The sequence below is a fragment of the Zootermopsis nevadensis genome, unplaced genomic scaffold (genome assembly GCF_977971745.1).
Source record: "Zootermopsis nevadensis isolate Lab colony 2312 unplaced genomic scaffold, Znev_1.0 Znev_ptg000061l, whole genome shotgun sequence".
NCBI lineage: Eukaryota > Metazoa > Arthropoda > Insecta > Blattodea > Termopsidae > Zootermopsis > Zootermopsis nevadensis.
The window spans coordinates 15,964,035-16,874,215 of NW_028259192.1; the positions used below are offsets into that span (position 1 = coordinate 15,964,035).

Consider the following 910,181-nt stretch of genomic DNA (forward strand, 5'->3'; position numbering starts at 1 on the left):
AAGAAAGTCGACAGTTGGGTTACAGGCAAGTACTCTTAATGACAGGCAAATGTGACGCTGGAAGGAACGAATATTCTCGGGGAAAAGCATTTATTGTCGTACATATCATGATTTACTCTGCCCTCTTCGTATTTTCCGCTCATATTCCACACTGTCTATTCTAATTAACCGTTGTAATTGTCATAATGTTGACACACTTAATCAAAAGAAGAAATAAGAATTTTGTAGTGTAAGTAATTAACAAATACGTTAGTAGTTAAATCGAGTCCTTATAGTTTCTTGGAACCCGATTGAAATACTTGTGTGATTTTTCTCTAAACAGGAGGGAATATCTATATACAATACTTGCAGAATTTTGAAAAATTGATTCAAGTTTAATACCATAAACATAGTGGAACGAATAGCCTGATTGTGCATGTCAGTCAAAATAAAACGCTGCCTGTGTGCCTTCAACATCTTTTGTTTGGTGAGGTAGATGGAGATTCGGTTTGACTTCTCTCTGTGATGTCAGGAAGGACACGACTGTATGAGCTGCCAATTAACTGAACGTGTATTAGAACTGTGCAAAGCTACATACTAATATCTGTTTGTGAATTTTCTATAGCGGTTGAGTCTCTAATGCTGCTGGCAGAACTCTTGAATCAGACTTGTGGTTTCATTCATTGCCGTCCTCTCTCGCTGTCTCTTCAGCTCGAGGCTGCATGGGTCTGATTACTGCCACAGCTCAGCTTCTGGGAGTGTAACAGTGGCCCATGTCCCATGCGTAAACGTAACTTTCGTAGGCTTTAACGCGGCTTCATTTTTAAAATATCACCCACTATTTAACTCTGTGCGTTTTGTTGTCGGGGAAAAGTGACGACCAAGTCAAATGCAAGATATCAGGTTATCACGGTGGTGAGCATGAAGATGGCTGTCTTCTGGGTTGTTGGGCCACGTAGCCTGTAGATGTCTATCGAAATTTCAGAGACCTTTGCTGCCTCCATCATTAGGGGGATGAGTGGTGTTGAAGGCAGCAAGGACCTCTGAAACGTCGGTAAACTTCTATCAGTCTACGCGGCGCAACAAATCAGAAGACAGCCATCTTAAAAGGTTTATATGGTTGCAAAGTCATGTTTCCTGTTGAGACGGCATTAACGTCGGAACTTGGTTTCTTACGAAGGAAATAAGACTTAAATTAAATTAAATTAAATTTTAATAATCAAGACATAGATCTTTTTACCTCAAAACTAGTGGCACTAATTTGGCAACCTTGAATAGGCTGCATAGAAATGGCTTAGAGTACTTTTGTACTACAGAATATTTTTCCAAATCGGAAGTCTCTCAGCGTACTTTATAAAACATGATTTGAATTTAATTAGCTTCCTCAGAGTTCTGTATAAAGATATCGATTGTGGTCTCCTAGGTCGTGAAACCCTGCGGTCTGCTAGGTGGTTATCAAAGTTTCGGACAGAAAGACACTGCCTTCATCTTCAGGACGACCTCGTTGACTTGATGCTAATTCATTTCAGTTATTCTGAAGAGTTAAAAAATATGTTTTGTTGTAGCTCGTCAAATGTTTTTCAAACCTGTCGAAAAATAATGCAAATGAAAGCTAGACCGACATGAACCAAAATTGCACTTGCTGAACAACTTTTAGTGTGCATAAGTTGTTCATTTTCAATCTTCACTAGAACCTAAATATTTCACATCTTCACAATATGGTTTTGTAAGTTGCATTTTAATATTATTATAATTTGTGTCATTGGTTGCAGTCACAAGCTTGTATACATTTACCATTTCTTCCATCATGACACGTATCCTGCAAGCCTCAGTTATTTTAATTTAATTATTTTAACATTACTGTTTGAAGAGAAAACATCATAGTCCATGATTATTTTATGAGCGTTATTTCACGTGCACAGTGCATTTTAATATTATTAACGCATACACATGCATGCTTATTAACTAACCATTTTGCATGAAGCAAAGGCCTCATTGAGAAGCTGACAGTCACTGAGCTCTTCAAGATATTCCCAACCATTTATGGAATCCGAAGTTTTACGAGATGAATCTAATCTATCCAACCAACCTATTTTCTAAAGATCCGTTTTAATGTTATCTTCTTATCTTCTTCTAGGTTGTCCTAGTGCTCTCACCCCTCTAGGTTTTTTCATTCGAAATTTTATATAGTAATTAAATCAAAGAGGGTGACGTGGTGGTTATGAAAAATTGAAAGTTTTAATTGAAAATCCTGAAGGGAAGAAACTACTTTGGAAAACGTAGGCTTAGATGGTTAATTAATATTAAAATAAAACTAAAATAAATAGGATATGGGGTGTGTATTGGATTTATCTGCGTCAGAATTGAAAGAAGTGGCGAGGTTTGTGGGCATGTTGGTGAACCTGTATTCTGTGGAATTTGCATGGGCTTTGAACGATCCTTCCACATACGACGCGGACTAAAAGACAAGCAGGAAAGAAGCTGCCATAGGCTGTTGATGAATTAAAGCCAAGACACTTGCTGTCCCAGGAGGGCCGCAGATTTTTTGTCGATATGTGAGGAGACAGAAGCATACTCACATATACGGTAGCCGTTTAGTCTGCTGATTATTTCTATGCTGTGACGTGGATGAGGGGTGAGGAGGTTCAGAGGATATGAGGGCGGATTCTCTGCGACCCACAACCGTATCAGCGCTCTGTGTCTCCGCAGTCGCTATACAGACGGACCTTGGAAAATCGACATTGAAGACCTCCAGTCTACATAGGCTACCCTTCCTTTTAGTACCCTTGACGTTTTCCAATACCGGTTGTAGGGATAAAAGCGGACAGCAGGCTGTGTTGCGAGACTTCTGATTACATGCACTGGGCTCAACCCTAGCTTTCATTACATCTCTTCCCCTCCCCTCCCCCAACCTCTCCTGTCATCGTAACATCTCTTTCATTCGTTCCCTAACCCATGCTTGTCTTTTCGGCATTGACATCTCTTTGTTCTTTTTCCACTACTACCGTTTTCATGGTTTTCACTTCTTAACTTCCTGATTCTTGTTTTTATTCTCTTATTTACGAAGCAGCGAATAGCTGCAGGGTTGACAACTGGGGCTTCATTCTCGACAGAGGTAACTGGGGACTCCTTCGTAGGAGGTAAAGCAGTGCAGGCACCTGTGCGTGCTTCCTCAGTTAAGAATGCATGGTACTTGGGCAACTTTGCATTTGGTGGGCAATATTAGATCAGTCAACTGGTGACAGGTTACAGACTGGTCGACCAGGGTTTAATTCTCTGTAAGGATAAGGATTTTTTCTTTGACGTAACGGATCTGCTTACAACTACTCTTACCCCAAGGATAACGCGTGCGAACTCTGAGGCTGACCTATCGCCGAGGTTAGAATGCGTGGAGTGTAACCTTCATGTTCAGTATACCTACGCCTTCGTGCTGTTATGCTTATTCACAATTAATACTTTGTGTTTGCCTATATTTTACTACGGCGTGTCAACTAGAGTTAAGCGGTGTCTGAAATGCTGTATGTTGGTGATGGATCTTCGAGAAATGTGAAACTAGGGTCTGTTTTAGAAAATTGGAGATGGAGACATTGCAGTAACTTGAACCATGTGAAAATGGCAATTGAGGAATATAGTAGAGCCTCGATATAACGCGGTTTTCGGGAGATAGCTTCAGTACCCGCGTTATAAGCTGCCCGCTTTATATGTGAAATTTATAAAACACATGTAATGGTATTGGGGGACATGATCACAGCCGCGGTATTTCGAGGTTCCACTGTACAATCTTACCGCTGTGATTACGGTGACGTGTTACAAAGAAATTAGCTAGTTTAAAAATACTTTCTTCTTTCGTGTCTTCTATTCAGTAGTCTACCACGCAAATGGAGCGTTCGCTGTTGCCATGAAGGACTCATTAAAAGGGCATTGGTTTTTGCTGATGGCAGGAGAAGTGCAGGATAAGGAGAGTTTGTAAATTTAGGCCACTTATAAATGAGGTACGTCGAGTTAAATGAGATGTATCAATTCCAGCTGCGCCTTGTAGGATTCCTGAGTGTACACGCTGTGTATAAACGTAACTGGCTTGAAAGAAAGAGACTTCAATCAGATAGGACAACCGGCATTTGCTTCCTGAGAGGTAAATTGTAATTTATTAGGGTTAGCATTCAATCAACGTTGTCCTCCTTTTGTTCACTTGTTCTACTGACCGGTCTTGCAACCCTTGCCATACTTCTGAATGTTTCTGATAAAAGTCTATCGCGATTAATTACAATGTCTTGGACTTTAACCATCGTCTTGGATTTTTCACAGAGGCTACGTTTCAAATGCTTGTTCTGCTTCCGGGACACTTCCTTTGGAGCAAATAAGTGGTCCACTGACTGAGACCGGCTCCTTAAAACGAATGCCTCACATTATGCCTTCCCGCTTCTGACGATTGAAACAAAACCAGTTTCTGAAATATTTTGTTTTAACCAAGACGATAGATAATATCCATGAAAATTTTGCCTAAATATGGCTCTATTGACTGGTTCTCTGTCAGGTTATGAACTATAGTGTTTTCCTTGCGTTGGTACATTAAAGATTTGCTATCAGCTTCGTATTTCATAGTGCTGAAGAGAGATGACTTTACAGTATCTTTTTTTTGGAAATGTATACGTAGTCAGCTGCGTTGCATCACACCTTATGACGCTTAAAGACAAATCACGTCAATACCTGATTGGTATGCAGCATGAACGAAAACACGAAATCCTCTTGATTCCATTAGAGAATGGCTTTCTTAATAAGAAACTCTTGTAATTATGAAATGGCTACTAGCAAACGTTAGCATCCGGGACGCGTGAGATGTAGCGTTAGAGCCTTTCGTCTCGGAGCACGTCGCGGTCACCCCGAGGTGCGGGTGTGTACGTACTAATTTGAATAATAGTTGGAGTTTCCGATTGAACGCGATGCCACACTGCTTGTGGCTCTATTGACTAGAAAGATGGGGTGGGTGGATGGATGGATGGGGGTTGTAACCATCAGGGGGCGATTGTGTGGCTGCTGCTCTGGGGTTTTAAAACTTTTGAATAGAAGTGAAAAGGGATGAGGCGAGATGGAAAGAACGGGGTGGGGGGAGGGGAGGGGGACAGAGTTGAGAAATTCTCGGGGGTTGATTTCTTTTCTCCTGTTATTTATCTCTCTCACCCATTTTGTTCGTCTCTTTCTCGTATCTATCTTTGGTGTACACAAGGGTGAATATGTATAATGAACGAGAAATCGCCCCGAGGAAATATCGTCATATTTGTCGCCTCGATCTGCAATGTTGTCCTCAATAGTGATGAATGTTAGGGGTTGAATTCGATCTGTTTCGCTTTTCTCTTACACTTCCCTTGTCATCTTCTTAAAAATCACCCCAGCTTTCATTTACTTCTGGTTACATTTCTGGTGTTCTATTTAGGAGAGTTTCTTTTGTTAACACCACACTCTATTTTTAACAATTAAGAACAAAAAGTAATCTTCGTACATGATTACCGCCTTGCTGTCAGCACCCTCATTATATGTGCCACCCAAACCCTGAAGAGCTTTTAATTTCAGTAGCACAAAACGCGATGTCCTAGTTACGCCCTGAGTTATCTCGTACTGCTTACTAGCTCTTCGAATAAATATAACACAACTTTCTTTGGTACTGGCTGATTAAACATTCATTGCAGTGATAATACTATAATTCGTTACGACTGATTTAATGCATTATTTAATTAATCTTTCACTCACTGGGTGCAATAATTTTTATTATAAATCGAGGCAAGACACTGATTTTCTGTATTTGCCGCCAGAATCCACGAAGTTCTCGCGATAAGCTATAGCTTATTATATTTGATAGCAGCGTGGAAAAATTTACGAGCAACTGAGTGTGAGTGAAAAAACGACGAAGAAATTGTAGTTTGCCTTTGCTTCTGTGTTTAACATAGACTCAAGTGCACTCTATGGTGAGTCCACGCAATGTCCAGTGGTGTCCTGTCGGTTGTTACAGTTTTCGGTGCCATTCTGCAGTCTAGAGGAACCACAACTTTGAACAATAGAAAATGAATTACTTAAAGTAAAAAGCAGATTATTTCTTTTAAACACAGTTATTTTTTATGGAGCATACTGTTATCTTTCGAATTATTAACTTAAAGCTAATATGTAATTGCATTACGGATATTTCGACAGACAGAGAGCACGGTTACCAAGCCAAAGTACTTTTGAAAATCAATGTCCGACACAAAATAGGAAAAATTCGTGCGTAACAGAACGAAATTAGAGTACCGCTTAATAATCTGTTTATTCTGTAGGCAGTTGGGTTTTGTTTTTACTACTAAAAATTGGGGATGTCCTCCAGCGGGGGATCTGACTTTGCTATCTTGTTTAAGAATTCATCAGTGGTTCTTGCAGGCAGACACGGAAAACATCTGCCGCTGCTATTAATACAGAGAATATTACATTGCGTCTTAGCGGTGTTTTATTCTTGTCTGAAACACATGACGCGCAGTGACCTCAAGCTGACCCCTCTTCCACTATCTGCACAGTGCCGTCTGGAGGAGGACACGCTTATGGTGGCTGCAGACACTCGTCGCTTTTAGGACAATAATTAGCCTGTTGACCTGAGATAACCCTTTACTTGAGCAGTTTTATTTATATGTAACATATCGTAGCTCTACCCTGGGGTCGGTTTGTTCGGAACGCGCTTCTGATTCTGTGTTTCCTTCGTATCATTCACGTACGTCGCTTGGCTTAGCGTGGTTGAGGTCGCGTCGAAAAACAGGCCGTATGCAAACGGCGAATTGTGGAGTACGAATATTGATAGGAGTTGAAAATAAGCAATTTCAAGGTCTTGTACATTCATTTGAAGGAGGCGTGTTTACGTAGCCGTACTTTTAATTATTACTGATTTGGGTTCAGCAGAAGCTCCAGTCTAAAATTGAAATTGAAACGTCACGTGCCTGGAATAATTGTAGGCAAAGGCCTGCTTTGTTTTTCTTGCTGGTATCTAAGTTATCTTTCGCAGATGTATGAAATTCAAGCGTGTAAAGAACTTTCCTGAGTGCTGAAATAATTCTTTCTGATACGACAAGACGCTCCTCATAAATGTTCGTCTCCCCAATGCCTTTCTGTGTATCTTTTCAGCACGATTCCCCTTCTCTCTTCCGCCCCTGATGACGTTCTTGTCTGCGGCTTAATGAATTAACTAAGGGCTCGTTTATTCTTGGTTCTTAATTAAGCCCCGTGTTTGCAACTCTGTTTTCATAGAGACAAGGCAGGAGTTGGAAGTGGATGAAGAATCTGATGAAAGGAAAGCGAGTGAACGATGAGCGAGTGTTATCGGTGACTGGCGGCGAGACAGGTCATTCTTCATCCGTCCCATGTTGCGCGCAGAAGCCGAAATTATTGTGACCAAGATGAGGCAAAATGAATGAATAAAAAACACTGGGGCCACTTTAGTGCGTGACCTTTTTAGTGCACAGTAATTCCACCCTTAAGGGTTGAAATACACTTTCATTGCCCTGACCTTGGTAGTCACAGGAACTTCAGTGCTGCCAGTTCAGTCTTACTAAGGCCCTCAGCATGCCTGAGGTCCGTTAGTAAAGACAAATCCATAGGTCATCTTTGTATAACTGACACCAAGGAGTGGGTACCTTTTCGCCTTCTTGAAGACGGAGACCTCAAACGTCGTGCTGCAGTAGACGATGGAGAACGCAAAAAGAAATGTCTCACAACATCACGATTCGAGTTTTACATCCATATGTTTAAAGAATTTTAACAAATTGAATTCGAGCATAGAGAACTTAAGCTAAATAACAATCCATCCTTGTCAATTTCTGTCTACCCCGATGAAGTTGTAAATTAAAGTGAATTTCTTTCTTAGAAGCGGTGGTGGACGTAAGAATTTTTTATAAAATGTAATAACATTCGTAGGCCTTTCATAGAATACCGAGTTTTAAGTAACGCATTAACATAAATTGCATAATAAATGCCAGCAATTGAATGAGACAGACAGACAGACAGACAGACAAACTTTAACAGCGAAATCCGCTAACGTAAGTCCGTCAGAAGACGGTCAGCTAGCTAAGAAATTCCTCGCCGTATATGGATCGCCAAGGGTTCATTACTGTGTTCAAAACATTCCGTCGCGGTCCCTAGTCTGAGTCACATGAATTCAGTCCACGTGCCTCCCACCGTATTTAAGATCGATATTAATATCATCCTCCCATTTACATCTACGTAGGTATTATTCAAAACTGACTCTTTCCTTCAGGTTTTCCGACTACAATTACCTTTATTCTCACCGCCGCGAGGACCTGAAATCTCGCCAGACTAATTCCATCTCTTTACACCAGAGCATGAATAACGTTTTCAAGTTGCAGCCTGTGTGTTGTAAAAAATAAGAATTCTTACTGAATCCTACTCAGTTGATGCGCTACAGACGTAAATTAGTCTGCACGATGTCTTTCTCGTCAAAGAAGGTATGTCTATGGTCGTAAGCATCAGTAAGGTAGCGCACAAATGTGACAGCATCCACACTCTTTCACAGCGCAGGTCCGGGTGTTTGCGTGTTATTAAGGCTTCACAATTTATTCATGAAAACCCGCGGTTCTTTCCGTAGCTAATAGCAAGTACGAATTCATGCTTCATTTTCAGAACACAATGACTTACGATTTACCAACTGGTATCTTCCCGAGTCCGCGTCTTCGTGAGTACATTTTCAAGAACAGAGCTTAGTTCTGCAGATAGAAGGAAGCAAATTAATTAAGTGAACAAGAACAAAAGAGGAAAGAAGATTTTGTTATCTTTAACTCTGCAAGATTGCGTAAGATTTAAGAGGTATCGTGCCTTATAAGAGAGTTTGAGAGCTCATTTTATGGCATTAAGAGACTTGTAAAACACCGACGGTTTCGAGAACAATGAAACTCGGGCGTTGAAGGAAAGCTAAGACGAGAAAATGAGAGAGCGATTGAACTTCTATGCAAGAGTTTTCGAACCATCTTGATACACGTAGGGCTGTATGTTTAATAACAGACGTATTGGATATAACTGAAATTTATTAAACCCAAAAAAAATTTACACCGTTCAGTAAACTTACGAGCCGGGTTTAGCTTAGTCAATAGGGTCTGAACACGGACTGAACGATAGTGGTTCGATTCCCGGTAAGGGCGGAGGATTTTTCTTCTCGTCTGTGGGGCCCACCCAGTCTCCTCTCCAATGGATATCAAGGTGAAGTGTTTTAAGAAGTGATTCAAAATAGCTTTTGAGGAAGTTCTTTACGCTCTAGCGTGAGCGAAAAAGACCTTGTGGTCCGTCTGTCTGCGTCTGTGAAGTTCTTCCTAGGAACCAGGCAAGCCGTGTTATCACGTTGTAGCAATAATGTGAATTATTATTATTGTAATAATAATCTTGGACACCATTTCTGCGTTTGATAACACTGATGCGTTAATTATTCTGTTGGTTGCTGTGCTGATGTCAGCGTCCGTGATGTGGCGTGAAGAACACTTTTTATATTTCAGTGCAGTGCAAAGTGTACATCTTAACAATTTGCTTCATGTTTGTTCATGTTTATATTTCTGTTCTTTTCTGTGTAATGTAAGCCCAAGATGTGTAGTTTATTATTGGGAATAACTTCATTGCATGGACTCGTGTTCATGTTTAGGAGTGTTTTGTTTTTTTAGGTATTATTATTGTTGTTGTTATTATGGAATAGTATTCTGACATTTTATTCTGAATTCTGTCATCGAGAAAGTATCAAAATGAACTAAGCACGGATGAGTGTGTGTGCAGACTTGAAAGGATCTCTCTGGATTCTCAAATATCTCAACAAGCAATATTACTGGAAAATCCCATGTTGTTGTTTATATTAAAATCGTAATGACAGGCACCTGCAATCCCATATCGTATAGCTCTTTCTTTTGTCATAGGCTATACGCTTTGCGCTTATGATATGGGCACATAACGAAATCCGTGGAGCACTCCCGTTTTGCCGAGGGCCGCTCGAAGAATCAAAATGATGACTACGCTGACGTATGATGTGCAATGTTATCGGTATTACGTCATTAGCTTCTGTAACTGCTGGAGAACCATCGAGTGACACAAAGCACGAGACAGGATTGTATGGGGGAACAATATAAACAAGACAAAATAACGTGAGCGTAATCCTTTATTTTTGTACATGCATACAGCGTACGAAACTGTCTCAGTACTTAGAATAAATAACAAGAACTCGGAGCTTTGTGGTCCGTAAGCTAAAACACACAGCTGTAGTCTGTATATAAATCTACACACTACTCGTTTATTTCTGTGAACAATTTGTGGTCTTTATGATTCTTTTACGTGGACTCAGTATCATAGTTGGCATTACGAATTAGGCCTGTTTGTACGTCTGTACATTTTGATACAGCTGGACTGCGAATTATTGTAACTGCATCAGATGTGAATTTCTTACGGCTGAAAAATGTTTATGTTCTTCCGGGTTGTAACACCGCATGGATATACCCTGAAGACGGTGGCAGTATGCTCCTCTTGTAAGGTATCTGCTTTTATGTCCACACGGTGTTACAAAGCACATGATAATCAACATTTGTTTGACAATGCATTAAGTATCTTGAGCCAGATGAGTCCAATCTACGTCTTTCCATTCTATTTTCCTAATTTTAATCTTAATATTATCCCTCAGTCTTCGCCTGCATCCTCTAAATAGTCTCTTATCTTCTGTTTTTTTTCGCCAAATTATTCAGGACCTCTGTATTTTCGCCTTTTCGCCCATCTAATCCACGTGATTTAAAGAAATATATTCCAAAAAGGTCTATTGATGCGCTCAAGTTGAATGAAAATGTGTATGTTGTAAGTTACAGTAACCAAAATGCAACATTAAGAACTCGGCAAGTTGCTGGAAATGATGTCTCCCTCGTAAGACTGATGGAGGGGCGCTCATATATGCACAGGGAACTACTTGAACGGCCTTTGACCCCGAGATGCACGATATACCTAAGTTGATGCCAATTCAAGTTTCTGGTTATGATTCTACGATTTAGAACTCGCTTGGACCGGTTCCATCACGTTCCTGCAGCAGCAAACTTCCTCCTTCGTTGTCTTGTCTTCAACGAAATTTCAGATTGTTCCAGGCATCTCGCTTACCTGTTCCGTGTGTCCAGTACAGACCCTGCTTTCAAAAAAGAGGGAGTCTGAAAAGATTTTGGGTCTACAAGGGCAGTTTTATTCAGTTTTTAAAATTCGTGTGAAAGAAGGTAACTAGCCTATTTAAGTGAGCTGAGGTTGTAGTGATGGAAAAGATGCATTTAAATTTTGTTTTAGTTTTGATAACCCTAGATAAATCTATTCCTGTTGGACCAGTGATTCAAGTTGAGATTGTTTCAGGGGGCCTGCGCCAGTACTGTAAGAGATCTAGAAAAAAGACACTTCTTCCAGGGAATAATACAGACCATGACAAAGTTGGGATGGCCGAAACCAGAAATTCTACCGGATGTTTCGGTTGTAACTACTTCGTTAGTCGTGTAAATTTTCTGACTTCCTAGTGTCATTTTGCTCAACGTTTATAAGTTGTCCAGTATAGTGTAGATTCCTACCAAAATTTTAAGACTGAACCTGAAGGTTTTTCAAGGGTCGTTCACCTGCAATGACGGCAGACTGGCACTTGAAAGTTCAGCAAGTTTCATGTTGCAACACATGTGTCTTCTCTAACCCTTTAACTTTTAACTTGCCGGAGACCCAAATTCTACTTTTAAATTGCATGTTTAAACTGTATTCAAAATTTATTAAACTGAAGGCAGTCGTGAAAAAAGACTCAGCAAATTAAAGACTGAAGCATATGAACGCGGTACCTCACGAATACGAAGCAGAAGCATTGACGACCAGCCAGTGAACATTGTGACTTGATAGAGTAATGTGGAATTGGGTTGGAGTGAGTGGTGAAAACAATCACTCAGAGCAAAAACGATAAATCGATGACCACTGTAACTAACTTAGGAATAAGAAATCCGGAAAGCTCTTCGTGTCTCGCTGTCTGACGAATCGTTCGGAACACTCCTCATTACTTGTATTAATTAATGCACTTTGGTATTTGGCAATCAGTCTAAGAAACAACGCCACGTGACGTGTTTGTATTTACCAGTGGATACAATTTCTGCCCTCAGGCTTTCTACATTTATTGAATAGATCTGCCTGTCTTGATATTTCTGCACATAGGCCTGTATAAACTTACAGGGAATTGTCAATAAATATAGTAACATTCGTTTAGTAAAATTTGTAATTACCGGTACCAAATGTAAACAAAATCATTTGTTGTGAGCAAAGTTATTTCGTTCACAGGATAGAAGGATGGGTACCCACACATTTATCAAAAATGTTGCGAGGAATTTAAACAGTTGAGTTGTGCATTATTCCTACATGTGGATGGAAAAACAGAACGCAGCTCATTCTTTGTTGCCAGAAACAACACCACGTCCAACCTGAACCCGTCCCAACCGAAAAAATATCTTCGCTCATTCAGGTCGCATGCGATGTAAAACGAGCCCAACGATTCGAACAAACGCGAGTTGACGCCCCTTACACATCGAGGCACTTGTCGACGTCCTTATGCAAAAGTGGACTATGACCTCCTTTACCTGGGTTTCGTGTAAAGTTGACTTTCTGCTGAGAGTTACTAGACAGATTTATTGTTACTATTTTTTTTAAGTTAGTAGGTATTCAAGTACTTCTGTACATGAGGCGAGTAACTAAATTCTGCTAAGTCTGAACTAAGTGTTTCTCCTTCTTTTATGCTGTAGTTCTGATATGACAAATGGAAGAAAAATTAAAGAGGAGAAGTAAGTGGCGATATTTCATACTTTCGGAACAGGTTAAGTCTAGAATATTTTGGGTTCATTTATTTGATGCTGTTGAACATATGTCACTGTTTCCCACATCTTGTCGTGTTCTGGAACATGTCTCGGTAATTAACCGCCATGGTAATTAGCGACCACTAATGGGAAATGTGAACCCAGTTTAGATTAATTCCTAGCTTTCTGTTTAGCAGGGAGAACAGGGCGAGGGACTACATGGTGACACACAAATCAAATGCTTGTGTTATGTAAAACATACCACAAAACTCTAGTCTTCGGCAGGCTTGGAAATTAAAATGTTTAACCAAAAAATGGAGCTAATATTTTTCTTAGCGTCTCAAATTTTTGTCTTGAAGAAGGATTACTTGTGATACATTTCAGAAATTGTCAGATCTAGTATCAGTGAATGGTATTCGAACGCAGACTCCCTAAATGAAGATCATTTATTCATTTTTATACAAGGTACCCAGACTATTTGCACAATTTATTTCAAATAAATTCATGTTAAAATTTTATCCATCCTTTTCTTAGCTCAGACGGTTAGATTTAGCAGTGCAATGAATCATATTCATCCCCGGGGCAGCTCATGTACAATTTTTTTTACGAAGTGGCACAGGGGTAGGTTATATTTCTAGTATCTCCATTTTGTTCTATGAAATATTATCTCGCCAAATCTCCACCTTTGTCCATCACAGTCCCTGAGGTTTGTGGTAGACCTGACCACCTTTCACGTCATCATAATCTCGCCCTATAATTGAGGTATGACCCATTTCTCGGTTAAAAGCAGTGAAGTCGAAGTAAATTTGTTTCTAGGCGTTCAATCCGCGTTTGCGCAAATAAAACGTGTTTTTTGTCATCGGTACTGAAGTCTGTTTTGGATGTGACTTTAAGATGGTCCGGAATAAAAACAAATACATACCCAAGCGGGTTTGTAATAAAGTAATATTACTCCGAAAAGATACGGGACGCTGGAAGGAGAATTCAAGTAGGCTAAACAAAACATGAGAATAGGTGTTAAAACTAATCGGTCATAGTAATGATGAATGCATACGTCTTTATCACGCTGATTGACATAGCAGAAAAATTAACTCTGACATACAGGTACTATGGCTAAACTTCCAAACTTTCGGTGTTCGAATTTAACATCGCACGGTTGAAAAGTCACTGATTGCATACTCGGTTTTGTATTTAAAATTTTAAAATTTCCTGACATCTACTTTTTCACGCCGTTACTGCATGTAACACGAAAAGCATGTCAGGCTGACTGAGAGGTCAGGAAGCTCTCAGAGATGAGAAAACCACAGCATATTGTACGGCTGCAGATACACGGCTGTGGAGCAAATTGGATCCAGAGTTCATATAACCACAAGGAACGATCAATAAATGGTGGTGGAGTTGGTTCAATTTGATTCATTGTAATAAGCCACAGTGCATCAATTTACAATTCTGCTTCTACAGGTTTGGGAAGTTGGCTGTTTGCAACTTGTAACCTGTCATTTATACGGATCACATCTCTGGCTAGAATTTATTCTCATTCTGGTTAGAGTAATGAACACTGGAAATAAGAATTGAGAATAGACCGTGACGATTGCGCGCTGTCATGTGAGATTTGAGTGAAGCAAGGCTGGAGGAATAGGACACAGCCTAAATTAACCCCAAAGAAACCAGCATAAACCAGATATAAATTGATGCAACATAGAAAGGAATCTAAATACAGCTAACAGAACGGAAGGGAACTTACAGCAACGTAACTGCGCATAACTTAACGCAACAAAACTAAACAACTCATCACAACCTTAGCAAACCCAACCTAAAAAACGAAATCTAAACTAGCAAAACTAAACCCAGTCTAACCTAAACTAATCAAAACCAAAATCACACCAACCAAACCAACAGAACACAAAGCTAACCTAACCGAAAACAAACAACGCATACAAACTAAACCAAATAAAACCAACCAAAACCAACTTAATACATCACAACAAAACACAATACAACACAACACGCCTGGCTTGGCCTGACCTGATATGTAGCGCACTTAGGAGAGACGAGAAATGCGTAAAAGAATCTTCTTTGTTTGATGGGAGGATAATATTAATATGGATCTTACGGAAATAAACTTAGGTCGTGGATTGAACTTACATGTTTCAGGTTTGGGCGGCTGCGGGCTCTTGCGAACGCGGCAAGGAAACTTTTGGTTCCATAGAAGGTGAGCAGTTTATTGGCTAGCTGAGCGTACTGTTAGCTTCTCAAAGATTCTGTGCAGTTATTTAGTCAGTCACTGAGAACAAGGTACAGGAATGACCCACATCATGTCAGCGATACTCATAGACTGTGTTTCTGTGATCGCGGCGCAGATGAAGGGGATTATTATCCTATTGAGTGATGAGATACCTGTAGTGGTATAATAGTCATGACGTCAGGGGAAGGCAGATGAAACAGACGTTGCCGGCCGTCATCTTGTGGACCTGAACAGAGATCTCAGTATCGCAGGTTCATTTGACATGACACAAGAGCATACTACTTTTAAACTTTTCCGTGCATTCAGCACGCGCTGTGTCAGAGAATAAGTAACCACACATTGTTAGATTTGTAACGTTTTCTAATACAGATAAGTATTCCAGAGTGCAAATTATGTAGTACATACGTCTTCATTTCTTGCAAAACGTGTAATACTTCAATACAAAATGTAATTAATTTTAGTGGAAAATGAAGTTTTCTGATAATGGTGCTTTGTAGTGTGTAAAATTGTGCTTTTGGGCTCTGTCCATACTCAAAATTATACCCCCCCTCTTTCCAAACCGAAGACGGAAGCAGAATCCGGCATCTAAAACGTTGTGAAATCATAATTTTATAATTTGGGCATTTGACAGTCTAAAAAAGTTACATGTAATTCATTTTATAAAAGCATAGACAGAATTTTATGTTTGTCTGCTTTAATGAGTATTGATAATTAATTTGCAGTTTCCTGCACGAGGCCGAACTGAGTTTTACTAGTGGTTTGCTTAGGAGAGACTCAAAAGGAACTATACCATGAAGACGTGTGGGGGGAGTAGAGGGTTAGCTCCATGAATTTTAACATCGGCACTATCAGCTGGGGTCCGCAGTGGCCGCACGGTCTGAGGCGTGGGCCTTGTGTTGCTTGGTTACTGGAACTGTGGGTTCGAATCCCACTCAAGCCATGGATGTTTGTTGTGCTGTCCTGTGTACAGGTAGAGGCCTTGCGACGGGCCGATCCCTCGTCCAAGGAGTCCTACCGAATGTCTATAGATCAAGCCATCGTAAAGTTGGGACCCGTAGTGCTCAGGCACTTGAAGAACGGGTCGTTCCCAGTATCCAGTAATATAAGCTAGCTTCATGCCCAGGCCACATTATCCCCAAAGAATCAGCCCCCGCTACCTGTCAGTGATGACGTGACAATCCTTTCCTCTGCTTGAAATAAAACCATGGTCGTCCAGCTCGAAGCAGTCCCTGAGTTGTGCCGACTCAAATCTCCCAGCTTTTTTTCGGAACAAAGGTAACAAACAAAAACTGCGTTCATGAAGAAATGATGATTCAGTTCATATTGTTTATCTTCTCGTTTGTCCGACCTCATGCTACAGAGGTCCTATATTCTTATTTAAAATATTTTAAGAATCAGTTGGAATTCAACACGGAATTATCTTCTTACTAGCTTAATTATCCCTCTCCACACCTTAGCCTTTAGTTTATCCCTTTCTTATTTCTATATCCTACATAACCAGTAAACCTCAGCAATATAGACCTATATCATCGATGAAAATTGTCAGAAAGATAAGATTAAAATTAGATAATATTAAACAGCCTCAAGTAAATAAACGGGATTATAATTCCTTGTTTTTGTCATTTAAGGGACAGTTTCTTGTCTATTCATAATGCATTAGGCCAGTTGAGAACACGAACTCAAGATTATCTCCTAAACGTTACAGTCTTTTGCAGAAAACTAGTCTGTAACTGCAATTCACTATTTAAATACATCGCTTTTATGTAACTACTGCATATGTAGTAGAATAAAAAAGAAAAACATATTGTTTTATGATAATTCTAGAATCATATTTCAAACTTACAGTCCATGTCTGACTTTGTTATTTAAATTCATTCCGTGTGTTACGGTGGGTTTTACTGCTGGCAAGAATTTTTACCTCGTGCTCATGTTCTTTGTAAGAACACAACACGATTCAAAGATGTAAGTCTGAATATAAAGAACAGAGCACAACACGAAACATACTCTCAACTCTAACGTATTAATTAGTGAATTTAGAAGTTGCGTAATTAGGTAGTTAATTACGGAACCAATTATAGTCCACGTACAGTGCCATAAATAAAAAGAGAAAAACACGTGACAGTCACTACGAGAAGACCGTGGAAATGATTGGATGAAACATAACTCGTATCTTTAGCAAATCTAAAACTTCTTGACGATGGTGAAGAGTCAATTGAATAAAAATTTTCTTGGATATTATCCATCGTCTAGTAAATATAAAACGTAAAACGACGTTTCGGAGATGGGACTCTAAGTCCGGAGATAGGGATTAGCTCTATCTAGTGGGCCCAACTGTGTAGGAACCTGAAGACGGAGATAGAGTCCCATCTCCGAAACGTCGTTTTACGTTTTATATTTACTAGACGATGGATAATATCCAAGAAAATTTTTATTCAATTGTCGTATCTTTAGGTTTTGTGTGGAAAGTCATTATTATTATCCCATCACTTTATGGGGTATGTACTCCCATGTACCCGAGACAGACCTTGTCCCTAAAATACATAGGGCAGCAGCTATTTCCGGGATACATTTTGTTTTTAGCAAGTGCCACATGTATTGTATAATTTTATTTTACAGCAGCGTCTTTCGAATGATGTATGAAGATCCTAAAATGTAAGTTTTCTGAAGTTCCCTGATGTCGTGTTCACCCGGAATGTTGGCCAAATATTTTCTGAGTGACTTGGAGACAGTTCCTGTTGCTCCTAAAATTATTGGAATTACTTTTGCTTGCACTTTCCACATTCTCTGTATTTCAATGAGAAGGTTCTTGTATTTCAAGATCTTCTCTGCTTCATTCTTAATCACATTCCTGTCAGTCGGTATTGCTATGTCAGTTCCGTTTTTGTTTCGGATTATAATATCTGGTTTATTATTTGGGATGGCTCTATCTGTTTACAATTATTATCATCTGTCATATTTTGCTGGAAGACTAACTTGGGCAGCTTAATCCAGGGCACTTTATTTCAGTTTTGTATTTTAAGAAATTTCCTTGTAGTTACATGTTTCTTACGCGGAGATCGGAGTGCTTTCCCAGGGTAGTCGATGTGGGATTTGTGATGGACAAAGTGGCAAGGACACGTTTTTCCCCGAGTCCTTCCGTTTTCCTCCATTAATATCACTCACTCTATCGCTGCTCCAAGTTTACGGATGTGTCATCTGCTGGATGGACAATAGGCCTGTTGGTGGCCAAAGTTTCTTGGAGACACAGGCTCAGACCATTAAAGTCAAAAAAATTTATCGTCCAAAAATCATGTGAATGTTTTCAGCTCTAACAGTACACGCAGACGAGTCTTCGTAATTGTCTTGACTACTCTTCGTTGGAGGATAGCGTTTTGTTTTATTTGAGACGAGAAAGGTTGCCGATCAGCGTGTTGGTAGTAGGTATCAGACCGGTGTTTGACTGACGCAATCGCTGGCATGATCTTGACTTTGCTGAGTTCCCGTAGGTCACGCAACTGGATCTTAGATCTATATATTTACTTATGTTTCTTTCTGTTCTTTCATTATGTTTGGACTGTTATGCATGACAATGTCTATTAGCCTGTGTTTCGTTCTTTGATTCCTTTGTTAACGAATAAGTTAGATGTCGTAATTGTTTCTGGGTATCTTTGTGTCTCTTATCGTCTCTATATCGCAATATTACTTTGCAGTTTTTCTTTTATAGCAGTTTATCTGGTATCCATTATTATTATTATTATTATGACTTATCCCATCGCCCTGATGATGGAGGCAGTATGACCTCTGAAACGTTGGTAAACATCGACCAGACTACTGTCCACAGATCACGAGAAAAACCCTGCTGGGGGAAATCGTTTCTGGTGCGGTGCGGGGGGAATGTTACTTATCAGCTGGACTAGAGGGCTGCTATTGGTGGAAAGTGTGATACGTCAGAGTTTTACTCTACTGCACACAGACTGAAAACATCAAGCAGTTAAGAGTAGCGTGTAGTGAGTGCACCTCTAATGTGTTCTGCGGGTGTTGCGATAATATTCTAGATTAAATCACTGTGCCACTGTGAGGTAAACTTAAAGCTGTACCCATCTGAACACATGAAAGCCTGTCGTCTGTTGTTCGTTCAGTGGTTGTGGAACGAATGCTTTTAGGATGGGTCGTCACTCACCGCGAAATCTTGCGCATGCGCGTATATCGAATTCCTAGCAGGGATTTTCTCCTGATCTGTGGACTGTACACAGTGCAACAACCCAGAAGACAGAAATCTTCATATTCACCGCCGTGAAAATGTCGAGATAGACGGCACATGTAGTTACATTTCTGAGAACATCAATTGGTGTGCTACTGTGTTTCACTTGTTCCTGACTGTCAGTGACATGAGGCAAATATCAAAGCAGCCGCAACCTGCTTATTGACCTGACAGAACATCTTGCTTTGCAGATGTTATTTGCGAACGATAGATGAATGCAGGTGTAGAATACTGTCTGCCGCTGCGCTGACAAATATTTTCCAGCATTGCACTGACACTGATAACACCTGTAGCTGACAGTTCTATGGAAATGCCTTTGGTGCAAACAGGAATCTGTCGGCTACTGTATCCTTATTTTAGGATGGAAGGAAACACTTTATTTCAGCTTCCTACAAAGGAAGAGCGTATATTATAGTGGGACATGCTTTCATCCATTACATGTATGAAAGGCTACTCTTTTAAAGACGATGTTTATTGTTAATGCTGTCTTTCCATAACACAGTACTCTAAGGTTTATAGGGTTGTAAGAATTCCTACGCTTTCATTAATTTTTCTGGAGTTAAAGCGACCAGAGCGTGAAGGTAGCCGCTGACTTCCATTTAAGGACGAGATTAATAATGCATGGATGTAAAGTTCCGCGCCCACCTCACACCTTTATGGACTGGTATTTTCTACGACGGTATGTCTGCCGACAAGCATTCATGCAGCCAGTTCGCCACTGTTCTCCTGTTCTGCTTCCTGTACGTCGGTCCATAACCCTCTCTCTTCCATTCAAATTCGCGTATTAATCCCCCCAAGTATCAATAGACGGCTTCTGATACATTCATGTGTATTTGGATGAGTGGATTATTGGATAATCTGGATTTAGGTAGTCATCTGGGATTGGGGTGCTGTTTGTGATGATACATTGTACTTAACAGGCTTTACACGTGTTGGCATGGTTTATAAAGAGCTACTGTTAGGGACGAGGGTGTTAGTATGTGTGTTAAGGAGGGGGTGATAATGGTACTTGAAAAGTCACCTTTCCGTAAAGTGTAAACACTCTGGGTGAAGGCGCGTGTATCCAGGCATTGCATAAGTAGTAAGGCTCCGGAGAACAGATGTTCTACTGTCTCCAGAAAGGTCGGGCTTTTCTTATATTACTTGATTTAATGACGCCCTTTCAACTGAAAAGGTACTGTGTAATTGAATTGTAGAGTGGTAGTAAATGATTAATATGAAAGTATGGGGTAGGAAGCGGATGTTTTACTAACGCTACAAATACGTGGGAATGAGAAGACCACGAAAAACGTCAGTCTAGTTGGACCGCTTTATGGCCAAGATACGAACTAGGAATCTCTCGAACACAAAGACAGGCAGACCCACCATCAACTCACTCACTGCTTCGTTGTTCCCTAAGTAAAACTCGATCATATCACTTAACCCGAATGTAAGGCAATGTGTACATAATTAAACACTGTACCATGAAGATGTATAAGAAGTGGAGGTATAACTCCACGCATTTTTAAAATTGACACTAAAAGTGGCCACCTTCACGCTCCGGTCTGTTTTTCCCCCTGTCAAAGTTCTACCTGCACATACGAAAGACTTGGTGGGCTGGATCTAAAAGTAAACTCAGTTCACAAGTTAAAGGTTTATTTGAAAACAAATACCACAGATGCTAAAGCGAAAAATACGAAGGAATCATACGAAATATTTAATCTTATTTGATAGAATTTGTAACGTATGAAGATGCCACAGTTTAATTCTTATCAGTGACTGAACACGAATGGTGAAGAAAAATATTTAGGTCCCATTGGTAACTAAATGAATTACAAATAAATTTTCTTTTATGACGCTGTGTTAGATTACGTGCATGAACTCGTAATTGGTCTTGTAACCTTGCTGTCTTACCCTAAGGAAAATAACATGAAGTAACGCCGCTCATGACATGATATAAATTGTTTGAATTCTTCTGATCTGAAACCAAGAAGTAGTACAGAAGGATACTTTTTAGAAGATTAAATTCAATCTCTGCGATGTACTTGCATAAACCATTATTCAAAACTAACTTCTACTTTGAAACGTGGAACATGAATATAGTAGTGCATTGTGCGGAACGTAGTATTATCTGTTTCTGTTTTGCATTTCAGATTCGAGGTTCGGAATTGCTGCTAATCGTTGTGGAAACTAACAAGATTGTAAGTAGTTGAACTCACGATGTAAATTTTGTTTCATTGTTTTGTGTTTTGCGATTGATTTTTAATATGATGACTGTGGAAGATGAACAGTTAATTGGAATATTCCTGACTCTGGATAAACGACGTATCGAGATCAGTATTCAACCATATTTCTTGAAAAAAAAAAAAAACCTCGTCTTGCTTGCCCCTAGTTAATGTTCCTTCACCCTGTAGGCCGATTATCTATAAAACTTAACACTCTGGATCACATAATTCTCATTAAAAATTTTCAGAGGATTTTAGGGGAGTTTCAAGGTTTCTGCCAATGGTGTTGAACATGCTACACATTTATGCTGTTGGACCTATCCTTTGCCTAAGCTTTCTAATTAAAACCACGAAGTAACAAGAGTTGCTTTTGCGTCTTTGTTCACGTGAGTAAACTACACAAGTTCAATCAGGGAACCCAACAGTAGTTAAGTATTTTTGCCCTCCCACCGGCCATCTTAAGACGAAAGTAAAACAAACATCTAGAAAGGCCATCAACATAGGATATTTAAATATGTGCCTATATTTTTGTGGATTGCATGCTGTCATAAGCATGGTAATAATTAATTAATGAACCTTCTGATTCCGTGAAAGGCGTGGCATGTCTTGACTACCTCAGTGATTATCAGCTTCTCGAGGAGGACTCTGTTGTAGGGAGTTGTATAATTAGATGTCAGTGTTGACACTAATGTACAGGATGTAAAAACTGTGGCTGCTTTCGACCAGAAGCGGTAGAAAGTTTCTCACATATCTCATGAAACTGAATTGCTTAAATTGATAACAACAACAGTCAATGTTTCTTCAAGTAGAATCATAACTCATGAGTTCCACTTGAGCGCTGTTTTATTTCCGTGCTTATTTTGTAATTTGGGTTTCTCCGTCTGTGGTTTAATGGGTATTTATAGTCACTGCTGCCACCACTGTTATCATGAAGTTCTAGTTTCGCTGTATGCAAATGATCAGCAGTAAGCAGGAAGATAGAGCGAAGTGTTAATACTTGTGATCGTGGTAGCGATTTTTTCTTCTGTTTTCCATTCTTCGGGTACTTTGAACATGCTTCTTGAAGTCTATCTCAGTATCTCCACTGAAAATGCTGAGACAATTTCTCAAAACAGAGCGCGAAAGCTTCTTTTCACACCGTTCCGGATTCATCATTCATTATCATCCTACCATTTCACAGCACATAACAAAATCAGTTGAATCAACGTCGCTAAATAAGCATAGAATCTAGTCTTTGTTGTTTGAATAAACCGAGCACAGACGTTTTACCGGTTGAGAAACACTAGATGTTGGGTGAACGGATCGTGGTTATTTAACGACGCTTTGTCAGCTGCGACGGTAACTGAGCGTAGAATGTGAGAGGATAATCGTGGCCTGTTTTAAGCGCTAACTGGCGTTTGTATGGAGGGACTGGAAATCTAAGAAATATTTTCATTCACGTTCTATCTTGGTACCCCTGAATACATATCAGAAGCTTTGCTCCTCAGCCAGTTTTTTAAGTTCCTGGGTCGTGAATAGCATTATCGCAAAGATTGGTATCCAGCGTTAGAGCTGCATCAGTAGCTGTTCTGTTCATTTAAGGAAGCGTTGTTCTTCTCTTACATGCAACTTTCAAATAGCTCAGGGTCTAGAAAGTTGCCAGTCGTCATTCCCAATGCAATCAACGAAACAGTAATTTAAGGGACCCATGCTTTGAAACGAATCTGCGACCACTACCGCATTACTTGAAGAGCAGTAACCTGTGAGAAAGCAAGCAGACTGTTAGCAGAAGCATCTAACGAGTTGCTGGGTGTGTCAGATCGCAATTTTTTACATTTCGTTACGTTGCATTATTTCTTCGGTTCTTCTATTTACTTTTGCTGGTTCCTTCGTGTTTGTTTTGTGGTGACGAGGCGTGTAGGTGTTAAGTCGAGAAACACTGAAGGACTCTCCATCACTGGTCACAGAGTGGTACATTATCTCCGGGGGTTCCAGAGCTACATTCGTAAAATGCGGACATTTTTCACATCGGCCAACATAATTTCATATCGAAATATTCGCTCTGCGATGTTCATGGTCAAGGCGAGTTATCGGAGTGACGCATTTCCCGTTGCATGTCGGGAGAGAGGATCGAAATAAGTGAACAGGAATTCAGTTCGAACAACCTTCCATTCATCACGACATTGCTGCCTCAGCTAAACCTTCATACAGAGGTTTTGCCGTACTTTTATCATCCCATACATTGTCGCGGGGTGGACGTTAAACGACGTTAGAAGCTATTCTAGCTTAAAGTCTTTCATGACTTGCCTCAATGTCTTTGAGATCTGATAGGCAACGCCATGCGGACTTGACGGTACGTAGATACCAACGTTTCGGAGGCATATACTGCTTCCATCGTCAGGGCCTAATTTGAAGGCAATATGTTCCCCCCGAAATGTTTGTTTATACCTTTAAGTCCACACGGCGTTGTTATCCAGAAGACCAACACTGATGCCTCAGCCTGTCCTTGCAAGAGAAGGTTTTGTATTGTAGGAGGGGTATCTCGTTATTTTCTGAATATATTACTTTGACACGAAATCAAAATTAATGATTCTAACATAGGACCGTGTTATAGTGCAGGCAGTTAGTCGCTTGCGTCTCGGGTTCGCGCCCACGTCAGGTCATGCGGGAATTGTAGTGGAAAAAGTGGCATTAGAACATTTTTTCTCTCAGCTCGTCGGTTTTCCTCTATCAGTATCATTCCATCGCTGCTCCATATTCACTCATGTGTCACGTGGGGGATGTACACTGGGCTCGCTAGAGGCAACAGCTCCACACAGACACCATCACAACAATAAGAGAAGACATTGACCAATGTAATCTGAAATTAAATAATATGACAATATCCGGAAATCAGATTTCATCGAAGGACAACACTAACAAACAGAGATTGAATTCGTGATTAAATTACAAGAAAAAGATTCTGGAAGTTTCTGTTATTATTCAATTCGAAAAAAGAACATTTTTTTTCTATACTTAATTTTGAAAACAATGAAGATGAGGTTACCGGGGACCAGAAGACAATTATTTTGTCGTCTGCAGGCGTATTTTCAACGAATTTGCCCATGCGCAAAGAGCTTCTCTCTGTATGTCTGCCTGCATATAATAACTCGCCAACAGTTGAACTAGTTTTCAAAAAAATGAGATTTTGGACAGTTTTACTACAGCTTGTCGACACACTCCAATTTTGGTTGAAATCGGAAAGTTCTAGCGGGCACTTCTCAGGAACACTTACATGATCATCTGCGCATGATTGTGACCTTGAAGCTTTGAAAGGGATTCCCCAGACACCCTGCCTACGCGACCGCACTGGGAGGAAACCCACGTGATGACGTAGTAACTCAGCCAGCCAGGCTCCATTCACTCCGCCCACGCGAAGATCATTGATTCCAGACAATTCTGACTTCACCAGAGCAGTTAGTAAATGTCCGAAGTCATGTTTTGTCGCAGCAAAACAGTTTCCAGCAACTACTCGACATGGATTAATCTTCCTATAATTTGGCGCTGTGTGTACGGAGGTACTGACAGAGTAGTTAAATAAACTGTTCAACAAACAAGAACACCGAGAAAGTGTCAGAAGGGTTGCGCTGTAAGTACATTTCTTCACTTTTTTGTCTGTGTTTGAAATTTAGTATCTTACATTTAAGAATAATGTCAATTACAAAGTGCTTAGAAAAATTGGACGAAGCGAGAAAGCAGTCTTTTCCGTTTAATTTGCGGTTCACGGTATGTCATCCATTGGCCTTATATCTAATGCGCAATCTTGGTTTGCGAAAACTAGAGAGACAAACGCAAGTAAGAAAAATTCGAATAAATTTGGAAACGCACCTCAGCGAGCTGTGAAAGCAAGCTGCTGTGGATGTTTTAAGGATAGTGGAGTCGGATGAGCTCCAGAATTATGCTGGCTCATGCGCGGGTATCTTGAATGTCTTCAGCTTTTGAACCTGGTTTCCACGCCGACGCTACAGTAAATGGAATCAGAGAATGTAAATGGGATAAATAAACATTGTATCTCACTGGCCACAGGGTTTTTTATTTTATTTTGGAATCACATAAATTTCTTTTTGTCTTGCTTGTCATTTTCACTGTCACGATGCAGCGTAAACAAAGACACGTCATAAATGCTTGATGCTTATGTAAAGTTGTTCGTACGACGAGCTGCTTCACGGTTTGAGTGCGATTGTATTATAGTTAAACTGATTTCAAAATACGAGTAAAACACAACTTATAGACGCCTTATTCAGAATGACTTCTATTGAAACATATCATTTACTGGCCTATTGCTAAAAAGCCGCGACTGTTGAAATATGGAAGGAGACGCTTCTTTCACTGTTAACTTCGTTACTGAACAAACTAATTCAGATCAGGTTTCATTTTGAAGAATACAAATCCAGAATACGCAGTATTAACTTCATTGCAATCCAAGCACTATAGTTTCCTGCTAAAATAACTGAAGCATTGTGATTCAAATGCTATCAAATTAGGCAAAACATTTTTAAAAAAAAGGAGGACCCATGTTTCCACACCCTGCTTTATAGTGATGTTAACCGTAATAAAAACTAAAAGCATGTGAATGAATTCATTCTATTGACCAAGAGCTGCTCTCTACCTGCAATATGAGGAATATCAACTCGAAAGAATTCGATGTTTCTTTCTAACAGCACCAGTCATTTGTGTTCAAAACAGTGTTACAACCGAGATTTTAAATCTTGAGGAAGTACATGTAGATTGATGATTCAAAAAGTAATCTAACATCTGTTTATATTTAAACAACTTTATATAACTATATTAATCTTTATTCATACTTATTTAATTTTTATAAAGTGATCCTCTTCTGCTGTTTGTACACGAGAATTTACAGAGTTATATTTAATTTATTCTGTTAGACATCAATAAGGTTGGCTGGGAGATTGGCCCCCCTCTATCGTCACAAGACAATAAAAAACAACGCTGAGATAACCTAATCCCTAAGCGCGAAACCACGATCGCTTGACTGAGCTCTTTTTCGTAATGTTCAGTTTATTGAAGTCCTATGACAGTTAGTCGTCTGATGGCCAATATATTATCAGTGAACGTGCTCCTTGGATCAAAAGTGTCCGGCTATGAAAAAACTGACCAACATTTGGTACCTCCTGTCTGGAACCACTTGTCTTCTGCTTTCAGTTCAACCCTCTTACCACCCTGCAAACATTCATCTTTCAACCCACTGCTGTTTGCAATGCCGTCCCCTAAGGACTAAACACTCGGTCTAAGTTAGGGTTAGAGTGTCAAGTTACACAATTTCAGCTCAAGGGGATGCTTTTCTTAACCATTCGGACACACAGGTTCTACAACACACTGAACTCTGTCATATGGAAATTCCCTGAGGAGAAAAATAACAACGAACATGAAGAACGTGTGTTTGTTAAAGATTTTCATTGTAACACAGCAGCACAAGTAGGATTTCATTTAGTGTGTATGTGTGAAGGGGGAAGGGATTTTGCAGTGAAAATTTAAATTTGCCCCTGGTGCTTAAGTACCCACCACGCTATGTAGACATAATGGTAAGTGGAGGTACAGCTCCTCGCATTTTTACCTCGACACTGGAAGGTGAGTTGTTGCTTCAAGCCCCGGCCGCGTTATCCCCAAGGAAAGAAACCCAGGACCCACTGGATAGGAGACAAACTTCCTGCTCTGTCGGAAATCGAATTCCGGTCTTCCAGTTTGTACCCTAGCCACTACAGTACGTTGAGACCTATTTACATATCAGTTGCTCTCTGTCCTAAGTGCTGCATATTTCTTCGCCAAAACTCTCTTCTGAGACTGCATTTTGTATTAATATGTTGTTCCGCCTATTCTTTCAGAGGCGAGAGTTGACCTCCTACATAGTTAAGGAAGCAACTTTCTTTTGTTTCAGCTTTTGTGTTGTTTATGGTAATATTGTAATTGAAGACTACTTTGTTCACATAACGGAACTTAAGTTCTGCAGCTGTAGTTTTAATAAGGACGTTGGATTTAAATGGCGTGAAATAATGCGTTTCCCGATATCTTGTAACCCTTAAGCAAAATGGTAACTATATGTACCACCTACTATAATAATCAGCATCTCCGAATTCTGCGCATAAGGTTTTGTATGATTCTAAGTGTATAAAGCAGTGTTTCCCTAAACTGGTATTTGTAATGGAGAAGTGTGTTTTGTTTCCATATGAATTTTTAAATGTTATTTAGATGAGCATAGGGTTCAAAGGGTTAAGTTTTTCCACCTACATGTAAACCAATGTTAGCCGTCGAAGTAGCTCGTCCACGACTCTCTGCAGATTTGAAGTTCTAGGTGTAAACGTCGTTTGTAAACATCGCACATCTGTCTCCCAGTAAGTTCGTGTTATTTGTTCATTTCATTGGACGCCCGAAATCACTCTAGTACGTCTCTTAAACTTCTGGAATTTTATAACTGGTTTTAATTTTAATGTTTGTGTTTGAGACAGTTATTAAAAGTTACCGATGATGTAAGTCCGAATTAAGGTACGAATTCGACGGAAAATTTAATTTAGTTGCGATAAATGAGAATTATATACAAAATTTCAGTCGGAAATCCTGGTGGGAAGCGTTGTTGTAGGTGGAAGGATAATATTGCATCAACGAAACGGGGTACGCAGATGTGGACTGGATTCGTAAGGAATAATGGCGGTGTCTTGTGAACCCAGCAACGACTCTGTGGATCCGGTAAAAGCGACTAACTTAGCAACAATTAACTTCTGAAGAAGGGCTGTGCTTTATGGAGCTATTTCCTTGTACTTTAAAAAAATGAAAAAATAGTTTTTGTTGATCATACTTTCCGTGTTTAGGAATTAGAAAGAGAATTATTTCTTTAATTCAAAAATATCGAACGGATTTATTTTTGTTTAGCTCAGCCATTGATGTGAGTTCAGTTTTTTCTGTTGGTGTAAAGTTTAAAAGTTAGGGGTTGTGGTGGCTACTTCTACCCTTGTCCCGGACTACTTGGTGTCCCTTCTGTTTTCTGGTCCCACGGTTAGTGGAGTTGTCGGGTGCAGAGCCTCTCAGTTGTACATCTGTGACAACATCCTCCTACTACCATTATTTCTCACAGTTTTTCCTTCACGCAGTCAGACATATGATTTCGGCACTGAATAACATTTACGTATCGACTGTAATCTACCAGTACGCTTATCGCAATGGATGTTAAAGTTCGCTTTAGGATAAGTTAACGACGTTGGAAAGATGAAAGGGAATAAGGAAAGACTGTAATTGAATGGGACACATCATAGCCTCCGCTAGATGCGACTACTTCTGAATATGGCTATCCCACAACAGAGCAGTTGGTGTGTTCCACTGTTATCGAAGAAGGAGTCTCTAGCAGTGTGCATTTACCACACACTTTCACGTGGAACCACCTAGCCGAGTATCTGTTTACGCCGAAATCTTTGCCAGATTTGAGGCAGCGAATTACAACTGCCACAGCGTCCATTACTAGGGACGCCACACAAAGTTTGGGACTATCTCGATTATCGTCTCGACATCTGCCATGTGACTCGAGGGACACATATCGAGTCTCTGTTAGGTGTCACAAAACTTTGGGAAATTTTCTATAGACTGGTGTAGGCGTGAAGTTCGAAGTTGTTTTCTGTGTAATTCTGAAAAGACATATTTCTGTTGTTCTCGCCCTGTGTTATTACAATTTTGCAAAGAAAATAGAGTAATTATCATGAGGACAACATTTAAACTTAATCAAAGCGCCTAGAATAATGTTTTTCCTGTGGGAATTTAATTAGAAGAAAACATTTTTGTTGTTGAAAGTATAAAAGTGTCTGTCAAGAGCGTAGTTTATTTGTGGATGATAGCAAGAAATTGTTTTTATTAGTGGATTTTAGAAATTCCCTTTCCTGAAATGAAACTCTGGATACATTCCTCTTGGCGGATCTATTCTTTGTGTAAACTAGAGTCCGGAACGAATGTGCAGTGTAGTTGAGGTGAAGTAGTTTTGTACCCACATTTATCATCCCTTGTGTCCACCGCAGGGGGTTGTAGGGATCAAACCGCTGCGTTGAAACTGACCGCATTGTAGCCACGTGAAGGTCGTCTGCTTATGGACCTCGAGCTACAAAAACTTGAAGTGTTGTAACAAACCTGAAATAATGCCGGCGTTTAAAAGACAACATTTCCGCAATAAGTAAATAAATAAATAAATAAAATTAAGTAAATAAAAACAAGGCTAAACAGACACATACATATAGATAATATAGTGCGTACAAATAAATAAAATAATCTCAAATATGCGAATACTTTCAACAGAATGACTTATCCTTTACTTTTCGTTGGAAGTACTTCGAAACTTCAACAACAAAGCTCAGTTTTCTTCTCATAACAAAGGAGGGATGAGAAGGGTGTACGAACCATGCTTTCTTCGATTTAATATATGAAAGACAAGAAATGGAATATCATTTTAAATTTAAGATTTACAAGAGGTGTGCACCGGGTACTGGTTGGGAAACCTGAAGGGAAGAGACCGCTGGGGAGACCTAGACGTAGATGGGAGGATAATCTCAGGCGGGATCTATGGGAGATAGGAGTTGAAGGAAACTGGATTTTGTTGGCCCAGGACAGGGTCCGGTGGAGGGCTTTGGTTAATTCGGTGATGAACCTTCGGGTTCGGTAAGCCATCTAGTTAGTTAGTTAGTTATGATTCAATTATCGGCGAGAAGTTTATTTGAATTAATCTCTTCTCGATATTTATACGAATGATTTAATTACCTCACTGAATGACGTGGTGTAATGTTACTTTTCAGTACTTACTTTTATTCCTCTGGTGGTCTATGAACCCCTTAAGTGGGGTCTGTAGCTTCCAGCGAAGAGCTTTTATTTGCTGTTTCTTAAAACAACTTTAGTATACACCCAGTAGACCACTTACTGTTCAATCGCCTGGAAGCTCTACTGCTTACTGTTTTAGTGAATGCGCCCAACAAAAGAAACAAGAAGGCCTCAGAGCTGTGAAGGTGAGTTGACAGTTTTGTGGTTTTCCTTCCGGACAGAAGGTGTGAAGGTAATGGATTGTCTAGCGGTGCATATTAGAGAAGATTTACTGTTACACTGTGTCTGGTTCCTGAAACTATTATCTGCTCTTCTTATTTTCGCCATATAGTTAAACTTAATCTCCTCAGAGTGCCTAGTGCAGTAAATCAAATTGTAATCACTTCGCAATAGGACAGATGAGGTTCTAGAAAAGACGGTTGAATAGTCTCAATAATGCATACACCCAGGAGCATGGGAGACTGAAGGAAGAGTCGACCAGGTATAGGAAGTAAATTAGAACAAAAGTGGCTTACGGCTATGTTTAAATTTAGCTCAAAATATTTGGCCAGACCGTAGAAAGAAACAGTGACACGGTAGAACAACGAAAAACATTATTGGCCTAGAGATAACTATTTGCTGTTTTTCACTGTATGACTTTAATAATTTTACCAAATATTTATATTGATTAATCACCGTTTGAATTGAAATCTGCTCTGACTTAAGTGCAATCTACGAATCTGAATGTGACAAGTTCTTCGTTGAAAAACGTATTTTAACAAAAATAGAAACTTCACAACAGTATAAGGAGTGAGACAAAACCAGTAATGATATGTGCAAAACGTGACGGTGTCTAAACACGAAGATGAAACTGGGAACACACCAGGATGCTATACTACAGAATATATACCAAGGACTTCATGAAATGCAGTAGGAATGCAAATTAGATAAGCAAGAGTCGATACTGCTGGAAGTTCTTGGAAGGGACCGCATTTAAGGATCGTTTTAAAAGTTACAGGGATTGCGGAAGAGTTTTAAATGTCCCCAGAAGTCCCGTGCAGAACACTGGATTGTGTTCGTGGGTAAATTAATTAGGGACGTTTCACATATTACTCGTGTGGCTTCGTCTACCCTTCTTGAATTGTGTCTTAGGAAAACAGGTTGTGGTTTCCCGAACTGCTTTCAGTAAATTTAGAGCCGGTTCAGTGGTAACATTTTATTATAGCGGCGGTGAACTTTGAAGTTCCATGAAACATACACGTTACATTGAATCATACAGAAATTAGTCGTGGAAATGTGAAGTGGATTGATATCAGGCTCAGGATAGAATCCAGTTACGGACTTTAATGATGAACCGGATGGCACTTTGGCCATAACAGCAAAGAGCATGGTCATCTTCTGGGTTGTAGTGCTGTGTAGTCTGGTAGACTCATGGCCCTGACGGTGGAGGCAGCAAGGGCCCCGAAAACGTTGGTGAACTTCTATCAGACTACACGGCGCTACACTGAAGACAGCCTTCTTCGGAATTACCGCCGTGGAAACCTGAAATCCTACTTAACGTTTTAAGTAGTAACTGCACAGACTACTCAGGGAATAACTCTATGCATATCACGGAGTGAGCTGTGTGCAGTAAGTAGGTACTTAATTTAGGGACACGAGTATAGGTGCTAGTATTCATAATGATGGCTTCTGAAAGAAAGTTCTAAACAGGTTTGAAGGTCTCTCAAGAAGTCTTTAAGAAGGGACATCCAACAGGTCCAATTGAACTGGATAGTTGTTGAAATTTCAGGTTCTCATAGCGCTGAGTAAGAAGATGATTGTCTTTTGCATTTTTGCCCATGTAATCTGGTAGAAGTTTAATGACCATTCAGATGTACTTGCGAGTAGATTACACTGCGCAACAACCCAGCAGACAGTCATCGGAAAAATGACGCCTTGCCACATTTCAAGCTCTTTACGATTCTGAAAGTCTGTACACTTTAACGAAGGTATCATGAGGTAAATGACTATACTACAGTAAAACACTATTTTCAGTTATAAAACTTTTGCTGCTGTAGTTGACATAAATTAATATTACAATTTCGTTTTATAGTCACATTCGACCATCAAGTTTAACATTTTTTTAGTTAATGAATTTGACTGTAAGATTCTATGTTATTTTTCAATTATTAACGACTTATTGCCTGTCGCATTTACGATGTGTGCCGCAAATCAATTTTTTTCATGCCTGTTCTTTACATTAAAAACAACAATATAAGATTTTATTCCTTCTGGAAATCAGATCAATCACCGATGTTAATGATTAAGTGAAATACCGGTAATTCTCGTTCAGAGACTTTCGATTTATTATTTCTGTAATATCCACAGTCAACACACACTGTATGTTATTAGCTAATACTACTTTTTAAAGTATCAGCTATTAAAAGTATCTAGCAGCTGTGTGATATGCAGGGCTTTTGTGTAGACTATGACAACAGTAGGTTTAAGTCAATTATTATGAACGCTTTATTCCACTTTTGCATGACGGTCTGTAACATAACCTAACGTCTAGTTCCAGTGACGTTCTTGTGGTCAAATGATTAAAGCTGCCCGTCTGTATTGTCTGTATTGTCTGTTCATTGTGGGCTCTTTCCTCCATTAGAGGGCCTTATTTAGAAACGAGGACCCCTACGTATTTTAAGAAGTTACTACCTGTTCGACAACTGAACCATGCTTCGAACAAATCAGATTACCACAACAGCTGTAACTACTGGTTACGTAGTTCTTACCAGCGACAAACATTACAAAAGAGATAAAAGAACAAGGCCAGTTTATTATTTTTCCTGACCACTGGAGCCAGCGTGTGAGTGAAGTCTTTGGATGGGCTCTATCTTAGCCCCATGACGCATTGTGGATGTGAATTAGTATAAATTATAAAACGGTGTTAATCTGCAGAACGAACTTCTTCCTCTGTTGTCTAAGTAGAATGTTAGGTCTGATTATACTCGAATCTCTTGCGTCAGGGAAACAAGCAATAAGTGGTCATGTTGATTGTGCGTAGGCCCTCTCTTGCGGGGTGCATGACGTTCGGGCGGACGCAGTGCTGCGTCTTAGTAAGAACATAGTAAGCTTGAGGGGAAAAGTGGTTTCGGCAAGTTGAGTTCTTATCTTCGACCGTCGTTGCGACCTTGACAAAAGAATCTACATAAAGCGAAGTGTCGAATCTCGGAATGACGCACCAAATAAGATTGTGAAACCCAGAAAAAAACTGAACCAAATGGACTGAACGGAACTAAGCTGATCTAAACTTTATTAAACTGATGTAAATGGAATCAAACAAAACTAAACTAGACCAAACTGAACTAAAGGTAACTAAATTGGGCAAAATTTAGAATTATTATTTTTTAAAGTAGGTGGTACATATGGTTACCACTGAACTTTAAAGGGTGCTATTCTACAAACGCTGTGTAAAAACTCTTGCAGGCACAAAATGATACTGTAATCAAAGTCACAAATCACAGACAACTTATTAAAAGAGATTAATTAGCGTAACAGTCTGTTTAAATAGCAGAAATTCTTTGGAAAGTGGAACCAGTCTGTTCGACCAGAATAGCAGCCATTCTTTAAACGTGGATGAGTGTCCCGGCGGTCGTTTCATTGCGCGTAACTTTTATTGAAAAATTCTTCACAAAGAATTGTAAAAAAGTTAGAAGTAGGTATGCGACTTCCTCGAAGCCCTCAACAGCCAGTGAAAGGGACAAATTTCTGTACATTTAACAAAGTTTTAAGGTAACACAAAACGTCAAAGTGAAGTAAGATACAGTGCCAGATCCTCAAAGAGGCTAAATTAAAAGACTTAGCAAAAAATATTTGGATGTTCTATAAAATATGATGGTTGTCACAGCCCTGAAGGAACTGCTGTATCCTTCCTTTGATGGCTCTTTATGGGTGTTCTGTGAGCACAGGGTGAAAGGTCAGATCTGTGAGCACACGTGTTACCATTGAGGGGATGTTTGATGAGTGGTCTGCAGCAGACAAGCGATAAAGTGGCACTGGGACTTGTGGGTGTGGGAATATGGACAGAATGTTTGTTTAAAATGTGTTCGATAATATGCTAGTTCTGTCTCTCCTTTTCACACCCGTGAAATCTTTTATTAGGAAATTTTGGATGGGAAAGGGAAGCATATGTCAGAGCAGAAGAATAGCTTTCCCTCCGTTTTTACCAAAGCCGTATCAAATGTCTCTGAGGGGAAAAACCCTTTGCTGGTTATTTACAACATTGGGCACGTAGAAAGAAAACTCAAATGGTTAAACAAAGTTGGGTTCATTCATGAGATTATGAGATTGTTGCATCGGAAATTTTTCAGGAAAAAGTTTCGGTATTCATGATTATTTTATCTAAAATTTATAAGATTTATAATTATTAATTTAAATTAGGCCGATATAGATTATAATTACATTGTTATTACTATTGTATAGGCTATTATTTTTTATTATTGTAGTTATTGAAATAATGGTTTATTTGAAGAATACATACTCCTTAAGAGATTATAGACTTTAATGAAACATACAAGAGGAACATTCATTCAGGACCTCGTCATGTTCAACAGATTATCATTTAATCACATCCATACTTATTAAATATGATTTCTATCTATTGAAGCTATGGCTGTGGATGTGTGGCTTGCATATTACGTAATCCTGTCCCAACGTGGGAGAAACAACTTCGGAGATCGCATACGACAGTTTAATCTATCGGAAGGTGTTCCAACATCGCCTGTATTAACGCAAACGTCCGGCACTTCAAAGATAAAGGGGTTAAGTGTTGACTGAAATGCAGTATTTATACGATAACTGGTTGGCCAGATGGTCATCAACAGGGAAGCCACGCTGGAGGAAGCTCTTGTCTGAATTTGTTTGAATAGGCCAGTGTCAATGCTTTGCACCTGTGCCGCGGTAATAATTGAAGATTTGCAATGCAAAGTTCGACGAAGTTTTATAGACCTGGAAGAAACCGGTTACTTGACTGGCGTTAACTTCCTCGTTCGTGTCTTTTAAACATTAGAAGTTAGCACGAATTCAACAGACAATGACACTAAAAATACGAATGGACGCTTGTTTTTAAATACAAGTTGCTAGATCAGATTAAAATTGTATGGAACCAACAATTCAGTTATTTCCTTCTTACGGAGTAAAAATATGTCTTCCGCTTATAAATGGCATTAAGTTCTACAGTTCATTGGATTATAAAGACAAATAGAACATGGTATTGTAGAATTAAGTAACGTTCCACATTTGCGTTTTGGTTTGTAAATAAAATTAAGTGGAGTGATATAGGGAAGGAGACGTCGTACGAAACTAGACTGCTAACAACTGTACTCTGTGTAAGGACATTTAGAGGAAAGTTTTCTAAAACTCTAATGTATGTGAGCACAATATAAATGGAAACCTGAACCCCAGTATGAGCTGGGCTGCACATGTTGTGGAAACATGTTCTTTGCAAGTCTGTGTACTTCACTGCCCTTGATGCTGACTCATAATTAACTAAATAACTACGTGAGCACAAACGGTAATCAGCAGTGGCACAGAGATTGTCCGTCTGTTATGGTATCCGAATACCCATTACCCATTTTCACAAGATTCCTCCTCTGTAGCTTGTCCGAAACCAATCTAAATCCTCATAGTGCAGTTCTTAAAGATCCACTGTGGTATAATCATTCCATTTTCGCCTCTTTACCTCAAGTGGTCTCTTTCCTACAGATTTTCCCATTAAAAATCTGTATGGATTTCTCAGCGATTGCATGCATGCTACACGATCTGTCAATCTCTTTGGTTTCATCACCTCAATTATGGAGCAGAGTCCTTATGGATTTAGAAGTATTTTCAGCTAATCAAAAATTCCTTCGTTTTTATGGAGCACAAAGTTTTATTAATGTGTTCACAAGAGCCCGCTACTGGTGTCTGTGAATCCAGTCCAGATCACTACAGCTTATTTTTACGAGTAAGCAGAACTATAACATTTTAATATTTCTATGCCTTCAAAGTGGTCTCCTTTCTTGTGAAGTTCCAACTAAAAATTTTGTATTAATTTTCCAGTTTTGCAGTTCGTTCTTGACAACTCGTTTATGTTATCCATTTTGGCTTGATCAATGTAATAATATTTATTCTGTTATTTCGTCTCTTTCAAGTCCAAGGTTGTCAGCATTTGTTCTGGTTTCTGGTACAATCGAAGGCCCAAAGCGAATGGTATGGTTTTATGTAGGGGGAGGGGGGCTGTGAGAACATTGTTGCCACCATATTCAGCCCTAATGATGAAGGCAGTGTGTTCCTCCGAAACGAGAGTGGTTCAAGGTTGACCTCGACTTTTATTTTACAAAATAAGCCCACATGGGGCATTTCCTCATTCTGGTGAAGGCTTATTTTGTAAAATAAAAGACGAGGTCAACCTTGAACCATTCTCATTTCGGAGGAACACACTGCCTTCGTCATTAGGGCTGAAGATGAAGACAGTGTGTTTCTTCGAAACTGTGGTTATCTGGTTATAAGTTAACACTGTGTTACTACACAGAAGATTAAAGAAGTGGTGTGATCTACTCTAAACCGGAGGCCACCGTCACAGTCGTCATTGTTAAGTTGTGCTATTGTTGACACCTTTATGGTCGTGTTGGAACTTTGCTGGTGTTCTGATGGAAATTAACGAAAAAGAGATTTATGATGTAATTCCCCATCAGTTACGAAGGTGACGTTTCCGAATCTGATCTTGACATCTTCACCTTACAGCAGGAAAGAAAGAAATCTTTAATGAAAGAACGAAATAAGACCAAACACTAAACTTTTACGTACTTGCGTCAGAAACAGTGCAATCATATTTGAAGCATGAAGAGAGAGTTGTACCAAAAACAACATGGAACGTGACGGCCAAGAGGTTGGCTCTCCTGCTTTGTGTTAGGGAATTTCCTGGTTCGAATATTGGCTCAGAGATTAGCTATCATGACAGGATGTTTATGATTTTCCTCAGTGCCGCCAGCCAAATTCTGGGATAGTATCATAGATTAGGCCACAAACGTTTTCTTCCACATTATGTCCAATTCATTATTCAGTAAATCACTAAATCATTCGAAGTTATGTAATATGAGTTACTGATAGCATCACAAGTAAAATAAACAAAACTGTGTAATGTATGGCATTCTTTACGTCTGAAATCAATATGTTGCAAACAGAACCAAATATGGAAAGGGTCACTAAATCAAATCCTCTCCTGAAATTTCCAGAAAAGAATTATTCTCCTTTCGACAGACATATCGAATAATATGAGGATTCCTGGTCTTGAACAATGATTAACGTTTTTGATATTGCGTAATTTATTTGTGATTTTTGTAATAATTTAAAAAAAAACATTCTGGAAATGAAACTCTGTACATGATAATCAGGCCCTGACCTCGTCAGAAAATTAGGTTGGTTGTTTCGATTGACATACGCCACTGCTATCTGAAGAACGAACCTGATAGAACACAAGAACTGTGACTTCCTTCCATTAGGGACTAAACCCAGGGGTGGGTGATTCAATTTGTCCGGTCCAAGATTAACCTGGGTCCATAGCCATTGATTGTTCATGTCAGGGGTATGGGGTGGGGTACGGAGAGGGTTGAGTGGTATCTGCCACGGCTCCCCATGGAGTCCAACCTCTCATTTGTCTTCTATCCTTCTACTCGTCTAAGTTTCTTTTTGTCCGCACTATACTTAATCTACAGTAGGTTACAAAACTTACTTATTGAACTAATGCAGGTCCTACATGGTTAGGTACAAATCCTGATACGGTGCAGCCTTTGGACTGTTCGCTATTGCTATAAGATAAAAAATCATAAGTTTCGAAGAATCTAGACGTAATTGGTAGGATGATATCAAATCAGAAATTCTAAAAATATTGTGAAGCTGAGGATCGGATTGAACTGGCTTAGGATATGGTATAATAGAGAGATCTTGTAGACATAATAAGGAGTTTATGACCGGTTGATAGATTATGAAATTTTTAAAGAAGATTCTGTACCAATAGGTTACTTAAATTTATATTAGTGTAGTTTTGGAGCTAAGATAAACCATACTTATTTACAGATTAAACGTTTAATTACATAATTTAGGGATTTTAAATTTTATTTTTACTGTGTTAATTATATTAATTATCAGCTGTTATTCTTGATCGTTTGAAAGCCTGAATTCCTATTGAAATCGCAAGGTTTGCGTGCCCGAGAGATTATTGTTATTGTTTACTGACTTAACAACAATAAAGATTCATTAGTCAACTCACAATTAATGGAAATTAAGGTTGGCGATGGACTTTCGGAGCACGACAACAAACCTAATTTATTTTTATTGTCCTGCAGAAGATTATTAGGATATTAAAATTGTCTGCAGGTCAGATAACTTATAGATTATAAGTCAGGAGCATTATTTAATCTTTCATTTTACGCAATTATGTGTTTATACAGACAAATCCAGAACAATTTGTTTAAAATGAAACGATATTTTATGTTGAGAAAATACATTTTAAAGACTTGAAATTTTTACACCCATAGAGGAAGTACGTCGTACCAAATACATTGATCTTATATTGTCAGTGATTATAAGTAATGCCTTTCGCAAGGCTGAGTACTATTTAAATTAATATGGGTTTGAGATCATTGCATGTTATATGTGGAGGATTTATTTTGATAAGCACTCAGCGTCCTAAATATCAGATATTTTTACCATACGTAAACTAAACACCATATATAAACTAAAATTACCAACTAAACTCTACGAAGCATTCCATATTAAGATATTATTAGTAACTTCGTTGATCAAGAAAGTCCTTCTCTGTTACAGAACCTGAAGATATATTACCTTATTCACAAGAGCCCGGAACTTCATAGAACAATGTATAAAAGCACAAAGTAATAATTAACTTAAAAATGAAATTATTAATTTATGATTAGTCTCAGTCATATTGTCATGAAATTAGTCATTAAAATACAGGGATTAAATTATTCAGTATAGAATTAGAAATAATCTTAAATAGGACGAGAAATATAAACATGGAGTTATGACCCAGAAAATCAATATGTATTATGGGGTATTTATTCCAAAAATACGGAACGTTATTGACCAACGTGCTAGATAACAAAATGTTTCTCTGATCTTCTCTGAAAGAAATAATGAAAGTAACAAAATATTGTTTATTTACGCTTATGGTACAGTACTCTTTCTTAAAGAATTTTATTAAGGACAGAACTGGCTCTCGGATTTATAAATCAGAAAGAAATTGCCCTTTGCATCAAACTGTGCACCGAAATTTAATTTACACACGAAACCCCGTGGTTTAGCGGAATAAGTCTGGGGCTTGTAGTCTTTCTGTAATCATCAAGACTGCTGAAGCGTGTGTTTTATTTTGTATAAGGTGAGGTTAGTCGTGCAACCGAGAGCCGCGTCTTGAGGGACGTAGTGACAACGGTCCCCATATTTTCGTCCTCGACACTCGGTGACGGAGTGGCCAATTTAACGCTCCAGCGGCTTTACCCCGAAGTGGAACTGTAGAGAAGTAAGCTGAGGGTCTCCAAAGCAGTTTTGCACGTTGTTTTATAACTCCATACTGTCTCCATCCAGCCCCATTCTATCTTCACAGTTTTTCGTCTCTTGGTATATGAAGGATAGTATTCTCTTCAGCTGTATTACCGACCATAAATTTGTCGCTTACATCAGTATTTATTTTTCGGCTAACTGTGTGCCAAGCTGCAGAAATTCTACCCTGAAATTAAAGGAGCCGGTTCTTATATGACTAAGCGGATTTTGAAACCTTGAGACCACTGTCTAAACTTTCATCGGCGCCAAAAACCCCAAATCTCATAATGATCATAAATGTCTTTATTTTCCAATTTCTTTATTTAGTATTTTGTCTTATATACACAATGTATGCCAACCCATGCCTTAACCGCACACTAAACGGATATTTAATTGGAGTGTTGATTTTTTTTATTTTATGCTTTAAAGACAGTTCGTCCCTCCATGCCTTCGTGCATTCAAGTCTCGTTGCTGTAAAGGTATTACAGCATGCCTCCATTGCCAGACATCGGACGGACTGAGCATAAATACGCAGTGAGTGTGGGTGAAATCCGCGATGAATACACTACAATGTGTTTTCAGACACCCTGTGTGGAAGTCATGAAGGCTTTTGTCCTGTGGTCCCAGTTTCATTTTCATATCAGGATGTTCCTCCGCGTATAAGTCCCGGGGGACGCAGCCAATCAAGTTCCGACCCCACACAGAATATTGTCTGCTCCAGACCAATCACTGTGGCTATCCCTTGTCGTTGTGTGTAATTCCTTATGACGCTGAAGCTCAGATTGCGCAGACATGAACACTGATTGCGCTGTTTAACTGCGCTGTTGCATTGGGCTATTACTTGAACTTACGTAGGCCTGTCGTCAAGGTGATGTACATTATACCAGGCTTGATAAGAATTTATCGAAATACATAAAGAAAGTGCATTGGTATGTGTGAGTTAAACAGATTCTTGGAATTTAACCAGGATTTTACTCTCATCGCTTGGAACTAAAACAATGAGTCTAAAAATACGCTTAACGTAAATGGTTTTGAATCCAGATGCTTTTTCTGTAGAGTGTAAAACGTGACAGTAAACCAAGATATTCTTACAGGCGCTTAGAATTTAATACCTTCAAAATCGCACAGAGAAATACTGGTGGATACAATTTAACTTATTAATTATAGGCCGTGAACGTTATTGTTTAGTTTAGTTTAGTTTAAATTTGTTCTTAAAAGGACAAACTACGACCGTATAGATCGGACTTCTTGGATGGTCCTGGCTTATAGCAAATACCAGAATTTTGTCGTTGTTTAAAATCTTTGCTGGTGGGTTTGCTGTTTTCTTTAATCTAGGCCCCTCTCCTTTACGTGAAAGAAATCAAGTGGCGTGGTTGCAGACTCTCAGGCCTAAACCATCAAACCCTCTGCCCATTTCTTTAGAAAATGAAACAAATCCTAAACGAAAGGTCGGGTCAGAATACCATATGACGTTGAAGAATATTGAAACTGATAAACACCTATTGTTGGAAGGGCACAGTCCACCTTGAAAGTCACGGACCCTGTCAATCGCACAAAGAAAGCACGCGAAGTAACTTTTTGAGCCTCGGCTTTTACCCGAAAAGAGTAAACAGTCGATCTTTTATCATACGAAGCTGGCGTGTGGGACCCCAACTACAGACATCTTGGTGATGCTTTACAAGGATAAGTGGCACGAAACCAAATTTAAACATTCATAACTTATTTGTGCGTTTCCTTACAATATTTAAACAGTAAATCAAGGAGTGCCAATGTCTGATATATCTACTTAAAAACCAGAACCTTCATTCTGAAATAAAAAAAAAAGACGGAAGAAAGTTTACAGTAAGAATAATCATGTTGGTATATATTTCCTCTCAACGTAGATTAATTTCTTAAATGCTACTCTTACACTAAACAAGACAAGCAAAATTTTTATCCCGCCAGGAACAGCATTTAAGAGCAGCTGCTTCAGACTTTTACCTTTAACGTCTAATAATATTCACTTGTTTGAAACAAAAATACAACACTACGCTTCTAAACAACGATGCTTATTTCTATCCATAGTCCTAACACTTGGTCTACCTTCTTTCTGTTCATCAGTGGTCTATAAGCATCTACAGGCAACTTAGGTTCAAAAGGCTTCTCCCCCTCTCTAACTCAAGAATTAGGTAATCGACTAAAGAAATAAAATACGCCGTTGAAGACTGGAATTATAAGGCTCAGGACAGGGACCAGTGGCGGATTTAGGTTCTCACAGTGGCGAGTGTGAGGATTATTACTGCTTTCTGAAATGTTGCTCCGTGTAACCTGATAACACTTCATAGACGTTTTAGAGCTTCGTGACGATAAAGGCCACAAACACCTCTCTAAAACGTCGAAAACTTCTACCAGACTGCACGGAACAACATCTCAGAAGTCAGTCAGTTTCATTGGCGGATTCATGTGAACAAAAGACGCGGGATTTTTTTAGCAGCTGAGCGACTATTAGTTTTCTCAAGAGAAGCTCTGTTCCGCGGAGTTGTTACCAAGAAAATTATATTATAATACCTTAAATTAATGAACAAGTTGCTAAAATGGCAACGATATAGACTTGTATTCTGGTGATGTCCCATTCGAATGTCTACTGGATTACTCTGAAGTTATGTTGTCTTCCTAAGTCATTCGCAGCGAATTTTGAGGTAGTACTTTCAGCTACGGACACCACATTTTGAATGCTCTGTAGCTTAACATTATTTGGTTATTTTACGTTCTCTGTTTAATCTGCAGTTGAAAGATTCTCGTTAACAATCCTAAGAATTAAAAAGTGTCATAAATAATAACGCTACTTCTTATAACAACGCTAACTTACGATTAATCAGAACCATGATGTCAGTGTCTATCTTACAGACATAGACTATACTTAACTGCAGAAGCGAATTAGCCAAAGGAAAGGATACAAAATGAAACTAAAAAGCGAAGATAGTGTCACCGAGACGAAACTGCGTTTTTTTGGGTCTCCTCGTCCGTTTCAGTTGTCAGTCTGCCATGGTTTTTGTCTCCATTGCCGTCAGTAGCGTGAGAAATCTTATATCCTCAAGATTTTACCACAGAAACTTAATTGCTGTTTCTCTGACAAATTATCAGAGTCGATATTTCTCCAGGAGAAATGTAACAAGGTGTTCGAAAATGTGCGAGTAATGGAAAATGGTTTCTCGCAGATATTAAGGACATTTTGTTGTTGCTGTTTAGGACATGTTCAGAGTTACGTACAATTTTCTGCACATTAGGTCTTCGAAAACCGATGTCAACATTGAAATGGCGAATTTTCCTTTATTTCTATAGCGAAATTGTGCTTCAGTTTGGTGACCAGCTAAAAGAAACAGATCGATCGTCTTGTATTTGAACACACTAACGAACTAAAATGGTACAGGTGTAGTCGTGAAAAGGCAATAGAACTCATTCCCAATTCAGAATCCCTTGGGAATTATGGCCTTGAAATGACTTTGTGAATTAATTTACTGCTTAATTGTTTAATTTTAACCGTCTAATCACAATAAAACATTTTATTAAATATTAAAATATTAAAATATTATTACTACAATTAACATTTAATATTTAAAATATATTAAAATGATGCTCTTTCTATCGAAATGTTCGATTTACAATTAGAGCATTCGGTTTCGGTTTTCAATGAACAATCTTCAGGTGTATAATCGATATAAATTCAAATGTAATATTCTTAATATAAGTGTGTAGATTGACATGCAATTCCAAAAAACATAATTTAATTTTTGGTTGTGTTTGTATGGCTGCTGCCAGTTGTACAAAGATAAAGACAAATTCTTTAACTATATTGTTATTGAGAATAAATCTTGCGAATATAACTATTTCTGCTAATTACAGGTTGAAGCCAAAACAGAACGTAATGTAATAATCCATTTAAATTCAAAATAAGAGAATGAAAAATGAGAAGAAATGTGTTGTTCTGTTCGCACATTTGTTAGTGAAACTACACATAGGAAGTGGAGAATTGCGATGAACAGATTTTTCACAATTTACGAAAGTATGTGGAAAACGTCCTAACATCATAACATTATGAAATTACGCCCACAAAATAATTTTTACAATATTATGCATTTACACAGAGGCATAATTTGCGGTTTTGATTCAAAAAGTATAAGACTATCGGCTTTAAATGCAATAATATGAAATGTAGGATAATGATTTTATGAAGAAAAAGTATCTCTTTTAACCCTCCGTACTTCACATACACGTTTTTATTTGATACAGTGGTTAGAACTAAGTGATACGTAATTTTAGAGAAACCGGGTGCACATGGGTTAATGTTATTCATGAATATGTTACTATTTTGAAACACACACTCATTGTAATTCGCATTATATCATAGAGTCCTTGCATGCATTTGAAATAAGGGTGTCTCCATAAAGGCTAACCAGCACTTGACCTGGCCGTATGACCAGTCACAAGTCACTTCATTATTCTAATTCTCTCCTCACCGATTCTCTGCTGCTCGCATCATAACATATTAATTTAATTCAAGCTTAACGTGTACTTAATCACTCAAGTTCTCTCAAATGATTTTAATTAAGCTTTAAAGAATATGCTTGTACCGATTTTTTACGACGTCTTTAAAAGAGACCGAGGTTGTCATCACCGCGCTAAAGGAACTAATTTGTGACTGGAAATCGGTGAATGTAGTGGCGAGGAATTTGAACGAAAATCATTCATGGTTTTTATCTCACTTTTTGATCAGTATCGGCGTGGCGTTATGATTAATGAATTCATTTATGGAACAATATACATTAATATTACACCGAGGATTTTTGGGGGCTGTGCTGCAGGAATGGAACGACCTCTCCGCTATGCACGATCAATTCGCCGGTTGTCGCGAATCCTAGAGAAGCGGCACAGTCGTCAAGTAACGTGACTGTACAATCACGGTCAAATGTATCGATGTTATCTTTTTATTTTGTTCTTATTACTGCAGCTTTACGGTGTTCTAGGGTAACTGCATGGTGATTATTATCTGGCCAAGTTTGGTAGGGACACAGCAATGCCTCAACCTCACATATGTAGGCGCGTTTACTTAACTACAGATACTTCTTTTATAACCGTTTATTATTTCAGTTTATTTTTTTTATTTCACGTCGATTTAAGTTTTAATTTATCCAAACCGCTCTTGTCAATGGAAACTGCATCATCTGTCATTTATCTCGCGGACGCATCACTCAAGGGACATATTAATTCCATCAATTTAGGGCCAGGTTGCCCACACAGTAGCTTTCCTGCATTCTCATCGCCCCCCCCCCCACACACACACACACAATTTTTTTTGCCTTTGTGCACCTTTGATTCGCCAGACGCTTCCTTCAGACAGTACCGAGCGTGACAGACAGACGCAGGCATGCCATTGGCGACTTGTGTGGATTAGCCTACGGATGAGATCCGGTTCTCGAATGATTGGATTGTATGTGCACTACAGCAACTACCATCACTGCTTCGACTTCTACGCTTCACCGAGAAAGCAATCGATCTGTTTCGGCTTCACAGTCTGTTTTCTGCAGGTACTTTTTCACGCTATAGAATCAGCACAGAACGCCTTATGGGACTGCCTGTGTCTGTCTGCCTACCTACCGCTTTTTACTAGGAGGTAGGCAATTTGCAACAACTGGACACTATTTTTGTTGTTAATCCTATTGTTTTTTGTTATTCTTATTATAATATTTATTCGTTGGCTTCACCTTCGCTTTGGTGGACACCTCTGACATCTCTGGTTTCATCACCAAGGCCTCAGGAAGATCGGTGAGGTGCTTCGCCACCCACGGGGATAATTCACTTTCGGTGACTACACCGCCTGGGGACTCCCCCTGGCAATGCATCAACGCCTATTCTATCCGGGACTTTTTAACCTCGGGGCCTTTATCATCTAAGCACTTCCCCGCTTGCTTGCTTCGTTGGAGCCTGGTCCCGTTTCATTTCTTGTTCCCGTGTCTCTGTACTCTGGGATATCTGTTATGTGCCTAGTCCACGAGAGCTATGGAAATATGTTTTCTGTTCTCACAGGGCTTCGACCGTGATGGTTGGATCTACACTGGTCCTAGCAGGTCTTTGATCCATCTGAGCTGTCTGACTTTGGTGCTTTGCCCTCAGTGGCATTGTCCCTTTCAGTTTTAGGAACTTATGGGCATCAGGTTAGGTAATCCAGGCTTCAGGGAGATGTGCACTGCCCCGAGGGGTTTTCCACCCATGAAGCTAGGCCATTTTCAGGGAGTAAATTCCTCCGGAACACCTCAAGTTAATGCTCGCAACTCCTACTCCAGACCAGAATTACATAGTCCCTATGTCTTCGTCTCGCTATCATAAAACAACAAGGGAACGACCATTTCTTTAAAATAGCTTTAAGGTTTGTTTAATTTTTCTACTTTAACGTTATTTGACCGTGGTAACCGAAATTTGAAATGACTGTGGAGAATAAAATAATAGGCTGTGTTAAGAAACACGTGTACAAAATCATTAAACTCATTCAAACGTGCTCCGCTTTCCTTACCCTATTGATTATGGTCACATATATTCAAGAACCTGTTCACCTTCTGAAACACTTGTCGTTTTCTTACAATTAACGTGCAGCGAAGTAATAATTTCGATTACAGCTGAACTTTCTACGTAATTATTCTGCACTGCTGATTTCTGCAGTGGAAGCGAAAGACACATGGACAACATTACCGACTAACGTCTAAAACGTTAACAATAATTACACTTGTTCCGTCGATCGACCACCTATTGTCCACAGGGCACAGCCATAGGCTTGTAATTGCCTCAGGCACGGTGAAGTCAAGAGTGAATTATATAACTTCTTAGAAACACAGTCAAGTTGTAATACGTATTACTCTTCAATCAGCATAGCTAATTTGGCATTTTCTTGCGTTCCTTTGTTTTATTGTTGTCGAAACTGTTCCAGGTGTTCTAGGAAAGCCGTTAATAGGGTTCTAATTGCTAAATGAAAAAGAGATTAAGGAGCGTCAACCGTGGTCTTCTGGGTTGAGATTTCATGTGGTCTTGTGGGACAACACTGACTTGTCGGAAGAGAGGTATCGCTTCCATCATCATCAAAGAAAATGGTTGCTAACCACCTACAAGATCACGTCATCATAACCAAGAAGACCACAATCGACATCTTTACCACCGTGAGAAACTCAAGTCTCAGAAATTAACTATTATATGGCTTCCGTTTTGTACCATAAAGATAGAGGTAGTGTGTTTCTCCGAAACGTCTGCAAAATTTACACAATTATACGGCGTCACATCTAAAAAAGAAAACCCTGTACTGACACCCTGCACCGTGTGATTACCTGAAGTTAACTGTGTGAATTCCAAACAAAATAATTACCACAAATCGCTGTATTTCCCCCTCAGTGTCATATTTAAAACTATTATTATGTTGATACGTCGTAATACGCACGTACTAATAATGACATATTATCTTGTATTTAGCTCATGGGTCACAAGCTGCGTGCGAAGCCCCTATTGATTACGGCCATCAAAGTTGTTTGTGATGACCAGTGTAGGTTCGAACCCTATGGTCTTGTCTATTAGATGAACCTACCTTTTCCACGTCCTCTGAGCACCCGCACAAAGGGAACCCCCTGTGGGCTGGATTGCCACACTCGGCACAGTTGAGGTAAAGGAAGAAAACCTTCTTGTTGTTCCCTGCCAAGGAAGCACAAAAGACCAAAAACGGTAACTTTTTTCCTGCGTTTTTCGAACATGAGGATACCTGAGCCTCCTTCAGACCCCATGAAACGTTTTGATTTATTAAAGTTTGGGCAGGCAATGCCTGCATCACGCCCACTCAGAATAGACACAACACATAAGCACCGCGTTTAGCTACAGCCTGTCGAGACTTCGCACGCAGTTCATAACGACAATGCCGAGCACTGATAGGCCATACATCTCCCGTCAGATCTTCCTTCGGTCTATTATGAAATGTACCTCGCTTGAATCGAAAACAGACAAACATCCTAAGAGCTGTTATTCTCTCCCGGAATCTGCCTATATGTGATTTTAGTTATGTTTGAACACCTCGGAAAAATGAGGGGCGAGAAGAAGGGAGATACAGAACAGCATACGACTTACAAGGATTCCTCTGAGGTCGTGTAGCTTTTGTTCCATGATTTTTTCTTACGGTCTTACAGAATAATAGTTCCTAATTATGATGTAATGCTTCTGCTTTAGAGAGCTATCACTAGGTTATGTAACTCCGTACAGATTAATCTTTTGAATCATAGCCTTCAACATTTTTGCTTTTATGAACGCAAATATCGCTGCCTAAACTATGCGCTTGGCTTGACAATCTACATCACTTGAAGGCATGCAGATTTTTCCAGGTTTTTAATAATTATCTTGCATCACTAATTGCGTAATTGTTTACCACTGGGATATGCAGTTCTGATCGTTAAACTGGAATTGACTCTTGGCATGCTTGGCCACGAAATGTACGGTGAGGATTGCATAAGACACCAATCCTACGGAGAAGAAATAAAACTGATACGTACGAGGCAAAACTTTATTCTCCCACACGTCTTCTTGGCGAGGCGTTCAGTGACGTGTCAGACACAAATTTATCTTTGCATTCTAAGACAGTGATGACAAGAGAAAGGACTTGGTCCTTGAATATGAAAGTGCTCTCATGTGTTCTTCCTGGAAATACTAACAGAACGTAGGCCCTTCTCACGTGTGATATTGCAGTTAACCATCACCTGAATAACAGCAGCATATTTCAAAACTGTACCTTCGCAATATTCTTAAAATTAAAATATCTTATAATAGGAAGATTAGTGTTATGCGTATAATAATGAAAAGACGTAGACGAACTGAAATGTCAAACCTAAAATGGGAGGGACATTTCAATTCTTTATTTAGCGCAACTAAAATTTTTGGTAATACTTTTAGGCATTTGTATTTACACTTACAATATTATGTAGTGGTTCTTTATCTGCACTGTGTTTCGAATTCCCTCTAGTGGATTCTGTGATTTTCCATGAAGAAGAACAAGTCACGAGATCTAAGAGATGCGAACTACACACCTCCGTACTGCAGAGTCCTTCTTGGGAAGCTTAATAATTCGTTTAGCTAAGAAATTCCCAACTTTATAACAAACCCGAAGTTTTTGTGTTTACAAAAGCCCGCTGCTAGTCTCGATCCTGAACCAGACGAATCCAATCCACACCCTCATACATTATTTATGACCCATTTTAATATTATCATCTGATCCGCGCCTAGATTTCCCAGTCGATCTCCTTACTCCAGGCTTTACAGCTCAGGAAAATGGTGTATTCATTTCCCATTTATCTCATGCGTGTTCCACTCCCCCTCAATTCATCCCTTTTGAAATGATTACGTTCACAATATTGCGTGAAAAATACAAATTATAAAGATCTTCACCATGACGTTTTCTCCATATTTTCTGTTGTTTCCTCTTACGTTCATAATTTACATTCTCCTCAGCACCCAGTATTCAGACATCCTTAATCTCGTCACTGGTTTCACAAACGCCCTCAGTCTGTTCTTCCCTCATGATGAGAGACCATGTTTCACACCCATACTAGATTACCTATTTCTGCTGATGATGCAAGGGCAGAGGTTCTGAAAGTAACTGTGCCACAGGCAGATTGCAGTGTCCGTGTATACGGCAGACAGGCGAGTTCACTGGACCCAGTCGAGCTTCGAACAATGGCCAATTATAGCACCGCGAGGATGATCATCCACCACTCGGGTATCATCACTCTTGCATTAAAGTAGACTCTTTCAGCGCAATTTCCTTGAAGACGTTGCTTTATCATTCTAGTACGGTGGTTTCGATTCTAAATTAACAGTTACCAACATTTGACTTTTGGTCTGCGTAACTTTTAACTAGATTCCAGCACTTTAGTTAAAGATTTGCAAAAGTTTCTTCCTCTAAGTTAAGCTCGCGTTTCGTACAATATTTCTTTCTTACTGAAGTTTGATCACAAAATGACAATTTCACACCGTGCCATCCGATTAGAGCTTGCATTTTCCTTAAAGTGTTCTGCTCTGTTGGTCGCTTGACGGCGCTTGGTAGCTAAGTAATCATATGGCATTGAGTGACACGATGATTGACTTATGTGAATAATTATGTTGAAAAAGTGCGTAAGACAGTTTAAGAGACCAGTGTTTGCTTACGGGAGCTGAGCAAATCACAGAACGGACTCAGAGTGGTAGGTTTCTGGGCCCATATTAGAACCCGAAATATTTCGAATACGAAGCAAACAAATGAAATGTTTGATCACTTTGCTTTCACCCTGAGTGAAAGTTTTGAATAGGTTCATGTCGCCAAATATTTGTTGGACTGCATACAATTAAAATACTAACTTAGACTATTATTGCACACAGGTTCATATATTAGTAGTTTTCAAGTTGTTTCTGGACTTATTTAATCCACTGCCATTGCTTGAGCAGTCTTTTAATGTGTAGTTTAACCCTTGTTATTTTATTTCCTATGCATTGTCGCAAGTGTTTATCAGTGCTATGCGTCCTACGTCTTAAATTGGCGTTCTTCATTAAGGTGAACAGATGCTCACATTGCCTGGCTCTGCCAAATAAAGACGTAGTTAGCAAATTGTATTTTCTAATATCAGGTAATTATTTTTCGTCGCATTAAATGACACATTAGTCTGTTAAAATAAATAGCATTTCGGCAGGCCGCGGTTTGAGAACCCCTGCCGTAGACCACCAGAGGCTTAGAGGTCAGTCACCGACTTCTTGACTATTCCGACGCAGTGTTTGCAGTCCGTGAAAGCCTCAGTAGGAATGCACGCCACTAATGTGAGCCCTGTAATAATTTCTGAATAAATTTTCCAATAGGATTGACACTGATTGTTTCTGGCGATGGAACATTATTATTGATATTTTGAACGTTGTACTTCGTCTTGGGATCTTTAGAGACAATGATGCTGGCGTTAACTTGACTCTTTCCTTCGTCCTGTAACGGTAGATGGGGAACGAAGGGGGGGGGGGGGGACAAGGTTGCTCCTCCGTTGGACCTGTAGAACAAACCAGTCTCGACGACATCTTACCATGATAGTCTATAGGATTAAACTCGAAACACGGAAGTAATTGGATCCCTGAATGTTTGCAGGAAATGCACACTTATTTATTTTAAAAAAATTGGGCACTACACTATGTAAATTCAAAAGAGATCCACTGTTATTAGACGATAATGGACCCTCGGCATCATCATGTTAATATCAAGAGATATTAGACGGATCTGAAAGATTTTGTTGTCTGTTCCCTAACTAAGCCTATATTAGTCTTCGTATTAACTTCACAACCCTTTTGGTATTGTAAGTACGAAAGCAGTTTTGAGTTAAGTCAGCAACATTTCTTTTGTCACTTTACTGAATCGGAATAATACATATTTCATGAACTGAGACAAAGGAACCGAGAAGCATGTCTGTTCAGTGAATTGGTAACCACCAGACGTGCAAAACTTATTCACAGATGAATTGAAACCCACTTCCCCAATCCAAAACCACACACCACAATTACATATATTTCTGAAATGCTCATCACATTTCACATATTTCATATACATAAATCCGCTTGTTTGCCTCAGGGGCTAATTTCAGGGGTCGAATCCCTTATGTGGTAAAGCTAGAATATTTGGGATAGGGTGAGGGGTGACAATGCCCCCAATCAAGAGGCAGAGGGCGTGACGGTATACGGACAGCTGCCGTTCTCTCGGATGACGATCAGGGTGACATCTGGATATGAAATGAAATCTGAATTATTCGCCGACTGGTGTGGAGTTTGCCTAAGGCTTCATGTCTCACTTGATGCGTGTCAGAAAACGCATGTAAAGAAGTCGTCAATGTGTTACAGCTTTTCTCCAGTGCAGACTTTTAGTTTATGGTTTGATCTCACCGCCATGAGTCACGTATCCCTCCTGGTGGTGGCTCATGAAATATGTTTTAAAATTAATTTAGTTGGGATATAGGTAAAAGAATTACTCGTTACTACTTTAGCAAATAAAGTCATAGCTGAAGTGTGCTAACCACTATTTGTAGCCACCCTTGATTCGGTATGGTTTGTATTCTGAAATGAAGCCAAGACCGATAATTCTGAGAACGGTGTGTTATATTCAGATACCCGGAAAAATCCTTCCAGAGACCAATGCTGGCTTTGATAATGAACAATAGTCGATGTGTTAAAGTAGACCTTAACATTAGTGACTATAGCATCTGAAACGAAAAGCATTTTACATGCGCTGAGAATCTAATAGACACACTTGGTTCCTCAGTCTTGGAAGAATAAAAAATTAAAGACTTTTGAGGAGAAGATGGTGAAGAGAATATTTGGACATTCAAAGGAAAGTAAAAGGGGTCTGGAGAAAATGGTATAATTCAGAGCATCATAATTCGTATTCTTGAGATTCTGTTCGGATGATCAAATCAAGGAGTATGAAAATGGGTCGGAGTATGTAACACACGTGGTAGCCATGATAAACAGATACAAATTTTAGTTGGGAACTCTTAAAAGAAGAGTCTCTATGGACGATTTGGGCTTAGATGGGAGAATAGAGAAATAATATGTGAGTGTGGTTTGGATTTATCACTCAACAGGGACCAGTGGCAAACTGTTGTTACAGAGGCAATGGAATTTCGGGTTCCATGAAGGCGGGGGGGGGGGGGGGGGGAGAGAGAATTTCTTGACTAGTTGAGCGACTGTTAGTTTGTGAGATTTGAGGTTTTCACAGCGACAAGCATGAAGATGACTATCTCTTGGGCTGTTGGGCCGCGTAGTCTGGTAGAAGTGTATCGACATTTAAGAGATTCTTTCTGCCTCCATAATCAGCGAGATAATGGAGGTGACCCGCAGTGGTACTGATTGTTTGCCTCTGTGCCAAGCTCGGCTTCAACCACGGCTACCGACCCGATAGAACTCAAATGTAGACAATCGGCGAGCAGCCTTCATATTCCCCCATCCTCTGTATGAATTACGCAACTAATTTTCCAAGTTCCTGCTGCAAAATGGCTCTAAACTGTAGTTCGCTGTGAAATATACCCCCCTGTAATGAGCAGTATGCTGAGGCCAAAATCACAGGAATTCCTATCACATACGGCAGATACAGCAAAGTAACAGGAATTCATATGAATGTGAATTTCTCTTCATAATAACAAGTGGAGATTTATCATTTATGCATCTCAGGGCCATACGATGAAAACACACCCATTGTTTTGTTAAGAAACAATGTAACTTGTATTATCGTACCAGTAGATTCAAAGAACAGCTTTGAAATTAACCCTCTGAAGCCTAGTTACTTTGATTAGTATTTATGTAAATGAATAAGGAGGATATGTAACGGTCTAAAATAAAAATAAAAATAATCTTAGTTGCAGCATGTTTTGACGTGTTAATACAAATGTCTAAATATGATAAGAATAGTCACAGAAATTCTGTAAGAGATTAGTAAGGATCCTGCAATAGAATTAAAGTCCTAAGAACTTAAGTAATAGTAGTTTTATTCTAGAAACGCAATATGTACAGAATTCTATTGCTTTAATATCTACTTCGGTTGTGCATGAGTACAATAATTAAACAATCATTTTGAGATTGAACTATCCTTCTGACAGCACAATACATTTACTAAGCATTCATCTCGAAGTCATTACCAGACCACCTTTTACAGAGCTCCTCTCAAGTCGTTATTATCACGTTGCCTTGCATGCTGCAAGTGAGGACCAAAGCAGTAGGTGTTTTCTCAGAGGTCCGTCCTGAGTAAGCTGAGTAACTTCAGAAGCACTATGGGTTGTATCCTCTGGTTGTATCGCGACCGGCAAATCTCTACTGGACGGGTGATCCCTGAAAAGACCGGGAAAACCCCAATTTAAATTTTTTTAACAAAAAAATAACTCTGGAAAATAATAATCCAGGGACCATGAATACTTCCCTTTTTTGTAACAAGATTTGTAAAGCAGGATCTTATATTATTATACAGTGTTGAATTTTTGTAACAAATACAAGAAATATGAAAAAATAAGCTCCATTATGAGTCATACAGTTTTATAAATTTACAATATGTAGAAGAATAATTTATACGTACATGCTTCAACACAAATTAATCCATAGATTATTGTTATGTTATCGTATATAAAATATTTATATCTTGCAATTTCGTATATTTCTTTTAAATTAATTGAACACTTCTTGTTTTGTAAGCGACTGAACTACAATAGTTTGAAATGCGTTTAGTTGAATTTTACGTTGTGCCTATATTAAAAAGAATATAACATTTAGAAAGTAACTTGGACTGCAAATAAATATTTTGTGTTGGCAACTCTGTTATCTGAGATCCCAGAGCAGCGACGCCGATGTTCCTTGCAACAGACTTCGTTGATAATGGAACTGTAACCGAATTAGGCGTACGCTGTGGTGGGGGCAAAATCAGTTCCCGAATATTCATTGGATTAATCATGTTTCTTACTCTGCGACCTCCTACGAGTGCTTCACCCTCAACAGCCCCTCGACAAGCTAGCTAGTGAGGGAGAAATGAGTTACCACAGGGCGAAACACCCCAGTTATTACGTTATTAGTTAGGATTGTTCTTATTTCTCAAACCCGTGGTAATAAAGACGGAAATCTCAGTCGGAAAATTGTGGCCCGAGAGCAGTTGTTCAGCCTCTGAAGTTTGTTTCGCTTTTCTTAAGCCATTCTCTTAAAAAACATCAGAATTATTTACGATTGTATCACGAAATTCTATTTATTGTTCATCCCAAACTTTTCATTCCCGTTTTATCGTGTTGTCTCATTGGTAATATTCATGCTGTTTATCTGAAAATTTAATTTATTTTATAATTTTGGATAAATTTAATGGCAGGATTAACCCAGTCCATTATTTTGAATTCGGAATATCATACTGCATTCATTTTAGTTCTGAAGATAGAGGCAGTGTATACTTTCGAAACTTTGATATATTCTTGCAGATTCACACACGTTGCAACTCAAAAGCTCAGCATCTTCATCACCACGAGAACAAACCTCATATATGCAGTGTAATTATAATCTCTAAGCTTAGTAGTATAATATCTATAAAATTTAGCTTTATAAGTAACACAACTCAGTTCCCAAGAATTGAGTTATATTGCAGCTAAACGGTAAAACACTTATCCTATGATTAAGCACTGATATCTTAGAGCGATAAGGATGCAGATTTTCATGCATTCTGTAGACTGTCTGGTACTACATGAACTTGTTTATAAGCTTCACGCAGTGCAAAAAGCTCCGTATAACAATTGGATAGGGCATAGCGTGAAGCGATAAATATCATTTTACAGTCGCCTATATTTCGATCGATATTCTATAAATACATGTTATAGGCCTAAATTATCTGTGAATAGCTATATTAATTTAGACGAATGTGCAAGGAATGAGCTAAAACGCTCTTTGGCGAAAGGTGTTCATTACTAAGCATAAGCAATAAATATGTTCAGTTTTATTAGGCATAATTAGGGACTTGTTACTCAAAATGTATACAGAACATATTAATAATAATTAATCGTATCAGTTATATGTGACATCGTTATGCCTACAAACCGATTCATGCATATAGATACAAAAGGTCGATTATCGAATACGGAATCGATAGGGCTATATGTATAATGTGCGTCTGTAGTTGGCTGGATCTGGAATCGGCCTAGATATGCCTTAAATAAGTTACGTCATTAGCTTACTTGGTAAGATGAAGGAAATTTAAATTTTTTATAAATTTTGGAGGTCAGTCTCTAAACATTGTTAGTTTGAGTCCTAAACCAGTCTACTTCTCTTAATTCTGGCAAGCCACGAAATAATTAATTCACTTGTGGAGATTTGTATCGAGTTTCAGATGCATAATGCGATGAGAAACAGAAATTCTCGCGTAATAACAACCAGACTGTAGCGCCGTAGGGCCCGTTCCAGAGGGCATGCGAAGATCTGATGGTGGTACTAGACACCTCCACCCCAACCCCAACTCACTGTGTCAGGGGGTAGTGGAGGGCGAGGCTAATTAGCCGATGACAGGCATATCACCAGCACGTCATGTCAGTCAGGCATTGCTTGTGTGACGGCTCTACGTGCGGCCTCGGGCTAACTTGTACCACCAACGTCCATGCAAAACTGGATCATAACACTGCCTCTGTATATCACACTTATTTTCGAGTTGCATTCTTTGCTACACACTGCTTCCCTTATCGAAATATAAAAATTACACGCCCCAGAAACATCGACGGGTCGTATGCGGCCTGGGGGCCGCGGGTTGACAACTCTGATTTAATAAGTGACAGTGACTTCGATGAAAATAATAAAGCCAGTGATAAGGAAAAATTTAAAATAAAAATTAAAGTTTACAATTCTGTATTTTGACCATTTAGAATCTAAAAGGAGTCTGGAATATAGAATGAAATATTTCGTGCTGCTGTCATAATCATGCAAGAAGATGATTAGTTAATGTTTATAGAACGACTTAAAACTCACAGTCTTGTGCATTATCAGCAATAAATTTTCTTTCTAGTTCTGACTATCTCCTTTCGACTGTTATTTGTTTATAAGAGAGGATACTTTTTTTCTGGCTTGGTCTTTGACGTTCGAAAAGGTCACGAGATATCACAAAATGTCAAGGACACAGCGTTAATATAATAAGAAATTATCGAAGACCTTGAATTATCCACTTGTGTCGCATCTAGTGTAACTGTGAAAGAACTGCACACGAGACAAGGCTCATCTAACCAATCTTAAAAATCTTAATTCCTACCTAAGAAACGATACAGTGCTTCTCCATCACAAAGATTAGTTGGTTAATGTCACTTCAGGGAGTCATTATTTGTTCTGAGAATCGTAAAGAACTCATAAATACACTCTGTGTGTAAAATGCAAAGTTACGAAATACAAAAGCAAATTGTAAATACACGTATTTGTCACTCTTTTTCAAGATGTTACAGGTGAGGAATTCCTTGACTCGCTAAACGACTGTTAGCTTCGAAATGAGGGCTTTGGTTCCTCCTCATGCTTAGTTGTAGTTGAACATGTCATCTAAATTTCGCGCTCTGCAATGTGAAATCCTTTTGTTTCACTTTGTCATTGCAACGTTCTCATAATGTGCTATTAAGTAAGATTATAGCTCACGCTATTTAAAAACTAATCTAAATTAAAGTCAATTTCAGTCACTCGACCTATTCCTTTGAAGTTGCCGATCTGTATAGATGCACAAAACACGGGCTGAACCACATGGTCTATTTTATTCAGTTTTTAGGCAATTTGTGAATTGTCCGTGTACCTTCGCTGCTTTTACAATATTACCCGTACATAATGATAATGAGTCCCATTGGGGGGGGGGGGGGCGAGGGGGGGGGGGAGAACGGGCAGGCGTTGTATAAAAGTGAGAATGACTTGGATGAATACAAGGCCGATGAACTCTTGAACTACCCATGTTGGCCATTAGCACCGTCATTCAGAGGATATGTGTAGACTGCATGGACACCAAAGACGTTCTGAGTCCATGCATGTAAGAAAGAAATCCGTGCTTTCTCACTTTAAAAAATCGTGAATGCATGGCTAAATGCAATGTGTATCCTTCGGATTCTTAAAACACACTCATGTGTCATACTTCACCGAACGTTGCAGCCGTGTGTTTGACACTTTCCTTGGAAACTAGTCATCCCGGTTGCTGGTTTCTGGTTTTTCTCGGTTCTTGAACATCCCGGGAAAATAGCTTAAAATTAAGTCACTATCGCTTCTTTCAAGTCGTTTTCAAGTCATTATTCACTTATAATCTTATTCGAGAGTATATGGTCTAAGCCAGCGCTGACAGCGTTACTAAGTAAATCACACACACGCAATGAAACAAATTTCCCACAGTTCGTATTTTATTTGCAAAAACGTAGAAAAAGGACACTGGTCCTTCCGGGGCTCAGACTGTTGCCATCGTTAAGAACGCAACGGCATTTGGGTACCGGTACTTCCGTTTCACATTGATGCTACCCGATTGTCGTAGCTCAGACCAGAGTCCATCTGTTCTGTCTGAAATGCTTAAAATACTCTACGACCGCTTCATTCCGTATTTTTTTAGACTTTGACATTCAGATGGAAGCATTGAGTAAGACCACACGAAACCTCTGTCAGGGCTTTCGTCATTCCAGTGGAGGCTGTGGATACCCCGCGTTCAAGTCTTCAGGGTTGATTGAAAGGTAGGCTACACGTTGGCAACGACCTGCAAGGCCACAAGACACCACAATACACACGAATACTGTGGACATTTTTACCGTCGTGAGAACCTCAAGTCACAACGAGACTTTGTCGGTCTTAAATCCCAAGCTGACTTATCGAATTTGGATGAAGGAGAGGCTTCTGTTACCCCCGAAATCTTCAGAGTGTGCCTAGAGATTTGGCTGAGGACGTCTTTGATCTCCGAACACTTTACTGTCTTGCAGGAAGATGAGCAGAAAAGGGCCTCTGCGGGCTGAGGAATGGTGTCTACCGGTCGGACTGTGTCTGACAATCCGAGCCTGATTTGCCGAGGACACTTGTCTCACGACTGCACGTAGAGAGAACTGAACCACAACGATGCGACACTTTCTGATTTGCTTCACACATTTTTCAACCTACAAACAGCAAAAAAAAACCCATTTAAATGGTTGTCATAAATTATACCCGTTTTGAAGGTAACATCTGAATACGATATTGAACAATTTAACAGCGCAAGTGATTATTTACAAAGTGCAAGTTGGGTACTAGGAGGATTCTCCCACAATTCATTGTATGTTAGGTTTAATCAAATCCAGGGAATGTAATCCTTCTGGAGAACAAACTGTTGATCAGCTGTGTTCAAATTCATTGCTTTTTATGCAGCCAGAAAGTTCGTCACCTTGTTAACAACAGTGTGTCATTGCATCCCCAGTGAACCACATAACCGCTTGAAACTGTAACCGGAAAATGGTACTTGAGACGCCAATAAATATTATAAGAAAGTGTTCCGATTATTGAACTAAATCCACGCAGGTACAGCTGTAGTACACTAAAACATATTTGATCCAAGTGAGGCCGTTCACCTCGGCAATTTCCTCTCCCATTTTGTCGACCGACTGCCCGGTTCTGCTCCGGCACGATGCTTCACCGCATGAATAGTTAACTGGTTTAAGACCATGTTAAGGGCTTGTTGCGTTTCTTGTATTATTTTACTCCGTTTAAGTACTTAAAACAAATTTCACGCTTTGTAAGATATTTTGCAGACTCTGGAAACGTGCAGTTGTAAAATTGTTGTTTCTCTGTAAAAGACGCCGTTTAGCTGTTTCTTTGTTTAACGACTGTAGTACAGTAGCTTTGGAAACAATGTGTTGGAAATTATTCAGCTCCACGTTGTTTAGATATTTAGGGAAGATATGTTCTGCACAGTGGGGAAAAAAGCAAACAAATCTATGAACAAGAATTTTCAATGTGAAATCTAGGAACTTTAAAGAAAACAATATTCTTCTCAGTTTTGATACAGTTTTTTCTTATTAATAAATTCACTTATCTGTATTTTAATTCTGCATGCTAGTCTAAATTGTAACTGTCGTCTATCCATGTCAACTGAACTTTAACTAAACCTGTAGGCACAACAGTTGTTTAGTAAAGGTGTGAAATTTGTTCACTCGCGTTGAGGGAAAACCACAGATTGAAAATGTTTGAATACAGGGTGTTAAGAGTGATGGAGCGACAGGAGAAAACTGCATAGTGAGAAGTTTTATAATTTAATACCTGTACCAAATATTATTACGATGATAAAATCATATATTGTTGCCCTTGTGGATATATGAACAATGTTTAATTTTGTTTTATAAGGGAATAACTTTCTTAACTTTGCATCTAGGGCGTCTGATTTTTTTTTACCGTCTTAGGCAGTAAGTGCCCCACCGAATGTTTAACACGTTAAATGAAGGAGAAGTCAACACATAGGGTAGTTGAATATAAAAAGAAGAAGACCGACGAAGACAGTAACAGAGAACGAAGAATGAAAAGAAGAAGTTTAAACTGTTTCCGGAACGTCCATGCTCCTGCACTTTCACGGGTTGTTGAGGCTTCTACTGATTCAGTGACAGCTGAGTGATAAATTCGTGGTTAAGTCGTCCACGGGCGCTTCTCATCTTCCGGCAATTTTGTGGTAGATCGTTTTATTACCACGGCAGATAGACGACGGTAAAGTTGGCGGTTTCCTTCAATTTCACTTATTACTGTAGTTGAAGAGGTATGTGCTCTTAAGTTTGAACCAAGTTGCGTCCGCTGTAATGGAGCATCAATTGATACGGTGTAACTCCTTTCTTCACACTGAGCCCAAACAACACACGCCTGTCCTCAGGGCAACAGTGGAATACATGCGGAAGTAGTGTTAGCATTATGTTGTAATCAACTTCTCGATGTTCGAATGTTGTATGCCTTGGAATGACAGAGTTTACTGGCTGTACGGATTTAAAAGTTTATTTTCGAAAACTGGATTGAATTTGGTTTGCATGAACAAGAAATTACAGAAAAGTACACAAGCCATTTGTTCAAAGTTGTTTTATTTTGGCACAAATCATAATTTCTTTATAATATTATGTCTAGTTTACTTATTCGTCTGGTTGCTTTTATTACAATCCGAGTGGACAGCATCGTTTTTGCCAACTGCGAGCTTTGTGTGTGTATTATCTCCCCAATAATTATAATGATTGGCTGATTTAATAACATTCCATATGAAAGCATGCTCCTAGGTGTCTATGTGCCATTACAATTTCGAATTTCTTAACTATATGCCTAATTTCGGTAAGAATTAGTACAATTCTGAATTGGGGAAATAGTGGAACGAGATATTTTAAAGCCCCCTCCCCCAAGGAAATTGTTTTAATTTTGGTCAAGTTTAAGATTAACCGTAAATAACAGCATAGTATGTATGCATGCTTTGAGGCAGAGTTAAATTCGTATTGACGACGATACCAAGGGACCATAGCAGTTGCTTGAAGCCTCTGCGTGGGGACGAATCTTGAATTTAGAAGGCGGATTCATTTTTCGAACTTCTAACCAGAAATCAAGAAAACAAAAGCAGCGGCTGAAAGATCAATGACTATATCAAGAGATCAATATATTTGAAGATATTTGTGTTCTGGGTTGTTGCACTGTGTAGTCTGGTAGAAGTTTACCGACGTTCCAAAGGTACTTTTGCCTCCGTCATATGAGTGTTAAAATGACAGACTACACGGTGTAACATATCAGAAGACACTTATCTTCATGTGTTGTTTACGATATAACTCACGTAAAATATCTGCGAAATTATTGTTTTCTTAAATGAATTTCTTCTGGTTCTTAACTTACAGTATATGTCCTGAACCTCACTAGGCGCAAACGCTAAAGGTCAAATTGTAACGTAGTCCGTTTTACCGTGTAACGTTTCAAGTTTGACTGCGTAATTTTGCTCGCTTTCCTTCTCTGAAAGAAGAGTGGTAAATTAATGGTTTACCACGTAGCAAGCTTTTCTTGCGGCCGAGAGACGACTCAATTATATCTCACAGCGCGAAAGAGTCTGAATAGAACCGTGACATCATCAGCAAAACATCGACATGGTTCAGTCGCTGTCGTCTTAGAACAGCAGAAAAATTTGATGATTATAGGAAATAATTGTAGACAAAAAAAAAAGCTTACACATAAACATGTACGCCTATAAAGAGTACTTCAGTAGGAGTACTCATGGCAAATCCGATAACAGGAATAATAATTGTTGTAACTTTAATATTTGTTGGGATCAGTTACGTTAGTCACGGGTAAAACTAGTTCCTAATGAAGAGGATGTATTCGCAGTTTTGTTGAAGAACGAGAGGATATGGAGAGTGCTGATGGACTTGTGTGGACGCTGTCATAAACCTTCAGGTTCCGTGAAAGACTTGAATAGCTCAACGATTATCAGCTTTTCAGGAAGGCCCCCGCTCATTGGAGACAGTTGTTAAAACATACGTTTAGCATAGACTATAAACAAAAAAATGTTATCAAACATTTATAGCGTACAAAAAAATTAAGCCAGTTGTTGAGACTAAAGTCCATAAACATCAGACCACCTCTTACTGGACCGAGACATTTAAATAGGAGAACAAATAATGGCGTGTGGGATTTAAATACGTCACCATTGATTCATGAAGATGCGTTGACCCATTCCTAATTGGACAACTCCATCTGAAACACATTTATGACGTCTTTGTAGTAGTTTCTGCCCTGAAGATGGAGGGGCTACGTTTCTGTGAAACATTGATAGCCACCTACAAGACTACAAGTCGTCATAAATCAGAAGACAAAAATCCAATATGAGACCCACGTTAGTGACAGATTTTATAGATGAATAATTAATACAGCGTGACAAGGCGCATGGGACCTAAAATTGGAAGGATTATTATTTTATAAACGTGTCGTTATTAACGTCTTTAAATCGTATCTTCTTTAAATTTGTAAGTTACGTAGACTGTAGAAATGAAACACCCACTCACGTTCTGGAGACCATTATAATATTGCTACTGTAGAAAATGATGATAAAAGAATTATTAAAATATTGTAGCAATTTTTCGTTTTTCTTCGAGTGTGTTAAAATTAGGATCACCATTGAGTTGTAGGCATCAGTTAACAGATAACAATTTTAAAATTCAGCCTAAAGAAAATTTGAAATATGTTTCACACTTTGAAAATATATGTGACAGTTTAATTTATCTGAAACCTAAATGAGTAACGACTGTACACAAATTTATATCTAGATTAATGCTACTGCATAATATAGATTACTTATAAAAGACAGAGGAGCTGGTTCTGACGTCATGTACCTCGGTAACCCAATGGTGGATCTTCATTTTAGCAATGCTGGTCTTCTGGTTTCTCTTGTTGGTTCGTTTTATGTCATCAGTTTAGTAACGTGATGTGACTTCGATCTTCGTATAACGGGAAATTACTGCTTCCTAAAAAAGTCCGTAAGTTTGTGGAATAAATTATTCAAGAAACTGAAGTTACACTTTAAGTTTACTTAAAATGCTGTTTCGAAAAATGATCATAAAAACAAGAGTTTCGAAAGAAGAGTTGCCTTTTCTCTAATTTTTTCACGACCATGTCATTTCATTTTATCACACTTTATCGGATGTTAGTGCGAGTAAAGGACTATGCCCAGTGAAGTTTGAACAATGATAAATTTCGTGACTCGCAGTTGATACTCGATTAACGAAATGTCTTTTCATTTTGTCCGTTTCTTGGTCAGGATGTAATGAAATACAAAGTTAGACAATTCAGTCACTTACGCGAGCGTGATGGTCTCGTCATTCGAGAGGTCCACAGATCGACCCTGGTGCAATTTATTTCCAGTGACGTACAGTCAGCGGCTGAAAACCAAATTAAACGTTTAACGTTTGATGTTTCCATATCCCAAGTTGGAATATGTGGATGCAATAACATTTACAACTTTCTTCACCTAGATCTTACATATAGTCCCTGTCTTGTACCTAACATTTCCCTTGTGACGATAATCCCATTCAGTACTATTTCGCTGCTTTTGGGTGTTAATTACAAAGTTCTGTGTTAATGCCATCAGCAAAAGCCTTAATAACCTGTGGGCTAACAACATGAACCCAAACTAAAACAAGATCTCACGTTTTAGAATTCGCTTCTTCTTGTAGACAAGATAAGACCCGTGAAATTAAAATGTATTATGCCAGTGAATCAAGTTATTACGTTGAAACCACAACGAAGCTTATAGCAGGCGGAAACTCCGTTCTTAAAAGCTTCCCTTGCAATATCTTCGGTCTGAACAGCTTCCGAGCAATATGTAGGCCTTTGTGAGGAAGATCAGATAACATTTTCTGTGCCTTGAAAAGACACGCAGAATGGTTTGCGTTGTTAAGCCCAGGAGTTGAAAATAATTGTCTGTTGTCTGCGGCATATCTGTACTTGAACGTAGGTGAGGATGAGGCCAATATTTGGAAAACTGTTTCTCATGTGAAGCAACCGAACTATTTCGAGACTGATCAACAACGTGGGTGTTCAAATCTGCTAATCTGTCTAAAACAGTGCTATCACACGTTTCTGTTAGTGGGCTTCAAAAATTACAGTCGGAATCCCAAACTAACACAAAGAAACGCGAAATGACAAGAAGGAAATACAATTAGGCAGAGCAGGAAAGTAGGGAGAAAGGTACGAAAGAAAGTAACAGTTGAATAACTGTGTAGTGCAGTTAGCCTACCTAGCAAGCCATTTTCACGTATGAATTGGATCGGGTAAATGCACAGGACGTGTAGGACTACACTAAAGATGGGCTTACATAGTGTCTATGTGCATCCGACAAATATTTACCTATTGTAAGGCCCGCGCAGGTGAATATTTTTCGTGTGCATTTCCCATTCAGAATTCCTTCTTCCTCTTTCCGCGTTCGCTTTAAAGACCTTCCGTTTATCTGAAGTAATTCTGTATTAGTTTCCTCGCTGTATATGAATACGTGATCAGATTATTTTCTCGATAAAGGCAGGTTTCCATTGAATTCGGGTTGCGCTTTAGACACTGATTTTTTTTTATTCTTCGCGGCTGGCTGCTCTGATCCCGTGTCTGTTACAACACGTGGCTCCCTCGTTATCACCTCCTAGACACACACGAGACCTGCAGATGGCTGCCTTACAGGAGGGCGGGCACCAGAGCGGATCAGACCACTTAGCCCGACTCCGTCATCTTAAGAGCATCTTGCGAGTCATTCATAAACAAGTTTTATTTCAGGACGTTAATAACAGTTTTATTTGGGACTTCAAGCTGCTAATGCACGTTATACAGAGGTTCTCACGGCGGCGAGTTTGATGATGGCCGCCTTCCGGGTTGTTTCGCCGTGAAACAACCCATGCTAACACTTCAGTTGTTGTCCAGTAGAAGATTGCAATTATTCAATTCAGTTGCCACACTTAATTTAGCGCCTTACAAAGGGATATCAATACGTCAGGTTGTGTTAAAGAATTAGCTGTGTTTCTTGGAATTAAGCTTAGGCGGAAAACTCGTATAAAACACTCAGAAATTCTGCCCGTCGACAAAATATGTGCAATATAATTTGGTTGTCTGCTGGAGAAAGGAAGAAGGAGGAAAAATTTCAAAATTTCATGAAAAATCCGTATGTTAACTGTTTCTCTTTTCGTATTATTAAGATAAGTTTATCTTTTTCTTCTTTATGCGGAACTGCGTTCAATTATGGCTGGTGTTTCAATATATAAAAATAGAATAAGATGTCAGAATAATATTGGAAGGTTTTATAAGGAGAGCTGGAAGTTGTAAGTACGTAGAACAGCAGAACTCGCATTTTTGTGAGACAGCAAGCGAGATTTGTCGAGCAAAACACTTTTTCGGTGTTCCAGAAAAAAATAATTTTGCCAATTCCGTCAATTTTATCTGAATAAAATGTGATTTTAATATCGTTTTGCAGGAAACAGTTCTTAGGGATATTATCTTGGTTCACATTGCTGTTTCTAAAAATTTTTGTAGTCCTGCTTGTTGAATATTTGCAGCGTTTTCCAAGAGGCTATTTTTTTTATTCCTGTTACGATCTACACACAGATGGACAGAAAAACTTTATTGTGAAATAGAATGGATAAGTTCTGTTTTGACACAAAGATTAAAATGAACGTGTTTTGCTGCTAAGGACTAGTATCTGGTTCAGAAGAGTAGAAGCACACGAAACGGCTGTTGTGAACTGCAGCAAAGGAACATCCGACGAGATAAGAAGGATAAGAAGAGAAAAGTGCTTGGAAGTGCGGCCAAAACATCATGAGGGTGCTAAGTGGGTCGCTAATAAAGAGCCTCTTCCACGTTACGGCCACGAATACAGGGTTAGCCGAAAACGGAATTCTTCAAAGTAGACTTACAATTTTTGAATAACTTGTAACGTTTGGTTGCGTGTTACAAAACTGTCGGTTGTATTAAAACACTCTAGTAAGCATTTATGTAACAATACGAAATGCTGTACACATTTTATCCTAGTGTAGTAATCAAAGACGCCTAATGCTATTATCAAAATGTATTCTTAACTTTGTATTACCGTTTCTCAGTTTATTTCTATATTCTGTTTCTGCCAGCATTTTTAGTTCTCAATTACTAAACGTTTGTTTGGCGCTAGTTAATTTTCCCCTCCCTAAATCAGTTGTTCTTTGAAGTCTCTCGTTGTTTTTGTTAGTCTTTTCATGGAAAAGTAGAGATATTACCTTAAAATAGGCCACGGCCAGGATCCTTAACTCCTTTGATTCATCGTCCTACACAATCCCAGTAGACACAAAAGCTGACAAACAACTGAATGAACAAGCAACTGGTTCTGCCTCAGCTGATTATTTGTTTCAATATAAATAATCATTTATGTATTAAACTGTAGGTCGCCCCATAACTTTGATTTCAGTTACTGCAACTTTATTATTATGTTTTCCTTTCGTTGTTTATTTGCTGTTGTTTTCTTATCAACATCAAGGAAAACATCGAAACGGATCTTAGAGAAAAAAGTTTATGCGTGTGTTGACTGGATTAAACTGACTCAGGATGGGGCCAATTTGCACACGAAAGGGTTCATTGGCGCGTTGCTGTGAACACGATAATGAAAGTAGGTTACATAAAATACAAAAACTTCCAAGATTCTTAAGAAGGATTGTGGCACCTGACGTTTGTACCAACAGTGGGTCTGATAGCATCTTTGGTATTGTGTGTGTTAGGGATGTCAGTGTAAGTCAATACAATGATAAATTATCGAGACGACATAAAGGCAGAATTCGGAGAAAATACGTCACAAATATCATGACATCGCAGCGTGTTACAGCATTTTGTACCTGGAGATCTTTCTTGGTCTTCCTTCGTATTCTAGAGGTCTCCGATTAAAATCTCATACAGGAGACTTGCTTTCGTAGCCTGACAGAATTCGTACGAGAATGAAAAATATTTTCCCCGTAATGGAGCTAAAATGCAGTGACAGTATTGTTTAAAACGTGAGGTAGAGAACTGACATTGTCAAACAATAGGTTGTCTTCCATTGGAATGGGACTGCCGAACAACATATGTATACAGTGCCAAGTTCAAATGTAAATATGACGCAGACGTGTCGCAATGTTTTAATGCGATTTCGCAAGAAGACGTTTCTTTATTTCCACAATGACTGGCGTCACCATAATTCAACAGGTTATATTAGAAATGTAAATATTAAGAGTGGATATGTGGAATTTACGTGTTTAGAAAGAGGGTGTGCAAATAAGCAATCGTAGAATATTTCAGTGAACTATCCCAACATTCTCCTGGACGGAATGGTGATGAGCATAAGGAATCTGTCAAGGTATCAGATGTATGAGGCCTAAATTCGATAAGTGTTCGTACACATCTTCTGCTGATCCAAACTAATTTGCCTGGAATATGATCCTTATGTGTTACTTTATTATCAACCTGTATTATTATTATCGTAATAATAACTTGTCTTACTACATCACTTCTCGTATTTTAAATGTCGAAATATGACCTTATAATCTATTTGCTGTAATGGTAGTGACAACTTAACGTTCCATTGTTTTAACGTCGTTGGAAAATTGGAAAAAAATTATAACGTCGCTTGATCAGATGATAATCTGTAATATCACTTGTGTAACGTTTCCGAAGTTTAGTTATTAAAAATAATATGTAGGCCTGCTTTTATCTGGCCTACTTACATGATATATTATTATTTCCGATATTAGTTTATATTACATGTATTTTTAATTTATAAAGGTTTGTACACTGAGTGGAGTGTCCGAACGTTAGTTAGGTTAATTATAATTGAAATATCCGGGCAGTTATATACATAGTTGGAGATAACACCTTACAAACTCGACTTGCGATATTTTTTACAGGTCTCCCAACGATAAAATAACATGAGATGTTTTAGATCCTCAGTATCTAATTTATTCAAGGATTAATGGTATTTATGCGTTGAAAGAAATATGTGTTAATGATGCGGTAGTCAGGGCACATTGTAAATAGATCGGGCTTTAGCCGGAGTGGAATAAAAGGAATTGGGGCTTGGGTGGGTCCGGGTGACATATTTGAAGATAAAAGACACTCGGATTGCGTCTGGTCATATGGTCCACGTATCAGGTCGGGTAAAATTCTAAAATGTTTTCCCATGCAGATCCCTAATCCATACAGCATTTGTTTTTGTTACCCAAACTTTGTAATAATGTGCAATACTGTAACCATTAAATATGATGGCTATCTGTTTACTAAAGTTTTTTTCTACCAGACAGTGAAAGAGACAATTCCCATCATCCTTCATTGCAGCTTTTTGATCGGTTAAGAAGTGATTACGTCAAACGTACTGACATTCCTTCCTAAGAAGCTTTAAAGATAACGTGCATATCACTGTATATTTTCGAACATGCCCTGTAGAGAGAGTACAGTGTCTCCACGGGTCTTGCGTTCGGGAATATTTTCGTAACATCACCCGAATTATGCCGAATGAAGGACAGGTAGTATGCTTTCGTAGAGGGAAGCGTGTGCAAGTGGCCTTGATAAGAAGTTCTTAAAAGTTATTATATTCGGAAAATGTGCGTGAAACTGGTAAGAGATCTGTGTTATCGTGTGATATTATATTGTGTGTTGTGTGTGTGAATTATTTTGTGTCGGGAAAAAAGCTAAAGACGCAGTACCAAGTCAATTCTGTAACCTCAATTGTGGAAGGGGTGGCTACGTGACTTTCCACTGTCAGAGAATGGCGGACAGCTCTTGCAGGTGAGGCAAGTTATAAAATTAATCATATAAATCGGCATGATGTAGATTTATATAAGGGGAACATGAATTTAGTCTCAGTTTATTAGTAATATGATATTTTCAGTCCTGAAGTGTCTGAATGTTTCAACAGAAGACGTATAGTGACTGTGTGTCCACGTATATACCCAGTGCTGCCAAATGGGTACGTAATAAACCTGCTTTGGGGAAGCAACTACTTTGCACGGTTTAACAGATTAGACGTAAAATGTAGGCCTATTAAAATTAATTCAGTTTAAAATATTAATAAAGTTTTATGTTATTAATATTTATATGTTTCTTCAGGCGGGGTACCTGCATGCTCTGTGTCATCCACTTAACATGTATCTTTCTAGAAGCAACAAAATACATGTACATCACATACAGCAGTTAAATTACATTTAAAGGCATTATGTATGACATCCTCGAATTTCATTTTAGGAAGCAGGGAGGGTTTGTTAGGTCATTGGAGGAGAAATGTAGCTCAGTCAGTGTAATGACTAGCTACGGACTGGACGACCGGTGTTCGATCCCCGACGGGGGCAGAGAATTTTTCCTCTAGCCTCTGCGTCCAGACCGGTTCTGGGGCTCACCCAGCCTCCTATCCGATGGGTACCGCGGTCCTTTCCCGGGGGTAAAGCTGACCACTCATCTCCATCTAGTGCCGAGGTCAAGAATGAGTAGGAGCTATACCGCGTATAGTGGGACAGCTTACTTTTACTTTTGACTAAGATTATATTAATTTTGGACTTATCGCATAATCATTCTCTTTTAATGTGGCATAGTATATATATATATATATATATATATATATATATATATATATATATATATATAAGAGCGGTTAGAACGCTGGCGTTGTAATCCTAACAGTAACAGTAAATATGTAGGCCTGCTTGGAGGACTACATGCGTGGAATTATTATCCAAAGCACTCCAGTTAAGGGTCTGCAACCTTTTCGGATTTCGATCTAGAAAGGGAGTGTGCGTTGGCCAGTTCGTTTTAATTTGACTACAGAAGGGTAAAGTCGTCTCTGTGACTGAGTGTCACGCGATGAATGTCAAAATCCTTACAGAGTTGTCAACTTCGAGCTCTTGCCATTTTACGTCATCGAAATGAATCGCCAGTCGAACGATGTACAGCCCATAGCCTATCACTACGCAGTCACGCTACTCACAGTGACTCAGCTATACCTCGTCATTTAAATTATACCATAGTAAATAATTTTCTATCCGAGAAGCTATGATAGGGTATAAGGTTATCCAGCATATAGAATTAAAAGATATCAGGTAATTTTATAGAATGCACTTTGCTTGCTGGCTTTTGAAGTTTAGCGTTCTTCTACACAAGTCTACGTCTTCTGAGTGGTCTCTTTTCTATTAATTGTTTCCTGTTGGAAGAACCATGATTCGCCTTCCCTCACTTTCTTCATAATTCGGCTTGGCCTGTGTGTTCTGTAATTTCAGGTTACGTGTTTATATTCACTCATGATCTCTTCTCGGTGCAGATATTTAAATCAGCTCTTTGTGATGAAGCACACACGGTCTAATTGGGTCCTATTGCCTTCACCAACTTATTGCGTATAAAATGTGCAAAAGCCTTGGACAGAGTTCATCAAAGAAGGGAAGCTGGCGGACGGGCCTAGTCTGTGTACCTGAGGTTGCACGGCGAGTGCATTTCTTTTGTTTGGGCGTTCAGTCCGATAAGCTCCTCGGTGCAGTCAGCATTATACTATCGCATAAGTGATTCGCTCCTAGCCTTACCCTTGAAAATTCCACCGGCCAAAAACTACTGCGCCGACTATACAGCCAGTAGAATTTGAGGTTCTCGCGAAGTTGTCTGCCTTCTGGGTTGTTACAGCGCCCAGTAGTCTGGTAGATGTTTACCAAAGAACCTATGAAACTTTGGTGAAGTCCTACCACCCTGAATTCTACAGTAATTCTTGTAAGAATATGTGTCAGTAATAAGGCACTGTTATTTTTATTTCCACGATAAATGGCGAGGAATCTGATGACGCGAAATTATGGGAAATTGAGGTTGTTTGCTCGCGTCTTCTGACATCATGTTTTGATTCATTGCCACAGTAACATACATCGCAACTCACCTGTTTATTACTTAATATCTGAGCGAATTACACTGCGTCTTGCACACAGCTGGGTCTTTCAGGAAACCTGGTGGCAAGAATTAATACACATTGACCAGCGCCGCGTATAAAAGATAAACGTTTGTGATTGTACACCCTCATCTGAATGATCTTGGACGACATTCTAATAAGTTTATTTCTATGGAATTTAGTAACATAGAAAATGTCTGATAACTAAACCAACAAATGGGTCTGATACTAGAGAATGCTTGAGGCCCCATATTGATATATTTATTTATTTTTCATAAATATGTGGCTTACATATATATTTTTAATTGATTTATAGAAGTAGGTTTGTGTGTGGAATTACTTTCTTGGCTGATCTCAGAGGTCGTGCGTTATAAAGGACCCCATATACGTTGATACTAGTTGTGAGGTATGTAGCACAACCGAGTGTCATGATGCAAATTGCAGTTTGTCTGGGGAGTAACACTGATTAAGTTCAGTTTTACCAGACGCCCTGGGTGGAGAACGTGGCTACTGGACAGCTGCTACTTCAACAGCATCTCTGATGAGTGTGTTCTCTTATTCGATTCTTAGTCTTATTAAAGTAAATATTCGTTATTTATACGTAAACAATTGTGTAAATCTCAACTATATGTATGTATTTTCAGATAGCATAGGTCAGAATTTTTCTATGCTGTAGACTCTCCCGAGTAGAATTTTCATATAGTAATAAAATACTACCTACAATATAACACTTTGTTCCCTTTCCTCTATTTTTACAGCAAAATAGAAATTTCTCGTTACTGGTGCACCTAAGTTTGAATTTTTAACATTTCGTACATGAATACCTAGACCTATTTTATTCTTTTGACGTAAATACGTCTATATTGAAGGGTCATTCGGCAAAAAAGTTTTACGAAAAAGTGTAACCTGGTTACCTAGGAAACGTCATCTGTTTACTCGGCATTGTTGTTACCTATAAAACATTTCATTACATTACATTACTTTACATTCAGCTACCACAGACCCATCCTAAGCGTAACTAATTCAAGTTGAATAAGCAAAGTTTTAATCAAACCTTACTCAATTGTAAAGCATGTATAAAGGAAATATTTAGAATAAAGCCAATATATAAACTTCCTTTCCGTAAAGACGTATTTACGTCTAATTCTCCGGAACCGTGGTTCCACTATCACTTTTTGTTGAATTTATTCTCGGACGTGGTTCTTGAACGGGTTTATACACTTTTATAAAGTTAATTCTGTTATAATTCATTAGTTAAAACTATTGAGACCATAACAAAGCTTAAACATTTCCATACTGCTAGATTTTAGGACAGGCGAACGTTTCGTCGTAGGAATTTAAATATAGGGCCAGAAGTGGTTGTCTGTAACGTTTAAGCTTCAAGACTCCTAAATTGCATTATGCCAACGGCGATGTACAAGTCTGTTATGTTTAGAAATACGTACTAGCACCTCTCTGTGACCTCGTTCCGTAAAGATATTTTACCTCTCAACAGCACTTTCCTCTTTTACCGGCATTCCGAACCACAATCGCTGAGTCACTGAGAGAGACTCAGGTTGACGACCATTTTCGTCTCTATTTAAGACGAGAAAAGGAGAATAAAATAGTTCCTCTTTACAAACAGTTTATTGTAAGTTTGGTTGATGTTTGGATCCACAGAGATAAGAAAACACAGTGACGAATGTGATGCAGCGTGCATGTTATCTAAGAGTGGCCAATGGATTCAAAGGGCCGGATCCTTTATAGAAGCAGCTAGTAACCCCCACACACAGGCCACAACCACCCTTATTTCTAATAAGTACGTGGCCTATAGATGGCTTCTTTCTTTTACCCTCACATCAGATACGAGCGTCATTGTTAGGCGGGGTCCATGGTGGAGTCAGAATGCAGTAATCCAACAGTGTCTGTGGATGAAGTATGCAAGGGGATGATTGCTTTTGGGCTGCATTGTTCCGTGCGGTCAAAAAAGCATGAGGGGTGTGGGAGGGAGTGAAAAGATGATGGACAAAAGACTTAGAAAATAATGGGAAGCTTTCTGTCTGCCCCATCCCCTTTTAGAAACTTGAGTAAACAGCGCTCATCTCGCATGCTATCAATCTCCCACCCTCTGGACCGCGCAATTCAATTTAGGACGGCTTTGCGTGTGCTTGCGGTGGAGTTTTCTGGTTTAAGAGGGAGGAACTGTACACCCCCTTCTCTGATCAAACGAGGTAGAGGTGTGTGGTAACGTGGTGGGGTTGGAGCGCTTATCTGATTCACTGGCTGCTCTAATATTAGGCCACTAGAGTAAAAGATTATTGCAACAAAAATATGTCATTCCTCACAGAGACCCGTTCATTCCCAGTTTAAAAAACTATACTCCCCCGAGGGGGAATTACTCGGTTGGGGGACCTAACACATTATGTTTAGATGATTCAAAACACTGTGTCTTCGAATCTTATTGTCGTACCTCTAAATCATCTGACAGATGCTGTATTCACTACTGAGGTTTTGAAGTGTCAGTGTAACACAGGCATATCTGGAATTTAATTTTGTTGGGCATGGGAAGGGATTTTTAAATCCAGTCAAGGAAAATTTTGTTTCGTTGTTTTGCGTATGAACAATTTTGCCGTTGTTTTAGTCCCTTCATCATTAAATATTTATTTTGCGGCTAAATTTTATCATAAACACTCAGTATTACAGAGTCTTATATACGCCAGAGAGGGGGAGGGTTAATTTGTAGATTGTATTTAAATGTAATCGTGTGCAATGATATTTAATAATATTGAATTACTGGCGGACGAGTGAGTAATGAATGGAATGTACTGAAGGCTTTTCGTGTCTGGTTGTGGGGCAGACTTTCTGAAACGTGGAGTTCCGTGTTATAGAGACAATGCTGATCCATCCAGGCAGACTTAAAATCTTCAAGATTTTAATTTACTATTCTAAAAATGAATAAAAGTAGAGACAGAGGAAAGTAGAACGCGGAGAGAAGGCTGTTTTTCTCAGTGAGAGTGAGATTTTGGTGCGTATAAACCTATATCATTTTAATTGGTGACTTTTATGTTTTAAGCCATAAATACGTGAGATTTGGACTTTGGAATGCCTTCATTTGAGGAATCAGGGTTCTTGCGATTTCATTACAAGCCGATTTGGCTGAAGGCTGAACTTCTTTTTCGCTCCCTCGGGGTAGATAGAGTACTTAAGTGATGGTTAGCCTGACTCCACCATAAACGAATCACGCTGTTTTCAATGAAAAGAACTGCATTGTAACAGGAAAGGGGCCTGTAATTTAGCCGCCTCTGTTCTCATATGTCGGCACGTGTACAGTGGTTTACCACCATGGCAACGCCTCTGGGCTGTGCTGCATCAGGTAGCAGAACCGACCACACTTTTAGGCTCGAATAGGCCTATTTGTATCGCGGGAACCAGTACAGTGCTGATCACGAAATACAGTATATGTGTCAGAAAAACCCTCAACTAACACAAGACCAAAATTATGTATACATTTCTCATCACCCTCGCTCGTGCTACATGCCCCGCTTATCTCATCATCCTTGATGTGATTTGTCTTAATAATGTCTGGTGAAAAGTGTGAGCTATGTAGCTCCTCATTATTCATCTTTTTCCAGCCTCCTTTCACTTAATCACTTTGAGGTCTCCAGAGCACCCTGTTCGCAAACACTCTTAATCTATGTTATAGCTTTAATGCGAAGAAATAAGTTCTACACCCGTACAAAACAACAAATAAAGTTATAATAATGTGTATTTTACTCTTTATGGGTTTGGATAGCAGACGAGAAGACAAAGATTCTGAACTCCATGTTAGCAAACATTTCCCGAATTTAATCTGCTTTTAATTTCTTCTTAATGCAATTTTGATTTGTCACTGGTACGCCAAAATGTTTCTAATTTACTGCATTTTCGAAGGATTTATTTCAGGTAGTGAAATCACTGTGTTTAGTATTGTTTGCGTGCATATTATAAATACAATGTTCGGACATCACGACTTTAAATGGATTTCGGAGTTTTCCATTGTAACAAGAGTATCATTTCATAAAAGTTCCTTAAACGTGACACGCAGGCCGAGTGGATTATCGAATTATTTGAAAGACGAATTGAAGGGGAAGTACGGATGTCACAGACGCTGATCGTGCATAACCGCTCTGCTTTTATGCGTAAGCGTATTGAACATCTAGGAAATAAACCACACTCTTTTCAAGTTTTATTCAGATTTCATTAACTTATCGACTGAATTTGGATCGTTGTTCTAGCTTCCCCCTTTACGTGGATTTCGACATTCGTGATGATGGATGATGGTACGTCATAATTAAATGTGGTTTAACAGGTGTGGCGGTTTTATGTAACCAGGCCCACTTACAGTCGAAAATCCGTGGACCGTAGTAGCTCTGAGGCAATTACACAGAGTGTTCCATTCACAGTTTTTCGGGCGAATTACATGGCGGTGATTAGCAGCGACATGCTATTCTGTTGTCTAGTTCGACAACAATTTTTAATTCGTTATCCAGCATTAATCTACTGCTCTTATAACAGCCAGTATCTGCCATGCTTTACTACGAGTGCCATACGCGAAAAAATTAAAATTACGTTCTGATTATAGCTGCTCTGGCAACTAGAAAGCGCCTATGGTGGGCTCTGGCGGAGTCTGTGTTTCACAGTTAATGAACAGAGTGAAGAAATTTTGTACTTTCAGTGCGATTTGCGAAGATAATGTTACTATAAATCGTTATCTCGCCATTGGTCCATAATCATTTACAACCGTCCCACGAGGTGTGCGATACTCCTGACCAAGCATCACATTACCATAACATCTGTCCTATCAGGGGCTTCATCTTTGACCCGACATTTACTTGGTTTGGTAGTAAACGTAATCTCAGTTTTAAAGCGTTTGCGTAATCAGAAAGTTTATTTAATGATTTCTTTACTGATAAAAGCCTTTTTCTTCTGTACCATACTTGAAACTTTGAAGACGTTTCCTAGACGAAACATGCCAACATACCTACGGGCACAATCTTCCCTGCATGCATCCATATAGTGCATCTTCGGCAAAGACCATGCACTCAATGTGGCTTGATCTTAACTAACCATTCAGTTTTTATTACCGTAGCAAATTCTGTTGCTAGTACATCTTATCTTTCCTTAATAACTTTTATTTTCAATACTGAATGTTATTCGCTTCGAAAATTCTATTTCTCGGTATTGAACTAATTTACTAATTTTTTTTTTCAAATTATGAGACTGGGTTTCCCGACTGTTTAACTGATAAACAGACGAAAGTTGGCCATTCTTGAATTCCGTCTGTGTAATTGGATGTAAGCAAAGAAGGATCTTTTTATCAGCTATAATTTAGCTCATCATTATCCACTGACACTCCAGTGACAAAAAGTATGAGGGGAGATCTTTATATAAGTTATGCAGTAAAAACCGGATTGCTGACAGCTTGCTACTTATTGCTCCCAAGAAATGTCTCATCATTCCGCCATATAGCGAGTACAGTCCTCGGCATAAGTAGATCAACTTTGTGTCTGATTTGTCAGCAAACTGTCATCACACGTGGGATTTGAGGTTTTCACGGCGGTGAGTCCGAAGATGTCTGTCTTCTGGGTTGTAGAAGTTTGCCGATGATGATGGAGGCAGCGAGGACCTCTGAAACGTCGGTAAACTTCTACCAGACTACACGGCAAAACAATCCAGAAGACAGACGTCTGTATTCTAGCTGCCTTGAGAACCTGACATCTTTCTTGTTCAAACGTTCTTCACTATTGACAGTCACACCACGTATTAACGGACACTGGCTCCAAGCTGTGATGCTGTTAAGTGATCGGCTAACGTTGTTGTCCTGTTCGCCGACTTTGCCAACATTTAATTTTTAAGTTTTGTGATCTTTGTTCTATTATGGAAATGAAGTGAAAAATGTCGCACCTCTGGCCGTGTATCGATAAGAAAACTAAAACTACTTTCATGTTTATGTCTCAGTGCTGTTAGATAAATGTTATTGATGGCCATGACTTGCGATTTAGCGTGGGTTTGTTAGACATCAAATGCTAATGATAACGCACAGCTATCCGTAGTAAGTGGGTCTCGGAGAATCGCACCCACGACTTTTTGAATACAATGAAATTTGTGTAGGTGGGCTTTGCGCATGTTGGAGGCGCGAAATGGATCTGATCGGACAAGTGAAATTCTTCCACTCTTCGATATCGGTGATTCCAGAACATAATCTTTAGATCATCATCTCGGGAAGTTATTTTTCTTAGTTTTTGTTTTGCGTTTTGTGCACTGTGTAGATGTGCATAAAATGAAATCATATTGGAAGGTTCATGGCTGTCAATTCTCTTATTTAATTTTTATAACTATTTTACAAATTTTATATTGAAATTAAATTAGATGCTGTCGTTGATGGATCCCAAACTTGGAAAAACAGACAAAGGAAGCTAATTAAAAAAATTAGGAAGGGTAATATGAAATGAGATATTAAATTATCTTTTACATATTACGGGCTATGATAATTATTGTAATAGGCATAGGTTATACTTAGAGTAATCAGGATGTCCCGGATTCTAATCCAGGCCCGGAGACCTCGTATACTGACTGTTCTTTTGTGGTTTCCCATACCCCGTTTAGGAAAATTGTGGGATGTCTTTAATTAGGCCACGACATCTTCCTTCCACATTAATAAATTTGTTACTTATCAAATTGTCATCTCATCTGACGGTATATATTCTGAGCGACTGAGAGTGGCTTTATATAAACCATAAAATAAAGTTGAAGATAAATTTGCCCCAGACGTTAATTAAGCACCAGTCCATGAAGGCTTATGAGGTAGTGGAGGTAAAGCTATTTTATTCCTAATTTAGATATTGGACAGTGAATGTTGTGACGTGCACGTATAACTGAGAGTTTATCTAAGCTCTTACTTTGTCTTAAGATCTCTCGTATAGGCCTGTGCAATCGAAAGACTGGGACAGACTGTGAACCGATACAATCCGTCCTACCGTGGACAAACGACAGAGGTAATTAGCCTCATAATCTGGCTAATGTACTTTTTGCTTCAGATTTGTGTTGGTGAAAACGGCCAATGATTGTATGGATTACGTTGTATTAAAGCAGGGTTTCTGCGTTCATCGTCCCTTTTTGACCGCGTCTTTCAGAAATTTGTCTCGGGGCTCATTTCCAGAATTGTTTGTGTTAGTCGCTTGGTTTCCTGTTTGCCGACATGTTCGCGGTGCGATATCCCGATAATACTCTGTAATCAAGATTGATATCATTATTTTTCTCACGTTTAGATGTGTGCGGACTAGTGTTTTTTTTAACATACGAGTAAAAAGGATTTGTTTTTCACTGCGTACATGTTACAAAGGCCTGTATTTTAAAAGTGTCACGACTTTACTTTTGAACCCGACTATATATCTTAAGTTACGTGACGTAAGATTACAGAAGGGCATCTTCGTACGTCGTATATAAAATAGTTGTCTAAATTGCTCTCATTTTCTGCTCGTCCATTGTCTTTCTCGCCGCAGCTGTTGCGAGTTTGCGGCAACGCTATTTAGCATAGTGGAGTATGTAATATGCATAAAGAGGAGAGGCAAGGAGGGATAGATAAAGACGGGAAAGGAGAGCGAGAGAGAAAATTCATATATAAGAAAACTTGTCGTTAATGTCGTTATGTGCCTAACGCGTCAACTTACGTCACTGACTTATAAATAGAATAGAGCGCGGCGTAGGAAACTAGCAAGGCTTTATGGCTAATGGCTAATGGCTAATGGCTAATGGTATGCCTACTGACTGAGTGGGGACAGATGTTATTGGGGGGTGGGTCTCGCGATTATTCTGTAATTAGGGACTTCTACTTTATGGTCCTAGATGGTATGGGGTGGGGGGTGGGGTAGAATGGTGGTACGGAAAGAGGTAAATACTGGCGGTTGGGCGGTGAAGGCAATAATCACAGACTAGGATCTTTCCAGCATCCTTGGTGCAGTTCTTTGGACAGAACGTCAAGGAAAGAACCACCGGCGTAAGAAAATGCTAGTAATCGAGCCCTAGCTATTTAAGGCCAGGTGCTTTATCGAAGATTTTGTCCTGTGGCAGATGCTCACAACGTAATTCTTGATCTCGAGATTTCTGGTGATTGGAATGCTGAGTTTCTGCTCCTGCAGAACTGCGAAAATATTGAACCTAGGCCACGGGATTAAAAGTAGGTCTGCTGCCAAATATCGATAACATCGGAGCCATCGAATGAAATGTCGATAGTCAACCTGCTCAGAATACAACCACTCCTACAGTTTATGTTCTGTTTTCAGTTTGAAATTCGTGCCAAGGCTTCTATTTTAATACCGAAAGATTAATCGAATATTTTTGAAATAGGTTAAATATATGTGAGAGATATTTCGGAGTTCTCAATATCGATCTGCTGAGATTGTTTGAACTAGGATTCGTATTTCAGTCTCACTTCCTCTCGTACGTGCGTTCTGACCTTCATACAAACTAATGCTTTACAATCACCGTAATTAGGCCGACAAAGGTCACGAATGTCACTTGATTGGAGAGTGGATTGCTGTAAGTGCATTCCATGTTCGTTTCTTGTAGTGATTAAGAATGTTCGTGTTTGTGTTCAGTTTATACATTCACGTTGTGTGAGTCAATAAAGAGATTCCTACATAAAAACCTTGAACTCTGGACCCCTGTATTAAATGGCAGACTTAGCTGCCAAACATGGGCGTTGGTTCTTCTAAGTCAGTACTGAAATGTCACGTGTTGATCTAGAAAGCCGTTTTCGTGTTATTTCGTGGCCGAGTAGTTTACGTCATTGTCAGTATAGTAAGTTACTAATTTCAGTGATATTTTTAATTTCATTATTTTATATTTTACTTAAAACGCGCGTAGGAAAGGATTGCAAATTTTAGCAGCAATTTTAGCAGTAATGCCACAAGTGAAGAGATCAGTTTCGCTGGTATAGATAGGTAAAGGTATTAAAATTAATTTTAAATGAATAAGGTAGGAGGATGTGAACTGCATTTGATGGGCCGTAGAGTGTAACTGACGTCTTAGTATTTTGAACACGGTAATGAATTCCCGGGTTTTGTAGAAGGCGGGAAATTTTCTGGTGAGCTGAGCGACTGTCGGCGTTTAAAAAAGGACTGTGATTCGTGGAGTTAGTTACTTGCAATTAGTATTTTTCTCTCAGAAGACATGAACGTTTCTCACAGGAGCGGTTCTAACAAATTTCACCCTAATTTGCGATTGCCCGGTTAAACAGCGACACGCACGACTTTCTTGTAGCCATAAACGTGGCGGGTTGAACTTTCAATATAAAGTTTGTATTCAGTCTGTAAAACGTGTTACTTTGGTTCAAGTAGAAACACTATCAGTCAAGGGGCAAAATTAACTGGCATATTCAGAGTTCGGCTGAGCATTCAAACTGAAAGAATGAATTTCTCGATTTTAAACCGTATCGGAAATCTGCCTAATTTATAATTTTTTATGAGTGATGGTTAGTTGTGTTTAGTTTGTCATAATTTCGAATTAATATTTTCCACCCAGGACGAAAATTCTCGACGTGTGATAGTGAACTATGCATGTCACCTCTCTCTGCTTGTTCCTCGTCTTTGTTTTACTCCTCCACACACACATGCTGAATACACTACAGCTTGGTGGTCAGTGTTACATCATTGGGTATATTTTGTGAATTTGACACGTGGTATGTGATAGGCGTATTTAATATAGTATTTTTTTCTTAATTAACATTTAACTTCATAATATTCATTTCTTATAGGCAGCGTTTCGCGATCCTTATGAGTTTTATTTTATTTTATTTTGCCTTATATTAATTGCAGAATACGAAATGAATAGAGACAAAATTATTGCCGGTGTCTGTATTTTGCTTAACTGTCAAAGTAATTTTTATCAAAAAAAAATTTGTTTTTTTGTTAACTTTCAGTTTGTGTTTGTAAACCTGCGCCCTATATACGGCCCTGATTTAAGCTAAATAGTGCTCCAGTTATTATTATTAGTGTTCTGTCTGACGACAGGTCCATATATTATGAACAGGATCCTTCCATCCTCTTCAGGTTGTCAGGGCCCTGCTCATACATATATACGTTGTTGGCAGAGATGATCAGAAGTGGTTTGCCATTGCCTTCTTCTGTGTGTGTGAGTGGAGTAATTGTTGAGATGCCACGGAGAAACCGGGGAAGCCCCCCGGAGGAAAACTCCGTGGTGCCTAGACCACGGCCTTGCCCAACACAAGTTATAAATCTGAACACCACCGGGAATTGAACCAGGGGACCCCAGGATTACAAGGCTAGTGTTCTGACCGCTAGACCACCGTGGCAGTAGTGCTCCAGTATTCACATTTATATAGGCCAATCGTTTGAGTGTTATGCTTCAATTTCTGAAAATAAAAATCTTTTATACACACGCCGGTGTTCTGAAATTTGGGACCAAGTGTTAAAATTCATTTTGAAAACTGAGATGAGTTAATTGCGTCCCAAGCGGTGTGCTGCTGTGTGACAAACCAGGTTAAACTAACCTAGCGATGACCTGATGACGGGTCTGAGGCAGTCCTGACGTAATGAATGACCTTGAATTAATTTAAGTTGCTTACTGTGAGTTCAACAGCTGGAGAATGTGGAGCATTTCAAGTACTTGGGAAGCATAGTCACGACGGACGCCCTATGCACCAAGGAAGTAAAAGCAAGGATGGCCATGGCCAAGGCAGCTTTCGTCAAGAAGTGGATACTTCTCACTAGCAAGTTGGGCTTGGAGATGAAGAAGAAACTAGTGAAGTGTTACGTATGGAGCAGAGACTTGGACACTCAGGAAGAAGGAACAGAAATACCTGGAGAGTTTTGAAATGTGGTGTTGGAGAAGAATAGAGAAGATCAGGTGGACAGATCGAGTGACCAACGAAGAATTATTGAGGAGAGTCAACGAGCAAAGAAACATTCTGCAGGCGATTACACGAAGGAAAGCTAACTGGCTGGGACATATTATGAGAAGGAATGGATTACTGAGTGATATCACCGAAGGCCAGGTTGAAGGAAAGAGAGGACTGGGAAGAAGACTGATACAGCTAACCGACGACCTTAAACAAGGAAAGAAGATGACGTTCCAGGAATTAAAGCGAGAAGCCGAGAATAGGGACAACTGGAGAGCTCTGTTTGGGCAGAGCAATGGACCTGTCGTAAGACAGAACACTTAATAAAAAAAATACTGTGAGTTCACCGGTCGTGCCGACCTGCTGTGACAGTGCAAACGGGACAAAAACAGAGAAACATCCCTTCCGATAATTGTCCACCCCTTAAGGGGCAGAGACGAGTCAGGTTAGTCACATGTAGGTCTGTATTGACCAATTCCTCTACTGTTTAATGTTTCTACTTCAGCTGCAGTGGTAAAATTATGGGAGCTGGTAAGGGTGTGGAAGGAAGTGCGCCTGACCTATGTTAAGGTATGTTCCAGTCTTTGTTTGGAATTACTGAGGAAGATCCGGGACCTTCCTAGTACGAAGCATTTTACTGTTACGTTGAGTTTGTCGTCAGGTTTCAAGTTCCATGTTGCCATATTTCCATTAAATATTGCTTTTATTGGAAGTTAAAATTAATGTATACACCATTCGTTATAATTTTTACTAGCCAGTAATTAAAATGACACCATCAAGTCGCAACAAGCAAATATCATGGTAATGACATTTGAACAGACGTGCGAACCTATTCAATTACATGGTGAGTTGACTGCATCGGTGATTTGTGGCTGCCAGTACATTAAATAAATCAAACTAAAGATCTAATTGAACTTAACTAAATTTTTGAAGTATTATTAAAGCTGGAGACTGTTCGTATTACACAGTTTACCCATTAATATCCTCGAACCGTGAATGTAGGACGACTACGGATGTATTGTTATTATTAAATCGAATTATTATTCAGGTATTCATTTTAATTACTATGTTACTGGTGTCTCAATTTTGCTATCTGATTTATAAGAGATCTTGGTGTTATGTTAGATAATAAATTGTATTTCTGTTGTCATGCTTGTTTTGCATGTAGTCAGACAGTAAGGACGACGTTAGGGCTTATTATATACAGTTTATTTTCTTTACAGAGTCTTCTTGTTTTTATATGCTTTAATCAGTTCAAGGTTTGAGTTTGCCTTGGTCCTATTAAACATTTTTAAATCGACTGACTACAATAAAATATATAGCATAGAAAACAAATCTGCAAGTTTGTGCTGTTACACTAATTTCATAGTTTGGAAGTTTACGTAATTATGATTTAATTTTGAATTGTGTAAATTTTAGCACACCTTACTACTCGAGACATCTCAACTTTCTTACTAATGTTTGCATGGGTGATTTAAGCACTGTAGTTATTCGTGTGCCTAAATGTAAGTAAGAGATTTTTATTTTAACTTAAGCACTACGCCAAGACATAAACGTTCAATTGGATACGTCATTACTGCAAAAAGTACAGATTTGTCGACATTTTAAGCAAGAAAGATGTTTCCTTTGAGAACATCTTACCGAGATGAGAAAGCGTTTGGATTAATTACATCTATTTAGTTTTGTTTTCACTTGTTTTAGTTTAATGCTTCATATGTATTTATTTATAACTGTTGCCAGGGTCTTTTTTGTTGGAAAATACTCTAAGAAAGGAATTTAATTTATATAAATAATTTTTCTTTCCTTGCATAAAGAATAAAAGACTAAAGGTATTTGAATTTAACAAAAAAAATTTCACGAAGAAGGGAATTGTTTATACACAAGCTTACGAAATGTTCGTAATGGGAGTTTCCAGTGTACGCGGAATGGTCATTATCCTGTCGGTCCGGGACACTCCGGCTTCCTTAACGACTGCTATAGTCTCCAATTTTACGATCCAACCATTCCACCTCTTTACAGCCCCAGTCGAAATGTATGAGGAGTCAACATGGTTTCAGACTTATAGTATATGCCAAATAAAAACAATAGAACAAAAAAGAGTTTCATATTTTATTGTGAAGTTATACTATAACGTAACGCGCTCTCTGTTTAGTGCTGGTGACTTAGAAATTTCAGGGGTAAAAAGATTTATGAGCAAACGACTTTAGGAGCTCAAATGTTTCGAGAGCTAGAAGAAGGAATGGAGGAGAAAGGGCGACCTGAAAAAAGGCAGTCGAGTTAGAAGAACGATTGTAAAAATGGACGGAGGAAGCGATAAAGTTAAAACATGCGTATATGGGGGCTGTTCTCTTCGAAGATGAGGGAAAAAAAAAAGAAACGAAAAGAAAAGAAAAGAGAAGAGAGGGTTCACCAATCGGCCTGCATGTGTGGCGCTGAGATCTGGGTGGCTGGCCGCTACTACAACATCCATGTCACTGGGAATATTTCATAGTCGTAATTCTGTAACGACTTTACGCAGGCCAGTGTGAAATGAAAGACAAGGCACTTTTCTTCTTCATTTGTTTGCAGCAAGTTACTGTCTGTGATTCAGCAGACGAAAGGTTTTACATCACTTTGTGCTGAAAATCTCTGTCCATGTAGTTTTATAAGAAAAATGTTGTGAACTACAATAAAAAATAAACATTGAAAAAAGACTTGTCCCTTGAATGTGGTAGCCAGACTAAAGAGTGAGTTGAGCCTTGCATTAATCGCCCAGTGTCTCTGGAAGCTGCTTCTAATAGTCTTTCTGCTAAGATGCAGCCTGATTGGTTTTGCGTATAGAAAGTTTGGATGAACTGTCAGATCTCTAGGAAAATAATATGTGAATATATTGGCAACTCGTGACTGATAACACAATTGGCGATGCTGTTTCGTGGTTTTATGTTACATGTTAAGTTGTTTTGTAGAGGGTTTCTCACCAATATCTCTAGTATGTTTTGTATTCCTATCCGAGTTAGTCTACACGTCGGCCAGATGTATTCAGAAATTACGTCTGAATTTAAAATCAGAGACAGTGTTTCAAAATAGTACAGACAACTTCGAGTGGATGTTTTAGAGTTGTGGTCAATTTTTGAAACCAAAAATAGTGTGATTCTTAAAAACTGCATGACATGAATTGCAGGATATAAATGTTAAACCTTGCCCATCAGGACTCTTTCATCATCTAAATTCTGTTTGTAATTAACAAACATTGTCCTCGCTCATTATCCCAGGCATGCGCCACAGCTGGTCACTGCCCTGTGGAACATCGTGATCGTCGAAATGTTCCCGTCATCCCGTTAAGTAATCTTGTTAAAGAGTAATTACAAGCTGTAACGTCGAGACGTTGCGGACAATGGCGGGATGTTTATACTAAATTACACACTTTAATCACATAGCTCGTTTTAAAATATTGCATCTTGGGTATCCAAAGTACGTATGGGGACTCCACTCGGTTTGCTGTTGCAAACGTAGGCTAACTTCATAGAGTCGATTTGCCAGCTTAGTCAAACATAAAGCACTGTGTAGACACGTAGGAACATTGAGCCTTCTGCGTGATTTCATAGACTCTATAGATGTTATGCCACGCAATGAAAGATTTTGTCCAAATTAAAACAAATACGCTCATCATGTTACTATTAACTGATTACAGATCACTTATAGGTTTGGATTGACCGTGAGTTGTATATTTGTTCAGTTGGATTTTATGAAAATTGACATTGAAATGCCACTAGAGTGGGACACACAGATGGCAGGCATCATCCTGTAAGGTGATTATGCTTTTCGATCAGCAACTAAATGTATGTGTCTGAAGTAATCAGGCCTAATCTGCCAGACAGTTTCCTTCTTTTCTGTTGGAAAAACATTTCCGAGATTACATATGAATAATGAATGAATGTTATTATTATCAACTGTGATTATTTCTCAGTACGTAATGTCAGTCTTAAAATATTTGTAAACTACAATTGACACACAGTTTATTACTGTGTTTTGACTATACTTTGTGAATGAAAGGTTGTTAGCCTTCCACTCGACTGCTAACAGAAAGAGGTAATTCATTATGCAAGACTTTAATTTTAGTTATTGGATTTACATATGAAATAAGAAGACTGTAAGATGTAAATTTGCACATATTTTAAGGCTGTTTAAAGCAAATACAGCTTACTGTGGGCGAAATAAAATGAATGCAATTTCTTTCAAAATATTAGACTTGAATGCATGCTGATTTCGTATAATTGATACAATTTTTAACAGCCACGTAAACCCAAGCCTGTACGTGTTCTACATATCTTTGTGTTCGACTCATGTTTGTTGCTTTTATACAGTGAAATTTGTTAATGTGATTGACAGCGCCTTGTGTTGTGTAACCCTCGCCTTTCTAATACTGGATGATGACTGTAAAAGTTGTAAGTTATTAATATGAAGTATAACGTTACAAGAAAAAGCAAACTAATACCTTCCTCATCAATCAAGCAGAAAACAAAATAAACGAATGCTTCTTAGAGGACATGTGTAAGAACAGTTTTATTTTAGTTTACGGCATTAATATGCTTAAATTGACTGCGCGTGAAGTGTTGTGGTAACGTTGTATTGTCCCGAATGACGTATATAACAAAATTGTGTCTGGAGGTCGAAGAATATTATAATATGGCTTTTTCATCATTGTTTTATGGCCGTAAACAGAATACTACGATGCTGTTTTCAATATTTTCGGACAGGTTTTGTGGTAGTAGTGTTTTAACCAGCACATTTATAGATCCTTTGCATGCAAGATAAAATATTGGACAACACAATACGAATAGGAGATTCCTGCAACTGTTAACCTTTGATCAGAATGCAGTAGTCTCTGTCTGAACAACCGATTAATGTATGCTCTGGCCTGCTCATTATTCTTCTCGTATTCGTGTCTTCGAGGAATCAGCAGAGCAACACAGCAGTTGATTCCATGGCCTCGTTTGATAAAATCCCGACAACGAGATTGATCTAAACGGAATTTACTCATAAATTGTGAATGATTGCTTCAACATAATTGATTTCTAATTTTGCTTTATATTATGTCATAGGTCAGGCCCAAGAAAGCAAAGAGGGGGTGGAAATGAATGGGGCACGTTAGCTTCTGGTCTATGCCGATGACGCTAATTTATTGAGCGAAAATATAAATACTTCAGAGAGAAACACAGAAGCTCCATTAGATGCTGGTAAGCACGTTATTTATCGTCACCAGACTACAGAAAAATAATTGTATAAAGGTAGCCAGTGTATCCTCTGGAAAAAGTGTTTAAGTTCAGGTATTTGGGAACAACGCTAAGAAACCAGATGTGCATTCGCGAGAAAATTAAGAGCAGACTGAATTCAGGTATTGCTTGCTACCGTTTATAGACCTAAAAAAACTCTCAGTCATACTTTATTGAATATTTTATATTATATTGGTGGAGATTAACCACTGCCATGACCATTCACGGGGGTCCGCAGTGGCCGCGCGGTCGCTGGGACCGTGGGTTCGAATCCCACTCATACCATGGATGTTTGTCTTCGTTTTTCTGTGTTGTGCTGTCCTGTGTACAGGTAGAGGCCTTGCGACGGGCCGATCCCTCGTCCAAGGAGTCCTACCGAATGTCTATAGATCGAGCCAACGAAAAGTTGGGACCCGCAGTGCTCAGGCACTTGAAGAACGGGTCGTTCCCAGTATCCCAGTATCCAGTATGACCATTCACGGAACAGTTAATGACATGTTGACTTACATCACTGTCATTTTGAAACGTAGCTCTGTCTGCTCAGCCGCGATGCCTCAACTCCCTCGCCGCTACTGCACTCAATTTACTTGATTGTAAAAGTAAAGCAAGCCATCCGTTCTGCGCTGATGTCTCCTGCAGATCAAAAGAGAGAGAAGCAAACATTTCTGCATAAGGCTCAATTAGGCAGATGACTGCAGAACAGGAATCCATCTTGTATGGGCTCATTATGTGTGTATACAACCCCACCCCTCACTTGTAAACTAAAAGTCAGTGAAAGGGGGTTGAAAGCTTCCATTTTTGGCATATTTTTTGTTTGAGAATTGTTCGTGGTTTTCTTGTTTTGTCAAGTCGGAAACCACCAAGAACCTTGGCTAGAATGTATAAAACCAGTGATTAAAATGTAAACTGCGTGTTAGAATACTCGTTATTGTTATGATCAAAGAAGCAAACGAAGTGACATTTGTAATTGCATGGAGAATTACCATAAAATAGATGTAACTCTATCTATCTCACTTAAGGAACTCAAGTTGCTAAATTACAGTGATGAAATATCTCGTTGGTTAAAGAATTTCAAGAGCGTAACTTTACGCTCTGTAAGTTTACGCTATGTAAGTTGGAAAAAAGAAATGACAGCGTAAATACATTAATTCACGGGTGTCAGGGGGGAAGGGTATAAGTCATAAAATAATATTACACGATTTACACACAAAGCCAAGCTTGAAGTGACAGTTTTGCCAAATTACAGTATGAAATACTGAAATAGCAGTAATACTTCTGTTCTAATATTTTATTTATAGAGAAATCCCTTCACCCTGGTACAGGAAAAGTATCTACTCTTGCTTTAATCTACGTTTAGCTACATAACGCAGACTTAATAGCGAAGTAAATTTCTCAGTAACCGAGAAAATTCGAACTTGATTTATACTCCTTTACTGGTAGACCGAACTTCGGAGTCCAGTGGTTAGCACTCTTGTATCGTGTTCCAAGGAGACTTGTTGTCCTGACAGGTTTTTCGTGGTTTTCCTCAAGGAAAGATCAGTGGTACCACCTTAAATTAGGCCACAACTTCTAGTTTTCACATCCTCTCGAATTCATTATTCATTAATCATTCTATCACGTGACGTTGTATAGCGTGAGTTACTGACAACGCCGTTAAATAAACCAGAAACAAATAAATAATTCTGGTAGTTGTACCGCTAGAGCCGTGAAATGTAGGTTAGGATGAAGATGGACATGGAACTTGGTTTAAGAAATCACAACAGCATAGAGATGTTTAAATACCTTACAATTCGATCACTGATAATCAAGATGAAAAAGGGAAGACAACATTAAAATTTATCTTAACATTGAAGTATGTTGTGATAACATGGTTTTGATTGGAATAGTTTAGAATGGTATTGGTGGTGTATATTTGGATTGTAATAACAGGAAGTTACTTATTTAAATTACAAGATGTGAAGGTGTCACGGTGAAGGAATGAGGAGAAGTCTTCTCTTGCAGATAGCTCTGTCAGTGAGGCATGGATTTGCAGTATGTTAGAGACTGTTTCTGCTTCCATTGTCACCGAGTGATGCCAAGACACTCACCGAGATGATACAGATCCATTACATACTGACACAGCTGATGCCCGAAAAGGCTTCATTGCCGACTTTGGTCTTCTTAAACTTCCAAATGTGTGAAGCACAACACAGGACCACAGTCTCAGAACAAACAAGACTGTTGCATAAATAGAAGGTCAGAGGTTGGCATTCCTGCATACTGTCGGCCTTTGTGAATTGACGTCTGTGTTTTCTTAACCTTCAATTCTTCTTTCTAAGAATGGTGCTGGCACAAAATATTCTAAGAATTTGCAAAATAGACAAAAAGGGGATTGTTGTAATTAATGATAAAGACAATGATAAATGTATTGTATTTTAATTTCCGAGAAGGAAAAATCGCGAATATCAGTAATCGGATGCCAAACAATGCTGATTTGCTGTTTTCATATCAGAGGAATCTGTCCATTACACCTTTTCCTTAGCCCGTCTGTAATACAGGTGCTTATTATATTACTTCAACTACGGCGCCAGCGAAAGTGGTACGGTAAGATCTCAGCTTAGATCCGGCGGTGTCTGATATTAAATATACAAGATTATTAACCCTTTGAAGCCAAAGCTCGTGTGATTAATATTTAAAACGCCAGTCCATACCTCAAAGAAAACATAACTTTTCCGTATCACAGATGAGCTGGTCAATGCTGTTTAAGAAAATAATTGCCGTTGCACTGATAATCATACGAAACCCATAAATACACTCTGTGGAAAAAGAAACAAGAAAAAGCTCAGAGTAATTCATTATTAAAGCCGGTGGTATATATAATACTTGTAATTTACTTAAAGACGGTGTCAGTATTTTACAGAATCGAGTCGTCCATATAGTTAACACTCGGCTTTACTGGGTTATTTGCAAGTGGAACAGAATTAATTGGTCTGTGCAATGTAAGGGCTCTGATTTCTCAACTTAAATCGGCTTCATCCCCTCTGCCCTCTCTTTCGCCGCCAACGTCTCATTTTGTTCATGAGTATTCGGTTATCATTGCAACGATAATGCCCAGGTGCTATCATGCTCATTCATTTATTAACAGACAGGTACACAAACCACCAAAAAGTTATTTTACCTGACACGCAGTGTGCTGATTCGAACATTTATTCCGAAACATTTTAAATTTAAATCGCTCCACAAATCATTACAAAGTGTTGCTTCTTGTCTGAAAGTTTAGATTGTTCACTATAGCTGTTGATTACGAGATTATAGGGTCTTTAGACAAGAAGAACAACTTGCCTCGGGCCGAAAACAGCGATTATGGCACATAAATTATTGTCCTCCTCGTTCGAAAGTATATGCTGGGGTTAGCTGTCGACTTGTGGTAATAAAATGAAAGCATTAGATCCTCAGTATTGTACTACGCAGCTTGAATGCACACACGGTTCGAAATCTTTCAACTTGGTCTCATGTGTGCTTGGGCTGAAATTAAACTTACTTAACTTAAAGACACTTTTTCTAGATTATGTAATTGAGCGTCTAAACTATTGCTTTCTTTTTAGAGAAAGAAGTACGTCATTTCTCTTTTAACCAGTTTTAACCCTTTGGAGCGTAAGCTCATCTATACAGGGTGATTCAAAAGGTTAGGACCAAACTGAAGGAGCGTATAGAGGGACTCAGAGAGAATAACTTTCGAATAGGAATCCACGTCCTCCGAAGTTATCCTGAGTTAGTCGAGGCCATTGAAGGTAGGGAGATCTGATAACATACCGCTGGAATAATCGTACTTTGCTATTCTCCTACTAGCTTAATTTTGAATCACACGTATCACTCCAGATTCTACAGAGGTCCCTGGGCTGTTTATATTGTGTTTGTGAGTTGATAGTGACTGGTGTCTTAAAACAAAATTAAGCTAGGAGGAGAATAGCAAAGTACGATTATTTCAGCGGTATGTTATCAGACTTCCCTACCTTCAATGGCCTCGACTGACTCTGGATAACTTCGGAGGACATGGAATCCTATTCGAAAGTTGTTCTCTCTGAGTCCCTCTATACGCTCCTTCAGTTTGGCCCTAACCTTTTGAATCACTCTGTATATTAATATTTATAAACCTAGCTCCTTTCTGAAATAAAACAATAGTTCTCTATTACAATACTGTTTTTATCTTTGTTTAAGCAAATAATACATTTTGTAATCAAAATACAAGTAGTTATGGTTGTTAAAACAGGTGATACACGTAGTTGGAACACAACTGGTATTTAAAAGGTGAATAAATTTACAAGATCGAGTTACTAATGAAAATTGTTAGTTCTGACATGTTTCACCCGAGAATCCATTTAGAGTATCAACAGCTACTTCCCAAACCTTTTGAAAACTGCTGGTAACTGTAGGCCTACTAACCACGTGCTTTAACACTCAATAATTCTACATTTAGCCCTCCGTGTTACGTGGGTCGAGCCGCTGAAGTATAATTGAAGAAACAATCTTGTAGATAGCTTGCGAATTATTTATATTAATTTGTAGGCGCCATAGGATGATGGTTAGTTCGGACGCTGTTGGTTTATGATATCGGGATTATTTTTAATTTTACTATCTCTCATTAGTTTTGCTTAAACTGATATAGGAGTTGAAATGTTATAAGCCTAAGTGTGTTACCATTAAGCACGTTTAAAAATGCGTATTTATATCAGGCACAGACAATGAAACCACGGCTCACCGTAGACCAACAACGGAAATCAGGCCAGTGGACATAAAAGCTAAGTACTCAATTTAGATAATACACCAACTCTTGCACAATTAAACGTTCAGTGTGGTATTACACGAAGTATGGTTTTATAAAGTGCAACCTTTTATGCTTTATAACAAACCATCGTCTTACGAATTTTATGATTTAATATGAATTAATCTGTTTGCCACTGATGATGAGCTCTTGAGGTCGAAACGCGTTTGGCGCTAAGTGTCTTTTTAAGTGTAAACAGTTTTGTTTGAATGCATGATTTTATAGATTTTCATTAACTTTAACCACACGAAAGGCCAAGCTGTTCTTTTATTTGACTCTGAACACGTGCTTAAAGATCGAATCTCTGTAATCTGTAGGGATTGTGACACTAATCGAACAAAACCGGTATAGCCTGAAAATGGCGATCTCGTTGGTTGTTGTGCCGTGTAGTATTTTAGCTGCATGTCGAAGTTTTGGAAGAACATAATGTTTCCATCTGCAGCGCTGACCCGGGGTAAAGCAGCGTGACGTGTGAACCTGATCACTGCCATCTTGTAGTTGTTGAAATGTGGAATGTGTGGAGATTTATCTTCCTGTTGTCTTTAAATCTTCGATACAGGGACAACGTTACGATGTTGTCACTGTTTGTAGCGGTATTATTAGGTACCACTTTACCGCACCTGCAGAATTTCATATTTTATTACCAACCAGGTCTTACTTAATCTCTGCTTGTCATTTGTTTTTGGTTTCTCTTTAAGCTAATGGCTAACGGTATATGTGTTTGAAAATTTATAACGAGATTTAGTAACCATGTTATATTTACTGCTGTGTTTAATACGGAAGATCTATACTACGCAATAAATCGATGCAAAATGGTGCTTCAATTTATGGACTATAATTTAGGGAAAGGATTGTTGTTATGACGGGATTTTATTGGAACTGCTTGAAGAAATTTAAGTTACAGAACGTAGTTTCTGCTGCAGCAGGAAGAATTTACGGCTCATATGCAAATTTATTGTTCTTTGGTAGCCTATATGTAGAGTCTTCCACGCGAAGAATATTCGTGCGCAAGGTAAAATTATTTGATGATCTGGTTGCATCATACGTCGGAGGAATACGTACCAACGTCGTGTGTCTAATATTCCTCAGCGCGAGAGGGGATACAGAGGACATACGAGGTCGTGGCCTGATCAGTGCTGTCTAGCCAGTGTCTGTTGGGGAAGATAGGTTATGACGACCCTAAATGTTAGTTTTAATGATTTACGCAGAAAAGAAGCTGTGCGGAGTAGGACGGTTGGTCCATCGGCACATCTCACATTCCTGCTACACGTGTCACCCATTTTATATTTAAGTTTTCTCGCCAATAGTATGAGTGTCGTTTGAATAGTACAAACTACGAAACTGATCAGGATCCAATAAGTCATGTCTCTTCTACCCATATATTTTTGTTACACGCTGTTATCGAACATTCTTAACCATGAGATTTGAGGTTTTACGGGTCGTAACGCGGCGTGGACTTACAAGCTGAAGTTATGTCTTGAAGATGGAGATAGTATGTTCCTCCGAACAATTAGTTTCTAACTGCAAATCCACACTGTATCACAACCAACATAGAGATCCTTCACCATGTCCTTTCCTCAGGGTGAGACAGTTTTACACACATGCAAACAATTGGTAAAATTATATTTTTGTATATTTTAATAGTTACGTTTTAAAGTAGGAGATGGAAAGGCAGAAGATTCTGAAGAGAATGGATGTCTTCAGACTGTGCCGTCAGTTATAGAGGACGTCGTTTCATGCGAGGTGTAGTGTGGGACGAACTTCAGGTGATGGTGGTAATGGCGCACTGCTGTACGTGCATCCAGCGTGCCGTAGCCATTACTCAACCTGACCCTCTGATCGACAGTACAATGGAAGTCACGTGATAGATTCCTCCTCCAGTCAGCTCCATGGGGTGCATCTTTAGTAGGCGATTTTCGACGTTCTGGGCAGGCGAAGGGATAGCGGTATGAAATCAACAAATTGATGTGCTGAACAAGTTAAATTATATATAACATGCATGTGATTTTGTACATATGATTCAGACCCAGGTGTTAGATTTATTTGTTCTTTAATTATGCTGTGTTTATTCCTTATATCAGAGTCAGACGAGATGCCATTGTGGTGGCGAGTTCTAGTATGTCAGGAAGGCAGTGAGCGTCACATAATTGAAGGTCCCATTCCGGCAGTTGTCTGAGGGGACTGAGAAAAACAAATATCTTAGACAGGATAGCCGGTCAGACGCATTACTGCAGAATCAGCTAACACTCTCAGTTCAGAATAAGCCAATTGTAAATGTAAGGGGAACCCTAATATTTTTAACTTCTTGGACATAGCAAAAAATCATAGTAAAATTCACCTGCCATTTTGGAAGATAAAAGCGTTAGAGGTCGAACATGACGTACGTGAGAAACCTGTAGTCGATTATATGGCTGAAAAGATTTCTACACGTAAGAAAAGATAGAATATAAATGGTTTGGGGAAGGCATGGTATCTATAAATGCACGTGCAAAGATGCAGGAAGAAAATTGTGGAATCGCTGGAAGCAGGATTTGGAGGTCGGTACGGATGCTTAATTTCCTAATCGGCGAAGAAGCAAAATAATGTTAAATATTCAGTGCGTGCCTAAAATAAAACACCACGTTCGTCGAGAAAAGACCAGCTTGTTAATGTTCTTTATGGAAGTAACTGACGTTTATTCTGAAAATCTTGCGAAACAGAATAGACCTGTTTTTTAATTAATCAGTCCCTCTTCCAGTAATTGTAGACACGTTGAACGACGTTTGTGAAATAAAGCATCTTGTTGGAACCTCAAGTTATTATAATATAATATTATAATAATTATTAATTAAGGAAAACCAGAGGCGTGATAAAACGTAATATCAGAAAACACTGCCACACAAACTTTTGTTTGAACTGAAATTCTGCTTGAATTGTTTTATGTTTTAAATTTTCTGTTGTATCTTGCAACAGTTGGGAATTTGTTCGTATCGGTATTTATATGAACGTGAACAAACCGTAGACATTTTGATTTCAGTAAAAAATGTCTGCGATGACCGTAGTAAATTTCATAGATCTTCTTGTCTACTGCAATGTTAAATACGGGTTAATTCAGTGTACCTACGACGTATTCTGTGGACGGTGCACTACGTAATTCATGCACATTTAGATCCATCGTTACGTTATTATTAAACATCCTACTTCTTGAAGATGTCTTCTGGGATGTTGCACGGTGTAGTCTAGTATAAGTTTTCAGACGTTTAAGAGATGCCTACTGCCTCCAACATCAGGGCGGCAAACTTCTGCCAGAACTACGTCTCGCAACATCTTCATAATTGCCGCCGTGAGGACCTGAAATGTCGCCATTGGCCAGACGATGTGTGGGCTGAAAATTGATCTTGGGGCTTCCCGAATGTGAGACAGGAACACTATAACACAACAGTGACTGGTAAATACTTGGGACTCATGAATCTGCATCACCATCTGCTCTTCTTGAGCTTGCAAGGTTCTCTGCCCTGTCCTGCCAGGAAGGTTTAGCGTTGATGTCTACAGCTGATTTGGGACGGTATATATAGCATGTATGTAGTAAGCACTTCAAGATTCTTGCAGTCTTACGTGGCACGAAGTTGTGGACCTAACTCCAGAATCTTTGTATACCATGTCACTTCGGTAGATTTAAGAGCCGCTGTCGTCATACTTAGGTATGCTCTACATTCTCTATTACACACAATACGCGACTGGAAGCTTGGTTGAGAGATAGCACTGTCTTTTGCTGGTTGGTTGCTCTTACCATATATGCATTGTCGGAATTCCTATCTGTGTGATTCAGTGTTCTTAAAATATGGAGCAACGTGTTGCAAGAAGCTGTATTTTAGTTGTGATGTGTACAGGGGTCTACAGATGATGGCTGAGTTCATTATTGAGATAAAAATCCTACTCAACATGCAGTCTCTCTACAAGAATAAGTAACCATCATGACAAAATCGCTGTCGGCAAACAGCTAATTACGACTAATTTGGGTAGTGGAAAGGTGAGTCAGTATTATCAGAAGCTCGTGGCATCTTACACGTGTGGAAACAGTAGAAGTGAAACAAAGTGACGGTTCACTCACACAACGACTAGCAAAAACCACAGGCGAATTGCGTCTGACTCTAAGAAATGAAGAATGGAGGCGGCAGTAACCTTAACACAAAAGAAAGACGACTTATTCGCAGTCAGGGACGTGGAGGCGAGTGGCTTTGTAGAGCCCTGTAACGTAGGCAGAATATGAAATAAATATATATAGGATGAACTATGACTAAAATGGAAGACCATTTTAAGTTCTGAATTGTGAAATAGGCTTTAAATTTTTGGATCTTTGTGAAGGAAGAATATTTTAGTAATTTACATAATTAATTTGTAGCTCAGCATAATCCAAGAACTTAAAGAGTCAAAATGCTGAAGCTCCATATATTAAAATACAGCCTACAAGGAACTAATTTCATTTCTGCTGAAGAACAGAAAATTATTCTTATTTCTATGTGTTTTGAGTCTATAGATTATTTACTACAAGTTATTTTGAATATTCCTTTTTTTTAAGGAGTGGAAGGTCTAAAATACCACCTTTAAGTTTTGCACTTGTGTCACTTTATCATTCATTGTCGCTTAGTGTAGTGCCTTACAGCGTGACAGTAATGATTTAGATTGTAATGAAGAACTGAAGCCAACCTAATATCCAATGTTACAACACTGGCGTTATGTAGAATTAGGTGACTGACATTTTGTAACAAATCCATTCTAATGTATACTTGATTGCAATATATGATTGTTTTTTTCCGTGTGTGAAATGCCTGTTGTGTCTTGCAATGTGTTGACATCAAAATGCTGCGTAGAGGTCTCGAGAATAGATAAATAAATTTATTCAAACAAACTATAATCAAAGTACAATGTTTGAATAGCCACGCCTAATAAATACAGATTACTCTTTTGGAACACACACGGTTTATTTATACATATAGTCAATTTGTGCTGCGTATTTATTCATTTGCAGTTGGTGCGTCAGCCTGATTATAGGGCCACATCTTTGCAAGTTATTTACATTTTATAGTCTCTTGTATAATACATGTAAATACACATGTTGAAGAATGAGTCTAAACAGAACCATCGAACATATTTACAATACGTTATATCTTCATTTGTTTTAATCCAACGTATAAAATATGTAAACAAACAACTATTTGTTTGTTTACTTATTTCATATTCTAATACACTACACGGTATGCAAAGTTTTAAGATTAATCCAATGTTTATTTTTTTTTTCGTTTTATAATTAAACAAGGTGGAATATGTAGGAGATGTAATTCATACTGTAGATGTGTTAATACCACGTAAATGAGTGAAAACGTTCATTATTTGTCTGACAAAGTGGTTGTTAAATTTGCTCTCAATGATCGTATCGTATAAAATATGGAGATTTTATCATCACATTATACTCGTTAGCAGTTAAATGTATGTTCCTTTATCGTGAAGTTATGATCGAATTTGGTTAACACATTACAGATGTGCAAGCTTAGTGAATATTCTCCTGGAACGTCCTACACCTGGGGAAGCACCGCTTGTTGAGTGAGAGGTCCTGGTTCTGTTGTAATCTCTGTGGGTTCCTGTGATTCAGTTTTACGATTTACATCTTGATGTGTGATGAATATAATATAAGATAGTAGTGTTCACACCGATTTTTTTGTCATACTGCACTATATCTTTCGACTCCTTTCGGTCACCTTCTGGTTAATATCTTAAATATCAAGGCCACGGAAAGACTGCATCCCTCCACCCTTACCGCGTGGCCTTAACCCGCCAATACAGCGTTTCTATCTTTGCTGCGCTGCAAGTTCTGAGCTTATTAATCACCTGGGCTCAGCTGTTCGTGTTGCAACGCTGTAGGATTTTGCGGTGACCTTGAAGTATGAAATTTTGTGACGGCTTAATATGTGGTTTTATAAATGAGAACACATGGGCCCTCGCTGGCCCATGTGTTTGTGAGTGAGAGAGGGAGGTGACAGCGTTGTTTGTGTACTGCTGTACGTGTTGTGTGTGTTGCAAGTTATTAAAGAATCCTTTTTCACGTGTAAATTTTATTAGGAATATGAGATTTGAGGATGATCGTGAGTCACTAGGATTTAAGATTGTGACAGATCGCGCTAGTGGCCGTTGTTAAAAAGAATTTCTTACATTAATCTATACCGTGTGAGAGTAGAACCGGTTACCTTTATGATAACAAGTGGGATGTTGGGCCGTCCATCACGTAGGCAGTTCGGGTATATTTTAAAGTATGTTTTAACGTCACATGCTATCCTTTGTATTATCATTTGAATAGTTGAGTAGTTTTATGGCTTACTAACTTTCATTACCTTTGTAATAACAGGCTTGTGCCTGAAGTAATGAGTAGAGGGTCAGAGAGGAATGTATAGTCACAGAAAACTCATCTGGAAATCTACGTATTTCTATTCCCAATATGAGTATTAATGTTCACTCGTATTCTGAATGAAGATGTCTGCCTTCTGGGTTATTAGCACCGTGTGGTCTGGTAGAAGTTTACCGACGTTTCAGAGGCACTTGATACCTCCATCATCTTCATCATCGTGAGGGCCCTGACAAGAATCTTGAAATTTCTCTGAATGGGTTATGTAGACGATGGTTATCATTATTTGTGGCATATTAGGCGAAACTGAGAAAGCGACCGTGCCTGACTTTAAAATATAAAAATTAATACACAGTTGTTCACATCCTGTAAGATATTCTTTGTTTGTCCGTTTTATGGTAAACCCACTCCTGTATTCCATCTTCTTGATCTTCACGCTGTAATGTGTTAAGCTGTGAGAGAGCTTGGCGCGGTGGAAGCCAGACTACATATAACAGCGCCCTGTTTTTGCCCTCCCCAAGGGAAATTAATCTAGCGCTTTATTGCATTGGTAAATTATGTTTGATATCATATAATAATGTGACAGATCAATTGATTAATGCACAGGAGAACGCATATGTTATCGTTTAAAATGAGGTGCTGATAGATTTCTCCAGGACGGAAAGAAACTCGCTTGAGAATTGTGGCTGACACTGGTTACACATTTATCTTTCTTTACAGCCAATAACCCCCAGTCAGGTAATCGTATTTATTCCGCGTAAGCATGGCGAGACAATCCACTTGCATCCGAGGAGACGTAAGGAAATTCCGGAAACAGCTACTTTGTAAAACAACATAATTACTCTTAAGAATAGCCTGGTTATGCTCCGGCAGTGCTAGGATTTTCAGTCGTCCGTTTTATTTTTATAGAAATGTTTTCAATTTTAACGTTCGTGTATACAGTGGGTTACAAGGCGCAAAAACTTCACTGAAACACCTGACGATATAAATGGTGATTTGCGTAATTATAAGTCATAGTATTTACAATGGAGGACACGAATAAATGAGATATAAAATATTAATTTTTTTCGGATGAGATAGTTAGTAGCAGCAGCTCAATTTAAAGAAGGAATTCGAGAGAATATTTTTCAGCCAATCGCCTTGATGGTGAAGCAGCAGTCATCTCTGAAACGTCTGTAAACTTATATCAGATTACACGGCGCTAATAACCCAGAAAACAGCCATCTTTAATGTCGACATATTCACTGCCTTGAGATCTCCATATCTCATATAATGTTTAAGTTAAAAATGTGAGAATTTTTCCTTTCTTTCTTCCTGTATTTCCCGTTGTATTCTTCACCTCTTCATTTAATTTAATTTTATTTCCGTTTAGTCCTTTTAATTCATTATTTCTCTCTTCCTATTTTTTTTTGCTTTTATAAGGTTAACCAAGCAAATACTTCTATATGACAACAGAGCTTGCATAGATAATAGTCCCATTAACATTAACACAATAACAACAATAAAAGTAACTAACCATTACCAGTCAGAATTACTTTCCTTTGATTAACCCATATCAGATTCTTCTACGCTCTCTGTCAAGAGTCCAAGTACAGGATGGGTATGAAACTGTGCACGTGGTCAGTGTACTGGCGAACAGCAAGACATGGCCGTTGACTGTGTAACTTTCGGTTTCGCTTTATATAATTCTGTATTCGTCTTATGGCTGTTGCGTGGTTACCTTTTAATTAATGCCTTATTAAAAAACGTATCAAAAACTCATTAGCAGAGTCGAGGTCAGACATTCTACGAGATTTCAAAGTCCGTTATCATTATCGTCTTCCACATGTAGTCAGTAGTGACCTTATTTGTGAGCCTTGAGGACGGTCTGGGATTTAGCGTTGGAGCGCTTGAAAAAAGTGACGAATATCAAGGGATGTCCAGCACGTGCCAAGAGTTAGAATTATTAGTCAATTGAATAAAAATTTTCTTGGATATTATCCATCGTATAGTAAATATAAAACGTAAAACGACGTTTCGGAGATAGGGATTAGCTGTATCTAGTGGGCCCAACTGTGTAGGAACCTGAAGACGGAGATAGAGTTCCATCTCCGAAACGTCGTTTTACGTTTTATATTTACTAGACGATGGATAATATCCAAGAAAATTTTTATTCAATTGACTCTTCACCATCGTCAAGAAGTTTTAGATTTGATATAGAATTATTAGACTAATAACTTGTCTGCTGGACTGTACACCACAATGTGTATTTCCCCTGTGCCTCGTTAGATGGAATAGTTATATAGAGTAAATCTGTTTATAAATTAATTTCGAGAGAAGGATTCTGTTTAACACAGATACTTGCTTGTAGATAAGGGATATTACTGACAAGAGTTTATGATCCACTGGACGAGTACACTACACTGTTGCTGGGCACACTTTCATTTCGGTTTCTCCTTATCCTTCTGCAGTAGTATGCTACAATAAATTATTCTGCGTGCATTTGATTCACGGTCGGCCTTTCTTCTTTTCCATTTATGAGCAATTTTCCTTTCCATATAAGTTACAGGAAGCATAGTATCTGCAGAATAAAATTATGCGTGCAGAAACATTAAATATTCAAGATGATCTGAGGTTCTCACGTGACTCTTACTCAGAGCTGAAAAGAGCAATGTTATTCTCTGCCACTCTGAAGAAACAGTGCCGTTCCTGAAGACTTGATATTCACAACACAAAGGTCATGGGATGTAAAACTTTCTTTTACTATGTAAGATATTTTGGTTTTCACATCGGTGAGTTTGAAGATTTCTGTTTTACAAGAAAATTTACACACGAATTCAAGGCTGAAGTGACAGTTTTACTAAATTACAAGTAACATGAAACATAGTAGCCACGGTGGTCTAGCGGTTAGACCGCTGGAATTGTAATCGTGGGGTCTCGGGTTCGATTCCCAGCGGTGCCCGAATTTATAACTTGTGTTGGGCAAGGCCGTGGTTTAGGCAACACGGAGGTTTCCTCCGGGGGCTTCCCCGGTTTCTCCGTGGCATCCCAACAATTACTCCATTCACACACAGAAGAAGGCAATGGCAAACCACTTCTGGATTATCTGCCAAGAACGTATATGAACAGGTCCCAGTCCGAGAAAAGGATGGAAGGATCCTGTTCATATGGACCTGTCGTCAGACAGTACACTAAATAAATAATAAAATAACATGAAACACCGGCTGCAGAGTAGCTATAATATATCCGTTGTACCTTTGGACTTATGCCTCTTTACCTAGTGTTTTTCGAATTATGATATGATACGGTTAGTGTGATGTTGGTCTTGAGGCTTGTAACGCCACCAGCGTTTCGCAGAAGCATATTTCTCCCATCGTTGGTATCTACGTAAGGTCCATGCAATACAAAGACCATCATCGTCGTTTTTACCGCCGTGACATCAGATCACACCTTAGTTATTTGATTAATTTTCATATTATCATCCCATCTATGCCTAGATCTCCAAGGTGGTCTCTTCCGCTTTGGTTTTCCGACGAAATTGTTGTATTTGTATCGTTGAATAGGAGATAGAAGAAACGAAGACACTTGAGATAAATCTTTCAAAGTGCAGATTTGCAAACTTAAAATCGTCATGATCACGTTACATATTTTATAGTCAAAAAGTTACATGGTCAGCGAAAGAAAAATGAAGGAAGACTCTTTTGTGTAGAGAAGGATGTTCAGCGTGGGAACTGTTTCTCACGTTCTATTAGGACGGGCGGGCAGGAAGAAAGCTTGTTTGTTGCTGGCCGCACACGTATTACAGCAAAGCATAACTCTGTTGGCCTTGGAGCAGACTGCCTGACGTTTTACAAGCCTCTCAATCATCGAACACGGGAATGAAACAGCAGAAATATGAAACTCAGACACGTACAGAGTAGCAGGCAAAGGACATGTGTAGTTATTAATAATTACTCTGTCATCCAGAGGTTTAAGATCGACCAATTGTTACGTGTTCCGTGAAGCGGCTTAAAGAGGAGTTGGCTTGAGTTACACAGATTTTGGTCGACGATTGAAAGAAGTGTTTTTGCATTTGTCAGCGAACTCACAGTCCCATAGGCGAAATCTGTCAGCAGACAAAGTCTGTATTTATTAGCCATTCGGTAGTGACACTCAGAGATGCAAGGAGTTATTTCTGTATGTGGAGTCAGGGCGTTCATGTTGTATTAAAAGCGCATATATAAAATGTGTCAAAAAGGAAAGGAGAATGTTTGTGGGGGGTGAAGGAGAACACTATGAGAAATATAAATAAAGGTAATTTTAACTTTTTATTAAAAGATGTTGGGAGTACTGATAAAGGCTGCTGATGTAGATAGTTTAGACTCTTCATTTGGAGTTGGTGTTCATTATCTTTTTTATTGTCAGGACAGTCGATTACGACTGAATATAGGCCTGTAGGCCTTGAGTAGCTTTGCATACAAGCTAATTAAATATATGAACACCTCATAGAGTTGTGAATTTTTTGACTTGGTTGCCGAAACAAGTTTAAAATTAGTTTTATACGTGAGATCCATGTCTTAAGCAATGTACCTGTTCAGTGTACGACAAGCTGTTTTTTGTTTATAATAAAGCAGAGTTCAATCTGAGCTTCATCCAGAGCAGGGATTTTGTTGCAGTGATTTAGACCAAAATTAAAATTGAGCGACTGTCTTTTTAAATAAACACCAAATGAATCGATTTGAAAGGTTACTGGGAATGATGAACTGGGAAGTAAACGGTATTATCGCAGCGTTTGCCTGGCGTGACTGAGAAAGGACATGAAATGCTCAATCAAAAAGAGTGATCTTCAAACTGTTATGCAATAATGTCAATCACTCAACCAAACCTTGGTTATAAGGAAATCATGGAAGCAATTTTCTGTTGCCATTTAACTATTTATGGTTTGCTTAAAGACGCTGTTAGTAGCTCATATTATGTAACATCGAATGAAAGAATGATTAATAAATTGGAGAGGTTAAGTGACAGTGATTAACATTGAAAACCTAGAAATACTCAGTATATGGGCCGGGATTTGAACCCGAAACCTCTGAAATACAAAGCAGGGCTGTTTTAACCAACAATTCTAGAATTGTAGAAATAAATTCCACTCCCGTGAAAGCTAATGTTGTGTGAACACTGGTGTTTTTTTTGAAATTTGTATTTAATTGTTAAGAATAATTTAAAAAGGGTTCTAACATCCTACAGGGCGTCTTTAGACTGCGAAGGCGGCAACCATAAGGTATAATGTTATTCAAAATACAACTGGAGTAATTTTTGCATCTCGGTCGATGTACGTTTAGAAATCATTTACTTCGTCATTGGCGTAGAATTACGAGACAGGATACATTCTTGTAGGGTGGAGTGGAAAAGTACTATGTAAAAATGCAAACCATTCCCTCAAGAGCTATAAAAAGTAGAGAAAATTTAGTCTCCTTTCCCCGCTTGGTCACATGCAGAGTTCTACAATTGAATTGAAGTTACGCACGTGTCTGGTGAGAGGGGGATGATATATGTCTAGTGTAGTATTTATTATTCGACTCTCGAACTTGAAATTCTTCTTCTTTCTGGAGTTAGTGAAAGAAAAAAGTGACACCACATTTCTCTCTTTCTTCTGTTACATTATTTTTATTGACTGTCACTCCTGAAAGACTGATGACATCTGCGAAGTCGTATATCAACCGATGACCCCTAAGCTTGTGGAAACTAGGCCGTATCGTGGCCAAGGCGGTCACCGGCTATTCACCGCTGAAGGCCAGATTCACGCCTAGGGCAGTGCACGCATTATTCGTGGTAGACACCAGCAAAACCTACAAATTCCTGAGACAACTGTAACACTCTGCAACAAATTTTGGGTAATTATTTTGTTATGGGCATGAAAGTAGGTTCATGTTTATAGATTTTGGGATGCTAAACACGAAGATAGTGCTTAAATTGGCAGGATGGCTCTTATTTTCGAAAAATAACTAGTTTGTTTTATTTATACAATGTAATTTTTAGTTATATGACAGTAAGATATAGCTACGAAGATACCTTTGTCAAACACGGGGCCATTTCTACTTTCGCTTGTATTTAGCTACTGGAGTATCCGTTTTCACTATCCAACAATAATCGGCTAACATGGCGGCACTCCATTTGCTTTTGTATCTTTGCTCCATTGCTGAGAAGTCTTGATGGAAGCGCTCACCATGTTCGTCGCTGAGGGCACGACAGTTTGACGGGAAGAAATCCAGGTGTGAGTGCAAGAAATGCATCTTAAATGATATGTTGCACCTCAGTTTTCCATAAGACGTCAGTGAGTTCACCTTCTGTTTGATAGAATTTATCACAGTTTAATTCAGATAGGATAATTTCCAGTGCATTTTATTATTGACATATTAACAATTTTAACTGAAGTTAATTCATACATATTCATAGTCTCCTTACTTTACTAATAGAGACAGACTACGGTATTTTGATGTCCGTGTACGAATGTTGAGCTTTGAGATCTATCGACTGTGGTCTCCTGGGTTGTGACGTTGTGGTTTTGTGTACGTTTATCAGAATTCCTCCGAAGAGGTGGAAACCAATTACAAAATCACAGCATATCACAGTACAGAAGATGACAATCGAAATCATCACCACCGTATGACCTTAGACCTCGTGTGTGTGATTTGTGTTTTAAGTTTTACGCTCCATACGTTTGCTGATCGGCTTATAGCTTATAGAGACTTTTAGTGTGAAAAGATTATGAATAGACTTACAAATCCCGAGGAATAGAACAAAAAATCTAAGAAATGCTATAAAGACAACTAAATTTGTATTCCGGAGGTGACTGTTTATGCCACCAAATTATATGTAATTGTAATTTGTCATAATCCATAAGCAGTCACTCGGTTTGCTTATTACTTAGTCAGATAATCCTCGTTTATTCCGCTCGTTTCTACTTCTTCCCTGATGGTCGGTTTTCGGACTGCGAGACCCATTCATTTTATATTAGTGCTTTTGAAAGGCAGCAAGGCGATTTTAATGCGTTATTAATAAAGCTCTGTTGGTAGTTACCATGATGAAATCTCTAAATGTACCACAGTGCACAGTTATCCTTGGGATATAACTAAGCTCTGGAATAATTTACGGTCGGGTAATCTTCAATGTTCTGTATTTGAACAGTCTGTGGTGGGATGACACTGCAGTAGTGGAAATACAACTTCGGCATGTCTCCCTCTTCGCCACAATTGGGCCGAGACTTGTTTGTTAATTACAGCGAAACCATTAGTAATGCGGTTTGTTTTTCTTTTAATTTAATCTAAGGCTTTTGTACCGTGGAAAATGTTGTCTCTGCGTGTTGACATACATACCTTCAGAAGCGGGCGATTGCCTGCAATCTTGTTGGCATTTGAAAGTAAATAATTCAATCTCATGATAGTTGACACAACATTGCGGATTTCTTGTGCAAGTTTGTGATGACACTGACATCTTATTTGTTGCGTTGAAGGTCTATATTAATGTAGGACGTTTCCATATGTTCTTGGTGATAAAATGTTAGCTGAGTGTTACTGTCATTGTCAGTAATGAATCAAAGCCTGAAAACGAAAGTACAGTCCACGATTGTAATCTTGTGACTTACGGGGTGAGGAAGTGGGGTGAAGGAGGAAAGGTAGCGTCTGCCTTTAACCCTACGGACTTCCTGCATTCCTTGCAAGTCTCAAGATTACAGTCCTGCACTATACTTGTTTTCTTTGTTTCATTGGATACAGTGGGCGCTGGCTGGAATTCGAGCCGATTACCTCTCCAACACGAAAATAGAGTATGTTCCGCTGTTTCTGAAATTTTTAATAATCATTCAACAAAATCGTTTGTAGATAACTGTCTTGCAGGTTGTTGCGCTGTGTAATCTCGTAGAAATTGAACGACGTTTCGGGGGTGCTTACTGTCTCTGTCATGATAATAATGATGAAAGGCCTTTAATTAAACAGACTCGGCCTCTACGCTTCGGCGTAGACAAAATTCATTACACAAGAAAGCACTTACAATTCTTCATAAAGTGATTCATTTGCTAATGCAGGGCCTGTATAAAATTAGAAGTCTTATATTAATTAATACGAAACAACATGTTTCTGTCACTTTATACCAATGCCCTATTTTCATTTCTGATTTCACTTCTTGTTTGAAACCTGAAAACCACAACAAAACACAATTTCTTTCACGAGACTCAGACAGACGGTAATGACGTATTTGTCATGTTTCGAGAAAGTGGTCTAACTGGCATTTTGGTTTTGACTTCTGCCTGCTTCTGTCAAAAGAGTGAATAATGTATTCGGAGTGGAGAATAACACTGAAAAAAATGATCGATGTAGAAAGGAGTTTAGTATAAACCGGCAGAAATGTTTATGAACTGTGTTAAAGCAGTTTTCTCACGACATAAAATGTAGATCTACTGTTGCTCGCGCTATAGTAGGACATACTCAGAAACCATTGCTTTAGGGGTCTTCTTCTTTCCTGATGACACCCAACTATCTGAAACCAGCGACCTTGCGCTCCTAAAAGCGAATCAACGTTGTAATTACTTCCACCCCCCACTTTAAAATATGTGGCACATATTGCAGTATGCTATTATAACGACCCCGTTGTTCATATTCACTACAGCGCGTCATTTAAATAGCGTGGGTAATGCACCTTATAAACATGACTCCACTTCGGTCGGGTAGCGTTAAATTGTTGCCCCAGTGTTTACAGTAGTTTTATGGTAGTGATGTGTGACCCATTCTTTTTATTTCCCCTCCTTTGCGTAATTTTCTGGTCTTTATTTTTACTTAAGTTTCATTAGGGGCTTTCAAGGTACAAAAACTGCTGTCACACTATCATTTCATTCCTTGACGAGGAGTTTTAATTGCAGAAATTGCCAACTCCCATCGTAATGTAATCGACGGATAGGTCAATATTAACTACTCTAACATACCGGAACAGACCGAAAATATTTCATGTTTTATTATATTAAGGTGCCAATTAATGGTGCCTTTCCATGAATCTGGAATAACTTTTCAATTATGAAGTTACCACCATCACCCGTGTTAAAAAATTGTCTACGTTTTTATATCTTTGTCCTTGTTCTAGGCTTTCTAATTGACAAAAATGCATTATATTTACTGGATACTGGGAACGACCCGTTCTTCAAGTGCCTGAGCACTGCGGGTCCCAAATTTTCGTTGGCTATATCTATAGACATTCGGTAGGACTCCTTGGACGAGGGATCGGCCCGTCGCAAGGCCTCTACCTGTACACAGGGCAGCAGAACAAACATCCATGGCTTGAGTGGGATTCGAACCCACGGTCCCAGCGACCAAGCGGAAGAAGGCCCACTCCTGAGACCGCGCGGCTACTGCAGACCCCATTGTATTTACACCATTTCAAAAAAATCTTTCCTTTCAGTGATACTGTTTGTTTAGAGAGGAACGCATTAATACCTGGGAAACATGTTTATTTGTGCTGTGAATTTGACAGAATGTTAAAAATACTGCAGTAGAATATACCTATTTCTTTATCCTCCGGTGGACTTTTATGACCGCTGATGACACCTAAATTGCATAGAAAACTCACACTTGTCGCAATTTCATTTTCGATATGTAGTATATGAAAGCAATGTTTACAGAAATGATTCAATATTTTCATTAGTCGCAAATTTCTAGACGCAGTCTTAAGAGCATAGCCCATAAACACATCACGACTGAGTAGGGCGCTTTAGTTGCATTGTAATGTAGAAATGCTGATATTTATTTGTATCGTTTTGCTCGCTTTGTAAGACACCCAACATTATTGTACACAGTCGCACAAAGAGCTTCCCCACACTCTGTGTTTCTCTTTTTGACAGATGTATAGCATAAAGGAAGATTTCTGTCACCCGCCTCTGGTCAGGCACATCATCTCTGTAAGAAACACACAATCCTCACCATCGGGCTTTATAATATGATGATATTCTTTCAAAACGACCAGGAACTTACTTCCCCTCTTCGGCCAGTAAAATTACCGCAGGGGTTCTTGGGTGTCCCGGCTGCATACGATATCGGGGCAGCTGATGCCTTGGAGGAGTTTCAGTAGCGGCAACGGCCAGGTCACCGAGGTGACACCTCGCCCAGTGGACGGACGTTAGGGGAACTTTAAGATACTGATCGACCCAAGCTGGTTTCTGCTTCCCCAACTCACATCCTATTTTTCTTTCTTCGATTTGATTTCAAATTCAATTCAGAGTTTTTCTATTCGTGTCCATGGACAGAACTTTCAGAATAGACTGTTCGATATCTGGCTGGCATTGTTAGTCGTAGCATATTCTTCCAGAGGTTTGCAACGGCAGGGTTTTTGAGTCTTAGCCCCTCGGTCCCCATCACTACGTTTCACGTGTAATGATTTAAGCTGGTGGAATGTATTTTATATCGATCATAGGACAGAAATTTTATGTTACAATACTGAAACAGGTCTATGTTGAAGCGTTACCCATCCACACAACCGAAAATTGGGTGGTCGAAAAACAACTTCTAAACGTAATTCTTTCAGGAACTAGAACTGTTACTCTGATTAACTATCCTAGATATGTTCATCTTACTTAGTCATTTACGTTACGTTACTTGTAATGCGCATTACTAAACAAGAATACGGAAATACGTATATGTGCTAACTTACATATGTTTACTTTGTCATTAGATGCCATTGCTTTATTAATGATTCCAAGCTTTCATTTAATTAACATATTCAACTCTACAGACCTTAACTAATCTGTATTAGATTCATTCTTTGTTCTGTTATAAGAAGCAAGCGAGAATATTGTTATTAGCATGATTATGATTTGCAGCTTTCATTACGTTTTCTGTAGGGTTTAAAAGTGGTAAGTAAATTAAATTTCTTAATTAATTTGTTATAATTGGTAATAATGTAGATAACTTTAAACACAGAAGGTTTTAAATTATAGTAAAGAAATTAATCTAAATACAGATAAAACTAAGTATACGTTCTTGTCTCCTCAACAGAATGGTAATGAATCTTTAAGAAGTGTGTCAAAGTTAAGAAGAATTAGGAAAGCGTAACAATTCAGAATCGATATCGCAAAGAAATTAAGAGCATACTAAATTTGGCAAATGCTTGGTAGCTGGCAGATAATCTTTTGAATTTCTGTCTGATATTAAAACATAAAGATTTTTGATTTCTGAGGTCAGGATGTAAAAATTCCTCGGGCCCTTCTGTATTAATTTTCAGTCTTCTTACTTAATGAAATTTCAAACTGCCTTGGATACTCCTGACATTTATACACTCAGATATAATTCCTTAATATTACATGATATTTTTCAAAGGCTCAAAACTATTGGTTGGCCCCGGAAGAGACTGGTCAGTTGTCTGGGGTATGAAATTCTGAGCAGCATGAAAAGGAAACCTGTCGATATTTTATCTTCCATCATTGAATTCCATACCTTCACCAGAGGGGTTTATGCCTTCGATTCCACCCTTACTCTTATTCCCCGTCTCTTTGAATATGGAACAGGGACTACGAAGCAAACAAAACATGTGGCTGCACAGTTTCACCATAACCAAATGCATAGGGAGAGATATTGTGTGGACTTTGTCCACATTTGGTCACTATGACTTGTCAGAAAGATGACGCATGGGGTAGTCAGTAAATCTACACATTCACGTACTGTGCTGGGTTCTTAATTTTCTTGTCTGGGAGGTTTTCACGGCTTCGCTCCCAGAAAGTCCTATGAATATATAATATGCACCTTACATGGACCGAGATTTATCCGAGGATTGTGAACGGCTACCTGACTGGTGGCTAAGAACGTGTGAAATGTATTCTGTTTCTAAGCCCCTCGCATTTGGAAGACCATACCTTAACGGTTCGACCTTTAATGTAATTTACATTTTGGCGAAGGACGGAGGGACATCTGCATCTGAAATGTATAATATTACATAAATCACAAAATCCAGAATTCAGTTATTGATTTTCGTGGCAGGTTGAAAGACTATAATACCGTTGGTCTTATATTGATGATGTGTAGGGCTTACTAATTCGTTGTCAATTTTGAATATCCTTTCCAAATACTTTATCTTTCCTAGTCGAATCTATCGGGTGTATTTAAAGAGGATTAGGAGTGCAGACTTACGAGTGAAACGAATATAAGATTTATTCTAAATCTTGACGTCACATGCACAGCTTCTTGTAACTTACTACGTCCATGGAGAACAGTGTTATTCAAAAGCTGATAGTTGATCAGCTAGTAAGAAATTTCCCGCCGCTTACGTAATCCGATAGTTTATTACCGTGTTCACAAGCACCCCACCTTGGATTCTATCCCGGACTCGTTGAATCAGTGCACACCCTTAGATTGATTTTGATTTCAACTTGTCCTCCTGTCTGCGTCCGGCGGACGAGTGAATATGTCGCTTCGTTTGTTTCGACCGAAACTCAGCATGCATCTTATCTCTGTCACACATGCCACCTGCTAATCCCAGTAAACCGTGTTTGTACTTCAAGGATAGCACATGTAAGCAGTTAATTAGGGATGGCTTCCAACCTATCTGTTTACGAAAGAAAGATTCTTGAAACAGCGGGGTCATTCCAAGACAATCTGCTGGAAAGGAAACTCTTAATGGCGTCTATGCGGCGTGACAGAAGCTTATTTATGATAGTGTATAGGCCTACTGTATTTAAAATGAACATCAAATCAGACGCTAATTAATTATTTAAAAAATCACTCTGGTTTTTGTGAGTTTGCAACGGTATTTGGACTGAAGTAACAAGACACAAATTAAGTTGCGATGAAATTAATTGTAAATACGTAATTAAGAAATTAAAATATTATAACAAATTAATCTACGAAGGTCTGTTAAACCTAATTAGTAAAGTTATTTTCGTTAACAGGAAATGAGAGATATACTCGTATTTCCTGTTATTAATTGGTTGAACTTACCATTAAAATTAATTTGCTAAAGGAAAAAGGACCTAAATTAAGATACCACTTTATGTAGAACACTTTATCTGTTGCTGTAGATAATTTGATGACACATAGCGGTTAGAATGCTGGCCTTGTAATCCTGGGGTCCCGGGTTCGATTCCCGGTGGTGCCCGAATTTATAACTTGTGTTGGGCAAGGCCGTGGTCTAAGTAACACGGAGTTTTCCTCCGGGGGCTTCCCCGGTTTCTCCGTGGCACTCCATTCACACACAGAAGAAGGCAATGGCAAACCACTTCTGGATCATCTGCCAAGAACGTATATGAACAGGTCCCAGTCCGAGAAAAGGATGGAAGGATCCTGTTCATGATATGTCGCCAACCTCCTGTAAAGGAGACGGCTTAATGAAGAAGAAGTCCCAGTAATGCAGAATTGAACCCCCATAACTAACAAACTTCATGGAACAGAATCCTTCTTGAGAAGGGCAAATAGACCAACTAGCCAAGAAATATCCCACTCTTCCCCTGTATTTAAGGTAAATTTTAATATTATCCTCATCCAAGTGTTTGAATTGATTTCTTGCCTTTTGGCTTCTCTGACTTCTTTTGTATGTATTTTTCATACTTTAGAGACACGGTCTGCATTTTGTAATTTTGATGTATTTATGCGTAAGTATGTCGGATTGTTATTCCCTCTTTAATAAGAAACGAAACCACTTTGCACATCCTGCATACAGACGAGGTCATTGCACAATTTATAATTGCTTGAACGCATTGTGTGGGTCTTGACTTGTTTATTGGAAATTAATGAGAGGTTGAAGGATTGTGTAGGTCTCTGTGAAGGAATCGTGTGCAAGGCGTCCATTGATATCAGTGTGAAATGCCAAATTTATTTGGTGGAAGAAGTGTTAGAATTATTGGATTGGATTGGATTTTTTTCCCAATGGACTCAACTGATTAGGTTACTTTGTTTGACCTGATGACGGAAGCAGAAGGAGCTTCTGCAACCTTCTGTGCGCTCTAAACAAATAAACGAGGAAAATGTTAAAGTGCATAGTTTAAATACTTTATTTCACAGAATTTACAGCATTCGTAAGTGAATATTCAGAAATATCGAATTTAAATCGGCTGATTCTTATTTTCAATTGATCCATCAATTAAAGTACAGATAAAAGTGGATGGAGTTTATGAGATGTGTGAGCTGAACGTTTTAGGACGGTTTTAATTTTATGTTATATTGGTTTATTAGAATTTTATTTTGTGGTAAACGTCCCTGGTACTTAATTAAGGATAGCATCATGCAAAACCTTCTTAGTAGCGTACTTCCACCTTATTCATTGTCTTATACAGTTTTCAGAATGTTTGCAGACACATTTTATGAGCAATTCATATGTCCCCGTCTTTGCCGCATTTCCATTATCCTAACAAAATATTATGTCAGTGTGATCCATATAAATCTTGTTTGAGATATCGTAAATTCTTCACTTTCTTAATATTTGTTAGACGTAGTTACTTTTTAAGTAATTGGTTCTAACACAATTGAAATTCGTTTTCATTACTCTGCAGCATTTCATATCAAATACCAACTCCCCGGAAGGAATAAAAAAGTATGTTCAAGCCTTCGCTATCACGGACCGCAGAGATTATGGTCTAGGTAGGGACCCTTGTCGTGTTTCCCATGGTTTCCGGTTTCATTCGTCAACTGGTCAGCAGGTGGTCTGCCCACAGATCAGTAAGTATTAATCTTTCGAATTCCCATAGTGGGCTATTAAGTGGGGAACACGCACCCTGACCAAAATTAAGCAAGCGTGACCTTTCAGACCTTTGCAATGGACGCAGGCTGTCTGTATCCACATGGCCAGTTTCGTGGTTTGTCCTACTGGGGTAGTAGGACTGTAGGCAGAGGGAAGTCATAACCATGGGAAATCTCAGTTATGCATGAAGCCATTTCCTGTCCTCATTCATGCGGATTCTGGATTTCGTCGGGAGAAATTCTCACGACTGTTTACCGTTCGCGTTTCAATTGAAATGTGAGATAAATTAGATTAAGCGTAGGAACTCACTGTTAATGAGATCGGGATGTTGGCGTAGTACTGTACAAAGGCAAATAGTTGCACAGGACTAACTGTAAATTAGACGCCCTCCGGCATTGGAAACAAGGACGAAGCGGGACTATAAATAGAGTATTCGAAGCAAAAGTAGGAAAAGGGACTAATCTTATATGAAAGCGAAACTTGCGTTGAGAACAAAAATGTTTGTAAAATTCAAACAGTTTGAAAAACGTGTTTAAAAAGAGTTGTAGGAAGTGCCAAACCAGAAAATAAATTAAAAATAAAGGTATGCGGGAGGTGGTTTTGAGGCTCTCTTAGGAGGAAAGTTGTGTGGTCTTCTGGGATGTGAGCGCTACAAATCAGAAGACCCCGAAGGAGTTAAATATTTACACAGAAAATAAGAAACTATCAACGATTACAGAGAAGAATATATAACCTTATTAAATAGAGTGGAAAAGTGCATACTCCAAAAATTAACACTCCTTTACGAGTAAAACTCTAAAGGGAGATCATTCAAAATATGGCCGTTAAATATGAAAGGGTATGAATCTATTCCGAGGAGGAGAAGTGTAAGACACAAAATGTCATGTACGTTCTGCTCATGGACCCAAATTTTTACATTAGGTGAAGAACATAACTTCTTCGTTAAAAAAATTGTAATGTAAGTCGTAAAATAATAAGATGGCGTTCGCTCGAAATCTCACCTATATTTAAACCTCTGAAATGTAGCAATGGCCCAGTGACCTCTGGAACCAGTGCAAAATGTTGACGAAAATACATAACCGTCACGACAGATTTTGTTTGATACATTTTATTTTGCGAGTTTAAAAGTACAGAAAGGGCGACAGTGAACTCGTTTAAAATAAGGTGGTTATTATAATACTTTCTCTAACTTTTTGTTTAAGATATGACTGTGTTTGGACAAACGGTATTTAGGTAGTCGAATCTCATCTCTCTTCAGTATTGTTGAACTTTATTATGAAAGCTGTATGTTAGGAAAACTGATACATTTGTTACATCCTACAGCGTCATCCACCGCCACCTTTATATGATTTTTATCCGTATCTAAGCTTTAATGGACATAGAAGTTAAATTTCCAAGTAGGGATAGAAAAAATACAAACTCGGAAAATAAAGCACACACTGGAAATGGTTACCTACTGCATTGACATTTGCTGATGCCACATTTTAAAGTATGGTAGAGAAACTTAAACAGAATGTTCAATTTTCAATTGATCTTCTATGGAACAGCAGGTTGCTGTCTTATAGGTTTTATGGTGTCTGGGAGGGAGGGAGGGAGAGAGCATGGGAGAACATGAGGAGTGGGTAAGGAGATGGGAGTGAGAGTGTGATAGTAGAATTGATTCATGGGTCAAGGGTTTTAAGTGAAACACGATTTCGCTCTTCAGTTTTTCGGCGTTTGTGAACAGTACGTAAGGAGGAAAGGTGATACGTCCAATGACCTCATGCGGTCCACTGGAGTCAGTTTTCCATTATGCTGAAGCAGATGCTATCAGTAACACTGCCAATTTCTCAGGGGTTTATTTTAATTGTGCAAATTGGCAACTCTTGTAATGTTTACATTTACATTTACTTTTTATTAGTTGAGTGAGACAGATGTCTTATGTTCTGTGTTTTAGCGCCGTGTAAAGTCATCGGTAGGTGCGAACGTTTTGGAAAATCATAGTGTCTCGATCTTCAGGGCTGAAGTCGCGATGCCATTTTAGTATTCTCCAGTCTGGTTATTCCCCGGCCGTTCGCAAAAGACAACGTTTAAATTCTGCTTAACGCACCAGTGTCATTACGCTGTGCTACCACTCCCTAACTCGTTTTTCAAAGTATTTACTTCTTTCAACAGTCTTCCTGTAATTTTGTGAGAAAATTTATTTTTCCTAATTTTTATGACATACAATACACAACAAAATACATTATTGAATTTATAAACCACTTACTGCAACCATAAAACAGAAACCCCAGCGACTTTTTGAAGCAGAGTTGCTGTTATGAAATTACATGATGTAGCAAATGTACAATTCTCACTGACATTTCAATATCCATCAGATTTGCAAACATAGATTAGCACTAGAACTTAAAACATTTAATCTTCCCTAATAGATAAGGTATTGTTGAAGATAACTAGATGATTATAGCATACATAGCTAAAACGTTTCACACTGTGGGGTACTTGGCAGCCCATCTCTTTTGAGAGTTGTGGGAGTGAATATGTTATTCGAGAATTATCAAGCTGCTGATACGCGCTAAGATTCTTCTCCAACCGTTTGTCGATCCAGAAGTAAGATGGCTAATTAAATATTTAAACCATTGAAGCCGAAACTGATTTAAATAGCTGGGTAATGATGTTTAAGGAAATAATCGCTGTTTATTTTGGAAGTCATATGGAATTTATAAATACAAAACGCAGAGTTCTTCATTGTTTAAGCAAGTGGTACACGTAATTATCACTGGTGTTTAAAGGGTTATAAGCACGAAGTAATGTGGTAAATCAAGCTTCCACATTATGAATGCTGAAATGAGTAGCTAAATGAAATTACAACTGCACAAACCCACAATATATAACTCTGAAAATAATGTGTTTCATATTCATTCTACACCTGCGCCCAAGGGCCCGTCCACTGCCTTTGCGAACGTACTTTCGACATGAGAACGAATTTTACAGTTTCATGACTGAATGAATGATAAGATTGTTGCGGTGTGGTACATTTCTGTACAAAGAAGACCATGCATTATGCTGAAATGTTGACTTTGTACACAGCTACCGGAGTTCTCTGTCCAAATTAACGCCATGCGTGTTCGTGCACCCAAAGACGCAGAATGTAGGACACTTGTACATACAATTGAAAAGTCACATACAGTCTATCTTATATTATCACGAAAACGTATGCGTAACGTAATAATTAGCCCCAACGGTATTAATAGAACTAGTGGTGGTTATTTTCTGTAGTTGTTAAATTTCGGATTTTCACGGCAGAAGATATGAAAACTTCTGGCTTCTTAGATAGCGTGCAGTGTAGCCTCGTGTAAATTGACCGCGTTTGAGAGGTGATAACTGCGTCAGGGCAGTTCATCGTCTTGCTGGATTTGAAATGGTGCAGTACCAGGAATTTAAGGTTCTCTTACCAGAGAGTTAATAAATTAATCAGTTACATAGACATTGAGAACTATAATATGTTAATGAGTAAATAAATGAAGAGCGTGGTTTTTCGACTGATAACTCGCCTCCCTTTATGGGGTCTTTTTGAGAAAGGTGCTCCAATTTTAATCGCTTATAAGTACGTGGTAAAATATTTTAACTAAAACAAACGCTATTCTGTTATGTGTGCATATGACATTGCTGCTACGAAGAGCACAACACATTCTGCCAAGACTGCTGAACTCAGAGACAGCAAAAACAGTGATGTTTGGTATGTAGTTTAAGTATTTGTACGCGGTTGAATTTGAAGCTTCGTTTCAGAAAAACCCTGTATACCTGCTGTGCATCAGCGAAGTTACGTGCGTGAATTATTTCATTTTAAATTTACGTACTGACAATTCAGGACAAGAATTCGACCAGTGAGTAATTTATGAGTAATTGTGTTTGCTGAATGGATTAACTCGTCTTGGTGGAAAAACACTACAGCGGTTTACTTTGGTTTCTGAAGAAGGCTGTATGGATGCTGGTAGAAAAGAAGACATGGCGGTTAGGGTGAAGGCAAGGTAAACACACACACGTAGCGGATGTGCGCCCCCTTCTGCTTCCCATAGCGGGTCTCTCAGATCCCCGTAAAACAAACACAAGGCTTCCTTATTCAAGAACTAACAGTTTTGTGTATTCGGTAAAGATTTGGAGAGCGAAAACGGAAGCTATTTCATGTCATCCACCTTAAAACTTAAGCATACTTCCGGTTGTTTGCAACAAGTTTCGTTTTTTTCTTTTGTGTGTTGCATGAACGTGTAGGAAATTTGCCAAGCGCCGATCTAAAGAAACCTATGTCATAACGGTGCCACGGTAGAACTAGATCCACCGATTATGGCCGCTGACCTTGTAGAGAGAGCCCAATATGCGGACCACTCAAGGAAGGAAGGAGTTTCCGTCGGCCAGTACAGTCTGTGATGCAGCAGTGTGGAAGCCTGATATCGTTGTCTTGTGACTGTGCTGTGTTAACAACGTAACACCTGTTCGTTGCAATCTCCTTTCTGGTCATTGATAACGCTCCGTATCACAACACTCAGACAGACAAACCACCGACGTCTTAATTAATGAAGGACGAAATGAAAGCCTGGCTATTGGAAAGAAATATTCTATTTTGTGACGTGTTGAAAGCTCAACTGTACGATTTAATCATATTAAATAAGTCAAAGCACATATATTATGTGATTGATCAGATTTTAGCAGACAAAGAATGTACTGTGCTGAGACTTCCGCCTTACCAATCCGATTTAAACCCCATTGAAAGTATTTGGGCAGATGTAAAATAATGGGTTGCAAGCAAGAACACAACATTTAAAATTAAGGACGTCGAACATCAGTATCACCAGAGATTCGAATAATTTGGGCAAGAACAATGGAATAATGTACATGTCAGCATGTGAGAAACTAGAACAAATGTATTATGACCAAGAAGGTATAATCGAAGACGTTATTGAACGTATTATAATTGAAGATATTGGAGTGAACAGCAGCAGCGGTAGTGATGAATCGAGTGGTATGTCAGAAAACGATGATCTGTGAGGAATGGAAGAATTGGAAGAGGACCGAAGAGTTGTGAAGAAGATAAACTTATCTAATACTCTCCGCAGTGTAGTGAAATCGACTTTCCTATGTTACATAAAGTGATAATATTTTATTTGGAGTGTACTGTACGCGGCCTGCCGCCATCAATTCCAGCAAACGTCTGGTAACTGACTCGCTCCGAGGCTCCAATTCACAAACGTTCATCGGCCAAAAACGCTGGAACGCAGTATAAAAGAAGATATAGAAACTGACACGAGAAAACGCAGCTGAATAGCTCTCCAGTAGCATGTATGTACTCACAGGTAAGCCTGAGTCTAGGCTGTGCCATAACTCCGGCGGTTAGTCGCCGTTCTCTCACCACGCAGTCCTGGGTTTGCGCCTTGGTCAGTTCCGGTGGGAACAAAGCGGCAGTGGGGCACGTTTTTGTACGACTTCTTCGTTTTTCCCCTGTATCATACGGAGCATCGAAAGAGGACCCTTGAAGAACCCATTTCCCCAAATCCTCACCGCGTCACAACAAGAACAGACTAATTCTACTATAGGCTGCTATTATTTTTGGTTGCCTCTGGCCTACCCGAGTATGAAAAATGTAATGTTACTTATGCTCAAAATTGTAGCTGTCTGTGCGGATCAGTATTAGCATACACGAACCGTTGAAAATCATTTTCTTTCTGAAAAATTAAAACACTTTGAAGATGTGTTGCTATGCTTGCTTATTTGAAATCGCCATAGAATATCGCACAACTCAGGTGCTGTTAACCTGGTGTGAAAGACACCCAACCGCGTTGCTCTGTTTTTCATAATCACTATGCATGACAAATGCATTTTGACGCGTTAATGTCTCTTAATATGTAAGCGGCTCTAGTGACTGTGTGTCTGACGTGACGATTAGATAATGACGGTGCGTATAACTTCCTGCCAATGACTTTTCATAATTATTTACTCGTAAAAGACATGAACCTTGTAAGCATTTATGACATCTGCTATCAGTGAGATTTAAGGTTCTTAAGGCGATCAGTATGAGGTTGACAGACTTATAGGATGTTGCGTCTTGATGATGGATGTTCTACGCACCTCTGAAACGTCGATAAACTTCTACGAGACTTCACGGCACAATATCCCAGAAAGTTCCAATTGTCATCTTCGTACCATTATAAGAATTGTGGTGTTAATCTACTGAAGATTATTTTAAAGGAGATAGACCTGCCATAAAAAAATATTTGTCCTTTAAATTTACTCACCATATTTCTTAAAGGAATTTGAAGGTTGTGATGTGCCATATTTAGTATTTTCGGGGTTGTGAGTATAATGCCAAAATTTGGAGATCACTTGGAGACAGAATTAAAGCCAATTCCCAAAACATCGCGTGTATTAAATATACCTCGCACTGTGCATTGTCGCTTTACCAACTTTTGCAGATTTAGTACGATAGGGTACGCCATGGTTATTCAGTGATATCCGTTAATTGATTTTTGCGTGATTAGTGAGAGTTTGTTTGTGCTTCCTGTGCATGTCTCAGGCCCAAGTCTGAGCAGACGTGAAGACTCTTTTAATTTGCATCATTACAATTAGTCCCTTGAAGCAACCCTATATACCATCTATGCTTATTTACATTGTAAATTCTCCTCCTGAATTAAATTACATTTCCTTTGGTCAACACGAAGGTGAATGATTATCCATAATGTTTTCTCGCATTGACCACATCTTAGCGTCCCAAAGCCCTATCTGCCAGGGAAACTGCCTCGCACATTGCTCATTGTGTATTCCCCTCTTCACTTCCCCAGCTCGTTGTTCAGTCAGGGGCCTTTCAGACGCGTCGACCTTACGAAAACGACGTACATTTTAATCTGAAACAGTTTTAAAATTCCTAAAATACATAATTGTTTCAGGGCTACAAAGTGGATGGTTTGTCAAGGTTGTGTACAGTTGTTGGCCTGCGTGTTTCGAAATGCCTCAGCCCTGTGAATGAGGACATCCAGTTTTATATCATCACGTATTTAAAGTGTTTGGGTAGGCAGAAGTTTACATTCTTCCTTTTTAGTTTTGTTACTAATCAACTAACTAATTGGCTTACCGAAACCGAAGGTTCGTCACCGAATTAACCAAAGCCCTCCACCGGTCCTTGTCCTGGGCCAACAAAATCCAGTTTTCTTCAACTCATATCTCTCATAGATCCCGCCTGACATTACCTCCCATCTACGTCTAGGTCTCCTCAGCGGTCTCTTCCCCTCAGGCTTCCCGACCAATACCCGGTGCACAACTCTTGTCCCATCCATGCGTGCTACATGCCCAGCCCATCTCATTCTTCTCGACTTAATCACCCTGACAATATTGGGGGAGGGGTACAAACTTTTAAGCTCATCAATATGCAGTTTTCTCCACGCCCCATCGTCTTCCTTCTTAGGCCCAAGTATCCTCCTCAACACCTGCAATCTGTGTTCCTCCCTCTGAGTGAGTGACCATGTTTCGCACCCATACAAAACACCAGGCAAAATTATTGTTTTGTATACTTTAATTTTCAGGTTCTTACAAATCAGACGCGAAGACAAAATATTTTGAACTGAAAGCTATCAAACATTTCCTGAATTTAGTCTCCTCCAAATTTCCTCGTGAATATTATTTTCATTTGTTAGTGTTGCTCCCAAATATTTGAACTTGTTATACTTTCAAAGTATTTGTTAGCCACCCTAAAATGATTTTTCCCGCCTATCTGCTGACGGGATACTAACATGTACTTGGCTTTTTCTGAATTTACTTCTAGCCCCACCTGTCTACTAGCCTCCAGTAAAACTTCTGCATTCCTCTTCATTGTATTCATATCTTCCCCCAATAAATCAGAATCATCAGCATATGCCAAAAGCTGATGCCTATCTTGGACTTTCCGATGGCGATTTCTAAGGCACATGTCGTGGTGCATAAGGGACAGTTTTACACTAATAATTAAACCATGAAAAATGTGAAAATAATTATACCTTAAACCCTACGTCACTTGTTTGATTGTTAAGTTATATATCGACACTGCTTCAACTGTAGAAGCTGCATTGTATCGACTATGACTGGATATGATTGTGGAACATATGTTCGCCCTCATAAGGACTTAGAAGTAAGTGGTTGTGACCTGTTTCAAGATAGTATTGAAACATTTACGTGTAGAAGGTTAGAACAACTGCAGCCTCAGTCAGAGTATCAGGTAATTCGACAGAGATTCCAGTCTGGTACCTCCCAAATATATCTAATGTTTCCGGCTGCTATAATGCGCTTGGTTTCCAACACACTAGCTGAAGAAGTAAAATGTTGCATAGTCTGTATTTGTCTAGTCTGTCGTATCTAATAGTTGTGGGATCAGATCTTTCGAGTCGGTCACTGCTTTGCGTTAGTGGCGCCACTGAACGTGACATTTATTCATTTTATTATCTAGTCACTGATCTAAATTCTGCCGTGGAGGCATTTCTTCTACTTTTAATATTATTTTTCCCTGCCCGTTCAGCGTAAGAGTTGCACGATGCACCAACGTTGGGGACACTTGCCTTATCAGAACCATCTCAGGTGTGTGTCTCTGAACTGCGTTTGTGTGTACACGTGAGAAACATGTATCAGCGGAAATTATCACTGAATTGTGTTATTGTTTGTTTATTTATAATGGCCTGTTTATACAGGCTTGAAGCGCTTAATGTAAACGTCTAAGGGTCTTCCCGGAACTTCTTCGTTCACTTTCCTGTTGTAAAACAATGAACCGACCTTGATATATTCTAATGTAATTTCCTTATAGTTATTCATTGCATTGATTATATGCAAAATCCTACTTGAATTAAGAATACGACTTTCAGTAAGCGGCACGTGTTAATATCTTCGCCGTCGTTATCATCGGGCAGTCTCTGGCCCGCTTACCGGAGGCTGTTCCCACTGCGAAATAGCGGCCGGAGCTTTAAACTGAGTATTTACGCCCATATAGAATAGAAGACTTGTGTGCATGCGTTAGTTTTAACTCCAAAACCCAAGGCGCGTTACAACTTCCTTGGCCCACCTGTACAGCTCTTCGGAGGCTCGTGAAATCTTATTAAAACTATTCGAAGCTTCATTTATGGCTCAAAACGAGAACCAATGGAAAGGACATTTGCAGATGCATGCATGAAAAGCAGGTTGGTCTATCATTTGTATAATGACTTCGCCGTGAGAGCTAACATTTGCGATAAATGGAATAGAACGTACAGAGAATAGTTAGGTATTACAAATAGGCTTACCTGGATGTGTAAATTCGTGCTGTAATGGGTTTATGGATATCAGCCGATTTTTTTTAGTACTCTAAACACTGTACTTGGTGACTTATAAAAAGCTAAAAGTGCACCCTGGAAACAAACTGAACATTTCGGTTTTATGGTAATCCGCTTATGTTTTCGAACAATGTTTTAAATCATGCAAAATCTGTACTTAGCACAAAAAATTGGACATTAATGTTTTAATATTTGCGAACAAGCATGTTTTTTGTCATTTACGGCAGAGTGTTGGCGATAGGGCGTGTGCATACCCGTTGTATCATTACAACGAGTTGTAATAGCTTGAGATAGGTGGTAATGTCACACGATGTGGACAGTGCAACTGTGGTTATAGGTAAAGTTTCCGGAGAAAGAAGTGTTGTAAAAAGTTTCTAAACTCACTTCAGGAGTCGAGAACCCGAACAGGACGAAATAATCTCTTGTACGACTTTATACTGTTTTGAGTATGGCTGTCATAGTCTTGGTCATATAAAAGCCAGTCCCTGGAAATTATAGTTCGAGTGAGAACGACAGCTGTTTCACCTAACGTTTGTAACATATACCATTGCCATGTTTAACGATCGCCTACTTAACAAGATCGTGTCTAGTGCAGATAATCTTCCTCACAGTTATCAGAAATTCGACCGAGTTCTAGGGTAGTGTCCGCTACCTGCATTGTTATTTGACATTTTCACAGCGGTAAACATTAGCCGAATGCCGGGTGATTAGTTCCTGGTATGCAGGCCTGTAATTTTTGTTTCGTGTTGAAATTTGTTTTGGTTTTCACTCACTCAACTTGCGTCCTTACTTGTCGGGGTCAGTTAATTAAAAAACCGCATACTCAGTGCTATTAACTATTAACAACTTTAATGAGTGTTTCAAGGCAAGCCCATCAGCACCAGAAGGAAACTTGTATTGACTGCTGATGAATAACCTTTAATATGAATTTTTTAACCACTGACAAATAGCTAATTTTTCCCCCCCCAGTATTTCTCATATATCAGTCGTGAAGTAGTTACCTTGGTAATAAGCTTTTAATATTAGCAAATGATATTATGTACGTAAACCATTCTATCATTATTTCTATGGGACAAAAATTGCGGATGTTCATTCGCTGTTTGTTTCTTTTGTGGTAATCGAAAGCGTTTGATATTCCACATGTGCAAGGGAGACGTGGTTTCCAGGCAGGGATTGAATGTTTAAATGATTATTATTTATACCAACTTCGACTTCGAATGATAAAGATAGTGTCTTGGTTGAATTTCTAATGAGACCGTTTCATTTGTAGAGTAATTTATTTCAGATTGAGTGTGCATACTGTCATGAATTGGGGGGATAAAATAGGAAGCGGTCGTGACAATTCGATTTAACATAAGCCATTTGTCTGAAGGAATGGAAAAACCTCGAATACCTGGGCCTGTGTACCTAATATCCTGGCTGCGATTCGAACCTTATTTGTCCTGAATAAGCTTTAGGCCTATAGATTTGTTAGGTCTGGGCTAACTTACTTTGCTGGATCATTGAAATATATTTTATATATTCGAGGATACTTAGCTGCGGCGAGAAATTACAATGTCATTGCAGCCGGTTCCGCAAGATAAATTCCTGAATACGAAACAGAATTTCTAATTACTTCATTGGAACAGTGGATTTATCTTTCTTTCGCTTGAACAACGTAGTACAAGGGGGGGGGGGGGCATGGTTTACACTTTGCAGGAATCCTGGCAGTTCTGCGACCATGAGGATCTTGAGCTGTCGGATGTTTGAGCAGTCTTGCAGCCCGTCTGCTGGTCTCTTTTCTGTCGTGCCTATGTGTGGATGACTGGAGTAAATTACGCAATTCAGTGAATTTCGAGACGAAGATGTGGTGAACCACAGCGAGCCACCCTATGTAACCCCTCTAGCAGGAGTACGCTGTAGTGGCGGTAATTGGTCATGTGATCCCCGGTACAGCAGAGCATCTCCCTCTCGGCAAACCATTACCATGGTCACTCCCGCGTTGATGAAACAAGATATCGCGAGCAACCTATTGTTCATCAGGACCCATCTGTTTAGATAAAGCCAGGTGGTACAGTCTTCTCAAACATTATTTCTGAAGGGGGCACAGAGCCAGTAGTGAGTGGCAGATAACTGCTTTGACAAGAACCACTGCTGACCAAATATTCACTCATCTTCATAATTGCTACGTCATAAATCACGATGCTGATAATAATTAAATGAGTGACGCGTAATTTGTTCTTTCTGTGGAGTTGATGCTCACCTGTAACGAACCAATGAGCAATCATCAGTTGTGAAAATCTGTGTCTTGACCCTGTCTCTTACTGAAATGCGATTTTCTTGGACAGATCATGCTTGGTAGTTTGCACCAACATTCCTCACGATGTAAGAACTGATATTCAGATACTGATAAACCATTAATAATTACCATATCAACAATTTTTGTGAATTGAGTAACTACATTGTATTACAAATTAAATTTCTTGTATTTGGTAGATAACCATTGGAAAGCAAAACTACGTGTAATTACTTGTTTTTAAAGGACAAGTGAAGTCGTAAAAAAATAAAAACTAGAAGAATCTGCGAACAATCGTGAACTCTTGTGGCGCCGTGAAGTCTGGGCTCCCTAATGATGGACCAAACTACGTTGAGCTAGAACCGAGAAGACATCCATCTTCGGATGTATTGCATTTTCCTTACGGAAGTCTCTGGGGGAAATAACAGCTTTTGGGAATCGCTCCCTCGTAAAGAATTTTATTGATTATGGCCACATTAATTTAGGAATAATTTAATTGTAATCCTGTGTGCATTCTGTTTTGTTAAATAGGCCCTCGACTAAGTCCAAGCATGTTTTTGGCCAGAGTTAAAGAAATTCAGGAGAAAACATGACTACATGTTACACAGACTTCAGATTCTGATGCACCGTGTACGACAGGTCTTACAAATGGGAGATTAAATGAAAAGAATTCTTCTATGAACAATTAGAGTTTCTCTGTTCTACAGAATTAGTTGCAGTAGACAGTCCATAATTAAAGATAATTAACAGGATTGTTAATGTATTGTACTCATATTATTAAAAAGTACCAGCATTTATTTTGCTTTGTTTTAATTAACACCGCTCCAACACATGTGCAAGTTCGACAAAAAAAAATTGTGCATTACAGGAAGTAATATATGTTCAAGGTCAAAGCTCATTTTCAAATAATTATTTATTCTCTCGTCGGCACAGGTGACTTCCATTGTTCGTGGTGGATTTATATGACTATCAATTATACGCCCTATTCCACGCCTTACTCGCGGGGCTCTCTGTGAGCACTAATGAGCGATTTGAATATTTGTGGTTTTGTTATCTGAGCGAGCATCTTTACCCGATCTCTATGTTAAAATGGCTGGCGCGTGTTCCAGTTACCGTAACCAATCAGTACAGTTGAATAAAACTTCTTAACTTAACTGTTAGTCATTAATGGCATCCCAGGAACTGCATTTTGAGACAGTCTGTATTTTCTGAGACGATACACAACTCTTGCTACATCCGTCATTATATTGATTACAACTGATCTAATAAAAATTGACATGTGCGTAAAATTTGAACCGTAAATACAAATGTCAGATTATTCTACGATATTTTGCTGAGCACGTGTTAAGTGTGCTGTTATATGCGAGGCGTTTGATTTCATAACAAGGAAATAAAAGTAACTGGAGGCCAAATGGGAAGATCACAGAAGCAAATAATTAACAGTAGTAGCAGATACACGCATTAAATATAATATTATTGACTCGGAATTGGAATTTAAGAAATAATGCAATCATTCATACCTACATGCAACTGAGGGTCGGGACAATATCTCCCTGATGACGGAGGCAGTATGACCTCCGAAACGTTGGTAAACATCAACCATACACCACAGCGCAACAACCCAGAAGACAGAAATTTTCATACTCACAGCTGTGAAAATCTCAAATCATAAGACTTAAACCTGCTATGCAGTAAGTTTCATACTAATGATTTTCTGGGATACAATTACTGTTGGCCCATGTAAAAATCAATCATCCTTAAAGAAGAAATCCTCAACCTGTTGAGCTCGGGGTAAATGTGGTCCTCATATATGTTTGTAATATGGAGACACTATGCATGTTGAAAAATACTTCCTTGATACCAGAAAACTCATCTTGTTAATATAATCAATATTTGACAGTACCTATCGCTGTGAGCAGATATTCAGCCTATTGAAGAACGTGAAATCAAGAACAAGGTCGTTGCTTAATGGTAAAAAATTGGAGAGAAGCATGCGCGAATCGCAACAAGAGAAATTATATATGAAGTTGAAAGAAACATAAAGATGAAGTCCTTAATGCTGTTTAAAGAATTAATCGCCGCTTACTCCGATAATCGTACAAAACCTGTAAATAAATTTTATTGAGAAAATACAGAAGTAATGACTGTTAAAGTAGGTGGTGCATATAGTTACCACTTGGCTTTAAAGCAAGTGATATGTGTAAGTACCGCTGGATCTCTTAGGTCGGACAGCCCGTTAAGAGAGGGTCGGTTAGGTGAGAGTCCAATGTAAGTTCTTTGTTTGCGTTAAAGGTTTAAGATGTGTGGTGCAAAATGTATGCGCATGCAGTAACAACACATAATCTTGTTATTACTGGCGTAGGAACTTTAATTTGACAACATTCCTGCCTTCCCATAAACTGCTACCAGTGCGCTGGCTTGGCTGTAAAGTAGTATAGTTTGTAGACCGTTCGACTCTAATTTATTGGCAGGTGGTGTAGTAACAGCACGTCCCTTTCGATAATTTACAGCGTAATATATGTACTCTTCTGGGTAAAGATCGTTTTGTTTTTGCAAAAGTGTAGTTAACTGTCTGCGCACTTCTTGAATCGCCTGATCTGAACGACCAGCAGAATAATGTGAAAGTAGGACTACTGGATATTTAGTTGCTGTTCATATTAAGAATATTACTTACTGCCCAAACACCAGCAAACGTACCAAAATATACGCATACATACCCAAACATACAAACAATTACCGAAATATTAAAAATGCCCAGACATTTCCAAATATGACCAAACATCTCCCAAAGTGCCCAAAAGTTTAAATTCACAAAATACAGAAACTAGTTCAAACGTGTCTAAAACGTGTCTCATACTGTCTCATCCTGTCCTAATATGTCCCACTCAGTAACAAATTGTTCCGAGATGTGCCCAGGGTGAGCGGCGTTATGGTGTCCATACATGTCGAAACCAGGAAAATTTGCACAAACCTTCCCAAATATGGCCAAACGTACCCACACATACCCGAAATGGCTAACGTGCCCAAGCACCCCGCAAAAATTGCTACATATGAACAAGCATTCCCACAAATGGTCACGCAATCTAAAATGCCAAAGGCATGATGTCCAAAATGTAAATCATGCGCACACTTGGTCAGAATGCAGAAACATTTCAATACGTGACCTGACCTAACCTAACCTAAACAAATCTAATCTAAAGTAACCCAAACCAAGCTAAGCCAAGAGTGATAAAAGATCAGTGCCAAGTCAATAGCTTTTTTTTTTTTGAGAGAGAGGAGTCCAGAGGGAAGCTCACAAGCACAAAAATATGTCCTGGATTCGAGTCCGGTGCAAATGGTATGTGTAGATCGATAACAAAACAAGATAAAAGAACGGAAACAAGAATAAAATTGTTTGCTTAATTGGGGGTATTACAAGAGAGATGTTTAAAACCTTAAGACCGTTCTGAGTTCGAGTCTGGGTGGCGATGCTGGGTTTAGAAACAATCTTGCGATAATATTAAACGATACATATCGGCTGATCAGGCCTGTGATACACTTTGGAGTAATAAAATTGGTATATAATGTAATCATTTGTCGAATTTCGACGAAAGTAACATTGCAGGGATCTGCTAGTTCTTCTAAATCCTTACGCGACATACTGTCCTACTGAGTCCAAAGTATTTATTTAGTAGTTTCCTTGAAATAATGTATATTTTTTTAAGATACAGGAAATGGGTGGTTCACAGTTCTTCTTTATCTTGCATAATAACCAATAATCAACGAAGATCAGTCTTTTGTAAGTTTCAGGTCGGTTTAAAGGTGTTTCCATCTGTATAAACTTTCCCAACAACGAGCGCGCAACAAAGAATCGGATGTGTTACCCAGCAGTACTGAGGATGAGAGCAGAGATTGTACTCGAAACGCTGGCAGAAGATATGGTTTATTCACCATTCAGCCACCTGACGCGGCTTGTAACCCGAGAATCTTTCATCAAGTGTTTCCATTTCTTTGGACCTCCAAATTTAAAGAAATTAAAAAAGAAAATCTCACTTATCATAACTACTGATCGTCATAAATAATTCTTCTGAAGAAAGTGCTTTTCCTTTGTGCAAAACCGGGCGTTAAATGCAATTATAGCCACCTTAATGGAGAAATCTTCACAAAGACGAGGGAATAATAACACAGCATAAATGCTATTCCTAATACATAATGCGCGACTCTAGATAAGGCTAAGGGGTAGGAAGTGACGACGAAGACTTTTGAAGGTGGGGGAGGGGGGTTGTCGGAAAGAGCGACTTTTAGTTGAACATGGTAGCGACGGGAGGTAATTAGTGAGTATCAAGGAAATAAGGAGGCTTTGCATCCACTAATTAAGTGGCAGGAGTTCGCGTTTCACACAAGGGGGCCGAGGGGTCTACCACTCTTGCTGGCGGCTTAGGTACCATCTCCATACTAGGGGGGCAATAAAAAGAAAGTTAAGATAATACGTTAGTCTGAGTATTTATTATAACAGGACATTGTAAGAAAGGGCGGCGAAGTCTGTACACACTGTTTTCACCGGAATTGTTTGGCAGACAGTAGTACTGGAAGTAATATTACATTGTAATGTGTTATTGGCGTTCTGTGTATTTCCTGTTTGATCTCATTACTCGAGTTAGTGCGTCCGTAGTAGCTCAGCCGTTAACTGTAATGAAAGTAGTGTAAGTATCCTACATTACTGAGCTATTAAATACGAGCAAATTACTTGGCGCTTGAGCGACCGTTACGAGCGTCTCGTGATGATCTCAGAGGAAGCTTTGCGCTAGTCTTGCTGAAAACATCTAATTTTTTAGTTGTTGGTAGCAGTTCAAGTTGTGCAGCTGAGTCCACGGTCAAATACGTTTTCAGTAACGAGAAGAATCACTGTCAGTTTCCTGAAATTTTGAAGTCGCCCATACGCCAGGGACTTCGCCTTTTACAGCGTCATTTTAACAACAAATGTTTGCCATTAGAACCCATTTTTTGCAGTGTCCTGTGTGCAGTGTCCAGATATCTGCACACTAAAAATGGATAGGCTGTTTAGGACAGCTATTGACAATATATTGTATTGATCCCCATCGGTAAATTGGTGTAAGAGTTACATATGCGAAATATTTTTAATAATTATTGCGACAGTATAGATGAAAATCGACGATGTAAGTATTAATAAAAGGATACGCTTATAAATGTTTAACAACGTTCAACACTCAAATCGTGAAATTCTCAGAACGTGATTATATTGTATGGATTTTCGAAAATAACCAGTTTAGCCAGAATCGAACACAACACACAGCGTCTTACGTAGTTTGCATGTCTTCCTCTGATACAGCACGACGATTCGACAATGCGAAGAATTTTCGGAAATTCACACAACTGCCACAGTGCAGTGTGCCCAAGACAAATGGGTTGAGTGCACCCAGACAGTCTTAAGTAAGTAGGCCCTCTGTTGCACATACACGCCATATACTCACTCTCAGTGGGAAATGAGACTGTTTTTAGTATTTAAAATATTAACTCAGGTTTTATAACTTAGCAAATATTGCACGTAGTTATTTTTATCGGCCAGTGTTAACGACAATCACAATAAAAGTGTATTTTTTAATCGGTATAGTATGTGGCAACATACGACAAACCTTTGAGGCAGAAATACGTATATTTTAACATAACTAATTTTTATTTTGAAGGGTTTCGTTACAAATTTCATTTATTTTATTCGTGCTTGACACTTCATTTTGAAAGTACCTCCGAAACGTCGGTGAACTTCTACCAGACTACACTGCGGAATATCCCAGAAGACATCGTGTCTTTATAATCGCCGCCATGAGAACAAGAATTTTGTCATAATTTTTTGATTAGTTTTACCAATGTACGTGAAAGCACCTTGCATTATAATGGCACTCATGAAATTAAGATAATTAGTTATCCGTAATCGAATTTACGAAATTCAAATACGTTAGTTGGGGATTAAAGGTTGGTGCTGTACAAGACTTCACGAAACACCAGTCTTGCTCTGAAGAGAGCGCCCGCGAGAGATGAGTGGGGAGTGAAGACGAAGCATCTTTGTGGTCCCATGTCCAATTGTTCTGTCACATTTCCTTCAGATAAAAAGTGAATGACTTAGTGTTATTGAGGCGTTGGAATACATCCCCTCTTACTCGGTGAACATAGCTTTTATAGAATCTCCTTTGCATGTTCTAGCCATGCCTTTGAGTTACCTAAGAGTAAAGGAACCCAGAGCCTTGTTCACAACTGCTCACTCTGTTTTTGCAAGACGTTTCAGAGTCTTTCTTAATTTAGCAACATTTTTTCATCTGCGCAAGATTCTAGCGTCGAATTTTTAATGATGAATTTTGAAGAGCAGACAGTTAATTTTACGGCACTGTGACATTTCAGCTGAGGGTGAGAATAATGAATACAGTAGAGTCCGAATTATCTGACCTAAACGGGACCTAAGAACAGTCGGATGATCTATAATGTCGGATAACACGAAAGACTGATTAAAAAGACGATGTTAGATATTAAATAATTTTACAATGTTATTAAATTACGAAGAAAATACAACGGGATCAAATTAAAAATCTTATGAACAAAAATAGGAAAATAATAATATAAATCTCTTATTTAAAAAGCTTATTTTTTTTAAAGAAATTAGTAATGGGTATTTGCTTCTGAGTCTCCTGATTTTTTGCGGCGAGGTCACACCATCGCCTCAAGCAACGTCTGTAGCATCTGAGTACATAAAATGTAGACGGTGTGTGATGGGGGAGTGATTATTCCGAAATATGCCGTGATGACTGTTGATAATATATACACATAACTTTAAAATAAGGACAATAGAATGTATTTGGTTTGGCAGTTCTGTGCTCAGAATCTGTTTGTCTCTAAACCCATAACTGACCGGAATTCCACAGTGTGTGTGTGTGTGAGAAACGTAGCCCAAGACGACTCGCTGTGAACCGGGTGTGAACTAAGAGGTGCTATATGTCACAGCACCTCACTCGGCCATTTAACAGCATCTATAAAACTTGTCTGTGTTTTGAGACGGTGTTACATCGGCGGCTTTCGCTAGAATGAACACTAACCACCGTGTCAGACATACATTTGCAGCAGAAAAAAAGCGACTGGGTTAGTCACAAGCCTATTAATCCAATCGATTTATTTTTTAGCGATTAGTTTCAGTTTCTAAATGAAATTACAGGCTTATTGGTCGATAATTTTGACTTTATCTAAAACACCTCAACAGTATATGTTTTTGAGCACAATTTAATAAAGTTGTAAGAGAAGACGAGTGTTCGTTAACCCATTGGAATGAATGGAAGTACTGTCACAGATGAAGTAAATCTAGCCGTGATTAGAAAAAGACAGTCCCCACTCCACAGATTCTGTGCCGCTGCTCAAATCTTATGTCTTCATAAGTTCTGTGACATTGAATGGGTGAGTGGAAAGTTCGCTGCACTGACAATTCTGGTACCGATTTGTCGCCACATTCAGTAATGACAGCTTCGAAGAGGAAAGAGTTGGCAAAGGCGTACGACGCTTTGAGTAGCGACGAAGCAGAGGTTGACAGTAAAAAATGAATTTCTGAAGTAAAGTAATTGAAGGTACTAACTCGGTATTTGCCTGTAAGGACTGAGGAAAACCACAACACCTCAGTCAGAATGACCTGGCTCTGAGCCGAAATGAGAACTCGGGACCTCCCGAATACAAAGCAGGTGTGCTGACCACTTTATAATTTTTCTCACCATGCCGTGCACATACACTCTCTCTCTCTCACACACACACACACACGCACACACCAAGAACGTTCCTTCGAAGTGCATCATGAAAAGAATCGAGGAACAATTAGAACTGTGGATTAAGATGGAACATCAGTTATGATGATTTCACAGTAAGGATTGTTGGGAAAACAAAATAAAGATATTGTGGAACAATTAAAGTGTGGGGATAACCAATGTCAGATAGCAGGTCCTGCCTGTGTTTGTGAGTCTGATATAGACCTACGCCTCGCAAGGTAGAAAACGTTTCTCCCATGCTGACAAAGGGTACTATAGCCTAAGACATTTTTATATTTCAGAAATACCTAACCTCTGAATAAGCATTCCATTGTTTTATTAGAGATGATTTACCACATAGTTGTATGCTTACTTCATTGGGCTACTACATAATTATCATAAATAAGTTATTAGTGTAAACAGGAATTATTTCCTTGAACAGCATTAACAATTTGCTCTTTTGCAATGATAAAGCTGTGTTCTCTTGGCAACACGGACTGAACTAAAAAAAATTGTTAATTAATACAACACGTATAAGTTGGCGTAGTTAATCTGTAGAGGAAGTTCACCACAAAGAGTTATAATAATTTATTCGTGTGCTTCGTTGCACCAAAGGTTTCTCCTCATTGGGGGTACCGAGTTGAAAAATGTGTGGGTCTCTTCTCCCACTTCCCCATACGTCACCGTGGATTGGCGCTTAGGCACAGCGACAGTTTTATATTTTGTATTGTAGTCAGACCTGTGTTAGGCTTATGTCATCTCTCAAGATATTTCGTGTTTGAGAAACTGATGAAATTCGATTTGATCCGTTTGTAAAGTAGATGGTATGGTCTGAAACAACATTAACTCCATCATTTTGGATTGGCACCAAATACTATATTTTATCTAAATCCGTAAAGTGATTTGGGAGTAGAAACGCACTAAGAGACATTCCGTTCGCACCATGCTTTCACTTTCTATAATGGTATGTCAACATTTTCTAAGGTTTTTGTATTAGGTACTGGTATTCTGCATTAGGTGCATGTAATATTGTGTGGTCAGACGCAGAGTGAACTTAAGAAGCAAGTTACGGGATGGAAGAGATGAAGCAGAGGGAAGAAGAGAGATGCTGAGACAGTGAGAACGTGTTCCCTTGGGGCATGATGTAGCCCCGGAGAGCAATGACCTTTGTGACCTGACCGCGTCTACCGCGTGCCACCAGCAACATCACCTTTCTCTCTGGATTTTAGCAAGAAACGGTAAAAACCAGCCTTCAACGTTGGTAGTAGGCAGGACTGTCAGAAGCTGATTGTTCATGTGTTTGTCTTTGCACCGCCATTGCGCTCACATTATAGGCTTAAAAGCTATTCCTATCCCTATCGTCTGGAGATAGGGATTAGCTGCATCTATTGGGCCCAACAGAGTAGGTACCTGAAGACGGAGATAGAGTCCCCATCTCCGAAACGTCGTTCTATTTTATTATTTTACTAGGCGATGGAGGCATGTACAGGCAGGAAGAAGTCGGTCATCGTGTGAACAACAGGTTTGCTAGAAATCTTAAAGCGAAACGGTTATTCGCTGTTTTATTCTGGTACGTTGTAACAATTCCAAGAATCCCACTAGACACTTAACTTGTACCACTCAGTGGATTTCTGTGTGCTAACATTTACATAAAAATAAAATAAAATTTATATTTAGTTTGTATTAATAATTTTATTATGCGTTGGTCATAAGTTTAAGATTAGTGAGAATATTATAGTATACGCCAGTTCCTTGGTGGGCCTGAGCACGTTAAAACAATTTCGCTGTGCGTGGGACCCTTGAAATAGCCACTCTTTTCTTTGAGAGATTAAAAAAATATACGTTTTAGTTTCGAATTCATACTTCTTCATGCTCATTAAAAATTAAGTTTCTACACCAATTACAATTCTACATATCCTTCATTGTTCGTTCTTAGAAATAAGTTGTCTCAAATGAAATACAACGAAAGCGACTGTTATTTGATCTGTTTGGCTGCTTTATTTATGTAACAATGATCGATACTGTAATAAAAATACGTCTATACTTGTGAGCACGGAATCTTGTTCTACCTAGACTAAAGATGCTTGCAGAATGGTTGTTCAACAAGACTCCATATGTATGATCAAACATCTTCCTTTATCTGGAGCTGTGTTTATTTCAGGATAATTTAAATACAACTATTTCGATTAATTGGCGGTGAGTTGTATGGGCCTATATAAAGTTATTTATAGTAGCTGCCCTGTATGTTTTATACGCACATAGCCTGTAAAGATGGCAATGCTAGATACTAATTCAACTTTTTGTCTCATTAACGACCTCGATGTAAAACTCACCGTGTCTTCACAGAACAGTTTAAATGGAACTATAATTCTTGCTAAAACATCTAGGTGAATTATAAAACGTTATATGCTTTAATAAAGAGGACTTTATTAACTTAATTGGTTTGAAAACACGTTTTAGTAGAAGTATTTCAAGAACAATAGAGCTTATAAAGATGACTGTCTTCTAAGATGGTGCGCTGTATGGTCTGGTAGATGTTTATCGACGTTTCAATGGTACTTGCGACCTGATGATGGTGGAAGTATAAAGGAATGTAGGATCCGCTGGATTAAGGGCGCGCTCATCAGTCAGTTGAGTTTTAATTAATTTTTACAGCGCATTTCACCATAAACGTCAGAGGAAATGGGGGAATTGGCACGGAATATTTTGAAATGAAGAGGCATATAAATTCTAATGACACAAATGTTGTAATCCAATGTGCGATCCTATTGTCAGCATTCACAATCTTGAGCCAAGGAAAGTTTTGTGTACTGTCGAATGCGATGTTGTAAGGCCATTCAAGACAGGTTTGTTCCTCCCTTTTGAGTCACTTCGAAAGATATGCTCGCAGTCTGCGGAACAGTTTTGAGATGAGTCGCCACTTTTCAGCTAACTCTATTCAAAACAGATAACTTGGTAAACGCGTGAAATTGATAGCTGGTGACTCACTTCATTAGTAAGGTATAGAAAGTGTACATACCAAAAAGCTTCCTTTTGGCGTGAATCCAGTTCAGTACAGAAACTTTCCTGCGGAATTAATTTATTTGTTTTAATAAAAAAGTACTTTCAGATTCTTTAGGAGTGCATGCGACTTTTCAGTCTTTGAATTCAGACTGTGTTGGCTTTTATTTATTACTCTTTGCGTCTTTCTGAATGTAAAGTGTTAAGAAGACTAGGCATATATGGATCTGAGAGTTGTGAATGAACGCAGGATATATCGAAGTATAATTTATGTACTTCACGCATTATTGTTAAGGAAAATGAAGCAAGAAGAATCAGATGGGTCAGAAAATACAACTAAAGAAGGAAATAAGGAAAAGGAACCCAATTTGGTTTTGTAGATAACTGAATTCTGATATATTCAACGGGCCAATACGGAGCTTGTGAAAACGTGTCAAAGAAGTTGCAAATACTTGAAGCTTATCCATCAAAGAGGGCTCTTGTCCTAGCAGACAGTGCATCTTATCCTTGCGAAGCCGTCAAGTTACTTCATTTTGATTCTAAGAATTATCTCTACTGTCGTATTAACAACCTTCCTATTAACGCCACTGAAAAGTAAGAAAATTATCTTCAATGATTGAACTAAGATTGCCTGTTGCGCTGTATTGCTTTTATATTATTTTATGAGGCTGAAAATCCACACAGATAATTGGAGACCAAATTGCGAGTCATTCAATTAAATCTAGTTGTAGGCCTGTAGAATGATAGTAATTATCAATATGTACTTTCACATTTGTGCATAGTAAAGTGGGATATTAGTGTATCATATAACTTTACTTCTATGGATGAAATACAATTTGAGCGTATTATTCTTTGAGTGGTGTGACTGGGAAGAGACCTGCCTTAAATAACTACAAATTCGATTTTTGAGGGTTCTGCCGTTGTCCATCGTCTGGTGTTATAAAATACACGAAGATTCTGCCCTCGTCTTCGGGTGTAGTGAAGGGGATACCAACTCAGTGGATCCCGTTAGAATGAAGGATTTGGGGTTTTCTTAGCGGTGAGTTTGAAGACAGCTATCATCTTGCGTTAGAATGAGATAATCTCAATCATTGGACAACATAGGCAGACCTGTGAAAACCTCAAACCCAGAATAAGAACAAACGATTTATTTTTTGTGATTATATTACATAAACATTTGGATATGGAAGAATACACTTAGATGTTTGCAATTTTATCCACATTTTGTTTGATAGCTGCTTGTTCCAACTGTACCTTGGTGATGGGGACACCGCTTTCAGTTCCCCAGAAAACTTACTTATTTTTGAAGGAATTTGTGACTACGTAAAAAGCTTTCTTGTGATGGAGAAGTGAGATACAGGCTGCAGTGGTGTTACCACCACGACGTGTGACGTGGTACTGAAATACACTCGCTGTACGGCGTGGATCGTGATCAGCATGCGAAATTTGAACTCGGTTCCCCAGCAACAAGGGCATAAGTCCCCTTTTTGACGTCTGAGCTCTACCACTGATCTTATATTGTATATGTCTGTTCATGTCCCGCTCATTTCTTAAGACGCATCTTAATTTATTCTACTTATTGTAGACCACTAAGTAAATAATTCAGTTCACTGTGAAGAAGATTGGTGTAGCCTTACATAAGGAGCACCCGGTAACGAATCTTAGGTTTGTATAAAATGCGATGTTTTTTTTTACCAACTGAGCCATTGTTAGCTTGTTAATAATGACTTTGCTGTATTAAGTTAGCGATTACAGAGTTTCTATTAATATGTATTGCTCAATGGCATATTGAATTTTTATTTCCGTAATGACGCAGATTCCTTGAATTGTGACAGCCAATTGTTTCTGTATATAAATTACTTATGTTATTAATACTAGTGATGGTATTTTAATGGTCTCCTGAGTCTACCATAGCCATATGATTGCGTCATTAAGTTTGTTTAGGTAATGCTGAGCGATGTTATTACTTTGTTTTTGTTGTCATTGATATATTTGGTGCATCAAATGTATGTAATCATTTTTTAAATTATCTTATTGTATTAAAACTGTACAAATTTGTCTTATTTATTTCTTAAAAATTTCTGTACAACTAGTTTGAATTTAAACATAACAGTGCAATTTAGGCAGATATTAAGATGAGCATGTAAGCATGTAAGTCGAAGACTTTAACCGTACGTTTAAGACTATACTTACTGAAGCTGAAGACAGTATTTCTCAAAAATATTATATCTACTTTCAAGTCCACATGGCGTCGTAACCCAGAACAACCTCGACACCTTTATTGTCGTGAAAATCTCAAAAGCGACATTTATCAAATTTCGATTCCCATTATGAAATGAATCGTATTTCTATGATAATTCTAACTGACCATCTGTTTAAGCCTTTTTCTCTTTCTTCTTATTGTCATTTTAGTTTGCCTAGAAAGGGCAGAGTTACGTATTTCATGTTCTCTGTATAGAAATCCTTGCAGGATATCAAGACGTTCTGTAGAACACGGTCACCAATTTCACAACGTCTCACGAATTATAATTTCACTTATAAAGAGAAACTTTCCCGTTCCTCATGATTTCTGAGCTACGTTTGTCACTGCTTCGACTCTTACAGCTTATTTTCTAAGAATGACGAAGCTTGGAAACTTTAAAACTATTCTGCAATTGCCAATAAGTTACATCTTACAAAGACTAAACAAAGACTGACTAAGGGGGGGATGCAGCTTAGTAATTCATATTACACTTACTCCTTAAAGTTTTGTTCCAGTATTGTCTGTTGTGATTGTACTATCACGTATTTTTTTTGAAATCAGTGGTCTATTTAGCTATTGAAATAAATGTCTTCATATGGAATCTGATTGTTTATAATCATCATAACAGAATCCCTCTATCTGATCCTATTCTGAGTCGGTCCAATCCAGTTTCTCTTCCGTGAAGTTTAATGTTATCCTTTATTCTTCTTTCCTGCCTCTTTCAAAAAGATTCTACAATTAAAATATTGTATTGATATCTTGACTAAGACATTCTTGCTACATTTCTGCTAATCTTTGTCTGCTTTTACTTCTCTGTCAATAACTTGCAACGTGAATACTGTAGTACAAATTAATAAGCAGATTGTGCCTTTACGTGCTTATGGTTCAAAATAATTGCTGAGCAAAAAGTACATTATTATATGAGGTTAAGAAAAAGAGATGACAGGCGAAACCTTTCCAGATCTTCGGTTCTACACCAGCTGAAGATTTAAATTTCCTGCAAAAAAAAAAATGCAGTTTTCTCAGGATGTAAGTTTTGAGACAAAACATGGTCGCGTGTTCTGTTCTTGCCCGCAGACTGCAGTGTGTGGAAACCTATATAAACTTATGTAGTGGAACATGGTGGGTTGAAGCTAAGGGGCAGGTGAAGTAGGGTGGGTGGTGATTCGTCTACCAGTGGGGAGTCTTCTACAAGGCTGAGACTCCTGCACTAGCTGTTGATGGTCCCATCCGTCACTCGACGTAGTGCTGGCCCAAGGGTATACGTCGAAGGGGCAGAGAGAGCGCTTCACTTACTCAGTGTCAGTCTTTCAAATAAAAAAGGAGCTCATTTTAAAATAGAATATTTGGAAAGATAGATAATTTGATTTGTTGGCGATGTGAAACGTTTGGTAATTATTCGAATAATGATTACTGTGCAAGGTCGACAGAGTAATTATTTGTCTATTTACGGTGCTTATGGACCCGGAGCGTGTTATTCTTTTCTGGAATATTTTGATAGAGATTAGCTCACGTCATTCGCTTCAGAAGACGCTTGTCCCCGTAGTTCTGCTTGCTTCTTAATTTCTTAAAGTGTCCTCCATGTCCTTACAGCTATTAAACAACCTTTTATTTTCAGTTGCAGTCTAAAGATTCTCTTGTCGAAACTAACTAACAAAGCCCACGGAGCAGATTCCTTCCTAACAAGTAAATAGTTTCTGATTTTATTAATTAGGCGATTGACAAAACTCAAAAGATCGATAATACCAATTATAATGCTCTGTCGTAAGAAACCTTCATATTACAAGTAAATAGTTGCTCAGCTGGTCAAACCACCCCCCCCCCCAACTTTTTTTTGAATGTGGATGTTCATTACCGCCTTCAGAAGAGTTCTTCATCGCCTCTTTATGAATCACATAAATCCAGTCCTATGTTCCCTTCCTATTTATTTAAAACTAATTTCAATATTATGCCACCTTCTACGCCAAGGTCTTCAGATGGCGTCTTTGATTGATGTTTTCCAATAGAAACTCCACATCCACTTCTTATTTATATTATTTGTGTCAAATGCCTTGTTTATTGTGTTAGTTTTTATATTATAATCCTATACTTTATGAACAGTACATATTATAAAGTTCCATATCATGTAATTTTCACCTGTCTTTTTCTTTATTAACCCTTATCTCAAACACCCTGAGTCTTCTGGTCCCTTAATGTGTGAGACCAATTATACCCATACATAATAAGAGGTAAAGTTAGCTGCTGTTTCGTATGTTCTTCAGCCACATCCACATTTGCGCATTTAGCCGTGTCGTAACAACGCTTGCACGTGTTGGCAGTGTTGCTGTAGCCTTCGCTGTGTTTGTTTCAAGGCGCAACCTACGTATCTACGCTCGTGTCCGTTTTTCAAGGAGCGTCTTAAGATAGGATGGCACGCTACCGAAGTTACAATGTTCGCCGCCTCGTCCACATACGGAACTGTGAACCCCTCGTTGCGTTGCAGCAGAATGCGCAAGTGTGGACTCAGCTTTAGAGAGAAGTCGGGCAAACGAGAAATTATGAATTGCATGGTAGCAAGCATTTCCCAGATTTAATCTGCTCTTAATTTATTAGTGAGTGCGACTTTAATTTGCTACCGTCCGCCCCGGAACAAAAGAAAAATGATAAGAAGTCAGGAAGTGCACGCATCACGCAAACATTCTGGCTCGTCCGCCAAAAATTTTTCCGTTGATTGTTATGAATGGCATCTGTGACGCCGATGGCCTTTGAGCGTGCGGGGTGTCTGGCGCTTGTCTGGATGGGTAATGACGTGGTCTCGGGGGTCCTTCCTTCGTGTTTGCGCCGTTGTCTTCGGGTTACCCACATGACGATTTTGGGCCAATTTCGCAAGCAGAAGTGCACATCTTCATGTAAACAGTCCTTTATTTTTGTCGGATTTTTATAAACATTTCAGATTTTTACGTCCGCGAGTTTGAAGACGACTGTCTTCAGGGATGTTGCACTGTGTAGTATGGTAGAAATTTACCAACGTTTCAGAAATGCTTGGTGCCTCCATCTTCAGGACGAGAAACGTTGGGAAACCATACTACCATCCATGAAGACAGTCGTCTTAATTCTTACCACAGTAAGAACTTGAAATCTCACTTAGTAATCAGTCCACCAATGAAGCATTAAGACGCTGTCTAAAGGAGGTTTTATGGTGTTTAAAAGTTTTGCCTTTTACTTCACGCATTTAGTTGGTACCATGTGTATGCCTGCGTTTCTGTACTCCATCTAGTGGTCTCTTCTGCGTCAGATATGCCTTTCCTTTCCGTTCATCCGTGCATAGAATCAGTTTCCCGGTTTTAGATTGCGTATTGATCATGTCTCAATGGCACCATATTAAACAGCTTACAACTTCTGTAAAATGTGTCTAAAGGACTGAAGAAATTTCCAAGACCTGCAGAATGTCATAATTATCTGTAAACTGAGCTTCATTAGTAATCCTTCCAACCGAGGAAATGAATAATGCGTATGATACTGGAAATTAAAATTATAAATCTCTTTTTCCTCTCTTCTCTCTCAGTCCTTAAAGAAGCATACGAAGAAGACGATCTCTTATCCGTTTGTTGGAAGCATTAATAATAAGCTCTCACCGCTCTGTTACAACCCTCATCAACCCTTTTCTGAGTCCTCCACTCGGGAACTGTGGAGGAGAGGAGGAGGGGGTGGTTGTTAACGGTCCTTCATATAGGATATCTTGTCCTCGTTATCTTCTTAATTATGAGCTAACTTAATTTTCTTCAGACTGTCGCCTTGTTTATACAGTATTGTGAAGCTTAGTTATACGCCGTTCTGGCTGTCTCCTCTCTCCAGATTTGTAGTGAGTTCATATTTCACATTGATCTTCTTATTCTTGGTAGTCCTCTCCTTCCTTTGCTTCGTCTCTGGGTTTGGCTTCTTAGCTGTCATTTTTCCTTCCCTTCTGTTTCCTCTACCATGTTTTTATATGATATTATACTCTGAAAGTGAAGGGTGGATTACATTATAGACATCACTTTCGTCTCTAAAATTTAGAGTTGTGAAGCTGCCTCGTATCGTACACGGTAAATATACGACACACGTACGAGAAAGTCTGGTGGGTATGCATTTTACAAATAGCGTATTATATATAGACTTATTTATATGAGTTTATTGCCGTGTTATGACTTGTTCTAACGTGTGTATTTAAAAACGCTAGAACTCTGTGCTTCTGAGGCCACCCCAACCTAACACATTTCAGTCTCGTACAGTCAGTAATATTAACATGGCGGGCATAAAAATGTACTGGTTTACAGGCTATCCTGACTGAGGGCTCTAGTGTTCTAACTCAGTCTTCACAGGTTTCTATCGTTATAGAAGCTTTATTAATGATATGGCCATCTACTTAACAATCCTTGCCTTTTCGCTGTTCGTTTCAGCATCACCTATTCTGTATTTGCTAAGTTTTACCGATTTCCAAATTTTAAGCACAAAATTTTACATATACGTTGTCAAGCGCTGTCGTACACTGTTAACATTTTTCGCGTATCAGGGATTACGAAATGCATCCGTGACTTTGTAATTAGCAACGTCCTGCAGAAAATCTTTCAGCGACTGCGTATTCGTCCGCCGAGCTATTCAGTTAAGTGGTTTCCTGCGATTGTATCTTACTCGTACGTGCTGTACGGTCCTGCAAATACAAGGTATTAAATTCACGAATCACGTTTTACTCGGAGCTTATGCACTGAATAGCAATATAGAAGTGGACGCGGAAGCTGGAATTGTTTCGTGGGATGATGCGTGCGGTCTCTGTGTGCATCTGGCAGACAACACAAAGTTGCGCTAAGCTCTGAGGCTTCAGCCAGAACTTTGAGGTCATCGAAGGCCAGCGAACGTGTGGCTCACCTTTTGACCTTCAAACTAACATTGTATAAATGTGTGGGTTTTACATCTTAGCGTGTTTGCCGGTAGCCGAGAATTTTGGCCTCAAGAACTCTTTTATGGGTTTTGGTATAACATTTTAATCTTATTAAAGTATTGTTTTATTTCCAAGTCGCCTGTGACATTTTGCCCACATGTGGGGAAACATGTTCATATTATTGCTTCTATTTATGATATGATCCCGTCTGATTTCTAAGAGCCTGAAAATTAAAGTATACAAAACAATAATCTTGCCTGTTGTTTTGTATGGGTGCGAAACATGGTCACTCACTCAGAGGGAGGAACGCAGATTGCAGGTGTTTGAGAATCAGGTGTTGAGGAGGATATTTGGGCCTAAGAGGGAAGACGATGGGGCGTGGAGAAAACTGCACAATGATGAGCTTAAAAATCTGTACTCCTCCCCCAGTATTGTCAGGGTGATTAAGTCGAGAAGAATGAGATGGGCTGGGCATGTAGCGCGCATGGGTGGGACAAGAGGTGTGCACCGGGTATTGGTTTGGAAGCCTGAGGGTAAAAGACCACTGGGGAGACCTAGACGTAGATGGGAGGATAATCTCAGGCGGGATCTATGGGAGATAGGAGTTGAAGGAAACTGGATTTTGTTGGCCCAGGACAGGGTCCGGTGGAGGGCTTTGGTTAATTCGGTGATGAACCTTCGGGTTCGGTAAGCCATCTAGTTAGTTAGTTATTTATAATATGATACGCTGGTACAAGACAGCTTGTGTATATTTTTGTAGATGTACTGAAAATTATAATGTTATCTAAGTATCTACAGGATTTTTATCTTATTCCTGGTGTTAAATGTTTACAAGTTTTAAAACACTGTTTTATAAAAGTGCAGTACTAAAACAGATATCACCATTAAGCATTTACAGAGTTGATTAATTATAAATTAATTACAGTTAATTTTAAAATTCTTTGGGTTTATATTGCCTTGTAATAAGGAATTATATAATTTGCACTCCGAAACAAATATTATCTATTTGGGTTATCAAATAATCGAGAATGAGATGCGCGGAGCTAGTATCACACACTGACATTGACAATTTCGGTATCAGTGTCATGTGGCACGCATGGGGGAGATAAGAAATAGAAATTTTAATTGGGCAACCTGAAGTGAATGGACCACTTGGGAAACTTAAGCGTAGATGTTTGACGTTACTGAAAACGAGTAAAACACAGTACTTTGTACATTGCACCCCTCATGCGTGCCACGTCACGTCTACCTTATCCTGGTTAATGTTATCATCCTAATTACAGTTATTTCCGTCCTAAAGCATAGATTTTAAGAACTGTAACACCACAAGTAAAATAAAAAAAATAATAGGCGTTGAATAGTAAAGATTATGAAGCGACTGATTGTATTATTTGTTCCATCTTTAATTTACATCCTACCGCTTGGAGTATATCTATTAAATGTACAGGACAATGTTGAATTTAATTCTCGTGACTACGTTAAACCAGACAATAAACTGTTGAAACAATAGTATAGGATTTAAGTGACATTAAAGATTACGTGAATAGCGAAGAAATATTTCATAACATGCTTGAGAATAAAATAACGATAAACTGGTGAGGGTGGAATGTATGCACACGACAGAGGGAGGTGGTACATACCGAGAGGGAGGGAGCAACAGTCAACCCTTCTCCTCCCACAATATAACACGGTAGACCAGTGTCCATAAATTTCTGACCTAATAGTAATGATAGCTATGGGGTCCCTTCCTCTCTCCAGTAATGAAAATAGCCATTTGCAAGGCAATAACTGTAATTAGCCCAGGCGTTATCCCTCGCCTGCATGGGCTGCTGATGAAACATTTCGGAATAGGACTAAAGCACTCCATCACGTGCACTGTGTTCAGCTCTAGATTCCAGACCGCTCACTGTTGAGAATTTCTTGTCGTACATATGAATCCGCGTTCTGTGTTTGCTGCACTGTGACACGGGAAAATGTAAGATTCCCGAGATAAAGAAAGGAAACAAAGAAACACAGGTGGAGTAAATAAGAGAGCTAGAGTGGGGGATCTGTTGTTATGCAATAGTAATGTGCACATTCTTAAATCTCTACCGTTTACAAAATACAGAGTGTAATATTTAAATTTATTTCTTATGTTTCTTTCAGGAAGAAATGGCGACTATCAAGTTCAAAGTAGGTGGCCTCTGTGACAGGTAATTAATTACTTTTTGGGTTACTTAACTTCCTAGAGGAGAACGGGATACTTTTATGATCACCATGCTCTCTCTTTGCCTATGTGTCTTACCTCTCTTTCCAACTTTCAAAGAAATTGGCCAGTTTATTACGGAATTTGGTATGAACGTTATGCTACTGGAGGCCACCCGCAGATCAGATTTAATTTTGTAACAACATGGCGGACACACAAACCTACCTGATCAGTACTGATAATGATTATATTGATTTACAGGCGCTTTCTAAATATGTAGGCTACCTTGTTTCCTGGAAATGGAGCTGGCTACAGCCAGTCCCGAAGTGTCAGTTTTATAAGTTCAGTATTGTTTAATTAGGATTTGAGGTTCTCACGTCGGGGATTATGAAGTTGTAACGCCGCGTAGTCTGGTAGAAATTAAACGGTGCTAGAAGACAGCCATCTTTATTATTTTAATTGTTCGTATTTGTGTAATTTTAAATAACAGACAGTGGATAATGTCCAAACAAAATATTTTAATAATGTCATTTATTGGCCTTACTTCGTGACCAGAAAAAGTATAATACAATAAACCGTGATATGTTTTCCGGCAGTGAAACTAAATATCATGCTGTTGAATAACCATTTACGAAATATGACAACAGTGTTTCATTCTTGCACGAAAATACGAGGCGCGTCCACAAAGTAAGTTTCCCACTCGTCCCACGGCTAGCAAACCTTATATTGCGCGAAGCGACTGTGCGTGCGTGATAGAGCAATGACGTAGCATGGCGCATGCACTAACGGCACTTCCCGCGTTCTCACAGTAGCATCGTTGCAGCTGTTGAAGATGGCGGTTCTTATTCCAGCTCCCGCCGACTGTGAAGTGCGGTCAGTGATAACGCTGGCCGCACACGGCTCGACGGACAGCAAGTCTCCTGCAGGAGTTCAGCTGGGAGGTGTTTAATCATTCACCCTACAGCCCGGACCTCGCTCCCAGTGATTTCCATCTTTTCCTACACCTCAAGAAATTCCTGTCGGGTCAGCGTCAGCGTTTTGAGAATGACAGAGAGGCGGAGATGGTTGTCACACAGTGGTTCCAATCCCAGGCGGCAGACTTCTACGACACAGGTGTTCAAAAGTTGGTCCCACGGTATGACAAATGTCTCAATTCCGGTGGCGAATATGTTGAAAAATAGCTGGACACTTGCTGTATCTGTTGCAATAAATATTTCCATGAAATTGTGTTTTGTTTCTGTAAACGACCCCAGGGAAACTTACTTTGTGGACGAGCCTCGTATTAAGGCTATCAAATTCAAGATAATGAATTAGGCGGGAATATAACATGTAACATTTATGTGATAGATGAGAACTGCATGCGAATTTTAGTCGAAAATCTGAAAGTAAGCGACCACTTGGGAGACCTAGGAGTGGATGGTGTGACGGTATTAAGAAGGATCTCAGGGAAATAAAATGTGACGTGGACTCACATTCTCCTGGCTGAGTACAGGATCCAGTGATGGGATCTTATGATTACGGTAATGACCCTTCACAGTCCGTAATAGGCGCTGAATTTGTTCACAGCTGATCGACTGTCAGGTTCTGAAGGACTTTGCCCTACTGAGTTCTTTATCCGGAAGCTACTGGAAGTTAAAAGACATACTGTTGCTGATGATGATGATTATGATACCCCGTGAAGGTCCCGTTCACGTTCAAATCCGCTGTCACAGGAAGTGAGATATGGTTCGCTGTTGGGCTTAAACTACTCAGAACAACTGTAAACTTAATTAGTTAATAATTTCTGGAACTTTGGGGACGTATTCTTAACAGCATTATAGAACACTTGGAAACGCACTGCAGTATAGCCATATTCAAGTCCCGTCGCGAATGCAGGCCCACACATCCTCCTGTCCAATGACCTCTTTTCCCTTAGGTAAAGCTGGCCGCTCACTTTTATCTGATGCCGACTTTAAGACCGGGTAGAGTTCTATACTTGTCGCAAAATATCTCCGAGCTCTGTTGTCAGGCGTGGTACGGAGAGAGAGGGGAAGCGATAGTGCCAAGGCGTCTCTCTCTCTCCATGCCCTTTCAATCTTCCCTTCGCTTCTTACTGTGATGCATCTGAAGCTTGCAGATATCTTCCGTCAAGTATATTTTCACACTCCTTTAACAATTGTCAGATGAAAGTCCTCTTAACGAACGTCGGGACCGAATGCTTAGTATTCCTGCTTCGTATTTGGAAATTCCGGTTTCAAATTTGGGCCCGGATGTTGTGGTTTTCCTTAGTCCCTCCGAACATAGGTGAGTGCCCCAATTTAGGTCATGACCTCTTTCTTCCATATCCATTCCGTATAGTTTTTATTAATAATCTTATCAATGTACATAATAACAGCTGGTGAGTTACGCGCTTCTTGCAATACGTAAGTTAATATATATACGGAATATGCAGTCTCCGGCAATTGGCAGTTGGGCCATGTGTATAAGTATCCGACTATACATTCATCTACATAAAATTTTGTATCCAGAATTTAATTTCGACCAAGAAAACGTATGCCTTTTTTCCCCGTAGATTCTTAAATACAGAAAAATATTTTGTCCAGAATATTTCAGAGGTAAGAAGCCCTTCCTTTTAAGATGCTGCTCTGTGCGTGTACATTCACCCTTTTGTACCACATGTAGCTGATTTCTATGCAAATCATCTGTAATTCCATGGAACAAAGTCCTTGATAAGCTTAAATTTGCTCGCCTTTTCAAGAGCTTATCCATGTTTTATGGAAAGCGAAGGTTCATTTCGGTGTTTACAAGAGCCACAATTCCGAGGTCCGATGGAGAATCAAAAACGTGCTAGGTTCCCAGGATGAGGAGTTATTAACCCCACCCCCATCCCACCCTATAGTTTAGTTACAGGACAACCCCTTGTCGGCTGTCTGTATCTGGAGACCATCTCCTCCATCCATAACTTGTAGACGGGAAGCTAAGTTCTTACGTGACAGCCGTGGCCAATGAATTTTTAATTAAAGAATGAGAATCTGGTGTTCTGATTAAAGTCTGAGTTGCTATGAAGGTTTGTATGAGGTTTCAATGTGCGTGATGTCTGTTATTTGAAAGTGTGTGGGGTCAAATTAATTCCAATGCTTCAATCTGCATACATTAAGTGGTTACATACGCACTATTTATTATGATTTTGAACTTATGACATTACACAATGAGAGTTAAGTAATCCAACTGTGAGTTCATTGTGATTGGTAGATGTGAATTATATTTTTTACTGCCAGCAGTTGTTTTGTTGTCGATATTAATTGTGAGGACACGGCGCCTCATTACGAGAGCTTGGAAATACTCGTCATTACTGCACAGGGTGTTCCAAGGTTCTGCGTTCGACTACGGAACCTGTAAAATGTGAGATCGTGAAGATGACTGCTACCTTCCGGGTTGTTGCGCCGTGTAGTCACGTAGAATTTTCGGACGTTTCAGAGGGGTTTTCTGCCTTCATCAACAGGGCGATAATTAAGCCATGCAAGAGGAATCTCCTAATTAATAGGATGATTAGGGTCCATAAATGTTAGTATGTTAACGTGTCAGTTTTATTCTGTGATAGCAGAATTCAAAAGATCTGCAGGAAAATAACGTAGCCCGCTAGTGGACACGTTCCAAAACAAGTTTCTTCCGTGCTCCAACATATATCCTATGTTCCTTAATATTCTTCTTAATGTTATCCTCCAATTTTCTTTTCTCTCTTCCAAGTGAATCTTTTCCAAGACCTTGCCTTCACCTTTTTACATATTCCTTGTCTCCCCAACCTACTCAACATGCGCACCCCTTCAAGCCCCATAAATTTCACTGTTCTGGCATTATTATGTGATTTATATTTATCACGAATGCCGCCATTATTTAGCCTTGATATCATAAATTTACTACTTTCTTAATCCTTCTTGCGTCCAAATACTTTTCTCAGTACTTTGTTTCAAACGCTTGTAATTTATGTAGTTTGTGGTTTCCTAGGTAGTGACGCTGTTTAATTCTGTGACTGGTTACCAACCTGTCGGTTTAACGTCAGTAACCACCTGCAGTACTAAACAGGGCCGCACCTCGGATCATAACCGACATATTCACCGCTGTGATAACCTCGTATCTTGAACGTAATTTCTGTTCGTTTTTTTTTAATTGTGATCACATTTGACAGCCATACACAAAACTGATGAAATTAGCAGGTAGGAAATTTGGAATGTGCGACTAAACAAGTAATTCGCTGTTTGTGACATCAGTAATAATTGTTTTGGCAACGTAATCAATTTCGTCTGTTTGGAAACGTTAGTATAAATAACTGGATTTATATTAAAACAAAGAGCATCTTGAATTTATTATGCCTTGTTATCAAGATGTTATTTTTCCTTCCGTTTTCTATAGAATGAAGTATTAAATTTTTTTGTATTGATACAAGAAGTTGTGGTACGTAATTATGAACACACCTGTTTTTCGCTTATTTTAATAAGAATACGCCTAATTCTAGAAACGATTTCAGTGCCTTTGTGTTTCTCATTCTCTGCCTCCAACTTTGACCTTTTTGTGATCATCTTTCTGAAACACCCGATAGACATATTGTTAGCAAGTGGCGTCGTTAGTACAGGAGCTGTTGAGCTGCAAGACATTGTTATAATCGACGTTGTATTTCTTGCCTTTCAATATTTTCATAAGTTGTTGACAGCGACATATGATTACATTTACATTCTTATTGGATATTCATGTATTTCATTATTGCACCAAAATAACGGTAACTATCAAAGACCTGCTGTTACTCCGCTCAAACAATTTTATAATCGAGAAAAAGAAAATACAGTGAGCTACACTGCTACGTGTTAGTATTAGGTTTATTTATTGAATGGCTCTAAAATCTACATATTATATCATATATTATTATTATTATTATTATTTATTATTGACTGCAAATGGGTTTTTACCCGGTGGCAGTGGTCCTACAATAAGACACAAAACAGTGACATAAGGTGAACACAATGCCTCATGAAACAATATTAAAAAGTTGAAATATTATTGAACGTCGGAAACGCGTACTTACATATATAAATTTTTTCGTAATTTTTACTCTGATGAGGAAGTGAATATGTAATGAAAATGCTTATATTTTCAGAAATACTTAAAAATTAATAGAACAGAATCTACTCTACTCATATAACCCTTGCGGACCCTGAGTAAAGGAACGTTGTTCCGGAGGACACCAACAGGACCACTGATGGTCTGCAGACCTTACCTTGAGAACCACAACAGTAATGATCGAAACATATAACAGCCTGCAAAATGTTAAGTTCCCGTTCAGGCTATTTGCATTTCAAACATCTGGCCGTAGTACCTGCTTCTTCGGGAGACCCTGTTGCCTCGCTTATAGCCTTTGTACGGTTTATTAGTGTATTTAGGGTACATTTGTCATTGCCTTGCGCTTGCTTTAGCTGGACGAGCAGCCCCGGCTCTAACGTAACAAACTGCTGGGTATAAATCAAGGCGCATGATTACATGCCACTCAGACACAAACACCCAATAGACTGCTACCGCCATCATCATCCAGACATGCAGCTCCCCCATCCACGTAACAACTCCAGGAGGATACAAATGTTCTAAATACATGTGTCATGCCCATTTATATTAGCCTAATTCCAGAAAGGAATTCATGTGATATAAAGCAAACGCGTTATCAACTACAAATCCCGTCTGACTGTGTTTCACCTCTGTAAACTGACACTGAAAATTGTTGTCGGATTTATGAGTTGCACAGCGCGTCTCAACTAGTTTAAAAGGGTTGTAAGTTGAAGAAACTTCGCCTCCGAATCATGTGCAATAGCGATTTAATTTTCTCACGGGGGTGAAGATGCCGATTGTCGGTCTTACAAGTTGTAACGCCTTGTGAACGTGTAGGTAGATACCATCTGCAGATGGACACAGTATGTCCACACTGGGTACAGCCCAGAAGACCAATACCAACATATGTTTTAGCGGCCTGTTTAGTTTCAGTTAATAATTAGTGTTTGTCATTTTTTTCAAATCACCACTAAGATGTGTTGTAGATTAAAACAGCTGCTTTGAATTTTCAACATTTGTCTTTTTTTCCTTGTATTTTGTTTCGCCGATTCTTGCTTACTTATTTACTTACGTACTTGGATACTGTGAACGACCCGTTCAAGTGCCTGAGCACTGCGGATCCCAACTTTTCGTTGGCTTGATCTATAGACATTCGGTAGGACTCCTTGGATGAGGGATCGGCCCGTCACAAGGCGTCTACCTGTACACAGGACAGCACAACACAGAAAGACGCGGACAAACATCCACGGCTTGAGTGGGATTCGAACCCACGGTCCCATCGACCAAGCGGCAGAAGGCCCACGCCTCAGACAGCGGACTGCGGACCCCACGTAATTGACTTAATTTAATTTATTAAACTTTGGGCTGATGAGCAGTTGGTAGTTGATATACATTTATCTGCACTCAAACAGAAAAGGACTTTTATACATCTGTCATCTCCGGAGTTTCGAACCCCTGATCACAGTACTCGAGAGCAGAGATTATCGTTAGTAATTATTGCTTTCCATTTTTCATGTATCGAAAACAATATTCATAATATATACGAAGGATCTGCAATCTGTAGACTTTGCTATTTTGAAGGCAATATTTGTTACACATTATGGACACGTACATTAACAAAAGTATTAATTATGTGTATGAAGTAAATCTGTATTTTGGTTTAATTAGCGACTGCCTCATCTAATACACTACCAGCTGATAAATAAAAAATATAAATGTGAGCTTTAGACGAGAAAATATTTTGAAGGAAGCAAATAATCGCCTCTCAGCAACAGATCAGTAATTTTCGATATGTTATTTCCCCCGCCTTCCCATTGTTCATCTCAAATAATTACAATTTACCTCTTCGGAACTTTGTTTTCAAACGCTTTCTGTGTAGGTTTCTCTCAGAATGGATTACCAAAGAAGTGAGGGGTAAAGTTATTGCTAACTATACTACTAATGCTACTACTGGGGGTGCTGGGACCGGTGATGATGGTAATAGTAATGTTAAGGAAAACAACTTGATTGAAAACACGTGGGGCAGTTACAGGAACGCAAGTTGATAAATTTGTCGTAATATTGTTACGGTGATCGAATTAAGGTAGTTAGGATGGACTGACCATTGAACCTGGAAAGGGGACGTGCGAAATACATAGACTAAATAATTTTAGAGATGTAACTTTAAGACAACGGTATCTTGAGTTACCGGGATTAAGATAAGAAAAATAACTTATTATTAAGATGGCTGTCTTCTGGGATGTTGCGCCGTGTAGTCTGGTGGAAGTTTACCGACGTTTCAGATGTGCTTTTTGTCTTCATCATCAGGGCTTTTACTAGACTACGCGACATCAGAAAACAGTCATTTTAATTTTCGCCGCCGTGAGAACATGAATTGTTTCAGAATTAATATTAAAAGATTGCATAATATTTTCTTTGAAGAATTAAGCAATGCTAAATACAGATAGGAAAAATAGTTAGCAGAGTTTAAACCTGTAGCTCTCAAAAGAGAGGATTAATTCAGTTTTTTGTTATTGTGAGTTCTGTTTGCCTAGGCGCCATACTTTAATGCGACTGATATGGATCCGTGGTGTCTGGAATATTGATATTTTGTTTCTTTATGCTTGAAGTGAGTTATTTATAAAATGAAGTAGTTCTGATTTTATCTTCTGCCTGGTCGTCTGAAGAAAAGGATAGTCAGAATACGACTAGCTCGGTGGTCAAAACAATCCTCTTCGATATCCGAACCAGTATACATTTTCTTCTGATACTTCATAATTATAACATTAGAGTATTAAACTAAGAAGTTTACCTTAAGCAACAAACATTTGCTTTGACGGTGGCTTGCCTTAAAAAGTCTCATTACAGAGGCACAGTAACAGCTTCCCTTTGCAGCTAACAAGATTTCTTGTTGAATAGAATGCAAGAAGGAAGGAAGGAAGGAATATGACAACTCGAAGTTAGCAAGGATAGCCGAAGTACATTAAATAGTGAAGGAGTCCGGGAATGATAAAGTGACTTGGACGTTGCAGAGAAAGATATTGAGAGATGAAGACGTATAAGCTGGGTATCTCCCACTGCCCATAATCCTTGCTATTGACTTCGAGAAATGGTGACTCCTCTCAGGAGAAACTCAGAGTGGATATCCACATTTCTCTTATACCAAACCAAAAGGTCAGAAAATGTGGTCATTACAATGATAAAAGAAAGAAATTCTAGATAAAAAAGGAATGTGAAAGTGCCGAAGGGACTTGATGATGAGCTGCCCTGTGTGGAGGGGAGTCGGATAAATGCGCGAAGCATCTGCTACGTCGCTGACGCTGCATTAGCGGAGGTAGAAGTGGTCCTTTGCGGTCTGCGCTACAAGCAGAAACGACCAAGTCCAATAATGCTACTTAAAACCATATTTACCATCGCTATTCAAGCGAAGTTTAACTAAATACACCCACATTTCTGCAAAAATACACCTAGCTTTGCCATGTCTGTCTGCCACGTAAACAAATTTTAAGGATCTCTCGCTGAACGATTAGTGTTCGACTAAAATTTAAAATCAGACAATATTAATGGGCACTTCACGTGAAGATATTGCATGCACAATGACTCAAAGACCATACACAAGGTAGATTTTGCACATGTTTATTAATTTCAAATGCGTGTATTGTATTCGCAAAAATGTTGTTTAAGAACAAAATGCCCAGAAAGAAATTTGTGCTTCGGAGTGACTGGATAAGAACATACGTATAATTAGACGCTTCGATATGCACACATTTCTCCAGATTTTGATAAAACCAGTAGGAACAGAATGGACGGTTTGAGGCCTGATAAAATAAGAAATTCATGGTCAAGATTCTCAAACGATACTTGGCAGGCATTACCGTAGATTATAAGATAATATTAAAATAGATCTTTAACGCATTGGGAGTGAAAGTGTTGACTGGATTCAACAGTATCGTGATAGCATCCACTTATGGTGGTGTAGCTTGGGATTTTATAAAAGCAGTTTATTTATTTACCAGCTGAGAAATTGTTAGATACTGAAGGCAGATATTGTACTTTATGGAGTGATAAAATAATTTCGGGCGATCTTCTGCGTAAATTCGGAGCTCCGAATTATGGCTGCAGAAGGTTCTGTCACTTTTAGTCGCCGTAAAACATTCAAGTGTCACTTGTGTCATGGAATTGCGCAATCAGAGCAGTCAAATGAAGGCCTCTAGAAGCCGAAAAGTAACCTACGAACTGAATGGTGTTCCATATGCCACTTACGCTTGAACACTAGATTCTGTGACCGGTTGTGATCTCGGAACAGGGGGAGACTGCAAACATCCTCTGGTGCCGACACTGACCTGAAAAACAGGAATATAAAGAACCTGATGGCTTGATTTACTGCCCTTTCTTAAAGAAGATTTTTCTCGAGCAAAATCCCAAGTACCGTCTTCATCTCTGCCTTTTATCTTCACGTACGGTCAGGCTAGTCGCACCATAGGTTGGCCTGTGGAATAGGAAGTGGCGACTTTATTTTCGCATATTTGTGTTTGTCTACACTTGTCCGGTACTGGCGAATTGATTCTTTTTCATTCGATGACATTTCAGGATCAGAGCATTGAACCCTTTCTTAAGAATCAACGATCTTAAATATCCTTTGCAGTAGATACAGCGCTCTTAAAGGTGAAGGAAGACGAGTCTGTAAACAATACCCGTATGATTTCGGCTTCTCACAGCGGCAAATATGAAGATGATTGTCTTCTGGGTTATTGCACCGTGTAGTCTGGTATATTCTCTGCCGTACTGAAGCACATGCTGCTATATTTCGGGTGGTCTCGCAACGTTACTTACAAATGAAATACATTTATTGTGTTCTTTTTTCTTGTCCGTCTTGCTGTTGTGCATTTTATTGTGTGACCCCACAGATATAAATCAGTTTCTTTAATAGGATCCGACTGGATAATGACCTACTTGTGACGTTTAAGTGTTTGAGGTGTACGTGTGCCTGCTTTAGGGTGCGACTGGTCCTAAGGTAAGGACGTCAAGATTTTGATGCGATGGTATTAGGCCCTGTAATATAACAGCATCCAAATTATTAATAGCGGGTCATCGTGAGGTCACCATGTGCCACCATATTTCTCGGCCATGATTATCCGCACAAACTCTGGCCGTGTCTCTCTCATTCTCTCTGCCTTCATAGCCCCGTTTGAGTGTCAGCCCCACTGAGCCATGCGACATGGTCAGGGGACCCAACTTACAGTAGCGTTTCTGCTTCGGCTTATAGCAACAATGTTAAGACAACAGAAACTTATTGAGGGCCCTATTTTCAAATTCTTGGTTGCCTTGATGATTGTGGCAGCAAGGACATCCGAAACGTCGGTAAACTTCTACCAGACTACACGGCTCTACAACCCAGAAGACAGAAATCTGCATTTGTGTATTTTGTTCCTATCTGTACTTTGAAAACTTTAAGGAGAAAAGCTTAACTTTTATTGGACTATCTATTCTACAGCAGAACTCTTAAAACTAAAATCTTTTTGAAGGTTATTTCTTATAAAAAATTCAAAAAATTGAAAGCAATAATGTGGGGAAAGCGACGAATGACATGCTTGATTTGGCGACGATTAGGGTAACTACAGTTAATGAGATCGAAGAGTCTGTGTATTTTAGTTTTAACAAACCAAAATGACGGCTGCTAAAATTATGTCGGAAACCATTTTCCAGCAAAATTAATAATAGTAATAGTAAATATTCTAAGGAATCATTCACGTTACATTTCTAAAAATTTCTTAATTGCCTTTCCCGCAGAATTTCATAGTCTGTTGATGCAAAATCGAGTTGATTACACTAGAATTTCCAGTGTTCTTTACGCCACATCACAAGCAATGACATCACGAACGAAATAAAGGAAACAGTGACTTCAAAGGGGCCAGACGTATTCAAGGTATCTGTTTTAATAGTGATCAGATGTCATTGTTACAACCGTGTGATTAGAAAAGTGGCAGACTTTTACGGGGCCACGAGTTATTCCCCGCTTATCGCAAAGAACGTCTAAAAACCGATCTGTACAATTCAGTGTCCGACTGGAATCCACTACTATACGGTTCCTGCTTCAGAGACTCAATGATTGTAAAATTCTTGTCTGATTTCTGTTAAACTTCCTTTGTATATAAAATGCTAAAAACTGGCTGCTACCAACATGAAAATAGCTTATTGCCATTATAATGATTAGTCTAGCTTGTTATAGGATATTAACGAAGGTGGTAAGTACATTTGCTGGACATGTTTAATGGCGTTCTAGTAATAACGACATAAATGACGTCATTGAAGATGAAATGCAGACACGGTCTTTAATGTGAAGCTCATCCTTATAAATTTTTCCCCATTTTTAATCCTCCAATTTCACGTGGAATGTTATGTAGTTATGGCATCGATAGCAGGTGAATATCCTACTCTGTGATTTACAGTTCAGTGGCATGGTAATTTCAATAAAACTCCCACCCATTTTCATTCTTCATGTCTCTCATGTTATTTGTCCTCTACGTCTTCCTAGGCCCATCAGCCCAATGTCTCACTAGGGGGCAACAGTGCGTTGTATGGGTTCCTCTCTCAAACTAATGACTAACGAATTCCGTGTCGATCAAGTCAACAGCAATCTTTCCCCGCAAAATGGGTTTATACGTCAACTCGAGTATCTGTAATGGAGTGACTGAAGGCGTCAGTGGGAAGTGTCGAATCAGAACGTACTGAATACGCAATAGTGGAGGTGTAAATAATGGCCATAATGACTGTCTGAAACAAGGAAAACACGAGATAAAGCCGAAGTTATTAAACGTCTATCCTACTCCTTTATTTCTTTCTTTCTGTGTGTATTTATTTGTTATTCTCTTCCTCTCGCCCTTTGTTACTTTCTGTATAAATGTGTACGAGGAGAGGAATTTCTTGACCAGCTGAGCAATTGTTGGCAAGTGCCTAATAATCCATCCAAAGACCTTAGTGACAACAATACAAGAAGCTGTCTTGCTTACATGCGTTAATAATTGTGATGTTGGTTCAACAGCCTTTTACTTTGTGGGAATCGTGAAACGAGAGTAAACCAAAGCTACACCACGTGATACTGGCTTGTAAATGGTGTCTTAATAGCGTAAATAGTGGATCATAACTTCCAGAGATGAATTCCTCCTCAGTTAAATATAGCAGCAAAATATTAAGTAGAATGCAAACGAAGTTGGCACCCTCAAACAGGAAGTCTTTACTAAGTAGACATTGAAATACTTGGCATAATAAGAGATTCAAAACCTGTTTAATCACGGAGATGCACTTAAAGCTCGTATCTGCAGCTTTAGCCGGCAGCAGAAGTGCCATGTTCTGCAATAATTCAGCACAAGAAGTCAAGAGAGGAACGTTATTCCGCTGTGTTAACTCGAAATAAGTTGAATGCGTAATGAATCCTACCGAGATTTTATTTACGGCATATTATTTTCGAGTATCATCTGATTAAATTGTTAATTCGGCTGCAAGTTAACATACATTACGATGCTAATCGGGACGTCGTGGTATTGTAAAAATCTGTTTCCACATTCGGAATGTTCCAGCTAATCTGGTTGAAATTTGTCAAGCTTTCCATCTGTGTCCCCAGACAGACCTAGTGTTGGATGTAAAAGGAAGTGACCGTGACCTATTCTGGGATAAAAGAATTTTCAAGAGGCTGTACACTTGAGATACGTGTCAGAAGCTTCATTGCTGTGCTCACACGGTTTTAATGTTATTTTATAATCACCGTCTTAACCTGAAAAACCGAGGCGGATAAAGATTATATTTCCAGAATACAGTTCTTGTCCGATTCCACACACATGTGCCTATAGTACAGCGAATGTATGAATAGGTACGCACAGGCATATAAGTAGCTAAGTTTAAGACACGATTACATGATTTACATAAAATGGGAAACATTAATCATTACCAGATGTGTAGAATTCAGTATCACAGCCTGTTCGGTCTATAGAATCCCATAGAGCCAGCGGCGTTTAGGCCAATGCCTATTTTGGCTTTTTGCTTGTCTTTAGTAGCCTACATATTTTGTGGGAAATTATTTTAGTAGTCTACGGTTTTACAGACAGGCCTGACGAAAGTTACAGTAACATTTAATTGTCCGTCTTACAGTACAAAGTAAAAGTCTTGGAAACCCCATTTGTGCTGCTTTAAATATTTCAGTGTTAACTATTTAAAAGATTTAAAGGTATTCAGTGTATAAATATGGCATTACATAATGGGTCTATATTAATAATAATAATTTAATTGTACGTGTATACATTTGTACAACACCAACACCATGCTGCTTAACTAAGCTCAACAAGTCATCGACTTGTTTTGTGTCTCACTGCATTCTACAGATTCAGTTTCAAATATTTTTGTCACTCAGAACATCCAATAAGATACAGGTCTATTTGCACGAAGAAATGTAGTCCGAGTGAATTGTCTAATGTGTTAATAGCTTACAAATTAAGACGATTACAGCAAAATGTCAAACGCTGTTCGTGAAGTGCTATGTGCGCATTTGAATATCGACTGACATATCCAATCTAGGGGCATATGTAACTTTAAATTCAATTTGGAAATAAAATTTGAAATAGTAGAATGTAATTTCTTGAAAATGGTGGAAGGACGTTGAAATTAATTTAATAAAATAAGAAAAATATGAAAGAAGTGATTTTATAGATATGGGTAACGGTAACACGGTAATGATATCGAGCAGTGAAGATCTGCGATGTAACTTAAGAAATTACGAAATTCTTAAGAAGAGAACAGGAAGTTTAAATATTTAGGGTTGGTGGAAAGTGAGGTTGGAGCGAATACAAGATGAAACGGGGGAGAGTTAGAAGACAGAGAGAAAAGGAAGAAACGATGTATGTATACGGTTACCTAGAGGAGACTTTGGAACGGTGAGATAGGAGGAAAGGAAGACAGAGACGAAAGAATGGAAACAAGAACGGAGAAGCAATTAGCATATTAATTTGCTACGCGGCTCAACACCGCCCTGGCTGCTGGAGATAAAACATGCAGTCGAGTCCATGATGTAGTAAGTCAGTCCATTATCCTCCCTGACTTTTACACTTTTTTGTAATTTCCCTATCTTATTCATATACTCTAGTCCTCTTACTCAATTTTTAAAAGAGAAATTATACTGACTATATTTACCATCGTTCCAATTAATCAAGAACAATAGAAAATGGACTTGAGACTCGAGCGACGGTGAAATTAAATTTGAGTCTATAGAGTCGTTTATATATTTTGAGTGGAGGTGTGGTCGCGGGGGTGGGGGGTGGGGTTATAAATCAGATGGGGTTGCTTCGAGTGCAGGCACCCAGCTTATCACCATGTCCTTTGTTGCACTGCAGGAAGGAATGCTCTGAATGTTAGAAGATAGATCTCTGTTTTCACGAAGTTTAATGCGGGCTCTTCCAAAGTTTGTAGGGACTAGTGTTTATTTAGCACGCTTTTGTAATCTCCCGAAATAGGTAGGTTCATCATAGTCTTCTTACGGCTTACTTGACTTCAGTTTAGATAAAGAGTTTTGAGTACAAAAGAATGAGAAAGTAAAACCATATATTTGCATGATTTCAATTATTATTCTGCCTATAATAAGATTAAAAATTAGCGCAAAACTTGACAAATGTAATTTACATATTTAAACAGCTGCCTATTATTGAAGCTTATGGAGTCGTTCTTAGTTGAAATTATTATTTTATTCTTTATATCAAGCATTGTTTATTTTGAATATGATCTTATTGCAGGTATCATAAGGAAAGTACTTTAATCGGCCTATGAAAAAGTCAGTTAAATACGTTTTATATATAAGTTAATAACTAGGTTAATTCATCTACCGTGATGATGGAGATGGTAAGCACCTATGAAACGTCGGTAAGCTTCTAGCAGACTACACTTCGCAACAACCCAGAAGAAATCCATCTTCATACTAGCAGCCGTGAGAATCTGAAATTTTGCTATTGTCTCACTTGCTTTTCACTCTTTCAGTTCGAGGCTTGTGGTAATGGATGCAATTTTATGACGATTCTGGACCATGAGTTGATATGTATTAGTTTTGAATCTTGTGCTTTGTGTTGAAGACCTTCAGCATTCTATAGGAGTTAGGTCTACTCGGGAAAGTATGAGAAGGTTAGAGACAGATCAAGCCAGAAAGAGTAACAGCGAACGCCACTGCAAACAACGCCATATCGGCTTCAAAGAGAACATGGAAATGTGACGATGGTAATAAGACGTGGGCTTATGCTAGAGGTGTGGAAGTCATTTTCAGTTCTGTGCGTGATATGGATCAGTTTTACATCACGACATATTGTTATCAGGAAGGGAGGGGAAATCATAACTAAGAGATATACGTACATGATGTTGTCGGAAACACAAGGCAGAATACGAACTGGGTTCAAATACTTTTCTCCCTGTTTTCTAACTTCACGTGTAACAAAGTCAATACCTGCATCATGCATCACAATTTCCTGATCTCTAGGCATTTGCAGCGGATGTTTGTATTTGTAATTTTACCTTCGGGTGCATCAAAGGCGGGACTGGCTTTTTAGGGAAGCTCTCATTTACCGTTATTATGTAGGGTAGTTATTTGTAACGCTACAAGAGGCTCCATAAAAATGTCACATTTTGAAATAAAAAATATCTAGTCTTTGTATTTCAGTTGTATTTCTTGAAAATCTGACAGCTACATAAAAGTTAAATGGAAACCATCTTATTGATATACTGTCAAAATCACTATTAGGTTCTGAATTTTTAATAAATTATAGTTCTGAAATTAACAATCGGCAGCCGTGTTGATCGGGCGCACATACCCGTTCAAGGTTTCTGAGTTCAAGAATGTCAAGCACTCAAACACAAATTTCATGTGATATATTTGTGTGCAGGCTATATGTATTCGCTGCTGTCTTAATTTGCATTCAATGCTGGGATTAAGAACATTTGTTAGTTAGCGCACGTGAATTTGAAGGTCATTTTTAAAAGCAAAGTTATGCACAAAGAAACCACATGTTTGCATAGATAAAGTTCTGGTGATATTTGTCGCATTACCTTCGAACGTAAATATGAAGTACTTTTTGAAACGTTAAGCAGAACTTTTCATAGCTAACCTGAACGCTTCCTACATCATCATATTGTTTTCGAAACACCGCAACGCTTATTACAGTGAACCAGTCTGAAACAATTAAAACTGGAAATGTGAAAGCAGACCTATTGTAAGACTATGAAAATTGTCTATTTGCCTTCGTTGTGCCTTATTGGAATCTGATTAAGTGCGTCAGGGACAGACTACTGTACTAAAGAAATCTTTATATACGACCCTTTTAATTTATGTAAGTCTATATTTACAGGCAGATTTTTTTAAGGCAGAGAAATTGAGGGAAGATATTTTGTTTAGCAAATCATCGAACAAGAATTGCGAAAAGTTGATTAAATTAATGCTTTGTGCAATTTGTTGTTAGTTAATGCCTCCAGAATATACGTAATGTCCTTTATGGCTGAACATGCATATGACTAAGTAATGATAACGCGTCTCTGAAATTACAAAAGCAATTAAGTTAGTTTTAGTGCATTAATGATTGACATTTCTTATGACTATACGTAATAGGTTCAGGAATTGTAAAATTACTAGCACTTGAGAAGAAAAAGAAAGACGTTGTAAAGAACTAAGCGAAATTACGTGTATAAAAATGAAATTTGAAAGTAAACGTAAATATAGACCATACACGTGATAGACTGTAAATCTATTAAGGGGTGTGATTCCCGTCTACAATGTTCTTACATTTTTTGGTAGATGTTTATATTCTTATTATTTAATTCTGTAATGAATATTAATGTCTAAGGCCGATTGCTAGTCCAACCAAATTTTACTCACATTCTTGTCTGTTCGATTTGTTAGACATTAATGTTGTCGGAAATTAAACCAGTTGTGAATGCTTGTAATAAGTTACATCTCTGGTACTCGCAAAACAGCTGCTACTTTATTTGTCAACAAGGGATAGTAGCTATCTTTGTCAATTGTTGCTTTACCAAGGAGGTTACTGTGTCAGTAAACTGTGGACCTGTTTTTGGGAAGTACCAAGTTTGAACCTCGGCCGGGCTAAAAGGTATCTTGAGTGAGGATTTCCCTAAGGTTTTTCTCAGCCTTTCCAAATAATCATGGGAATTTTTTTTTGAAATCAGCCACGACCACCACCTTCCCAGCCCTTATGTTCTTCCTGTTTCTTTGGATGATACGTCACCATTGCTCTTGAAACAGAGCCGTCACATAACAGGACAATCGATAGTATTCAGTAGCTTTTCTCATTAAATTCATTGGTCTATTTATTGTTTCTCTGGTATAATTGTTGTAAATTTAACCACGTCTGTCACAGTCACAGTTATTTCTCAGACCACGGTAGTGAAATTTGCGTAATTCTAGACGGTTATAACGATGGGGCATTGCGTACTGCTGTTTTTCTGGATATTGTCGATCGTTTAATCTTAAACAGTGCACTGCGTTTCGGGAGCTGGGTCTGCTCCCGTTTTCAGGCGAAAATCCTGTTCTGTTGGGTCCGACAGAAGGGTTTAATCACAGTCACTGAATTGGGATTTTCCCGAAATGCGTTATCTTCTTTTAGAACATAAAACGATGGATAATGTCCAGGAAAACAGCAGTATTGCTCTGAAGTCGAACTTAAAGGATGACGTTGCATCATTTATAAATGAAGTCTGCTTTTCTGTTTCTTGTCTTTAATTTTTAAGAATGTACGCGTGTTGCGTTAATTGTTTTAACTTAGTTATTTCCTGCTGTGTAATTTAATGTGCTTAAAGTGTGCAATAGAAATAATAATTGATTACGCTGGTTGGCATGCCTACTTGCAGGTGAGAACGAAATATCATTCTTTTGGCTGCAAACTTCTTTACAAAATATCTCTTTTGTGTTTTATTTCCAGGTAGATTTCAATGGAAGTAGCACTTTATTGTTTTCGCATGACATGAATACCAAGTAGATTTTACTCATCCCCCTCACCCCCTTCCCCGTCTTATTAAAGAGATGTATGCACGAAGAGAAAGTTTTCAAACGCCGGTCTTTGAAGCGTGTTGTGGCCATTATCATCATAGAGCAGCAGCTGACTGATATCAAGTAAGCACTTTTTCCATACATAAGTGTCCTAAGTTCATTGTTTGCTATTTGTGTTCGGCAAATGTCAGAAAAGCCGGATGTCAGGTGGCAGACCGGAAACGACTACGACTACGCCAGAATAAGACGATTTAAATTGAATTTCGCGGATGTGATAACAGTTTTAAGGGTGACTGAGATTAAGAGTCATGAGGAAAATATTTGGACACAGAAGAGACGAAATAACATAGGTTGGAGGAAATTACGCGATGGGATGCTACATATTTTATTTTCTTTGCAAAAATATATTAATTAGTTGAAATCATGCAGGAAAAAATGAACGAGACCTGTAACATGACAAACACGTGTAAGGCCTGAACGTTTAGTTGGACAAGCTGAAAGGTAGAGACCGCTTTTGAGAACAAAGTGTAGATGGAAAATAATATTAAAACTGTATGAGTGTGTGGGCTAGATTCAACTGACGCACAATAATGTGCAGTGGCGGGCTTTTCCTCGTGAACACAAGAATGAATATTCAGGTCTGCAGTAAAAGGCGGTGATTTATAAGAAACGGTAATACGAATTGTACTAGAATATTTTCACTCAAATAGTCAAGAAAGTCACAGGATGCAGGAAACTTCTGTCACTGCAGTCAATTACTACACAACGGGCTGGATGAACTGGGTTCGATTCCATGCAGGAGCACGGAAATTTCAGAGCAGCTCGGGGATTTATACAGCCCCTATCCTGTGGGTTCGAGGTTTTTCCTCGACGGTAAAACTGTATACCGGTGCACACCATGAGCCTTCTGGACGATGTGCTTAATGAAACCTACAAGAAAGAATACATTGTGTATTTTTACATGACCTCGGGTCTGTACCCAAAACACCTGTTAGAGATGACGTTTGCTTGTATTGTACCGTGTACTTCCTTCAAGTTTGCGCGATGCGTTTATATTAATGACTTCATTTGTTTCACACACACGACGTAATTTCAAGGCTTTGATTTTTCTCGTAATTGATGCTAGGTATTCGTCCTTCATATTCATTTTGTGATGTTGCAACTAAAATATAGTTATATAAACCTACAACGGAATTAGTATGTGACATATTATGAATAAGCTTATAGGAAGGCGGAATAAATATTTATATGACTCTGTAATCATTATTATCAAGACTCTGGAATTATTATCGTTCATGTGAAAACAGTTCAACTTTCACAAAAAGCAGCTCCATGATCGAAGTCTGTCTTGAAAATGTAAAAGCCGTTCAGATAATGAAGAAATTTCCCGCGTTATGCAGAACCCATAGAGTCATTGGCTTAGTGATAATACTCGCCCCCGCTTCGTGAGTCGATCGAGTCGAAATCAGTCAGAGAGCCTGTAGTGACTAGGCGACGGAATGGACGGCCGAGGTTCGGTTCTCGGCTTTACAGGATTTCTGTTTTTGCCACAGTGTCTAGACCGGTTGTTTGCTCAGCTCATGTCCGGGAGTTACCGGGGTTCTTTCGTCAGGGCTAGAGCGAAAGGCGCATGAAGGTGACCACTCCGAGGCAAAAAATGCGTCTGCATAGCGTTTAAAACCTTGTTTAACATCATTTTTCCGTCTACGTCTATTTCTCCAAAGTGGTTTTTTGGCTACAATTTTAGAATCGGAAAAGAAAGGTACGAAACTGTCTAATCTGTGAACACTGAAGAAGATTTGGTCCGAAAAGCTCGGAACTTTGTTGATTTCTTGTTTCCGAAGGAAAGCATTTGTCCATGCACAACGGAAGTTGAAGTCGCCATACGTCGACGGTTTCTTCAAATGGACGAAGCTTTGCATTTCTAGATTCGAGTCACGGCGGCTGTTTTTCATAAGTCGCTCACTCGGTCTCAGCGGGCGGCTTGTGTAACCTGCGTTTTCTTGGGAAAAAGAAACATAGCCATTTCTCTCTATTCTGTCATCTTATTTTACTCCGGCAGGTTCTTGTACCATACAGAACTGTGCAAGAGACGTGCAGACGGCTTCAACTTACACCTGGAAACAGAATCATACACGTCTACATGTCTTGTTTCAAAGCCAACTGTTTTAATTTCCCGACTTATTCATTGATATTGTGACTAGATAATATACGTTCAACCTCATAGGTTATTTCATGACGCTGTTTCAGCTGTGGAGATTATATGACGTCGAATTTTATGGACACACGATCATGAACTGTTAAAGCAGTATTAGATCATTACACATTGTGTTTTATAAAAAGGTATCCGATGTTTTCGAAGGTGTTTCTGTTTTCATCCTTGGGTATAAAGAAAAACCATTGGTACAGTTGTGAGGCCAGTTAGATAAAGTAGCTCCTTATCACTATACACTGAAATGTATCTGATTTGGGGTATAAATGTATGCATAAAATACGCTGGCCTATGCAATCCACGGTGAAAATTAGAATAAAGTTACTTACGGAATGTCGTATGTTAGAAGTCGCTGTGAAGAGTGAAAGAGCATTCAGTTAGAAATGTTTACCGGCAAATAAGATCAAGTGATATGTCCCTGAACTATGAAGAGCGAAATATAGAATACGCACCCCTTCTCCATCTTCCGACCTGTGGACGGTGATGGAAATAGCTACCGAAACGTCGTTTAGAGATCTATTCAGGTGATGTACAATGTCGACAGAACTACATACTTGTTGTCCACTAGACCACGTCAGTAAACCTTTAAAACCATTTAATGAACTGATGGAGGAGCTCGTCGTATTCTGCTTTAATGTAGGTCTGCTGTCTCTGAATTCACCTGAAGAAACTAAGTAAAACCACGGAAAACCTAGAAAGGGATTGACAGTAATCCGACCGAGAATCAAGTCTAATATCTCTCAAATAAAAATCTGTAATGATTATCCTGGTAATTGAGACAGTAATTCCACGATGCATCTTGACAGTAGACAGCCATGTTCATACTCGTAGTTGCATCAAATGTCAGGGTCTGAGACGTTCTGTTCTTACCCTAGACGTAGTGTTTAATTACAGAAGTGTCTTCGCTTTTAAATATGTATTCAGTTAAAAAAGTAGCCGATTTGCCATTGGCTCTTCTGACGTTGTATGTTTACTTCAAGGTAACTGAATACATTTATGGTAGTTGAGAGATGGCCTTTGAAACCGCCAGAGAAAGTTTCGACACCAAAGAAGATCCGGTGTTACGTGGAACTTGGTTTCTGCGTAATTCCAAGTGTGTTCCGTCAGACCGAAAACTAGATTTAAAAAAATAAAGTTCTTTCTTCAGTTAAGGGTTGAATTTTTGCCGTCTCTTGTTTGATTAACTTCGAAGGACTTCATTTGTGTCTGTTTTAAATGAACGTTAAGATAATCACAAATTTTGCTTCGATCTAATCCTTTTGTGTTCTTATTGATTTTCTCATTTTTACCACCTTTCCCTTTATTGATTTTTCCTCCCTGTTCTTTATATCTGACAACTGGAATAATCCAAGGATGCTGTGGAATAAATCTTCACAAATTCTTATCTTTGTCTCTCGCCAGCTTGTCGTGCACTCCCTCCCTACTTTCGGGATGATGTGTCGTGTGTTTTATTATGACAACATGTGACGTTCAAATTAAGTCTTCGTCTCTCCGGACCCTCGACTTCTTCCCCTTCCGTGGACACCGTACGCACAGGCTCGTACTATTCCACAGCCTGCATAAGTTATAGGAGCTAGCAACGACGTAAAGTAGCTCGATGGAAATGTTATTATGCATATCGGAGACTTTTATCCTTATACGTGTCAAGCATGTAAAAATACTCTGCCTACAAGAATATATGTTCAGCATCTGCACCAGCGTTAAGGTTAGAACTGAATTGGAGACAATTCAATAAAGATGAATAGGTAAGAAGATTGTTTTCATATCTTGGAACTTTGTACACTGCTACATTTTTGGGGGTGAAATATAAAATATAAGTTTAAAAGACACCAGCAGTTGTCATATATTGAGCTTCGACATTTTTTCATATTAATGTAGGTCTTTTGGGCAGTAACGACGAGTGGACTTGTAAATAGATACCAATGTTTCTGAGAAACATGCGGCCGCCTTCCGGACTGAGTCCTTTTCTGATTTTCATTTTAATGTCATTATAACATTTACAGTCTAACTCCCAAGTGGTCTCCCCTCCCTGGACAAGTCTAATAATTTTATTACAGAAGTTAATTGTTTATAATTTGTAATATGTGGGTGTTAAAACTGAAAGCGGTGCTTCACACGTGTGTTCGAACAAGTAGTGGTTTTTTATTGTAATCATCCATACTCTTGTAATATTCTTCGCCGTGTTTTATCGCCTTGTTATTACAGCACCAAATTTCTTGCAGTTTATTAAGACAATAAATTAATCAGTCAGGTGGCAGGTGACTCCGACGAGTTATGTGTCGACTGGTCATGAACTAACGTGAATAAATGAATAGATTATTTTATAATAGCACGTGCTAATGTTCTTTCGAAGGAATACTGTTAGAATTAAGTTTCTTCTTAATTTTGTGCAGTTCTGAAATAAAGGAAGCAATTTCGTAGAAGCTGATACTCGCTCAGCTGGCATGACGTATCTGTCCGTCTTTCTTCATTATTGGAATGGAAATTTGAGTTCAGTCTAGAACCTCATTTTGTTTTAAATTTAGTTAATATCGGTGTTATAAAATAATTAATAATATTAATTTAAAGTCGTAATTTATTTTTAACTATGACTATGAAACATGCCTTAACTTGACTACTGGCTTCTTTTCTAGTAAAAATTCTTAAACCGACGAATACTTTAATTAGGAATGTCTTAGTCACAGTTGTCACTTATTCTTCTTATCTTATTTTTATGGGTAGATCGAATGTTTCAACTTATGGTGGATTAGCTCGTCAGAACTTCTTTTGTCCAGTATCTTTCCGCTTTTTTTGTTATAAGAAACCCTGAAGGCGATTGAACATGTCCATAACGTATGCAGTGGAACAATAGACTTCCTAAACAGTTGTATTAATTTGCGAATGACTCGAGTAAATCATAACTTGTTACATGCGAAGCCCTAATGTTAAACGTTACTTAACAAAACAGGTTTGCGCATTATACGTAGCGTTATTCTTTTTGATATAGCGCCTTGTGGGTAATATTTTTCGTATGCTTCAATATAACAGTGTAGTCCTTTGATCCGACTTCCATGATTTCACCACATCCTACACAGCAGCATCTGTTCCTCATGTATACCGTCTCCCAACACACGCATGAAATAGAGAAATCGTATGTTTTATATAGGCATCCCCTAAAATCTGACTTGCAGAAACTAACATATCGGAACTTCTCTTTGTGGATTTTATGTAAAAATTCCGTACAGATTTTTTCTGCCATGTTGTGACGTCTGTATTATGCGAACATTGAGAAACAAAGAAGGAACGTGCTGCAAGTAAAGCATTGCTATAGTTCGTATAAGAGTGGCATATGTCAATCGTTAATGCGGCCGGGAAATGAAGGTGACCTCTAACCTCTGTCAGTGCCTAGCTGAATAAAGGATGGGGCTGTACCTCCAAATCACCGTATGTCTTTATGACGTGGTGCTTAGTACACCATAGTTTTTATAAAAAGAAGTTTAATTACACAGACATTATTAACTGCGAAGTGTACATAACTACATTCTTTACTGTTTGCTTCCTTTATAATCCCCTGTTGGTTTATGCCAAGTAATTTTTAAATTTTTCGATTTCATTCTCTTAAATTAAGAGATAGTTTTGCATTATTCATAACAGCGGACAAAATGTCAGTCCACTAGATGGCATTGTTTTATTACGTGGCTTGTGTTAAAAACGCTTAATGACTGTAGCACTATACGCCACTCTTACACGTAGGTTCTATATGTGTGACGTAAGGACCAATAAACAACTTAAAATAAGCGGCCAAATGAACTTTGGACACCGGAAGTGCATTCATATCAGCAGAAACAAGAAATCAGAACAAGACCAAAACGTCCGTTTTAGGGATACAGCGATGTTGCATCCAGCGCCAACAGTTCACGTTCCTTTATAAGCGATTAATATAATAGAATATTATAAAATTCCCATTGTGTTACAAAACTGGTTCGTTTAAAGAAGCCATTTTAACCCTTCGAAGCCGGAACTATTCTACGTAATATTTATTTCTGCCGCATAGGAAAAACAACACTTCTCCATTACAAAGATCAGTTGGTTAATGCCGTGAAGGAAAGTTGTTTCTCTGAGGACCATTCGGAACTCGTATATACACCGTATGGAAAAAATTCATAATTATAGTTAAAGCTGGTGGTACGTGTAGTTACCACTTGGTTTTTTAAGGGGAATCATTTTTATTCACACCTTTCTGTTTAGTCCTCTCAAAATATTTATTTAATTAAAATATGTTTTAAAAAAGAATTTACACTGTTAACGTTACGCAACGATGCTAAAATCGTGTAGAATCTGTTCTGGAATATTTGGGAGACGTGAGTTTAATAAAGAAGGAAGAAGGAGGTACGTTTAAGTTACATTTTGTTATATTACAGTACTATAGTCAAATAGGAATGAATAAAACACACTTTTGGTTGTAATTCTGGCATTTTTATTGACTAAATAATTAACTGCATGGAACAAAGTCCTCCTTCAGAAACTAAATAGTCGCTCAAGAAACAAAGAAACTTTTGTGCCACGTTTCTTCTATGTGCTACTTTTTTTATTGCTGTCTTGGATTATGTTGTCCGCGACTCTTCGTTCAAAACATTCGCAACTAACCTTCATATCTGGTAGCCATCGCTTGCATACGCTCCTGAGGACGGACGGTGTCTTGGTGTTACTGGATTCTGAAATTGCTTTTAGAAATAAATGAGTCAAATTCGATAAAATTACACATTCTTTTTCACTGGGCTTGATTAAAAATTGCTGTAGTTTCGAAATTATTGCATTTTCTCTTTCAGTGATGTTGTTTAGAAGCTCTTGGAGTGTCCTTTTGGATGATATAACACAATACTGAGTTTCTTTCAAGGATAACGTGAAAGAATCTTAATTTAATACTGGGCGAAAAATGCAAATTGTACCAAAGTTATGTAATACTCTCCTTTGTTCTTATTTTTTACGACGAGAAGTTCGGATGCGGGTAGACGTTGGCTAACTCCTGTCCTGATTGCACTGTTGCACGTACATTTTTATAAATCTGAATTTCTATGTACATCTTGATGTCTCGCGTTGTTTTATGATTCTTGTCCATCACAGCATATAACATACGTAGATGCTTGGCGGAGAGAATAAGCAGGTTGTTTTTCATATTCTCTCTCTCTTTTTCTTCTTCTCATATCACATTCCAGCGTCGCCGGGCACAGGGGGGCATTTCAGCGAAATGCAAGCATTTCCTCAAACAACATCTGTCACATTCAATTTCGATAGATGTCTTCATCTGTAACAAGGAAAGAAGAACCGTGTTTGCAAGAATTTTATAAAACTTCCACCACATAGACCTGAATACCGCCAGTGTGTGTAATGTGATAACCTCTTTTAAGTTATCTAACGAAACTGTGTCAGTCGCAGGGTTCATTCCCATGTAGTGTCGATGGACATGTTTGATTATGAATTATAAAATCGGGAAGGATTTGGAAGATATTTCTAATTTGTTTGTAGTAGGGGTGGGCAAAATTTGGTTCATGAAAAAATTTAATTTACCGCGGCTGTTTCTAAATGGCCAGTTGTCGTGAACGCGGTGATGAATCTACGGCTTCCGTAAGAGACGAGAAATATATTGACTGAATGAACGACTATCAATTTCTTAAGGTGGTAACTGATCTATGAAGTTGATTTAGTTAGCATCTCAAAATAAAGTCAGGTACTGTGTAACTGTACAGAGTTTCAGGATTCTAAAGTTAATGAACATCGGGTACATTATGGTCAGATAAAGATAACGTTAAAGATCTAGGACGTCGCGCCGTTTACTACGATATATATTGACCGGCGTTTGAGAGAGGCTTACTGCCACCATCATCAGGGCGATGACTCAGTCAGTAACGGTGGAACATTATAGAATACAGGTATCTTTAGATTCATCGCCATGAGAACCTGAAATCGCGTAAAGTTAAGTTTGCTACTGTGTTTGTCGCCAAACTTTGCAGTCGTATGAGAAACTTGGAGGTGAAACTCCACGGGTTCCGGACCTCGACACAAGATAAAAGTGGTGTTCCTGCAGCGTTGTCTCCGGAGACAGACAGCGCCTGTCTCGACTCAGGCTCTTGTGAATTGATTTCAGAACTGGTACAAATGGCGGCGAAGAAGACTCTAAACTTTCCAGGAAATTATTTTCTGTATTTTGGTCACTTTACTGAATGAACTATCGCACCGATAGTTAAATTTAATCACCCTAATTAAAGGGCATCTTTTCTCCAATAGTCTTTTGTTGAGTGCATATATTATTGTCTTGATGAAGTGTTTTCTAAGGTTTAAACGAATCAGGCGGACGGAAGAACACTTTTGTATAGAACTGAAGAACAAGCTTAATAGGCGGGTAAGGCATGGACACATGCTCCCTTTTCCTGGATAAAAAACCACAACACAACCCTCTATGATAAACGGCACATGGGGTTTTGTTTGTACATTTCTTTAGCTCAGCGTCTCAGATTTCATGTGATCCGAGGTCTTCAAGTCCTTAATTTTTGTATCGACCTTGAGTCTTAATTGGTGACGTTTTTAACAAGGGCTGATAAACTGTAGAGTTTCAAAATAAAAGGGTGTAGAGAAAATTAAGGCAGAAATAAAAGTGGTAGGAACCATCTGGAACAGAAGTAATAATTGTGGCAAGAGTCTCTTTGGGGTGTTCTGAACAAGGCAGAAATTCGCGCCAAGGGCTTCTTGTGGGTAGCCCAGCCACAAAGCCTGTCACATTCTTGATGATGATAAGAAACATGGTGACAATTTAGTTTGGAACACAGGATGTTGTAACTATTTTATTGTGATTAGAAGTCTGTGATCTTTACATCGACATGGTTTGTGAGATTTTCAAAAGAACTTGATTCCTGTGGCTCTACAGGAACGGGTCTCATTTCTGTACGAGAGGTTTCCGGTTCGTGTCTTTGAAGGACCACCATCTTCTGACTAATTGTTAATTCTTTCAGGATACCCTTAAAAGAGACCAAGACTAAAACTCTCATCACTTTTTTACTCTAATTCACTATAAGCCTACGGATTAGTTAGAAAGAAAACCAGACAGTAATTAATTGTTCTTAGTTCCATGGAGCGGACTTATTCTTGAGAAGCTTATAATTGCTCACCTAGTCAAGAAGTTACTCATCACGGTTTATTACCTTGTTCACAAGACGTATGATAAAATAATTCAATTCTTACACATTTTAATTAAATTCTACTTTAATATTATCCTCACATATTTATCCTAAGTGGTTGTTTGTTCCAGGTTTTCCCACTAAAATTGTGTACGCATTTTACACCTCTTCCATTTATGTCATGTGCCCTACTAATTTTATTCTCCGTAATTAGTTTATCTTAATAATTTTTACATATTTTTAATTCTTATCTTATAATAGAAAATAGAACGAATGAAATTGTTGTTTCATACTATTTTAAAAGTAGGTTTTAGAAATAAACAAGAGTGCACTCCTGTTATTTTTAACCAGAACATGTTTATTTTTTTTAATTTATCCTTGTGTCATTTTTGCCGAAAGCACTGCGAATATAAAATGCCGAGAAAAATATTTTGGCCGAAAAGAGAGAAAGGTGTGAAAAACAAAGTTGCATATTTTTCATAATGTAGCATCTGATTATTTGAATGTCAGTTCGGTTGCTTCTATCCGTAAAAGTGAACAGTGAAAGTAGGCGTCAGTAGGTCTCTTATCTCAAAACTGCCGTTTGATTTAAAAGACGTTTTGAGGAAACAGACAGAAATTATCGCCCTGTGAACTTACTTTTAGAATCGAGGACCTTTAAGATAATTTACTAAGGGCACCATAAGTAATTAGATTAGGTTACTCGCTTAATTTGTTGGACAGAATACCTAGCTGTAAAGAAACCTGTACTGTAAATCGAGATGATGTTAGACGACGATTTACACAGTGGTCTGTGAACAGTCTCGGCGAGACCTTCGAAACTGCGTTGTGTCATTATCGAGATTAAAAAGCTGCAAGTTTGCCCATAAGTTATTCTACAGCATAAAAACATCGCAATTCCTGCACGTGTTACCTGGGATGTTACTTGTTTTAATGTAGTAGTATTTATTTCCCATGTATGTTATATTTATGTCGAAAGGGCATTGCTGTCCGTGCTAGGTATCTGTAAGTTTCATCTTTGTACCTGACTGGAGATCATACACGCTAGGTTCAAATACATTCGTGCTCTGTTACGGTATTACGTGCAAAAGCAATGCACAGGCAGATGTGATTGTGGTACGAAAGCAGTGCGGAGATCAAAGAAAGCAAAACTAAGTAGTCAACATTTCTTTTAATGAAGGCGCAGTGCAAACTGTGAATAATTTCCTTCCGTAGCTGACAGAGCAAAAGGATTATTCCTGTAGTCTGGTAGATGTTTACCGGCATTTTAGAGGTCCTTGCTGCCTCCATCATCAGGACGATCACCCTGATGATGCAGGAAGCACCTCTGAAACATCAGTAAAAATTTATTTACTTGTGGTTTATATAACGTCACAGTAATTATGATGTGATGATTAAAGAACGGTGAATTGTAAATGTTAAGGAAAAAATAGCCATCGACTAATTTAGAGTCTGTGCGGACTGAGGAAATCTACCAAAACATTAGTCAGAATAGCTTGTCTTCGTAAAGAGATTTGTACACGTTACAATTTTGATTGACAACTACAAACTTGATTGTCTCCCTCTAAAGAGCAGAGCCCAACTTGAAAACTTGGTAATCGATCAGCTGGTAAAAAATTCCCGGTATTTTTGTCTAACTAAAGAAACAATAGCCTTCCAGTGCGTTATGAATATGGGAGTTTCAGTATATGTTTTCAATTGCTGCATGACTTTCGAAATATTACTGATGGTATCGCTCTTTGGAGAAACGTAACGTCATGGTTTCACGAACTGAAGAGACCTGTTTGGGCTGAAGGCGGGAGTCGTATATATTGCCTGTGGCTGTTGCCAGCAGCAGCGCCGCACTCGCCATCTAATAGCAACCGGACGAACTGAAGGCCGACGCTTCAAGCTAGAAGAAAAAACTGAACTCGTTCCAGCATTTTTCAGTCTTCTCGTATTTTAGTAATGATCGGAATTCTAAAAATGAATGTATTTTAGTTTTCTTATTATTTCGATGAGAGTTTCCTCTTTTTTATTGGCTGTTGAAAGTGAAGGAAAAAGTTAAATGAGTCTCATTTGCACAGTAACGTTTCTTTTGCATGTTAAATCTTGAAATTAAAAACGTGATGATTGCAAATTAAAAAGAAATAAGGATTTGTGTTGCTGAAAAGTTGGAACGAAGCGCGTTGATTGAAGAATAACAATTATGTGTGGGGTTGTAACGAAGAGAAAGGTAATGGATAAAAGAAAATTATTCTCCGGGATTATTTTTGTCGTGAAGGCACAGCTGTTAACAATTTTGAAACTCTGTGTCTACTAAAAATTCTGTCTTGTAACTAACTACTTATTTTCCTGATTGAAGACTGGTTTCTTGGTGTAGGTCACTGTGAATAAAGTCATCTCTTTTCGGATACTGTTATATCATCAATTCTATATTCAACACCATGACACTTTTTTATCTGCGCCATTACACTAGAATCAAGGTATTGTTCTAATTCATCACTCGTCTGCGGTTTTCTGTCTTTTGTTTCAGAGGTCCTGGTTTTTATCTCGCGGTAGAACAGAACCATTTCCGTGCTTCATACTTCATATCTCGCAAGCCCTTGCATGCTCCGCTTTGTATTTAAGATCATTACTGAAAGAACCTCTGATACAATTTTCCAATTATTAAAGTTTTCATCATATAAATTCATACTCCGACTTAGTCCCGGAAGAAATGCAAGATGACGTCAATGTTCAACTAGAAATCAGCACAGGAACAGTAAAATTGATGGTATATGAAGATCTTAGGTTTTCACTGGGGTGAATATGTCGATTGTGGGTACATTTTGGTAGAACTTCTTCTACCCTAAAGATTGAGGCGACGCGTTTCTCTGAATCGTCGCTAATCACCTGAGACTATAAGTCATAATACATCGTAGCTTTGTTGCTTGGCATAAAGTTCTTGGTACTGATTTGTAAGTCAAGATTTCCAAGACTTATATAATTATAGTTTAAGGGCTTCAGAGCAAAATAAAGTTGTTTTCTTGGGTAGTTCTATCATTTAGTTCTTGAAAGTTTTATTTAAAAGTTACAGAATTGTGAGCAAAAGACGAAAATTGTACTGATTCTCTTTTTGGTTTGGTGGAATATTTAATTTGTTATACGAATTTTTTGATATGTTGAGGTATATTGATAGACGCGACGTTTCGAGACTTTCTGTGCTTCTGTTTGGGGCCATTGGCTATGAAGTTGTCAGATTTTTAACAGGATATAAACGTATCTTGTCAGTATAATAAACACAGTTCGCTAAAAGAGGAATGCAGGGCCAAACACTGTGTATAAAATAGGTCTACAGGCTTGTGCCTTAGTTACAATGTACGACCTAATAACCCACTGGTGTGATGGTGTGACACTATTGCGACTTCGCCACCGTCGCTGTGATTTGAAGTAGCATATTTTGAGCCACACTGTACAAGAGCAAATAATACTAAGCTGGCTCCACTGTGAGCTTGTTATGTGGTCAACTTTCAGTTATTGATTTGAGTTGCTCTGCACGTAGTCATAAAGCAAGTTGTCCAGCGCGACCTGTCTGCCTGCTGTCTTCATTTCAATCACGAGGGTTCTTTGTAAAACAGGGGTTGTGCAAGTTGAGACTGTGTAATTGGGCCTGCTGTATGGTACGTTGTTATGATTCTTAATTTACTTGTCTGGATATGGGGTGGACGACCGGGGTTCGATTCCTAGCAGGGCAGGATTTTTATCCGCCACAATGTTCAGACCGATGTACTGGGGTTCCTTCGTCGGGGTTAAAGCGGCCGGGGCATGAAGATAACCCCTCACATCAATGTAGTCAGATTAGTATCTTTAGCATTGTTAATGTTATTTCGCCATTTAATATCATACTAGCAAAACTTATTTCTCTACCGCAGAAAATTCGATGTAAGAAAACTTTTCTTTCAAACCGTAAACCATGAGTTATCAATCTTTTAAGAGCTGGAGTCAAATTTACACTTTTTATCGACTGGGTTATAGGCTAAATTATGGCAATTTATTAAAACTTCATGCTCTAACTTTCTATCAAGGACAAGTAACACACAGGCTATTGCGCACTAATTGCCTTTATCAAAATCAGCCGTTAATTATGTGCCGTACTTAACACTGATCTTGCTTCATCAATCATTCGGTTTCATGTATCAGTGAGACGCTCTCTATTTCTTTATTTGACGTTCGTCATTAGGCTGAATAGTTGTAACGATAGGCAGCTAAGGTCAGAAAGGAGCCGAGAAAAATAAGAGGGTTCAGTAGTGGTACCCCTTCTCCCAGGAACATAATTCATGTAACATCCATTTTTATAAGCTAATAAGGTAAGTAATAGCTTAAAAATATATAACAGGGAAGCGGTCGTGACCTACTTCAATGACCAGTCCTTATGTTTGTTCGGCGAAAATTCCTGCCACATAACCGAAAATCCAAAATTGAGGTATTTTCTTCTGAATTAGACAGATCCTCGAGATGATTCGACTTTAAGGAATTCCACGATCGACATGGAGGAGGAGAGTTGTGTTCAACTGAAGCCTGAAATTATTGTGACAACCCTGATGGCACGAAGAAATGTCATGGTTGTGGTCTGTTTGGAGAGGATGCCCACTTGTCAACATCTGGTGTCCGACTCTCCCGCCTCTGAAACGAGGGCGAATAGACACAGCTGACTCACTTCTGACTCACAGACGGGTAATTCTCATCTTCCGGTTCTGAAAATCTCAGGTGTAACCTTCATTAACAACGAAAGTTAAAGATTTATAATGAACAGGTACAAGGGTCACTATCATTATGCCTCTGTATGTGCGTGTGTCAGGTTAAATAACAAATTTAAAACAAAAATGAAACTGCAGGATTTGAGGTTTTACGGCGGTGAGTCCGAAGATGGCTGTCTTCTCGGTTGTAGCACCGTGTGGTCCGGTAGAAATTTACCAACGTTTCAGAGGTCCTTGCTGCCTCCATCCTCAAGGCGATGAGTAAATAATGATGTTGGTCTTCTGGCTTGTAACGCGTTGTGGACTTAGCCCTGAAGATGGAGAAAGTATGTTCTTATGAAATGTTAGTATCTACCTAAGAGTCCACACGGATTTACAACACAGATGAACATCTAGATTTCCAGCAAAGATTCCGGACATGCAGAAGGCGAGAAATTTAAAGGTGACCACACTCATTAGAGGTTGGTGCAGTATGTATAACTTTGATCGAAACAACCCAGTTCTTTATGCGTCCGTATTCCGTAGTATTCTGCTACAATTACATGCCACGGGTCCAGTGTCACATTCCGAAAGACATATGTCACCAAGTAGCGCAGAAGTTCTGAATCCCCTCAGGCCTAGATAGGATGTAGCAATTAGCTAGTGGAATTGCGTGTATCCACTGTAACTACAGTAATGAATGACCCTTTGGGGAGTGTGGCCGGGGGGGTCTGTCGCCGGAACAGATACTTTTCCGGTCTTGTTGAAATCCCAGCAGCAACTTGCACTGGCCACCCTCCATAACTGTGTCACCGTGGGAACTAACTCACTCTCTTGAAACGCGGTTTGAACAGATCGAACAAGACGGTCTTCCAAATGGCAGAAATTACAGAAATGCGAATTATTTTTTTATAAGGTAGGAACAGATTAAATTGAGCTGCGAAATGAATAAAAAGGTACGTGGAATTTTAATAAGGTGGCACAATATTTTATCCGAGTAAAATTTATGTTTTGGAGGTGAGGCATTAGAAGTTATACAGGTGAAATCTCTTACATCGCTGTTGGGTGTGAGCTTAGAAATAGATTACAAAATGAAGAAACAAGAATCACACATCCGACTACGAACATAGTTGAGGGCATGAAAATCATCGCTTAAATTGGAGATGATGTGTTTAGTGACCTTAAAATGATACTTTTAAGAGGGAAAACAAATCCTACGGGTGGAAGGAAAGATAAGTTGATCTTCTGAATCTCGGAATATGCTTCAAGGCACTGAGTTCTTGTCGAGGAAGAAGAAAACAATATTTTTGTTTACTTTGTGGCTGACGCTTAAGGGGAACCACGGCCACTTAATACAAGATCCTGAAATTTGCGTGGAAATGTGCCTTTGAATAATATGAAAATTATGTCAGTGTAATAGTGTTGATGATTTTGCGTACGAAAGGATCTTTGTTATAAATAAACGTCATGAACATCTCTTACTGACAGCGATTCGTGGAAACATTTGAGGTACACATATTTCTGTTAGATTTCTCTGAGATCCAGGGATTGAAGTAATTTAAGATTCAAAGCAATAAACATTATTGCTTTTCACTCCTGTCGCCTATTCGCGGCCGAAACAGTCACCCTCGCAGGCGACCTTTATGTTCGTTTGTCGGCATAGTAACATCTTGCGACTAGTCAATGCCCAACAGCGGTAAAATTCTTTTGACCACATCCGTGACTGTCTGCTGCGGTTTCTAACAATTACGTCAGTTCTGAATGGTTGTGATGTAATAGTCGCCGGTAGCTTCTGTCCACGTGTTTGTTATAGGGCAGAGGTGTACAATGCGGCCAGAAAATAACCGAAACAAACGAAGTGATGTATTGCTGTGTAGAGATGTGGTTCTAGGCGTGTCCAGGGTTCCTATTCTTCTCCTTCTTTCACGTCGGGCGGGGTGTTCCGCGCCTGAGATTTTTCTTGTAATGCCGTTAAACGAAAACGGAGCACAGAGTTTTCGAACTGAAAACCGAATGTAATTTCTTTTTCGCTTTGCATATACTGAGAACTTGCAGTGATTTCCCCCTCCCCGTAACTCGTTCCATTAAATCTTGTTACGTCTCTGATCTCCGAAACGTCTTCATTAGCGCCCTTAAACTTTCTTCAGACTGTAGATGAGAAGCGATTTGTGTTTCTCTGGACTAACTGTTTAATATGGCTCCTCAATCGCTGCATGCCAAAATTTTTAATACAACTTGTGAAAGCATGACCCTGTATTTACACACACAAAAATGTTCTCTGTCCAAAATTGCGGAAATTATGTCGTTTATTCCCAATACAAAAAGATATCTATTACTGTCAGGAAACGTGGAAGGCGTATTGTAGAGACATCATATTTAATTTTAAATAAGCCATTATCCGCTTGTTGGTACAGTTAACCTTTTGCTGAAAGTTCCCACAATGCGTACAATGGTCTGTAAGTTGCATATCAGTTTATGTTATATGGGAGTCACGGTTAGCGCAACTCGCTTGTTCTTGGGGAGGGGTTCCTGCCTTTTTACAGGGCCGAGTCCTTTGTTACATCCCACACTATTAACTGTTACAAAAGTGAAACTTGGAACCACCCTCAGTCTAAAACAAGTCCTACGCTTTTCAATAGGACCGGACAGTTCCTTGGATCGGATAAGTATCGGTCAGCTACCAAATTTAAGGTTCATGAAACCTAATGCTTTAGTCTGGTTCTACCAGAGCTGTAGTGAGTCAGCATTCTGAATTTCATTGGTATGTAAAGACCAAGGTTGTTTAAATATGGCTGTCTTCTGAGATGTTTCAACCTATAGTCTGTTTGATAGCAACCGACGTTTCACAGGAGCTTACTACTGTTATGCTCAGCACCCTGATGATGGAGGCAGTAAAGTCCTCTGAATTGTCAGTTAAGTGTAATTGCGTTGTGATTTCAGGAATTCACATACCTGACGTTTCGCTGATATCTCCAAGTTCCGGTTTAATATATGCTGTCATACACAGCTACATCTCGCAAATTGTTGCTTCTCTTCAAGTTTTTCGAAAAACACTCTGTGCGCATTTCTCATCTCTCCCATGACAGATTACGGCAATCTGGAATTCGAAGTAATGTTATGAAAAGTCAGGTCAGGAAAGTCGAGTTCCGTTCTAAGGACCTCTGGAATAAACTTGGAGTAAGAAAACACACGACCTTCATTGCGAAGACGTTGAAAGTTTTTTTGCGCTCGTTGGTCCAGATGCTGCAGCTGTTTGATCGAAGCTGAAGGCAATGTCCAGACTTCATATACACGTTCAGATAGGTTGAAATATTGTCACATTTTAGTGAGAAACTCCTGGTAGGCCGAGGAACTTCCGAAATTTTGTGGTAGCAGAGACTCGGTGGAAAAGAATAGAAATCCGTCACAATGGTGTCGTACAGTGTAAGTGGTCACAAAGGAGGGAAGACAAGGCGTGAAATTGCCTCTGCGTCTCCATTCAGTCAGTGCCACATGGTCTTCAGGAAAATGTCCGTCGTAAGGCGTGGATGGACGTTATTTCATTCATTGTGAGAATGACTAAAGCTGTAACAGAATCTTGGAAATTATGACCACGTCTATTACAAGCATTGCTCCAGCCAGAAGACTGTTAGCTACTCAGTAATAGATCTCCATCTACATCGGAAGGTCGTTGGTTCACCGCCGTCATAATCATCACTACGCTCGTGCCAAGTGTCAGAAATAATATTTATTACGGGTAACAAATATTATTAGAATGACTTAATCAAGGAGGGTACGATAGCTAGAAATACGAAAAATGCTTATAAAATGTTGGTGGAAAACCTGAACACACATATACAAAAAACCGTATTGTATCCGGATTATAAACTAATGAACTTGATTGTGGAAAATCCAAATAGTCATATGGATATAGTTAAGTCTGTATGTGATATATAATTCTCACGATACATATGACAGAATGACTGACGAGGGCAGATGCTCCTAAGAATTGAAATATTCACAAATATTATCTGCCCCGTATCCTGGCGCGGGTCTTTGAGGTCTCCCTAAGAGAATTCAGCCCGGAAATACGTGTAAGTGATGATCACATGCTACTGGGAGATGAGGGTGGCTGTAATGGCAATAGACACGTCACATCGAACTTCGCGTGCAACTGTTCTCGGTTGAGACAGACAGAAAGTTGAAATGTCAAGATCGCTTCCGGGAAGAGGCGAACTTTCATCTACGAAATGAAAAATTCCCTACCTACTCCTTTCGTACATGTCCTTGTCCTTGGCGCATTGTGTGTGAAATTCACAAACTTATGGTCCTAATTAGGCAGATGATGCTTGTAGAGCCTAAAATTCTTGCTGCATGTCCTCTGAACTATTTTTCACGAAGTGTCATTCGGAAGAAAAGTTCACTTGGAGCACAAGAACTTCAAGGCATGAGATGATCGAAGCATGTAACACGCTTGGGGACATGAGAAATTGGCAAATGGTTTTGGTTTTAAATCTTAATGAGAAGAGACCACTCGGAAGGATTAGACGTGGATGGGAGGATAATATTAAAATGGGAATGTATTTTGATATAAACATTAGATTTGATTGATTCTGAATGCAATCCAATGTGGATACTGAATCTTCGTTTCTAGTCTGTTATAAAAGTTAACGATTATGCGGAAACACAGTTCTGCTGTCATACGTACTGAATGCTGAATCACCTCATTATTAGGTCAGTTTAAGTTAGAACTGTCTAATTCATTTCAGATTTACATAATTTATGTTATGCAAAACTTAAGGCCTCTTCGTTGATGCCAGAAAAACGAACTTCTGACGTCTTTAAGAGTTCTAGAACTTAATGTTAATACTGTTCCACCAATAAATAAATTTGTGCAGCTATGCATTTGACCCAAGAATGAACTATAAACGTTGTCAAACATTTATCTACCTGCCAATCATCCAACCAGTCTTTCTGTATGCTGCCTGACAGACTGCCTGTTAGTCTAGCTGTCTGTCTGCTTATTTCTGCCACCTGGTGTGTATTATTTCTGTCTGAAGACAAGGGAGATGATGAGCCTGAGTTTAGGAGACCCTAAGACGTTCCAGGAAGTCTGGCAGCCGTCTAACCCCGTGAACTGAAGACGCTCCCCGACTGAGTTGCCCCGGGCTTGCACTCACGACCTGGAAGATATCAGGAAGTGGGGAATTTCTCTGGAAGCCGGAAGTCCTGACGGGATGTTCCCACGATGATGCCGCAAGTTTACGTGTTGGGGTCGGGGACGGATAAATTTGCATCGCGACAAATGGGAGGTAGCAGATGAGTCGGAATGTGCTCGCGGTGTGAAAGAAACAGACTGCTTTCTTGTTTAACCTAATACGATCTGTGTTCGTGATTGAACCCTTTTAGGACGAAACTACTGTAAATAATATTTAATAATTAAGTCCGTATCTCAAAGAAAACCTTTCTCCATTACAAAGATTATCTGTTTAATGCTGCACGAGGAAATAATATCTATTTACATTGAGGATCATACGAAATCCATGAATATACATAATCAGATTTACTAATTATTAAAGCATGCGATACATATAGTTGCCATTGAGCTTTAAAGGATTAAGTAGGTGCTTAGATATTTTATATGATTATCTCTCTCTCTCTCTCTGCTCATTTATATACGTAAAGGAATCACAATTTTGAAACGTACAAATAATTAAAGTACTGATCAGGGATACTGCCATTTTAGCCGAATCCACCTGGTGACCAGAAACCATTTTATTTATAAGTTGCGTTAGCTGTGCCCCCCCCCCCCCTTAAAAAGTGTTACATGAAGTTTTATATATAGCATTATACCTTGGAGAGAAGAAATGCGTTTATGCTTTTAGAAGTCAAGTATTTTGGATTCGCACTTTGGCTCGTATTTACGGTAAGAAAAAGATTTCGAATTGAGCTCGGTAACTAAGAAGACGGATTCCGTCGTAATAATTGAACTAGTGGTAACATATTTTTCATTCTTAGGCGCATAAGATATTAGAGAAAAGCGGGAGAATGCTGAAATAATAATGATATTCGTAGAATTTAATGAAGTGAGGAATGAAATTTCACGACTGTATTTGAAAGAATATCCCCTCAGGGAATGCTAACAGATTTCAGCCTTTCCAAGTCATAAAGTTCTTTGTGTACTATTTGGCGCTCCTTCTACAGAAGTGGTATCTCTTTTTTTAGACTTTGAAGAGGATGCGAAGGTGAGAGGTTAACCACGTGAGGACATTGAGGACGTCTGGAGTGTGTATTTTTGTGCTTGTAACATTTATTTGTCTTCTGGAGCAGAAACAGACCGAAAAGTGACATTTTTAAGGGGAGAACAGTGAATCGACTGTTTCTTTTCGTCACTTCGTAATGACATATTCGTCAATGGCGGAAACAATTGGCTTCCTTCTTTTTGTGACGTTTCTTCAGCTGTGGAAAACTGTTGCAGCCGTAAGAGACTACCGATGTCCTTTGGCGTCCTTATAGAGAGATAGTTTTGATCTGTCCTTCCACGAAAGGAGCCTAAACATGTGAAGGAATAACTTAGACGAATATTTAAACATGGCGCACGACATTGTGGTCGAAGAAGGAGATTGTATTGGTAAATTTATACTGTTAATAATATCCGTTTCAGCAAAAACCCAAAATTTTGGATGTAATAAAAATAAACCCTGGATAGCTCAGTCACATTCTAATAGATTTTCTGAATTTTTGTTGTGTTATTTATGTTTTTATCAGCACAAATCAGAATCTGATGGCATAATTTAATGACGGTAAAGCATTCTTGTTTCATATCATTTTGAATAACACGCCACGGTGGTCTAGGTTAGAACGCTGACCTTGTAATCCTGGGGTCTCGGGTTCGATTCCCGGCGGTGCCCGAATTTATAACTTGTGTAGGGCAAAGCCGTGGTCTAGGCAGCACGGAGTTTTCCTCCGGGGGCTTCCCCGGTTTCTCCGTGGCATCCCATTCACACACAGAAGAAGGCAATGGCAAACCACTTCTGGATCATCTGCCAAGAACGTATATGAACAGGTCCCAGTCCGAGAAAAGGATGGAAGGATCATGTTCATATGGACCTGTCGTCAGACAGAACACTAAATAAATAATAATCATTTTGAATATTAAATGCATTAAATTAATCTTTACCTTAATTTTCTTTAACATAGATTGCTTTTCTACACATTTTAATTAGTCTGACCAGTTTTATAGATATGTCGTCGTTAGAGATTTAGGATAATTCTATATCGGGCTTTACTTAAATCAATGACTATGTGACGTAATAGTAGATTGAATTATTATTTATTCTGCAATATCTGACGATTATAGAATAATTAATCAGTATTGTGTCTGTTACGGATGAATCCACATTGATGACTTCTAATACTTACACATTATATAGTTCATTTTAAGAAAAGAATGTTGGGTAACATTTTCAATATAGTTGATAACATTGACATTCCTTTCCGAACTTAAGGTTTACCAACTGATTGAATACGTTTCTCCTGGACGTTATCAACTCGTGGTAGTTTTTACATTTTCAAATTTTCAATAGCAATTTTAACCTCAAAATAAGAGGCTGACATTCCGATGGCTTAGGTGTTTTTTCCGTCTGCCTAGCGTTGTTACGGTTGGCAGGTTAGCTCGTTGACCTCTTAGTATAAGAAACTAAAATTTTTCTTCATTATAATAATTATATTATAAAGATCTGTTATTGCTATAATTATTTTGTATTATTTTATATTATTTTGTTGACTCTGTCCGGGAATTGATGGGTCGTAGATGTCAGTTTGTGCGGTATAGGTCGATGCGGAGACAGCTGGACCAAGCCAGGAATTCTAAGGGTGGACTGTGGGAATGTTTTGGGTAAAAAAAGAAGGAAAAAAAAAGCGACAGTAAGCAGAAACCGCCGTGTACCCACAACATAACCGCAAAACTAGACCGCAACACACAGTCGTAATACAACACACTGTTTCTTTCCATTCCTCTTTTAACTCCCTCCTTGTTCATCTCTACCACATTATTACTGCAGAGTATAGGATGTTTCCGAAACAAAGCCCTTGCTTTCTATAACCGTGTTCATTAATAAATTGGTTTCATATTGGCACAGTTTTTAAAGTTTCATTCCGGTACAACAGAGCATGGGCTATTTATCATTCTGAGGGATCATTTATTTTAGGACTAGAAAATTAGTCCTCATACTTTCGGAAAAGGCATGCTGAGTGAAATCTTACCTCACATAAAGCACTAATTTTTGGAAGGATGTTTGATACTGGCGAATGTTTAACGACGTAGCCTATTTTTAGAAGTACTTTTTGAATTTTTTATTAAGTGCTGATGCGTATTACGCAAATAATTTTTATTTGTTTTTATTAAATAATGCTTTAGGCAGTATATGCTATGTAGCATCGAGTGATAGGATAATTAATGAATAATGGATTAAAAAGGGTATGGAAAGAAGCGGTCAGTGCCTAATTTAAGAAGGTGCTGTTTCAGCATTTGACTGGAAAGAGTGGAGAATATCACTGGAAATCTTATTCAGGACAGCTAGACTCCGGGCCGAGAAATTTAAAACATGCCTATAAATTTCACTGTAGGTAGCGTGTAGTTAGTCTGGCGTGCAGACTAAACCAAATTTACTAGCGAAATGTTGCAAGACTTTTTATAAGAATTGGAGAACTGGACTTCTTCCATCGCTTTTTAATCAGGAGAGATTCTGCGTCTGACTTTTGACATTCCTTGTGACTCTAATTCCTCCATTTGGTGGTGGCAGAAACCTCCGCAGGGTCACAACCTGTCTGTTGGCCACATGTGTAGTGTGGTTTGCGGTTTTTGACCGTGAGAAAACATTGGAACGCTTCAAATGTTATATCTTTTCGATGGAAGTAAAGACGGCAGTTTGTTTGTTTGTTTTGTTGAGAAAAGACAAGGAAAGAAACTGTGAGAATGAAGGAGTGACGCTTGAAGTGTTTCGTCTGCACCCCACGGACCACACCCCACCATGGTTTTGCTTAAATATTACTAACGTGACTAAATCAAGGAAGGTGAAATGGGAGGAACATGTAACACGCATTTTGGACGTAAGAAAACATTAAAAATGTCAGTCTCGAAAGTCTGAGAGGACGACATCATTTTGGAGACATTCACGTGTATGGGATGATAATATTAAAGTGGGGTTTAAAATCGTGTATGAGGACGCGTCGTGGATTAAACTGGTATTGTATAGAGCTTCGTACTGGCTGACTCTTGTGAGCACGGTAACAAACCTACGGGTTCTATAGAAGGTGATGAATATCTTGTCCACCTTCGCTAATATCGTCTTTTCAAGAGGGATTTTGTTGCATTTTTTTTTATTTAAGGTGTTAGTGTTTAATCTTCTTTGCTTATTTTACTCCGTAAAACAGGTTTGTGGTATCGAGCACAATCTTTATCTTCAGTGAGATACTGAAATTCAAATTAACTTTCAGTTTAATCGCTGTAAGTACTGAGTCACTGGAGACAGGCATCTGAGATTTTGTAAGGAAGCATACTTGACAAAGTCTGTACGTAACATTATTCTTATGTTACGTAATTGGCGACTGTTCTATCTCTGAATTCATAAATGAAAACTGAACGTATTCGGAATCTGTAGGACTGGAAATTATGCTCAGAATAGTTACCAAATCGTACAATTATTAATTCATATTGCAGTTTCATGCACCTTTAATGATTCATGTAGGCTATTTCATTTTATATTGTTATATTTTAAAATGCTCGTGCATTACGTTTTCTAATAGAAGTTTAATTAATTTCAGCCCGAAGTACAAATCTCTGGAAAATGGGAGTGCCTCTTCAGTTAATTTGACATTTACGCGTTGCTCGTAATCTTAACGCCCAGAGTCGATAATTTTTATATCTCGCATATCGTTCATTTGCCGCTGTTTTTGAAAGAGACGTTCGTTTATTGTCTTTTATAAGCCGAAACCTCGTACAACGTGGCGTATCCCTGGGAGAAGACGGAGAGCAGATTCAATACAACTCTGGCGCCACCGAGATGATGTTATTGAAACAAATGAGGGCGGACGACAAGTAGCTTATGATTACGTGATTGAAGTTGTTGTAGCCAGCTCTTGGCAATCAGAGTTATGTAAGTTAATACATGGGGCTGGGGGCTTCTCAAGACGTTGGGATGTCATTATTAATGTACGCCCGCTCTTGTCAAAAGATGACATTCAAATTGCCTGACTCACTTGATGTATGTCGTTCAACAAAAATAACAAATTATCTTCGCTGTAACGCATATTTCTTGCATTTGGGAGGTCCTTTGTTGTTCCCAACGATAAGAGTAGGTCTTTGGATGTTTTTCTCAGTCTCAACAGGAAGCAGTGAGTCGTGACTGTACATAGTTAGCATCCAACCCCATGCAATGACGTCCAACTACATTTTTATTTCCCATTCTATTCTGGTTCTGACTAAAAATTCGCTGGCAGATGGCGCTGTAACTCATTGTGTTACCCTTAAACCCTGCTTTGGCCAACACTAAAGGGCTAACAAATTACCAACCTCAGAATTAACAAAGTAACTAACCAACTACAAAACACCTAACAAACTAATCGAATTAAGAAACGTAGAACCAACTTATTTAATTAATGGAACGAAAACTTTCTTGAAGACGCTTAATTCTCAATTGGTCAAAAGAATTTCAATATATGGGAAGGTTGCAGATTCTTGTAATAAATTATATTAATTTTGTGGCTTTGGTAATCAACAGCTGTGAATTTTGTCACACCCTATCCCCCTTGTATTCATTTTAATGTATTCATCCCATTTACTCCTGGAGCTTACCATCTTCTCTTCAGACTCCGACCAAAATTTTGTATCGTCATGCATGCTACAGGCCACGATCATTTCATTGTCCTTGATTTTATGATTCTAAAAGCAGGCTGACTGGCAAACATGAAATTATAATATTGAAGGCTACGTCTTGGCATTGTGGCAGTTTGTTTATATCAGTCCAGTAGCAGGCAAAAGGCCATAGCTCGTGTGCAATTTCGCTGGCACGTGCTGTTCATGTTTCATGGTAACAACTGTGTAGACAGAACAGAATCAATTGACCTAAACAGCCTGTTAAATGCATTGTTCAATCTTATCACATATTCAAGATGTAACGTCCAGCGGAAGTCGATAGTATAAGAACAAAAAAAAGAAACGAACAAGGACTAATATTGTTTGTATGATTTAAAGAGCTCGCTGTGCGAATATGAAGGTGGGCTGTCTTCTGGTTTACACCACTACAGTCAAGGGATGTGTATTACGTCTCTTCTATTGGGCTACAAAACACTTGTCTTTCACGAGCGACAAAATATGGTATAGCTGCAAGGAACCAGAACTTAGGCTCGGGTTTGTCCCGAAACACATTTCTGCGCCAAATACACGTGCTTGATGCCTGTAACCTGCAGGATGTAGACGTCACATGTGCGAAAAGCGATGCCAGTGCAGAGTAGATCGATAGGACTTGAAGTAAACACGTGAAGGGTCTAAAGCAGTATTGTTTAATATATCGCTTTTTAGTTTATTGAACCGTGTATTTAAATTACAGGGACTAGACCTAAATAGCGTAAAATAAATAGATCGTTATTGTTAATTAAATGGGGAACGAATTTGAGCAAGCATTTGTGGCTTCCTTTCGTGACTGTACCCGACATATGCCTGAGGAAAACGGTTGGAATGTTGAGTACAGGTAAAATTCACTCCTGTGACTGGTGTTAGGGACGGTAAAATTATTCTAAATATAATCTTTTCACAGTGATAATTAGTTAATAGGCTAGTACAGAGGTTCCCAAAGTGTGGGGCACCCCCCATGGGGAGGGGCGAGTGGTTTTCTGTGTTGTTTGTATGAAATCTTTTTTTAACGAAATATGGAGAAACATTATTAACATCCTTTGCTTGGTTGAGGCAGTTTAGTTGTCTTACAGTGCTGTAGAATTCAGACTCGTAGAGCATCGGCGGTTTTAGGAAGTAAACGGCAATATAAGTTTACGTACAGTTAGGGACCCATCTCACTAATCAAGGTATGAAGCGTATATTTTATTACAGTATTTTTAAATTAAATGGATTGAATAATATATATTAAATTATAAAAAAAAGGGTACTCATAGCTAAATTTTATGAAAAATCTGTTTGCTTGCACTTGTTTTGGAAGGGGGGCGTGAAATTTATGAAATGTTTTAAGGGGGGCGCAAGGCATAAAATTTTGGGAACCTCTGGGCTAGTAGAACAGTGAGTGAATGAGTGGATGTGTTTCGCTTTATGTGTTCGCTTCTTTAATGAGCCTGTTTGTATCACATTTGAAGGAGTAATGCTGGCGTTTTGGATCTATATAACAATGATTTGCAAATTTATAACAATTTCACTTTTCGAATTTGGATATTCAACGACTTAATTTGTTTTCTGTTCTGTTTGCACTTCGTTTCTAACTCTCGGCGTCTGTTGTAAAGCCACAGTCTTTGCTAAAGATGACGAAAACTGGATAATTTCACTGACACTGTTAAAAATTAAACACAATCAAAGCTCTTATAATTATTCATTGTCTGGTCTTTTTTCATCGTGCTTGTTTAAAAAGGAGAAACCACGACGTTTCGGAAACTGGCGCTGTTTCCGTCTTCAGGCGACAGATACCTACTCAGTTGGGTCCGTTAGATAGACATTGAATAATTTTAAGTGTAATCCACCATCGTCAGCACTATTTAGAGTTTAATTATATTCAAACCTGTTCAGAATCTTGTTTCGAAAACAGATATCTAGTTTTTAGTACTTAAAGGCGATACATTACTTTGGAAGCGAACAAAAATATTATATAAGAACAAATTTTATACGCTAAATTAATGTTCTGGAAATAATATTTCTCTCTTTTCTCACGCTTACCTTTACAAACTTCAGAATGGGAATAATCCCTTTTATTAGTACTATATCTCAACTGTACTGGGCTGACACGCTTGGCAGTTTACAATAACTTCATCTGAAACGTTCAGAACTTCGGATAAGGGGCCCAACACCCCGAACCCCGCACTACCGCTGAATGTAGACTTCCTGGAGGCAGTTTCTTTAGACCGGGAGGGCAGAGAAAATAACTTGGTTCCTTGTGCGGTATAGATAAGATACCACAGCTGCAGGTTTCGAGTGGGCCAAAGATAAAGTAGGTGGAAGAGGAGAAGAAACGGTAGGTAGGAGGAGATGAAGACACTGTAGGCGTGTTTTTAAAGATCGGAAAGGGGGGACAGTGGGTGGAGCCAAGATGCTTAGAAGGCGGGACTTGTGTAGTAAAGAAAATCTTTGTGGCAGCACACGTCTTTCCGGGAAAAATTACAAGCTGTCTCAAAATATCTTGAACATGAGGGTGTAGTATTTCAAATGTAAAATTGTTCCTTTGTCTGTAGTCTAAATTATAGCACTAAATGTTTCGGAGCTGGATTCTGCTTCCATCTACAGAAATTCAAAATGCTGGACTCCTCTGGAACTAGCCCCGGACATGGTCTGGGTGAGGACCACAGCGTTCTGGATGCGTTAAGGGGAAAAATCATTGCTCGTTCCGTAGTCGGACATCACAATGGCTGACGTCGTGCGCGACTCTCCAACCGAAACATTTTATCTTCCGTTATTATTTCCAGCACGAGATTCCGTGCCTTTGAATGCGCATTAACTTCTTTTCTGCAACTGCAGATTAAGGCTTTATTTGTCATGGTAAATGGTTACAGTCCGCGTCTCAAATCCTTTAAAAATCTTTCATCCTGGTTCTTGTACGCTTTACCCCTTGTCATTCTTACAGAAATCGCAGTCCATTTGCAAGTTGCGTTCTAATCGGATTTCCTCAAGGATATTCCCCTGAATTGTTAATATTTCGGTAGCGAACTGATCACAGATGAATCTCGTAAGTTGGGACGAGGAAATATTTGAAATAAAGACGTCTGAGTTGCCTGTTTAGTGGCATTACTTTTGTGTCCATATTGAATGAGCATTGAATCTCTTTAGTGGCATTAGAGTTCTTTTTATTTAACATTACATACACCGCCAGGCCTCCTTCCGGCCTGGCAAATTTAAAATTAAACGTAAGTTCTAATGGAGCATTGCGCTTTGAATCCTAACTCCACGTGCAACATCTATACAGCATCTCCTGCAGTTCTTATTACGGGCTTATTAATTTTCAAGTTACTTGTTTCTAAGCATGTCTGTACTGCCAGGCCCTTCTACAGCCGGGCAATTTTAAGTTTAATCGACATCAGCAATGTTTCTGTAACAAGGTCATTTTATTTTGAAGCCCAATGTCAAGGTCTGTGTTCAGCTTTCTTTCTGTATGGTTTGTTATCTTTAATTGTTGTTCGGGGTCCTGCTTCGAGCACATGTGCATGTAAGTCAACCACGCTGGTTTCTGGGACGCCTCCGAGTGTATACAGGCGCAAATAGAAACTGATGTGACTCTAAACTCACACACACAGTATTTAATTTGATTTACTGCTTCAGTAACTTATTTTCAGTTCTTTCCAAACCGTTTATATTTCTTTCTTTGATGTATGTGGCATGTACAAGAAGACGTGCTACGTTATCATCCTTTGCATCTTCAGTTACTAAATTAATAATTATTTATATTTAACTTTGCTGATGTCTGCGTATGTAACGTGTACAAAGTAGTTACCAAGGAAAAATTAATGACTAATGACTAATCTTATTCATGGCGAATTCAGTAACAAAAACGGCAAGATCAAAAATAATAAATTGTAAAGACAGAAAAATATCTTAGATAAGAATAATAATTGTAAGAGCGTTATTAATCTTGAAATAAAAATATAACACTGGCTTGTAACAGTTAAACTTATAATTTTGAAACAACAACAATAATAAATATTTTAAAAAGTATTAATAGTAAAAAGAAGCTAATAACGCTAATAATAAATCATTATAAGAATAATAATCGTTAAAGTGAATGACAGTAATAAAGTAAAATAAAATAAATTATAAAAACGAAACAATGAAAATAATCGCGAAACAAAACAGAAGTAAAATGTAACAAAATACAAATAAAGAAAACAATTTTTATAAAGTTAAAATAAATTCATCATGATGTAGTAGTCAGTAAATAATTTTGGTCTTATGTTGGCCCATTTCAGTCTCATTCGTCGAAAGTCCTTAGGCTACTCATCGTTCTCAACACATTGCTCCGTGTGGGATTGTTAATTGTTTAATATACTTAGAAGTCTGTTTGTCTGCATTCTGTGGACATGTTGAAGCCAACTGTAATGTGTTTCAACATTCTGTCAAGCATATCTTCTTTTTCTAGTGCTCTCAATGTTTTAATTTTTCATAGTCCATCCGTACAACAAAACATTTATATAACAGCAATAAAATAAAAATGACACCAGTTAATATAAACCAAAATAGAATACTGATGATAATAATGGCATAATAACAATCATAATAAACACTTTAGGCGCGTAACAGCTGTAAATGCACGGGATTCTGTCAGTTTCTGTCCTCGGTTCTTACTAAGCATCCACGCGGCGCCGTTAAACCGTCAGATGGACGCTTGGGTGTGAGTTGTGATGTATACGAGGTCAGGCCAACCCCTCACTCAGCCGCCATCAAACCACTTCAGGCTCGTATGCCCCTGCTGAAGAATACAGTATCGGAAGTTGAAGGTGAAACATAAATTACGAAGGAAATTTCCCCTCCCGTACCTTATAAACCTTCTCCTCTTTCTAAGCCGTAATTGACTTAATATCTCAGCTGTCCAGCGCCGTTTCATCCTACGTTTCAACGTTTATAACAATCGAGCCTCGAATTTTGTGTTACTACAAGCAAAAGACTCGAAATTAATCTCGTATATATTAAATTGTCACATTTGTGGCTATGATTAGAATTATAATAAATTCAGTCCAGTTCCTTTATTAATGTGTCTGCCAAAACAGATTACGACAGGCAAACACTAAATAAATTAAATAAGGACAAATCAAAGTAAGTTCAGCTGCAACATATAATAAATCTAAAGAGAACCCGTACTGAGAAACATTGCTTTCACTAACAATACTTAAGAATCTGTTTTTCTCATTTCCATCAGTGGCGTACTTAGCTGAATATCGTTTGTGATGTTTTGAACCACACTGCACACATTTGGAGATTGCTCGGTTTGCACATTCAAATATTCACTGTGTCTCAAAGCGTACAGCCACATTATGTGGTTATATGCAACAAACTTGTCCGTACTTGAATATTACTCAGGAAATGAGAGTTACATCCAATAAACATATTCTGGTTACCTCAAAATATTATATAATCTATTTTGGAATCGTTCACGTATCGAAGAAAGGGAACATATAACAGACTTGTAAGGCCAAAATTCAAATTCGAATTAAGTATTGATTCTACTTAAGCTTTGTACATAGCGAGATGAATTCGCCGTATGTTTGTGAAAATGCGATGTGGAATATTTCCTTTCCAGTTGCAACACTCGTAAGAGCTTCCTCGATATGTTTTCGTTTAGTTGGCGGAAATGAATGTCTCCTCCATACGCAAGATTTCAGACGTTTCGTTCTGTATGTGTGTGTCGAGTGCATGTGAGGGAGAGAGAAAATCCATTACTCGTTGTCGGATATTGAAAGTTAGAAATTATTACCGGTCCAAGTATTGGAAGAAGACGTGAGGAGAATAAATATGGTCTACGTAGATTTATCGCTTGGGTTTACGTTAAACTTGGAATTGTACAGCGCGTATGTAGAAGATTATAAATATTTATGAAATTTTGATTGTAAATCATAGAAATACCTAGGTGTAGATTGGAGGATAATATTAAAAACTGATCATGTTGTAAATTATGTACATGCAATACGGAGAAATCAACTCAGTATATAAAATTTTTGGGTGTTCAACTACAGATTAAACATCCTTACTGAAACAGAACTAGACATACGATATTTTTCATGTTGGACTGGAGAAATATTCTATCGGTTTAAATATCTGAAAGGAAATGTATTTAATAACTATTTAAACCGACGTACGAGTAAGGCTATATTTTCCTCTTATACTACAATATCTCCGTTAGTGAGAAATAGAGATGAGATCGATAAACCCAAAGGGAAAACACACTGGAACGTTTGCTTATATTAGCAGCATCTACGCAGACCCGTCTCTTCTCCATATCTTTCGGAATATCGAATGAATCAAACTGTCAACTGGGCAGTCTGGAGCTAGGGAGACAGGTTCATCGCATCCATATCATGTCTGAAAATAAGACATCCTTTTCTGGTTTACCGAAAGCTCGGTGGTAGACGAGAGCGGCCAGAAAACAGAAGAACGCTAAGATGGAGAAGGAGGGAAAAAAACTTCACTTCACTTCACTTCCTCTGAAAATAAAAGAAAATGTTTTCGCGCATAAATCAAACGCATGTTCTTACCTACAGTTGTTTACATTGGCATTGCAGTTGATGGTGTCATTTTACTAAAAGCTTTTTTGGGTTTGATGAAAATGAGGAAGGTCTGCAGGTTTAACATTTGCAAAGTTCAAACAAATCGACGATTTGATTTAGGGAAAGGGTTACACGATCTAATAAGGAACACTGCATATAAGTAAAACAAACAGTTGAACTTCAATATTCTCCTCATAGCTGCAATATTGTGTCAGTGTCTTCACAGAAATGCATTTATATTGATAAGTGTGCAGACAAACATTCGTCAGTAAACATGACATTGTGTGCTCGTACCAAACTGAAATATTATTTTGTAGAAACCAGTTTGTCACTTGTTAATCAGCTACGAAAAAAGAATATTGGCTGATTTTTAAATTTCTACTACATTTAACTTTAATCAAGAATGTGTTAATGTGTTTCATATGACAAGCTAACCTAGTGAGTGTAACAGTCTTTGAGAAGCTTAGAGTCTCTCATCGGTTCAAGAAATTCCTCGTCTTTTATGGAACTCCAAGTTCAATTATCATATTCACGAGAGCTCGCCAACCGTCTCTATCAAAAGCCAGGTGAATCCAACTACACCCTTATGCCCTATTTCTTTAAGATCCATTTTAGTATTAACCCTTCATAAATTTCTAGAATGACTACGTAATCAGTTTTTTAAAAAAAAACAATTGTCTGTTTCGGACGCCTTTTGCAATTGGATGAATTGCAGTAATACAGTTGTATTGGACATGAAGTAGAAAATTTTGTAAATATTTGTGTCAAAGTGCTTAAAATTAGCACGTAATTGGTAGGTCATGCTTGTCATAATCATCTTATCACTGCATTCAGTTGGCCAGCAGTCGCTTATAAACCAAGGAACAAGAGGTGTGAAATATCAGTCGACTCTATAAACCTGTTTCTGCTGTTGGCCTAAACACGAGGCTAATACAATCCGACGGCTTGGAATAATTCAGTCTTCCTATAAGGATGCCGATCATCTGTCTTTGTCATCCAATACGTCAGATTGGAAAGGTCTGTGTCCTTTTCCATGCAAGCGTAGAAACCCTGCTTAGGTTTGAAAATCTCACTACTGAATTCGACCCTTAATCCAAGAGAGGGGTGGGTAAGCTACTTGTCAATTCCTGTGGTTAAAGTGAATGTGGTTTTTTAGGGTGTCGACCACGTCGTCTGAGAGAAGGAGTGGGGTGGGATAAAAAGCCACTCGCTCAATATGGAGTTTTGTCACCAGTAGAGAAATCCTCCACAGCCACCCACTCTTTTTCATCCCCTCCTGCATATAAAACAACCCTAACTCGACAAATAACCATTCCAAAGTAAAAGAAGCACTTTCATGTATTGGAAATGCCAGGAAGAAAAAAGCAGGGTAAAAAAAATAAAATATATAACAGACCACAAATCCCCACACACGACCCAAAAATGGTAATAAGAGTGTTTGATGCACTAGCCATTCATAAATTTGCAGTAGCTTTTATTTAAACTAAACGATGTTTTAAATGTTATTCTTAAAATGAGATAAATCGAGAACGTTAAGTGGGCATTTTAAATCGTAACCTCTCATATACCTATGTAGCTTTAAGGCAGTAGACTACTGTTCAACTGCTAACTCTCATTTCTCTGCAAGGACTGGGAGAATCCTATGAAAACCTAGAGTAATGCAAAGTAAAGTAATTTTGGATTACAAATCGGGCAAGTATTTGTTTTATGGTAGAGTTTTTATGCATATCAGACGACCGGTATTTATGAATTAAACTGTAAATTATATTAATAAATGATAATGTCTATTCGTTCACACAAAACCGAAAAAGAAAGACACTTAGATGCTCTCCATTAATGCTTCATGATAAGATCATTAAACAGGATTATCGACTGCAAGTAAGTACTGAGTTTAGAGAATTCTAATTTTAAAATCAATGAAGAATCGAGATTCTCGAAACGTGACAACTGCATCATAATCTTTACTCTCTGAAATTGGTGTGTGACAGAATCAGATGGCATCTTCGTCTTTATTCGAGGAAAGAAAATTATTGTGTATTTAAGAATTAAGTGCACTGATCTGAGTAATGAGTTTAAAAGTTAAAACAGTTAAGTGCATACTATTATTTTATGTTACACTTGAGGAATCCTGCTGTATGTTTGTAAATGTTTAGCAGCTGGGCTGCGCTTTTGGTAATATCTGTGTAGGCTTGTGTGAACAGTTACCACAGTAAAACTATTGTATTAGCTGTACTTTTCCGATCGCTATTTGTTTCTGTTAGACACTGGATTCACGTTACGCTGCATTACACAGTCAAGCGAGTCTGCCCAAGCAGTCTCTTTCAGATTACATTATACTCCTGTACAAATGATACTTCTCTGCCAGCAGTAATGGATTGTGGCAATTACATGATATATGCGAACTAATTGGTCGGGATTTTCGCGTCATGCAGACGTGGCAGGGGGCGAAGGGGGATCCGGAGGGGTGTTAGTATATTACCGGCTCATCGGAAACCAACCTCCCGCCCGCCTGCAGTGACAGTTGACAAACCATGGGAGTGCGGAGGAAAGGCACACGGGGTGAGCCTAGCTAGCTCACTGCCATATGGGGCCCCATGCTCCTAGCCCATATATTATCACTTGCATATAAATCAAAATTCACACACGGACGGACATGGGATTTGAATATAGGCCCCGGGACTGATCATTTTACTGAATTATCCTTTACTGCATCTGAAACGTTAGCTGTTACAATTACAATTGTGGTTAGGGGAAGTGTAACGCGCAGTTTACCTCACCAAGACAGCATTGACATTAATTACTTAATTATGGATTATTTAAAGGTTGCTACTGCTGAGCTCACTTCGTGTTGACCACATTCCTGATGAGACAGATCGACTGGCTGGCTGTGTGTCACAAACATGATCATCGTAATGGGTTTGGTTCGCATACGTTCGCAAAGCAGACTGATCCAGCAGTGACGCTTTAGACTTGTATTCGGGAGTACACAGTTTGAATGTCAGTTGGGTTACAGGTTATACTAATAGTTTTTATTGTGATTTTACTCAGTCTGTACGGAATTGGCTTCGGCCGTCTGATCTATTCTTCAAGATTCTTACCTACCATTATTCCGACTTACTCCATAGAGAGGAGTAGTCTTTGAGAAGCTAAGAATAGCTCGTCTTGACAAGAAATTCTTCGTCTGTTCTGGACCCCTTTGGTTCATTATCGTGTTCATCACCATTGGACCCTATTCTGAGCGAGTTCAATTCAGTACACATGTAATATGTAGTATTATATTACTATCTGATTAAATCTGCTAAGTGGTCTCTTTACTTTCTGATTTTCTGGATTGTAGCGCCGTTTAGACTGGTAGAATTTTACCTACGTTTGAGAGGTTCTTGCTGCCTCCATCATCAGGGCGATGAATCGTTGGTAAACTTCTACCAGACTACAGGGTGCTACAACCCAGAAAACAGCCATCTTAGAACTGTAGACGGTTCGTGTCGTTTGGTTGATGGTAGCAGAATCATAAACTTTTCTACGGTTGTCAATTTTGTAAAAGTACCTTCAACGTATGTTTGAAGCTGGAAGACCTATTTTGCTCATTAATTATTGCTTGTCGACTAGATCATTTATGGATGCTGTTTCAAGGGCAGAGATTATAAATTTGTGATGAGAAGATAAGTCTGTGTAATGAATGAGAGACAGATGCGCCTTTAAAATGCTGGAAAGAACAATGCATGAAGTATAAGGTACAGGCTGAAAAGTTTACGTCGTGTGAATTGCTTGCCATTGAAACAATTCATAATAAATTCCCGCAATTATAGTCCGCAGGCTGTAGTTAATGTTAATGTTAATTACCGAACGCTCAAATTAGTGAGTACGTGTGTCTGCGGACCTCGGCCGTTGCACTCAGACTCATAAATAAAGCATTCCTACGCAATGAAATCCTCTTTCTTTCAACTACATCACGATACGAGACAGGACAGGAAACTTACTCGATATTGTTTATCTATTTTGCAACATAGGCGAGTCATTATGATTGCTTGATTTCCTTCTTTATGGAACTTCTTGAAATTTCATGCACCTCGGACGATTGAATCTGTCTAGAAATGTCTTCAAAAATACTCCATTTGTTCCGGCGGGGTGAGCATCTGAAGTGAGTCAGGCCCCCCAAGGCTTCGAAATGGCTGCATTCCAACTGTGATTTGAATGTAAAAAAAGTATCGAATATGGAATAAAATGAAATATATTGCCGCATTATTAGTTTTTAAAGGACAAGACTTGGCTGAGAGACAAAGTTCCTCGAACTGAATGAGTAGTGAGTGTATGGCTGGCATAGAAACGTTCTTACTTGAAAAGAAAATTGGGAACTTAGGATAAAAAATTTAAGATATTTAAACAGCATTGCAGTTATTCATATAATATAACTACATTTTTATCAACCAAGGAATATGGTGGAAACAGATAATGTTACTTTCTACCTGGGTTTGTACAGGAACAGATAGTTACTTTTAGAAAAGAAATTTGCAATCAAATGTCAGGTGAGATTTCACGTTCTCTTCAGTCTGTCTTCTATGTTGTTGCGCTGTGTAGTCTGGTCGATGCTAACCAACGTTTCAGAGGTCATACTGCCTCCGTCATCAGGGCGTTTGTAAACATCTACCAGACTACACAGCGCAACAACCCAGAAGACAGAAATCTTCATACTCATCGCCCTGATGACGGAGGCAGTATGACCTCTGAAACGTTGGTTAACATCAACCAGACTACACAGCGCAACAACCCAGAAGACAGAAATCTTCATACTCATCGCCCTGATGATGGAGGCAGTATGACCTCCGAAACGTTGGTAAACATCTACCAGACTACACAGCGCAACAACCCAGAAGACAGAAATCTTCATACTCATCGCCCTGATGACGGAGGCAGTATGACCTCTGAAACGTTGGTTAACATCGACCAGACTACACAGCGTAACAACCCAGAAGACAGAAATCTTCATACTCATCGCCCTGATGACGGAGGCAGTATGACCTCTGAAACGCTGGTTAACATCGACCAGACTACACAGCGCAACAACCCAGAAGACAGAAATCTTCATACTAACGGCTGTGAAAACCTCAAATCATACAAGTGACTATGAAGTTAAATTTTGCTATTTTTATACGATACTTGCATCAGTTTGCACAAGTGGATAACTTTTTCACGCGAACGAAACATTTTGCTTAATTCACTATTGACGTCGCTTACACATTGCCCGTGTGTTTATCACGTGCAATTAAACAGCTCTGGTTGTTACAGCGTGCGGCATTACAACAAAGTGGTTACAATGTTCCGTGGTATGCTTTCATCGCCACACAACTGGTTTGTCCCCTGCGACAGATTTTTCTTCATCCACGTCAAGCCAGTAAACGTGGCTCAGTGTTCGATAAAACATTGGACTGTGCTCAAGACTGACGTATGTGAAATTGTCGACTCATGGCTCGAATAACAGCTAATAAGTTACTTATAAACGGTGGTACCTGTGTAGTGGACCTATAATTGGGGTGGATGTTTAATTAAGTATATTCGGAGGTGAAAGTGGTTCCATCGTATATAATACTGATAGTACGGTCTGTAATTAGTCTTTATTTAATATTCATATGTTTGTTCAAAGAAATATTAATAAATATAGCTATCACTTAAATCTGAAAACAAAATTAATTTAATACCTGCTTCTAAATGTCATGTTTATTAATACACTTAAATTCAAGCAAAATAATATTCCGGTTATTAATGCAAATAATACTGTTTTATGCATACACTCATTTTTTGTGTAGGTAATATATGTACTTAAGTCCGTGTAGCGGTGTCATTCAGGAGAAATATTAGTTTCACCTTTAGTATATTTTACTTTTCTTGCATTTGTTCTTATGCCTATACCGAAGAGAAATTATAAGGACGCAAGCCTAAATGTACCCTTGAAATACGAATATATTTTTAAGCTCTATAAATATATTCCAGAAAGTTAAAAGAACCATGAGTTAAATTAATTAATTTTTACGCTTTAGACAGAAGTAAACCGATAGTTCTGAGTAGCTTGTAGCATATATATTTTAAATCTGTGACTGAAATATAACTATGCAGAAAATTCTAAGGCCTTTGCTGTGTTTTATAGCTATGATTTCAGTTACTCTGTGTAGAACCTGAAAATTTAGTGTATTTCACACCAAAGTAAGTAAACGACCGGCCACGACCCTTAATATTTCAGTTCAGTTTACATCTTCACAACCTACATTTCTAATATTATTATTCATCTCGCTCTTCCAAGTCATCGCCTTTGGAAGTAACTTCCTCAGCAAAATTCTGTATATATTTATTTATTAACCGCTCTACCTACATTTTCAGCCCTACTGAGACAGGAACTGAGTTGCCGCTATGAAGTAATTAACATATCCTGTCCTAGAAACAAGCAAATACATTTTAATGTACTCCATATCGCATATCAATACGCCTATTAAAATATCCATAGGCACCTACAACCGATGAATGAATGATTTGTACAAACATCATACTGTAGAAATGTTTGGGTAATTAAACCAATAAAATTACTCTATGCCCAGAGTACGCAGAATTAATTATGAAAATACAGGAAAAATTCATGTAAGTGCGGTCCTACGTGAGAGTCTAAGAATTGGGAGTTAGGTGGATGTTGCCCCGAGCTCGGACTGTCGTACAGCGAGGGTGTGCCACTGGGCAGGACGGTGGATTAATAAGGCAATAAATATTCACAATATGCAAACTCGATATTTTGACAGCCTCCTGGGCTTACCAGTGTTCTAACTGTGATCCATGCAGGAGAAACTCGGTGTATCTACCACTGACAAGAGGGTTGAAAAATGAGATAAGAGAGGTTGAAACATAAGTTGAGGGTGTGTAATTGATTACAAAGGCCGTTGCGAATGAGGGAGGTAATTTTAAAGTGCGCTGTAATAATAATTTTAATAATTACAATGGAGTTCATGTTCGTAAGGCAAAAGAACATTTATTTTGATGAAGTTCAATTATAAATAGTGCCAGTATCGTTTTTAAATTAATAAGTAATGAAAGGGGCCTCATGGAGATTTCCACCACGTGTTTAAATTAAATTTTACAGCTTTTCCACAGAACTGTATTTGACAGTTTTACGTATTTTAAGAGTTCGGACCGTTTTTTAATTTTTTCAGTGTTACTGGATTTTTGTAGCTGATGAAATATAGATTAATCAAAGCATAAATAAATATGCCACACCGGAACTAAGATTTAATCAGAATTCAACCGCACAACGTTTCAGTTTCTAACGGCAACGAATTTGAAAATGGCTGTCTTGTGGGTTGTAGCGCCTTGTAGTCTGGTAGAAGTTTACCAACGTTTCAGAGACCCTTGCAACCTCCACCGTCAGGGCTGCCTCACACATCACCTTGTTAATGGAGACAGCAAGGGCCAATGACACGTCGGTAAACTTCTACCAGACGTGTATTCTGGCGCTACAACCCACAAGACAACCATCGTTGGAGTTTAATCTATTTTCATAATTTTATATATTTAGTACAATTATATAGCTAGGCATGTTGAAGTAACACTCCCTGTAGTTGAATGAAGTCGTCTAAAACTCTGTATCAGGCTGTACTCCGTGGAGCCAGTCTTTGTTACTCAAAGAGGTTTAGTTATGGAGCTTTCCAGTTACACATATTTATGCCCTATGTAGCAATCGTCTGTGGAATTTTGAAGCATGTATTTCGAGTTAAAGTTGTAATCATATGATGGGACATCGGGTCGTGTTTAAAATATACTAAACAGCGTTCAGAGTGCTTAAGCAACACTGCTGATAGCCTATTAAAATCTCTGTCCGTCTGTCTGTGCCCATATAAGAACCCGAAAACAGCTGAACGAATTTTTATTACATTTTATAGGCATGCTATTGAGTTTCAAAAAAAATTGTCGAAACAATCCATTTGTATTAATATTTAAAATTTAACAGAAACCCTACATGCCTTTTTTGATATCGGAAGTGCCAGGGAGGTCAATCCATAAACTAACTTGTTTACCACGGTTTCCTTTGTTGTTGTGGTTACACTGATTGCCATGGTAACTATGGTTATCTTGATTGCCGTCGTTGCAATGGAAATCAACAGCCATGCAGAGAACTCTGACTTCACCGGCGGCATTTACAAAGTTTAAAAGTAAAATTCTGGTGAACGTCACGTACTTGGGCTTCCTAACTTGTTTAATTTAATGTTTATCGAAAACTTCATGCAATGTATTTTCCATATTTTATTTCACCTGAGTTCAAACCTCTGGCTTTAAAATTAGCGTTTTGCTTGATATTGTGGAAACTGTCCCAAACCCCAGTGAACCCTTCCCTTTCCAAAATATGCACTTCTTAAACAAAGCGATCCGTGTTATCGAGCGAAAAGCTGGAGTAATCCCCAGCGATTGCTGTCTCGCCTTGCGGCATTATTTCACAAGCTTCCTGTACTACACACAGTGCTGTATGCAGATGCGTTCTAATTAGGACTAATAGCTCTGGCCACGGATGTCGGTTATAGCCCGTTTCGCTCCTTTGCTCTTAGGTCTAATATACATTAGTGACATACTACTGTTCGACAATATTTAGGTAAAGCGGTCTAACTGCCACTTGAAGATCTGCCGAAATTTCCCTCAACTTCCAGCAGTTGTAAATTATTCTTCCTATTTATAGGCGATTTTCAAAAATTGTGTTCCACGTGAGATATGCCTGTGCTCCTGGCAAGTTTATGTTCCTTCACTGTTACTACTCTGGTGGAAAAGTGTAGGTTATGTTGGCTGGATTTCGTCTTTATACCATTGAGTGTCGTTTAGGCCATTTTAGCAGACAGTTGCTTCTGTGTAACACCACTACACTCACAAGCGGCTGATACTAACTACTTTGTACTGTATGTAGTGGGGAGGGGAAATTTTGAGAAGGGAGGTTTTTGGCTCCAGTATCGGCTTATGTCTTAAGGCACAGATTAATTACCTTTCCGATATTTTCGAATGGTTGTGGCGTGCGTTGCCTTATCCTAATTACTAGGCATGAGTTTTAACATCTCTGTACGAAGAACAAAGTTAACTATTGAATCGAATGCCACGGGCTGGTGGTAGCATTCCTGCTTCGTTTCCCGGAGTCTCTAGTTCAAATCTTATTTCGGTGATCGGCTATTTTGACTGAGGTTTCTTGTGGTTTACTTGAGTCCATCCAGGCAAATGCTTGTATAGTAGCTTACATTAGGCCACGGCTTCCTTCTATATCATTTACAATTTATTATTCTTGATAAATATAGCATTCGACGCCGTATAGCCTGAATTAATGACAGTGTTGTTAAATAAACCACAAATAATAAGACCTTTAAATTATAGAGTGCGTTGAAACTATCGTATTTTCAAAAACGAAAGAGACAAATTTTTCTATAACATTAAAATTAGAATCGTAAAGTACCGAAGAACGGGGCTGTTTTAGTTTAGATATGGTGTAATGAAACCTGAATACTGAATGATTGTTTGCATTCCCGTATCTTTACGATAATTTACAAGTATTATTACTCTTGTATCAATTCCACGTCAGTTAAGGAAACTTTCTTTCTTGTCATTTTATTACTAATATTGTAATCATTCAGTAAATCATTATAAATGAAAACACGGTCCAATTGCTTGGGGACGACATTATAAATCAAAATTGCTTTCAAGAATACGTTAAGAATATACAAAATTTGTAGAAATTTTGTTGCCAGCAGCTTTAGAATCTGTCTTCCCGCCTCTTATACAAGAATCTAAAATTAAAATGTAAAAATATTTAAGAATGTGTGTTGCTGCCCAGCGGAGTGATTTTTTCCCCCCTTCAGAACAGGGTGTCTGAGTCGCGTTTGAGAACAGAATATTTGGGCGAAAAAAAGGGAAATGACCGGTGGATGGACAAAACTGCATCGTGAGAAACTTCATATTTTTTGTATCGAAGCCAATTATTGCTAGAATGGTCAGTTCAAGAAACGTGAGATGTCGGAGCATGTGACATCGGAGAGATGGAAAGTACATACACAGCTGAGGGATTCCTACGAAAAACAGCGTTAGTTCGAAAGGGCTGCCGTCTTTCAGGCTAAATCTGCATGCATACGGAGGTAAATAACATTCCGACAAAACTTTTGTCTAGAAGAAAATGATTGGTGAAATACGGTTGTTTTCCTGCCTCTACTGCTGTCTTATTTTTTAAAAAATAAAAATTTCTGCCCATTTCCTTTTGCCCTATTTTTGTAAATGCAAACTACTTTACCTAACTGTGACTATATTTTTAAGTTGCCATACATATAAATGCATTGATGTAAAATATAAATGTCAAAGGACTGTTAGTGGTGGAAAGATTGTTCTTGGCTTCCAGAATAGTTTAATTTTGGAATTACGTGGCTTTTCCTAGAAACCCCTCATTTATGGCCGACATATATGAGAAGATACTGCTTGGAAGACCTAAATGTAGGTGACGGTATAATATTAGAACGGATCTTAAGAATAGTTTTTGAGGATGTGAACTGAGTTTAACTGCCTCAGGGTAAACAAAACAAAAAAAAAAGTCAGCGCAGCAAAATATTAATTTTCTCCAGAATAAATCTACGAAGAAGAGGAACTCAGTTTGGCCCCGTCCTAACACCTGTTTCCTAACGTGTAGACAGACAGCAGCGCTCTAACCCTGAATTGGCAATCAGCCGTAGTTTGGCCGGCAACAGTGTCCTGGAATTACCAGAATGGATTGAAGATAAGTACTACAATTTCCACGGGATTTCTGTCTGAACTTATTCCGATTTCTTTAGATGATATACTGCAGTTGTAGGGCTTTACTCGCAATATTGACGTCCTAAATTGGTTTGCTGTCAAATGGTCTGTTTAGAAACGTTGTATGTATGCTCTTTTCTACTCAGTCGTACAATTTTTATACAGTAATATTAAAAATTGTAGCATTTGATTCTAGGAGAATTGCACGTATCGTCGACTCTTAAATTTCGCGATAGAAACATCTGTCCGTTTACTCTTTAATTTCCGCACGGAATATTTTTTTCTTCTTAATAGGAAATGTTATGCGGGTAGTCTATAGGACTGTCTGTATCAACTGACCAGCAAAAAAGAATCCGTTTTTAGATAAGATCGTGTTTCATGAAAGTTCCGTTTTAACTCTTTTATGATGCATTTTTATACAATGTGCACACACACACTCATCTCTGAAATAACATTCAATTATAACCTTGCCTCTCCACACTACAAACTTTATCCATTATTATTTCAGCCATTGTACAGTTCCTTTTTAAGTTCGTGCCAATATAAGGTTTAAAAACCTGTTACATTAAATGAAAATAGATCCTCAAATTATTAAAAAAATATTGAATATGGTTTCAAAATACCAGAAATTGAAAAGAATGAAAACCCGTTTTTTAACAGTGAAATGAACGAACGCTAGTCAGATGTAACTCCTCTGTTAAGTATCCAATAACCAGATACGATTATCTCCCCTTCTGAACACTAAACACCCTTTAAAAACCTGCCACCCTCCGAGTATCACTGGTATTTTTCTCTTTGCACACTCGATACAGTGTTGAGTGCCCGTGTGAGGCGCTCTACTGGATCCTCTCCGGATTAGGGACGTTCACAGCAGCCAGCCACGGAACATTTCAATGGGATTTTCAACCGAATGGGTTTCAATGGTGTGGGATCCTTTCTACATGCTATGTATAGGCTCTCCCTAAATCTCCCCTCCATTACCGTAACAGTGCTTCTGTAAGTGAGCTCCTCTGTGCAACAGTGTCTTTACTCTTCTGTCTGTAGTGTGACTTCTAATTTGCATTGTAAGGAATGATCTTCGCCCAACCGCGGAACTCTTTCAACATGTAGGATCTGAGTTTTTCACGGCGGTGAGTCCGAATATGGCTGTCGTCTGGGTTATTGCGTCGTGTAGTCTGGTAGAAGTTTACGGACAACTCAGTGGCCCTTGCTGCCTCCATCATCAGGTCGATGAGTACCCACAAGACAGCCATATTCACGCTTTAATAGTTTAAAATACGTTTTGTACACAAAAACAAAAGACCTCAGGCCCCAATGAAAAACGGCACAGAGCGGTTTCTCTAAGTACGTATAAGAAAGAATTAAAATTAAACTGGCGAATATTCTTGGACAACTTTATTCGTCTGTTAGTTTAAAAAGGACATGGAGTTACGGACTCTTGCCTTTCTTCGTCAACAGATAAAATTAGTTGAATATTTTGGAAAAGAGTGATCTTATGTCGGGCATTGTACTTTGTGCGTGTCTGAGGTATGCTTGCTAACTTAGGCACGACTTATATCTTTGACATTTCTCTTCGCAAAATACTTCATTATTGAATTTTCTTAAATTATTCCTTAAGGTTAATCTGCCAGCTCATTCAAAACATTGATTCATCTTAATTAAATCATTGGACGTAGGCCTAAAATATTTGTTTTGTTCAAATTTTTAATTTATTATGAAAAAAAGAATTTGAGGAATACACCTAATAAAACCACCGAGTGTGTAATTTAAAACGTATTCCAACATTTTCATAAGTTAATTTTTATTGGTACATAAAATATCTCTGTCAGCTGGTAATCCCTGACATAATGTCTTTACAAGTCTTTAGGGAATAACTTTATCTTTCTGTATTCAGTCCAGAAGAAAGTAATTATCTGTTGCTTTGGATGGTGCAAACTTTCGTGTTTGACTGTGACACATCCAATCGGATTACTGGTATTTGAAAATAGAACTCTGACACAAATGTGTAGTTCTGCGGAAGGGCAGGTATCAGGACAATGGAGACAGCTCGCGTGACGGAGATGTGTAGCGCCGGTGACGAACAGTAATTTGGACGCATCTGAAATTTGATTAGTTATGTTCAACATGAGACAGCCAAGCCCATGTTGAGCGTAGCCCAAAGGCGAGTTTCTTTTAGTGTTGATGAATGTTCGGATTGTGTAGCCACACAGTCAACCAATTACCCAGTCAGTTCATCAGCCATTTAATCAGACAGGTAGGCACTCAGCTACCTAGTCAACCAATCACTTAATCGATCGATCGATCGATCAATATATTCTAAAAATTTGTGCAGCTGATGTTGATGGTAGGTGTGAAAATAAACATTCACTTAAGAACAAAGCTAGTAAACTGGAAACGGAACAAAGAAGTTTTAAGTTTCTCAAATGTTAATTACAGATGAAGGAAATTATGTGATTTTAAAACAATATTCATCAACATAGGTATATACAGAATTAATATATATGTGTCATTACATTTACGTTGTTTTACATGAGACACCCGTACATACACATAGCCTAATATATGTTAGTCTGTTATAGAATTCCGTAAGGTAATTGAAATTTAGTTGAATGAAAGCAGCTACGGGATGGGTTTTAATTAAGATTCTTGCAATTAAACGAAAATTTGTTACACTTCAACACATTCTATAATAGTCTAATTTCCTTGATTTATTTAAATTATTATCACAAATATACTAATATATATAGTAGCAATTTTTTCTTTGTGTACTAGTGTCCTCTGCACTAATGTATTTTTATATTCTGTTTGTTATTACCTTTCTATATTTATTATTGTGTTCGTGTGCTCATCTCTGTGCTGTATTTGTAATTGGTCTTCAGGCTGTTGATACAGCACACTAATAATAAATAATTGAAATGAATTGAATTGAATTAATAATCTACATGCCTGTAAAGTTATTATAAGTATTACGTATTTGGGACGCCTCATGCTTTATTATCCTACTCGTTGATGTGACTCTTGTTTATTAATTATTGAAAATCCTGTTCTCCATTACATTAATCCCAATAATTTTAACTAATACGTAAATATTGGAAGGATGGTCGACATTTTAGAGGGATGGTGATAAAAGTGTCCACCTTTTGTAAAGGTGAAAGATAAAAGAACGCAACTTCTGTAAATACAATCAGTTCACTCTGAAGGTGGCGTCGTGCAGAACCATGAAGATTAAAATAAAACATTTTAATTAAGTACAAAACATAGAATGTCTGACGATTTAATAAAATTACGTCAGTGAGTGATACGGTGGAATGGATTTGAACTTAAAAATGCATTTGATGTGTCTTTCAGATGCAAATAGCCTTGATGGCTCAACTTCACTGAGATGGTTCTTTGAGATGAACGTGCAGAACCGCTGCGGGAATATCGCAGAGCCCTTCGCTGCGCATAGGCGACACTCACCTTCACCTTGTACCGAGGTTAAATGTAAGTGGAGATTTTCCTTCATGCCCCACTGCCCCTCTACATCTTATTGAGGTATCCTAATCGAGAATAACTTGTAGAATTTCTAAATATTGTACGTTGCATCAGAATTGCGTTTCATTCGACGTTATCCGTCAAAGAATGGCTGTTTAAAGTGACATAAGCCGCTGTTGTGTTGAAGCGTGCATTGTGGTGATCGCGTTAGTTGGGATTGAAGAGTCGAAAACGGAAGTGTGTTCCTCCTCACTGCTGATGGCGCAGTGTGGGTGTGCGACACTGAAAAGGGATGATAATAAAAAGGAAAGAGAAAGACAGAGAAACAGGATAAAAGAAAGGGGAAACGCAGACTAGAAAAGTTAACACCGAACTCGGTTGGAGTGCTTCAAAAGAGGTGCCTACCACCTGTATGCGCGGGACACTGTCCCGAAAGTTAGAAAAGCTACATAAAGCCTCTGCAATGGTACCGCGGCTCCGGAAAGAGTTGATGGTACCTACAATCTCAACTGTCCTTACTCTGCTGGGTTGTTGCGCCTTGTAGTCTGATAAAGATGTTCAGACGTTTCAGAAGTACTTGATGCTCTGGAACGTCGGTAAACGTCTGCTGTACTACACGGCTAGCAACCCATTACCAGAGCCTGAAATCTCACTTGTCCGCACGTATGTCTACTAGCCAGATTATAGGCTGTAATTATAATTTGCATTCTCATTCACGGATCGAAATATCCGTTACGTCTCCAGTACAATTTGCTCTCTGTCATCATTAACAGCAACAACAAAATTATTTTTGCAGGTAACGTGATATTTTAAGAAAGAATAAAAGGTCGTATGAAGGCTTATAATGCATTTTATGAAATTAGGTTGCTAAGGTAACAGAATTTTTTGCACTATTCGACAGAAACAACTCAAAATTGAGTTTGTCTCTAATTGAGCTGCGAATAAAAATCTTACGAAGAAGCGTCTTGTAAAATAATCACGCTTGAATCTAAGGTACTGATACCAAAAAAAGGAAACAAGGCAGGTCAGAGTGGACTCATATTTTGTTAACACAAAGACTTTACTGGTACCTGCCTCAGTCCAATGTGTACGTCAGTTTCCGTAGAAAAGAGGATAAAGAAAGGAGCTAACAGAAGACGAAAATGAAATTGTGTGCGTGCTAGAAAGGGTTCTTTCTAAAATGTCTCCCTCTTACTTTCCGTTTCTGTCGACAGAAATCGTGCTCACAAATGTGCCAGAGAAGAACAGTAATCCGTTCTTCAGTTGCAGAAAGAAAAAGGGGGAAAAAGTAGTTTGAAAGAAGGAAAATCTGTGATAGATTGACGTCTTCTCGTATAATTCGGCCCAATCAATCACCGGGCTCAGGACGAGAAAGAAGCTACCAGACCAGATCCTCCTCCATGGGGGATTACCGCAATGCAGTAGCAGCTTGAAAGGACCCGCCCAGAGGTCGTTCGGCGACAGTGAGGAAACAGGAACCTGAAGGAAGATTTGGAGCGTTGAGGACTAAAGGAACAGGGTAAAGAATCTGGCAGTTTATGGAGAAATTGAGGCCCGGGCAAAGCGTGCGATGTGGATTCTGTATATCTCTTCTGAAATAACACACTCGTACTTGGAAATACGATCTTTTTAAATTGAAATGGCACTATTATTTGTTTTTTATGACAAAGATAATGGTGGTGATGATAATACATTTAATAAGATTTGGCCATGCAGAGGAAATGAAAAAACTACGTAAATGGTGAGTAGTGTCAGCGGTAGCAAAATGAAAAGTGAATGGGATATTGAGATAGCGCATGTGCGTTACATTCGAGACCTGGATCAACAACTCATCAGAGAAAATTTCTTTGGCTTACGTATGGAGAACGTGAAGAAGAAACTGGGGTGAAATGGTTACAGTGCGAGATCACGAAACTGTGCTGCAAAGATACCGAAAAGTGCAGGTGACATACATGAGGAATGTGCCGTCGGTTTGATGAGACTTTAGAACACAAAATAGCGGAATGCTCAGCTCCGATGACGTCACCTTACATTTTCTGATCAGATCTAACCTAACCTAACCTAACCTAACCTAACAAAACGTAACCTTAGCATAGGTAGACAAACTCGGCTATGTGGCCCAATTCGCCCGAGGTCGCCTTTGTCGCCACAGGCACCGTAGTCACATCGGTCGCCAATTTGTCAAGGTCGTCCCGGTCGCAGTGATCGGTAGTTCATGTCGACGAAGTAGCATAGATCGAAACGGAGACTCTCCGCGGCCATTGCTATTATTTAATAATTTATTTCGAACCGCAAAGTAAAAACAACGCTTCGCCAATAGAAAGATATTTGTTGACTCTGTTCAAAGAAATGTTCGCTGTGTACACTAAAAAGCATATGAGATATAAAAGAGTTGAGGCTTGAAGATTGTCAAGCAGGAAGGCAGGCCTTTACCATTAGGCTTTAAAAGCTGGGGGCTGGGACTTATTGACCTGAGTTGTGTTCCATATTTTGATGACACCAAATTATTAGGTTAAAACGTAAGTACCATAAAAGTGTAAAGCGGTTTTTTCACAAAACAGTAAATGAATTTATCTAGACGGGGAAACAGATAAGACGTGACAAGACAAGCAGGCCACAAAATGAATGTCTTTACATTTTTTTTCGGTAATGAAATATTAATATTCGTTACGAAGACGTTATTACTGCAGCATCAAACGTTAAATTTTTGTATCTCTTATTCTTTATAAGTCTGGATCCACTACAGTCATTTCGAGGCTGCACATACTGTTGAAACCATCTTATTCATGATTTTGCTAAATTCCGCTTTCCTCGAGGTTTGTAGTTGAAGACACTCTTTTAATCTCTTGTCTGACATCCAGTGAATGAACCATCTCCACAACTCTACATCCTGGTGTTACTTAATGTAGTCCCTGCCATTTTTACATTGTGTAAAGTTTGCTGCACGGTAATCGCAAAGTGAAACTCTGGATAATTAAGTTTTATTTCTGCCGAATATTGCATCTCTGTTTTACATAATGAAGAAGAACCTAAGAGCAGTTATGATGTTGAAATTAAATACGATTAATCTGTGCTATATTTAAAAAATATGTCGAAAGATCTGTATTTATTCTTATTAATTATAATACCTTATTAGTCTTTATTCACAGATTTCTGGTAAACGTTAGTTCTGTATGGGAAATCATTATTACAAATGGCTTGGTTGTCAGTCTATTCGAAGTATGAATGTTATATACACCTTTTTGACCAATGATATTTTTAGGTCCTGTCCGCCAAAAGTGTATTTGATAACAGTTCTGTAGCTAGCGAAACCGCGCGTATATTATACAGCCCTAATAAAAATAGCATGGAATGTTATTCCACACATCATCGAGATATCGAATCGCAACAATCAATCGCCACAGCACCATTCCTATCATACCACACACCCCCTCACACACGGTACACACATAACAAGCGAAACAACTGGCCCAAACCATCGGCTGTATGCGGGGAAGGGACTTCCAAATGAATGGGCTTGCTGACACGCGAAATGGACTCCAAAACTCGAGCACGGGTGGAAATGATAAAATAGCCAATATCCTACATGTTTTCCCAAACTGTGGATCCAGTTACTATACAATAGAGTGATATTTTATGGCAACAAAAACGAATTGGTGATGGTTGCAAATTTTCAATGGCGTTGGCTTTTGCGAGCAGGAAGCAATAGAATGGGAGGTGAGTTTAACATTTATTGTCGAATTCCTCACTGTGTGTGTGTGTGTGTTTGCAAAACACTGTACGTTCCGATACAACGCCGTGGGATCCGAAATGTAAGCAGGACTCTGATTTAAAACAAGCCGGATAATAATATAATTCCAATCTGGAACCTACAGAATTTCATTCCATGTGGATAAATAACCATGTCATACAGATAGGGTAGGCTCGTGACAGCTTAACTCATGAAAATATTTGCACGGAATTATGATGATTATTAAATGTGATTTTATTCCCTTTCTAAAATGTTTAAAATGTGTGCAATATAGCTTAATTATACATAGGCCACGACCACTTCCTTCCATATCCTTTCCAATTCATTATTCACTATCGTCCTTTCGTTCCACGTTATAATCCGAAATACTGAGGAAAAAAACTGGCCGATTGCCTTAACTCGGTTTTTGCTGCCAAATTAGTTGTAAGGACAAATGCGATGTCGTAATGAGAAGGCACGTGTATATATATATATATATATTAAGCGGTTAGAACGCTGGCCTTGTAATCCTGGGGTCTCGGGTTCGATTCCCGGCGGTGCCCGAATTTATAACTTGTGTTGGGCAAGGCCGTGGTCTAGGCAACACGGAGTTTTCCTCCGGGGACTTCCCCGGTTTCTCCGTGGCATCCCAACAATTACTCCATTCACTCACAGAAGAAGGCAATGGCAAACCACTTCTGGATCATCTGCCAAGAACGTATATGAACAGGTCCCAGTCCGAGAAAAGGTTGGAAGGATCCTGTTCATATGGACCTGTCGTCAGATAGAACACTAAATAATAAAAATAAATGCCTAAACCATGCTTTTTCCATCATTGAAAATAACAGGATCCAGAGAATAATTCATGCATGGCTTGCATTCGCTGCGTTTAACTGTTTACAAACAATAAAACACACATCCGGCAGACACCCAGCAACCCAGCTGTTTCGTACTTTTATTTCATCCAAGATTTACGCATTGTGGCTGCTTCATGAATGACCTTTCAGCTGATTAAAACATCACGAAGTTAGCGTTATGATACGAGTGATTAATTGGCATGCGTCAGTTCATTAATTACATATGGTATAAAGGTATCGAATGGTATACCAATCGGGCCATATTCTTTTACGTCATCTATACAGAGACGTTGCTGCCCTCTGGGGCCGGGTTTCGAATGCTGGTGGTCATGTCATGTGGTAGAGGTCATGTCATGTATCATATCTTGTCTCACAGCGATCTCCACTTCGCTTTTTTATTTTACTTTTTTACCTCATTCCGTATTCTGTGGAGGGGCTACATCTCCCCGAGGACCCATATTTCCTATCCCCAACTCGACTCGGATGAGATATTCTGAATTTTATCAGCGATTTTTCCCAACGTACCTCTTAGATTTATGCATATCGGGGGACCGTTTAGATCTTTCCTCATACTCCTACACTCCGGTATCGTCTTCCCTCTGCCATTCCTTCTATCATTTTTGTCAAAAATGTGAAATTTATACGTCGAAGCCCTTCTGTATACAAGCGGACGTTCCCTTCCATCCGGCCTACAAAAATAGCCAAATAATTCGACCGAAGTTGTCTATAAAAGAGGAATTTATCACGAACAGAAAAGGCATGGAGCAGTAACCTCCTCATCTCCTTCTCTTACCATGTTCCTTCATCCTCCTTTCTTTCTCACTCTTTCTCTTTCAATCCTTTTTGACCACGTGGATCCTCGATATCTACCCTGGTCTCCCGAAGGGAAGAATACGAGATTACATTTACTAGTCTCAGTCCCAAGTGGCGTTATCTGTCACTACAGTGGCCGTCTTGAGAGCGGAGGAGTTCTATCTTGCATTCCCTGCAGAGAGAAGTAAAGAATAGCAACATACTTTAGCAAGGAGGATTCTTGAGGAATAAGAAAAAGGCAAGAGAAAGCGTTGGCCATTCGTCGTGTAAGCTCAGACATAAATTTGAATTCCGTCTGGTAAATGACCGGGAAAATTTTTCTGCTCTTGGACCAGTCATGAAACTTGGAGATGCCTCGACGGAAGGTTCTGTTCTAAACTCACAACAGATCGAATTATCTACCCATTTCCAGTAATAAACATAACTGAGTACAATGAACCCGTGTATCGGTAGCTCGATATGCCAGCTTAACTGAGAGAATCGATCCGAATGAACTCCAGGACTACATTTGCTCTGAGGTGTAGAATCTGACCCACATTCAAAAGCTTCCTGAAACTAATTTGAGGGCTGGTTCAGCGTGAATTTTCTCACGACTTTCGAAAATATCTTCTGTCGAATTTCATTCTGGTGAAGTAAAAGTAGGTTTATATCGTATTCTTGTAGGTTTCTCCTTTATAAAATGTCACAGTGTGCGTTGTAAAACAACAGTTACACAGAACGTAATTATAAGAATGTCTACTCCCATCGATTTCCACCTGAATGTTTGTATTGAACACAGCTCACTGTTTCTGTTTTATCAGGTTTAGTTTATGCAAATGTGATTTTTTGGTAGGAGAAACAGTTGTTTTTCTCGTACTTGTTGGAAATTCAGAACTTACTAGCGGGGATTGAAATACCACACGATTGAAAATACCTCTCAACTATTCCTTCTGACAAACAAATCGTTTGGTATAATACCACGGCCATTTACTTTTAAAAATAAATTAATCTCCTTAGGGTTTTTGATACGACCATTTTTTAATGTAGATGAATAATCTAATAATGACTCCTCGAGTTTTGCTTTCAAAGTCCTCTTATGGTACGGTGCATAAGTTCAACGCTGTGACGTGTTGGCCCACAGAAAAGTATAGTCACATCTCACGTGTTTGATACCTTTGCGATAGAATAGGACGCGTGTAAAATTCATCTTTACAGAACTGTAAATACTGAGTCATCTGACCTGCTGTTTGTATTGGTTTTGCCTTTGCATTGACGTTTATAAGAGACGATCTCTGACAGAGCTCGACGTAAGTTCGTGTTTGTATTCATGGGTTAGTGAAGTGTCAAAACAATCAAGAAGTCTTTGTTTAAAATGTCGAAACCAATTACGTTTACTAGTGTGAAGTTTGTGTCACATTTCTTATGCCACAGTGTTCGAAAACCGATAATATCTCTTAGACATTAATAAATTGTTTGTAGTCCCCTACGTCAATAAGAATACTTTGTGCTTCGCTGCATATACGTTCAATCTTTTGTTTTGTTTTCCTGCAGTAGAAATACTCCCCTAAATTTATAACTTATTATAAACTAGTTGAAATACTTGTTATTGGCTCAAAATCTCTTAAAGTTTTACTGCTAATTAAATTGTTTATTGCCTGTCCTATCACAATCCAGTTCAGTGCTTGTATGTATTCTGCGGGATGCATCCTGTTGTGTGTGGATCGCTGGGTTAACACAACAATTATTTATTGTAGTTGCAGTTGTTATTAAGAATCCATTACAAGTTTCGACCTTAATTCGTCATATTCAGGTGGTTTTCTTAACTGACAAAGCAAAGTTTATAATTCTAATTTCTAATTCTAAATTCTAAGTCCATACAGCATCAGTGATTGCATAAATCATGAATAATTGGCAGGGATATGGAAGGAAGCAGTTGTGGCCCAGTTTAGGGAAGTCTACTACCTCGGGATTTGTCTGGAGATCCTGAAGGAAACCTCAGTTAGGATAGACAGCCGGTCTCGGTCACAGATTGAGCCCAGGACCTTTAAAAAATACCAAGCAGGAGTGCCAACGCGACGTTTTGTAATAAAATTATGTACAATATGTATATAGCCACGGTGGTCTGGCGGTTAGAACGCTGGCCTTGTAATCCTGGGGTCTCGGGTTCGATTCCCGGCGGTGCCCGAATTTATAACTTGTGTTGGGCAAGGCCGTGGTCTAGGCAACACGGAGTTTTACTCCGTGGCATCCCAACAATTACTCCATTCACACACAGAAGAAGGCAATAGCAAACCACTTCTGGATCATCTGCCAAGAACGTATATGAACAGGTCCCAGTCCGAGAAAAGGATGGAAGGATCCTGTTCATATGGACCTGTCGTCAGACAGAACACTAATAATAATAATAATAATAACCATATGTATGACATGAACAATTTAATAGAATTGGTATAACTAATAATTTACGCAGCAAATTCTTGGGTTATTTAATGTCCTTTAGTTCAACTTTATGGCTTAGGCCCCATATAACGTTGAATGACATGTTGATTGTGAATTAGAAATTAGGAACAAGGTGAAAGAAACAGTCAGGGCTTGTTTGTGAGTTGCTCTTTCGTCATTTTCTAGAGAGACTTAGAAAAGCAATGAAAAGTCCCAATATGGACGATATTCCTGCCGAAATTTGAACCGACGGTCTCACGAACGCGAAGCAGGAGCGGCAGCCCCTAAACCTTAGCTTTCGTTGGATGAAAATCCATGTTAGAAAATTTGTTCTTTAAAGCGAAACGCCTGCTAACATTTCTGGAGTTGTTACCGCCAATACACGTAAGCCATATATTTGCCATGCATGTTATATTAGAAAGATAGTTTACGAAATAAAGGACATTAGGACACGTCCGAAAAAGGTTATGCTACGCAAACTGCCATCTCTGGTGCTCCCACATGCAAATTTCAACCTTAAAAATACAGTTTATGTTATGGGACTCTCGTATCTTGATCTGTTATAGGTCTGCGACTAAAGCTAACCCTCCTAACCTAACCTCACCACCCTCTCGGTGCACAAAACCTCTCGCCTGCTCGTTCGAATGCAAAACTCTGCATAGTGGAACAATAGGACAGGCCAGAGACAAGATCTCCAACACTGGCTGTTGGCCGTCACTGTGAGGGGAACAGAAAGACCACGATTTCGATTATCGATAGTGAAGTATCTTGTTATTTTTTAGACCACCCCTATCGTCACCCTATGTAGTAGAACGTTTTTATTTTCTCGCGTCATTTTTCACTTTCCTTGTCGCGTGTTGTGATAGCAAAGTTGACAGGGTTGTGGAGAGGAGGGAATGAATGTTCTCGAATGTGTTTTGGGTTGTTTCCTGAAGCACAATGTCAATAGTCGCAGATTATCTCCTGAACTTTTAAAATGTATCGTGTAATGCCAGTGCACCCTGCATATTTTTCCACTCCGAAAGAGGTAACGTACCAAATAATTCTTTTATCACCAGTAAACCTATGTTTGTTTGTATTTTTTATGAAGGGTCATAATTGTTGTATCCTCGATATTAAAAGTTTTATCGTGTTTAATTACATATGGACTGTGATCTGAAGTAGCTTGAGTAGGAGGTAGTTTAGTTTGGTTTAAGGGGTATGTCCTATTTGTTTACCCACGTTGCTGGAGCGTAAAAGCAACTCAGTATACGTTTGGTGCTGTGTACTTCAAGGTATCTCAACTGTGGATCAGTTAGCTGCAGGTTTTACACACTTCAGTGAACCCCGCAACCTCACATTTCAGACGTATGTATAAATGGTACAAGTTTTGAAATATATTAGTTTACTTAATATCATAGCTTTAGTAATAATCCTGACTGCTCCAAACACAGTTTGTTTCAATTTTCAGCACCTATAAGATTTATATATTTTATATGTTGTGGATAAGTATGTATGCTTCTGTTTATTTACGTAGCGCGTAGGAAAAGCCATTATCGAAGAGCCATGGTGATACTAGTTTCCATTTAATTGGGCGACCAAAAAATATTACGACAAAAATTCTGTTTTCATGTGTTCGCCGCTGAATTGTTATTAAACTATAATTGATCAGTATTGTGAGGGCTGATGCGGAGGGAGATGCCAAATACTGAAAACCGTTGTTAGAAATTATGTTTGTTTGAAGGCCTTCACTTCCTTTGATGTTCGCTTCCTGGTGCCGCAAAGGAGCCCTTAGAAGAATTCTTGCCCCCTCGTATGTATAGAATTTGAAGCACGTAGTGCGTCTGAATAAATTTAAACGAATGTGAGAACATTATTTTTATTAAAATTTTAAGACGTCATGAAATCACAGAAGAGCTCAGTGATAATCTGGCAGACGGCAAGCCTAGTGTTTGCAGCTGTTAAGGATTGTTATTGTTCGGAATAATAAAGTTTTATTCTTTCATTCATTTAAGTTTACTTACGATTAATCGATTGCAAAACGTGTGGAAGAAGAACGGTCGTGGCTTAATTCCATACTACATCGAAAATTTCATAGGTGTACCGAGAGAAAACCACGAAGAATCTTAGTCATGATAGCCTGATCTTATGAGTCGAAATTTTATTCCGGACCTCTTAAATACGAAGCAGGAGTGCTGACCACTTTACCTCGTTGTTCCGTTGTCGAATTAAAAAAGTATTTGATCGCTATTGCAGTGTATAGACTCGCACTGTTAATATTATTTGGGACATAATTGAATGTAAGATTATTTAAGAGCAATCTCTACCTTCGGTTGTAGGTGATGGGTGATTATTTATAATGACGTATTGTGATTACTTCTTTGTTCTTGTTTTCAATGCTTGTAGTGACAACCGGGATTTATTGCTAGGCTATAAGGCTATGCACTCAAGTAGGTTTATATGAAATCAGTGTATTTTAAGTGAACTGTTTTGTGCACATTTTTGTTTATTCAATAATCTATCCGCTTAAATATATTAAAATCGTCTTGTACTGGAAGCTGGAAGTTCCTTTACATCGAACGACGTCTGGGAACGAAATAATTAAAGATTTAATTAGAATTGTGCATTGATTCAAACAAAAACATCTCTGAAAAGATAGGCCTGGTATATGTCAAAAGATACGTTGCCCTTACAAATCTCTCGACAATTTAATTTAAATTAATTACAAAGCCAGAAGAAATTATTGTTAAATGTACTGGTTCAAACTGTTACATCAATAAGCCTATACACTTTGCAATTTTTCACTATAAACGTCATTTAAGCTCCGTAAGCAGAAAACCGATCTTGTGGGGATTTTACTATTTTAGCGACTAGTTGACTCTCAAAAATAACTTTGTTCTCTTGAGTTAGGCCTAGTTATTTATGTTTAGAATTTAGACGGTTGACAGTTTTTAATTCATATAATATTTAAAAAACAGGTTCCGTCATGTGAAGCATGAGATTATAAACTGTAAAAAGGAAAAGTTAAGATGGGTAAAAATTAGCAACTTCCGAACAAGTTTCCTACGCCAAGAAACAACGTAATGGGGGGGAGCGTGTTGCTATTTCAGAGCATCCTGTGTCGGGGGTGTGGGGTAGTCATCGCGGTTGGGACCCTTATGGCTCTTTTTGTTCTCAAATGGAGCGAAGCAAAGTTCTTTTTTTTTTTTTAATACGATGTCTGACAGCCCACTCATTCATTTTTGTTCGGCCATTACACTAGGGGAAGAGACGCACTCATGATACCAGCCAGCCAAGCTCACAACTTCAAAACTACTCACGCTTTCCAACCTCGTTTTGTTCGTGGTGAAATATTTTGATTCCCACTTTTCAAATAATCTGAAAGTCGTTTTTTATCAAATATTCAGACAACTTTCAGATCAGGACGTGTCGGGTGGAAATATTTAGTGTGAATTCTGAACATTTTAGAGCACAGTAGTAACTATACGTGCCGTTTGCTTTAATATCCAGTAACTGTCCAGTTTGCTCACAGAGTCTATTTGTGGATTTCTTATGATTCTCAAAGTAAACAGAAATTATTTAAATAAACCGCATTAAACAATTCGTTTTTGTAACTCTGAAGCTCTATCCTTCATCTGACGTAAGAACAGGATGTTTAAGTGTTTTTAAAGGAATTTAAGCTTAAATAGGTTAAAATTTGAACTCATCAGCAGAACTGCCCAAAACGTTTCATTTTACCAGACTACGCGGCTCAGCATCTCACAAGACAAGAAAGTTTAAAATTGTTAAATAATTTATAAACAGATACTAAATGTATATAAAGAACAATTTTGCCTTTCGATGAAGTATTACGTACGCAGTTGACAAAATTTCGTTAAATAAACGAAGAAAATTAAGACAAATCCATCCGTGTGTTCGGGCATGTGGTATAGAGACATTGCATACACAACTCACCCCCACTGTGCCTCAGACAGAGCAGTAGAACGGCTTTATCCCCCTGTAATTTGCATTTCCTTCTTCTTTGTGCATGATTGACGTGACAGCTTTACCTATTTCATTTTTAACGCCGTACTAATTTTCTCTTGTTTTTGGAGAGGTACCAGATGTTTAGAGCCAAAAGTTAAGCAGGTGTACCAACTGAAATCTGCTGCGGAACTGTGGTTGTTACAAACACGCCACCCTTCCTCCTCACAGTGGCTCAGTTGGCCGGAAAATGTCACGTGTACAGGCACACTGCATGCTGAGAGCGCCCGGGGGGGGGGGGGGGGGGGTGGAACAGCAAGGTGGCATATCTCTGGCAACTGCACAGATTTAAACTGTCACTTCCGTTTAATTCCTTCCTACCGCTTGTTGCAGTTATAAATCTTTTGCTTTACAACCCCCCCCCCCCCCACCACTTTCCACCTTACTTCCGGATGGCGTGGGATCTGGGTCCACAGTTCCGGTTAGTGCCGCGAATTCCGGATCTTCGGCTGATAGCGTAAAATACTGATCCGCACGTTGAGAGGGCAGGGGTGTAGAACAGTGGGGAATACACGTTTGTTTGAAAATGTCCAAAATTAGGAAATGGGCTATTGTGATTTAGAATCATGTTCCAGGCAGGTTGGAATATGTGTTAATAAACTACAATAAACCTGTAAAAATGTTTTTCGGACTTTGAATATCGTCTAAATTACAAATGAATTAAAAAAAATATTTCTGCATGTTCTAAAGCACCATGTTTATAAACCTTCAGAATTCATCCGCAATAGACCTGTTGGTATTTCAGAGTATGTTTTAGTATATTAATGTAGACTGTCCCTCCATCATCAGGGCGATGGCACTGATGATGGAGGCAGCAAGGACCTCTGAAACTGTGGAAAACTTCTTCCACAGTACACAGTGTTACAACCCAAAAGGCAGCCATCTTCGTTCTCGCCGCCTTGAGAACCTCAAATCCTACTTTGTCAGAAAATATTCAGCGTGATCTTCACACGTTCTCTCCAGTTGCTCCTTGGGCACTGGTAAAATATTTTAATAGACCTGCACTTACTTCAGTATAAGAAACGTAAGCAACAAATGGGAGTTAATTAATGTTGTAAAATGATTTTTTTTGTTTCGCACTTAACTTTCTCCTTTCAGATAGGACGTTTAGATTATTTATCACGAATAGCCTGATCAGATAATCTTGTTTCTCGTCGGTGTTGGCCTTCAGCCCTGAAAGTGAAGACAGTATGTTTCTCCGAATTGTTGGTATCTCCACACGGCGTTACAAACAGAAAGACTGATCGATATCTTTCCTCACCGCCTTGACAACCTCAGACCTCACAATTTTGTTCCTCCTTAGTTAATCTAAGAAGAATATTCGAGGAGTTCGTATGTAATTATTTTCAGACACGGCTCAGCACACATGAAGTTCCTAAGAAGGGAAAACCATTTGTTGGTTTCGATTGTATCTTAACCATATTGGACACCCCTCTGTACCTTTGTACAGTGACATGTTAAATTGTGCTGCAAGCGAGCAGGTGCCAGACAGATTTTATTTAATTGTGCATTGCGGTTTAGTCACATATGAAGCAATTACAGAGATTGCAGTCGTGGGAGCTGGATTGATAGTTGCCTAGTCGCACACCTCTGCGTCAAAAATTGCCTGTTCATACTTCCTGGAATGAATTCACAATTGTGCACTAATTGTTCACAAATTTTGATTCGTGTGTAGACCTATAGTTAGTCCTCGTGTTGTAATAAATGTATTTCCGTTTCCGCTTTATTTACATTGTAAGTATATTTATATATTTATATATATATATATATATATATATATATATATATATATAATGTTTGATTCTTGAATTTGGTTTCCGACAGTATGGCTAGTGTCGAGAAGTATAACTCAGACGTGCTCTGCATAAAGTAACTGACGCTGTGAGAGTAGAACCTTATGGTTCAACGCCACTAATACTGAAACGATTCTAAGGATTTCCGTCCAGTTTCCATCCTCACAATGTCTCCCAAAGACACACATTCACGTGTTATCTTGACATATATTTCTTGGTATTCCACGAACACTTTCATATTTCCCATCGAAAATGTGTATGCATTATTTGTTTCGCCGATCCCAGTCACATGCCAAACCACTAACAGGGATTTTCTTTCCCGGGAGTAAAACAGCCGGAGTGGGTAGCTGGCCACCAGCGGCCATCGGGTGACGGCGAAAAGAGAGTGTAGCTTCTCTCACTTTCACCTCCCGACTTCCTGCGTGGTGGTTAGTTGCCGTAAAGCATTTCTTTCTTTAAGAATTAGCGCTGTACTACAACTGTTTCAATGCTGATATTTTAATTTTTAATTTCATAGGCAAATACTGACGCTTACTTCGGGTAAGTTACCCTTTGGAAATCTCTGTCCCATAAGCGAAGATTTGAGTTCAAAATCTTAACGCCCTTGTACATCGTTATAGTATTTTCATGCATCCGTAAAGTAATACAAAATCATTATTTTATGCTATAACGTTTTGCGTAAAATGATTTGTAGTTTTACTCATTTTATTACTAGTGGATATGTTAGCTCTTGAATAGGGGTTTTAGTGAAAAGTGCACTTTATTAAATAGGAAATAGGAGAGAAACGTAATTACTTCTCCTTCAGACACGTCATTCACTCAGTAAGTTCTCCTAACTTATTTCGTCCCTCCGTTGTGGAATGGGGGCATTCTGGTGGTACATTTTCGGAAGAATTTCCCCTCCACTTTGTGAGTTAATTTTTCATTTTTATGTCGATATCCTGAACTGCTTGTTTAAATTACCAGTGCGTGCAACTCTTCGGTATTATAAATTGAGCTTTGCTTCGGTTGTATCCCAGTCTGACATGACTCTGTGAAGAGTTATCGCACAATTCTTGTGTTGTCCTTAAGAAGGAAGACTTCTCTTCGAATGATACGTTACTTGTCTGACCACCGAGTCTTCAATTATGAGTATTATTAATATTGGCGAGGTGATAAAATTAAATGAAGCATTGTACCGGTACAGTTACATCTTTGTCTTGTGATTTCTGATCGACCCTCAATGGGAGGTGTGGAGCGACAAAGGAGCGTCTAATGAACGTTTGAGAGGCCGTGAAAAGAAATAAAAAGCAGAGATGCTTTGCGAGGCAGCGGATCCGGTGGTAGGGTGACAATGCAAAAGTGGCACAAACAACACCGCATTTTTCTCACCTTTTATTCCAGGTTTGGTAAAGGCTTTCGGTAATATCTTTGCAATTTCTGTTTTATGAATTTATATTAATACCTGTACTAAATGCAGTTTGAAGTAAACGACACTCTTTGCAATACTGGTTTTCCGTTCTACAAGAGAGAATGTTGATGGGTTTGTTGGTTCGTTAATTCATTATTTCGTGATTTCGTCATTTTTATTTAACTGAACCTGAAACAATATGTATTCTATTCTTTCTTAACACAAACAAGCATGTCAGTGAAGTGTTCTGAGATATTTCCCCGTGTAGTCTTGTAGAAATTAATCGACGTTTCGGACGTACTTACTGTCTCATCACCATTCATCTTCATACTCTCCGCTGTGAGAACCTGAAGACTCGTGTATTTCAGACTTACTATCGAATATAACTAAAACCACTTCGATTGTTTCATATCTTAACGAAGACAAGACACAAAGTTGTTTCTGCCTTCCTTACAGTAGGGCGATAAGAATTAGAATAACTTTCGATATTAATTTTTGAAAATATAATTTTATTCAAGAAGTGACCACTGAACTTTACAAGGCCACTCACAGTACAAAGAAAAGTTTGCTTGGAACATAATGTGTCCGCAACCTGACATAAACCACTCCTGCTGCAATGCAGATTGGATTTTTGACTGAGTGAGAAACTGCGATGATTGAGCGATGGGTGTTTTCTCCGTCACTTCAATTCTCACCTCTTCCGACACTCTCTTTCTGTTCCTCCATGTCTCCCGCGTTTGCAGCGTCTTCATCTACCCACAAAGCTCTCTCCGTGGGATTTCCTTCTACGGCTTTCCCCGTCTCTCACCCAACGTCCCTGCTTTAGCTTCCTTTGGACACGTTTTCTTTGCCGAGATCGACGGATGAATACTGCAGTGAATGTATGTAGCAAAGCTGAAAAGTGAAAGATTAGTCCGTCCCACCCGCTCATCCATCTTATACGATTGGTTTTCAAGGAGGGAAAGAGAAAGGAAACAATAATAAATAAAGGAAATAGTTGACTTGATAGCTTTATTGATGGCTTGCGTTTATATAGAAGTAGCTGGAGGAACATGAATGTTGTAGGAAACACGCTGTCTAGTCGGGTGTAGCAATTTGAGGGTAGAATGGAATTTCGCTTAATAAAGGTTGAGCTGTCCGTGTAGGTATGTGGACATGACAGTGGCGAATTTGCTGCTGTACCGGAACAGAGTAGCCCAAGCTTAGCAGGACCCAGTTAAAATTCAATGCAAACAAGCTGTTATTCGTAAATTAAACTTTTTTAAAAAACCTCAATCATTATTTCGTAATAAAATGCAAAAGACAGTTATCTCTGAACCTATACGCTGTTGCATGAAGGCATATGTTAACTCCGAAACGTCGAATACTGTGCTCCTCTTTCTCCTGAGAAAGAAACGTTGGTTCGCATTGTGTTCAGTAGAGACTGGGTGGGAACAGGAAATTTTCAGGACGTGTCTAACAAAGAGAAAAGTCTAGCTTATGCTTGGAATCGAACCTCGGCGTCTCAGGTTGCAGCCAAACAAATTATTTCACGCAGACGTAACTAAAATGAAATACCGATAACTGCCACAGGCACTGCATTGCAGGCGCTCGTTAATCGATACTTCGGTTTGTCAGTAATTTCGTCATTGGCTGAATGCTGAGCCCCTCTGAGCGTAGACCCATGTAGGCGATATATTATGCTAGTTATTGCATTAACATATTGATTATAGAGTCACATTTTCCAATATATTCAAACAGTGGAAAATTTTCGACGAGCGACACGTACAGAAAAATGAAGCACATTCCTGTAAACGTTGCTTTCCTAAATAAAATAGGCTAAGAACATAATGTGGAGACGTACTAAGCAAATTAATTCTTCAGCTACTAATGAATACGTCCCTCCCCCTCCCCCCCGGGTCTACGCCCCATGAATTCCGAATCAATGAATCCTGCAGTCATTTTGTAGGCCTCTTTTGACTTAACTACAAGAGAGACAGAAAACGGTGGTTACTGCCCGTGTATCAAGCTGGATTCGAAGCCAGGATTCCAGTTTCAGAGTGATCACTGGTCACTTTTATTGGCACTGTCTAACTGGGCCCGCGACGGGTACTTACCTTGGTCCGACTCGAAGAACTCCTTACGCATGTACCCTCCATATCAAAATTTGTTCGAATCTCGCCCAGAACGATGGGCTACAAACCTGGCAGGCAGTGTAACAGCAAGAACTTCAACCCCCGCCCCGAAAATCTCGTAGGGGCTGTTGGGACGATAGGAGCAGCGGCAGTCCTTAGCATTTAGCATGCAATCCCTGGGCTGAACTTCTTGTACCAGGCATAATTTCCCTCTTATCTCTAACTCCTGTGAGATTTGCTGGTCTGAATTTACTGGATGTCACGACACTGCAGGCTTCTGTACTCTGTTGTGCTTGAAGATGCATGGCTGCAGATACCCTCTGCGCGTATTGCCCCTATTATGTGCCTGTACGGTAAGAACCAGAACGTCTTAAATGAGTCAGGGGTGTCACAGCTTTTTCTCTGGAAATCTTTGAATTTATTTCGATTTGCATGTTTGTCGGATATGATCGTATGGTAACCAATAAGGGGTGCCTAAGTCAACGTCTTTATTTTACCAAGTAATAAACTTTTAATTATTCGTGACTTATGATGTCAAGTATCGTCTGATGCATATTTCATACACACGAAGATTCCGGAGTTGTCTGTACTTCTGTGTTCAGGTGATATATTTCTTGATTATCTTTTTTTTATATTAGTCTTGGACAAAATCCGGGGCGTTGTGTTTACCAAAATAGTACGCTAACAGAATTTTGTCACCCATTGTTCGATAATTTTGTTTTGGAATGACAGAAGTGAACATGAAACATGCAATTTTTAATTTTACTGTAATCAATTCTAATGCAATGTTCAGTCTAATAATCGTGAACTTGCGAGATTTCTCCTGTAGGGGCTTAATTATTGATTAAAAATTAAGGTCTTTGATGTTTCGTACGGCTACATAATTCCTCAGTCAGTGATTAAGATATGTTATCGGACCACATTTTGTATACATTGTGCGCTGCATGCATAGTGCAATTTTTCTATATCCATTTCATTGATTAGTATTAATTGTGGGTGAGAGGTCCAATTGTGAAGCCCAATCTTTTCTGATTTTCGTCACTTACATGCATTGCTTCGTTTAGAGAAATGAATATTTATTTATAAAAATATTTATTTGTTGTAGACGTTAGGCTGTCTTAGTTCGGTTGAGTCAGTTAGGTCTAATAAAATACAATTTTGAAACTACTTTATTTATTATATTTATGTATTTATTTATCTTATAGTGGAAGGATGTTATTTGATTTTGCAAGAGCTTAAAATGACAATTTATATAATTCCGTATAAACTACTTTTCTCACTTATATTTGTGTAACATAGTTAGCAAATGAAATAAGATAATTTACGGTAGATGACTGCGAATTAAATGTCACACCACAAGTTTAAATCAACATTAAATGGAAAGAAAAGCGGTACCCATTTTATTTTATTAGGATCACAGAGCCAATTATTTTTAAGGCATGATAATATTTATATATTTCATATGTAATATTTACATTTTTAATCTGACCGAAAGCAACTGGTGTAATACTTTGCTGTTATTTTTGGTCTTGTAATACAACTTCGCAGTGTAATGCCAGTCTGATTTTCCCTTCAGATCCTAATGATGTCCTTAGGTTTTGCTCATGCGTGAACTTGGCAGCAACCTTTAAAATTGCTGCTCGGGGTCTTTCAATCTTGTGTACGTTTCAAATCAGCGAAGCCGCAAATCCGTGACATCACGTGTAATACAACATTGCCCTGCAGGTTGATCCACTGTCTGTCTTCTTGCTTATTACCTGCCAATCTTAACCCCTTCGGCCGAAAGAGCCACTTTTCAAAGTTATTTTCATTATCCTATTGCCAACATCAATCTCTCTCCGTACGTAGTTACTTTTTATTTTGCGGATTTTCATAACTTCGTCTTCTTAACTTGTACAAGGAAAATTATGGGCATTAGTATGCGTATGCTTCTTGAGTCACGCAGAGATGCACAATCACACCTTTCTTTGCCTTTATGCATGTTATACAGAGTGTCCCAAAACTTCCCATAATTTGGGCCTTACGTATCTTATCACCTGTTGTATTGTGTAGGTGTTAAACTTAGTCTATCACATTATGGAATCAACATGGATTGAATATGTTGATGTTGAGGTTCTTGGTTGTAATGCGACAGCCTCCAAGCTGAATGGCCAGAGTTCTGACAGCAAAGCGGAGATTTTCGCTTCTCTTCCACGCCTGAGATTCACACAACATACTGTCCACTGGGTAGGGGAAGGGCTCCCTTTTTGGGAGTAAGACGATCGGAGCATGAAGCTGGTCTCTCACCCTCATCTAGTCTCTAATTTGGAGTTATTAGGATCAGACGTTGTAGTCGAGTGGTTAGTATCTTTTTTCTCATTTGGCATATCCCAGATTTAAGTCTCGGTTTAAACACGGCGACTACCGAGGTATCCAGTCTCATCAGAACCCTGATGATGAGGACAGAGTTGGTTCCCGAAACGTCGGTTTACTACGGTAACCAGTTAACGCGGCTGATTGCCCGAGAAGATTTTATTAACTTTACGTGTACTCAGTTTGAGGAGAAAAGTAGGCTGTACGCGTTACATCTGTGTTCTAAATAACGTTTCGTTGCCTAACCATGTCTGTATAGACGTCTAAATCCAGGATTCCAAAATTCCCTTTGCTGAACCGGTTGAATTTAATTTGCATACTTCAAGTGGTTCCTCAGCTCAAACACTACTTGGATTGCGTGCATTCCGGAAGAACCTGATTTTATACAGGGGCTGGTACTGGCAGTCATGATTGAATACCGAGTAAATACTTATAAAATGCCTTCTGTCTTCCACGTCGATCCGTGTTCATGTTTCATTAACATCCCACAAAGCTCCTTAGGCACTCCATAATTTCGGTTATTGGCACAACGTAGTGAAATAATTAAATGTCGTAAATACTCTGAAGTTGAGCTTCAAGAACAAAGAATAATGCTTTCTGCGGGTGAACAATACACGAGGATAAGCCGTGTGAACTGAAACTCGCTGAGAGCCGGACCCTATAATAAGGACCATTAATCTTACTGACAGCAGAGTACTGCATGGCTTCAGTAAATCAAAACACTTCATATCGCCCGTCTCCTGAAGGCCTTGTAGCTTTACGGAGCACTTGTGAAATCGAACGCCCTAACTGTTCCATTGATGTTAACAAATGCGTAGTTCATAATTACCGTTACATGCGTTGATTCACAACCATGACATTACTAATACGGTGATAACAATGACGATTACACGATCAGCTTATTCTGGTTTGTCATTTTCGTCTTTCTTAGTTTATTTTTGCTTATTCCAGTCGTTATTTTATTTAATTCTCCTGTAACTTTAACTTCTTCTCTTATCCCCTTCAATACTTTTCTGAAATCTCTTTGTTTCCCACGCTCTTAATTCTCATCTTGAATTTACTGTCTTATTTTCCACATCAAATCTTGCGGCTGCTTCGTATTCGTGAGGTCCCGGGTTTAAATCTAGACCCCATTGCCTGTCATGGTCATGCCCTTCCATTGTTTTCCTCGATCTCTTCAGGCAGAAGCCGTGGCAGTACTTCAAAATTGTCCACGACCGCTTCCTCACACACCTTTACAATTCATTAGTCCATTCATTTAGTAGTTCAACGTTCAGCTCTGTATACTCACAACTACTGGCAGCTTCATTAAGTAAACCACAAATAACACCAATTATTATCCTTCATCTAAAAGAGCAGTAGAATAATTTTGACTTCGATTCTCGATGAAGATGGTTTTTGTACCTCGGAAACTAAGCCTGACAGAAGAATGTCACCCAGGCGAATTATCCTATTTACGAGTTCGCGAACCCGATAACTGTCTTGGGTTTGAGTCTTTATGAAGATGGAGTAGCTCGAAAAATAAGGAGGACAGAACGGCTCAAGAAACAAAATTGTTTGTTTCGGCGAAAAGATTCCTTGTCTCAAAGAATAAACACGCCAAGTCTGGTGCAAATCGGTTTATACGTTCTCGAGCTACAAGTGAATAAACAAACAGTAATAAAACCAAGAATTTCAATACAAACTGCTATAAAATAAGGCTGCCGATTATCTTTAATAATTATTAAGTTTATTTTAGTAAGAATAATAAAAAATCGATTGTTAATTTTAACGATCTACACCAAACGCTTGAGGAACCGTTAATGATGAACTTTTAAAGTAGAAAATAAGACGGAAACAGATGGCGAAAGTTGTCAGTAGTCTTGTACGTAGTCTGAAATTGAAAGATGTAATGACGGAAATGGGTGGCATATTTACCCTTTGCACGGCGATAAATTTTGCAATCTGAGATTCCGAAATAAGTGGCTTTGACAAAAGAAAATAATCATCGATTGAAGATTTAATCGATAACTCAGATTGACAGTCGACAGTAATGAATAGGCCGACTACTCATGACGTAATGTCAAGCGCAGGTCTAAGTTTATCGGTAGATCAGCGCCTACTGCCAGTAATTTGGGCTTCCACTATAAATACACAGCACCATAAATTACTCGTTGCTCGGTAATGAAATTCTTGACAGATGACCCTGGCAGGTCAAGAGTCGAGGGACTCATCGATATCGCCTGCAGTTCCGCCCCCTCCGCGGTCAGTGCAAGCTTCTGTCGGCCCGCACACAGACCACCTCGTCACGGGACTCAGAAATCGCGACATTTGCCTGGCCGAGGTTATGCACGGGTCTTTCGATCCCTTCCAAGCTCAAAGTTCGTCTAGGCGATGACTAATTCAGTTCCTTCAGCAAATAAAAATGCGCGTCTCCGCTATAAGACCTGTGAATCTGAACTCTTCACTGTTCATTCTGGAAATCATACGAAATCCATGATACAGTTGAGTAAAATACAATGTTCCTGGATTTTGAAGCAGTTGTTTCCACTCTCCTTTGAAAGGTTAAACACGGTACTGACGTTAAGAATACTCTCTTCTCTCTGTAAGGCCCCTGACATTGCAATTTCACTGCGCCGGAACAACATAGGGCTGATGTAACACGATTTAAAACCTCTGGAATATTTCGATTGGAAATTAATTGTGAAAGAATTTTTCCGTTTTAGACATTTTGTAGAACTTCATAACTGGTGATCTGCCCATAGAAAGTCTGCTATCTACGTAACATTGTCTCTGAGGATCATTTTATTTTGTATTATTGTCACATTGACGTAAGTTTTGTTTAGTATTTGTTACAGTGATATAATCTGTAATTTTTTCATACTTTTCCCTTAAGATATTATTTAGAGAGATTCATATTTGTCTGGATTTAAGTCAGAATACGCAAGCTTTTAACAGCGTTGATTATAACTTTTTCGTAAATGTAACGCTGTATTCTTGCATTTAAAATTCTTTAAACTTTAAACGATTTTCTACGAAAGCATGAATTTTCTCATTCAGTTACTATTTCATAAACTTATTGCGTTGAAGTCAAGTTAACTTAAATGTTATATCTGCCTGTAACATACTTACTGATGGATTAAATTTAACAAAATTATTTATTATTTACAAATAATTAGGTTAGATTTTTAATATTAGTAATTAAAATTCTTTAACGTTAATCTACTAGTCAAGGAAAACTTTAAATTAAAGAGAGAGTAATTTTCTTAATTGGTTCGTGTTTACTTAGTTCATTGTTTAATTAATTATTTAATCAAGGAAGTTATTTTTTTATTCTTTGAGGAATTCGTCTGCGGGTATTGTGTGATTGATGCATACGTGATGGATAAATTTTATGAGAATCTGTATCTGTACTTGTCATGTTTAGCACTGATTTTAATTATACGCCTATATGCACTGCCCAGTAAGTTGTTGGCCTATGTAATACCATCCACTCGACTAAATCAATCACCCTGAATCAGCAATTTAGTGAAACCTTGCTGCTACGTGTAATTGGTGCAGTGTATCCACTGGGTGTTTACACGGTGCTTGTTTGTGAGGTCGTGCCACCGCGCGCTGTTAGGTACAGAAAAGGGAAATTCTGATTCAACAGGCATGATAGCGCAGTTTCAAGTCATACGGTGGGGTCACATCTTCAGTTATGAAGCGATTTATATCAGACTGTTAATCAAGGATATTTTCAGTCTCTCTGTCACTTTGTTCCCAGGGTAAACTGCAGTGATTATACATTCAGCGGCTGTGCCGTTCCTCCAGCGTAACCCTTGAAAATTCGCAGTTTTCTGCCAGTTCTGAGCATAAATAGAATGCTATTTAAACTCAGGTCAGATTAGATTTTGCGTCATGATGTCACAATATACGTGCATTAAAATAGGATGAAGGAAACTTTGCAGGATCTTTTTTGTGGGATTAATATTTAACTCTGCGCCGTGAATTAATTACGCAATAAAAAGTAATACGTGAACTGGTAGAACATAAAGATTAAACGAAGGTATAATTTAGGCATGCATAATTAGTGTCATAAACTCAAGGACGGTGGGATTTGCGATGCATGTATCATGTGTTTTCTTCGTAATTTAACATTATAAATTGAGTTTATATTTATACTTGTCTTTTGCATTAATCTTTCGTGTTATCCGAAACTTTAAATTATCCGACCGCCCTTCGGTCCCGTTTAGGTATGATAATCGGGACTCTTCTGTATCCGTTAATGATTTTGCCTTAATTACTAATAGAGTAAATGGAATTCTAAGTAAGTCTGTGATGTTGATTACATATTAAGAAGGTAGCATTCATTCAAATGGTTGAGGAATTCCTCGCCTTTATGATACCGCAATGTTCACAAGAGACAGCCATTTAAGACAAATTTAAGTGTTTTAGTACTTTGTGTAAAAAACAGTTTTATGGGTTTACCAGTTTGTGGCTGTTTCTTGAATGACAATTTTATCTGTTTGGTCGAGTTAATACAAAATTCGCGATATGAGTATTATATTTTCCAGCTGCTTGAGACCTAAATTCCACCAGCCATTAGGTAGCATGCTCCTGGAATTACGTGCTGTACAAATATCGATGACTGTAAAGGTCTGTTCTACCATAAAACATTTCTTATTCATCCCCTCTTCAATAGTTATTATACCAGTAACAAAGGGAATGTGTTATGGGTGTCAGATAAAGCTTATGGGGCCTGTTGGTGCCACATTTTACGCGCACTGGGTTTTACTGCAGCTCCTCAGTAGAGCAATGTGTTCCAAATGTCACGAATTACAAGCTAACGCAGGTTTGTAATGGGAACGTTGTCCTATACGCTGCTTGTACCTCTGGTAGCAAGTGGACCATGTAGAATCAACGAGTTTAAAACTCTTGGTTAGGATGTATTCTTCAAATAAATGTTTGAAAAAGTCACATAAGACGAGACAGTTCCTACTGAAATAAATTCTGTCGAGGTCTGTTAGCGTCAATGTGAGCTTAACTTACTCTTTGTGTATAGGCGAAACGTTTTCTATGGAATTCTCTTTACGTAAGTTACGGTCTCATCGACGTACTGCAACTCTGAAATAATAAAATAAACAATTGAAAACTGTCGCAGAGAATGTTTCATGCAATAAAGAATTTTGCTAATTGTTTAATGTGACATGTTAAAATTGTAACTTCTTGTGAACGTAGGCCTATTACCTAAAGTTACCTAGCTCACTGCGAAGTGACGCCGATCTACAATTTTATATCCGGAAGACAGTCGATTCGAATCTTGTAGCTTCAGTAGAATATCCCGATGACGGTTTCGCATCGATTTTCTCAGTCGAGTCTCGGACTAATACGTCGGAATTGGGTGCTTACCAGATGTTCTTACTCACCACTCGCTAAATCGGTCTTATATCCTTTTGAGTATGTGTAATTGAGATGTCATTAAATAAGTTAAGAATCGGTAAGAATGTAGTTTAGACCTCTCATTCCATATTTAAAATAAACCCATCAAATGTTTTTGACGATTAAAACAGCAGGACTCGTGTGAGTTCCTCTCGTATTAATTATTTTTAATCATTTATTGAAGAATGCCTAGAATGCACTTGACCTGTTTTAATTGAAGGGATTTCAATAGATGAGTAATTATGAAGTATTTAGTTTTTTTATATCTGCCATAAGAAACAGAGACAAATTGTTTCTAGCATCTGTATGCATAAAGAGGGCAGTGAAATGATCGATTGCTTTATTTTCTGCAGGTCACTTCTCCCTTACAACAGCCTCAGAGTGCCAGAGCTAATACAAAGAAGTTATACAGTCCACAATTACTCATAAGAAAATGTCACCTCTCCGCAGTGTTCTACCACTCAACTTCACTTAATCGTGTGTCCCTCACTCCTTTTTTTCCGTGACCGAGGTCAGCAACTGTTGACGGCGGCCTACTGGGCGTTGCGTAATTTTAAGGGCTGTTCTGCTGCTTTTGCCTTCAGTCATGTATTTGTATGACGTCATTTACGACCTTTACAACTCGTGCTTCTGAAGAGAAGAAATAAATTTAGGATCAGTGCTTCTAGATATTTTATGAGGAAGTTTTTTGCGTTTGTATGTGCGTTCTGGTGTTGAGGGATTGGGGAGTTGGTTTATATTGATAGGGGAAAATGTCATGACCTTTGGTTGTTCTGCGTAATTCGTTCCTAATGCTTAAGGGTCTCACTTCTTTCCATATATAGTCTACTTCAGTATTAATATTTGTATTATTGGTACTGTCAAATTGGAAATATATTACTGGTTCACGAAGCACCCCCCCTCCCACGCGAAATTTTTTAAATTTGCCGAGGATCACGGCGGATAAATTTCCTTCCTCTTGTTTAATGGTTATAATGCGCTGTATTGTCTAGGTGCTAAAGAAGAACCAAAACATGTTGATATTATACTTAATTTATTTCACAAGTATCTTCGGATATTTATAATATTTGTCAATTTTTATTGATTTTGTTTCATACTTTTTTGTAATGGAAGTTGTTAAGCGTTGAATGGCGTTAAAAGGCCACTGGTGTTCAGCGGACAACACTTTGAAAACCTGTGTAGATCCACACAAGTGCAGATCGGAGGGGTCTAATTATATAATAATTGAACCGATATCAGCACAGTGTGAAGATGTAAAACAGATTTTAATGCCTCGACAGACGGCGGAAGGATAGGGTTTAGGGAATGTTATGATACTCCGTATTCTAAAACAGCGGGGAATCTTGACGTCTGCGTGACCATCAACAGCTGAGGGGAGTCACTCAATCAGTCACGTGGTTACTGTTGAATATGGCTTCATTATCATACTCGTTTCACGCCGTGAGACGCAGCATTCTAGACCCGGAAAAGGATACACAGGTTCACCACAGCATTTAGAATCATCCGTAAAGTAAGCGGTTGGAAAGGGCGGCCTCTAGTTACGAGAGTAGCTGCTGAGGAATTCGCGTTCGAGGAGAATCGACAAATGACGGTCCTCCAGGTCAGGTGTTTGGGCGGTGAACCTAGCACGCTGTCAATTACCATGCAAGGTCTTGCACGTGGAAAAATTCTTTGGCTGAACCTAAGCAACGGGAAAATGGCATGATTTTCTGTAAGACTAGGTGCGCGTGGGAAGACCGTCTTGTGCGGACGATCGTTCTGATTATGGAGCATCTCTGAAACGTCGGTCAGTTTCTACCGGTCTGCATGGCGCAACAACTCAAAAGACAGTCTTCATCACTCATATCCGCGAAAATTTAAAATCTCGCATAATATTATTGCAGATCTTAAAAAGAAATACTATGTGTGGGTGTGAAAATCTACTGTAATAAATGCCACTTTAATAAGTTTTCATCTGAAACGTTTTATCATTTAGAAGTCTACATAGCGCTACAACCCAGAAGATAACATCGACAAATGCCCTTACACATTCTGTATCCGGTTTAAGATAACTAATCTCGTGATATCGTCTGCATAAATTTGAATTCAGTTAACAGTGCAAATCTGTTATTGTATGTAGGTATTGATTTCCCATGAGAGCATTCAGTCTCCAGCAACTATTACAGTTCACTCTAACACATTCAACTTTCATAACATTCCCATATGATATAACGAATATCATTTACAGAAGTTTAGTTTATTGTACTTTTCTCGTTGACTCTGTTTCTCACATACATTTAAACAAAACTGGTGCGTATAAACACAAGTTCGGACTATTTGTTTATTTAAATAGTACACTCTAAACCAATAGTTTCAACCCTTATAAAACCATTGCACACCAATAGTAGGAAAACTTCTACCGTGAATTTCAGTTATGTCCCCCTCTTTCGTGCACCAAGGATGTTCGATAAAATATTTGTGCATTAATCATGGACGTTGTATCAATAAATTGACAGTTTCCCTGATGATGGCAAATCTTTTTAAATGTATCATGTTATATTTCAGATGGTTTTACCAAACGTAATGTGCCTACTTTATAATGATGAATCTTTCTTCAGAGCTGCTACTCGTTTCCTTGCTGAGCTAAATAAATGCGTCTTTTCTCAGAGACAAACATGTTATGTATGTATATTTATTTGGAATGTACACAGAATCTGGGTAAAATGAGAGAATTAAATCTCCAGTCAATCACCGAATTCTAAAATCGTAGAGCTAACTGGAAGAAACCATATTAATCGAATCTCATTTCAAATTCTCCGTTACTAACCAAATGGACTAATATCTTCGGGGAAACCCTGCAAATGCTAGTTTGACACCACAACAGGCTTCTGGGTTAAATGATGATGATCGTGATGATTTAAATGCATGATGCAGTAGTACAGCGTTTTGGGCTGCGCTGTATGTTAGGATTTATACGAGTCTGTAATTGAACTGTGGGAGCGCTGTTAGGGTGGTGAATGAATCCATTGCCCGTGGATTGTGAGCATGCCGGGAGGCACTGATACAATGCAGTGCATATTGCGACTAGAACACGTTGTTTGTGTTTTGTGCGAACGACATGTAGCTCAGCTGCACATTTAGCTGGAACATCGGTACAGATTAATGCTGCTTAATGTGACGTCGCGACGCATGGCGACAAACTTACTCATTGCACATTATTTTCAAATTTCATATTGTGGACAGCGTAATGAATATCAGCTACGAACTGTAATATATTTATTGTAGTATAAAATGTAACTTAATGTCCTGCTGTTCAGTCCGAACCTGTAGGTGGTTGTCGTTGTTTACCTCAGTCCCTAAAACGAACACTGGGATTTTAGGCTTAACTTAAAATAATCACTGTTTCTTTCGCAAGTCCTAAGTCATCATTCTTAATTATTCTACGCTATATAACTCAAAGTCGATTAAGTGACATTAAGCAAGAAATTAAACCAACAAATTCAGTACTTCATGTAATAGCTTGGTTACCGTCCAGCTACTATCACCGCTGATCTCAACCAGTATGAGAGATGAGAAAAGCATACTACATTTTAGTCGGAAAACCTGTACTTTAGATACCGTTACGAACACACAGATCCCTGTAAAGATGGGAGGATAATATTAAAATATGTTTTAAAGGAGTAGAGCTTCAAAGTGTGGACTAGTTTTCAGGATAGGGTCCAGCGACTGTCTGTTGTAAACATGGCATTTAATTTTCGGGACCAATAAAAGGCTAGGGAATATCTAAAACAGCTAAGCGGCTATTGGGTTTTTAAATGAGTATTCACGGGTTAGTACCTCTGCTATTTTTGCCAAGTTTCGTCTCATTAATATTAGCCGAAATCTTGCTCAAACATGCCTTACAAAGTTGTATATTAATTTGTTGTTCTTCAGGGTTGAAGATGGAGGCACGGCGTTCCAACCCAGAAGCACAAAATTGTGATATTCACACGCCGTGATAACCTCAAATTAGATGTAGCTGGTCTCTGTAGATGGAATCAATAAGGGAAGCAGACGTTGTAAATTCCTCAAGATGGATTTCTTTTATAATATCCTGAGGAACTTTTATTATACTAGTGTTTACTTTTACTTACTGGATGTTTGAAACCGCTACAAATATATGATCTACATCTCGTGAAAGTAGTATTCAAATATTTTGTCATCCGACTGATAAATTACGGTACCCTTAACATGTAACGTATTAAATCTTTTGATGTCCAGATCACACAGTGACTATGAAACATGCAAAGTGCAAAAGACCCATTCAGTGGCGTCTCTTTCTCAGCGTATTACACTAACTCCTGTGTTAATAAAAGAGAGAAAGAAGCTGGGAAGAAAATCCTCTGCTTTGGGTTTGAAACTTCGTTTTGCAATTTCTGAAAAAACATTTTTAATCACGTAGATGGCTTTAATCGAGTTTTCTTTGAAGTGAAAATCGTAATATCGAAGGGAAATATGGCCCTTTGTGTCACAGTTCTCCTTTGATACAGCCAAAGCTTTTGAAGCGTCGAACATGAGTGGCCTAAGACCAAACTTGCAACCTGCACGACTGTACTTGGGACTTTTAAAATCTGTCCAGGAGAGGATGCTTAAGCTGTCAACGCATTAAAAATATTTATTTAACAAACCCTAAAATTTCTCTAATGAATACGTTCTAACCTGCCTGCTATCGCAATATTAAATGTGGGGCGCGGTGTGTCATTATGTTTCGCTGATATTTTTAGGTCCTCAGGTATTTTAACACAAGCAACAACTAGTTCCTACACAGTCGATTTTTTATTTTTAGGCGGCTTTGTATTAAATAAGCATTTTTCATTTAAGGGGATCATCGTTTTGGGCACGAGAGGATGGAGCCACGTAATTATGTAGCGAAACTCACTCTACGTGTAATTTTCACAATTAAGAAGTAATTATAACGAAAAAGACACATTCTTTACGCATTTCCCAAGATTTTCATGTGCATTTATGACAAATTTACATGTTAGGTACATTTTTTACGCCAGTACTTTATGTTAAAAATAGGCCTACAGGAAAGTACCTTTCAATGTTTGTTAGGGCTACATGATTTACAAGTATGAAAACCTTTATTGATAGGTCACTTTAATAGTAAAGATATATAATATTTCGCTATGATATTCAATAGCTGTAGCTTATGGCAATATATTTTATTAATTCCCATAAGATTTTATTAGGGAATTAGCCCATACGTCCTCATGGTGTGATGCTATAAGAAGTACATTTAAGCTAAAATATTTCGACATCTGATGCCATAATTGGCCCTTTTAGGCTTCCATGAGCATAAGCAATCAAACACATTTTATCGCGTGAAATTGGGTTTTATACAATAATACAGATTTTTAAAACTCGTTGATCGGGATCGAGAAAGAACCGAATTTCTAAAGGACACGCTGTTTGTTAAATGTGTCAAATAGGATATTTACTATTATCTTACTTTAAAGTGTTTAAATGAATGAAACGCACGCAGGTGCTGAAAGAGCTTGTTGGGTACCCTGCCACACAAATGACAGGGAGAACAGAAATTTCGTTAGAGTTGGTGGTGAGTGCAATGGTTGTCGTTCGCTTTGATATCGATACTGTACACATCGCCACAGCAGGCATCGAGTATCCAACCTTTTTCCTCTATTTGTTTCGCTTGCACAGCAACGGGACTTGTTTTATAAAACAGCTGTCACATAGGTATCGCTTTAATTAAAACTTTGAATCCAAACTTCAGGCTGTTGGAGAGATTTTGGTGGCCAGTTTTGGTCCTTATTTAGATACGTGAATAGGGAAAACTGATGACAAAAAGTCTTACCAGTCTTTGAACTTCCTACGGGAGCGACAGTTGAAAGAGAAAATGAGAATGATGCCAAAGCGTAACTTTTTTTCCCTCTGTTATGAAAGGGAAGGAAAAAGAAGTTCAGTCAACATGGTTACATTAGGACTAGAGTGGGTTACGTGGATGTGAATGAAAATTATCCGCATTCTTTAATTCCGTCCTTAATTTTGCTCGATATTATGCCTGCCCTTGTAGGGCAAGTCTACCAAAACCTCCACACAACCAACGTAGTTACAACATAATTTAGAACTCAGTTATTGGCTCATGAGCTTTGGGGTTATGTTATATACCGATGCTGTATCAGTTACCACAATCGTTTTCTGACAGCTGTCTCAGGTAATAGCGCCTCTGTTTTGTAATCGAGAATGACCCAGCTCGACCCTTGCCTAATACATCGACTGTCCTCGCTGAATGACGTCACGTTTTCTAAAAATTGATTATCGCTAACGTTTTGGATGAAAACTGGTAATCATCTACAGAACTACAAGACGTCATAAGCCAGGAGACGATAATTAACATTGTCACAGCCGTTAAAACCTTTTATCTCAGATATAAGGCAAACGTTCTTGCTGAACTTATACCACACCATGAAGATATAATATAGGCTTAATGGTCATGAAGTTATATTCCAACGCGTTAGTAATGCAGCGCTCGTTTCAGTTGACCGTAAACTTCAGACGTAAGGGAGTAAGTTTAGGCAGGCTTTTGAACATAGTATGGTTATTGATCGAGGTAGGATTTGTTCTTTATGAAAAATATTAATACAATATTCTTAAATGTTTAGTTCTATGATTTGCCTAAAAGATGTAGCTTCGGAATATTACGAAAGTTGTTTACCCTAGATTCAAGTAACCTAACAGGCTAGTAATAAGATGTACATATCAGGACCTCTTCATTATTTAATATTCTATACTCTCTGTTCGTTCGTCTTTGCCTATTACACCGAACTAGGTAGCAGAACGATGGTGCTTGTTATTATTCGGGACGTACGTGGATAAATTTTCGGTAGTTGTTCTGAGTTTTATTTGGTTTGTCATCCTAGGCGAATCATACGTTGGCACCTTAAATTCTTTCACCTCAGTCTGCACTAAATACTATTTCAGTTGATACAGCGTCATTATATGTCCTTTCAGAAGGTCTGAAATACTCCTGAGCACTGGAATACAGTTCTGTCCAGTTATAATTTCCGGGTATCGAAAAAGGTCTTCTTTGGCCGGAAATTCATTTATGACACTCTTGTATTTGCGGACTCAGGAGCTGGGTCCAGCGAGAATGAAGGAATTCTCTCGTCGCCATTCTGCCCTGTTGCTTTGCACACAAATGTAACAGTGCACTGTGACGAACATAAAAAAAGTGTGCTGCAGACAGGGCTCGTTCTACATAAAAGACGATCCATTGCACAGTGGTTTCATCCTCACAGAAGGACGCCGGCTTTCACATAAATTCCTCAGATGCCTAAAACTCAGTTTTCAAGAGTATGTGGTGTTAGATACTGAAAGCGTCCAATGCAGCTCTTCGTGCCGAACTGCCGACATATCCGTTCCTTGTTGCACCCTTTTCCTACAAACGTCCCGTCGGTGTAACTTTGATCTGTGCCGCCTGTGTTATATAGGTTTGGTTAATGATGATGGGAGTGGGGGTGAGATTGAGGTCATTGGCAATGCAGTTCTTAGCGGGCCGAATGGCGAATGTGGTATTAGACATGATGGTTGGCAGGGGAAAGCAAAACACTAGAAGTAAAACCTGACCCAGCGACACTTTGTCCACCTTAAATTTCAGGTGGGATATCTAGGATCATAACTTTGGCCTCCTTGGTAAGAACGTGACAACTAATTGCCTGAGGTATTGCGTGGTCTTAGGTTGAGTTTTTGAGATCGTCGGAGTTATTTTTTAAGTATTTATATGATTGATCGTTCTAAATGTCATTATAGACATGTGTATATTGACTGGATTCATCTGGCTCAAAATTCGGGATTATTGGCTTTCTCCTCTGAACACGATTGTAAGCTTTCGACTCCCATAAAAAGGGCGGTAAATTTCTCATCTAGCAAAGCGACTAGTAAATTCTGAAGGAGAACTCTACCATCATAACTTAATATTCACGTAGGGCTATAATGTACTATTAAAGCTGACTCATACATTTGTGTATTTTATATTTACACGTTCGTTCTCGTCGAAGATAGGCTAATGGGTTTAAAATTTAACAAAATGTAATCGTTGTTTTCAACTTAATACACGACGCTAATCAAACAGAAACTTGAAAAATACATTCTAACAAAGTTAGCCCAAAATTGTGCAATGATGTTTCCATCACAGCAGAAGGCAACGAGTATGTCGCCATGATTTGGTTTCCAAAGCCTTATTTATGTAAGCAATTTGCAGCACACGAAGCTGAGGTTGACATTAAAGTAGAATGTAATCTTACGGGCACGTTCTGTCTACCCCTTCTACCTCTGTCATTGAAAGGAAAAGAGCATTTACCACATACTGACTTGCGTGTATGAGTGTTAAAGTCCGCAAAGATGTGTTGTAGAACTAACCTGTTCTGAGAATAAGACAGTTGTAATCTGTTGTTACTCAAGGCGCTAGAATAAAATTACGAGGAGTCATCATTGTAGTCGACCCCTGGACCTCCCACGTAGCTGTAATTATTCTACGTATCCCTACAAATTTGACAGTACAATGGAGTACTTATCGTCGTAGGTTAGTTTATATACAACTGTACATATACTTATTGTAAACTAAACCACCTTACTTAAGCAGAATATAATTCTTTGTACTGAATTCGTCATTTTTTGAGTGACAAAAGATTGCCTGTGCTGTTTTATGGACGTACAACTTAACTGGCTCCTGTATAAGAATATAGAAGTTGACTTCAACTGTTTTTCCCCCAAAAAAGATTTAGGTACGCTGCTTTACATTAGGGTTGTAAATGTCTCACATTGCTATGTCTTTATTTGAATTTTGGAAGCATTAATTGTTCTTGAAGTGCTACTTTAGTGAACCAAGAACTTGTCCACAGAGATCAGAGAAAAATAAATGAGACGTACCTACAGCCTAAATACTAAACTTCTCTCACTTTTGTAGAATATGACCTTAACGCCCTCATTTCAAGGTCATTGAAGGATGTGAAATAATCAACCTGAAACCATGCATTCCTTTTCCCGCCGGATCCTACGCGTAATATCAGAGTACATTCCAAGAAGGGAAAATAATATATAAATAAAGAGAGCATGGCCCAACCGAACCCTGGCATTAACAAATGACTGTCGACAAGTAAAATGGCGGCTTTCTTAATTAAGTGCCCATTGTGCAGAGGAGTCGCTCCCATCAAAGGGCACTGGCTGGTGTAGCTCACTAATTTGCTGCATTCTTTACGCGTATAATCCATCTCTCCCTCTTTTCTTTCTCTATCTTATGTACAGAGTGTATCTGAATCAACACACAGCTCGCACTTTGAAGCTGTTTATACCAAACTTAGGGTTTGGCATTTAAAATTTAGAATGTGCGTTATAGCAGAGACCCGGATGTGGTAAAATCTATGTTTTTAGTCGGATTGTGTGCAGTATCACGTCCGGGAGGGAAATATAACAGACCCCCGAAACACGGCCGACCGAGTATGTGCTTGCATCTATAAATTCATAGACTTGTAATGACGGTTGTCATATTTGTACAAACTGTGATTTACTGCTGTCTTTGAATAGAAGAAACAGTTTTTATATAGATCCTGTTCATTTTGTCGTACAAGAGGTGTGCACCGGGTACTGGTTGGGAAACCTGAAGGGAAGAGAACGCTGGGGAGACCTAGACGTAGATGGGAGGATAATCTTAGGCGGGATCTATGGGAGATACGAGTTGAAGGAGACTGGATTTTGTTGGCCCAGGACAGAGTCCGGTGGAGGGCTTTGGTTAATTCGGTGATGAACCTTCGAGTTCGGTAAGCCATCTAGTTAGTTAGTTTAGTTAGTTCATTTTGTCTTCAGCAGGATATGTGTTTTGATGTAAAGCTTACTCGCCCTTGTAGATTATAATGAAGACCGTCCAGGTCTGAGGCTAGCGCAACCAGGAGGACCAACAGATATGTTTTCTGTCTTCTTCCCATTTTTACTTGATGATGGAAGCAGAATAGAGCTTCCTCTTCGTTGGAATTTTATAATTTAGACCATGGACAAAGTCCAAAAGATCAATTTTACACTTGTAGCAAGACAGTTTAATTATGTAACATACAAATCTTGTTTTAGTCGGATCTGAATTACTTGAATCTTCTAGTTCTCTTAATTAAAGTCTTGGGTGTTTTACCCTATTCATACACAGAATTTAATTTGAAAAGTTTTTGTGTGAGTAAGAGAAATCTGTTCATTACTTCTTGCGAGATATTCTCCTTGTCCGTTAGTCCTTGTGAAGAGCGGTACACGTCTTTTGGGACACGCTGTATTTCCTTGTAATTACTGCATATTACCCTCTCGTCATCTTTTATGAATGAGACTATTTTTCATCGTCTGGAATGATGTGAGACTTTTGCAGCGGACCTGTAGACTTAGCATTAGCCGAAGAATTGACATGAAGGCTTTCCGATGTCCACGTTCCAAACAAAGAACCATTATGGTAAGTTGCCTTGTTGCAGTGGAATCGTTAAGTTATATTTCAATTCTAAAGAAAATACTACGTAATTTTGAAAGTAAATGTTATTCAGTTGTAATTCCCTGTGAACTTGTAGGTATATACCAACGTTTGGAGGAACATACTGCCTCCATCCTCAATGCTAAATATCTTCACCGCGGTGAAAACCTCATATCTCATACTACGTTATTAAATGCTACTGTGAAATAAAAAGTATTGAATGAAAGTGATACATTTTGAAAAGGTAGTCTGTTTTATGTCCCAAGGATTTTCATACTACTTTAGATGTTGAGAATGTAAATGTAGACTGTATTTTGAGCGTGGATAAAGCTGATACACATTGAAAAATATTTAAATATCTTTCAAATGTTTTTTTTAATTGTGGAAAAAAATTAGTCGCCGAGCAATTTGTTACAGCGAAAGAGCTGAAGTAGTATGTTCGGGAAATAACCGGTTTGAATTTGGCCAGGCTGTCTGCTGTCACGATTGTTTTCGGTTGTATTTCTCTAAAATAATTGTTACAGCAGCCTACTTCTAGAGAGCCTTGAATCGTCTTCAGAATCATCGTCTGCTCGACGACATTCATGAGAATCTCCCCGTCTTATTCGAGGCTAAATAACGTATGCAATTCAAATAGCGCTGTTTATTTGAGGTTCTGACGGTAATGAGTCCGAAGACGGCTGTCTTCTGGGTTGTGATAATGGAGGCAGCAATGACCTCTGAAAAACTGTATGTGATCCCGTAAAGGAATGGAAATGAACCATGAAACCACATTTACTGTCTTTGCAGTATCTGCTGCATAGGTGGGATGCTCCAAGCTAAAAGCCACCTTAAAATGAGCTAAATTCTGATCGCTTTTAACAAAATTAACCACCGATCACTGTCATCATGACACTAAAACTCTTAAAATTGGTGTGTAAGTGCATTCTATACTACTTTATCGATGTTTTGACAATTTGTCGTTCTGCTGTAAAAATTAAAAAAAAAAACATTTAAAGATCTAGAATTACGAGAATGTCTTTAAATGTCGGCTAATGGGATGCCAATATTTTATCACCACCTTACTGACAAATATATCCGTTCACTCATACATATATTGGAACAGACCGAAATTCAACACAAATCCAAAAGAAAGGAGGAACCGAAGTTAAATTATTGCGTAAAGCCATTCAGAATTTATGTGTGGTCGCGAACACACATTTGAAGGTGTTTTTCGATACGTGTTGTTGTATAGGGCCTGAGTCAATGTGGGGAATTACTAGCGTAGTCTGAGAATTATATCCAACACTCCAAATAGTGTTCTGTAGCAATAAATAATGTTGGAAGGAATTTCCTTTCTGTTCAGGGTTGTAAATCGTTTCACAACTGATTGGTGCTGAATTGCGCTGCGACAGAATTGGATATTAAGCATTATTTCAGACAACTGTTAGTACAAAGGACAAGCAATTTAAAGATTCAGCGGTTACTGTAGTCGTGGACTGAGGCGTGATGATACAGCTCAAGGACGAGCGGAGCAGAATTTCACGATACGCTGGACAAACAGAACGAGCAGAACGAATTCCAAATGGGATCGACTGACTGCACACAAATCTGAGTTTCTCTCCCTGTGTTCCGTCTGCTTCAAGGAATAACATGAACGGACACAGACAAACGATACCGATCTCAGGAGCCAAGCGATTAGCACTCTTGCTTTGTGTTTGGGGGGTCCGGGTTCTAATCTCGGCCCCATGACCGTCTACCGTGACGGTTTTCGTCGTATTTCTTGAAATCATCGTACAAACGCTTCCTTCCACATCCTTTCAAATTTATTATTAATTAATTATGTCATGTCATGTCATGCTATATGTTTTCGGTTAATGGCGTGATCGTTATATAAATTATAAATAAATAGACAAAAGAGATCCATGATGGTGAATTAACATCTAGGTTTATTGTATCTGCTTGCTTCTGCAGTACGTGTCATCGCCCTGATAATGGAGGCAGCAGTCACCTCTAAAATGTCGGTAAATTTCTACCAGACTCTACTGTGCAACATCTTCAAACTCGCCTCCGTGAGAACCTCAAATCTCGTAAATCGGGATACCTAGCGTGTAAGTCTCTAAATATGAAACATTTTATGACACGGGTGGCAACTGCTGTCGTGTAACTGATGAGAGAGACTTCTTTCGCCTTTCTTGATAATGAAATCATTCTTTTATGCACGCGGTCAGAACTGCGTTTGCTCCCCTGTGGCCGCAAGTCCTTCGTATTGATCCGACTTCACTATTTTGTAGCTCTTTTGCGGAGGAGAAGGAAAACAGCAGTAAAGTGGAACATGCCATAAATATAAGGAGAAAATGAAGACATAACAGTGATGAAACAAAGGAAGTCAGGACAATCTTGCTTGCCGGTTTCGTGCTAGCTTTCATAGACACACAACCTCTTTGATTTCTAATCTGTTAATAAAGTGAATACCTCATCCTCAGATGAATCATGTGATGTCGCGGACAAGATCGTAAGTCACTGAACATTAGTTTTCAGAAGAAGTTAGAACAGCGCTAGACGTTTGTTTAGGTGTACTTGACTCAATATTTCGTTACGTCACTGATTACAAAGTATTGAAGTGACGTGTCTAGGTTTTTACTTGATTATTTTAATAAGGGGAATGTCGTATTGCATTTATCTTATTTATGCCAATTTTTAACTCAGCCATCTTTTCAGGCTACTGGCTTAGTTCCGGTTCCGGAAAACGTCAAATTTGTGAGTCTAGTTTTATTGTAAATCATTTATGCTTACATCGATGAATTAATGTTTAAAATTAAGACAATCCCTTAAAATTTCTCCTACCAATAACATTTCCAGTAACATATAAAGCATGCATAGCTCCAACATTTCTCAGTATTTTAAGATTCACAGATATAAACATCGATAATTATAAGAAAATAATATTATAGTTTCAAAAATATATATTTTTAGACTGTATAGGACACAGCCTACAGAAAGTGTAGGGTCTTACTGTAAAAAGAGAGAGAAAATAATCTTGTAATGTTTCAGCTACTTTTCTTCAAGGAAATCGGTTCTCAGTACACTTCTGACAGGGAGATGAGATGAGCGGGACTTGTAACACGCATGGAAACGACAAATGCTTACACAATATTTGTTGGTAAACCTGAATGAAAAAGCGACTTGCAAGTCTCAGGCGTAGATGGATGTTAAGGAAGCTGAGTGACAGTGATTGGACGTAGGTAATTAAGGATAGTGACCAACAAGAGGCAGGCTATAGCAAAAATTATGTATTGTTGAGTTTTATGATTACATGTAAGAGGGATCATTGTTTGAGGGGCTGAGCTTGTCAGGGTAGAATTAGTTATGGTAATGATAATTGATAATGATAATAATAATAATAAATTAACTCCTTTAATAGTTTCAAAATAAATGAAGCGCTTCTGCTAAGAAAATGGAGATTTTGCGTTCGTATGAAATGTTGGAAATCACCAACATGTCCAAAGGGCGAGACAGCTCACAATACTACAATACTTATCGCTGGGAAATCTCATAAAAATATAACAGTTATTTTTTATAATTTCGGTTGTTGAAAATTAATAAATGGATTGTGAATGCCGTGTCATATCGTCGTGTTCAGGACGGGTTCGGTAATTCAATTCTCCGAAGATAAACAGTTCCCATTTCACATCATGACGTTCTACGTATGGGCCGAGGTCTAACTGTAATTCTCGAACAAGACCGATGCATCGATTTGCGTTGTAGTTTAAATATTTGCACGACTTGTCTGTCTCCTGCTCCACATCAGCCACAATTAATGAAGTCACATGATTGAGTTGATGCATAAAAGAATATCGGGAACATACACGGTTGACTAATTTTAGCAAGTGAACTGCAGTGAGGGTTGTCGCTACATAGGGGAGACTTCGAGGGGGGTAGCTCAGTCGTCACTGTAAAACGAACTGAAAACTCGGAAGTTACAGTGATAGAGGAACATGGGATCGGATGAGAAAGCTACGCTACTCTTGATAGAACTTCTGAAAAAGAAAGTCGTACAACAGGGAGGAGAGACGTATTGTGTCTTCACTCGCTGTCTTTCTAGAAAGCGTATTCAAATACCCTGAACGGTGGCCACGCGCTTTGTTTATTGAACTTTCAGACTCCACAAATGTAATTCTTTTCATCTTATTCTACAGGGTCATTTGTGGCATTTTTATGGTTTTCTGTCCAAGACTGCACATTTTCGTTCCTTTAACCTTTGAAAACAAAGGTTGCCTGACTAATATTTAAGAATTCAATCCGTACCGCAAAGGAAACACCAAATTTCGCCATTACAAAGATAAGATGTTTAACGTTGTTTAAGGAAATAATCCCTGTTTACACAGAGAATCATAGAAACAAGTGCAAAATGAAGAGTTAGTAATTGTTGATGCAGATGGACAAAAGGTTGCCGTTGGGCTTTAAGGGTCAATCTAATTTTTATCTGCAAGTAAACAGTTTGTGACAGAACACGAAAATGTGACTGTATGAACTGTTTAATTTCAGGATTTTTTTTTTTTGCGTATTCGCAATATAAAGTTACAGAACTCGCTAACTAAACATGCAATGTCCGTCTGTCCATTGGCAAAGCCTCGAATACTGCTGAGAGCATTCTCATGAGTTTTATATTCTGAATTGTTACTAACATTTGTCGATAATTCCAAACTCGGTACAGTGGGACAACAAAAGCGGACATGAGTTTCTGTTCTTGTCTCGAGCGTAACTTGCGGAGTATTGGATCGAAAAATGTTACCAAGACAAGTTTTAGAGAAAAGTTAACACCTTTTACGCCCAGCGCAGTTTTCCATAAGTTTGCTGTTTTAGAGATAATATAATGGAAGTATGGCGTGTAATCTCTTATAGGCTTAATTCAAGAACCGCTGGACTGATTTTGATCAAATTTTATAGTTTAGGTCCTAACTCGTTCGCTATTTGTAAAAGATCATCAAAAGTTCGCAAACATAAACTGAAAATTTAGAGACAATAACGGAGTAAATTTGCCAGTAGGAAATGATAAAGTATTATTCTGGAATTTAATTAGCGTGACTAGGAAAAGCCACGAAGTACAATCAACAGTTCAGCGACCTGTATATCGATATTCTAACCAGAAACCTACCTGTAAACTAACGCGGATTTGAACTATTTTGTTGTGTCAAAAGTTGTGTGGACAGATGTATAACGATTACGAGAATATCTACATCAGTTTTATTACTGATAGTGTGATGTATTTGATGTAATATGTGAGTGACAGCTGTTACACTCTCCTAACTGTCGGTTAGCGATTTATTGATCAGGAAAGAGTGGATGTCAAAACAGTGTTCGATCTATCGTGTTGGTAGTTATGGGGAATTGCATTGTTTGCTTGTGTGTTTGTATAACCGCAGGTCAGATATCGAGTTACATCGAGTTTTGTACACAGAACAGCAGTTTGTGATATGTGATGCCGCAACTGATGAGCCATAGAATCGTTTGTTTGACCTCTCATTATTGATCACCTTCCGCTAATTAAATAGAGGCACCGCATATAAATATACCCTGCATATTATTTTCATTTTATACCCCAAGTTGTAAGTTATTTCTGTTTATTTCTTGTTATATTTTTTATTGTTCACTCCTCAGCACGTCTTCATTTCCAGGTGTTCGATACGTTGCTTCGCCTTACCATTAGTCGATGTCGAAACACGTATCTTAAACTGAATATTAATATGACATTATTATTTCTAATTATCTTCGAAAATGAGCAATCAGTAGGTATTCTACTGCCCAAGAAATTACTTGTAATTTTACAGAATTTAAAGTTTGATTTCCGTGATAAAAACCTAGCATAAAATCCTACCGTCAGCGAATAGAAACCAATTCATATCCCGAAAACGTATTACCCAAAATATGTCTGACGGCTGCTCGTATTCGAGAGGTCCTGACATTGAATATCGTACCGGAGACCGAATATCCAAAATGTTTAAGAAATCGTAACAAATAAATCTGTCAACACACAACATAGATAACATGTCATACCTATATTAACAATAACTTTTTTCTTGAAAAATTGCTGTTAATGTGACCTGATGATAGTTAATTAAGCCGAAACGTGTCGCAAAACACATTCCAGGTCACATTAATTGATTTCTTTTATGAATAAATTTGTTGTTAATGGAGGTATAAAATCTCATGTATGTCACGTGTTCGCGAACATAATGCATATGTAAAAATTATTCAAAATTAGGTATTCATTGGTTTTCCTCACTCCTTCAAGGCAAATCCCGGGGCAGAACCTTGAATCGGTCACATTATTTCTAACCCATGATACACAGTAACACCATAACGCAATCTGTTTGGTTTAGAAGAGCATTATTAAATAAACACTAATGACAATCTAGTATTCGGGGATAATCCTACTCTCCGGAAGAACGTATTGATGTTGTTAGTTAAGTGGTTAATTTGGTTTGTTATTTGGGTTAGTTGTGTTGGTTATGTGTGAAATATAGATCATTCTGTTATACCTACTGGCTATGTATAAATGTGCAAATGAGAAGTCTTCCCTTGAGATCAGACATGACAGGGCCTCTAGTGACACTCATTACCCGAGTCAGCGATTAGTGCGTGGTTCCTTAATGACGTCCCGGGAGTCTGTCAGTCTGCAGTTACATCTACTCTTCAAAGAAGTTGGCAGTGTACATGACATTATTAGTGTTTACAAGGCGGCACCGATAATTAGCAGCAGGTAAACAGTGTGGTTGGTCCTGAAATTAAGAAGAATCTCGTAGTACAGTTAGAACATTGAAATATGGCTGGGTTTTTTTTTTTTGGGTATATTTGAGACAAACCTCAATCTTAAAGCTGATACAATTTACGTCATTATTATATAAGTATATAAGCTCCCATTTCGTATATAATATTTTAAATAATTCAGTAATTTTAATGAATGTTTCTAACTGGACAGCATCCCGTTAAAGGCCACTAACTTTCTAATTTCTCACTACCAGTACCAGCAATATGGGCGCCGTGGGAATTTTTTAGTGTAAAAATAAAAGAAACACTTATTAGTGTCTTGAAATTGTTTGTAGTACTGAAACTTAAAATATGCAACTTTTATAAAGACAGTTTGTTAGAACTAAAATTTCGGCCGTGCGAAATTTGGACCCGGTAATTAACCTTCGGCTTTGTGGCGAATATCAAATGTCAAATTCAGAGCATGAACATGTCTGAAATAACCACATGAGCTATCATTTTAATCTGCAGAATAAAACGTGGCCATAGCGATAGTACAAAACGTTCAGATCTTGTGAAAAATGTTACGTTCCGTAGTCGGAATTTGTAAAGTGTAAATAATGTACGGAAAAATGGGTGACTGTTGTATACCTATACATTTACAGTTGGTTCTAGAATAACTACTTATATTGGAGCATTTGAAGAAAAGCAGGTGTCATAAGTTCTTCTCAGAGTTTCCCGTTTAAGAGCATAAAGATGATTGGTAATTTGAACGTTTACCTGCAGAGGTGCTGTTCGTAACTAATTCTACCAAGTCCTTAGGAAGCTAATAGCGTTAGAGCTGATCAAGAAACGTTCTAACATTTGTGGCTTCCTAAGCTTCAGTACCGTCTTCACAACCCGTCATTGAATCGAATTCACACCATCACAGCCGATTCGCTTAAGATTTATTTTATCACCATCTTCCCATCTACGTCTGAATCCTCCAAGTAAGTTCATGCCTACAGACTCCCCAAATACGGCTTTGCGTTCTACATGCTTTCCCCATTTCTTCCATCCTGACTTGGTATTTAGTAATCTCAATGCTTGTGGGGGTCTAAGTCGTGGATCTTGATGCTTCGATATTGGGATCGTGGTTTTGAATCCCGCTTAAAGCATCTTCGCATGTTGTGCCGTTCTGTGTAGGTGGATGCCTTGCGAAAGTGTATAACCACTAGAAGAAATGTCTAATATTTTCGAAGAGTACAAATTATGAGACTCGTCATTACGTAATTTTTCTGCCCTTATGTTACTTCCTCAGTATTTCCCTGAAACGCAGGGAAACCCCTAAGCAAGTAACAGTTTTCAACCCTACAACGTGGGCGTGATGGTTTGTCAGAAGTGAGGGGAAGGGTCGGTAGGTCATTCGTTGGTTGAGAGGGCGTCGCGACGTATGTGCGTGCGTGCGAGATGCCGGCTCGGATTGGTTGGCGTGCCACGCAATTTTGTAACCTTTGTGACCCCACCCACATACACACATCTACCTAACAGGCACCGCTGCTCTTAACGTGGTGCCGGAAACCGAACAGATGCTAGTGGCAGAGAAACATCGCTACAACGGGAACTGGTGGCTCACTAGCAGCACGCGACGTCGCGGACGGTGGGGAGGGTGGGGAAACATGGTACCATTTTGATTACAATATAGTCGGACCACACCTGGTGCCATAATATGATACATTTCAGATTATATTGTCCATTATATTCACTCCTCTTGCTGACAGTTGTTAGTCAACGTGTTTTTTTTTAAAGAAAAACCGAAACTAAACAACGTAAAACTTGTTTTTTTATCGTTAGGTCTATGATTTGGCACATGCGATTTATTTAATGTGACGCGATGTTATATCCTTCCCTCTCTCTCGAATTTTCTTTTTCAAATTATTTTATATTCGCGCTAACTGAAGTGTAGAATCGTGAATGTTTTATTCTGTTTTATTTTTCTTTAAAAATGTAAAGAATAAAATGCACAACATTTTGGAGATTACTTTTGTTTCGGTACGATCCAATTGTACACCGAGGAGGCGTGTATAGTGCTAACGCTACAGATCTGAGTTCGCTGGATAAATTTCTCGAGCAGCATTCAAATCTAAGGTAAATGCGAGAAAATCCTGACGTGATCACTATCAAGAAAGAGAGACCGATAAAGTTAGCTCAGCCGCAACATGTCTTGAAGATGATTGTCTTCCGCGATGTTTCGCCGTGTAGTATGGCAGAAGTTTACATGCGTTTTAGAGGTACTTGCTGCATCCTTGATCAGGGCGAACAATAAGTCGCAAGCGATTAATTAATTTAAGATGTGGGAACCAGTGGCGAAAAATTAAAACTATCGCTAAAATGTATTTATTTTCTTAGCTGGCCGCTATATAATACGTTTTCTAATTCAACACATAAAAAATGCAGCTAAGCTGAGGTGAGCTGTTTTTATTTATTTTCGTTCTGAATGAATGGGCGAAATATCCTGACGAATATATTTGAAACAAATTACTGTAGATAATACTGGAAGGACAGATGTTCTTGGGTTTAGGGGCGATATTATTTCTAAGATATTCAACTATCAGGTCTGTGGTGAGCTTTGCCCAAGAAGGATTGATAAAAAAAATTAAAATATTTCTTAAATTTCCCAACAGTAACACTGCAGACATTCACCTAGCAGACAGGCCAGTGAATGCGATCGTATGTTGTATGATACACGACCACTTCCTTCCAGTCGCCACAACTCACATCATATGAAAAATACGACGTTCGTATGATATGATGACGTCAGCAATAGTAGTGGCAGTCCAAACTATTTGAGGGTAGTCAGGTTGCTAATGGCTGACATTTGTCTTAGCCGACAAGGATAGAAGTTGACTGGAAGTACGTTCCACTCATTATTGTTCTGAGAACAGGGCGTGTGTGCTTCAAGGCTAATGATGATAATGACAAAGGACCATAATAATTACAAACACGGTCGAATGAGTTAGTGATTGGACTTCTTGCTAAAGTAACCAATAAATAGCACGGACAAATGGATTTGTATACAAGAAATGCATGATTGATAGTAACTAAAATTTTTACTTTTTTCTTGAAATATAATAAAGGTGAAAATAATCGTTTTGTTGTGCTCAGTGACACATTCATTTAAACAATTAATGGCTTAGTAATGTTTTATAATGAACGGCTTACAAACTGCTGTAAGACCAATGTTACCATCTCTCTTCGATTTTAAGACGCCGTCGATTGTAAGACGCACCATTGATTTAGTAACACGTTTTCATAAAAAAAGAAGGAGACGCTAAATCGAGTCTTAGACGCCATCAAATGTATAATAATTGATCGATATTTAACTAAATATAATTTCTATATTACTTCTCTGGTATGTTTTCCAACAGTAAACATCTGCAATAACTGGGCAAAACAGAAAATACGGATTTCAAATAGAACTTCACACTGTTGTCAAATTTCAGTTTCTGTTATCTGGGCAACAACTAGCGCATTTCGGTCGACTGTACCAAGTTTCGGATCCTGAGCTGAGACTCGGTTTCTGTGTGTATTTCTTATTCTACTGTAGAATCAGAAATTGGAAGTAAAGACGCGTGTTTGCTAGCCTTCATCTGGAAATGTCTTCGGAGCTCGCGTGTGGCCGGGGAGGACACAGCTGGCAGTCCCGGTCGCCTCCTGCCTCCCTGCCGACATTCAGCGCGACACTCCGCCCCGCTCCACCACTCAAATTATCTCTGAGCCTAATTTTAGAGATTGCCTCTCTCCGCTTCTTCGTGTTGGTTCATTATCACAAAACTACACAGAACTCGAAGCCTATGTGTACATAGCGGGATAACAGAGGAACTGAGACGTCTACGGGTCTTGCAAAAACTGGAACCTCCACCAGAACCGTGTTAACAAAGCCATCCTGTCTACGTTAATTCATTAGTAATAATAGACGCAAAATGTAATTACGAAGGGTTTGGTGTGTATCTTATTTGTCATAGTGGTCACTCTGTCTGGGGCGTGGACCCTGATCAGCCGAACATTGGGATCGTGGGTTCAAATCCGACTCAATGTATGTTGTTTGTCCGCGCCTTAGTCTACTGTCCTGTGTAGGTAGAGACCTTACGACGGGATTATTACTCGTTCAAGGTGTCGTACCAGTGTCTAAATAACTTGAAAAATTTCCCATTTGATAGGCGGTCGAAGTTCTTCAAGGACTGTGTAACCATGGAGTAAGTGCGTCAGGAAAACTCAAACGTGAATTGTTGATTTTTAAAGAAGGTGGTACATGTAGTTTGCTACATATTAGACTAACGATGAGGAAAATATTTATAGTCATTGTTTGATCCACAAAATGTTTATCGTATCCTTTACTCTTCTAACATTTAAGATTTCGTATATAGAAGTATTGTGATATAATATATGTCACAAATATGGTCTCTTCCACTGGTAGGAAAAAGATAAAAATGGTTGACATTGTGGACTGTGACGACAAGCTTTCTCCTATTTCCTAGAATCATAGATTTTTTTAGATTTATATTAATTGGATGCGTAATTCGAACAGGAAACAAGAAAGTTGTGTACAAAACTTTCATCGAGAAACCTTCAGAAAATAGTTCATTCGTACATCACGAATTCGATAATAATTAATACTAATTCCACTGTATATTTAACTTCATGGGGCATTGTCCTCGTCGAGAAACCGATAGTCGCCAAGTTCGGCCAGAAATTTTCCGCTTTTCATTGATTCCGAAGGCTCATTACCGTGTTCACAAAAGCCAGCCTCTGCACCATATAACGAGTCAGTTGAATGCAGTTCACACTCGTGTCCCATTTATTTGAAATAGGTTTTAATATTTCCATCTATCCTAGGTCTCATAAGCTACCTTAACCCTTCAGGTTTTTCGGGTAAGGTATATCTCTTTTCCCCATGTTTTCTACATGCCAAATCTAGTTCCTTGAATTAATCGCTCTTATAATCTCTGGTTAATCGTTGTATTTGTCCATCGTCCTGCCATTTCAGCTTTCTTAAGCACGTGTATTTCCCTCAGGACTTTGTTTACAAGAATCTTGACTTTATGTTGCTTATAACGTATCATGCCAAACACTCAACTTTTATTAACGTTGGCATTTTCTCTGTGTGCCTATAAGAATCTTTCTCGGGAAAGAGTTATCGATAAAGGAAAAATATCGATTCCCACTAGCCGTCGTTCTTAAAAACTTTCTAATTCGATTTCCGAATATCGAACCGGTTGTTAGAAGGTATTAATACATCTAAATTGCATTGCCCGGCCAGTCCGTAGTACATTGACCGCGCATAGTCTAGTGACTGTACATAGCGCGGTCTGCGGTCTTCCCAGTCAGTGCTGCATGGCTGGCTGCGTTTACCCCTTATGGTTAGGCCACCCAAACAACAAGGCAGGCATGCGGTAGCACTCAAAGCCCATTTAGCTGCTTAGGGTGTGTGAGGGAACGGGTAAGTAGCGGTGGGTCCAGGACACAGGCGGTCAGGATGAGAAGGAGACAGAGGGTTGAAAGACAATGTTTTATCGCCCTAGCAGCTGCTTTCTCTCTCTTCCGCTATTCCTAGCTTTTACATGTCCGTTTGTTCTCTAAATTATGATCTACCGCCAAGTGCAGGATAATTAAATTATGAAAACGTTTGCCTGCTGCAAAGAAATCCACCCGCAACACATGTTGAAGTTAATATTTCGGTGGGTGCTTCATCATCAGTAATAATTGTTATTGTTACTTGGGGTTGCTGTGTTCGTTAAGATACTGGTGTGAACAAAATGGCAGAAACACATTTATGGAATTGCTTTGGTGCCCACATAGGACGGTGGAAACAAGTTTATTTCGGCTGTAACTAAATTTATGTTTATTTAGTCACAAAGTGTGTGTGTATTTCGGTTTGGAAATTGAGAAATGAAGTGACGTTGAAGCTGCTACATCTATTTCCCGTTTGCCGGGATTGGATTTATTCCTGTTTTCCGAAATTTTTCTATATAATTTATGGAGATTAATATCAGAGAATGACGAAATGAGACATTCAGGGTCATAAAATTCAATCTTGATATTACAATTGCTTCCTTTTTTTTGGCGCTACGCAATTGCACGGGACAGATTGGAGACCATAAGATGCTCGGTAAATTGGAAAGGATGTGATTATACGCGATTTCGCTTTGTTACTTTCTTCCGTTCTTTGTTATTCGCAAGACAAACGCTTTATGGTGAGGTCTTATCAGTTTGTCCGTATGTTTTATCTCCGAAATCAGTAAAAGGAATTAGATTAAATTTGGGATCTGAGGGTATACAGAAATATGAAACAGCGAGTCTAAGTTTGGTCTATATCTGACTGTTATTGCCGCTACTTTGTAACTCTTAGTCTGCGGAACTTGAATTGAGCGCTGTCTCTAATTTTGTTCATAATATCTATACTTTTTACATTATTTGCTGTCTAATTAATTTCACGTCTCAGGATTGTAACCTGAATACAAATGTAGATGCCATCAAACTTAAATGAAGAACAAGGCAGATTTGTTATGCAAAACTGAATGGAACATATTTGGAAGATGGCTCTGAAACGTCGGTAATCTTCCACCAGACTATACGGCGCTACAACTCAGAAGGCAGCTAACTTCGTACTCACCGCCATGAGAACGTCAAATCCTGCCACGTAGCTAAAGGTTTATTGCAGTATGAAGTACAAATCGTATTTTAGTTTTTTGTTAGAACGAGATAACTTCCTTGTGTCAGCTTATGATTTTCTCTTGTTGAAAACAGAAAAGACGAAGTTTAGTAAATCATCCAAAGCTGGCTGGAGATGTTTTTTTCATTGTTGTTATCGGACACGTAATAAACATATTTCGTTACTAGTCTGTGAGGGTTACAGGGCTGTCGCACAATCTGTTTCGGAAGCCTGAGGAAAATGGGTCACAGGACCATAGTTTGAAGTCGGGGTCTTTACACCAAGACGATATCATGTAACTTTAACCCGCCTTCGGTTGCATATTTTATTAGACCCAGCCCCGTTTCAGTAACCTGGGTTCTCGTAGACGACTATTTCGAAGTCGTGTTATTTGATTTCCCACGCGTCTCTGCGGCCTAGCGGTTATCGCTGATCGGCGCCCGGGGGGGGGGGGGGGTGTGGAATGCTGGGGGGTAGCGAAGAAGGGTGTCTCATGCATACCCTTATTCTGCCATTATGTTCACAAATCACTGCTCTATCCAGGGACTTGTTCCGCAGTCAGTGTGGTTAAAAAGGTTATTTTTCCTTATTTCCGTTGGAAAATTTTGAGAAAAGGAAAAGAAAGGAAAAACGAAGGGCTGGAATGAACTGGAAATCAAGCCGGTAATGACTTTTGCAGGAGAAGAATATGTCTTACCGGGAGTCGGGGCTTTATCTTGTTCATTTTAAGAAGAAAGGAATTAATAATGCAAATACCAGGCGTGAGGATAGGATAGGGAAAACAAGTATTCTAATTATTCCTCATTGTGTCATTTTCTTTATCCCCGTGTTACTTCCTCCGTTTTCCAGGTATTTTTCAGAACTATTAGAAAAGTACAGATTTTTATTTTAACCTTAACTTTTTTAAAGATGGTGATCTGCGTTGTTGCGCAGTGTTGAGCCCTAATAAGGGCTGATGATAAAGGCAGTATGTTCCTCTGAAACGTTCACACACAGCCAAAACACTTCACGGCGCCGCAACCCAGATTATCCTGTGCATCACATTGCCGTATAAACTTCAAACCTTGCCTCACGTTTTCAGAGGGTGGCTGGAAGGCAACAATTTCTGCACGTTTCTTGAAATGAATTTTGTCTATTCAAAACATGTTATGAAGCGGGCTCAAATCTCGGCCGAGTTAACAGTTAATGTAGAAGATTTTACTCAGTTTTACTCAGGCCCCAAAGTTTATGCCTAGATAATAACTTTAAACCTTACGATGGCTGCTTCCTTGCATTAAACATTATTATGGTTTTAAAAGTTATCAGACTGTCTTCAGTAACTATTTTCTTATATTTAAGAATGAAATTTATTTTGGCGGTGTTTTCGAGATATTTACAATGACAGAAAGAGGACATGTAGGGAGACAAAATCCCATTCGCCTCTTCTGGTTTTGAAAATCCTATAATACTTCAAAAGTTTAAAGTCTTTACTAGCAGCTCAAGATTTATCTCGCTCTGCTACCATTCTGTGAATATCTAGAATCAGACTGGAGGGTCTGTATAAAATGAGTAGCAGTTTCATGTGGTATGGCATTTCTATTGTACGTGCAACTGTAATGCGAGTGGATATTTTAAGGTAGATCCTACAGAATGTTTGACGATATTATAATTGCATTTAATTAGCGGAACCCACCCCTTCACGTTTGTCAAGTCATATTTATTTTATTTATTGATGAAGTTATTTTCCATACCATAATATGTTTATATTTATACTTTGACATTATGATTTACCTGTTTAATGGCAACCTTACTCTAACTTTGTGTTTATTTGCAATAATATTATTGTGAATTATGTGTGCTTAATGGGTTTATCTGTCCACCCCAATGCTTTGTCTCCAGAATCAATCAGTGGATTTCAATAGCGTCTGGTGCTTAGGAGCACATTAAAAGTTGAAATTCCAGGTTCTCACGGAGTAGAGTATGAAGGTGTTCGTCTTATGGGATGTCGCGTCGTAGAGATTGACCGACGTTTCAGAGGTTCTTACTACCTCCATCTTTGGGGTGCTTTCGTCAAGATGGCAACTGTAATGTTTGCCGGAACCTTGGATAACTTCCAACATTTTACGCGGCTGATTCCCGAAAACCGAAGTTTTACATTTAAACTGGTTTATTTTTTTATACTTGAAGATTTCACATCCTAGACCGGCGCTTCTGAAATTACTTTTTCTCAATTTTAATACAGAAATACAGGCTTAACAGACTTCGTCAGTCTTGAAACGCTTGTTATACGTGTTAATCAATCCGATAGTGTGCAAAGTAATATCTGCTGTCATAGATATCACTGTAATGACAACTTTAATTGAGTTTACCTTAATTAATTGTCAGTTTTATCTGATTAGACCCTACGTTATTTGACTTCCTACTTGATATTCTTTTAAACATCAACATTGAGATGTGACTCACTGATTGAGAAAGAGAGTATTTAACAGAAACGGTCTGTGACATCAGAACACTTACAAATCATTCAAATTTGTAAGGTAGATACCTTGATCTATGTAAATTGTATGACTATCACACGTTTCAGTAGGGCACTTGCTAAGATAGGACCGAGAGCAAGTGTAGAAGAACCTATTATGTTGTTAAGCCAAAGGAAATCCCATTTAGCCATCGCTTAGCAACGTAAGATCCTATTTTAGAGTCACGATGTTCACACATTAGAATGTAAATTGCACGACCGGTTCAAATTATTTAAGGGGCGTGTGTCTGGGGTGGATATGACATTTAGATCAGGGGTTCTTCTTCAATGACTTTTAGGGGACGTTACATTTTGAAGTTTCTTGTAGGAAGGGGAAACCAAAGATTGTTGGAAATGATTTCACGCTCGTTTCACCGATACTAATTCAAGATGGCATCAATGCGTGAATATAAAAATCTGAGTAAGAGGGTTCAGTGTTTGCTGATAGGGAGGGGATGATCTGATACCACAAGTGGGTGTATCTTTTAGGGCAGGAGAAAGTTGAGGTAATAGAGGGAAAGAGATTTGCATTTTCATGAGTGTTTGAACGTTTCTGCATGCACGCCGAAGTAACTGCTGTCTAAAAAATTTAAATTCAATCTCACAACGCTTATACATAACTAATAAGTGTCAAAATTTAAACTGCCAGTTGTCGTATCCCTGTTTGACAGGATTTACACCACCAAGAGCTGCATTTTGCCGAGTTTCAAAATGTTCACGGAGGACATGATCTGCTAAGAATTCATTATCCTTGTTTTACATTAAAGGAACTCCTATATTATTGATTTGTATGAAGTAGTTTTGTAGATTGAAATAGGAATTTCTGATACTAATCACACTCGTCTCCAAAAAACTACTTCCTTGGTTACCAAAGTAGAACTCTTTGCCTTTATTTTTGTAACAGTTTTTCTGTGGCACTGGTATGTTAAGTGAACACCGGGTAGGAAAAAAAAACTGCTCCGAGCATTGTGTCTTTTAACCCATTGGTTAATTCTTTTGCTTACTATTCAACTATTCTTAGACACGAGTTCAAGATGTTAACTGACGTTTTAACTACTTTAAACAGATGCACCATAAATTCAACGTAAGCCTAACAGAGTTCAAGTAAGGAGAAGCATAATTGTTATTTATAGACATTAACATTATTAAAGTGATCGTTTCATAAAATGGCGCAATAGTAGCAATTGAGTATGTTACAGGCAGTGTTATGTGATTAGAATTGGCAATGAATGGGAATAGAAGGGCATAAAGATCTTCAAGTTTACAACCTATAACATTTATTAACATTCTAAGCAGAAGGCTCGACCACTGGGTTAAAACTGCAGAACTTTGGTGAAGAAGCTAATCAAATTACTTATGGAAATAAACATTTACTGAGATCAGTTTGAAAATGTCATTGCTGGTTCTTTTATATATTGGAACGTTCTCATAATATAGTTTCATACTTTGACAAGACAAGCAAATTAAGTAGCAAATATTTTTAAGACGAATTGCTTCCGAAATTATCTTTCTTTGGACTCGTCTTAGTTAAGGAATTATTATATAGCGTGTGCATGTTAAAGATAGGCACAACATCTTGTTATCTGTATTCCCTCTTTTATTGTAAGATTCTGTATAAGCAGATGTTTAGAGTAACTGAGGAGAGCCGTGAAGAATATAAGGATAGTCATGCCTGGAAATAAGATACGTTTCATAAAGCTAAGTTCGTTGCTATAGAACTTAGTGGAAAGTTTCTGCGAATATCGCAAACATTTCCAGAATGGAAAAGTTAGGTCTATTCGGAAATTGAGGTATAATTTCTTGAAAAGTTTCTAGTCGCTCAGATAGACAGGAACTCCCCCAAATTTTATGGAACTAGAAAATTCATTGTTGCGTTCGCAACTCCACCGCCAGTTACTGGCGTGAGCCTTTCTTGTGCGAAAGAAGCAGTCCAGTTCTGAGACATTTCCCTAACTTCATACAGTGGAATCACACCATATCGTCTGTTTTGCCAGCTGTTTAAATATATTGAACCCTAACCTCAACACATTTACTCTGTCTCCTCAGTAAGCAGACTGAGGAATCACGATGCTCAGATGTTTCGCCTTTTGTAACACGAAAAATCACTTTTTGAATGCCAACCGTTGTAAACTTAAATGAAACACACGTTTGTTCATTTCTTACAGATAAGGAAATAATGAAAATATTTTACAACAGGAGACTGTATCTACAAATTCAGTTCCTTGAACTACGTGATATAATTTTAATTTGAAATAATTCTCGTACAATCCAAATGTAGTCCTGTATTGTCGGAGTGTCTGTTATGCTATATGTTATATAAACCGAAAAATTTTATTGGTCTGTCTTGTATATGGGTAATAAATATAGAGCTGTGAGCAATAATGGATAGATATTCTTTCAGCGAGAATGATAAAAATATAAAAAATAAGTGTGCAATACAGTTTTCCCAAGGGCCTGAACTGAGTTGAGCGGACGTCTCTTAATGGAGGGCAGGATAGTAATCCAGCAGGGGAGTTATAATGGTCTCAGACAAACAGTTTCGACGAGAGGGTAGAGGGGTACGGGGAATCAAGAAATTCATGTGGTGACGACAAAAACCACCATCACGGAACATGTAAGCTACGTACATCGATGAAAACATTCGACCGGTAAAGCCAGAAGTCACGACTTGGAGACATTCAATTGTCTGTCAAGTGAACTTCGTAACGGACACACGAAATTGCTGAACTTGAGGTGTAAATTGTTAGTGAGAGGGGTAAGATGTGATGGTTAAGCCAAGAAGAATGAGATGGACCGGGCATGTGGCATGCATGGATGGGACAAGAAGTGTGTACCTGGTATTGGTTGGGGAGCCTGAGGGAAAGAGACTGCTGGGGAGACCTAGACGTAGATAGGAGTATAATCTCAGGCGAGATCTATCGGAAAGAGGAGTTGAAGGAGACTGGATTTTGTTGGCCCAGGACAGGGTCCGGTGGAGGGCTTTGGTTAATTCGGTGATGAACCATCGGTTCCGTAAGCCATCTAGTTAGTTAGTTAGTGTGGGCTGGTTGGTACTGAGCGAGGACAGAGTCCAGAGATGCGCTCTTGTGATCATGGAAATTAGCGGACGATTTCTCACGGGCTGAGTAAGCTCATAGCCGTTTCAAAGAATACAGTGTACCGTGAATTTTGCTTGTCGCTTGAAAGAATGATCTACATTAAGTATTGTTGATACTCTGTACCATTTATACGGTACGCCATTTTTCGTTAATCATTAATATATATGCAGGAAAATATGATCGGTAGTTCATACAGTAATACTGACAGTTGATTAATATTTTTATTAGTTTGTTTAATGACTTTGTAAATATCTCGGATTATAATATAGAATGAAAGCATCATTACTGAATGGATTGGTATTGATGACCTCTGAGATATTGGTAAACTTCTACCAGAATACGCGGTGCTACAACCCAGAAGATAGCCATCTTCGTACTTTGTATCTTCGTTTTTCCTTCAGACTATGAGTCACGTTTCAGTACAAAACAAGAGGCATGATATCTGACACATGATGATTTTTCTTAAAACATTTACTCTTCCCTCGTAAACAGAAGAATGAACAAACTTCATTAGGCCCTTCCCTATCCGAACTTATTTTCTTCAGTTCAGTGTTGTCCCCTCTTCTTACGCTATCCTAAAAAATAGTCCCGCATCCCTTGAGACTTGTGCTCATGGTTTGACCTTAGGATGACACGCGGGTCATTTATCATTTGTGACGGGCTGGGTTGGGGTATCATGACTTGTGGAGGGCTGTTCTGCTGTCTCTTTTTCCAAGATCAGCTCACGACACGTGGCTGTGTATTGTGTATACAAAGGCTCAGGGGCGGAACGTTCGTGTTAACCGTGTTAGCCCGGCTAACACTTTGAGAAACGAAAAATAAGGTATTCTTTCTTACTTTCATGGCTTAGTGGTACTCCATACACTGGAACATAGCAGAACCGATCAGATAAACGTGCAGATGTCACTCCGAAAATGAATATTATTACTGGCACGAAGTTCATTAATATGACCAGTGTTCTGTAAAAGCCGGGATAGCAAAGTCAGTGTAATGAATAGGATACGAGCTGAGTGACCGGGGTTTGATTCCCAGCATGGATATGGATTTTTTTCTTCGCCACGGCGTTTCAATCGACTCTGGATCCGATCCCATTTCCAACCCAGTGGGTACCGGACGAAGGTTCCGCTGGTATCAAAGCGGCCGGGGAGTTTTGCTGACCGCTAACCTGTTTCTCTTTCCGGATTTAAAACTGCGTGCGTCCGTCTCTGTCCATCTGTCTTCATGGCGTGCTGATCTAAGCACAGAGGCATGCGATATTCACCTTTGCCACCTACCACCTTCTCCTGAAATGTGGACGCGGGTTCGTGCATCAACGAAGTAATTTATTAATCCTCGCTCTTTAATTAAATTTAGGTCAGTTGTGCGATTTCCGTAGTCAGTTCCTCCTGTTTGTATTCCGTCTTGATACGCTCGACTGTTGCTCTAATTTCGGCAAAAAAGGACTGAACTTGTTTTCAGCTATATTTGACTGTCCACTATCTGAGGCTCGTTTATAAAACACAATGATTCGGGAGCTGGTTTTTCTTCCGTCTTCAGGAAATTGTCTGGAAGCGTTAAAACCGCGATAATGTCTCTCGAGATAAATAGAAGTCTTTGCAACGCAGAGTCCGAATAGATCTGTTGGTTTTAAACCCGGTTTTGCAAGACAAGCGGTCCGAGTAGTAATTACAAAACAATGATGTATTCTCATAAACTGGCCGTGGTTGTCGTATCCGATTTGTGGACCATTTTTTGCGAGATGCTGTTGTGAAGCTAGGACTAAAGAGTGTAGACTATGAAGAAAGACGTGTTATGAACCAAGTGAGAACGAAGCATACTGCGCCAACACAATTTATGAGTTGAATCCCCTGGGGGAATTTTTCTCTGCTGCTGACACTGAGTTGAGAGTGACGCCTCTACAGGGAATTTCTCGCACTCGCATTAACACGAATCGATCAAGGTGCCTCGGACAGGCGAGATGATGGATCAGCCATTTATAATTGATCCAACACTTCCTGTAACCTCCCAGCTTAGAGTAACCACTCAGTTGTTGTTCTTGAAGCAAGGCTAAGGAGGGGAGCAGCAAATATCAAGCAAACTAGATTGCAGAATAGAACAGTTGATGGGAACATCTGAAGTTTTCAGCAAAATATTGTTTAACTTGCAGTGGTTTAAGTATTCAGATTCATAGGCAATTATTAGAAGTATATTTTCAATATCTTGCTGCCTCTCTTACAGAGTAACACCGTTAGAAGGCAGATTTTTATTTTAATTTATTCTTTGGGTAGTTACAATGACTATCGACAGACTAAAATTTATTTCATCCACAGACCCTGAGTCAACACGAATATTGAAACAGATTTGATTTGTTTGGTAGCCTTATACTACTGAATCAAGACAAGATACATTTGTATCAAAACATATTCCCTTAGAAATGTAAAATACACGTTGCATCACTTACGAACAAGTTAGGACATATATGCGTGCGTAACAATCTGTCGCACTCTCTTTGTTATTGCCTTTAGTTATTAAATTTGTAAGTGTTCTTTTCTAATAAGCGTGAGTAATTACGGTAGGTTGTCTCTTCTGTCAAAACATGTCCTTTGACCTATACGAATGGAGCCAATGATGCCACAATTGTCTAGGGGTTATGACCTTTGTATGATTGGAATGTGTGGTGCCTCTCGGACTTGTAGCTGACGTACTTACGAGCATCACATTCCAAAAGACAACAATCAGCAGCAGGTCTTTGTACATATATCTATATGATATTTTGAAATGTTAAACATCCTGAGACAAGCAATTGTACACATTTTTCGTACGATACGATAAACCCCGCCTGCTACTGTCAGCTTCTTATGTTTAGTCTGTGCGGTTAAATTTGACGAACTGGTCGTGATTTAACATAGAAATTCTGCTCATGTCACTACAGATCCCAAAATAAAAATATATATAGACATATATTGATGATACCAGACAACCCTCTCGTCTTTACAAAGTGTCGTTTCTATCTGGCTTCAACGAAGAGGCGGTGTTCCGGTTTCTACTCCCCAATTCCATGGACTCTCCATTCTGTTGTTTTATTGACTAAAACGATAGGGTAGCGCTAATTCATTTCACCTACAAACACATTTTCGCTCACTGTTTGTTTAACGTTTCAATTTATTTGAAGTGTACCACCCTTTTCAGCAACCCCACATCATTATTACACCGTGGATGGCCCTGTTATGCGTCTCTGTCCCCTGTACCCCTTCAAGTCTTATCATTGTAACAATCCCCAGGCAAAACCCATTGTTCAGAACGTGGACGCCAACAGAGTTCTCAATTTAAAAATTCTGTGAAGTACCACATTTCGACATGTGAACGTTTCAGAGACACGTTTTAAAAACTTTTTTTTTAAATTCCAGTTCTGAATACTTGAATTTCCTCACCTTCATACATTTTTAGATGAATGTGATATTCGAAGTATTATGTAAAAATACACAGTGATAGATAGAAGAAACTTGTGATTCGCACATGCATTGTCTACTTCTGGTCATTTAGACCCTGCGCGCACGAGCGGTTTTTATACCGCATTGATGGAACGCGCACTATCAGTAGGAAGCGAGCGCACGTGCGGTAGTTTTACCGCTGCGGTTTTTCTGCCGTAACATGCTTCATTTTCGATGCCGTGCGGTAGCCGCACAGCGGCTGGTGGTGGCAATAGAACACGAAGAACCCTACCTGTGTGCGCGCGCGCACGGCGACCATTCTTTGCAAGACCTTGGTGTAACTGAATACGAGAAAAGGCCGGCACAGTACAGTTGAGCCATATCGGAGTACAGTGACAAAAACTAAAGATAAACTGAGGATAGAAGTCTGTGAAGCTATACTGCCGAAATCGAGCCAAATTAAAAAAAAACCTGAAAAATTTATTTGGATACAAACACATGTCCTCTTATAACTTTGAAATTCGGCTTCCAACAATCCTCGACTTACAAGTGTTATAAATGGATAGGTATATTGTGGTCGCGTTTATGTGAATGTCTTTAAAGTTCAGGAAATTATGAACCCTAGGTTTTGCTGAATGAAGACATTTATAAATTTCAAGGTAATTTTAGACAAACATTTCTCACACTTACTTCTGAAGAAACATATATATCTTGGTGAATATACTCACATATCGTTGAGTTCGCGTACAAATCAAGGTTATCTCACAGACACTAATATAAGTATCGGGGTTTTCCGAGTAGAGGCCTTTAAACTTTTCAAGGTATTTGGAAAGTCATTTTCTTCAAACCCACTTTTCTGCCGATCTGCAGGTATCTGAGTGATCATATTTATGTCAGTTTGAGGTCGCGCTCAGGCCATTGTCATGTCATAGTCACAATAATATCAGTCCGTGGGTATTCCGAATAGAGGCATTTAAAAATCTCAAGGTCATTCGAAGGTCAATTTTTCAAACGCATATATCTGCCGATCTGCAGAAATATGAGTGACAATACTCATGTCAGTTTGAGATAACAGACAGGTCATCGTCATGCCATAGTCTCAAGAATGTAAGTCCCGGGGTGTTCCGACTAGAGGATTTTAAACTTTTCAAGTTATTTCGAATTTTATTTTTTTCAAACACATTTTTCTGCCGATCTGCAGGTATCTGAGTGACCATATTTATGTCCGTTTGAGGTCACACTTAGGCCACTTTCATGTCAAAGCCACGACGATATCAGTCCTTTGGTATTCCGAATAGAGGCATTTAAAGGATAGTGTAATTGCGTCATATTGTGAATATTATAACAATTATTTATTTTTAATCCGTCTGATCACAATATTTAAAATTTCTTATAATTAAGATAATAAAATATCATTGATGTTCCATATCGATTGATCGATTTACATTTCGGAACATTTACACAACATGTTTCGGTTTTTATAGAACCATCATCAGGTGAAAATTATATCTAAGAACTTAAAACTCAATTATGATTTCTGTAGTTTTTTGTAGTTTTTTGGTGATGTTTCATTACGTTTGTTTTTCCATTTTTGGGCGAAGGTGTTGTTTTTCTTAAATGTTATTAGATGTACATAACGGCCTGTAAGTAAATGATTGAAAGAAACACTAAAGAATTTGAAAGAATTTATAAAAGAATTTAGAGAATAAAATGTAGAATATATAAATTATAGTTAGAAAGTATCAATAAAATAAAAATAAAAATAAAATAAAAACATACCAAAGATTTAGGAGTGAGTGTCCCGATATGTCCAGAAGTACTAGTGTCTTCGAATAGGTGTGGGTCAATACTGACTGTGGTTGCTTGTGGAAGGAGTAAGTGAAAGGTGGCTGTCGGGGTTGGGGTTAATGATCTGTAGCGCATTGAAGATGGGGTTATTAAGGTGTATGTTATTATCATTTAGACAAATGTTTTGTTTAAATGTTTGTTGTATGTAATATTTTTCTATTGTATCTCTGTTTTTTGTTTTGTATTATTTTTAATATGTCCATTGTTTCATTTATTGTATTATATGCATGTCCTGTATTTAGAATATGTTTTGCGTATGCATAACTGTCTTTATTGTGTTTTATGGCTGCAATGTGTGCTTTGTATCTATGTGTGAAAGTGCGGCCAGTTTGACCTAAATATGTTAATGGACAATCTTTATATTTTAATTTGTATATAGGAATTTAAATATCTCAAGGTCATTCGAAGGCCAATTTTTCAAACGCATATATCTCCCGATCTTTAGGAATATGAGTGTCAGTTTGAGGTCACGGGCAGATCATCGTGCCATAGGCTCAAGAATGTAAGTCCCGGGGTTTTCCGAATAGAGGCCTTTAAACTTTTCAAGGTAATTCGAAGGTCATTTTTCCAAACCCATATATCTGCCGTTCTGTAGAAATATGTGTGACAATACTCATGTCAGTTTGAGGTCACGTACAGGTCATCGTCATGCCATAGTCTCAAGAATGTAAGTCTTGGGGTTTTCCGAATAGAGGCCTTTAAACCTTTCAAGGTATTTCGAAATTTATTTTTTTCAAACACATTTTTCTGCCGATCTGCAGGAATCTGAGTGACCATATTAATGCCCGTTTGAGGTCACACTCAACCCACCTTCATGTCATAGCCACGACGATATCAGTCCGTGGGTATTCCGAATAGAGGCATTTAAAAATCTCAAGGTCATTCGAAGGTTAATTTTTCAAACGCATATATCTGCCGATCTGTAGGAATATGATTGACAATACTCATGTTAGTTTGAGATAACAGACTGGTCATCGTCATGCCATAGTCTGAAGAATGTAAGTCCCGGGGTTTTCCGAACAGAGTCCTTTAAACATTTCAAGGTATTTCGAAATTTATTTTTTTCAAACACATTTTTCTGCCGATCTGCAGGTATCTGAGTGACCATATTTATGCCCGTTTGGGGTCACACTCAGACCACTTTCATGTCATAGCCACGACGATATCAGTCCGTGGGTATTCCGAATAGAGGCATTTAAAAATCTCAAGGTCATTCGAAGGTCATTTTTTCAAACCCATATATCTGCCGATCTGTAGGAATATGAGTGACAATACTCATGTCAGTTTGAGGTCACGGACAGGTCATCGTCATGCCATAGTCTCAAGAATGTAAATCCCGGGGATTTCCAAGTAGAGACCTTTAAACTTTTCAAGGTATTTCGAAATTTATTTTTTTCAAACACATTTTTCTGCCGCTCTGCAGGTATCTAAGTGACCACATTTATGTCCGTTTGAGGTCACACTCAGGCCACTTTCATGTCATAGCCACGACGATATCAGTCCGTGGGTATTCCGAATAGAGGCATTTAAAAATCTCAAGGTCATTCGAAGATCAATTTTTCAGACCCATATATCTGCCGATCTGTAGGAATATGATTGACAGTACTCATGTTAGTTTGAGAAAACAGACTGGTTATCGTCATGCCATAGTCTCAAGAATGTAAATCCCGGGGTTTTCCGAAGAGAGGCCTTCTAACATTTCAAGGTATTTCGAAATTTATTTTTTCAAAACATTTCTGCCGATCTGCAGGTATCTAAGTGACCATATTTATGTCAGTTTGAGGTCACACTCAGGCCACTTTAATGTCATAGCCACGACGATATCAGTCCGTGGGTATTCCGAATAGAGGCATTTAAATTTCTCAAGGTCATTTGAAGGTCATTTTTCAAACCCATATATCTGCCGATCTGTAGGAATATGAGCTACAATACTCATGTCAGTTTGAGGTCACTGACAGGTCATCATCGTGCCATAGGCTCACAAATGTAAGTCCCGGGATTTTCCGAATAGAAGCCTTTAAACTTTTCAAGGTATTTCGAAATTCATTTTTTTCAAACGCATTTTTTGCCGATCTGCAGGAAACTGAGTAACCATATTTACGCACGTTTGAGGTCACGCTCAAGCCACTTTCATGCCATAGCCACGAAAATAACAGTCCGTGGGTTTTCCGAATAGAGGCATTTAAATTTCTCAAGGTCATTCGTAGGTCATTTTTTCAAACCCATATATCTGCCGATCTGTAGGAATATGTGTGATAATACTCATGTCAGTTTGAGGTCACGGACAGGATATCGTCATGCCATAGTCTCAAGAATGTAAGTCCCGGGGTTTTCCGAATAGAGGCCATTAAAATTTTCAGGGTATTTCGAAATTTATTTCTTCCAAACATATTTTTCTGCCGATCTGGATTAATCTGATTGATCATATTTATGCCCGTTTGAGGTCGCGCTCAGGCCATTGTCATGTCATAGTCACAATAATATCTGTCCGTGGGTATTCCGAATAGAGGCATTTATATTTCTCAATGTCATTCAAAGGTCATTTTTCAAACCCATATATCTGCGTGATCTAAAGGATTATGTGTGACAATACACATGACAGTTTGAGATAACAGACAGGTCATCTTCATGCCATAGTCTCAAGAATGTAAGTCTTGGGGTTTTCCGAATAGAGGCCTTTAAACTTTTCAAGGTATTTCGAAATTCATTTTTTTCAAACACATTTTTCTGCCGCTCTGCAGGAATCTGAGTGACCAAATTTATGCCCGATTGAGGTCAAGCGCAACCCACCATCATGTCATAGCCACGACGATATCAATCTGTAGGTATTCCGAATAGAGGCATTTAAACTTTTCAAGGTATTTCGAAATTTATTTTTTTCAAACACATTTTTTTGCCGATCTGCAGGTATCTGAGTGACCATCTATATGTCAGTTTGAGGTCACACTCAGGCCACTTTCATGTCATAGCCACGACGATATCAGTCCGTGGATTCTCTGAGTAGAGGCATTTAAATTTCTCAAGGTCATTCGAATGTCATTTTTTCAAAAGAATATATCTGCCGATCTGTAGGAATATGAGTGACAATACTCATGTCAGTTTGAGGTCACGGACAGGTCATCGTTACGACAATGTAAATCCAGGGGTTTTCCGAAGAGGGTCCTTTAAAATATTAAAGGTATTTCGAAAATCATTTTTTCAAACGCAATTTTCTGCCGATCTGCAGGAATCTGAGTGACCATATTTATGCCCGTTTAAGGTCACGCTCAATCCATTGTGATGTCATAGCCACGACGATAACAGTTAGTGGATTTTTCGAATAGAGACACTTAAATTTCTCAATGACATTCGAAGGTCATTTTTTCAAACGCTTATTTCCGCCGATATGTATCAATATGAGTGACAATACTCATGTCAGGTTGAGGTTACGTACAGGTCATTGTTACGACAATGTAAGTCCAGTTGTTTTCCGAAGAGTGTTCTTTAAAATATTAAAGGTATTTCGAAAATTATTTTTTTGAAACGCAATTTTCTGCCGATCAGCAGGAACCTGAATGACAACAATCTTGTCAGTTTGAGGTCATGGACAGGTCAACATCCCCTCAAGATCATAAGAAGTTAAGTCCAAGGTTTTGTGTAATATAGGCCTCTAAATTTTTGAAACTCAATTCAAGAACAATTCCTCTCAGGCTTATGTCTTCCTACCTTTATTAAACTCAGTGATCATAATCATGTTAGTTTGAAGCCACTTAAGCTTGGCATTTGTAATAATAACCTGTCGTGATTGTCCTCACCCATACGATTGTCCCGAAAATAGTACCTTTTGTTCGGGTCTTAGCAGGCACAGAGTTTAACATACAAATATCGGTATAGTACCGTCAAATGACTGCTTCTTCATATTTTACAATTTATAATCGTACATCCCATCAATTAATTCTACGTTATATAACAAAAGTAGTTTGAACAACATCGTAAAACAATCAAATAAATATTTGTTTTTAATACTTCACGCATTATCAAAATCCGTTCACCGATGACAAGGACAGACTGGCGAATGGATGAACACATTGACGCTACTGCAAGGTATGTAAAGAACGCCAAAACAAGAATCGATCAACCTGACTAAGGTATGGGAAAAGAATTATCTTTTCTTTTTAAGCTTCAACTTTGTCCTCAGCAGAAGGTCGTATGATATTCAGAAACATGTTTCAGTCATTGATATACAATTTCTTCTCAAAATTAATAACAGTGTCTGCAAACTTGTATTGCAGTTCGCAGATATTCATTCTGACGCTTCAACTGTATCGAAACACCTGTTCAGCAAGATCCACGCACGTACTGGAGCGCCGTTGGTTTTAAGAGTAGCGTAAAACAACTTCTTCATCTCAGCCCCATCCTCTCAACAGCCAGTTTTAAGACCGCGGCTGATAAAGATATAGAGATTTCATGTGCATACCCGTCCGTGACGTCACTGTCGTCGACTTTCCAGTAGATGTCTCCATGGAAATACGTGTCCTAATCTCTCAGTCGCGTCGTCCTGGTGATTCATTACCTTCCACGTGGACCAATCATCCCCCTCTTTGCCTGCGCCCAGGTGCAAAAGCGACGTAATCTTCATTAGACTTGCATCATTTCACTCACCTATAATTACCTGCCTCGCTGTATTCCGTTCCGCCCCAAACTTCAACCATTACGAGCATTAAATATGTCCTCTCTCTCTCTCTCTCTCTCTCTCTCGCTGTTTTTCGATGAACTCCGTTCCGCACTTCCTGACGCGCGTAGGAAAAGGTGAACCTGAAAAGTTCAGAATTTATCGAAATCTCGGACGGTTAGTGTTATGAATATCTATTTGATGTCAAAGACATGTAATAGACTACCTTGGTAGATTTTAAAACCATTTAAATATCACATTTGTTGCTAGTATCAAAATGGGAATGATGAAAACTCAAATTAAACTCGTTACACAGTATTTGGCGGTACTGTCGTGCCTTCACATGTGTGGTGTTTTTCTCTTTGCAGTTACCTGCATGTAATTCATACGTTCTATTGATGCTCTGATGTTTTGGAAAATACTTATTTTTTGGGTTGTAGTGCCTTAAATAATGGCTGATGCAGGTTGGAAACGAATGAATGGCGTGTCTGGGCGTCTGACGTCCGGCGTTAGTTTCTCCCATCCCATCGTGTTCTGTCGTATTTTGTAATAATAATTTCCTTAACTCCAAAAATTGATTTTGAAAGACTGATGTGCCTTTATTATATAATTTTGATAGCTCATATCCTCTTTCGATAAGATGCTGCCTTGTCATTTGCCTAGAAAAGCTACGGGAAACAACGAGACACCTCGAAGATGACCTCCTTCTAGAATATTACGCGGTGTAGCATAGTAGAAACTGACCTGTAATCACCCTGAAGATACAGTCAAGAATTACATCTGAAACGTCGATCAGTTTCTGTCAATCTACACGGCGTAACATCCCAGAAGACCGCCATCTTTATACTCGTCACTGTAAGAACCTGAAATCAAAACGAAACACCACATAGAAGATATTCAAAACTTAAACCACACACTTCCCGAACGAAATTGAGCAGCAGGCACATTTCAATTGAAAGCAGACATGGGGCATGCCTATTGAAAGGGAACAGCACCCAACTTCCGGCTGTGATTGCTTCTCCTTCGGACAGGTGTCGCCACGCTTCAGCCACGTGGATTGTGTGGAACGGATCCGGACTTCCTGTAACTCTGGCCGAGTGAACGTTCCCTGATATATATTATCCACTTCTCACCGGATAGATATTTTCAGATGCGCCTTCGCGTCGTACCTGATTTTACGAAACATTGTTTTCTTGTGTACCCTGCTGCAGACCGTGTTTATGCGTAGGCCTGTTTATGGTGGTTACATTCCTGAAGCCGGGGTAGCCGGATATCACCAGAGTAACACAGTAAACTTTCTTCTAAAAGACCAGAATTACAAGGATCTGTTGTATTTTATTTTGTTTTCCTATACTGTTGCATAGAATACGAGGTGCGATCGGAAAGTTTCAAGATTGTGTCAATAGAGGGCAAACCGGATGTAGTACGAGCTTCTGCCGCTAGGGGGTGCGGCCTACATTCATAGTGAATCAATGTGCCAGCCGGCATCATCGAATTAGCATTTGTTTCTTAGTTACGGGCGTTTTGGTAGTACATTACACCGACCCTCCTGCGATTTCGGAATGGCGTGTGCATCAAATCTTGCCAAAGACTCGCCAAAACGGCTACGGAAACCTATGAAATGCTAAAGCAAGCATTTGGGGAGTCCGCAATGGGTCGTGCACAAACTTTTGTGTGGAATTCACGTTTTAAAAATGGCCGAACCTCTGTCGATGATGACGAGCGTTCTGGACGACCATCTTCGAGCACAACGCCCGAAAATGTTACGAAGATTCGACAGGCCATTCACGAAGATCGACGTCGTACCATCAACGACTTGTGCGACATTGTTTGGATAGGCTATGGCACCTGTCAGCTGATTCTAAAGGAAGAACTCCACATGCGACTCATCCTGTCTGAGGACCAGAATCAGAATCGACTTCTCGTTTGTCAGGAGCTCAAAGAACTTGCAAGAACCGACCCCAACTTCCTTTCTAAGCTCCGTGTGACTTCTTCCTCTTCCCAAAGATGAAAATTCAGCTAAAGGGAAGGAGATTTGAGACGATAGAAGAGATTCAGGCAGAATCGCAGATGGTGCTTGACAGGCTGACAAAGAAAGATTTCCAGGGATGCATCCATTCTTGGCAGCGGCGCTGGGATCGTTGTGTTCACTCCCAGGGGAACTACTTCGAGGGTGATGGATGAATTTAATACCTGAGATAAGTGTACGGGTTTTTATACGCGCAGTCTGGAAACCTTTCGATCGCACCTCGTACATACAGAAATCTTATAGCTTGCTTTTAATTATTATTTTTTTGGAAATAATCAGCCTGCAGTCTGCCCACTCCTTACATATTTTGATGAAACAAGTTTCACTTTTAATACAGAAAGAAACTTCGATGTCCCCATTCCTTGTTCAGGGAGAAGAATAATAAGCTGTCCGCGCAGCTGAACGAGTTCTCTCTCTGCTCGGCCGTTATCTGTTGTCTCTGTCATACTTATCGTCTGTTAACTTTCGTGAGCGACAAATATTTTCTGCGTACTCTTTGTTTCTTTGTTATCTGCGCATAAACAGTTGCATCAGCTGCTTCCTGTTGCATTGTTTAATTTTTGTAAATCTGCTGACGCTTGGATAACAATAGTATGATATTGTTTCTGACATTTTAACCTTTTCGGAAACTAAATATTGCCCTGTGGCACGTAACATATGGTGTGATTTCTACCTTAGCTCGCATATGAGTATCGATCTTGGTTGCAATTTTTTCCGTACAGAATCCGTTGATAACCTCACATAATGACCTCCACCCACCCTGGTGCACGCAGTTATACATTGCATATGTTCTTGGTGGGAACACGTCTTTTCCAAACGTTTTGATTGCGATTTGCATATTTTATTGGTTTCAACGTATGTTTATTGCAGATACGTACAATCGTAAATTGTTGTTTCCTTTATGATGTTGAATATAGGTCCTTGTCGTGTCGATTGCAGCTTTGAGCAAAAACTTGTAATTCTTAACGACAGCCATTTATCGTGTAAATTAACTTTTCTTTCAGTAAAATTGGCCTAAAGTAAGGATGTTATAAGCCTACAAATTTCAAATCATTTCATATTCAGAAAAGACGAGACAGAAAAGGACATTGTATATTTTTGCTCAAATGAAATGTAATGAATTTAATGAGACTGTGTCAGTTCCGGACAGCATGTACAATCTCGACGGATTTCATCAATTTTTACTTCAGCTGTTCCCATAATGTTCGCCGGAAGTTGTGGAGGGGCAATGGTGATGATGATGATGATGAGGGGGCAGGTGAAAGACCGGATAACATACACAATAATGACACGTGATGACCCTGCACTGACCTCATCACAGCTCGCTATGGCACGTGGACACAACAGGCTGTCACTGCGTGACCAGTAACAATACCAGTCAAGCCACACATGAAGTTGGCGTGCGCCTTCAGCGGTGGCTAATGATAAGTCCCGCATGTCGCTGTGTGCCACATATTACGTATTTTATTAATTAATATACATTCCATAAATTCATATGTTAGAATCACAGTAGAATGTGGAATAAGTTTTAAAATATATACTGAGTCACTTTCAAACAACCTGCATTCATTTTTATCCCTGATATACTGCATAAATACTTTGTGTAAATTACCCGCAAAGTTAATATTATAGGCGGTTAACTTAAATCTCAGTTTGGTAACGAAAGTTCACGTAACTCACACTTTTATTTCTGGCCGCCTCTGCATATGCAGGAACATATCCGCTCCATTTGAGAGCTTGAAGACTCTATTTTTCCTTATAGTATGTGCGAATTTCACACACCTGTTATTCAAATTACGAATCTGGTACACGGATTTCCTGAACAAAGCGATGCAAAAGATAGCCTTCTAGAACGTAAAGAACTAAGTACCTTATCGTTAGTTCAAAGGGTACATCAGTAAGCGTAGTGAAAAAGAAAACGTAGATAAATTTTTTGAAATCAAAAGCAAATATAAAAGTAATGTTATTACAAAGTAGACAGCTTCGTTAATTTAGTGATTGCTATTTATATTAACCTTTTAAATCACAATGAAGTTAGGCACAAGTACAAATTTTCATTCGTGCTCAATTTGGTAATTTTTAAAATGTGAAAAATGTGTCATGTTCATGTTAACCGCGTTAGCTCGGCTAACACTTTGACAGAAAGAAAGATTGGTTCAGCGATACTCCTAGAACACAGCAGAGCCAGTCGGATGAAATGCATCATGAGAATACATCACGTCGTTCGGAAGTTGTTGAGACGGACAGACAAATGGAAACTCGAGATTGTTTCGCAGAATAGGTAAATTAGGGTTAAAGAATAAGTGTAGGGCATGTAAGTGAGTCTGAGGCGGATTATCCAACAATAGTTATGCCACTGAGCCAGATGTATCCAATCCGCATCCTCATATCGTATTCCCCTAAAAATTCTATTACGTTCGGGTGACGAGAAAGTTCCTTTGCTCTGGAAAGGAATCAACATTATAGATAAACGAGCTTAGAAGATATGCAGGTTTATAGATGTGAATAGAAGGGAGCTTTAGAAATAAAAAAGGTGACGTTAGCAAACATTAATCCAGGTAAGTGATGTCAACAATGCACTGATGAACTAATCTGGTTCTATCGCTCTAATTACGGTAGCCGCGTAAAGTGATGACAAGATAATCAGTAATCGTGTGATTCGCGCTCCGCTGGACCGAAATGCCACCGAAATCATATCGACATGGGTAAGAAGGGAATAAAAATTGAAGCTCATCAGAACTTAGATTAGGACCAGAACGGAAGGGGGTTGGAGAAGGGGTGGCAGAAAGACCCTTCCTGTAATTCAATCGCATCTCGATCCCCGGATTACATTTATCTTTGCGGTATTCGGAATTTAACTGCTGATCTGATTAATCATGCTTAATTTACTGCCAAGAGTGTGTGAGAACGTCGAACTAACTCACACAACTGCATCTGGTATTTGGATATGCTACAGAGTTTTTGAAGTCATCAAGGTTCAAGGAAGGCAACAAGGTATCTGGTGAAATACTCCGGATGTTATTCTCAAACCAACAAGTTCGTGTGATTCTAAATTTTTGAGCTCTTAAAATTATTGCTGTTAATTATTTTCTGCACTGCTCAAATTTAAATTTTCTTACCAGAAATTTAGTTTTTACGGCGGGGAGTTCTATGTTCTGTGCTGTAGTGCCGTGTAGTCTGGTAGAAGTCTGCCGACGTTTTAGAGGTCTTTGCTGCCTCCATTATCAGGGCAGTATGACCTCTGAAACGTTGGTAAACATCGACCAGACTATACAGCGCAACAACCCAGAAGACAGAAATCTTCATACTCATCGCCCTTATGACGGAGGCAGTATGACCTCCGAAACGTTGGTTAACATCGACCAGACTACACAGCGCAACAACCCAGAAGGCAGAAATCTTCATACTCATCGCCCTGATGACGGAGGCAGTATGACCTCCGAAACGTTGGTTAACATCGACCAGACTACACAGCGCAACAACCCAGAAGGCAGAAATCTTCATACTCATCGCCCTGATGATGGAGGCAGTATGACCTCTGAAACGTTGGTTAACATCGACCAGGCTACACAGCGCAACAACCCAGAAGATAGAAATCTTCATACTCTGATGACGGAGGCAGTATGACCTCTGAAACGTTGGTTAACATCGACCAGACTACACAGCGCAACAACCCAGAAGACAGAAATCTTCATACTCATCGCCCTGATGCCGGAGGCAGTATGACCTCTGTAACGTCGGTAAACTTCTACCAGACTACAAGGCGCAACAACCCAGAAGACAGAAATCTCCAGACTCAACGCTTTGAAAACCTCAAATCCTACAGACGTCTACTAGACTACACCGAACAACATTACAAAACACAGTCTTCCTTATACTCGCCGTGAAAACCTGAAATCTTAAAAAAAACTCTTTTAGTTATAGTGACGTAAGACGAACGTGTTTGGAATAATGTAGCACATGAGGCAACCGATTGCTATTCGCAGGCGTGAATGTTTGTATGGCACATGAGAACTGAGGAAAGATGGCTTGAAGATATGGTTAAAGGAAAGGAAAGACAAAATATGTGTTGCGTGTTTGAAACGAGGGGCCAAAGGAGACAGAAGTTCAGAGGGGCTGGGCCAAAGGGGTTTGGGGTAGGCGGAGTTTTCGTGGCTTGTGGCTCTGAGAGAGAGGGGGTGTTCTTCACATTTGTGTGGGAAATGACGGGTTGAGTTGAGATGGTGCCTTTTTAACACACAGTCTAGGTAACGCAGCCAATCACAGCCTTGGTTCGAGAATTGTACCGAGCCGTTACTATGGAAACTCGACATCAAGGTGTGTACTTTATGTATGAGTGTGAGAGAGAGCAGATGACGTATGGAGCAGGTGTAGAAGGGGAAGTCGCAGGTGCAAGAACCTAGGTCGACACCCACATCATTCTGTCTCCTCTTTCATCCTTGGTCCAGGCCGGAAGATCCCTGCAAGATCACATTTCACAAGAACACTAGCGCCATGCACTGTAATGAAATTTTAGTGGTAATAAGATATTTAGACCAGTGTTGAGATTTGAGGCTTTCACGGCGATGATTTCCTTCTTGATCTTCTGGGTTGTCTTGCGGAAGACAGAGGCAGCATGTTCCTCCCGAAACACTGATGTCGACCTCCAAATCCGCACAGCGTTACAACTCAGAACACCAGCATGAAAAAATAATTTATTAAAATGTCTGTCAACGATAAAATATCTTTATCGTTATTGAAATTAGTTTGTAATTTATGTTCCTTCCCCAGATTATTTTTTGGGGGAATTACATCCTCCTTTATTTGGCCAGTGTAACAATACAAATTGTTTCATCCTCTCTTATTTCCTGCCTTAGAGCTCTAAATATCTCTTGAGTGACTCACTATGTCCCCAAACATCTTCAACCTATGTTATTCTCGTAGCACATTAATTGTAGCACGTGGCTTACTGTAGGCTTGTTCACGTATTTTAGTATTCAGTAACTCTGCATTACGTCCACAGATGGTATTTAAGTGTTTTATACGATTCTCAGAATAAGTAGTTATTTCTTTCCGTGAACAGCTTTAGTAAATTGATACTTGTAATAGAGACGCGTTGTGTTTTCTTTGAGGTAGGAACTGAATTCAGAAATATGTAAAAAATGTATTGACGTGAAAGAGAGATTGAGATAATCGTCACATTCAAGAGTTAATAAGGAAACAACTGAACATTTTGTGATGAGTCTCGAATCCTGTTCCTTCTTAATACACTGTCTGTTACCCACTGCAGCAGAGAATGTGTTGAGCTAAGATCGAAAATGTAAGAAAAATACAGAATGAATGTAACACACACAGGCTGATGAGAAATTAATTTAAAAGTTTAAGTTGTAATACCTGAAGAGAACAGAGGAATATTTTGGGGAAGTTTGAACTGGATTCAGTTGGCTCAGGATAGCTTCCCGTGGCGGTCTTTTGTAAACACGTGATAGCACAAGCCAGTCGTTTTTTTCATCATATTCCTGAAAACCGAAATTGCTTTCAAAGGAATTTACAAGAACTTAATACATTTATCACCATAAAATGTTTTGTTTGAGATATATTGTAAAAAGTAACATTGATTTTTCGTTTAATCACAGCGTCATAAAGCAATATGGCGAATGGAGCAGATGGACACGTCTTGTCAGCTTCTGTCATCGGTCGCCTCGCCTACAGTGTCGGTACCTATTTTGTAGGACATTCGAACTGGTCTGGATTTTATGATGAAGAGAATTCCTGCCTCTTCAGGGAAATGAACACACGACATGCAGCTCGTAGCCAGTCACGTTACTGATTCAGCTACCTCTGCTAGTTATACAGTTTTTTTATTAATTCAATAATTCAGACTTAAACGCTTACTTGTTCCAAACACTGGCCTACGTTTCTTTTTAGACAAGACTATGTTACGTAATTACATAGCTCAGGGTAATCTTATTGCTAAAGTGAAGACATTCCTCTTCTCTTTTCCCCAGATTTATCATCTCCGGTCTTTGAACTAGTTAGTTTCGTTCCTCATTTGGATGCATAAGACGGCTACCCGTATTGATTGTGGGAAAAATGTAGCAGCCAGTAGAGATCAGGACTTGCCATTTACAGAACTTTCCAGACACCTGCTCGTCAGGTAGTCACTAGCCGCTCTATCTCACCCTCGACCTCTTAGATGACGCTATTTGTAATGATCTCTCAAATGTGGACAGCAAAGTATTGCACTCCCCTTTGTCTTATAAATGACTCCATTCTTTGCCGCTGTGCCGTGATTTTTTTCTTTTATTTTGGACAAAAGTACCGGCAGGTATCTTAGTATTGGACACATTGTAGTCCCATTAAAGTAACGCTATGGGGTAGAGTGAAAAGATTGCTTAGGGTCACGGTGTTAATGATCTTTCTTGTAGAGCAACCGGAGTTGTGATCAGGTTCTGGACTGTGGCTAGTGGAAGGACCGTAAAGAAATGTTTGCCTCCTCCGTGGCCTTGTTGGTTACACCCACGGCATTCCTCTTTCACAGAAGGAACACAGGTTAATTGTTTTAACTTCAAAGAAGGCAGATGCGAATCTAAATACGTTCATTGAAATTGCACTTGATGGAATTTTGTTATGGTTGCATTTTGGTGACTCGTGTTAAAATCACTGTTCGTTGACGATATACTTTTTAGAGTTCCAAAGTTTTATATCTTACAGCTTAGCTTACGTGATTATACAATGTCACTATATAAATTGACTGTATTGCTTGAAATAGGAAAATTTTATATAGAGAGTTATTATTTACTTAATTATAGGTTCTAAGTACGTTATATTGCTCAGCTATAAGATCAGTGTCTTTTATCGTCATCGTGTTTCTAACTGTTGACATTTAAAACGATTTAATCCCGAACTTAAAATTTCGTATTTCTAGCTCCAGTGGTTCTTTAGTTGCAGCTACCAGACTGGAAGCCAAACGAACATTTTCTCACCGCCGCCAAGATGTTATGCAAAAGAAATTTCTTTAACAAGTTGACGCTAGTGTCTTTCCCACCTTACAAGTCTGTAGATCCGCCATGTTGTTATTTTTGATTCAGAAAATTAAAAATTTCTGTTATGTTATTATAAATTCTTATGGCACAACGTCTGTATAAAATTTCGTGAAAATCTGTTAATTTTTTCAGATGTTTAAAGGGGAGGAAAATGCTCATTACCATTTCTTTATCGTATTCTATGGGCCTGTAATTCAAAATGCGCCACCATTGAATTCGATTTGGTTGTTATAAATAAAACTGACAACTTTAGGCCTGTCAATATCTCCGATAGAGTCACTTTATTAAAATTTATATCTGTAAGAAACAATTAACTGTTTTAGATGTTATTTGAAGTGAACAGTGAATACAAAAAATGTCGTTTACTACAGGCAGGTACCCATCGTTTCCTTTATAAGTCATATCGAAGTTATTATTCCTGTTTACAATGAAGGAACTATTCTCGTCACATACATACTCGATTTTCCCCCTTGGAAACGAAAAATTTGATAGAAGAAGAAAGTGTAGGGGAAGTCTGTCACCTTATAACACTCGGAGGAGATTCGATTTTTAAAACTTTTGTCGTAGAATTCCCTGTCCCTGGTGTGAGTTGGCGTGTCAGGGGAAGGAATAAGACAAGGTGACGCAGAAGGAGGGGTTGCACTGTGCAGTCACAAGGGTGATTCTTGTGATTCTTATAGAAAGATAATAATAATATACTGAGTTAGATTTATTTACCAGTAGCGAGTTTGAGGATAACACACAAAACGACCTTAAAATATATTTTCTGACATATCGCAATAATATAAATATATACCTTAAAAACCAAACACTGAAGCTAGTCTAAAACACGTAGTGAAACAATAAATGAATGTGTACTCCAGGCACATGGGCTGAGGACATAGCACATACAGTCCACGACTGTAATCTTGAGACTTGCGGGGTGAGGAAGTGGGGTGAAGGAGGAAAGTTAGCGTCTGCCTTTAACGCTACGGACTTCCTGCATTCCTTGCAAGTCTCAAGATTACAGTCGTGCACTGTAAAAATCCTCGAAGTTATTGCAACATACGACATCTAGATTGCTTTGAACGTGACTCCTATACATTGAACATCTCAAAAGAAGACAAATTGGGCGGTCAGATCAAGGGCGATGGCGTGGGAGGTAACCAACATGTATCATGCTGGGAAGAAATGAGTAATGTGCACCGGTTTTGGTCTGAAAACATGAAGTGAGGAGATCAGTCGGAAGACCTAGGAGTAAATGGGGGATATTGTTAAAATGGTGTATATAGAATGAATTCAAGTGGCCCCTGTTTACAGATTAATGATTGGCTGTTATGAACTCTGTAGTAGAGTGCGGGGCGATTCTTGACTTCTCAGTGACTATTAGTTTGAACATCGTCTGCTTTTTGAAGTTTAGCTAATATCGAAACGCACTACTTTCTACAAAACGAGATTTCTTTATTTTCATACATTTATCATTACATTACAATTTATTTTATTTTTTATACGTTTTGAGGAAAGTTCTATAATCGATCACGGAGCCATTTTCATATTAATCGTTGCGTACCGACAACCATAAATGTGAAGATTTCTGTCTTCTGGGTTGTTGCGCTGTGTAGTCTGGTCGATGTTAACCAACGTTTCAGAGGTCATACTGCCTCCGTCATCAGGGCGATGAGAATAAAGATTTCTGTCTTCTGGGTTGTTGCGCCTTGTAGTCTGGTAGAAGTTTACCGACGTTTCAGAGGTCATACTGCCTCCGTCATCAGGGCGATGAGTATGAAGATTTCTGTCTTCTGGGTTGTTGCGCTGTGTAGTCTGGTCGATGTTAACCAACGTTTCAGAGGTCATACTGCCTCCGTCATCAGGGCGATGAGTACGAAGAATTCCGTCTTCTGGGTTGTTGCGCTGTGTAGTCTGGTCGATGTTTACCAACGCTTCAGAGGTCATACTGTCTCCGTCATCAGGGCGATGAATCGCAACAACCCAGAAGACAGAAATCTTCATACTCACTGAAAAATGTATAACGATACTGAATAGTAGTATTTAGAATAACGAACACTGAATTCGTCTTTCGTTTTTAGAAATGGCTGTCACGTGGTGTGAGACAGCGACAGCGTAGAAGACAGCACTGAATCGGGCAAAATTTGCCTCGAAGGAGCAGTGATGCTTCAGTAAATCGTGAGTAAGAAATCGTGCTCTGCAAGGTAGATGGGGAACGGGACAAAAGAATAGACCTAATGTAGTATTGAATAAAAAGTGAGGCAAAGGAATGGCTGAAGAGTAGCAAGAGTTTGCTGTCCTTTCAGTAACACTGAGACGAAAATTTGCAGTTCTCTGTATCTAAACTTTGATTCTAAATTAAAGCAGAGGACTCCCGCGCTATCAGCATTGCAGAAAACTTGTGGCATTATTATTATTATTGTAACCCAGGCTGTGACGGCTAAATCATAATGAAATAACAGTTTCATACAGTGTGGAAGGCATGACTCTACTAAAATGTAGATTAGTTTCAACTTTGGTTGAATAATTTTGTCTGATTTTGTGTTTTGATAACTAGATATTTGTATAACCTCAGTGTTTATGAGGTCTTGACTCACTAATTATCCTACTAGAGTTTTAATTATGATTGGGTGTTTGACAGTTTTCAAATCACCTCATTAAATGCGTGTCTATACTTGTCATTATTATACCATTTTTTGGTGACGACTCATAGGTTAGGTATTTAATAAACTGTAATTATTTACTCCTTGTTCTTTAAGAATAAAATTAGATTACGTGTCACCTTCACAAACCAAAAGAATCCGGTAACATTAACAGCAAATGCATTTCAATATTGTATCCAATTCATCACCTGTTGTTTTCCCCTGGTAATTTTCGCAGTTGGGGAAATGCTATAACCTTTTGTGTGTGAGCTTCGCATTAAACTCGAAAGTCTACTCGGGTGCTCGTTCTTAACGGTCCCTCGGCCATGAATATGGCCGCGCCGCGGCGGTGTAGCAGCTGTAGTTGTGATGTAGTAATCAGTGTCCTGTACACTAACTCGATTTTCTGCACTCACACATTTCCATAATGACAACAGCTTAGTCGATTTAACTGCTGTTCATGATGATGATGCTGATGCCATAGCTACAGTGTTCAATGGAAGAATTCGCCATCCCTCTTCAACAAGTATCACGCCTCATACCCAGTACACTCACTGTATAATATTTGTATAAACCTAGAATCGTTTTCAGAAGCTCGTCAGACGTGGATATTTAGTTACATATAAGGAGTATAGGATATGAGGTTCCGACGGCTTTGAATATGTTTATTTTGGTCTTCTATGTAGTGACCCGAACGGACTTGAAGGTAGATAAAGGAGAACGTACGTATATTCCTACAAAACGTTTCAAAGTGACTAAAAGTCTGCACGGCTTTACGTCTCAGGTTAGAATCTTCGCGGAAGGCCGGTTATCCTAATTGAGGATGCTATTGCTGTTTTAATCGATTCACCAAACAAGTACTGGTATAGAATTTTAATACAGACCAAGCCGATTTCTTCCACTATCTCTTTCAGAAATTATCCTGATCCATCATAATGTTGTCAAATGATAAAACGTCGTCAAATGTAAAGGAAAAAATCATCCAACCGGACAGTAGATTAAAATAGGCCACTGCTACTTAGTATTAAGTTCGTCATTAAAATATCGTCATGTCACGAGACGCTACATTTGCAGGCTTTGTGATGTGTAACTTCTCGTACACACCTACTTACGTTGTTTCATTTCGGAACACTAAAAGTGTGGGCGTGTTTCTGAACACGTAATCGGTCTATCCTAAGCTATCGCCGAGACAAGTCTACCGAATGTGGACAAGCGATGTTAAGTTGAAGCTTGATATTTCGTAATCAGTTTCCTAACCCACGTCAGTAGAGCAGAAATGTTGCGAGAAAATACGTGGATTTTGGTGCGCAGAAGTTGAAAATTCTTTGTGATCATAATTCGGACGCTGTAGCTGTGCGCACGAAGCTGAAGGCCATGTCAGCAACTGACTGACGCCTTGTCTTTCTTCGACAAGCCCTTACTTAATGTTCGTGTTAGATTTGCATAAGCACGATGTCTGTGACTTTACTGTTTATGGCCAGATCGAAGGCAGATGACTCTTTGACACTGTCGCTGAACCAAAAAGCTTCCCTATTTTGCAAGAGAGTGGGGTTAATTAATATATAACACACTGAAACTAGCCACATACTTAACAGGGATAACATTATAGCTCAGTGACTGTACTTGAAGTTTAAATCCATTGAAAACACAATACGTGGGCTCTAAATCTGGTACTGTTACTGCGTATATTTGATGTTGCTAGGTTACGAAAGGCTCGTCTGCTACTGATGATTTAAACCTTACACTACACATAGTATTCAACAAATCCCCGTGCTCGTGTAAAATCTCCCACCCCCTTTCAAATTCTCTCCCCCCTCACAGCTCCTCGTCGTCAGGATTCTTCAGACTACAAAGCCGACGAGCTCACAATGAACCAAAAGCGGGAATTTAATTCCCAGTCACATATATACATGTATATTGCCATGCTTGCCGCTATGTGTGACATGTGGAACCTGTTCGTTATTCTTATACAGCCCTTTCTGTAAACTCCTTTAACTATTTTAAGTCTGATTATTGGAAATACTTTTCTCATCCTGCTCAGGACACACACACACACACACACACATATAGAGGGAGAGAGAGAGAGAGAGAATGTTGAGTGCCATCGAATGTTTTGCATTATGCAGTCCCGCACAACATTCGTTACACACACACTATTTGGAATCATCAGTATTTATTTGGTACTTATTCTTTCCATCTTTTGTTCACTTGTTTCTTATTCGTTTCCTGCATTCCACACCTTCAGTTCTGAACGTGACTGTACTCCATTACAATGTCTTCACACTATACACAAGCAAACCATCAACTGGCTCTTAGTCGGTTAATGCACACTAAACATTGCATTAACTCTGTATTTCCATATCAGCCACTTAAAAGAAGACCAGCACAAAGGTCACTTTGATCGCGTTGAACTACATAACAGAAAAGGCATTGAACGTTCGCCCTGTACCTGTGACAGTGTTCATATGATGACAGATTTTTAAATGAAAATCTGCTTCCTAACAACTCGTAGTCTACAGCTAAGTCACTTGCTGCTCGCTGTTATCTGTGTCACGGACACTGGAGCAAAATGTAGTGTTCTCTGAGTCGCATCTGAATCCAGTCATACAGCTCTGATGCTTGTTATAGAACTTTGAGTTCACTTCTGAGGTTTATTCCTTTCGACAGAAAGAAATTTGCTTTCTCCTGCGTGTTTGCCCCGAGAGAGTAAGGAATGTGCAAGGGGAGAGGAAATCTTTGAGAAACGTGTGTTCTGAGAACATAATCCTTAAAAGATGACAAGTGACGGTGCAGAGGAACAAGTAACTTAGGCTACAGTGTGACATATTTAATCCTCGATATAAATTTGTTATGTTTTTATATTTCTTACGGCGCTATTATTTCTTGTGTCAAGAGAAACGAAGTTCACAGATTTGATTTGTGATTCGAGATGTACAGTCCAATGAAACACAGTCACGTTTCACTTATTACTCCAGATATATGCGAAGAATATGAGATGAAGCAAATATTTGGGCTTAAGAAAATTATTGTGGCCTGACCAACACCATTTTAGTGAACGACGCTGAACGTCGAAGTAAATTTGACATTTATAATTTTTCATTTGGCCGTAATAATGAATATAAAGTGTGTAGTAAATATAAACGTTACAAAGAATTGAAATACGAAATTTGAAATATATCTTTACACAGATATCGAAAGCTCGAAGCTTACAAGTTCTGTATCTATCTCTAAGAAAAGGAATTACATCTCCATCGGACAACGAAGTCTAGAAGAAAAATGATTTATTCAGATAAATTAATTAATTCATACACGTTCTCGTTGAAATGTAGAATTTTAATAAATAGAGTTACCACGGTGATTTAAAGAGTTGACAAAGTTAAAAATTTGCTTCACAAATAGTGTAGTTGCATATTTATACTTTTATAACATACTTATAGAGCAACATGTCCGTGAGGCTTTTAATTTATATTATACGTATTATTGGTTTAACTACTGCCAGTCATTTGGAATTCGCAGACTCATCTTATAAATGAAGTAAGTTCTGTCCGAAGGCTGAGTGCTCACAAGATGTCATAACTTGGGCCTATCTCAGCTAGGACGTGACAATGAATGACAATTCGGAACCCCACGGCAAGATTCGAACATGAGACCTACCGAATACTAAGTAGTGGTAGGATGTGTGTGGAACAGACGCCACTAAACAATAGATAGGGACCTAAATCGACTTGGTTTGTTAATGGGCGGCAGTCGGAGAAGTATCTGTGAGCGCTGTTCACATTGTGTTCCTGAAATGGAGTTGTAATGAAGCTGGATGTCAGACACATTGAAGTACGCGTTGTGTGTGTGTGAACTACGTATGTAAGATTTGAGGTTTTCACAGCTGTGAGTATGAAGATTTCTGTCTACTGGGTTGTTGCGCTGTGTAGTCTGGTAGATGTTTTCCAACGTTTCAGAGGTCATACTGCCTCCGTCATCAGGGCGATGAGTATGAAGATTTCTGTCTTCTGGGTTGTTGCACTGTGTAGTCTGGTCGATGTTAACCAACGTTTCGGAGGTCATACTGCCTCCGTCATCAGGGCGATGAAGATTTCTGTCTTCTGGGTTGTTGCGCCGTGTAGTCTGGTCGATGTTAACCAACGTTTTAGAGGTCATACTGCCTCCGTCATCAGGGCGATGAGTATGAATATTTCTGTCTTCTGGGTTGTTGCGCTGTGTAGTCTGGTCGATGTTTACCAACGTTTCAGAGGTCATACTGCCTCCATCATCAAGGCGATGAGTATGAAGATTTCTGTCTTCTGTTTTGTTGCGCTGTGTAGTCTGGTCGATGTTAACCAACGTTTCAGAGGTCATACTGCCTCCATCATCAGGGCGATGAGTATGAAGATTTCTGTCTTCTGGGTTGTTGCGCCGTGTAGTCTGGTCGATGTTAACCAACGTTTTAGAGGTCATACTGCCTCCGTCATCAGGGCGATGAGTATGAATATTTCTGTCTTCTGGGTTGTTGCGCTGTGTAGTCTGGTCGATGTTTACCAACGTTTCAGAGGTTATACTGCCTCCGTCATCAGGGCGATGAGTATGAAGATTTCTGTCTTCTGGGTTGTTGTGCTGTGTAGTCTGGTCGATGTTAACCAACGTTTCGGAGGTCATACTGCCTCCGTCATCAGGGCGATGAGTATGAATATTTCTGTCTTCTGGGTTGTTGCGCTGTGTAGTCTGTTCGATGTTTACCAACGTTTCAGAGGTCATACTGCCTCCATCATCAGGGCGATGAGTATGAAGATTTCTGTCTTCTGGGTTGTTGTGCTGTGTAGTCTGGTCGATGTTAACCAACGTTTCGGAGGTCATACTGCCTCCGTCATCAGGGCGATGAGTATGAATATTTCTGTCTTCTGGGTTGTTGCGCTGTGTAGTCTGGTCGATGTTGACCAACGTTTCAGAGGTGATATGCTTCCGTCATCAGGGCGATGAATACGTATGTGTCTTCGCCTATCTTTGTTTCTTGACTGCGTCTACTTCCGCTTTATGAACGTTATAAACAGAGTATAACAGATGTTTCTTGATGATTTCAGAACAACAAAGACAAATACAGGTTATAATCTTAACTTCAGGTAATCGTTTTTTATCCGCACTTAGAAAACTCAAGATATTTTTTGATCATTATTTGAAGTCTTTACATCCCTTTAGCTTGTTTATAGATTTTTCGCTTTAACTGTCTGTTCTTATAATTACTGAACATAAGTTTAGCTCTTTCTATACATTTTCATTTATATTCTTATCTAATCTGACACGTAACTTATTTATAGAAAAATGTAAATTGGCATTTCTGCCTGTTTGGAGGAGTATTGTTATTCTCGAACCTTTTTTATCCTATTTAAGAGTGGCGTTTCTTGACCGACGACTCAGTTTTAAAATCAGCTTTGTGCGTTTGAAGTCAGTATCGATCCGCCGCTCTGTAAAGTGTTACAAAACCTCCAATGCAAAACCTATTGAATTACCATAAATGCAGAATAGTCTTCGGCTGTAGTAGGGCTGTACCTGGTTTATTTATGTATGCACATTGCATAGCAGTACTATATATATATATATATATGAATACATCATCGACGATCAGCGCTCTGGTAAATATACATGAAATCCTCGCTTCTTCGGCAGGTATGGAAATCAGCATCACGTTGTTTAGAGAAAGTAATTTAAAAAGTTATCAGTCACTTGTCAAGGAAGATTTACTGAATCTCTTGAGTATATTGGCTAGAACTTGGCAAGGTACAACACATCGGATTGGACAATATTGTCGCTTGTCTTTTATACTGATTGGCAGCTTTTATCCTTCCCCTACCCATCCCTGTTTTATTTTCCTTTGTGCCTACAGGAGAAAGAGCACTTTGCTGGCGAGCTTTTTACCAGATCGAAGGAAGGCTTTTAACCTTTGATCTTGATGCCCATTTGTCTACAGTGTAAAGATTCCTGCTACGCCACCAGCTACAGCTTCTGAGAACGTGAATTTTCCAAAATTACCACCTAGAGGTCTAAATTCTATGCTTCGTGAGCAGCGGAAAAATTACCGAATCTTTCGAAATAGTATATTTCGACGACGTTGTTGTTCTAGGTTTAGGCGTCGTGTAAACTGATCCGTAGATGCGAACGTTTCGGAGATGCATACTGTCTCCATATTCAGGACTGAAAGTTGAAACGGCATGTTTCTTCGAAATCCAGAAGGACATTGTCAACCCTTTTTGCCACTAAAACTTAAAATCTCACAAGTAAAGATCGATAAAATCTTCTCGGGCGATCAGCCGCGTTAACTGGTTACCGTAGTAAACCGACGTTTCGGGAACCAACTCTGTCCCCATCATCAGGGTTCTGATGTGACTGGATACCTCGGAAGTCGCCTGCTACGGTAACCAGTTGACGCGGCTGATTGCCCGAGAATATTTTATTGATTGTACTCGCCGCGAAAGTCTCAAATCCAAGTAAAGATCGGTTTTTAATAAAGGCTAGTTTTAATCTGTTTTATAAATAACCGTCAGATGTCACCATGTCGATACTTTTCAGTGTAAAAATAATTTTAAATGCGTGGGTAGAACATTTAACTAAGTTAAATTTTAGTACATTTTCCTCTGTTCGCATTGATCAATCACTGAAATAATCGGATTATCGGGACTCTACTCTAAACCGTCATGTGAGTAGAGAAATAACAAAAATACAATGTCTTATGCATAATATCCTGGTAGCGCGGAATTTTATATTCAGTCAACTTCCGTTAACCAAAATATTCGAATGACAAAATTTGTCTGATATACTATGAATTTCTGAGAAATTGTATGATTGAATCGGGCAGCCCATAAACCGCACTTCCTATAACATAAAAGCGTGTCGTAATTCCTCTGGAAGACTGAAGAATGAAAGCACGTCTCTCTTCTTCAGCTTTCTCCTGATTCCTGTCCCACACTATTAAATTCGGTTTTCCGCAAATTGACAGTTCGGGGAATTAGCTTTCCCAGCGTTCAAGGCATGGGAAATTATGAAGTCTGTTTTAGCTTATTTTAGCAGTTGTGGTTCTGACGTAACTTTGTTCAGGGGGTTGGAGGGATTATGTTCTAGGGTAGGGAACCTCAGAATCTCAATCAACACACTTCCTCCTCGTGCTATTTGCGATTTCCTATATATATAGAATATCCAATATTGGGAATGATGTTCGTCCCCTGTGAGGGCTGATGGGAGAGTGGGCGCCTCTACAAACGATGAAGGACAGGAACACGATCTGCGGTTTACTGCACGTCACATGCTCTGGTTCTTCTTGCGTCTTTCCCTCGAGGACGCCACAAATCTAAACAACGTTTAAATTCGCATAGTGCAAGAAACACTCCTTTGTATTACCCCTCTACTACTTCCCTTCATCGCATCATTTCTTTGTTTAATTTTCCTTCGATCTCTTTTCCGTTCCTTTATTCTTTGCTTGCTTTCACGTTATCATTTTCTTACTTACATGTTTCTCTATGTGTGTGAATCTACCTTTGCTACTTTGATCTTATTTGATTTTGCTTTTACAAGTTCATGATTCCGTTCTTGGGTAGAGAGCCCAAACTACAGAACAGATTTTCATTAACAAAAATCCGTCGGCTCTGTCTTACACTCCCACTGTTTACCACACAAACGCCTTTCTTTTCATTCTGTCTTTACCTTTCCCTTTCCTTCTTTAGTTTTGATTGTGTCTTTTTGTTTAATTATCCTCTTTTAACCTGTGCTTGTCTTTTCTTCTGTGATTGCGTGTTCCTGTATTTCTTCATTTATTTTATTCCCTTTCATAACATATTAAATGATAATAGAGTTAATATCCTAAGTGTGTGGCGTAATTAGCAACTTGTTTCTTAAGCATGGTTTGGAATTCCTGAAGGATAATATAGCCTACTCCATAACAACTTAGTGGGAGAGAGAATCATAAAGCCAAGTGTCAAGTTAAAAATAGACTCGAACTTAGACCAGCTGTTTAATTCTGCAATTAAGAAAATTAAGTGTCATGGACAATGAGTGAGGGAGCTTGTTCTGTGCCGACGGACAATCAAGATGGCTTAGGTCTACACTTTCCATGGCACAGCAGCTTATCCTACTCATTGTTAAGGACAGGGGCAATTTCATTTACCAGCAGCAAGCTGTAAATTGAACGGACTTAGTGTGAACTCCTTACAGACGTACATGTGTGACACGTCTGTACGATAAGACAGCGACTTCCGGTCAATGTGGAGGATACATTTTGCTTGTCGATCTGTTTTACCTTGCATTCTCGTTGAGGACTCAGAGCTGATCTATAAATAGTGTCAAATTGTACGTAATTGCTTAGGGTCATTTGTACAACATTATTTTCACCCGTGTGTCAACTGCCCAGCTGCGAAATGACGTCATCAAGACGTTCTGTCTTGATTGGGGCTGATTACTGCCGATGTCCTACAGACAGATTATCTTGTGTTCACACACAGACGTCGTGTTGTTTGGAAACGCAGAAGCGACACGAATCTACCAGTGAAATGTTGGCCCCTGTATTTATTGCCTTCGATTACTAAATCAGCAGTCTCTTTCTTGAGATGATAATGTTGCGTCATATTGTGATGATTATAATTGTTTAATTTTAACCGTCTAATAACAATAAAATATTTTATTAAATATTAAAATATAACTGATATTTAATGGACATCTGACGAAGGATTGCATTTAGAATATAACATTTGAATTTATATCGATTATACACCTGAAGATGGTTCATTGAAAACCGAAACATGTCGTGAAAAAGATGATGCTCTAATTGTAAAATCGAACATTTCGATAAAAAGAGCATTATTTTAATATATTTTAAATATTTTAAATATTAAATGTTAATTGTAGTAATAATATTTTAATATTTAATAAAATATTTTATTGTGATTAGACGGTTAAAATTAAACAATTAAACAGTCTCTTTCTTGTTAAAATTCTAAGTACTGAGTAGTCTATATTTGTAGACCGATAGGCCTAATTTAATTTAAAAAATGTGAAATGTGTATATTGCACTTGTGTTACTTCTCTAAAATGGACAGAGGTTTCATTACTTCATTAAATGTCTGTTAAAGGAAAGGGCTTTCAAGTGTGCGAAACTACACAAAGTCAATTGTGGTAACAGGGTCCATATTTATCCACCAGGGAAAAATTTTATTACATTATTCAACTGCCAGACCAGACATGATCAAGACGAAATGCACGAAAGTAAAAGGTGAATCAGCAAAAGGTCATTTGACTCTCTGACTATACGTTTAATTAATTTGATTTTGTCTTCTAGGGCCGAGATACTGAATTGTTCATTACACTGGCATGAACATGTTCGTGACGTTCTTGAAATAGTTCTTGCTGTAATTGAAGGGCACAATACATAAAGCACGTGGCTTCAGTTTAACTTACTTTTGGAACGACAAAAACATGTTAAATTCAAATTGTTGCTTAAACCATAACACAGCGTGCTTCTTTTTCGCTGCAACAGTGTAATTAATGGTTATTAATGATGACTTATGTCACGCCATTCTGCCTTCAATTTTTCGAGCAATATCGTTACTTATGAAAGAATGTAAAATCAAATGTTGCCACGAAGTGGAGCCACATTTTCTTTGCACTAGATACTGTAACTGATCTTAATTCAGTCAGTTCTTATTATTATTATTTAGTGTTCTGTCTGACGACAGGTCCATATGAACAGGATCCTTCCATCCTTTTCTCGGACTGGGACCTGTTCATATACGTTCTTGGCAGATGATCCAGAAGTGGTTTGCCATTGCCTTCTTCTGTGTGTGAATGGAGTAATTGTTGGGATGCCACGGAGAAACCGGGGAAGCCCCCGGAGGAAAACTCCGTGTTGCCTAGACCACGGCCTTGCCCAACACAAGTTATAAATTCGGGCACCGCCGGGAATCGAACCCGAGACCCCAGGATTACAAGGCCAGCGTTCTAACCGCTAGACCACCGTGGCGTGTAATGGAACTAAAAAGTTTATTACAGACGATGTTGGTCTTCTAATTCCCAACGCCACGTGAACTTGTAGGTAGTTACCAACGTTTGAGGAATATACTGCCTCCATCTTCAGGGCTGAAGACGGAAGCAATGTGCTACTTAGAAACCTTTGCATGGACCGGAAAGTCCACAGAGCTTTGCAATTCAGAATACCAATATCGATATCTTCACTGCCAGAAGAACCTCAAATCTTATAACTTCGTCAGGCGTTGTCTGTGCCTTGATTGTGAACTTCAACGTTGCGTGGGTTTTACTGTCAGTTTTAAAAAAAGTTTATAATTATTCTGATCAACCAATGTGGCCATTTATTGCATACAAAACGTAATTTTGTTTCTGTTTACTACCAGGTCAAATAACACATTTGAGTCGTGGATGTTCTGTTCGTTTATGATGTTTAACGTTTTGCTAGTTTTATAGATGTAGAATCTTTCTAAAATGTCAAGCATTTTGCCTTTCGATGGTATTCTTAATATGTCCATGATATTTTCCATGGGTCCGTGTTCGTGTCTGTGGTCGAGGATGTGTTGAGCGTACTTTGATTTTGTTAAATTGAATCTAATGTCGTGAACATCCCTACCGGTTTGGCCAATATATACCTGCTAGCAGCTACCGCATTTTAACTGATATACACCACTTTTATTATATTTATTATGTTGTCTTCTTAAATTACATCGATACTTTATGGTATTATTGACATTGTAGGCCATTTTGACATTAGTGTTTTTGGATATTTTGGTAAGTGTTCTAATACTAGTGCCAAAGAATGTGAATCTGGACCATATTATATTACTTGTGGTTGGTTTGGGGTGCATTGATAGGGGTTTTTGGTGTTTTGATTAGGTCATAATGTTTTTTATATCTTTAGAATTATAGCAATTATTGTATGCTATATTTTGTATACGCTCAATTTAGATAATAGCCAATTCATGTGTAATTAAACGTTCATTATGGTGTTACATGAAGTATGGTTTTATAATGTGTGCCCTTTTTATGCTCATTGCTTTATAACAGACCATCGTCTTATGAATTGTATGATTTAATAGACAGACTAATGAATTAATGTTTTTGCCACCGGTGATGACCCCTTGAGGTCAAAACGCGTTTGGCACTAAGTGTTTTTCAAAGTGTAAACTGTTTGTTTGTACGCATGATTTTATATATTTTAGATAAGCATTATTTGTTGTTGAAAACATCGTTATATGCTAAAACTGAGCGCAAATAGAAACTTTTAGAGGGCATCACGTAACTGACCAATAAAAGACATTCTCTTTGAATGACGCACACGTCATGTATGTTAATTAATCATCATGACCAGCAGCTTGGTCGTTTATTCAATAAACATTATCACCAGCAACGGACAGATGTTAACTGATGCTTCACGATATTATTTAGAAGATTCCTCCTGCAGAAAATATAACTATGCAAGAGAATAAATGTAAAAGGCAGAAACAGACGAAGAAAAGCAGATTTCGGAAACTTGGTTCGATATACAAAGAGAGCAGAAAGGAGGCCATTATGCAGGGGTTCGTCGTGGAAATAACATCAAAAGCAAATTCTCCCTTCGTTTTCCCTGTGATGTTAAGCTCGTGTAACTATTTGTATACTTAACACACAGCCCCAAACCCCCAAACCCCCTTTTCTGCAACAGTCAGGCTTTTAGTGAGTTTGGCGCTGCGCTGTAGGACGGTAAATATTATTAATGATGTAGGCCTGGCTCAACAAGTGCGAACCGACCGAGACATGCAAAGTTTTCAGCAGTCCGTTGGAAAGAGGGGTATCCCAGCTTATACGATCTGGAGGAACACCCCACTGTTGCTACTGATGGTAGGATTACGAATTTAAACGCGCAAAAGTGAATTAAAATCGTCTTCACCACTTTATTGTTCTTTGTAAGGAAAATCGGTATGAGATGCTTAATAATTTGTATTTTTTTTATCAAATACTATTACGGTGTTTAAGTCAAAGAGGATAAAATTGGTGGGACATGTTGCACGCATGGGACCGATGGGGAAATTCGCATGAAATTTTGGCTGGAAATCCTGTAAAAAAAAGACCATTTGAGAAATCTTGTTTTACACGGTAGAGTAATATGAAGATGAATGGTAAAGACATTGCTTATGAGTATTAAAAATATATTAAAATTGGCCGTCAATCACAATATAAGATAATTAAAAGATTAAAATATCATTTTTCGTTCCGTATCGAGTACTCAATTTACATATGGAACATTTACGACATGTTTCGGCTATCATAGAGCCGTCATCAGGTGTTATGTTATAAACCTTTTAACTGAATTACTGATTTTTAATGCTTTTTAGTTTTCATTTTTCTTATCATTTTCTCGTCCTTCATATTGTATCTTCATCCGTTGTTGTGTCACATGTCACTGATATAATTGCATGTCGTAGTGATGCCAATGTTGTGTATATTGGACTGTGAAGTAAAGGTTTCAAAACTATTAATGAAAATTGAATATAGAAAACAAAATAAATAGATGAAAGTAATCATATAAACTTACCCGAGAAGTAATATCGCAGCAGTATTAGGAGAGATTGGAGGTATACTGTATCGGATCGTGGCTGGTTACCGACTGCGGTGCTAGTGGGTGAAAGGTGGTTTGTCAGGGTTGGGGTCAAGGTACTGGAGTGCATTAAAAATGGGGTTGTTAAGTAAAATATTATTATCATTAAGGCATATGTTTTGTTTATAAGTTTGATATATGTGATATTTTTCTATTGTATCTCTGTGTCTTTTGTTTTTTACTATTTTTAATATGTCCATTGTTTCATCAATTGTGTTGTAAGCATGTCCTGTATTGAGAATGTGTTTAGAGTATGCAGAACTATCTTTATTGTGTTTTATGGCTGCTATGTGTTCTTTGTATCTGTGTGTGAAAGTGTGTGAAATTTTAATATATTTTTAATACTATTTAAATAAATCACAATATGACGCACCTACAATATCTTATAATTGCTTATGAGGGTGTGGATTAGATTCGTCTACTCAATTTGGGGGCTAATGGCGGGCTCTACAAGACACGGTATTAAACTTCCGGACTCCTTAAAAGGCGGCTAATTTCTTGATCAGCTGAGCAAGTAGGCTTACTAACTACTTCTCAAAAATAATTTTTCTAAATGAAGTGAATTCCTTGTAAGATGATTGTTTGGTGTGGCATTGCTAATGTGATTGTAGCAGTTAGATGCTGGTATCGATAAGTAAACTGTTGAAAATTTCATACATGGGAGCCATGAAATGCTTGTGAGATAGTCCATTCTTGTACGTACAAGCTGTTTCACTAATACGACCTGGGAATTAACCTTTCCAAAATCCAGCACAATAAATGGGTCTGAATGCTGCTGGACATTTTGCTGAACTGTGTGGATGGACATGATTAGCCTGTTTAAATTGTTAGCGAATTTGTGCAACTCTCTACAGGTACAAAGATCATTAATTATTGCTCGTGTTGGTCGAATACATATATGTATTATACGACCAAAGAGGAACGCTAGGACGTCACTGTGTCATCTCACGCCATCAGCAAATTGCTCTACAAAATGCAATGCAATTGTTATCTGTTACTCAGGAGAAAAGTTTTGACCTTAGCAGTGTGCATGAACGTTGTGTGGGGGAACATACGGATCTTGTCAGCAATATAAGACCTTAACGTTGCATAATGTTGCGTTTCAACCGATGAAGTTCTAGCCACAGATTTATCGCCTTCGGACTACCTATTGGATCCTCGCTGCCAAGGTCAAAGTTTTCTCCTGAGTAATACGCAGCAGATAAAACCGAAGAGAGGCTGGGGTTCAGTAATGTTCCCCCCCCCCCCATATAGTGCAGTTGTTTTACGCTTTCGTCCGCATTGGAAATTCGAAGTAACATGTCTTTAACTATCAGTAACTGTGAATTTTTCTCATAGAGTATATTCATGAGTTTTATATGGCTTTCAGAGTAAACAGCGATTGAAGATTTCCGTCTTCTGGGTTGTTGTTGTTGCCTCCGTCATCACCCTGATGACGGAGGCAGTATGACCTCTGAAACGTTGGTTAACATCAACCAGACTACACAGCGCAACAACCCAGAAGACGGAAATCTTCATACTCACCGCTGTGAGAACCTCAAGTCTTACATAAACAGCGATTATTTCTCTGAACGTCATTAACGAATTTTTCTTTGTAATTGAGAACTTAGTTGTTTTCTCTGAGGTAGAAACTGAATATTTTTATACTACTTTGATGTTCTAAGTCGTCTTTTTTCTCCCTTGTACTTTTTCGGTTAAAGCATTTGTGTATTTATCATCATCGCCATTCCAATGCGTGCTACATTCCAATCCCATCTCATACTCTTTAGTTGACCAGTAAAAAAATTTATCTTCCTGATTATGGAGCCAGCAAGCACCTCTGATACGTCGGTAAACTGCACCATCCCAGAAGACGTAAATCTGTACATAAATTTATTTAATTTGGACTCAAATGTTAGTAAAATTAGCCTGCGCTAGGTTCCTGTAGAAAGGTTCCAGCATTTTGAATATGTCTGTACAGCTTATGCAACAGCTTGTTGCCTGTCTGTATCCTGGACTAATGGAATTCTTGTGAATCGCTCTCAGGCAGATGCCGCGGGGGGCCCCCGAACCGTGTCAGGAGGTTCATGTTTTGAGGAATCATTTTTCACGCGTTGGGTGTTGGGTCGGTCAGTTCCATATGACGGGTCGTATTATGAGCTACATACTGGGGGGTGAGGTATTAAACATCGCGTCCACTGTCCAATTTTCCGGCTCAACAAACTGTAACAACAACGGACAAGAGAAAGAAAGTCTAAGGAACCATCAGCGTCCGAAATTTCACACTCACTTGGTGGAAGAAGTGAATAAGAAAAATATGTTGCAAGTGTGAGAACGGAGAATACGTTTACTTTTAACATCACAATTATCAGAATAATTTTCACACCACGTCACAGGGTTTCTGTCCATGAGACGGTGTCAAACCTTGTCGCTGAGGCTTTGAGACAGAAGTTTCTGGAAAACAATGTGAAATTAATGAAATGCTGCCTTAAAATGTTGCACAAGATCTGCTCCGTTCCCAGGATAAACGTCTTTCTAAGATAAACGTTGGAGTGTTTACAGGGGTTGTCGTTTGGATTTTAAACACACGAAGTTCATCGAAGAACTGTTAAAAATGCATGACAGAAAACAATAAGTAATGAAATTAATAATAAGCTGGGTTATCGTAATACATATATTATCTTATGATCTTGAAATAAATTACACAGTTTAAACTTGCTGTATTCCATCAGTTTCTCTTACACGCACGCTGAAGACCTGACATCACTTGCGTACTTTCCTACAGCCACAGATTTCCTCATGACTATTGAAATTTAAGCATAAGGTCACCGTGAAAATCACAAGCAAGTTAGCACCAGCTTGGAAGGTTGAATATAATTTAATATGTGTGTATCGAACAAGACGTCACCTAAGTAATCTCCAAATACGAAGTGTTATTGCCGGACCGACGAAATGCATTGGTATTTTCCATAAAGAAGTCTGGGTGTTGGCACTGACCATCTGTCTGCGCCGGACCAGCTTAGATCCATTAATCACAGGTTAGGGACAGGGCAGAGTTCTGTTTTATATTCATTCCACTGCAGGCTGTCTGGGTTCGGTCCGACACGGCCCCAGCCATTCACTCTCATCTTTCATTTGTCATTGTGACGTAAGTAATCTGTCGAGGCTTGTCTGCCTCATCCAGAGGGTTGCTGGTGTACGGAGTGCCTTTCTGATGTATAGGGTTTGTTAGGTAATGGGCCGACAAAGATCACAACCCGGGCGTTTGTTGTGTGTTGCGAAGGGCGATCAGATCCGAAAACGTACACAGCATGTGAAGCATGTTTCTTAAATTGAAGCTTGCATTTGTCGCCTTCTCAAATCGGACAAAATCATGTTGAACTATTTAAATCATTTAAATCTGAACACAGGGAATATATTATTATACATGGTTTGTTTCGTGACTTAATGTGACCTGACGAGAGATAAAGTGAGGTAGAGAGAGGTAACGTGCGGTAATATAAGGTAAACTGAGGTAACATTAGCTAACTTGACGTCACCTGAGGTAATGTGACGTAAACTGAACCAAAATAACAAAACCTGCACTAACATAACAGAAATTAAACGAAACTTATCAAAAAAATATGAGCTAAACTATAAAAAGCAAGCGAATTGAAATCGAAACCGAACCATACAAAACGAAACAAAACCAACCAACACAGAAAAACATAATAAATAAAAACTAGATAACGTCGCATTGTATTGCATTACATAACAACACATCATAATCCAACCTAACCTAACTTTTCATAACCTATCTTTGATTTATGTTAGGTTAGGGAATGGTCGTACTTGTTTCGGAAACCATTGAGCATAGGAAGATGAGTCGAGGTAATTGTAGTGTTCCCTAAAAGCAGTTAAAAAACCTACGCATTTACATTTATTCTTGAATCTCTCGTAAGCAAATGTTATTTGTATGCATCGATACGTATCGTCTTTCTTTTGTTCTACAAAAAGGCACAGAGAGTTAAATGTTTTACCTCCAGAGGCCAGGATATGTCAGTTTTATAGAAACACGTCTCTTTGCACAGACAATATGGTATTTCTTTCTTTAACATCCAAACCATTTATCTCCTGATCCGTGACGCTTATTCACTGCGTAGAAGATTGTTGTGAAACTCATTGATCAGAAGGACGATTGTTGATTGTGATAAAGCATCGCTTCAGTTCGTACAACCAAACCATGAAGCTGTAAGTGTCAATGGACGTAATCAAAAGTAGCATCTGTTGTGTTATACCGCTGTCACTAATTTTCTTACGCTCAAAAGTTATTTAAATTGATCTTGATAATCAGACGAGAAATATATACAGTAAAGTATCATCGGAGTGATTACGACAAGGGAATGCGAACATTCAAAACATTTGGCAGCACGAAGTTTGTGATTCATATCATAGGACCGGTCCCATAAGTTAAGGCATCTTTGCCACTTCACGTTTAAGACGCTCATGGCAAAGCGTGTACAGAGATAATGCCAGTGTTAATATCATTTAGCACGTACTTAGGCTATAAACAAAACTCTTTAGATTTCTTACAGCACGGAATCGACTTAATAAATAAGAAAAACCAGTAATCGCTTTTAGAACTTCATTTCAGATCATGATTTTTTAAGAAAATATTCGCTGTCTACGAGCATTCTGGAGAAGAAATTGTATTATGAAATATGTTTTCAGGTAACTATCGAGTTATTGACCGTTAAAACAGTTAATACGTGTTCTTATACGTTACATCGAATCCATAACGAATTAAGTGGTTATGCTACAGACTAGCATTACGAAACAGGATAAGCGTTCTTTGCGCTTGTAAGTGCATAAAGTGAACGCGTGTGACAGAGGCCGTGTCCTTCCGTCCGCTTGATCTCCGAAACGACCGAACGTATCTCGATAAAATTAGATAACATCAAAATATAATATAATTGTTGTTAATATCGAACTAATATAACGTCCGTCGATTTTGGTGTTCTGCGTTGTAACGCCTTGTGGACTTGTACGTAGATACCAACGTTCTGTAATAGTATACAGTTTATATATTGAGGGCTGAATTACGTTTTCCATAAACGTGTGCACTTACGTCCAAGTCCTCAAGGCGTTTCAACCTAGAAGACCAACACAGACATCTTCATCCCCGTGAGAATCTCAGATTTTTACTTAATAGATAGAACCTTTATCTATATTCTGACATTTTCAGCGTACGCACTGTTTCTATAGTTATTTTTGTTCGTCTAACTTCCTTTAAAGAAAAGTGACCGAAAGATTAAAAGGGTGTTGCGGAAATAAGTTTCACTACCACCAGGTACAATAAGGAGATGCTTAACACTACCTTAAAATAAAACCACCACAAGTTCTTAGACTTTTGTTACAAATGTCCACCATCGTATCCGTAATCATTGCGATGGGGTCGTGCGGTTTAAACTATAGAAACAAACAAAGGGAATCACCCTGCAGTATTACGTCACCCCTGTGATCCCATCTCTGATTATGATTTTCCTCCACCAAGTGACTAAAAATCCAATTTGTGCTCCCTCCGGCCCCTGAATCACAGAAATCGTTGTAGCGGACTAAACTGTGGAAAGGGCAAAGTATCATTTCGAGTTTTATTTTGATGACCGTTGCATTTCTACATAATTAAACGCTCGTTTCACCTTCATTTTTTATTTCATTACTTTTTGTTCTTTCTTGTCAAGAATAGAGGGCGAGACAATTTATTATACTTTGAGAAGGGAGAGTGGAAATATCTGTGGGGAGGATTCTAAGGTTACTTCTTTTTCCTCCCTTGAAATGCCTCTTAATCCAGCCCTCGCTACTGAAATACTTGGGGTTACGTTCTGAATTCGATTGTGTGAAATTCCGTGCCTTGATTTTGTGTGCCCGAAATTCCTTCTTTTCATGGATTATTCAAGTGACCCAAGTGACCGGCTGCTTCTTCTATTATTCTTAATTTCTAACCTTCAGGAAATACTGGGTTAAAATTGGAATGTTTTGATAGTTCTGACAAAGTTCAGTACAAATAAAAACATGGTCATTGGAAGTTTCACCGGTTAAGACCTAGGGATTTTCTCTTGCTGATTTATTGATTGTTAAAGCAGGCGGCTCAAAAATTACCACTAAGACATGAAAGTTTTAAAAAAGAAAGAATGGTACAAAGGTATTAGTAAAATTTCATTGTTAATATGATAATTAAGTTTCATTGTTAACACTGTAATGAAATTTCTTGTTTTATGAAAGTATCACAAGTAAATACAAAATTTTGAAGGAAGACCCTGCATCATGCAGTCAGTCTGTCTGTCTGTCTGTCTGCATGTCCATTCCTTGCTTCACTATCTTCTATGAGGATTTTATTCGTGAACGAATCCCTGTCATTTAAAAGAATTTCGTTCTTAAAGTGTGCTGAGAGAGTAGCAGTTACGACACAACTGATCTAGTTCAGAGTTCTTAAAAAGACGCCAATTAAAATATTTCTTTTCCTTCTGTTTATCTCACATAAAAGAATTAATTTCGCCATTCCCATAAAATGGTCATTGTATGCCCGAATGTGAATTAGTCTCCCAGAGCTCAAATTTATCAAAATTTCGACCCAGGCGAATACATTTTCTCGTTACGCTTAGTAAAATTGTACAATGCGTCTCTCGCCGATTACTATGCATGGCCTGCGGGATCCGCGTGGTAAATTTTATGTTGAGTTTACTATGTAGAACGCACGTTGGGTGAGAAAAATCAACTTAAGTGACTGTGTCGCTTGTAATTAGTCAGAGATTGATGTTACGATAATTGTGGATCAGACAGGAAAGTTGCGGAATTTAGTGTACAACTCCATTATTAATCGGGAGGGGAGAATTACGAAAATGGCAATCGCTTTGCTGGCCACAATAACGTTGCATAGACATTCTGGTTATACAAAAATAAGATTAAGGCAATCTCTGCCTCCTTACCCCTCGAGAGAGAGAAAGAGACAGACAGACAGACCGTTGCCTACTGGTTGGAGGCTAAACGAGGCTCAAAGCCGGTCCGGACGTTGTGGTGAAAAGAAAAGTCCTATCTTACCAGAAATCGAACAACTTTCGTCCAGCCAACATTCTAGTCAGAACATGCTTAATGTCTTCAGTTAATGATCGCATTTCTCGTGCAGTTTAGCAAAGACGCATGTACTGACACAGATATTGTCAATCTGGACATACCCCTTTACGCTTTATACAACATCACCAACATCATCCTCGCATATTTGTCAGTAACGTGCGGGCTTAACAATTCCACTGCTGTATAAATCCGTTCGAGCACCTTAAAATCTGCTACGGGCTGCTTTTCGACATGTCTCTTCGTTATCTCAGAACTGCCCTTTCTTTGGATATTTAAGTGTGTTGTTCTGTCCGTCTATAGAACGACGTTGTGGTGGCTGCCTATCCGACTTGCCCCATGGACGTGTCATTAAACGTACAACTCAGCGCAGCAGAGTTCTTATTAAGAAACTCGTTGTCACTCGATTTGTCAAAAAATTCCCCAGCTTTTACGGAACTTGGAAATTCGTTACCGTATTCACATGAACCCGCTGCTGGTTCCTAACCCTGGCAAAATGAATCCCGCTCACACCCTCACAATCTTACGCCTTTACATTAGGGTCCATTTTATTATTGTCTTATCATCTACGCCTGTATGTCTCGTCGTCTCATGTTTGCGATGAGAAATTCTCCTGTTAGTTTCGATTGAAACGGAAAGACTCTAAGAATTAAAGCCATTTAGTCTCTGGAATTAAACCCGGAATATTAAATAGAAAAGCCTACCAACGCATCAGACCCCGAATCAAGTCAATGAAGTTGGTACTAAAGACTATTCCTTACGATATATTTTAGTAATATATTTATCTCCTCCACTATCCGTACTGTCGTTTCGTGAGCACATTTCTTCTTTACTCTAGTCGGGCTGTACTTCTAATTCTTGATTATGCATTCCTGATGATAGCAAATAAAAAGTTGAAGCGAAGAAACTGTGCAGCTGCTTATATCCTCACTATTTCAGTTCTTGAATGTCTGAATCCTCCTTTTCAAACACTTATAAATTATACCCCCCCCCCCCCCCAAGATAAGTAACTCACAAGCACATATTACAGATGGGAGAACAGCACGTTACAACAATTTCGTGTGGGCCAATGACCCTTGTGGCATGAGATCGGTGCTTTATGCTCTACTCCGCGACGGGGTCGTATTCAAATTGTATGTTCTACATTAATTTATAACTACGGCTTTTAATGAGACTGCATTGAATTTTATGGCTTTTTGTTGATGCAGTTTCACCCGTAAAACAGCATTAAAACTGAAATAATTATTACCAATTTATAATTAATTATAATCGGATGACGTTCGCTGGCATCACCTATTTTTTTTACAAACAACACTTTAAAAAAGTGATATTTTATTCATTGTATGGAAGTGGTCTATATAAAAATGATAATGCGAATATTATTTTTTATCCGATGCATTGTGTCCCTGTTATAAAAGCCATTTTCCATTGACATTTTCAGTCTTTAACAAAAAAATCTCCGTAGTAATTTTTCCATGTTCCTAAGAATCTAGTTGGAACTAACGGAGTTCTTCAGAAGCGAATAGCCGATGGACGAGTTATCAAATATCTCCACGTGTAAGGATTCGAAGTTTTATCGCCTGCTGATAAATATAAACTAATTATTTTAAGTTATTTCGATTTCTCTGCCACTTTTAAAAATTAGTGCAATCTAACGCGAAACATCCTATAGTTCTACAGCAACTCACTAACGAGTTTGTCTTAGGGAACAAATGGTTATTCCAGTTCTTTAATCATCGAAGAAGATCCTGTTCTTCCTTCAACAGATGTAGAAGGAATAATAAGAAAGTATTTTATTTTTTTCTCGAGGAGGCAGACGACGTATGGTGGTATTTCCGCCCCTGTCGCAAATATTCTAACGATAGAACAGATTATGCAGGCAATAAATGGAGTGACTTTAATATGCATATTTCCAAAAGAAGAAAAAAGAAAGGAAAAGTAAAGAAAAAACATTAATCCTTTCTCTAACGACTATGACAAAGCTAAATTACCCGCTGACACGATACGCCGCATCGTAGTAGTCATTTATTTCTCGTGTTAATGGATTTGCTTGAGATTTTTAAAGGCTGAAGTTGGGGAAAGCCAAAAGTTAATGGTACCGATCTTCGTTTGTTTCATTCCCTCCCTTCTTCTACTCTTGATGACGTGTTTCAGACGAAAAATCTGCGCTGCCATCTTTCCATCCGATAGGAATAAGGGAAACTTTCGAACTGACTCACATTTCGTGTAATGTATTTCAGATGATGTCGGCGGTAAGATTCATTTTATCTCGAAACAGAGCGAAATGAAGTACCTGAAAGCAACAATCATTGTTACGGATCAGTGCTGGTATTCTGTTAGCACTGAGCGTGCCGAGACACACTTACTGAAATGACTACAAAACAACATATTTAAAAATACTCATCATCGTTAAACACATGTTTGGATCCCATGGCTTGAATCTAAATGCTGGTTGGTTGTTGATAATTTACTTTTGAGGGATTTTCAGCTTTATGGAGTAACATTCATGATGTTTCCCGTCATTCTTGACGGGCAGTTTAATAGTAAACTATACTTTTACTAAAAATTACTTCATACGAGGCGCGTCCTCAAAGTAAGTTTCCCACTCGTCCCACAGCTAGCAAACCTTATATTGCGCGAAGCGACTGTGCGTACGTGATAGAGCAATGACGTAGCATGGCGCATGCACTAACGGCACCTCCCGCGTTCTCACAGTAGCATCGTTGCAGCTGTTGAAGATGGAGGTTCTTATTCCAGCTCCCGCCGACTGTGAAGTGCGGTCAGTGATAACGCTAGGCCGCACACGGCTCGACGGACAGCAAGTCTCCTGCAGGAGTTCAGCTGGGAGGTGTTTAATCATTCACCCTACAGCCCGGACCTCGCTCCCAGTGATTTCCATCTTTTCCTACACCTCAAGAAATTCCTGTCCGGTCAGCGTCAGCGTTTTGAGAATGACAGAGAGGCGGAGATGGTTGTCACACAGTGGTTCCAATCCCAGGCGGCAGACTTCTACGACACAGGTATTCAAAAGTTGGTCCCACGGTATGACCAATGTCTCAATTCCGGTGGCGAATATGTTGAAAAATAGCTAGACACTTGCTGTATCTGTGCAAAAAATATTTCCATGAAATTGTGTTTTGTTTCTGTAAACGGCCCCAGGGAAACTTACTTTGAGAACGCGCCTCGTATTTATGCTGATAGTTAATTGTAGGAAGTTAAATAATTTTATTAGAATCGTGTTACTTTGTATTTTATACATTAATTCCGGTCTTTGTCTTAAATTAAAGTATATTTATAAAAGAAGAATAGCATTACAGAGTGGCATATGCAGTATATCGTTACGTGTCCCTAACAACATATGATCAAACGAGCTTATCTACACGAAACTCAGTAAGTAGGTTATGGCACTTAATGCCATTACAACCTAACATTTATGAAGTCACTGCTGTCATTTACATTTATATGGTGTCCGTGCAAACTTCAGAGATAGGCGCCACTCAACACTGGATCACAGAAATGTATGTTAGAAGCCTCTGCGCGAAACTTTGGACACCTAGTCGTTGTAGTGGGCTGTAATATAAACCTACATCTGTAGTAGATTTAGTACCAAAACACATTCCAAAAGAACGGATCATGGCGGTGTAAACGATGCAATGTCAGCAAAAAAGAAGCTTGCGTTAGTTTAAGTTCTGGAATAACGTATTGACAGTCAGGAACGACTAAAGTAATTTTACTGACTTGATAACCATTTACGAAACTTTGCCTAGTTATTATTATTATTTAGTGTTCTGTCTGACGACAGGTCCATATGAACAGGATCCTTCCATCCTTTTCTCGGACTGAGACCTGTTCATATACGTTCTTGGCAGATGATCCAGAAGTGGTTTGCCATTGCCTTCTTCTGTGTGTGAATGGAGTAATTGTTGGGATGCCACGGAGGAAAACTCCGTGTTGCCTAGACCACGGCCTTGCCCAACACAAGTTATAAATTCGGGCACCGCCGGGAATCGAACCCGAGACCCCAGGATTACAAGGCCAGCGTTCTAACCGCTATACCACCTCATCTTATTATTATTTAATGTTCTGTATGACGACAGGTCCATATGAACAGGATCCTTCCATCCTTTTCTCGGACTGGGACCTGTTCATATACGTTCTTGGCAGATGATCCAGAAGTGGTTTGCCATTGCATTCTTCTGTGTGTGAATGGAGTAATTGTTGTGATGCCACGGAGAAACCGGGGAAGCCCCCGGAGGAAAACTCCGCGTTGCCTAGACCACGGCCTTGCCCAACACAAGTTATAAATTCGGGCACCGCCGGGAATCGAACCCGAGACCCCAGGATTACAAGGCCAGCGTTCTAACCGCTAGACCACCATGGCTATCTTTGCCTAGTGTCAAGACATAAAAGCAGAGTTGATGATTTTTTAAGACATGCTATTCTATTTATTTGGCAACTGGTGGCAAAGATTTTTTTTGTGATGTTTGTACTGTATCTATTATTTAACTGAAGGCGATAAATAATTGTAATAACGTGTGTTAGGACTTTCTTTTTTAGTCTGGCGCCACGTTTATGTGTTCAGTAAAAGCGGACCGCGTTAATGCACTCTTGTAGTTATTAGAGGAATACCACAGTGATTTAAGTTAGGGAATAACACTGCGCTATACCATCAACATATTACTAATAAAATTGTAATATCGTTTTCTTTTTAAAACGAATTTAATTTTGTCTCAAATTTTTATTAAATTATGTTCTTTGTATGTTTGAATTATTGTCAGGAGATTGATTAAAAGACGTGTATTTTTATATAATCGAAGCCTAGCACACAGGAGATAGACCGCTTTTCCTCCACATCTCACACTTCACATATCTGTAGAATATACTGTTGGTCGTCTGTCTCCTTTAGTGCCCCATCGTATTGTTTCCCATTTCCGGTTTATTCTTCGTTTTCATTTCTCAGACATTCACGCTGCATTTATTCTTCTGTTCGCAGCTAATGTGCACTTTATGCACTCTGTTTCCACTGGCTGTGTAGTTTTAATGTCACGGGACACACACACCAACATTCCAGTATGGCGGCGTACTTAAGTAGAATGCCGTATCTGTGGCACGTCAAATCATGCAGGACTAATTGTGTCTTATAAATCTGAAGGTTTCTAACGATAGTGATTTTTATTTAATATTACTGATTATATAGACTTGATCCGTCGATGAGTATTCTAAAACAAAATTACTACATTTTGGAATACTAGAGCAGAGCGCTCCTTTCGGAGCTCCTCGGGGGGGGGGGGGGATTGGTCAAGTTTTTAAAACGTTCGGGGGGGTTGGTTGCGTTTTAAAATCTTGAGTAAGAAACTAAACTAACCCCCCCGAATGGGGGTTAAAACATTTGACTAGACCCCCTTCGGGGGGGGTTGGTCAAGTGTTTAAAACGCAACTAACCCCCCTTTTGGGGGTTGGCTACTCGGCATTGTTGTGTTGGTACAACAATTCCGAGTAAACAAATATAACGTAACATTGTTTGATGACGTAATTTTTGGCTACAAATTGGTTGACGACAACGGGGAATCAAAATTTTTAAAGTAGAGATTCAACGATGAATCAGGTTCAGAGTAACAGTAATACTGAATCCAGTTGTGTGTTTGTATGAATATCTGTTTGTCGGGCCCGGTAGAGTTTGATGCAGTAATGGATACTAGACGCAGTCCACCATTAACATGATGGTTTAAAAAACTGACAAAAACCTAGTAAGGAAAAGCATGCTTTAAGGTTGCAGTTCTTTCTCTTCAGATGTTGAGAGCGTCAAGAAGGATTCCAACCTCCTACGATGTAATTGTTGATTACTAATGGTTCATTCGTACTGCCGTTGACGTTATGATGACAGTACCCTGATACCTCTTAATGAGCAGGTAAATAGCCAATGAAGGCGCGTGCTGTCTGATACCATGCGGAAACAGGGAATGCGGAATGCGGACGAATCATGTTTGGAATACGAATATACGTACGGAATTTTCTATGTTGTGCTGTGGTATGAAGACAGGAGCCTTGGGATAGGCCAGTCTTTCATTAAATCCTGTTAGACGTCAAAAGAACTGTTTGAGAATTAATTCTGAATCTGAACAGACCAGGAGGATTAATCAGTCACGGATAAAGACAAATAAGTGTTTAAATTAACAATTTTCTATGGTGTTTGAGTGATGTTTATATGTCTGTAGTACTGATGCAGGACTCTGAAAATGACGAGCAGAACAGAAGATGGATGGATCAAAGTGAGTCACTAACAGTGACGGTGGACGAACGTACGCCAAATTAAAATCCTGAGACCATAACAGAAGAGCAGTAGACAGAACCTTGCAGTACAAATTAAACCACAGTCGTGTGTGTGTGTGTGTGCCGGTCCTCAGGGATGGGGGCAAATCATCAGACGGACGAGGACCACGGATGGAAAGACTAGGGCTGCCAAGGGAAAGAGACAGCTTATTATAACGTCTCATTTAACAACGCACTATATGTGCAACGTCCACTAATGACGTCGACGTCCAGTACGGTTACACTGAAGGGAAAGAGGGATGTTGCGGTGGTCTGTACTTCAAGGCCCATGCACTGACGCTTTGTAACGACTGTACAGAGGAAAGGGTTTCGGTAATTTTAAAGCAAAACAGAACCAAGTTTGCAGAAGCCATGCCAACACAAGTACCATCTCATTTGCGTGGTTGTCTCTTATTAGCCTCATCCGTATGGTGCCCACAGAAAGGAATCGTGAACTTCCACCTTTCTAGTCCCTCCCGGAGGTCCACTCTCCTTGGATTGAAACACATGCGAGAATCTTGCTATGTCAAATGACAAGACTAATTAAGATTCGTTTGTAAATGGCGCTGTATGACCGTCTTCATACGTTTAACAAACTCTCCGCACTGAACTACATTTTATTTCTGCTCTCTTACATAAATACATACGTACGTGCACACCCGAACACACACACACACACACACACGAGTGCGCGCGCGCACAAAGAAAAACACGCAAAAAAAATGGAGCTAGTGTCATATCTAACATTTTAATTTAGCCTTTGAACGGACTGCATTCATACAATGCTCTTCGGCATTGGCTGAATATTCGGTTCGTGCTTGTGTGTCTTCAGGTAGCTCATCGCACCCCGTTGTCTTTTTGTCATCGTTGAACAGAAGGGATTTGGTTTCCGGCACGGAACTCTGTCACTTTTTCTGTGACGCATCTCATTTAGAAAATCAAGTTTCTTTATATTTTGGTTTTCTTCCTCATGACACCTTTTAGTTATCCACGCCTTTGCCAAGTTCATGTGGTAACCTGCTACTTTCATCTAAGTGGTCTAAGTGTGTAGAACTGACACATGGAATGGTTATATATGATTTGTGGATCCTGCGAATAATGCATGTTATGAATGAGATATTGTGATATTAATTAAAATAATTATTATATTTGTTTACCGTCAAATCACAATAAAATAGTAAGATAAGATAATTAAAATGATTAAAATATCATCTTATGTTCCATATCGAGCATTCGATTTACATCGGAACATTCACAACATGTTTCGGTTTGTCAAACCGTCATCAGGTGTAAATTATAAACTTTTAAACTCAAATTACAATTATTTATAGTTTTACAATTTTATACTTTTATCATCTTTCTCAGTATATTTTTTGGAAGTTGTGTTTAGATATTATTAATATAACATTATTGTTGAGGTGGTGTTTTGATGTTTTACCAGTCTGTGAAGTAAAGGATTCGAAAACATTAATGAAATATGATTGAATATAGAAAACAAAATGAACTAAAATAATAAATAATAGCAAATAAACATACCATATATGATATAGCAATCGGTTCAGATGTGTTCAGAGGAGAGATCCAGAAGTGTTACCATCTCGGAACGAGGTTCGTTATTGACTGCGGTGTAAGTGAGTGAAAGGTGGTTTGTCAGGGTTGGGGTCAAGGTACTGGAGTGCATTAAAAATGGGGTTATTAAGAAAAATGTTGTTGTCGTTTAGGCAGATGTTTTGTTTATAAGTTTGTTGTATGTGATATTTTTCTATTGTATCTCTGTGTCTTTTGTTTTTTTACTATTTTTATAATGTCCATTGTTTCATTTATAGTATTATATGCATGCCCTGTATTTCATGTTATGAAAGTCATCATTATGTAATAGTCTTCTAACGCCCTTATTCTTGGGTTTATATATCCTCATCGAAACGTTTTGCCCAGGCACATTTTTATTTATTGTACGAGGGTCGCTCATTAAATAATGCCCCACATTTTTTTTCTCAGCCAATAATGAAGATAGAAAAGTGTACTTTTACATGCTTGAGATTTGATGTTTCTCGCGTTCGTGTACGGAGTTTCAAATGATTCCAACCAATGGCGGAGCTGTAGTGAACTGTTAAAATGGCGTCTGTGAACGACTCTCGTTACAAGCAACGAGCTGTAATTGAATTCTTTTTTGCTGAAAAAGAAACTGTGGTGAACATTCATAAATGTTTGTGTGCTGTGTATGGAAGCTGTGCAGTCGATAGGAGCACCGTTGGTCGCTGGGCTAAGAGAGTTAAAGCTTCAGGAAGTGAAGAAACCGAGCTCCATGATCTGCCGCGCTCTGGGCGTCCTGCCACAGCCACCACTCCAGACATGTTGAACCGCGCGGATGCCATTATTCGTGAGGATCGGCGCGTCACAACTCGACAATTGGCCCAACAGCTTTCAGTCAGCAATGGAAGTGTAATTGCAATTATCCGGGCTCTTGCATATTCGAAGGTGTGCGCAAGATGGGTTCCACGAAGTCTCACAGCAGACCACAGGATTCAAAGGAAAACAATTTCTTCTGAATTGTTGGAAGCGTTTTGATGCTGAGGGATCATTACAGGTGACGAAACCTGGATACACCACTTTGAGCCGGAGACAAAAAGGCAGTCAATGGAGTGGCATCACCCTCAATCACCGAGAAAGAAGAAATTCAAGACAACTCCCTCCGCCGGAAAAGTCATGATGACTGTCTTTTGGGACAGTGATGGGTTCATTCTTGTGGGTGTAATGCCAAGAGGTGCGAGACGCGTACATCGGGACCCTGAAACCCTCAAGAAGCGTTTCCGACGAGCTCGGCCTCACAAGCATCCAGCAGAAATTTTGCTCCTGCACGACAATGCACGCCCTCACACAAGTCCGAGAACCCGGGAAGAAATCACCAAATTGGGTTGGACGGTGCTGCCCCATCCACCCTCCGACTTTCATCTCTTTGGGCCACTCAAAGATGCTATCCGCGGAACAAGATTTGAAGATGACGAGAGCGTGATTCAAGCAGTGAGGACATGGCTACGTGCACAGCACAAGAGCTGGTACCGGCAAGGCATGCACGCACTTGTTCCACGATGGCGTAAAGCCGTACAAGTTGATGGGGACTATGTGGAAAAATAGTATGTGTAAGGGAAACATTGATTTATATTGTCACTAAATTTCAGCCATCTTGAATAAATATATTCTGAGGAAAAAAATGTGGGGCATTACTTAATGAGCGACCCTCGTATATTCACAGTAAGAACTAAATTTCCAACTATTTTGTGTTTATAGGCTAATAGTGCAAAGAATCGTTTCATACTGTTTAAAATTACAAGAATCCACAGGAAATGGTGCCTCTGGGTAAAATTTCCGATCTTTAAGATGATCCTTAAAAGGTCTTTGATGTCGTTTTATTTAACTGCAAGCCTTAACTCGCTGCTGCAGCGGCAACTTCTCTTACACGTCTGTCGAGCGAATAGCCTAAACTCTGCCGGAAAGCCCAATAGCTAGAGACTTCAGCGGACTTTGTTTTGCACCGAACTTTTTTCGTACCGAACTTGTATACATTTAAAAAACGAATTGGTCCGTTAATTTTAACGAGTTTCTAGCTGATCATGATACAATAATTACTATACTGCTAATGCACCTATAGATAAGAAATCAGCCAGTTTATAGCATGTTCTTCTTTAAATTGGTGGTGATTTTCTTGGCCGTACCGTCAGTAGTACATTGGCTGTATGCCAACAGGGCTGAAGACGGAGGCAGTATGTTCCTCCGAAATGTTTATATCTACCTACAAGTCCACATTTCGTTATAGTCCTGAAAACCAACATCGACATCTTCACAATTGTAAAATTCCAGTCAAGCGTCCAATTTTGAGTTGGAAAGCAGTAAGTTATTGACTGATTACTGTGTATAGAATATTGTACTAATTTTGTTTTTTGAATGATGCAGATACAATTAAAAAGCGTGATTATTATATAATTTATTAGCTGGATAGATAAAATTCCTTCTGCAAGTAAATATAAAATCGTAGGATTTGAGGTTTTCACTGTAATGTCTTCTGGGTTTTTGCGCCGTGTAGTCTGGTAGAAGCTTGCCAACTCGATGAGCCCTGGTGATGGATGCAGCAAGGACCTCTGAAACGTCGGTAAACTTCTACCAGACTACACGGCGCAACAACCCAGAAGACAGGCATCTTCAAATATAACATCGATTCCTAGTGGTAACACGTTAGCGTACTTTAAAACTACGAGAGTCAGTTATTCAGAGTGGTGATGATTACTTTTAAGATAGTTAAAACTTATAGATGACAGTAATTGACTTCCTGGACAAAAGATGCAGGACACAAACAAAAAGAATTATGGATTGAATTTTTCGATTTGAAACGTGTATTTGTTTCATACAAGGATTCTGAGTAGGGACAATCAAGTGATGAAGAATGTACCCTGCTTATACTTTACAAAGTGAAACATTTCAAACACCAAAATAGTTATTACATGAATATATAAAAAGTAGTATCTTGGCCGAAATCAAGTTTCCAAAGTGAAAAGAGCATCTGTAGTCTCTAATTCCCTCTCCGTTGTCTTCAGTCTTTCTTCCGCGCAGCTCCAAATTCCTTTAGTCATCAGATTCTGCAGATTTGTGCCGCTAGGTTTCATAGTTGGAACCTGGACGTCAACACAAAAATAAACCTCTATATCACTTTTTTTGCGGAATAATTTGGTACTATTTTTCTCTCAATTTCGCCATTTTCTTCGCTGTCTCGTGGCCTCTTACCCTTCCTCCCTTGGCCTTGGCGTCATCACAGCCCCGCGCAGTGAGGGGTGTGTCTGGGATGCCATTGGCCACCAGGTCGGCTCCCTGGCGAACGCCTTGCAACCTTGTCCAGGTCCACTCCGGGTCCCGTCAGCTACTCGGAATTATCTCTTCACCAGCCAAAGTCCGGTGGAATTGCTCCAGAACAATTCGTATCTCTGACAGGTTATCCATTCTACAAGTATGCGGATTTATATTGTATTGTCCGCCTGCACATGACACCAGGAAGTTGTAAACTTATTTTATTTTATAACGTTGGGTTTATATGTTTCGAACTCTTTAGTTTATCATTTGGCCCTTAAACAGATTGCACATTGAAATTTTACTTTATTTTGGTATATCAGTTGATGCACTGAATAATATACGTTGATTGTTACTTTTTAAATTAATATAATATTTTGACAATTTTATATTTACCACAATAAAAGGCTTAGAACATATTTTAACATTATTTAATATAGTTTTGATTTTAAAAGAATACGAAACGTACGTATAGGTGATGAAAATTCGGGGTTCGAATACGTACTGTTCACTACCACAAATAACTCGTGGTGGTAACTTGTCATTTCCTTCCCATTAATAAACAGGAATACAAACAAACTTGCAAAGAAAATCAATTTTCTGTTATTCTATTCCCTCTTATACTTGTTTTGAAGCATAACCAATCCGTTGTCTCGTAAAGTACGATCCATCCATTACCAGGCCGTGTACACCAGTAGTGAATAACTAGTGGTATCCCTTCACTCGTCTTTTACCATTATTACTTTACGGTCTGCTCCAACACGGGGCTCCAGGGACCAGGACTGCATGTTGCCAGAGAACTCTATGCTTAAATGAAATATTCATGGTCATTTGCGCTTCTAAAAAGCGCGCGAGAGAGGCGGATACATAGACAATATCAGCCATGTACTTGCACAGCAAATGGGATGCGCTTAACAAAAAAAAAATATTGAAAATAGACGTTACGGCTATAGCCTACTGGTTGAAATCTCTTTCAGTTAATAATTTACTGAAAGCTATTAGCGCAGTACGGAGATGTCCTCTTCCAGTTTTAATAAGTTGGTTCCCTGCCTACCGCTGCTGCCATCTGAATTTTTCATGCTGCTAATGATGTAGGTACAGTCAGAACGAATACAAACTACGTCCTGCGCATCAGAAGTAACAGATGATCTGTTTAAACACCATACGTAATTGGTGTTGAATTTTATTGACGATATGATCGCTTTTCCTATAACAATTGATATAACTTTTACATCACAGCATTTTTATAACAGGTAATTTAATGGCAGTGAAATCCGATGCCAATATGGATTCTGTAGGTTCTGACTATGGTATAATACAGTCGGAGTTACTGGGTTATTGGACTTTGTCCATCGTCTAAGGTTAAAATGTACACTACGTTTCGAAAACAGGGTCGTTTTCGTCTTCAGGTGTATGGGGCAGGGGCACCTACTCTGTTGGGTCCGATAGAAAGAGCTAGGACTAGGTTATGTCTGATTTATCAGTTTATCAAACAGGATAGTTGCGTTACAGTGTAGCGTATCTTCAAGCGTCTTACGTCAAGATGTTCTTAAGTCCATATTCTCATTTCACCTAGAATCATTTCCCCCCTTGAAAGTGTCGGGAAACACGGTTTGTGAAACGAGAAAGAGACAGGAAGGAACAACGAAAGATAAGGGTTAGAAAGATTTTAGTTTCCTTGGCGCTATTCGATCAAGCACATTACGTGGAGAGTAGAAAGAGGATGACTTAAGATTCCCGACATAGTCCGAAATGCTAACAAGAGGTTTTCCACGCCAAATTTAATCGAAATACGTTGAAACCTTAGAGATAATGAAACATGCAGACTGGTGAACTGTCAGGCATGGTCTTTCTGATATGGTTTCAGTTGTACACGTATTGCAAGGAACGCTATGAAACCATTCAAATATTTTCCCCTTCTCAATAATTTGTGTTGTCTCGTGTAAGCTGGGAATTGGTACTTTATTCAAGGGGAAACGTACTATGGCCGTGAGGTCTTGGCCGCTCCCGGGACCAGAGTCTCAGAGCCCCCCCCACCCTTTCTGCTTTAAAGGGGACTAAATTTTATTTTAAACACTACTAATGTTGTCTGATATATCCTGTTAATGTAAACAATCTAAAAATAAATACATTTAAAAAACACGATATAGAAATAAATACAAAGAAATTGCATTTTATATTGTTGATAACGGACAACGAGTGTTTCAGGAGGTTATGGTTCCATTGGGTGTGTGAGAATGTGTCATGAGGTCCAGACTATTCCAGCGTTATGCGTATGTATTATCGTAAAGTTTCCCATCCTGCTTAATATCGATATACACATATCTTTCGACTATCGAACAAATGATAGCTCATAGCTATTTATACGTTGTGACTATTTGCGGTGGCAGGTGTAATAGGCGTTGATCTAGTGGGCAACCATGTTTTCACAGATCATAGATGGCATAAGTTGACAAGGTGTGGTTTGATGACATTTGCTGCTTAGTGTAGTTTAGTATTGTGTTTAAGTCTGTTACGTGTTGCGTAGAGCAAAATGGGGCTAAAGAAGTTTCAAATTGTCTTTGATAATCCATGGTCAACATATTATAGTGGCCAGCCAGTGACAGGCCGTTTGCTTCTGACTGTCGACTCGCCAAAAAAGATTCGGGGTATGTATGTAAACTATGGAAGCTGGGTTGAAGGGAGGCTACATGCCCCCCAACTTACGGGTATAAATGAAAGCGTACACGAAAGACGATCGAGCATATATTCAGTATTACCCAGGCATAGAATAGAATTTACATTCCATAGATCCTTCATAGGCCTAAGGCAAGGATGCGGAACATGTCATAGCACACAAATACATTACTTGTTTGTAATATAAATTACATAGTTATGACAGTAAGTTACCGTCAACTACATAACTACTAATGTTTCCATGTATGTATTTAGTCAGGTACCCCACATTCTATGTGATGTGGACCTTAGTAACCCTTAGTATACTTTGCATTCCAACTACATATAATTGTGCCAGTTTTATCATATTCGGTTCTGTACTGGTTGTACCATCTTTTGCTACTGCAGTTGAAGGGGAATTTTAAATGTGACATATGCTTTTAGTTACATTACTGCTTCTGTAGCAAGACAGCTTTTGTCTGCATTCTGTTCCTGCCTCCAGTGAAGATAACATGTTTTTAACATCTTGTAGCAGTTTATCCCAGATATTGGTAATACAATGTAGTCAACAGGGATCTTGTACTTGTCTGCATGAGTAATATGTTGGCTTCATTTGGTGCTTAGAGACTTGTAACATCCGAGATTTGAGATTCTCATAGAAGTGAAGATGATAATGGTTTTCTGGATTGACTTGTAGGTAGAAAACTATCGTCATTTTCAGGGCTTAGTAACAACTGGTGTTCAGGAAAGGACAAATGTGGTGGTTGGGTAGTTGGTGCTCCTGCCCCTTATTTCGATGTTCTGGATTTGATTTTAAGCTAGAAGCTAAGGTATCCTGAGAGTTTTTGTGGTTTTCCGCACTCCATTCATGCAAGTGTTTGAGTAGTACCTAGAAATAATGTATGTATTTTAGGGAGCATTATTAAATAACCAGTTAACTACAAAGAAACCTGGAATGTGATTGTTAGTTTGGTGATGGATTTATTGTTGACTCAGGTGTGCATTGGAAGTAATAACAGAACCATATAGGGATAGTTAGTTGTTTTTTCTGTCAGCATGAACCTATTATTTATATTTTATGTGGCATTTGTTATTTAAGCATAAATATTGTTCTTTCTTTCAGGCATTGTTATACATTTTAAAGGTGAAGCCGCAGTTAAATGGAGTGAAACAGAAACTAAAACGAAACAAAGCACTCCTGCTGCCACCATTACTAGTACTGGGAATGAGGGAAATGTGGCTGCTGCTGCTACTGCTACTGCTGCTGCTGTTGGTAGCTCTATTCAGAATGTCACTGTCAATTTCTCATCACATGAACAGTACTTTGAAAACAAATTTAACTTGCTTGGTGGGAGTAAGTACTGTTTATTATTTGTATGAGATTTGAGGTTCTTAAAGAAGTGAAAATTTTGATTGTGATCTCGTGGATTGTGACACCATGTACTCTTATAACCACTTTGAAGACTGTGGTGTCACAATGCACAACACCACCTTTCTTATTTGTTATATAATTAATGAACGCATGATGAGAATATTTGTTAAGCTTTCATGGCAACTGACTTTAATAAAATCTTAATGGCTTATTAGCCACATCACTTGATTAAATTTCTACTTTTCAGGGATAAACTTTATCCCCATCATCAGGATTATGATGTAGATGTAGCAGTTCATATATTCACCAATATAGTCATATTCCAGATAGCGTTGTGTGGTTGCAGGTGGTGAAACTGAATTGCCAGCTGGAGATCTTTGCTACCCATTTGCTACACACTTACCTCCAAATCTGCCATCATCATTCGAAGGAGAACATGGGCATGTTCGATACACAGTAAAAGCTATACTAGATCGACCATGGAAATTTGATCAGGAGGCAAAAGCAGCTTTCACTGTTATTTCTCCTTTAGATTTAAATACTCATCAAACAGCAAAGGTTTGAGTCTTTCAAACTGTATTACTCTGGTCCCTAGAATTTGTAGTGGTTCTTTAGTGCTATAATTTATATCATTCAGTTGTTCAGTTGGTGAGCTGTCTATTATATTATAGTTTAAAGAGGAGGAGGAGAATGATGATGACTGCTGAATGTTTCTGCTTGCTTCATATTTTGACTATTTATACCTATTGTTTTGTTAGGTTAGGACTGCTTGGTTGTAACACCATGTGGACTTGTATGTAGATATTAGCATTTTGAAGAAGATTCCATCTCCATTTTTAGTATGTTTCTCCAAAATGTCAATATCACCTAAATTTCCACATGGCTTTACGATCGAAAAGACAAACTTCACCATTTTGTTATGATCCAGGAACCTGTCAAGAAGGAAGTATCAAAACACTTTGGTTTCTGTTGTTGGAGTTCAGGACCTCTGACAATGACCTTATCACTGCCTGTTAGTGGTTATGTTCCTGGTCAAGACATCCCCATTACTGTTGATGTTGAAAATAACAGTGACGTACCAATACGCGAGGTGAAATGCACTTTGAGAAAGGTATGAGAAACATTATTTTGAATTTGCTACTTTGAGTTTTGTGTGAACAGAAACTGATGGCCTTCAGTCAGTCCATGTTTGTGTTGCTGATTGAACTGGTTGAAACTTAAATTACTCATTTCCGACAAAATATTTTCAAGGATTTAGGTGACTGGTTATTGGTAAGTGGTTAATGATATGAAGTATATCTATTACAGTTACTGACTTTCACTGTGACAAGTCCTCATAAAAGTACCAAAAAAGATGACATTAATATTGGGGAGTTGGTACTGGGTACTGTTGAGCCTCATGGAACAAGCAATTGGACACAGGTGCTGAAGGTTCCACCTCTGCCTCCATCCAATCTGAACAACTGCAGTATAATTGATCTGGACTATGATCTGAAAGTAAGTTAATATGGATTTGATCTTTATATCTTCTTCTTCTATGGCTCTCCAGTCCATATTTGGTCCATGGCCTCTTCAGTTCTCCTCTTCCATTTGGTCCTCTGTTAGGTCCGTCTGTCCGAGGCTTTGATCGAGGTTTCGAAACATCTTCCTTTTCACGGTACAAGGTTGTTAGCCTTGCGACCAATCCCTAACCTGGAGGACCAGGGTACCTGTCTTAGTCTGACCTCTCCCCCTTGATGTATCTGGCTAGGGAGGCCCTATCAGTAGCTAAGCTACCGCCAGCATAGCTGTTGGTGTCACTGAGGTACTCAAGCCCCACCACCACGACAAGGTGCAGGTACCATTAAGTGGGGTGATCTTTATATACAAAAATATATAATGAGATTATAATATCAGTTAAGTATGACTGGTAACTATAACTTTACATTTAATTCAGAAACAAACTCTATGGAGCAGAATTTTTATTGAGAAGCTCTTAGTACACTCACCTCTTCAAGAAATTCCCCACCTATTATGGAACCAAAAGGGTTATTACTGTGTCACTGCCACTGGTCATTATCCTGAGCCAGATGAATCCAATATGCACCCTTTACTGTAACCGTCCTTTCTATTTCTTTCTGTACATCAGGACGCCCGGCTGGTTACAAGGAGTTTTGTGTTGGGTTTCGTTTTTGGTAGCTCAGGGCATGGACTCTTGCCTTCAAGGAATATACGGGTTGGTGAAGAGGGGTTTCGGGATCAACTTGCGAGGCAGTGGAATAAGAGTGGATGTCGTTCAGTTTCCTCAGGCACGTTTATTAAGTTGGTAATTTCCCTCGCCGAGTGCAAGACTACTCGCCGCCGAGACTAAAGCGTCAGTGTCGTTTTGGAATCTCCTTGCTGGACGCACACCGCGTTCAGCAAGACTCTCCCAAGACTTTTGAATCTCAAGAATGTTTCCATTGGCTGAGTGGTTCATCACCTTAACCTTACAAAGTTGCCGCCGATAGCTTATTTTAAACCCATTGGTGGATAGCGACGTGAATTTCCCTAAGTCTTCTAACGGCTAAAACACATCTGGAAGAGCTTACTCATCCCACCAAGTCGAGCCACCGATCATAAAATCACCTATTCATCTGGTCACGTAGCTGGCGCCAGGCAGTCGGCCGGTGGAACAAACAAGTCCCCCAAGATGTGGCCTGAACTAGCGACACTAACCGTTAACTCAGGAAAATTCCATACAATTTGAATATAAATTCCGATTAAGGAAGGCGCTACCGAAACAAAACTAACTTAGGCCCCTTTCCTTGCGTATAACTGGAGTAATCGCCAAAAGTCCAGTCTAAGTCCATCTCCGGTCTGCCTGCTCGAGAATCGAACTCAGAGTGGGCTGTCACATTACCTAAGATTTATTTTAATATTATTCTCCCGTATATGCATAGGTGTTCTGAGTGGTGTCTTTCCTTCAGGCTGTCCAACCAAAATTTTGTATGCATTTCTTATCTCCCCCAAGCTGGAGGACTACCCCTCATCGGCTGTCTGTACATACTTATTTAATATATTCAGTTACCCTCCATATCTGAGTCCTTTCCTTCCGTCTGCAATCTGAGGACATGCTGTGCCATGGTGACTTTTGACACATTTAATTTTACTTTTATTTTACAGGTAAAAGCAAAAGCTTCTAAATGGCATAGAGACCTACAGTTAGCAACACCAATCATTCTGGGAACAGTTCCTTTAACTTCTTATCAACCACCTGTTTTTTCATCTGGGGAGAAGCCTCCAGGAGAGGTAAACGGTGAGACATCCAGTGTTCCTGCTGGCACAGGTGATGCCACTATTGGGTATAACATGCAGCCGTCTGTGGGACCTGTTGGTATCGGAGAACCTCAGGCTTCAGGAAATTCTGGATGGAATATGCTTCCATCTGACACTAATGCGCAGTCACAGGGTGTACCTTATGTTCAGCCTAACGTAGCTCCACAAGGACCTGCGTCTGCATCTTTATATCCAGACCTGTGTAAGTATGTGAGAATGTCTAAGGATATTTCTAGTCCATTTTACAAGGAAATCCTTGTATTCATACAAATTACTTGTTGGAAAGTTTTGTCATTCAAACTCACTCATGGTTTTCCTTATAAAATTCATATGTACTCAACAAGAAATTCCCCCTTTAATGGAACCACATTTTCATTACCATGTCCTGATCCTGCGTCTCTAAGATTAATTTTAATGTAATCCTCATTCCTACATGTAGATCTGCCAGTCAGTCTTTTTACTTCAAATGTTGCAGCTAACATGTTATACATATTTCTTAAGTCCCTCTTAAATGCAAATATGCCTTGAATTTGAGAATAGTTAACCCTTTATTTACTTCGTTTCACAAGCTTCTGTAATTCCGTTTGCTGGGTAGTGTCTGTATTATGACTGAAAGAAGGGTAACTGGATTTGATATAATCATAGAGGTGGCAGTGGTACACACAAATCTCCATTCTTTAAAAGAACTTGAGCAAGGATTAGTTGGTTTAGTGGATTTCTTAAGGTGTTTTAAAAATGTTTGATATAATTTAAAACTTTTCTACATAAAATAAATGTACAGATGAGATGTGTGACCAAGTTTGAACTTACTAGGGCAGTATGACATTTTATAACAAAGGCGAAATAGATCCTTTAAAAATGGGAGTCTGTTTACCCCCATATATTAAAAAAATATGATTTTGAGGTTCGTGTTTCAAGTATTTGTTTATTGCAGCTCCAGCTACATTTTCTGAGAGCATGTTTGGTCCAAAGAATATCAAAGATGCAGGAGACAATCAGTACACGCAGGGCAACTTGGAATATGCTCCACGGTATCCAGTTTTCAATTTTGAGGATAAGTAATGTTGCCATTAAGAAATGTTGTGCTTACTAACATACAATATTCTTATTGACCGAGGAACTAAAAATCACAGAGTTGCGAAACCTTTTGCAAAGTAATGATCTGATGTATTGTAAAATTTACCTAAAAAGTGAAGGTGATGTACCATTGAGATTATTTACCAAGAATGGAACTTTCTGAGCCTTTTTGACTGTTGCATTAAGAAAATTTACTAAACATATTTACCTTATTTGGTGGTGAAGTTACGAAGAGTTCTTGAGTAGAAAGTGTAAGCACACATTGTCAGATATTTGTTGCATTGGCCTTGTCATTACAGCATGAAAATTCACACCTAGAGTAGAAGTATTTATAATTTGTATTATATGCAGCTTTTATGTTGTGATTTCTTTTGGTCAGCTTCAGAATTTTAATACTCTCAGGATACCGTTGCTTTCCTACGCATTCTTATAACCCATCATAACTTCACCAACAGAAAATGCAGCTCAAAGGAATGGAAAAATGAAAATTAGCTTTAAATATATGAACTATATTAATATTTACACAACACATGCAGTAGTAAGGGCAAAAGTAGTACAGCAGCACAAATTCCTCATGTGTAATGGACATGATATTGGGCTAGTGTGAATTATGAGAAACTCTGCTTTTCATAAATTCATCTTCCACTGCCCTCGGCTTCCATGGAATAGCTTCACGTTTCTCAAATCCTTATGATTGCCATCCATCTGCTGCTGTAGTTACGTTTCCGTAGTCCTTGGCTATTAATTAAAGAATACAGTGAGAGTTCCTAGTTCTACTCCAGGGGTCTGATTTGTTGAGTTTACGAGGCAGTCTTACAATTTTTACAATCTAAATACTCATTCAAGATCAGGTAATTTGCTTGTTAAGGGACATATTAGGGTTAAGACACTGCTTTTCAGCATTGAGAAAACTAGAAATGGTGAGTGAAATTCTGTTTCATAATAATTCTTAGAATGCTCTATTCAAATATTCTTCTTACTTCATATTCTTTAACGTTTATGATTGCTGATTTAATATTTGAAGGCAGGTTTGTACACATTACTAGGAAAGGGCAGTGCTTTATATATCAGAGTTCCTATTGTACTGTCATGTTAATACAAAACATTTGTATTTTAAAGTAGGTGGGACTTGTTTATTTTAGTATTTTTTAAAATATGCTGTTTTATGATAAATGTTTAATGTGATACTTTTATTAAGGTATTTCATTAGTTATTTTCAGATGAACATTTGATAACATATTCAGACATCTTCATCACTGTGGGTCTACAGTGGCCGCGCGGTCTGAGGCGTGGGCCTTGTGTCGCTTGGTCGCTGGGACCGTGGGTTCGAATCCCACTCAAGCCATGGATGTTTGTCCTCGTTTTTCTGTGTTGTGCTGTCCTGTGTACAGGTAGAGGCCTTGCGACAGGCCGATCCCTCGTCCAAGGAGTCCTACCAAATGTCCATAGATCGAGCCAATGGAAACAGGACCCGCAGTGCTCAGGCACTTGAACGGGTCGTTCCCAGTATCCAGTATCACCACTGTTATGTGAAAAGTCTGCTGAAGCTTTTACTGGCATTTGTATGTGGTTTTAAAACTTAGAAAATGGTATGAAGTTTATCAAATGATGTACTTCTTTTATATTCCACAGATAAGATCTGCTTCATCATATTCATTTAGTGCCTTAATGAATTAGTTTTATGTTGCTGTGGCAGGTATATTCTCATTTGTTGTGGGTTCATCTCTGTTCCACCATTTTGCTGGTCTAGAAATAAAGGTTAGTTTAGTTTTAATGTTTGTAGTGACGCAGGATTAACCATTCAGTGCACATATTTAGCCCTTTCCTGATGTGTATTGAAAATTGGCATGCTTTCTGACTTCAAGATGACACCAATACCAGCTGTTAGTTAGTTATTTCCTGTTACTCCTAGTGGAGCATAGGGCAGCAGTGAAGACCTTCCATCTAGTTCTGTTGACAGCCAAGCGTTTCACTTCACTCCAAGTTTTACCAGCTTCCATAGCCTCTTCTTCCACCGTTCTCTTCCATGTCTTCCTCGGACGGCCCCGTCTCCGTGTTCCCTGCGGATTCCAGTCCAGTGCTGTCTTTTCAACTGCTCCAGGTTGCTTGCGCAATGTGTGGCCAATCCACCTCCACTTTCTTTCCTTAATTTGCTCGTCAATCGGTGGTTGATTTGTTATCTCCCACAAGACATCATTTGATATTATATCCGGCCACCTCACATTTATAATTTGTCGCAAACACCGGTTGGTGAAGACTTGTAACCGGTTAACAATAGCTTTTGTAACCTTCCATGTTTCAATACCAGCTGTTAGGAATCTGAAATTTTGCATAGTGATATTTTAGCCCTTTCAAAAAAATTCAGCCCGTACCGCAAAGGAAACGCAACTCTTCTCCATTACAAAGATCAGCTGGTTAATGCTGTTTGAGGAAATAACCCATTTATAGAGAGAGTCATGCGAAATCCACAAATATAAAATGCAGAGTTTCTGATTGTCAAATCAGCTAGTACACATACTTACCACTCAGCTTTAAAGGGTCAGTGATCTGAAGTGCTTGCGATGGGCTGCTCACTAGTCCAAGGGGTCTCTACCAAATGTTCAAAAGGAGGCCTCTATGCTCCACGTAGGAGACAAAAGGATATAAGAAGAAGATTTTGTGGTAATATCTGTATTAAATTGAAAGTAGTAATATGGACATGAAGCATGCATTGTCATTTGACAGCTTGTTCACTGATGTAAAGTTTGACATGTCTGTGATTTCTGTATGGAATTTATTGGTTTATACAGACAGTATGATTGGTGGGAAGATGTGTTTCAAGAAATTTTTGAAATGTATTCTTTGTGATTTTTATACCTCATTGATCTTGATGCCTTTTTATTGCAAACATAAACAAACTGTTACACACAAATTTGAGCCCATACTTATCTATATGTATTTCAATAAACACTCACCATTTTGCCAATTTTTTCTGATATCAGATGTAGATGTTAATGACATCTATATGCTGTATCTTTTTATACAATGAGCTAGTTTTGAGAAAATAATAAATTTATTTGATGTACGATGTTATATTGGACCCGTGGGAATCAAACTGAAATTTGCCTGACAGCTTGGAGCATGTACTCCAGTACCAAATATATTTAACATTTTAGTAGTTTTAGAGATGGGACTTGTTGGCAGATGGGCAGTTTTCCTGGTACTCATTAATTTTATGCATGTTATACCAAGAACAAATAAAAGCAGCTTTTAAAATTACACTAACATATGATAATTGTTACTGGAATTTTATAATGCTGTACTAATTATAAATGCAACAACTAATAGTATTCTGAATAAATAAATAAATATTGTTGTGTTATAACTTCTAATCAACATAATTAAACTGGGTATGTTCTTAAATCATACTTATATGCTAGATTATTTTTCTGGAGAACAGTGTGAATATAACTTTATTTGTTCAGACAGATGGGCTTAGATATCTTTATGTGCATTAAGTATTTGGAAACAATACGTAGAATTCCAAATTTACAAACTATAGATCTGGACATGAGTACCAAATGCTACTTAAGTGGTAACTTTGTCTTTCTTATGATACCAGCTATGTATGTATGTATTAGGCAGCTCCATGGTCTATTACATATAAACTACGTGATTTGAAAATGAGCGCTCATATATAGTGCATAAATATAAAATAAATTAATGTTTATGTTGCTTTTTGAAGTGTTGCGGGTATCTGTGTGATTTTCTGTCTTACTTTTGAAGAACATAATAAGTTTTTACAGCATATTATTTTTATATGTACTCAAAGTATATTTTTAACTGTGGATAAATATCGTATAGCAAACATTTAATCTCTTTTATATAGTATTTGTTACAATGTATACTGCAGTCATTATAACAGTATGATGTAGTAAAACCTGACAATATTGGTTTCATTGTTATGCACAACATTCTCAGTCATATTACATACATTTGTACATACCACACGTGTGTCTAACGGTAGTGGTCAAATTCAGTGTCTTTACTGATACTGAAAGCATGGCAACTTATCTTTTGTATTCTGTTTTGTACATAGCTAAGACATTTTGATTGTTTAGTTATGTAACTCTTTGGAAATGGGTTGTTGACAAACTTCACCTCTTCTGCTCTATGGTAGTAATTTTTGGAATATTTTATTAATATGAATTATTCAACATCTTTACCTTTGTTCCAAATGCCTACACTTTGAAAAGCGTCTCTACATAAGATGCTGTGAGCCTCTTGAGTTCTAGTATAAAAATATTAATGGCTTAATAAGATTTCTATGAAATGAACATCAAGGGACTGACATAAATATACTTTTTGTCACACCATAAGATTCAGGCAGAGTGTGTTGCACATCTTATATGCTTGGTTTACAGGTCTCTACTGCTAAATAGTTTTTGTTACTTGAATAATTGTAACAGTTTGCCAAAATAAATATTCTAGTTGAAGGAAAAGTCTTTTAGTTTGCAAATGCAGACTGTTTCTTCCATTATTTTGCTTTGAGGTTATCATATTGTGACTTTTTGCAACCTAAAACCTGTGCTAGTACTTAAATTAATTGTTTATTCATATAATTATATTTTCAATATTTGTATTTTATGCAGAATTTGGTTCTCAATGACTGCTCCATTTAGTCCACCATAATACAATGTTAGACTGAACGTGTGTTTTACAAAAACGTAGTTCTTGACATTGTGCATAAATGTTTTAGAACAATTTCTTATTTTCCATTAGGTTCCAGTAATGGGTGTGTAGGTCGAATAATAGCTTCTTACCGTCTGAGCACCGCTACAGCTCTTTACAGTTGTGATTTAACCAACGTGTAAGAGATGGCAGCACATTTTCAAGTAATTACGATGTCAGCGGTGGCAAGCCACGTGATGTACAGAACCAATCACAGCTGGAACATTTAAATAACTGGTTCTTTTTTTGATTAGCATGATTTAATGTAACAAGCTGCTCAAGACAACATAATTACGAATTACTAATGCATTTATCTTAAAGAGTCTACAGCTTACTATATATGGTTCCTTGTAGTCTTATATTGGTGGGAGTGGAGGAGTACTTTTGAAACTGGAATTGTTGACTTTTTTTGTTTACTTGTAAATCGCTCACAGGTCGCAGCACAATGTTGACAACTAACAGCATTGGAGTAGTTGTATTTTTTTTTTTGGGGGGGGGGGTACAAGAGAAGTAGTAGTGTGAGCATGTTGTAATGGCGGTGTAGGTAGTGTTAAAGGGAGCAAATGATGCCTAAACAAAAATTTGCGAAATTAGCAAGAAGCAGCAACGTAGAAGATATGCAGAGCAAATTGTCACGTTTCTTTAGTAAAAATCCCGAAGGCGTAAGCATTTCCTTTATGTATTCACCCCACAATAGGATTTTCTGTAAGTTTTGTGTTCATACTACCATTTACTACAACATGCACTGTTATTAAGTACGAACCACACTGAATTGTGCCTTTTGTCCTGTGTGACAAACTGACGATGAAATCCGACACACCATTTTGTTAACTGTTTTATCAATACTGAAATTATAGGCTGTCAAAACTACACGTTTTCAGAATAGTAACATCGGACCAATATCCCCTTCGTATTATATACGACATAATATGTCGACCAGGTTCATGGACAAGAATCTTTTGTAGAAGCCAATAGCTTGTCAAATTTTCCACCTTTTTATTTTTGAACCAGAAGGATCATTGATATTCACGAAGAAATTAGGGAGACTAAATTCTGGAAATGCTTGCTACTTTTCAGTTCAAAATATTTTGTCTTCCCTTCTGATTTCTAAGAACCTAAAGATTAAAATATACAAAACAGTAATTTTGACGTAGATGAGAGGATAATATTAAGCAGGATCTATGGGAGATAGGAGTTGAAGGCGAGTGTATTTTGCTGGCCCAGGACGGACCGGTGGAGGGCTTTAGTTAATTTGGTGATGAACCTTCAGGTTTCTTAAGCCATCTATTTAGTTAGAAGGTTCATTGTTTGGTTTATAAGAGCCTGCCACTGGCCCCTATCTTATGTCTGATGAATCCAGTCCATACCCTTCTACCCATTTTCCTTAACCATACTAATATCATTCTCCCATCCATATGTAGGGCTTCTGAGTAATCTCTTCCCTTCAGGCTTTTAAACCAAAATGTCAGTTTTTACTCATCCATATAAGTACTTTTCCTCCTGTAATTCATCCATCGTGTGTGAAAGATTTGCTGTTATGTGAAAGTCTCAGCATATAATGGCATAATGCAAAAATCCCAGGCATATTACAGATTAAGTGTACAGCCAATATACAGTAATATTTTCAAACAGGCATCTTATTTCAAGGTGAGGTGCTAATTTACTTCTTTGTGAAGAAATAAAAATGCATATGATTTTGGATCCCTTCTATAAGACTTGAAATTTTCTAATTATCTGTCTGCAGCAGTTTCATTTATAATCCATTTTATATTTTTCTTAGTTCTTTTTGCCTACTGCATTCAAAGCAAATTATTGTCAGAAAACCATTGATTCTTGTATGCTTTACATCATCAGCATTAGCCATTTATATCAGCACATTTTGTATCACTATGATAAAGCAGTAAAGCAAACTATTTACATTTTTAAGTGAAATAGACCAACTATGAGAAGATGTTGACCATAAAGGGACATTGTAATATTTTGTGGGATGTATTATTAATATATATAATTATCAAAATAAGAATTATAACATGTGTTTGAACAAATAAATTATTAATTATTTTACCACAACTGCAGCTGCTCCTCCTTGCCCTACCATAGCTACTGGTCCTTAAATGTTTTTATCAGCCAGTGATAAAGCTTGTAATGTAGCATTAGGTATACTCTTAAGTTATTTTTGGTTTTCTTTTCAGCTGTGTGGAACACTGACAGATGAATCAGAAGTTGACAGCAATTTACTGTGTCCTGCAAAGAGGCAGAAATGCTTTCCTGACAGTCATACACTTGCTGTACAGCAAACTCTAGATACAAAAGAAATAGCGTGCTCTATATCCACTGGGACCCTGAAAAAAATTAGAAAATTTTCAGCATTTCACGATGTTATTGAAGAACAAATGGAGTTTGGTGGTTCTTCCAAAAGAGAGAATGTTGAAAATAAAAAACAAAAGCATGAAATTAATTTATTTGATACTTGGGATTCAAAACGAGATTCTGCTTTGCCTTGTGACAAAAGAGATGATAGTAAGCAACCTTCAAATGTTCTGTTGCTCAGGTACAATGAGATTACTTAATATTTGTTTTTGCAGCTAGGTTTTGGTTTAAACATATTGGTCATTATTAATATAAATTATGTGTATATGTAGAGTGTTATCCTTCAATAGAAACCCCACGAAGTCTGGAGACTGCAACAATATCAGCAATAATAATGTCACTGTAAAGTACACTCCACTTGAGCAACAAGTTTTAGAACTGAAGAAACAACATAGTGGGATGATTCTCATGATACAGACTGCTTATAAGTACACATTCTTTGGTGAAGATGCTGAGGTACGTTTTATCATGCTTTAATTAGTTTAATTATTGAGTTTGTGTTGTAATGCTTGTACTTGTGAAGCATTTCCAAGCTCTTAGTAAAATAATCTGTATACCTGTAGTGTATTGGAATATAAAAATAAGCATACAAACAAAACTGTTTACACTATATAGTGTAAGCAGTTTTGTTTGTATGCTTATTGTTATATTATCTGGGTGTTGGACAGTGGGCCTATTAGTGACCAGTTCCATTGAGACATTGTCTCACCACACTGCAACAATAACAATAATATTATTAATTAAGGTATATAGCCTGTGTGTATACATGTTACTTGAACCCAAAATTTTCTTCATTATTTGAGGGTGTTTGTTGTGAATAGGTTACTTATATTAATGCTATTGAAACCTCACATTTCATGTTGTAAAGAAAATTATATCATATCATATCTACCTTAATGGCAGAAACTAGAGTATCTTTGTAAATCAGAAGGTAAGCACTTCCTGAAGGTTGGTGAAAATATTCTTGTACTTTTTCCACACATTCATTCAGAAGGTGTTGATTCTTATGTTGTAAATAAACATGTTCAGACATGCTAATAATAATTACAGTTCTAGATAATTATGTGTATTGTTCAGTGTGGGACAATTAGGGTTTTGGTCCTCAAAAAATATACTTCTGCTTTTCTTGTATGCGACTCTGAAATGGTTTTGAACTGCTGTGTCTACCTACATAACTGGAACAAAGCACAAGAAATATTTTTCTGAACAAATTATTAGAGAAGCAACATTTATATCTTTATAACAAGATTTCTTTTCTCCCAAGAGTTTTGTGAACAATCAAGAATTTGTGATGTAATGTGTATTTGCTGGTGTATCTACAGTCTGATTGTGTTATTGTCATATACAGATTGCTTCCCGTGTACTGAACATCATGTTATCACAGCACCACAACTTTCCTACAGCCATTATTCCAACAGTTCGATTGCATGTTCACATCCGGAGACTTGTGGAGGATGGTAAGCCAAGGGTAACTTTGTAAAATATTTGTATATTTTATTCTTAAAACATAGTCGACATCAATGCAAATCATTCAACATGCCTTTACGTGCTGTTGCGTGATCTTGTTGTGGTTAGTTATATTCTGCTGAATGTTGTTTCTTGTCCCGTACTCTGTTATTTATTTACATTGATGTGAGTGTAAACTGTAGGTTTTATATTACATTATGGGAAGAAATTAACACAAATATATTTTATGTTAAAATAGTATATACCTGATGTGACAAAAGTGTGAAGCAACATGCATCATTAATTTAAATGGAAATGTTGGGTAGATTATCAGTTTTGTTTTAGCGTTGAATTGCCAATGTGATCTTTCAAGTGACATTCATGTAAGTACTGTCATAAATGTATAGTAAAATATGTGAAGAAGCTATTTCAGCTTCTGAGCCACAGATCGCGAGATTTTCGGTGCAGTTTTTGTTAGTCCGTACTAAATTTGAAAGTTGCAAAATATTGTAATCTCGATACATTGATTAGAGTACCATGGTAAAAGAGGGGTGAGAACTGAATAAATGTAATGAAATGAAAAGGTGTTATTCTTTTGTGTGTGACAGGTTACAGAGTTGGCGTGGTGAATCAGGTAGAGACTGCAGCAGTGAAAGCAGCTGGGGAGAATAAGAATGCACTGTTTGCTCGGGAACTTGCTCATGTGTATACTAAAGCTACCCTTATTGGAGATGATATCCTTTCAAAGTATAGGAATTTATTTGTATGAAATGTGTACTCATCAGCATATTTGTTGTTATTTTAGGCTGGGGCCACACGACCATACAAAGTATGTCTGTTGTAACGCACATTGTGACGTCCGTCATAGAATTATGAAGGGGCATATAGGGTACAACACACGAAGCACGCGTGCTTCGTGACAATTTTACTTTTTAAGAATAGTGTCTTTGTTGATGTTTGTGATATTTCCTTAATATAATTAACATGTGGATCCTTTATCGCAAGAGGGAGAATTTATACAAGGAGCTAATGTTGCATGTTACATCATGTGCATTGCAGAATCTTCAACCACAGTATCTGGCAGTCAGCAGAAGACGACTAATCTGGCTTTAGTGGTGAGTAGTCATCAGCTAAGTGATGTGACTGTGGCCCAGGGTTGCAGGTCTTGTGGGCTATTACTTCAACGATCCCACATGTATGAAGTAATATTTTACATGTCTGATTTATCACACTGGTCTATAATATAGTTATTTCTTCCATATGATGGCAGTAAGTGTGAGCCATGAAGTCTACTCATGTGGACAAATGTAAATTTTTAATAGTACCATTATCATCAAACCCCCAGTCTCCCATACATTTGCATGGTGTGGTACTTATTTGAGGACCAAGGACAACCTTGCCTTGATAATAATAGAAATAAAAATATATTTCTTCCTTAGATAATTATTTTTCTGACCACTAAGCATGGTGGTATTCTTTGTTATAAAACCTCAAATAGAGAAAATTATGTGTAAGAATACATTACAATTTCTTTTAATTTGTATTTTGAGCAGATAATTCTGTGCTGTTTGAAAATAGATGTGACATTTATTCTTTTATATTTCAGAGTACTAATTTTTTTATAGGCATTTGATCCCAGCACAGGAGAGACAATTTACGATGCATTTGAGGATGGGCCTTGTCGAGAGGAGTTGGAGCGGCGGCTTGAACATTTAGATCCATCAGAAATTCTAGTACCTCATTCGCTTTCCCAGGAAACGGAGCGCCTTGTGAAATATAGGTAGAAAAGTAAAGTTAATTTTTTTTACAGTTTATGTGTAAATATGTGTAGTGCCGGTGGTCTAGCGGTTAGAACGTTGGCCTTGTAATCCTGGGGTCTCGGGTTCGATTCCCGGCGGTGCCTGAATTTATAACTTGTGTTGGGCAAGGCCGTGGTCTAGGCAACACGGAGTTTTCCTCCGGGGGCTTCCCAAGTTTCTCCGTGGCATCTCAACAATTACTTCATTCACACACAGAAGAAGGCAATGGCAAACCACTTCTGGATCATCTGCCAAGAACGTATATGAACAGGTCCCAGTCCGAGAAAAGGATGGAAGGATCCTGTTCATATGAACCTGTCGTCAGACAGAACGCTAAATAAATAATAATAATGTGTAGTGCATATGTTACCAGGTAAGTAATTAAATAGTCATCTTGCCTTACCAAATTGTACTTATCAAGCTGCAATAGTTTAGTAGTTATTGTGATCAAGTTCTGTAGAAAATGTGTCATGTTCAACTAAGTGAGTGTTACAACCATGTGGTTAGCACTCCTGCTTCATAGCTTCATATTTAGTGGGTCCTGGGTTCAAATCTCAGCCTTGATACTGGCTGTCTTGACTGAGGCACCAACATTAAATAAACTGTAATCAAATAAAAATTGCCATATTTTAAATGTATTTTTCAAACATTTATCATAATCATATTATTTTGAATGACGCTTAGATTCCTGCCTCAGAATTTTACATCTCTGCTGTGTTGTGTGGGACAGTGGAGCTCTTATTGTGACAAAAAATTACATAATTTAACTTGATTGAGTTTTGCTATCAAAATGCTAAATCATCCAAATCCATCTCTTCTTATTCTGCATCACAGGGAAATGTTACGCAGTGATATGCGAACAGTTCATTGAATTGATGGCATAATAGATTTTAGCATTGCCCTAGAACAGTGAGACCTTAAGATGTAAATGTACAAAAGAGGGTTTTAATTTTTGATTCATATGCCATGAAAATACATGCTCTCCAAAAAGATGCATTCATAATCAGGAAAGACAGGCATTTCTGATGACAAGTTATTTTTCCAGGGTCCAGAATTTTTCTTGTTGAATGAAGGTAATCTGTATTTTGGTATCTGAAATTACTGTCTTTGACATAATCTAATCTTATATGCCAAGGAAAGAAAACTTGGTTGCATATGTTCACATCTGTCTTTGTGTAATTCTCTGCAGTCTAATAATGGGTGATGAAGCAACTTGTGTTAAGTTTGAATTCTATAACACAAAAGATCACATTCACATTGCTGCCTTAGTTATGCTTCATGTGTTTTTTTCTCTTAGCTCTGCAAGAGTAGATCGACTGGAAGATGACTTATTTAGCTTCACGGGTGCACTGGTGCAAGTAGCATCTTTCTTCTGTAAGCAGGATGGCTCAGAATCTGATTCACCCAAGTTCTGTGAAATGACAGATCTGTCACCTTTAACTGTGATATGCTTGTCTGTTTTGATTCACCATTTGAAGCAGTTTGGATTGGAGCGGGCACTGAGATCAGATGCGTAAGTGTATTTATAGTCAGACGGAATAATTTTTGGCTTCCTCACCAGACATTTTTTAAATTTCTGTATTCTTTGTTTGATTTAACCTGTTTGTGTATGTACTGCATAGCTGACTGACCCTGTGTTGTGACTTAAGATGTATCTTCTGAGCAGGTTCGAATAGAAATAATGTCTTCCTCTCATACTGAACTATATTTTAAGATATGGTCAGAGCACTTGATACTATCAGTAATATTTGTGAACATTTCTGGTACTTCGTCATTACTTAAAATTGAAAATGTTGAAGATTCTACAATTTTCATTTTCATTTTAATGTGGTGGGGGGATAATTGGGAGAGAGGATTGTGGATGTGTCAAATATTATAATGTAATGGGCAGGTTTAAATTCATTAACTCAGGTGATGATATGAGAATGACTTTATTTTTTATAATGAGTGTTTGACTTTGTTGAGTATGGAGAGATCAAAATTAAATTCATTTTGCAAATAAAGTTGTGTATATATATTTATTTATGTATGTGTTTAGGTTACGAAGTTTCACCTCAAACTCAAGATACTTGCAAATGGATGCTACAGTTCTTAGGAACTTGGAGATATTTCAGAGCAGTGTGGGTTCTTCCAAAGGAAGTCTGTTCTGGGCCCTTAACCATACAAAAACAAAATTTGGGTCAAGGTAAGGCATATGACTAATAGGCTTGATCTATAGACATTTTGGCAGGACTCCTTGGACGAGGGATTGGCCCATCGCAAGGTCTCTACCTGTACACAGGACAGCACAACAGAGAAAAACGTGGGCAAACATCCATGGCTTGAGTGGGATTTGAGCGACCAAGCGGCACAAGGCCCACGCCTCTGACCGCGCGGCCACTGTGGACCCCTAAATTATAGGACCAAGATTAAAATGTCAAACATACTTATGATTTTAAATCATTGTCTTAATATGTCATCTCTCCCTTTTTGATATATTGTGTGTAGCATTGTTTGAACCTTTTCAAGAGTTGTAAAAAATATACTAGTGAATGAGATAGTGTCATGCGTAGAGTACATCTTGAATTTTTGAAAATAAAAGCATTCCAAAATAATGTTAACTTACCTATGTGGCTATTCTTTTTACTGTGTATGTTGAGAATAATTAGTATATTGCTAATAGAGACAGCTATGATGCTGACCTTGTTTTTTTTTATACTAGATTACTTCATGAGTGGGTGTCACAGCCCTTACGTGATTTGACTGTGCTGCAGAGTCGGCAAGAAGCCATTAGCGAACTTCTTCACTCTGAGTCTGCCATTGTTCATCAGTTACAGGAAATTTTGTGTGGAATTCCAGATGTTGATCGTGGCCTCACCACATGTATACATCAGAGGGTATGCTAAACTATTATTAAATTAATTTGTACCATAATTTTTCAAATTTAAGTTATATTTTTTGAAACATTAGCAAAATGGTAAGTTTTAATTTGTGTCATTATCCTTCATTTTCTTACCTCGTGTTCTGTTTGTGAGAGGTAAAAAAATGTGTTGTAAGCTTCCACGCTCTTCAGTTGTCAGAATGTTCTATGTTGAAATTCAAATAAAGGCTTCTTTCTACTGCTTTATTATGCATATTTTATCCATGACTTTTTATTGCAGACTGATTATAGGGTACTGTGAACAGGTTTTTATGTATGTTGCAGTGTGGACCAGCAACTTTATATGCAGTTTTACAGACTTTGGGGAAACTACAGACAGATTTGCAGGCATTATCTGCACTAGCTGAACAAGATCTGCAGAGTACCTTGCTGCAGGATTTGATCAAGGATACTGTAGAGCTGTTGTCCAATATCCAGCCTTTTATCCAAAACCTAAATCAACAAGCAGCTAGGTGAGGCACTCACTGTGTAAGTGAACTCTGCCAACCTGGGGGTTTAATGGGCTGTGACGTTAATTAATTTTAGACTGCAGTGACTCAACCCTATTACTGTGACATTCAAGTTTACCCACCTACAGGTAAACTTCATTCTGCAACAAGGAATGATTTTTTCCTTTTGCTGCAACATTAGACTTTACTCCCCGAACTGCAAAAATATGTTCTTGTTTGTCTGCATAGTGCTGCCGTCTAATGTGAAGAGTTTAAAGTTGTATGTGTATGTCACATTGCTGCCATGCTGTTGAAAGTTTCATGTTTTGAATAATTTTTGCTTCAAAATTCATTTGCAGTTTGTTAAAATTGTAGGGATGGAGACAAGACAAAATTACTTCATGACTACTCTGCTTTTCCATCTGTTACCAAGAGGTTAGAACAAATTTTAGCAGTTACTCAACATCTGGAGGACTTGAAGCCTGGTATTGCTCGCACATTGGGACTTCTGAGGTTTGATTATGTGACGGTGTCAGGTCAAGAATTTCTTATTGAGGTACAACAGAAGCAAAAGAAGTTAGTTCCACATTCATGGAGGAAAATCAGCGAGTAAGTACAGTGGAAACATGTTGTTTTGTTGGATAAAATCTGGAAACGAATTACATTATCGTGACTGACTGAAGAAATGGGTGGAATATTAACTCCCTACTTCACTTCTGAATTACACACTAGTGTCATCTGACAACCACATTCAGTTACACACTTTGAATGGAATACTCTATTAGCAGATCATATATAACAGTGAATGTTGTGTAAAATTGCACAATTATTTGGATTTAATTTCTACTGAAAATAAATAAATACTCTTGTTTTATTTCTGTCATATGTTGTTTAAAACTACATCACATTTCTATTCATTTTCAAAATTGTACATTTTAAGTTGTATAAGTAATCTAAGGACAGCGGAAAATACCCTTTTTGACTGCAGCAGGTAATTACCAAGTGTTTACATTATGGTAATAATCAGTAGCATTGGTGCAGTATCTTGTGAGGAAATTGGGGAGCTAAGATAAGTAGCGTAATCCGGTCAGGAAAGCTAGCAATGGCTGGGGGTTCGTCGTGCTGACCACACGTCATCCTATATCTGGTTGGATGATCGTTCACCTCTGCTTAGGCATGTGAACGTGAGGCCAGCAGTCAAGCTAGTCGGCTTTGGCTCTCTGGAGCTGTTACGCCATGGATTTAATTTTATTGGTGCAGTATCAAGGCTTGCAACGAGTTTGATTTCTTGGTCCTTTTGAACTTCATCAGTTACAACAGTTTGTTTTCTAATCAAATTTGAATTTCTGTATCACTAAGCTTTATACTAATATTACATTTCCTTTATGATATTCTAAGTCACGTTACTTTTTGTATCTGCTTCGTATTTAATTGATCTCATCTCTTGCCATCCAGAAATCTGCTTCTTGTGCATGCCATTTGTTGAGGTATAATCCTTCAAAATTGAATGTGCATTGAATTGTCTTAATCAAAAACAGATTTAAAAATTTTAGTTCATTAAGGAGGTAAGATATTTTATATACATATATTTATTTTACAGTCTATACACAAACTTATTTAAAATAATGTTGTTAAAATATTATAACATTTACAGTATAAAGTATATTATGTTATATTTATGGCGCTTCTTTATCGTAGTACGACATTACATTATTCAGCGCTTTTATTTTTGTTTTTGGACGACATGTTTCGATGTTTTATGACATCATCTTCAGGTTTATCAATATATATTATTTTAAAAACTATTATACATTTTGATGCATTGCATTTATTGGTCTTTTAGTATGTTTGTAGAATTTTCCGTCTTCATAATGATCTGGTGTCTGTATTCAGACGTTCATTATCTGTGGAATTAATTTCCAAGTGTTATTATGCAAATGTATAATAGTTTTTAAAATAATATAGATTGATAAACCTGAAGATGATGTCATAAAACATCGAAACATGTCGCCAAAAAACAAAAATAAAAGCGCTGAATAATGTAATGTCGTACTACGATAAAGAAGCGCCATAAATATAACATAATATACTTTATACTGTAAATGTTATAATATTTTAATAACATTATTTTAAATAAGTTTGTGTATAGACTGTAAAATAATATATGTATTTGATTCAACACAAACATGACGCACTTAAGATACAAAAAGATATTTTATATTCACGTAACATTTTTCTGTAGTGCCTAAGGATTAAAATCATTAAATCTGTCCTGATTATTAGTAATTGGGACTTTAAATGTTGGAAGTACACAGTGGATACTGGTTGTTGTAAATCTGATAGTTTTCTCTAATATTTTCCAGGACAAAACAGGTCATTCGTTATCGAACATCGGAAGTAGATACTCGAGTCAGAGAGCTGAATCAGCTGAGAGAACAACTTGTGGCTGACTGTCATTCTGCATGGCTCAGCTTTCTTGCGGAGTTTAATGCTCACTACTTTTCTCATAAGAAAGCCATAAAAAACATTGCCATGTTAGATGTTTTGTTTTCACTGGTTCAAGTGGCAAAGCAAGAGGGTTATTGCAAGTATGTATTACTGAAGATTATAATTCAGTTTGCACAGAATATACAGTGAAATAATTCAGACAGGTTTTTCGGTAGGCTATAAGACTGTATCAATGAACGTAAATTTAATTACATTTTAAAAAAGTTATAAACATGCAGTCATACTGTTGACTAAATGATGGTGTACAAGAACCCACAGCCATCTCTAAGTTGTGTAATTTTTGTTTTGTTTTGATGTGTTTAGAAGTCATTGTTAAGCATTAGAGCTGAAGCATCATAACAGAGTTTTTTATACATAGAATGTATGATAATACTTTGAAAGATTGTTATGTAATGTGAATGTATCTGTTTAGGCCTACACTGGTAGATGTGGAAGAAGTGATTGTTGATATTGAAAAGGGAAGGCATCCTGTGATTTCTCTTCTTTTTTCATCTGGTGATCAGTTTGTAGCAAATGGTACAAAATTGAAGGTAGGTAGTAAGTTTTGTGTATTATTGTATGAAATACTTTGGGAAATAAGTAACACCATATGCAGATTAGTGCATGAATTACGTTTCTTCCTCTTAATTGTCCTTCATTCTCTGAATCACTTACATTGAAAAAATTACTGTAACATTGTAAGTACATTTTAGATCTGAGAGTACATTTTCTTCTTCGCACTGTGACTGTCATAACTGAATGTACTGTATTCCCTCAGTTTTAAGATGACACCAATTATAATATTCCCTTTGATTTAGTAATAGGTTGTCAGGAAAAAAAAATACATTATATCAATTCTTAGATGCCATCAAATGTAAGATGCACCCGATTTCAGGAATTTTAAAATGTGAAAAAAAGTGTCTTAAAATTAAGGAAATACAATTTATATTACAGATTTGCATTGTTTTCCTCCACATACATGTCCTCTCAATCATGTGACAAGATTGCAGATGTGACCGAAACTAATCTTTTGGTACAAATGGCAATTGGGCACGCAACAGTGAGCTGAGCATCAGTTCTTTGCTTGGTCGCAACTTTAAAGAGGGATAAATGTCTGTTAAAGGTGATGATAGCCAGTAGAAAAGATGAGTAAGGCACTGAAAGAAACCATGAAAACCACCAACATATAATTGTCTGTACTTACTTTATTCTGAGGTGATGAAAAATACCAGTGAAAAGATTAATTATGCTCTATGATTAACTTATTGTACATAGGATGCTGGGGTATGGGGGTAAATGGTTTGGCAGTGTGATACTGCAATGAATAACAATAAGGGTTAACAATATTTGACCATAGTCCTGCCCCCATAAGTGTATTTTGAATTCTGTGTAATTTCAGTATGAGATTTGTAATGATTATAGAGATTCACTATAGAAGATTTTCTTGAAATTTCCCCACAACATTATTCTTTCCTGTATTTGCTTATTGAAGCTAAATTCTTAGTAGGCAGTACAACCTTGCTGAACTACGTATAATTGCAGCAGCTGCTTCTTATAAGCCATATTTGAACGTTGTCTAAATACACATGAAAAAGGTTAAATATTAATTTTGTATCTCGAAATTTATGTTAAGAATGTAAGATATGTTAGTGTGTGTTATATTTTTAAGTGCAGATTTTTGTAAGATACTACATTAATGTTTCAGAGTTCTGAAGAATGCTGCATGATTCTTTCTGGTCCAAACATGGGTGGAAAGTCCTGCTATATACGACAAGTGGCTCTTATTGCAGTAATGGCACACATGGGTTCATATGTACCTGCAGAAAGTGCAACAGTCAGTATATTGGATTCTGTGTTCATTCGGTGAGTTGCCGACCGAATAAGCTATCGCTCGTTGTAAACAAAGCGGTTTAATAGGAAGGTAGAGTTACACATAACAGGCAATTACATATTTAAAAACAAGATGAAACGTTGGGTTCTCTAAATGTTGTTTACTAGAAGTATTTCCTCTGAAAAATTGCATTTAAATAGTAACTGTATAAAGGTTCACTTTTAACACTGACCATGTGTTTTCTCATACGCTAAACTTCATCAAGCAGGGAAGGTTTTATTACATTGTTTTTAATTTTCTTCTCAGTATGGGAGCTAGAGACGAGTTGTTTCAAGGACAAAGCACTTTGCTGCTGGAACTGGGAGAAGCGTCTGTCATTCTGCGTAAGGCAACTCGTCGTTCCTTGGCGCTGCTCGACGAGTTGGGGCGTGGCACGAGTTCTTGCGACGGAACTGCTATTGCCATTGCTACGTTACACCACCTCTTGACACAGGTATTTATGTTTGTGATGCATGATAAACTTTCCTCTGTACTTTCAGTTTAGTTTAATTGTTTCCTGTAACTTTATATCAGGTGTATGTAAGCCACTTCACTTTTTCAGGTGCAGTGCTTGACCCTATTTGTTACGCACTATCCAGCTGTAATGGAATTGGAGCGCCAGTATAAAGGGCAAGCTCACAACTACCACATGGCTTTCCTAGTTCATGATAAAGGTAAAATATGGTTTATGATTGTTTTTGTGTTTATTCATATAAGGTTGAACTTTTTATTATTTACTAAGATGTGACCAAGTATTGTGCACAGGATTACATAGTTAGCTGTTCATTCTCATATCTTTGTGTTGTTTTATGTAATATGTTTCAGCCTTTTAAATCTTAATTTATTTTTTTATCCACTGAGATATTCTTGTGCATTTAACAATGTGAACTGTAGTATGGATCACTTCTGCATGCAATTTGTGCGTAGTGTAATTTACTCGAACACATCTTCTCAGCATTTTACATATAGGAGTCATCCCATTTTAGATTTCAGAAGGTTATATATAATTTATCTTCATTGTTGCAGAGGATAAGTCTCCTGAGGTATTAACATTTCTTTATGAAGTGACTAATGGATCAGCAGGGCACAGTTATGGATTAAATGTAGCACGATTAGCTAATCTGCCACCACGTATAATACAACACGCCTCAGAAAAGGCTCGAATGTTGGAATCATTGGCAAGTTACAAATGGTATGACAAATATCACATTTCCAATGACATTACTGGAAATAACAGCACATTAATCTGTCTTCCCAAATATTAGATAGTAAATTGTTTTATGATCATAATTTTCACATCTTCTTATGTAGGCTATATTATGGACTTCTCTTTCACAGGAGTTTCTTATACACTCTTCTACTATGGGCACAGAGAGATGAGGTACTGAAAATGGCTTGAGCATTTTACATTTATTTACATTCCTTCATAGTACAGGAAAAGAACATCCTGCTTTCTAGGTTTATTCATTGGGCACTTGTTCATGATTTCTCAAGTCATATCCATGTTACATGAATCGACTATTTCAAATTTTATCTCTTTTATAAGTTTTCTTTCCATTCTTCTGTTGTGCCCATACCAAATATATTGGTTTCTGAACGATGCCTTACAATGTTGGGTTTCACCTTTTTCTAATCTCCTGTTGACTTGCTAAGAACACGTTAAATTTAAATGATTACATAAATAATGACAAATATGAAGACAATTCATGTATCTATCATTAACACAAAATTTGAAAATATCCAAAAGCAATGGGTTGTTTCACCCAACACCTTCATGAATAAATCTTGTGCTTCTTTTCAGTTTTATACGACAGCATTTCCAGCAGTTATGGCAAAGTAGTGACCTTAAGGGAAGTTTGAAAGCATTCAGATTGGCTGAACTTGATCATAAAGTTGTGATGTCCAAGTAATCTGTGTTCTGGTCGGTAAGTACTTAAAATGGTAGAAATGTTATGTTGTATATGAAGACATTCTCAGACAAGATTCTTAAAAGACAGATGAGGAGGAAAGTGCACCTGCCAAAAATTCCCTCACAGAAATTTATATTTCCTTGGTAATGTGTGTCGGCAGACTGCTAGGACTATATATTTAAATATTTCTATTGTTAACTTGTAACTCTGTTCTGGTAGATGCTCTGTCACTATATTTATTTTTCAGTTGCATATTCATTTTTTCAGTGACAAATTCATGTAATGCATCAAGTATCAAAATAAATCAATATATTGTAAACTTTAAAAAATCCATGAGAACTGTCACAGAAAATCGTTAGGAAGGATTAATCTATTGATGATACAAAACAGACTACGCAGGGACCCTAAAACGCAGATGTTTTAAGCATGGGAACCCTGATATAAAGGAAACGGTACCATGATAAGTGGAAAGGTTTTCTGTCATGTTACTGATATCGGGCTCTTCAAAGTTTGCCGCATGATAAATCATACAAAGGCCATGTATTAGGGAATATGCCTACATTCTCATATATTAATGTATTCCACGCACAGTGGCTTAATGATACAAGATCTGTTTTTTTCAGACTGTATATATATATCCATTAACTCTTTTAAGTATGTACTTTGGATATTGAATGAAGTGAAGGTTACTGACAACTGAAGTAACGACGCATGTCAGTATTTACATGTGAACATGTGCACACAACCACATACAGTCTGCATTACTTTTGTTACAAGCAAACCTTTAAGTGCAACCATGGAGATAACTGTACTGCGATTGAATTTCTTCATTGTTATCATGTAAGTCTACATATTTTTAAATTTTGAGACTATGACATTTTATTTGCTCTACATAATATATTATTTTCATGTATGTAAAATACAATTTTGTACACACTTAGGCTACATAGTTTCTGTTCTAGTGGATATGTATCCAGCAGGATTTTAAAAAGGTATGCATATCAGATAATACAATAAAAGTAAATCAGTCAAATGTATGTAGACAGTTTATTCGCACAAAAAAATTTCCATGTGTTTTATCACAATACATGCTTTCAAATAATTGGTGAAAGAGAGAATCCATAAACCATGGAGAAAAAATCTTTTCATGTTTTATGGTACTTGATACTTTTATAATAAAATATGGAAGAAAATCAGTTTTTTGATGAGCAGTACAATAGTAAACATATGTAAAATAGGTAGACAAGAAAAGCACATGAGCCATTTACAGAAATAAGTAGCTATATGTTGTGCCCTATTGTGCTCTTTCTTTCCCCATCAGCTTTACATGGCATTTCATTCAACAGGAGATATAATACAATTAAAGCATAATCAATTTAAATGCTACATTTTAAGTTCACTTGTAGCTCATAAACAATAAAATTACTAGTGCCCTAGTACTCTTGATATTAACAGTGGCAACAAATGCATAGTTCAGCTATTCTAATAGCATTCATTTCTCAACACAGTTCATATTTTATATCAGCAATTCCGATGAAGACCACAGTTCACATCCAAGATTCCCACCCAACCCAGGTTTTACCCAGGACATTGGGATCTGTAGCTTGATCCAACAGACAGTCGACCTAAAAACAAGCAAATGTAATAATAAATGGGATTCTTTTGTAAATGGGAAAAGGAAAAGTGTGTGCAGAAATTGTCAGATGAGAAGGGGAGGTACAAAGTAATTCAGTGCATCCTCCTCAAAATAACAATATTCTAAAGGAGTCAATACACATATAAACCTTCAGCTTTGTATATATAAATTAATGTAACTTTTATATGGTTTACATATGCCACATTTCTAAGCAAAATACAGTGAATGTTATTGCAGCCACTCAACGGAAGTATAAGAATAGCTATATATATATAATTGTACAATTAGCTGCATAACAAATGCATTTCTGTCATTTTGTTAAAATGTACTTGAAAGGTAACATGACCACTTGCCCTAAACACTCCTCCACAGTACACCACATACTTTCGGGAAATTAGGTACTTTAAAATATATTTACATTCCCTGCCTACCTGCTCCTCCGGTGATAAATTATGTGATGGCATTTTAGCTCTCACACTATTGTGGCCTTTTACACATTCCAGGAACTTCTCAAGGTATTCGGATTTGTTAAAGCCAGCTTTTAATTCTTCAGTGGTAATGGCCACTGGGTTTGCCCCCTCCAGCTTCTCTTTAGCCAAGTCTAATTTCTGTTGAGGATACCATGTTTGTGACTCTAAAACAATGATAAAAATTACTGATATTTCATTACATGCAGTGCAGTAAAAATACTAAAACAGTAGCAGCTGCATCAATCCCTGACATGGATTAATTTTGTTTCAAGACAAATGAACAGCCTCCAAAGAAATTCTTCCATGATAAAACTGGACAAATGTCACATACTTTAGACCCAAACTTCTCAAAATTATGTAATTCCTGCCATTGTAACTTATACAAATATGCAGAAATCTTACCTTCATGTGTGTCCTTATTTAGACTTTCATGTTTACTGGCAAATTCCAACCAATCAATTGATGGCTCTTGTACAAATACCTCCATTGTAGCCAGTAGCATGTGGCAGTTGTTCCGTAGAGCACGCAAACAGTGAACCATAGTCTCACGAAACAATCCTAAACCCAACACAAATGTAAAATCTGTTTTGTTTCCTTCACTGATGTTTGGTTTTAAAATACTTGGACTTCATGAAAAATACACAGAGTTCTTATGAAGAAATTCAAACAAATGAATATAATTTGCTGAAATAAATCTGTGTTCTTAGTTGCATACAAATTTACTAAAAAATTATATTTGTGTTATTATATAACAGAAGATTGAAATGGAAAAATTGAAGGAAATTAGCACAATAGAGGATCAGCAATGTAAAACTGTTTATAGACACTTATTTTCTGTAATTTTTAAAATTTCTGTTAGCAATGGGCATCCCTTCATTTTACTGACTGAGCTCTTTCCATGCCATGGACCCTTTGCAGTTCCAATATTCCCCCTCTACACACCATGTAATAGCTTAAGTATAAAAATTAAAATGAAGTGATGCCAATATGGCAGTGGCCACGCAGTCTGAGGCGTGGGCCTTGTGCCGCTTGGTCGCTGGGACCGTGGGTTCGATTCCCACTCAAGCCATGGATGTTTGTTCTGCTGTCCTGTGTACAGGTAGAGGCCTTGCGACGGGCCGATCCCTCATCCAAGGAGTCCTACCGAATGTCTATAGATCAAGCCAACGAAAAGTTGGGATCCGCAGTGCTCAGGCACTTGAAGAACGGGCCGTTCCCATTATCCCAGTATCGAAGATAGCTGACCTGTTTCATCCTGTGGCTGAAGCAAGTTGACTATATGTGGTGTAAGTCTGAAAGGCATTAGTTCAGGTACAGGAAGGAACTGTGTTGCTGTCCCGAATGCATAACCGAAATCAATTCCCACACACTGTCCATCTTTCATCGACACCAAAGTGTTGCTCAAGTGGCGATCACCAATTCCCAGTAACCAATGAGCTATGCACAGTACTGCGTGGCTGCATGCAAAGTTTTGACGAAGAGTGAAGTACAATTCTGGAGATGTACTCAAATTCTGAAGTGCATGTCTGTAAAATGTTAAAAAAACATGTGAACTTCGATACCAATACAAATCTGTCTTGTTATAATTACACACGTCTTATTATTGACCAGGTCCATTCAATCTATTAATTTACATGAACATGATATATGGAATGTACACATGGTAAAATTTCTCAATGAGTACAAGAGGTTCTCACCATAGCTTAGCATTTTCTTTGTTATAGGTAGCATTACTACACTGAATGGTCATGTATGAAACTGCTTTAATTCCAGCTTTCATTAACTTTATTTGAAGATGGCTGTCTTCTGGGTTGTTGTGCAACAACCCAGAAGACTTCCATCTTTGGACTCACTGCCATGAAAATCTCAAATCAAACTTTATTTGAAGTATGAATTTAAAATATGTGGTGGTGGGGGGGGGGGGTGCCTACTGATATTGCATACTTAAAAAATCTCTACTCTGCCTGAATTACTTTTCATTAAATCTAACATTAGTGGCTCCCACTAGCATATAAACCTTAAGGTCTCTTACTTCATAATAAATTCACGTTTACACCTGCCAGATATTGAAATACAGAAGAATTGCATGGATACACCTCAGAACATAAATACTGCAAGTCACCCTAGAGAACTGAAAGACCTTAAAATAATGTCGGACACAAATTTGTAAAAATTAATAACACAATAATCTCTTCAGTATGTTGATGTGGGTATACAGAAGGATCTTTTAACAAAAACTTACATGCAGATGTCACTGTTACTTTCCTTTGCAATCATTTAGTTTCCACTGACCCACATAAAATAAAAACAATGCTAGAAAAAAATAAGAATAGTTCACATATAAGTATGCAACATCTGTATTACAGAAAGGTATCTGAAATTTGACAAACCTCATGATGTTCCAGGGTACCATATTCACCATCTTTCTGAAGTGAACATTAGTTTCATCTCGAGAGTATTTCATGTGTGCCCCACCGTACTGTTCCTTATAATCACCCTTCTGAGCCCTTGCTGCCTCAGATATCCATCTCATGTATTCAACATGGGACATTTTGCTGAAAAAGAATTACACAGCTAAAACACATTCACGTTTACAGCCACCTTAGAATTACAAAGAAATGTCACAAGAGTTTTACATCTCTCACCCTTGCTGCTGCACGGTTATTGGTGACGAGATCTTATTATGAAGTGTGAATGGCTCATTACAATGAAGTTCATTGAATTACTACTCAGTGCAAATCTGATCTGTTGCTAATTAGTAGATAAACCCCTCCTCCATTATTTACGTGGCCTGCCAAAATCACACAAATAAATGCTGTTAAATGCACATTTTCAGTATTAAGTAGGATTTGAGGTTCTCACAGCAGTGAGCACAAAGAATACGACCATCTTCATTTTCAGTATCGTTCAATTTCGATGTCAACACCGCGGAAGTTCCTTGTTATGTTTTATTAACCTCCCGTTACCCAACAGTTGCTACTATGGGACCACGGCAAATAAAAACTGGATTGCTTTATTGTACTTTTGTTAACATGGGAAAGGGTCATAATTTAGAAAAGGCTGAGAAACAGTGCCCTAAATTAATATAATTTGAGTCTTGAAAAAATGGGATATACACACAAATATGTAGAATTTTACACAACTCAGGGCATGATTTAAGAGTAAAATCCTGATTAAACTTACTACATTTTCATCTCACTTTGGTCGAGAACACCCAGCATAAGATCTTTGAGACCTTTAGTGCCATCCACCCACTGTATAATTCCAAGATGAGTGGTAAGAGGAACCACCTGAAAGAAAGTTGTGTTTAATATCTGGTTTATTACATATTTCATATGCATTAACCTTCAGCAATAAAAGATAAATAAAAATTGACGAAACTTTCAATAGAAGAAACTTAACCTCTTCAAACAGTTGCTGTTCTCTTCTGGCCATAATTGCCCTTTGCGTATTACAGTGGAAATTAAAGGTACATTCACACAGTCTTCTTTATTCTCTGTATCGTAAAAGGAGTGACAAAAAAGATCAGAAATAAACTTCCGACAAATTTATTTCAGCATTCAGAAATTGCAGTATATTGATTTGAAATAAAAGGAGGGAAACCACCAAATGAGAAAAACCCTACATCAAGAACATTATTCTCATAGTTACCAATTTACACAATCTGCCAGGCCTACGCTTGCATGTCCACATGATTACTCCTGCTAACTTTGGGTATGCTTTGTATTATTCATTTTTAAGATACTCTGCAAGTGTTCAGCATGCTCTACATCAGTGGTATTCAACCTGGGGTACGCATACCCCCGGGGGTACGCGAAGACATCTTAGGGGGTATGTGAAATTTAAAAAAAATATATATTATTTTGTGATAAACACTGAATAATCAGTAATGTAATTTATTTAATTAATTTTAGATGTATATTATATACTATGTATAACTTGAATTATACACCAACAACTTTGGGGGTATAAAGTTGAAGAGAAATTATATCTGGGGGTACGCGAATAAAAAAGGTTGAATACCACTGATATACTTGACAAAATATGAACTCTGTTCCATAATTGCTAATCATGGTATGGAAAATTAAATATCCTCCTCTTGGAGACAATACACTAACTTTGATACTATGAGTCAAATTATCTTTTCATCATATTTATGTCCTACCACCATTAAAGTTAACATCTGTTGCTGTATTGTTAACAGATACGCTTGTTTTTATGAACTATTACATATAATTGTTTTCTATAATTTGGGCTTCCCATTATTAATCCAAATTACTGTATACAGCTGATGCTCACAATCAAGTAGGTGATTAAGATGCTATATAATATCAATTAAATTGGTTACATTTCCCTCATTGTCTCCTCCATGACACAAAAATGATATTGAAATTGAAGCAACTATAAGCCTGTATTTCTCAATACCTGGTAAGTTGCTATTGACAAGCTCCTTTGCCTGCAAGCAGGATCTTGGTGTAGTATTTTATTCATTAGGATGAATAATTGCTCAAGTCTCTGATCTTGACGGAGATCCTCTCCAAACTTGACCAAATACTGATGTTCCTTGGCATCATTACCAAAAATTGTAACCCGCAGAGGCAATGTCTTTGAGTTCTGATGTTCAACCTGGAATGATAAATGTCCTTTCTATAACTGTACGAGCATTGGTGTAAATCTGTTACACACTGCTCCATAAATAATTATACTGATTGCCATGGGAAAAAAACAGCTGTAGAAATGCCACAGGAATTTAAGTGCTACATATTGAGTGGAATTCATGCATATTATTGTTTATATATTTGTCATATTTAAAAGACATATCACAACCCAGACAACTGGAAAGTGAAACTTCTTCTATAATCTTGCCTACAATCTTTGTTTTGATATGAAATTTTGCCTGGCATGTGATTTCATTTTGTGGTACAGACTTTGAATCCCTTTAATCAGATGTATGTTATCTCTTTTTGCTAAAATGTTCTATATAAGTTATGCTTATTTCATCAAAAAGCTTTAAAAATCTATAAAGACTAAATGTTTTCTAAATTAAATTCCATACTTTATTCTATTAATTGTTTTAATCTGTTTTTAACATATAAAAGCCAATTTGACATATGCTTCCTTGCTGTTACAGGTGAAAAGGGTTCAGACATGGCAACCACACCAGGGAATAACACGGTATAGCTGAGATAAAAAGTTTCTCGGTAATGATGCTAGATGGCAAAATGTTCTGTACAAGAGATCAAAGGAGTAATTTGTAATGCTGTCTTTTGGTTTTCAAGATATTTCAGTATGACATGGAGCAGAATAGTTTCAATGGAACAAATTCTGTGTGATGGAGACTGGACATTATTATGTTACAAAGTGTAGGTATAATCCTGTTTAATTATTTGTTAAGTTACTTGAAGAAAGAAGTGTGAAATATTCAGATAACTGGGTTTAGACAATGGGATGTGATGTATGAAATAAGATATATGTGGTCAGTAACAAGGATGGGTTTTAGTGCTAAGGAGACGGATGTAGAAGAGATGAGAAAGAAATGTGGAGGAAAGAATGAAACAAGATAAAAGTATGAGGGAAGACACAGGAAAGGAAATAAAGGCACACAAGTTATTAATATATTAAAGAAGTTATTCCCTGTTGAATTTCAGTGGTCTTTTGCAACTAGTATAAATATATTATCTGCCCTTTCTAAATTCACGTTTTTCTTCCAAATGACATTTTTCTGAGTGTTACATTAAGAATTTAGAGTACAGTTTACACTTCGAATCTAATATAACAATATACTAAAACAATTTTATCAGTTACCAAAACCAATACTGAATACATATGACCAGCACAGCTCCATTTATTAAATTCATTACAATGGAGAAACCTCAAAAAAATCTGTCAGAATATCCAGCCATTAGACCAAGAACTGATAACAGGACCCCTGAATACAAAATACGAGTGCTAATAAGAGCATATAAAATTTTAGAACAATTTCATACCACTTTAAATGTGTTGTGAACCTTCCAAAGAAATAACTGAAAAATCTTAAAAATACATGGTTAAACTTACAGTTTGCTTAAAGCCAGCAATCTTAATGTGGTGTTGGATAAGTGGCTTGCTTTCTCCCGTGTACTGGCCAGGTATCTCCAGTTCCAAAGAACTATGTTTGCCAGCCTGAAATTCACTGAGCCAGGGACTGTAGTCCTTTAGTTGGGTGGGAGGTTTAAGATTTTGGATCACAGATCCTAGTCGTTTCTTGATCTTACCCAAATCTTTAATAACTCTCTTATCACCACCCTTGATCCTTGACCCTGCTTTTTCTAACATTATTTTGTACTCCTTTACTTGTTGAAATACAGCGCCGTGTATATTCTCATCAGAACACGGGAACAACTCCTTCATCATTGTATCATATGTGTGACAGAGGCGGTCACAGTTTGGAGTTTCAGCATTTAAGAGTTTTTCAAGTTTATCCACAAAATAGAAGAGCATTTTACATGGCTGACCAAGACATGAGAATGCTCTGAGGAAGGTGTCAAACATTGGATCAGCAAACAGTAGACTAGCTAACCTGCAGGAAACAGAAAACCAATTTGTAAATTATATTTCTACATACAACAAAGAAAATGTACAAATACTAGGCTCATATTTTTAATGCATTAAGTTGTGTCACACAGTACCAGCAGCAGTCAATACATTAAACTGTATGAAACAAGTAAGCAATACTCAAACAGCCATCCCTAATTCTGATTCACGTGGGCACTCTCATTTCTTCTTCATTTCTACCATTCCAGCGACAGATGGCAGTAATATCACTATCACATATCTCACTGGGAGCACCTGCATTGATAACAGTGCCCTCTGATATTTCATAAACTATGGTCTCCATCACATTAAATTCTTCCTTGCACTTCCAGCTATGATTACACCATGACACACTTTCCTCTTTGTTCACAAATTCACTTTTTCTTGCCTAGCCGGGGTACGTCACCAAGTTAAAGTTATGTTTCTTAATGCGGCTCCGTACCAACTCAATTGGATTAATATCCAGGTGATAAATGAATGGGATAATAATGTCCACATCTTAACTAGGTTTGGTTGCTTTAATGATGGAATAAAGGTCAGGTTTGAACATTTTCTCCACCAGATTTTCATCTCTTTAGAATTGTGAAATCTCATTTGAAGGTACAGCGCTTCAGTGGCATGGACAAGGTGAAAGATATAATCACAGCTGCTCTGAACAGCATTCTGGAAAATGTTTTCTAGCAGTGCTTTCAAGAAATGTACAGCTGAGGATAAAAGTATGTAGTTTCCCCAAGGATAATACTTTGAGGGTGGAGGTGTGTAATCAAATTCACATTTTCAGTTGATCCATCCATTATTGGAACTGTAAGAACCAACCTCATATCTTTGTGTAATTATTCCTGTTTTTTTAAATACACGCAGAACAAATAATTCCAACACACAATTACATACCTACTACTATGTAATATGCAATGTTTCCTGGATCAGAAATTTGTCAACTAAATCTCTGGTTTTGTTACTTACTACATTTGCCTTTATCACTTACCGATCAGCAAGGGCCTTCAGGGTTTCATGGCCACTGCCAAGATTGTAATTTTTCACACTCAGTTTAAAAGCGTAGATAAGGGCCTGAGGATATGTCTCAGCTAGACGCAGAACCAAGCTGTGGAGTACTGGGCCTACGGCAGTGTCGAGACAAGATAGCAACTGGTTCACCCAGCCAAGGAACATCCATACTGGAACTTCAGTGCTCTGCAATAGAATGTACTTAATATGACATGAAGTGAAGAAGAAATTCCAAGAAGAATGTACAACACACAATTTGCTTTAACCATTATCAAACATTCATATGTTAAGGACAACTTTGACTTCTACACATCGGACACAGCGAACCAAGTTGCATATATTTGCAGTATGTCATAAGAGTAGCACATAAATATTAATACTAAGTAGCATATAAACACAAAACCATAAGTTACTTTAAATCACTCAATAAAAGTATACCAAAAGAAAAGACAATGATGAGTTGATCAAAAAACAATTCAAAGAAAAATAATTCATGCAAATTTCTGGAATTCAGTACCAGTTTAACAAAACTCTGGCTGCTTTTAACGATAATCCCAAACTTCCCAGTTTCAATAGAACAATTATGTACAAACTGTTGAAAAGCCTCAACTTTAAATCTCCTATAACAGTTGTCACTGGGAAAGAAATGGTACTATGTTGTCTTTGAGCAGTAGAGAGAGAAGTGAACTATCATGTATTCTGAAGAAATATGGACTAATACACGTCATATGAAAGGGAGATTCTGCAAAGACCAAATGACAACAAAATACATATTTCAGTTCATTGTGGACTAGGCTTTCAATTTGTCATAACTAACTCTTTGTCCATGTTTACAAGCAACCCACAGTTATTCTGAATAAAGAACAGTTTAGAATAATGAATATCAAAGCTAAATTATTAATATTTCCTCAGACTTGCCTCTTTGTGAAACAGTTCAGACAAATGAGTATGAAGTCCATGCAACCGTAAGAGACATGGGAACAATTGGCGTGCATCTTTTGACCCATACCGCATTGCTCTCAAGATGGATATCACTATGTCAGTGCCAAAATTATCTTCCTCTACTGGAAATCAAGAGATATTTTATAAAAGCAAGAAGACATAAGATAACCACACCTCAATGCCAGCAGTAGCCACTTAAATCTATTTCTATCAAGAAACTACAGGTGCGAAGTGTCTTACAAAACTGTTAGCTTGGAATCTACAGAACCCAGAAGAAATATTGTCAGTACTATTACTCTGTAAATTATTTATAATATCTTTCTTCAATACATGAAGAACATCTATAATATAACAACTGTTGTTTTCTTAAAATGAAAATAACTAAAGAAAACTATTTAAATTAAATTTTGTTATGATGAATATGAGAGAATATGCAATATATATTATAAGCTACAGTGGCAGATGAAAATAATGTAATGTAAATATCTTATTTATATTAATATATATATATATATATATACACACACATACATACATACATACACACACACACACTTTACTTTCAGAGCTCAAATACTGATTGGCCAGGAGTCTGGGTAGGTCATGGAGCCATTCTGGATATGGTGGTGAACCTAATAATGCCAAGATTCTTGCCAAGAATAAACACACAGTGGGACACAATACCACAAAACTAGCACGTAGTCAGCAGACTGAGAGCCTGTTAAATATACTAACGTGATATATCAGAGTGAGCCCGACAATACTCGGCAACTTGAAGGTAAGCCTTGGCAACAGCTTGCTCTGAGCTGCATGTAGGAGTAACCAACTCAGCAGACCTCTTCAGACTTCCCAGACCATGCTGCTTCAGGTGATGCTTGAGTTGATCTTCGCTGAAATATATAGTGCATATAATTTTACATGTGTCTTCCACCTACTTGAATGTTAGCAGAAAAGCAAACTTTCAGACAAAATAAATGATCATCATATCAACAGAGAACAATTTACCAACAAAGAGAAATCTGTATCTTTGAAATCTTAATAAATGCAGGATGGTGCCAGAAGCTGTATGCCATTAAGATCATGATAGTTTTTGAGAGGGTCACTTCTGTTTAAAAAAGGTATGCGTTCTGTATTTATCATGGTAGTCAGCAGTTTGAACACACTTTTCAAATGTACTGATAATTTACTGCAGAAATTCTCATCCCAATCACTGTTTATAGATCATGATGAACTGCTTTTTATGCGCAAACACACTATAACGCATGCTGGTCCACTATGCTTTACCATAACTATTCAAGGTCAGCTACAGCTTAGCTCAGTTGACCAGCTAACAAATTACCAAACTTCTTTGTACATTTTCTGTCAAACAAGTCCCATACAAGCTGACATATTTATTCCCATAAATTTATTCATGTGCAGTGAGTTATGGGTGGGAATTACATAAGTGCTGCAATAGTGGACTCCATACAAGGGACGGTTTTAATATGTGGTTGATTACAAGTAAACGAGGTTGTGTATGTATCACATCTTTAAATTCTTAGTTCATATATTGTTTAAAGACATCAACATTGCTATTTTCAAAATGCCAAAAGACTAATGTTGTCTAAACAAAATTAATACCGTAGTGCCATCATATGTAATTAAAAGTTAGAAGTCAGATTTGAATAGTATGTATTTCAACCATTTTCAGATGTGTACACATTAGAATAAGCAATTTTCTGAATTTTATAAGTTCTTGTTATTATGAAAGTTACGCTAAATTTCAATTATAATGTAACATAAATTTATATTTGACAGAATCAGAGCAGATTATGAAGAGGAAAAACAAATGTTACTGTGTATACTGATTATTCTGTCCCAGTATAGCACATGTCTATGGAAATAAGTCTATGAAATATTATTTAGCAAAATAAGCAATGCTGACCTCACCTGACCAACTACCTTCAGACTACAGTTCAAGTGATAACCATTATGCATTGGCATTCATTGACAACAAATGGCAAACTGTACCTGCAGTCTGGTGCTCTAATTCTGTCAGCTAGTTTTTTTACATCATCTGCTGGAAGATGCGCCAGAACACTCGGTTGCTGTTCAAGTAGCTGTAATATCCCTGTTGCCAGTACAGAAACATGCTGCAGAATGTCCACATGCAACATAGGATATTGTTCAAGTCTCTGATCTTCTACAAGTGGATCTGAAAAACACAGGTATTTGGGACATAGATCCTATTCGTAGGTTCCACTGTACGTATGTAGACATCCACAGAAGTAAATTTCCCAAAGCCAGGATCCTTGATAGTTAAGATATGTCCTTTCTTAATTTTTACAATATTATATGTTCTGCTATATGGAAGCAGGAATGAACAGCCTCAAAGACTACAGAATTCAAAGTGATTGAAGTTTAGCAAGATGGAAGATGACTCTTTTGAATAAAAATTCCATCCACACTTTATATTTACTAATTCACTTTTCAGAACATTTAATTCTTTTAGCTTATAGCTTAGTTGAAGACTTCAATAATCTGCTTGTGCATGTTCAAGACACAAATCCAAACGAAGTTGCAGCCAGTGTACCCATAATAAAACTGAAGTTACCTATCACGTTCCAGGAAAATAATCCTGACTTTAGCTTCTTATCAGGTGTGTTCATACACTGTCCTTTAAGCCAGAGTGCCTTGCTGTTTGCCAAATTCCACCGGAGACCCAAGTCATTACCACTTCTGGACACCTGTAAATTAACATACCAATTTACATTTCAGTACTATTCTACATAATAAATCATGAGTTTCTTTCCAATAAAGATTTTCATAATTCAGCTACAACCACTATTTTAACTACCATAACCACTCACATACTTAAGTATTATAACAAGCAGATATTTTTGGAATCAGGTTAAATAACATATTCATGAAAACACAGACAGAAAAGGTCATGCACCATAAACCCACATCTTAATGCTGCTGTTGGAATCAAAACTCAGAAGTGCTGAATGGTCTTTGTGGATTATATCTCCACAAAGGCTTTGTGAAAATAATAGTATTATTATGAATCTTGCAGTACCTTCTCTTTGCTTTGTAACAAGTACTTATTTGCAACGTTGAAGTTTTCCTGGTACAATGCTGAATCTACCATGGCTAGATTCATACTGTTCAGAGCATTTGATGCATCACCATTCTCCAGGATCTGATCAATTTGACCGGTGAACTTCTTCCTAATGCACAAAATAATATTGCTATCAAGTATAAAATAATACATGGTACATAATTTCTACAATGTCACATACTTTTTGTACTCACATTACTTCTGAATTAGATGTATCCAGTGCTAATAATAACTTTACCTGTACATTGCTTTAATATCCCAGCATAGCAAAGAATCAAAAACACTAGGAATGTTCTTGCTCCACCTTCGTACAAGATCTTTTGCCAGCAACTCACGCTTTGAGTGTTCACCACCTGTGGCAAATGCAAGACAGGCCTGCAACAATAAATTAAAAAAAAAGTTTTATCTTTGTAGTTTAACATACAACATTCAGTTCATACATTCATGAATAAAGTGCTACAGTACTATGTATCCTGGTACTGGATACTGGGAACGACCCGTTCTTCAAGTGCCTGAGCACTGCGGGTCCCAACTTTTCGTTGGCTTGATCTATGGACATTCGGTAGGACTCCTTGGACAAGGGATTGGCCCATCGCAAGGCCTCTACCTGTACACAGGACAGCACAACACAGAAAAACGTGGACAAACATCCATGGCTTGAGTGGGATTCGAACCCACGGTCCCACCGACCGCGCGGCTGCTGCGGACCCCACTATGTATCCAGATGTGAAATTAACATACCATAGTTTAATTAGGTGGCATGTGTAGTTTACACTACTGTTGTGAATTGGAGAAGAGTGACAAGGAAGAAGGTATAGCCTATTTTTAAGGAGTTTGTACCATTTGACTACAGGGCTACTTTAAAGCAGTGGTGGGTCATGGGCAAAGTATGATCTTGGAGACCCACTTCTTTTTACTGTTTTTAAATAAGAAACCTTGCAGTTTGATTCCAGTACAAAATATTATTTAACAAATGCAAAAAGGGTAGGAAAAGATTAAAAACATATGACATGAAACTGTGTAACCATCTGCCAACTTGAGACATCCAGTGTAATTATAGGAAATTTACAATATTACAGGCTAAAAAGAACAAACTATGCTATCCCTTATTCGCTTAAATGTATTGTACTCAGTGCAGTAAATCAACAAACCTGTAACTCTGCAGTTTTCTGCACATCCAAAAGCTGCTTTGTACGCAACTTGTGTGACAGAGGGTTCAGTTCTGACCAGCTGTTCAAGAAAGCTGTCAAACTACATTCTACTTGGTGTTGAGCTCGGGCTACATTATCCTGGATTAGAAATATTGCAGCCAGCTCCTCACAATACTGCCTTGAAAGATAACTGAACCTATCTTTGTCTTTCAACCATCCATCAACCTGTTGAAGGAACTGTTGTTCCCTTATGCCTTCAACACCTTTGTCTAACATCATTTGAACCTCAGACAAAAGTAGTTTTGGAAGCAATTGTTCCTTTAACCTAGAAATATAAAAATGAAATCCATATATAGTCAAAATAAAATTAAACACAAGCATGCTGTAATCTGCAATATCATACTGAATCTGAAATGATTAAGTTCAGTGTCTATTTCTAAAAGAACTTAAAGACAGAAGCCATATCAAATGGGAATAGTTAGGCGAACCTGCAATGGTCAATTCCACTCCATGGCACATGCACTACACACTGTAAAGACTTCCATTTCAGTTTCTTGTCAGGATAAGACCATACCTACAAGGCAAACCTTATTTTTTTTTTTGAAAATTCTGTACTCACCAATCATCTTCCCATAACTTATCAAAGTTGTCCTCAATTTGGTATCTCACTTGCTTGTTCAGGTTTTCCCAATCTGTCAGATGAGCAAGGCACTGCAACAGATCACCATTTTTACACTAGGAATAAGCAGAAAATTCAGTTTTGTCAACTGACATACACTGTCTGATCAAAAGTATCCGGACACCCCTCTGTAAACGTAAACTCGAGCCTAGATATCACTACGACTACCACTGCTGCTATAAAAGGAGGCAGAGGGCTCGATGTTGTTCAGTGCTACGCGATACCGAGAGAATGGGTGGAGCAAGGGAGCTCAGTGACTTCGAACGTGGTATGGTTATTGGTTGCCACATCAGTAAGCAAGCCGCTTTCAGTGGTGTAAAGAGCGCCGCCACTGGGCTGTGGACGACTGGAGACACGTGATTTGGAGTGATGAATCACGCCATACCATGTGGCAGTCAGATGGGAGGGTTTGGGTGTGGCGAATGCTAGGTGAATGCTACATGCCGGCCTGTATAGTGCCCACAGTGAAATTCGGCGGAGGTGGGGTGACAGTGTGGGGGTGTTTTTCATGGAAGGGACTTGGTCCTCTCGTAATACTACGGAGCACGTTAAAGGCGGAAGGATATAAGGACATTTTGACCAGCTGCGTGTTGTCTACGGTAGAAGACCAGTTCGGAGATGATAACTGTGTGTTTCAGCATGACAGTGCTCCCTGCCATAAAGCAGGGTCTGTTCATGAGTGGTTTGTGGACAATAAGGTTCCGGAAATGGACTGGCCTGCCCAGAGCCCCAATCTCAATCCTATTGAACACCTCTGGGATGAACTAGAAAGGCAACTGCATGCCAGACCCCAACGACCCACATCACTAACTACGCTTGCTACAGCGTTGCAGGAAGAATGGTCGGCCATTCCCCTGGCGACGTTCCAACACCTGGTAGACAGTCTCCCCCGCAGAGTTAGAGCTGTAATAAATGCCAAGGGTGGGCCCACCCCGTATTAATGTCCACTACTGGGCAGTAAATCCAAGGGACACTTAGAGGACAGTTTCGCGTAGGTGTCCGGATACTTTTGATCAGGCAGTGTACATGTAGACAGTGAGATCTAAAAATAGATCATACTTATAAGTACTTTTGGAAAACAATATTAAAAATTAAGAACATACCTTATACATTGCTTCAATGTAGTAATCTGTCAAAATATTTTCACCATCCATTGAAGAGAGTGCAGCTTCATATTCCTTTCTGGCATTATACCAGTTACCTGATATTTCCCACTGTAATGCCCTGTGGATATTCTCGTCATAGTTGAGGTGTTTTTGAAATATTCCTCGGACAACATCCCATTCATCCATATTTTTGTACAGGCTAGATTCATGTGAAAATACAATATTTATTCCAATACCAACGAAAAACTAATAATTACAAAATGCCCATTTTCCCTAATAATTTCCATAATACACTATGTCCTCAAATTTTAACTATCAATGACAGAAAAAATTACTGCCTATCTATAAATTACATTCACTACAAGATGTTTAATGAGGCCTCCTACTCATATTTAAAATTTCTATCTAATATTTAATTTGGAAAGACTGAGAGCAAGTCCCATATTGTACAACTTCCCTGTGCACATTAAAACATCTACTGTGTTTACAAGATAAAGGTTAAACACCACTCATAACAGAAAATTGCATGAACAGCGGTGTCCTAATGAGGAACATAAGGTTGCATTTTTTGCAGTCACTTTCAAGCTGACCATGACCATAATGAATTCTTCTCGGGCTGCCAGCCGTGTCAGGTGGTTTAATGGAGAAAACACCGTTTTGAGAATCATCTTCGTCCTCATCCTCAGGGTTCTCAGGAGTACCCTGAGGAGCGTTAAACCACCTTACATGGCTGGTAGCCTGAGAAGAATTCATTATACTTAGTCGCTGTGAAAGCGTCAGATCCCTCATGCCCTTGGGATGAGAAATCACCCCTAAAGGCGGATAAACCGCAACAGTCAACAGCATAGGACGCGGAAGGCAAGGGGAATCCACCGCATTAAAGATCCTCAGGATTTCCCAAGTATCAGCAACTAAAAAAAGAGCTGCTGCCAACCAATCCTAGGATTGATTACAAAAGAAGAAGAAGAAGAACACACATTAATGACAACCATTTTGCAGAAAATAAGTAAATGAAAGATGCAATAATTACAATTACATTTTGTATCATGACATTCCATAAAATAACACATTTGTTTATACCGAATAACTTTCCTGTGGAAAGTAATAATAATAATGTGAGAAGTACTATAATGATGATAGTCCAACCTCAGTAGGCACAGGTTTTCCACTTTTCTGATCATCATTAACTTATCAAAAAAATTAACACGTGTGTCCACATAACTAACGAAGAAAACTATTCCTCAGTACTGGTAATACACATGCATGCGCACACAGTATTCAGATTCTCTGTGAAAACATATGTTAAAGCCATTACTGAACTACTGATAACAGTTCTAGTTTACACCTACTTACTCAGCCAGTATCAACCAGTAATTTTGTTCAGTGGATGGTTCAAGTGTTTTGGAACGCTTTGAAGGGCCATCTTCACTAATCGCATCCCTGAGTATTAAGTTCTCCTCCAGCAACAGACAGCCCATAGCCAATAATCCACTAGCCTGTGATGCTGTAACAGTAACACATAATAACAATACAGTTTGGTCTACAGCATTTGCATTTTACTTCCAAACCTAGTCAACTATACAAATCTACGCTGAAACACAGTTCTAACGTGCGTACATACATGGACCTAAATGACTTCACTTTTAGAAAACAGAAAATTTAATTTGGAGCTATTTCATGTCAAAGACCAAGTTTCTTAAATTCACTGCTGTAAGTTAAAGAAACTCATCTTTCCTTTTTTAACTTCGGAAGGATGCCAACAACTTATTCGCTCTCTATTGATAAAACAGGAACAATTCACAATTGTGGAAATAATGATATTCAAACATTTCTACTTAAATATCCCATATTAATGAATTTAAATAATGCACTGCCCTGTGTCCTCGTAACTACTTATTCAGTATACTCACAGCTATCCTCCATCCACATTAAATCAGTATTTCTCTTCACAGCAAGAGAACTGATGCACTAATGTGGCAGAACTTAACAAGCTAAAAGGTTTAAAAAGAGTTTTTTCATCAAATGAAAACGTTATTTAGTATACAATTCTGTAAACTGTATGAGATTTGAGGTTTTCATGTCAGTTATGATGTTGACATTGGTCTTCTGGGTATAATGAATTCTGTGTGGTCTTACAGGTAGATACCAACGTTTTGGAGCAACATACCGCCTTTATCTTTGGCTCTCAACATCAACAACGGCACACTGAACAGCAGGGAAATTAGAACATTTCAGGTAAGCCTACTCTAGTAAAGATGCCCCAGCACAGGCGACAATCACAAATTCATACAAAATGGCCTCAGTTGAAGACCCAACAAGTTGGAAAACTCTAGCCACTCTATAACCTTACAGTACATTCAAAATATAAGAAAATTCCTAATAAATATTTCTTGCATACATGTTTTCTTATTAATACTTCAAATCACAGCCAATGTCAATGCAAGAAAAAGGATTAAAATACCTGTAGCAATGTCCTCTGGTTGCAGTACAATATATTTGCCGTGATGTAGAGCAATTTCCATCACAGTTCCCATAACCATGGCTGTGTAATCCTTTGTAGTGCTGAGAATACTGCTCATTGCTTCTTGGACCTTTTTTGTGTACACATTCTTCTCATCATGCAGTTCTTTCAATAAGCCCTCGAACAGTAACACAAATAGCTGGCGAGCAATTGTTGTATCCCGCTACAAAGACATACGGAATTTTGCTAAATGTTGAATAGAAACTACATTGTATCACAGACAAAAGATTACCAGAATTTCAGAACTGCAGATTTCAAAATGAACACCAACCTGAAAGTATAATAAATGAAAATTTGAACACTGATTCAGCTCCTGAGTGAACCCTTTATTACCGAAGAATCTGAAAAGCTTTCATGAGCATATTATTTCAGTATTTGTGAATCTTTTTTCTTTTGTGGTTTTCCTTGGTAATTTATTTTTCACTACTGGTGGCATCAAAAGCATGCTATTGCAAGATAACTAAGTTGATTGATTCTTAAGGAATTTAATTTGATTAAATTTGTTTTACAGCATCAAGAAAGATGAAAAATAATTACAAACTGTAAGTAGGAAGAGTTAGAAGAAGGTACTATACCCTGGCATTCATCTGTACAGGCTGAGTAAAACCATTAAATTCTCAGTCAGGATACGCAGTGCAGCAGCAGTAACAACATGTGTAATTATGTAATTCCTTTGAGAACACAAAAATGAAGATAGAAAATAAACAACCACTGGGAATACCAAGGACCAGGTGGAGAGATCAAGTGAGTATACCAGGTGCTAAGAACACAAACAGAATCCTACCTTAGCAAGTTCTTGCATGGGTCTGATAACTGCACAATAGGGTATCTCAATATCTGGAAAGTCCCCAGAGCGATATTTACGAAAAGATGCTATGTTAGCTTCATGCCGGCGACCTCGTTCTTGTTCTAACTCTTGTCGCCTAGCTGAGCGCTGAACTTCCTGACTAGCATGAAAGATCCGCTTTTGATAGTCATGGCGCAGAAACCTCCGCCGCAAATTTGGGGTGAAATGATCCACGTTACTATCCACTATAGAAAGAATAAACTTCATTAATCCATTACAGAAATGAACATTTAACATACTCAGAAACAAAACAAAGTACTCCATTATTTACCAGGCATAAATAAAAATCACATGTGCTTGTAATGGAATGCATAACAATATTTTTTTAAGTCAATCTATGTTTCAGTGTCACATTCCAGTTATCAATTCTAAGAAATACACTTACCAGAAATTAATTGTTCAAGTTTCACAGTTTAAAGGCAAATATCAGCATCAGACACTTAGGGTCAGTCAGGTTTACTGTCCTATCCTATCTCGATTTAATAAATATTTCAAATGGAAACAACCAGCTTTCTATTAAAATCCTGTATATGAAATTTATAAAGACAGCTACGTTCAGTAGGCATTTAAAAACATTTAATTTTTTTCTTTCTGTACCAACCTTCATCTGACACCTCAGGTTCTAGTTTTAACTTGTGAGTTCCAAAACCTGGACCCATTTTGTATGACTTTCTCTGTTTCTCACCAGAACTGCTGGTAGTGAAGAGCAAGCTAGAATTCTTGCTAAATGATGGCAAACTACCAATACTGCTTCCACCTGAAACAAGAACCATATTATTATAAAAGGAAAAAATCTTGAAAAGATATTTAATATACAATGAATATAATGAAGATGAACACATCATACATCATACATGTGTTATGTAAGGCTTATTTAAACAATGTCAACATATTTATGTGAAAGTACTTGTTTTGTAGTCAAAGCACAACCAAACACACAAAAATAATTCAACAAATGTTCATTAGCCAAATACAGTACATCAAGGACTGCCAGCCATAAACACCTTTAGAATAAAAGCTGCAAGTACAGTCAGTGGAAAAAAGTTAATGACATGTGGGGTGGAGATAGAGATAATGATACCAATGAAATATTTTTAATACTTTTTGGCAGGTAAGCTACATTTCCAAAAATAAATAAATAAAACTCGCATTTTCACAGAAGTGCAAGTGGTTGGAGTATTTTTAATAGGTTTAACAACAAACTTACTGTGCTGATTTCTTATGAATGTGAACAAGTTAACTTAATTTAACCTTTACTTTAGGAATGGCATTTCATCCTAATTGCATGTTATGATTACAGTGCCACGATTCAGTTATTCTAAAAATTGGTAGTGGCATTTTCCCCATTACAGATGAAATGGTTATATGACCATGGCTCATTCAGTGTGAAGATTAAGCTGGGTAAAGATAACAGAGGATCTGTACTGTGCATACATTCCTTACACCTTTCCATGAACTACATCCCATTATTTCCCATGAAGGATGTATGGGTAAAGCACGTGCTAACAGTTTGGGAAAGAATCAATAACAAATACACATTGCTTACCTTGCTCTAGAGTAGGCTGGAAAGCCAAACTTGCTTGTGTTGCTCTTAAGAGGGGTTCTGCTCCAGTCGACTCTCCAGTACTGCTTAGAGACTGAGACTGAATCAGCTGACTTGCCAGAGTATCTGCGAACATCGGTGCAATCATAGCATGCTGGGCACGCCAAGACAAAAGCATCCTAAAATCTTCAAACTGGCATTTCTGCAAGGGCTCACTGAACATATTTCGATTGTAGTCAGGTGTCCCAACTGTAGCTTCTAATAGAAACTGTGTTGAATAACCAAGGAACTGATGTTCTGTAGACGGACAGTAGAGATCAGTTAAGATGAAAAGTAGCCGAACAGAAGTAGCTGCTTCTCTCTGCTGTGCATCATTGTTCCAGTACCTACACAAAGCAAAAATTACATAAGTCAAAACCTAATAAGAAAGAGCTGAATCTGCAAGTTCTCTTCTCTTTGCATCACTTGCTGCCCCAGTGTATTTACTACCTGGTACACAGACAAGATAAAACTGTATACACAAGCTGAAAATCATATATACAAGATTACAGGCACATACCTGTTCAAATCCTGTAAGAATAAAAATTTTCACTCACTTGAAAATGTCGTCTCTAAGGTGTGGATCATCGTCTGTCAATCCTTTAAGCAGTGTTGACTTTGTTTCTTCTATAAGTTTACCACCAACATCTTGACAGTGATCATAAATCCACTTCAGAATTTCATACATCACTTTCCGACACTCGACATTTCGACGTATTTCAGACTTGCAAACCTCTTGTATAAGTTCCTTCAACTGGTCAGGTTTCAACTTATGTACCATTTTATGCACCATCTGGAGAGCGAGGTTCTGCTGGTCAGGATCTCGATCATTTAATGTTTTCAACAAATCTTTACTCTTCATTTCTGCATATATTTCATCACCAAGAATTTCCAGTCTTGAGTACGCTATCTTCAAACACATTACTCTGCAACAAGATACGCCAGTATACATTAAACATGTGAGTAACAAAGTGGGGAAGCACCCTTATAGATCATTATATGAGGCTTACTAAGGTCATCAAAAGACACACAGCTGATCTTTGAAACTTCTTTATGACCTTCAAATTTCATTCATTTGATGTCTGTTTGTAATGCCAAAATTATGATGATTCTGGTGATGGTCTGAAACTTAAAATGGACTCCACACAGGAGAAGGTGAAATTTTATTCCCCAAAGGTGAGGGATGAAGGAGGCATGGTTGGGAACACACACCTCACCCCAGATCTGAGAACATAATACAGGAATTCAGCAACTTACCCTTCATCAGACCCACTTATGCTCAGAACTGGAACCATAAAAGACCAGGAATCGAAAACAGGAAATTATGAAAACAAGTATTAAACTCTGTTTACAGCAAATACATATTACTTTATTTTGTACACTCACCTAAATTCACCGTACGTCCTCGGTAAATGAAACAGTACATGTTTCATGAACATGTCTACTATGCGTGGATAGTGTTCCTGGACAGCAAACAAGCATACAAGAAACTTGTCCTTTGATTTATCTTTGATAAAATGTAACTTGTCAGTGAGTCTTGAGTGGATCTCAGAATCATCACCTTCTAGCATTCCATTTCCATTGGAATCCAACAGTCCAAGTGCCATGCCTGACACTTCAGCACTTGACTGGTAGACACTTCGCTTATCACTGTCTAGATTTCTTAATACTGCTGTTAGGAATTGCAGTTTGCCTGTGCTGCTCCATGGTTCCAAATGATTAGCCAAAATAATGGCTGATACCTGAATCCCTGGTTCAGAAGCTGTAGAATCCTTTCTGTCTTTTATCTAAATCATGATATATATCATCATATATTAGTTCATACAACTGAGCAGAATGAATATTTCCTCAGTTCAAAGACCAAATCTAGATGTTGAAGGACTTAAGGTTACATAAGATAACAAAACTGTTAAACAGTTGTTGGATAGTATCAGCTGGTGATGGAATGAAAAACCACACAACAGAACAATTATGAACCATTTAAATGGTAATGACTACAGGAACCTAGCTGATGAACAATTATTTAAAATTCTGATAAACATTTAAATATGATACGTACCATAATCATGTCATACAGCACCTGATGAGGTATGTCAAAATTTGGTTTCCACAATTCAACTACAGTGCGGATAAGTTCCAAGTTGTGTTTGAACACATCCCTGCGATCATGATGTACATTTCTTATCAGCAAATCCAGTAACTGGCTTACTTGATGGCGCTCAGCTGTGGCTGGTAGAGATGTTATTTTGCTACACCAATCCACCAAGAGTGCCACAGTATCTGATAGCAGGTAATTAGGAGTCCTGCCTGCAACACCATCAACTACTACCTGTACACAAATAGTATAGCTTCAGTAATTGTTTTTATATAAATGTAACGCCAATCATTATTTTCCAGAAGTTATCAGATATCAGGAACACCTTCCAAGAGAATTAGTACAAAGTGCATACCAAAATAAATATAATTTGGTGTCAATTTTTTCTCCCTCCTGAGATAAGTTTGTGTGTTATGTTCATTCAATCCAAAGAGTGAACATTAGTTTTTAATATATTACTATTCGGTCACTCGTCAATATTTTTAGTAACTGTTTCAATAAAGAAAAGATTTGTAAAAAACAGCAGGTTATGCCATTTATTCACACTGCAGCTCATTAAATAATTTTTTTACAATGAACTGACCACTCCCAAACTGTAATGCTTATGGTTGTCATGTTGGTAATCTGGTGGCTTCTGGACCATATACTATACACATACAGTAGGTGAAGCTCCATTGTATCCACCAGCACACTACTGGTTCCTATTTAATGTGCTTTAATTTAGAATTTTCTTGCATGATTTCAGATTCTGCGATTTATGCACCTACTAAACTGGAAGGACAAAAATTCAGATAAATATAATATTTGTGAGGTAAGAATTAAGCTGTTTCCACATCTGCTTGAGAAAATGAATTGTATAAATGTTTGTAAAGTGTGTATGAAATAAAAATACTGCAGAGTAATGTTCCTTCAAACTAGACTCTGTCTTACCTTTAACAGACAATTCACCCAATGATGTGCATATGGACGGAATTTAGATTCCACATTCAGGACAAGTTTCAATAAAAAGAGTCTGACATTGCGATGTCGACTGGAATCAGCTAGGCATTTCCGCACGCTCTCCATCCATGATGGTAGTACTGCATCCTTAGTTTCTGCATCAGGTGCTGGAGAGATTCCCTGATCCACCATGTGTTTGATCACACCACACAGAATAGCCATGCATTCATGTCTGTTCAGGTCATCTGTCTCCAAACTCACTTCAGTGCTGTCTGAACATGGTTGCTGTGAATGATAACATAGTCCACGACTGTAATCTTGAGACTTGCAAGGAATGCAGGAAGTCCATAGCGTTAAAAGCAGACGCTATCTTTCCTCCTTCACCCCGCAAGTCTCAAGATTACAGTCGTGTACTGTAGTTTGTTCTTTACTTAGGTTTGGAACAACCAACTCTGTTATGTCACTGGATCAATGTTTTTGTCATGAATGCAGTCCAGGAGCTAAAACTATATGAATAAAACAGGAATACTTGTTTAATCAAAAACTGAATTCCAATTACTGTACAGTATTGATAATGAGAGAGTTATTTAACTATTTCCATTATTATTCCAAATTACCGCAGGCTGATAATTCAACTCCAAATATATTATCACAAGTTAACTAATAGCAGTTGGAATTTTGTGGCTATAAATTTTTATCCAGATTTATTTTATTCCTACCAATTCCTCATTAGAAGTGTTCTAAAGGTCACTGATAGACATTATCTCTAACAAATTTCTTTTATGCTTCTTTGTCTCTATTCGTCCCACATTCTTATATCCTTGTACCTTCATTAGTGAATTTTTGCAAGTAGTTGTGATACCTTCTGTGTAGTACTGGTGTGTTGTTGTTGTCAAATTATCTATGTCAGAAGTAGAAATTAGACTCATATTCTAGTAGTTTTCCTGATGTTTCTGGTCTAGCACACAACACAAAACATCTAAGCAGAGCATGATATAACTAGGGATAATTATGCTGTTTATATGCATAAGATTTTCTTGTATATAATCATTTATTGGTTGTCTTGCATACTTCTTCAATGCATTCATGTATTTCCAGGGAACAGCGTAAATTGCAAGTATTTTAAAACACTGCACAAAGGAACATATTTGTCACTAGGAGGGATAGTGTAAGTATCCTTTTTACTGGACTTGTCTCTGCAATGGTTCATTCATTCTGTAGGAATAATAGGGGTCAGTAACAAGCTCATTTAATGTTAATATTACAAAAAAAGTTTGACCGTCACTTCCCATCTCTGGTCTCATCTGTTATATGAAGGTCACGTGGAGTCCACAGACAAAATTTATGCACAATACCAAATTTCAACAAAATTTATTGAATAGTTTAAAAGATAAACTGTGGGTGAATGGATGGATAGTCACTAGTTATGATAATTATGATTCATATAATTCTTGCAAAGAATGCATAAAAACATAATTCAGCAGAATACAACAAAGTGACTTTTAAACTCCTACTAGGGTTAATAATATTAGTATGTGTGAAGTTACTTACTATAAGACACCAATATATAATGTTACGTATTCCAACAAAGGCTGCAGGATTGTGTTATTTAACTGATTTTAATACCAGTAGACTTGATAAAAACAGGAGGACGGTGACGGTGATTAAGTATCTGACTTTTGATCAGATTTATTAACAATAGCAAGAATAATTAATATATAATTATTTTTACTGCAAAGAAATTTTATAAAAGATGTTTTGGTTGTAACAAACCTCAAGGTAAACTTTTTCTTTTTATTTCTGATGGTAAATTCTAACTTTATCCATTATGAAAACAAAATATTTACCTCTTCCAATGCCTTTCCATCATGACTTGCTATGGTCTCGTTGCAAACCACAGACGTGCTGAAGTCAAACAATGTCACGTCTTCATTAAGTGTACTGTCAAACAGGCATTGTGAAGCACTTGGGATATAATGGACTGATTCTGAAGCAAAACTTGAGATTTCTTTTCTGTGAGCACGGGCCTGACAACGAATGCTCACTAGCTGTTTCCTGCGTGTTGGAATCTCTTCCCAATCTAGCACTAGGAAGTATTCCTTCCTACAGTCCACCAGTTTCTCCCACAGCACCTAAAGCAATATATTTCACAATGTAATTTTGTATTTAAGCTATGTACAATAATGCAACCTACATTAATTAAATTTATTTAAATTTCAAGTTTCAGGAACTTAATGAGTTCCACCTATATTAATTATATGGCAGAAGCTTACGGATAAGTTTAGAAAATTATAAACTGATTACAATCCATGCAATAAGACCCCAAAATGTAAATCAAACAAGTCAACTGCAGAAAGGTTGTACCACTCAAACAAAATCAAATACACTCAATCACTACAGTGAAGGGATTAAGTACTGAAAACCACATTCTTTAAGTTTGGTCTACATAGAAAATGACTGTACCTCTTTGTGCCCAACAAACAATAAACCAGCATAAAACTTGAGTTCTCGCTTGACATTACTGATTATGGCAACCAGAGCATTAAATGCAGCACACTGAGATTGTCGAAATAACTCAACCAAATGTGTGGCTCCAGTCAGATTATCAGATAACGTTTCACTGCGGTACTTCAAAGCTCTGTAATGAAAAAACGAACACAATACTTATTATGAAGCTTCATCAAAATTGATAAAAGTATAGTAAATTTATGAAACCACTGACAAAACATGAAATTTACTGCAACAGAAAATATAATAAGGTATTTGAAGTAGATAAGAGTGAAGAGATAGCACAGTAAGAAATATATTCATTAAAACTGGGAAAAAGCACAAAACTTTTAATCACTTACAGCTAGAGGCATACAGTATGCCAGTCTTTGCTTTACAAGGAACAAAATTTTAATTTTTATGTATTTGTTGGGCATCTTATATAGAAATATAAGATACAAAAATACACTACATGCTACCTGAACAAATCCCACAAATTTTTGTCTCAGATGAGATCACTAAAGTTATAGGTTTTGCTGCATTTTCATTTCAGTAGTGTTACAAATACTTGTCTCTGTACCTGGATGTGAGATCTGAAATGAGTTCCTTCCCAGTTTTAACAGCATGAGGAAATGCTGCTGCTGTAACAACACATTCCTTGCTCTCTAATTCACTCGTTTCCAGCTGCACAAACAGTGGTTCAAGTATATTCCAGGCACCTATTCTTCCAACCAATTTATGCTCTGCTTGCATTTGATCATGAATGTCTATCTTAACTTGAAGCATATTCTGTAGGTCTTTTATGTAACGTATGTAGAATTCACGTGCAGCATTTCTGTTGCAGCCTTGTAAGAGAGGTCGAACAAATCTTCGGGCACAGCCCAAACGGACACTTGGATCATACTTATCATCCAAAAATACTTTAAAAACAGCTTCTATTGCTTTCACTTGATGTTCATCATCTTCCAACCTAAAAACAAGTTTATTCTCTTATTCTATGACATGAAAACTTGGTCTTGTGGATGATTGGGGGGGGGGGGGGGAGGGGGGGGGGAGAAGAAAGAATGAAACTGTAACATAGAACAAAATATTCAGAACACTATTTTGTAAGTCCAAAAACACAGAAATTATAAAGCCATACCTAGGAACATATGCATTTATGTGACACAATCCACAGACCAGGAAAAGAATAAGCATAACAGTCAATGTCACATAAGGACTGAGATGAAAAGTGGAAAATTGTATCAGGGAAAACACAAAGAACAATTCTAAATACTTTGAAATACAATTAGAGTGCCAACACGCAGGTATGCTAGCTTTATAAGCAGGAGGGACTATTTATAATTCTCTCCTTCAAACATACTTCCAGTCAAATTAGTACTGTTTAAATTTTGAATGATAATTGAAATAATTTGACAATACCTTTTTATGAATGTCTGCAAACTTTGCTGTATTCTGTCTTCACACACATGTTGTGACTCACTTGCTGACATGGCTACCACACTAAGCAATAACACACAACTTCCAGAACCTTCCAGGCCTTGTAAGATCTTACGGAATGCATGCACAAAACTGGAATACTCCAGAGTTCCTGAATGGAGCTCAGTTGACAGCTGAGGAAAATGCTGTTCTCTCAATTTTAGCAATGTAGTTCTACAAACACAATAATACTTAAAATAAGAACAGGTTAAAGAGGACCGTGTAAAATCAACTGTGAAAAAATAAGTCAGAAGCCAAACATTTTAATAACATGGCAGTGAGTACTTGAACACGAAGCACAGAAAGTGAAAACAAAGTCAATGAAAAAGAATGAAGGATATAAAAACAATGTATGAGGAAAAAGAAAACACTTAATACTGTAAAGGCAGACCTAAAAATACCAACTGAAGACAGATTTCACTAATTGTAAGGGTATTATCAAATGCATCTAAATTAAAATAAACTGTTCAACACATTAGATAAATTACAATATGGCCCAGTATAAAACAGCCCAAAATATAAATTAGCCTTAAATACAGGGAACATTCTATTTTATGTTCTACAGTGTCGTTTCCAAAAATAGGTGCAAACATGGGGAAGATGTAAAATGAAGAAAATGTTTTTTAAACACAGGAAATATTTTATGCAGACCTTGATTTAAAAGACTGCACTGAAGCCATATGTTATTAAAACTGGCCTGAAGATGTTCAATCTCATCACAAGTATGACAATTGTGTAGCAGATTTCAAGTGTGTGAAAAGAAGTATTTGTTACCAAAAGAAATCTTCAAATAGCTTTAAAACATGTACAGTAGGGTTCTGACCTCATTCCTGTTTAATCTACTCATATCATTTAACAGTAACACCAAACTGTGCTTCACTTCTAAACTATTGTACTAGCTCTGATATTCATCAGAAATGTTGGTTTGTCATTTGTGGAATTTTATCCAAAGAAAGTAGGTTAAACCCTGGTTAGCATGAGGGCAACATTCAACCACTGATATGAGGTAATTTTATTTAGCGGTGTAATGTGTCGAGTAAAGTAATCTCAGATAATTTGTAGTACTGTACAGACTACAATCACATACTGGGCTTCATACCTGCTATGTAACTTAATGGTATTTCATATGTCAATCATTAGTATTACCTGAGCTGCTCATTATCAACATCTTGGGGTCCAGTAAGGCATGCTAACAGATCCAGTGCTCTGCACTTGTAGTGAAGCTGCAAATGGGATGAAGAGAGTTGCATTATAACCCACTTCTGAAGGGCCTCATACTTAGCAAGCCCTCCAATTGGTTGTGGTATCATTCTTGCCAAATGAAATACAAGACCCAGCAACTGATAGATTTGTTCTGAATTGCCTTCAACCAAACTGCACAGTCTATTCCAGTGATTCACTATACTCCTCTGCAATGCACATATCACAGTGCTGAAAAAACAAGAAAAATCATTATATACAATCAAAAATTAGTGCAGGGGAATTCCTGTGTGGGGAATCCAATCAAGGAATTTCTTAGCCACTCCTTACTTGTTTAAAATTAAATCACATATAATAATAAAAGCAATGAAGATGTGTGGATTACTCCATTATTAACTGTTCAGTAAAGTGCTGTATAACACCTGACCATCTAACACTTTGAAAAAGTCATGTGCTCCTTAACATGTTCACATGTAAGTAATTTTGCTTTCATAGTTAGTGCTTTATGGAAGAAATCTCTTTGAACATTGTCCACTGTGTAAAAACAAAAAATTACTTAACATTTCAGAGGCTCTTCCAGGTTTCAGTTCAGTATTTTCTGTTTGGACACTTTCCAGATGTAGGATGAAGACATAAGCCAGTCATTTTCTTGGGAACCTTAGACATTGGAATCCATGTATCTAATCCTAACTTTGTCCTGCAATCAACTCACCTGTCTCCATGTTTCTTCTTTATGTTTTTGGCATAATACTGCAACAGTTCTGTCAAAATGGTTATTACCCATTGCACATTATCTGGGCTGATATCTTGTACAAGACTATTTACAGAATGTTCAGAATGTGCCAACATGTGTTCTAGGATGGCAGATCGAAATGTCACAAAAAAGTGTTCTCCATGCAGGACAGGTAAATGAGTAGCAGGGTTCTGGATCCTAGCCTGATCCTTCATGCAGCATGCTACAGCAGACACCTGTACATAATAAAAAGAACACTAATGTACAATGTGCATGGGATTTAATTCTATTATTAACAAGTCGTTCAAAATTCAGTCCTCTAGATATAAAATTTGCTTATAGTCGAGATAATGTAAGATTTCAGGTTCTCATGGTGGCGAGTTTGAAGATGGCAGCCTCCTAGGTTGTTGCACTGTGGAGTCTCGTATCAGGGTGCAACAACCCAGATGACAGTCGCCTTCAAGATAATAGTGGTATTTCAGTGGATTCCTTCTTTACCTGGCTGGAAATATAAACTGCAGAAATGTATGTTGTAAGATAAGAATGTAAGTAATTTACACCTCTCTTGTCTTGAAAGGCTTGGCCATACCTCTTTATTAAGTAAGAATGCAAACTTGAGAAGAGATTCTGCGTAAGTGAAAGCTGTTGGTTGTAGCACAACAGCCCGCTTCATATCACCTTGGCCTTCAGCCAGTGCAGAAAACAAATCCTTAACAATCTGTTTACCATCAAGTCCACACTGGTTTGGCAGCTCCTGGCAATCATAAAAAGGAAAACCAATCCCAGTAAAAATGCTATTAAAAAGATAAATTGGGTTATGTATTTTCCTGTGAGATTTTCTTCACAAAACCTCCGTTTTTTGCCAGCTTTGTACCTGCTACACTCTGCTTTACCCTTGCAGTGTTCACTAACTTTGTAGTTGATTGTGTTGGGATCCCAATTAGGTGGTAGGTAATGTCTTGTTGGGATTAATCAAGGTTATGAATGAATGAGTTAAGCATTAATAACTATTATCTCAGGGTCTAACTTATTGTTGCTCAGGTCTGATTAAACTCTCTTTCGAGTTGTGTTCACAACTTGTTTGTGGCTAACTGGTAATAAAGTTATGCTATTTCTTTGAAGAAGATATAACTTGATTTACTCACAGCTATTACATATAAATAAATATAATCACCATAAAGCTTAACCCTATTGATAAAAAAGAAGAAAAAATCATAAAGGAACTTGAATTCCAATAAACTTGATGTTTACCACAGTTGTGTCCAAAACATTGCCTATTGTAAAGGATAAATCTAAATTTAAAAATGTAGTGCATTTAAGCCACAGTGGTTCTGATCATACCTTTTTGATTTGATTGAGCATGTCACATCTATGGAGAATCTCTAATCCCTGGAGAAGCTGCTTTTGTTCAAGGGTAACTTTATCATTTCTCAAAGAATCTTGTAGATTACTGAACACATCAGTTTGTGTACTACTTATAGCTTTCCTCAGCTCTGAATTAAATTCTGCTGTTTTGGATGATGGCAGTGACTGTTGTAATATTTTTAACAGTTCTATTAAATTCTTTGGAAGACCATCCAGAACTTCTGTAGTACATAAATCAAATCCAAGACTGCATGGATGCATCACACAATCTATAATCAGCTGCCAAAGCTGTAGATTCAGCAGAGAACTGGGCAGACAGTGTGGTTCACTACTTTTCAGAATGGCTGATATCATGTCCAGCAGTCTTACAGTGACAGAGCACTTAGTTCTGTCAAAATTCTCTGCTTCCCAAGGAGTAATTGGAAGGTCATCAACTTCAGTGTCGGTACTCAACAAGCGAGTGACATGCCTAGCATCATGGTGACTCACATACTTTATGAAGTATGCTGCAGCTTCAAATATCCTGCATCATAAGATTGAGGTATCAATAATTATAGTTTCTGAAGAAGGAAGGAGCAGCAGTCATGTATTAGGGTAGAACGCATAAGATATGTATCTACTTATCTACCTTGTCTCTATGTTTTCATGGCTGGAGTTCATTGTATAACTTTGGCTTGTGGATGAAAGCAGCAGCTTTTGTCCAAAAGCCAAAGGTACACAAAATGTATATACCTGATTCTCTAAAGATTTGGGACATTACAAGAATGCAGTGTTGACTACTGTCCATTATCTGAGGTATATTTAATACATACTCAGCTCTATTTCCATCTGAGGTGATTGGGTATTGTACTGACATGTAATCTTTATTTAAACACTAGCTCCCTACCCCAGCAACTTGCCTAGGACAGAAAACAGTGAACTGAACAAAATATAGCCTTCTGCTCAATTTTTTCATAATTCATCACAGAACTCAGAAAGTCATAAACACTAATTCATGTTTTTTCTCAAATTAGGCACACATAGTGGTGTCTTTGTTTACCAGACATCTGGCATAAATTATAGTCTATGAAATGCAGAGAAAAGCCACATATGGACAAATACAAACAGAATACAAATGACTGGAATTATGATCCAAGCTGTACACTTACATCAATTCCAATTTTGGCCCTTAGAAAAATTGAAGCATTTGGTTTTTGTTGCAGAGTATACATAACAATATTGTGGATTTTATCCTGAATCTTTTTATAACATTCTCCACTTTGAATATCAAACATCTGAGTGTAATTAATGCATTTATTGTACCTTGCTTTACTCATATTGCCCAAGCTTTCAGTTTTCAGAAGTAGAGAAGGCCTCACTAGCCCCTCACCAAACAGCCATATGTAACAATCAAGACTGGTAAGAATCATATGTAGCCATCGTACCACGTGGGCAAGAACTACTTCATTTCTAAAATCCTTCAGAGTAGGAGTGACGGCTATGCCTCCACTTTCAACACTGCCTTCACACACTTTTAGCAAAGACATCCAAGTGTGTGATGTGACATACCAAGTCACAAATTCACTTCCAGACCTACAATCTAAACAGGAATTCATACATAAACACATTATTTTAAAATGTATAAGATAATTTTCTCATTTTCTTTCTTAACTCAGTCACTGGCATACATAACAGATCTTTGCAATACATCTTCAAAATAATTTTCTAATAATTTTTTATCATTCCTTTCCCTTAGCTTAGCTCTTTTACTGTTGCCAAATATGGAAGGAGCACAATGAATATTCAAAACTTTCAAAAGCAGGCGGTAGATTTTATTTGTGAATAAAAAAAATTGTGTTATAAGAATAACAGTATTTAAAGTTTAATTTTACTTTCAAGTGAAAAGTAAAATTAAACTTGAAATACTGTTATTCTTATAACACAATTTTTTTCATTCACAAATAAAATCTACCGCCTGCTTTTGAGCAAAAATGAAACTAATACAAATCTTTTTTTTACAGTCAGGTAAATACAGTATGTTAGTAGGTTATAGGCCTAAAAATCTGCAAGTACTGTATGTAACCAACTCAAGATACAGAAAGATTTATTTTCATAGTGAATAAGTGATTAATCTGCAACCTGAAGCCTTTACAGCAAGCATGACAAACAGAGGGATGAGTAAATGACCCATCGAGCCACTAGAAGTATTATGTCAAAGCTTACCTGGCAGCAGCTGTGCCAGTACATACACCAGTTCCATACACTTATGTCTGCATTCCACTTGAGTTGAACCACACTTCAACAGCAACCACGACACAGCATCTTTCAGCAAAATTCCCTCAAACTCTGGTGGCTTCCTACGACACTTATCATCCTCCAAAAAAGAAGGTCAGTTTTAGATTTTATAAATTAACACCATTTCAGAAATTACTTGATCTACAGTTTAATTAAATTCATATTCATCTCCCACCAAAGTATTATAGTAAAATTTCACAATTATGAATATAATTTATCATTCTATAAATGTTCATTACATGAGATTTTATTGTATGACAGTACAGATCACATTTCAGGAAAAAATTTATAATGACTAGTCATTCCTTATGATAAAGATGGTTTAAAGGCACAAATAACTTTGGCAAATGAAGCACCTCTAAACCTAAGAAACCTTGGAAGTAACCTAAAGCCAACAGCAATCAGTATTCAAGGACTATTTCAAATTCAACCACTGGACAACATTCCTCAGGATGTATTTTTAAAAGTAGAAACATCTTGGGGAGAAAAAGAGAACATTTTATCATAATTACTTTATTGAAGAGTGAGGCCTTTTCTTTCAGTACTCTTTCAATATGATTTAATGCTGTAACTACTTGTTCATGACTGCCAAGGATTGAATCTGTTTCTTCAGAAAGTGACAGGTTTACAACCATATGGTACAGCAGTTCCAGCCAGTACTCATTCACAACTGATTCCTTCTCTCGCAACACTGTGTAAACACTATTCAAAATCAAAGCTGCACCTGTAAAATGAAAGTAAACACTCACCATCAAAGGACTTAATCTTAATAAATAATAAATAAATAATCTTCATTAAATACAAAGAAATGGAAACAGGACAGCTGTAGACGTTTATACCATATGAATGAAATGCAAAAGCATAAACAGAACCAATACAACACATCCAACATAAAAATTAGCTTATATATAAATGCATATATTTCTGAGTATGGGTAGGCATTTATTTTTAGATTTTCCGATTTTTAAAAAGCTGCAAAATTAATAAAACAGACAATTTTTCACATTTAAAATATATTATATGTGTCTAGTTTCAGGAAGTGACAAATTCCATAAATCTAAGTCACTGACATTCTAATCATACACAACAATGTGTACAACTGTTGTTTAACCAACCAAATGACTCCATGGGGCAGAGTCCTTCTTGAGATGCTGTTACTTTATTGCGGCTTTTTTTTAATTTACCTATAAAAATATAGGTTTTAAAGCCCTTAATATCATTCTGATACTTGGAAGTCACATATTTTAAGCCCAACTTCGTCTTATACCTTCTGTAAGTAATCATAAAACACACAACCATTTTCATGAATGATTTAACCGTATTTTCCAGTGGAATAAGAATTCACTCACCTAAGCGTTTTGAAGGGCATGGATGCAGGCAGAAAGAGTAAATTTGCTTCATTATGGCCTTAATATTCACATGTGAATCTTGCTTTACAGACCATACTACAAATTCATGAAGACATCTAGACGAAAAATCCCTCAATGCTGTGTCAGTTGAATGAGTTATTCCATCCTGCAGTTACAAAATAATGTAAGTAGCAATTGATTTATTCCAACACAAACATATCCAAATGAAATACAGGCTTTCAAACAGAGACATAAAAGTAAAATTCAGGCATGCTGAGATTAAAATGTTTAAAAATATGACATCGACAGGAAGAACAGACTAAAGTTAATAATATGGATGTAGGAAAAGGGTAAAAGCTGTTAATTTAAAGACTGCTTTGGAAATCAATACGAACAGACGATGGTTTGGACAAATTAAAAAAAATACAAAGCTACAGAATCTCTAATGAGGAATTAAAAATAGAAAGAAAGGAAAGGAATTTACTGGGGCAACTAAGCTATCTATGGAAAGAGCAAAGGGAAAGGATATGCTGTGATAGAAGGAAGCAATAAGAATAGGATTTTATATTTTGAAATGGGAGAAAACATACTTTAGGGGAAACTTTTAACAAATAACATTTAAAACAAAACGTGTATTAGACTGACGTGACCAACGCTTATAAATATTGCTGTAATTAGGTATGTGTTTTAAATGGAACACCCTGAAGTAGTATTTATACTGGAAGCTTCAGTTTGAGAAAAATACTGAAGTTTACGCCAAACAATTGGATTCATCATCATGACAATATGCAAGTGCACAGTACTTTATGAATGATGACATTTCTGATAAACTTTATATCATTTGGCTAATTCAACACCTACCCCCCTCCAACCCAATTCTCTGACTTGGTTCTTACTTCAAAAACTGTTTAACTGGACACCATTTGGTTTGATGATACAAAAATATGGTGCCCTCTGTGTCTATACTCATGAAAGAATGCAATGACAAGTATGTGTCATGCATTCATCCTTAAAGTTCTGATTTATAAACTAGTAATTCAAACCTTTTTTGTACAAGCATGGTGTAACAAGATAACATTGTCAGACTGCACATGAATTCAATTTTGTTAAATTCATAAACATGTTAACTACAGATGAAAAAAAATAATGTGCACAATCATCATGAGGAAGCTACAGTATCAGTAATAATAATCATACCATGAGTGTTTGGATCAAGATTTCTGTTTCCTTGCTCTTCAGTTTGAATTTGCTGGAATACCAGTGCACAAGTTGTAGAACCAAGAGGTTGTACAACCTATGGATGGCTGGGTCTGGATCACATCCCAACTTCAGCAGTGGCAATGACAGCTTCTTAAACAGTTCAGAATATTTATCGGAAGTTTGGGCTCCCTGGCCTGAAAAATTGGAAGTTTACAAAGAGCGTCACTTTCCAAAGGCTTCATATATCTGGATGACTTCAAGGCACACTGATTTGACCATAATACTGTTGAAATATATTAATTTCAACCACAACTGCTTGTTACCATCCTTTTGAAGTGGTCTGTTATAGTGATGTCTAATTTGTTTTTGCTTTGCATATTCATTTAAAGGCATCCTTAAAGAAGCCAGGTAAGATAAAATAATGGATGATTAGTGGCGAAAACATTGTATATGCCCTACGGTTCTTCACGATCTCAAGAAACATGGAACCTGCAAGGTGCTCCTCTTGTTACATTTTTATATCCTTAAAAAGCAACATTTATATATGTGTTGAGCATAGTTAAATGAAGGCATATGGTATTGTCCCATGCTTTATCCACCTTATCACTGGATATGCTCAGAGGTCTTTCAGGAATTCCCTGCGATGCTGTGCTGATTCAAAAACCATCCTGGATGGGATAGTGGAGTCTTGAAATCATAAAGTTCTCAATCACAAAAACTTCTCAGTGGAGAAATAATTTTCTTCTTGTAAGATCACAGCATACTTGCTCATAGGAAGTATTTTCCCACATTTTCAAAAACTGATGTGGTCATAAAAATTTAAAAAGTTTCCAGGTTTTTAATAATAAATATGTAAGAGAACTATTAAAATTTTAGACAATAATTTTCATCAAAAATGGTTGTGAGAAATTAAGGATTCCATTTAATCTGAATTCATTATTGCAAAGTGAATGTAATCTACTTACTACGGCCCAACATGAACATGATGATAGCATGCAGCAGTTCACAGGCCGTGAAACGAGTATAGCGATCACTTGATGTCAGTGCCAATTCCACCACTCGAGGAACCAACTTTTCTGCAAATATAGAGAGTCCATTCACAGATCAAAATATTTCATAAAAGAAAGTGACACTTCAGTTAGGCTGAAGAGGCCTTTGCCATAGCCGTTTATCATACAGTGTTGTACACAGTTTAGTAGTGTCTATTACTATTATACCATAGTGTAAAACTGTTACCAGTTTCAGCATACTTTAAAAATTGATAGAATTAAAATCTGCAAACTTTGAATCCCAAAAAGTACAGTATTTGTTGATTCAAATTTCTTAGTTATTTTGGTACCTCCAGTTAGAAGTACTAATACCACATTTCCTTGATTTTAAGACACCATCAATTGAAGATGCACCCTTGATTTAGTAATAGGTTTTCAGGAAAAAAGAATGTCTTATAATCAAAAGAAAACATGATATATATTTTGCACACAAATTCAAATTGACCCTTCATTTCTTAACTATAAAATTGGGGGGGGGGATGCCTTTCAATCTTGTACTTTGTTTAGCCAATGTCTCATCTTTCTCTATAATGAGAAGCTGAAGGTTCAGAGAAGATTTAAGCACAGGCAATTATGTATTTATCCTTCAAGAAAGTTTTGTTTTTAAAAGATGTATGCCTTTTGAAAAGATGTGCTTCCCTTCTCAACAGGTTTTCCATGTATAATGAAAGCAGTGGTGACTGTACCTATGCCCATATGATAAGACTTTAACCATTACTTAAAAAGATGCACAAACCTAATTTAATGTCTAGCTTCATATCCTTGAAAGGCAAAGGAAATTCAAGCGGCTGCTCCAAACATTTAGCCCATGGGACACTGTCTTCTTCCTTCTGAGGCTCCTTCAAAAGTGCCAAGCATGTGGTACTGTCTAACTGACCAAGGAAACTGATTATATCATGCTGAAGCTGAGAAAGCTCTGAATCTGTACGTTCAGCATTTTTCCTGACTACCTTCCTGTTTTTACTGACGTTGGCTCGATTTCTTCTTCCAAGAGCCAGTAATTCCATTTCAATAATCATGTCTTCATCACTGCCCATACCTGTCAAATAAATGAACATCCTGAGATGAAAAGTGACTAATTCAGCAACAATAAAGTGTCACTTTAAAAATAACACATTACAAATAAAACAGTGTAAAATCACCATATTAAAAATCAATAATGTTTATTAACATGTAACATGATGAAGCACATCTCAGCCAAGTTTGTTCACAACTGCTGATAGGAGCAGAAAGAAACTGCTTTTCTGAGGTTTCTATTATGCCTGGATGTGCAGAAACCAAGGAAAGCATTCCCTGTGAGTGTGGCAAAGTCTGCATTGGGGAGACTGGCCATTCTATCAAGACTAGTGTCAATGAGCACCAGTGCCACATCCGGCTCGAGCAACCTGATAAATCTGCCTTGACCGAACACAGCATCAACCTGGGCCACCGCATCCAACTCCAGGACACCTCTATCCTGTCCACAAAATCGAGATACATGGACTGGATAATCAGGGAACTCCAGCGCTTAAATATACCGTGAAAGACAAAGACCAGATGATGTGGAAACAACTGAACATAAGTCAATGGAACAGCTGTTAGCAATGTCAAAAACTGAGTCTGAGAGGTGCTTTGGGAACTGCCAGGAATGATCAAACAAGACATAGGAACCTACTTTGAACAGTATTAACCTCAAATCCCTACAAGTATGGTACCTTAGTTTTCACATATTCAGTCTCAGTACTTTGTGATCAGATCTGCAACTGCATCACCAGGATTTTCTTTTCTCATTAGCTCACAAAAAGACTTACAACTGACCAGAGGAACAAATTAGATGTTCACTTTTTTAAAAAATAATATTGTTTTGAAAGTATGATAACATAACAGCTCTGAAGAATTAATAATCAGATACAACCAATAAGTTGAAATTTACTGACTGGCAGAATTTAGCTGTAAAGAAGTGGTACAAAGAAGAACATTAAACTATGTCAAAAAATGTTCTAACCTCCAGTCTATTTTATTAAATTACCTTTGCTCCGTAAGAATGGATCAAGATGGGGCAAAACCTGCACAAGAAGCGGCTTCATCAAATGTGATGGTAATGTACTGTACCACTTATCCAAAGCAGAAATACCAAGGCGAGCTAGAGGTAACATACTTCGACCCACTCGGAATATTGCCTATGAATCAAGAAGCATATTTCATCACATGTCTTACAAACTGTTCTACAAAAAAGAGAAGAAACTCTACCAAAATGGAATAATCCCTTATTTCCATTGTTCCAATGCCAAGACAAAGGACATTCAAATAATCAACAATTTCTTTCATCTTAAGTCATCAGGACTGAACTCAATGCAATAACAGCAACACTGTCACAGATCAGTAACATATAATTTTATATAAAATAACAACAAAACTACAAATTTAATACCTCAAAAGCTGGCGCTGCATGTGGTAGTAGAGGCACAATCAAAGCTGTTGGAGCAGCTATCACAGTCTGAAGACAAGCCACTTGCAAATCATTCTTGTACTGCTGTAGTCGAATCAACAGTTCCTGAAGGAACCTGCACAAAAGTGTGTAACATGCTCTTTGTTCATTGGTCTGGCTCTGCATATCTTCACAGTCCTATGAACACATCACAGGTTACAATTAACCAATAACCCTTTAATAGATACCAAGGGAACAAAATTATTAATACTGAAGCTTGCCATTAGAAAATTATTCAAAACCAGTTCATATCAAAACAATCTATTTCCATAAGACCCATTTTAATAGCACCCTTCCACCTCTTCCTCCATCTTCCATGTGGTCACTTACAAAAGGATTCTCCACCAACAATCCATATACATTTCTTTGCTTCCCCATCAAATCTTACATATATTCACATTCATTACACAAAATATTTATTGTAGTTCTATTATTTAATTTAATTTTCTTACAAACAAGCCACAACCTTAACAAACAGAACACAATGATAATAATAATAATATGTCTGGACCTGAAATAATTAAATTACTATTTTATGAAAATATTATGTTCAGAATTATTTGTTAAAATTTAACAATAAACAGCTGGCTTATTAAATGTCAAGCTCATACAATACTTACATCAAAATAATGAAGCCTGTCACAAAGCTGCAGAGCCATAGTCAGCAACTTATAAAAGCCGCTGACTAAAGGTTTATGAGAAGATTCAGAAATAACTTGGTAACAGAAAGGCTGAATCCATTTCTCAAACTGCACACAATCAGCACTTATCAACACATCTCTCATCAGATCCACCAAGTTGATAAAGACTTGAAAATCTTTGCAATTGTTAGCTTGAAGTCCAGACTCTGGATCAAGGACTGGAACGTCTTCTTCACCAGACCTGTCTGATGTCTGAAATAGGATTGAAATGCACCACATACAGTATTATTGGCATAAATCAACACTGTAAGCAAATATGATCCATACTGAGCATGTTATTTTTCAAGAGTCAAAATAATCACTTTTATCTGACCATCACATGCGCATTTCTCTGAAATTTTTGTTACAAAAATTAGGATTCATATAACATCCTAAGATTTTGGTACCCTGAATCTTCATTTAAGTTATTAGTTTTCAGAACTGACCATATATCGCAGTGTAAACCACAGCACACAATCCGTACAACAAAAATGTCTTGCAAGTTATTTTTCGTTGCAGGTTTCAAGTAAATAACAAGAGTGACGCAATACTATCAGCAACATTCAGCACCAAGAAAGAAATCAAAGACGAAACACTAGAAGATCAAAGATAAATTAAAGACCGTAAGTTTATGCCTCTCAATTGTAATTAAACTTACACTTAAAGCTTCTATATTTATTTTTTTCCTGATGCTTAGGTCCAACTTCTTCAGCAATGCAAGGACAGTCCTAATAAGCTCATCATACACTTTGATAACTATCAACTGTGTCTGTGCCAGTGAAGTACCTGTTCCAGACACAAAAATAAAGTGCATTTCATGGCAGAGCAAAAACATTTTATACTAGAAAACTGCGTTATTATACTTCCTGTTAACATTAATAACTTATTCTAAGCAATCAAAAATTAATTTTCTTCTTCACTTCACGGATTAGGCTAAAGCCTGTTCCGCGGACAGTTGATCAAGTAAACTTGTCATATGTTAGCCTCTTTTAAGGCTTTAGAGTAGTAGGTGGCAAGCCTGCTGCCTCTGCACAATTTCAGTTCAATCCTAATTCGACTGCCAGAATGAATTTTCAAAATTAATAATTCTTCATTATACTTTTTTATTTATATACCAATATGTACATATTCCTTGATGGCTAAATGTTTCTAACCAACAATTCCAAACTTTGCTATACCAGATATAATTCCACAGAAATTATATTATTCAGAAGGTGCTTTATAACCCACATACAATATTTCTCATATGTTGGTTTCTTGATTCAGTGAGTAATTCCATTAATTTTAAGAGCTTTCAGATGGAATCGATGTCTGAATTTTAAGTACACATAAAAACGATTACAAAACTGGTACCAAAACAAATGTAAAATTCTGGAAAAGTGATATCAATTTAAATTCTGGACCAATTCTGTGGACATTATCCTCTATTTTGTACTTCCTAACATTATCACATGACAAAAATTGAAGAAAATGAAAAGTTTCTTTTTATCAGACTTTTCAAAAAATATATGCTTAGGTCCAACTTCTTCAGCAATGCAAGGACAGTCCTAATAAGCTCATCATACACTTTGATAACTATCAACTGTGTCTGTGCCAGTGAAGTACCTGTTCCAGACACAAAAATAAAGTGCATTTCATGGCAGAGCAAAAACATTTTATACTAGAAAACTGCGTTATTATACTTCCTGTTAACATTAATAACTTATTCTAAGCAATCAAAAATTAATTTTCTTCTTCACTTCACGGATTAGGCTAAAGCCTGTTCCGCGGACAGTTGATCAAGTAAACTTGTCATATGTTAGCCTCTTTTAAGGCTTTAGAGTAGTAGGTGGCAAGCCTGCTGCCTCTGCACAATTTCAGTTCAATCCTAATTCGACTGCCAGAATGAATTTTCAAAATTAATAATTCTTCATTATACTTTTTTATTTATATACCAATATGTACATATTCCTTGATGGCTAAATGTTTCTAACCAACAATTCCAAACTTTGCTATACCAGATATAATTCCACAGAAATTATATTATTCAGAAGGTGCTTTATAACCCACATACAATATTTCTCATATGTTGGTTTCTTGATTCAGTGAGTAATTCCATTAATTTTAAGAGCTTTCAGATGGAATCGATGTCTGAATTTTAAGTACACATAAAAACGATTACAAAACTGGTACCAAAACAAATGTAAAATTCTGGAAAAGTGATATCAATTTAAATTCTGGACCAATTCTGTGGACATTATCCTCTATTTTGTACTTCCTAACATTATCACATGACAAAAATTGAAGAAAATGAAAAGTTTCTTTTTATCAGACTTTTCAAAAAATATAACAATCTGTAACATTCATTTTGCTTAGAAAACATGTTTCAACTTACTTTTTCCTTGAAATTTTTGAACACTCAGTAATGCCATCCATAGTGGTATATAGTCTCTGTATGTAATGGGATTTCTCTGGAATTGGCCCTTTTGAAGTTCCACATCAATAGTAATTTGGTGTTTACACGAACGGATCACTCCTTGATATACTATAAAAAAATCAATTTAATTAATGCATAAAATTAAAATATGGTGTTTATATGAATAAATATGGTTTGACCTGTACAGGTGTCTCCACAAACATTAAATTAATAACACATCCATGCACAAAGTGACTATAAAGTTTACAGATTCAAGTAAGTGTTCTGTTCAAAACAGACACCTACACAGCTGTTAACAAAAGTATGGTGTCGCAACTCTGGAAGTTCATGCTGTGTTCAACATGTGGTTTCAAACATGAAGATTTCATCACAGGTTGTGTGTGTGTGTATATATATATATATATATACACACATACACACACACACACATATATATATATATATATATATACATGATAGAATCAGTTCATTAGCTTGACTCTGCCATTAAAGTAGTTCCTTTCAACTGTCATGCATTTCTGTAAGTGGCCATATCACTATTGGAACACTCCTTCAGGCTGCTTCCTGTGACCTCCTTAATTGCTACCATCATGGCTTCTTCCAACATTTCTGCCAAGTGAAGCCTGTGTCCCTACATGAGGACTTGTAATTTTTGGGGCTTGGCAGTTATCCGTAGGACCTAGATCTGAGGAAAGTGATGCTGTGCAGGCACAGAAGTACCATTCGTCACCAGATACTCCTGTACCAAAAGAGACCAATGAGCTGGCACAGTGTAGCAATTAATTTCCAAATCCCCAAAGATGGGAGCATTTATGGTGGAATAATTCTCATAGACAGCACAGCATGCCTCTGTATATAGTCTTGTTGATGTAATATGAATTTCCAGAATAAAATTGTGGTGAACAATGCTCTGGCCATCCAGAAACACCTCCAGTAGTGTCTTTCTGAGTGGTCTGCTTACAACGCCTGCTTTCTGGATAATTAGGACAGCATCCACTATGTGGCTTGATATTTGTAAAGTACAAAATTTACCTTTCCTGCCTCCTGAAATGGAAGTGAGAATAACAAGTATCTACTTACCCATATTTGAAAGGAAGTCATCGAGATAAGTGCCACCACATTCTGCAAGATTGCACAGCGTAACAATAATGGCACGAATGGCAAGCCAGTGAAAAGGTTTGGGCAACTTGGGGAAGTTCTCAATGAGCAGCACAGTGAGGTACTGCAAAGCTACCAACCGTTCATTTGTCACATTCATCAGCTGCATTATTATACTCGACAAAGATTCAATGTAATGTGGGAGATTCTGGAGATCCATATTACTTACATCCTCTTCCCTGGAATAAGACATAACACTCAGAAACAAGCAGTCAGTAAGTCAAGAAATTTCCACATGTAGACACAATTTAAATAATAATTACAGTACCTGCAGTCAAGAAAAAATGACAAAGATATTGGATACAAAGATTTTTAAAATAAATTATTTTGGGAAATGACTCCATTACTATAGACTTCTGTTTTACAGATATATCCTCTGTGTATTGACTCTAATATACTACACACTTCAATGTAAAGCTGTCTCTTTTCCCAAAACACAGCAGAAGTTCCTTATTTAGGGCCACACATGTTAAATAAACACAGCTTTTACAAGACACAGAGCACTTACTTGAAGTATATTTGTTCTGCACGTTGCATTACCACAGTGAACATTTGTACTACATCCTGTAATTCCATAAAAATATGACAAGGAGCAGCAAATAGGCCAAAAGCTTTTATGGCAAGCTTTATGTCATAGGATGATGTACCCCTGTTTAACATCTCCTTGAAGGAAGAAATGAAGTACTGAAATTAAAGAAAAGGATATTAAGGGAATGCAAAAATCTGTGATATGAGGTTCTCATGGTATCACAACTAATAACTACAGTGTCATGCAAATGAACATACATAAATTATATTTAAAAGTGCATCCACTTAAAATTAATCTCCCCTAATCAGATTGGCCTTCAATATTAACATAACATGATTTTGTGTGCGCTTAGTAATATTACATCACTCTGTATACCAGGGGACATGGTCATATAGATAAACTGCTATGAGTGTGAGCATGGCCTTCAGCTTCATGAACAGAGCTGTAGTGTCTAACTAATGAGCACAATGCATTTTCAGCTTCTATGTACAAAGGAGGGGTCCACAGTGGCCGCGCGGTCTGAGGCGTGGGCCTTGTGCCACTCGGTCACAAGGACCGTGGGTTCAAATCCCACTCAAGCCATGGATGTTTGTCTGCATTTTTCTGTGTTGTGCTGTCCTGTGTACAGGTAGATGCCTTGTGACGGGTCGATCCCTCATCCGAGGAATCCTACCGAATGTCCATAGATCAAGCCAACGAAAAGTTGGGACCCGCAGTGCTCAGGCACTTGAAGAACGGGTCGTTCCCAGTATGTACAAAGGATTGTCTTACAGTGATACACCTATACCAAGATCTGGTGTACAACATTGGTATACTTTTTTCAGCAGTCTCGAAGATTGTGTCAGAGAAGTATCTGACTAAAAATTAAATTAATTTGAAAAGTCGGATATTTTTTAGCTACTACAACAAAGTTCAAAACATGAGTCTCTGAATTTCATTATGAAGAGATTCTACAAAGGTACTAACCAAAAATACACTTCGCCCTGTTTCTGATTTGTTGTCCTTAAGAATTAAGGCTATTTGATTGTAGAACATATCAAGAGCTCCAACACCAGCTTTGTGATCTTCTCCAGCTGACTGCACCCATGTCTGAAGAAATTCATGCCAAAATTTGTACTTATCATATAAAAATTTGGCCAGCTGCCATCCATGTGCTTGAATCAATCCCAAGGCAGCTGTAACATATATAAATCACACAAGACTTTCTTTCACATGTTTTTATAAAACCTGGATTTTGTAAAAAAAACAGCGAATTACAGAAAAGGAGGTGGTGCTTACACTACACTAAGCATGTGACAGTTCAACAAGAACAAATACACACAAACAAATTCCAAACCCTGTATTACTCCTTGTACCAGTATTATTATACATTTACATACCCCTTGGTGCAACTCTCATTTCCCCATGTTTCTGAGCCACTGCAGTCATGCAATCATAGATCTTCTTACCCTCCTTTTCCTCAGGATTTAATGGGAATACATACAAGAATTCTGTTAGCCCACTTAAACATCCTGCAATTATTTGATATTTGACAGCACTTGCAAGACGTGTCTGTAATTACAAAAAGAAATGTATGAAACTAAAAATATGCACTCTATCAGAGCTACTTGGAAATAAGTGTGTGGGTATGTATTAATATAAATGTATACTTCGAAAGATACAATGTATAAACCTCATCACATCCTCTCTCTCTCCCTCCTTTTTTTTTGAGATAGAGAGAGAACAGGAAATCTGTACAGTAACTTATGATACATTTAATCAAAACTATTAGAAACACATTAAAAAATAATATTGTGTCCATCTTCATGTGAAAAGTTGTAAATTTTTAAACTATGAAGTTCATAATCATAATATATGTGTACAGGTCAAAAAAGTAAATAAATACAAACACTAGAATGATCAGTTCATACATACACACATACATGGCACTCAAAGAAGAAAAATATATATATATATATATATATATATATATATATATATATATGACACACATTAAATTGTATTTTTCATTATTGTAATAGATTCTGTAAACTTCATGTGGTAAAACAAGCTAGAAAATGCATGCACAACATAACAATTCTGGTATGTTTGACAGAATATAATCTTTGCAAACGGTGCCTGTGGTATCAGTGCTGTATTGTGTGGCCACAGATCCCCAAGATAATTATGTTAACCAAGGCCCCTTAATGGTACCTGCACCTTGTCGTGGTAGTGGGGCTTGAGTACCTCAGTGGCGGTAGCGTAGCTACTGGTAGGGCCTCCCTAGGAGGAGAGGTCAGACTAAGACAGGTACCCTGTACAAATATAAATAAAACGTCCTCTTCTAAACACATTTCCACTTTATGTTGGTTGTCTGAAATCAAACATGTAATGTAAACTTACCTGCATTTCCAGTTGACTCAGATATATTCTGAGCAGAAGACTTGTTTCCTCTCGTTTTAAGCATTCTGGATATCTACGTACAATTACACCCAGTATATGAAGATGTTTCTGTATGACTGAAAGAATTAATTTCAGAGTATTGTAATTGCTTGTATAAATTTTATTTTACCTGTTAGGTGGAGTTACTTCTTAGCACTTAATAATCCAGAGTAGTCAGGAAACACTATGATTGGAAAAAGCATGTAAAAAGTTTTGGAAAGTAAACACAACATATTAGAATTTCACATTTTCATCACCCGTGACTTCACACTTCCACAGTGTTCCCACTCATTCATATATGTATACTTTAACGATCTGCAATTTGTAGTCTTGCGTCTTGTCAACAGGCTGTGACCAACAATTATTATTTCTTTGTACTCTTTTTCAGAATATGTAGATATGCCTGTGTCTGATATAACATTGTTTGAAATTCTGCCTGCATCATGCATCGTTTTATCAACTGGAGGAATACCACTTCTGCAAATTTAATACTTTGTAAGTTTTTCTTAATATACATCATTCACTCCCAGGTAAGTCACCAGTGTAATATTTTGTTGTTTCCTACAGGAACTACCACAAACAACATTCTATCATAAAATTTTGTGTTCAACTTGCTACCATGCAAAAATTGTATAGTTGGCCTAATTATATGCTAAAGTCAAAAAATTCCAAGACTTGACCCTAACACAGCCACACTCAAAGTACTCTCCTTGACCTAAAGTGCCCAGAATGACAAGCTGTGAAAATTAACTGTGTCTAGGTCATGCCTGGTTGGGTTTTTTTTTAAAAAAAAAGTGTTAACCACTTGTTTCTAGAGACATTTACCAAACTAATAGTTTGTTTCAGTGTCATTAAGTAACTACCTTTAGCTGGCATTACATTGCTTTTGTTATTCTTGAATGGGTCAATCAGCTTGTCGAAGAGTTCATTTACATTTAGATCATCACTCCATGGTCCATTTTCCAGGATAGATTGCAACACATCAAATGCTTTATCTTTTTCTTCTGCTTTTTTATCCAGTAATATGCAAGTCTTGCATAAATCCTATCATAATAAAGCACACGAAAGGACTATTAGCTTAACAAGCATCTAATCATACATGGTTTTATAATTAGATAGCACTCCTGCCTAACAACACTGAAGAAGTCCCTGGGCTAGGAGACAGCTACTCTGACTGAAAGTTTTGTGGTTTCTCTCAATCCTATTACAGAAATACCACAATAGTATTTTAAAACAGGCTATGAATGTTTCTTCCCACTTCATTCACAGTCATCCTGACACTTCTTATTCAGAGCTGCGACTCGTAATAATTTACGAGATTATGAATACAGGCATGAATTGATAATTTATAAGTACACATTATCAGAACTAGAACACAGTATAAAATAATCAGAAGAAACAAAAACAAATATTATCAAAAGTCACATTATCAGTGTAAGAAGATAGGTATGTGTTTAAGGAAAACTATAAAAGCAGGCAAGTAATCAAAACACAAATTAATATGAAGGAAACGCTCCTTATGCATACAGATGACAGTGAAGAGATTGTAACTTGGGCAAACTGTAATTATTATTTGTAATATAACTTTTATTCAGTGAAGTTTATGAACTGAACTGTGTGACATATGTCAAAAATATGTATGAAGACAAATGGTGAGTCACAACCTCTCACACATCCTTAACAATTTGGTTATTCAAGTCATTATTTTGATAAAGTAACAGCATACACAATGAAGTGTAACTGTTGTACCTTAATTCGGAGAACATGGCATGACATTCTTTCTTTGAAGAAATCAATTAACTCTTTGAGCAATAGAAATGATTCCTTGATGGAAAAAACGAAGGAATCTTGTTTCATTGCTCTCTGAATAAATGGTAGAATTCCTGTCTTCTTGTCAAACAAAGTTGCAAATGCTCCATCTGAAAAAGAATTACACTGATGAGTTTAAGCAAATTTTTGTAATTTTCTTAAGAGCTCACTACTGAAGAACAGTTAAAATAATACACAACCAACAGACCACAAAATCAGAAGCATTTTTTAAAATAACAATGATAAATGCAACCTTTTAAAATTATAGTTTCCCTATAGTTATGGTGTGTCCACAGTGGCTGCGCGGTCTGAGGCATGGGCCTTGTGCCGTTTGGTCACTGGGACCGTGGGTTCGAATCCCACTCAAGCCATGGATGTTTGTCCGCGTTTTTCCGTGTTGTGCTGTCCTGTGTACAGGTAGAGGCCTTGTGACGGGCCAATCCCTCGTCCAAGGAGTCCTACCGAATATCCATAGATCAAGCCAACAAAAAGTTGGGACCCGCAGTGCTCAGGCACTTGAAGAACGGGTCTTTCCTAATGTCCCAGTATAGTTATGGCAGATGAAGAAACAAAACATTGAAATGTGAAAATATGACCAGGTAATGGAAAACTAATTCATTGCGCTATGACATGATGATGTTTAGTGGAGTGGAGGCACGGGTCTGCACATTCTTAACATTAGCACATAACAGAGCTAAATTGTCAGTGTTACTCTCAGGTTGCCCTACCGCAGAGAAAGATCTCTTGTTACTCATTCAGCAGGGACCTGGGAGAGGCCCGGAGCTGGTCTGGATGTACTGGCAAAGGGAAAAATTCTTTCCCTTTAGTCATGCTGTTAATCAGCAATGAACAAATTATGACAATGATCATACTGTGTTGATGTCAACTGGTTAGCATGCCTGCTTCAGATTTGAGAGGTCCTGGATTCAAATATTGGCTGCCCTTTCTGTGGTTTTTCATTGGTTTTCCTCAGCTTCTACATGCAAATTGTAGGATAGTACTTTAAATTATGCATCATTAAAAAAAGTTGTGCGTGCATACGCGTTATAGCTGTATGAGCTTTTACAATTGGTTTTACCCCTTGCACGATGGGGCCGTCGCAGGACCTCTACCTACAGAGGGTGGCAATAAGACACAAAGACAAGGTGCCTCGGGTGTGATTAAAACCCACGATCCGTGTTCGGGCGATCAAGTACTACGCCTTAAACCGCGCGACCACTGTGACTGCATAAATCAGAAACAAAATTAAATAGGTCATATCTGAACACAACTCTGCTACTGATTTTCTGGCATTTAACTATGGTAAGTTTCACACAAATTCAATCCGTTCACACTCACCCAAATCCGTCCTCGTTCGCTCAACTTCAAAATATCCTCTAATATTAGTGACATTTCTTTTAGCCTCGCTGTCTTTAATCAGATAACTTCCAGAAATGCAGCCGTTTAGAGCTTCTACAAAATTAATTAATTCACTTCCCATCATGGAGCACCACTTCCAAATTGTTCACTCACACAACGTTACCGGTATTTGCGCCATTCCGTTATTGGAATCCTACCCATTAGACTATACGTCAAACAACGTTGCCATGTCGGCAGTGGGGGGGGGGGGGCGACAATAACACGTTCGGTAATTTTCAATGGGCTTTGCAGTTCTCGATTCTAGTGGATGCAGACCAGAGAAATTATTCTTTGGCCCCGACATCTACAAGCTTCTCTTCGCTGCTGGACCATTTCAGTTACTGACATGGTTAACGAGGCGTAGCGCGCGAACGACTATGCCCCTGCAAGTGCACCGAAATTAAGAAGTCCCTAGGAGGTTCCTTAGGACATCAAGGGACTTCAGGTTACCAAGGATCCAAACCCGAACAGGGTTTTGAGACATCTACCTAAGCCGCGACAACCTTTCTCACGAAAGTGTGAAACTCAATCCTCCGCAGGCAGTACCTTCCGCCAGAATGGAAACACGCTCGCATGGTATCCATTAAATCTGGGGAAGGACCACATGCTGCTTCTTCCCACAGACCCATCAGTCTTCTTTGTTAAGGCCGCGAGACGCGGTATCTTGGGGTGACCCTTGACACCTTTCTTACCCGTTCGGCGTACGTCTGCCAGGTGGGAGTGAAGACAGATCAACGATTAGGAGTGCTTGGCCCTCTACTTAACAGGAGAAGCGGCCTGTCCGTAAGAAACGGTGTGGCTGCACTTCAAGCAGCTCAACCGACCTATAATGGACTACGTATGCCCGATCTGGAGATCAGCTGCCTACAGCCATGTGCGAAAGCTGAAAGTGTTATAATCCAGGTGTCTTCGCAATGCGACTAGCGCGCCTCGGTACGTTATTAACAGGCAAATTGACAAGGATTTTGGGATTACATTCTTCGCCGACAACGTCAGAGCTCTCAAGCTTCGACTCAAAGTTAGCTGATATGTGGGGAACCCCTAATTCGGCTACTTGGAAGGCAATCGTGCCGACCAAGGGCTGACTGAAGCCGCCCCATGGGCAATAAAAGGGGGGCTGATATTCAGCAGGCCACCCGATTCTGTCCCTGAAAAGACGGTCAAGTCGGCGCATCGAGTGATCTAACTGCTCTGCTACGGTTACCCTGTCTGAGGTTTTCCGTGCTCTTCCTCAATTGTAAGTCAAATGCCAGGATATAATTCAAAAGGGGCACATTCTTCAGCTGAAGTGAGGGGAACATATATATATATATATATATATATATATATATACTCGACATCTATCCGCATTGCACAAGAATTACTTGAAAAAGAGTTTGAAGTACACGCTATGCAAAAAGAGATGTCGCCAGTCGCCAAGAACTTCACTGTGCGACGTATGTCAACATAGTATAGTTAGTATTGTAGTTATGAAGTTGTCTTCAGATCATTCGTGATGTCGTAGTGTATGTGTATGAGTGTGAGCGATATTTAATATGGATGAGATAGGTGACAAGTTTTGTTATGTTTATAGCTCTTCTCTGGAGACAAGAATACAGATTAAAATGTAAGGGCACTTAACCATTGCTTTAATTTAAATATGTTTTGTAACCGATGTTTCTTCGTTTTCGAGGTGCATATAATTTCGTTCTGGCCTGACGCTCTGTTTTGAAATGCTACATAATTTCGTAAGATTTCAGGTTTTCACGGCGTCGAGAATGAAGATCTGGAATGTTCTCCGTGTAATCTGGTAGAAATTTATTAACGTTTCGTAGGTACCATCGCCCTGATGATGGAGGCAGCAGGCATCTCTGAAGCATGAAGTTGAATATTTTGCTTCCAATATCACACTTTTTTCTTTACATCAGTAGTATTTCTTATGGGGTGAGATTAGTACATTAAAAGTAAATTATTTTGATGAATGGTACTCTTTCATATCGTACTTTATTTGGTAGAGGAAAGCAATAAGATGCGACTTGATTGGTGGGGGCAAATTGTGATGCAGTTCACATTTAGTAATTGTAAAGTTACGAAATTACTTAAGCAATAAAGCACAGAAATTATATTTTTTTATACAGAAATTGAATGTTAGAAAGCAATTATGTAGAAATTCAAGTTAGAATCCTGAAGAATTTTGAAGAAAATGAAGGTAATGAAAGCAACATTAATAATGAACAGGAAATTATCTGTGAAGGTGAAACAAGAATTTGAGCACTGTTACTCATCTGGGGTAAAATAACAAGGGAAAATGCACTTATTTTTGAACAAAATTAAAAAATAAAGTAATAAATATTTAAGGTATATCTAAGACATTGTGATGAATTGCATATGGCTTGCTTCTGCAGTGGTTTTGTCATCTGCTCAGTTAGCAGATGGATGTCTGTTATGCTAATAGCTTTTAAACAGTGTATATATTTTGTTTATTTACACACAATATTATATTTTCTGAAGAAGTATAAGTTTGACAAGATGTATTCACACTCATTTTACTTCCACAGAGGAACGCTAGAAGGAAAGCAGCAGAAACCAGATTATGGCAAGCTTCTTTCTAATCCCATGCTCAAATTTTCTGGGCTATACCAGGATGAGTTTGCAGATTTGATGGTGGTCTGTCAAGTGTTCTCTGATGGCCGGCCTCTGGCCCTTCCAGTTTCCACTTCTTATAAGGCTTTCACTACAAGATGGAAGTAAGTGCAAGATTTCTTTGCAGTTATTAATGTAACATCTGTCATTGATGTAGAGAATTTTGAATGTTTAAGGATGCTTGGTGGGTATAACATGTTTTAGATTTCTAGACAGGTGGAATACTGTTCTTAGTCATATCTCTGTTAGGAGAGGTAAGCTGGCCATGTGAAGTTAAAAAATGTGCAGTGATTTTCTGTAGTACAGTTTGTGGTTTCCGTTTTGTTCACTACTTGGAAACAAGTTGTATGTTAGGTTTTAGATTTAATATTGGTTATTTATAATGCTGTTATGACAGACGCCCCAAACACTGTAATTCTTTCAGGCAGAACGTAGGTATGTCGGTTGATATCTCTTGGCATGTGTAACTTAACAGGCCAAGTATGAGAAAACCAGAAGTGTTTACAGAATTGGTAGTTGCGTTCTGTAATAATTGGAATGTGTGTGATAACTATGTAATGAAATAGTAAAAGACAAAGTGTGTTTGGTGTTAGAAGGTTCCCTTTGATTATGTTTAGACCAGGCTCTGTGTTGGGTGTAGCTCTGTTTAAATGGTAAAGATTACAGACGTGGTAGGAACTGCTATCAGATTACTTATAGCATGGAAGATGGAAAGTTAGTAATCTTTTACCATTTTCATCTGGTGCTGTATCCAGACATTGTTCTTTGCAACCTGATATCTGGCAGTAGCCTATCAGCTTCACATTGAGGGATGTACCACAAAGTGTCTGCACCCTGTGTCACTTCACAGGAACTACTGTGAGATTAAATTTAGTTATCCTTACAAGGTTTACTGAACCAATGTTTTGTGTCTCTAAATGCAGTTGGAATGAATGGGTGACACTGCCTGTGATGTTCAGTGACCTACCCCGCAATGCTCAGTTGGCACTGACTATTTGTGATGCAGTAGGTCCTTCTAAAGTCCAACCTGTTGGAGGAACCACTATTTCCTTATTTGGCAAGCATGGTGTGTTTAGACAGGTATTGTATTGCTTCACATCATGTAAATAATACGTGGGAGGTTGTCTGGAAAGATTCTTACAGGGTATACTATTGATTCAGGAAGATATGCCTACAAAATTTTAGTGAACATTATGCATTGCTACCTTAACACAAGTAAATTAAACATTGAGTGACATCAGAGTTGTACACTAAGGAAGAAGAATTAGCGTGGAAAAGACCATGGTTTTGGAGAACCCAAATATTTGCATACTAAACTAAGGCCAAGAAATATCAAAAGAAGTTGACACTTTTAGTTATCCGGGAAGTGAAAAAGTAAAAGTGGCTACATTCAGAATTTAATTAATGAATTAATTTGGAATACCCCATAACTCTTGTGTGGCATAAAGATATACCAGAAATATGTCATAGAATATGTTTTAAGGTATGTTTTGTATAACTTATAACTTATGTAGATGAAATATACACTTTTGCTAAGAAAGAGAAGGGGTAAAAATCATAACTGATATGAAGCGTAGTAAAAGAAATTAAGAGGCAGAGTTAAAAGTGAGGAGGTATGGAGTGTGTTGAAACAATTGAAAAAATTGAAGTGTTTCTGTTCTGGGAACAAGGCAAAATGGATTTCAGTGGGAAAATTTGCAGTAGTTGATCCATGAAACAGGGACATAATTTAAATAAGAGCAACAGTTAAGATTTCACTAGATGAAATTTTATAAAATTTATTAATAGACTCAAACTAAGGAACAATTAAAGGTGAAATTTATTTCCATACTTATTGTGTGTGAAATATTTTCAACATATATAGAAATTATAAAATGAATAATGTAATAGAGTAGAGTGATCTTTAAGTACTTAGAAAATGAGGAGAGAAAAGAATGCTTTGTAAAAGTGTGCTTGGATATAAAATAATAGTTGAATATGGAATACTGTGGGATTCAAACTTGTTTGTTCAAAGAATTCTCATTGTGAACTAAGTATTAGTGTGAACAATGAAAAGAAACAAAAAAGTGTATGTATTTTCTAACTAATCTAAGTGACAGAATTGTAACTATGTCCCAGGGAATGTTGGATCTCCGAGTGTGGCCCAAGCAAGAAGCTGATGGCAGTTTTCCTAGTAGTACTCCTGGCAAAGCAAGGGATCATGGCAGGGAACAAATGCAGAGGCTTGCTAAGGTACATTTTTCACTACAGTGCAGTGTTTTAACATTACAATTTTCAATGCTGTGGTATGGTTTTTATTCTGGCAAGGTTTGTGGTCTGATTACTGTTTCCATCTGGTGGATGTATATTTGAGAATGATATGTAGGTGACAGACTGATACGAGATTGATGACTTGATGTGTGATATGTTCATGTATTTTTTGTCATGTTTCTATATTGTGACTAAATGAGAGAGAAAAGGTCTACTTCAGTCTGGAGTAAAGCTTTTCTAAGTGTATGTATTTGAACTTGGTTTGATACAGACAAAAATTAAACTTTTATCAAACTCAATACAGTAGTTTTGGAAATGAGGCACGTGGATTGACAGACAGACAGACAGACAGGCAAACATACATGATATTCTTGTTTGCTCTTTTTATGAATTTGTGCAGTGAGAGCACAGAAGATGTCATATACGGAAAGCTTGTTATTTAAATATGACACATGCTCCTTTGGATTGTAGCAGTAGTTCAGGGTATGTGTTATGTTAATGAAGTATTACAGAGTGAGTAATAAAATTAATAGCAAACACTATACACGGCTGATTCATGATTATAATTGTTATTTTCTCTCATTTGAAGTAGATATGATGTGTAAATAGTTGGCTGTGAAGTGTCTTCTGTCTAGAGTATAAGTATTATACATGGCAAGTGCCAATTTCTTGGTATCTTCATGAAAAATTCACATTGAGGAAGGTGTTTTCAATGTTTTTCCATTTTTCTAACTATAATTTCTGGCATTTATTATATTCTTTATTAATATTATCAAATATGAAGGACCTTGGGAGTTTATTCATGTGAAATAACACTGAGAAATCATCAGTTCAGTCATTTGTTGGTCATAATGTGTTTTTACTTTTCCACTGTTGTGAATCTATGATAACATCATGCGTCAGTCTTTGTACTTTTCTACAAACACTGTTAACAACTGTCATTCTTTCCAGTTATCAAAGAAACATCGTAATGGCCACATAGCCAAAGTGGATTGGTTGGACCGTTTGACATTCCGTGAGATTGAGATGATCAATGAAAAAGAGAAACGAAATTCAGACTACATGTACCTGATGATAGAATTTACATCAATTGAGTTGGAAGGGATACCAGTAAGTTTGTGAGCACTAGAAATTGTGAAAATCAATTTTGTACTAATAGCTGTACTGTCTGCGTCTAAAGACGGTAATGGAGGGACAGAACTGATCAACCTGGACATACAGTGAGTCATGAAAGAAGCCTTCTTAACCTCTTTTATACTTCAGGGAAAAGTTTAGAATTTGTCTTCATGGGATCCATTAAAAATAAGTGAAGATGAATGTGAAGAATACTGGCCACTGTGATTTCAGGTTGTTGGTCTTCTGTGGCAGTGATCTTATCACCACCCTGCCATTGGACATATGCACGCATGTGTGCATGTAATATCTTTCTTTTCTCTGCAGTTATACGAGTAGCATTGAAATCATTTATAGACTTTCACTACTATTAATTTTTATATGTATTGTGCTTGCAGCATTCTATAGTATTCTATGAACAGGATGGTATTGAAGCGTATCAGTTTCGACGTCAAGCTGATCTCGTTAGAGTTCCCGATCATGAAATACTACAGGTAATTATTAGTTGATTGTGTAAGGATCACATTGCTTTCTGTTTATTCTAAATATTTCATTCTCATGTTTTGAGTGAATATTGCCCTTCAAATTTGTTTGCCGTTAGTTGTAATAAACCATATAAAATCAATAACACATTTCTGAAAATACAATGTAAAAGTGTTATGACTGATTTGTGTGAAAAGGAAGAGAATGTCATCCTCATAAGAAAATCTTCCATCTGCAAGTTAGCTGATGGGAGTTAAACTGTTTCCAATATTTCAGTTAGGATCTTGGCTGCTAGATAGCAGTGGAATCTTTTTTCTCAATTTTCAGGATTTACACTTTTCTCATGAGAGTAATGTATTACCATCATCAGAAAAGTCTGCATCTCTTTCAATAGTGATGAATAATGCTATGCTTCGATTGCTTGTTGTACTTATTCAGGGATCGTTATTGCATTGTGTAAGAAAATCTTCTTAAATTAATTTTATGTTCCGTACAGTGAATATGGAATAAAGTGAATTAGTTTTATTTCATATATTTTTCCAGATATTAAGTACTGACCAATATTTTATGATTCAGACTGCTGTTAATTGTCCGTGTAGTTTCCACCATGGCATTTTAAAGTATATTATGCAACATTACATGTCAATCCAAATGACAAATTCTGTTAAAACAATAATTCAATCCACTTAATTGTTGAACTGATGTAGTGTGTGATAACACATTGTGGCTGTTTGAGGTTAAACACATCTGTTAATAACAGTTGATGGGGTTTTAACATTCTTTCATGAAAGTCCTGACAGTTTACTTTGTTTTACAAGTGCTGTATTTCCTTGACTGTTAAATTAACTAAAACACATATTTTCAAATAAATTGCAAGTTTTTTTTCTGTGTTGTGGTATGACTGCCAGGAGAATCTTGTTGAGAGTAAACATCACAAACTTGCAAGAAGTCTTCGAAGTGGTGTCTCTGACAAAGATGCTAAGCCTAATGCAAGTGTCCGTGATATCCTCAATACCATTGTGGCATATCCTCCAACGAAACAGCTGGCCACTGAAGAGCAAGATTTAGTTTGGAAGTTTCGTTTTTATCTCAGTAATCAAAAGAAGGTAAGTAAAAAGTTGAACTCAGGACTGTGAAGACCTTAAAGAAGCTATCAGGATTTTTATCATCAGTAGCACCAGTTAGTCTTTTGGAAGGGAAATACAACCAAATAATTGATCTTAAATCAAGTTCTACAGATATTTACAATTTATTAGTGCAGATAATTGCTATCTTAAGCATATTTGTGGATCAGGGTGATGGTGATATATAATATTAGCAACAATGAAGTGCTAAGAATATCTGGTTTTTTAGCATTGTTTCTCAGTATGATGTATATGTATGTATGTAGTATTGTCTCATTTCAGGCTACTAAATTTCCTTGATACCTTAGACCAGTGGTATTCAACCTTTTTTGTTTGTGTACCCCCAGATATAATTTCTCTTCAACTTTGTACCGCCAAAGTTGTTGGTGTATAATTCAAGTTATACATAGTATATAATATACATCTAAAATGAATTAAATAAATTACATTACTGATTATTCATTGTTTATCATAAAATAATATATATATTTTTTTAAAATTTCACGTGACCCCTAAGATGTCTTCATATGCGTACCCAAGGTTGAATACCACTGCCTTAGATCATATTTTGCTCATTTCTTTTTGAAGTCTATTTTAAATCTCATTTGCCAAGGATCTTTAATTAAGGAATATAGTTTTCCTTCAGTATACTAAGTTGTGATTGCTGTTCCTTGATACAGAATTTTACAAATGGACTTAGTGGTTCTATGTGTCTCATTTCTAATTAATATATTATTCAACTTAAAATTAATGAGACTCATTTATATTGACTGTCTTTTGACTTCACTTTGTTTGTTCCAGGCTCTAACCAAGTTCCTAAAATGTGTAAACTGGAAACTAAGTGGAGAAGTTCGGCAGGCATTGGATATGCTGCAGCAGTGGACACCAATGGATGTAGAGGATGCCTTAGAACTGCTGAGCTCCAACTTCACGCATCCGGCCGTACGGAGATACGCTGTCACACGACTCAAACAAGCCCCTGATGAGGTAGTATCTGAATTATTAATATCAGGGTGAGATCACGTCATTTACTGTATTAACAGTTTTTAAACATTTTCTTAAATTGATTATTTAATATTCTGCAGTCTGAAATTTATAGAAGATGGAGTTGTCAGATTTTATATTTTGTCTGGAGTTGTTCCTAATACATTTCGTTTTTTGTGGGTTGTCTGATAACAAGTTTCTCCATCTATTTCTTCTCCTAGTTCTAGAGTATGTCTGTGACTGGTAATTTTTTATTCTTTCTGTAACTTCTTTTGTTTTAACTGTTTGGAAGAGAATCGTCTGAGTGTTTAAGGTCATCAGAGACCAGAGTATTTCCTAATATAACTTATGTCTGTGAGTTCATAATAGAAAAATTTGTTCTTTGGACAGTATTTGTGAACAAGCAAGAATTAATTCTAATTTTACTAAATTTTTAATTTCAGAAACATAATTTGATTATATATTAAATTATTTTACTAGTTACATTGTTATGAAACTTTGGATATTGGTTTGCATGTTCTGAAATTTTTCATTTTTACGTATTTGAGATCATAACAGTGAAGAGAATAACTTTTCAGAGCTATTATGAAAGCTATGTATTCCTTAAACTTTTATATATACAGATATATCTGATGTATGAGGGTAAGGGTGAAGATCAGCATTTATTCTGTCTAAATCATGAACTTTACTAATAAATGTAAATATGAAAATTGCACCTTTTTGCTTTTACTTTAAAAAGGGTATATGGTGTGATAGTTTCAGGATGCATTGTTTTAAAATGGTACAACAAGGGGCTAAGTGCCAGAAAATTCTGTTTCATCATATTTACTGTCTCTGACCATGGCTTTGCAGGATCTGCTGTTGTATCTTCTCCAACTTGTTCAAGCTCTCAAATACGAGAATTTTAATGAAATCAAGGAGGGCTACAGTCGACTGTTTCCTGGACGAGATGCATCCGTGTCATCACAAGAAGATAACCAAAGTGAACGAACAACAGTCAGGTAGTTATATGGAGTTTTATAACGCAGTTTATCCAACCTGTTTATCCAAGCTGTTATTGCTTCCTGTCCTAGTCTGCCACAGTGAGAAATTACTTTAATTCAATATTATATGCCCTTAGGTTAATGTGACCATAGTGTAATGTATAATTTAAGCTTTCAGGGTTTAGCCACATTTATGTTGATGGTGTTTCAACATTTTGGTGACAATTGCAGATACCATCTTCATGGTGAGTGTGTGGCAAGGGAAAGGCAGATGTTACACAGGTTATGCTGTGGGAATTTGGGCAGAGAGTGAGAAGTGTGATTATGTGAACTGCGAAGTGGAGTGCTGTCCAATGGGGAAGATGCAGTGGTTAAGAAAAAGGTGAAACCAGGTTTTGCTCAGTCTCTGTCCATCAGCGTGGTTGACATTCTGTGGGTGGTTAATGGCAAAGGTTCGATAATAAGAAGAGGGATTAGAGGAAAAGAGGTGACACTAGGATTTTCTCATTCTGTATTTGTTTTCATGGTTGAAATCCTGCAGGTGTTTTATTTCAGTGGCATCACCAATGATGTAGGTATGGCAGGTTGGGATGGTGGCTTCTTTTGATGTTGTCTTTGTTCTGTATGTAGTTGTTTGGCTACTACTGTTTGTTCGTTCTCCAGTCTGGTGTCTCCGGTCTTCAAAAGTTCTAGTGGAGATGTGATGTCCCATTTCACCACTTACACAAGATCCCTTACTGTTGTGGTAAGGTCTACATGTGGCTAAACCCCCAAAGCCAGAGTTATAAATTTGTTACAGAGTTACAGAAAGGAAATAGACATGTCATGTGCATGATTTTTTTAAGCATACTTGTTTGAGTTTAGAAACAAAATTCCTTGTGGAAATGTATTTGGGGAGGAATTTTTATAATTTTTTATGTGTTTTGTTACATTCACTGTATATCTTAAATTTTTTACAGGGAAACAAGAGATCCTGTTGAAACTACAATGAAGAAATCTTTTAGTTTCACCCCTGTGGATCAAGCTGTAGGAGCCGATGATGCATCTCCTCCAGTTGCCAGATCTAACTCCCTGCTTGAGAGTTTAGTGCAGAATAGTGTTCCTGCAGAGCAGACAGATTCGAAAGTGGAGACTGGTCAAGGAGGCCAGTGGGGACCAGAGAGGGAAGAAACTAGTCAAGATCTTGCTACTTTCCTAATATGGAGGGCCTGTCAGAACTCAACTCTAGCCAACTACTTTTATTGGTATTTATTTTATTTGTGGCACAAGTTCTTTACACCTAAGATGACCCACACATATTTGTATTCTGAAGCCAATGAGTGGTAAGACTTGCTTTGATAGAGGACTTGCAAAATGTCATTGTAGTTTAAGAATTTCCAAATTTGTCTTGGTACTTGTAAATGTAGCCACAGTATAACCTGAAATTGAATTTTATCACCATTTCACATTTCATCCTTTTTCCTGTACAGCTGACACTGTTATGTCAGCATTTTGCAGCTCATTAAAAATTGTATTTTCAAAAGTTAGCAGTTTTAACAACATTTTTGTATTAGTTGAAAATGATTACATATTTTTATAAAATATAATACTGTATGCAATATCGCTGTAGTAGGTTTTAAGCATGTGGTATTATGACCAGAAACAAGGAATGGCTCGGCAAAATTGCTCAGCTCAACACTACAATATTTTTGTTTAGAAGATAAGTTATAACTGTTTTTTGCTTAACTATTAGTTTAACATTAAGTCTGAAGGTGGCAAAATCTTCTGCAGTAATTATCTGTCCTAAACAGATGAACACTTAAGTTACAAAAACAATAACCTTGGTTAAGAACGGATAGGTATGCTTGTGCTAATTCCCGTCAACTTTGAAAGGTCATATGCTATTACTATTTAATTTTAAATTCAGTTAAATTTGGTAATTCGTTGTTTGTTGTGTTAGGTACCTTTTGATAGAATGTGAAGACCAAGAGTTGGCAGTGAAACAAGACAGCAAAGTGCGAGATATGTACCTTACCGTCATGAAGACATTCTCCCAGGTAAACCAAATTATATCATGGAATCAGGTTTCAGTCTAGCACTAAGTGACTGATTGTCCAAAGGTTTGTAATAGTGATTGATTCATTACAACATGAGAGTATAATTTGTAAGGTTTTATAGCATTGAATGAGATGGGAATGTTATTATGAATGTTGAGTAGATGAGGACTTGAAAGGAGGCATCTATAATTAATAAGCGTCCTCAAATTTTATGCTTTGTAACATCTGTATATAATCTAAGAAAGAAAACAAAAATTTATACTTATTATTTTAAAAACTTTGACATGACTTATAAATGAGATTAATTTATTTTCTTAAAATTTTATAAATTGTTGCAGCTTATATTAGCTTACAGACCATAGACATCCATTTATTAATTTATGAAAATATAAATATGGGCAATAACATTATATTTTAACCATAAATATTTTCATTTATATAAAAGTAATAAAGGGAAAATTTTAAGTTTTTGACATGAGGATTTTGAGATTATTGATGGAGTACAGTATTTGGTAGGCAATGAAATGAAGATATAAAAAACAAATTTAATGTTTTAACTTGTATGAGAAAAAAGAATATATAACAACTGGATTAACCATTTTGAAAGATTAAAGTATGTGAAACAAATGTGAAAGTTTGCACCTGATGGAAAATTAAATGTAGACCTCTGGAGAGACTGATGTAGCAACTGAAAATTTTGAAGCCATTTCAGGTCAAAGGATCATAATGTTGATGAAAAATATCTTGTATGTATGTTCAGTTATAACCATTGAAAAGAAAAGGATGTTATGAAGTGATTGGAATTAAATTGTCTTGCTTAAGATACTTTATCACTGGCCATTTTGCACTGAACTTTCCTGTAATGTTGTGCCTATCAGCTTATTTCTTATCAACAAATATATTATTCACTTTAATTTTTGACATTGTGGTTTCTTTACAGATATTATTAAAAGGGAATTCAGAGTGGCAGAGACGACGAAACTTTCTGTCTAGGCAGCAGACATTTATAGACAAACTTGTGCGACTTGTGAAAACAGTTGCTCGAGAAAGTGGTAACAGGAAAAAGAAGGTTTGTTCATTGTTTATTATGATAGCCAGAAAATTAAGAAATATTACATTGCATTAAATACAGTTTTCACTAAACCCTTTCGATGGCTGTATTTATTATTAAAATATACATATAAATTCAAGACAAAATGAGTAGTGAAATTTATACTTAAATGTTTCCTCACAGGCTGAAGATTGGATGTAAATTCTGTCATTATTCCATTGTCCCTTTGGAACATATGTTCCTGATCCTATTCTTGAAGAGATTAAATAATTTAAGGCTAAATGTTATTCCTAGTGAAGAAAATATATTGTTAAATATTGTCTTCCTTGTAGACTGAACAACTACAGGCCCTACTTGCTGATTCAGAAGCTTTCAAGATTAATTTTGCTTCATTTGAACCTCTGCCATTTCCACTTGATCCTGATGTTCATATAACAGGAATAATTCCAGAAAAGTGAGTAAACAAATTAAGGTGTATGGGCAGTGATGTATAGTGTGAGTGGAATTAGTTTTGTATATGACAGTTGTCTAAAATTATAACCCCAGTAAAGTAAAGCTGTCCCACTACACACCACGTAGGTGCTTGGAGGGGGGGGAGTAGGTACAGCTCCTACTCAGTCTTAACCTCAACACTAAATCAGGGTGAGTGGCCAGCATCACACCCAAGCTGTGCTTTTGCGTGGGCCTCAGAGCTGGTCTGGGTGCAGAGGCTAGAGGAAAAAATCCTCTTCCGCTGTCAGGGATCAAACCCTGGTTGTCCAGTCCGTAGTCAGTCACTGTTAGAACATTATAACCGAGTGTTAAAGTTTAACACCTGTACCTCAAGAACCTTTCATAGGATGCTACCCTGAAATAGTCCAATCTAGATCACATCTCATGACAAGATTCTGCCATTATCCCTCAAATTATACCTCGCTCTTTCTCAAGTGGTCTCTTTTCATGATGTATTTCAAGCAAAGATTTGTATGTGTTTTGTACTTCTTCTATGTGTGCTACATGACACATAGAACTGTAACTTAGATTTTGATTCTACTACATTAGTTGCCCGTTTCCGTTACTATTCGGTAAGGAGCTTCATAGTCCCGTGCTGTAGCTGTGCGGTCTGAGGCATCATGTTTAGGACCAGTGTATGGGACCTGTGCCAACCCAGCATCGTGAGGAAATTGGGGAGCTACAATGGGTAGCGTAATCCGGTCAGGAAAACTAGCAATGGCTGGGGGTTTGTCGTGCTGACCACACGTCACCCTATATCTGGTTGGATGATCGTTCACCTCTGCTTAGGCATGTGAACGTGAGGCCAGCAGTCAAGCTAGTCGGCTTTGGCTCTGGAGCTGTTACGCAATGGCTAAAGGAGCTTCATAATTATATTCCTCACCAAGGGTGAAAAAATGAATGAGGTTTAAGTTTTATAGCTTGTGTACCATTGTTATTTACACATGTTCATTGGATTACAGAGCAACACTCTTCAAGTCAGCTCTGATGCCATCAAAACTAACATTCCTCACCACAGAAGGTACAGAATATGTAGCCATTTTCAAGTATGGAGATGATTTGAGACAAGATCAGCTCATTCTTCAGATGATCACTTTAATGGACAAGCTTTTGCAGAAAGAAAAGCTGGATCTCAAACTTACACCTTACAGAGTCCTAGCTACGAGCACACGACATGGTATGTATTTTCTTATACCAAATTAGAGATCTAGTCTTCTGTAAAAAATTTCTATTTGTATTAAACGTTGTTAGTAGTGTCATTTGAGAGAGAAGTGCTTTTGTAATGCAGAGAAGGACTCTTATATAGTGAAATTTGATACATTTTATAAATGTATTTGTTAAATTGAGAATTTCCCAGAATAAAAACTGTTGAAATGTATCTCAGATGTTTAAAATTTTACTTTCAATATAAATATTGTAAGTAGTGTGTTTGCTATTGCCACTCAAAAGTTTCTCTATAAATTGGCCTATATTACATTTTGATACTTTCGATGTGACAGCTGTGAAGTTTCTTTTCAGATTTCACACTGAAGGTAGTTTAAGTTACAATTAAATTTTTAACATTTCTTTTAAGTGTTTAAATTGTTATTTTGATTTCAATTTTAAAGTTTATTTTTCTTATGCTTCATGTGCTGAAAGTCATATGTTTAATTGTTTAGGTTTTCTTCAGTATGTTGAATCAACACCAGTAGCAGAAGTTCTTGGAACTGAGGGTAGCATACAGAACTTCTTCAGAAAACATCACCCATCTGAGACTGGGCCATTTGGCATTGCACCAGATGTTATGGATACCTACACTAGCAGTTGTGGTAGGTCACATTAGTTTGTGATGGAAATATGGGTGATTGCATTTGACTGACTAGCATGCTTGCCACTGGACCAAAGGTTCGTGGGTTCAAACCTGGCCAAGGTTGATGGATTTTTAAGGGTGATAAAAATCTGTAGTATAACTTCTTCTGCAGGGGAAGTAAAGCTGGTGGTCCCATGTTGTAGATTTACGGCATGTAAAATAACTTTACAATCATGAACGAAATGTTTCATAAGCAAAATTCCCACCGAAATCTACCAGACTATACAGCGCAATAACCCAGAAGACAGCAATCTTGAGTTTTTTGTACCAGGTGCGGCAGAGGAAACGCATGTTTTTCAAATAACAATAACTCAGTTGATTTTCAAGTTAAAAAAAATTTAATTACACAAAGAGAAAGGTTTTACAATCCAGTTTTTGTTGAACATTTTTGAATTAGTTCCGAAAAATGACATCCATCAAGTGACGCCCTTCCTTCTGTACGCACTCTTGCAGACTCTCCTCGAAATTCTGCATTGCTCTTCCTATCATTTTTTCCCACACAGTAGCGATTTCCTGGCGAATGGAATCTTTCAGTTCCTGGATGTTGCATGGTTTGTTTCTGTAGACCTTTGATTTGAGGTAACCCCACAAAAAATATACACATATGGACAGGTCAGGGGAGCGAGGCGGCCAAGGGATATTACTGAAACGGGAGATGACGTGTTGGGGAAACATGCCACGAACCACCTGCATCGATGGTCTTGCCGTGTGTGCCGTGGCACCATCCTGCTCACGGGTCCACGGTGCCATGGCTACTGAAACTGCATTATCTAAGCTGTCTACTAGCAAGGGGCGGAAATCCCCCACCCTACTCCTTGCCGAGTACTAGCCATTCTAAAAACATGCGTTTCCTCTGCCGCACCCAGTATAATTGGAGTTGTCATTAAGGCTGTTTAGTAAAATCTTAGGAATGAATTAATTATACTAGTGCAACATCTATGAATTGTGTTGGAAATATGTATTGTATTATTATGACTTACTCAACATCCTGCTGACATCTACTTGTGGATCCATGGAATATATGCGTGTATGTACAATATGTCTTGTTTCCAAAATTCTGTTAATATATTTTCTGTGTAGCTGGGTACTGTGTTATCACATACTTACTGGGAGTTGGTGACCGACATTTAGACAACTTGCTTCTCACAACATCTGGGAAACTGTTCCATATTGATTTTGGTTATATACTGGGCCGAGACCCCAAACCTCTACCACCGCCCATGAAACTGAGCAAAGAGATGGTGGAAGCAATGGGTGGAATAAACTCGGAATATTACTACAAGTTTCGCAAGCAGTGCTACACAGCCTTCCTTCATTTGCGCAGGTTAGTGGTGTCTTTACAGGAATTAAAATTGGCATATTAAAACAAAAGTAATGAGATTGGGTTTTTATTTGGAACAGTAGCAGAGAGAATGTTCACAGTTAACATTATGTTACAGTGGTTAGCACTCTTGCTTTATATTTGGGAGGTCGTGTTGAATCTGACTGGGTAAGCATTATTTTTCTCAGATTCTGCAGCAGTACCTTAAAGTAGGCCATGATGACCTCTTTCCACATCCTAAAGTACTTACATATTCTGTAAACTAGCACTAAACTTGTGGTTAATGTCTGTTTTAACTTAATTCTTCAAAGCTCTGGAAGGCCTTAAATAAGTTGACTTAAGCACTTCATATTGAGCACCAAAGAGTTATGATATATGTCCAATCAAAGTTAAGTTTAAGTACTTGCTGCTTGTATAATGAACAGAGGATGCAGTTTCATAAACTGGACTTTTGAAAAGTGATGAAATGCATATCAAGCTCATTTTATATACATATGTATGTATATTTAAGCTGGTTGTGGTTGTCTATTAAGTGTCAAGCAATTTGCAGCTCACATTTACCATTCTATCTTCATCGGTATATACTTAAAGTGGTGAAGTTTATTCTAAGAGTATATTGTATACAACATTTTGTTGATTTGTAGGTGACACAGTTAAATACAGTATTGTAAATGTGGTGCATGTGTTCGTAGGACTGCTGTTTAATGGGTTCATACTGTTCCAAATTACAGACAAAGCTTTTATTGTTTCAGAAATTCAAATCTGGTGTTAAACTTGTTCTCCCTTATGGTGGATGCAAGTGTGCCTGACATTGCATTGGAACCTGACAAAGCTGTAAAGAAGGTTCAAGATAAACTAAGACTAGATTTGGAGGAGGAAGAAGCAGTCAGCTACCTGCATACAATATTGGATGTATCTGTAACGGCTGTGATGGCTGTTCTTGTTGAGCAATTGCATAAGTTTGCACAGTATTGGAGGAAATAACTGCACCACTTCCTGTTTGGGGAGTAAGCATTATGTTTTTCTGTTTATTGTATGCATTTATATATGATACTGTGAATAGTTATTGATAATACATATTGACTTGAATACTGTGATATCTGGACTTACATACAAATAATGTTTCCGTTTGCTTTTTATTTCAGCCTTCTGGTTATCCATCACGAACTTGTAATGATGAAATACCCTCTTCCAGCATTGAAACAAAACTTAACCAAGACTTAATACTGTAGTGAAATATGACGATAACACTTTTCAATGAGCAGCATGTTTTTCTTTTATAGCAGATGTAAAATTGAATGTGTTTATGAAGAAAGTCTGTGATTTCTGTGAATGATTTTAATAATATAATAATATTTATAAAGAGGTATGAGGTAGTCATTCTGTTCCTCTCCCAGAGAGTTTTACATCAAATTCTGAAAAGACGGCAGTTCTTTAGGGAGTTTTGTTTTGTCGGTGATGAAGATATCATTGGTGGACTTCTGGGTTGTGACACCATGTGATCTTGTGGGTGGTAACTAGTGTTTTGGAATAATGTATCACCACCCTGAAGATGGATGTGATACATTCCTCCATAATACTGATGACCACCTACAGGGCCAGGAATATCATACATAGTTGACTGTATTATTACTTCAGTGTGTTCATGCACCTTACCATGCCAGTGTCTGCTTGATGCCAAATGTAAGTACATACTTTGTGTGCAAACTATCTGAGTGAGCATGCAGCAAGTGACTGAAGCTGATTGATGGGAGCACATGGCAGTAGATGTGCAGAAGCATCCAAAACTTAGCTGCTATCATTCATGTCAGTCAGTATACTAGAGAGCCACAGGAAATTCTTTTCTGTGCTTAGCTGATGACTTGTTTGATTCTGATGAATACCAAAATTGTCAGTTTTCTTCATGTTTTATTCAACTTTAATCTGGGGTCTTCATTCCATGAATGTTCTGCTGTTTTATGCTTGAATTTTCTCCTGTTTTTATGTTTGAGGTTATCTTTACCATATGTTTTATTTTACATTCGCACTGTATGCTGTATATGCAATTCTTTGACTCCTGCATCTAATTTTGTCTTTGTGAATATGCAATGAAGCATTTTTAAAATCTGAATACTGTTCATACTCAAACATTTTTCCTGATTCTTCAATCTTTTTGTGGTGTCCTTGTGATGTTTTGAACTGCCACAGCACTGTTGTGGTTTCCTAACTTAATGGGGTTCTTTTATAGCTGTTTTTGAGGTCTTCATTTAGGAATGTTGCTTTTACTGATTGTAATGACAGCCATATGCCTCAAGATGAGATTACAGCGTGTTTTAAAAATGCCCTGTGTATCAAATATACATCAGATGGTGGACAATGCCTAGCATAATATTTGTATAATGAACTATTAAACTGCATTGTTCAGAGTATAGGATCAAATATTTCTGAATTTATTCAGTGTCCCTTTTACAGTAAAATTATCACCATTTTAATCCTGTTATTGAATTATGTCAATTTTTGTAGGAAGTGTTCATTTTAAGTTTTGTTTCCTATTTTATTTAATAATGCTTTCTCAGTTGCATTGACAGTCTACCACCATAAATTATGTTCATATGTAGTATATTGTCTAATGTATATAAAATTTCATTATTTAAACTTTATTATCATAAATTTTACAGTTACAGGTAATTTATAAGCATGCTGTGTGGTATGGATGCTACATTGTAGTTATGGATGATATTTTTAACAAGTAAGAGAATTCAAGAAGTATAAAATATGCATATTATTTCTATATTTTATCCTATTTCCTTTCAAAGACAATGATTTATAAAGGGAAATAGAGTTGGTGTCTTGATCATACAAATTTTAGAAGGAAATTGAAGGTTTGGTTCCGTAGGAATAGTACACATGCAAGACAACAAAAGAAGCAATCATGTGTGATATCGAAGGTTTTGTTATAAACCACTCATCCCACAGAGTTCATTGCATTATATCAATCAAACCATGCACTTAGCATTATGAAATGTTTTACCTTGCAGAGGTAGTGGCTGGTAGGGATGGGTAATGACTGAATAATTAGGACATAAGTAGTAGGTTCAGCTGTGATATTTATTCTGAGTTCATCCAATACTAACCAATGACTTGCCTAATGACTACAATGAAGATGGATGGCTGCCTAGCAGTTCTATTGTTTCCACTGTAGTCATCTTGAAAATAAGTAATTGAAAGTGCATATATAATATTTTGCCCTTTGATTGCTGCCTCATTATTCAGTGAGCCTTTACCATACCTAAGGCAGTAGAACATTGTAAAATAACACCCCATGTTATGCTTAGTGCAAATTTAACCTTTTTGTGAATAGGGAATTTAAATCCAAAAACTACAGAACTGCACTTTAACCCTGGTGGTATGCTGCCATGACACATGATTAGCTGCGTAGTGCCTAAGTTGTATGACTTCTGCATATAATACTGAAAGAATTTGCAAATGGTTTCTCAAAGGTTAAAGTCCTACACTTTATGTGAGCAAGTCATAAAATTGAATTATGTTAATGAAACATGCGTTGAGCTAGATGGTGCTGGTGAGTTTGATTTTTGGGGTTATAGGTCATATCTCATCCAAGGACGGAAGATAATATTTTATTACAACCTTAACTGTTACCATACGTATAAGCATCTCACTGCAGCCTACATTATTAAATGCATTACTGTCGTAGATACAAGCGTTAGATAAGTAAGATATTTCAGTTATACATGAGGATTATTTAATAGTCTGCAATTTTTTGTGCGAAAGTGCCGACGTGTAGACCACATTTCTCTCTCGTGCCGAACATATATTTTTAGATCTCTTGTATATTGATGATTTGCCGCTTAAAGTTGGCAACATTCCAAGTCATACTAAGATGAGGCGGCGGTGTTTCCGAAGGTCGAATCATTGTCATAGTGAATTGCTAAATACATCAAGTGGTCTCTGTAACCTTGCCGCTTAGTTCTCTTTTTTTTCCACAATTAGAAAGCAAGAAAATGTTTCGCACAGTATTAAGACACTGCCTCGCCAAACTTGAAAGACCGTATTCTACAGCAACATTACCTGTACCAAACACAAACCCAGAGATTTTGTATACTGGGGTGAGTTGTCTTACATGTAACTAGGTGAACATTGTGTTGGGGAAAAGAGAATTGGTAGGAACACTTTTGGGATAGAATAGAACTGAATTTGTTTAGATTCCATAGATCCTTCATAGGTCCAAGGCAAGGATGTAGAACATATAGCACAAATACTGTTTCTAATAGAAATATGAATTATGTAGTTATAGCAGCATTTTACAGTCAGGTACAGTATTACTGCAAAAATAATTACACAAGAGAGCTTAGTTTAGCGATAATGTATTGAATTTTCAATTTATGTTATTGTCAGTTGGTTGTTTTTACTTAAATTGTTTTATTCTCATACCGTATTCATAGATTAACACAGTTTTATTGGTAGTACAAAATTTCATGAAATTTGTTTTGTCAAAATGTAACATGAGTTAATTGGCTTTCACCATTTGTTCATGATGGGAGACATCATTCATGCAAATTTATGCAACATTTCTTTATCACAGACAAGAAGTTGACTGAATTAATTGATTTGAATAGGTGACATCACTAGACAAGTTCAAATGAACTGAAGCATGATAAAATACAGTATATAAGCTTCTATGTATCAGTATATTTGCTTTGTGTAGTGGGCCATGGACATATGTTCTGATGTATTTTTTTTTAAGGTTCATTCATAGGAAAATAAGGTGCACTGTCTCCATATTTCAAAGGTTAGAGGCTACAAGGGAAATGAAATATATGCAATATTTCAGTGATGGAGGGGTACTAGAACATAATATCAGCTCAGTCATGTGGTGACAGGACTGAAATTGAGAAATTAGAATGTATTGGTCATTTCCATAAAAGAATGGACTTTCAATTGAGATGCTTGGTACAAGGTATTGGGGGAGGGGGAACTTGTTGATGGAAAGGGCTTTGGTGGACAACACACACTCCATTTAGTTGATGTAACACTGACTGGGAATTATGAATGTGAATTAATATATCTATACAGGAGTCTGCTCTTACATTTCAGATCTTCATCAACAATGAATGGCATAAATCATTGTCAGGGAAGACATTTCAGACCTTGGATCCAGCAACAGGTCAGGTTATTGCTGAAGTGCAGGAAGGAGACAAGGTAGGTTTTATGACAATCATGGCACTCATTTGAATATCTGTCATGTAGTATGTAAGTGGGGAACCTGAAGAGAACATATGTTTTCAGAAACACATAATTCTGTTGTTTTATTTTTGTGTGAAATATGGGTCTTCATAAAGGAGATATATGGCTAGTACTTTGTAGACTGTGGTCCAAGACTATCCTGACTGATGTTTTTGTGGTTTTCCTCAGTTCCTCTAGGCAGATGCTGAGATTACCTTAAATTAGGCCATGACCCTTCCACATCCTTTCTAATTCATTACTCACTGTTATCCTCTTATCTGGCACTGTGTAGTCTAGATACTGAATGTGTCATTAAATAAACTAGAAATAAATAAATAAACACTGAAAAATTGTTTTATAAACATATTTCCTTCAGAAACTTTCTTCTGATACAAGTATTAGTATTACTAAATATATTTTTAAACTGCTCAAGAAATCTGAAGCGTTGCATTGGTTTAGTTATCACCTACTGTATTCCTGTTATGTGTGAATAAGCAAAGGACAATACTTGAATTTTTGACAGTAGAAGGTTCCTAAAAAACAGAGTAGTTGTAATAAGTAACTTAGGTTAGAAACAGTCGCAGGAAGGGTAATATCAGTGTACATAAACAAAAGCCAGATTTGGGACCAAAAGTGATTTGTACTTGAATTAAGAATATATATATGTTTAATATAAATACTGAACAGTCTCTTCAGTGTGCGTTGTGTGGGAAATAGGTAAATGGTAATGCTGTGAAACCATCATAGTTAAACATTTAGAGACAAAATATAAATTTAAAAACGAATTCAGAGACATTTTTGGATGACGATCTTCTAAATCTGGCATCAAGAAACTTCAGCTATGAATGCACTGTCAATTTGTTAGTTGTTTCTTGCTTTTAAAGTTTATTTTATAGGAGTTTATGTAATTTTTCTTTGCAGGCAGACATTGACGTTGCTGTGAAGGCTGCAGCAGAAGCATTCAAGCTTGGTAGTCCATGGAGACGCATTGATGCGTCGGAGCGAGGAAATCTGCTCTATCGGCTGGCCGATCTACTTGTTCGGGATCGAATCTATCTGGCAGTGAGTGCTTGGCTGTTCTGTAATGGTTATAATTTCTAATTTGTGAAACAAAACTATGGTACCCCTATATGCAGTTTGTAAGTAGGAAGAAGAGGGGAGGGGGGGTGAAAGATATGGGAGGAGGAAATTGCTGGCTCACAGTTTAGCTGAATATTTACAGCATGTAACGGTGTTGCTATATAGTTTTGTTTTTGCCGATTTTGAGGAAGTTTGATGTTGTTGCAAGTTCTTCCTAAAATTTAATTGGCCATTTTCAGGTGGCTGTTTATGTATATTTTTAATTTTTATGCTTTTGTTTGTGCATTATATGTTGTGTGTAAGTATTGAAACACATTCTTATATATCTGATTTGGAATAATTGCTACATGAATGGTGGAATGCTTAATTTACAGAGTTTGGAAACTTTGGATAATGGTAAGCCATACAGTGCAGCTTATGCCTTTGACATACCAGCAGCCGTAAAAACGCTGCGTTATTATGCCGGTTGGGCAGACAAAAACCACGGCAAGACAATTCCGTTGGATGGTGATTATTTCTGTTACACCAGGCATGAACCCGTCGGTGTGTGCGGTCAGATCATTCCATGGAACTTCCCAGTCCTAATGGCTGCGTGGAAACTTGGCCCCGCTCTGGCAACTGGTATGTTTCTGCGTGTAATTTAACGATGGTTGTTTGTTACTAAATTTATTTGCTCTTTGCGTGTAAGCTGTTTCAAGTGGGACGCACTTGCACAGAGACTAGTAGTATTAAGTGACTGCCAATCAGCTTGCATTTATTTATCACAGGGAATGTTGTTGTTCTGAAGCCAGCAGAACAGACACCTCTGACAGCTCTTTACATCGCTCATCTTATAAAAGAAGCTGGATTTCCAGCAGGAGTCGTGAATGTTGTACCAGGTTACGGTAAAGCAGGAGCTGCTCTGGTCGAGCATAATGGCGTGGACAAGGTGGCATTCACAGGATCTACCGAGGTGTGTTCATCGACAGTGGTATATCTAGATTAAAGAATAGAGGGTGTTTTATGAGCCTTTTTTTACTTCCATCATTGCCAACCATGCAGAGTAAAATTATGTTTCTGTTTTCTTACAATTTTTATTTTGTGTTATGAATGTACAGGTTGGAAAATTAATTCAGCAAGGTGCGGGTCGGAGTAACTTGAAGCGTACCACATTGGAACTGGGTGGAAAATCTCCAAATATTATTTTCAGCGATGCAGATCTTGATTATGCTGTGGAGCAAGCTCACTTTGGACTTTTCTTCAACATGGTTGGTGCATTTTAAAGCGTTTTATTGAGTTCTGAAGTTTTTTTTTCCTTTTGCATTTCCTGCTGAATGTTACTGGAAACATTTTCCTGGAGTTTTAACACTAAATTTATTTTTAAATATGCAGAGTGACTTAATAATTGATGGTTCACTTCAAACTGGATTTACTCTACATTACTTCCATTACAGTTGGTAATGCTCTCTTCTGCAGAGCATTAAGTGTTAGTTGTACTCTGCGTAAATCTTCAGATCGAATAATAGCAAAGGGCAATATTATTTATTGTGGAAGTCGAGTGTGATACGTTGATTTGAGTTTGTAATGTTTAAACTGTTTTCTTTGGTGGAAAGTCCGATTTGTTAAATTGATCACAAACATGTCGCGTAGTGACTTAATGTGTTTGTTTCATCAAAGTTGGTTTTGAATATAGTTTTAAAAATGTTGTTACGTGTTTATGTAGAGATGAACATTGTGTAGCATTTCCTCTGTTGCCATTTTAGCATTTTACAATAGCTTAATAAATGTTTTCTGTAAATACGCACATTTAAAAATGTTAATTAGCTTGGACATCCTGAAATAACTGAACCAATCAGTGTCTGTTGATTATGTAGGGGCAGTGCTGTTGTGCCGGTTCCCGGACGTTTGTCGAGGACAGTATCTACGATGAATTCGTAGAGAGAAGTGCTGCTCGAGCTAAGAATCGAACTGTCGGCAACCCATTTGACCTCTCAGTAGAACAAGGACCACAGGTAAGGGCGACGGATGTACGGTTTCTTCTCCTCTTCGAAGGACTCAAATTCATACCAAATGAAATCTTTATTTAAAAATTACCACAGTTCTAAATTATCGTTATTTACAAAACTGTATTATCTATTCTGTGGGATGTGCTACTGCTGGTAAATCATGCACAAAGTTCCTGCTCTTTATGATCTAAAAATATAGTAGGATGTCATGAAATGACTTTCCTTTAGTTTGTTGATTGCTTATTTATTGCATATCTCACGTCTCATAGCTTGCATGTCTTCTTGCCTTCTTCTTCTATGGCTCTCCGGTCTGTATTCGGTCCATGGCCTCCTCAGTTCTCCTCTTCCATTCGGTCCTCTGTTAGGTCCGTCTGTCCGAGGCTTTGATCGAGGTTTCAAAACATCTTCTTTTACGGTGCAAGGTTGTTAGCCTTGTGACCCACCCCCAACCTGGAAGACCATGTCTTATTGCCTAAAAGGTATAATCTGTTGACTAGATGAACTGTCAACTTCTCAAAAAGGACTCTGCTCCATTGATTGAGTTTAGTTATTTAAAAGTTATTCTTAATCACGTTCGTTGGCCTCTCTGTGAAGGCGACGAACAAAAATTGTATACTACGGCAATGATCTTCTGTAGTTGTTGTAGATAAAGTTTTTAAAGTCTCTTTGTATCAGTTGTAAGCGATTTACGTTTGTTGTATGTGTACAGGTGGATGGGGAACAGTTAACGAAGATTCTTAATTTGATAGACTCTGGGAAAAAGCAAGGAGCCAAGTTGGTGGCTGGAGGCAGTCGTCACGGAGACAGAGGTTACTTTATCCAGCCAACAGTGTTCGCCGACGTTAAGGACGGCATGACCATAGCTAAAGAGGAGGTAAGAAATGTTAACACGCGCAGAGAATTCCATTAGGTTACAAATTATAAATTACTAGTTGAGGACGATGATGATAATAGGAAATTAAAATGAAAATTAATGATCATTTAGAAAATGAGAATTTTCATTTATAAAATACGAAAAGTGATAATTTGAACAGGTACTTACGGTAAACAAAAATGGTTGAAAAATATTTTCTTCAAATCTATCTGATTTCTAATCTGATTTGTAATTTTTAAGCGATTAAAATGGGGATACAAAAATATCAAAGAACAGCGTTCTCGACATCTTTATCTTTATATGAACTGTGACCTTGTCTTCATAATTACTGATATTTAAATTTATGTGGTATTAATTTTTATTGTTTTACTCTGATATGAAACGTTTAATGTGTTTCTGTAGATTTTTGGACCAGTACAGCAAATATTGAGGTTCAAGAAACTTGATGAGTTGATTGAGAGAGCCAACAACACAGAATATGGCCTAGCGGCTGCCGTGTTTACGAAGGACGTCGATAAAGCACTTCATCTGGTACAGGGCATTCGTGCAGGAACTGTATGGTAAGTACAACGTTCACGTGGAAATTTGAAATTACGTATCGAGAAAAATAATTCTTCATACTCATTTTTTATTCTTGTTTTGAACTTTCGATTTTTCATTGTTAGTATAAATTCAAGGATGCTTTATAATCAGGTAAATGCACTGTACGAATATTTTATCTGTTGTACGACGAGGTTATTGAACATGGGAAAAATGTGAGAATAAGTTTACTTTTGAATTTGTTCATAGGGTGAACTGCTATAATGTATTGGGCTCCCAAGCTCCTTTTGGTGGATTCAAGATGTCCGGAAATGGACGTGAAATGGGAGAATATGGACTGGAAGCTTATACCGAAGTAAAGAGCGTTATTGTCAAGGTTCCACAAAAGAACAGTTAAACACATTGGCCTTGATTGTATGAAATATTCAGCTGGGAATCGCTTCGGGATTTGATATCAGGTACAAAATAATGAGATTAATCGATCATGTAATTTGCAGGACATGTTAGAATTCTAGGGGATATGAGGGTCCCAAAAATCACATCTATTGTATCCTCTTCCACAGGTGCATTTGTTAACGCATGCAAGAAAGGCTAATGTCATTTAGAGGTAAGTGGTAGCGATACGGATTTTACAATCTCAGTCCGTTCGTAGCATCATATAAATGTTCCGCGTTGCCAAAACTATCTTTTCAGGATGAGTGAAACAAGTTAGTCACGAATATTCCAAAGATTATTTCTTGAGACTTCTACCAGTGGTCAAAATCAGAAAAGAATGAGTGATGTTAAATACTTGTGTAATGAAAAAATGCATTTCTGATAAATAATTATGTGTAATGGAAAGTAAAATGTGTAATTATTGTGCAAGTTGTAAACAAATTAAAATGTTCAATAACTAATCATTAGTTAGCAGGTATTATATAAATGACAGTTCCTAATTTAAATGTTATGCCTTTTATGTTGTTAACTAACATTTCTTTTCATTAACATATTTTAACCTTTAGTTTGAATCATGAATGTTACCAATGTAAGATTTGAGGTTTTCACAGCGGCGAGTATGAAGATTTCTGTCTTCTGGGTTGTTGCGCTGTGTAGTCTGGTCGATGTTTACCAACGTTTCAGAGGTCATACTGCCTCCGTCATCAGGGCGATGAGTATGAATATTTCTGTCTTCTGGGTTGTTGCGCTGTGTAGTCTGGTCGATGTTTACCAACGTTTCAGAGGTCATACTGCCTCCTTCATCAGGGCGATGAGTATGAAGATTTCTGTCTTCTGGGTTGTTGCGCTGTGTAGTCTGATCGATGTTTACCAACGTTTCAGAGGTCATACTGCCTCCATCATCAGGGCGGTGAGTATGAAGATTTCTGTTTTCTGGGTTGTTGCGCTGTGTAGTCTGGTCGATGTTTACCAACGCTTCAGAGGTCATACTGCCTCCGTCATCAGGGCGATGAGTATGAAGATTTCTGTCTTCTGGGTTGTTGCGCTGTGTAGTCTGGTCGATGTTTACCGACATTTCAGAGGTCATACTGCCTCCGTCATCAGGGCGATGAGTATGAATATTTCTGTCTTCTGGGTTGTTGCACTGTGTAGTCTGGTCGATGTTTACCAACGTTTCAGAGGTCATACTGCCTCCGTCATCAGGGTGATGAGTATGAAGATTGCTGTCTTCTGGGTTGTTGCGCTGTGTAGTCTGGTCGATGTTTACCAACGTTTCAGAGGTCATACTGCCTCCTTCATCAGGGCGATGAGTATGAAGATTTCTGTCTTCTGGGTTGTTGCGCTATGTAGTCTGGTCGATGTTTACCAACGTTTCAGAGGTCATACTGCCTCCATCATCAGGGCGGTGAGTATGAAGATTTCTGTTTTCTGGGTTCTTGCGCTGTGTAGTCTGGTTGATGTTTACCAACGCTTCAGAGGTCATACTGCCTCCGTCATCAGGGCGATGAGTATGAAGATTTCTGTCTTCTGGGTTGTTGCGCTGTGTAGTCTGATTGATGCTAACCAACGTTTCAGAGGTCGTACTGCCTTCGTCATCAGGGCGATGAATCGCAACAACCCAGAAGACAGAAATCTTCAACATTATCAGTGTTATTCCTTATCTGATGTCATTGCTTTAATTTTGAATTAATTCAAAATATCTTAATGCCTAACAAGTCAAATGCAGTATTAAGTTCAGAAACATTTTCAAATTTGTAGTGACAAATCGTGTGCAAGGAAGTGTGTTTTGACAATGGAACAGATGAAGAAATAATTGAGTCTTCCCGAAAAAATCCAGCGTACCTTTCGTTTTTCTGTGCCAAAAGTAAAGAGTGTAAGTATTGTATCAGTCGTATGTTGTTATTTGAGCTCCACCAATCAGCACCCTCAAATCCATCTTCTCACCTACGGCCTGCCCTACATAAGGTTTCCAAAACTTCCCAACCAATGCATTTTCATCCTGAAAATGGCAGCTGCAGTGTTTGCTGAGACATTGTTTAATTCTCAACGTCTGATACTGCTTATGCCTTTGATTCTTTTATGAAGATAAAGATTCCGCTGTGCCTAAGTACAATGCCGTAGAAGGGCTCAATTGGCCCCAGAACCTTTATGAACAGGTAGGGACGAGGAAAAGTCATAACGATCCTGCTGTGTCGATATTTTGTAATGGAGTTGGGTTCTGGATGTTTATTGATATCAAGTTGGGAGATCTTCTTATATTTCCGGTTTAACAATGTTTATACATTTTCCGGTACCCTTTTACGGGTCCCCAACTTTTCAGTTGGCTTGATTTGTAGACATTCGGTAGGACTCCTTGGACGAGGGATCGGCCCGTCGCAAGGCCTCTACCAGTACACAGGACAGCACAACACAGAAAAACGAGGACAAACATCCATGGCTTGAGTGGGATTCGAACCCACGGTCCCTGTGACCAAGCGGCACAAGGCCAACGCCTCAGACCGCGCGGCCACTGCGGACCAGTTGGGAGATCTTGTGCAGTATAAATTGGCTCTTTTGAATAGAACTGTAACTTGAAGTGCATTCTTTATTCTAGATCTTGTTAAAGAATATCTCCAGTGTCTTTCTGTACCTTTTCATCTGTTCTCAGGCATTTCCTTTGTCCAAAAAGGATAGACAGTGTTGGAATATTATTACAGGTGTATCATATTGTTCAAAGGTATACAGTTTCCAGTATCTTCCCATTTATACAATGGATTTTTTTTTTCTATTGAAAACACCAGATTTGATTAGGATCTAGAAAGGTTCTTCTGCAGTTCTTCTGTTGGTTACTAATTACTCTGAAACGAAGGGAAAAATACACTTCTGAACAGGCATTAATTTAGCCAGTCATATTCCGGCACAGAACCTGACTCATGAGCATAGAAAGAAACTATCTTTTAAGTTGACGCAGCAACTTCCTAACCTACAATATTTAATGGTTATTATATTATATTTCTTCTGTTTTTGAGATATTTATGTACACTTTAAAGCAGTGTTTTGATGGCATTTGTTGAACTGTGTTTCCTCAAATTTCTCCACCAGTGACGACGCTTTACAATGAGCGCGTCTTTGTCTACCGTACAAATCCAAATCTAATTTGTGTCCAAAAGCAAAATATTTAATGGCATTTTACGTGTTGTTTTGTATGGATATGAAGCTATATTCATCATCGTAATAGGAAATACTAGAATAAGGGTGTTTGATAACAGAGTGCTTAGGAGAATATTTAGATTTAAGAAAGGGATTTCCGAAAGGTTGACAGAAGATCACATAAAGGGGAGCTCCATAATTTATACTCTTATTAAGGTAATAAAACTGGAGAAGGATTAGATGGGTGAAGCATGTATGGCAAATATGAGAAATACAAACAAGAATTAATTTAGAATACCTGAAAGGAGACAGCCACGGTGGTCTAGCGGTTAGAATGCTGGCCTTGTAACCCTGGGGTCTCGGGTTCGATTCCCGGCGGTGCCCGAATTTATAACTTGTGTTGGGCAAGGCCGTGGTCTAGGCAACACGGAGTTTTCCTCCGGGGGCTTCCCCGGTTTCTCCGTGGCATCCCAACAATTACTCCATTCACACAGAAGAAGGCAATGGCTAACCACTTCTGGATCATCTGCCAAGAACGTATATGAACAGGTCCCAGTCCGAGAAAAGGATGGAAGGATCCTGTTCATATGGACCTGTCGTCAGACAGAACACTAAATAAAATAATACCTGAAAGGAAAAGACCACTTAGATATGCAGCATAAAATGTATCTTATAGAAACGAGATGTGAGGAAGTGAACTGGATTCATGTGGGTCAGGTTAGAGTCCAGTGGCAGACTGTCGTGAACACGGTAATGAACCTTTATGTTCCTTAAGAGGCAGGGAATTTCTTGGCCACCTGACCAACTAGCAGCTTCTCAAGAATGACTCTGCTTCAAAGATTTCCATGTTTTGTTTTGAATGCACTGGTGATAGACTTAATACCACCTGTTATGGCCCAGATGCCTTATTTAGCTGCTACACGACTTTGTTTTTTTTAGAATAAATGAGTATTTCATTTGAAAACATTTCATATATCTGTTCTAAACCCTCGCTTGTTTTATGAATAGATCAAAAGCAAAGTTAGATACAAAACACTTCTCTTGATGTTGAACCACGTAGGAAGATAAATCCTTTTTAGAGTGATGCTTTACAAAAAGAGATAAGCAGAGATTTCATAATCATACATTTTATCTTCCTCTGTAGTATATCCACTTCGTGGAAGATGAAATAAGCATTTTATTGTGATTCACTGGGAATGTCAAAGAAACGGTATTCAGTGAGGGGAAAATATTATTTCTATGCTCTTTGTGGGAAGTTCAGAACTGCCTACTATTCAAATAGCAGTGACAGAGATTAGGGCTATGAACATGTTTAAAAGAGAGTGCCCATGTTTTGGATGAGGCAAGACATTTTTCTCTTTACATATACAGAAAATATAAGGAGAATGATTCTGTTCTTCGCCGCCTTTATCAAATCTTATTATCCATCTCTCATGCGTATCTCAATTGACACTATTGACGATAGAATTTAATACAGCGTGATCAGACAACCAGTTGATCATTGTAGTGGAGACATGTATTTTCTTTGAGTTTTAAATATTATTTAGATGCATAACCCAAAAGTTAGCTCCACGAAATTCTGCTTTACAGAGATAATATCAGAATTCTGGTAGAATGCAGTAAGACCCTGACATCGGACCCCTTTGCCTGGGGGATCTTCGTAGGCAAAATATCTCTCTATTACCGCCGTTAAATGTCGTGTCGCCTGCCATTATCCGTCTCCTTTCAGTCGGTCGGACTGCAAAGGGCCAATACATTACATTTCTTCATCTCATTCGTATTATATTCTCAATTTTGTAGCATACTACCGACATCTGGCACGCTTTTAGGAATCCTGCTAATCACACCCAGAAGCCTAGCTTTCGATTATTTTGTTCCAAATTATTATACGGTGCAGGATAAGAATATGAACGACTCAATGCACATAAAAACGTATTTTGTATTCAGTCCAACACTCTTCATGGTCGTTTTGTCTGATACTGTATGTCATTTTAGTAGGCACTCTTTTCTATCGAAGTATGGCGGAGTTGATGACGTGTGGCCAGAAGAGAGACGTTTTACCGGCGTCGGAAGTTCATGGTTACTGGAGCCATAGATTCTCCGTGAGATCGTAATAGTGAGAAGACGGTTGTGGAGGGTGAGTTAGAACGAAGAATGATAACATCACACATGACACAATAACAAGGTATGTGAAGGACTGAACTGTAGGCTGCCTTCTAATGTTGTCTCTTGTTAAGTTTCACATTTTATAAGATATTTACAGAAGTTTGTACACTGACAATTTATAGTTAAGAAAGTAGAGGTAATGTATGTGTTAACAAAATAATATCCGATGTCCTTCACGCCTCTGCTTAAATAATTATAACCTTTACCATAAGGATTGCATTTCTGGCCATAAAACCTTCACTGCCTGCCTGACTATTCTTACTGCCATAAGTGGAAGTCTATTGCTTTCGTTTGTGTCGGAAGAGACGAAAATCATCGTGAATATCGAGTAGGTAAGGTTATAGCAGGGGACTGTCGTTGCTTATTTCAGCGTTATATCCCTGAAAAGACTTGGTCACGAAAATCTCAGCTCCTGGGTTCGAATCCTGGTAAAGAGTGTTTCTGTAGTTCGGTAGCTAAGAATTTGTCGGATTGTCCCGAAGTAACACTGCGAGAACGCTGATAGTTAATTATCGTACCGAAGACATTAAATAAAAACCAGTTACAGGCGTGTTAATACGTAGCACGTTTGGGAAACCAAGAAATTTATTACAAAATTTTGTTGTAGAACCTTGCGAAAAATGGAAACTTTTGAGAGGATAATATTAAAATTTATTTTCTTTTTTCGTTGCGTTGCAAATCCTGGATGGGGAGAGATTAAGAGACGTAGATCGTGGTCTCTCTAAATGAGCTACTTCGAAATGTACTTGTAGGGCGCAAGGAAAAACACGAAAATTCTCGATCTAGGTATCCTATTTTCTAAATATGAGTTATATGCGTTAGTTTTACTGTGCAGAGGCTGGCTATTGTCATGTTACAATATTTCGGCTTCCATAGCAACAGAAAATTGCCCGATCTAAGTATCAACTATAAGGGTAGGTTATTAGTGAGTGTTATCACACATGTTGAATAAACTGGAATTTCCAGTCCTGAGAAGATATTCAATAATTTATTATTCTTCGCCGCATTCAGAAAGTTTGTGGGGTTCACCCAGCCTAGACACTGAGGGTAAAAATAACCCTTAACCTTTCAGTGCCGGAGACTGAAGTACCCAGAACCATAACCCACGCCAACTCCCACACAGGATTTTACAGCTTGTTGCGTATCAGCCATCTTACTATTATACAATTTCAACAACTGTATCGACAGATCTACTCTGATACTATTTTTCCAACGAAGCAGCAACCATAGTCTGTCACGTAAATATGGAATGAAACACGAAATGGCCAGTCCGATACTGTACAGAGTGTAAAGATTTGTGAATGATGCCTGTGTTTCTAATAGGTTTCTTATGTATTGTAAGTTAGTCTTACAATTATTTTTTTTAATAGGACACTTTTTAACTCTCTCAGTTTAATAATACCGGTAATAGTAGTAATAATTGGCCTTCTGGCTGTTGATACAGCACACAAATATTAAAGAATTGAAGACTAGTAACAATAACAACAATAATGCAATGTTAAAACACACAGAGAAAATAACAAACATTTACGTTTGTTACAAGAAATTGAAAGGAGGTTGAGACTTTCGCTCGCACAAGAGAGAATAGCACAGAAAGGCAAAGATTATCTTCTGTGACTTGAGCAATATTAGATCCCAGTGTTCAAACGTTCCAAAATCTCGCGTGTTTTATTTAGACTGTGGTCGGTGAAAAGACTTGCTGGACAATAGGTGGAACGTTACGAGGTGCATTGTCTTTTGTAAGTCGAATAATACTCATACTTGTATTGTAGGTGTTCTTGATAAAGTTTCCAATACGTACAAATAAAAAAAAAACCCTGAAAATTTGAGAAAATAAAATATTAATTTCAAAGTAATAACTACAGTAACAAGGTGTTACCGCTTAGACCCTCTGACGTCTTGTTACTAACATTTCATTAAAAAAATTAATCCGTCGGTCACGTATTAGGAGACATCCGGTCTCAATGTACACAGAACAGCACAACGCCCTAGAAAACGTACGCATACATCCGTGTCCCTAGCGAGAGAATCTGCGACAAGTTTTCAAGCGATCGAAGACAGTGCCCACTTGATACTTGGTGGCGGCTTCTGTATTCGGCTACAGGCTAATATTCCGATACTATTTCTTTGCAACGAACTATATGGGAATTTCAGTGCGTGTTCGTTGTGCTGAAAACTAAGACTTCAAGGTTTGGACAGAGATCTTTAGAATTATTTCGCTGAGAAGGTACTTAAATTGTAAGGTTTAATACATGGGCATATTAGAAGTCACAGTTCCATATGGAAGTATGCCTTCCCCCTTCGCAGCAAAAAACAGTAATAACAAGGTTCTCGAAAGTATTTCAAAAGCGTGAAGGATCGGGAAATAATTTTGTTATGTATCAGTTCCCTTGATGTGGGCAAAGAGAGATATTTAGTTGCTGTGTAGGGGAATTTTTGTAGTAGTGATTTCTGTGAGAAATTGACAAACATTTGAGACTGTCATGGCGTCTCGGAATTCGCTCATATATGCGTCCAGGAGCTCTAGGGGGACTAACAGTAGACGGCTGGTTTAATCCTATTAACATAACACAAAAACTTAATGTATAATGGAAATTGGACATTTCAGTATCAAATACAGGAAGATTGGTGACAATAAAAGTATGAAAAGCAACTTACAAATTGAGAAGACTTGTTTAATTCCATCAAACGTAATGATTAAACACACAAGATATTTTTAAGTTATTAAAATCTGTACTCACGTAGATGATTTTCTTCTGGGTTGTTGCGCCATGTAGTCTGGTAGAAAATGACTGATCGCACTGAGGATGGAGGAAGTAGGCATCCCTGAAACTCTCGATTTACGCCTTTATCGTCCATTATCATCATCGGTATTGCCTCGAGATGATTTGGTACAGAATCAACTCTTTCATTATAATTCAAATCACGAAACGTTATACAGTCCATCTGTCCGCGTTTTCTGACATGCCTATAATTTTCTTTATGTTATTTGTAGAATCCGGCCATTCCATTACAGTATATTCATTTTGTTTCAACCCCATTAAAGTTAAGAACATATTCGAATTTCCAATCAGTTTTAACATGCGAACGGAGCCATCGAGTTTCTTGTAGGAGGCTGCAGACCGGCTACTGGTCAGGAGTAGAAGAGTCTGATATATCTCGACCAATCAGCAGGCAGAACCGAGTTTATTTAAAGAAAGAGCGCGGAGCTGCGTGAGGCCATGTGCAGTCTAGAGCTTGAAGCCTTCTCAGTGATTTGAGAGCACACATTCGCAATATGTTTCTTCCGAAGCATCTCACGTATCATTGCAGTGCCGTTTTGTTTCTTCTTCTGCTGACATCTGCCTTATCTGCACCGTACTACGACTTGGAATATGAAGATGGCGGTGAGTGATACAGATATTATTCTATAATTATGAATATGATTATAAGTTTGTAATTATTCTTTTAATGAATTTAGCCAGTCGAAATGTAGCCTACCTCTCCTGTATCGTATTTTATGAAGTTAAACTGAATCAGATGCGTGAGTTTTCAGGTTCTCATGGCGACGAGTATGAAGATGATTTGTCTTCTAGGAAGTTGCGCCGTGTAGTCTAGTGGAATTTAACCACCGTTTCAGAGGTGCTTGGGGTGAAATGTCATTCAACATCTACCAGACTACACAGCGTAATATCCCAGAAGACAGTAATATTCTGAATCAGATGTTTGAGGAATTTTCATAATTTGTACTTTTCACCTAATTTGAGTGATAACATCAAAGAGATTTAGATGGACGAGACATGTAGCAAGCATTTGGAGATAAGAAATATATGCAACATTTTAGCTGAAAAACCCTAGGCAACATGCCATATGAGAGACTAAGGTGCGGATGTGAGGATAATATTAAAATATAAAGAATAGTGTGTGAGGGTGAGGACTACATTACACTGGTTTACGATAGATTCCAATGATGGACTTCTGTAAGGACGACAATGAACCTTTTTGTTGCACAAAACGCGATCAGTTTCCAGAGCAGTTGCGGGATCCGCATCTCAAGAAGGTCTGTGCTCCATGTAGGCTATCTATGGTCCGATAAATTGTGATATAGAACCAAAAGTTGAATAGATTGATAATGGTTCGAAAGAATATACTGTTTCCATCTTCAAGGCAGCATGTTACGGCGATACTAACCGAAAGACCAACGTGGATATCTTCACCGTCAGATCTCATACAATTTAACGTCAGTGGAGTTTGCCGACCCGTATAAATTATGTACGGAAATATTTCAATAAATTGATTAGTTGTTAATTACTGTTCTTACTGGCTTCACCATACAGACTGAAGTATCTGAAGGAAGAATTAGGTGTCGTAAATTCTTTTCAGAACTTTTTCTTTATTCCTTTGTTTTGGTGTGGGATTCCCGAAATACTTTTTGACGTGTATAGGATTCGCTGTACTACAGTAGGTGAAGTACTGGTATGTTTGACAGGAATTCTAAACTCGCCTGATAGAACCTTATGGGAAGAATCCGATAACTTCATGGCCGTCAAAAGATCTACGGAGCCTTTTATCTCCATGCACTGGTCCGGAGACAGTCGGAAGAGTTACATGCCGTATCACCCTGTCGTCAGGTTCCGCTCCCCCAAGCCTCAGTTCGACCACCCATCCCTCACATACACGAGGAGATTCGAAGGTAAGGGCACCGAGCGTGTGTTATTACTAGACTTGGTGTGGGTATTCTTTGTCAGATGTTGTTACGGTGATAAAATCACGGTCATAAGGTGGACGAGGCATGAAACACATGGAATAGTTTATAAACGCATACAGGATGTTGATCTGAAAACGTAAAGTGAAAGACCAGCTTGTTAGTCCGAGGATTCAATCCAAGGATAATATTAAAATGATTCTTAAAGAAAAAGTGTGTGAGGATGTAGACTGGTATCATCTAGCACTGTGAACACGTGAAGGCACCTTCTGGTTATGTAAAATACGGGTAATAGCTTCTCGATAAGGAATCTACTCAGCGAAGTTAAATGTTACTTCACTTTGGTAGTCACGCTGAACAAGACATGCTTGCAGAATTTTGGGAGGCAGTCACTTGGAAGGCTCAGGATTATGTCTTTTTGGCACAAGCGGTGTTCGGTATCTGTTACCGGAATTTGCCCACGTGTGGTGCTGCTAATGCTTTATGGATCGCCCTGTCCTATTTGCCTGTAACGTTAGGAATACGTACACATTATGTTGGGGCACGCCTAGGAAGGAATTTCTGTTTTGTCCTCACTAAGATGACAGCGGTAAAGAATGAATAGAAGAAAAGTTATGATGGTGCACATCACTTTCAGGTTTTAGGCAAGATCATGCAAAAAATAAAATTGACGTTGGATCAATCGGTCTTGAACCAGTGATCTTCTACATGGAAAACATGCTCCTTGTATTTTGTTAAAAAATGTAGGCTATATTGAAGCATAGGAAAATGTCATGGGATATAAAACTATGGAACAAAGAGAGCCGACAGGAATATGCTACTTAACAAGTTCTTTAATTACTCTTGTAATACGTTTTCGAAGGAAGTGTTTAATTTTGTTCCAGACCGATTGAAGAAGAATCTGAGTGCCGGTGAGATCCTAGCTCTGCTCAGTACCATCATGGTAGACCGCGCATCCAAAGGACGTCTCAAAGGGCTGCGGTTTGGAATAAGCAAGAGATGAAATGGATACAACCATATTCATAAATTTGAAGTTAAACGAAGTGCACAGATCATCCAATTTATACCCGAAACAATTGCCGCATTTAACCTAGTTATATTAGTAGTTTTTCACATAATGTGGGGATGTTAGTTAAACTTTGGTTAAAAGTAGGCCCATACGACGCTTAATTAAGTTTAATGAAACAATCAAACTATTAATTTGTGTTATTCTGTATAGTATGCCTGAATTAATTGGAAACGTGTGCTGTAATTATTTAATGTAACTGCTTAAAACCATTCACGTTTCCTAGTCTTGATATTAAAATTGCGTTTATTAATAGCTTAACCCAAATTAAACACAGGTCATTTATTTTTTATAAAATATGAACTTGGCAAGTTCATAAGAAGTTTAAAATAACAAGACACATATTTATTTTATAGATTTCTCTGTGGTTTGCGTGTCGTAAATATAATGCTGAAAATTGTTTGTCCGGGCATTGTTATTAACATTGTTTAATACTAGATTCCTTTAAAAACAATTTTTGTTATGTACTTTTAATCATGTAATTTTGCGTATTCAGTACAGTTTAATATCTATTTAACGCTGTTAGTTACAAGGCACGCCGCAATGCCAACAGCGTTTGTTTTTTCATAGTAGTTTCATATTATACCGCATTTCCGCGGAGCGTTGGTTACTCTGTGTCTTCTATTGATTACGTCGGCCGACATGTTGGATTGATGCTGAGCGCCGCTGGACCGATTCTGTGTGTATCATCTCCCGGCTATGGCACTATAGTATCTGTTAAAATAAAGAATGAAGTAGTTTGCAACAAAAAGTCTTTAATTAGGATGAAATTAAATGCAGTACTATGAAGTATGAAACTGTGAAGGCGGTGTACTGCTAAAAGTCTAAGAATGTTGTTTCGAATGCACCGTATTTTGGTCCTGTTAAGTTTCCTAACGATAACATCAGGTATGTACAACATGTGTGATACTATACACTATTTAGACTGCAGTTGTGAGGTGGTGTATACCACCTTTAATTTTAAGAATGGCTAATTTAAAGTTTATAAACCTTAAACCGGTACTTTGTTTTTAATAATTTTGTTGGCTGCATTGCATTGTAACCGGAAGTGAAAAGTTTTCTCATCCACAGTATCGACAAAAAGGCGTACTATGAAAAACTCTTTCTCTAAGTGGAACATTATTCCGCGTCCCATATAAGTCATATCAAAGTGTATCATGTAATTTAAGCCCTGAAAGGTTGAATGTGATTATTATACAGTGTTTTGTCTGAGTTTTAAAATAAACTTATTAAAATTATACAGCAAAGGCTCACTATTTCGAACGGTTAATTTGTTTTGTATAATTTTATTTTAATTTATTTTATTTGGATAAGATTTAGTATACTGCATTATATAGTCTACGACTTTGTTCGAGGATATTATGCAATTCGTCCAGAAAACGTGCGAGTAAGACGTAGGCAGCTAAATTACTTCCTGTTCTTCATACATAAAATAAACAAGGAGGACGAAATGACGGTAACCACCTGTGTGTGCAAGACCGCGTGGCATCAGAACCCACAAGACCACCATTGGCAATACCGACCATGTTCTCAGCAATGACGTCGTATTTCAAAATCTTCAATTTTATCTTCTAAAGGAACTTCTGAAGGGGTATGGAGGGACGAAAGGAAAAAAGACGATTGTCTTCTCGGTTGTACCGTCTTGTAGTCTGGTAGAAATTTACCAGTGTTTCGACGGTACTTGTTTCCTCCATCTTCAGTGCGACATCCATCTTTTTACTCACCTGCGTGAGAAGCTCAGATCCTACAAAGGAAAGAAAGAAAGGGCAAAGGATGCAGATACTGAAGAAATACTTTCCCCATAAATTTCAATACTCTCTTTTACGTTGTTTTACAATTTACAACTTACGAGCCTGTCTTCAAGACTGGCAGTTGCTTCCAACGAGACTTAAAAATTAAATCCCGTGTTGCTATTATCTTCTGTTGTACCCCTTACTATAAATTTATAAATTTACTAATTTTATTAGAGTCCAAGGTGTATTGGTAGTCATACTTTAAGAATTAACTGTGTGCTAAATGCAGCTGATCCAGATAAAATTTCAAGTACTACCAACAAATGAATATGTAAGAGTTTTCTAAAAATTGTAATGTAATTGTATGTATTGTAAATGTATTGTAAATGTAATGTTAAAGGGGAAGATTGATGGGAAATAAGAGGAATGTATTTACGTCTTATTACGCACCGAACCAATAGCTGCATGTACACACACACACCCAAACACACAAATCAAACGGCCCATTTTCTGGATTTACTGAGCAGTTATTTTCTGAATGAAAGGTGGATATGCAGCCCAATCGAAAAGTCACGCAACCCATATTAAAATATTTATCGAAGGCTCCAGTCCGTTACAGTTCGATTGGATTAATAGTCAGATGGTGTCTAACGGGGCTAGCCCTAGACGACTCAGCTTTTGACATTGTACTTCAAGGCAGTATCGCCGTCGAAGGTCACGTCATGATGTAACCTGCTCTCGTCAGTCCTCTTTCAATAGTCAAAGTGTGCAAATGTCTTTTACAAGTGTAAGGAATATTCATTGTCAAACACTGTCTAACATCTCGTTGTTGATTAACCTGCCAGAATGCGTTTAGGGATACATGTTTCCATCATCTTGTGTCAAACAAATAGACAGTCTTACCTGGTGAACTGTTTCCGTTACTGGAGGGCCTATACCGCCGGGTTGCATCAAACATGAGATAAAGAGTGGATGATAACCGTGGACATTCCTAACACTCATGTAACATTATTTTTTGTTTCCCGATGTTTTTGTAACATATTTTTTGACAAATAGAACATGCGTCAGGAATAGGTAGGTTGTATGAGTTTTCGATAACTCTATATAAATTGATTTATGAATATGCCTGACTGTATACTAAATGTTATCGTACCAATAAGTTTGTTGGCCATAAATCCTGTGTCATGACACTGATATACCGGTACCGCAAATCATTCGAATATATGGAAAATATAGAATATTTAGCAAAGGCATTGACACAGTCACCAAGAAGTTAAGAACAGATTAAACGCGAGGAATGCGTGCTACCATTGAGTTTAGGATCTTCTGTCTTTCCGCTCCTATAAAGCAGTGGTATTCAACCTGGGGTACACGTACCCCCAGGGGTACGCGAAGACTCTTAGGGGGTACGTGAAATTTAAAATATATATATATTATTTTATGATAACACTGAATAATCAGTAATGTAATTTATTTAATTCATTTTAGATGTAGATTATATACTATGTATAACTTTAATTATACACCAACAACTTTGGGGGTACAAAGTTGAAGAGAAATTATATCTGGGGGTACGTGAACAAAAAAGTTTGAATACTACTGCTATAGAGGAACCTCAAAGTTAAAATACAATTGCGAACATGTAATTTGCTCGCTGTTTTGTATGGCCTTGGAACTCGGTGTCCGCCACAAGGAAAACAAATTGGGGGTGCTCGGAAACAAAGCGTTGAAGAAAATTTATTGACCTAAGTGAGAGGAAGTAACCAGGTAACATAAAAAAATACACAGCGAGAATCTTCATAATAGCCTGTGTAACAATCAGCAGGTATTATTAGGACGATCGAATTCAAATGGTGAGATGGACGGAGAATTTAGTATTTATGGCGACTGAAGATATCAGTATAAAATGTTATCCTTGAAACCTGAAAGAAAAAATATTGTTTGGGTAATCAGGAGGATGGTATTGAAAAGAATCTTACAGGAATACGGTGTAAGGATTTGGGCTTGATTCACATAGCTTAGGATAGGGGGGGGGGGGGGTTAGTACCGGGCTCTTGTGAACACGATAGTAAACCTTCGAGGTCTTTAAAGAGCCGGGAATGTTTAGACCAACTGAGCGACTGTTAGTTCCTCAAGACGTGCTCTGTTCCATGGAGTTAGCTCGTGATTTGTGGGCACTTTAGGGTTGAAGTCTGTGACCTACGAGGCGAACCCAGATGCGAAGCGGCTGTACGACGACCTAATGAGCAACTACAATCGTCTGATCAGACCAGTCAGCAACAACTCGGACACTCTCACGGTCTGGCTGGGTCTCAAACTATCCCAACTCATCGAGGTGGTGAGTAACCTTCCACACAACATACGAAGTATCCACGGCGATGTGAATATAGATGATATTCTGGGTAAAACTGATGATGGAAGCAGTATGTTCCTGTCAAATGTTGGTACATAGCCAAAATACCACACGGCGCACCAATCCAGAATATCATCTCTAATGAATTTAACTTTTACTCAATTTGGTGTTGTTGTTCATTGCCAGTGATATGATTTTCTTACTTGATAATATCGTACTCATTTCATAAAAGGCACAAAATTTAAGAACCAAGACACGTCCTACAAGCAGTAGATTATCAGATTATTGGAAATGAATTTTTAGATTCTAAAACAAAAATAAGATGGCTGTCTTCTCCGTTGTAGCACCGTGTAGTCTGGTACAAGTTTAGCATAGTTTCAGAGGTCGTTGCTGCCTCCGTGGACAACCCAGAAGACAGCCATCTTCGAAAAGCAGTGAAAATATAAAATCCTACTGAATACAAAAATGTCAAAATATTGGTATTATTGGCCAAATACTCTCGGTGAACATATTTATAAGACCTATAGCTATACAGCATCCTCTGATATTCCATGTGGAATCGCTAACTTTTGCACTTCTTCAATTCATTTAACACTGTAAGGCAAAAATAATGTAATGCTTCGTAGTTTAAAACTTTTTGAGCTTTCACACAGACTTTGTGACTTGTCCAGTTCAGAAAGACTTCTGAATTTATGAGTGAATTCGTTTAGACAGACTCCTTGGAAGGGTGATGAGCCCAGCGCAAGGTATCTGTCTACACAAGACAACGTAATACAGAAAGGCCCGGACGGACACAAATCCAGGTCTGGAATGAATTTATCCAAAGACCCGAACGTTCGAATGGGGAAGATCCACGTCTTAGACTACTGTTGTGTTCAGCATTGTATTATAACAGCTATTCACAAAAACTGTAAAGATTTTAACGTGATGATATTATGGAAATAGAAGGCTTACCTGTACATGGTATAGGCCTGTGCTTGAACTACGTACTTTACTTATTATATTTATTATTATTTATTTAGTGCTCTGTCTGACGACAGGTCCATATGAACAGGATCCTTCCATCCTTTTCTCGGATCGGGACCTGTTCATATACGTTCTTGGCAGATGATTCAGAAGTGGTTTGCCATTGCCTTCTTCTGGTACTTTACTTAGTGTAAAATAATTCGATTTCAGACATTTTTGTTTCCTTCTGTTTCAGAATTTGAAGAACCAAGTTATGACGACGAATTTATGGGTCCAGCAGGTGAATATAATAATTATTTCTAAGAATATATTGATGCATGAACGTTAGTGGAACTACTTAAAATGACAAATAGTTCCTGTAGTGACACAATTTAAACGTCGCAATATTTTAGCGTTACCTTTGGGCGTCAGTCTATTAGTTTTGGTGTATACATTCGTAGTGCACTCTCTACAGACAAAATAAAATTTGTATATTCGAATTACACTGGCAGAAAGATCACAATATTATATTAAAAACAAAATGTTGATTAGGTTGAACTACGACAACTGCCTCAAATCGTTATTAACGTTATCTCAAATAGAAGTATCGTAATATTTACACCAGCCCATGCTATTATTAAATTTAATTAATTATAACACTAGTTCATATTATGAAGATAAATTTTCTTGTTTGAAACATAATTGTCATTGACAGTTTCTAAAACGAGCCCCAGGAGTGAACAGTTGTGTAATTCATGAGCAGACAACACATGTTGCTTCCTCACTCTAGCTATCATTACCCCGAACCGCTTGTTTATAAACAAAGTGCCAGTAGCAGGCAATGATCATTCAATGTTTGTTGAAGATTGTACAGACAGGACGGAAATAAGATGCTAGCACCTGCCCCATTATTTCCACTTCTCCCCGTGTTTGACGTCATCACAGGCACAGCTAGACTGAACGCGGTGTATCCTGCCAAGGACTCTGCTATCAATGTTCATTTTCATCGTTGCAAACGATCTCAATTATTTGATACGTTCTCGTTGGAAACTTTGCCACATTAAAAGCTGGTGTGGTTAAATAGGAATGGTATGGCGTGTTGTGTTTATGTTTTAGAAATGGAAAGATTACAAACTTCATTGGGAGCCAGAGGACTATGGCGGTGTTGAGATGCTATACGTCCCGTCGGAGCACATTTGGCTACCCGACATCGTGCTTTATAACAAGTAGGTTGGCTCGCTCTTTGGCTCCACGTGCTAGAAGGACATATCAAGAGAATTACTGTTTTACGAGATCTAAATTCTTACGCTTATCTGCACTAATAAATTTGCATTTATTCCAAAATATAACTGTCAGCGTCTCTGCGTAGACCAGCATCAGCATTACACCCTTCTGACATACATTCCACTGTTTTTTGTTGTTTCTAAATGTCTCCGATTATGCAAATATGTTGATATGCCCTTCTGGCACGATGCTCTTGATATTTAGATTGCAGTGGTAATTTCGCGTAGTCCTGTAGGTAATTTACCAATGTTTTGGAAAGACCTGCTGCTGATACTCGCTTACTAATGGACCGTCTAACTATTCAATTAACTAACCGTATGACTAAATGACTAGGAAAATAATTAACTAATTAGAAAACTGATGGAATAAATATCTTAAGTTAAGTTGAATGATAAATTATTGGTACAACATAAACGCATTGACATTTGTTTACAGTGCGGACGGCAATTATGAGGTCACACTAATGACAAAGGCGACCCTCAAGCACACGGGAGAAGTGTACTGGAAGCCTCCAGCGATCTACAAATCCTCCTGCGAGATTAATGTTGAGTATTTCCCATTTGATCAGCAAAGCTGCATCATGAAGTTCGGTTCCTGGACTTACAATGGCTTCCAGGTGAGGAGTATGTCCACTTTCAGCTTTCTTCCCTTCATTATTCTGTGACATTTGGGCCATGTTATGATAGTACTGGAAGTAGTGTTCGCAGGCGTAGAACGAGCTTTGACATACGTGTATAAAGTTAGGAGGCAAGTACTCTCAGGGTGACTACACTTAATTTTAACAAGTTACAGTGTATTATTTTTTTAAAATAAATCATTCTGATTATATCTGACTTTCTGGACTCTCTTGAATGTACGATTTTTGTCAAACCCTATAGGTTGACTTGAAACACATGGACCAGCAACCGGGAAGTAACCTGGTGAATGTTGGTATTGACCTGAGCGAGTTCTACTTATCTGTAGAATGGGACATTCTGGCAGTCCCTGCGCGAAGGAATGAAGAATACTACCCCTGTTGTGCAGAGCCTTATTCCGGTAAGTTCATTCGAATTTCTATACGTGTCCGCTAATTCGCTCTTGATAACGGGGCGACCGCACACACAATACAAAAGCGTGTAAAAAAAACAAACCACGCAATGTCTAAATTACGAACACAAGTGAAGAAAAATACATTCATAACAAGGAATAAATATAGGTTAATCCTTTTAATTCAGTGTATATTTTTGTTTCAAGAACAAAATTATTTGTATCATTGCGTGTTATTTTCATAAAGTGAACTCTGAAGCCTAGTTGGAAGACATTTATATCCACCTTTGACAACAGTTGTACCTGGTTTAATTTCTCCGTAGTTTTTGAATTTAAAAAAATTCGTCTCTTTTTGTCCATTCTTACGCTGTATTGCAAAGGAATGGTAGACTTTTGTGCCGCTATAAATACAAATAACTAACCCTATTTAGATTTTCCAGAATGTAATTGCCTCAGTTCGAGACGGCATAAATTACGGATAATAATGTGGTATTAACAAGTGTTTGATTTTTTAATATGTATATTTAATTTTATATAATCATTCTTCCAAACCAGCGGTGTACTTGGCAAAAGCTCGCGGCACACCGGTTGAGAACCACTGGTCTAATGTTACGAGTTGGGTGTAGCTCAGTCAAACTACGGACAGGAAAACTTGTGCAGAACTCTTCCACTAACAATGAAATAGTTACCAGAATTTGTTAACCGCTGGAGACATATATACCAAGAGCGAAGCTTAAAACCATTAACTATAGCATAGTGTGGCTAAGTGTCTTAGTGTTTACATTAACGATTTAGCGGCTAGCACCGTGTTCAGCTGGAGTGTTAGTAAAACTGCGTCACAAGTATGTACATATATATTAAAGTAATTGCTATAGTTTGATGAAGTTTGGCTTCTCTTTGCTAGATTGTCTAAATTAAGTTGGAGTTAATTATTCAGTTACTAAACGTGTTTGTTTAAATCCCGCGTATCTTTAAAGTCTTTAAAGCTGCTGCATTATAATCTCAACCTGCTGTAATCTTGTGTGCCTCCGCGATATGATTTAAACCGAAAGCAAGAACACGCTTTTCCCAAACTTTTGATCATGCGTTTAGGATTCGAAACACAGGCGTAACTCCAAAACAACAAATCATCGCTATTACGAACACTAAAACACAACAACTGGTGAAATTGGCGACTGAAAAGTATGATTGATTGTGCAGTTTTTAATAAGCGATCTCGCAGTGATGCATTGAACATCGCATTCATATAATATGTTTAGGCTGTTTATTATCTCCTCTGTACCGTATAAAAGACAAACAATTCTGGCAGACTGGGAGATGAAATGTAATTTTCAGATAAAAATGTGATACAAGCCTGCAATGTGAACGAAATAAAACTGCCAACGCAAGAGTTTTGTGCAGAAATGGGGGGGGGGATAGAACTTCTGTTTGATGTACGTTGACTGGTACTTTAATTTTTAATAATTGCGTCCAGCGAAAGTTTCCTTTGTGGAAAACTAATATTAGCTTAAAGTGATGGTTATAAAAAATCTGTGTGAAACTCTCATAGAGCTCTGGGTTTCTGAGGAACACAAATTTGGAATAACTGACGTGGACTGTTTGAGGAACTATGGCTGAAATGTACCGGTGTTCCTGAATAATTCCTTTCGGATCAATTAAACATTTTTATTACTTTTTAAAGCGGGACTAAAGACTCTGTGTTCACCTGACAGCATTGTATAGAAATACAGAGACGTGTAGATGGCTGTTAGCAGACTTTTATATTTTGAAGATTGCTGTCTTCTTGGTTGTTGCGCCGTGAAGTCTGGTAGAAGTTTACCTACGTTTGAGAGGTCCTGGCTGCCTCTATCGTCAGGGTGATGACTCGTCGCCCTGATGATGGAGGCAGCCAGGAACTCTGAAACGTCGGTAAACTTCTATCATATTACACGGCGCAACAACCCAGAAGACAGCAATCTTCAGACTCACCGCCGTGGAAACCTCAAATCCGATACAGACGCTCATGTTTTGTTACAAAGAATTAGTTGTCAGCGGTCTAGATTCCCGCGACATTAACTGATGCGCAAATTGTCGTGGGGAAGTCGTAACAGAGTACAGGCATACAAATATGTAATCACATACTTTACCATGGGGTTACGGTAGGATGGGTCTTGATGATCTGGATCGTTGAACATTCATGGTCCATGTGTTACATGAGTGTATATGATGATCATCAATATGGTACTGTACATTACACGAAGTTCAATACAATGTAGCCTGGTTTATGTGGTATGTAATCCAAAAGGCTCTCAGATTAAAGCGATAATCCCATTAAATCTCCCACGTGAATGAATCTAAATACACGCACATTTAGTGTCAAAGTGATTAACTTGGTTGTACGTTACCGGTGTCTTATTCCGACTTTGTCGATAGTAGTTAGACGTGGGACCTCGGGTCGGGAGAGCTGACAGACAGTGGTTTAAGTGGTTAAACACGGCTCTGTTTGCATCGGATGTGTCCTAGATACCGCCGTGGTACTCTAAAACACAGAAAGTGTGTAACCTGTCTGTTTTCAAAACGCACGGGCATTTGTTTATCTCACTGGTGTTAGTTACGTTGAGTTGGCGGAGTGACCCTTGATAAATTTATTCTTAAATGGCGTTGACACACAACACGTGTGCGCATGATAGTGGTTATGCCTCTATTTCCGACACCTTTGTTAAAGCGACGTGACGGCAAAGCAGGTATTCAGTATCAAATAACATTCTGCGCGGCAGTGTTCGCTCTATTGTCACACTTAACACGCTGTTGCTGAAACTGCTCGTATAATGTAGAGGTGTTATTCTGGGCGGTGGTACTGAGCAGGGGACGTGCAGAACGTGTCATACGCACCCCCTCCTTATTTAAGACGCCAGGACAGATGATGGGAACAGTACACAGACGGTAAACGTAACAATGTAATTGCTATTGCAGACATCACGTTCAACTTGACGATGCGCCGAAAGACTCTGTTCTACACTGTGAACCTCATCATCCCCTGCGTTGGAATCACGTTCCTCACTGTGCTGGTGTTCTACTTGCCTTCCGACTCGGGCGAGAAGGTGTCGCTCTGCGTCTCCATCCTCCTGTCACTCACAGTGTTCTTTCTGCTGCTCGCTGAAATCATCCCACCAACATCTCTAGCGGTACCTCTGCTGGGCAAGTACCTGCTCTTCACCATGATACTCGTCACGCTGTCCATCTCCATTACCGTCTTCGTCCTCAATGTTCATTTCCGGTAAGTCTTTAATATGTGTACTGTCCAGTTAGGTTATGTTATTAATCAATGCCGTGGACCCGGATACAGCAGGGACCAGAGGACAGGAAATGTTCCAGAAATAATTTAATTCACACTGCAGCGATATTACAACTTTTTATTTTTGTACACACTTTTGTTACAAAAATAATGATATGAATAATATTTATAAGAGTAATGAGCATCTGGGAAAATATTTGACATTAGCTTTTGGACAAGATGGTGAGATGACTGTGATGGCTTATTGTGTAGATATATAAACATGATTTTATTTTGGTACTCGACTCTTACGCTGCAGTTGGAATAAGTCTATAAATTATAAATATATAAACATGTAATTTCATGGAGCACAGTTCTTCAGAAACTAATAGTCGCTAAGCTAAGACAAGAAGTTACCTGCCCTTTATTGAACCCTAAGGTTCATTACCGTGTTTATCTCAAGAGCACGTCACTGATCCTGCCTGAGTCAGATGAATCCAGTCTACACCCTAAACCCTGTTTCTTTATAGAATAAATTTTAATATTTCTCTGCGTTATACACCCAAAGCTTCGAAGTGGTGTCTCCCCTTCAGACATTCTAACCAACATGCTGCATGAATTGTTCCCACCCATGATCTAACAACCCTAACAATATCTGATATACAGAACACATTATGGCGCGTAGTGTTCAATTTCCTCCAGCTTCGTTCCATTTTTCACCTTCTGAATCAAGTATTTAACTCGGAACTCTTTTTGCAAGTACTCAATCTATGTTCCTCCCTTAATGTGAGAGACCGAGTCTTACGTTCATAAGAACAAACAATATAAAATAACTTTTTGAATTGAATACGTGGACCAAAATAAATAAGGTGATACCATTGATTATTAAAAGTTCTAATATAGTTAAGGCATAGTTTTATTGAGAAGGTTAAGTCGTATTGAATTGAACTGGCTAAGGATGAGACACAATGGTGGGCTTTGTTATTAAGCGTATTTTAAATTTGAGTTCTGATACCAATGCAAGATTGGAGTTACCAGTTACAAAGCCGATATTTATTGAGTCGCAGTAACACTGTGCATTTTGAAAATAGTGGCTGAAACTCCATTTGCCAATTAAAAGCGCCCGGATTCTGTATAGCAGGTGCCTGATTCATGAATGGCTGCCTGCCTATTTTTCTTTGTACGCGTTACTGAAACCGACACATCGACTCAACATATATCAATACCACTACAGGAGCGGTGAAATCCACAAGAAGATTTGTATGCGACTTCAATCAGTACACATGAAAGAAGATTCTTTCGAGAGGTACAGCTCTTGATCTGTTGCTCTGCGGAAAAAGTTTCTATTGCAGGAATTCTGAAAGACTATTTACTATCTTGAGACAGGTTACTGATACGCACTGTAAAATTAAACCTTCAAGGTAGTTAGAATAATTTTCCTCTTTTCAGATATTCATGCCAAGATATTCACAAAAGTACATATCACAAATAGTTTATTTTATCAGACTTATATTGTGTTTATTAACTAATTAATTATACCAATTGTAATTGGTCAAAGGATGTTTTCATATATAGCGTAAGATTATTATTAGACAATAAATAACAAATATGTTGTTTCTCTTGGCTTTAGTATTGCGTTCGTAACTCAGCTGAACTTAGTTTTGCGTTTCGATCCCATTTTACTGTAACAGCCTTGCAGCTTGTGTAACACATTAACATACACAGATCTTCCCTGTCTTTTGTAATATACTAACGCAAAAACCAACAGAAACCATAGCTTTGGTCTGGGTAGAACAGACCGGTCCTAATGTTCTAGGATTAACATCCATTTTGCGTTTTGCTTGAACTAAAAGTACGGAGTGCGTCATGAAACGTTCTGAGGTAGTGTTCACTTATCTGCAATATACAGTAATACTAATTACCATTTTCATAAGCATTTTGTTATTAAAATGATCGGCCATTTGTTTTGAGACTTGCGTGACTGTTCATGTCTGCAGGAAACGTTTATAGTCTGAGTATGCTACAACGGTTGTACATTTGGTTTCCTCTGACGCCGTGATTAATATGTCTGCGTTTTTTTCTTATGGAACGCCTTACTATAATTTGAAAAGCACAGCGTTTTTTGCCAGTTATACTGCGTCTCGAGCAACTTGGTTTGCGCAGTAGAACACTGTGAGTGTCTGGTGTAGTGGTAGTGTTTCTGACTGCACTGATAAATGAACTTATTTGCCAGTGACATAGTGAAGCGATTTAGTGACTGTTCTATTTATGGCTTTTCGCCAGGAACTTGTCACTACTGTTATTACATTGGCTGCTGCTTTTTTTATATTTTACGTCGGTACATCTCACCAATTTAAGAAACTTTGTTACACGCGAGTTTTATTGAAATGTTGTATTATTAAATTACTGAGCGAAGTACCCAGGTCATTAATATTGGATTTAGTCAACACCCATGGCTACATTAGCATCTCCCGAACCGCGCTGTGCTAGCTGCCAGCTAATGAACGCTGATTATGGCCAGTACTCGAAAGGAGAGCACTTCAGGCGGCTACGTGCACAGTTTTAATCCGCTTTAATTTATAATTTATTTGTAGTCATGTTGTCTATACGAAAATAAATTGCAGGTCTGCGAAGAATACTGCAGTGTACAGAACTTCTGGGAGATTGTCTTCCTGTCTGAGAACAGACCGGGTACTTAGGTGACACATGCTAAATAGAATTTTGATATTGTAGTCCTCAGAGACCAGAGCACGAACTATTTTCGATACGAAATAGTCTATTGTCCATTCATTGATGAGACTCGAAAGTGTATTTTTCTGGATTTAATAATCTTTAACACAATTTCAAATTGACGTTGCCAGATACATGGATTGTACGGCAACTGTTTTGATAAGATAGGGTAACTATGGATGCCTTCAACTTTAAAATAGGATGTCTTTGGTGGTCTTCTGAGCTGTGACGCAGAATGCTTTTATAGGTTAGGTTACGACCTTCTTAATGAAATGTTGAGGACCACACGGCGTCAAAACTAAGTAAACATCGATAAACGTCTTCATCGCTATGAGAAATTCACATATCATTAGTATATTTGAACTTGACACGTGATTAGGAACTTAATAATTTGTACTATTTACCACATATTATTAGGGTCATCTAGTCAAAATGGATGTTATGAGAAGGGCATGTAGTACGCATGAGTTAGTTGAGAAACGCATCGTCTTAGGCGAAGGCCGAATTGCGGAATTTTTTGAAAGCGGTAATTAACTGTTGGGTATTGTAAAAGAAGGCGAGGAATGATTGCTAGCTGAGCGAATGTCAGCTTGTCGATAACTGTTCCTTAAAGTTAGTCGATAAATGTATTAATCACTTTGTTTAAAAATGTAATGTAATCATTTGGTCACTTTTGCTCATTAATTAATATATTTTTCATAAATACTGAATCGCTCTGATTGGTTGTTTCAACTTTGATCTTCGGAACGAATGTGTTAATTTTATTAGTTTTCCTTTCATATGAATCTACCGTACTTAGAGTGGTATGAAGTGATTTGTAATATATAGGCAGAAACACGCGTTCTATAAACATTAAGCAATAAATTACCAGACATACACGAGTACAGAAAGAATCAAATAGGTCATTCTGATTCACCGGAGTGTTAATCTGTTTTACCGCCGGGTCGCTCACAGAGTTACGACGTGTGTGTGGACGCACTTCAGTGCGAATGTTCAAGCGGCAGACCCACTTTTATTTCCTGTTTTTTATTGCCAATTTTAATTGCAGCTTCAAAAGTTGCTAGTTAATTTTTACATTGTGCCACAATGGACAGACGTTGCTAACAATGGCATTTAATGCTCGTGTTACTGTGCTAAAAATTAATTAAATGGTTTCCAATTAGTCGACCCTATTTTATGTCAATTTAAAAGGTAGTATTAAAAGGGGGCCTCATGTGAGTGTAATTGGTAGGATTTAAATATTGGCCAATTAGTGTACGAACTACCGCCTTTCTGTTTATGTAATTTATGTCAAGCTGGATATTTAATTTTTGTCATCTAGTCACAAATGAATTTACTCTCGGAAAAACTAAAAGTTATGAACAAAGTGAATATTAAAAGTGGTATTGTGATATGATACTTATAATTTTTTAATTACAAGTCAGACGCGCAAATTGGTTAGAGAAACGAGTTAATAATCTACAGAACCCGTCAATAATATTTAAAACTCCAGTTCCTAGTTCCCCACTCCATTAAAATCTACATTAGTTAATGCTGTTTATAACTAAACCAAACTAACATATAAAATACATTCTGTGTGCAAAATCAGAATTATTAGATTTTAAAGTAGGAGGTACATGAAGTTACCACTGTGATTTATATGGTACGTAATTTATTTTCCAGATACGAATACATTAAAACGTGTCTGTTTTTGAGTTACGCTTACCTGCTATTGTCGCCCCAGAAAAATGTAAATTTTTAAGCTCAAATTGTATAATTTCTTCAACGATTATTAATAAGCACTACACCACGTAGACGTATGTGGGAGTGGAGGTTAACTCCAGGCATTCTTAACCTTCGCTCTGGAAGAAAGTGAGTGGCCAGCTTCGCGCCTCTGTCGCTCTACCGGTATAAAAAGAAACCGGTACCTATTGGATTGGCTGGGTTAGCCCAAAAGCCGGCATGGAAGTTCTGGTGAAAAGAAATTTCTGTGGTGCCGGGAATCAAACCCTGGTCATCCAGCCCGCACCGTAGTCACTACACTGGCTGAAGGCGGGACATTGCATGCATTTTTATAGTTTATTTAACGATGTTTTGAATATCTCAGATGGACACAACAAAATATAGTTTTTCAGCCGGTACTGAAGTTACGTTTCACTGAGGTTTTAACAGCATGATTGTGGTTTCCAGATGCAGTGTGCGAACATTAGGCTAGGGAAATATATATATATATATATAACTAGAGACAATGCCGAGTTTACAGTTGCGGTCATAAAGCTTCTAATTTCTTTTCGCTGCAAACTGTACACATACAAACGCCTAAAAAGTGCAGATCACGCTACAATCTCACCTGTTGAGCATGACGTCAGAGTTACAACAAAAAACCGAGTAACAAAGTAGTCTACATTTTGAACTTAATAATGGACGCGTTGAGACAGGAATACTTAATGTGACACAAGAACAAGTGTTCCGAAAGGAAAGGAGAGGCGTGGTAGAAGTAGATATAAAATAAGATTAAACCTCCTTTCAAGAAAATTAGCGAGGAGGAATTAATTCGAGAGAAGACTTCTTGTTACGAAATATCAAATGCTAGGTAGTTCCTCCTTAATAGGATTAAAATCTACAAGTTTGATCAACAAATCGTCACAAAAGTGACAATGGTGTCTTTGTTAGGTATTTATCTCTATTGCGATGCCCGGCTTAATCTGAACACGAAAACATCAATTGTTTTTGACGTTTTGAGCATTTTCTGTTTGTATAGGAATGTACTTAAAGGCCTAGCATAATTAAAACGAAGAACAAAATCACTAAGAGATTCTGTTGGTACTTTGGAATTGTAGAGATTTAATTCTGGCAGCTTCGTGTTGAGTCTCATCAGACCGGGTGAAGGATTTGTCCCATTCAAAAAATTGCTTTGTTCCGTTCGCCCTCCAGTTTTAAGTTGTTTTGAGTCTAGGAGGCTTAGACAGGCTGAGGTAGCAGCTAAGATGGGGTTGCAAGAATTGCACTAAGATTTAGGCGAGTAAACCTCTTGGGGAACGTCGAATTTTAAAAATTGATGTTGAGGGAGTATAAGATTCTGTAGTGTGGAGTTTCCACAATTCTTGTAATTTGTGTAGTGGACAAAGTTGACAAGCTACACTGATATTAATAAATTTAATATGGAATCCGAGGGGCAGAAACTGGACCCGACTGTATGAGGAAGTAAGGATTCTCATGTTTGAAGAAAATGCTGGCCAGGTTTAGCAACCCGATCAATCCCCATGATATCGCTGTACATTTACCCGACTCTGTAGACACAACTATTTGTCAGCTCACTGCAAACACAAACGTTATCGGCATTAGCTGTTTTCTAAAACTTGCGCTAATCGTAGGTCTGTATACTGCATTCCTGTCAGCTCACGAAAAAAAAAGATCAAAGCCACACGTGTCACTGCGCCACCAATGGGGCTTTGAGACTTACGTTACAATCCCAAAGATTTACCTAACGTCACAAAAACTTTCATGTCCTTTTTTCACGAGAGTGGACAAACGTGAGTTGACAGTGTGACTGGAATGCCGATAAGGCTAGATTACGTCATGGATCGACAGGACCCTAATATAAAGTTTAAAACCCAGGAACTTTATCTGCGAAGATCGCTGTATTCTTAGTTGCAGCGTCATGTAATCTAGCAGACGTTCACCGTCTCAGAGGCCATTTGCTGCCTCCATCATCAGGGCCGTGAGAATCTAAAATCCAACTTTAATATGTTTGTAGTTCTACTTGGAACGTGCTGTATCGATTTGGTAATCGACCGAAAATATTAGAATTTCTATTCATACAAAAGTGTTGGTGACAAAATGATTTGCCTGTCGTATAACGAAGAAAGGCAGTAGTACCTTTCTTCAGAAGCTATTCGTCGCTCAGTTAGTCAAGGAGTTTACGCCTTCTAAAGAACCTAAAAGTTCATTACGATGTATGCTACAGTCCGCCACTCGTCCTCCTCCTGAGTCAGATGTATCTAGTGGCGATGTCGGTCTTAAGGGTGTGGACTTGTAGGTAGATACCAACGTTTTGGAGAAACATGCTGCCTCCATCTTCATGTCCACATGACGTTACTACCAAGAGGACCGATATCAACATGTTAGCAGCCGTGTGAACCTCAGATCTCAAACAGATATGTGCAGTATTTGATGTCATGCTATATTTTTTCAAGATCCGTCTTAATATTATCCCTCTACTGCTAGGTCTACAAAGTAGTCTCTTCCCATCTGGGTATTCCCACAAGTAAGATACAAAAGATGAAATTGACTACAGCTGTGGTGGCTTTGTCTGACGATTAACAATAAAATATGACTGCTAAGAAATCGAATAAGCAGTTGTGGACGGCCAACAAGGGGTGGTTCTCTAGCGTGGGGCCTTGGGCGGGGAGCTAGTAACTCATCACAGAAAAATAAACAGCATATTCCGTATTTTTATCCAAGGCTTTGGACTTGAAGAAGGTAAACGAATATCTCTTCCCTGTAAGGTCTGTATTGAGTTACATGCAATCAACATCATTGTATTTATTATTTATAAAGACATTGAGAGAATCAAGGGTATATAACTATTCATTGAAGGGATGCTATCTCTCTGTTTAATTAAGCATCACGACACAAATTGTACGGACGAGTGGAGGTATAGCTCCACGAATTTTTAACTTCATCGCAAATTCGAGAGGAGTGTGGTCAGCTTTGCTCCCGGAACGCCCCCCCCCCTCCCCCGCGGTAACTACTGGATACGAGGCTGGATGGACTTCAAAAGCGGCATTAACGAGGTGATCGGAAGAGAAATCCTCGCCCCTACTTGTAATCGAACCAAAGCCTTCCAGCACGACTGGTACAGTAACACATAAATTAAATTGGATTGTGGAAGGGGATATGGAATTTGAATGAGTGCAGTAAGGATGGAGAAAAATGTCCTTTGTGTGTGGTTCAGATGCAGCCAGTCTCTTTTCCAGGCATACTCGTCTATCATCTTGTTAAAGAAACTTTACACCAACATAGTATTGAGATTTTCCTTGCGTTACCGCAGACAACATTGTTAAAATTTATCAGACGCTGACATCATCATAATAGTGGACCCATGCGAAATAACGAGAATTCTTCATTGACATTTAAAATTTCTGAAGTTGTCATTTATGGAGAGAAATGTAGACTTGCATTTCTATAGAATGAGCATTGAAACACGTGAAATATTGTAATTCGATAAAAGTGACAGACTCCGATGTACATTATCTTCACTACAGGAGCTGGAGTCTTTATATTCCGGTTTCAGACTTTCGTCGTTTACGCGATCGAACCAAGTATTATTTTCCTCATGATATGTCTGTTTTAATATTATCTGTGTTATAGCTATTGAATTTTGTAATTTTCTTTTTTATTCGTTTTAAATTTCTCCAAATCGTTTCTGATCTCTTGACAATTATTATAAATCCATTGACCGATCTTACGAATTGGATTTCTGCCGCGTTGAACTTCAGTTAAGTGGACACAATGATCTTCTGCCTCTTTTTTCAAGCGTTCGTTAAATGTACTAGTCAATTTCATCTACATTCCTCACTGCATTTGCAAACCACATTATTTTTATTCAAATGAAGGGCTGTGGGAAAACACAACATTTAAGTTTAATTCTGAATCAAAATATAAAATAAGCAAGCAAACAAACTATTAACACCATAAAAAAGACACTATTGCCAAACGCGTTTCAACCTCAAGAGGTCATCATCATCAGTGGCAACAGGGAAATTAATTAATTTAATCAAAATGGTTTAATATTGGTTTAGGAAACAAATCATGAAGTAGAGTATTTTACAAAAGCATATCAAGCAACACTACACTAGATGTTGGTTTCACAGGAGTTGAACTCTGCACTCTGAATCAAGAGAATGATTTTGGTAATCCTGTGTTTGTCACTTGCTGTCAAAAGTAAATATGTCTGACAGTTTCTTAATACTACAGAATATTTTATTCAAAACGCAACCCTAACTGCTAGATGAACCCGTTCATGCACAAAACGACGAAACAAATGAGGGCATTTGTCAAACGCAAACACATTCTGTGTTCCGTAATTTCATTACCACTCGGCGTATTGTTGTTTTATTCAGCACTTGTTCTTCAGGATACGAATTGTTAAAATCCTTAATAGACAAATGATTTCCATGCGAAGTAATGTCATTAACGAATACACGTTTCAAGTAGGATTAGACGTTTTCACGCTGGTGAGTACGAAGATGGCTGTCTTCTGGGTTGTTGGGCCGTATAGTCTGATAGAAGTTTACCGACGTTTCAGAGGCCCTTGCTGCGTCGATCTTTAGAGAAATGAGTGATGATAGAGACAGTAAGGACCTCTGAAACTTAAACTAAACGTGAGGTGAACTTCTCAGACTACACTGCGCTACAACACAGATGACACATCTTAACAAACATTTCGCTCGTGAATAGCTACTGCTCAACTGGCTTGACCAGCGGCCTAGCAACCAAGGTGACCTTGAATCAATGTTACGGTGTGTTGCTGGCAGGTGGCGTTGATGGCTATTTAATTTTTGTAACGCAGCGAGTGTTTGCTGTTGGGTTAAGTTTTAAATATTTCACTGTGGAAGATATCAGCGCAAAACTGTTTTCGTGTATAAGATGGATGTATTGACTGAATAGGTACAGTCCGCGACTGTAATCTTGAGACTTGCGGGGGGAGGAAGTGGGGTGGAGGAAGGGGGAAAGATAGCGTCTGCCTTTAACGCTACGGACTTAATGCATTCCTTGCAAGTCTCAAGATTACAGTCGTGGAATATATTTTTATCGCTTGTTTCAGTTCTTCTTCCACGCACAAGATGTCTCCGTGGGTGAAGCGTGTCTTCCTAAATTTCATGCCCCGATTGCTTATGATGCGCCGACCACATTATTCGTCGCGGGAAAATATCGAAGAAACAAACTTTTCAGACAACGGCAATACCAACGAAATGGACGTCAGGTAATTTAATAAACTACATAATTTCTATAAATTTTAGAAACAAGAAATTCGTTCGTTCAATACGCGTTTGTCCCCTGTGCCTATGGTTCAGTCAGTAAAGTGACTTTTGTTAGATTGAGTTTATCCAGCGGCGAATATGAAGATGACTGTCTTCTGGGTTGTTTCGCCGTGCAGTCTGGTAGAAGGCTATCTTCGTTTCAGAGGTGCTGGCGATCGCACTTATGATGGAGGCAGCAAGCACCAATGAAACGTCCACTGAACCATTTGAAGACTGAAGCATTTATATATAATATATAAAAATTAAATTTCTGCTGGAAAGCGAACATAATTTTTCTCCGGCGCAAAACACCAATTTTTTAATGGTGTTTAAATAAAGTATCCCTGTTTGTTCGGAGAATAATTAAAAAATCACGAATACATTCCGTGGGGAAGGTGGAATTATTGTTGAGTGTTAAAATCAATGGTAGAGTGCTTTATAGGTTTAAACGTTTTTCGTTATTTTTGGCATAAAATACGAAGACGCATGGGAGAATAACTTTACTGCGTCTAAATGTGTATTCCTCTATGTGACAAACATGTGATTAAAACGCCCAAGGCCGATCGAAGCGTCACAGCTGTATCCGGACAGTTGACTGCTTTATCAATCACAAAATATCCATTCTCTCTCATGATATCCTGTTGAAGACTCACTCATTACATGCCCAGTTTCACATAATTCGGCTCTAATTTCCCTTTCCATGTGGTCAATGGTTACATCTATAATTAGTTTTATGATTTCACTGTTAGTAGGGTCAGCGAGAAAGAGTGTTCGGTTACACAGGTAAATAATTAGCTACCGCAGATGTCCGTATATGAATTAATGAACGACCAGATGCAGTATACGTTTCGTTTTGAAATTGAATTTGCATCGTATAACTGGGTAGATGCGAAAGGCTATTACAGTTCAGCGCTAGGAGCATTAGCAACGAGTAAGTGCTATTTATGAGTGCAGTCCAGGCAGTGAGCGAACAAGGACGTTCTAGGCCGCCCATTCGTGATTTTCATAGTGCAGGGGCTCCGCCACGAAGTTTGACTAGAAAAATCACTATGACCTGTTGAAGGAAGATCATTCACACTGTAGTTAAACTCTCCAGACTTTTACTATTTAGTCGATGATTTGGATCGACCTATTTATAAATAGAAAAGAGCTGAAGTATAGCCGTTGTGGTCTGCGTTCCATTAATGTCTCTGCGTTTGCTGCAAGGGCAAGAGGGAAACTGCAATATATTTGACCCACGGTTGTCGGAGAGGATGGATGAACTGCTTACACCACATTATTGCTCTATTAATAGGTCGATTAATTATAAATATCTCAGAATAAATACGCGAAATAGGAATGTTAATCTTGGCAGTAAAGATAATGATGCAAAAACCCATTAAAATCCAGCGGTGAGTAATTTTTCACCGAGAACCTCGTTCCCCGTCATCTTCCTTCCATTCCTGCACATCTTTCTTATGTTTATCTCCTTTAGAAACAGGCTTATTCACAAAAGCTGACCAGTTGTTGCAACACTTGCAAAATAAATATTGTAATATGTGGTAAGTCAAAAATCATATCCTGTTGTGCACCCTATATGCCTATGAGGTCAGTGCCCTAGTAAAACTAGTTTTCGAAGATCCTGAAAGTGCAAGACATTACCACATATGAGCTCTTTTGGTTTTGTCATGATCTGAATTTGTTTCTTATGTTTATACCTTGAACGTAATTCCACTGGTCGTGAAAGTTTTTTGATGAGTGAAGTAGGCTACTGGATAACCCATATATTGTAAATTAAAGCTTTACATCATCCACAAAAAGAAATCCTCTTTGTTGTATGTTAGTTCTCAAAAAAATTATATTTATGAAAAACCGTGAGCCTGTGGAAACTTAATTTTTGTTAAGGTAAAATTAGTAAATATTTTTATAGAGCAGAAACTATGGGACAAAAACTTCCTAATCGCCAAAGAGGGCAGAACAAAATATCACGTCTCTCAAAGTTGTTTGTACCATTAGCAGACACTAATCTTCCCATAACTGACAAAGAAGCTAATGCTCTGCAGAAGGAAAAGGACACAAGTTTTGTTTCTTGCTTCTCTACATCGTTTCGAAGAGAAAGCTTCTGCCCCATGACAGCTAAAAGCAGAGGAATTAAGGACTGAAGAGTAGTGCTTTCACTACTGATCTTTATTTCGTTGCAGCGACGTTTTACACCAGCCATCTACGACCTCGTTATCCAACAAATGTCGATGCCATGTGATCAGAGCTTTGGAATTTGATGTGTGACATTTGCGAATGGTTCCATCGCCATCAGAATTGCTTTGGTGACAGGGGATTCCCGCGTACAAACATGCGATTCTTTATGCAAAGTGCCTGTTATTTTTATACGATGTTAACTAGAATGAGGATGTTTTGACACATCTTAGTATAGCTCTTAAACGTTAAATTAAATGTAAATCCATTTAGCCGTTCTCGAGCTGTTACATTCGGACAAACAGACGAACGAGGTGAAGATACATGCCTGTTTGGAAGTTTTAGTTAAGAATGCGCCAAAGAAATATACAATAGAGGTTCGGGTTCCAGGAAGGGCAAGATTTTTATTTTCGTCATGAAAAGATGATGTAGATTAGACCTGATGAGAATACCATTATACTGAATAAAATGGAAATAAAACTAAATCTACAATATTATACAGAAATTCCTATAGATGTAGGATTATAATAAAGTGCAATCAAAGAAAAGGAGTCTTGGAAACGTCAACAAATCTTGCCAGATCAGTGTAAAACATTTAACACGATACATCAGAATAATGTATGGCGGAGAAGCAGCATTTTACCAGTATTTTATTTTTTTGATAATAATGGATATACATTTGATATACGCTGAGTTGATATCGTGATATCTGATAAATAACAAGTCTTTTCTTTGGAATCGGGTGTCTCATATTTTAGACGTAAAATGACCATAGAAACTAAGCTAAATAAGTACAGAAGGGGAAGATACTAACGTCACAAAAAGGAATGGAGAAGTATAAAACTATTCGAGGCAAAACTAAGAGTGAAACGTGAAGGAGCGGGTGAGCAAGACGTCACAAGACAGATTGATGTCGGACTCGAGCAATTTGTCTCGGGGATGAAGCAGTTTCTACACGGGCCTCAAAATAAGACTTTTCACGTAGCACAAATTCCTCGGAGATTGCCTCATTTTTCTCTTGAAATGTATCATGGGAGTAAAGAGTGGGATCAGCTTGGTTTACACAGCAGGGACTTCCCTTGAGGAGGGACTGATTAAAAAAAGGCTCATCTTGACGTATCGCCCTATTTACCACCTCGAAGAACACGGATTATTTATTTCAATATCATTATGCACTTGATCATTGTGGTGTTTTCTTTGCTGTAAAAACTGAATTCACAAATATTGCTTAGACGAACTTCGGCTTCAAATGGTTAATGTAAACTTCTTTTAGAAAATGCATGTTTGTTTACTGATTTACCATGTTTGATGCTGTCGGTATTCGGGTTGTAACGCCGTTTGGATTTCTGGGTAGATACCAACGTTTCAGTGGAACATACTGTCTCCATATTCAGGGCTGCCTAGGAGTTGATATGGCGTTAAAACCCGAGATCAACATTAATATCTTCATCGGCGTGAGTACCCAAGATCTCTTATGTGAAGACAATTTCGTATGTTATATTTTAGGGACAGCATAAGCGACCCATATCCATTGGAAATTAAAGGGAGTCCAGGGTTTGAATCTGTATCAACGGCGTACAAGACGGTACTCAGCCAGGACGAAGAAACCAGGCAGCACCAGCCACATTCATCCGGTAAGTCCCTGCTCTCAGCTTTATTTAAACGTGGTTAAAACTTGATACGTCTATATAATGACTGTTACTTCTGTTATAATATGTGGATTAAGTGCACTACTAGTCACCTTGAGGGTCCTATCCTTAAGGCATATGCTTTTAATCCTTCGGCAGGTATTAATGAAACATACATTCTACGATTTTTACCAAGTGTGAGTTTGGATAAATGACTTCAATTGCCTTTTCCTTAAGGATCTGATTGAACTTGTGCGAGCTCATTGCTAGGGTCTGATAAGACCTAAAATACATTTATATTATTCGTATAGGTACATAAACATATGTATGTAGCTTTAATTAACATTAATTAAGTTAATAGTTATCACACATTTCATATCCAGGCAAAGAATGCAAAGACTTTTGAACCACTCTGTATTACTTTGATACTTTCACGGTTCATTTATTGGCTGTAAGGAACAAGCTTACTAACTCGACTGGTTGAATGAAATGTAGCGTGGTGGTAATCCACGCATGACGTACCGTAGGTCGGCTTCAGAACAACTTACTTGGCAGTTGAGCAGACTTTAAACTACATTCCTCGTTTTCAGTTTACCTAACAAAACTTCTGACTTGCAACTATAGAAGAGTATTTCAGGAAATGAAGATGCTTAGAAATATATAAAAACTGCATTTGAAATTATTTGTCTATAAAGTATATAATAATTCTAGAAGCGTCAGGAAATCTTTGTAACAAACGTAGTTTTACGTAAGAAAGCAATTATCTGGAGAACAATTTTGATTAATAAAACACTTTACATTATATTTCTAGAATGAATTCGGTAATGTAGCTCGTCACACAATTGATTATATGAGGTAGAATACAGTATTGATTTCGGTGATATTTGGCGGACAAATCTGTGCTACTGATTCTATCGTTTTATTGTATTTATATATTCAAAATTTATACCAAATCCGTGTTCTCGTTGCAAACTGCAGTGACGGTCAGAACGCAGACAGAGCGCGTGTTGCAAGCATGTGAATGAACCGTTATTACAAAAAATGAATAGAAGATAACCAAATCTAGCAGTTGGAACAGTTTTGTGTATAAAATATTAGTCTATGCAGAATTGTTATCTCCATTTCCAGCGATGTAAAAATAGAAAACTTAGTGAAACGTAAAGGCACGCCGGTATCGAAACAAAGACAACGGTCTGTGCCCTTTAGTTTTAAACAGAAAGACATTCCTTAATGTTGTAGCGCCTTGGTATTCTGTGATTATGTTACACGTTACGCGTAGCGTACTTATTAAGTGCAATGTAAGATTGCAATTTTATAAATGTTACAAAAAAGAATAGGAAGAAAGCAAAGACTGCAATCAGTGGCCCTAGTTTATCAGAGACAGCAGTACGCTCTGTCGCCGCAGTGACCTATTTTGTTTCATTTTAGTTATTTATCTTTTACGTGAAAATGGACTGTATTCAAGATGACGTCATTTGTATGACACATGAGTATATTTTTATTGTGTGGAGTTTCAGAGGCTTTATACTACATAGTATCTTAAATGTATAGACGGTAGTAAATCCAGACGTAAGTAGATTTATTATTTCAATTTATCTTTTGGTTTAAACCTAACATCAACGTTTGTTCAAACGTGTATGAATTACCGGTATATACTTAATTCTGAAGATGTATTTAAAACGTATACCGACATGATGATTTTGTGAATTTTACGACTAACATTGTCGTGTTTATCAGTGAAGGAAAATAAGCAGGTGTAGTTCAGATCAGGTGGTGAAGTGAGCCCTGTGGTCTCTGCATTGCGGCGCACAGAGTCACGTGTACTGTTTATGGCCAGGCCCTGCTATTGTATGTAGGAAAGTGTGTGGGCCGTAAGATTTACGTCCGGTTTGTCAAAATCACCGCTGGTGAACCGTGTGCAGGTAGGGCGAAAGTGGCCTAAAATTGTATCTGTAAACGTGCCCCAGTGCATTACGTAAATCCTATTTCTTATGCACCTGAAATAAACTTAAAGACGACTTCGCAGTTTCAGTTTATTAGTTTAGACAGTAAAATTATTGGCAGCAATAATAGCTTTATAATTTATTTAATTCCGTATCAAGAGAGGAGACCAATTTAAACAAGGATGTCTTTCAGGGAAGTGATTTAGCTGGTTATTAACATTTGTAAGCTGCTTGCCGGAAGTATGGGGGGAAGTATGTGTGAAAATAACACTGCTGCTTATAGCTATGACATATTATTATTATAGTAGTAGGCATTTATTAGCATCTGTATAGTTATTTATATTTTGTTATCCATTATCATTCATTAAAGAACAAGCGTAGAATATTTGCTTTTCTCGTAATTGTAAATTAACACACACTTTTTAGTTTTCGTAAGAACATAATAATAACAATAATTCTTTATAACAATAATAATAGAATTAGCCATACGCTTTCGTATCCTTGTGTCTCATTAAAGTTTGATAAAATTAATATGAAGGGAAAGGACGTACATGCTACCGTTTCATTCTTTCTGGCTGTAATATCAGTATTCTTGCTTGCGTGAAGGTTAAATAGGCCACGGTCGTTAATTATAAACATTACCATTCAAATAGGCCTATTTATCTTGCTGTATCTTATACACGAAAAGCCTCAAAGTCATTCGAAATTGGTAGCACATAGATCTTTCATCAGGTTGAACTGGTTTAGCGCTTGCTGGTTTCTTCGGTGTTATTTATTTTATCTAGAATTAATTATTCGTATAAATGTCTGCTGTGTCACTGAATTTACATATTAATACTCATAGGCTGCATTCCTATATGACTCATAGGGATTTTTTGTGGCATTGAGATAAATAGGCTGTAATAACAGGGCAGCGTGAGACAGCCTAAAGTTAAACCACTTTTAAAGAGGCTGCTTTATGTAGAATCTTCGGCTTCTTTGTTTTTCAGACGACATGAGCTTGCAACAGGATAGTTGAAGTCATATTCAGCTTCTTGTTCCATCTCTTTGTTTTTGTCTATTATCGGGATTTCGTCTCTCTCGCTTACGCTGTATAGTAGGTTTTCGCAATTAACCGCATCTGAAACAAAACAGTAGGTCTATATTGCTAATATATCACAGCAAAGTAAATTATCTTCAAAAATTATCCTACCAATAATATTATGTTCAGACCTAACTGATTAATTCTAAATTTTTAATTGTCAGCATATTTAATCAAAATTTTAAGACAGAAAAATTATGAAGATTTCTGTCTTCTGGGTTGTTGCGCTGTGTAGTCTGGTCGATGTTTACCAACGTTTCAGAGGTCATACTGCCTCCGTCATCAGGGCGATGAGTATGAAGTTTTCTGTCTTCTGGGTTGTTGCGCTGTGTAGTCTGGTCGATGTTAACCGACGTTTCAGAGGTCGTACTGCCTCCGTCATCAGGGCGATGAGTATGAAGTTTTCTGTCTTCTGGGTTGTTGCGCTGTGTAGTCTGGTCGATGTTAACCGACGTTTCAGAGGTCGTACTGCCTCCGTCATCAGGGCGATGAGTATGAAGATTTCTGTCTTCTGGGTTGTTGCGCTGTGTAGTCTGGTCGATGTTAACCAACGTTTCAGAGGTCATACTGCCTCCGTCATCAGGGCGATGAGTATGAAGTTTTCTGTCTTCTGGGTTGTTGCGCTGTGTAGTCTGGTCGATGTTAACCGACGTTTCAGAGGTCGTACTGCCTCCGTCATCAGGGCGATGAGTATGAAGTTTTCTGTCTTCTGGGTTGTTGCGCTGTGTAGTCTGGTCGATGTTAACCGACGTTTCAGAGGTCGTACTGCCTCCGTCATCAGGGCGATGAGTATGAAGTTTTCTGTCTTCTGGGTTGTTGCGCTGTGTAGTCTGGTCGATGTTAACCGACGTTTCAGAGGTCGTACTGCCTCCGTCATCAGGGCGATGAGTATGAAGATTTCTGTCTTCTGGGTTGTTGCGCTGTGTAGTCTGGTCGATGTTAACCAACGTTTCAGAGGTCATACTGCCTCCGTCATCAGGGCGATGAGTATGAAGTTTTCTGTCTTCTGGGTTGTTGCGCTGTGTAGTCTGGTCGATGTTAACCGACGTTTCAGAGGTCGTACTGCCTCCGTCATCAGGGCGATGAGTATGAAGATTTCTGTCTTCTGGGTTGTTGCGCTGTGTAGTCTCGTCGATGTTAACCAACGTTTCAGAGGTCAAACTGCCTCCGTCATCAGGGCGATGAGTATGAAGATTTCTGTCTTCTGGGTTGTTGCGCCGTGTAGTCTGGTCGATGTTAACCAACGTTTCAGAGGTCAAACTGCCTCCGTCATCAGGGCGATGAGTATGAAGATTTCTGTCTTGTGGGTTGTTGCGCTGTGTAGTCTGGTCGATATTAACCAACGTTTCAGAGGTGAAAACCTCAAATCTTACACAGAAAAATTATGTTACGATATATTATTATTCTTCACAATAAAATAGCAAAACTTAAACGTCCTCGTAACTCTATAAAGCGTTCTACACGTATTTGTGATAAACTAGTCTTTGGCGATGGTGAACTAACCTTGTGTCGCCATGTGGTCACAGTAGAACGTGTCCATGTGCAGTGTACGTTTCCATGTAACGAATCTCATCACTGCAGGAACAATGAGGATCACTACCACTAGCAGTGGCACAACAATCAACCACAGAGCGAACGGATGATTAAGAAACTTTCCACCGGGCAAAAATCTGTTAGCAGAATGATACTTCGATTATATGGAATATCAGCCACTTAATATTGTGTGGGTTTCTGTGATGATTGTACCAATAAAGTGCATTTAATAGTGGAAATTAAGCCTTCAGTGTCAGTTCTAGTAAATTTGTCATATTCATGTACCCTTTCTTCAGGAACAATTCAGCATTCAACATTTTGGAGGAATGCACATGCACTGTTTCTTACCTCATTTACATATCCTAAATCTGATAAAAGCAGAGACATTTTTAATATTTTCTGTAATTGCACACACATTTCACGCACAGAAAGTATGTGAATCACAGTGTATTAATTTCGAATCTTCAAAAGAAAGCCAGCAACTTTCCAAATTTTGCTTATAGCTGCTTCTTCCACTATTAGTGTAGGCGTACTTGGAAATTTGTAGTATTATTAGTTAATCTGTACTGATATTAAGTTGGTAATAAGAAACAAAATATGGAATACAATGTGATAAACAATTCATATTGGAAATTGAAATATACGTATCGTTCAATTGAAGTCTTGATAAATATTTCCTTCTGCTTAAATAAGATGCATTTGTCCCAGTTTCTTTGTATTTGGAAAAAATATTATTGTAAACACTATCTGAAATTAGGACAGTTTACTCACCTTCTTAATGCAGAATTAAAATCTGCATTCGAGCAGTTGACACCTGTCCACCCCTTATCACATTTACATGTTAGGTAATCGGTACATTTCCCGTTCACACATCCATCTGGACACTTTGCAGTGCAGATGTTATGGCGTGTGTGATGTATATATTTGTCATGACAAGTGCAATTGTTAGGCGCTACACAAACACCATTTTCACATCCGTCATGGCACTCTGGTAAACATTTGTAAAGTTCCCTTGTATCTTTGGCGTACCCAGGATTACACGTGCAGAAATTTGGGGCCGTGCATACCCCGTTTAAACAGCCTTCTTTACATTTCGGCACACATTTGTAAGTATAATAAGCGTCTTTATGAAAACCGCTTTTACATACACATGTATTTGGAGACACACATGTTCCGTTAATACAATCTGGATCACATACCGGTACACACATTGTTGTGTTTTCTGTGTCGTTTGTAAATCCGTCGTCACAGGTACATATGTTCGGTTCGGTACATAATCCATTAATACATTCAGGATCACATACGGGTACACACATTGTTGTGTTTTCTGTGTCGTTTGTAAATCCGTCGTCACAGGTACATAGGTTCGGTTCGGTACATAATCCATTAATACATTCAGGATCACATACGGGTACACACATTGTTGTGTTTTCTGTGTCGTTTGTAAATCCGTTGTCACAGGTACATATGTTCGGTTCGGTACACAATCCATTAATACATGCAGGATCACATACGGGTACACACATTGTTGTGTTTTCTGTGTCTTTTGTAAATCCGTCGTCACATGTACATATGTTCGGTTCGGTACACAATCCATTAATACATTCAGGATCACATACGGGTACACACATTGTTGTGTTTTCTGTGTCTTTTGTAAATCCGTCGTCACATGTACATATGTTCGGTTCGGTACACAATCCATTAATACATTCAGGATCACATACGGGTACACACATTGTTGTGTTTTCTGTGTCTTTTGTAAATCCGTCGTCACATGTACATATGTTCGGTTCGGTACACAATCCATTAATACATTCAGGATCACATACCGGTACACACATTGTTGTGTTTTCTGTGTCTTTTGTAAATCCGTCGTCACATGTACATATGTTCGGTTCGGTACACAATCCATTAATACATTCAGGATCACATACGGGTACACACATTGTTGTGTTTTCTGTGTCTTTTGTAAATCCGTCGTCACATGTACATATGTTCGGTTCGGTACACAATCCATTAATACATTCAGGATCACATACGGGTACACACATTGTTGTGTTTTCTGTGTCTTTTGTAAATCCGTCGTCACATGTACATATGTTCGGTTCGGTACATAATCCATTAATACATTCAGGATCACATACGGGTACACACATTGTTGTGTTTTCTGTGTCTTTTGTAAATCCGTCGTCACATGTACATATGTTCGGTTCGGTACATAATCCATTAATACATGCAGGATCACATACGGGTACACACATTGTTGTGTTTTCTGTGTCTTTTGTAAATCCGTCGTCACATGTACATATGTTCGGTTCGGTACATAATCCATTAATACATTCAGGATCACAAACTGGTACACACTTTGTGTTACTGTTTCCATCCTTAATGAATCCAGCTTTGCATGTGCAAGTATTTGGAGCTGTACATATTCCATTTATACATTCATCACTACATACTGGCACACAGTTTTTGGAATTATTAATATCTCTCGAAAATCCAACGTTGCATGTGCAGATATTAGGGTAAATGCACTGTCCATTTGTACAGGCTGGGATGCAAATCGGTGAACATTTGTTACTAATAATAAGATCTTTACTGTAGCCACTATTACAAGAGCAAACATTGGGCTTCGTACAAATTCCATTTATGCAGTGTGGATTACAAATGGCAACACAGAACTTGCTGTTCGGAAGGTATTCTCCGTAACCAGTACTACACGTGCAGACATTTGGTGCTGTGCATTGCCCATTTATGCATGCAGGACTACAGATAGGAAGACATTTGTTGTTATTGTTGTGATATTTTGTGTAGCCATTGTTGCATGTGCACACATCAGGTGATGTGCATTGTGCATTTATGCATGCAGGACTACAGATAGGAAGACATTTGTTGCTATTGTTGTGATCTTTTGTGAAGCCATTGTTGCATGTGCACACATCAGGTGATGTGCATTGTGCATTTATGCATGCAGGACTACAGATAGGAAGACATTTGTTGTTATTGTTGTGATATTTTGTGTAGCCATTGTTGCATGTGCACACATTAGGTGATGTGCATTGTGCATTTATGCATGCAGGACTACAGATAGGAAGACATTTGTTGCTATTGTTGTGATCTTTTGTGTAGCCATTGTTGCATGTGCACACATCAGGTGATGTGCATTGCCCATTTATGCATGCAGGACTACAGATAGGAAGACATTTGTTGTTATTGTTGTGATATTTTGTGTAGCCATTGTTGCATGTGCACACATCGGGTGATGTGCATTGTGCATTTATGCATGCAGGACTACAGATAGGAAGACATTTGTTGTTATTGTTGTGATCTTTTGTGAAGCCATTGTTGCATGTGCACACATCAGGTGATGTGCATTGTGCATTTGTACACCCAGAACTGCAAACAGGTATGCAGCTCGTATTGTTGCTTGGGTGTTTCATGTAGCCAGCATCGCATTTGGAGCAAACGTTCGGGGCTATACATTGACTGTGAACACAGCTTGGATTACAGATAGGGCTACATACAGAATTTATTTCCTTATATCCATCACAGCAAATTTTCTCATAGCGATAAGCTGTGTACGTCTGAAACGGAAAGTTGTATTACTTCAGAATGCACGACCTCAAAAACGTCATACTCTTTTTATTGTCGAATTAACTCACAGTTTGCTTAATTAGAAATTATAAAACAAGAAACTAATTGTAACTGTTTGTCTCACTGATACATTTTATTATTTATTTATGTTATGTAGTGATGATGGTTGAAATAGAACCAAGGACTTTTTAAATGAGTTGATGTGGTATGCACTAGACCATCGGTAACTTAGTTCTGGAAGGTACCTTGGATTGATTCCAGTGGTTTCTACTAATATTAAAAACAAAAGAGAAGTACAGAATCTGTCATTGTCATGACATTGAAACACAAAAAGTTTGTAAAATTAACTTCTGAAACGTCGCTTACGTTAAATATACTTGAAACAATTGCACAGTATCCAACATAATATTTACATAGTGAAAGAGCCATTGTCAGGGAGATGCAGAGAATAACAAATGCCATAGACAAAGCAATATTTCCATTAAAAGCAAATACGTGCTACTACCAATGTACTGCTGTTGCCATTATGTGTATTGTTTATAATAATCTGTAAAAAGTCCCAGTCTTGTGACATTTTGTTCACGAGTCCGGCACGCTAACCCAAGAACAAAATTTAATTTAGCTTTGTGAGCTGTGTGCGGCTCAGTCAGATTACTCTGACAGTGGCTGTGCTTAAGTCAAGTCCGGGGATATTTTGACCGCAGTACGTTATAAGAACAGCACGGGTCTTTAATGAAAAACTTACCCGAGTTCCCCATTTGACAAGCCTCGCAATTCTAGTCTGCTTACAACCGAAGATACACCAACTCTTTCTGTAAGTTTCAGTGTGGGTCTTGAAGTAGGAAAAATGTTCCGATTTAGTGTACCTGCAGACGAAGTTGTTGGAATGTAGAAATAGTAAAAATCTGCAATGTAAAGGTGGGATTGCCTTGTTTTCCCTCTACGAAATACATAAGTACAGAAATGTTAGTACAGTCACCTTGCTTGAATCTTTTTGCAGAGAAGGAAATTTATTTAATAAAGTGTAGGGATTCTCACTATTTTTTTATAGTTCTAAATTTATTTTTTAGGAAAGTCAATTTAATTTCATGGAATCGTCAGACTTTGTCTGCTGTCAACTAATCGCCATCTTGTATCAAGGTCATCGTACGAAATTTGCAAACATTGCACAAGCAACATATATAATACTTTTTCTGAATATTTTATGGCACTGTGCGTCTTTAATTAAACACATGGAAAATAATTTATTCCTAATGCGGAGATGATTGTATAGTACGCACGCTGTTTCTATAAAATGTATACAACTTTCAACATTTAAACATGAGATGATAATGTTGCGTCATATTGTGATGATTATAATTGTTTAATTTTAACCGTCTAATCACAATAAAATATTTTATTAAATATTAAAATATTAAAATATTATTACTACAATTAACATTCAATATTTAAAATATTTAAAATATATTAAAATATATTAAAATGATGCTCCTTCTATCGAAATGTTCGATTTACAATTAGAGCAACACAACATTACTTCTAGACGGACCTCCTCCACTCTTCATATCTGACCGATTATAAAAAACCACTACAAACATTTCACCCACCCAAGATCACGCTATACGCGACATACATTTACGAAACAACATTGAATGTGATAACAAAGTACAATTGATCTAGAAGAGGATAACTGATATTTAATGGACATCTGACGAAGGATTGCATTTAGAATATTACATTTGAATTTATATCGATTATACACCTGAAGATGGTTCATTGAAAACCGAAACATGTCGTGGAAAAGATGATGCTCTAATTGTAAATCGAACATTTCGATAGAAGGAGCATCATTTTAATATATTTTAATATATTTTAAATATTTTAAATATTTAATGTTAATTGTAGTAATAATATTTTAATATTTTAATATTTAATAAAATATTTTATTGTGATTAGACGGTTAAAATTAAACAATTTAAACATGTGTAAAATTACAGACATTGGGTTGTATTTAACAGTGACTGCAATAATATAGCTCACGATTACTATGTAGCGTAGTTCCCACCCAGCTATAAGCGTATGACATTTCCTTGTTAATGGCAGGACTTCGTTTGGCGTTTGAGCAAGGTAAGGGGGTCCTTAATTGGCACTTCAAAATTAATAACGTGAAGGGGGTACAAAGGTGTTGCAGAAATTAAATTGAAACCGAACCATCAGCACGTTCAAACACTTCAAGATTACGTGACTTTGGTGTAGAAGAAAGACTCGCACAAGGGATTCTGTTAGAGATCACGCATCAGACAGTGAAAGTGTTCCAAAGTATTGCAGGATTTCATTAATAGCCCACAAACTCTCTAAGACGGTATCATCACGAGATTTATTCTGCATGGATGTTTGACCAACCACGTAACAAACCTACATGTGCGTCATTTCTGTATTATTTAATTAACAACGCTCCATATAGCGAACACTATCGAGAGAAAAAGTTATTGATTATTAAGAAATTGGAAATAATGTGGAAACAAGTGATTTTATTTCAGGTGGACTGCTATAAACCACGAAAATCTCAGTTAGTATACCATGTCTGCAGGACGAGATTTGAATACGTGACCTCCCGAGTACGAAACAGGGGTGCCAATTACTCTGCTGCGACGTTAGGTTTAGTAGTTGAGTTGAATTTGAAGAATATTTATGAAACACGTCAATATTTATAGAGATGTGTAATTGGCCTTCTGTATTTTAATGGAGCACACTAATGGTAAATAAGTGTACTGAATTGACATGAATTGAATTAAATAAGCGGCTGCGGATAGCCGACAAGGGATGGTGTACTATTCTGGTGACTGGGCGGGAGGCTAAAAGTCCCGTAAAATGTATGTTACGAAATTATACAAATGAACTGGAGAGTGGAAGGATTCTTTGCGTACGGAAGGGGGATTTCCCTTGAGCAGGTGAGCGATTATCAGCCTCTCAAGGACTCGGCTTCATGGAGTTAGCGAGTTACGTGAAGCACCCAAAATACATTATTGCTGGTCGCCTAAGTTTATTCGATCAATCGCAGAAGTCTGTTTAATGTTTCGAGAGAAATTAGCGTTTTATTTGGAACACGACTTCATTAGGAACAGCCTACATATTACACGACCACCATTCCGTTCAATACAGTGTTATGAGACTAGTGAAACTTTTATTTACATTGAACGTAATTTCTGAAAGTGATTAACCGGAACCCCAACATCGGGCTTTAAACTTGTTCTTGAACTGTATTAATAGTAGCTTACTTACGGCACTCGTTTTTGACACTCAGCATTGCCATTCACAAGATACACCAAAGACAGAAGTGCTGTTAAAGCCAAGCATTTTCTACATTCCATGTTCACTGTGGGCAGAAGAACAGCGATATTGAAGGATGAGAAGAGACGTGTAGGAGGTAGAGACAGCAGATAGTAAATCAGCATGACCACAGAAGGATATGACCTAATGTAGCACTAGATAGTTGAGCGGAAACAGCTGTTATCTAGGGAGACAAACCGGCGACTCGAGTTCGTCCCGAAGATTTAATTGCTTGCTGTTTTGTTTCCAGTCGGGGCTACATTTTTACTCTCTATCTCGCGTTTTCTGTTACGAAGGTAGAAATATGTAGTCCTACTTTGCTCTGTGGCATCAATACCGCCTATCCCAGTTCAGCGTTCGACCCTCGTCAAACAGCGTTCCGCTTATGAAACACTTTTTCGCATTCTCCTTGGGGACACGCAGAATATCTCCGGCCGATGTATTTCGCGATAGAAGGGTGTGATGTACAAGTATGAATCTTCACTGATTGTTATTAGGGTTATCAAATAACAGATAATGAGATGGTCGAGGCATGTGTCACGTAAGACAGAAATAAGAAATACGTACAGAATTTTTTAAGGGAAGGTAGCACTTCTTAACCTGGGTGTAGATGAAAGGTACTGTTACGGTGGATCAGTGTGAGATGGAATATACGTGTGTGGAGTGGACTCTTCTAGCCAGCGATAGGAAAAGTGGCGCGAAGAGAGCACTTTGGAGACACAGGAACAGATGGGAATATAATATTAAAACGGATTTTGGAAAAACAGGATATAAGTCTACGGGTATAGACTGGATTTACTTGGCCTAGTACAGGTAACAGTCGCGGGAATGTACATTTTTGAAGACCTAAGCTAAGATGTAAGGATAATATTAAAATGTATCTAGGTAAAACAGGATGAATAGGAATGCGCACTAGAATGTATAACCCAGGACAGTGACCAGTGGTGGTCTCTTGTGAGCGCGGTAATAGACCTTCGGGTTACATAAACAATATAACATTTTTTTGCTCAACTGAGCAATTATCTTCTCAAGAAAACTATGTTCCCTGAGTTACATGTTTAGCTCACTTGGGATGGGACATGTCAAGTAGATATCTCGAAGCAGAAAGATCTCGGAGAAGTATAAATTAGAAGGGAGGGTCATGCTATTCAAGAAAGGAATTCATGAAGTAAAAGTTTGAAAATCACAATCCTTGGATTTCATTATCATGTTGATGCCTGCTATGCTGGCTGTTGTCAGACGTACTCAGAATGAGAGAAGAAATTATAAAGCGATGTCCTGTGCCTGATAGCGTGCCAAATAAGAACGTGATTTTAAGTTGTTTTGAAACTTTACAGACAGTTATACGTCTGTACTGTCGATCTGTTTGAAATAATGACGAGATAAAACAGATCTGCTTCTGCCTTCCATTATCTCGAAGAGTCGCGATGATGAACGAGGAAGAATTACTTTATCACTTACGAAATTCAAAACACTGAACAAGGAATATTCCTAGACTTTAGCACAGTAGGCCTGTGCTTCAGGAATCAATAAACTTCGAAAGTGGTTTTTGACATCTGCCAGCTTTTAACTTCTTCCGGTTGAATTGATTAACATGTTACATCCTAAGCGATGATTTTAAAAAAGTTTGTAAGCCAAGGATTTGAGGTTTTCACGGCGATGTGAATATAGATAATGGCTTTATGCTGCTCCGAAACGTTGGTGTAGGACCAAAAGTCTACAAGGCGCAACCCCATCTATATTTCTAGGCTAACTTCATATTATGTAAACTTTTTCGTCAATTTGATTCGACTTTATTTAGTCTGTAGTACCTACATTTGTTAAATTAATAAAATGTTAATACCGATTATGTAATTCCTTTCCCCAGGCATGGAAAACTATGTAAACGACTTTTTGGATTTCTTATACACCTATTCCGAAACTTAATTTCTTAAGTTCTCTGAATTTTGTTTGGTGCTGTGTAGTAGAGTAGAGTAGAGTAGAGTACTCTCACAGTGGAACAGTCTCCAGAAATGTACGAAATTCCAACTACATTTCGCCTTTTCTATGAAGAGAAATACTATTGTAGACTTTAATGATTCCACAATCTTGTGATAACAGACATAATTAACGAAAGTTAGCTTACAAATAGGTTTCTTAATGTTTCGTTTACGGGGGATAAAATCACGGAGTTTAAGTTAAGTGAGGCAAGATATAGATCCATGATTTGTGCTCGTCCTTTGGCTAAAGTATCAGACCTGATCCTCCACCATTGTATCTCCCGACGATACGCCCCTAGTATGTACAGTTTGCACGGGAATTATGCACACTTGTATCTGCGTCACTCGACAGTTGCGCAATGCAAATTACATTTTCTGCAATAAAGAATATCGGCAAGTGTCCAAAAACGATTTCGGAACACCCTATTCAAGCATTACAAAATCTGATAGCGACAAATTATTCCCGCTAATAGCGTCACATAGTGTAATTTAAAGATTAGACAAAGTTTTGCATTGAAAGTCGTACATCGGGGCTGTGAAATGAACCTTAGAAGCTCAAGTATTGGTAGTAAAAATTCAGAATTTATAAATTTGTCTTGCAAATTACATAGTTTGTTTAGGTTGTGTTGTTTTATATAAATGCCTAGAGTTATCTGTCAGCTGTAAAATGACGTGATTAAAGGTCTTATCGCTTTAAATGTGTATTATATGTTGTAGTTAATAGCCAAAAATGAGAAACCATTCGTTTGAGACATAGCATCCATTTGTTTTCTTCTAAACTTAGCAAATGAAGAAGTTTGTTATATAGCTGAAATATCTGACTTATAATATTACCTTATTAAGAACATTTAAAGTAAATTATTTTCACGAAAGACGTTTAACTGTCCGCCTCTTTGTCTGGCTATACATGCATAAGCTGTCTTAAACCCTAAGAAGTAGAACCTGTCTACTGGAGCTCCGTATTTATGGTGGTCCTGCTGAAATTCAGTGACGTAAGAAGTCGGACTGTCTCATAATGGAAATATTTGTTTTATAAAACACTTAGTACTCTCACAAAACACTCCACTACACTAAATTTTACTTTCTAATACATGGCAATGCCCGTACTTAACATTTTCTTTCGCATTTTTTTAAATTTACTTTATGTTATGGAAAACTTCTATTACTTGCTTCATGAATCTAGATAAAGTCAGTGAAATTAGAATTGTACGAACCAGTTCGCCTTAAACTCAGCTGTATTTTTATAGCATATTAAAAATTTAATGTCTCCGTCGCTGTGTTTTTCAGGCCAGGCTGATTTACAAATTATTTTTGAAATTTTTCGGTCGTTCGGGGACCTAACCCATAATTAAAACATTTGCAGTTACGGGAAGTAGCGACTCTGTTTATAAACTATGTTTAAGAAAGGAGACTGCTTGTAGTTTTTCAGTGACTAGACGCCTACGAACATAATATCACAATAAATCAGGTAAATAAGGTAAGATAGAAATGATACTGTGTAGTATGCTGCAGCGATTATTAGCTTGCAGTTAATTTATATTCAGAGCACGTTCCATAATTGAGCTGCTGAAGTAGGACTGACATTATGTTACAGTGACGGACTCTGATAACACCTTGCCGCGCCAGCTGTCACCAGATGTCCTGTCTGCCTTGCAGGGAGTGCGCTTCATAGCACAGCACATCAAAGACGCCGACAAGGACAATGAGGTGAGAACAACACAATCTGCATGCTTCAAGGCCACGGAAAGAATTCACTCCTCCCCCACCAGACAATAATGCGGTGCTATTACGCCAATTTAATTTTAATGATTTCTGCCTGAATTTATCAGGCTCTTCGAACGTGATTATGGAGCAGTTCAGTGAGAGGAGACATAGCTGTGTGCGTATTTCATATTTCTGAGAACACAGCTGGCACACACACATGATCTATTGTTCTTTGGCGTACTTGTGATATTTCCTGAGATAGATCTCACACGAGATGTTCTGCAAATTTGTATGAACTGAAGATATTCCACTACATCATTTCCAGCTTCTGCTCTCGACAGGCGTAATTGAAGGGTAGTTTTTGTGATGTAGCATGTACTGAATGGAAATACTTCAACCTCTATCGTATGTGACCAGATGGTATATAACTATATATTTATTTATGTTTTATTTAACTGCACCTGTCACTATCTCAGAATATATAGCGTCGAATGATAGAAAGATTAATGAATGAATAGTAAAGGATATGGAAGGAAGCGATTGTGACTTAATTTAAGGCACTGTCCAAGTACTTGTCTGGAGGGAGCGAGGAAAATCACGGAAATAAATCACCATAGCAGATAATTGAACCTGGATTCTCCCATATAGCAAGCATTAATTACTTGAGCGACTATTAGTTTCTCAACGAGGACTGTATTTAAGAAATAACACTGATGTATTTTGATGAGGGCTGTTATGTAAAATAGGTGCGATCTAAAAAATTTCGATAAAACTCAAACCATGGATGTTTGTCTTCGTTTTTATGTGTTGTGCTGTCCTGTGTACAGGTAGAGGCCTTGAGACGTGCCGATCCCTCGTCCGAGGAGTCCTACCAAATGTCTATAGATCATGCCAACGAAAAGTTGGGACCCGCAGTGCTCAGGCACTTGAAGAACGGGTCGTTCCCAGTATCCCAGTTAGAAGAAATATTTTGACATGTACAAGACAAAATATTTTCTAAATTCTGTCATTAAAATCTTAATCCAATTAATTAAATGCATTGCGAAGGAACTTTTTTGGGAGGGGAAAAAATGTAGCTGGTAAATAAATTCCATTGCTCCTTAACCAAGTCAGTTTTACTCAGTCTACTTCTTTAAACCTTGCTTCGATTGTAATGCAAGTTCGGATATCTTCTGCGTACAAACTCTCCTTCACTGAGATGTACATCTTGTCTTGTGGCATAATTAGATTTGCTCAGAATATCGCTAGGAGTCGTATAAAAGAGACTGGGAGAAATAAACCAGACGAAGAATAGAGATCGGGGACAGAGGAGCACTTTGCAACAAGAGGTCATTTCAGCAGCGCCCTTTTGTCTATTTATTTCTGTAAACCAGCGCACGCCACTGCGAGTCACGATATTTCTTCCTACAGCACGTCGTGAAACATGATCTTTTCTGCTCCCGTTGTTTCTTCAGACAGTTTTCCATGTTTAACGTCTAAGAATAAATTTTAGTTATTTTTCAGTGTATAAAAAATAGTTAATTAAAACTCGGGCAGCTGTGATTTCCTCAGACTCTCCTTTATCCTTCGGCCAGGACTTACCTTGAAACAGATTAAGAAATTGACGAAGGAAATTCATAGTGATGTGTTTCATATTATTATTATTATAATAAAGTATTCTTCAGAAAATATTAAGATTGAATAAAGCTGTATGAGAGGGTGCAAATGCAGTACGCAGAGACTAGAAAATAATTCAAAATTTTGGTAGGAACACCCGCAGGGAAGAGACCTTAGGAGACTAAGATTAAAGTTTGATATAAAGAATGTGAGGATCTGGATTAGATTCACGTGACACGGGAATGGATTTTAGTAGCGAGATTCTGTGAATATTGTAATATACCTTGGGGTTACGTCAAAGTTGGGGAATTCCTGGCTAGCTCAAGAACTGTAAACTCTTGATAAAGTCCCTAAAGGACCTACCATGAAGCTAGTCAAAGAGAATGGCGGTTCCATAAACCTGTATTTCCGTGTAACATTAGGAATGTAGTCTAAACAGAAAGCAGTTAAAAGTGAAGTTCAACAAGACGTGGACCTACCGGAGCGCGAATTGCAGTCTGCAACCACAGGAGTAGTTTCTGCGGAACAAATACGCGAACGTCTGTCAAAGTCAGTGACTGCATTCAGGACGCTGAAAATTTCCCTTCAGGCATCTGTGAAGAAAACGATTTTCGAGTAGAAAGGGAGAAGTAGGAGAAGACTAGGAATTTCATTTTGCATCCAAACTTGAATTCTCTCACTCACTTCCAATTTCATTTTCTTGTATGTGTGTGTGAAGCAAACAATAGAACAGAAAAGGATTTCTTTCTTTCTTTCTTTCTTTCTTTTACTAATCTCGCACAAAATCGCAAGGAATATATTTTCGTCTTGTCGTTATTTTACCTCAATGCCGGGACTCGGTTCGCACCGCGAATTTGAAACGTACTGGGGGAATACAAAGCATTCCCGACGAAGATACTCGCATCACCAGCCAGCCATCTAAACTCAGGTTTCCGTGTCTTAAAGGATCACTCGCGATCTCTGTAGTCCCTAAACTCATTGCATATATTTTACAAATTACAATTAACCCCGTTAAGTTCACTAGAACAGTCCAGGCTCTGTAATGTTTACTGTTCCTGTATTTTAAACAGCAGGCACCAAATAATTTTGAAATTAAATATTTATTACGTAAAAATAAATATGGCCCAAAGAGATGCGACTGAAGTTAACGTACTAAGCTGTTGGTTCATGCAGTTTATACCGGGTGTCCATAATTTTGCGGACGATTTGAAAAGCATAACGAAAAACATGTTTTTTCGAATTTGTTATAAACAAATAATCACACGCCCTTTACTTCTTCCACTAGTTTATGGACACTTTGTATTATGAAGCTAACTCGTAGCAGCCCGCAGTGTTAGCCTGTCACGCTAAAATAAGATAAAATATATAAATAAAAGGAAGAAGTAAAGAAATAAGGATAATAGGAAAGGCGTGAAGAAAGGATACACACAAAAAAGAAGTAAGGACTAAAAAAACAATTACTTTTTGTTTACATGCACGCAGACGTCTCTGCCGTTTATGATTTCCGTTCCACTTTTCTTACGTTTTGTCGGGATCTCGCAATTAACTCTCTTGTGTGTAACAGTACGGAATTCGTATATCCGCATTTTGGGCCTTTATTATATGTACCTAATGTTATTTCAACTGTTCCCCTATTTTGCACATAAGTTTCAAAGCATCCATGCACAAAATATGTGATACGCATTTCTTATCTTTATGGTGTTGGCATTCAACTTTGAAGCTGCTAACTCGGTTTGTGAGCAGAATTAATTTGAAACAGAACAACAACATGGCGTAAAGACGCCGTGTTTTATTCTATGGTTTGTCTAGGGTTAATCCTATATTGGGGCATTCTTTTTGTTTTTCTCATACATTAAGTAGGTTAGATTTTAAGTCAGCTTAACAAATTTATTTACATTCTAATATGTGAACATAATCTCGTTTGGCTACGTGCTTTAAGGTTAACGCGTCATCCTCATCTCATAAATATACATAAAATTATCCGTTATGCATTTTATTATGTTGATTCTGTAAATGGTGACATTTCATTACACCAGTATTATGTTACGACGTTTCGGGAGTTGGCTGTTGTCGTTATACTGATAAATTTCTTATAACTTTATTATTATTCTTAGCGACAGTGATGGGGTTCGAACTCGGAATGTTTCATATGTTAGGCTAGTGTGCTTACCAATAGATCATCAGAGTTTGTGTGAAGTTTATTTTCTGCCATTTATGTCAAAACCTTAAAAGCTGTGTCTATGTTCTACATGTAATACTGTGTTGTGCATACGCTGAAGTAATCTAGCTCGCTCGATATTCTCAGTTTATGGAAGAGACAATTGTTTTTAAATATGAGGTGCAAATAAAGAATTAATTATATTTCTACAGTATTAGACTGGGATTTAGTACTTAGTACATTGAATCACACATTTTTATGCTTTTATTTCATTAGAAAGATAAATTTACCACGGGCATTGCGTTATTTGAAATGTCAAATATGGAAGTAATGTACTGTATCTTTCTCCTGAGGGAGCTTCGCTAAATGACTCGTGGTTGGGAGGAACTCCAGGCTTCCAGGACTTCCTTCAATCCTTCTCGTCGTCTCTGGGAAGACCCTTGATGACTTCCTCCCAACTATGTGCTAACCTTTATACTCTCTGTCCTACGTGTTTCCAATCTCCGTGTACTCTGCTCGTTTTTATCCTTCTCATTCGTTATCTCAAACTGTTCTTCCATTTCCGTGGAGAAAACTGCATTTTCTAACAAGTTTATCTTCTGTTATGTTCAGAATTTCTGGCATAATTCAAGTTTTAATTGCTGTTCAAAAATGAGAATCTGATAATGAATGCAGAAGATGGCCACCCTTAATCCGTATATTTGGCTGCATCTGACGTGGTTTAATGTGAGTAGACTCTTCTGAGATACACGAATGTACAGATCCGTTTTATCTGATTATTCTTTTAAAATCGTTTTTAAGAAAACGATGTAACAAAAATGAAACAACTTTAAACTGAGTAATGAAGTAGTTCGTAATGTGCACTGTTTATCAGATATTAGGTGATTAAATGAAGGAGAATGAGATGGGCTGGACATGTAGCATGCATGGGAACGATGTGTGCGACATTAAGATTTATAATCGTAAAACCTGAATAAAAGAGACTACTCTTGAGACCTAGATAAGGGAAGGGAAAGGTTTTTAAAAAGAATTTTAAAGAGATATCTCTTCTCTCCTCTCGAAATCCCTTCCTTGTTCCAGCTGATGGAGGTACGAATACTATCATCTGAATACCGACCGATGCCTAATGAATACAACAGAGAGGCACATGTGCATCGTTTATGACCTATCTTTCCTTTTATAGGTTATGTACGAGACTTTCCTCGTGGGAAACGTGTCAGAAATCGATTGTTACTGAACTATGCTGTATACGAGGCTGCCTACGTTGCCTCCCTTTATAGCGTCCGTACGATCCCATCAAAGTTTATTTTTCTTCAAACGGGAGCTGATACTGCAGTCCAGTCCCTTCCCCCTCGCAGTATCAAAATAATTCGGTCTTCCGGAGATGAGGAGGACATTCGTTCTTTCTAAATTAAAAACAGCCGAGCTTCAAAATACAATATTAGCTACACTTTTTGAATGAATTGTCAGATACCGTCTGTTTAAATTTAGAAACGCCGACACGATACCAGCTGTTGGAAAATATACCATGTGAGACACCATGAACACGTAGCGGAAGACAGCAATAAATATGCGATCACAGGATTTTGGAATTGACAACATAGCCTTTGCTCAGTGGATGTGAATGTCACCCCAGTGAAATATAAATAGGTCTACGGCTGCCTTAATACTCCAAAACGTGACTATAAATTGTGAACGGTGACATAGCAGACAAGAGAGAGTCGTATATTGCTGTAATCAGCAGGTAACATTAATTCTTTACGATTGAACTCAGTTTCAAGGCGCATTCGACTGGAACGGGTAAGATAAGTTGAAGGTAAATCCTTCGCTGCATGCGGGTTGCTTTATCGATATTTCCTTCATCTGCTAAGGTCGACAAGTACTAAGTATCTGCTACAAACCCAAGGTGGTTTTCTGAAATGTTAATGTCAAAATATTTATGTTAACGAACTGATTATTAAACCCAAAGATTCAGTATTTTTTTACCAGAACCTCCCATTGATCAAGATACTGACCAATCTCCAGCTACCTCTTTGCCTCAGAACCTATCCTCTTACTATCTACTTAATGCCATCCTTGCATACATTTCTTGGTCGTTTTAATGACTTCTTTCCAATCTGCTTTATCACGAAAATGTTGTATGTATGTGTATTTACTTTTTATCCATTCGAACTATATATGTAATTCATCGCAATCTCCCATATTTTGTGCCATAACAATATTATTGACGTTACGAAGCTTTTACAAAAACTGAAATAATTAATGCTCAACCAAACAGACCAACTATAATTTTATTCTGGATGTATGGCACGTCACTTTACTGATAGCTCTGTTGTTAAATATTAGAATGCCGTAAGGCATTTCTTTCGTAATATGTTATGCAGTTAATATTTCTGGAATGCCTAGTTTGACGAATTTTTATCGCGATGTACAGCAGCATGTTTTGAAGAAACTTTCTGTGCAGTCACATGCGAGCCGACTTTACAATATATTTTGTAGTTTATTGCTAACGCATTTTTAATATCTGTTTGCAAGTCTCCTTTGTGAAGTAAATTTCATTCTCATGGATTTTCACTCCGATGCACGGACAATATCGAACACGCTAGACTTGAGATTCTAACGGCGGTGAACATATCCGTTGTGGTCTTCTAGTTTGTGATTTTGTTATCCTGAAGATGCAGGCGATAGCTTTCTACGAAACGTTGCTAACCACATACAGGACGACGAAGCACGCCAGATTGTATCAAACAGTCTCCATGAACGAATTCATTCTTCAGAAGCCAAAGTCGCTCAGATGCTCGACTTTTATGGTACACTAAGATTCATTACTCTCTCTTTCCAACAACCTGCTAATGCATCCTGTCTTGTACAATATGGATCCGGTCCGCATCGTCACAACGTATTTATCTAAGATCCGTTTTAATTAATAAATCTACACTACTGACAGTTTAAGAGAAATGCTTATGACGTGCTTGTTGCAGATTGTTGAAGATTGGAAGTACGTGTCGATGGTACTTGATCGCTTCTTCCTCTGGGTGTTTACGCTCGCTTGCATCGGGGGAACCTGTGGAATTATTTTCCAGGCGCCGTCACTCTACGACAAGCGCAAGCCGATTGACGAAGTACTGTCCGGGATTCCTCTGCGTAAGAACAACTTTCAGGTGCCCCAGGATGACTATGAAAACTGATAATCAGGGCACTGTCACAACACCACAACGTCACGGACTAAACAGGATATAATAATTTTCAAGTTTTACAGTTTTAGTATGTTTGTAAGAAATGGCGTTGCCTTTGAAGAATATTGACAAACCTTTCTGTAAAATGTATTTTCAGATACAAAGTCATTGTATTACTTGGTGAGATTTCAAGTTCTCACGGCGACTGGAAGACGGTTTTCCGATGGGATGTTGCGCTCTGTGTTGTGGTTGAGGGTGAACCGACATTTTCAGTCACGAGCGAAAAAGTTGCTTCAGATTTTGGAACAAATCAAACAAATCAGAAGCTTCATCAAACCAATGGGTGAGAGGTGAAGGGTTGGAATGAGGACAAACTGAACAAGTGTGACAAAAGGGGAGGAGATTTAGAATTATTGGAAAATCAGAAAATGCAACATGTGGAGTGAGAATACTAAAGAATGAAACTACAGAGAAGAGATAAAAAGAAAGGGAGGGAAAATAAAGAATAAACAAAAATAAAATTATATAAAAGTAGATAAATGAATACCAGGGGGAATTACGGATACGGGCCCGACATGCAAAAGAGGGAAGAAACAGCCCTTATAAAGGCTGACGGGACCAACAGTGATCAGAGGAAACAGAGGAAGTTAAATATAAAATGAACGGGGACAATTTAAGGGGACATGGGATAAATAAATAGAATTAAACAGCTGGGAGGGGTAAAAGGGGAGATGTGTACCAGAGTTCATTCCAGAAAACAGTAATCTTCATTACATTTTCTGTAAATTGTAATTTCGACATGGTCTAATGGTCATATGTTATTTAAATTATTCTTCACGAAGGAAGAATAAGATATTTAGAATAACGGAATTTGATTTTTTAAATTACACATGGTTGAACATAAATGTTTACCATACTGAAGCTCAAAAACAGAATTAGAATAATCAATACATGGGTAAATATTGTTTCTAAACTTGTTAAACGTGGCATTTTTCAATAACTAGAATTGGGGGTAGAAGTTTAATGTTGGTTCAGAAGTGGTTTAACATTCGTATGCGAATAATCAAGACATATGAATGCTGTGTGACAGCACACATATCCAGATAAATGGCCTGGATGTCTACTGGGATTAATGTAACCTGGGAGGTGTTTGCTAGGAGGCCTCCCGAATCCTTTAGGTACTGCTATTAACCAACTTTGAAGAACGTAATCTTCTCAAGTAACTATTTCCAAATGCTGCGATGAAGAATTCGAACTTTCTTCCGTGTTTCACAGTCGTATGAAAGAGAACCTTTAACATTGCTATTAAATATTATTAACTTCATTTTAAGGAACATATTTTTGCTGGCACTTGGTATAAATGTACACAAATTCATGCGGGAATAAAATGTATTTTCTTCCTTTGCGTTAGGTTATGTTCTACAACTTTCACCTAATCAAAATTTCCGTGACTCAGAGCGAGAAATGAATGCTGTAGCTGGTACATTGTGCCCTTGGGAACAAACTCTTCGTCATATTGGAAGTTATTTTCGAGGTTTACTGCGTGTCTGTGCTGTCTGCTGCTTCCGGTTTGTTCTCACTACTACATTTCTTGGTAGTCACGAAATAATACGAATTCAATAACGTTGTGAACTTTTGTGTATATTAATACATTTAAATATATAAGATTATTTAGGATGTGTGCAACTTTCTCTTTAGATCCAAAATAATAAAGAGAATATTCACATTTTATCGCGCGTTGCATATGTTGTAATAAAATTTTATAAAAATACGCTTGTAATTATCCATGATGCATGCTTTGGAGCTTTGTCTGTAAATATGAAATAGACATTGAGTTCGTTAGAAAGAAAAATGTATGTATGGAATAAATTATTCGTTATACGTATGTTGACATGCAAACGTATCTTCCTTAAGAGTGTGAAGAGTGTCGAAATTTATTTAGGCGTTACATTTTTTATTTGCTTGTGGTAAATAAATCTACCCAGAATTAGCGTGCATCTCCACTAAATTATATTTGTACGATGGATATCGACGTTTGGTTTTCGCTTATCGAAAGTTCAAAAGCAGATGCTGTGGCGATCTGTTCAGCTCTTTTTAGAATCCCGTTGTATTAAGAGTGATGTTGACCCGTGTCTGTTATTGTTTTTATGGAAATTTAAGATGTACAGGAAGAAGGAATATGTTAATTCAAAGTGGTTCAATACAGGAAGGATCACTGTTTTAATAAAAGAGCAATTGAATTTATCTAATAACAATGTTATTGAATGTAGTATAATATATTAATTTCATGTTAGTGAGTTAACAGTTTTAATAAACTTGTTCATCATAATGTGTGCATTGTGGAAGGGAAAAAATTATAAAAGTTCGAACGTTGTTTAAACTCGTTATGTCTTTAGGGCTTATCCATAAACTGCATATGAAACGTAACGTTAAATAGAGGCTTTAAGGTATAATACTCTGCCTCAGTAAGCCTAATAACATAAGCCTAGGACATTAAACTATTAAAGCAAGTCAACAAAGTTATAATCTTTAAGTTTTAAAGTATAAAATGATACGCTTCTATATCTTAAATGAAGGAACTCATGTTAAATAAATATAAATTGAGTTATAGTTGTGCGTGATATTTTATGAGGGAAATTTTGCTTATACAAATTCTAAACGGCGTGTTAATGTAAATTGTTCTTCGAAAAATGATTATATTTATTTTTCGGTCACAGACTTCCAGACTTAGAAATATAACATGCTAATTGGAGTGTTTCCCGAATTATAAAGATGATTGTTCTGATAACAAGATCTAATATCTCAATCGCATACTAAACTTATGCAAAGCGTAATCCCATAACTTTTATTCTACTGAACGTATTTTATATTAGGCTATGTTTTACTGCCTTAAGAAGTTTATACAAAACGTTTGTAAAATATTAACGTTTGATTCTCCTTTTACGAGTTTGAACCACGTGGTAGTATGGAAAATGGATGCTGTAAAGTAGTTGACGTTAATAATTAAACGAAATCGGGTGTTTGAATTCGAATGTTAGAGTGTTCAATGATGTTAGCTCTTCAATAAGATTACAGTGCGTGATGTTCCAGATTTATGGCACAATCGGTTACGAAGTATGACATTACAAAGTTAACTTTCTAATGATAAAGCGTCATATATAATAAAGAGGTTTCTTAGAATTATGTTATAAATATTAATAATAAAGAAAAATAATATAAATATTTGCTGTAATATTTATGACCAAATAAAATAAAATACTTAGTGTGAATGTAGTACAGCAAATTAAAAGTGTTGTAGAATTGTAAAATGTAACAATTTTGTAAAGTTCGAATATATTAATAACATTTACATTAAAATTAAACGTTATACATGAATTAAGTAAAAGTCAATAAACAAATACATATAAATATAGGCATAATAAAAGATTAGTTTCTTAGAGAATTAGTAAGTGTTCGGGAATATCACGTGGCTCCCATAAGGGCCGACTGCCGGTCTCCTGAGAATCGATTTTAGTATCGCGAGAGACATCGATAGGTCCCACGACTATGTCTCTGTATGGAGGTTCAGTTTTATTGGAGTGAAATAATATGTTTTTATCACCATAACTGGGACAGTAAAGATGATTGAGGGTTGTGAGAGTCACAGGGGTGTCACACAGTTCGCAAAGTAAGGTCCTGCCAGGACTTCTTATACCAATGCAGGGCAAAGGACACCGATGGGTAGTGAAACGAAAATTAAGTTAGGAAAAAATCACTTGGGAGCCAAAGTTATATATACATATAATAGCTGTGGTGTGTAATCTTAAGCGTGATTTCTTTTAGATTTAGGCTAAAGGGTTTATGCGTGATAGTAGGAAGTTCTATAAAAACTGCTGCACTCCACTGCAGCTGATATATTAAATTCATTCACACCTCTCGAGATCAAAACGTTTGGATTGAAGATTACAGGAATTCAGTATAAAAATATCCGGTGGCACAGATCTGAGGAATGTGTTGTCTTTATTCAACGTACAATGTACTGAAATGTATGTTCTCACCGCGCGAGGCATGCAGCAGGTTAGTCTGAAGTAAAACTGCTGACCTCATAATGATGAATTATGATCTACTAACAAATATTGCCTATTTACGCACACATGAATTTGCATATTTATGTAAATATATTTGTTAGACTCATCGTGTAAGAATATTATGTTTACGACTGGAATTTAACACCCAGTAAGAATTTAACTCTGATTGTACTTTTACAAACTGTTCAAAATCTGTAAATTTAGGGAATATGATGATTGATTACTTTACACTGAATGTTTATTTAATTTAAATATTTATGAATATTAATATTATTACAGACATTATTGTACAATCAATATTTATTATATGGTAGGTTGGGAACCTGAAGGGAAGAGACCATTCGGAAGGTGTAAGTATAAAATAGGAGGATAATATTAAAGTGGATCTTCGAAATAGGGTGAGAGAGTGTAGATTTGATTCATGTGGCCCAGGACAGGGATTACCTCCAGCCTCATATGACCACAATAATAAACCTTTAGGTCCCATAAAGTGTCATGAAGTTTTTGACTAACCTTGTGATTCAACCGATCAAATAGGACTGTGCTCCATGCACTTAGTATGGGAAAAAATAGAGAAAGTAACGTTAGAGATTATAATATATACAATTATAAATATTTCGTAACGAAAATTTCATGTAGGCCCTAATTAGGTATAGATTACGCGGTTATTCCATTTCCATCAGAAATGGTAGTTGCTTTATTGATCTGCGAAAAGGAATGCGTACTATCTACGAATTTTTGCCTTCTCAGCTTAAGTTGACATTTTAGTGCCATGTCAAAAGTTTCGCTTCTATTTGCCATATTTGGAGTTAACGTCACTTTTCTCGCATGTTACAGTTGAAATTAAACCTTCCAATGATGTAAGTTTCTGTACGTCTTTTTGTTTTTATTAAATAAATGCTTAAAACCGTTCAGATAATTTGTGTATCAGAAAACACAGCGGCTGATGTTATGTCCAGTATTAACGATCCACATTCCAATGAGGTTAATGTTTTGCGCTTGGCTTTAGTAATAAAACAACAGTATAGGAAGTACAGCGAGGTATTACGTTACATTTCAGTGTTATGTTAGCTAAGGACATGCAATTTGCAAGCTGCTTTAATTATTATAAATTATTGATTGAAGTATTAAAGCGTCATAATTTAAGGCCACAAATAAAAGTCATGTCCTTTAAATGCCAGCTAATATGTGAATATACTTGCTTATAAAACGAACTTGAAGAAAAAAGTTGATTTATATTTCCATACAAGTTCATTGACAATACGGACTTTAAAATCGGGAATTTAGCTAGAAACAGACGTAATATCTTTCATTTATACAAATCGATTTACAATTCTGAGTCGTCTCTACTTCCTGAACTGACTGTTTATGTAGTCCTAGTAGTATCTATTCGTAGATACTCTTCAGTTGTAAACATGATAACATACTAGTTAATAAAGTAATTGTAGTTTTATTGTCATGTTTGAAATGTTACCCAATTCTATCTGTTCTTGAAATAGCTATTGAATCTCATACTTTGTTGCTTGTAATATGTTACGTTAAAAATGTTAATTTTTTGGTGAGCGTTAATTTATTCGATAGATTGTACAATTTTGTATTATAAGTATCAAATTTTTAAAAAAATTAAATTCTTTCATCAACTGAAATTTTATTTGTAATAAATTTAAGACGCAATGCTTTTATTATCGTGTTAATAGTTCTTAATTTAACTGCAGTTAATCAACAAGAGAATACAAACATGGAGTTGCAGTTGATAACATACACACGCGCGCCCGTTTTTAATCTAGGCAGAACTTCATGATTAATTCTGCAAGAGTATGAAATGCAGTCTCTAACGTTGAAGGAAGAAAGCAGGCAATTTAGAATATATTACTGCGTAAAGAAGAACCTTAAAACCTACATAAATTACCTGATATTGTTAGGATGCGGTAGACAGGGCAGGCCATGCGACTAGAATGACGATTAGAATTTAGGCAGGAAAACTTTTGAGGAAACGCCCACTTCAAGACCGGCAGAGACCAAAAGTTGGATCTTAGGAAGATTGGTTGTAAGGACGGGAAGTGGATGGATATAGCTAAGGATCGTGTTCACTTCAGGTTCTGGTAATTTATGTGTTATGATTAGGAGGTAGTTAAATAACGCACTTAAGAATCACCCCTTCCTTAGGTTTTAGCATTACGTAAGTCAAATTAATTACAAAGTAAACTGACAACGAACTAAAGCAATGACGAGCTGCCTGATAATTTTCCGAGCTGTCAATACCTTTTCAGTTCTAGAGGAATTTAATGATTTTTAAAGAAATAATTCGATATAATTCGATATGACGTTCTTCTTCAGAAGGTAATATCATAATTCAAAATAAAAGAATATCAGATTAGGCCCTCAGGCGAAGTGGCCATTACAATTATTTGGGTCTTAAGGAAGAGATATACTTTTATAAGTGCGTGTCAGCTTTTATCAATGTCTGTCAAATGACTCGGTGGCAAAAACCAAAATCAAAGACTCGCTACAATGTAGTGTCATTTAGAATTTTGATGAAGTATGCGGGCTTTCGTAATCTATATTTTGCTATAGTTAACTCTCAGACGAACATTCTGGGATAAGAACGTGTTTTTAATTCGGATGGATCGATTTTGACACGTTTCGCGGAGTTTTTTTTGTTTCCCCGAGCCCCAGTTGCGTACATCTCACATTACAAGGCCAATAACTATATTAGCAGCGGATGGCAGAAGCAGCTGCAGCAGGGAACTTTAGTTCTTATTGCACAGCGCCCCTGAAACTAGATTTCAATGTCACGTTATCATACGTCACCGAGATAGACAGAATGTGGAGGGGAGAGGAGGGGAATAATGGCACGAGACAGTAGTACCTCGTGGAGAAGTGCATGTGGCGGGTGGAATGTTTTTGTGTTGTTTGTGTTTTATTATAGAAAGAGAAGATAATCAGTGCATAGGAAATGTCAACACTCTGACTGAAAGGTAGGTGGAAAGATAATATATTTACGTGTTCCTTTCCTTAATGAACTGAAATCCAGTGCTGAAAAGTATTCTGTGTAAGCGGCATGGAACACGGGGCAGCCATGTTGGAGGGAAGCCATTATTATTTATATATCAGTTACGTTGATTTGCTTACCTAATGCAGTCATTTTATGCAGAGGTCATAAATTGATTATCCTTCATTGTTTAAACGTTTAGGCATTCTTTAAGAGTTAATTAACAGAACGTACAGGTTGGCAATGTTAATTAAGAGGACAAACCGAACGAAGCGTGCGAGGGGTTAGTAACCTTGCTTTTTATTCGGGACATGCTGGCTTCAGATCTCTGTCAGGAGACCAGCCGTTCTGAGGATTTTGTTGTTTTCCTCAGTCTTTTTCAAGCAAATGGGACACCACCGCTTCTTTCCAGAAAGTTTGCAAGTCAGCCATTGGTTTTGCTCTCATTCGGCATTATAAAGTTTTACATTTGATTGCGTCATAAAATAAAGCAAAAGTAATTAATTAATCAGAGCACAAGATTGTACAACGAAAGAGAAATTGGAGAACTTGTATGGAAACACATTCTTAAATTTTACATTTAATAATATTTTTAGATGTAAGCTTCGTAATAATGTGTTTTAAGTTACTGAAGTAATCACACGCAGACCTGAAGCAATGGCTGGGAGTTCTATGTAATTCGTTCGGTGGCTTCTTTGTTTGTGACAGGCCTGTCTGTGGCTTGCTGCTGAATGGGCCATTGCCCCATTTCACAGTTCTGAGAAAATGTCATTTAGATTTTCACCTCGTTTTGTTCAACTGTTATGACAGTGGTTTAACTATTGAATGGAACGTGTCGTAGATAACATGTCCTGGGCGGAAATTTATTGTCTGCAGGTGAAATAACATCGGCGTTTTTATGAGTGTCACTCTTGCATATCTAATATAATGAGATAGTACGTCCCTAAAGAAGTAATCCCCTAAGATTATGGTTTTAGATTCTTGATAGTAATTATTTTGTTAAAGTACCAGCAACAGCATTTAGAAGCGTATTTACTGTGGAATGGAAACATTTGATTTGTTTGTAGAGACGAAGCCAGTGTGCTTTGAGAACTGCCTTAATACAGCGTCCACTCGTATTGCACATGCGTATTCAACAGTGTTGGTTGTTGCAGTTACTTGCAGACTTATGTTAAAGTAACAGTTTTTTTTAACTTTTCCTCTTTATACTAAAACTTCATGGAAACAGCTGTATGTTTAAATAGACACAGAGCTAGTAGCGACATCCAACGAAGTTACTGTATTAACTAAATACGTTATAATAATGCCACGATTTTAGAAATTCTAATTATTTAATGCTTGTATTATGAAGAAAATTTTTGGGAAGTACGTGAAAGAACGTGCCTTTAAAATGTTAATTAAATTAACAGATAAGCGAGTATCAAGCATTTACGGTTCCACAGACATAACGCCATAGATTCAATTTTCCAAAATGTAAGGACGTTATATCTGCTCTGCCTTACGTCATCAATGCTTTTGGGTGCATAAAGATGAAAACTGGAACAAAGGACGTGGAGAAGAGACAAGGGAGTATCGGTAAAAGATATCGCTGCAGGAGGAAATGGGTTTTATGGGCTATACAAACGTTCGGACGTATTATTATTTAATGTATTTGGTTTTGTGTAACGATATAATGTTTCCAGTCTAATGAATCCACAAATTTCCGGGAACATTCCCAGAATACGTGCAATTTGTTTGTGAGATAAACTGATATCTGTAAGGGTGTAGAATGACAATAGGTTGTCAGAGCACTTGATTGTTTATCTTGTGCTCATAATAAATTACCATAGGTTGCCATGAATAATTTATATTAACATAGGAATGAATATATCTACCAAAGTCGTGTAGTGTACGTGAATGTTCTGCAAATGACAATTAAAACTGATCTTTCGGAGATTGAATGTAGGACTGCACAAACTGAGAATAAAATGTGTCCAAAGCACAACTGTGGACGGACAGCCAAACAAGACACGCTGAACTGAAAGTAAATTTTTTTTTCTAAATATGTCCCGTTCGTGTGGGCGGAGTAAATAGCACGCATAGGGGAGATAAAGAAAGCATAAATGGTTTTGTTTGGAAATTCTGAAAGGAAGAGACCGCTCGGAAGACCCAGGGGTAGATGGGAGGATAATTTTAATGGATCTTCAAATAATATTTTTAGGGGTGACGATTGGATTAATCTGGCGGAAGATGGAGATGAGTGGCGGCCTCTTGTGAACAAAGTAATGAATCTTCGAGTTCCATATAAGGCGTGTAGGTTCTTGACTAGCTGAAAAGTCCTGCTGCAAACATTATATCTGCGTTTATTTAACGCTGTAAGCTGCTAGTTGTGTACTGAGGCAATGGGAGAAACAAAGACATAAAATTTATGTAAGCGTTGAATTTGTTTACCATTCGTTCCTCTTTTCGTGTTTAATGAGAGGCAATATTGTATGCAAACATTTCTGCGGTGCAGCAACCACATTTGTATTTCTTGGAGACGAAGTTCCTGTCTTACAGAAACTGAGCCCAACGCCCACTGCACAAATCTTTCCACATCATGTACACTGCGGTACGAAAGGAACTCATTTTTCCTTGTATTCTGTCACATTATTTCGAGTTTATTCAAGCCAGGCTTTATTCTGACCCAATATGTAGAATTTTGTGTAGTAAAACTGTCACTCACATGCGAAGGAACCTTTGTGTTGTCATACACGTCCACATTTCTACGCAGCGTAACTTAGAGTAAGCTGCTTTAGTTCAGCAGGCGAGAATTTAATATGTTCTTCATGCATGCTGCATGCCCTGTTCATATTATCCTTGATTAATTTTCAAGTGGTAATTGTGTGGATGAATTGTTAGCACTGCATTTCGGCCTTTTGAGATTGTAATGGGGAAGGAGAACAATGATATCAAATCTAAAAGTTCTTGACGATGGTGAAGAGTCATTTGAATAAAAATTTCCTTGGATATTATCCATCGTTTAGTAAAATATAAAACGTAAAACGACGTTTCGGAGATGGGACTCTAGTAAAATATAAAACGTAAAACGACGTTTCGGAGATGGGAACCTGAAGACGGAGATAGAGTCCCATCTCCGAAACGCCGTTTTACGTTTTATATTTATATTTTACTAGAGTCCCATCTCCGAAACGTCGTTTTACGTTTTATATTTTATATTTTACTAGACGATGGATAATATCCAAGGAAATTTTTATTCAAAAGAGAACAATGATGTTTGTTCAAATAACGACAAAAGACTCTCATTAATGATTTCTATTTTTCGAACGAAGTACGTAACCCTCAAACATTGTTTGAGTTCCATTACAGCAAATGTAGTTAAAGATGCATCTAACAAAAGGTGTTTAATAAAATATACTACAGGGAACGAACAGGAGCTAACGCGTCCTTGTCTTGAAAAGATACACTTTCAAAATATATTTCAGGCTTCTTGTCATTGTTCTGGAAACACCAGTGCGATAGACTTGCATATTTTAACAGTAAAATTCTTCAGTATGAAAGAGTTGAGCAAGAACTCACATCTGCTAAAACAGTCTTGTTAAAGTCTGTCCTTGTTGCCTTCTTTTTGCGTGTTATATAAACAAACTCAACAACTGTGAAGAAGAGACGCCGACCGGGGACACTTTACCTTTCGTTTGTTCTGAGAGTAAATCGGAGTTTAACTCAGTCTTTTCTCCTACCCACCCTCTCTTTTACGACGTGCCGGAGAATCGCTTCACTCTCACCGTTTACCAGCATAACCCCTTCATCTAACAATACCTGAAATTAGAAATTCTCTTGCAGATTACAACGGATCAGCGGTTTCTTAGAATGGGAAAAGTTTCCCCCCGTGTCTGACTGATTCTTTCTACTCGAAGATAGAAAACGTGCAGTGCATGCTGGATCTTTCTCTCTCTCTCCCCCCCCCCCCGGTGTTTTTTTTCGAACCGACGGCTCTTCTACTAATCCGTAATGTAGAGTCACAGCCCCAAGGATTCTTACTAATTGATCGATCAGTTGAATAGGTCCACGAACAGCACTTCTGCTGCTACGAGATTTTTTATGATCAAGTGTAAGGGAGAGAAACATAAGTAAATGGGCGTCTGCCATCGAGAAAAAATGTTTTATAGTTCAGTTGTTACTTTGCATGTTTATTTATTTCAGATGCAAATGTGTAGTTTTAAACGTAATACAGGTATCACGTTGCGGAAAATCATAAATTGTTTTTTCTTGCATTTTGATAGAAATTATCCTTATCGACAGATGTAACAAGTAATATATATAGCCTAGAAATTTTCATAATATCGGTAAATTTAGATTGTCATGTTCTGAGTCAGAAAGTTACTACAGTTAATCCTACTGATGTCGCGAGATTATCAGCAACAATACTTTCTATCTTAGGTAGTTGATAGTTTTGTTGTCAGTCTTCTGAGCGGGTTAGCTGAGCCGAAATTAAAAATGAAAGAAACGTGTGACATGTCAGCCTCTGCAACCCCATGACCTACAAAAATGCAGTCCAAAGTCAGTCGCGTTTTTACGTTCAGGACGTGGGAAGGTTTATCCCCTGCACTTTAAATTTAGAATGTCTGTGAGGGCGTCAGACAGATGTGTTGAGGTGAGTGCTTGGTCCAGAGCTAGAGGAAGTAAAACGGATTATTTGGCAAAATAACTTTATATGAAACTTCATAATCTGTAAGTGATAGTCTGGGTTGTGACGCTGTGTATTACATTAGGTGATTACCAGTGTTTCGGAGGAAAGTATTATCTCCATCTTCACGGGAAGCGATTTACAAGACCACACGGCGCCACAACCAAGAATACAACAATCGACAACTTTATTTTCTAGGGTAACCAGGGCTGTGGAGTCGGAAGCAATTTTGGGTGGAGTCGGTAAAAATGTACCGACTCCGACATCGATATAAAAACCTAACAACTATTTCTATACCGTGTGAGTCGCCGGCTACCTCAAGCTTAGGGAGATTCAACGACGCGTTGAGCCACATGGTGCGGGAATAAGGGTCTATTTATATAGGAACGTAAAGATAACGACACGAGCCCTTGCCGATTTTTCAGAAATTATTATTCAACGTTTTTCAATGGAACTGTTTAGGAAAAATATCGTTGGAGACGTAAGTTGGGCGAGACTCGTTCGTGGAACGGACGAGTTCGGAGTCAATATAAAGTTTACGTTCCTATATAAATAGACCCTTATGCTTTGTAACTTTGGCTACGTTGCCTTAAGAATACAAACTGTTTACAAAACAACCGATTTCTGCAATAACCATTAGACGTATATTTAAATATTTGTTATAAGGTTAAAAAGTAGGCTGATGATTCACGTGGTGGTGAATCTCTTATGGTGATATTTACCATTTTCGTTGGTTTATCCTTTTTAATATATATTGAGCTTTTATGAAGGAGTCGGGGTCGAAGCCGGAGTCGGAGTCAGAGATTTTAGTACCGACTTCACAGCCCTGCGGGTAACTCCACCTTCGACGTTATAAATGATGCTGACGTAGTGTTTTCATGTTTGTAGCGTACGCGAACGAGGATTCTGCTTTTCATTTTGAAAAGAGATTGAGTGATTATGGAATGGCGGCTATAACTGAACAGCTGGTTTGAATGTCTCCACTAGCAAAGCGTGTTTCCACATAGTAATAATACCCAGAGGATGTTTCCTATGCCACGCTTTTGAATGCGAACCAGAAATCGCAGTGCCGTACTAATGAGATTCAGCTTAGGACTGTCGCGAGTTTATTTTTTTAATCCTTTTTAAATAGTCCGGTGTGTGTTCGAGCTTAAACATGAACTTGCAGAAGAGAGTGCCGCCTTTTCAGAAGATCCGTTAACGTAGCAAAACCAGAAAATCCACTTAGTATATATTTTTACTTTTCAATCAGTATGTCTGCTGCTGCTGAGCTTTTATTTAAAATTAATTGCATGCTTTTGTGTTTATAACATAACCTGTCTCATGTTAATGGTTTGTTTAGAATCATGCAGTTATGATGCTTATTTTTCTAGTGAACTAGGAAGTTAACGCAGATCTTCTCTGTTTACAACGTAGACTGGACTTTGGTTATATTAAAGAACTTAGGTTTGCGTTACAGTAAAATATTTGGCTCATGGAAACAGTGCAATTATAATTCTAGTTTACTGTATGTAGGTTTTTGTGGAGAGCGCAGTTTAGCCTTCCTCGCATGCCAGGACGAAGAATAGGACGCCTGTTTAATGCTCATGTAATGGGGTCTTTTCATCTTAATGTAGTTTTCTTGTCATAATTAAAAACTTTTGTTTAGGCATCGACGCAGGGGAAGTTGTAGCAATACTTTTAGACTGTCGTTTTAACAAGCCTGAATATTTTTAATGTTTAGAAGATAATGCATACACATGAAATACGATCTTTAGGAATTTTGTTATATTTTTAAAGGGACAAGACACTCAAATGTAAATACTAAACAGAAAAGAGAGTTTGTTAGCACAAACAATTCTTACGACACATATTTAATAATAATTGCTATCAGTTTCGCTCAAAATGATGTAACTATAATTATTGAATATTCGGATTTCGATTCGAACTGCTGGAATTTCTGTGAGTTATCAGCAAAAAAGCAGGCAATTTCTGTTTGTTTTCAAATACGCCCTAGTCTCAGAACCTGCAAGCTCACCAAAATGTGGGACGAGAATACGTATCGATTGCTCTAACAAGACTTTTTTTTCTTTTATTTGAAAGTTAATGTTATGGATCGTTCTCGGACTCGACAAAGAAATCAGATACTGAAATTTATGGTCTCATATCTTTTCATATCCAACAGATTCGTTCGTTCCGAAGTACGGTCATGACATAAAGGGGTTGGAATATGATACTGCCATCTGCAGGGGTAAAAAAGAAATACCCATAAGAACCGCCCTGTGGCGACTCAAACGAAGAACTGCTCTTACAATTTCTGTATGATACTGATGACAGATTTCATCCTGAAAGGACGAAAAAAAAGAAGAAAACTCCCAAAATCTTATTCTAAGGAATATGTAACCTGCATACAGGCCAAAACGTACGTCTCTGGTGATTTTAATATAAGGCAAGAGAAAAGTCTGAAGGGTTTTAACGATGGTGCTTTACATTCGGTATTTTTTGGAATTGATCCGTCGTTTAGTATTTTGAAACGAGACGCTAATCCCAATTCGGAAATTGCGAATACCCCCTTTTATCGGACCCAAGAGAATAGAAGCAGAACAGCTTCCGAAACGTTAGTGTCTTTGTTTTAGAATAATGGACGAAGGATTGAGTCCAGAAAACGACAGAGCAGCTAATGTTTTGTTGCAGTTTATTTAGGTCGTAGTGTGGGGTGCATTATTAAGCGCCTTTCTGACGATAAAATTTTATTAATGTGGGTTTTCTCGAGTGCCCCATGTCGTGTATGGCAGTGTTTGCAAAATGCATAGTAAATAACAAAAACCGTGTGTTACACAACGTCTCCTTCATCTGGCCTGTTTAAGGGTCATCTCTGTAACACCACAATACAAATGACTCATCATTTTACAAACGTCCAATTAACGAATTTCCACTTAACGTGTCTGAAAGATTAATATTACCGCTTTTTATCAAGAGCAATATATTTTCAATACAACGAGAAGAAGCCAGGATGAAATTCAGAAACTCATCTATCAACTTCTACCACTGGGTGAATCGCATTCATCGATTTCGAAGTGTCGCTTCGTTCTTCATTTACTTACTGTTCCTTTCCTCCCTTTTAATACATTCATGTTTTAATTAAACCGGCAAATTTCAAATTAATTACTGTTTCGTATAGAAAGAACATAAGTATGACTATTTTCAAATTGCATTTCAATTTTACTTTAACCGTATGAAGCACAAGACACATCCCTTCTTGAAAATCTAATAATCTATCAGCTAGGTAAAAGATTTCCCGCATTTTATGGGACCCGAAGGTTTGTCATGTAAAGTTTCCATTGATGTACTCTATCCTAAGCCACGCGAGACCAGTCTAAATCTTATTCTGGTTGTTTTGGATAAGTTTTTAATATTTTTCTTCCACATACACTTATGTTTTCGCCAAGTTTTTCCCCTTCTCTGCAACTTTGACGTCAACAATTTTTATACACTTTTCGTATCTCCAACCCTGCTACATGCATGCTATACTTAATTTCATCATCGTTATAATATTTTTTACTAATACGTTTGGCTTTATCGTGTTTATGAATTTTGATTTCTACGTCCCACGGATGGATGGTGTGGTAATGCCTTTTTATTCCGGGACTTTCTCTTTTCTACTTTGTCCGGAGATAGGGATTAGCTCTATCTAGTGGGCCCAACTGTGTAGGAACCTGAAGACGGAGATAGAATCCCATCTCCGAAACGTCGTTTTACGTTTTATATTTACTAGACGATGGATAATATCCAAGTAAATTTTTATTCAATTGACGTATGATCAGGTTTATCATTAGAAAATTTTACCCATCTTACTTTTTATGTCTTCTAATTTTACAGCGATAATCCAAGCTTAACCTCCTGTAATAGCTTATGCTGGTTTTCTTACAGCAGTGTATTTGTTAACCCGCATCTAATCCTCAAGCTGGAAGGCCAACCTTTGCCCCAGTCCACGACTGTTTATTCAATATAGTCTCACCTACCCTCCATATCTGGTAGCAGTCTGTGGTTTTGTGATAAGAAGAAACAAGACCTTGCTAAAATGATTGTTTGTATTTTTCAGCGACATTTATATTTGCTCTCACTCGGCATTTCTACACCTTTTCCATTACACTTCATGCAGACACCATCATTTGTCATTCCGAAAGCAATGGCACGTGAGCTTAAATCATTGTATCTAAAATGATCTTTGAAAGGGCAGTCTAAAAATTTATGAAACACGCGGTGACGTTTGTCACCGAATTTGAAAATTATTTAAATATATGATGTGTACGTAATAGGAATTGCATTGTCTCCAGAGTTTTCCAGATTTTTACAGGCTGTCCAGTAATCCTGGAATTAACGGAACTGATTGACTCCTTGATAGTTCGATGCAGATCGCTGTGGTGCTAATAGCAAAGTCTGTCATTTGTCGTGATCCTGAGGAAGTTCAGTCTTGTCCACGTCCTCGGAACCTACGTCCCTAAAATCCACTGCTCTGGCTGGCTGTATAAATTATGCGAAAGTTGGTAAGCCTGCTGTCTTCGTAGTACTGGTCGATTCTCATCGCTGCATTGTACTCATTGCGTTGTATTTCGATAGACGTCTGTCATTTCCAGAAGAGTGAGCCGTCGTCCATTACCTAGCGTGTGTTTGTGTTCCTGTAAAATATTCCTCTGTTTATTCTAAAACTAATAACAGAGAAATCAACCGATTTCGGAAGTTAACAAAAGTTGACTGTTCTATTAGCACAGAACATTTAAATTGAAACATTGCGCATTAACACGTCAGCGAACTCTGTCCATAAGTTAATATATGGAGAATGAGTAGTAATTTTCAGCCAGTTTCAGATAGCACGAGGATGGAAGCAGTAGGCATATCTGAAAAGCCGGTAAACGTGTACCAGACCAAACGGAGAGTTTCCGAGAATACAGTCATCTTCATACCGTCTATTTAGTTTTCTTCAGTCGTTCCAAAAATGGTTGACGGTTTTAAAGTAATATACCATTAAAACGTAAAACGTTTAGCTAGTCCATGCACCTCCCATAGGAGAGGAATTACAAATATCGTGTATGACACGTTTTGTATGAATTATGTCTGGCAGATTTAAAGGCCTGCAGATTAACATGAGCGCAGATAAAGTACAACATTAAGTATGAAATATTTTAATTGGTAAATGTTATTATCCCCTGGAAGGAAATGAAGAAAAGTGCGATACATACGTAATCTCTCTTACATACTTCTGAAACCATTACATGCAAGCTTCTGTACAAATTACAGCATAGATTTATGACTAAAACTGAAAACTGAAAAATTATTATTTTTTAACGTTTTGTGATCCGTAATGAATGTCATTAGCATTTATTTAAACGGCAGCGAGTCAGAGTAATTCATGGAAGTGAGCATTCCGAATGTCGGCCGGAACAAAGGTAAATATGATTGGGGTTTTCGTAAATTTTCGTAGTAAAATGTCGGAATATTGCCTTAAAATAAGACGGAACATACACATACAAAGATCCGTCCATATTCAGTATTGGAAATTAACCGAAGCCAGAATAAAGTGTCGATTATGAATCGGAAAACGTCTCTGACGTTAATCGTGGACTATCTCCATGAAATTACGAAAATAAGCCTTGAGAGTTCTGACCTCAATTCCTTGTTTTTTTTATTTTGTAATTGATTAACTTTGTACTTTCACCTGGTTTAAAATTTTATGTTTAGTTGCTTGTCTTGCATTTACGACAATTTCGACTATCTGCTCTAGTTACAATATGCCTTAAATTATGAAATTGTTTTTGGACTTCTAAATCGAATGTTTAGCATTTAAACTTACGCTGTCCTATCGTCTAATGCATTTCTCAGATTATTTTATGTCAGTAGGCCACACGGCTTCTGCGAAGCGTTAGAACAACAACAGAAATAAGGGCAAGAAGGCAACAGTTTTTCCAACACGCAGTGCCCAAAAATCCAACACGTTATGGCTTAAATCACAAACTCAATTTCCTTACTTCTCGTGCGGTTGTAGGATGTGGGTTGGCCTTCTGGTAATATACATGCATAAGGAAGTAGCAATATCACTGAGACTGGGTTAGGATGGGATCTAATATAAGAAATCATACACATAGATAACTATTTCAGTGTGAGATCTGAGGTTTTCAAGACAGAAATCTTCAACTATTTCAGTGTTACATAGGTCTGTGGTAATAACATCCTAAACATAGAGGCGTGTTCCTAGATAAGAGCTTCCAGCGAAACATTTTCTAGCGTAGTATTGCTATATTTCGTCGTCCACATATCGAGTTTATATTATGAGGATGATTAAAGGTGTCCATAATTTTTTGTCATTAGGTTTTAGCGGCTTCAGTGCAGTGTACAACTTTGGCCTTCGGGGATGAACCGTGTCAGATGTTAAATTTTCAATTGTTATGGTAAATATTGATAGCGTTTGTCATCCTAAGGACTAATATGCAATGGTTGGGCGACTTTCGACGCTTTATATAGGGAAAGCAGTATGTTTCGAAACGTTGGGGAATTTTCGACATTCGACGCGGCTTATCACCGAAAGCCGAATCTGTACGTAATGGTGTTTGTTTTACTTCAAATTCTATTAATCACTCGAAACCTTTCGTTAGTCAAATTAATATGGTTCATACGAAACATAGGACAAAAGCAGACTCAGTTAGTGACGTAGCGTATCGTTAAATTTTCCTGTATTTTTACAGCGCACAGTCGCAAGGTATTAATTGCGCTTCGCATCGCGGACATGTTGTTACATTTTACTATGACAGATTTTTGTAGGCGCGTTTTTATTGAGTTTTAAAAAATATCGTTTTTTAGTATCATACTTAAAATGGGTCATATTCTCTTCCTATCCTGCACGTAACGATTCGACGTTTGTCTGCAAGGATGAAACATCAGGAAAGTGGTACATTTTACATTATTCAGGAAGCAAGCGAGCGCCTACCACCTGATTGATGACTGAACAGAGAGGGTGGTGCGTGCAACTGTTTCCGAGGTTACAATGGAAGTTGATGTTGCACTCGGTAACAAGGATTTCACGTCATGAGAGTTTAATTAGCGGTCAGTGTTTGTAGCTGGTACTGTGTGCTTTCTGAAGAAGAGAGACCATTTCGGGGACTTGAACGTAGGTCGGAGGATGATATTAACATGACTTCACGGTATTGGGCACTGGAATAGAATTATCTGGCTCAGGGAAACGACATCGTCCTCTCAGACAGACAGAAACGGAACCAAGATTTCTGTTGTCAGTGAGATGTAGGTGGTGGTCGTGGGAGAGATCTGCCCTCTCTCTCCGCCCCCCCCCCCCTCCAAGGTTCGGGGAAGAGAATACAGAATTGGTTGCCATCAGGTAGTAAGTGACTATATTTGTCTTACTTAATTTCTGCATCTCGTGCTATTGCTTCTTCCATTATATTCACAATTGCTAAGCTGCCATCAAATGCAGGTGGCAACGTTGAGAAGTATTAGCCTAATTAATTATTATTATTGTTATTAATCTTACGTCAGTATTCAGCCAGTTCCGGCCACATAGAGAGAAAGAACTAATCGTACAATAGAACGAGTACAAGTTCTATTGTTACACAAAACCAGGAGTAGTTAGTTACGAAATCCATTAGAGAGGGACACAAAGTAATTTGCATAAGAAGCAACATCGTTTATTGCATCTTTTAATGACATCAGGCCTCGTTATGCATATGGAAATCCACTCATGGTCCGTTGTGTTGTGGTATGCTGTATGCAAGGGTGAAGACAGAGAAGGGATAAGATTTACTTCCAGTCGCTGTACAAAGATTGAGCCTTTAGCACCGAGGCACAACGAAGCTGCATATAAATTAGCCTATTGTTGTACATAGTTTGTGGATATATCGACACTTGAATATAATGAATCGGGCTGTTTGCATGTAAAACAGCCAGCACCCTCCATCCCTCTACTAAAACCACGAAGCTTGCACCACATGAGCCCTGTCCGCGGGTTATCGTCTTTCATCCCATTCGACTTCCTAACGCTTGCACGTAAGGTCGATGGTTTGAAGATTGGTATGGGACACTGCGACTAAGCTTAGGAAATTCTGCCTTATCGATCCACTTCTACTGCAGCTATGCTGTGAGTACAGCCATGACCTCTTGCAGGTCCACTAGGCTGAAGGCGGAGGATGGACCAAGTGGAAGGAATGAACTAGAATGCAACTGCATGTGCTGGGAAATTGGAATTAAAAGCAAGCAAGATTCTATTTTGATAATTTAAATTCAGCTAAAAGCTGAGGGAAATAAAATTCAGTGGTTTGCATGGCTAATAACAAATTCAGCAGGTATTATAACTACATATATTGACTTATTGTCTTGAAATAGGTGTATCTTACGGTGAGCTGTTTCCAAGTATAGAAGTATACACTCCAATGGAGTACACCTACCTTCCAAATGCATGCTTCTCGATTTTTTATATTTCGTTCGTCTTTTCATTCACGTACTGAAGACACAAATCTATTGGTAGAAGGCTGTTTACACAGGCACACAAAAGGGGGTAGCATATTTGTTGAAATATTTACCAGATCGAAGAATGTTCTAAATATAAGTTGTAAACTTTTGTATTTTATGTGATGTGGCATTGCAGCGTGTGACGTAGTACATGTGATTACTAAAGTTTTGGAGGAGATACGTTCCTTCGAAACGGTAATCAGTTAACGAGACTACTCGGCCTTGCAGCCCCATAAAGATGCTGTTCCAAGCATTTATACATAACCTCGGTATTAGACTTTAAGCCTTCGGATGTGTTTGGTCGCATTCATCCTCGGAGGATGAACGAATACCCAATACCCGCCAAATTAAAATGTTCGAACGGTTTTGAACGCAACAGGAGATCTCTCCTGTGTCTCCTCCACCGGTTGAAATTTGGCCTCAAAGCGTTCTTATGTATAGGCCTAGGAGAACTCCATGTAGCAGAGTTCTCGTTGAGAAGCTGAAACTCGCTAAGCTAGAAAATAAGTTCCTTTTCTATATAGGATTTCGAAGGTCCATTCACAACAGCCCGCCACTGCACTGTATCATGAGCCATACGGGTTCGGCCAACACCTCCCATACGATTTCTCAAAATTCATTTTAATATTATACCATTAAGTAGATCTGGGTCATCCGAGCGGTCTTCTTCCGTCAGACGTCATAGCAGAACTTTGTAAGTAGTTCTCATTACATGCTACATGTATCGCCCATCTCATCTTCCTTGATGTGATCATCATAGTAATATTTGGTAGACTGAAAACTGTTAAGCTAATTTTTTAACTTCCTGTCACTTTATTTTTTTATATCCCAAATATGGCTCTCAGCCCTAAAACACAGTCTGTTAATTGAAATAATTAAAAATATGAGATTACTTAAGTAATAAATGAAAGTGACGAATTGAAATGGGAACACTTAGCAAAGTTAACAACGTGTGCGTGAACAGGCCGTTTTTATAGCAACTGGCTTTAAATAAAACTGCAGCCATGTGTTGTGGTCCTCTACGTTAATCAATCTTTTGCGTAGACCTGTAGGCTGGCTACATTGCCGATTGCTTTCATGGTTCTCAGCCATGAATAATAGGTCTCCTGACAATCGTTAATCATGGTATGTACTGTGGATTTTGAGGATTATTAGCAATTTCAATAGCAGCTTGTTGCAACTAAGTTACTGCATATGATAAATGTTGAAATGCGTATGAGGGATGATCGGAAAGTAACAGGACTACAATTAAATATTCATAGCGAGGGTCGATAGTCCTCGCATATCTACTGCATATTCAGATCAGCAGGCTTCTACTTACGTATTTGACTGCTCGGATTTGCTTATGCCCTTTATGGAATAAGGTTTTTTTTTTATTAATAGTTAAGAATTTAGGACTGCAGATGCAGAAACAGTTTGAAATGTGTAAAATGCGTTTTAAGGTTCTTGGACTTATCCCAAACTGGATTTTTCTTTTCTAAAGTATCTATTTACAATAGCAGTGGTAACTGTCTGGTTCTTTATTGTACTAGCCAGTTGAAACAAGAGTACCGGCGCTACTAACCTAACCTTTTTAAAGTTCAGTGGTAAGTATATATACCACCTTATTTAATAACCAGCAAGTCTGCATTTTGTATTTATGGGTTTCTCGGAATAAACAGCGATTTTATCCTTAAACAGCATTAACCAGTTGATCCGTATAGGGATACATTTGTCTGATTTCCCATTTAGAATGGTCTTAAAAAAGGACATGCTTCATCGCCATTGCTTTAGAGTACACCATCAAGAAGGCCCAAGAAAACAAAGATGGATTGGAGCTGAATGGGGCAAATTGGGATTTTGTCAGCACTGATGACTGAAATTTGCCGGAAGGCGGAATAAATAGGTAACAGTGAGGGCGCTGAGATCAAGTATGCGAGATATTGGGACGTGCATACATTTCAGCTAAAAGACCTGAAGGGAGCAGACCACTTGAGACCTAGGCTTACGCAAGAGAATACTTTTACAGTTGACCTCAAAGAAATAAATGTGAAGGTGTTGATTGGATTCGAATAAGACTCCTAAATCTGGATTTTTAACAATATAATTTCGAATATGACTATTTTATGAGATGTTGAGCTGTGTAGTCTTGTAGAAATTTGCCGACGTTTCAGAGGTGTTTGCATCTTCCATCATCAGGGATGTGATTGTTTCTGCATATTGCCAGCAGCATCAGAAGAAGAAATCAGCTGTTTTTGTACATTCCAAGAGACTGAACAGCGAAGTAATTGTATATACTTTTAAAATTATTTTTCGAGATAGTTCAGATAAGTAACAAATTTAAATTGGTTTCTATTTTACTTAAAACTATCTTTCGAGTCTGCTTGCAACGTACTTGAAACACAGTTCACATTAATTAAATCCATACAATCCTTTTAAGTTATGTTTTCAAGTGACTTGGCTATTGTGAACGAGTCCAAAGGCTCTTGGAAGAGTACACGATACACTGTAGATCTGCACTGCGCTGTTCCACACGGGGACGTAAGTTCAGTATCTAGAGTCTTAGAATTCTATCAGGCGAGGAATGTCTGGGACCATCTGAGCTACTTTGAACGTTCTGAAGGAATTCCCTGATTCTTGGAGAATCGGGAAAGGAAGTGGCGTAATTTATCAGTGGGACGTCGGAAACAACAGCGCACGCTCGTGACGGTATGAGGACAACACGTGTAGGTATCAGAACACTGAGCGTGGGCTCTGCGGGGTTTAGTTATAATGAATGGGGTGGAGGACTGAACAGCTTTCAGAGAACGCGTGCCCTGCGATGTAATAGGCTGTTTTGTTTTTCAGTTAGTCGAGTGGAGACTGCCAGCGACAGTAAACAATAGTATTTGAATTGTCAGCGCTAAAATATTTCGAGCGGAACGCTATATATATATGTACAAATTTAACCAAAATGTGAAATACGCGAAGTTTTTAATGCCGCCCTTGTGTTCTACTATGTAAAACAATGAACAGAATTATGACTTGGTAAAGCGCTATGTATTAGACCTTGTTGCAGGATGAATTCACGATGTCACGTTTTGAACGGTTTCCACGTCAAATGAGTGACCCCTATAACGGAATAATTTTTAACAGATTGTGTCTGAAAGCATGAAAAGTACTCCGTAATGATTGTCATCGCCCTGACGATCAAGGCAGTAAGAACCTCTGAAACGTCGGCCAACTTGTATGACACTGCACGGCGAAATATCCCAGATGGCTGTTATCTTAATCCGTCGGATGAGGCAGCCATCTTAGCCTCGTTGCCGTAAAAAGTCGGATGTAACCAGACGTCAGATGTTTTCAGGCTCGACGTTCACTGCTGGTTCTTGCTTCCAGCCACCACATTTTATGAAATGTGACGCGGGTTCGCAATTATTCTGCGGCAGTCATATCTTATACCGTTTCGGATACCTCGGTTTAAACGTAGAATGAACGGAAACCCATAGATTTCATTCTGTATTAATATACGATCATGAGATGATCTGTAAAGTTTCAAATCGCTGTTTAAAATCATCTGAAGCCCACATTCTGCGTCATTACCAAACACAGCTTCCTGAATCCGAAATCCATTTTCCTGTTTGAGGCGAACGGGCAGGAAATGGTATAGAGGGAGAAGGTGTGAGTTTGAGTAGTGTAGTAAAATGGAACTAAGAAAATAGAACAAATTAGAAATAAAGGATCTGGCAGAAGATAAATATTTGTTTTCTTATACGCAGAAAGAGAATCTGTCTTCTCTTGCCTGTAGCGAAACGACGCACGAGAGAATTTGTTCGCATCATCAGTTCTTCACAGCGGGATATCTATAGGACGCTACATGAATATAACATGGGGATATTTGTAAGGAAATAATGAGAAACACAAAGATAGGATTAAAGTACATGTTTTGAGCAATTTTATGTATAATAAATTGATTTAAATTACATCATAATATTTAGTTATAAATTTAAATTCATTGATTGATTGATGACCGATTGCAACGGCACCAGTTTCACTTCACTCTTTGATCGAGTTACGTAATTTTAATAGAAGATTCTGTAAAAAATGCCTACAGTAGAAAGACGAGCGCGCTATAAATTCTTATAGTTGCCGTCACCAAATTGGATGCCCCATGGTCAGAGTAAAATCGTGCAATGTTGCAACACGAACAGTGTAACCCAGGCAAGTGAAGACGGTTCAGAACGAGCAGCGTAGAAAAGTGGTAAGGGGGCGAAGTCCTCTGTGATTCTGAAGAATATAATTTGGTATGTAATGGAGAAAGTGTTAGGTAAAAGTAAATAATTTCAACTGGTATCAATTATTTGGCCGTTCGTGTTTTGGTATTAGAAAAAAATGTAAAAAATGCGACAGTAACGGATCATGCTGCTCCAATTTATGGGCCATAACACTTTATAGATGTAGAATGCGTTGCCGACGTTTCAATTATCTTTGCTGTTTCCGAAACGTCGTCAATACAGTCTACATCCATACGGTCATGAAATCATTCACAGACCGAATTCACAGCAGCACTGAAGCGCCAATAAGTCTGTTGTAACTTCAACTACAAGCTCTCATGTAAATGATTATTGGTTCTGGTTAATACTTTGGCTGTGTCAACTGTAAACTCTGTTGACGATGGGAATAAGCGTTTTATTGGGGAGGATGTAGCAGGAAGGATAAAGAATTTACTGACGTAAGTCTGGAGAGCATTCTGAAGGCAACGGGGAAGTATGCAGATATTTAAGTCGTGAACATTTGTTAGAAGGAGGTAAAATGTGCTTATGAAAGTATTTTCGAAGTCCATATTTAAAGAAACCGTCCTGCGTTTTCTTGGGTTCTTACGTAAGCATTAAAGTCTAAGGAAATGCTTGTTAATTCCAATCCTTCAGATATCTGGCAGAACGTCGAACTGCAAACCTCTGCCTTACACAACGCACAAACGTGAACCGAGTTCCGCAGTTCAAAGTTCGAACGGTCCATGACCATGCTTGGCTCACCGCGAGGAAAATATAGTCGGGTCTATTACAAAATTATTCATGGGCTCATGTGCTCATTGCATCTTCTTATGCTATTTTGTGGTTTCAGATTCGATAACTTGTGATTTACTGCATTTGACTTACTGAACATTAGATGACACTATTAGATCCAGTGTATTCTTCTAATCACGATGGAAATAATTTGTAACTTACTGTGTTTTGAATCAGACATTTTTAAAAAAGGCTTTCTGCTTCTCGAGGATTAAATATACTTTCAGTGGTTAATTGCGGAATGTAAAATGAATGAATTTTTTTTTAAAATTATTAGTGGCGTCATTATGAGAAGATGACAGAGTAGTATCATTATGAGTTCATGCGACTTGAAAAATACGTGCATAATATTAGGATATTTACATAGAGCTTGTAGCAGAATTACGATGACATTAATTTTTTGTCTGAGAACAAAACTTGGACGCATTATACTACCGCATTGTGTATTACAAAAAAAAAGAGAGAGATATATTGGCGAGTGTTTAAATGTCTTATCACAATGAAGTACTTGTGTTTTTTCAAAATGTTTAAATTATATTACATTATTATGAGCAAAGTGGAATTTAAGTAGCGACACGAACACAGACATAAGCCAGTGTTGCACTTACTCAACACGTTAAGTTACGGTAATTAACAGTGCATCACATTTCGATGGCTTTTCTCTTTATTCCGTCTTATTTCTCGCAGTAGACAGATTAGCACGGTCTCACATTTCAGTTAAACTAAAATGGTATTTTGTAATAATGTTAATAATATTTTGAAACATGAAATTCTTCACACACTGGTAATTTGCGCTAATTAATAACAAATGTACGTTGGTGTTAATAAATAATTCGAGTTTGATTATAGTTATTTTAACCATAATACACTAATAAGAATTTGTTTAAAAGTTCACCAAGACACGATTATTTTTTACGTAAAATATTTAAAATACAATTGAATAAACAAGGCAGTCTCTTGTATATTATTTAGTTTTTATATCTAAAGAACTGATGAAAATGTTGTCTATAATTACGATATAAATTTCGCGTTATTTCCTAGTTTGAAAGCGAAGTTAAATAATTTAATTTCGTCGCAGAAGAAGAGAGGGAGTTTCTCTAACTTCACATTTCATCACATTGTGTTATGATTTTATTAGTGGCGCCGTAACACACTGATAATGATGTTGTCTTCTCTGCGTCACTGTTTTATAATTGAGGCTAAGTCTCGATCCTATTTGTTAATTTGAAATTCATTGACAGTACTTACACGAAACACTGAGAACAGTTGAATGGGATTGATCATTGGCAGAACAAGTCTTACGGGTGGAAAATAAAGTTTTAAAATCAAAATAAATAAGCATCACGTTCATTACTAATATAATTGTAACGTTTTATTTTTATTACAAAGATGCATTTGAGAATTTTTATATAATATTGGGTATGTATTTTGGGTTAAATTTAAATATATCACAATTAGTATTTAACCATTTATTATATAAAAGGAAATACTGTTAGTAATATAGTATATTGTGACAAGATGCCTTTGTCTTAACTCTAGCTTATTAAATAAGAATGTATAAAATGTCATTGTGTCTGTTAGAAATATCAACGTATTAAGCATATTTACGGGCATCTGATGTCGCATTTCATCTGCGGAATAAATTAAATTTTAGCTTTTATTTTAGTATCTTAATTCTATTCAGATAATCCGTCTTGCATACTTTGCTCTTTCACATGATAATGTTCATGATAGTAAATTTTCGAAAATACGTGTTATAGATCGACGACAATTTAGATGCTCTTATTACTTAAACTACAATTAAATCCTGGAATTATGCTAGAGATGGTTGTATTATCACAGAATTATGCAAGTAAAAATCGTATCTAATTTGATTTACATTTCAAATCGATTGTTTGATAATGAGATATGTAATATGTCAGAAAACACATATATTAACTTGAGTATAAACTGCCAACTGCTTTAAAATGCCGATTTAACTAAGTTTCAGCAATTATGTAGTAGAGTATTGATGTATTCATTCTGAAAACCGGTTGTTTAACATTAAGGGGTACTAAATTGATTACATTTGTGTATCGATATTTATTTTATTCGTTTCTGTTTGTAACAAAATATCCGGGTTTTGATGTTGTTCGTCGAATCTTTATAAGCTGGGCTACATCCGTACAATATTTTGGAAACAGAATAATGTTCTGTTCTTGGAACATAGCCAAAACGTAATGAAATTGTGTATTCATTCTACATTGAGATATTTGTTTTTCGTATTTGAAGTGACATTGATGCAATTTGTCAAACTAGGAAATATCGCTCTGAATATGTAACGTAGTTTTGCGTCCAGCCCATTTCTACTTGCGTGGTATTCGGTGGGACCAGCAGAGAGCCACTGCCCATCTGTCTGTCTTTGTCTCAGAGGTCGACTCGTGCACTAGAATCCGACATCACAGTTTCACCGCACTTCACCTCACACCACATCGCGCCCATACTTTTGCGTAGATATTCTGTGCATATAAATTTTAAAGTTTCAGTACGGACGAATTCATTATGAACATTTGTAATGACAGTATCGCTTGGGACTTATTTGATCTCCCTTCAAATTTAACAGTGAAAAAAATCTGCCATTTGCCTGGATGGAGTAAGGAAATTCACGAAAACGTGATTCTGTGTATCCGGTCTCCGGACTTATGTTGTAAGCTCACAGTCTCAGACGGCATGATGTGCTTGCCAAGTCTCAAGAAAAACATCAAGGAAGAGACTGATGGACATACATAGCTCACTACAGGGTTTTGAAGAACGTCTTATCCTTTGGATCCCTAAAATGGCACACAACAGTGTCACTGAAGTATAAAATTTCGTTATACGAAACTCGGTAACGTATCTTCAGAAATATATTTAAACAGCCAACCTGATTATCTATATAGCCTCTGCAATAAATTACTCTTAATGGGAATATGTATTTTATAAATAAGCATGATCTCAGCAGTGACGCTAAATGGCAAAATGTTCTATTTTAAAAGTGCTGCGTTAATTAGGCAGCTTTAAGTAATATACATATAAATATATCTGAAGTCCATAAAGGTCGGAGATATATAAGGAAAAGAAAAGAAAAGAAAGAAAGGACCAACAGATGAATTTTTGGGTTTTAAAGGACATTTTACAGTAGTTTATATACTTATATTTGTAATAGTATCTGCCTGCACGTGCTTTTAACGTCAATTTATGAATGGGGTTCGTGAACTCACTGCAGGAGAGCAAATTCATTGAACCCTTTGGAATACAGTCACTGTACAGATGGTAAGGAAGCGAGCTGTTCGTACCCTTACTCCACAAAACTGTCAACACTGAGTCTAGTCCGAGTTCTGTATGTCTCGTAAGAACTGCTGTTTGGCGACGGACGACAGTTCCATGTCGATTGGTTTCGTGTCATCGTAGAGGGCGGGTGCCTCGCATAGGATCGCGAAAGTTCCTACGATCGACGCGATTGTGAAGATCCATAGGAACAAACGATCCAGTACCATAGCCACGAAACCCCAGTCTTGATCTTCCTGTGTACAAACAAGAGACAAATATGAGGACACAGACTGGCTTGCTTCGTGGTGTTTCATAGCTTTTTTTGCCGGTAATATTTTTATGGGTTTCTTACAGAATCTTCAGTATTTTCGTATTCTGTCTAAAATTGCAAGGGCCAGAACACAAAGAACTTCCGTTGCTCTGTATTCGCTATGTTTTGATCTTTCACTCTGAAGGAATAACACACGCTGAGGAGGATATTTGGATGTAAGAGAGATGAAGCAACAGGAGTCTGGAGAAATAGAATAATGAGAAACTGTGTAATTTGTAGTCTCAACCAACTATTATACTGGACGCAGAATGATATGCGAACTTGAGCTACGTCACAGTAAGAAGGGAAAGGGAGATGGAAACAGCAGGGGGGAATAACGCTTATGACTAGCTGAGCGACTATTAGCTTTTAAATAACTCATCTCCATGGAGTTATTATTATCATGGAGACAAAGAAAGTATTTCGTATCTCTTGCAAGAAAACATCAGGAAGGAGACGGTTTATAAGTTCTATTGACTTTAAAACTACGGCAAAAACTATTCTACGTTGTCTTCGTTTTGGACAAAGTCATAAGGAAGGACTGAAGAAGTGATCGATCGGTAAGAATTTTAAATTTCTTAAAGTATGTTTCAACATACTCTCATTCGTACTGTGTTTCATTCCATGTATGTGCTAATTTATGTATGTATTTCCTGCACCTAGCCTCGTTTTAGACGAATTCTCCTTCATACCAGCTCTGTAACGATTAGGGTTCATTGTCGTGATAGCACGGCAACATCTCTGACACGTCTGCGAGATATATTGCCCGCTCTGGGCTCAGAATAATAATGACACATTAATATAGTTTTTAAATGAAATATACTCTCTTGATATCGTGCTAAGACGTTGCTGTTCTTGTCTATCTACGGCAACACCCATGCATTTTTCTCACAGAAAGTTTCTTTAGCTGTCACAGTGGCATTTAATATTCTACTTATTTAAATAAGCATTTTAAATCGTTTGTCTTCATTCACTTTGATACGCGTGTCTGTCAGCAAAACAAAGACTACGGGCTTCAAACTGGTGAACTGTGTCTCAGACCCCACAACATACTCACCGCATCAAACTCGTCTTGGCGCTGCATGTGATGCTGGATGAACATTACGTTGTGAATCGCCTTCTCCAGCTCGAACGGATACTTCTTCCTAGTGCCGACATCGCTCAAACTGCCGTCCAGGCCGACCACAGACGGCAGTCCGTTGAAACCCGCCATGAGTCCTCCGAACCGGTTAGTGGCTCCACTGCCCGATGAGTAGAGTCCGTTGCATCCCCCGGGCCTCTGAAGGGGGTGATGTCTCAGAGAGTCCGGTGACGACGCCCCCGATGACGAAGACGCTGCAGGTGCAGCCGCAGCGGCGTTAAGTTTCGACTTCGCAGCTGCACGTAATCGATTCTTATTTGCGGCGGATTCGTCTAGAAGCTGTTCTGGTACCTTCATTAAGAGTAACCTGGGCAGTCGTCTTATGAAGACTTTCCTCACCCAACGAGCCATCTTATGGGTGCTTGGCTTGCGGTAATGGACGTTGAGAACCATTATGGTTATGACTACAGACAGTCCCACCAGAATCATAGTGAACAGCAGGTACTTGCCGAGTAGTGGTAGGGCTAGCGATGTTGACGGGATTATCTCCGATATGAGCAGAAAGAACATGGTCTGGGACAGAAGAATTGAGATGCAGAGTGCTATCTTTTCCCCCGAATCTGCTGGCAGGTAGAACACTAATACTGAGAGGTAGGAGATTCCAACGCATGGCACAATCAGGTTCACTGTGTAGAACAGGGTTTTACGGCGTAGCGTGATGTTGAAGAAGATGTCTAAGGAGCAAACAGAAACACAGTTTAAGAGAGGAAAAACCGAATTTGTATCTTGATGATGTTGGTAAACTTCTACCAGACTACACGGTGCTAAAACCCGGAAGAGGGCCATCTTTGTACTCAACGCCATGAGAACCTCAAATCCTATTAGTCATGCCTGACAGCCAGAGAGGAGATATATGTCCTGGCTGTGATAAATCGGTACGTATCACTCATTAACAACATTGGCGAACCGAACATTATTGTTAAATTATTCCCTAATGTAGAATACACTCGACCGTGTATAATCGGGATTGGATGTAATGAATTAAGGTAACATGGAAGATTGAAATGTGAAAGAATTACATTTTTGTTACAAAAGTACTAGAGTTCGGTGTACTGGAATTTGCGATTTGATCTAAACGATGCCAACAAACATTATATACTATGCCGAAAATAACTTTATCGTTGTGAGGTGGTAGTAGTAGACTTGCGCCACTAATATACAATACTAAACGAACTTGCGCCACTGTTAAGCTTTGTTACTATGTAACTGTTCTTTTCCTATGAGAACAAAATCGTGCTTGAAATCGGATGCTCAAAGGACTGCCGAGTTTGCCACCTCCTCCCTGAGGCGCTGGGTCTCTTGACCACATCAATCTCGGTGTTTGGATATTCACTGACGTGTAGAATTCCTGTGACGGGAGAGAAAACTTCCGGCTCGTTGGATGCAAAAGTCAACGGGAAACCGCACTGACTGCTCGGATTACTTGAAGTTCTTTCGCTGGAAAGCACAACTCCAGTTCCTGTGACTTTAATTGATTTACATGCCTGTTTCAGTGTTGCGTGAACAAGTGTCTTATGTTTCGCTTTTAAAGATCATGCAAGTAGTAACTCCATAGAGTTGTACTTCCGAATCTAATAGTCGCATAGTCAGTCCAGAAATTATCCGAATTTTATGGATCCCCAAAGTTCATTATTGTTTCACAAGAGTCTGTAGCTGGTCCGAATCCGATGCCTTGTGAATTCAGTGTACATCAACCCCCATTATTTAAAATTATATTAATATCATCCTGACATCCACTCATAGGTTTTGTTAGTGTAATAATATGTTTCGTTCAGTTTGTCCGACCAAACATTTGCATACATTTCTCATATCTCCTTTGAAAAACCGATTACGTGAAGTAAAGCAAACAAGACGTTGTGTTCAGAGGTGGACTTACTACATGGTACAGCGTTCTTTCTTGGAAGCTTGTAGCCACTCAGGACGTCCCCAGTCTTTAAGACCCCTGTGTCAAGTTTCATCGCATTCCGTTTAGTAATTTCGGAAACGAATCGCGGGGACTATTTCTGCAAAGAACGCATAAGAATGTATTGATGTTAGGTATGTAAACATTTGGCCATCCCTGAAGTTAATTCTCTCGTGAGGTTTGCTGCTGTGTGTCCCTCTTCAATCACGTGGTTCAGAGCTTACGGATTTGTCGCAAGTCAGTCTGATTACAGCATTTTCACATACATATTTATGAGGCAACCCGTTGTTTTTGCAACGTAATGGAAATTAACGTTGTTATCCATTTTAATTCTGAATGCGCCAAAATCAGAATTGTTTGACTGGTAAATAAAAGTGTGTTATGTGGTAATTAGAATCCCGTCGATGGCTTGCGGTTATAGTACATCCATTTAATTTATGCATTTTATATTTTTGTTTAATGCATATTCGGTTTGTTTTGTGTTTGATTCTTGGGCTAATGTTCGTGCCGAACAAGCAATGTAATGTAAACATGACATTTCTTAATGTTTCATTTATTAATTCATTTAACTGCACAAATTGTGTGGCGTCAGATGAGAATGTAATTGTGACGGTGATTAATTGGAGAAATATGGAACAAACCCGGACATTAAATCAATAACGATGGATGAAACATGGGGAAACAAGACATTTATGCCAAATGTCGAATCAGGAGGGAGACGACGCAACTTCATTCATCAGAGCAGTCACCTGATCTACCAGACTACACGGTGAAACAACCGCGAAGACAGCCATCTTCAAAATGTATTCTGTTCGAATCTCCGTAACCTGTCGTTAGGATCATAACCCTCGTATATTCAGTAGCGTATAAAAAGCGTTTGTGACGAGAGGGTGCACTCACCGGGGTACGGTTCGGCGCAGCAAGGGTAGTATTTTTCGTGGCGTTCCGCAGGAACTCCCAGGATGTCCCACTCGACGCTTGGGTAGTACTCCCTCAGGTCTATCCCAACTTCCACTTTGTTATTGTTGAATCTCTGGTTGATATGCTTCAAGTCGATCTGAAATACAGATTGAATCGTAATGGTTGTTTATCACTCCTGCTTCGTATGAACGTCCGATGCCGTCTATGATATTGTTTGCGGTCTTCCTCAACTCGTGTAGCGAAATAGGCCACGATCGATTCTTTCCATATTACTTCCAGTTTCTTTACTCGTTAGTTTTAATAGTGGGCACTGCAGAATGTAATTTGAAAACACTGATAAAATTAATAAATCAGCCACTCGTTACGGGTTCGTAGAATTACGGACTAAATAGACGTCATATTTGCTCTGATGTAGATAAAAAATAAGTAAAATGGCATAACATATAAGTATCCTGTCAGAATACACCCTTTTACTGTTTTTCGTTTTGATTTATGTTGATTTATAAACTTCCATTGTAATGTCTGTGGTGCGCTCGGTATTACGTTAGTGAATGTAGGCGCTGTAATCTGAACAAACTCAGACTCGCAGGAACAAAACAGACCGCCCGTTTTCATCTCTTATTTTGCAACACGGACACCAGCTCTCCTCTCTACTTGCTAAAGTAGAGAGGAGAGCTGGCGCAATGTTTGTCCGATGTCCAGTGCTATTGAAAGATAGCAGGTATAAAATCATAATACAAAACCAGCTAAAAAATTATATAATATTATTAAACTATAGAGAATGAAATACTTGCTCTTACATTTTAATGTACCTGCATGTGATCATTACATATGAAAACGAATGCCTTTAGGCGATATTATGTAACAAGTATCGTTGAACTCTTAAACGGGTTTAGTAAAAATCTGTCTACAATGCTGTTATAATTACACATTTCCATTTTACGAAATGCGTAGAAACATCTTGTTGAGTGGTCACTACTTGAATAGATGCGGTTCGACGTACGTGTCATCGTCATTTTTCCACCTCGTGATTTTGAAGGTCCCTCAAGAGAATATTTCATAGTATAAGCCGTTAAAACTATTGTTTTGGACATTTCGCCTGTGGCGTAATTTCATGACGAAATATCCCTCTATTTTACTCCACTCATTATAAGGTTATGAAATTCGTACAACTGCATATCATTTCCGAAATCGGTAGATCGGGTATGACGTCATAATTTTCCCACCTCTTGACTTTGAAGCACTTTCATAAAGTTATTACATTAAAGGAGGTTAATATAGATATAGTCATATATTATCAGTAAAGCATTGATATACAGTGTTTTCCAAAAAGATGTATATATACATATTCAATGAATTAAATATACATTTTAATATAAACTGCTACATACGTCAGCATTGACACGTAATGAATTAGCGAATGTAATGTGGGCTTTAAAAATAACACCGACCATGTATTTCGTAAACACATCGCACAGGGATCTGCAACAGGGTTAGTATTCTGTGTTATATTGTGTGTATATCATTTTAGGATAGTTTGTATAAATACAGTTCCAAATGAAAAATTAAACGAAGCTTCGATGGGATCTGCGCTAGAGCGGTCCACTCCGATTTAGATGATGAATGTTTAGAATATATAAGTTACGTTTTAGGGCCAGAATTATGTCAGAGAGAAATATCTGGCAACAGACGATAGAATGTTGAATAACGCGTGTAGTAATCGGACACCGCACCAAAATATGACGGTGACAAAGTGGGAAAGTTCAGGACGCTGACGGTTCATGTCCCCCTGCGTGGAAATGAAAATTGACACTAACAAATGTGAAATGACTGTCAGCATGTGAAATATAGCTGCTGAGATGGGCGATGCGTATGCCGAGGGAACACGGTAAAAATTGGTAATTTTTAAGCAGTTGGTACAAGTGTTCGATAAGAAATGGGACGTAGCAAGTGTCTTCGTCTGATTCTTATTCTAGACTAGACGCAAAAATAAAGCTGAAGATTCGTGACCGCCCTTCAAGTGGCTTTATTCCATCTGTGTGTCCCTTTGCTTTCTAACAGAATGAAAGTTTCTGGAGTGTCTCATGAACCCGCTTTAACCATTCTATTCCTCCATTCACTGACACATACATGGCTCCTTCCGTGTGTCGCCCTCCATAATTGTCTCTGTCTGGTATGTTATTACAATTATTATAGCCTGATTACTTCGGCCATAGTTTACTGACATCTTGTTCTTTTTAACTCGGATTTAACTTCCATATAAAAGTTTGAAACGGCATTAGTTTTGGAAGAAACTTTAACCTTATCTCTTTCTTACTAAATGGAATTACACTTGAATTGATCAAACGACGTCCCCCTTTTACTAGTGATAGGATTATTATTACACTTAACGAATACTTCTTCAAAGTGGATTATATACCCGCAGGATGAAAAATAGCTTATTTGTCCTGTCTTTGAGAAAGGAAAGAAAGAAGGTGATAAAACGTATTAAAAAATCGGTTCATGTAACTAGTAAATTGTTTTCTTGATTTATGAGTAGTATTTACAAATCTAAAAATGTTTCAGACGTAGCTTTTAGGCATCAAAAAGACCTGTCATGCATGTCATGTATACGCGTATTAATAATCTGCATAAAGGATCATTGTTAAAAATATTGGCAGGTTAATTTTGGGTAAAATATAAAGTAGGTTTTCAATTAACCGATAATTATCAATATTTTATTCGGTAAATGACTTTGTCAATTAATCTCGGAGATGAAACGTGCATTTGTAGACAGACACGCTCTTCTCATTATGCTCTCACTTTATACAGAGAACTCATAAAGTCTTAACACTAGCTACAAGATTCCTTATGTAGCTTACAAATATTTTCGTCAATGTGTCATGAGTTATTCGCATAAAAAAAATTCATCTAAGGATTTAGTCAGCCTGGCGCAGTCTTAAGGACGTCGTAAATGGAATATGTAATAAAAAATGCTCAGACTTGTGTGCCGAAGTCAGGAACGCCTTACCTGAAAGCCGTCGTACGTCCAAGAACCAAATTTCATAAAGCAAGTCTGTTGGTCGAACGGAAAGTATCGCACGTCGATCTCGCAGGACGACTTGAAGATGGCGGGCGGAGTCCACGTCACCTTGCCGGTGTAATTAAGGATCGCTTTTGTCATCGTGGTGACGACGTACTCCCCGTCCGCGCTGCAAAAGTCATCAACACGCCAGTGTAACAATTACAGGAAACACTTTTCGTCTGATTGGGGCGCATTAGGAGTCGGAAGGATTCGACTGTACGAGTATCTATTGTAATACTGACTTTTGGTATTAGCAGCCGTGTTTATAACGTATCATAATTTTGTTGATTATAGTGAGTCATGCTTTTTCCAAAATTTTAGGTGACTTACAAAACTCTCCTTTCGTTTTAGGAAAAAAGCCTATTAAAATAAACATGCGATTGAAATATTTAATACAAAAACACTAAATACACTAAATCACCTGTATTACTAATAGGTTTGTAAGGCATCAAAATATGCATATCACCATCTTGGTTACAGGAATTAATCAGTTATAAAAATATACGTGTAGTTAATAATTCAGTTTTTATTTCAATAACGTATTGTCTAATGAAATAAAACATCTTTGAAAAGTATGCTTAAGACGTCTTTACCGTAATGAGGACCTCAAGTATCATAATTAACAGCAGGAGGATTTGTCTGTTTCAGAATAAGGACCAGTAGCGTTAACAGACCTTCCGATGTTATTTCCAATAACTTGACCAATCGAGTGGCTCCAAGTTCTGAAGACGAACGTTGCACTGTGGGATTAGTTCTTTGGAAAGAACAATATAAGATGGCTCATAATTAATCACGTGTAGGAAAGCGGGAGGACCCTAAGCACTTCTTATGTTCTGTTGGCTGAAATTATTAAAGAGCTCGGGAAATAGTTTGTTTTCCTTGTGTATTCTTGTTCAAAACATTGAATTTGTAATTTACTTTAAGGGCCAACAGGCGACACAAATTTGGACATGCACAGAGCGCCGCATAATTAATCATCCCATTTGAAATAACTTCATATTCATTTATTAGTTCTTTTGTTCTTTGTTTTCAGAAATAAAACAAAGTCCAGGGAAATTATTGTGAACCGCTATGCAGTCCAGCAGCGTGCATAAATTGCTCACTTGTTCCACAAACAATTGCTCAGTTTCAATGTCGCAGACGGAATATGGCAGAAATTTTAACACCCGGGTGGCTGCAGCTAATCGTGACGCAGGACCTACAACTTTTCCAGTGCAGAATTCAGCCGGTGCAAGGTAAGTTGGTGTTCTTCGGTTTTTGCACCGTATCAGAGATTTATGTATGTAAAAAATAACATGACATTTTACAGTCCGCTTCTCTGCTATCGTACTAACATCGAACACTGATAGACCGCGTATAATATAAACACAACATACAGAAATTCAAATAGTTGAGCATCATTAGACGAGAGTGATAATTTAATTTTATTTGCGAGGATATGGTGGACGAATATCGGAACCGCAAACAAATTGTTGATGATCAATTAGTTAGCAATTGAAATGTCAAAATATGATTAATGGAAACAAGAACATGGAATAATTGCAGCGATGCTGTTCAGTGCTAACATTTCAATGTATTGAGAGTTTTCGTATGAAATGTTTTTAACGAGGAGTAAGGTGCTATATATTCGTCTGTTCACTAATTGCAATCATTGTGCAATTTTGAAGCGTAACGGGGCTTAGTCTTATTGTCTGATACCCATGTTTTGCGTTATTAATGTATCTGAAGAGGTTATTAAAATAAGCTATTCAGTAAAATGGCAGTGCTGGAGGATTATAGGCATGTACACAGACGTATGTAACTATTAAGAAAACATTGTACATATTTGGGGCAGTGCTACACGTTTATTGGAACTCGCATCGGTTTAGATAATTTTAATCTTATGAACAGTTACAGGTACTTAGAAGTAATGCTTATGATTTAATTAGTATTTGAACTGCGAATTTATTTTAAAATTAAACCTCAGGCTTATTTTAAAACGTTGTTTAAAACGCGTGGTATCCTTGAATTCACTTTCAGGGCAGTTAACTGCGACTGAACTGCCAAAAAGTTTTTCATTAAGTCGTTATTTGAGATTTACTCTTGTACAAATGCTTCTCATCTCCATCCTGACTCAGTTTAACTCTGAAGATTAAGGCGATTAGTTTCTTTAGAACGTTGGGAGTCGCCTACAAGATTATATGGTGTCAACCCAATAGACCAATATCGACATCTTTACCGTCGTAAAATATCGGGACGATTGTTAAAGAACTTCGTATCTCTCTCCTGATTTAGTGAAAAATACATTACCTATTACTGTATACTTCTTTTCTTTATACAATAAAGAGACAAATAATTTTTTTTTAAAATTTTATCTTAAACAGTTTCGAATCGGTTGCGAAAATTAAAGCTTTACACTTTCAAACACGGGCGGAGAGATTTGTCAATTAATAACTGGGTTTGTTCACTTATTTGTTATACTTAAGATAGTTTGCAAGAATTAAGTTTCTGATGTAAATGGTGTTCTTAAGCGACGTTTCCTACCAATATGCAGGATGATTTGTTTACAGTTTGGAAGGAGTAACTGTGTATCCTCCGTATGACCCCACCGTGTCGTCATCCTACAAGATTATAGAGCTACAGCTGGGAAGGACGGACATGATTGATTGTCCTTCTGTCTTGAAACACTTTTTATCCTCGCGTTCCTCTTTATCTTTTCTTACTATTTGCATCCTTTTTTTTATAAATGTATTTAGGATAGGTATTTCAGTCTAAGACAGAACTCCGTTTTCGTTTCAAGCGAAGGTCTGAAGTAACAGCGGTTTACAGTCACTCATTTGTTTTGCGTTCTATCGTAGTGAGATTTGCGATTAAATTTGACTTTCGTTTGTTATTTTCGCCTACCACTTAAATTGTGATGTTATTTATATTAAGACATGTTGAAGTTTCCGATGTAAGTTTTAGTGAGTAATGATATTGAAAGTAATTGTCATTTGTTTTAAATCATTACTCTAGTGGATGTGTAAGTCCGCTACACTCTCAGTGTGCAGGGTAGACTTTAGACATGAACCAACCTGCCCATCGTGAAATGAATCCCCGATGAACAAATTTTCTATTTCATGAAGTGTCTGAAAGATAAAACTACTGTGTGATTGTTTTATAAAATGTCCGACAAAAGAATTTGTAGTCTTGTGCTATAATTTGTCGAGGTTTTGTGTGTGTATAAAAACTTATAAAATCCATTTATAAACTAAAGACAGAAGAAGATCAGTGTCTTATGGGATGTTATGGCGTGTAATTCAGTAGAAATTTAGAAGTGCTTGTTGTCTCCATCATTGCCCTGATGATGGAATTATGAGGCTTCTCTGAAACATCGGTTAACTTCTATCAGACTACAAGGCGCGACATCCCAGAAGACAGCGATCTTCAGACTCGCCACCATGAGAACCTGAAATCTCGCCATAGAAACAAACGGCATCCATCATTTTAATATAGCTTTAAAGTTGTTTTAGTTTCGGAAGATTTCGCACAGAACCTGTAGAAATTCCTACAGTAACATGTTTACAACTAAAGGTTTCCACAAAAATTACTTTACGTGGCCTACAGAGATGCTCAGAAACAAATGTGCTTGAAGCTCCTGTCGTTGTCTGAGATTTGTAATTTAAGGATTTTTCAGATATTTATCTTTATTTAACAAAATGCAAAGGATAGACTTGATCCGTTTATGATACCAGACCTCTACGAATATATGCGAAAACCGTTGATCTGAAATATTTTTCTGTATAGCTTCTTAGAAGTTTAATCTTACTTGTCCAATTATCAAGCTTTGCATGTTTATCTCTGATTTCATCACCAGATTCAGGCACGGATACCACCATTACAGACATCAACAGCCCGACATGAGATCTGAGGTTCTTACGGCGATGGTGGGTTGTGACGTCATGTAAACAATATATTTCTACGAAATTTGGTATCTACTTGAGAGATTATAATCTGCGTTAGGAGACTAGTTTTTGTAAAGGGTATGCGATCGGTAATTTTGTGAAGACCGCGACGTCATTAATAACGCCATCTGTTTCTGGCATCTTTTGCGTTACTGCGATGGAAAAATATTGCGGTACTTTGATGTATTGTTGATATTTTGCATGATGAAGGGTATTTGGAAAATACGTAATACGGAATAAGGTATTTTCTATGAAAATGTAAATGGCATTGATAACACTACGTCTTCTTTAGTTTAATGTTATATTTATTTAATAGCTGTAATGATATAAATGAAACTTCTGGCGAAGTGCAGGTCCTCAGATCAGTATCAGCAGGGGTCATTCGGTACCGCTAAAGATGGAGGCAAAGTTTCCCGGGAATATGACCGCGTCTCGGCATGCACCATGCCATGACCCAGAAGCAGGATCCACATAACTCATGCTGCTCATTATTATTCCACCGTAACTACTTGAAGCGGTAAAGTTAGTGTTACCGAGTTTCATCGTTGCGATGTCAGAAAATGGTCACTGTCGAATTCATGGCCTTGCTGTTAAACGAACCGAACAAGGACGCAATAAACGTACCAACCCTCATTGAAGTTTATTGAGGCCAATTAAAGGTTTATATCCTTATTATATAATGTGAATATGATCAGTGGGTCGTTTATCGGACGGTGATGGTAATAAATGTCGGAAACAGAATTGTACTTATCCGTAATGATAAACTGCTTTAGAATTATGTTGCTGGTTTTCTCAAGTCTTTCTAATGGAATCAGTCTTTTGAAGTCCTGTGGTACCATCTGCATGAGTAATCAGCAATTCTGCATTTGGTATTTGTGTTTCGTATGAATTATTAAGGAATTATTCCCTTAATCAGGAAACATAATTTATATTTGTAATGATGAAGTGTTGTTTTCTTAGAGAATGAAATTAATCATTAAATGTTAGACATTCATGATAATATTTCAATCCGATTCAGTATTATGTAACTTGCACAATTGAGATAGCGTTGTTAAATAACGTAGGAACCTATTCCCCTACTTCTGAAAATTTCATTGTAAGGGCTACATCTGTGATGTCGGACCCAATTTGATCGGGACGATATCTCCCCTCCAGGTGAAGGAATAGGACAAAACGAAGCGGAAAAGACGGAAACGAAGTGGATGAAAAGAATGCGTCTCCCAAAGAAGCAACTATGAGAATGAATATCGTAAGTGGTCTGAAGTGGAGCTAGTCTCTAGCGCCCCACTCTGGTCGTTTAGGGACGAGAAGTGAAAATGTTGCTAATGTTGGGACGCTTTGGTGGGTTAGAGAGACACTTCGATAATGGAGATGGGAAGACACAAGATGTTGCTTGAAAAATGAGGCGCGAGAGAAAATTCAAGAGTACAACCTGTTGCTACATGGCTTCATACTCGTTTTATTTTTTATCCAGATAGAATGCTTTCCGGAATGAATTTCAGTAGCAGTCCATCGCACGAAGTGACAAAGAAGTGGTTATTAATTTCCTTCCGTACTTTAACAGGTTCTATGTCATTTCGTGTTTTCCAAATCAAGTTGTAAGCAAAAATGGAGCATGTAACTGAAGCTAATTTTCTGCAAGGGATTCTTTTGGACTCGCGCTCTTGCGTTGAACCAATGCACGTGATACCAGGATTTCAATTTTTTTTTAAATCTGTTACATTTTCGCTGTTTAAACATACTATATATAAAATAATGTGGTAGAAGATACCAATGCGACGAAACCAGATTTGATACTGATCGAGGATTACGGGCTCCTTAAAATGAGCGGCCGTTCTGAGCGCATTATTTAAAATATATGTATTGTTGCAGTTAGTAATATTTTAATAATTACGCAGGAAGAATAAATAGGCATGTTTTAATTTTATTGGCTATGCTGAACGGAAGGATAAAATGAGGTAGAAAATCTGCACAGTAAAGAGTTTTAATCGTCTGTATTTTACGGCAAATATAAATATCTCCAAATAAGAGAAGATTGGCGGGCATGTAGCACGTGTGGAGAAGATGCATTCAAAGACCTGGTCGGAAAACCTGAAGGATAGAGACCATTTGGGAGATAAAGTTGTAGATGGAAGATAATATTAATGAAGATTTCTGTCTTCATACTCGCCGCTGTGAAAACCTCAAATCTTAACAATATTAATGGATGTTAAATAAATATGATGATTGTATTGATTGGACTAATTTGGCTCGAGATATGGACCACGCTAATCGACACGTGGGTTCCATAAAGCAAGGGGAATATCTTGACTAATTGAAGGACTAAACGTATTCCTCCGGAGTTGTAGTGGATGAAATTCTCTGCCCCCCGGTTTCTAATCGATTCTGCACAGCGTTTTAACGCGGTCTGTACCCGCGATTGAGAGAATGTCTGCTGCTTTACAAATGCATGTGGCGGAGATTTTGTGGCACATCCGAAAGCAGGAATGCGGACCCGTGGTGACAGAACATTCCATCAAAAACTTTTCACTTTGTCCTTTGAATCAGAGAGTTCATGACGGAAATAAGACCTTTGTACTTTCATGAAAATGCAACTGTGAAGGCGAAAGGAACTGTTTATCAAAAGCTCAGAAGCCAACGTTTTGATGCTTGTTGATACAAAACTATTCAGAGTTTGTATGATGAAGGTATGTGCTTTGAAGGTTTAGGTTGTAATTCGAATTCAGTACAAAAAGTTCAATTGTTATTAAAATAATCTGTGAAATTCCATACTCTTCAGTGGATTGTAATACCACTATAATATATTTTTGATGTTTCATGCATCCTGCAACGAATTTATCTGACGATGTTGTCTGTTTTGTACGCGAAAGATAATGTATACAAGAAAAATACCGATCGATTATGCTTGTTTAGTTTTGCGATGATGCAGGAGACATCTATCGTTCCTCATTTGGGTTCCAGTGAGTGAAAATGCAGTTTCACACTTAGACTACGCGAAGTTTCACAGAAAACTGCACAAGCCGGAAGAGAGTGATAGTTTTCAAAGTTTTTATGATTTAGCTTCGATTCCATGTTTATAGCAATGTACTTTCGATCGAGTATGAACAAATTATTAAGTTTCGCTGCAAGGAGCAAAGGAAGGAGAATCCATACTGGAATCTGGAATTCTGGTATAGGAGAAAAGCTTTGTTTCTATATGAGCCATAAAGATACACCGCCTTCTTAACTAAAAGACTCTTGTAAACCTGTTTCGGTAGAAAAAAACCCCTTTTTTTGGGGGGGGGGGGGTGTAGTTTTTTAAATTGCCTGTGGGCTGAAGGGATACGACAGATGAAAACCTTTGCCTCTTTTCTCAATATATTATCCGGTAAAGTTACCTTAAGACAGAGTAACGGGAAGGGGTCTGTTTCGGAATCGATTATACAATGTCGTTGCGTAGGAAATTGGATAGCAGGTTGACTTAGGGAGAGGGATTTGTGAGGAGTGATTCGGGTTGACGGATGAGTTAGCTTACTGGCCCCGGCACCTCAGTCATATCAGTCGGTGCCATGTTTCGCCATGTTCTGTACCGAGAAACGAAAATTCAATAGCCAACTCCAGACAACTCAGCGGGTGGTACGTAAGTGTTATCTGGCTAGATCTCGCTAGACGCAGCTTTTGGTAGACGGAGTCTGAATGAAGGTGCAGGTAATGACGTGGAATAAAGCTGTAGGTTACAAAGTGAATAAAACACAGCGCGTTTAGGAACCGACTGCACCATAGACACAGAGATTAACTGCAGCGTTCGTGTTCAGACATATGTTAATTAATTAATGGTTTTATTGAACTTATAACCCGCGACGCATGTAGTCTAAATACAGGATTTTCGTAACACATGGATGCAAATTATGCAAGGTAAGGTAATTTAATTAAGGAAAATTTCGCGACATTTCAATATGTCGATTAGGCTAAGCACGTTGAAGTGTATGTGTTTGAAAACGCCTCGTAAGTCTTTATGATTTATCCATATAATCTCAGCATATCACTATTTCTTTAATTATGGATGTCATTGATTGTAAATTATTTCTAACTATATTTATATACTTAATGTGAACTCATCCACATAATCCATACAATATGAAGCCGGTACAAGATTAACTTTCTGTGCTGGTGATTTAAGGTACTTCAGAAGTGTTCAGTGCAGAAAAGTATAAATAAATGTTGATGTAAAAAATTCGACACATATGTAACACTCGGAAATTCATACCAAATTTTACGTGTGCATAAACAGATCCAATGAAATAGAAGTGAAGAAATTATATAAAACTTTGAAATCATGGTGAATGAAGACATAGTTATGGAAACGATGAAATGTAACGCAAGTGAATAATTAGTATTTTAATTTGTACATAGAAATTTGCGTAGATAAAATGCTACTTAGGATGTGCAACTTGTATTAAATCTAGGGCATTCTTAAATATAAAAATAAAGGTTCCTAAATAGAGTATGCTCTGTATATATAAGTTTAACTTCAAAGTTTGTTCTGTGCAGTACAGGTCGTCCCCTGAAACATAACAAATACGTTCATAATCTCGCCGTCTTGCCATGTATCACTTCCTAACGGGGAGAGTTTATGGTTTGTATGTCAAGTGATGTTTTAAACCTGTTCTTGAAAACCAAAGTATTTCTTGGTGTTACAGTAGGTGACGCGGTCTTCGTAAAGTTCCACTGCTGCTGTAACCGTACCTAACCTCAACTTAGGAGCTGGCTTTGCTGAAACTTTCTGAACACATGTATCACTGTCCAAGTGAAGGTTGCTCCGTGATTAATGGTTGCGATTGTCAAAATTGGAGGCATAATTCACTGCCTACTTTGTTCTCAGATTATTGATGAATCAGAGCACACAGTAAATTAAACGAGACACATAAATCAGGCGCATTTTTGCGAAACAATTCTGTGCAAGGTGTAATATAATATAGACTTTTTCAGCTTATGCAAACGTAACTTTATTTTTGATTTGTGAAATTATTTACATGGGGCATGGTGAAGGGCTGATTATCCATCTAAAGTGTCTTGCGGAACATCTAAATTTATTTACCATTCAAAAAGTTAATTGTGACAGTTTAAAGCGACCTGTTCCCTATTTTTGTAGAACTTATAGTTTATTTAATCTGATAGTTTGATTTGAGCTCTTGAAAGAAGGGTTTTATTGGGTGGACAAGGACGTGGTTGTAGTGGTAGTGTTAGTAACGACGTGGGAAATATTGGCACTAAATTTGGTGGTTCTGTTGTGGTAATATTCGTGTGATTTCATGGGTTGTAATGTACGAATTTACAGTGTAATCCAGATTATCTGACCTTCGGTTACCCGACATTAAGTTTTATCCAACGTGACGTTTCGGTACGCTCCATTTTATCAACAGTAATCACGGCATGTTTCGGAATAATCACTCCCCCATCTTACACAGTCTGAATTTTATGTACTCAGATGCTAAAGACGTTGCTTGAGGCGATGGTGTGACCTCGCCTCAAAAAATCAGGAGACTCAGAAGCTAATTTCTTTAAAATGTAAACTCGTTTGCATATTTACATTATGTAAAAACAATTACTTTTTTGTGAAGATTATTTTGTTTATTTAATCCCGTATTGTATTTTCTTCGTATCATCGTAAATTGAGTTATAAATTGAGTTTGTTTACCCTCCTATTTTTCATTAGTCTTCGTAGTATACTACATTTTCGATTATCTAGCCGTCATTCAGCCTCGTTTAAGTCGGATTATTGAGACTGAACTTTAATTGATGTTCCACTAGTAATTAAGCGAGTGTTTGTGTAATTACTTTCTGAGTAGGCATGGTGTTCTAAATAACAGAAGAAGAAATTTGGTGACAAACAGACCTCAGTGTTTTGTACTCAGAGGAAAAAATCTTATAAACCAGTTGTTGTTGTTAATTAATTAATTAATTGTGACTGATTGTGTGAAACTCAGTTGAGCTCGTCGTATTGCAACGAAATAAGTTTAAATTACCAGTTCTTGTTTTAAGATTCTACTTAGAAGTAAAATTAAAAAACTGAAGTTCTTTATTCCGTTTCAGTTTTTCTGCTGCGCACCTCGCTTGAAAGTTTGTGATATTGATTGATGAACGGAGATGAGAGATTGAAAAATAATTACAAATTTAATTGACTCATTTTTAATTTAAATCCTTAATAGAAAAACGTCTAACGCCGTAATTAATATTCAAAAAAGTTATTAAACATGTCTGTTATCTACATTTTCCAGATAATAACGTTTCTTGATCATGCTTAGCAGAACCTAACGAGAATTTTCTGTGAGTGGAATCCATTTTGAAGCGAAGATAAAAATGACGTATAAACCCAGAGTTCTTGTTAAGCTGGCCCGTGATACCGGGCAGATTAGCTCGAGCTGCAGTGCTTCAGAAAGTTTCCCGTAAGACTTTTGGCCGGTGGACCGAATATGACGACAGGAGTTTTGCGTGGCTTTCCTCAGCTCCTCAAAAGAAAATTCCGAGATATTGCAATAAAATAGGTCAGCTGTGTTTATTTTTCGGTAGCTTCCAGATAAACATAACACATTAATAAGAATTTAAATTACTCCGCAAAACATTCCGTTCATGTCCTTAAACCGTCAGGAACAGCGAGACGAACGATTCCACTCGGCGCCTGCGACAAACTGATTAGATTACAAGCATCACAGAGAGGAGAAAGACTTTACCGTACATGTTAGGAGAGGATTTCTTCCTTTTTTGTTAGCTACGATTGCATCAGTAGGGCGGAGTCTCGCCGCTCAGCAACGGGGCCTGAACAGGACGTGCAGATGGTTCTTTGTCAAAGTAACTTCACGCTAGCGACTATATTTTCACATTAGGATTTATACCGCTGTAATATAATATGATTCCTGCAAGAATTTCCACCAATTAAAACTGAAATTTAAGGCATGGAGAAGCTAAGAGACGCATTTTTTTGTAACCTTTAGTTACCAACACGAACAGATATAGAAATGGAAAGTAGTCACACTCACTTGTTGTAGAGCACAATGTCAGGCAGCCAGATGTGTTCTGACGGGACGTAGAGTTCAGTAACACCTCCATATTCCTGTGGGTCCCACCGGAACTTGTGGTCCTGCCACTCCTGCACAAACACGACACTCAGTCACTGCTACGCAGAGGCTCACGTGGAATTGGCAGGCGATTACAGTTAACACAGCGATGGTATGGCCGGCCCTGTTCTGTGTCCAGGTCCTTGCAAGATCGATTTAGCTCTGGGTACTCTTCTGAGTGACTTATGTTAACGATGAAGATTGTTGTCTTCTGGGTTGTTTCGCGATGATTCATCGCCCTGATGACGGAGGCAGTGTGACCTCTGAAACGTTGGTGAAAGTCTACCAGCCTACACGGTGCAACAACCCAAGAGACAGAAAACTTCATACTCATCGCCCTGATGATGGAGGCAGTATGACCTCTGAAACGTTGGTGAAAGTCTACAAGTCTACACGGTGCAACAACCCAGGAGACAGAAAACTTCATACTCATCGCCCTGATGACGGAGGCAGTGTGACCTCTGAAACGTTGGTGAAAGTCTACCAGTCTACACGGTGCAACAACCCAGAAGACAACAATCTTTGGACACCGCCGTGAAGACCTCAAATCATACATTGTGTCGTTAGCTAAAGCATATGTTAACCATGTTTTCAATTTTACTCGCAAATGCTTATGATATATAGTCTTTTACCATTTGTTTTAATGTTCATTTACCTGTATATCGTTCACTGTCTATTAAAAGTACTGATTCTCAGGACAGGACAAGGATTGGGACTAGCTACTTCTATATTACGCAGAAGAGTTAATATTAACTTGAAGACGAGATCAGAGCCAGCTCCCGAAAAGTAGTAATTTTGTTTTAGAAAAATGAACAAAGAGACAAGTCCAGAGAACAGCAGTATCCAGTGTAATACAACATTTTTAGAACCCTTTAAGAATTAAAATCCAGACAGTACTTACATGTTCCAGCCAGACGTTCGTAGTAAGAATCTGATCCTTCAAATTCTGAAAAATAACAGGAAACAATCCATATAAGAAGAGAAGCGTGAATTGAAGTTACTTTAGGATTCAAGGTCACTGTATAAATTCCTGGACATATATGTTGGTAAGACATATAAAGCGCGCAAGACTTTTTTACACTTCAGTATCGTATCGTGTGCTTATATATACAACGCCCTTTTTAGGAACAAGTCAATTTAACCAACTTATTATTGTAATGGAGAGGAGTTGTGTTTTCTTTGAGGTAGGGACTAAATGTTTAAATGTTAAGACGAACTTCGGTCTCTGCCCCTTACCTGCCAGATTCGGTTTAACTCGTTTCCATTATCTGCTCCCATCGGAGCTAAGAGATTGAGAAAAACATTTCTTCGCAGTGAGGCAATATCTGAACCACGACCCTCGTTTGTATGCGGGTTCTGTCTTGCATTGCCCTCTCCAGAGACTAGCGAGCCGTTTTCAAGTGTTCCGAGAAGCCGCTGTCGTCTCGTAAGTCACTTGTCCTGTTACTAGACGCTGGGCACATACGACATACAGCGTGCCAGCTACGAGGAGTGATGAGAGCGCTTCAGAAATGTGAGGAGGGCAGGGTTGGAACGAATAACAAAACACGATAACAGTTAGTAGCAAGGAAGAGAAAAAGAAAAATAACCCATGTAGGATTTGAGGTTCTCACGGCTGTGAGTCTGGAGATGGCTGTATCCTGGGTTGTTGCACCATGTAGTCTGGTAGAACTGGTAAACTTCTACCAGACTACATGGTACAATGGCCCAGAATACAGCCATCTTCAGAAATAACCCATTATAAACGTATAGAAGGGTTATTATTATTCAGTGTTCTGTCTGACGACAGGTCCATTGCTCTGCCCAAAACCAGCTCTCCAGTTATCCCTATTCTCAACTTCTCGTTTTAACTCCTGGAACTTCATCTTCTTTCCTTGTTTCAGATCGTCGGTTAGCTGTATCAGTCTTCTTCCCAGTCCTCGCTTTCCTTCAACCTGGCCTTCGATGATATCACTCAGTAATCCATTCCTTCTCATAATATGTCCCAGCCAGTTAGCTTTCCTTCGTGTAATCGCCTGTAGAATGTTTCTTTGCTCGTTGACTCTCCTCAATACTTCTTCGTTGGTCACTCGATCCGTCCACCTGATCTTCTCTATTCTTCTCCAACACCACATTTCGAAACTCTCCAGGTATTTCTGTTCCTTCTTCCTGAGTGTCCAAGTCTCTGCTCCATACAGCGCGACACTCCATACGTAACACTTCACTAGTTTCTTCTTCATCTCCAAGCCCAACTTGCTAGTGAGAAGTATCCTCTTCTTGACGAAAGCTGCCTTGGCCATGGCCATCCTTGCTATAGAAGAGTAGAAGAACGTAATTGTAGGCAAAGGTAAATCGTAATGAAAAATAGTTAGAGCATTGCCATGTAGCATACTGGATTCATGGTGGAATGGTGCATTTGTGAAGCTGATATTGATTTAAGAGGCGTATACCCTTTGGTACTCGGTAATGAGGGCTTATACTAAAGTACTTTCTATTCATTAATATACATTTTCGCATTAATATAATCACCATGACAATAAACCTCTCACATGTGTTATTTGCCGTAGTTTTCGTCTAGCGTTTTGATACAGGGCGTTCAGAAACGTAATTTACTACAAAGAGTAGAGAAGCTGGTAGTAACTTAACTGGTCAAAAATATATCTGCGTTTTATGCAACCTGCGAGACCATTACCGTGTTATCAAGTGGCCACTACTGAACTCTTCCTGAGACAGCGTAAAAGTTCATAAACTCATAGGCTCTTTTTCTGAGATCCGTTGTAATTTTATCCTCCAATCGCTTTGGTCTTCCAATTGACCTCTTTCTCTCAGATTTCTCGACTCCTCACCGAAGAGAAAGTTTTCCGCATTTTTAGATGATAGTACATCAAGTTCTGATCCTAGTTTTCATCCTTATTTAAATTTTGTTTGTTTCGACTTGAGAATGTCTTTTCTTTCGTCTTCTTTAGAAGAAAAAGGCGGAGAATTCTCATGTTGAACGTATGCCGATTAATAAAAACATTTTAGCTATCACGGTATGAAAGGCGAGATGAGAGGAAGAAAATGTACGGGCAGGAGGCTGAAGTTCCGACGCGGATGACGGAACTTTAGAAGACGGATGAAAGAAAAACGTGGGTAAAGTTTCGTCACTTGTGTAATGCTGGGTTATTTGATTTTCTTGTTGAAATGCTGAATATGAAATATGATAACGCGCTAGAGTTCACTTTATTTGTTCTGTTTATGCTAATTACGCCTTAATAATCGAGCGCTGGAACATATTTTACTCGTGTAACCATCGCGTAAACTGCGCTGCTGTGCTACGTTTCTGGTTACAGGCATCCTCTGTCTCGGCTGGCAAATTCTGGTTCCATAGGAGTGTTTAGTCATAATCTTGAAATTTTAGAAGTGACTAGCTAGAACGTCGAAGTTATCAATTCCCCAAAAAATCTAAATGAAATTTATACTAGATGGAATTTGTTATATGTAGAAAGGTTTTTGTTGTTAATTACATAAGATACTTTTTTGTTATTATTATAAAGCTTATTTCTGTATTTGAAAACGATTTCCTTATGTCTGTAAAGTAAACTATGTTCCTAATCATTAGAACTAACGCAGTTATATTTTTATTAGGTTGACGCCGTTTTGTTTGAGTAAAATATTATCAGATATGACGATTTTTTTAAAAAAAAATACATTGAAATAGGTCGCGGCACGCTCACTAATCTTTATCTGCTCAAGATTCATAATCATTTCACCAGCCTCTATTCTGTGCAGCTGAAACAATATTGTTAAATAACAGAAGATGAGATTATACTCTGTCTTCATCATACCCACAGGAACACATACACTGGGAGGAATATGATAACATAGGATCGCTTAGTGATGAAAGGAGCTGGTGATAACTGAAATACTTACGCATTGTGCCACTAAAGAAGCGGATGTTTATTTAATTGAGGAAAAAAATAGGAATAAATGATGCTGATGTTGTTCTGTTATGTGATGTCGTGTAGACTCTCACAGGTGAATACCAAAATTTTTAAGAATAATTCTGTCTCCATTTTCGGTCCTGAAGATGGAGACAGTATATTTTTCCGAAACGTTGGTATCTACCTACGTGTTACACGGCGTCAAAAGCCAGAAGAACATGGGCATATTCCTCCCCGTGAGAACCTCAGATCTCAGGAATAAAGGAATTAATGAGTTAAGAGACTGTTTTAATTATCCAAGAAATTGTTTCGCTAAGACTTCTCAGAAAACAGTTAAAACAAAACCCGTTTCTGTGTTTATAATTTCTTCGCAATTTGTCTTTTAGTTTTCTACAATCAGCTCATGCACGAAATTAACTACAGTTTCGTCGCTCTTCGCTTTCCGGTAGGGAAAAAAGCTGTATAGTTATTTCTTTTTACTCAGCTTTGAACACTAATTATAGTTCAGACTAACAGAAGATATCTGCAAAAGAACGTTACTTGCAGAAAAAGTAATTGTATAGCGCATTGTTTTTCTTAATGGCGTCTATACACGACAGATAATTTGTTCGGACAAAGAGTTTTAGATTAGGGGGATAAAAAGAAGATTAAATTATTTGAAGAGGAAGGCTCGCGGATGACGAGGTTGTGAACTTTGTGTCTTCACTGGAATTAGTCAGTTCAGAGTTTCCTTTCATCCGAGGGTTGATAAATTCCTGTTATACTCCCTGCTTTCCTGAAGGAATATCAGGAGGTAACTATGTCGGATATTTTCAATTATGGTATAAATATTTTCTAAATGAAAGCCATAATTAGCTGTCAAATTAATTAACTAGAATTTTTATATTTCTTCTATACTAAGAGTAATTACTGCACTAACTGTTTTAGAATAACAAGTAAATAAAATATAGGCATCCAAAAAAGGTGTATATACAGCAGCAACTTCGGTGGTTTTTTCTGAGTGAGTTCTCACCGCTGTCAATTGTGCCATGAATCTGTTTTTGGGACTATGTCACTGGAACATCAAAGACCACGGCCATATAATGCAAATTATAAAAGAAAATTTAACCATTTCGTAATAGTAGTTGAATTTATACAGCTTAATGGTATTTAAATAGACCCGCAGAGAGTCATAGTGGTATTTAAAAGGGACCGCAAGGGATTAAAAAGTCTGTTGTAAAAATTTACAATAAATTTAATATGGTTTAATAGATACGTAACATTAAACATAATACCGAGACATTTTCACTTTTCATGAAATATTAAATTTCTTTCTGGCAGGAAAGGGTACGTTTTCTGTTTGTCTTTCCTGTTGTGAAAATCCGCAGTGTAGAATATTTTATAGCTGCTGTATGCTTTTGAAGTATTTTAATTAAATTATTACTTTCACATAATAATTGTGTTATAGGTTAGTAAAGCCCTTTCACTACACAGAGGCTAATTGTTTTATCAAACAGACATGTATGTTTATTAATACAATTTCCATTACAAATGTGTTAAAGTTTTGTTTATTATATTTCGCTGGTAGTTTCGTCATGAACTGAACAGCTGCGAGCTGCTCTTGTGTTACTCGTCATAATTTTTTTGATTATGCTGTAAAATATGTAAATCCCAGGATACTTTTAAGTGGTACTTTGCACCAAGAGATTACCAAACCTCATTTATCTCCGACATTTTACAGTTGAAAGAAAAAAAAATACGAAGTTTCACAGCGGGCGCTTTGTGGCCTTGACAACTGAAACACTTGAAACGTATTTTCAAGTCCCGTTCGAGGCATGGATGTTTGTCCGCATTTTTCTGTGTCCTTTTATGTAGAGGTCTTACATTAGGCTGATAACGAGTCCAAGGAGTCGTACTAAATGTAAATGCTTAAACGTCCGCACGACGTTAGTATCTCCAGAAGACCGACGTCAATTTAAATGCGTCTTAAATTAAACTAATAAACATTGAAGTAATACGTGTGATTTTCGAGGTTTACACGAGTTTTTCTGGCCTTGAAGAGTAAGAACTATGTCGAAGGAATGAAAATTCCGTCGCAGGTGACGTATTCAGAAACTGAGTTCAGTGGAGAGGAGGGCACGGGTAATGTGTAAGCAGGGGGCCACTCGTAATATTTCCCAGTGGAGTTCGGTTCTTGTCTCTTAGCAGCTACAGAAGCTGACGAGAACAGCGTGCGAGCAGGACTGTAGATGGTTAGCAGAAGGGGACCAATATTGACATAGCCAACAAGTCTGAGCACCAACTTGAAACAGCGGATTATATCTCTCACTTCACACGTCTCGTCATCTCTGCGCGACTTATTTCTGGGGCATTACCAGAATTATCGAGCAAATATTTTTAAGTCAGGATGAACGTCGAAGGTGTTCCGTCTGCAATGAAATTCCATTTTTATTTTAATGGAAATGCGAATTTTTATAAATGAATTCCTGTATTTTAAGTTTTAATTCTTAAACGAATGCGTTAAGACAGAACAACAAAAACAGTTGTAAACGAAATTATAAATTTTTGGGGTGCATTTTTTTAAATTTGAGCTTTTTCTTTTCTTTTTACATCCACCATATAAATCGAATGTTGCTCCAACATCTCTTGGGTAATTGTAGGTGTATTTTTCGATATCATTCGTTTCAACTATTGCAGGGATATCATGTTTCACGATCATTTTCCCATGTCATTTAGTACTGTATTTCTTAATCTTTGTATGGCATTTCGAATAAATAAATGAATTTTGTAGATAATGCGTAAAGGTTGTTAGTATGTAAGAGTAGGAAGTAGTTGTTACAGGTTTTAGCTGAAACAATGTCGTAGAATAAATATCCAGTCTGAGTTTATAAAGACAGTTATTTAAATTTTTGTGAGCATTTCGGAGGGCGCTGTTGAGAATACTGTTTTGCTGGAAAATCGAATGCTTTAGAATTATAGAACAGGTTAGACTGTATTCGTGTCTCTTGTTCTGAAGATTGGTTAAGATAGGCCTGTACGTTTGGTCCTATTTTAAAACATTAAACACTGGTTCTTATTCCTTCAGAAGGAGTGTTATGTTCTTGTGTTATTCACGTTGCAGTAGAGACGATGCGATTGCAATATATTGTTACTATAGCCTCCAGAATGTTCCTTTAATTAAATATACCCCAATTCACAATCTAAGAAACACTTTTGTCGTTCTCGATTAGATTTTCTTTGTAAATCACCTTGAAAAATGGAACGTAGTGGTCTGTTATTTTAATCAAATAACATTGAGTCTGTTTTTTCTGATTAACCGATATTTGAAGGTTATAATTTAGTGTTAGCATTTATAATTCTGCCACACTCTCCACAATTCACACGCCGTAGTATGACAGGGAGAAATAACGTCACATACGTTAAAGAACGAACATTAATCCAGTACAGAATTACGAGCTCGGAAATTTAAGAGCGGAAAACTGGCTATTGTACGCTGTTGAATGTACTTCTCTGACTTAGTACACAATCCCTGTTTCAACTAACAACACACTTCTACAGCGGATAAAGTTACACGCTTTAAAGTTTAATAACCGTAAGACGTAAATTACATTTTGTAGACAGTGGTTGTGCGGACCTCTTTATTTGTCTATACAAAGTGAACACTGAAAATGATTAAGTAAAGAATATTATGTTACGTTAATTGATAAAGAGTGAATAAAGACGAGCTAAAGAACTTGAGGAACAACTAATTATAGACAATGTAAATAACTGGATAATGTTAATAGAATGAAAGAGAACCCGTTTTAAATGTTCTTATCAAAGTATTTTTTTAAGTATACAACGAATTGTGTTACAAAACCTGATTCGATTTCGAAATTAAACGGACGAGTGGACGTGAAGTGCACCCTGTTGTAACTTTCGATAACAGCGCTTTCGATGTGCTGTGTGACCTGAGCCTATTGTTTGTGGAAGCTACATTGGACTGGACGTACTACCATCTTCACGAGGAGGACTGTTCACGTGGTTAGCTAGACGGGGTGGAATTCTTAAACGTGGGTTTATTTCGTTGCTGTCCTGGATTATTATTAAAGCGCTTGTTGACGAAACATGCGATCTGCCTTAAAGTCGACACATATCTGATTTTCAGGTATGGGTTTATCTATTTAAATGATGGTGCTACACTTAATCCACTCGAACACTAAGTAGATTTAATTACAGTTTCTTAATAATACTTCCATTTCCGACATTAAATTATTGTCATCAGTCTCTCATGCTCATAGCTGTGCAGTAGATTTGAAGTGTCTATTACCTGTTGTCTATCCATAATCTATTAATATTGTTTGTTTATTAATTAAGATACTTATATGTAATATATTAATGTTTAGTTTTTAATTTTTTTAATTGAATATTTTAATAATTGTAAATATTACTAGATTATGGATAGACGAACAGGTACCACGCGGACCAATTATACTACAGTGTTATGATATATATATATATATATATAAGCATTAGTGTATGGGGCACAGCTGATGATCTGTTACAGACCGAAAGGCGTTTATCCCTTATACAAGTTGTATATTATTGACAAAGTGCAATATAAAGCTAGTTAGTTGAGTTTCCACAGTAAATTGTAGCTACAGAGTTTGAAAATTTACAAGATCATTTTATTTCTTGCTTTATAAAGATAATTATTATCGATATTTTAACGGCCACTAGAAATCTTTGGATAAATATGCAAACATGTTTTCTGTTTTATACATGGAGTATAAAATAGGTAATTGATCCGAAAAATGATCTTTTCGTGCTGTAGTATCCTGTCAAAGTTATTTGCAGTTAATTAGCCGTGGGCCTGACCAGCGGTCGATGTGAATCTCTGGCATATGCTTCACATCCACACGAAGGGCTTGATGGGGATATCGTGTTGCTTAATTCTCACTGCGAAAAGAGAATTAGGCCCACAAATTGGTACTGACGTTTGACCATATTCTGTTAAGGTTTATTGAAACAAATTCGTCCGAATTATAATGTAACTAGTTGATGAAACCAGGGATGGAGTTTTGTAGTTCAGAAGAAGCGTAGGTCTAATACTCGTGTAATGACTGGATAAAACCGAGCAGCTCTCGTCATAATCAGTGATTGGCAGTTTTTAATATTTTGTCTTTGTATCAGGCTAGGAAGAATGATACTTCAAATCAAAAATAGTTACTTCAGCAAATTCATTTATAATATATTGTATATCCACAGGTCTGTCCTTGTTTATATAATGTTTGTGTTTCGTTGTGCTTCTGTATTGCATAAATGAATGCGATTTGTCGAATTATATGGAGCATTTTATTTTTGGGCAATGAATAAAACTTTAGACTGACCATGTTCATTATTAATATTATTAAGTTACAATTTATTGTCATATAGGCTTAAACATATTAAAATGCACTTTTGTAACTCGCCAATCTACCTGAACCGAAGTCCGGTAGGTCCAGCACAGAAACAAACGAATGTCTCAGGCAATATTTTATACACTTATTTTTGTAACTCCAAAGTTGCTTACTGTGTACATAAGAACCTGCCACTGGTCCGTATCCTGAGCAGATGCATTCAATTCATGCCCTACCACATTATTTATTTAAGATCCATTGTAATAGTTGCTTACTTTTAAGTTCGTATCTTGCAGGTGGTCATTTCCCTTTAAATTCTCGACTAAAGTTTTGTGAAATTTTGTCATATCTCCCGTTCATACTACATCTCTAGCCCACATTATTTTACATTATTTGATTACCGTAATAATGTTTGGTGAAAAGGACAAATTAAGAATCTCCTCATTATACAATTTTCTAAAGCCTCCTCTCACTTCTTTGTTCTTAGATCAAAATATTCACCTTCGTACTCTGCTCTCAAACACGTAATTCCTTATTTCCCGTTTATGAAGAGGGACCACGTTTTACACCCATACAAAGTAACAAGCAAAATTATAATTTCGTACATTTACACACGAGAGAGAGAGAAGTAATAAATACTCTTAACCGACTGGTAGCTCGCACTCTCAGAGTTTAATCTTCTTTTAATATCTCTGTCAACGTAATTTCGACTGTCATTTTTGTTTCCAACTGTATGAGCTTGCCACATTTTCAGCTACATATTGAACCAATATTACTCATATTAATTGTCGTTTTTATTAAATAAGTAATTGGCATGTACCGACTAGCAGACAGGTCGTTGATCAACACTGCCATAAATTAAATGCTCTCGTGCACACAAATCGCAGATGACGTTACTGGTATATTATTTTGGAGACGGTTGTAGGAGGTAACGAGATGACCGTGGAGTGGTAGGAGAGTACGTAATTTGGTCTGGTATCGATTTAATGCGCAATCCGTTGTGCATATTCCACCGTCACTGCCTCAGCCACCGACGGGAGCTGTTAATAGGTTCAAGTACTTTCAAACTGAAACTGTGGAAGCGAGGCGTAATGCATAGGCTACAGGACTTTGTGTATCCGCTCAGCTGTGGATTCCCTACCATGTGTTCCTGGATACGGAGCGGTGCATATACTTCAATGCTCCTGTCCAGTTCCATGAACTTTGTTATACGTTAGAAGCTTGAAGATGCCTGACGATTGTGCCTTATATATATATATATATATATATATATATATATATATCCAGTCAGGAAGAAAACCGATTTGAAGTCTGCCCTGATGATAATTTTTAACTCAATATAAATCATTCGTGAGCTTTCTTGCAGATGTCACTGATAATTTTTATTCACAAACTCTTTTATCAACATCCATTTTAGCTTATAAATATCGAGCTAGACGATCGTGGTCTACAACAACGGGGTTGGAAATTAGAATCTTGAATGATGTATCGTTTGACTTCTGACTTATTTTATAATGACACGATAACTGAGAAAAGCTGATCCCCCAGCCAAGGTGTCATACCGCGTGCTACGAAGATGCAGTTCTGAGACGGGCACGGGTGTTTAATCCATAAACGAAGAGTAATTACCCATTTATGTTCAGATATTTAACGTGTTTTTATACTGAAAGTGAATATTATAAAATTATGTATAATATATCTTCAATTGTCGAACGATTTGAGTGATAGTACGTGTGGCACCGTGTCGAATGTTCCATCTACTTCAGATGCGTTTGAAACCTCTGTCTCGGTAAACATAAATACATTTAGAGACAAGATATAATTAATTTCATATCTTGAGTGAGGGCTGCACATTAATATACCTTACCTAATAGTTACTTTATAATGCTGTAAAATTTAAAAGCTTCGTTTGGAAATATGGAAACCTCTTAATATAATTGCATTTCAGCTCCATTATGGAATGGAGATACACTTCGGTGTTTGCCGCGTTTAGATTCTGCCTGCTTCATGTAGATCTGTTGTGGGCTGTGGAAGTTTGCGGTAATTTCAGTGCTTGCACTCCGCCGTTCTGCAGGCTCGTTATACTTGTGCGGGGAAAAGGAAGGACTTCATTTCAGGGTGAAGTGTTATTGACACACGTAGTGACGTCATCTGTACACCCTGCCTGCCGTGGAGTCTGTAATAGTACCCGACATTAGACCTTTATAATAAAACAGTCTTTTTGGGTAGTCATATGGAGCTTCTACTGAAATAAGTACGTATTTTGTCGGACGTGCATGGCAAATTTACCTGTTATCACGTGATGATGACGTTTGCGAGTGTGTTTGTTGGTAAAATACGCTTATTTTAATCCACCGGGGTTACGTAAAAGGCTTGCCTTCAAGTCTACACGGTATCACAATGCAGCATCGCTAGATATGAAACTGTATTGAAGCATAATAACGAAAGATTAACCCCACTCTTGAAACACGAAGACTATAAAGAGATAATTGAATCTGTTTGGATCGAGATATCACCTCGATATCTAGCGAATTACAAAGAGTGACTGCCTATGCTATCATTACCCTGATGATGGCAGCAGAGAATGTCACAATTCTGATCGTCCGAGAGGACTTCATTGCATAACGATATGTGTTAATGTATGATTTAACTACATTATGTAGTGCAGATGTACCCAGCAGTTTATAACAAAATATACTGCGTTAAAAACACGTGTGTGCTTTAGTAAGATTGGAGAATGTTGTGATCACTAGTCTTCGAATGCCTCAGTTTGTGATGTTGTAACAAAACCGGTAGCGAAAGAAGACTATGACACGTTTTATGTCTCTTGGTTATTCTGGTACTTGCTAGAAAGAAACAAGACCCAGAGTCATTACAGAGTCTGCACAGGGATCGATGCTGCACGAGGACGGCTTTCCTGACTGGAATTTTCATGTTTTTCCTCAACATATCTAGAAGAATGGCACAAGAACTGCGCCAGAATTAAACATACCACGTAACTCTCCTTGTTCTTTGTAATTCTTTAACGCCATCACTCATAGATTTAGCCTAATCTCATCAGCCGTAAGGCTGTTAAGCAATTACGTTTTAATCCTTCAGACTCATTATGAATCTCGAGCGTCAACTGTCTCAACTTCTGTTTGGTTTAGTATCGGTTGATTTAGGCTCGCTCTGCATAATGCCTCGTTTTTCATTATTCTCGCCACACAAATGCCGACATAGCGCATTAAAGTAGGCGAAGTTCGCGCAATCCTAGATCATTACATGTTCATCATTACGGTCGACGTCCATTCAAATAAGATTGTACTTAAGATCTTAGAAGAAGTATAATAGCATCTATCGTAGTGGTCCTACCCCACGCGAGCCATTGATCCGCGTTATTTGCCCGTTCGCAACTAAAAGTTGCAAAACTTAACGCGTAAACTTCACAGTCTGTATGTCCATCTGACCGCATGCAAGAACTCCAGAAAAGGTAAAAGGATTTTCACGTAGTTATGTTGTCGGCACATTCAAAATTGAATATTGCTGTTTTCTGAGTTGTTGGGCCATGTAGTCTGGCAGGAGGTCCAGGGTGTTTTGCAAGTGCTTGCTGCTTCCATCATCAGGGCGATCTCCCTGAATGTTTAACTTACTATTTAGACGGGCTTGGGCTTAAATGGGTGATTATAATGTTTTGCGCTGCGAGTGACTTGAAGGACTCGGTAGGTTTTGGGGCTGAAAATTACATTTCTATCCAGCACATCTTCCATACATTTTCTTAATTTTAAAATATTTCCGTTTTTCTTGCACATTAGGGCTTATTATTCCATTATGAGGCTTTTGGTTTTGTGTAGCATTGGAGAAGCATTGCTACCTTTAACAAAGTCTGTATATCGCTCTTTTAATTTTGTCAACAAGTTATTTAATGGTTATTTAAGGTAAAAATGTTCTTTTCTGTTTTCTAGTTATGTTCTCAGATTCTTACGTCCGTGAAGGTGTTGATGCTAGTTTTTTGGGTTGTGATGCCATGTGGACTTGTAGGTAGATACTAACTATTCCGAGGACTGCGTCTTCAGTTCACACAGCGTCATAACCCTGAAGACCAACATCTAACATGTTATGCCTCGTTTTGTGTATTTTGGCTACTGTTCTCTTCTCATGTGCACAACTTAACACTTTGTTATGTGTTACTTGTATTATTTTAATGCTTTTATTGTTTTCACTAGTTGCTTGTAATTGGTTTTCCTGTTATAGTCAGGCAGAGTTAAATGAATTTAGAAATATTCGCTGTGGTGAGAACCTGAATTCTCACCGAATTAATATAAATTTAATTATTTTATTGTCGTTATCGTAAATATGTCCCACTCCAATGACCCGTAGAATCCATGGTCTCTAAAAGATCTAGTCTTTAGAATTAGAAGGAAGTTGTGAAACTTTCGTAATTTTTTAACAAAGACATCGAAAATGAAAATTGTAATAACATTTCTGGGCCTGAGAGCGATACTTTTTATCATGCGACAGTCGAGCGGCCGTGAAGTTAATTTACAGTATATTGAGACTTCATTTGTATGAAACAAAGAATTTTGGCGCCGAAACGTGACATTATCCATCGAGAACCAGACCCCATAAATCAGACTTTATTCCCATAGCTTGCTGAATTGCCTTGTGAGAGACACGGACCATATAGGACCAGCATTCCTGTTATATTTCTGTGAGGAGATAACATTTCTTATTCTTGTTTTGTTTTTGTCTTGATTCTGCCTCTACGTGATCTGAAATACTGTACTTGTTTTGAACCTTTTCTGAATCTTGATGTTATTAGACTCTCGAATGACAACGCTGGTACATAAAAGTTGGGGAAAAAATAAAATAAAAATCAATATTTAAGGCATGCAAAGGTTACGTGCCTCGAATTTGTCACCCGGTACTCGTTCAGGGCGGACAGAAAATTTGTTTAGATGCAAGTGACGAAGAAAGGGGAAAGGCTTTTATGTTTGGTTCTGTCACTAAAATAGAACTGTCAAAACGCCTTTTTGGAGCTCAAATTTTATGTCAAACAATTTTGAAGTTTCTTTCACGTGTAAGTGGACACTTTCATGCCCTCTGATTTCATTTTTGCTGGCTCAGTATTTCAACATCTAAACCGACTTTTGTGTCCTCAAAGCACAAGACTGCTTTGGAACAATAAAGTTGTAATGCTTAAAGAGTGAATCTCCATTAAAGCGCAATTGTAGTTTTTAACAAAGATCATTTAAATTGAAATGTATAAACATTTTTAACAGCCAAATTGTTTTGATTTGCTTATTAATAAGGGAATATTGACAGACATTTTCGTCTGTGTGGCTAATTAAACTAAGTAAATAACTCCATGAAGAGGATTCCTTGTTGAAAAGCTAATCGTATGCTCACCTAGTAAAATGTCACGCCTTTTATGGAAACAATTAGTTTGTTACCTCGTTCATAGAAGTCTCCAGATAAAACCAATCTACACCCTCCTACTGTATTCCCAAAAAGACCCATTTTAACATCTTTCCATCTACGCTTAGATTTTGCCAGTGATCACTTGTTTGCACCTCTCATCTTTCCCACGTTGAATTTGTTCCATGTAGGTACAGTAGTGTTTGTTCGTCGTTACATATGCATGGACGAGGCAGATAACGCAGTGGACATAATGTAATGATCTGAGTAAAGCACAACTCAAATGAGATGCTGCAATTTTGATGATTTGGTTGCCTTACTAGGGTATTGAGTTTGCTTCATCGTTCATGATATTAATATGGACAACTTATAAATTTATTAGTAGGGTGTCGTAATGTTGCGCTGAGACCACGACCCGAGTGTTAACATACTGGAGAGTTTATTAGCGTCAACAAAACTTTCGGAGCGTTGGTTCTGCTAAATGTAATGAAATACGGTTACTGGAAAACGATCCTAATAAAAGTAAAATTAAAATTCTTGGATTTGCGCGGGTGTGGGTGGCAATTACAACAAATAGTTGTTAGATTTTATGCCAGATGGAATTAATTTTCGTGGATCGAAAACCACATGGGATCATTATTTACAAAATGTAGCAGGAATTTGTGAATCATTTTGTTTATTTGCGATAAAGTAGCCACTTGTGACTACGTATATCCAAAATATAAAAATAAGCATACAAACAAAACTGTTTACAATTCCCCTTTTTGCCAATGATGATGACCTCTTGAGATCGAAATGCGTTTGGCGTTAGTGTCCTTTATAGTGTAAACAGTTTTGTTTGTATGCTTATTTTTATATTCCAATACTACGCGGTATGCAAGGTTTTACGTAAATCCAATTTAGCATAAATCTAAAAACCGGGACTATTTCATTTAGCTGTAGGAATTGTTTCCGGGTATAATTCTTTTCTGAATACAGGCTACGTATATTTTTCCTAGAGCGTTGGTTCTCTGCGTTTGTGATTCTACGAACCTTTATGACCTATTGAACCACAACCGTGACTAAATGTACTATGTACTTCAACACGAAATACGTATGAATTATTGCCACGGAGCATGTTTATGGGTTTCCTATGTTTCTGAAAAGAAATATCAATTGTTTCTTTAAAAGCATCGGTCGGAAGATCTTTGAAATGAAGACGCGTTGTGATCTGCTTGAGGAAGGAGCTGAGTGTTGTTTAGATAAGATACATTTATCAAAGCTTTATCAAGGCTTCTTTATTTTTGAGACTAATCCTACGCAGAACACAGTCATCTTCATTGGTCTGTATTTGTCTCGTAAATTACATAGTAGGCGTAAGTGATGGTCTGCAGATCTGTTTATTAGCCTACATTATTACATTCAGTGTATGTTTGGAAATCACATATACGATCCTTACTTTTCATTAATCAGCACCTAATCGATAAGAAGGTTACAGCGAACGGCCTGTAACCTGGATATTTGACACCGAAATATACCAGGCCATGGTAAGCAGTACTTCTACATCGCATACAAAAATATATATGAAATTATGGGACGCATTTTACAATCTATGAAGTGCAGCACATGGGTGTAGCGTACTGTAGTAATGCTAGACTGTGCAAAGAAGCCATTCACGTCTTATTTTGTCTTCCCTTCCTCTTTCGAGTCTGAAGTTCGATAATGACCTCGTTCCGGCACCAGACACTCGTCTCATCATTTTCAGTGCCACATCTTCCTCTAGATCGGCCAACAAAATTGCTATACACTTACAGATAATGTCCTCATAGATTCTGTCCTGGTGCTGCCTTGGGAGTCTTTCTTCCACTACATTTGTAAACGTCATTACGTGAATCAGGGGATCACCCAAATCGAGGTCACTTCCTTCGAAGACAATGTTATGTGGCGTAATTTCATGTAGTTACAGGATATGAATGAGTGGAGCCTTGCCTCCATTCTCTTATACTCTGGCACGGCTCCAGTTTTATTGTTACACGTCAAACGCCTCTTTATCAGATGTTTATGCTGATTTGTAAGCCATAACGTGAATGATTAAATAACCTTTTTTCCCCCTCATACGTGTTACAAACATTCTTTCTAATTTTTACGCATTTAAATAAAATGTTGTTTTTGTATTATTATGTGAGTTGTCAGTTAATCGCTGTACTGACATCAAATGACGATTTTAAATGATTAATTTATGATTGTGCCATTTTATTCTTTATTTAAAATATTTTCCGACAAATGTAAAACTTGTGAGAACTAGAAAAAATTATGGCGTACTGCTTAAATGTTTTACGTTATTTTCACGGCATCAGTGATTCGTAAGTAACTTTTATGAACGAATTAAGAGACGTTTATAATGATTTCTGTATTTTAATTTAAATTTCTTGGGGATGTTGTGGCGAGGTCATTATGCCAGAATATCAAAAAAGGGACACAAGTACCTTTGATAATGTTGGAAATAGTGAGAATAAACATGTCCAAATAACAGTAATAAGTAAATTATGGAGCTTTTGAAGTTTGTATTTCATGGTTTAAAATACACTCAAATGTATGAGTAGTAACACAAATATTTTTATTTTAAATTTTCGGAAGTTGTTTCTAGCTAAACTGAGTGTTGAAATTTCTAATCGGAAATGAAATTCGCAAACGGACAGAAGACGTTTGTCTGAGGATCGGACTTGTTAACAGTAATCCCGACCCTGGTTGGTGGCTGTCAGAATTCAGGGGTGCGACACCGCGTCTGTTCCCGGCATCTGTCCCGTTCTATCGATTGTGAGTCCCACCCCAGCCAGGGACCTCGGCCTCGGCTCGCCCGGGTTCCGTGCGGTGGATACCAAGAGAGGGAGAGACAGAGAGGAGAATACTGGAACCACTGGAATGTTACAGGGCGTGGCACATGTGAATTATCAGTACTGGAATTATACTTTAACTTATTAGCTTCTCTCTCATTTATAATAGTGAATTTGCTGTATTCATTCACCATGAGTGACTATAATTAGAAACACATGGCATAATAGAAAGTAGATACATTCAGTGAAGATCGGTCTGGGATTTGATCAACTTCGATGAGACAGAAACAACACGAAAACAAACAGAGACCTTTCATGTTCTGCAACTTGGATCGACTTGTGCTACACTACAGCCATTCCTATTCATGTTTCTGTCTCATCATTATATTGGGCCTTTTGATCAATATCAATAGTACTAGTGTAACAGCCCGCTGGATTTTAACGGAGTTAATTTGTCAATTGAATATTTCACTATACACCACGAATATTATATATTTTTAATTTTTAATAAAATTACTCAGGCTTCGCTATTGTGAATTAATACTTTCAGATTATACCATGGATGTGCAATTTATCAAGCACTGTTTATTCGCATAAGCACTTCTTTAATCTTTAATGTTAATTGAATAATTCGCTATTACCAATTTTTTGGCAGATGTATTACAGTCTTTAAATATATGTCATTCAGTCTCGATGTAACCACGAACACACTTAATCTATAAACCTAAACGTAAAATGAGGAACAATTAAGTACAATTAAATCAGCGAAAAGAAATTAGATATATAACATACACAAACTTGAATATTATTCACGACAAACTTTCAGCTGTTGGAAAAAATGTATCTACAATTGTTAATTCAGGGAAATGTGGCTTGTTATATTATCTAGCATTCTTATGTAAATTGTCAGCGCATGTGCGCAGACAGTTTGCACGAAAGCACACATTCAGCTGAAAACTATTGTGTTAGATAAACATAAGTATGTAAATTTGTGTTGGGAAAGCTCTTTTACATGTTACATACTGCAGCTGAACCACTTCAATTATGAACTATTGAGTTGGGCAAATTCCTGTTGCGAGACGTCACATGAAACAACTTCTTTAACATGGATTAGAACTGACTACGTCTAGAACTAATTTCGCACAAACCCTAGATGACCGTAGTTCTTAATCCAGGATAATAAGAAACGGTCTTCATAGATTACATTACGATTATGATATCCTGTGTTTGTCCACACAAATTTAATATTTATAACAAATAATAAATTTCGAAAGCATAAATTTATTCATTTCTTGCAGAAGAAAGACGCATTTCCGTACCAGATCGTCGGAGGCGCCAATATGAGGCCGGTGCCTGTAACAATGAATTTCTTGCGAGCGCGTAGTCAGTTTCGGGCGATCTTACGTCAAATCTGGCCGACCCATAACACATAAGTCCGCTTCACGGCTGCGCTGTCACAAAACAACAAATGGGATTTCAGATATATATGAAATCCCATGCGTTGTTTTGTTAGAAAGATGCCATGTAACACCACCCTCATTGACCGTACACAGAATGTCTTATCGCAACCTGTCGACATTTTATAACCAGCACGAAATGAAATTTCGGAACAATTTTATTAATTATTCTGTATATTAATACCGCCTAAAAACTCACAAGCTTTTGATATTCCCCTGAATATTAACTGAATGTGCTACGCTTGTTTGCACGTAAACGTACGTTAGGTTAGGTTGAAATTGTTTCTGTAAGCCAAATGGACTGGATTAAACTGACGTGGTGTAGCGGTTAGAACGCTGGCCTTATAATCCTGCGGTCTCGGGTTCAATTCCCGGCGGTGCCCGAATTCATAACTTGTGTTGGGCAAGGCCGTGGTCTAGGCAACACGGAGTTTTCCTCCGGGGGCTTCCCCGGTTTCTCCGTGGCATCCCAACAATTACTCCATTCACACAAAGAAGAAGGCAATGACAAACCACTTCTGGATCATCTGCCAAGAACGTATATGAACAGGTCCCAGTCCGAGAAAAGGATGGAAGGATCCTGTTCATACGGACCTGTCGTCAGACAGAACACTAATAATAATAAAAAATAAATAAATAAAAGAGAGTTGAGATTTTTTGTAAAAGTATTTGACGTTCGGATTCTAATAATATTAGATATTCGTATATGGTTTAGGTCTGTTTAACAACACTATAAATAGTTCAGATTGTACAGAATCCAGTATTATTGTGATAGGCCTAATGAATGAGAAAGGATATGAGAACAGGCGACAGCGACCGAACTCAGGACTCTGTCCTGGCGTTTGGGTGCATGGCCTGATGAAAAACAATATAAATTTCTCTGAGCCGAGATTTTAACCCAGGATCTCCCTCATATAAATGAATACTGCTAACCACTAAACAGCGACGTTCAGTTTTGAGATTTACTTAGTGTATTAGCTGTTAATGGAATTAGAACAGCGTAAATATTTTTTAAAAAAATACGGTTGATGAAAATGACACAAAACTGGTTGCTTCAATCATATTTCTCAGATTAACTTTAGTTGAGACTTCGTGCCTCTTAAATAGTAAACATTTTCTACTACACGTGAAATATATAGTGAGGTAATTATAAATTTGTTAATGGTTCTTGATTAATACGATGTTTAAAGGCGTACTTGAGCTTGGAGGTATGGTTCCACGTATTTTTTTAACTCGGTACAAGGTACCGATTAAATTTTGCCTCGAAACTACGAACATCTATGGATAATGCGTGAAGGATGCCATACCAACAGGACTTGATCCGTCTGGATGCTTTTCCGTCAATGAAGGAATGGATTCCACTGAGTTTCATTATTAAAAGAAATATAATTTCAAACTGTGAAGTTTCCTCTTGTCACATTCGGGGTGTAATATTCTTTGTAATTTCGACATAAGCTATTGGACAGATCACTTGTTGCATACAGTACGACGAGCTTGGAAAGGTAGCGCTAACATTTCGAGCTGAAAAATTTCGTGCATCAATCTTGAAATATTTCTCCCATGACTTCGGGGCTTCTGGAATGAAAAGCAGCAAAAGTACGCCTGTTAACTCCGCCATCTCTGTCCATCCGTCGGTATTTAACAAGTCGAAAACCGCTGAACGATTGCCATAAAATTCGATACTGAGGAGTCTTAAGTAAAATTTGTCGATAATTCCAATTTTGGTTAAAATCGGTCACTGCACGAAGACCTCGTATATGAGCTTGTGTTCGCATCTCGAATGTAACTCGATAAATGTTTATCGCAGCGGTTTCTTGGAATTATATATTTTATAAAAGGGTGTAGTACAAAATATTCAGATATAAAATGTTTGCGAATATTTTAACTTCTGTAAATATAAAGCAATATACTCTAGGAAGGGTTGAGAAGAAGAAGAATCAAAGTTTATACTGAAGTCGGTAACAATGAGCTGTTCAGCATTACAGGAAAGGGAATTTTATCTCTACGGGAAAAGACGCTGTCAGTGGCTACACAAACCGCATGAGCAGCCCTGAATGCACACCCACAGTTCGATCGATCTGAGGGAAACGAACGGAGATCCGGCAGAAAGAGGAATAGAGATGAATGAACCGGAAGCATAAAGCTCAGTGATAACACAAACCAGCTAAAAATTCATCCACCCTTCATCCCAATTCTCGCCCATAAATTCACCAATGCCAACAAAAACAGGCTTAGAATCAATACTAAACGTCAAGTCTCTATGAATCTGTAATGTTAGGTTTTCACGGCGAGTCGGAAGGTGGCTGTCTTCTGGGTTGTTACGCCGTGAAGTCTGGTAGAAGTTTACCGACGTTTGAGGTTCTTGCTGCCTCCATCATCAGGGCAATGAGTGGCAGCAAGGACCTTGAAACGTCGATAAACTTCTACCAGACTTCACGGCGCAACAGCCCAGAAGACAGCCATCTTCAATGTATAAGCTTTGTAAGAATAATTAATATTAAGTAAAAATATCGGTTATATGAAGTATAAAATTAGTATGTAAATATTAGAGTAGGCCTAAATATAAGGTAAGCAAATTTTGGATAAATTGTGAAATAAATATATATTAATAGATAATATAAATTATAAAATAAATGAAATTACGAAGTAAGTAATTCCATACGTGAATAAATAAGAAAATACTAAAATAATGAAAGACGTTTGTCAGTAGATTTATAAATAAATAATATTTATAAGTAAGGGTTTGCATATGTAACTCAATTTAAATTCTAGTGTATTGATGATAATTAATTTGAAGGTAATGTTCCCAATAAATAATCGTGTCTTTGTTGATTATCTGCAGCATATATACCACTGTTAACGAGTAACACAAAAACATAGTAATTTCCTAAAGCACTCAAGTTACTTAAGTAACCTCAATTTGCTTCATCACGTCAGCACTTTCGTTAATTAATATATCAGTTTTTCTTCCAATACAGAACATAAGTTGAAGAATGCATTATGTAAATCAGTTCAAGCGTTACTAATAGTGTAATATTTTAAGGAATCTGCATGGACTAAATGCAATATATATATATCACTTTATTTGTGAATCCGTGAAAATTAAACGACTTCATGTAAAAATGAAGTAGAGACATGCAATTTAAAAGTAAAAATCTTTGTTGGCTGGCGCTACGTTGGAAGTGACGACCAGCATATTGCGTACAAAACTTGGCACAGCGAAGCATGTTTGAAAATACAGCTTGCAGCGTCGTGGGAGTGACGTTAACATTAATGCTGTTTTTTTATGTTACACCATTGTGTATTACTTAGATCATTATTACGTTATGGACATGATTTTAAAGAAATAATTTATGTACTAAAATTACAGTATGAATGGTGTACTTACCAGATCGATGAGTTGAGACAGCCGAAGACCCAACTTTACTAGCACAGTGTCTGTGTTATTGCTCACTGGTCGGATCAATCGATTGTAATTACTAAGTAAGTCATCGTATAAACGTTTGGCATCAGGATTAGCTTGCGATGGCGTCACGATAAAACCCATCAATGCAAGTAACACCATAATACACAAGCGACCATGTCTTGAACAAGACGAACGGTAAGATACACTCGAAGGGTCGCCGTCCATCCTACGAATACAGTATCATTTTCTTCTTGAGTTCTTATATCTGTGATGCACAAGACTTGATCTGTCCCTCCGTCGCATTACTGGCTAATTTGGTTACCTAGTCATTGACGTGTGTTGGTAAACAAATGCTGAATAGTTGTGGCTGTTGTATTGTGTGTAGCTGGAGGGTATCATGGAGCCACAAGGTGTTAGTGTTTGTGTAATGGCGTCAATTGTGTTGCCCTCCACGTGTCGCACTCTGTGTTTTGTACCAGACCGGCTGGTTCATACCGTCTACATCGCGTGTTGATCGGACGATCGTCGGATGGCCGGGTCTCTGCTTCATCCAGCGCCGAGTTACACTGCCGTTGCCACAGCTACCTACCCCTCTTGTTGCCAACTTTCCGCCAACAAAATTACGCCCCGGCTTACACTAAGGTATTATTCGGGATGCATAGCTTTACCGCTCGTGTCTAGATCTACGAAATGTAGTGGGTAATTACTCTATTCTGCAATGCTGGAATTTTCGATCTGTGGTGCCTCCAATCCTGATAATGAGCTATGATTTTACACATTTCCACCTTAACATTTTTCTGTTATATTGACTTTGTCACGTCACTATCAATGTTTTGGTATGTAAGATGAATTAATGAAAATTTTAATTAAATGAAATTTGCCACTATTCTCATATTTTTATTCTGATATCTCCGTTCCTGCATTTTAATTTGTTAGGTTTATACTGAAATAAATTATGGTTACTTTAATTAAACCTATATTTACGTTAAATTAAAAACTATCAAGAAGAGTACGATATCGGTTTTATTATTGTGTTATTGACGCAGAAGAACATATTTGTTAACATAATACAAACTCCATATTTTATAAATATATTGTCAAATATAATCACCATTAGCAGTAATAATTTATAGTCTCTGCGGTGTAGAGAAATGGTTAATAGTCATTTTTTGGTAAGGTAAAATCAAAACAAGAATTTTCGGTGTTTCTAACGGAAAATAATATTTATATAGTCACTGAGGAGTTTCTAAAATACGTTAATGTACACTCTATTTAAAATAATAAAGAAAATTCTAAGAAGGTATGTCACTGTTCGCATAGCTTATTCACTTTTACCACATATGTACATATTCCGTTAGCAGAAGTAATGATTGTAGAGAATTTGTTTTGCTGAACTTGATGTGGAAAATGTCTGTCTAGACAATTTCGTTATGGAAACGTGAATTATATATGATAACGTATTAAAACTAAACAGTATTTTATGAGTGGAAAATCAGTGTTTAATGTAACCAGGTTTCAGATTACTCATTCTGAGTAAGATCATCTGTATTCTTAGAGGTTTGGTCTGAAAACATAACTAGTAGGGGCCACTTAGGAACTCGAGGCATTGCTGGGAGATAAATATTAAAATTGATCTTGAAAAATAGAATATGAGCTCGTGGGCTGGATTCATCTAGCTCAGAATAGATTTCTGTGAGCTCCTGTGAAAATAGAATGAACCTTTGGTTTCCGTATTTGGTAGGGAATTTATTGATGAATTGAGCGACTTCTGGGTTTTCGAATCTGCTCGATGGATTTAGTCGTGGCTACAGAAAGGTCATGTCTGACAGAAATAAACAAATTATTATCCCATTGCAGGTTGTGATCAATACGTTGAAACTTGCAAAGGGAAGCGAACATTGACTATAATTATGAATATCCGGCAACATACAAAAACTCTAAAAATCGTAGAATAAATTTCCTACCTAAGATAAACATAAAATTATAGCTCCTAAGAAAATGGAAATATCTGAATACCGAATAACAAATATAATGATTCGAATTATTGAGACGTACGAAGTTCAACTTTTGATATGGCCTGGAGTGACAGTAGAGATGTTGGTAAGCCTGGTGCAGGGACGTCGTCCAGAAGTCTGCAGGACGCGGCGGGGGTAGTGAGCTATGCGCATGTTCATCCAGGATGCTTCTGCCTCTGTTACCATTTCTGTTACCCGAGACTTAGGAGGAAGGGAAATATAACAAAACTCGATTTCCCTCCCTCACTCCCTCACACAGACCCACGACGCACTCCCTCGCACCCAGGAACCAGGTTTTCCACCTAACTCCGGCGTGGGGGGGGGGGGGGTACCCCAGTAAGTTAGCCAGTGTAACTCCCAGCCAGTTATACGCAGTACGTAGAGAAATTGAGGAAGTGCTGAAAGAATGAGATAAAAAGATAGAAACGGACAGCTAGTGTTACAGAAAAATAAATGCAGATAAAGTTAAGAAGAACGGTTGTAAGTAGGTGTATATAATAACAAAAAGTAATATTGTGTTATTCCCTCTTCTTGATGCGAGAGCAAAGGCTTTATAAGAATTTATTTGGGAGGATAATATTAAATGTATGAATAAATTATGATTTTAGGATGTGGAATGGGATCTGCCTCAGAATAGACGGTGCGTTATTAGGACCCTAAGATTAATTTATATTCAGGTCCCATAAGACGAAGGGTACCTCTAGCTGAGATTCTCAAGGAATATGTGGTATTGAGTTAGCTGTTGGTTAATTTTATGTCAGATCGACAGATTTCTAGTTGGAAGCGGAGAGGTTCGACAGACAAACGACATGATACTAAATAAAAACTTACATTTGCATTTCAAGGGCCAAATTTATCTTGAGATTAACGTTAAGTGGTACTCTGTGACTACGCTGTTATTTATGGTATTAGGAAGACGTGTCTCCTCGAGAACTTCTCAGGAGTTAAGCACGTGATTCTAAATTAATCTGCCCTCCCAAATACGTTGCTAATCTGTGGGATTTCTTTCTACTTCATTGGCTGTTTGATGTCGTAATCTCCCACTCGACAATGGAAGTACCCAGTGTAGTGTACCGACACTTCTCAGAACAGACGTATTGATTTCTGGCTCGTTTCGAGAGGCGCGTTATTCATATGGTTAATGCACGACACCACATGGGATGAAAATTTGTCATATACCAAAATGTATGAAAACATAACGTAACATTCTGTTTATAAATGAGGTGTTTTTAGCCCCTTCTCCCGGTCCAGTCTCCGAGTAGGAGGATCGCCTATTTTCGACTGTCCGCAACTGTTTATGGAAGAACATAGGTTAAATATACTGAGAATAGGGTGATGAGAGTATTTGGATCTAAGAAGGAAGACGTAGTAGGGTACTGGAGAGAACTGTAATACATAATGAGGAAATTTGTAAGTTGTGTTCTGCAAGACATAATAAAGGTGTAAGACTTGAGATTTTCACGGCGATGAGTTTGAAGATGGATGTCTTCTGGGTTGTTGCGCCGTATAGACTGGTAGAAGTTTACGGACGTTTCAGAGGTCCTTGCTGCCACCATAATCATGTCGATGATCGCCCAGAAAAATGGAGGCTGCAAGAACCTCTGAAACGTCGGTAAACTTCTACCAGAAGACAACCATCTTCATTATCAAAGCGATCAAATCAGGAAGAATGGGACGTGGTCTAAACCCTGAAGGGAAGAGATTCCTTGAGGAACGCTGGCTTAGATGGAGGGATTTTATTACAATTAATCTTAAGGAAATGTTACGAGGGTGTGGACTGGATTAATATTGCAATTAGCTAAGAGAAGTCGAATATCTGTTTCAAAAATCTGTTTTCTTTATAAAATTAGACTTCTGGAAATGTTACACAGAGAAGCCGTGTGTCTAAACAGGAAAGAGTTGCCTGTAGTGTATACTTGGGTGGACACTAATGTTTCATTTATCAAGGTCAGATGCATCCCACTTAGTACGATGATTCATGTTTCGCTTTTTGCAGCAAATGTCGCGCCAAGATTAAATGTGTTCCCCCCCCCCCCCTCGGCGTCTTGTAGTCATAGGACTATGCGTGTCTTTTTATTTCGTCGCGTTGAGGTCAAAATTGAGTCCGCTGCAGTAACTTAAATTACTTACTGTGTTTTATGAAGACATTTTTATAAACGTTATTGGATTATGTATTTAATTCTTTACGTATTACTTTGTCTTCTAATAGCGACGTTTCTTAGCATCACTCCCGAATAAGGTGATTCCTAGCAATTAATACCACCGAAACTCTGGCTTGTTCAGGTTCGTTAGGCAGTGGCAGAACCGCGAAGCAGTTCATTTATTGTTACGACGAAGGCAGTAGGCTGCAAATGACGCCCTAGACGCCAATTCTTCGGCGTATTTCCAAATCTCGTAAGTGATGTGTGTTATAATTGGTATATTATTATTATTATTATTATTATTATTATTATTTAGTGTTCTGTCTGACGACAGGTCCATATGAACAGGATCCTTCCATCCTTTTCTCGGACTGGGACCTGTTCATATACGTTCTTGGCAGATGATCCAGAAGTGGTTTGCCATTGCCTTCTTCTGTGTGTGAATGGTATATACTGGCTTTTATTAGATATATGTGCAGACAGAGATATATAATACTTTACCTTATTTATAGCATTATTCAGAACATTATTATTTTAGTATTTATTATACTGTTTTAATTTGAGAATTATTTAATAATATAATAATAAATTATTGAAATACTAATATGTGAAAAGTCATGGATGCAAACCATGACAAATTATATGAAATGTACTATAAATTTTTCCAACAAACGTTTTGATATTTCTCTCCGTTTATTAACAAGAGGAATTTGAATTGTGTTATTGGTTTTCAGCGCATAGTCCGTCATTGTTTAATAACTGAACTATGCAGTACATTTCAGATACAAAATGGTTTTAAATCAATATTATTTTAGTGCGATTTAATTTTGGACAGTGATATTAAATAAATCATGGTTTGACAAATTTTTAGCACTTGGTGGCCTGGGATTTGTAAATCTCGTAAAACCGCCCCCTACTCTATGCTTTCTGTGTCTTTCTCATAGATGCGTGAACCATAAATAATATTATCCATCCTGTAGCCTTGATTCATCTGAGTGTACATGTGTGTGTGTCTGTGTGTCTGTGTGCGTGTATGTTCGTGGAGCTTACTTGGTCGCATCCGCAATCTACAAGTTTCATGGAGCAAAGACATTCTTAACAAGTGCTTGTTTGCCCAGCCAATTTTTTTTTCCGATGTGACGTTTCATTTCCGTATTCACAAAATTCCGCCATTAGATTTTGTCTCTTCAGCCACATTAATCTAGTCTACATTAAAATTCTCTGAATAAATGTGTGACCCCTTGTTAGTGCGGCAACTTCTCCGACAGTGTTACGTAGCGTGCAGCTGTACTGAGACATCACAGATGAAATGCAAGGTGTGATTTTACTATTCGGTTTGCGTGAAAATTTTTCCTCGTTAAAGTATGGAGTCTGAAGTTCGACAACATTGTCACAATGTAGTCTGTAAAAGTAGGATTTAGGATTTGAGGTTTTCACAACGGCGAGTCTGAAGATTGCCGTCTTCTGGGTTGTTGCGCCGTGTAGTCTGGTAGATGTTTACCGACGTTTCAGAGGTCCTTGCTGCTTCCATTATCAGGGTGAACAACCCAGAAGACGGCAATCTTTAGTCTATAAAACACCAGTTAATAATAATGATAAATCCTACAGTTTTTATTAATTAAATTTTGGTGTTGAAACACAAGATGCAGATGCGTCAAAGCTTTATACAGAGGTTTAAGGAATTACTCTCATGGCATAAGAACACTGTTTCTCTTCGCTAAATGCTTGCCTTACAACCCTAGAATCGGAAATGTTGCTTGAGGTAAGGCAGTGCTGATCAATCTTCTGGTTTAATTACGGTACAAAGACTAGGACACTGTGTAAACTGTCCCTGTCGTTGGGTTTCAGCAATCCGGACTTCCTACATTTACTCCTAGGACGCTGAAGTTAGCAGGAGGAACCATTAACAGCAGACAGCTTGTTGCTTGTTGTATACGGAACAAAAACTTAATCCATTCATTAAACGAAATTGCGTGATCTGTTAATGAAGTTTTGATCTGAAACGGGAATGTCACATATTGTATGCGTTTGGAAACGTAGCAGTCATCAGAAAATTTAATACAGATGACGAAATAATTGAGTAGTTTAGCATATTGTACAATGATGCAGTTACGATAATGAGATTTAGGTGACGTAGGTGGACTGGGCACATAGCACGGACAAGGATTAGGTTTGGCGTGCCTTAAAATATAACTAGTTCCTGGAGCACCTCCTCTGCTGTTGCTGCTGGTAGATGTTGGGTAGCCCTTTCCACGCCACTGATATTGCCTTTTAATCAGGATCTTATGCTAAGTGTTTGTGCAAAATTTAAACCTCTGCTTAAAAGCCGCCTTGAAAGCTTCACATCAAGTGACTACTAGTTACAGATTTTACAATTCATTTTATATTTCAATTATGTATTCAGTTATAATATTTTGTGATTGGAGCTCTCTCACAGCGTCTGTTATTAATGCGGTACCATTTATATACCATCGCGTTAATGGCACACAAAGTAATCTTGCTTGCTGGGATGACGTTGGGGTAAAGATTGATAGCTGTTCTGCCTTACCCGTGTCTCAGCAGGAAACCATCTACTCAATTCTGTGTCAGGTTGAACTGATGCAGCCACTGAGTTCTCTGCAAGGGATGGGGAAATGAAGCGTAAACGACTGGGGAACCATTGCATTTCTACCAACTGCAGCAATTTCTTGCGCGAGCGTCCATTACATCTGCTGGATCCGACTGTAAATTTGCGATAAAAAATTTCTTACGAAAGAGATTTCTGCATGGGATTTTGTCAGATAATTCTCTGTTAGTATATGCTAATGTTCTACGCCGTTCTAATGCTAAAACTGACACATACTTACAGTTGTATTCTTTTTATTATTATTCTGTTCCCAATCTTCTGACTGAGATTCGAACAGGATCTCCAGAATACGAAGCAGGATAGCCAGCTGTTCCAACTTAAAATTCGATTAGAGACGATTTGTGAAACGCGCTTTCGATATTTTCGTTTTCGTACACCCACGGTTTTATTTCAATATCCTGAGCATCATTATACTATTCGCGGCCACGGTAGAAACAATCGCGCAGGCCCGTTGGCTTGCTCGAGCAGTTTCACCGACTCGCTCCACCATTTTGGCTCCGAGGACTAAAAGTATAATGTTTATACGGTGTATCACTTAGAAAATTCGCGTCCCCCGTTTTATAAGTTTTCGGTATGAGCGGCGATTAGCATGAACGCAACCCCGCGTATAACGAGAGTTACCTGTTTGCGTAGAACGTGTGCTTCAGATGAAAGGAATTCTTGATGGATGTTCAGTTCTGAATGTCATGGACCTATAAAATTTCTTAACCACAAAATGAAGATGATGATTTAACAACAACAATTGTAACAGCCTGGAGCCTGTACCGCGTTTAAGGAGTGCAGTACGTCTTTCCGAAGAGTAAACATTTTCATACATGGTAAACGTCATGAATGATCTATGATAGTCGCTCCTCTCTTTAGACCTCTGTGTGTGACGAGATAAGTTTTTTTTGAGCCCGTTGTAATCTAGGCATCTTCATTCTTTTATTTTCTGTTTTTCCAGTAGGCTACAAGTTTTCTTTGCTTCCTTTAATCATCTTTTTGCCCTTCTCTTCTCCGTTACTTGTCATCTTCGTAACAGCAAACAGTTTTCTCCACAAATGAACGAAGTGTTCATGTTAGACCTCTCCTGAGCTCCATAAATTTCCCGACCACGTGACAAGAATTAAAGTTACAGAATATCTAAGGAACTTGCAAATTATAAACTAAATTGTAAAAGACATATTGGATGACTTAGATACTACAGATTTTGCGTGTATTGTTTATTTATTTCGGTGAGTCATAATTACCAAAGTCCAGAAAGACTAACATGGACAAAGCTGCGGATATGGTAACGAAACACTTAATACTGGAGTAAAATTCAGATTTGTTTTTCGCGGTTTTATTTCAGAGTTGTAATTTTTTTGAATAGGGCCCTAATTTTGACTAATTTTTTCTTTCGATTTGTCGGGTAAAGACACCACATCCACAGCATTTTAGGTTTTGTTACACCTATATTAACACGTACGCCTGAGAAGAGATGTACGTCCAGGAATGCGTTCCTTGTCGGGGCATAATATTTCTCTTCGCCATTACGTAACACCGGCTATAGGGACCACAAAGGTTCTAATGAAAGTGTATCAGAGCTAATCCCGCGGGAGCGAAGAACTCGATTCGTAAAACGCACCATTGAACAGTAACTTCTATCTGATGAGTGAAAGCACAAAAGGAAATCGTTTCCCGCGGAAATATGGTCCAGGCATTACCCGAAGGAGTTTACAGGAACCCTGAGAATTACCAGACTAAAAATAATACCATATTTAACATTGTAAGAAGGTATTGCTGATACGGTAAAGCATGCAAATAACTGAATCATTGAGAAGCTGATATTCGCGGGGATAGTTAAGAAGTACACCACCTTTTATGGAGCCCGAGGGTTTATTACCTTGTCCACCAGCTAACCGGGGAGGTTTCCGTAAGCTTCGAATCATATGAACATTGTCATGGGAGAAGCTGACAATTCAACAAAATATTTTACAATATAGAAAGTATAGACTATTTTATAAATAATACGTTTTCACTTTTAAATTTTAGGGAAGTTTCATGAACACGTGAACTATATTTCCGTCGTGCATCTGTTGAAGGTTGCTGTCTTCTGGGTTGTTGCGCCGTGCAGTCTGGTAGATGTCCACCAACGTTTCAGAAGACAGCAATCTTCAGACTCGTCGCTGTGAAAACCTCAAATCCTACACAGTGTATCTATTCCTCAATCACGTTCTGCCAGAAACCCGAATTTGAGACATGGTGAAAAAGACACTGGCAAATTTTGAACTGATATTCAGATAGTAAATTGCACATAAGTCCGGAGCTGGACAGGCCGAAAGAAAGAATCATGGTTGGGGTGTAGTAGATTAATATAACATCCCGGGCCCTAGGTTTGCAGCTCACACACTGATCGCAATGAGGGTCACGCGACCCACTAACGAACTGATGACCATTGTTTGTAAATTTTCGTTGCAAGGTTTTCAATGCATTTAGCTGAAATGGACTGTGCCATAGCCTGGAGGTCATGTCACGTGTTGGAAAGTGCTGACCTGTTCTCATGATTAGGTTTTGGAACGGACATGATTCAATTATCAGGGGCCGTGCAATTTTTTTGTGAAATTGGACAAGGGAATTTTTTGTATTTTCCTTCTGTAGCAGTAGGCCTATTTTATTTCCTCACGATAACAAACAGCACAAAGCGAATTCTGGGTTCTGGATATGAAATTCGGTTAGAGAGAGAAGGAAGTACAGTTGTAGGAAGTGGGGGAGTATTTTATAAGCCTTATAAACTTCAAGCAACAGTCTCGTAGTTTTCTAAAGAACACAAAGTTGTCACTGACAAGAATAAAAGAAGTCTATGAAGAAGTTAGGCAAAGAAATTCGTTTTTACGTGTAAGTTCCTTGTAACTGATATGTACCATAAACAACATTTTTAGATTATTTTAACCCTAGTAGGATCTCAGGTTTTCACGGTGGTCAGTCTGAAGATGGCTGTCTTCTGGATTGTAGCGCCGTGTAGTCTAGTAGACGTTCATCAAGGTTTCAGAGGTCTTTGCTACCTTCATCATCAGGACGATGAGTAAGCAAGGACCTCTGAAACGTTGGTAAACGTGTAGGCGCTGGAACCCATAAGTCATATTTCTATGATGTTATTACAGAATCGTCTAGTAATAACTTTTTCGTGAGAAATCAGTAATTTATATGATTTAAGAGCCATGAATAGTTATTAACGATTTACAGATAGCTGATCTCAAACATCAAATGCATCAGTTGTGTAAAGGTAGGTGCTTTAAAGCGAGATATGTCGTGAGTAGCAAGAAAAGGGTTAGACCACTGGTACTTGACTGACCGTTATGCAGATCGTATATTTTGTGGGTGTCTTAATGCGAAGGAAAGAAGAAACTAAAAGAAATACAAGGTCCGAATACTCTGCTAGTGAAACTGATTTTAAACTTTTTTTGTGTGGCACTTTGCAGTTGTTTTATCATGCAAGAAAAATAAACGATTGTAATTTTATGTTTTATTTTAAATATAAAACCCGGTGTTGAATTCCAAGTTTAAAAAAGAAACGTGGTAACTTTAATTATATTTAGTGTCCTAATATTTATGTAAAAATCGTGAAAATGCTCTCTTTAAGAAACAATTCAGTATACGCATTTGTCCTCGCTTTAGTTATGATGTTGCATTATCACTGCACAATGAGGTTCGTTGGTGTTCTGACGCTTCTACTGTTGTAATTTACATCACTATTGCCTAATGCCACATTAACAGTTATTGGATGCTATTCAGAGACTGCAAAGCCCAAGTATTTAGCTGCATACTGCGCGCTGCAACCTCTACTATGCGCGTTTCTTTTATTCAATTAAATTCCAATTTTCCAGAAAGCCTAATGCTATATACAGGCGAGCTACTTTGACCATGCAACGTCATACGTGCACATGTTCTAAGTACAGGTTAGATAGCGCATAATAAGAGTCCTTTTCTTTTCTTTTTTCTAATTAAAAAGCGCCCGTACAAATTGTGTTTATACGGGTTTCCTCGGTAACATTACATGTTCTGTACTCCATAAAATGTAGAACAAAAGCAGTTGATAAAATTAATGGGGTTGTAACACGCAAATTATGCTCGTTATAATACTTGAGAATTTAATAAAGGAAAGTGAACATTTCTAAAAAAATAAAATAAAAAAAATAGCCGTATAAAAATGCAATTGATTGCACTTCGTTTCATGATATTTCTACTAATATTTTAAACATAATTAACATTTTCATAATTTATATTGTGTGACGGATTTGTTAAGATTTGACTGGCTGAAGATACGAACTAGTGGAACTTTTTGTGTACACGAAAATGAACGTTTATGTTCCATACAAATTGCGGAATTTCTTGACTTAGCTTTCGGAAAAAGATTCTGAGCTAAGAGTTAAGTACAATGCGCTATATATTTCGCAATCGTCGACGAAAATATTTTGTCATAAATTGGTTGTTGGCTTAACTACTGGTGCCGCCAGGAGACACCTAGATGACGACTCCTACAATGTTCCCTGTTAATTTCACAGATTACTTAACGTTCCGTGTCTTTAGGCTTCTTGTCATACTGTGCTCGAACTGTAACACGGTTTGTTGGAAGAAAGTTAGTAGTCTAGTTCGACACACGAAGAGATTTTGATCCGAAACGTATAATTACTTTGAGCTGGTATTGATCAGTCAATAAGCTATAGTTGCTTGCTGTGGATTAAATGACCTGGGTTCTGTCCCCAGTAGAATAGTGATTAGGTCTCTTTTTTCCATCACCTACACATCGTCTTCCGTGGTCACACTGTCTACATTCAAGTGATCTTTCTCCGCAGGTATGCCTTGTAATGCAAATGTTAGGGATACTTAAAGATTTACCTCCACTCCGCCATATGTTTTCCTGGCATGGTGGTTAATGAAGCACAGGGACAACTTTTCGCTTTTTTATGTGTCATTTTTTGCTTGTGAAGGAATGTGCAGTAAGGAACTGAGGATAAAGAAGGGAAAACGAAATATTCTTTCTCAAAATATGTTGTAGTATTTTCGGAAATTGGATGGAAATCAGCTTTATCTTGTCAAGTCTGTCACGCGGAAATGAGCAGCAGAGACTGAAATCAAATCAAATCACTTCCGCTTAAATTCTTCTGGGTTAGAAGAATCTGTCGGCTTTCCCTTTGAACATTCTCTTTCGTCCACAGCTTATTTCAATTTTAGCCAGTTTATTACATACATTAGTTTCTTATTTTGTGTCAGTTATTTGTATAAAAAGCCATTGTGATTGCATGATAACAGATTTATAATTTCCTAAAGGTATGAGGACAGTGGGATATAATTGTGTATAATAATACAGCTCTGCATAATCCACATTTATACTATATAAGGAAGAAGGGAACAACAGAAATAATAATTAATCACTGAAATTGGATTCCAGAGGAGAAGTTTCGTCTTAATTTAATTTAGACTCAGGCTTAATTGAGTTTATAAACTTGAGTTGACTTTTGATTTCCACAGTTATTATTATATTTGTCGAAAGGGATCCATTGCGCGAAACATGAGGCACTTATCCTCATGAAACATTAAATTATGCCTCAGTTTTTAAAATAATATTAATCACGATTAATTGGAGTTTTAATGTTGCAGTAAAATAAATCAAGACGCATAATCTATAAAGTCTTTCTAAGTTACTGAATACACAAGTAAAATTAGAAATTATGCTTAACCTAATTATAAGATAGTCATTTTTTGAAACTACAAGCGTAAAGATCAAATTTAAATGAGGAAATTTGAATGGGAAGTGAAGTTTCATAATGTAGGGCAGATATGGGTTAGAACCGCGCGTCGTAACATCCGAACGTGTTGACAAGATGCAAGGCCAAGTCCTGTGATGCTAGCATATCAGATGGATGTCGGCCGAAGCAAAACGATCCTTCATGGATCATGAACTGTTCTTAAGCACACAATTTGCTTGTGGAATTCCGTTCGTAACATATATCTACAGAATTTCAAGACATAACGTACCATGAAGCCCACTGTGTGCAGCCAGACATACAGATAGACCACCTAGTAACCCAATTATACAGTTGCTATGGATCTGGGACTCTCGTCAGTTACGGTTTGACACAAGAAGGTCTTCGGTGGAATTTTACCACTAGAAAGAGTTAACATTTCAGCACAAAAAAAGGGTCGTACTTACGAGAATTTTATTGCTTCTCGAAATACTTTCATTTACCAAACACAGGTTAGAGTAAACAAATATTGTTTTGTATTCTCAGACATTATATCTCAGGCAAGACTAAACAAAGTGAACTGAAATTTACCCAGAAGAAATAAGTTCATTTTACGTACACACGAAACTATTGTAGGTACCAATTACATTTTCAACGAACACGTGCCGTCATTTTGAAATTGTTGTTATAGAATTTTCTTCAGAGTATCTCAGAACATTTTAAGAACATCATATATTCACTTCCAAGAAGCTGATTCAAATTGTCAGAGGAAAGGGTTGTTCTTTCCGAGTTTGGTAATTTACGTCTGCATCTAGTAAAGAAATCTGCACTAAATATCTATTATTAAATCCAGTTATACTTGCATAACACCTTACCAAATATCCTAATTGTATATCTGTGATTACATGGATCGAATCTTGTGAAAACTATTTTCCTACGTATCACTTAATTCACGGCACAGTCTTCCGACACAGCTGAAATAATAGCTCATATCTTAAAATTTCAAGTTATTCTCATTCTGTATTGTGCATTTCTGAGACCAGTTTCTGTCTTATACCAGTAATAAAAACAGTTATATATAAATAATTGATAAATGTTAAACACAGTCAGTTGGCTACATAATAATGAACGTGGACTACCACACTACGTTAGGACTCTTGAATGGAGCGGTGTAACAGAGTTAATTACCTTCAATTACAGTTGTAGTGATAAACTTACACCTGAAATTTATGGAGAAGAAAAAGAATCTACCTAACCGGAGATTCACATCCCGGTCCTCCAGCACTTAACTTGGCCACTATACCAAGAAAGTTGTAACTGATTATACGCTTGTATGTTGTGGAAAATATGCATGTAACAAATGTATAATTGCACATAGGAAAAAGAAACTAATTTTAACATGAAACAGCATACCTGTCTTCTACAGTACAAATAAATAGAACTGTAAAATAATGAACAGAAGATGTTAGATTGTTTTTACATTTCAGATGAAGGCAACTGCATGTGCCGAGAATTATCGTTTCTAAGTTCTCTGCTTGAAAGCGTTAAGTACATGTTTTATTCCCTAAAGCGGAATCCGTACCTCTCTTGTTTGGTTTATTAGGCTATTTTACTGGCCCAGAGTTCTAACGGCAATAAAACGGACTCGGATATAACTGAAGCCGAATAGTAAATTGCACCAATCAGAGATAGGATCTTGAAATAAATTTCGTTCTTTATACACTGGGTAAAGCCAGAGGATCTAGCCTTTTGCGCAGATCTCATCATTTAGATTTATACAGGCGCTTAGACCTTGATACTCCTCTTCCTAACGTCTTACTGGCTTTATCCAAGTACAAGGCGGTCCTTTGAAAGATCTTCAGATCTTGTAGACCAGTGGTATTCAACCTTTTTTGTTCGCGTACCCCCAGATATAATTTCTCTTCAACTTTGTTCCCCCAAAGTTGTTGGTGTATAATTCAAGTTAAATAATCTGCATCTAAAATAAATTAAATAAATTACATTACTGATTATTAAGTGATTATCATAAAATAATATATATATTTTTTTAAATTTCACGTACCCCCAAAGATGTCTTCGCGTACCCCCGGGGGTAGGCGTACCCCAGGTTGAATACCACTATTGTAGACAATGCACGCCCTCGCTTTGGCATTCTGTAGACAACATTCCACGTAGAGTCGCTCCAGTTATGTGGATACTTGATATTATGTTTTTATCGCTTTGAACAATAAATATTTTCGCCTAAACAGAAATCGATATTGTTTCAAGACGGCTGGGATGTTGCACCATGCTCTGTGGTGGATACCGGAATATTTCAGAGAAACTTACACGTCACCCTGATCATAGAGGCTGCAAGTTATCCTAAAACGTCCGTAATCTTCTACCAGACCACGCGGCGCAACAACCCAGAAGACTGCTATATTTTGTCGTAAATATTGGTGCATATTTTAATATGGATTCTTTTACTAGTCCCGTCATGTACCAGGTATTGGCCGCATAATGTCTAAATATGAATTAATAAAATATTACATATAAAATTATGGAAATAAACACGAAGAATTAAAAATAATAAAGAAAGTAAAAATTAAACCCATCAAACCAAATTTATGAAATAACCCATAAACACCGATGCTTCTGAAAATCGAGCGAATCCTAAAATGTGGAAGAAAATTGTCATAGAAAAATGCATTAATGACATAAATTATGCTCAATTGGAAAAGCAAATACATTCGTACCGCTGTTGCAGGTTATTTATCTCTAAACGTTATTGACGATGGTGTTAAATTACTGATTTTATTTCTTTAAACTTCTTCAGTCGTCAATATGCTTGCTTAGAAAACCGTTACTTAAGCGATAAATACAAAATTCCTTGCCGTAAAATGCAAATGTCTATGACACGCCAGGAATGAAAGTCATCCGATGACAGGTGAGCTTCCTGTAGTGGAATCCAATATTCTGGCTTGGCATGTTGTGTGCTGTGGAGATTAGTATGTGCCTGAATTGGTTTTCACTGGATATAAATCACATGGATTGTACAGAGGCGCTGACAATGTCTAGTTCGGCTTTACTGCAAATGTACAAAAACGGCATGTGATATATGTTTATGTATGCATATTAAATGCCAAATTATATATAATATATATTATAAACAGATTGTTTGGTCATGACAATGAATTTATTGCGCTAAATTCTTAAGATTAGAATATGAAATCAGTTACGTGTAGTTAATTTATGATGCTAAGATAAATTGAAACGCCTTTTTTGAATCCAGACCGTTCACAAATAAAAATATTAATCTCACAATTTTTTGTTCAATATTTCGTCACCTTTTACTTGTCCGTTTCATCGCCATGCTGTGTTACAACCAATAGCGTATGACCCGCCAACTTTTACGGGAATTAAACTTTTTTGTGTTTAACAGTAATACAATGCATTGCAGCACTATCTTTGTAAATCGCATTGAAAATATAGTATTTATATCTCTTTATAATCTAAATTAAAAGTGAGAACATCCTCACGGCCACAAAAGGTAGGTTTTTGCCAAACGTAACAACACAATGTCGACCGGATTTGAGACTTCCGAGGTATCCAGTCACATCAAAACCCTGATGATGGGGACAGAGTTGGTTCCCGAAACGTCGGTTTACTACGGTAACTAGTTAACGCGGCTGATTTCCCGAGAAGATTTTATTGACGATGTCGACCGTCTGACACCAGACTCTTAGTCTCCTTCCAAATGCAGTCTCAGTCAGACCCCACCATAGGCACCACCATAACATATCTTGTATTTCTTGGTACCAGAGTCGCCACCGTCATAACTTCATTTAAATTTTTTTCTCGTAGCACGGACAGCGAATTTGTCAAATAATGCTTGACGGACATTGGCTATTGTATTTTGAGTAGACAAATCACAGCAAACTGTCGCTGGCGTCACGTCAAGAACGACGTTTTTCGACTGTCATGCGGGTATCATGAGGTTGACTTCAATAGTATTTGTTCACGCAAGTCCACGTACATTTACAATGTAAATATGTGGTTTTATGTTGATTTAAATGTAATTAGATACGGGAAAGTAGCATAATCAATTATTCCAGTAAAACTAAGTAAAAACGAAGTTGATGTACAGAGATTATATTAAATAATTGTCCCTTAATCGTGTTCTGTATCCGTTATAGGAAGTACGAACTGAAGATTGTTAGGAAAAGGATATATTTAGCAACTTTGTAATATCAATTTATCAAGCTTCCTCAGCTACACAACGTCTCCTTCCTAATTATTTCTCCTGTTATATATATATATATATACACACACACGTGTGTCTCTTTTGCCTTCCTGCTTGTTAGAATAGAACTTTTCGCGGTCTGATTTCTCCTGTGACAGTCAGGCTTGCATCCCAGGGCTAAATTTTTCTCAGTTCTTTTCGTCTTTTATAAAAACTATTGACTTCTTTGGGAACGTATAAATCTGCCGGGCCACGGACTCACGAAGATCTTTGCCCCAATCCCAGTGCACCATGCGGATGACGGTTTATGGCCCAAGAGTTGAAATGTGAATGCAGAATTTGATTCGCAGACAGGACTGGAGTACGAGTTAGGGCCAACCATAGAACATACAGCAGGAGTAATCCTATAACCAGTTGTCAATACCGTTAAGTGAAGGCTCAGCAGTTCCATGAAACGGAGAAAAAGTTCACCCGATAATATCTGCGTTCTATTCCTGCGGCGAGCAACTCGTAGAAATTTTATTACATTGAAAGAACGGAAGCTTCCCCAAATATTTCTCTCACTTAAAGTTACTTATTCACACAGTTCTGATTGAAACGTAGGATAGCAATTTATCTAGAATTGGGTGGTCAAATCCCAGTGATCTACAGGAGTTGTCCTTACCCGAAGGTGGGCAACATTTTCTCACACGCAATACGCAATTCAAACCTCAAGGTACGGAGAGAGTAAGTTTGTTATCAGAGCTCTGACCTTCCAGCGCTATGTGTGTATCGAACGTCGCTGTCGAGTGGTTTATATTCGGGAGGTCCTGGATTCGAAGCTCGGCTTCGAATCCGACTATCCTAACTGAAGTTCTTCGTTTTATTAGACGCTCAGGGGCATTTCTATAATGTGGAAAAATGTTTGTTTGTTATCGGATGTACAGTTTGTAATGCGTTAACTTGTGTCCGTGGACTGAAATTAAACTGTTAACTACGAAACACCCATCAACGACTGTAGAAAGCATTAGCAGTAGGAACAAATTCTGATTCAGAATCTCGATTTAGGGCGCTGACTGTTAGTAAAAGTGTATTTCCTAAGGCTGTCTCATAACGCGAGACAGCCCGTTACATATTTTAGTAGTGGCGTACTCTGAAGATGGAGTCAGTAAGATTCACCGAAATATTTTTAACCATGTACGAGTCTGTGAGTCTGTGCGGTGTTACAACCCTGAAGACCACGATGAAAATTATCACTGCCGTGAAAATGCGGAATCTCATATTGTCTATCTTTTTCGGCTCATTTCGTGTTTCTTCTTCTGACAATGGCAAAGAGAGATCTGCAGCTTTACTGATAATTTGAATTGCATTCTTGAAGTCCTTGGTGTAAGATTGGACCTCTATCCCTTTGTCTCAAGAGCAGAATTACAATCTTAAAGTTTATTAGGACACTTGAAGACGCTAGTCGTATCAACAAAGTGGAGGAGGATTGGATGAGCGCCTCAAATTGGATGAAGCGACTGAGAAACCCAATTTTAAGGGAGAATGGGGCGTACGAACATACATATTAAGAGGCCAGCAGTGTGTACGACGACTAGCAACAACAAGGGAATAGAAATCGGGTCATAGCGTAAAGAAGAGTTATTTCTTATGCAGTAAGAAACCAATGAATTTTGCTAAACGAAGTTTCGTTCATTATAGTTTGTTTGAGCGTTTTAATCCACTTGCTATGATGATTTTACTCGTTATACACAATTCTGTAATGCTGACGTTAATTTGCCACACGTATAACCTTCCTATTTAGATATTTTATTTTGGTTTTATTATGTTTCATATGTCGGCAGACCTGCGTCATCGGTTATACCTAACTTCTAGAATAATTTATAAAATTTTATCGGGCGTTTAGCTTTGTTAATATTGAGTTTAAAACCGAGGTTTAGGATTCTACCTCGGTTTCTATATATAGAGTCGGGGTTTTACACTGTATAATATGTTTCATATTCGAGTAAAATTTGTAAACGTTGCAAAAATGTATATATAATCTGCATAGTTAGAATTAGAAACGTTATATTATGTTCATAATTTTCTCAAATTATTTCTTTTCCTATACTAAAATACGCGCTTTACATCAGTTTTTTTCTGTGTCTTTTTGTACGTTACTAATACCAGATTAACTCATATGTAGTTGTATGCATTGGTGGACCGTAGATTGCTGCATATAACAGACTGTTTTTAATTTCACGGTTAATTTAATTTAATTTAATATATATTGAAGATAAATTAAACTTTGCGGAAAGGATTCCCGTCTCCGTTCCTGTAGACTGTGGGAAGGCATGCGGTGGGATCCCGGAGTTTAAGCTAAAGGCAACTGAGTTCCGTAGCTGGAAGGGTTGTGAGCTTCTGTTATTGCGTATCACGTTCTCTGCTCATTCGTCCGTTCTTTGTATTGATGGCGTGATTTGAGAGTTGCCACGGATCTGACTTTCGCTACAAGATATTTCTTTTAGTGAGAAAATTCAAATCTCCTGACACATCCCGTTCCCATGCCTATTTGTTGTCGTTCGATTTAGATTTATTTTCCTTCACATTCGGTAATGGATATCAGGTTTGTTTGTAGCGTTGATTGCGAAAACTTTTTACGATGATCCTACCTTCCACTTCGCTATACTCAATGCGATGTGCTGAACGTCACATGCCCTCCACAGAAACAAATAGCTGCGAATTCAGCGTTGTTTAATCTGGGTAGACAAACTTGTTTCTTTCTTCGGGCCAAGAACAGTTTTTCTGTTGAACCCGGCAGTCAAGAAAATTACCCTTTTACTATTTTTGTCAACTTATGCTCAAATTCCATTGTATTTAACAACGCTTATTCAGAAATGACAAATTACCGTGCTAAAATATAAATTTCATTTAAATGTACACATATTTCTATGGGGGTTCGTGTTATTTTAAATTTGCGCCTGTAAGAGCTTATATTTGACGTAAGTTTCACTTGCAAAACTTGTTTGTTCCTCTTATCGCATTCAGAAAACTTTTAAAATGTTCCATACCGAAGGTCTCATATTTCGAAAAGCCCACCGCGTGGATTTGTACTTAAGAAGCTAACAGTCGTTTAGCTAGTCAATATATTTTCTCCTTTTATGGAATTTTAATGTTGGTTATCGTGTGTACAATATATTTCTGTTTGTCTCTATCCTGTTAAACGTGAAATAGTCCACACCTCACAACCTGTTTCCTTAAGATTCATTTTAATATTATCCTCCTATGTATGATCTCCATTCGATTTTCCGAACGAATTGTTACATGCTTTTCAAATTTTGCTTATTCATGCTACATGCCCCTCCTATCTCATTTTGCATGACAAATTATGTAGCTCGTTATTTTGCGGTTTCCTTCATTGTCCTATTTTCTAAGTGCTGGATGCAAACTTTCTCCAAATCGTATTTTACACATAGGAGCGTTTGAATGAGAAGCCATTTTCGAAATTGTCACTGAAAATGTGCTGGAAATTAGTTGGACGGCTTGCCTGCTTCTACGATAAATATTCACTGAGTATTCTGAAAACTAAACAAGTTCGGGAGAGTGGCAACAGAACTACTTCCTCCATTGATTTCAATTAAATTCGGGGAGGGAAGTGGACGATGTTGCGGGTTTCCAGCAAATTGGATCTACATGTGACGTAGGAAGTTGAAGGGGGAGAGAGCGAGAGAGTGAGTGTGAGAATGGGGAGGATAAGAGAGTTACAGAACGAAACCACGGGTTTCTAGATTCAGTATGTTGTATGAAGTTATACCTTTGGGAACAATAATTTACAGAGGTTCAACTCCTTCCATCGGGAACTGGGGTAAAACTAATTGTCATTCTGTTCCGTCAATTTGGAGGTTTCACTGTTTGTTGAACTTTTCACTTTTGCCACTGACAAACGCCCTCCGCTCAGAAATGACGAATGGATGTTGGTAAGCAAACAACATTGGGCTTATTACTAGACTATAATGCGCACTGGGGTAACAAAAACTTCATATTACAGAGAAGGGTTATCCAGTTTTATAAAAGTTTACCTTTTTATGAAGTTACAGTTCTTCGTTCTAGATGTTTGTAATTCTAGAAATGTAGCTTATTTTTGAGAAAACTTTATTTAGCTGAAAGATAAATAATTTCTAGGTTGAAATGGTGTTATATATTACCCAACTTGTGTCCAGTTTCCTACATATCTAAGTGTAACCTTCATGTTTCTTACATTTATTCAGAATATATAACCATTATGGAACTCAGTAAGTTGACGTAACAGCAGGATGAAAAATATTAGGTCACATTTAGTTCTCTTCATCAAATATGATATTAGAATAAGGACGGGTTTAATAGAAGGTGCATGTAGCAGGTTTGAGAAGATTGGAAACGAATAAAAATTGTAGTAACAAAATTGGTAGGAAAGTTGTAAATTCTGAAACCTAGGTGTGATTAGGGGGAGGGGAATTTTAAGTGAGTAATCTTCTGGATCTGAAAACCGCATGAAATATTTTAACCAGCTGAGGGAGGGCGTTAGGCAAAAATAAACTTATTTTTGAGTAAAATGAACAGATGTTACAGGTTGCCACATTGGGTTTACATACTAGTTTATATTCACAAAAGTTTGTTTCTTGAGAAACGAATTTTATATTTTCTTTTTAGATAGTATTGTTTTCTGAACATGGCGCATTGTATGGACTCTCGAGAGAATACGAAGGTACATAGAGCAATTTCAAAGGACGGGGTGTGTTTGGCAGCGGACAAACGGCAAACTTTTATTCCCAACACAGGCTTCGTTTGCTGTCCATAATGTCTCCAGAGAACCATTCCAAAGTAAAAGTATGGAGCACTACGTTATAATATCTCTACATAATTTATGTTACACTGTTTTAAATCCCGCGCATTCGCCACGATTCTCCTGCAGAGAAAATATTCTCTTAGAGAATTATTGGGTAATATTAATGAAAATCTCAGCTCTTCTCATAGTGACACCACGACACTTTGTGAGACGTCATTGCATTGCATCTGTTACAAATATTGATACTGCTTAAGGATGCATTTCATCATGATTATGGTGTCAATTGCACGAGTATATGCGACAGACTTTGTTAAAATTGATTGTTCAATACTTTTATGCTATAATTCTGCTGCTTTACTGCAGTGAAGAAGTTTAGACTTTTGTTTTAGAGACTAAGCTAATTCATTAGAATACTTGAATTTAAAGTCAGTGTTGAAGGGCTCCAATAAGTTAGCGTGTACTTGTATTTTTACGATTCAACAATTTACAAACGAGAAAGGATAGAGAAATGTGTTAAAAGAAGCTAAATGTATAATATTGGGTTGAATGGAAATTTTATGCGATTCTAACCAAACAAATCCATAAATTCATATGTTTGCTGTCAACAATTGGACGGAATAAACGAGTGCTTTTTTGAAGAAAAACGTCGACATTTCGTCAAGAGAAAAGGACAACGCCCGCCCCATGCCAATTCAGTGACGCATCAAAAATAAAGGAACTGTATTGAACAATTTTGGACCATACTCCATATTCAACGGACTTGAACCATCTGATTATCATTTATTCAGATCATTGCAGAAACATTTAAATTAAAATAAATTTGAAAGATTCGAAAAGGGGATATTTTGAATCAAAACTAAGAAGTTTATATAAAGTTGGAATTGATAAGCTTGAGACGCTGGGAGACGGCAAGAGCAAGCAATGATAATTATATAATTGATTAAATATTAATATTTTGCAAAAAAAATATTGTGACTTTTCATTGGAAAACGCAAAAACGTTCCGTTCAACCCAAAAAATAAGCAAACATATGTAATTAAGAATTCGTCATATTTTGGTTAAGTTTCTCATTAACGTACAAAATACTGTCAATGTCTTCGAAATAAGAACTTATGTAGGCCCATATTTTAAGGTGGAGATCGAATTTTATTTAAAATTATTATGGTAACCTTAAAAAGTAAAAGAAACAACCCCAATCAGGCATTACATTAAAAAGGCTTTGGGTCAAAATACAGGAAAAATAATTAAATTTTAAGTAAAACCTTCATTTCTCTTTGTGACAAACTGGATGCAGAAAGAAAATAGGATTTTTCGTTCTTATGTTGAAGTGGAACTTGAAAGAAAGGAAGAAAATAAATGGTTAGAAAAAAAGAGTTAGGAATATTTACAGTTTGCGTGCAAGATGGGTTGCTCACTACTGAATGACTTTTGTCGCTTGTTGTCCTTATTTTATGTTCTTAAATTATATTTTGGAGACAAAAATTGATTGTATAGTATCTTAGAACACAGGAAGTGGAAACGACCCGCTAAAGTATCTGCTATTTCCAGGATTAATATGAAGACATCAACGAAGATCGCCCGATATTCGACCCAGGGAGTTCTGAAGAGGAGTTTCCCTTCGTGAGTGATAAATAATTCTATTTATTACGTTCGTGAAGCATATACAAATCTTTAAGATAAAATATAAGGTACAAATTCCAGTAAAACTGATTTTTATCTGTATTGGAAATCAATTTTCGTAGATGCATTAATGTAGCCACAGTATTTGATACACCACCGGTTGCAAGCCTTTAACTCTCTTTTGCTCCAAACGGAGTGTCACATAAATAAAATGCTGTCGAAGAGACCATTTCTTCAGGGATGTTTACTCTACGTCGCAAAGGGATGTGAGAGAAAGAGTAACAGGGAAGAGGCAATAATCTTCCTTGAAATGAAATAAATATTGAAGTTTATGTCAATACAGGGGCGAAGAATGCTTTGGTAAGTCCAAACCCATTGAGGGAGCTAGAGAGACATGTAATTGTAAGGACAGGGCGTACAAATAAAAAGGATGGACTTCAGCATCATGCACGCATATTGTATTGCGGCCGAAATGAGGGCTACAGAGACCTAACTGCTTGCAGCAGGGCATTCTGGCATTGGCGCAGTAATACACCCCATGGATATTTTATTACACACTGGGCCGTGCCACAGTCGATTTAATTGAACTCCCATGGACGAAACAACAATTAACACAGCACTTTTACACCGGGATATGGTTTCTGTATCGATGGCTTGTACATAACAACGTGATTATGGATGATGAACGGGGCATTAAAAATAATTGACAGTATTTTAAACTGTTGTATTTAAATTTAATATTGGAGAATTTTACGAATATTTAAAATTATGCATACAAATAAAGGTGTTTACACATTAGATAACACTTTGTGCCAATCGCGTTTCGACCTCGAGAAGTCATCATCAGTAGCAAAAACTTTAATTTATTAGTCTATTAAAATCATACAATTCATGAAACGATGGTTTGTTATGTTGTTGTTTCATGAATTCATTATATGTACATAAATATGTGGTAGAAATGTATGGCTGCTCCTGCTTCCTTATGTACTGTTGTCCTAAATGTCCGAGTGACCATAAAGTAACGGAAAAAATACATCTTTTATTACTGATATCTGTCCCATGTGATTTGTCTTCCGCGTTAACACAACTCTTACTAAAAAGGTGAGGGATATGTTTTCATTACTCTCCTTCCTGTGGCCAAGTTATTTTGTGGAATTTTTCTGGTGAAGGATTGTATATTCCTTTCTGAAAAATAAATCTTCGTTACTCTCGGTGACTGCCTTTTTATCACGTGGCTCGTTCGTACTTAGCCATGGCATTTTCTACATTCATTTTTTTTAGAAACCTTTTCGTTTGTTTTATGAAGGCTATTACGTCTTTTAGTTTCTATACGTCCACATTGTGATTTTTCACATTCTACATTTCTGTTCAACATAGCGTATTTTGTCATGTTTCTGATGTCGTCCGTCTCTCCATATTTCCATTCTGCCACCCTTTCACTCCACGCTGTATAAGTGAATCAGTTCACACAACGTTACTGATAAACAAAGTAAAAACTAAAACATTCTCACAACAAAGAACTATAATGAACACTGCTACTTACGACATTTAAAATTCTGAAAGAAGTATTTTTCTGGACGGAATTCTTAATTTAAAGGCTAAAATACACCATTTTAAGCTGCATTACACCGTCAGCGTTAAATTGTATCTGCATTGACATTGTAATTTGTACATTCAGAAAATTTTTATATTTTAACAGTTTACATAGAACGACTAAGTGTTTAAATTGTTATGATAGGGTAATTTATGTGAGAGTAATATAATAATGGACAGTTTAAGTAAACAGTCTTATTATTTATTAGGACTACAGTTTACAGTCACTTAAGTTAACTTCTTTCTTGTCAACGAGAATACGTTGTCGTCACAGGTTCGAATCCTACTTCGTGGATAAAATATAACATTAAACGAAGAATGGAACGCACGTAAGAATAACTAGACATGTTATGAAATTGTATTAAATCATTTCAGTTTCTCAGTTGAGCTCCCTCGTACAAAAGAACGTTTTCGCCTAACGCCGAGATTCTGTTTTGCGAATCTTCGTCCCCTGGCGTGTCGAGCACGCGAAACACAGTCCTCCAAAGTGACTCTGTCAATTGCTTCGTTCTTGAGCCTCTGAAAGCCGGACAGTCCTCCAAAGCACTCTTTTATTGGCCGAATTGCCCTTTTCGATTTATCCTGTATCAGTTCTATTGGGTTGCGCTGACAATGACGAGGTAAGCTGATTACAAGGCGACCCATAACATTTGCTGCTGTCTGAGGTGGTAAATACGTCGTTTTTCGACTTGTGTATGGCAAAACACGAAATACTAATTTCATATGGCCATAAGCCACACAGTTCTTTTAAAGCTATTCATGAATGCCTTTCTCTAAGAGACCGTATTTAGGGACCTTGTTTACAGTGGTAAAACTGACATTGTCGGTGATTATGGAGGATCCATATTGTAGATAATTAGAAATATGTTTACAAACCAGTCCTTGGAACTATCAGCGATCATTTATAACTCATAAACAGTGTTTTGCATGTGTGGTATTGGTTAACCCATGTTTCGTCTAAATAGAACTCAGGGCTCCCATCTATTGAAATTATAAGGTTGAGAAATGTTCATAGGAAATTAATTCTAGCCGTCAGGATCTTTCCACAATAAATTTATGTTCATCGTCGTTTTCCTGTATGACTCAACGCTTTTCGATATGTTGTTCGTTGATGATTAGAACCGCTGTCATTTATTTTGTCTCTTAATACAAGAGCGAGTTTCTTTGTCGTGAATAAAAATTTCTTCTTCTTTTCTTGGGTCTGCGAGACCCATTATGAAATAGTTGGTTTGTGAGGTTAGAATTTTTTCATTTCTTGAATCCAGTTTATTCATACAGGAAAACATCGTGTGTTGCTTATCTCTGAAACATTCGGCCAAGAGGTCGGCTATCCTTATTTAGGTTTTTGTGGTTGTTAGCCTGTACCGATAAGTTCTGGTATAGCACCACAAAACGGGCCATAACGGCTTCCTTCCACATCCTCCCGAATTCATTATTCACTATCCATTAGCAACCTTCCATTCGACGCTCCACCTTAATTATACAGCTAAAAAAAGGCCCGTAAATAACTTTAGAAACAAAACAGTATTACCTCTACATAGTTGAGTAATGGAATTCTTTGTGCTTTTTGGTAAACTGTTAACAAGTAAGTTATTTAGGCGCAAATATTAATATGTGAGAACCTAGAAATGTAATTCGTTTGTAGAACTGACTGTACTACTTAGCTAGTTCAGTGCACGGTATACAGTTCTGATACAAAATGGAGTTGGACTGAACGCAGATAAATAATCTGCAGATTATAATAAAACGTATGTCACTGTAATTAGAACCAGCCACCTGGAACGGGGGAGAAAATGTTTGTCTTCTGGGTTGTTGGTAGAAGTTTTTCGACGTTTCAGAGGTGCTTGTTGTCTCCATCATTAGAACATCTCATATCTGTGTAGAGGTGTTAAGAATACATAAAATACCACAGTTGATGGAAATGTGTGACATATCTGTGATGTAGGGTCCGGTTTACTTGTGATCTTTTGTATCACCCACTATGATGTTTAATTTTCCAGTAATGCCAGAAACGAAGTTTGGATGGATGGGTTGATGGTTAGATGGGTGAGTGGGAGGGAGGTTAGATTAGATATATATATGAAATATATATACCGATAAAGATAATGTGATTGAAGTGTCTCAAATTGCGTTTTGCTATAACAGCAGCAGTCAGGTTCCGCGTTTCCACCTCGTTAACGAACAGTTACCCGGCTTCCACACTCGCCTGTAAAAACCTTTTAACCAAATGAGTGTAAGGAATTAAAAGCATGTTTTGTATTTTACTTTCCTCCCACGAATTAAATGACGAGGAATTGGTATTCACTCCTCAAAGCAGCATCTCAAACAGACTCATATTTCTCCAAAAATTAAAAATAAACTGGATCTACGTTTACCGCGTTTGGGATTATTAGTAACACTGCTCTATAGTTTCGGACAAAAATATGATGTAATAATATGAATCAGTGCAAGTAATTAATTAATCGCTTAGTTTTAGTCTTACGTGTTTAAAACATTATTATAATGAATTTTTTTCGTATGGTGGTTATGTAGTTTTAAGTAAGGCGTTGTCGGGCTATTAACTTTTCAGTTGAGATATGCGAGTGAGATTTTGTCTGTATATACTTCTGTGTAAGATTGTACTGGTATGAAAAACATTTTCATCACGGTCTCACAAGCTTGTTATGTATGAACTAGTTAGTACAGGAACACAAATCCTTGGAGATGAGGGCTCATGTAATTACCCTGGCGTGTGGTTGTAGTTGCAGCTGGCTTCAGGTCCACACAATGCACAGCGCACGGCATAATTAGTTAATAAAGCGTCCACTGCGTTACTGTACTTAATGTATGAATTCTGTCTGCTTTATTTCTTATATACTCTACATATTCTACTCACGCTAACATGAAAAAAAGATTGTCAAGAATCATGAGAACCTTAATGTGGTATATTTATTAGTGTGTTATTTGAGTTATTACCAAATAGTATTTTAAATTAGTTTTTATAATTAGAGTAAGGATTTATGAGATATCTTGACAGTAGAGATAAGACAACTGAAGAATCTGACGTGAAGTATGTAATTTTATTCCGTCCCTATCTTACACAACCGTAACAAAACAGTCATTAAGAGACGAAACATAATAAGTCTCCTGTTTCTTAAAGAATATTTCCCTGTGTTATGCATGGATTTTGTGCAACAAATGAAAAAAATGTTTTTTCAGGTCTTATTTTAGCAATGATAGACGCCAGAAGTTTGCATGGTCATCATGTTTGTATTATTAATGATAGAAAATTAAGGGTTGGTAGCCGTCTTGGTATGATATATGTCTTAACCAAGTTTTATAAAATTTCTTAATTCAAAAATTGTTATTGATAACAGACACTCCATAAATTGAGGTCCAGGTGTGAGGCTAGCTCACCCAGGGGCCCAAACAGGTAGGGTTTCTGTACTTCCCCTTTTTACCTGAAGACGGAAGAAGATTTGGCATCCGAAACGTTGTAATTTTATTGAAATACAGACGATTGGCAAAGCCCAAAAGTACAGTCTTACGCATTATAACGCCTCATCGTCACAAATCTTCAGACTTCATAAATATTTTTCCTGTTGCTGATGGAAAGTAGTTTCAATTTTTTAACCTGGATTCAGATCGTATGCATAAAGGAATTTAAAATTGGTTTAAATGTTTTTTGAAAATCTTATTTAAACACTTTGTGACTTGTTTGTTTCAATTGTTGATGATTTCTAAGGTATCTTACTTAACCTGAGTGTATTTACCGAGTGTCGGTATTGCCATTCTGCATTTGGTGATAGGTTTACTGCCATGTTTGTACTTCCAGTCTAGAGTTACGTTGACATCAGAATCGATGTATGTATACGTCTCATGTTGATCGTCAAGTAATTGGATTTTAGGACCACTGATATATATCTGGAGTCACTTAACTCTTGTCTGAGTGTGTTGCGGTGTGGTCATTGCAAGGGGCTTCATGGGAGCAGCTGTCAATGACGCAATGTGAGGGCTACAACATAATTGAGAGTAGATCACTATAATGGCGTACAGTACACCTGCGCCATCTACATTAATCCACATGGACCAGACTGGGATGCAAAACTTACTGGGTGATGATACTACTGCATTTAGATAGCTGCTGGATAATCTACTGGTGAATATATTCACTAGAAAAAGATAAAATGTGAAGAATAAATTTGTATTCCTTCGACGCTTCTCCACATCTGTTAGTTGATCGTGTGTAAAGTTGTTCCTGCTACTTACTTAAGTAAGCGGAATTTTTAAACTTAGGCGATGGACGAAGTTCAAAAGAAATGTTTTGCACATTTCAAGCACATCGTAAGAAGCTTCGTACTTTGACGCTTTGAAATGTGCCACATTTTCTGATCAGGGAGTGAATTTTTCGTTGAAGTCACTAAGGTTTCTATTTCTCCCTGAGCATTTAATCGACTTGCATTTCCTGGAAATATTTCATCAGTTTGTAAAGCCGTCGTTCTTCGTCATACAAGTTATAGCTAGTGAAGATTTAGTTTTGTGTTGTAAAGCTAATTACACGTATTGTATACGTCATGGCAGATTAAACATTCATAGATAGAGGATTATGTGATATTGATGAGAAAATTATATTCATACTATGTATGATTTGAGGTTTTCACAGCGGTGAGTATGAAGATTTCTGTCTTCTGGGTTGTTGCGCTGTGTAGTCTGGTCGATGCTAACCAACGTTTCAGAGGTCATACTGCCTCCATCATCAGGGCGATGAGTATGAAGATTTCTGTCTTCTGGGTTGTTGCGCTGTGTAGTCTGGTCGATGTTAACCAACGTTTCAGAGGTCATACTGCCTCCATCATCAGGGCGATGAGTATGAAGATTTCTGTCTTCTGGGTTGTTGCGCTGTGTAGTCTGGTCGATGTTAACCAACGTTTCAGAGGTCATACTGCCTCCATCATCAGGGCGATGAGTATGAAGATTTCTGTCTTCTGGGTTGTTGCGCTGTGTAGTCTGGTCGATGTTAACCAACGTTTCAGAGGTCATACTGCCTCCATCATCAGGGCGATGAGTATGAAGATTTCTGTCTTCTGGGTTGTTGCGCTGTGTAGTCTGGTCGATGTTAACCAACGTTTCAGAGGTCATACTGCCTCCATCATCAGGGCGATGAGTATGAAGATTTCTGTCTTCTAGGTTGTTGCGCTGTGTAGTCTGGTCGATGTTAACCAACGTTTCAGAGGTCATACTGCCTCCATCATCAGGGCGATGAGTATGAAGATTTCTGTCTTCTGGGTTGTTGCGCTGTGTAGTCTGGTCGATGTTAACCAACGTTTCAGAGGTCATACTGCCTCCATCATCAGGGCGATGAATATGAAGATTTCTGTCTTCTGGGTTGTTGCGCTGTGTAGTCTGGTCGATGTTAACCAACGTTTCAGAGGTCATACTGCCTCCGTCATCAGAGTATGAAGATTTCTGTCTTCTGGGTTGTTGCGCCGTGTAGTCTGGTAGATGTTTACCAACGTTTCGGAGGTCATACTGTCTCCATCATCAGGGCGATGAGTATGAAGATTTCTGTCTTCTGGGTTGTTGCGCCGTGTAGTCTGGTAGATGTTTACCAACGTTTCGGAGGTCATACTGTCTCCATCATCAGGGCGATGAGTATGAAGATTTCTGTCTTCTGGGTTGTTGCGCTGTGTAGTCTGGTCGATGTTTACCAACGTTTCGGAGGTCATACTGCCTCCGTCATCAGGGCGATTCACAGCGCAACAACCCAGAAGACAGAAATCATTATATTCATACTGTTTCTAACCCGGCATATGAAGAAATTATTCAAGACTGCAGACAACAACCCTGAATTAATTTGCCTGAAAGAGACTAAATCGGGTGTAATTAAAAATAGTACTCACATATGCGTATTTCTCAGGTCGGACATTGTCGCCCTCGTTTCTTCCGCGTGTCCTTGATCTGTTCCCCCACCCCCTCCCCTGTCTCCATTACACTACGCCAGCATGCTAATCTATCATCTTCTTGCGCACCGTGGCGTATCTATCACCCCCTATACGATACATCACTGCCTTCTAAAAACTATTTATGTTGATTGATTATGAACATCCGGGCTTCAACGTAAAATCGATATCAGCATTGAATTATCAGTTAACTCAGGGGTGTCATTTTGAAGAAAATTTAAGTGCGACATTATTCAGAGATGTCGAGGTCTTATGGCCTCACCTACCAGACTGTTTGGTCAAACGTTGTGACTGTGACAGAAAACAGCCGAAGACGTTTCTTCTAGATTAAACGTGGGTGGCGATGCGTCCCACTGTATATATATATATATATATATATATATATATATATATATATATATATAGTAGGACAAAAACATCTTTTGTACCTGAGAAATAAATTCGTATTTATTGATCTGACTTATTAATTGTTGTGTATTGAGGGGTGCACAAACCATGTTTACTGGTAGTATCACAACAGGATGTTTGTATATACTCTAGCAAACTATTAAGTGAGATGCTTTTTAATGTTAACCTCCCGGTCTACGTCTGTGACGCCTAACCTAATCTTGAGGTTTCCTGGCCACAGTCTGACATGTCTTATTCCTCTTTCACCCTGCTTGTTCCGCCCTCCCATACACCATGATTTAACCAGTCTAACAGGAGCAAGAGGTGAACAGCCCAAATTATGAAGCTCATTATCATGTAATTTTCTCAGTTCCCCCTTTCTCTAGTCGCAATGTTATCTTGTCAGCACTTTGTTTTCAAATATCTTCAGCTTAGCAGTGAGTGAAGAGTTTTAACGGATTCTGTACTTCTTTGCGAAACACCCTGCTGTCATCTTCCATTTTCAGCATATTTTTTACTCTAAAAGCGAAATATCTCCGAGCTCGAGCTGCGACACAGTAAAGGGAAAGTAAAGATGGAAAGGGCAAGGTAATACACTGTATGTGCTACCACTTGGAGGTCTTCCTCGTATCTCGGCTGGCTGGCCGGCCATCAACTCGTGTGTTTGGAATGGTCAGCGAAGCTCGGGGATTATTCGCGAAAAGTATTCTCAGATATTAACGGATTTTACAGTATTACTGAGTTTCTAGGTGGGAGATTATAAGCAATTCTTGTACATGCGTTTACACTAACGGGTATTAAAACAAAGCCAGTAAGAAGAGATTGATTATACTTATATTTCTTTCCCAAATTATAACTTAAGCTGTTAGTCGGTTTGTTTCTCAGGGGAAAAATTGTATACAACTTCCCGAATTTCGCATCTTCCCGTGTCTTGAGCCTGATAAGGCGAATTCTTATTTTTATTTGCTGTATGTACAAGTCTGTTTCACAAACTTTGCGGGTTTGTGTTTCAGTTTCAGGGAGCAATGCAGAACTTGTCGGGACAAGGAAAAAGAATGAGCGAGAAAATTATTCTACCTCGACCAGTGCCGGATTGCGTTTTCAGAGCGTGTTGTTACATAATTTATCCCGGATCGCGTATTGTAAATTGCCTAGGCAGCTGGGTTCACGTCTCCAATGCCCCTCAGCGTCATTATTATTTTCTTCGGTCTCGTTTCTTGTAGCCACGTTTTCCTGCAGCATAAAACATGATCTTCACTTGGATTATACATAGTGCAGCAGTTCCGTACCCGTGAATCGGTCTTGAGCTATTTAGGCTAATAACTGTACGTTTAATTTACATAATAATATTTAGCTTGCGGTCTTTGATACACTTTGACGCCCAAAGATAATTTTAATCCAAATAATATGTAAAGGTTCAGTTCTTAAATCAGAGGAAGAAATGCAATTCCATTATAAGGATAAACTGGGAAATTTTGTTGAAGCAAATATATGGTCAATGGGACTTATTTCTGACCTCTGTTTAATTTGTAATTTGCACTGTCTCTGCGTGTAAGGTCGAATTGTGCTAAGTGTAGTAATTATAATAAAATAACGAAGTAAGGAACATCCAAGAAATTTAATATTCTCTGTGTAATTTAACATGTTAAAATTATGTAAGAAGTAATCACACGAATTTGCTTGTTACATACAGGATTTTATGATTACTCAGTAAAGCTGAGAAGCATGGAAGAGTCCATTAGCATAGAAATTTTCACATTTTGTTCATTTGAAACAAATAACTTGCTGTCACTTCTCTTGTGTAAAGAGTGTGAGTGCAGCACACAACTCCAAGTTTAATTAATTCTGAACGCTGCAGTTTCCGTAGAAGCTGCGGGCAGATGAGAGAAAGGGAGTAAGTAGGTTATCGCCTGCTGGACGAAGGGTCACAAACAGCGACTAATGGAACGCGAGGTTATCAAGGTGGCAAGAGCAGTTCCAGTCTTCAGCTGGCTCGGTGGCCAGCGGTAAATAATTACCGCCCTACTGCTTATTTGTGCTTGTAGTCCGGGCGTTAGAGCCTTAGGGACCAGTTGAGCTTTGTTATTCATCAGGTAGCTGCCACGTGCGATGTGGACCTGAAAATGCTGAGGGAAATAGGAACAACGTCTACTGCCCATACAGAACAGGGTCAGATTTCTTTCGTTTACCTAACATTTATTCCTTTTCTTACTCTATTTTATCCATTTGTTACGTACGTACCTTCTTTCCTTTTCCCCATGTTTCTTTCTATCCCATTTCAAATGATAGCGACAACCGAAATGCTTCTAAAAGCTACTTAATTATAGCAGCACTTATAAAATCGAAGTTTGCCATCTAGCGTAACTGCTGATAACTTTAGACCTATGTGAACGCAAGCAAACACATGAAACGTCAAACTGGCTTTCATACGTATAACACAGATTACGAGGTTCGATCGGAAAGTTTAAAGACTGTGTCAATAGAGGGCGAACCGGATGTAGTACGAGCTTCTGCCGCTAGGGGGTGCGGCCTACATTCATAGTGAATCAGTGTGCCAGCCGACATCATCGAATTAGCATTTGTTTCTTAGTTACGGGCGTTTTGGTAGTGCATTACATCGACCCTCCTGCGATTTCGGAATGGCGTGTGCATCAAATTTTGCCAAAGACTCGCCAAAACGGCTACGGAAACCTATGAAATGCTAAAGCAAGCATTTGGGGAGTCCGCAATGGGTCGTGCACAAACTTTATTCGTAAGCTGTTGTCCGAAATATCTGAAAAGAGGAAAGGTGCTGCAAAATTTACAACGAAACAAGAGGTACTTGCTGCCTTCATCGTCAGCCCTGATTATGAATGTAGCAAGGTACGTCTGAATCGTTGGTAGGCTAAAATTCTCAAAGAAAGCAAACACGGCTGCACTCACTGGTCTCGTGAACTTATAAATGTGGGTGCTATAATGTTGTTTTCGAAAAAAAGGAATGAATTAAAGGTCATTTATAACTGTTATCGTTTACAAGTCTCACTTCTCCACCGTCTGAAATTAATGCCTCTACAGATTAAGCAACACGTCGCACCTATACGAGCCGCCGTATATTATTCGGGTTCCCAAACTTTGCTGTTCTACAACTTCTCGAACATCTTTAAATTTCTCGAAAAGGAGGTAAACTTTTATTTGCATGGTACAGTTCTTAAGCACTGCCATAAATTTAAGAAAATTTAAAACGTGAAATCACGTTTTTTGGAAATTGCTATCGCAGAAAATATAGCTAATTGCTTAAATGCTTATAAAGTGATAAAAGTATAAACTTTAGGAATAATAAGCTACAGTTGCAAGTTTTCGTCGGTCCGTAGCTTATCTTCGTTCGTCATTGTAGTACTGAACCGAATCTCTTTTTATAACCATCTTTGAGCAATTCGTATATATTCCGGTTAAGAACGTTGTTCAATCTCAGCCGTCTTATGCCCAGTCTAATAATTTAACAGTCCTTAGTAGATGACACTGCGACATCTTTATGGAGAATATATTAATACTTGCTTGTCTATACCGTATTATAGTGGTGTATCAATTGTTTTTTGTTCTTTATTTCAGCTGTACAGGGACTACCATTTAGAAGGCCACCCACTAACAGTTACGTACTACGATACAAACGCAAAGTCAGAAGCAGATCCACTCTCGTGTAATAGACCCTCCCAACCTCTCCCGTGGCAATTAAGGTCAACCTTGTTGCTAGGCCGCTACTCAAACTGCTTGCGCAGGAGCTATGCAGGTGCGAACATGATAAAAGTCAAGAGCTGTACGCGTGTTCGTTCTCTAACACTGATTCGTGTCGAAGTCTCTTCGAACTGTTCGCGAAGCATTGCTAATGTGTAACAACATTTCGGGACAGAAGAAGTGTTTGTTTGTGGCAAGAGCGACAAAACAGCTGAAGCTACGACCGCTATCGACTAGAGGCAATGCATCAGCTAAAACTGACATGGCTGTGATAATTCAATGTTACCGTTAATTTAATCGTTTTGTGCATGTTGAAAATCTATTCAAAATTAAATCCGTGGCGTAACAGCTCCAGAGAGCCAAAGCCGACTAGCTTGACTGCTGGTCTCACGTTCACATGCCTAAGCAGAGGTGAACGATCATCCAACCAGTTACAGGATGACGTGTGGTCAGCACGACGAACCCCCAGCCATTGCTAGCTTTCCTGACCGGATTACGCTACTTATCGTAGCTCCCCCAATTTCCTCACGATGCTGGGTTGGCACCGGTCCCATACACTGGTCGAAAGCTCATGAGAAAATTTCTTCTCCCCCGAGACTCGAACCAGCGCGCATTCCGTATCGCCGGTCCGAAGCATGATGCCTCAGACCACGCGGCTACGGCGCGGGACGTGTTGAAAATCTATGGTTACATTTAAAATGCAAAATTCTATTTATTTATTTGTGTCTTTGTTTTGGCTAAGTATGTTTAGTCTTATATCTCAGTTATCCCTGTTATTAATTCTGTACCGTACACAATACATTTCTGCTGTCTGTGTTCGTGATCGATCGATCGATTTCTGTATGCGTATGATTAAACTTCGCACTCTGAGAGCACTGCTGTCAAGGTAATCACGTTATGTAATTTTGTTCTTCTCCATCCTTTCAACATTCCATAAAATGTGCTGCACGTCTATTGGAGAATTAATAATTCTTTCTGCGTCTTAATTGTAATTGGCATTACACATTCTATTGGCCTACAGGTTTAATTTACTATTCTGACTTTTCAATTACTTTATTTTCTCTCTCAGGTTTCATTTAACCATGTTTCGTCGTTGAAAGCCCATTGTTTTAGACTTTTCAGCATGTATATCAAATTATAAGATGTAATAGAATTAATGCAGGGTAGCCCTTATTGAGAAGCCCATGATCACTCAACTAGTCAACAAATTGCCTAGCTTTTATGGAAACCGGAGGGTAATTTACGTTTTCATCCGACCCCCACTATGAGCCAGCTAAATCCATTCCATACCTTCAAGTCAGTTCCCTTGTTTTAGTATTATCCTCCGACATTTATCAAGGTCTCCCAGTTTGTCTCTTCTCTTCATGCTCGTAGAATGTAGTAACGTAACTAATACATATAAGTAGTGTTTTGTAATTTTTATAATGTTGACCGAAACTGCAAAAACAATTGAAATTTGATATTGTCTCGTTGGCGAGTACGAAAGACTGTATTCTGGAATGTTACGGTGGAAGTTAACAGACGTTTCAGAGGTGCTTGCTGCCGCTGATTAGGGTGCCCTGATGTAAAAGGCACCAAGCACCTCCGAAACGTTGGTCAACATCTACCAGACTACACGGTGCTACAACCCAGAAGACAGCCATCTTCATGCAAGACAGGCATGATGGTAAAAGAAAAGCCGCGAAATATCACGGAGTATAAGTGAATAATTTGTATATAAAAACAACTGAATGGTGCAATACAACTTCGCCTTGAACCTGCTGGCAGTAGGAGTCTTCGAAACGTCGATCTATATTAGCATTTAACGCCATTAAAAGATGTCCCATTCAGCCATGTTATAAAACATCATCTACGTGTTTTATTGACAGACGGTATAATGTATACATATATTTATTCTTCAAGTCTATACACAAACTATATTAATATTGATGTTAAAAATTAAAATTGATATAAATATTTCGCGCTATTCATCGTTTCCTCGATGTTACAATTTGCGCTATATATTACAACATGTTTCGATGTCTCAGCATCATCATCAGGTTTTATTTTTAAAACTATTCAATATTTTTTAATGCACGCTTTTCAGTATTTGTAGATTGTAGGTTGTAGTTGTGGATGTTCCTTTTTTCTTCTGATTCTTTTGCATATTATGTGGCGTATTATGTTATTTGTTCATTATTTCTGTGAAATTATCAATAATATAATTAACATTATCAATATTATTTATATGTAAATGAGTTTGGATATTGTTATAAAAATTCACTATAATTAATTTTTAACATCAATATTAATATAGTTTGTGTATAGACTTGAAGAATAAATATATGTATGAATTGAAAACACAAACATGACGCATCTAAACTATAAAGGTATAATGTATGTTAATTATTAGTGTGGTGGGTGTTTGATGAAAGAGGCTGAGTACACACAACGATGAAAGTTGACTGTGCCACCATTGTTCCTTTAAGTGAGGATATTTGCATGATTTTCTCCGCCGGCATCGTCTTCTCATCCTGTTAACGTTTAAAGACCAAACATCTGGCTCTCACAATTTGTAATTTCGGCCTATGGTATGCGGCTCCACGGAAATTACGTATACTACATCCTGATGACGAACTTTACATGTAAATTGTTGCATAAATTCAGGAGTAGTTTGTGTTATGTTAAGCACGAAGTTTAGGATGCAAAACGTCATGTGACATATTTACAGACTGTGTTATCTCTAGTATTCAAAGTCCGGAGTTTCTTGGTTGCGTTGTCCTGCATCCAACTTGCATTGAGCGTTACCCAGAGGAACGACACCCACAGGTATTTGCTAAATTTTCAGCAAAAACGTGATCGTCATTGCCACAGATTGCATCCGCGAAATCTTAAATCGTCTGCTATTATTTGACGATTTTTAAGTTACATAAGGAACGCACTGTAATATCACCACGTTAATTAAATTTATTTGCGTAATTTACCGAAGTTATTAAATGTTAATTTTATGTAGAGACAAAGCTTAGATAAAATAGGAAGAATATGTAGTACGAATGTTGGAAATGAACAGAAATTCTGACAAAAAAAATCTTAAAAGAAGAGACCACTTATGGGACATAGACCTAGTTGAGAGAATCGTGTGTGTTAAGCCATTTGGCTTCGACGTTTAATGTAAGCACATGTTCAAGGTGAGACTGAGTAAAACAAAGAAAACTAGTATGTAATACATCCAGTAGCCGGCCCTGGAATCTAACCAGAGTACGAAGTAGGAATGCTGATCACACGTTTTTCTTCGTAGGAGTTCTTTCGAAGTAGCACAGCGCACTCTTTGCTTGAAGACGAAGTCGACTAGTTCTGATTCTGGGCTGCCGTATGACTTGTTATACAAATGGGTTGGAACATAGACTTGGTTGTTTTCCGTCGCCGTGTAAATAATGCATTGTGCATTTGGATAACGTGTATATACTTCATAGCTACAGGCGTTCATTTAGTGCGGACGAAACAGGAACTGTTTGTAGTCGGTGTTTGTCCTCAGCATTTTGAGCGACAGAGCAATTCACATCCACAGAAGAAACACGTCAAAGCTCTTAACAGTTTGTATTTTATTTTGAGCTTAACGTTTTCTCTTGCGCTACAGATACAAGCTGATATGCGTCACAGAATATAGAAATAAATGCATTAGTTAACTGATATCACAAATAATAATTGGTTATGTTAGAGACATTTTTTGAGTAACATATGAACCTGTTTTCAATGGTATGCCTGTTTCATTGGTATTTTAAAGAAATTATCATGGTTGTTCAATACATTTTCCTCAGTTGTAATATGTGTCTCTGTAGTCCGATGAGAGAGAGAGAAAATGTGGACCTAAGTCTAGGAAAAGGCTGAGAAGGCAATGATATTGTCTGGAAACTCGAATGGAACCAGCTGCCGAAACGTCAGATGCACGTTATTTATCTAATAAGAATAAAATATTAGAAACAACTGTTATAGTATAATTGTGGGGTTATATATAGTCTACCAATAAAATGTAGCCGTTTGCATTAAATAAATTTTAGGCAGTGGACTATGTTCACTTTGCTGTTGATATAGCATACCACTCTTAGTTACACAGTCGTGTAGAATCATTCCGGGTTTGGTTATTATTTCCTTTTAGTGCAATGTCAGTTATCTGTAAGTATAATATCAGTGACAGGGTTAATTAAACTTGTCAGAGTATGAAGATCCGATAGCTACTGTAAGCGTTTATTTGTACTGTGGTCTAATTTAGACTCAGATGTTTAAGAGGACGAAGGGCTACAGTCTTATACGAAAAATAATTATATAATTCCAGTTGTATTTAATACAGTGACATCTACTGTTATTAAATTACTAACTGAAAGGACGAAGTAGGATAGACAGACAAGAAGCAGCTTGACTATTATCCTTGGATGTTGAAGAAGCAATGTAATGAATGTGATATATATGAATTTATTTTTTCAGAATGGGATTGTTTGTAACTAAGGTCAGTAGATTGACCTAGATTGACTTGTGTTTCTTCGAAAGTATGTAGTACCAGTTTCAATGTTACGAGTATACCAAGTACCGATTCACAAACAGAGCTCTACTGTTGGAATTTCATCGCGGCAAAAGTGTACGTCTGTTGTAAAGAGAAAATTTCGGGTGGCTTAGTGGATGGATGGAATTGACTCGCGTTAGAAGCAAAACACAACAGATGCAGGAAACACACGAAAGACCTAACATTGTGCGATTCACATGCTGTGCCTTTGTCAAATTGAATCAAGCTCTCCACGTTGTACGCTCTGTCGCTCTGTCCGTTTTTGGTTCGTCAGCCCTAATGCCCTTCCTCATCTTCCAGCATTCTCAGCGGTTTCGTCTTTGTCCAGACGATACCCTTATTTCGTGACAAAATTCTCATTTCTCTGGTATCTTTTCCTTTTTCATTTCTAATATACTCAGCTTTAGTTTGATTATCTAGAACAACGATTCTAGAAGAAGCAGCCGCGACCCTCTAGGGGCCATAAAGCGTTGCTAATGGTTCTTCATGTTTTATTTTATCATATCCGCTTTTTGAATTTTGAATTTATTTGTGGGGGAGGGCGGGTGTAGTGTTATCATTTCTTATCGCTGATATGCGTGCTCTACTCTTCGCCAATCTCAACATCCTTAATTTTATAGACATAATCTACGTTAATTGAACTGTACAAACGTAAGAACCGTGCTTGTTTTAATATGCTTTGTTCTAGTTGGGTTTTGCACTTAATACCGAGCTTTATAATCCATCTCAGTAATTGATAAAAGTGGTTTCCTTGGAACACGTCGTTAATCTAAGGAAATATTAGGCACTGCATTTAATTTAGTAGATTGTGACGTGAAAACTAGAACTTCTTAATCATCAAGAATTTTAGTTCACTTATAACTAAGTTCCAACTCTTCACATTTTTAAGGGGTTCTTTATTTTCTGCTGTTGGATGAATTCATTAAATTATGAGGTATTCTTTTATTGAGACGCGGGTTCGCTCTTTCTCATTTTGTTCTCCAGATACAGAAGGGAAAAATATCCTCTGAGGGCACATAAATTCTTCTGTTCCTTTTCATGCTACTCTCTCCTAAAACTCGTTAATTTTCTTGGAAGCCTCAAGAATCGTGCCTCATGAAATAATAAACTTCACAAAGGCGCCGCGTATATTTCCAAGAAATAAGACAATAACAGAGGAGTGGGCAGAATGGACCAGGACAGATAAGCCTGCTTGCACGTTTTAGTGTTGTAAGGTACAGATATTTTGGGTACTTGTGAGTGAGCTGAAGATGGAGGCAGGATATTCCTCCGAAATGCTGGTATCTATCTACAATTCCACAAGACTTTACAACCAGGATACCACAGCCAATATTAATACTGACATTATTTCAGTGAACCCGCGTATGTTACTAAGTCGAATATGATTCCCATTCTGTGTCAATATACAGGCACGAGACGGCAGAAAATTTATTTGCAAGATGTGAAACTTTAAAGAATTTTATTACTTAAGCATAAGGAATCATAGAATATTATTTATCTCGAAATAATACTCCACTGCTAAGGTAATTTCAGCATTGTACCTGACTTTGGAATATGTCTAAGCGCCGCGTCGTCTTTTATTTAGTTACGTGATTAACTTATGATCTAATGACGCTTCCAACACAACTTTTACAGCGAATGAAATTGTTCATTAATATTACATAGGAAGAGGCTGATAAAGGACAGGTTCTGGAATGAATAGCACATTTCTTTATGAGAATTAGTCAGCCACTAGAAAAAATAATTAAATTAGTATTAAGATTTCTGTCTTCTTGGTTGTTGCGTCGTGTAGTCTGGTAGATGTTTAACGACGTTTCATAGGTCCTTGCTGCATTCGTCGTCAGGGCGGTGATCGTCCTGATGTTGGAGGCAGCAAGGACATTTGAAACGTCGTTAAACTTCTACCAGACTACACGACGCAACAACCAAGAAGACAGAAATCTTCGGACTCACCGTCGTAAAAACCTCGAATCATACAGATTTGTGTTAGTTGAAGGACTGTCTAAAATAAAGACTGAGAAAATGGTAGTAATCTGATTTGGAATTTTTTGAGAGAACGTATCAAATGCCCCTTAAAATACAAACAAGTTCTCTGTTAGTTATGCAACTTGTTAATTTTTATGCATGACAAAATTATATTTGCAGGCTACTTAGGTACACTTTCCAAGTATTTCAGTTTAATCATAGTTTCTGGTATCATCTTCAAATCCCCTTATAATTACAGCACGTAAAATTTGTTGTGTTCAGGACAATTTCACTTGTTCACATCTTCTCGTTTATATTTTTGTCTTCCATAACTCAAAATGAAAAGTAAATGTGCGAATAGATTTCTTGCATACTTAACATTATACAGTTTCGGAAAATTAATTGTACCGCGTAATATAAGCTTGTTGCAGACCATCTCTCCTTGTGACGCACAGAAGTTCTCGCATTTGCATTTAAATTTTATTATTCTTCCCTGATGGTATGTTCTCAAAGAAGTAAAAGTTATCCCTGTGCTTATTACCGTTACATAAAAGCATAAAAAATGGAGATTAAAATCCTCATGCCCTTCTTTTCGGGTTCTAGGTTTCAACTTCGGTCTGTTGTACGTCCATGCATAGTCCAGGTAGGCGTTGAGTATGACTACATTCCATTTTGAATGTGCTGAACGTTTTATACCTTCTTAACGCTTTAAAGTCCAGCGTACCATCTGCTTTAAGTCAATAATTCTCCATTTTGTCCACGAAGTCACATTTAGCCTACTGAACGATTTGTTTGTATCAGAGAAATAAGATTAGTTGTATTTTTAATACCCTACAAGGAAACCCTGAACGTACCACTCCAGCGGCAATAGCACAGAATAATTGCGAGAGAAATGTGAGGTTCTCGCGGAGGTAAATATGTCGATGTTCGTCTTCAACTTTGAAGCTGGAGGCAAAGTGTTTCTCCAAAAATTTGGTATCTAGCTACAAGTTCGCACGTCTCTACAATCTAGAAGATCAACATCGGCTCTAAGTACTTACTCTTTCATCTTAATACCTTAATGGACTTATATAATGCATTGAAAATGTACTAAGACGGAAATATTATGATTAACAAGTTTAATCTAGAAGCTCACCATTTGATTGAATCCTCAGACAGTTACAGTGACCCTTTTACCCGCCCTAAAATCTTATGTTTGTGATATTAATCTTAATGTTAATGTTATCGTCTTATCTCTTCGATGTTTGAAGAGGCTAATTTATTCTTTCTCTCTTTCGTCCTAACCCACATGCTCAGTCCTTCATAACGTTCCTTAGGCCAGTTTCCTAACATTGTAGTCTACTTAGTGAACTGTATAGATCACAGAGTTTCTGGGTTTGCACCAACTGACCTAAATAGTTCACATATTTCATCATTCTTAGGTCCAAGCATTACCCTGAGCTCAGGACAAGCACAACAGCAGACTGCTATGCGAACCTGCAGAGAGCAGCACTGTTATTGCACCCAGGAGAACAACAAGTCTGGGCTCGGTTAATCTCCCCACACTCACTACTGAGATTACATTCCCCGCAACTTCTGTAATAAACATCACTAAAAGTTCGAGAAACTCGTTAAATAGCGACCGAGGAGTGTTACTGGACCGCAAATATGCGAATCAATGCAGCTTTGCCAACTTAGACAATTAGATTCTCCAATTCGGTTCACAATCTTTTATCTGTCTTGTGTCCAAAACCCAGTGTTTAAAATATACAGGATGTAGCATTTAAAACGCAGACCAAGAAATCAGAACTAGGCTCACCCGCTTATAATATTCTCTCGCAACCTTCCCCTTGGCAATCGAATCAACGTCACCCTGCTCACTCTAGTTTCGCAAGAACATGGCGCAGAACTCGTGTTCAGTCTCGAAAATTTGCTTCGCTGCGAAATATTTTGAAGCTGTTCGTGAGATATCTATCGGTGCTTATCCTGGCGAGAATGCACTGAATAAGTTAACAATACACGGACTAGACACAGAGTTTCAGTACACAGGAAGCGTTTGTGTACGTTCGAGAATCTGATTGACATCTGCTGTAAATATTTTTTCCTAACAAATTCAAATAAGCCGGATTTGAGTTTTTCACGGCTTTGATTCCGAAGATGGTTGTCTTCTGGGTTTGGATCAGGCAGCAAGGACCTATGAAAATCTTCTATCAGGCTACAGGACGCTACAACCCAGAAGACGGCCATCTTAAAAATGAAGTGAAAACAACTTTTTGTCTTGTTATATCGATTTCACTGAAGCTTACAGTTGCAGATAAAGTTAAAGTTGGTTTTAGGTGGAACACTCTGTACAAACCTAGAACTTTTTTGGCTATTTTGTCGTGGTGTGATACTCGGTCTCACGTCCTAAGGGGCGAACGTAGATTGAGGGCACTGAGAACAATGTCCTCAGGAAACTGTTAGGACCTACGAAAGGAAGTCATGTAGGAGGATGGAGAATTTTGTCACAGTCAGTGTTTGAGTCATCACTTGACAGTATGTACGATAAAGTTACGCTAATTGTAAATTTCAAAGCACAGTTGAGGGTATGTAATTATTTTAAATCTAGTATTAAGCACTTAACAACACGTGAAACCCCTTAACTAAGATGAAATATCATACAAGTTATTAAGTACCATATTTACAGTTACGTTTCCTAGACGGGAGTCAGACAGACGTACAGACAGACATAGGAAGGCGTCTAGTATTGGGAAATGTCTGTCAGAATGTCGTGTATGCACCCACGGCTGCAGTGTTAACTGATTTTTGTCCTTTGCATATAGGTACAATAGCTATTTCAGGTTCTATTACCTTTACTGAATTATATTACTTTAGAATTCTGCAGTTCAGCAGAAAAGATAGTGTTTGGGATGAGGCAAGATTTGAAGAGTCATATATGAATAAAATTCTCTAAGTGGAAAGAGATAAAGTTTGCTACTTCCTGAAGTTTTATACTCACGACTCGTTTTTTTATGTAGTTTCCTTGGCAGATCTGCAAAACATGAGTATTATCAACAAAGTCATAGAACTTGGTTTCCTTATACTGGGACCGGTTTAAACGTCCTTTTCGACCTAAAATCTTCCAGAACTCAATAAAAGTTTTCCTATGATCCTGTTTGAGATTCTTTTATGTGTATGACAAAGTCGTGACAGGGTCTCTACCATTCTATTTGACTCAATTTTTCCTGCCTCTCGCTCCCCGAAACTACAAATTCCGAATGTCGTGCAGGAAAGTGTGTTTGTTTTGCCGTATAACAATATTCCCTTATTATTTGCATGGTAAGTAGTCACTCGTTATTTGAAATTTTAGGTAGGAGTGTCCTATGTTAATAACTAATTCTGTGGGACATTTGACTGTTTAAATTAGATTGACAGAAATATTATATTTAGGAATAAAGTGAACTGACTACTAAACCAATTGAAATATTTATTGGTAATTCAATTCAATTCAATTAATTTATTTACGTGTTTGCCAACAGCAAGAAGTCAATAACAGGCAAACACTGATAATATATACAATAATAGTGAAATAATAATGGATAATATTACACAAACGGATTAACTAAACTTATACATGTACAGTATTAAATATAACTGCCAAGTACAGGCAAACCCAAAATAGAAACAATATTAACACAGAGCAAAAAATGAAGAAATATAAATAAAAACAAATAATCCAGCTAGGGAACACTAATATAATTGTAAAACTTTAAAAAATATAAAAAGACAGATAACGAAGTTAGATCATTTCCCTTGTTGAGAACGTTCGCTCAAGGGAGACAATGTTTATGCTAAATACGTCCAAAGATTTACATACGTCATTTGCAGCGATGACGCACCTGGCTGAAGGACTATGCCTTAGTGCACTGCTCACACTATATATATATATGTAAATAAATAATTATTTTGTCTATTGATTTTTAGTTTCTAGTAGCTTCAGGATATATATTTAAGCATTAGAAGGAATGTATACGTTATAGGCCTATGGAGTGAAAGTTAAATAAGCCTATTTTCCATTTTGTTTCATACACTCGACAGACTGTTCTTTATTTTATTATCTAAATTTTGTCGTTGTTTCATTCCTTAAAATCGCGCACATCCTCATATGCACTACGGCCGCTAACATCATTGTTATCCGCGTCCTATACGCGACGCCATATGCCCTCTGTTATATCTCCAGTAGTTTGGCCGATGCAGTTCTTAAGGTGTCCTAAGACAGAAATATATTATTGCCCTGCGGCTTGGCGTCCAGGGAACCAGAGCATAGATATCTGAGAATCCAGAAGGGCACGACTGCAGTGCAAGAAAGACAGACAGACAGACAGACAGACAGACAGACAGTCCTTTCACATTTTCACCCAAATTTCTTTCAAACAATCTTGAAGCATTGCTGGACAGGATGTAAGAATCCTCGACTCAGCCAATCTCCATTAAAACTATACGCAAAGATTTATTTCGGAGAAGCGTTGTATTTGCATACGGGCTTATACTGTTGCATATTGCATTCATGCATATTTATAACGTAATATCCTTCATTTATGAATTTTTATGATGTCTCTATTGAAATACAGGCATTTAAATAAAGGGAGGGATAATATGTACCGCCCAGGGCTTCTTGTTATTAACAGGAGAACGTGTTAGATTATGTCGAGTTGCAATGAGAAGATCGTAAAACATGTCAGCACTTACAGAATTTGTATTTATTCATGTGGAACGGCTATTCATTGAAAATCGTTGACTGAGGTGACAGAAATAACGCTGAAATTTAATTTGACTACGTCTTTATTCGGCGGACAAACGTTCAGATTCTGCTTTTCAAATTCTGTACAAGCGAATATCAAAGCATTCGAAGAGGAAGCTTAAAAAAAAGTTTTCTGCTTGAGAAAATAACTTATGTATGAACCGACTAACAGCCTGATTTAACCTAAATTCTGGCACAGTCCTGCTGATGACACAATTTAGTTTATGGCTCATAATACTTGATGCTTCTTGTTTATAAGTCTGACCTATTTTATTTCGAAGCTCTTTCAGTTCTACAGGCGTCAAGGAGGCTGGAAGTAAGGCTTACTGTGTTGCACAAAACCGACTACACAGCCGGACCGTAGTTCTCAAATATCCCTTTTATAATACATGCTGTAGCCAACGGCTTTGTGTCCAACAGCAAAATTCATACCGCGTGTTGTGATGTAAGTTTGCTGAAGAAGCAGGAGACGATAATTCCGGCGCCACGGATAAACAATTTCTGCGAGCATCACCCAAGAAAATAACTGACGAGTATCAAATAACACTTTATTTCTATTGCTGTTAGACCCATAAATATGTTTCATTCTCCTTTATTGGTTGTTGAGTTTACGTTCGACAGCAGACATTTTTGAAGATAAAAAATCTCTTTGGCACACTAAACGTAGGTGGGAGGGAGGATAATGTAGAATGGTTGTTAAAGAAATAGGTTGTCGATATTCGTAATGGATTCTTTTGGCTGAGTGAAGTCGTGGTGGGATGATGATTGCCAAGTGACAGCCGTCAGTCATGGCTTTGTGAACTTCGTTAAAGTGAAAGTATCCTAATTTTAGCAGAATTAACATAGCATAGCTCTCTTAATGCAAGTTTTTACTCTGGTACTCTAATAAGTATCCATACCAATACCAATATCACTTTCGTTATAACTATTTTCCTGTGTTGTTTGATGAGCTTGACTTGCTTACTCATGAAAGTAACAAGGGTTCGATTCCCTACAGAGGAAGAGATTTTACTCTTTGTCACTTGTGGTCCGCCCAGACCCAATGAATAGCTGAGGATGTTTGCCCTGGAGTGAAGCTTTCGGGATACGAAGGGAACCATTCACCTGCACTTAGCGCCACGATTGGGGATACGTGGAGCGTTGCTTCAACTGTTCTACATGTCGTCATGGTGTGGTGCTTAGACACAGGGACAAGTTTACCTGTGTTTTACTATTACCGCTGCCGTTTTGAATTAATACACGCAAATGTCAGACTGGCAGTAGAGATGGGAAATACAAGTGCGTTTCATGTTTCCTGTCCCACTTTAAACAGTGGACCTGCTTCGGTCTGGGAGGAATTTTCCAGACTGTAACTCGAAGAGAAAACGTGTACGGACCCATATTCATATGAACTTTTGTTTTAGTTTTTATGTATAGTTCACCCGTAATATTTTTGCATATATTTTAAGGATTTTTGCTGTGTTTGAACTCTTCCTGTATCTTTGTGGAAACCTACCTGCTTATAAACCACAGCAGCTTCCAAAAGTGGCCAATTGTTTACACGCATCACGGGTGAGTGTGAGAGTTGTAGGAGTTTGTAGTCCTCATCGCTCTATGCATTTTGCGTTTCCTTTGCTCTGACCGAGAGACATTAATTCAGTGGCTGCATTGCAGTGAGCGTGGTAGTGACATTTTCAATGGTGAATTTTCTTTGCGGTTAACTAAACGTAGACCCGTTTTCTGTGCTTTGGTACTGGCAAAACGTTCGTTTTTATGTCTTCTGAGTTGTATGCCAGTAAATCGCAAATGCCCCCAGCGTATGTAATATTTCTTGTTCTTTGTTTCACAGTCATTACACTGCATGCGGATCTTATATCCAGCGTCCGCTGATCTTGGCTCTGAATTGTCAGAGTTACACGTAGATCCGTAATAATTCCAGCAGTTTGCAGAAAATACAACCTTTAGTTGTTTATTTGTACACAAAACAATTTGAGACTGGAATAATCTTTCCCGTATCGTGCGTCAGGTTTTGCACAATTCTTTATGATATCAGCGTATCGGTCTAGATTAAAAGAATTTTATGCTGACAATTTACGTCTTTTCCCCTGACGGTCTTGGCAGTCTGAGGGATCCAAATTTTGACCAGAAATATCAGCACACGTTAAACTGTTCATGGTTAAAAATAAGAATAGTTTGGTATGCGATTAATCGTTGTTTGTATCGATCAGGTTAACGTGGATTTGTTCACTAACGTTAAAAATTAAAACTTGATTCACCGCGTTCAGACGAAAGACTGAATATTAAAAAAAAGATTAATTGGCAGTCATTTGATGTTACATTGTATAATGAGAGTGAAAGCATTGCCTTTATTGGATATTTCCCACAAACGGCCTGTTTTAGAAAAGGCGTATTTGACATGCGCAAAAGCACAAATGTGCTGGCCCTCAGGATATAATAAAGCATATTGATATCTCTCGTGCGCCTTCTGCGTCTACCTGGGCTCCTGGGTGACGCATAGCTATGTGTAATCTACACCTCCACTGCAACTAGTATTAAAACAATTAGTTCGTCGATAAAGTCAGTGTTTTCGAACTGCATTGAATAAAATGGTCTGAAATGTATTATATTGCTACTGGTTTCGGGATTAAAGTAATCAATCATCTTCAATTTACCGCTTGAATTCAACTACCAGGAAAAACAATGATTTGAGGATTTACCTACATGTGACGAAACTAATCTCAACCTCATTGTGATTAATGCTGTAGGAAGCATTGATATGCATAACCGAAGTTATAGAATAGCGATAGAGTAGCGTGCATATCCGTTTCTCTGAACGTTGTACAACAATGATTTTTTTATTTTGCTGTAATTTATCACTGAAACGTAAAACAACAACAACAACAAAAAATCAGGATTGTTTCCTGTTGTCCTATTTGCAGACATACTCAATCTATTCTTGTTGTTTGATTAAATACTAAAACGTGTAACGTCATATATTTGCTTTTTTTGCCTACAATTTCAATTGGGAATGTGGGATTAAAGCCGCTTGTAGTTTTACGAGGGCATATTAATTAAAAAAATTATTCTTACGTCCCCCAAGTGACCGCTCCACACTCTGATCCTACTGTAAGAGTATTTCTGTCGGGGTGTTCGCCCTCGCGCAGAGCATACAGAATATGTCCTGTATGTTTGTTCCTTTGAGCGTGCTTTTGTTTCATTTAAAGATCTTTCCTTGTTGTGTCTTGTATACAAGTCGCTTTCAGTCCGATAACCATTTATTTACGTCAAGTATGTAATTTGTAGTCTGTTTCTCGCTCCCTCATTATGTAATGTAATTTATCTTTTAATGTCACTTCCAGTAGCGATCCAGGAAATCCTGTGTCAAATTTACATTATTTTCATTCGAGTATTGTGTGGCGTTGGTAAAATATTTCTTCTAACTTTGATTTCCAAATGTATTTTTATTGCTTCTTCTAATGTATTGTACTTACACAAATAAACCACTGAGAATTAATGCCATTCTTCAGGAACGTGTTGTTAAATGACAGCAAATAATGATTGGTAATTTAAAGCAGCCACGGCGATTTAAAAGGTAATACCTCGTGAAGTATAAGATTGACTACGGTAACATTTCGTGTATGGTATTGCAAAATTATCGTCTTTCCTGCGTGATATTTTCGAAAGTGCTTTTAAGTGCTTATGTAACCATTATGCATAGTGACTTGAGTTACATTCAGCTTCAAGCTACGGCGTGCAGCACTGACGTTTGGACAATGTACATGTAGGTTTATGTGGTAAGATTTCAGGTTCTCACGACATTTTAGAAGGCGATCACGCTGAAAGTCAAAACAGAACAAAGACCCTCTGAAATGTAGATACAGTTTTACTAGATTATATGACGCAATGCTCGACTCAGTCTGAGTTGCTTAATAGCGTCGTTAAATGAACTATAAATAAGTAAATGACGCATCACGACCGTAAGTTTAAGGATAATTAAGATTTAAATTGCGCAGTAGCTTACAATGACCCTAAACTTTCATTCCAAATTGTCTGAGCATTCGCACCGAGTCTTAAAGGAAACGTTATGAAATAACAGACGTAGAACGTATCCTATTCATTTATTAAACTGCAGGTCTCTTTTTGTTTTCGCCTGATATTTTGCTTGTATTTGTAGTTCCCTTTCCTCGCCGGCTTCTTCCGCGCTCATGTGTCACCATTTCCTTCATTACACTAACATTACTTGATCCCTGATTTTTGCTTGTTTCGCCATGCGAACCCTTGGGGTCTCGTGTCCCTGTCACGCGGGTCTTCTGGAACGAAGTTTCCACATCCAATTTATTCTCCTCTGACCCTCTTTTCTATTGAATGAGGTCTGTTCTGGGCGCGACGTGCTAAGCTTGCAACTGAGGTTTATTCTGAGAACAGGTGCATGGAAGGCGATGATGTTAGGCTTGTGGCTGGCTGTGTTGTTAATGCTGTTTCCCAAACTACTCACATGGGTAAACAGCGACGAATAGACAACTACTGATAGCATTCTGTACCCTGGTCTTTGTTGGCTCACGTGAACTTGAAAACTGAGGAATAGGGATGCTGAATAGTTCCGATCGGGTGTGCAAAATTCCAGCCTCCTGTTCGCAGTTATCTGTTTCCTATTTAGAGCAATCTTGCCATTAACCACCTTCCTCTTCCTTCTGTATTTGTTTCTTCGCTCTTTTATACCTTTTTCATTATCCTTGCCTTTTCGTCGTGTCCGCATTGAGATTTAGGTGTCTGCTCTTGTCTTCTTATGATATTCCGGAAAGCAATTTAATTTTTCATCAGCTTTACTTAACAAGTATTTGGATCCAATATAGGGAAAGTAGCAGCAGTACAGAGAAAATTACAGAACAAGGACCCTTATGATTTGCAGTCTTCATCAAATATTATTAGAGGAAGTTAGAAATGAGGCTCGCTCTTGAGGCCTCATAGTGTTAGGCTGACTTACGCGACTACCACAGAGAATCGGACCGACCACTGGAAGTCAGACTTACCACCGAGTACAACGTTCTTATTATTGTCATTATTCATTTTCTGCGTCATAAGATAGTAACCGCGAGGCAGTGTTGAATGTTCAGCAAAATTTTTCATTGCACAATTTCTTTGGGTTTTCCTTCCGCGTTGCTTTCCAAAATGTGAGGTGGATTTCAAGAGACGTCCCTATATTACTGGTAAGCATGGGCGTGCGATGGGAAATTTGGAATGAAGATTCGAGTGACTAGTTTCTGTCTTTTGTTATCAGTAAAATTAAGAAGATTTATTACTTTCCTTAGGCCTGTTCCGAGTGGCTTGATTTCCTCTTGCGATCCTTAAATAAGCTATTCATCAATTACGTTTGTCAAAGTGCAGTGCACTGGATAACAGGCGGTGAAATTCGAATTGAAACAGGACTAGAGCATAGAAAAAAGGTGATATTTATAAAGATAACCGGGTTGAAAATTACTTCAGGTCTTTACGGAGTTTTCTCTCTGCCGAGTTTAGGATCGCGTCGACCCCATAAATCACAGTTATTTTTGTCATCCCGTCACAGTGTTTAAAAATACATGTTTTTCGTCAAGTGAAAGGAGAAGATGGAGCCGTCCGCTGGCTTGAATAATACGTCGTAGTAAAACGAACTGAAGAGGAAAATGAACCATGTCAGTGTAGGTCTATAAAAATTGATTAATTAAAATCCAGTACGTTACAATCAATGCCAAAAAGTTGTAGTCAGACATTTTATTGTCTACATGTTTAAGCTCTGTCCAGCTGTCTATTCTATTGTATTTTTAATGTAATAGGGAAACTACTGATGGCAATGTACATGAATATTTGTCGATGTTCGTCTTCTGGATTGAATGTGGAGAATACCTCGCTCTGGCTGATCCGGAAAAGTAATTGTCTCTTCTATTTTACTAGACTAAGGAAGATTCCTTTTAAAAGCATTGTGAATTTTAGGATTTTTTAAAAACGGCCAACAGGCGATAGGTAAAATACAAAACAAAGAAAGTACGCAATTATATTTCATCCGATTAATCTAACATATTTCTGCTCACTGTCTTGAAATCTTTTACATGTATATCAAATTCATGTCACATATATTTCAGAATACTGACATTTTCTACAACGAAAGTATTGTGACAGTATTTTTTTGAATATAATAATCTTTCTAGCTTCTTAACAATCTCAAAGGGCAACGGGTTTGAGTGTGAGATTAATCCACCCCCCACCCACATTTAATAGGATCTTTCTTCATAAACTGATAGTCGCTTGACTAGTTAAAAGTTTCTACCTTTTATGATACTCGAAGGTGCATTGCCTTGTCCACAAGAGTTCGCCACTGAATGAAACACGAGCCAGCTTTATCCAGACCACACTATAATAATCCGTGGCATAAGAGCCCTCTGAGAGCCAAAGCCGACTAGCGTGACTGCTGGCGTCACGTTCACATGCCTAAGCAGAGGTGAACGATCATCCAACCAGATATAGGGTGACGTGTGGTCAGCACGACGAACCCCCAGCCATTGCTAGTTTTCCTGACCGGATTACGCTACTTATCGTAGTTCCCCAATTTCCTCACGATGCTGGGTTGGCACCGGTCCCATACACCGGTCGAAAGCTCATGAGAAAATTTCTTTCCCCGAGACTCGAACCAGCGCGCAGTCCGTATCACCGGTCCGAAGCACGATGCCTCAGACCGCGCGGCTACGGCGCGGGACAGACCACACTATAACCTTGTTTATTTAAGACACTTTAGTATTATCTACGTCTGCATTTCCCAAATGGTCACCTCTATAGGTTTTCCGACGAAAATGCTGCTCGCATTTTTAACCTCCCTTACTCTAACCTACTACAGTTTCCATCCATTTCATATTACTTGAAGTGATCACTGTAGTAACATTTAATTTTACACTGCAGTTGAATTTTATATCTCAGAAGAATTCACCTTTGCCTCACTTACCTTTAAAACGAGAGATCATTTTCACACCCTATAAAAATCTCGTACAGTAATTTGAAAGTAGGATTTGAGATTTTTACGGCTATGGGTCAGAAGATAGGCATCTTCTGGGTTGTATCGCCGTGTAGTCTGGTAGAAGTTTACCAGCGTTGTTTCTTTGTCTCTTTTAACACTTAGATTGTTATATACGAGGCAGGAAGACAAAGTGTTGTCAGATAATTGTAGTAACCTTTCCCTGAATTTAGTCTACCTTTAACTTTTCTGGACGGTTTATTAATTTGCCACTGTCCGCTGGTGCCACATTTTCGGAGGATTTATTGCGTTGTTTTCTTGTGGCAAGACATGGAAATATATACTAATTTTCTACGTTTATTTCTGTTCCAACCACATTGTGAACCCTAACCAATTATGTGTCTTTTTATTCCATGTTATAAAATTAGAATAAGGGTTGAGTGTTATATTTAGTCTTCCACACATACCTAGTCTTGTTTTTAAAACTCCACTTCACTATTGTACCATTTTGTTATTTTTGTTTGGAAGGCCTGAGGGGAAGAGAACACTAGGAAGAGCTAGATGTAGATAGGAGAATAATGAAAAAGGCAAATAGGTTTTAATGATTTGGGTTGGATCCATCCTCTTATTTTTGTTCTCCGTTTACAGTGTGCAATGCAAACAAAAACAGCTTTAAAGCGAAGAAAATCCTGGCAAATTAAAACGGTCCCCATGACAGAATGGCATTCGGGTTTGTGTAATGCGAATTCTGAAGGTGAGGATTTGTATGTCCATTTTCCTTGCCTGGTGCTGACAGTCTTATGGGAGACGGAAATACTGGGCTTCTGTTCAGAATATTTCCACCAGACTTTTTCTTTAACGTTCTGTTTCTCACATTAACTCCCCCCCCCCCCCATTTCAGACCGTAATATCAGTAACCTTGCTTCTATGTTCCTGCTACTTTCTTAAAGTCAAATATTTCCTTGTACCTATAATATTTTAGGCTTTCTTTTATCTCCTCTTACAGTGTTCTTTCCCTCTTCCTCTGCTGTACCGAGTGTTGAAGTATGATGCTATGAGGATTAAATGATGCGCGTTTGAAGCTGCCTTTTATATCAAAAGTCTGGACGTTAAACTTGTAGCATCTTGGATTATTTAATGCTGTTTCTAAACAAAGGACACGCATGAATCTTGCGAGAAAATGGATGACGAAGATTTAAGGGAACGCCAGAACTTTTAAAGACGTAATTTCTCAAATATATGTACTCTACTTGCATTGTAATGATGGTTATTTTTTATCTTTAAATTGCCGCATTTTGGCGCTTTATCTTTGGGGATTTTAAATTTGCTTCACAGTCTTCATCCTACCCCAGCCATTACCAAATTGCGTGCTTCAAGGTCACAAGAGAATCGTACAACTTTTTTACATGAACAGGGAAACTCATGCGAGTGAAGACAGTTCACTGGACATTTTCCTGAACATTTAATCCGGCCTATATCCTTACAAACTTATTTTTGAAGATACGTCGATGATTTCCCAATATATTTCCACTTTGTTTCTTTATTTCATATTTCATTACTAAAATATTGTAATAATTTCTCACATCCTACTTATTACTACATCCTATCTGCCACATTCTCCACACATTATTATTTTCATAATCATTTGGAAGTGATACATTTTATGAAGCTCATTATACAATTTTCACCTTTGCGCTATATTCTCTCCACCAAGTCATTATTCGTGGAAAACTTATGGTTTTTTTTCAAAAATTCCGAGACCCAGTTTTTGCATATTCAGATTTTTCACTGTACCAAGGAAAAGTCATCTACCATTTTTTTTTAAAAAAATTCCGAGACCCAGTTGTTTGCATATTCAGATTTTTCACTGTACCAAGCCATCTACCATTGCTTTCCCTGCAACAGAACACAGGCTGTGATGTCATGCTCTGCTGTACCTCATATGACCTCACCCATTCAAGACGCATCGCTCCTCTTATCTCTACAGGAAGCCACCCTTCGCCTCGTAACCCTGTTTCCCAACACGTTCTCGGCAATGCTATTTTGCGAGAGGAAATTATATCAAATGCCATAAATTGCACTACAATAGGCTCGACCGATATTAATATTCCTATTATCTGCCATGTGCTTAGTTGTTTCGTTAAAACTGTTTAGAATCGATCGTGTCTGATGGGAATGTACATTCTTCGGTCTCGGTGTTTAACATTTGTTAACATGTTCAGTTGTCGCACGCACAGCTGAATAAAATGTCTTCCTCCGAAATATCCAACAGACAACTTTCTTAGGTTTCTGTTTATAAATTGTTGTCAGAGAATTATATATGATTTTTAATTTTGTTCTTGTAAAAGGAGAATTTTGTCATGCTTTATTTCTGTTATCATTCTTTCAATTTTTACGTGAAGTGTCTGTATGTTTCAGCTTTGGCGTTTTTTCTTACACTGTTTTTACGTTCATATACACCGTCCTCTTCATTTACTTATTTCTTTAACTGTATTTTTTCCCCTTACCTTTGTTGTTTTCCTTTTGTATTTATCTTTCGCTCTATCTCTCCTTTAAGCTACTTTTAACTTCTCGCTTTTCTCTCCACTTGTATTTCATTACATAACTTCTTTTCCTCGCCATGTCTGTTCCATTTCTTTCATCTTAACCTCTTTCTGCCCAAACACGGCTTTATTCTATCCGCTCATTTCCCAACAGTCTGAATGACTTAATTTTCTTCATGTTTCTGAGTGCTGTGCTGTTGGTTCCATTCCAAATTGTTTGAGGTCGACAGACAGTGTCCATTGTCTGTACTCAGGATGCATGAACAATTACTTTTGTTTATCTCTGTTTTAAATAAATGTCACATCTGTGAAGATCTTGTTTACCAACGGCATAAATATGTATGGAGTGTATGAGTAAGTCGCCTCTCCGTAATTCACACGTCTTCTTTTAAACTCACTAGAATTTTGGGTTCAGTCTCCGGGCACTTCATGCGGGGATTTGATGGGCAAAGTGCCAGTGGAGCGTTTTATTTCTAATACGTCTGATATCCGATGCCAGAATGATTCCACTGTTGTTCCATATTCAATGAATATCGCCCTTTTGAGATGTGATAGCTCCGACCAGCCAGGAAATTATAACACAGACTGTTCTTGGTTTTGAATTCACCCCACAACCTGAGTTTGACTGAAACCATAATAAGGAAATGTATTTTAAATTTACGAATAAATTATTTGAAAATAACAAAAACTGAAGCTACGTGAATTAGATAATTTTTCTGGCAATGCAATTAATGACAAGTGGATATAGCATAATAGGCGTGTAATTCAATGCGCTCATACTTCATGCTTGAAGGGTAGTTCAAGGACATTCTTCAATTTGGGGCCTAGAACACGTCAGGGACAGTTGGACACTTCCAAATTTTACTCAGTTTTGGAATCGAACAATAAAAGAATAAGGTTTATTCGAGGTATGCTGGTGGCGATTATAAATTTTAACCGATAAAGAGTGAAATCGACACAAAAAATTTATTTTGGAAAAATTTGTGTCCAACAGATCCTACAGCAGGATCTTTTGGACAGTGAAGAAACAAATTTTCTGCAAAGAATGGAATAAAACTGCAACCGGTTTCATCATAAACCGAATTGTTTAATGTTGCCGTTACACGTTCGTACTATTTGGTGTCTTACATTCGGACTTTTGGGCAACGTTTAACATGCAAACGAGCGGTTTTCTTTCTATGATTTTAGGTTATCACAGCGGCGAGTATGAAGATGGCTCTCTTCTGGGTTGTAGCGCCGCGTACTCTGGAGTAAGTTTACCAACGTTTTAGAAAGAGAAAGTACCTCTGAAACGTCTATAAACTACCATGTCTGGAAGTATTAGGTCTGGGTGGGTGTCACTATCAGCAGTGAATACATTAATTTGGCTCTGATAAAGGCAGATCGCCTTTTATATCACATTCATGAACGAAAGATACAAATCTGCAGTAGAGATACTACATTTATTGTAGTTACAAATATTCTGTCTTCTACCTCGCCGCTTTTGCCTACTGAGAAAACAAAGAGAGATAAAATTAATGCTGAAGCATGTTACGTACTCTTAATAGAAGTTACGTTTAAAGGAAACAAGAAAATAAGAGGTGAAGTAAAGTGAAATGAGATTTTTTATTTAGAAATGATAATGTCTTTTTCTCCGTGGTCACCATTAACATAATTCATTACGAGTCTTTAAAGCAAACCGTTAAAATGTAGGTGAAATTATGGTAGTGATTCTTGGCACGCCTTTAAAACGGATAGTATTATGACACAGCTTGTTGGGACAATGACTACGTCTCCTTCCCCATTGCAGTTATTAGCAGAACTAATTACAAGCTAGTAAAAGCAACCCCTGTCGTATCTGCAGAGAATGCGAGAAGCCCAGTTCAGTGAAGTGCGGTGCGGTGCGTGGGCAGAAGTTTAAGAAGTTAAGTGGGGCGAGTCGAATTCTCAAACAAAGAAACATTTTCATTTCTTGTTTTTGGACATGTTTTAATGAGGGCAAGAACATTTGGCTAGATTGTGTTTTTATTCAGCCTAGTTTTATCCAATTGAAGGATGTATTTAGTACGAATAGGAACTAGGTCCTTTAAACAAACTCTACACTACAAAATAAATCTGTAATTTAAGTGCTAAGTTAAATGGACGGCTGCCAAATACTGAGGCATATTTAAAGCAACACTACACACTGAGTGTTCTGTCTTTTAACATTGCTGCTTATGATATATTCTTTGGTTCTGTGTTTGTGTTCTTCCCGACCAAATTTAAAGTTACGTTCTGTGCACAGTTGTAGAGGTGGCATAGTTTTCAGCGGACTGTAGCCTCCTTAGGAACCTGAAACCTCAGCTTTTGTGTTAAATTTTTATTATAATTCGTTTCAACATTTGAGTAACTCTGTTTTGTTACTGTGATTAATCACTTTCATATGCGAAGAGATTCGTGCACTGTGAAACTCTTGAGATACGTTTCATAAATGTCATAAATGTCATAAATTGAATACAACAGACAAGGACGACGATACGTACCGTATGTAATGTAACGCTCCTTTAACTACGAAACTTATAAATCAATGTCATGAAACCTAAGCCATCTATCCAATATATTTTTAACGTACAACGATATGAAACATTGCATGTGCATAGACCTGTCTTTTAGTTTCGTTTAACATATATACTATTCAACTGGTTGCTACCTGCAACTTAACTTCGCCGCCAGCGTCAAAGTTAGACGTTAAACTGGTATTTTTATTTATTCCATGACCTTTGTTTCTCCTATTGTAATTGCCTATTCCCATTCGACCATATTGACTGGATTGATATTGCTCGTGAATTTAATTCTTGGTTCTGAAGACAATAATGAATCATAGAGTTCCATTTATAAGTTGGAGATTTCTTGGGTTAGATGACTGGCTTTCTAGAAGAAGTCCAACCGTTGAGTCAGATACATTAAATTTTGTCTTAGATATCGTTAGGCTGAAGATATAACAAGAAATTATTACATGCTAGCTACCTAAACATTTTTATAGACATGTTACTAGTTGCTAATACTCCCACCTCTCTATGACAAGGAAGATATATCGTGACAACCACACAAATGGGAACACTGTCGCGCTTTAAGCTTCATAAATGTTGCTCACATCATTACCAATCCATCATTTAAGCGTAAAAGTGTTCGTGTGATATTTCAGCACTATCCAAATATGGCTTCATCCTACCTACTAAAACGACTGTAAAAAAAATTAAGTAATTAACACCCATGTAACCTAAAACGTATAAATCGAAAGCTAACCACTTTTCTGGTCATAAAAGAATTTTATTGATCATGTATGAAGGATGACGCAACTTGTATTTGTAGTATATATATATATATATATATATGAAATTTTTTTATTGGGATTAATAATTTTCTTCATGAGAAAGTCCGTTTTCTTTCAGATCCGTAATTAGTATTGGAATTTAAAACTGGTCAATTTACATTAAAAACTAAGCTACGTCAAGTTTTTAGAAGAGAGAAAATTACTTTCTTACCGTATCAAGAGAGAAGCTAAACACAACTTCATTCTTACGGTTGATCGCTCGAGAAGACTTCTCTGCATTTAGTCGACGTAAAACTTCAAGTCGTACATACTTACCTTCGTTTTAATGGCTTAAGGTTACAAAGTAAAGAGTCTCGTTACAAACGTTCCAGATTTTCGTGTCATCAGTTCTCACTCTCATCATGATTCTCTCTCAGTATCTTTCCCAATTCCTCGGTTAGTTATAATTAATTCAAGAATCGCGGAACATTCCGGAACCATATGTTAGCTGTCGTTGTCAGAGGTTGCAATGAAACATGCAGTATTACTGGCATCAAGATCTGAAACTTGGTCGAAAACAGATTCTCATTGGTTTAACTTAGCTGTTCAGCTGCATCTGTAAAGTTGTTCTTCCTAAAGGAAAGTTCTCCGTGAGACGCACTGGAACTTCAGAACTTAAAGAATTGGTGTTAGTGGGAGCGGGAGGGTAGAGAAGGTAACGATTTCGATGCTCAAGTCTGGTGGCAACTGTTGACAGTAAATCATGTCAGCTGCTTTTACAGAAAATTGAATTTATGTCACGTAGATCAATATGCAAACTTCGTGAAGAATAGCACAGATGTTCACATCATTTTGTCATAAGCGGAAGTAATTCGGAACTAATAAACCATTTTAGCGGAGGCTCTCCGCTGCTCACAAGCAGAAAGATGCGAGAATTATGAGGTCCTTGAAAACGAAATGAAGTTTCGCAATTCATCACTCATTCTCCAACGTACGGATAAGGATTTACTTATTTATTGCCGAGAGAGGTAGGCTTCATCGATTTCATGGCGAAGGTGAATCGTATGAACGTATTCATTTTGAACTTGGTAGTGTAATTAACGACCTGTCATTACGCATAGCGATTAATATGTCGGAAATGTAGCACGATTAATATCGAGCAAAACACAAACACAAACAATAATAATAATAAGAATAATTGAGGCGGGAAGATTTGGGTAAAATTGAAATATGCATAATTGATTTTTGCGTCAAATTTTAATGATGTTTATTCAATACCGTTTGAAAAAGAAATTTAGAACTTTGTTACATGTTTAAAAAATATGCCCACTGTACGAGTACATGTCTTTTACTATGGCTGAAATACAAGGTTCTTCGTTCCCCTGTTTAAAATTCTAAAGTTTTCGCTCTAAACTCAGACAACTCTTACAGGCTGCTGTTTAGTGGGAGTAGTATCATGTAATCTAGTAGATACTGGCTAGTGAAGCTTACTGCCTTCATAATCATGATCTTCTTCAGTAAGCTTTTCTTAAACGTCGGTCAGTTTCTTCCAGGTTACACGACAGGCTTACAACGTCCCAGAAGATGGCCGTCTTCACACTTGTTGTCTCCGCGGAAACTTCAAATATCACCCAGGCAACTCTCGTTAGATAATAGCAAACACTCTTTTCAGAAGTGATTTTATGTTAGTTTAGACACATGGACGCATTATTACTGAAGGTACAAAGCGAGGAAAGGAAAAATCTGACAATGATATAAAAGAAAACGTCGCCCGTTCATTTTCAACGGGCCTTTTCAACTAGTTTAACAAGAATTGCCACATAAAGAACTCTAGTTCTTTATATATGTCTGGTAAATAAATATAAATCAATCTTTAAACACAGTTATGTTCTACTTTCTTTAGGCGGCAAGTTGCTTGCAGTACGCATGTGCAAGTACAACGCCACAAAATGAATATAAAAGTTGGGAGAAAAATCCCAATTCCAGCAATTCTTTTTGTTGAGTGGCACAGTAATCTCCTAACACCCACCCACAGCCTGAGTCTGAGTGGGTTTTAGCGGGGACAGCAAACTTAAATGCCGCCCCAGGAGACTAAAAATTCCTCCTCCCACTCAGTTAAAAACAGCTTAACTATTTAAAACTTCGTCGCAATTAATAACATGAGTTTTCCAGACGCTGTTACGCAAATCGTCAATTCTGTAGTAATTCATAAAACAGCAGCAAAAGATTCCGTAACAAAAATATAGCGTTACCCGGTTTCAGAAATCAGAAGTTTATAGTGGAATTAATCCTTTAAAACCCATTGATAACTGTACACCCCCCCCCCCGCCCACGCGCTTTAACCATCTATAACTGTATATTTTATGAACAGATTCACAGATTACTTTTACAGTTCTGAGAATAAACAACGTTTGTTCCTTAAAATGGAATATTTGAAATGTAATATAATGTGTTGCCTCGTTGTTCTTGGACCACATAACCATTTCATACACGCTTCTATGAAAATTACTGCAAACGTATTACGTTTAATAAACAAAGATAAATTTGCGGCTAGTGATTAAACCATTACATAATAGGGCCAGTGCTGTACTTAATTGTTTTATTCACATTGACTGCCGACATATTAATAGCCACGGTATATAAAACAGCTTTAGATGTTAATTCATTTTAATTATCACAGTCGCCCCTCCTCCAAATTTAACTGTATCGGCCCTAAAATTGTGTCGCCTAGAAGCTGCTATGGTCGCTTTTGATGACCAGGGTTTCAGAACCACTTCAAATGCTGTATATAAGAAGCTTTTTTGATTCTTGTTAATTGTCTATCAAAGATAAATATGTTAGTGACTGACCCGAACATGGCTCTTGGTTTTATGTTTTATTAAGCGACACTGACATTAGCTTAGACTTTGTACTCTCCCAGCAAAACTTGCACACCCCCAGGGGGCTGTGGACAGCTGATTGACAAATACACGGGCTTACCAACGTAGTATTTATAGTGCCATCAGTTCATTGCTAACCACCGGCACTAATCAAAAGAATAAAGGGCAGAAACTCAGAGGTCCTGTTATTAAGGTCTTGTAGGTCAGACATGCCTCAATCAATAGACAATGTCCATTAAAACAATGATACGATAAATGAACAGCAGACAGAACTGTGGAACAAGTTTTAATAATTTCGTTTTCTCGCGTAATCCTTCAAATAATTTCGCGTACCGCCGGTAGTACTCGAACCACACTTTGGGAAACATGGCTTCAGGAAATCTTGCAAAAAAATTGTTAAAACTAAACGGGCATGCTTAAAATATAGTTGAACAATTCTACTAAATATTTATCCAAGCAATTACAATTTTAATACGTGGATTATTGTATGCTGATTCTGCATTAGACATTGATTAACAATAACATTTATAACGAAAACGTTGTGTTTGTGCAGTCGTCCAGAAGGTTGGACAAAATACATGTAACATATGGGCATACATGATGCGTAGTCATTTCCTTGTGTTAGTAGCTGTGATGTTATATTTAAACAGCTTATGAATGGGCGTAATCCCATAATATGGAACAAACGTTTTTTGTGAACTAATCACGTGTTCAGTGCGTCAGCTTACAGTTAATTGAGGTTTGGTGAATGTGTGTGTCGTCTGAAATAATAAACAATACGAAATTAAGGCTGTGCTAAATTTTGCTGATTACAGGTATTAACAGAAATAGCATCGTTGTGTGATATTTTGAAACGTCCGAATTGGCGTATGACTAACAGACTTCTCGATAATTTTGATTCAAATTTTTATCCCTTAGTTCTAATATCTCAGTTGGGGAATCATATTTCTGCGGTTTACACTTTTTAATCCCCTTTCCAGGTATTTGTACTATTTTGACGTTACTAACAGTAAATGTCGATCCTCAGTACGTATTTGGACACAGATTTTGTTTCTCCAGCAAGAACAATTCTGTAGGTCTTTTTGCAGCAGTAATCCAACAGCCTAAAACATCTGAGTTAATTTTATACCTTTCTTGTACTACCCTCCCCAAAGCCCTGTATTTCCCCGCCGTTGAGGTCGCCTTTGAGCGGTGCTATTTTCTTTACGTGGAAATTGGAATAGACACATTGAGACGTCGGCAGAATTTTATAAACCGAACTATTGTACGCATGCCAAGAGAATTCCGCTGGGAGCGATGTGGGCATGAACGGCAAAGCTACACTCTTTCAAAAAACTTGCGCACACCCATGCATACACTATTCATACACTGTATTGACCAGATTACCTACTAGCCGAGTTCTCTAATGCTGTAGATAGGTGCACTCGGCACGACCTGGTCGGTGCACGGAACGGCCAGGTAGCATGATAGCTGTATCAAGAAAATTGACTCTGTTATCAGTTTTGTGATTGTAAGCAATGTTTTTGAAACGGGTAGAAAAAATGTGGAGGTGCGCGCTAAGTGCTTATCACCTTGCCTTTTGCCCCCGCGCTAAGAAATCGCAAGTAATCTGGTTCCTACTGCACTGTTCTACTAAGAAATACTGGAGTTGAATGTTTTTGGTTTAGGAATAGGTAGCTTGAGCATGCGCTGTAAGATTACTCCCTCCCTCTCATACATTCCAGCGGACTTCTTTTGACGCGCGGACAGTATTCATTCCTAATGGCATTGTACCATGTTATTAAATGAAAGGAGCAGTGCAGTTGCTGTATTCATTAGCTAAGACAGATTGTTGAGGACACAATGATGTTGACATTCAAACACATGATATATTGGAGCACCGTTGTTACAATAGAGCCATTCACTTAGAAAGTACAAACTCGACGGAAACTTGCTAAAATAGTTAAAGTGAGCCTGCAAATTCATTAGGGCAACACATGCTACAGAAATGCAGCGCCATCTGTGCATATTGTGTCAACTAACTCGGCATTTCCTCTTCGGTATCCTCACCCTCCTCTCTTTTGCGTTTTCTCGCTCTCAGTAACAAAACCAGCGTCTACACTTTCACCTAAAGTAAATTACAGTCTCTACATATGGCCACTTAAGAAGGAGACTAGGTTCAAATCCGCAATTCAAATTAATAATTAGATCCAGACTTCGAAATTAACCCTTCTCTCTCCTCCATCGCTTTTATCAGTTGAAACGAAACTCCATTTTATTGACGTGAAGGCAATTAATTCGAGGGTTGAAAGTTTGACGAAGGACGGGGAGGTATATGAATGGGCCGCACTACATTATGAGTTCATTCTGATTTACCTGTATTCGTATAACGACCATCCAAAGACATAATTCTAAAACAAGTACCTACAAACGGGGCCTTTGTTTTACTGTCTGGGGCAGTCCTGTCGTTGATTCAGCTGTTGTGCATCCCAAACTAGTGATGACGTCAGTTCCTATTTCTGCTCAATAACTGAATGGTACTAGGTGTGTTGTGCAGCTCCATGGCGTTATTACGTCAGGAGCTGATGCTCTTTGGTGTCAGTGTCATGAACACAATTTGATTTCAATTCCAATTTAACAGTGGTGGCAACGAGTGGCTTCTGAACGATAATTTCACCACAATCGAATTGTTTCGGCGTTAAGTACCACAGAATTTAGAAATAAAACCGAAGTCACATCTTGAATCTCAGGTTGTACTTCCATAACAAAAATTGGCGTGTGCAGACGTCGGTGTTTGATGGATGGGTAGAATTATTCGTGGGATATTTTGGTTTCATAACAACAGTGATTATTCACAGCTCATTCCACTGACCGAGCACGCCAGTATCGACTGATAGGTCTGGAGGGCATTCAAACAAATGACCTGATCTCGCCAACGCGGTTCTAGTGCGTGACGAGTACTGTTTTAATAAAGTTTTAAATTTAACCACGGTGATGAAATTTTAGTTGAAGTTAAGTAATTAATTTACTGGGAGTGAATATAGATTCAGAAGATGGGTGTCTTCTGGCTGGATGTGCCGTGTAATCTCGTAGAAAGTTTACCGTCGATGTCTTCGTCATCTGTACTCTGTAGCATACACCTTCCGGATCCCATTAATGAAACCATTGTTTTATGACATAGTTCATCTTCTACTTCTGAAAATGTTAATTGCTGTTAAATGTTTATGTTAAAGTAGTGATACTCTATTTCTAATCGAATGGTTATACTTTGTTTATTGTTGTTGCGTAATTGTTATGCTAATTACTTTGTTTTAATTTTTGTCTCATACAGGTTTTCACGTTGAAAAGTACCGTAATAAAGGAATTAAATTGAATTACTAGTACGGTGTGGTCATACTCCTAATAATTAATAATTTCAATGCCGATTAGAAAAATATTAAATATTCTATTAATTTTAATTAAAACGTTGTTACAAACTTTCCACGTATAAGTCAAATGAATAAATTAATTATGCGCCTTGTTCTCGAATGTACATATTACGCACCTTTTGTTTTGCATGGGGAATTAGGGAATGACGCAGATTGTGTGTGAGAACGTAGTACTGCGGAGAACATTTGGACCAAACAAGGAAGGAAGCGAAGCATGGAGAAAGTACATAATGAAGAGCTTCATAATTTGTGAATTTCATCTGGGCGTGATATGTAACACGCAAATGGGGTATAAGAAATTCATACAAAATGTTGGTTGGAAAACCTAAGGGAGAAAGTCTGCCGGGCAATGCATGAAGTTGCGGACTGGATGTTACGGAACCAGGGTGGAGTCCACATGAAGGCTTTCGCAGCTTATTCCAGGTTGACTTCTCAGATTTTCACGGCGACGAATACTAAGATGGCTGTCTTCGGGTATGTTGCGCTGTGTAGCCTACTAGATACTGCATGAAGTTTTAGGCGATCGTCCTGATGATGAATGCAGTAAACACCCCTGAAAAACTTCTGTCAGTTTCCACCAGATTACCCAAAGCAACGTCCCTTAGTACCTGAAGCTTCAAGCCATTTGATTCGATGCTTTTCGGCTAAAGCTGTTTTGGTAACTTGCAGTTAATTTGTGCGGAAACCTTTATTCGTCTTCAGCCACATGCTTTCCTGTAACGCTTAAGATGCATGCTACAGTTAAAATATTACGAGCAAAGTAACAGTTGTAATTTATGCAAATAAACAAATCGAATGTGGCTGTCTTCTTGGAATGTTGTGTCGTGTAGTCTGGTGGAAACTGGCCGATGTTTCAGAGGTGTCAGCTGCCTCGATTATCATGTGAAACACCCCAGAAGACATTTTCTTACTCACCTCTGCGAGAACCTGAAATTCAACCGAATTGACACACTATTCAATCCCGGAATTTTAAATTGTGTTACAGTCACCTGCAATGAACACTGGTACTTAATCTCCTGGATTTTAAGTTTTATCGTGTATATGCACTTAGTCATTATTTATCTAATGACGGATTATGATTCATACTAAACTTCAAATTCTGAAGGCGCCAATAAGCAATCGTCTATCCTAATTGTCTATGTCCTTGAGTCTGTTGATTTATTCCGAACGAAAGGCAATTTAGCACCAAGTGTATAAAGCGTCTTTTTATCTGAGATTCCTCACGGTTCGTAATTTATAACAGATATACCATTTTATTCCACATTATATAACTCCTCGCCTGAGACAGCGTCATTAAAGAAACACGGTAGAACAATAATTTTGTTTAATAGATGTATTTTACTTGTGTCTTGGTAGATTAGTTTGTAATTTCTGGCCTTTGTTCTTGTGAAACTTGAGAGATTCTGAAAGAATCAAAGGGGAAGTATTTTCTAATCTGCCAGTAGTATCGGATCTGAATCCGGCGAGACATAATGGAAGGTTGCACAAATAGAAGTCTCTTCTATCGATTCTCCTTAAGGCAGGCCGGCAGTTGATAATCAGTGAAGCCGGTTCTATTGAAACTGTTGAAAAGAAAACATTTTCGTAGGTTATAGTCCAAAAATAACTTACAGGTCAGGTTTTGAAAGATGATTTGTCAGCATAGAACACTTCAAACTGAAGGGAAAGTGATTCCTTCTGTTATCGTCCTCTGAAATCTGCGAAAGAAGTCAGACTGCTGTTGTTCCATCAGAAATAATAGGCCAATATTTTTTAAGTACAGTCTCTCGCAAAATTTCCTACGCTACTTGCAAATTTATATCGAAGCGTTAAACTAATTGTTGTTTCCATAGAACCTAAGACATTGAAATCCATACAAGAGTTATGTGCCCTTAATCATTACTCGAAGTTAATAATATTTATACTTCTTTGTATCCTCATGAAAACAATTAAAATACTAAAATACCTTGCCAGAAGGCATAATAGGCCTTCTGCTTTATTCCATGTACCATTGTTTTGTACTGTTGTAATTTTGTCCTTAGTAAATATTTATTTCGACTACTGCAACAAAAAGTTAAGTCGTGAACAAGCTGAGAGAATTATAAATTCGCGGAATTGTGTTTACCATTGAAATTAGAAAATATTGTCTTCCAATTTTTTATTTAATTTATTGGATGTGTCTTAAGGAAATAGGATATAAGAGTGTGGATTGGATTTAGCTGGCTCAGGATAGGGAACAGTGGATTGCAAACAGTAATGACTTCGTTAGATTTGATCCGATATCTTATTTTTGAAGTAAGTAGTAGTTGGCGCCGCTGGACGTCGAATGCAAATGTTTCTTACTGAATACAACAGCACAATTCCAGAGTTGGAAGACAGGAACAACCACGCAGTGTGAACTTACGTAGATCCCACAAAGTATATTAGTAGCTCGACGTCTTTATGCGCGGATGAAGGTAAATACAGGTTATTCCTATTTAGGATGCGAATTTCTGCCGAGGTGCTAAAGCGTGTTTCCTAGGGTCAAGCGATGGGTTCAGAACTGCTCTTCACAGCATCCTTCTCTTTCATCTCTTCCTCATACCTTTCATCTGTACATTTTTCCTCTTCCTCGTTCATTCATCTGTCTCTCTCTCACTCTCATTCTGTTCTGTCTTTGTTCTCGCACTCAGCTAAAGGGAGAGAAGCGAGTATCGACTAGCAGCTTGCTCGTGTTTTGTCGGGAACGTTCGGTTTTCGAATTTCGGAGCGCTAGTACTGCACACTCATGGCTTGGCATTGGTTCCAGGTCTGGAGCTAAGCCCGTGGCTGGAGCGGGCTCTGCGGGGAGACTAGAGCTGAGAGGAAGGGGAAGGGAGGGAGATATACCGTGATGAGGGGGGGATGGAGCGCAAAGGGATGCTGTAGTGGGTTGGTACAGTGGGAGCTGCTATTGCTAGCTGCCTCTGTGCCGTCAACCCCTGTACTGAAACTAGTGCTGAATCAGCCCTGAGTCCGTCGATAGCACATCCGACGGAACCTGAGTTGCACCGCGGCTGTACTGTCAGTAGTGATGAGGAAATCGTGATAATCATTTGCGTTACATTGGGGCTCATAACGTATTAATCTGGAATATTAATAAGTTTCCCACACACTGTGCTGTTTTTATTAAAACAGCGTTTGTTTCGTTTTTATTTCGTGGGGGGTGTCCAGTAATCGACTCTGGCAAAAGCGAGTGGTTGGTGTCAACAGCGGGAATGCAAGGCGGCTCCCTGGCTGCCAGGGGTAGCGTCACGAGCCGGGTATCTCCCCGGACATTCGGCGCGCTGGTCTGGCATGTGGTGAAGCAGTGACCACCCACTGGCAGGAAGGCAATGCACCCGGCGGTGATCACACAGTAAGTACGGTCACACGTTTCTCTTAGATCTTACATCACCTCCGCTCTGCAAACATTTGCAATACGACTTCACCGAAGTATCACATTCGGCCTTCACGCTCATTTATACGTAGGTAAAATATGTGAATTTTATTTAGAAGCCGCCAAATGCGATTTTAAAATACGTTAGACAATTATAACGGCTTAATTAAATAGTACGAATGTTTCTCGTGGCATTTCGATACGTTTTTACTCCAATGTGACATGCAGTGAAACTCTTCTAGTTCAGCGCAAACAATTCTTTCGGTGTGCAAAAAATGTACTGGCTGTTGCCTTAGTAACATGCATGTAATCGTTAAAACTCTTACATTAAATTTAAAAACAACTGGACATTGTGTTTCCATTTGTGTGCATTTCCTATAAAAAGTTATTTAATTTACCACAACCACAGTTCCAAGGGGTATTTAAAGACTGTAGGAACAGAATGCGTTCAACAAAAATATATATTGGTGTTCTTAAACATGGGATAATGGTTTTATTTAGGAACTTCATTTTTAGTCACTCTTCGCTTTCGTTTTGTTTAGAGTGTAGATTTTGCGAATAAGATTGGACATTTCTGAAACACATTTATTTGGATTCTTATTTAAAACGATGTTAATTGTACCGAGATACGACTCCAGTTTTAAATATAAACCAATAACATCGAGAGAATAATAATATAATCATAATAATTAGTACATTATACAATTATATTTTCGTCCGGCAATTGGACAACGAAATCAAACTTCAGTTGTCTGTTGGCATCCCCGTCTGAAAAAGGCGAAATCTGTTTTGTGTGTGTTGGCCAGATATTAAGCATAAAGGAGTATAAAACAGTAGAATTAAACTCCACGCTTTCCTAACTCAAGTACTGGGTACAGACGAAAGGTCAGTCAGGTTTAGCCTCAGATACCAAGTATAAAAAATACAGCGTGGGCTCCAAAGCAGCTGGAAATTTGTAAAATAGGGAATACAATGAGTCATTATTAAGAAACATTAGCCTAGTCACGGTTATTTTTACAGTATCTATTTTTTGTGAAATACATATAAAGCAGTATTTATGAATTGCCTATCGTCATAGGAGGTTAGAGTTGTAATTGTCTGACGCATTTAAATTTCCTTAAAATACGTATCTTTGTGTCGCTTTTTAAAGCATGTTTTATTATAACTGTCGTGCGTTCAGAAAAATATAGACATGTGAGTTACTTAGTATGTAAGTGACCAAGCAGGTCGCGGACCACGCTTTGAAGACCGCTCGTGCTCGTGGGTAGTATAGGTCTATCGTGGCTCACTGTTGCCTACTGCAGCCGTTTTGCCCTCTCTCTTTAATCCGATCCGTAATGACGGAAGGGCACTAAAACAGGTCAAATTCAATCCCACACAAAAGAGGACTGTCATTACATTACACAAATATACAGACTGACATGTTTTATCTACAGACCATGTGAAAATCGATATTTCAATCCCCGTCAGATTTATAAGGGGTAAGTAAACAGACCAGAGTACTTTAGCGATAAATATTGAAATTACGCAGTGATTAGAAGGGAGTTTACAGACAGACACATTTGTATGAACTGTACTACTTAACATTGACGGAGCATTTGATTTTGCCTGTAAAATATTAACATAAAACAAAATTGACCTTTTAAGTTACATAACATTTTCATAATAAAGATAAGTATTATAAATGATATACTTCTTCTTCTATGGCGCAACAGCCCGAAGTCGAACCATGGCCCCTCCGTGTGGGAGATTTCTTTATCTTTGGAGTGTGCATTTATGAGTAGTGAGTGACAAGTCCACTGCAGTGACATACAAAATGATCAATTATGTTGAAACAATGTTGGGAGGAAACAAATTCACTAACCAACACGAACGAGAGGTATAGGAAGACGAAGAATTCGATGGAAGGACCAATCTTAATCTTCATAACTCAAAACGGGCTCGATAGCACCCAATCTATGTAAAGGGATAATAGGAATAAGAACAATTGTCACAATACATGACTAAGGGTTGGTACACGTACTGTGGCTGTTTATAATTTCGCACGTTAATTTATGTTTGGCTGTTACATCTATATTACCGAACGGGAAAGGCCGATTTGTACGTTTCTCTAGGGGATTGTTGTTTTTTCCGACGTTTCCGACGTCCAATGCACTGAGAGTGTACCATTGATACGACTAAAGCTGTTAGCCAGTTTAAGCTGCAGAGTTTGTTCTGTCTTGAGTTGTACACAAACGCCTGCTGAAACGAGTGGTGAATTGTATGTTCTGTTCGTAAACTCTTCGTCTTTAAAAGGATGCTATATTAAAATATAGGCTTTCCTTTGCCCTGTGTATTGGAAATCACCGCCATTCCGACGACAATGTCGTCCGTCTTCTGCGGTAGCAATACTTAACGAATGGTGATCCGTGGTGATCTCTCGACGTCTGATGGACTCGAACGATTGACTAGAGAATGGAAGGGAGACTACATTTTTACGATTCCGCTGACAGGAAACAGCTAGAAAAAGAGATCTGTATCTGCTCGTTTATTTAAAAAAGATACGCAGTTACGTCTCAATGTTACGTTTAAAGGAATATTTTCATTAGACACATTTAAATTTCCTACTTTTTATTGTTGAATGGGGGTGAGACTATGTCTCTGTGAATTTGGGCCCCCTAGCAGGTTCCTTGTCCATCCCCCAGATGATACATGAGTGGATAGGGAGCGGCGGTGGAATGATTTAACGGAGGAAAACCGTAGGACTCGGAGGAAAAAATGTCCCGGTGCCAATTTGTCTACCACAAATCCCACATGGACTGACCTGGCAGAGATCCTGAGCCTCTGTGGTGAGAAGCCGGCTGCTAACCGCCTGAGCTTTGGCATGACCTTATTACGGATTAATAAGTAACAGGCCTGCGGATGGTTAGGAGCGGAACATTAATTAATGAATCTATGACTAATGGAAAGTGAGTCCAGGATTTAAAGTGTTCTGGCAGACATGAATCTTCGTACTCATTTAACTGTATCTGTGCAGAAACTAAGAAAACAATTTTATGGCATAATTTAGGCTACATAAATTCAACAAGTAAAAACAACATCCCAGTTTTCTTTTGAAACAAAAGGCTTAATTGTAAGGCTTAAATTTAAAGTAAAGTAAAGTGACTCGATAATTGATGTAGCGAATGCAAAAGAATAATATATTATTTCAAGGACAAACACAATAATTTAATTTGGTGGCGTTACTAATAAAACAGGAAGAAAAATTGTTCCTCAAGTGGGAAATACATACTATCAGTAATCTTACCGTATGATATTTAACAAGTGTAGATTTCACTCGACCTATTGACTTCCATACATGCAAATATAGAGCATCCTTGCAAACGTCGCGTGTTTCAATATTTGTGGATTTGATACACAGCCAAAATTGAATTTACATAACATTTTAGTCTGCCATCAGTAATGAAACGAAATTCACTAGCAGAGCAAAAAAAGTAGGTTCCTGAACATCTATAAAATAAAATACTTTTCCCTGCTTTATGAATTAATACATTTGAATAATTGTAGGTTTTATGCCCCGGAATTAACTTTGGATAAAACTACAACCGAGATGTAACATCACGTAACTGCTTTTTATCAGCGGGTGCCATAATTTTAATGACACGCTCTGCCTTTGTTTCGTACATCCTCAGTGTGGCCACACATTTTATCTAGCGTCTTGTAGAAGAGTCCTTCTTAAGAACCTAATAGTTGCTCAGATGACCAAAACTTCTTCCGCCTTTTATGGATCCCAGAGGTTCATTGCCGTGTTCACAAGAACTTGCCAATGGATTATTCTGAGTGAGATTAATTTACTCCACATTCTTGTATAAGATTTCACTATTTTTTAAAGATCCGTTTTATAAAGGTTTGTTTTCCTGTTTTTGTAACAGTAGGTGTTAAACTAAATCTCTTTAGGTCAATGTGTCAGTGTCTCTACCCGCCCCATCAAAGACATCCTTCTAATTTTCTTTTATTTAAGAATTTTTCTTTCCGCGATAGATTGTATTGGAATTTACACAAAAGAGTATCAATCTTTCCTATTCTGCATTTCAGATTAATGCTGTTAATGTTTTTAAATGTGTAACTACGGAATGTGGAATTTTTCTGAACATTTTTACATTTCTTGATACTGGTGTCCTCGTAGAATGAAGTTTTAATGTTTCGTTAAATTGTGTTAGTGTCTGCATAATTTGCGGCAAGTATATTTGTATTAACAGCAAAAATATATTAAATAGTATTTTATTAAATCCTTTGTTGAAATACAGTCGTCAGCTGTAATAAATCGTTTTTATTATTGACTGTTTATGTTACTATGTTGATTTCGTCATCGTAACTTTTAATAAAACTTGCAACATAAGCAGTGTAAAGACGTCTATAAATATGAAATATACTTATAAAAATTACAAGTGAAAACTGCATATTTGCCATATTTTAATTTTGGGGAACTTTGTGTGGAATTAGTGTTAGGTAGAATAGTCAACATTTCCAGGCGTTGACGTAGACAATGTTTACTGATCACCATTCTGGACGATCAAGGCCAAGGACAGTGTCCTGAGAGTGTCTGTTTCTAGGACAAGATCGAAATATTTTCGACTGTATAATGCATACAATTAAATTCGAGTTCTGACAGTAAACACGAAAATATAAAACATCTCAGGATGCTTCGTCGTTTTCCATCGATCGATGACGTAGTTTCAGTTTCTTGTATTGCTTCTTGGCGTGTGTGTATGTATGTATATAAAATAATTATATGTCGTGCCGTATGAAACTTCCACCGAACTTCATGGCTAATTCATTGGATAGTTTTGAGTTAAAAGTGTTGCATAAACACACGAACATAAATATATGTATATATCACATTAACTCTTATAAGCAACACGTATTCATGGAATAGAACTATTAGTGCTTTTCTGTAGAGTTTGTTAATAAATGTCAGCTGGCATTTCCATTCGTTTTACGAGGTTCTCCTTGAACGCAACTGTAGTCGATAACAACCCCGGAATTGCTTATTACCTAAGTCAGAAGCTATTATGCCGGTTGGACTTCGTGATTTCCGTAAATGATTATGGAAAATAAAGGTGCTATAATGTAGAAACCTTCCTTCCTCCACATTTGGATACATATTCTGCATTTAATGACTCATAAACTCAACTTCCGGACTACGATTTAATACGAACATAAAGTAGTACTGTTAGCAACAGCAATAATACATACTTAAAGCTTTATCTGCCAGTGAACTGTTATTAGACTGACATCTGAAGACAAATTCGTCGTTTACTGTCATTGCCGTAATTTAATGTCTAGAGTTCTCACACGTTTTCTTCCATCACATGACATTTGATTGGTCTTAATATCGTGTCTGTGAAAATCGAAGCTAAGAAATTTCTAATTTACTTTTATCCACATTCCCACACTAAATAAATAAATAATTTGGGACGAGCAGTAAGAAATATAGGTCCTTCAGATAAACGTATTTCGAAAGTGTAAGATAGAAGACGTATTATTCCTTACACTTTGAAAGATTTAGAAGTGGATGTTACTAGACGTAGATGAAGTAATGACGAAAGAGAACAAGGAATTTCGGAAAGAGCTAATGAAGGACGGATCTGTAGTGTTATTTGTTAATGTCAAAGCTAGGTAATGTGTGCTTAAAAATTTACAGCCTAATTTAATTTGACTTGCGGGTTCATGAGCAATTGTAGAATTCGTTGCCTGAGGTAGGCGTGTATTATATTTAGGTCTAGACGAAATTTTTTAAGATGCCTCTTCACCCATTTCCAATGGACATGCTCCCGTTACAGTAACACATTTATTATTGAATTTATTTTAAGAATAATGTTTACCGCCGGGGTCGAAGTTGGGCCTTTTGATTGCTAGGCTAGAAGCTCTTTGACGGTTTAGTGACTGACAGAGCTGACATTGTCCGGAATAATGAGATTTATGTCGTGATTACTTACCATCTCTCATTCGTAGCTGAACAAACTCAGTATCTGATAGGGAGTTTTAAGGAAAGTGAAATGTAATGCATTTCTAATCGTGTAAATTCTTGTTATTACTCTGTCTGGTAACTTACAAGTGCCAGTGTACCCGGAGGGTCGACATTCTCATCGCTTTGCTCAACATTATAAGCGACACAAATCAGTGTTGTCCCAGACCTTATTACCAACTTGTATTTGTGGCAATTAAACTGCCCGATATGGCATAAGCTGATCACGGACCAGAGGCCATGACGGCGGGAGGAAGTTAGGTAACAGAGACTCGAAAACTCGGTTTAATCGTACGTCGTTGAAAGCCTGTCAATTTTGAAGTTCTCACTTCACCACCATTTAGGCCTTCCATATTAATGGACGGTTTAATAAAGGCCGACCTTCGCACAAATTTCGTTCACGAGATTTCAAGACAAAGTCGGAAAGAACATGCTTGGATGCAGTCACGGTTTGCCATGTTGGGTGAACGGAGTATTTGAAGAAGCATTTTGGATTCAACGCATTGTGTTTCTCAACAAAAATACGAGTTTTTGCCGGGAGATAAGTATATGAAGGGTGTTTAAACAAAGTTAAGTTTTCCAAGAAAATGAGATAAACTATCGAGTGAGCTTACCAGTTTAGTGAGTATGTATAGCTGTCGATCTCCCGATTTTGGATCGAAACTTAATCATAACAGGTTTATACAAAAACGTTTACTCAAAATATTGTAACCATTTGACGCTAAAATAGAATTCTTTTTCAGTAATCTGATTACTAAAGAAAGAAATGTGTTTAAACCTATTAACAGTCATAATTAATAAGGTTTTCAGAACGAAATATTGAAAGGAAACAAATGTTGACATGTGTATTGATTTCGATGAAATTATCTACTTTTATTTTATTAAGAACTGGAAATGGGTAAAATAAAAGCGATCTTTTTCTGGCACGATTGTGTCTCTTCGTGTTATTTTCTCAAGAGAATTGACACAGTACCGCCCACGTCTTTATCGACGATGAACCCACCGAGATTTCTGGAACACGGAAGATAAGGGAACTGGAATTTAGCCAGATCAGAGGCCATCAGTTGGTGCTTATGAGTGCTCCGAAACATTCGACTTTCATGGGTAGTTAATTATGCTCGTCGTACTCATGTTTGGATTGAAGAAATTCGAGTTTTCTCGTATCCATCACAAAAGTAAACTTTCTGTCTTGAAAGTAAAATCTTTTTGTACAGAAGACCGAGAAACTACTTATGAACTTTAAAACGTATACTCTGTATATAGTAAGTGTTATTTGGGTGGACAAAATAATTAAACGAGATTGGTGGGTGTGTAGCACGCGTAGGAAATGAGAAAGTAGTTTGAGCCCATGAAATTTTCAGACCGCTTCTGAGACAGAGGCTTGGGTGGGGATTTAAGATATTAAAATCTGTCTTATCGAAATAGGTTGTGAGGGTGTGAAATGGATTCAGTTGGTTCTCGATAGGGCCCATTGGACTGTGGTCATTTGCTTTGGAGTACAGTACAGCGGTAGTCTAATTTGAATAAATTTCCTGACCATCTAAGCGAGTATTGCCTGCTTAAGGACTCTGGACAATGGATAAAGAGATAATGCTTTGTCAGTTATCAGAAACCGATTTCATTTATGAGCCTTCATATTCATCTTGAGTTATCATTATTTTTTATTTGTTGCACACCATCTCAGATGTGGTAACCATAGACTTAATTTTCGCACTTGCTTCTGTACGAATCCATTTACAACGAAAGGACATGGAGCCCTGTAGCTTGCCACCGGTGATATCGTCCATTACCCAGTCTCACACAGGCTGAAACGTTGCCAAAATTGGCAGCCATGAACTGGAGGAATACTGTAGTTATGGGCCTCTGACGTCATGTAAGTCCCTGTTGCTGCACGTGGTTAGGTTAGTTAAATCTCTGCTGTGCATGCTGAAATAGGGAATGGGGGACGCGTTCGATCCCAATAATTTGATTGCTGGAGCTAGGTAAATGTCACGTGTGTTCCCTGCCCCTTAAATGAGTTTACATTGTAGTCGAAATACGTAGGCGTACGTACACAGAATAAGAGACAGATAAATCTAAAGATACTTTGGTACTCCTTTGGAATATCGAAAGGAAAACTGATGTAATGATAGAGACATTCGTTTGGTGGTTTATTGAAGTTTACTGGGATTTGAAATAATGGGAATCTCGTATAGAATTGGCTGCCGAGTCGAATATTGTTCTTCGTGAGTGACCAATCACCACAACGGTGGTTTCCTGATAAGCGACACGAGGTGAGTGTATTCAGAAGCTGCGTGATAGAAGGATTGACAATCGATATGCGTTCTTTTAAGTTCAGACCTGTTCCTTTCGTAGTGTTGAAACTTTGGTTTCTGATGGAGGAAGCTGGCACGTCTGAAACGACGGACAATTAGCACGTGACTGCCCGGCGCATCATCCCCCAAGACAGTCACCGTCACCCAGAGGGAAGCCAGAAATAGTTGGCGGAGGTTTCTTCTAGAAAAATATCGTTGCTCGAGGTTCTTGTATACAACTCTGTGATACTAAGATTGTAATGATGTCAGGGAAATGTTTATATTAAATTTGGAGATTGAATTCACGGTCGATTCGCTGCTGACTCGATGTCCCGATGGTATCGTTTTTTAACGACTTCTGTTTCAAGTACTGCAGTGTTTCTACACGCATTGACCATGCGTTCTTGGTTTCCTTCTTCCACTGAAATGCGTGCACTGTCTGAAGAGGAAAACTTGACCAGAGATTCAGAAATGGTTTTAGAGAAAGAGGGTAGACGTGAATCTATTTCAAGGCTAAATGTTTTCCAATATCTGTGTTGGATATTCAGAGCTCTTTGCATTTCTCGGATCCTGATCAAATAACTCTTTAAGGCATTCATGAGACCGAGATTTTCACAGTTATCGAGTCAAACTTTCACCGAGGTTTTGTAACCTGTTTAGACACGCGGTAGCAACGATTTAAGATCTAAGGTTCCCAACGCGGTGAAGATTTTCATTTGTAGAAATCCGTGATTACATGACCGACCTATCGCGTTGTTTCTCTGCATACACAAGACAACACAGGGAAACGCGTACATTAATGCCCAAAGCAGCATTCGAACCCACTATGCGTGTGTTTGAGCAATTCAAGGGCATACACGAATTAAGCCTTGCGGGCGTTGTGATGGGATCGTAATGTCTGCATAGCCAGTAGATGGTTACTTGACACGACAAAAAATCGGAGGAAGGAATTGGCATAGGAAAGGAAAGCCGTTGTCTTTCTATGATTTGTTAAGACTAAAATATTAATACATGTAATATAACTGACGCAAAATTGAAACTTATTACCAGTGGAAACATTACCTGAAGTGCACATGCCCTTAACTTCGAGAGAAGACCGAGCTAATGGCGCTGTGATATGCATGCATCAAGGCAAACGCGTCTCGCTTCTGTAATATGACACATCTTGAGAGCCTGACTACTTTCATTAACTTACCCATTAAGTTTAAGAGGGAACAAGTGTGCGTCAGTGAAGGTAGCTTTGAACATGGACCGAAACAGTGATCAGGACTGGAATATACAGGATGTGGGTTCGAAGTTTGGTCATAAAGTATTGCTAGATACTATTCTTATTTGTCATCCAACATACATAGTTTCGTGTTGCACTGAATCAAAGATGGCATTTACGGCTTTGTATATATAACATTATGGCGTTAATTTGCGTTATATAAAGACGTTTCTAGATAATTGATTGCTGTGACCATTAATTTACGATAAGAGATTTAGAGGAACTGATGAACGTTCAAAAATAATTCTAACAGACTACACTGCGCTTCAACCCATATAACAGCCATATTAATATTTTATTTTTATTACCGACACTTAAATTTTATACCATTTATGTACAGTCATCATTATAATGAATGTAAATTTGTCCATGTCAGAAAGTTTAATTTTGGAGAATACATGTTCCAAAATTGAAAATTTTGTGAATGAATTTAAACTGTTCCTGGTGGAAAAATACAGATTGGACACGTCTTAATAGAGAGAAGACGACACTTAATTACAGATTACTTAATGTCCGGTCACATGCTGAATTATTTGGAGCTGAGGAGGCTGAAATAACTGGAGGCTCGGAAGCCTCAACGATTTACTGTCTTCTCCAAATATTGTTTCGATGAGAGGAACGGACTTGTAGCTCGTATGGGGGCGATGAAAATGGGTGCAAAACCTTATGTAATTAAAAACAGGACTGTGAAGATTGACTATATGCAGATTGTTAATTTCCTCTGCGAAACTTATTTAAGTGTAGGGTAAGTGTTGTTTAAGACAAAAGTGGATTATTTTTTCTTTTTGTAATTATTGAACAGCTTTCATATGTGTTCTGATGTTAGTTTATGTATAAAAAGTAAAATTTAGTATGATTTTGTTTGTTGCATTGTATTGAGAAGTGTGTGGTTCTATTGTATTTATTTTTCCTGTAACCATAGAGCTTCTCTCTGATGGAGCCAAGTAAGTAAAGACAGCTTTATATGCAGTAACTGAACATGAAGGCCAATGAAGCATACGCAATTTCGAATAATACAATACACCTATTCCGTGTTGTAGTTGAGCGCTTTGCCCTTATTTAAATAGAATTCATTGTGCTTGGCTTCTTATACGAACTATATTTTGGATTATTATTGTGCTGGTCTGACATTTGGCTGTTGTTTATTGATATAAAACTCTGTGTTCATGTTCTGCCTTACAAGCCGTTATAGAAATGAAAATTTAATGAAACCATACATTTCCTACCTTCTACTTTTCCACTCGATGTTCAGAATTATTCCTCTACTCTGAATTTAGTTGTTTGGCAGTCGATGTATTCATCGATTCCTTACAAGTCTCAAATGCTGGACTCGGTGGTCAGTAACGAATTCAAAAGGCGAAAAAGTTAAGGCCGTTTTACATTCTCTTCAATTCCTTTTCAAAAACCCACATTCGATTTTACATTTTCGCTACAATAGTAACATTAGCCTCTTTCCGTAGATCAGTGTTCCTATGCGTCGTTTCTGCTACACGAGTTTTCACTTCAGAACATTTAAATTTTTAATATCCCCAGTAAACGCTAAGATGAGAAGAATACAAAAAGGAATTATGCCAGATATTGGATTTACTCTTTCGTCCCATTAATTATGTATTCATTCATATTGCCATTCAGAAGTCAAAGTGGTACTTCTGTTCTTTTTCTTTCATGAAATCTGAACTGAATTTTACGAAAATTTAAAGGAAGAAGAAATAAATTTTAGCAGTTATTTTCTCTAAAGTTTTATAATTAATGCGGTTTCATCTCGAATATCTGTACATATCATCGATTATTGATTAGATTCTTACCACGAATAGAGAGTTTTGTAGGTAGATATGCATATCTACATTCTTCGTTTTTTTCTAGTTTGGAACTAATGATATACTTACAGTGGCGTTAATAGGATCCACATAAGGCGATATATGCAGTGTAATTTGTTTTAATATATTTATTTTTGCTGAGTAAAGGAATTCTTATGAAGGAGGATTCGAGGTTTTCACGGCGGAGTCTCAAGATGGCTGTCTTCAATTCTTATGAACTTCTGACACAATCATTCACACTCAAAGGTGGTTTTATAAAGTTATAAAGTATATCTATCGCTTATTCTAAATTTTTAATTTTATGAGTGCAATTTTAAATAGCAGAAAATGGATAAAATTTAATTATTATGTAGCTCTTGACAATTACAAAGATCAGAAACCCGTAAGTACACTGTATGCGAAGAATTCAGAATTGCTGAATGTTAAATCAGGTGGTACATATAATTACCACTCGGCCTTAAAAATGTTAGGTAGTACTGAGGGTGATGCGCCCCAATTAGACACACACCTGTACCGGTGGCGGTGGGAACTGAAAGTATAATTACTTGCAGTCCTTGAAAGCCAGACATGTTTACTAATCCTGAAGGAAATTATTAGTGCGAGGATAATGAGTTTGGTGGTATCAAATATTCGTTAGGAGACTGGTCATTTAAAGCGGTTCTTGTTGTGTGTGTATCTGCATTGCTGCATGTAGTCTTGAAGAAGGATTTATCAGTTTAACATGAATTCAGAACAGATAGAGCTAAATGAATTTTTAATTCCCTTCAACAAGATTCTGTAAGCTGGCAGGCGGCTAAATGAACAGACGGACTTTGATTCTCGTGAGAGGGGGGTGGGATGTCTGTCTTCGCAATGTCCAGAACGGCCAATCAGTGGGTAACCGGTGGTTGGGGTAAGAACGCTGCCACCATCGTGGTACAGGTGTTAAAATGCGTGAAACGTGGCTTCCATTTCTCATACAAATTTTGTTATCATAGTTGTTGGTCATAAATACTGTGATGTGTCAGTCAGGTTACAACTGTTGGTAAAACTGAACCTTATTTTGAGCTCGTATTTGTTTATTATACAATATTTGGTTTTTAAGAGCGAAATTTATCACCTTCTTATTTCATCCAACAAACTGATACACAACAGAAAACAAATAAAACCTGGAGATGTTTATTTGTAAACATGTTATAGATATAATAAATTTATATACGTGATATGTGGCAGTGTTAGTCACTCCACAAAAAACAAACGTACCAAATACAGATCCGGAGTTCGGATGTCATGAATAAAATTTTACGCCGTTTTCCTCAGTTACTCCAGTTACTACTTACTGTTCCCATCGTTTAACGCTTTCAAACTGAGCAATCGAAAGCGTTTATGTCTCTGCATGCTTTGAATAAAAATGCGCGCTGGAGTTGAAAATTGTTAATAAAAAGTGAGTTGTTAGCTAATACCAAATATTGTTCAGAAAATTAAGCTGTCAAATGCTATTGCTACTCTTATTGAAATCTTGTTGTACACATTTTAAGCATCATCTCATATAAATAGTTGTTAAACTTTCAGTTCGTACCCCAAAGAAATAGGCTGCTGTCGTGACATAACGGAGGATGGTGAAAGGGTGGATTCCCACCGGGCTTACTTTAACATGGGCACCTTTGTTTCTATTTGTGGAAGTGGTGCGAATATAAAATTCGCACTGAACCCGGCTTAATCCCTCGGTGCCTCCAAATCTGCCCTTTTTGTGCTGTAATGTTTCATGTTGTCATCAATAATATATGTCGTACAAACAAGTGTACGAGTAGAAATGAAGGCTGTTAGTGAAGCTGTGTTGGACTTAACACACGTTTGGTAGGCCTGCTTACGGAGATTAGTCTTTCTTGAGAGTCTAATAGTTTCTCAGCTAAACAATACATTTTCCGTTTCTTATGCAACCCAAAATGCCATTGTCATCTTTGCAAGAGCCTGCCACTCGTACCTCTCCAGATGCATTTGGTGTTGTAAATTCATTGACATTAAATAATAAGTAACAACTTAATATGACGTACTGTTTATAAAAATGTTTTGCAAGACTTAAAAGTTTTTTTGACAGTATTCAATGGCCGACAAGGAAAAATGCAATGTAGAAGTAAGGCCCTAACGGCAGCTAGAACGCGTCTAAGAATTGTGCTCAAATGTTGTAAGGACGAGAGTGACAATGATGATAATGATAGTGAACGTCATGACTAAAAACTGTAGCTAAAGTCTAACATTCCCTATTCCATGAAAGTGTAGAATGTAAAGAGAGAAATTTTAGTTACATGGAGACAAGTTACAGTCCCTGACGTCAGTGTTTTAGTGTCAAGGAAAGTAATATTTTCAGTCTTTACACTGGCACTTATCTGATGCACGCATTCATACTCATAAAGGAAGTTTTGAAGAAAGTTGTATCAATCCAATGCCAACCTCATTCTAAATTTTCAGCACAAAAACTTTGAGAAGTGTTAGATAACCGTTTTATTATATTTGATTTCTGCTCTGAAAATAAAACTAAGGTATGGATATATAATGAATAGCAGTATGAGAAACAGCTTTTAGATTAACACGATGTGATATAAACGTAAGTTTTTATTATTTAATGTTTTATCAAGAGAAAATTGATTTATTTAATAAAACCTCTAGTAGTAGAATGCAAAAGTCGACACGACTCAGAGCCACTTTGAAACACAAGTCAGTTCTCACTAGGGCCAGTCCTATTTGGATGACGTAACCCAGATTTATATATCGTTAAATTTGATAAATAGTTTAAATAATATTTTAGTATCTAGCATCGTGTATTCTGGTACCTATTGATCGACGTATCAGAGGAGTTTATTTACCCTTATGATAGAGGTAGAAAGTTACTCTGAAATATCGGTCAGTATCTACGAAACCAAACGGAACTCTATGGTAAATATATAAATATAATCTGGAGGGTTAGTGGCGTTTTCATAGGTAAACTTTACAATTTTTATTCAGTCACATGTCATATATCGCCGTTTCAGTAGTGTGGACCTACATTAATTTCCCAGTAGACTTGTGAAAGTTGTCAAATTTTTATTACCATGTTATAATGAAGCCAGTGGCATTGACAGCATGTCTCAGAACATAAATGCCATTATACTGTCGTTTCAAATTTCACAAGTCCCAGGACGGAGTTCAGACCTATTATCATCGGTGCCGACGCCATGGTGATGTGCCTCACGTCACCCGTTCAGAGGCTTTTTGTCTGCTGAATATTTCACTCGTTTGTCTCCCACGCAGAGTTTCGATCAATGCTGCACCTGCAGTCCTTGTTAGAGACTTTTGTACGAAATGCAGACGTCCATAGAGTACCCAAATTCTCCAGCAAGGTTAGCATCTAAGGCAAGCGACAGATTAAGTAGCTTTTAATCTTTCAGAAGGTAGGTTACACCTACAAGTTGGTCGAAATATTTTTATGATGTCACATATTACACATTTTATAAAGTTAATGGTTCTTCTGGTCTTATTATGGCAATATAAATATGTTACTAGAAGGAGTACATTAAGCAGACTTACTGAAGTTATCGAAGACCATGCAACTATATTCAAATAACACCGAAAATTATAAAATGAAAATATATTTAGTGGTATTTTGCAAGTCGAGGAAACTTTTTATTGTTATAGTCGTGAAGATGAAGGCAGTATTTTCCTCTCAACCGCTGGTATTTACCTAAAAATAAACAGCGTCTATATCCAGAAGACCAACATCGACAAAATAAATATTTAAGTACTGGGATATTTCACCTAATTGCTGTGGTTGTAAGGCGGACGATTGAGTACATCATGATTACTTTTTATACCTTCCTCTTGAAAAGTAAACTTGGAAAAGTGCCAAATGTCTCAAAACTATCGATATTCGATACACATAATCATGAAACACCCCTCTAAAGCCTCTTTCATTGTCCCTCAGATGCGGCGCCTTAACACATTGGCTTACATATAAAGACATGCATTTCAGTGACGTAGTATACTTAGGCGATAAGAACTCCGTCTCACAGATCCCAACAATAGCTGGATCGCTTTCATTAAGTCAACTCTCCTGTTTGCATTTGGCCTGTGCCATTACTCAACCCCAGTCTCATGGTGTTACGTAGTAGGTGCTTACTACAGTGGGCTTTCTAGACGGATTTTCTGTGATGTGAACTTAGGCGTGAATGTTCTGCCAAACTTTACCGGAGAAATGAACGAGTCATTTGTCTCAGTCCTCTTTGGCGAAAATATTCACTTGTAGGAATGGTCCTTGGCCAAAACAAGGTGGTGTACGGAGAAGGGAGGAATGTTATCTGTACAGGGTCCATAAAACTTAAGCAGAATTTTGTGGAATAGTTTTGCTGTGAGTTGGGATACTGCCCGAGTGAACACATTAATTCTACTGAAAGTAAATTTACATATATTTTAAGTATTCCTTCAATCTTGATATTAGGTCCAACATCTATGACGTGAAGACAGAATTAAAACGAAATACCGGAACGTTGTGATTTTAATTAAACAACGTAAACGATGAGTTCATTTCAACAGCATAATCAACGACGCACTTTGATTGGAAGAAATACGATTCGCTTTCCATGAAGTAAGTCCGATGATTATAACAGCGATGATGATAAACAACCGAAGGTTTTTCTGGGAAAGGTGACAGGGGAAGTAACTGAGGAATGTTAAATATAACAGTGCACTTAATAGGTTTGTTTTATTTCCAATTTGTAATTCGATCTCTGTTCGAACAAATAATAATACTTTCTTGCATCACAATTTCGAGAGTAGCTTTACACGAAACATTTTTTGAAAATAGCTGTCTTCTAGGTTGTTGCGCTGTGTAATCTGGTAGAAGTTTATCGACGTTTCAGAGGTCCACGAGTGTCTTACCGCCCTGATGATGGAGACAGCATGGACCTCTGAAACGTCGGTAAACTTCTACCAGATTACATGGCGCAACAACCCAGACGACAGAAATCTTCATACTCACCGCCGTTAAAACTTCAAATCTTACATAAAATTTTATTTTATTTCAATGTTCTTTTATATTTTAATCACATGAAAAGAAAATAATGTTGAAAAATCAGAAGAGATATTTTACTGCAATAATATTCTTAAATTATCCCCCTTCTTCTCACAGCAAGATATTTCAAATTACTATCAGACCTGTCTCTAGCTTCAGTTAACAACTAAAGCAGTATAAAGAATCTCGTAAAAGACTTTTGTGATTCCTTGTCCGGTTACTTCTTAGTGGATTTCCAGGTGAATCAGTTACGTGTTCTTTTATTTTGTTGTTGCTGCTGTGGAGCGTCTGTTGATAGCGTTGACCATAAAGTATCACGTCGAGCTTTAATAGTGGAACGCCCACTATTGTCATTTATATTAAGGGACTTTGTTGGCCGTCCCAGAGCTCAGGTGGTTAGTCGCCGGATTCTAACGGTGGTGACTCGGGCTCGTTCAGTTTATGTGGGATTTGTGGCACTGAGGCAGGCTTTTCTCAGAATTATTCGGTTTTCCCTGTCAGAATCATTCAATCGCTGCTCCATATTCACTCTTGTTTTGTGTGGCCACATTTGTACGGATCCATACAGTCGTGATGACAAAAAAGAAGGGAAATTTGCTATCATATTGACGTATTTTTAGTTGTATTTTTACGTCAATAAAGGAGACAAGAAATGGTTTTGATAGCATGTTTTCTGGTAAACGAGTAGATTACACAACGAATACTAAAATTATTCAGATGTATGTTCTGACATGTCCTTACTGTTTACACGCTAAGATGTAACTTCACAGACGTCTCAACGACAATATAAAAATATATTTATTTTCCTACTCTCGAAAGATTACAAATTAGTAAAGTACCATAATTATATAATTTTATTGTATAATCATTTATTTTTGAAGGCTTTGGTTTAATGAATATTTTCAATGTTGGCGGGTAGTGTTCCCCATAATGTCGCTAGGTTTATGCACACAGACATTTCGCAACGTTATGAAGCTTTGTTAAGAAAAGTTGGCCACCTCGATCTACGGGCCTTACTCCTCTAGCCTCCTACCTATTGGACGTAGAAAAGTGATATCAGGTGTGAAAATCCATGACATTGGCCATTTGAAACGAAGAGCCAGAGACATTTTTGATTTTGTGAAACCCACATGTTCTTACTTGGGTTTGTCAAAGATTGAAAATGACCCTTAGGAGTGCGAAGTGGTGAATGGACCTTGTTTGACACACTAGGCGGCTGCATTGCCAAAAATTCTCTTTCGTTTCTTGTTTCTAGTGTTTAATGTCACGAAACAACAAAGTCTAAAATCAGTAAGCTGTTTCTGTGTTACAGGATACTGCTTTTTATGACTGTTTTGTGAATGACTGACAGAGTTATGAACATGACGATAGATATCAAAATGCCTATTTTATAACTGCTGCTTCCATTAGGCAGCTTCAGAAGCTCTCCTGGAAGAGATAAGTGGATAAAGAAAGAGGGGAAAGGGAGAACGGGTGAAGATACGAAAGAAAACTCTCCTTGCTGAATTTCAACGAGCATTTTTCTCTAGAAGGTCTGATTAATTGCAGTTGTAAAGAGGTTTGTAAAGGATGTTTTCCTTGAGTAGCATGCACATGACATGTTTCGTGAAGTAATACGTAGAGGGCTCATTATACACCAGGAAAGCCTGAGAGTAGCAGTTCATGAAGTTTGATTTGCCGTATATCGTATTTCCTTCACTGTGATTTATTTTCTTGGATGTTATGAATACGAGTAAATTTTTGAACCAGGAACTCTCGAGGTAGTCTTCTGGAGGACGCTGGAATCTAATTTTTGAATCGATACGAGACCTGCTATCTATGATGTTGCATTCGGTTGTGTTGAGATTTCCAATCCACTCCACTGCATCCCAGCTCACCTTTTCGTCGCTTCTCAGCTTCATTATTGTGTATAAATAACACGAATTACTTCTTATGCAATACATGAAATTCCACTCCCACCAACGTGCAACTAAAATGTGTACTCTGAGAACTGAGAGCTTTTATTCTTCATGCCATAAGTTTTTCTTTTTCCCTTATAGCAGTTTTTCTCTCAATCGCGTGAGGCTTTTATAGCCGTAACGCTCCAGACTTGTATTCGGGATATATTGGGTTCGATTCTCGGCCGCGTAACAAGTTATCACAGATGAGTTACTTTTAACACTGCTGGCTTCTCGGTTTTTACGCCATGTAGTCTGATAGAAATTTACCGACGTTTCAGAGATGCTTACTACGTACTTCATATGGACGATACTGTAATTTTTGTTTTATTTTTTATATTTAATTACTGTAAATTAAACTTGAAGAATGTGTCGTATTAGTTAACGTGATAGGTTATGGTAAAATCTGTTGCCTGTTTATCTCTTGTGATGTATTGAATTGTTGAATTTAATAATTGTATCATGGATGCTGTAAGGTATATTATAAACTCATGTATTAGGAATTGCAAAAACTGAAAACGTTAACTTATGATTGTCTTATCAAAATTAGTCAGTGAGCTGCCTTTTACAGTGGTTAACCGTTGACTGGTGAACTGGAATACCATACCACCCTTCCAAGATGCATGAAATAGAGTTGAAAGAACATGTAGAAGAAAATTCCCTTTATCTCAGTTGGAATTCTCCAAGGAGACACATAAACTTGTCTTCGTATGCAGGGGCATTGCTGTCCAGGTGGTAAAATTTCATGAATACCAATGGGGAATTCGTTGAGAAGAATAGAAGTGATGTAACAATCTCTCTTCAAGTTTTTATTTTATTCAGACAGGCGAATTATGTAAAACAAGCGGTATCTGTTTCAAGCGTATCGCTTTTTTCGATGCCCCAAATTCACAGCCTTGCAGGAATTTCACCACATAACTGGTTTTCCAGCGCCGTCTGATTTTACAAAAAGTGTACATCTAGTAAGCCATTATCCTGCGTCCGTTTAAGACATTATTTCAAAGCATCAGCTTGAATATTTGTTTGCAACAAGGAAGTAACTCACCGTATAAGAATATTATCTTCGGAATTGTCCGTTTTTCTGAGATACATATGACATACACGACGTTTTGGGATTTGATTCTACTTAGGTTTTCGTATAATTTGTTTACGTTATATAGGCAGCTTATTTCTGTTCTACTAGACAAATGACCAACCGGCCTGGTTAGTGTATTATTTGGTAATCAAAGGGTCCTGTGTTGTATCCCGACCATTGGGATGTAGAGAAACTACCGGTCTAATCACAACCAGTCATCTGAAAAGCGAACTCCCGAAACGTCGTGTAAGTAATATTTTACTCAATGAATAAATAATGTTACTGTAATGGATGAATGTCGCCACATTTATTTAGAGAATCGTTCGAATTAACAGTGCTTTAGTCTCTTCGTATTTTTTAAATCTCTGTATGGACTCTGTAAGAAAGTACTGTAATTAGTGGCAATAGTCTGAACGGATCGGCAATGTCGATGATAGGATAATAAAAATATTTGTCGCTCAATCACGTCATTTGACATCACAATTAGCAAGTTTCTGAAACACAGTGTGGCCCTACATTGCACATAGGCTACCTAATTTATACAAAAACTGTGTCAGGCATAATGCGCGGTTACAATTTACTTTTAGCTAATGTGATGTTGTTATAGCTGTTGAATCATCGAAGACAAATCTGTAATTTTGTAACATAAATTTAAAGAAAATTCAACTTTTCTTTCTACATGAAGCCATTCTTTTCGTATTTTGTTGTTCATTTGATTTCATAATAAGCGCATGTAAAAGACCCCAACCCATTTGAAATTAATAGTATTCCTTTATGAGGCACATTTTGCCTGTTACATTTTAGGTTTTAATTTATTTCCACAAATTATCTCCTCAATATTCATGATAAATATTATCTTCACCAAATAATTACCATGGCTAATTATATAACATCAAATAATATAATGATTAATTTAATCTAAAGGATGTATAAGGAAGCGTTTGTGGCCTAGTTTGAGATATTTACCTAGAAAAGCTGAGAAAGACGACTAAACACAGGCAGGATACACTGTTTCTAAGCCGAGTCGATTCAAAGTTTATATTATTGCAAAAACAGAATTGTAACAAAACCAAGAATCAGTGAAATCATAAAGAGATCCTATAAGCTAAATAACGACAAGTTATGAACTTTAAAAAAGGCGGTGCACAGAGTCACAACAGCTCTGTAAATGGTTAAATATTATTAGTCACATTCTGAGTTATTTTGTATCTTAAGTGCGTCATGTTTGTGTTGAATCATATACATATATTTATTTTACAGTCTATACACAAACTTATTTAAAATAATGTTGTTAAAATATTATAACATTTACAGTATAAAGTATATTATGTTATATTTATGGCGCTCCTTTATCGTAGTACGACATTACATTATTCAGCGCTTTTATTTTTGTTTTTGGACGACATGTTTCGATGTTTTATGACATCATCTTCAGGTTTATCAATCTATATTATTTTAAAAACTATTATACATTTTGATGCATTGCATTTATTGATCTTTTAGTATGTTTGTAGAATTTTCCGTCTTCATAATGATCTGGTGTCTGTATTTAAACGTTCATTATCAAGTTGTATTTGTGACGTATCCTACGTCTGATAGCAGGAGACGATAAACTGTAAACCTGAAGATGATGTCATAAAACATCGAAACATGTCGTCCAAAAACAAAAATAAAAGCGCTGAATAATATAATGTCGTACTACGATAAAGGAGCGCCATAAATATAACATAATATACTTTATACTGTAAATGTTATAATATTTTAACAACATTATTTTAAATAAGTTTGTGTATAGACTGTAAAATAAATATATGTATATTGTGAGTTATGTTTGGATTGTATTAGAAACAGTAGTTCAGTGCTTATTTCGTTTGAGACAAATGTCTGTCAGTGAAGCCAACTGGGTGGGTGAATACTGCTCTGGCACTTAAATCTAAAACGAAGCCGAAAGATGCGGAACTCGATAGTCTGCTGTTTGATGCACTTCTGTTGCTCAATCGATCGGTTTCTATGACAGCCTCGCGTACACTTCTCTACAAACTTTCTGATAAGAAGTTCCCCTACTGATGTAACTTATCGGAGTTGTCTCGAGGCATCCTGCTTTTCATAACGAGCTTTTATCGTATAATCAGCTCCCTTATGTCTTTAAAACGTTGTGTTATGATGAAGAACGTTAACTGACTTGTGTGTGAAATACCTTGGCACGATAATTCAACGTTAAATATAACACCGAGGTGTTATACATACGATTTAAGATGACTATCCATAAAAAAGTGTCACCTATCATTTAATAAATGTAGAGTATTCAAAATTATTTTGATTATTTTCTAAAATTATTTATTTAAATAAAAACAAGCAAAACTGAAGTTCAACTTCGGCCATGTAACAGCCATATTTACACAGTTTTAACGGTTTTCCAGTGCCTTTAAGCAAATTTTAAGATAGTGCTTTAAAATAGGCCACTACCACCTTCTATAAAATACGCTGTATCCATTCGAGATCATGTTCCCAAATAATTCAACTGTAACTAGGCCTACGTATACAACATCTGGATTCGAAATCGTGTGATAATATGAACAAATATGTTACACCAACGGAATAGTGGTTACGAAAGTGGAATTGCAAACGTTGTCATTTTTATATTTTAATTTGTTGATTAATTTTAAGATACCACCTACATATGTGGAAACAGTTATTAATTACGTTGTGCGTGGGCCAATTATCCGAACGTCTGTCATACAGGCCTAATTGGTCTGCACGATGCAGTCTTTGCCCGTTGTTATAATATAACCAAGTATGGTAACTTTCCTTTCATTACCTTAGAGTATGGAATAAAATGTTATGGGCCCGAAAGAAAAGTTACTGCTAAAACTTCGATGAATGAATAAAACACATTTGGAAAGTTGCTGAAAATTCCTTCAGACCACTGCACGATTGTCGAAAGCACTTTATTGTTAATCTACGTGTTTTAAAGTATACTACTGTTTTTTTTTAATTATGATGGTTCACCCCTGTGAGTTTTCGACGCTGAGAACTTCGGATTACAAGCAGACACATTACCAAATCGGCCCTTTGATGAATTGAGCTATTCTGTTAGCTTAAATTATTTAAAGCCTCACTGATCCCTGCGGTTAATCGAGTAGTAGTGGCTTCTATTCACGACCTCGGTACAGTAGACCTGACTGCTACTCAGTTCTATTACAATAGATTTCTGGGTAAACTAATATTCTGTATGTGTATTGTTTGCTGAAAATGACAAGGCAGCTGAACTTGTGTTCAACCAGGGGGCACATTACATTAGGATATCTTGTTGGAGATGTTCTTTGTCACTAAATTCTATGTTTCAAGGGTTGTTCTCACAACATTTTGAAATATTTAATTTCATTTGGAAAATAGTATTATCTTATGAAGATTTCTGTCTTCTGGGTTGTTGCGCTGTGTAGTCTGGTCGGTGTTTACCAACGTTTCGGAGGTCATACTGCCTCCGTCATCAGGGCGATTCATCGTTGGTAAACATCTACCAGACTACACAGCGCAACGACCCAGAAGACAGAAATCTTCATACTCACCGCCCTGATGATGGAGGCAGTATGACCTCTGAAGCGTTGGTAAACATCGACCAGACTACACAGCGCAACAACCCAGAAGACAGAAATCTTCATACTCACCGCCCTGATGACGGAGGCAGTATGACCTCTGAAGCGTTGGTAAACATCGACCAGACTACACAGCGCAACAACCCAGAAGACAGAAATCTTCATACTCACCGCTGTGAAAACCTCAGATCATACACAGTATTATCTTATCTTCCAGTAGAATTAGTGGCTTTCGAGAATGGACTGTGAGTAAGGGGAACGTACACTTACAGCGGGGAAGATTTAAACCATGGTCATCTGGGTTGTGTCGCCTTGTAGTCGTTCCGAGAAACTTAGCGCCTCCAATTAACCCTGAAACTGGAGCCGATATGATCCTACGAAATGTTGATAACCACGTACAACACGTTATACCGTCACGATTTAAGATACTAATTTTCTGACGAACGAGGAGTACAGGAATGTCATGAATGTTTGGGTATCATTTTGGACATTGACCATTACCTGAGATACGTTTTTTACACTTGATGTTTTGGAAGTTGGTTCCATTCCCTTCTCTTGGTGGATGGTTATTTACTCACATGCACTAACGAACCACTCGACCGGGACCGTCCACTATAATCGTTGAAACTCTCCGATATATCGTTTACAAAATTGAAAACGTGAAGCTTCGGAGATTGAACGACTGTTTCAAAGCGAACAGTTGAGCTTAATGAAGCAAAACGTCATGTAAGTAAGTTATGAAGTATTTTAAGTTCTTTTAAGAACTTTATACAATTTGTGTTTTGCGAGTTGCATAGCTGCAAGGCAAGAGGTGGCGACAATATGGCCGTCAAGGAATGTTGCTATGGATACCAGAGCCATCAACTATTGAGCTCTCTTCCACTCGTTCCGTAGAAGAGGCTAAAAGAAGTTGGGGGGGGGGGGGGTTCTGAGCTTGAAGCCAAGTTGGCAGTGCAATGTGTGTGGAGAGGCCTCGAGGAGATTTTGCACTGGACTGGATCCATTTTGCTACCAACCTAAAAGACGACGAGATGACGTCGGAGAATAAATTTGCAGTAAGAGAAACATTAGTACAACAGTAACTGAGGAGTAGCGTTTTAAACCAGTGCAGCGGTGTAGTCGAGATATTTTAACCCTTCGAATCCCAGTGGTAACTATGTACACCACGTGGTTTAGCAGTTAGTAACTTTGCTTTTGTACTCGTGGGTCTCGTATGATTCTCAGTGTAGACGGCAATTATTTTATTAAACAGCTTTAATAAGTCGACCTTTGTAATGGAGACGCGTTGTGTTTTCTCTGAGGTACGGGCTGAATTTCTAAATACTGTTTAGGTGAGCGTCGGTTGTAGAGGGTTAAACTTTAGATAAAGGTGAATTTAATTCTGGTAGGAATGAGGAGAGGGTTTAGTAAGTAATTAGTTCGAAACTAAACGATTAATCGATAGACACAAAGGAAAATCTAACCACGTGGAAGAGAGAGATTTCGAAACGTCGTTTATAGTATTACAGTTAGTTGAAGTTCATCGTTTTCCAAATCGTCGTGCTGCCAAGACATCTAACAGGTTAATGCAGCGAAAATTATTTAATTTGTGTTTGAGAGGAACCGGCTTCTAATTACGGCTAACCTAAATTACTTTTATGTTTAATGCCCATCCCCTTTAGCCAACGATCCTGGTGATTTGCGAAATAAAATATTCCGTAGTACCTGTAGGCTTACAATTAGTTTTCGGCTGGGGCCTACATTAAACAGTTCACTGTAACAGATTTCACACAACTTCACTCGTTTACTTTAAGGTCCGGTAGTAGTATCGATATGTGAATATGTTTCGATATATTCGACAGAAAACGTAAGTATGTATTTCATATATGCAAGCGGCTTCAGTCATTTACATACAAACTGACATATTGGTGACTTTTGTATTCTTTCTTTGTTCGCTACGTCAGTTCCATATCTCAGTACTAAATAGTTTCTGGCAAAAACGTACAGTAGAAGTCCAATCTGTTCGATACTGGATACAGCAATATCGGGGAACATTTGATAGAACAGTCACTTGTCTTCCACTGTCGCATACGTTCGCTTGTCAGTCCTGTATCAGCTCGTGCACTGCTCTGATCGATCCATATGCGTTTTCAATCAGCTGACGTATTCTTTGCTCAAGTAAAATATCCGGAAATTGGATTGCCACGTCGATCAATTGATCCACCGATCGTTTATTCTCCTCATTCCGTGTATCATACACGTCACCGGGTTCGTATAATATTATACAAGGCATGCGTTGTACACCTCGAAATTCGATTATACCCTAATGGGTTATTTTCCCTAAAGACTTTTCTTGTTACGATGTAATGAAACCATTTGAATAAAGAAGCAGTGTGAGTCTAATATAGGGAAATTCATAATTATGATAATGTAATAGGCAGTTTTTATTTACAGTGATAATAATTATGTGAGCATTCCTTGATCTTAACCCTGCGCAGATTAATATAGCGGTATGTAACAGTCTAGACTTCTATTTCAAACATCTATTTTGGATCGAATCCCAAGCGGTCTGTCGCGTATCTCGCCGGAAATTTCCCCAAGGGAATACCGAAAATATATATATATATATACATTTCTCCTGCGGTCTCCCTTGCGCAGGCGCGCGGAGTAACACGTAACTGCCCTCATCTTCCCGTCTGTCTCACTAGCTACAATCAGTTGTAGATACTATTCGCGACTGTAATCTTGACGCTTGCAAGATTACAGTCGCGAACTATACTATGCATACTACTTCGACTGTGAACACAAAAAGTCTTTTGTTCATGTTCATTAACCGTAAATTATAATTGTTAAGTGTCACGTTTTGTGTGTCTTTGGTTTTCCTGACACCACAAGGTTTTGAACTTCAAGAATTTAATCCCCGCGAACGACGAGGGTGTTCAGTACTAACAGCGATAAACCCAAAAATGTCGTGTCTCGTTTCTAGCATTTCATTCCACAGTCCATGTAGCCTCGTATGTTTCATTGTCTTGTCAATACTAGGTGACATGCACAAATCACGAAATTCCTCATTGTGTAGTACTCTAATTTTATCACTTATATTACTTTGCGTAGGCCCAAAACTTTCCTGCGCACTTTCTTTTCAGACACGAAACTTGTAATTCATGTTTTACCCTGAAAATAGAAACCGTGTTTCATGGCCAGGCAAAACAAACTGAAATCGCCCCAACAGACTTCATAGTGAGAAAGCGATTATTTGAGGATCAGCATCAGAACTTATGGGCGAAACGGGCTTTAAGGACACAGGCATTAGACCCGTACACTTGCCCACTGGGAGTTATGAAGACTACTATAATTTACAGGCGTAACACCTCTTCGGGACTATAAATTCCAACATTACGACAATAAGAAAACAGGGAATGTTTTCGTATTAAAGTGGTAGTATGTTCCGCTTTCAGTAGTTGAAGTTAAAGTTAACGAATAGAAACAAACATTACGGCAAAAGTTGCATTTGCCATTTTAGAATTGATGGTCAGCAATCTTTAAGATTGAGGCCGGTGGATAACAGTTCATTAACTTAAGAACATAGTAGCATGGTACATAGGGCCTCAGGCTTGAACAGATTTTGAAACTGCCTATAAAGTGGACTCTGACCATGAGTTTTGGAGTTTGGAATGCCAGAAGTTTGTGTAAGACAGGTACATGGAAAAGAGTGGTAATCAGTCTTTTGCCATTCATCCGAACTGAACGAATGAACATTTTGAAGATGACCGTGTTCTGAGTTATAGCACCGTGTAGTCTGGCAGAAGTTTACCAGCAATTCAGAGATCTTTACTGATTCCATCAACAGGTCGATTATCGCCCTGAAGATAGAGGCAGATGGGGTGTTGGGCCATGGGAGCGTGGGAGGTTATTGTATTCATTATCAGTGCAGTAAGAACCTCTGAAACGTCGATAAATTTCTGCCACACTGCACGGTACAACATCCCAGAAGACAGTTATGTTCATCTCCATATCTATCTGTAAAGTTGGAGCGTATACAAACGAAATATGATCCCGTAACTACAGTAAATATGCGTGAAAACGAAGTTCATGCCATAGTAACGTCATCTTTCAGGAATCAAACTCAAAACTTCCCCCGATGAAAGTTTAGCGGATCTCGCATAGCTGTGAAGTTTTGCTGTAGTTTCCTTTGTATTCCCGAATGAAAATCTGACCTGGGATGTAGACTATGTACGTTCACAACCGTGTTGACGAACTTACTCAACATGAAGCCCGAAAAATGTTGTCACTCCAAAACGAGAGTTTGAAAGTCTGTTCTGTATCCAGACACCGTAATTAGCTGAGAGTACCTGAAAGCAGTTTGTATTGTGTTTTCTTCAAAGTGGCGAGTTTGTGTTGAATTAATAACGTTGTGGAAGAAGCAAGTCGAAATACTTCACGTTTCATTGGCCCGGAGCGCTTTTGATGCCCGCCGTATGTCGGATAAATTGAGTTCAGTCCATTCCGGACTCATGTCAGTATTATTTTCATATCAACGCCTAGGTTTTACAAGTATTTCATTCCTCTCATCTTTCCTACCTAAAATTTTGCGTGCATATATTTTTTATCATCTTTTGCGAGCATTGCATTCTCAGCCCTTTTCGTTCTTCTTAATTTGAATAATTTTTTGTAATGAGTGCAGATCATTATCCTCCTCGTTAGATGGAGCTTATAAATTACTCAGTTTTCTGTCGCGTCTTCCCTACTAGGTCCAAAGCAAGCGCAACTTAAAAATATCTGCCAAATTCTAATGGCCATAATCTTTTTTGGTTTTTGTGCGTAGTCTCAGATCCCTGCTGCAGTGTAACTGAATTATCAAAGAATAAATAATCTTTGGGTTCCATAAAACATGGGCAACTTCTCGATTTATTTTCAAGCCGTGTCTTCACAAGAAGGGCTGTGCTCCGTCGAGTTATTTGGTATTAATGCAGCTTATTGATATCACATTGATGTGATATGCTTTATTTATCGATAGAATTATTGAAATCGCATTTAATATATCAGAGCTGCTACTTTTGTTTCAAGGACAGCGAGTCACAACTTAATCGATTGGAATGCCACTTGTTCGATTAATCAGACTCGAAGAAAAATACAAAAGGTTTTCCTCGCTGCAGTCACTGAACCGAGAGGCGAGTTCGAACAGATGGCAGATGGGGTTTCAGAAGCGTCTGGCGTGTTATCGCCAGCCACAACAAGAGGAGAAGCGCCATTTTGACCTCCAACACCCCTTTATCGTGCTCATGATTGATGATGCTAGAAACTGTGTTGAATCTCCACTCTCCTTTCGTCGCTGTATGAACGAAGAATGCCACTTTAAGATTCAACTCCTAACTAAGATGATATTCAGACTTCGGCTTCTATAAAATTTACACAGTGCCAGTAGGAAACTGGGCTTTCACATTGTGGTTAACAAGGTCTGCATTACAAAGCTGATGATGATAATAATAATAATAATAATTCAATTAAGAATAATAGTACAAGAACTTCTGAACTCGGACACCCAATTACAAGGGTACGTTCAGTGCATGTCTTCTGGAGTTTGCACCGTTCCGAAGAGAGAAAGTATCCCAACGTTCCCGCCGGTTATACAGTCTCCTACACGATCGATATTTTTCATAAAGTGCAACACATAGAAGACGTAGGCCTAAAGAATGTGGACCGCTGTGAAAATATCGAATTTTGTAAGGATGCAGTCAGTACAGTGACTAGGTACGGGCTAGACGGCCGGGGTTAGATCCCCGACGGGGGCAGAGGATTTCTCCTCTAGCCTCTGCGTCCAGACCGGCTCTGGGGTCCACCCAGCCTCCTCTACAATGGATACCGGGGTCCTTTCCCGGGGGTAAAGCCGGCCGGGGCGTGATGCTGACCACTCACCCCCATCTAGTGTCGAGGTCAAGGAAGAGAGAAACTATACCTCCTCTCACCCCAAGCGCCTACATGGCGCATAGCGGGACAAACTTTAGTTTACTTTTAGGTGTTATAGGCAGCCGTTTAAACCTATTGACTACTCAGGAAACCAAGAGTGAGGAGAGGTACTCCAGTTTAATAATTTACTTACCAAATGCGTTCTTTTTGAATGTGTATCTGTCAGAATTACTATGACAATTTCTAGACGGCGTATTAAGTGGTCTTTTCGGTTGGTATACCGTGTTGAATTTTGTCAGTGTGGTAACATCTCGGACTAACGTACTGTCACCATCTTCAGCCATGATGATAGAGGCAGTATGTTCCTCCGAAACATTATCACACTGCCCAGCAACCCAGAAGACCATTACATCGTCACAAAACCAGAAATCGTTCGAATTTTTATGTTTCTATTATGTGGTTTATATTGATACGAGGTGCGATCGGAAAGTTTCTAGACTGCGCCTATAAAAACCCATACACTTATCTCAGGTGTTAAATTCATCCATCACCCTCGAAGTAGTTCCCTGGGAGTGAACACAACGATCCCAGCGCCGCTGCCAAGCCTGGAAGCATCCCTGGAAATCTTTCTTTGTCAGCCTGTCAAGCACCATCTGCGATTCTGCCTGAATCTCTTCTATCGTCTCAAATCTCCTTCCCTTTAGCTGAATTTTCATCTTTGGGAAGAGGAGGAAGTCACACGGCGAATAAGGAGGGTGCGGGATGACGGCCATGGTGTTTGAGGCCAAAAACTGCCGAACTTCGAGGGCGGTTTGCACTGGCGCGTTGTCATGATGCGTCGCATGTGGAGTTCTTCCTTTAGAATCAGCTGACAGGTCCCATAGCCTATCCCAACAATGTCGCACAAGTCGATGATGGTACGACGTCGATCTTTGTGAATGGCCTGCCGAATCTTCGTAACATTTTCGGGCGTTGTGCTCGAAGATGGTCGTCCAGAACGCTCGTCATCATCGACAGAGGTTCGGCCATTTTTAAAACGTGAATGCCACACAAAAGTTTGTGCACGACCCATTGCGGACTCCCTAAATGCTTGCTTTAGCATTTCATAGGTTTCCGTAGCCGTTTTGGCGAGTCTTTGGCAAATTTTGATGCACACGCCCTTCCGAAATCGCAGGAGGGTCGGTGTAATGCACTACCAAAACGCCCGTAACTAAGAAACAAATGCTAATTCGATGATGCCGGCTGGCACACTGATTCACTATGAATGTAGGTCGCACCCCCTAGCGACAGAAGCTCGTACTACATCCGGTTCGCCCGCTATTGACACAGTCTTGAAACTTTCCGATCGCACCTCGTATGTCGACAGTACGAAATGAACGTACGCCTGTCCCTGCTTTATTCTAAAATAGCTGCTAATTATAGTTGTGTTCATTCTTTTTAGAGCCAGGAGTTCAGTGCTGGCGAAATAATCGCGTTGTGAACAAAAGCGAGGTATTATACCATCTCTCTTCGTAATAAGCGAGTGTTGGAGATCATTTGCTTTCAGGGGGTTTTGAGTCTTATTGGATATTTATAATCTGTGTTATAACCGTTGCCATGGTAATGCTATTAAGGGATTCCTGGCATTATAGGATAATATTTATTGTGGTATGTGTAAGCTACTTTATATTTTACCGTCATTCTTGTCGGAGAACTTACTAGTGTCTAAAATTATGAATGATCTGTTTCAATCATCTCCGTCTGATACTGAGTTCATTGTATCGATTTGCGTGTATTCGATTATTCCTGTTGAATATTTCATATCCACTTTTCGTAAGGTTCTAAAACATTGATTGGCAAGGCGATGTGTTTAAATAAATAATTAGCAACGTCGTGTTTTCGTTGCATTCTTTCCTTGCCTGTTTAGTTATTCCTTATTTTATGTTTCCAGGGTGGAATGAGTATGAGAGATGGAGCAGAATAGAATTTGTGGACCAGAACGGGAGGTCGAACTATTATAGAGATTGGGTGGAAACTATAAATTAAGAACCTGCAATCTAATTTCAAGGTTTATTTTATAATTACATAAAGAAGCAGGGGTAAATGTAGAATATCTAAGTTAACCTGAGTCGAATGAGTTTATAACCTTATTAAAATGCGAAATGTTTAATTTAGCTGTGGAGATGCCTTTCTTTAAATTTAAGGCGGGTCGTACACAGAAGAAACCAGTCCCATGAAAAACCTGGTTTTAAGATAAATTTTAATATTTTCCTACGATCTACCACTAGGAGTGTTTTTTCCTTCAGGTATTCCGTCTAAAATGTTGTGTGCATTTTTCATTTCTCCTATAGGCCTTCATGCTTCTTATCTCAATGTTGAGTTTCAGTTGGGAGTTCTCATGGAAATTTTCGGTATTAAGAAAGAAACGAGGTTGTCTAATTTGTGAGGGCGGCTGGTAAACGGAACTAGCTTGAGATCGTACGCAAATTTCGAGTTCCTGTAACAGCGGTTTCCGTTCTTCGGGTTGTAACGAAATTATTATTATTATTATTATTATATCTCATCTATTCACCACTTTATGGGGTATGTACTTCCATGTACCCGAGACAGACCTTGTCCCTAAGGTACATAGGACAGCAGCTAATTCCGGGATCCATATTGTTTTTAGCAAGTGCCACATGAATTATAAAATGTTTTACAATACATGTGACACCAAACTACTTCCTCCATTTCTTCTCTTGTCCAAGCCACTCTTGTTTTTCTTGATTGATTTTCTTGTGAGTCTTGGGCTTGTTGGCTGTGCGTGTCCATGGTTGGCCTGCGTTGAGTTGCCTCGTTGCCGTAACCAACCTCAGCCCTTGGAGTACCTAGGCGACCTGTACTCCAGATCTTCGTCTTTGGAAATGCATTTTAGATGCATGTGTGTTAGGTTTTTGATGGTTCCTAATGCACAGGTGAAGGACTAAAGGGCAGAAGGATGTCAGAATCTAAATTAGAGACACTATTTTTTATCTCGAAACGGGCAGTGTTATGCATTATGTTGAATGACAGAGTCAATCTAGAAGAGATATCTGACGGTGGCTGGGAAATGAACTTCAGACGCTGTCATTGCGAAGGAGGAAGTGCTTTATCATTGGCAGTAAAATTATCGACAAGGGACTTAACGTAAATGCCGTTTTCTAGGAGGAATAAAAAGACTGTGAACGAACTTCCAGTTCTTAAAAAACACTCCTCTTTGAGACCGAACGTTTTTGCAATTGCTGAGTGTCGATTTCAGAGTTTTTGTCCTTGTTGGCAAGGGAACAAGGTCATGAAGACATGTCTGCTTCTTCGCCTGACATGGGTGGATTATCCGTCTCTCTTGCAGTGATTGAAACAAATAGGGCAGGTGACGTCGTTGTAAGAAAGACTGTTTCCTGTAAACATCGTTCGAGCTGTTTTATATAAAAGAAATACATCTGTGCGATTAAATGTAAAAGGGACGTGACAATAGAACTGGATGACTAACCTGACTGGTGGTCTGCATGGTTTTTGCAGACTGTCCGTGCTAATGCCGCAATAGCATTTTCCACTGCCGCCTCCTGCTAGAACGTTACTTAATGATAATTCATGATATAATTCTTTCCTTTGTACGAACTTCCTGTGTCGTTGTTATCATTATCTTGAATTGGAGTTTGAAAAGAATGATTGGAGAATTAGAGAAACGAACAAATCTACATGAAAAGAAATAAAAGGTACTCAGTGATATCTGTAATCCTTATGTCTATTTATGATTTGTTTTGATTTGCCAGTTGATTGATTCTTAATGTAACAATGCATTGTAACCGGTTCTTATGTTAATGATGACGTGTAAAATGAATGGTGAATATTTAACTAAAAATTGTATGTGATGAATTGAACGAATTCTATAAATATCCAATATCCTGGCAAATATTAAAACATTGGATATCCCGAATACACATCACAACCGTTACCTCTCGAACTTGATCGATAAATGTGTTTTATTTTCACGGAATAGTGCGACAAGTCTAATTTTCTCGTTTTTCTTACGCAATTCAATTCAACGCAATGTATTCATGTTTTCCTTCACCATCAATCATTCTCGCCGCACCGCTGGCTCGCTGAGAAAGGGATTTAAGTTACTGGATACGATCTCACTAACAGGTGAAGCGAGAGGTGAAATCCAGAGTGAGAAGCTATCTGGAAAAATCCGGAATAAATAACAGTACTTAGCCCCATGTCCTAACAGAATAGCTTCTAAGATCGATTGCACTTTCCAGTGTGTTTCACTTGAATAAAATGAACAGAATTGTCAGATTCTAGGTAGAAATACACTAATTTTGTTACGGAGGGGATTCGTTTCTTGGAAGTTGTTCGTTAAACAAGAATTCATTAAAATAAAATTAATTTTCCATTAACTTAAAAGCATTAAATAAAGAAAATGCCACCTGAGATAAATAACTCCTTGGAGCAGAGTTCTTCTTGATAATTTAATGGGAATTCGAAGTTTCTACCGTTTTATGGAAATCGGTTGTTTATTGCCATGTTCACAGGAACTTGGTACTGGATCGTGTCCTAAGCCATTTTAATTTAGTCCGAACAAAAACCGTATGTCTTTTAGGAACCATTTACGGTCAGATCTCCTTAGGGTTTCAGACTGCAATTTTGTGTAGTTTCTGAGTTTCCCTTTGCTTTTTGCGTGTCCTCCATTTTACTGTACTTCATTTGATCTTCGTAATAATATCAATGAGGAATACATATTATGAAACACATTATTCTATGCGTTTCCACAGCCTGTTATATTATGGTCACACTTGAATAATAGTAAAGGAAACGTAAATATCCAGTTGAGCTCCGATTATCCGACCTTAGGTTTTATCCGACGTGCTGTGTCGGAACCCATTAGTAATTTCTTAAAAAATCCTCTTTGTTTTACGTTTTTACATTATTAAATTAATTATTCGGTTTTTGTCCGTCTAATAACAATTATATTTAAAATTTACAAATAAGATAATTAAAATATCATTTTATGTTCCACATCGAATAATCGATTTACATTTGGAACATTTTTACAACATGTTTCGGTTTCATCAAACCATCTTCAGGTGTAAAATTATATCAATAAACTTAAAACTCAATTACAATTTCTGTTGTGTAGCTTTTTGGTGATGTTTTCTGGTGATGTTCATATCCAGATTATTTTCATATATTGGAGCAACACAACAGAAATTGTAATTGAGTTTTAAGTTTATTGATATAATTTTACACCTGAAGATGGTTCGATGAAACCGAAACATGTTGTAAAAATGTTCCAAATGTAAATCGATTATTCGATGTGCAACATAAAATGATATTTTAATTATCTTATTTGTAAATTTTAAATATAATTGTGATTAGACGGACAAAAACCGAATAATTAATTTAATATTTGATTCACAATATGACGCAATTATACTATCTTTTTACATTATGTTAAATACTGTTTGTTTAAGATTTTATTTGATGCCGTATTGTATTCTCATAATTTAATAATATCGTAGACTGAGTTATAAATTAAGTTTACATTCACCTTAGTCGTTTTCATTAGTTTTCTTCATTATCTGACATCCTTCGGCCCCATTTAGGTTGGGTAAGTCTGTGTTAGCCTACGTCTAACCTGTAAACTATGTTTTTATGAAATGAACAGTAATTAATTTGAATTACGTACAGAATATAAAGAGATAGCAAATGAACAAGCTGAAAGCGGACCGTGGGGGATGGTGGTAGAAGTTTAAGGCTGATAACCCGAAAGTGGGGCTCAGATGCTTTCTTTACAACCGTAATTCATTAAGCACATTGAATAAGTGAGAATCATTTTTCAAATGCTTTAAGGGAAGCATTTATTAGTCGAACATTCGTAAAAATAGGAGTGTAGGCCTACTCGTATATAGATTCACGGTTGTTACGTTACGTGTTTTTATATTTTATTTCCAGTTTTATATTAACTTCATATTCAAACAAGTGATACAAATATTCACTCGGTGTAACTTCACACGTCTGAACGTTGCGGCCTACTTTAACATTGACTGTATAGTTTCGTTCACGTAAATGTGTCATTAAACATTTAAGTCGTAGGATATTGTACCCATGTGCAACAAATAGCAATTTGAAGAAAAAAAAATGATATGTTTAAACGTTTGTGACAGTGTTTGATTCAGTATACCAGTGGTATATTATACATTTGGTTGGCCGATTAACGTAGTCTCAGGTTCGATGAAGACTGATACCTCTGATTATAGAAACAAAACTATAACAAGTTAGGAAATGTCTTCGTAAAGTAACAATTTGTTTTGTTAATGTATCTGGTTTTTGAGTTCGTAAGTGTTGCTTTATAAGTATTATAAGCATATGTGGAAGGCGATTTTTGGCATCAAAACATGATCTTTCATAATGCCACCAGTGACGTTAGATTGAGTTATGACGTGTCACTGGGTAACATCCACATCTTTTCACCACGTGGTTGTGTGGACCGGTGTCTGACTGGGAATTTCTTTGGTAATTCGTCGAGGGCACTTTCGCAAACAGAAACATTTGTAGGTCTTCGTGTGCGGTACCAGTTATAATTGTCTAGTTTTAACCAACGCTGGAATTTGTCTACAAGCTACAGTAAAACTTATCAGCATAAAATTCCACAAAGAGAGGAGTGGTTCTAGAAGTTAAAAATTAATAGGCGAATATTTTAAGCTTCTCTGCGAAGGCTCTATCATATGTATTATTAAAATGTACATACTGGGATTAACTGGAGAGCACTGATCAAACACCTTGACAATTACTTCCATATTAACAGAAATGGGTTTAATGTGTTGGTAAAGTAGTTTTTAAGAACTACTTGTACCAGTTTCCTTACCTCAAGTTCAGTGTCAAACGCTAACCTGGTACAGTAGAAACTATTTTGTTTCTGTAAAGAAACTTATTAACGTTTTTGGTTCCACTGGTGAAAAAAAATGTGGGTATAGAGAAGAAGAGGATAAGAGAAGAAAAAAGAGAGGAAAGAGGAAGTATGTGGAACTTTGAGTGAAGAGGAGCATTTTGCACACAGCCAACAGCCAGCCTGCCAGCATCACCCCTCGTATTCCGCAGGGCTGATCTCCCACTGGGCCTGGTTGGAATCGATTCGGCGGTTCTACTCCACCTTGTTTCAAGTCTCGATGTCAGACTTAACTCCTACATTTCAGACGTGTACAGAATAACGTAGGGCAGCTTCTGGTAGGTTATAAAGACACACGTAGAACTGTATGGAACAGATGTAACCAATCGTTGGATGACACGCGAAATTTTTCTGTTGTATATAAATGAAATTATGAAATGTGTGAGAATAGGCAACGCAATCCAATTCTTGGGGAAGATTATAAGTCTTTTTGCAATAAAACTATTGATGATGTATAATTATAGGTCCTTATATTCTTGAGTGGGCTTCTGGAGTTATCTGTAAGGGGCTGGGGTAACGTACAGAATTAAGTGAATAAACTAAATTATTAGAACGTCATATAATCTAGGTTGTATTTGACGATGAGTGTGTAACATATTTCTAATAAAATTACTAAACTTTGAGTTTCTTTAAAATAATTTAAATGTTAAAATAATATAGGCATACTATTTGACTTTATATCCAAATAAATAATAGACCTACACACTATGCTCTATTCACACATTTTTTAATTATAAATCTCATTATTGATACATGTATGTTACTGGAAGGCAAGAATATGTCCTCGATACTGTAAGAACAATGCGACGGTTTGATTTTAAATAATCTAAAATCTACCTATCGAGTGATATAAGCGTCTCCCCATAAAAATCCGTTTTAATATCGTTGGAAGCACTTTTATATATTCTAGATGTTTTCTGTTTATAATTCCATCGAGGTATATATATTTTCCAGATACTTCTGCAGACATTATGTACTATTTATGAAGTTCGAACAAAGAGACACCCTCCAGGCACAAAGGAATATAGTTCTACAATACGTACTCGGTTTAGCGGTTTATGACAAAGAACCGAAGATTACGCATTTTTATATGACTTCCCGTAAATATATCATATGATTTATCTAATAGGATTAAAGCTTCTTTTCTTCTACTTTATCTTATTGCTTACATTATGTCATTTAACTTCATAATTTGCCCCTGTCGAATCGTATGAATCCAACCCGTATTCTCAAACACCTGTCCCCTTGTTTCTATATGGACTATTATAACAACATCCTGTCATCTGCGCTTTGGTCTCTCAAGTGGTTGTATCCTTCCAGGTTTTCCAGCTAAAATTCTGTATGAACTTATAGTGTATTCCACGTCTCATACTTATTGATTTGATGGTTCTACGTTTTTTATGAACAAGATTACTCTCTGGGAAGCTATCATTTCTTAGTGCCAGCGACATATTGATGTGGTGAAAATCCCCTTTTTGAAATCTCAGTTGCAGGGAAGAAAGGTCTCCGACATGCTACTAAAGGTGCATTGGACGGTTTTGACAAGAGTAGTATTAGAAGGAATTTTGACACCATGAAAAAAAAGGAACGCCTTTAATACATATTTATAGAAAGTTAATCGATGGTCTGGAATTCAGTAGGAAGAGCGAAAATTGAGGAAAGTCGTGAGGTCGTTGGGTAAACAGGCGGAGGAACAATTGAGGACGGTTGTAGAAATGAAACAGCGTCACATCCTCATACAGATGAATTACTGCCTCAGAACTGTTACTAGATGCAGGCGACAGGATCGACCCATCATCAGAAGAATCTTATGTGCATTAATCTCGTTCGGAAGAAAGTGGTTGGACCGATTCGCCTTCAGAAAACTTTGAAACTCCTATTGGGAAAAGTGCAAGGTTAATGGTCCTCTTTGGAGAAGGAAGAGAATTCGTACCCATCACGACTATGGTGAATAACTGAAATCAAAGTTGTGGGGATTACAGCAATTTCCCAAATGACAGGAAATTGTTACAAGAAAAATTATTCTCTAATTTGTCACTGGAGTCAGCTGTAATAGATAATGGCTTCCATCTCCATGCTCAAACAAGTCCCGATCCAACTGCTACTTACGAAAAAGGGAGTGAAAACCTAGTTGAGAGAACAAGACATTTCTTTTACTGAAGAACTGTTGAAGACAGAAATATATGAAGTAATGAGGCTACATAAAGAACATTTTTAAGATATTCGCTTTAGATGGAAGCGATACTGACGAAACCGTCTCACTTCCCGCTCTTATGCCCCTGTATACTTCAATTTGATAGAAGTGATTTGCTCCCGGCGTGCGTAGTGCATTCCTAGGAAAAAGAAGTTGACGTTAAAAATTCATGTCATTTTAAAATTAGACAAAGAAAGGAATTTTATGCTTGATGTTAAGAATAAGAAAGAGTCAGCCGACATGTGAAGACTGTTACACATGTGTATTTTATGGAAGGCTTCATAAATAATGGAAGAAAGTTGAAAGGTTGTAATTTGAGTGAAAGGCAGTGAGTGAATCTCACCGCAAAGAATGTAGTGACTCAGATTAAACCATAGTAGTATTTATATTATATTCAACCCTTATGTATTGACTTATGTGACATGTTCTAACGTAATTTCACCTGCTCTTTTTAGCGCTAAGCCGTTTTAATAGAACGAATATGAACTGAACTTACTTTTTTAAGCAAGTAAACTCTTTAAAGTGTTTATTGCATTAATAATTTGTGATAAATTATGTAGAGTGCATTACATTAAGTACTGATCCCTTTGTTATTTATTTGTAATTTATTTAACGACGCTGTTATTAGTATAAAATATAAACCGTCGGATGATAGGATGATTAATGACCAATGAATTGTAAGGGATATGGAAACAGGCGATCGTGGCCTAATTTAAAAAGTAATATCCCGAAATTTGCCTAGGAGAACTAAGGGAAATCACATCCAACCTCAGTAATTATATCCTGCCTTCGGGCCACGACTGCAACCCGGGACCTCCGGAATAAAAGCAGGAATGTCCATCTCAGGTGGTTGCAGTGTTCTAGGCAAATCATAGTTTTACGGAATGTGTGGGAAGGGCAACACGAACTAAGCGGCAAGCCTATGAAATTTTGTTCGATACAAATTTAATGATTCATCGCCATAACTTTGTCGCCAGACTATCGATTGTGGTGAACAACATAAAGGCAAAATGTAAAATTTACGCCTTATTTAATATATTCTCCTAAACTGAAACGAAGTATGGCAAGATGATCGTGAGAGCCGAAGAATCATAAGAATAACACATACTTATTTTAATTTTATAGCTAAAATACAATATAATACAGTGCTTATGTGTCGGATATGATTCTGTATTTCATGAATTATGTGGTGTGTAGGAATTACCTTAGACAACTTGATGAAAAAGGCGGCAGAGTTGGCAGAAAAGCCCCTGGGAATGATCCAATTACAGACCTACAGGTACATGAATGGTGGTCCTTTTCTCCTTCCATTTATCCGCAGACGGATGACGTGTGCAGGGGTCCACGGCAGTGCACCGCTGTCAGCCCAGGATATCGACAGGACGACGTCATCGGAAGCCGATAAAACAATGTGTCATCCTACGTTTTCGATGTAACACGCGGACATCCTTCGCTCAAGATAGCAGCACGAAGAAAGGAGATGGAACATGGCAAAAAAATTGGTTCTTGTCCCAGTATAGGCCACATCAGTTTTCTCTTCGTGACATTGTCGTCAGGGGACAGGCATTAGCCGAGGGTACAAGAACGGTGGATACCCCGATTTCCGGTGTACAGCCCCCCCCCTCCAATCGTCCGACAACGTGAGGAAGTCATCACAGATTCTTGATGGAATTTTCCCTTGTTCTGAAGGTTCTTTCTTGTTCGCCAGCTCGAAGCACGTGGTAGATCAGAAACTGGCTGTTAATTGAAGAGATGTGTTGTTATGTAAGTTTTGAAAACTAACGGAAGGTGGTAATTAAAGCCGTTCACCACCTCAACTACGTGATCATGTTTTCTGAGTTTCAGCTGTCAGCCTATCATCAGAAACAGAAACCTTTTTGTGTCATGGTACAGCCAGTTGTTTGTAGTTCTTGAACACGTTTCATTCTACGGTTCGCTTGTCTACAGTTACTTGATTTACCCTTTGAAGTCAATTGGTGACCATACTTACCATCTGATTTTATAAACAGTACATCTCCATTCTGTGTTTGTGGGTTTTCTGTGGTTCTCAATGTAATCAGCTAGTATTCCCCTAAACAGCATTAAGAAATTGTTATATGTCATGTTAAAGTATTGTATTTTCACTGAGATACGGGTTAAATTCCTAAATAGCGTTTAGACTAGTCTTCGGCTTCAAATGTTTAACGAATCTTCAGTGTAACAGAACCGAAATCTGTGGGAATTTTTCCAAAAACTTTAGACACTCACGCCACTAAATTTACACTTATGTTTAGATGTAAGCTGTTAAAGTAAGCAAGTTATGAAATGTACGAAATATAGAACGTTATCTATCAGAAGATACCGTGTGTGTGTGAGGGGCGGCTTCATAGTAGGTTGTAGCGATACATTATGGTAAATTATCCGTCTAAGAAAAAGTCATACACTTTACATGCAAATAAGCCCCTCAAACACGCCCAGGAGACGGATATGCAAATGAAATTTCTCTCCGCTGCTCCAGAAAGGATATTTTTATCCCAAGCTTACGGTACACCGAAGCCTTGGATTACTTTATGTAAAATACATATTTTGTGTTTTGTTTGAAAGTGTGCTTTATACGGTCTCGCTCTTTGGCCCACTGTGTGCTTAACATGTCAATACAGTCTTATTGGCTTAATTTCTTTGTAATGAGGGATGCTATATTTATAACACTGCACCCGTTCAATTGGCGGATATTAACGAAAGAATGCGAACACTGTACCTTCACACCTTCATACTTTTAATTTCATAATAGTAATATTACCAACATAGTGAACACGCGAACTTGCTACCAGCGCCTCTTGAAGAAGGGTGATGAGCTTTACAGAAATACCAACTTTAATAATGTACTTAACAAGGATTTTTTCTCATATTGGTAGTTATTAGTTAGTTAGTTACGTAGTCTCCATATCTAAGTAATTAACTGCTTAGAGCAGAGTATTTCTTGATAATCTAATACTCTATTAGCTAGTGAACAAATTAACATGTCTTTTATGGAATCCTAAGCTTTATCAATTCTTTAAAGCTCAGTAGTAACTTTAGATATATTGACGGGTGGCGTAGATGTGAGGATAATATTAAGTTGGATCTAGAGAAATAGGTATGAAGTGGATTCATCTAGCTGAGGATATAGACCGATGGCTGCTCTTGTGAAAACGGTATTAAACCTTTGGGTTCCATTAAATTCGGGAATTTTGTGACTAACTGGGCGATTTATTATACTCTGAAGAAGGACTGTCCTCCGTGGTGTTGCAATATACACTTGTCAGAAAACGTTTGCCTTCGGTGTCACTACAGTACTGTTTCAAACAGTCGCGGATCTGTTAGTTCGATCTTTGCGTGGAAAAAATAAAAAGACGGTTGTATAGGCGAAAGTGGACACACGTGGAAAGCCGCCGATTCTTGGAAAATCGTTGTTTGGAAGTCATTTATACACAGCAGATTACAGTGCGCGTTTCAAACAAGTATTTCTTCATAGTCTTACATAAATATCGTTGTTAGTAACGGTGAGTGTAAGGAGTTGGTTGTCTGCACACACCTGCAAAGTTCTTAATTGCAGTTTGTGTTGCTGTGTCAGTGAACAACATCAAGACCTGGTGAATTTCCATTGCTCCTGTGTAACTTGATAATGGTATTTCCCTGCTTGTAGCAGCAGCTTCTAGCCGCAACCTTAACCCCCTGTTACCGAGCTGCGATTAACACGTAATGCTTCCAGCACCTCTGTCCTACTACCTTAGTTGATAAAGGTTCTTAAGGGCGCCAGGGAAACGATTAGTAGGTAACGCTGATGTAGTACCTACCTACAGCGCTGGTCACCACATGCGAAGAATCGCTTTTAGAAAATTGCTAAGACATTTTTTAAGGAAAAAGTATAATTTAGTGTATGTAATAGTGTCTTTGAAAAGCTGATAGTCGCTCAGTAGCTTAAAAACACTCTGGAGATGACTGTCATCTGTGTTCTTGCGCTGTATATTCTCGTAGAAACTTACAGTCGTTTCAGAGGAAATAATAAACATATCCAAAACGTCGGCTGATTTCTGTGAGACTATATGGCGCAATAACTCAGAAGACAGTAATGTTCATATTCGTCGCCGTGTGAACCTGAAATTTCACCAAAAAGCTCTGTGCCCTTTCATAGGAGGAGACTCTTCATTAACGTGTTTATAAGAGCTTAGCCGGACGTTTTACACAGACAAATGAATCCACTTGAGGAAATATAAATCTAAGAAATTTATAAAAAGCGTAATAATACTGGGCGATTCATAATGAAAGAAGTATTTTGGAAGTGATAGTAATAGGTGGGGAGGTAAAATTACAATTTATCTTAAGTCAACTAGCGGATGAAAATGTTAATAATATTAAGTTGGATCTTAATTAGATTAGTTAGGAATAGAAAATGAATGGAACTGACTCAGGATCGTAGTGGCGGGCTGCTTTGTTTACCGTGTTGTTGTTGTTGTTGTTGTTGTTGTTGTTGTTGTTGTTGATGTGCAAGTAATGTATGTGGGGCTGGGATTATGAAACACCAGCATAAGGAGTTTTCTCCCTGATTGAATTCGAGTGAAAAGTTACGATTCACTGAAAATATATCAAGAATCACATAAAATATTTGAACTGAACGTGACATGTGTTAGAGAAATAAGAAACGTTTTAAAGCGACAAGATGATATACGTCCAGCAGTCACGACGGACATTCTGTTCCATAGAAACTACTAGAAACGTTCGAGTAACAAACAAGGAACTACTGCACGTCTGGAGACTACTAACTGAACAAAGGCTAGTTTCCTTTTCTTTGTGGGTGTAACCAAACAATTTGTGCTGCCTGTGTACCTCATAATAATCCTGCTGTCCTGCCAGCACAATACTCCTTTTATGTTAACATATAACTTCAGCACTGAAAGGGTTCTGGGTTCGATCCTGTCCGTTACCACAAAATCGCCAATACATGTGAAATATCAATAAAATCTTCTCGGGCAATCAGCCGCGTTAACTGGTTACCGTAGTAAACCGACGTTTCGGGAACAAACTCTGTCCCCATCTTCAGGGTTCTGATGTGACTTCCGAGGATCCAGTCACATTATAACTCCGAAGATGGGGACAGAGTTTGTTCTCGAAACGTCGGTTTACTACGGTAACCAGTTAACGCGGCTGATTTCCCGAGAATGTTTTATTGATTGTATTCGCTGCGAAAGTCTCAAATCCTGTATCATGTGAAATATCTTACACGAAAATTACGGACAACACCAAAAACGGCCTGCAGATTAAATGTGCTTCTGACAAGGACAGTCGTCTTCATCGTCAGCTACCGATAAGATCGTGGCCGATTTAGAATCATAGGCCGTCCATCTTCCGTCTTCTTTGGAGCTTTACACATCTGCGGGCAGCAGGAAGTGTAATGCTCGTTGAAAGTTGGACAGGCCGCGTTAACTTCCATATCAATTCTAGTGAATCATTTATTACCTGCGAATCCATTTCTTTCTCCCTCAACACAAGCAGTTTCTTTACGGACATAAAATTCATTGCTAGGTATGAACTCTCTGCTTTCCTTTCTTCACACAATGGAGCCAATCTGTTTGTTCCCATAATGGCGGTTCGAGGCGGTTGGCGGATTTCTTAAAGTTTTTCTCACGCTTGGTGTAGGATTCTTGATGCATGATTTAGTTGAAGTTTATCGTATACAAGGAAAAATTTTTGCATTTCATTTGTTCTTTTATACCTCGAATGAACAGACGAATGAAGGGTTTTAGAGTCCAGTCAACAGACAAAATTCTGGTCAAAGCGTCCAGTCACTAACACACATTGTCATTAAATAAATAAATTTTAAACAACATTAAATTATACATGATTACGGTTTATCGTTGGTTTCCCGTAGCAAACACACCTTTAAATAAGGAAACAGATCTTCGTTTCATATCATTTCCATTTCGTAACTTAAAATTGTAGGCTACCATATTTAGGTCCTTAATAACCTTTAATTAACTGACTGAATGACTTTCTTGTGAAGAAACTTTTTATCTACCGTGATGCTTACTCCTCAAGCAAAGGATACTCCTTTATGCTACTTTATGTTTGTTACTTTAGTGAACCAGCTCGTACGGGGAGCACATGCGTCCGTTCTCTGAAAGGCTGGCACAATACCGGAGGTGTAGATTCAGCTGACCTCCACATTTTCTGCATGGGCTATTTCTCTCCTTTTCTTCCTTCTGTCAAGTTTTTTTTGTGGGGTTTCTTTTCTACACATCCTCTTCACCTTCTCGATTTTCTCTATCCAAATGTAAGAACTAAATTCTCCTGCTGTCCGATGGTTGTATCTCGGCGCAAGAAAACGTGTATCTACAAAAACAGTGAATTGTGACAGAGAGAAGAAATCTGTGTTGAAGGACGAGCTGAATATTTGTTTTCTACAATAACCTTACTGTGATAATCATAAGATGTCAGCGATGTTAAAAATTTGACATTTCATTGCTTTAGAAAGAAACTTTCCATAATAAGTCGGCATATTAAGCAATTTTTCTATCAAAATGCTAGGATTTTGCGATTTTTAACATATTATTTAATTCACGATTTTAATTTGTTATGTATGATTTGTGGTTTTCACAGCGGTGAGTATGAAGATTTCTGTCCCCTTAATCTGTTAAGTTTTTTATGTTTCTAACATTGACATGTCAACGTTTTAGTTGATAATTATACTAACTTCGATTTTTGACTTAATGTTTTAAAGCAATAGCTTTGATATATAATAGCATGATGAAAATCTAGTTCAGGTCAGAAGCTTCAAACGATTACACCGAAATACTAATGGTGGGAAAAGTAAGGCGTCTCCGAAAAGGGGGTGGAGATTGGTTTGAATTGGCACGACGTCGTCATTGACCATAGTGATTACTTTTAAAAGAGTGAATGTTTGTCGACGTAAGCTAAAAAAAATCAATTAAATTAGCTTTCTGCTAGTATTTAGCAAACTGAAAAAAAGTTGTTATGCTTTTATGTAAAATGGACGTTATAACTGTCTTATCTAAACGAACTTTGATTTGGATCGATTATTTCTCGTAAAACTCTACGGTTTTTAATTTTAATTAAAATTGGGGTGTCCGTTCTCGAGTTGAGGAAGATGATCACGTTGAATTTCGCAACGGTGAGCATGAACTCGCCTGTTTTCCCACCACGAAAAATACCGGTTTGCGATGGACATGCGGCTGGGAATCTAACTTCCGAAACGTCCAGTATAAGAGAGGATTAGGAGCACCGCTAGGACATAGTAAATCAGATAAGACTCATGAAAATGATGGTTTGCCTCTCAAGAAGGACAAACGTTAATGAGATGAGATACTGGACTCTCAAGACAGCCATTTAATAGAGCTCTGAAGCTGGCAGCGACAGATTTGACGTGAAGGGTTGAAAGAAGGCTTTCCATGAGGTCTGATCATCGCAAACGACAGAGGAACTTACATGAAAGCTACTACCAACCACGATTATACTCTGATATATAACATTTTACAATTCGTGAGATATTTCCGTGTACCTTTGTGGAACTGAAGCCTGCATATTCGCACACACGTTAAATGTCACTGGTAAATACCAAGAAGTAATGGTAAGTCGCAGAGAAGTAATATTCTTTCAAATCCTGGAGAGATTTCCATGTATGTACTTAGAAGTCTGAATGGCGTTTCTGTGCAGAAAACCAACATTAGCATTTTAACACTCTAGTAAGTTCATATTTTAGGAGAGACTATTTCTGTGTTTCTTCTTCATTTTGAATTTAATAAATAATAAATGTGAAATACAAAACTATAAATTGAAAAAAATGTTTTTTTTTCTTCCTTCAAGATACTGTTTTTGGATAAATAAGGGCGTTGTTGAAGATAAAATATCTGGTAGAGAGAGTTTTGGTAGATAATGTGAATTTACATCGGTGACTCACGTCGAATGTAAAATGACACTGATTCAAGATTCGTGCTCATCACAATTTCTTTAACACCTTAGTTAAAATAAGATTTAGAAAATAAATGTAGTTTCCTTAACCTGTGTGTGTGGCAGAGAATGACAATGTATAACACGTAGGCGTAAATTTGAGGATAATGTTAAAATGCATCTTCATGAATTTAAATGTGAAGATGCATACTAGATTAGTCTGGCCGAGAATTTTGTTCATTGGCGTCTGAGTTTAAGACGGCAATGAACACTCAATTTCTTAGAATGTCGGGTGTCTTTATTAACTCAAAGACTGACTTATTTATAGTTTGTTAGTTACTTAGTGGGACTTACTGTAGTTACTTGTGTAATTGTTTACGAAAAATAATGATAGAGCATAATAATAATAGTGTGAACATGACCGTGATAGCATGCCTTTGAATTTGAACTATTCTAGCCATGTTTGTTTACGTACAGAAGTTGACAGAAAAATTTATTGGTGTTGAAGCCAGAAACAGGATTCAAAAGATCTGCTGTTTGTCTACAAAAAAATTGTAAGCCTACGACGGCAAACAGATATATGATAACGTAAAAAATTACAGGAAAATAGGAAAACATTTGTAACGAAATTTCAACATATATCAGACATAAAAATGAGACATGTGTTTTGTGGCAGATCCCTTTGGAGAAGCTGTTTGCTGGTGGTGGCCATTAATCTTCATTTCTGTCAAATAATCAGACCGAATATTGTTCTGGATGGCAAAAAACCATAACACGTTTGTCTCTGACGAGACAGCTTCTTTCGACATTTTGTCTAATTATAAATGCGGTTTTATATTAATTAATTAAAACGGCGGGCATTTATAAATAGTAACATAAATGTGTATAAAATATGGATGTCAACGTTCTTGTGTTCAATCGAGGCTATTTGTTCTGCTCTTTCTGTTTCGGGTGTAAAATAGAAGATAAACTGATGAGCGTCATATGTAGCAACGGCTGTGAAGAAAAACTCGTACTCCATTCGTATAGGAAAATCCTTAAATACCGTGCCCATTTACGGGATCGAAATTTAGATGGAAGGGTGGTAATGAAATTGCTTACTGTTAACAGCTTGTTGGGTTGTGAAATAGCTCGTCGTAGGGGTCTCTGGCGGGACTTTTGAAAGTTATTATAGACTAATCGGATTCTTTAATACTGGGTACCTATTAACTCCTCAAATAATTTTATGTGCGCTGTGTAAGTCGTTGTGTTAAAATTAAAATTGCGCCTGATACTTAAATAAGTCCCACTCCATGATTGCGTTCTGGAAAGAGAAGTTTATTTCCGGGATTTTTTAACCACTTTACTAGATTAAGGTGCAGTGTTTTACACCCCGGCCGCTTTACCCCCTGAAAAAAGAACCCCGCAACATATTTGACAGCATTCTGATTGGGCCCCAGAACCGGCCTGCATGCAGTGGCAAAGAGAAAAATACTGCTTTACTGGGAATCAAATCCCCATGCGGAAATTAAGTTCTGACGATCAGAGATCAAATCTTATTTGGAGGTGCCGCAGAGGAAAATTATAGCGGCATTGAAAGATAGAAATAGCCAGTAAATACAAAAATGTCCAATGAGAATATGTGTTCAGGGCGAGTCGAATTAACATCAATAAACTGTCTAAACTGCTCGTAAAAGAGATTAATAGCATGACCAGTTTTGTTAGATACAGGGGACTGTGTCCGCAGCAGAGACGCTGTGATCACGGATGTCTGGATTGGAAGAACGAGAGCTAATGATTGATAGTCGGAAGAGTTTCTTCCCCTGACACGGCCACAATACCAACAACAATCAATCACCGCTATAAAAGCAACACTAAATAGCACTAAATCAGCTTATAAACCACTGCCGCGTTTATCTTCACTCATGATCCTCGTGCGCAATGATCTTATCGCTGAATGCGACTGACATTTTTCGTAGACTCTCTTAGTCTTGCCGTAGGGGTGGTTCATCCTGCGGCTTTGGTAACACCGAGTGTCGTGACATACCTCCAGCATGCGTTGGCTTGTACAGCCATCAGCGTCTTCTTAATATTTAACTTGAATTACTTGGATTTCAAGCTTATAAAGCCTGTTTCATGAACTCTTATCCAAGAAATGGTCGCTCCAATATTGTAGATTACAACACGTTTTTCGCTGTATTTTGAACTTGCAGTCTTCCGCTTTCATTTGTTTTCCTTTATTGGTGTAATCTGTAATTCCTGGGAGTAGTCTTAAAATTTCATTGGCGCTGTTTCCAGTTGTTTGTCTCTCTTATTTTGTAAAAGGTGTCCAAACGCTGGTTTGCCAGCGTGGTGGAATGTTGCGTTGATAATTGTTTTTAATTTGTAGTTTTCAGCGGGCGTCGCGACGCTCGTTGTCGGTTCATATCGTGTGGCTTCCCAAGGGTCATCTGTGCTTGGTGTGTAACATTCTTTCTGCGTCGTGACGCTCGGTGTCGGTTTGCCAGCATTATGTCGTATGGAATCCTAAGGCTCCTCGCGGCTTTATTTCGATCGTTGAAGTGGTGTAGCGACGTTTGGCATCGCGAAGCCGGCGTCGGCTTGACAGCGTCTTGTCTTGTGTCGTTTCTAGTCTCATGTACGCAATCGAGTCGGCGTCACGACGCTCTTCGGTTTTACAGCATCGTCTCATATGGCGTCCCTTATTTTATTTGCATTTTTGTGGAACCTGCAGTCGGTTTTCCGACGATAGGCGTCTCGACTGTCGGCGTCGTTTTGACTGGGTATTATCTTTGGCATTAAGACAGTAAGAATTCTTGAAATGTAAACATTCATTGTTGTTTGGCTTGCCACACACTTATGGAGTGCGTAAAGTGATAGGATATCGGGTGGTCTAGGGTTATCTGTCCTCTGACACGTTTCCGCTCAAAAGTAATGAATTTGTTTTAATGTATATTTGATACTGAGTTCTGCAACAAAGGTTATTGGGCGAATTTCATCGTTGTAGTACAAACCTTACTTTGCATCTTCGCATTCCTCTTTTGGATATTATAAGCCTTCAATTCTTCCAAGATTTAATTTATAATACCCGTGATATTCTTACCAAAGGAAGTATTTGAAGGCAAGTATTTTGTTTTTCTGACGTCCGGGTGAATGTTTTGTGTCATATCTGACTTCTGTCCGACTGGTAAAGACGAATGAATCCTGATCTAAGACGTCGGTGCCTGTGCACCTGAATTGCAGTTAAAGAGATGCGGGCTTATTTATTTTCTGAATTTATTTCCCTACATTTTGTACAAATTTCTTGTCATATTTCAGTCACTACAAAGTTCGTATGTACATTAATTAACTACACCGTAACTCATAATTTAACCAAGATCCGTTTTCAAAATATCAACCCATATGTTGTCTGTCATTTGAACTTCCATTACTACCAATTTACCTGGAAAGTATATCAGTAATGTGCAGTCAACTTTAAGGTTAATATCGACGTATTGGATCTGATAATTAGGGTAATTTTAGACCAGTGAGATAGAATGTAACCTGGCAAACAGATCATGTTCCTGAAATGTGATGTATTGACTATGTCCATTCGTACACCCATCTACAGTTATAAGTAATTACAACAAGTCTAATTACTTCTAAGTAGTCTTTTATTTTGTGAGATTTGAGGTTTTCTGAAGATGGCGAGATCGCCCTGATGATGGATACAGCAAGTACCGCTGAAAGGTCTGTACACTTCTACCAGACTACACGGCGCAACAATCCAGAAGACAGCCATCTTCAGTCTTTTGTTTTCTTCGCCTGCTCCATCGTTAAGGGTGTGTAAGATGTCTCGTAGGAAGCTGAAGAGATGCTTAGGCCCAGGTTTAGCCGACTTACGTTTCGTTCTCTCGTTCCGTTTCAGGGGTGGACCAGGCCTAAGATGGAGAGCGTGTTGCTGGCGCTCCTTCTGTCGGTGATCGGGGGAACCGTGGCCAACCTTGAAGCGAAACGGCTATACGACGACCTGCTGAGCAACTACAATCGGCTCATCCGACCCGTGGGCAACAACTCTGACCGCCTCACCGTCAAAATGGGGCTTCGTCTATCACAGCTCATTGACGTGGTGAGTTCATAACTTGACTGTTCTCACACTTCGTCTTCAGACTTGTTCATATTTTTGTTATTTACCATTTGGTTCAATTATCACTCATTTGCTAATTTATAATAGTTTAGAATATGCCTATAATATAAAGATGTCATAAAATTTATGAAAATGTGATGTATATTTTGGGGGAATAAGAAAGCAACACACTGACAATGGAATCAGAAAGATCCTCTGAAAAGCTGGCTGGTTTCTATCACACTACACGGTGGGACATCACTTAGACTGCCGTTTTTAATCTCGTCGTCCTGTGATCATAAAATCTGATGACATCTAATTATTATTCGATTTTGTAGTGTAGGAACAGTAACCCATTGGCATTAATTGCCGTACAATTGCAATCGACAAGTATCCGTGACCCTCAACACACAGACGTAATGCCGGTGTGAACCCAGAGTGAGATCTCAACACCGAAACAAGGTCAGAGATCGACTTGCTGACCTAAAAACGTGAGGTCATGCGCATGCTCAGATGAATGGTTATGCAGTCCATGGGTTTCCCGCAGTTGTGATGAGTCTCCACTCCATTTAAAGCTTGTACTGTACAGTCTATTACAAAATTTATATTCAGATTAAAAAAAAACTTTCAGCGTCATGTAAAGTCGGTCGATTTTTCTGAAAATATTTCTTCCGTCATGAAAGATACATCATACTCTCTAGGCGTGTTCTTTACTAGATATTAAGATATTGTAGATGCGTCATATTGTGATTTATTTAAATAGTATTAAAAATATATTAAAATAGGCCGTCAATCACAATATAAGATAATTAAAAGATTAAAATATCATTTTACGTTCCTTATCGAGTACTCGATTTACATGTGGAACATTTACGACATGTTTCGGCTATATATAGCCGTCATCAGGTGTTATGTTATAAACTTTTAACTGAATTACTGATTTTTACTAATTTTAATGATTTTTAGTTTTCATTTTTCTTATCATGTTCTTGTCCTTCATATTGTATCTTCATCTGTTGTTGTATCACAAGTCACTAATATGATTGTATTTCGTAGTGATGCCAATGTTGTGTATATGGACTGTGAAGTAAAGGTTTCAATACTATTAATGAAAATTGAATATTTACTTCACAATCCATATACACAACATTGGCATCACTACGAAATACAATCATATTAGTGACTTGTGATACAACAACAGATGAAGATACAATATGAAGGACAAGAACATGATAAGAAAAATGAAAACTAAAAATCATTAAAATTAGTAAAAATCAGTAATTCAGTTAAAAAGTTTATAACATAACACCTGATGACGGCTATATATAGCCGAAACATGTCGTAAGTGTTCTTTACTATAAAATGTGTAAATAAACATGGCATTTTGCGTGAGAATGATTACTACTTATTTCCCCCCAATTCTTTTAGGAATCATCTGTTACAATGTGTTTCACCCGCCAGAAATATTCAAGCCGTATTAGCATGTAAGAACAGAAAAATATTTATTTATTCATCTCTTTAATGACGCTGTCAGCAGCTTAGAATATACAGCATCGGGCGATAAGATTGTCAGTTAAGTCTGAATTCGCACTGTCCCAGAAATTGCGGAATTTGACAAAGGGACTGAGGAACATTAGTAGGAGAGAGTTTTGTTCTCAGGAGCTTCTGAAAATGAATCAGAAGCACAATGGTCGGGACGAAACCGCACTTCCACGTCCATTAGAATTAGCCGACAAGGGGATCAGAGCTCGGCTTCCATTTGTTATATTTTGTTATTAAGCACGCTAATAAATACACTGAACCGAATCATTATTACCCTGTTTATAATTCACACCACAGTGTACATATTTATGTATGTTAACTATTTCCCAACGAAAGCAGCAGTAATGTTGACAATTTTTAATTTTTTAGTTATAGAACTCGGCAAACAAATGTGACATCGTAATCTCCGTACAGTATTTTATAGGAAAGCGTAACGAAAGGAGCAGATTGATGGAAACTAACGTGTCCCAGTTTTGTTCAGTTGATAGACCTACTATACATTTCTCAGGACATATGCAGGAATTTTACTAAGCTTAGAAATTAGTGGCATGCTATAGCGAAGCAATTGAGGTGATAATTAAGACTGTATGACTCTTGTAAAGCAAGTTATTAGTTTCACAATATAAATGTGTGTTGATGAGAAGTGATACGTGGAACATAAATGCAGTGTTATGGATAGGCTACAGGTGTGCGTACTGTATGTAAATTGGAGACAAAGAGAGCGCATTTTGAGCTAATTCGTCTGTTCATCAGTAAAACCAAGCATATTAAATTCATGATTAAACATGAGCCAATTAATCGTAGCCTTTCTATGTAATAATTCTGGTAGTGAAACAGTCTGGGGAGTAAGCAGTTCACAAACAAAACAGAACTCTTATTGCACTGATTCATAGCAGAAAAAGCTGATATTAGTTTTCTTTGACATAACCTACACGTGAGACAAGAATTTAGCAAAACACTGCTGTCTTAGTTGAGAGTAGACGTTGATATGATGTTTTTCGATTACTTTTATATGAAACCATAAGGATAAAACCATGTATTCTGGGTATCAGAAGGAGTGACGCATCTACCACCAGGTTCATTGGCCATTTTATTTCTACAGCTAACTCCTAATATGTAAAAGCAAAATTGTTTAATACGTCCTAAAAGAAAGATACTTCATGAAAATGTTATATGCTCTGAACTGAAGGCACAGTTTCAATTATTTTTGAAATGATGGAAATCACGGAAAAATTGGTTCTTATTACCTTAGTTTTGATGAAAGCTCGAACTGACTACGAAACAAAGTCCTCCAAAGTTCCTATATTCGTCTGGAACTACGTTAGAGATCGTTGTATTCAATCAGCTCCAACTCCTATGCACGGTTGGGTTTCTATTCTGTTCAAAGCAAAATAAAATTTCTGTTGGCTTGGTACTTTAGATTTTGTAGTGACATGCTGTTGCCTTTTGTTTGTTTTCTCGTACCAAAATGTCAGTCATTCAGTTCCTCGAGTAAGCTCAGCCCGGTTTACTCATCGCCCTGATCCTGTAGGCAGCAAGCACTTCTGAAACGTCGGTAAACTTATAGCAGACCACACGGAGTAACAACGCGGACGACAGCCATCTTTATCAATTTCAATGGCCGTCTCAGAACTCTTGTTGGGCAGTATTTATACAGTAATTTATTTGATTAATGATTAGAAAGGAGAGACAAACACTTGGATTAGGTTTGAAATGTTGTTATTTTAACGGATATTGGAACATCGATATATTTCGGTTTTGGTCCTAGTGGAGCTAAAGAAGTGTATGATCATGAAAGTTTCGTTTTCTTTTCTGGAATGTAATTCTTCGGAGGAATAAAACTCTAAAAAGGGATATGAACGACTTTGTTTCTCTCTTAAATATTACTTATGGTGAAGCCGAAAAGCTACAGTCTGACGTCAGTGCCCTTGGGTCACGTCAGCGTCATGACAGAGGGTTTTCAATCCAGCCATTTGTATTCTCTAAAAAGAAATACGTTGTATCCATTGAGTAGAAGGAAGGGTTGCTAATAAATGTAGGTTAAATTCAAATCGAAATTTCGAGAATTGAAATCCTGGATTATGTTAGAAAAACTTATTCATTAATCAAATATTTACTGCCTCTAAAATAAATTTCTTCAATTGATAAATAGTGTAGTAATTAAGTATTAATGTAAAATAAGCATGTGCGGTTTCTTTTCACCGTGTTTAATTCTCGTCCAAGGAGTCCTACTGAATGTCCATAGATCAAGCCAACGAAAATTTGGAACCCGCTGTGCTCAGACACTTGAAGAACGGGTCGTTCCCAGTATCCAATTATCCAGTGTTTAATTAGGATATTAGAAATAAGATATAATTGCATTTATGGAATGGCAACTGAACTCTAAGGCTTGTCCTTTAAAACTGAACACATTTCGTCGCCTCGTAAGACCCGATAAAGCTATGGCATAAATAATGTAAATCGCTTTGTGTAAGGGAGAGGTTTCCATCTGGAGATGATAAAATCCCTAAAAATTTTCCGAAAAGCTTCCACCACTTTAACACTATGGGATTGTGGTATGAATGAGGCAAAACACGAGACAGGCGTGTTACCCCAACTCGGCTGCGTCACAACCACACTTGAGGGTTGGGAAGGGATTTACGAGGTATGCAAATGCATAGTCTATTGTATAGCCGACCATCCTGAAATACGTATAATGTACAGGATCTCTTATAATCAGGACTTGCGTTGTCCTGTACCATTATTTATATTTAAAATTAAATTTGCATAATCTTGCATGTCTTGTTACATATTTTCAGCTAAGAATATAAAAACGTGCACTTCTACTACCGATTAGCGTGTTTATTTCTCTGCCATACTTTTGCCAGTTTTAACTTGAATATTGTTTAATTATTATTAATACGACTTTAACAATTTAATTAAGATTATACCTGGTTAGTATCGACAGTGTTCATATGTTATCGAGTTTCAGTTTTTCTATTGTTTTATTTGGTAGAAAATCGATACGTGGCGAACGTCGGTGTGGTATGGAAACATTTTTAATAATTAAAACTGTCATACAAAAGAATAGAATTTGAAATAATGTGTACCTGAAGGGCAGGAATTGTTTCTGCATGTTTCGGCCGTTAGTTATAAAAGAGCGGCTTGAAACTCTTGTCAGTTTGATTTGACTGCAACTGATACAGTGGTGTAGGAGAAATAGTCTACACGGTACGGCGATATTTTTAAATAAGAAAAGTAATCATTCAAACGACAGTTCCAGTACAAGGAACAGATGAAAATTTTAAAAAAATTATTAAAAACAAGAATAACTTATTTTTATTTCTGCGATTAGATTAAAAATGCTTATGAATTTGGAAATTAATTTACTGACTTTAGCGTTAAAACAAATTTCTGGGAAACAAAAATGGGTTTATAACTTTGGAGGACAAGAAATTAATAAAATACAAAATATATACACGAATGAGTTCAAAATGTTTTTTGTTCGTTTTCCTTTTGAATAAGAGCTCCAAAAACAATATTCTAGGCCCAGTTCACGCAGAAGCGAGTCGCGTTCTATCACATAAATCGAAATGTAATTGTTCTGCAAATGGTTAATATGTTGTAATGAGACTGTATATATCGATCACTTTATATCGACCTGGAGACTGGCTGTCCTATCCTGGCCGAGGTGTCACTTTTAATCTCGTATCTGCATGAGACTTTCTCGATTTTCGGAGTAAGCATTAATTTTTAATTTATTCGTAACGCCTCGGGTTTAACCATATCTGCCGGTGATTGCCAAGAGAACTTAGTTACATTAATTTCGAACACCCTACACCTTAATTTCGACTTCGGCCTCTCCCGTCGCCCGACAAGGAATTGCAATTTCACTCCTATTCTGCTCATACAGTCATTTGCCGCGTTTAAAATTTGTTTATAAGTTATTCGACAAGGATACGCCTTTCAATACTTTAGATATTTGCCGCAATAAATATTTGACTTGTAACTGGCTGGATAATACAGTTTTTCAACTTCTTCGCGGATACATGTTTTACATTCCATTTTATTTAGACCACAGTAGTCTCAGGTTTACATTTCTTTATCTTAGATCATAGAGGTCGCAGTTTCTGTGACGCTATGTTCTGTGCAATTCATTTGTACCGTTCATTAATCAGAGTTATCTGTGACGGTTATCCGAGCAACCCAGTTGTACCCGAATTTCCACTGCATTCCGTACGTTTCTCAGATTGCTCTTTGTTCGGTGTGGAATTTTCTTCTCACGTTTTCTCCTTCTCGCGCGTCCCTAGAATTAAATGAGAATAGGAAAACCATCCTTTTCAAGGACAGTCATAGCGTAATAGCATTAAAGAACTTACTGGATCACTTTTTTTCTTGAAATTGTAATAGGTTTATTAACATTGTTTCCTAACTTAACTACTGGACTTTGTACTGAGTCTGATAAATCATATTTACATTGTCACTCCTTATTTTTATATGATCCACTTTAATATTATCCTCCCATCTTATTTATAAAACTAGTGCTCGTTGGAACCTTATGCGTGTGTTTTTCTATTAAAGAGAACTGATAACATCAACACCCCGTTGTTAACAACGGGTGATATGATAGAAGAGTTTTAGCCGATTGCATTTAGTCTAATTTCGTCAAATGTGCAGTTATATGAATATTGGATTCTTTAATCAGTGCCCTTTCTTTCACACACGCGCTATTCATGGCGTTCAATGAATTTGTCATATTTATCGCCATGTGAATTATGAGTTATTTAACGACACTGCATAAGCAGCACTGGTTACAAGTCACTTCTAAAGGGTACGTTTCTTCGAAAGAGAAAATATGACGATTAGGCCTATGTATATGAAACGGAAAGGCATTGGAGAAAACATTTCACCCTATTTTTAGGGACTGTGGACCTGTTTTTGTTTAATAGAATTAAAAGAGATAGGTCTACATCTAAATTGGTTATTCGTGACTAATGGGAAACCAAGTCTGATAAAAACCACTAGATATCTAAAGTTCAATCAAAATTACTCGACATTGAGGCTTATATTCAATTGGCGAGATAATGACCTTCTAGTTCTATTAATTGTGCGAAAATTCTTAACCGAGTGAGTGAGTGAGTGACTGTAAGCTTTTTTTTAAAATTAGTTAAAATCTGCCGTTGTCATCCGCGCTGGGAGAATCGTGTGCCAGGAGTCTGACTGGTTTGTGTGTAATGTGAAATATCCATATTTATTATTTATACAAGCCAGTAGCGTACCAGTTTCACATGTTGTTTGGTGCATTCAATTTTATGCCAAATTTGATGCTATCGATATTCGATGGTAAAGTTGAATGACTGCTGTAGGAAAATGGAATACCATTCAAAATTTTCCACCTCACCGAAGTAGCTACACGCCATTTCTTTTATAGTCCTACACGAGTTGAGGCTTTGATGTTAAAGTGTGAGTTCATAACATAAATAGGTGAATCAATATTATAAAGAACAGTCTAGAATGTACTCAGCTCTGTAGGTAATGTCTCGCTTTCAATATGGAGCAATGTTCAAGTAAATTTTGTTTTTGGGGAAAGGTGCAGTTTATGTATGCACGGGCATTAAACATAAAAAGGATTCACATAGGTTACATACTGCTGTTTCATCTCTACATCATGAATAATGAACTATACATAAAAAATAGTTAATTTCTCTAAATAATGTGTCCTTATGTCATATAAAACCTCCTATTTCACTTCTGTACATTTTCCAACGAAAATATTGTAATATTAAGATTAGTAGCCTACTGATAAATAAAATAAATAAAAATAAACATTAAAATAAAATAAAATTTCATAGACTTATTTTTAAGTCGAATTAATACATGTAATGATGTGCCTATAATGATTTATTTGTTCGTAGGCTTTTAACAAAATTTTATCAAGTGCACTGATCAAATCAGGCATGACGATGATTGTGCATGGCGAATTTTTGGCAGTCATAAACATGATATAGCGACAGAGACTGAGTAAAACCACCCAACCTAAGTGTAAACAGTGTTGTACGATCAGAGTCGAGCGTAATGATACCGTGATAAAATTCAGCTAAGTTAGCGTCGTCTTAAACATGCAATATCTGCCGTGGGCTAACTACAAGAGTTGCTCAGCTTTACAGACGTAACGGTTACTCTGCAACTTACTTCGAGGACAGGACAGAAATTTGCGTACTTGCTCTCTGTTATGAAGCGAGTAGAATTTCTGACGTTCAGAACTCGTGTATTACTAGCCGTCTTGTAGTTTCTTATTTATTACAGAAAAGGGCTAAGAAGATTTGAGCTTTTGCCAATAAATGACGTGACTGCAAATAAATATCCCTACTGACGTCTTCTTGTAATATCCTACGTCATTCTAAATAACGACCTTTTATTGATAATTGAATCTTTCTCGTTATTTCCCGATACTTTTCCAAGTAGCTGTTGAATGGAGCATGAAATCTCATTCCTTCCTGAAGCAATTCCTTTATCTTTTGGCAGCATCGTAAACACATTTTAAAAAGGCTTAAGTTTCTCTCTGGTCTTAATATGTTATCGCATTAATCAAATATAAATTAGTATTAATTTTGAAGAGGATATAAACAGTATTATTTATTGATATGTTATAATTTTCTCGATTTGTACAGGCTTTAATTTGTTTTAGAGCAATAACTGAGTTAAGTACCTTACTCTAATATATCGTTGATTCATCTTAGAGAGCCCTGTGTTCAATTCCAGCTGACATCCTTTTGAACTCATTTTATAATTCGGAGATTGATCTTATCTTCATCATGTCTGCCTCTCTCTATTCACTTGTGATATCATACCGGGTTTGAATCTCCGTAGAAGACTGTTTGATATATCTTATGGTTTCCTGTAGAACAATTCTGGGGTAATGATTGAAACGTAGGCCACTTAATTTGAAGTACACTTATCATTCATATCTACAAAGTCTATTTAGTTGATAAATACTCTGAGAAAATTAAGCATATAACAGTCGCAGTTACTCGCAAATTTCATGTAGAAAACCTCATGTGGAGGCAGCCCGACAGTGGCTTTAAGTTGTCTTAGATTCTTGAACATTTATTTATAATTTCTTGGTACTTACGTTATTTGTCCTATTTAGTTGGGCATTGTCTATCATCTGAATTGTATTTGATATAAATGACGTTTCGGGAGTTAACTTTATTCCCGTCTTCCGGTGACTGATTGACATTGTACATACCACCACATTTTTATTTTTTCTTATTCTTAGTATCTGTTGGTGTTTAGGATACAATTCACGACCATTTGAATGGTAGGCTATTACGCTGAAGTCTGTCACTAGAATGACACCCGGTAATATGAATCCAGTAACAGGGGCCCACATAATATTGATGCATTACTTTTTCTAAGCCACCTTGCACTTGAAGGCAAAAAAATATAAAGATAAAGATGCCTGTCTACTGGGCTGTTGCGCCGACGTTTTTGAGGTTCTTAATTCTTCCTTTAATTACGTAACAGTATTGGACGAAGAATATAATCTTTAAAGTTCATTTCTTTTATATACTTAAGGCGTTCACATCATTAGTGATTTTTTATCATAATTTAAAAACAAAGCTGATACCGATAACTTCAGAAGAGCTACACCGAAAGAAAATTTGTAAGTTTACGGGCTGTCATAACAATGTCTCTGTGCTGTGGATTAAGTGTTTACAGCTTATAAAGTTTATGTTTTCCTAATCTCCTTACTTTATTCCAAAAATCCCTACTAAAGGTACAATGTGTTTGCCGTGTATTTGCGTTGACTGACATTGTAAGTATTCTTGGGCCATATAACGCCTATTACGTATTTTATATTTTTACATATATCGTATCATTTTTAAGACTTACATCTGGATATTGTTTCCGAAGAAGTAACACCCATTCTTTGTCATACTGCATCTCTTTCTTGCCGTACTTTTTATCACCACTTCTGGAAACTGTAATACCCAGTGAAATTTTACTGTCCTGATTACAGCCTATTCTGCCATCATCAGTGTACATTCCTCTATTATTATTCCTTACACTTTTACACCTTTGAACGTAATTACAATAGACAAATTTAATCCCGTCGCACAGTGTTAAGTGTATGTAAGTTTAATTTATATTTTGCAGCGTTACAAATTTCCTTTTCCTGAAACATGTACTTGTATTTATCGAACTTTTAATTCTACAGAACCTAGTGGTAAAAGCTTGTCTCACCTGCTTCATAACCTTTGTGTTCTACATTTATGCAGTTAAATAATCTTCGTTAAATAAGGCATGAATAAATCAATTAAGAATAACTTAGCTGCATGGCGTCTGTTCATTAGTTTCGCCTTCCAAGACTCAACACTGATATATGTCGGATTATGTTAACTGAACGAACTATGACCTATCAACAGTGTCCATCACAACGACTCACTGGAAACACCTCATTAATCGTGTGACAGAGTTTGAACTTAGCACCTTGTAATTTATGTGACACTGTAATTAATAACACATTGTTGTCTGAATATCTCATTTAATATTGTTATCTCTTGTTTTCATACGTGATTAAGAGAGATGAACTACATTGTGTAGCCGCCATGTTTGTATGGCAGAGACGTTAATCTGTACTGACGAGGTCGGATGAAAGATAACTTACTGAAGTATTACGTAATCAGCAAGGGACACAAATGCTTGGTCTGAAATTACATCTCGCACGAACAAAATAGCACCTGTAATTTTTTTTCCCTGGATTAACGTGTAATTCATGGCTACTAATGTTGGTTGCCCGGTGTGGACCAGTAGATATACACTGACGTGTTGGAGGAACGCACATTCTCCATCTTCAGGGTTTCGGGTATATAGTGCATGTTCTTTCAATAGGCTGAGACACCAAATTTCACACTCATATAAAATATCAACCAAAATTTCCGTTTTATACATGAGACGAAATGTAAGGGCGCTATGGTGGTTTTTTCAACAGTATCGGTTATAAAGCACGAATGGTAGAAAGAAAACACAAAATTATGTATTTTAAAATGTATAAATCTGCAATTTTTGTCCTATATGTATTTATTATCCCATTATTTAAGCAGATATATTAAGGAAATCCACTGATATCGTCCACAAGGATAACCGGTTTCCGGGCAGAGATTCGAACGTGGGTTTTTCCAAATAAAATTCCCGAGTACTGACCGCTCAATTATGACGTTTTCTGAAATCTTCAAGTTCGATTTTCCTAATGCAAATTGACTAGTTTAAATATTTTCAGAACGCAACCCTGTAATTAATATGTATTCGAAGAAGCATATTATCTTCTTGGTAACTAGGTTAATAAATAGTAATGCATTTCTAATTAATTCCAACTTTTAATATGAAACCGTTGATAGTCGTTTATGCTTTGTAATCCAGCTGCTACTTATATTTGTACTCGTACGCTCTTGAAACAGTGTCACTGTAAAATGAATGGTTTTCAAGCGTTTCGCGTCTTGTTAAAATGACTACATACAGAAGTTGACTTAATTAGAGACAAACAATGTGAGTTGGTGGAATTGTTATGTTAATAATAGATAAACACTCGCCTTGTGACAATGTTCTTATTTAACTGTTCTGTTCTCCAAATTACTGCGTTCATAATAATAATAATAATAATACACCGCTTACTTAAGATTACAAAGAAATGTAAACAATTAAAGTTTCGTTTTGACGCATTCATTGTCTTCAGCGATATTTTTTTAACATTCCCCGTCTTTATGTTATCAGAGTAACAAACCGAGTTTCACCCTCATACAAGATAACCAGAATTTACTTTTTAATAGACTTTAGTCTTCAGGTTTCCAAAATGCTGGTAGAAACGCATTCTGAACTGAGCTGTAGCAAACGTTTTCAGTATTCGTTCTGCTCAAAACTTCACTAAAATCCCTTATAGATACCGTAAAACTGAACTCCCTTTTTCAATACGTTGTGTAATTTTATAACAAACGACGATAGACAGTGTCCAAAAACCCAGCATTATAAGTTGTATTATTGTCAGAACCCTTCACAATACATGGATGTTAGTATTTGCTGTATGTAGCTACTGCTTTTTGCCATAAACTGTACACTGAAATGTATCGATGCAGAGCGTTTGGTCGAAACTAGTAACATGTTACTTTAAATATGTGTTGAAGAAACGGCTTTTAGTTGGTTGACCTGGTTCAGTACAAACGTCATGACGATGCTACTAGGAGGAATAGGAAATATGTCTAATTCTGGTAAAACGTTACTTCATCCTGTGCAGATTTCTGTTGCTTAACGATTTGTTCAGGAATTTCACTGAAGAGTGGCTCTCACTAACTTTTTGGGGTTATTAGTTTTTACTGTAATTACTCGTGTGTTCTTCTCTCCTTTACGGTTAGTTGCAGAGATTTGGTCCCAAACCCTGATTTTAATACTAACACGTCAAATACTAGACCAACGGTCCGGCCCCTGAGTGGCTGATATTATAATTATACTTACGCCACACACTAGTAAATTACCCGTCAAGAATGACGGGATAATCTAACTTAGTGAAGTCACATAGTCAATTACCCCACACGACCTGTAATTCCTTAACGGAATTTCCATGACAGCGGTTATAACACACGCAGTTATAAATATTACGTCTTAAATCCCAAAATGATAATGATAGAGGAGTCATACGGAAATTATCGCTACGGTTAGTAAGCCTGTAACTTGTTCTGAAGAGTACTGGCCTCGTTATTTTAATAATGATCCAGTTTTATTCTTTGCGGATGACATCTTTTATCCGATTGTATTCGATGGAGTTTTCTTTTAATTAATGTCCTGCATATATATTCTGTGATTCGAGAGTAAAGTTGTCTTCCAGTCTATATTTTACATATCCTTCCTCAGTCACAGGGAATTCTGTGTATTGTTAATTTCACTGCATAACTTTATTAGAGTCAGGATAGCACAGCTTATTACGCCAGTAAAATGGATGAAAGACGAATATTACTGTTTCAACCTCAGTGGGACGCCGTCTTCTAGGCTGGACTGTAGCGCCGTGTAGTACTGTAGTGGTTCAGAGGTCCTTGCAGCCCCCGTCATCAGGACGACGATCAGCGTGAGAACCTCAAATCTCACAAAATTTCATCTGATGGTTTGTGTTGCTGTTCGTGGGATTTGAAGAACTGGGCTTTTATATTTCGTCGGCTTACATGTTATAAGTTTATAGTTAGGAGAACATTTTAAGCAGTGGGATGAGTGACGTACAACTTCAGTAAATGCTCCATTTAACACAATGTAACTTGGCTTTTGAAAGTTGTTTTCTAAACTTCCAGCTATAATAAAAATCTTTTCGTTTCCCAAATATACTTTCTTCCTCTCTGGTCGCTGTGCCAGACGACTGCAAATGCATTATCCGCGTTCATTGTTAATGCACAAAAGGATCATTTTGGCACTTATTAGTCTTACCACTGAGCAACGTCACAACAGTAAATATGGGACAGACAATGTGTGTGAGAAGTTATATGTAGCAAGTAAGAATATTTTTGTTTGTTTCTTAAATTCACTAGTATCGCCTATGCTATACTTAAGTTCGCTTCTATTAGATGGTAAACTTTTGATCCGATTTAACACAATTAAGTCTTCTCAGGAAATCAGCTTTGTGAGTATGTAATTAGTTCACAAAGTTTAGGATAATTTATGCTCTCTAATCACATGATTCCCCCATGAGGGAAGCTAAGACTGTTCCTGTAACGTTTTAAATCAATTCCATATCCACACGCCTGATGTGAACACGGTTATCAGAAGCAATATGCAATGTAATTATTTGAGTTTAGTTTATTTAAAGAACCCGGCAAAAAACGGGTACTTCAGCCTGTGTTGAATATGGTAGGACGCCCGCCACAAATCAAAAATAAATTAACAAACTCTGCTGTCACTCCGCTCCAGATATCTTATCCTCTTGATACTTCATTAGTTAACTTACATGAAATATGCAGTCCAAAGCAGCTTCATTTTCATGCAGTTGTCTCATAAATAAGAAGAGACCAGCTGAGATACTGCTTGGATTTCTTCCTGAGTTGCATCCACACCACAGGCCGGATTTATATTTTTCTCTGCGGTATTGGTCGAAATGAAGTCGCTCTACGGAATGAAGTTCACGAATGCTGAACACGTAATTAAATCATTTACCCGATAAAACAGAATCGACATCGAGAAGAAGTTTGACTTATTGACTTATATACAAGGTGCGATCGGAAAGTTTCAAGACTGTGTCAATAGAGGGCGAACCGGATGTAGTACGAGCTTCTGCCGCTAGGGGGTGCGGCCTACATTCATAGTGAATCAGTGTGCCAGCCGGCATCATCGAATTAGCATTTGTTTCTTAGTTACGGGCGTTTTGGTAGTGCATTACACCGACCCTCCTGCGATTTCGGAATGGCGGATTTTTATGAACAAATCAAATTTTGCCAAAGACTCGCCAAAACGGCTACGGAAACCTATGAAATGCTAAAGCAAGCATTTGGGGAGTCCGCAATGGGTCGTGCACAAACTTTTGTGTGGCATTCACGTTTTAAAAATGGCCGAACCTCTGTCGATGATGACGAGCGTTCTGGACGACCATCTTCGAGCACAACGCCCGAAAATGTTACGAAGATTCGGCAGGCCATTCACGAAGATCGACGTCGTACCATCAACGACTTGTGCAACATTGTTGGGATAGGCTATGGGACCTGTCAGCTGATTCTAAAGGAAGAACTCCACATGCGACGCATCCTGTCTGAGGACCAGAAGCAGAATCGACTTCTCGTTTGTCAGGAGCTCAAAGATCTTGCAAGAACCGACCCCAACTTCCTTTCTAAGCTCCGTGTGACTTCTTCCTCTTCCCAAAGATGAAAATTCAGCTAAAGGGAAGGAGATTTGAGACGATAGAAGAGATTCAGGCAGAATCGCAGATGGTGCTTGACAGGCTGACAAAGAAAGATTTCCAGGGATGATTCCAGGCTTAGCAGCGGCGCTGGGATCGTTGTGTTCACTCCCAGGGGAACTACTTCGAGGGTGATGGATGAATTTAATACCTGAGATAAGTGTACGGGTTTTTATACGCGCAGTCTTGAAACTTTCCGATCGCACCTCGTATGGATTCAGAGGTAGAAAATTGTTGTCGTTATTTCGGTAATTTTATGACTGCTTATCAAATTGAGAGGTTATAAACCGTCTAATGAGGTATATGTTGATATGACTATGAAGACGACATGAAGGATACATCGTCAGTGGGGATAGTAAGCCTTTCGCCTGGAATGGAGCCGGGAAAGTGTTAATGTGCTTGGTTCGGCGTCGTGTTCCGTCTCGTGAGAATGCGTAAATGTGGACGGTTTCGCAAATCCCAAACCGAAGCCATGAATTCTAGGGGTTCGTTGTAGTGTCTGTACACACGGCAGTTCACTCCGAGTCTCTCTACTGCGAGCACAAAGCAGTCTCGTCTCGCCTTTAGAGAAAATGTCGATTTTTAATTAATTTTCGATATAACCAGGAAACACGCAGGAATATCAGTGCCAATTGCATGTTGCATGGTGCCCATGTTGTTACTCAAATCAATAACAAATGATTACATAACGATATAGTGTTGTAGTTTCAAACGTTGATATTCAGTGAAACAAAACAGGTATGTATGTGTAAACAAGTGAATATTTAACTGATATAACAGAGATTCATTGAACGAGAACAATGCAACTCGATTGAATATGGAGTGGTTATTGAGTGAAATTGCAGATAGCAATATATATATACACATTCATGGACATGAAGATCTTTAGTGATGTCATTTGACGAACTAAGAACAATTCAGAACTAGGTGACGGCAGCTTTGCAGCTCGTGCAGCTGTAATGTGGGTCATTTAAACGTCGTTTTGGTGATACTTTGTATTGATCTGATCTGCACGGAATAATGCGTGGTGTTCGCGCAAATGATAAAGTACTTGTAAGAGAGACGAGAGGGTCGAAGTACTGCTAAGGATGCAAGTTCACACAGCATTACAACCCAGAAGACAAGCATAAAAATAATATTTTAATTGGAAATTAATAATTGGCTATTAAGAAGACCGAATACCCATATTTTCAGACTCGGTTCACCGATAACAGTACTAATATACGAGGTGCGATCGGAAAGTTTCCAGACTGCGCGTATATATATATATATATATATATATATATATATATATATATATAAACCCGTACACTTATCTCAGGTATTAAATTCATCCATCACTCTCGAATTAGTTTCCCTGGAAGTGAACGCAACGATCCCAGCGCCGCTGCTAAGCCTGGAAGCATCCCTAGAAATCTTTCTTTGTCAGCATGTCAAGCACCATCTGCGATTCTGCCTGAATCTCTTCTATCGTCTCAAATCTCCTTCCCTTTAGCTGAATTTTCATCTTTGGGAAGAGGAAGAAGTCACACGGAGCTTAGAAAGGAAGTTGGGGTCGGTTCTTGCAAGATCTTTTAGCTCCTGACAAACGAGAAGTCGATTCTGCTTCTGGTCCTCAGACAGGATGCGTCGCATGTGGAGTTCTTCCTTTAGAATCAGCTGACAGGTCCCATAGCCTATCCCAACAATGTCGCACAAGTCGTTGATGGTACGACGTCGATCTTCGTGAATGGCCTGCCGAATCTTCGTAACATTTTCTGGCGTTGTGCTCGAAGATGGTCGTCCAGAACGCTCGTCATCATCGACAGAGGTTCGGCCATTTTTAAAACGTGAATGCCACACAAACGTTTGTGCCCGACCCATTGCGGACTCCCCAAATGCTTGCTTTAGCATTTCATAGGTTTCCGTAGCCGTTTTGGCGAGTCTTTGTGCAAGAGATTCAGGCAGAATCGCAGATGGTGCTTGACAGGCTGACAAAGAAAGATTTCCAGGGATGCTTCCAGGCTTGGCAGCGGCGCTGGGATCGTTGTGTTCACTCCCAGGGGAACTACTTCGAGGGTGATGGATGAATTTAATACCTGAGATAAGTGTACGGGTTTTTATAGGCGCAGTCTGGAAACCTTCCGATTGCACCTCGTATTTGTGTAAAAAAGCGAAAATTAGCAAACAGCAACACAGACATTCACATTTTTAATGAATGCACCCCATTTTAGATAAGGATGTAGATATTATTATTATGTTGTTATACTACATGTTCTGTCAGAAAAGATCCTGCGATAGTGCAGTATGGTATCCAAAGGTGTCGTTTTTAAACCCTCATCACTTCATAAATCAAAGCACAGCCAGAGAACAGACAATCCGCCCGCATGCAGAAGTGACGCGTTTGCTTTGAGTTGAACTGCGGTTGTCCTTATGTTCAGACGTACGGTGTCTCCCGGTTGATGAAACTGTTACAATCTGAAGACGCCTCTCTTCTGGGTTGTTGCGCCTTTTATCCTGGTAGAAATTCGCCGAAGAGGTAATTACTGTATTTAGTATCAGAATGAGAAACGCTTCTGAAACGTTGGTCAGTTTCTACCAGACTACACAACGCAACAGCTCGGAAGACAACCATTTTCATACTCGTCGCCATGAGAACATCAAATCTCATGTCTCCTGACTGGGGTTTTCGTGGTTTTCCTAATTTAATCCAGTACCACAAATTAGGCCACGATCACTTCCTTCAACGTCCTTTCCAATTCACTTGCATCCTCCCATTCGACGCTATATAGTCTGAGCTACTGAAAAAGCGTTGTTAAATAAACTACAAATATCATCTCTCAAAGTTTTACATTAGTGTACATTTTTAACATAAATTGGGTGAAACAATAGAGCAGTGACGTAATCTGAATTCTGTATTAATATAATGCCTTCTTCAATCAATGCCAAAATATTTTGACTACATAAAACCTTTGTCGTGGAAATCAATTGTGTTATTTCTTTTAAAGTTCATCTATACCTTGAAGGCAAACTTTCATCCCGTTCTTAATTATAAACCCCAATTACTGGAGTTTTCGAAGAGAAATAAATGGAGAAATGACAGTTGGCTGGAAGTCATCCTGTGATTTGTTAAAGTGATAAGGATGGATGGATGGAAGGTGGTGGATGCAGAAAATGGTGACGAGAAATGGTAATGCTGGCCCCCCCCCCCTCTCCTGGCTTTCCGGGTCGTCGCCTTGTTTGTGCGAAAGAGAGAGACGTTTTGCGCATTAAGACTTCAGATGTTACGTCAGGGGCGGGTTTTTGCAAGGAAAAGATTCCTACAAGAAGAATATTTAAGAATGGACACGGGCAATACTGAAATTCTGCTTCATAAGAAATGTATTGCATTATTCAAAGACCAGTGGCGTAACTTCACAAAATTTCATATAATACGTATTAGGTCAGGAACTTGATATTACCTTATTTCAAAAACGCTCGATCAGATAACATAGGCTTTTTTCAGTAGCTCAGAGTATATAGAGTCTAAACATCTTTATCAGAAGTCACTTCCTCACGGTTGCTGCCATTACCGAAACGTTCCTTAAAATCTAACGAGCATTAAGAATAAAATAAATCACTTACTGGGGGGAAAACACAAGATAAAATTTATGTAGCCTACAATAAAATTTAGGGGTAGATCCAATTCATTAGATCATACACACCAGAATTTTTGTTTGTTTGTCATCAGTCTTTTGACTGGTTTGATGTGGTCCTCCATTTTTTCCTATCTTGCGCCAATCTCTTCATTTCCACATAATTTTTGCAGCCCACATCCTCAGAAATTTGCGTCACATATTCCAATCACACATACCAGAATATTCTATTAAATTATACTAGGAATTGGTGATAGAACTGGTATATAACATTTACGGCAGAAAAACTTTGTTGAGTTTTCATTTTATTTTCAGTTCGTTATAAAAGTTTCTTTTTTTAATTTACCATACAACATAACCGACACTGTAATGACTCAGACTTTTTAATAATTATTTAAATCAAAACCTTAGTAAGTTTTACTAGCCAAACCAACGCTCCTTCATGACGTGTTTGATTTTAAATTACTGCCACTGAATATAAAGATGATCATTCCAAATCGGAACTTGCTAGAGGCCTGCATCGTAGTTGATGGTGGCAAAACTAGAAATGGCCATTTGTGACCGCTGAAGGGTTCGAACCAGTCGTAATTGTTTTCTAGATTTAGCTAACTATTTGTGTGAGCAGTGATTTATTCCGAAGTAATGAAGGTTTTACCAACTGTTGATTGTTTCTTCGAGCCGTTCTGCCATTCCACATCCTTCAGAAGTACAATTCTGCACTGGAGATACCCGTGAAGCTGTGAAGGGAAATGAGTTGAACGGATACACAAAGGTAGTTCGTGCAACCAAGTTCATTGATACGCTCCGTGGTCTCCAGAGGGCTCTGAATGCGTTGTGTCTTGATGGTACTCGAGGAATCAATGGGAGATAGATAAGAGTGACAGTTGAATACGGTCTCTTCGTTTTCACAGGTGTTTTATCCTGGCATAGTGCCCTGTGACAAGAAACCAGTTGCATCTCCATATACAGACTGGGGAACATTACTGTGACCTGATTTACCTCTTTCTGAGCTTCGCTATGCGGTCTACAGCATTAGCTACAGAGGGTTTTAGGAACTACTTCATTAATGAAATTGGAACCTGTTAACAGTCGAATTAGTGAAACGTAACGTATTTCATTTGGAACAACCGATGCGCAGCAAAGGCTACTGGGTAATACTACTCATACATAATTTCATTAAATTGTGCTGAATACAACTTTGGAAATAGGAAGAAAGGCTGTGAAAATGTCGCTCAAAACTAATTAATTCACTCAGAAGATCAATGTTAAGATAAATACGAAACTCTTACTGAGGAAGTAATACGACATACATCAGTCATATCAAAATCTTAAAAGTAACAATGAAACTCTGTATTTTAGAGTCAGTTCGTCTTTGTAGGGCTCAACCAACACACTCGTCTACACGTCCGTGACGAGTTAAAATCAAGGCCGATGAGTGACAGGCTTCTTTGTAATCGTTTAATTATAAATTTGTAACATTTAAAACATCTATAGGTTAATGTTTCGAATCTCACGGATTTAATTTGCATTCATTATTACATACACGCGTACATACATGGATATGAATGTAAGTTACTTTTATATTTAAATGAAATTTAGTAAAACACCAACTGATTTTTCGCTGCATTATACCGGTTAGGGCGTACGTGTTTTTGTTTGTCTTCTCATCTGCAGTCATTTTATTACCACATTTCCTAACCTGCGCTACATCCGAGGGAATTAGGGCGAAAATAAGATTCATCAAGAGAACTTAATCTGGAAATGAATCAATCTGGGTGATAGTAATAATGATCTTGGAGCCCAACGGGTAGGCCCTCAGCAAATTGGATCCATCTTCTTCTCTCCCCCCCCCCCATGGTTCTAGTGTCTACTGTTACCATTTCTCCTGACATGAACAACCAACCGTACCAACTAATGTGTCTGCTGGCCTGTTTCCGTAATGCAAGCGGATCGAAACCCGGTAGCGTCTGCTAAATATTAGCAAGTTGGCGTTAGTTTCGAAGTAGCAGAAGGAGGAAATAACTTTACAATTATTAGTTTAATAACTTCACTCTTTGTCTCTTTTATTATGGTGATCGACTGATGGAGTTGTAACGCGCATGGGAAGATGAGAAATGCGTACAAAATTTTATTCGCAATTTTCAGAGGGAAGTGACACTTGAGAGACTCACGTTTAGATCTTGAGATAATATTACATTGTTTTAATAAATAGTAACTCGATTCCAGCGTTCCAGGACAAACACCAGTCGCGGTTTGTTGTGAGCGCTGTAATTTTTCTCTCGGTTTCAGAAATGGCTTGAAAATTTCCATTTGCCGTTTTATTACACTCACGTTGAACGATTACTTTTATTATTATATTTTGTTATTGTTACTATTGGTACTGTATAAAGCCCTTAAAATTACCCTTTTTAGTTTATGTTTGGCAGTGCCATTGATAACGAAATACGAAGATGTCTGTCTTCTGGGCTGTAGCGCCGTGCGATCTGCTTTTAGAACCTCAAATTCTACTTATATAACGTAGTAGTTTGTGTACAAACTATGTTAAATTCGGGAATCAAGTAGTTAATGAAGTGAATAAGAAAATGACCTAGTAGGTTACAAATGCTAGTAACGTGTAATCAGACATAAATCCTCTCAAGCTGTCAGGTTTCAACCCATCGATATGGATTTAACTTCAGCTCAAATAACTTCTCCCACTGATTCCTTCTTCCAACGGCAAATCGATATAAAGTAGGTTTTCAGATGCTCATACATTTTTGATTTTTTACTGTGTTTATTTTTCTCATCGTTCTTAAGGCGGGCATAACGGCTAAGACCAACCGCGGAGCGTTTATTTTAACCGTGTTAACCGTCATAGCCCGGCTAACAAGGTTGACGTGGCAGAAGATGCGACGTGATAATAAGGCAGAAACTGGATTCACGAACGTATTTAGTAGAATACTAATAGTTTAATTATTATGTGAATGAGCCGGGATAGCTCAGTCAGTATAGTGACTAGCTACGGGCTGGACGACCGGGGTTCAATCCCCGACGGGGGCAGAGGATTTTTCCTCTAGCCTCTGCGTCCAAACCGGCTCTGGGGCCCACCCAGCCTCCTCTACAATGGGTACCGGGGTCCTTTCCCGAGGGTAAAGCCGGCCGCGGCGTGATGCTGACCACTCACCCCCATCTAGTGCCGAGGTCAAGAAAGAGAGGAGCTGTACCTCCACTCACCCCAAGCGCCTACATGGCGTATAGTGGGACAAACTTTACTTTACTTTACTTTACTTTACTATGTTAGGTTAGAAATTTCTTTTGACCTCATGGCATCTGTTTCTTAGTTTCTTCATTTTAATGCTATTCTAGCTGACATAACGTATGCATAATGTTGAGTAATTTTTCTGTTTTAAAAATATATTCTGCAAAGAATGGCCAGTTACGACATACGATTAATACAATATATAGATGCTCTTTTTTTGGTCCAGACTGCAGTATTAAAAAAAGAACAGACGCAGATAATGGACGAAGCACTAAAGCCCAGCGGTTTCTAACCAGTTTATGTTTATGCTGGCTGCCATAAGCTTTATACAGTTTAAAGGTACCTCTCCACTCAGAGTATGCGGAGAAGGGGTGGGTTATTTAGCAACGTCACTGCCAATTTGATAGGTTTTTATTAGGTCTTGCAGTACGGTACGGGTGGATGGTTTGGCAGGAGTAACGAAATGGCGGCTTATCGGATAGCAACACACGGAGGGTGCTTGGCTAATGGAGGATATTAACGCGAGATGGGTTAGAATTGAAGCCGCAGATGTCGTGTTTCAGCTGTGGCAGAGGTAACCACTCTCCGGCTTTCATCCTATATTGACACGACGAGGTAAAGTGTCAAGTTGGTGGGGAGAGGGGGTTACCGTCAGCCCCATCTCGTCGTATTTCGGTGTTCCCCTATCACCCACCACATGTGCCACATTACTGATCTCGACACATGCTGATTAAAAATGTATTTATATGACGCTGCGTACAAATCGTCAGACGTGTATCATTTACAGAATAAAATATTGCAAGTCTAAGCTTTCTAGCTGTAAGATTTCCTGAAGGTGGAAACAGTATATCCCTCCGAAATTCTGGTACACAACCAGAGGCCACAAGACAAAACAATCCATAAGATCATCTTCTAAATTCCCTACAGTATACTTCTAAAAGGTAATTTGATTAATTGATAAATTTGTTTTGTTTGTGTCAAAAATGAGACACAATTAAATGTTTCATTATATTTTTAAAATATGTAACCGACCATAAGCCGAAAGAGATTGTCTACTCTACCGGTTGGGTGCTGAACAAATACCAGGGAATGACCGACCGCGCCAACGAGCCTCTGGACACAAAGCAGAAAAAATTAATTAAATGTAGTGGATTTTAATATAGCTTATAGTTCACCCGCATTCACCTTCTCTGCTGAAGAGTCTGATACATCCACCTCCGGTGTTAAACTGCAATGCTCTTACTGACACTAATAATAGTGTTACTTCTACTGCTGCTCTGCCGATATAAGAAGTACATTTTAAATATCGATTATAAAACTATACTACAATAATAGGGGAATTTATTAGGTATTTAAAGAGAAGCTCATCTAAATACTATCTGACGTCAGTAAGTAACTCAAAGAAAACACAACTCTATTCTATTATAAAAATTAATTGGTAAACGCTGTTTAAGAACTTAGTCCCTTCGTAGGAATTCAAGTTCTCACTGCTGTGAATCCGTAGATAGCTGTTTTCTGGGTTATAGCGCCTTGCAGTCTGATCGAAGTTTACCAGAGTTTCAGAGGTCCTTGCTGCCTTCATTATCAGGGCGATGACTCATCGCCTGTAGGTACATGTACTTGTTTTATGCGCATTATTTACTGGGATTTTAATGTAATCTGCATTATTAGAAAAATCAGGTTTATACTTTCCGCTGGTAGAATTTATTTCATGTAGCGGTTACCTGGTGTGATTAACCAGCATGCACTACTACTGAGGTATTTACATTTATAAGCCACTGTGACGTGGCTTGCATTAAATTTCTGTGTGCGTCTTCAATGCTATGAATGTCTGGTTCATAAGATATTAACGGAGTGTACTTACAAATTTGTAACCAGACTGCAACGTAATTTAGTATCCAGTCTGTCTGCCTGTCTGACGTTTAAGTCATACTGTATGGGTACAGTATGTAAAGTCTATACATTTATCGTGAATGTCACTGACTAAATATAGTTCATTATTGCATGGTTTTAGCAGAGTAAAGTAATATGGAAATGTTGTGGAAACATGAGCAAACCAAAAATAAGCTCATTGACTGTGTACTTATGTCTGCTGTATACCGCGGAGTACATGAATGATGTCTCTCATTTGAATATTGACGCACTGTAAGGGCAGGCTGATATTTTTAAAGCGAATGGCAGGGTTATTCGTGTTTATAACGGACTTAACTGAAAGCAATTCTTGGTCTTTCGTCAAAGGAGTGCGTATAAGACTAAGGTATAATTTCTCCTGTGTTTAAACATCACGCCGTGAATAAAAATAAAAGGAGGAAATATTTCAAGTATTTTTAATCTCGGCACCACTGGTCAGCTGTACTCTCCGGTCAGACTTGATAGGATAGAAAAACATCCCTATATCTGCCAGAAATCGAACCTCGGTCGTCGATGTCATGACCAAAACTTTATTGACCGTGTTATTAAGAATTTATATAAGATCCTGTTGGCTATGTATTTAATAGTTGATACAGTGAGTGTCTCATAACATACAGTTCACTGCACAATATATTAATACCTGATGAAAAAGATTAGTTTATGTTATAACATTTGTATTCTGTATAAATCCCTCATTAATTAGACTGAGGAAATGTAGGAAAATCAGGGATAATTTCTCCCTGTTTCACCGTCAGACATCTGCTACGTAAGCTGCTGCATGTATGGACGAACGAGACCGACGTTACATCGTGATTCATGTTCGTTACTTCAACTTGTAACAGCGTGCCAGACTGCACTAGGACCGAGCGCCTTGTAGTAGCTTACCCGCCATCCTTTATCCTTTGCCGTAGAGCACGTTCGTGTTCCTCGCATCTGGCAGATGCCCAGGTGGAATCCAATCTCCATAACATTAAACGATGCCGCAAAGCACAAGAGAGTGAGAACTATGGGAGGCGATGAAGGGGCGACAAAGCGCGGACTGGGAGTTTGGAACTAAGTCAGCGTAGTGTGAGGAAGGGTCTACATGCAGTTACTTTAAATCTAAGAATTATGGAAGGCATTTCAGGAATTTCTCAATCATCTTAGAAACGCAGGATCTATTAAATTATCTGGTTAGGAAACTTTCCGTTTGTATTCTTTGTTGATGTGAAGAGCCCGGCTATTCTGCTGCTATTTTTTGCCTGGTTTTAATCGACGTTTCAGGGTTAGGATTGCTCAGTCACAAAAGTGACTCAGATTCCAGCTTCTCACCACGGCAAGTATGAAAATTATATTCTTCTGAAATATTGCGAAGTATTGCCTGGTGGAACTTTACCGTCGTTTCAGAGGTGCTTACTGCCTCCGTAATCAGAGCGATCATTGTCAGAAACGTCTGTAAAGTGCCACCAGGCAATACTTCGCAATATTTCAGAAGGTTGTCGTTCTCAAAATAATGTCTATGCTACGTTATCGGAGACCGGGCTTCGATTCTCGGCACTGCAATAAAGTTTATATTAGCTATAGCGTGTACACTGGTTCTGGGGTCATCTAGTGCATATCGGCAGGTATAATGAACAGCTTAAAGCTGAATTTGCACATTCATTTAGTCTCAAGGTGAAGAATGAGTGGAGCTATGCTTCGTGTCCCCGTACGTCTTCAGTACGGGTTGGTTCATAGCCTCCGGGGGTAACTTTATGTACATGTCAGATTATTATCGTCCTTGGACGGTGATGACTGATCACTGCCATGTCCGTCCGATAAACAACCCGCTGTTTCTGCAACCACCCAGCCTCCTGGATCGGGTCCATAAACACGAAAGCTAACATGTTTTATCTCCGTAAGGGAAGAACGTTAATCTGAGGACAGGATGATGAGAAGACTGCACCAATGAAGGAGAATGTTACAGGACCCTATATAATGAGCATCATAATTTGTACTCCGCCAGATATTATTATGTTGAACAAATTAACGGAGATGAGGCGGGCGACATATGTGAAGTGCATAAAGACGTGATTATTTTATCCACAACTTTAGTAAAACAGCTGAAAGGAGGAGATCGCTAGGCGTACTGTAATAATAATAATAATTAAATTTGTTATTATTTGTGCGCTGTGTCAAAATCCAGAAGAGAAATAATAATAATTCAGTTCATTTATTCAAGCGTTTGCCAACAGCGAGGAGCAAATGACAGGCAAACACTGATAATGTATACATATACAAAAACAAACAGACTAACTAAATAAATAAATAAATAAGTGTGTATATATATAATCGATCAATCAAACATATCCCGTATTGAGTATAATAGCCAATTACATGCAAACACGAAAATAAAAACCAATATATGATACAAGAATAAAAACAAGTAAGAAATCATAGCATAAGTAAAAGGGCTAAATAATATGCATAAACGAAATACAGCCTTTGTTAAAGATGCAAATGCTCTTACAGACTGCATTGGCAGCAGGAAAACACCTAGCCGAGAAACTACGATGAACAGAAAATGTGCAATAGTCTCTAATGAATCTAGATGGAACTCGCAAACAAACCGAATCCAAAACTGATGGGCAGCAAACTTTGTCTTTAAAGTATTTATGAGAAAAAGAACGTTAAGATGCCTCCTTCTCAGGTGGAGTGAAAGGAAATTTAACCTAACTAATATGTCTTCATGTTTATAATTACATTCATAACTACAAGTTTCCTTTGAATTCTTTCAAATTTGGTAGAATCGGTGGAATTAATGGGATTCCAGGCAACATACTCAAATCTAGAAATTTATTGACTAGCTGAGTGGCTGTTAGGGCTGTGTTTCTTGTAGTTATTTGCGTAATTTTATTTTATATGCCGTGTACAGACTCTTGCCTGTAACTCTGAACATGCTTCTCTGGCAGTGAACACAACGCTGTTCAGCGGATCGCGTTTTGTTAAGGCAGATAAACAAGGTTATCTTCTCTGGTCTGGGTTGTGTTTCCACTCGTCGTTTAACATGCCCATACATTACTTTCCGTGTTCCGTATTTCATGCACCAGTAGCATCCAAGCATCCGCAAAATGTGGAGTGCAGGAGAATATGAGGTTTGCGGGAGTGTAGATTTGCGGCGTCTTTGTATTTAAAATCGTCACGGTTAAACTGTAAATAGTTCGAACAGTTGAACCAGGACTGATGTGCATCAGACGTATGCAACGGTCTGTAAAATACGTGTGGCAGTGAAACTTTGTGTGATTTACTTACTTTAGAGGATTCTTTCCTTTAATTCGTTGTTGAAATATCGGTGTTTCATATCCTATCTCCACTTCACACTAAGATATTTTTTATTTTATCTTAAATACTTTAACTTCATTGATGTGGTGTGTCGCATAGCAACGCAGGTACAGTTCTGCTAAATAACAGCCTGAAATAGAATCCTGACAGTAAATGTTTTCGGAAATGGATAAAATCCTGCTAAGTTATGTGACCAATGTAACGGCCTGATATTCAGTCCTATCATTTGTGAATACAGTCAACTCTCTAAAGCAGAGGTTCTCAACATTCTTCATGTAGAGCCCTGTACATATTAGTTCTTAACAAACTTGGTAAAATTTTCATTCTTCAAAGCAATTTCTTTTATCTTAAATTACCTTTACTCTCAATACAATTCGTTGAAATGATTTTAACTACGTAATTCGTGAAGTGTCTTATCATGGAATTTCAGCGTTTAATATGTCTTTGTTTATTACAATAATTGTATGATTATCATGAGTTTTGTAATGCGCTCAATATTTTAGTTTGAAAACATGAAGAGTAGAGGTCACTCGGGAGACATGGCAGTGGACGGGGGAATAATATTAAAATGGAGGCTAGGGGAATAAGTTGGGAACTTGTGAACTGGAATCGTTTGTCTGAGGATAGAACGAAGTTGCAGGCGGTAATTAATCTTTTAATTTCGTAAGATGCGGAACATTTTTTGACTAGCTTAGTATATTTTCAACTTCTTGAGGGAAGGTTTGTTTCATATAGTTATTTATTTAGTTAGTTTCTTAGAGTGTTATTGATAGATTTTCTTCAGTGTCTCGATGCAAGAAGACTTTGAGTAACTTATTCTTACTCAGGCCTCAATAAGATTGTCAGCGAAGTTGTATGAGTGACAACAATGTTGAATTATTACTAAATAGATGCTTAATAAACTTCTTCTTCTTCTTCTGACACCGTTCTTGCTGTTATAGTAAGGGATTTGCTATGAGAAAGAGCATTTATCTCTCCTCCAACTTCCCCTCCGACCGCCCTTTAACTACTCTGTGTTCAGACAGGTTCAATTAATTTTACATCCCTTCTGGGTTTCACTGTCGAGCTGGAAATTCTGATTCAACTCCATCCCCTTTACATTTCACCCACAGCAGTGTAGAAATGCTGAATGATAAAAACAAATTTTTAAACAACAAAAACATAATTACGGAACTTTACGACTTCGAATACTGTTACTGCACAGAATTTAAATTCTGCTTTGGGTTGTGTAGCTCGTTATTTTGATATATCATAACCTCTGTTTATGGAGAGTGTTATAACATTGCCCTGGTATCCAAAATACACCTTTCGTTTGTTACAGATCTCACTGATACTAATGAAACCTGTGACGTTGCTGAGAATGTTATTATTGGATGGCTACTTACGATAAACGTACTGAGACAGTGTTGCTTCGTTATAATAATGTTATATTTGACATTTGTCATTCTCATATGCGTATGTTTATTAGATATAGGCTACACGACGTTTCGGAAGTTACTCCCGTCTTCGTGTTTCTAGTTGTCCATTCACCGAGAAATTTTATTACTTCTTTATTTGTATTTGTGGCGACGATTGGGATCAAACCTGTGAACTTTATATACTAGATTAGTCAGCCCACGTTAACCATAAGCAGCTCAGTCTTGTGGTTAGCTCAGTAGTCTAGTATTCCGATGGCCTTGGGTTTGATCTTATTAATAATAAACGTAATAAAATATCAGTTTGATGACAACCTGTGACTTAAAGTCAGGAGTATAGTTAGTTGTCGAAACGTCGTGTGTGTCAAAAATGTCGGCATATCAATGGCGAAGCGTGATTTCTTCAAAAGTGTTGGCCGTAACCCGAGGAGGGAGGCGTGAAAAAATTGATAATTGAGTATGTACTTTGTAGCGTGTTAACAGTCGCGGTTTGGCTAACATCTTATGTTAGAAGATCGTGCAGTCCTTCCATCCATCAAGCCTACACTTTATCGTGTATTTTCTAATTGTGAATGTAAACCTGAACTAGGTGCCCAGCAACGCCTGTGATGGCTAACGATGTATTTTTCCGATCGGTTCTGCGGTGTTCCAGTGTTTGAAGTACCACTGAACCATGAAAATAATCCGTGTTAGTTTCAGCGTTCAGAAGTGTTAGCCGGACTAACACGATTAGGATACCGACATTATTTTCTGGAAATTCTGCTCAACCAACGTTAACAACATCACGAAGTTCGTCTGAGTGTAGCACAACACTGCTCAGTTCGGTTTCCAAAAATTAAGAGTACTTAACCAAAAGTCACGTACTTTACAGGTCTGCTACGTTAAATCTTTATATTTTTTCTATAGTTGTTCAGTTCCCCTTTCGCTGTATTTCCTTTTCCTCGCTTCATTCTCTTGCTGTCTGGGATTCCCAGGAAGAACTCTGCTCCATGGACTTTGTCGGTTAGTTATTTTCCACTTCCTGTCTTTTCCTGCATCTTTTCTTATTCTTCTTTCTGCGTTTCCTGTTTTCTTTCTAATAACAGGGAACAGACGGGACTAGAACCTGCTTCTTATGACGGAAGAGAGAAGAATTCAGGCTTTATTAACATGGGCAACGATATGGCACTGTCTGTCTATCTATATTTGTTCTATAAGTGTATATGTAAATGATACTCTCTTTGGAGTGCAGTGGCTGGAAATAAATCGGTTCTGCTGTGTTAATTGCTAGCGTTTACCAGACATCCACTGGTTGATCTTGTTTTGGTCTGTTTTATTGTTAAAAGGTTTGCTGTGGCAATATTTATGTTGAACTGGATCGATTCGCTGTGAGTGCTGCTACTGTTTTGTGTGCCTGTTCACATTCATTTGTAACGGACCTCATTGACTAGCCTATCACGAGAGTGAAAAACAGTTGTCGATGGAGCGTGTCTGAGACAACGGCGAGAAAACCTTCTGGCGTATTTATCATCGTGTTCCTGCATATTTAAAACGCGTATATGTAGTGTCCCATAAGTTCCGGGTCGTAGGAGAACTCTTGTTTCTTGGTAAAACACGTACAAAGTAAACATTTTTAAAAGTGAGGTGTTTCCAGTCTCAGATGTTGGAAGTTTTACCTAGGACGAGCTGATACGGAGTTACATTCTTTACAATATTAGGAATAAAAAATTACAGCGATGTTGTCACGTTGACATTACAGAGAAAAAGGGATGTTTCTAGAGTAGGGGAAGCAGTGGCTAAGGAGACAGGTGCTACAGAAAAATCTAGAAATACACCCCAGTTTCGGTTGTCTGCGAACGTAACATCGTCGTAATACCACGAGTACGGAAACACAAGACAACCAGAACAGGGAGTTTTGAAACCGAATGGAAACTTTCGACATAGCCTTTGGCTTCGTTTGCATTTTATAAATTTAGTAGATAAGGATGCCCCATAAGTATGGGGCCATATGATAACTTGATTATAAGTTCGGGGCCACAGGAGAATTCTGTTACTCTGCAAAAAAAAAAAGTTTTTTAAATGACGTGGGTAGCGAATTTGTCGTTCCCCAAGTTATCCGGATGGAAAGATGCGTGTTCTGACTGCGATGAGGTCAGTTGTTCACGTCCTAGCTTGACCTTTCATTGTGTAACATATTAGGTTTTACGTCTATTCAACGGTTTCCATACGTTTTATATTTAAACTACGTTTAATTGATTTGCTTACTGCATATAGTTTACGAGTTTCTCATTTGTGTTTTTTAACAGTGAGAAACATCATCTTCACATATATGCATTACCATAATACCTTACTAATTAAAATCGTGACCCGCTATCTAAACCAGTGTTTCGTCATATACAGTAGATTAAAATGTTTGTTTAGGGTCTTAATTCTGTTATTGCTAATACATTTTTCTGTCTATTTATTAGTAGAACACTAAATGTTTAACTATAAAATACAGCCAGTCTTATTTCTGGATTACTCAGTCAGCTGTGATTAGACTCAGCAGGAACATTAAAGCTTGATTAAATGGCCGGATATTTAGTCTGCATCTAATTGTAGCTTGTAACTGTGTTGTATAATAATGAAGAATCCCTATATCAGTGTTTTCTTTTATTTCAGAATCTGAAGAATCAGATAATGACAACGAATGTCTGGGTGGAACAGGTATGTACGAAATAATAAGGTTGTAAATGAAAGCCATCATAAATAAGAGAAAATTATTACATTCTGAGCAAATATGGATACCAAATTGATTCTTTGAACAAAAACACAATTTCTTGACGTTTAACATAAGCAAAAAAATATATATTTATATATAAACTTTACAGTAATGGTCATTTGAAATCTCAAGTGCATCAGGGCAACATTCAAACAACACCATCGAGTCTCACATGTGTCATGGTGCTAAGGACTGAGATCGTAATATTAGTCAAGAAGTTTATTACCAGTTTACCGGACGTCTTTGTCCTGGTAAACATACGATGTACTCGTACATGAAATTCGAGATGGCAGTGCTTATTTTACTTCTTTGGTCTCAAGGATAATCTGATTTCCATATTAGTAACTTTTTAAAGAATTTAAAATAATTAATTTTATAGCAGAAGAAAGATAGCATAACTTAGTGATCTGTTGGTGTATATACACGCAATACTTGAAATGTCACGAAAATTATATGTATGAGATTCACAAGAAACTTTTTAGATACGTAACATTTATGTAAATGTAGGCCCACATGTAATTATCGAACTTATCGATTTTACTATCAATTTTTTCCCCTCCTTTTAATACATCTCTCTTAGGATAAAATAATATTTTCAGCTTGTTGCTTTCCGCAGAATATACTTCTGCAATGTTAAAGTCCGGGAGGAGATGCTGAATAATTTAATATGATCTTACAAAAAATGTTTTGCTGAGGGAAATGACAGGGGTAAAGTGAGGTTTTGGTCGTGTGCTGTAGCTTACAGGGGAGTCGTGATTTGTCCATGGTCTCTGGTGGTGTGGGTGAAGAGGAAAATAACCCGATAAGGAAGAGGACGTTCGATCAGTCTGATCCGTTACTCTGTGCTAAATCACAGGCGTATATTACTGTGCAGCCAGTGGTCCATGTTTTCGAGTTGGTCTTTATGTCCCTCTTTTCACCATTAATAAGAGTGGAATTGCAGCTGGCAAGCACCAGAATGTTATTTTTTTAATGACGTCAGAAAGAGATGAAACAATTTATTTAGTCGCTGACACCGTCTTCATGTAAACGATTAATTATTCTGGACAGTCCGAAATTCTATCCCTCTCTGGACTATTCCACGATTGGCCAACGCTTGTAAAGGAATATGCGTCAAAGACGAGGAAAACTATAAAGTATGGGGCTTATGCAAAATATAACCGTGCACCAAAACGGATTTGCTAATTTCTACCCCACTCGGCCTGAATCAGTAAAGAATACCAACGGTAGTAGTATAAATAGTGTAATTATATTGATATAACAAACAAATCATACGGTATTCCCGCCGCGCAACAAATTATCTGTATTTGTCTTCGTATATACTAAATATAAACAATGTTTTAAAATTGAACAACTTATTTAAAATCAAATCAAATAAAATTTAAAACATTAGTTATCTTGTATTTGACGGTAAATTAGCCTTTAGGTACTTATCCTTATCAGTAAAGCGGTATGGTCAATTTTAACTTTAGTAGCTGAAACAGCATTGTCTTTAAGTAATCATTCGAATGTCGAGATGTGGAGTAATAGCTGGGCTGTTGCAATCAGTCGTAACACTAAAATGTTGCACCGGCCACCCAAAATGAAGTTACAGCTCTGCTACACCAGTTCTGCCGATAAATGCTGCCTCGTCCCTTGAAAGGTTTGGCGTTCACTCAACATTTCGTTTTCGTCACAGCTCCTGTCAGTCGCCGAAATGAATTACGACGTCTTCTACTTCCTCTTGCCATCAAGCATTTCTTGTTCACTTTTCGTTTTCAATTTTCTCCACACGTTGATGTAATGGTCTTGCTCTTTTTTTTTTTTACTTCTAAGAAAATCAAACACTTTGTGGCTTTCATTTTCACTCGAGTATCTTGTACGCATGTAATTGCTCAAAAATTAGAAATATATTGCAGAACCTTCTTCATCTTCAGGCTATTCGGTTCTGACGATGACTACAACAAAAGAAAATATGGTTCTCAACAGTTTCCCCGCCGATAAATCTGACATGCTTTTCGTTGTTTTCCTCAGACTTTGCAGGAGAGTTCTGGGATAGAACTTTCAAACATGTCACAGTCGCTTCCTTCTCTATACTTAGGTATTCCTCATTCGTGATTTTTTTCTATTCTGTTCTGTAACGTCTAACATCGGAAAAAGACGTTTTTAAGTCAGTCTTAGGCCTGTGTGCGCTGTACGCTCGAATCGAACAATAAGATTTTCTTTTCACTTACGGGATATAGTGCTTATCTGATAAATCTCAAAATATTCAGTAGAAGATTCCGCATAGTTCTATGAAAGAACAATGGTCTATGTATCAAGAACGAAATTAATATTTCTACAGTTCCACGTCAGTTACTATCACGCGTGACATTGTGCGGTATCAAAACAAAGAAACCATTTCACAATTATCAAGTGACAAGCAATCTGCATTACCAGTGTTGCCAACTACACTTTGTCATTACATGATTGTTTTTTATTGTGTATAATTTTTGTTTGATATCTATTAATCCAGGTCATCATTGGTTATTATTTGTATTCTTCTCTGTTCTGCGTCACTTAAACACATACAGCATATATTTGTTTATAATAAATTAATTCTATGCCCTAATTTGGACCACGGGCATGACAGAAAACAGAAATGCAAAGAAAAAGTCTTAGGTGGTATTGAATACGATCCATGTCAGCGTGTTTCAAAACATGGGCAAAACGAATGGCATGCAATGATATCTTTCATGCATGAATGAAGTACCAGAGTAATTTTAATGAATATTAGTTGTTCTAAAGCTGTAAGAACGCTGGCCTTGTAATCCTGGGGTCTCGGGTTCGATTCCCGGCGGTGCCCGAATTTATAACTTGTGTTGGGCAAGGCCGTGGTCTAGGCAACACGGAGTTTTCCTCCGGGGGCTTCCCCGGTTTCTCCGTGGCATCCCAACAATTCACACACAGAAGAAGGCAATGGCAAACCACTTCTGGATCATCTGCCAAGAACGTATATATGAACAGGTCCCAGTCCGAGAAAAGGATGGAAGGATCCTGTTCATATGGACCTGTCGTCAGACAGAACACTAAATAAATAAAGCTGTAAGAGTCCTTGATCGGTTAGACAACGTAAAGCTTACTAATGTCATTGTATGTTTATTTATAATGATATGAAATTCTTCAACTGTTGTAGCTTTTACATTTGGTATTTCCGTATTCATACATACTTTAAAAGCGCTCCACTTCCATACGTAAGGGTTGTACAGTCATGTTCTTCTGTTTCCTTGATCGGTTTTTGACATTCCCGCAGGTTATACGTTTAAGATTGTTTTCCTGTGTGAAGCCTCTGTCGGTATACTTGAAGCTTGACCTGATAGTGGTATTAATGCCACGATAAGGCCAAAATCGTATGAGCGATTATCAGACACGCTTCACCGCAACCTCGCGTCATGTTATCACACAATCGATTCCATTGTCTGAGTCTCAGGAGTCGAACTCGTTACGCAAGGCTTCAGTCACGCGCTTTCCTAGTTGCGGCATAGAGTACGAATAGAACCAGGTTGTGTGATGCCAATTGCTTTGAAGGAGAAACCATTTTATTCAACACTTAGCCTAACATCAGTGAATATTGGGTTGGGATCCTTCGTGCTGAAGAGAGCCAAGCAGGTTTCGACAGGCTCTACAACCGAGTAGAAGATATTTTCCTTCCGTCGATTTATTTGCCCTGCTCATTCATTTTTCCATCTTCAGTGCTTTCCGATCATTGGTCTCTGTCTCGTGGGAAACCAAGAGCGAAACGGGCAAGAATCAATTTATAATGGCGTACAGTTACGCAGAAAATGAGTGTTTAATGTTGAGAGGAGGAAAGTTGATTCAAAGAAAGGAAAAGTCCTGGTCGTTTTGTTACGATGTGGGTTTCTAGTCGATATGCAGTTCTCTTAATAACCGAATTACTGAGAATTTACACCTAAGGGCAAGTTTTAGGTGAGGTTAAGTTGGGTAAGATTAGTTTAGTTTTCTTTAGTTAGGCAAGAGTAAGTTTGTTTACATTAGTTATGGTAAGATCAGTTTAGGTTAGTGTTGTTTAGGTTTGCTTTGGAAGAGGTTCATTGGGTCTGGATATTTCTTTCTAATTTTTGCTTAAATTTCTGTTTTCTTGGTTTTAAAGTTATTTGGTTTTTGTTTTATTTGTTTCGGTCTTTTCGGGATTCGGTGTTATATTTTTCGTGTTTCTAAAAATAAGCTGCATGAAGGGTGTAATTTTGAATATGGCCATATTACTGAAAACGTTCTGAAAATGATTTACAGTAGATTCCAGGAGCGCCAGAAACTCTGAAATGCATTTATAAAATCAGAAACAGGATATTTTTGTGACCGCAATCAGTAGAGCTACTGAAAATGTATTTTTTATATTTACTATTGTTATTGAAATATAAAGTATCAGCAAGACGTTCCGAATTATACGTGTAGATATTTTAATAGATATCGATGCTGTCTTGAAATGTTGAGAAGCTGTCACATAATTAAACACCTTGCGGACGAAAGGGAACCAATGTCTTCTGTCTACCTTTTATGTTTCTTAGGATTGTTACGACCTACACCCAGCCAAGTGAGATGTGACGCCATGAACAGTTATTTGACGGTCACTTTACTACTTGGTTATGGTGTCGTTAAAAGAATACTTCGTAGGTCAGTGGAAAAGGCTTGAAACTTTTTAAGACACATTTCTTTAGCTTCGAGTAAAAGCTGACCATGGTGCACGAAAAGAGATCAATTAAAATCGACGGAAATGAGAAACAAGCCGTATTATTTATTTATTTTATGGAACTGATACCTCGTCTTTTGCAGGAATGGAACGACTATAAGCTGAAATGGAACCCGGATGATTATGGCGGTGTTGACACACTGCATGTCCCGTCAGAACACATCTGGCTGCCCGACATAGTGCTGTATAACAAGTGAGTACGACGACGGAGATAACAACTGACCGTCTGCCACCGTAACTTACCTGCAGGAAAATTTCCGGCCTCGTACTTAACATTCAAGAAACCGTGAAAATTAAATATACATAATAAACTGCTTAGTTAAAAGATTTTAAAAAAATACCTCAATGATATTAAAATATGCCTATGTCACTTTCGTTATACAATAATAAATTTATTTCAGCTTACAATTTAAATGGAAAATGTTACCTGGAAATTTCATGGGCTAGAATACATTTTGAGAACCTAATAAGCGTTTAGCTTGCCAAAGGATTCCCGGCATTTCGTGGAAATAGTTTCTTTATCAGTAGCTACACAAGACTCGACCACTGGACCACATATGATGATCCACCTTAATCCAATCCAGCCCACAACCTCGCGCTCTATTTCCGTAAGACCCATTTCAAAAGTAACCCCCCCCCCCCCCCGCCTCCCGATATATATGCTTACTTTTCGCAGAATGGTCTCTTTCTTCTATGATTTAAAACTAAAATTTTGTTTTTGCATTTTCTTTCGCCACGCGTTCTACATGCTCTGCCAATATTGTCCTCCTTGATTTAATCACTTTAATAATATTTTGTGAAGCGTTTAATTTATGAAACTTCTGATTATGCCTTAGTTCCAGTGTGTCGTTACTTCCTATTCTCTTGGTCAAAATATTCCCCTGAGTATTCCGATCTCAAACATCCTCACTCAGTGTTTTTCACTTTGGACGAGAGATGAATTCCTAGAGATACATTAAATAGAAACGAAAATTATAATTGGGTTTACCTTAATCTTTGGTTTAACTGGGAGACTGGAATTCAATTTGATGGATACAGTCTACTGGGATAGATGCAACAAGTACCTCAGAAACGTCGGTAAACTTAATCAGGCTGCACGGCGCATCATGAAATCACGACGGGAATTTAATTTGTTTTTAACTACTTCGTAATTGCAATGCACTGTCGTTTTTCCCCGTATCATGCTATGAATGAGTAGGCGACTGTATTACGAGAAAGCGAGAGGAGTGATATTATATGGGCTGCTGAGTGGTTTCCACAACGGAGCTGTCTCAAGTAGCAAGATCATGAAACGTAAACACTCAAAAGTGTTCTGTCGCCAGGGAAAATGATAGACTGTCTATTCCGCCGCCTTAAGAGCGACTTGTGATTTAAAGGTTCAAGGAAAAGAATAACCAGGACCTTATATATAAACAAAAAAATTAAAATTATTTATAATTACCCATATTTAAAACCACAAATCATTGTTAGATATTTTTGATTGTAATCTTCTTTCCTTTAGCCCAGAGTCTGATAATAATGCACCCATCACACCACTGGACCTCAAGCGAAATTTTTACCTTTTCTGTATAGGATACACTAATGTGAATATTTAAAAAATGTACGTACGAAGTAATTTATTTTATTGTACATTTATATTTATAATTATGTAGGAAGAACGAACCCGAAAACAAGATATAAACTTCGTGACAGATTAGATGGGGCTACATTTTGTATTATTCGTGAAAATATCTGGATAGATGCTGCCGTAATAAGCGGGTGCATTGCTTAAAAATGACACAGACAAACTTTTATACTTCTACGGATGTCTCAAGTGTCACCAGATTCGCATGGCGTCCATCATATTTGTTTGCGCGGGGTGTTTTGGTAGAGACTCCTTCATGAAGGATTCCCCGTGTTCCGCCTAGCTGGGGTTTTCTCACTTGAGGGAATTGAAAAATTCGAAAAATCTTTCGATATGAATTCTTTTCAGTTTTCTCAGTGTTACTTGATATTGTAATGCAAGAATATGACGGCGTTTTACAAATTTTTCATCCTTTACTCATCTTTACCTTTTGAAGGTGTCGGCTAAGGCGCAGTGATGTGTTTCGGCTCGTTTGGTTTCCAAATCTCGCTGTAAATGTACCGATAAACATCCCAGTAACCAGTCCTTCATTTCAGGCGCTGTGTTACGGAATTTTTCAGGTTTGAATCATGCTCTGAACATGAATGTGTGCGTGTTTTATCCAAATTATCTCTTCCTTATATAAGATTTAGGCTTCGCAGCGGTGAATATAGCGATGCTGGTTTACAGTAATAATTTTTTTGGGACGTTATTGTTCGTGGCCCTCATAAAACATTACTTTCTGCTGCCGATATTAACAAGTGTTGTTATGACTGTCATGTTGGAAATTTTTAACGTGTGTTTTATGTAACTTTGATTAATTTTTTAACTCATGAAATATTCAAGTTATAATAAAATAGTGAGTGTGACTGAAATAATAAACGATTTTCACTGTATACTGTAGCTATAGGATGCATGCAGTATGCAAATATACGCAGCTGAATATTGATAGCAGAGAATCTGCACGTGTGCAGCTCTTCGGGAACTATCTATCTAAATGCATTCCGTACCGCAAATAATTCGATTTTCAATGAACTTGGCGCCCCCTGTCATTCATTATCATTACCATAATTCCTTAATCATAATAAACATGAATGTTACATTTATGGAAAAGCTAATGTGAAACTAAATTAAACAGAGCTGTGTAAGTCCCCACTCGGAAATTTTCCTTTGTTTTTTCAGTCCATGCATTCCACGAGGTAATTAAACTATATCACTATCATGTGATAAATATATAGTGTGTACCTCCATGGAACAGAGGCCTTCCTAAAAAATAGTTATCAGCCAGCGGGCGAATAATTTCCCACCCTTTACAGAACCCAAAAATTTCATCACTGTTGCTTATCGATCTATCTTGATCTAGATGGAATCAGTCCATATCTTCAAACCCTGTTTCTTTAAGATCCATTTCAAAATTATTTTCCCATTTACGTCTAGGTCTCCTAAGGAGATTATTTCATTCAGGGTTTTCGCCTAATATTTTAAAGAATTTCCTATCTCTCCCAAAGTCAAAGAATCTGTAATGTGTTTCAGTGCCGACGGGAACTACGAGGTGACCATCATGACGAAGGCGATACTCCATCACACAGGGAAAGTGGTGTGGAAACCCCCTGCCATCTATAAGTCGTTCTGTGAGATAGATGTGGAGTACTTCCCATTTGATGAACAGACGTGCTTTATGAAGTTCGGTTCCTGGACCTATGACGGCTACCTGGTCCGTGTACATCTTAATCTATCTTTGCTTATTAGCTGAGGGGAAGGATTTTCGGGTTTGCAATTTATGCTCCGGAATTTGTGTATTCTATAATTATGTCCATTTAAATGAAGATAACTCAATAATTTAATAACCCTGAAAAATATTTGTATATTCGGGAAATATTATCTCAATTTATTTTAATTTCCCGTGTTTGCTAAATCCATAAAATTATTTTTCGTGGTTATTAACACAATAAATTTTCCTATTGCTTAAAATGTCATACCGAAAAACAAATAAGTTAATCTCTATCTTAAGGCTGTAGGCCAAAATATGGGTATGTGGTTTGGTCTAAAATTATCTTAGAATCATTTCCACAGGCGGAGTTTGTATAAATAGTGTGGAACCTTTCTGTAACCGATAGCGTCAGATTTACAGTTTTTAATGAATAACGATTACGAAACGTGGGATGTTCTAAGGTACTACTTAACTGTTTCCTTCGAGGAGCTGAGTAAGGCCACAAAACTCTTAGGATGATATGTAAAATTTGAGGTCATTACGGTGATAACGATAATGGTAATGTTCTGGATTTTTGCAGCAAAGATAGTAATTCTCTGGGCCGAGATTAGAAGTCGGGGTGCCCCGAAAACGAAGAAGGGGTGCTAAGATAGCGGCTGCGACGTTCGTCGGAGAATAAATTATCTATGTAAACAGAAAAAATCTTAACTTCATCTTTGCTCTGATTATAATTTCATTTAAGTAACGCGTTGCTGCGTAGTTCCCATTTGTGAGCTCCCATTTTGGCCCTCAAAGGACCTCTTCATTCGATTAGGGACCTTCCAAATGCAGAATTCAGTCTCCTGACGTAGTGCGTGTCGTCGTTCTCCTCTGAAAAGCGGATGACGCCGTGTTTCTCACAAACATAAACTTCTGTTGTGTTGTCACGTGCCACTGTCTCTAAGGCGAATTTCAAACGTTACAATTTCTGTGATTTTGCTGAGAGCCATACGACGTAAAGAATTGTGTGTTTTGACATTCAAAAGTTGCGTTGTGTGCACATTTTCATTTGTTCGCGTTTATTCATGGTTTTAATTTCCATTTTAATCGAAACAGTGCAGCTGTAATCAATTTCATCAACACGTGAAAATGATGTTGGCATTTCTGACAGTAATTGCCAATACTTTAACAAAACATTGAAAGTCGGTGTCAGTCTAGAACCAGACGCAGAGAAAATTATATAATTGTGCGTTAATGTGTCTTAAGCAGAATGTAGGCAAGATTATTTCGTAGCTAAATATACTTCTAAACTGTGGCAAACTTCAAATTCTTGGGAAGGAAATTAACAAATCAGAATTACACTCACGGAGAACGTATGAACAGAGTAAATTCGGGGAATGCTTGCTAACATTTTTGAACTATAGGTGTAGTTATACGCGAATTGCCGCGTATGTCAAAAACGAATAAAACGGGATACGTAGAAATGCCTGTGAATTTTCTGATTTATTCTCCATTAAAATATAATGATTCTCCTCGTGATACTGAAAGCGCATATATTGAGCGGCGCCAAATACATTTTTTTTTATTTAATCTCGAACACTGAATGTATCTTTTTAGATTAAGCATGAAGTCATTGCAGTTCTTGAAAATTACTGTTGTAATTGGCTTTTATGTTTCTACATATAAACGTACAGTAACCCGTGACTTGTACCTGAAATTTAAACGATTTCTTATACGGACTTGAGGGTATAATATGATGACTTTCTGGTAGGTGGATCTGCGTCATATTGCCCAGTCGCCTGACTCTGATACCATTGATGTGGGGATCGACCTCCAGGACTACTACTTGTCTGTAGAATGGGACATAATGCGTGTGCCCGCAGTACGTAACGAGAAGTTCTACAGCTGCTGTGAGGAACCCTATCTCGACATCAGCTTCAACATCACTCTCCGCAGGAAGACTCTGTTCTACACCGTTAACCTCATCATTCCATGTGTCGGTATATCGTTCCTCTCAGTGCTGGTTTTCTACCTGCCGTCTGATTCAGGAGAAAAAGTGTCCCTCTGCATTTCCATCCTCCTGTCACTCACAGTGTTCTTTCTGCTGCTCGCTGAAATCATTCCTCCGACCTCTCTGACCGTTCCTCTCCTAGGAAAGTATCTTCTCTTCACCATGGTACTCGTAACTCTTTCAGTAGTCGTCACCATAGCCGTGCTCAACGTCAATTTCCGGTCTCCGGTGACACATCGCATGAGACCCTGGGTACACCGTCTGTTCATACAGTTACTCCCAAAGGTGTTATTCATAGAGAGACCGAAATCAGAGGACTCGGTCGACGACGACGAAGACGAACTCAAACCACCAGAAGTTCTGACAGGGGTGTTCGATGTACCCACTGACATGAACAAATATGTGTTTAGCGGGAATAGATTTAGCTCGGACTACGATATTCCAGCCTTACCTCCACGTTTTGATATGGGTTCTTCGGGTGGTACACCTTGTTTCGGGGAACCTCCGCTGCCTCTTCCGGGAGCTGACGACGATCTATTCGGTCCTGGAACGGGATGTGTGGCTGGTACAGCAGCGGCGGTTTGTGGCGCTCATGATCACAGCCCGACGGCCTTCGACAAACCATCGCACGAGATGGAGAAAACCATCGAGGACGCCAGGTTCATAGCGCAGCACGTCAAGAATAAAGACAAATTCGAAAATGTGAGTACATGTTCCCTCTTTCTGCAGTCATTCTGTATCATATAAAATCCATGTATCAGCGAGGAGTAGGGATAGAAGTTTGTTTGGGGCAGCGACTGTCCTGAAAGGCATTTTCCGTGGTTTAATCTGCTCTCAGTTTCTTTAACGACATTTTGTCGACTGAAATTGATCCTATAACGTTGAATGGAAGTATGGTAGGTGACGTATTGTTTAATCAAATCTAAGAAATGCAACACGCGTTAATGTGATTTTGTCATGTGAAATAAAATTCCTTTATCCACTGTCAAATCAACCGTGAAAACTTTACGAAAAGTAATCTTCTGTCTTACTTCGTGGTTCATTGGTACCACACACACTGGAACACAGCAGATATGATCAGATAAAATGCATTGTTAGCCAGCTGCAACCAATCTGGTATCGTTTGACACCTCGTTTTTCAAAGTGTAAGCTGTACTAACACCCTGACCTATTTTTATTTTCTGTTTCTCTATGTAAGTTATTTTCTGGTGAGTATTGATTGTGTTTACGTTCTTACCAATGGTAGGGCTTCAGCTTCAATATTGAGATGAATCCTTGAAGACGAACAAATGAAATACAGCATCGCCATCAACATCGTGACAGAACACAGTGCTCTTATGAGTACGGCACTGCTGCCTTCTTATTTCATACAAAGAGTGGAATTTCTTTATCAGCTAAGCAACTGTCAGCTTTGCAAGAAGGGGCATGTTGCTTGAAATATGCATCGTAAATTTTATGCAGTGCTTTAAAACCGGTAAGAAGCCCCACAAGGTTCGTTGCCGGCAATGAATTGCATTCCTTTTTACCACAGGACAGCTTCTGTACAGTTTTCAAAATGTCACAGTGGGCTGCAGTGAATTTAGGTTAAATGAACTGGTGCGTTAAGTTCTTTATAACTGCGCATTAAGTCTGTCTGCACTCCCACGGTGTCAGACCGTAATGGAGTAAGCTACAGTGTATTCGATTTAGATCACATCTGAGTGACGCACTGCATTTTTCTTTTTACGCGACGCATTGATCATTGATCAACGTTCCGTTGCAGAGACCGTGAGAAGGCACGTGGCGCTGCAGTAGGAAATTAGAGAGAAGGGGACGGAAATGCTGTAGTTAGAGACGCGTGTAACCGGTGCACACTGTTTCCCAAGTGGGTGTGATCTGTGTTCATTAGTTTCCACCTCGCAACCTGTGATGGCGGGCAGCGTCTGCACAGGCTGGAAGGAGTCTGTAGTAACCAAATGGGCCAGTGGTCTCTGTCCATAACTGCAGGTTATTGACGCAACAAATAGGGTGTGTAATGTTCTGTATTCTTTGCGTGAAGAAACGTGTCTCTTTAACAAGTATTAAAATTCTGTTGCTACGCGTGTGGTAGGTTTTTTATTTTATGCTATTTGATTTTCGTCCCGGTAGAAATGTAACATTGGTCAATCGATTTACATCTTATAAAAATTTACAAATTATTCAATACCGATTCCAAAACACATAATTGTATGAAGTCATTTACTTCTTTACGTCATCATCATCATCGTCACTGGCCCTACAGCCGTGTGTGGGCTGTGGCCTTCTTCAAAAGCTTCTTCCATTCCTCCTCATTCACAGACAATCCGTTTGAGTCCATCTGGCAATTGCTTTATCTGATTTCGTAACAGTTGCTTTTTGTCAGCCCCACGCCCAACCCCCAACCTGGAGGACCAGACCTCCGTACTTACAGCCCCCGGAGGTAGGGTAGCCCAGCTATACTCCCAGGTATTGGGTACCTCGGGGGTACCCACTGATGTGGGTCCCTGAGGGATTTACTTTCTTACCTATTCTTTAATATTATAATCTCCCGTTTTACTAAAGCGTAAATATTAAAATATGATAAACTATAATTCTATCTGTTTCGTACTGACGTCAAATTTATTCTCTTATGTTAAGGAAGGAACACAGACTGAGGGTGTTTCAGAACGGTGCTGAGGAGAATATTTGGACCCGATAGGGATGAATTTACAGGAGACTGGAGTAAATTGCATAATGAGGAACTTCTTCATTTGTGCGATGATAATATCAAGGAAATGAGAAGGGCCAAGCATTTAGAACACATGGTGATATAAGAGATACGTACAAAATTTTTGTTGCAAAGTCTTAAGGGAAGAGTTAACTCGTAAGATCTAGGCGTAGGTGGGAGGTTAATAAAAAATTACCTTTGACAAATTGGTTTGAACGGATTGGATTAATATGCCCTAGGATATGGAACGGTGACGGTCTCTTTTAAACACGGCCGTGAACATTCTGCACCAAGGAAGGCGGGCAATTTATTGTCTAGATAGGTGTCATTTTAGGTCGTCTTCATGTAGTTAGATAATTTGGTAAATTATGAATATTCTGGGAACATTCGTTATTCGGGTTTTTAAGGTATGATCTTGACCATTACACAAGTTGTCCTGTCTGAAATATGCCGTCTGTCGTGAGCAGGTGGAAGAGGACTGGAAGTACATGGCAATGGTTCTGGATCGTCTCTTCCTCTGGATCTTTACCGTCGCCTGCGTCCTCGGCACGGCGCTCATCATCCTTCAGGCGCCTTCGCTATACGACACGACGCGTCCAATCGACATTCAGTACTCCAAGGTCGCAAAGAAGAAGATGAGAATGATGATGATGGGCCCAGAGGAGGACTGAAGTTTCCGAACATTACGATATTGCCATCTTCACAATACACCAGATTTCTTATTAAATAGTTGTTCATCGGCGTTGCACCACCTGTTTAAATTTTGCCCACAAAATTGCGAATTTTTTTTCTGAATTTTTAATTATTTTTTTTAGTTTCAATGATTTAATTGGTTGCTGAACGTGCAGAAAGCCGAACATTATTTTAAGCTTTGAATGATTTGATACAAATAGTCTCGACGTTTCAAATTTAATTTTAAACTAAATTTAGAAAATAACCTTACACCTTTTTTTAAGTTTGCATCAAATCATGTTTCGTTTGCCTTAAGGTTGTGTACAGGCATTTGAGAAAACTCGGGATATTCTGAATGGAATATTGTCTTGTAAGTTCAAACACAGTCAGGGCCAGAATCAGTGGATTTCTCTCTTCGAAGTAATGTCACCATACTGGCGCTAATCTATCGTTAATCTACATTAATGGCGCTTATGATAAGATCGGACGAAACATCTCTGCTATCTTTCTTGTTATCTTTGATATCTCATAGAATACATTAAAATTATAATTTTTTTTCAGATTAGCGAAGAAATTTTTTCCGTGTTGAGCCCAGTTATTATCAGGTAAGAACCCTGTATATTTTGTGCTTCTGAATACGTCATGATGTGATATTTCCTTTTTGGAAATACTGTACCTAGAATTCGTAATCACGTTTTTTTCTTGTACAAATTCCATAATCGGCAAAAATTCTCAGTCATATAAAAAGGCGCCTTGGTCGTAAAAAGGAAATGTAAATATTTAAATAAGTAATTCTAGTGTGCAGTTAAAGGGGTGTGTACAGTATAATTGTTACATATGATAATTTTAAAAAAAGTATTAAAAATATTTGCCCCTCACTCAAAAATCATAAGTAAGAGAGCTATTTATCCTAAATAGAAAGGTTTTATGAAGGAGAATGAACTAATATACTGTTCGTACTTCAACACATTTGTTTTGCAAGAGTTACGTGCGCAAAAAGACATTAAAACTAATGTCTTCCTATTCGCATGTGTACCAGTAACGGGGAATCTTACATCGGAACAGTGAAACGTGCAGAAAAATAGGTTGGACCACATTTGTTCCGGTTAAACTAAAAGTGTGTTTAAAATTTTTATGTGTGATATTATAAGAGAGATATGAATTTTGAAAAGTCTCCTCCTGGGAGTATCGCTTGTTCGGCAGTGACGCGGTAACACACATTTATTTGTCCGTTTTAACAAGGTGAACGTCATATTATCTCAGCACTTCCAATAGAGTTAGAGAAATCCTGGTTCACTACTCGTAAATATATTGATAACTGGTTGTAATAGTATCGATAAATACAGCGTGGTGGATATTAGAAATACGTAGTAAATTTTGGGCTGGAAAACCAACATCTGAAGGGGATAGGCCACTTGGAACACCTAGACGTTGGTAGGAAGATGATACAAATGGACCTCAAACACAGCTTGAAGTTGTCGACTGGATTCATCTGGCTTAAGATAGGTTGCAGGAACGTGTTTGTATGAACACGTTACTGAAGCTATGAATTTTATAAAAGGCGAGATTCTTCCAATCGTCCTACATTCTCCGTGATTTTACCAGCATAATGATATTTGTAAAGAGTGCAGATTATGAAGATTCTGGTTTTGAAATTTCCCCATTTTTCTGTTTCGTCCTGTCTTTTGAGCTTATATATTAGCCTCTGATTTTTTCCCAAGAATTTGAGAGACCACGTTTTACGTACATACAAAACATTTAATAAAATTATAGTTTGTGGCCTATACTTAAGTTTTTAAGATTTTATACAACTAAAGAGAAGACGAACTATTGTAAATTGATGGGTAACAAGGATATTATATACGTAATTGACAGTCTTTTAATGCAAACCTCGTGTTCCTACATTCTAAAATATACTCGAATTGAATTTTTGTAATTACGTTTCTCTGATTCGTAGGAAGTGCTGAGTTATGGGAATCACAGTGTTGTTTAGTAACGTATTCACTGCTGTAAAATGATAAAGAGGACAAACGCGGGAGAGGATGTTAAAGATGAACAAAACATGGACGCGGATGAAGTTTACGTGTTCCTGCTGCGGATAGGAACAAACTGAGAACACTCAAAATTGATATGTTGAAGAGTATTGTGTAATGCGTACTGGTGACACAGAAACTATGAGGTTTTCAACCGTACACCGAAAACTAATGAACGTCGAAGGCAAAGTAATAATGTGTGCTGCTTAGTTCAGTTGAAGACGAATGAAGCTATCAAGACAATCAACACGAAGAAATAAAACTGACGGATATTAAAAGGTTGTGTTTTTGCATCATAGACTGGATGAAATTAGTAGACTAATATCCATAAATTTGTAAATTATAGAAGCTGACGCAACGAGGAAAATAAACTTATGTTATTTGTAGAGTTCAATTGACGTATCGGTTGTTAAAATTAACTATTTGCGTTTTGATTTTGGATGTGGCATTGGAAAGGACTGTGTGGAACAAACCATACGAAATTCAATTTTTGCCACACTCAGAAACAGTGCTACTAATTTATAAGCGCATAAATCTAACACTGAGGGTTTACAGCCCTGAAATAATGTTACCAGAAACACTGAACGGTAATTAGAACGTTTATTACTTTACATCCCATTCAAATCAATGTCTTCCATTTATTCCAGTTTCTATCATAACCTTGAACCCTGCTCAAGCGCTCATTTCTTACTTGAATCTCGTTGTTGCTTATTAGCGTAAGTAATTTCTCATATACTTAAATCATGCATAATTTTAATTAAGTACATTTCATTTTTCCTCTGTGATAATATACGTAAAGTAAACAATATGGTAAGATAATTAATTACTGCTCTGCATATTATCGTCTCGGAAGTAATGTTTTGAAAAAAAATATAAATTTTTATAGCCTATATATCAAGTAGCAGGTGCATTTAAAGAAACTTTCTAGAACTCATGTGTACTGTTTCATGTTTACTTGGTAGCTTTTAGGTATCCTTAGCAACAAAATGTATCTGTCTCCTGTGGATCAAATTTTACATTACCGATCATGTCTTATACCAAATGGTGAGTTTGCTATTATTATCCTTGCCTAGACGTTCGGTTTTTCCAAAAGATTGTAACTGTTACTCTGTATTTATCTTCAGATTATCTAATTACAAACTTATTTTAAATCTAAAAATAATAATAGATTTTAGACTTACCTAATCACTCTAGTAATTATGAATGCATTTCAACTTGGTATCTAAACGTTAATATTATTATTATTATTATTATACCACAATAAAGATTTGTTCTAAAATGTTTATAAATAATATGGATAAATAAATACATATGACGTAAATTTTCATTTTTGCAACACAACAAAAATTGCATTTCAGTATAAATCACGCTACACAAAGTGAACACTTACGGCTGTGTACTTGCATAGAGACTGGGAGAAGCGTAAGATATCATTATAGGGACTTTTCTATCAAGTTGGTTTCTAGTGTCATAAACAAACACAAAACGCATTTGTATATTTAATAGTTGGCGTGGTCAAAGAACCCCACTAAGTTCTGAGACGTGTGTATGTATGTGTGTATGGGGGAGATACGTAGATGCCGTATAGGCTTAGTACGAGTTGATTTTTTTTATCATAATTTAGAATTGTACTATAAATGGAATAACCAAATAGATAGTTTGAAATACGGGCTTTAAAGTTACGATAAAGTAACTCATGCTGGAAGAGAAAGTCAAAGTTATTTTTGTAATAAAATAAGAGAGTAACGCCAGAGGTCTTATTTGACTGCTCCAGTATTTTCTCGCTCTCTGCCATTTTATTCGCAACCTTACGAAGCTAATTTACCTTCAGCTGGTTTCATTGTCTGTCCTTCCGCTCCCTTTAAAGCCTTCATAAAAATAATTTCGGGCAAGAACAATGTGACGGAAAGAAAGCCACGTGTCACTGCTTCAGGGGTTATAAAAATTTCAATACGCAGTCAAAAGCAGTAGTTCATAACGTTAGTCAGAATTTAGTAATTACGTAATTCTAAGTATAGCGTGCATTAGGCAGCGTGGTTTTATGGATTAATGAATAATGATCACAACTGGGATGGGGAAGTGTTAATTGGGATTTTTTTTTTTTTTTGGGGTTTTAAACTCACTAGCGAGATATCGAAAAGAACTCTTAATCTAACTTTGCTTATACACAGACTGGACAGCAAATGGTCAACCATTTGTTGACTTCAGTTTGTTCTATGAGATTCTAAAAACACTCCAGATTATAGAAAGAAAAAGTCGAATGTTTTGTATATTTGGAATACAAAGTGTAAAAAACAGGTATTATGTACTGATTCCATGCTCTTGTTTTTATTTGGATTAAATTAATCGTCCATGCAGTACAGATCCTGGCTTTCCTTTCACAAAATGAAGTATTTAAATTAAATGGTTTTGGTGTAATTTTGTAAGGGTTTGAAACTGAACAATTAACCCCATAAGCTTGCACGGTGCTTGCTTTGAACCTGGTGGTGGTAATAAGGAGCAAGCACTAGTTCCGCTTCCTGTTTCCAGCTAAAGCTGCCATGCTGCCACAGTCCCTTCTCGGATGTCGTTGCGTGTGCATTTTAGAATACACGTGTGTGTGAAGGCTGTTCGTCTGCGTTGTAGTGAAACAAAAGAATAATGTTGAAGGTTGGTGGGGGATTTCTTGGTCATGAAGGAACTACAGCAGAAATGTGGGCTTTGGGATTCGACGGAGCAGAACACAGCAGTTTTAGTGAAAATGAAGCAAGTCTCTGAAGGTAAGTTGAACAAACTTTTGTTTACTGGTTATTTGTATGTGTAGTATGTTGGGGGGTTTACCCAGTACCAACGTCTGTTACTTTGATAAATGGGCGTGTTTTGTACACTGTTGATGTGTTTCTGTATGTCGATCATGAAAAGTAGTTCCCTGTGGTGTACACAGCTCAGTTGCCAACGTGTTACGTGCATTACTGTTGTGGCCATTCGCAAGTGAAACTTATTAATCATGTGTAAGAGTTGGTGCGCTCAGGAAGAAAAGTGGATAGCACTCTGAAGTTTAATGGCTGTTGTGTAGTCTATTAATATTGGGCAATTATGATATTTTATTGGGACATGTCTGTTGTCTGTGATTTAAGTTACAACAGTTATAGACACCACGGTTCGGAAACTGCTTCTGTTTGCATGTAAAAAGACAAAAATGCCTGTTCTGTAGGGTAGATTAACTAGATGGCTTGCGGAATCCGAAGGTTCGTCACCGAATTAACCAAAGCCCTCCACCGGACCCTGTCCTGGGACAACAAAATCCAGTCTCCTTCAACTACTTTCTCCCATAGATCCCGCCTGACATTATCCTCCCATCTACGTCTAGGTCTCCCCAGCGGTCTCTTTCCCTCAGGCTTCCCAACCAATACTCGGTGCACACCACTTGTCCCATCCATGCGCGCTACATGCCCATCCCATCCCATTCTTCTTGACAATATTGGGGGAGGAGTACAAATGCTTGTCTTTGTTTTGTGTCCAATTGGTCATTTGGCAGATGACTCAGAACATTGATAATGAAATGAATTATTTTTATTAGCATGTTATCAACATGATCACGTGCTGTTACAAGGTGTATGTCCGAGATACAGAGTCATATCAAAGGGTTGATTAAATTGTTCTTGACAGAAGTCGCATTGCTTTACGTACAGAAACGGTAGGCTTGTGTAGCAGAATTTGAAGGACACTGAACGCAGTGTCTGCTTCGTAGTTTTACGCTCCGAGAACCATGTCAATCAGAGATATGGAACATTCCGGGTACAGGTCTGGACAGGCCCGGTTTGACAGTCCACGCCGGTGGGCTGCGTCATATTCGTGGTGCTCTACAGGTTCGTACATGTCAACCTTCTCCGGAGGAAGTCTGAAAGCGACAGATGCCCTTGAGTATCACGTGGTGTTGTAACAACTGTTTATCTCGTTCAGTAGGGGCGTGTGTACGCCAAGGCAACTAGAAACTGGAAATCAAACTACTTTCATTTTTCAGTTGATAACCAGTTGCTTCTGGAATGCCTGCACATAATGGAAACAGTTGCTCCGTAATAAATATTTCTTTCTTTATATGTATTTTGAGCAAACAGATAAATTATTTAATTTTTAATACTTTTAATATCTTTAATTATATCACGAGTTTGATATGTCGAAAACCAGAGCCATTACAATGAGTTTTTATAGCCTTCATATTGTTTAATCATTAAAACTTACGAGAACAAGATTCGAAGCAGTTCTTCTAGAATACTTGCTTTAGGTATCAGTCGTTGAGCAGTTTCACACAGCGCCCTCTTGATGCAAGACCGACCCTCTATCCCTGCCCTGAAACCAAAAGACATTGATAATACAGGCACGGAGACATCGCATAAATATGCAGGTTTACGCTGAGTTCTGTTGCAAATTTATTCACCCTTGAATAAAAATGGGAGAGACAATGTAGGTCGAATGCCACCAGCACATATATCCAGACTGGAGTCTTTATAAAGTTGAAAAATAATGTCACCGAGATGCTGAAGGATGTGTTCTGAGGAACAGACTCGCATTTAATCTGACGCAGAATATAAATTACCAAGGGTACAGCAGGAGACGTTCTGGTTTTCATACGTAACCAGCCTTATAACATGTTAAAATACATTTTATGGGGAATATAAATTAAAGACAGTAATATTTTTTAAATATTTCAGTCATTTATCGGACCAGTACCGACGGTGTGATCCAGCAGCGAATTAACTGAGCCAGTTTTAAAATAAGTCTCTCAAATTTACCTCATTTTGTTGTAAGTTCAAAATAAATGGAATTACAAAGGGACCTTATGCCCATCTCAGTCTGATTCCGCAAAATCTCATACCAGTCAAGACCAAAAAACACATTTGGGGGAAAAAAAATTCTTTAGAAGCTGTTAGTCACCCAGCTCGTCACAGAATCCTTAGATTCCCGGTATTTTGTGGAACATGCAAATTTGTTATCGTATTCTCAGATCGTTAGCCAGATAAATTTAGTCACTCCTCAGACACTAGTAGTATTTTTTTCCCCTTCGTCTACTTCAGGTCTCACAAGCGTTATTCACACTTCAAATTTTCCGAACAAAACGTAGTACGCATTTGTCTCCTTTTTTCATGCGTGCAACACATCCCGATTATCGTGTTCTGCTTCATCCGTTCAATCTAACAACATTTTATAATTAATTAATTCTCGGGCTACCAGCCGTGTCCGATGGTTGAAAGGTGAAAACACAAACGTTTCGAGAACCGTCTTCAGTAGTAGATGGTAGCCCGAGAAGAATTTGTTGTACCTCGTCGCCGTGAAAACTTCAGATCATACAAAATTCGGTGACTTTGTTCAACTGCAGAATTCACATAACGTCAAATGAGGCGGAAGGTTACGAGGTCGTCGTACACTGCCTGAAGACAGTCCCTTCATTAAAGTGGAGAAACTGAGGAAAACGACTAAAACCTATAAAATTACAGTCAAAATTGTTACAGATACGCAAAGTTTCTTAGTATATTTGAGTAAATATGTATTTAATTACAGTAAACTATTTCTTTAAGGCATGAAACATGTTTGTTTTGTTAACGCGTTGTAATCCGTTTAAATTGTTTTAGTCTCTTCGTAAGAGCGACAAATTATGGATGTCCGAAACTTGGTTATTTTTAAAATGTACTGATTACGTAACTGAGCCAGAAGTCTGAAAGGCTAATTAACAGACGTGTACGACAATTAACCGAGAATTAATAAAGAAATTCGGTGGTTTGAAGTGGCAACAAAAGACTCAATTTAGCAATAGGAATATGCCCATGTTTTACACATTAACTGGTATGTGAAGTACTCAAATCTTTTTTGAGTAAATTTTTGAAGTAAATTATAGTTTGAAAGGAATCCAATAAAATTCTCTTAAGGTTTAATTAGGTATGTAATCCGACTTATCTCAAGTGGTTTCACTGAGTGCAACAACGATATTCTGACATTTTCTATACTGAATTATCTTGTTGCTTCTGTTCCAACCGCAACGTCGGTGCGCGTTGTGTCAGACTGCGTCACACCTGCAGCCAATGCAATACTCACGCGTCCATCGCCGCCTCCAGTCTGAGGTAGAATTCCCTTCTCCGACGTCTTAAGGTGAAGGGCGGCACAATTCGATGAGTTTCTGTATCCCGAATGGTTTGATTTGGCAGCTCGTACGATATGGCCCAATTAAGGCCTATAGTGTAGATGTCTAAGTCATCAGTCAGCGTCTTCCAGGTCGTGCAGAATGCTACCTGTAGCCGAAATATCATAGTCTTTAGCGATGAGACTTAGCTTGGCGTGTAGTACGAGGCGAGTTGTTCAAATTCTTTCTTATATAATGTTCTGTACCAGAATTCTGCCTGAGACTTAAGGTCTTCATGACGGCGAAGATTCCGATGTTGGTCTTCTCAAAAATAACACAGTATGTGCCTACGAAATTTTGGTATCTATCGGAAAAGTCCGCACGGCGTTTTCTAGCCAGATAACCAACATGGACAAAAATTTATACTTTTTCGGTCTAAATTATTTGTTGTAGCCACGCGTATGCAGGATCATGACCAAGATAAATTGAGTGTTGCCTGGGATTTTATAATTCAGAGATTTTGAATTTTATAAGGTCGAAAATCATTGAACGTACACACAGCAAGTGTTTTATACCTGCTGAATTTCAGCTTCATTTTTTTTCTTCAAGGAATGGTTTCTTAAAACGACGAAACTGCAATTAATTTTGTTAACTTCTATGAGGTATAAAGTTCCATGTGGCAAATAATTGGCCAGGAACATAGAAAGATTAACATCGCCATTCCCTTTTAAATTTATCAGAATATCGCGCAACCCCTCACAGAGCAAATCTGTCGCCACAGTAACTTCTTCTCTGAGAGCTTCCATCTGTAAACATTGAAACGTTCGGTTTTCACAACGCAAACCTTTCGTTTCGAGTTTTCTGTACAGACTTCAAGTGACTTGAAAGCGTAACGATCTCTGCCGGATCACTTACCACCATGAGTGAAAGTGTTTACAGTTTTCTCAGTCCAGGCGAATTCCGGAACAGTACCTTGAAAAGATTGCGACTGACATCTCCAGACTCTTAAATAGGATTTTCTTAATGTTCACTGTTTTCTTCGTTTTCACTCGACATTTTATAATTTTTAAATATTCCAAAAATGAATCAAAATTATATCCGTTAATACTTGAGTAAATATTTTAGGTGCATCGGCATTAAGATAAATGAACAGCGTAACGATTTTGAATCTTAGAAATAAAGCGGTATGGAAAGGAATAGATTAAGTAAGGAGAATATTCATATATATTCTTTTAGTTTCCCTGTTATTGTGTTAAATAGAGGATTTGGCATTGAGTTTAATGTGCGGTTTATGTGGTAAAAGTGTATAGGAGTAAATTATTTGTAGAAAAAAGATCCTTATGCGAACTTAACTCGTAATAGCAAGAACCAATGATAAAATGAGGTTAAATACTTTTTACACCATTTATATTAAGGCATTTTACGTAGACAGTCGAAATGCAAACAAGTGGCTCTCCCAGTACTGAATTTTCATGTTAGAAATATTTAAGATCTGAGATTTTGATACACGTGAGTATATTGCATTTATCAATAAAAGGATAAACCAAAAGGATGGAGAGACATTTATTAAAAATCTTCTTAATTTGTAATTTTTGGGGCATGTAGCACGCATGGACGAAGTGAGGAATGTGTTCAAAATGTTATTCGGAATATCTGACTTCAGTGACCTCTCGGAATTCTTGTGTGTAGATGAGAGTTTTGAAATGGATCCTCAAGGAAGATACTCTGTGTCTTAATTGGATTTGGCTCAGTCTGGATAGGGTTCAGTGGAATACTGTTGTCAATACGGTAATGAACATTCGGATTCCTTAAAAGACTTGGCGTATTTCCCAATTAAGTGACTGGCTCTGCTCTTTCATAGGTAGCAGATAATATGGCCATTAGTTTCTCATCTATCCGAAGAACATGGCACACGAGCCGTTGTTTTTCAACGTTTCCTTGTTCGGTTCTGAGTTGTTGTTCCCAACTGCAAGACGTGTTAAGCGGTGGGCCGTCATATACGCCCGTCGTAAACAATATTGTACTGACCACAACTCCCTACGACGCCAGGTGCATTTTATGGCTTTGTTAGTCGTAACTCAGAATTATTCTCCCCTTTATATCTTGAGAAACCCATCCAGTTGGAACACTGAGGCGTTAAGGGTTGGATATCAGTTTGGAGGGGAAGACCCGTTGAAATTTAAAGGAGATGATTTTCTTGGTCTGTTCATCTCTTGCTCCATTTTGTTCTTTTCTATTATCCCTTTTAGAAGTGCAGCACGTCCTCGATGTTCTAAGGGCTTAAACTGGAAACCCGCGCGAACTATAAAACCGCGATATTCGAAACCGCACAATAGACAAGGCAGTGTGTCTTATGTTCGGTAACCAGACAAATGCGCACACGACAGAACCGCACACGAAAATTGCGCACAGAAGGAAGCTCACTGTCACAAATGCTCACACGAAAATTACTCACAGGGAAAAATGCTCACAAGGACAAATGCTCACACTGACGAATGCACGCACGTACGAATGACCATATTCACAATACTATAAGTAATCAGAAGCGTTAACTGGTTACCGTAGTAAACCGACGTTTCGGGAACAAACTGTCCCCATCTTCAGTGTTAGTTCCCGAAACGTCGGTTTACTACAGTAACCAGTTAACGCGGCTGATTACCGGAGAATATTATATTGAATTTGTTCCCGAAACGTCGGTTTACTACGGTAACCAGTTAACTGATTGTGCATGATGCTTGTGACGACCTGATAGCCACTCACGTGCTCAAGAAATTATCCAACGTTTGTGGAACCCAAAAGTTCATTTCCGTGTTCACAAAAGCACTCCCCTGGATCTTATGTTGAGCCATTGCACAAAATCACACACTAGTACACGCATTAATATTATCTTCAAACCTGCATCTAAATTCTCAAGTGATGAAATTATACTTATTTGTTGTTGAAAATTGCAAATGGAAATCTATCAGTTCTCAATTTTAGGTCTTAGGAAATGAATACGGTTTTATAAGGTGAAGAGGTGATGACACGTCTTCAGGAATCGCCCATCGGTCTCTTTCGAATAAAAATTATGTAATGATATTTGTGACGTTCTTTTGAAACAATATTTAATTTTACATGAACATACCGAGAATGTGCTTCCCTCTGGGAAGACAATGTAACGTTTGCCGCGTGACAGGGTTACCATATCGCCATTCTGGAAAGTTGTGTGGAAGAGTAGCACCGTGAATGGGATGATAAGTACCAGTCTTCTCTTCAGCATAACTCTGCAGACACACGGAACAAAAACGTCAGGCAGTATTGAAATTTATTTTTCTTCAAAACTTGCTAGTTCGTAGGATAAGCTTGATCATGGATTAGTGAATGATTAAATGAATGTCATGCAATGACTTATTTCATGGGCAATGAATGAGTGAATAAATTAAATTAAATCAAATGAATGTAACATGCTTTGAAGGATGAGACCACATGTAAACTTTTACTCATCGGCTCTCCCGTTAATTCATCAATAACTACACTAAATATAAAACAATATAGGTCACATTCTTGTCTTAGTCCATCTATTTGACGCATTGAATCAGTTACTTTTAATACCGCACTTGACGAGAATTTTAAAACACTTGTAATAAATTTATTCATACTGAAATTTACACAATTTATTATAATTTTACACACAAGGGGTCTCTGTTAATAAATTTAAAGTCCTTATCAGAATCTGTAAAGCACCAATATATCGTAACAGAGATATTCTCAATACTTATGGACAATTATAACCTCTAATGTTTGTCTTTGTGTTATGTCTGACGTAACGAAAACTTTGCTGTCCGAGTAGCACATGACCTGAGAACAAACAATCTATGAGTCATATAACGGAATATTGAATTACCTGATATTGGCAAATCTCAATACAAAATTGCATCACGCTTTCTACATGAAGACGTACTGCTGTAAACTGCCATAAACTCTTGTAAGTTTGATAACTTAACAGGCGATAATATTCTGCAGACCACCGTCTGTTCTGTACCATCGTCAGAGGTTAATGGCATGTCGAAGCGAACCACATGTCGCTTTGTACGTCAGAGCTGAAGTAACGAAAGCTAATCAACAAAGCTAACAGAAAAGAATTAACATTGGGATGCTGAAATGCCAGAACATTCATAGACCTCAGTGAAGAAGTTGTAGAAACAAAGGCAGTTCCCTTGAAAATGTACTTTGAAGCTAGTGACTCCACACCAGGGGTGGACAGTTGTGAAACATCGCTCGCAGGTGTACAGGTACAGTCTTGCCATTAGTGACAGCTTTGAAAGGCGAGAACGAAGTGCATTTGCTGTTTGCTGAGGTCACTTAATCTCACTCCGACAGAAGGACATAGACGGGCGATGAGATTTCAGATTTCCACAGCGGCGAAAGTGTCTTCTGGTCTGTTGCTCCGAGGAGTCTGGTTGAAAGTGACCGACGTTTCTGAAACGTTGGTCAGTTTCTACCATATTGCGCGGCGCAATGGCCCAGACGCGATTTCGTAGTCAAGAGACTTCGCGTTTTAATCTAGGCCTGATTGTCCGAAATCCTGATCATGTAATTTTTCAGCCCCTCCAGGAAAATGCTTGAACCGTGTCTCAAAATAAGCCATGGCCCCACATTTAATATTATCCAAAATTCATCGCTTACAATCGTCTTGTAATTCAACGTTAATGAAAGAATGCAAATGAGGACGGGTTCAGTGAAGGGTTCATGTCATATTTTAAAAATACCATCACTCGTGATGGTAAGAAAAAATTGTCTGTACCAACTAATAATAATTAAACACAATTTTTAGAAGTTATTTAATGTGTTGGTGTTTCTAAACATTAATACAAGTCAATAGTCTGTGTATAATTTAATTTTTGTTGGTTCCATTAAAGTGTAATTTACTTCAGTTTCCAAACAGAACAGTGTTCATGTAAACGTGTCATTAATGTAGAGTAGTTAATATTTTTATTATAAGCCTGTGTAATATTTCTTTTATTATATATACAACAGTTTCATAACCAAATTGCACGAAATCTGACTATGTATTATGTTATTTTTCCAGTTTAAATACATTTTGAGCAGCAATGTATTTGAACTGGTAGAAGTGATATTAATAATGAATCAATATATTGTGCTCATCATTATTGTCTGACGTTGAAATACACATGTAGTTGCTTTAAGTCATTATTTCTAGTCGTAGAAGTGCATTTTATTTTGGTATCAGTTGTATTCTTCTTTTGTTAAAAGGTTCTTCTTTCGTGTAAATTGAAATATTTTCTCATCATGTCTCAAACATTATTATTTAGAAGACCTTAATTATTCGTATGTGGGTCCACCCAGAAATACGTCGATTAGTGAGAAGGGGCAAGTCGAGTACAGTTCTGGACAGTCGCGATTAGACAACCCGCGTCGGTATGCTGCGTCATAAATGTGGTGTTCTATTGGCTCGTAGATGTCAACCTCGTCCAGAGGAAATCTGAAAACAAAGAAAAGTACAGTTATTGCAGCCTAACATTTAAATGAAACTGCATCACGGTGCATTTAAGCAATTGTAAAAATATATTAGGCGTTGTCTATGAATTTATGTTGTTCATACGCAGAACATAATATTTTCTGGGCCAATTTTTTTTTCTTCAATTTTTTTGATGATAAAATAATGCAATAGTTGTTATGCTTGATTACATTATTAATTAGTATTGATTTTTAAATCTGGATGGACATATTTACAATAAAATCGCTCATTTCTGTGTGCATGCACAGATTAAAGTAAATTGAATCGATCGATGCAATTCAGTAAATTCTCTTTGCTTTGTAGACCGCAGCGCCCGTCTGGACGCGGTGGTGGAAAAGGAAAAAATATCCTTAGCCACGAATCTGAACCCGTCCTTTAGCCCATGGGGACAATACAGTAGAATTTATTATGTTATTAAAATGTACGTGACATGTTAACTAATGAACTCTCTTGCAGAGTGACATGATGGATGACATTTGAGTTTTCACGGCGGTAAAGATGTTGATTTTGGCCTTCCTGGTTGCAGCGCAGTGTTGACTTAGAGGTAGATACCAACATTTCGGAGGAACGTACTGCCGTGAAGATGGAGGCAGTATAATTTACCGAAACCTTGGTGTGCAACCACAAATCGACACGGCATTTCAGCCGAGATTACCAACATCGACGTCATGGTGGTTGTTTATGTATCATTCCGATTATGGTTAATTTTAACAACGCGTTGTAAATTTGTAGGCTAGGTATGCTACGTCTAAATATTTGATATTTTTAAGAAAATTTTTATTTGTTACATTAATAATTATGGATTACGTGTTAAAATTGGCTTCTCGTAAAATATAAATTCCTCAGATTTCATGTTTTTATCGCGGCGTAATGAACCTTTGAGGATGTTAAGTTCTGGGACCAATTACAAATGTGTGTTGAGACTTTTGTGGAACTGGCTTAGTATTTTAACTGTTGCACGTACAAGAACACAATCCGCAGAAATTCTTCGCTGATGCTTTCCTTAGACTTCTTCAGTCTTTGAGCAGCTTCACACAAAGCTCTTTTGATGCAAATGCGGCCGTCTAGCCCTGCCCTGAAACAGAGTACGGAATTAAATTCACTCGGATTTGTCTTGTAATTAAATGCCTTTGATTAAAATAGAATGCAGTTGTTTGTTTGACGCGACAGTTTCAGCTCGAAGTTTGAAAAATTCTTGAGATTCGTGTTTGTTTCTCCTCAGTTTTGTGGCAGTGAGCGGAGGGATCTATCGGGCTGTAAGTAATAAGATTCTTTGTCTTTATGTACGTATTGTTTGTAATCGTAATTTTGTAACTTCACAAACTTTTAATTGCCAGCAGGCGTAGTTGAAATTATAAAGGAGTACTTTCGTTATGTTCCATTCATTTCCTTTCTTAATAGCGGTGTTACGTGAAGTTGTTTAAAATGAAAGACCAACAATAATTGGCTGAAATCTAACACAGTTACTAAAACTGGCAAATAAATATACAATGAATATGATACCCCGCCCCTAAAATTAAACTTGCATTTACATTTCATACCATTTAATCAATTGACATACTTTAATATTAAATGCGCTATCAGATTAAACTTTTTTGTAACTAGATGTTGTGTTTCTAATCATTTGCAAACATGATTTTGTCTTTTACGGGCCATCATCGCGGACACTTTAACGCTCACGAGAAGTTATTGAACTGGCACATTATTTTGCCACCTACGTGCTATGTTCTAAAATTCTAAATCTGCGTAATAGAATTTGTCTAATATTGCATCACATCGCATTGTAACACCAATGTCATGAAGTGTTTGGTCTTACCCAGAACTTTTAGCTAACGTACAGGAGTTAAAAAATGTTGGCTCGTATCACCGGCCAGCAAAAAATTCTGCTCGCAATCCTAGTCGAGTCGAAGCAGTCGAAATAAAGCGTCAGATCACTTACGCAGTTCTGAATAAAAACAACCGACTAATTGTATTCTACTCTCATTTGTTTTCCAGATTCCGACTTTCAAATATGTCGGTGACGCGATAATAAAGGCCCTCATAAACGTACCAGTTAGATATTTATTTTTCGACATGTTCAGAAAAAAATACATATAGCTGGAGGTTGTAGTCAAAAATCAAAAGTCTTTCATTTCACTCATCACTGATGCGTAGACTCATTGGTTTGTTGAGTTAGCCCTGCTAATATGCAGAAACATATTTCAATATTTGAAAGTGCACTCGCTGAAAAAAGTTCTGCTGTAGGGGTGTACGATAATTTTTGATACAGTTTACATGCCAAGAAGTCCGGTCCCGTAAGTTCAGCACATTCCATAAAAGAACTGTCTTCAGAGTACCTTGCACTCTTATGATTACACGTAAGTATGAAGATTTATGTCTTCTGGGTTGTTGCGCCGTGAATCGCCCTGATGGTGGAGGCAGTATGACCTCTGAAACGTTGGTAAATATTGACCAGACTACACAGCGCAACAACCCAGAAGACAAATCTTCATACTCACCGCTGTAAAAACCTCAAATCATACACGTCAGTATATTTATAATGGGTCGCAAATTTCTTCACTCTTTCTGATTGTACCACGAAACATGATTCTCCAGAATATCCTAGATGTACAGAAAGAAGAGAAAAGTAACATGGAGGATGATGTCATCTTTCCACGCGTTGCTACGGATAGTCGACCCCCTTCCTGTCTGCCACGAGTTTTTGGTGGGGTTGTTACTCACGAGTTCATTGCCACCTCCAGCCGCCGATACAGTTCTCGTCGCTGTCTCCGTAGAATATACGGCACCACGAGGCTGTTGGTGTCAGGGTTCCTGATGGTTTCATTCGGCAGCTCGTAAGAAACGGCAAAATTGAGTGCTTCGGAGAAGATGTTATTGTTATTTAACACGAACCACTGATTGCAGAAAGCGATCTGTGAAGCCAGAAGGGTGCCCCGGTTAATTCTGTAAAGGTTGAGTAGGCTAATTGATGGGCTTTGATAATATTAAAAAGGATCTTGCGTCTTTTAAAATGAGACATGTTTTAAAGATTTTCGTCTTTGCATTTTAATACCTTGGCTGCCATGAGGGATCTGCTTATTACCGATTTCATTACCGTGATAGACACCGTAGGTCACATGATTACGTCGTTGTGTGGAGGTTGTCTTCATGAAGTGAAATAATGTATATCTATCACCAAGGCTGGGTCAAGGAAGATGCCTGAGGTTTATGAGAGCCATCGGAGTGTCAAGCAAAGTTCATGATTGTTTTTGACATTTTAGAATGATATTCAGTGGTGGGTCACGGGATGAACTTTAAATTTGATAAGAATTACTTGGGGAGTAATTTGTTGAATGTTTCAGATGTATGATTTGAGGTATTTGGAGCGGGGACGATGAAAAACATACTGTCTTCATCTTCAGGGCTGACTATTGAGACAGTATATTTTTCCGAACCGTTGGCATCTTCCTACGATTTTATATTTGTACCAATGTTTGTGATTGATGTTGGATCGTGTTTGAAATGATGCACTTTTATAACATTCATTCGATTTGCGCGGAGTAAGGGCTTCGTTCTACTCGTATGTAAAGAATAACATTCTTTGTTGAAAGCATGTCAGATTGCCTGATCCTCATCCCAGCTTTTTTACCTAGTTAATACAGAGTGAAATTTTAATCCGTAAAATTTTTAATACTTAAGATATACCTTCTTATCACTTACCGAGAACGTGCTGCCGTCTGGGAACACGAGGTAACGTTTCCTGCGTGAGTGTGCCGTCATGTCATGTAAACCGTCAAAGGTGGGCTGACATGTGCGGAAGGCAACCACCGAGAAGACGAATAGGCACATCAGCTTGTATCCATCCATTACACCCTGAGGACAAACGAATGCACTCACCTGAATTAATAACGCAACAGTAGAAAATTCAAAAGAATATCTGGCCATATTTGTGATATCAAATACGAAACTGATATCATTTCCTATAATTTACAATGGACCAATAAATGTATCACTATTTAGACACATTATTAATTAGGTTTAATAACAATAATAAAAATCTTATTTTCACCTCATTATGAACTAGTTTATTATATTTTTAATTCGTTCGCTGCCTACCAATTTATGTTCCAAGATAATTTACTGCAGAAATTTGGTGACCAAGAAAAACTGTAAGTTCAGAGCACAGATTCACGTAAGTAGGTCTGATTATTATACTTAAAGCATTTAGACAAAAAAAGTCAAAACTTCATTAAAATGAAGTGAGTGCATAAAAATATCCTTGTTGGAAGTTTTAACTAAAATCCGAGTAATGTCACTAAAAATAGCTGTTACAACACACACCGGTGTGCTTCTCTTTTGGTAAACGTCGTTGTCATAAGCCATGGTCAAGAAGCCGAATAGCTTATGGGTGTTACCATTTCCGGAGTTGTATGAAAACGGTCTCCCGAATAAATCTTTATTATAAAAATGGGCTCTGGATGAGAAGCCTAAATCACATCCAAAACATGCCTATTTGAATCCTGACACCCGTCATTGTATCTCAGTTTGTTCTCCGGCTTTCAGCAATTAAACTGTCGTTACCAGAAGTTTTCTAGTAAAATCTGTGGAATATTTAACTGGCATGTGCTGAAATAATACCTTAGCCTAACCCTTAAATTATTCTAATACACATACAATTTTTATATGAAAATCACTTCGCATTTGTCTCTTGACAGTGTCCTGAATTTTACTAACCACAAGATTGCTGTCACCTTTTGCTGATATCACTTGTTACTCTATTATAACTGCTGTTCACCTTTATCGTTACGCTTTGAACAATATTTGTTGATGACTCTCTGCTCCCACAGACTACTTGTAATTCATGTGAATGTTAATTTGTGTCTTCTACTGTAACTGTTTTACTAGCAGGCGTTGTAATTGAAAATAATTAAGCAAATTAACAAACACTAGTGACACCTCATGTTAGGCGTGACCTGCTTGTTCACAAACCTTAGCAGTAAACGTTACAAAGGGAAGGAAGGTTTATATCGTTCTAATGAACAACGAGATTATAAATTTCTGACAATTTTTTAAGTTTTATTCGAGGGTATACACGTTACAAACACACGATCGGAACTAATCTTAAGCATATCGTAAAATTCAATGTGAAATTGGAACTTTATTATGACTACGGACTAGTTTATTTATTAGAAGCGTGTATTACTTGTTAAAGACACATGCAATCATGACAAGAAACAGCATTAATGTAAGATTTCAAGTTCTCACGGCAGCTAGAATAAAGATTGTCTTATGGCCGTTGCCGCGCAGTCTAATAGAAATTGACCCATGTTTCAGAGGTCCTTGCAGTGTTGACTCTCCCTTGATGATGGGGGCAGTAAACACTACCGAATCATCGTTAAGTTTCTAAAAGACGACGGCGCAATATCCCAGAAGACAGTCAACTTCAGCAAACAATAACAGTAGAGAAACACTTTTGGTATCGTTTCGTTGTGAGTTATAAGTTTTGCGCTAAACTAATCATGAAGCATGTATTCCAGTAAGGAGAAGGGACAACGTTTTCCGCGGGACTTGCAGAATGTTTCACTTCCAGGTTCGTTGTATCCCTCCACTTCAAATTCATCATCCTGTCCGTCTGGAATTCTGAAAACATAAGCGGATGGATGAAAGTAATAACTTTGTTTCCAATGTTCCTTCTGTTTAAAAACATTCGACAACTCTTTTTTGTGTGTGTTTATTTTAGAAATACTACCTTCATAGACGATGGTCTTCTGGGATGTTGCGTTGCACTGAAGATGGAAGCAGTAGGTTCCCCAAAAATATTAACTCACAGCCAGATTATTATTACACCGCGCAACAACCCACAAGAACACCGTTTATATTCACTTTGCCCTGAAAACCTCAGTGGGATAGGAAATGTGGCGCGAAGGAACAGCTTTAAGATAGAAATATGCTTATTGTTAGCGTACTTACGTGAACACCACGTGTAAGATATCTTCCACAAGTGACCGCCCAGGTTTCAGAAAGTCCTTTGCTTCGCAAAGCGTTCTGACTACACATGAACGGCCGTCCACACCGAACCTTGGAACAAAACACGACTCTAAATCAATTATCCTGTATGATACCCCAACTTCTTGGACATTAATGCGAGAAAACACTGTAATTTGAATTAAAAATGACTGCCTTCTAAGTTGTTTGCACCGTGTAGTTTGGTAGAATACTAACGACGTTTCAAAGGCTCTTGCTGCCTCAGTCATCAAGATCATGATGATGATGATGATTGAGGCAGCAAACACCTCTGAAACGTCGGTGAACTTGTACCAGACTACACTGCGCAGCAACTCAGAAGATCGACTTGCTGCCGTGAAAACCTAAAATCTCACACAAATAAATGAACATGCATGTATCATCACTGTTCTGAGACAGAAGAACGTGACAGAAAAGTGTTCTGAAAAATTCAAGCCCCCTTACACTTACATATCCAGCAAGCCCTCTATGTTCCGGTAGAGCTCCATCCTTTCGCTTCTGTGCACGAGGTAGTATCCTGGTGAACTCCTCTTCCTTTTGCCGTAGAACAACCGAGAATTGTTCGGCAGTTTGAAGCCGATGTCGGCCTCGCAGAGACTGTTCCACGACGGCCGCGGTTGGGGAGTGTAGTCCCAGATGTAGGAGTTGGCAAAAGACAGATTTATCTGCAACAGTCAGTAAGGATCCTGGTCACGTTGGGCCGGCTTTTAACGTTGTGTAACTCGTCGGTAGATGGCAAACTTTTGGAAGATGCTGTTGCTTTCATCTTAAGAGGAGAGATCGCTACGTGACTACACGATGTCGATCGCGACCTTCTGGGTTGTGATATCACAGGTGTCTTACAACGTTTCGGGGGAACGTATCGCATCAATTTTCAGGACGAAGATGATGCGGTGTCACAACCCAGATGAAAATGATCGGCTTTTTAACGCCTGAGAATCTAAAATTCCAGACTGCATAGTGTCACAATCCGGAAGAACACAGTCAACTTAAGTGGGATCTTTGACGGAATAGTTTTAGATAGTTGTTTTTTCTCGTATGTTGGAACTGTCTCTGTCGTAAATTATAGCTTGTGTAGAGACACTAATATTTTATTTTATCTGTGCATATTTTAGTGATATATTATTTGGTATCTGAAGTATTGTTATAATAGAGAGTTATGACTTGGTATTTTTATATAAATGTAGATCGAATTTCAGGTGTAGAACCAGCCTAAATGAATACAATACACAGTAATGAATCATATTTATATTCTTGTATTTTTGATGATTTATTAGTTATTTTAATAGCTTATTATCTGCATAGACATTTTATCTGTTTACGATTCTAATAACTTCAAAAATGTACATGAATACGTGACAGTCAAGGGCTTTTTTCTCCACCGTATTTCAGTATTCCACCTTAACATATTCCTTTTAACAGATATTGGAATTTGTAGCCTGATAGGAAGAACACTTACCACAATGGAGCTTCCATCTGGAAAAGACAGGTATCGCTTCCTCCTAGAAAGTAGCTTTTGTCTTTTGGGATGTTTCACCTCGCAGGTACAAAATTGAACGAACTCAATTAGCACCATTAGAACGATGTAGTGTTTCATATTGATAGGAGAATGATCTTCAACATGAAATCTGCGAAGAGAATGCGAGAGGCTTGTAGAAATTGCAGTTACGTCAGGGGATGAAACAGGAGATTCTACGTCCAAAGATTTTTACCTTTTATCTTTCATTGAAGACGTACATTAGTTTATGTTCGCACTTTTAATGTTAAAATTATAAGCTCAGAGAAACAAGTAATTGTTGACTGAGCTCGAAACCTTGAAATGAAACTTCACTTTTACTTCTGGGTTTTCCGACCCTCCTACTCTGTTATTAAAACGCTATACATTATATAAACCTTATTTATTTCCCGGTATAAAATCACCTTACACTATTCACTATTGATTTCGCATGGTTTGAATATAATTATGTATAATATATATAATTACAAATATTTAATTACAGTTGTTTTGTCAAGACTTACTATTTAGGTGTTCTGAGGAATTCTGACTTCTGTTACGGCTGAAGTGTATACTACATAGAAAATTCAATTGTGATAGAGACACGCATTAGAGAAATGTATTTTATCACCCTTCGTCCAGGTTGGGTTTACACTTTCTAACATTTCTATGCGCTGGTCATCACTTTGGAGAAGTTTTGTTAGTGAATTCCAAAAGGAATATGTCATACGAAATATTCACGGACTTTTGCTGAAAACAACACTGGAGACACTTTTATAGAGTGTGCTGTGCAGTTGGAATTCTATATTTATATTTCAAATTATATATCTTAGATACTTGTCAGGTTATGATACTCTCATTACGGATAATAAATTACTTTGTTGTACGTAATATTATCGCAGTATTAATGTCTAAGATACTTGGATACAGTGGCTTAGATACATACTTTTAACAACCAGAGTATATCTACACACAGGTCAGTACAATTGCTTTACGTCTAGGCTTTGAAAGTAGTTTGAAACGGGGTTCATAGAGGCGACTTAACCTTATCGACTTCTCACTGCATCAAAAAACTGGGTGATTGGAACATGAGTACATTTATATTCCAGACAATACTCTTTCAGTTGGTATAAAAATATTCACAATGACATGGGGACGAGATCCAGCAAACGGCGATCTAAATTTATTTTTGACACAGCATAAAGTGTTTGTGCCCTCCCCTTGTTAAAGCTCTTCAGCATACATCGGAAAATCATAAAAAATTGTTAGAAATACACAATTAAATGCTTGTCTAGTTAACAAGTTGGCTTGTTTTCCATTTTGTTTGCCATTAAATACGCCAATCAGAAATACACCATTAAGCATTCACATATACTTATCCACTGAGAATTGAGTCCACTTTCAAATTTTTCACTCATTACGTCTAGTCCACAGAACAGACAACAGAATAAGATAATTCTTTATCGTACAAAGAAACTCAGTCTCCGCGTACCTCATTTACTTACGTTTCTTGTAGGAAAAACTAAAAATCGACGATTCCACTTTAGCAGTAAATGTCACTTTCCTGTGCCCCCAAATTTTATATTGTTTATGCCCTTGAAGCCTCACCTACGAAGTATGTATTAGCAGTCTCGTTTACACGGAAGCTAAGCGAGTAAGCAAGCAAGCGAGCGAAGAAAGAAAGGTTAGGTTGCGGAAATTAACAGTTCACAGACCGGTGGAGTGAATTTGTACACAAATCAGAAAAGTATGCATTAACAGTAAGCCTAAATATGTGGTCAGGAACTCCGTTACTTGATCTGTAGTGAAAACAAAACATGGTTTAAGACCAGTTCTCTTTATTTGAACAAGGTTTCAGGTTGTTCCGCACCCTGACTAAACTAGCGCCCATGAACTTTTGCAGGTAGTTATCATAAATGGTCTCAGTTCTTAGTGTAAGAACAGACGCTTAGTCAGCGAATTTCACAAGATATGGAGGTATGATGGATCACAGATCGGAAATGTCTCGGTCTGCCTGATGAAACAAAACAAGTGTCTTCCACAACTTTCTACCTGAAGACGACGGAAGATCTATCTTTCGAAACGTAGTTTTTAAGACTTTTTAGAAACGCTTTCAAATGACGATGGATAATGTCCAAAACAGTTCAAGTATTAATATAAAACCGTCTTCAGAGACATTTACAGAATAAATTGTTTAATTTTTTATCTTGGTTTTTTTGTGTTCTCAAATAAATCGGATCTAATCAGGTGTTAAACGGTCTGTTAACTCACATTAACTCGTATTTGTAAACGAAATCTACTCAAATGAGTATTTAAACATAAATCGGATCTGTTTTGAGTGGGGTATTGTGAGCTATGAAACAGTGTAGCAAAATCATTTGTATATCTGTTCCAATTAATTGCTCTGTAGTCAACGTATTGAAACCGTTTGGTTTGGAGCAAGAAATTCAACATTTTCCAGACGAGTATGAAGTCGCTGTTTGATGATTTTTTCTTTTGTTTTGGTCCTTCGCCTCTGTGGTTGTCTTCTGTGCACAGAAATAATTGTTTTCCTCTTCAATGCGTTTATTTCTCATGTACATTTAATTAACGTCTAGTTTCGTAACTTATTTCTTTCCTTCCTTGTCTACTCTCGTTCTCATTTCTGTCAGTGTCGCATTTGATAATTAATTTGATTCACTCTTGAAGCAAATATTTCAATAAAGAGAAGTCACAGCGTTGGGTCACTGACTTGCAGAACGTGTCGTTGGTTGCTTGATTGTAGCCTTCTGCTTCAAAGTCGTCACCTCTTCCGTACGGAATTCTGAAATGAGACTCATTTAGTAACGATTACCTTCATATATGTAATTCTGCCCTCTTTACCTGAATAGAGAATATGACGTATCTTCATTTCTTATGTATGTATAATTTATTTAAGGACGCTTTTAAGAACATGGCGTGATTAGTGAAGTGCGGAAAAATATACCGTGGATTGTATTGACAAACCCTAATGATAATGTGTTGTTATAATAATTCAATACAATTCAATTCAAAGAAGGAAAGTAAAACATTTATCCTATGTTCCACCAATGTTCGTGGTCTGGTTGCGCACTGCTAATCAGATCGGAACATTCGCCACTGGTGGATTTCTATATTAAACGAAGTCGCAACAGGCTTAACGTCTGACATTAGAAATTGTCTTTGAATTAGGTTTCAGTTCTTATCGCACAGGAAGAGGCGGTCTGAAGCCTCGTAGTACGGGTTGTCGGCCGAACTTCAGCCTGTAGTTAGGAGTTTCGAAGTATGCACTTGGCGTCGAACGTCCAGCTGGACCGCACTTAAGACGCGACACAGGGATGGTAAAGGTTATATATAACTCTTACGAGTATACGTTCCGAGGTGTGTTCTGAGCTAACCTGAGCTCGATTCTTACCTGAATGCGACCTGCAAAATGTCTTCAACAAACGAATTCCCCGGCTTGAGGCGTTCCTTGGCTTCACAGAGAGTCCTCAGCATGCAGTCGTGGCCACTAACTCCGTACCTGGGGACAAGACATAACTCTCTTATTCCGGCCACGATAAACCCCGAAAAGGGAGAAGAAAAACATTTATATTTAACTGTTACCGTTTTCATACACCATCCTGCTATAATTCTTCACTAAATACAATTGATGCCACGTTATTAGTGTCACAAATTCATAAATTTTAAATTTATGTATTGGCCGTATGTCTATTTTAATGACTGTTGGGAAGTGTCCTATTTTATGTGCTTCGAAATTTCGTCTCATTATCGTTCACTATCTCGTATTTTCCCTCTGAGTCTTTACCCGCTCAAAATTCCTCATACGACGAATATTTCAAATGTTAATTTATAGGTTCGTTATTTAATATATAGGCCCAGGACAGGGTCCGGTGGAGGGCTTTGGTTAATTCGGTGATGAACCTTCGGGTTCGGTAAGCCATCTAGTTAGTTAGTTAGTTATATTTTAGAGGAAACACTGTCTACACGAAAATGTTGTTTTAGAGGCAGTTTTCATCACTATCAGAGTTGTGAATGGGAGTTATTTCCCAGAAAATAATTCCAGATTTCCTTGATGTAACAAGTTACGAATTTGTGACTGGCTGCCTCACGTTATCCGAAACGTCGAATAGCTTTCTCACACATATACGACGACGGAGGAAAACAAAAGGGCTATGCCTGTTTCGTGCAAGTGATTTAAAAAATTTAGGCCTTGTTACTTACAGATTCATCAAGTCCTCTATCTTACGAAACAGGTCCAACCTCTCGCTCCTCTGCAGACGATAATACCCCGAGAAACCTCTTCTCTTTTTCCCGGGTCTTTTCCCGAAAGTATCCAGAGAGTAACTGGGCAATTTGAAGTCGACGTCGGCCTCGCAGATGTTATTCCAGGTTGGATTTGGGGAGTTAGTTAACTCCCAGATGAGTGCATCGGTGAAGGTCAAATTTATCTGCAAGATTATTTGTATATTTTCTCTGACACAAAGTTAAATACTTTGACGTGTGATTGCAATGCCATTTGTTAGCGATATTTACCATCAGTCACCATTAAATACTCTCGAATTAAGTTGGGAATCTAAAAATTAATTAATATATCGTTCATGTAAGTAATAGGAGTAAAATGTTTTTGCAGTGGCATTGAACTTACAAATAGACTCAAGAGAAACAAATATTTTATGGTATTTGTAATATTATACCGATATTTCATAAATTATCTTAATGACATGCAGGTAGTGAGATTGGGCGAACGTCAACCCTGTGAATAAACGTTACGCACAACGTACATGTATGGGGTGTGAAATTGAACCTCCGCTCGTTCTGAGCCCCGGAATTAGGCTGAGGTAACGTTAGCTTCAAGCTCTGGCCTATCTTTCCCAGGTGGAAGCTGCTATTCCCGTTTGACACGACACTGTATTGCTTCCAGGAAGGAAAGTAATGTCCTTGCCGGGAACTGAAATGCGGTCGTCCAACGCATAGCTTATATGAGAAAGATAAAATAACAAGTAGGTCTTTATAGATTTGAATTTCTGTAATTCCCTATGTTACAATTACACTAGCGTTTCCCACAGTGGGAGCCGCGTTCCCCTAATGACCATGAAATTGTCTTCGGAGCGCTAATAGTAAGATTATGTATTAAATTTTAAACAAAATAAATGTATTAGAAAAAATTTCATTTTAGATGTTAAGTTTCTTCAGTAATTAATTTTTAAATTTCTAAATCACATTTTAAGTCATTTTTATACGTTATAGGCTTCAAGATATTTTATTAAAATCGAGGAGCCTTCAAATAAAATAATTTTAGAAAACTACTAACCAACAGCATATACTTTAACTTTCTTTATTAACTTTTCTTACATTAACATATTTCATCGCTTACATTTGTTCGTGTATTCATTATTTTAGAAACACACTTACCACAGCTAGGCTCCCATCAGGAAACTTCAGAAATCTCCTCCTCCTCGACAACGTCCCATTTCTTTTAAGAGATTTAAGATCACATCCATAAATCTGGATCATTTCTGTTAACAGCAGAAGTGCGACGAATCGCTGTAGCATTCTGCTACTAGGAAGTATTCAATTGGCAATCTGTGAATAGTAGATGTGCAAGTTTTCAAAACGAAATTGAATGACGAAAGGGTGATGGAAGAATAAAATGTAGTGTTCTGTGCGGACGGGAGGTGGATGGAACTAGCGGTGTTTGGTATAAACTGTATTGAACATCAATTTTCTGATACCGGACTGTAAATACACTGGTTTTGTAAAATAATGTAATTAATCGCTATGAATGGTTTCAATTATCTAATCGTGATGTAATAATTTTTTTAACGTTTTGAATTGGTTTAAATGAGTTTTTCGTTGGTTTTGTTTGTTAATTACTCTTCGTTCATAAAAATAGTTTAATTCTTCCTAAAATGATGGCATAATTTGTAACCTGTTATTCTATTCTTATTTTGCAAGCATTTATAACGTAAGAACAAACACTTGATAATATTAGTGGTTTTACAAAAATAGTTATACCCAATATGGCGTGTCAATTACGTAAATTTTTACCTTACGTACACATTCACGCCTTTCCTCAATGACTGAAAAATATAATCATTACTTTACTTTGCCGAAGAAGACGACTTCCTGGGTTTTCGTCGTGGACACTTTTTAACTTGGTAAACACGAACGTTTATTTCCTTGCCTTGTGTAGCATATCGTCTAGAATGTTTGGACTCACAATTAAGAGCTGTCGCATGTAGGATTCTCACTGAGAGCCGACGTATCTTGGCAGGAGGTTTTTGGATGGTATTTTACTAGCAAATTTACATTTCTAAATACGAGCTAAAGATATGGCTTGAGAGAGAACACCTGTACTCTGCCCTAACAAAACGTGAGCTTAATGTACTCGTTAATTTACAACGTTGTATCCAGCTTTAGCGGTTTTAAGCACAAGAAGATAATTGAAGCTAAGAGAATGAGTTAACACAGGACTGTAAAAGTTTCTCTAGGGACGATGATCAACGTAGTTCATAGACCCATGAAAAGAAATCAGAGGAACAAATTTTCAATAATACTGAAAATAATAAAACGTTTTATATTGATATTTACTGCATGTGTGTAGTGTAAAGTGGGTACACTTATTTAGAAAACTAATTTTTGTAATTGTTTTGCGATGGTCTTATACGTGTTTTTTTCCCTCGATCTTCAGCCATCGCCTGTTTTTAATGTCTTATAACATCTTAAAACCTCACAAAATTACAGCATTTCGAAGGATGAACGTCCGTCATCAGATTAGAAATGGGGAGGCTTATTTTATGTTGGATCCGGTAAACCGAGGTGTTCTCGATCGGTGGAACTGTTCGCACATAGTAACTGCTCTTCTTTACAAATCTGCTGATCCTCGTATGTTGCTTGAGTGTAGGTTATGTGGATTCTCATCTCTGGAAAAGAAATTATTTGATTTTCTCTGGTGCTACCTGAGTTGAGGTTTGCTTGGGCTATGTTGTTTGGTCATTATAGGTTATGCTGACTGATAACAATAAGTGGGTGTGAGATTATGAGTTACGAAATTGGATTTTATGTTTTTAATTGCACGCATGTTGTGGAGTCTCCTGTCATTATATCGCCGTCATTGTCTACAGCTCACACGTTCGTGTTTCCCCATGTTGTTAATACTGATTTCAGCACTACCACAGTGGCATAACGTTATGCCTCTTTTCGTGTAAAAATATCAGTCGGTGTAATAGTTGAAAGGACATACATGCAGACAGAATGGTGATGTCACAAGTCTGTTACCTTCCCTTGAGAATGGTGAGTAGGTTAAGAAGAGATGAACAAATATATTTTTATTTTAAAGAAAATAATTATTCCATGTTTGAAAGTGTGCAAAGTATGTCTCAAAAATAAGCATAAGCATATCTCTGTTTCGGAATTTATGATCTATAGAATGTTGTTTAGCGTTGTTTGCACTATAATTTATTGTTCTAAATAGTGTATTTTTCTAACGCTGATTGGCTTTGCAAGAAGCGAATACTCGACGTTTATCTGCCGGATCTTGAGGCCTCGTAGTTTTGTAGGTAGTAACCAACGACGGAGGAGGGTATAACCTCCATCTTTTATGTGGTAATAACTTACAAACCTGCACGGCGTCACAACCCAGAAGATTACACTCGACATCTTCGCGGTGGCAACTTCAGTTCTCACAAAATACACAATGCGAGACACTTCATGAAATGCTGAAAAATCCTTTCAACTACCATGAACACTTAAGTCTCGCAAGTTCAGTGTCATAACACGTCATCTTGAGGTCACGGCATATTTGCAGTTTTGCTCTACTGCAGCTCAATTATAATTCCGACAAGATTTGAATTTATTAGATCATTTAATTATGTAAGTAAATATTGCAGAAATGAAAACGGGCACCGTGTTTCAATGGAGTTGCAGAAGCTGTCGGTTGCAGCTCTGTCATAACCGTCTGCTTCAAATTCATCCCCTCCTCCGTGTGGGATTCTGAAAAGAGAAACTTATGAAACATATGGAGGCATTAAGCCAATAAAATTTGCCACTTCTCTCTAGCTTCTTTGACACTCGGTCATACTTTTATTATAATTCTGGCCCTTCAATGCAGAACCGCAACTTATGTCCATGTATAGAGGCCCTGACTTTGTATCCCTTCAGTTGTTTATACCAAAAGTTACAGCGGAAGATTTGGACGTACTTGATGGAATTTTATTTTAAATCTCTTCCGATAACCTTTTAAATCACTTAGGTAACTGAGTGCACCACTTTATTTTTAATGATTTTTTATGGTTTTCGTACGGTTTTAAAAATAAAATAAAGGCTGTTTCCATATGTTAAGGAGTGAAGTGTTATGTGTTACTTGGATAAACTATGAGCTTGATAGGGTTAAATGGTATATATTAAATGTCTCTGGCATGTCCTGTTTATGAAGATTATTCGCAACCAACTCTATGGAGCAGATTCCCTGTTGGGAAGCTAATAGTCGCTCATCTAGTCAAACGATTCTCTGCCTCTTATGGAAACTGAAAATTCATTACCTTGTTTGCACAAGTCTGACAATGGAGCGAGATAAATACAACCCACATCCTTACTCCCTGTCTCATCACGATCTGTTCTAATATTATCGATCCATCTACACCTACGTCTACCTAGTGGTATCTTCCCTTCAGTATTTTCGGCTCAAGTGTATGAATTTATCATTTGCACCACTTTTTCTGAATTCCCCGCCCATATTTTCCCACATTATGAAGTTAGTTTCGCAGGTTTTTCCTCTTCTGTCTCTCATGTACAAATGTCGTAGGCCTAGTCTTACTAGGCTTTAGTTCGTTAGGTAACGATCAAACTTAAACAATAATGTTTTTATGCATTGACAAACATGTTCAGATTTAACGTACGTTTTCCCATCTCGTCCAATATTGAATCTGCACAAAGGAAATTGTAACATTGTGTTACAGATTTTGTCGTAATGTTATAATCGATAATATACTTTTATAAGAATTAATGGAATGTTTAAATAACGTAAAAGTAAATGAATTGTAGGTTTATTTTAACATTCTCTTGGATAATTTTGTTATTTCCGAAATGGAAAATAATCAAGCGAATTTTATAAAAATTAAAGAGGCACTGTTTTGTATGGCGAAAACGCGACACTAGTTTAGGGTAATAAGTGGAAGTATATTTAAGCTCTTATCTCCTCGCTGTATATCTTCGTTTCTTAAAGTAGCGTAGCAGTTATGAGCTACGATGTTAAAATAACGTACGTGAACATAACATGCAAGATATCTTCCACTAGGGACCTTCCGGGCTTGAGGTGATCCTTGGCTTCGCAAAGTGTTCTTAGTATGCAAATATGACCATCAACGCCATGCCTAGAAACAAAACACAAAAGATTGTTTTGAGATTTGAGGTACTTAGGATGATGAAAATGTCGACTGTGGTCTTCGAAAAATTTACGCCGTGTAATCTCGTAAGTAGTTACCACCGTTTCGAAATATCGTATTTCCCGAATTTCAACCCACCTGATGAAGACTATATATTATTTCGAACTGCTGATAACCACCCACAAGACTACACCCAAAAGGCCACAATCGACGAAAATTTTATTATACTAAATTTATTTATAGACTATATACTCACTCCATGCTGTATTTGTGTATGTCAGAATGTGAAAATAGAGTCTCATTGTACAACCTCTATGCATTTCGGTGTGGAGCTAATAAAATTATTGTGAGACTAATGAAAAGATAGTCTGATCAAATATATGTTACCACAACATCACGATCACAGAAACAGATTTTAATGAATAGCGTTGTTACTTTATATAACCACTGAAGATATTTCATGTTTCATTCAAAACTGTTTCGATTCTTTCATGGTTACTTACACGTCCAGGATTCCCTCGATGCTGCGGTACAGTTCCCGTCTTTCTCTTCTGTGGAGGTAATAGTCTATCTCACAGGTCTTCGAGTACCTGCGATTTCTCGTGCCGAAAGTCAGCCGGGTGTTATTGGGCAGCTTGAAGCCGAGATCCCAGGCCATGACGATGTTCCATCTCGGGATTGGAGAGTTCGTGCGTTCCCATATCAATCCCGTCGACATGACCACCTGCAGCTGCAAACATCAAAATACGGAGTTATCACGGCCACGGAAAAAGATGGTGTCTTGTCGAGCGGTCAGCCGCTTCAATAGAGAATAGAAATCCGACGTTTCGGAGAATGTTTCCGTTTGTCTCTGTTACCACAAATTAATGATGCAGGTGACACAGTGAGAATAATTTGTTGCATTTAGTTGAGAATAAAAACGGAGAAGATCGGGACGTATCTTTGTATCTATTCTACTACATTACTAATTTGTCATCTACTATTGATCGGCAAGTGTCTTAAAAACAAACACTTGCTTTATTGGTGTGATGAACGAAATGACATGCAGATTTCGTGGTAGAAGTACTAAAGAATTTCCATATTTGAAATACTTACCTTCTCAAATGTCACAGTAATTATTCCAAATTTGTATATAACTTAGTCGCTGCCAGTGAAACAGCGTGGATGAATAACTAATAATCAGTCATGAGACTTACCACAGCGGTACTTCCAGTTGGAAAATTTAAGTATCTCTTCCATCTAGACAGCTTCTTCTCCCATCCTAGATGTTCAAAGTCACTTCGACAAAACTGAATCAAGGCCATTGTGAGGACTAGCGAGGCACAATTTTTCATGACGGTGATACCGTAAGCATTGGCTGCTAACCTATGGAGCACAAACAGTGTCGATAACAGATTATATTTCCGCATGTTCTTATTTTATGTGTTCAAATTTTTGTTGTTCAAATCGGGAAGAGTTGTAATGCACCACCTAACTTAGCGGCGAAGCAGCACTCCTCTTTCGTACTTCGTAAGTCCTTGGTTTGAATTTCACACCATATAAGTGCAACATGTGTCATGTTGAGGGACACGTTCGTTGCTGGTAAATTTTGGTAGAGGAGATTTAAACACAAAAAGTTTCCTCTCTTCCACATAAGAAATTTAAACGGTAGCCGTGTTAGTGTAGCGTATGACATAATGTAAGATGTGCGGAGATACTGATATTTATCTTCGTATAAACTGTTCATTGTCATTGTCCGATTTTTACCAAAACTGAAAGGTGTCGATAAATTTTAGTTAGCCTTCCGTGTATCAATTTTCACAAAAATTTATTCAGTATTTGAAGAATTGTTAAATGCGGATAGGCAGACATGGCGAAACTAATCGACGCATTTTAACGTCTGCCTGTTCGGAAACCAACCAAAAATGTGAAAAGTATTTGTGTAAAAATTATTGTTTTAAGATAAATATAAGATATATGCATGTGTAATTAAGATGAAGGTAAGTAAAACGTAAGATTGATATCGTGTTAACGTTTGCTGCTTTGATGAATCGTCCCCACTATCTTTTCGAATACTTATGCTTAGACTTAGAATTTGTTTGTGATGTTTTCTGGATACTTACTGGCAAACGGGTACTCCGCTGAGGTTTTACAGCCCAGGGAGGGAGTACTTTTCCTCCATACTGTAGCTCTTCCGTTAGCCCGTGGTGTTTACTCTCCTCAGAGCCATTTTGGAACATGTGACAGCAACTGGACTGAATGACAGTCGTATATTGAGCTTATTAATAGAATAAATAAATGCATGTTTATTCTTATTTGAAGTTTACAGAAGCAATAACAAAGTTCAGTAAACGGAAGGCTTGTGGATTGTACATTTAACCATTCGATTTCTCACACAAATACTGATTACCATAACATTAACTCCTTGTGTTTGTTGATGGACTACAGCTAGCTGCCTTCAAAGTTCAGTTTGACAGCTATCTTTCTTTTATAACACAGTCATAATTATTATCATCACCTTCGTCATCTTGATGTCTGATGCGGGCCATACTTTATCACATGCTACATTTATAGGAATTAGGCTCAAAAATTTGGATTGTGATCTGTGCGTTACGATGCAATGCAGGCTTGTAGTGTTCTATATTTCCTTCTACTCTGCATATGAAGGCGATACATAGGTTTCTGTGAAATGTTCGTAACCACCTGTAAGACTATAGTCTAAACACTTATAAGAATGTCGCGATAATTGGACCGTGATTCGATTCAAAAGACCACCCATTTTCTGGGGAAGTGTCTTTTACATGGGTATTCAGTTTCTGACCTTTCGTAAGGTCCGGCGAATGGATGGGCCGCAGAGAATTGTTACGTAATGTGGTATTTTCAGTAGGTTCTAGTTCAATTATTTCGGTAGCATCACAACAGAGAAGACAAAAATTCGTTCTCTGGTCTATTGATTTCTGAGGACTCCAGCCAGTTCTAATATTACGTTACTTTCTAGAGAAACGCGTTGTTATGGAGACAAACTCAAGCTTGCCCTCCTAGCTACTTCCCTTCCACACGTCACTCGGCATAATCACGACACTGGCAGCAGTATTAGCCCTTTGCGTCTTATACTTTTCCGAAGGATGACAAAGGATGAAACGCATGTATCCAGAATGTAATAATAGAATTGTTTAGAAATTTCATGGTCGTCTTCACATTGCCTGATGTATGTTTTTCACTGACAAGACACTGTTTAATAAGAAGATTTTAAAGTAGCTTTTCATGCATGATTCTGAGTTTCGAATTATTGATTTTTAGTTGTGTATGTAACAAAGTTCTTTTCCAAACAACATTTCAGTTTTTAAACAATAATCGTGTATTATTATTACAAGGAAATTAATATCCATTTCCGTCAGATTTGTCTTGATATGACCAACATATATTTTGGGTTTAAATGCCGTCTCCGTAATAAACATTTCCCTGCCTCATTTGCTTTAGGTTTTCCCCCCCAAGTATTTTCATCATCGGAATTATAGTGTACAGCAGGCGTGTCCAACCTTTTTTTGTTGTGCGGGCAACTTCGGCAAAATTTGGTTGTATGCGGGCAACATGAAGTTCAGTACATAAACTGTGGAACGTATACGTATAATGCTATACATATGCATACAATTTTATCTGCGTATTTTTCTATACATTATATACAGTAAAAAATTTCTGATAATGTGAAAAATTTGTAAAAAAAAATTTTACCTCTGCGATTGGCTACCCCGATAAACAGATATACAAGTGTTTCGTTGTCTAGCAAGTCTTTTGCTGATTTGAAGTCATAGTTATGCTACAAGTGTAAGGATGACGACGTTGCTTCTCTGGTTTGTGACGGAGAAATGTCCTGTCTCTGTCTTCAGGGCTAAACGTGGATGGAGATTACATTTGTCGAAAACATTGATATCTATCTGCAAGTCTGCACAGCGTCACAACCCAGAGAAGCAAAATCCACACAGACGTATTGACTTCTGAATTAATAATCACTGTGCCGCTGTCCATCCGATGTTTTGTGTGAAGGATTTATTTATACTCCACACATTACATAGCACTAAGATAGCTATTACTATAGGTAGCTGACAAACCAGGAATCATCAATCTCTGTTCTGTCAGCTATTGTAAATATAAACTTGTCCCTAATGCTTAACTATGAACCACGCCTTTGGGGGAATGGCATTATGACGCCCCAGCCGATGTAAATATCGGAGCAAAAATTGTATGTGTTCTGCCATGTGGTCATTTGAGTCGTATCCCCTACCTCGTTCTGTATCTGACTAGACGTGGGATGTCGTGCAACGCAGAGAAGCAGCGTACAGTGCAAAAAGGTATTTCAGCCTTCGACCCTTCCACTTTCAACTGACAGCATTTGTCTGGCAGTGACAGGTACTTGATATGTCCTATCAAGTTCATTGACAGGAACATTGAAGCTACGTCAACATAGTTATGGTATTAATTAATAGTTATTTCAGACTATGTTTCATTTAAATTATTAATAATAAATATTGAACCAAAAACAAAAGAGCATATCTGGTGGACAAAATTATGAGCTTGGAAAGAAAGATTAAGAACAATAATATTAGAGGCTTGTACAGAGGCATAAATGAATTTATAAAGGGTTATCAATCTAGAAATATTTTCTCAAAAATGAGAAAGGCCATCGACTTGTTCCGTAGATCGGATATATTCGTATGAAAATTTTGACTAAGAACGATTTCAGGAATAAGATTGTGAAGTATTGACGTAGTTACTGAACAACCTGTATCTTATGATAATATCGAGTTCAGTGAATCTAATGATGCATGCTACCTAAATAAGTGATTCTTCTAACATGTATTTGAGATGCATGTCTCAGTGGAGTTTCGTTATAATAACTGAGGCTTACGAAACAAAATATATAATTGCACATCTAAATAAATAATAAAAATATGTTTTTTACTCTCTTTATACCAACAGATGCAGTTAAATGGCATATTAAATAAGCAAAGAACAGACCTAAACAGACACTATACTCATATTTGGTTTTTGCACTTGTAGAAATATATTCAGATCCTGTTCAGCTTTCCATGGCAATATGTTATAAAGAATTTATAATTACTATTCTTTTTCTGCGGCTTTAGAGATGCATTCGATGCTAATTATACGGCATTATTAATATATTCTCGAAACTGGCTTGCCTTTGCGAATTACTAAATTACAAAGACATGAATTTTATAAAGCGTGTGGGCGTGGACTCATGCTTTCAAAGTAACCAGATATAGAGACTGAAGTAAATATTTAGGAACACAATTCAGGACCCTTATTTATTTCATTTATTTGTGGTTTATTTAACGACACTGTCAGTAACAAAACTACGAATATATAGCCCAGATTGATAGAATGATAAGGAATTGAAACGTATATGGAAGAAAGCGCCATTGGCCTATCGGAATGAACAATAAAATAATTTACATGTAGCAACTGAGACGAAAACCACGGAAATGTCGGCCACGATTACGGGTCTTCAGATCGGGATTTGAAACTGGGACCTCCCGAATACCAAGCGATAGTATAATCACTCAGCTGTTGAATTTCGTGATTGAAAATCTTAAATATCGTGTTAAGATTGATCTTCGTGAAGAACAAAACTTCTGTTTAGTAAGTTTTTGGAACTTTTCCGAACGCTTTCGTGTTATTTGTACGAGGGCGTTTCAAAAAGTAACAGAAAATTGACAATATTTCACGAAACAAATACCCCAGGCATTTCAAACTCCCGCACAGGGAAGATACGTTCTTAGAGAAGGTTTTTGACACTGCCCAATAAATGGCGTGTCGTACTTAATTGTAAGGGATGCATAAACGAAATGGCGGCGCCCTTAGCTGCTTGCACCGTAGAGGAGCAGCGAGCAATCATCAGATTTTTGTGGTCGGAGGGTGTGAAACCTCGTGAAATTCATAGAAGAATGCTGCATTGGCGAGAGAAGAGTGTACGAGTGGGTAGATGCGTTTAAAAATGGGCGAACATCAATCTGTGGTGACCAACGCACGCCCTCACACCATTCGGAGATTGAGATTTCAGATCTTACAGCCCTGACCTTGCTCCCTCTGATTATCATGTGTTTGGACCCCTGAAGAACGAAGATTTCGGAATGATGACGAAGTCAAAGAAGTGGTGCATTCCTGGCTGAAGGCACAACCAAAACATTTTTTTCTGATGGAATAAATAAGTTGGTGCAACTGTGTGAGAAGTGTATTGAAAAGGCGGGTGATTATGTATAAAAATGACATATCATTTGTATCTCTAATTAAATTATATATTTCAAAATATTTAATTTGCTGTTATTTTTTGAAACACCCTCGTACGTCTACGCTACCATCCCTTAAATAAAAAATTATATGTCTGTATATAAACATATATGTGTAAGCGTATACCTGCATCAGAATGCCCTTGATGGTAACCAGCTTCGCAAATATTCATCTGGGTGTGACATTAATGAACAACAGCACCAGTGAATTATGAACGAATTCGGAAAATATGTATTCTCCGTACCAGAGAACACATTTTCACTTTTTGTTATTTTAATATCAAAGCTAGAAGAATACATTTCGTGTTAGACGAATTTATTTTATTAGAGAAATTAACGTTGCTGACTCTCCAGTGATCTGACTTTTCGTCCGAAGAGAGCATAATTAGTACATAAGACTCGTGTGTGATAAATAAAGTTTCCTTAAGCCATTGGCTCCTTGGAAATTGCTACACTGCAAAGTTTAATTTGCGGTCATGGTTGTAGATCATAGTAACCGCCTTTAAACACGTTTCCGTTTTTGACTCCTGACTTTATCAATGTTTTTTAATTGTTGTTTACTAAGATAAATAATATTGAAGCCTCCATTAAAATGCATTAAATTATAAGGGCATTGGATGTTGAAATAAGTATTTACATTAAACAAATTAAAATACCTTCTTATACAATGTGGCATATGAAATCTATGTCTATTACCATTTAATGTCGGTTCCGAATGTAGCTATTCTTTGGTGGCTGCAGATAGAGTTTTATTCATGGCGAATCTTAGGGATGATTTACAGCTTAAGACACAAGTATTGAAACTGTGATAAGGGCTTGCTTCTTCTGGCAAGGATATATATTTTATTCCTATCATTGGTTTATTCATGATATGTAATACATTTATGTTTATTGCACTGCGAGTATTTCTCGTTTTGTATCGAATGTCTCTTTTAAGTTACGCCTGCACACATAATTCTAACTATGGACAGAATTTGTTTGTTCTGTAAATCTCAGTAGCTGATCGAGGGTCAGGTTTGTACTTGTTCAGGAGATGATCGGATTCAGCAAAGAGTAAGTACACTCTGTGGACCAGTTCACGCAGGTTTCCTGGCTCCCTGCTAATTCGTATTCTTCTGAATCAACCCCGCATTCACCACTTCCGCTTGGAAGTCTGCACAGAAAACAAAATAGGATGGACACTGGTGTCAACATAAATAATGCGCGGACCTTCAAACGAGATATCGGCTTTGCATTATGCAAAGAGTGGTCAGGATATAATGCTGCCATAATAATTAAAATCCATACGATTATTCGAGCTACACTGAAACAAGATATGATAGTTTGAATGCTTGGATCTTGGAAATATTGTAAATGACTTTCTGTATATATATATACATATATATATATATATATATATATATATATATATATATATGACAGGGAGTAGTGAAATTATTATAAATAGACATGTTTGAAAATTAAAATAATATGGCGGTAATATAGAGGGTGTGGCACATAGTCTTTGTTGTGCAGCTCAGTGTAATACAGTGCTAAGTCACGTGAGGTTTGAACCTTTAGTCTGTCACTAATCTTAAGAAAATGAAAATGATTTTTTTTCAGTATAACCATAGCCAGTTACCTCAAGCTCTCCAAATATTACGCATATTAAATTTGCCTCCGAGAATAACCAGCTCCTAAAGTAATTGCTTTGTATATTACTAAAAACCTTTAGAGAATCAAGAAATTCTTCTGACCAAAAATACTAACCGGTTTAATATCCATTCAAATCAAAGCACCCTAGAACTCTGCTCAGCGAAACTTGTTAAATATTTAGTACGAATATTAATTTGATGCAAACATCTGTGCATGTCAAGCGTGTACTCACCTGAATATGGTATGCATTACATCCTCGACGAATGACCTTCCGGGCTTCAGAAGATACTTAGCCTCACATAAAGCGCGATAAATACACGTGCGACCATCTTCTCCTTGGCTGTAATTAAATAGATTCGAATATGTCGTGTTTATTTTTTATGATATTTAAAAAAATCTGTGTACTGCTTCAGGTGAGACCGTAACTACTGATCTATTGTATCGATGCTTTTTGAACAACGTGTACTTCAGTGGAAAGTGTTGAAATCGTTAATTTACTCACGCAGCCAGCGCATTCTCGATTTGGTGGTACAGTTCACGTCGCTCCAGCCAGTGTTGATTTTGAGTCTGATACAGAATGCCCTGCCTTCTAGAGGCCATCTTGTGTGTGGGGAAGAGATTAGTCATGTTTGGGAGCTTGAAGACGAGATCAAACTCCATGATTGAATTCCATGGCGGACGACCAAATGTCGGAACATCCCACATCAGGCCCTTTGTATTAGACATCGTCATCTGTACACATAGAGTTAAGACAGTTAATACATAACAATTAACAACAATTTGTATGAGTGAAAATTATGTCTTACCGGATTTCGTAAACCACGAAATGAGGCTTATTTAGAGATTGGATTAAATGTATGAATCTTCAAAATTTGTATTATACACAAAATAGGATATGGAAGGAGGCAGAGTTGCATAATTAAAGGTGCTACCCTTACGTTTTCGTGATGAGTCTGAGCAAAACGACGAAATATTTCAGGATAGCCTATCTGATCGATATCTGAATCCGAAGGAGTGCTAACCACTCGACCGTGACGTTTGATTGGATAATATGAAAATAATTAATTTATCGCTTGATAATTTTACTTTTATTAACAAATGTCGATCTGTTTATTTATATATTTAATTGAAAAGTAACAATTTGTGAAAGCTTTTTATAAGTAATAACAATTTTTTTTAAATATTTTAATGTCACGTGAGTTTCGACACACAACAGGCTATATCCGACACATCGTTCTTAAATGTTGTATGAAACACCGTTACACGGAATATTAAACTAAAAGTTTAACAAAATGGTTTATCGTCGTTTTATATGCAAAGTCGCCATGCTGAGAGGATATTAACCTAGAGATTCACAAGCTTAAATTACGTACAGCATCCTTGACGTGGGGATGACAAATCGTGAAATGCAGTTATTTATTCCGTAAGCCAAAGTGTGGATAAATTGCGGGGTAATTTATCTGCAGAAATTATGAGACAAGTAAGGGTAAGTAGATGGGGCAACATTGCACGAATTCTCATAACAGCTCTGAACTACAAATTAACGCACTTGCTAATGTTCAACAGGAAGATCAAATATATTTTAATGTACTTCAGTTCTGTTCTTCGAATAAAGAGAATAATGCAAATATTCTGCAGATTATGTAATTCGAAGATTATGTTTTATATTGCACAGATGTACAGAAACCCCTCGCCCTTCGCGAGGGTTACGTGTTTGGAAAATACCACCGTCGGCAAGACCATGACATTATGGAAAATTTGGGGTTAGGGAATTGACCGCTGTTAACACTCCTCAGATCCAAAGTACATACACTTTTAGCCGCAGAGCCTAGCTGGAAGAGACCAAATTTGATCACACAAAGGAGGGCTTGAATATGTGGACTGGCTTTAACTCTCCGTTACAGCCTTATCTCAAGCTAACTTAGATCTTGGGTGCCTTGTTCCGAAAATCACTGGAATTCTCCTTGTGTTTACAAATTAAATTATTGGATACGTACAAGTCAATACCACTGTTGATAACGTTGGATAGGCCTATATTACCGATGTCAGGTTCTGTAGAATGCAAACATTTAACATGGATATTACACCGTTTGACAGTAGAGACGAATTTAGAGTTTCGCTGGAAGCAATAAAACATTTACAGTAGACATGCTAAGTACTGGCGTAGAAGCAGCTAATGATTGGCACTTACTTTTGACAACTTTTGTAATTACTAATTTCACTTACCACAAATGTGCTTCCTTCAGGAAACGTGAGATACCGTCTCTTTCTAGATAGTCTTTCCTCATCTGTACCATTTTCTAAACCATCGACACGATAATACATGGTAATAGCGAAGAACACTGCAAAACAGAAATGGCATTTCATTTGTGACAGCTTCGCTGTGTTGTAATTGGCGCGGAGCGATAATGGTGCTTAGCAGATACACGTCTCGTAACAACTTGGGTAGAAGTAATGAGAAACAAGGTTTGTCGGTGGCATTACAAGCTGTTTAAGGAAGGACAACTAATTCTCTTCTAACGCTCCGGGTTATGGGAGTGCCAGTATGCTCCGTGAGGGGTGACCAGATTTTAAACAAGTTTCTCTGATGTCACTGGATCCGGAAATGTATTTAATTCATAGATAGTCAATACTTCTCCCATGATATTCGTCTTCTATATCTTGTTCGTGGCATACGTTTTGTCTCTCGGAATGTGTTTCGCGCATGTTACATTAGTTCTTGGTTACCGTGTTGTACACTAAATAATATCACACTTCGCTCAGCACGTTACCTTCTCAGCATTTTGCACGGAACCCAATATATTATCCCTTAAATAAATTTAGTTTCTGGTTAGGTTCTTTCAAATATTTCTACGGTATAAGCTATTCTAAAATTCTTTATGACAACCATTTCACCTTATTCCACTCCATATCATATTTATAGTCGATAGAACGTCTGTGAATAACCTGCGAATCGACCAAAAGGACTTTGCTCCGTGGATTTGAACTGGTTTCATTAAATAAATAGTGTTTGTTGATCCCTGTGGCGTAGAACAGTTAGTGTGACTGATTTGAAACAAGAGCACGCTTCTAGCTGTGACCACTGAGACGCCAAGCAGAGTAAAGTATAAAGGCCTGTCTGACGCTGACAACTGAGTGAAACGATTTTTAAGACGAACATTGATTATTCAGAGATGTTTACAGGTTCAGTGACGTTGGGTTGTTGGCATTGGATCCTAAACTTCGCCTCCATCATTTACTGACGTATATCAGAGGTAGAGGCAAACGCATTACAGGACCAAAGTAGTTTCATGAGGTAAAGGGTCTCACACAAATTTCCTCTCTGTTTTATGGAATACGAATCTGCGTGTTTTAATTAGCATCAGTTCAGACTAACAAACTGGCCTTTCATTTCATCATCAAAGATCCGTTTAATTTACTGAAATGATTAGAGGAATTAATTTTCCCATCAGATATCTGAATCCTAACGAGAAAAACGATACAAGTTTGCAATTGCTAAGAAATCAAAGTAATGTCTCTCTACAGATACAAGTAACTGAACTCGGTTTTTTGACTGGATTGTGAATATGTAATTACAGATTTAGAATTTTTTAACTTTTTGATTTTATTCGTTTCATTCTTAAACTAGAAATTAATCTTCAGGATTAACAGCATTGAGTCTACTGCATCAGTTTTGAAAATACTGCTATCGATTGGCTTTTGAAGTAGAGAGATTCTTCTCTGTTTCGCAGTCGCCTTTTACAACGAGGTAAGACACAGTATTCCCTCTGCCACCAGTTTGAGGTTGTTCTTCAGACAAGATCCTTGTAATTACAAAACATTACGGTAGCTAATCTGGATAAGAGAGCAGTCTCCCACACCTGTGATAATCCCTGCATCTATATTAAGTAGGGTTGAAAGAGGCTCCCATCTGTGCTTTCCCAGTCAAACTTCTGGGTGGATTGCTAATCTTAGTTTCAGTTTTCACGGATTAGTACCTCCGTCCTGTTCAAATTCAGAACTAATTCTAAAACTGAGTTATTCGAAATTAAATGGGAGTATCGGGACGGTGATTCAGCAGAGAGCAAGATTTTTCCTAACACAAACAAACAAACAGGTAAACTTATTAACGTATACAAATTACAGCATGAACACTTCATATGTAGCGTTTTTGAACAAGGTAAGAGGTGGAATTCCTTATTCGATTTTATTGATCATAAAAAGGCAAAAACATTTATTAGTTATGCAGAAATGTGAATAGTAAGAAAATGGGATACCTTATTACATATAGGCCGGAGGTTGTAGAGTGTTCACAGCTTGAGAGAATTATCATGTACTTTTTCGGTGGATGAAATTACCTGTGGGCGAATAGCAATGGATATTTTCGTAGAAATTATTTTGTATGAGAAGCATGTGGATTAATACGATAACATGGATTGAAAACATTTGAGAACGTAGTACCGAAACAGAATTTTTAAACTTCAGATGTGTGAAATGAAAAACAAGAACCAGAACATAGATATTACACGGGTGATTAAATATAGGAAATTATAAATGCGTTACTTATACAGATTTAGCCGGAAAAGCCGAAGGGTAGCGATTACCTGAGAGAACTAGGCATAGATGGTAGGGTTAAAATTGATTATCTGTAAATACGATGTGAAGGTGTGTGCTGGATTCAGTTGGCTCAGGTTAACGTCGGGTCATCGGCTCATGCGTTTTGCAGAGGGCAGCTTGACGTATTTGACCAGCTGAGCGATTATCAGATTATTCATTAAGGCTCTGTTACATCCAGTCATTTTGTTATTCATATAATATTTATTAGTATATTTTGTTTAAAATTGTTCTTTAGTCGAAAAATGATTACATTCTGAGCTATAGATATGAGCACTAAAGGTATTTTGGTTCTGGAATGGACATAACTCACACACAGACGTGATCTTGTCAACTTCCGTTTCATTGTCAGTGTAGTGGGATATTGACTACGAACAGGTATGATAACATTAGTGGAGCTTTATGAAGACTGATTTTATTTAGCGCAGTTTGAATTGTTCAGTGAACATGGATGTGCACAGAGAGCAATTAAAATGTGTGTACACATACACACACACGTCAGTTCTATACTTTTAAAAACTGCTGTTTTATCGCTGGTTTATAAATCTTGGACATTATTTTTTTTCTTAGTTTCGAATTAATTTTATGGAAAATTCCTGCCGTTTAATTTAGGGTTACTCTCCCGAATAATGCTCTGAATGCTTATTAACCACGTGAAGAATTATTAGTTCCTTAAGAAACGGTGTGTACTAGGGAATGAATAAATTTAATTTAATTTTGGTTTCATGGCTTAGTGTGTAGCCAGTTTGTACCACTTGGTGTAGTTGAGAAAAATTTGATTGTTTTTTAATTCATTCAGTCCAAAACAAGAATTGCATTTTAAGATTGGGATAGTTTTCGCTGCAAGTTACAGAATTTTGCAAAAATCTGTTAGTCGAAGCGACACGTGGTGGATTAGATACGTCAAAACAATTTAAGTCTTTTCAAATGGTAGGCCTCAAGGCGAACAAGAAAGTTGTGAAATTCGTTTTGTTTTTGTTTAACGTGTTCTGTGACGTTCGTAGAAGAAAATACGCCGAGTTTCACCAATGCAGTTCTTAAATATTCTTGAAATTTCTGTAAATGAAATGGGATAGAAGCGACGTGAATTCTGAGCCAATACGAGAGGCAAAATCTACATGCAGGTAGACGACTGTAATAGGCTGCGGTCTGTACTCATAATACAATGCATGCTTTTTTTAACCACATGGAAAAACTATAATTTGTATTTTTATTGATACACTTCGGGAGGCGAAGTAAGATTATATGATGGCTATATTCTGGGTTGTAGAGCTGTGTAGTCTGTAGAAGTATACCAACGTTTCAGAGGTCCCTGTTGCCTCCATCTTTAGGGCATTGATGAAGACAGCCATATTTGGACTCATCGCTGTGAAAACTTCAAATTATACTTAATTCTTTATATGTTATACGTTTTGGAAGGATTTTTTAAAATGTTTGTTTGCACGTTTTTTTATGAACCCACTCAAAATTGAGATAATTTAAAATTTGCGTTTGATATATCTATAGTCTTGTCTCTCATGACTGTTTACAGCCGGCAGAATGATGTTTTTTTTCTGGAATATGAACATAAAAACATGAACGATGTTTTCATCAGCATTATCGTCAATTCCGCTATTAATACTGTTAAAACTTCCTGCTGGATCTGTAAAGTAAATCATTCTCGCTGTTTTAGAGGTCTTGCTAAACCTATATCGTTTTGTAATTCTGTCAGAGCTTATTATGTAACGTTCTTTTCGGCTCTCCCGTATTCTATAAATAAGCAATGTTTTGTAATTTGTAGATATCATGCTGTATTAGTTTCTGTTATTTTCAGGAAGCATTTATATCTTAGAACTTCTTACGGAACGCCATTCTGCTAAACTTAATCTTATCTCATCAGTAAAATCGTTTAAACTGTAAATTGTGATACATAGAACGTTATAGAAATTCGAATAGAGAAACTGACCTGTGTAGGATAGGATAAGAAATCGATAAATTGGGTACTTGTGACATCATGTGAGTGTGGAAGGTTCGAGCAATGAGGTTGGACAGGTAGGGAACAAAGCGGAGCAGTTGTGTGTTTCACGATGCGCTCGGTCATAAATCTGGTAGCTTTCTTCAAACTCCGGCTCCGTGCTCGGAGGAAATCTGCAACATAACACTGGAACTGAGTAATAATACCATTACAAATTTAATGTTTGTCTTGTGAAATCAGAGGACCTAATCTAAGAAAGTTATAGAAAAGAATATAATATTTAGTCTCCGGGTGTTCCGCTGTGTTATGTTTGTTTAAAATGTGATTTGCAATGACTACAAATAAACGTCTGTTCCAGACTATTGAGTGGAATATTTCTACCTAGAACTCGCCCCAGCATTGGAAAAAATTTACATTTCCATGTGTATATGTATATATATATATATATATATATATATATGCATGCTTCTGAATACTGTTTTAGGCAGCTGAGAAATTCGATGGTTTCTTTCTTCATGTATGGATTGTTATTTTGCGGCATTTATATACGGGACTATGTTCTGATTTTAAGATTTTGCCTATACTTTTAGGCGGAAAGAGTAGGGAAAAAGAAAGCTACGATTTGCAGGTTTGTTAGAGGTGAAGACGACTGTCGTCTGGGATGATGCGCCGCGTAGTCTTGTAGAAATTGGTCGAAATGTTAGAGGTAGCTTACTGCAGACACATTTTTGTTACTTAAAAATTAACTGAAGTTTGGATTGCCCTGGTGGTGAAGGCAGTAAGCACCTCTGAAATTACGACTTATTTCTGCGAGACTGCACTGCCAAACGTCCCAGAAGACGCAGTCAGAACCTGAAATCTTAATTTGTTAGGTTAGGTTCGAAGTAGCTTACGTGAATACAGAGTAGAGAATCTCTTGCAAAAATGTCCCTTTCTCAGGTCTCCGTCTGCCGGACTCACATAGGGCACGCAAGACACACTGGCGGCCGTCTAGACCCATTCTGAAATCAGGAAGTTGGAGATCTTACAAGGCACGGCGTATGTTATATCAATATTTCAGTCACCTCTCTTGTGAGAAACTAGATTTCGCTGTGTAGTTTCACAAATCACAAGATAACATACAGCAAATTACTATTCATAACTGAAGACATTTTATTACAGTCCCTTTAGAAAGCCACACAGCACACAAATAAAATGGAAATAGTGTACATATGTACTTAAATATAAATACGAATAGTGTCACGTATTTTTATGAACATGAATATACACGATGGATAATTAAAATAATTTTTACCGCCTTTAGACTACGAATAAATATTGTTGAGATGGAAAGAAAGAATTTACTATTTTTGAGCATTTATTGTAAATGTAACAATAATTACACATTAATGTTTCTCCTTCTTATTCCTGTTCATTTTTAACTTCTAATATTACGTATGGGATACTTGTTGAAAAGCATTCTTTACATCCTCCCGAAGTTTACCATTTCTTCTAGGTAACTAAGTAGATATTTTGAAACTACGGACAAGTCCAATGTCGCTTTCACGTAAATTCAACTAAATTAATTAATTTAAGAATCTATAATTTAATTTTATCAATAATAGGTAACGTGATTAGTATTATACAAATGGATTTTCTACTGAAGATGGAAACAGTTCCTGTACCTTCCTACAAGTTTAATCGGCGTCAAATATAGGAGATCACCATCGAAACCTCACCTATTTATTTATTAAACTGATTTATCGACGCCGGGTATTATGTAATGTTGGTGGCAACAAGAACTTGAGGGATAAGCGAGTAAGGTATTTGATAAAAATAGATGTGTTTTCATTCACGGTATCCGCCTGGATAGACCCAGGAAAAGCACGTTAATCTCAGCCAAGATAGTCGATTGCCCAACCGAGTTTTGAACCGTGTACCTCCTGAATACAAGTTTACAGTGGCAGTGATAATACTAACCGAACCTCTTTTTACCGATAAGAAATTAGTACCATAAATAAATCAGAATAAAAGCCAGCGAAGTATTGAAAAACTTTATAAAAGCTTTGAAAAGTACTAGTGCTTCAAGCTGTAGATTAGCAGTGGTTGCATTTCAATTTGTCGCGTCGTGTAGATTTGAAGGAGGTACCAACGTTTCAGAGAAATATACTATCTCCATCTGAAAACATTATATGCAGATGGAGGCAGTATGTTCCTCCGAAACGATGACACTCCCCTACAATTTTGCACGGTGTCGGAACCTTGTGAACACACACACATCTTCACCGTCGTGAGAATCTCAAATCTTTATTCTCTTGTTTGATATGTTGGCGGTAGGACTGGAGTTTAATTAGATTAAAACGTATGAATAAATCATCAGTTATCAATCCGGAGATACTAACGTGGTCAGTATGGGCTCCAACTTTGCATAAAGTTCTCTGCGATGCCTGCGATGAACAACTTCAGCTTTCTTTTTGTAAAACCGGAAATCAAAATTTTCGGTAGTTGGTAATTCCCAGTTTGTTCCAATTGTGTAACCAAATATCAAATCTGGACGAATAACTCCAGCGACTTGCAGACAGTAGCCTAGCTGTTGAACAAGAAACCAAAATATAAACTTTACAAATTCATAATTTTTCAATGTCACATTATCGGTTCCTCACATTATTTTTTAATTAAAGAAAAGCATCATGAGATGGTCATTTTAAATGCGAATGCTTTATGCTCCCCATTTATGTCTAACCTTAAACACAGCATCCATGCTTCATAACTTTACGATGAAGAATTATTATTATTAGAGTTTCTTTTATGCAGAATGTATCTATGTAAAATCGATTTTCTGGTTTGAGCAATTTCGGTCGTTTATTAACACATCAACAGGAAGACGGAAACAATTTAAGTAAAATTTGGGGTCGCCTGTTTTTCTTTTATTTCCAGTACAAATTTCTCAGTCACCGGATAGCGCCCAGGACAACGCATTAACAAATATCTCACCGACTCCTCTCCTTTCATTATAAGAGTTTATAAAATTTGATCCAAGATAACGTTTCCAGCATTTATCGAAACGACGGCAGGACATCAACAGAATGCATGTCAAAGCCGAAAGCCGATCTTATAGGGAAACTTTCAACCAAATGCAGTTTAAATTCGGGCATGTAATTAATGAATGTAGTAGGCCTTTATACAAGCGAAGTCTTTCTGAAATTACCTCTAGAAAAAAAAAATGACCATCCAAATGCCCACGGGGTGCGCTCGAAGTTTATATGTGTGCCTCAGAGTATATGTAATTATTCACTGGTGGTTGCGAAGCACGTGACGACTTCCGCTCTCTAAATTTAATCTCTGTGCAGTGTCGATGTGTTCTAAATGTTGATATTCTGAACAGATGGAATGTTAATTGAGGAGTTCGGGTGTAAATGATGATACTTTACAACAACATGAGTTATTGCATATTCATCAATCGGCTGTGTATTGGCTGTGAATTGGAATGTCCCAAAACAATGTTTTGGAAAATGTTTGAATCTATTCGTAAACTAATTATTTAAATTTTAATATGTTGGTAGATTCATAAGCTTTCCGCTATAAATTGCAAGCTTATTCTAGTTTGTACGTCACCGGAAATTGATTTGTGATCCCTGATGTAGAGCTATGTTTAAATAACTTTTGAAAATTTATATTTATATTAATTGTGATAATTTGTAAATGAGAAACAAATTTTACAAGTATTAGCTTTCACAGAAAAAAATGGTTTTATTGAAAATTTTATACATACTGTCTTAGTCATATTTGTTTTGTATTAGTAAGACTTATTTTTAAGTTAAAATCAGTTAAACCTGTTTGCATAGATTTGCGAAAATGTAGAGAGGCAAATGGTGGTAAGAATTATAGGATTATGAGAAGTGTAGGGGCGCAGAATAAACAACATTTGATTTTAGCTAAGAATTTGTAAGTAGCTTCTTGCAACAGAAGTGAATTATCAAAACGTACCTGAAGAATACTCCCTTCAGGGAAGCTGAGGTAACGTTTTTTCCTTGATAAAAGTTTCTGATCTGTCAGAGATGAGTCGTCTTGATTCTGCATTGCAAAGATGGGAAATGGGAATTCTATAACGAAGATGAGGTAATTCAAAATTCCGCTCCTCATTTCGTTTGTCTTGAACCCAGTCACAATCAGAAAATATGGAAGTATATGAACCCTGAAATTAAATAATTTTTAATATTTGTGACGTACGAAAACTGATAATTGGACTGATAATTTTGTTCAGAAAATGGCAGCACTGGTGTATTACCGTGTATTGGAATACACGGCTAAACCATTTTGCAATACTTTATCCCAAAAGTGTTCAGAACATGTTTAGTAGCTGGAGAGATACAAACAAACACATACAGTCTATGAGTGGTTGAGATACCTTACTATAACTTATGTATTTAACAATCGTGGAAAGACGTACACTGCATTCACTCTAACGGAACCTCACGCGACTGTTGGCAGTTTATGAACAAACTTTCCGTAGCCAATAATACTCGTGCAGATGCACATTTCTAATAGCACAACACTGACTTACGTTTTATTTTAAGAATGAAAAGATTAAATTTTGCGTCCGTGAAGAACGTTTTTTTAGATACGGTATCCTTAGCACAAGCACATTCACAAACTATAAGCATCTTTCCCCATTTTTCCCCTGTGACTCACCCGCCAACACAGCTAAATTGAACGAACGTGGTGTATATTTTTTGCTATCTTTGTAATTTTGCATAGGTATTCATAAATATTAATTGCACACACAAATGTTGTTGCACAAATAATCAAACTACTGGTGTCACAAAAACACGCATTTGTTTAATAATATTCATACAGAAACATGTTTCAGATACAATTTGTGACTCTTAATTGAATTTATGTTTTATAAAATATACGAATTCAGTGTAAAATACATTACTTTTGGGAAAACATATGAAGTTTGATTTGAACTTCATAAGGATAATTCATTACTGGGTCGTTTAAACAAAACATAACATTGAGAGAAGTCTTAATGTGTGAGTTTTTAGGTTTTCAATGATATGAAGAAGTCGATGTTGGTCTTTTAGGCTGTAACGCCGTATGGACATGTGCATAAATATCAACATGTCGGAGGAATCCAGTCCCCATCTTCAAGGAATTCCTGGGAATCTATCTACAAGTCCATACAACCCAGAAGACCAACATCGAAAAGTCTGGATGTTTAATGTTTTATCAAAGTCATTGCTGATATGTAAATGTCATTTATGCATGTGAATATCATATCTGTGCTAATTAACAGTACCAGTGTGATGTGCTTGAAATTTCTTATTGATTAAGAGAATACTTCTTACCGTTTATTGTCCTGTGAAGATCCTGTGACTAATTTTACAGTCAAGTTGTCACTTTACAGTCTACCAACTCTATTAAAAGTGACAGTTCTGTCACCTTTCTTCCCCTCCTTGTCAAGACGAAAATTTCTCCACTCAGCGATCATGTGACGTTCTTCATTATCAAGTAATTTCCGCCATCCATTATTCCAGGGATGTCTTCACTGCTCTTGTACAAATATGAACTGCGAAGTGCGTAGAGACCAAATCACAGAGTCACAACTTCAAATAATGAGAGTGAACGAAAAGCCGTTATTTTGCATTTTATGTAAATATCTGTAGGAACAACCACTTAGGGGCAATTTAGACTTAAAAAAACTAAAATTCAGTGATGTACTTTATTTGTAGTGTGAGTTAACATAATGTATGAATACGGAATTATTTGCGTACATAGCAGCGACGAGAGTGATTGGATGTTCAGCTCTGGTACTTAACCAATTTCACGAATTGTAACAGAACAGACCGTTCAGCCTCACAACATAAAACTATGAAAAGCTCTTGTGATTTAACATAACCGTTTATCACTAATCGGTTATTGTTAGAAAACAAATATTTTCTCCATTTGAAGAAAAATAATTGCTGTATTTAATTGTCAAAATTACATATCAACACTGATTGTAATTGGCTCTGTGTGTAACTACTGTTTTGTAGCATGCATCTGAATGGAAATAGCATTCTTTTTTCTCTAGCAAAATTATGCTGTTGTTTCTTTTTTCTTCTTATCTTTTCCTCTAATAATTCACAATAATAAACGAAGTCAAAAGTTGGTTTAAGTCTTCAAAAAATCCATTCTGAGTCAGATGTATGTCTCTACTCCTATAGTGCTGCTTCGATGGCAGTTTTGATGCAGGAATATTGTAAGAAAGGATCTGTGCCGAATTTAATCTTGTTCCGTATCGTACACCATAACTGGGAACTTTGTGAAGTAGTTCTTAGCACAAGTGCTTTGAAATCTGGAACTACCCACAGACTCGCTTATTTGACAGATATTCATTGATTTGCTCAGTCGGTCATAAAAATTCTTGATAACGTACTTAAAATATGCCGCGGTCGTATTCTTTAAAATAATTTTCCCATTTCATACTTTGTTACGTGTATAATTGAGAAAGCTTGATTAAGTACAGTAAGATACAATAATCTTTTCACATAAATTCTTCGCAGATCTGAACATTTTATACGAAACAACGGACAGAGCCGTTATGTGTTGTTCCTAATAACTTTTGTCTTGAAGTCTGTCATTTTTAGTCTTCACTCAAGCTAAGAGACAACTTTTCATACCCACAATGACAAAATTATCAATGTGTTTGTCACCTTCTTCAGCTTTTCGGAAAGTATTTGGATGATAAACAGTATTAGCGCCTAATAATTAGAGTCATGTCAAAAATGTATTCTCTTTAGCATTTAAATAGCCGATACATTTTCGAATTATTTGTTGCTATAGGTTATTATAAATCTGTTACTAATTTTTATTTCGTGTGGTGTTTCCTATATTCACCTGCATGGAATTTACTCCTAGGCCAGTTTATTTATTGGCATGTATTACTGTTTCTGCGATATTCCTTGTGTTATCATTTTGTTAATTTACTTGAAAGATTTTGAAACGTATTGACAAAAGTGCAGTCGTGTAGTAATTCATTTGCCTTAAGATAATGTTGCATTAGCGTTTAATATCATAAGTAATGGCGTGTTGCTTTTGTCACGTGATGAAACTGCATTAGGATGCATCCGGATCTTTGAGGCAAGAAGGGAACAAAGCCGTACAGTCGCCCTTTGATCTGTGCGCAGCCTCGTATTTGGCGAAGTCATCTTCATCATCATCATCCTCTAAATAATTCGTTTTAGTTCGTGGTAATCTGAAAACAAAAATTATATATTGTTTTAATATTATTTCATTATTATCAGATTATTACATGCCAAGGCCAAAATACCTTCGGTGCTATGACTACTAATCGCGAATTACACTCACGTGAATATGGCATGAAGAATCTCTTCTAGAAATGATCCTTTGGGTCCAGATTGGCGCTGACCTGATTCGCACAGTACCCGCAAAAGACACGACTGTCCATCCAATCCCATCCTGGCATATCACAAAAGACATTTAACCGTTACTTTATAGACTGCAATTTTGTGAATGATAAATTGGATTTCATGATGCTAGCCTTCGTATTTCTCGCAGTACATGTGTAAAATGTTTGCAGCTATCACATTTACTAAGTTTGTGCCTTGAATTTTAGTGATTTTAAGAGATTGTTTTGTACGTGTCAATCTGAGTGAGGTCTTTGTTGAACGGAACATGGGATAAGTATTCTAAGGTTTACTTTATTCCGGTCATTTTATAATTTATAATACTATCAATTTGCACATATTATTTTATTAGTTTCACTGAATTATTTTTATGTTTCAAAATCACCATTCTCTTAATAATGAAATGTTGATAAACATTATTTCTGTCATTGTATCTGATCGCCTTGTTTCCGCCTTAATATTTCTTAAAAGTATCTCTGAAATATAATCATTCTCATCAACTGTGTAATTTGCTTCGCTGATTTTGATCAAGCGCCTTACGCAAACTTTTTTAATGTCAAATATATTAAAGTCATTATTATTATTATTGTGGTGGTGGTTTGTTATTTACTAATAGTATTCATTAGGTTTAATCCACCACACCAAATATTATCGGTCTTAAATGGTTATTTTGTTATAATATGTTTAGTGAGAATTCTTGTGCAAATTGCACGTGCACCCATGGGTTAGATTTGGCCTACTCACGTGTTCAGCAAGGGCAGTAGCTTCTGATACAGATCCCGCCTGTGTCTGCGATGTACCACTTCGGCTTCTCTCGGGAATTTTAGGCCGATTGGATCAGTAGGAATCTCCCAGTTTGTGCCAAAAGTAATTCCGTATAACCATATACCATCAGGGATGAGGGACGGAACAGCTAAACAATATCCAAGCTGAAATAAACATCAAACTATTATTTAAAGAAAATTAGCAATTATTATTATTATTATTTGAAATACTTAGTTATTTTGTTATTTACTAATTAATTTATTATGCTTATTTGTTTTAAACAGATTTATTATTATTTGCAGAACAAATATGTGAATGTTTTTGTTCCTAAAACAATAAAGTGTTTGTATTTATGTGTCGTAAACTCCAATTTTTACACTGATTTACGAAGACGATGCCACAGTGTTATAACGGCCTGCTTTCTCTCTGAAACTCTCTTGCAATTAACGTGATTTAAATAAATATTCCTGACTATTTTTTTAATATCTAATATAATGTCACAAGATAAATGGAGGGATTTGATCCGAAGTCGAATTTCGAACATTATCTTCGCTTTTCGGTCTTGTTATAAGCATTTTTTTAAAAGATTTAATGGTAACTCTATGCACTTCCTGCTTTAACTTTAAACAATTCTGAATTTTACCTACAGAACGCTTTTACGGGTTTCTATGATTCTCAGAATAAACAGCAATATCTTCCCTAAACAGCATTAACCAGTAACTAATGAGCTTTTTTACTTTGAGGTAAGGTCTGAATTTTTAAATATTTTTATAATCATTGGGCTCCAAAGTGTTAAAATCTATACGCATGCATTACAATGGCTGTTAAATTCACTTTCAACCGCAGCGTAATTAATGGTAATTGACGAAGGAGACTAGTGTAGTAAAGGCATGTCTTAAATTCACGTGATTTACTTCGAAATAAACATTTATATCTAGTTTAATTGAACTTACCTGCAAGATGCTTCCGGGTGGGAAAGTAATGTACCTTTTTCTGCGGGATAAAGTCCCCATGCTGACTGGGGAGTCGCCCGACGATGTGGAATTGAAGGCACTGGATAATGTGTTGGAAATCAGGATGAAAACCCCAATTGATTTGAGACTCATGTTCTGGTTTTGAATGGAATAATTCTGGTATTAGTAGGATAATTTAAGTGGCTAATGACTAAGCTACGTTTGAGATAGAAAGGCCAAAATTAAACTTACAGGCTTAGTGCCCACTTGCAATAAAAGAACTCAGAGACTATTTTTTTATTTCATGCATGGAAAGTTTTGAAACGTCTGAGGTGTCGCGGTTTTAAGGTACAAAGATGAATGGATATTGGCCACAATCTAAAAATATAATTTTACTTTCTTAAATTATGTTATTAATCACTAAAGTCTCACGAAATAAGTTAACTTAATTTAAAATGAGATAAGTTGGTATTCTTTCTCATTATGAAATATTATTGTTTATGAAATACGTACTTATAAGTATAGAAATTTCAATAAGAATCTAAATTATTCTAGCTCCGATGAGTTTTAGGGATCAATATCTTCTAATATTTCTGTACGGTGAATTTGTTAATACTGATAATAATAAATGTGAAAATTAAATGAAAATATCCATAAAATTAAGGAGACAATGGCTTATATTGTATAATTGATAATTGATTACTAAGATTCTTAGTTTATTTTCCTAAACACGTTGGTGTAATATTTATGATTTTATCTAGAATAAGTCAGAATACCTTTGCTTTCTTCTACAAACCTTGATGTATTCTTGTGACATCAGAAAATTAGTTGCCACCCATATCTCGTACGCTTGGTGCAGTACAGAACGTATTACACTAAAGTAACTGCATAGACTGGGATAAACTTTGTAGTTTAAAAATGAGCCTCATTAACAACAGCATGTTCACAAGTAAAAATAATGTTAATTGAAGTCATGCTGATTGTTTGCTGTAGCAGTAATTAGTAGCTCCTACTCTGTTAAGTGCTGTGAATAACTTTGAAGCCAAGCAGCTAGACAGTGGTTATTGTGGTTAATAATAAACAAGTTAGTCGCTCGGGGCGCAGAATTCCCATAGTTATGCTCTGCTGTGCAGACGATAGCTGGTAGTGTGTCACCAAACACGAGGGAACCAAGGAAATTGTGCATTTTTTTTAATCCCATCGCCTTCCCACTAAGTTTCCGGTCCCCTAGAAAAGGCCTCTGTTTTCTGTAGAACCATTACGACGTCCATGAAGGAATATTAATACTGAAGAAATTGTTAAATAAACCATAAAATAACAATGGAATAGAACATACATTTATGTTTTTCTTGTAACACAGTCTCTAACATAGACTCCGTATTTTACGTGTTTAGAAAAAAATAAGGGCATTAAAATTTCTGAGTAGTTGCTTAGTTTTTAACACGACTTGAGTTTGTTGTCTGAGCAAAATGGCGGCCAGAGAGCAAAGAACCCCACTTTCCAGATGTATTTAAGTTCAGAACGTGACCAAGAGTTTGGTTCCGTTAGCGACTTGTGGATGTCGACTTCCAGCCTCGAATGTGCAAACACTAGTCTCCCACTTTTCATTATGCAAGTAGAAGGTGAAGACCAAATAGCATAATTATGAACTGAGTTATCAACGTTATTTGTATTTTATTATTGCCCAGAACAAGTAAATCTCAAGGTCTTTATTCCTTCATTAAGAGCAGCTGTTTGTTACCCTTTTGAACGCTGTATGTACAAATGTATTTTCAATAGTTGAGGATAGCAGAGATGTGGTTGAGGCGTGGGGACTCGGTCATTGACCTCCATCATTTTATCTCATGTCTCTAAAGGTGAATGATTGTCACACGAATTTGGTGTACAGCTTGTCAGGAATTGGTTCTGTTGTCATCTTCTTATGATTGTCGTTATATTGACATTTCTATTTTTTCTCGAAATAAAAACATATAAAAATTGATTTTAGGACTATTTTCCGAGTAAATGCTCACTTGTCACTTTATTTAATATAGACCTGTGTGAGTTAAAACCAATTGTTAGCGTGAAACAACAGAATATGGTAAAAGAATGATCAATGGTGGAAGCATTTATTCTTATATTATGATTGGTCTTAATATTTATTTTGTTATTGATACATAACTTTAAAAAAAACATGTAATTACAGTTGGCAAGTTACATTTGTTCGCTCGGTTTGAGATTCATGATATGCAGGAAAGAAATCGGACACTCGTCGGCCATCTTATTGCAGTCTTCCTCCGCGTAATAAGGTAGGACAGTATGCTCCGCTCCTTCTGGAATCCTGAAAATAAATGAAACGTCCCAAAGCTTGTACAGATTATAAAATCAAAATTATCTCGAAAGTATATATCAGTCAATAGATTAAGTCCCATATGAAGATTAAGACTAATATTTTGATCTGAATAAAAATTGAAAAAGTCTTTGCAACGCCAAGTGGACTTGTAGGTAAATACAAACGTTTTGGAGACACATACGAGTACTCACGCCATATTCGGGAAGGAAGACAAACATTATCCACATCATATCGAATTTATGATGTTTTAAGACAAAGATGGTCTCAGAGACGTCGGTGATTTATAAACAACTGACATGGCTGATTGCCTAAGAAGATTAGCCCGAGAAGATTGCTAATATTTTTGTCTATTTCCTCTGTTCTTCAACTGCTCGTGTAGTCAAGAAATTTTGCACAACCCGATAAATCATTGCGGTATTCATATCCACTACTTATTATTGTACTGAATCCCATAAATCTAATGAATGTAGCTAACACCCTCATGCCCTATGTATTTAAGATTAATTCTAATACCACACTCTACTTGTACGCCTGTTCCTCGTAATGTCTCTTTCCTTTAGATTTTCTTATTACATTTTCAGTTTCAAACTTACGTGAATATGAGTTTCAGCAGTTTCTGGAACAAGGTGTCTGTTGGGATCACTAACTGAGATGCTTCACACAGAAACCTCAGCACACACACCCTCCCGTTGAGACCGTTTCTACGATGAGAGAAGCACATACAAGCGTTTGTTAGTACGCACTTTTATTTACAACTTTTAAATATGGTGTAGATATTGGTCTTCTCGATCGTAAACGATACCGGTTAGAATTCTCTTTCTGGTTAGGATTTGTAAGATTTAAAAATATTTAGACGAGCTTCGGCTTTAAAGGGTTATTACAGAAATAATTTATGAAAACTTGTTTGTCCTAATGATACTCTATCGTATCAAGTGGATGTTTGAACTCGTATGTAATACAAAAATAGGAGTACATGTTTACATACTCATCTATAATCGTTTCAAAATTCTCGTAAAGGGATCTCCGATGAATACGGAATGGCCCAGTCTTTGCGTCTTCCGGAAGGTCAAAGTTTAATTTGTAACCTGCAGCATAGGCGAAGACTGCCGTATAGGGAAGAGTGTTGGCCTTGAAGTTCAGACGAATCTGACAAGAGAAAGAAACTGTGTTATACGAGTTCGTGGTGTACAATTTTCCATTCTTGTTGTCTGCTTGTGCTTATATAAAATAATATTTGGACCATTATATAAAGTTATTGAGTGTTGACACGTATGTATAATGCAGCTCTAGGTACGTTATAGCACCATGAACGGCGTACTGACATGTTCTATATATTAAATCCAAATGTGATCGATTTACTAATTTTTATGATTAAATTTTTCACTAGATATTTTAAATATTTACCAGCACTGTGAGACTAGCTACGGGCTGGACGACCGGGGTTCGATCCCCGACGGAGGCAGAGGATTTTTCCTCTAGCCTCTGCGTCCAGACCGGCTCTGGGGCCCACCCAGCCTCCTATCCGATGGGTACCGGGGTCCTTTTCCGGGGGTAAAGCCGGCCGGGGCGTGATGCTGACCACTCACCCCCATCTAGTGCCGGGGTCAAGGAAGAGAGGAGCTATCCTCCTCTCACCCCCAAACGCCTACATGGCGTATAGTGGGACAAACTTTACTTTAACCAGCACTGTGAACATGAACTACTTGAAATGTTTATGACCGAAAATTTACGGCCTAAGAATTTATATTATGTAAATATTTTATGGGGTCGAAAAAGTTTTAAAAACATTGCCAAAATGTCAGCTTTCATGTCAATAATCCGACAGTGCTTATAGCTTCTGAAGAACGCATAGAAATATTTTACCATGACGTCGATAAGATTAGTGGAAGCTACGAAAGTAAATGATTCATGTTGAGATTAAATTTTGAATAATATAGGTAGTTTCTTAGTAGCAGACGCTTCGTTTAAGGGTAGTTGGTGCTTTTATAAACACTTTATACATGGTTATTCTCTTTTTATAAGACTAGGCTAAGTTTTTGTGTGGTTCTTTATCTTATTTACTATTTAATAACATCCTTACTTCTTCAATCGTTTCAGAATTTTCACTTAAACCCTTTAATTACCAGCAAAAACTGCATCAAGTTTAAAATTAATTAATCGTTAACACTCACAAAGAACTTGCTTCCCTTGATGAACACAATTCGTCTCTTAATTCGATGAGTCCTGCTGTCACATGACACTTCCGAAAGTGTCCCCATTGTAATTAATGTTAATAAAAGAATAGTTATATTGTTTTGCATAATTATATTCAGTGTCACAACACGTTAATCACTTCAGTATTTTCAAACTTCAGACGATTCATCTTCAGGAACAATAAATTATAATTTTAATAAATTGTAATAATGTCAAAATATTATGCACATATACAAGCCGAGAAACGAAAACTTCCCTAGAGCTGTATGTTGCTGAAGACTACATAATTTTGAACTCTGTGAAACGTGTGAGATTTCGTGACTGACTGCTCCGCTGTGTTTACATTTGTCATTTCACATGCGCGTGTTGTAAGCAGTGAAATACATAGTTAAAATTATTCAGCATGGTAATACACGGAGGACGCTGGGCAAGTCACGTGATTTGCATCTCACTGGAATACTGTTATGGGAGCGTTACATTAACTGTAAGTTCGGTTGTGCACTTTTAAAAACCGGAAGTCTGCTTGTGTCGGTTTGTTCCCCTCAAAACATTTGTGTATACACGATTAACCTTTAAATGAGCTCAAGTTTTGTCCTCTAGGTCGCAGAACTTTCCTCTGAGGAGAAACATTCATGTAACATGCTTACTTTCTGTCCAATTTCTATAACACTGAAGACTACACCTTCGATTTCGATTTCGATTTTTGTTAGATGTCTCAAAAGTGATTCAATCGAGCGGATACAAAACTTTACATATCGACCATTAATTTCAAAAAGATGAAATGTGGTATTCCTAATTAAGAAGGTGGTAGTTCACTGTAATACCAACCGAAATCCCACATGAGAAACTGCTGTTAATTCTGATACATACAAATTCCAACCTTTGCAATTTGACATTTCTTGAAATTATTTTAAATTAAAGTAATAAAATAGGCTATATATTTACCTTAGCTTCCCTTTTATTTTAAAATGTTGCGAATCAGAAAGTTGAAAGATGTATGTATGAAAATAATCTCTAAATTTCAAACCACCATGTTGATAGATGTACTGTCTCTTTGGACGCGTGTGTGTCCCTATGGACGCATTCTTCCTTGGTTCTTAATTAAGACCAAACAACGAAGACGTATGATGGAGCGGAAACATGGCTTCAAGCTTATACGCCCATGCAGGATGGGAGGAAATGAACTTAACAAATGATTATCATTCTGTTTTTTGTTTGATTAATATCTTCTCATATATTTGTAGTTTCGAGATTATCAGACAATATAAAAACAAAACAAACTTTGCTTCGGTATTTAAATATTATCATTAACCTTAATTTAATATTTATAACTCTATATCTTACCAAGTAATTTCCATTAAATACACAATAATTCACCACTCTCAATAATGTCTTGATATATTCTACTATATTATGATGTATATAACATATATGATAAAACTTATGTTATTTAAGCGTAGAAGTTATCCATTGTTTTCATAATTCTTAGGTGAGTGGCAGTGGTTTCATTTTCACTTCAGATTTTGAGCATAACCCATGTTTTTAAAATATATGACATACACAATATTACCGTTAATTTAGATCAAATCAGATATGATAAACCCGTGTAACATGAGAAACGTCTAATTTGAAGTAATGAATCTTGTGCTGAAATATTTGTACCTAAAATTTTCATTTCAAAGAATTTGAACAGTCGATAGTTTAAGTGATGTTAACAGTTGCCCGTAGACTTCTGGTACAATGCCTTGTTTTAGATTTTTTTATTTTTCCTCTCTAAATTAATTATTTGGTCAATGTAATATATAATTTGAAAAAGCAAGCAGGAATCGAATAATTCGCTCTTTTTAGTCGGATAAATCGGTTTTCATTAAATTTTATTTCGGGGAATTTTGCCCGAAATTGTAGAGCTGTTTCAATTTTCGTTAAGATCTGACAGCTTTAACATCCACTTTACGTAAGATAATAAATACGTCTTGGGTTTATTTTGTTACATAAAAAATATATACCTTGGTAACGCAACACATAATTTTATCGTCCGTAGTCTAGAAACCCATAGTTCCTAGCTTAATGTAATAGAATTGTCTCGTTTAGCCTGAATTATTTGATGATTCGGATTTAGATTAAGTACGTAAACATAATTAAATGTTCTCTTCTTTGTAACTGTTATTCCAACTGCAACAGCCGTGCAGCTCTTCTGATACCATTAAATATGTAAAGAAGAATCTACTTGTAACCCTTTTTCATCTCAGAAAAATAAAATTTTAAGAGCTGCTGCAGGAGCGGAAGAATTTAGCTCGGGGTAAAATTATTTATACCTCGAAAAACTCTGACGTCACTGACGCTGTTAGAAATGGCAAGAGCTCAAACACGCTTACCCTGTGCGCACATTTCCTAAGTTGTTCTACTAAAAATGACAGGTTCGTTTCCGTACGACATGTATGCTCAAAAAAGGTTCTAAAATAAGAACATAATATATAGTTCTGTTAAATTGGACAAATTCCTCGAGGAAAGTTTGGTGTCTCATTCCTTATGTGTAATGTAATCTTTATAGCGGATACATTTTGCCGGACAGTAAATTTGTTTTTGAGTATGATTAACTGATTTATGTGTATGATCTCATAGTTTTATAAAACATTGTCGAAATAATCGTTTATTGAAGGTTCTCTCTGGTATTCGTAATTGTAGCGCCTCTTAATGTAAATCAGGCACAAGCAGTAGATTTCGTTACAAATTTTGGCGTTGTCAGAGTTGTATTAAAGTTTGTATTAACTCGTTAAAACTTTGCAAAATTTCTGCCTAAGCGAGAAGAGTTTGTTATTCGCGTATATTTACATCGGTTTCAAAGAAATTAACACAAAAATACCTCTTTGATCAGGGCTGTTAATTTATCTTCATATATTCATAATTATTTCAGTATTATTGTTCCGAGAACAAAGGATCCAGTTTCAGTGAAACAGCGAATGATAGAACCATGTGAAAAAGTTTGGGGTCTTTAAGTTAATGTCGTTAATGATTAATAGGAAATATAGAAATACAGAATGTCTCAAATGAAAGCTGTAACTGTAATTTGATTAAACCTTTATTGCAATTAGAATTAACAGTTCTTAAGAACAATTATTACTATTTTTGTGATGCCTTCATCACACAGAATGAAAAACACAACACTTTTCCGTAGGCGAATGGCACATAAATTCTCACATTAGTATAGATTATCACCTTAGAGACTTAATATGGTGATTTATAATAATGAAAAATGACTCCCTTGTTGACAGAACAGTCTTCGACGAGCAGTGGATACGCGAAAGGTCGAATTGTAGTGTATATGAGTGCAACAGTGAATGTGAGTTTAAACGTGTCTGCGTGTGTAACATCCCAGAAGATAGCCATTTTCAGTCTTCAGCTTGGTGGTCAGAATTCAAGTTAATACACAAGCATAGCTGACTAACGTAAGGTATGAAGATTTCTGTCTTCTGGGTTGTTGCTCTGTGTAGTATGGTCGATGTTAACCGACGTTTCAAAGGTCTTACTGCCTCCGTCATCAGGGCGATTCATTGCTGATGCTTGTCCAACTGCAGAATATAAGTTGGCATCCGTGAAAGCTGAACGAGGGAACACAAAACAACGAATATCACTCAATCCTGCCCACTGCATCAGCTGTATACATTATTTAGTGTTACATATTTGCATTTACTAACGTTTACATTTGTTTCTTCTGGTATTTCTTAATATTATACACTGATTATGTACAAAAGAAGGTTTCGACCCAACTGACTGATTTTATTATTTCGTCCGGAAAGTAGGCATTGCTACATGAGAGTTTCACGTTCGCACGATTTACTATATTTATCATAACCCACACAGAGTCAGGACGGTTTCCATTATGTTCTCATGTGATGGGGCATACCACTACCAAAAAATAAGCTTGAGATTATTTAACGCCCTGGTTTTGTTGCCGGTTTAATACATTTGGTTTTCGTCGCGAATAATCATTGCATTGGAGATTAATTAAAATCATAACCAACCGATATGATAAAATGCACTCGTGCTAAAATGGCTTCCGTAAATATGATTTTGACGTCCGGCAGCTGATTAAGCGGCATTGACGTCTGTGACTGAATTCCTGTCGATGGTTTCAGCGTGTTCCTACAGCAATTTGGGTCGCGTTAGGTATCTAGCACAGATATGAGGTCTAGAAGGCCCTCGCCGAAGGGACACGTTGTATAAGCCTGGCGACAGTCAGCACCCTCTTCTCCAAGACGTCGAGCCTCGCGATAATCCCACTCCAAGTGTTCTTCGTTGTTGAATCCGTATCCAGGTCTGTTAACAAACAAGTATGTAAACGTAAAAACGGAACTGAACTTGAAATACACTCTTCATTCTAATGTATTTTTTGTGATTTTACAACTCATTGAAATTATCCATTTACTGATGAACAAGTGTGTAACTGCTAAGATATTGGACGCCACAGATTAGCCTATTATAACACATTGAGACATAATGTATAGAATAGTACTTTGTATTTTATTAAATTCCAGCAAGGTAAACAAAAATATTCCTGACAAACACTTTACAATACAGTGATGTCTCTGTAAAAATTCGATTTGAGGTTAACGTGAAGTATAACTTGTTTTGACCCTAAATAAACCGAAATTAAATTAGCCCCATAAATTTTAGCGTAGGTACAGAGGTCAAATCACATGTTTCGTAAATTGATCATGACAAACGGACTGATATCTTTAGTTACTTGTACGCTATTTGTACAAAAACACAAAAATGAAATGGCCTTTACGTTATAATAATAATAATTGCATGAAAATATGTGCGTGATTACGTGTTATATTGGAATATTATGGTTGGCAGTGAGGTATTTGTTGGATGTTACTCGAATATTCTCCCGGACAGACAGTGAAAAAGTACAGACATATTACATGCAACTTACGAATCCAAAATGAGGTGTAATGTGATGTAATGTCTTATTCTTCCCATACTGTGATGGCAAATATCTAAATATGTTTAAGGCTACTTACGTAAATATGACGTGAAGTAGTTCCCCTATTAGTCCGTTGTAGTATACGGGTGTCTCTGCAACTTCACATATACTTCTTAGGAGACAACTTCTGCCTTTCAAACCGTGACTGTAACGAAACCATTGCGTAATTAATGCCGTATTCTAAACATTGGGGGTCTCGACGAAGTTTCAGCTCTTTATATACTTTTCCACTGTTAGCGAGGCAACTGCAGTGAACGTTTCCATCACTGTGGACTGCAGCACGATTGTATCTGGAACGGAAACTAGATGCAACCTTCGGGATGAAGAAATCCATCAGCACAATTTTTCACCCCCTCTTTTTCACTTTCAGTTTCGAGTGAGCTATTTTTCACCTTCCTCGCATGAAAGTCTTTGTCCTCTCTCACTCAGTCGATTTACCTCTCGCTTTCGTGTGCATTTTCAAGTCTGCTCTAGCCCACTCTCAATTTTAATCCATTTCTTTCCATTCCCAGCCTCTTTCCATGCCCATTATCTCAATTGAGATACTTCTTCATTTCGCGTATGTCTCTCCACATCTATTCTACCTCATCCTCGGTTTTACATGCTCCCTTTTCGTCTCTTTCTAGCTACCCTAATAAAAAGAAAAGAAAAGAAAAGAAAAAGAAGCCTTTCACTCCCGCGTAGGCCCCCCTCTTCGGAGTTATTAGTACATTCTCTTCTTTTTCAAAAGTTTCTTTTTTCAAATCTTACATAGTGAACTGATTAATCATCATATCCTTAATTTTAAAGTATTTAAATATTAAATAAAAACACTGGAAGAATCATAAATGTTATGTATGCATCTTTCCGAATGTTAGTGAAGCCGTTTCCTACGGAAATATATCATTCGGAGCTTTAGCATTAAATTTTTCGCTGCGTGTTATTCATTTTCCGAAAACAACGTAAAGTTGAATCTCCTCGGTGAGTACAAAGTGATCCGCTGACATTGAATAACTCACCTGTCCATTACATTCTCGAGTGACAGGTAGGACGAACTCCTGTCCAGTGTCTCCCGGAAAGAACGTCTCAGCTCAGGGTACTCTTTCAGCTGACTGAAGTTCGTAGGCATTGTATATTGAAACTGGAAATTCATTGAAAACGACAGTATCTTCTGTGGTAAATCTATAGGGAAGCCCATACCAATGTTAAACTGGAAGACACAAGAAAGATAAACATTGTCACAGACTGCAGTGCTACCTTCTTTCAAGGTTGTTAAAGGCACCGTAATTGGTGTGGTCCGGGTGGAGATTCACTTTCTATAAAAAGACAGAATGAGATTATATAAGTCTTGAAGCTATCCTGGCGACTAAAGTCGGTAAAATCTTCTCGGAAAACAAGCCGTGTCGGTTGTGGACAAAAGTCCAACGTTTCTGGGATGATCTGTGCCTCCACCATTCCCTGGAGATGGAGATTTTTGTCCACGCGGCCTGTTGCCCGGGAAGATTTTATCCACGAAAATATTAATTACTCTTGTACCCGCCCAAAACTCCGAACGGTAAGCAGCGGTCCCAGAAAAGTACCAGACCACAAATTCTCGACAGTCGGTGAGATTTCAGGTTCTCAAGGCGATAAATGTTTCCTGGAATATTGCTCTTTGCAGATTTGCAGAAATTTACCGACGTCTCAGAGGTACTTGCTGCCTCCATCATCATGGCAGTTGAATTGAATAATCGGTTCCCCGTTTTTAATGAGATTGATGAGACAGAAATATACGGAGGGAATTGAATTAAATATTTCCAAATGTGTAACATGTTGAATTAATTTTGTAGAAAATACAAGCATCTGAAAGTTGTCGTTTAATAACGTCTGTGCTTTTGAGTACGAGTACGTGTTTATTATTCTTGGTTTCTCGAAATATTATTTTTGTTCTGCGACAACTCCACATGCTCCATGCTGCTATCGATATTCAGTTGTTTAAGTGGTGTGCCATTAGGCATGTGTATGGATGGAGCTGCGAATTTCACATGTCGATTATCGACACATTGGCACTAGATCTTCAACACTAATATTCTTTATTTAATTACGACTTTAAAACATTTAATTCTTTATTTGATATTTTATCTGTTTTATCGATGTACCAGATACTTATATTGGTGGTAAAAGAACGACATTAATTCGATATAATGAGCAAACATTTGCCACGAATCTTTAGAAAATCACGATGTGAAAAGTTATTAAAATGTTTATTCATAAATTCCTTCATTACACTCGTAACATTATTTGCAGATTCTGACGTAGCAACTGACAGAGGTGATATCTTTGCAGTTAACGAGGCGATTAAATTGAAAGAGCACGAGCTATTCATAACAAATTATTGTACTGTGAATGAAATTCCAAAACTTCTTACCTTGTACGTAGCGCCTTTAGGGTACACTAAAGCACGAGCATTTCTGTTAGCGTGTGCAGGTAACCAACAGCACAGTATTAGTGCCACAAACACTATTTTTCTTGAATGATACGTCCTACAGCAAACACAAGGAATGTTAGTGTATTCGAAATATTATATATTATGTCCACAATAAAAGAAGTGACTCGGTCAGTATTACTTCATTTTTATATTCTCGCTGTCCATGCATTTGGTCTTAATATCCGCTACCGGCACTGACAGTCAAAATACAACCGGTATATTCTCACGTCCAAAGAACGAGACGTGAACAAACTTTGATGCAATTTCCAGGTAATAAAATCTAATTAATTCTAGTGATTAATCTGTTATATATATTTTTTTTCTTGAAGTTATGTTTTCCTTACCTCATTCGTAATACACAGTTCTGTTACAACTTAATGGTCAGATTCTGTGGAAAGTCATCACTTAGTAGTTCCACTGGCAATTACGAAGAGACGTCTTACAGAACCGAAATGAAAAAAAGGTGAATTTAACACATACATACCTCATTGTCTTCTTTGTTGATTTGAAAGTTGAGCTCAAATGCTGCTGTACGAGTATTTGTACTATTTCTGAGTGGAGCAAATAATGAAGGCTAATGCACTTCACCGTCAACGACTGGTTCAGGTTGTATTTGACTTCCCAATTCACTGCAATTACCATAACGTTCTCGCACTGACTGTGTATATTTATCATTACAACAAACATCGAAGTGGGGAAATTTTAAGTTCGGCGCTCTATGAGATATATGAAGCGCACATTTAACACAAGAAATATTTTGGTTGTCATGACTTTGCACAGCTACTTAGCCATTTTGAGATGAATGTATCTGAAGACGCATATTGTCAAAGAAATTGACGAACCTGTAAACCCACAAATGAACGAATTATTTAACCGATTATCTTAAAGAAAACGGAAATCGTTTGTGTGCGCAGTAATGAACCATACTTTTGGACTCGTGGAATTCGTGTGCATAAGCAGATTGTTAGGTGTACTGCACGCTATCTGAGCACAAACTCTTTTCACGTTTTGGTCGCAAAAGCTCGAGGACCCAAATCAGAAGCGATGGGAAAATATTATTAGAATGAATATTAGTCTCTAATGACTCAGGATTGGGTCTGGTTGCGGGTTGTTATGAACAAAGTTATTAAACTTTTTGCTCTTTATAAAGGTGGAGAATTTCTTGACTATCTGAATCACTGTTAGCTTCACAAAAAGAATCCAGATGTTACTTAATTTTTGAACTCACCGATAAATTTCCAGATTTTTGTCCGGGAAGACCTCTGTTCCTCCAGGCACAGTGTGGTATAACGTGTTAAAATAGGCCACCATCACCCAGAAACTTCCAGAACAGTCTCGTAATATATGCCAGTATCACCCATGTCCAAATTATTTTTCATAAAAAATTATAACTTTTCTCCAGTATTATTCAACGTTATTACATTCCCTCATACGGTTATGTAATTGATTACATTTATTTCTACATAGCTAACAAGCAAAAGGCGTTCGTAGGCAAACTATATTTTTATTAAATTAGTCTTGTAGTTACAAAAATATATATTTATTTTGTAAGACTTGAGGTTCTCACAGCGGTGAGTATGAAGATATCCGTCTTCTGGGTTATTGCGCTGTGTAGTCTGGTCGATGTTAACCAACGTTTCAGAGGTCATACTGCCTCCGTCATCAGGGCGATGAAACGTTGGTTAACATCGACCAGACTACACAGCGCAATAACCCAGAAGACGGATATCTTCATATATTTATTTATTTGTAAATACAACTGAAAAACAATTATCAGTCATCAGAGGGATATCGTTTTCCTAGCGGGCCAGTGCAAATACTTGAAACCGTATCTTTCACTTAATTTTTATCTCGACGTTCCCAGGTTCTGTCGCCGTGAAACTGAACCATCCTGGCTGTCCTTCCTCGTTCTATAGAGTCTGGAAGAACGCAGACGAGTGAAACCGTCCATTTGCGTTAATTATCGACCATTGATATGAGATCTAGTAGTCCATGGCCGAAGGGACACGTAGGGTAGGCTTTGTGACAATCGACTCCTTCCGCTCCGAGGCGACGTGCTTCGTGATAATCCGAATCGATCACTTCTTCCATGTTGGAACCGTAACCAGGTCTGCCAATAAAACATGCAATTACTGAAGTATAGACGCAATTGAAACTTGCTTCCTGCAATGCGACCATACCGATAAACGCGTTTTACTTATTCATACCTTCTTAATACAAAACATACGTAAATTCAAGCTTAGCGTAATTGTACACCTCCTTAATTTCTTCAAATCTACGGTTCACCATTTTGGTTGTTTCGCTTTACTGAAAATTATGAAGTCATCAACTCGCGTGTGTTCTTCATATTCAATATACAGTGAATTCCGGTTAATTGGAACATGTCGGGACTAGAACACTTTGCTCCAATTATGCGAAGTTCAACGTAAAGAGTTAAAGAGATTTGTTCTTTAAGAATTGCCCCGAATAAACGGCTACCCCGATTAACCGATGGCCCATTTAACCGGAATCCGCTGTATATCTGACCCTGTTACATTTTAACAGGACGGACTTCGATTATAGAGGGCAGGTGAGAAGATATTGAATAAGCTGTCGAGTACAACCGGAAAGGAGTAGTCACCTACTTCTTGATTGGGCGGGTATAAGAAATCGGCCTCGGAATTGGCAGGCTCTGGTGAAAGCAGAAATGGACCTTCTGGTTCCAAAACAGTTGGGAAATTTGTTGACAAATTCAGGGTCCTGTGGGTTTCTCTAGAAGGACTCTTCCAAGGAATTAATTGTCTAATAAAATGTACTTGACAATTTACTGGGGTGAATATTTGTTTTTTTAAATATTCTGGTAATTGGAAGTTTTTTTACAAATACGCGTCTTTCCTAGCTGTTATTTTTTTTAACTTAACTCACGCTCAGAAAATTGGTTGTGATGAGAATCGTGACTTGAAATATTATTCGTATGGAAAGATTTATACGTAACGCTTCGAGCGTTCAGAAAGCGTGCTGGGGAAATAGGCATGATGCAGCAAAGGCTCTTTGCATACGTACGTAAGCATGACATGCATTAGTTCTCCGACAAGTCCACTGTGGTGTAAAGGTGTTTCTGCTACTTCGCAGATGGTTCTCAACAGACACGTCCGGCCTTCAATTCCGTGCCTGAAATCATGAATCAATTATTTGATCATCAAACGTTTTGCTGTCTTGGTATGAAGAATTCTAGTTAGCGTTGTCATCTTGGTGAACTTTAATATATTATAATCGCCGAGAAAAGCAATAAATAGTCTCATAATTGTGTAAACCCACAATATCAAATTAATCGAAATCCAGCGGGTAGTATTGGATATGAAGTGTCCGGACTGTTTTGTTCTACAAGCGTAAACATTTCTACATCTTTATTTATAAATCCAGTTTATATATATGACCAGTGGTAATATCTTACCATAAAGTATACATTTGTGTATAATTTTTTCTGACATTTATAAAATTTTGCATAGGCATTATCCATACTTTTATATAAAATATATTATTACAATTTCTTTCTTATAGGCTAGATTCTTACCACTGTGCATTTGTTTTGTATACTGTGTGAATAGAACATATGAAAATGAAGAATAGAAAAGGAAACACAAAAAGAAAAACCAAAGAATATGAAAGGGATATCGGGAAGAAAGAATATTTGAAAGTGAGCGGTTTACTGAAATAAGACAAATGTACGAACTACAAGCGCTAATTTGAATTATGCGAAATGGAGTAGCATAATGAAATAATACTTAATTAACATGAAATAACGTTTAAATTTATATTTAGTAAAATATAAGAAACTCCGTAGTATAATTGCGTTACGTGTTATACTAAGTTGCATCGTGGTCGGTTTGATCCCTGTGATGCACGCGCGATTACCAGCGTTGGACTTCCTTGTTGTAATCATGTTATTGAAACTTCATCCCCCTGGAGGAAGTATATTTACGTCGACACAGCTTCTCTGTTAATGAGATATATTACCCTGAGGCCCACATGTACGAACCGTAAGTGAAGAGAGCTGCTTCCCAATACTGAGATACAAATGTGACAACATAACTCTAGCAAATAATTTATACTAAGAGTTTGTGGTATGATTTAGTCTTCGTTCTCTTAGGAACGTAAACCAAGTTTATCGTGCTTGCTGCGCGTAGAAGCTGGTTTGGGTGGGGTATGTTTCAGATCAGTCTGGCGAAGTCTGGCAGGGTTCTTGGCTCTTCGGATGCCGATGTTGCGAGGCTTTCAGGCCACTTTGCTCCGTTCTGTGTCCAATTAAATGACTGAAGCAGAAGTCTTTTTCGGATCCTTATAATCAGCTGGGTGGTGAAGAGACTCCTATCTTTCATGGAACCAAAATTGTAATTACAGTGGTCACAAATTTTGTTACTGGCAATTACTCTGGCCCATATGAATCCAGTCAACATTTTCGCACTCTAGGTTTTATGTTTTAACAGCGGCGGGTCCGAAGACAACCCTGAAGATAGCCATCTTCATTCTGACACTCTATTGCCGATACTTTGGTAATATAACTTCTGAGCCTATGTCTCCAAGTGGTCCCCTTAATTCAAGCCATGCGGCTGGAATTTTATATTTCTTATATCTTCTATGTGTGCTACATACCCCGCCATTAAACACTCACTTTACTTTTCTTATTAATATTTGGCAGAGTAATTTTTCGTTTCGAAGCTCCTCACAGTGCATAATTCTCCAGTCATTTGCCACTTCATCCCTCATTCTGTACGGGAACAAATATTTAGAGTGACATAGTCACGACTTGTTTTATTCAGTCACTTGTGTTTCACTAGAACTGAAGACCGACGTCTCACTACTTCGCTGCACCATTGTACCAATCGAAGAAAGTGAAGAAATTTCGTGTAAAGAATTTACCGATTAAAACAAGAAAACGAATTGTGACATTAACGCAACAGGATACAGACGTATAAAGATTGCAGAAAATAAACACCTTCCAGTTTAATTCGTTCTTATTATGACCGTAAGACTTGAAACGGCGTCCTTAAACTTAATCATACACTCGCCTAACACGTAGATAATAGTACGAGGTGCGATCGGAAAGTTTAAAGACTGTGTCAATAGAGGGCGAACCGGATGTAGCACGAGCTTCTGCCGCTAGGGGGTGCGGCCTACATTCATAGTGAATCAGTGTGCCAGCCGGCATCATCGAATTAGCATTTGTTTCTTAGTTACGGGCGTTTTGGTAGTGCATTACACCGACCATCCTGCGATTTCGGAATGGCGTGTGCATCAAATTTTGCCAAAGACTCGCCAAAACGGCTACGGAAACCTATGAAATGCTAAAGCAAGCATTTGGGTAGTCCGCAATGGGTCGTGCACAAACTTTTGTGTGGCATTCACGTTTTAAAAATGGCGGAACCTCTGTCGATGATGACGAGCGTTCTGGACGACCATCTTCGAACACAACGCCCGAAAATGTTACGAAGATTCGGCAGGCCATTCACGAAGATCGACATCGTACCATCAACGACTTGTGCGACATTGTTGGGATAGGCTATGGGACCTGTCAGCTGATTCTAAAGGAAGAACTCCACATGCGACGCATCATGACAACGCGCCAGCGCACACCGCCCTCAAAGTTCGGCAGTTTTTGGCCTCAAACACCATGGCCGTCATCCCGCACCCTCCTTATTCGCCGGATTTAGCTCCGTGTGACCTCTTCCTCTTCCCAAAGATGAAAATTCAGCTAAAGGGAAGGAGATTTGAGACGATAGAAGAGATTCAGGCAGAATCGCAGATTGTGCTTGACAGGCTGACAAAGAAAGATTTCCAGGGATGCTTCCAGGCTTGGCAGCGGCGCTGGGATCGTTGTGTTCACTCCCAGGGGAACTACTTCGAGGGTGATGGATGAATTTAATACCTGAGATAAGTGTACGGGTTTTTATACGCGCAGTCTTGAAACCTTTCGATCGAACCTCGTAGATCTGCCCAAGAGGTAGTACATACTCTCATGACTGCGTACTGAGTTTTACAACGAATGCCAAATAATTCTGCGTTTCACTAACCTCTCCATGACAACCTGCAGCGCCTGATACGTTGTGCCCCTGTTTACTGTTTCCCGGAGAGAACGCGTCTGTATCTCAGGATATTGTCTTAGAAGACTGAAGTTTTGTGGGGTCATGTACTGGAACTGGAAGTTAAGACCCAGCGTCAAGATTCTCTTCGGTTGGTCCACAGGTATTCCTACTCCCACGATAAACTAAAAATTATGAAATGAAAAATATTAACCAAACGAGGTACAACAAAGAAGTCGGGGTTGTGTAAACATTTCAAATGCTGCTAATGATTTACACGCCAGAGTTACTTATTAGAGCAGAGTCCTTCAGAAACGGATAGTTACTGAAAATTATAAATTCCATCGTTATGTAATTTTCTCCTGCGTCCTGTTACTTCCTATTTGGTAGGTTCTGTACAACCTCTTCAGCATTCTGTTCTCTCACCTACTATCAGTGTCCTTCCCTCAGGTTCAGAGACCACTTTCACGTTCATTAAACAGAACAGGCAAACACAAATATAAGGCATATTTACGGTTATTTATAATGAATGCTTTTTAAAATTTCATAGTGCCAGTTACTTAATGACCAGATTAAAATCTGGCTTCACTAAAAGTTCCTTCCTTGTATTGAACACTCAACCTTATTTGTACGGAAATTCAAGAGCCATATTTTGTTACAAAAATTGTATCGATTTTTATTCATTAAGAAGAGTCAACGAACTTGACCTAACTTCCAATTTGCCTTTTCTTTATAGAACGTCTTTCTTTATATAAGTTGCGCTATGAAAACAGCACTTGTTAAAGATACTTTATTTATAATTTAAGTGCGTATTAGAACGAGTGTTTATTTATAATGACGAAACACCATCTATACCTTGCATATACCACCCTTTGGGTACACTAAAGTACGAGGTCCTCTGTGAGCTAGTACAGGACACCAGATAAACAACACTGTCGCCATAATCACCAAATGTATGAGACGAGGCACACTGAAAAAAAGAACACATCTCGTAGGAAAGTTTTCTTCTATTAAAAACATATTTTCACTTGTAAGACTTGAGGTTCTCACAGCGGTGATGAAGATTTCTGTCTTCTGGGTTGTTGCGCTGTGTAGTCTGGTAGATGTTAACCAACGTTTCAGAGGTCATACTGCCTCCGTCATCAGGGCGCCCTGATGACGGAGGCAATATGACCTCTGAAACGTTGGTTAACATCGACCAGACTACACAGCGCAACAACCCAGAAGACAGAAATCTTCAGACTCATCGCCCTGATGACGGAGGCAGTATGACCTCTGAAACGTTGGTTAACATCGACCAGACTACACAGCGCTACAACCCAGAAGACAGAAATCTATATTTTCACTTACAAGACATCAGAAGCTAGTGGATCACGGGAAACCAGATCTCTCGCCGTAAAAACTGTTACGAAATATTAACGGGATCAAGAAGTTGAACGATTTTTTTTAAATTTTGGTACAACGATCAAATCAGGGCTGAGGAGACGAAAGGGCGTACAACACTTTGAATTTGATATTAAATACATAATTTCATTTTAAATATGGCAGGATGATATTTTAAATGTATCGTAAGCAGATAAGGTGTGACGTCATAGAAGAATTACACATGAGAACAGTAAAAGAATGTATGACAAATGCACATGGCAATAATAAAAATTACATCAATTTGTAATAACAACAGGTCGGTAATAAATAATAAATCATTAATGTAACAGAAAAATATATTAACCAATGTTTCAGTAACAAAGAATCACACATTAGAGTAAAATAACTAAATAATAATAGAACATGACAAAAAGTAAAGTCAAATTAATTATAAAAACATTACCAACGCCGTAGTAGAAAATGATCACACATGACAGTAATAAATTAATACTAACGTAATGGTTGTAAAGAAACACTTTCGTAAAAATTATTACCAACTTGACAGTTTAATAGAATCACACGTAATAATTGTCAAAGAAATGTGACAGAAGCAGATTATTCAGTACATCAACAGACATAAAATAGATAAATATGTATTACATACCTCAGGGTTCTCATAGTAGTGTTGGTAAAGGTGAAACAGCTTTCTTTATGCGCGGACGTAGAAGTGCACGCATCGGTCAACAAGAGTTCACTTTTGTTTGTGTGAGCCATTAGTCGGTTTCAGCACGTAACAAACTGACGTGTTACCGTTCACTAGCATAAACAAGCGAACAGTCATCTTCACACCTTTGAACCACTCGAAGAGTGGATGAGCTACTGATTCACTAATTAGTTGATTGACTTCCGTAAGTTATTGTGTACTAATGCATAAGGTTCAGCTTTTATTTTGGTCGTCCGAGGTCCCGTTACACCAGCCAGTACACACAGGTCAGGAAAGAAATTATAATTTACTTCTCCTTCAACCATGTTCTATCTCCTCCCATGTCAGGCTATATTGTCTGTGCCTGCTACAATTTTATTGTTTTGAGATTAGTTTTTAAATACCTTGTAATTTAACTATAATTATAAGCTTAATTATTTTTAATATGATTATACAGATTTCCCCAAAAGTCATTTATCCAAAAGCTAAATGTAAAGTTTAATATACTTAATTGATTATAATCCGAGGCGAATCCTGGTCTGAAAGTTTTATCGCGCTGAGATACAGTATTATTAAATTCCCCCAAAATAATAACTATAATATGGTAAAGATATTTTTATTATTATGCTGCTGTTATACAGCAAAACATTTTTATTTATGTTTCTTCTCCTCTGGGAAATACCACGGTGATTTGATCATTCGCCAATGATTATAATTAGATATTAAGATTATAATTTACATAATTACAACGCATATTGAAAGTGTCCCTACCAATTTGTAAATGTAACTCAACTCGTAGCAGCTATAGGAAGAGTTGGTGCTGGACTCTTCAGTTCGGTATGCAAGGAATTATAGAATTCAACAAACGTGGTATAAACGCAGTAGGAGAAAGCAACATCGTTGTTATTCACCTCTTAAGTCAAATTACGGCAACAAAACTGCTTGTGGTTACTCAGTTGTTAGAATGTCTAAGCGCCAGATTAACAACTTCTTTCGGGTTTGTTTGTTCATACGTCGCATGATTCGGTTAGGAATATTTTGCACTTCGTGCTACAACGTTTTGAGAATCTAGAGTTTTCTTTTCCAGACTTGTTACAGCTGCAATTTACTCTTCAGAACATGGAATGAGAAGTTCCTGCGACAAAGAAGATGTCGATATTGGTATTCGTTGTAACGCCGTGCGGACTTTTATGCAAATAATAGAGTTTCGGACGAAAGTATTGCGTCCATATGAGAACAAAGAACTACAAATACAGCACTTGTTTACAGTTTGTTGTCTGGAGTCTCGTTTCTGTTGCCTTAACTCCTTACTGCATAAAGAAGGCGAGATTCATTAAGTGTGTCCCGATTATTTAGCATAAACATTGTCTCCCTTGAGCGAACGTTCTCAACAAGGGAAATGATCTAGCTTCGTTATCTGTCTTTTTATATTTTTTAAAGTTTTACAATTATATTAGTGTTCCCTAGGTGGATTATTTGTTTTTATTTATATTTCTTCATTTTTTGCTCTGTGTTAATATTGTTTCTATTTTGGGTTTGCCTGTACTTGGCAGTTATATTTAATACTGTACATGTATAAGTTCAGTTAATCCGTTTGTGTAATATTATCCATTATTATTTCACTATTATTGTATATATTATCAGTGTTTGCCTGTTATTCCCTGTTATTCTTGCTGTTGGCAAACACGTAAATAAATTAATTGAATTGAATTGAATTGAATTATCGCCAGAATGTCTATATGTGTGTGTGCGCTTCTGTGTTTCATTGTATTTGTACACTTTGCGTTTATTTGCCGGTACTTTTTCACAGTTATGACGTACATATTTTTTTGAAAGTACTGCATTTGTGATGTCTTTAATTCTTTTCTGTATGCTCCTAACCTGATGATACTTTAAAACCCTCCCTCATAATGATTAACACTCTTGCCACCAGATGGCAGAAGCTTTTGTTCGTTCGTTGTGATCCTTAATTCTTATAAAATAACTATAACAACAATTATTTTTCCAAATTTTGTACATATAGAGGTAAATTGATTAAATGGATAAGGTCGTCATATGTTCATAGGTGCAATAAAATGTTCTACTAAATAATCAAAATACATAAGAATTTAGATGAAAGCTGCAGCCAGTTTCGTGTTGATGTTTGTTCTGGCCTTTTGAACAGCTTCAATCAGTTATATAATAAATGTTATATTCGTTTTTATTAATATTGTAGCATTATCGAATTTTGAAGAACATCGGAATGTAGCAATTAGCATAAGATATTCGTTTCCTTGCCCTCGTTTAAAATATGTTTTCTGTCTGACATGATCTTATGATTTGGGAAATATTCGGTATGATTTCTCCGTTATCCTTGTTTCACAGACCCCTAGTTGAATTTCACTGTCAGTGTACCTGTCGTTGCATATAATGTGGTTTCAAAATAGGAACAATAAGTGGATTCAGATAAACCTGGATGGGAGATGCTGTCTATTAACTCCGCAATGATTCGGTCTCCTTTCACACAAATGTAATGAATCAATAGCACTAGCTTGCAGCAAGTTCGTCCCGTCTGTACACAGGAGCTATGGGAGAAGCACTCTGTAGATTAACAACAAACTTGGTGGACTGATTTAATCACACTGCCAAGACGTGTGCTTCAGCCGAACTTCAAACACCAATCAGAGATGTGTCTGTGTCTTTCCATGTTAAATGTGTCCCCCCAAGAAAGGGCGTCAGACTTTTTGCTTTTGGAGGAAATAATACATTTAGAGTAAAACACACAAGAAATGATGCTTCATAATATTAAGTAATTGGTCAAAGTAAAAATGTTATACGTCGTTAAAAGCAGAGGTTATTGGCGGTTCTGTCTCTCTTAAGCGAAAAACTTTCTCCAGAGCTAACCCAGTTGAAAGTTAGCATGTTTGTGTGATTTTTGACAGATTGTGATAAGTTAAAATATTTTTTATTTAATCTTCTGCATGGAATTTTTCTCATGAACACAAATACAATAAAACATAAGAAACGTCAACATTTTTAAAATGTCGTTAAGGAACCAATGTTAATAGTAGATGCAGACAAGAAGTTGGAGTGACAAATTGTTTTTCACATCGAGACAGCTGTTAATACATGTTTGGATAAATAATCACTGTTTATTCATTGATTCATAAGAAAATCGTAAATACATTCTGTGGATAAAATGCATATTTAATGGATGTTAGATCAGGTGGTAAATATGGTTACCACTGTGTTCAAAATATTGACTCTATTAATGTTCTTAAAATATGAACTAAAGATATCAGAATATCAGTGAGATTTATTTCATTACCAAATAGTTTTTTTGTGTAATTGTTACTAATTTAATTGTAAATTTTCAGTGTTTTTATGATTCGTGCACCGTCAGGGAATACAGCCTTCCAAAGTCTGAAAGTTGAAATATATAGTACGTACACTAAACTTTGTTTTGCGTATTATTATCTGAGCAAAGACAGATTCTCCCGAAAATGTCTATCCGTAATATGTCCCTTAACATTTACGTATAAACGGTATGGCGAATTATATGGAAGTGAGAAAGCAGATTATTTCAGATTACTTTTTCTTTATTAACTTTGACAATTAAAAATCGCGTGTGGAGTGACCGGTGTCCATTCTGTGCGCTCTCCGCCAGGTTAATTGTACCGTATTTTCGAATGATTAATTACTCGTGACCACAATTATTCTTAATAATTAGTGACATAATGACTAAAAAGTTAAAGGACACGGTGGAGTTATTAATTCCACATACGTTCTGTAAAAAATCCAGTCGGATTATAGAAACGCTGTAACTGACGTAATGTCGTGAGCAATGAAAGTTCTGGTCACAGATGATTTTCGTTCTGTAGCAACAGAGAAGTCAGGCTAGTAACATAATAAGTAGGCAGGAAGTACCTAGAAGGACAAGTCGCCTTGTTCCTTTGATCCCGAGCGAAATTATACCAGTAGTCACTTCATACTCAAAGTAGATAGATCAAAGGCAGCCCAGTGCAAAGTAATGCTTTTACCCAAAGGCCTGCGAGTGACGTCAGGAAACACGTATATAAGGTCGAAAAATAAATTGCCGCCATGCTGTTTGTGCAGCAACTTCCATCTCATGTACTGGATGTCTTATTTACTGTTTTTGTAACAATCTTTGATAGGAATCAGCCCGCTCTGTGGTTGGAATAAGTATACTATTGAGGCAATGTTTTGTTTCTTTGTAACATGAAAATAAATTACGGTTGTTCAGCAGTTAGAATTCGTGCTTTGTGTTATCGATATCTTGGGTTAAACCAGAAAACGATCACTTCTACTGAACGTTTCGTATTTTTATTTCAGTCAAACCAGGCAAATGGCTAGAAGCCTTAATTGAATCCTTGACTTTCTTATAAATCGTTTTCATTTCAGTATTCATTAATCACAATATTTTTCTGCGCTGTATAGTCTTAGCAGTTTATGGCGTAGCTAAATACATCTGGAATAAATAAATAAATCACTTCAAACATTTCAGCAAGATTGTTGGAAGTAGCCAGTCGTCTGAAAAATGTTGACTCATTATACGAGGTGCGATCGGAAAGTTTCAAGACTGTGTCAATAGCGGGCGAACCGGATGTAGTACGAGCTTCTGCCTTTAGGGGGTGCGGCCTACATTCATAGTGAATCAGTGTGCCAGCCGGCATCATCGAATTAGCATTTGTTTCTTAGTTACGGGCGTTTTGGTAGTGCATTACACCGACCCTCCTGCGATTTCGGAATGGCGGATTTTCATGAACAAATCAAATTTTGCCAAAGACTCGCCAAAACGGCTACGGAAACCTATGAAATGCTAAAGCAAGCATTTGGGGAGTCCGCAATGGGTCGTGCACAAACGTTTGAGTGGCATTCACGTTTTAAAAATGGCCGAACCTCTGTCGATGATGACGAGCGTTCTGGACGACCATCTTCGAGCACAACGCCCGAAAATGTTACGAAGATTCGGCAGGCCATTCACGAAGATCGACGTCGTACCATCAACGACTTGTACGACATTGTTGGGATAGGCTATGGGACCTGTCAGCTGATTGTAAAGGAAGAACTCCACATGCGACGCATCCTGTCTGAGGACCAGAAGCAGAATCGATTTCTCGTTTGTCAGGAGCTCAAAGATCTTGCAAGAACCGACCCCAACTTCCTTTCTAAGCTCCGCGTGACTTCTTCCTCTTCCCAAAGATAAAAATTCAGCTAAAGGGAAGGAGATTTGAGACGATAGAAGAGATTCAGGCAGAATCGCAGATGGTGCTTGACAGGCTGACAAAGAAAGATTTCCAGGGATGCTTCCAGGCTTGGCAGCGGCGCTGGGATCGTTGAGTTCACTCCCAGGGGAACTACTTCGAGGGTGATGGATGAATTTAATGCCTGAGATAAGTGTACGGGTTTGTTATAGGCGCAGTCTATAAACGTTCCGATCGCACCTCGTATGGCTCTTGTCCTTGGGAAAATTGAAAAAACAAAAGGCCCAAGTCTCCACTGCAAATTTCATGATAAGGTAGAGACCACTAGGACAAATGTCAAGCCAGTCCATTTGTTGTGCCACGAGTGAAAATGCAACGAGCAGGACAGAAACAATCCAACGGTATGCTTACAAGAAATGAGATGGGAGGATAATACTAAAATAGATATTGAAGAAAGAGAGCGCTTCAGTGTGGGCTACATTAGTCTGGCTCAGAATAGGGTTCAGTTACGGATTCCAGTGAATACGGTGTTGAATTGTAAAGATTCATAAATGGCGGGAAATTTCTCAACTGACTCAGCTACTATCAACTTCTCAGCAAGGACTCCTAGCCGTGGAGTTGCATGGAATCCAAATTTTTTCCGCGAAGTTTGTTCCATATATTCCTAGTTACTGAATATGCAGTTACGTGTATTCCAGTTAGTTAATTTTTAAAGGTACGTTCTTATTTTAATAATCATTCGACAAGTATATCCGTGTTGAGTTCTTGGGAGATGAAGTCCAATGGGGATTTTGGACAGCCTGGATATGCAGTTTGGCAGTTCCCTTTGGATTTGCCAAGGCATTCTGCAGCTAAATATTGCTTCTCAACTGGAAGATTCTCTAGGATTTGAGTGTTATCGCTGCAATACCGCTCTTCTGGCGAAAAATTCTGCGAAGGCCTAAAACATACGGAACATAATACGCCGTCTTTTTTTATCAGTGGTTCAGTATGCAAGTACCTATATTACACTGATTTAAGGAAAAAGGGCGAAACGTCCATAAAGACAATTTTATCCTTAGGACCAAACTCAGAAATACGATCCAAGAACAGGTGAAAATCAAAGTTGCCGAGTGTTATTTGGAAACAACCACAGTAAACATTAATTTCATAAAATTTAGTTATCACAAGGCACAAAAAATACACATGAAAATTTTGAGGATGAGGTTACTGTCTGCTACCGCAGGAATGTGTTGAATGCCCATGCAAAGTCTGTATTAACATTAGTTAAAATTACAGGAAGATTTACTGCGTAAACTAACTTACGTATAAGAAAATTAATCTTTAATAAGGGTTTAGAAATTCATTAGATCTGTGTGGAGAGAGGTTACATGACTCCTTGGAGCAGTATTTCTTGATAAGCTTCGTACACTCAGCTAGACAAGAAACCTAGATTCATTATTTTTTCATAGGAGTGCACCACATAACCCTGGTCTGAATTAGATGAATCCACTTCACACCCCGAAACCGTATCCCTAAGATTGATTTTATATCATTATTCCATGTACGTCTAGGTATTTGGAGTGGTCTCTTCCGTTCAAGCTTTCCAACCAAAATTTTGTAAGCATTTCTTTTTTCCACCATAATTGTTACCTTGATTTCATCACCGTAGTAATATTTGATGAAGAGTGCAAATTAAAGAACTCGTCATCTTGGAATTGTCTTCACACTCCAGTAACTTCAAACCCTCTTAGTTCAGATTAAATTTTATGATAAAAAAACAAGGAGCTTCTTCATAAACAACTCCTTAACTGATCATAATATTAAATTTAATGACATTTCTGCTGATATTTTTTGCGTGGAAAAGAAACTAAGTACTAGAATGCTCCGTGTAGTGCAGATTATAAAACAAATAACTTAATCCACCTTCGTGACGGTTTGTTCATTTGATTTCTTTAACGTACATAACATTCATTCTTCCTGGTAGGTTCTTCTTTATAATGTGTTGATTGTTCCGTTTAGCAACAATGACCAATTTCAGGACCAAATTCATGTACTATTATAACAAGTCATGTAGCATAGTTACTTACGTCAAAATTGCGTGCATCACCTCGTCGAGGAGGTGCGTTTCTTCGAAGTGGAATGGCCAACGAGCTGCCTCGCAGATGCTTCTGAGGACACACGTTCGGCCATGAAAGCCGTAGCCTTCAAGAAATGATTCAAGAGGGACGTAAATGCTCTGTAGGGTCGTGTTGGATACTTCCCTCTTCGACATTATGTCTGGTGATGTATGCCACATCGTTGCGTTTGTTGGTAAGCCGAAAACTAACTGAATTCCCAAGGAAATGAGGACCGTCCTATTTGGGGCACTCACTGGAGTCGATATTCCAATAGTCATCTGAAAAAGAAATTAAATTTTGCGCTGTTTTCATGTGTCGCCTTATCGGTTGTGACGCCATGTCGTCTTGTAGGTGGTTAACCAACGTTTCGAAGGAGCATATTTCCTCCATCTTTAGCGTAAGGAGGCGTCGCGTACAAGTGCACACGGCATCAGAAAAAAGAAGATAACTAATTCATACTCACCGCTGTAAAAATCTCATATCTCTGCTGCAATGCCAATTTTTGTCTCGCATTTCTTTCTTTCATTCTTGTACATGTAATTCATTTTATTATCTTTTGTTCTTTCTTTTCCGCCTTTCATTTTATTACTGCTTTCTGAGAAGGGAAAGCATTTGGCATACTCAGAATCTAACGATCGTCCTTGGAATTTCACACTAAAATGAACTGTACAGATTGTATCATATCTGATGCTTATTTGAAAAAAATGGAAAATACTTGATCGCCTTCTGTTCACTTTTTATCGTAGGCTACATGGAACTGTGTTGTTTGGGTATATGGTTTAATTAAAAAATTTAGATGTGTTTCCAAAAAGATATTATCATGTTCTGTCTCAACCTTTAAACTCTTATAATTTTAAAGCTGTTAACTCATATCCACTGGGAATTAGTGTAGGATACAAACCCTTATGAATAATAGACACGAAACATCCGCTGGCCGTTTAGGTGTTTGTAGAGCGTCGGACAGGCCTACGCTTGGAAAGGAAGACTGACATACAGAAATGAAGGGAACTTTATTCGAACCCACAGTGAACTTGACAGCACAAAATCGATTTATTTTGTGATGTCAATCCTTCCTCTGACATGATAAATTAAAGCTCAGCATCCGTCATGCAGATAAGTACTTAAATATATGAGCAAGCATGTAAAATATATATATGAGATAAACATTTACAAATTTAAAAATGGTATATCAGAATAGTCATGTATCCTTTCAGAATGGGATGACTGGATTCACAGACGCACTGAGATAACAGCGATGCTTCACTAATAAATCCATGTTCAAGTAGAATTTGAGGTACTCACTTCGGTGAGCACGAAGATGGCTGCCTTCTAGTGCAATGTAGTCTGGTAGAAGTTTACCATTTGAGAGGCCCTTGCCCTCTGTATCCATGGCGCTGATCATAGAGGCAGCAAAGACTTATGAAACGCTGGTAAACTTTTACCATACTACGCGGCGCAACAAACCAGAAGACAGCTATGTTAAGTAAAATTCTGATGCATATTCTATCATACAAGTTGTCTGTCTCGAGAAACACCGCAACGTCAGGTTAACGATTTGGTTTCTAACAAGTTCAAAGTTTACCGTAAGTGGATATCGGATATCCAATAAGGATCTTTTATTAGCCAGGATGTTCTAAGATAGACAGACAGACTAACGTGCAATCTGAATGCCGTTATTCGCGTAGCCTATTATGGTCTATTATGTGGCTATAATGAGTATATGCGTTCGTTTCAGGGCTCCTTGCTGCCTCCATCATTAGGGCGATTTGTACAATGTAGATTGTTTTTAACATGTTGTCGTTTTTCTGGGTTCTTACAAGAAAACTTTAAATTCGAAGACGGATACACAACAGTCTCTTTAACGCTTGAAATTCCAACGAAGTGTGTATTTCAACGTACCTGCATTACTGCTCCAGATGTGAACACCAAGACTCGACGTTCTCGATGTAAAGATTTTCCTTTGTTCGTGTCGTGTGAAAGGGTCATAGTGGTTACCAGGAACAATACGGCGGTGGTAATGGCGAACAGTGTTTCTTGTAGCGTCGCCATTCGGTGATATCGCAAGTAACTCTAACAGCATGGGCAATATTCTCGTATGCGAGGTGAATTCTACTTCAAGTTTGCATTTAACACCAGTTAGAACGTTTCGCAATTAACTGAGACTTATTAGCAAATACTAGTAAGAATTCGCCGCAGTTATTAACAGTAAACATTAGTAAACACTAGCGTATATATTTTAGATTGTCTAAACCTTTTCCACAGATTTAGAGCAGGCGACGTATTTCTGGCAGGGGGGAGAAGTGACCTTCAGCTTTCTAGTACAATTTTGTCGTAAAATCAGATTTCACTTGGAGTACTCACATATACGTATGTATAAAGAAAATAAATTCCAGAAGCAATGAAAGAAGTAAAGCTATTTGCGTTTCCCAATTTTGTATTTTATATTTCTGTATTTCGATGTGTTCTTTTCACAATACCACGATACGTTCCTTTTTTTTTACAAACAGTTCGCTGAACAATTTACTACAGTAACTTCTGAAACGTCGTTTATATCACACTCCTTAGGGCCGTTTCACACTGTCAACCGGTCGCCGGCGACCCAGTCGCTGAACGACCAAAACCATCAACGACCAAACGAGGAGACCAGCAGGGCGACCAGCGCAGACAGAGGCCTGAGCCTCATTACTTTGGAAGCAGTCAAGCAGTATGGACATCGAGGAGATCACTATAATGATAAAAATTCGTTCCACTAGAAACAGAAAAAAGAGGAGTAGAAAACACTCTTCCCACAGACTTTTTCTCAACTCCCTGTTTGCATAATCGGGACTTGCAAGGTCCGAAATGGCTCTTCGTGACTCTACGGCCGAAATAAATCTTTCGGTATCAAAACTCATGATCTACTGATCACTTGAGTGACATGAACAAGACGGGAGAAAACAGGAAACAATGGATATGTCTCCTCTCTGAGCTCTGGTCGCTGACTGAGTCGCCCGCAATGTGAACACGTGATTGCCATCAATGTATATCGTGGTCGTTGGTCGCTCACGTCTTGTTGGTCGACGGCGGACATTGGTTGCGGTCGCTCTCGTGTGTAAGCTCGTACTTAGCTTTTCTACCTAGTGGTCGTTCAGCGACTGGTCGCCGGCGACCGGTCGACAGTGTGAAACGGGCCTAAGACAACGGATGATGTCAACTGTTGTTACAAGAATCGGAGGAAAGTTTACGAACTGTAAATATTTAGAGAAGCACTGACGAGCGTTTGTGTTACGAGTTGTGGCCTTTCATTGACTTTAAAATGAGGTTTACTGTGAGTAACCACATGTATCAGCTGCTTCAGAACAACCGAATAATAAAGAATGGTAAAATTGTATGTGAAATTAAATCATTCGTGGAACGGTGCTCTGTAACAGTTGCTGAAGGCGAAATCTAAGAATATTTTTACGTAATCTGAGCCCTTGTGGACTAGTGGATCTAATGCAAATAATAATCTGTGTCTAAATAGTGTGTGATTATTTTTGAGAATTATGAATAGTGAATTATTTTGCATTGTAAAGGAAGAAACTTTGGCCTATTTTAATTGTTATTTATTATGAAGGATCTGAGAAATTGGTTGAAAAAATTTCACATCCCGTGCATGACGTTAAACTGCGTCCACAGACCGAGTGACCACCGGTATAAGTGGTCCCCCTCTACCGAGTTCCAACAGCCTTTTCGGAGCGTGGATGAGCGGGTGGAGGTTCAGGGAACCCTCATGCCCTTGGGGTGAGAAATCACCCCTAGAAGCGGATGAACCCAGGTGGGTCAACGGCATAGGATGCGGAAGGCAAGGGGAATCCACCGCATTAAAGATCCTCACGATTTCCCAAGTATCAGCAGCTCAAGAGCTGTTGCCAACCAATCCTAGGATTGATTACAAAAGAAGAAGAAGAAGAAGGTGTCCTCGTCTTATATCAGCAAACTAAATTTGTCGCCCTAAAAGTTGGTGCATCAGCAGATCTGCGAATTTTCGTTGGTGATTACAGTAATAATACAAGCAGAAGCACTGACTGAACGATCGTGATATTTAATCTTTTGCAACTGTGTTCTGTAGTCGAATACATAGGCTACATAGAAAATGTTGTATATGCACCATAAACTATTCTAGATTCTTGATAATTTCCATGATAAAATGCATAACTCTGAAACCAGACATAAACTCCTAATCCCTACCCAACGCACAATCAATGCATAATAGAAAATATACTAAAAAACAATATAGCTCTAAGATTAACAATAACTTCAGAGCTTTAAGACTGGTGTTATAATTGTTAGAGGTAGCCCCAGAGTCGTTTTATTCCTAAAATATTTCGAAATATATTTTTTGCGAGATATAATCCAGAGGAGACAGAGGGCAGTCCTGGTATGCAGCTCCACAATCACCGTCAGACTTCCCCAGGCATTCTGCAGCCAGATATTGTTTCTCAAGGGGCAGATACTGCATGACATAGGAGTTATCACTACAGTGTGTCTCAGAAGGCGGGACATCTTTCGAAGGCCTGAAACAATACATGGAACAAGTTATATCGGTAAAAGAAATTATGCGTAAATTACTCGAAGCTAGCAAGAGACGGACAATGTGAGCGACAGTGTTGTCGTCAAACTGTTTTTATTAACCTTTCTTCCCCGAAAGCTAATCTGCGTCGGTTTTCGAAAGTCGTTTTCAGTGGCATTATTAGGTTTGCCTGCGGTAAATGTGGCGTCTTTTAAAGACGTTGCAAAACTTGGCGTCATTTCTGCAGCTTCGCTCCCAATGGAATCCTGATGCTGTTCTGACCGCAATGTGGCATCCTTTTAGCGAGGTGTTGGCAATTGGCGTCGTTTTTACAACGCATCCTATGGAATCACGAGTTTCATTTTTACCAAATATGGCGTCTTGCGGCCTCGTAATGAACGACGTCGCGACGATCGGCGTTGGTTTTGCAACTACGTGTTCAAAGGCATCCCGAATATCATCATGCCTTAATGTGGCGTCGTTTGGCGGCTTCGCGACGCTCTGTGTTAATTTCTCGATGTAGTTTCTAGTGGTCCCCTGAATAGTACCTGCGATAAATGTGGCATATTTTGAGGCGTCAGTATGATAGTCGTCGAGGTACTTGGCGTCCTGATGTCATGACTTTGCTTGTCGGTTGAATATTACAGAAAAAAATTATCTCTACTATCAGGATATCCAAAGAGACCCAAATCCAGGAGAATGAGGTTTTACGGGTTTGTGATCTTGGTTCCTGTTCTCCAGAACGAAAAGCGCCTTGCCTAGGTCTCATTCTTTTCTTGTGTTTACCCAGTATAGTTTTCGGCTCTGTAGTGTTTATTTCTGTAATCTCGTCTTTTTTTTAAAAAAAGTTCGATCTTGGCGCCGTTTTTCTCTCGTGCTTAATATCCGAGCTACAGAATTTACCTTCACTGGAAATCAAACCCAAGGCAACTTTTCGGGACTCTGGCACAAAGCAGGTAGCTGAGTGTTGGAGTCCTGCTTTCAAAAGCTGAAATAACCAGCATAACACTGAAGTCTGACATCAGCAGACAATTGTATTTAGCCCAGACTTTTGGATGAATGTCTACATTTAGGGAAATGATAATTTGAAAATAGTTTCGTTTATTTTACGCTTAAGGCATGAATTTTATTCATAAGGAATAGAATTCCTAGCATTGAAGTAGAGGGAAGCATGTTAAATTTGTATTTGACTATAGTGAAGAATAACACATAAGTGTGCAGTTTGTACTGATACAGATGCCTTGAAAGACGAATGTCTCCTCTTGAACGAGACGTTAAAGCTTAATTACTTACGTTAAAACAGCGTGCATAATTTCTTCGAGAAGGTGCATTTCCTCATGGTAGAATGGCGAATGAGCTGCTTCACATATACTTTTGAGGAGACATGTTCGACCATCAAAACCATGGTCTTCCAGGAATGCTTCTAGCGGCACGTAAACGCCCAGCAATGCTTTTTTGGAGATTTCTCGTTTCCCCATTATCTCGGGTGCCGTATGCCACAACGTTGCGTTAGTCGGCATAGAGAAGACCATTTGAACTCCGAAGGAAAGGGCGAGGGTCCTGTTTGGGATACTCGCTGGCGTTGACATCCCCACGGTAAGCTGGAAGTGTGTTATGTATATAATAAAGTATTTTGTATTCTTTTAAACACATGTGCATAGAAAAATACTCTATTTTGTTTGGATTCAAATTCGTCTCAAACAGATTACGAATTGTGCGTATGACAGACGGAGGTCTTTATAACTTTAAGGGCCTTGTTGTCTCTAACTACAGGACACTTCAAAGAGACATAATGAATTACTGAAATTTCTTGTGGCACAGACACTTAGAACAAGTAACCATCTTAAGGTTTCGTGTATTAGTAGTGATTAAGTCAAGGAGTATGAAATGGTCCGGAACTGTAGCACGCGTAGGATTGATGACAAAATTGTCGACAAACCTGTAGGCAAGATACAATTTGAAACACCAGGCGCATACAGAAAGATTGGTCTGAAAGGTACAGGATAGGTGAGTCCATTTTGTTCAGGATACTGAACGTTTGGGGTTTAGTAAAAGCGGTAATTTCTTGAATAGCTGAGGGATACAACTTGAAACACCAGGCGCATACAGAAAGATTGGTCTGAAAGGTACAGGATAGGTGAGTCCATTTTGTTCAGGATACTGAACGTTTGGGGTTTAGTAAAAGCGGTAATTTCTTGAATAGCTGAGGGATACAACTTGAAACACCAGGCGCATACAGAAAGATTGGTCTGAAAGGTACAGGATAGGTGAGTCCATTTTGTTCAGGATACTGAACGTTTGGGGTTTAGTAAAAGCGGTAATTTCTTGAATAGCTGAGGGATACAACTTGAAACACCAGGCGCATACAGAAAGATTGGTCTGAAAGGTACAGGATAGGTGAGTCCATTTTGTTCAGGATACTGAACGTTTGGGGTTTAGTAAAAGCGGTAATTTCTTGAATAGCTGAGGGATTGTTATATTCTTCAAAATAACGTGACTCCAAGAAAATAGTTCCTTGTGATCAGCACATTCGGTATTTGAGGAAAAGTTAGTTAGAACTATAAATACCTGTCTATACAGCACATGCGTCTAATCTTTCTTATCTTGCGTTGTCACTGTTACATTGAGATAATGAACATTTTTAATCCAGCAGTAAAATGGAATATAGTATCCCCTGCTGTTGGGGTTGGTTAGGAAGTACATTTTCCCGGATAATCGAAACCTCGGATGATCCACAAAAATAAAAACATTGCAAGTGTAACAAATATTTAATTTTAATTGTAGACATAAACTACTTCAATTTTTTAACGATTTACTAATAACAGAAAGGATTTTGTGTAAAATGTAATGCAGCACACAGCAACTATTAAAGAAAGAAGGATTCCAACGATAGTAGTAATAACATTCTATTGTCACAAACTTCAGGTTTTAACAATTTTTCTATGAAAATACGTTAAATGATATGTCATTATTTTATTTCTGTCTTTCTTTCTTTCTTACTTTTTAAGAGTTCTAAATTTTACAACAGACTTTTTAAATTAATTTTAAATTTTCTTTCAAACCAGGTAGACCCGGTTAATTCGTCCCTGGATAATAGGGAGTCTACTGTAGTTTGATATTTTTATTTTCGTCATATTTGCATCACTAGATTTGTATTTCTGAAACAACATGGCCAAAAACTTTGAGAGAAAGATATGCGTTATCTAGAAGAAAATAGAAGAAATGTGAATCTTAATTTTATATCACACACCTGCAAGACCGTTCCAGTTGGGAACACCAAGGCACGTCGTTCACGATGAGAGGACGTACCATTATTTACATCACATGACAACGTCCGCGTTGTCACTAGCAGAAACATGGTAATGATTACGACGTTCGATGTCTCAGCGAGCAGAGCCATCATATAACCTCACAAATGAGAGTACACTGTGGGCCACTGAATGGTCAACATCAGGGAGACACAGAAATTTACTTTTCTGTTTAACACGAAGTAGTGCGTTTTTATCAGTGGCATGAAGCACACAGGTCATTCCGCGTGTTAACTACAAGTCTAATGGCTTGTTTCTTAGCTGAATGCGGTGACATAGCAAAAGAGCAGGCATGTTTCTTACAACTGGAGCCATTGATCGTGTTTTTCGGAGTACATTTAATTGTTGACAGACATCGTGAGAATGTGATTTTGTATAAATAACAAGGCACGATAGGATCTAAAATAGACTGCTAGAATTAAAATGCCAGACTATTCTGTTCTAAATAGGTATAGAAAATTACTTTAATCACTTGTCATTTTATATGGAAGTAATTAAATTACGCAGGCTGAAATAGCTGACCCTATGAAATTATATTGAGTTGATTTAGTAATTTTTCGATTTTCCTGTCAGTAAGAAATTTTGTATTTAGCTTAGTAAGTTAATTTAGATGCCGCATCACAGATATATGTTTGACGTAGTTCTGTATCTCCCAGTTCAGCTTAATTCAATGTCATGTAGTTCAATTAATTCTACTGTAGTCAGGTTTATAGTTCCAGTTGTGTTTGTCACTTGGTTACCGAAGAGGCGAGGCGTAAAAGTAATTAAATCTCAGAATCATAGGAAATTAATACAAAATATGGCAGTACATTATACTGTAAATTTGGTAGGATCATCTTATAGAAGGTATAAATGTTCTCTATTTGATATTGCTTTTTGTTTGAAGGAACTGCAACATTATACAAAAATTGTTCTTTATAAAACATTTTAAAGCCCAACGGCAACTCTATGTACCACCTTCATAAACAGTCAGTAACTTTATATTTTGCCCTTCGAGTATACGAGGTGCGATCGGAAGGTTTCCAGACTGCTCGTATAAAAACCCGTACACTTATCTCAGGTATTAAATTCATCCATCACCCTCGAAGTAGTTCCCCTGGGAGTGAACACAACGATCCCAGCGCCGCTGCCAAGCCTGGAAGCATCCCTGGAAATCTTTCTTTGTCAGCCTGTCAAGCACCATCTGCGATTCTGCCTGAATCTCTTGCCAAAGACTTGCCAAAACGGCTACGGAAACCTATGAAATGCTAAAGCAAGCATTTGGGGAGTCCGCAATGGGTCGTGCACAAACTTTTGTGTGGCATTCACGTTTTAAAAATGGCCGAACCTCTGTCGATGATGACGAGCGTTCTGGACGACCATCTTCGAGCACAACGCCCGATCGCACCTCGTATTTATGGGTTTCGTATGATTCCCAGAATAAGCAGCGACAAATTCCTTAATCTGTATTAACTAGGTCATCTTTTTAAATGAGAAGTGTTTTCTTTACTGTACGGGCTGAGTTCTTAAATTTTAATTTAACAACCTTCAGCTTCAAAAGGTTCGCCAGTTATTGTGGATTATTTATAAAGACGATAATAATTTTCTGATTTGTTAGTTTTGTAAATAAATCCGGTTGGAAAAATAAAACGGATATTCATTTACTGACAGTAAAGGCGATGGTACCTGTTCTTTAAGATTTCTACGTAGTATTCTGAAAGCATGTTCATGTTATAAACAACAGTAGAGCTAACTCCATGTAGCTGTGTGCGTCATAAGACGCTACTAATCCTTCAACATTTCAATAAATTCATCGCTTTCAATGATACCCGCAGGTCCAGTATTGTCTAGAACAGCCCGCCACTGACTCTCAGTCACATGAATCCAGCTCACAGTCTCACATTCTATTCTATTAATATCCATTTTAAGCATGTAAGCAGCAATTCTCATGGGCAGATACTTCATAACCTCACAAAAAATTTTTTCTTTTGGCCAAACTTCTTGTGAAAAACGTAACAAGTCACACATGTCTTTCAAACCGTCGGCATGTTTTATTTCCGAAACTATAGAGCATACCCTATGTAAATAAAAAATGGAAAAATTTCTCCACTAAAATGTATCAGAGGAATTTTTAATTTAGGGTATGTAGATCAAAAGTTGGCCCAGGATAGGGCCCGGTTGAGGGCTTTGGTTAATTCGGTGATGAACCATCGGCTTCCATAATCCATCTAATTAGTTAGATCAAAAGTAGCCGCTAGGCCTAGGGTGTGATTTCGAATCCCTGTGCAGGTATGGATGCGTGTCTTCTGTCCTTTGCACCATGCTCGTTTGCGTGGAAGAATTTCTGAACCTCAATCCACGGTATGCTATCAAATTTTGAAAAAATGTCAATAAGACTGTCAGAAAATTCTTCCAAAAAACCAAAGCTCATAAGGGGTTATGTCTCGTATGTAGTAGTGGTTTTGGGATCAGTAAGAACCTCTTCTGCACGCAAACCCATATTTACCTAGATCACAGTATTCAGCGAAATGCGAAATCTGCCCTTGTCTTCTTTTGTTCGGTCCTACAGCGAACGCGATAGTCCCTCAGATGGACAATTCAGTACGTACTCTTTTCCGATTTATTCACGGTAAAATTGTAAATATGGTTTCTTTGCCTCCTGAGAGTTCTGTGTTCGTTTCTGCCATCTATTAGCACCCACGCGAACTATTTGATTTCGTAGCTATTGAATATGACGTGAGGAACTCCTTAGGAACGCTGTGTAATCTGCAGAGTACATCTTTCGAAACGTGTTAATGAAATTTTCCCCGCATCGTGCGGTCTCGGTCGACGGGACCTCGTTGTGAAGAATGAGGTGCGCTGCGTGAGACAACAAGTTAGATGTCATCCGGCTCCACGTGAACTTGCACGTGCTGCAGAGAGAGGAAAGACGTGTAATGTGCTAATTTAACAATCACACTGTAATCACTACATATTTATTGTATACTTATAACCAGTTACAAAATATGTGTTTACAAAATTATTTGTGAATACGTCTTGAGTTGTTAACACGTTCGCATCGGAAAAATTATTGCCACTAATACATCGGGCCATGTTTCTTACTGCGACAGAGACACTATGTTTACAAAGTACACAATTTAAGAGGGGTTTCATGTCTGATGCAATATTATATTTTTGTCATCTAATGTTTGTAGGTATATGCACGTATGTACATTAGTAATTCTTAATGAGGTCGCTAACTAAAGTGTTGTATAGGCCTGTTGAGCATTTTATAGGATGTGTTCCTAGTTTGTTTATTTTGCAAACATTTCTACGTTTAGTGTTTGGGAAATCATATCCAAAGGAGACTTCGGACAATCTGGATAGGCGGTTTCACAGTTTCCGTCAGATTTTCCCAGGCACTCTGCAGCTAAGTATTGCTTTTCAAGTGGAAGGTTTTCCAGCACGTAATTGCTGTCACTGCAATATTTTTCTTCAGACCGTACCTCTTCAGAAGGTCTGTAACAGATATTTTCTGCACTGACTTATCTCATACGGATTTTTAAATATAAACAGTGTATTCAGTACAGTACAAACAAATAAGGGCAATATGAAATTTTGTTTAAACACAATTTATTTTAAAAAATTTAAATTTTCATCCCTTTGCCTTCAGTGAAATCTTTGCGCACAATATCGCCCATTACAATACACAGGGCGAAATCGTGTTCTCATTAAGAGATGAAACAAACAAGATTAAACATATAAAATAATGCACGGTATATAAAACAACATTTTAAATTTTGTTTAAGGAATGAAAGAAAGTGAAAGATTGGTAACAATATTAGGAAACACGTAAGAATTTTATAGTGTCTGAATCCCCTAATATCTGATGGTTTGAGACGATGCAGTAATGGAAGATTGTTTAAATAAATTAAATAAATAAATTGATAAGACTTTTTTGACATGGGATCGGCCCATCTCAAGTCATGTGTACATTACAGAAAAGCTCAATAAGAAATGCCGACTTAAATTCATGCCTCGAGTGAGATTAGATGTCAAGACCCCAAGTTTTCGAGCGGTACAAGCCCGTACACTCATAAGACGACGGTCAGAATATGGAGTACGTACTAATAAAATCCCATTGTTATATGGAAATTGGCAGTCCATTTATTATTACTATTCTTAGTATTCTAGAGGTCACGTTTCATAGTCTTTCGTGGTTTCGCTCAGTTTCTACAGGCAGAATCTCGGATAGAGCCCTAAATTATACGTCGCATTCACTTTCGTCGATATAGTTTTAATTCATTATACACTAACCGTCCAATCATTTGACACTTGTCGTCTGAGCTACTGACGGTCAGTCGGAAATGAAACTGAAATCAAATAAATCTGTTTCCGTTGAGAATTTCGATTAGAAGGTTTAGAGTAAAAGCTAAACATTCAAAAGCAAAGTCACTGTACATTTACTAATAAAAATTCAAATAAAACCAAGTGATCGATATAAAAATGTACGACGTTAGGATTCGCTTATCTGAATAACTGGCACTCGGTCGGAATGCAAAGAAGGTGGGAGATGTCCAGAAACCCAATAACGTAAGATTTACTCACGTTAAAATTGTATGCGCAACTTCCCCGAGAAGATCCATGTTGTCTTGTTGGAATGGGGAATTTGCAGCTTCGCAGATGCTTCTGAGGAGGCACGTCCGACCTTCGAACCCGTTGTCCTCTAGGAACTCCTCAAGAGGGACGTACATGTCCAGTAGGGCGGTGCTGGAGATATCTCTCTTACGCGCTATGTCCGGGGGTGTGTGCCATTGTGATGCCATAGTTGGCAAGTTGAAGACCATTTGAAAATACAGTGACATTGTAAGTGTCCTGTTTGGGACACTCACAGGAATGGATAACCCCAGACTAAACTGAAAATGTTACGAATAAACGGTGCAAAACAATTTATGAAAAATACTGATTTTTGAATACGCATGTTGTTTTAAGGCCCCGTGTCAACTCTAACGTGAAAATATGGATAATGGCCTTTTGCGTTATTGACACAGCATGAGACAGAAAAACTGACATATCTTCTCAGGGACTGACTTCTTTTATTAATTTTTTTAAATATTCAGGTTCTGCAACCTTAGACATACGTGTTCCTGCAGCTGTGGAGCTTAATTAAATCACTACCGTGACATGTAGATACGTTTTTAAGGGAGGGGGTGCGAAAGATTATGTGACATGTTACACCTGATATTATGTAAAAGAGATAAATAAAATGAAACTAGTCAGATTAGCAAACTAAATAATGCATTAAACCGTAGGCTTAAGTTAAAACCTTTTGACGTCTGGTCATTTGGATTACATTACACTAATGCCATGATATATTAAATTCGAAACAATCTAATTATCTGTGACAATTTTAAGGCAGTTATTTTGAAGTGGGGATGAATTGCGTTTATTTTTTAGTAAAACCTAATTTTTAAATAAAATTTAGTTCTACTACGACGCCAAAGGGTTAATCACGCAGCATTGAATTTTAAACTTCTGATTCTTTCCTTCAAATATGCTTGCGAATATAAACGCACTAATTTCGTATCTGATTTTCACATGACGCACGTTATTGTATAAAAGTTTCATGTGAATATATTTTGTACTCAACCTGTAGCAAATGTTAAAAAATTTAAAATGTAAATAGCTGTTCGTGGAAAATATTGGTAAAAATATACATGTCATCTCTCGTTTTCGTAATTAAGGTTTAGGGAATGTTCGTGCGAAGATGTTTTTGGTTCAATTTATTTTAGATTTTGAGGTGATTAAAATAGCTCATTTCTTTTTTTCCAAAGTAACGTTTAGAAGGTTGTCTTTGTAAACATATTTTGCGGTTCCTTATGATTGTTGTCGCGTGTTCGGAATTTGCACACTGGTCCATTAAACAGACGGGATGAAAAGATATTTTTATTTCTAATGGTCCAACCTAATAATAGGGCCTATATGAGATGCTTCAGTGCGTTTAGTTATAAGAAGCCATTTAGTATTTTCTCAGTTCGTTTTTATGTCAGGAATATTCCTTTCGTGAGACTTTTGTATTAAAATGTTTCTTGTAGATTTAACTTTGAGGCATCCTTTGCTGTTGCAGATTAAGGAACAAGTTTTCTGGGAATTAAGGGGAAAAAGTGTTCATGTATTATTCTTTTTTCTATTTTGCCTTTCAGGTGACAGGTTTCTTCTGCACGTGTTTTAAGGTCCCTAGTAGCTGTTGGATGTTGCCTTTATTTTGCTTAACCATTTATATGTTGAAGATTTCTGTATTCTGAAGACAGAAATCTTCATACTCACCGCTGTGAAAACCTCAAATCATACATTTAGATGTTATTGTGATGGTATTTTCAGGTAATCTGATGCAAGTTTTGCAAATTCAGCAATCTTCTCACATTTAATGTGTTAGATGGGAAAATAATGAATGCATATTTCCTTTTCCTACTTTTAGAGATTTCATTTGAAACATAATTCGTGACGCACATTTCCTTGTACCTTGTGCAATAGTAAAAATTTGAAAGCTTATTTAAATGTTTCCCAAGATTCAAGTATGGACGAACATTTTCTGCCATTTTTCATTTCTCCCGACCCACAGATTGGCTCATAAGGAATCTAGAGTAATTTATAAATAAATACTTAGTTATTCGAACCCATGATAATTTATCGGAATTTTAGATTTTATTGTTGCAAACCCCGGATCTTCTAGTTAAATATTATGTTTTAGATCCTAATTCCACGTGTAGCTGTAAATTAAAGCACGGACGGGCAAACAGACAAGACAAACATTTGAGGTTCACGCGTAGAGTGAAAACAGTTTTATTTGATGGAATAAATAAGTGAAACATTGTGCATATTTAGTTTAGATTCCTGATAAAATGCAGAGAACATATTTGAACGTACCTGCAGGACAGTTCCAGATGGAAACACCATGGAACGACGTTCGCGATGTGTTGGTATGCCATTATTTACGTCACTTGACAGGGTCATAGTGGTCACCAGCGAAAATATAGTGAACATAATGACCAGCAGTTTGTGCTCTGCAAACTCCATCTCGTTCTCTCAAGACGTGCACTACGCACTGGGCGACTGTATGTCCAACAGATCCCGAGGAATTTCAATTTGCCTTTCCACTTAAGCTTTATACTGACTGTGGCTGTTCATGTGGCGACTTTACACAGTAAATAAGTTATATTAGAAAGTTTTCGCAATTGATTTCAAATCCTTGAGGCGGTGAGTACGAAGTCTTCTAGGCTGTTGCGCTGTGTAATTTGCTAGAAGTTTACCGACGTTTTAGAGGTGGTTGCTAATCACCAGGGCGATGAAACGATAGAGGTAGTGAGCACCTCTGAAACTTTGGTAAACTTCTACTAGATTACACGACGCAACATCTCAGAACACATTTATCTCAGTTTTAACGCTTCCTTTCTTCTGCTGCGTATTATTTAAATTAAATGACAGTGTTAGAGCATTATCGCAGGATATTGCTTATTTATGTTATTACTTAATTATCGTTTCAGTGAAATAGTTATTTTTAAAGACTGCTGATTAAATATATAAATAAATTATATAAGTAAATTTATTGAGTTTTGTTTATACATAAGATTTATAAGATTGTACCCCCTTAACGAATAAACAAGTAAGATACGTGTTTTAGTCAAACTTAACAAAATAAAATAAATTCAATAATTAGTAGCGTTATTTTCCAATGCAGATGTGATCATATCAAGGTATTTATACTGCGCAAGAGTCAGCAAATATTTTCCTTGTGCTTAAATATTCAAAACATGGAAACGTGTTTCGAATAAAAAAATTATTAATAAAATCAATATTTTATATACGTAACAGTTTTCTCCTTTGAATCGTTTCTAAAAACATGGATAATTTTCTATTTTACCTTTATTTTTGTATTTGACAAAAGTTTACACCACGCAAAATTAAATTAGATCGTAAATTATTAATGTTGATAGCCCAAGCATCGAATTACGATCAGTAATTATTCAATTAAACACAGGGGTATACAAATGCGTCCTCCTCATTATGCATTCGTGTGTGGACTTTATCCAGAATTCATAATAACGTCCAAGCATTAGTACGTTTTATTCGTGAAATGTCACGATATTGATAAAACATACTAGTAGGTTAAGAAGCAACCAAGCTGCTAATTTCTTGTGCATTGTCAGTCTCTTGAATACTGTGTAGATTATAAATGACTATTTGTATTTTGTTTTTGAAATCAGATACATTTATTAATTTATTTCCATTATTTATTTTCTTCTTTACTATAAACTTCAGTTGACTTTCGGGATTGACGTCATACAGAGAAGAAAGGTCTAGTTTGTGAAGGGAATACTTTCATAAGAATATAATACATTACAAATAAGTAAACAATTCACTGTTCTTCAGAAAGAATTGTTTCGTCATTAATAATCCTGGATATGAAGTCTAGAGGAGACTCTGGACAATCAGCATAACGAATGCGACAGTTACCACCGGACATCCCGAAACATTCTGCAGCCAAGTAGGGAACTTCTTCACTTTGGTATTTTAGAGAGCTGTAGTTGCCATCACAATATAAACCTGCAATTGATGGTTCTGAAGAAGGCCTGGAACAGAGCGCATAGAATTACGTATGGAGACGTTCTGTCAAGTCTCTCTCCACTTTTAGAAGAAAACAATTTTTTAAAAAAATATTCAGTATAATTCGTCACGTCGTTTTGCCTGCTAAACACTTTTACCGAATAAAAATCATTAACATTAAATTCTCTCTCATTTCGAGAAAAATAAATAACATAATTCTTAGAGTATTTAGCTATTGTGTAATGTGAAGCTTTCGCGGCAAATGAAGTTGGTGAAAGACTCTCGGGTTACAAGCCGCGTCAGGCGGCTGAATGGTGAATAAATCATTTCTTCTGAAAACGTTTCGACTGCAATCTATGCTCTCATCCTCAGGGCTGCTGCGTAAAAAAATTTTGTCCAGAACAAATTTTATCGTTTCCATGAACTCGTTTCTTGAAAAGCTTATGTATTTTAAATTTAGTTTTTTCTAAGAATTTACAGTACCTCACTCATTTTTCTGATTTTAAGTGCCCTCGATCACTCTCAAAAACACGCAAACACATGGTGTTTCACAGAGCATTCTACCTTTAGAAAGAAAGTAAGTGGTCTAATTCTCGTATTACTTACGCTATTGCGATAGACTAGAAATACATTTTTTCTTCATAAAATAAGACTTAAGGTTCCTTTATTTAACGAAGCTTTATGCGCCATAAGACGCTGGAATTATTAACGACTGTTAAGTTTTGAAAAGGAACTCTACACCAAGAAGTTAGTAATTTATGTTAAAGAATTGGTACACAAAATGTTGGCTTTTCCTACAATTCCTGCCAAACCGCAGCAAATGTTTATCTCGAAGTGTAATTGCAAACCACAGATTAAGGACATTGACCCATGCTATGAATTTAACATACGTAAGTACTGCATGTGCTATTTCCTCCAGCAAGCCTTTGTCTTCGTGGTTGAACGGCGAACGCGCGGTCTCGCAAATGCTTCTCAGCAAACACGTCCTTCCATCGAAGCCATACTCCTGCAGTAGGGCTTCGAATGGCAGGTACATAGACAACAGGGCTTCCCCGATGTCACGCTTTGGTCGTGTTACGTTTTTTTGCCGAAATTCTGTTGCGTTTGTAGGTAGTACAAAATTAAACTGAATTCCTAGAGATATCGCTAATGTCTTGTTAGGGACTAAGACTGGAGTCTGGACGGCGAAATTGATCTGTGGAAAATAAAAATAAGACATGTGTAAAACGTACAACTGTATACTCAGACGAAACAATGCCAGTTTCTTAGACTGAATTTATTTAACTCTGATATCTTTATTGAAGAAAACACGTTATTTCATTACCACATCCTAAACAGTCTTAGTGTTGGAAATGATTGTCTTCTGGGTTTTAGCGCCGTGTAGTCTGGCAGAAGTTTACCAACGTTTAACAGGTCCTTGCTGCCTTCATCATCAGGGTGATCATCGCGAACTTCTACCAGACTACACGGCGCTACAATCCAGAAAACAGAAACGTCATATCCACCTATGTAATACATTTTTATTATCACCTTCTCCAATCGGCAATTTACCCCAAAAGTTCTTTGCACTCAACGGGTTTCTTTCTGGACATGAAGTTCAACGTACCTGGAAAACTGTCCCAGATGGGAATACCATTGCGGGGAAAAGGAGATCTCGTCGCTGACGGTGGAGGACAGGCTCCAGGTCGCTTTGTTGCCTCGTTGAAGACGTCAAGATTACAGTGTCGAGGGCAGTGATTATAAAAAGCAGTTTGCGCAGAGGTGATACAGCTAGTGACATCTCAACACTGGTACTGCCGATGTTCCCGTGTTCATACAACATTCAAAACTACACCACTTATTATGCAAATGAAAAAGTTGAACTCACGCACAAACACTATGCGACTGTTAATGAACGGTCTGTAAACAGCCATACGTTGCTGTTGATTTATATTCTAGATGTGTAATAAATATATTTCAGATTCCGAGAAAGGCATATTCAACATTTAATTTATCTAGAATACTTATTTTAAACATCAAATCCTTATAATTAGTAGATAAACTACAATTTAAGAAATTAACTCTTTGACAGTTGACCTATAGGATTGTTCACATTGCAAAGGGTGATTGCTGGAGGGACTAACCAGTAGCTTAGTCACTATACTCGTGTAAACAATCGCTTGAACGTAGGATTTTAGGTTTTCACGGTGGTGAATTTGGGCTGTTGCGCCGTGAAGTCTGGTATAAAATTGCCAACGTTTCGGAGGTCCTCGTTGCTTTCATCATCAGGGCGATGAATACTCACAGAGGCAGCAATTGAGGTATCTTTATAATCGCCATTAGAAGGTTAACATTCCAAATCATTTCTCGCAGCTCTTTCATACTCACGTAAGCAAGACCGGTAATATTTCGCCCACAAGACCGTTGTAACGCAATGTTGCATCAGCTGTATCAGAGATCGGTCTCAGCACGCCAGGCCATCCGTCGAGGACCATCCTAAACAACAAAACAAGTTAATTTTATAAAAACTGTAAGGTGCAGATGTTGCTTCTCAAGCGGTCACTTTATTTTTAAATAAATGCGATTCCAAATTTATGAAAGAATGAAACACTGGACTTTCAGTCAGTTATAATTTTGATGAACAAGCCAGAGTTGTTAAGTTGTACGTGCAATCCCTGGTATGTTTAGAAGTAATATTTTTCTTCGTTCTAAGAGTATGACGGAAAAGTTTTGCTAAAGTACAGTTACGGAACGTATCATATACAGAATAATCACTTTAAATCGTAGACCATATTTCGTAGAAATTGAAATATAATAATATAACTAATCAACAGTATACATTAAATATTAGTAATATATCCATGAAATATGCTGAATGTTTCCTCCTTAATCTGTTATACAATCACCGAATGATCTTGTCGTATTTCGAGCAAAGCGTATCTTTGTGTTTCTGGTAGTCCTTTTAAAACAGTTTAACACTGTGGTTCCTCTTCAAGCGCTTGACCGAACGCACAACAAACCACATTGAACTAATGCCATGGAACTGAGTTGCTCTTGAGAAGATAATAGTCCCTCAGTGGGTCATTAACTTCCTTGTCCTTTATAGAACCAGAGCTCACTTGAGCTCGCCCCTGGGCCCTGTTATCAGCCATTTTAAAGCAGTTCACACATTTCCACAGCGTGTCTTTAATATTATTCTTTTGACTAAAATGTATGCATTTTCAGTTCTCCCACAAGTGCAATATTCCTATTTGAGCCCCATAATAATTGGAGTACAAATTATGACATTGCTCATAACAATTTGCATTCTGTGGGTTTATTTAAACAGGAATCATATTTAAAAATGCTTTTTGTTAATTTCTCGCGACCTGGTGTCCTGGCTATCAGGCTTCCAGGCAACCTGGCAAACAGGCGAGCTGTGACTTAGCGACCTAGCGAACAGGCAACGTGACACACTGGCGGTGCATTCGACATGGTGACTTGGCGTCGTCTATGTGAAGTCGTGTGGTCATGTTGGTGGTTATCAGTGCATTGAAGGAAAGTATCGCCTTTATCATCAGCCTGAATTTTTAACCGCCATGATGAATTAATTTCGTTTATGCTGCTTAAAATATGTCAATCCGAAACGTATATCAGATAAATGTCTTGCCCAGAACATCTGAAACGTGGAGCTACTCTATCACCGTTAATATTCTGATTTGTTTTCGAATATTTCGTTAAGAAACAACAGTAATTGAATCTGATTGGAAAACTCTGAACTCTACTGATGATGGTGTTTCAGGCCAAAATAATTATTTCATAAATAACGCGGGAACTATGTTAGACATTATGTTTGTTGGGTTTCGGATGTTTATTTAAGGACGTTCAAGTAGCTCAGAATACGCATTCTTGAGTGTGGTATCAAGAAATCAGAATTGAATTAATGGTGAATTAAAAAGCGGATTATATTCGGTACATGCTCGATACCATTCTGTTCATATTATTTTAATTTTTAATTTATTTGTTTATTAAACTTCATTCCTTATTGTGAGAGAAAGGGCATATATTGACCTATTTCAAAGTGAAATGTTGAGCAGAATTAACATGAGGATAGGGAGTATTGCACGGTGAAGGTCTTAATGATTTGTTCTATTAGCTCAATTTCTTTCAGTGTGATTGAATCAACAAGGATTCCAAGGGCACCACGTACAGAGCGCATGGTTAAAATCAGATGTGCATACGACACATAACAGGAGAAGCTAAATCGACAAGGTATCTTCGGAGACATAGTTACAAAAATGAATCTAAAATTTAACCTAGTGCGCAAGTGTGAAATATAGCAATTTCATTAGAAAAGGCGGTAAAGTATATCCGGAAATAGGGATTACTTGAACAGCTAACTGTCAACTTCCAAATGCGTACTCAACACCACAGTTTAAATTCTAAATTAAAGGGAATGCGAACCGACCGAATCACTTGATATATGGCACATTTCATATTATATGTCTTTGTATAATCGTTCTGTAAAGAAATGCAGGTATATTGACAATGAACTTGATACATTGATGCAGACTTTATTTACTTTTTGCGTTGTAAAGATATTATAATGTTATACAGTGAAATGAACACCTTATTTTCAGATACAATTAAAAATGTGAAGACAAAGCTATGTTCATGTAACATATAAAATATGACATTGTGTATATGAAGAATCATTTGATTTATCGATATTGGTATTTAGCGTTGTAAAGCCGTGTGGACAGATTTCAGCTATGAATAAACAGGCAGTATGTTCCTTCGAAACGTTGGCATCTACTTACAATTCTGCATGAAGTTTCAACCTACAAGACAAACATTGACATATTTAGAGCTTACGAAGCTAAGATCACAAAAAATTGTTTTTTTAAAAAAAAATTACCTATAAAGTTAGTGGTAACTTGATGTTACATTTATGAAAGTCATGCCAAATACCATCTTTTGCATTAATTATGAAACATACGATAATTATACATTTGTGCGCTTACTTACAGACACTAATAATGATTTTGATGTCGGCAGCATTTACACTAAAATATTTCCTTTTCGTGTTAATTATTACGTTAACTAGAATATAGAGTGAACAAACCAACAACTATTAACACTATAATGGACACTATTGCCATACGCGTTTCGACCTCAAGAGGTCATCATCAGTGGCACGTTAACTGCTTGCATAACATCTTACTATGATCTGATAATGAAAGTAACCAACACCTTTTCTTTTCAATAGCGAAATATGATATATGAAATATGGAAAAAAACATTAAATATTAAATAAAGGTAATTTTTATAACATTAACAAAATTAACATTGCTTATGTAACGATGTTCAACGGCAACACATATTCTGACATATTGAAAGCTCATATATCACAGACGTATTTTTATGGATGCAAATTAGAAGAAATCTTAATCCATCGATGATAAGTAAGGATGATTGTCGTGTGACTTAAGAGGATAAATATATCCACATTGAGAACTAAAGTGTTGAAAATTGTTTACCTGTTGACATTACATTTTCTTGAAATTCAGTTTTAGAAATAAGGTCTAGAAGTCCTATATTGCACTCGGGGTACAAGAGGTGACAGCTTTCGGAGATCTCCGTACCAAGACGCTCAGCTGCGTGGTATTCTCTGTCCGAGTAACTCCTCGGCTTTTCCATTGTCGTAGACGGGCTGCAGAAATATCGATATACACTAATTCAGCGGCTACTTAAGGAAAACTGCGTAACTAAAAATTGTTCGCTCATTTTACAACATAGGAGGCTAACATCTGAGAAGGTTTTATGAATTAATATTTTCCGTTGTATTGTAGCATTAATTTATGAATATCAATACTTATTTATGTATGTAGTATTAAATACTAGATTTTGCCGTTTACATTGCTAGTTTATAAATAATTTAATTTTAATTTATATTAACAGTGATTATTTATGCTGTGGTTAATGCTGTTTGTAAAATATTTAAAATAAATAGGCTTACATTAATTTCTTCAATAGACAAGTTGTGGTTTCATAATGTTACAGTTCGTTACGTAAGTTATACAACTATCATAAAATACAAAATAAATATTCTACGTATACATTCATGCTGCTAAAATGTGTATCTAAATTATAAAGAAACTACAGTTGGAAAACATCATGTTTTTCATTTGAATCTTAAATGTATGGCTAAAATTATGTGTGATTGCATTGTTATAGAGCTTGACGTAAATTTTTTTTGTAATATCTGAACATCTGTTGTGTTTATGGGTTTTTATTCAATTCTGTGATATTATTCTGTACATTGGTGATTATTTGTTTTGTATGTGGTGGTGTGAAGACTACGTGCGACTACATAATACACATTTACATTTATTAGGAAGTAACATACAACAGCGATTAGGTGAAATGAATAAATATTCCGAAACTACAGTAAATAGAAATAATGTTCAGGATTTACGATTTAATCAAGCATATAGTAAATTCAGAAATTAATTCTACTAGTTACTTGGTTTCGATTAATAATAAATATTGTAAAAATGCGTGCATATTAAATATGGAGCACTATATTCGGCACATACATTCTCTCACGTCAGTAAAGAAGGTACAAAACAAAATCATAATTTTTCGTTGTACCATCTCTATACTCACGTAAGCAAGACGTGTAACATTTCGCCCACAAGACCGTTGTAACGCAGAGTTGTATCTGCTGCCTCGCAGATCGCCCTCAGCACACAAGCCCTTCCGTCGAGGTCCATCCTGAGCAACAATACAGATTCACTTTATAAAAACTGTAATGTGCAGATGTTTCTTCTCAAGCGGTCTTTTTTTTTTTTGAAAATAAATGAGATTCCGAATTTATGAAAGAAGTAAACACTGCACTTTAAATCAGTAACGAGGGTTAACCTATTGAAAAATTACATACTGAATCTAAGGTTCATTACGAAACATGCTTACCAGACATTTGCGAATATTATTTTTGTCTTTCCAGTCCTGAATTGAATAGACAAGTAAAAGAGGCATTTCAATTCTGTCCCTGAAGTTGAAGCTCTTATAACATGTAGTGAGATGTAAAATTCGAAGATCGAATCCATGTTCTGCTTCTTACATACAAAATAAATTGCTGATAACAAATATTTTCGCACATATCGGTCACTGAAGTATCTATTTATTTTATGGGTAGCTCTTTCGATAAGAAAGATAGTGTTGGTTATAAAACGAGTGTTAGCCAAGAAATCAAATACGAGCTTGGAAACATCCCAATGTCCAGATTTAAGTTCATTGTTTTGAAATATTTAGTGAAAAGTTAACACAGCTCCAAACACGTTACAGAAAATAAAATAATTTTCAAGCATGGCAATGATATAGAAACGTTAGTTACCACTTATAAGATCACTCGGTGTTGCAACGAAGAAAACCAAGATCCGCATTTTCGCCGCCGTGAAATCCTCGAATCTCACTTAGGAACTTGCCTTATAGAGTCGATAGGAAAATACGACTTTGGACATGATCACGCCCACTTTCAGCTGTTATTTTACAGAACGAGTATTTGAACTTTATTGCCAGACCGGTCTATTACAATAAGGGCATATACCTACCTGTCAACAGTAGCTTCTAGCTTGGAGTACATGTCCCATCTTGTTTTCATCTGTGTCGACCGTTTCTGAATAACTGAGTATGGATTTGTGAAGACCGTTGCATTTGTGGGAAGCTGATACGTGAATTTCATAACTATGCCCATCGTCATACTTAGATCTAGGAGAGTAACCGGTATGCCAAAACCAAAGATGAACTGTAAGTTTAATACATAATAGCGTGAAAGAAAGGGAAATATAAACTACAATAATTATTAACTAAATATGTGCTTTCATTACGATTAATACTTGGTGAATATTTTACTGCAAAACAGGAAGTAAAAATGAATAAATCAGCATCAGACCCAATGCTCAGTGATAAAAATAGTTTATTAATAGCCCAAGAACAGACGTGTTTAATTCTTTTAATTAAGAACACCTCGTTGACATTTTCTCTCAACTTATTTGTATGAAGTTTTCAAAATCATCTTTCATTGACGTTTTGATCTGATTCTTTACTCATTATAACATTAATGAATGAGATGTGGCGGAATTTATGTAAAAAGTATACATTCTATCGTTTATACAGAAGAAATAAGTGTTCGAGGGTGTAAGAGTTATTTATTAATCGTGCAAATTATGAATTATTTCAATGCTCAGGAAAAATTTAAGGAACGACTTTTCGGAATTCGCGATTTGTATAATATAAGATCAAATCTGATTAGTTAAAATAAAACAAAGATTTATAACACGTTCTGTGTTACAAGTGTCTTCATTCGCGTATACTCTATAATGGTAAATAAGTAGAAATCTTTGACATTTCTACTGAGTAACTTTACTTGTATTATGGCTCCGTCTTGGAACACTAGATTCCTCCGTTTTCGAGAATGACTGTAACTTGCACGAACATCTTCACTACCTCCATTCAAAGCAGAGCCCAACTGCTGCAGTGGGAAGTAACAGAGTAAAATCAGGAACGCGTATTCTATGTTCATATTCCTGTACATGGATGATAAAAAAATATAATGAAACATCCCGATGGTTCTATTAACCATTTAATAGCCAAGTAGTAAATACATGTGTCACATATTTTAATACTTAATAACTGCATATCCAAAGACAGTCATTTCGCATGATTTTCAGAATGAACAGCGATAATTTCCTTGTAATGGAGAAGTGTTCTCTTTGATGTAGGGACTACATTTTTAAATTTTAGAGAAAGATAGTGCTTCAGATCAAGGGAAAGTAGGCCGCACGTTTCAAATTGCTACTTAGACCACACTCTTTATAATTCATTACATTTATTTCAAATAATTGTACCATCTTAAAGGCCTCATGAAACAAAATACAAATACTAATTAAGTACGTTGAATGCTTAAGGCTACAGCGAAGAGTATATAGAGTCAGTGGTCCAAGTAGCACGTTTTTTGGCTCAGAGGTAAATGAAGCTCATTTGTTCATTAACAATATAGTGATGAACTTTATGTTCGTAAATTTAAAATTTAAATACATAAGAAATATTTTTCCTAGTAGGCAAGAAGACCGGCATGCGAAACGAAAACTCAGACAATCTAGGAGTAATATTGCAATTAAGAATACATTGTAATTCACTTTTCACGTTCTCTGTCACTCTTTAGGGCCTAGAGCTAATGGCATTTAAAAAACGGAAATACTTACATATGTATTGTCTTATTGGATATATTGAGACACTATATGCTATGGTAAACAATTCTTCAGACGCTGCCACATTCAGTATTTCTGTAAGTGGACAAAATGTTACTAAAATAATTTAATAAACAATATAATAATAAAATAAGAAGACACGTCTATGTTCCTTGCTGTATACCTGCGACACTCGTTAAGAATACTCTACTGCTAGAACTATCCTGCAAGTTGAGAATACCTTAGGAGCATTTGTCGTACACATTAAAAAGATGTTAATTAAACTAATACATTTATGAGACTATCGACAAATAATGTGCTATTTTAACAGTGAATCCAGTAACAGTTATTGTATTGTCCACCTTTTCTTAGAGAATTCAAGGAAAATATAATTGTAATAATTCTTACTGAATCGTTCTTAATTGTTTATGCTAATGTGGTTCCAGACTGAATTTTCTTGAGAACCCTTATAATATTAAAACATTATACTAATTATTTTAATATTGTGTGTTATATTATACATCTACGTTCTTAATGTATGAATGTGGAACTAAAATACATAACACATCAGAGATGCTTTAACAAAACCGCGACAGCATATTGTCTTCGTGTGTATGTAAACAGGGAACGAGAGAGTAGGAAATGTACCTGTCCAGGTAGTGAGAATGATGTAGATTGCATTGTTTACAAACTGCTTAAATGAATTCTGATATGCCTTAGTTCCATCCACTTTTCAATTCATCTTAGTACAACCGAGCTTCCAAGCCCCGCGGTCGGATCCCGGAATTAGCCTGCCATCCTAACCTAAACTGATCTAACCTCAAGCTATCAGTGTTCTACCCCGAGCCTAACTGATAAAAATGTTTAAAGCGTACTAAGTAAGTTTTTTCCATCTGTTTCAACAGCCAACATAAACGAGTGGGATGTGATTACAAGAAAACTGCTTTAATTTTTGGAAATACCAGAACTCTAATATTGCGGAGACGTTAATGATTACTTCACTTATTCTCTGGGTAGTGCGATTATTGTTATTAATGTAAATTTTGTGATTTTAATACACTGAAAATACTTGTAACTACTTAACTACATGGAGCAGAGTCCTTCATGAGGAGCTGTTAGTCGCTTAGCGAAGAAAGGAATTCTCCTACTTTTGTCGTACCCAGTTTTCAGTACTATTTACGCTAAAAGCCTACCTATGGGCCACACTAATACAGTCCTCATCCTGACACCAAGTTCTTTAAGATCGATCTATGTCTCATGCTTTCACTCTTTCTTACTATAATGTAGTTTCCTCGTACCACGCATGCATGTAACTCTGATTATTAGCAATAGACAAACAGGATTATGAAATTTAGTGTTTAGAGTGTATAATGCTTAACGAAAGTATATTCCGCCTTTACGCAGTGTTAAGTAGTATTCGTAAATGAGACTGGGGCGACCAAGTGATGCTGTGTAATTATTTTTTTTTTTGTTAATTTCAGAATTTTGTTTATATTGGTTTCAAAGTGTTTCACAAACATGTGATACCAATAATAATAATTAGACCCTTCAGTCGACTTTAAACTCATCAATCAGTTACAGTGAGTGATGTGGCTGTCAATAACTTTTGGGCTACACTAATTACAATATCATAAAACGCTCGGTTGTTGTAATGCAGTAAAATACATTCTGACGATTTCTGTGTTCCCCATACTTAATGAGCACTAAGAAGCTTAAAGTTTTGAAGTGTAAATAGCGTGCCTACGGTTTAAGTAGTAAACAAGCTCCTTGGATGGATACGGTTTTTACTGTAACATCAGTAATCACATGTCCGTGTGAGTCATGTGTAAATGTGTTTGCTACAGTAAGTACGTTGTCATACTTGGTGAAATAATTGAAAAGACACGCAGTTTGCGGGGTCATAGACAGCTGGAAGTTATTTCACCTTGTATAACTTAACTGTTCTTTGTTCCTGTAGTTCAAAGTCTCATGCAGGTGACAAGTGAATAACCCTTGCAAAAGAACGATACTTTTTAGATTCTAATCATCCACTGTGGTTCCATAAACAAAGCTGCTTTGGTCAGAATTTCGCTAGGCTCCTTTCATCTCCTACCCCTTCCAGTAAACTCTAGAGTCAGCTAATAATTTCAGTTCGTGAATATTTATATGACCCTCAAATGCTCCTCATCTAACATGATCCAAGATCTGAAATACTTGGCACCTTATCTCTACTCCTGAAACCTTTATGATGATATTTATATGAACAAGACAACTTAATGTTCACGTACTTGCCTCTACCCTACAGCATTGCCATCCCCAAAACTGAAAGCGAATATCAACATGATATTGTAGTTTCTTATCCATTCTGCGAAAAGTCAAAACATGTAAGTCTGCTCCAGTAGAATTTATGTTCCCTGCAACCTTATCATACTTTACTGACGAGTAATTTCTTTCGTTTTATTAAAGTTGTGATGAACTGTTTTGATAGACAGCAATGCTGAATGTGGGGTATATGTCTGTGCAATGCAGAGAATTATAGTCAATTTAATGCTGTTGGTAGATGTCGGAACTAATATAGAAATGTTAAATATATGCTATACCGAAATACTTTTTGAGTTAGTCTGAGCTAGGTTGGCTTAAGTTCTGTGAAGTTACGTTATGTCAGGTATAATTACTTTCGTTTAGGTTATGTAAAGTTTTATTAATTTAGATTGGGTTATGTTAGTTTCATTTTAATTAGTTTAGGTTGTGTTAGTTGTAATTAGTTTCAACAACGTTACGCTAGTTTGCTAAAGAGAAATGTTGATAGTTAAATATCTCGTCATGTTAGTCGTCGGGTCCCCAGCTTCTGTCGAGTTGTGAGGCTACAGAAACTACCTTTTACGGAAGCTGGCGCCCGCGACACTTTATCGAGATTGTTGCCTTTATTTGTGTTATTTCTCCGCAGATCACAAAGGTAATTTCCGAGCTAAAGAAATTATACACACCGGAATCGATCCCAGGACAGATATTCTGCGTTGTAATCTTAGTTCCTGTATGTAAGACTTGAGGTTCTCACAGCGGTGAGTATGAAGATTTTCGTCTTCTGGGTTGTTGCGCTGTGTAGTCTGGTCGATGTTAACCAACGTTTCAGAGGTCATACTGCCTCCGTCATCAGGGCAATGAGTATGAAGATTTCTGTCTTCTGGGTTGTTGCGCTGTGTAGTCTGGTCGATGTTAACCAACGTTTCAGAGGTCATACTGCCTCCGTCATCAGGGCAATGAGTATGAAGATTTCTGTCTTCTGGGTTGTTGCGCTGTGTAGTCTGGTCGATGTTAACCAACGTTTCAGAGGTCATACTGCCTCCGTCATCAGGGCAATGAGTATGAAGATTTCTGTCTTCTGGGTTGTTGCGCTGTGTAGTCTGGTCGATGTTAACCAACGTTTCAGAGGTCACACTGCCTCCATCATCAGGGCGGTGAGTCTGAAGATTTCCGTCTTCTGGGTTGTTGCGCTGTGTAGTCTGGTCGATGTTAACCAACGTTTCAGAGGTCATACTGCCTCCATCATCAGGGCGATGAGTATGAAGATTTCTGTCTTCTGGGTTGTCGCGCTATGTAGTCTGGTCGATGTTTACGAACGTTTCAGAGGTCATACTGCCTCCGTCATCAGGGCGATGAGTATGAAGATTTCTGTCTTCTGGGTTGTCGCGCTATGTAGTCTGGTCGATGTTTACCAACGTTTCAGAGGTCATACTGCCTCCGTCATCAGGGCGATGAGTATGAAGATTTCTGTCTTCTGGGTTGTTGCGCTGTGTAGTCTGGTCGATGTTTACCAACGTTTCAGAGGTCATACTGCCTCCGTCATCAGGGCGATGAGTATGAAGATTTCTGTCTTCTGGGTTGTTGCGCTGTGTAGTCTGGTCGATGTTTACCAATGCTTCAGAGGTCATACTGCCTCCGTCATCAGGGCGATGAGTATGAAGATTTCTGTCTTCTGGGTTGTTGCGCTGTGTAGTCTGGTCGATGTTAACCAACGTTTCAGAGGTCATACTGCCTCCGTCATCAGGGCGATGACGGAGGCAGTATGACCTCTGAAACGTTGGTTAACATCGACCAGACTACACAGCGCAACAACCCAGAAGACGGAAATCTCCTTAGTTCCTGTAATTTTCCTCTAAAAACAAACAGCATATGTCTTCGCGCCGTTCCTTTATCGTGATTAATTTTTGTGTTGCAAGAATTTCTGTTGTCGGGATTCGAATTCAGGACAAATTTCCAGTATTCTAACCATTTTAAAATCTGTTCCTGGTTTCAAGGAATAAGCATGCTACATTTGGTGCAAATCGGATTATCGTTTCTCACATTGTAAAAAACACGTCCAGACACGTACATAATTTCAATTTATATCTGAGATAAGGCTATTTGTGCTGTGAGGTATTGTAGTTTGCTGTCATATTCAAAATATTGAGAAACACTGATGTAAATAATTGCGGGAGGGAATAAGTTCCGGTAAGTACAGTGATTTTTCTTCCTTGATCAGTTCAAGATCGCCAAGAATGACTTTATAGATTTAAGTTAATAGACGATTCTTTATGCATCCATGTGTTGCATGCTTTTATATATGTTAGAGACTTCAGACTTTGTCTATTTCCTTCGTTGGGGGCACTTCGTTTTACTGCCTTTCAGTCTGTTAAAATGAAATTCCGAATGGAAGTATATAAATAATCCGAAGGAAGCAGCTATACAGAAATTGAATCCTTTCAATTCTCATCATATATTTTCTTCAGAAAGAATTGTATTTCAGACATTTTTGTTGTATGGTGCTCGATATTCGTTGTGGTTTACAAAAATCACCCGCTTTGTAAACATCTTTTACTTTAAGAAATTAATTTCCTTAGGGTTTGTTATGATATCAGGTACATTAGTATTCAACTTTAGAAATAAAATCCAGAAGTCCAACTTCGCACTCTGGGTACAGCAGCTGACAGCTGCCGGAAACATCCGTTCCGAGCCGTTCTGCCGCGTAATATTCTCTGTCCATGTAGTTCCTGTGTACCTCCATTGTAGTCGAAGGGCTGAAATAGAAAAGACATTTAAAAATCTATTAGAAGTCTTCTATGACAATTATGAACTCGGAATATAGGCTGATTTAATTGTAATATCGAAAATTGTAACTTAAAGTATAACTGAATAACATGTTGTTTTTGATAAGTTGTATTTAAATTAATTTTGAAGTTTGATTTATTTTACACAGATTTTCAGCTCAAATCGTTGGTAAGTAAGAAAATAAATTTCTCACATAGGTAATTTATTAACACATCAAATATGAACGACAACACAGTATCAGCCTTGTATTATACCTTTTTGAAACCTCTACCTGTCTAGAACGGAATTTCATGGTTTTTTTCCTAATCTATCCCGGCGAAAGTGGATATCATACCTTCATATACCTTCATATTAATTGTTGGGGTTCGTCTCCTACCAATTACTTTTCCCTGGGGTTGACTGCCTTGACACAGTATTATCGTGCGGTTCTTTAGTTCTTCACATAAGTATTTCGTAGACAGATTCTTCTCACATCTTACCGACTTCCAAATCATATACCCATTACAAACTATATAAATTGATTAATTGAGAGAGCGTCACTAATTAGACCGAACTAAGAATATAAGAATCATGAGATGAAGTTGTGAAGCTTTGCATTGGGACACTCGTGAAGTATTCTATACCTTTGTATCTGTGGATGAAAACATGATGTGTTGTGTGAAGGCAATCCTTCAGAAGCCGACAGTCTCAAAGGTCAATATATTCCTTGTCTTCTGTGGAAAATAGTTTTATAATTTTGTTCATACTATTCGCTGCTGCATCCCATTCCGCGTTAGTTAAACAAAGGGACTGCCATAATACTTACGTGAGTAGCACGTGTAACACCTCGCCAGCCAAACCGTTGTACTGCAGAGTCGTGTCGGCAGCCTCACAGATGGCTCTGAGTACACACGCCCTTCCATCGAGACCGAGTCTAAAAGTAATTTTAATTAAATGTATTAACTAATTTTCTTCAGAAGAACTATCATTACATAATGGGTACAAGAGTTTTCCGTGTAATCCACGTGAGGGTAACAGAATTTTAAGGGTCTGAAGTAACTTTTACGTTTGTTTAAGACATCTTCATCTGCTAGTCCACTTACCTGTCACAGGCAGACTCCAACATTGAATAAATATCCCAACGTGATGTCTTGGATACCGTTCGACGTTCACGGTTGAACACGGAATCCAGATATACCGAGGAGTTTGTTGGGAAATCGTAGAGCAACTTGATAACTGTTCCCATGGTCAGAGACTCATCCTGTATCAGTATTGGTAGTCCAAAGCCCATTATAAGCTGTGAAGAAAATACAGGACTATGAGACTAAGTAGATTAAGATATATCCTTAGTTACTGGGATGCTTCAGGTTTTTCGTTCATTTTTAATAGAAGCTGTCAAGACTGTTTAAATTGTCTTGTTTACTCAGTAGGAATATCGAACTCCTTCATCGTGTTCTTAGAAGCTCGAGATGGGACCCTGTACTTTGTGTCATTTTTGCACAATGTATTGTGCTGGCGATAGTCATTTGGTTTCAATCACTTTGTCTTTGTTGTTCATTTGACAACAGTCGCTCGAAGTCTGTTCCACAAATGTTCTTTCGGACACGTGTAAAACTACAGTGGAAATTCGCCTTTCGTTTTGCACCATTTGCACGAATTCAACAGCGTACGTATTTGGGGAAATAGAAATGTCTATAAAAGTTAAAATAGAAGAAAGTAAAACACAGTCTGTCGACGTTTTGTGCATCCTGTCAGGGATCAGCAGAATAAAATATAAACGCAGTTCAGTAAACGCTACCACTAACGTGATTGTGTGGTGTTGTTTTTGATGTTTTGTGATATTCAGAGAATCCGTAGCAACTCAGGGCCTCTGTTAAATGGGATTCTAAACCAATGCATGTGCCTTCAGCAGCCGCTGAGATGGAATGAGCAGGAAACAAGCCTTGGGCGTAAATCACAACAGCAGCTTGCGAAATCAATACGCAGCGGCGACATCGTTCACCGGAAGGTGCGTAATTCTGTGTAGCGCTTTCATACGCAAACACTGCCTTTTCAAGTTGTTTCACGTAAGATAAAAGCAACGTAACTTCTAATACAAACAATAAATTTAATAAATTCTGATAAACTGGCTATAAAAGTTTTATATTGTACGTCTGCTGCTGAAATATCAAGGGTAAATATTGTATTGTATTTTAATCTTGCGTTAAATTCAATCGCTGTTGACGTATATCTACTGAATAATATTGCAGTATGCAGTATGGAAACTGCAGCTGAGAAGGAAAGTCCCAGATGACTTGTGACTAACAGTGTGGTGGATATACACGAAGAAAATTTAGAATTGATAAAGTAGCGGAATTTGTAAATTTTTGTTTAAAGTCAATTTAATCGTATGCGCCAATGTTTCGTTGTTGTGGTAAAAGAACATTATAGAATAATATTAAAGGAACAGTTGTTTGATTTTAATATTTTTAAACGTGTGTTAAAACTTTTGTGTATGTTTGTATGTATCGGTTTCTGAACGTCGCCAACGTCTTCCCATTTCGAGTCACGATTCATCATTTGTCCTCCTCCACTCCTCTCTTTGTCATCCATCTTACTAGGTCTTCCTCCCCCCCCCCCTCGCGGAACCCCATCGAACCGCCTGCTGTATTTTTGGTCGTGTCCATGTCATATTAATTGTTTCGTTTCCATATCATCCAAAATACAAAATTGTGAACATAATTTTGTAATCATATGTTCACTTTTTAGTTATTTATTATATTACGTAAGTAATCACAATCATCCATTGATCATATATCCAATCCATCAGTCCGCAGTTTTATAATTTTTTGGGTTTTCATTTACAATGAAATTGAGAGGTCAGGGAAAGTGCATTTCTGAATCACCAAAAGAAAGAGCCCACTCGGAAAACTAGGGCAGTAACTTAATTCGTGAAACATAGAGAAATAATTTATTACAAAGTGAACACAGTGCAATTGCAGGTCTCAGGGAACACGATAAACATTTCTGTTACATAACATCAGGGTGTTCTTACCCAGCAGAGTACACGTGAACTTTCCAAAGACACAAAGTCGGATTTTACTAATATCGTGTTCAATTCCTTAGAGACACCAACTGGAGAGATGTTACGAATTAATGGAATCTGCAACCATAAACTATATCCCCGCTTTCTTTCTTTCTTTCTTTCTATCTATCTATCTATCTATCTATCTATCTATCTATCTATCTATCTATCTATCTATCTATCTATCTATCTATCTATCTATCTATCTATCTATCTATCTATCTATCTATCTATCTATCTATCTATCTATCTATCTATCTATCTATCTATCTATCTATCTATCTATCTATCTATCTCTCTCTCTATATATCTCTCTCTATCTATATATCTCTCTCTATCTATCTATCTCTCTATATATCTCTCTATCTATCTCTCTCTCTCTCTCTCTATCTATCTATCTCTCTCTCTATCTGTATCTCTATCTATATATCTCTCTATCTATCTATCTATCTCTATCTCTCTATCTATCTATCTATCTCTCTATCTATCTCTCTATCTATCTATCTATATCTATATCTATATATATATATATATATATATCTGACTAGATGGCTTATTGAACATGAAAGTTCATCACCGAATTAACCAAAGCCCTCCACCGGACCCTGTCCTGGGCCAACAAAATCCAGTTTCCTTCAACTCCTATCTCCCATAGATCCCAGCTGACATTATCCTCCCATCTACGTCTAGGTGCCCCAGCGGTCTCTTCCCTTCAGGTTTCCCAACTAATACCCGGTGCACCTCTTGGCCCATCCATGCGCGCTACATGCCCAGCCCATCCCATTCTTCTCGACTTAATCACCCTGACAATATTGGGGGAGGAGTACAGATTTTTAAGCTCATCATTATGCAGTTTTCTCCATGTCCCATCGTCTTCTCTCCTAGGCCCAAATATCCTCCTCAACACCTCCAATCTGCGTTCGTCCCTCAGAGTGAGAGACCGTGTTTCGCACCCATACAAAACAACAGGCAAAATTATTGTTTTGTACATTTTAATCTTCATGTTCTTAGAAATCAGACCGGAAGATAACATTCTTAATGCCGTTCATTACCTCTGCGTAACTTCCGTTATCGGGATAAACCAAGAAGCGACGCATCCGAGACTTCGATGATCCGCTAGTTCTATTGACTTTCGAGACGCCATTTCTTCCTGACGCCTCACTAACCATCGAAGTCATGACGCAGCAGCACAGTGAGAGGTATCGATGCATCCACATTGTGGAATCGCTGTTTTGAAGCCTGAGAGAAACAGGAAATATGTTTAAAAGTAACGTACTTCATGCTTGAACTGTGCACTGCACGAGTTCCTTCTAAATTGGTTAACACATAAAACCTATTTTTCAAAATTTTCTTCATTCTCTGCCTAATATTATGAAGCCGGTCTAATGCTTTTGTTTTATGTAACAGGCGGGTAAATACAAATGCATTTGTTCCCTTCTATTGTTTCTGCCTTTCACGGTTTACAAGATTTATTTCACAGTACATAATTTTCAACAGTCTGTGGCAAATATTGAAAGTTTTTGCACACAATTTACGTTTCTGAGAAGCCGTTTTCTAAGTAAATGATCTTTAGAAATAATTTATTCACCTGCTCCTAATAATAAGGTTTTTCGGCTAGAAATAGAAAACATCTGTGTAAAGCCCTGCAAGCTATAATTACAAATTATCACACGATATTAAATATAAATGTTATGAACTCCTCTTGTCGTAATTGCACTTAAACAAATAATAAACAAAGGAACTCGTATATTGTACTGACTTCTTTCATACGTCACATTCACAATCGGATTGAAATATAAAATTTTAAATCTGTTTATAGAAACATACTGAAACTTCAAGTGGATGTGACAGAAACAGAATCTTCAGCTACTATTACAGATGCAAGACACAGTTGTTTCTGTTTACGATTGGTTGACGCTCACCCGACGTTTTCAAAGTTTCATCAGCGTTCGACTAGCGCAAAACAACCACTTCTGAATATTTTGTACGTCGTGTTTCATTTATTTGCCAAGCGTCAACGTAGAATTGGAATATTTACCTTCCTCACTAAGTCCAGTTGCTTAAGATGGAAGTCAGTTTTAATGGTTAAGTAAACCGTGCATAATGCGTTCAATGTGTGTGGTAGAACCTTGCCCTTCGAAAGCTCCTGTTGGTGACCCAAACAGTTGTCTAAGGCGTGTTCCGAGTCTTATAACTGATTAGACGTTTTAAAATATTTTGCATTTAATGTTTACTGGGAGATTATGAATTCTAATATTTACCAGATATTAAGAAGATGAAATTTAGCACATTGAGGTGGGCAGGACTTTAATCCTGACGATGGAGACAGCTTGTTTCTCTGAAACATCGGTATCTACCTGGAAGTACACCCTGTTTTATAACGCAGAACAGTATTGATACAAGTCAAAACTGATAACCATTTTAAACTACAGTTGTTAATGTTTTGTCGGGACGGAAGAGGGCTGTTTATTGAAATCTGTTTCCGTTGAGTGTGTCATTTTATTTTTTTATTATTAATTAGTACTCCTATCGCTTGAAATGACACAACTGATAAACACTGTACAAATGCTACGTTACTGTTTATATAGCATTTGTGGAATATTATCATCAACAACAACACGATAGCATCATTATAATTTCTATTAACATTCTGTGAGACATTGTTTCAAATAATACCTCTCCTTTGTCTTTCTATAATTTTTCTCTGAAGGCAACATTTGGTCGTGTGATTATAATTCTGCTTCCTATTGTGGGGAACGCGGGTTCAAATGTCCTCGAGACCGACTGGTGGAACGAGCTCTCCTGATCAACATTTTTGAATCTTAACTCGTTACCCACTGACTGCTCTATATAAGGCTTCCAAAATTCTTTTCACTGCATATTCACCCTGAATATGGCAAGTGAATTGTTTGCCGAAACGTTGGATAATACTCAGAATTCACCGCGGCTCACCCCTTAAACTCCAAGTTACAAGTTCTTAAAATGATTCCTCCCGACGTTCATGCATAAATGAGATTGTCCAAACAAATTAATAAACGTGAGACTATTAGCTTCTCAAGAATCATATTCCGTGTAGTCTGGCAAAGGTTTCAGACGTTTCAGAGGTACTTGCTGGCATCATCATCATCATAAAAGCGATCGCCGGTTAACATCAATCAGCCCACACGGCACAACAACCCAGAAGACAGCCATCTTTACACCGCTGTTCTCATTTGTTATGAACTCTGCTCTATGGAGCGAGTGAGAAATTGATTCGGCCGCAGTTCCATTGTGAACTGTGCGCTGCAGTGTCCCGCCGTCTTTCCGAGTAGTGGGTGCATCCACTGTGAAGTCACCGTGAACGACATGGAGTAGATGGACACTTGGTCTGACTTACAGTTTCAGACATTTACCCGCAACTCGATAATTAAAACTGTTCTTGGCGTTGGCACAGGGAGCAGAGGAACAGAGGAACAGCATGCTCACACCATGGTAGGAAGCAATACAAACAAATACGCTGCATCTACAACATAGCGAGATCTTGAGTAGATGATTCTTTTAATAATTACATCGCTCCTATGGGACTAAATTCAGAAGGCTATGGCATTACGAAAACAATTTATGTAAGTAAACACTCATTTGTATTTAAGAACGGTCAGATACTATGCAAAAAATCGTGGTAAGTGAAGTGTGTGAATGGCATAGCAATACTGGTATTAAAAAATTAGGTTTTCACTTCAGTCTCGTTTGTAATAGCGGTGTTTCTGGGGAAAGTGTTAAATTTAAGAATTCATGTATGTCCATGAATAACAGTAAGAAATTATGAGAAAAAGTTGCTTGCCGTTCTTACAAATGCTTCAGTCTATAATGAAGCTAAGAAGATCTACAAATTAATAATTAGGTCTTTACAATTTCAACTATTACATCGTCAGAATTATATGTATGCGTCAAATTTACCCCAAGATTCAACACATAAAAATTTGTACTAGGATTTATAGACTTCTTCCACGCAAAATTCCGCTTCTGTGATTCCAAGTTTTCGCCCGTATTCCGAAAGTTGATTATCAATTTTGCGCGATTGTTATATTCTATAAAACAGTTTCTTAACAAAATACACGTTATTCTTAAATATCTATCGCTACATAAAATGTCATGACACTACATGAAGTACCACTGTTTTCGCCTGTACTTTTGTCATGTTGGTATAATTGATTGTAGGTAATTAGAAAGTAAAATTATGGAGCATACTCTAATGGCGTACTGCCTAAACAACGTTTCATAGAAATAAACCTATGTAATCTTTAAAAGCAATTAAACGTGACTTTACAAAAAAATTAAAATATTATATAAATGTGTGTATTAATGATGAGAATATTACATTTCTTTTTCAAGTTTCGCATGATTGGTGGTAGGGCAGAATGTGTGTTTTTACTTTCGTGTGCACTAAGTCAACTAAAAGCCTCACAATTAATAGCATTCGTCCCTGTCAAAAACTTAGTTATGAACCTCGACCAGTAGCATATACTGTGCCACCCTGTTCTCCACAGTCTAAAATAATGTTTCTGTTATCCCGAGACAAAATTTAAAAAGAATATCCGATAATGTATACGTTATAGTCTATTGGAGCACAAGAATTTCCAGCGTATGTGAGATTTGAGGCTTTCATTGCAGGGAAGACGTTAATGTTTTTCTTCTTGATAGTAACGTCATGTGGACTTACAGGTAGATACCAACGTTTCGGAGAAACAAACTGCTTTTATATTTAGGTCTGAAGACGCAGGCAGTATTTTTCTCCGAAACGTTTTTATGTTCCCAGACGTCTACACGACGTTACTATGCAGAAGGCATGATCATATAAAGCCGCCATACCTCGTAAGATAAATTCACGCATCTCATGAGCAGGAATTTGTCCTTCTAGGACTAGAGTGGTGGAGTAGCAACTCATGGATGCACGCCTGGGTGTTGTATGTAGGAGTTTAAAATTACAATACTCTGTTTCAGATTGGCGGCTTCAGTAATGGTAGCTTTGATGATGATCGGGTCCAGCACCAGTCAGATGGATGACTTAGACTTAACCGTCTTGTCTCGAAAAGCTCGTTACGCGCTGTTCCCAGACTCAAGCACCATGGGGGTGTGTATATATGAATATTTATATAATTTCCCGAGAGATATAACATTGTGTCATCAAGTCACATATGAAGTTACTAAATAGTGTTTATTAAATAGTGTTTATTAAATAGAAAGACTGGATTCTTTATGACAATGGTCGGGAAACGTTGCATTTACCGCTAGCTACATTGGCTATTAATATCTTTGTCGAGGGTCGCAGAATAAAAATTAATAATCCCGTAAACAGCAAGAGAAAATTAATTTCTTTAGCTTAAAGATCAAAGCTGGTATTTCTACGAAAAAAAATGATAGCTGTATTTATCCATATAACTGAATTCCATGTAAAGGCTTTTGTTAGCTTTTAAGCTTTGATTTAAAGTCACTGCTAATTTTATAAAATTGTAGTTACAATTACCACAGAAATTTTTATACAGTTTTGATAAAATCTTATTATTTTAACAACATAACGGATGTGAACGTATAGGCCTGCATTTACAAAATTTATTGTGGTTAGATAATACTTATTTTTATTCACATCAATGTTCTCTCTAGTAGCAGGAAAATATTTCCCTTTCCGCAGTTACTAATTCCCAAATCATGTGACAACTCGCATTAAAAGGTATTGTTGGCCGCATGCGATTCGCGGGCCGCTGGTTTCAGACCTATTCTGTATGACATGTTGTAATATACCTTTACTATGAGAGGGTTTTTGTCCCACGCCTAAAACCCAAGTTTAACTGAAAATCAGTTTCATTAGTGTATAAAATTATATAAATAATTAAACATTTTCTGTGTCACCGCCATTCGTGATAATCAGATAAACTGAAGCGAAGACGACTTAGAAGTCAGGAATGGATGGGAGGATAATATTTAAATGCGTGAGGAAGAAATGATAAGTGAAAATATAACCTGGGTGTATCTGGTTCAGTGCAGGGTCCAGTATTCTCAACAAAGTGATGAAACTGCTAGGCTAGGGACCCACTGGCGCGACAAGCCGCGTGTTGTCGCGCGCGGCTGTTATTTGTATTGCTTTTTATAGGTGCGAAACCCACTGACGCGGCACGGCAGCCGCGCCAGTGGGTCCCTAGCCTAAGATTCCTCATTCCGTGTAGTTGGCTCTCACTGCAAGTCACTTCTCACACAGAAAATGCTATTGCGTGTCACCTGAAGTGATGGTCTACGTAATGACAAATGAGAAAGGGAGAAATACATATGTGATTACACATTCGTCATTGTCTAAATTGCAGTTGTATTTAGCCGTTGCCGTGCCTCTGGAAGACGCAAGTTACGACGTTTCTGTGTCTTGGAACTTCGAAGCTACTTACCAGTTGCCATCCAACTACACAGAACTAATACTGCCCTTTGTATTGGCCAGCGCGTCACGAAGCGAGCGGCAGTTCAACAGACGTAGCGCCTACCGAATTGTAGAGAAGCGATTTAAAAGGTTCGTCCAAAACTCTTGTTTTGTTATAAAGAGAGAAAACATTTTTTTTTACATAGATGGTTATTTTATGGGCTGTAGCGGCGTGTAGTCCGGTAGAAGTTTACCGACGTTTCGGGGGGTCCTTGCTGCCTCTATTTTAGCCATGAGTGGCCCTGATGATAGATTCACCACCGTGAAAACCTCAAATTTTTACATTTTCTTAAATTGGTTGTTTTGCTTTAATGAGTGGATAAACGAGCTGGAAGTTAATTTCATTTGTCACAGTGACGTTCAGATATTCGTAACTCACTCGTATGGTAACTAAAAGTAGTTGTTTCTGTGCTGGCTCTTTTTATATAAGCATAAAATTTGGATTACGTAATTTCTATCAGCCATAGAGAACAGGTGTAACGGGTCTAATCTAGTGTATGTAATTTATGATATTTTTTGGCCTGATATGCAAAGGCATTGGTTTTATGGTTGGTTATGCCAATTTTACGATTATATTTTAAAATAAAATTTTGTTATGAAAATAAAAGGGAAAAGTCTTTCACATTTCACTCAGGGCTAAGCAACGTAAATCATCGTTCATCACACATTTTCGTAAGTTAATAAGGGGAGGGGGGGCGAAATGTTGAACTTTGCCTAGGGCGCCATATGTCACTGCTTCCGCCCTAATGAAGAGGAATTTGTCCCTACGACCACGAAATTATCCTAATAGGGCCTGTGACATCATTATGTCTATTCCAACCCTGTTGAATTTGTAAATTTAGAAAGTAGTGAGAGGCGACTTAAATTTTGTTTATCTAAAACCTTATAAGGATTTTTTTTTTACATTACTCAATATATTTGTGAAAATTAAATAAATTTGCTAATGACGATGTTTTACGGCAAATACTTATTTGTTCCAAAGAGATGTATACATATTATAATATATTGTGTGTATACAGTTTTTGGGACATTGTTTTTTTTTAAATAGCATTATTATTATTATTATTATTATTATTATTAAAGGCGTAAGTTTTTAAAAATGTACATCATTTTTGGTACATTTACATCAGCTTTTATTATCGATTTTCTAAAGAAGACGTCACAGTTTGCAGGCATCGTGAAGATGAAATTTTCTAATGCGTGCACAGTTAATTCTACACAAATTGTTCCTGCCTCCCTCTTCTCTTGCACAGTTATGTGCCGTGATTTGTATTTGTTTTTCGCAGCTACGGTTTGAAAGGTAGAGAATGTCTGTTGAGAACAATCTGCGAAGCAGCTGAAAGTCCGTTACTTCATAATGGACTTTTTGGTGACATTCTACACATAATTTTCACGTGAGTATTATTAAACAATACTGAAGTATTTATAGTAATTTTATACCTGTGTATAACAACTGTATGCTGATAAATGGTAATTTGTCTCACAGAATGTATGACTTCGCTTTATTATAAAAAACAATAATTAATCATCGTTTACTGAATTTAATTTCCTCATATAATGCCTGCATCGAGTATCGTTACAACTACCCATATGATATCTCTACTCTGAACTATTAGAAATAGCTCCTTCCGGTTTCTTGCCGATCTGTAGATGTTAATTTATATACATCTTCTCTGATACCTTTTAAAAAGAAGAATTGTTTTGGCACGACATGTCTCATTATAAATGTTAAGTTTTCACTAAAGATAGCCTATAATTAATATAATTAATTTTCTCTCTATGTTTCATGTACATACGATATCCGCCCGAAAGAAATGTGTGTACTTGTATAGTAGATAATTTCCCAGTGTTTGAAGACATCTGTTTTGTATTAATTAAAACTAATTTTGTCTTTTTGAGTACGTGGAAACAGCCTTTCATAAATATTTATGTGATTGATGTAATGTGTAATAACCATTTGAAAATGTTAGATTTTATTTTCATTCATTGCTTCTTGAATACTGTCTGATGATACGGCCCTCTGACGTCGGTAAGATACAGGAAGCATTATGAAGTTACTTTCGGGGAAATGACTTAAAAAGGAAAGTAATAAACGTGTTTGGTAGACTATTTTTGGGATATATTGGGGATAATTCTGTAGACCCTAATTTATGTATGTACCTTCTACTTATAGCTTACATTTTTACATAATCCAACATACATTTGGGCACCAGAGGTTTGAACAATTCTTACCAATTTTATTTACTGACAGTAACTTTAAATTCCAGTGATACTAATACTAAAAAGCACTTAGTAGGTAAGGCATGTACTTAACTCTAAATTTGTTTAGACACTTAATTGTTTAGGTTGTTAATATAATTGGCAAGTGTTTCAGACTAAAATACTTTATTTTTAATCTTGTCTTTCTTGAGAGTTTAAAGTAATGAGAATGTACTCGCTTCGTAGGCCATCGTCATCCGCAGATGAAAATCTCCATCCGGTTTACAGCGCCGCGGAGGAACGCGGAAGAAGCGGCAAAGACTGTCGATCTTCTTATCCAAGATGCCCCGTAGGACTGCTTGACACCATTGCTCCGTTTGAAGACTGACATGTCCGATGCTCTCATTAGCAGAATTTCACTAATTAGTACAGTACCGAAAATGTGTATAACGGTGCAGCGGTAATCACGAGTTCGAAATATAAGCAAGAGAAGAAAAAGTGCAATACTTTCAAAAGTATTACGTTCGCTTTAATGCGAACATAAACAGTTTAGGTGACTCAGAAGTAAAGTGGACTAAGTCTAAATAAGCCTGTCACACAGTTTTTAATTACGGCATGAGAAAATGAGTGCACAAAACTTCAGTTTTTACTCCTAGGTATAACGAACTAAGTCCATACTCTCAAACAGAGGAAAGTAACTATAATTACTACCATCCGGTGTATATATATTTAAGGAACCGGATGTAAGTTTAAAACAGTTTTTACCGAAATGACGTACAGCGAACTTGATCCATTTTAATTTTTAGCTACCTATTAGTCACTGACTTTTTGTAAATCTATAATTTATTAGAACTTTCTCCGTTGTATGGAGGACTTAAATACAAGGAAGTATAATAAACTATTGTAGTACGTTTTTCAGTTACGAAGGGACTGAAGTGTCGTTGAACTGAGTGGACTATAAAAAAACGGTTGAAGGAATCACAGAGTAAGTTTGAGGACCTGTTAACATTGTTGATTTTCCGTAGTAGTTTCCAGAATCAGAGTTTGTTTGTTTGTCTGTCTTGGTTATAGTCGCAGTGTACACAACATCAAGCAGAAGTTCGCATCCTTAGGCAGATAAATCCCATCTGTGTCTACCATCCGTGCATCTTGGTGTCCATATTAATATTACTCTCCCATCTGCGCCAAAATCTCCTTAGTAAACAGTCACTTTCGGGTATTTCGACCGAAATTTTATGTATATTTATGATATTTTTCGTGTGTGCTACATGTTCCCTGCCCCATTCTCCTTGATTTTGTCATCTTATAAATATTTGGCGATTGATATGATTTCCGAAGCGTCTCCATCTATAGTTTTAGGCGAAAAGCAGACCCACATTTATTTCTACAGAACAAGAAGCCATTTCAAATAGGAAGTTACGTGCCTAGCGACGTAAAATTGACTCGTGATTTTCTAGTTTCTAAACTAAAATATTTAAAACACGCCTTCTACAGTTCACAAAACCGGTAGTTGAAAAAAATTAGGAATGTTTACTGGAAGCACGTGGAGCGATAAACAAAATAATGTTTGTTCTGCTTATTACGAGGCCAGTAAGTTCAGCGAACTTGTGTCTCAGTGTTTCCTTTCCTACCTCTTCTTCTTATTGTTATAATTTTCTCCATCCGTCTTGTATACGAGGATGTCTTTCAGCGTATAAGTTCCATTTTGGTGTTTCAAAGGCTGAACACTGACCAAGTATGTCTTCGGCGCCAGTGAATGGTCCACAGGTATGGACCTGAACAGTAAGAAGAATGTCAAGATATTTCAGAATCCTGTGAGTAACTAGACTTAACCAACCTTAACCAAAACATTATTTTTAAAGTCTCGAATTTAATTTGTATATTTAACTTTTTAATGTCAAAACTATGTAAGACAGTATTAAAAAAGTTGCTTAAGTTTGGAGATTCGCACTCATTAGGTAAACTTTTTCCTGCAATTCTGACAAGTAATTGATGAGAAAATAAAAATTACACGTAAGAATGTACTTAGCGGATAAATTAATTTTAAAAATATGTTCCTGCAAGAAAAAAGTTGGTTTGTCGTGTTTAAATGTTTGTATTTTTTGGAAACGATTAAGACGATTACGCAAAAGAATATGTATATCATTTAGTGTAAAAATGACAAGTGAAACTGCTCATGTCAACTTAATCATATGTTAACCCCCTTAAAATAATGCTTTTATTACAGATGTGGGGCCAAATTAATACATATTAAATCGCTCCGAATGGAGAGAAGAGTTGTTACTCCTTCAAGAACGAAGTAAAAATTGGAATTTCATTTATGTGGATATAGATTTTCGAAACAAAAGAGATTCGAGACGATATCATATATTCAGTAGGAGTTTTGTTTTTGTGTGTCGTGTTTTTACATTTGGCCTTGTGACAGGATGTAAGCTAAATAACTCTCAACGTTATTTAAAACCTATAGAATATAGAAATGGATTAAACTGTGAGCATTTGTGTTGTGGAAATACATAAGAAGAAGGCGTGTTTTGCTAATGTGTTCTTTGGCACGAATTTCTTAGTGGTGAAGTCGCTTTTGCCTACTTGCCTTCCGCGGCTTTCATCCCCGATATCATGCCGAGTTGATCTTAATTAAATTTGGTTTTGTGCGTTGATACTGAAAATGGTGGGCATCATTTAATTCCTTGTTGTCGGCACGACATACAAGCTGTCTGCGTCTGTCTGTCTGTCTGTGCTTTGCTATAAAAAATTTTAAGCTCTACAACCTTTTACCTCTACTAATTCTGACCATAAGAGCTACGTTAAATTTTTACGCCGATTTTCAGAGATAAATCCTGGGTCTAGTAGCCGTAATTAAATTTCGTGTTACGAAAATTGGCATTCGGTAGCTCTTTCGATTTTAGAAATTTTTTTCGACGTCGTAAGATATTTTTAAGCTGTGTTTCACTCACAGTGCTTGAGTGCGTTCTTTTTCAGATTGACGTCATTGGCACTACTAACAGTTAACAACAGTAACTGCCAGTGTAGTGAAAACAGTGATCAGACTATTCTCTCGAGGAAACTACGTTACGTATTCTTTCCTGAAGGCAGCACTATGGGGGTGAGTGCTCGCGTAATCGATTATGTATTGAAACCGCAAAATTTTATTGAATATAAGGAAAAAATACTTTCATATTCCTAAAATAAATTTTAAATGTCTTCATATTTTACCTTTGTATTTGTTTCGGTCATACAATTAGTTGGCATAATGCAAATAATACGTGCCGTTTTTTAACTGCCTACACACATATTTTCAGAAGCAGTTTTATGTCTGTCACAACAGCCCTTAGTTTCGGAGTCGCTTATTATGTGTAGATGGTTCTAGCCGCGACAATTCCGCTCCAGACCAGTGGCGATGTCTCCGAAGCTTGGTTCGCCGAGGCCGATTATCACGTTCCAGAAATCTCGTCCACCTTGCCTCCTCTCTTCGATGATGAGAGGTCAAGCCGAATTTCTAGAGACCTGAACAGAACAGGGGTGTACACCATGCTGGAGAAAACATTTCACAGGTAGGTTCAATTTTGCAAAGTGAAAGAAACTATGTGGTCCCAGCACCAGTTAAATGAAGTCGGCTCGGGTGATCGTTAGTGCTAGTATAGAGTTAATTCTAAATCTTTAAAATTGTTTTTACTGCCATTATTAGGGACTGAGTAGGTCGCTGCATGGACTTTATGCACAGAGACATGTCTCGCTACAGTAATTCAATGCATTCAGTAGCTGAGAGCTTTAGATCTGTAGGGTTGCTTTTGTCACGTACAGGCCTGTACGAACAGTGAGATGATACGGAAATAAAATGTATGAAAGTATGTTATATTATAATACATTTAAGTAACATTAATCTCATAAACAGCAGACGTATTAAATACTAACTTAAATAAGTATATTCATAAAATTAACCTAGTGTTTTATTGTGAAATAAATTGGCGAAAATACATTCCATCAACATATATTCAAAGTAAAATGGAGTATTTTAAATCTAAATAACTATGTTAAGATGACACCAACTATATCCAAATATCATATTTACTAAAAGTCTTATAACATATAAACGCATCCAAATTTCCAAGAATTTGTCACTAGGAGAGAATTCCGCCTACCATCCTCTGCCACTCTCTGATTTCTGCAGATTCGGTTTCAACGGAAGAGAGTGTCTTCTAAGGACAATCTGCGAAGTGTCAGCTTATGAGTTACATCGGAACAAGCACAATGGATTGTTTGGTGACCTCTTTCACATTGTGTTTACGTAAGTGTGGCAACATTTATTTTATTAACTCTTTCATTACACATGTACGTAAGTAATTAACGTAATTATTAGTTTGTGTTTACATAAATGGATTACTGATTAAATTTGTTTCACGCATTCGAGCAGAGTCGGAAATTTGAGTGTGAACAGTGACGTATTACCCATCCGTAAGTTCGTAAATGCACGTTCTAATTCTAATTGAGTTGATTAAACTTTTAAAAGCGCAGTTTTATATGAAAATTAATAAACTTTATGACACTGCTGTCAACTCGAAAAGTCTGTATCAGTAGATACAAAAACATCTGGTAGTGTAACATGGAATGAGTCAGTTCAGTCCAATTTTTTACCAGCACAATATAACTCTCTCGGATATGTTTTAATATTATCCTCCTATATGTAACTTGTTTCTGTGTCTTTAGTAACGTTTTGTAAACAACCTGTTACAATAATAACCAATCTGTGGAAAATGGTTGTTGGTACATGTCTTGGTTTACATGGCTAGATGAATTGATGAGTAGTTGAGCAGAATGTTACTTTTGTTAGTTAACTATTTATTTACTAAGTTACTTTGACGTATTGAATTACTTATCTATTCAGTTACTTAATTACATGTGCGTAATTAGCTAGTTAGAAGCGTGTAGGTCATCGCAATGCTGTGACTTCCCACTGGTAATATTTTCTTAAATTTCATATACAATTTAGCAACACGCTTCGAATGTTACTGAGACCAATGCTGGCACGTAGCCTTCAGTTCAGAATGGAGAAAGACAGGATCATTAAATACAATTATAATGTACTTTTTCAGTCCATCATCATCTTTGGATGAGAAATTGCCTCTGGATTTCAACATTGCCGAGCAACTTGGAACAGATGGTGTTGATTGTCGACTTGCTCACCCGAAATGTTCTTTCGGACTCTTTGACGCCATCACCACAAACAGAGATTGATTGGTTTGTGCTGTGTGTGACAGTTATTGTCCGCGTCAGTTTACTACGAGTCTGCAAATCATACGCATGCCAATGTGTATCGTACTCTCCTCCCTTGCTTCCGCCCTCACCCCTCACGTCTGTAAGATGCCAAAATAAATGACGCAGACGATAGTAACATCCAAATAACGTAAGACTGTTGACCTCCATAACAAGTCACGTTTATGTTTATACCTAAATAGAATAGAATATACATAATAATAATATATTTGGTTTAGAACTATATACAGAGATCTGTGGCCGCCTAACACCAGGTTTTCACGGTCACAGTCCTTACATACGTAGCAATATTAGCACTAATTCTTACTACAACTATTCACTAATGCTACTCTACGTGACTATTCCTTAATCCCTAATACTATTTACATAACTCTTTCTTAATGCTCCCGTGCCTTCTATCCCAGTGGTAGTTCTAAATTCCTAATTTTGATGTCTTTTACATCTTACTTTGTACAGAAAGTTCCCTACATCCGATGACCTCCGTGTCATTCGTAGAGCTTAAAATTGCCTTGAAGGCCAACTCTTCACCAACGGTGAACCACTTGTTCCTCAGGAGCCGTTCCCTCCACCTCCCGGTTTCCGTACACTTTAATAGTATGTGAATCTCGCTTTCTGTCGCCCCACATAAAGGGCATATTTTTTCATCCATGCCCCCCCTTCATCCCTCTCAGCTTCCAAATACCCGCTCTGAACCATGCCCATCCCTCCCTCTCCACCCTTGTACAACAACCAGTGTAACCCTGTCTACCCGACCCTGATTTCATCTCCCCGTACAACGCCAATGATATCTTTTCTCTAATTTTATCAAAAACGTTCTGTCGTTCTATGGCGTTGCACCTCTCCTTTAAAATTTCACACGTCCTGCCCACGCTTCTTCCTTGCGGATCCTGCCAAATATACCCCAACCCCAATTTATCTAATTCCTCTTTTAGCCCCTTAGCCCATCCCCCAATTTTCAAGTTCCTTACCTGCCAGTCGTAGCATCCCCTTACTAAATCCTCCCTGTCCATTTGCAAAATCCTTAACCAAAATTTTGTGACCAAGCCTAAAATCTTGCTCCTGCGAATAGAATATACATAATCCAGATCTTCATCGATGCTCAATAATCTTCTTGTCATACTCTTCCTCAGTTATATTTTTCCTGCTTCATTTCGTAATTCTGTCTGGAACGATGTGTGTTTGGTGTTTGTTGAATTGGCCCATCGTGTGTCCTCGGACATTCGATCATGCCCAAACTCGGATTTTAAAGACCGTGTTGTTCGAATGAAACAAGACCCCGAAGCCTTTCAACTCATTTGTCTTGAAACAGAGTAAAATCTGACTTCGTATATGTAAATTACAAACTTTAGCAGTCAGATGGACAAAAATGTGAGCTATCATTGTAATTGTCTCACAAACGTGTAATTTTTACTGTAAAATGACGTATCTCTCTCTGTCGTCGAACAATGATCGGCAAGTTTATTTACAGAGGGGGCTTCTGGGATATTAAACCGCGTAGTCTTCTAGTAGTCATAAGAACCGCTAGATACACCCAAATCGCCATAAAAATCACAAATTCTAAAATAAGTCTTACGTAAATTTATTTTCATAGCAGCTGTTTCTCACAAGTGACACCATCAGTTAATTGCATGTCACACTACTAAATGCCACGTTAATTTTGGTATCATCATGAATACATAAATATATAAACTTTTTGACACTGTGTCCACCTTAAGTAACATTTACAAGCAATTTTTGTCTTAACAGGACACTTTAACGTCTTATCTGACAAGTTGACAGCCTAAATTATTCTACTTTCATTAAATTTATGTTTTAAAAACGGAAGAATGTGACATCATGATCTCCATAAACTGTCATGGTGGCGCTTGGCGACAAGTCTCGTTTATAAATATTTATCACGTATATATTTATTTACGAATTAAACTCATATGGCAACCCACGAAACAGCGAGGCACATGGATTAAATAACTTACGTCGTCTTATGTTGTTTTCACGGCAGTAAGTGTCTTGTTTTCTGGGCTGTGACCCTGTGAGGACTTGTAGGTACGATACTTGTTCTGAAGATACTGGCAGTATTTCCCTCCGAAGCATTGGCATCTACCTGCAAATGACGTTCAGAGGTAAGTTCTTTCTGCGTCTTATTCAAACCTGCGTGGCCGTTTGCTTGCCTTTTATTTCACTCAAGTGCGTGACCTTTTGTGACACTAAGATTCTGTTATTACAGTGAAATATTGTCAGTTCCACAACAATCTGGCTGACCACCCACCATCGGCTGTTCGTATTTTCTTATTCAACATGTTGGTACATTTCCGCCAGTTGATGACGCGGCGTGAGGTAGTGGCAAGCGACTTAATTGAAATGATTAATTAAACACTTTTGTGGCAGTAATTATTGATATATAAAGTGTTCATAGATGAAAAGCAAAGTACAAAATTTTACTTGGTTTGAGACTAGCTCCCCCCGGCGGCCCAGCAGATAAGGTTTTCCTCCCTACTTTGACTCGAAAATAGAAGTAAAACCGACTTATGAAACATAGTTTAATAACTTCCAGACACAGAGAGAAGTATAAAAAATAATTTTAAAGACAATGTATTACACAGTCGTTATTAAACTTCAAAATTCGATCATATTCGGTGGTGTTGTGAACCGATTTGGTGCAATAACGCCATAAGACGAGTCCATTTAATATCACCGCCTAAACTCACGTCACGTTTTCATGATCTCTGCATGTGATTTATTGCATGCTGTGCAAAGAGAAGCTAATGTGAGACTGTTTACACTTCAATTAGTACAGTGAATATAAATGCGTGTCCATTAGACTTGGTGCTACATGGTAGCTTAAAAGTGTAAGATCTCTTATTTAATTTATTTTATTTGTTATGTCAACTTCGGCTACAAACTGACGTGTTGGTCTAATTGCCTTTTTACCTTCAAGGTGTATACATTCTGAACTCGGAATTTATCTATAACTACTATAAGTTCTCTCGAAACACTGGATTTAAGACTGATTGTGAGTTTGTCAGTATTGCGAAATGAAGTCGTAATTTGTTTTTATATCAAAATACCGCAATGTGTAGGTGTATAAAATACTTAAACATAAATTACTCAGATATAAAATAATTACTTATAGACAGATATTTAGTGTACTCAAAAGTCTTGTATTCAACTAAAATATTTTAATACAAATGACAAACTTGTGAAAGACTTCTTTAAAGGCATATATCTGTTGTTCATTAATCGAGATGTTTTGACAATCATCCTGTGACTTTTAATGTCCGTCGAATTATCTAATGTCACCCAAATGGATGAACATATATTGTTGCCGGAGTATGTCACTGGATTAATAAGGGCTGCAAACACGTATTTATAATGTTTATGTGATGATAAAGTTGCGTCATATTCTGATAAATATATATTTGTTTAAATCTTGTCAGTCTAATCACAATAAAATTCCTATCAAATATTAAAATATTAAAAGGAATTATATTTAAGTTTAAGTTTATATAATTTTATACACCTGAAGATGGTTCTTTTAGAACTGAAACATGTCGTGTAAAAAGTGATGATCTAATGTAAATCGAACATTTCGATAGAGAACATCATTTAATATATTTTAAATATTTAAATGTTAATTATGGTAATATTTTAATATTTGATAGGAAATTTATTGTGATTAGACTGACAAGATGTAAACAAATAAATGTTTATGTGTTTACTTTCGTGTATTTTTATGTTGAAAATGAACACATTTTGATGTCTAGAAGAAACTAACGTAAGTTATAAAATTTACAGATATTATTTAATGTTGGTTTGGTTGAAAAAAGTTCCAAATATTCCACAGTTTCTTATAAAATGTTAGTAAAGTTGTAAGTCGGGGTGTGTGTTGTAACCGTTCTTTATCTTTCTTGGGTGATCGCAGGGTCCGCTACGATGTGGCTGGTAGTGATTGTTGGGTTCTTTGCTCTGCTCAGCTAGTCGGTAGGCGTCGACTCCGTCTCATTTGGTGTAACGGCCAGGTCGTAACAGCACGATTAAACACTCCGATTGATTGGGTGGAACTCTTTATTTATTTAGGACCTGCGTGATCGTTGATCTACATACGCCGATCCCACGTCACGCAGTCCTACACTTTACAGATTCCACACTTCTCCCAAATACATAACCACCTCCGTACACACGTACGAATCTCTGCAACTTAACGTAATGTAGTCTAGTGTAATGTGCTATAATAATAATAATAATAATAATATCCTCTGCGGCTAAAAACAAACCCTTTTTATATCGTATACACCCATACGGTTGGGCCATCAAAATCTCCCACTTCTCCCAAAAGGGAAATGTAACCTCAACTCCTATTGGTGTGGGTCCAGGTTCGGTTCTATGGACCTCATCTTTCCCACCAATCCTCAAGGAGTTTCCCTCACATTGTTAATTCTAGAGGGCATCGCTAACGAGCGGCCGACCCATTTAGACCAGCAGCAGGCAATTTTATGTACAAGTCTGGAAATTCCTGAAACCCTCTGCGTTCCCACGCACTGCAGATCTCGCTGTACCACTTATAACCAGATGTCCATTTCCGATTCCAGAGTACAAATTAAAAACAAAGAAATCAGAAACTGACAAAATAAAGCATGACAATACGTGGCTAATGTAACAACAAAAAAGACCTTATGATCTATCACACAAGAGTTGCGTTTCTTACAAGTACAAAAAAAATCAGCATACACCAATAGAGGGATTGATGAGCGGTTACAGTCTGTATATATGTATATGTTGTAGATGTCCTTCCACGAACAGTAAATAATGTTTAAACTGAGGTTAAGGAGTTTTCCAGTTATTATGTAACATATAGCTCAGTTTAAAATTGAAATGAAAGTTAATATTTAATGACGCCTGTGAAACGCATTCAAAACTAGATTTGTCTTTAACATTCCTAGATGTAACACGTTCATACAGCCCAAGGGTTTTGTCGCAGGTCTCAGTGTAAATTAATAAAATACTAACTTCTTTGACTAGTGAAGCATTGTATAAGGAGGAAGGCAACATTATTTGTTTGCCTTTCATTTAAGTGTATACCTAGTCGGTTCGTCACACCGTCAGTGAACACGTTCTAAACATCAAAACAGCTTGCACTTAAGAACTCGTCTTCAGGTAAAAGCTTGTTTTACTCGAATAGTGCAATAATACTTATACGCCATGTGGCAGTGAACTTCAATGTCAATGGCATCTTACTTTAATTTCATGTAAGTTTTTTTTTAAGTTTTCTTCAGTATTGAAAGTATTTACAATATTTTTAATACGCCTGTATTTGTATAGTTTTCCTTATGTCTTCGAATGAGTGCGATATGAATAGTTTTTTATGTAATCATTAGATTGTGTTATTGATATTACGTTGTAATTAGGAACTTCAACATAATATTTCTAAATTCATATTATTTTTATTATGACGACATGTTTCGGTGCAATGGTACCATCCTCAGACCAATCTTGTGTGTTATTTATGCCAACTAGAATTAAAGAGGTAGAATTTAACTCTGATTAAAATTATTAAAATAGTAAAGTTTTTGTTAATGACAATTTTGAATAAAGTTAGAAGTAACACTTAAAAATTAGGTCGAATTAGACTGTTGCTAAAATAAGCCATTCTGTTACGTAACTTTTCACAATCCTCTAGAATATGTCGTAAATCTGGCAATGTAGGTTGAGTCAGTTTATATTTTGCTTCTAGTGGAATGAAAACCATTGAGTAGTAGAGAGGAATTGGACAGAATCGTGATGTTAAATGTTGAAATTAAGCTAAGTCGGAATGGGGATTTGGATATGTATTGACATGTGGAGATCTTGGGTGAGAAAGCATATTTTTTCTTTAGAAATTTGGGCTTAGGCTAATGACGTAATGTGTTCTGTTCCAGTCTAACTACTATGGTAATACTAGCCGTCCAACCAGGCAACTATCTACTGGAACAGAAAACAGAACTACCCATTATGACAAGGAAAGTTCGACACATAATATTCCCAGAAGGCACCACAATGGGGGTTAGTGTAATTATTTGTGACGAAATATAACTTACACTTATACACGTCTTTTGTAATACAATTATCATTCTGTGTTAACAACTGAAAGTGTTATTCAAAACTAGAAAGATAAGATGTACGGGACATGTAGAACGCATGAGAGATAAATTCACACGTGCAATTTTTGTTGGAAAAACCTGAAAGCAACAGATCTCTTGGAAAACCTTGACGCAAATAAGATAAAATTTTAAATGGATCTCAAATAATAGGCTACGATAGTTTCAACTGAATTAATCTGGCTTAAGACAGGAACTAGCGGGGGGCTTTTCTGAACGTGGTAATAATTTTTGTGGGTTCCAAGGAGTGCAGGGAGTTTCTACCTGAGCAACTATTATTAGTTTCGAAAGAATGACTTCATCCCATGGAATTAGTTTTTGGTTAAGTTGTGATGCTTTCTTTGGGCACTGATAAACTGCGCGCACGTGTAAAACAAGGGACTTTAAGAACATTTGCAAACCTCCGCCATTTAACTTGGCTTCCGTCCATCTGTTCGCTAACAACTTGATGACACATTCCTGTTTGGTTAAAATCGGCCAGTAACGAATAGTTTACATGAAGACACGAAGTGTATGTCTTTGTCGTAATTTGTTAAACATTAATCGGGACAAAGAATATTTCCGAACAAACTTGCAGAGGAAATCGAAGCACAATATTTAGATGCAGAAATGTAATTCCATAATCCTTTCGGTGTTCGTGGAAATCACATAATATAACTTTTTGCGCCGTGTCACCTCGTGACTCAAGAACCGTTTGATTGATTTTAATTGAACCATTTCAAATGTTACAAAGATCAGATTAAACGGAAATTCATAATCCATTGTGTTGGTGACCATATAGTCCAGTTTCTTGATCAAATTGCCTTCTAACTTCCCAAAAACTTAATTAATGTTGTATTTCTTGCAAAGTTAATAATACAACGAGGAAATAAAGAAAAATAATAATTATAGTTAAGGCGAAGATTCGAACCGAAGTGTTGTCCACTACAAAATCAACTGAACGTTAAATTCTTCAAAATTTACGTACATACTCTGTCATGCTGTATTTGGTTCAGTTTATACTGAAAATATTAACTGTTAACGGAGCGATTTTAGGAATATTTCTAGAAAAAAAAGAGGGAAGGAGAAACGTTTATGTTTCGTAAATATGTCCAGTCATCTACTTCTTGACTTTCTTTATTTTCAGTTATTTTTAAGTGCAACAATCCCTCTTGAAAACAAAGAAGATGTATATGTCGGCTGGTTCTTTGAAGCCAATTATCACGTTCCAGAATATCCCCAGTACTTATTCTCTGAAAATGAGAATTCTAGAACGTCGAGAGGTATGGATAGGCGCAGAACATATGCTGTGTTGGAGAATTTATTTCAAAAGTAAGTTATTATGTGAAATTTTAGTTATGTAGAATCCAGATTAATATATACTTGCAGCAAATATTAGGAAATTTTGTCATTTTGAGATTATGGGCCATGCCCATAATGCAATATTTCATTATTTACATGATTTGTATTAGAATAATTATGGAATGTTTTCATCTTAGTTCTTCCAGTTTCATTACACATACGCGTGGACCCATATTTTCACAACCTATTTTCCAAATTCAGTATTTTTTCTACGTTACGTCTTGGTGCCTGAAATGGTCTCTAGAGATGATTTCTTAAAAGAAAATATTATGTACGTTACTTCCTTGTAGTTTCCACTTACGTTTAATATTAATTCTACACAGTTGTTATAATTCTTATAAGTTTATTTTTATCCTCCAGCTTTGAAGGTAAATCATCGTATTATGATTGTTTAGAAAGTTTTATTTGGTTCATTTATTTCTTTATTTATATGAATTTATTTAATAGCTTATTTATTTTTCAGATTTGGTTTCCAGGGCAGAGAATGCCTACTAAATACCATATGTGAAGCTGCTAACACTCAGTTGTTTCAAAGTAGCGAAAATGGACTTTTAGGCGATATTCTTCACATTTTATTCACGTAAGTATTAAAATATTTAAAGACTGTTTTTTTTCAGAATTAACATAGAAAATTAATTAGAATTTATCTTTGAGTGCTCGGTTTAGAGGTGCCACGTTATTTTCTGTGTCTCTTAAACATTGTTTTGTTACGTTTAATCTCTGTTTATGGGCATTTGACTACATAGTACTAAATTATCTGTACGAAAAAATATGGTTATACCTTGTCGACGCACGATGAACGGGTCTAAGAAAATTACAAAGTTAAACAAATTTTAAGGGTCAGAAGTTTTATTCTGGCATGGGGATCATAGTAATTTTTATTGTTCTTACTGAAGTTTGTTGCTTTAAACTGTCTTTCTTGTTCAATCGTTTGTTGGTTGTCTGTTTTGTGTAACTGCGGTCGTAGAATATGAATCTGAAGTTTTTAAATGAAAGCGTGGTTGGCACAAAAGCTTGTATAACAAAGCGAAATTTCTGTATTAATTTCAGTCCGTCTTCATCTTTGGACGAAAAGCTATCTCCAGCTTTTAATATCGCAGAAGAACATGGAAGAAACGGAGAAGACTGTAGGCTTGCATATCCGAAATGCTCCATTGGAATTCTGGATGTTATAACAAGACTTGAAGATTAACAATTCGTATCTTAGTGTCAATTACACTCGAAAAGAAATGTCTCACACCAAGAAGACAAGACTGTATTAATATGAAAAAGAATTCCAGGGATGATGTTGAAACTAAAAATGTGATCGAATATCTACGGAGGGACCAGTGAAATTGAACATTTTCTTCATATACAACGAAAATAATATGAAATGGAGCTAACAAACATCTCGGCCGAGTAGTTAACATTTCTACTTCGCATTTGGCAGGTTCCGGGTTAAAATATCAGCCCGGAGAACGGTTTCCATGACTGAAGTTCGTGACTTTTCTCAGTCCCTGAAGTGAAATGCTACAATAGTTTTTGTAAATCATTCCACTCTCACTTCGTTCCTAGAGCTTCCAATTCCTTATTCACCAATCATCAGCTGTTTGATGTTGTATTATCTGAGCAATTGAAGACATCTCTAAAAATAAATAAATAAACCAGACAGTTAGAGAGGCCGCAGATTTTAGCTAGTTGATAAGTATATGCGCTCCATAATTACATTCGTCATAGAATGTCACGTGGCAAAGTTTTGGAAGATCACGTTTGCAACGTACAAAAATTCTAGCATATTTAATATTTTCCCATATTTAATACTGCGTGAAACTAAACGAGGGATGAGCAAAATACGATTATTGAAAGAGTTTGACACGTCACATAGACGAGATTTCCAGCAGGCTAATGGCAGTCGAATATCCTTCAAATAATGTAACTGTAAATTCTTCATTATTCCTATCTTTATAAGAATCCAGAAATGTCATCAGTGAATCTATCTCGGAATTTAAAAGTCACACATTACAAAATACAAGCCCACACATGGGCCTTAAAATCCAATTCGAAGTAGAAATTTTGTAACTATCACTCCGAACTGCATAACAGATTTCAGAACAGCCCCCCCCCCTCCTCCCAAGTCAGAAACACTCTTCTGTTTAACACCGAATTTATAATTGAATGACTTTTTAGTCAGTGATTTATTAATTTGAGTTCTGCACCCGGGAGATTGTGTTTGCCTAACACCGGGTTTTTACGGACCACAGCTATAATACAATATTTATTCTTATAACTATAAATGTACTGCCCCATGTTCTATTGACAGTTCTATATTACTAATTTTATGCAAGTGTTTTCTTCTTATTTTTCTTGATTCTACGACAGTAGCACAGTTCATTATTCTCTTATAAGCTACCTCCTCTTTAACAATAAGCCATATTACACTCGAAAATTGTTCCCGCCACTGCGTGTTTTAAGCATTAATATTGGTTCGTAATTCACAATTTGGAGAACTTTAGCATGAATAAAATGTTTCTCAAGCGGCCGAAATGGCTGTAAGGCGTTCAAACACTGATAGGGATATTTTAATTTGCGTATTAGGGAATAGTTAACGTTTCGTGTGTGGTGTTCCTGTCTTCGTCTGCTCGAAAAGCGTAATAGCTGTTGGTTATTGGTCCTTCGACGTACCTAGTGCAGGAGTAGGCGGGGAGTAGTAGTTTGCGATGGTAGGAGTACCATATTGTGTGGTTTTGTGGCGCTACGTAGTGGTTAACAATAAAACTTATTAATTGTTGGTTTACGATCAAGTCATGCTTACCGAGAAGATGTAACGCGAACTTTAAAAATTAAAGTAGATGGTATATTCAGAAGTGAATGTTTGTTTCACAGCTATTTTCTTGACAGTTCTGGGTGTTTCGTGGTATAATTATGTGCTTGAATAAACCGTATCTACAGCTTCGTGTAACAGCACAGTTAGTATGCCACACGCGTTTGGAAAACTTTTGTAGTGTAATGTCATATTGCGGAGTTGACTTTATTCGTTTGGGGAGGAATTTATTTCAAAGCAGGCCGTAACTTCGGTCAGTTTTGAAACGTGGAGATATGAGACAGTCCGCAGAATGGATTGGGAGAGGCCTAAATGTGTCACGGACACCAGTATACATGTGGGGAGGAATTTTCAGCTAGCATTAAAGAGTGCATAAACAACATTCAAAAATTAAAATATCTTGTGTGTTTCATTACCAGTTTGTCACTTGCTATACACATTTTCATTGCTGTAAATCCAATGAATATGGATTTATTTTTATGAGCTTTCAGTTTGCATCTGAATTAAAATTTGCTTTAATCCCTTGGATCGTTTGACAGGAGCATAACATAACATACATAATTTTTAATTCATTATTGTTTAAGCAATACAATTTACAAAGCACTGTGCACATTTTGGACATGAGTAACTTTTCAAATGCCTCTGTTAGGAATAAAATTTGGTCATTAAGTCTTTAGCCAGGTACCCTTTTTAAGTCAACCCAAGTGATTACAGAATACTGTAGGATTACTTGTTTATAATTTTAGGATGTTTCGGACATGACGATCGGCTGTCATGAATGGTGGAAGAAGGACGGTGCGACCGAGCAGGATAATAGAATTGATGAATCGCCAGATCAGTAGTAATGAGAGTGACAGTCAAGAACAACACAATCATGTGCCTTACATTACAACTGCAGATGACAGAACAGTTGATGAAGCACTCACATTGGTTGATGTATATGATATTCCTAAATTTTCAGCAAGCCAGGAATCTTGCGTTCTAGAAGATTTTTCTCTGGATTCTGGCGAAGAGAAAGAATATCAACATAATGCTCAAATTACTAAACAGTGTGAAGGTATTATTTATGTGTATTTTAACCACTTGCTATCCTGAATCAATTCAAGTTTAAAATTTACCCTAAGTTATAATTTTGTGGTTACAAATTGTCTTGATTTCTTTAATTTATAGCAATAATTTTGTTTCTTATTAAATATAACTACTAATCAGTAGTTCATTGACTGGTATTATCTGTGGCAGATTTCTTCTATACTCCATCTTTATTTGTCATAGTGTCTATATGCAATATTGTGGCTTTATTTTTATGTTTTTAAAGCAGCATGATCACAGATGTGACTTGCGTATTATTTTGTGATTATGAAACATGAAAGCCATAGTGACGGTTAAGAGTGTTATGTGGAAGAACTTTCTGGTAAAGAGTCTCAAAATGATATTTCCAAGTTGTAAGAAGAAATTGCAGACTCAGATTCAGAAAATTCTGTTGTCATACAAGTAAATAATTCAGGCTTACCATTCTGGACAAAACATACATTCAGAGCCCAAGATTACACAGGAAAATAATGAGGCTGTTTATGTCCATAAATAATATTCTTGTAAAGTGTAAGATGAGATTGCAGGGCATGTATCATACTTTGACAGATGGGAAATGTAACAGTTTCTTTCAGACATTGCGACGGGAAGACGCCATTTGGAAGACTTTGCTGTAGAGGGGTGTATATTATTCAAATGGAGCTTAAATAAATAGGATGGGATTGTGTGGACTGCAATCATTTGGCTCAGGAAAGGGACCACTGGCAGGCTCTTGTGAACAAACAGAATGTGTAGACGAACACTCTTTTAATTTTCATTAGTGCTTTAAAAAAAGGAATCCTGTCTTAGTATTTTGAATTTTTGTAGGACCTTCACACATGCCTCAAAAATCACCAGTGCATAAGAAAATAACTATAAAAAATAATAAAAAGTTCTTTCTAAATGGAGGACGAAAGGGAAGATGGAAGAAGAAGAAGAAGAAGAAGAGAAAATGCAGGTAATGTGGCATCTCTATTATAAAAGTAATTTCAAGCACCTTATGAGTTTTTATGCATTTAAGCCATATCTGTGTTTAATTTGTGAACTGCTGAGGTTGGCAGCAGAACATTTTACATGTTAAGTCACAAAAACTTATTCAGTGACATCAATTGAAAATTTCCAAATGTACAGGAGTTATGTACATTTTGGTTAATTGTAATTTTACTTGTTTATATGCATAGTGAAACCTTCATATAAAGAAATCTTAGGGATCACAAATTCTTGAACTGTATGTGATTTGAAATGGCTCTAATAATTTTTTATAATTCAGCTTGTATTAAATTAATTTAATTTTTTGGATTTCTTTGTAACTGACAAAAAACGTGTTTTAAATTTGCTGAACTGTTTATAGCTGTTTATGAATAAATCATCTTTCTTTCTCTTAGTATCTAATTTACTTACTATAGGCTTTCTAAATGGTTAGTCTGTGTGCTTATTATATGTTATAATTTAGGAAACTTAATAGAAACATGTTATTGATCCATGTGACAATAAGCACATGATCCGTATAAATATAACCTAGAAATTTCATGGTACAATGTCTTCCTGGGGTAATACATAGTTATTCCATTGATGAAGATATTCATTATTGCAGTCAGGCCCAAAGATTCCTTGCCATGATCTAAAGAACCCATGATCAGGTCCTGTTTGATCTATTGAAAAGAAAATCATTACTAGAATAAAATGTTACTAACCTAGGAACATATAAGCAACATGCACCTGTGTTAGACATTGCATTGCTGTCATGTTGATTCACTCACCGGCGTGAAAACCTCGAATCCTTTACTGCTTAAGTTATTTATATTGATACGGTTCTACCAAGTAAATAACATGCAGTATTCGGTCAGTCATTTCAGAATCCAGAGATTTATGTAATTGTATATTAATGGTAAATTCTTCCTTTATATATGTATTTGTTTATGTATGTATATATTTTTTAGGGTTACAATTTGCACAGAAAATTGCAAATACGAGGTGGTTCGGCAAGTAGCTATGAAGCTAGGAATTCGGGATGTAGGGGAAGATGACTCTTGGAATGTATACTGGACCGATCTATCTGTAACAGTTGAAAAAGCCAAAGAAATGAAGCGATTCCAGGTAACTGATATTTTTGCATTGCCATTTTTGTGTTTTTCTAATCTAAGTGTGATATTTTAATTTTTAAAAATGATTTGGAAGTAGCAAGTACTGTAAATATCTGAGATTTAAGCTATGTAAAATATGTTGAATTAAATTGATAGACAGTTAAATATTAGAGAATTTTATACATTTAATTTGGACAATGTGCTTGTGGTAAGATTCTAACGTATGACTTCAGTTCATATTGCGTGTCATGATTTATGTTGCATAATTTCCACAAAATTGTAAAGACTGTGAAGTGTTTTACTTGTCAGTATACTGTTGTTAATGCAGCCGTGGATAGTTTAGGGTACTAAGTCAGTATAGTGTTTGATTGTGGATTGGACAACTGGGGTTTGATACCTGTTCCTGACCACTCACCCACATCTAATGCCTAAGTCAAGAATAAGTAGGAGTTCTACCTCCTCTTCCATGACATGTAGCAGGGTAGTTTTTTTTCTACTGCAGCCACAAACCTCATTACAATTGAGATATATCTGCTACACTCATCTGTTCCATCATATCTGATTGGGTAATCAGGGCGTTTTGCATATGTCTTCAGATAATTTTCTTTAGGCTTGAAACATGCTGTCATAACTTGTTGCAAGAGTCAAATAGGAATTTTGCGGCCACACACACACACAAACGCATGCATTTTCTTCTTTGTTTTGATGACAGTAGAGACAGGTATTTTATAGAAACTCTTATAACATAATGTGGTATGAAATAAATAGTTCTACAATTATCTCATAGGATTTAACATTTAAAAACTCTTTATATTGATGTATTAATGTTATTTGAGGGCTGACAAACCTTTTGGATTTTTCAGAAAATTAATCATTTCCCAGGCATGTTGGAGATTTGTCGTAAGGATCTGCTGGCTCGCAATCTTAACCGCATGCTTAAAATGTTCCCAAATGAATATAATTTCTTCCCTAAAACATGGTGTCTTCCAGCTGAGTAAGTCTCAAATGCATGTACGTGAACATCACGTAAGGAGAAGGCACTTTCATGTACCAATATGAATGTGCATGTGCACATATTTTCTGTCGTGCACGTCAGTTTTATTGGCACAGAATTGGGTGGCAGTTAGATGTGATTAAGGCATGTGAGCATTCGGACCACTTTCTTTCTTTAAGACGTTTGCACAAACAGTATCATGCTGAAGTTGCTGTAAGTGCAGAAATCAATAATATCCAAAATTCTAAAAGTCATCTTATACAAAGACTTGTATAAATGTGTATAGGCCTTTAACCTTTGTCCTTGCATTACATTTTATGCACAGTCCAGTTGGCCATGCATTGCAGAAACATTCTGCTGAACTGTTAACCCATTGTACAGGAGGTTTGAATTGCCTTATCCCATGTAATAAAACATTAAGCTTTGTGGGTCCTAAAATTAATTAAATTGAAAGTTATATGTCAGGTTAACTTCAAAATCTGTCAGATAAATCAAATAGAAAACATAAAGGTTCATGTAAGCCCTTAAAATCAATCAGAATAAACCAAAATTATGATGACTTGACAGAATTCACTGTAGATCTATCATAATGAGTTTCAACAAAATTTTTCAATTTTTCGGAGTACTTGTTCTAGTGGAATGATGGAAAAGCACAATGAATCTTGAAAGTTATTTTCATTTAATTCATTTTCACACAGACAATATAGATATCCATAACCTGGTTTATAGTGATTGTTTACATTTTTTGTTATATTGATCAGTATAATGTTACATACATTTTCAGGGGCTGGAGTTGTATATTGTCTTCAAGTTCCCCTGTGTAGATAGTAAGCTTTTGCACATTTCTTTCAGAAAGCTTCAGTGTATGGGCCTAATTTATATGGGCTTTATAGAATTTGTTTATGTGTATAAATAATAATAACAATAATAATTTTCAGCATCTGAAAATAAGTCAAATTTCATTGTGTTGCTTATTAGTATACCGATCACACAACTGTTGTCTTTTGTAACATGTAACCCTTATTAGTGTGAACACTGTGAATGTACACTAAAAGTCTTGTCTATGTCAGTGAGTTGCTATCACAGAAAGATTTTAAATTAATGTTCTAAAGAAAATCTGTTTATTTATGAAAAGAATACTTCGCATGCAATTAAGGAGTAATACATGTTCTAGAAGTGTTTTTCTTGTCTAATCTTTCTAACCAGAAAGTGTGGTATATTTGTTGTATTTTTGCTTCCTTACAGTTACAGAGAATTGGTAGCACATGCACAAAGTAAAAGAAACCGAACATATATCTGTAAACCAGAAACCGGGAGTCAAGGGAGAGGCATTTATGTCACAAAACACGTAAAAGAAATTAAACCACAGGATAAATTAGTTTGCCAAGTTTATATTTCAAAAGTAAGTTCAGCTTTTGCCATACATGAAATGTATTAGATATTTACATATTTAAATTTGAAATTTACAGTTGTAAATGTGTTTTATTTATTTTCAGCCATTTCTTGTGGATGGTTTCAAGTTTGATTTGAGACTGTATGTCTTAATAACGTCGTGTGATCCCTTAAGAATCTATGTTTACAATGAAGGACTTGTGAGGTAAAGGGCGCATAGTTTTATCCTTTGTTGTTAGATGGTGCATGCACCTACCTTTAGCAAATCGTTGCACATGCAGGGATCATTTGGTGTTATTTTCTGTACCATGTAATACTCCAAAATGGTGACGTACTGCTAAAAATGGTTGGCACGGGAAATTTTCCGGTAGCAGAATACCTGGAAGTTCCATAAACCAGCATAATATGACATCAAATCTGTAACAGTAATTATTCTTTCTTAATGAATGGTTGTATCTGAGTGAGTTGGGTTTCTGTCTTTGCTGCAAGGTTTGCCACGAGCCGATACCAAGAACCATCTGATACCAACACTAGCAATGTATTCATGCATCTTACCAATTATGCTGTCAACAAATACAGCCACACTTACGTCGTGGATGATAAAGCTGGCAGTAAAAGGTATGCTTTTGTTGCACTTGTCAAAGGTTTCAGAAATTTGTTGAAAATTATTTGCTTTTGCATTTACATATAAAGTTGGAGGTTTGTTTTTAACACTGTTCATACTCAAAATAACAAAAGTATATAATTACTTTCGCCATATTTTGGGATGGAATACAAATTCATAAACGTCGAACAAATAAATTGATTTTCTGTATGGTGATTTTAATTTAATGTAGCAAGGAATGTCTTACTAAAAATGGTTGATATTGCTTTCATGGTACTATTATAAAAGTATCATAGATTCCTTTATAAAGAAGGCATCAGTGTAAAAAATTAAAATATATTTTGTTAAAGTGAGAAGTTGTCTTAAAATTGAGGAATTAAAGTTAGATTTAAATATCTCACGTAGGTAAAAATGTTGACAGTGGTAATCTGAGTTGTGAACTGTAAGTGGTTACCAAAATTTTGATTTATAATTTTTAGTTTTATTCATGCAGTTGTCACCTGTGATGCACCCCAAAACCTTTGTTTCCATAGAGCATGAAAAGAAAGCAATGTTACCTTTTTTCTTTTGTTAAAAAGAATTTTGTAGAATAGTATGATCAGTAGGAAGACTAGGAGAGCTTCAAGTACATAGGAAGTTAAGTAGTGGAGGTGTTAAAAAATTTAATAAATTACAAAAATATAAGATATGCGCTCGTTTAAAGTCTGCCATTTGGTAGCAACACCAAGTAGATTGCAGCAACAATATAATAATACTATTTATCTCACAACTTTCTAAATATTATGTCTTACATTTTATTTTTTATTTGAAATTTCAAAATTCATTTTTTCTACTTCAGATGATGTAGGGAAGAAACCTCACACTGTATATTAATTTTATTTTCGCTCCTAAAGCTTTGAATCAATTATGTTATGCTGTATATTATGTAAAGAAAATAATGATTGTCTAAAGTTTGTAGAATGATATAATTTAAATATGTTTTTTTATTTCTGTGTGCTAGGAAAATATCAACACTCAATAATTGGTTGTTGAAGAAGGATTATAATGTCCATGAGATGTGGTCAAATATTGATGATGTGATAGTGAAGACTGTAATTGCTGCTCATCCCACGCTGAAACATAATTACCATGCATGCTTCCCAGCACATGACTTCACATATGCATGCTTTGAACTCCTAGGATTTGACATCCTTCTAGACTACAAACTTAAACCATATATATTAGAGGTACTGTACATCAGAGTTTGTAATTATGCCATTTTGTAATTTATGGACCTTCACCTTTCAGTGTAAAATTGGGAACAAATTCCTATTAGTTTTTGCATGTGAAAATAAGCTATTTCTGTTGCCAATTAAACACATATAGTACTTGACCAAGTTTTTTACTTTACTTTATGCAAAGTACCAAATAGACATGACATCAGTTTTATAAACCATCACATGAGGTTTTCATGGCAGTGAGGAAGGTGATGTTCTGGGTGTTAGTGCCATTATACACTTGTCAGTAGATGTCGGTGTTTCCGAAAAACACGCAATCTCCATCACCCCTGAACATGGAATGTGATTTCCGTGAAATGTTAACATCTAGCAACAAGTCTGCAAGGCACCAAAATCCAGAACATCATCATATACCCAAGGGTTTCACCATAAAATAAAATAAAAAACTTTGTAGGAATTTTATGACAAAATATATGTGTTGTATAAAATTATTGGTAAGTTAGCCGCTTGTATTGTTGTTCTATGAAGTATGAATGCTTTCACCTGAGATGAGGTTCAGATGTTGAACTTATTTGTACCAATATAATAAATCTGGGAGAGTAACCATCTTTCAAAAACTGAAATGTATGTAAGTTCTTATTGGAATATTGTAAAACTGACATACCCTACTGTAAGTAAAGTACTCAGAATTAGATGGAAGTAGGTTTTGGAATACGTTACATTATTGTCTCAAGATGATGTATATTAAATAGTGAGACACTCCTTAATTTAATTAATTTTAGATATAGCAAAGCTTGTTAACTTTGTATGTACTTTTTTAAAAAGGGGCTGCAAGCTGAAAAACGTTATTTAAATAACCAAAAATCTGGTACTGCCTGAAAATAAATCAATGAGTCTGACTGTGACCTTTCACAAGACCCATATTCAGACACTTTTTCAGCATCAGGTAAATCGTTCCAGGTGAATCATTCTCCAAGCTTCCATACAGATGCTCAAATTGATCATGATATAAAAGAGAGTCTTCTTCAAGATACGTTTATTATCCTGAACCTTGCACAAGCTGACAAGAAGAAAGTGATAGAAGAGGACCGTAAAAGAGTGCATGAGAGACTGCTACATGGCATTAATCACAAGGAAAGGTGAAGGAATGTTATCATTGCATTTACAGGTTTCCAAAAGTGCAGACACCCACTTAACAAAAAGTTAAGTGATTCTGATAATGTGGGTATAACATGTAAATTATGTTTTGTACTAATAGACATATTTCTGTGTCAGAGAATGTAAATTGATTTGAGGTTTTCACAGCGGTGAGTATGAAGTGCAACAACCCAGAAGACAGAAATCTTCGTAAATAGTATAGTTTGTCTTGGAAAACATGTTCACATATAGTTTGCCAATTAAGTGTCTGTTTATTGTGTTGGTTTTTCACTTTGAGGTTACATTATTTTAAAAAAAATTATATAAGATTTTATCATATCTCCTTTCACAGTTTACCTTTGTGATTACTTAATTGACATCAAAACTCACTTGTTTAAATGTACCATAGTTGAGTGCTGTAGTTACTGGATACTGGGAACGACCTGTTCTTCAAGTGTCTGAGCACTGTGGGTCCCAACTTTTCATTGGCTCGATCTATAGACATTCGGTAGGACTCCTCGGACAAGCAATTGGTCCGTCGCAAGGCCCCTACCTGTACACAACACAGAACGCGGACAAACATCCATGGCTTGAGTGGGATTCGAACCCACGGTCCCAGCGACCAAGCGACACAAGGCCCACGCCTCAGACCGCGCGGCCACTGCGGACCCCGCTGTAGCTACAACTGTGTAAACTCCAAATAAAAGTAGTAGTAATGATAATAATTTTCTTAAGTACCTAAACCCAAAACAGTGCCTGAGTAGTAAAAATATGATTGTAACAAAAATATTTTCCTTAATCACGTTTTACATATATAGCATACTTGGAACAAGACTGGAAATGTGTAATACATACTGGAATACACATGTATTTTTTTTAAATCCCAAATTACTAATAAAAGATCGTCAGTTATGTTACTTACACAACTCCAGTTTCCAACTGTACAAATTAGTGGTGTTTGTTTCTTAAGTACTATAAATCAATACTGATATAGCACAAGTTGCATTAGCTCTGTGGCTGCGTACTGGTCTCACAGGGATGGGATCATGTGATTGGATCCTGGTCAATATAATTTTTTTTCGTGTAGCTGCCATGCTGTTATTTTATATCATACATAGAATTAATATATAAAAGTTATTAGAAATCTATAACCATACATCATTGGATGGCCCTAATACAAATGGTGCTAGTGTCACTTCCACCTCACAAGTTTGTTCGTCCACCATGTTGGTATTACTGATTGTAGGAAATTGTGAAGGACAAGTTTTAAGGGAGTCCCCAGAGGCACATCGTCTTCAAAATTTCATCCACTCAATAGCATTGTTGAATAAGGTATTGATTATTCTATGTCCTTAGTGAGCATGGAAATAATGTGAACTCTGGATCAAGTCCTCAAGATCATTGGAAGATTCAAGTTGCATGGGAGGAGTCTCACTTGGGGAACTTCCGCTGTATCTATCCCTACCTTGGCTTTGAAAGATATGAGTGCTACTTTCACCAGAACCAGAGTTCATTATTTCAGGACACAGCTGCGTCCAGAGCAAGAGAAGAGTGTGCCCGTATACAGAGAGAGGAATTGGAGGTATTTATTCTGTATTTTGTATTTCCTTCTATAGAACTGACACCACACTGGAACAGTGTGTGTGTATATATATATATATATATATCTTCACATTCTATATTGAATGTGATAAAGCCTGTAAATTTAGTAGTCTTGTGTATGTTAGAGTGAAAAATTGTTATGCAAAAGATTCCAATTTGTATTTTTTTAAATAAATGGAAGATGGAGTGTTTTTAATGAGAATTTTATGCTCATCCACAGTTCTTCAATATTTTCTTTATCATGTTTTTAATTTGTTTCTATATAGTTATTAACCCTTACCCCTCATTGACCATAATATCAAAATTGTTAATTATTTGACACTGAATTAACAAGGTTTTACTCTATCAGACTCATACATGACCAATGTAGGATCTCTGTAGAACCTACGTCATACGTATGTTATTGAGCAATTCAAGGAGGAACGGCTGGTGGTTCATTAATGTTGTATGATAACATGATTGTCATTGTAGGCAAAAGCAAATGCGGCCTCATGTAAAACTGCATGGAAAAACAAAGATTTTGGAAAGTTGCAACCTGAATCTCCATTAAAGAGAGAAAAGAAGCCTGTTACAGCATTGCAGAAAAGGCACATGCTACTGGTAAGTTCTATTGTTTTTTAGAGGATATGAGAAAATTTTGATGTCAGTTATAGGAGTAAATTTTAATAAGGACCACATCATTTCCAGAGTGTTAGTGAGGTTCCAGCAGTTTTAACACTTGTGGTAGGATATTTGTCACATCATTGCTGCAGCCTCAGTTTGGCTAATTGGTACCTTTAAGTGGCTATGACATGCATCAAATTTTTATGGTACTCATATTTTCTGCATTTATAAAATTCTGCTTCATACAAACTTCTGTTATTTTTTGGGATTATTGCCATTTAAACTGCAAGATCCTTTCTTATACAAAGATAATCTATTGTAACAAACTGCTCAATTTTCAGTACTTTGATTACCTTTGTATAAAATTTAATTTTTGAGTCATGCAATGTAGAATGTAGGCTATAGAAGAAAAACAGAAAATAAAGAATTAAGATGGCTGTCTTCTGGGTTGTAGTGTCGTGTAGTCTGGTAGAAGTTGACCATTGTTTTAGAGGTCCTTACATCCTCCATCATCATGAGTGAAACTTGTACCAAACTACATGGTGCTACAACCAAGACAGCCATCTTCTTGTAATATTTGAGGTTTTCACAGCGGTGAGTATGAAGATTTCTGTCTTCTGGTCGATGCAACAACCAGACTACATGGCGCAACAACCCAGAAGACAGAAATCTTCATACTCATCGCCCTGATGCCGGAGGGAGTATGACCTCTGAAGCATTGGTTAACATCGACCAGACTACACAGCGCAAGAACCCAGAAGACAGAAATCTTCATCCATCTTCTTATTCATGGCCATGAAAACGTCAGATTCTACGGAGATAAAGAATTGAATTTAGTAGCAGCATGCAGTTTATTCTGCTCTCAATTTCATAATTTCAGTCTTAATTAAGTAGTAATTGTGAGTCCATTTTTTTTCCAGAAAAATAAACATGTTGCAGAAAAGAAGCAGTCTTTTCTTAATTCATTTGAACCATCTCCAATTATAGAGTCTGAAGAAATGTCAAGAAGAATAGCAATGGCACAGAGAGACTTCCTAATGAAAAGCTTTAAGATCACAGAACAGGTAACTAGGAAGGATGTAATGCAGTATACCTTGTTACACTGCAAGATTGTATAAGTGCGTTAACAGGAACAGTAACCATTGAGGAGCAAAATATTGTTTAATAACTTAATCTGTATGAGAACAGAACAGTCTTACAGCATGTTAGTCATACAAATAATACACCCACCTTCTTGGAATTACCCACAATACAATCTTTTTCCTTAGCATATGCATTTAGACAAAGTCCAACATGATCAAAATATTTTTGTGTCAGACAAGTAGTAAGACTTAAAGATGAAATTTGCGACAACCTAAGCATTAAAGCGGGGGGTGTGGAAGTGAATGTCAGTAGAAGGAAGTTTGTAATGAGCTTCACATACTGAAGTGAGTTTTCTAAGGCAAAGGTATAAATAAAGTTGTTCCTGCTACTTAGCACCATGGTTTGAAGGCTTGTGGTGGTATTGAAGATAAAGCTCCAAGCATTCTTAACCTCAGCACTGTATGCATGTTAGTGGTCAGATTTATGCTGTAGGAAGAAGCTTGAAACAGCATCCTATGTTCTTTTAACTTAAATTAAACATGCATTGTTATATGTATATGTGGTTAGTTCTGTAATTAAGAGCAAAAACATACAGGCTTAAATTTTGTATTTGGTATGCAGATATTTAGATACTCCATTTTAATATGACAGTGCTGCAATTTCTTCTTCATCCAAGTACACTATTTATAGAACTATATACCAGGAGTGATCCTACCAAACAGTGGAAAGTGTTAAGGAAAATAGGTGAATTACTGTTACAGATAAATGGCGTAGGTGCAGTTATTATTAGCCTGGCATAAACATTACCTTTCTATCATTTATTTTAAATGGCCCATTTAGGTGTTCAGAATACTTATTTACTAAAACTGGCACATAGTTATACTTTGATCTTTGTCATCGCTGGATATTGGGCTTAGGAATGTTGTATATTGTGGAATGACAATCAGTAGTTGGTATCTTACACATACTTGATGAGCTGGAATTTAAAATTGGCGTCATATGCAGGTTGCTAGAATTAACTCTATTTCTCTCTACCAGTTTTATTTTTGGTCTGAGTAGAAAACAGCTGTCTTTTTTAAGGTGCTCTTAAAGCATTGTAATATTTTACGAAATTTTCGTGTTGCCTTATAAAGTAGTTGTTGACATTTGAATGTGGTCTTCTCACTTGAGATACTGTGTGGTCTTGTAGATAAGGATGCAGGCAGTACATTGCTCCGTAATGGTGGTAACCACTTACAAGACTACATGACATCACAACCCAGAAGGCTATGATCGACATGTTCACTGCTACGAGATTCTTAAATCTCGGATAGTTGTTGATAGACTTGATACATTAATTTGAACTGATAAAATTAATCCATATACAGTACATATGCAGACTTAATGTAAATTGTATGTGTGTGTGTGCAGATTATCCGTGCAATGAAGAGGAATGGCAATCTAAGATTGTTTGATGAGAAGTTTAATATTTGTGGAAAGTTGCCCAAGATTTTAAAATCTGAAGATAAAGACAGTAATAAACTTCCATCCATGTTTCCTAAATTTGGCAAGGTATGCAGCTCATAAAATTAAAATGACAACATTCAGTAACACATAGCATAAACCTTTCTGATGTGTTTAACATTTCTGACTGCCATAAATTTTAAGCATGATATAGAGTGAAATTTCAACAGACCAGAAATTTTACTTCTGTAATAAAAGGGTTTTGTTGCAAGCAAGGTCAGCAATAAATGTTTATGATATTTAAGCAAATTAATTATTTTTGTAATGTGTAAATTTTCTTATATGACTTGTAGCTTCTTGCTTGTGGATGACGTATGTTTTGTTTGGCAGTGAAAAGTAGTTAGATTTTAATTGGTCCACATTGTTCGCTTATTTTTCAAGGATGGTTTACAGGATCAAGTGTTGTCTCCCCTCCAACTGGCTGATTTTCATAAAACTTAGTACTTGAGTGGTACTTGCAAAGTTGGTGAAATTTTGACACTTCTTTAATGCTGCTCGTCTAATGTAAATATGATAAAAACATAACAGATGCATTGTTTATGTTTCAGCCTCATTTTCCACCTTGGCTCAGTGGGAACAGTTTCTACATTAATTCAATTCCTCGTAAGTAAGATTTCAGAATTTACACTTTGTTAGAACCTGAGATATGCATGAATTTTGGTAAAGAACATAGCATGTATTCCGTTTTGGATCTTTACCTACATGAAAGTTTGATGAAATGTTTTGAAAAATCAAATGTGATCTGTGTTGTTGTAATTGCTTCATTGTTTCTATAATTATGAGCTTACTTTTTTATTTTATGAAGACAAGTAAACAATTAATTTACCTCAGAAATATTGGATGGAAGTGGCTCATGATAAGTTTCAAGGGAGGGCTTTGATGTTAGTAGTGTTGGTTGGTTAGGAGCAGTAAACTGCAAAATTGCTCTTCTACATCAGTATCTTTCCATGAAGGATTGTTTTGGAAATTGAGGTAAAGCTTGATGCATTAGATGGTGTGTAAGAGGAGGTTGGCTCCATTCTTAGCATTCATTACCCTCCTCTTACTATTCTTCCTTTTAGTGCCCACCCATTCATCTGTGCCCCTGGTCGTCCCATTCACTGTCCACGTATAGTGGTCGCAGTAATTTTTGGCTAGTGGAATATTCAAGGGGAAGGCTGGGAGTGAGTCACTTGTACGATAGTATGTTTAGTCTGGCTCCAGGAAGGACGAGCAGCTTATCAGACTGAATGCCCAAACAAAACAAATACACTGACCTTTACACCTTAAGTACACAGAGTAGGTCCATCTGCCAGCTTCTCCACTCGCTAAAAACTACTGCACCCACTATACCATCCTTCGTTCCCTTGACTACCCTTCTCTGTCATTCATAGTCCAGCCTCACCTGGCTTAGGTTCTTGAATTCCTCTACTAAACAATGTACCTTGTCCTGGCTCTGAATTTCACCTTGAATCTACCCTCAGGTAGCCCCAAAAAGGGCCAGCCCTCCTCTCTTTCCCTGCATGAAGACTTTATATTGTCCCAGGCCATCTCCTCATTCCTCAACCCTGTTTGACCAATTTCTCCTTGCCGAACCCTTCTGACGCTTCCCAACATCCTCCTTTCAGCCCTGAAAATGGAGACGGTTATTTTTCTGAAATGGTGGTATCTACTTGGTTACAACCCAAAAGAACAACAATATGGTATAAATTTTGTACAGTAACATGTGAGATATTTTTTGTATGTACACTGTGAATGGAAAATTAGATTCATAGAAACATTTCAGCATGCGGATACTGAAGTTCTGTCCATTAATTATTATTTCAGGACCTGTTAATAATGAAGGAGCTGTTGCACCAACTTCCACAGACAGAATGCAGCACATAAATTCTTCCAGCCAACTTCAACCGTTAGGAGGTAAGTATCAGAGATGTTTGTAGTTTAGTTTTTCTCTAACCATGGTTGCATACTTAGTCTTCTGGGTGCTGCATAGGTAGGACACCAACCACACGCTTATCAAAGTTCTGTTTGGTTCCTTCAGTAGTCAAAACTGTGCCAGCGCTTCGGCTGTATGAACATTCTTAGTATTGATGGCTTTAAAGTAGTTTGTACAGTCTTGAGGGTGATGGCTCCATGTTGTTGCAGGACATTTCAATCTGTATCTTCAGGGCAAAGTGCCAGACTGCAAAGAATGTTACTCCATGAAATATGTTAATATTGTTCTTTCAGCCTGATTGGTATATTTATGTATTTGGACATTACATATGAAATTGCTTTATCTTGATAGCCACCCTTGATGTTTTTACAAGATTTAATTCTCTTGGCAGTGTAAATACTGAACAAATTAAAATTCCTTTCCCCCCCTTCAATTTGAAGCCTCACATTTGGAAAGCAGTGCTCAGGGATTATAGTCGGTATACAAGTCCCAATTTCAGAAGTACTTTATCCCTGGCATATACTATCAAGCTTTAGCTGGGATATCGGTCAATAGTGTGACTGTCTATGTGCTCAGTGACTGAATTCCTTCATGGCAAAGTGCTTTAGCATAAAGACAAATTGACCAACTTACCTTAACACAGTATTAGAACTTGTAGCATTTTTAAATACTACAAGTTCTATAACAAAGAGGATACTCTTTGGAGTACACAGCATTCCAAGGTGTTCTTCACACCACACGTAAGCCGTTGTGGTGTAACAATGATGCCCAGTCATGCCTTTTGCCTGCCTCTTTAGAAAAATGTGACAGACATGGATGGACCCTTAAAAGTGTTCTGTACTCCAGAAGGTGAAAAACACCTCATAACCAGATATATTTTCAACAGGTCTGAGCATTACATGCAGCAATGCTCCAATATTTATGCGCCCACACATTCGTGACACGTGGCTAGAGAAAGATATTCGATTTACCAAAACTCATGTGGCACGTTCTATTACGAACACATACAAACTCAAAGAACTGGAGAAGAGGGAACAACAGTGCCATGTTGAGAATGAGAGTTGGAGCTGAATTGTGGTTTGAACCATTTCTTGCAATAGCAGTGGTTTGATTCGAGATAGCTATGTACTTGTACTGTGCCTTTCCATAATACAGTTATGCACCAACAGCTATTCTAGTAATTTATTTAGTACCTGAAAGTTATATCTAAATTGGAATTAGGAGAAGACAAGACTGGTAACAGATAATTAAAATAGCCTGACTTTCCCAGTCTCCTTCCCGTAATTGTTGCCATGATACTGTTTTCACAGACATTTTGGAAATTATGAACATTCTGCTGTCATCTCAAAATAAATATTTTTCCATTTCTATTTAGAATATAATTAGAATCCTCAGTCACTGTTTAACTGCCTTATCCTGTAGGGTATAAATTGAATATTTCACCTTGGAAAATGTGGAATTATTGTGGGATTGTAACATAACTTATATTTTCAGTCTTTTCATTTATAGTGTATAAAACCAGAGGGCTGGACTGCAGTATATGATTAAAAAATATGTTTGTGAAGGCAGCTTGCAGTGCTATAGGACAGGTTGTCACAAAATAGAATTTGTTTTAATCAAAAGTTATCGAGGATGAAAGGTACAGGAAGTTATCAAAGTTATGACTTACAAGTTATTCTTTTTTACCTTGTATTCCATACCACACCCAATTCCAAAGAAAGACATTGCTTCATGAACACAGAACAAAGTTAAGTTCTACCATATCGCTGTTCAAAAAAAAAAGAATTTCTGAAAAAAACATAAGTATCTCTGTGGTAATTTTCTTAGGGGTCCGCAGTGGCCACGCGGTCTGAGGCATGGGCCTTCTGCCGCTTGGTCGCTGGGACCGTGGGTTCAAATCCCACTCAAGCCATGGATGTCTGTCCGCTTTTTTCTGTGTTGTGCTGTCCTGTGTACAGGTAGAGACCTTGCGACGGGCCGATCCCTCGTCCAAGGAGTCCTACCGATTGTCTATAGATAAAGCCAACGAAAAGTTGGGACCCGCAGTGCTCAGGCACTTGAAGAACGGGTTGTCAAGTATCCATATCATAAAATATGAAGGATGAAATAAAACTGATCAGTTAAGTCTCACATAATTAGAAGGGTAGGAGGGAGGAATAATATTGTTTTATAAACCTTCAATGAAATGTATAAGTAATAAAAATTAAAACAGGGAAAAGAGACTGGATAATCTCCAAGCTATATTTATATCAGTATTCTATATTTATAGTTAGGCAGATAATGAAATACCATGGCTGTTATTTTTGCTATATCATTCAATTAATGTAGTGCTGCTTCTGTTGCAGTTCAGTGCAATATTCTGTGCAGTGCAATTTAAAATTTTTAATTTTGTAAGTCTTTACTGGATGGAGTCATAACATTGGTTGTGTGACCTATTTAATAAATTATATTGCTCTTATCCCAGGAATCATTGTTAGTGGATGTTGAATACTTACACATTGTATTTATAATAGAAATGGATAAAATAATATAGTGGGTTGATTCTTAAAATAAGTACTAGTAAATTTAAGAATAGAGAAACTTCTTTAGTATTATTCTCAGTGCATTGTAATAGGATATGTCTCATTCATTAATATGTGAATACCTTCATTTGGAATGTTCAAAATTTATACCTCTTTCCACCATCTTTTACAGTTATTCTCTTAATCATTCTGAATATTGTTTAGCAGCCCAGACTGGCCGTGTACATTTTATTTAGATGGCTGAAGAAGAGAGTCCAAGCTGAATCAAAATTTTAATTGGATTGTTGATAATTATCAGTGTGGTCTGTCTTGGATTTGTGTTCAACATAGTGTTACATAAATTATATAAAATGTCTTTCAGCAAGAAGTTGTAATTTCAACTATAGAATTGTTTTAGAATTATAATCATGGTAAAAAAAATTTGCACTTATAAAGATACTACTGAAAAGAAATTGTGAATAGTTTAGCTTCACTTGCGAAAAACAGCCAACAAAAATTATAATATTTCATTGTCACATGTTCATAGCAATGCACTGTAGAATATACTAACAAGGTTTCACTTTGTGTGTACGATTACATAACTACAACCCCAGCAACAAGAGTATTGATATAAATGTTGAATTTAGGCATTTTTATTGTGTACATAATTTTAAGAAATCATCATTATTATTTAATGACTCCAATAGAACTTCGAGCTGAAAAACAAATTTCAGTAACAAAATGAAATCAACAAATATTATAATGTATAACAAATTTTATTGCTAATATATTTATTCACATGATAAAAAATAAACTATGCACATTTTTCCTTTAGTAGTTAGCATACTCAGTAAAAGTTGATTTGTGAAGATTTTTACAAGACCTCTTTAAATTGAAATTTATTTTAATTATGATGAAGATTAAGAACTTAAAAAAGGAAGTTACTTTAAAAAAAGCTCCTCTGTGACCATGTGATCATGCAATGTAGGTACTTTCATACAAGATTATTTTACAGGGGAAAAAAAAAACTTACATGACAAAAACCCGACCACACAATAGTTTTATCGTATGTACAAAAATTATCTCAAAATACGATATAATATCTCAAAAAGACAAGTCACAAAAACTGTCTTAATTTTGTAAATTAATAAGTAATATGAACACAATTATTATATAGTATGTAGTCACCAAATTGATTGTGTTGTCACTTATTAAACAAGGTTAGCTGCCTAATACCTAAAAATAAAATCAACACTCATCAAAAGTACAGTAGGTTAAGTATTAAGAACAGAAGATAAAAAATATAATTCATAAAGTAAGATTTCCAAGAAGGAAGTATGCATAGATTACAAACATTTTTCACACACTGTAAATTATTTGAACCACCCATTCTCTCATGCAAGCAGCAAAAACACACGCACACACAAACGCTCACACACATTCTTCAGTGCCGAATCTCTCTCACTCTTTCGGCAACGCAGCAGGCAGGAGATTGACTTGACAATAGATCGGTACGTATTTTGTCCATGAATGGAACGGGGGAAGGTGGGGAGCGGGATGATAAGGAGCAAATGTTTATTATGGCTTGAATTTCACTAATGGTATGTTTTTGGAAGATAAACACTTGTCACACACCCACTCCGCGTACACTTCCGCTGTGAGCAATTGATAAGCTGCTTCTGTCAAACCAGTGCATACTCTGAAATAAACAAGTCTTTTAGTTGTATAATATCAAGTACTTTGGCAGATTGTGAGAGGGACTTGAAATAATGAAAAAGAAAACATGTAACTTTTCGAGTTACATCCTCTCAGGACCACCAGCTATCATGTATTCACAGCTCTGTTCAATACATTAACAGTTACAGAATGTTAAAATATAGTGCAAAGATGTTTTGTTCTAATATGAATTAACTAATTGAAAGATGATTGTTACACACTCATGTATAAAACAGCAGCATTTCAGATTATTCAAAGCTGGTACACCTTGGTTCTTACTCAAAAAGTTACTAATTTATAACCATGAGTGCTGATGAATAGAATTATCACATTTTTTGTAACGCTAATAGAGTTCACTGATCTTACCGATGGAACCAGAAATTACAGCCTGACTCGCAGAGAATGGCCTGGTCATTGTCATGAACTTCCTTATGGCAGGTACCACAAGGGTAGATGGGAGGTGCATTGGGATTTTGCGGGTTGAATACCATTGGCTGATCCGGTGGATACACCTGAAATTGAAAATTTTAATCATCAGTTTCTATATGTGAAATATCTCTTCATTTTCATTGTGATTAAACACATGTCTTTTTTTACCTTGCCTGCAGAAACTGGCATGGGTTTGGGTCCTATTCCTGGACCAGGGAAGCCATGAGGAGGACCATGTGGAGGGCCATGCATGCCCATGTGATGCATTCCTGGTGCCATGTTGCCTCCCATACCACCCACTGGGCCCATATTGCCCATTGGATGCTGGTGAGGTGAATGGTGATGGTGATTCATTGGACTCATGGTGCCCATATTATTCATCTGTCCCATATTCATTCCCCCTCCCATGTGACCACTGTTCATTGGTGGACCCCCCATTGAGGGCCCACACATACTGTTCATTGCAGGGCCTCCCATAGGACCATTATTCATTGATGGGCCACCCATAGGACCATTATTTAGAGGTGGACCACCCATGGGACTGCTGTTCATGGGTGGACCACTTATGGGGCCTCCCATACTGTTCATTGGTGGCCCACCCATAGGACCACTCATGTGTCCACTGTTCATGGGGCCACCCATTGGCCCATTATTTATATGACCACTGTTCATAGGACCACCACCCATATTGTTCATTGGGCTCCCCAAGGGGCCCATTGGACTGCCCATAGGGCCACTGTTCATCATAGGGCCTCCCATACTATTCATAGGGCTGCCCATAGGACCACCTGAATTCATAGGGCCACTCATAGGTCCACTGTTCATTGGACTCCCCATTGGTGGGCAACTGTTCATAGGGCTGCCCATAGGAGGACCACTGTTCATTGGCGGACCGCCCATTGGACCACTGTTCATAGACGGGCCACCCATGGGATGATTTCCCATACTACTCATTGGAGGTCCACCCATGCTTGACATAGGAGGACCACCCATGTTGTTCAGAGGGCTCATACCACCCATAGGAGGGCCACCCATATGGTGGTGATGGTGATGGTGGTGATGATTCATGTGGACATGATGCCCATGACCCATGCCCATTGAGGGGGGAAGCTGAGGAGGTGTATCATCAAAAGGGTTTGATGCAACGATTGTATCTCCATATCCTGTTTGAAATGAATCAAAATAACATTTTAGCGTCATTATATTACTAAAATAACACTCAACATTTTAAGTTTCTACCAGGTTTCAATATGTATCAGAAGAATGATGAGCATTCATGTAACAACTGTGAAGCTGGAATACACTGACAAGTCATCCATAAGCCTTGTATTTATATAAAATATTATGAGTATGCATAATTAGGAATATAATATGTAGTACTGTAGTTGACTACCCATCTGCAGATAAGGGTTAACTTTTATGGATAGAATAACTTTTTGCACATGCATTTTTATTGATATATTTAATCCTCTGTCAATCTTAACAATCCAGGAAGTGAAGGCATATATATTGCTGTGCTGGGCTCAATATCGGAAACAAATCTTAATGAGCGTCTTAATACTGTATACTAACAAAGTATTTCAGTTTGAAGTTACACTTGATTTATAAAGTTACTAGTTACATATAACATCGTAATGGGCTCTAAGCATCTTTGTTCTTTTATGTGGTCATGGCTTCTGTCCACACAAGCAGCATCACAGTGCAATCAATATCCAAGACTTTGAAGATAATTCTGTGACATCATCATACAGTAAAAAAAATGGGAAACAAAAAAGTGGCACATCTGATTCAAACTGAGAAGACGCCAGTGCTAGGAAATGGAACAACACATTTATATGCGCCAACCTAACAGAAGTAGTGTATTACCTTTATGGGGACATTTATGTATGCCCCATCATTAGACCAGCCATGAGACTGAAAAGAGCACAAGAGTGGACAGTACATACAAATGATGATGAACACAGTAATATAATACAAGACAAGGACAGATCTATTGCTGAGGAAGCAAGTGTATTGAATTGACTAAAGAATATACATTAAGGGAATACCGGATACACAGTATCTTGATAACCTTTTACATCAACAAAACTGATGAAAGTGTTTTTACAGCAGATAGAGAAAATCATGATAACATATCCTACAGCTGTGGTGAATTAAACATGCAATATACACCCTATGAACCAGTTCTCGGGTTTAGGAAACAGAAAGAAATCGTCAGGAGTAAAGTCAGGACAATATAATCAAGTCCTGTGAAGCTCGGTTAAAATTCCCTTATGCACTTGTGTGTGCCACAGCATTATCTGTGAAAAAGTCCAGTGTTTTTACTGTTTCTTGTGAACTGTTTTTAACAGACACATCATCTGGTTAACAATGTGGCCTTCAGGAACAAATTGCAAATAAACAATTTATTGAAGAATTTATCTTCACTTTTGAGTTTAACATGCACATCTTTATGAGTCTGAGTGAACATTGACTTCCATTCACAACTCTGATGTTGGTCTGCATCTGAATCACATTGTAAAATCCAAGTTACTGGTACATCACTGCTATTCATTATCATTCCACTATTTATCAATTATAACCTCAGCAGCAGATATTAAATAACAAAAAGAAAATCCATCTGAAAAGTGAGAAGGTACTGTGCCATGGTGACAAGAGACTAACTCATCCATACCTGCAATAATAATATATATCTATATAAAACTCATAATTCACAATAAATTATTAGTCCTGGTACGGATTCAAAATATACGTAACAAAGATTCCTCTTATTCTTGCCTTACATTTATAAATTAAATCAACTGTAAATTCATACACATGTTAAAATGAAAGATTACCTGTAAGTGGTGGTGGTGGAAGAAGGTCCTGCAATGCTGATGTTGGCTGAGCGGGTACTGTAGCTGCATTGGAGGTCCGCCGCTTCTTCTTCGCAGGGGGTGGATCAGGGACTGCACCTGCAGGAGGTTTGAATTCCCCCAGGCCTGCCAGTGGCATTCTGTTAAAACAATTAACATAATTTAAAATAAGAAGCTCATTTCTTCTTCAGTTGCTGATATTGGTTAAAGTCTAACACCAAGTATTGTATGATTACCCGCATGAGTTTCCCAGATGTTTTTCATTCCGCTCATCATGAAAACAAGGGCCTCGCTGCATATGTTGTGTATCCCCTCCAGGACTTTGGAAGTACATGTGGTTCCTCCCCCTTGGCATGCTGCATGGAAAGTAATTAACCAATGCTCAAAATAAAAAAAGGAAAGGAATAATAATGAATACAGTAGGATGGCATGAGAGTTTCTTGTTTACATTTCACGCCTGCGGCATAACACGTAATGAGAAACAACATATTCATCAATAGTTGTGACATGCTTTAATCTCACACTGAACAGAAAGGCAGCTATCAAACCAATCATAAATTACTTCATCTTCACACCTATTCATACCTGACAAAGGGCGCCATCCCTCCAATGTTATGGCTCATGTCCTTTCACTTTACCATCCCTTCGTTATTCATTAACCTCCTCTGTTTATCCTCAAGTCAAAAGTCTCTGGAATTCTTCTGAAATAAAGGTTCCAAGGCAATGATAACTAAAATATAAACTTCATAACATTAAAGCTGCTCTAATCTTAAGATTGCTCAGTGAATATACCATTTACCTATCGCAAACTTTGACCTAACCTTACAATTTATTACACCCTTGGAGACACATAATCAAACTTTAACGGCTCCACAGTACGGTTACAGATTAACGTAACACTTATTCCGTACTCCCTCTGAACTTACTTCAGCATTTTAATCCCAATACTTTGATCGAGTCGGTTTCATTTGTCAACTTTTTCGGTTCTGGACCACTGAAGTACTGAGATTTATGTAGTGTAAATAATAACTATAACTCGGCAATGTTAACACTTATAAAGAATCAAGTACATTGCAATATATTTATTAAGAAGTCACGCCTAATCCAGTTGTTTTAGAAACTGCAACAAATACCAACACTTATTTATCCACTTTCGTTTCCAAACACACGCTACATTCATGTCGCCATTGTCTGTTTTCTCAATACATGAGCTACAGATAGCGCGTTCATCGAGTGCGATCAGTGCGATCGAGTATACCGAAAGAAAGGCCTACTCAGATGAGCTCGAATTCTTTCTATACGAAAAATCATACAAACCACGGTTCATCCATGCAGTTGAAACAGAAGGGAATGTTCTGCTTTTCCTGTTCACACCTGGTAAGATATACACAATGGATAGTATTATAAACAGTAAGTAGTTTGAAGTAGGACTTTAACCTTAATGGTTTTGGTGGTTGTTGGTCGATTATGCTAATTTTTAAGATGGAAGCATGAACATCATGGTCTTGTCTGTACCAAGGCACTGGGACAAAATTTCAGAAGAAATTGCCTATATACTATTTTGTACATTGAATTTTGTATATATATGTTCGATATGACGAATCCAGTAGCGGGCAATTAAAGTTGATCGAAACTGAAATTGGAATAAACTACCCTACTCTGATACCAGCCAATTTCTGGGCTAGAGATGAAGCCTCTAACTGAGGATAGAGGTTATAATTATGTGCTGCTTGTTCGGGCTGTCACACACCATGTGGGTTGGTGGAATGATAAGAATATAGTTTACAACGAATCATATGTTTAGAAACATTTGCTACACAAAAGAAACTGATAAATGATTACAAATTTATATGTTTTAAAGGTTTGAATGTAAGTTCAGGTACTTCGTTTTTATGAGACTTAACTTCTTGCTTACTGACCTGTTTTGAATGCTTCCGTTTTCCAAAATTTAATGCTATTCCCCTTGGAGTGTTGCTTTGAGAAAAAAACAAATATACTTTCCTCAAAATTGTGTTTACCTGGATGGCTTCTCTCTTTGTGTGGAATACTGGAAAGGTGCCCATTAATATTTGAAACACAAACTCTTAGGCTGTGTCACGGAACAGAACTTGCTGATTTTTTTTTCTTTTGAGTGCGGTGAAATTGTAACTGTCTCTGATTATATGCAATTGAAAGCAGCTGTTAATAATGTAATTGTATATCCAGTTCAGTCCATTAGTGCATTTTGTTATTGGGAAATGTTTTGTAACTATTGTGACAGCTGTGTTAGACTTTGTCAGTGAATACACTGTGCATACGTGCAAACGTACCTATTTGTACTCTCAGCAGTTTTGTTGTTTTTCAGTGTTGAAAGTTGGAGGTTGTGGGTGCAGTACAAACAGATGTGATAAATTGGTATCATCAATGATGACCTCAGATGTGAATCAACACTTCCTCTTTTCTGAACAGACAGTTGGTATATTACAGGTACTAAACTTTTGTGCATTATTGAACTTATTTTTTAGATAATTTCACAAATGTTGAATTTTGACTTTATGTAGAATGAAGATTTGTTAATTATGTTATAGAGAAATTTATTTGAAATTTGTAATTAATGTAGTGGATTAGGAGGTAATAGAATATGTATGATAAAAAATTTAGTTTTATTAATACTTTGTACTCTTTTTCAAGTATAACAATATATAGCTGTGGAGGCCTACTTAAATAGTAAAGAGTAAAACTTCTTGAACAAAGAACAGTTCAGACTCATGGGAGAGATCTTTGGCCTTTCACTGCACCTTAAAACTGAATATCATCTGATTAGAAATTGAGTCAGTTTTAATGTAGAAACATTGTTTTGCTTTGTTAAAACTGATCATGCCCACCCATTCTTTGGTACTGGCACAAGGTTTTCACACCAAAAAATAGCCAGTGAAATTCTTAATAGAGGTGTAGAATTTATATTTCAAATGCTTGAGTTTGGAAAAGATTCAAAATTTACAGAGAATGTAGGTGTTCTTTACACACAACATGGCAGAGAATATCCTAGGCTGCAGTTACAGTAGATGTTAATGTGATGATTTTTCAGTCAAAATTGAATGTTGCAAAGTTAAAAAAGTTTAACCTTGTACCTGTGATTGCACTAGATGGAACCTACTCACATGATTTCACACAACTCTTCAGTCTTGTTGAAATGAAATTAATTTTCAGCCACTAATTATGTTGAACTTGCAAGCCATTTTCATTTTTCCTTTCTTAAAATTGACAGTGGACACTGAAAGCCTAATAAACTGCTTGCAGCAAGGAAGACATCTGTGAGATGTAAAAACTAAACTACACCACCTGAGAGATATTTAAAAAATGTGGAGCAAAGTGGGACAGGAGTTGTATGTGTCTTGTAAGTAAAAGTAAGATTTCATGTTTTATTTAAATAGCGAGGTACATTAATAAGTTAAGGTTTGTATCTAATTTACATAAGCAGTTTAGATACTATTAAAATTATTTATCCTTCTGCCAGTTCTTATTCTATTTTATATATGTCACATGCTGTTCTCTGTTAGAGTTCCTTGGGTGGTTATTTGTTCAGAAATTTAGTGATAAAATTTGCTTATTTTGACTTTTTAGTTTTATTTTATTATTCCTTTGTATTTTGAAAACTCTGTGCAAATATTGAGACTCTTTTATGCTAGGTTTTATAGTAATTAACAGGGTAGAGTTGCAGTAGTCATTTAATTGATTTATTTAATTACCACATGACTGTTAGACTTTCAGAAGATTAAAGCAACCCCATTTTGCCTTCCTTTTTAGGTTATAATAGAACTTGTCTCATAATAATTATAATCATTTAATTAATCATATTTTCATTGCTTTTCATGATGGTTATCAACTATGTTAACTCCCCTTCCAGAACTTCATTTCACATATGGTCTTTGCTCGTGCAGTTAGGATGGCTTCTCGTGATATGCTGTTGATGTTAAATTGCATGAAGACGGTGTTTACACGCAGTACACTAATATATCTGGAAGGGCAAGATTAGTTAATTCCATGGAAGATGCGGACATCGAGGAAACATGGTGAGTTTATTATTCTTTTCTTTGCAAGTTTCTTCTTCTTCTATGGCTCTCCGGTCCGTATTCGGTCCATGGCCTCCTCAATTCTCCTCTTCTATTCGGTCCTCTGTTAGGTTCGTCTGTCCGAGGCTTTGATTGAGGTTTCGAAACGTCTTCCTTTTTACGGTGCAAGGTTGTTAGCCTTGCGACCAACCCCCAACCTGGAGGACCAGGGTACCTGTCTTAGTCTGACCTCTCCTCCTAGGGAGGCCCTACCAGTAGCTACGCTACTGCCACTGAGGTACTGAAGCCCCACCACCACGACAAGGTGCAGGTACCATCAAGAGCATTAACATTAGTTTTGCTTATTCTGTTCACTCTGATGAATGGTGTTCCTATTTCAGATTGAATTAAAATTTTAGTTTTTATGGAGGTTTAAAGAACTATACATCCATTCTTTTCCAGCAGATTCTCTCTGTTTAGAGAAACTGTGTTTATTTTTAGTCATACTTTTTAGCATGTTGGAAAACTGCCATCCTCATGTCTTGCCTCGTTGGAGCGAAATATTTTTGGTCGTTCGTAAGCAGTATTCTATTAACTCTTTTTCTACAGTTTGGGAGAAAATCATATCCATCCACAATTTTGTATGAATTGTTTTCTCTCAGGTTTCGTCTGTTATTTGCATATGCTTCTGAAGTGATATCTTTGATACATTAAATTCTCTTGCAGCCTTCTTGAACCCCATTTATTTTTTCTCCATATAAGTAAGAAATGAAATCACGAACCCACAATTTCAAATTATTCTTTTACAATAATGATGCGTGATGAAACTAAAGTGAATTACCCGATGGTTTGGCTATCATGCAACATTTTCCAATGTTCTTTTTACATATTTTGCATATGTGGCATATATTATGAAATGAAATCAGTCCAGTATTTACTGAGAGAGAGAGGGAACGTTAAACAGAGGGGATATTAACAAGGTCCGCATTTCCCAAACTTCATTTAGGTCATGCAGTTATTTCAGAGTTAAAAATTAGTTAATTTTTTACACTATGCAGAGGATGCATAAAAGTCTTCTTCTTCTATGGCTCTCCGGTCCGTATTCGGTCCATGGCCTCCTCATTCTCCTCTTCCATTCGGTCCTCTGTTAGGTCTGTCTGTCCGAGGGGATACATAAAAGTACTAACATTTATTTTATGTGGCCTTAAATAACAAGAAATTTGGAAATGTGCCACGACCCTAGACAAATGAATAAAAGTAGTTTTCTGTAACAAGACAGCAGATGGTAGCAGTTGGTTTGCAGGTGTACTTTCTTTTGTTGGGGGATGCCTCAGTTTTTGTAAGAGGTTGTATCTTGTGTAATTACCTTCTTTTACTGGCATTATGTGGCAGTCTGCCAAGGAGAAAGTTTTCCGTTTCCGTTGTATTGAAATTGTGTCTATGTAGACCAGTGGCCCCCAACCTTTTTGTGCCTACAGGCACATTTGAGAGTTTATGAGATCGTGGCGGGCACCAACCAATTAACAAAGCCAAATTTTCTTTTCTCTGGACAAATAAGTTATGGACACCAAATAATACACAAAACAACACAACGTTTAATGATACAAGAAACCACGCAATCAAAAATACGTAGTTTTATAAGTACAATTATTATTATTAAGTAGGAAGTTAGTGTGACGTTTGGCGCTGCATTTCATCGGCCAGTTTTTCAAATTTGGGAGTGTAGGATGATGTTGCTGCTCGCGGACAATCGTGAAGGTGGGCGTCAGTAAGTCGAGATCTGCGCTTTGATTTTATAATGTTTTGTGGTTGAACGGCCTTCATTATTCAGTATAACCTCTTTCCGTATCAACGCGGGCACCCAAAAAAAGCCTTGCCGGGCGCCGCGTTGGGGACCACTGATGTAGGACCTCTAACGCCGAAAGTTCATACAGTTGGTCTGCTTCACGACACTGCAACAAGTGATCTGTAACTGTTACTTTATGACATTATTTATATTATTTAATGATGTTTTCTCAACTGCGTGTGTTACATCTAGTGTTTGGGTGCTTGGTAAGAAGGGCTTCAATCAAATGTAATTTGCATTGATTTGAACATTTGTTTGTGAGCACCAAAAAAGTGACGAGAATAGTTGGGAAAGTTGAATTGGGAGGGAGGTGCCATGGCCTATTTTAAAATAAAATTCTGGTATTTGGATGGTTTGAAGGTAACCATAAGGTGCCCCAGGGCGAACAGTCAGTCATAGAAGTTCAGGTAAAGATTAAGTTGTCCCTGTATTTGAGAATCATTTTAAGGGTAAGACAGGAATAGAATTAGAGCCTCCACGTATTCTAGGCCGTGGTCGGTGGGAAAGCCAGAAAGAAGAAGGATAGAAGCATTTGAAATGTGGCGCTATAGAAGGATGTTGAAAATTAAGTGGACGGATAAAGTACGAAATGATCTGGTCTTAGACAGGATAGGCGAAGGAAAAATCTTACGAGAAGAAGAGATGGGATGGTGGGACACATTCTGAGGCACCCAGGATTGGTTAATTTGGTAATGGAAGGAACAGATGAAGGGAAGAATTGTAGGGGGAGACAAAGATTGGAATATATGACGCAGATTTCTGAGGATGTGGGCTGCAAAGAATATGTGGAAATGAAGAGATTGGCGCAAGATAGGCGAAAATGGAGGACCACATCAAACCAGTCGAAAGACTGATGACAAACAAAAAAACAAAACAAAATATTCCTCGTCGTAGTTCTTTGGATATTTCTGACAGACCAGATCGCGAACTTCCCCCACAGGCACTAGCACAGACCGTCAAGATGCACGCCCGAAGACATGTTCTTGTGTGTGAATGGTCTGCTTTAGAATGAAATTTTGTAATTGTTTTAATTAAGGCGTGTAATATTTTCAACGCCTTCCACGGAATCCAAGACCCGTTATCGAGCCATAACCCTTTAGACTGTTACACAGGTAGTGTTGGATTCGGTATTTTGTTGAAGGTGACTAAGCGGTAATGTAATCTGTGAATTACGAGACTTGTGGTTACAGCGTTTCTCACTGATGTGTACCCGACGAAACTAATTGGAGTGAATTTTATACTGGCGTAATCTGAAATCTGAGAGATTACAACTAGAGATTATGGTAAACCATGCAATTCTGGTGTTAGCTGTGGGATCCAAGCGTACGTTTAGAATTCTGAGATACGTCCTCGTAACTGCTTGAAACAAATTACAGTCACACCTCAGAATTAATCCTGATGTTAATGAAGACCACCTTTCAGCATGCGGTAATGGTGAACGGTTTAATGATATGATTGCGTTTGCACTGTACCTGAATGAATACGTAATGCTTGTTCTGCTCAAGAGAAACAAACATTTCTATTCAGCAGAGGCTCGTGGGTTAAATGTATGGTGGCTCTGAAAACTGATATTGGCTCATGCAATTGATATATGCCTGAGTTTTCCCCGATTTCATTACTTATATTGACCTAACCCACCCCCCAAATATATAAGCAAAACCTTGGCTCAAAGACCACCTCGGAGATTAAGCTTTATTATTTGCGGGTTTGTAAATGCTCGCCACACTTTTGTTACCACCCACAAACGTGTATTTAAAGCCGAACGTCGCGGACAGTCGATTTGCACTATTACGCTATTACTGCTTCATATTGGGACGTCCCGGGTTCAAATCCTGACAGGTTTTCGTACTTTTTCTCGGTCCCGTTGGCTAGTGCGAGTATAGTACCTTAAATTAGGCCACGGCCCCTTCCTTCCTTATCCTTTGCAGTCCATCAACCTATCATTCGACGCTTTATTGCTTAGTACGAGCTGCTGACATCATCGTTAAATAAATAACAAATAAATGAATTTTGTGCAGGATATTTCCACGTTAGTTGCTCGCAGACAGTTCGGTTACTGGTATTGAGAACATTTGAGTAATGGCGTCGTAACGGAAGCTGATTGCGGGTTTAAATATATCAAATCCCTCAATTCCGATACCGTTTATCCAGGTTCACCAACATACAAACCACACACGACATAAAGAGTTTTGTCTCCTAACTCACGCTTTACCAACCGTTTTTGTAAGTCCCACTGTGTCGTAAGCATAGGTTCCTTTTTAAGTTCGCGAGCATTTGCGTTTTTATCCGTAGGCCTTCCTAAGGACGAAAACTGAGCCTTAAATAAATGTTATATGGGGCCTACAATGTAAACAGTTACGTGTATGTAACTTTTAACTGGCACATTAAAGATGGGATAATGCGAGAAAGTCGCTGGATTGTCTTCGGTATAATTAATTCTGGTTCTGAACGAGGAGGAATGTGAAGTCGCTTATGTATCTGTTGCTGTCGTCGAGATCGATCAATGTTCGTCTGTTGTGGTTCAGATTTACTTGAATTTGGTTGAGATGGAATAGGTTAGTGACGACCGTCGGCAATGTTCACCTGTCATTTGGTCACACTTAGTTGATTTTGGCTTCTTGTCTGTTCCTAATGTTTGTCTCAGTTAAGAGTTTTATCTGTCTGGTTTCTATCGTTTCCGGACTTCTTAGTTTGAGGAAAGTTTCATTTGAAGTTTCTGGGATTAGAGTCGGTGTTACTGATGGCGTCTGTATTTTCGTTTTGTTGCTTTCCCTCGTGGGGTTTCCCCATAGTTTCTCGACGTTTCTCTATGTCTGTTTCTTGTATAGAATCCTTGATAGATCCGACGGGGTTGGTGTAGCGTAAGAAAACGAAATTAAAGGGTTTTGTAAGAGTTTGCAAGAAGGGTCACCACGATCGAAGTTGTCTTACACATGTTACAGGTCTACATTATAAGCACATAAGTGCGCAGAACTGCGGGAGGAAATAACTTTGCCTCGCCTCCTGCTGCAACTTTCAGATTTCCGTCTTATGCATTGATATGCTTGAATTTTTAGGTAATTTAAGGACGCCATGTCAACTGCAAAGATACGTATCTTTGATTAAAATGAGAGGATGGTAAAGCATGTTGAATTCGAATGTACTAGGGTTAAAGCGATCTTGGTCTGTTTTAAAGTACTATCCCGGTATTCGTCTGAAGTAACTGAGGAAAACTACTAATAACCTATGCTTGCGCGAGATTCGAACCCCCCCCCCCCCCCCCCCCCGAATGTAAGTCATCGCTTCTCCATTCTGTTCTGGTTTGCACATGAACTGCCTGATTGAATTGAAAAACACAAATAATTGGACTGAAACCTGGAGTGGAGACCACTAGGCTTCGAAGAGACGATAATATTAAAATGGATCTTAAAAAATAAAGTGTGAGGATGTGATATGGAATAATCTGGCACAGAACAGGGTCCGTTGGCGGAATGTTGTGAACATGATACTGAGGTTTCGAGTTTAATATAATGCAGGGAATTTCTTGACGAACTGAGCTACTATTTCATTCACAGGAAGGAATCTACACCATAAAGTTAGGGCTATATAAATAACGAATATCTCTTTAAATTTTGGTTCTGTTACGCAAGAAGGAATTAATCTTAATGCGACCTATTACATACGCGTAACTTGAAGCTATTAAGTATATAACGTTATCATATATCATGGATTTATCTCGAAATAATAAGTGTGTGGCAACACGGAGTTACATTTAAAGGCATGGCGCGAAAGATAATCGATTTGCCTTATTTTCTCGGTGGGTCACCTCTGCATATGTCGATACCAGCAAATAGTCGTCGTGTCTTGTTCAGAGTTCGTCCATTGCAAGCACTTTTGTTTGGCAGTGTTGCCCTATTAAATATTTCTTGGGGTTCCCACCGTCGTCTTATCGATACGACTGCTGTTCGATTTGAGCTTCGTGTAAAGGAGAGATTATCTATATCGGATCGATACTGATATAATTTCATTGACTATCCCTCGTACATACTTTCATAAAAATCCGTCAAGTCGTTTTAAAGACGAGGTATGCAAATAAGCGTAAAGTTGGCTGTAGCTCAAACTTAGTTCTATGTGTCTGCTCGATGTGGGTCTTTCGTTTCGCTTAAAATTTCTTGGGATGATTTCGTGTACGTGACACTCTAATATGGACGTAATACATTATGTGTATTTTTAAGCGCTTTTATAGCAGAATTTCTAGCTAGAACCGACATTTAAGAAAGAGTCCTTAGGTTATCAGTGGAACTCGTAAATAGTAAAACCGATTTTCCTGCAAGTTGAACAAGTCGGAGCAATGTCTCGTATCTTCAGTACAATTTTCATCCCATTGCTTTTTCGGTCTACGTTCCCTCAAATGATAAAAAGAATGACTATTCCTCATTACATTTATTTGCCGACAGATGCCAGCACTATATGCCTTTGCTTCGCCTGCCACCTACCGGTATCATCATTCAACTCGCAGACTACAATCCAATAACGAAACCAATTCTGCCTCAGCCTTTAAGCAGCTGTAATTCCCGTGTACTTTGGCTGAGATAACTGTTAAATATGTTTATTTTTAGAAAAAAAAAGTACTGGTGTTCGTTCAGTTCCAGAAAGTAGAAACTTTAAAATATGTTTTCAATATTGTGGTGAGGAAAGTGACATAACTGATGTACAGAATTTATTTACGTGTTTGTACTTTTGACGAAGTAGGCTGTACATATTAGATAAAAAATTATATTAATTTGTACGGGAAATGAGAGGGAAAGTTTCTGATGAAGGTGGATGTTTTATTATTAAGATCATACGGCAAAAATTGTTTAGGTTTGTTTGGACAGGTATTAGCTATGAATTTCAGATTTACCGGCGACATGGAGTAGGCCTGTTCCTAAACGGGCTTAATATTCTAAATGAAAGTTCAGGCAATGATAAAACTTTTGTTTTGAGATATATTAATGCTTAATTTCGATTTTGGAGTGGTTTCAGAACGCGGATTTGAGTCCCGTGTGAATGTATTTCCGTTTCTGGGCTCTATCGTCTTGCGCAAGTGGAGAGTTTGACGTAGGCCGATCTCCTGTCCAAGAAGTGTTAAAATATAATTCCGAATCGGAACAGGTCGTTGAAGAATTTTATATTCCATATTTCTTAGAAGTACGTCGAATGATTGTTTATTGTTTTAATGATTGATTTGTAGAAAACTTAGCGCTGTTAAACGTGCTAGTGACTTCCAAACGCTGGGACGCACGTGTGAAATTGAGTATTGATTGGATACCGGCAAAGCCATAAGCTTCTCCAAGTGCATTGATAAAAGTTTTGAGTACTCGATTTGTGACTTCATAGCCTTTTTATGTCTCGTGAAATTCGGAAATTATAGATTGTTAAAACCTACAGACGACCAAGGCGAAAATCCTGTGCTCTACGCTGTAATGCATTCTCATCTCAGAAATATCTGCGGATACAGGGCCTATGATTCAGTTCATAAAATACCATTTTGGTAGGATTTCACGTAAACAGTAGGAACAAGAATAGTAACTAGAATTCTCCTGGAAGTTTCGTGTGTTGGTGTAAAATTGAATTAGGGAAATAAGCTTTAAAGATGATCAGTAAAGTTGCAAAAGAAATGCGTGGGATGTAATGGCTACACAGCTAGAACTTATCTGGAATATAAATATGCGTCATTATCTGTTAAGTCGTATTGAAGACATGCTACCAACAACAAAAGACGAAAAACCAAATCCTCCGACACTATGGATTGCGCGTAGCGCGTAGAGAATAGCTAATCTACGCGGAGGAATTCTGCAATTCTTGGCACATATACAACAAAGCTTGTTTCTTTGTTGTGCCAGGAACAAAAGATGTTGCTTGAAAAAGGAGCCCGTGATTTATCGACAAAGGAGGGAGAAATACGCACGCCTCTTCCGATACACGTGGGCCCGCATATACACCTTTTCCTTTGTAGTTAAAGACATCCTTATTCTTCGTGTACCTTGCGATAATAATTGCATCTTCAAGTGGCGGGATGTCACTTACGCGTAAGAACGATTTATGTACGTTTTTATTTATGTTAACACTTCTTTCTTCAGAAGTCGGCCATTGGATACCTGCTTCTTTTGAATGAGATAAGATCAGTTGTAGTTGAATGCAGAAGAATTAGATTTACGCTTACCGAATTCACGGCAACGCGTATATAAAAGGTGTCCTGCGAATCGAACTAAAGAAAATCCACGGGTATTTCTCGCCCGAGAAAAAGAATGAATTGAGTAAGTAAACAAAGGGAATAACATATTTTATTGTAGTTTCAGAAATGTCCATTTTTTTACTGTGCTCAGCTTTTTACTTAGAAGAATTTCAATTGCTGATTCGGTCCATTTACCAGAAGAAGGGAGACGTTTCTTGTTCTCATATCGGAAGGTTAATTAAAACTGGATTTGAATACTTTTGGTTTTAGAGAATATGCACATTTTAAACATTTGATTAATTTGAGAGGAAGACTCGAAAAAAATGACTGGTGAGGAAAAAAAAGTGAATGAAAACTCATTCGTGAGTTTAACATTAATTATAATGGTGAAGAGGAAATTGTTTAACGAAAGAATAATCTGGAGGGAGTGTTAAAATCATCATTATTGTTAGACACATACTCTTAGTCACTTGTTTCAGGCAACAAAAATTCTATTTACAGTTCTTGTCCATTGTTTTTTTTTCTGTGTTGATGTTTACTGTTGTTTCGGAATAACTGCTGCCCTCATCTTCAGCACTGGAGATGAAAGCAGTACTTTGGTATCTGCTTACAAGTCCACGCGCCGATACAACCCAGAACTGAGCGTTTCCCTTGATTTTCCTTCGTTCCTCCAAGCAAGTACTGGGATCGTGCATCAAATTTGATTACGTTCGCTTCCTTCCGTATCCTTTCCTATTAATTATTTACAAATCCTATCATTCGACGCTGTAGTATAGTTTTTGCTGTTGTCAGAGTCGATAAAGCGATCATAAATACATGAAAGAGACAGTTTGTGAAAGGCTGCGATAAAAGTAAGACGTCGGATGAAAGTGACGAAAGGCAAACATTTCCTAAAGAAGAGCTTTTCGTGCAAGGATATTACATTCTTTGCACATGGGACGACATTATGTGAGTAAGCAGACGCTTTATGGAGAAATGTCCCTTGTTCCGCTTAGCTTTAAGTTATGGGCTTGCATAGTAGACACGATATTTCTTTTTGGTGCATAAGGTGTTTATGATAAATTACAACTACCCCAGAAGTTCTACTTAACATCTCCAGAGAAGAAGTGGCCGTGCAGTGTTCCCTCGTCATCATCATCATCACAGTTTTTTCTTCAAAACGTCTCTGTTAGTTAGAACACGACAGCGTATTAATTGTTTGTTTCTTAATTTGTTTAATGACATATATAGGCCGTATGTTCATATATATGTATATTTCCGGTGTAACAATGTTTATACATTTTTCCGGTATCCAAGGTTATTTCTCTTTGATTTTTTAACATTGTTTTTTTCCCCGATGAATGTGGAGTTGGCCCATTGCATCAACCTCCAACCTGGAGGACCGGGTAATTTTTTTTTTCCAAGATTTTCTTCCTTTAGCCTTTGATAATCCAATATCTCACTACAAGGCAGTAGTTGCTACTTTTGGTGCGCTCCGGGTGTTTTATTTCCTCGGTACTCACCATATCTGGTGAACGTTCCCCTATCCTCCACCTGGGAGAGTAGCAACTCCACCCGAGTGCCGTATGTCCTCGAGTATAATATTTGGATGCCATCAAATCTCAATTTATCGCGACTAACACTCGGGCTTCAGACTGGAAATATCTGGACTATGGAATCGTCAGTTCAGTGTATGTACTGAGAATAATGCCAATGCATTCGTTTGCTTTTGAGGTGCAGGAGTTTTGTACTTCACAAAGTGACATGATAGTGCATCGTTAGCATAGAGGAAGGGAATGGGAAGGCGTGAGATCAACATTACCAGAGACGAGGAGTGAAAGTTGGGAGAGAGGAAATTGTATGCGAGAATCTTGTGGATGAAAGTAATAAAGACATTCGTGTCTAATTTATTTATTTGTCCTATGCATGCTACGCTCTCAGCCCATCTAATACGCCTTAATCTTATCACCCTAATAATTAGTTAATAGGAATTCACTAGGTTGTGATGGGTTGAACGTGTAATACGCATGATCCAGATTAATAATGCACACCTAGAGGCAAGGGTAGGCTGGAGACATAAGCGTTGATAGGATATTATTAAAGTGGATATTGAAAAAAGTGTAATGAGGTGGACAGTGCTGGCTGTTGCGAATGAGGTGGGAATGAAAGTGGGAACGATTGCCAGCTTCTCCAAAAGGACTCCACTCCATCGTGTTAGTTCAACCGAACAAAAGTAATAAGGTTAAAAATCAGTGACCAAATGAACCGAAATCGAGGTTCTAGGTGTTTGTTTGCGTAATCACTGGTCTGTTGAAATATGTAAATGTAGACTTAAGTTTCCACATTGGATAGGTAGACGTATCGAAGTTGACAGGTACATTGTGGAGTCTGAATTCCTGCATGCGGTTTGTAGCGTGTAACGAAGCGTAGACTGTAACCACAGTGATAAATGTCTTTGGGTGACTCGGCAGTCAGCATAGGTGAGGTCCTGACCTCAGCATTATATTGTTGGACCTCTCTCCTTGGAGTGAATGGCACGAATATGACCGTGACGCGATTAAGCACCTGTTACATCCTCTTGGTATTGTCCTTCGCCGGTGTTCGCGCGCCACAAACTGTCAATGTACGACCCTCTTGCAAGCTCGATCCTTTGTCCCGAACGGAGAAGAAGTGGAAGACTTCGGTTTTTATTATAAACGGCAGGTAAATATTTTATGTGGTATATCTTACGCCAGTGACACTGGCTGTAGCTACAAATTACGTTTGTTTTACATTTTCGCAATGCAATATTTCACATAGGTATGAATGACGTAATTCTGAATACTTTATTCGGAATGGTATGGAGGGAAATAGTCATACGTGTTTTCTGGCGTATTGCTCGAACTGGGGAAAAATACGTGCTACTTTATTCTGGATAGTCAGTCTCTGAGCCAAGTTTCTGACACAATCCTAATACTAAACTGGGGTGACATTTAGTTAGGTAACTACTGTCCACAGATCACGAGAAAAACCCTGCTGAACGAAGTCGTTTCTGGTGCGGGGGGGGGGGGGGTGTTACTTATCAGCTGGACTAGAGGGCTGCTATTAGTGGGAAGTGCGATACGTCAGAGTTTTACGCTACTACACAGACTGAAAACATCAAGCAGTTAAGAGTAGCGTGTAGTGAGTGCACCTCTAATGTGTTCTGCGGGTGTTGCGATAATATTCTAGATTAAATCACTGTGCCACTGTGAGGTAAACTTAAAGCTGTACCCATTAGAACACATGAAAGCCTGTCGTCTGTTGTTCGTTCAGTGGTTGTGGAACGAATGCTTTTAGGATCGGTAGTCACTCACCGCGAAATCTTGCGCATGCGCGTATATCGAATTCCTAGCAGGGATTTTCTCCTGATCTGTGGACTGTACGTGAGATCGGAAGGAAGGTGGGTACCAGGTAGATAAATAGATCGTTGAGATTTCATCTTCTCTCTGCGACGAGTATGGAGATGAATGCCTTAAGGTGGCGACTGACTTGTAACATTTACTCGTAATGTAACATTCGCGGCGAGCATGTTACATTACACCACAACTGGTGAGGCGCATCGAATGCTCGTTTTGAACGCTCGGCTCGACTGTGCTCGTGTGTGCTCCATTCATTTCATTCAATATGTCGGACGTGGAGGTTGTGTTATCTTTGTTTCATTTAATACGCTACTGTTATCTAAAGAACTCGTGAATGCTCGTTATGACGCCGCTCGATTGACTGACTGACTTGTAATGTAACACTCAAAGGTATTCGCGAAAAATCCGACAACACGATGGAGCGCCTGCGAGCGTGAGCGGCTCGCATCGAGCGGCTCCGTTCGCTGTCTTCACTTGTGTAATGCTCGATTTGTAACACGTTACATTACAGGCAAATGTTACAAATCAGTCGCCACCTTTATGTGGTGTTGCACAGTGTAGTATGGTAATATTGGCCGACGTTTCAGAGGAGTTATCATGGTGTTAAAGTATTCCTTCAAGGTTCTGGTTTATTAACAAACATATTATTTTGTACAAGGTCTGTCGTCAAAAGCTGATAGATGGTTATTTGGTAAAAAAGACCCTGCTCATATGGAACCCAAAAGCCCACAGTCGTGCTCACAGAAAATCCGCCATTGAACCGTATTCTGAGCCACTTTAATTTAACCCGCACCTGGACTCCCCATTTATATGACAAATCAATAGGAAATAAATCCATTCCGTCAAAAAAAGAGTTTCCCTTATAATAGTTGGCTGATAGCAGTGGGGAGGATAGTGGCGAGACGGGTTATGGTCTGTGCAGGAAACCATAAATAAAATGTCGAAGGATGTGTATGCTGACAGCACACACATTAGTGGTAAAATGTGAAGAGCGTATATCATTAGTGCACACTGATATAAGAGAAAACAATTCGTAATTATGAAATATCGCGAACATTTATAGACCTACTCTCACCGTAAGTTTCGATTAAGCTGCTAAGTTCTCCGCATCCTAAGCTCATAAGATGGGACGTTAACATTTCAACAGCTTTAGGCATATACTGGGTTTTCCACGTCTTCGAAATTTTGTGATGTGGCCCTGCGCAATCTGTTGAAGTATCTTTTCCTGGTCTTCTTTTAAACTATTGGTATTACGATATGGCTAACCAATTAAACTGGTTTTGAGTTATACAGCCTTTGTAAAAACGTGGAGTTGGAGTACTACAGGCATGTTCAGAAATGAAGGGGGAAAGAGAGAAGTGAATGGTGTTTGCTGGCATATATTACCGAATAACTTCTTCTATAGTACGAAATAGAGACTCATGTTTTCAATTAGCATTGTATAACGGTTGTGCAGGACTGTATAACGCAAAATAGTCAAAGGTAATGAACATTCGCCATGCATAATATTTTTGAATGCATCAGTTTTTTTTTGTTTTCAAGTTAAGAACGTTATACTCTGCCAAGAATGGGTTTAATTTTTCAATTATATCGATTTAAATTTTCGGAGATAAGTGTTGGCATTCTTAACTATTATACAGAGTGCACCGCGAGGATGTGACTTTTTCGTAGGCAGTGATAAATACGTCACATCCTCGCACCCCATTCTGCATATTTATCTCTTTTGCTGTTGTTTTTCTTTCTTAACTAATCTTCATTTGCACATTTTCTTGCTTTCTTCGTGTTAAGTACGAAAATAGAATGAACGTATTGTGGGGAGTTTGTCTGGTCGTACTCAGATTTTATCTTCTAAACCAGTGGTATTCAACCTTTTTTATTCGCGTACCCCCAGATATAATTTCTCTTCAACTTTGTACCCCCAAAGTTGTTGGTGTATAATTCAACTTATACATAGTATATAATCTACGTCTAAAATAAATTACATTACTGATTATTCAGTGTCTATCATAAAATAATATATATTTTTTTAAATTTCACGTACCCCCTAATATGTCTAAGCGTACCCCAGGGGATACGCGCACCCCAGGTTGAATATCACTGTTCTAAACTACTCAACTGACTTTGGTTAAATTTGGTTCTTAGGATCTGCAGAGGGAAAGAAATCTTTGGCCTGTGAATTCAGTTTTGATACGAATTCTTCGAATGTAAAATCTGCTACTTTGCGGATTTTGGTATTAGCAGAGTTGAAACATCTTATTAATTCAGGACACTAGAGACACGGAAAACCCATCATACCGGGTAATTGAATGGGATTTCCACCTGAGACGGAAGGACTGAGAGTGAAAGCAGTACTCATTGAGAGATGAACCATTGCATGATATGATATTTTTGGGAAAGGCCATGCAGGAGGTAATTTCTCCTTCTTCCTGCCGGAGGAGGCATCTTCTTACTCCTGCAACAAGCTGTGCGTGCTGCTTCTGATGAACTCGTTTTGTGGCTAGCTGTTCTGGTCACGTGATACATTTCACTTTCCCTCAGAAAAACGAGGCTTGTCGTACACGGGGTCTGTATAACTTGTCTGACGTACGAGTAAATTTGGTGGTTTTACTAACATATGATTTGTTACCAGGTGACGTAACCTAAAAAGATATGTGCAGTCCTGGAAGCAAGGAAAATGCTCATCATTTTCTTATATAAATGTAGTTTTCACGATACTAACACATGGAGACACTGGGAAATAAATCGCAGAGTATCATTGGCCCCTATCTTGAGCCATATTAACCGAATCTGCATTTTTTCATTCTGACTCTTTAAGACATTTTAATATTATCCTCTCATCCACGCCTGGGTCTTGCGACTAAAGTTCTGTATGGATTTCTCACTCCGCCTTGCGTGCTCAAAGAGCCGCGATATCTCGGTCTGTATGATCTAGGTGGCCCGGGTTTGTTTCCCCGCAGGGACAGATTTTTCTCTTCGTCGCAGCATCCGGACTGAGTCGAGATCCCGCTGTCTCCCATCTAATGGGTATCGTGGGAGGCGTACTTTTTCCAGGAATAAAGCGATTTGGGCTTGAAACTGGCGACTCTCCATTTTCTACTACCGAGATTAAAAATACGCGGAACTATACCTCCACTCCTCCATACGCCTGCGTGTCATGGCACTCGTATATCTTCACTTGATTGCTTCAGATAATAGTTGATGAAGAGAATGTCACAAACGCATAGGCTGTATGTAAGTGAAGTTTGATGAATTGAAAATAGAAATCGTGTGTCGTATTAATTTTAGGTTAAGTCATTATTCCATTTTTGTTCAGAGTTTAACGGCTTGTTTCGACTCAGTGTCTTTATGTTTAAATCTACAGATGTGTCCGAAGTATACGAATAGCGTGCCTGTAATCTGTTTTACCTGTAAGCAGAACACTTTAATAAGGGCTGTTGCCGTTTGCCGTTCGTCAGTAAAGTTCTACACTTGCGTTTTATTTGAGCTGATAATCTCATCATTGCGCTTTGCTGAGTGCTGATGCACTGTGTAAGTGTTGTCAGCGATGCATATTCCAGGAACTGATTTCGAAGATACGGTACACGGCTTTCTGTGCCATCGTACAGTGTTTGGTTCTCACTCTCTCTCTTTTTTTAACTTCGTGGGGAAAACTGTACTAAGATTTATTTAAGGTTGTCCAGTTCCCTCACAATTCCTTCGAATGTTTTTTCCTCGGCCTTCCAAGCAAATCTCGTAAACTATTTTCAATAAGTTACGACTACTTTCCATTTCACCACAGATTTTCTATGATGTCGCCCCAAGTTACATGAACTCTGCGCGTGACGCAAAATTTAATCTATCGACGCCCAGGAGAAACACGATATTTTGTTTTCATCTGTTTTTATAGTTAGTGAATATTTGTATTGTTATCTGCTGCAATGGTTATTTAAAAAGTTAATGTAGAATCGGTTTAGAAGAGATCTCGTTTCCAACACGAAATGTATTAATATGCGGCGTAATAATTTACTTTATGAAATGAAGTTTTTACGGCGACTGTATGCAGTGACGTCTCCTCTGTACATCACTCGCGTCGTTACGGAATAAAACATATATTGTTTGATAGTAGTGAATTGTGGCGAATTTAACGTCACTTTCCTTAGAAATAGAAAGTTAGGACGTTAATGATAGTGACCCGGAACGATACAAGAAGGGACAGGAACTGCGTTTAGACAAGCTCATCGTAAGTGAAGCCCTGAGATAATGAATCGTGAATTGTGGAGGATTTGGGTTTAACCAATCGTTACATATACGAAGGCACGGAGGAAAGTGAAAACAGGCTTGTCGTTTTCTAGACCGCAAGGCGGAAGTACCAACTGTTAGATCGCATTATTCGTCATGGACGACCTGAAGTTCATTTCATCAGCTCCGTGAAAAGATGCCAAGTACGGGATGAAATATCAGGTTCTCATGTCGGCAAGATGGCTTTCTTCTGTGTTGATACGCCGTGTAGTCTGGTATAAGTTTACCGACGTTTCAGAGGTGCTCGCCGCACAGCAAGGTCCTCTGAAACGTCGACAAACCAGAAGAAAGCCATCTTTAACTACGAGATGATGGAACGACTGTTACAACTGCAGAGGTTATCTGATTGGCTTTTGATGTGAATTGTTGGTAGACAGGTATTTGGAAGGATTCTGTTGTTCCTCATTTGAAACGTCAGTATAGCTTGTCCGAGGTTCTAAATTTTACCTCCCGTGTCAGGAGCGTCACAGCCGCTATGAGTGGAAGACGTGTTTTTGGATGTCATGACGTGTTGAATGTGTTCTTTAGATTCAGAGCATTGGAGTACATGATTCGCTCACGGAAACGCAATTGTTCTGGGCCTTACAAAAGAGCATTCATTGTGCTCTTGGTGAGAGGTTCAGGGTGTTCTTATATTAAGCAGACACGCTACAAGTTGCGAATAGCCTTCGTCTATCTTTTCGTGGGAGAGTGCAGATTTTGTACATTGAAGTTTTATCCTTGAATACGCCAGATGGGTCTGTCTAATTCTGAAATTATCAAACTTAAATTTGCTTTCTTATTGAAACAAAAAATAATCCTTTTCTCACTACAGATCATCATAACTGCAACCATCGGCGTCATAACGAACTTTGCGGTTAAGTGGTTAGAATTCCTGGTTTGTACTCTGGAGGTCCTGGGTTCAAATATCTGTCCGGAGACTGTATCTTTACCAAGGTTTTCCATCATTCTCCTCTATTCTTTTGACTCCGTGGTTGAAATTTATACCATAAATCAGAGTTTTTAAAATGGCTGTTACTTCCACCAAAGAGGTCCACTTTAAGAAGAGGGCGATTTAATAAACATTATTAACCCTCGGAACCCGAAGTTTGTCAATTTAATATTTAAGAATTCAGTCCGTACCGCGAAGAAAACTACTCTTTATACAAAGATTAGCTTGTTAATGCTGTTTAAGGAAGTAATCGCTATTTACGGCGAGAATCATAAGAAACCTATAAGTTAAAAATGAAAGAGTTGCTGATTGCTAAAGCAGGTAGGGCTTTAAGGCGAAGTTTAAACAAAGGAAATATTTGTGTATAAACACAATTGAATTATTGCGTCAAACTATTGAGGCTACTTAGTAAGTATGTCACGATCCCTTTGAATATTTATGCACGCAGAGGAATTGATTTATTGCGTGTTTGTAGGTGCAAAGATGCTTCCATCTCTTTCTTATTGTTTCAACTGCAATACATTCATGTGATAGGGAATATGAAATAAATCATTGAAGTATTTGCGATTCACTGACAGTGTCGCGGGTTTCTAAACACGTGAAATTAAATGATCCCCCCCCCCAAAAAAAAAAAAAAACTTTGAAACCAGTCATAAATTATATAAAGCAAAGATATCCAAAGAATTCACGAAAAATGGCGTGATTCTATGGGTCTGTATGTCTGTGCACTTAGTACATGTGCAAATTACGAATCATCAGAATACCACGACGACATAATCTTCAGCAGCGTTGTCCGTCTCGTGTACGAATATAGATCTCTTCTGTTGTTGCAATTATGCGAATGTTAGGTTCCTGATTCGTATATTATGCATATAAAACGACTTTCAGCTTCGGCTGTAGTTCGTTACCGTGCTCACAAAATCCCGCTACTGTGTCCTGCTCTGAGACAGAGGAGTCCATAAAATGGAAGTGACAGAAAACTGACATCGTAAGTTTCTTCGGCCGTGAATAAGGAGGCTGGAATCTCCCGAGTATCGTCTGTATTTTTTGAGTGCCTCTTCGGCACGGAGCGAGACAGTGAATCTTTCTTTTTGTTTGTAGTAAAAATGGCGCTCCTTGGTCGTTCCATCCGCGTAACGACCGAGGGAGCAGTTCTTTCGTCCGAAAGTCTCTTTTCATCGTGTCTGTCTACTTCAGAAACCTCTGCCGGTCATTCTGATTGGATTTGGTATTAATACTATCATGAAAAACAAATACGAAACAGAAAATGGATTTGAACTGTATCAGCCAATTAGAATTGTAACCCGACCTAAAAGCTTTCCAGTGTACCTGGATCAGAAGTTTGTAAAATCGAAAAGAAAAGAAAAAGAACTTGATGCTATGTCTTTCTATATTTTCCCCTATGATAAATCTTACCAAGCGAGTACTTGAAGGCACTTACGATAACTCGAGAAACCTCAATAACGATAGTCCGCGTCCCACCCGAGACTCGTATCCCTGACCTGCTGATTACGAAGTAGAGGCGCTAACCATCATTACTTTCGAAACAACTTTAGCAGTTCCGAAGTACACCTCTTGTGCGACATTTATGGTTTTAAGAACTACGCATAGACCCGTGACATAAGTGAAATACACATAACCTAACTCCAGAAAGAAAAGGCTTTTTTGAGAAGCTGATAGTCGCTCTGTTTATCAAGAAACTCTCCATATTTGATGGATGCCGAAGGTACATGACTCCTTAGAAGAGCACGCCAGTGGTCCTTACCCTGAACCAGATGAATGTGGTTCACACCTTTATATCTTATTATATTCTTTAAGGTCGATCTTTATTATATCCTGTTCTTTCACTTCATTTATCCCCACATATAATCTGTATGCATTTCTCATGTGTGCTAAATATCCCACCCAGCACGTCCTCGTTGTCCAACTGTCTCCAGCTGCCTGAATCCTTCATTTCGATAGTTTGTATCAGTTTGATTAGGGACTATAAATTTTTATAAGGCAAGTAAATTTGTCCCCGGAGCTTAGTTAAGCACCTTGTCCTGAAAGTGCATGGAGAGTGGATGTAACGTACTCATAACTTCGGCACTGAGTGAAAGCGAATAGTTATCTTCACGATCCCGACCGCTTGACCTCCGTGGAATGAACCCCGGTATCAATTTGACAGGAAACTGTGTTGGCCGCAGAGCCTTTCTGGACGTTGCAGAGACGATAAAATTTCTGCCCTGCTGGGAGCCAAACCCCGGTCTTTCAACCATTAGTCTGCTAGTCACAAAACTGATTTAAGTATCCCGACTCTATAACTTTTACACATATTAATTAATTGTTCGGAAGTACAAAGCCCTCTCCTTCCTGTTAAGGAACAGGATTATGATTTACAGAATTACGACAGGAAACTCAGAACCTTCTTTGGGAGCCTTCTAAGAACAGACATAACGTATGTTCAGGCGAACGTCTTATTGTTTGCTTGTCGCTTGGAGTTTAAGTAACCATTTACGTTTAAATTATTAATCTTCATTCTGTCCACACACTTATGCATGTTGAGGATTTGATAACCTCATAACTGATTCAGTGTGCGTGAGTCCCGCGTGATGGTGAAGTTGATCTTGCTTGTTTAGAAGATGAATTAAATTCACTGCCGACAATACTGCAGCACGAATGAGCACTTTCTCTGTTGACCCACTAAGCGAATTCAACCTTAAGCACATTGTTCCGATAGAAGTAGAGGCCTGCAGCGCGCATCGCCTTCAGTTGAACGTCGACTGCTCTCGAGGGAACATGGCTCTCGACTCTTGTACACAGGTAAGAGGACTGTAGAACAACCACCTGACCTTTTTTTACCTTTGTGTGTCTCCAGGTGTTGACTCACTGATCGAATCACGAACATAAATATGATACATACAAATTGACCGAGTTTATAAATTATGAAATTTCGTAAGAATATGAGTCAACCACTTCGTTATGCAAATGTTTGTTGTCAACTAATCTGACATGGCGGTCGTGCAGACTAGTGATATGGGAACGGTACAGGTCATTCCATTTATGGTACTGAAGTTGCGTGAGTGGTAAGACATAATATCGGACCATTTTAGATCTTTCATCCGCAAGTAATAGGTAGGCAGGGGTTGGAGATCAAGACATGAGTACAAGAACGAAGATGGCTGCTGTATTGTGGGTTGTTGCATCGTGTAGTCTGGTAGATATTTACCGACGTTCTAGGGGACTTATAGCCCTGATTTGGGGGAAATAAGTACCTCTGAAACGTCGGCAAAGATCTACCAGACTGCACGGCCCAAGAACCGTCAAGACAGCCATCTTCATACTAGCCGCCGTGAGGACCTGAAATCTCACGCACACAGAAATGTTGTAGGGATCCCCTAAAGCAAGAGTTCTCATTCTGCGGCCCGCCATTGTGTTTTGTACGGCTCGCGCACATTTTATGGTATACTGTGTCTTCGTGCATGATGAAATGTTACGTGATAATATAAAACAAGTTTTGTTAATTCCTGTATATGACTGTAATATCGCTGGAGAATGTGTTCATCGTAATGAAGGACGTCAAGTCAAATACTAGAACGCCTTTTACTAATGAATACTTATATGCATCCGAATTGCAACACAAAATAAGCATGTTACTGAAATAATAATCATGCAAACGCAGTGTAAAGTGCTAATTAAGATAGAGTAACACGTGAATCTGTTTGCAATAGTAGGTCTAATTTAGTAGCATTCTTAATAAATTTTCACGGCTTTTCAATGAATTACCCTCATTTATAATTCGGGTTCCCGCTGGTCTGTAAGAAAGCGGGAATGTCTCTTTAGGACTGGAAAGGGTTGCGATCCCCTGCCATAAAAGGAGGAGACTACTTGGGGAATAACATTGAAATATGTGTCAGAGAAATAGTTCGTGAAGATGAGAAGTGGATTTAATTGGCTCGGGATAGGATCTAGTGATGGGATTATGTATTCGTTGAGATGAACTTTCAGTTCCATAACGACGGAAAATTTATTTATGGGCAGAGTAGGTCTGTACCCCAAAAGTAAACAGCGTTAGTACACTCTGTTGTAGGCACTGTTTTAAACATTAACTCCGTGAGCAGAATCCTCCATGAGAAGCACAGGGTGTTCAGTTAGTCAAACTCTCCGTCTCATATGAAAATTAGGTTCTTTACTGTTTTCACCAGAATCCGCCACCGCTCTCTATCCTGAGCCACATGAATCCAATCCATACTCCTTAACCCTGTTTCACCAAGATCTGTTTTAAAGAGATGGCATTCGATTTGTTTAATCTCACACAGGAGCTATCCTTGCATTTTGTCGCTAATTCTTGGCTTGTATTTACGAGGACTCCGTAAGCATTGTAGACGGAGGAAAGTTACTTTCCTTATGTACCTCCAATTGTTTTGAGTATGAATTAAAGAGACAGCTCGTCTCGTGTTGAATTTATAATGTAAATCTATATGCAACTTGCTGTTCTCACAATGGTGAAGATTTCAGTTGTCCTCTGGGTTGTGACTGACTTAGACTTTTAAGTGGCTGCTAACGTTTCTGAGTAAGCTAATGTTAATGGTAATTACCTTCTTAAAATGTTTAATTCTCGTTTGGTGTTTGCAATGTGTGTGTCTCGCCTGTTGCAAGCAGACGTGCATTACTGACAAGGCGAGCTCTAGCCTGTGTTACAGACCTTTCAGGTATGTTGAAGCCCCCTTTTGAGAGCCCCAGTCTAATCGTCGATGTTTATCGCGTCACAGTTTTTTCATCTTTAGCTGTTTCAAATGGTAAAAAAAGAGAGGCTACCTGGAACTTTTGCTTTCTCATGTTTTGGTATCCATAGCACGTAATCTGTATTGGTTACACTGACGGAGTGTCATGTCAGACGACCAAGTGACAGGTATTAATATTTGTATAGGGACCCAGAAACATTGTACGGAGGTCTTTGCATAGCCAGTAAGTACCATTTTTTTTCCGCTGTACTCCCAAGCACGTATACTACACACTTGGGCGACTACCATGTAGTTTTCCAATATGCATTTTTCCTTGGTTATATAAATATATATTGTTTAAATCTTATCCGTCTAATCACAATAAATTCTTATTAAATATTAAAATATTACATTAATTAACATTTAAAATATTTAAACGATGTTTGATATCTGATAAACATCTGATAAAAATGTACGCTAAAATAATATATAGAAATTGTATTTAAGAAATTGTATTTAAGTTATTATTGATTTGAATCTTTATATAATTATATACACCTGAAGATAGTTCTTTTAGGAACTGAAACATGTCGTGAAAAATGATAGTCTAATGTAAATCGAATATTTCGATAAAGAACATCATTTAATCTTTTAAATATTTTAAATGTTAATTAATGTAATATTTTAATATTTAATAAGAATTTATTGTGATTAGACGGACAAGATTTAAACAATATATATTTATTATATCAATATGACGCAACTTTACCATCTCTTGGTTATATAAACACATTTTAGGCACATCTCGAAGTACACGTTGTGAAGCAGTGACCTCAGTTCGTTTTTCGGTACGCACAATGAATGGTTTTGTGAGGTTTTGTATTTGGTTCTTTTTGCTAACGTTTGCAACAAAATAAAAATTTTGTCCATGTCGTTCAGTTAAAACGGCCACTCGTTTTTATATATATATGTTTAACACGTTGTAATTCAGTCAGTGTAGTGAATATGATGTGGGTTGAACAACCGAAGTTCGATTCCCGACAGGAGCGCATGTTTTCGCCGAAATGCGATCGGCTTTACATCGGATAGACGTGATAAACAAATAACTTAAAAACTGTTGGTTTAATTTTGAACCTTAAGTCACAAAGTGTTCCGTTTTCTTATTAAATTTTATCACAACTTTTCTTTTTTGTCATCACAGAAATTTCAAATTTTGAACTGGAAAATTTCTCTGTAATGTAATGCTCATTTTAGGTTTACATACGATCCACTGGTGGCAACATGTAGACCGTTATCTTTGCTTTGTTCCATCTTCATTGAATGCAGTCTGCCCCTGATCATAAGCCCAACACCATTTAGGCGTATATGGTGCATGGGTGCGTAGTTGAATGATAGTTTCGCTCTGTCTGCTGTACCTCTGAGGAAAGGTCTTCCGTTATCAATTGAGCACTGTTCTGAGTGGTTCCTAGATCTGGGCTGGCGAAGAGAAACCCGTCTTCAACAGATCGTGGCAGTTGACTTTACTGCGATATCTCGACTCTTGTTTTAGAGAAATGAAAACTTGTCCCAATTTCGACTGTAGGTAGAAGTTTACACATTTATTGTAGAATATTTTCAAGAGTAAGCCCACTAACACTGCAAAAGTATAGAAGTACAGTGGAAGGAAATCCTCAATGGGGGGGAGACTGTTTATTTAACACGAGGTTAACAGGCAACACTGCTCTCTTCTGAGAGCGACAGTGCACCGTGAGGATTCCATTATGATTAATCTACTTTCCGCTCCAATGGTGGAGCTTGGGGGAGGGGGTGTCCGTCTGTTGTTTCCATGGGAGATGATACACAGCGGTAGTGTACGTCGGTTAAATCCTGCACTTTCCTGGACATGTAGTTCCACGGCTACTCAAAGTTTTAACCCTGTCCAGCTCTAGAAAGTTCCAAACTGACGTGCACGTCAGGTTGTTAATTTTCCTCCTTTTTTTGCATTTATATATATATATATATATATATATATATATATATATTGTATGACGTGTGTTCGGTTTATGAGCTCAAGACGACTTATAGTTTTTCGGTTTATTTAGCGATGCTTTATCGGCTTCTTTGGTTATATAATGATGAATGGAGAAGGATGTGCACTCTTAGTTTTTCATTGGTCGTCCTATCATTAGACATTATATGGTCTGAGTTACTGACAGCGTCTTTAAATAAATAGAATAAATAATGTTTTAGGTGTTAAATTTAACAGTCACTTAACAACTGACCTGGCAAGTCGCGCTGTTGCTAACTGGACGTTAGGATCTCACGAGTCACAGAACATTCCAGAAAGCCCGGCGATTACAATTATCTCTTCTCATTATGAAGCGCGTAACACTGGACCTATACAGCATTCGATTGTTTCGTGTAACTTGGTGGTTCTTTCGACTGGCAGGAAGTTTCCTCCGAGTGTAAGATACGGCGGTGTCAGCGTTTAATACATTTCAAGGGCTGAAACGATTATAACGTCGATTTAGTCCAATAACGTGCCTTGAGCTTCTGTGATTGGAGAGAGACAGTTTTTGTGTAGCGTCTGTACCTGCAGAATCCGCACCTCAATCACAAATCAATTTATAGTAGCCGTGCTCACATACTAACCCACAAGGGAGAACAGTTGGTCCTGGTTTGTTATTGCATACGGGATACGTGAGGAAATTTCGGTCACTCCCACACGGCAGAAGGTCTTTTTTCAAAATAGTAGCGACGTGGCTTTTCCTTTCTGTTGTTCCCTTCATATAGGATTGGTACTGATTATGGTTGTCTGGTATATGAATTTTAATATGTTAATAATTAACTTTGCAAGTGAACATTTTAAATTCTTTGTAAATTAAATTCAGTGTAAAACGTCTTTCTGCCAAACGCATCAACACAAACCCGACCACCTGAAGATCTGGTGGGATTTAAAATTTTAAAATTTATGAAAGAAGCCAATAGTCTATGCCTTAAAGGTTGATGAAATTTACTTTTTGACAATTACCTAACCCCTCAACATTGTCGATTTATTTACTTATAGTTTATTTAAGAACCCTTTTTAGTAGATCAGAATACATGGCGTCAAATGAGAGGATAATACTGAATGATGAATTGGAAAGGATGTGGAAGGAAGCGGCAGTGGCGTAATTTAAAGTTCTATCCCGGAATTTTCCTGGAGGAACTGAGGAAAATCACGAAAAACCTCAACCATGATAGCCGGCCTCGGGCCCGAGATTTGAACCCGAGATCTCCCTAATACAAAGCACGAGTACTAGCCACTCGACGTTCTGTTAGTATTGTATATACAGTCATAGTGTAACATATTACCTGAGGATACGATGGTGTTTAATGCATAAACATCTTAAATAATATAATTTTTAGTGCAGAGACTGCAGTGAAATATAAGATTTTTTTGTTTCAGACTGCAATGCTGAGGTGTGCTTTGATCATAGCCTGCGTCTTCGTCATAGGAGCTCTTGCAGGTTCTCAGGACGAACAAAGACCCAAAATATCAGATGAGGCCCTAGAGAGGGCGTTGAATGACAAGCGTTATCTTCAGCGGCAACTAAAATGCGCTCTGGGGGAGGCATCATGTGATCCCGTAGGCCGCAGACTTAAAAGTTGGTTTACACTTGCTGATAGTTTCTAATCTTATGAAACACAAACTGTGTGCCTCTAAATTTTAAATGCATGTAAATATTAATTCCTGAAATTTACGTAATACCAGATAATTTGTGCTGAAAATACCTTAAGTGTCATGGGTAACCTTCTCGTCACAGGGATGTAATTTAGTCGTGTCAGGTTCCTACAGGTGACCCTAAATATGTTGCTGTTTTATTTACATTACTACCGCCACGCAGGGCTTGTAATACTGGGGTCTCGGGTTCGATTCCCGGCGGTGCTCAGATTTACAACTTGTGTTGGGCAAGGCCGTGGTCCAGGCATCACGGAGTTTTCCTCCGGGGTTTCTCCGTATCATCCAAACAATTACTCCACTTTCATCAAAGGGGGTCACAGTAGGAGCGTTAAATTTCGCGGTCCCGGTCGAACCCGTGTACTGATGGGTCGTGAATCCTGCTGAATGGTGTGTACTGGACACTAAAAAAAAATACGTTACTGGCTTCTTCGTGAGGTTGGTTGGAGGTGATGATCAAACTGCATATCCTCTTTGTTTACCTGGCTTCACCTTCCTTGATTTTTCTCAAGATGTCGTCGTGGTATAAAATAATGTAGGCGACAATTTATGAAAATGTGTGGAGAAACAAGAAATGCTTACAAGACTTTTGGATCCCATAAACATATTATGGATGGATTGTAGGTTATTTAACAACACTACTGTTGTTCGGAATTAAATTTTATGTGAAAGCGATCATGTCCTATCTAAAAAATTTTGACTGTCAGTAGTTGTTAGCTACACAATATTTCGTTAAATGTCTACAGCTCTTGCACCACTCGTCCTGAGAGGGTCTTGCCCTCAGTGCACGCCTGATGAGATGCGCCAGATCCAGAGAACTCTGTCGCATATCCAGCGGAACTACCCCAAGGAATGGAACAAAATTGTCAAACAGTACGCTGGGTTCTAAGACAGAACCAAAATAAAAAATTGTAACAGAGAATTCGTGAAAATGGTGAACCATTTGTCAGTACAGACGTGATTGGTAAGCAAGTGTAAAGAAGCTTGGCTTCCAAATTCCAGTGATATTTTTATTTCTGCTGAAATTATAACGTGACAGTATGAGTCGTAATCAGAACTAAATATATTGCCTACATTTTTATATTTTTTACATTTTTATGATCGCTCTGTATTATGTCGTGGTTAACTTCGTTTTTTAGTCGAGGAATTTTATGTTTTCTGTGTCATAGCTATTTTTTTTAGTCAGTGTTGATTAATTTTCAGATGATAAATTTATATTAGGTATATAATAAAACATGTTATATAATTTTTTTTTAGCTTATATCTTAATTGCATTATGCTTGTGTTCCTCAATACAGTACTTTTATTTTCCGTCGTTACACAAGCTTGTGTAACGACGGAAAATAAAAGTACTATAATGTTATATAATGCTTAGGATATATTTTATCTGGAATTTAAGTACTTTAAGTATGAGGAAGGTTATTAATCTAAATGAATTACAAAAGCAAACCTGTGAAATTTAGCAAGTAATAATAAATTTAATTGATTATTCAGATATCTCTAGTAGTGTCAATTGAAGTGTTCAATTATGTATCTGATACCTGGTACTGATGGTTCAAATTATTTGCAATGTGTTACATTTTTGTTGGAGCGATGGTTGTTACATAATATTACTACATTTTAATATTAAAAATAGTATCGTCATACAACAGACATTGAATCTAATCAAAATAAGAACCTTGAGGTCCTCTTGTCAACGCTGCTGCTGTCACATTGACTCGGAGGGGAATTTAAGATGTAACGATGTTGTTATACAGAGGTACTTTTGTTGCTAGCTATATTACTGACATATTTTTATACGCAAGTCTAATAAAAATACTCCATGTAGAAACTTGACAATTTTTTTGGGGTGTTTCAAATATGGGAGTCATATATCCTATATTTGCATAATGATTCCTGTAACTGATTACACTTATGTCGGTTTTCTGGAGTCTGATCCCACGCGGAAATGCGGATAGGACTGAAGAACCCTGAAGATGGAGGCTGTATTTTCCCCTGAATATTGGTATGTACTTACAAGTGTAAATGGCATCACAAGCCAGAAGACCAACATTGACGTCTTCACCAGAGTGAGAATCTTGAATGTCAATCGGCTTTGTTGCTCTGTATGTCGATGTCGACTGCTGAACATTATTCTGCCTTGAATTACGGTGGTCTGATGCAGTCAGAAGTTACGTCAGCATATCTGATAGGGTATATAGACATCACGCTGGGCTTGTAATTCTGGGGTTCCAGGTTCGATTCCCGGTGGTGCCCGGATTTGTAACTTGTGTTGGGCAAGGCCGTGGTCCAGGTATCACGGAGTTTTTCTCCGGGGCTTCCCCGGTTTCTCCGTGGCATCCCAGCAGTTACTCCATTTTCATCATTAGATACTAAGAACACAGAAGAAGGCAACGGCAAACCACTTTTGGATCACCTGCCTAGGAAACATATGAACAGGTCCTTATCAGAGGGATCTTGTTCATAATGTCACCAGGTGTCGGCTCCGACCCGATGATACAAGGAAACCGTATACGTCATATGCTAGTTGTCTTCATTCGACAGACGGACCACCATCCAGTACTAGGCAGTCACTACCACTAACAACCACCAAAACCGCACCCATCAAAAACCACCAGCACACTGCAAGATAACCACCTCCACGATGCCAGCCCTACCGTCCTTTTCTAAATGACCACAAACATCTCCAACTTATCACTTCAACCACCAGACCAGCATACAGATGGATAGTTCAGTAGAGAGCTGTTACATAGATTTATAGTGAGATAAATAAACAGGTGGATATGTAGGCTGTAATTAAAATAAGTATAAAAAATAGTCATTTGGAAAACATTTATTGTTATTATTATTATTCGTGCGTGATCTTGCTATACTCAGGCATGTAGCTTGAATGTCAGAAGATTGTCTTGTTTTCGTTGCTACGTATTTAATTCTTGTAACCTGCAGACCTACACTGGATCCAGACAATTTCTTTTATCCTTTAATCCCTTTGCATTTTACTTATATAATAGACGTGGAACGCACAGACCGCCCCACTACTGTATCTTTCACCCACCCCTCCTCTACCTATTCCCTCCCCTTCAGCTAAGAATAAATACTAACTACGTATCAGCCTGAATCCACCAACATGCAGTCACTTTCGACGTCGCGATGCTGGTCCCAGTCGAATGCGGTGAGTTCTGTTCTTGTTACGATAGACATTACTCGAGGTCTCCATAAGCGACTTCGAAATTTACGGTATTTATAATTATTTCAGAACAGTCCATTACGTGATATACACAACAGTGCAAATACTATTTGCCTTGCACAACAAAACTGGTGAATAGAAACATTCAGCATAAGAACATCACCGCTCGAGCATACTATTTACGATCTAATAAGTTTTTAAATGTTTATAAACCAGCAAGTTTCCATTTTAATGATCTAAAACAGTTGTATTCAACCTGGGGTACGCGAAGACATCTTAGAGGGTACGTGGAATTTAAAAAACAATGTTTTATGATGAACACTGAATAATCAGTAATGTAATTTATTTAATTTATTTTAGATGTAGATTATATACTATGTATAACTTGAATTATACACCAACAACTTTGGGGGTACAAAGTTGAAGAGAAATTATATCTGGGGGTACGCGAACAAAAAAAGGTTGAATACTACCGATCTAAAATATACTTCTGTAAGCCTTCTGCGATTATTACTTAAAATAATGCATACGTATTGTAAAGCCATCGCTTGGATTTAGCGTAGGTGGGCAGGTTACAAGAATAAAGTTGTTACAACGTATAAAAGATGTTCTGACCACTTAATTACACGCCTGAAGATAGCCATGGAATGTTAGTGTAATAAAAATAACCTTTGGGTAGACTTTCATTTACTTATTCTAGCTACACACGAGGATGCAGTTTCTTTGTTAGGTAACTGGATCAACTGCACTGTCCTGAATATGGACACCCTTGAAAAAGTAATCGAAATTGTTTGTTTTTGCCCGTAGAACGCACCACGTGTCTGTTAGGACGTGAAGCAGATCGCGATCATGGCATTAGCAGTTGTGATCGCAGGCAGTGTGTGTCGAGAGTTGTTTGTGAGAGCAGTTAGGGGCTTTGATGCTACGGTAAGTGAATTTTGCCATTCTGGAACTAGAGCTCATGAATGAAAGTCCAGAGTACCAAATGTGGGGATGATTGGAGACGAATTTTTTGTGGAAAAGAACCAGAACAGAGTGGACAGTGGTCAGGCATCTTCGAGAAGCTGCTACTGGCAGTTGAAGAGGGCAAGTCTGTGTCGATTAAAGGAACGTTAATTTAGAGTACGGGACATTTCTTTCAATGATTTTTTTTCCTTTGAGTTTATTGAGGGTTTATAGGACTTGGTAAAATACGATTTAATTAGATTGTCGTGTAAAAAAAAAGCTCGTGCTTTTGAATTCTCGGATAGCCCATTTGATCATGCGGTTCCTAATAAGAGCAGTTTGACTTTGAAGTTTCTGCTGTCCTCGCTACCTATTTTACGTAAAGAAGCCATACACCATCTTTCCCTATCGAACCAAGAATACATCCCCCTAGGTTGCAGTATTTCATCTTAAGTACGAAATATTTTAAACATTTTCAAAGCTTTGGTTGAAGTACCTTAGTGACTGAATATTTTCATGATTGTCGTGAAGATGATGATGGTTCTGTATGGATGGAAGGACATTTCTTGGGTTTGGGGATATGTAAGTCGTTCATTTCTAATACTTTTTTGCGAATAAATTTTTGTTTATTCTCTGGATGTTATTTCAGTCTTCGTGTACTGGTGAATTCAGATATTAAAAATTTTTTGTATCGAGTCGCGTTGTAATTCTTAATCAGTGGTTTCGTTTACCTCGTCAGTGTTTTTCTGCTGTTATTCAACTGTGCAACCAGTTTTACCGTAGCCTGCAGACGATTAAGTCATTCAACTATAAAAATAAACAGCAACTTACATTTTCTTGGTGAGGCTGGAGTTCTTCACCGTGACGAGTATGAATAATGAATTAATATGAGATGTAGTGCGGTGCAGTCTGATAGATATTGACCGACGTTTCAGTGGAGCTTACTGCAACTATCATAAGGGTTCGGTATACAACATGCACCGTTGTTAGCTTTCGGAGGGTTAACTTAAGATTTGAATGAGATCAACAAAATCTAGTCCTGTGTGCTTCAAGTAAATGTGCCCCATTGTATAAATTCTTTCTCCTACTTTTGAGCATCCCTCCACATCTGATTGCATCTTCTTTTTTTTGTTTTTCGTTCAGCTTCCTGTCTACTCATTGCTCGGTTCCTTCCTTTATATCTTACACCTTCTCTACCCATCCTAGCATCTTCACCCACCTTGGCTCCATCACAGAGTGGAATCAATAGTGAGCAGAGGTAGCCCCTGGCAGGGTGCAGCAAACAGGTCTTCATCCAGCCCCAGAGAAAGGCAAGACAACAAGCGAAAGGAAATGGAATAGAAAAACGCGTGTTTGTATGAATGACACTCTGTCACCGATAAGTGAATCCTCAAGTCAAAGACACTATTTGGCATTCCAAGAGAAGCCGTTGATTCTTGCCGTGTGCATTTTTAGCAGTCTCCTGCGACACCAGAGGAGTTATGGATGACGCTCCGCTGACGTGTCCAACAGGCCGGATAATTTATGAGCCAATTGAATTCTCTCGTCCGAATGTTGCTGAGTAAGAAAGCGTTTATCGCGTAGTAAAGTAAGGCTGTCTCACTATGCGCCATATAGGCGTTTGAGGGGAGAGAAGGTATAGCTCCTACTCATTCTTGACCTCGGCACTACATGGGGTAAGTGGTCAGCATCACGCCCCGGCCGTGTTTTACCCCGTTCGCGTAGGACAGTTTCTTTTTGACGCTTAATTCGTAAGAAATAAAAATTCAGCAATAATTAAATACGGTTGCAGTTGAGTTTACACAAATTAGAATGACAGGTATTTGTAATATGGTTTAGGCCAGTATTTAAAACTTTACTTTTCACCTCAAATAAAACACAACGCGTCTCCGTTGCAGAGATCAATTGGTTAACGCTGTTCAGGGAAATTAGCACAGTTTATTGCGATAATAACACGAAACCCATAAATATGTTCTGCGGGTAAAATGCAGAGTTACTAAATGCTAAACTATGTGGCACATGTGTGTTACCAATGTGCTTTGATGAGATGACAGTGTAATAATATACGTACGCCTCTCATTTTGCGTGTTCCCTGGTAAAACGTTTGCGTTCCCAAGAGTGAAATTGTATTTCTGTAATTTGGTCATGAATATCACCACAGTGGGTGAAGTAGTTATTACAATGAATATTAATAAAATACCGAATGGGGTGCATGTGTGTTTTCCACTTCATCCACATAGTATCTTCGTGGATTTAGCTCTGTTCTTGAAATAACAACTAATCTGTCTGCAGAAAACGGCCTGTACAATTTTTTTTACGTAACGGTGATGTTAGAGATCGGAAACGAACTTTTAACAATTACTCGAACGATCTGTCTGAAGACTTGTGACGAAGGTGTGTCATATTCTTGGACATTTTTATTTGTTTCTTGGTTAAAAATCACCACGTTTCGAAAGCTGCCTGTGCTTCGACATTAGATGAAGGTATAAAACTTACTCTGTTGAGCCCATTGAATTGAGTTTAAGTTCATCCGATGGACCAAACAGGTACTCCCACCTGATGAAGGAAGTACAGGTAGCCTCCGAAACACATGTCTTTTGACCAATAGACGAAGGAAAGAGATTTTGTCTGCTAACAGTAAATATATTTTCGTTTATAAACTCCAATTTCTATTTCAATTATTTCGTGGTATTATTCAATCGCGAAATGTTCCAGTACCATAAATTCCGTATCGGCTTTCTTACTCTGGAGGGTGTCGCTAATGGAAAAGCAAAGCCATTCTTGGCTTGTTATGAATAAAACAAGAGAAAGCGTGAAGACTGAGGTGGAGAGGCAGATTGCGATCGGTTGGTTTAATCAAGGGAAAAGACATGCCATTATTTTGGAAGACAGGGTTACTTATTTCAATTACTTACCCAGCCTTCTTTATCCTTCAGACTTCCCTCTCTTAACGGCTCTGATTTGAAGCGTCAAAGGATGAAACTTTCCATTCAGCTTCATTCTAATCAAGAGCAGCTTACAATACGAGGGAGAGTCAAATGATTATACGGGTAATATATTACAAGAGTTGGAAACAGCCACCTTTCGTCCAGAACTACGTTTGGTCCTTCTTTTTAACATTATGTTCTCTACAGACATATTATTTGTGTGATACTAATACTTTACGGAAGGTGAAAATGTGTATTTGGTGAGAAATAAAATCGATATCAAATTATAAAATTGTTTGGATATTATGGAAATTTTTACACTCTTCCAAAGTTCTCGGAAGAGATTTAACGAGTAGTAATACGGAAGTATTTTTCTTTCATAAATGGTTTCGACTTAAATGACGATGGGTCCTGATGCTCTGAAACTATTTTTGTTTTCTGAGTCTCACAAGGCGATCATATCTCGACCAACACTTAAACATCTTTCCTCTGTGAGCATAATTCCATAACCCAACACACCCGACATAAAAGTAACTTACAAGGTTGATACTATTATCAAATACAACGCAAATATAACAGAATGTTGTACAGGAAAGTACCAAAATAGCAGAATTTTATAAACTGGCATGCAAAGTTTGCGATAAGATCAGATTTGACAGAATATGTAACGAATATAGACTAAAACGGTGAAATATCTAAAAATTCCAAGCATGTATTAAACGAGCTACACGAATATGGAACTATAAAGAAACTGTGGAAGTGTTAAAACGGTAGAAGATGAAGCAGTCCTGGATATATATAAAATACTTCACATATATTTATAATGAAATTAGGAAATGTTCAAATGAACAGAATGCTACGATTTCTGATGTTCTGTTTGACTTACTGTTACAATATAAAGATACTGTGGAAAAGGTTGGTACCTTGGCTTGGAATAACAAGCACACCTGCACGTCAGGGCAGAGCGATGCCACGTAGGCCTTACTATGCAAGTGTTAGATTGGGTCTACCAAAACTGCGTCATTCTACGCTGAGCTACGGAGTTCAATGTCGTGTGCTGGATTAAAAAACCGCTGTGGGTTTCAACACAAATACTCCTACGTAAGAACGGGACATGCCATTCCCGTAAACACAAGGATGATGCACCAGAACATCGTGGACATATGACGAGGTCGCTAGGAACCAGTGTTTAATGAACGCAGTCTTGATCAAACACGCGTGAGTGAGGACAAGAACACACAGGAACTTGTTCATATCTTGGCGTAATTTTCGGGAATTTAATAATATCTTTTGAGCACATTTCAGACGAAGGTGATCTGGGTTGTTTCGCCTAGTAGTTTGGTCTTTATATATACCCAAGCGGAACAATGCTTACATTTTTCTTGATTTCTGTTACCAAAACGGTTTACATGTTTCATTAGTTTATAAAAATATAATGTACTCTTCTCATTCAAATTGTTGAACGTACATATTTTGCAATTCTATGTATTTATTGGTTATCGAGTGGGGTGATGGTTTCTGTCAGTGCCTCCATGTGCCTGACAGGTGGTGTGATTTTTTTAAAAATGAAATCCATCAGCTGCTGTCATGAGGATTAACGCATTTTTAGAACTCTGTTCGTGAATCTGGGGGTAAAACACGTACATAATTAAGCATGTAATTGTGTTTGTTACTTTAATTTTAATCTTATTTAGATTTTTTGACGAAGTACAAGAAAATAGCCAAATAAATTAATAATTTCAAATCTAAAAGTTCGTGACGAAGATGAGTCATTGGAATAAACATTTTCTTGGTAATCATCCATCGTCTAGTAAAATATATATTATATTTTATTTTACTGGACAATGGATAATATCCAAGAAAATATTTATTCGAAATTAATAATTTCGTTGATGACTCAGATCAAAATTAACCCAAATCATTATTGCATACGTTTCATACAAAAGTCAGCTTAAATTCGATAAATGATTTTAGAAATCGGATTAGATGGTGGACGGACAGACATAGCTTCTTCATGAGGTACAATTTCGTTTGTGTACATGACAGAACAGCGTATGTGGAAGGGTAGGAAAAAACGACGTATTTTTAATGTCCAGTAGATGGCGATGAGTGGTCTGCTTCACGATCCGACAGTCTTGATCCCAGGAAGGAAGCCAACGCTGCCCACAGGCGGTCCCAGTGTCGGCCTCAAAAGCCTCTGACACCGCCGAGAATCGAATCCCGGTTATCCAACCCAGAGAAACTTTAAAGTATGGTAAGTAATGATACGTAATCGATTTTTAATTATGTTCAAAGTCATTTTTCCGCAGTGTTTAAGGTCTAAGAACAGAATGTGGAAAATTCCAGTCAGTACATCCGCCTTCATCATTTGATCCAAGAATTGCAGCGGTGAGTGAAAGGCGGATTAATGGGAGTTAACTTTCTCGAACTTTCTTCTCAAA

The 910,181-nt window shown here is 37.8% G+C and overlaps 30 protein-coding genes and 2 long non-coding RNA genes across 80 annotated transcripts; 12 read left to right on the forward strand and 20 right to left on the reverse strand.

Annotated features, from left to right (window-relative positions):
- Nucleotides 1-53,473: 53,473 nt before the first annotated feature.
- LOC110837082 (uncharacterized) lies at nt 53,474-66,208 on the reverse strand. Of its 2 annotated transcripts, XR_002545569.1 has the most exons (4): nt 66,132-66,208; nt 63,204-63,284; nt 62,739-62,870; nt 53,474-53,757 (listed from the first exon to the last, which is right to left on the reverse strand). It is a non-coding gene; the product is annotated as an uncharacterized LOC110837082 (long non-coding RNA). The 2 variants fall into 2 exon arrangements; XR_002545570.1 differs by lacking the exon at nt 62,739-62,870.
- Nucleotides 66,209-68,298: 2,090 nt separating this feature from the next.
- LOC110837069 (arrestin domain-containing protein 17) lies at nt 68,299-327,927 on the forward strand. 3 transcript variants are annotated; one of them, XM_087340943.1, is made up of 9 exons: nt 68,299-68,661; nt 144,386-144,412; nt 208,131-208,265; nt 318,824-319,054; nt 319,419-319,630; nt 320,001-320,183; nt 320,381-320,569; nt 322,217-322,571; nt 323,304-327,927. In XM_087340943.1, the coding sequence occupies exons 3-9, from the start codon at nt 208,178-208,180 to the stop codon at nt 323,429-323,431; spliced, it is 1,386 nt and encodes a 461-aa protein (XP_087197069.1). In that variant the 5' UTR covers nt 68,299-68,661; nt 144,386-144,412; nt 208,131-208,177; the 3' UTR covers nt 323,432-327,927. The 3 variants fall into 3 exon arrangements, with proteins under 3 accessions (XP_087197069.1, XP_087197070.1, XP_021934563.2); XM_087340944.1 differs by lacking the exon at nt 144,386-144,412; XM_022078871.2 differs by lacking the exons at nt 68,299-68,661; nt 144,386-144,412; nt 208,131-208,265 and adding an exon at nt 317,401-317,693.
- A 141-nt stretch (nt 327,928-328,068) lies between these two features.
- Nucleotides 328,069-369,855, forward strand: LOC110836230 (DNA mismatch repair protein Msh3). Of its 18 annotated transcripts, XM_087340930.1 has the most exons (26): nt 328,069-328,818; nt 330,349-330,707; nt 330,799-330,982; nt 331,875-331,983; nt 332,581-332,706; nt 332,957-333,087; nt 333,598-333,752; nt 335,069-335,284; nt 335,810-335,956; nt 336,473-336,647; nt 336,956-337,143; nt 337,495-337,728; nt 339,483-339,707; nt 340,040-340,157; nt 341,312-341,469; nt 341,744-341,930; nt 342,039-342,150; nt 342,503-342,668; nt 343,278-343,401; nt 344,010-344,226; nt 349,050-349,206; nt 350,624-350,855; nt 362,187-362,283; nt 363,081-363,313; nt 367,839-367,904; nt 369,131-369,855. In XM_087340930.1, the coding sequence occupies exons 1-19, from the start codon at nt 328,720-328,722 to the stop codon at nt 343,384-343,386; spliced, it is 3,198 nt and encodes a 1,065-aa protein (XP_087197056.1). In that variant the 5' UTR covers nt 328,069-328,719; the 3' UTR covers nt 343,387-343,401; nt 344,010-344,226; nt 349,050-349,206; nt 350,624-350,855; nt 362,187-362,283; nt 363,081-363,313; nt 367,839-367,904; nt 369,131-369,855. The 18 variants fall into 18 exon arrangements, with proteins under 18 accessions (XP_087197056.1, XP_087197055.1, XP_087197061.1 ...); XM_087340929.1 differs by lacking the exons at nt 362,187-362,283; nt 363,081-363,313; nt 367,839-367,904; nt 369,131-369,855 and adding an exon at nt 354,579-354,754; XM_087340935.1 differs by lacking the exons at nt 362,187-362,283; nt 363,081-363,313; nt 367,839-367,904; nt 369,131-369,855 and adding an exon at nt 342,815-342,857 and having other exon boundaries at nt 350,624-351,108.
- Nucleotides 344,415-394,221, reverse strand: LOC110836224 (DNA-dependent protein kinase catalytic subunit). 2 transcript variants are annotated; one of them, XM_087340924.1, is made up of 55 exons: nt 393,987-394,221; nt 392,589-392,758; nt 391,703-391,883; nt 390,801-390,916; nt 389,798-389,969; nt 389,385-389,593; nt 388,398-388,573; nt 387,812-388,068; nt 386,690-386,839; nt 384,974-385,101; nt 384,256-384,528; nt 383,579-383,773; nt 383,177-383,327; nt 381,905-382,207; nt 381,085-381,195; nt 380,117-380,313; nt 378,920-379,085; nt 378,083-378,294; nt 377,499-377,649; nt 376,599-376,875; nt 375,273-375,819; nt 374,521-374,685; nt 373,911-374,167; nt 373,145-373,429; nt 371,942-372,172; nt 371,100-371,489; nt 370,496-370,670; nt 369,880-370,164; nt 368,024-368,317; nt 367,058-367,327; nt 366,385-366,785; nt 365,556-365,924; nt 364,963-365,345; nt 364,018-364,173; nt 363,354-363,601; nt 362,510-362,732; nt 361,402-361,552; nt 360,046-360,247; nt 358,883-358,974; nt 358,264-358,588; nt 357,351-357,487; nt 357,071-357,221; nt 356,606-356,738; nt 356,023-356,206; nt 354,748-354,902; nt 353,989-354,134; nt 353,051-353,256; nt 351,550-352,051; nt 349,918-350,118; nt 348,676-348,782; nt 347,883-348,047; nt 346,738-347,018; nt 345,895-346,050; nt 345,454-345,656; nt 344,415-345,011 (listed from the first exon to the last, which is right to left on the reverse strand). In XM_087340924.1, exons 1-55 carry the CDS (start codon nt 394,129-394,131, stop codon nt 344,934-344,936), a joined length of 11,994 nt encoding a protein of 3,997 aa, XP_087197050.1. In that variant the 5' UTR covers nt 394,132-394,221; the 3' UTR covers nt 344,415-344,933. The 2 variants fall into 2 exon arrangements, with proteins under 2 accessions (XP_087197050.1, XP_087197049.1); XM_087340923.1 differs by lacking the exons at nt 386,690-386,839; nt 387,812-388,068; nt 388,398-388,573; ... (4 more) ...; nt 392,589-392,758; nt 393,987-394,221 and having other exon boundaries at nt 353,989-354,131; nt 384,974-385,143.
- Nucleotides 377,527-391,079, forward strand: LOC110836296 (uncharacterized). The gene is made up of 4 exons (XR_002545235.2): nt 377,527-377,663; nt 379,010-379,103; nt 384,835-384,938; nt 389,047-391,079. It is a non-coding gene; the product is annotated as an uncharacterized LOC110836296 (long non-coding RNA).
- A 1,272-nt stretch (nt 394,222-395,493) lies between the features above and the next one.
- On the forward strand, nt 395,494-411,719 carry Pi3K59F (phosphatidylinositol 3-kinase 59F). The gene is made up of 18 exons (XM_022078813.2): nt 395,494-395,652; nt 396,584-396,772; nt 397,592-397,748; nt 398,787-398,900; nt 399,870-400,028; nt 400,430-400,525; nt 401,423-401,620; nt 402,440-402,625; nt 403,475-403,623; nt 404,565-404,849; nt 405,545-405,641; nt 406,582-406,710; nt 407,025-407,146; nt 408,147-408,361; nt 408,843-408,992; nt 410,114-410,357; nt 411,107-411,361; nt 411,500-411,719. Exons 1-17 carry the CDS (start codon nt 395,582-395,584, stop codon nt 411,336-411,338), a joined length of 2,793 nt encoding a protein of 930 aa, XP_021934505.1. The 5' UTR covers nt 395,494-395,581; the 3' UTR covers nt 411,339-411,361; nt 411,500-411,719.
- A 2,482-nt stretch (nt 411,720-414,201) lies between these two features.
- Nucleotides 414,202-425,997, forward strand: Aldh (Aldehyde dehydrogenase). 4 transcript variants are annotated; one of them, XR_002545319.2, is made up of 11 exons: nt 414,202-414,460; nt 415,449-415,553; nt 416,499-416,639; nt 417,032-417,278; nt 417,425-417,609; nt 417,755-417,904; nt 418,511-418,648; nt 419,352-419,516; nt 419,919-420,076; nt 420,306-420,514; nt 422,250-422,379. XR_002545319.2 is itself a non-coding variant. In XM_022077710.2 (10 exons), exons 1-10 carry the CDS (start codon nt 414,356-414,358, stop codon nt 420,451-420,453), a joined length of 1,542 nt encoding a protein of 513 aa, XP_021933402.2. In that variant the 5' UTR covers nt 414,203-414,355; the 3' UTR covers nt 420,454-420,997. The 4 variants fall into 4 exon arrangements, 1 of the variants encoding a protein (XP_021933402.2); XR_002545318.2 differs by lacking the exon at nt 422,250-422,379 and adding an exon at nt 425,616-425,997 and having other exon boundaries at nt 414,203-414,460; XR_002545317.2 differs by lacking the exon at nt 422,250-422,379 and adding an exon at nt 420,620-420,997 and having other exon boundaries at nt 414,203-414,460.
- A 139-nt stretch (nt 425,998-426,136) lies between these two features.
- Nucleotides 426,137-432,774, forward strand: LOC110836496 (uncharacterized). Its single transcript, XM_022077739.2, has 3 exons — nt 426,137-429,172; nt 430,255-430,458; nt 431,355-432,774. The coding sequence occupies exons 1-3, from the start codon at nt 429,064-429,066 to the stop codon at nt 431,471-431,473; spliced, it is 432 nt and encodes a 143-aa protein (XP_021933431.1). The 5' UTR covers nt 426,137-429,063; the 3' UTR covers nt 431,474-432,774.
- On the forward strand, nt 432,286-483,278 carry nAChRbeta2 (nicotinic acetylcholine receptor beta2). 6 transcript variants are annotated; one of them, XM_022077689.2, is made up of 11 exons: nt 432,286-432,424; nt 435,453-435,607; nt 436,824-436,868; nt 437,684-437,793; nt 438,287-438,467; nt 438,730-438,886; nt 441,830-442,133; nt 451,669-451,827; nt 455,543-455,670; nt 470,719-470,831; nt 477,564-483,278. In XM_022077689.2, exons 1-11 carry the CDS (start codon nt 432,367-432,369, stop codon nt 477,768-477,770), a joined length of 1,617 nt encoding a protein of 538 aa, XP_021933381.1. In that variant the 5' UTR covers nt 432,286-432,366; the 3' UTR covers nt 477,771-483,278. The 6 variants fall into 6 exon arrangements, with proteins under 6 accessions (XP_021933381.1, XP_087196892.1, XP_087196894.1 ...); XM_087340766.1 differs by lacking the exon at nt 477,564-483,278 and having other exon boundaries at nt 470,719-471,607; XM_087340767.1 differs by lacking the exons at nt 432,286-432,424; nt 435,453-435,607 and adding an exon at nt 436,405-436,425.
- Nucleotides 457,256-467,285, reverse strand: LOC110836471 (uncharacterized). Of its 2 annotated transcripts, none has more exons than XM_022077674.2 (5): nt 467,098-467,285; nt 464,561-464,681; nt 460,993-463,805; nt 460,192-460,358; nt 457,256-458,727 (listed from the first exon to the last, which is right to left on the reverse strand). In XM_022077674.2, the coding sequence occupies exons 1-5, from the start codon at nt 467,268-467,270 to the stop codon at nt 458,564-458,566; spliced, it is 3,438 nt and encodes a 1,145-aa protein (XP_021933366.2). In that variant the 5' UTR covers nt 467,271-467,285; the 3' UTR covers nt 457,256-458,563. The 2 variants fall into 2 exon arrangements, with proteins under 2 accessions (XP_021933366.2, XP_021933359.2); XM_022077667.2 differs by having other exon boundaries at nt 464,561-464,720.
- A 1,337-nt stretch (nt 483,279-484,615) lies between the features above and the next one.
- nAChRalpha1 (nicotinic acetylcholine receptor alpha1) lies at nt 484,616-713,986 on the forward strand. 5 transcript variants are annotated; one of them, XM_087340968.1, is made up of 10 exons: nt 484,616-484,803; nt 514,661-514,862; nt 570,017-570,088; nt 615,212-615,395; nt 665,268-665,468; nt 696,030-696,074; nt 700,939-701,048; nt 703,992-704,172; nt 705,920-706,861; nt 707,922-708,572. In XM_087340968.1, exons 5-10 carry the CDS (start codon nt 665,286-665,288, stop codon nt 707,928-707,930), a joined length of 1,470 nt encoding a protein of 489 aa, XP_087197094.1. In that variant the 5' UTR covers nt 484,616-484,803; nt 514,661-514,862; nt 570,017-570,088; nt 615,212-615,395; nt 665,268-665,285; the 3' UTR covers nt 707,931-708,572. The 5 variants fall into 5 exon arrangements, with proteins under 5 accessions (XP_087197094.1, XP_021934914.2, XP_021934921.2 ...); XM_022079222.2 differs by lacking the exon at nt 707,922-708,572 and adding an exon at nt 709,331-713,986 and having other exon boundaries at nt 484,618-484,803; XM_022079229.2 differs by lacking the exons at nt 615,212-615,395; nt 707,922-708,572 and adding an exon at nt 709,331-713,986 and having other exon boundaries at nt 484,619-484,803.
- Nucleotides 501,862-547,565, reverse strand: nAChRalpha2 (nicotinic acetylcholine receptor alpha2). Its single transcript, XM_022079210.2, has 7 exons — nt 546,959-547,565; nt 525,546-525,590; nt 524,567-524,676; nt 513,574-513,754; nt 510,543-510,699; nt 507,656-508,413; nt 501,862-506,542 (listed from the first exon to the last, which is right to left on the reverse strand). Exons 1-7 carry the CDS (start codon nt 547,199-547,201, stop codon nt 506,345-506,347), a joined length of 1,692 nt encoding a protein of 563 aa, XP_021934902.1. The 5' UTR covers nt 547,202-547,565; the 3' UTR covers nt 501,862-506,344.
- An 87-nt stretch (nt 713,987-714,073) lies between the features above and the next one.
- LOC110837208 (uncharacterized) lies at nt 714,074-834,309 on the forward strand. 4 transcript variants are annotated; one of them, XM_022079098.2, is made up of 6 exons: nt 714,074-714,327; nt 828,184-828,352; nt 829,731-829,860; nt 831,086-831,282; nt 832,479-832,586; nt 833,638-834,309. In XM_022079098.2, exons 2-6 carry the CDS (start codon nt 828,330-828,332, stop codon nt 833,777-833,779), a joined length of 600 nt encoding a protein of 199 aa, XP_021934790.1. In that variant the 5' UTR covers nt 714,074-714,327; nt 828,184-828,329; the 3' UTR covers nt 833,780-834,309. The 4 variants fall into 4 exon arrangements, with proteins under 4 accessions (XP_021934790.1, XP_087197115.1, XP_021934804.1 ...); XM_087340989.1 differs by lacking the exon at nt 828,184-828,352 and adding an exon at nt 803,945-804,010 and having other exon boundaries at nt 714,075-714,327; XM_022079112.2 differs by having other exon boundaries at nt 714,075-714,327; nt 828,184-828,221.
- LOC110837223 (uncharacterized) lies at nt 715,099-721,704 on the reverse strand. Its single transcript, XM_022079126.2, has 5 exons — nt 721,546-721,704; nt 720,787-720,925; nt 717,638-717,831; nt 715,790-715,897; nt 715,099-715,448 (listed from the first exon to the last, which is right to left on the reverse strand). Exons 2-5 carry the CDS (start codon nt 720,919-720,921, stop codon nt 715,301-715,303), a joined length of 585 nt encoding a protein of 194 aa, XP_021934818.2. The 5' UTR covers nt 720,922-720,925; nt 721,546-721,704; the 3' UTR covers nt 715,099-715,300.
- LOC110837162 (uncharacterized) lies at nt 722,531-727,526 on the reverse strand. Its single transcript, XM_022079022.2, has 4 exons — nt 726,880-727,526; nt 725,902-726,092; nt 724,145-724,255; nt 722,531-723,144 (listed from the first exon to the last, which is right to left on the reverse strand). Exons 1-4 carry the CDS (start codon nt 727,102-727,104, stop codon nt 722,985-722,987), a joined length of 687 nt encoding a protein of 228 aa, XP_021934714.2. The 5' UTR covers nt 727,105-727,526; the 3' UTR covers nt 722,531-722,984.
- On the reverse strand, nt 738,036-742,258 carry LOC110836757 (uncharacterized). Its single transcript, XM_022078313.2, has 5 exons — nt 742,164-742,258; nt 741,258-741,426; nt 740,565-740,791; nt 739,942-740,049; nt 738,036-738,670 (listed from the first exon to the last, which is right to left on the reverse strand). The coding sequence occupies exons 2-5, from the start codon at nt 741,393-741,395 to the stop codon at nt 738,547-738,549; spliced, it is 597 nt and encodes a 198-aa protein (XP_021934005.2). The 5' UTR covers nt 741,396-741,426; nt 742,164-742,258; the 3' UTR covers nt 738,036-738,546.
- On the reverse strand, nt 746,964-750,511 carry LOC110837204 (uncharacterized). The gene is made up of 4 exons (XM_022079089.2): nt 750,207-750,511; nt 748,483-748,712; nt 748,213-748,320; nt 746,964-747,498 (listed from the first exon to the last, which is right to left on the reverse strand). The coding sequence occupies exons 1-4, from the start codon at nt 750,345-750,347 to the stop codon at nt 747,372-747,374; spliced, it is 606 nt and encodes a 201-aa protein (XP_021934781.1). The 5' UTR covers nt 750,348-750,511; the 3' UTR covers nt 746,964-747,371.
- On the reverse strand, nt 752,131-760,089 carry LOC110836749 (uncharacterized). Its single transcript, XM_022078301.2, has 5 exons — nt 759,858-760,089; nt 758,494-758,701; nt 756,909-757,096; nt 755,421-755,528; nt 752,131-754,700 (listed from the first exon to the last, which is right to left on the reverse strand). The coding sequence occupies exons 2-5, from the start codon at nt 758,647-758,649 to the stop codon at nt 754,565-754,567; spliced, it is 588 nt and encodes a 195-aa protein (XP_021933993.1). The 5' UTR covers nt 758,650-758,701; nt 759,858-760,089; the 3' UTR covers nt 752,131-754,564.
- Nucleotides 760,139-764,521, reverse strand: LOC110837198 (uncharacterized). The gene is made up of 5 exons (XM_022079077.2): nt 764,433-764,521; nt 763,637-763,792; nt 762,663-762,847; nt 761,860-761,970; nt 760,139-761,746 (listed from the first exon to the last, which is right to left on the reverse strand). Exons 1-5 carry the CDS (start codon nt 764,451-764,453, stop codon nt 761,608-761,610), a joined length of 612 nt encoding a protein of 203 aa, XP_021934769.1. The 5' UTR covers nt 764,454-764,521; the 3' UTR covers nt 760,139-761,607.
- LOC110837233 (uncharacterized) lies at nt 765,747-768,473 on the reverse strand. The gene is made up of 4 exons (XM_022079137.2): nt 768,140-768,473; nt 766,954-767,114; nt 766,562-766,669; nt 765,747-765,956 (listed from the first exon to the last, which is right to left on the reverse strand). Exons 1-4 carry the CDS (start codon nt 768,266-768,268, stop codon nt 765,830-765,832), a joined length of 525 nt encoding a protein of 174 aa, XP_021934829.1. The 5' UTR covers nt 768,269-768,473; the 3' UTR covers nt 765,747-765,829.
- On the reverse strand, nt 771,254-776,239 carry LOC110837246 (uncharacterized). The gene is made up of 5 exons (XM_022079162.2): nt 776,082-776,239; nt 775,538-775,652; nt 774,150-774,340; nt 773,189-773,296; nt 771,254-772,478 (listed from the first exon to the last, which is right to left on the reverse strand). The coding sequence occupies exons 1-5, from the start codon at nt 776,237-776,239 to the stop codon at nt 772,325-772,327; spliced, it is 726 nt and encodes a 241-aa protein (XP_021934854.2). The 3' UTR covers nt 771,254-772,324.
- On the reverse strand, nt 777,096-783,873 carry LOC110837169 (uncharacterized). Its single transcript, XM_022079034.2, has 5 exons — nt 783,686-783,873; nt 782,512-782,626; nt 781,648-781,841; nt 778,640-778,747; nt 777,096-777,707 (listed from the first exon to the last, which is right to left on the reverse strand). The coding sequence occupies exons 1-5, from the start codon at nt 783,793-783,795 to the stop codon at nt 777,554-777,556; spliced, it is 681 nt and encodes a 226-aa protein (XP_021934726.1). The 5' UTR covers nt 783,796-783,873; the 3' UTR covers nt 777,096-777,553.
- LOC110836743 (uncharacterized) lies at nt 789,664-793,105 on the reverse strand. Its single transcript, XM_087340137.1, has 3 exons — nt 792,927-793,105; nt 790,998-791,305; nt 789,664-789,868 (listed from the first exon to the last, which is right to left on the reverse strand). Exons 1-3 carry the CDS (start codon nt 793,074-793,076, stop codon nt 789,664-789,666), a joined length of 663 nt encoding a protein of 220 aa, XP_087196263.1. The 5' UTR covers nt 793,077-793,105.
- LOC110837176 (uncharacterized) lies at nt 795,068-799,082 on the reverse strand. Its single transcript, XM_022079046.2, has 3 exons — nt 798,809-799,082; nt 796,852-797,159; nt 795,068-795,562 (listed from the first exon to the last, which is right to left on the reverse strand). Exons 1-3 carry the CDS (start codon nt 798,959-798,961, stop codon nt 795,364-795,366), a joined length of 660 nt encoding a protein of 219 aa, XP_021934738.1. The 5' UTR covers nt 798,962-799,082; the 3' UTR covers nt 795,068-795,363.
- On the reverse strand, nt 801,807-806,004 carry LOC147871229 (uncharacterized). The gene is made up of 3 exons (XM_087340985.1): nt 805,752-806,004; nt 803,433-803,740; nt 801,807-802,343 (listed from the first exon to the last, which is right to left on the reverse strand). The coding sequence occupies exons 1-3, from the start codon at nt 805,899-805,901 to the stop codon at nt 802,139-802,141; spliced, it is 663 nt and encodes a 220-aa protein (XP_087197111.1). The 5' UTR covers nt 805,902-806,004; the 3' UTR covers nt 801,807-802,138.
- LOC110837150 (uncharacterized) lies at nt 806,410-810,461 on the reverse strand. 2 transcript variants are annotated; one of them, XM_022079004.2, is made up of 5 exons: nt 810,314-810,461; nt 809,796-809,903; nt 809,035-809,221; nt 808,319-808,623; nt 806,410-807,454 (listed from the first exon to the last, which is right to left on the reverse strand). In XM_022079004.2, exons 2-5 carry the CDS (start codon nt 809,900-809,902, stop codon nt 807,241-807,243), a joined length of 813 nt encoding a protein of 270 aa, XP_021934696.1. In that variant the 5' UTR covers nt 809,903; nt 810,314-810,461; the 3' UTR covers nt 806,410-807,240. The 2 variants fall into 2 exon arrangements, with proteins under 2 accessions (XP_021934696.1, XP_021934704.1); XM_022079012.2 differs by lacking the exon at nt 810,314-810,461 and having other exon boundaries at nt 809,035-809,256.
- On the reverse strand, nt 811,965-816,851 carry LOC110837185 (uncharacterized). Of its 2 annotated transcripts, XM_022079057.2 has the most exons (7): nt 816,825-816,851; nt 816,656-816,736; nt 815,818-815,977; nt 815,003-815,196; nt 814,056-814,163; nt 812,927-813,099; nt 811,965-812,227 (listed from the first exon to the last, which is right to left on the reverse strand). In XM_022079057.2, coding segments are annotated over exons 2-7 (642 nt in total). In that variant the 5' UTR covers nt 816,658-816,736; nt 816,825-816,851; the 3' UTR covers nt 811,965-812,222. The 2 variants fall into 2 exon arrangements, with proteins under 2 accessions (XP_021934749.1, XP_021934758.1); XM_022079066.2 differs by lacking the exon at nt 815,818-815,977.
- On the reverse strand, nt 821,360-826,722 carry LOC147871230 (uncharacterized). 3 transcript variants are annotated; one of them, XM_087340987.1, is made up of 5 exons: nt 826,673-826,722; nt 825,803-825,989; nt 822,790-822,983; nt 822,513-822,620; nt 821,360-821,676 (listed from the first exon to the last, which is right to left on the reverse strand). In XM_087340987.1, the coding sequence occupies exons 2-5, from the start codon at nt 825,965-825,967 to the stop codon at nt 821,523-821,525; spliced, it is 621 nt and encodes a 206-aa protein (XP_087197113.1). In that variant the 5' UTR covers nt 825,968-825,989; nt 826,673-826,722; the 3' UTR covers nt 821,360-821,522. The 3 variants fall into 3 exon arrangements, with proteins under 3 accessions (XP_087197113.1, XP_087197112.1, XP_087197114.1); XM_087340986.1 differs by having other exon boundaries at nt 826,578-826,703; XM_087340988.1 differs by lacking the exon at nt 826,673-826,722 and adding an exon at nt 826,339-826,554.
- Nucleotides 834,237-847,793, forward strand: LOC110837128 (uncharacterized). 3 transcript variants are annotated; one of them, XM_022078984.2, is made up of 8 exons: nt 834,237-834,376; nt 836,371-836,494; nt 836,749-836,942; nt 837,560-837,676; nt 844,575-844,698; nt 845,920-846,104; nt 846,598-846,714; nt 847,185-847,793. In XM_022078984.2, exons 2-8 carry the CDS (start codon nt 836,489-836,491, stop codon nt 847,324-847,326), a joined length of 885 nt encoding a protein of 294 aa, XP_021934676.1. In that variant the 5' UTR covers nt 834,237-834,376; nt 836,371-836,488; the 3' UTR covers nt 847,327-847,793. The 3 variants fall into 3 exon arrangements, with proteins under 3 accessions (XP_021934676.1, XP_021934663.1, XP_021934668.1); XM_022078971.2 differs by lacking the exon at nt 834,237-834,376 and adding an exon at nt 834,431-835,205; XM_022078976.2 differs by lacking the exon at nt 834,237-834,376 and adding an exon at nt 834,431-835,205 and having other exon boundaries at nt 836,779-836,942.
- A 148-nt stretch (nt 847,794-847,941) lies between these two features.
- On the forward strand, nt 847,942-871,200 carry LOC110837094 (tubulin polyglutamylase TTLL13). 4 transcript variants are annotated; one of them, XM_022078935.2, is made up of 17 exons: nt 847,942-848,833; nt 849,681-849,991; nt 850,831-850,960; nt 851,943-852,099; nt 852,950-853,080; nt 854,326-854,482; nt 854,577-854,677; nt 854,962-855,090; nt 856,077-856,302; nt 857,254-857,432; nt 858,787-859,012; nt 859,504-859,632; nt 860,556-860,699; nt 862,129-862,269; nt 862,770-862,824; nt 864,028-864,117; nt 865,023-865,304. In XM_022078935.2, the coding sequence occupies exons 2-17, from the start codon at nt 849,709-849,711 to the stop codon at nt 865,205-865,207; spliced, it is 2,463 nt and encodes an 820-aa protein (XP_021934627.2). In that variant the 5' UTR covers nt 847,942-848,833; nt 849,681-849,708; the 3' UTR covers nt 865,208-865,304. The 4 variants fall into 4 exon arrangements, with proteins under 4 accessions (XP_021934627.2, XP_087197091.1, XP_087197089.1 ...); XM_087340965.1 differs by lacking the exons at nt 847,942-848,833; nt 865,023-865,304 and adding exons at nt 848,840-849,079; nt 868,962-871,200; XM_087340963.1 differs by lacking the exon at nt 847,942-848,833 and adding an exon at nt 848,840-849,079.
- Nucleotides 867,395-872,866, reverse strand: LOC110837121 (pygopus family PHD finger). The gene is made up of 7 exons (XM_022078960.2): nt 872,564-872,866; nt 872,223-872,338; nt 871,874-871,993; nt 871,620-871,777; nt 868,951-869,945; nt 868,720-868,865; nt 867,395-868,336 (listed from the first exon to the last, which is right to left on the reverse strand). Exons 2-7 carry the CDS (start codon nt 872,258-872,260, stop codon nt 868,216-868,218), a joined length of 1,578 nt encoding a protein of 525 aa, XP_021934652.1. The 5' UTR covers nt 872,261-872,338; nt 872,564-872,866; the 3' UTR covers nt 867,395-868,215.
- A 165-nt stretch (nt 872,867-873,031) lies between these two features.
- Nucleotides 873,032-902,512, forward strand: LOC110837240 (putative odorant-binding protein A10). Of its 3 annotated transcripts, XM_087340990.1 has the most exons (6): nt 873,032-873,047; nt 873,982-874,103; nt 874,885-875,013; nt 875,524-875,689; nt 900,409-900,607; nt 901,428-902,512. In XM_087340990.1, exons 4-6 carry the CDS (start codon nt 875,687-875,689, stop codon nt 901,568-901,570), a joined length of 345 nt encoding a protein of 114 aa, XP_087197116.1. In that variant the 5' UTR covers nt 873,032-873,047; nt 873,982-874,103; nt 874,885-875,013; nt 875,524-875,686; the 3' UTR covers nt 901,571-902,512. The 3 variants fall into 3 exon arrangements, with proteins under 3 accessions (XP_087197116.1, XP_021934843.1, XP_087197117.1); XM_022079151.2 differs by lacking the exons at nt 873,032-873,047; nt 873,982-874,103; nt 874,885-875,013; nt 875,524-875,689 and adding an exon at nt 894,921-895,080; XM_087340991.1 differs by lacking the exons at nt 873,032-873,047; nt 873,982-874,103; nt 874,885-875,013; nt 875,524-875,689 and adding an exon at nt 897,115-897,225.
- The last annotated feature ends 7,669 nt before the right edge of the window (nt 902,513-910,181 follow it).

Coding starts and splice junctions, on each gene's coding strand:
- LOC110837176 (XM_022079046.2), bottom strand. CDS start 798,961: ATGATGGCTCTGCTCGCTGAGACATCGAACGTCGTAATCATTACCATG. Junction 797,160..798,808: donor CAACTGGAACGGTCTTGCAG/GTGTGTGATATA, acceptor ACACACTTCCAG/CTTACCGTGGGGATGTCAAC. Junction 795,563..796,851: donor ATTATGCACGCTGTTTTAAC/GTAAGTAATTAA, acceptor GTATTGTTTCAG/GCCTTCGAAAGATGTCCCGC.
- LOC147871230 (XM_087340987.1), bottom strand. CDS start 825,967: ATGTGGATGCATCGATACCTCTCACTGTGCTGCTGCGTCATGACTTCG. Junction 822,984..825,802: donor ATAACGGAAGTTACGCAGAG/GTAATGAACGGC, acceptor TTTTCTTCACAG/CTTATAATGGGCTTTGGACT. Junction 822,621..822,789: donor TTGGAGTCTGCCTGTGACAG/GTAAGTGGACTA, acceptor AATTACTTTTAG/ACTCGGTCTCGATGGAAGGG.
- LOC110837208 (XM_022079098.2), top strand. CDS start 828,330: ATGGCATTACGAAAACAATTTAT. Junction 831,283..832,478: donor GTAGAGAAGCGATTTAAAAG/GTTCGTCCAAAA, acceptor TGTTTTTCGCAG/CTACGGTTTGAAAGGTAGAG. Junction 832,587..833,637: donor ATTCTACACATAATTTTCAC/GTGAGTATTATT, acceptor CTCGCTTCGTAG/GCCATCGTCATCCGCAGATG.
- Pi3K59F (XM_022078813.2), top strand. CDS start 395,582: ATGGATGAGATAGGTGACAAGTTTTGTTATGTTTATAGCTCTTCTCTG. Junction 403,624..404,564: donor AGTGAACGAACAACAGTCAG/GTAGTTATATGG, acceptor AATTTTTTACAG/GGAAACAAGAGATCCTGTTG. Junction 407,147..408,146: donor ACAGGAATAATTCCAGAAAA/GTGAGTAAACAA, acceptor ATTGGATTACAG/AGCAACACTCTTCAAGTCAG.
- LOC110837069 (XM_022078871.2), top strand. CDS start 317,579: ATGGGGCTAAAGAAGTTTCAAATTGTCTTTGATAATCCATGGTCAACA. Junction 320,570..322,216: donor ATCTGGACTATGATCTGAAA/GTAAGTTAATAT, acceptor TTTATTTTACAG/GTAAAAGCAAAAGCTTCTAA. Junction 322,572..323,303: donor ATCTTTATATCCAGACCTGT/GTAAGTATGTGA, acceptor TGTTTATTGCAG/CTCCAGCTACATTTTCTGAG.
- LOC110837121 (XM_022078960.2), bottom strand. CDS start 872,260: ATGAGCCATAACATTGGAGGGATGGCGCCCTTTGTCAG. Junction 871,994..872,222: donor GGGATGGCGCCCTTTGTCAG/GTATGAATAGGT, acceptor CTTTCCATGCAG/CATGCCAAGGGGGAGGAACC. Junction 869,946..871,619: donor TCCACCACCACCACTTACAG/GTAATCTTTCAT, acceptor CATTTCAAACAG/GATATGGAGATACAATCGTT.
- LOC110837128 (XM_022078971.2), top strand. CDS start 835,183: ATGTCAAGATATTTCAGAATCCT. Junction 836,943..837,559: donor CTGGAGAAAACATTTCACAG/GTAGGTTCAATT, acceptor TGATTTCTGCAG/ATTCGGTTTCAACGGAAGAG. Junction 846,715..847,184: donor ATTCTTCACATTTTATTCAC/GTAAGTATTAAA, acceptor TATTAATTTCAG/TCCGTCTTCATCTTTGGACG.
- LOC110836496 (XM_022077739.2), top strand. CDS start 429,064: ATGTTTCTTCCGAAGCATCTCACGTATCATTGCAGTGCCGTTTTGTTT. Junction 429,173..430,254: donor CTTGGAATATGAAGATGGCG/GTGAGTGATACA, acceptor TATGTTTGACAG/GAATTCTAAACTCGCCTGAT. Junction 430,459..431,354: donor ATACACGAGGAGATTCGAAG/GTAAGGGCACCG, acceptor ATTTTGTTCCAG/ACCGATTGAAGAAGAATCTG.
- LOC147871229 (XM_087340985.1), bottom strand. CDS start 805,901: ATGGAGTTTGCAGAGCACAAACTGCTGGTCATTATGTTCACTATATTT. Junction 803,741..805,751: donor CATCTGGAACTGTCCTGCAG/GTACGTTCAAAT, acceptor TAACATTTTCAG/TTTAGTCTGGGGTTATCCAT. Junction 802,344..803,432: donor GTTGCGCATACAATTTTAAC/GTGAGTAAATCT, acceptor TATCTGTTACAG/ACCTTCTGAAGAGGTACGGT.
- LOC110836757 (XM_022078313.2), bottom strand. CDS start 741,395: ATGAAAAATTGTGCCTCGCTAGTCCTCACAATGGCCTTGATTCAGTTT. Junction 740,050..740,564: donor ATCGAGGGAATCCTGGACGT/GTAAGTAACCAT, acceptor TTTTGTTTCTAG/GCATGGCGTTGATGGTCATA. Junction 738,671..739,941: donor ATCTTGCATGTTATGTTCAC/GTACGTTATTTT, acceptor TTCTCTTTTCAG/AATCCCACACGGAGGAGGGG.
- LOC110837185 (XM_022079057.2), bottom strand. Junction 815,197..815,817: donor AAGACGGAGCCATAATACAA/GTAAAGTTACTC, acceptor TTAAACTTACAG/TTCATCTTTGGTTTTGGCAT. Junction 814,164..815,002: donor CTAGAAGCTACTGTTGACAG/GTAGGTATATGC, acceptor ATTGTTGCTCAG/GATGGACCTCGACGGAAGGG.
- LOC110837233 (XM_022079137.2), bottom strand. CDS start 768,268: ATGCAAAACAATATAACTATTCTTTTATTAACATTAATTACAATGGGG. Junction 767,115..768,139: donor TCAAGGGAAGCAAGTTCTTT/GTGAGTGTTAAC, acceptor TTCTCTTGTCAG/ATTCGTCTGAACTTCAAGGC. Junction 766,670..766,953: donor TTTGAAACGATTATAGATGA/GTATGTAAACAT, acceptor CTCTCATCGTAG/AAACGGTCTCAACGGGAGGG.
- LOC110836743 (XM_087340137.1), bottom strand. CDS start 793,076: ATGGCGACGCTACAAGAAACACTGTTCGCCATTACCACCGCCGTATTG. Junction 791,306..792,926: donor CATCTGGAGCAGTAATGCAG/GTACGTTGAAAT, acceptor TTTCTTTTTCAG/ATGACTATTGGAATATCGAC. Junction 789,869..790,997: donor GTGATGCACGCAATTTTGAC/GTAAGTAACTAT, acceptor CGTATGTTTTAG/GCCTTCGCAGAATTTTTCGC.
- LOC110836230 (XM_087340930.1), top strand. CDS start 328,720: ATGATGCCTAAACAAAAATTTGCGAAATTAGCAAGAAGCAGCAACGTA. Junction 333,088..333,597: donor CGACTAATCTGGCTTTAGTG/GTGAGTAGTCAT, acceptor ATTTTTTTATAG/GCATTTGATCCCAGCACAGG. Junction 339,708..340,039: donor AAGCAAGAGGGTTATTGCAA/GTATGTATTACT, acceptor GTATCTGTTTAG/GCCTACACTGGTAGATGTGG.
- LOC110837204 (XM_022079089.2), bottom strand. CDS start 750,347: ATGAAATGCCATTTCTGTTTTGCAGTGTTCTTCGCTATTACCATGTAT. Junction 748,321..748,482: donor ATCGAGAATGCGCTGGCTGC/GTGAGTAAATTA, acceptor ATTTAATTACAG/CCAAGGAGAAGATGGTCGCA. Junction 747,499..748,212: donor GTAATGCATACCATATTCAG/GTGAGTACACGC, acceptor TTTTCTGTGCAG/ACTTCCAAGCGGAAGTGGTG.
- LOC110837198 (XM_022079077.2), bottom strand. CDS start 764,453: ATGTCACAAGAATACATCAAG. Junction 762,848..763,636: donor CACCCGGAAGCATCTTGCAG/GTAAGTTCAATT, acceptor TGTTTATTTCAG/CTTGGATATTGTTTAGCTGT. Junction 761,971..762,662: donor CTACTGCCCTTGCTGAACAC/GTGAGTAGGCCA, acceptor GTGATATGCCAG/GATGGGATTGGATGGACAGT.
- nAChRalpha2 (XM_022079210.2), bottom strand. CDS start 547,201: ATGGACGGCGACCCTTCGAGTGTATCTTACCGTTCGTCTTGTTCAAGA. Junction 513,755..524,566: donor GACATTGTGCTCTACAACAA/GTGAGTGTGACT, acceptor TGACTTTTGCAG/CGCGGACGGGGAGTACGTCG. Junction 506,543..507,655: donor GCCAAGACGAGTTTGATGCG/GTGAGTATGTTG, acceptor GTTTGTACACAG/GAAGATCAAGACTGGGGTTT.
- LOC110837162 (XM_022079022.2), bottom strand. CDS start 727,104: ATGGCCAGATATTCTTTTGAATTTTCTACTGTTGCGTTATTAATTCAG. Junction 724,256..725,901: donor CTGGAGGTGGCAATGAACTC/GTGAGTAACAAC, acceptor ACTCTGTTTCAG/GGCAGGGCTAGACGGCCGCA. Junction 723,145..724,144: donor TTTCTGCGGATTGTGTTCTT/GTACGTGCAACA, acceptor CTTTGTTTTCAG/ATTTCCTCTGGACGAGGTTG.
- Aldh (XM_022077710.2), top strand. CDS start 414,356: ATGTTTCGCACAGTATTAAGACACTGCCTCGCCAAACTTGAAAGACCG. Junction 418,649..419,351: donor CAGTAGAACAAGGACCACAG/GTAAGGGCGACG, acceptor GTATGTGTACAG/GTGGATGGGGAACAGTTAAC. Junction 420,077..420,305: donor ATTCGTGCAGGAACTGTATG/GTAAGTACAACG, acceptor ATTTGTTCATAG/GGTGAACTGCTATAATGTAT.
- LOC110837150 (XM_022079004.2), bottom strand. CDS start 809,902: ATGGTCCTCGACGGATGGCCTGGCGTGCTGAGACCGATCTCTGATACA. Junction 809,222..809,795: donor ATATTACCGGTCTTGCTTAC/GTGAGTATGAAA, acceptor GAACATCGGCAG/TACCAGTGTTGAGATGTCAC. Junction 807,455..808,318: donor ATAGCACATGCAGTACTTAC/GTATGTTAAATT, acceptor GCTCTGTTCCAG/GCCTTCTTCAGAACCATCAA.
- LOC110837240 (XM_022079151.2), top strand. CDS start 894,937: ATGAGCACTTTCTCTGTTGACCCACTAAGCGAATTCAACCTTAAGCAC. Junction 895,081..900,408: donor CTCTCGACTCTTGTACACAG/GTAAGAGGACTG, acceptor TTTTTGTTTCAG/ACTGCAATGCTGAGGTGTGC. Junction 900,608..901,427: donor CGTAGGCCGCAGACTTAAAA/GTTGGTTTACAC, acceptor AAATGTCTACAG/CTCTTGCACCACTCGTCCTG.
- LOC110836471 (XM_022077667.2), bottom strand. CDS start 467,270: ATGCTGATTTACTATCTGCTGTCTCTACCTCCTACACGTCTCTTCTCA. Junction 463,806..464,560: donor TTGTCAAATGGGGAACTCGG/GTAAGTTTTTCA, acceptor TTTCCGTTTCAG/ACGTACACAGCTTATCGCTA. Junction 460,359..460,992: donor TTTAATTCTGCATTAAGAAG/GTGAGTAAACTG, acceptor TTCTGCTAACAG/ATTTTTGCCCGGTGGAAAGT.
- LOC110836224 (XM_087340924.1), bottom strand. CDS start 394,131: ATGATGGGAAGTGAATTAATTAATTTTGTAGAAGCTCTAAACGGCTGC. Junction 391,884..392,588: donor GCCATGTTCTCCGAATTAAG/GTACAACAGTTA, acceptor TTATTATGATAG/GATTTATGCAAGACTTGCAT. Junction 376,876..377,498: donor ACTGGCACAGCTGCTGCCAG/GTAAGCTTTGAC, acceptor ATTCCTGTTTAG/ATTGTAGGTCTGGAAGTGAA.
- LOC110836749 (XM_022078301.2), bottom strand. CDS start 758,649: ATGAGGAGCGGAATTTTGAATTACCTCATCTTCGTTATAGAATTCCCA. Junction 757,097..758,493: donor CTGAAGGGAGTATTCTTCAG/GTACGTTTTGAT, acceptor CTTGTTCAACAG/CTAGGCTACTGTCTGCAAGT. Junction 755,529..756,908: donor TTGGAGCCCATACTGACCAC/GTTAGTATCTCC, acceptor TCCTGATTTCAG/AATGGGTCTAGACGGCCGCC.
- nAChRbeta2 (XM_022077689.2), top strand. CDS start 432,367: ATGTTGTTTCGAATGCACCGTATTTTGGTCCTGTTAAGTTTCCTAACG. Junction 435,608..436,823: donor TATCCCAACTCATCGAGGTG/GTGAGTAACCTT, acceptor CTTCTGTTTCAG/AATTTGAAGAACCAAGTTAT. Junction 451,828..455,542: donor ACCAACGAAATGGACGTCAG/GTAATTTAATAA, acceptor GTTATATTTTAG/GGACAGCATAAGCGACCCAT.
- LOC110837246 (XM_022079162.2), bottom strand. CDS start 776,239: ATGGTAATTGCAGTGAATTGGGAAGTCAAATACAACCTGAACCAGTCG. Junction 775,653..776,081: donor TCAACAAAGAAGACAATGAG/GTATGTATGTGT, acceptor TGTTTGCTGTAG/GACGTATCATTCAAGAAAAA. Junction 774,341..775,537: donor CTAAAGGCGCTACGTACAAG/GTAAGAAGTTTT, acceptor TGTGTCTTCCAG/TTTAACATTGGTATGGGCTT.
- nAChRalpha1 (XM_022079222.2), top strand. CDS start 665,286: ATGGAGAGCGTGTTGCTGGCGCTCCTTCTGTCGGTGATCGGGGGAACC. Junction 665,469..696,029: donor TATCACAGCTCATTGACGTG/GTGAGTTCATAA, acceptor CTTTTATTTCAG/AATCTGAAGAATCAGATAAT. Junction 696,075..700,938: donor CGAATGTCTGGGTGGAACAG/GTATGTACGAAA, acceptor CGTCTTTTGCAG/GAATGGAACGACTATAAGCT.
- LOC110837169 (XM_022079034.2), bottom strand. CDS start 783,795: ATGGCTCACACAAACAAAAGTGAACTCTTGTTGACCGATGCGTGCACT. Junction 782,627..783,685: donor ACTACTATGAGAACCCTGAG/GTATGTAATACA, acceptor TCTTTTTTTCAG/TGTGCCTCGTCTCATACATT. Junction 778,748..781,647: donor CTGCAGGTTGTCATGGAGAG/GTTAGTGAAACG, acceptor TCATGATTTCAG/GCACGGAATTGAAGGCCGGA.
- LOC110837223 (XM_022079126.2), bottom strand. CDS start 720,921: ATGCTGAAGAGAAGACTGGTACTTATCATCCCATTCACGGTGCTACTC. Junction 715,898..717,637: donor CTGGAGGCGGCGATGGACGC/GTGAGTATTGCA, acceptor TTTTGGTTTCAG/GGCAGGGATAGAGGGTCGGT. Junction 715,449..715,789: donor CTGCTTCGAATCTTGTTCTC/GTAAGTTTTAAT, acceptor TGTCGCTTTCAG/ACTTCCTCCGGAGAAGGTTG.
- LOC110837094 (XM_022078935.2), top strand. CDS start 849,709: ATGAATGGTGGAAGAAGGACGGTGCGACCGAGCAGGATAATAGAATTG. Junction 855,091..856,076: donor GATAAAGCTGGCAGTAAAAG/GTATGCTTTTGT, acceptor TCTGTGTGCTAG/GAAAATATCAACACTCAATA. Junction 864,118..865,022: donor CCAACTTCAACCGTTAGGAG/GTAAGTATCAGA, acceptor TATTTTCAACAG/GTCTGAGCATTACATGCAGC.